Source organism: Geotrypetes seraphini, chromosome 18 (genome assembly GCF_902459505.1).
Source record: "Geotrypetes seraphini chromosome 18, aGeoSer1.1, whole genome shotgun sequence".
NCBI classification, from domain to species: domain Eukaryota; kingdom Metazoa; phylum Chordata; class Amphibia; order Gymnophiona; family Dermophiidae; genus Geotrypetes; species Geotrypetes seraphini.
Window position 1 is genome coordinate 46,921,820 of NC_047101.1, and position 1,133,404 is coordinate 48,055,223.

Below are 1,133,404 nucleotides of genomic sequence, written 5' to 3' on the forward strand. Positions count from 1 at the left end.
CCCGATACATCCCCCCCCCCCCCGCCAGGACCACTCGCACCCTCACCCCGAAGGACCGCCGACTCCCCAACAATATCGGGCCAGGAGGGAGCCCAAACCCTCCTGGCCACGGCGACCCCCTAACCCCACCCCGCACTACATTACGGGCAGGAGGGATCCCAGGCCCTCCTGCCCTCGACGCAAACCCCCTCCCCCCAACGGACCGCCCACCCCCCCCAAGAACCTCCGCCCGTCCCCCAGCCGACCCGTGCCCCCCCTGGCCGACCCCCCACGACACCCCCCCCCGCCTTCCCCGTACCTTTGTGTAGTTGGGCCAGAAGGGAGCCCAAACCCTCCTGGCCACGGCGACCCCCTAACCCCACCCCGCACTACATTACGGGCAGGAGGGATCCCAGGCCCTCCTGCCCTCGACGCAAACCCCCATCCCCCCCAGCCGACCGCGACCCCCCTGGCCGGACCCCCACGACCCCCCCCACCCCCCTTCCCTGTACCTTTGGAAGTTGGCCGGACAGACGGGAGCCAAACCCGCCTGTCCGGCAGGCAGCCAACGAAGGAATGAGGCCGGATTGGCCCATCCTTCCTAAAGCTCCGCCTACTGGTGGGGCCTAAGGGCGCGTGGGCCAATCAGAATAGGCCTGGAGCCTTAGGTCCCACCTGGGGGCGCGGCCTGAGACACATGGTCGGGTTTGGCCCATGTGCCTCAGGCCGCGCCCCCAGGTGGGACCTAAGGCTCCAGGGCCTATTCTGATTGGCCCACGCGCCTTAGGCCCACCAGTAGGCGGAGCTTTAGGACGGATGGGCCAATCCGGCTCATTCCTTCGTTGGCTGCCTGCCGGACAGGCGGGTTGGCTCCCGTCTGTCCGGCCAACTTCCAAAGGTACGGGGAAGGGGGGTCGTGGGGGTCGGCCAGGGGGGGCGCGGGTCGGCTGGGGGGGGCGGTCGGAGGTTCTTGGGGGGGGGCGGTCGTTGGAGGGAGGGGGGTTTGCGTCGAGGGCAGGAGGGCCTGGGATCCCTCCTGCCCGTAATGTAGTGCGGGGTGGGGTTAGGGGGTCGCCGTGGCCAGGAGGGTTTGGGCTCCCTCCTGGCCCGATATTGTTGGGGAGTCGGCGGTCCTTCGGGGTGAGGGTGCGAGTGGTCCTGCCGGGGGGGGGGATGTATCGGACGTCGGGGAGTCGGCCGGGCAAGAGGGCTTGGGCTCCCTCTTGCTCCGATCGTGGATGCGGGTGCGGGTGGGAGCGCGTAGCGAGCGGTCGTTCGGGGTGGGGGTGCGAGGCGGTCCTGCTGGGGGGGTGAATCGGGGCGTTGGGGCGGGGTGGGAACTATGTTTTAAAACTTTTGTATACCGCGCTCAGGCATATAACACGCGAGGGGTATGCGCGGTACGTAAAATCACGTATAACGCGTGCGTTATATCCGCGAAAATACGGTAATAGTTTAAGGTCTGGAATCCAATACAAACTGTTTTCTATGTGTATTTAATCTTCATCAAATCCTTCTTACACGAACAATAAATAGATAAATGAATAACTAGATAAAAACCTTCTGTAGAATATATCCATGTTCTTTACAGTATATCCATTCGCTTAAAATTGCATTCAGCATAGTTTATAATGCAATATCATATCTTATTAGGAAGTTAATTTTGATCTCAGAGTCTTTTCCTGAACTTTGAATTTTAAGACCGATGACTGTCTATAACTCAAGGTGAACGTTAATGCCAGCCCGCTGGTTCTTGACGAAAATCAAATAAAGTCTTATCTTTACTGTATTGAAAATCAAATAAAGTCTTATCTTTACTGTATCTTCCGATTTCAAATCTGTAGCACAAGTCAAATTGGAAGTTTTATCACTGCCAAAAGATTTATTTTGAGGGAATTCCATTCTTCACAGCTGTCTATCTTGGCATTTACTTATTGTACTTACATTTGTATTAAATTAGATGGTCTGTAAATAATATTTCTTATGTGTTCCTACATATTTTACTGGAGTATTTTCCACCATATCACCGTACGATAGTATCTTTCAGTGATTTGACTCCAGTATTCCAAGTCCTTCAAAACTTGTATTTTGTCCTTATGCACAAGGAAAGGTGTCTATTTTCTTTTAACCAAAAGTCAGAAGACATCCTTTACATGTAATCCATATAAACCTAAACTATATTGATAAGTAAGATACTCCTTCGATTGTGCACTTAATATTCTTATACTTAGCTCATCGAACGCATCAATAAAGAATTCGGACTTTCACTTGTTCTTACCAGAATGTTGAACGAGTTCAAATTTTAACTGTAGCATTTTCAAAGAAAGAATTTTCATACTGTGACTTTATATAATCCAGCAAGCAAATCACTAAATATAACTAAACTAAAATAAGAGGAAAAATAATTTCCATTGCACTCGTAATTATGTAGACATAGGCTGATCACAGTGATCTAGAAACTCTTTCAGCTTTATTGAATCATCAAAATTTAATGTCTTGTTTGCATAAGTAACCCCGCATAATTGCCGGGTACATTAAACCATATCTAGCTCCTATCAATCTTAATTGTGGATGCAGCTCTATAACTGTTTCCTTTTGTATGCTGTCACCTTTGCAAAATCAGGCACAATGTGAATCTTTGAATCCTGGCATCTAAGGTTTTTGGTGTTTTTTTTTTTGCCAGTTTAACAATCTCCATGAATGTTGGTATCGGAGCAGTATAAAAATTAATGGACATGGCCTGCCGGTATCCTGTGCACCCTTTCTATTTCCATCGGGATTTTATTTTTAAGCGGTAGGATTTGGGGCAGAAAATTTTCAAGAAAGGATATTGGTTCTTTTTTTCCTATCCTTTCCGGTATCCCAAGAATTCAGAAATTGTTCCTCCTTTCTCTGTTAGATAAATCTTCAAGATCTCTCTTTAATATTTCTATCTCCTTACGATCCATTTTGTATTGTAACATTTCTGCTTCTGCTTGTTCAGCCCGTTTCTCTAGTTGATATACTTTGATATCAGCTATCTGCATTCTCCTTGTAAGACTCGTAACCTCCTCTTTAACTTCTTGTATATTTTTTTGCATTTTCTAATACTATCTCTTTAATTTGCCGAAGCTCTTTTAAAATAGCCCTGTTTTCAATTTCTTCCGTTGGTAATGGAACCTTTGAGGGGGTTGCCGGCTCCAACTTTGTTCTTTTAACACTTCCTGACCCCGTTCCCGCTGAATCATTTTTAGTCTGCTTACCTGATGCCATGTTACATTCAGATTTACACTTTCAATGTGATTGCAATGTAATTTTGTAGCTTATTTTGCTGTAATTAGCCTGTCTCTACACCTGACCATCTCGTTACATCTCAAGCCACGCCCCAGGATAGAAAATTTTAAATAAACTTAGAACTGTGGTGCTCACCTTCTGGCAGGAAGGTCTGGAAAAAGGCCTAGCAGTGGCTTCCTGAAAGTTAGATTGCAGGGCTCTCATGTTTTGGGCCTAGGAAGAGCACTAAAGCTGCACATCCTACAGGCGCTAGTTAGAGCACCCTATGAACCTCTAGAGCAAGTTTCTCTGGATCGTACAGTCAAACGATGTGTTTGATGGTGATTACTTCAGCTCAGTGAATGTTGGAATTTCAGGCCTTGTTGTGCAGGATCCTTTCCTCAGAATTTTGGATTTAGGCATGGTGTTGTGCACAGTACCATCTTTCTTACAGTTTTCATTTAACTCAAGAAGGTGCGATTGCTCCTTCATGCCTGAGTTTTGAGGAAGAGTGATAAAGTGCTGAAATTGTTGGATGTGTGCAAGGTGTTACTGCACTCTGGAGGTGAACAAATTAATTTGGGCTGGATCATTATTGTACTAGTGGCTGCTGTCCATAAGGCCAACCAGCATCAAAACCAACCATTTTCTGATGGACCTGTATGGCCATCTCTTCAGCCTATATTGGAAGAGGAAAGTGACCACCTATATCTGTAAAAGGCACATTCCATTAGCTTCCTCATGGCGGAATCTTCAGGGCATCTCCAGAAGAAATCTGTAGAGTGGCCACATGGTCATCTCTCCATATGTTCACAAAGCTTTTTACAGGGTGGATGTAAAGGCCAAAATAGACTCCACATTCGGATCATTCATTCTGTCAGCAGGCTCATATGTCCTGCTCTAGACTGCTTTGATACATCCCACATGTTCAGGAATGGAGTGTCTGCACCAAAAGAAAAGATTAGATTCTTACCTCGGTAATCTTTTTAGTAGACACACATTATTCCTGAAGCCCACCCTGTCATATATTCATTTGCCTGCTTACTGTTTCAAAAGTGCCAGGGAATCCGAACATCTTGTTTCTTTTCTTTATCCAGCATTGACAAGGATAGAGGACGCTACTGCCACATTGAAAAATCTAGGGGGTATCTGTAGAGTTTCCCACACACTTAGTGCAGGTTGCATTCAGGTTGGTGACTTGTTTTTCACCTTATATACTGCAAATGGTTTGTTTCATCTGTTATATGTTAATGAAATGTTAATGTAAGGGTATGGAAAACCTTACATACACTGACAGACTGAAAAGGCTGGGGCTGTTCTCCCTGGAGAAGCGGAGACTCAGAGGAGATATGATAGAGACCTTCAAGATCCTGAGGGGCATCGAAAAGGTTGACAAGGACAGATTTTTAAATTTGAAAGAAACCACAAGAACAAGGGGTCACTCGATGAAATTGAAGGGGGACAGGTTTAGAACAAACGCTAAGGATAATTTTTTTCACACAGAGGGTGGTGGACACATGGAACACCCTTACCGGAAGCCGTGATAGGAAATAGCACAGTACAGGGTTTCAAGGAAGACCCTGGATAGGTTCTTGGAGGACAAAGGGATTGAGGGTACAGATATAAGAGCAGTGGAAGGTTTAGAGATAAGTGTAGAGGTAGGTATAAAATTAGTCAGGGACTGTTGCTCAGGCAATATGCCTGATGGGCCGCCGCGTGAGCGGACCGCTGGGCAGGATGGACCTCTGGTCTGCCCCGGCGGAGGCGACTACTTATGTTCTTATGTTCTTAAATGAGCAGAAATAAAAAACAAACTGCAGATTCCTATGTACGAGATGCAGGCAATGTTTATTCAAGTTTATTCAAGTTTATTAACACAATTTGATAAATCGCCTATTATAATCACTAAGCGATGTACATAATAAAAATATTTCAAGTACAAAGGGGTTGACATTTTAACATAAGAACATTAAACTTATACAGACATACAGTGGGAAGGAAAAGATAAAAGTTACAATTGTTTGGGGTAGAATAAGGAAGTAACAATAGGTAAGGGAGTTAATAACCTCAGCAATATTGAATTTAATATAATTTAATTTAAACATTAAAAGCATCTCTAAATAAATAAGATTTTAAAAGTTTTTTAAAAATTAAGATGTCTTTTTCGTTACGAAGGTATTGGGGAAGGGCGTTCCACCATAGGGGGCCAGTCACCGAAAAGATATCGGCCCTTCTAGTACCGATGATTTTTTAATGAAGGAACATGAAAGAAGATTCTGGTTGGAAGAGCGGAGTGAACGTTGTGTGTTGTAAGGTATCAAAAGTCTGGAAATGAATTGAGGTTCGCCGCATGCTAAAGTTTTAAAGATAAGTATTATTATTTTAAATGTGATTCTATGGCTAATAGGTAGCCAGTGAGAATCTATTAACAACGGGGAAACATGATCATATTTCTTTGCATTGTATATTAATTTTATTGAAGTATTTTGAATCAATTGTAATCTCCTTTTTTCTTTTAATGATATGTTGAGAAAGAGTGAATTGCAGTAATCGAGTTTCGATATTACTAATGAATGAATTAGAATTGTAATAGATTTAGGGGTCAGAAATTTGGATATTGATCTAATACGGCGTAATTTATAAAAGCAGTTTTTAACTGTAAGAGAAATGTGATCGTGGTAAGTGAATTTCTCATCAATTAGTACACCAAGAATCTTAACTGATGGAACTAGATTAAGTGTGATATTATTAAGAATGAATGGGATTGATAAAGTTATATCGTTCCTCCACGTAAATAATACAGCTTTCGTCTTCTTTATGTTAAGTGCCAATTTGTTAGTGTTAAGCCAGGAATGAATTATTTCTAATTTTTGATTAATAGATTTAATTTCATTATCACATTTAGGATCTAAAGGATGAATAAGTTGAACGTCGTCAGCGTAAGCAAATGGGGTAAAGCCTATAGATTGGCAAAGGCTTAACAATGGAGAGAGAAATATATTAAACAAAAGAGGAGATAAGATGGATCCTTGAGGGATACCAAATGTTGAAGAGTGAGATACAGAAGTTTCGTTTTTAAATTTAACAGAGGAAGTGCGATCAGCGTGATATGAAGTAAACCATTTTAGGACATTGTCTGTAATGCCTATGGATTCTAGTCTTTGTAACAGTAAGTCGTGATCTATGGTGTCGAACGCTGCTGAATATCTAAAGAAAAAAGGATGACGGATTTGTGATGGTCCAGATGATATTGGATATTTGTGATTAAGCCTATTAGAGAATATTCTGTGTTATGGAATTTTCTGAACCCTGTTTGATTCGGATGGAGTGCATTGGTGTTCTCTATGAAATCAGAGAGCTGATTAAATATGAGTTTCTCTGTAAGTTTTCCCAAAAAAGGCAAATTTGCTATTGGCCGATAATTTGTTGGATCATTTATACTGGTATTGTGATCTTTGATAATAGGAACGATAGTTGCAGTTTTCCAATAAGGGGAACAGTTGCTGTCAGTAGACTCTTCTGAATTATCGATTGAATAAATGGTCCAAAATGAGAGAAATGTTTTTTTAAAATAATAAGGTGGGATGATTTCGGATCCAGAATTTTTTAGGTTAATATGTTGAAGCAGAGATTCAATGTCTGTAATGGAAGGGATTTTAAAGTTTGAGCATCTTGCTATAGGGACAGACTTGATTTGGTCTATGTTAGATGTATTATTGTTTGTAATTGTGATGAAGGAATTTCGGATGTTATTAATTTTGTGTGTAAAGGCGTTGGAGAGATCTTGTGCTGTTAATGTAGAATTAAGTTTGGTAGTGTTTATATTATTTTTTGAATCTATTGTTTTTAAAATATTGAAAAGTGAAGAAGAATTTTTGGCTTTGTCAATTTTGTTAGAGTAATATGTCTTTTTTTATACCAAATATTTTATGCAGTTGAAAATACCACCTGATAACAAACCAAGGAACCTGACACAGTCCGTGTTTCAGAAAACACTCCTTCCTCAGAGGTCCATGGTTGCTAAGGTATAAAATAAACAGTAATGAAAGGTATAAAACAACCGCTTGTATGGTATCTTTCTCCACTTAAAATGTGTGACGCAAAACTAGTAAAGCAAAAGAAATGAGCAGAACAGACATGTTTTCTAGGGGAGCATCCCAGTACCCCTCCCAATTCTATTTCCTCTCCAGGGCTGACAATCTGCTTTGGTACAAACTGAGGAATTGGAGGACAGCTCAAAGGGATGGGAGGTGGAACAAAAGAATACTAATGAGGCTCATAAATAAAGTATCTGTCTACTACAAAGATTACCAAGGTAAGAACCTAATCTTTCAATAGCACAGATTACAATGTCTCATAGATAAAACAACCTTGGTGGCAATACACTATTCATCTTATATAGGCAGGATAGGGATGATGGCCAAAATTTATAACATTTCAATAAAACACAACCCTTGCACACTTTCTTCCACCAGGGAAAGAATGAATTCATTGTTTCAGAAGGGCATGTAATGCCATAACTCAAGTAGTATGATTTGGGACTGTTTGGACAGGCTAATATTTTTAGTATTGAGGGACTGGCTGAGTAAAAATACACAGAGCAATGGATTTTATCATTTAAGACCTATGTTTTCCATATTATATTCCCAAATTTTTATGTCCATTAGATATTTTCCAAGCTATTACGTGCCTTAGTCACAAGCAAAGGATTTAGGACATTTGTTTAGCTCTCTTCCAGCTAGTTTGCAAACCTAGCAAAGTTGTCTTAAAATAGGTAAATGTTCACCTGTTACTCTGCAAAGATAATATCTGGGATTTCTTTAATATTAACTGTCCATAAGTAGTGGAATGTTAGAGCTCATCAGAGAAATGGTAAATTGCAATGTAGTGCATAAATTTAAACCTAACCAATTGCTTTTCATTCTTACCCTGATGATAAAGGGTCTTTAGTCTTTCATGCTTTGATTTCATTTAGAAGCAGCCAAATACCACCGATTACAAGAAGACTGATGCTCCCCAACCTGATGTGAAGGAGGAAGAAGAGAGGGAAGAGGAGGAGAAAGAGGAAGGAGGACAAGAAGAAGAAGAGGATGATGACAAACAGGGTAAGAATGTATTTGCTAAAGTTAGAAAGGTTTTTCAGGGTTGGTATGCAGGGTGTTCTCTAATGTCGCTGTCTGTATACAGTCTCTTCTCTTGTAAACTGCTTAGAACTGTTTGTGGTATGGCGGTATATAAAAATAAAGTTATTATTATTATTATCCTCCGATGGTCCACATTTTTGCAGCAGGATCTGGATAGAGATCTGTATTAGGGGAGTGCGGCGCAAGTGATTAAAGCTACATCCTCAGCACCCCTGAGGGTTGTGGGTTCAAACCCACGCTGTTCCTTGTGACCCTGGGCAAGTACTTAATTCCCCGCATTGCCCCAGGTACATTGGACAGATTGTGAGCTCACTGGGACAGGACTGGGAAAAATGCTTGAGTACCTGAATAAATTCATGTAAACCGTTCTGAGCCTTCCCTGGGAGAATGGTATAGAAAAATTTGAAATGAATAAATAAATAAATTGGACTCGAGGGTCCAGGTGGCTGCCCTTTCCAGTTTTTGAAGCAGTGTTCAGGGGTCGCCCTGGTTAAGCACAGGGAGGGGGTTCAGTTTTTAGGCGCATTTATGACTTCTGTAAGCTCCTTTCTTTTGTGAGACCTGAATTTGGTTTTACAAGTACTTTGCAAGCCTTCCTTTGAGCTTTTGAAGCTGGCCTCTGTTAAGGACCTTACACTCAAGACAGTTTTTCTTGTAGGGTTTGAGTTGAAGGCTTTGTCTTGCCAGGACTCATATCTCTCCTTTTCAGAGGACTGTTTCATAAGAACATAAGAATTGCCTCTGCCGGGTCAGACCAGGGGTCCATCGCGCCTAGCAGTCCGCTCCCGCGACGGCCCTCCAGGTCCTTGACCTGTAAGTTCCCTCCACCTGAATTGTTTATGCCCTAATCCTGAAGTACCATGAAAAGTACCCCTCTATCTATACCTTGTAATCCCTTTCTCCTTCAAGAAGTCATCCAAGCCCTTTTTGAAACCCATTATTGTACTTTGTCCTATCACCTCTCCTGGAAGCGCATTCCAGGTGTCCACCACCCTCTGAGTGAAGAAGTACTTCCGAGCATTCGTTTTGAATCTGTCTCCTTTCAGTTTTTCAGAGTGCCCTCTTGTTTTTGATGTCCCTGCTAGCCTAAAGAATCTGTCCCGCTCTATCTTATCTATACCTTTCATGATTTTATAGGTCTCTATCATGTCCCCTCTAAGTCTCTGTTTTTCCAGAGTGAAGAGCCCCAGCCTCTCCAGGCTTTCAGTATAAGTAAGGTTTTCCATGCCCATTAATCATTTTTGTTGCTCTTCTCTGGACCCTCTCGAGCATCACCATATCCTTCTTAAGGTGCGGCGACCAGTATTGGTTGCAGTACTCCATGCGGCAGGATAACTTCCCTCGTTCTGGTGGTGATGCCCTTTTTTGATAATACCCAACATTTTGTTTGCCTTTTTTTGAGGCCGCTGCACAATTGTGCCGCTGGCTTCATCGTTGTGTCCACCAATACCCCCAAGTCTTTTTCAAGGTTGCCTTCCCCCCAATATCCTCCCTCCCATCGTATAGCTGTACATCGGGTTCCCTTTCCCTATGTGCAAGACTTTACATTTCTCTACATTGAAGCTCATCTGCCATCTATTTGCCCACTCACCCAGCTTGTTCAGGTCACTCTGTAGATCTTTGCATTCCTCAATAGTTCTGACCCTACTGGAGAGTTTTGTGTCGTCCGCAAATTTTATAACTTCGCACTTCGTCCCTGTTTCCAGGTCATTAATGAATATATTGAACAGCAACGGTCCCAGCACTGACCCCTGTGGGACACCACTCGTGACCCCTTTCCAGCCAGAGTAGTGTCCCTTTATCCCAGGACAAGCAGGCAGCATATTCTTGACTGATGGGTGACGGCACCGACGGAGCCCCGGTACGGACACTTTTAGAGTGATTGCACTCTAAGAACTTGGAAAGTTCTAGAGTCCGCACCGCGCATGCGCGGAGTGCCTTCCCGCCCGACCCGACGCGCGGGTCCCTCAGTTTCTTAGTTTCCGCGGAGCTAAGAAGTCGCATTTTCAACGGCTGTTGAAATATTTTTTCATTCGCCTTCCCGCTCGCGTAAACTTTTTCGGGTTCTTTTTGCCCTTCCGTTTTTCTTTCTTTTAAAAAAAAAAAAAAAAAATTTTCTCTTGTTTTTGTCAAGTTTCTTGATTTGACCCGGCGGGGCCTACTGCCATCATCGAGGCCTCGGCCTTCGATTTGGCAGAAGCCGTTTTTACGTTCATGCCCCCCCAGCCCGGGTTCAAGAAGTGCCAGCGGTATGTGCACGGCCTATTTCCCTTACAGACCCGCACAACTGGTGCCTTCAGTGTCTGGGTCCGGAACATCAGGCCTCTACCTGCACCCGCTGTGCCACTTTGAAAAAGCGGACTCTCAAAAAATCGAGAGATACAGCAGAGACTGCTTTTCGGCACCGACATGTCCGACCCCGCGTCTTCGGCGCCGGTCTCGGTACCTGTTTCGTCGGCACCCACCTCATCGACGCCACGCGATACCGCGTCGGCGTCGCAGCATGCAGGTAAGCCGGCTAAGAAGCCTTCCCCGCTGGAACGTCCTCCGGTCTCCATTGCAGAGAGTCCAATCCTGCCGACCGTGAGGCGCCAGCGGAAGCGCTCCGCCCCTATTGAGGTGAGTCCCTCGACATCGGGCTCCTCATCTCCAGGGCGTCGAGCGGCACCGCAGGTACCGCAGAAGAAAAAAGCGGTACCGGTGCCCTCCCTTGATGATCGCATTGCGGCCATCTTGCAGGTACAGCTGAAGGAACAGCTCAAACAACTCCTTCCAGCTCTCCTGACACCGAGTCCTCCGGTATCGGTCCCCACTGAGCAACCGGTACCGATCGTGGAACAGCCAGTATTGTCACCATCCACTCCTTCGGTACCGGTACGCTTGACCTCATCGGCATCGATGCCTGTCCTCGCACCGGAGCCTAGGTCTCATCACCAATCGGTACAGACATCGGCTCCGGTGCGACCGATAACATCGCCCGGGTACCGCGTCGGTGAGGTCGGGTAAGTCGGTACAGAAGTCCCGACCACCGAGAACCATCCACCCCTGAGTCTCGGGACCGTGGTCCCCATGTTCGAGACCCTGATCTGTGGGGCGACTCTGAAGAACCTCTTCAGTCAGAAGGGGAGTGTTCATCAGAGGAGGACGAGCCTGTTCTGCAGGATATTTCTCCAAACCTGATTCCACCTCTTTCTCTTCTTTTTTAAGAGATATGTGTGAATCTCTTTCCATTCCTTTGGAGGCTGAGTCTAAAAAGTCCAAAGCTTTTTTGGACGCTCTTGATTTTGACCAGCCTCCAAAGGAATTCTTGAAACTCCCTTTACATGACATCCTGAGGGAGACCTTTTACAAGAATCTGGAGACTCCTCTTACCATCCCGGGAGCCCCTCGCAAATTGGATTCCCTTTATAAAGTCATCCCTATTCCTGGTTTTGATAAACCACAGCTCTCCCATGAGTCTCTCCTTGTAGAATCCACCCTCAAGAAGTCCTTAGGAGCTAGTGTCTATGCCTCTGTCCCTCCTGGCAGAGAGGGTAAAGCCATGGACAAATTTGGTAAGCGACTTTACCAGAATGCGATGCTTGCTAATCGTTCTGGTAACTATGCTTTTCATTTTTCGTTTTATTTAAAGCATCTCCTTACCACCATGGCTTCCTTTGAGCAGTACCTTCCTGTGGGGAATCGTGAAGCTTTCCATCAGTGCTCTTCAGCTCTTTTCCAGCTCAGGAAATTCATGGTAAGGTCTATATATGACACTTTTGAGCTTACCTCTAGAGCAACAGCCATTTCTGTAGCCATGCGCCGTTTGGCTTGGCTCAGAGTCTCTGAGCTTGATGTTAATCATCAAGACCGGTTGGCTAATGCCCCATGTTTAGGGGATGAGCTGTTCGGAGATTCTATGGACTCAACGACCCAGAAGCTCTCGGCTCATGAAACCCGCTGGGATACCCTTCTTAAGACCAAGAAGAAACCTCCACCTTCACGGCCATTCAGACAGCAAACGGCCTATCAGCGGCGTTTTGTGGCTCGCCCCTTGCAGCCTTCCACTCAGCAACCTAGGAGGCAGCGTCAACAGCAGCGGCAAACACCTAGACCTCAGCAGCAACAACCAGCTAAGCAGCCTCCTCCACAAAAATCGACTCAGCCCTTTTGACTTGATCCTCGAGGGCATAGCCAGCGTTCAACCATCTCCTCTCCTCCCTCAACCGATAGGAGGACGACTGTCTTTCTTTCTCAGCCGGTGGGAAGTTATCACTTCGGACCAGTGGGTCCTCAACATCATCCGCCACGGCTACTCTCTCAACTTTCACACCCTTCCGGGCCAAAGTCTACCAAAAGAGTCTGCTTTGCACACTCCTCAATCTGCCCTCCTTTGTCAGGAGGTTCAGTCCCTCCTACTTCTAAACGCCATAGAGGAAGTTCCTCTGGACCAAAGAGGGCAAGGATTCTACTCCCGGTATTTTCTAGTCCCCAAGAAAACTGGAGACCTCAGACCAATTCTAGATCTGCGAGATCTCAACAAATATTTGGTCAAAGAAAAATTCAAGATGCTATCTCTAGCTACGCTTTATCCTCTCCTCGATCACAACGACTGGCTATGCTCTCTCGATCTCAAGGAGGCCTACACTCACATTCCAATTCATCCGGCCTCCAGACAGTACCTTCGCTTCATGATCAATCACTGTCATTATCAATACAGAGTGCTCCCCTTCGGTCTTGCCTCCTCTCCAAGAGTGTTCACAAAATGTCTGGTAGTGGTGGCAGCATTTCTGCGCTCCCACCACCTTCAGGTTTTTCCCTACCTGGACGATTGGTTAATCAAGGCCATTTCATCTCAGACTGTTCTTCTGGCCACCAACCAGACCATCTTTTTTCTACAACTACTGGGGTTCGAAATCAATATACCCAAGTCTCACCTTCTTCCTACGGCGGAGACTTCAATTCATTGGAGCGGTACTGACACGGTCCAGATGAGAGCCTTCTTGCCGGACAACCGTCTTCACAACCTCCAATCGCTCTGTCAGCAGGTGCTGTCCCAGCACTCCATTCTGCAAAGCAGATGATGATTCTCTTGGGTCACATGGCCTCCACAGTTCATGTCACACCCCTGGCACGGCTTCACCTGCGCACTCCTCAATGGACCCTGGCTCTCCAGTGGTCTCAAGCGACAGACTCTTGCTCACGACACATATCTGTGACATCGTCTCTTCGTCAGTCTCTGCAATGGTGGTTGATATCCTCAAATCTCTCCAGGGGCCTTCTGTTCCATCTGCCTCCTCATCATCTGATCATCACCACCGACGCCTCCCCTTATGCATGGGGAGCTCATCTGAACGAGTTCCAAACTCAGGGCCTTTGGACTCCTCAGGAAAAGAAGCATCACATCAATTTCCTGGAACTCAGGGCAATGTTCTATGCCCTCAAGGCCTTCCAACACCTTCTATTTCCTCAAGTCCTTCTAATTTGCACAGACAACCAGGTGGCTATGTACTACATCAACAAGCAAGGGGGAACGGGCTCTCGCCTCTTATGCCAGGAAGCCCAGAGAATCTGGTCTTGGGCATCCTCGCGCCGCTTATTCCTGAAAGCGATTTATATTCAGGGAGAACAGAACTACTTAGCGGACAAGCTCAGCAGAGTTCTCCAACCCCACGAATGGACTCTCGACCCATCGACTCTACAGTCCATCTTTGCACAATGGGGCACTCCTCAGGTGGACCTTTTTGCAGCTCCTCACAATCATCAGTTGCCCCAATTCTGCTCCAGACTTTACTCTCCTCACCGTCTGGCAGCGGATGCGTTTCTTCTGGATTGGTCCAATCTGTTCCTTTATGCTTTCCCTCCTCTGCCTCTCATGCTTCGGACCTTGTTCAAACTAAAGAGGGAACGAGCCACCATGATCCTGATTGCACCACGGTGGCCCAGACAGCATTGGTTCTCCCTTCTACTTCAACTCAGTTCCAGGGATCCATTTCTACTTCCTCTGTTTCCATCTCTGCTTACACAAGATCAGGAAACCCTCCTCCATCCCAACCTGCAATCGCTACACCTGACAGCTTGGTATCTCTCGGGCTGACTTCAACTGATTCTTTGTTATCTCAGCCTGTTCGCTCCATCCTGGACGCCTCCAGGAAACCAGCCACTCTACAATGTTACCATCAAAAGTGGACGAGGTTTTCTTCTTGGTGTCTCCTACATCATCATGACCCCAGGTCTCTTGCTGTGGAACCTCTATTGGATTATCTGCTTTCTCTGTCTACTTCTGGTCTCAAGTCTACTTCCATCAGAGTTCATCTCAGTGCCATTACGGCTTTTCATGAGCCAGTCCAGGGGAAACTCCTTTCAGCTCATCCCCTGGTCTCCAGATTCATGCGAGGTCTTTTCAATCTGAAACCACCTCTCAAAGCACCTCCGGTGATCTGGGATCTGAACGTGGTTCTCTCCGCCTTGATGAAGCCTCCATTTGAACCCTTGGCTACTGCCTCTTTCAAGTTTCTCACTTGGAAGGTACTTTTTCTTATTGCTCTCACCTCTGCCAGGAGGGTCAGTGAGCTACATGCACTAGTTTCTGATCCACCTTTCACTGTCTTTCATCACGACAAGGTGGTTCTACGTACACATCCAAAGTTTCTCCCTAAGGTTGTTTCTGAGTTCCATCTCAACCAATCTATTGTACTACCTGTTTTTTTTCCCTAAACCTCACTCTCATTCCGGGGAACAGGCTCTCCATACTTTGGACTGTAAGCGGGCTTTAGCTTACTATTTAGACCGTACTAAGCCCCACAGATCATCTCCCCAACTTTTTTTGTCCTTTGATCCGAATAAATTGGGACGTCCTGTTTCTAAACGTACGCTATCTAATTGGCTTGCTGCGTGCATTTCATTCTGCTATGCTCAGTCCGGACTGACACTGGAAGGTTCTGTCACGGCACATAGAATTAGAGCTATGGCAGCATCTGTAGCTTTCCTCCGTTCCACGCCCATTGAGGAAATCTGCAAAGCTGCTACGTGGTCCTCAGTCCATACTTTTACATCTCATTATTGTCTGGATACTTTCTCCAGACGGGATGGACATTTCGGCCAATCTGTTTTGCAAAATTTGTTTTCCTAATGGCCAACCTTCCCTCCATCCCTCTTTTTGTTAGCTTAGAGGTCACCCATCAGTCAAGAATATGCTGCCTGCTTGTCCTGGGATAAAGCACAGTTACTTACCGTAACAGGTGTTATCCAGGGACAGCAGGCAGATATTCTTGCGTCCCACCCACCTCCCCGGGTTGGCTTCTTAGCTGGCTTATCTTAACTGAGGGACCCGCGCGTCGGGGTCGGGCGGGAAGGCACTCGCGCATGCGCGGTGCGGTCTCTAGAACTTTCCAAGTTCTTAGAGTGCAATCACTCTAAAAGTGTCCGTACCGGGGCTCCGTCGGTGCCGTCACCCATCAGTCAAGAATATCTGCCTGCTGTCCCTGGATAACACCTGTTACGGTAAGTAACTGTGCTTTACTCCTACCCTCTGTTTCCTGTCTGCCAGCCAATTTTTGACCCATCTGTGCACGTCCCCTTCCACCCCGTGGCTCCACAGCTTCTTTAGTAGGCGCTCGTGGGGTACCTTGTCAAAAGCTTTTTGGAAATCCAGATATACGATGTCTATAGGATCACCTTTGTCCAGTTGTTTGCTTATCCCCTCAAAGAAATGCAGTAGGTTCGTTTGGTATGATCTTCCTTAGCTGGCTTGTTCTCAACAGATTATTTTTTTCTATGTGCTCATTGATACTTTCCTTGATCATTGATTCAGCCATCTTCCCTGGAACTGAGGTTAAGCTCACTGGTCTGTAGTTCCCCGGATCCCCTCTTGATCCTTTTTTGAAGATAGGCGTAACATTTGCTATTCTCCAGTCCTCTGGGATTACCCCTGTTCTCAATGTGTTTAGTCTATCAGCCACCTCTTTTTCCTCCTTCACCACTCCCTTCCTGTCTCCCTCATCCAAAGGTCCCACCTCCTCCCTCGCCGACTGCTTTCCTTTCACATATCGGAAGAATGGTTTAAAATTTCGTGCTTCTTTGGCTAGTCTCTCTTCGTGCTTCCTTGGCTAGTCTTTCTTCGTATGTTTCCCCTCGCACAATTCCTTCTTTCCTTCTCAAGGTGGGTTCTCTGTTCCACAAGAGCCAGGAGATCAGTTTGTCCTTAACAGAGAGCTCTGGTCTTACAGATCAGAGGTTGCACAAATTAGATGTCTGGTGTACGTTGCTTTACCTGAAGGAGACAACTTACTTTTTTCGTCTTTACTGAAAGTTTCTTCTTTGTACTCTTCCATGGCCCTTGGAAGGGCTAGGTAGCATCCAAGGCCACTGTTGAGGCAACCTATATTTGCAAGAATTGTCAGGTGCCTCCAGGCTTGAAAGCCCACTCAGTTGAGGTGCAGGCTACATCCTGAGCAGAAGCTTAGGGGGTGGCTCCAGCAATTTATAGGGCAGCAACATGATTGTTGCTCCATTCTTTTGCAAAACTTTACAAATTAGATATGTTAGCCAGGGCTTGTTTGGATTTTGACAGTCATCATTAGGGGGATTTTATCTTTTCCCCACCCAGTAGTTCTGCTTCAGATGACTAGGGAAGGTACTTGTGACCTGGACTGGCCATTGTTGGAAAAGGATACTGGGCTTTATGGATCTTCAGTCAGTCCTAGTATGGCATCTCTTATGTTAAGGTAAAATTCTTACCCAATCATTTCCTTTTCTTTAGTCAGGCCATTCCGTTCTAAAACCCGCTCTCAGGAATAAGGCCCAGGGCTCTCAAGGTAATAATAATAATAATAATAACTTTATTCTTGTATACCGCAATACCATGGAAGTTCTATGCGGTTAACAATAGAAGAGACTGTACATTTACAGCGAAGTTACATTTACAGCGTTGTTACATTTACAGCGATGTTACATAAATGGCAGTGAAAATTAACAGCGAAGTTACATACATTTACAGTGAAGTTACATATTACAGCGTTTTTACAATTACAGCGATGTTGCATATATGGCAGTGAAAAGGCATGTGCTAAGAAGAGGCTGTACATTTACAGCGATGTTACAAATTATAACGGTGTTACATTTACAACGTTGTTGAATATAAGGCCGTGAAAAGGCATATGCTATGGAGGCCTGAGGGGCCTTTAGATCAAAACTGAGATTGGGTAAGAGGGTCATATCGAGGAAGGGAGGGAGCAGGGAAGGAGGGAAGGCAGAGTTAGCGGAATTTGTCGAAGAGGAAGGTTTTTAGTGACTTCCTGAACAGGTGATAAGGCGGGGAGTTGGAGATGAGGTCAGTTAGGCAATTGTTCCATTTGCCCGCTTGGAATGCTAGGGTTCTATCAATGAATCTCTTATAGAGGCAGCCTTTTAGGGAGGGAAAGGTGAATAAATGAGTGTTTCGTGTGCGAGAGGGGCCTGCTATTTCAAGATGCTCAGACAGGTAGATTGGGGAGGAGCCAGTTAGGGTTTTGAAACAAAGGCAGGCGAACTTAAAGATGATCCTTGCCTCAACTGGGAGCCAGTGGAGTTTGGTGTAGTAGGGGCTGACATGGTCACCAAACTCTCCTTACAGTAGAGAGAGAGAATTTGGAGAGTGCATGGTAGTGACTGCCACACTGGTGGTATAATTGCTTTCTGATTATTACAGCTGCAGTGGTGGTTGGGCATGGGTGTGTTACAGAGGACCTTCTACATTGGCAGATATATACTAGAGTTTTCCACCAAGCACAAGCAAGGTATACCAGTTAGTTCATTGGAAAAGTTAAGTTCTCTCATACCTCCATCTGCTAGTAGGAGGGGGATAGCAATCCACTGGTACAGCCTTAAGAGCAGTGGTTCTTAACCTTGTTGGATGTACTGAACCCCACCAGTTTCATATGCGTGTTCACCGAACCCTTCTTTATTGGAAAAATAAAATATGATTTTTACAAATTCAAAATATAGGTATACAGTGAGGGAAAAAATATCAATTTTGAAAACAAAAAAGTTCTCCTATTTTGAATAATAATGCAATTAGGACGCTGACTCCCATCACGTTCCGACCACTTTCGTATTTTGCTCGACATAGTTAGTAAGGGATTAAAATATTAAGATAGGTATCACACGACGTACCATCACAACAGTTACAATTTGACTACTGTGCGCATCAAATCCCCTGCAGCACAGATAGGCCAAGCGATGTTGCGTAATCACCTGCAGCCAATTATGGACAAGCGGGGCATATCATCACGAATCATAAGCGCTTCGGTCACGTTCAATCATCTATCAGTTAAATCACAAATTTTGATCAGGAATTGATTGATGTATATAAGGCGTTAGTTACAGATTGATAGATCAAGAAACCGAGTACACGATCAGTCTTGATCAAAATCACTGAATAACTGATAGATGATTGAACATGACCGAAGCGCTATATGAGTCGGAGGTGTGTTTTGACCTACGCCGAACCCGCAAGACTGACTCACCGAACCCCTGGTTCGGTCGAACCCAGGTTAAGAACCACTGCCTTAGAGGAAAGGAAATTATTGCGAAACACACAATTTCACCTTCTTACTGCTGCTTTAGTAAGAAATAAGGTAGCATTTTGTTAGAACCGGTTCAATTCTTCTGTTAGGCAGGTAATAGGCTCACTTGTAATATTGTCTGGGAACTGTCTTAAAATATAAAAACTGGCATGAGGGAGTTAAAGTGACTGATGCCAAATCCCTAACAGCGTCTTTACTAATGCTATTAAACAGCTTTGAGCAGTGAGTCACCTCTGAAGGGATGATACAAAGGAGGTTCCTCCTTCAACAAAAGAGGAAAGGCCAAGACTTGATTTGTTTCAGGTCTTTATCTCAGGACAAGCAGGCAGCATATTCTCAACATAAGGGTGACGTCACCAACGGAGCCCCCTAGCGGACGTTTTCGCAAGCAGACTTGCTTGAAGACCTTCGCTTGTGATTGGCCCGTGAGTGCCCCTCCCGTCCGGTCTAGGGCATGCGTCTCCTCAAGGTGGCCTCAGTTCTCTGTTTTCCGCGGAGCCAGAAGCACTGCTCTCTTTTTTTGTGCGATCTCGTTGTCCCTCTTGCACCGCACTGATTAGTTTCAGTTGAGTTGCTGTGCCCACGTCTTGTTTTCCTTTCTTTTTCATTTTTTCAGTTTGTATATTTTTTGGCCGCCTGGCCTCACGGGGCCGTGGCCGTATTTTCTTCTTATGTCCCGGCCTTGTTCCGGGTTTAAAAAACGGGTTATCTCCATCACCGACCCTCATCGTTGGTGTGTGGAGTGCCTGGGTGCAGAGCACCGCACTGAGTCGTGTCCCCATTGTGCGACTTTGCAACCGCGGGCTCTTCATAGGAGGGTGGCCAAGATTCTCCAACTCTTTAGCCCCGTGGATCCTGCGGGACAGGCCTCGAGCTCGGCCTTGAAGTCCTCGGCCTCGGCTCCTCCTGCTACTTCGGCCTCGGGTAAGTCTCCTCTTTCCTCCTCAGGTGTGCCGGCAAAGAAGCCTACCTCAGAGTCTCATGTCGGTGCCGCCTCGTCGGCGTCTTCGAGACATCACTCTTAAGTGTGCCTTCTAACATAGGGAATACTCTTCCTCGAGGTCATTCCCGAAGGAGCGCACTGCTACACCTAAGACCCAACCGCCTTTGGTCTCGGTGCCTATGTTCGAGGACATGCTTAAGGCTTTACTTACCACGCAGCTTTCCTCGGTGGTGAGCCAACTGGTCCCAACTTCGACACCTCTGACCTCGGTCTCGACCCAGTCTCGGTCTGACCAGCCTGAGCTTTCCCTCTTATCTCGAGGCCCTTTCTGCAAGACTCGCTGGGTTCCCTTGAGCGATTCTTCATCACCCGAGTCACCTGTGACTTTTCGGGGGTCCAGGCTAGGGGCCCGTTTTTCCCCCGCTACTATGTCACAGCTTGCCCTATCTAAAAAGCCCTGGTCTTCTCCGCCCCTTCGGAGCAGGTCTCTGACCACAAAACCTTCCAGACACACACTTGTCCTCGAGTTGGACTCTAGTGTATGTTCCCCATCGAGGCAGCTGCCAGCCTCTAAGGGGTCTTCTTCGAAACCGATGGAGGAATTTTCCTTTGCCCCGTCTTCTCCGAGGCTGCGCCAGCTGTTTCCTCAGACACCGGAGTCTTCCACAGTCCACATTGCATGGGGTCGTTCCTTGACGCCCCCCCAGACACTTTAGTCGAACCTCTTCGGTCTCCCATTCGCGGGACTCCGAGGCCCCAGCTTACTATTTGAGGGAAATTTCTCCCTCTTTCTCGGCTGCCCCCAGATCTCGCTCGGGGTCTCCTCAGGAGGGTGTGTCTCTTCTTCTCGAAACTCCTCCTTTACTTGTTTCATCTCTGACATGGGTAGGGCCTTGAACATGGACCTCCAGTCTGAGTTCCGTTATACCCAGGAATACCTGGCAGGAATGGGTGTTATCATCCACCCCGTGAGGCGATACGATTACCATTGCACCAGGTTCTCCGGCAGACTTTTCTTCGGAACCTGGAGACCCCATATGCGGTCACAGCCATTCCCTCCAAGTTGGAGTCCTGTTATCGGATGATCCCGGTTAAGGGGTTTGAAAAGTTCTCAGCTTTCTCACCAGTCCTTGGTGGTTGAGTCTTCCTTTAAGAACTCTAACCTCTCGAAGGTTTACGCTGCCGTCCCTCCAGGCAGGGAGGGCCATACGATGGACAAATTTGGTCACCGTCTTTATCAAAACTCAATGATGGTGAATCGTGTCCTCGCCTATAATTTTATCTTCACGTCCTACCTCTGGTTAGAAACATAGAAATAGACGGCAGATAAGGGCCCACGGCTCATCTAGTCTGCCCACCTTAATGTCCCTCCCCTACCTTTGCCCTGTGAATAGATCCCATGTGCCGATCCCATTTGGCCTTAAAATCAGGCACGCTGCTGGCCTCAATCACCTGCAGTGGAAGACTATTCCAACGATCAACCACTCTTTCAGTGAAAAAGAATTTCCTGGTGTCACCTCGTAGTTTCCCGCCCCTGATTTTCAACGGATGCCCTCTTGTTGTCGTGGGACCCTTGAAAAAGAAGATATCTTCCTCCGCCTCGATGCGGCCCGTAAGATACTTGAACGTCTCAATCATGTCTCCCCTCTCTCTGCGCTCCTCGAGCGAGTATAGCTGTAATTTGTCAAGCCGTTTTTCGTATGGTAGATCCTTGAGTCCCGAGACCATCCGGGTGGCCATTCTTTGCACCGACTCCAGTCTCAGCACATCCTTGCGATAATGCGGCCTCCAGAATTGCACACAGTATTCCAGGTGGGGCCTCACCATGGATCTATACAATGGCATAATGACTTCCGCCTTACGACTGACGAAACCCCTTCGTATGCAGCCCATGATTTGTCTTGCCTTGGACGAAGCCTGCTCCACTTGATTGGCAGACTTCATGTCCTCACTGACGATTACCCCCAAGTCTCGTTCTGCTACCGTTTTTGCTAGGATCTCGCCATTAAGGGTATAAGACTTGCATGGATTCTGGCTGCCCAGGTGCATAACTTTGCATTTTTTGGCATTGAAGTTGAGTTGCCATGTCCTAGACCATCGCTCCAGTAGGAGTAGGTCGTGCATCATGTTGTCAGGCATTGAATCTTCGTCTGTTGTGCATTTGCCCACTACATTACTCAGTTTGGCGTCATCGGCGAATAATGTTATTTTACCTCGAAGCCCTTCTGCCAAGTCTCTTATAAAGATGTTGAATAGGATTGGGCCCAAGACTGAGCCCTGTGGTACTCCACTAATCACCTCCGTCATTTCGGAGGGGGTGCCGTTCACCACCACCCTTTGGAGCCTACCTCCAAGCCAGCTCCCAACCCATTTCGTCAATGTGTTACCTAATCCTATAGAACTCATCTTGCTCAGTAACCTGCGGTGTGGTACGCTATCGAATGCTTTGCTAAAGTCCAGGTACACGATGTCCAGGGACTCCCCAATATCCAGCTTCCCTGTCACCCAATCAAAGAAGCTGATCAGGTTGGATTGGCAGGATCTCCCCTTAGTAAATCCATGTTGTCGGGGATCCCGTAGATTCTCCTCCTCCAGGATCTTATCTAATTGGTGTTTGATTAGAGTTTCCATTAGTTTGCTCACTATCGATGTTAGACTCACTGGTCTGTAGTTTGCTGTCTCCATCTTTGAGCCTTTCTTGTGCAGTGGAATGACGTTAGCCGTCCTCCAGTCCAACGGGACACTGCCTGTACTAAGGGAGAGGTTGAAGAGCGCGGACAGTGGCTCCGCCAAGACATCACTCAGCTCCCTAAGCACCCTGGGGTGCAGGTTGTCCGGCCCCATTGCTTTGTTAACCTTGAGCTTTGACAGCTCACCGTAGACACTGCTGGGCGTAAACTCAAAGTTACTAAACGGGTCAACTGAGCCAACCCTTGCCTGTAGCTGAGGGCCGAGCCCTGGTGCTTCTCGGGTGAAGACTGAGCAGAAGTATTCATTTAATAGTTGGGCTTTTTCCGAATCCTTTTCCACATAGTCTCCATCTGGAGTCCTAAGACGTACAATCCCGCCTGAGTTTTTTCTTCTATCACTGATATACCTGAAGAAGGATTTATCTCCCTTCTGGATGTTCTTTGCTAGAGACTCCTCCATGAGGAATTTAGCCTCCCTGACTGCTGTTTTGACGGCTTTTGATTTGGTCAGGTAGTCTGCTCTAGAGTCCTGCTTCCCTGATTGTTTGTAAGAGATGAATGCTTTTTTCTTCTCCTTGATCAGGTCTGAGATCTCCGCAGTAAACCACTGTGGCTTATTGTTCCTTCTCCGTTTACTTACTGATTTTACATAGCGGTTTGTTGCTTCTTGTATGGTTGCCTTCAAAGTCGACCACATGTCTTCCACGTTATCGGTTTCTTCTTGGCTTTGTAGCGTCTGGTGAACGAAGTCTCCCATATCTTTGAAATTTGTGTCCTTGAATTTGAGGACTTTGGTTAGTGTAGTAGATTTAGTGAAACCTTTCCTGATATTGAACCATACCATGTTGTGGTCACTGGAGGCCAATGTGTCGCCCACCGAGACCTCTGTGACACTTTCTCCATTGGTAAGTATCAGGTCCAGTATTGCCTGATCCCTTGTCGGTTCCAACACCAGTTGCCTGAGGCTTGCTCCTTTCATAGAGTTTAATAGCCTCCTGCTGCTGCCGGAAGCAGAGGTAAGTGTAACCCAATCCACATCAGGCATGTTGAAGTCACCTAGCAGTACTGTGTCCCCACGCAAGGTGATATTTTCTATATCTTCGATTATTTCCATATCCAGGTCATCCTGTTGTCTTGGGGGTCTGTAAATTACGCCAAGATACAAGCATTTGTCCTTCCCTCTGGCCAAATTAACCCAAAGGGATTCCCCAGTATACTGGACATCTGAGATTCTCGTGACCTTAATGTCATCTTTAGTATATAATGCTACACCCCCTCCCATCCTACCCTCTCTGTCCCGGCGAAGCAAGTTGTAACCCGGTATGACCATGTCCCACCCGTGGGAGTCTGTGAGCCAGGTTTCGGATATCGCCACCACATCCAGGTCGGCATTCCTTATTTCTGTTTCCAATTCCAGGATCTTGTTTCCTAAACTGTGTGCGTTGACGTACATAGCCCTCCATGTTATATTTTTGTTACGTCTCAGTGGGGATATTCCTGCTTGAGCTATTTGAACACCTTTAACATTGTTTGTGTTATTTGTGCTTTCCTGATGCTCAGAACCACAATGTGTACTCCCCATATACCCAGAACTACAGTGTGTACTCCCCCTAGACCCGGAATTACAATGTGACCCATAAATATGATGTGACCCTACTCCCGACTCAAAAGTGTGTGCACTCACCCCTGACCCAGAATTTCGGTGACTACTTTCCTCAGCCTCAAAAATGTATTGGCATTTTAGTTCGCCTGGTATTTTGTTTGTGCCTGTACCCTCCCCCGACTTACCTAGTTTAAAGCCCTGTGGAGTAGGCGGGCTAGGCGGTGTCCAAGGACATTCTTCCCTCTTCTGGTTAGGTGTAGCCCGTCGTGTCCCTGTAGTCCTTGCAATGCTTCTCCATGGTGCAGAAACCCGAAGTTCATCTCCTTGCACCATCCTCGCAGCCAGTCGTTCACCCTCTGTATTCGATCCTCTCTGGCTCTGCCCTTGCCCCTCACTGGGAGAATCGAGGAGAAGACTACCTGCGCATCCATCCTCCTCAGCTTCTCCCCCAGGGCCCTGAAGTCTTCAGGTATGATGTCCGGGCTGCTCCTTGCGGTGTCGTTGGTTCCTACGTGGATTAGAACCATGGGGAAGTGGTCTCGGGGCTTAATGAGTCTGTCAATGCAAGCAGTGACATCCCGGATCCTGGCCCCTGGCAAACAGCATACCTCTCTTGATTGTAGGTCTGGTCTGCAGATTGGTCCCTCGGTGCCCCTCAGCAGCGAATCTCCGATGACCACCACTCTGCGCTTCTTAGGGGTGGGCTGTACTGTTGATTGCGGAGTTGGAACCGTCTGCTGAACAACTACTTGTAGCTCTTTCTCCGGACCTTCCTGTAGCAGCTGATATCTGTTCCTCAGGGTGATATGAGGTGTCGATGTTGAGCTGTCCTGTATGGGGGAAAAAGAGACAGAGTTAGGTCCTTTGCGTTTTCTTGTGGAGGAAGTCACCAACTGCCAGGAGTCAGCGTCTCCAACCACTTCCTGCATTCCGGTAGTTTGTCTCAAGGTGGCCGTTTTGGATGCTATGGGTGTTCCCAGGGTGGTCTTGTCAGGTTCCTGTTCAGCGATCTGAGACAGCTCCTGGATGACTCCATCGATGAAGGTCTCATCGTCTCGGATGCTCCTTAAGCGCTGAACCTCCTCTCTCAGGCTCTTTAGCTCCATCCAAAGGCTGTCGTCCGGTTGATCCATTACTTCTGTCTGCGTTGAGACTGTAGACATCTTTGAGGGGATGGCCTCAGTCTGTACAGAGACCTCTGCCCTCCGTCCTGGTTCTCCTTCCATCTGTACTCGGACCATAGCCATCCCCTGGGTGCTCTCAGTGACTGAACTGCCTGTTTTGATTGAAGTCTTGCTGCTTCTAGTCCTACCTGCCATTACAAAGGTTTATTGTTATTATTTCTTAATTTAAAATTTTATTTATTTATTTATTTATTTATTTATTTTTTTTTTTTAGGATGTTTGTTAGGGTGGGGGCTGTTAGGTGTTGGTCAGTAAGTGTTGCGGGAGGGATGGAGTAGTTAGTTAGTTAGTAGTAGTAGTTAGTTAGTTAACAGTTAGTTAATTGTCAGATAAGAACGTCTGTTTGTTAGTGTGCTGGAGAGGTGCTTGAGGTCTGCCTGTTAAAGTGGTTTGGGAATAGAGTGATTGGTGAGGTCTGCCTGTTAAGTGAGAAAGATTTAGTAGCTTGTTGGTGAGATAGAAAGTAAGATTGATAGTTAAAGACTTGGTAGAATGCTAAAGAAAGACTGAAGACAATTTGTTAGTTAGCTAGTCTTATAAGTTGGGAGTCCGGCTATAGTTGATAGCCCTTTCTTGATGCCCTTCTTGAGGCCCTTCGCAAAGGCGCTCTCGCTAAGGCGAGCGCCTTTGCCGCTCGCCTTTGCCGCTCGCCTTCGCCGCGCGCCGAACGGCTGTGCGCCGTTGGCTCCCTTCCTGGTTAAGGGGGAGTCCGGGCGCTGACGTTGGTGGTGACGCGGAGCGGGTGGGCGGAGCTAACTCTCGCCGCTACCCGCTCTTCACTCTCACCGTCTCCTGCCTCCTTCTGCTTCTCTCCGGCCCCGCTCTCCTGCTGCTTGCAGTCTCCTCCTTCTGCCCTCAGCCGCTTGCTCTGCCTGCCTCCTCCACGCGGCCGCCGATTTACTTCGCCCGCGGCTCCCTTCCTGGTTAAGGGGGAGTCCGGGCGCTGACGTTGGTGGTGACGCGGAGCGGGTGGGCGGAGCTAACTCTCGCCGCTACCCGCTCTTCACTCTCACCGTCTCCTGCCTCCTTCTGCTTCTCTCCGGCCCCGCTCTCCTGCTGCTTGCAGTCTCCTCCTTCTGCCCTCAGCCGCTTGCTCTGCCTGCCTCCACCACGCGGCCGCCGATTTACTTCGCCCGCGGCTCCCTTCCTGGTTCTGTGTGGATGCCCTCCGCTCGTTCCGGGAAGCTGTGCCGAAGTCTCGGCGTCAGGAATTTCGTTTCCTCGAGGAGACCCTCTCCCAGCTCTGCCTTTATATGTTTCAGGCGAGCTACGACGCCTTCGAGTTGTCATCGAGGGTCACGGCCTTTGCGATCACCATGCATCACCTCGCTTGGTTCCGGATTGTGAATATGGATCTACAGGATCGTCTTGCCAATCTCCCGTGGGTGGGTCATGAGCTCTTCAATGATTCCATCGAAGCGGCCACCAAGCGCCTCTAGGACCATAAACGGTCTTTTGCCTCTCTGGTGAAACTTAAACCGAAGGCCCCTCCGGCTCGGCAATACAAAATTCCTCTCCGGAGGTACCCACAGAAATCTACTCCTGCTTTCTCTCGGCCTCCTTCGAAGTGGCAAAAGCAGCAGCAGCAAAAGCAGCAGTGTCAAACTAAGGCCCAGCCGCCGGCTCCGGCAAAGAAAGGGCCGTCTTTTTGACAATTCCGGTCTGAGCCTTTGGGATCCCTTCCTCTTGGAGCCTTCCCCCCTCCCGATCGGGGGTCGTCTCCATCATTTCTATGCCCAGTGGGAAAGTCTTATAACTGACAGTTGGGTGCTTTCTATCATCCGGGAAGGGTACTCCCTTCACTTCAGTCACGTACCCCTGGACCTGCCTCCAAGAGTTTCCCTCTGCTCGGCTTCAGCTGCCTCTCCTTCTGCAGGAAGCTAAGGCTCTTCTCCGCCTTCAGGCGGTTGAGGAGGTTCCCCCGGACCAGTGGAACACCGGATTATATTCCCGGTACTTTCTGTTACCCAAGAAGATGGGGGATCTGCGTCCGATCCTGGACCTCCGTGCTCTGAATAAGTTTCTGGTCAAGGAACGATTCAGAATGCTCACCCTTCCTACGTTGTACCCCCTCTTGGATGAGGGGGACTGGCTGTGCTCACTGGACCTCAAAGAGGCGTACACGCACATTCCGATACACCCGGCCTCTCGCCGGTATCTGAGATTCCATCTCCAGTATCGTGTTCTTCCCTTCGGCCTGGCGGCCTTGTCGAGGGTCTTCAAGAAATGTCTAGTGGTGGTTGCTGCGGCCCTGCGTCTCTGCGGCCTGCAGGTGTTTCCCTACCTCGACGACTGGTTGATTAAGGCATCCTCTAGCCACGCAGTGCTGCAAGCGACGAATCAAACCTCGGCTTCAAGGTGAACTTTCCCAAGTCTTAGCTCTGCCCATCCCAGTCTCTGGAATTTATCGGAGCGGTCCTGAACACGGCTCGTCTCTGCTCCTTCTTGCCTCGGCAGAAGGCCCTTGCTCGGCTCATGATGGTACTCCCTAGGTCACATGGCCTCCACGGTTCACGTGACTCCTTTTGCCAGACTTCACCTCCGTATTCCTCAATGGACTCTAGCGTCCCAATGGAACCAGAATCAGAAAATAATATTAAATATTGAACTAAGGCCAGTACTGGGCAGACTTGCACTGTGTATGGATGTTTGGTGGGGGATGGGCTAGGGAGGGCTTCAGTGGCTGGGAGGGTGTAGAAGGGCTGGAGTAGGTTTTAACAGAGATTTTGGCAGTTGGAACCCAAGCACAGTACCGGGTAGAGCTTTGGATTCTTGCCAGAAATAGCTAAGAAAAAAATTGAAATTGAATCAGGTTGGGCAGACTGGATGGACCATTCGGATCTTTATCTGCCGTCATCTACTATGTTACTAACCAGGATCGGATTCTGTCTCTCAACTCATTGTCATGACTCCTTTGAAGCAGTCTCTCCATTGGTGGATCCTCTTTTCCAATTTTTCCAGAGGTTTTCTATTTCATGCTCCTCAACAGATTTGCTTGGGGGCTCATCTGGACGGTCTTCGCACTCAGGGTCTTTGTTCCAGTGCCAACCGCCTTTGTCACATCAATCTTCTGGAGCTTCGAGCGATTTTCCTCGCCCTGAAAGCTTTTTGTCACCTGCTTCGCGACCAAGTGGTGCTGGTCCGCATGGGCAACCAGGTCGCCATGTATTATATCAACAAATGGGGGAAACGGGGTCCCGGTCCCTGTGCCAGGAGGCGATGCAGCTCTGGGATTGGGCCATCCGCCGCAACATTTTCCTTCGAACGGTCTACTTTCAGGGCCAGCACAATTGTCTGGCGGACAATCTGAGTCATCTTCTGCAGCCTCACGAGTTGTCCATCCATTCCTTGACCCTGCATCAGGTGTTTGCTCGTTGGGGGACTCCGGACGTCGATCTGTTCGCGTCCCCCCCCCCTCAATCACAAGTTGCCCCGCTTCTGCTCCAGGGCTTACACCCCTTTCATACTCGAGGCGGATGCTTTCTTGCTGGATTGGACGAACCTGTTTCTGTATGCGTTCCCTCCATTACCTCTGATTCTGAAAAATCTCATCAGGCTCAAGTCCTCGCGTGCCACCATGATTCTGATAGCTCCTCGGTGGCCCCGACAGCCGTGGTTCTCCCTTCTTTTACAACTCAGTTCCAGGGAGCTTCTTGTTCTGCCTGTTTTTCCTTCTCTGCTTACACAGAGTCGAGGTTCTCTTCTTCATCCCAACCTACAGTCTCTACACTTGATGGCTTGGTTCCTCAAGATTTAATACCTCATTTCAGTTCTCCCAACCTGTGCTGGATGTCCTGGAGACATCTTGGAAGGAGTCCACTCGCCAATGTTACCATCAGAAGTGGACCCGCTTTTCTTCCTGGTGTGCTACTCTAGAGCAGGAGCCACTGACTGTCTCCTTATCTGGTGTCCTGGATTATCTTTTACACTTGTCTGGCGCTGGACTCAAGTCCTCTTCGGTTCGAGTCCACCTTAGTGCCATTGCTGCTTTTCATCAGCCAATTGACGGGAAACCTATCTCTGTTCATCTTGTGGTTTCCCGCTTCTTGAAAGGCCTTTTCCACGTTCATCCGCCCCTTAATCCTCCTCCTGTGGTTTGGGATCTTAATGTGGTCCTTGCTCAATTGATGAAACCCCCCTTTGAACTGCTTGCGCAGGCTCACTTGAAGTTTCTTACTTGGAAGGTTGTGTTTCTTATTGCTCTCACTTCTGCCTGTCAGGTTAGTGAGCTTCAAGCTTTGGTTGTGGATCCACCTTTCACTATCTCCGTCCCCATCCTATGTTCTTGCCTAAGATTGTTTGAGTTTCATATCAACCAATCCATTGTTCTTCCTGTGTTTTTTTTCCGAAGCCCCATTCTCACCCTGGAGAAGAGGCTCTGCATTCTCTTGATTGTAAGTGTGTGCCGGCCTTCTACTTGAAATGCACTGCTCCTCATCATTCTGCTCCTCAGCTGTTCCTCTCTTTCGACTCTAATCGCTTGGGTCGCTCTGTTTCTAAGCAGACCATTTCTAACTGGTTGGCCACTTGTATCTCTTTCTGTTACGCTCAGGCTGGTCTCTCCCTGCCGGGTCGAGTCACGGGCCACAAGGTCAGAGCGATGGCGGTGTCTGTTGCTTTCCTCCGCTTGACTCCAACTGAGGAAATCTGTAAGGCTGCCACTTGGTCCTCAGTTCATACGTTTACCTCGCACTACTGTCTGGATGCTTTTTCCAGGCATGAAGGCCATTTCGGCCAGGCAGTTTTGCAAAATCTGTTCTAAATTGCCAACTCTCCCTCCATCTCATTCTGGTTAGCTTAGAGGTCTTCCACATGTAGAGAATATCCTGGGATAAAGCACAATTACTTACCATAACAGGTGTTATCCAGGGACAGCAGGCAGATATTCTCGCAACCCACCTACCTCCCTGTGGTTGGCTTCTTTGCTTGCTAACTAAATTGAGGCCACGCTGAGGAGACACATGCCCTAGACCGGGCAGGAGGGGCACGTGCGCATGCGCAGGCCAATCGCAAGATTGAAGGTCTTCAAGCAAGTCTGCTTGCGAAAACGTCCACTAGGGGGCTCCGTCGGTGACATCACACACATGTACAGAATATCTGCCTGCTGTCCCTGGATAATACCTGACGGTAAGTAACTGTGCTTTGTTGCTATAAGAAGTTTTGTTGATGAGGGAGGGATATGAATTCAGGTTTTAATTCAGCCTCTTTGTGAGGAGGAATTCTGGATAGGAATGGTTTAAAAAATGTTTCCAGTGCAATAGGTGAGACATTTTAAACAGCAGGGTTATTTCCCTATAGCTATGTGCTGCTGCAGAAGGAATCCACTCTGGATTTTTCACTCTACCTCTGTTGTACTTCACTGGGCTCTCTAGCTCCACCTTCAGTTCTTACCTTCTGCACACATGCCTGCAGGAGTGTTTGTTCCACTCTCTCCATTTTATTTTAATTCATTGTATTTTGTCCCCTTTTCAGGTAATTCAGTGCTTGGAGTGAATTTGAAGCTCTGCTTGAGAATTCAGACTTTGGTCTGTAGCTGACAGGCTGATCCCTCTTAGTATCTGTTAGCCAGTCTGCATGGTTTCTCTGGATCTCAGGGCCATCCCTGAGGTAGTCTCATCTTCTGTTAATCAGGGGTTGAACATAGGCTGTTAGCGCCCTTAGGAAGCTTGGCGGGGTCTCGCAGGATGCTGGCTGAGTAGTTGCGCCTTTGTCCGTCCTGGTGTGCATCCCGGTGGTCCACAAAGGTGGAGGTGTAGTCAGCCTGAAGATCAGCTTTCCAGAACCATTCCCAGCATTGTGGCAGTGAAATTTCTCATCCAGCTACTGTAAGAGCTGAACGCAGGTTGCAGTACAGCTTCTTTTGGGTCACAGTGAGTACACAGGCTGACAGCCTGTGAGAGACATCGGGGGAGGTTTGAAAAGTGGGGTTTTGAGGGTTTCTGGATGTTCCCCCCTCCTGAAAAATCCTAAAATCCATTTTTAGTTTGGGAAGTGTTAATGTTGTGAATTTCTTGACGGCAACTAACTTGGATTTTTAACAATTTTATTTTTTTTTCTAAAGCTCCCTGCTTCTTCAAAACTTGCTGGGATGAAGACCTTGAGCTCTTCTCATGTGGATTCTTGCTAGGATTATGCAAATTTACAGTTTAGCACGTTGTTGTGCCGCGTGGTACAGTTAGGGGGGGCCGCAGTGACCAACTTAGCCCTCTCCCCTGCTGAAGCAAGAGACCAAATGCTCAGTTAGCCCAGCAGGGCGGTCTTCATGACTATCAGGACTCGGCACAGCTGGTAATTCGGTCCACAAGTCTGTGGATCCTTTGCAGCCTAAGAAACATAAATGTTAGCCATCTAAGTGTGCCTTTATGTCCCAGGAGCTGGACACTTTTCTTCTGACTTGAAATTTTTGTGGTCTTAATCTCAGAACCAGTGTTCTTCCCCTGCGCAGTCCCAATCCACCTCCACGGCGTCTGTGGCATTTCTCCTTTGGCTACATCCTCGCTTCACCCAATCACTGTGCTTGCACTGCCTGACTCGGGTCTGGGGAATCCTGATGCGGATGACTGCTTGCCCCTTATTTGCAGGTGCAGCGCTTCCCAGGGCAGGAGATCAGGGACTGTGTGCTAGATCTGTGGATCCCTCTGGGGTGTGTTTGATTTTTTTTTTGAGCCTGGAAATGCTCTCGCAATCCTGCGCATATTTGAGTCTGCGGCTTTGCCGAACCTTATTTGTGCATCTTTGCAGGTGTTCATTTTGGTCACTCAGCCAGCTCTATTCACTTCTTCCTCCTGGCTTTGTGGTGTGTGTGCTTACAGTCTGCTGCTTTCCCCTGGCACCCTGATATGTGCATTCTTGTCTCTGAGCATTTTGAGAGAGCCATGTCTCGGCTGTATCCTTTAGCACAGGAGTGCCAATAGTTTTTTAGTCAGCCTAAATTGGTTTCCATGGTTGCACAGTTTAGTAAGCACACCTCCCTTCTGATGAAGGCTGTGTGGTGCTATAACACCATTTGGAGTGCATACAAAACTTGGATAAACTTCCAAAATGATAGTCCCATTGACTTAACATATCATTTTTTCTATATTTAATGAATCTCCTGCACACATCCTCCCACTGGGGTTAGGGGGGAGGGGAGGGAGGGATAGGAGGGCAGAGATATATTACTTATAAGACATATAATGTATTAATGTAATGTTTTGTATACAATTGTATAAGTTAGATGTTTTTTTTAATGCTCTATTTCTCAATAAAAAAAAGAAAGCTGTGTGGCGCTCATGGATATGCAGGACCGCTGACTCTTGCTGACAGCCAACCTAGAGCGTTCTAATTTTTGTGGCTCCAGACACTGTCGACGATATTCTGGTTCCACATCCCAGAGATTCTCCAGAACTATAGGCAGAGGTTTTCATGATCCAGGCATAGCCAGACCTCAGCTTCTCGTGCTGCACCCTCCATCAAGAAATCACAATGACATTAGGTCAAGGGAGGTCCCTCTCCAATTTAGGAGCCACCTCTCAGCCTTTCTACAGGCCTGGGTTCAGATTTCGTCCAACTGTTGGTTCTGGACATCATTCACTCCAGCTACAAGCTGGAGTTTGCCCCATTCCTGTGGGGTGCCCAAAAAAGGCAGTTAAAGTTGAAGCCACTGAGAAGGTTGCTAGATATTCAGGCCTTAGAGCCTGTACCATCCAAAGAGTGGCTCAGGCAGCTACTCCATATACTTCATTGTGCCAGAGATAGGCCCTGATAATTGGAGATCCATGCTGGAACTTACTCATTTGAATATAGCGCTCAGAGTTCCGTGCTTTCGCATGGAGACTGTTCGATCTGTCATAGCAATGGTGACACCGGGAGAGTTTCTAGCCTCACTGGTTCTGACGAAAGCCTACTTACATATTACCATTTTCCCAGACCACAGAATGTTTCTCAGGTTTCATGTTCTGGAGAATCATTACCATTTTTCGGCTCTGCCTTTCAGCCTGACAACGGCTCCTCACACTTTCCCCAAAGAGATGGTTGTCATGACGGCTCACCTGCGCAAGATGGGGTTGCAAGTGCATCCCTACCTAGACAACTAGCTGATCCAGGGCCCCCTTATCTGAGAGCCAGTACACAGTGGATCAGGTGATCAGAGTCCTGGAGAACCTGGGTTGGATTGTGAATTATCGCAAGAGCTATTTAACACCGACTCAATCCCTAGAATACCTGGGAGTCTTGTTCAACATGGCGGTAGCCACGTCTGTCTTCCAGAGGCATGCAGGCAGAAGTTGTGCTTTCAGATTTCGTGTCTCCTGGACAAGTCATCTCCATCAGCATGGGGCTATCTTCAAGTAATGGGTTTCATAGTGGCCACAATAGATGTGGTTCCTTGGGCGAGAGCCCATGTGTCCTCTTCAGTCTTCTCTGACATTGCTTAAGTGGTGGCATGTGCCAATCGCCAGGGAGGCACCAAAGAGGTGCACTTCTGTGTCTCAAGGCCCGCATGCTCTTCAACTAGGAAGAACATCTGCAAACGCTATAGTCAGCACATTTTGAGGGAGTGGACATTGTTCTAGTCAACTTCCTCAGCAGTCAGATCTTATATCCAGGTGAGTGGACATTGTTGATGACAGCTTTTCATGCCTTTGTTCACTGTTGGGGTCAATCACGTTTAGACCTAATGGGAATGGCGAAGAACAAAAAGGCGGAAAAGTTCTTCAGTTGAAGATACGAGCCCGGAAGCGAGGGTCTATACGCTCTAGTCCAGTCATGGCCTCCAGGACTACTGTTGTATGTTTTTTCCTTCCTGTCCCATTAGAGGCTGAATCCTTCAACAGATTGCAAGTCATCAGAGAGCGGCCATTCTGGTGGCTGCAGATTGGCTTCAGACTGTGGTACGCAGATCTGATGCGTCTTCGCACAGGTCATGGCCTCCGGTTGCCGGTGCATCCAGACCTCCTTTGTTCTTTAGCGCAAAGTGTTGGAGCGCTAAGAACATAAGAATTGCCGCTGCTGGGTCAGACCAGTGGTCCATTGTGCCCAGCAGTCCGCTCACGCGGCAACCCTTAAGTAAAGGACCAGAGCCCTAACTGAGTCTAGCTTTACCTGCGTACATTCTGGTCTAGCGGGAACTTGTCTAACTTTGTCTTGAATCCCTGGAGGGTGTTTTCCCCTATGACAGCCTCCGGAAGAGCATTCCAGTTTTCCACCACTCTCTGGGTGAAGAAGAACTTTCTTACGTTTGTACAGAATCTATTCCCTTTTAACTTTAGAGAGTGCCCTCTATTTCTCCCTACCTTGGGGAGGGTGAACAATCTGTCTTTATCTACTAAGTCTATTCCCTTCATTATCTTGAATGTTTCAATCATGTCCCCTCTATTTCCTCTTTTCAAGGGAGAAGGGGCCCAGTTTCTTTAATCTCTTGCTGTATGACAACTCCTCCAGCCCCTTAACCATTTTAGTCACTCTTTTCTGGACCCTTTCGAGTAGTACCGTGTCCTTCAAGTATGGTGACCAGTGCTGGATGCAGTATTCCAGGTGTGGTCGCACCATGGCCTGGTACAGCAGCATGATAACCTTCTCCGATCTGTTCGTGATCCCCCTTCTTAATCATTCCAAGCATTCTGTTCACCCTTTTTGCCGCTGCCACACATTGCGCGGATGGCTTCATTGACTTGTCGACCAGTATTCCCAAGTCTCTTTCCTGGGGGATCTCTCTGAATACTGTACCAGATATCATGTATTCGTGTACAAGATTTTTGTTATCGACATACATCATCTTATACTTATCCACATTAAACTTCATTTGCCATGTCGCAACCCATTTCTCGAGTGTGTATATGTCCTGTTGCAGGTCATCGCAATCCTCCTGCGTCTTCACTACTCTGAATAACTTCGTATCATCTGCAAATTTAATCACCTCACTCGTCGTTTCAATTTCTAGATTGTTTATAAGTATGTTGAAGAGCACGGGCCCAAGCACCAAACCCTGTGGCACTCCACTGGTGATGCTTTTCCAGTCCGAGTATTGTCCATTTACCCCCACTCTGTTTTCTATCCGCCAACCAGTTTTTGATCTACGTGAGTTATTTCACCCTCAATCCCATGGCTCACAATTTTTCGAAGTAGTCGTTCATGCAGGACCTTGTCAAACGCCTTCTGAAAATCCAGATATACAATTTCAACTGGGTCACCTTTATCTATCTGCCTGTTAACTCCCTCGAAGAAGTGCAGCAAGTTTGTCAAGCAAGATCTTCCTTTACTGAAGCCGTGCTGGCTGGTCCTCATCAGATTGTGTCCATCAAGTGGTCAACGATGTGGTCCTTTATCAGCGCCTAATCTACGCTAAGGCATGGGAGACTTTCCAACATTGGTGCGCTCATGAGTGAAGGCATGGGAGACTTTCCAACATTGGTGCGCTCATGAGTGTAGGGAGCTGTTTAACATAGGAACATGACAGCAGATAAAGGCCAAATGGCCCATCACAGTAACCATTATCTCTCTTTCTCTGAGATCCCATGTGCCTATCCCAGGCCCTCTTGAATTCAGACAGTCTCTGCTTCCACCACCTCTTCTAGGAGACTAGCTCTGATATCTGTCATGTTAGCTTTCCTTCAAGCTGGCCTTGACAAAAGGCTTTCTGTGGCTTCCCTTTGGGTTGAAGTCATAGGGCCCAAGACTGCAGATCTACTCTGGCGTCTCATCAAGACATAGCCAGATTTCTGTAGGGTGCTCTCTGCATCAGACCACTGGTCAAGTCTCTGTTCCCTTCCTGGGATCTTAATGTGGTTCTGCGGGGTCTTACCAAATCTCAGTTCGAGGCCCTGGCACAAGCATCTTTGCTGGATTTAATGATAGACTGTTTTTCTACTGGCTGTGCCATCAGCAAGTTGAGTCTCACTTTCCAGCTCTCTGGTATAGAGCCTTTCCTGAAAATCTTGGGACACTGGAGTTCAAACTGTCCTACTTTTCTGCTGAGGGTAGTCGTGGCGTTTCATGTCATGTCAATCAAGATGTCTGCTTACCTATATTCCTGTCCACTAGTTCTAAGAAACAACCAGATTTTGAAGATGTTAGATGTGAGAAGTACGTTTTCAGTATCTTGAGGTCACAAACGAGTTTAAGCTCTGACCATCTGTTTGTGCAGACTCATCTCCTGTTTTTGTCATGGCGCATTCAACCAGGAGTGTAGCTTCGTCATGGGCAGAAGCTAGGGTAGTCTCCCTTGAGGAGATTTGTAGGACAGCGACTTGGTCCACTCTACTTACATTGCCAGATTTTATAGAGTGGATATTGCGTCAAGAGAGGGCTTTGCCTTGGGGTCCTCAGTGTAACTAAGTGGCGCAGTCAGCCTACCCTAGACTTCTGTGACTGCTTTGGTGACAAATATGGTGTCGAGGATGACAAATATGGCATCGGATAGAAGCATGATCAAGTCGCGTTACTCGTTTGTTTTTAAATTTTTATTTTATTTATGCAATCGCCTTTAATCGCTTTTAATCGTTTCTTCTCCTTCACGCTTACCTGCCGACATCCACCTGACTTCTGCCCATCGCACTGTGACAAAACGTTCAGGCGCCGTGGTGGTGAACTGAAGCAGGGGAGCGGCAGAGAGCCAAGGCCAAGACGCCGCGGAAACCATCAGTGTCGCTCTCCGCCTGACATCAGCCTGCCCGACACCCACCAGTCTTTCTGCTCACCTGGTCCACGCGTTGTGATAGAGAACGTTCGGGCGCTGCAGAAGAGAGCCGCACGCTGCGGCATAGAACTGAGGCAAGGACCTGGCAGAAAGCCAAGACTAGGTCGCTGCGGAAACCACCGCGAGAGGCCTACAGCAGTGCCGCTCTCTACCCGAATGTTACCGCCGCCCACGGCAGCATTGCTCCCTAACCGGACGCAGTGGCGGAGCAAAGAGACACGATCTAGGGCTGAGAGGTGCGATTGTACTCCCAGGTTGAGAGGAGTGATCGCACTCCAAGGTGCCATGTCAAGGAGCCGAAGAAGGAGCGCTGCGGAGGCCACTGTTATTGCGGAAGAGAAGAGAAGAAGTAGGATCCCGATCCTGCGGGCAAGCGATCCGCCCCTCCCCTGAACCAGCGGGGAAACCTAAAAATTCAGCTCCGATACCAACGGGCAGGAGAGTGGAGCAGGAGCCCGATCATGCAGGCAAGCGGTCCACCACTCCCCCCCCCCCCTCAACCAGCGGGGAAACCTAAAAATCTGCACCGATACCAGCGGGCAGGAGAGTGAAGCAGGAGCCCGATCCTGCAGGCAAGCGAAATGATCCGCCCATCCAGCGGGGAAACTTAAAAATCAGCACCGTCACCAGCGGGCAGGAGAGAGAAGCAGGAGCCCAATCCTGCAGGCAAGCAAATTGATCTGCCCCTCCCCCGAACTAGTGGGGAAACTTAAACATCAGCACCGATACCAAATATCTGATTTTCTGCTATTTAACTAATTTAACTGTTAATTTACCTGTTATTGAATCTGATCTAGGGCTATCTGATTCACTGCTAATTAATTATCCTAGAAACGGGAAGTAAAAGAAACATCAAATAGCAACTAGGACAAGAAGGAATCAGTTTAACCTACACGCATGCATCTCCTACTGATCCTACTAATCTATTTAATATGCAATAACATTAAGGACGTTAAGTCATTCTATCCACAGCTACACTCATCCCATTACCCTGATTTACCCATTAGGTTTATAATAAACCAACACGAAGACAGACCAAACCATATTAAGGAAATCTCAGGCAACGGAAGACATCAACGTACCCCAAAAAATAAAAGGATAAAGGAAGTTAAACCTATCAGAACCACTACATCCACCAAACCTATCACATCTACTTCCGTTCCCTGTGCATATCTTAACACCAGATCTATTAGGAACAAAGTATTCTTAATTAAAGACTGGATCATCAACAAGCAAATAGCCTGTCTTTTCCTAACGGAAACGTGGCTTCTGTCTGAAGCTGACCCAATAATAAGAAAAATGATCAAACCAAATCCGCTTGGAGAACCCAAATCAAACTATACAACACCAAACTTAAAGAAAAACGCAAAACATACTATTCTAAACTAATTGGCACAAACACCTCTGATACAAAAACACTCTTCAACTTAGTAAAAAAACTTACGGACACAAACCCATTCCTTGCCACCCAAGGCAATAAACCACCAACAGCTTCTCAACTAGCAGACCACTTCAAACACAAGATCACTACAATCAGAAACACCTTCAACAACTCAACCACCAAACTCTACGAGATAACAACCCCCACAACGGAAGAAGCCATATCTGCAGACAGAACATGGACCACATTCCCAACCCTACAATGGTCAGATTTGAACCGACTATACAAAAAATACAGCCACACCTCATGCGACATGAACTACTGCCCATCGTATCTGCTTACAAATGCCTCCCTTAAATTCAAAACCAACCTCATGCAATGGATTCAAAGCACTCTCACAGAAGGTCAATTCCCACAAGATCTTGGAGAGATCATAATCACACCCCTATTGAAAGATCAAAAAGGTCCTATAGACGCTCCTACCAACTACAGACCTATCGCTTCGATCCCATTATATGTCAAACTGATTGAAGGACTAGTGACTCAATACCTCACCAACTACCTATTTGACCATAATATACTTCACTCCTCTCAATCAGGATTCAGATCTCACCACAGCACGGAAACACTACTAGCAACACTACTAGACATAGCCCGACAACACCTCAGTAAAGGACACAGGATTCTAATTATCCAACTAGATCTTTCCGCCGCCTTCGATCTAGTCGATCACACCATATTACTCCAGATACTTGATGCAATCGGGATCTCAGGGATGGTTTACAATTGGTTCCAAGGATTCCTTAAAACAAGAACGTACAGAGTTAAGACAAACAACACTAAATCTAACCCATGGTCAAACCCATGCGGAGTCCCGCAGGGGTCACCACTGTCGCCCATTCTATTCAATCTCTTCATCTCCTCCCTCGGCACCACTTTAGACGACCTAGGTGTAACATCATTCAGCTACGCAGATGACATAACTATACTCCTCCCCTTTGAAACCAAAGACCACACCTCAACAGGACACCTGGAAATAATTCTGGATGAAGTAGAAAAATGGATGACAAACCACAAACTGAAACTAAACTCGGACAAAACCAAATTCCTAATGCTTGAAACGGACAAAAACCCATCCATAACAGACCTAGAAATTAAAGCAACCAAATACCCAATCCAGACCTCACTCAGAATCTTGGGAGTGCTGATAGACAGATGCTGCACTATGCAGACCCAAATCAACAAAACTACCCAAAAAGCATTCTTCACAATGCGCAACTTAAGAAAAATAAGGAAATTCTTTGACAAAGAACACTACAGGATAATTGTACAATCCCTGGTACTAGGTCTCGTGGACTATTGCAATATCCTTTATCTACCATGCCCCACAAACATGATCAAAAAACTTCAAACTGTTCAGAACACAGCCCTTAGACTAATTTACTCACTCGGAAAATTTGACCACATCACCAATGCCTACCTAGACTCACACTGGCTACCGATTCGAGCCAGAATTCAATTCAAACTATACTGTCTACTCTTCAAAGTAATTAACGGTACTGCACCCACCTACCTAGATGACCGCCTAAACCGTAACCTTCCAACCAGAACAAGAAGAACACTGACATCATTCGCATACCCACCACTCAAGGGTACTCACCGCAAAAAGCTTTACGATAGCCTCCTGGCAACACATGCTGCAAAACTCGAACCCTCCATCACCAGATTGTTAACCACAACATCAGACCTCAAGACATTCCGTAAAGAAATCAAAACACTGCTGTTCAAAAAGCATATACAATCTACCTAACCTCCCTCACCCCATCCCCCAAGAAACCAAAACACTGCCGTCCAAAACATCTTCCGATGTTACTAAGTCTTTACTATCATTCTGTTATTAAGTCTCTATCCTCAAACTGTATTCTCTATTGTCATGTACCATCCTGGAAATGTCCAGTTCTCTTCTTATGTAATCCGCTTTGAACCGCAAGGTACAAGCGGAATAAAAATCACTAATGTAATGTAATGTAATGTAATGTAAATTATCTTTTACCAGATAATTTTAAAATTTGCATGCTAAATTGTGAAGGAAGAAGAGGAGGAGGTTTAGCAATTATCGCCAAGGAAGGATTTGTAGTTGAACTATTGGATTCCAAAATGACCAATCAATTAGAAATATTAGCCTATAAAATTAGCAATAAAGAACTAGAAGATTCCCTTTCTTGTATACTATTCTATGTTCCGCCGAAAAGCTGGCCAAAAGCTAGAGAAGACTTCTGCGAACTCGTCCTACATAACTCAATCACTTCATCTCATAATCTAATCGTAGGAGACATAAACTTACATCTAGATGAAATAGACAATCCAGAAGTGAAAGACTAAAACTTTCTTTACTCAATTACAATCTCCCTTCACCCACTCAAACACATGAATAAGGCCATCATCTAGATGTGGTATTGATGTCCATAAATGAGATCATAAACCCTCCCATCTCTCTCTCGGACAGTACTTGGTGTCATGATATCTGGTCCGACCATTTCACTTATTACTTCAATCTAATCTGGACCCGGCTAATATCTAAGACACACCCATGGACAAAAAGAGAACACCTCACAAGGGGCCATATCAACCCAGAAGAATATTGGTCACAATATGATCTACAAGCGAAGATAGAAGAAGAAGGTGTTGACTTCTATGCTCACTGGATGAAAACTAGCACGTTCATCTTAGATAAAATTGCCCCTATATGAAAAAGCAAAAGCTTCTCAAACAAATACAACAAATGGTTTGACGTCGAACTCCTAACAATGAAACAATTAGTAAGACGATTAGAAAGAATCTGGAAAAAAATGGGAAAACTGTCAGGCAGAAACAACTGGAGATCCAACATAAAACTCTACAAACAGATAAAAGAAAAACGTAAAACTTTTTACTCATCCAAAATTAACTCATCTAATACTAGCTCAAAAGGAGCCAATACAAAAGAACTGTTCAACATAGTTACAAATTTATTTGACACCACACGCCACACTCAACCCATGCATAATACCATACTATCCTCAGCAAATGATCTAGCACATTTCGACTCAAAAATCAAAAACCTAAGAAATAACTACTCGACAGTTGTTGCATACGAACATAAATCATTTGATATACAAAGAAATAAAATACCAGCAGACATTATCTGGAGCTCCTTCCACAATTTAGATTGGAATCACTGCATCAAATTATATAACAAATACTCTAAATCATATCATGTCCCCCCGAGATTATGGAAGCAGCTCCACTAGACTTTAAATTATCTCTTGAATTATCTAACCAATACCTAAACAATGGAAAATTCCTCACCAATAATGGTCATATTATAATAACCCCATTCCTAAAAAATTGTAAAGAATCAGCAACATCAATAACCAACTATAGACCAGTAGCATCTATTCCATTTATGGTAAAAATCATGGAAGGATTGGTACACACCCAACTAATGGAATATCTTGACCAATTCTCTCTTCTGCACGAAATTCAATCTTGTTTTAGGCCTCAGTTTAGCACTAAGACAGTAATTGCGGCCATTCTGGCCAACTTGCGTTACTTGTTCAGTAAGGGCCTCAACGCCCTAATCATGCAATTTGACATGAGCTCTGCCTTTGACTTGGTGGACCATGGAAAACTGCTACAATGCCTAGACGCAATCAGAATCAGAGGAGAGGTACTGGTTTCGAGGTTTCCTTATATCACACACCTACCAAGTCCGTTTTAATCACAATCTCTCTGACACATGGAGCAATCTATCTGGCGTGCCACAAGGATCACCACTATCCCCTTTGCTCTTCAATGTTTACATGTCCTCATTGGGGTCACAACTGTCCCAGCTGGGGATAAAACTATTTAGCTATGCTGACAACTTCACGATAATTATCCCATTCACAAACTCCCCTAAAGCAACAGAAGTACTAAATCGGATGGAGCAATAGATGACCGAATTCAGACTAAAACTAAACTCAGAGAAAACAAAATTTTTCATAGCATTGCCACACCCACTTGACACTAAAGCATCAATGTGCATCAATAACCTTAGTTATCCCATTCAACCCACTATGAAAATATTGGGAGTAACACTGGACCAGAGCCTGACCATGAAAGACCATGTAGACTCCTTGATCAGAAAAATCTTTCTCATCCTCTGGAAGCTTCGGTCCATCAGAGCTTACTTCGACGTCTCATTTCGAATTCTGGTACAATCCCTTATACTGAGTCAACTCAATTATTGTAACATTGCCTACTTGGCACTCCCCCAGAAGAATATGCGGTGATTGTAACTAGTTCAAAATGCAGCGGTTAGACTACTTTGTGGACTGAAGAAGTTTGATCACGTAACACCTTCCTACCGACTTCTACACTGGCTGCCGATGGAGGCACGTGTGAAATTCAAGTTTGGTTGTTTTTGCTTCAAGGTACTTTAAGGCTTAGCCCCTAAATATATAACAGACCTTTTCTCTTTCACAGCCAACAGACACAAGCGAATCTCTCACCTGAACTTTATTTCTCCACCGGTTTGAGGTTGTAAATTTAAAAGTCACCATCAATATCTTTTCTCACATCAAGCAGCACTATGGGGTAAAGACCTAGAACAATTACTCGTGCCTACTACCTATAGGGAATTCAGGAAACGCCTAAAAACACATCTGTTCCTGAAATACTTAGGAAACCAACCTATACAATCTTAGTACTCAATAAACGATCTCTAGAACTATCAATCACTAAGTCTATACTTTGTTTATTCCATTCAATCTATAACATTTCTAATCATTGTAAACTGCATAGAACTTCACGGTCCTGCGGTATATAAATTGTTATTATTATTATTATTGGTACATCCCGCTTGTCCAGAATGATACCTATTGCACTGGAAAAAAAGATATGTCCTTGCTTTGATAATCTTTTCCAGTAGATGTGTTATTCTGGACCCCCTGCCTGGTCCTTCCTGTGCCTAACTAATGTTTTATTCCGTTTCTCATCCAAGTATGTATCTTGGATACCAGTCAGCCTTTTGTGCCCTGAGGAATACTATATAATATATTTTTAGAGTCTACGGAGGGGTATTACTTGAGCTCCTTTGATGCTTCTGTTGGTATTTGGTGGTTTCATTGTTTATTGGGAGGGTACAGGGTCAATTCTTTTTTGCTCTTATTGGGAGGTTTCCCATTTCCTTACTTCACCTAGTCATGGAGAAGCTCTTGCATTCTTGGAAACTAACTGTAGGCAGTAGAGCTCCCAGTGAAGTAAGAGGATCACAGAAAAAAATCCAAAGTGGATTCCTTCTGCAACTCCAAAGCTCACAGCGAGGGAGAAATTATCTGCTTGTCCAGAATGACACACCTATCTACTGGAAAATATATTATCAAGGTAAGGACATAATCTCTCTTTAATTTACCAAACCACCAATCATAACTTCTCCAGTTGCTTGGAATCCTAGTGTTATACTTTCCACTCTGGTGAAAACATGTTTGAACCACTTTTGACTTCATCTCTCAAACATCTCACTTGGAAAGTAGTCTTGCTCATATCTCTCACTTCTGCACGCAGAGTTGGTGAACTTCATGCGCTTGTCGGATCCTTTTTATTCAAGGTTCTACCGTGAAAGAGTGGTTCTTTGTAGAGAATGACACGGGGACAAATTTTTCCCCATCCCTGCGGGGAACTCATTTGCCTGTCCCCTTGAGTTCTTTTCCTGTCCCTGCCCCATTCCTGAAAGCTGTCTTCATCTGCACAAGCCTCAAACACTTTAAAATCAAAGTGTTCAAGGCTTATGTGGTTAAGGCAGAGCTTACAGGAATGGGACAGGGAAATTGAGCTGTGGGGATGGGGACAAATTTGTCCCCGTGTCATTCTCTAGTTCTTTGCACTTATCCCAAGTTCCTCCCTAAGGTCATCTCAGAATTTCACCCACTCTTCTTTCCAAGACCATACTCTCGCCCGGGTGAAGCTGCACTCCACATATTGGACTATAAATGTGCACTAGCTTATTACTTGGATCAGACCAAACCTCACAAAACTTCTACTCATCTGTTCCTGTCATTCGATCCTAACAGACTTGGATCTTCTATCACCAAGAGAACCATCTCCACATACCTGGCGGACTGTATCCCTTTTGCTATGCTTGGGCTGGACATGACTGAGGCTTGAAGTCCGTGTCACTGCGCATAAATTTCAAGCAATGATGACTTTAATAGCTCATCTACATTCCACTCCCATTGAGGACATCTGTAAAGCAGCCACCTGGTCCTCAATTCATACATTCACATCCCACTATTGTTTAGAGAATCATTCCAGACAGAATAGTTGGTTCAGCCAAACAGTTCTGCAAAATTTATTTTCTACTTGGAAAATAAACTTCCCTCCAATCATTTTGGTTTCATCAGGCTCGTGGTATTGTCAATAGTCCTCTGCTTGTCCTCGGATAACACCTGCTACAGGTTAACAATACTTTTATCTGAGGACAGCAGGCAGATATTCTCACAACCCTCCCACCTCCCTAGTTGGCTTCTTAGGTTTGTTACTGAACTGATAGTCCCTTGAACTGACATCGGGCAGAAAGGCACCAGCATGTGTGTGGTACAGATTTAAAGTGACATTACACTTCTTGACTGTCCGTGCCAGGATCTATGAATGTCGTCTCTCACATATGTGAGAATATCTGGCTGCTATCTGGATAACACCTGCTACAGAAGAGTAAATATCCTAAGTATACATGCTATTATGTTTATATTTGTTTATTTTATCATATTTTACTGTTAATGTTTGTATCAACAAATGTTGTAAAATGCTTTGGATAGACTTGTTTTGAGAAGATGCTCTAAAAATGTAAAATGAAATGGTACCTCACAGAAGTGCTCAACCTTGGATTTTTAATGCAAATCAGCTGTCACAACTGTAGATCATTTTATTTAATTTTCTGAGCATTTTGCAAACAAGGAAATAACTGTTTCCTTTTGTTAGCAGAAGAAAAGCAGAAGAGTGATGCAGATGAAGATGCAGGAAGTAGTAGCCAAGTAGAAGAGGAGGATGAAGCAGAAGAGAAAAATTCAAAGGTATAATATACAATTCACACTGCTTATATTGTACTCTGGTTTACCAGGATCAATACCATGACTGGCTCTGTCTAAGTGAAAGGAGGATGGGCAGTCTATCTTCTGTTAACTGTTATTTTATGTTCAACAGGAAGATGATACTTCAAATCCATCCCCCAGAAACAGAAAACTAAGAAAAGATTGAGAAATTGTATGAACTTGCTGTTTGACAATTTCTACATGGTGCGGGAGGGAGAAGAACATGGGACAGCTTACACTGGATCTCTGAAAGATTTCAAGATGTTGCCACCCTCAGGTTCCAGTTGAACACTAGAAGATCTGGTTTTGAGTGTCTAGCACTTAATATTCACTATCATGAGTATGAGTGAACATCATTCCTGTAGTAGAGTGCATTTAACAGTAACTGGCTCTAGCTTCTCTGTGGATCCTGAATGGAAATATAAAAGTAACCTGGGGTTTTTGGTTTGAGAGATTTGAAATTATATATAATATATATATATACACCATATATTATATATAAAATATGATAGACTGTTGCCAAAATTTTCCAAATCTTGGTTTAAATAAAATGTATTAAATCTAGAAACTAAATAGTGAAGTTGATGGAGAAAGTGCTAGATGAAGAGGTTTTTTTGTTTGTTTGTTTTTTTAAATTGTGCAGATCTCTGAACAGGGAATTAACTGCAATTTGAGTTTAATGATCATGTTAATGAAAGCCATGGGCGTTAGTTTTTAATAGTTCTTTCCTTAAATAAAAAATGGTTGCTTTGCAGAACAAACTGAGAACAAACTTGTAAAGCTGTGCATATTTGAATAGTATTTAAATCAATGCCTCCCCCCTCAGTTTGCCTTTCATTGGAAAGAGCATGATTAGACAAATTGCATGTTGCCCTTAATTTACTACTCTACTGCCAGTGTTCACAAACGGCAATTTTTTTTTTTTTTTTTTTGGGGGGGGGGTTCTTTAGGTACTACTAAGTTGAGATTTTTCAGACTCATAACAGGTTCTAGGTGTCTTCTCTTTCTCAGTATGTGTGTGTATATAGATAGATAGATATATATATATATATCTAGCTTCATTGTGTGGTTTCTTTAGTTCCAAAGCACTTGCTAACAGGACAATGTGCTTCCGCCCTTCTATCACACTGTGTTTTTGTCTGGTTCTTCTCTCAGGTGTACCTCCTGCTGTGATGCAGTTTTTCCAGAAAGCAGCTTGGCCTTCATAATTACATGTTCAGTGGATACTATACATTATTTTAAATTTTCTTTCCCCTGCCCTCAACATAACTCCTTTGTGCACAATGTCCAGATGCTTAACAAGTAACATTATACCTTATGTTTGCTTTTCTCTGTTGTATGCTTTCACTCTCTAATATCCTATATATACATTATTCTAACAGTGGAGAACAAGCTGCTAAAAGCCTTGGCTTAAAGGTAAAGGCTGAAGTATTTCCAAGGAGGGTTTGAGAGGGGAGAATGCCTTGCTGCTGTCTTGTCTGTCCTCAAATGTAACAATTGCATCATAAATTATATTGTGAATGTAGGGATTCCAGATGCAAACACAGAATAAACCTTTTATTAAAAAAGCATTGCTTATAGTGTATCAGAATTATTCCATGCATTCCATGTTGCAGGACATACATTCTACTGTACTTTATTGAAAATACTATGAGCGGCATTTTAGATAGGTTCTTAAGTTAGTACCACAAGAGGGCATCCGCTCAAACTCGGGCGGGAAATTTCATGGAGACACCAGGAAATATTTCTTCACCGAGAGAGTGGTTGATCCTTGGAACGAGCTCCCGGTGCAGGTGATCAAGGCAAACAGCGTGCAAGAATTTAAGAGCAAATGGGATGCCCATGTGGGATCCCTTAGAGGGTTAAGCCAAGGGAACCTGTCACCAGGAGTGGGATCCCTAGGATAGTAGACTTGGAGGTGGGTTAGTAGAGTGGGCAGACCTGATGGGCTATGGCCCTTATCTGCCATCATCTTCTATGTTTCTATTCTCATGTATTTTAGAACAAGATTTGAGGACATACAGCCAATTCTAAAATAAGCAACATCCATTTTACAAACTGAAATGCCCAAATTATGAAGGGGTGAAACATTGGATAGGAATGTCCATATTATAAAATGGCTACATATAAGTCCATGCAATCAGAGGTAGCCTAATGGTTAGAGCAGTAGGCAAAAAAGAGATCTAGGTCTAAATCCCACTTCTGCTCTGTGGTTTTATTTTAAATAATGAACCCTCCAAGGATAAAAATACCTATCGTACCTGCAAGTAAACTACTTCAGTAGTCTTCAGGTTTGCAAGTTTCTTATACATTCAGGTACTGTAGGCATTTTTCTGTCCCTGGAGGGTTTGGTGTTTTTTTGTTTGGTGGGGTGTGTTTGGTGTTTTTTTGTAAGTTTTTTGTTAAAACTAAAATTTATTTGAACCTGGGCCCCTGGTTCTCAGACTATATGAGGAGTACTCAGGTACTCAAACGAATGCTATATATTAAAACATTTGAGACAGTTCCTGCTTAGTAAAAATACAGTTCTAGTGTGAGACACTTTCTTTCTGAATCTGTGGGTAGTCAAAACCTTCTCATGAGAATACTTGTAGATCCTCTTGCTGTTATATCCCTTCTGGATTCCATATGCTATGTGTTCAATCCCAACCCGCAGTCTGGATGCTGCAGAAATCTACAACCTTTCTGAGCCTATGCTCCACCCCCTTAGCCTAAGAGCTAGTAAACAAATCCAGTTGCAGTTTCTGCAAGAAGTCTCTTGTAGTAGTTCTGCTTATTGTTTTTATTTTAAGATTAAAGTTTGTTTCTTGGTGGCTTCAGTGCCTTGAGACCCCTCCCCGGTGGTCCCCTGTCAGAGAAAAGGATGCAGTCCTGCGGTGCCGGATTGCAGCTTCACAGAGAAGCTGTGGATCTGTGGAGCCAGCCTACTGTGTGCCACCACCTTGAAGTACCTAGGGTCCCTTCTTGTGGGAGTCTACTGGCTGGTGACCCTGTCACGTGTTTCTAGCGCAGGCTGTGTACATCTAGATGGAAACCCACCTGGGTTTCAAGGCGCAGGCTGCCTTTCCCGCCCCCAAATGCATGGCAGAAGATCTGTGGGGGCAGTTGTAGTCTGTATCTAGTTGGCTGGCAGTCTGAAGATCTTCCATTCTGTGCATTTGGTGCTGTTTTTGAGGCAGAAATCCTTTTTTCTCCATTCAGCTACTTTTAAAAACACTGACTGGCAAAGACACTACAGAACTGTGAACACCTCCATTATTTCATATGGGAACTTTGGGGGTGGCTTGTGGAACAATTTAAAGTCATTTTTCAGTTTCTGTGGTTAGGGTTCAGGTCTCCCACCTCCCCAGACCCTAAATTGCAATTTTTTATTTTTGGCTTTTATTTAGTTTTGCCGTTTTTGGCAAAAATTCATGACCGTGGCTATCTTGGATTTTTAAAATCAATCTCTTTTTCTAACCTTTTTTCTGCCTCAAAAACACCTCGATTTGGCTCAAAATCATTTGGGATGGGCTCCTCCGTCCCTAATCTGTTGAATGTGGACATTGATTGCATCGGATTGGCGTCAAATCAGCAATTGTGTACTGCGTGCTGTAGCATGCTGGGGGAGGAGGTTAGGAGCTTTGGACTTCGCCTTCCCTGATTATTCTTGGGCTGTGGAGCTGGCCTGGGACCATGCCTTCCAGAGAAAATCTTGCCCAGAGGCCGTTCTGGAGTCGCGCAAAATGCCTGCATTTTGAGTCTGGGGGGGCTCTTTTGGCGTGACGCATGTACTCAATAGAGCCCTGCCATGGTTGCGGTGTGGGCCTTTTCACTGGATTTTATTCAGCTCCTCTGAACGGCATATCCTCAGACTCTGCTCGTTTGACACAACTGGTGGATGTCGGGTTCTCGACTAGCTGTGGCAAAACTCATTTGTCACAGTAAATACAGTGGCAGGAGACAGAAGATTTTGATTCTTCTGTCTCCTGCCACTGTATTTACTGATCTCCTCAGCTGCCCTGAGGATCCAGATTTGGGGTGCTGACTCTTATTTGCATTTTAAGCAGTTTTTTATCCATCTTTTTGTGGAAGAGCTCCATTTGGATTTTCCACCTTTCAATTCTCTGGCTTCGGTTCTGGACTGTTATCCTGTGCCTTTCTTTATCCCAGGACAAGCAGGCAGCATATTCCCACACATGGGTGACGTCACCGACGGAGCCCCGCAACGGACAGCCTCGAAAGCAAACTTGCTTGAAGATCTCGATCTTTCGAGCACTGTACCGCGCATGCGCGCGTGCCTTCCCGCCCGAACTAGGGGGCGCATCTCCTGAGAGGATCCTCAGTTCGTTTAATTCCGTGGAGACAAGAAGACAAGTTTTTCTACATCGCTGCAGCATTGCCTTCTCTTCACCGCGGCTGTTTCTTTTCTTTCAGTTAAGTTCGGTCGCTGTGCTCTCCTATTTCTTTTTCGTTTTCTTATCTTAAAAAAAATAAAAATAAAAAAGTTTCAATTGTTTCTTTGATTTCGTGTCCGGCCGGTGAGCCTTGAGCCTAGGCCCATTTGCTCCTTTCGTTCGACACGGACTTTATTTTTTCCATGTCCCGGCCTCTTACCGGGTTCAAACGTTGTCGCCAGTGTAATCGTGTGATTTCGGACACTGATCCCCACTGCCGCTGTCTACAGTGCCTGGGTCCCATTCATTCCCCAGAAGATTGTCACCGTTGTTTCACTCTTACTCCACGGGCTTTTCGACGCCGGTGCGCTCAATTTTTTCAACTTTTCGGAGACATGGAGCAACCTTCGGATTCTGCTTCGACCTCGGCGGCTGCCCCGGTCTCGAAGGCTTCGACTCCGACGACTTCGACGACTACGGTCTCGAAGGCTTCGACCCAGGCTCTGGCTGGAGCTTCGGTCTCGAAGGCCTCGACCTTACCTGTTTCGGTTCCCTCGAAGACAGTGCCATCTGCGAAGTCTTCTATGGGGGGTAAGTCTCCGGGTTCTCTTTCAGGTACCGTACCCAAGAAGCCACCAGACTCCTCTGCACGTCCATCTTCCAAGCGTACCTCCAAGATAAGGGAATATTCACCTTCGAGGTCGCCCTCTTCGGAGCGTACTACGAGGTACTACGAATATTCACCTACGAGGTCAGAATCTTCTGTCTCGGTGCCGATGCTGGAGGACATGCTGAAATCTATACTCACCACTCAGATTTCCTCCTTAGTGGCTCAATTGGTCCCGTCCTCGACCTTGCCTCGGACTGATCAGCCTGTCACACAACCACAGTATCTCGAGGCCGATCCAGGACACCGAAGAAAATTTCTTCGTCTGATTCTTCTCCAGACTCGCCTCCTCCAAAGCACCAATCGAAGCATTCGAGACCTATTGCTCCCAAGCTTCGGAGGGAGTCTTCGGCATTGGATACCGAGACTTCTCTGCCTCATTCTTCGAAGCAGAAGCACAGATCTCGACACCATCGCACATCGACTCGAAGTCCTTCTCGACCGAAGACTCCACCATCGAAGCCACCCCGTCGAGACAGTTCACCACAGACCTCGACTCATTCTGTACCACGTACACCTGGTACTTCTCCATCCAGGAGCCTGAAGAGAAAACATTCTCTTACTCCACCTCACAGTGCAGCTTCTTCTGTGACTCTACGTCTAGACTCAGAACCACTTTCACCATATTCTAGAGAGGCTTCTCCCTCATACTCAGCTCTTCCTAAATCTCGCAGTGTATCTCCTGAGGAAGCGTCTGATTCCAAATCCATTTCTTTTGCCAAATTTATTTTTGATATGGGACAAGCTCTCAAACTGGATCTTCATTCAGATTCTAAATATACTCCTGAATATTTAGCAGATATGGAGCTTCCTCATCCACCGAAAGAGTCCCTCAGATTACCTATGACTCCTGTTCTGAAACAAACCTTTGTTCGTAATATGGAGACTCCTTATTCCATCACTGCCATTCCATCTAAATTGGAATCCCGTTATCGAACAGTTCCATGTAAAGGTTATGAAAAGTCTCAACTATCTCATCAATCCCTGGTAGTAGAATCCTCTTTAAAGAAAGCACATCCTTCCAAAATCTATGCTTCAGTTCCTCCAGGTAGAGAAGGTCGTACCATGGATAAGTTTGGTCGCAGTTTATACCAAAACTCTATGATGGCAAATAGAGTTCTTAATTACAGCTACATCTTTACGTCCTACTTCAACCATTTTCTGAAGATTTTACCATCTTTTTACCCGGATATCTCTACCACTCGTCTTTCAGAATTTAAATTCATCCTTAAGACTCTTTCTCAATTACGACTCTTCATGTTACAAGCCTCATATGATGCATTTGAACTCTAGTCTCGAGTATCGGCCTTTGCTGTAGCCATGCGTCGTTTAGCATGGTTACGTATTGTGGACATGGATCCCAACCTTCAAGATAGATTGGCAAATCTACCTTGTCAGGGAAATGAATTATTTGATGACTCTATTGAGGCAGCTACCAAGCGTCTTTCAGAACATGAACACTCTTTTGCTTCCCTCATTCGACCAAAAGGGAAATGAATTATTTGATGACTCTATTGAGGCAGCTACCAAGCGTCTTTCAGAACATGAACGCTCTTTTGCTTCCCTCATTCGACCAAAACCTAAACCTGCACCAACTAGAGGTTTCAAACAGACTCCACGTCGTTATCCTCAGAAAACGACTCCTGCTTTTTCAAGACCTCCTCCTCCTCGTCCTCCTCAATAACAGCGACAACAAAAATCTCAGACTCCTGCTGCCACCAAGCCTGCTCAGTCTTTTTGACAATCTCGACATGAGCATTCAAATTTCTCTGTTTCCAAATTCTCCCCTCCCCATAGGGGGTCGCCTTTCCACATTTTATCACCAGTGGGAGCTCATTACATCAGATCTCTGGGTGCTTACCATCCTACGAGAGGGATACTCTCTTCGGCTCCTTCAGGTGCCTCCAGATCGCCATCCAAGAGAGTGTCCTTCCAATCAGTCGCATCTTCCCCTTCTTCTCCAAGAAGCTCGAGCTCTGCTTCTCCTACGAGCTGTGGAGGAAGTTCCTCTTTCCCAAAGGAACTTGGGATTCTACTCCCGTTATTTTCTAGTTCCCAAAAAGACGGGGGATTTGCGACCGATCCTGGATCTCAGAGCTCTCAACAAATATCTAGTCAAAGAGAAATTTTGAATGCTCACACTGCCAACTTTATATTCCTTAATGGACCAAGGGGATTGGATGTGTTCCCTCGATCTCAAAGAGGCGTATACTCGTATCCCTATTCATCCAGCATTTCGCAAGTACCTCAGATTTCAAGTAGGAAGCCTTCATCTGCAGTACCGAGTTCTCCCCTTCGGATTGGCTTCTTCTCCCAGGGTTTTCACAAAATGTCTCGTGGTTGTGGCTGCAGCTCTTCGCAACCAGGGTCTCCAAGTATTTCCATACCTAGACGACTGGCTCATCAAGGCTCCCTCTTTTTCAGGGGTTATTGCAGTGACCCAACAGACTATTCTTTTTCTACAAAGTTTGGGATTTCACATCAACTTTCCCAAATCTCAGTTGACTCCTTCTCAGTCTCTCCAATTCATAGGAGCAACTCTGGACACTATCAATCTGAGAGCATACCTTCCACAACCACGTCAGGCCGCCCTGCTTCAGATTTCTCAACAACTCTTCCAACTTTCAACTGTTCCAGCACGAAAGATGATGGTTCTGCTCGGTCACATGGCTTCTACAGTTCATGTGATTCCTTTTGCCAGACTTCACCTTCGTATTCCTCAATGGACACTGGCATCCCAATGGCAGCAATCAGTGGATCCACCAACTCGACTGATTTCCATAACTCCTTCATTGCGGAAGTCTCTCCGTTGGTGGATGCTCTCTTTAAATCTTTCCAGAAGCTTGCTGTTCCACCCTCTTCCTCATCAGAAAGTCCTCACAACCGACTCATCAATGTACGTATGGGGAGCTCATGTGGACGGTCTTCGCACTCAGGGTCTCTGGACTCAAGCAGACCGTCGGTGTCATATCAATCTATTGGAACTCAGAGCGATATTCTATGCTCTCAAAGCTTTTCAACATGGTGATTCTTGTACGTACCAACAACCAGGTAGCCATGTATTATGTCAACAAACAGGGAGGGATGGGCTCTCACTCCCTCTGTCAAGAAGCTCTGAAATTGTGGCATTGGGCAATTCTTCACAACATCTTCCTCAGAGCTGTTTATATTCAGGGTCAACACAATTATTTGGCGGCCAAATTGAGTCGTCTTCTACAGCCTCACGAATGGACACTCAATTCTCCTACTTTTCGCCAAATCTTTGCCCGTTGGGGAACTCCACAGATAGATCTGTTTGCGTCACCTCTCAACTTCAAACTGCCTCAATTTTGCTCCCGCATCTATGTCCCTCAACGTCTCGAAGCGGATGCGTTTCTACTGAACTGGAGGAATCAGTTCCTTTATGCTTTTCCTCCGTTTCCTCTGATTCTCAAGACTCTAGTCAAACTGAAGTCAGAACATGCCACCATGATTCTGATAGCTCCTCGGTGGCCCAGACAACCTTGGTTCTCCCTTCTACTTCAACTCAGCACCAGGGAGCCTCTTCTTCTACCAGTATTTCCCTCTCTACTCACGCAGAGTCAAGGATCCTTGCTTCATCCCAATCTGCAGTCTCTACATTTAACAGCTTGGTACCTTTCTGCATAACAGACTTTTCTCAATTCTCTCTGTCTGTTCAAGATATCTTACTTGCTTCCAGAAAACCATCAACTAGACAATGTTATGGCCAGAAGTGGACTAGATTCTCTGCTTGGTGTTCTACACGTCACTTGCCACCCAGATCTTCCTCCTTGACATCCGTTCTGGACTACTTACTCCATTTATCACAATCTGGACTTCAAACTACATCTATTCGAGTCCATCTTAGTGCTATAGCTGCTTTTCATCAGCCTTTGGATGGAAAACCCCTTTCTGCACAAAGGACTTCTCAATCTCCATCCACCGCTTAAACCACCTCCAGTGGTTTGGGATCTCAATGTTGTTTTAGCTCAACTTATGAAACCTCCTTTTGAACCGCTTGACAAAGCCCACCTCAAGTATCTCACTTGGAAAGCTGTGTTTTTGATTGCTCTCACTTCTGCTTGAAGAGTCAGTGAGCTACAAGCTTTAGTTGCAGATCCACCCTTCACAGTTTTTCACCATGACAAAGTGGTCCTCCATACTCATCCTAAATTCTTACCTAAAGTTGTTTCAGAATTTCACATCAATCAGTCTATTGTTCTACCTGTGTTTTTTCCAAAGCCTCATTCTCATCCTGGAGAAGCCGCTCTTCATACCTTGGACTGTAAACGTGCTTTGGCTTTCTACCTCCAACGCACTCAACTTCACAGAACATCTCCTCAACTTTTCATCTCATTTGATCCAAACAAGTTGGGACGTCCTATATCAAAACGCACAATCTCCAACTGGATGGCTGCTTGTATTTCTTTCTGCTACACTCAGGCTGGTCTTCCTCTGCAAGGTCAAGTGACGGGCCACAAAGTTAGAGCTATGGCGGCATCTGTAGCTTTCCTTCGATCAACTCCCATTGAGGAAATCTGCAAAGCTGCCACTTGGTCCTCGGTTCATACTTTCACCTCTCATTATTGTCTGGATTCCTTATCCAGGAGGAATGGCCACTTTGGCCAATCTGTTTTGCAAAATCTTTTTTCGTAAATTGCCAACTTCCCTCCATCCCTTTTTACTTAGCTTGGAGGTCACCCATGTGTGGGAATATGCTGCCTGCTTGTCCTGGGATAAAGCACAATTACTTACCGTAACAGTTGTTATCCAGGGACAGCAGGCAGATATTCCCACAACCCTCCCACCTCCCCTGGTTGGCTTCTTGGCTAGGTATCTGAACTGAGGATCCTCTCAGGAGATGCGCCCCCTAGTTCGGGCGGGAAGGCACGCGCGCATGCGCGGTACAGTGCTCAAAAGATCGAGATCTTCAAGCAAGTTTGCTTTCGAGGCTGTCCGCTGCGGGGCTCCGTCGGTGACGTCACCCATGTGTGGGAATATCTGCCTGCTGTCCCTGGATAACAACTGTTACGGTAAGTAACTGTGCTTTCCATTCAGTCCACAGATCCTTGGTCTGGTTTCAGAACAGTGTGATCTCCAGAAAGCTCTTTCTGATTTGCTAAAGCTATGTCTATGCTTTATCACCTGGATCCTGATTTTTGGCAGGTTTAATCAGCCTGAGATAGATGCTGGTTCTCCAGTGTGCAGCCCTCCCTAGTGATGGAGGAGTGAGGTTTAAGGACTCTCAGGATCGCTGGGTGAATGTTATGTTACAAAACATTCTTTTCTAGCGGCATTCTCAGGTAACTGAATGGACTGGCCCCTTTAACATAATATTCCGTGTATATACTGCAGGACCGTGAAGCTTTATGCAATTTACAAAAGTGAAAGTTATAATTGGAATAGAGTAACTTAATTTCCTATATCTTTAGCAAACAGATATGTTTTCAAATGCCTCCTGAAATCTAGGTAAGTGCAGGAAATCATAATTAAGAGATTTAAATCTTTGCCCCAAATCACTGCCTGATAAGATAAGAGACTGATGATGATAAATTTACATCCTTTTATGGGTGGAAAAATGAAATTAGCATGTGAATGTCTAGTATGTTTATTAATGGCACATGAGAATAAATTCATAAGGTAAGGGTAACTTGGAGTAAGTCCAAACAAGTTTTTATAGCACAAGCTTCCGAACTTAAACTTATCCGCGTGCCTGTCATTCTGGCCTGCACAATGTGTCCTCTGTGGAGGTGCATGCCTATTCTCTGCTGGTGATGGTTGGTGTGACTTCAGCGCCGGGCACCCTTTCAGATCTCATTCGAGTTCTTAGTACATTATCCCAGGACAAGCAGGCAGCATATTCTCAACATGTAGGTGACTTGATCCACAGATCCCCGTAGTGGACAGCCTCGCAAGCAGACTTGCTTGAAGAACTTTAAAAAAAATTCACGATTGCTGCACCGTGCATGCGCAAGTGCCTTCCCGCTGAACATAGGTCGTGCGTCTCCCCTGAGGTACCTCAGTTATTATATTTCTGTGGAGCCAAGAAGCACCTGTTTTCTCAGCTCTGCCTGACTTTGAGTCATGCCTTCTCGCCCCGCAGCTTTTCTTCTTTAAGTTTTAATTTTTCTTTTAGTAGTCACTGTGTGGTGCGTGTTTTCAAAAAAAAAAATTTTTTTTTCATTTTTCTTTCGTCAGTTCTCGTCCGGCGGAGCTTGGGCTCAGGCCCTGCCGCTGACCCTCGTTTGGCTGCAGCCGTATTTTTTTCTATGTCCCGGCCTGTTATGGGCTTCAAAAGGTGTAGCCAGTGTAACTGGGCAATTTTACTCACCGACCTGCACCATTGGTGTATTAAGTGCTTGGGACCCGAACATTTTCCTGAGTCGTGGCCACGCTGTGCTACCCTTCAAAAAAGAACTCTCCGGAGATGTCGTGTCCAGAACCAGCAGCTCTTTGGTTCCATGGAGCCGTCTGCAGTAAAGGCCGTGACCTTAGTGTCGGCCAAGTCCTCGACCTCGAGCAAGTCGCCCTCATCCATGAAGACCTCGTCCTCAGGCAAGTCTGCTCTTCCCTCCACGGGTATGCTAGCTAAGAAGCCTCCAGCTGAGTTTCAAGCAGTCCAGGCAACAAGTGCAGTTGTGGCAGCCTCTACGAAGCCTCTACGAGACCTCCAAAAATAGGGAATACTCATGTTCGATGTCGCCCTCTGTGGAGCGCACTGCTTTACCTTCTAGACCAGAGTCATTGGTCTCAGTGCTTATCTTCGAGGACATGCTGCAAGCCATATTGACAAGGCAGCTCACCTCTGTCTTGCCAAGCTTGCCCCTACCTCGACCCTGCTTTCTGCGAGCCTGTCTGAGCATTCTTTCGAGGCACAACGAGCAAAACCTGTTAGGTCTCAGTCTTTGACTCCAGTGACTCCTTGACTTGGCCTTCCGGGTCTCCAGCTACTCATCCTGCTCGAGAGGTGGTGGTGAAGCCTCAATCGAGGTCTCATTCGAAGCATTCCTCGCCATTGAGGTACCTGTCTTCGCAGAAGGATAAGGAGTTTTCGCTCCCTCGTTCTTCGAAACCCATCGAGACCCCTTCAAAAACCGGGCATAGGTCTCGAACTCCGAAACTTTCAACGCCTCATGCTTCTCCATCTTGAGGTTCATCCAGGTCCCAGACTCCTCTTTCAAGGCATGCTACGAGGGATCCTCGTTCGCCTGTTTCTACAAGGCAGGAGTCGAGACATTCAGTTCCGCATACTCCTGGGACCTCTCCATTGAGACATCTCAAACATAAGCACTCCCTGACTCCGCCTATATCACACAGTGGAGCTTCTTCTGTGACTCTTACGCTGGATACAGACATCCCTTCCCAGTGCTCCAGGGAGGCTTCTCCTTATTCTACAGCACCTCGTTCTCGCTCTACTTCTCCAGAGGGCTTTTCATCTTCGAAATCCACATCATTTTCTAAATTCATATTTGACATGAGTAAGGCTCTTCAAATTGATCTTCAATCTGAGTCTATACTCCTGAATATTTGGCCGAGATGGAATTGCCCCCATCCGCCAAAAGACACTGAGACTTCTCATGAATACTGTTTTGAAGCAAACTTTCCTGAGAAATCAAGTTTCAAGTTTATTAGATTTTAATATACCGACCATCAAGCAAATATCTGGACGGTTTACATTAGATTTAAAAAAGACAGCTAAGAATAAGAACAATTGAAGAATTATTTAGTAATTTAAATAATATATAGTGAACATTAAAGACATTAACAAGACGGACTTAACAGTGAGGATAGAGGGAGTGGATGGGTAAAGTTACATTGTAGGTAGAAAAAGGAGAAAGAGGGGTTGGGAAAAAAACAAGTTGGATGGGGATAAAATATATGAAATGTTTATAAAAGAGAGAAATTAAATAGAAGAGAAATTAAAAAGAGAGAAATTAAATAATAGAGAATCTTGAATCTGCTTATTCCATTCCAGTTATACCCTCAAAAATGGAATCTCATTACCGTACGGTTCCTTGTAAAGGGTTTGAGAAGCCGCAATGGTCTCACCAATCTTTGGTGGTAGAATTATCTCTCAAAAAATCTAATCCCACCAAAATCTATGCTGTAGTCCCTCCAGGCAGAGAAGGATGGACAATGGATAAATTTGGACGCCATCTGTATCAAAATTCCATGATGGCAAACAGGATTTTGAACTATAACTTCATACTGCATAAAGACCATGTCCTACTTCTTCTCCGACTTACCTGAGCAGCGGTTGCCTGAGTTTCAACAGCTCCACCATACTCTATCTCAAATATGTCTCTTTATGCTTCAAGTGACTTATGCATTTGAAATGTCATCTCGAGTCACTGCTTTTTCTGTGGCAATATGACGTCTGGCTTGGCTACGGATTGTGGACATGGATCCTAACCTTCAAGATCGCCTAGCCAATATACCATGTCAAGGTAATGAGCTGCTCGACTCCATTGAAGTTGCCATCAAGCGTCTGTCAGAGCATGAGCGGTCCTTTGCCTCTTTGATTCGACCTAAATCTCCAGGTTCTAAGCTTTATAGGCCACGTCCACGTCGTTATCCACAGAAATCTATTCTGGCTTACTCTAGGCCTCCACCCAGGAAACAACCACAGCAGCAGCGTCAACAAAAACCCCAGACTCCTGCTATAGCTAAGCCTACATAGTCTTTTTGACAATCTAAATCTGAGCATAACATCCATCTTCATCCATCAGTCTTCTGTCCTCCCCATAGGAGGTCGTCTCCATCATTTTTATCAACAGTGAACCGCAAGGTACAAGCGGAATAAAAATCACTAATGTAATGTAATGTAATGTAATCTAAATCTGAGCATAACATCCATCTTCATCCATCAGTCTTCTGTCCTCCCCATAGGAGGTCGTCTCCATCATTTTTATCAACAGTGGGAGCAGATTACGTTAGACCTCTGGGTTCTCACCATCATCAGAGAGGGTTACTCGCTCTAATTTCTTCAAATTCCACCAGATCTCCCTCCAAAAGAGTTTCCTTCCATTATGTCGCAACTTCCCCTACTTCAGGAGGCTCAAGCTTTTCTTTGCCTCTGTGCTGTCGGAGGTTCCCTTGAACCAACGGGACACGGGGTTTTATTCCCGTTATTTTCTGGTCCCAAAGAAGATGAGGGATTTGTGACCTATCCTTTGCCTCGGAGCTCTCAACAAATTTCTTGTCAAAGAAAAGGTTTGGATGCGCTCTCTTCCAACCCTGATGAATCAGAATGATTGGTTATGCTCCCTAGATCTCAGAGGCTTACACTCGTATTCCAATTCATCCAGCCTCTCGCAGATTCCTAAGATTTCGGGTGGGGAATCTTCATCTTCAGTACAGAGTCCTCCCTTTCGGACTCGCATCCTCTCCCAGTATCTTCACAAAATGCCTGGTGGTCGTGGCTGCAGCCCTGCGGATCGCAGGGTCTTCAAGTCTTTCCAAACTTGGGACGACTGGTTCATCAAAGCCTCATCGCAACAGGAGGTTATTGTAGCGACCCAACAGACTATTGTGTTTCACCAAAGTCTTGGGTTCAAAATCAATTTTCCAAAGTCCTAGTTACGTCCCTCCCAAACTCTACAGTTTATTGGAGCCATCCTGGACAGTGTTCAACTCGGAGCATTCCTGCCTCAACAACATCAAGATGCTCTCATTCATCTTTGTCAACAAATGTCTTCCCTCACATCAATCTCGGCAAAACACATGATGGTTCTTCTCGGTTACATGGCCTCTACAATTCACGTGACTCCTTTTGCCAGACATTTCAGTGGCAGCAAGCTTGCGACCCACTCTCTCAACATATTACAGTGACTCCTTCGTTGAGACAGTCTCTGCACTGGTAGATGCTCTCTTCCATTCTTTCCAGAGGTTTGCTATTTCACACCCCTCATCAGAAGATTCTCATAAGAACATAAGAAATGCCATCTCCGGATCAGACCTTCGGTCCATCAAGTCCGGCGATCCGCACACGCGGAGGCCCTGCCAGGTGTACACCTGTTGTAATTTATAGTCCACCATATCCTTACATGCCTCTCTTAAGGAGATATGCATCTAGTTTGCTCTTGAAGCCTAGGACGGTCGATTCCGCAATAATCTCATCTGGGAGGGCATTCCAGGTGTCAACCACTCTCTGAGTGAAGCAGAACTTCCTGACATTAGTCCTGAACCTGTCCCCCCTTAGCTTCATTACATGTCCTCTAGTCCGTGTCAAATTGGACAATGTAAATAATCTTCTCTGCTCTATTTTGTCGATTCCTTTCAGTATTTTGAAGGTCTCGATCATATCCCCACGCAGTCTCCTTTTCTCAAGGGAGAATAATCCTAGTGTTATAAGTCTGTCCTCGTATTCCAGTTTTTCCATACCCTTCACCAGTTTGTTGCTCGTCTCTGCACCCTCTCCAGCAGTTTTATATCCTTCTTTAGGTAGGGAGACCAATGTTGGACGCAGTATTCCAAGTGTGGTCTGACCATTGCCCTATAAAGCGGCATTATAACTTTCTCCGATCTACTCGAGATTCCTTTCTTTATCATGCCCAACATTCTATTTGCCTTCTTTGCCGCTGCCGCGCATTGTGCCAACGGCTTCAGGGTCCTATCTATCAGTACACCCAGGTCCTTTTCTTGTTCACTCTTCCCCAGAGTTGCACCTGACATTGTATACTCGTATTCCTTATTCTTATTGCATAAATGCATTACCTTGCATTTCTCCACATTGAACTTCATCTGCCATTTCTCCGCCCATGTTTCTAACCGACACAAGTCGCTCTGGAGTTTCTCTCTATCCTCATGCGATCTGATCGCCCGGCATAGTTTTGTATCGTCTGCAAACTTGATGATCTCACTGGATGTTCCTTCCTCCAGATCATTGATATAAATATTAAAAAGGATCGGCCCAAGTACCGAGCCCTGGGGTACTCCACTAGTCACTTTCTCCCAGTCGGAGAACTTCCCATTTATGCCCACTCTCTGCTTTCGGTTTTCCAGCCATTTGCCTATCCATCTTTGTATATCCCCCTCTATGCCATGGCTTTGTAGTTTCCTGAGAAGTCTTTCGTGTGGAACTTTGTCGAACGCTTTCTGGAAGTCCAAGTCTATTATGTCCACCGGCTTCCCACTATCAATTTGCTCGTTCACGGTCTCAAAAAATTGGAGTAAATTCGTCAAACATGATTTCCCTTTCCTGAATCCGTGTTGACTGGGTTTCATCAAGTCGTGTGCGTCCAAGTGCCGGACCATGCTATCCTTGATCAGTGCTTCAACCATCTTGCCGGGGACAGACGTAAGACTCACAGGTCTATAGTTGCCCGGTTCCCCTCTCGATCCTTTTTTGAAAATTGGGGTGACGTTCGCTATCCTCCAGTCGTCCGGTATCTGTCCAGTTCTGATTGTCAGGTTTGCAAGTTTTTGCAATAACTCTCCGATTTCAACCTTCAATTCCTTTAAGACTCTCGGGTGAATTCCATCCGGTCCAGGGGATTTGTCACTTTTAAGTTTGTCGATCTGATAGTATATCTGGTCTAAGTCCACTTCAACTGTGGTGAGGCTGTCTTCTATTTCTCCTGCAAACACTTTCTCACGACAGATTCCTCAACATATGCTTGGGGGGAGCACACCTAGATGGTCTCCATACTCAAGTTCACTGGCCCATCTTAGATCGTCGATGTCATATCAATCTGTTGGAACTCAGAGCGATCTTCTATGCTCTCAAAACCTTTCAACATCTTCTCCACGACACGGTAGACCTCATTCGAACAGACAATCAGGTCACTATGTATTATGTCAACAAGCAGGGAGAAACAGGATCTCTCCCTCTTTGTCAAGAAGCTCTGAAGCTTTGGAAGTGGGCAGTCCTTCACAACACCTTCCTGAGAGATGTTTACATCCAGAGGGAACACAATTGGCGGACAAATTGAGTCATCTTCTACAACCTCACAAATGGACATTCAATTCCTCACCTCTCCATCAAATTTTTGCTTAATGGGGAACTCCTCAGATAGACCTCTTTGCATCTCCCCACAGCAACAAACTGCCTCAGTTCTGCTCCAAGATATACTCTCCTCACCGCCTCGAGGCAGATGCTTTTCTTCTGGAATGGGTGATTCAGTTTCTCTATGCGTTTCCTCCATCCCCTCCGATTCTCAAGACTCTTGTCAAACTCAAGAAGGAGCATGCCACCATGATTCTGATAGCTGCTCGGTGGCCTAGACAACCATGGTACTCCCTTCTTCAACTCAGCACCTGGGAGCCATTTCCCTATCTGCTTACACAGTCAAGGGGTCTCTGCTTCATCCCAACCTGCAGTCTCTACACCTCACAGCTTGGTACCTCTCAACCTAACTGCCACCCTACAGTTTTCTCAATCTGTACAGGACATTCTAAAGGCTTCCAGGAAGCCTTCAACTAGATAGTGTTATAACCAGAAATGAACTAGATTATCTGCTTGGTGTACTATTCATCACAAGGAACTGCAATCTACCTCATTGTCTTTAGTTTTGGATTACCTGTTGCACTTATCCCAATCTGGCCTCAAATCCACATCCATTCAAGTCCACCTCAGTGCAATTTCTGCTTTTCATCAGCCTATCGAAGGGAAGCCCCTGTCTGCTCATACTCTCCTTTCCAGGTTTATGAAAGGACTTTTCAATGTCAAACCACCTCTCAAGCCGCCTCCAGTGGTTTGGGATCTCAATGTTGTTCTTGCTCATTTGATGAAGCCTCCTTTCGAACCAATAGATTCGGCTCATCTTAAATATCTCACTTGGAAGGTAATTCTCATTGCACTCCCCTCTGCTAGATGAGTCAGTGAGCTACAAGCTCTAGTGGCAGATCCACCTTTCATAGTATTCCATCATGACAAGGTGGTCCTCCATACTCATCCAAAATTCTTACCTAAAGTAGTTTCAGATTTTCATCTCAATCAAGCCATTGTCCAGTGTTTTTTCCAAAGCCTCATTCTCATCCTGGAGAAACAGCTCTTCATACTCTGGACTGTAAGCGTGCTTTGGCTTTCTACTTGCAATGCACTCAACCTCATAGAACTGCTCCTCAGCTTTTTAACTCCTTCGATCTGAATATTTTGGGGCATCCTTTTTCCAAACAAACCATCTCCAACTGCTTGCATCTCTTTCTGCTATGCTCAGGCTAGTCTCCCTCTGTTGTATCGAGTCACGGGCCATAAAGTTAGAGCTATGGTGGCATCTGTAGCTTTCCTCAGATCTACTCCTATTGAGGAAATCTGCAAGGCTGCCACTTGGTCCTCGGTTCATACATTCACCTCTCATTATTGTCTGGATACTTTCTTCAGATGGGATGGCCTTTTTGTCCAGGAGGTTTTGCAACATTTATTCTCCTAATTTGCCAACACTCCCACCATCCCATTCTGGTTAGCTTGAAATCACCCACATGTTGAGAATATGCTGCCTGCTTGTCCTGGGATAAAGCACAGTTGCTTACCTTAACAGTTGTTATCCAGGGACAGCAGGCAGATATTCTCACAACCCACCCACCTCCCCTGTTGGCTTCTTAGCTAGCTATCTGAACTGAGGTACCTCAGAGGAGATGCATTACCTACGTTCAGCGGGAAGCCACTTGTGCCATGTGCGATGCAGCACTTGCAAATTTTTTTAAAGTTCTTCAAGCAAGTCTGCGAGGCAGTCCACTACGGGGCACTGTGGATGACATCACCCACATGTTGAGAATATCTGCCTGCTGTCCCTGGATAACAACTGTTACGGTAAGTAACTGCTTTCTCTGCTGATGCAGTGTCTGAGTGCCGGACTCTCCTTCAGCGGACGTCTTTTCAAGTGCCAGATTCTTGTTGGTACAGGTCTGGATGACCTACTTAGGTGTTGTCGAACATTGCCCTCAATGGCTCCCTGTGAACAATTTTTGCTGGACATTGGGAGATGGTTGTAGTTCTCTTTGTTCCTCCCACAGGTGTCAGGGATACACTGGATTTTCCTCTGAAAAATTCACAGGGCTTTGTTTGCATTACAACGGTTCCAATTCCAGGTGTCCTCAGGTTCCAGTGCAATGGCTGTGACTCAAAAATAAATAAATAAAGGCTGCCTTCTCAGTTTTGTCAGGAGTGGAATCAACTTTCATTGGACACTTAATCATTTGCCCACCCCCGGCTTGGTTTCTGGACTCCAGCAGATCAACCGCAACAGAGTTCAGGCTCTGTGATACTTGGCAATGCCTCTTAGTCATTGGGATGCTGGGGCATGTTCCAGAACACGAATGATGGCTTGGGCAGATATTTCCTCATGCCAGAAAGGCTTGGCAGATTGGAGCTCATTCTGGATATGCATTCGGTCACCCACTTCTTACGAATTCCTTTTTTCCAACTGGACAACAGAGTACATGGTGATAACTGCTATCTCTCCAGGGGAGTTTCTAGTGTCCTTGGATCCCACAGAGCCTTACCTCCATATTTCAATCTGCAACAGCATTTCCAGTTTGCAGTTCTGCCCCTTGACCTCGTGACAGCTCCTGCACTTTCATCAAAGTAATGGTAGTGGCAGCTTTCTGCCAGCAGGGAGTCCCGGTCCCCTTCCTGGGACCGCAGGGAGTCCAAATCCCCTTTCTGGGACGGCTGGTGATCTGGGCTCAGTCTCGGGTGTACGAAGGTGCAGTGGCAATGGTAGGGTCTGCTGCAGCTGTTGAAGTTCAGGAAGAAACGCTTGATGTCCTCGCATTCCCTGGAGTTTCTCTTAGTCTCCATACGGGGTCATGTATTTCTTCTCAAGACATGTAGACAGAACCTTTGTCAGCAGATCAGACTTCTCCTGGACCATCTGGCTCTCTTGGCCTGGTTTTATCTACAGGTTCTGTTGTCTTGGGCCACCTCCGTGGAGACGATACCCTGGGCCAGAGTGCCCTTGGCGGGAGTCCCTCCTATATTGGATAATCTCTGCAGAGTTTTCTCATTCAGATGCTACTTCCCTGGACAGTGCCAGCTGACAGCAACTTGAGCTGTTCGCTTCTGGGGGAGGCTCGTGGCCAGGGCTGGCTTTGGACTTCAGGTGGATGACTCTTAGGACGAATGCCAGCCTGTTGGTGTGGGCTTACTGTAGGGCTTGCTCCATTCAGGGGCAGTGAACTCCTGATCTGCAATGTTGGTAAACCGATTGTCTGAAGCTTCTGGAAATTCGGCCTGCGCTACTCGCTCTCCAACCCCTTCAGAAAGGACCGGCAGTACAGGTTTCTTCGACACCATAGCGGTGGTGTATATACATGGAATGGAAGCATAGTGCTCTCGGGCCAGAAAGATTGTCAGCATTCCACTGGGCAGAAGCACATCTTCTGCCTCTCGGTGGCCCATGCGGCTGGAGTTGACAGAGTTCAGGCAGTCTTCCTCAGCCAAAAGTTCCTAGAATCGGAGCATGGTTCCTCTTGCAGGAAGCATTTCATCTTATCTTACAAGAGTTGGGTTAGCCTCAGAGGGTCTTGTTGGCTTCAGCAGAGATCTCGAAGACCGGGGTGCTTTTTTGATCGATGAACAGCAATGAAGATAGGGCCAGATGCCTTGGTTTGGCCCTAACTGGCTCACGAGTTCCTATATGATGATCCCTCTGTGGCCTCTGGTTGGTCGGGTCATCTGCCAGATAATGACTCATTCCAGCCTGGTATTTCTAGTGGCTCCAGATTGGCCTCGCTGCCCATGGCAAGCTCCAGCTCCCTCTTTATTGATATCTTCTCAGTCGGGGACTTGAGAACTGCATTTTGGTCTTACCGCTTGGCTCTTGAGCGCTTAGCCTTGACAAAGCGAGGTTATTTGGCGATATTTATCTCAACTGTTTTGCACTTGAAGGAACCTTCTAACCGCCTAGAAGTCATTCTACTGTGGCGGTATAGAAGAATAAAGTTATTATTATTATGGCTTATGCCAAAGCCTGGAAGGCTTTCTCTCAATGGTGTGCTAGGGATCAGTTGAAGCCTGAGAAGGCTCCCATTTCAGTAGTCCTAGCTTTCTTTCAGGAGGGTTTAGACAAAGGTCTGGCAGTGTCCTCCCTGAAAGTTCAGGTTGTAGGCCTTTTGTATTTTCAAGTGGTCTCTGTCTCAAAGAGCACTCAATTGGGTATCCCACGTTCGATATCATGACCACTGCGGCCAAGAAGAAAGCAGATCGGTTCTTCAGTCGCTGTCGTGAGACTGGCAGCAAAGAATTGGACACTGGTTCAGCCCTGAGAAGATCTCCTATATCGTCCCTCCATGGCCCATGATAGGACATCGGTTGAGATGGATAGCGACCCACAGAGATTTGATGATCCTGGTCACACCTTATGATTGGCCAAGGTAGCCATGGTATGCTGACTGGGTTCAGCTCCAGCAGGATCAGGGGCTCCGACTATCTTGTCATTCACCTACTCAAGCAGGGTCTGATTATGATGCAGAATCCAGACACTTTGGTCTTACGGCTTGGCTCTTGAGCGTACGTCCTTGACTAGCTGGGGCTACACTTTGGCTGCGATTGCCATGTTGCTACACAGCAAAAGGAAATCCACAATAGCTGCCTATGCAAAGGCTTGGAGATGTTATCAGGCCTGGTGCGGCCTGCAACAGGTGGACCCGTCTGTAGCGTCGGTCCTGAAATTCCTGCAAGATGGTCTGGAGAAGAGCTTAGCAGTAGTTTCTCTCCAAGTGTAGATTGCTGGTCTTTCGTGTATGGGCCCTCCTCTTAGGGGCTCATTTTCTGCGGGGCTCTCTGCTGCATCAGCCTCCATTGCGCCTTCCCTGTCTGACTTGGAATTTTAACCTGGTTCTCCATTCTCTGACTCATCTTCTGTTTGAGCCTCTGGAGCAGGTATCAGTTATGGATCTCATGATTTGGTCTTCCTGATGGCTATTACCTCAGCCTTTAGGGTTTCGGAGCTTCAGGCTCTTGCCTGCCGGTATCCTTTTCTATGTATTACGGATTCCGGTGTGATGATGCGTACTGTTCCTTCCTTTTTCCAAGTTTGTTAAAAGTTGTACATGCAATGTCAAGTACTTCAGTGCGTATAACAATTTAAAAATAGGGGACAAAAATAACACAATTTTATTACAAATTAACATAAAATATATACGTACAAATTTAATTACTGATACAAAAGGGGAGGGGGATGAACTACAATCTTTAAAGAAAATAAAGGAACATTTAAGGAGAACACATCTGGAGGGGTGACAAAGAGAAAATATAAGAAAATGGATAAGCATAGAAGAAAAGATAAGAAAAGTTTGCGACATATACATAGTAGGGTCCGACTAAGATTAAGTATTAAGAGCATAAGATTTAATGGTAGACGAGTTATCTTATCTGTCTCGAACGCGTCTTTATACAAGAAACTTTTTAAAGAACTTTTGAATTTTTCTAATGAGGATTCACCATGTAAGTAGTTTGGTAGATTGTTCAGAGCTGGGGCTATAACCGAAAAAAAATAGTAGATTTCCTAGTACCTATTACTTTTAAAGAAGGGATAGTCAGTAAATGTTCTGTTGATCTAAGTGTCATAAATGGAGAATATGGTATCAAAAGATGGTCCAGAAATATTGGTGCATTAGATTGTCAAATTTTAAAGGTTAACAATGCAATTTTATAAGTAATTCTGTACAAGATTAGTAACCAATGTGCTTTTTGTAGAAGTGGTGTGACATGGTTGTAATTTTTTGCATTAGTAATAATTTTTATTGCTGTATTTTGTATAATTTGTAGTCTTCTTATTTCTTTCTGGGTTTCCACTTTCCATGTAAATCAGGAAGTTCGCCTTCCTGCTTTTGCTTCCTCTGGTTCAAGGGAGCAGGACCAGGTGTTGCGGTGCATAGGATCTTTTTGTGGTACCTGTAGGTCACTGACTTTTGCCTTTCTGACCACCTTGACCATATGTTTGTTCTGGCAGGTTCTGCCTGGAAGGGTAGGCCAGCTTAGAGAATGACATGGTGACTGTTACCTGCAGCTATCCACAGGAACTGGGGGAAAAAAGAATTGTTGCCACAGGTACAAGGCCATTCAGCACCCCCCTGGAGTGGTGAATGGCCATGTCCCGGCAGTAAAGTATCTGCCACAAGTTGCCTCCTTTCCCACTCCTCCTAGTCAGCAGCCCTCCTTGCGATTGCACTCTTCCCTCCCCCCTACTTCCTATTGCTGGTCAAACAGCCTCCCTCCCGATCGCTAATGGCAAAAAAAACCCCCAAAACCTGTGACTTTCCTGGGCTGTCGTTCCCTTCTACCAGCCTCTTCAAAGCTTCCTGCAGGCAGGGCTGCTGCAGCCTGTGGCAAGAAGGTTCTGGTCGGAAATTACATTGGAAGGAGGACTCGGCAGGACGCTTTGAAGAGGCTGGTAGTCCCACCCCAGGAAGCAGGAAGAGGCCGACGTAAACAGGGCAGCTGTCCTGAGCCCCACAGCTCTAGGTGGCCCTGCAGACCGGGCATCTCTTTCCCCCTCATCCCCTTCTCCCTCCCTTCCCCTCACCTTCGCTTGCACTTTTCAGAGTTTTCTCTTTGAGGGGTCCAGATGTGACAACCATTCTCACAAGTTGCACGCAACTGCCTCAAAACTTCTCTTCTGACAAGAGCCGCCCAGGTGAAAACAGCAACATGAGTCAGAGGAGAATCTTCGGGGCAGCTGCACACAACATGTGAGAAGCCTGCTGCATCTGGGCCGCATGTGTGAAAGAAGGCCTCATGCGGGGAAGAAGTTGAGTGGTGCTGAAGGGAAGGGGGAGAGAGGGGAGCAGATGCTGATGGGAAGTGGGGAGGAGAGGGGGATCAGTTGCTGGAAGGAAGTGGGGAGGAGAGGGAGGGGGAAAAATACATGCTGGTTTGGGGGAAGAGGATGGTTAGGGAGATACTGGAAGGATAAGGGAAAGAAGTGACAAGCTGTAGGTAGACACAATGAAAGGGAAATTGAGGGCTAGAAAGTAGATGAGGTAGAAAACAAATCAAGAAGGAAGAACAGAAAAAGAAGGGATAGGGAGGAGACAGATACCAAATCTAAAGGGAGGAAAGGAGAGAAATGCTAAAATCCACCTGGGTTAGGGAGGGAGAGATGGAAGATAGATGCCAGCCATTGGGGGGAGGGTGGAAGGGAGTTAAGAGACAGACTGAGAGGTGTTTCGTCCCCTTGGGCAGAGTCAGCTGTTCCTCTGGTTGAGATTTGCAGGGCTGCTACTTGGTCCTTGCATACGTTCAAGTTTTGCAGGATCGATGTGGCGGCCAAGAAGAATGCTGCTTTTGGTGCCTCTATGTTGGCAGCAGGCTCATCGGTCCCATCCGGAATTTTCGGGACTGCTGTGTTACATCCCACTGGTCCTGGAATAAGAACATAAGACTTGCCTCTGTCGGGTCAGACCGGAGGTCCATCGTGCCCGGCAGTCCGCTCACGCGGCGGCCCCTCAGGTCCAGGACCTGATAGTGCTCCTACCCTAAAACTCACATACGCTTTTCGCTTTTGTCCTATAGAGTAACCTATAAGGTGGAATTATACAAGAATGAAAGATTAGGTTCTTACCTTTGCTAATCTTTATTGTAAATCCACACTATTCTGGGAACCCATCCTAAATCTTGCTGATTTGCCGATTGTCTACATGTACTGGTAAGCTGGATTTTCTGACCAGCCTGTATATGAGTGCCATCAGGATGGGTTTAGCACTTAATTGGTGGGAGATCCACCAATTCAGGTGCCCCCTTCTGACAGTGCAGGCTCTCTCCTTGTAGTATTGTTTTGTCATTCAAGTTTCTAATGTTTTATGACCTATTCTCTTTTTTCATTGTTGCATTTGCTGATATGAGCAGAATTGACTTATTTGTCGGGTGGTTTCCCCCTTCCCTGTTTCCCCTTTCTCTCTCATTCTTATCATCTACAAATGTTCCTAGCTGCTTTCAGACTAACTGATGTTCACAGGGACAGTGATGAGATAAGGGGGGTAGGGGTTTAAGCCTCTGGAGTTTGAGGCTTCCTACAATGTCCTGGAGGGTAGATGAAACTAACCCACTGGTCCCAGAATAAAGTGTGGATTTACAAGAAAAGTTTAGCAAAGGTAAGAACCTAATATTTTATTAAAAAGCATACCTCTTTGAGATTGCTTTCAACTCCTAACTTTCCTCCTTGGGTTCTGCATCCTGAACCCCCTGTCATGTCTGTCTGTCCAGTCAATTGTAAGCTCTTTAGGGCAGTGGTTCCCAACCCTGTCCTGGATGACCACCAGGCCAGTCGGGTTTTGGGGATAGCCCTAATGAATATGCATGGAGCAGATTTGCATGCTTGTCACCCCCATTATATGCAAATCTCTCTCATGCATATTCATTAGGGCCATCCCCAAAACCCGACTGGCCTGGTGGTCCTCCAGGACAGGGTTGGGAACAACTGCTTTAGGGCAGGGACTGTTTATTTAATGTAAAAATGTACAGCGCTATAGAAGTGTTAAATAGTAGAAGTAGAAATAGATTTTATGCTACTTATCCTAGGAATAAGCAGATGTTCTATTTTAGTGGGCCTTTTAGCTTTAGCTTCAACTTAAGTACCCTGATCTGATAGAAACAAAACAGCGAATGATCTAAATCAGTGGTTCCCAACCCTGTCCTGGAGGACCACCAGGCCAGTTGGATTTTCAGGATAGCCCTAATGAATATGCATGAGAGAGATCTGCATATAATGGAGGTGCCAGGCATGCAAATCTGCTCCATGCATATTCATTAGTGCTATCCTGAAAATCCAACTGGCCTGGTGGTCCTCCAGGACAGGGTTGGGAACCACCGATCTAAATCTACTGCTCCTAAAATAAATCATTGGCAGTGCAGTTTTTGGCTATTAATGAAAATTTTTTAAAAAACCCAAACCCTTATTTATTCAATTTTCTATACTGTTCTCCCAAGGGAGCTCAGAACGGTTTACATGAATTTATTCAGGTACTCAAGCATTTTCCCTGTCTGTCCCGGTGGGACACTCTATCTAATGTACCTGAGCCAATGGGGGGATTAAGTGATTTGCCCAGGATCACAAGGAGCAGTGTGCGTTTGAACCCACATCCTCAGGGTGCTGAGGCTGTAGCTTTAACTACTGTGCCACACTCTCCCCTCTAACACTAGTATTTCAGCTCAAATGGAATGCACATGTTCATTCCTAGTGTGAAGGACTAGACCTTCCTCATTTATTTGGTATGATCTAGGAGTGGTTTACATCACCACACTTGTACTGCACAGACGGCAAAGAACCTGCCCAGCACTGGTGGGTAGAATGACTTTTCCATAAGTGGTTACTATGCAATTTGAGCCTGGCTCTTCTAGTTCCCAACTCCCTGCTTAGGAGGAGAGTGGTGTAGTGGTTTAGAGCCACAGCTACAGCCTCTGCACCCTGAGTTTGTGGGTTTAAACCCTATGCTGCTACCTGTGACCCTTTCATTCTCCACTGTCCTAGCTCCTTTGGATAGATTGTAAGCCCACTGGTCAGCTAGGGAAAATGCTTTAAGTACCTGAATGTAAACTGCTTTGAGTGGTTGTATAACTACACAAAGGTGGTATACAAGTCCCAATCCTTCCCACCCCTCCCTCTTAAGCATTAGCCTATTGTATCTCAAACTTTGTGCCTCCTGAGATTCCAAGTGTACTGTGGCACACTGAGGAGGAAGAGAGGCACCTGCCAGCTGACACTGCCCAATTTGCCAAAGGCCTGCATGTTTCCCCCTTCTTTCTAGTGTCTAAACTAAACTAAACCTTAAGTTTGTATACCGCATCTTCTCCACAAATGTAGAGCTCGGCACGGTTTACAGGAATTGATATAGAGAAGAACTACAATGAAAAGTAGAAGGACTTAGTAAAGAGAAAGTTTAGAGGGACTTAGTATATTGAAGAGGGAGGGGTAATTATATTTTAGAGAAAAGCCAGGTTTTCAGATGTTTTCGGAAGAGTTGGAGGGAGCTCAAACTTCAAAGCGGGGCAGCAAGGCTATTCTACAGCTCAGTGATCCTGAAGAAGAGGGATGTCCCTAGTTTTCCTGCATGGGATATGTCTTTTAATTAGGAGAAGGATAGTTTGAATTTTTGAGTGGATCTGGTGGTGTTGGGATTCGAGGAGTTCCAAGATAGTGGAAAAAGGGGAGGAAGGATGCTGTGTAGGGTCTTAAAGGTTAGGCAAGCACATTTGTAGTGGACCCTAGAGATTACTGGAAGCTAGTGAAGCTTAGACAGAAGCGGGGAGACATGATCAAATTTACTTTTTGCAAGGATTAGTTTAGCTGCGGTATTCTGGATCCGTTGAAGTCTATGAAGGCTTTTCTTTGTTAGGCTTAAGTAGATGGAGTTGCAGTAATCCAGTCTGGAAAGAATGATGGATTGTACGAGGACAGTAAAGTGTTGATGGAAGCAGGATCTTACTTTCCTTAGCATGTTGAGATTGAAGAAGCATTTTTTTACTAAGGAGTTGAGGTGGTTGTTGAAGGACAGTGTAGAGTCAATGATGATGCCTAGAACTTTGCTTGAGAGCTCAAGCTGCAGTGTGGTGCCAGAGGACAGTGGGATGAGGGTGGGTAGCTGATCTAATTTTGGGCCGAGCCAAAGTAGTTTTGTTTTAGTCTCGTTTAATTTCATTTGTAGGGTGAGAGCCCAGGATTGGAGGTTCGTTATACATGAAGAAATGTTCTCAGAGAGGTTAGTGAGGTTCGAGTCGGTCTCGAGGAGGACAAGGATGTCGTCAGCGTAAGTGTAAAGTGTTTCCATGGGGGATAGTTGGAGATGTTTCAGGGAGGACATGTAGATGTTGAAAAGAATAGGGGATAGAAGTGAACCCTGAGGAACTCCACAAATCGGTTTCCAAGGGGAGGATGAGGTGCCATTCATGTTAACGGAGTAAGAGCGGGAACGTAAGAATTTTGAGAACCAATCTAAGACTGTGGAGTTTATGCCAATTTCAGAGAGTTGGAAAATTAGTATCATGACTAGTCTTATAGCCCGTTACATTAACGGGTGCTAGATATATGTGTGTGTCTGTCTTTATTTCTTTTTCTCTCTCCTTAACCGCTTTCTGTGTGGGTTTTTTTTTTCCCTTGGCTGTCCACAACCACCCCTTGCCTGCTCCCCGTCCATTATCCCTTCCTTTTACCTCCCCTGTGTCCTCCACCATCCCATCACTGCTCACCTTATCCAGCAGCAGCCCTTCTCCCTTTGTTTTACCTCCCCCCTGTCCATCATCACCTCCTTCCTGCTCCCTCTGCACGGTCTAGTCACTGGCCTCATGAACAATTTAAAGCAGCTGTAACATAACCCTTAGCATATCCTCATAAGCAAAATACAAAATATCAAACCATAACCAACCTACTGCATCACTGCTTATCCTCTCCTATATTGCATCGCAAATGGCAGCGTGCCTCGTGAACCCTTTCAGCCTCGGCTACATTGGGAATGCTCCAGACTGTCTTATAACTCTTCCTTTCCCATCTCACCTCCTGAGAGGGAAAAGGAGAGTGGTTGGAACTTTAAAAAGACCCCGGGGGAAGTTCTGAAGCGGAATGTTTGTTGTTAGTATGTGCAGAGAGGGAAGGTATAGTCCGCGACAGCAGGATGTTAAGTTTGTAGTTGCGGCCATTTTGAAGATCGGTCTGCCCTGCTTGCCTTAGTATATTTTTAAGTTGAAAGACGCGGCGGCTCCTCTCAAGATCCCCAACTGCATCGGACTTCCGCCACAGGTGAGGATCATGAGAGGAGCTGCTGCCTCGTCTTTCAACTTAAAAATATAGTAAGGCAAGGAGCAGGGCAGAGCGAAGAACAGCACGGCCGACAGCTGCGTGTCCGACATTCTCCTCGGGAGGAGAGCGAGTGTTTCGTGCGCATGCGCACTCCTATCTGCGGTGCCCTACAGCGCACGGAAAACGGAACACGCGATGGGAGTGCGCATGTGCGGCTTAGCCTTTTATTATATTAGATGGACAATGTCAAAAGCTGCAGAAAGGTCGAATTGAAGAAGAATGGCGAACTTATTGCGAGAGTGAAGTTGTTGGACCTTTGAGATTAATTAGTGTCCTTCGACTTTCCCCCTGGCCTCCTGCTCTCACCTTTTTAAAGCTAACTACAGCAGCCTGGAGAGGATAGCTGGTAGGTAAAATGATTTTCTTTTCAATATAGTGATTGAAATGTGTCAGTTGTGAGAACTTATATCTGCTGTGTATATGAAAAATGAATGGAAAAAATTGCAGAGCTTGGATGGGCCTAGGGACGTCTGTGGTTGGGGTACTCGGTTGATATTTGTTAGACTGAAGGGGTACTTAGCTTGAAGTAGTTGAAACAATGCTGTAGGCAATCATCTGGTGCCAGTGCCTCTCCTCTCTGGCCATCTTCCCTGCTGGCATCCTCTAGTGGCGTCTTGGGGCCCATCTGGAGGGCCTCTGCATCTGCGCTGATGTTGAGGTGATGTCAAGCATATGCATGATGTCTGTGCTTTTCTGGGTGCCTCAAGCTGTGGCCACTACCTTTTATTGTGCCATGGCTGGAGAAAGTTTGAGACACTTCATGAGCCTATTCTTTTGCTCTTTCAAAATCAACAGCAAGAGAGCTGGGAATTTGTAAAGGTAAGGATGAATGAAGGACACCATTTGAGAACAAACGTGAGTAAAGTGCTAAAAGGAAAATGAATGAGCTAGTTCCAACTAAGATACTAAGGCCATGTGTTCACAGCTCTGCCTCTTTAGTTATATTCAACCAATCATTTTTTTGCTTGTTGCTTAAGTGATGTGCGCCCTCTATTCTGGGTGAGGCTTTGGCATTCCTTTCCTGTCCCATGATTCCAGAAAACTCCAGCTGCCTGCTAGGGCACTGGATGGAAGGAAATATATTGTAATAGTGAGGAATGCAATACTGCTGTACTCCTTATTTAGGAGCCAGCTTCTTTGAGCTGACCCTTTCCAACTTTTTCTTGTAAAAGTTCTCTTTTTATGTTAACCTCAGCTTCTGGCACTTATCGCAAATAGTGGAAGGAAAACTATGTTTTCAGATAGAGGTTTGTTAGAATAAGGATACTAGTAATTTTGTGTGAACAATTAAAATGAAATTGTTTTGATATGTTGCCCCTCCTGCTTCGAGCTGAGTCTTTGCTGCTTGTGATTTGATGGAGTGGCTCATTTTGTAAAGAGTAATTGGGATATAAATGAAAAACAGGGAAGGCTTATTTTTAGTACGTGACTGTAAGTAATACTTTTGGTCACAAATGGGGCTTTTCATTTATAGAGTTTGTATATCTTACACTATTTGCTTTTTAAAAAAAAAATATTTCTTGTAGTAGTAACCGTACAGTTCTTAGTATGTTCAAAACTAAGAAGAGCGATTGTTGTTGGTACATCAAGCTATGATTAGGATCTTCTGTTACAGTAACAATTCAAGCAAAGGTCTACCAGCTACACATCCTTGATTATGCTTCTAAAATGATGATCTTAGTGCCCTGTGCGTAAATTTGTCTAAGGGCTATTTCAGTATGAGAGGTATTTTCTGACGGGCCCCTCTATTTCACAATAACACGCCTTTGTTCAAAAGCTTGTTTTGTTTACCGCGTCTCGGATGCACCCAACTCTTCAACTTACTTGTGTGGGCGTTCGCATGTCAATCAGGTGGCTTTTGGCTCCGCCTTCTTGGAATTTTGTCCTGATTTGCCGCCTCCTAGTAACTCTGCCCAAGCATTGAAAAGAGCAAAATAATTGGTCCTTTTCAATGCCATTTACAAATTCAGCGTCAACATCCCGGAACGCTCGGCTCTTCCGTACCCTGCTGCTTACAGGATTCGGTAGTTGAGCTGTCTGTCAGGGGAACGGTCAGCGTGCGCCTTACGTCACGCAGATCCCCTCCCCCCTGCCTGTCTGAACTCAAAGCCCAAAAAACAATTTCAAGATGGCGGAAGTGCGAGTAACAATGGCGAGTTAGTGGCCAGCGCGAGTGCGGCTCCAATAGGGTGCTTAGAGTCGAAGTGGGAGTAACAGAGGGTAGTCCCCCACTCTCCAAACGTCTCTTCCCCGGGAAGCGCTGTCGTATCCCGTCTGGGGACGGGACTCCTCCCTGAGGAAACGGCGAACGAGAAAGGCCTGAAGCAAAGCTAGGCTTGCGGTAAGCGGGGGTCAGGCAGGGACGGAGCGCGCCTGGAGCTGGGTTTCCTGCTCTTGCCGGACCCCGGAGTCCCCTCCACGCAGGCCTCGTGAGGGGGAGGCAGGTGGGATGAGAGCGCTGTGAGGATTTCCGAGCTTGAGAGACTCGAGGCCTATGCTGGCCTTCCCGCGGCGCTTTTAACGTGGCCTAGCGCTTCCTTTCTCCCCCGAGGACCGGGCTTGAGAGCAGCGGCCTCAGGCTGGTCCATGCCGAACGCTCATGGCGGATTTCGTGGTCCCGCGGCATAGCGCCGTGATGCAGCGTCTCCGCCGCAGGATCGAACTCTGCCGAAGGCATCACGATTCCTGCGAGTCCCGCTACGAGGCTGGCTCCTCGGAACGCCTGGAGTTGGATAGGCAGCACACCTTCGGGCTGCACCAGCGTTGCCTGCAGTCCAAGGCGAAACGGGCCGGCAAGCACCGGCAGCAGGCCTCGACCCCCGCCGCCCCCGCCGCCGACCAGGGCGGGCTCCGCGGGAGTCTTGCTCCGGGAGCCAACGGCTTGGAAGTGGTAACGGACAACGGCAGCGGAGACCAGAATCGCAACAGCAACCTCATTGCGGTAAGAAACTTTGCACATAGTTACCGGGGGTGGGGGGGGGGGGTGAGTTACCTTAGAGACACGTCTGAGTGCAGTGCATCCCCCCACGAGAGATGCAAGCTCCTAATTGGAGATCTTGGCTGTCTGCCGAGTTTCTTAAGTAGGGTCACCCTCCTGTAACCTGTTGCTGCCAGATAAATTTGTGGTTTTGGACACTATACCTTTTTGAATTGATATAGAGACCTGTTTAGTTAGTGTGCTGATACCTGAAAATAGTTTGCTTACCTCTTAATCGGTTAAACTCAACCGTTCGGATCAGGTTGGAAGTTATAAACGGTGCATCGGCTAGATCTGTTTACTATATCAACCTAGACATGAGAAAAAGACCAATCTAGCTTATTTCTGAAATAGGCAACCATAGCTAGCTAATATGTTGTGGGTTTGGGTTTTTTTTTCTGTTACTAGTTAGAGGCTAATCTAGGTCAAGTGGTATATTTTGATATTTCAGTGACTTGAGCAGCTAGGCTTTCAGTATCTTGTGATGTGATTAGGTCAGGGAGTACTGTTTGGATAGAAGTACAGTAGTTTACTACATGTTTTATTGTTAATTATTGGGGTGGGGTAAAGTAGATGGTGTAGTTGTACACCTTTGCCCTTTTGGTGTGACCAAACAATCTCTAAACTACACTATTGCTAGATAGTTGGTAAATACCTAATTTCTCTTTATAGCCCTGGTATTAATCAAAGTGATTTTCTCACTGGACTGTCTTATTTTAAAGATTTCTTGATAGATTTTATAATAAACACTAAACTAGGAGGAGATGGCTGGAGAAGGCAAGTGGTGATCCACATAAGTTGTTTAAGACTTGGTATTTTTGTATTGGGGGGGGGGGAACCTGCCTTTGCCCAAGGTAGAAATCAGACAACATTGCACCAAAGGCTGTGTGAGCAATGTGGTCACACAAATTGCAAATATAAAGGAGCGCAAACATTTCTTCCAGCCTTCCTCTCATTGACAGTGGCAAAAACGAATAAGGTAAGGGGAATCAGTAGGTGAGTCGCACAGTAAAGAGCTATTGCTTGGTTATAGTTCTGTAGATATTATAAGCTTCTACTATTGGTATTTGTCTCATTTCCAAGCATGTTTAGTGGGTATTTTCCTGTACCACAACAACCAAGAGTTCTGAATGTACGTGTGTACCTGATGTAAGGAAGGAGGATTAAGTGACTTGCTCAAAATCATGAGGAACAGTAGTGTGGATTTGAACCCTAGTTCTTAGCAGCTGCTCTGTTAGGCATACTCCTCCAGTTGCTTAGCCTGTAAGGTTATTTTAACCCTATGATCGTAAAGGGCTGCTGAGAAGTAACAGGTGATAGAAATATGAGGCATGTACTTTATTTGTCAAGAGTATTGGGAGAATTTGGTTGAGGGAATGGGTTTGGAGACAGGAAGAATGGTGTTATTTTTAATTTCTTTTTAGTTTCTTATATATCACCTATAAGCCCAAATACTATCAAAGTGGTGTACATTCAGGTACCATAGGTATTTTTCTTATCCCGAGGGCTCAAAATCTGAGTTTGTAACTGAGGCAGTGGAAGGTTAAGTGATTTGTTCAAGAACATGAGGAGCTGCTTTGGGATTTGAACTAGGGTTCCCTGGTTCTCTGCCCAGTGCTCTAACAGACACAACTTGTAAATTTACATGGTTTGGGGGGTATACACTTCTTGGGGAGAGGGTTATCAGGACTAAACTATTCTCACATTTGCTGAAGTGGTGGCAGCTTTGGGTGTAGCAGCTTTGGGTGGTGGCAGCTTTCAAATAAGTTTCTCTTAGCCCGAGTCTTAAAATGTCTAGGGGGTTTATTCTTTCACTTTGATCTCTGTAGCAGAATGTCGTCATCAAAATGCAACAAGCATGCTATTATCTTGAAATTTCAGTTAAATATACTGTAGTTTTCTATTGACTGTTTAAAGTTGCATGACTTATTGCAGTGATATAAATAAAATAGGTAATCATTTTTGGACTAACTTAACCTCTCCTCACAAAGCTACATTATTAACATGTCAATGTAAAACTCTTGAAAGCTAGTCATATGTATTTGATTTTATCTTCATCATGTTCAAAACAGCTTTTTACTCACCAAAGGGAATGCCAGCTTTCAAAAGCTAGTCAAGAATAGAACATTTAAACTTGATCTTCAAAAGTTACACAGAAAATACCGTAGTAACAACTATAACAGGATAAATACTTTTGTATCATGTTTTCAACTGATGCACAATTTGGGGGGGGGGGGTTTCCTTGATACGATATCTGCACTTATCTCAGGACAAGCAGGCATGATATTCTCACATGTGGGTGACGTCATCTACGGAGCCCCAGCACGGACAGCTTTTCAAGCAAACTTGATTGAAGTTTCAAGTTTGCTACACTGCACCACGCATGTGCATGCCTTCTTGCCCACTAGAGGGCGCATCCCCACCTCGTGGTCCTCAGTTCAGTCTTTTCCGCGGTGCCAGAAGCCCTGTGGAATTTGTGCTCTTCTCGTTTAGCCTTCTGACACCGCGGCTGAGTGTTTCCCTCTCGGTCGCTGTGCTTACTTTGTTTTTTTAATTATTTGTGTATCGGTTTTCGTCAAAAAAAAAACAAAAAACTTTTATTTTTCTTCCGTTTGGCTCCCGGGAGCCGCGGCCGCGGGACCTCGTTCGTTCCCGGCCGGGATTCGTATCCATGTCCCGTCCCTTGATGGGTTTTAAAAAGTGCACCCGGTGCGATCGTCTCCTTTCGATCACCGATCCTCACCGGTGGTGCTTACTTTGTCTGGGTCCTGAGCACCTGACTGACTCCTGTACTCGGTGCTCTACTTTTCAAACCAGGGCCCTCCGTCGCCGTCGCGCTCATATGGCGGAGCTCTTTGCGGTGGACGCCGTGGCGGGGAAGGCCTCGACGTCGGCTTCGGCCCTGGCCTTGACCTCGGCCTCGTCTCCCTCGACCTCGCCCCGACAGCCTGCTTCGTCGAAGCCGGTCTCCTCGACCCCGAAGTCGACGAAGGGTAAGTCCTCACTTCCTTCTTCTCTTCCAGCCTCGAAGAAGCCATCCTCAGGCTCATCGACGGGGGCGGGTGGGTCGTCCTCGGCCCCGCCCCGAGCGTCGAAGTCGGGTGCCCCGCGGGAATACTCGAGACCGAGGTCGCCCTCGAGGGAGCACCCGCCGGCCCCGGATCTACCTGCCATGATGGCCTTTCAGGACTTACTCCGTACGCTCATTACCTCGGAGCTGTCCGGTGCCCTCGCGCACCTCCAGCCGCCTTTGGCGGCCCCGGCGTCGGCCCTGGCCTTGCCCTCGACCTCGGCTGACCAGCCTGAGCGGAGTGTGCGGCCTCGGGACAAGGTGCGGAGGGTTCGGAGGATCTCTTCCTCTTCGTCGAGGTCCTCCCGGGGCTCCTCGGGTCGGCCTCGGGCGAAGCGTCGGTCGAGGAAGCCCAAACGTCAACGGGTCTCTCCTCGACGACGCGGTCGCTCCTCGACGACCGGGGCCGAGACCCTTCGGGTCTCCGAGCTTCGCCTCGATAATCCGAGGCTTCTCCGTTCCTCCGAGGTTGAGTACTCGAGGGACTCTTCGCCTAGACGGAGGGGGCGTGCCTCGGTCCCCCATACCCCGGGGACTTCCCGTAGGGGTTCCTCGGGGCATGGCCGGTCCCCGACCCCGTCGAGGTCGCTTGGTGCGGCCTCTTGGGGTTCGGGTTCGGGCACGGGGAAGGAACCTCGTTATTCTCGTGAGGCTTCCCCTTCCTTCTTGGCGACGAGGGCCTCTCGTTCTCCCTCGCCGCCTTCGAAGCCCTCCTCCTTTTCACAATTTGTGCTTGATATGGGGAGGGCTTTGGACCTTGATCTGGCGTCAGGGTCGCAATACACGAAGGAATTTTTGGAGGAGCAGGATTTGCCCTCCTCCCAGAGAGACTCCCCGGCTGCCTCTTAACAAAGTTCTACACCAGACCTTCCTGAGGAACTTGGACTCCCCTCTTACAGTCACAGCAGTTCCATCTAAGATGGAGTCTAAGTACCGCACAGTCCCTTGTAAGGGCTTCGATAAGGCGCAGTTGTCTCACCAGTCGTTGCTGGTGGAGTCGGCGTTGAAGAAGTCCCAGCCTTCTAGGGTCTCTGCTGCGGTTCCCCCCGGGCGGGAGGGGCGGACCCTGGACAAGTTTGGTCGTCGCCTCTATTCCAACTCCTTGATGGCCGCCAGGGTCCTTAATTACACATTCACCTTCTCCTCTTATTTAAGGCTGATGGTGAAGGCGTTGCCCAGGTATTATGGAGTCATGCCCTATTCCCATAAGGAGGATTTTGGAGCCTTTATGGCCAATTTATCTCAGCTGCGTCTCTACCTCTTTCACGCAGTTTACGATGCCTTTGAGTTGGCCTCTCGCGTATCCGCCTTTGCGGTGGCGATGCGCCGTCTCGCATGGCTTCGTACTTTGGATATGGACCCGAGCTTGCAAGAACGTCTGGCCAATCTCCCCTGTGTTGGCTCCGAGTTGTTCGATGAGTCCTTGGAGGCGGTGACCAAACGCTTGTCTGAACATGAGCGCTCTATTGCCTCATTGGTCCGTCCTAAACCCCGGGCTCCGCCGCAGAAGCCGTTTAGACCTCCTCCGCGGCAGTACCCGCAGAAGTCGACACCGGCCTTCTCGAGGCCTCCGCCCCGGCGTCCCCCGCAGCAGGGCAGAGCGTCCCAACCAAAGCCTCAGGCGCAAGGAGCGTCTAAACCCGCTCCGTCTTTTTGACGTGATGCGCGGTTGGGGGCGGGCCCCCTCTGCACTGTCGAAGGACCCCCTTCCTATCGGGGGCCGATTGCAGGCCTTTCTTCCAGCCTGGGCCGAGATCACATCGGACGCTTGGGTGCTCCGGATCATCTTCGAAGGTTACTCGCTAAACTTCTTAGCCAGTCCGCCGGAACATCCGCCGGGGGCTTCTCTTGGCTGTCGAGACCAGCTTCCTCTTCTCTTGTCGGAAGCCAAGTCCTTGTTGAGCCTTCGGGCGGTGGAGCCTGTTCCCCCGAACCAAAGGGGACGGGGGTTTTACTCCCGGTACTTTTTGGTCCCGAAGAAGACAGGGGACTTACGCCCAATTAGAGAATGACACGGTGGCGGTTTACCCGCGGCCACCGCATTTTAGCCGCGGGTCACCCGCCGAAAACGGGGAAGAAAACTAGCAGTCGCTGCGGCGACGGGGACAAGGCCATTCACCGCCCGCGGGGCGGTGAATGGTCTTGTCCCCGCAGTGAGGCATGAAGGATCGCGCGGTCCCCGCAGCTCACACCCGCCTGCCCAATCGATTCTAGTGTTTAGCCAGCTCTCTCCCTTCTCCTCACCTTAGTTTGTAGATTTTCTTTTTCGGCGACCCGCACGCTATCAGAGAGCCGCGCACGCGCGGCTGCTCAGTGTTCAATCTTCTGCTCTGACGCAACCGGAAACAGGAAGTTGCAGCAGAGCAGAAGATTGAACACTGAGCAGCCGCGCGTGCGGGTCGCCGAAAAAGAAAACCTATAAACTAAGGTGAGGAGAAGGGAGAGAGCTGGCTAAACACTAGAATCGATTGGGCAGGCAGGTAGTGGCTGCGGGGACCGTGCGATCGCTAGTGTTCCCTGCTCAAATTGGAAGGAGGGAGTGAAAGGGGAAAGGATTCTGGGCCAAGGGGATGAAAACGGAAGAAAAATCCACAGCAGGAAAGAAAGGGAAGGACAGGCAGGTGAGCCAGATGCTAGAAGCAGGGGGGGGGGAAGAAAGAGGGAAAAAAGCTAGATGGGGTTGAAAAGAAGAGACACACTGGTATGGAAGAGGAAGATAGGGGAAATCTGGACACAGGAAGGTAACAGAAAGAGGGGAAATTATGTGCATGGGGCATAGGGACAGAGACATAAAGGGGACATGCCATGGGGATGGTATATGGACACAGGGGGGGGGGGCAATGGCAGATACATAGGGGAGATATTAGAAATGGGGAAAATAGGAGCACAGAAGCGAAATGGTTTGTGGGGATGGGACAGGGACCGAGCTCGCAGGCTCCAGTGGCTTGCACAAATTACATTGTAACGTGCCATGAAAATAAGAGGGAGGAAGGTAGATAGATAGGCCACGCGAGAGGAGCTGAAGGGTGGTAGAAAGGAACAGATGGTAAAGGAGGGAGGGAAGGGTGGTGGTGGAAAGGAATAGGACAGACATTGAAGGAGGGTGGAGAGGAACAGACCCCGAAGGGAAATGTGGAAGACAGAGTGGGAAGAAGACAGATGCCAGACTATGCGGGAGCGGAGGGAAGAAGATGGGTGCTAGACCAATTGGGGGGGGGGGGGGTTAAGGGAGAGGCACAGTAACAGCAAATGGAAGACGCAGAGAGAAGACACACAGTGGATGGAAGGAATTCAATGAGAAGATGTGGAAAGCAGAAACCAGACAACAAAGGTAGAAAAAAAAATTCTATTTATTTTTTGCTTTAGTTGTGTTGATAAAAATTTATAAACAAAGCCCTGCCAGCTGAACATCTCTTTCTCTAGTTCAGCAGCAGGAACTTTGATTTATAAGAAAGGAATAAGCTAAATATTACAGTACTAAGGCTTATATGGATGCAGCGGGGACGGTGACGGGGCGGTGAATGGGATGGCAGTGGCGGTGACAGGGCGGTGAAAGGGATGGCGGTGACGGTGACGGGGCGGTGAAGGGAACGGTGGTGACGGGGCGGTGCAGAGGATGGTGGGCCGGTGACGGGGCGGTGACGGGGACAGATTTTTTCCCCGTGTCATTCTCTACGCCCAATTCTGGACCTCCGAGGGCTCAACAAGTTTCTTGTCCGGGAGAAGTTCCGTATGTTGTCCCTCCCAGTCCTGTACCCTCTGTTAGACTCGGGGGACTGGATGTGCTCCCTGGACCTAAAGGAAGCATATACTCATGTTCCGGTGCATCCCGCCTTCCGCAAGTTCTTACGGTTCCAGGTGGGGGAGTTGCACCTCCAGTATCGCGTCCTTCCCTTCGGGCTGGCCTCGTCTCCTCGGGTCTTCACGAAGTGTATGGTGGTGGTTGCGGCTGCCCTGAGATCTCAGGGGCTGCAGGTCTTCCCCTACCTGGACGATTGGCTGATCAAGGCTTCATCCCGGGAGGGGGTTATCTCAGCGACCCGACAGACTATCATTTTTCTTCAACGTCTGGGGTTCGAGGTAAATTTTCCCAAATCGCAGCTGTGCCCGGCTCAATCCCTTCAGTTTATCGGGGCCGTGCTGGACACGGTTCGCCTTCGGGCGTTCCTTCCCTCGTCGAGACTGGAGGCTCTGCTTCGCCTGGCCCGTCAGATTTTGCTGCAGCGCTCCGTATCTGCACACAGGCTGATGATTCTACTCGGCCACATGGCTTCGACAGTTCATGTCACGCCGTTTGCCCGATTGCATCTGAGACTCCCTCAGTGGACCTTGGCCTCCCAGTGGCGTCAGGATCGAGACCCGCTCTCCCTTCCTGTAATGGTCACTCATTCCTTGAGACGATCGCTCCGTTGGTGGACCAACTCTTCCAATCTTTCCGGGGGTTTGCTCTTTATCCCAGGACAAGCAGGCATGATATTCTCACATGTGGGTGACGTCATCTACGGAGCCCCGATGCGGAAGCATTTTCAAGCAAACTTGATTGAAGATTTAAGTTTGCTCTGCTGCTCCACGCATGCGTGCCTTCCTGCTCCACTAGGGGGTGCATCCCCTCGTGGTTTCCAGTTCAAAATTTTCCGCTGAGCCTAGAAGTCGTGTTTTTCAGGCTCTGCCCCAACTGCCTTCTAGCACCGCGATTTTTTCTTGTTTTTTCACGATTAAGTCGCTGTGCGCGAATTTTTTACCTTTTAACTTGATTCCTGCTTCGTTTTTGACGACCCGGAGGCTTCCGGGTCCCCGTGGCCGCGTGGCTAATCGAGCCGCGGCTACTTTCGATTTAATGTCCCGGCCTTTGACCGGCTTTAAAAAGTGCACCCGGTGTGAGCGGCTTCTTTCCCTCACAGATCCGCATCGCCGGTGCATTCTCTGCCTGGGGGCGGCTCATCCAACCGACTCCTGCCCCCAGTGCGCTACTTTCCAAACCGGGCCCTCCGTCGAAGAAAAGCCCGCATGGCTGACCTCTTCACCCCGGACCAACCCTCCACCTCGGCCTCGAGGTCGGCCCCGGCCTCGGCCCCGGCCTTGACCTCGGCCCCGGATACCTCGGCACCACCTCGAGACTCGACCCCGAAGTCCTCGGGACAACAGAAAGCCTCGGCCCCGGGTAAGTCCCCTCTTCCCTCTTCAGGTTCCGTAACATCGAAGAAGCCAGCCTCGGGGACAACGTCGACGCATGGCGGAAGCCCCATGCTTACAGCCCCGGCTAAGCCCTCCAAGCCTTCGGGCCGTGCCTCCACCACACGGGAATACTCTGATACGAGGTCGCCCCCAGTGGAGTGCACCGAGGCAGTGGACATGCCTTCGATGCTGTCCGTGCCCGTCTTCCAGGACCTACTCCGAGCGATGATCACGTCGGAGCTGTCCGCGGCAATGGCCCAGTTTCAATCGGCCTCGACCTCGACCCTGAATGTGCCAGACCAGCCGGAGCCTCGCATCGAACAACCTAGAGGAAAGGTGCGCAATCCTCGCCGCATCCCATCCTCCTCTGACTCCTCGCCGAGGTGCCCGAGATGTTCTCCCTCCGCAGACCGCCAAGGGGCGAAACGTCGGGCTAAAACGACAGAAACCTCGAACCTCCGTACCTCCAAGAAGGCCAGAGGTTCACCAACCCTACGAGGCCGTTCTCCCACACCTCGTACGGGACCACTAAGGGTGGCTGAGTTATCACTCTCCAACCCGCGCATCCTCCGAACTCCCCCTCGGATCGGGACCCCGACCCGAGGTCGCAGATACTCTCCGAGGGAGTCCGGATCGAGGTCACCGACTCGACATCGATCGGTACCCCGAACCCCGGCATCGTCTCCGAGGGGCTCCTCGAGACGCCGAGGATCGACAACCCCGGAACACTCTCACAGCGCTTCCCCGGCCTCGGAGCAGGGATCAGAGCAGGAACCTCGATACTCGAGGGAAGCCTCCCCATCCTTCTCCACCGGTACTCCAACAGGCCTTCTTCAGGAACCTGGAGACCCCCTACATGGTCACAGCCGTACCCTCCAAAATGGAGGCCAAGTACCGCACAGTACCTTACCCCGGATTCGAGCAACCACAGCTCTCCCACCAATCGCTGCTAGTAGAATCCTCCTTGAAAAAGGCTCACCCATCTCGGGTCTCAGCAGCGGTCCCCCCAGGCCGAAAAGGCCGAACCCTGGACAAGTTCGGCAGGAGACTATATCAAAACGCAATGATGGCCTCTAGGGTGCAAAGCTACACTTTCACCTTCACATCCTACCTCAAACACCTCATTGGACTATTGAGAGCCTTTGAGACTGACCTACCGGCCTCCCGGCAAGGAACGTTTGGCCTGCTTTTAGAGTCCCTCTCCAACCTGCGCCTTCATCTATTCCACGCGGCCTACGATGGCTTCGAACTCTCCTCCAGAGAGGTAGCCTTTGCTATCGCCATGCGCCGACTAGATTGGCTGCGCCTGGTCGACATGGACCCCAACTTACAGGACCGGTTGGCTAACCTCCCCTGCGTGGGAAAAGAACTGTTCGATGACACTATCGAGGCGGCTACAAAACGCCTCTCCGAACATGAACGCTCGTTTGCCTCCCTTGTCCGACAAAAGCCCAAACCGCCCTCGTCCAGACCGTATAGGGCCCCCCCCCGCGCCGCTACCCACAAAAGTCCACCCCTGTCTTCTCGCGGCCCCCACCCAGGCATCCGCAAACCCACCACCGGGCCATGCCCAAGTCCCAACCGCCTGCGACCACCAAACCATCCCCGTCCTTTTGACGGGACACGCGGAAGGGGGCGGGCCCCCTCCGCCATAGTCCCAGGCCTCCTTCCCATCGGGGGTCGGCTCAAAGCCTTTTACCCTCGCTGGGAACAAGTCACTTCGGATGCATGGGTCCTTGGCGTGATCTCATCAGGGTACTCTCTCAACTTTCGGGCCATTCCTCCGGACAACCCCCCAAGGAATTGCCCTCCCAACCGGACTCAGCTACCCCTACTCCTCTCCGAAGCTCGAGACCTGCTTCGCCTGAGAGCAGTGGAGAAGGTTCCCCCCGACCAACGGGGGAAGGGCTTCTACTCTCGTTACTTCCTGGTACCGAAAAAAACGGGAGATCTACGCCCAATACTAGACTTGAGACGCCTCAACAAATTCCTGGTACGGGAAAAATTTCGGATGCTCTCACTACCGACACTTTACCCCCTGATCGACGAGGGCGACTGGCTCTGCTCCCTCGATCTCAAGGAGGCGTACACACATGTCCCAGTGCACCCTGCTCACCGCAAGTTCTTGCGTTTTCAGGTAGGGGACTGGCACCTACAATACCGAGTCCTCCCCTTCGGCCTAGCATCATCACCTCGGGTCTTCACCAAGTGCCTCGTGGTGGTAGCAGCAACCTTACGTTCCCAGGGCCTCCAGGTATTCCCCTACCTGGACGACTGGCTAATCAAAGCCCCGTCCAGGGAAGGGGTTATCTCAGCGACCCAACAGACTATTACCTACCTACAAAGTCTGGGGTTCGAAATAAACTTCCCAAAATCCCAACTACGCCCCTCGCAGTCCCTACAGTTCATCGGGGCCACGCGGGACACGGTTCGCCTCCGTTCCTTCCTCCCCCCTCCGCGCCTAGAGGCGTTAGTAAGGCTGAGTCGAAGGATCTCCCTGCTGACCTCGGTATCAGCTCGACAGATGATGACTCTCCTGGGCCACATGGCCTCCACCGTCCATGTCACACCCTTCGCCCGCCTCCATCTGAGAATCCCTCAATGGACCCTGGCGTCTCAATGGCGTCAAGACCGGGACCCGATCGACCGTCCCGTGACAGTGACTCCTTCATTGCAACGATCGCTCCGCTGGTGGGCCGACTCTTCAAATCTTTCCAAAGGTTTGCTCTTCCTCACCCCACCCCACAGCAAGGTACTCACCACGGACTCGTCGGAGTACGCTTGGGGAGCCCATCTGGACGGCCTACGTACCCAAGGAATGTGGTCAGCACAAGACCGTCGCTGCCACATCAACGTACTAGAGCTTCGGGCCATCTATCTCGCAGCTGTAGCCTTCCAACATCTGCTCCACGACCGAGTGGTTCTCATCCGAACCGACAACCAGGTAGCGATGTACTACGTAAACAAACAGGGGGGGACAGGGTCTTGGTCCCTTTGTCAGGAAGCCCTGCGCCTCTGGAAATGGGCAATCTCCAATAACACCTTCCTTCGAGCGGTGTACATACAAGGAGAACAAAACTGTCTGGCGGACAGACTCAGCCGCCTCCTCCAGCCACACGAGTGGTCACTACACTCTCAAACCCTACGAGGGGTGTTCGAACGGTGGGGGACGCCTCAAATAGACCTGTTCGCATCCCCTCACAACCACAAGCTGCCTCTCTTCTGCTCCCGGATATACTCCCCGGACCGGCTTGAGGCCGACGCCTTCCTCCTCGACTGGGAGGGAAGGTTCCTGTACGTGTTCCCGCCGTTTCCTCTGATACTGCGGACGCTTAAGAACATAAGAACATAAGAAGTTGCCTCCACCGGGATCAGACCAGAGGTCCATCGCACCCAGCGGTCCGCACCCGCGGCGGCCCATCAGGTCCATGACCTGTCAAGTGTTCTCTGCCCTAAAAAAACCTATCCTTACTTCTATCTGTATCCCTCAATCCCCTTTTCCTTCAAGAATTTATCCAAACCTTCTTTGAATCCCTGTAGTGTCTTCTGCCCCACCACTACCTCCGGGAGTGCGTTCCATGTGTCCACCACTCTCTGGGTGAAGAAGAACTTCCTGGCATTGGTTCTAAACCTATCCCCTTTCAGTTTCTCCGAGTGCCCCCTTGTACTTGTTGTTCCCCACAGTCTGAAGAATCTGTCCCTGTCTACCTTATCTATGCCTTTCAGGATCTTGAAAGTTTGTATCATGTCTCCTCTAAGTCTCCTCTTCTCCAGGGAGAACAGCCCCAGCTGTTCTAGCCTGTCGGCATATGAAAGGCTTTCCATACCTCTTACCATTTTCGTCGCTCTTCTCTGGACCCCCTCAAGCAATGCTATGTCCTTCTTGAGGTACGGCGACCAATACTGGACACAGTACTCCAAATGCGGGCGCACCATTGCACGGTACAGTGGCATGATGACTTCCTTTGTCCTGGTCGTGATACCCTTCTTGATGATACCCAGCATTTTGTTTGCTTTCTTGGAGGCTGTCGCGCATTGTGCTGATGCTTTCATTGTTGTATCCACCAGCACACCCAGGTCTCTTTCAAGGGTACTCACATCTAGCAATGTTCCCCCCATTGTATAGCTGAACATCGGGTTCTTTTTCCCAACATGCATGACCTTGCATTTCTCTATATTAAAACGCATCTGCCACTTTTTGGCCCACTCTTCCAGCTTCGTTAGGTCCCTTTGCAGGTTTTCACAGTCTTCCGTGGTTCTAACCCTGCTGCAGAGTTTGGTGTCATCTGCAAATTTGATAACCTCACATTTCGTCCCTGTCTCCAGATCGTCTATAAATATATTGAACAGGAGCGGTCCCAACACCGACCCCTGCGGAACTCCGCTCGTGACCCGTTGCCAGTCTGAGTATTGGCCCTTCACTCCAACCCTCTGTTTTCTGCCCGCCAACCAGTGTTTAATCCATCGGTATACATCCCCCTCCACTCCGTGGTTCCTCAGCTTCCTAAGCAGCCGTTCGTGGGGTACCTTGTCGAAAGCTTTTTGGAAGTCGAGGTAAATTATGTCTATGGGTTCCCCTTTGTCTATCTGGCTGTTTATTCCCTCAAAGAAATGTAGTAAGTTTGTGAGGCAAGACCTTCCCTTGCAGAAGCCATGTTGGCTCTCCCTCAGCTGCCCATTTTTTTCCATGTGCTCGCAGATGCTGTCCTTAATAAGTGCTTCCATCATCTTACCCGGAACCGAAGTCAAGCTCACCGGCCTGTAGTTTCCCGGGTCTCCTCTTGATCCTTTCTTAAAGATGGGCGTGACATTTGCTATTTTCCAGTCCTCCGGGATCTCCCCAGTTTTCAATGATAGATTACATATTTGCTGGAGTGTTTCCGCTATTTCCTTTCTCAGTTCTTTTAGTACCCTTGGGTGGATTCCATCCGGGCCCGGTGATTTGTCGCTTTTTAATCTATCTATCTGTCGTAGGACGTCCTCATGGCTTACTTCTATTTGCTCCAGCTTTTCATCTAGATCCCCACTTATAATCTCCTCAGGTTCTGGTACATTGGATGTGTCCTCGCTCGTGAAGACCGACGAAAAAAACTTGTTTAACCTGTCTGCTACCTCTTTTTCCTCTCTTACCACTCCCTTTCTGGTTCCATCATCCAATGGTCCCACTTCCTCCCTTGCCGGTTGCCTCCCCTTCACGTACCTAAAGAACGGTTTGAAGTTTCTTGCCTCCCCAGCCAGCTTCTCTTCGTATTCTCTTTTTGCTTCCCTGACCACTCGGTGGCACTCTTTCCACCTGAAAACAGTACAAGCCACTCTGATCCTGATCGCCCCTTGCTGGCCACACCAGCCGTGGTTTTCCCTTCTACTTCAACTCAGTGTCAGAGATCCACTGCCTCTGCCTCTGTTTCCCTCTCTACTATCACAGGGTCAGGGTTCACTGTTACATCCCAATCTTCAATCTCTTCAGCTGAATGCTTGGTTTCTCTCCCCCTGACTGCTCTCCCCGTGTCTCAATCAGTCAAGGAGATATTGGAGGCCTCCAGAAAAACCTCGACGAGAACCTGCTACTCCCAAAAGTGGACCAGATTCTCAACCTGGTGCTCCTCCCTCAGCCAGGACCCGGTGTCGGTCCCCGTCCCTCTGGTCCTTGACTATTTACTTCAATTATCTCAGTCCGGCCTAAAGACCAACTCCATTCGAGTACACCTCAGTGCAATTGCGGCTTTTCATCAGCCCCTGGAAGGGAAAGCCCTCTCGCTCCATCCCTTAGTCTCTCGCTTCATGAAGGGCCTGCTGAACGTCCACCCCCCTCTCAAACCTCCCCCGGTGGTTTGGGACCTTAACGTGGTTCTGGCTCAACTAATGAAACCTCCATTCGAGCCCCTAGACAAATGCCATCCAAAATTCCTCACTTGGAAGGTAATTTTCCTACTCGCGCTCACGTCCGCCCGGCGGGTTAGTGAGCTACAAGCTCTGGTAGCGGACCCACCCTTCACGGTATTCCACCACGACAAGGTGGTACTCCGCACCCATCCAAAGTTCTTACCTAAAGTAGTGTCTGATTTCCATCTCAATCAGTCCATTGTCTTACCTGTGTTTTTCCCCAAGCCCCAATCTCACCCCGGAGAAGTGGCGCTCCACACTCTCGACTGCAAGAGAGCGTTGGCCTTTTACCTCCAACGCACTCAGTCACACCGGAAAGTCCCACAACTGTTTCTGTCCTTCGACCCAAACCGGTTAGGTCACCCAGTTTCCAAACGCACCTTGTCCAACTGGTTGGCCGATTGCATCTCCTTTTGCTACGCTCAGGCTGGTCTCGCGCTGCATGGTCGAGTAACGGGACACAAAGTCCGAGCGATGGCAGCCTCCGTAGCGTTCCTCAGGTCCACACCTATTGAGGAAATCTGCAAGGCTGCCACGTGGTCTTCGGTTCATACCTTCACCTCCCACTACTGTCTGGACTCCCTGTCCAGAAGCGATGGCCGGTTCGGCCAATCGGTATTGCGAAATCTATTTGCTTAAATTGCCAACTTCCCTCCATCCCTCTTCAGTAAGCTTGGAGGTCACCCACAGGTGTTATCCAGGGACAGCAGGCATATATTCTCACAACCCGCCCACCTCCCCGAGGTTGGCTTCTTGGCTAGTTAAGTGAACTGGAGACCACGAGGGGATGCACCCCCTAGTGGAGCAGGAAGGCACGCATGCGTGGAGCAGCAGAGCAAACTTAAATCTTCAATCAAGTTTGCTTGAAAATGCTTCCGCATCGGGGCTCCGTAGATGATGTCACCCACATGTGAGAATATATGCCTGCTGTTCCTGGATAACACCTGTTACGGTAAGTAACATAGTAACATAGAACATAGTAACATAGTAGATGACGGCAGATAAAGACCCGAATGGTCCATCCAGTCTGCCCAACCTGATTCAATTTAAATTTTTTTTTTTTTTTTTTTTTTTTTTCTTCTTAGCTATTTCTGGGCGAGAATCCAAAGCTTTACCCGGTACTGTGCTTGAGTTCCAACTGCCAAAATCTCTGTTAAGACTTACTCCAGCCCATCTACACCCTCCCAGCCATTGAAGCCCTCCCCAGCCCATCCTCCACCAAACGGCCATATACAGACACAGACCGTGCAAGTCTGCCCAGTAACTGGCCTAGTTCAATATTTAATATTATTTTCTGATTCTAAATCTTCTGTGTTCATCCCACGCTTCTTTGAACTCAGTCACAGTTTTACTCTCCACCACCTCTCTCGGGAGCGCATTCCAGGCATCCACCACCCTCTCCGTAAAGTAGAATTTCCTAACATTGCCCCTGAATCTACCACCCCTCAACCTCAAATTATGTCCTCTGGTTTTACCATTTTCCTTTCTCTGGAAAAGATTTTGTTCTACGTTAATACCCTTTAAGTATTTGAACGTCTGAATCATATCTCCCCTGTCTCTCCTTTCCTCTAGGGTATACATATTCAGGTCTTCCAGTCTCTCCTCATACGTCTTCTGGCGCAAGCCTCCTATCATTTTCGTCGCCCTCCTCTGGACCGCCTCAAGTCTTCTTATGTCTTTCGCCAGATACGGTCTCCAAAACTGAACACAATACTCCAAGTGGGGCCTCACCAATGACCTGTACAGGGGCATCAACACCTTCTTCCTTCTACTGACTACGCCTCTCTTTATACAGCCCAGAATCCTTCTGGCAGCAGCCACTGCCTTATCACACTGTTTTTTCGCCTTTAGATCTTCGGACACTATCACCCCAAGGTCCCTCTCTCCGTCCGTGCATATCAGCTTCTCTCCTCCCAGCATATACGGTTCCTTCCTATTATTAATCCCCAAATGCATTACTCTGCATTTCTTTGCATTGAATTTTAGTTGCCAGGCATTAGACCATTCCTCTAACTTTTGCAGATCCTTTTTCATATTATCCACTCCCTCTTCGGTGTCTACTCTGTTACAAATCTTGGTATCATCTGCAAAAAGGCACACTTTTCCTTCTAGCCCTTCAGCAATGTCACTTACATACATATTGAACAGGATTGGCCCCAGCACCGAACCCTGAGGGACTCCACTAGTCACCTTTCCTTCCTTCGAGCGACTTCCATTAACCACCACCCTCTGGCGTCTGTCCGATAGCCAGTTTCTGACCCAGTTCACCACTTTGGGTCCTAACTTCAGCCCTTCAAGTTTGTTCAACAGCCTCCTATGAGGAACTGTATCAAAGGCTTTGCTGAAATCCAAGTAAATTACATCTAGCATATGTCCTTGATCCAGCTCTCTGGTCACCCAATCAAAAAATTCAATCAGGTTCGTTTGGCACGATTTACCTTTTGTAAAGCCATGTTGCCTCGGATCCTGTAACCCATTAGATTCAAGGAAATACACTATCCTTTCTTTCAGCAACACTTCCATTATTTTTCCAACAACTGAAGTGAGGCTCACCGGCCTGTAGTTTCCTGCTTCATCCCTGTGACCACTTTTATGAATAGGGACCACATCCGCTCTCCTCCAATCCCCAGGAATCACTCCCGTCTCCAGAGATTTGTTGAACAAGTCTTTAATAGGACTCGCCAGAACCTCTCTGAGTTCCCTTAGTATCCTGGGATGGATCCCGTCTGGTCCCATCGCTTTGTCCACCTTCAGTTTTTCAAGTTGCTCATAAACACCCTCCTCCGTGAACGGCGCAGAATCTACTCCAACTGTGCTTTCTCGTCCCTCCTCATCGCAAGGTCCTGACCACGGACTCTTCGGAGTACGCATGGGGGGCTCACCTCGACGGTCTGCGGACTCAAGCGCTATGGTCGGCGGAGGACCGTCTTTGTCACGTCAATGTGTTGGAGCTTCGTGCCATTTTTCTGGCAGCTCGAGCGTTCGGTCATCTGCTGCGCAATCAGGTGGTCCTGGTACAGACGGACAACCAAGTGGCAATGTATTATATAAACAAGCAAGGGGGGACGGGCTCTTGGTCCCTGTGCCGGGAAGCTTTGCGCCTTTGGGAATGGGCGACCTCCCAGAACATCTTCCTGCGGGCGGTTTACATTCAGGGAGAGAAGAATTGTCTGGCCGACAAACTCAGTCGTCTTCTCCAGCCACACGAGTGGTCGCTAAACTCCCGAGTTCTGCGCGAGGTCTTCGACCGCTGGGGGACTCCTCAGGTGGATCTGTTTGCCTCCCCGGAGACTCGCAAACTGCCCCTCTATTGTTCACGGATTTACTCCCAGGACCGTCTCGAGGCAGATGCCTTCCTTCTCGACTGGGGAGGGAGGTTCCTTTATGCGTTTCCTCCTTTTCCTCTGATCTTGAGGACGTTGGTTCACCTCAAGTCATCCAGAGCCACTATGATTCTCATCGTGCCTCGTTGGCCTCGTCAGCACTGGTTCTCCCTGCTCCTTCAACTCAGTGCCAGGGAGCCTCTACTTCTGCCTGTGTTTCCCTCTCTGCTGTCTCAGAGTCGGGGTTCGCTGTTGCATCCCAATCTTCAGTCATTACATCTGACGGCTTGATTCCTTTCCCCCTGACTTCGGAGGTCAGGGAGGTGTTGGAAGCCTCGCGCAAGGCCTCGACTCGGCTTTGTTATTCCCAGAAGTGGACCAGATTTTCATCCTGGTGTACCTCGCACCATCTGGATCCGAGTTTGGTTCCGGTGTCCTCGGTTCTGAAATATTTGTTGCATTTGTCCAAGTCTGGGCTGAAGACGACGTCCATCCGAGTGCATCTCAGTGCTATTGCTTCTTTCCATCGGCATCTAGAGGGACGTTCTCTCTCTCTTCATCCTCTGGTGGTTCGTTTCATGAGGGGTTTAGTTAATGTTAATCCTCCTCTGAAACCTCCTCCTGTGGTTTGGGATCTTAATGTGGTCTTGGCTCAGCTGATGAAACCTCCTTTTGAGCCGATTGATAAGTCTCTTCTTAAGTTTCTCACTTGGAAGGTGGTCTTTTTACTTGCGCTCACGTCGGCTCATCGGATTAGTGAGCTACAGGCTTTGGTTGCGGACCCGCCCTTTACTGTGTTCCATCATGACAAGGTGGTTCTTCGCACCCATCCTAAATTTCTGCCTAAGGTTGTGTCTGATTTCCACCTCAATCAGTCTATTGTTCTTCCGGTGTTCTTCCCGAAGCCCCACTCTCATCCTGGAGAGGCGGCGCTTCACACGCTTGACTGTAAGAGGGCGTTGGCTTTTTATCTCCAACGTACCAAGTCTCATTGGAAGGTTCCTCAATTGTTTTTGTCCTTTGATCCTAATCGTTTGGGACATCCTGTTTCCAAGCGCACCTTGTCCAACTGGTTGGCTGCTTGTATTTCTTTTTGCTATGCTCAGGCTGGTCTCACGCTCCATGGTCGAGTCACGGGGCATAAAGTCAGGGCTATGGCAGCTTCTGTTGCTTTTCTCCGGTCTACTCCTGTGGAGGACATATGTAAAGCTGCCACTTGGTCTTCGGTTCATACGTTCACCTCCCACTACTGTCTGGACACTTTGTCCAGAAGCGACGGCCGGTTTGGCCAGTCGGTGTTACGTAACTTGTTTTCCTAAATTGCCATCCTCCCACCTGCCCTTTTTTGGTTGGCTTGGAGGTCACCCACATGTGAGAATATCATGCCTGCTTGTCCTGGGATAAAGCACAGTTACTTACCGTAACAGGTGTTATCCAGGGACAGCAGGCATATATTCTCACAACCCGCCCTCCTCCCCGGGGATTGCTTCTTTGCTGGTTATGGAACTGAGGACCACGAGGTGGGGATGCGCCCTCTAGTGGGCAAGAAGGTATGCACATGCGTGGTGCAGTGTAGCAAACTTGAAACTTCAATCAAGTTTGCTTGAAAAGCTGTCCGCGCTGGGGATCCGTAGATGACGTCACCCACATGTGAGAATATATGCCTGCTGTCCCTGGATAACACCTGTTACGGTAAGTAACTGTGCTTTCTGTTAACCTGATTTCCTACAGAGAAACTGGCTATATAAAATTATCATGCATGTCTGTTCCTAGCTTATCTAGTGTCATTGAAATATATTTCATAAATGGCACAATGATTGCCCCTTTTACTCCCCCTTACACATTCATATGCTCCATATTTCCTTACATATAGAATCTTTGGGGTGCCCCCCTCCTCCCGAAGTAAGTTTAGTTGATGTTACAAGCAAAAAAAACAATGCCCAAACTTTATAACAGGAAAGCTGGCTTTGTAAATTCATTATCTCCCCCTCTTATCAAGCTGCACGAGCTAAATGCTGAGCTGCCCCTTCTATTCCTATGTGCAGCTTTATAAAATTTATTTATTTTTAGAGTTTATATACCACTTATAGCCTGAGTGGTTTGCATTCAGGTACTCAAGCATTTTATCTGTCCTGGTGGGCTCACACTCGATCCCCCATTGCCCCAAGTGCATTAGATAAAGTGACTTGCTTAGGGTCACAAGGGGCAGCTTGGGATTTGAACCCATAACCTCAGGGTGCTAAGACGAGCTCTAACCACTGCGCCACACACTCCCCTAAAAAGAGGGGATATATTAGGTGTCTATTAGTAGCCCCTTTCTTCATACAACACTTTTAAATCATTTATACAATTGTTGTCCAAGTCAAGTGACCCAGTTCTAAAATTCGCCCGTGCTCAAAATTTGAATAAAAATTTGTGTGGACATTTACTAGGGTCTCAAACTAAATCATGCACAACTTTTCAGTTGAAGTTCTATTGGTTCGAGACTTACATGCAGCTGAACGGAGATCACCTTCAGAGTGTCAAGCTCCACATATCACAAAACAGCCATGTTGTCCAGGCGCTACAACCCAACAAAACCTGTCAGGGGATTTAAATCTTTTGGATTTGTACAACCCTTAGTACTAAGTCCCTGTGCAAAGTTTGGAACCAAACATGAGCTTGCCTCCCTTTTGGGTCCTTCCATGTCAAGTGGTCCATGGTCTAAGGATCTCTACCTCACCATCACAGATTTTGATGAAACTTTGTATGCTGTATCTTACCTGACCCAACCGAGCTCTGGTAAAGTTTAAGATCCTAAAATAAACAGAGGCGACTGTCCACCAATGATGTTTGAGGATGCCAAATGTTCAATGCAAAAAAGTCTTTATTGGATAAAGTGAAAACTCAACATGAGCCTGCCTCAGGAGTCTAAAGACATACAAATAAACAGTAACCCTCCTTTTACAAAGCCGCATTAGGTTTTTTTTATCGCCGGCCGCAGCAGTATTAAGCTCTGATGCTGTTGTGGCTGGTGATTTAAAAAAAACAACTAACGCAGCTTCGTAAAAGGGGGGAAAAGCTAGGAATACTTGTGAAGATATATCTCTTTGATGCCATACCACGACTGTGTACAGTATCCCTGCAAAATTTTCACAGCTTTGAGTCAAAATATTTCCTTGGTTATATAAGAAAAATAAATGAAATTTTGCAGTCTTATACAACTTTTTATGATCTATTCAATGGAACTAAATCAGATTTTCATTTTTTTTGAAACTAGCCTCAAAGTGGGCTGAAAAAAGTGGATGTGCTAAAAAATTTAAGTTTAGCCTTCTGTGGCTTTCTATAATTTAATGAAGATAGTCCCATAAAATTTTGTCTATTATTTTGTGACATGATTTTGTTCTCAAATATATGATTTCAATTTATAAGCTAATTTCATTACTTTACAATTTGACTTTAAATTTTGTGATTTAAAAAATAAAAATGAGGTATTTTCCACCAGTAATCTAGAAACATTTTTAAACAGCTCTATTAGAAGCAGCATGTTTCAAACCCCCTGAAAAAGCTAGTTTTGTTTTTCAATGAGAACAAACAGTGCCTGAAAATAAGGGTCAAGGATCATAGACGTTTCTGTGGTAACCAGAGAGTCAGAGTTGGTGAAAATGTGCCAACTCTAACTCCTAATAGAGTTAAGTTGTATGTCATACAAATATTATAATTGGACTGTACATCGGTTAAAATTTTGAATCACGATTAATCGCATAAAGCGCCTCCTGTTCAGTGCTATATATAAACATATATAAATTCTTAAAATTGACATATTTTAATTAAGCTAAAAATGAAATCATTTGTCTTATCTTTGTTGTCTTGTAATTTTCTTTCTAATCTTTTCATTTCATGATTCTTGGTTTTGTCTCAGAACAGTTCTGTGTGACACTAGCAACTTACTGGAGAGATGGAGGGGCAGCGGTACCAGCAACTCACTGGGGGGATTGGGGCAATGGCATCAGCATCAGCACTAGCAGTTCTCTGGGGGGGGGGGAGAAAGACCAACAGAGCTGGTGTTAGACCTGCTGAGGCCCAGGGCATAAATTAAGAAGGGGGACCCCAAATTTCTCTCCTGTCCCCCCCCTCCAATTTTCCCACTCATCAAAGCCCTTCCATATCGTGCTCTCCTTCCCCACCATCCATGGGTCCACCATATTTCTCTTCCCAATTGCCCTCCCATCCAGCATCTCTCCCTTCTGCCTCCTTCTTCCCTCCCTCCCCATTATACCCAAATCTGTTTTCTTCAGAAATGCCTTCCCATCAAGTACAGGTAATCCCCGGGTTAAGAACGTCCGACTTATATCAGAATTGTACTTACCACCGAGGTCCTGCCTATTCCTTCCTGTGCCAGTGCACCCCCTCTTCCTCCCTTCCTGTCCAAACGTGACCCTCCTCCCTTCCGTGTCCCAGCATGCCCCTCTCATCCTTCCCTCCATTCTGCATCAAGAATCGTGTCTCCTTCCTGCGGGTGTTTATCTACTCTGGCCAGCTCCCTCCTCCCAGCCACATTTCTCTTCGCAAAACCATGAGAAGCGGCTCCTGCACTCAGCATGCAGCTGATCCAGAAGCCTCCCCTCTGACATCAGAGGGAAGGCTTTCAGGTTAGCCGCAAGCCACATGTAGGAACCGCAGCTGCGGCTTTATGAAGTGACTGGGTGGAGGGATCCGGCCGGAGGAGGTAAACCCCTGCAGGAGGGAGGAAGCCACAAATTTGGGATGCAGATTAGAGGGAGGGAAGAACTAAAAGGGTCACATTGGGACACGGGAGGAGAGCATGAACTTGGGACATAGATCAGTGTTCTCCCTAGCGACTTTCAGCCGGGTGCTCCGCCCAGCTAATTTAAGTGAGCGCCCAGCTGTGAATTTCAGACAGAGAGTCTGGAACGGCACTTGTTAAATACTGAAACCACAACTACCCTTCAAAATCTAGTTGACGGGACAATACTTGCTACAGCAGTTCTCATTACAAGAGCTCACAAATCTTTCCGCTTTATCGGGCTACTTTTTGGCTGGGTACAGACCGCCTATTGCTGAGGGTTTTTTTTCATTGGTTCAGCTGCAGCACAACAGACCAATCACAAATGACCTTAGAACTCTGAGGTCGTTTGTGATTGGTCTGTTGTGCCCTAGTTGAGCCAATGAAAATTCCGGTGCCGCAGCAGGGGCTTCAACTTTGAGAAAGAGCCGTGCCGCCATCGGTACGGGAAGAGCGCCAACACTACTGAGCCCACCATGGCCAAAGAGGAAAGCAAAAAACCTTTGGACAGACCTGCGCCGATTGGAAGCACTTAATTTACAACCCGTGGAATGGAGAGGTCCTGGGGCGGATGGCCAACAGCTGGGGTAGGAACCTGAAGAGTGAGGGAGGAGGTTTGGAGGTGAACCGGTGGGTTATTTATTTGTTTTTTTACCAGTAGCTTTCATCAGTGTGAGAAGCGTGGGTAGGTGTCTGTGTGTGTGTGTGCTGCCGCCGACTGTACCATCTGTGTTTCCTTCCCTGAGCGGTGACAGCCTTCGTATAATGAGAGAATGCGCTGGAGATTCAGATCCTATTGTTACTAACTGCCTCGCCAGGAGAGATTTTTCTTGTACAGTCTTTTTTTCCTATTTCCCACCAGTTTTGGTTAAAAAAAATAAAAGTCGAAATTCGCAGCATAGGGAAGCCAAAAAGAAAGTTGTAAGGGAGAGGGAGATGAGCTGAAAACGGAATGCAGGCCTCCTAAGGCAGACTGATGGGCCGCTGACTTTTAAGTCCGATCCTGCATTTATTTTAATTCTGTTCAACACCCCCCCCCTCCTTTTTTATTATTTTGTATGTAGAGGGGGTCGAATGGAAGATAATTGAGGAGGAGGAGCTATGGCAGTGAAATTGTCAGCCATCCCCTTTATTTAATTCTGCGGGACAGCCTCAGCGGTTCAGTGGGTTTTGTAAAGCTCTCTAGAGTTGAACCTGCCGATCCATGTAAGTTATCCTCTCACTGTGCAGATAACCTCTCTTCCCCCACCCCATGAGCTCCTCTTTTTTTTTTGGTGTGTATGTGTGTGTGTGTGTGTGTGTGTGTGTGTGTGGAGGGGGGGTAGTTATGTTTTGCTTGGATTGGAAGTATACTATACTTTATTCTTTTCCCAAATGGGGGATGCTGTGTGTATACCCCATGTCTTTTTGAATTGCATAAAAACAAAAGAATAGCCTCTTTGGGATATGTGCAGTGTATAAATAAACAGTTTGCATTTGGCAACCCTGACTCAAATCAAAAAGATGTTGGACACTACAGCGCAGGAGTTAAGAGCTCAGAGGAGCGTCTGTTGCTCAGTATAGGGTGATTTTGTGGTACAATTGGTTATGTTTCCATGCTCGGGGAGTTTTGGAAAGAAGAATGTGAGTGAGTTTGGAGGGGGGGGGTTATGGTTGATATTACAGGGGAAAGGGCGTACGAATTTGTCAGTAACTTAAAAAAAAAACTTTTCAGAGATGCTTGATCTGGACATTAGGGGGGTGGGGAGAGGAAGAGGAGGAGACAGAGAGATAGAAAAGGACCTTGAGGAGGGGTGGGAAAGTAGACTTAAACCAAAAGGGAGGGGGAAGAAAAGGCAGATGCTGGACTAGAGGGGTATAGAGGGAGAGAAAGAGACTGCAGAGAGGGGAAACACCCTGAACCGAGGAGATATGCATATACCAGGTATTGGGGAGGTGGAAGACAGTGAGAGTGAGAGATACAGAAAGACCTGAAACAAAGGTGGGAGGACTCGAAAAGTTAGCAGAAGGAAGATAGAGGGAGAAACCTGAAACAAAGGGGAGGCAGAAGAGAGGGGGGCAGATGTTGAACTTGGGGGTGTATAGAGGGAAGAGAGAGAGAGATTGCAGAGAGGTGGAAAGATTCTGGATCAAGAAGGAAGGAAGAAGAGAGAGATAGTCAGAGAAAGACCTGGAAGAAAAGAAAACAAATGCTGGGGATGGGGGTATTTGTAAGCAACAGAGAGACAGAGGCCTGGACCAAAGGGGCAGACTGGATGGGCCATTTGGTCTTTATCTGCCATCATCTTTCTATGACATGAGGCAGATGCTGGACTATGGGAGGTGCAGACAGGGAAGAGACGGGGGAGGGGGGGAGGAGGGGGGAAGACCCTGAGGAAGAACAGAGAGATGCAAGATCATAACAGAAGAGGGAGAGAAATATTGTTGCCAATAGGGGTAGAGGAGAGAGGAAGGAAAGTTGGACTCATGGAGAGACAGAGAGAGATGTTGGTTGGATAAGGAATGAGGTCCGAGGAGGGGAAGCGTGCAGGAAGCAGAAAGAAATAAATATTGGATGCACAGTCAGAAGGAAGTGCAACCAGAGACTCATGAAATCACCAGACAACAAAGGTAGGAAAAATGATTTTATTTTCAATTTAGTGATCGAAATGTGTCAGTTTTGAGAATTTATAATCTGCTATCTATATTTTGCACTATAGTTGTTACTGAGTTGACATTGCATGTTTTAGTCATTTGTCTTGACTGCTTTGAAAAATAAAACAAATATAAATGATAATTATCATTTTCTCTGCATACAGTGTGCTTTGTGTTTATCATTTTCTCTGCATACAATGTTTTGTGTTTTTTTTAAAAAAAATTTGTGGTTACCATTGTGAATTAATAAGATTATATTGTGTATGAATGGAAGAAATTGCATTACAATCAGTACTATTATAAATGGGGGAGGGGTAAGGGGCAGAGCTTGGGCTGGGGTACTTGGTTGGTATTTGTTAGACTTAGGGGGTACTTGACTTGAAAAAGTTGAGAAACACTGGTTTAGGTGACTAGGAGTTCACACAGTAAGGGCCCCTTTTACAAGGCCACAGTAGTAATTCTCCCATGGCAAATTCACCAAAGTCCATTCAATTCCTATGGGCTTCAGTTCATTTTCTGTGGCTATCGCAGCTTTGTATAAGGAGCCCTAAGGCAGGAACTACTGTCTCTGTGCTATGTCTTAAAAAAACAGATTTCCAAGGATGCAAAGCATTAACTGATTCAGCATGAGTTTGAAGTTGGTTGAATATCACTCTCTCAAGTATGGTAGCTTTGAAAGAAATGGAAGGTTCGATACTGGCCAGTAGTTATTCGTAATAAAAGGATCTGCATTACTTTTTACAAGGTTGGCTTAAATGCTAAATGCTACTGGAACACTGCCTAAGTGTCAACCTTTAAAAAAGCATTGGAAAATAGTCATAATAATTAATAAAAATAGTGCAAATTTAATTTTCCCCACCACCAAATTTCCCCATCCAGCCCCACCCGGCAACTTTTTCATGCCACCCGGCTGGAAAAAATTTCTGGGGACAACACTGTAGATGTTGAGGTGGGGAGGGAATAGAAAGGGAGACTTGTTGGGCATGGGTGTCTGAGAGAGAAAGAGAGATGGTGCACATGGAGAAATGAAGAAAGAGGTGAATTGTTGGGTATAGGGAAGGGGAGAGAAATATTGGACATGGTGGTGGGAGAGGTGCAAGGTACAGATGCATGGGGAAGAAAGAGATAAGTATAAACCTATCTTTTTCTATTTTAAACTACAGTACTTTATTTTGAGGACTGTTTCTTTAATGTGTAATGTTCTTTAATGGGGGGGGGGATGCCCTTCTCTCCTCCCACTAACTATCCGATGCCTTACCGCACTCACCGTTTAAAATTCAAGGGGCTTGTGGCAGCTGTCCATGTGCTGTGCACACAAAACACAAGCACAATAGCTGAACTCAAAAAAGTCCTTTGCAGCTCAAATGGGATGTTTTTGGTTTTATTTTAATGAGCTCAGCTATTGTGTGCTCACAAAACACGTGCAAAAGTTGGGATAAACAAAAAATGGCTCCCCTGCTGTGGAGCACCCACCCCTGGACAGCTATTCCCCGGGAGCCAGCCAGCACACCGCCAATGCTGTGACCAGCGCCTCCCCCTTCCCCAGTACTTAAAAAAAATCAGCAGGAGGGATGCTCACTCCCTCCTGTCAGAATCCAGGCCCCACTCCACCTGACTGCATAGCCTCCCCCCCCCCCCCTTCGTACCTTTTTTAGAAGACTTCAGGAAGGATGCGCACTCCCTCCTGCTGGCAAGTCCACCTCATCAAAATGTTGGGCCTTTCCTTTCCCAGTGCATCCTGGTCACTCTTAAAACAATGGACTTTGGTTGAGTAGAAGGGAAGAGACTTTTTTTTTTTTTAGGAATTTTAAGCAGCGTTGAAAATGTGCCTTTTCAGAATAGCTTTCAGTATTAAATAATTTGCACCTGAAAACATCATTTAATTTGGTTGTTGAATTTTTGCAGGCTCTGAAGTGTTTGTCATCTTGTCTAGTCACTTTCTTCCCATTTCCTTCCCTTTTATTCTCCTGGTTAGGGATGATAATTCCTACCCCATTACTCTTTGCCTTATAATGCATAGTTGAGTCACATATTACGACCACCTGCTAATGTTGAGAAAAACCACCTCTGGCAGCACAGACGGGAGCCAGACATTGGGAGTGATTCAATAAGATGCTGGGTGGTTGCTTGAGGCATCTGGAGCCTTGCAGTGCGTCTGACAGTTGCTGATGGGTGCATGGTGATGGATCCAATTGTCAAACATGTCATTCAAGGTTGTCCCAAATGTGCTCAGTTAGGTTAAAGTCTGGGGAATTCAGAGGACAGGGAAGTAGCTAGAAATCTTGGTCATGCTCTGCAAACCACTCACAAACAATTCTGGTGGTATGATATGTCGCATTGGCCTGTTGAAAGATCTCATTGGCCATAGGGAAGACCATCAACACGTACGGGTATACTTGATTGGCAGGGATGGAGAGACCCATATTAGGTGAGAATGCCTTCCAGAGATATCAAAGGACCCAGACCATATCAAGAAAACATATTTCAGACCATAATGCTGCCGCCCCAGCTTATGTACATCCAACAATGTTGCTGGGAGTTCTCTGCAGTTTCACACCTGACTGGCCAATTTCCATCCATTCAATGTAGCTCAAAACGTGATTCATTAGAGACGGCAATCCTCTGTTGGTTGGTGCAAGTCCAATGTTGGCACTCTGTGCAAACTGCAGCCGTTTTTTGCAATGAACGCTTATGGGCATGGGTGCAGTCACCAGCTGTCTGCTTCGAAGCCCCATTCGCGACAGGGTCTGCACTGTCGTTTTGGGCACACATCTGGAAGCTCCCTCGTTTTATTTGGATGATGAGGTACCCCATGGTAGTGATCAGACCGCACCAACCTTTGCAGCTGATGTTCACTTCTCGCATTTATGGCTCATGCTGCCCCATAGTTACCATATCGGGTCGTCAAAAAAGGTTTCCTTCATCCACTCACAGTACACTTTAACCACAGCAGCCTGTGACCAGTTCACAAACTCTGCCGTTTCTGAAATGCTGCCGCCCTTGACCTGGTAGGCAGTGATCATGCCTTTTTCAATGTCTGATAAATTGCACTTTTCCCGATGACAGCCACTATTGCTATTTTGGCAATTTGCTGACATCCCACCTTATCCCAGGACAAGCAGGCAGCATATTCTCACATGTGGGTGACGTCATCTACGGAGCCCTCGCGCGGACAGCTTTTCAAGCAAACTTGATTGAAGTTTCAAGTTTGCTACACTGCACCACGCATGTGCATGCCTTCTCGCCCACTAGAGGGCGCATCCCACCTCGTGGTCCTCAGTTCAGTTTTTTCCACGGAGCCAGAAGCCCTGTGGAAATTGAGCTCTGTGAAATTTGCCTTCTGTCGCCGCGTCCGGTTGTTTTTTCGTCGGTCGCTGTGATTTCTTTTGTCTTTCTTGATTGTTTTTCAAAAAAAAAAAAATCTAACGAAACCAGAGTATTTTTTTCCTTCCGTCGGCTCCGGGGGCTCCCGTGAGCCGCAGCCGCGGCAGGCCTTGCTTTCGGCTGGTTCGGGTTTCATGTCCCGTCCTGTGACGGGTTTCAAAAAGTGCACCCGGTGTGAGCGGTTACTTTCTATTACAGACCCACACCGGTGGTGCTTGCTCTGTTTGGGGCCCGAGCATCCGACTGATTCTTGTGATCGGTGCGCCACCTTTCAGGCCAGAGCGCTTCGCCGACGCCGTGCCAGGATGGCGGAACTTTTCTCGGTCGACTCCGAGACGGGGAAGGCCTCGACATCGGCCTCGCCTCGACCTTCGCCTTCTTCGAAGACTACACCCTCGCTTAAGCCTGCCTCGGGTAAGTCCTCTCTTCCTTCCTCGACTCCAGGGTCGATTAAGAAGCCATCCTCGGGCTCCTCGACGGCGGGTGGGTCGGCCTCGGCCCCGCCAAAGACTCCGGCCACGATTGCCCCGAGGGAATACTCGAGACCGAGGTCGCCCTCTAGGGAGCATCCCCCGGCCTCGGACCTACCTACCATGGTAGGGATCCCGGCGTTCCAGGATCTGTTACGAGCCCTGATTGCCTCGGAGCTCTCCGGGGCCCTCAAGCAATTGCAGCAAGCCGCGACCTCGGCTGCTCCGACCTCGATGGCTCCGTCCTCGGCGGCCTCGGCCTCGACTCCCTCGGGCACTGGGGCGGCACCGGCCTCGACCCCAACCTTGCCCTCGACTTCGACCTCGGGGGCCCCGCCTGAACGAAGCGTACGGCCCCGTGACAAGATGCGCAGGGTGCGTCGGATTTCCTCCTCCTCTTCCTCGAGGTCCTCCTGGGGCTCTTCGCCCTTGGGCGAGGCGCCGTCCGAGGAAGCCCAAGCGGTCGCGAGGTTCTCCTCGGCGCCGTACTCGCTCCTCGCCTCTCGGGGGTGAGGCCTTACGGGTCTCGGAGCTTCGCCTCGACAACCCGGAGTTGCTTCGTTCTCCCGTCCGAGGGGGTTCGCGTGACTCCTCGCCGAGGAGGAGGGGGCGTGCCTCGGTCCCTCGGACTCCTGGGACTTCTCCCAGAGGGTCTTCGAGACGCGGACAGTCCCCGACCCCCTCGAGGCCGTTGGATAGGGCCTCTTGGGGCTCGGGGTCCGGTAGGGAGCCGCACTACTCCCATGAGGCTTCCCCCTTCTGTTCGGCGGAGAGGTCGAGAACCCCCTCGCCACCCGCCAGACCGTCCTCCTTCACCACTTTTGTTCAGGACATGGCACGTGCTTTGGGTCTGGACCTCACGGCGGGATCCCAATTCACTAAGGAGTTCCTCGAGGAGCAGGACCTCCCCGCTCCCCCGAGGGAAACACCGAGGCTTCCTTTGAATAGGGTCCTTCTTCAGATCTTCCTTAAAAATCTGACTTCATCTCTTACAGTCACAGCGGTGCCGTCCAAGATGGAGAACAAGTATAGAACAATCCCACCTAAGGGGTTCGATAAGGCCCAACTATCTCACCAGTCCTTGCTGGTCGAGTCGGCCCTGAAGAAGACACAACCCTCCAGGGTTTCTGCGGCGGTTCCGCCCGGTAGGGAAGGTCGGACCCTCGACAAATTTGGTCGTCGCCTCTATGCGAATTCCCTCATGGCAACCAGGGTTCTTAACTATGCCTTTACGTTCTCATCATATTTAAGGGGCATGGTGAAGGACCTCCCTCAGTACAGGGAGGACCTACCGGTCTCCCGTAGGGATGGGTTTGACAAGTTCATGTCCAACCTTTCTCAATTGCGCCTGTACCTCTTCCATACTTGTCTCGAGGGTGTCGGCCTTTGCGGTAGTGATGCACCGGCTGGCGTGGCTGCGCACCCTCGACATGGACCCTAACCTGCAGGAGCGTTTGGCGGATCTCCCTTGCGTGGGGTCCGAACTTTTCGATGAATCTCTAGAGGCGGCGACCAAGCGGTTGTCTGAGCAGGAACGCTCTTTGGCCTCCTTGGTCCGACCGAAACCTCGGGCCACACCGCAAAAGCCTTTCAGGCCACCCCAGAGGCGTTACCCTCAAAAGACGCCGCCGGCCTTTTCTAGGCCTCCACCTCGGCGTTCACCTCATCAGGGGAGGGGCGGACAATCTAAGCCTCAGCCGCAGAGCGCGTCCAAGCCTGCGCCGTCCTTTTGACAGTCTGTGCGGATGGGGCGGGTTCCCCTCCGCGTTCATGCCGGAACCCCGACCCATAGGGGGTCGACTCCGGTCCTTTCATGTGGCTTGGACCGAGATAACATCCGACGCCTGGGTGCTCCGGACCATCTCCGAGGGCTACTCTCTCAATTTCTGCGCTATGCCACCGGAACAGCCACCCGGGGCTCGTCCATATGATCCGGGCCCAGCTCCCCGTCCTCCTGGAGGAGGCCAGGGCCTTGTTGCGGCTTCGGGCGGTGGAACCTGTACCCCTCGACCAGCAGGGGTAGGGGTTTTACTCCCGTTACTTTTTGGTCCCAAAAAAGACCGGGGACTTACGCCCCATTCTAGACCTCAGGAAGCTCAACAAGTTCCTGGTCCGGGAGAAGTTCCGGATGTTGTCACTTCCGGTTTTGTATCCTCTCTTGGAGGAAGGGGACTGGATGTGCTCCCTGGACCTGAAGGAAGCGTATACCCATGTTCCGGTGCATCCCTCCTTCCGCAAATTCTTACGGTTCCAGGTGGGCGAGCTACACCTACAGTACCGGGTCCTCCCCTTCGGCCTGGCTTCGTCCCCTCGAGTCTTCACGAAGTGTATGGTGGTGGTCGCTGCAGCCCTGAGGTCTCGGGGGCTTCAGGTCTTCCCATACCTGGACGATTGGCTGATCAAAGCCCCAACCAGGGAGGGGGTTATCTCAGCGACCCGACAGCCTATTATCTTCCTTCAGCGACTGGGGTTCGAAGTAAATTTTCCAAAGTCACAGTTGTGCCCGGCCCAGTCACTTCAGTTCATCGGCGCAGTGCTGGACACTGTTCGCCTCCGTTCATTCCTCCCGCCTCCTCGTCTGGAGGTTTTGGTACGGTTGGCCCGTCTGATCCTTCCTTTACCTGTGGTGTCGGCTCAGCGCATGATGATGCTTCTGGGCCACATGGCGTCTACAGTCCACGTCACTCCATTCGCCAGACTGCACCTGAGAATCCCTCAGTGGACTCTGGCCTCTCACTGGCGTCAGGAGTGCGATCCTGTCTCTCGTCGCATAACCGTGACTCCTTTGAGACGTTCGCTCCGTTGGTGGACCGACTCTTCGAATCTTTCTGGAGGTTTGCTCTTTCTCGTCCCTCCTCATCGCAAAGTTCTGACCACGGACCCCTCCGAGTACGCGTGGGGGGCCCACCTGGACGGTCTGCGGACCCAGGGACTGTGGTCGGCGGAGGATCGCCGCTGTCACATCAATGTGTTGGAGCTTCGTGCCATTTTTCTGGCGGCTCGAGCGTTCTGCCACCTACTCCGAGATCAGGTAGTCCTCGTGCGAACGGACAACCAGGTGGCCATGTATTATGTGAACAAGCAAGGTGGGACGGGCTCTTGGTCCCTCTGTCAGGAAGCTCTGCGCCTTTGGGAATGGGCGATCTCCCAGAACATCTTCCTGCAGGCTGTTTATATCCAGGGAGAACGAAACTTCTTGGCAGACAAACTCAGTCGTCTTCTCCAGCCGCACGAGTGGTCACTCAACTCCAGAGTCCTGCGCGAGGTCTTCGACCGCTGGGGGACTCCGCAGGTGGACCTGTTTGCCTCCCCGGAGACTCGCAAACTACCTCAGTATTGTTCTCGGATGTACTCCCTGGACCGTCTAGAAGCGGATGCCTTTCTTCTCGACTGGGGAGGGAGGTTCCTTTACGCGTTTCCTCCTTTTCCCCTGATCTTGAGGACGTTGGTTCGTCTCAAATCATCCAGAGCCACTATGATTCTCATTGCGCCTCGGTGGCCTCGTCAACACTGGTTCTCCCTGCTGCTTCAACTCAGTGTCAGGGAGCCTCTGCTTCTGCCTGTGTTTCCCTCTCTGCTATCTCAGAGTCGAGGTTCACTGTTGCATCCCAATCTTCAGTCGCTACACCTGATCGCTTGGTTTCTTGCCCCTTGACTTCGATCCCGGTTTCTCAATCGGTGAGGGAAGTTTTGGAAGCCTCGCGCAAGGTCTCGACCAGGCTTTGTTATTCCCAGAAATGGACCAGATTTTCCTCCTGGTGTTCCTCGCGTCATCTGGATCCGGGTTCGGTCCCGGTGTCTTCAGTGCTTGACTATTTGTTACATCTGTCTAATTCCGGTCTGAAGACGACATCTGTTCGAGTACATCTCAGTGCCATTTCTGCCTTTCATAGGCATTTGGACGGACGTTCGCTTTCGCTTCATCCTCTGGTGACGCGTTTCATGAAGGGTCTTCTCAATGTTTGCCCCCCTCTGAAGCCTCCTCCTGTCGTTTGGGATTTGAATGTTGTCTTAGCTCAACTGATGAAACCTCCCATTGAGCCTATCGACAAGTCTCTCCTGAAATTTCTCACTTGGAAAGTGGTTTTTCTGATTGCGCTCACATCTGCTCGTCGGATTAGTGAGCTTCAGGCTTTGGTTGCGGACCCACCTTTTACTGTGTTTCATCATGACAAGGTGGTTCTTCGCACCCATCCTAAATTTCTGCCTAAGGTTGTGTCTGATTTCCACCTCAATCAGTCCATTGTCCTTCCTGTGTTCTTTCCTAAGCCCCACTCCCATCCTGGCGAGGCGGCGCTCCACACGCTTGACCGTAAGAGGGCGTTGGCATTTTATCTCCAACGTACCAGGTCTCATCGGAAGGTTCCTCAATTGTTTTTGTCCTTTGATCCTAATCGTTTAGGACACCCTGTTTCCAAGCGCACCTTGTCCAACTGGTTGGCTGCTTGTATTTCTTTTTGCTACGCTCAGGCTGGTCTTACACTCCCGGGTCGAGCCACGGGGCATAAGGTCCGGGCGATGGCAGCTTCAGTTGCTTTCCTCTGTTCTACTCCTATGGAGGACATATGTAAAGCTGCCACTTGGTCTTCGGTTCATACGTTCACCTCCCACTACTGTCTGGACACTTTGTCCAGAAGCGACGGCCGGTTTGGCCAGTCGGTGTTACGTAATCTGTTTTCCTAAATTGCCATCCTCCCACCTGCCCTTTTTTGGTTGGCTTGGAGGTCACCCACATGTGAGAATATGCTGCCTGCTTGTCCTGGGATAAAGCACAATTACTTACCGTAACAGGTGTTATCCAGGGACAGCAGGCAGATATTCTCACAACCCGCCCGTCTCCCCGGGGATGGCTTCTCTGCTAGTTAAGGAACTGAGGACCACGAGATGGGATGCGCCCTCTAGTGGGCGAGAAGGCATGCACATGCGTGGTGCAGTGTAGCAAACTTGAAACTTCAATCAAGTTTGCTTGAAAAGCTGTCCACGCGAGGACTCCGTAGATGACGTCACCCACATGTGAGAATATCTGCCTGCTGTCCCTGGATAACACCTGTTACGGTAAGTAACTGTGCTTTATATACCCATGAAGTCTGCGTGTGACACGCGCATTCATTCAGTGGCTGTGTGTCCTTGACATCCGAGGTAGGTGGTGGTCATAATATGTGACTCGACTGTGTATAAAGTTATCTAGTTTCCTGATGTGTCCTTCCATTACTCCCTCTCTTCTATATACTTTTTTATTTTTGCTTATTACATCCTTTTATAATGTTAGAGTTTGTGGTTTGCAGTATATTAAATATGTTAGGATAAAAACTTATATCAAAAAAACTTGTACTGTAAACTATAGCAAATTGTAACCTGTTAACTGTATATTATATGTTAACCTGTAAACCGTTCTGTGCTCTTTGGGGAGAATGGGATAGAAAACTAATTAAATAAAGTTGAACCTTGAACATTTTCCCTGCAATTTCCCCAGCCAGTGGTGAATGGAAGACCCAATCTTAGGATTTAACCGGGAACCTTTTGAATGGTAGTGTTTGCCTAGCAATTGTTGACTCTCTTGAGATGTGTCAATCTTAACTTATGATGTGGGCACACAAAATCAAACACAGTTAAACAAAATAACAGTATCACCCAACTTCCAAACTTAAACAGGAGGAAAAATTTCGGAAGTGCCGGCCGTAAGGGTTGCTTAATTCAATTCATCATCGTAGGTAAACATAGCACACCTTTCGTAGATCAGAAGAACCTCCCAATACTATGTTTATACAAAATATCAAAATATATAATGATACAGCCAGCAAAAAAACTTAGCTTCAGCTTGAACAGTAACATATGCAAGTCAACACAGAGCGCACATTTCACATCAAGCTTCATCAGCAGAGGAAAGCCACCAAATCTGCTGTTCAAATATTACATCCAGACACTTGCTGTTTGCACTTCAGGAGGAAAGAATATTGATATAAACTTATATAGGAACTCGCAGTCAAGGGTTCCCCACATATGCTCAGAATGTTTTGTGGAAGTTTGATGAATGATATGTGAAGCATAAGATGTCTAGATAAAATGGTAGGATTTTGTAGTTAATGCTCTGGTCTTCTGAATATATTTTGAGCATTTAGAGGAAGGGTGGGAAAGGGGACGTACAGTATGTTGGAGACATTTAAATACCTATGTAGCATAAATGTACATTAGGTGTGTGTCTATTATTTGAAAGGGAGCTCCGGAATGACAGGGCATAGGATGAAATTAAGAGGTGATAGGCTCAGGAGTAATCTAAGGAATTACTTTATACAAAAAGGTGGTAGATGTGTGGAATAGTTTCCCATTAGAGGTGGTAGAGACAAAGTCAGTGTCTGAATTCAAGAAAGCTTGGGTCAGCATGTAGCAGTGTTCTCCCCAGCGCTTTTCAGCCGGGTGCTCCGCCCAGCAAATTTACATTACCGCCCGGCTGTCATCTGCCGAATCCTGCTGCCACTTCTGCTTAACGAGCAGCCTGAAGAGCCGCCGAAAGACTCCCGCCTGACTTTAAACAAAACAAAACCCAGCAAGCGACTCAAACCCGGCTTCCCTCCGAAACCGGAAGTTACGTCGGGGGGGGGGGGGTTAGTGAAGAGAAGCCGGCACGGACCATTAGAGCCCCAGAGCATGCGGGAGATAGGCCAGCTACGGAGGGAAGCTTACTTGCTCTTGCTTACTTCGGGCCTTTCTCGCTGCCGGGTCCTGCTTACTTTCTGTTTCCGCGAAGGCAGGACCCGGCAACGAGAAAGGCCCGAAGTAAGCAAGAGCAGCAAATTGTAAGCTTCCCTCTGTTGCTGACCTTTGGGAGATAGGTCAGTGACAAAGGGAAACTTGCAACTTGCCTTTGTCTGTAGCGAATCTGCCGGGTGTGTGAGACGGGGGGGGGGGGTGAATGGGAGGAGAAATGCTGCTGTACCTAATTAGAGGGGATGGGGGAAGAGAAATGCTGGTACTTCTGCTGTACCCAATTGGGGGGGGGGGTTAAGAGAAATGCTGCTGTACCCAATAGGGGGAGGGGGAAGAGTCATGCTGCTGCACCCAATTAGGGGGGGAGATGATGCGATATACAAACCTAAGGATTAGATTAGATTAGGGTGAAGAGAAATGCTGCTTCTGCTGTACCAAATTGGGGGGAGGAAAGAGAAATGCTGATGATACTGCTGTACCCAATGGGGGGAGGGGAAGAGAAATGCTGCTGCACCCAATTGGGGAAAGAGAGGGAAGGAGGAAGAAGGAAGATCAGGAAAAGGAGGAAAGAGATGCAAATACTATGGGAGGGAGGGAAAGGAGATACCATAATATGGAGTGGAAAGGAGAGATGTCAGGGCATATGGGGGAGGGAGCAGGGCCGGATTAAAGGATGGGCACAGGCCTAGGGTCTGAAATGGTCAGGGGGGGGGCCCGTCAGTGCTGTGCTTTTGGGGCCTCACCCTTGCTGGATTTGCTGGCAGCAGCAGCAGCCTCATCATCATCCCAGGTGCCCCCCAAACCCAAACCGACCCTCCTATCTCTCCCTCCTTCCCTCATCAGTGACATGCCAGAGGGAATCACGGCAGGAGAAAGCCCTGAAGCAGCCTGCTTAGAGTAGAGCAGTGCTGTTTAAAGTCTCATGATGGGAGGGAGGGAGAAATAGGAGGGTTGTGGGGGGGGGAGAGTAGCAGTGCCCCGGGTGCTCGGCCTGGCGTCATGAACTTCTTCGGCTAGCAACAATATTTACAATTCACTGCTGTTGCCAGCTTCAGGCCTTCCTCTCTGCCGGGTCCTGCTTACTTCTGTTTCTATGAAGGCAGGACCCGACAGAGAGGAAGGCCCGAAGCTGGCAACAGCATCGAATTGTGAATGCTGCTGCCTGAAGAAGTTCATGATGCCAGGCCTTGGGTAACAGAAGGAGCAAAGGGAGCAGAGGAGGAGAGACTTGCTGCACCCAACTGGAGGGAGAAAGAAGATGAGGGAGGGAATGAAACGAGATGCCAGGAATTGGAGGGAAGGAGGAAAGTATGCCAGACCAAGGGAAAGGAAGGAGAAGATGTCAGAGCATGGAGGGGGAGGGAGAGATGGAAGAAAAGGAAAGAAGTGAGATGCCAGAGAATCAGGGAAGGAAAGATATCAGACTGTGGGGTGTGAAGGAAAGAAAGGAGAAGAGAGAGTTGCCAGAGCATAAGGGACGGGGTGTTGACAGAGAGAAAAATGGAGAGGTGGCAGAGCTGAAATCAATCATTTACAAAGGAGAAGAGAAGGGGCATAGGATAGACAGTTTATTGAAGGAACATAAAAAGAGGGAAGATGCCATATGGAACGGGGAGAGGGCGGACAGTGAATGGAAAGGGCTGATGCTGCATGGAAGACAGAGCGGACAGATGCTGGCTAGAAAGAAGAGTGAAGACAAGATGATTAAAGCAGAAACGACAAAAGGTAGAAAAAAAAATTTTTGTTGCTTTACGTAGAATCAAGTAGTATTGTATCTATTAATTAATTAAAGTTTACAAATAGGAAATGGAAATAAGGCAGTTTTTTGGGGACTAAACCCCTTTCCTCATGTCAGGACAGGATACCATAACAGCAGGGGGTGTCCAAATGGTCGAGCGCGATCGACCAGTAGATCGCAAAGGCAATGCGAGTCGATCGCGTTGCCTTGGCAATCTTTTTCTTTCTGCCTCCCTGAGCCAGGCCAGACGCATACAAGCGCCGGACTCACAAGACTTCACCTCAGACGTCAATTCTGACATCAGAGAGGAAGTTCTGGGCCAGCCAATCACTGCCTGGCTGGCCTTGAACTTCCTCTCCGACGTAAGAATTGACATCAGAGGTGAAGTCTTGTGAGTCCGGCGCTTTTACATTCTTGGTCTGGCTCGTGGAAGCAGGGAGAAATCGGCATGGTGGCTTAGGGGGTAGGGAAAGAATCGGGGAAGTGGAGAAATTAGCGCGATGGCTTGAGGGGGCAGGGGGAGAGAGAAAGAAAGAGAGACAGAAATAAAAGGGGAGGGGCAGAAAGAAAAAAAATATTGGATTTATAGTCAGAAGAAGGAAGTGCAAACAGAGACTCATGAAATAACCAGACAAAAAGGTAGGAAAAATGATTTTATTTTCAGTTAGTGATCAAAATGTGTCTGTTTTAAGAATTTATATCTGCTGTCTATATTTTGCACTATGGCCCCCTTTTACTAAACCGTAATAGCGGTTTTTAGTGCAGGGAGCCTATGAGCATCGAGAGCAGCGCAGGGCATTCAGTGCATCTCCCTGCTCTAAAAACCAGTATTGCGATTTAGTAAAAAGGGAGGGGGTATATTTGTCTATTTTTGTATAGTTGTTCCTCAGGTGACATTGCATAGAATCATCTGCCTTGACCTCTTTGAAAACCCGCGGAATATAATTGATAATTAACATTTTCTCAGCATATCGTGTGCTTTGTGTTTTTAAAAAAATTTTATTGTTGGTATATCATTTTGATTTGGTCATTTTAAAAGTAGCTCGCAAGCCCAAAAAGTGTGGGCACCCCTGCTGTAGAGCCATTTCTTGTATGACTGGATGAGCTATATTTATCTTTTTTTTTGTTGTTGTTTAAATTCATGCAGAAATAAATGGCTAGATTGAACCTAATGACTTCATTAATGCCTTTCCCTTTTTTAAACCTCTATACCATTTGAAAGAGGGCAAATACTTCTTAAATTTAGTGGCACAAGTGTCAAACCTTAAAAAAGGAAGTCATATTGAGCATTGGAAAATAATAATTAACTAATAAAAATAGTATACATTTAGGGCTCCTTTTACTAAGTTACGATAGTGGTTTTAGTGTACGCTTAGCGCACGGAGAAATTGCCATGCGCACTTGATGGTAACGCCAGCATTGAGTTGACGCTAGTTTTCCCACGTAGCGCAGGGGTTTGCGCGCGCTAAAAATGCTAGCGCGCCTTAGTAAAAGAGGGGGTTAATTTTCCCCACCACCAAATTTCCCCATCCCGCCCCACCCGGCTACTTTTTCATGCCATCCCGGCTGGAAAAAATTTCTGGGGAGAACACTGATGTAGGATTAATACCAATTAATCCAATAACAAATGTGTATTAATACCAATTAATACCAATAACAAATGTGACCTCAACCAACTCAAAACATATCTCCTCCATCATGCTCGAAATAGAAAAATGGACTTTAAACTTCAAACTGAAATTAAACTCAGAAAAGACAAAGATTTTCCTTGCTAGCCCAAATGAGAAAATCTCCGCAACTACAATATATGTAAATGGCCATGATCACCCAATACTAAAAACCATAAAAATACTGGGAGTCACCCTGGATACCCACCTGTCCCTGACCGAGCACATAAACTCGGTGACTAAGAAATGCTTCTTCATCCTTTGGAAACTGAAAACCATAAAAAAATACTTCGACCCGCTATCCTTCAGAATATTGGTACAATCACTGATTTTATCCACCCTGGACTACTGTAACATTGTCTACTTGGGAATATCTAAAAAAAATGTGAGAAAACTGAGAATAGTTCAAAATACGGCCATCCGTCTAATATTCGGACTAAAGAAGAGCGATCATGTTAGTCCATTCTACAAACTCCTTCATTGGTTACCAATTGAAGCATGAATTCTATTCAAATTCTCCTGCCTCTGCTATAAACTAATCTGGGGACTGGCCCCCAGCTACCTACTACCTCACTTCGAATTCCACTCCTCTATTAGGCCTACCAGAAACCGTAACCTCTTTACCTACCCAAATATCATAGGCTGTAGATATCGCACCTTCTTTGATAGAACATTCAAATTCCAAGCAGGTAGACTGCAAACTTGGACAGGCTACTTCACTTATGCCGCCAGAGAATCATCTTTAGGAAAGAACTAAAAACCACATTGTTTAAGAAATTTATAACCTAACCAGACTTCTCCCCTAAAATCGGAGCCTCCTCCCATCCCAAGGAGTCCGTCTACCCTCTTCTGCCAAAATTTCTATCTTTAATTGTTACCAGTTTTTCCCACTGGTGCCCGTCCTTGGTTCAAATGTGCCAACTTAATAACTTACTTCTCATCAACATCTTATGTTATCTTTTTCACCTTCGCAGCCTTTGTAACTCAAAGCGCAATCTCCTTTCTCTTCTCCTACTTATGCTCTGAATATCGTCAACTGTATAATGCTACTCATTGTGAAACCATGTAATACACAGCCCTGTAACTCTCCTGTTACTATCACTAGATGTTCAATGCTATACTCTGTAATTCGCTGTCTGTACAGTTTCTCTTCATTGTAAACCGCCTAGAAGTTGCAAGATTGTTGGAGGTATATAAGAATAAAGTTATTATTATATTATTATTATTTCTTTGGGAGAGGAGGAGATGCTGTGGATGGGTAACATAGTAACATAGTAGATGACGGCAGATAAAGACCCGAATGGTCCATCCAGTCTGCCCAACCTGATTCAATTTAAATTTTTTTTTTTTTTTTTCTTCTTAGCTATTTCTGGGCGAGAATCCAAAGCTTTACCCGGTACTGTGCTTGGGTTCCAACTGCCGAAATCTCTGTTAAGACTTACTCCAGCCCATCTACACCCTCCCAGCCATTGAAGCCCTCCCCTGCCCATCCTCCTCCAAACGGCCATACACAGACACAGACCGTACAAGTCTGCCCAGTAACTGGCCTAGTTCAATCTTTAATATTATTTTCTGATTCTAAATCTTCTGTGTTCATCCCATGCTTCTTTGAACTCAGTCACAGTTTTACTCTCTACCACCTCTCTTGGGAGCGCATTCCAGGCATCCACCACCCTCTCCGTAAAGTAGAATTTCCTAACATTGCCCCTGAATCTACCACCCCTCAACCTCAAATTATGTCCTCTGGTTTTACCATTTTCCTTTCTCTGGAAAAGATTTTGTTCTACGTTAATACCCTTTAAGTATTTGAACGTCTGAATCATATCTCCCCTGTCTCTCCTTTCCTCTAGGGTATACATATTCAGGGCTTCCAGTCTCTCCTCATACGTCTTCTGGTGCAAGCCTCCTATCATTTTCGTCGCCCTCCTCTGGACCGCCTCAAGTCTTCTTACATCTTTCGCCAGATACGGTCTCCAAAACTGAACACAATACTCCAAGTGGGGCCTCACCAATGACCTGTACAGGGGCATCAACACCTTCTTCCTTCTACTGACCACGCCTCTCTTTATACAGCCCAGAATCCTTCTGGCAGCAGCCACTGCCTTGTCACACTGTTTTTTCGCCTTTAGATCTTCGGACACTATCACCCCAAGGTCCCTCTCCCCGTCCGTGCATATCAGCTTCTCTCCTCCCAGCATATACGGTTCCTTCCTATTATTAATCCCCAAATGCATTACTCTGCATTTCTTTGCATTGAATTTTAGTTGCCAGGCATTAGACCATTCCTCTAACTTTTGCAGATCCTTTTTCATATTTTCCACTCCCTCTTCGGTGTCTACTCTGTTACAAATCTTGGTATCATCTGCAAAAAGGTACACTTTTCCTTCTAACCCTTCAGCAATGTCACTTACATACATATTGAACAGGATTGGCCCCAGCACCGAACCCTGAGGGACTCCACTAGTCACCTTTCCTTCCTTCGAGCGACTTCCATTAACCACCACCCTCTGGCGTCTGTCCGACAGCCAGTTTCTGACCCAGTTCACCACTTTGGGTCCTAACTTCAGCCCTTCAAGTTTGTTCAACAGCCTCCTATGAGGAACTGTATCAAAGGCTTTGCTGAAATCCAAGTAAATTACATCTAGCATATGTCCTTGATCCAGCTCTCTGGTCACCCAATCAAAAAATTCAATCAGGTTCGTTTGGCACGATTTACCTTTTGTAAAGCCATGTTGCCTCGGATCCTGTAACCCATTAGATTCAAGGAAATACACTATCCTTTCTTTCAGCAACACTTCCATTATTTTTCCAACAACTGAAGTGAGGCTCACCGGCCTGTAGTTTCCTGCTTCATCCCTGTGACCACTTTTATGAATAGGGACCACATCCGCTCTCCTCCAATCCCCAGGAATCACTCCCTTCTCCAGAGATTTGTTGAACAAGTCTTTAATAGGACTCGCCAGAACCTCTCTGAGCTCCCTTAGTATCCTGGGATGGATCCCGTCTGGTCCCATCGCTTTGTCCACCTTCAGTTTTTCAAGTTGCTCATAAACACCCTCCTCCGTGAATGGCGCAGAATCTACTCCATTTTCTCGTGTAACTTTGCCAGACAATCTCGGTCCTTCTCCAGGATTTTCTTCTGTGAACACAGAACAGAAGTATTTGTTTAGCACATTTGCTTTCTCCTCATCACTCTCCACATATTTGTTCCCAGCATCTTTTAGCCTAGCAATTCCATTTTTTATCTTCCTCCTTTCACTAATATATCTGAAAAAATTTTTATCTCCCTTTTTTACATTTTTAGCCATTTGTTCTTCCGCCTGTGCCTTCGCCAAACGTATCTCTCTCTTGGCTTCTTTCAGTTTCACCCTGTAGTCCTTTCTGCTCTCCTCTTCTTGGGTTTTTTTATATTTCATGAACGCCAACTCTTTCGCCTTTATTTTCTCAGCCACTAGGTTGGAGAACCATATCGGCTTCCTTTTTCTCTTGTTTTTATTGATTTTCTTCACATAAAGGTCAGTAGCCATTTTTATCGCTCCTTTCAGCTTAGACCACTGTCTTTCCACTTCTCTTATGTCCTCCCATCCTAACAGCTCTTTCTTCAGGTACTTTCCCATTGCATTAAAGTCCGTACGTTTGAAATCTAGGACTTTAAGTATCGTGCGGCCGCTCTCAACTTTAGCCGTTATATCAAACCAAACCGTTTGATGATCGCTACTACCCAGGTGAGCACCCACTCGAACATTAGAGATACTCTCTCCATTTGTGAGGACCAGATCCAATATCGCTTTTCCCCTTGTGGGTTCCTTCACCATTTGTCTGAGCAGAGCCTCTTGAAAGGCATCCACAATCTCCCTTTCCGATTCCGCAGACGGAACATTCCAGTCCGCATCCGGCAGGTTGAAATCTCCCAACAGCAGAACCTCCTCTTTCCTTCCAAACTTTTGGATATCCACAATCAGATCCTTATCAATTTGCTGCGATTGAGTCGGAGGTCTGTAGACTACACCCACGTAGATAGAAGTTCCATCTTCTCTTTTCAGAGCAATCCATATCGCTTCTTCCTCTCCCCAGGTCCCTTGCATTTCGGTCGCTTGGATATTGATCTTTACATAGAGAGCTACTCCTCCACCTTTATGACCATCTCTGTCCTTCCTAAAAAGATTATATCCCGGTATGTTTGCATCCCATCCATGTGATTCACTGAACCATGTCTCTGTGATAGCAACAATATCTAGATCTGCCTCTAATATCAGGGCTTGCAGATCATGAACTTTGTTGCTTAGACTGCGAGCATTTGTGGTCATCGCTTTCCAGCTATTTTTCAGCGATAATCTCCTTTTTCGTATGGATTTTTGTGTCGTTTCACTTTCCGTTGCAATACTAAGAAATGAGTTGCTGATATTGCTTATGTTGCAGCCTTTACTACTCTCACATCTTTTCTTTTGCCGGGGGTGGTCTCTATAATTGTCCTTCGTACATACACCACCCCCACCTTCTAGTTTAAATGCCTAGAAAAATATTGTCTAAATTTCTCTGCAAGGTTTCTTTTTCCTGCTGTAGTAATATGTAGCCCATCAGTGCAATATAGCTTCTTGTCCTTCCATGTATTTCCCCATCCTCCTATGAACCTGAAGCCTTCTTGATGACACCAGGCTCTGAGCCATCTATTAAAGTCCTCTGTGTTTTTCACTCTTTGCACTCCTTTTCCATATGCAGGCAGTATTTCAGAAAAAGCTAAAGTCTTTACAAAAGGTTTCACGCCCTCACCAAGCTCCCGAAAAGCTTTCTGTGCTGCAAGTGTGGAGTTGTTGGCCAGGTCATTTGTTCCCAGATGGATAACAACATCAGTGTTAAAATCCTTAGTTTCTTCCTTAATTATAGTCAGTATTTGCCTGGAACTCCTGGTAGCTGAGGATCCTGGCAGACATTTCACTATTTTGGTCTCCTCGCCTTGTGTTCCAAGGTTAATGCCTCTGATGATGGAATCCCCCAACAGTAATAGTTTTCTGTTTTTGGCTTTTTTATTTGTACTTAGGGTGTGCTTGTTCTCTTGAGTTACCTTCATTGGTTCCAGTCCCACCTCCCTTCTGTTTTCCTGAGTATCGCAGTGCACTAGTGGAGCGAAGGAATTCTGTAGAGGTAATATTAGTGAAGGTGGATGTTTCTGTGTTACATGTCGCAATCTTCCTGAGCCTATTGTGACCCATTTATTCCTGGGCTGTTTTATTCTTTGAGGTACAGGTGGTAAGTTGGTATGATTTTGTGGAGTGATGGAAGCTGCTTTAATTGTAGATTGGATGGACCATTTGGCCTTTATCTGCCATCATCTCTCTATGATTCTATTTCATTATTTTTGTAGTGTAATGGGAGGTTTTTCTAATCCTATGATGGGTGTGCTCTGTTTACCTATGGTAAATTGAATTAAGCAACCCGTATGGCTGGCACGTCTGAAATCTTTTCCTCCCATTTAATTTTTGATTTTGTTTGGAAGTTGAGTGATATTGTTGTTTTGCTTAACTGTATTTAATTAGTGCTTGGCACTTGCCATCTGAGCTACCAGGTAGGCCTCATTCATCTAATTTCATTTATTTCTGCCACAGATATTAGGACACTAATTGATGTTTATCTCATATCCCTCTCCTATTTTCCTCAACAATTAGAATTTGGTTTTTCTTACCTTAGTTTACTATAGGGAAACTGGTCAGTTCAGTTGAATTGTAATCTCAGAGAGGTCAGAGCAGATTATGATGTCATCGAGGTGCACTTCCCTTGGTTGGTACTTGTGAATCCCTGATCACTAGTTTTAAATACAGCAACATGCTTTGCAAGTTGGTGCTCTCTGCAGAAGAAAAAGAGAAGCTGAAATGCCTGGAAGATCAGAACATGTTGCAGTGCCATCTAGGATTTTGAAAGCTGCCCTTTCATCGGTTAGTAGTCAAAACCATATTTAAATTTCTGTCTTAAAAAAGGAAAATATGCATCATTAAATGTTCATATATATCCTTGGTTTTTTGGTTAGTGGCCAGATTCATAGAAGTGTTGTACACCACAATGTTGCACTAGTTCTGTGGTACCAGAATTAGTTTTGTAAAGTAATAGATAAACTTAACTTTTCTTCTTCTCCCTGAGGAAAGCCTATCAAGATTATAAGAGCTCTTTAGTATGAAAAAACTGCTCCACAGGGTACAAACAGAGGTACTCTAGTATACTATTCAGTGTTGAACCTAAATTTAGAGCATTGGGATATAGTAAATCACATCTCTGCCTCTTTGAGATTAATTTTGGCATGACCTTTTGACTTCTGTGTGGATTACCGTATTTTCACGTAGATAACGCGCACCCGTGTAAAACGCACACACGGGTATAGCGCGCGGAAAACACAAATTTATGTACAGAAATTTTTATATACCGCGCACACCCGTATACCGCGCATGCTGCCCGACTCTCCTTTCGCTCGCCCCGACTCTCCTCTGGAGACCCTGACTCTTTTCACCCGCCCCGACTCTCCTTTCCCCCTTGAAGTCCTGTCCCTACCCTGAAAGCCTGATGCCCCCCCCACCCCGCAGGACCGCTCACACCCCCACCCCGCAGGACCGCTCGCACCCCCACCCCGAAGGAGCGCTCGCACCCCCACCCGAAGGACCGCTCGCACCCCCATAGCCTCCCCCCCTCCCCCATGAAGAAGCTGTCTACCTTGTTTCCGGATGCCAGCGAGCCCAGCTGTTTCCTCTGCCGACGGTCCCGCCCCTTCTCTGAGCCCTGCTGCGCTGCTTCCTCTTCCAGCGGTCCCGCCCTTTCTCTGACATCAGAGAAAGGGCGGGACCGCCTGAAGAGGAAGCAGCGCAGCACAGGGCTCTGAGAAGGGGCAGGACCGCCGACAGAGGAAGCAGCTGGGCTGGCATCCGGAAACAAGGTAGACAGCTTCTTCATGGGGGAGGGGGGGAGGCTGTGGGGGTGCGAGCGGTCCTTCGGGTGGGGGTGCAAGCGGTCCTTCGGGGTGGGAGTGCGAGCGCTCCTTCTGGGTGATGAATCGGGGGGGGGGGGGAAATGTAAAAAAAATTTTGTACAATGCGCTCACGCGTATAACGCGCAAGGTTATGCGCGGTTTGTAAAAACTATGTATAACTAGCGCGTTATCTACGTGAAAATACGGTACTCTGAGTGCTGCTGTTTGTACACTCCAGAGTGCTTTGAACTCGGTGACTACTAGCTAAGTGTCCACTGAGGAAGGCGTTATCATAAGCCAAAACTGGGATCTTGTTGGGACTACTTGATTTCTTTTTTTTTTTTTTAATTCTTTATTCATTTTCAAACTTACAATAAGTGTGACATATGTTCAAACAAATTAATAATAAATACATCACTTAATAATCATCATTGGTACAAAACATAAACTCTTATCACCCCCCCTTCCCACCCTTTCCTACCATATAATCAAATATCTTATAGAATATGTAATAGTAAAATAACCCCCCTCACTATTGAACTTGTAAATTTAAGGGAAACAATTTCATCTAAACAGTACAATATTTTGTTAATGGCTCCCACACATCTTGAAATTTACTGAAACATCCCCGCTGTATTGCAATAAATCTCTCCATTTTATAAACATGACATAAAGAATTCCACCAGAAATTATAATTTAATTTACTCCAATCTTTCCAATTATACGTAATTTGTTGAATGGCAAGATTTCAATAAAGACTCGATCATTGGTTGAAAAGACACCTCCCTTGCCTTTTTGTTTGACTACAAAAGAATAGATTCTTAAGGTGGCAACTGCAAAAGCCAGAAGGATGCTTGCATGTGTAGGAAGAGGAATGACCAACAGGAGGAGGTCATTGTGTCATCATATAAGTTTCTGGTGAGACCTCATTTGGAGTACACTTCCCCCTCAATATGTGTGTGGGGTTAGGGGCAGAGTCGGCCCGGAAAGATTAAAAAACCGCGAATAACTTTTAGGGACGATTCTGATCCACCCCACCTCCCTCCTGCGTCCCGGACCTCCCAGACCTTCCCTGGTGGTCTAGCAGTGAAGCGGGGCAGGAATGATCTTCCTTCGCTCCTGCTTCGTGCAGGGCCGTCAGCAAAAATGGATGCCGTGAGACCATGGGAACTCGCGGCAGCCATTTTTGTTGATGGCTGTGCACGGGGCAGGAGTATAGGAAGATCGCTCCTGCCCTGTGTCACCGCTAGACCAACAGATAAGGTCTGGGGAGGTCCGGGATGCAGGAGGGAAGTGGGGATGAATTAGAGGCAAAAAACGCAAATAACTGAATTCGCGAGTACTAAACCTGCAAATTCGGAGGGGGAAGTGTAATGCACTTTCAGAAGAATATAAATAGGATAGAGTTGATGGCTCCTAAAATGGTCTGTGATCCTCGTCATAAAGTATGTGGTGTCATGCTTAAATGTCTCAATATGATAGATATTTAAATGCCTTTGTAATATAAAAATGTGCTTTCACTTGAAGAGATGCTCTTTGAAAAGGAGTCATAGGATAAAGGTAAAAAGGGGAGGGGGAAATTATGGAAGAAGGTTGTGGGTGCATGGAACAGCCTATGGAAATGAGAACTGCTATCTGAATTAAACAAAACATACTGTAGGAGAAACACAGAATATCCTCTGCAAAGAGGCAAATCTTACCAGACGGCAATATTACTTACAAAGATGTTTGTAGGAATTGTCCAATACCCTTGGGGCTTGAAGACCCACTCGACTTGGGCACAGCCATCGTCCAGGACAGTGATTCCAGAGGAGATTTATAAAGTGGCAACAACTTGGTTGTCAAGTTCCATTCCTTTGTAAACTACTACAGGTTGGACATGTTGGCCAGGGTCCCTTTTTTTATTATTTATATTTTATTATCATTTAACCATAATTCACAAGAATACACTCATTTCAGAAACACAAAAAGTAATCTCAATACAAGAATTTACAAAGAAAAGAAAAAGATAATCTTCCTTAGACCACAAAAATTTGGGGAGGCCCGTGGAGAAAATAAAGAGAAACTTATTACAGGAAATAATATATAAGTAAGGCTTAACAGCTAACCCTGCTATGACAACCGCTGTTCAAATTAGCTAAACATTCCAAGTTACCAACTTCAAGTCTATAAATGTTCTCAATTTCTCTGGCACATAGAATACATATTTAACCCCCAAATATTTAATCATACACTTGCATGGATAGGCCAAAAGAAAGGAAGCCCCCAAAGACACTGTTTGTTCTCATTGCCAAAAAGTTTTCTTCGCTCCTGCGTTTATTTAGTTTCATCTGGGAATAGCCAAACCTTTCTCCATAATTCTCAAGTATCATTCTATGGTAAAGAATCAAAATATAGCATTAACATCTTACTTAAAAACAAACTAAACTAAATCTTAAAGCTTATATACTGCAACAGAAGTACTAGACTTGATGGAACAATGGATGACTGAATTTAGATTGAAACTCAGAAAAAACAAAATTCTGGAAGCTTCGGTCCATCGGAGCATATTTTGATGCTTCATCATTCAGAATTCTAATTCAATCCCTTATACTGAGCCAACTTGACTACTGTAATATCGCCTATCTGGCAATTACCCAAAAGAATATGCAGCGATTATATTATAACTGGTGCAAAATGCAGCGGTCAAACTGATCTTCAGGTTGAAGAAATTTGACCATGTGACTCCTTCCTTCTGACTCCTACCCTGGCTGACGATGGAGGCACGTGTGACATTTAAGTTCGGATGTTTCTGCTTTAAGGTACTATTCGGTTTAGCCCTTAAATATATAACTGACCCTTTCTCCTTCCCAACCAACAGACATAAGAGAAGCTCACACCTGAACTTTGTATCTCCATCGGCTAGAGCAGTGGTCTCAAACTCGCGGCCCGGGGGCCACATGCGTCCCACCAGTTGCTATTTTGAGGCCCTCGGTATATTTATCATAATCACAAAAGTAAAATAAAACTGTTTCTTAATCTTATGTCTCTTTAGCTATAAATTACAATATTATTATTAAAACTTAGCCAAAAGGAAAGATTTATAAACTATAAAGAGTTTTACCTCATGCAAAATTCTCATTTCCCTAGCAACAGCAGCAGATGAATCCAGAGACCAATGGGAGAGCTCACATCTACCAGCAGGCGGAGATAGAGAAACAGATTAACAGGTGGTCCTATTGGCTGGCACTCCTCCTGTTTATCTAGTATTCTCTATCTCCCAGCAGGAAAAGGTCGCTATTCAACTAGCTCCTGAATTCTGGCTGTGGCTGGAACTTTATTTTCTCCTGTTGAAGTTTCTCTTCAGTAAGACTGCCATTCTGTTTCTCCTGTTGAGGTTTCTCTTCAGTGAGCTGGCAATGCTATTTCTCCCGTTGAGATTTTCTCTTCAGTGAGACAGGGGTGTCCGGCTGAACGGTGCCAGCTATAGGGGGTTACACCTGGGCCCCCCCAGGTCCCTGCCTCACCCTCCCTCCATTGCTAGAGGGTCTGACTGGGTCTCAATTTTTTTCTTCTTTCCCTTCTCTGTAAAAAAAAAGAGACCACAGTTGTTACATTCTGCCGTGCTTTTGCTGCAAACTGGATTCAACCGGCCCTAACAACTAGCTCGTGAGTATGTCTGGCTTTTACAGTTATTTGAACTTCAGGTTCTGTTTGGGAGTCTTAGTACTGTGGGTTCGGTCATCGTACATTTAAGGCATGGATATTTTATTGAGGCTAAGTTTTATGACTAGAAATCCGTGGAGGGAGCCGGGACTTCCCGCCCTTTGCATGCACGCACTTGGTTTCCTTGTTGGTTACAGCGCGGCAGTAGCGGTGCGATTTCTTGCTCGCACTTGTTCTCATTGTTGGGTTTCAGTGCAGCAATAATAGTCCTGTTTATTCTGAGGCTCTCTTTCATCAGTGTTTGTCACGGCCATGTGCAGCTGATTGTGCAGGTGCCGGTTTATAGCAGCACGCATGAGATGGGATATGTTTTTTCCGGCTCTGTGGGCCGTTCTTCTGGTTATTCCCCGAGTCTGATTTTCTTTCTATGCAGGGTAAATTTTGCGGGGCTCGAATCCGACTATGTTTCTAGGAGCATTGATGCAGCGGCCATGTGTCAGCGAGAATCAGGCGTGCGCATGGGTCTCCGGCGATGGCGGGAGAGCTGCAGTGTTCCGGTAGTTTGTTTCCAGCTGACTTTGGTCAGGGTATGCCGGGGCTTCTCTCCTTTCCGGTTCAGACAAGTTGTATGTGTTTCACCAGCTTTGGGACAAGCTTGGGCAGCTTTATATGTCTATATCTGTGTTCCTGCTGTACTCCCTTGAAGGAAGCTGCTTGTTTAATCGGACTCTGGGGTTAGCACTCAAGGGGTTTACCAGAGAGACTCTGACCTGTGCTAGGTCACCCAGTCTCGGTTTGTCTCCAGACTGGGGCGACATACGGCAACTCACGGCACAGTGAGATCAGCAGTAAGATAGTGCCCTGTATTTCACACCGGTATCTCATTATCTCTCTTGGGGTCCCTGCAGATTGAGCCTTTGTCTGTTGGTAGCTGTCCTTATTTGGGCCTCTTTGCTGAGCTGCATGTGTACTAGTGGCACAGGATATATATGCCTAAAGGTAGTACAAACAGTTTCCAAATTCAGGCTGTCTCTATGGGCATAATGACACTGCGCATCTTCCTGCGACCAGGACTCTTTCTCTATTTCTGAAGGGGCCTGGACTTCGGATTTCCATGCTCATCACGCTGGTTTCTTCTATCACCATTTTCTCATGGCACATGCTAGACGGGCCCCCCGACCAGACAGGAAGGGCTGTACAGCTCCGTTTAACTAGGAGCCTGTTACCTATTCTATCAAACCCACGGAGGATCACGCGCTATGTGGCTGTTAGCCTCATCCCTGAAGTTCTCATTAGTGATGTGAGCTTTGTCTGATACCTGTAAGGATGCTGTTGTTTTCCACGGGGCGGTAGATGCAGCATCTTGATTGAGTCTAGTACGTATTCACTTTTAAGGATATACGTATTTCGCTCATGTTGCATGGGGTTAGTACTGTTTTCATGGTTCCAGTATATTCCTCTTTACATTGTGAAACTTGATTTTTCCTAGGAGAATCTTCTTGCAGATCCTATAGTCTCATCCTGCCATTCCCTGACCTTCTGCACTTCATTCTGAGGGGATCTTGAATTCTTCCAATGACTCTTCAGGCTTTCTCATGAGGGAGAAGACGCTTTCCTTAGCAAAGCAGCAGATGAATCCAGAGACATGTGGGAATAGCTCACATCGACCAGCAGGTGGAGATAGAGAAACTGATTAACCGTTGGCCTTATAGCCTGGTATTCCCTCTGTCCATTCAATTTGCTCTATCTCCCAGCAGGGGTGTGAGCTAGCTCTCTAGCTCCTGGATTTTTGCTGTGCCGGGTGCATTTCTGTGCAACTTGAGTCTGCTGTTGAGACTAGCTCTCTTCAGATAGACAGGGGTGCCTGGCTGAGCGGTGCCGGCTTTAGGAGTTACACCTGGGCCCTCCCAGGTCCCTTCTCCACCCTACCCTCCGGTGGATTGAGGGATTCATTGGGCTCTGCAGTTCTTCTTTCCAGTATTAAAAAAAAAAAAAAAACGGAGCCTGATATTGATGTGCTGTTCTTGTTTGGTCAGCTATAGTTACAACTGCCAGCCATAACTTAGCGTTGTATGGATATCGCGAATTGGTGGTGAGTACATTTTCTACTATTTGTTCCCCCCTCCGCGTTCCGGCCGTCCGATCCGTCGACCGAGAGCGGGTCTATTCTTTTTGGTGGAAATTCTGAGTCGCGAGTTTGGTGGGCTGGTTTCAAACGAGCAATACAGCAGAAAAGAAAAAAAAATAAAAATAATGGCGGCAGAGGCTGCAAAGCGGTGTTCGCGCTGCGGAAAGCGCAGGACACTGCTAGGTCTGTGCTCAGCCGGGTGTTCAGATACACCGGCAGAGGCTTCTCAGGCAACAGACGTGGCTATTTCCCGCGTTGGGGAGGCGCGATTGATTTCCCCTTCCCTCGCGGTTGAGTCGGCCGGACAACAAACTTCTGTGGCGGAGGAGGGGAAGCCAGCGGAGGTAGTAGCGTCGGGGACGCTAGGAGGAGCCGCGGTTCCGCTCCTCTGCTCCGATCAGACAGGGTTGGCTGGATTCGGGCTAACTTCGTTTTCGCCAGAGTTTGTTATGCTAATGCACCGGGCTTTTATGTTGCAGGGCTCTCAGCCTGCTCAGCCGGTGCCTTTGAGTTTTTCGTGGCTTCCGGTTCCATCTACTTCCACTACTGGTTTTGCTAGCAAAACTCCGGGTGCGGCTGCGGTTCTTGCGGTTTCTCCCGGGAACTCACAGGTAGCGAAGAAACGCAGACTCACAGCCGCGGACGAGGGAGATCCTATTCCAGTCTCCCCGTTATCTCTTCCTGACTCCCTTGAAGAGGGTGAGGTGTTAGACTTGGAAGATCCCCCGGGTAGGGAAGTAGATGATCCTTCCGCTCTACGTCTTTTTCATAGGGAAGAACTTTCTTCTTTAATTTCTAAGGCGTTGCAAGGGTTAAACATCTCGCAGGATGATGCTACTGTTTCTGGGTCCGCCAATCCCCTTATGACAGGGACGCGAAAGCCACCTAGGTCCTTTCCAGTGCATGAGGCTATGCAGGAACTTATCACGGCGCAGTGGGACACGCCGGAGGCAAGTCTGAGGGTAGCAAAAGCCATGCGGCTCTTGTACCCTGTTGCTCAGAATGAACTTGAGAAATTTCAGTTACCCAGGGTTGACGCGCTGGTGGCCGCAGTTACCAAAAAGACTACCTTACCGGTTGAAGGGGGAGTTGCTCTGAAGGATGCTCAGGACAGAAAGATTGAATCTTCTCTGAAGATGTCCTTTGAAGTGGCTGCGGTCACTTTACAGGCCGCGATTTGTAGTTCATATGCGGCACGGGTGTGTCTGCAGTGGTCTCAGTTAATGACTGATAATTTAATGGAGTCTGGGGGTTCGGTTCCAATAGAACTGGCTGATTTGGAGTCAGGTCTGGCATATTTAGCAGATGCTTTATATGATATTATTCGGGCTTCTTCAAAACAGATGTCTCTTTCGGTGGTTTCTCGTAGGTCCTTATGGCTCCGTAATTGGGCGGCAGATGCAGCGTCCAAACTCCGGCTCATAAAACTCCCTTTTAAAGGCCGTTTGCTTTTTGGGGAAGATTTAGATAGATCGGTTAAGGATTTTGGGGATACCAAAACCCAACGGTTGCCGGAAGATAGGCCTAGACCCCCGTTGAAGTCCTCCACCTCGAGACAGCGATTCCGGGATGTTAGAAGATATCGGACAGGTAAACCGGGTTTTCGGTCCACGTATGGTTCCTTCCCTTCTTCAAGGCCTAGGTTTCCGCAGAAAAGTTCCTTTCGTGCAGCGAAACCTCCTTCAGCTCAGCCAGCCCGTGCCCCAGCAAGTCGATCTACACAATGACGGGGTCTTGGCTCCCTCCGCTATTCCCTTAGGGGGAAGGCTGTCGGCTTTTGTAGCGGAGTGGGCCAAGATCAGTGGGTGTTAGAAATTATTCAAGACAGTTACAAGTTAGAGTTCTCCTCTCCCGTCGCCGATTCTTTCTTGGTATCCCCATGCAATGGGGCGACCAAGAGAGACTCGGTCCGGATGACTCTTCGGGTGCTTCTGGATCTGGGGGCGGTGGTGCCGGTGCCACAGAAAGAAGTGGGCCTCGGCAGGTATTCCATTTACTTTCAGTGTCCGCCATTTTCGTATGGAGACAGTTCGGTCGGTTATTGCGGCAGTAAGGCCGGGGGAGTTCCTCACTTCCCTCGATCTCAAGGAGACGTACCTCCACATTCCGATATGGCCCCCGCATCAGAGGTTTCTGCGGTTTGCGATCCTAGGCCAGCATTACCAATTTCGGGCGATGCCCTTTGGTCTGGCAACAGCTCCTCGCACTTTTTTAAAGGTGATGGTGGTAGTGGCAGCATGTCTCCGCAAGGAGGGGATTCGAGTACACCCTTACTTAGACGACTGGTTGATCCGCGCCTCTTCAAGGCAGGAAAGTTTGTCGGTAACTCAGAGAGTGATATCTCTCCTTCAGTCTTTGGGGTGGATCATCAACTTTCCCAAGAGTTCGCTGTCCCCGTCCCAGTCATTGGTGCATTTAGGGGTGATGTTCGATACTTGTCGGGGGAAGGTGTTTCTACCCCGAGAACGGGGAGAGAAGTTACAGTCTCAGGTTCGTCTACTTCTCGAGTCACCAAGACCTCGGGTTTGGGATTATGTACAGGTTCTAGGCTCGATGGTGGCGGCTCTAGAGGTGGTACCCTGGGCTCGGTTCCACATGAGGCCATTGCAGATGTCTCTTCTTTCACGGTGGTCCCCGGCGTCCCAGGATTACGATCGGCGTCTACAGTGGACTCCTCGAGCGGCTTCCAGCATGCAGTGGTGGCTCAACGAGTTCAATCTGCATAGACATTGATTTAAACTGATAACAAGGGGAAAGCCGATAGTCGATCTGACCTCGACACATCGGACCACAGTATCAAGCAAGGATACTGAAACAGAAAATGGCGATAGTGGACTAGAGACAAAATGGACACTTTATGGACATAAACCCAAAGATGCAGCACAGGGACCCGAGAGGCAACTAGAAATAAAGAGTAAGACAAGGAGGAAACAGCAGGACCCAGAGGGCTATCAAAGAACAAGAAAGCGGGCAGAGGACGGGATAGACACACCACAGGAGGCAACACGTGAGGAGACCAGCAGGAGCAACAAATCAAGAGTAGATCCAAAAGAAAAGGTAACAAACTGGGACTTAAATTGCCTATATACAAATGCTAGGAGCCTAAGGACTAAAATGGGGGAGCTAGAAGTTATAGCCGGACATAGACATAATAGGAATCACAGAGACATGGTGGACAGAGGACAACAAATGGGATGTGGCCCTTCCAGGGTATAAACTCTACAGGAAGGACAGAGCACACAAAAAGGGGGGAGGAATAGCACTGTATATAAAGGACTCCATTCCTTCATCCAGAACAGAAACAACAATAAGGGCGGACAGTCTGGAGTCACTATGGGTTAAGCTGACAGGAGGGGAAGGAGCTGACATCAAATTGGGATTGTACTATCGCCCACCAGGACAGTCAGAAGCAAACGACCTGGAACTGGAGGCCGAACTGAGGCAGGAGTGCAAAAGTGGAAGGGTGGTGGTTATGGGGGATTTCAACTATCCGGGAATAGACTGGGACATTGGGCACTCAAATTGCACGAGAGAAACTAAATTCCTAGAGGCGATAAAGGACTGTTTCATGGAGCAGCTGGTCACGGAACCAACGCGAGGGGATGCCACTCTGGACCTAATCCTCAACGGGCTAGAAGGACCCGCAAAGGAAGTGGTGGTACTAGCACCATTAGGGAACAGCGATCACAACATGATCCAGTACAAATTAAACATGGGAACATCAAAAGTGAAAAGAACCACAACGGCAGCACTCAACTTCAGAAAAGGAAACTACAAGGACATGAGGAAAATGGTAGGAAAAAAGCTCAGCAACAGCTCAGGAAAGGTTAAGACCGTAAAGGAAGCCTGGACACTGCTTAAAGGCACAGTGCTCGAGGCATAAGACCTGTACGTCCCAAGGTTTAGGAAAGGGTGCAAAAAAAATCGAACTAGAAACCCAGCATGGATAACAACTGCAGTTAAAAAGGTGATAAGCAACAAGAAATCATCCTTCAAGAAATGGAAAAAGGAACCAACAAAGGAAAACCAGGAAGAGCACAAAAGACACCAGAAAGAATGCCATCGAGAGGTCAGGAAAGCAAAGAGTGAATATGAGGAAAAACTGGCAGGAGAAGCAAGAAACTTCAAACCCTTCTTCAGGTATGTGAAAGGGAAACAACCAGCCAGAGAGGAAGTGGGACCACTGGACGACGGAGATAGGAAAGGAGCGATAAAGGAGGAAAAAGAGATAGCTGACAGGTTAAACAAATTCTTCTCGTCAGTCTTCACCAGAGAGGACACATCCAATATCCCAGAACCCGAGGTGATTATAAACAGAGAACACGACGAAAGGCTGGTACAACTAGAGGTAAACAAAGAGGATGTCCTCAGACAGATAGACAGACTGAAGAGCGACAAATCACCAGGCCCGGACAGCATCCACCCAAGGGTGCTAAAAGAACTGAGAAATGAAATAGCAGAGACACTTCGCCAAATATGCAACCTCTCCCTAAAAACTGGGGAGATCCCAGAGGACTGGAAAATAGCAAATGTCACGCCCATCTTTAAGAAGGGATCAAGGGGTGACCCGGGAAACTACCGGCCCGTGAGCTTGACCTCGGTTCCTGGAAAGATGCTGGAAGCAATGGTAAAGGACACAATCTGCAAACACATAGAAAACAATGGACAACTGAAGGCGAGCCAGCATGGCTTCTGCAAGGGAAGGTCGTGCCTCACGAACTTGCTGTACTTCTTTGAGGGAATAAACAGTCAGATGGATAAGGGTGAATCCATAGACATCATTTACCTTGACTTCCAAAAAGCCTTCGACAAGGTACCACACGAACGGCTACTTAAAAAACTGTGGAACCACGGGGTGCAAGGGGATATCTACCGATGGATCAAACACTGGCTAGCGGGCAGGAAACAGAGGGTTGGAGTCAAGGGCCAATACTCAGATTGGCAATGGGTCACGAGCGGAGTTCCGCAGGGGTCGGTGCTGGGACCTCTACTATTCAATATATTTATTAACGATCTGGAAACGGGGACAAAATGTGAGGTTATCAAATTTGCTGATGACACCAAACTCTGCAGCAGGGTTAGAAACACGGAAGACTGTGAAGACCTACAAAAGGACCTAACGAGACTGGAAGACTGGGCAAAAAAGTGGCAAATGAGTTTTAACGTGGAGAAATGCAAGGTCATGCATGTAGGGAAAAAGAACCCGATGTTCAACTACAAAATGGGGGGAACACTGCTAGGGGTGAGTAACCTGGAAAGGGACTTGGGGGTGATAGTCGACTCATCACTGAAACCATCGGCGCAATGTGCAACAGCCTCAAAGAAAGCAAACAGAATGCTGGGCATCATCAAAAAGGGTATCACAACCCGGACGAAGGAAGTCATCATGCCGCTGTATCGCGCAATGGTGCGCCCGCACCTGGAGTACTGTGTTCAATACTGGTCGCCGTACCTCAAGAAGGACATGGCGGTACTCGAGGGAGTGCAGAGGAGGGCGACTAAGCTGATAAAAGGTATGGAAAATTTTCCATACGCTGACAGATTAAAAATGCTGGGGCTGTTCTCCCTGGAGAAGAGGAGACTTAGAGGGGACATGATAGAAACCTTCAAAATCCTTAAGGGCATAGAGAGAGTAAATAAGGACAGATTCTTCAAACTGAGGGGAGCCACAAGCACTAGGGGTCACTCGGAGAAATTGAAAGGGGACAGGTTTAGAACAAATGCTAGAAAATTCTTTTTTACGCAGAGGGTGGTGGACACATGGAACGCGCTTCCGGAGGAAGTGATAGGCCAGAACTCTGTACAGGGGTTCAAGAAGGGTTTGGATAGGTTCCTGGAGGATAAAGGGATAGAGGGGTACAGATAGAACTTGAGGTAGGTTATAAAAGTGGTCAGAAACCACTTCACAGGTCGTAGACCTGATGGGCCGCCGCGGGAGCGGACCGCTGGGCGAGATGGACCTCGGTCTGACCCAGTGGAGGCAACTTCTTATGTTCTTATCTTTTCCGGGGCATGCCGTTAGCGACGCCGGATTGGGTCGTGATTACGACAGATGCCAGTCTTCTGGGCTGGGGGGCTCAGTGCCTCCAAGCATCGGTACAGGGGGTTTGGTCCTCGGTAGAGGCCCAGTGGTCGATCAATATGCTGGAGTTGAGGGCTATCAGGCTTGCGCTTCTGACATTTCAGTCCAGGATTCAGGACCGTCCAACCAGGATCTTTTCGGACAGCGTCACGGCGGTGGCGTATATCAATCGTCAGGGAGGTACCCGGAGTCCTCAGTTAGCCGAAGAGGCAATGGTGCTGTTTCAATGGGCAGAGATGCATGTTCCTCTCCTCTCGGCGGCATACATTGCGGGTCACGAAAATATTCAGGCAGACTTCCTCAGCAGAAATCGTCTCGATCCAGGAGAGTGGGAGCTGTCCGCTCAGGCGTTCGATATGCTAGTCCTAAAGTGGGGGCTCCCGGAAATAGATCTCATGGCCTCATCTCGCAATGCAAAGCTACCTCGGTTCTTCAGCAGACGCAAGGAACCGAACTCGGAGGGGGTAGACGCGTTAACTCTCCCTTGGCCTCCAAATTCCCTTCTATACATATTTCCTCCTTGGCCAATGATAGGTTGAGTGTTACAACGCATCGCTCTCTTTCAGGGACGGGTGATCCTGGTAGCTCCAGATTGGCCACGTTGACCGTGGTACGCGGATCTGATGCAACTATATGCGGGCGATCGGTTGAAATTTCAAGTGACTCGGGACTTACTAACTCAGGGTCCAATCTCCATAGAAAATCCGTCCCACTTTGGTCTTACGGCCTGGCTATTGAACGGTCGCGGCTAAGGAATAGGGGTTATTCGGAGCAGGTTATTGCCACTCTTCTTCAAGCAAAGAAGATTTCCACGTCTACCTCCTATGCTAGAGTCTGGAAAGTTTTTGACTCGTGGTGTGGGAGGCACGGTATTTCGCCCTTCCGGGCGTCTTTATCGGCTATTCTTTCTTTTCTGCAAGAGGGCGTAGCTAAAGGGTTGGCCTATAATGCTCTGAAGGTTCAGGTGGCGGCCATTGCTTGTTACAGGGGCTGGATTTCTCTTTTGGCGCTCGCATCACAGCCCAACGTAGTCCAATTTCTAAAGGGGGTTCACCATATCCGACCTCCTGTGAAGAGAACCTGTCCCTCGTGGAGTCTTAAGCTTGTCCTTGGGAGGTTGCGGGCGGTGCCTTTTGAGCCTTTATCTATGGCTACGCTGAAAGATGTCACTTTGAAAACAGTGTTTTTGGTGGCTATGGCTTCTGCAAGACGGGTGTCCGAATTGCAGGCGCTATCTTGCAGGGATCCGTTTTTGCGGATTTCGGATGCTGGGGTATCAGTTCGAACGGTACCGTCCTTCCTGCCGAAGGTGGTTTCTTCCTTTCATATGAACCAGTGTTTATTCCTCCCGGCCTTTCGAAAGGAAGATTGGGGGGAGCAGTACTCGTTGTTGCGTCTCCTGGATGTGCGCCGGATGATTCTACATTATTTGGGGGTGACTAACGACTTTCGTCGGTCGGATCACCTGTTTGTGTTGTTCGCGGGAAAAAACAAAGGAATGGCCGCGTCTAAAGCTTCCATTGCTCGTTGGGTCAAAGAGACGATTGCTTCGGCTTATTTGTTAACGGGGAAGCAAGTGCCAGAGCAACTTCGTGCTCATTCGACTCGAGCATTGGCTACGTCGTGGGCGGAGTCCGGGGGTCTTTCCTTGGAGGAAATTTGCAGGGCGGCTACTTGGTCGTCTGGAAATACCTTTTCAAAGCATTACCGGTTAGATGTGGCGGCCCGTGAGGAGGTTAGTTTTGGCGCTTCAGTGATTGCGGAGGCGGCATTAGCTTCCCACCCGATTTGAGTTTTGCTTTGCTACATCCCACTTGTCTCTGGATTCATCTGCTGCTTTGCTAAGGAAGGTAAAATTATGTTCTTACCTGTTAATTTTCTTTCCTTTAGAAGCAGCAGATGAATCCAGAGCCCCACCCTTTAAGTTAAATATCTGTATAGGTGTTCGGGGGCAATCTTTTTTTTTTTCAGTTGGGTTATTGTTGGTAGTTGTATTCAGTAATGTTTCATTGTTGCATTTGATACTGGAAAGAAGTTTTTTAGGATGCTCATTCTCCTATCTCTGGATGCTTGGGCAAGGAGCATAACTGAATGGACAGAGGGAATACCAGGCTATAAGGCCAACGGTTAATCAGTTTCTCTATCTCCACCTGCTGGTCGATGTGAGCTTTTCCCACTTGTCTCTGGATTCATCTGCTGCTTCTAAAGGAAAGAAAATTAACAGGTAAGAACATAATTTTACCATAATGTCAGATCAGGGGGCTGTAAAGATTTTTCAGGATGCTTGCATCTTTGCATCCTCCTCAGGTTTCCAGTTTGTTCTTGGAGTCTCTATGTTTTGTGTTTCCCTTTTCAGTGTTACTGGTCCTCAGGACAGTTCTTGTAGTTCTTCGGGAACTAAGGGACGTTGTTCCACTTACTGCATGGTGCCCGAGACGGGGGCATTGGGCAGGCTGGATCCCATTCTGCTGAATTAGTTTCTCGGGGTTGCACATTTTTGCAGACAACCTGAGAGTATATTTACATTTTCTCTATGGACTCCGAATTGGCACTTGGTTTGCCTGCCTCTCTTGGAGCAGCGCTTTCAGTTTTGGCACATGCCATTTCGCCTACCCAAGGCTTTACGAATGTTTTAGGTGATGTGGGCGGTGGTACCGTTTTGGCGCTACCAGGCGATTCATTTAATTTTTTCTTGACTGCCTGCTTGATTCAGACGACTTCCAGTCGGGCCATTTGACTGACACGAAAAGGGTGGTATCTTTTCCTCAGTTCTTTACACGTGCATCTTCGAATTTGCACAGCGCTTTTTTCTCCTGTACTATTTATAGGTATATCGGGGTAATGTTTTTATTCATATAGGAGAGACGTGTGTTTCTTTCCGGAGGCTTGGGCGTGGGGTCTCGGTCTCAGATTGGTATTGTTCTTCGCTTACCATGACCAAGAGTATGGGATTCTGTACAGTTTCTGGGATCCATATTGCTGACTCCACTGGGAACTTCGGCTTGCTTTTCCCTTCTTACGCTACAGCAGTTGCTTTTGTTCCGGTGGTTCCCGGTATCACAGGGCTCCAAATTTTTGGTCTGCTCCTCCTGCATCACTCTGTATGATTTGGTGGCTCAGTACGATTTCTGTTTTCAAGGCATGCCTCGGTCTTTGCTGGACTAGCTCATGACCACTGACCATCCCAGGCTGTCGGGTTGGGGGGCTCGGTGGCTTCTATCCTCAGCTCCAGGAGTCTGGTCTTCAGAGGCGACTCAGTACTTGTTCATTCTTCTACTTTTGAGCAGGGTCAGGCTACCTTTCTGGAGCTTCAGATCATTCTTCCGGATTGTCGCTGAGGGTCCTTTTGATCAGTATTAGGATGGGGGTATTTCTCTACAGCTTGGGCAGTAGGTGTTGTACTCAGTTGGCAGGTGAAGTTGTTCTGCTTCAATGGGTGGACTCTCATCTTCGTCTTCTGTTGGCAGATCCTTTTATGGATCAGGATAAGAGTTATGATAGACTTTCTCTCCGCAGAATCTGAGCATGGCCCATTTCTTGTATGTTACAGTGTACAGCGCTGTGTACGCTCTGGAAAGTGTGCATGTTAGTAATAGTGTAATCTTCTGCATCCTGGATATTGAGATTTGTGGCTCAGGCGTTCTAGCTCTTTTTATGAACGTGAGATTTCCTTGACCTAGACCTCATGGCTTCGTCTCTCAATTCTAAGCTTCCTAGCTTCTTCGGCGAGCCCAGGGAGTGGGAGTTAGAGGGGGTAGCTGCGTGGCTTCTTTCTCGCCTTTGCCTTCTCTTTTTCAGTGTTTTCTGCTGGCTGATGATGGCTTGGATTTGCCATCTTGAGCTCGCTTTCCGGGCACAGTATTTGTAGAATCTGTGGATTGGCGGCGCCATCCTTACTATGCGGATTTGATGAGTCTTTCGACAGCCGGACTAAGAAGTTTCCGGGTATCTCCGGCTTTGCTCGCCTAGGGTCCGGTCAACATGGATATTTTTACTACTTTAGTATTACGACCTAGTTTTTTGAAAAATCTTGTCTGACGTGTAAGGGTTATGCGAAGCAGGTTGTTTCTTCTCTTATCCAGGTGCTACAGACGTCTTCTCCTGTGGCTTCTGCTTCCTTTTGGAGGTTTTTCCTTTCTTGGGTGCTTCTTAACGTTTGAACCACTCCAGAGTTCCTTTTTGGCACAAGTGTATTGCCGAGGGCTTAGCGTTCAATTCCCTTCAGCTTCTAGTGCCATTCTTGATTTGTTACAAGGGCTAGGTATATTGCTCTTCGCTTACTTCTCAGCTTCATGTAGTTCAGTTCCTAAACAGATTGCTGTATATTCATGCGCCTCTTAGAAAGCCCGGTTTGGAATACAATCTTCAAGTACTTCTCAGTTTACCGAAGGCTTCATTTCATCCTTGTCTTTTGGGACTCTAAAGGGCTGTGCCGTTGAACATGAAGTTTCTTGTGGCCATGGCTTCAGCTCTGCAGTTTTCTATGTTGCAAGCCTTGTGCAACGGGGATTCCTATTTCTGATTTCCGAAATATGGGATATCAGTTCGGATGGTACCACTATTTCTTTCTAGGGGGGGTGTGATCCTTTCTTTTATGTCATGCTCACTTTTCCTTCCTTCTTCCTGGGAGGAGAAATTGGGAGCAGTGCTTTTATTCACTGCATTTTTTGATACGTACGTAGCATTCTCCGTGAGCTCGGTTTCTAACGACTTTTAGTTGTTTATATCTCCTTTTTGTATTCTTCAAGGGACGCCTCAAACGTATGGCGGCGTCCGAAGCCTCCATCGCTTAATGGGTCCAGGAGGACATTCTTTATGTTTGCTTGCTGGCAGGGAAGCGGGTGGCGAAAGAACTTCATGACCATTCTGCCGGAGCGATGGCTACTTCTTGGGCTCGGCCCAGAGGTTTTTTTTCATGGAGGAGATTTGTCTCACGGCTAATTGGTCTTCCGAGAGTGCTTTCTCTCCACATTTCTGCTTGGATGTGGGGGCGCATGCGGTAGGGGCGTTTTGTGCTTCGGTTGTTGCGGAGGCGGCGTTTGCTTCCCACCCAGATTGAGGATTGCTTTGCTACATCCCATTGGTCTCTGGATTCATCTGCTGCTAGGGAAGGAAAAATTATGTTCTTACCTGTTAATTTTCTTTCCCTTAGATGCAGCAGATGAATCCAGAGCCCCACCCTTTCTGGATATTGTCTCTCGTTTTTTTCTTTTGCAACTTTCACAGTTTGTTATTATGGCAGGTTGTTTTCTGTATTATTGCATTTTGAGATTTGTTATGGGAAATAAGTTTTTTACATGCTATGCCTATTGATGGTTATGGATGCTTGGGCAAGGAGCTATACTAGATAAACAGGAGGAGTGCCAGCCAATAGGACCACCTGTTAATCAGTTTCTCTATCTCCGCCTGCTGGTAGATGTGAGCTATCCCATTGGTCTCTGGATTCATCTGCTGCGTCTAAGGGAAAGAAAATTAACAGGTAAGAACATAATTTTTCCATCTTGAGGGTAGCAGTGCCACTCTAGTATTATACTCCCTTGATTATCATTGCTACTGCAGTGGTTGATGGGGCATGGGCGCTTTACAGAAAAGGATCTGCTACTTTGGCAGATGCGTACTGGATTTTTCCAGGGAGCACTACCGGCTAATACTGATGAGATTACTGGTAAAACTCAGCTTTTTTTGTTTGTTTGTTTGTTTTCTCTGCCTCCTGTGATAGGAGTAGATAGCATCCACTTATGCAGAACAATGTAGCTGACTAAAAAAGAGAAAATTATTAAGGTAAGAGGCATAATTTCTCCATTTTTTGAATGTTTAGAATTAAATGTAGAAACTGTAGGAAAGCAATTCACACTTTGTATAGCACATAACACAATATTTTTAAAATTAAATATTTAGAGGTTTCTAATTGTTCATAGTTTCACAAATGTGTAAAAGAAAGGGAAAAGACTATTCATGATCTTTCCTTAATGGAATTAATTGTCAAAAGATTTAGTAGCAATTGGAGAATCATGCTCTACCCAGTATTGGTGGAGTTATGTTGGATAAGTCACAAATCTTTAAATGAAGTGTATGCTTGCCAGAAGCAGAATATTTCATAATATGTACTGGAATTGATACTGTGAGGAATGAGGGTTTAGAGATGTTAAAATTAATGAAATCCATATAATCACTCTTTTTTTTAACTTTGTATTCTTTCAGCAACTCCATGAGACGGTAAAAAGGCAGCTTGATAGTGCTGCCTCTCCGCAGAATGGTGACCAGCAGAATGGATATGGAGACATGTATTCTGTGTCCAAAAAACTACGTCATGAAGATGGTCTTAATGTAGTTGGTGGCTCCTCTAATGGAATACCTCATGTCTCTCCTTTGCATCAACTTGACAATAAGCCTCCAAATGGAGATACTCTGCAGCTCAATGGAACCCATCCACTCGGGCTAGATGGCATAAACAAAAAGTGTCTTCCAGATTCTAACATCCAGCTTAACGGAAGCAATGACACAGATGATGGTTTTCCACTATGTTTAAACAAAGAACTCAAGCAAGAACCAGTGGATGATCTGCCTTGCATGCTTGCTGGAGCTGGTGGTTCCATGTCTCAGAACAACTTAATGCCTGATCTCAATCTTAATGAGCAAGAGTGGAAAGAACTTATTGAGGAACTTAATAGATCAGTGCCTGATGAAGACATGAAAGACTTATTTAATGAAGACTTTGAGGAGAAAAAAGACTCTGAATCTTCAAATTCAACAACCCAGGCTCCATTAGCACAAGATATTCACATAAAAACTGAATTTTCTCCCGCAGCCTTTGAGCAAGAGCAAATGGGTTCGCCACAGGTGAGATCTACTTCATCAGGGCCATCTTTTATTGGGGCACCTTCTGTGTCTGTTAGTACTACATCCCCAGTGGTTGGTGGCTCTCAAACAATGTTTCAGTCAAGTCAGTCAGTAACTGAAAATCATAATCAGACAATGATGCAAACATCAAACCAGCCACCAAATGTGCAGAGACCTCTTTCCAGTGTATTAATGTCAGGGCAAACTGCAGGAACTGCCAAAGAGATGTCATCTTCACATCAGCTTCAACAGATTGCTGCCAAACAGAAGAGAGACCAGCTACTACAGAACCAACAGCAAGTTCATCAATCAAATCAGATACCTAATTGGTCACAATCTGGGCCCTCCCAGAGTCCACTTAGTGTTGCTTATAGCATGGAGAAACCCACAAGTCCTTCTGTTTATCAACAAGACTTCAGTAATCCAAAACTTATCATACCCAATATGGCAAACAAAAGCTCTCCAAGAGCTGCTGGGAACTACCTCCAGTCCAATCATGTGAATATTATGACCCACCAACCAAACAATTTAAACCAGAATCCAGTAGGTGGTCAGAGCTCCATGCTAGATTATGGCAACACCAAACCCCTCTCTCATTACAAAGAAGATTGTGGTTCAGGAATCTCGGCACAGGGTCAAAACAAAACACCTATTCTGGCATATCTTCAGCAACAACAGCGTCAGCAGCCACAGATACCACACATGAATGAGGAGCAAAATCAGCTGTTTTTGATGAAACAGAAAGCTGGAATTGCATATAGGCCTATGGTGCCACACAGTCAGGTAAGAGTTCTTAAAGGGAAAGGAGTAGAATATAAAATGCTTTTTTTTTTCCCTCTAATTATCAAATTATTATATACTTAGTAAAATACTTGAATTATGGGTTTTAAGGATTGAGAGATTTCATAGTAGATTTCTTTTTCATCTAAAGAGGTATGTGAAACATTTATGAGCAAAAATGGCATCTAGATACTAGTGAAAGATATCCAGCAGATATCTGATCCTCTAACCATCTTAAAATTCTTCAGATAAATGAATAATATCAAGGCAAGTATTGGAAAACCTTCATATGGGTGGTTAAAATGGAATGGTATTTTTATGAAGCCATTACAGAATCTATATCAGTGCATATAATTATATAAGCCAAATAATATGTTCATTTGTTTTCCCAAATATAACAAGGAAAGTTAAGTTAAATTCCTTGGTCAAGTTTTCTATTCTTCAAACAAACAGGGGATATTGATGACGCATCTGTGACAACTCAGCAGTAACAGTTAAAGCCTGACTTTACAGTAATATGTCTGAGAAATCCAAACAGATGCCCCCTTTTATAAAGGTTATTAAACCACAGCGTGGTGGTGGTCCCAATCTTTTTTTGCTCCTGGGCAGATACTGATTTTTGGTATCTGGATATTTGACTTTCATTGAATCCAACTATGCTGTATAGATATAATGTTGATAAGTTGTTAAGAAACTAAGTTGCTGATGTCTCAATGGATGCACTTGCCACTTATCTTGATGGGTAGAATCAATCTTTATACGATGATTCTCTTTCCTTATTGGCTGTTGCTGTATGTTCTCCAAACAATACCACATTCTCTCTTAACTAAAGATCTTTTGTAGTTACAGAAACTTTTAAGTCATTTTTTCTGGGGAAAGAAAAAGAAACAATTGAAATGGGCATTTTTGCTAGAAGGGTAGAATGATGGGGGTCTGGGAGTTTCTAACATGCGTTTATACAATTAGGCATGCCTTCTTAGACATAATAAGGACTGGGTTCTTTCTACTTCAGATTTCACAGATATGCAATTTGAGCGGAAGTAATACTGCCCTTGGCACAGGGACAAAGTGCGAAGTAATAAAATTTGCAGATGCACCAAACTATTTAGTGGAGTTGGGATAAAAGAGGACTTTGAAGATTTACAAAGGGACCTGAACAAACTAGGAGAGTGGGCTACGAGATGGCAGATGAAGTTTAATGTAGAGAAATGTAAAGTCTTGCATGTAGGAAACAGAAACCCGAAGTACAGCTATACGATGGGAGGGCTGGTAATGGGTGAAAGAACCCTAGAAAAGGACTTGGGGGTAATAGTGGACAAGACAATGAAGCCGTCGGCACAGTGCGCAGCGGCCTCAAAGAAGGCGAATAGAATGCTAGGTATTATCAAGAAAGGTATTACAGCCAGAACAAAATAGGTTATCCTGCGATGGTGCGCCCACATCTGGAGTACTGCGTCCAATATTGGTTGCCATACCTTAAGAAGGAATAAACTTGAACTTGAAATTTGTTACTCGAGAGGGTTCAGAAAAGAGCGACACGATTGATAAAAGGTATGGAAAACCTTTCATATGCTGAAAGATTAGAGAAACTGGGGCTCTTTTCCCTGGAAAAGCGGAGACTTAGAGGGGACATGATAGAGACTTACAAGATCATGAAGGGCATAGAGAAAGTGGAGAGGGACAGATTCTTCAAACTTTCGAAAGTTACAAGAACGAGAGGGCATTCTGAAAAATTAAGAGGGGACAGATTCAGAACCAATGCTAGGAGGTTCTTCTTCACCCAAATGGTGGTGGACACCTGGAATGCGCTTCCAGAGAGTGTGATAGGACAGAGTATGATATTGGGGTTCAAGAAGGGATTGGATGATTTCCTGAAGGAAAAGGGAATAGAAGGGTATAGATAGAGGATTACTATACAGGTCCTGAACCTGATGGGCCATCGCGTGAACGGACTGCTGGGCACGATGGACCTCTGGTCTGACCCAGCAGAGGCATTGCTTATGTTCTTATATATCAAATCTCCCCTGTCCCTCCTTTCCTCCAGAGTATAGATATTTACCGTATTTTCACGCAAATAACGCGCACCCGTATAAAACGCGCACACGGGTATAGCGCGCAGAAATCACGATGATATGTACAAAAACTTTGGTATACCGCGCTCACGGGTATACCGCGCATGCTGCCCGACGCTCCTTTCGCCCGCCCTGACTTTCCGACTCTCCGTTCACCCCCCCCTGACTTCCGTGCACTGTCCCCCCTTGAAGGTCTGTCCCCATCCTGAAAGCCTGATGCCCCCCCCCGACGTCCGATACATCCCTCCCCCCGAAGGACCGCCGACTCCCCAACAATATCGGGCCAGGAGGGAGCCCAAATCCTCCCGGCCACGGCGACCCCCTAACCCCACCCCGCACTACATTACGGGCAGGAGGGATCCCAGGCCCTCCTGCCCTCGACGCAAACCCCCCTCCCCCCAACGACCGCCCCCCCCAAGAACCTCCGACCGCCCCCCCAGCCGACCCGCGACCCCCCTGGCGACCCCCACGACCCCCCCACCCCCCTTCCCCGTACCTTTGGTAGTTGGGCCAGAAGGGAGCCCAAACCCTCCTGGCCACGGCGACCCCCTAACCCCACCCCGCACTACATTACGGGCAGGAGGGATCCCAGGCCCTCCTGCCCTCGACGCAAACCCCCCCCCCCCCCAACGACCGCCCCCCCCAAGAACCTCCGACCGCTCCCCCAGCCGACCCGCGACCCCCCTGGTGACCCCCACGACCCCCCCACCCCCCTTCCCCGTACCTTTGGTAGTTGGCCGGACAGACGGGAGCCAAACCCGCCTGTCCGGCAGGCAGCCAACGAAGGAATGAGTCCGGATTGGCCCATCCATCCTAAAGCTCCGCCTACTGGTGGGGCCTAAGGCGCGTGGGCCAATCAGAATAGGCCCTGGAGCCTTAGGTCCCACCTGGGGGCGCGGCCTGAGGCACATGGTCGGGTTGGGCCCATGTGCCTCAGGCCACGCCCCCAGGTGGGACCTAAGGCTCCAGGGCCTATTCTGATTGGCCCACGCGCCTTAGGCCCCACCAGTAGGCGGAGCTTTAGGATGGATGGGCCAATCCGGCCTCATTCCTTCGTTGGCTGCCTGCCGGACAGGCGGGTTTGGCTCCCGTCTGTCCGGCCAACTACCAAAGGTACGGGGAAGGGGGGTGGGGGGGTCGTGGGGGTCGCCAGGGGGATCGCGGGTCGGCTGGGGGGCGGTCGGAGGGTCGTGGGGGGGGCGGTCGTTGGGGGGGGGGGGGGGGTTTGCGTCGAGGGCAGGAGGGCCTGGGATCCCTCCTGCCCGTAATGTAGTGCGGGGTGGGGTTAGGGGGTCGCCGTGGCCAGGAGGGTTTGGGCTCCCTTCTGGCCCAACTACCAAAGGTACGGGGAAGGGGGGTGGGGGTCGCCAGGGGGGACGCGGGTCGGCTGGGGGGGCGGTCGGAGGTTCTTGGGGGGGGGCGGTCGTTGGAGGGAGGGGGGTTTGCATCGAGGGCAGGAGGGCCTGGGATCCCTCCTGCCCGTAATGTAGTGCGGGGTGGGGTTAGGGGGTCGCCGTGGCCAGGAGGGTTTGGGCTCCCTTCTGGCCCGATATTGTCGGGAAGTCGGCGGTCCTTCGGGGTGGGGGTGCGAGTGGTCCTGCCGGGGGGGGGGGATGTATCGGACGTCGGGGAGTCGGCCGTGCAAGAGGGCTTGGGCTCCCTCTTGCTCCGATCGTGGGTGCGGGTGGGAGCGCGTGCGAGCGGTCGTTCGGGGTGGGGGTGCGAGCGGTCCTGCTGGGGGGGGTGAGTCGGGCGGGGTGGGAACTATGTTTTAAAACTTTTGTATACCGCGCTCACGCATATAACGCGCGAGGGGTATGCGCGGTAGGTAAAAACGCGTATAACGCGCGCGTTATATGCGTGAAAATACGGTAGGTCTTTCAGTCTCTTCTTGTACTTCTTTTTGTTCAAACCCCTTACCATTTTCACCACCTTGTCTGGACCGCTTCAAGTCTTTTTATATCCTTCACCAGATACGGCCTCCAAAACTGAACATAATACTCCATGTGGCCGCACCAATGACCTATACAGGGGCAACAACACCTCCCTTCTACTGGTTACTCCTCTTTATCCCAGGACAAGCAGGCATGATATTCTCACATGTGGGTGACGTCATCTACGGAGCCCCGGCGCGGACAGCTTTTCAAGCAAACTTGATTAAAGTTTCAAGTTTGCACACTGCACCACGCATGTGCGTGCCTTCTCGCCCACTAGAGGGGGCATCCCACCTCGTGGTCCTCAGTTCAAATTTTTCCGCGGAGCAAGAAAGCCCTGTGGATCTGAGCTCCTGTGTTTTTGCCTTCTAGCTGCCGCGTTTAGTTGTTTTTCCCTTCGAATTAGTTCGCGGTGCTCTTTTCCTTTCGTTTCTTTTAAAAAAAAAAAAAAAAAAAGTCTTTCGTTTTTCGTCGGGTTCCGGGGGCTCCCGGAAGCCGTGGCCGCGGGACGCCGGTACGTTCCCGGCCTTCTTCTTTTTCTTCGTGGATGTCCCGTCCTGTTACGGGATTCAAAAAGTGCAGCCGGTGTGAGAGGTTGCTTTCCATCACTGACCCTCACCGGTGGTGCATTGTCTGTCTTGGGCCCGAACATCCGACAGACTCGTGTGATCGCTGTGCTACCTTCCAAAACAGGGCCCTTCGTCGCCGTAAGGCAAGAATGGCCGAATTGTTCGCCATCGACGCACCGCCTAAGGCCTCGACGCCGGCCTCGGCTTCGGCCCCGGCCTTGACCTCGGCCTCGGCGTCCTCGGGGCCCTCGGCCTCGCCTCGGCCCTCCTCCTCGAAAGCGTCGTCAGTGAAGCAAGCTTCGGGTAAGTCCTCTGTTCCATCCCCTTCAGCAAAGAAGCCATCCTCGAGTCAGGCCAAGGCGGGTGGGTCGACCCCGGCCCCGCATCGGACCTCGACTCCGCACACCCCGAGGGAATACTCGAGACCGAGGTCGCCCTCCAGGGAGTGTGCCCCGGACTCGGAACTCCCCACCTTCGTGGGGATTCCGGCCTTCCAGGATCTCCTCCGAGCTCTGATCTCATCGGAGCTGTCGGGAGCCCTGGAAGTGTTGCAGCGTGCTGCGGTTCCGGCGGCCTCGACCTCGGCCTGGACGCCTTCGGTCTCGGAGGCCCCGGCCTCGGCTCCCTCGGGAGCCCCGGCCTCAGCGACCTCGGTCTCGGGTACTGGGACCCCGTTCACCTCGGTCCCGGCCCCGCCCCGGACCTCGACCTCGGGGGAACCCCCTGAGCGGAGTGTAAGGCCCAAAGAAAAGTTGCGCAGAGTGCGCCGTCTTTCCTCCTCTTCCTCCGGGTCTTCCAGACACACCTCGCCCTCGACGCGACCTCGGACGGGGCGTCGATCGAGGAAGTCTAAGCGGCCCCGAGGCTCCCCTCGGCGCGACCGCTCCTTGTCGTTCGGGGGCGAGGCGTTGCAGGTGTCGGAGTTGCGCCTCGACAACCCGAGGCTCCTCCGCTCACCCCATGGGAAGTCTTCCCGGGCCGCCTCGCCGAGGAAACGGGAGAGTGTCCCACGAACCCCGGGGTCCTCACCCAAGGGTTCTGCGAGGAGGACAACTTCCCCTTCCCCCTCGAGGGCCCTCGAGAGGGGATCCTGGGATTCGGGATCGGTTAGGGATCCTCATTATTCCCATGAGGCCTCCCCCCTCTCCTCGGTGGGGCGGTCGAGAACCCCCTCTCCCCAGGCTAGGCCGTCCTCATTTTCATCCTTCGTTCAGGACATGGCCCAAGCCCTGGGGATTGACCTGATGGTAGGCTCTCGATATTCCAAAGAGTTTTTGGAGGAACAGGACCTCCCCATTCTTCCGAGGGAGGTGCCTAGACTCCCTCTCAACAGTGTCCTTCTGCAAACCTGGCTGAAGAACTTGTCAAACCCTCTTACAGTCACGTCTGTGCCTTCAAAAATGGAATCAAAGTATAGGACGATTCCCCCTAAAGGGTTCGATAAGGCGCAGCTCTCACACCAGTCTCTTCTGGTGGAGTCTGCTCTTAAAAAATCACAGCCCTCACGGGTTTCTGCGGCGGTTCCACCAGGCAGGGAGGGGCGGACCCTGGACAAGTTTGGCCGCCGCCTCTATTCAAATTCCCTGATGGCCACCAGGGTTCTAAACTACGCCTTCACCTTTTCCTCCTTTTTGCGTGGTATGGTGAAGGACCTTCCTCAATATCGGAACTCGTTACCGGACTCCCAAAGAGCAGGATTCGACAAGTTTATGTCCAACCTGTCTCAATTGCGGTTGTACCTATTCCATGCAGTGTACGACGCCTTTGAGCTGGTTTCGAGGGTGTCGGCCCTCGCGGTGGCCATGCGCCGCTTGGCCTGGCTTCGCACCCTCGACATGGACCCAAACCTGCAGGAACGCCTGGCAGACTTGCCTTGTGTGGGGTCCGAGTTATTCGACGAGTCATTGGATGCGGCGACCAAGCGCTTGTCGGAACAGGAGCGCTCTCTAGCATCCCTGGTCCGACCCAAACCTAGGCCCCCGCCGCAGAAACCCTTTCGGCCTCCGCCGCGCCGATACCCTCAGAAGTCGACCCCGGCTTTCTCGAGACCGCCTCCGAGACGTCCGTCTCAGCGAGGCAGAGGGGGACAACCCCAAGCCCCGGCGCAGGGCCCTTCTAAGCCAGCGCCTTCCTTTTGACGGGATGAGCGGACGGGGCGGGTTCCCCTCCGCACTTTCTCAGGAACCCCTTCCTATCGGGGGCCGTCTTCGGTTCTTCCGGGAGGCATGGACCGGGATTACCTCAGACGCTTGGGTGCTCCGGATCGTCTCTGAGGGCTACTCGCTCAACTTTGTGTCCTCGCCGCCGGACAGTCCCCCAAGTTTAGTCCCCTGCAACCGTTCGCAGCTACCGACCCTTATAACCGAAGCCAAAGCCCTCTTGAAGCTTCGGGCGGTCGAGCCGGTCCCCAAGGACCAGTGGGGTACGGGGTTTTACTCCCGCTACTTTTTGGTTCCAAAAAAGACCGGGGACCTGCGCCCCATACTGGACCTCAGGAAGCTCAACAAATTCCTGGCCCGGGAGAAGTTTCGAATGCTATCTCTCCCGGTTCTGTACCCCCTCTTGGGGGAAGGGGACTGGATGTGCTCCCTCGACCTGAAGGAAGCATACACCCATGTTCCGGTGCACCCCGCCTGTCGAAGATTCTTACGATTCCAGGTGGGGGACCTCCACCTCCAGTACAGGGTACTGCCCTTCGGCCTGGCCGCGTCCCCACGAGTATTCACGAAGTGCATGGTGGTGGTTGCAGCAGCCCTCAGGTCACGTGGACTCCATGTGTTCCCTTACCTGGACGATTGGCTCATCAAAGCCCCGACCAGGGAGGGGGTTATCTCAGCGACCCGACAGTCTATTGCCTTCCTGCAAACTCTCGGGTTCGAGATAAACTTTCCAAAGTCTCAGTTGAGACCGTCGCAGTCTCTTCAATTCATAGGTGCGGTGCTGGACACGGTGCGCCTCCGCTCCTACCTGCCGACCCAGCGGTTGGAAGCCTTGGTACGGATGAGCCGCCAGGTCTCCCAACTATCGAGGGTCTCGGCCAAGCGCATGATGATGCTGCTGGGCCATATGGCCTCGACGGTACATGTCACGCCGTTTGCGAGGCTACACCTGAGGATCCCTCAGTGGACCCTCGCGTCCCAGTGGCGCCAGGAGTGCGACCCGGCGTCTCGCCTCATTTCGGTAACTCCGCCCTTGCGGAAATCGCTGCGTTGGTGGACAGACTCTTCAAATCTGTCCATGGGACTATTGTTTCGCACTCCGCCTTTTCGCAAGGTCCTGACCACGGACTCCTCGGAGTACGCGTGGGGAGCCCATCTCGACGGTCTTCGCACGCAGGGCCTGTGGTCGTCAGAAGACCGCCAGTGTCATATCAACGTGCTAGAGCTGCGAGCCATCTTCCTAGCACTTCGAGCCTTCGTTCACATATTGCAGGACCAGGTGGTCCTCGTCCGCACGGACAATCAGGTAGCAATGTATTATGTGAACAAGCAGGGAGGAACGGGGTCATGGCCCCTCTGCTCCGAAGCTCTTCGCCTCTGGGAGTGGGCGACCTCCCGGAACATCTTCCTCCGGGCGGTCTACATCCAAGGAGAACGGAATTGCCTGGCGGACAAACTGAGTCGACTTCTGCAACCGCACGAGTGGACTCTACACTCAGCAGTTCTACGCGAGGTCTTCGCTCGCTGGGGAACGCCACAGGTGGATCTGTTTGCCTCTCCGGAGACACACAAACTACCACTATATTGTTCTCGGATGTACTCGCAGGACCGTCTGGAAGCGGATGCATTCCTACTCGACTGGGAAGGGAGGTTCCTGTATGCATTCCCTCCGTTCCCTCTGATCATGCGAACGCTGGTACACCTAAAATCGTCCACGGCCACGATGATTCTCATAGCACCTCGGTGGCCGCGCCAGCACTGGTTCTCCCTGCTGCTCCAGCTCAGTGCCAGAGAGCCTCTCCCCCTGCCTGTCTCTCCTTCTCTGCTGTCTCAGAGTCAAGGATCCATGTTACATCCCAATCTGCAGTCATTGCACCTGACAGCCTGGTTTCTTGTTCCCTGACTCCTCCGGACCTGTCTCAATCGGTGAAGGAGGTGTTGGAAGCCTCCCGCAAGATCTCGACGAGGCTTTGCTATGCGCAGAAATGGACCAGGTTTTCCACCTGGTGCTCGTCTTTTCACCTGGATCCGGTATCAGTTCCGGTATCCTCGGTTCTAGAATATTTGTTCCATTTGTCGCGCTCCGGCTTGAAAACCACTTCGGTACGGGTTCATCTCAGTGCGATTTCTGCTTTCCACCAACCTCTGGAGGGACGCCCTCTGTCACTCCATCCCTTGGTGACACGCTTCATGAAAGGGTTACTCAGGGTTTGTCCCCCTCTTAAGCCCCCGTCAGTCGTGTGGAATTTGAATGTGGTTCTGGCTCAACTGATGAAACCCCCGTTTGAGCCACTCAACAAGTCCCTCTTAAAATTTCTGACTTGGAAGGCGGTGTTTCTAATTGCCCTCACCTCCGCCAGGCGGATCGGGGAGTTGCAAGCCTTGGTTGCGGACCCTCCTTTCACTGTCTTTCATCACGACAAGGTGGTTCTCCGCACCCATCCTAAGTTTTTACCTAAAGTTGTTTCTGACTTCCACCTCAATCAGTCCATTGTCCTTCCTGTGTTCTTCCCGAAGCCCCACTCCCATCCCGGCGAGACGGCGCTTCACACGCTTGACTGTAAGAGGGCGTTGGCATTTTATCTTCAACGCACCAGGCCTCATCGGAAGGTTCCTCAATTGTTTTTGTCCTTCGATCCCAATCGATTAGGGCACCCAGTTTCCAAGCGCACTCTGTCTAACTGGTTGGCCGCTTGCATTTCCTTTTGCTACGCTCAGGCTGGCCTTCCTCCCCCGGGTCGAGTCACGGGGCACAAGGTCCGAGCGATGGCAGCTTCGATAGCTTTCCTCCGATCCACCCCGATGGAGGACATATGTAAGGCTGCCACTTGGTCTTCGGTTCATACATTCACCTCTCATTACTGTCTGGACACTTTATCCAGGAGTGACGGCCGGTTTGGCCAGTCAGTTTTGCAAAATCTGTTTTCCTAAATTGCCATCCTCCCACCTGCCCTTTTTTGGTTAGCTTGGAGGTCACCCACATGTGAGAATATCATGCCTGCTTGTCCTGGGATAAAGCACAGTTACTTACCGTAACAGGTGTTATCCAGGGACAGCAGGCATATATTCTCACAACCCGCCCGCCTCCCCGGGGATGGCTTCCTTGCTAGTTATGGAACTGAGGACCACGAGGTGGGATGCCCCCTCTAGTGGGCGAGAAGGCACGCACATGCGTGGTGCAGTGTGCAAACTTGAAACTTTAATCAAGTTTGCTTGAAAAGCTGTCCGCGCCGGGGCTCCGTAGATGACGTCACCCACATGTGAGAATATATGCCTGCTGTCCCTGGATAACACCTGTTACGGTAAGTAACTGTGCTTTCTATACAGCCTAGCATCCTTCTGGCTACAGCCACCGCCTTATCACACTGTTTAGATGCCTTTAGATCCTCAGACACAATCACCCCAAGGTCCCCTCTCTCCATCTGTGCTCTCTCCATCTGTGCTCCATCTCTCTCCTCCCAACACATACGGTTCCCTCAGATTTCTACCCCACAAATAAATCACTCTGCACTTCTTCGCATTGAATTTTAGTTGCCAGATGCTAGACCATTCTTCTAACTTTTGCAGATCTTTTTTCATGTTTTCCACTCCCTCCGGGGTGTCCACTCTATTACAAATCTTGATATCATTTTCAAAAATGCTAACCTTACCTTCTAACCCTTCAGCAATGTCGCTCACAAACATATTGAACAGAATCTGTCCCAGCACCAATCTTTTAGGAACTCCACTACTCACCTGTCCCTCTGAGCGAATTCCATTTACCACTATCCTCTGGTGTCTTGTTTGTCAACCAGTTTCTAATCCAGTTCACCACTTTGGGTACTAACTTCAACCCATGGAGTTTATTTAAGAGCCTCCTAAGAGGAACCATGTCAAAGGCTTTGCCGAAATCTTAGTAAATTATATCTAGCGCACATCCTTGATCCAGTTCTCTGGTCACCCAGTCAAAGAATTCAATCAGATTTGTTTGGCATGATTTACCTTTAGTAAACCGATGTTTCCTCAGATCTTGTAATCCACTAGATTCTAAGAATTTTACTATCCTTACCTTCAGCAATGTTTCTGTTATTTTTACAATAACTGAAGTGAGTCTTACCAGCCTGTAGTTTCACGCTTCATCTCTGCAACCACTTTCGGAGAAGAGGGACCACATCCGCTCTTCTCCAGTCCCGCGGAACCTCTCGCATCCTTAAAGATTTATTGAACAATTCTTTAAGAGGACCTGTCAGAACCTCTCAGAGCTCCCTGAATATCATGGGATGGAGCCCATGTGATCCCATAGCTTTGTCCACTTTCAATATTTCAAGTTGTTCATAAACACTTTCTTCCGTGAATGGTGTGGCATTCACTCCATTCTCAGGTGTAACTTTGCTGACCAATTGTAGTCCTTCTCAATGTTTTTCTTCTGTGAACACTGAACAGAAATATTTAGAAACATGATGGCAGATAAAGGCCAAATGGCCCATCCAGTCTGCCCATCCGCAATAACCATTATCTTCCATTTGCCTATCACAGGCTTTCTTGAAATCAGACAGTCTCTGTCTCTACCACCTCTACCGGGAGACTTCCACGCATCTGCCACCCTTTCTGTAAAAAAAATATTTGTTTAGATTACTCCTGAGCCTATCATCTTTTAACTTCATCCTATGCCCTCTCATTCCAGTGTTTCCTTTCAAATGAGAGACTCGACTTGAGTGCATTTACGACACATAGGTATTTAAACATGTCGTATAGAAACATAGAAGATGACGGCAGAAAAGGGCTACAGCCCATCAAGTCTGCCCACTCTGCTTACCCAACCCCTGTCTATGCCCTAATGACCCAATTTCCTTATCTTGACCTTCGTAGGGATCCCACATGAGTATCCCATTTATTCTTAAAGTCTGGCACACTGTCTACCTCGATCACCTGCACTGGAAGCTTGTTCCAATGATCAACCACTCTCTCTGTGAAGAAATACTTTCTGGTGTCGCCATGAAATTTTCCACCCCTGAGTTTGAGCGGGTGCCCTCTTGTGGCCGAGGGTCCCTGAGAAAAAAAATATCATCTTCCACTTTGACACGTCCCGTGAGGTACTTAAATGTTTCGATCATGTCTCCCCTCTCCCTACGTTCCTCGAGAGTGTAGAGCTGCAATTTGTTCAGTCTCTCTTCGTACGAGAGACCCTTGAGCCCCGAGATCATCCTGGTGGCCGTCCGCTGAACCGATTCAATTCTGCGCACATCTTTACTGTAATGTGGCCTCCAGAATTGCACACAGTACTCCAGATGAGGTCTCACCATGGCCCTGTACAACGGCATTATGACTTCAGGCTTTCAGCTGACGAAACTTCTATTGATACAACCCAATATCTGCCTTGCCTTAGATGAAGCCTTCTCCACTTGATTGGCAGTTTTTATGTCTGCACTGATGATTACTCCTAAATCTCGTTCTGCTGAAGTCCTAGTTAAAGTTTCTCCGTTCAAGAAGTACGTCCTGCATGGATTTCCGCTTCCGAGGTGCATGACCTTACATTTCTTAGCATTGAAGCCTAGCTGCCAGGTTGAGGACCAACTTTCCAATGTAAGCAGGTCCTGCGCCATATAATTCTGTAAACTGCATTCACTTACTATATTACATAGTTTGGCGTCATCGGCGAATAGTGTTATTTTACCTTGAAGCCCCTCTCGCGCCTTTCCTCCAAAGAATATAGATTGAGATCTTTAAGACTGTCCCCATACGCCTTATGACTAAGACCATGCACCATTTTAGTAGCCTTCCTCTGGACCGAAGCCATCCTTTTTATATCTTTTTGAAGGTGCGGCCTCCAGAATTGTACACAATATTCTAAATGAGGTCTCACAAGAGTCTTACACAGGGGCATCAATACCTCCTATTTCCTACTGGCCATACCTCTCAGTATTTATCCTAGCTTTTGCTTTCACCTTTTTTCATCCTGTTTGGCCACCTTAAGATCATCAAATGCAATCACACCCAAGTCCTGTTCTTCTGTCGTGCACATAAGTTCTTCAACCCCCTAAACTGTACCATTCCCTCAGGCTTTTGCAGCCCAAATGCTTTTGCAACCTTGCATTTCTTAACATTAAATTTTAGCTGCCAAATTTCAGACCATTCTTCAAGCTTCACCAGGTCTTTCTTCATGTTATTCACACCATCCTCGGTGTCTACTCTATTGTAGATTTTGATATCAGCCGCAAAGAGGCAAATCTTACCTGACAGCCCTGCAGAAATATTGTTTATAAAAATGTTAAAAAGAACAGGCCCAAGAATAGAACCTTAAGGCACACCACTGGTAACATCCCTTTCCTCAGAGCAATCTCCATTGATCACTACCCTCTGTCGCCTTCCACTCAACCAGTGCTTGATCCAACCCGTCACTTTGGGATCCATCCCGAGGGCACTCGGTTTATTTATTAGATGTCTGTGTGGAATACTGTCAAAGGCTTTGCTAAAATCTAAATACACCACATCTAGTGCATTCTCTCCAATTCTCTGGTCACTCAGTCATGCTTGTCTTCTGTGTTCCTGCTCCCAGCGCTTCAGCTGTGACCACAGAACAGAAATATTTGTTAAGCAATTCAGCCTTTTCTTTATCAGCTTCTATATATTTCTCCTATTCAACTTTGAGTCTCACAATGCCACTTCCCTAGCAACAGCAGCAGATGAATCCAGAGACCAATGGGATAGCCCACATCTACCAGCAGGCGGAGATAGAGAAACTGATTAACAGGTGGTCCTATTGGCTGGCACTCCTCCTGTCTCATCAGTATGCTCTATCTCCCAGCAGGTGCAAGTCGCTGTTCAACTAGCTCCTGGATTATGGCGGTGGCTGGATAACTAATTTCTCCTGTTGAGGTTTGCTCTTCAGTGAGACTGCATTTCTATTTCTCCTGTTGAGGTTTGCTCTTCAGTGAGACTGCATTTCTATTTCTCCTGTTGAGGTTTCCCTCTTCAGTGAGACAGGGGTGTCCGGCTGGACGGTGCCGGCTTTAGAGGTTACACTTGGGCCCTCCCTTGTCCCTGCCTCACCCTCCCTCCAGTGATAGAGGGCCTGCCTTGGTCTCTCATTTCTTCTTTCCCTTAAAAAAAAAAAAAAAAAAAGAGAGACCACATGGGCTGAATTGCATTTCTACCCTGCATGTGCTGAGAGACCGGTATTTCAGGCATCTATCTGTACTGAAACCGAGGTTGTAAATATTTGCTCACATGGTTGGAACTGTGCGTGTGCGGGTTTTGTCCTGTCTGGTGTGGCATGGCGGTTTGGTGGTTTCTCGTTGCCGCGCTGAATTCGGTGCGGTGGTGACAATGTTTTCTTGCCTGTCAGGTATGACGGATTGGTGTATTGAATTCAAGGAAGGGCCCGGGTATATACTTCGGGTTACTTGGAAGAGTTGTTCCATTCCCGCGTGCGGGAAGCACATGTTTGTTTACTGCCCTGTAGAGCACGTCGTGGCTTCGCGCCATTGTGTTTACTGCGTGCCCCGGCGTTTTTCAATTGTGTGGCAGTTAGCTACAGGGGTGTTATTACGGCCGCTCTATGGAGCAGGCACATTTCTCCTTGTTAAACGGTATTATCCCAGGACAAGCAGGCAGCATATTCTCACATGTGGGTGACGTCATCTACGGAGCCCCAGCGCGGACAGCTTTTCAAGCAAACTTGATTGAAGTTTCAAGTTTGCTACACTGCACCACGCATGTGCATGCCTTCTTGCCCACTAGAGGGCGCATCCCACCTCGTGGTCCTCAGTTCAGTTTTTTCCGCGGAGCCAGAAGCCCTGTGGAAATTGAGCTCCTATTTTTCAGCCTTCTGACACCGCGTCTGGGTTGTTTAGCTCGGTCGCTGTGCTTTGTTTATTGTTTTTTCTTCATAGTCCGTCGGTTTTCGTCAAAAAAAAAAAAAACCAAGGTTTGTTTCCTCCGTTCGGCTCCGGGGGCTCCCGGGAGCCGCGGCTGCGGGACTTCGTTCGTTCCCGGCCCTTTTCTTTTTCATGTCCCGTCCCTCGACGGGCTTTAAGAAATGCACCCGGTGTGAGCGGTTACTTTCTATCACTGACCCCCACCGGTGGTGCTTGCTCTGCCTGGGACCCGAGCATCCGACTAACTCCTGCGATCGGTGTTCCACTCTTCAGGCTAGAGCGCTCCGTCGACGCCGCGCCAGGATGGCGGAGCTTTTTACAGTTGACTCCGCGCCCGGGAAGGCCTCGAAGTCGGCCTCGGCCCCGGCCTTGACCTCGGCGCCTTCGGCGTGCCTCGACCTCGACTTCGAAGCCGACGCCAGCGACCAAACCGGCCTCGGGTAAGTCCTCTTTTCCATCCCCGACTCCAGGGTCGTCGAAGAAGCCATCCTCGAGTTTCTCTGCGGCGGGTGGGTCATCCTCGGCCCCGCCCAGGACTCCGGCCACTCCCTCCAGGGAGCATCCCCCGGCCTCGGACCTGCCTACCATGGTTAGGATCCCGGCGTTCCAGGACCTGCTCCGAGCATTGATTTCCTCGGAGCTGTCTGGCGCCCTCGAACAACTGCAGCGAGCTGCGACTTCGTCTGCTTTGGCCTCGGGGGCACCGACCTCGGCGACCTCGGTCTCGACTCCCTCGGTTTCGACTACCGGAGCACCACAGACCTCGACCTTGCCCTCGACCTCGGGGGCCCCGCCTGAGAGCAGCGTTCAGCCCCGGGACAGGGTGCGCAGAGTGAGACGGATTTCCTCCTCCTCCTCCTCGAGGTCCTCCCGGGGTTCCTCGCCCTCGGGCCGGCCTCGGGCGAGGCGTCGCCCGAGGAAGCCGAAGCGTTCGCGAGGCTCTTCTCGGCGACGTGGTCGCTCCTCGCCGCTCGGGGGCGAGACCTTGCGGGCTTCGGAGCTTCGTCTCGACAACCCGAGGCTTCTCCGTTCCCCTGCGAGAGGGGGTTCTCGTGACTCCTCGCCGAGGAAAAGGGGGCGTACCTCGGTCCCTCGGACGCCTGGGACGTCTCCAAGGGGATCTTCGAGGCGGAGACGTTCCCCGACCCTCTCGAGACCATTAGATTTGGCCTCATGGGGCTCGGGTTACGGTAGGGAGCCCCGTTATTCTCACGAGCCCTCCCCCTTTTGTTCGGCGGAGAGGTCGAGAACTCCCTCCCCACCGGCCAGGCAGTCCTCCTTCTCTGGCTTCGTGCAGGACATGGCACGTGCCTTGGGCCTGGACCTCATGGCTGGGTCACAATATACTAAGGAGTTCCTCGAGGAGCAGGACCTCCCTGCTCCCCCAAGGGAATCCCCTCGGCTACCCCTGAACAAGGTCCTTCATCAGACCTTGCTTAAGAACTTGACTTCACCTCTTACAGTCGCAGCGGTGCCGTCTAAGATGGAGTCCAAGTACAGGACGATACCACCCAAGGGTTTTGAGAAGGCTCAACTTTCCCACCAGTCTCTACTGGTCGAGTCTGCGCTCAAAAAGACGCAACCCTCCCGGGTTTCTGCGGCGGTTCCGCCCGGCAGGGAGGGTCGGACCCTTGACAAGTTTGGTCGTCGCCTCTATGCCAATTCTTTCATGGCAACCAGGGCGTTAAATTATGCCTTTACCTTTTCCTCTTATCTACGTGCCATGGTAAAGGATTTGCCCCAATATCATGAGGCCTTGCCGGACTCCCGCAAGGAAGGGTTCGACAGGTTTGTGTCCAACCTGTCTCAATTGCGGTTGTACCTTTTCCATGCGGTGTACGATACGTTTGAGCTGGTGTCGAGGGTGTCGGCCTTTGCGGTAGCTATGCGCCGGTTGGCATGGCTACGCACCCTCGATATGGACCCAAACCTGCAGGAACGCCTTGCGGACTTGCCTTGCGTGGGGTCCGAATTATTCGATGAATCCCTGGAGGCGGCGACCAAACGGCTCTCGGAACAGGAGCGCTCGTTAGCCTCCTTGGTCCGTCCGAAACCTCGAGCCACGCCGCAGAAACCCTTCCGGTCTCCCCCGAGGAGGTACCCTCAAAATTCGACCCCGGCTTTTTCAAGGCCGCCGCCTCGGTGCCCCCCTCGACAGGGCAGAGGGGGACAAACCAAAGCTCCAGCGCAGGGTCCTGCCAAGCCCGCGCCGTCCTTTTGACGGGATAGGCGGAAGGGGCCGGCCCCCCTCCGCCATTGCGCCGGACCCCCTTCCCATAGGGGGTCGACTCCGGTCCTTTTACGCGGCCTGGACCGAGATAACATCCGATGCTTGGGTGCTCCGGATCGTCTCCGAGGGCTACTCTCTCAATTTTTCCTCTGCGCCACCGGAACATTCACCGGGGGCTTGCCCATACAACCGGACCCAGCTCCCCGTCCTCATGGCCGAGGCCAGGGCCTTGTTGAGGCTTCGAGCGGTGGAACCTGTTCCCTCCGACCAGCGGGGGCGGGGGTTTTACTCCCGTTACTTTTTGGTCCCAAAGAAGACCGGGGACTTGCAGGACTTGCCCCATTCTAGACCTCAGGAAGCTCAACAAGTTCCTGGTCCGGGAGCAGTTCCGGATGTTGTCACTTCCGGTATTATATCCTCTCTTGGAGGAAGGGGACTGGATGTGCTCCCTAGACCTGAAGGAAGCGTACACCCATGTTCCGGTGCATCCCGCTTTCCGCAAATTCTTACGGTTCCAGGTGGGCGAGCTGCACCTGCAGTACAGAGTCCTCCCCTTCAGCCTGGCCTCGTCCCCTCGAGTCTTCACGAAGTGTATGGTGGTAGTCGCTGCAGCCCTGAGGTCTCGGGGGCTTCAGGTCTTCCCTTACCTGGACGATTGGCTGATCAAGGCCCCGACCAGGGAAGGGGTTATCTCAGCGACCCTACAGTCTATCGCCTTCCTTCAACGACTAGGTTTCGAAGTGAACTTTCCCAAGTCCCAATTATGCCCGACCCAATCACTTCAGTTTATAGGCGCAGTGCTGGACACTGTTCGCCTCCGTTCATTCCTTCCTCCTCCGCGGTTGGAGGCTTTGGTGCGGTTGGGTCGGCTGATCCTTCAGCTGTCGCTGGTGTCGGCCCAGCGCATGATGATGCTTCTGGGCCACATGGCCTCGACGGTCCACGTCACGCCGTTTGCCAGGCTGCATATGAGAATTCCTCAGTGGACTCTGGCCTCTCAGTGGCGCCAGGAGTGCGATCCGGTCTCTTCTCGCATAACGGTGACTCCTTCTTTGAGACGCTCGCTCCGTTGGTGGACCGACTCTTCGAATCTTTCAGGGGGTTTGCTCTTTCTCGACCCTCCACATCGCAAGGTTCTAACCACGGAGTACGCATGGGGGGCCCACCTCGACGGTCTGCGGACCCAGGGCCTGTGGTCGGCGGAGGACCGCCGCTGTCACATCAATGTGTTGGAGCTTCGCGCCATCTTTCTGGCGGCTCGAGCATTTTGCCACCTGCTCCGCGATCAGGTAGTCCTCGTGCGAATGGACAACCAGGTGGCCATGTATTATGTGAACAAGCAAGGTGGGACAGGCTCTTGGCCCCTTTGCCGGGAAGCTCTGCGCCTTTGGGAATGGGCGATCTCCCAGAACATCTTCCTACGGGCGGTCTATATACAGGGGGAACAGAACTGCTTGGCCGACAAACTCAGTCGGCTTCTTCAGCTGCACGAGTGGTCACTCAACTCCAGAGTCCTGCGCGAGGTCTTCTCCCCTATCCTTTTCAACATCTACATGTCCTCTCTGAAACTACTTCATCTATCCCCCCTAGAAACTCTCTACTCCTACGCTGACGACATCCTCATCCTCCTTGAGACCGACTCGAACCTCTCTAACCTCACCGAAAACATATCCTCATGTATCACGAACCTCCAATCCTGGGCCCAATCTGTACAAATGAAACTAAATGAGTCCAAAACAAAACTACTTTGGCTCGGCCCTATTTCAGACCATTTACCCTCCTCCATTCCACTACCTTCCGGCCCCACTCTCCAGCTCAAGTTTTCAAGCAAAGTCCTAGGCTTCATCCTAGACTCCTCCCTCTCCTTCAGTGATCACCTCAACTCCCTGGTAAAAAAATGCTTCTTTAGCCTCCATATGTTGAGGAAAGTAAGATCCTACTTTCACCATTCTCATTTCGCCATCCTCGTTCAATCCACCATCCTCTCCAGACTGGACTACTGCAACTCCCTCTATATATGCCTAACTAAGAAAAACCTCCACAGACTTCAACTAATTCAGAACGCCGCGGCCAAGCTTATTTTCACAAAGGGCAAGTTTGATCACGTCTCCCCTCTCCTCTCCAAGCTTCACTGGCTCCCAGTATACTCCAGAGTCCTCTACAAATGTGCCTGCTTATCCTTCAAGATTCTACATGGCATCCTACCCCCCGTTATCCCACTCCTTTGGAATTCCTCTAACCCACTCTCCTCTAGATCCTCCCAAAAACTGAAACTATCTTTCCCATCTACAAAAGGTATATCCCGCGCGGGAAAACTTGGAACATCCCTCCCTTTTAGAACCACAGAACTCTGGAACAACCTCCCATCCCCGCTCAGAAATGTTAGCTCCTTCCAATCCTTCCGTAAACATCTGAAAACTTGGCTCTTTTCAAAAATATAATCACCCCTCGTTCTCTAGTACCCTGTTCCCTCCCTATCTTCTTATTCCCTCTCCCATATCCATCTTTGTAGTTTCCTTTTCCTCCTAACCTCTGTAAACCGTGCCGAGCTCTGTGCTTGCGGAGATGATGCGGTATACAAACCTAAGGTTTAGCTTAGTTTAGTTTAGTTCGACCGCTGGGGGACTCCGCAAGTGGACCTGTTTGCCTCCCCGGAAACTCACAAACTACCCCTGTATTGTTCTCGGGTGTACTCCCCGGATCGTCTGGAAGCGGACGCCTTCCTTCTCGACTGGGGAGGGAGGTTCCTTTATGCGTTTCCTCCTTTTCCCCTGATTTTGAGGACGTTGGTTCGTCTCAAATCGTCCAGAGCCGCTATGATTCTCATTGCGCCTCGGTGGCCTCGTCAACACTGGTTCTCCCTGCTTCTTCAACTCAGTGTCAGGGAGCCTCTGCTTCTGCCTGTGTTTCCCTCTCTGCTATCTCAGAGTCGGGGTTCGCTGTTACATCCCAATCTTCGGTCGTTACACCTAATCGCTTGGTTCCTTTCCCCTTGACTTCGGTCCAGGTTTCACGGTCGGTGCGGGAAGTTTTGGAAGCCTCGCACAAGGTCTCGACCAGGCTTTGTTATTCCCAGAAGTGGACCAGGTTTTCCTCCTGGTGTTCCTCGTGTCATCTGGAGCCGGATTCGGTCCCGGTGTCTTCGGTACTGGACTATTTGTTACATTTGTCTAATTCCGGCCTGAAGACGACATCTGTCCGGGTACATCTCAGTGCCATTTCGGCTTTCCATCGGCACTTGGATGGACGTTCTCTTTCGCTTCATCCTCTGGTGACGCGTTTCATGAAGGGTCTAATCAATGTTTGTCCCCCTCTGAAGCCCCCTCCTGTCGTTTGGAATTTGAATGTTGTCTTAACTCAACTGATGAAACCTCCCTTTGAGCCTATCGACAACTCTCCCCTGAAATTTCTTACTTGGAAGGTGGTATTTCTGATTGCTCTCACATCTGCTCGACGGATTAGTGAGTTGCAAGCTTTGGTTGCGGACCCGCCTTTCACTGTGTTTCATCATGACAAGGTGGTTCTCCGCACCCATCCTAAATTTTTACCTAAAGTTGTGTCTGATTTCCACCTCAATCAGTCCATTGTCCTTCCTGTGTTTTTTCCTAAGCCCCACTCCCATCCGGGCGAGACGGCGCTCCACACGCTTGACTGTAAGAGGGCGTTGGCATTTTATCTCCAACGTACCAGGTCTCATCGGAAGGTTCCTCAATTGTTTTTGTCCTTTGATCCTAATTGTTTAGGACACCCTGTTTCCAAGCGCACCCTGTCCAACTGGTTGGCTGCTTGTATTTCTTTTTGCTACGCTCAGGCTGGTCTTACGCTCCCGGGTCGAGTCACGGGGCATAAGGTCCGGGCGATGGCAGCTTCAGTTGCTTTCCTTCGATCTACTCATATGGAGGACATATGTAAAGCTGCCACTTGGTCTTCGGTTCACACGTTCACCTCCCACTACTGTCTGGACACTGTCCAGAAGCGACGGCCGGTTTGGCCAGTCGGTGTTACGTAATCTGTTTTCCTAAATTGCCATCCTCCCACCTGCCCTTTTTTGGTTGGCTTGGAGGTCACCCACATGTGAGAATATGCTGCCTGCTTGTCCTGGGATAAAGCACAGTTACTTACCGTAATATAGTTTATAGTTTATTCAATTTTTGATTAAACGCCTTTTCGATACTACAAAGCGTTGTACAAAGTAAAAAATATTAACATTTTAACAAAAATGACAATTAAACGTACTTTCCTATAGTAAACAGGTGTTATCCAGGGACAGCAGGCAGATATTCTCACAACCCGCCCGCCTCCCCGGGGATGGCTTCTTTGCTAGTTATGGAACTGAGGACCACGAGGTGGGGATGCGCCCTCTAGTGGGCAAGAAGGTATGCACATGCGTGGTGCAGTGTAGCAAACTTGAAACTTCAATCAAGTTTGCTTGAAAAGCTGTCCGCGCTGGGGCTCCGTAGATGACATCACCCACATGTGAGAATATCTGCCTGCTGTCCCTGGATAACACCTGTTACGGTAAGTAACTGTGCTTTACTGGTGTTCTCCTCGGACCTGTCCTGCGTCAGGGTGTACTGCGGCTGGGTTTTGCTTGTTTACTCCGGTAAGCTGATTTTCAGGCATGCTGGGACTGGTATTTTCTGGCGAGCATGGGGCTCGCGCTCGTGCTCCTGCGCTGGTGGGACCGCCACAGCGTTCAGGGAGTTTCATTGACCACTGGCTTTGCTTCCCGTCTGCCGCAGAGGTGACTTCGGGGTCGGAGGCATGGGCGGTTTCCAGCTGCTGCTGAGCTGCGTGAGCTCGGAGTGTGTTTTTCTCCCGAGTTGCTTGCTGGCATCGCAGGACGGGCGGAAGGCGCGCAGTGTGTTTTTTCCCCTGCAGTATGCCGTTGCTTTGGCGCTCTTCTTCTTCCTCTTCTCCAGCGCGGCCTTGGTTCAAGGTTCCGCGGGATCGCATGTCCCTCTTGTTATGTTCAATCGGGGAGGCTTTGCTATTCGTGCTCCGGGCGGCCTCAGTGGGTTCTTTGGTTCTCATGAGTGGGCATTTGAGTCGCAGCCACTTCCTCTTCATTGTGGCCCATTCTGATCTGCATGAGGGCGTTTTGGAGGAAGACTCGGTTCTGTTCCCTGCTTCCAGGTTCTGTTTGTTCTGGCCTGTGTCAGGGGAAGGCAGAGCGCTGCAGAGTGCGATCAGAGGTAAGCGTGTCTTCTATTCAGGGGTATCTCTTACTCTCTCCCGGGGTCCATGCATGGCATGGATTTACTGCATTGCATATTTTCAGGCTTCTTTGTGCATTTATACAGCACTGCATGGGTCTGGTGGCGCTATAGACTTGGCTATTAGTGGTACTATTTGGTGTTCGGGATTGGAACAGTTTTGGGGTGGCTGTGCTAGGTGCCCTGGCGGAACTTGTCCACTTATGGTGGGGGGAATACCTTTATTCCTTTCCTATGCTTTTCCTGTTCCTACGCTATTGAACAGGCCATTTCTGGCGTTCCCCTAGTTCATGGTAAAGGCTACTCCGCTCCGATTCTTTCTGTACCCGAGCTGCATGCAGGCGCTCTCTCTTTTCAAATCTGGCCCCTAAATGGGACGGTCTAGGGGCATTACTGGCATTTATTGTAGTCGATATATCGCCATTAGCTTGATAGCGCCTCACTCTGGTCGACCTGTCTTTGCCGCTTTTCCGGTTTCTTTTCCAGACATTTGTTAAATGATCTCACGATTCCTGATTGCCCTCCATGATTCCGCCACATACTTCTTTTACCCATGTTTTCTCCATGGCAGTGCTGAGGCTAACTCTTGTGGTAATCCACCAAGAACTGAAAAGTATTGGCGGGATAGACAGCATCCAATTAATGATATAGTATTGGAGGGGTGGCATTCATGGAATCCATAACTTGGCAGTTAGTTCCATCCCTATGATTTTTCTTTGGGTTTGGGTTCTTGCTGTGGTAGGTGGCGAAGGACAGCTCTTCGGCCTTTGGGGGTTGGAGGCATTTCTAGCTTTCATATAGTGCGTTTTTCCTTTTAGGGACATATGGGCATTGGATCCCATTCTGCTGAATTAGTTTCTCAGGGTTATACGTTTCTGCAGACACTCTGGGAGAATATTTACATTTTCACTATGGTCTCCGTGTCGGCACTAGGTTTGCTTGCCTCTCTTTCAGCAGCGCTTTCGGTTTTGGCACATGCCTTTTTACCTACCCAAGGCTTCAGGCACATTTTAGAAAATGTAGGCGGTGGTGTGGTTTTGGCGCTACCAGGTGATTCACCTTATTTATTCTTGAATGATTGCTTGATTTGGATGTCTTCCAGTCGGGCCATTTGATTGACACGAACTAGGTGGTTTCTTTTCCTCAGATCTTTGGACGTGAATCTTCGAAGTTGCACAACGCTCTTTTCTCCTGTACTATTTGTAGATATATCGAGGAGAGGTTTTAGTCCTATAGAAGAGGTATGTGTTCTTCACAGAGACTAGGGTGATGAGTCACGGTCTCGCATTTGCATTCTTCTTTGGTCCCCATGACCCAGCGTCTGGGATTCTGTGCAGGTTATAGGATCCATGTTGCTGACTCCACTGGGAACTTCGGCTTGCCTTCCCATTGTCGCGTTATAGCAGTCGCTTTTGTTCCGGTGGTTCCCGGTATGTCAGGGCTCCAATTATTTGGTTGGCTCCTCATGCATCTCTCTGTATGATTTGATGGCTAAGCAAGAGTTTTCTTTTAAATGGCATACCTAGGTCTTTACTGGACTGGCTCAGGGCCTCTTTACATCCCGGGTTGGGGGGCTCGGTGCCTTCCATCCTCGGCTCCAGGAGTCTGGTCTTATGAAGCGCCTCAGTACTTGTTCATTCTTCTACTCTTGAGCAGGGTCTGGCTACCTTTCTGGAGCTTCAGACCCTTCTTACTAAATACCGCTGAGGGTCTTTTCAGTAAGTGTTGTGATGGGGAGATTTCTCTACAGCTTGGGCAGTGGTGATGTACTCGGTTGCCAGGTACAGTTATTGTTCTGCTTCAATAGGTGAACCCTCATCTTCCTCTTCTGTTGTCGGCTCATTTTACGGGTCAGGCAAAGGGTTTGGATAGTCTTTCTCTCCGTGGAATCTGAGCATGGCCCGTTTATTGTATGTTGCAGTGTACAGCACTGTGTACGCTCTAGGATGTGTACACGTTGGTAGTAGTGTATTTTCTACATCCTGGATATTGGGAATTTTGGCTCAGGCGTGCCAGCTCTTGTTATGGACGTGAGATCTCCTGGAACTAGACCTCATGGCCTCGTCTCGCAATTCTATGCTTCCTAGCTTCTTCAGCGGACACAGGGAGTGGGAGTTAGAGGGGGTAACAGCGTGGCTTCTTTCTCACCTCTGGTTCTCTTTTTCAGTGTTTACCCTGGATTTGACATCTCATGCTCGCTTTCCGGGCGCAGTATTGGTAGAATCTCTGGCTTGGCTGCGCCATCCTTGCTGTGTGGATCTGATGAGTCTTTCGTCAGCCGGACTTAAAAGTTTCCTGGTATCTCCAGATTTGCTCGCCTGGGGTCCGATCAACATGGATATTCGTACTTCTTTGGTATTACGACCTAGCTTTTGTGAGGTCATGACTGACGTGTAAGGGTTATGCGGAGCAGGTTGTTTCTTCTCTTATCCAGGCGCTGCAGACTATTGCCTGTGGCTTCTGCTTCCTGTTGGAGGTTTTTTGCCTTTCTTGGATACTTCTCAACTTTGCTCCCTTCCATGGTTCCTTTTTGGCACAGGTGTATGGCCAAGAGCTTAGCGTTCAATTCCCTTCAGCTTCAAGTGCCATTCTTATTTTGTTACAAGGGCTAGGTATATGGCTCTTCGATTACTTCTCAGCTTCATGTAGTTCAGTTCCTAACTGGAGTACGGTATATTTGTACCCCTCTTGGAAAGCCCTGTCCGGAGTACAATTTTCAAGTTCTTCCTTGCTGTTTACCGAGGACTTCATTTCCTCCTTGTGCTGTGGAACACGGGGTGTCTTGTGGCCATGGTTTCAGCTCTGCAGTTTCCGAGTTGCTGGCCTTGCTCAGCGGGGATTCCTATTTCTGATTTCCGCACTCTGGGGTATCAGTTCAGAGGGTGCCGCAATTATTCCTAAGGAGGTGTCATCCTTTCTTTATGACACGCTCACTTTTCCTTCCTTCTTCCGAGGAGGGGAAATGGGGAGCGGTGCTTTTATTCACTGCATTCTTTGAAAGTGCGTAGCATTCTCAGCGAGCAAGGTTTCTCATGACTTTTAGTTGTTTAGATTACCTTTATGCTTGCTTGATGGCAGGAAAGCGATTGGCGAAAGCACTTCATGACCATTCCGCCAGAGCGGTGGGCTACTTCTTGGACTCGGTCCAGAGGTTTTTTTCCTTGGAGGAGTTTTGTCTCGCGGCTGCTTGGTCTTCCGAGAGTGTTTTCTCTCGGCATTACTGGTTGGATGTGGGGGCGCATGCTGTAGATGCGTTTAGTGCGTCGGTTGTTGCGGAGCCGGCGTTTACTTCCCACCCTGATTGAGGATTGCTCTGCTACATCCCATTGGTCTCTGGATTCATCTGCTGCTGTTGCTAGGGAAGGAAAAATTATGTTCTTACCTGTTAATTTTCTTTCCCTTAGATGCAGCAGATGAATCCAGAGCCCCACCCTTTCTGGTATTTGGCTGTCGGTTTTTTCGTGTGCGACTTTCGTGATTGGTTGTTGTTGATGGTTGTATTCTGTATCGTTGCCTTTAGCGATTTGTTCTGGGAAAGAAGTTTTTTACATGCTATGCCTATTACATTACATTACATTAGGGATTTCTATTCCGCCTGTGCCTTGCGGTTCTAGGCGGATTACAATATAGAAAATATCTGGGATATTCCAGTAGAGTTACATTTAAATGTGCTTGGGCAAGGAGCTATACTGATGAGACAGGAGGAGTGCCAGCCAATAGGACCACCGAAAATTAACAGGTAAGAACATAATTTTTCCTTTTGCACTTCTTCCTATAACTAAAATATCTAAAAAATGTCTTGTTTTCCTCATGTCAGCTATTTTTTCTTCCATTTGCATCTTTGCTTTCCTGACTACACGACATTTGGCTTTTACCTCATCACTCTCCAAATAGCAGTTCATACCTTCTTTCAGTCTCATAATTCTATTTTTTGTCTTCCTCCTTTCACTAATGTACCTGAAAAAATTTGTCCCCCTTTCTTATATTTATAACCATTTGCCCTTCTGCTTACGCTTTTGCCAGACATATCTCTCTCTTGACTTTCAGTTTCATCCGATATTCCTTTCTGTACTCCTTTTCTTGAGTTTTTTTATATTTCATGAATGCCAGCTCTTTTGCCTTTATTTTTATTTTTCCCATCACTAGTTTGGAGAACCATATCGGTTTCTTTTTTCTCTTGTTTTTATTTATTTTCTTCACATAAAGGTCAGTAGTTCTATTTATTACAGCTACTGACCTTAAAAACAAAAGTAAAATGAAACTGATATGGTTCTCCAAACTAGTGGCGGAAAAAAATAAAGACAGAGGAATTAGCGTTCATGAAATATAAAAAAAACTCATGAAGAGGAGTACAGAAAGAAATATAGGATAAAACTGAAAGAAGTCAATAGAGACATCTTGATTGGTTGGTATGGGAAGTGATTGATATATAGACAACAATACTTATCAGTAACAAGCCAGGGGTGGGTGGGACAATTACTCCTTAATTCAGCAGAGATCCAAACAGATGAGAATTAGGTACTGTATATATAGGTAGTGTAAGCATAGGAGTGGGTGGACTGAGGGGGGAGGGCAGGTCTAGGCAACCAGAGATTTGTGATCTTTGTTAGCTATGAAACCTATCTCCAATGTAATTTTCTATTAAAATACCTTTCTATAACTGTTTGCAATGCAGCCTGCCTCCAGATAAGAGGTTGGGAGAGGAGGCTATGGCAAGTTCCTGCCCAGTAAACCAGCTGCAAGACTTAATCTGCTGCCTATTTAAGCTTTGACAATGGAAAATAAACCTTAAAGAGCTAGTCTACAGTTCAAGAAACCAAGTTAGGAAAGTTTAGAAAAATTAGCAACACAAAAGACTAAATTTAATATGGAAAGGCTAGAGTCGGTTTTAAAAAGCTATCTCCTCTTGTTATCAGAATTAGCCTGAAAGAGAGAGAGAGGTGTAGTGGTGGGTTTGGGGTTAAGAACATAAGCATTGGCCTCTGCCAGGTCAGACCAGGGGTCCATCATGCCCAGCAGTCCCGCTCCCGCGGCGGCCCCCAGGTTCATGACCTGTAAGTCCTTACCTAAATTCTTTATTCCCTATTCATTAGTACCTATATAGTTACCCTCTATCTGTATCCTTCAATCCCCTTCTCCTTCAGGAAGTCACCTAATCTCTTTTTGAAGCCCAATATTGTACTCTGCCCTATCACCTCCACTGAGAGTGCATTCCAGGTGTCCACCACCCTCTGAGTGAAGAACTTCCTAGCATTCGTTTTGAATCTGTCTCCCTTCAATTTTTCTGAACGCCCTCTTGTTTTTGTTGGCCCTGTTAGTCTGAAGAATCTGTCCTTCTCCACCTTCTCTAAACCTTTCATGATTTTATAAGTCTCTATCATATCCCCTCTAAGTCTCCGTTTCTCTAGGGTAAAGAGCCCCAGCTTCTCCAATCTTTCAGCATATGAAAGGTTTTCCATGCCCTTAATCATCCTTCCCTAGCAACAGCAGCAGATGAATCCAGAGACCAATGGGATAGCCCACATCTACCAGCAGGCGGAGATAGAGAAACTGATTAACAGGTGGTCCTATTGGCTGGCACTCCTCCTGTCTCATCAGTATGCTCTATCTCCCAGCAGAGGAAAGTCGCTGTTCCACTAGCTCCTGGATTCTGGCTGTGGCTGGATAAATATTTTCTCCTGTTGAGGTTTGCTCTTCAGTGAGGCAGCAATTATATTTCTCCTGTTGAGGTTTGCTCTTCAGTGAGGCAGCAATTATATTTCTCCTGTTGAGGTTTCCCTCTTCAGTGAGACAGGGGTGTCCGGTCTGGACGGTGCCGGCTTTAGAGGTTACACTTGGGCTCCCCCTTGTCCCTGTCTCACCCTCCCTCCAGTGATAAAGGGGTTAGCTGGGTCTCTAATTTTTCTTCTTTCCCTTGAAAAAAAAAAAAAAAGAGACCATTTGCTATTTGCAGTTATGCATTCTCAGGGGTGCTCAACCCGGTGTCTACCGGTGTCTGTCAGTCCTGTAAGCCTGGTTGTGAGTATCCCTTTGTTGCATTGCCCTGCGGGTTATATTATATTGTCTTGGACCTACGGATTTGTGTTGGTTTTGTGCTTGTTCTGGAGTACCTGCAGCTGTGCGGTCGTGTGCCTTCCAACTAGCTTTCCTCATCTTCTAAGCCTTGTTAGGGCAGTGAACACTGTGCAGTATGGGGAGTTTTTCATTTGCAATGTGTGCTTTTTTCAGTTCAGGCCTTCTGTTTGGTGTCTTGGGCACTGTTGTTCAAATTGGTGTTTTCCCGCGCGCGGGAGCCGCGAGCTTGTTTTTGTGCGTGGGCGGGAGAGACCTGACTTTTGTGGCCTGTTCGCTGGCGCTGTCCAAGCCGCCGAGTGAGTCGCGCTTGTGGAGTCAGTGCCTTTCAGCGAGCGGGTGGCTCGCGCTTCTGTTCCGACGCCGGCAGCGGAGCCACTGCGTTATTGGCACCTGTTTTCAGCTGCGGCCTTATCTCTGCGCTTCCCCAGTCTCCCGGTTCTGGTCTTGACTGTGTCGGGGGGTTGCAGGTACAGTTTGCTGTTCACTGCGGTGGTGGGGACTCTCTCCTGAAGTGCTTCTTTTGCGGTCTGGGAGCCATCCTGCCTTGCCTGAGGGCGCCGGAGAGGGAGTCCATTCGGCAATTGGCCCCTCGGTTACAGGCTTGTCACGGTGCTGGGGTCAGCAGGAGGTGCTTTTGCCGCTGGGATGGTCAGCGGCGCGGGAGGGATACCCGGGTCTTGGTTCGGATCTCTCCTCCTGCATCCCGGGGTCCCTGTATGGTAAGAGTTCTGCCTGTTGGCTGTTGCCTCTTATTTGCACCTTGGGGTCGCCCTTGTCTGGACCTTCTTAAGGTAGGGAGACCAGTATTGGACACAGTACTCCAGGTGTGGGTGCACCATCGCTCGATACAGTGGTAGAATAATCTCCTTTGTTCTGGTAGTGATCCTTTTTAATTATGCCCAACATTCTGTTCACTTTCTTTGAGGCCGCTGCACATTGCGCCGCCGGCTTCATTGTTTTGCCCACCAAAACCCCCAGGTCTTTTTTTAGGCAGCCTTCCCCCAGTACCCTCCCTCCCATCGTATAGCTGTACATTGGGTTCCCCTTCCCCACATGCAAGAGTTTACATTTCTCTACATTGAAGCTCATCTGCCATCTATTTGCCCACTCACTCAGTTTGTTCAGGTCTCCTTGTAATTCTTTGCATTCCTCAACAGTTCTGACTCTACTGGAGAGTTTTGTGTCGTCCGCGAATTTTATAACTTCACACTTTGGCCCTATTTCCAAGTCATTTATTGAACAGCAGCGGTCCCAACACTGACCCCTGTGGGACCCCACTTGTGACCCCTTTCCAGTTCGAGTAGTGCCCTTCTACCCTCTTGTTTCCTGTCCGCCAGCCAATTTCTGATCCATCTGTGCACGTCCCCTACCACCCTGCGGCTCCACAGTTTCCTCAATAGGCGCTCATGAGGTACTTTGTCGAAGGCTTTTTGGAAATTGAGATATACGATGTCTATGGGGTCACCCTTGTCCAATTGCTTGCTTATCCCCTCAAAGAAATGCAGTAGGTTCATTAGGCATGATCTTCCTTTACAGAAACCATGCTGGCTTGTTCTCATCAGATTATTTTTTTCTAAATGCTCTTGAGCAATGATTCAGCCATCTTCCCCGGAATTGAGATCAAGCTTACCGGTTCTGTAGTTTCCTGGGTCGCCTCATCGATCCCTTTTTGAAGATAGGTGTAACATTCGCTATCCTCCAGTCCTCCGGGATTACCCCTGTTTTCAAGGTTAGGTTACAAATCTGCTGCAGTAACTCAGCTGTTTCGTCTCTGAGCTCTTTCAGTGTTCTAGGGTGGATTTTGTCTGGGCCCGGAGATTTGTCAGCTTTTAGTCTGTCTATCTGCTTTAGTATATCTTTGAGGTTTATCTCTATGCATGATAATTCTCCCTCTTGGTCTCCCCTGAAGATTTTTTCCAGTTCCGGCACGTTGGATGTGTCTTCTCTTGTAAAGACCGACGAGAAGAACATGTTTAGTCTGTCAGCCACCTCTTTTTCCTCCTTCACCACTCCCTTCTTGTTGCCCTCATCCAGAGGTCCCACCTCCTCCCTCGCCGGCTGCTTTCCTTTCACATATCGGAAGAATGGTTTAAAATTTCATGCTTCCTTAGCTAGTCTCTCTTCATATTCTTTCTTTGCTATTCTGACCACTCAGTGACACTCTTTTTGTTGTTTCCTGTGTGCTTTCCAATTTTCTTCGGTTTTGTCCTTTTCCACATCCAAAATGTCCTTTTCATGTCTCCTATCACTTTCTTAACTTCAGTGGTTATCCATGCCGGGTCTTTTGTTTGATTCTTTTTGCATCCTTTTCTAAATCTGGGTATGTGGACTATCACTGCTGTCTCTTCTCCCTCCAAGATTCTTTCAATTCTGTCAATGATGTCCTTCGTTCTTGCTCCTGGGAGACAGGTCACTAGCCGATCCTCTCTCCTCCCGCTATGTTGACTGTCTACATGCCTTAGGATTGAGTCTCCCACAAGGATTGCAGATTTCCCTGAGTTTGGTTTAATGAAGCAGCAAGTGAAGGGAGTCCCAGGCATTATTTAAAAGTGTCAATTATTAACCAGGCTCAGGGTCCTCCTAATGTGTTTTTATTAGCACTATAGTCTGTCCTCTTACCCGAGGACGGTCTCTGCAGTGACATAGCTATCTGTATCTAAAATAAGGGAAAGCACCTTTCCCTGGCAACATCAGCAGATGAATCCAGAGACCAATGGGATAGCTCACATCTACCAGCAGGCGGAGATAGAGAAACTGATTAACAGGTGGTCCTATTGGCTGGCATTCCTCCTGTTTATCTAGTATTCTCTATCTCCCAGCAGGAAAATGTCGCTATTCAACTAGCTCCTGAATTCTAGCTGTGGCTGGAACTTTATTTTCTCCTGTTGAGGTTTCTCTTTAGTGAGACTGCCATTCTGTTTCTCCTGTTGAGGTTTCTCTTCAGTGAGCTGGCAATGCTATTTCTCCTGTTGAGATTTTCTCTTCAGTGAGACGGGTGTCCGGCTGAACGGTGCCGGCTTTAGAGGTTACACTTGGGCCCCCCCTTGTCCCTGCCTCACCCTCCCTCCATTGCTAGAGGGTCTGACTGGGTCTCAATATTTTTCTTCTTTCCCTTATCTGTAAAAAAAAAAAAAAAAAAAAAGAGACCACAGTTGTTACATTCTGCCATGCTTTTGCTGCAAACTGGCCCTAACAACTAGCTTGTGAGTATGTCTGGCTTTTACGGTTGTTTGAAACTTCAGATTCTGTTTGGGAGTCTAGTACTGTGGGTTCGGTCATCATACATTTAAGGTATGGATATTTATTGAGGCTAAGTTTTATGACTAGAAATCCGTGGAGGGAGCCGGGACTTCCCGCCCTTTGCATGCACGCACTTGGTTTCCTTGTTGGTTACAGCGCGGCAGTAGCGGGTGCGATTTCTTGCTCGCACATTGTTCTCATTGTTGGGTTTCAGTGCAGCAATAATAGTCCTGTTTATTCTGAGGCTCTCTTTCATCAGTGTTTGTCACGGCCATGTGCAGCTGATTGTGCAGGTGCCAGTTTATAGCAGCACGCATGAGATGGGATATGTTTTTTCCGGCTCTGTGGGCCGTTCTTCTGGTTATTCCCCGAGTCTGATTTTCTTTCTATGAAGGGGAAATTTTGCGGGGCTCGAATCCGACTATGTTTCTAGAAGCATTGATGCAGCGGCCACGTGTCAGCGAGAATCAGGCGTGCGCATGGGTCTCCGGCGATGGCGGGAGAGCTGCAGCGTTCCGGTAGTTTGTTTCCAGCTGACTTTGGTCAGGGTATGCCGGGGCTTCTCTCCTTTCCGGTTCAGACAAGTTGTATGTGTTTCACCAGCTTTGGGACAAGCTTGGGCAGCTTTATATGTCTATATCTGTGTTCCTGCTGTACTCCCTTGAAGGAAGCTGCTTGTTTAATCGGACTCTGGGGTTAGCACTCAAGGGGTTTACCAGAGAGACTCTGACCTGTGCTAGGTCACCCAGTCTCGGTTTGTCTCCAGACTGGGGCGACATATGGCAACTCACGGCACAGTGAGATCAGCAGTAAGATAGTGCCCTGTATTTCACACATCTCATTGTCTCTCTTGGGGTCCCTGCAGATTGAGCCTTTGTCTATTGGTAACTGTCCTTATTTGGGCCTCTGTGCTGAGCTGCATGTGTCTAGTAGTGGCACAGGATATTTATGCCTAAAGGTAGTACAAGCAGTTTCCAAGTTTGGGCTGTCTCTATGGGCATAATGACACTGCGCATATTCCTGCGGCCAGGTCTTTCTTTCTCTATTTCTGAGAGGGCCTGGACTTCAGATTTCCATGCTTATTACGCTGGTTTCTCCTGTCACCATTTTCTCATGGCACATGCTAGACGGGCCCCCCGACCAGACAGAAAGGGCTGTACAGCTCCTTTTAACCAGGAGCCAGTTACCTATTCTATCAAACCCGCGGAGGATCACGCACTATGTGGCTGTTAGCCTCATCCCTGAAGCTCTCATTAACAATGTGAGCTTTGTCTGATACCTGTAAGGATGCTGTTGTTTTCCACGGGGCGGTAGATGCAGCATCTTGATTGAGTCTAGTACGTATTCACTTCAAAGGACATACGTATTTCGCTCATGTTGCATGGGGTTAGTACTGTTTTCATGGTTCCAGTATATTCCTCTTTACATTGTGAAACTTGATTTTTCCTAGGAGAATCTTCTTGCAGATCCTACAGTCTCATTCCGCCATTCCCTGACCTTCTGCACTTCATTCTGAAGGGATCTTGACTTCTTCCAATGACTCTTCAGGCTTTCTCATGAGGGAGAAGACACTATAATGTCAGGTCAGAGGGTTGTGAAGATTTTTCAGGATGCTTGCATCTTTGCATTCTCCTCAGGTTCCAGTTCGTTCTTGGAGTCTCTATGTTTTGTGTTTCCCTTTTCAGTGTTACTGGTCCTCAGGACAGTTCTTGTAGTTCTTCGGGAACTAAGGGACGTTGTTCCACTTACTGCATGGTGCCGAGACGGGGGCATTGGGCAGGCTGGATCCCATTCTGTTGAATTAGTTTTTCGGGGTTACACATTTCTGCAGCAACCTGGGGGTATATTTACATTTTCTCTATGGACTCCGAATCGGCACTTGGTTTGCCTGCCTCTCTTGGAGCAGCGCTTTCGGTTTTGGCACATTCCATTTTGTCTACCCAAGGCTTCACGAACGTTTTAGGTGATGTGGGCGGTGGTATCGTTTTGGCGCTACTAGGCAATTCATCTAATTTCTTCTTGACTGCCTGCTTGATTCGGATGACTTCCAGTCGGGCCATTTGACTGACACGAAAAAGGTGGTATCTTTTCCTCAGTTCTTTACACGTGCATCTTCGAATTTGCACAGCGCTCTTTTCTCCTGTACTATTTATAGGTATATCGGGGTAATGTTTTTATTCATATAGGAGAGACATGTGTTTCTTTCCGGAGACTGGGGCGTGGGGTCTCGGTCTCAGATTGGTATTCTTCTTCGCTTACCATGACCAAGAGTATGGGATTCTGTACAGTTTCTGGGATCCATATGGCTGACTCCACTGGGAACTTCGGCTTGCTTTCCCCTTCTTACGCTACAACAGTCGATTTTGTTCCGGTGGTTCCCGGTATCTCAGGGCTCCAATTATTTGGTATGCTCCTCCTGCATCGCTCTGTATGATTTGGTGGCTCAGCGCGATTTCTCTTTTCAAGACATGCCTCGGTCTTTGCTGGACTAGCTCATGACCACCGACCATCCCGGGCTGTCGGGTTGGGGGGCTCGGTGGCTTCCATCCTCAGCTCCAGGATTCTGGTCTTCAGAGGCGACTCAGTACTTATTCATTCTTCTACTCTTGAGCAGGGTCAGGCTACCTTTCTGGAGCTTCAGATCATTCTTCCGGATTGCCGCTGAGGGTCCTTTTGGTCAGTATTATGATGGGGGTATTTCTCTACAGCTTGGGCAGTAGGTGTTGTACTCAGTTGGCAGGTGAAGTTGGTCTGCTTCAATGGGTGGACTCTCATCTTCGTCTTCTGTTGGCAGATCCTTTAATGGATCAGGATAAGAGTTTGGATAGACTTTCTCTCCGCGGAATCTGAGCATGGACCATTTCTTATATGTTACAGTGTACAGCGCTGTGTACGCTCTGAAAAGTGTGCATGTTAGTAATAGTGTAATCTTCTGCATCCTGGATATTGAGATTTGTGGCTCAGGCGTTCTAGCTCCTTTTATGAACTTGAGATCTCCTTGACCTAGACCTCATGGTTTCGTCTCTCAATTCTAAGCTTCCTAGCTTCTTCGGCGGGCCCAGGGTGTGGGAGTTAGAGGGGGTAGCTGCATGGCTCCTTTCTCACCTCTGCCTTCTCTTTTTCAGTGTTTTCCGCTGGCTGATGATGGCTTGGATTTGCCATCTCGAGCTCGCTTTCCGGGCACAGTATTTGTAGAATCTCTGCATTGGCGGCGCCATCCTTACTATGCGGATTTGATGAGTCTTTCGACAGCTGGACTAAGAAGTTTCCGGGTATCTCCGGCTTTGCTCGCCTAGGGTCCGATCAACATGGATTTTTGTACTACTTTAGTATTACGACCTAGTTTTTTGAAAAATCTTGGCTGACGTGTAAGGGTTATGCGAAGCAGGTTGTTTCTTCTCTTATCCAGGTGCTACGGACGTCTTCTCCTGTGGCTTCTGCTTCCTTTTGGAGGTTTTTCCTTTCTTGGGTGCTTCTTAACGTTTGAACCACTCCAGAGTTCCTTTTTGGCACAAGTGTATTGCCGAGGGCTTAGCGTTCAATTCCCTTCAGCTTCTAGTGCCATTCTTGACTTGTTACAAGGGCTAGGTATATTGCTCTTCGCTTACTTCTCAGCTTCATGTAGTTCAGTTCCTAAACAGAGTGCGGTATATTCATGCGCCTCTTAGAAAGCCCGGTTTGGAGTACAATCTTCACGTACTTCTTCTAAGTTTACCGAAGGCTTCATTTCATCCTTGTCTTTTGGGACTCTAAAGGGCTGTGCCGTTGAACATGGGGTTTCTTGTGGCCATGGCTTCAGCTCTGCAGTTTTCTATGTTGCAGGCCTTTTCTGATTTCCGAAATATGGGATATCAGTTCGGATGGTACCACTATTTCTTTCTAGGGGGGTGTCATCCTTTCTTTTATGTCATGCTCACTTTTCCTTCCTTCTTCCTGGGAGGAGAAATTGGGAGCAGTGCTTTTATTCACTGCATTTTTTGATACGTACGTAGCGTTCTCCGCGAGCTCGGTTTCTAACGACTTTTAGTTGTTTATATCTCCTTTTTGTATTGTTCAAGGGACGCCTCAAACATATGGCGGCGTCCAAAGCCTCTATCGTTCAATGGGTCCAGGAGGACATGCTTTATGCTTGCTTGCTGGAAGGGAAGCGGGTGGTGAAAGAACTTCATGACCATTCCGCCAGAGCGATGGCTACTTCTTGGGCTCGGCCCAGAGGTTTTTTTCCTTGGAGGAGATTTGTCTCGCGGCTAATTGGTCTTCTGAGAGTGCTTTCTCTCCGCATTTCTGCTTGGATGTGGGGGCGCATGCGGTAGGGGCGTTTTGTGCTTCGGTTGTTGCGGTGGCGGCGTTTGCTTCCCACCCAGATTCAGGATTGCTTTGCTACAACCCATTGGTCTCTGGATTCATCTGCTGCTGTTGCTAGGGAAGGAAAAATTATGTTCTTACCTGTTAATTTTCTTTCCCTTAGACGCAGCAGATGAATCCAGAGCCCCACCCTTTCTGGATATTGTCTCTCGGTTTTTTCTTTTGCAACTTTCGCAGTTTGTTATTATGGCAGGTTGTTTTCTGTATTATTGCATTTTGAGATTTGTTATGGGAAAGAAGTTTTTTACATGCTATGCCTATTGATGGTTACGGATGCTTGGGCAAGGAGCTATACTAGATAAACAGGAGGAGTGCCAGCCAATAGGACCACCTGTTAATCATTTTCTCTATCTCCGCGTGCTGGTAGATGTGAGCTATCCCATTGGTCTCTGGATTCATCTGCTGCGTCTAAGGGAAAGAAAATTAACAGGTAAGAACATAATTTTTCCATATTGTAATTTTGTACTGATATTATGTATGTTTAGCCTGTAACCCGTTCTGCGCTCTTTAGGGACAACGGGATAGAAAAATGAATTAAATAAATACATAGTTGCATATGAAAGTTAATACCATATTAGTCCAGAAGAGGCTGGTTGTGGTTTGAGGTGGAAGTCCAAAGGAGCAAGACCAAACTACTAAGTTGAAACAATATAAATACCGGTAGCATATTTCTAATCATATGTTTTAGTGCTGAACATAATCACTGAATGTCATGTAAGAATACACCAGTTAGTAACTGATATGCCTAAGAACACTCCAGAGATTTGACAAAAGCTAAACAGCACATTCATACTGTTTTAATTAAAAAAAAAAAAAAACAGAAACTCTTTACATTTAGTATCCTCTTTTTAAAAAAAAAAAAAAAAAAAACCTTTATTTGGCATTGTTGCTCAGAAGCAACATGTGTTTTCTATTGCTCTTATAGAAGATCTGCAACTCCAAATGCCTATTATGTGGCACTGTTGCTCTCGTCCAACATCAAGTTATGTAAACCAATCGTTTCACCATCTGCCAGTTAAAAGGTTAAACTTGAATATCTGCATTTCTTTTCAAACATTAGTTGAGGGTGTGTCTTAGTGCACCTCTCTTGTTATCCCCCTATGGATGCCTGAAGTACAAGGGACATAGATCTTGATTGGTCAGTAGATATAAATGTTATGTACACCCAAGGAAGTACATAACATACATATTACATTCCAAATGTTTTCAGTATGACTTTTGTCCATTTTATATGATGAGAAGAGGCAAATGGATGTTATTGTCCTGAAATGTCTGATACTTACATTGAAACTAAACTACATAGGGCCTTTAAAATTATTGTGACATCTTTGTCCTACAGGATCAGAAACCATCACCTAATGTCTCTCGTGTTCCTGTTTCTGTGCCGGGACCCAGTGTTGGCACGCAGCCTCCTGCAGTTTCAATTGCCAGTAATCCTAGCAGTGCAGCATACCTTAATAGCCAACAGCGAGCAGTAGTAATGAAGCAGCATCAAATGCTGTTGGATCGTCAGAAACAGCGGGAACAGCAACAAAAGCAGCAAATGTTAATGGAACAACAGAAACAGTTCCTGATAGGACAAAGGCAGCAGCAGCTCCTGGCTGAACAGGTATGTTAGGAGGCCCAGAATAGAGACCTGCATGGGGGGGGGGAGAGGAGAACCCCTGCGCAGAACAGGGCTCTAGGTTTCCCCCCTGGGGTCACAGGGATAGAAGCACCTCTTGAGGGGTTTTCAGAAGAATTACCTTGCTCATCCAAGCAGCGCCTCCTTCCTGCCCTCCTGTTGCACTTGCCCCTCCACAAAGCTACGTGCAGCGCACTCTGCATGCAGCTGACCCAGAAGTCTTCTCTTCAACGTCAGAGCTAACATTAAAGGGAATGCTTCCGGGTCAGCATTATGCAGGAATTGGTGCCCGCAGCCCTGTGAAGCAAGTGTGGCAGGAAGAAGGAGTTCCTCCTGGATGGCTCTGGTACACTCCCATTGGAAGGGTGGGACATGAACTTGGGCTACAGAAGAGAGGAAGGGAGCCAAGTGCATTGGGACAAGAAAGGGAGAGAGGGGGCATGAACTTGGGACGAGGGAGGGAGCATGTTGGGACATGGGAGGGGCATGAACTTGGGACAAAAGGAGGGAGGGGACACGAGGGAGGGAACGCATTTGCACACAGAAGGAAGGGTATAGTTAGAGGGTTACCATACAGGATATTAAAGGATTAAGGAATAGAATGTTTTAGGTATAAGATCACTTACAGGTCATGCCGCCACGGGAGCGTACTGCTGGGCATGATGGACCCATGGTCTGACTCGGCAGAGGCCATGCTTATGTTCTTATGAATTTGAGACATAGGCGGGAGGGAAAAAAATGCTGAGGTGGGGGAGGGAATAGAAAGAGGAGAATTCTTTATTGTCCCTCCAGACTGACACAGAAACTAATGGGTAATAGCTTATCACGACCCAGCAGGTGGAGACTGAGACACAAACTTTTGGCTTTAGTTTAAGTGGACTTTGCAGTCCCAAGTACAATCAGTCTGCTCTCAGTCTCTAGCAGGTGAAGGTGGTAAGCCTGTGCAGTCTTTCCCTGGTTTAGTGTAGGGCTGTTGGATTTTTTTTTTTAATTGATCTTGTTCCCTTTTGTGGTGCCGGATTGAGCTTGGGGGACCCTTTCAGGGGTCTATCCAACCTCGGGGGTGCCACACTCGATGGGTTGAGTCCCTCCCCCCATTCCGCCCCCCAAAAAATTTTTCTATAGAGGTGCCTCAGCTGTAAGCTTTCCACTCTGTTCAATTTACTTCAATGTTGTATTGGAAAAAAAAAGGCCTGAGGCAGTGCTGGTCTGAAGGGAAGCCTTCAATTAAGGTATATTGGTTTTTATCCCAGGACAAGCAGGCATGATATTCTCACATGTGGGTGACGTCATCTACGGAGCCCCGATGCGGAAGCATTTTCAAGCAAACTTGATTGAAGATTTAAGTTTGCTCTGCTGCTCCACGCATGCGTGCCTTCCTGCTCCACTAGGGGGTGCATCCCCTCGTGGTCTCCAGTTCAAATTTTTCCGCAAGCCTAGAAGCCGTGTTTTTCAGGCTCTGCCCCAACTGCCTTCTAGCACCGCGATTTTTTCTTGTTTTTTCACGATTAAGTCGCTGTGCGCGAATTCTTTACCTTTCTTAATTGATTCCTGCTTCGTTTTCAACGACCCGGAGGCTTCCGGGTCCCCGTGGCCGCGTGGCTAATCGAGCCGCGGCTACTTTCGATTTAATGTCCCGGCCTTTGACCGGCTTTAAAAAGTGCACCCGGTGCGAGCGGCTTCTTTCTCTCACAGATCCGCATCGCCGGTGCATCCTCTGTCTGGGGGCGGCTCATCCAACCGACTCCTGCCCCCAGTGCGCTATTTTCCAAAACAGGGCCCTCCGCCGAAGGAAAGCCCGCATGGCGGACCTCTTCACCCCGGACCAACCCTCCGCCTCGAGGTCGGCCCCGGCCTCGGCCCCGGCCTTGACCTCGGCCCCGGATACCTCGGCATCGCCTCGAGACTCGACCCCGAAGTCCTCGGGACAACAGAAAGCCTCGGCTCCGGGTAAGTCCCCTCTTCCCTCTTCAGGTTCTGTAACAGCGAAGAAGCCAGCCTCGGGGACAATGGCAACGCATGCCGGAAGCCCCAGGCTTACAGCCCCGTCTAAGCCCTCCAAGCCTTCAGGCCGTGCCTCCACCACACGGGAATACTCTGATACGAGGTCGCCCCCGGTGGAGCGCACCGAGGCAGTGGACATGCCTTCGATGCTGTCCGTGCCCGTCTTCCAGGACCTACTCCGAGCGATGATCACGTCGGAGCTGTCCGCTGCAATGGCCCAGTTTCAATCGGCCTCGACCTCGAATGTGCCAGACCAGCCTGAGCCTCACATCGAACAACCTCGAGGAAGGGTGCGCAATCCTCGCCACATCCCATCCTCCTCGGACTCCTCGCCGAGGCACCCGAGACGTTCCCCCTCCGCAGACCGCCGAGGGGCAAAACGTCGGGCTAGAACGACAGAAACCTCGAACCGCCGTACCTCCAAGAAGGCCCGAGGTTCACCAACTCTACGAGGCCGTTCTCCCACACCTCGTACGGGACCACTAAGGGTGGCTGAGTTATCACTCTCCAACCCGCGCATCCTCCGAACCCCCCCTCGGACGTATTCTCCGAGGGAGTCCGGATCGAGGTCACCGATCCGACATCGATCGGTACCCCTAACCCCGGCATCGTCTCTGAGGGGCTCCTCGAGACGCCAAAGATCGACAACCCCGGAACACTCTCACAGTGCTTCCCCAGTCTCGGAGCATGGATCAGAGCATTAACCTCGATACTCGAGGGAAGCCTCCCTATCCTTCTCCACCCGACGAAGGTCTCGTTCCCCGACCCCGCACGGGGCCCCGGGGACATCTCGCCCATCCTTCACTCGTTTTGTCCAAGACATGGGCCACGCATTGGACTTAGACCTCCAGTCCGACTCCAGATACTCTAAGGAGTACCTGGCGGAGCTGGATATGCCATCACTGCCCAGAGAGTCCCTTCGCTTACCACCCAACCCGGTACTCCAACAGGCCTTCTTCAGGAACCTGGAGACCCCCTACATGGTCACGGCCGTACCCTCCAAAATGGAGGCCAAGTACCGCACAGTACCTTACCCGGGATTCGAGCAACCACAGCTCTCCCACCAATCGCTGCTAGTAGAATCCTCCTTGAAAAAGGCCCACCCGTCCCGGGTCTCAGCAGCGGTCCCCCCAGGCCGAGAAGGCCGAACCCTGGATAAGTTCGGCAGGAGACTATACCAAAACGCAATGATGTTCTCTAGGGTGCAAAGCTACACTTTCACCTTCACATCATACCTCAAACACCTCATTGGACTATTGAGAGCCTTTGAGACTGACCTACCGGCCTCCCGGCAAGGAACGTTCGGCCTGCTTTTAGAGTCCCTCTCCAACCTGCGCCTTCATCTATTCCACGCGGCCTACGATGGCTTCGAACTCTCCTCCAGAGAAGCAGCCTTCGCTATCGCCATGCGCCGACTAGCCTGGCTGCGCCTGGTCGACATGGACCCCAACCTACAGGACCGGTTGGCTAACCTCCCCTGCGTGGGAAAGGAATTGTTCGATGACACTATCGAGGCGGCGACAAAACGCCTCTCCGAACATGAACACTCGTTTGCCTCCCTTGTCCGACAAAAGCCCAAACCGCCGGTGTCCAGGCCATACAGGGCCCCTCCGCGCCGCTACCCACAAAAGTCCACCCCTGCTTTCTCGCGGCCCCCACCCAGATGTCCGCAAGCCCACCACAGGGCCATGCCCAAGTCCCAACCGCCCGCGACCACCAAACCATCACCGTCCTTTTGACGAGACACGCGGAAGGGGGCGGGCCCCCTCCGCCATAGTCCCAGGCCGCCTTCCCATCGGGGGTCGACTCAAAGCTTTTTACCCTCACTGGGAACAAATCACGTCGGACGCATGGGTCCTTGGCGTGATCTCATCAGGGTACTCTCTCAACTTTCGGGCCATTCCTCCGGACAACCCCCTAAGGAATTGCCCTCCCAACCGGACTCAGCTACCCCTACTCCTCTCCGAAGCTCGAAACCTGCTTCGCCTGAGAGCAGTGGAGAAGGTTCCCCCCGACCAACGGGGGAAGGGCTTCTACTCCCACTACTTCCTGGTACCGAAAAAAACGGGAGACCTACGCCCAATACTAGACTTGAGACGCCTCAACAAATTCCTGGTACGGGAAAAGTTTCGGATGCTCTCACTACCAACACTTTACCCCCTGATCGACGAGGGCGACTGGCTCTGCTCCCTCGATCTCAAGGAGGCGTACACACATGTCCCAGTGCACCCCGCTCACCGCAAGTTCTTGCGCTTCCAAGTAGGGGACTGGCACCTACAATACCGAGTCCTCCCCTTCGGACTAGCATCATCACCTCGGGTCTTCACCAAGTGCCTCGTGGTGGTAGCAGCAACCTTACGTTCCCAGGGCCTCCAGGTATTCCCCTACCTGGACGACTGGCTAATCAAAGCCCCGTCCAGGGAAGGGGTTATCTCAGCGACCCAACAGACTATTACCTACCTACAAAGTCTGGGGTTCGAAATAAACTTCCCAAAATCCCAACTACGCCCCTCGCAGTCCCTACAGTTCATCGGGGCCACGCTGGACACGGTTCGCCTCCGTTCCTTCCTCCCCCCTCCGCGCCTGGAGGCGTTAGTAAGTCTGAGCCGAAGGAGCTCCCTGCTGACCTCGGTATCAGCTCGACAGATGATGACCCTTCTGGGCCACATGGCCTCCACCGTCCATGTCACACCCTTCGCCCGCCTCCATCTGAGAATCCCTCAATGGACCCTGGCGTCTCAATGGCGTCAAGACCGGGACCCGATCGACCGCTCCGTGACAGTGACTCCTTCATTGCAACGATCGCTCCGCTGGTGGGCCGACTCTTCAAATCTTTCCAAAGGTTTGCTCTTCCTCACCCCACCCCACAGCAAGGTACTCACCACGGACTCGTCGGAGTACGCTTGGGGAGCCCATCTGGATGGCCTACGCACCCAAGGAATGTGGTCAGCACAAGACCGTCGCTGCCACATCAACGTGCTAGAACTTCGGGCCATCTACCTCGCAGCTGTAGCCTTCCAACATCTGCTCCACGACCGAGTGGTTCTCATCCGAACCGACAACCAGGTAGCGATGTACTACGTAAACAAACAAGGGGGGACAGGGTCTTGGCCCCTTTGTCGGGAAGCTCTGCGCCTCTGGAAATGGGCAATCTCCAACAACACCTTCCTTCGAGCAGTGTACATACAAGGAGAACAAAACTGCCTGGCGGACAGACTCAGCCGCCTCCTCCAGCCACACGAGTGGTCACTACACTCCCAGATCCTGCGAGGAGTGTTCGAACGGTGGGGGACACCTCAAATAGACCTGTTCGCGTCCCCGCACAATCACAAGCTGCCTCTCTTCTGCTCCCGGATATACTCCCCGGACCGACTCGAGGCCGACGCCTTCCTCCTCGACTGGGAGGGAAGGTTCCTATACGCGTTCCCGCCGTTTCCTCTGATACTGCGGACGCTTGTCCACCTGAAAACAGTACAAGCCACCCTGATCCTGATTGCCCCTCGCTGGCCACGCCAGCCGTGGTTTTCCCTGCTACTTCAACTCAGTGTCAGAGATCCACTACCTCTGCCTCTGTTTCCCTCTCTACTGTCACAGGGCCAGGGTTCACTGTTACATCCCAATCTTCAGTCTCTTCATCTGAATGCTTGGTTTCTCTCCCCCTGACAGCTCTCCCCGTGTCTCAATCAGTCAAGGAGATATTGGAGGCCTCCAGAAAAACCTCGACGAGAACCTGCTACTCCCAAAAGTGGACCAGATTCTCAACCTGGTGCTCCTCCCACAGCCAGGACCCGGTGTCGGTCCCCGTCCCCCTGGTCCTTGACTATCTACTTCAACTATCTCATTCCGGCCTAAAGACCAACTCCATTCGAGTACACCTCAGTGCGATTGCGGCCTTTCATCAGCCCCTGGAAGGGAAAGCCCTCTCGCTCCATCCCTTAGTCACTCGCTTCATGAAGGGTCTGCTGAACGTCCACCCCCCTCTCAAACCTCCCCCGGTGGTTTGGGACCTTAACGTGGTTCTGGCTCAATTAATGAAACCTCCATTTGAGCCACTAGACAAATGCCATCCAAAATTCCTCACTTGGAAGGTAATTTTCTTACTCGCGCTCGCTTCCGCACGGCGGGTTAGTGAGCTACAAGCGCTGGTAGTGGACCCACCCTTCACGGTATTCCATCACGACAAGGTGGTACTCCGCACCCATCCAAAATTCCTACCTAAAGTAGTGTCTGATTTCCATCTCAATCAGTCCATCGTCTTACCCGTGTTTTTTCCCAAGCCCCACTCTCACCCCGGAGAAGTGGCGCTCCACACTCTTGACTGCAAAAGAGCGTTGGCCTTTTACCTCCAACGCACTCAGCCACACCGGAAAGTCCCACAACTGTTTCTGTCCTTCGACCCAAACCGGTTAGGCCACCCAGTTTCCAAACGCACCTTGTCCAACTGGTTGGCCGATTGCATCTCCTTTTGCTACGCTCAGACTGGTCTCGCACTGCATGGTCGAGTAACGGGACACAAAGTCCGAGCGATGGCAGCCTCCGTAGCGTTCCTCAGGTCCACACCTATCGAGGAAATCTGCAAGGCTGCCACATGGTCTTCGGTTCATACCTTCACCTCCCACTACTGTCTGGACTCCCTGTCCAGAAGCGATGGCCGGTTCGGCCAATCGGTATTGCGAAATCTATTTGCTTAAATTGCCAACTTCCCTCCATCCCTCTTCAGTAAGCTTGGAGGTCACCCACATGTGAGAATATCATGCCTGCTTGTCCTGGGATAAAGCACAGTTACTTACCGTAACAGGTGTTATCCAGGGACAGCAGGCATATATTCTCACAACCCGCCCACCTCCCCGAGGTTGGCTTCTTGGCTAGTTAAGTGAACTGGAGACCACGAGGGGATGCACCCCCTAGTGGAGCAGGAAGGCACGCATGCGTGGAGCAGCAGAGCAAACTTAAATCTTCAATCAAGTTTGCTTGAAAATGCTTCCGCATCGGGGCTCCGTAGATGACGTCACCCACATGTGAGAATATATGCCTGCTGTCCCTGGATAACACCTGTTACGGTAAGTAACTGTGCTTTATTGCTAACCAGCACTTGTATTTTTGTATTTTGTAGCAGTTTTCACAATGAGCACTTTTAAAGGGAAAAAGTGCTCCAGGCGTGTGGTCGATGTGGCTGGTATGTGCATAAAGTGCACCGGCCAGCATGAAGGGAAATCCTCGCTGGCTTCGGGTGCCAGCGAGCAGGGTTCCCCTACGCGTGTGCACCACAAGTCGGCAGCAGGCAGTGAGGAAGCTGGACATCCCCTACTTGCTCACACAGGGATTTCCTCAGCCAACGATGTTCAGATAAATAGGGTTTCCTTTACCGCCGATAGTTCTGAGAACTCCCTTTTCCCTTTTCATGCTTTCCTGTTTTAGCGGCTGGGTTTTTTCAGCCCTCTTTGCCACTGTAGGCCTCAGGAGAGTCTTTTTTGGCAGGTTTTTCACTAGTTTTGATGGGAAGCTCCACCATCTTGTCTGCAGCCTCAGGTGACCTTCCCTCCTGTCTTAGATAGACAGGAGCAGGGTTCTGCTGGTCTCCTGCCTTGGCAGTGAGTTCTGCTTTGCCACCAGGGGGGCTTTCCCCAGTTTTTGTTTTAGCATGGCTTGTGGGACAAGGATTTTTTATTTGCAGAGGTGTTTTCTCCTGATGAGGACTTGGACCGTCAAGATCCTCTTGGAGGGACAGATGCCGCTGTCATTTATTTTATTTATTCAATTTTCTATACCGTTCTCTCAAGAGAGCTCAGAACGGTTTATATGAGTTTATTCGGGTACTCAAGCATTTTTCCCTGTCTGTCCCGGTGAGCTCACAATCTATCTAATGTATCTGGAGCAATGGGGGGATTAAGTGAATTGCCCAAGGTCACAGGGAGCAGCATGGGTTTGAACCCACAACTTCAGGGTGCTGAGGCTGTAGCTTTAACCATTGCGCCACACTCTCCCCACATGTCATGTGTTTTCTGGAGCAGCTGGCTGCCGAGGATGCGTTTGTGGTGCGCATTTTCCAGTGGGGATAGCTCCAGGAACTTATTCTTCAAGTTTCATTGGTTTTGCATTTTGAGGAGGATGTAAAGGAGCCCCCACATGTGGTGGACCCCCTGCTTCAGGGGTCTATTCGACCTGTTCTTTTCCTATGCATCAGGCTATTCAGGACATAGTGCTTGCGCAATGGATGGCGCCAGAAACGCCTTTTCGATTTGAGTGGTCCATGACTCTGCTATTTCCCATCCCTGATGGGGATAGGAACACCTTGAAGTCCTCTGTGGTTGATACGGTGGTCTCGACCATAGTGCATCAGCATACGGTTCCGGCTGAGGGTGGCTCAGCCTTGTGGGACTCTGAGGATTGTCAGCTGGAGTCCCTTCTTAAGCAAAGTTTTGACGTGACTGCCCTGGCGGTCCAGGCAGCAATGTGTGGCGGTCTAGTGGCCCGGGCTTGTTTTCAGTAGTCCGAGCATGTCCTTGACCGGGAGTCTGACAACTGGTCCTTGGTGGATCAGGATGTGACTGAGTTGGGCGTTTCTTATCTCTCGGATGCCTTGTATAATTTGCTGCGGACTTCGGTCAAGTCCAAGACTCTCGGTGTGGCGGCTCACTGTACTCTGCGGCTCCAGGGTTGTTTGGCGGATACGGCGTCTAAGGCTAAGTTTGCTAAATTTCCCTTTCGGGGTTCATTCTTGTTTGGCTAGGATTTGGACAAGTTGGTTCAGGCCTTAATTGATTCTAAGGTGCTCCATCTTCCTCAGGACTGTTCTCATTCGTCTGTGAAGGGGTGGTGTTGCCCGAGGGTGGTTGCATGTTTTCGTCGATACTGCCCTCATCAGGGGGCAGCTTCTTTTCCTTCCAGTTTTCCTTCCAGGTATCATTTCTTTCAGCGCATGCAGTCCTTTTGGGATGCCTGACCGGGGGGGGGGGTGTTTGTAACTCCTCCTGAGGGCCTTCTGCCGCCCGCCTAGCACAATGACTTCTTGCGGGCCCTTCACCTGGTGCCGATGGGTTCCTGGTTGCGGGAGTTTTACCAGTGGTGGGCCAAGATCACAACGGATCAGTGGATTCTGGAGGTGATTCGGGACGGATATGCTCTGGAGTTTTCCTGGCCCTTGCAAGATTGTTTTCTCGTTTCTCCTTGTCGGACAGCTTGGAAATGGCGGGCTTTTTGGCAGACGCTGCAAGAGTTGCTGAACCTTAAAGTGGTGGACCCAGTACCTCCTCGGGAGGTTTGCACCGGCAGGTAATCCATTTACTTTGTGGTTCCCAAGAAAGAGGGGTCCTTTTGGCCCATTTTGGATCTGAAGGGTGTCAAAAGGGTGCTCACAGTTCTGTCTTTTCGTATGGAGACCCTGAGATCGATCATTGTGGCGGTTCAGCCTGGGGAATTTCTCACTTCTCTCGATCTGACAGAGGCCTACCTGCATGTTCTGATTCAGGCCTCCCATCAGTGTTTCCTTTGCTTTGCAATTTTGGGAAAGCACTATCAGTTTTGTGTCCTTCCTTTTGGCCTAGCCACGGCTTCGCAGACTTTCACCAATATTATGGTGGTGGTGGTGGCAGCAGCCTTACACAAGGAGAGCATTCTGGTTCATCCCTATTTGGATGACTGGTTGATTCGAGAAAAGTCCAGTCAGGAGAGCTCCCGGGTTACGGCTCAGGTTGTGGAGTTCTGCATTAACTGGGATGGGTGGTCAACTTGTCCAAAAACAAAGTTGACTCAGCGCCTGGAGTACCCCGGGGTTCTCTTCAAAACCAGCTTGGGGAGAGTATTCCTCCCAGAGGCCCGAGTGTGCAAGTTAGTCACAGATTCAATTTCTGTTTGATTGTCGGTTTCCTTGGGCACAGGGATTTCTTCAGGTCTTGGGGTCGATGGTGGCCTCCCTAGATATTGTCAGGTGGGCTCTTCTCTGGTGGTGGTTGTCTCATCTGCACGATCTGGAGACTCCCGTACTTCTTCGGGGGTTAGTTCACTGCAGCCTCCACGGGTGGCTACAGGCTTCCAATTTGGTGCAGGGAGTGAGTCTGGATCAGCCTCAGTGGACAGTGCTTCTCATGGATGCCAGTCCCCTCAGTGACTCGGTTGCTCGGCTCAGGGCAGCTGGTCTCTGGAGGAGGCGTCCTGGTCGATCAATGTTCTGGAGACTAGAGCCATCTGGTTGGCGTTACAAGCATTCCAGACGCTGCTGACGGGTAAGTTAGTTCGGGTTCTCTTTAATAGCTTTATTTACATCCCATCATACCTTTTCAGTTCAAGATGAGGAAAGTTTAATAGTACCCATCTTATTTTAGCATCTGTAAACAGCCTCGAACTGAAAGGCTTTGGTGGTATACAAATAAAGATTTATTTTATGTTATATAACTTAGCAATCTTTTTATATCTCAAGAGCCATCAGAAGCAGCACTCTAAATGCACAGCTTTATGGAGTAATCACCACAATGCTTCTTCATCAGCTCATATGTATAGATATTTACTTATTATAAACTCATGCATATTAATTTGTACTTATTGAAACTTATCTGAAAAAACTGGTGTGTTGTATAACCAAACTGAGCCACCGCTGACATGCATGTTTCGTATGCAACTTACTGTTTCAGGGTGCAGTGTTCTGTTTAGTTATACTCTTTTTACATGAACATGGCAGGCACAAACACAGCAAAACCCACTTTGACTCAGGGACGCTGCCAAGGTTGGCAGAAGGGACCCCTGGCCACCTTCAGAGGAAGTCCTCAGCTGACATAGCTTGAGGGTCCTCATCAGCTGGAGTATTTACATTAGAGGCACTGGCAGAGACCCATTTACAAAGTATGTATTCTTCCCAGTTAATATTTCCAAATTAATAAAGTGTATTTGCTTATTTGTATATGGGTTTCTACCAGAGCCTTTAATTCAGTAGCATAATTAAATGAAATAACTACTTCTGAAGTTTATGGGGACAGGTGGGGATGGAAGAGATTATTTGTGGGAACAGATTTAATTTCAGCAGGGACTGGTTTGATTTCTGTCCCCAAATAACTCTAGGCCAGAACAATAAGCTTAATCTTGAAGAAGTTCTGCGCTAATGCACTTGTAGAGTTCTACGCAGGGGCCAAGGATACATAATCTTTAGGACACTTCCTGCCCCCACCTCCTTGCACATACCCTGAATTCCTGAATTTAGCCTGTCTCCCCCACAGGCACACAAAGCACACCCTGCTCTCTTGTGAGACCTCCTAATGCAGGACAAACTATTTCAAATATTTTCCCTTACCCCAGAGTTTAATCTGTATTTGCATCCTGTATTTCATCCTAACTGAAGCATTGGAATTGTGAGGCCCTTTAATGTCCCATGTGGTTCAAATACTTCAATCAAATTCGGGTGCATCATAATGTCCAGCTGTTTTGCAATCAGAACCACATAATAAACAAGCTCAGCAGAGTTCAGCTGGTTTGAAAAAAAAAAAGTAGATTTTTATTATGTTACTACAGTACGTTTATAAATATAGATATTTTTACAAGGTGGCTGAAAGACAGAGGCAGGAATTGGCCTGTTCACATGGCAGCTAGGGGATTCCTTATGCAGGTGAGAAAGGGATTTCCTAGGCCGGCAGTTCAAATTTCACTCTTAACAGCTCTAGTGGTAACTGCCCAACATCGGAGAAGCTGAATTCCCAACAGCTTTTAACCATCTGCCTTTGGGGAACCCTTGCTGGTAGGCAGGGGGATTTCCTGAGGCAGCAGGAGAAGTGTTTCCCTGTTTAGCAGATTTGCTGCAGTAATGGCTTAGTGACAGAAAGGGAGAAGATTGCTGTGCTGTGTGCCAGCAAGAACAGCTTCGTACCCCAGTATGTCAGCGCTGGTGGTTAAGCGGTGCTTCCACTGTGGACCACGCCAAGAGGTCTCGGGGAAATGTCCCTGCAAGGTGTGCACCGAACTGGTAAGGACCAGAGATCCTGTGGTTGGGTACTGTGGACAACTGCAGCTTGCGCTGAAATCCTCAGGTTTGGGGGAGGTGATGGTTGGAGAGCAGGCTCTGGGCGATGCAGGAATGGTGGCCATTTTGGGGCCACATGTGAAGAAGTTTCTGCATCAGCTTTGTTTTCGGGGTCTGCAAGCAGTACAGGACTTCAGTCCTTGTCGGCTTTGGACAAAGGATCTGCTTCAGGGATCTATGTTTTCCTTGGAGTCTGCCTGATTGAATTAGTGCCAGAGGCACTTGGCCTCTCTGAAACCCAGGTGGCTGCCCCATTTGAGGGTGGAGGATGACCCCCTTTGGCAATGCTCACAAATCATTTTGTGCTTCACAAAAATTTTCTCACTGGATGCTGGTGAAGCAAAAGAAAGTGGGCCTCCCAGGGAGTTCAGGGTTTTGGTCCAATTGTATCTCTATGCTCCCCAAAGGAGGTAGAGATAACACCTACTTGTTCAAATTAGTACAGCTAGCTAAAGGAAATGAAACTTAATATGGATGCATTTTGTTTAAAATTTTAATTGCAATTAATCACAAAATTAAAAGATGCCTACCAGCATCTTATTACTTCTTTGTGTCCATCTCGCACTCTCCTCCTCCTTGCTTGCTCTCTGCTCCCCTATATCTTCCAAGTTCCTTAGATGACAGCATAGCAACATCAATATGATATTTCTGATCCATCTCGTCCCTCTGATACAATTTCCTATTTTCCTCAGAGATGAGAAATGGAGCCTCCAGAGCGGACAGCATAGATGTTGCTGCACTGCTACTGCTGTGTAAGGAACTTGGAAGGGTGGGGTTGGGGGGAGAGCCAGTGAGGAAGGGAAATGCAGGGTGGGATGTATTAATTTTATTAGCTGCTTTTAACTTTTTAAATCTTGACTAATAATGTTTTAATTGCAGTAATTTTTTACGGCTGCTTGTTAATAGCAGTTAACAGGTCTGACTAAGTTTCACCACTTAGTATCCTGCCTTTTGAACAGATGTCTGCTTCTTGCATGACCCGTTTGTGTAACTTTGAATTGCTTCTCTGACAATGAAAAAGAAAATTGGGGGGCTAGTTTACAGACACAATTGAGACTACATTCTTAAGTCATAACTCTGTCACATCACATATCTTGCAATATGGACTTTAATGTGTACTGGCCTTTTTACTTAAATCAACTGATTCTTCCTGCATCAGCAGCTATTTAAATTTAAACAATTAATAGGAGGGGGAGAAAAATAAAGATTGGCATAGCAACGTTATAAAACATTTTGTACATTATGTTGTGCAGAGTAGCTAACTGTCATCTGCCCCCTGGCTACTATGGTCTCTTCTCACCCAGAACCAACCGGAGGGGAGGAGGCCTGGCCCTGCTTTACAAATCATTTTTCAATGTCCAGCTCCTTGAAAAGGGCAGCCATACATCACTAGAATTCTTGCTAGCCTCAGTAAACGACGAACTCCAACCCTACCCATTAGGTATCCTGCTACTTTACCGCCTACCCACCCCCTGGAACAAATCCTCCGAACTCGTCCTAGAGACCATAACAAGGGCCTTCCTAAAATTCCAGAGACTATTGATCATTGGCAATATTAACCTCCACCTAGACAATATCACCAACAAGGATGCAACCGATTTCAACGACTTCCTCACCTCCCTCGGTTTCACTGCCCCTCCGCCCACCCCTACCCATGATAAGGGGCATACTCTAGATATCATCAGCTTCCTCGATCTGACGGAACACAAAACTTCTGTTGAAGAAGCGCGTTGGGAACATATCCCCTGGTCTGATCACCTTCTTGGCTCCGTCTGCCTTCCCATTTTCATGTCCCTTCTGGGCACTCCTCCCCGAGTCACAAACTATATCACCTACCGCAAAAAAAATCACGAGTGAACAGTTTTGGTCCCAATTTCTCAACCAACTCCCTCCTTCTCTTGGCCATACCGACCCTGACTCCAACTGGCACAACTGGGTATCCCTTTCTGAATCCACTTACCGCGCTCTTGCTCCCCTCTGTACTAAACTTATCTCCCACTCCCGCAAAGCTCCCTGGTATCTTCCATATCATAGGGAATTGAAGCAGAAATGTCGAGCACTGGAGCGTAAATGGAAAAAATCGAAATCCCCTTCTGACAGACAATCCTGGAGAGACAATATCAAGTTCTACAACACGATATTGACAAAAGCAAGAAAAAATTTCTATGGTGACAAAATCACCAGATCAAAAAAACAAACTAGTACACTGTTCAACATCTGGCGTAATTTAACCTCAAAAAATGACTCCACCTCCCCCCTCTCTCCACCATCTGCTAACGGCCTAGCCAAATTTTTTAACGATAAGATAATTACCATAAGAAGCTCTTTCCCCCCAACTATCTCCTACAATTCTCTACCTCCCAACGACTCCAATCCTATCCCTGCTGATAGATCCTGGACTGCCTTCGAAATAGCCTCTGAATCCCAGATCTCTAAACTTTGTCTCAAATTGAAATCATGCAAATGTATCCTAGATCCTTTCCCATCCTACCTTTACGATAACATTCCTGCGCAGGCCATCTCCTCCCTCATCAATCTTGTAATCACTGCCCTACTATCTGGCCTGTTCTCTACAGAAATGGGACACATTGCCTTATCCCCTCTTTTGAAAAAAGCTGATCTCGACCCCTCCTCACCATCGAACTACCGCCCCATAGCAAATATCCCCTTCCTAACCAAACTGCTTGAGTCCATAGTCGCTACCCAGCTATCTTCTTATCTAGAGAGATTCTCCATTCTCTCCCCCTATCAACATGGCTTTAGACCCAGCTTCAGCACCGAGTCCCTCCTTGTCTCCCTAATATCAAAGGTGCAACAACTACACTCTCGAAACAAATTCGCTGTTCTGTTACAATTCGACCTTTCTGCTGCTTTTGATGTCGTCCACCACGACATACTACTTTATCAACTTTCCAAGATAGGAATTGATTCCACCGTTCTTAACTGGTTTTCAAACTTCCTTCGCTCTCACTCCTACACTGTCAACTCTAATGGCACCATGTCCACTCCTTGATCTCCTTCTTGCGGTGTCCTTCAGGGATCACCCCTTTCCCCTATCCTTTTTAATATCTATATGTCCTCATTGAAGCTCTTCCAGCTTTCCCCCTTTGAAACAATCTACACATCCGCCGATGATATCCTTGTCCTTCTTGAAACAGACCAGAACCTCACCAACCTCCACGATAACATAACATCCTGCATAATGAGACTCCACTCCTGGTCCTTCTCGGTACAGATGAAACTAAATGAATCAAAAACAAAATTACTCTGGCTCGGCCCAAAGTTAGAACACCTGCCCACCCTCTTCGCACTGCCCTCAGGCACTGCCTTACACCTTGAGTTCTCAAGCAAGGTCCTTGGCATCATTATCGATTCCTCTCTCTCTCTCTCAACGACCACCTCAACTCCTTGACAAAATCATGCTTTTTCAGCCTCCACATGCTAAGGAAAGCAAGACCCTTCTTCCGCCAAAAACATTTCGCCGTTCTTGTCCAATCCATCATCCTCTCCAAACTTGACTATTGTAATGCCATTTACCTATGCTTAACAAAAAAAAGCCTCCAAAGACTTCAGCTTATTCAGAACACGGCAGCCAAGCTGATTTTTGCAAAATGTAAATCTGACCACGTCTCCCCACTCCTGGCCAAACTTCATTGGCTCCCAGTGATTTCCAGAGTCCAATTCAAATGCTCTTGCCTGGCTTTTAAAATTATTCACGGCATCCTTCCTTCCCTAATCACACTTTCTTTCAACTCCTCGTGCCCTGACTCCACCAGGACCGCCCATAAATTAAAACTATCCTTCCCCTCCCTACATGGTATTCTCCACGCAGGTAAACTGGGAAAATCACTTCTTTTCAAAATCACAGGTCTCTGGAATGACCTTACTATCCCGCTGCGGAACCTGAGCTCCCTCCATTTATTCCGCAAGCAACTAAAAACCTGGCTCTTCTCTAACATGTAATTTCTTTTCCCTTACTTTTCCACTTGATTTGTAAACTTATGTAAACCTTTTCCTACCCTTTCTCATTTTTAAGTTCTTGTAAACCGTGCCGAGCTCTACTTCCGTGGAGATGATGCGGTATATAAACTTAAGATTTAGTTTAGTTTAGATCTATTATACAGTTGTGCACTGAATCTTTTTCAGATATTTTCTAATGCATTTCACTGAAAGTGATGTATTATTTAGTTTAGATCTATTGTACAGTTGTGCACTGAATCTTTTTCAGATATTTTCTAATGCATTTCACTGAAAGTGATGTATTACTTGCCTTAGTTGTCCTTTTACCACTACTACTACGTCTTGAGCTTTTTCTTATCCGTTTACAGGAGAAGCGTCACCAACAGGAACAGCAGCAGCAACTTCAGCGCCACCTCACCAGACCTCCCCCGCAGTATCAGGACCAAACACAGAACTCCTACCAACAGCAGCAGGTTGGCCAGTTCCCAGGTAAAAATTAAATAAAAAGCCTGTTTCAGTGAATTGCTGGACAGGAGTTCTGTATATCAACTGTTCAGTTTGGTGAAAAAAGGCTAGATGTCTGTGAAGGCCAGTTCTTTTTTGATTGCTTTGCAGCTTTCTCTACTAAATCTAAAGATAATCCAAAGGAAAGAAGAAACACGGTTGATCTGTAGCTTATTAGTTGCATGCAGGAAAATGTTGATTTCTTTTATTTTGCTAGATCAATCCGGTCAAGTGGTTATCCCAAGACAAGCAGGCAACATATTCTTACAGATGGGTGATGTCATCCACAGAGCCCAATACGGAGAGTGCAAAAATGTACTGTCACTTTAACTTCTTTAGAAGTCTTGAGATTGCCCGTACCGTGCATGCGTGAGTGCCTTTCTGCCCAACATCAGCTTGTGGGACCATCAGTCCTTAGTTTTCTGTGGAGCTAAGACATGTGTTATTGGAGTCTCTCCAGTTACGCTATTTTTTTTCCATTTTTGGAGGGGTCTTCCTGAATCATTTTTCTTTGTTTTTATTTTCTGTGGTACAAGTTTAATTTCTCAGGAGTTTTTTAAAAAAATTTTTACTTTTTAGTTTTTGGGCATTTGATCCTTCTTCAGACGGATTTCCGGTCAGAGGCATTGACACTCTTTCGGTCACTAAATTATTCGACTGTCAGAGGAAAAATTCCTTCGATCTTGCATTGATGGTTTTTCCCTTGATGTCGAAGCTTTCTACCAGCTTCAAGGGATATTCTCGGTGCAACTTCCTCAGTACTGAAGCTGACATCATCCAGTAAACAGGCTAAGAAGGATTCCCATGCCTCACCTTGTCACACAATGCCAACATATTACATTACATTAGTGATTTCTATTCCGCCATTACCTTTCGGTTCAAGGCGGATTACATAAGAATTGTCATATTAAGAAATATGTAAGAAATAGTTTGAACATTTTCTAATTTGTTAAGGAGTGTATAGTATTGCAGGTGAAGCTTGGGACAGATCTGGTTGTGTTATATTAGTTTTATGTATTTTTTGAAGAGTAGGGTTTTTGTTTCTTTTTAAAGGTTTTGTAGTCTGTGGTCGAGATCAGCAGATTGGTGAGTTGTCTGTCCAGTTTTGCTGCTCTGGTGGCCAGGAGGTTGTCGTATAGTTTTCTTCATCTGACATTTTTGGTTGGTGGGTGTGTGAATAGTGTGTGGGTTCTCTTGTGTCTGGTTGAGGTGGATTGAATTAGTTGGTTGTTTTAGTAGGTTGGGCTGTCTCCGTTTATAGCTTTAAATAGTAGGCAGTAGAATTTGAAGTGTTCTCTGGCTTGTATTGGGAGCCAGTGTGAGTCGTGGTATGCCTCTGTGATGTGGTCGTATTTTTTCAGCGAACAGATGAGTCTTAGGGCTGTGTTTTGTATTGTTTGTAGTTGTTTTATTGTGGTCACTGGGCAGGGGAGATATAGTATGTTGCAGTAGTCTATTAGGCCTAGGATTAGAGATTGTACCAAGAGTTGGAATTGTTTTCTGTCGAAGAATTTTCGAACTTGTCTTAGGTTTCTCATAGTTGCGAATTATGTTTTTATTATTTTGTTTATTTGTGGTTGCATGGTACAGCTTCTGTCAATCGGCACTCCAAGGAGTTTTAGCATGGGTTGTTTGGGATATGAGATTGAGTTTATTATTAGGTTTGTTAAGGTTGGGGTTTTGCTGTTTTCTAGGAGGATGAAGTTTGTTTTGTTAGGGTTAAGTTTTAGTTTGTATGTTGCTACTGTTTCAAGTGTTCTATGTATTGTGCCTACCATGGAGGGCGCTGGTTGGTCGAAGGGGAGGAGAATGGTGATGTCATCTGCAAAGCTGCATTTCTAGCATCAAGTAAGCCAATGCATGCCAAATGACATCATCAGCAGTCTCACTCTCCATCTTACAAGAAGTTTCTCCTCTGAGCATGCTTCGACATCAAGGTCACCAACGCCTTGATACACCTTCTGTTTCGCAACTTTTCAATCGGAGCCAACTTTGCATGCTGCTTCAATAGGAGCTTCACAGAGAATGAGGTAGCATTGAATATTATATCTTCTTCAAAATGGGTACTAGAATCTCCCTGTTTCTATATCATAGAAAATAAATTTTAATAAATTTTCTTGTAGAATATCCCAAAATCCCAAAAAGTATATTTATATGCAAAGGAGATGAAATAAAGATGGAGAGAAACATCAGAACTTGAATTTGATTGGGATCCTATAGCACACAGCTACTATTTCAGTACCCACTTCACCAGTCTCGAATTTGTTTAAGCATTTGTTTCTCCCCCCACCATCCTATCCTTTCTTTACACAACTTTAATAAATATGATATCAACTTTCACTGCAATGAACTCTAAAATGACAACAATGTGTGAGACTTAATTTAATTGTCCCCAAGGACTCCAGCGCTGTACAGATTATGCTCCCAACACTCGGGTACAGATAATAATTGACCCTTTTTTAGAAACATTTCAGTCAATGGACCTGCATCGGAAGATTCACACGCACTCATGTATACATAATAACATAGTAAATGATGGCAGATAAAGACCGGAATGGTCCATCCAGTCTGCCCAACCTGATTCAATCTTAAAAAAAGTGTTTATTTATTTAGATTTTTATCCCGTCCTCCCAGTAGCTCAGAACGTTGGGGTTTTTTTAAGCTATTTCTGGGCAAGAATCCAAAGCTCTGCCTGGTACTGTTCTTAGGTTCCATCTACTGAAGTCTCCGTCAAAGCTCACTCCAGCCCATCTACACCATCCCAGCCATTGAAGCCCTCCCTAGCCCATCTTCAACCAAATGGCCATATACAGACACAGACCGTGCAAGACTGTCCAGAACTGGCCCTAGTTCTTCAATATTTACTACTATTTTCTGATTCTAGATCAGGGGTGTCAAAGTCCTTCCTTGAGGGCCACAATCCAGTCAGGTTTTCAGGATTTCCCCAATGAATATGCATGAGATCTATTTGCATGCACTGCTTTCATTGTATGCTAATAGATCTCATGCATATTCATTGGGGAAATCCTGAAAACCCAACTGGATTGCGGCCCTTGAGGGACTTTGACACCCCTGTTCTAGATCCTCTGTGTTCATCCCATCACCGTTTTCGTCTCCACCACCTCTCTTGGGAGTGCATTCTAGGCATCCACCACCCTCTCCGTAAAGAAGAATTTCCTTACATTGCTCTTGAGTCTACCACCCTTCAACCTCAAATTACCGTTTTCCTTTCTCTGGAAAAGATTTTGTTCTACATTAATACCTTTGAAGTATTTGAACGTCTGAATCATATCTCCCCTGTCCTCCTATCATTTTCGACGCCCTCATCTGAACTGCTTCAAGTCTTCTTGTGTCCTTCGCCAGATATGGTCTCCAAAACTGAACACAGTACCCCAAGTGGGGCCTCACCAACGACCTGTACAGGGGCATCAACACCTTCGTTCTTCTACTGGTTACGCCTCTCTTTATATGGCCCAGCATCCTTCTGGCAGCAGCCACTGCCTTGTCACACTGTTTTTTTGCCTTAAGATCTTCAGATACTATCACCCCAAGGTACCTCTCCCCATCTGTGCATATCAGCCTCTCATGTCCCAGCATATATGTCTCCTTCCGATTATTTTAGACAGCATCTCACTCAACAACAATACTTGCTTCCAAATGCACTACAGCAGTTCTGATGTTTCTCTCCTTTATCTTTATTTCATCTCCTTTGCATATAAATATACTTTTTTGGATTTTGATGTCACTCACTTGCGCCCAACACATCCAATAGAAACAGAGAAACATGATGTTATGTAAAGGCCAAATGGCCTATCTAGTGCCCATCCACAGTAACCATTATCTCTTTCTATCTCCAAGAAATCCCACGTGCCTTTCCCAGGCCCTTTTGAATGCAGACACAGTCTCTGTCTCCACAACCTCTTCTGGGAGAGTGTTCCATGCATCTACCACCCTTTCTGTAAAAAAGTGTTTCCTTAGATTACTCCTGAGCCTATTGCCTCTTAACTTCATCCTATGCCCTCTCATTGCAGAATTTTCTTTCAAATGAAAGAGACTCAACCCATGCGCATTTACATTACGCAGATATTTAAAGGTCTCTGTCATATCTCCCTTCTCCCGCCTTTCTTCCAAAGTATTGAGATCTTTAAGTCTGTCCCCATATGTCTTATGATGAAGACCACATACCATTTTAGTAGCCTTGCTCTGGACCGACTCCATCCTTTTTATATCTTTTTGAAGGTGCGGCCTCCAGAATTGTACACAATATTCTAAATGAGGTCTCACCAAAGCCTTATACAGGGGCATCAATACCTCCTTTTTCCTACTGGCCATACCTCTCCCTATGCAACCTAGCATCAAAAGATTCAGGAACCACCAGGGAAAGGGTCCTTGCCCTCCCTCCATTCCTCCAGGTGACAGGTTCCCGAATGTCATACTTTTAATTAGCATTAGAAAAATGTGGAGAGAAGTCTTGCATAAATCTTGCAAGTGATCTCATTTGAGCAAAAACCATTTGATATACAAATTTAGCAGGGTGAAATGCTTTATAGAAATGTGCTAGCCAAAATTCCTAGGAGCTTGGTAGTAGGAATTCTTCTTAGTCTTTTGCTGTTAATCAGTTTTGTTTTGTTTTTGTGTTGGATTATTTTACTATTTTTGATTATGTTTTTCTCCCCACCCCAGCTCTTTCAGTCCATGCATTTTTCTTCATCTGCAACCTGGACTTTTACTAAGATAAAATGCCTTTCATAAATGAAGTGTACATAAATTTCAAAAACTGATTGCAGAGAGATGTCAAGAATTATAAGAGATGTGCACAGTATATTTTGTGTTTTCCTATTGATCATGCAGTGGTAAAAAGTACATGGGATGGCGATTCTCCACTAAGGTGATATGTAGACTAGAAATAAGTATGTTATAATTGACTTCTGAAAGTGGTTTAATTAAACAGGAATCAATTCTAGTTTTCTGACTTTTGGGGGGGTATGTTCATCAGAGTCAACCCTATTATTGTACAGTTAGATTTACAATGGCTTTACTACATTTCAAACAATTTTCCAGAAACCGTTTTTAGAAATGTTTCAAAGTGTGTTCTAATTTTCAAATTTAATGCAAGAAACCTTGAAATTCATGTAGCTGTCAGTTGATTTTCATGGTGATGCAAAATTTATTTTTTATATACAGGTATATGCAAATGTTCTTATCAGGAAATAGTCAAAAGAGAAATATCCAAATCAGTTGTGATGTGACTTTCCTCTTTTGTCATCTTGCTGCAAACATTGGACTTACACAGACCATTGGCCTATTACTGTAAAATGCTTTCTGGAACACTGTCCCTGTTTAGGTTAGAAGCTGACTCTTTTACACCTATGATACCACAGGAAAAAGGGTTTGGATTTCACAGTTGGTATTTTCAGGAAGACTGGAGAATACTGTCTCATCCCAGAACTTTTGAAAGAAAAAGTGAGGAATGTTCCCAAAGGCACTGGAATTGCCTCTTTCAAACAGTTTTCTGGATTTGTAGAAGGCATAGAGAATATGGACCCTATCAAATTCCAAGCAGCCTATAGATTCAAGGAAAAACTCAGTTTGAAGTATCTGTATACAAATGCTAGAAGCCTAAAAAATAAGATGAGAGTTAAGAGTATATAGCACTAAATAAAGAGGTAGATGTAAAAGGCATATTAGAGACCTGATAGAAGGAGGACAAACAATGAGACACTGTTACTAGGATACACATTATATCACAGTGACAGCACAAACCCCCCCTTCCAATTTGATCTACTCTATTTGTTAGAGGGAATTGAATCAAACAAACTAAGCATTCTGCATGACATAGTAGCGTAGAAGCCATGTAGAGGGACCTCCCTCTACATTACTGGCCAAAATTGTGGAAACACCTAGCATTTTAGGGATTTCTTGTTTAAAAAAAAAAAAATAATAATAATGGCTATAACATCATAATTGTATTTAATGCATACGTTTTTGACTAATAGCAGAAACTCTAATCACTTAACAAGACTAGTATAATATTTGGCACATTTCACAAAAATAATGCTGTTCATAAGCTGCCCAAGCTAATAATGATAATTTGTCCAGTTATTCAATGACTTCATCAGTCTCACTAATAGCGCATTTGATATCCTTGATTACTGCCTCACATCTTCTTGGCATGTTGTCCACAAGTCTTTGGAGATTAATAGGTGTTATGTGGAACCAGCAGTTGATTATTGCTGTTATCAGCTCTTGTTTGGTCACTTTGCCATTACTGCTCTCTTTAATCTGGCCCAAAGATTGAGGTTAAGATCTGGGCTGTTACCTGGCCAGTCCAGCAACTCAACCTTGTTCTCTTTGAACTAGGTGAGACATTTCTTGGCTGTGTGGCTTGGGGCTCTATCCTGTTGAAAAATGAATGGTCGACTGGCACCAAAGATGTCTGTGGCTGAAGGCAGGATCTTGGGCTGAAGGCCCACCTTTATATATTTGTCAGCATTTATCATGCCATCAAGCACCTACAATCAACCTACATCATCTCTGGACATGCAGCCCCACACCATCATGCTCAGTGGATGCTTCATTGTGGCAGCAGTACACTCTGGCAAGCAGTCCTCGCCCGGTCGCACACTAACAAAGCAGACACCGTCACTGCTAAATATGGAGATTTGGGTTTCATCACTTCACATTACCTTTTTTTTCTGCTCTGTGGTCCAGTTTAAATGTTTATGATGCTGAACTGTGTTGAGGAAGAGCTTTTTCCTGGAAATTGTTCACAGGCCTACTTTCACCATTATCTGGAGAACTGCCTGGCTGATAAACAACCTTGTTTCGGCCAGTGACTTAATGTCAGCAGAAGTTAATATCTGATTCTGTAGAGCCATTCTCACTAACATTCTATAAGTCTGAAGTAACCTTTTTCTGGCCCTTCCAGCCTTGTTTTTGATGCTTCTAGTCTCTTCAAAGCATTTGCAGAGTTTAAGTACCTGGACTGTAACGCAATTTTGTCTGCAAACTCTTAGTAACTGTAGCCTTTTCTTAAGGTTATGGTTGCTGCTCTCTTTTTAGGTGACTAGTCAATTATCCCAGGACAAGCAGGCAGGTATTCTCACTAGTGGGTGATGTCATCAGACAGAGCCCCGGTACGGACGTCTCACAAGCACGTGTTGCTTGTAGAAACTTAAAAGTTTCTAGATGCCCGCACCGCACATGCGCCGGTGCCTTCCCGCCCGGAGGTCCGGGCGTGTCTCCTCAGTTCTTTTCTTTCCGCGGAGCTGAGAAGTTCAACTTCATCATGCGCTAGCTGAATTCAGTTAAATTTGCCTTCCTTGTCCGCGTTTTCGCTTTCTTTTAATTACAGTTAACAGTACTTTTCTTTTTCAGTAAAAAAAAAAAAAAAAAAAGAAGATTATTTCCTCCGGCGGGTCGAACGGGCCGGCCACGTGGCTCAGGCCCACTGGCTTCGACCTCGCGGCGGAGATTTTCCGGCCTATGTCCCGGCCAATCACCGGGTTTAAAAAGTGCAGCAAGTGCCAGCGCGCGATTTCACTCACGGACCCTCACCGGCGCTGTTTGCAGTGTTTGGGCCCTGACCACATTCCGAAATCGTGCAGGCCTTGCTCTACCCTTACGGCACGCTCATTCAAGCGGCGTTGCCTATTGTGGGAATCGATGTTCAAGATGGACGCAGCTAAGGATCCCTCAGCCTCCACTTCATCTGATACCTCCCCGGTTCGGGTGAAACCGGTATCGACCCCTCCTGCATCGAGTGTGGTGAAACCGGCATCGTTCATCCCGACACCATCCACGAGCTCGACGTCGGTGCCTGCCCCGGTCTCCTCGGTTCAGGTACCTCTTCCTTCCACAGTGCCACCAGTGGTCATCAAAGTGCCGAAAGCTACTAAGCAGAAGCACTCGGCCTCGAAGGAGCGCGATGACCGTGCAGGAGGACCCCCTTTCGGTGCGGATCCCTCCTTATCGGCTTCGCTACGGTCCGTGCTGGAAGCTCAATTCGTTGAGCTCATGCAGACCATCGGACCCGGGCTCATCGCTGCCATACAGGGTGACCTCCCGGTACCGGTCCAAAGGGGCGGTCCGCCCCCTCCCCCTCCTCCACACCGTTCGACCTCGAAAACCGACGAGGACGAACGGGGGAGGGCGGCGATGCCCATGCGGCAAGCCTCGCTTACCGATATGCCGCCATTAGAACCCATTACGCCTCCGCGCCAACATGGGACCAGACCTCCGATCGATACTCAAAGCCCTGGGCATAGTCAGGAAGAGTTCTTCCGTACTCCTTACCAGACTTGGGTAGCATCGCAAGAATCCGCATCGCAACCCCAGTTGCGATCCACCGCTTCCAGCCCTATCCACCACTTGGGGGCCTCGGGAGACCATGCGATGCACAGACGATCCCGATCCCCGTCCCGCCACCGAGACGGGCACCGATCGAGACACTCATCCTGGCACTCTTCACGCCACTCGGAGGTGTCACCGCAGAAAAAACTGCAACGTATAGGATACTCCTCCTCGGAGGTGTCCCCTCCGGAGGGACCGGAGTACGAGGAGACACCCGTACCCGATTCTCCTTGCCACTCCCCGATGTCCATGGATCCGGAGGCCTCTTCCTCCTCCAGCCCGTCCCACAGACCGACGCTGGCGGATCAATTGTCTTTCTCATCATTCCTCCAACAAATGGCGGATGATCTGGATGTGACCCTTGACACGGGCTCCCGATACTCCAAAGAGTACCTGGACACCATGCATTTACCTAACCCTCCAACGGAGTCGCTTCAGCTCCCCCTGCATAAATTGCTGGATCAGACCTTCATGCAGTGTTTCGAAACACCGTACTCCATACCGGCGATTCCCAGCAAACTCGATGCTCGATACCGCATCGTGCACCATAAAGGGTTTGAGGGCCCTCAACTCTCCCACCAATCCCTACTGGTCGAGTCCTCTCTTAAACGCTCTCATCCCTCCCAGGTCTACGCCTCTGTACCACCGGGCCGAGAGGGGAGAACGATGGACAAATTTGGTAGAAAATTCTATCAAAACTCCATGATGGCGTCACGGGTGCTGAACTACAATTTCTTTTTCTCTTCCTATCTGGAGTTCTTCTTGCCGGTGCTCCGCAAGTTCACTCCGTTCATAGACAACCAAGCTCGATTCGAGTTCGAGGAAGTGATAGCCTCCCTCTCCCAATTACGCCTCCAGCTGATGCAATCCTCCTTCGATGCATTCGAACTCTCGGCACGTGCTGCCGCAAGCGCGGTAGCCATGCGTCGCCTGGCATGGCTCCGTACAATCGATATGGATCCCAACCTCCAGGACAGACTCGCCAACGTACCATGTGCTGGAGCTGACCTGTTCGATGAGTCTATCGAAACTGTTACCAAGAAGCTGTCGGATCATGAAAAATCTTTTCAATCCATCCTGCGGCCCAAACCCAAACCTCAACAGTCTCGACCTTCCAGGCCACCCCTGATTTACCAGCGGCGTTACATGCCCAGACAAGCGCCTGCTGCGAGACAATCTGCGAAGAGACAACCTCCCCAGAAGTCTCAGCAAAAACCTCAGCCACCGGCTGCACCTAAGGCTCCCCAGCCCTTTTGACTCCCCTCCCGGGAGCATAACCGACACCGTTCTGCACTCAGCCTCTCCCATAGGGGGCCGTCTCCATCTTTTTTACCATCGATGGGAGGCCATAACCACGGACCTATGGGTCCTTACCATCATAAGAGAAGGATACTCCCTTCAATTCCATCGGGTCCCCCCGGACCATCCTCCAAGAGAGTATCCTTCAAGCTCGACCCAGACCGCCCTTCTTCTTCAGGAAGTCCAAACCTTACTTCAGCTTCGGGCTGTCGAGCCGGTCCCGTCAGACCAATTGAACCGAGGGTTTTACTCCCGGTACTTCCTCGTCCCGAAGAAAACGGGCGACCTGCGACCCATTTTAGACCTTCGGGCCCTCAACAAGTTCCTGGTCAAAGAGAAGTTTCGCATGTTGACTTTGGCTTCTCTATACCCCCTCCTCGAGCAGAACGACTGGTTATGCTCCCTGGATCTCAAGGAGGCCTACACTCACATCCCCATTCACCCGGCCTCCCGAAAGTTCCTCAGATTTCGGGTGGGAAATCTGCACCTACAATATCGAGTGCTACCATTCGGCCTATCTTCGTCCCCCAGAGTCTTCACAAAGTGCCTGGTGGTAGTGGCCGCGGCACTCCGGGACAGGGGTCTACAGGTGTTCCCATACCTCGACGACTGGCTCATCAAGGCCCCGTCAGCCCCAGAGGTCACTTCGGCGGCCTTGGCTACAACCTACTTCCTCCAGAATTTGGGCTTCGAGATCAACTTTTCCAAGTCTCATCTACAACCCACCCAGTCCCTCCCCTTCATAGGAGCGGTCCTGGACACCACCCGACTCCGAGCATTCCTGCCTCTGCAACGCATGGAGTCCCTTCTTCACCTCTGCCAGTCGGTGTCTACTCGCCAAACCCTACCGGCGAGACAACTGATGGTGCTCCTGGGCCATATGGCCTCCACAGTACATGTGACACCCTTTGCCAGGCTCCATCTCAGGATCCCCCAGTGGACCCTGGCATCACAGTGGAATCAGACGTCCGATCCACTATCCAAACACATCTTAGTCACACCTGCTCTTCGGCAGTCTCTACTTTGGTGGATGACCTCTTCGAATCTATCCAGAGGTTTGCTGATGCACTCTCCCCCCCCATCAGAAAGTTCTCACAACCGATTCGTCGAATTATGCATGGGGGGCCCACCTGGATGGTCTCCGCACCCAAGGATTCTGGACCAGTGCGGAAAGACTACACCAAATCAATCTACTGGAACTCAGAGCCATCTTCAATGCGCTCCAAGCTTTCCAACACATACTTCACGACATGGTAATCCTCATTCGCACAGACAATCAGGCCGCCATGTATTATATCAACAAGCAAGGAGGCACGGGCTCGGCCCTCCTTTGCCAGGAAGCTCTACGAGTCTGGGACTGGGCGGTGCGCCACAACGCCCTCCTCAGAGCAGTCTACATTCAGGGGGAGAACAACGTCTTAGCAGACAAACTGAGTCGTCTACTACAACCGCACGAATGGACTCTCCATTCCAGCCCCCTTCACCAAATCTTCACACAGTGGGGGACGCCTCAGATAGACCTCTTTGCGGCTCCCCACAACTCCAAACTGCCTCAGTTTTGCTCCAGGATCTACACCCCTCATCGCCTCGAGGCAGATGCTTTTCTACTGAACTGGGGGAAACGATTTCTATATGCGTTCCCACCATTCCCGCTGATCCAGAAGACTCTGGTCAAGCTGAAACTCGAACGGGCCACCATGATCCTAATAGCTCCTCGGTGGCCCAGACAACCTTGGTTCCCCCTCCTACTTCAACTCAGCAGCAGGGAACCAGTACCACTTCCAGTGTTTCCTTCACTACTTACTCAACATCAAGGATCACTGCTTCATCCCAACCTGCAGTCTCTCCACCTGACAGCTTGGTTCCTCTCAACGTAACCCCTCACCACTTCTCTCAAGAAGTAAGGGAGGTCTTGGAAGCTTCCAGGAAGCCCGCCACTCGACAATGCTACTCCCAGAAATGGACTAGATTCTCCTCATGGTGTGTCTCTAAATCAAAGGAACCTCAGCGAGCTTCCTTATCCTCCGTGCTGGACTATCTCCTACACCTATCTCAATCCGGGCTCAAGTCTACATCCATACGAGTCCACCTGAGCGCTATTGCGGCGTTCCACCAGCCCCTACAAGGGAAACCCCTCTCGGCCCATCCGGTGGTCGCCAGATTTATGAAAGGACTCTTCCATGTTAACCCTCCTCTCAAACCACCCCCAGTAGTTTGGGACCTCAATGTAGTCCTTTCCCGTCTCATGAAGCCCCCGTTTGAACCACTCAACAGGGCCCCTCTTAAGTATCTCACCTGGAAAGTGCTTTTCCTGGTAGCCCTTACGTCCGCTCGCAGAGTCAGCGAACTCCAGGCACTGATGGCGGACCCACCATTCACAGTATTCCATCATGACAAGGTGGTCCTCCGCACTCACCCGAAATTCCTGCCTAAGGTGGTCTCAGAATTTCATCTTAACCAATCCATTGTGCTTCCAGTATTCTTCCCTAAGCCCCATTCTCACCACGGAGAATCGGCCCTTCACACTCTAGACTGTAAACGTGCGCTGGCTTTCTACCTGGATCGCACCAAGCCACACAGAACCACTCCTCAACTTTTTATCTCCTTCGACCCTAATAAGTTGGGAAGACCCGTATCAAAGCGCACCATCTCTAATTGGATGGCGGCTTGTATCTCTTTCTGCTATGCCCAGGCTGGATTATCACTCCCTTGTAAGGTCACAGCCCATAAGGTCAGAGCAATGGCAGCCTCAGTAGCATTCCTTAGATCAACACCAATCGAGGAAATTTGTAAGGCTGCCACCTGGTCCTCGGTTCACACATTCACCTCACATTATTGTCTGGATACTCTCTCCAGACGGGATGGACAGTTTGGCCAAACAGTATTGAAAAATTTATTCTCTTAAGTCGCCAACTCCCCCTCCATCCCACTGAGGTTAGCTTGGAGGTCACCCACTAGTGAGAATACCTGCCTGCTTGTCCTGGGATAAAGCAATGTTACTTACCGTAACAGTTGTTATCCAGGGACAGCAGGCAGCTATTCTCACGTCCCACCCACCTCCCCTGGGTTGGCTTCTCAGGCTAGCTACCTGAACTGAGGAGACACGCCCGGACCTCCGGGCGGGAAGGCGCATGCGCGGTGCGGGCATCTAGAAACTTTTAAGTTTCTACAAGCAACACGTGCTTGTGAGACGTCCGTACCGGGGCTCTGTCTGATGACATCACCCACTAGTGAGAATAGCTGCCTGCTGTCCCTGGATAACAACTGTTACGGTAAGTAACATTGCTTTCTCTTCTGCAAAATTTAGCATACAGCTATAATTTTAATGTATTTAGACAATTAATATTCATTTAATTCAATTAAATCACAATTAATGAAATATCAGTTTATATTTTGTCATACTACTAAGACCAAAATAAAAAACACATTTTCGCCCCGTCTCCGCAAGCTCGGTCCCCACAAACCATCTGATCCCATCTGCACAAGCCTCAGTTATGATTTTATATTGAACATATTTTATTAAAGTATAAAAAGAAACAATATTCTGTACAATTGTCATTTTATAAATATTCAGAGCAAGGACCAACAAAACCCCTGTCTCCCCTCCCCTTCACATATATCCCCTCTACTATCAAGAAAATAGAACAAGCCAAATTACCGTATTACAGAATGCTACACAGAAATATCATGCTAACAGAATACTGCAGTCACACATGATAGGAATAGTGTTAGGCTTTGCAGTCCCCAGTTATGTCTCTAGTAGGATATATATTTCAAATCTGATATATTGTAATGACAAAATAGAAATAAAATGATTTTTTTTCTACCTTTTGTGGTCTCTGCTTTCATCTTCTTTCTATTCTTCCTTCCAGCGTCTGCCCGTTCCATCCACTGTCTGGCCTCTCCCCCTTCCATATGTATCTGACTTCTTTCTATGCCTCTCTCCCCTTTCCATCCAGCCTGTGCCTCCTCTCTCCTTTTTACATCATTCATTCCAGCTTCACTGCTTTCTTCATTTTTATCTCTCCTACACCAGATCTAGCATCTTTATCCCTCTCTCATTTCTCTGCTGACCCCCTTTCCAGCATCAATCTCTCTCTACTTTCTCATTCCTTTTTCTCTCCCCTTTCTCTCATCTGATCTCTCCATTCCACCATGACCCCTGACACCCTTCCCCTCCTGTAATCTCCCTGCCAGCTGTTTCCTTCCTTTTTTCCTTCTCCCTTCCCTCCTCCCCCCTATCCAACATTAACTCTCTTCTCATCCCTTTCCCTCCTCCCCACCCAGTAGCATCTCTCTTTCTACCTCCCTCCAGGTACAGTAGCAGCTCTCCCTTTATCCATCAGCTTCCCAGCCTCCAACAGTGGCTTCCTCTCCTTCCAGCAGCTCTCAGTACTTGCCTGCAGCAGTGATTTACTTAGGCAGCCTTGGGTCCGTTGCCGCCTCAGAGGAAAGGGGAAGTTGCCAAAGTGAATCACTGCCCTGGTAAATACAGAGCTGCTAGGAGAGGAGACAGCCACTGTTGAAGGCTCCCCATGATCTTACTCCTGCTGTGCCCTTCACATTCGCGACCCCCCCCCCCCAAGCCGGCAAAAACAGCTTTGCACCGCAGGCCCTGCCGCCCAAGATGAGCCGGAGGCCCCTACCCGCCGCATTCTACACGTGGGCAGACTCTCAGCACAAACGCTGCTGATGGCCCCAATCGACATGCTGACCATCTCCTCTCTGCCTGCTCTTTCCCCGCGGCCCTCTTCGGCGACTCAGCAGGGGCAGCAATCAAGACAGGCTGCCGATATCGGGATCTTTCCTCTCTGAGTCCCGCCTATTTTGTTTCAACTTCCTGTTTCCGCATAGGCGAGACTCACAGAGGGAATGGCCGACGTCGGCAGCCTGTCTTGATCGCCCGAGGCTGGGAGGAACAGAAGATTTCCAAACACCACCGGGGCAGGAAATTTAACGGCATCCATCTCGCCGGTCCTGTGCGGACCGGCAGGAATTTTCTGCGGACCGACACCAGTCCGCGGACCGGCGGTTGAAGAACTGTGCTTTAGACAACACTCTCAAGCTGTGACAAGAACATCAGAGCATCAAAATGAAGCATATAAACAACCTACTGTATTGTATGCGCTCAAAATCTAAGCAATACATATGAAAAGAAACACAACCAATACCTTTTTGAAGTCAAATCGCTAAAAGTAGTTCCTAACCACAAAATAAAATTACTACACAAATATTGTCAGTAATGTTTATAAATAATCAAAGAATGTGTATAAATATCATACGTTGAAGGATTAAATAAGTTACTGAAGCAACAGTTGAATAAAGTTCTGTGATTTCAAAAAACTTACATAAGAACAGCCTTACTGGGTCAGACAAGTGGTCCATCAAGCCCAGTAGCCCATTCTCACAGTGGCCAATCCAGATCACTAGTACCTGGCCAAAACCCAAGGAGTAGCAATATTCCATGCTACCAATCCAGGGCAAGCAGTGGCTTCCCCCATGTCTTTCTCAATAACAGACTATGGACTTTTCCTCCAGGAACTTGTCCAAACCTTTCTTAAAACCAGCTATGCTATCCGCTCGCTCTTACCACATCCTCTGGCAATGCATTCCAGAGCTTAAGTATTCTCTGAGTGAAAAAAAATGTCCTCCTATTAGTTTTAAAAGTATTTCCCTGTATTTTCGAATGTCACCTAGTCTTTGTAATTTTTGATGGAATGAAAAATCAATCCACTTGTACGTGTTCTACTCCACTCAGGATTTTGTAGACTTCAAATCATATCACCCCTCAGCTGTCTCTTTTCGAAGCTGAAGAGCCCTTACCTTTTTAGTCTTTCCTCATACGAGAGGAGTTCCATCCCTTTTACCATCTTGGTTGCTCTTCTTTGAAACTTTTCTAGCACCACTATATCTTTCTTGAGATAAGGAGACCAGAATTGAACGCAATACTCCAGATGAGGTCGTACCATGGAGCAATACTGGAGCATTATAACATTCTTAGTCTTGTTAACCATCCCTTTTTTAATAATTCCTAGCATCCTGTTTGCTATTTTGGCCACCATCGCACATTGGGCAGAAGGTTTCATCATATTGTCTACAATGCTACCCAGATCCTTTTTCTTGGGCGCTAATCTCCAAGGTGGACCCTAGCATCCGGTAACTGTGATTCAGGTTATTTTTTCCAATGTGCATCACTTTGCATTTGTCCACATTAAGGGCTCCTTTTACGAAGGCGCGTTAGCGGTTTAACGCATGTAATAGCACGCGCTAAACCTTTGGACGCACTAGCCACTACCGCCTCCTCTTGAGCAGGCAGTAGTTTTTCGGCCAGCGCAGGGGTTAGCACGTAATGAAAAGTTGCGCGCGTTAAACCTGCTAGTGCGGCTTCGTAAAAGGAGCTCTAAATGTCATCTGCCATTTGTACGCCCAGTCTTCCAATTTCCTAAAGTCCGCCTGCAATTTTTCACAATCCGCCTGCATTTTAACAACTTTGAAAAGTTTAGTGTCATCTTTAAATTTAATCACCTCACTCATCGTTCCAATTTCCAGATCATTTATAAATAAGTTAAATAGCACCAGTCGCAGTACAGACCCCTGCGGCACTCTACTGTTTACTCTCCTCCATTGAGAAAAATGACCATTTAACCCTACCCTCTGTTTTCTATCCGATAACCAATTCCTAATCCACAACTGAGTTTTGCCACCTATCCCATGACACATTAATTTTCTCTGGAGGCTCTTGTGAGGAACTTTATCAAAAGCTTTCTGAAAATCTAGATGCACTATATCAACCTTTATCCACATGTTTATTCACACTTACATAAGAACTGCCATCTCCGGATCAGACCTTCGGTCCATTAAGTCTGGCGATCCGCACACACAGAGGCCCAGCCAGGTGTACACCTGGCGTAATTTTAGTCACCCATATCCCTCTATGCCTCTCGTAAGGAGATGTGCATCTAATTTGCTTTTAAATCCTATAACGGTGGATTCCGCAATAACCTCATCTGTGAGAGCATTCCAGGTATCCACCACTCGTTACGTGAAGCAGAACTTCCTGATATTTGTCCTGGACTTGTCCCCCCTTAGCTTCAGTTCATGCCCTCTTATCCGTGTCACATTGGACATTGTAAATAATTTTTTTTCCCGCTCTATTTTGTCGATTCCTTTCAGTATTTTGAAAGTCTCGATCATATCCCCTCGCAGCCTCCTTTTCTCAAGGGAAAACAATCCCAGTCTCTTAAGTCGTTCCTCGTATTCCAAGTTCTCCATACCTTTTATAGTTAAATATATTTTATTGAGCAATCAAGAAAACAGAGTGATACAACAAGATCAAAAACCAGCTCAAAAGAGTTTGAAATAGTCCCCCAAAGAACCTCCCTCCCCCCACCCCACCCAATACACCCCCCTCCCAATCCCACCCCTGGGTCCTCCTTCCAAGAACCAATTACCAAAAAGAAACAAAGAGCGAGCTATACACAAATGTAAACAAAAGAAATATGCATTACAAAAAGCATCAATTAAGTATCCGGCTACGAGCCAGAGGGGTCAAAGTAGTCCAAAAGGGTTCCCAAGTAGTTTGGAAAAGGCGGCCCTGGCGAGAGGACAAATCAGTCACATCCCGTCGCTCTCACATCAAGAGAGCAATCATGCGGGTCCTCCAAAGGGAATAGTCCGGAGCTTCAGCATCAAGCCACTTCAGCAAGATACATTTCAAAGCAATCAGGATAGACCACTTGAGAAAAGCTGCAACGCCTTTGGAGTGTGGAAAGGAGTGAGGAACAGTCCCAAACAATAGCAAAGGTGAGCTGCAGATGGTAACATGCCAAAGATTCTCAACAAAAGCAAAAATAGTAGTCCAAAAATGTTGTACCTGAGGACAAGTCCAAAACATGTGTCCCAAACTGGCTTCCAGAGCCTGACAGCGAAGGCAGGCTGCATTTAAACGAAAGCGAGCCAAATAAGCCCTTTTAGGAGAGATATATAAACGAAAAATCAATTTAAAATGTTGTTCCCAAAAGGTGGTATATTTGCGAAATGCTGGAAGACGTCGGACTGCCTGAAGAATTATGTCCGAAGGCAAGTCTACAGCAAGATCACAAGACCAAGCATCTCGCAACCGAGAGTGGTCAAACAAAGGGCATTCATCTTTCAAGTGGCGATGATGGAACTTGAGAGGGACCGGCTCCTGCGAACCAATAGTAAAGGCCATAGACAACAACTCTTGGCAGGAGACCTGCAAGGAGCTAGGAGGTAAGGAAGAAATGTAATGATGGATTTGCATATAAGTGAAAAAGTCTGAAGGGGGAAGATCAAATTCGGCTTGTAATTGAGCAAAAGATTTGGGTGTACCATCATCATTAACCAAATGAAATAGATAATGAATGCCCTTCGTTCCCCATCGAACAAAACTTAGCCCATCAATCCCAGGCAGGAAAGAACCGTTAAAGCGAAGAGGTAGAAAGGGAGAAACAGGAAGAGAGAGCGTGAAATTTGCAGACCCAACGCCAAACCTTCTTCAAGGGACGATGTAATACTTTCAGAGAAAGAGACTCAGGTACAATAGAAGGGACAGAATGTAGATAGGCACTAAAGTGAGCAGAATGAAAACAAGTAAGTTCTAGAGAAGTGTTAGTGAACGCTGAAGTACCCCGAAAGAGGTCATTAATATGCCGCATGCCACAACCAATTGTCAGATAACGGAGATTCAATAAGCCCAAACCACCTCTGTACCAGGGAGTCGCCGCCCGCTTATAAAACAAACGAGGTCTCTTACCAGCCCAAAGAAATTTCTGGACTAGTCGCTCCAGTCTACGCTCATCGCGAATAGTCAAATAAAGGGGAAGAACCTGAAAAACATAAAGCCAACAGGGAACTAAGAGCATGTTATACAAGTGTACCCGGCCCAGAAGCGAAAAAGGAAGAGATTCCCAAAGGTGCAACTTATTTTGTAAAGCCTGAAACAGCGGCGTTACATTTAACCGGTACAGATCAGATAAATCTAGCGGAATGGTAACCCCTAAATACCATAAAGCGGAATCAGCCCAACGAAGAGGGAAAGCACCCCTCCAGGAAGTACGTAAATCCGGTGGAAAAGGTAAGGCCAAGGATTTATCCAAATTAAGGGACAGCCCCGAATAAAACCCAAATTCAGAAATGAGATCCAGAGCTGCCGGGAGAGAGTCTTCAGAGCGGGTAAGAATTAAGAACATATCATCTGCATACGCCAGAGTCTTAAGTTCGAAGTTGCCAACCGAGAGACCTCTGACCTCCGCGAACCCCCGAAGAGTGCATAACAAGGGTTCCAAAGAAAGAAGAAACAGAAGAGGGGAAAGAGGGCAACCCTGTCGGGTTCCACGAAGAATAGGAAAAGAATCTGAGCGGGTCCCGTTGACAAGCAGAGAAGCATGCGGATTAGAATAGAGTGAACTCACAGCATCCAAAAAGAACCCTCCGAGCCCTACATACTCCAAGGTGCGAAACAAAAACGACCAGTGAATGCTATCAAACGCCTTGGATGCATCCAGGCTAACAAATAACGTCGGAATATGGCGAGATTGACACTGCGCAAGAGCAAAAAGAACCTTACGGACATTGTGGACAGACTGGCGGCCCCTAACAAAACCAACCTGATCTTCATGGATGAGCCGTGGTAAATGAGGAGCTAGACGATCAGCCAGCATGCGTGCGAAGAGCTTGAGGTCAACATTTATTAAAGAAATGGGGCGATAAGACCCCGGCAAATCAGCATCCTTACTCGGCTTCAAGAGCAAAGTAATAAGGGCCTCGTTCGCAAAGCGCGGAAAAGAACCACGGGCAATTGCAGCATTAAAATATGCCAACAAGGGTCCATAAAGAGAAGGAGAAAGGATCCGATAGATGTCACCCGAGAATCCATCTGGGCCTGGAGCCCGATCAGAGCGGAGTGATTTAATAGCAGACTCTAATTCAACTGTCCGGAACGGACTATTAAGAGAAGAAATCGCAGTCTCCGACAAACGAGGAAGCCCAGAAGAGTGAAGATAGTCTGTCACCATCTCCAAAGAAGCTTCGTCCGGAGCATCATATAACCGACGAAAAAAATCAAACAAAACCCCGGAGATGTCAAAAGTTTGAGACACCACCCCACCGCCCTGGGTCCGCAAAGACAGAATCGGTTTCCTCCCAGTCGTAGCCTGAACCAAACGAGCCATAAGGCGTCCTGGTTTGTTCCCATAACGATGAAAACGATGCTGATAAAAGACTTTACTTTTTTGGAAACGAGAATGAAGAAGGGAGTTCAAGGCCACCTGAGTAGACAGATAACAGTCTCGAGTCTCCTGAGAAGGGTGAAGAGAAAAGGACCGCTTCGCCAAACGTAAGGCCCGTTCGAGAGTAACAATCCCCTGGTTAATACGCTTGGAACGAGCACACAGAAATAAAATGATATGACCTCGAAGCACCGTCTTTCCAGCCTTCCAAAACAAAACAGGATCATCCATGTGGGAAGCATTATTCGTTGAATAGTCATCCCATTGGGTCTGCAAAAAGGTACGAAATTCTGTATCCTGTGCAAGATAGAAGGGAAACCGCCAGGACGACGCTCGGAGATACGAAGAATCCAAGAAAACATCTATCCAAATAGGGGCATGATCCGATATAGACAGAGGTCCAATCTCAGCCGATTGAACGGAAGGAAACAGAGAGGAAGACAAGAAGATATAATCCAAGCGTGACCAAGTGCCATGGGCATGAGAAAGATGAGTGTAGTCGCGAACTTCAGGGTGCAGGAGGCGCCAAGGGTCCACAACCGAAAGAGAGTCACAAAAGTCCGAAAGAAGGTGACCCTTAGAACCCAAGGAAGAAACGGGAGATCCGGATTTATCCTGATCAGGAGTCATGACCAAGTTAAAATCTCCCAGGAGAAATAGAGGATCACCAGGAAAACGAGAACAAATTTGGAGCAACCGCTGCAAGAAAGCGGATTCACCTGAATTAGGGCCATAAACCACTAACAAAAGATAGGAGCACCCTCCCAAGGTAAGGCGTAAAAGTAGGGATCGGCCGTCAGACTCCTTATCCAAAACCTGGACACCAATGGGAGAAGACTTGCGGACCAACACAGCAATGCCCCCATGGCGGCCCGAAGAGGAAGCAAAATACACCTCTCCCACCCAGGATCGACGCAACTTAAGATGTTCTGCATCGGTCAATCTAGTTTCTTATAGACATGCAATATCAGACCGATAACGCTGTAGAGCAGCAATTATTTTGGATCTCTTAACAGGCGACGTAATCCCCCCTACATTCCAAGATGTAAGTCTAAAAGGGGTACTCGCAGCTTAAAGGCAGAAAAGATGCAAGAGAAGAAAAAGGAATCCAAAAGAAAACTACCCCAAGGGCCCAGCCCCCCCCCAGAGTAGCAGTGACCGCTGAAAAGGAACAATGCATCAAATAGGAAACAAAAAGCACAGCAAAATTGAAGCAAACATGTAGAAGGAGGACCCCCCACCCCCCAATTCCAACCCCACCCACACCCCAACCTCCCCCAACCCAAACTGCCCCACCACCCACCCCCTTTAACCCCCCCCCCAAAATCCCCCCCCCAAAATCCCACTACCAACACACACCCCAGTCAACGGACGTGGAGTGAGAGAGAGTCACACAAAGATGGCAATAGGGCCCCCGATCCCCCCACACCACAGAATAGTGTAGAACAAATCCTCACATGCACACAAACACCAACCTAACGTCACCACAACACACCAGTCCCGATCCACAGGAGCAAGAGGAAGAGAAAGGGGAGGCCAAGGGTAAAAGGCCTAAACAGCTCAAAAAAAGGAGACCCAAAAAATGATACCCCAAAAACCCCCCACCTCCCCCTGCAATCACACACACATCCTATCCCAGGCAAAATTCAGATACACCACAATCATCTCAAACAAACAACAGCAACCTCCAAATATCGAATCTCCCTTGCAGAACAACAAACATTCCCGAGACCTGTACAGCCAGAATAAAAGGAAAATTGGTGAACAGAAAATAGGTGCAAACAAGAAACAAAACACAAAGCACCATAACAGCGTACAAAGAGGCTAAGGCACATCATAAACCTGCCCAACAGTCCTGGTCCCCTAAAAAGACCACAAACCCTATCCAGGGAGTCCACCAGAGGCGAACAATGTAGAAGAGGCACACAAAGTCCACTGGCAGGTCAAAGGAAGCGAGAACCGCCTGCCCGGCTCAGCATCCAGGATGTCCCAATACTCAGGGTCATTACTCCAGCGCTCCAGTACACAGGAATGTCAGAAGCCCGACTACCGGCCAGGCTATAGGTGGGCGACAACTGTCCGCCCGACTCAGCCACCAGGATAGCCCAAGGAACAGGTCCACAGCCCCAGACTCCCCGAGCAAGAGAACACAGTACAAGAATGCGAGGAGCCAAACTCCAGGCAGGACTGCAGGGAGGACAAAAACCGGCTGCCCGGATCAACAGCAAGGATGGTCCATAGCACAGGCTCACTCCTCCACACCCCAGGGAAGAAGGACACAGTTCAGGAATGGCAGAAACGAAGCCACAGGCAATATTGTAAGAAGGTCCCATCCAAAAAATAGGCCTTAAGGAACCAAAGAAAGAACCAAAACAAACAGAAACCAGCACCAAGGCTCCCAGGGCCTCAAGGGACCGATGAAGGACCAGACTCCCCGGGTAGGGAATCCAGGTAGGCCTGTGCCTCCTCTGCCGTAGCATAGCTCTTCCAGCCGGCGTCTGTCCAAATCCGAAGTAGTGCAGGATAGGCGAGTTGGAACCGATGCTTATGGTCAAACAGGGCCGAGCAGACCCTGGAAAAGCGACGGCGCCGCTCCTGTAACGCTGGGGAATAATCCTGGAATAAGCGGACTGGAGCCCCTTCATAGGTAAGCAGGTTTCTCTTCTTCCTATAGTGGCGCATCAATTCAGTCTTATGCGCCGAGTTCAAGACCTTAAGAATAGTCACCCGCGCCCGGGTATGATCTTCGGACCGCCGACCCAGGCGGTGGGCACGCTCCAGTCGTAGAGGCCCCATCCCAGCAGGAAGGGGCAATGCAGCCTGAAGCCAAGACTCCAGCAAGCTGGAGTCAGAAACTGACTCTGGGAGCCCGATGAGACGTAAGTTGTCGCGCCTCGAGCGATTCTCTAAATCTTCAATCTTTTCCTCCTGGCGTCTGAGCAAACGCTGCATAGAGGAGAGTTCCGCTGCAGAAGCTGTGTTCGCGTCTTCCACGTGGGAGACACGAGTCTCCAACTCCCCGGTGCGACGTGTGGTATCTGTAATCGTAAACTCCAGGGAGGCGAGTTGGGAAGAGAGCTGATCGAATCGGGCCTCCAAAGCTCTCACCACCGAAGCCGACAACTCTTCAATATGTGCTGCCAAGAGAGGAAGCGCGGAACCAGTCTCAGCTGCCGCCGCCATCTTAGTATCGGCCCGCGAGGCTCTCACCTCCCTGTCCTTAGCAACGCGGCTAGATTTGCCGCTCATAGTGGGGCTGCCCGACTGCAAGAAACGGTCCATGCACCGGAGAGGTAATAAAATACTGCAACGGAAGGCTGAATCTAGTATCGGGGAGGTGCAGGGGGACCTAGGGCCCCGGAGCTCGAGCTAAACACGTCGTGCTTGGCTCAGCACATCACGTGACCCCCATCTCTCCATACCTTTTATTAGCTTCATTGCTCGTCTCTGCACCCTCTCCAGCAGTTTTATATCCTTCTTTAGGTTGGGAGACCAATGTTGGACACAGTATTCCAAGTGTGGTCTGACCATTGCTCTATAAAGCGGCATTATAACTTTTTCCAATCTACTCGTGATTCCTTTCTTTATCATGCTTTCTTTGCCGCTGCCGCACATTGTGCCGACGGTTTCAGAATCCTAGACACCCAGGTCCTTTTCTTGTTCGCTCTCTACCCAGAGTTGCACCTGACATTCTATACTCGTGTTCCTTGTTCTTTCTGCCTAAATGCATTACTTTGCACTTTTCCACATTTAAACTTCATCTGCCATTTCTCCACCCATTTCTCTAACTGACACAAGTCACTCTGGAGTTCCTCGCTATCCTTCTGCGATCTGATTGCCCGGCATAGCTTTGTGTCATCTGCAAACTTGATGATCTCACTGGATGTTCCTTCTTTTAGGTCATTGATGAAAATATTAAATACCGAGCCCTGGGGCACACCGCTAGTCACTTTCTCCCAGCCACTTTGCCTATCCATCTTAGTATATCTCCCTCTATTCCATGGCTTTGTAGTTTCCTGAGAAGTCTTTCATGTGGAACCTTGTCGAACGCTTTCTGGAAGTCCACCGGTTCTCCACTATCAATTTGTTTGTTCACGGTCTCAAAAAATTGAAGTAAATTCATCAAACATGATTTCCCTTTCCTGAAGCCATGTTGACAGCTCTCATCAGGTCGTGCCGGACTATGCTTTCTTTAATCAGTGCTTCAACCTCTTTCCAGGGACAGACGTAAGACTCGCAGGTCTATAGTTGCCCGGTTCTCCTCTCAATCCTTTTTTGAAAATTGGCATGATTTTAGCTATCTTCCAATTGTCTGGTATCTGTCCAGTTCTAATTGACAGGTTGGCAAGTTTTTGCAAAAGCTCTCCGATTTCAATCTTCAGTTCTTTTAAGACTCTCGGGTGAATTCCATCAGGTCCAGGGGATTTGTCGCTTTTAAGATTGTCGATCTGGTAGTATATCTGGTCCAAGTCCACTTCTAATGTGCTGAGGCTGTCCTCTATTACTCCTTTGAACACTTTCACTGCTTCTGATATTGTTGCGGTGTCTTCCTTCGTAAAGACAGACGCAAAGAAGGAATTTAGTCTGTCTGCAATTTGTTTGTCTTCTTGATGTACCCTTTTCTTCCCTGGTCATCCAGCGATCCCACCGCCTCTTTTGCAGGTTTTTTTCCTTTTACATATCTAAAGAAGAGCTTGAAATTTTTGGTCTCATGTGCTATTTTCTCCTCATAGTCCTTTTTGGCATCCCTCACCACCTTGTGACATTTCTTCTGATCATCTTTGTGTTTGTTCCAAGCTTCGATTGTTTCTTGCGTTTCCATTTTTTAAAGGAGTCCTTCTTTTCTTTTATAGCTTCCTTCACCTCTTTAGTAAGCCATGCCGGTTCTCCTTTGCCTTTAGTTTTCCTTTCTTTGGAAATCCGTGGAATGTAGAGATTTTGTGCTTCCGTGATAGTATATTTCAGTAGGGACCATGCCTGGTCTACCGTTTCAAGTTTGTCCACCTTTTTCTTGACTCGTTGTTCTACCATGGCTCTAATGCGATCGTATTTACCCTTTTTTAAAGTTTAAGGTCGTGGTTAAGGTTTTGGTACGTTTCCCTTTCCCAATGTAAGTTTAAAGTTGATCATGTTGTGATCGCTTGTCCCCAGCGGGACCGTGACTTCTACTTACTTCTTTTGTTGGTCCTGTAATGCCATTTAGGACCAAGTCCAAGGTGACATTTCCTCTCGTCAAAGAAGTCAAGCAAATTTGTGAGGCAAGATCTCCCTCGGCTGAACCCATGCCGACTGTCTCATTAAATCATGTTTGTCTACGTGTTCCACAATTTTTGTTAATTTTTTTTTTTTTTAAATAATTGTTTCCACCATTTTGCCCGGCATTGAAGTTAGGCTTACCGGTCTGTAATTTCCCAGATCTCCCCTGGAGCACTTGAAGTGTTTCCACAATTTTGGCCACTACTATAGATATTCTGTCTCTCTTGTCATGATGTCATTTGTACAAATAGAGAAATTATACTGCTTGATATGTAATCTTTGGGTCCGTTTGATGGCTTAGGGAAAATAGTGCAAACTACTATGTTGTCAATTTCAAGATAAGGTCTTTTGTGTTCTGGGTTATCTAAAGGCTGAAGAGGGTCTCAGGCATTGCTCAATAGTCCTGACTTTGATGTTCATGTTAGATGAATTCAGGAAGGAACTAGGCTTTTTATTGCATTTGCTGGGTTGAATATAAAAGGGGAAGGCTCTTGATGACAGATTTCAACTTTGGTTCCAATTAAGTTGGAAGCCCAAGGAGCAGAGGGAAATTGGGCAACAGAAAATGCTTGTGTGTTAAATGCTGCATTTTAAATCTCTTTGTTTGCTCAACTATGAAGCCACATACATTCAAACCTCGGTTTGCGAGTGTTTTGCAAGACGAGCAAAACATTCTCGCAAAACTTGTCTAGCAAACCGAGTGTTGACTCGATTTGCGAGCACCCCCCCCCCAATAACCGTCATCGCTCCCCCCCCCTGCTCACAAAGGCCCCCCCGCCCGAACTTCTTGAACTAACCCCCCCCCCCCCCAGTCTGGCACCGGCACGCAGCCCACAGGATGTGCCGATGCCGCTAGAAGACCTTCCTGCCTCTGCCGGCCTTGAGCATGCATCTGCGCATGCTCAAGGCCTTCTAATTCTCCCTCTCGCCGACAGGCAGGAAGATCTTCTAGCAGCGCCGGCACGTCCTGTGGCAGACGGAGGGGTAAGTTCAAGATGTTCGGGCGGGGGGTGCCGGTTTGCGCGGGGGGGTGGCGGGCCTTTGCGAGTGGGGGGGAGCAGCGCTGCTGGCCTCAGGAGGGGTGGGAACATATCAAAGCGAGTTTCCATTATTTCCTATGGGGAAACTCGCTTTGATATACGAGTATTTTGGTTTACGAGCATGCTTCTGGAACGAATTATGCTCGTAAACCAAGGTACCACTGTATTTTGTTGTACGTGTAATTAAAGGCTAACGTAGGATTTATTCATTGTGTTTCAGGGTCATCTCCAGCAATTCCCGGAGTTAATAATTTGGGGCAGTCCAACTCCAGTAGTCCACGGATGTTTTCTCAGAATCCATCACTGATTCAGATTGGACCCGGACACAGCGCTGTACCTTCTGTTCCCTCAGGCTCCAACCAACAGGATCGAGGTGTTGCTCAATATAATTCTGGCCTGCAGAGTGTTCAGCGAGGTGCAGTTTACAACATGGCACCTGGCATAACTCAAATAGTTCCAACACATACAACCCAGGGTGCCATCACTAATGGGCAACCACAGATACAGAGGCAGCCAAGTCTGAGTCAGGGTAATGCTGTTTCTACTGGTTATGGCCAAAACCCATTAGCAAACTCAAACTTGGCACAGCAGCATAGTAAAGGAACATTGAATGCAACCTTATCAAAACCACAGATGGCACGAGTACCAGCAGCCATGACTGCTACAAATCCATCTTGGCAGCATCAGAGTTTGCAGACGGTCAATAACCAGGCTCAAGGTAGTAACAATTTAGGACAATTTAATGCCACTAGTGGTTTCCATATTCAGCAAAACCATCTCAAGATAGCCAATCAACAGTTTGCCCAAGGAGTACCTCAAGTAGGTCTTGGCTCAAACAGGTCTATAGCATCAATGAACTCTGCTGTTACTGGACAGATGATATCATCATTAGGTGCACAACAAAGGACAAATACACCTAGTCAGCAGCCAACACCACCCCAGCAGGTCATGCCTGGTCTAAACCAACCTGTTCCAGATATGACGAGTTTCAGTCAGAACCCCGGCCAACAAATACCTACTAGAACCAACCTGCACTGTAGTCAAGGCTACCAAGTGAGGGTACCCAGTCAGGATCTTTCTTTTGCCTACAGTACCCAATCAGGAAGTAGTGGATTGCAAAATTTGTCTGGGGATGCAGACTTGATTGACTCTTTATTGAAAAACAGGACTTCTGAGGAATGGATGAATGACTTGGATGAATTATTAGGGAGTCATTGAGCACTAGTTATTTTTTTGTGTAGGCATTTTTTTCCTTTGAAAGTTTTCAAGAAATAAAAACTCCATTTGGACCAAAAGCTTATGACATTAAAGAAACATGCATACATTAATGTAACTGGTTTGAAAAAGACTGGGAATTGTTGCTTCCTTCCATACAACCTTGAAGTCATGTGACAAGCTTACACAATTTAGGGATTCACACTGACAAATTACCCACTTCATTGATGGCTACACAAATAGGTATAGGGAAGTATAGATAGCCCAGGTCAGATCCTAAGTCTGTGAATTCTAGCCTTGTTTCCAAAATGTCTGTGTGCCAATCAGAAATGTTAGTGTACCCCAGCCAAGAGTTTAGTAACTGAGTTATGTCAATAAGATAAACAAATTCTGTTTTAATACGAGTAGTATATGTAAGTGCTGTTCACATGAGATGCAACATTATAGAAACCTTTGCACCTACTGGCATTATATTGAAAGGTTTTTGTTGTCCTTGGAGAGTATTTCTGATTGTGCTGTGTTTCACCAATTTGGGTGATGGAATTGGTGAGAAACAAGGTGAGAAAGCATTAAAGTTTGTATAGTCCTGATGTAACAAGAAAAAGGATCAATGAATGGGAAAGCCAGTGTTTTGGTTCAGCAGTCAGCAAACAATATTTTTTGTCCAGTGATGTGCAGAAGTTTTATTGTTAGTGATGGAGGTGGGGTTAAAGGCTTTATTGCTACTAACTTCTTGACATTTGTAGATTTTCTGGGCCTAGCAGTGAGCTGGTTTCACTTAGTTCCCTAATCTACTTTTGCTTGTTGTCATGCAAGTCTCTTAATGAATGAGTTTTGCACTGGGCTAAACTTGAGCAAAGGAGCGACATTCTTTACATATAATCCTTTCTTCTATAAGATGAGTGCGAGTTCTGGCATATTAATCTGCCATTATATCTTGATGATATTGTAGCATGATGCTTTGGGTATGATTGTGACATCACTAATTGAACTGTGGTGCAGGACTGAATGGAAGACAAAGAAAACTTATGGCTATTCATATCTTGAAAATATGCAGAAAACTTAACAATTTATTAGTCAAGGTAAATGAAATTGATTTAAATTTGAAATCCTTTACCCAGTGTGGAAGTTATTCTTTAAGGGTCTGCATTTCCTCACCCACTCGGGTTTTCTGGGAGCACAGTGCTTACTGAGCACACCTTGTACTGTCTTTATGCAGTCACAGCCATAGCTCCAAGTGAGAAAGAAGCAATAACAGGTGGCTTGAATAGCTAGGATTCAAAGCCCTCAAAATTCTTTTTAATACAAAGTGGCTGGACTTTTGAGAGCAAGTGTACCAGTGACCTTTCACATCCTATCACACAAGGGAGTGAGGAGCAATTTCATAAATAAATTCACAGGCCTCAAAACATTTCAAACACTGGCTGGCCCAGCTCTGAATTTCATAAAATATATTGAAATCACAAAAGCCACAAAATCTATTGGTTCATTGTCAAAACCAGAAAGGTGCAGTTTTGCTAGCTTATTTGTGTGGCACTAGCTCCATGACTTGTTGCTAAGGTATGAGGAATGATTCAGGTGTATGAATGGTCAAGTTTGAACTGAAGTGATGGAAAGTCCTATCAGATCCTTGCATCCAAGAACTTCAGGGTTTTCTATGATGGATATATGGAAGTTTCTGCTTTGCAAACTTTTAATGGGTGAACTTTTTCTCAAATCCTTACACTGTATTACCCTTTCCTCTTATGGTTTGCACTTTTCTAATTGCATTTTAACACTAACAGTACCTTTTTAGTTATGGTTTTAGTATTCTTGTTGGAATGTGTGAAAATACACACTGTAGTGTCAGAGAAATCCATTTATCCAGTGTTACTAGATTATTGAAATTGCTCTGTTCTCTCACTGGTTCATCACTGTTAGAGAACATTGAATCAAAGGTGTTTAGGTGACTGGATCACACTGTTTAATTTAATTAGGGTTCTTTTATATGTTAAGAGAATAGAAATAGGCAGGGTGGGGAGGGTGTAGCAATTTTTGTAAACCAAAATACAAAAAAGATTGTATGTACCCGAGAAGAAAAGCAGCCCTTAGAGGCAGAGACAGGGCTATAAGCAAAGGTTGATCTGCCTGAGCATACGTTCAACTTAAGCTTTGCTGTTACACTCAAAAGTTGCTTGGATGCTGTCTAAACATTTTATATATGCTGGTAACTGGGAGAAGGTTCTATCTGTCCCATGATTTGATCAGTGTTTTGATTTTTTTTTAAACATGCTGCTAGTTGTTTTGCACCAGTGTGCCTTGCCTGTCTTAGGGAGTAGGAGTTTGCTTCATCTCCTGCTTTTTAAATAACTAGTACTAGGATTCTCTAGTAGGCTTTGTAAGGGTTAGTATAGGTCATCCTCAGTGAGGAATAAGCCACAAAAAGAGTGAGGACAGAACAGAATCAAAAGCAATTTCATTATTAAATGGAAATGAAATTGGATTATAGTTCAAATACTTGACTAGGGGCATAGCTCTTTAAAGAGCCTTACAGTGAAAGAGATTGCATTACCTTTTGGTAAAAAAAATTTAAAAAAAAACCTAAAAAAAACATGCTTTATCTTAACCTTCCCTTTTCTCTTGCTCACAGTGTCTTCAGATATATAGTTTAATAGAAGTGTCATGTGTTTTCCCATCCTTCCTGCTCACTCCATTATATCTCTATTATCCTCTGAAAAGCTTTCCTCTTCTGTCACACCTGTGATACAGACCATGAAAATAGGGCACAATCTGAGCAATTCTAGCAGATACCCACAAAAATGTGCAGCCTTTTAGCCATCTATACTGTGTTATACTGTTCCCTTCTCACAGGTGGCTGGATCAGTGTCTTCCTTAAACTATGAGTGGCTAGGATATGAAGGGAGGTGGTGGAGTCTTCAGGCTTTATGCTTGCATCTTTTCCTTTACACATAACTGAAGCTTCCAAGCAATAACATGTAGGAAATGTACCCTGGGCATTTTTAGCCATTTCTGGCTTTTTTTTAAATTATTTTGGGGCAGGGGGGTTGGGGGGTAGGGGTTTGGCCGATACTCACTGTGGAATATCCGCTGCCTTCCAAAACCTGAATCCAGAAAAAGGGTGCTCTTGTTTTTGTAATACACATTTCCTTTGTGTAAATAAATGTTTACAATTTTATATAAAAGATGGAATAAGAGCTAGATCTTTTGACTGTATATTTTTTACATTTTATAGATTTTGAAAAACTGTATAATTCTATATTTGTTTTTGGGGAGTATGGTAAAATGTATGCTTGTAAATGGAGAGTAATTGAAATTGATGCTAACCTTAAGACTTTTTTTAATGTATAAAGGGTCCCATTAATACATTATTCTTTTACTACTTACCCTTTTTCACACCAAAAATGAGATCATTCACATCTGTCCTACCATTATAAAAAAAAAAATAATAATAATAAATATGAGTATTTTGCTAGTGTATGAAAACTTAACTTGCTGTGGTTTGTTGTTTTTTTTTTTTTTGTGGTTCTGGCTATTCTGATGCTGGTCCCTTGAAAGAAGATAACTACCTAGTGTTAGGAAAGAAACAGGACCCCTTACATAGTTTTTAAAATACTGTACTTTGTAATTGTTTAAACATTTAGTAGTGTGACCTTTTGACAAATACATAGCCTTATTTTATCCAAAATATAACTGCAATTTTCATCATTGAATGCCATTTTGCTAAAACAGATTTTCCAGTGGAGTAGGTGAGACATTCTAGACCAGTGTTCTTCAACCTTTTTACACCTATGGACCGGCGGAAATAAAATAATTATTTTGTGGACCGGCAAACTACTAAGATTGAAATTTAAAAAAAACCAGTCTCCATGAGCTTGGTCCCTGCAAACCATCCGCACAAGCCTCAAATAGTTATGATTTTATATTGAACATATTTTATTAAAGTATAAAAAGAAACAATATTCTGTACAATTGTCATTTTATAAATATAAATACAAATAATACAGAGCAAGGATCAACAAAACCCCTGTCTCGTCTCCCCTTCCCATGTATCCCCTCTACTATCAAGAAAACTGAATAAGCCAAATTATTACAGAATGCTACACAGAAATATTATGCTAACAGAATACTGCAGTCATACATGACAGGAATGGTGTTATGGGAGTGCAACTAGGACAACTGCCCCCTGATCTGAGAGCCCTAAGCCAGCTGGAAGCTAAAGAAGCACTGCCTGGGCTTTGCAGTCCCCAGTTATGTCTGTCTAATACCAGCTCTAGCAGGATACATATTTCAAATGTGATATATTCTAATCACCAAAATAAAATTATTTTTTTCTACCTTTTGTTGTCTGGTTTCTGCTTTCATTTTCTTTTCACTCTCTTCAGCATCTGCCCTGTCCATCCACGGCGCTCTCCCCCTTCCATATGGTATCTGCCTTCTTTCTGTGGCCCTCTCCCATTTCCATCCAGCCTGCGCCCCATCTCTCCATTTTACATGATTCATTCTGCTCTCTTCATTTTTATCTCTCCTATACCAGATCTAGCATCTTTGTCTCTCTCTCCTTATTTTTCTGCTTGCCCCCTTCCCAGCATCAATCTCTCTTTACTTTCTCATTCCTCTATCTCCCCCCTTTCCCTCATCTGATCTCTCCATTCCACCCTGACCCCTTCCCCCCCTCTAATCTCCCTGCCAGTTGTCGCCTTCCTTTTTTCCTCCTCTTTCCAGCAGTAACTCTCTCCCCTTCCCTTTCCCTCCTCCCCTCCCAGCAGCATCTCTCCTTCTCCCTCCTTCCCTCCAGGTCCAGTAGCAGCTCTCCCTTTATCCAGCAGCTTCCCAGCCTCCAACAGTGGCTTCCTCCGCTCCCCTCAGTACTTTCCTGCAGCAGCGCAGCGATTCACTTAGCCTTGGGGCTTTTCCTGAGTCGCGGCCCACCTCTGATGATGCAACTTCCTCTTTCCTCAGAGATGGCGTGCCCCATCAAAGGACTCAAGGCTTCCTAAGCGAATTGCTGCACTGACGCTACTGGTGCTGTTGCAGGCAAGTATTGAGAGCTGGGTAGCAAAATGTCGGAGCTCCCTTGATCTCGCCGGCCCTGCGTGGACTGGCAGAAAATTTCTGCGGACCAGCAGTTGAAGAACACTGTTCTAGACAAGTGGGTAGTGTCCCTATGGCCATGTTCCATCTGCAGAAGGAATCCAGTTTGGAATTTTCTCTGTGCCTCTTCTGTACTTCACTGAGCTCTTTAGCTCCACCTACAATTTTTCCCTTCTGTACACATGCCTGCAGGAGCATGTTCGTTCTGCTCTCCACATTGTATTTTATTCAGTGTTTAATTCCCTTTTTTTCGGGATTCTTGTGCTCAGAGCGTTGTTTAGTTCCTTTTTTTTTTTCAGGATTCTTGTGTTCAGAGTGTTTCTTCAGCTTTACTTGCATTGAAGTCTTACAGACTTCAGTCTGTAGCTAACAGGCCAATCCCAGTGGGTACCTGTTAGCCAGCCTGCTAAGTTTTCTTTGGAGCAGGGTCATCCCTGAAGTTGTCTCACCTGCTGTTAAGCAGGGGGTCGAGCGCAGGCTGTTAGGCACCCTTAGGAGGCTCGGTAGTGTCTCACAGGGTTCCAGCTGCATTTTCATCTCTGCTCAGCCCAATGCGTGTCTGTCGGTCTGCATACTCACTGGGTAACTCCACCCCAGAGGGGTGGAGGTACAGTCAAGCATCAGGTCTGACTGGCAGCCCAAAGATCAGCTTTGCAGAAGAATTCCCAGCCTGAGGCAGTGATTCTCTGATCCAGCTCTTGTAAGAGAGCTGAGGCAGGCATGCCGAAATGCTGCTGCTGTGAAATGCATGCCAAAATCGTGATATTTTTCATACTTAGAAACTACAAAAACCCAACAATTTTAGGATTTTTCAGTTGGGGAACATACAGAAACCTCGAAACTCCACTTTTCAGACCTCCCCCTAATTTACCTCACAAGTTGTAACAGCATTTACTCACTGTGACAGCCTGGGGAGGTCTGAAAAGTGGGGGTTTCAAGGTTTCTGCATGTTCCCCACCTGAAAAATCCTAAAATTGCTGGGTTTTTTGTAGTTTCTAAGTATGAAAAATATCGCGATTTTGGCATGCATTTCATAGCAGTAGTCATCTTGGATATTTAACTTTTTTTTTTTTTTTTCAAAAGTTCCCTGCTTCTCCAAAACTGCAATTTTTGCCTCAAATTTTGTTGGGATGGAGTCTTTAGGTTCTCTTAATGTGAATTCTTGCCAGGATTGCACAAATTAGGCACTTAAGGAGTGTTCTTGTGCCACATGCTGCAGCAGTGTAAAGCTTTTTTTTTTTTTTTTTTTAATTTATCATTTCTATACAACCAAAAAATGGTACAAGAAATACTGAAATATATATATATATATATATATATATATATATAAAACTTAGTCAACATTGATTAAAGAAAAATGTACAAAGCAATATATAACTTATATAGTCCTCTATTAAAAGAGATAGGCAAGACAGAAACAAGAAAACCCCCTGGGGAGAGGGGTTAAATGTACAATTAACAAAGTAAAGCAAAAGAGCAATATTTGATGTTAACCTACCATCTAACTAAACTCCGCACTAAATACTTGATTTATTCTGGATGCATTAGAGTCCCTTTACTCTCCAAGAAAAAAACCTAGTTGGGCAGGTTCAAAAAATATATATTTATAAAACATTTGCAAGGAAACCTTAACTGAAAAGTTGCCCCCATTGAAATCACTTTAGAGAGAAATTGCAAAAATTCTTTCCTCCTGGATTGTGTCCATTTCAGACAATGGGCAGGCGGGTCAGCCTTCGAGGCCACTTTCAGCAGATTATCCTCCAAGGGGCAGATGCTTTTTGACAAAGGTCTGGACAACCTCATGGCCAGTGTGGCAGATTGCCATTCCAAATCTCTCCCGGACAGCAGGAGCTGTCGTTCTGCCGGGGGGCAATTGAGGTAATTTTCATGCCTCTAAGAAATCCCAGTTTTCCTCCAGTTTCTTGTTTCAGAGGTCCTTTCAGGAATCCAGACAGATATTTGGCAGTTACAGGTGCCACAGCCCATGGGCTTCCGCAGTTTCTCAGTGTCTAAGAAGTTCTCAAAAATAGTAGCTGAGAAGATAAGGAATAAGAGGTAAGCTTTCATAAACTACAAAAGATTGCAGAAAGTGGAAGACAGGCAAAAATATCTGGAAAAGCTAAGAGAAGCTGGTCGTGTAGTCAGGAAAGCAAAGATGCAAATGGAAGAAAAAATTTACATGGGGAAAACAGGGAGACAAGACATTTTTTAGATATATTAGTAATAGGAAGAAGTGCAAAAGTGGCACTGTGAGACTCAGGTGAAGGGGAGGAAAATGTAGAAGCTGATAAAGAAAAGTCTGAATTGCTTAACAAATCTGTGTTCACGGCTGAAGCGCCAGGAGCAGGACCACAGAAGACAAACGTGAATAGGGATGCAGAAGTAATAAACCTTGATCGATTTTCAGAGGGTTGTGTTCGTGAGGAGCTAGCTAAAATAAAGGTAGACAAAGCGATGGGGCCAGATGGTGTACATTCTAGGGTACTGAAGGAACTTAGGGAAGTTCTGGTAGCTCCGCTGACTGACCTTTTCAATGAGTCTCTAGAGTCGGGAGTGGTACCTGAGGACTGGAGTAGAGCAGATGTGGTCCCTCTCCACAAAAGTGGAAGTAAGGAAGAAGTAGGGAATTACAGGCCATTAAGCCTGAATTCTGTGGTAAGCAAATGAATGGAAGTTTCTGGAATCCTGTGGATTACAGGACTGGAGGCAACATGGATTCACTAGAGGTAGGTCTTGTCAGACAAATCTGATCAATTTCTTTGACTGGGTGACCAAAGAATTGGATAGAGGATGTGCGCTAGATGTGTATTTAGATTTTAGCAAAGCCTTTGACATTGTTCCACACAGATGTCTAATAAATAAACTGAGTGCCCTTGGGATGGGTCCCAAAGTGACGGGCTGGGTCAGGAACTGGTTGAGTGGGTACTGATCAATAGAGATCGCTCTGAGGAAAGGGATGTTACCAGTGGTGTGCCTCAAGGTTCTATTCTTGGGCCTTTTCTTTTTAACATTTTTATAAATGATATTGCTGAAGGGTTGTTGGGTAAGATTTACCTCTTTGCAGATAATACCAAAATCTGCAATAAAGTAGACACGCCAGATGGTGTGAATAGCTTGAAGAAAGATCTGGCGAAGCTTGAAGAATGGTCTGAAATTTAGCAGCTAAAATTTAATGCTAAGACATGCAAGGTCATGCATTTGGGCTGCAGTAACCAGAGGGAACAGTATTGTTTATGGTGTGAAGAACTTATGTGCACGACAGAAGAGCAGGACTTGGGTGTGATTGTATGTGATGATCTTAAGGTGGCCAAACAGGTTGAAATGATGACAGCGAAAGCTAGAAGGATGCTAGGTTGCATAGGGAGAGGTATGGCCAGTAGGTAGAGGTGTCAAACTCAATCACAAGGGGCTGAAATCTGAAAAAAAGACTAAGTCACGGGCCAATTTTTTTATTAAGATACTTAGGGGTCCTTTTATTAAGGTACGCTAACCGATTTAGCGCGTGCTAAATGCACACCTTAATAAAAGAACCCTTTAGTCTTAGTAGAAGTATAGGGTTACAACCTCTCCAACCCCACGCCGGCTCTGTGATGTAAATAAAATAAATAAAAAAGACTTTTCCTCTTTTAGGTCCTAGTTCACGCCTTATGTCTAATACCAGCTCTGGCAGGATACACATTTCAAATGACATATTGTAATCGCAAAACAGAAAATAAAATTATTTTTTTCTACCTTTTGTTGTCTGGTCATTATTCAGGCATGTTAGTCCCAGGCTCTGTGCTCTTTTGTTATTTTTGTTTTACTTTCATTATTTTTACCCTACTTTTGCTCAATTTTTACTTTTTTATGTTGTTTTGTTCTTCTGATTTTTATCTTAATTTGATCCTTATTTTGTCTCTAATTAAACCACCGTTTAATTAGAGACAAATGGCCGTTAATCGCAGAATTCTCCAATCTTACTAGCCTGCAGTGTGGTGGTCTGTTTTGATGCTTTCAAGCTCTGCCTGTGGTGGACCTGTGCAGTGCGGTGTGCTGGGAGTGCCTCTTGATTTCTGCCACTTTTCCCCTGCTGCTATCTTTGATCATCTTCGTGGGATCGTGCACCTGTCTGCTGGGGCCTGGTTGATGTGCTGCGGCCCACTGACAATGGGGGATCTCTGCTTAATGGGGGATCGCTGCTTGATAAAGCACAACAGAGCATGGCCGAAACCACTCCAGCAGCATCCACTTCTGCGCCAGGCACAGCCAAGGAAAAAAATGCTACGAAGCTAGCAGAAACGGTGAAAAAGCACGCAAGGCATCAGGCCTTCAGCGGAGCATAGTGGTAAGGCTCTGGCGGCATCCGGCTATGATGTGGAGAACAGCAGCTGCCTGGGGCTAACGGTCAAAAGTCGGGTGAGTAGAGATATGGGATGATGTGGCGCTTGTACTGGCAGGCCAGCTTTAGAGGAAATTGTCTGGCAGGCCAAATTTCAGGACACTGCGGGCCAGAGTTTGACATATCTGCCAGTAGGTAAAAGGAGGTATTGATGCCTCTGTATAAGACTCTGGTGTGAACTCATGTAGAATATTGTGTACAATTCTGGAGACCGCACCTTCAAAACGATACAAAAAGGATGAAGTTGGTCCAGAGGAAGGCTACTAAAATGGTGTGTGGTCTTCTTGATAAGGTGTATGGGGACAGACTTAAAGATCTCAATCTGTATACTTTGGAGGAAAGGCGGAAGAGGGGGAGATATGATAGTGATTTAAATACCTACATAATCAAAATGTGCATGAGTCCGAAGACTCTGCAATGAGAGGGCATAGGCTCCAGAACAGTTTCCCAGAAGAGGTGGTGGAAACAAGAGACTGTGTTTGAATTCAAGAGGGCCTGGGATAGGTGGCACGTGGGATCTCACAGAGAGAAAGAGATAATGGTTACTGTGGATGGGCAGACTAGATGGGCCACTTGGCCTTTATCTACTGTCATGTTTCTGTAAGGAATGGGAACAGATATCTAACCGTTGGGTTCTGGACATTATTTTGGAGGGTCACACAATTGAGTTTTCTTGGTCCCCTCCAGATGTTCCTTGATGGCTGGAGAAGGAGGTCAAAGTTCGAGTGACGGTGCAATGACTTATACATTCATGCCATAGAACCGGTTTCTGAAAAATCAGGCTCAGACACTCTTTATACTTCATAGTACCTAAGAAAGGAACCGAAGATTGGAGGCCCATTTTGGATTTGAAGTCAGTAAATGAGGCCCTAAAGGTCTCCTGCTTTCTCATGGAGATGGTCTGCTCCATCATAGCAGCAGTGGCTCCGGGAGAATTCATTGCCTCTCTGGATTTGACAGAGGTATATTTTCACATCCCCATCTTTCCGGATCACAGGAAATACCTAAGATTTCACCTCCTGCAGCAATATTTTGTGACACTTCCTTTGTTTGACTATGGCTTCCTGCACCTTTACCAAGGTGTGATGGTGGTTGTAGCAGCCTACCTGCACAGGATTTATGTCCAGGTGCATCCTTACTAGATGATTGGTTGATCAGGGCCCCCTCTCCAAAGGATGGTGAACATGTAGTTCAGCAGGTGGTGAGCCTCTTATGGGAGAGGCCATAGGCCCCTCCCTGTTGCATCAAGGCCCATCATTTTGAAGAGGTGGTAACGCTTGAGTTTTTTCTCAGCGTATTTGCTGCTAATTTGGTTTCAAGCTTACAAATCATTGGAGGTTCCCGAAGAAGAAGGTCTATCTGAAACTGAAGCTCAGTTGAACTATTTGCCGTTTCGGGGTATTTTTTCAGCAGCACAGTATTTTACATCTTGGGCTTTTTTGGCCTGGAAGTGTCTAGGAGTCCTGATGTCTCCGGACCCCTTATTAAGATAAGTAGTCCTGTTTTTCTTTTACTGATTTCAGGGCTGTGCAGTATTTTTTGTCTTATAAATTGTGTTAACACAACATTGTGATCATATATGTTAGTGATTATTGTTTTGAGTGTTATTGCATATTTTTTTCATTGGGTTTGTATCACACAAAGGAAGAATTCATGATGGTGTGATGCATTTGGCTGTCACCCGTGCACGGGTTGTAGTATTGAATGTTAATTCGTTTGTTTGACTAATCAATTTACACTGAGATCTTCCTAAACACAAAAAATTTTTTTAAGTATCATTTAATTTTATGCTCCAGTGGTTGCGTTTCACAATTTGTTAGCCATAGACATTATAGAACTTTTTTTTCTACTAGGCCAGAGGGAGTAGGCATCCCTCCAGCCAGCCTTTGTCATAGGGGGGGGGGGGGTAGGGTATCATGGTGGCGGGAGGGAGTGGGCATCCCTCCTACTAGTGGGGAGGGGGGGTGGGAGACACTGGCAGTGGGAGGGAAGGAGCATCTCTCCTGTTGGGGGGGGGTGTCGGAGGGCATTGGAGACCCGGGGGTGGTTGGGAGTGGGCATCCCTTCCAGCAGGAGTGCCTGGGGGTTGTTAGGGTGGAGACCCAGGCAGCAGGAGGGCGTAGGCATCCTGTCTGATGATCTTGTACAGGGGGTAGAAGCAGAGGTTGATGAGAGGGGATATTTCCCTCTGCTGCTGGTCAATCAGCTGAGCCAGTAGGACTCGGGGAGACGTGCAGCTCAGTTGATCGGGGCAGGGAGAGCAGCTTTGACAGAAGGGAGGAGCGGGTGCTTAGCAATTGCTCTTCTCAGTATGTGCCAGGCACAGTCCCTCCCCCCCCGCCCCCGGCAATTCTCCACACAAATAGCATGCATAGAATCGCCTGTAAAATAAAAATCATTCCTACTATGGCCACTAATCTAATCTAAACCTTAAGTTTGTATACTGCATCACCTCCATGAGAATGGAGCTCGACACGGTTTACAAGAACTTAAAATAGTGGGTAGAGAAGAAGAAAAAGGATTACATGAACTTATGTGTAGAAGGGGGGAGAGAAAGGGGGGAAGGATAGAGCTACAATTTGCTGAAAAGCCAGGTTTTACCGGTGAGTTTTGAGAATCCGGTTCTAAATCTCATAGAGGATCCTCCTAGCTTTTTGTGGCTTTTGACCCTAACAGACTTGGAGTTCCTGTTACCAAGAGGACCATCTCTACTTGGTTGGTGGATTGTATTCCCTTTGTGTGTATATTCAGATTGGGCTGAGGCTACAGGGCCATGTAAAAGCTCACAATGTCCAAGCAAATGGCTACCTTAGTAGTTCACCTCTGCTCCACCTCTATTGAGGATATCTGCAAAGTGACTACTTAATCCTTGAGCCATATCTTTACCTCACTACAGTTTAGAGCAAAACTCCAGAAGAGACAATCAGTTGTGACAAGCAGTTCTGCAGAATCTTATTACTTCCTGAGCCCAGCTTTCCTGGGTTTTACCAGGCTCATGTTCATATATTCATTTTTCGTCTGCAAAGTTGTGATCCTGGCAACTTGGGAGTCCCACATGTGAGAATATTATGCTTGCTTGTCCTCGGAGAAAGCAAAGATTCTTACCTGTAGTAGGTGTTCTTAGAGGATAGCAGGCATATATTCTCACAAACTGCCCAGTTCCCCTAGTTGGCTTTTTAGCTTTGTAACTGAACTGACAGTCCTGTGAGCCAACGTTGAGCGGGAAGGCACTGTCATGTGTGTAGTATTAGCACTGCCTAAGGATTTAAATATAACTGTACTGAGGGTTAGATTCTCAAACATTTGTGTTAAAAACCGATGGGCTGCATTCATGGCCATTATTGTAACAATTTAAAATTAGTCATTCTCCAAAGAACACTCATGCTAAATTTGCATGTGCCCATCGCTGGTGATAGGAATGGGCATATCAGCAGAGTAAATGCAAATTCCCCCCTCCTCCCCCCACACACACACAACAAATTCAGCCACTGAAATCAAGCAACTCCCCCATCTGATACACTCCCCCCCTCCCCGCAGAGGGAGAGATGCCCACTCCTGCCACCAAGTAATGCATCCCTGACACTTCCCCTCCCCTGGCAGCGGGAGCGATGCCCACTCCTGCCAAGCAACACACCACCTGACACACACACCTCTGGCAGCGGGGAGATGCCCATTCCTGCTGTCATGCAACCACCCCTCCCTTGCCTCCACCTCCCCCTTACTTAAAATGGCTGTCCGGAGGGCTGCTTATTCCCTCCGGACAGCAGGTCTGCCTCATAAAAATGGTGGGCCTTCCCCTCCCCGGTGCATCCTGGGATGCACTGGGAAGAGGCCTGAGGCTCTGATTTGCAGAGGTTGTTTAAGGCCTTAGGCATCAGGGCCAAACAGCCTTAGGCCCCTCCCCAGATGCACCAGAGATGAATCCTAAGGCTCTGATTGGCCCAGATGCCTAAGGCTTCTACCATAGGAGGGGCCTTAACCTGGGCCAATCAAAGCCTATGGCTAGCTATCGTAAGTAAGGTAAGGGGACGGAGGGGTTGTGGGACTTGGAGAGTGGGCATCGCTCACTGGTGACGGGGGATTGTAAGAGGTGCATTGCTTGTCAGGAGAGGGCATCTTGATGGGGGCAGGAGAGGGCATCTCTCCTGCTGCTGCTGGGGGGCATGGGGAGGGTGTCGCTGTGGGGGGTAGCAGTCTTAGCTGATTGCTGCATCAGGCGAATGTGGGCATCTCTCCTGCCAATCTTCAATTAATTAATTTTTTATTTGTGTGTGGATGTGGGGTCTGTGCTATCAAACCTTCCCTGTCGGTGCCTAAGCCAATCAGCACTCTGGCACTGATGTAAAAGAAAGGATGCAGTGCCTAAGCCAATCAGCATCCTGGCACTGACCTAAAAGAAAGCCTGCAGTGCCTAAGCCAATCAGCACCCTGGCACTGACCTAAAAGAAAGGCTACAGTGCCTAAGCCAATCAGCACTCTGGCACTGACCTAAAAGAAAGGCTGCAGTGCCTAAGCCAATCAGCACTGGCACTGACGTAAAAGAAAGGCTGCAGTGCCTAAGCCAATCAGCACCCTGGCACTGACGTAAAAGAAAGGCTGCAGTGCCTAAGCCAATCAGCACTCTGGCACTGACGTAAAAGAAAGGCTGCAGTGCCTAAGCCAATCAGCACTCTGGCACTGACGTAAAAGAAAGGCTGCAGTGCCTAAGCCAATCAGCACTCTGGCACTGATGTAAAAGAAAGGCTGCAGTGCCTAAGCCAATCAGCACTCTGGCACTGACGTAAAAGAAAGGCTGCAGTGCCTAAGCCAATCAGCACCCTGGCACTGACGTAAAAGAAAGGCTGCAGTGCCTAAGCCAATCAGCACCCTGGCACTGACGTAAAAGAAAGGCTGCAGTGCCTAAACCAATCAGCACTCTGGCACTGATGTAAAAGAAAGGCTGCAGTGCCTAAGCCAATCAGCACCTTGGCACTGATGTAAAAGAAAGGCTACAGTGCCTAAGCCAATCAGCACTCTGGCACTGATGTAAAAGAAAGGCTACAGTGCCTAAGCCAATCAGCACTCTGGCACTGATGTAAAAGAAAGGCTGCAGTGCCTAAGCCAATCAGCACTCTGGCACTGACGTAAAAGAAAGGCTGCAGTGCCTAAGCCAATCAGCACCCTGGCACTGACCTAAAAGAAAGGCTGCAGTGCCTAAGCCAATCAGCACCCTGGCACTGACCTAAAAGAAAGGCTACAGTGCCTAAGCCAATCAGCACTCTGGCACTGACCTAAAAGAAAGGCTGCAGTGCCTAAGCCAATCAGCACCCTGGCACTGACCTAAAAGAAAGGCTACAGTGCCTAAGCCAATCAGCACCCTGGCACTGACGTAAAAGAAAGGCTACAGTGCCTAAGCCAATCAGCACCCTGGCACTGACGTAAAAGAAAGGCTGCAGTGCCTAAGCCAATCAGCACTCTGGCACTGACGTAAAAGAAAGGCTGCAGTGCCTAAGCCAATCAGCACCCTGGCACTGACCTAAAAGAAAGGCTGCAGTGCCTAAGCCAATCAGCACCCTGGCACTGACCTAAAAGAAAGGCTACAGTGCCTAAGCCAATCAGCACTCTGGCACTGACCTAAAAGAAAGGCTGCAGTGCCTAAGCCAATCAGCACCCTGGCACTGACCTAAAAGAAAGGCTACAGTGCCTAAGCCAATCAGCACCCTGGCACTGACGTAAAAGAAAGGCTACAGTGCCTAAGCCAATCAGCACCCTGGCACTGACGTAAAAGAAAGGCTGCAGTGCCTAAGCCAATCAGCACTCTGGCACTAACGTAAAAGAAAGGCTGCAGTGCCTAAGCCAATCAGCACCTTGGCACTGACCTAAAAGAAAGGCTGCAGTGCCTAAGCCAATCAGCACCCTGGCACTGACGTAAAAGAAAGGCTGCAGTGCCTAAGCCAATCAGCACCCTGGCACTGACCTAAAAGAAAGGCTGCAGTGCCTAAGCCAATCAGCACCCTGGCACTGACCTAAAAGAAAGGCTGCAGTGCCTAAGCCAATCAGCACCCTGGCACTGACCTAAAAGAAAGGCTGCAGTGCCTAAGCCAATCAGCACTCTGGCACTGACGTAAAAGAAAGGCTGCAGTGCCTAAGACAATCAGCACTCTGGCACTGATGTAAAAGAAAGGCTGCAGTGCCTAAGACAATCAGCACTCTGGCACTGATGTAAAAGAAAGGCTGCAGTGCCTAAGCCAATCAGCACCTTGGCACTGACCTAAAAGAAAGGCTGCAGTGCCTAAGCCAATCAGCACCCTGGCACTGACCTAAAAGAAAGGCTACAGTGCCTAAGCCAATCAGCACTCTGGCACTGATGTAAAAGAAAGGCTGCAGTGCCTAAGCCAATCAGCACCTTGGCACTGATGTAAAAGAAAGGCTACAGTGCCTAAGCCAATCAGCACTCTGGCACTGACGTAAAAGAAAGGCTGCAGTGCCTAAGCCAATCAGCACCTTGGCACTGACCTAAAAGAAAGGCTGCAGTGCCTAAGCCAATCAGCACTGGCACTGATGTAAAAGAAAGGCTGCAGTGCCTAAGCCAATCAGCACCTTGGCACTGATGTAAAAGAAAGGCTGCAGTGCCTAAGCCAATCAGCACCTTGGCACTGACGTAAAAGAAAGGCTGCAGTGCCTAAGCCAATCAGCACCTTGGCACTGACCTAAAAGAAAGGCTGCAGTGCCTAAGCCAATCAGCACTGGCACTGATGTAAAAGAAAGGCTACAGTGCCTAAGCCAATCAGCACTCTGGCACTGATGTAAAAGAAAGGCTGCAGTGCCTAAGCCAATCAGCACCTTGGCACTGACCTAAAAGAAAGGCTGCAGTGCCTAAGCCAATCAGCACTGGCACTGACGTAAAAGAAAGGCTGCAGTGCCTAAGCCAATCAGTACCCTGGCACTGACCTAAAAGAAAGGCTGCAGTGCCTAAGCCAATCAGCACTCTGGCACTGACGTAAAAGAAAGGCTGCAGTGCCTAAGCCAATCAGCACTCTGGCACTGATGTAAAAGAAAGGCTGCAGTGCCTAAGCCAATCAGCACTCTGGCACTGACGTAAAAGAAAGGCTGCAGTGCCTAAGCCAATCAGCACTCTGGCACTGACGTAAAAGAAAGGCTGCAGTGCCTAAGCCAATCAGCACCCTGGCACTGACCTAAAAGAAAGGCTGCAGTGCCTAAGCCAGTCAGCACTCTGGCACTGACGTAAAAGAAAGGCTGCAGTGCCTAAACCAATCAGCACTCTGGCACTGATGTAAAAGAAAGGCTGCAGTCCCTAAGCCAATCAGCACCTTGGCACTGATGTAAAAGAAAGGCTACAGTGCCTAAGCCAATCAGCACTCTGGCACTGATGTAAAAGAAAGGCTACAGTGCCTAAGCCAATCAGCACTCTGGCACTGACCTAAAAGAAAGGCTGCAGTGCCTAAGCCAATCAGCACTCTGGCACTGACCTAAAAGAAAGGCTGCAGTGCCTAAGCCAATCAGCACCCTGGCACTGACCTAAAAGAAAGGCTGCAGTGCCTAAGCCAATCAGCACCCTGGCACTGACCTAAAAGAAAGGCTACAGTGCCTAAGCCAATCAGCACTCTGGCACTGACCTAAAAGAAAGGCTGCAGTGCCTAAGCCAATCAGCACCCTGGCACTGACCTAAAAGAAAGGCTACAGTGCCTAAGCCAATCAGCACCTTGGCACTGACCTAAAAGAAAGGCTACAGTGCCTAAGCCAATCAGCACCCTGGCACTGACGTAAAAGAAAGGCTGCAGTGCCTAAGCCAATCAGCACCCTGGCACTGACGTAAAAGAAAGGCTGCAGTGCCTAAGCCAATCAGCACTCTGGCACTGATGTAAAAGAAAGGCTACAGTGCCTAAGCCAATCAGCACTCTGGCACTGATGTAAAAGAAAGGCTACAGTGCCTAAGCCAATCAGCACCCTGGCACTGACGTAAAAGAAAGGCTGCAGTGCCTAAGCCAATCAGCACCCTGGCACTGACCTAAAAGAAAGGCTACAGTGCCTAAGCCAATCAGCACCCTGGCACTGACGTAAAAGAAAGGCTGCAGTGCCTAAGCCAATCAGCACCCTGGCACTGACGTAAAAGAAAGGCTGCAGTGCCTAAGCCAATCAGCACTCTGGCACTGATGTAAAAGAAAGGCTACAGTGCCTAAGCCAATCAGCACTCTGGCACTGATGTAAAAGAAAGGCTACAGTGCCTAAGCCAATCAGCACTCTGGCACTGACGTAAAAGAAAGGCTGCAGTGCCTAAGCCAATCAGCACTCTGGCACTGACGTAAAAGAAAGGCTGCAGTGCCTAAGCCAATCAGCACTCTGGCACTGACGTAAAAGAAAGGCTGCAGTGCCTAAGCCAATCAGCACTCTGGCACTGACGTAAAAGAAAGGCTGCAGTGCCTAAGCCAATCAGCACCCTGGCACTGACGTAAAAGAAAGGCTGCAGTGCCTAAGCCAATCAGCACCCTGGCACTGACCTAAAAGAAAGGCTGCAGTGCCTAAGCCAGTCAGCACTCTGGCACTGACGTAAAAGAAAGGCTGCAGTGCCTAAACCAATCAGCACTCTGGCACTGATGTAAAAGAAAGGCTGCAGTCCCTAAGCCAATCAGCACCTTGGCACTGATGTAAAAGAAAGGCTACAGTGCCTAAGCCAATCAGCACTCTGGCACTGATGTAAAAGAAAGGCTACAGTGCCTAAGCCAATCAGCACTCTGGCACTGACCTAAAAGAAAGGCTGCAGTGCCTAAGCCAATCAGCACTCTGGCACTGACGTAAAAGAAAGGCTGCAGTGCCTAAGCCAATCAGCACCCTGGCACTGACCTAAAAGAAAGGCTGCAGTGCCTAAGCCAATCAGCACCCTGGCACTGACCTAAAAGAAAGGCTGCAGTGCCTAAGCCAATCAGCACCCTGGCACTGACCTAAAAGAAAGGCTACAGTGCCTAAGCCAATCAGCACTCTGGCACTGACCTAAAAGAAAGGCTACAGTTCCTAAGCCAATCAGCACTCTGGCACTGACCTAAAAGATAGGCTGCAGTGCCTAAGCCAATCAGCACTGGCACTGACGTAAAAGAAAGGCTGCAGTGCCTAAGCCAATCAGCACCCTGGCACTGACGTAAAAGAAAGGCTGCAGTGCCTAAGCCAATCAGCACTCTGGCACTGACGTAAAAGAAAGGCTGCAGTGCCTAAGCCAATCAGCACTCTGGCACTGACGTAAAAGAAAGGCTGCAGTGCCTAAGCCAATCAGCACCCTGGCACTGACGTAAAAGAAAGGCTGCTGTGCCTAAGCCAATCAGCACCCTGGCACTGACCTAAAAGAAAGGCTACAGTGCCTAAGCCAATCAGCACTCTGGCACTGACCTAAAAGATAGGCTGCAGTGCCTAAGCCAATCAGCACCCTGGCACTGACCTAAAAGAAAGGCTGCAGTGCCTAAGCCAATCAGCACCCTGGCACTGACCTAAAAGAAAGGCTGCAGTGCCTAAGCCAATCAGCACCCTGGCACTGACCTAAAAGAAAGGCTGCAGTGCCTAAGCCAATCAGCACCCTGGCACTGACCTAAAAGAAAGGCTGCAGTGCCTAAGCCAATCAGCACCCTGGCACTGACCTAAAAGAAAGGCTGCAGTGCCTAAGCCAATCAGCACCCTGGCACTGACCTAAAAGAAAGGCTGGAGTGCCTAAGCCAATCAGCACTCTGGCACTGATGTTAGAGAATTGCTTGGTGTTGTATTACATTTGAATGGCAGTATCAGAGAGTTCTAGAAAACTCAGAAAAGACCTCGGTAACCCATTTTGATGATCAGCTGCTAAAATACATGCACGCTAAACTGACTGGAACCAGTTCAGCCAGCACATTAACGACAGATTTTAGTTTTGAGAATCGGCACCTGAGTTCTGTGGATGGTACCGAGAATATATATGTCTGTTGTCCTTGAACACCTGCTACAGGTATGCATTCAATAAATGTGGCTGTACTTGCAAGCGCTGAAAAAGGGGGGGGGGGGGGGTCTGACTGTTTGGCTACCTTAATGTGTTTTCTGTTGGTGGCTGTTTATTTCTGCTGTCGAAGAGACAAAGAAGGCGATGCTGGTATTTGGTTGCATTGTATACCAGGTGTGTATTGTTTCTGTTTGGGGGTTTCTCACTGCCAATAAAGTATATTAAAAGAAAAGCTCATATCCATGCCTCCTCATCTTAAAAATGTGACTAGATAAAAGCCAGCGCTCCCTTTATCTTTATTCACTGCCTGAAAGGCAGCTGGTTGTGTACTTGAAGGGGTGGGGAGAGGAGGGGAGGGCAGAGGTACCGAAGGTGGTTCCTGGAGGAGGGTCCTAGCCCCAGTGCTGTAGCTTCTATTTGTGCCTCCAGAGGACTCCCCCCACCCCCAGTTCCATCGAGTGCAATATGTTGGAGCAGGTTGCTCTTCTGGCTGCTGTCACGGTGCTCGGGGTCCTGGAGCAAGGTAAAGGACTGCACACAAAATGCTCGTCACTGTTTTAACTCTAGTGCTAAGTTCTGTTCTGGCTGAACCGATTGAAGAAAATAGGAACCGAGTTTCTATTCATTTTCAAAGCATACGTTGAATATACTATTTATAACCTGGGATGGCAGTCCATCTATTTGCGTTTATCACTGCCCATAATTTTATTGCTCAGGGGAAATGGGCAGTTTGATTTGACACAAAACCAAGTTGTGTGTGTTGGGGGGGGGGGGGGGAAATATGGATCTCAACCACACAGCCTTAAAAATCTGCTTCCCTCGGTTTTGACAGCTGTGGTTTGTGATTTCAGTTTCTCTGATGGGCCTCTAAATGAAATGGGGATCTCGTGGACCCCATGGACCTCAGCCATGGCATGGGGTCTACAAGGATCCTTATTTTAATTCCCATGGACCTCATGAATCCCGCTCAACCCACATATCCTCATCATACCACCTCTAGCGGGATCCATGAGGTCCACAGAATGAGCGGGATCCATGGGGGAAGGTTCCACATGAGTTAAAACAAGGATCCCTGGGGACCCCCCACACCATGCACTTTTAGTTGCGTGGGGTCCATGTTTTAACTTGTACCCTTGCTGGGTTTTTTTCTGTTTGTGGTTGGGATTGCTGGTGCTGAATACTGTGTGAATTTCCTAGCTCTCACTTTTGTTGTGTCCAGCTTTTCTGCACCCCAGTGCACAAAATGCCTTCTACCTGGGGGGCCCCACAGCGCTAAGTGCAGAACCGTAACCTCACAGATCCCGCTCAGATTTTTAAGGACGTGTGGTTGAGGTCCGCGTTTTACCCCCTCCCTGTGTGTTGTCATTTTTCTTTGAGGTGTAGCATCAATAATCTGGCATGTCTTTTTTTTTTTTTTTTTCCCTTCTTTTGGTTGCTTGATTTTAGTTTTACAGGAAATAAGAAAAATTGATAAAAGTAAAATTTGAGGAGATTCTGAATGGTACTTTTAGGCTAAAATCTGAAAGTGTTTTAGCATGTAGTTAATGGGGATTGTAGTGTAAAGTTAAATAGTCAAAACAACCGCGTTTACAATAATAATAACAGTTTATATACCTCTGGACCGTGAAGTTCTATGCGGTTTACAAAAGAATAAAAGAAGGTACAAATTGATTGAACTTAAAAGAGGTGAAAGCAAGTGGTTGATAGGTCAAGAGAACCATTAATGAGAAGAGAGATGTACGGGTCAACTGTCTAGATATTTCAGGAACAGATGTGTTTTTAGGCGCTTCCTGAATTCCTCATAAGTAGTGGGCGAGAGCAATTATTCTAGATCTTTACCCCATAATGCTGCCTGATGTGAGAGAAGGTGTTTTTTCAGTTTACAACCTCTAACTCAGGGGGAAATGCAGTTCGAGTGTGAGCTTCTCTTGTGTCTGTTGGCTGAGAAGGAGAAAAGGTCAGTTATGTATTTAGGGGCTAGTCTGTATAGTACTTTAAAGCAGAGGCAGGCGAACTGAAACTTTACGCGTGCTTCCATCGGTAGCCAGTGCAACTGCCAGTAGTAAGGTGTCACGTGATCAAATTTCTTTGGCCCGAAGATTAGTCTGACCGCTGCATTTTACATTAATTGTAAACGTCGCATATTCTTTTGGGAAATTGCTAGATAGGCGATGTTGCAGTCGTCCAGTTGACTTAGAACCAGTGTTCTGAATGCTGCTGTATCAAAATATGATTTAATGAAGAAACCCTTTCTGATTAAGGAGTCCACCTGGTCTTTCATGGTTAGGCATTCATACATGGTTACACCCAGTATCTTCATGGTAGACTGAATAGGGTGACTAAGTTTAGTGGTGTTTTGATGTCAAGCGGATGTGGTGAAGCAACGAAAAATTTTTTGTTGTTGTTTTTTCTGAGTTAATGGTATTTTCCTACTGGAGCATCAGGGAGTGATATGATTCGATTTGTCCCATTGAATCGATTCGAGAGTTTGGTTTTTGTTGTTTTTTTTTAATTATTCAATTCTCTTTCAATGACACATCTTTTTAAGTTAAACATTTTATTTTAGCAAGGCAATATTATGTCAGATAGGAACATACAATTAGAGAATGACACGGGGACAAATTTTTCCCCGAACCCTGCAGGAACTCAATTTCCCCATCCCGTCCCCACAAGTTTTGTTGCTGTCCCTGTCCCATTCCTGTAAGCTCTGCTTTAACCGCACAAGCCTTGAGCACTTATGATTTTAAAGTGTTTGAGGCTTGTGCAGATGAGGACGGAGCTTTCAGGGATGGGGCAGAGACAGGAAAAGAACTTGTGGGGACGGCAAAACGAGTTCTGACGGGGTAAAATTTGTCCCTGTGTCATTCTCTACATACAATCTATAACATAGCTTTAAAATTAGCTAGAAACATGGATTAATGGGTCCTATTTACTAAGGCGCGCCTTAGTAAAAAGACCCCTCAATGAATTACATTTACCAGTTCTTATGTAGAAATATTAATTTGTCAGCTGTGGCTGGTTTTAGACAACTCCGCTGAGCAGCAATTATTTGCTCTGTTTTCTAACACACATAACTTTTACAGCACAAAAAAGGAGGAGTTAGGTGAATAGGGGTTAAAAATATATATTGATTTAACTTTCACATTTCTGGACATATGTTTGCACTCCAGTGTCTTAGTCTCTTCCTCCCTTCCCTCCACCACCATGTCCAACATTCCTCCCTCTTGCATCCCTTTCTATCTGTTCCACCCGTATCTCTCCACCACAACATCCAATATTTCTCCCTCTTTCTTCCTTTCCCTTTGTGCACCATCTCTTCCCCTCTACTCCATGCACCTGTGTCCAACCATTCTCCCTTTCTCTTCCCTCTCCCACTGGGCGTCATTTCTCTTATTTATTTGGATTTATATCCCGTCCTACTAGAAGAGCTCAGAATGGGTTACAAGTTTACATACATAAGACATAACAGGTTATCATAATAAAAACATAGTAACATAGTAAATGACAGCAGATAAAGACCAGAGTGGTCCATCCAGTCTGCCCAACCATACATGCTCCATAAATTAATTTAGTTTAAATGGTCCTTTTTCTTAGATATTTCTGGGCCAGAAACCCAGAGCCAATAGTGTACTTAGGTTCCATCTATTGGAGTCTCCATCCAAGCTCACTCCAGCCCATCTTAACCATCCCAGCCATCGAAACCCTCCCCAGCCCATCCTCAACTGAATGTCCATATAAGGAACACAGGCCGTGCAAGCCTGCCCAGTACTGGCCTTAGTTCCTTCAATATACCCATTACTTTCTGATTAGAGATCCTCTGTGTTCATCCCATGAACTCTGTCATCGTCGTCTTCTCCACCACCTCCCTTAGGAGCGCATTCCACACATCAACCACCTAACATTACTCTTGAATCTACCACCTCTCAACCTCAAATTATGCCTTCTGGTTTTACCATTTTTCTTTGGAATAGATTTTGTTCTACATTAATACCTTTGAAGTATTTGAATGTCTGAATTATATCTCCCCTGTCCTGTCTTTCCTCTAGGGTATACATATTCAGGGCTTCTAGTCTCTCCTCATACGTCTTCTGGCACAAACCTCCTACCATTTTTGTCGCCTTCCTCTGGACTGCTTCAAGTCTTTTTATGTCGTTCGCCAGATACGGTCTCCAAAACTGAACACAATACTCCCAAGTGGGGCCTCACCATTGACCTTTACAGGAGCATCAAAACCTTTTTTCTTTTATTGGTCATTCATCCTTCTGGCAACAGCCACTGTCTTGGCACACTGTTTCTTCTTAATAAAGTATAGTAATGTAGAGCTTGACAGTACATTTAGATCATGACATAATAGGACAATACATAGGAGAGCATGATAGTACTAAAAAAGCATGGCAATACTTAATAGGATATGACAGGACCTCATACAGCATGGGGTGATGATGTTATGAGTTTGGTATGACATTGCGGTAACTCAACTATGCTCAGCCTGGAGATAAGTGGATGAGCAGTAAAAGGTTTACCATCCACTGGTTGATGAAAGGCAGTAATAGCACTGAGATGGACTCTTAATGCAGTGGTTCCCAACCCTGTTCTGGAGGACCACCAGCCATCACTTCTAGTTTAAAGCCCTCTTCAGTAGCCTACCACCAAAGACACTTCTTCCCATCTTTGATAGATGTATACCATCCCTGCTCAGCAGCCCTTGGAAAATCATCCCATGGTCCAGGAAGCCAAAATGCTCTTGATGATACCATCCACGTAGCCACGCATTCATTTCCAGGATGCGTGCTTCTCCGACCTAGCCCTTACCCTCGACAGGGAGGATGGATGAGAATGCCACCTGCACACCTGACTGCTTACTTCTCTCCTAGAGCCATAAAGTCACTTTTGATATGTTCGCAGGGATACCTGGCAGTATAATTAGTGTCAATGTGGATGAGCAGCATCTGATAATAGTCATCAGGCTTGATGAGTCTTGGAAATCTCTCCGTAACACCTTGGATTTTGGCACCATGCAAGTAGCATACTTCCTGGGACATCATGTCTGGTCTGCAGATGGACGCTTCTGTACCTCTCAGAAGGGAATCACCAACCACCACTACCTTATGCCTCTTAGTGGTCATGGAGCCAGCAATTTTGGGGATTTCAAGCTTTGGTCCTTCCTCTCCCCTGGGATGCTTTCATCTCCACTTCCAGGGCAACATACAGGTTCTTCAGTTCAAGGGCGGGCAAAGTCACTACCAATCTTGCAGGGTTCTGTAATCTGGGCCCTGCTGTATTCCCTTAGCCACAGCCTCTTCTTCCTTACTACCAGAAACCTTAGATGCCTCGTGAACAATTTAATTGATGTACCTCTCATTCTCATGAATGCCACCTCCTCTCTGTTCCTCTACTTCCTTCATGAGGGATTCAAGCTGAAGACAGCTTGCACACGGAACCACTCCCTCTGCCTGGGTAACATTTTCTGTCTGCACAGACAGAAGCTGTAACCTGAGTAACAGCTTTGGTGACACAATGTTTCCCAGCCATACTGTGGTTGCAAAAGTACTTACACCTTAAGACACCCTCCCCCCCCCCCCGAAAAATTATACCAAAGCAATGCCCTGTTCCTGGTTGGCTAGAGAGCCAAAAAAGCTCTGACTTGGGGTGGTCAGGATGGAATTAACCTCAAGGGTCACTTGTGGAGTCTGATCTCTAAAAAAGTCATCAGAGTTTAGTCTCAAACTAAGACTGAAACCAGCCAGAGGTCTCTGCTCAAAGAACGCTTTCAGTTAGGGTGAGAGGATTCACACCACCATGAAGTATAGTGTGCTTGGACCTAACTTGAGTTTTCGAGGCCTCTCTCCCACTTACTGCTCCCTAAAGTCTCAAAAAGGTCCTAAACAGATCCAAAGAAGACTTTTAGTCAACAGCTCTCTCCTCAAGCAAATACATGCAAATTATATATGCAGTTCACAGGTTGCTGTGAAAACTATCTTCAATGCTGAGCCTCTACAACCTCTTTTTTAGAACCAGGCTTACTGAGGGTTAGGCACCAGGCCAGCATTCCTCCCCTCAAGGGTCACCTATGCAGTCTGATCTCTAACAAAGTCCTCAGAGTACAGATATTGGTGGGAGTTCTAGCCTTACATAAGTTAATTTCTCACAAACCCAATAAGTCTTAGTTGAATTTTCTTCACAATTGTAAGCATAACTGTCAAAAATTAGCTTCCATTTTTTTATGCTCGGTATAATGAAATTCAGCCATATTAATACAGGACAAGACTGAAACACAATACATAAATAAAGGTTGTTAACTAAAGGAAAAAGAAAACCATTACAAAGATATTTATCATCATCCTGGCAATCAGGTAGCGAACCACCAAATTAAACTACAAAACACACACTTTTTTCATTCCCCCAACCTGTGGACAGGACAAGTTCATGCCCCCTTCCTAACTCTCTCCCTTCTTTCCTTTCTTCCTTCTGTAATCCAGGTTCTTGCATCTCTTTCACCCCCCTCCTTCCAGGGCAGATGATTCTGGCATAGGCCTACTCCTTATCCTTCTATCCAGATGCACAGGTCCCTTCCTCCTTTCCCTACCCCACACCGACCTGCAGTACCTCTCATTCTCTTCCTCCCCCCTGCCCCCTCCAAACTTCACCCATCACAATGCCCATGCCCCTCCCTCCCCTTCCTCCCAGCCCATGGTCATGGTTTCTATCCCTCTCCACTATATTTTGGGTAAGTCCCACCTGGGCCTGTTGAAGTACCTGGTGGTCCAGAGTTCTGAGAGTAGCATTCAGGTCTCCCACCTTCCCAAACCCCCTATTTTATATTTTTGAAATGTGTTTATTTTTACCGTTTATGATGTGAATTTGCTGGTGGTGGTCATCTTGAATTTTTATCTATCTTTTTTCTAAGCATGATTTCTTGTCTCGTAACCCCTCGATTTTGCTGAAAATTGGGATGGATTCCTCAGCCCCTAATCTGTAAACTACATGTGTGGATTGCGCCAGATTGGTGCCAGGACAGGGTCCATGTACTGCGTGCCACAGCACACTGAGGGGAGGGGCGGGAGCTTTGGGCTTTGCCTCCTCCGGGTCCTGGAGAGCCAGCCTGGGTTCGAGAGATGGGAAAAAATTCTCGACCAGGGGGCCATGCTGGACACTAGCTTCAAACGTCTGCGTACCAAGTCTGGGGATTCTTGGTGCAGCTTGGGCACCTCAGCAGAACCCAGCAGTGGCCACAGGGTATGAATTTTCCCTAGGTTTCATTTGGCTCCTCTGGAGAATGTACACTTCAAACCCAGCTCATTTCACACAGCTGGCGGGCGCATCGCCTTTCTTAAGGCCAGTCGCTCTCCTGCTACGTCTGATCTGGACTGCATTGTTTGTCTTACAGATATTATACCTATCCTGTCTCCTGATACTGTTTCTATTTTGGATCCGGCTGTCTTAGAGAGTCTGGATTTGGGTGAGAAGTAGAGAATGACACGATGACAAAATTCATCACCGTCCCCGTCCCCGCGGATAACCGCAGTAAACCATCTTCATGTCATTCTTTAAGGAAAGAGGGAAGAATCAGAGTATGAATGGCCACACCACTGACCCGCAAGCTTTGCTTTGAAGAATGCTGGTGTAGAAGGACCGAGGTTGAAACATGCACTACAGAATGACAGTCTCTGGTATCCAGAGCAGATATTGTGATGTCATAATGCCTCATTCCACCAGTGCCTAAGAACCAATCACATCAGTGATGTCACAATAGCTTCATTATCCTTGGCTCCCATAAGAATCAGAGTATGAATGGCCACAACCACTGACCCTCAAGCTTTGCTTTGAAGAATGCTGGTGTAGAAGGATTGGAAGTTGAAATAGACACTAGAAAATGGCATGGGATTATTTCCCGCGGTTATCTGCGGGGACGGGAACGGTGACAAATTTTATCACCATGTCATTCTCTAGTGAGAAGTCTGCCATCGGCACACTTTTTAAGTCTTCGTCCACCATTTCATTGCCGATGACCTGAAAGAGTTTAAATTGGACTCTCAACCTTCTACGTCTCGGTGTTCGGTCATGGATTGTTCTAATGTGTTCTTTTTTTCCGTCCCACCTGCAGCTTCTCAGTCTGGTGATGGGACAGTGGGGTACCCCAGACAGCTCTTTCCAATTCTCTAAAGCTATGGCTAAGTTTTATCCACTGGCTTCTGATTTTCAGCAGCTTTTTGAGTAGACAGAGATGCATTCCACTGTGGCGCAGGTTACCAGGTGCACGGCCCTCCCTTGTGATGGGGGTGTAATTCTTAAAAATGCCCAGGATTGCAGTGTGGACATTCTCTTGGAAGAGCTTTACAAGGGCTGTGGGCTTAGGGTTTGAAGGCTGAAGTGGCAGCCTCATTTATGGCATGTGCTTGTCACACAAGATTACATGGGGTCCCTCTCTGTTTTATCGGGAGTGGGTTCGAATATCCTCGGATCAATGGGTATTGGACATCAGACAGGAGAGGCACAAAGTAATCTAAGCTGCAAGGTATAGGTGGGATATAAGATTTTTAAATATATGTTGATTGTAAGTAACATACTATGCCAAAATATGTATTTTAATATTTTTGCCACTGTAACTTCCGTGCCTACTTCTGGCTTATTTTTGCTATAAGCCACATTGGTTGAATTTCTTCGAAAAGACGGTAAATAAACAAATGGATTCAATCTACATTTTTAAGCTGTTAAGTCAGATTTGAATTATGGATTAAGAACTGATTGAAAGACAGAATACAAGGTGTAGGTTTAAATGGTCAATATTCTCAATGGAGAAGGGTAAATAGTGGGGTTCCCCAGAGTTCTATGGTGGGACTGCTGCTTTTTAACATATTTATCAAAGATCTAGAGATGGGAATAACAAGTGAGAAAATTAAATTTGCTGTGACACAAAGTTGTTAAATCGCAAGAGGATTGTGAAAAATTGCAAAAGGACATTGTGAGACTGGAAGACTGGGCAACAAAATGACAGGCATTTAATGTGAGCAAGTGCAAAGTGATGTATGCGGAAAAGAGGAACCCAAGCTATAGCTAGGTGATGCTGGGTTCTATGTTGGGAGTCACTGCCCAGGAAAAGGATCTAGGTTTCATTGTTGAGGATACATTGAAACCCTCGGCTCAATGTGCGGCAGTGGCTAAGAAAGCAAATAGAATGTTAGGAATTATCAGGAAAGGAATGGAAAACAAAGATGAAAATATTATAATGCCCTTGCTCTATGGTACAGCTGCAACTTGAATGCTGTGTGCAATTCTGGTTGCCGTATCTCAAAAAAGATATACTGGAATTAGAAAAGGTACAGAGAAGGGCGACGAAAATGATAAAAGGTTTGGGACGACTTCCCCATGAGGAGAGGCTAAAGCAGCTGGAGAAGAGATGGCCCAGGGGTGATAGGATAGAGGTCTATAAAATACTGACTGGAGTAGAAAGGGTAGATGTGAATCATTGGTTCACTCTTTTTCCAAAAATACTAGGACTAGGGGGCATGCGATGAAGCTATGCGATGAAGCTACTAAGTAGTAGATTTAAAACAAACCGGAGAAAATATTTCTTCATATAACGTATAATTAAACTCTGGAATTCATTGCTGGAGAATGTAGTGAAATCAGTTAGTTTAGTGAGGTTTAAAAAAAAGGCTTGATAATTTCTTAAGAGAAATCCATAGGCTATTATTGAGATGGCTTGGGGAGATTCTTAGGATAAGCAGCATAGAATAAGTTTTACTACTTGGGGATCTAGCTAGGAACTTGAGACCTGGGTTGGCCACTGTTGGAAACAGGATACTGGGCTTGATGAACCTTCGGTCTGTCCCAGTATGACAATTCTTATGTTCTTATGAGTAAATAGAGAGGCAGAGAAGATTGGATAAAAAAGAAAAAAATGGAAAATAAAGAGACACTGGAAAAGGAGGTGGGATAATCTAATATAATAAAATGGTAAGCCGCGCATGCGCACTTCCTAAGTGTGTGCCGGTTTTCTGTGAGCTGTAGCAACACATAGGAAGTGCGCATGCGCGGCTTACGATTCTTTGAAAGATGCGGCGGTGGCTACTCTCACGATCCCCGCCTGCGTCGGACTTCCGACGCAAGCGGGGATCATGAGAGGAGCCACCGCTGCGCCTTTCAACTAAAAAAAACCCAAAAAACAAGGTGGATGTCGGCCCGATGGCTGGAGTTCACCGCTGAGTCCGGTGAGGAGTGCTTCCCTCAACAGGAACCGTCGGGTCTAATTCAAATACTCCCGGCAGGTCGGGAGGGGGCGGAGCAGGCTCGCACGCCTGGCAGGGACCGGACAGGAACTAGACTCCCTGCAGGAGCCAGCCTGATGGCTGGAGATCACCGGACTGGACAGGGGGAGCAGGTAAGGGGGTGCTGCAGTTCAGGAGGAGCAGGGAAGAGGTGATTCTGGACAGGGGGGGGAGGTAACAGGAAGGGAGGCCTACTGCTGGATAGGGGAAGCAGGGAAGAGGTGCTGCTAGACAGGGGGGGGAGGTAAAAGGAAGGGAGAAGGGCTCCTGCAAAGGAGAAGAGCTACTGCTGGATATGGGGAGCTGGAAATGGGGTGATGCTGAACAGGGGAAGGGCTACTGCTATATAGGGGGAGCAGGGAATGGGTGGGGGTGCTGCTGGACAGGGGGAGATAAAAGGAGAAGGGCTACTGCTATATGGGGGGAGCAGGGAAAGGGGGGGGGAGGTGTTGCTGGACAGGGAGGAGGTAAAAGTAAGGGAGAAGGGCTGCTAGCACCCGTTAATGTAACGGGCTAAACAACTAGTATAGAATAAATTGTTAAGGAAACTGATCAATGCAATTAGAAAAAAAAAAAAAATGTCCAGACAACAAAGGCTGGAAAAGGCAGACAGAACATGGTCCCACTTCTTACCAATACTTCTCACCAGACTTCAACAAACTCTACAACAAATATAGCCACGCAACTAGCGACCTCAATCACTGCCCCTCATACCTATTGAAAGCCTCCAGTACACTATTTCACACTCTACTCTTTGCAATGGATACAAACCCTACTAACTGATGGCCTTTTCCCACAAGATCTCAGCAAAATCATCATCACTCCAATCCTGAAAGACCCCAAAGGAGAAACTGACCAACCATCCAACTACAGACCAATAGCCTCAATACCACTCTATGTCAAACTAATGGAAAGCCTCGTAGCCAAAGTCCTAAACTCATACCTAGAGAACCACAACCTACTCCACCCAACACAATCAGGCTTCAGAACCAACCACAGCACTGAGACCCTACTTGGCTTGCTCATGGACACCGCCAGACAACACCTCAGCACAGGCAAAAAAATGCTAATTATCCAACTAGATCTCTCTGCAGCCATTGACCTGGTAGAACATAACATTCTTCTACAGATACTGGACTCAATAGGAATCAGTGGTAAGGTACAATCATGGTTTAAAGGATTCCTACAATCCAGAACATACAGAGTTAAACAAAGAAAAATCTGAGCCATGGTCTAACCCCTGCGGAGTACCCCAAGGATCACTTCTTTCTCCCACACTCTTCAACCTATATATTGCCTCCTACCTAGACAAACAAGGTCTAACCTCCTACAGCTATGTAGACGACATCACCATTCTCCTTCCGTTCAACTAACCAGCACCATCCATGACGGACAAAATACACAGAACACTTGAAACAATAGCAACATGGATGAAAGCCCACAAACTAAAACTAAATCCGGACAAAACAAACTTCATCCTACTTGAAACTAACAAAACCCCAACCGTAACAAGCCTTGTCATAAACTCTACAACATACCACATCCAACCCACTTTAAAACTCCTGGGAGTGCTAATAGACAGAGACTGTACAATGCAGCCACAAATCAACAATACAATAAAAAAAATCATCGCGGACATGAGAAACCTGAGGCAAATCAGAAAATTCTTCGACAGAAAAGAATTCCAACTCTTGGTACAATCCCTAATCCTAGGTCTAATAGACTACTGCAAAATATATCTCCCATGCACAGCAACCATGATAAAACAATTACAAACAATACAAAACACAGCCCTAAGACTGGTCTACTCACTGAAGAAATATGACCACATCAGAGGCATACCACGACTCACATTGGCTCCCAATACAAGCGAGAATACACTTCAAATTTTACTGCCTACTATTTAAAGCAATAAACAGAGACAGCCCAGCCTATTGGAACAATCGACTAGTTCAATCCACCTCAACCAGTCATAGGAGAACCCACGCATCATTCACACACCCTCAATCAAAAATGTCAAAAGAAAAAAACTGTACGACAACCTCCTAGCCACTCAAGCTGCAAAACTCGACCCACAACTCTACAACCCATTGACCACGACCACAAACTACAAAACCTTCAAAAAAGAAATAAAAACCCTTCTATTCATAAAACACATAAAACTGAATCACCTGCAACTACATATGAACTTCTAATATCATGCCAACTCAGATGTAATCCTTAACAACTCTAAGAAATTACATTACATTAGTGACTTCTATTCCGCCCGTACCTTGCAGTTCTAGTCGGATTACAAAAGAAGCTAACTGGACAATTCCAGGAACTTTACAATTTAGGATTACAAAAGAAGATAACTGGACATTTCCAGGAGTTAAGATATCTGGATAAATTTTTTGAATAGCAGGGTTTTGATTTCTTTTCAAAATGATTTGAAGTCGCTCGTCAGCAAGTCGGAGATGGAGTGGTCAAGTTTTGCTGTTTGTGTCGCTAGTAGGTTGTCAAACATCTTCTTGCGCTGAGTACCTTTGAATGGGGGGTAGATAAATGGGGTCTGAGTTCTCCTTTGTCTAGTTGTAAGGTTCCGATTTAGGCGATTGTTTAGGTAAGTGGGGGCAGTGCCATTTATTGCTTTGAATAATAGACAGTATAATTTGAATTGAATTTGTGCTTGTTTAGGTAACCAGTGTGAGTCTAGGTAGGCAGTGGTGATATGGTCAAATTTGCTTAGTGAGTAGATCAATCTGAGGGCTGTGTTTTGTACAGTCTGTACATCAGTTTGCATAGAGAAATCACTGATTCCAAGTGTTTACAGAGAAAATCGCTGATTCCCAGCACTTTATTCACCATGTGTCGCCTCTCTTTGAGGAACAGGCCAGGTCTCCCACCATGTTATTCACAGTTTCACCATATTCACGATGGTATTTAATAGAAAGCAGCGAATAACATATGAAAAAGTTATTTGCGGTTTTTCTGTATTTGCGGTTCTGTTAATCTCCTATCACAGCAAATATGGAGGGAGAAGTGTATTTCTATTTCTAGTTTGTGGTCACTATATATTTGGTAAGTGCCTGATTGTTTTCTGAATGTGTACCTGAGCATTTAGTTTCTATATAGGGATCTTTAGTAAACTACTGTAACTTGTTGGAGTTTTTCCAGTAGAAGCTGCATTGATGATATTTTAGGGCCCACTACAATATTTACAATTTCCTTGGTAGATGTGTGATACAATTTGTGTGATTTTCCTAGCTGGCTCTCTCCACAGGAGCAGGGCTGGTCATGTCACAAGTTTGGTTGTTTTTTTTTAAGGGAAGATTGCTTCTTTTTTTGCCATAGCTTCCAAGAGAAAGCACAGGTCTGAAACATTGGGGGGTAGGCCTGGGTCTCCTCGTGACACAAACAAAGTTGAGCAGTTTGCTGAAAGCCTCTGACTAATCTCTATTGCTTAGTCTTGATATACACTGACGGCTGAATTTCTTCAAAAAGTTGGTAAATCAATAAATTGTCAGGAATAAAAAAACATCAAACTACATGCCTCTGCCATGGTCCACGTGTGGCCATGGCTGCTTCAGGACTGCCATTAATAATCGGAGGAATAATTTGAACTGTATTGATTTAAAAAAAACTATCAATCAGTGTATCTAATACATCTTACTGTACTCGACCACCATCAATTTTCTAAGTAAAACTGTTGTGCTGACCTCCCATCACCCCCTGACTACAGAAGAAATTATGAAATACAGTCCAGGAGGGAGCAACACTTAATGGCGAGCGTCACAGGTCGCTTATCCGACTCAGGTTAAAAAGAAGAAGCAAAGAATGCTTGTACTTGAAAGATGCCATCTAGTGCTTCTTTTTTAACTATACACAGGAAGCAGTCTATAGCCACAAGATTTAAAAATATAACTAAAAGGCAGAGCTCCAGATCCCACAGAATTGTTGCTGCCTAGCAATATATTACTAGACTGAAAATGAATGCTAACTCCTGGCACTGGGTTGCTGGACCACTTGGAGAGGATGCAAGAATTCTAACCCACTTATTTCAGCCTGTTAATGTGTATATAATGGCCTGAATGGCAAAGGAGCTTCATGTCAGATATACAGTATACCTATCAAAAACTGTATATAAGATACAAAAATACCAAAATTGAATATCCCTTGTTTAAGAGTGAAATCAAACAATATTCAATCCACAGAGATAACCAATCTCAAGTGTCTGCAGTCAGACCTCAGAGCAAATCATGAGGAAAAACTCAACGCAGACTATCATTGATCGTTTTTTGTCTTGGTTTTACCAAGTGCTATATACTTATATTTATAGTTGAAGTGAAATAGACACTTGAGATTGGTTATCTCTGTGGATTGAATATTGTTTGATTTCACTCTTAAACAAGGGATATTCAATTTTTGGTATTTTTGTACCAGATATACAATATAAATAGGGGTAGAATTCCAGGCTTCTGGTTCCATGTTGGGTGGTGGGAGGTCAAACTTTCAAGACCCTACCTCAGTGGAAGCAGGTCCTTCCCCCTCCCCTCCCCAACAGAAAGTCCAAAATGTCAGTCTGGTTTAGATAAAGCATAGTTTTATTGAAGTAACATCTCCAGTGATTTGTTTTTCTTCTCTTTTTTGTTTGCCATCTGCTTCCTCCTTGCCTGTTTTCTCAGTATCTTCCAGGAATCCACTTGAAATACGAGTGATTCTGATAACACACGATTGCACACGATGTTTCGTTGTAACTTTATTCACCAAACCCGTTTACTCATTTGTCCGATATCAACTCTCCAAAAGATTTCCAGCGTGATATGATAATGGAAGATACTAATTAAAACACTTTGATTAACAATTAAGGATGTTTAGATAGAAGTTTTAGTATTGTGGGGGAACAGTTTTCATTGCTGCTGTGAATATGTTCACTATATGGTGCTATGATATTAAGGTATTTGTATAATTAATGAATTAAGAATTTATATCTTTTACAATTGAGCAAATTTATATGTGTTTAAGGTCTTAGCTTCTCTTTTGTGTTGGAGTATAGAAATCACTGAAGCTAATTATTTGTATAATTGTCCCTTTCTATTTTTTAATTAATGAATATGTATGAGACAGATTTCCATACCTGCCACCTCCATTATATGCAAATATGTCTTCTATATTACTTAAGGATATCCTACAAAAACCAACTGGCTTGTGTTCCTCCAGGACACATTTCAGAATATTTGCTGTATACCATAAGAAAACTAGCCTAGGGCAGGGGAAAGGAAGAAATTTGAAAAATGTAGATATAAATGTATAAAAACCAAACACACTTACTTTATTCTGTTCAATTTAATTTAAACTTACTATAGAGGCTGACTGAGTTTGTTACAGTGCCAAAACTGACCTAAAATCCACTCTCTACCTGGTTTCAGTTTTGACTATGGCCATGGTTTGGCAAAAACTGTGTTTTTGGTAGAAACTGAAAATCTGTGCTTTGCCCTGTGTGTGTCTTTCTTTCTTTCTCTCTCTCTTGTAGAATCACCCCTAAGGCATATCTTACAATCCATGATGAATTTAGGAAGTTGGTTGGCTGGACTGAGAACTTTTCAGTAGTGATCCCCAGGCATTTTTGCTTATGCTGGTTCTGTTCACAAAATGGCTGGCATAACCTTCAGTGGCAATCTCACAAGACTACCACTAGAGGTCACAGAAGTCATTATGAGAGTTGAAGCTGACAACTGAAGATCACATCTGCTTTGACTACACCACTAGACCACCAGGGATTGTAAGGTAGTTTAAAATAGGGGAGCTACTCTTTGCATTCTTTTTTTGTGTAATGTGACCTGAATTGGCCACTGTGGAAACAGAAGACTGGGTTAGATGGACCTATGGTCTGACTCAGTATGGCTTCTCTTATTTATTTATGCATATAATACAGTTATGATCTTGTATAGTAGTTTATATGGTAAATAGAGTGTTCCAAATAAATGATTTTAATGCAAAAGTTTAACAGGAATTTAAATTTGTAAATTTGGGATGAAATGCTCATTAGAAAATGGCCTTTGTGGAGATATGACATCAGCTATCACTCTAAATGTGGTGTGAACAATTTTATATTTTGTGTACAAAGTAAAAAATACACAAATCAAATGAAGGCTGCAAATGTATCCTTGGATGTTTATCATATACTCTGTTCTTCTTGGAACCTCAGAGAGCTGTGTGGTAGGCTAACACACACGAACAGACTTCCTCTCTGGTTTCTGTTTTTAATTTTTTTTATATATAAATTTTTTGTGTTTGTTATTTTTCAATTTATCTTTTATCTTTAATTTCTTTCTTCTTGTCTTATATATATATCTTCACACTTCATATATATATTTTTACTTATCTTCACACTTCATTTTGCAAACTATCTTCACACTTCACACTTCATTTTTATATATATTTTTACTTACCTTCACACTTCATTTTGCAAACTAGCATTTTCAAAAATACTCTGTTCACCCCTTCCAATGCGTTTCAATTGCTTTCATCAGGGACAGGGAGAGCTTTCAACATAATGTAACAGTGAAATACAGCAGAACTGGAGCAAACTAGAAGACGCAGCCTATCAAGGAGCGGTGCAGGGCTGGCCGGGAGCATGAAAAGCTCACTCCTGCATGCTGGCCCGGGTGCGCTGCTGGCCACTAGTGTTGAAATTGGCAGGAGGGGTTCAGCGCGGGATACACGCTGGACCACCAAGGAAAAGGTACTCGAGGGAGGAAGGGTGGTAATTGTTAGGGTTGGCCGGGACAGGAGACGGGAGGGATCCCTCCTGTCCTGGCCTACCACTAGGTAGTTTCAGTTAAGGGGAACTGCTGGCTGGGTTGGTTGGAAGGCAGAGGGGAATACGGGCCAATCAAGCCATTGTGACATCACTGATGAGGATGGTTCTTTTTAGTGGGAAGAGGATACAGGGAAGGAAAGTTGGACTGGGTGCAGAACCTGGCAGGGAGGGGGGACAGGGTATAGAGCTTGGTAGGGAGGGGGGGACAGTGTTCAGAGCCTGGCAGGGAAGGGGGCTTGGTTCAGAGCCTCATAAGGGAATGGGACTGAGTGCAGAGCCTTGCAGGGCAGGGAGGGAGGGGGGCTGGGTACAGAACTTGGCAGGGGAAGGTGTGAAGAAGGGGGACACTGGGTGCAAATCCTGGCAGGGCATGACACTTGACTATTAAGCCCCCATCTTATATTCAAGTCAACCAGGTGATATGATGGGGAGCTGTTGACCCGTGCAGATTTGCTAGCAAACGTGGGGAGCGCAGTTCGCATGTCATCAAGAGGAGCACTATGTGGGATCCCTCAACAGAGCACAATTGCACTTGCATTTGAGGGCCAAGCTGCAGGAGGAGTTTGCTCGGGAGGAGGAAGTGTCCTTCTTGGTGTCTAGCATTCATGCTAGTTTGCAAGAGTTACAACCAGCCAAGGACTACCAGAACATCCGGGGTAAATGGGAGAGGGAATTGCAGATTAATTTGGGATATTGGGATGTAGCCCGTACCTTGCGGGTGACCCCGTGTGCTTGGTTGTGGGAAACGTATTATAGATGACCTTACACGCCTATTACACTCGTACACAGTTGTATTACAGTGGGGGTCTCCCTACACACTGTGTTATAAATGTGGGATGGGGGGGGGGGACACACTTTGGGACATGCCTTTTGGTCCTGCCCCATTATCCAGCGCTTCTTGCATGTCAGGGTTAATTGGGAGAGCCTTGCGCAGTACCCCGGCCCACTTTGTCTTGGATTTGCCAGAGGCTTTTGGTCATTTGCCTAGGGGGCATCGGGCTCTGTGTAGGAAGATGAGCTTTACTGGCCAGGAAATGTATTCTTCAGTGCTGGACGGTCCCTGACCCATCCGGCATTTTGGCATTGGGGGAACCAGTTGCATCAGTTGGCCTTCTGGGAGGCACGAGATGCCGGAGGGGCTAGGAAGCGAAAGATGTTCTTGAATATCTGGGAGCCATATCTGCAAGCCTTGCATCCAAAGGGCCGCAGTGCAGTCTTAAGATGGATGTCCTAATTTGGGCACTCAGTTAGTCGGGCTGAGAGAGTAGTGGAGAGTACTGGTGGGGCGGGGTGGAGAATACCATTGGGGGGGATTGGGGAGGGGAGGTGGGGGTATTGCAAGGTTCTGGCACTTAGTCACGGATGGGATCAGTGGGAATAGGTGGGGGGAAGGGGTGGTGTGGCATCTTCGGGGCTTCGGAGTGCCTTTCCGCCCTCATTAATCTCACTCGCCCTATGTAGAGTAGGATGGGGGGGAGTTTGGTTGATGTTACTCTTCTTCTGTACATGCTTGTTGTTTTATTGTATATGATGCATCGTTGTTTGTACTTTGCACCCTTGAGGTGCCCTGGCGTTGTCTTTGTTGTTTGCATCAATAAAAATTGTTTGAACCTAATTGCCCAGGTGATAAACATCCAAGGATACATTTGCAGCCTTCATTTGATTTTTGTATTTTATACTGTTTTATACATCTTTAAAGTGGTAGCCAAATTATTTTTTGGACTAGTGTACAAAGTTGCATATGCAAATTAGAGGGCTAGATGCACTAAAAACATTTGTTAAGACAGTGTGGGCCAATATTTTGGCCGATTTCTAAACAGCGATCGATGTTCAAGCGGCTGCCCATGCAAATGAGTTTTGTGGAGGGCAGTCATAATCCCATTTGATTGCTCACTTAGAAACCAGCTCTCACACATGTGCAGAGCTGGTTTGGGGAAGTCCGAACAGCTGAGCGGTAGGGGAAGCCCCAAAGCAGCCTCCTGCCACTTAGCTGTTGGGGCTTTTTTTCTATTTTTTTTTTTATATGGCACAGATGTTGTACATGTGTTACACATGCACAATATCTATCCCCATTTAAAAAAAAAAAAAAAAGACCCCCCTCCACCAATGATCCCCGGAACTAAGTAGAGGCAGGATGGATGGCCACTTCCTTCTGCAGCCGTGAAACTTCCCTGCGCGGAGCCAAACTGCACTCCCCTGCAGGACCCCCCTTCCTGCACTTCAATAAAAATGTGAATGTCTATTTGCATTCACTGCTTTTACTACATGCATTTAGATTTAATATATATTCATTGTGGAAATCCTGAAAACTACGATGGATTGTGGACCTTGAAGACTGGATTTGAGGATCCCTGGGCATGAGATTTACACCAGCCATGAGCTGACGTAGTTGTGTAACTGTGGACTTTAATATTCTATAATGGCAACTGCACATAAAATTGCCATTAAAGAATTTGCCTGCATGATCCTGGTTCCTAACTATAGGCAATCTACAGAGAATTACCCCAGAGCAACCAAGATGATAAAGGGGATGGAACTCCTCTTGTACGAGGAAAGGCTAAAGGGGCTCTTCAACTTGGAAAAGAGGCAGCTGAGGGGAGATAGGATTGAAGTCTACAAAATTCTGAGTGGAGTAGAACGGGTACAAGTGAACCGATTTTTCACTCCGTCAAAAATTACAAAGACTAGAAGATACTCAATAAAGTTACAGGAAAATATATTTAAAACCAATAGGAGGACATTTTATTTTCACTCAGAGAATAGTTAAGCTCTGGAACTCGTTGCCAGAGGTTGTGGTAAGACAGGATAGCGTAACTGGTATTAAGATAGGTTTGGACAATTTCCTGGAGGAAGAGTCCATAGTCTGCTATTGAGAGAGGCATGAGGGAAGCCACTGCTTGCCCTGGATTGGCCACCGTGAGAATGGGCTACTGAGCTTGATAGACCATTGATCTGACCCAGGAAGGCTATTCTTATGTTCTTAAGATCCAGGCCCTTATCCCACCCTACTCACTACATTTATGTTGGAAAATATGAGCCCACCAAAACTCACCCAAAACCTATTGTACTGCCATATATGTGATACCTACAGCCATAAGGGCAATTGGGGTGGGAGACAGGTGGGTATAATAGGTTTGGGGGGAGTTTTGGATAGAATGTTGCTACTGTTTAGGTTTTCTGGATTGTCCACTTTGGAAACAGGATACTGGGCTAAATGACCCAGTATGGCTATTCTTATGATCGCCAATCAATCAATATAGTCAGTGCCATTACCTATACAGAGATCCATTCTGAATATACAGGTTGTGAACATTCGGTGCTTAAATTAATATGGTGAATGCACAGACTGATAATTCTAGGCCTCTTGTGCACTTTTTTTTTTTCTATTTAAAATTTAAAAACATGTGCAAGAATTTCAGGAGTAGGCTCCTGATAGGTCATGTTGTGGCCATTACAATGAGGTGACTGTCTCTCCTTCTGCTTTGCTTTGCAGCTTACTTTGCTCTGCAGGTGATCTATGCGCGACGCAAGTATAAAGTCTCCCCTCCCAACATATCGGGGAATCCAGAATTTGAGAGGTTCTACAGAGCTCAGTAAGTACAGCTCTTTGGGGCGGCTTCAAAAACTATTTGAAACTGTTAGTAGTATGTCAATAAAAGACTAGTAGAGCCCTCTCCAAACCTCTACCTCTAGAGTGATATTGATTTCTTCCATTTTCTCTACCCTTCTCCCAGGGGAGCTCAGAACGGTTTACATGAATTTATTCAGGTACTCGAGCATTTTTCCCTATCTGTCCTGGGGGGTTCACAATCTATCTAATGTACTTGGGGCAATGGGGGGGAGATTAAGTGACTTGCTCAGGGTCACAAGGAGCAAGAAAAACAAATGTTAACCTAACTAGGACTGTCCTCATCGTTATAATGGACCTAGCAACACCACATCTCAGAAAGCCAAACCACTGACTTTACAATTTTTATAAAACTATATTACTCTAACATTTTATTTCCTCAATTTTTTTTCTAATTCCGTATAATCCTTACCTGACACCTCCTTGTAATTATGTAAACCATCCTAAGATAATGTACCTATAATTTTTCATCTCCTTATAAGAACATAAGAAGTTGCAGACCAAAGGTCCATCTCGCCCAGCAGTCCGCTCTCGCGGCGGCCCATCAGGCCCACTGCCTGAACAGTGGTCTCTGACTAATTTTATAAATTACCTCTAATCCTATCCCTATAACCTTACCTCTATGGGCCCCTAAACTGTTGAACTGTCTTAAACATATACCTGATATCTCCCCACAGTCCCATGTAACTGGTGTCAGGTCAAAAGCGCGCCGGGACAAAGGTGCGCCCAGACAATTGAGCGCAGCGCGGAGGTGCGCGCCGCTCAAAATTAATGTTTTCAGGGCTCCGACAGGGGGGGGCACCCCCCCCCACTTTACTTAATAGACATCGTGCCGCATTGTGGGGGGCGTTGTGGGGGGTTGTAACCCCCCACATTTTACTGAAAACTTCACTTTTTCCCTGTTTTTAGGGAAAAAGTTAAGTTTACAGTAAAATGTGGAGGGTTACAACCCCCCAAACCCCACATAATGCCCCCACAATGCGGCGCGATGTCTATTAAGTAAAGTGGGGGGTTCCACAACAAAAACCCCCGTCGGAGCCCCTAAAAATAGTAATTATGAGCGGCGCACGCCTCCGCGCTGTGCTCAATTGTCTGGGCGCGCCTTTGTCTTTCGCGCCGTTGTCTATGAACCCATGTAACCTTTACTTATTAAGATAATGTTATTGTAATTCCCCCATATTACTATATGGGCCTCTTAGTTTGTAAATCGCCTTGTACTTCTGTATTAGTGCAATAAGGAAATTCAGACTAGATTAGAAATTATCCAAATCATTTTTTAAAACCTTACTAAGTTAACTGCTTTCACCACACAGATTCCAGAGTTTAATTACATGCTGAATGAAGAAATATTTTCTCCATTTTATTTAAAATCTACTACTTACTGTGTTTCCCTGAAAATAAGACCTAGCTTCATTTTCAGTAATGCAGCAGAGTGAAATCTCCAGACAAGGCTGAAGCAGCCTGTTTAGAGTGCTGCCAGCCTGATGCTGCTTTGGATGAAGGTAGTGCTTGCTCGCGGTCAGTGGGGAGGGAAGGATGGAGGGTCAGCAGGGGTTCAGCTGTGCGGTGGGGGAGGGTGGTGCTCAAGGGTTCTACTACACAAGGGGAGGGAGGGAAGGAAGGATAGAAGCTGGGCAAGGGGAGGGAAGGAAGGATAGAAGCTGGGCAAACTTCTGCACAGGGGGTTGGGAGGGAGGGAGGGAAGGAGGAAATATGCTTCACATGTGGGGGAGAGAAAGGAAAGAGGAAGAATTGAGGTGAAGGAGAGGAAAGGAGATGATCTTGTGCATACCCTGAAAATAAGACCTAGTGCGTTTTTTTGGGTGGTAGACTCAAAGAGTAATGTTAAGAAATTCTTCTTTAAGGAGAGGGTGGTTGATGGGTGGAATGCACTCCCGAGGGAGGTGGTGAAGAAAATGGTGACAATTCAAGTAAACATAGGATGAACACAGGATCTCTAATCAGAAAATAATGGGTATACACTTCCCCCTCCGAATCCGCAGTTTCAGCATCCACGGATTAGGTTATTAGCGATTTTAAAACAAAAAAAAACATTTTAATTTTTTGGGCTATTTTAAGCCCTGTAAGCTCCCCCTTAAGCCTTACCTGATGGTCTAGCAGGTTTTCAGGGCAGAAGCGATCTTCTTGAGACTACGATGGGAGCTCAAGGCAGCCATTTCCTGTGAGTGATTTGCACGGGGCAGGAGCATTGTAAGATCACTCCTTCCCCGAAAACCCGCTAGACCACCAGGTAAGGCTTAATGGGGGGCTTACAGGACTTAAAATGCTGGGGGGGGGGGGAAAGCGGGGGTTAGGGGCAGAACCGGCCTGAATATTATTCACGGTTTTTTAATATTCGCGGGCCGGCCCTGCCTCTAACCCCCGTGGATACGGAGGGAGAAGTGTACATTGAAGGAACTAAGGCTAGTATTGGGCAGGCTTGCACAGTCTGTGTCCCATATATGGACATTCAGTGGAGGACGGGCTGGGATGGTTAAGATGGGCTGGAGTGAGCTTTGACGGAGACTTCAGTAGATAGAACCTAAGCACACTACCGGGCAGGGCTCTGGGTTTCTGGCCCAGAAATATTTAAGAAAAAGGACCATTTAAATTAAATGATTAATTTATGGAGCATGTATGGTTGGGCAGACAGGATTGGCCATTCGGATTTTATCTGCCGTCATTTACTATGTTGCCATGTACCCATTCTTCCATTCCCTTCTCTGGTTAAATGAACAATATTTCATGTTAGAAATGGGCAGGAAGATCAGTTTTATTTTTTCTAATTTTCCCATGCATCTACAGGAATTTCCATTTTAGTTAGGGGTTGTGGCCCTTTTTGTCGTCCTGGGAGTGATATCATTGAGTGCACACTCTTTCCCAATAATGTGTGCATTAATTCATGTATATGTGATGGTTCATGCATGTGTGCACTCTTTCTGAAAGAGTGCATCTTCTTTGCAAAAAGTGTTTCTTCTGTTTGCTCACCATGCTGATGTTTCTTTTCTGGTGACGCATGTGTACTTGCCAATGTTTGTTTCAATAAAAATATTTCAAACAAAACAAACAAAAAAAAAAATAGTACATACTATTAGTGCCACATTTCCTATGTTGTTGCAAGTGACAGCCCATCCTGCTTTAATACCACTGCAGCTGCTGTGATGTACAGTTGTAACAAAAGGCATTTCTGACTGCTTACAGGCCCATAAAAGCACTCCAGGAAGGGCAGGGGATTGTCTGACCAGCTCTGTTTTCTTTTTAAGAAGTAGCCCAATTTAAACAATAAGTGAAACCATGTCTGTAAAAATCCAAGTATCTTAGAATGTGAGTGGATGTTCATCTCATTGGTATGTAGGAGCTGATTTATAGTAGATTTTTACAGATACATCATTTCAGCAACAAAATTTAATAGGAAGGCAGGCATGGATAGTTAAACTGTATACTAATTACAGCTACAATCATGCATTTTTACATTTTTCATTGTAAATCAATATGAATCGCCATGTCTCAGCTGTTCTGGGGATAACTGGGAATTTGTTCTATTCTGGAAAATATGGCAGAATAAATATAGGATTTATATAGAGCACTCTAAAACAGTTTAATCACAGATTGCTCCCAGATCCATTGAATCCCTTCTCTGAAGATCTCATAGTTCCAATGGGCTCCAAGCAAGTGACAGAAGCAGTTCTTGCATTTCCAGCACATTAGTTATCATTAGGCCACTTCCCATCCCAGAAGCAGAATCCTACTTGCTCTAAAAGTGTCATTTGCAGAATGTGAGAGGGTCATGGCAGGATGGAAAAAGGGGTTTTAATACACAAGACTGGCGCCAAGAATGTTGAATGCAGACTGTTGTTGTTCAATATGTTCTTTTAATGCAGAAGTTTTAATTGCTTTGGTTTTACCGTTCTTATCCCACAATTCCCAGTTGGTGATGGAGTATTTGATGAGCAGCATTCTGTTGCATTGTCTGTTTTGTTCTTCAATTGGAATTGCATGGGACTGAGGACACTCTAGAACAGGGGTTCTCAACCCAGTCTATCTGTAATGAATATACACGAGATACATTTGCATGCAGTACCTCCATTGTATGAAAAGCTGTCTTATGCCTATTTATTGTGGATTTTCCTGAAAATCTGACTGGCTGGATGTGTTCCAAGGACTTGGTTGAGAATGCAAGGTGACATGTAGTTTCAGCTTCACCAGGAGATCGGCAGAGGAGACGGCGTATTTCAGAGAGCAACCTGCTTGATTTCTGCTATCAAGGCCCTCCCCTAGGAGACGAACCATAACATAACATAATAGCAAATTTCTAGACCGCATAACCTTTATGTCAATGCAGTTAACAAAAGATTATGCTATGGGGAAAATACAAGAATAATATACAGAAATTTAGTTAACCAAGAATTTGGAAAAAAGCAAAGTCTTCAAAAGTTTTCTGTAATGTTCATAAGATGTGGATTTAATCAATAATGGATGGAAATCTTTATCGTAATAAGCTGCTTGATAGGAAAGACACTGCCCATGATGTTCCTTACTTTTACAACCTTAACTGAAGGGTATGTAAATAGGGCATGAGATTTTCTACTCTCCTCATGTGCCAGGGAACGTAAATATCAACAAGATATAATGGGGCAGCACCAAAAACAACTTTATAATATAAGTATCCCAACTTAAAGATCACCCAGGCCTCCATCAGTAGCCAATGCAGCTCACAATAGTAAGGAGTCATGTGGTCATACTTCCTCAGACCATAGATCATTCTTACTGCTGTATTCTGAACCAAAGTCAGTCTAGCCAAATTTTGCTTGGTACTTGTCAAATATACAATGTTACAATAATCCAGAATATTCAGAAGTAATGTCTGAACTAAGATTGTAAAAGCAGTAGCATTAAAGTAGGATCTGATGGTATGTAATTTCCATAAGGTATAGTAACCCTTTTGAACCACTGCATCTCTTTGATTTTTCATAGTCAAACACTAATCAGAAATGACTCCCAAGATTTTAATTGTAGGGCTTATTGTAAATGATACTGAATTGATCTTAATTATTGGTTCAATAATCTTTTGTAATGACACAAAAAAGAATTTTGCTTTTTCCTGATTTAATTTCAACTTGAATTCCTGCATCCAGGATTCCATCGTATTGTGGAGTGGGGAAGGGAAAGGCAAAGTGATAGTGTGTTGTGATGAAGTGAACATAGCTTCAAATATGCCACAATGTGAAAAAGGTTGGGACCCATTGCCCTACAGAACAGAAGCAATGTGAGAGACAATAAATTTAAATACCTTAACGATATACATAATACACATGAAATAAACATTTTGAGTGAATAGAATGCTCTAGAACAGGGGTTCTTAACCCAGTCCTCATGACACACCCAGTTATTGAGTTTCTCTGATGAAATTGAACACTGCTAAGAACAGACTCTTATGGATTGGTCCGAAGTTAGATTCTCTTCCCTTAGCTGTGACCTTGGGCTCAGGAGAATCTCTGAAAATTCCTCGCTAATATTGGGTATTGTTATTGATTCATCTCTTACATTTAAGGATCGGCTAAATTCTCTTGTTAAAAAGTGTTTCTGTAGCCTCCGTATCCCGAGAAGAGTGAGAGCTCTTTCATCAGCAACACTTCTCTGTATTTATTCAGTCGATTATCTTGTCAAGGTTGGATTATTGTAACTCAATGTACCTGGGTCTCGCAAAGGTCAGTCTGCAGAGGCTTCAACTGCCACGCTTATCTTCGGTAAGAGTAAATCCGATCATGTAACCCCATTGCTCAAATAATTACATTGGCTCAGTGGCGTACCAAAGGGGGGGGGGGGGGGGGTCCGCCCCGGGTGCACGGCTTGGGGGGGTGCACAGCCGGCCAGGTCCTCCTGCCCTTCCTTTTCCCCGGCCCCGCCGCTACAATCCTACCTCCCCTGCCGACAAGAAGTCTTTCCGACGTCAATTTTGACGTCGGAGAGGACGTTCTGGGCCAGCTAGGCAGTGATTGGCTGGCCCGGAACATCCTCTCCAACATCGGAATTGATGTCGGAAAGACTTCTTGTCGGCGGGTGGAGGTAAGATTGCAGGCGTGGACTGGGAGAAAGTAAGGGGAGAGGCGCTTTTTTTTTTCCCGCGGTAGGTAGTGCAGGATGTAGGCAGGCAAGCTGGCTGGCTTTAGCGCAGCAGGAAGGGAGGGAGATAGGTAGGAAGACAGGCAGGCTGGCTTTGGGGGTGGAGAAAATCTGGAAGGCAGTGGGGGGGGGACATAAGGAAGCACTGGGGGCACTAAGGACACGGGAAGGAGACACTGGGGGCACCATGGACACAGGAAGGAGGCACTGGGGGCACCATGGACACAGGAAGGAGGCACTGGGGGCACCATGGACACAGGAAGGAGGCACTGGGGGCACTATGGACACAGGAAGGAGGCACTGGGGGCACTAAGGACATGGGAAGGAAGGAGGGAGGGAATAGAAAGTGACAATTGTTGGGCCTGAGTAAAGAAAGAAAAGATACACAGTCAATTAATAGATGTCCCCTTTTGATGAAAAAAATAAATGGTCACGTTACCTCTGACTTACTTTTTCTGCAGCAGAGTCGGCAGCTGTGCTGAGGTGCAGGAAGGTCCTGTGATGACTCATCTGCCGGCTCTGCTCCGGAAGAAGTAAGTTACGTCGGAAGGGGTGGACCCGGCAGACGCAGTCATTGCGGGACTTTGCCACAACTCCTTGCGTCTGCCGGGTCCACCCCCTCCGACGTAACTTACTTCTTCCGGAGCAGAGCCAGCAGACGAGTCATCGCAGGACCTTCCAGCATGCAGCTGCTGAGTCCACTCCAGAGCAAGTACGTCGTGGGACCTTGCTGAATGAAGGGAGAGAAAGGAGCAAGATTGCTGGAATGGAAGAGTAGTGGAGGGAAAGAAAGGGGACAGGGTGGTAAGGGTGGTGCTGATAGAATTGATGTACAGAGAAAGGGGAGAGACATAAGGGGGAAAGATATTGAAGGGAAAGAAAGGGGGCAGATGTTGATTGAAGAGGGGTGGATGGCAAGAGAAAGGGCAGACATTGGATGGTAGTGGGGAGCCTATGCTGGATGGAAGTGCAGATGGGAGAGATAAGGGAGCAAATGCAGGAAGGAAATGAGAGGAGAGAAAGAGGGGAGCAGACACTGGATGGAAGTGGACAGAGAGAGAAGGTACTAGATGGAAGGGTTAGAGAAAGAGGGTACATGATGGAGGGAGGGGATAAATAAAAGGAGGGCACATGATGGGGAGAAAAGGACTGAGTTAGGGAAACACTGGAGGGGTGAGGGAAAGAGGTGGCAAGCTTTAAGTAAACAGAAAAAAAGGACATTGATGAGAAGGTAGTAAGAACGTAATCTAGACAGATGCAGAAAATAAATTGAAAAGGAAAATGAGGGGAAAAAGGGAAAGGGATTGCAGAGGAGAGGTGTGAGAGAGGGAAGGAGAGGAGAGAGATGCCAGACCAATGGGGGTGAAAGGAGAGATGGAAGGGGGAGGCATACAGTTTCTGGAAGGGGCATAGGAGAGAAGATGCCATATAGGGGAAGAGAGACAGCAGACAGTGGATGGAAGGAAGAGAGTTACAAGAAGATGAGGAAAGCAGAAACCACAGAAGACAAAGGTAGAAAAAAATTTACTATTTATTTATTGCTTTAGGAGACATATGTCACTGTTTCTGTGGTGCACTGTATGCAGAGTCCAGCTTCTTACTGGTTCAATTTAACCTTTGTCTATGTATTTCTATTTTATCCCCCCCTTTTTACAAAACTGTGGAGCGTGTTTTAGCGCCAGCCGTGGTGGTAGCAGCTTTGATGCTCAGAATTCTATGAGCGTCAGAGCTGTTACCACTGTGACTAAAATCCACACTACAGTTTTGTAAAAGAGGGAGTGGTTAGTTTGTGATTACATATTCCATACTAGGCGAAGGTGTTTTGTGTGTTCGAAAGACATGGTTTTTTGTTAGGATTGACTGCAGGATTGATCTGTACTAGTCTGGCTTGTTTAGTTTTACAATGGGTGTATTGATGTTGTACTGCTCACTGCAGTACAACAAGATGCTGCCTTTTCCTATGTACTCATGTGTGACATGTGGCTTGTTACTAAAAATCATGTTTTTCATACAGATGGGGGGGGGTGTCAAAAAATGATGGGCCCCGGGTGTCACATATGCTAGGTACGCCACTGCATTGGCTTCCAGTGTATCTTAGAATTCAATTTAAGTGCGTTTGTATTGCATTTTAAAATTCTATTTGGCATTTTGATTACTTTGGTTCCTTTAGATGGGAATGTACACAGATCTCATCTCACTAGGAGTTCACATAAATTACTTTCAAGAGATTCAGACACTTTCATTTTCAAACTAACTTGAGTTCTGGATTGAGTTACCGCTTTCACTTAGAAGTCTAGGCCCCTTCGTTTTATTTCGGAAAGCTCTGAAAATTTTCTTGTTTACTAAACACTTTAGAAACTAAGCCATTCTAGATTACTTTCTTCTTCTATATTTATGTAGTATAGTTACATTATAAACATTATATTTACATTGTAAACCAAGTCGAGCACCCTTTGGTTGGAGACCCGGTCTATAAAATTAAGGACCTCTTCTATCAAACTGCGCTAGCAGTTTTTAACACAGAGAGCCGCGCTGAATGGCCCGCGTTGCTCCTGATGCTCATAGGAACTCTATGAGCATCAAAAGCAGCGCAGTCCATTCAGCACGGCTCGCCGCGCTACCAATTGCTAGTGCAGTTTGATAGAAGAGGTCCTAAGTTTTGTTTACCCACAATGCACATGCATGAGACAGATTTGCTTACTTCTTCACAGGAAGGATAGTAGATGCATGGAATGGGAAATTAGTGTGAGAAGTGTAAAGGATCCCTATTTGCAAATAAGTGAGGATTTAAAATCCAGAAACGAACTGTGGTCTATGGCAGGAATGTTTAATATATTTATTTGGTTGAAGCTGGGCATGCTAAATAGGCCTTTTCATCTTTATCTACAATCCTATTGTTTTTTTGAGTCTCCCAAATAGTCCCATCCCATTCTAGAAATGTGCTTTCTGCTAGTCCACCCTTACCACATCTCCTTCTGTCAAATCAAATACTTATGTAATTATTCATCTGAAGGTAACCTATATTTGCAAATTTTCATAATGCAGAGAAAGTCTTAATGTACATATTTTTAAATGGAGTAAATCAGTCTGCAGCAAACTCTTCCAAATCTATTTGTAGTACTATAGAGCATCTCTTACCCTCCTTTTACCTCATAACACTTAGCTTCCCCAGCTGGCCTTGCAGATCCTATGGTCTACCACCATATTAAGTGGCTCTTACTGCTTGGTGGGGAACACGAGTACATACAGGATTGGTGAAGTGGGGGATGGAGAAGAATATTGAAAGGAGCCATTTGGCAGTAGATGACTTTCTTTTCTTACCATCATTCTGCCCCACCCCCTCAAGACATGATAGATGAGACTTTCTTGCCTATATGAACTGTTTAAGTTGGCAGCCTTGAGTACAGTGCCTTTCTAAAGGTTCCTCATCAACAGTTGTAACACTAGCTGACCTAAACATTTGGGATGGGGGCACTGTGTGTGTTTGTAGTAGCAAAAACAACAAAAAGTATGGTGGCATCCTATAGACCAAGGGTAGGCAATTCCGGTATGAGAGCCACAGGCAGGTCAGGTTTTCAGGATATCCACAATGAATATGTAAGAGATGGATTTTCATGCACTGCCTCCTTGAGATGCAAATCTATCTCATGCATATTTATTGTGGATATCCTGAAAACCGGACCTGCCTGTGGCTCTCGGGGACCTGCTATAGACTAAATAATTGTTGGAAGCATGGCATTAATCTTGTCCTTGAAAGCTCATTGTCAGTTTTGTTAGTGGCCCTCCCAATGTATGGTGGTAGGGGTTAAGTGAAAGGCGTACTGACAAACGCTGGTCCCAGGTTCAGTTCCCTCACAGATGACTCACCAGGAAGTAGAATAAAGAGGGCATAGCCAGAGGTGATTGCATAAAGAATATATTATAGAAATAGTCTTACAGAAAAGCAATATTTATAAGCATTACAATTAAGCAGAGAGCAAAGCAGTTTCCCTGCCTTACATAGTCAGAAACAAAGAGAGACATAGAAGCTTGCAGTTCTAGGAAGAGCCAGAGAGAGAGAAAAGGGGGATGATCTAAGCTTTGTGTTCCATAGATAAAGGGAAGGATAGACAGAGAGAGGGAGAGCCAAGAGAGAACCAGAGTGCCAAGCCAAGAGCCAAGAGATAGCTAGATAGAAAGAGATAGATGTGTGTTGCAGAGAGCAGGCTTTTATACCTTGGAATCTTATTCTGAATATAGAAAATATTGTATGTCCCAGTATCTTTCTGTTTAGAACTTGCAAACTGTTTGAGACAATGGTCAATTTAATTGACAAAGGAGGGTGTGATACCTGCAAGCATGGAAGATGGGATTAGTCTCTGTGCTTGATCTGTGCACTTGGACCCATTGTCCTAAGCACCCTCTTAATCAGACATTAACACCTTTTAGCTAGTCATGATTCAATCAGGGCTATCAGGGATACTTAAAACATATCAATCAGGGATACTTAAAACAGTCTTCCTGCCCTCAGGGTCTATCTGCATTCCCATGCCAGAGTCAGATTGATATAATTTCCCATAGGCCTTTGATAGCTAGGCTGACACTCATGCCTTAATAAATTGATTGGTTTGTAGGATGCCATTATCTTGTTAGCAACTGCTACAAGAGTTCTAGCCTCCTGTTGCCTTTCCAATGATAATCAATTTCTTCTGAGGATATTACGAGAACCTTGTGATTATATAATATGTATCCGCCCACCAGATATAACCTAGGATTTATTCTCTGAAGAAACTTGTGGGTTCTTCCCATGATAATCCAGATGCCCCCCTAGTATGAATCCTGGAGCAGAGGTCTCTAGCAATGAGTTGTTGCAGGTGAAGCTGCTAATACAATTGGTAATTGTTGCCTGTGTTGGGTATCGAAGAAGTGATGGTAAGGACAAGAACTGCAACCTCTGGTGGTGATCTTAAACCCCTCGCAATCATAGCTACAGTTCCATTGGGTCTTACATGTTTAAAGTACAGCACTGTATACGTCTAGCAGCACTATTATAGAAATAAGTAGTAGTAATAGTGAGATGAAACAGGATCCATGTCTCAGGCTCCTGTTTGAGAACACTTTTGTACAATTATTGCTGTATTCTTATGCTTATTTGGGCTTTTTGTCCCCTACAGAGTGAACTGCTCAGAATACTTCCCACTCTTCCTGTCTGTCTTGTGGGTAGCTGGAATCTATTTTCACCAAGGTAACAAATTCGATTTAGGCTTTAAAGCAGTATATTGTGTATCTAATCTACTTGTGTTGCACGTTAATTTATTTCATTCTGTAATGTTCACTGCTCAGAGATTTCTGGGACGTTAGGTAAGCCTCGAAGACGTTCTTAGGCAGGTAGATAGATTAAGAACGGACAAGGCTCCGGGCCCAGACGGGATCCACCCGAGAATACTGAAAGAGCTCAGAGATGAAACAGCAGAGTTACTGCAGCATATTTGCAACCTGTCCTTGAAAACAGGGGTAATCCCGGAGGACTGGAAGATAGCGAATGTTACACCGATCTTCAAGAAGGGATCGAGAGGCGACCCGGGAAACTACAGACCGGTGAGCTTAACCTCCGTTCCAGGGAAGATGGTCGAATCAATGATCAGGGAAGGTATCAATGAGCATATAGAAAAAAATAATCTGATGAGATCGAGCCAGCATGGTTTCTGTAAAGGCCGATCATACCAGACAAATCTACTGTATTTCTTTGAGGGGATAAGTAAGCAATTGGACCAAGGTGACCCAGTAGACATTATATATCTAAGATTCCAAAAAGCCTTTGACAAGGTGCCCCATGAACGATTACTGAAGAAACTGTGGAGTCACGGGGTGGAAGGGGACGTGTACAGATGGATCAAAAATTGGCTGGCGGACAGGAAACAGAGGGTAGGAGTAAAGGGGCACTACTCTGACTGGATAGGGGTCACAAGTGGTGTTCCGCAAGGGTCAGTGCTGGGACCATTGCTGTTCAATATATTTATTAATGATCTAGAAACGGGGACAAAGTGCGAAGTTATCAAGTTCGCGGATGACACAAAACTCTCCAGCAGGGCCAGAACTGTTGAGGAATGCAAAGAATTGCAAAGCGACCTGAACAAGCTGAGTGAGTGGGCAAAAAAATGGCAGATGAGCTTCAATGTGGAGAAATGTAAGGTCTTGCACATAGGGAAGGGGAACTCCATGTACAGCTATACGATGGGAGGGAGGGTACTCGGGAAAGGCAGCCAGGAAAAAGATCTGGGGGTATTGGTAGATAACACAATGAAGGCCGGCGGCACAATGTGCAGCGGCCGTCAAAAAAAGCGAACAGAATGTTGGGCATTATCAAAAAAGGTATCACTACCAGAACAAAAGAAGTTATCCTGCCACTGTATCGAGCAATGGTGCGCCACATCTGGAATACTGCGTCCAATACTGGTCGCCATACCTCAAGAAGGACATGGCAATACTCGAAAGGGTCCAGAGGAGGGCAACGAGGATGATAAAGGGTATGGAGAACCTTTCATATGCCGAACGGTTAGACAGGCTGGGGCTCTTTACCCTGGAGAAGCGGAGACTGAGAGGGGACATGATAGAAACTTATAAAATCATGAAAGGCATAGAGAAGGTGGAGAGGGACAGATTCTTTAGACTAGCAGGGACAACTAAAACAAGAGGTCATTCAGAAAAACTGAGAGGAGACAGATTCATAACGAATGCAAGGAGGTTCTTCTTCACTCAGAGGGTGGTGGACACCTGGAACGCGCTTCCCGGAGAGGTAATAAGACAGAGTACAATTCTGGGTTCAAAAAGGGACTGGATGACTTCCTGGAAGCGAAGGGGATAACAGGTACAGATAGAGGTTTACCGTACAGGACATTGAGCGAATAGGGTATGGATATTTCAGGTTAGGTAGGGAACACTTTCAGGTCATGGACCTGGGGGGCCGCCGCGGGAGCGGACTGCCGGGCACGATGGACCCCTGGTCTGACCCGGCAGAGGCAACGCTTATGTTCTTATGTATGTTTTAACATGCTGTTTTTTTTTAATGTATTTTTTCCTTGTACCCCACAATCATGCCTTCAAATTACCCACAAAACTCTAGCTTCCCAACATATAAACCCTGGGTGCCTTAACTGCAGTTGTAAAACATTTTGTAGGCAAGCTGGTGTGTGTGTATGTCTGTCTGTATGGCAATATTGGTGTGTTTGAGAAATGTGTGTGAGCCAAAGGAGCCAAGGGTGAGGCAGATGTAAGTGCTAGCACTGCAGCTTCTCTCCACCTCCATTATACCTTGTACAGATAAGACAAATGGTGTTTAAAATCGGTGGATACAGCAGTACCATATATACTCAAATATAAACTGGGATTTTTTAGGCCCAAAAATGGGGGTCCCGGTTTATATTCGGGTCAGTTCCCCCTCCCATAATTTTTTTAAGGCTGCCGCTGTCAGGCTCTGCCCCCTCCTCCTCCCTACCCTATCATACCTCTGTCCAATTCCTAGGTGGAGGTGCAGCGGGGTCCCTCTGCCGATCCCTTGTGGAGGTGCAGCAGGCAGGAGCAAGCTTTCCAAACTCCCGCCCCACGGCTAACCGGCTGCACGGATCCATTTTCTTCATCTGAGCGGCATGAGCAGCAGTATCATTTGGCGCTGCTTTCTCAGCGCTGAGTGGCTTCCCTTACTGGCTCCCGCGGACGTGTGGCCTCACCCTATTCCCACCTCCAACCCCATCCCCACACAAACCTCATCTCTTTGGGGCTGCGTCTGGAGGGCATCGTCGAATGCAAGGATGCGACATGATGATATCAACATGCATGCGCCCTCCAGATGAGACCCTGGAGCTCAATGAGTTTCAAAACCCAAACCAAGTGCTGGATTTTGAAAAGCTGTCCGGATGCCTAGGCGGCCCTCTAAAAAGAGGACATGTCCCGGGTAAATCCGGCCATTTGTTAACCGTACTAAAGATTCCTCAGTGGGTATACAACACGAAGATGATGATGTCGCAAAGTGCAGGAACCTTGGCGTGCACCTTAGTGCAGTTTCTGCGCTACTTTGGCTGCCCAATGCACAGTCCATTTAAATCCTAGAGTAATGGAGGGTAAAAACCCAGTATTGCAAATATGTGCACAAACAGAACTGAAGGCTTTAAAACCAGATCCTAGTAGCTACTGTTATGGGGGATTTCTCAACCTGCTGCTTCTGAGAGCTTGAAGGACCCACAAGTTCCTTCTTAATTTGTTAAAGTGCATAGTTATCTGTTTATATCTAACTAGAAAGCTAGCTAGCAGGAAATGCCACAACTCTGAGCAGTTTTGCACTGGATTACATATTCATGCAAACAAGAAGTAGCACCATTCCAGCCCTTGCACATATGAAAACTGCTTAGATTTTAATTAGACTTTATAGTATATCAAACTTCACCTCCTGGCGGAATTCTGGGACAAAAATTTTAAAAAATTCTGCAAAGTTTATTTGTAGTGTTTTGTAGCAGAAATTCTCCTATCCTGAGGGCTGAAATTCCTTCCTGCCTTTTCCTCTCTTAGGTTTCAGCCTCCTCTGTTCCCTCTCTTACTCCTACTGCGGTTCTGTCTCCCTCTAATCTCTTTCACTTGCACCCTGAAACCACCCCTTGGCTCCCATAGTCTGTCATCTCTTTCTTTCTCTCTCTCCCTCTCTTCACTAGCTAAGAATCTCTTCCTCCTTTCCCACTCCATTTCTGCTCTAGGTCACTCCCTACATAAGAATTGCCCTACTAGAACAGACTGAAGGTCCATCAAGCCCAGTATCCTGTTTCCAGCAGTGGCCAACCCAGGTCCCAAGCACCTAGCTAGATCCAAAGTAGCAAAACAGATTCTATGCTGCTTATCCTAGGAATAAGCAGTGGATTTCCTCGAGCCATCCCAATTTATGGTCTTCTCTTTTAGGAAATTATCCAAACCTTTTTTAAACCCCGCTAAGCTAACTAATTTCACCACATTCTCCAGCAACGAATTCCAGAGTTTAATTACACGTTGTGTGAAGAAATATTTTCTCTGGTTTGTTTTAAATCTACTACTTAGTAGCTTCATTGCATGTCACCTAGTCCTAGTATTTTTGGAAAGAGTGAACAAGTGATTCACATCTCCCCTTTCCACTCTACTCATTATTTTACAGACCTCTATCATATCACCCTTGAGTTGTCTCTTCTCCAAGCTGAAGAGCCCTGGTCGCTTTAGCCTCTCCTCATAGGGAAGTCGACTCTTTTATAATTTTTGTTGCCCTTCTCTGTATCTTTTTTTCTAATTCCGCTATACTTTTTTTGAGAAGTGCACACAGTATTTGAGGTGCAGCAAGGGAATTCTAACATTCTCATCTTTGTTTTCTATTCCTTTCCTGATAATTCCTAACGTTCTATTTGCTTTCATAGCAGCCGCAACATATCCTCAACAATGAGACCTAGATCCTTTTTCCTGGGCAGTGACTCCTGACACAGAACCCAGCATCACATTGCTATAGTCCGGGTTCCTTTCTCTCTCTATCCCCCTCCCCAAAACCCCTTTGCAGGTCCAGTATCCATGTCCCCTCACCCCACTCACCACCTCTCATGCGTGCACCCTGAATCCCTTCCCCACTCATGGTCTGGCATCTCTCTCTCTCTCCTTCTCTGATCAGCATCTCTTCCTTCTCACCCCCCTTTCTGGCCAGGGTGTCCTCACCCCTTTTCCCCCTCTACTTACTGGTCCATCATCCATGTCCTCTCTGCTCCTCTCTGTGCAGGTTTAGCATCCATGTCCCCTCCTCCCCTTCACTTGCAGTCCAGGATCCATGTCCCCTCCTCTTCCTCTGCACACCACGGGCCTAGCATCCATGCCCCCCCCCCCCAATTGTGGTCTAGCATCCATTACCCCTCCCATGCATGGATCTGACCTCTCTCTGACCGACCAAACCACACCGTGAGATATGACATACTTTACTCCTGGCGTAATTCTACACAACTGTACAGTGCAGAATTCTGCACAAATCTTCCTTTTTGTCCCTCCTCCTGTCCACTCCTCCTCCCCCACACGGGTCTGGCCTTTCTCTGACTGACCCCCACCCCTGCTACTGTGAGATCCAGCATATCTACAGCCTCCCAAAGAAGCAGCAGTGATGGCAGCCAGCCGGCAGAGGCTGCTTGCGGCTGGCCCTGCTGGGACCGTCCCTCTGCTGCGGCATCCATCTACAGGAAATAATGCAGAAGGAAGGCCCTGGTGGGGCCAGCCGCAAGCTGCCTGTTCACACCACTGCCTCTGCCAGCCAGCTTTCACCTCTGTTGCTTTTTTGGGTATGTCAGATCAGTTGGAGGTCAGTTGGAGGGAGAGAGGCCAGACCCACTTGGGAGAAGAGGGGCAAAATGCACAAATTCTGTACTGTGCATTTGCACAATATTCCACCAGGAATATAACTGAAACCTTAAACCTTGCATGTGTAAGCAACTTCAAGTGCCAATACAATTGTTTTAAATGGCAATCAGTTATATTTATACACAGAATTATATTCCAATGCATAAGTATTAGAGAAGGATAATTCAAAACAAATTCTAATCTGCTCTGGCCCCTAAAAAAATAAGAACCCTAAGAAAGAGCTCCCACATGAACCCTTGAAAAAGCCCTTTATCCCAGGACAAGCAGGCAGCATATTCTTTACGCATGGGTGACGTCACCGACGGAGCCCTCGGTACGGACCTTTTTAACTAGAAAGTTCTAGTTGGCCGCACCGCGCGTGCGCCTTCCCGCCCGACGGAGGAGTGCATGGTCCCCAGTTTTCTTCGTTTTCCGCGGAGCGAAGAAGACGTGTGTTTTTCAACGTCGTTGAAATCCTCCTTTTGCCTTCCCGCTCGCGTTATTTTTTCGTTTTATTCACCTTCGGGTGCTTTTTTCTTTCAGTTTACAAAAAAAAAAAAATATTTTCTTTTTGCTTTATTTTTCGTTCCTGCCCCGGCGGGGCCTGTTGTCACGATCCAGGCCTCGGGGTTTGATTTTGCGGAGGCCGTCTTCCCATTCATGCCCCCGCAGCCCCGGTTTTAAGAAGTGCCAGCAGTGTGCACGCCCGATCTCCCTCACTGACCCACACAATTGGTGTTTACAGTGCTTGGGACCGGAGCATCGGGCGGACTCCTGCACCCGCTGTGCCACTCTTAAGAAACGCACTCTGAAGAATCGTCAAATCCAACAAAATCTACTTTTCGGCACCGGCCCGACTATGGACTCGACTTCTTCACCTGCGGCACCGTCAAAATCGGCACCGACCACTTCGACACCGCCTGAAACGACATCGGCACCACCGGCGCCAGGTAAGCCGGCTAAGAAGCCTTCCACCCTTGAGCGCCCTCCCACCTCGGTGGCGACACCAGTCCTTTCGGCTCCACGCCCGACCCAAAAAACGCTCCGCCCCGATATCGGTGAGTGCCTCGTCATCGGCCTCCTCATCGCCGGGGCGTTAGAGCGGCACCCATGGAACCAAAGCAGAAAAAAGTGGTTCCGGTGCCACCCCTGGATGACCGCATTGCGGCCATCCTCCAGGATAAGTTACATGGAACAACTCCAACAGCAACTTAAGCAGCTCTTGCCCTCTATCTTGGCACCGCTGCTTTCGGTACCAGACCGGCCCGAGCCCCCGCACCGTCCAAACCGGTATCCACTCCATCGGTACCTATGGACTCCTCCATGCCCATTCTCTCGGCGTCGCATCTCCATACCCATGCCGAGACTATCGCCCTTGACGACGACCGATCCTCCTCGGGACCGAACAGGGCACCGGTCTTCCCGCGACCCCTGACCGGCACCGTTCTTCCCGGGACCGAGACAGACACAGGTCTTCATCCCCCGGTACCGTCTCGGTACGCTCAGGCAAGTCTCTGTCTAAAACTCACCATACCGAGCCTTCCACTCCGGTCTCTCGACACGCGCACACCGATGTCAGAGACCCGGACCTATGGGAAGAATCCCCTCCCGGTACCGAGGAGGATGCATCGTCGTCGGACGAAGAGCCTTCGGCCCCCGATACCACATCTAAACCTGAACAATCTTCCTTTTCTAAATTCCTCAGGGAGTTGTCGGGGGCCTTATCTTTGCCTCTGGAATCTGACTCTAAGAAGTCACAAGCTTTCCTGGAGGCATTGGATTTCGATCAACCTCCCAAAGAGTTCCTAAAGTTGCCCGTGCATGACATCCTACGAGAAACTTTTTATAAAAATTGGGAGAACCCACTGACTGTCCCTGGGGCCCCCCGTAAACTGGATAGCCTCTACAGGGTTATAACAATCCCGGGATTTGATAAACCCCAGCTGCCTCATGAATCTCTCCTGGTGGAGTCCACCTTAAAAAAGTCTCAGGGCGCGAGTGTTTATGCCTCTACCCCTCCTGGCAGAGAAGGCAAAACAATGGACAAGTTTGGCAAGCGACTTTACCAGAATGCCATGCTTGCCAACAGAGCTAACAACTACTCATTCCATTTCTCATTCTACCTGAAACATCTGGTCATGCAACTCTCCGCCATGCAGAAGTACTTGCCGGAACACAAGGTTCCATTATTCCAGCAGCATATCTCCAGCCTGCTCCAACTGAGAAAATTTATGGTGCGCTCTATATATGATTCTTTTGAGCTCACCTCCCATGCATCTGCCATCGCTGTGGCTATGCGCCGTCTGGCCTGGCTCAGGGTCTCTGATTTGGACGTCAACCATCAAGACCGACTAGCCAACGCCCCATGTCTGGGAGATGAATTATTTGGAGAGTCCCTGGACACCACCACGCAGAAACTCTCAGCCCATGAGACTAGATGGGACACTCTCATAAAACCTAAGAAAAAGGCTCCACCTGCTCGTCCTTACAGACCACAGGCCTCATATCAGCGCAGGTTCTCCGCTAGGCCGCTCAATCCACCTTCACAGCAACCTAGGCGGGCCCGTCAACACCAGCACACCCAGGCTCGTGCCCAGTCTAATCAACCGGCCAAGCCTCTTCCTCCTGCCAAACCATCTCAGCCCTTTTGACTCCTCTCTCCAGGGCTTAGCCAGTCTTCCACCCTCATTGCCTCTTCCTCAGCCAATCGGAGGCAGGCTCCACATCTTCCTCAGCCGTTGGGAGGTCATCACATCGGACCAGTGGGTCCTCAACATCATCCGCCACGGATACTCTCTCAACTTCCAGACTCTTCCACCAGACAATCCTCCCGTAGAGTCTGCTTCTCATTCAACTCAAACCCCCCTCCTCCTGAGGGAGGTCCAATCCTTCCTTCTTCTCAATGCCATCGAAGAAGTGCCTCCGGAACAAAGAGGCCGGGGATTCTACTCCCGTTACTTCCTAGTTCCAAAGAAGACAGGAGACCTCCGTCCCATTCTCGATCTCAGGGACCTCAACAAGTGTCTAGTCAGGGAGAAATTCAGAATGCTCTCCCTTGCCACGCTTTACCCTCTTCTCTCTCAACACGACTGGCTATGTTCCCTGGACCTCAAAGAGGCCTACACTCACATCCCAATCAATCCAACTTCACGTCGCTACCTGCGATTCCAGGTATACCACCGCCATTATCAGTACAAAGTGCTGACTTTTGGCCTCGCTTCATCACCCAGGGTGTTCACCAAATGCCTCATTGTGGTGGCGGCCTTCCTCAGGTCTAACAACCTCCAGGTGTTCCCCTACTTGGACGATTGGTTAGTGAAAGCACCTACGTCTCCACTTGTGCTACAAGCCACTCATCATACCATCTCTCTCCTCCATCTTCTGGGGTTCGAGATCAACTACCCCAAGTCGCATCTGCTTCCCACACAGCGCCTTCAGTTCATTGGAGCAGTTCTCGACACCACACTAATGAGGGCGTTCCTCCCCTCCGACCGTCAACGGACTCTGCTCCACCTTTGTCGTCAGGTGCTCCTTCATCACTCCATTTCTGCCAGACAGATGATGGTCCTCCTGGGCCACATGGCCTCGACGGTGCATGTGCTTCCCCTGGCACGACTCCACCTCAGGACACCTCAATGGACTCTGGCCAACCAGTGGTCACAGACCTCGAATCTTCTTTCTCATCCCATCTCTGTGACATCGTCTCTTCAGCGATCTCTACAATGGTGGTTGAACTCCTCAAATCTTTCCAGGGGCCTTCTTTTTCATCTGCCCCCTCATTCCATGATCATCACCACGGATGCCTCCCCTTATGCATGGGGAGCTCACCTGGGAGATCTACGCACCCAAGGTCTTTGGACCCCGAAGGAGCGTCTACATCACATCAATTTCCTAGAACTGAGAGCCATGTTCTACGCTCTCAAGGCCTTCCAGCACCTTCTCTGCCCTCAGGTTCTTCTCCTATGCACAGACAATCAAGTCGCCATGTACTACATAAACAAGCAGGGCGGCACCGGGTCTCGCCTCCTTTGTCAGGAGGCTCTCCGCATTTGGACCTGGGCCACGGCCCACAGTCTCTTCCTCAAGGCTGTCTATATCCAGGGCGAACAGAACTCCCTGGCCGACAATCTCAGCCGCATCCTTCAACCTCACGAATGGACTTTGGATCCTCCCACGCTCCACTCCATCTTTGCTCGCTGGGGCACTCCACAGGTGGACCTATTTGCAGCTTCTCACAACCATCAGCTGCCCCAGTTCTGCTCCAGACTCTTCTCTCCTCACCGTCTGGCCCCGGATGCATTCCTGCTCGACTGGACGGATCGGTTCCTCTATGCCTTTCCTCCACTACCTCTGATGTTGCGGACTTTATCCAAACTCCGCAGGGACAGGGCCACCATGATCCTCATCGCTCCTCGGTGGCCTCGCCAACACTGGTTTCCTCTCCTGCTTCAGCTCAGCGTCAGGGAGCCCATTCCTCTTCCTGTGTTTCCTACTCAACTTACGCAACAACGTCCAGTCTCTGCTGCATTCCCAATCTGTCTTCGCTCCACCTGACAGCTTGGTTTCTCTCGGGCTGACTTCTCCAGGCAATCTGTCTCAGCCTGTCCGTCTCATTTTGGACGCCTCCAGGAAACCGGCCACCCTCCAATGTTACCATCAGAAGTGGACCGGGTTCTCCTCTTGGTGCCTCCGGCATCATCACAACCCCACCTCTTTAGCGGTGGAAACTGTACTGGACTACTTGCTCTCGCTGTCCAACGCAGGCCTCAAGTCTACCTCAATCAGAGTCCATCTCAGTGCCATCACGGCGTTTCATGAGCCTATCCTAGGAAAACCTCTCACGGCTCACCCTCTGGTTTCCCGATTTATGAGGGGCCTCTTCAATGTCAAACCACCTCTGAAGCCTCCTCCGGTCGTCTGGGACCTGAATGTGGTTTTATCAGCCCTCATGAAACCTCCTTTTGAGCCTCTTGCCACAACTTCGCTCAAACTTCTGACATGGAAGGTGCTTTTCCTCATTGCCATCACCTCTGCCAGGAGGGTTAGTGAGCTGCATGCACTGGTCGCCGATCCACCGTTCACTGTTTTTCACCATGACAAGGTGGTTCTGCGTACCCATCCAAAGTTCCTTCCCAAGGTTGTTTCGGCTTTTCACCTCAACCAGTCTATTGTGTTGCCTGTTTTTTTCCCGAAACCTCATTCACATCCCGGGGAACAGGCATTACACAGTCTTGATTGCAAGCGTGCCCTGGCTTACTATCTTGATCGTACAAGGGCTCACCGCTTGTCCCCTCAGCTCTTCCTGACCTTTGACCCTAATCGTCTGGGTCGACCGGTCTCTAAACGGACGCTATCCAACTGGCTTGCATCGCGTTCTGTTATGCTCGGGCTGGTCTGTCACTGGACGGTGCGGTCACTGCCCACAGGGTGAGAGCTATGGCCGCTTCTGTGGCTTTCCTCCGTTCCACACCCATTGAGGAAATCTGCAAGGCGGCCACCTGGTCCTCAGTTCACACATTCACTACTCACTACTGTCTGGATGCTTTCTCCAGACGGGATGGGCACTTCGGCCAATCTGTACTTCAGAATTTATTTTCTTGATGGCCAACCATCCCTCCTCCCTCTTTGTTAGCTTGGAGGTCACCCATGCGTAAAGAATATGCTGCCTGCTTGTCCTGGGATAAAGCACAGTTACTTACCGTAACAGGTGTTATCCAGGGACAGCAGGCAGATATTCTTACGTCCCACCCACCTCCCCGGGTTGGCTTCTTAGCTGGCTTATCCTAACTGGGGACCACGCACTCCTCCGTCGGGCGGGAAGGCACGCGCGCACGCGCGGTGCGGCCAACTAGAACTTTCTAGTTAAAAAGGTCCGTACCGAGGGCTCCGTCGGTGACGTCACCCATGCGTAAAGAATATCTGCCTGCTGTCCCTGGATAACACCTGTTACGGTAAGTAACTGTGCTTTTTGGATGAAACGGGTCCTGTCGGGGCATGCTAGAGACACTGCATTAAAAGGATAAGTAAAAAAGAAACTTTTACTGTTGTATAGTCTATTTATTTTTGAAAGAATGATAGTAAGTCAAACAACAGTATTTAAATACAGCATCAGGAGGCTATGAATAGAGCCAACAGCGGTTATACTCGTATTTAGATTTGAATGATACTGAAGGCTTTCGCCATCCTGTGATTGAACCCAAATTAGTGAGGTGTTCATCTGTTGTGGTTGTCTCCAATTGGCCTCACTAACACAGAGGACTTTAATAGATGGCTCAGAGCCTGGTGTCATCAAGAAGGCTTCAGGTACATAGGAGGATGAGGAAATATATGGAAGGACAAGAAGCTATATTGCACTGATGGGCTACATATTACTACAGCAGGAAAAAGAAACCTTGCAGAGAAATTTAGACAATATTTTTCTAGGCATTTAAACTAGAAGGTGGTGTATGTACGAAGGACAATTATAGAGACCACCCCCGGCAAAAGAAAAGATGTGATAGTAGTAAAGGCTACAACATAAGCAATATCAGCAACTCATTTCTTAGTATTGCAATGGAAAGTGAAACGACACAAAAAAACCATACGAAAAAGGAGATTATCGCTGAAAAAAAAACAAAAAACAATGACCACAAATGCTCGCAGTCTAAGCAACAGAGTTCATGATCTGCAAGCCCTGATATTAGAGGCAGATCTAGATATTGTTGCTATCACAGAGACATGGTTCAGTGAATCACATGGATAGGATGCAAACATACCGGGATATAATCTTTTTAGGAAGGACAGAGATGGTCATAAAGGTGGAGGAGTAGCTCTCTATGTAAAGATCAATATCCAAGCGACCGAAATGCAAGGGACTTGGGGAGAGGAAGAAGCGATATGGATTGCTCTGAAAAGAGAAGATGGAACTTCTATCTACGTGGGTGTAGTCTACAGACCTCCGACTCAATCGCAGCAAATTGATAAGGATCTGATTGTGGATATCCAAAAGTTTGGAAGGAAAGAGGAGGTTCTGCTGTTGGGAGATTTCAACCTGCCGGATGCGGAATCGGAAAGAAGTAGGGAGATTGTGGATGCCTTTCAAGAGGCTCTGCTCAGACAAATGGTGACGGAACCCACAAGGGAAAAAGTGATATTGGATCTGGTCCTCACAAATGGAGAGAGTATCTCTAATGTTCGAGTGGGTGCTCACCTGGGTAGTAGCGATCATCAAACGGTTTGGTTTGATATAACGGCTAAAGTGGAGAGCGGCCGCACGATACTTAAAGTCCTAGATTTCAAACTTACGGACTTTAATGCAATGGGAAAGTACCTGAAGAAAGAGCTGTTAGGATGGGAGGACATAAGAGAAGTGGAAAGACAGTGGTCTAAGCTGAAAGGAGCGATAAAAATGGCTACGGACCTTTATGTGAAGAAAATCAATAAAAACAAGAGAAAAAGGAAGCCGATATGGTTCTCCAACCTAGTGGCTGAGAAAATAAAGGCGAAAGAGTTGGCGTTCATGAAATATAAAAAAACCCAAGAAGAGGAGAGCAGAAAGGACTACAGGGTGAAACTGAAAGAAGCCAAGAGAGAGATACGTTTGGCGAAGGCACAGGCGGAAGAACAAATGGCTAAAAATGTAAAAAAGGGAGATAAAAATTTTTTCAGATATATTAGTGAAAGGAGGAAGATAAAAAATGGAATTGCTAGGCTAAAAGATGCTGGGAACAAATATGTAGAGAGTGATGAGGAGAAAGCAAATGTGCTAAACAAATACTTCTGTTCTGTGTTCACAGAAGAAAATCCTGGAGAAGGACCGAGATTGTCTGGCAAAGTTACATGAGAAAATGGAGTAGATTCTGCGCCGTTCACGGAGGACGGTGTTTATGAGCAACTTGAAAAACTGAAGGTGGACAAAGCGATGGGACCAGACGGGATCCATCCCAGGATACTAAGGGAACTCAGAGAGGTTCTGGCGAGTCCTATTAAAAACTTGTTCAACAAATCTCTGGAGACGGGAGTGATTCCTGGGGATTGGAGGAGAGCGGATGTGGTCCCTATTTATAAAAGTGGTCACAGGGATGAAGCAGGAAACTACAGGCCGGTGAGCCTCACTTCAGTTGTTGGAAAAATAATGGAAGTGTTGCTGAAAGAAAGGATAGTGTATTTCCTTGAATCTAATGGATCCGAGGCAACATGGCTTTACAAAAGGTAAATCGTGCCAAACGAACCTGATTGAATTTTTTGATTGGGTGACCAGAGAGCTGGATCGAGGACATATGCTAGATGTAATTTACTTGGATTTCAGCAAAGCCTTTGATACAGTTCCTCATAGGAGGCTGTTGAACAACATGAAGGGCTGAAGTTAGGACCCAAGTGGTGAACTGGGTCAGAAACTGGCTGTCGGACAGACGCCAGAGGGTGGTGGTTAATGGAAGTCGCTCGAAGGAAGGAAAGGTGACTAGTGGAGTCCCTCAGGGTTCGGTGCTGGGGCCAATCCTGTTCAATATGTATGTAAGTGACATTGCTGAAGAGTTAGAAGGAAAAGTGTGCCTTTTTGCAGATGATACCAAGATTTGTAACAGAGTAGACACCGAAGAGGGAGTGGAAAATATGAAAAAGGATCTGCAAAAGTTAGAGGAATGGTCTAATGCCTGGCAACTAAAATTCAATGCAAAGAAATGCAGAGTAATGCTTTTGGGGGATTAATAATAGGAAGGAACCGTATATGCTGTGAGGAGAGAAGCTGATATGCACGGACGGGGAGAGGGACCTTGGGGTGATAGTGTCCGAAGATCTAAAGGCGAAAAAACAGTGTGACAAGGCAGTGGCTGCTGCCAGAAGGATTCTGGGCTGTATAAAGAGAGGCGTAGTCAGTAGAAGGAAGAAGGTGTTGATGCCCCTGTACAGGTCATTGGTGAGGCCCCACTTGGAGTATTGTGTTCAGTTTTAGAGACCGTATCTGGCGAAAGACGTAAGAAGACTTGAGGCGGTCCAGAGGAGGGCGACGAAAATGATAGGAGGCTTGCGCCAGAAGACGTATGAGGAGAGACTGGAAGCCCTGAATATGTATACCCTAGAGGAAAGGAGAGACAGGGGAGATATGATTCAGACGTTCAAATACTTAAAGGGTATTAACGTAGAACAAAATCTTTTCCAGAGAAAGGAAATGGTTAAAACCAGAGGACATAATTTGAGGTTGAGGGGTAGTAGATTCAGGGGCAATGTTAGGAAATTCTACTTTACGGAGAGTGTGGTGGATGCCTGGAATGCGCTCCCGAGAGAGGTGGTGGAGAGTAAAACTGTGACTGAGTTCAAAGAAGCGTGGGATGAACACAGAAGATTTAGAATCAGAAAATAATATTAAATATTGAACTAGGCCAGTTACTGGGCAGACTTGTACGGTCTGTGTCTGTGTATGGCCGTTTGGTGGAGGATGGGCAGGGGAGGACTTCAATGGCTGGGAGGGTGTAGTTGGGCTGGAGTAAGTCTTAACAGAGATTTCGGCAGTTGGAACCCAAGCATAGTACCGGGTAAAGCTTTGGATTCTCGCCCAGAAAAAGCTAAGAGAAAAAAAAAAAAAAAAAAAATTAAATTGAATCAGGTTGGGCAGACTGGATGGACCATTCGGGTCTTTATCTGCCGTCATCTACTATGTTACTATGTCACTACTTCATCTTCAACATTCTTTTAGAATCAAAAATTATCCCCACATAACAAAATGATCGTCCTGCAAAGAAACTTGTTTCTGAAATAGATTTAGTGGCCTTTTTGGGTAAGATATACCCAGTTACCCAAGAGGCTACTGTTTTGTCAGGGTTTAATATCAAGCAATGTTCAGCCAGCCACTCAGCAATAGATACGAGACCACACTGCAATGGAGACAGATCAATATTATTACATTACATTAGTGACTTTTATTCCACCTTAACCTTGCAGTTCTAGGTGGATTACAGAAAGAGAAGCTGGACATCACCACGAGATTAACAATAATTGGAACTATTCATGGGGGCCAGACGTGAATAGGTTTGGAATTAGTTTCACTTCACATGTTTTCTGAATAGCAGGGTTTTTATTTCTCTTCTGAAGGTCTTTTAAATCGAGCGTTGTTAGTAGGTTGGAGAGGTGGTGGTCAAGTTTCGCTGCCTGAGTTGCTAGAAGGTCATCGTATATCTTTTTGCATTGTGTACCTTTGATTGGGGGGGGGGGGTGTAAGTGGGGTCTTGGTTCTTCGTGGCCTGGTTGAGTTGTTCCGGGTAAGGGTTCAGGCATATGGGGATGGCGCTGTTTAGGGTTTCGAATAATATGCGTGCTTGTATTGGGAGCCAGTGTGTGTCTAGGTATGTGTTGGTGATGTGATCGTATTTGCTTAGTGAGTAGATCAGTCTAAGGGCTGTGTTTTGTAAGGACTGTAATTGTTTTATCATTCCGCTGGGCATGGTAGGTAAAGGATGTTGCAGTAATCTAGAAATTCCAAGACATGGGGTTGGACCAGGAGGCGGAATTGTTCCCTGTTGAAGAATTTTCATATCTGTCATAGGTTGCGCATGACAGCAAAGGATTTCTGGATAGTCCTGTTGATTTGCAGTTGCATGGTGCAACATCTGTCTATCATCTGTCCAAGGAGTTTTAGGGCGGATTGTTTGGAGTATTTGGTAGTGTTTATTTCTATTATGGTTGGAATTTTGTCCTTTTTGAGCAGCAGGAATTTTGTTTTGTCCATGTTCAGCTTTAGTTTGTGTTCTGTCATCCATTTTTCAACAGATTCTAAAGTTTTTTTGCAGTTTTCCTGTTGTGATAGTTGTTGTGGGATCCCTTAGAGGGTTAAGCCAAGGGAACCTGTCACCAGGAGTGGGATCCCTAGGATAGTAGACTTGGGGGTGGGTCAGTAGAGTGGGCAGACCTGATGGGCTATGGCCCTTATCTGCCATCATCTTCTATGTTTCTATGTTTCTAAACGGAAAGAGTATGGTGATGTCATCTGCATAGCTGTACGATGTTATTGCTAGATTGTCCAGACTAGTGCTGAGGGAGGTGATGAAGAGGTTGGAGATAGTGGTGATCCTTGGGGTACTCTGTAGAGAGTGAACTAGGGTTCTGATTTTTCTGTGTTTGTCTTGACTGTAGGTTCTTGATTGGAGGAAACCTTGGAACCATCTGTGTACTTTGCCTGTGATTCCTGTTGCTTCCAGTATTTGTAGAAGTATATTGTGGTCAACCAGGTCAAATGCTGCAGAGAGGTCTAGTTTTATAACCAGTGTCCTCTTGCCTTTGCTTAGGTGCTGTCGAGTCGTGTCCAGGAAAGACCTCAATGTCTCAGTGCTGTTGTTGGGTCCTGAATCCTGATTGTGAGGGATGAAGTAGGCTGTTATCTTCTAGGTAATTTGTGAGATATTGTGCCACTAAGCCATTAGTTTGATGTGAATTGGTATTGAGGCTATTGGTCTGTAGTTGGAGGGAAGGTCGGTTGCACCCTTTGGGTCTTTCATGATTGGGGTGATGATCTCACTGAGTTCCTGCGGGAATTGGCCGACTGTGAGCATAGATTGTACCCATTACATAAGGAAGGTATGGAATTATGGGATGAATAGTTGTAGCAGGTAAGGGGGGGGCAGTTGTTAAGGTTGTTTGCTGGATGGCTGTATTTTTTGTAGAGTCAATTCAGGTCAGGCCATTGTACTGTTGGAAAGTTGGTCCATGTTCTGTTTGCTGCGATGGACTCTCCTTCTGTGGGGGGTAATGTTACCTTGTCCAGGAAGCTGGGGGGTGCAGTTGAAGGTGGTCCTGGAAGTTGTGATCTTGTTTTTGAAGAATTCTGCAAGTTGGGAGGTGGGGGGAGGATGGTGTTGGCTTTCATTGGTTGCTAGGAAGGGCTTTGTGACTGTGAGCTCCTTTACTAGTTTGAATAGTTTTTTTCTGTCTTGAACTTCCAAGCCTATTTGTTTGGAGTAGAATACTTTCCGTTTCTCCTTTAACTTGACCTTGTATTGTTTGATCAGGCTGCTCTTGTATGCACCTGATTCCTTTTTCTCCATTCTCTTTCAAGTTGTCTACATTGCCTTTTGAGTTGGAGTAATTCATTGTCAAACCACGTGTCGGCTCTTCTACTGATTTTGTTCATTGTACCGGTGCCAACTAGTCCAGGATTTCTTCACTTAGTGAGCACCATTGGGATACAAATTATTTGGGGTTGTTGGTTTTGATCATTGAATCTGCTTTGTTCCAGAATAGATGGGGGGAGGGGGGGTCGATAATTTGGTGTGATTTGTAGATCAATTTTTGTGTTTTTTGTTTGGTTTTACCCTGAATTCAGTTGATGTTGAATGTGAACTTATAGTGGTCTGACTAGAGGGAGCGGAGCCATTTCCCATTGGAGAGGTGGATTTCAGGTAAGAAGGGCTGTTGGGTCATAAAGGCTGCAATGTCTAGTTGGTGACCTTTTTCATGAGTAGCTGGTATCTGGTAGAACAGAGCTTTGAGGAATGAGAGAAGGTTTTCCACTTTTTTGGTGGACTGGTCTTCAAGATGGAGGTTTAGATCTCCTAGGATCAGGTTGTGCACTAATGGTAATGACTTTCGGTACATGAAGTTTTCGAATTCTGGTCTCAACTCTCCATTTTTTTCTGGCATTATGTAGCAGAGGAGGCATGTTATGGTTCCTTGTAGCGAGTCACCTGATAATTGGCAGGCAAGTAGGTACATGTAGGGAGTGGATGTTTTGTCTAATACAGTACTTCTTTGTTTAGGATGGCCAGGCCTCTCCCTCGTTTTTTTCTCTCAGCAGACTACCTTCTAGCCCTGCAGACAGCATTCTGTTATATGGGGATCTGAGTCAGAGCTTAGCCAAGTTTCAGCAAGGAATAGGCATCCTAGCTTCTCGTTCTCTATCTAGTCATTTATGAGGTTAGCCTGTGGACCTATTGCTCTGATGTTCATGTAAGAACAGGAAATAGTGATGAAATCTGCTTGCGTGTAGTTGTTGATCCTTTTTGGGTACAGTGGGTGGGAATCAGATGATGGTGGGGTTTTCAGTGTGAATGCTAGTGGTCTTCCCCATATTGGGGGGATGCTGTGGTACATGTGGGATGAGCAGTCAATCAGGTTTCTTTCTATGTAGTCTCTCCTGAGTATGTAAAGAGGTCTGGAGGATGTTTGTAATTTGGGATAGAGAAGATGTTATACCCTACCACTTTCCCATTTGTTAGTAGTCAGGAGAGACGTAGGAGAGTGAGCAAAAGTTTGGCCGTGATGGGGGAGAAGGGATTTCAAGGCTAGAGCTTGGAAGGGGGGTCCTTTATGGGTAGTTGAGAGGGTTTAATCCCAGCGGGACCTGGTCGATGGATGGCTTTCTTCCTTCTCACCATGTTGATCCTGGGTTGTCTGTTAATGGCGGGGATTGTTTGGCAGCCCTTAAGCTTAGTTCGCCCGGGTCTGGCCTTTCTGAGAGGTGTGATGTATTAATGCAGTGAGGAGGGATTAGAGAGAGGGTTTTCTTTTCTGTGTCTGGAGCGTCTCTCTTCACCGTGCTGTTTTGATGTATTCCATCAGTGCAGTGGGGAGGGAGTAGGAAGGGGGTGTGGTGTTTGTTGTTTTTTCCTTCCTTCCACTTCACCTTGCTGTTTTGGAGTATTCTGTTGGAGATTTAGTGCTGGAGCAGCTGCAGAAAAGCCTGATTGTTATAGGTGTATAATCAATGTTTGTTCTGTAAACTTGGCTGAGAATGAACCACATCAGCTAATTTAGACACAGAAACATAATGGGCATATAAAGGCCAAATGACCCATCCAGTCTGCCCATCCACAGTATCCACTATCTCCTCTTCTTCCTACGAGATCCCACATGCCTATCCCATGCTTTCTTGAATTCAGAGACAATCTTTGTCTCTCATCACCTCTGCTTTTTTCAGCAAAGTCAGTTTAGACAATAGTGTAGCTTTTACAAGCTTTGTTAAGGTTTTATATAAAAAGTGTTTTAGGTTCTAGGTTAGTATAATGGGTTGCAGTTTAGAAAAGTCTCTGTTTAGTGTTTAAACATTAAATTACAGCTAGAAAAAGTAGCCCTACAGAGTATATTTTGTGGGAACAGTTTGACCTGAAGAAGGGATCTTGATAATAGAGTGAATAGTTGCTGCTTTCCAGGATTTAGAGACAGAGCCCAAAGTTAGGCTAAGATTAATAGTAGAAATTGCTAAAGGCAATAAACCCAGTCATCCCAGCTTGAGCCAAGAAGATAAAACAAGATCTAGCAACAGCAAAAAGAATTGCTGACAATAGTTTAAAAAGGACCACAAGAGTCTCAGGATCAGATTGAAGTTCCCACTGGAATAACAGAGGAACATCCCACTTAATTAGAAATGGATATCATAGAAAATTGAGAGCATAACATGATTTTAAACATGATTGATTTTTTTTTTTTTTTTTTTTGGTAACAATTGTCTTTATTCTGTGATGTTCTCTATGCCATAAACTCTTAAGGAATTGGCTCCAGCAGTTCTGGCTCTTTACCTTGTGTTCTCACAAAGTGGGCTCCAGGCTGTCGTTTCAGGAAGCTGTGCCTGCTCATTAATTCTCTTTGCAAGAATCTTACCTTGAATCTATTTTGTTTACAATGATGCCCACAGCATGCTGTGTTACATTATAGATCCTGCCAGTCTTGCCATGGGGCATGCCTTTTTGAACTGTACCCTTGATGTCTACAATATCACCTTTCTTGTAGGTTGACAGTGCAACAACTCCATGTTTGCGAAAGGGTCTGGGGAACATATAATGTGTTCCTCTCTGCTTTCCCTTAGTGTTCGTCATGCTGGCGACTTACTAAATATGGTGGTCCCTGCAAAAAGCATGATTTTTGAGGAAATATAATCTGCAAATTATTTTACCATTGGAAGTGAAGACTTTGGTTGGGGTGAAAGAATTGTTAGGTTTTTGAAAACAGTGAAAAAAATCTTTCACAAGATTTAACAGATCTCTTAAGTTGAATAATATACCTTTTTTGCCTCTAAGTCCCTATTAGCATACCATGAAAGCAGTGCATGCAAATAGATCTCATGCATATTCATTGGGGAAATCCTGAAAACCCGACTGGATTGTGGCCTTTGAGGAGGGACTTTGACACCCCTGCTCTAAGTGAATGTTGGTTGTGTTGCGGTCATTCTCTAAGGTCCTACACTTTCTCTATGTTCAGCCTGACTAACATGTTGCTTCAACATATGTAGGTTCTTATTCAACCATGGCTGATGATATAACTTTGGACAATTAGAGCATTTCAATTAAACAATGAAATGTAGGGCATCACTCGGAGTCCTATTCCAGGTAAATTGTTCTTCCAAAGGGAAGGTTCACAAAATCTGTAGAAAATCAAGTAAATAATGGTGGAAAAGATGTAAAATCTGTGTGGTGTAATGCCCTATCCCTGGGATAGGGAACTCCGGTCCTCGAGAGCTGTATTCCAGTCGGGTTTTCAGGATTTCCCCAATGAATATGCATGAGATCTAATTGCATGCACTGCTTTCAATGCATATTCATTGGGGAAATCCTGAAAACCCGACTGGACCGGAGAGCCCTTTCCCTGCCAGTAGCCCTCAGATCTAGAATAGATTTTCCATCCACACAATCAAAAAGAAAGTAGAAAATGGTCTGACTAAGATACAGACAATTGAGAAAACAGATAATGTAAACTGCGAAAAGAAGAGAGCTATAACCAAGTCCAATGTATGTCTCCTAAAAATATGAGCAAATGTGCTGCTCTAGGATGTGAAGGACCGACAACAAGAATATTGAAGTCACCCATAATTATAAGCCTGTGATAGTGGACTATAGGATCCGCTATTGCTTGTAGACGGGAGTCCCAAGCTGCTACATTCAATAAATAATAATAATAATAATAATAATTTTATTCTTATATACCGCCATGCCCATCGAGTTCTAGGCGGTTCACAACAATTACATTAGGATCCGCATTGACATGCCGATTTACAAACAATGTATTGGATTTACAACATCTTCAGCTGAACAAGACTGAAGAAGTGGAAGTGGGAGGGAGAGAAGGAGGAAAGCGGTCAATAGAGGGGGGGGGGCAGGGCCGGGCGGGCCGATTTACCACAATTTATTGGATTTATAACAACTTTAGCCGAACTTGGCTGATGAAGAAGGAGGGGAGCAGGAAGACAGCGATCAATAAAGGGGGGGAAAGGGTCGAGTGTGTGGCCAGGTAATTCCAGAGAGGGGGCGTTATGGGGCTTGTTTGTTGAATAGATAAGTTTTGAGTGAGGGAGACAACAGAATAACAAAAAGTAAAGCGGGGTTGGAAATTGAAAATTTAACCACTAATAGTTTCTTCTTTCGGTCACAAGAACAAGATCAGAGCGAATGATAGCTAAGCTGCCTCCCCTGACTTTATCCATGTTCAAAAGCTTTCTGTGCCAATAAGACTTGTTAAAGCAGTCTTACTATCATGGAAGCTATTCTCCCGATGTTCAAAAGGGTTATCCACGGTTGCTACCGAGAACCCTATGCAAATGCATCACAAGGAGCTCATTAGTGTTTATTTACTACATTTATAAACTGGTTACCACTAAGTGATATACACAATTATTTTACATACATAAGTTAGACAATACTAAAAACAGCCTCTTTCCACTATCTGCCACTAGCATCCCAAAAATCTTTGCTCTTAAATTAAGAAAGCCTGCTTAAACAAGTATTCTAATGAGCTTTCCTTGTGATGCACAATGGGAACGCCTCCTCCCCCCTCATTTTTACTGTGAAAATTTTCTGGCATCTCTGGAGCTGCAAACATACAACAGATGTGCCCCCCCCCAAAAAAAAAAAAAACCCACAAGCCTGCAGCCACCATTCTCCCCCTCTGCCCAACATTCTAGTGTGTGTGTGGTCCATTCAGATGCTACACTGTACATGTAAATTTATTTTAAATAGATTAGGCATTGAAAGGGGAGGGTGGTTCCATTTATTTACCTAGGAGAGAGGTAAGTGAGCAAGAATAATTGCAGGCAGTTTTCTATTATAAACAGGTATTGAGGAGCTTTTGGCACCCGACTATAATTATCCCACTGCCTTTTCCTGGAACAGCTTCAAGTGCCAACAAACTGAATGTACTAGACTGCTTAACTCCCTGAAAGCTTCTTGTTCGCTTTGTGCAGAATATATTCTCACCATTTGCCTCATTTGTAGGTGTGGCTGCCTGCACGGGAATATTGTATCTCTGTGGCCGGTACCAGTATTTCCATGGATATGCAGCATCGGCTCAAGGAAGGTATGTGCAGAAAAACTTTGAGTACAGGTAAACGTCAACTCATGCCTTTCTGTGGTATCTACAATTTGGCAAATGAATTTTGCATCAGTTTCAGGGCTACTGAAAAGATATTAGGCACCCTAGATCAGGGGAGCCCACACTTTTTTGGCTTGCGAGCTACTTTTAAAATGACCAAGTCTAAATGATCTACCAAAAATAAAAATTAAAAAACACAAAGCACACTTCACAGAGAAAATGTTAATTATCATTTATATTCAGATTTTTTTCAAAGAGGTCAAGGCAGATGACTTTAAAATATGCAATGTCACCTCAGTAACAACTATACAAAAATAGACAAATATGCCTCCTCTCCGCAATAGCGGTTTAGTAAAAGGGGACCAAAGTGCAAAATATAGACAGCAATTTTCAGTCTAACTGGCTATGTAACTGCTTAAAATTAGGATAGCAAAACAGATGTCCTAACTTTATGCACAGAGTTAAACCAGGCACTGGTCTCAATATCGGCCTGTGCCCAGTTAACTTCCAGGTTGGCAGATATTCAATGCCAGAACATAAGAATTGCCGCTGCTGGGTTATGCCCAGCAGTCCGCTCCCACAGTGGCCCTTAAATCAAAGACCAGTGCACTGAGTCTAGCCTTACCTGCGTACGTTCTGGTTCAGCAGGAATTTGTCTAACTTTGTCTTGAATCCCTGGAGGATGTTTTCCCCTATAACAGCCTCCAAAAGAGCATTCCAAATTTCTGCCACCGGGTGAAGAAGAACTTCCTTACGTTTGTACGGAATCTAAAGTTAAAAGTGGATAGAGTGCGTCCTCTCGTTCTCCCTACCTTGGAGAGGGTGAACAACCTGTCTTTATCTACTAAATCTATTCCCTTCATTATCTTGAATGTTTTGATCATGTCCCTTCTTAGTCTCCTCTTAAGGGTGAAGAGTCCCAGTTTCTCTAATTTCTCACTGTATGGCAACTCCTCCAGCCCCTTAACCATTTTACTTGCTCTTCTCTGGACCCTTTCGAGTAGTACAATGTTCTTCATGTATGGCGACCCGTGCTGGATGCAGTATTCCAGGTGGGGGGCGTACCATGGCCCGGTACAGCAGCATGATAACCTTCTCCGATCTGTTTGTTATCCCCTTCTTAATCATTCCTAGCATTCTGTTCGCCCTTTTCGCCACTGCGCATTGCACAGATGGCTTCATCGACTTGTCGACCAGTACACCCATGTCCCTTTCCTGTTGCGCACAAAGTGGAATCCTCCTCCCTCACACCAGCGCCTCATCCATCTTATTTGGCATTTTCACTACTTGATTCTTTTAGACTAGAATGTGCACAGATCCCATCTCGCCAGAAGTTCTCAAAAATTAAAATTAAAACTTACATTTCCCTTAGCAATAAAAACAGAACTTTGAGGAGATTTATTCGCTTTTAAACTAATAGAATTCTGGAATGCTATACCACTTGCTCTAAGAAGTTTAACTCCCTTCACTCTATTCCGAAAAGCCCTGAATACATTCTTGTTTGCTAAACACTTTGGAAACTAACCACCTTAGTTTAGTTTTTCCTCTGTTATGTTTATGTATTACATTACTGTTAACCAAGTCGAGCTCCTTCTGGTTGATGACTCGGTCTATAAAATTAAGTTTTAGTTTAGTTTAAAGCCAATCTAACAGTTTATTTCCATCATTTTTGTTACATTTTTACTTAATTTCTCACAGGTCTACAGAGCTCTGTGCATTTCCAGTTCCAACATGATTTAATGTTGTAGTCCACAAGGGATAGTACTGAATTTCATGTTGACCTCTGTGTATAAAGGTTGCCTACCCCTATGATATACATATGATATTCGTACCTTAAATATATAATTACATAGATGCACAGAGCTCAAATCTTTTTCAGATAAAATAATGTTCTAGAACTAGAACAAGAAGTCATCATGAGGATACAAATATGTACTGTAGACTCAGACATAAAATTACAAATATTTCTTCATGGAAATATGATAGCATCATGAAATGGGCTATCGAGGGATGTGATAAACATTATCTGACTTAAAGAAAGCATGAGATAAGGACAGAAGATTTTTGAGTAAGAGAAGGGAGTTCAACAGGAAGGAAATTAGGCAGATTAGATAGGCTTTAGGACTCTATCTACCATCCTGTTTATCAACAGAAAAGTAACTACTGAGTTTTTTTATTTTATTTTTATTAAGAATTTTCAGAACTCAATTTAAGTAAAGAATTGCAATCCTTCTATGGACATATTCATATATTCAAGAAAAAAAAACCCCCATTGAAAATTCAACAGTAAATTTATAAAGATTCCATGTCATTGGAAGTATGGTAATATGGGAGAGGAGTAGTTAAAAATAGAAGAAAAAGAAAAACACACAAATGAGGAGGATGTTTTTAGCATAGGACTTGACTTTTTATATGTTGTATTTTAACTTATTTGGTTTTTATTTTAAGTTTGCTGGAAAGAGGATGGAACTTGGCATACTGTCTTTCTATGGTTACAATCAAAGTGGTTTACATATTATGTACAGGTACAAAAATAAATTACTAACATTAGGTAATTAATAAAATAAAGCAAAATTACAGGAATAAATGCCACATGATAAGAAGGCACTGGAAACAGAATTAAGAACACAGACAGAAGGAAGTGCAGCCAGAGACTGGGAAAAGATGATTAGAAAAATAAAATCAACATACAACAAAGGTAGGGAAAATGATTTCATTTTCAATTTAGTGATTTGAAATGTGTCAGTTTTGAGAATTTATATCTGTAGCACTTACTGAGGTGACATTGCACATTTTAAAGTCATCTGCCTTGACCTCTTTGAAAAAAGACAGAATATAAATGATTAACATTTTCTCTTCATACCATGTGCTTTTGTGTAGTTTAAATTTGTGGTTGCCATAATTTATTAATAAGATTATATTTATATATGAAAAATGAATGGAAAAATTTTCATTATAATTAGTACTATTATGGGGACAGGGTCTGGGGCGGAGCTTGGGCAGGTCTCAGATAGAGCTTTGGTGGTCGGGGGTACTTGCCTTGAAGAAGTTGAGAATCACTGTTATAGAAATTCTTAATACCCATGCCCATCTCCCTCCAACCTAACATCCACACATCCAAAACTGTGTTCATCTTGATCTTTAAATAAATGTTCCTGTGTGTCACGATTTTAGCAAGTTTTAAGTTTTATTAAGATTTGTTATGTACACAATATCATATATTTCAATTCGTATTACAATTTTTTAAAAAAGAGGAAGACATAACAAAACCTTATATACAAATTATATACGTTCTAATACAAACAGGTACAAAAGGCAGGGGGGATGAACTACAATCTTTAAAGATAGAGAATAAACATTTAGGGAAGAACACATAAGAAAAAGAAAAGAAGAAAAACTTAAGGATAATTTTGCGACCTACTCGTAGGATTGATTAACTTCTAAAAGGTTTAGTGATTGGTAGGTTATGCTGTCTATGTTTCAAATGTGTCCTTATATAGAAAACTTTTTAAGGAGCGCTTGAATTTTTCTAAGGAAGGTTCATTCCGTAAGTATAGTGGTAAATTGTTCCAAAGCTGGGGTGCTATAAGCGAGAAAATGGTAGATCTCCTGGTCCCTATTATTTTTAAAGAAGGGATAGTCAGTAAATGTTGTTGTGTTGGTCTGAATGGAGACGATCCAGAAATATCGGAGCATGTGATTGTTGAATTTTAAAAGTTATTCTGTGCAGGGCTGTGATTTGTATAATGCTTTATATTTTGCTGTTCTTGGGTGGTTGAATTGTGTTTATATGCAGGATGGCAAACTAACTTGAGCACATCTGTGGTGAATGGAAAAGTATTTGTTTCCAGGAATATATATTCATAGAATTGTAAAAATATCTGCATCTATTTGTAAGCAGATTATGTGCTCTTATTTGTATGAAAAAAATTGTCATTTTCGGATAATTAGGTTTTTTCTCTATATAATTTAGACACTACACCACGGGGAATTAGGCTCCACAAATTTCAAAGTTATTTGCTGGGTCCCAGTTTCTTCTGTATTTGTAAGTGCTGTTTTCTTGTCTTCCTCAGACTGGCTCCCCTGTATTTCAGCAGCGGTGTTTTGTGGATTCTGATTGGTTTATCTACACTTGGACTTCTTGTTCACTTCCTGGCTCTTGATGTTGGGCGTCTGCTGAAATACCACACAGGCTTGTAACATGAAACCCTCAAGCCGTGTTTTCATACATGTGATTTAATGCTCTGGTCCATCTGTTCTCCTGCTGTAGCTACCATGCTTAGGAAAGAAGGCTAATTTGTGAAATGAGCAAGGAGAAAAATGTGTAGCTAGTAGTTTGAACAGTCTGAATTCTCGGTAACATGTCCATTTATCTTGAATGTTTTTTTTATAACCCTGTGCTCATCAACTTTGGGCTAGATTTACTAAACCCACCGATCAAGTCCCGACCCGATCCGCATTTTCAAATGAGGGGGAACGGCATTCAAATGTAGGCAGACAGCGATTCACTAAACAAATCTGGAGCACCAACTGGGCTGTATCGCCTGCTCTCTGCCCTCACCCAGAATCTCTCCTGCCCTTCCCCGCACTGCGCATGCATTGGGATCACTATTCAGTGATCCCTGCAATCGGATGGAGGTGTGATTCCAATTGTTCTCATTTGCATGAGGACATGTCGTGAATCAGCCCCCCCGGATCCAGTTCGGTGGGTCCGTTTAGTGAATCTAGCCGTGTGTCCCCTTCCCTAGGCAGCAGAATGGGGTGGGTTAGAGGTGAAATAGGCCTACTACTATTTTGACCAACACAGCATCAGCAACTGCAGAGCTTGGGGGGTACAGCTAATCGAGTTTGGCCCCTCCAACTAAATAAATGTTTTGCTGCCTCTGCCCCTTCCCTCCTGTATCTTCCAGGGCCAGGTGAAGACTCCCGACATATCTTCCTCCATTCCCCTGCAGGCATTCCACCATCTCTCCATACCTTTTCAACTCTGTAGTGCTTTGGCAGTAGCAACTCCTCATATCCACTTCTCATGAGGGTCCAGCTGTAGGCTCTTGTGAGCAGTGGGTATGAGTTGCTGCTGACACAGCATTGCAGAGTTGACAAGGTATGGAGAGGTTAGGGGTGGAGCTGACTGGCCCTACCTATCTTTTGTCTCATTTTGTGCTATACAACCCTATGAATAATTTATTTGCCTATCCAAAGATTACTGGTTGTAGATACAGGCCATTTTTGGATAAGACTTATGTTTCAAGCAAGTAAACAGCAGTCCTGGTTTGGTAATTACATTAGTGTAGCCAGGTTGACTTATCAAGTTTCAAGTTTATTAACTTTTTAATATACCGACCATCACCAAGTATCTGGCCGGTTCACAATACAATTTATATAGAGGAAAACAAAGATAAAATTTAAAATATAAAATATGGTGGGTGAACATTAAAGACATAATTTGACAAACATGAAGGTGAGGATATGAGGGGAAGGGGGGGGGAAAGTTACATAATCTGGAGAAGAGAGGGAAATAGTGAGGGTAGGGAAAAACATATTGGGTAGGATCGCTTTAATTAAAGCGGTTGTCTAAATAAGTCGAAACGAATCAGTTGAAAAAGAAGAGTGATAGGGAAAAGGGTGGAATAGAGGCGCTTTTCGGAAAGAAATTAAAACTGTACTATTTGATGTCATTTCCTAAATAGAAATTACATTAATTGTAATAATTCTTTAATAATTGTAATAATTCTACTCTGATTATCCTTAAGAAATATATTGTACTTTTGCTATTTGTATTTTGTACTTCGCTGATTGTCCAGCTCTCTTTGATGTAAACCGCCGAGAAGTCGTCAGATTGTGGCGGTATAGAAGAATAAAGTTATTATTATTATCTCCACCCTCCCAGCCATTGTCATTTTATAAATCAGAGTTCTGGCTGCCAAACTAGAGGAAGAGATCTTTAGCTGGTGTTAGGAGAGGCACAGGAAGATAGTTCCCAAGGAATGGAACCAACAGCATCAATCGTAAGTTTTTATGTTACATTTTTAACTTTGATTAGATTAGGTAAGTAATTTCTGGGGGTAAGTAACTTTTACATTGACCAATGCGTTTTTTGTTACTTTTTAATACCGAGTTATTTTAGATATAAAACCACAGCTATAGTTATATAGTAAGCATTACTGTTAGAACGCTGTCAACTAAAAATTATTGACCCTGTTAACTTAAAAATAGTGGCAGGCCCAGATGTTCGCCCTAACTTGAGGCAGATTGTAGACTGCCAAACTATAGAAAGCCCGATAACGGAAGTATCTTATATGGACCCACTCCCTATTTCTCATGCTTTTCCTGCTGAGCAAGAGAACAAATTGATAAAGTCAAATTGAATAACCAGACCTCAAAATACCCAAGGCACTACTTAAATAATTTTTCATGCCCTTACTGGAGTAGTAAATTCATCATTGGTCTTGGTAAAGTGACATGTGCTCTAAATTTCTTTTGTAAACTTGATTTGATAACATTCAATAAATATAAAGTGCATTTAGTGCTTAAGGTGCTAAAGAAAGGAAGGCACTTATCTTTTGTGCTCGACGGCTGCCCAACCGTTTCACACTTGGTTTCATCAGGGGTTATACCTCCTTCTAATCATGCACCAAAAATTATCTTGAAAAACTTAGAGAGTGAAAATAACCAGCACCCGCACAGCATAAGGGCATTAAAAATTATTTAAGTAGTGCCTTGGGTATTTGAGGTATGGTTATTCAATTTGACTTGATATCAATTTGTTCTCTGGCTTATACAATTGTTACTTATTTGAACAAATTTTTTGTTTTCTTCTATTCAAGTTGTTTCCTGCTGAACAGCCAGCAAGTACGAGGGGGCATTCGGAGAAACTGAAGGGAGATAGGTTCAGAACAAACGCAAGGAAGTTTTTTTTCACCCAAAGGGTCGTGGACACTTGGAATGCGCTACCGGAGGAAGTGATCAGGCAGAATACGGTACAGGAATTCAAACAGGGATTGGACGGATTCCTGAAGGATAAAGGGATCGTGGGATACTGAGGGAGGAGCTGGGATGTAACACAAGTATAGAAAGCAAACCAGGTAATGAGTATAGAAACCAAACCAGGTCGTGCATGTGCAAGACCGGAGGGTTAGGACCTCGATAGGAAGACAGGACTTAAATGAGAAACCAAGGTGGCAAGGGAGCCCCTTCTGGTGATACAGACAGGTCGTGACCTGTTTGGGCCGCCGCGGGAGCGGACTGCTGGGCGGGATGGACCTGTGGTCTGACCCGGCAGAGGCACTGCTTATGTTCTTATGTTCTTATGTTCTTAAGTCAATTCCCACTATTATAATAAGCACTGTTCCTCCATTGCATTAGGCTAAGTCCTGCACAATATATTTATTATGCAATTACTGGCTTGAACACGCACCTCAAAGTATATATATTGTTCCTTTTGTTAACTTCTGAGCAGTACTAATTTTCCTTTCTCCCCCTCTGGTCCATAATTCTCCATCTTGCTCCCCTCTGGAACCTTTGCCAGAACATATGAGTAAGAAAATGGTTTGATTTTCGAAAAGCTCGTGACCATATGGAAAGGCTCAGTTTCCCACTCATAAAATTCAGCACGTCACCAGTCGGGAGTCACCAGTTATAAAATAACAAAAAGGCATTGGTCAATATAAAAACTTACGATTGATGCTGTTGGTTCTGTTCCCAAGCAGCTGCTGTTCCCTCGGGAACTATCTAGTTAAAACATCATATATAATATGAATTAAGGTTTGCTGATACTCGCTATCAGTCAAGAACATGAGGAACAAGGCACTCGCGCCGCTGATCAGGCAGCTGCACTGGTACTCACTACCAGGCAGGATGGGAGCTGTCACTCCGCTGATACTCAGTACCAGGCGGGACTCGAATTAACACCCTGCTGATATCAAGCAGATACTAGAACTGTCACCCTGCTGATACTTACTTTATCATGCAAATACTCGAACACACTGTGTGAAAAAAAAAAAGTTAATAGAGTTTGCGCAGGTAGGGGGGGAAGAGGCCAAAGACCCCAGGGGGCTTCGTTTATAAATGCTTATCAACACAGCTACAATACTACTTTATCCTAATGCAAGAAAAGAAAAGAAATAGACATTCTTTTTCTACCTTTGTTGTCTGGTTTCTGCTTTCCTCAGCTTCTTGCCATGCTCTTCCTTTCATCCACTGTCTGCCTTCTCTCTGCTTCTTCCATATGGCATCTGCTTTATTTTTATGCCTCTACCAGAAACTTTTTGCCATTTCTCTCCTCCTTTGTTACCTTCAAATCTGGTATCTGCCCCTCCCAATGCTCTGGTATCTCTCTCTCTCTTCTCCCTTTCCCTTCCTGTTCTTCCTTCACAATTTGTTTTCTACCTCGTCTACTTTCTTACTTTTCAGTCCTCAATTTCCTTTTCCTTGTGTCTACTTACAGCTTGCCACCTCTTTCCCTTACCTCTTCCACCAATCCAGTATCTGTTTTCCTCTCTTCCCCTCCCCACTTCCAGCCAGCATCTGCTCCTCACTCTCCACTTCCCTCTCTCTCCTCCCCACCTCCATGCAGTCTGTTCCTCCTCCCCCTTCAGCGCCACTCAACCTCTTCCTCTCATCGAGCCATCTCCCTCCCTTCCTGTCACTTCGCGGGCGCTTTTCAGAATCAAAGTTTTCGCCCGGACACCATAGCCACTTAACAAGTCAAGTGCAACTGCCCTGAAACTTCTCCTCTGATGCGAGCTGCCCAGGAGGAAACAGGAAATTACTTAAGAGGAGAAGTTTTGGGGCAGTCGCGAGTGACTTAAGAGAAGGCTGTGGTGTCTGGGCTTCTCGCAGAGAGAAAACTCTGAAAAGTGTGAGCGAAGGGGAAGGGAGGGAGATGCCTGGACCGCATGATCTTGAGGGGTGGGAAAGAAGGCAATGCACGGCAGATACTTTACTGCAGAGACAAGACCATTTACTGCTCCATGGGGAGATGAATAGCCTTGTCCTGTACCTGCAGCAACCAGTCTTCCCCCCACCCCCCTGTTCCTGCTGGTTATCCGTGGCTAGCCGCAGGTAACAATCATTGTATCATTCTCTAATGCCCACTCTCTACAGCCGCCAAGCAACAACTCCCTCCCCCCCCCCAGAAAAGATGAGAAAGTTAAGATCCATCAGAAAATACTTAAACGGAGGTTTTCCAAATTTTAGTGCAATCCCTAATTCTATCTCTACTAGACTATTCTAACATAACAATAGTTCCTTGCTCTAAAATATTGTTAACATGTCTAAAACTAGTTAAAAATGCAGCAGTAAGACTCATTTATGGACTATAGAAATCGGAACACCTATCGCCCTACTATATGAAACTACATTGGCTACCTATCATCACAAGGATCAAGTTTAACTTAATCATCACTGCCTTTAAGATCTTGAGAGGGATTGCTCCTGGATACCTAACAGAGCTAGCTGTCTTACTCCAGGGTGCCTTCAAAAGATATTCTACCAGAAATCTTTTCCATTTAAAATTTCCAGCACAAACAATATACAGTACATTAGACAAATTACCTTATCCATCCAATATCAATTAGCAAAATGCTCGAACCAACTAGCATTTACATTATGATCCTGTGACCACTATGTCAGGTTCAGAAAACTTTTAAAAACATTTCTGTACCAAGACAGGGAGCCAACCCTGAAGTAACTGGAATGGGAATTGTAAAAGACCATTTCTAATGCAACTCCTGGGACACAACAAAGAACCAACAATGACCTACCTGTAATTGTAACTATGTATTTGAAACTATGACCTATCGGTCCCCCCACCCCTTTTATGAAGCTGTGTTGGTGTGTTTTTTTTATCGCTGGCTGCAGTGGTAAAAGCTCCGAAGCTCATAGAATTCCTCTAAGCATAAAAAATGTTAACACGCCTTCATAAAAGGGTGTGTGTATTAATTTGTACTGATCTACCTGTACTAGCAACCTTATTGAATGTTTGTGCCAGTCTGTCCATTGTAACTTCCTGGGTAACTGACCCCAACCTCTTGTAATGTAATCTGACCTTGAACTGAATAGGTAAAGGCGGAAAAGAAGCCCTGATTAATATAACTTAACATTTCTGGGACTGCTTTTGCACATTCTTGTCTGTCCAGAATAATGCACCTATTGCACTAGAAAGAGATTAGATTCTTACCTATCTAGTAGATAGATGTGTCATTCTGGAGCCCTGCCATGTCAATTATCTCCAGCGCCTGCCTACTGTCATAATCAGAAAATTTGAGTACAAACATAAAAATTCACTTCTAGACCGCATTACCTTTAAGTCCTATGTGGTTTACATAAGATTAATTAAAAAATACACAAAAGATGAGAATAAACTTAAGAACCTAGAAAATAAGTAAATCTTAAGTTGTTTTCTAAAGTGTAAATAGGATACAGAAATCAGTACTAGGGGTTTCAGCTCCTTATCCCATGAAAGCAACCTGATATGAGAGCATCCGGTCATGATGTCTCTTTGCTTTACAACTTTTCACTGGTGAAAAAGTCAGAAAGGCCTTAGCATTTCGAGAGTATTTTAAAGATGTAAAACAAAATAATTCTGTCAAATAGGAAGGAGCATCCCCTGCTAAGACTTTATAATACAGACAACCCAGTTTGAAAATAATCCGCACCTCGACCTGTAACATTAAGGGTATGAAGACGCAAATACCTCCAATTCACTATGATGGCATCTCTATATGCCTAGATAAGAACATAAGAATGGCCGCTGCTGGGTCAGGTCAGTGGCCCCTGGGTCAAAAACCAGTGCTCTAAAATGAGTCCAGCCTCTCCTGTGTACTCCCAGTTTAGCAGGAACTTGTCCAGCTTAGTCTTGAAACCCTGGAGAGTGTTTTCCCCTATAACAGACTCTGGAAGAGCGTTCCAGCTCTCCACCACTCTCTGGCTGAAGAAGAACTTCCTTACATTTGTATGGAATCTATCCCCTTTCAACTTTAAAAAAAGGGATGGTTAATAAGAATGTTATAACGCCCCTGTATCGCACCATGGTGTGACCTCATCTGGAGTACTGTGTTCAATTCTGGTCTCCTTATCTCAAGAAAGATATAGTGGCGCTAGAAAAAGTTCAAAGAAGAGTGACCAAGGTGATAAAGGGGATGGAACTCCTCTCGTATGAGGAAAGATTGAAACGGTTAGGGCTCTTCAGCTACAAAAGAGAGGGCTGAGAGGAGATATGATTGAAGTTTACAAAATCCTGAGTGGAGTAGAACAGGTACACGTGGATTGATTTTTCGCTCCGTCAAAAATTACAAAGATTAGGGGATACTCGATGAAGTTACATTACATTACATTAGTGATTTTTATTCCGCCATTACCTTGTGGTTCAAGGCGGATTACAGGGAAATACTTTTAAAACCAATAGGAGGAGATTTTTTTTCACTCAGAGAATAGTTAAGCTCTGGAACACGTTGCCAGAGGATGTGGTAAGAGCGGATAGCGTAGCTGGTTTTAAGAAAGGTTTGGACAAGTTCCTGGAGGGAAAGTCCATAGTCTGTTATTGAGAAAGACATGGGGGAAGCCACTGCTTGCCCTAGATCGGTAGCATGGAATACTGCTACTCCTTGGGTTTTGGCCAGGTACTGGTTACCTGGATTGGCCACTGTGAGAATGGGCTACTGGGCTTGATGGACTATTGGTCTGACCCAGTAAGGCTATTCTTAGGTAACATGTTGCTTATATTTTCAGAGATGAACAGGGTTGTAGTTAGGGAGTTTTCTGTACTCTTCCTTCGCATATAGGGTTTCTATATAGGGTTATCACCTGCTTTGGTACAAACCGAAGAGGGCAGCAGAACCCTCTGCTGAAGGAAGAGGAATTGAAAACCTGGAGTGGTTTCCTTCTGCATGGCTCGTGAGCATTGGGAGATTACCCCCCCCCCCTCCTAAACAGCCCAACTGAATTGAATTGCTTGATCCCGGAGGACTGGAAGATAGCCAATGTTACGCCCGTCTTTAAAAAGGGATCAAGAGGTGACCCGGGAAACTACAGACCGGTGAGTCTGACCTCGGTTCCGGGGAAAATGGCGGAAGCACTGATAAAAGAAAACATTGATGAACATTTTGAAAGAAACGAACTTCTGATAACCAGCCAACATGGTTTCTGCAAGGGGAGATCATGCCTAACGAACTTATTGCACTTCTTCGAAGGAATTAACAAATGGATGGACAAAGGTGACCCCATAGATATCATATGTCTAGATTTCCAAAAAGCCTTTGACAAGGTGCCCCATGAACGCCTACTCCAGAAACTGAAGAACCATGGGGTGGAAGGAGACGTACATAGATGGATCAGAAACAGAGGGTAGGAGTGAAAGGCCACTACTCGGACTGGAGGATGGTCATGAGTGGGGTCCCGTAGGGCTCGGTGCATGGGCCGCTGCTATTTAATATATTCATAAATGATCTAGAAACAGGGACGAAGTACAAAATAATAAAATTTGCAGATGACACCAAACTATTTAGTGGAGCTCGGACTAAAGAGGACTGCGAAGAATTGCAAAGGGACTTGAACAAACTAGGGGAATGGGCGACGAGATGGCAGATGAAGTTCAACGTTGAGAAATGTAAAGTATTACATGTGGGAAACAGAAACCCGAGGTACAATTATACAATGGGAGGGATGTTATTAAATGAGAGTACCCAAGAAAGGGACTTGGGGGTAATGGTGGACATGACAATGAAGCCGATGGCACAGTGCGCAGCGGCCGCTAAGAAGGCAAACAGAATGCTAGGCATAATCAAGAACAAACAAACAAACAAATAATAAACCAGAACAAAATAAGTTATCCTGCCATTGTATCGGGCGATGGTGCGTCCGCATCTTGAGTACTGTGTCCAATATTGGTCGCCGTATCTTAAGAAGGACATGGCGTTACTCGGGTACATGGCGTACTGGGGTTCAAGAAAGGATTGGACAATTTCCTGCTGGAAAAGGGGATAGAGGGGAATAGATAGAGGATTATTGCACAGGTCCTGGACCCGGACTGCTGGGCACGATGGACCTCAGGTCTGACCCAGCAGAGGCATTGCTTATGTTCTTTCCTGGGCATTGTGCTTAAATGATCACTTGACAAGGTGATCCCTAAAAGAAAAACAGCACAAAGCTATGTGCAGATTTGAACGCAATATCAAGTATTTTCATAAGAATTGCCATACTGGGACAGACCAAAGTCTTAGCGTACTGTACACTTTATACTTTCGCATTCTTAAAGTTGATGTACTCTGTATTTCCTCTAACTATCTGCATATTGTAACGGTATAGAAAAATAAAGTTATTATTATTATTATCAAGCCCAGTATTCTGTTTCTAAAAGTGGCCAACCCAGGTCCCAAGTAGTAAAACAGATTTTATGCTGCTTATCCTAAGAATAAGCAGTGGATTTCCCCAAGCCATACGAAATTATCCAAGCCTTTTTAAAAACCCTGCTGAGCTAACTGATTTCACCACATTCTCCAACAATGAATTCCAGAGTTTAATTACATGTTGTGTGAAGAAATATTTTCTCCAGTTTGTTTTAAATCTACTATTTCGTAGCTTCATCGTATGCCCCCTAGTCCTAGTATTTTTGGAAAGAGTGAACAAGCGATTCACATCTACCCTTTCCACTCAGCATTTTATAAACCTCTATCCTATCACCCCTGAGCCATCTCTTCTCCAAGCTGAAGAGGCCTAGCTACTTTAGCCTTTCCTCATAGGGAAGTCATCCCAAGCCTTTTATCATTTTTGTCTCCCTTCTCTGTACGTTTTCTAATTCTGCTCTATCTTTTTTGAGATATGGCAACCAGAACTACACTCTGTATTCAAGTTAAAGCGATACAAGAGCATTACAGTACAACATTTTTATCTTTGTTTTCCATTCCTTTCCTGATAATTCCTAACATTCTATTTGCTTATTAGCTGCTGCCACACAATGAGCTGAGGGTTTCAACGTATCCTCAACAATGACACCTAGATCCTTTTCCTGGACAGTAACTCCAGAATTACATAGCTCCTCTTTCTCACATGCATCACTTTACACTTGTTCACATTAAAAGTCATCTGCCGTTTTGATGCCCAGTTTTCCAGTCTCAAGTTCCAACTGAGTAGTGCTACTGAATATTTCTGCCTACCATCTGTTCCCTAACTGGCTAATTTAGAGGTGTTCTTGTAGAGGGGTGGGGATGGAGTCTGGGTAGAGCTACAACTTCACTTGTTAGTGGAAATCTTTGATCTGCTGATCGATTAAGTGAACACATAAAGTTAGCAAGGCTGGTCTGAATATTGGCTGGTGCCCAGTTAAATTCTAGGTCAGCAAACATATCTGGATATTCAATGCCAGGAGTAGTGCACATTTACCACTGTATGTTGCTTTTTAAACCTCTTAGATCATAAGCCCTCTTGAAGCAGGAAAATACCTGCTGTAGCTGAATGTTTTCCTAACTCACCTTAAGCTACAACTGAACATGGCCATGCACCTTCTCTCAAGAAGCTGCACCAGGACCTGTCCTTGCCCCTCCTGCTGCTGCAGGTCAGCAACATAGTGGCAAAACGAACTACACCCTTTGCTAGGGTTACCAGACTTCCTCTTTAAAAAAAGAGGGCACATGGCCCCGTCTTGTTGCGTCCCTGCCCCCACATGATCCTCATGTCTCCTTCCCTGAGCTTTGGGCCGTGTCAAGAGGGCCTCCTGCGCATGTGTGGACGTCTACTCATACGCAGAGGTCCTTCATATGCAGCCCTGAGCTCAGGGCCTTCCAAAACCCAGACAAAGTGCCAGCAAATACCTTCCAACTTGAGGCCATGACAACAATAACACTTCACAACATTCATTCCTAACCAGAACACCTGGCCTTGGTCACATGTGCAGAACACAGATAAACCTTATGCAAATACAGGACCACAAACTAAAAATCCACAAATGAAACCTTAAGATGCCAGACTGCATGTAGTACAACACCAGAGAAATACAAAGAAAGACAATTCTTGAACAGTACAAAATAGACAGCAGATGTAAATTCTGAAAACTGACACATTTCAATCACTAAATTGAAAATAAAATCACTTTTCCTACCTTTATCGTCTGGTGATTTTTTTTTTCTACTCATTTTTTCATAGTCTCTGGTTGCACTTCCTTCTGTCTGTGCTCTTAACTCTGTTTCCAGGGCCTTCTTATCCATTTGCTGTTTTTCTCCATTTGCATTAACTTTGAACATTCAGCTTTCTTCCATTTTTCTTCCTCCTCAAATTTATTCACTTTTCCACGTCTTCCCTTCCAATCTATCCATGCATACTATCTCCTCCCTTTCTTTGTCCTCTCCACCATCCATGTGTGCCATCTCCTCCCTCTTTCTTCTCCCCTATTCATATTTATCCATAAACAGCTTTTCTTCCATCTCTTCCCTTCCCCACCCTTTCCATCCCTGTGCACCATGTCCTCCCTCTCCTATGGTCTGACATCCGTCTTCCCCATTTCCCTCTCTTATGGTGTGAGATTTTTATCCTCTCCTTCTCACAGTTTGGCATATCTCTCCCCTCCTTCCTTTCCCAACTCCCCCCTTTGTGGTCTGGCATCTCTGAACTCATGTCTGGATTGCAGGGCCAGTAAGTGATGTCAGAGGGGAAGCTGCTCGCACTGGCAAAGATTTAGAGGCGTGTGTGGAGCAAGGAGGGCATGGAGAGCGCCATCGCCCTGGGCGCCTCCTACCCTCGCTACGCCTCCAAGTCCTATCTTGTAAGCAAGCCACACTGGGCAACAAATAATTCCTTATCTGTATGGTGGAGGTATACTCTGAAGCAGGGGTGCCCACACTGTTTTGGCTTGTGAGCTACTTTCAAAATGACCAAAGTCAAAATGATCTATCAAAAATAAAAATATAAAAACCAAAAACACACTGTACACAGAGAAAATGTTAATTATCATTTATATTTGGAGGGGGGGGGGGTTCCCAAAGAGGTCAAGGCAGATGACTTTAAAATAGGCAGGGTCACCTCAGTAACAACTATACAAAAATAGACAAATATACCCCCTCCCTTTTTATTAAACCGCAATAGTGGTTTTTAGCGCAGGGAGCTGCGCTGAATGCCTTGTACTGCTCTCGACACTCAAAGGCTCCCTGCGCTAAAAACCGCTATTGCAGTTTAGTAACAAGGGGTCATAATGCAAAATATAGACAGCAGATATAAATTCTCAAAACGGACACATTTTGATCACTAAATTGAAAATAAAATCATTTTTTCCTACCTTTGTTGTCTGGTGATTTCATGAGTCTCTAGTTGCATTTTCTTCTTTTAACTGTGCATCTAATATTTCTTCCCTTCTTTCTGCCTCCTGTATGCTTCCTCTCCTCCAGCCCTCATTCCATTCCCCAATCAACATCTCTGTCCTTCCATGAGTCCAACTTTTTCTTCTTGTCTCCCTGCCCCCCTTTTCTTTCTTTCTCTCTCTCTGTCTGTCCTTTCTTTCTCCCTGCCCCCCCCCCCCCCCAAGCCAACGTCACTGTCTGGGAACAGGCCCCCAAGCTGCTGTTGTCCCCCAGTTCTCCGATGCTGCAACAGGCCAGCAGCGACTGCAGAAGGGCTTGGCCCATCAGCCTCCCCCCCCCCAGCATCAATTCTGACATCGGAGAGGAAGTTCTGGACCAGCTAGCCTGTGCAGTGAAATGTAGAGTTAAGTGAGAACATATTAAGAAGGTGTAAATAACTGTGGATAATAGTGAGGCATGAAGGTGAGAAAGTGTTATATAAAGAGCAAACACCCATGGAAGTAAAATTAATGTGAGGCTCAGTGAACAATGTGTAAGTGATATCACGGGGGCTACAATGAAGAAAATGAAAAATAAGAAGAGGAAGGGAGATGCTCTCTAGGATACAGATGCAGAGAACCTGACAAACCAAGTAATGCCTAAAAATCAGGAAAAAAATGATATTTAATAAAAACCAATAAATTAATCATAAAACATGAGTATAAAGACAAACCAGTACTAACTGACAAGAGCAAGGACGGAACAATGAAATAAAAAGATGGTAGCAATATCGTGTGTAAACAAGGTGAAAACTATAGAGTGAAAGTGAAAGCAAACAAAAAGGCCGTGGCTTGAAAATCGGATGACTACCGAATAAAACTAATTAGCATCAGAGAGATAATACTGACGAGAGAGCATGAAAAAATAAAATCAAGAATAAATACATTATGAACCGGCACTAGGACTACAGCGAATAACCGAATCAGTGCACTAAAGTGTTAAACTAAAGTTAAACTAAAGTTGATCCATACCTTGTAAAGACTGTGGTTCTCCTACATACTCCCTCACACCAGAATATTGATGCCCTTAAGGCCACCTTAGAATGCCTTTCAGTCTTCTTCTCTTGATAGTTTTTGGCTGGAAACCAAATTATGCAGCAAGGTTTTGAACTTTGATCATTTTACAGTTATTTGCTTGACATGACTATAACCTTTGACCTGGGAAAAAATTGTGAGCGGAATGATAAAATATTGTCATTTAGGATTGCTTTATATTCTAAAGCAATTTGATCATGTTTAATATTTTGTTACTCTATTTTGGGGTTTTTTTTTTGTGCTACTAGTAGGAACCTTAACTTTTTTTTGCCTGTTTCATATTTCAGAAAATACAATGGTACTGCTTTAAATTGGATCCAACTTTATTACAGTGCACAATCTCTTTTTATATAGATGTACTTGAGAAAAATAAAAAAATGTATCCAATAATAAAAAATACAGCACATTAAAAGTAGTGTAATGCATTCCAGTGTATAGGTCAGACATGAAGAGATGCTTCAAGGAGACTTCAGAAAAATGGTCTACAAATTAAATGTATTTAAAACATTTCAAAAGTGTGCTACTTTCCATAGATTTACATCCAACTAACCTTTCAAAGATGGGTCTTGCATCAATAAAATCTAAAAGTGTTCCAGATGACCAGGGACCTATGCATTCATTTCTAGTAACAAGGCTGTCAGGCACAGAACGGTTTGTAGCTCCCCTGCCTTTCTTCAGCAGTGTAACCCTGGCCCAGAGGCAGCATTCAGGTCTGGAACTTGGCACAAGTCAGACCCCCAAACTATGACCCTCTCTCCTTAGGCATGAGAGGAATGCAGGGTCTAAGCTTTCATGGTTGGGTGAATCCAAACGCTACTTAAAGCACTAGAGAACAGCCCTTCTCTGTGCCATAGGTGGGGATTCAGTCTTTATGCTCATTTCAGTTGCGAGATTCCCAGTCTGCCCCAACTAGGGCTTCCCCACCCCCCCATCACAACCCAGAGATTCCACAAGCTCTTGGATTATGAGAAGTTCAGTCTTGAACAATGGTTCTATTATGTGAGCACCTGAAAGGAAGTGTTTGTTTTTAAATAATTTCCCCACTCTGGAACAGAATTAACAAAGGTGGATGTTCATTAAATGTCAAAAGCAAAACCCTTGACCCAAATAAGCACAATGTTTTGAAGCTTTTTGTCCCTCTCCTTTGGTATACAGCTCAGATAATCCCCAGATGGTGATACAGTATTCCAGGCATTAGGGTTGTCCATTCCAGGTGTGGGTGTGACCGCCACTCCTGTCCAGTGCCACTGTGTCCCTCCACCCCATTGTCTGCTTGGGATTTCATATATTGCTTCACAACCTGCTTCCTCTAGGTCTGCAGCCACAAGAGGGTCCTGCCATGTGAGCCCCAGAGTGGGGAAAGGGGAGAAGAGGAAGCAGCATTGAGGTGGTGGGAGGATGCAAAAGGGGAGGGGAACCTGTTATCCATGTTGTGTGTACTTCTCTTCCAGCTGGTGTGGCTACTCATTCTGCTTTTTTTATGAAGATCTGAAAATAAATACAGACATAGTAATAAAGACAGTGCTGGGAAAGAAATCACAATTCTTTGAAATAAAAGGATTTTTAATTGTAAAGAGGAAACACACGTGACTATACCCTAAAACATAGATTGGTTGATACTGTGGAACAATCTAACAAAGAAGTTCCCAACCCAGTCTTCAGGGCATACCCAGCCAATCAGGTTTATACAGGAGATAGATTAGTATATCAAAAAAAGGCAGTGCTTGCAAATCTATGTCATGTGTTCTTATTATGGATGTCCTAAAACCCAACTGTGCACTGAGGATTGAGTTGAAAATCATTGGTCTAGTCTTCTTACCTAGTCCTCAAGGGCTGTCAGGTTTTCAAGATATCTGTAATGAATACGCATTAGAGAAATTTGCATAAATTAGAACTAGTGGTCATGCAAATCTTGTTCTGCATGTGTGACAGAAGTGAAGGATTTTGCTAGTGTATAGTGTCTGTGCAGGAATTTGTAATAGTCTACCTTGTTCTAATTTCCTTGTAGTATTATTGCTCTCAGGCCTAGTATAATGTTTGTTAGCGATATTGCTGAAGGGTTAGAAGGTTAATCTATGATGTCATCTTCTACTTTAAAACACTCCTTGTGTCCTTTTGGGCAGCTCCACCTCCCTCCAGTATCCATCTTTGTGCTGCTTGCCTTCTTTTTTGGCGGTGTTTTTGATTTTTTTTTCTCTCTGGCTAGCAACTGGTCCCTGAGGAAGGGACACTTCGAGTCCCAGAAACCAGGCTTGGTTGGACCTGGTTATGAGGTCTTTTTTGAAGACATATCACCTCGTTTGATTGGAAGCTACTGGATGAAGACTTAAGCTAAGTGCTGAGTATTTTTTCTGGGGACGGCTGGGGGGTTCTCACAGCAGGTCACTCTGCAATATTTACGCACATTTGAGTGATTTATAAATTTGTATCACTTTATTTGATTATCATCACTATTTACTTTGAGCACACGTGATGTATCCAGTGATGGTATGCAGGTGAAGCGAGTCATTACTCACTTCCCGGTTGCGTCAAGCACTGGAGAAATTTCTCCCTTCGCTGACTCCTCACACCGAGGATATGTCGTTTTCACAAGTAATTTATTATTTATACTAGGTTGTGTAATATGTTGATGTGTGCGCAGTTGAGTCCTAGCTGTGAGAACCCATTGATTATGTCTGCTTTATTATCGTATCTTTTGATGCAAATATTTCATGCATATTCATTAGGGGTATCCTGAAAACCTGACCCACTGGGAGAGAAGACCAAGGACGATACAAAACTATTTAGTGGAGCTGGGACTAAAGAGGAATGCGAAGAATTGCAAAGGGACTTGAACAAATTGGGGGAATGGGCGGCGAGATGGCAGATGAAGTTCAACGTTGAGAAATGTAAAGTATTGCATGTTGGAAACAGAAACCCGAGGTACAACTATACGATGGGAGGGATATTATTGAATGAGAGCAACCAAGAAAGGGACTTGGGGGTAATGGTGGACATGACAATGAAGCCGACGGCACAGTGCGCAACAGCCGCTAAGAAAGCAAATAGAATGCTAGGCATAATCAAGAAGGGTATTACAACAAGGACAAAATAATTTATCCTGCCATTGTATCGGGCGATGGTGCGCCCGCATCTGGAATACTGCGTCCAATATTGGTCTCCGTACCTTAGGAAGGATATGGCGTTACTCGAGAGGGTTCAGAGGAGAGCGACACGCTTGATAAAAGGGATGGAAAACCTCTCATACGCTGAGAGATTGGAGAAACTGGGTCTCTTTTCCCTGGAGAAGAGGAGACTTAGAGGGGATATGATAGAGACTTATAAGATCATGAAGGGCATAGAGAGAGTAGAGAAGGACAGATTCTTCAAACTTTCGAAAAATAAAAGAACAAGAGGACACTTGGAAAAGTTGAAAGGGGACAGATTTAAAACGAATGCTAGGAAGTTCTTCTTTACCCAACGAGTGGTGGACACCTGGAATGCGCTTCCAGAGGGCGTAATAGGGCAGAGTACAGTACAGGGGTTTAAGAAAGGATTGGACAATTTCCTGCTGGAAAAGGGGATAGAAGGGTATAGATAGAGGATTACTGCACAGGTCCTGGACCTGTTGGGCCGCCGCGTGAGCGGACTGCTGGGCATGATGGACCTCAGGTCTGACCCAGCAGAGGCATTGCTTATGTTCTTATGTCTACAGCATACCTCAGACCATATTCAGGCAGTTGGGTTTTCAGGATCTTCACACTGAAGAACTGAATTTGGAAAGATTTAAGAGCCAATTAAAGTGCTTTCTTTTTAAAGATGCATTCGACAATCAATAAAACTAGCTTTTGAACATTAATCAAAAATAGATTTTAATTCAGATATTTTAAAATCCCAATTATTAAATTTTCAGAAATTTATTGAATTTCCCATCCCTAATGTTTCTTTCCTGTAATGTCTTCTTTACTATTTTAACTTGTATTTCTTACCCCTTCCTTCCTTCTGTATCCTGTCAGTTATATTTATTTTACTTGATTCCCCTCGAATATGTAACTTATATTTTTATCCTCTGTACATCGCTTAGAAGTTGATATAAGCGATTAATCAAATACATAATAAACTTGGAAACTTGTAATAGGCATGAGACAGATTTGCAATCAATGAAGTCGGTGTATGAAAATCTGTCTCTTGCATATTCATTATTGATATCTTAAAACCATGTTCCGAAGAAGGGGTTGTGAACCACTGGTTTACTAGTTAGAGCAGAATACGGAAAGCCAAGCTCAAATTCCATTGATGCTCCTTGTGCAGTGTCATCTCTAGACAGCAATATTTGGGATGACAAGGGAACAAGCAGGGAATGAAGGAGGCAAGCCAAAATTACATTTCTGTACATACCATAACATTCCCCCATCTGCCTTTAAAATAGCTACATACATCCTCAGGGCCTTCTATGCGTAGCTCCTTCCAACTAGCTTTTGCACCCAATAAAACTGCCATTAGCTTTATTTTTCTTTTATGTAGGAGTGATGTCTGGATTTTCTACAGGACTGGACAATCTCACTAGAACCCTGAATCTCCAGTTTTGTAACTAGACCGCTAAGGGCACTTTCTGATATTCAGAAGTTTAAATAAATACTTTAAAAAACTACACTATTTGTAAAAGCTTTTCAATGAAAAATGTGTTGTTTAATGCTGGTTTTAGGATGATTTATACTATGAGGATCTATTAAATTACGGCTCCCTAAATTGTAACTATTCATTTGTATTTTAAGATGTCTATATAAGCTCGGTCTGTATCGTATTGTGTATGTTACTGTTTGGTTGAAATAAATATATAGACAGGCTACATACCTGCCCCCTAATTCTTCCATATGGTCCTCAGTTCTTAATTCTATCTCAGGGGAAATCAGAGAAAGAAATCTCACACAAGTGTGATTAAAATAGTCAAAGCTTTGAGGAAAATTTGACTCCTTACTAAAATTGGTAAGCTCATAGTCAAGTCTCATCTTATTACCAATGACTAGTCATTTTTATTGGGATTATGGCATCATTAATTAATTCATTATTAAACATACTTAGTGGGTACATCTTCCAATTACAATCCATTTATAAATATTCTATTGGTTTCCATTGAAATCATTAGTAATTTCCTTAGCAACAGTGACTTAACTCATCATATGCTATTTGTCTCGCCTCTTGTCAACAATAGAAGGAAGTGCACAACAAGGCCACGCTGACCCTTGCAGACATGTTCTCTATTGCAAACATGTTTACCAGAAACTTTCTCACTTGATAAACAACACACTCCGGTAGGCCGCAACCACATGATTTTCCACAACTACAAGCTCATCAGTATTTGCCCTAACTATGTAAATGGAAGAAAAATATGTTCTCATAAACAGTTATGTTTTTTTCTCTAAACCATCTAAACATCTAATGATATTCTAGGTCAGCCTGCTCAGCTTATTTTCAGGGACCCAAAATCTTGTTCCAGACATTAAACCAAAATATTTTGTTCTAGAAAGGAAAACTATGTACTCTGCAAACTCTTTGCTGTGTCACAGGTTACTGAAGGATTTCTATTATTCAGCTACATCTTTTATTAGTGTCTTTTAAAGTCTTAACTAAAAATGTATCTAATACATATTAGTTATGGCCCCCCTTATATTCTGCATAATACTTTTGTAATGTGTATGATACATTTGTAATGCCACCTAGGAATAGGCGGTTGACAATTTTTTTAAAATAAATAAATACAGTGGTGCCTCACACAACGAACTTAATTGGTTCCAGGAGCAAGTTTGTTATGCGAAACGTTCGTTATGTGAAACGCGTTTTCCCATAAGAATACATGTAAAAAAAAATAATTCGTTCTGCAGCATAAAATATGCTAAGATGACATAAAAAAAGATAAATTTTTGGTTATTATTTTTATTTAGATACATCTAAAAACATAATTGTTTTTTAAAACAACACACATTTTTTAAATTTAAAGACAGACTAAGTAGAGTCTAATTTTACAGTGAGAGAGGGCAGAGTCTCAGCGGCAAAAACTGGGACTTAACTGTTCATTTTTTTTTTTTTTCTACCGTGTTTCCCCGATGATAAGGCAGGGCCATCAAATAAGACAGCCCCCCCTTTTTAGAAAAAAATGTAAAATAAGGCACCCCCCCGCAAATAAGCCACCCACCGATACCTGCGCTTACCCGAATCGGGTGGTACGGTGGGTGACTCCGTGTGGTCCCTGGCACCCCCGACACGATCGGGGCAAGAGGGAGCCCAAGCCCTCTTGCCCCCCGACTCCCCGACACGATCGGGGCAAGAGGGAGCCCAAGCCCTCTTGCCCCCCCGACTCCCCGACACGATCGGGGCAAGAGGGAGCCCAAGCCCTCTTGCCCCCCCCCGACTCCCCGACACGATCGGGGCAAGAGGGAGCCCAAGCCCTCTTGCCCCCCCGACTCCCCGACACGATCGGGGCAAGAGGGAGCCCAAGCCCTCTTGCCCCCCCGACTCCCCGACACGATCGGGGCAAGAGGGAGCCCAAGCCCTCTTGCCCCGCCGATTCCCCAACTCCCCGACAATATCGGGCCAGGAGGGAGCCCAAGTCCTCCTGGCCACGGCGACCCCCTAACCCCACCCTGCACTACATTACGGGCAGGAGGGATCCCAGGCCCTCCTGCCCTCGACGCAAACCCCCCCTCCCCCCAACGACCGCCCCCCCCCAAGAACCTCCGACCGCCCCCCCAGCCGACCCGCGACCCCCCTGGCCGACCCCCACGACACCCCCAACCCCCTTCCCCGTACCTTTCTGTAGTTGGCCGGACAGACGGGAGCCAAACCCGCCTGTCCGGCAGGCAGCCAACGACGGAATGAGGCCGGATTGGCCCATCCGTCCCAAAGCTCCGCCTACTGGTGGGGCCTAAGGCGCCTGGGCCAATCAGAATAGGCCCGGGAGCCTTAGGTCCCTCCTGGGGGCAGGGCCTGAGGCACATGGTCGGGTTGGGCCCATGTGCCTCAGGCCCCGCCCCCAGGAGGGACCTAAGGCTCCCGGGCCTATTCTGATTGGCCCAGGCGCCTTAGGCCCCACCAGTAGGCGGAGCTTTGGGACGGATGGGCCAATCCGGCCTCATTCCGTCGTTGGCTGCCTGCCGGACAGGCGGGTTTGGCTCCTGTCTGTCCGGCCAACTACAGAAAGGTACGGGGTAGGGGGTTGGGGGTGTCGTGGGGGTCGGCCAGGGGGGTCGCGGGTCGGCTGGGGGGCGGTCGGAGGTTCTTGGGGGGGCGGTCGTTGGGGGGAGGGGGGGTTTGCGTCGAGGGCAGGAGGGCCTGGGATCCCTCCTGCCCGTAATGTAGTGCAGGGTGGGGTTAGGGGGTCGCCGTGGCCAGGAGGACTTGGGCTCCCTCCTGGCCCGATCGTGTCGGGGAGTCGGGGGGGCAAGAGGGCTTGGGCTCCCTCTTGCCCCGATCGTGTCGGGGAGTCGGGGGGGCAAGAGGGCTTGAGCTCCCTCTTGCCCCGATCGTGTCGGGGAGTCGGGGGGGGCAAGAGGGCTTGGGCTCCCTCTTGCCCCGATCGTGTCGGGGAGTCGGGGGGGCAAGAGGGCTTGAGCTCCCTCTTGCCCCGATCGTGTCGGGGAGTCGGGGGGGCAAGAGGGAGCCAGGCGGAGAGAGGGCAGTTAAGCGCAGTGCCTGCGCGGAAGGATGCAGCTCGGGCGACTTCGTTGTGTGAAACGAAGTTCGTTGTACGAATCAAGACATAAAGTTCGTTGTGCGCAGCGTTCGCTGTGCGAGGCGTCCGTTATGCGAGGCACCACTGTACTCCAATCCATATTCCCCAAATAGCTCCCCCACTTTAAAAAAAAAAAACAAAAAAAGTGTTTAGTTGATCTTTGTGCATTTTTCTTACGTGTTTCACACATTCTTTGTAGATGTGTATTTTGTATCCACACTAAAAATTCTGCATGTGCCTATCAACAATATGTATATGTATGAATGATTAGCATATATAAATCATACAAATCCATATGAAACACTCCTGCCCAACATGGAGCTATCCCCTTTACAACTCTACATACAAAAAGTATTTATATTATTGTGATGCCATTTCAGGAACAGCATATACTCCTTACACTGCCAAATATTTTAGAAATCAACAGAAACCCTTGTAAAATACACTGCTAAAGAAGTTCCAAAACTTCCACACCAACATCCCATTGTTATCAGGACTCAAACTGCTGCAATGCTACCTATGAAAAGACAGCACTGTAACATCATACTAGGCCTCAGAGCACCAATACTACAAGTTAGGGCTGCCCAAGACAGGTCCTCGAGATCTACTGGCAGGCCAGGTTTTCAGGATATCTACAATGAACATGCATGAGAGAGATTTGCCTGCACTGCCTCTCATGCATGTTCATTGTGGATATCCTGAAAACCTGGCCTGTCAGTAGATCTCGAGGACCGGACTTGGAGCAGCCCTGCTACAAGTAAATTAGAACAAAGTAGACCAGGGATGTCAAAGTCCCTCCTCGAGGGCAGCAATCCAGTCAGGTTTTCAGGATTTCCCCAATGAATATGCATGAGATCTATTAGCATACAATGAAAGCAGTGCATGCAAATAGATCTCATGCATATTCATTGGTGAAATCCTGAAAACTTGACTGGATTGTGGCCCTTGAGGAGGGACTTTGACACCCCTGAGGTAGACTGTTACAAATTCCTGCACAGACACTACACACTAGCAAAATCCTTCACCTCTGTCACACCTGCAGTACAAGATTTGGCATTCACCTAATGCAGAATAGAGGACCACAAATAAATAAGCACACAGACCAAAACTGAAATGGAAATCCCCAAGAAGGCCAGAAAAAGAAGCAGCAACGTAAAGAAGAGATGCAATATCCCCAAAGCTGATGCATTTCAAGCCAAATAATTCTATTTCTTTTCTGTTTTCGTTGTCTTGCTATTTTTATTCTTCTAATCATTTCAGTCCCAATCTCCGTTTCCACTTTCTTTCCCAGTCTTTTAACTCCCTTCATCAGTGTCTCTTCTCCATTTCTTTTTCTTATCTACACTGACATTTATCTTCCCTCATCCTTTTTCTCATTGTCACTGCTTCTTCATTCATAATTAGGCTATATACTAGAGAATGACACGGTGGCGGTTTACCCGCGGCCACCGCATTTTAGCCGCAGGTCACCCGCCGAAAACGGGGAAGAAAACTAGCAGTCGCTGCGGCGACGGGGACAAGGCCATTCACCGCCCGTGGGGCGGTGAATGGTCTTGTCCCCCGCAGTGAGGCATGAAGGATCGCGCGGTCCCCGCAGCTCACACCCGCCCGCCCAATCGATTCCAGTGTCCAGCCAGCTCTCTCCCCTCTCCTCACCCCAGTCCGCAGCTCCTCCTCCTCAGCGACCCGCACGCTACCAGAGAGCCGCGCACACCCGCCGCTGCTCAGCCTCGATCTTCTGCTCTGACGCAACCGGAAACAGGAAGTTGCAGCAGAGCAGAAGATCGAACACTGAGCAGCCGCGCGTGTGCGGCTCCCTGGGAAAGCGCGCAGGTTGCCGAAAAAGAAAACCCACAAACCAAGGTGAGGAGAAGGGAGAGAGCCGGCCAAACACCAGGATCGACCGGGCAGGCAGGTAGTGGCCGCGGGGACCGTGCGATCGCTAGTGTTCCCGGCTCAAATTGGAAGGAGGGAGTGAAAGGAAAAAGGCTTATATGGATGCAGCGGGGACGGTGACGGGGCGGTGAATGGGATGGCAGTGGCGGTGACGGGGCGGTGAAAGGGATGGCGGTGACGGTGACGGGGCGGTGCAGAGGATGGTGGGCCGGTGACGGGGCGGTGACGGGGACAGATTTTTTCCCCGTGTCATTCTCTACTATATACCTCATTTCAAACCCTTCTCAATTTCCCTCTTCTCTCAGCTACCTTCCAGCTTTCAATCTTCCACTTTTACCCCGCTCGCAGTCCTTCCATTGTCTTTTGTCTCTCCTCCCCCCCCCATCATCTTATTCTACCTCCTCCCACTGCTAAGAGCAGAGAGCTACTATTGGCTGTTTTGAAAGATTAATCCATTCACAATTGTCCCCTGAGGAAGGCGATGGCTTTCACCGAAACTCAGATCCTAGTCAGGACATTGCCTTTTGGGCATTTTGCTTGTTTTTAAACCTTGATATAAACTGCTAATAAAGGATCTCTGACCATTTGTTTGGATTTGACATCTCCAGTGCCTCTTTTTGTCAGATTTGTTTTGCGTTGAGGCTTGTTTTGAAAGATTCAAATATTTTTTTTTCAGCCTAAGAGTGTAGAGAGAAACAGAAGGGGATGAGAGAAGGGGAAGAGAGCAGTTTGCAGTAGGGAAAAATAGCTTTTCTCTTTCTGGTTAATAGTACCTCTATCCATATAGCTCTGGGGATCAGTGTCCCAGAACCCTGAATATACTGGTATAGGAGGAATTGCTATTTGCCCTATTTATCCGATAGTGTTTTTCTGGCCTGCACATAACCATCAAGCTCAGAAAATAACACGAGTCTTTTTAGCTTGTAGACCTCAGCGGTACCACCTGTATGTATATAAACTTGTTAAACGTACAGAGTTTGGGCACCCAAAGTTGTCATTGGTCTCAACATTTTAAATACTTTAAATTATTTAAATTTTATAAACAGATACTCATCTTTATCTACGCGGGTGTGGGTAGGCACTCATACATAGACCTATGTTTCGCCCAGAGGGCTTTATCAAGGAATTCCTCCTTAAATCAAACAACTCATGTTTCCCGCGTTCGTGGATTTAACCAGCCATAGGGTACCATAGGAGGCCAGGGGTAACAGTCTATTTAAAATGCAAACCTAAGTATGTATCTACTGTATATAAGAGGACAGCGCTCAGCTGTGGATATGCCTGTGATGTTCTTAAGAGGGTGTGGGAGGCTGCCATGGTTAGGTTGATGCTAGCTACTTAATTTGAAAGGGCAAATCTCAAATTTGTAGCAGGCTACAGCACTTTAAATGTTCATCAATCAGGAAAGTGATACTTAAATTATTTTAGATAAATTAATCTATCATGCAAGTCAGTTATCTCTTCTCCTGCAGCTAGTGACTAACTCCCTTACTTGCTCTGTAGCTCCTCCAATCACCCTCCTCCCCGTTCCATTATGCCATTTTTAAAAACTGATCCCTCCCTGAAACCTCCTAATGCAGGCTTAACAAGACACCAGCCTGATGTCCAATGAGGCTCTACTGCTTGCAGATTGTTTTAGAATTAGAGATGCTGGCGCAGAGGTCAAGGGTGTATCATTCAAGGAATGGACTACATTTTTAGAAAGTCGCTAGAGAGCTGACTTACCTGAGCAATATTTACAGCTACAACCTATCCAGCTATGGCTTACAGCTTATGGCTAGATGTTATCCTAAAATAGCTCAGTATCTCAGCTGCCAGTGGATCTTGAAAACACTTTCTAAGCCCTTTATCTGTAATTCCCCTCTATTATATATACACCAGTAGACATTCTGGTGCCTAGTATTAGGCAATCCTATTTGCACTAGATTTGGATGTTAAGATTTATTACTCAACTTTTCCAATTTCAGGCTCAATGTGAGTTACACATTCAGGAACATGAGTTATTTCCCTGTCCTTACAGATTGTGGAGGGTTGAAGTGACTTGGCCAAGATCAAAATGTCCTTGCACTTCTCCCTCCCCACTTGGTTTCCTGTCTACTTCATTTTTGTTGCAGCAACACCACATCCAGTACTCATCTTCTAGCACCTCCTTTCCCCCACCCCTAGTGGTCCTTCATTTCCACAATCCCCAACTTTATTCTGTTCCCTTTAGTGCCTCTCTTCCCTACTTGTGATGATCCTCCATTCCCAGTTTGCAGCACATATTATTATTACTTATCATTTGTGTATCATCTCCAGGGGGGTCCTTGATTCATCCTGAAATTTAACATTGATCCACTGGTTCCTTCCTTCACTCCACTGGTTCCTTCCTTTCTACTCTTCTCCTGTGTTTTTCCTTCCCTAGCCCTCCCTCACAAATCTTCAGTAGTCCTCATCCTCCAAGGCAAGGCAAATGATGGGTTGTATCCGTAGAGATTTTATCAGCATGATGCCAGAGGTCATAATGCCACTGTACAGGTCCATGGTGAGACCTCATTTGGAATATTGTGTTCAATTCTGGAGATCACATTACCGTAAAGATGTGCTGAGAATTGAGTCAGTTCAGCGGATGGCCACCAGGATGGTCTCGGGGCTCAAGGATCTTCCATATGAAGTAAGGCTGAATAAATTGCAGCTGTACTCACTTGAAGAACGAAGAGAGAGAAGGGACATGATTGAGACATTTAAATATATCACGGGCCGTATCGAGGTGGAAGAGGATATCTTCCGTCTTATGGGACCTTCGTCCACCAGAGGGCATCCACTGAAAATCAAGGGAGGGAAATTTCATGGTGACTCCAGAAAGTATTTCTTCACCGAGAGGGTGGTCGATCATTGGAATGAACTCCCACGGCAGGTGATTGAGGCCAACAGCGTGGCAGATTTCAAAAATAAATGGGATATTCATGTGGGATCTCTAATGATGTAAAGGCAGGGGGTGATGAGCAAAATCAAGGAGAAGGGTCACTAGAGTGGGCAGACTTGATGGGCTTTGGCCCTTTTCTGCCGTCATTTTTCTATGTTTCTAACCCCTGGACTTTCCCATTTTCTCCCTCCCCCAAGTGGTACTCTACCCTCAGCAGTCCTTGAGATCCAGCCCTAGAATGCTACTGTCCTAGAACTTTCCATTTCCCTCTCCCCCCAGTAGTCCTAAGTCAACATCCCAGCCTCCTCATGATTCCTCTCCAGCTGTCCTTCATGTCCTCAACCTCAGCTCAACCATCACAGTGGTTCTCAAGGACCATTAAATCTCTGATAATCCTTAACAGCCTTACTAGGGGCACAATCACTTCCACTCTTTCATCCCTTATTCACCCCCTTCTTATTCCCCAGATTCCCCCAAACCTAGTGGTCATCAATTCAACTTTTCCTTCCCAAAGGGTCAATAGAAACCATCTTTTACACTTTTTCTTCCTCTTCCAGGTCCTGGCTTCCAGTGGAAGTAAGGTCACAAATTCATCCCTCAGATCTAGTAGTTCTCATTCTGAGGCCCTGGATCAACCTGTCTGCACTTTACAATCCTGGGAAGGAGGAGCCCTAATCCATCCCTATTGGCACCTTGCTTGTTTTCATTTATTTTTTTCTTGCAGGGCCTGACCTGCATGCTTGTACTCCTTTGGGAAGGATAGGTGAATGGAGACAGCTCAGCTGTCCTTCTATGGTGCCAGCCTGAATTAACCTACTGCTGCTGCACTGCTCAACAGTAGGAGGGGGTGAAATTAATCCCCCCCCTTCCCCACATACACACTTGCAGGATCTGGATGTGTCTGCTGCCTGCCTGTCCTCTGGTAGGAAGTGGGTGAAATTGCTGTATGAACACAGGCTACTGCTCCACCCAGTTCTTGCTCACCACCTCTTTCACTTCTGGGCAGTGTATGACATTGATTCCCCAGGTTGTGAACAGGCCCCAGAACCAACAGCAATGCCCCTGAAGGCTTTATGCCTTGAGCACTGCCCTGCTTGTCCTTTCCTTGTTGCAGCCCTGATATATACTTCAGCTACCGATATTTCCCTAAAGGAGCCCCCATATAAACTTACCTAATAGGCAGAGTAGGCATGTACTTATAGGTTGGCTTCTACAGGCAGTATTATTGTAAGCAAACTTAATTGGGGGAGTTAATATATATACTCTACACACCATGCTTTTGCTCATGAGAACCTTGGCTCTATTGGCCAATACATGGCATGGGTTTGACATCTACATCATTCCCAGTTGACATTTGCAGGATATAAGAAACAATACAAGAACCTACAGGGTAAACTCCAACGATACAAAATCAGAACCATGGTCCAACCCCTGCGGAGTTCCACAAGGATCACCTCTATCACCTATGCTTTTCAACCTCTTTATTTCCTCCCTTGGAGCCACTTTAGACAACTTAAATATTACATCCTTCAGCTACGCAGACGACATTACCATACTGCTCCCCTTCAACCCAAAAGAGCCCACCACAATAGCAAAGCTGGAAACAACCCTAGATGCAGTGGAAAAATGGATGGTAGACCACAAACTGAAACTAAACTCAGATAAAACAAAATTCCTTTTGCTCGAAAAGGCCAAAACTCCCACCATTACAGAACTGAAAATTAAAAACACCAAATACCCAATACAGCCCGAACTCAAACTCCTCAAGAGCAAACTAGATGCATATCTCCTTAAGAGAGGCATATAAAGATTTGGTGGACTATAAATTACGCCAGGTGTACACCTGGCGGGGCCTCCGCGTGTGCGGATCGCCGGACTTGATGGACCGAAGGTCTGATCCGGAGATGGCAGTTCTTATGTTCTTATGTTCCTAGGAGTAACGATAGACAAATGCTGCTCAATGCAGTCCCAAATCAATAAGACATCCCAGAAAGCTTTTTTAATTATGAGAAATCTACGTAAAATAAGAAAATTCTTCAACCCAGCACAATTCAGGCTAATTGTCCAATCCCTAGTTTTAGGTCTACTGGACTATTGCAATTCCCTCTATCTACCTTGTCCTGCCAACATGATAAAACAACTTCAGACCATACAAAACACCGCACTCAGACTGATCTACTCCCTGAGAAAATATTATCATATTACAACTGCCTTCCTAGACTCTCACTGGCTACCTATGCAAACACAAATTCAATTCAAATTCTACTGTCTATTATTCAAAGCATTAAACTGCTCCGCCCCCCCCCCCTATCTAAACAACCACCTAAACCAGATCCTCACCTCAAGACAAAGAAGAACTCCGAACCCTTTTGCCTTCCCTCCACTCAAAGGCACTCAGCGCAAGAAGATGTTTGACAACCTTCTGGCAACACAAGCAGCAAAACTTAACCACTCCATCTCCAATCTGCTGACGGCAACGGGCGACCTCAAAACATTTTGAAAAGAAATCAAAATCCTGCTTTTCAAAAAATTTATCCAGATATCTTAACCCCCCCATTCCCCCTCCTCCCAGACAAATTCTCCCCCAAAACCTCCATTTAGGTAATCTCTTCCTCCCCGAAACACCAACCAAGAATATAGATCCCTGAAATGTAATGTAATCTTATTTGTACTCTAACTGTAATCTATTTGTTATATCACACGATAATGTACAGTCAATTTACTATCCAATTTGCAAGTTCTTCCGAAATTTATCCAGTTATCTCTCCTCTTTTGTAACCAAAAAAAAAAAAAAATTGTTGTAACTTCACTGGAAATGTCCAGTCAGCTCTTTTGTAATCCGTCTTGAACTGCAAGGTATAGGCGGAATAGAAGTCCCTAATGTAATGTAATGTAATATGGTATGGTATGGTATGATTTACAATCCTGGGAATGAGGAGCCGTACTCCACCCCTCTTGGCACCTTGCTATGGTATGGTATCACACAGTATATTGTCAAAAAAGCCACATTGCTGTATCAATGAAGGCCCTTAATTTGCTACTGATTACCCTACCCCCCCCCCTCGAGATGAGCAGTTCTTACCTCACTCAGAATGACCCACACAGGCGAATCTGTCTGTATGGACAGACGTATTGCTTCCAGTGGTCCAAACGCAGTATCAACTTCCCCTTCCACAATACCATTTGCGAAAGAACCTGCCATAGAAGAGAAAACAAAATTTTAAGGTGAAATCATGACCTGATCATAGCGTTACCTCCAGTTTACATACATAGCAGTTTAAAAGAGTAAACTTTTAAGAATGGCCACCACACTGACTACTTCCTGTCATGCCTTATGCCTTTAATGAAGAAATTAACTAATTCAGGGTTCTCTGTAACCCTGAGCCAGTCATTCTTTTTAACTGCATGAGTTAATTTCTTAACTCAACTTTCCTTAGTTTAGAGAAACTGCAACTACATGTACAAAGATGCAGTGAGAACCAGCTCCACCTCTCCCAAAGATATAGCACCTTCAACAACTACTTCACCCTTTCCAACCCTCACCCAAATCTGGCAGCATACCCACACGTGTGCCTGGACTGGACCAGACCCATCTATTTCTGCCTCAGCCCTCCAGCAGGTGGAGCTGGCAGGGATCTCCCCACGCCCCAGTACCTGCCAATCTGAAGCCCATCTGATCACCTAAATTGTGACTGTCAGTGGTCGTGTTGCAATGCTGATGCTAGCATCACAATTATATGGACTTCTCATACTTGCTCAGTTCATGTGTGAAAACCAAACTTGTTTACGGTGATGGTGTTGGTGGCAGCACTTTGAGCCATTGATGGACCATAGTTTAGGTAACTGGGAAGGCTCCATATTTCTTCAGCTGGTGGGAACTGAGGTGCCTTGCCAATTAAGGTAGCTAGCTCTAATTTAGAAGAGGGCAGGGGGAATGAGGAATGGAATAGAGCGGTTAGTGTCTACCCATATTTCCTGTTGGCCCATTAAAATTTTGGTTATGGCTATACTGCTTCCGAAATACTTTATTTTAACCAAGCTAGCTAGTCTCACAAGTAGATTCTTATTGCTTTCAATCACTGTGGCAGCACACACAGAATAGCAACCATCCTTGCAGAATGACTGGAGGCATGGGGAAGACAATGGACCCTGTTCTGAAGGCAGGGAGAGGGAGTTTTATTTCCATAAACATAATCCCTGAAAATCTACCTTTTCCACAATTGGCAGAGATGCCTGAAACACACTCAAGGGGCCTAGAAAACTAATGTACTATATGATAATACCTATGTATTAAAAAATGTGTGTGTGCACAATGAGATATAATCAGAATGGCCATCTCTAAAATAAATCTAATCAGATAGGAGCTTCAGTCAAAATCCAAACTGAAGTTGCAGTTTCTCCAACATCCAGTAGGTGGCAATCTTCTACAATACATGTTTATGTTTATTGTCCCTTCAAGTATAATTTTTAAATTAACTTACTACAATTACAAAGCTTAAATCTTCAAACATATGTTAAAATTAAACTGGTACCTTTCTTTTAAAGCTAGTGAAAACATTTACATACAAAAATTAAAGTTCAACTGAGGGTTCAGAACCAATTACCAGAAATTAATGAAAAAAGTATACAGTGTCTTACATTTATGTTTAGGAAGATGCAATGTAGGTATGATAAAGCCACTAATAGTCCCTAAGTAAATGTAAAGGCTTTTCTTTCTCACATTTCTTGAATGATCAGGGCCCAACAAAGGGATAAAACAGCTGGAGACAAGTTTTAACTGAACTGCAGTGTAAATGGAAATGATCATTGCTGCTTTTAAACCATTTTCAGATATCGGGTGGGCATTTGTGCAAAGGCCATCTGAGCTGTAAGATTTAGTGCTTTTTCCTTCCCATCCAAAGAATGAAAACATAGAATTAGTGGCCCAGAAGACAACAGTAAAATAAATAGCTTATCTTTTTAAAGCAGTGTGTCGCAAACTTTTAAGGTGTGACACACTGCTCACGGCTGCAGCTGGAGGGCACCTGGAAATGCGCAGACATCAACTTGAGACATCACACACATGCATGATGTCATCATGTCAATGTCTCTGCATGTGCGGGTGTCTTTCAGCTGCAGCCCTGAGCTTCCTATTACTTTGGTGGTGGTGTTTGGGGGGGGGGGGGGGCTGCAGAAGGAGAGGTGAGGAGCAGGAGCAGATGCACTGGTGAGGAGGAGTGCTGGCTGACTACAGGCCACAGACTACAGACTACAGGTGCAGACTACAGGTGCGGTACAGACTACAGGTACAGACTACAGGTGCGGCTGACTACAGGACGTGCCTCTTCTCCTCACCGGCACACCCGGAATCTACCAGGGCACACCTATATTCCGTTTATACTTAAGCAGATTACGAAAAACCAAACATACCCCAAATAATCATAAGATAAGATACCCCAAAACAGTATAAAACACAATAAAACAAAACAATATTCAGATAATTTTCATTAATCACATCATTCCTTCGGTCACTGCTTCTTAACACTTAAAAAGCTTCTCTAAAAATATGTTTTAAATATTTTTTAAAACGCTGAAAGTTATTATTCATTCTCAATTGTCCAATCAGATTATTCCAAAGCTTCACCCCTGCCACCAAAATAGCTATTGCTCTGTTGCTAGCATTACCTCACAGGCTGTAACTCATCAACACATAAAGGCATCATGTTCTCTGATCTTAAGGATCGATGGGGCTGATGTAATGCCACAGTATCCCTTGGTAAATTGCTTGAAAAGTCAATACCAGCACCTTAAACACTACTTGAGATTTAAAAGGCAGGCAAATGCAATTTTCGTAGCAAAGGTCACTTGGTCAACTTTACTGCCACCAAAGATTCAACATGCTGCATTTGGATGATGACATACCCAAATACAAGACGAAAATCATATGGGGACAGCATTGGTTTTAATCTACTCAAAAGCCACTAGAACCAGGGGGCATGCGATGAATGTACTAAATAGTAGATTTAAAACAAACTGGAGAAAATATTTCTTCACGCAACCAGTAATTAAACGCTGGAATTCGCTGCCAGAGAAATGTGGTGAAAGCAATTAGCCTAGCAGGGTTCAAATCTGTTTTATTAAGAGTTAACAGCGTCACAGCAGTAGCCATTACATCATCAACAAGGTGCCTGTCCCCCCCCCCCATACAACAACAAAGCTACACACCCCTCCTTTCCCCCCTCTACCCCACCACCTACCCAATACAAAAAAGACAATACAAAGCCCCTTCCAAAGCCCCCCATGCCACCTCCTAAAACCTACCCTCCCCCCATTCCCTCCACCACCATCATTGCGCACTTCCTCCACTAACATCATAAAAGCATCGATTGATACAGTCATAATTTGTTAACTAACAGACTACGCCCTCTTCCAGGCAATGATTGCAAGTATGGATCCCAGATGTGTAAAAAGATGAATTTCCCCTGGCATCAAGGGCTTCCCAACTGGTGAAGTATATTACGCCAATAAGCTGGGGGTTCTGCTACCGTCCAGCTTTGCAGAATGCATTTGCGGGCAATCAAGCACATTTTACAACACATCAAATGAGGTTCCCTATTCATCCATATGCTATAGGGGTGTCCAATACCAACAGATACACTGTGCCTATAATGGGCCTGCCCAAGAGGACTAACATATAGTTAGTCACATGCTGGCAGAACTGCTGAATTTTAGGGCAGAACCAAAAGGCATGGCCAAAGGTGTTCTCACATTTAAGACCAAGTTGGGATGTGGCACCCCCACTACAATACAACTGCTGCTGCATAAAATAAGCACACAGGGGAACTCTATAACATTCCCGAAGACAAGCACTCTGCATCAGTAGGGGCAGGGCCCTGATGTTAACAGTTATATCCCATGTATCCAAATCAACATTCAAATCCCTTGTCCTGTGACAGTTAAGGAAATCTTTCCCTGGGAGCATAATGTGAACTGCCTTATATAACCCAGACACCGTTACCCTCCTGCATGAATCGGTACCAAAAAAATCTCACAATGTAGCCCCCATATGCTTCCCTAGTTGTGCTCTATCAAGGGATACAACATAATGGCTAATCTGGCCATATGCGAACCAATTGCTCCAAGTGTCTCCCCCAGGGGGATGAAGAGTGTCAAATGCCTGCAACACCCCATCTTCATCTAAAAGATGTTCCAAATAAACTATACCCCCTCGTTCCCATTCTTGAAAGACTTTGTGCTCTCTCCCCAGGTCAAACCACACATTTCCCCTAATGGGCAATAAATCCATCACACCTGAATCCCCTCCCAATAGCTTAATTAGCCACCGCCAAGTAGCCTTTAGTGAGCACAGGTTGTTCACCCTCTCCAAGATAGAGAACGAGAGGGCACTCTCTGAAACTCCTTCATCTATCCCCCCTAGAAACTCTCTACACCTATGCTGATGACATCCTCATCCTCCTCGAAACCGACGCGAACCTCTCGAACCTCGCTGAGAACATCTCCACATGTATTACGAACCTCCAATCCTGGGTCCAATCTGTACAAATGAAACTGAATGAGTCCAAAACCAAACTACTTTGGCTCGGCCCAATTTCAGATCATTTACCCACCTCCATCCCTCTACCTTCCGGCCCCACTCTTCAGCTTGAGTTTTCAAGCAAAGTCCTAGGCATCATCTTAGACTCCTCTCTCTCCTTCAACGATCACCTCAACTCCCTGGTAAAAAAACATAAGAACATAAGAACATAAGAACTGCCATCTCCGGATCAGACCTTCGGTCCATCAAGTCCGGCGATCCGCACACGCGGAGGCCCCGCCAGGTGTACACCTGGCGTAATTTATAGTCCACCATATCTTTATATGCCTCTCTTAAGGAGATATGCATCTAGTTTGCTCTTGAAGCCTAGGACGGTCGATTCCGCAATAATCTCCTCTGGGAGGGCATTCCAGGTGTCAACCACTCTCTGAGTGAAGCAGAACTTCCTGACATTAGTCCTGAACCTGTCCCCCCTTAGCTTCATTACATGTCCTCTAGTCCGTGTCAAATTGGACAGTGTAAATAATCTTCTCTGCTCTATTTTGTCGATTCCTTTCAGTATTTTGAAGGTCTCGATCATATCCCCACGCATTCTCCTTTTCTCAAGGGAGAACAATCCTAGTGTTATAAAAATCCTAGTGTTATAACAATCCTAGTGTTATAAAAATGCTTCTTTAGCCTCCATATGTTGAGGAAAGTAAGATCTTGCTTTCATCATTCTCATTTCGCCATCCTCGTTCAATCCACCATCCTCTCTAGACTAGACTACTGCAACTCCATCTATATAAGCCTAACTAAGAAAAACCTCCATAGACTTCAGCTAATTCAGAACGCCGCGGCCAAGCTTATTTTCGCAAAAGGCAAGTTCGATCACATTTCCCCACTCCTCTCCAAGCTTCACTGGCTCCCAGTATACTCCAGAGTCCTCTATAAATGTGCCTGCTTAGCCTTCAAGATTCTACATGGCGTCCTTCCTTCCGTTATCCCACTCTTCTGGAATTCCTCAAACCCGCTCTCTTCTAGACCCTCCCAAAAACTGAAACTATCTTTCCCATCTATAAAAGGTATATCCCGTGCAGGAAAACTTGGAACATCCCTCACCTTTAGAACCATGGAACTCTGGAACAACCTCTCATCCCCACTCAGAAATTCTAGCTCCTTCCAATCCTTCCGTAAACGCTTGAAAACTTGGCTCTTCTCAAAAATCTAATCACCTCCCGTTCTCTAGTACCCTGCCCCTCTCTATCTTCTCAGTCCCTCTCCTATATCCCTTCTTTGTAGTTCCTTTCCTCTTAACCTCTGTAAACCGTGCCGAGCTCTGCGCATGCGGAGATGGTGCGGTATACAAACCTAAGGTTTAGTTTAGTTTAGTTTAAAATGGGATAGATTCCGTACAAACGTAAGGAAGTTCTTCTTCACCCAGAGTGGTAGAAAACTGGAACGCTCTTCCGGAGGCTGTTATAGGGGAAAACACCCTCCAGGGATTCAAGAGAAAGTTAGACAAGTTCCTGCTGAACCGGAACATATGCAGGTAGGGCTGGTCTCGGTTAGGGCACTGGTCTTTGACCTGTGGGCCGCCGCAGGAGCAGACTGCTGGGCACGATGGACCACTGGTCTGACCCAGCAGCGGCAATTCTTATGTTCTTATGAGCAGAGGAGGAAGCTAGCCCTAAACCCCTAACCCCTTCCTCCCTCACCTGATTCTCCCTTGACCCTCTCTCTACTCCCCTTGTCTAGTTTGATCTAAGCTGCAATTTTTCAGTTAAACTGTTGTACATCTTCCTCTCATTGCAGACTACTGTAAATTGTGGTAACTTCATTGCTGACTGTTGTAAATTGAAAATTGTTGTAATCTACTGTAAATCTGCTTGTAACTTGTTGTAAATAAGCTTGTCAATGCAGATCATTTGTTAATGGATGTAAACCGCCTAGAACTCGATGGGTATGGCGGTATATAAGAATAAAGTTATTATTATTATTATTTAAACTCCATCTGCGGCATATGAAATAACACAAGGGGATGATGTGGAGCAAAAACACAACTGGTCCATCTCTGTGGGTGTATAATGTTGGTCACATAGAGGACATTTCCGATTTGATGTCCAGCAGAAGCTGCGTGATAGAAACCGTGGCATTTGTAAGATCGTCTGAAGCGGCAGGTGCCGATTCCCCTGAGGCAGGTGATAATGCACTATCTCAGTCTGAAGTCCCCTCTATGCTGGCCCTGTGTGGGGGACTGGAGGCCTGGTTTTGCCCGCAGTGAAACGGTAAGACTCCAACTTTCAATGGGTTGTCATTCTGTCCTTCATACACCTCTCTGCTCCAAAGGGGACTGCCAAAAAGCTACACAATTGGGGCTCTTTGTAGCTCCAATCAGATGCTGCCTTCCATACCGGTGACATCGCTTCCTCCCCTGCCTAGTAAGGTTTAAAAAAGGTTTGGATAACTTGCTAAAAGAAAAGTCTATAAGCCATTATTAAGAAAGACTTATTTCTAGGATAAAAGCAGCATAAAATCTGTTTTACTCCTTGGTATCCTGCCAGGCATTTGTGGCCTGGGTTGGCCACTGTTGGAAACATAAGAATTGCTAAGCCCAAGGATGTTTACTAAATTACAAAGGTTGTTGTGCCACATTAAACACTGAGGTTTGGTTAATGCCCTCAGGGTATTTATTCCTATTCTTCAAGGTGCATCTGTGTTAATAGGGAATGGGCCTTTTTGTTGCTTTGGCATTTCAAAGCTGACGTTCAAAGCAGTGAGCACTAGAGGATTAAGTGACTTTCCCAGGGTCATAAGGAGCAGCACCAGGAAGTGATCTCACAACCATTGAGCCACATCCTTTTCTTACACAACTAACCAAGTAACAACAAAGAGGGCACAAAAAAAAACCAAGCAGCGAGCAAAAAACAAAACACAAACTGCAGACTATGTACAGGATGCAGGCGTTGTTTTCTTAAACCAATAAAAATGCAGTGAATATACAACCTTATTACCAACCAAGGGACCCGACACAGTTTGTGTTTCGGATAACATGCCTTCCTCAGGGGTCCATGGTGGTTAAGGCATGAAACAAAGCGCAAAAAAGATATCAAACAAACGCCTGTGTGAGCCAAATGTTAAAAAAAAAATGTGCACGTCGCAATAGCATTAATAAAAACAAACAAAGAGGGACAAGCTCTCTGCCCCTTTCAGCAGGTGGCAAGAGTGTGGGATTTCGGCCTAGACCCTGGAGTTTGTCAGGTTTTAGAAACTTGCGAATAAGCGAAGTCGTGAGTCCTAAGCCCATGACTTTGGAGGGAGAAGTGCAGTTTGCACTCCCAGGATGTAAACTATTTGAATGTGGTTGTCTAGGCCAGTGGTACCCAACCCTGTCCTGGAGGACCACCAGGCCAATTGGGTTTTCAGGATAGCCTTAATGAATATGCATGGAGCAGATTTGCATGCCTCTCACTTCCATTATATGCAAATCTCTCTCATGCATATTCATTAGGGCTAGCCTGAAAACCCAATCGGCCTGGTGGTCCTCCAGGACAGGGTTGGGAACCACTGGCCTAGACAACCACATTCAAATAGTTTACATCCTGGGAGTGCAAACTGCACTTCTCCCTCCAAAGTCATGGGCTTAGGACTCACGACTTCGCTTATTTGCAAGTTTCTAAAACCTGACAAATTCCCGCCTCTCTCACCTCTCCACATTCCGTACTTGGTGGCTCCTGCCCAGTGCAGAGCCATCAACAAAAATGGCTACCGGGACTTTCCACGATCTCGCGAGACTACAGCAGGAACTCACAGCAGTCGTTTTTGTTGATGGCTCAGCATAGGGCGGGGGCATAGGAGGATTAATCTTGCCCCGCTTCACCGCTAGATGACCAGGTAAGATGTGGAGAGGTCCGGGAGGCGGGGGTGGGTCAGAGTCGGCCCTACAAGTTATTTGCGATTTTTCCATATTTTCAGGCCAGCTCAGCCCCTAACCCCCGCGAATATGGAGGGAGAAGTGTACATTGTGGGCAAGGCTCAGTAGAATTAGAGAATGACACGGTGACAAAATTCATCACTGTTCCCGTCCCCGCGGATAACCGTGGGAAATAATCCCATGTCATTTTCTAGTGTCTATCTCAACCTCAGTCCTTCTACACCAGCATTCTTCAAAGCAAAGCTTGCGGGTCAGTGGTTGTGGCCATTCATACTCTGATTCTTATATGAGCCAAGGATAATGCAGCCATTGTGACATCACTGATGTGATTGGCTCTTAGGCACTGGTGGAATGAGGCATTATGACATCACAATATCTGCTCTGGATACCAGAGACTGTCATTCTGTAGTGTCTGTTTCAACCTCAGTCCTTCTACACCAGCACTCTTCAATGCAAGGCTTGAGGGTCAGTGGCTGAACCAATTCAGACTCTGATTCTTCCCTCTCTCCTTAAAGAATGACATGAAGATGGTTTCCTGTGGTTATCCGCGGGGACGGGAACGGTGATGAATTTTGTCACTGTGTCATTCTCTAAGTAGAATCCTTCAACCCCTCAAGTGGTCTATGGACATACTACTTTTCAATTCCATTTTCTAAGAATGGGGGATGCCTTTTCTACTTTACTGTTCTGACCAGTCATCCTTAGGATGCCTAGCTGAGGATGTATTGATTTGATGAACACAGTCTACTCCCCGGTCTCTCAAACAAACCCAGCATTTCCTCTTGCAACTGGCAGAAACTCCTTGGACACAACACAGCCTAAGCCCCACCACCTCTTTCCTTCTCTAAATGGTTTAAGAACATAAGAATAGCCTTACTGGATCAGACCAATGGTCCGTATAGCACAGTATCCCGACGTCACGGAGGCCAATCAAAGTCACAAGGACCTGGCAAAAACCCAAAGAGGAGCAGCATTCCATGCCACCGATCCAGAGCAAACAGTGGCTTCTCCCATGTCTGTCTCAACAGCAGTTTATGGACTTTTCCTCCAGGAACTTGTCCAAACCCTTTTCAAAACCAGCTACATTAATCACTCTTACTGTGCCTTGTGACCTGCTAACTGCTCAGACACAAAAAATGGAATGAATCCAAGGAGCTATTCTGTACTAGAGAATGACACGGTGACGGTTTACCCGCGGCCACCGCATTTAAGCCGCGGGTCACCGCCGAAAACGGGGAAGAAAAATAGAAGTCGCTGCGGTGACGGGGACAAGGCCATTCACCGACCGCAGAAACGGTGAACAGGTTTGTCCCCGCGGGCCAATGTACCCCCTTCTAGGAACCGCTATTTACCTGTGTTTCACCGTGCTCCTCATTTGTCAGATCAACCCCTCCCGACAATCGCAGCAGAAGGGTACCCAACCCCTCCTGCCGGTCCTCCCAATGGCCTCCCCTAAGATCGCCGGCAGGAGGGTACCCAACCCCTCCTGCTGGACCCCCCCCCAACGAACCCTCCCACCCCGGAACCCCCTTAGTCTTACTTTCCAAGTTGGACCGGACAGCTCCTCGCTCGTCTGGCCAGCAGGCCTGCCTCCGTCCAAATGAGGCGGGCCCGCCCCTCCCCTCCCCTGCCTAACCCACAGGATCCTAGGGCCTGATTGGCCCAAGCACCTAAGGCCCCTCCTATAGCGGGAGTGGCTTTAGGTGCCTAGACCAATCAGGCCCTAGGATCCTGTGGGTTGGGCAGGGTAGGGGCGGGCCCGCCTCATTTGGACGGAGGCAGGCCTGCTGGCCAGACGAGCGAGGAGCTGTCCGGTCCAACTTGGAAAGTAAGACTAAGGGGGTTCCGGGGTGGGAGGGTTCGTTGGGGGGGGGGGTCCAGCAGGAGGGGTTGGGTACCCTCCTGCCGGCGATCTTAGGGGAGGCCATTGGGAGGACCGGCAGGAGGGGTTGGGTACCCTTCTGCTGCGATTGTCGGGAGGGCCGTTGGGGGGGTCTACAGGAGGGGTTGGGTGCCCTCCTGCCGTGATCGCTGGGGGGAGGGGAGACTTGCAGCACTGCTTATACAGCGACTCTGGCTGTGAGGAACTACAGTAAGGCCAGTGTTGAACAGACTTCATAGTATGAACCAACAGGTTTCTTTTTGTCCTGATGAATTCAGCTCTGTATATATTTTCTGAGACAGTCTATATAAATAGGAATCTATCTGGCTTTGAGGAACTACAGTAAGGCCAGTGTTGAACAGACTTCTATGGTCTTTGTTCCATGTGTGGTAAGACAGATTAGGATGTGTTAGATAGGGCTTCAACAGCAATTTCAGTAGTTGGAACATTAGAACAAAGTCAGGCAGATTTCTACAGTGTGTGTCTCATGTATGGCAAGACAGATTAGAATATGCTTCAATGGCAACTCCAGTAGTTGAGACTTAAAGAGAACACCAAGCAGACTTCTACGCTCTGTGTCCCTTCATGGGTTCTAATTTTGGCCATTGGGGTTCCTTGGAATAATTGTACCTAAGGGGTGGTGGAAGATTAGTGATTGAAAAATTGTATGAAAAATAACTATTTTAAATTTAGTGATCAAAATGTGTCAGTTTTGAGAATTTATATTAATTAATTTTTTCTCTGCGTGTTTTGTTTTTGTATAGTTATTAACTAATATTTAACTAAGTTTTAAAGTTTTACAGAATGTTTCCTTTAAACGTAAATAAAGAAAATTATATAAAATCGTACCCGTTTGAGGCTTTTATGTATGCGACGGTGACAGTGACGGGGCGGTGAATGGGGTTGCAGTGGCGGTGACGGGGCGGTGAATGGGATGGCAGTGGCGGTGACGGGGCGGTGAATGGAATGGCGGTGACGGGGCGGTGCAGAGGATGGTGAGACGGGGACGGGGCGGTGACGGGGACCAATTTTTTCACCGTGTCATTCTCTATTCTGTACTTCAAGCTCTCAACAATGACATTGCTCTCATTGCAAAACAGCCAAAGCTCATACAACAGGAAGCTATAGTAGATTTCTTAACAAATGAGTTTTGTGTTAGATTTCATTTATCCGTTTCTCACAAGAAAAATGGAATTTGCACATTTAAGATCAACATATACTCTTACTTGCCTTCAAAATTAAACTCACCCACTCCCCAGACTTCCTAGATAAATATCTTATCCCCTATGCCACCTCATGGGCCTTAAGATCTACTAACCAGAATTTACTGACTATTCCCCCAATTAAGGAGCTCTTCTATACTCGCAATACCAGTTTTTCTGCTACAGCCCCTGAACTCTGGAACGCTCTCCCGTCTGACATTCAACTTGAAGAATCCCTCAATAAATTTAAGAGCAAACTTAAAACATTTTTATTCCGGGATGCATATCAAATATGAGATAGGATCATATCTCTTACCAACTCTACCTAAGACCAATGATGAAAGACAACCGCTTTTAAGAAGTATAAGGTATTGATTATATGATAAGAAATGATGGGAAGGGTAGGAGATAAGAGCATATTATTTGTACCATTGATGATTATTAAGTGTTATATTTATTGTTAATTTGTTTGGATATATTGTTACACTTATTGTAAATTTGAAAATGAATAAAGAATTAAAAAAAAAAAAGAAGTGACTCCCCCTCCCTTGTTTTTTTCCCTCCCCCTCCTACCTTCCTCTTAAATCTTATTTATACTTCGATGTATTTTTCATTGCCCCATACCTCTCATACCAAAATTGTCTATGTCTCATCAGTCACTTATGTTATATTTATAAAATGAACCCCTTTTCTTTTAAAATTGTACCTTAATTTTAGTATTGTAAACCGACCAGATACTTGTTGATGGTCGATATATCAAATATAGAATAAACTTGGAAACTTGGATCCATTCAAACATCAACTTGTAATCTGACACTATTGTGTGCTTCAAGATTCTAATTTTTTTATTTTTTTTTGGAGGGGTGCAGTGGTGGTTCTCCTGTAGTATCATTTTTTTAATAATTCATGATATGTAGGTGTTCATATTTTATTAAAATCATGCTGTTGTTGTTGTTAGATGCCATCAACTTGTACTCGAGTCTTAGCAACTTGATGAATTGCGGGTCTAAAAAGAAAGCGGTTTTGTGCTAGTCCAGCAAAGTCCTCCGCTTAATAAGATCCCTCTATGCCAGTGGTCTCAAACATGCGGCTCAGAGGCCACATGCGGCCCGCCAGGTACTATTTTGAGGCCCCCGGTATGTTTATCATAATCACAAAAGTAAAATAAAACAGTTTCTTGATCATATGTCTCTTTAGCTTTAAATTACAAAGACTAGGGGATACTCGATGAAGTTACAGGGAAATTCTTTTAAAACCAATAGGAGGGAATTTTTTTCACTCAGAGAATAGTTAAGCTCTGGAACACATTGCCAAAGGTTGTGGTAAAAGTGGATAGCATAGCTGGTTTTAAGAAAGGTTTGGACAAGTTCCTGGAGGAAAAGCCCATAATTTGTTATTGAGAAAGACATGGGGAAGCCACTGCTTGCCCTGGATTGGTAGCATGGAATATTGCTACTATTTGGGTTTTTGGCCTGGATTGGCCACTATGAGAATGGGCTGCTGTGCTTGATGGACCATTGGTCTGACCCAGTAAGGCTATTCTTATGTTCTTATTATTAAGACTTAGCCAAAAGGAAAGATTTACAAACTATAAAGAGTTTTACCTCATGCAAAATTGTCATTTCTTTAATAAGACATTAACTATTGGGGGGTCACATGATGCCGCGTAACTGACTGGACGTGCCTCTGCACAGCTCCGGGCCCTGCAGCTCTGATTTTCTTTTATAAGCACAATTAATCTATCGGGCCCCTTTGCTTTTTATACTGAAGATCTCCCGGGGTTGTTGGGCACGAGCGGAGCATCTTTTCGGAGGGTTCTGTGCTCGGTATGACAGCGAGACCGCAGCGGGATACCCGAGGGAAGGTGAAGCTAACTGATCCCAAGATGGAGGAGGGCCACGAGGTGCCCATGTTTACCATCCAGGAGGCAGCCATTCAGGAGCTCACCAAATCCCTCACCCTAGTCATGGAGGATAAATTAGCCAAGATCCAAACCTTCATGGAAGACTTCAGGGAGACGCTTGAGACCCATGCGGGTAGGCTGCAGAGGGTGGAGGACCGCGTGGCCCAGCAGGAAGATCGCACTGCAAACTTTGAAGAGCGCCTGAGGGTCCTGGAGACTGCCAAGACAGCCTGCTTGGATCGCCTGGACGACCATGAGAACAGGAGCCACCGGAATAATTTACAGTTTATCGGGCTGCCTGGTTCTATCAGGGATGTTGACCTGCGGGCCTGCCTGGAGTCGTGGCTACAGGGCATTCTGGAGCTCGGCGATTCGGGGGAGCGGGTGCTGACTGAGCGCGCACACCGTGTGGGAAGCAGGAGAGAAAATGAACAGCAGCCCCGGCCAGTCCTTGCCTGCTTCTTAAACTTCGCTGTGAAAAAGTATTTTTAAGACATTAGCATCTAACGAACCACAGTTCATTTCCAAATCACTGATTCCTTACAAACCTAAACGTTCCCTGCGATCATCTGAACAAAATCTCCTCTCAGTACCGTCATTAAAGATTATTGGGACCAGAAGATCAGATATATTTACAGTTATGGGCCCTCAATGGTGGAATACTCTGCCTCAGTATATTCGATCTGAACAAGATATTGTAAAATTTAAAATACTGTTAAAGACCCATTTATTTAAAGATGCCTATGATTTTTAACATTAGTTTTTTCAACTAATTTAAAATTTGTTTATTTCATACATTGTGCTTTGGTTTTATAAATCCCCTCCTTTTGTTTTTTCCTTTTTTAACTAATCCCAAATATTGTAACTTTTAACTCTATTCCTCAAACTCATGTCTGTATTGTTTTAAATTTGAAATTTGAATTTATTTTGTAAGTTTCTTCTATCTAAATTATAATATGTACATCGCCTAGAAATTGTAATAGGCGATTCATCAAAAATTAAATAAACTTGAAACTTGTCCTTGCTCGTTTTTGGCGGGGGTCTGGCTTCGACTATGAAGGGCAGAAGATCTTAGTCTTCCAAGACTTATCCCCCCAAGTGTCTTCCAAACGCCAGGCAATGGCGCCCCACTGTAACACCCTTTACAGGCGAAACATCAGGGTGTCCTTGCTGTATCCTGCCAGAGCTCATGTTTCCTTTAACAACAAGATTCATTACTTTGAGACACCACGTGAGCTAGAGCGCTTCATCCAGGATTTGCCGGCGCCTCTGCGCGCGGAACCAGGACTGCCTGACTGCCTGTCTCTTGTTTTGCCTATGGTGCCCATTGAAATTGGTGTGGGCGCCGTGGCGACGCTTGCGCCTGTAGATTTGTGGGGACCGTGAGGTGTTCTTTATGGATTTTGTCCCCACAGTTTCTGCTGGTTCCAAGTGTCTCACCCTTAAGATGAGGGTCTCCACTGTTTTCTGCTGCCTGCGGCCCAACGGGAGCACCACTGACCGTGGGACGTTTGGATTACAGCTGCCTAATGCTCGTTGTGGTCTCGTTGGAGTTGTTCTTTTTCATCGGGGGGCCCAGCGGCAGCGTGGCATGGTTTTAAGGGCCTCTTTTCTGAGGAGGGGCTCAGCATTGAGTCCTGGGGTGATGCTGGATGTCTTGCAGAGGGTGCCGGTGCATCTGCGCCCTATGGATCTGCTTTGCTGCTGGGATGCGATGGAGCAGGTACCCATGGCAATTTGTGCCCTCTCGACCAGAGCTCCCGTTCCTTGGAGGTGGGGTGACCTGTCCAGCTGCCAGGACGGTGAGATACCATCGGGGTGCCTGCTTTCTCTTCACAGACCCTGCACACCACTACAGTATGGGACTTGTTCTAAGTGCATTTTCTACTGTTTTTGTTCTGTATCACAGAGGTTTGGCCTGGAGTTGTTCATTGTTATTTATACTTTTTGGGTTAGCATTGGTTTTCCTGTGCTGGGTTTGGTAATCGGGGGGGGATCAGGGAGGGGGGGTTGGAGGAGAATGTCTGAGGGTATGAATGTTGGTATATCTGGGGTCTGCGTGTGGGTGTGTAACTGTGGTGTGTTGGCTGTATGTATGGGTTTTCCCATGATGGGCTCTTTTCTGTGTCAGGGCGCTGCATCACTGTATATTATGAGTGGGTGGAGGCATGGCTGGGACGGCCTCTACCACTCTTGTTCTGGTTTTCCTTAATGCTTCTTCCATTCGTCACAGTTTTGTTAAATGGGCAACTGCAATGTTAAATCCTTAAATGTGGATGGGATACACTCTCCCATCAAACGCACGAAAATTTTAGCGTATCTTAAACGTGAACACAACGGACATAGCATTCCATGCAGGAAACCCATTTGACTTCTGTAGAACATGGTAAGCTGCGTAGGGGGTGGGTGGGTCAGGTGTGCTCTGCTTCATTTACAACTCGGGAAATGCGGGGTGGCTATCCTTATTCACAAGAATATACCCTTTCACATTCATAGCCAAATTGCTGATCCCAATGGGAGGTACCTTATCCTGGTAGGTGAACTTTGGGGCAAATCTTTAGTATTGTGTAATGTCTATGCCCCTAACATCTATACCCATGCTTTCTTTACATCCTTGGTGGGTCACTTAGCGCCCTTCCTGCCTCAACCGATCATACTGGGAGGTAATTTCATTTTGTAAGCTAACCCTCAGTGGGATCATAAGCCAGCCAAGCCGGTACCAAATGGTCCACTACAGCAAAGGGGTAAACCTTCTTTTAAAAGAATTGGGTTTATTGGACTCCTGGCACCAGGATGTCTATGCACCCTGATGACCTTGACTTTTCTTTCTATTCTCAACCCTCACTCGTCTTAATTCTCGCATTGACTATCTTCTCATTTCTGCTTCTTTCTTTTCCGTACCTGACGGATGCTCGCATTTCTACACCTCTAGTCTCTGACCATGCTCTTTTGGCCTTGCCTTACAGTTTGGTTCCCAAGCAGCGGGTCGTATATGGCGTATGTCCCCTTTCCTTTTCAGGGATGCGGCATTTCGTGAGTTTTTCAAAAACGATGGGACGAGTTTACTCACACTAACTCTGTGGAGGACGTGGGCCCTGTTGTTTACTGGGAGGCTGCTAAAGCGGTCATGCGGGGGCATATCCTGGCTTATTCGGTGTCCCTGAACAGGTGTCGGGATGGGGAACTACTGGCTTTGTCGCGGGATCTTGCTGCTTACAGATCTCTTCACATTTCCCATCTAGATGCAGCCTCTAGGCAGTCCATGAGCGCCATTAGGGCACAACTTAATCTCCTTTTAGAGCAAAGAGCTAGGCGTAATATATACTGTTATAAATACAAACTTCACCGCTGGGGTGACAAAACGGGGAGGTTGCTGGCTAATCTGGTGCGCCTATTAAGGACAAATGGGGCGTCACGCATGTCACCCATCAGGCCATTACGCAGCAATTTGTGCAATTCTACTCCGACCTTTACGCAGCTCAGCCTTATGATGCGGACCGCTAGTGATTAAATTTTTTAGGGGGACTTCAGTAAAGCATTTGATAGCGTCCCTCATCGAAGATTACTGAACAAGCTGAAATCGATAGGATTAGGAGACACTCTAACTACATGGGTTGGGGATTGGCTGAGCGGTAGACTTCAGAAGGTGGTGGTGAATGGTACCCCATCCGAAGCATCGGACGTGATCAGGGAGTGCCGCAGGGCTCGGTCCCTGGGCCCGATTCTATTTAACTTATTCATAAGAGATATGACGCAAGGACTTAGAGGAAGGGTATCACTGTTCGCCGACGACGCCAAACTTTGCAACATAGTAGGCAAAAGTTTATTACCTGATAATATGACACACGACCTACTGTTGCTGGAACAATGGTCAACTACTTGGCAGCTAGGCTTCAATGCTAAAAAATGCAAGATACTGCACCTGGGTAAGAGAAACCCGCGTAGAACTTATGTACTAAATGGTGAGACCTTGGTTAGGACCACGGCGGAACGCGACCTAGGGGTGATCATTAGTGAGGACATGAAGGTTGCCAATCAAGTGGAGAAGGCTTCCTCCAGGGCAAGACAAATGATGGGGTGTATCCGCAGAGGTTTCGTCAGCAGGAGACCTGAAGTTATGATGCCGTTGTACAGAGCCATGGTGAGGCCTCACTTGGAGTACTGTGTTCAGTTTTGGAGACCACACTACCGAAAGGACGTGCCGAGGATCGAGTCGGTTCAGCGAACGGCCACCAGGATGGTCTTGGGGGCTCAAGGATCTCACGTATGAAGAAAGATTTAAAAAATTGCGGCTGTACTCACTTGAGGAAAGAAGAGAACGGGGAGATATGATTGAAACATATAAGTACATCACGGGACACATCGAGTCAGAAGATGATATCTTCTGGCTTATGGGACCCTCGACCACCAAAGGGCATCCGCTGAAAATCAGGGGAGGGAAGTTTCATGGCGACTCCACCGAAGTACTTCTTCACCGAAAGAGTGGTGGATCATTGGAACAGACTCCCACCCCAGGTGATAAAGGCCAGCAGCGTGACGGATTTTAAGAGAAAATGGGATACTCACCTGGGATCTTTAAGGGAGTAAATTCAGGGGAGGGGATACTTGGAATGGGCAGACTTGGTGGGCTATAGCCCTTTTCTGCTGCTTTTTTCTATGTTTCTATGATGGCAGATAAAGGCCAAATGGCCACAGCATCCACTATCTCCTCCTCTCCCTATTGGCTAAGGCTCTTAACATTTGCATCTCCTCTTCCTATTGGCTAAAGCTCTTTACATCTGCATTGTGAGGTCATAGGGCTTTATGGTTATAGAAACAGACTCCCACTCCAGGTGATAAAGGCCAGCAGCGTGACGGATTTTAAGAGAAAATGGGATACTCACGTAGGATCTTTAAGGGAGTAAATTCAGGGGAGGGGATACTTGGAATGGGCAGACTTGGTGGGCTTTTCTGCTGATTTTTTCTATGTTTCTATGTTTCTACTTTGAATGATGCTCAACGCCTTGCTCTTAACGGCCCTATTTCGGGAGAGGAATTGCAGGTAACCATCAAAAAACTTAAGCTCGCTAAAACGCCAGGCCCTGATGGCCTCGGCCCGGAATTTTATAAGTTACTGGATTCGTCGGCTTTACTCTCATTACAACACTACTTTATGGGACTCCGTAACTCCACTCCCCCGGGTGATTCCCATAACAGGGCACACGTTATTATTCTCCCCAAACCAGGGCGCCCGCTTGATGCTTTAGGGTCTTACCAACCTATCTCCCTTCTCAACCAAGATGTAAAACTTTTGGCTAGTATTCTAGCGGTGCGTCTTAACAAATTTTTACCATCTCTTATTCATGAAGGGTTTTGTACCAGGCAGGCATGCATCCATGAATCTATTGAGGGTTCTAGCAGTGTTGCAGTCTCCCCGTGCCATTACCGACCGAGCGCTCATCACTAGCTTAGACGTCGAAAAGGCGTTTGATATGGTCTCCTGGCCCCATCTATTTCAGACGCTTGAGCGCTTCGGGAACCAGGGTGACTTCATTGCCTGGTTACTTGCTCTGTATCATCATCCTCGATCTCAGCTCTTAGTGAATGGTGGAGTTTCTGATCCCTTCCCTCTGGGGCGGGGAACGCGTCAGGGTTGCCCCCTTTCACCCCTCCTCTTTCTTCTATCTCTAGAACCTTTGGCTGTACGAATTCGTCAGGACGCACAGTTGGAGGGTCTTCGGGTGGGCAGCAATGAGTTCCGCATAAGTATGTTCGCTGACGACATGCTTTTATATATGTTAATCATGCCGATCGGTCTATGCCCGCCCTGATGTCCATCATTCGAGCTTATGGTGTCTTCTCCGGTTTAAAAATTAATTTCGATAAGACGGAGGCTCTTTTGTTGGGAGGCTCGTCAACGGAGCCATGGTGTAAGGAACTGGGCGTGGGTGTTGCCCCGGGGAAGTTGAAGTATTTAGGTATCATGCTTTATAGATACCCCCGTAAGTTGTACGAAGCCAACATTACCGCCGCCATCGGACGGATCAAAACCCTCTGTCTTAAATGGCACTCGCTTCCTCTCTCGCTACTGGGGCGAGTGGCATTGGTCAAAATGGTGTTGTTTCCGAAATTGTTCTACCCACTGCAAACCATACCTGTGTGGATTTCCCGATCGGACGAGCGCTCATACCAGACTATCATTTGCTCCTTCGTATGGAGGGGGAAAAGGACCCGTATCAATTCTCTCAAATTGTCCCAGAGTCGCGAAAGGGGGAGGCTTGGGATTGCCCGCTCTGAGAGTCTATAATGCTTCTCCGTTGGATTCATGAACAATTAGTATCCTCACGCCGTTACTCCCCTGCGGCATTGCTTGAGATTGCTGCTTGCTTTGGTCTTTTTCTTCTTTTCTTCATGGGGCGGGAGGAGGGGGCGCGGGGCTTCGTCCTTCTGTTCTACCTTTCCTCCTTCCTTTTTGTAGGGCATGGCGTTGGTGGCATGTTCTACAGGGCCGGTTGTCTAATGTATCCCCTTTTCTTTTTCTTCTTCATAACCCTGATTTTGCTTCTGGAGTGGGGGGCCTAGCGGGGTTACGAGATCGTACTGAGCGTGACACGACTTTGGGTGATGTGTTGGCTTTGGGGGGTGGGGAGTTCCCTTCCTTCGCTCAGATGCAGACGTCGTGGCACCTGCCACCCGCGCACATCTACACTTTTCTGCAAATTCATCACTATTATCACTCTTTGGTGTGTGCTCATGGGGACCGCTGGATCTCTGGCCCTTTGGATCTGGTTTTCCTCTCCACACCTACTGCATCCAATAAAATATCCACCTGGTATAGAGCGGGGAGGGATGGTTTGGGAGAGGGATGCCTCCGCGTTCTGGGGGGCGAGTGGTCTGCCGAGCTTGGGATGTCTGTTTCCCTCCATGATCTCAGGCTCCTCTTCCAGACGCTTTACCTTCATGTGAAGGCGGCAGGTTTGCAGGAGACGCAATACAAAATTTTGCATCGTTCCTATATCACTCGAGCCCGGGGCTGTATTATGGACCTGTGGCCTGATGATATCTGTTTTAAATGTAAATTCCATGGGGGTAATTATATTCACTCATTCTTTGATTGCACCAAACTGCACTTCTGGGATTCTGTGAGGACCTGTTTGGCTGCCCTCCTGCAGTGTCCAGTACCTTGGAATCCCACTGCACTGTTATTGGGAGATGTTACTGACAGGGCCTGGATTTTCCCTCTCAGAAGTTTATCCTCCATGCGACTCCAACTCAATATTGGACTACTGAGGAGGTACCGTCCTATAACCTGTGGACATCCCGGATGCGACAGCAAGCACGTTTTGAGTTGGACACCTACACTTCTCGACCTCAGCCTCATTGGAAACTTTATTGCTCATTCTGGCAACGGACCTTAGATCTGGTTGACTGAACCCTTGGGTAGGCTTGTGAGCTGGCTGTTTTTATTTTATTTTTATTTTGTACCTCTTCCTGCGCCCCTCCTGCCCAGGGTTTGAGAGTCTGTACGTCCTAGAGCGTGTGTATGTGTGTGATTGTTTGTCTGAGTTGCGTGTGGTTTGGTTTGTGGTTCGTATGGTTTGACTGTGTTGTGAGTGACAGTGGCTTGTCTTGAATCGTTTGGGGATTCCGGTTGATTCCTATAGCAGAAATTGTGGACGGGGGATACTGGGAAGCATGCTGTTCCCTTTTATTGCTAGGTGGTGCGTTGTCTCTTCTACTGATGTGCATTTTATTGCTTTCTGTACAGTTCAGGCCATGTATACTGTATGTTGTTGCACACTGACTGATATGTATCTCTGTGCACCTGTATTGTTGTTGTATTGTGGGCGGCAGTTGCTGTCCGAGTGTTCCTTGTCTCAATAAACATGATATTTAAAAAAAAAAAAAAAGACATTAACTATTTTTTCTGAGGCCCTCCAAGTACCTACAAATCCCAAATGTGGCCCTGCAAAGGGTTTCAGTTTGAGACCACTGCTCTATGCTGCTTAAGGCATCCGAATGGTGCACAAGTGTCAGTATGAAACCTGCATGGAGCTGGCTCAGAATCAGTTAATGCACTAGCTGTGCTGATCCTTTTCAAACTGGTAGAGGCAACCGAGTAAAAAGCATTTATAAGCACAATAAAAATTAACATAAACAAAGCAGCGAGAGGGAGCAAAGATTGCTCCCTACATGTCATTTCTATTTAGATTGACTAGTTCAATGCTTCCCAAGTCAGTCCAGGAGTAACCTCTTTCCCAGTCAGGCTTTCAGGATACTGACAATGAATATGCATGAGACTGATTTGCATTTATTGACTCCATTGTATGCAAATCTATTTTATGCATATTCATTGTGGATATCCTGGAAACCTATCTGGCAAGGGGTACTCCAGGGCCAACTTGGGAAACATTGGATTAGTTCTTTAATTATAAAAGAGTCTCTCGACAAACACATTACCAGTCCCAGAACACCTCATCCTTTCTGGATGGATAATTTTGGCTTTACCGTGATTTTTGAAGCCAAAATAATTCATTCAGGTGACTTGGATTTATTTTAAGAGCACGTATGTTCAGACCCTCTGCCAACTGCATAAGTTCTTGATTAGTTTTTGGGAGCTAAAACCTCCTTTCTTACATCACGATGGGAAAAAACAATCACAGCGCAATTACTTTGCTACTTCTGCCTCAGGCCATTTTGCTTCCTTTTGCTATCTCAAGCATTTATGAGGTGACGCTAATGTTTTAGGGTGAATTCAAAACTTTGGGCCCCTTTTACAAAGCGGTGGTAGCGATTCTCCTGCGGCAAATGCATTCAATTCCTATGGGCTTTGATGCATTTACTGCTGAAGAATTGCTACTGCAGCTTTGTAAAAGGGGTCCTTTGTATGCCGAGATTAAGCCATAACCTTTGGGTGCCAACTTTATAGAATTTGGGGGGTACATGACAGCAGGAGGAGACACAATTGGCCCATCCTTTCTGCTGACTTCATTATTGACAATAATCGTTAATAGGGTGGTAACATAACAGACCCAACAAATGGCAATAAAAACAAGTTGAAAACGTGAAAAAGAAAACCTTTAACTCAATTTCTGAGAAAACAAATTGGAAACAGAGAGAAAAAATTACCAGCCTAATGAATATCTAATCTTTAAAAAAAATTAGGGTTTTTTTGCTGCTGTTTTAGTCTAATTTTTAGAGAGGCTCTTGATTTCTCTGTGGAAAGGTTACCATATGTTTTATCCCTCCTTTTTTTCCTATGATGTGGTAATATACAGAAATAAAACAAACAAAAAACCCCAAAGGAAATAGGGCGATACCTTTTTTATTGGATTCACTCAATGCATTTTATTGATGAGCTTTTGAAGGTAATCTTCAGATCAGAAAAAAAGCAAATGTAGACAAATATCAGTATATATGAGGAAAACATGAAAGCATTTGGGGGATAGGAAGAGGGAGGGATGGGTGGGCAGGAGACAGAAAGGTGGCAGATTTCTACAAAAAATAACAAATTATTACTCATAATGACTGGTGTTGCCATTCAACAAATTACACATAATTGGAAAGATTGGAGTAGATTAAATTATAATTTTTGGTGGAATTCTTTATGACATGTTTATAAAATGGAGAGATTTTATGCAATACAGCGGGGTTGTTTTAGGAAATTTCAGGATGTGTGGGAGCCATTAACAAAGTATTGTACTGATTAGATGACATTGTTTCCATTAAATTTACAAGTTTAGTAGTGAGGGGGGAGGGGGGATTATTTTTATTATTACATATTCTATAAGATATTTGATCATATGTTAGGAAAGGATGGGAAGGGGGGTGATAAGAGTTTATGATTTGTATCATTGCTGATTATTAAGTGATGTATTTATTGTTAATTTGTTTGAACATTTGTCACACTTATTCTAAGTTTGAAAATGAATAAAGAATTTTTTTATTTTTTATTAATTCTTTATTGATTTTTAAACAAGAACAGTGTTATATAAATAAAAGAACAGTATATTATTGCATTCAGTCATAACACTAATATCTATATAGATAACAGAAGTATCATTCAATAATTACATTACTTTGCATATAGTAATAACATAAGAACCAAGTAAATAATATAATATGAAACCAAGTTACCTAAAATATCATTATTAATATTTTCTCCCAACCACCCAACCCCCCCACCCTCCCTGGATGTGTAAAGATAAATAAACCAAGAAAAAAGTAAGACAAAATACAGTATTATATAAAAGAATTTTTTTAAAAAAAGAAAGGTGGCTGAGCAGTTTTAAATGTCTTTATAGTGGGAGAGAAAGCCAGTCTGGTAGGTGTCAAAAGGTTACCTTCGATAGCTCATCATAAAATGCATTTAGTCCAATTAAAAAGATATCACCTTATTTCATTTGTGGTTTTTCTTTTAAATTTCTTTATATTACATCTTTTTTCTTACTGAATTTGTAGTTCTACCCACCTTACCATCACTATCATGTCTATATCTTGAGCACATTCTGTCCTTTACTGTAAGCTGCCTTGAAGGTTTTTACCATATGATCAGGGTAGTAAACCCTAGTAAACTTGAGTTAATAGGTTAGATCAGGGGTGTCCAATGTCGGTCCTCGAGGGCCGCAATCCAGTCGGGTTTTCAGGATTTCCCCAATGGATATGCATGAGATCTATTAGCATACAATGAAAGCAGTGCATGCAAATAGACCTCATGTATATTCATTGGGGAAATCCTGAAAATCCGACTGGACTGCGGCCCTCGAGGACCGACATTGGACACCCCTGGGTTAGATCCTGTCTTCAAGAGCAACCTGCTCATGATGGACGACAGTGCAACCCTGAAATAAATGACTTATCTTGTATTACCATATAGATGAATAAAAGTTGCAAAATATTCATATTATTCAAAATGCCATTCTTTAGGCTCCCAAGGGGAGGACACAAAGGAGAAAATACTGTAATTGCTTTTCTATGGTAGTTGAAGAAGGGACATGAATTCACAATCATGGTCTTTTCCTCACAAGAGCAGAATGTGTTGCAGATCCTAGCTTTAATGCTTCAAGTACATATGTTGCTGAGAATGGCCTATATTCCCAGCTGAATTTGCTAGTGGTGTATTTTGAGATGGAGTTTTACATGGAGAAGCGACAGCCCCATTGACACTCACCTATCTGGATGTACCCATCTGATGTCCTGTGGTACTTTGGTGAAGTCCCTCTTCCCTCCTGGAGAGCTTCCTTATCCGACTGTAAACTCTGTGATGAACAGAGAAAAAGCCATTTAAGTAAAAAGCTTGTGGCCGGGACCTGCTGGATTATTCATGGTAAAAATGCTACATATTACATGATTAAGAGTAAACAAATTCTGCAAAGGCCAAACAAAAAATACCTCTGTCTCAAAGCCCCTCCTTGAGGGCCGCAATCCAGTCGGGTTTTCAGGATTTCTGCATGAGATCTATGTGCATGCACTGCTTTCAATGCATATTCATTGGGGAAATCCTAAAAACCCGACTGGATTGCGGCCCTCAAGGAGGGACTTTGAGATCCCTGATCTAAAGTGTTTTTAGTCACCAAGGGATACATGCTACTTTAACTGATTATCTGACCAAATGCCTGACAATGAATAAACCAAGTAGAACGTTAAGATCAGAAAATGGAATGCTCTTAGGTGTACCAAAGAGAGACGAAGTGGGATATGTCAGTAGTACCAGAAAATTGTGCTTCTCAGTTGTAGGTTCAGTTTTATGGAATGAGATGTCTGGAGTGATATGACTTTGTAAAAACGTGGTACTGTTTAGGAAGTTACTTAAGACATTCGTCTTCATTTTAGCTTTTAATTGATTTTTAATAATTTATGTAGATATGAGACAGTGAAATATGTCCTTGAAGAAGAAAGGAAAAGAAGGTTTGAAATATGGTTTTCTCCTGATTTTATTATTTGTTGGTCCAGCAATGTTTTGTCAAGTTTATTGTGTTTCTTTGTTCATAATTGTGTATGTTTGCTTGTTAGTGAGTTGAACATTTTTTTAAATAAATAAAAATAGTCCACTGACTGCCACTGGATGGAATGCAACATCTGTAACTGATCATGTGATTCTGTAACTGATCATGTGATTCATTTTATGTAATACCATGTTTAACCACAGCACCATGTAACCAATGCTCCTCCCCTGAATCTGCAGTCACCAATCCTAAAACAGTCCAGGCCATAGATAATGGAATGGAGGTGTGGCCTGGTGGTTAAAGCAGCTCATGTGGTGTTTGCATGTGGTAAATTGCTGTAGTGAGGAACTATAAGCATTATTTATGTGTTCTACAAGCAAAAAGATGAAATTTGTGTCTCTTGACTTCTGTGATATCTTTGTAATACATGGATTAGGAGAACAAGATTAGAGCTATTTACAAATAATAATCAGGTATTCTAAGTATTTTCCCTATCTGTCCCAGTGGGATCACAATCTAATTATAGTATCTGGGGCAATGGAGGTTTAGGTGACTTGCCCAGGGATTGAACCCATAACCTTAAGGCCACTCCTCCACTCAAGAAGATAACAGAATTAATATATATAAGAATTATATATATTAAGAATTAATATATATATATATATATATATATATATATACACACAATATTTTATAACACAATTGTGATGTCATATGGATATATTTAAGCGCTCTTTGGCAAAATATGCTCTAGATTGTGACCAGTCAGGCTCCGTGCCTGCCTTGGTCCCTATGATTTACCTAGTGTCCACTGGGGGAGCCAGAGAGAAGCTCAGTTAGAACAGGGCGTGGCTCCTCCTATGAAAAGCCAGTAGTTTGCACTTGGCAGGGGAGGTGAGAGGGAAGACAGGGGTCTCTTCCCAAGTAGAGCATTGCTGGCTCAAGCTAGGGTAATGCCACAGACCTGGGTGTGGAAGAGGCTGTTTGCAGCACAAGTCACTGTGGAGCAGAAAGGAAAGGAAAGAGCCTTGGCAGCCTTTTGCAAAGACTGAGCACAAAACTGTGAGTTTTCTTTTTTTGTTGCTATTGTTGGCTGAGGTTGTTTTGTTTTCCAGCCACTTTCATTGACTGCTTGAACTGTGGGATTGTTGCTATTTTGATTCTCTGCACATTTTGTTAAGAAGCTGGGAGTGCTTTTGTGGGGAGAAGTTTGCCAACACCTGGGAGGGATTTTGGAAAGCTGTTTTGTGCTTTTGCAGGCAAACTTTTAGGCACTCCCCTAGACCCAGCAGTGCTGGAGGCTTTGCTAGTTAAGACTGTTGAATAGTAGTGTATGATAGCAGAGAACTGAACTTTTCTGCAACCTGCAGCAGGCTTTGAAAGCCTTATGGCAAGAAAGCTCTGTGGAGAATAAAACCACGGAGGAGATTATTGTGAGGAGAAATCCTGAACTCACCCAGAGTTTTCTCTTTGGGATTTTTCATTTTGCAAGTTGCATTGTTTTGGGATTTTGCCATTCTGTTCAGTCTGACAATTCAATTTTCTTTTGAAAACCGAACCTGGAACTTTATGCATTGGTTCTGTATTTTGGTTTTGTTCATATTAATGCAGTGCCTGCAGGGTGACTCCATACTTGTTCACACACCGGTGCAATTTTAACTGTGGGACCATTGGACGATGGAGACAGAAAGGGAGTTGTAAAAGAAGAGAAAGAGATAGCTGACAGGTTAAATGAGTTCTTCACGTCAGTCTTCACGATGGAGAATATAACCACCATTCCAGAACCCGAGGAGATCGTAATAGGAGACCAAGACGATAAGCTGGTCGATTTAGAGGTAAGCCAAGAGGATGTACTCAAGCAGATTGACAGACTAAAGAGCGACAAATCGCCGGGTCCGGATGGCATTCACCCAAGGGTACTCAAGGAACTAAAAGACGTAATAGCGGAGCCACTTCGACAGATATGCAACCTATCCTTAAAAACCGGAGAGATCCCGGAGGATTGGAAAATAGCAAATGTCACGCCCATCTTCAAGAAGGGCGCAAGGGGGGACCCGGGAAACTACAGGCCGGTGAGCCTGACCTCAGTCCCGGGAAAGATGATGGAGGCACTGATTAAAGACAGCATCTGTGAACACATCGAAAAAAATGGGCAGCTAAAACCGAGTCAACATGGCTTCTGTAAGGGTAGGTCATGCCTCACAAACTTATTGTACTTCTTTGAGGGAGTGAACAGCCAGGTGGATAAAGGGGAATCTATAGACATCATTTACCTTGACTTCCAAAAAGCCTTCGACAAGGTGCCACACGAGAGACTGCTTAAAAAGATATGGAACCACGGGGTACAAGGGGAGGTCCACCGATGGATCAAAAACTGGCTGGCAAACAGGAAGCAGAGGGTTGGCGTAAAGGGACACTACTCAGACTGGAAAGGGGTCACGAGCGGAGTTCCGCAAGGGTCGGTGCTGGGACCGCTCTTGTTCAATATCTACATAAATGATCTAGAGGCGGGAACTAAGTGTGAAGTCATTAAATTTGCAGATGACACCAAACTATACAGCAGGGCTCAAACCAAGGAAGACTGCGAGGATCTCCAAAAGGATCTAACGCAGCTGGAAAAGTGGGCCGAAAAGTGGCAGATGAGCTTCAACGTGGGGAAATGCAAGGTCATGCACGTGGGGAAAAAGAACCCGATGTTCACATACAAAATGGGGGGAACACCACTAGGGGTTAGTAACCTGGAGAGAGACCTGGGAGTGATGGTAGACGCAACACTGAAGGCATCGGCGCAATGCGCCACAGCCTCTAGGAAAGCAAACAGAATGCTGGGTATCATTAAGAAGGGTATTACGACCAGGACGAAGGAAGTCATCATGCCGCTGTATCGTGCAATGGTATGGCCGCATCTGGAGTACTGTGTCCAGTACTGGTCGCCGTACCTCAAGAAAGACATGGCGGTACTTGAGGGAGTACAAAGAAGAGCAACCAAACTGATAAAGGGAATGGAAAATCTCCCATATACCGACAGATTGAAGCAGTTGGGACTTTTCTCCCTGGAAAAGCGAAGACTTAGAGGAGACATGATAGAAACCTTCAAGATCCTGAAGGGCATAGAAAAAATAGACAGGGGCAGATTTTTCAAATTAAGGGGCGCCACAAGTACAAGGGGGCACTCGGAGAAATTGAAAGGGGACAGGTTTAGAACAAACGCTAGGAAGTTCTTTTTCACTCAGAGGGTGGTGGATACATGGAACGCGCTTCCAGAGGCTGTTGTAGACAAGAAAACATTAAATGGTTTCAAAGAAGGTTTGGATAGATTCCTAGAAGAAAAAGGGATTGAAGGGTATAGATAGGTATAGACCACTACTCAGGCGATGGGCCTGATGGGCCGCCGCGGGAGCGGACCGCTGGGCAGGATGGACCTATGGTCTGCCTCAGCGGAGGCAACTTCTTATGTTCTTAGTCACTAGGGGCATTGAGGAGTTACAGTTACAAGATATAGTTTAGAAAGTGGGGTGCATTGTGCACCATCAAGAATGGTAGATTGTATTGTAATATATTAACTGCAGTGGGAACTGTCCTTCAGTGTGTGTCATGCAGAATGCCTTGTAGTCATTCTAGATAATATTAGTCAAATTTATGTTTGTTTCAAAACAGTTTTTTTCCAAATATGTTATGGCGTTTTCAAGATAACCTTTTAATATGATGGATGTAAGGAGGTATGTTTTGAAATGAAGTTCTTATTAATAATTGGATTTGATCCCCTGACAGAACTATTGCCACATTCTATGTTGTTTTGTGAACTACTATCTTTGTTAATAGTAGATTTTTAGCAACATGGTTAATTTCTGATTAACTGTTCCCCTTAACTGTATCCAAGACATCCTGTCTGTCTTGCCTGTTTAGATTGTAAGCTCTTTCTTACTCTTTGTGATTCTGTGCAGTGCTGTGTACGTCTGGTAGCGCTATAGAAATCATTAATAGTAGTAGTAGTGTGAAGAGTTTCAGTCTTTGGGAAGCAGAGCTGAGATTGTGATGTCATAATGCCTCATTCCACTAATAAGAGCCAACCTCATCAGTGATGTCACAATGGCTTGATTGTCCTGTACTCCTTTCTGCCCTCCAACCCAGCCAGCTGATTAACTATTCCCTTTAACTATATCCAAGATATCCTGCCTGTTTAGATTGTACACTTCCCCCTCCCCATTCGCGATCTCGGCAATCACGATTTCACATATTTGTGATTTTTTGGGGGAGGGGGAAAAAAAGAAAAAAAAAACCCATAGTTTAGCTTTCCCCCCTGGCATCCCGACCTTACCTGGTAGTCTAGTGGACTTTCGGGGCAGGAGCGATCTTGCTACGCTCCTGCCCCGTATAGATCGCCAATAGGAAATGGCTGTGGGGAGTTCCCGTCGTAGTCTCGAGAGACTATGGGAACTCACGGCTAGACCACCAGGTAAGGCCGGGAGGGAGGCGGGGTGGGTCAGAGCCGGACCAAAAGATATTCGCGGTATTTCACCATTCGCGGTCTGGCTCTGCCCCTATCCCCCGCGAATCCGGAGGGAGAAGTGTAAGCTCTTTCGAGCAGGGACTGCTTTCTTACTCTTTGTGACTGTGCAGTGCTGCGTGCATCTGGTAGCGCTATAGAAATAATCCATAGTATAGTAGTATTTTTATTTTATTGTTTAGATTTTGCAGTTAACGCACCTCATGCAGTATACACGACAGGTGGTTCATGTTTGGTGTAGCTTATTTAATGAAAAAATTTATTTTTAGACATGCGGATATGATCTGTTTAATCTTGTATCATTTGGGGCACCCAGGTCCCCTAAGGACCCCAAACTGGCATCCTTAGGACTCCTCCATTCTCCAGGGGTGGGAAAAGTACTACTGTGGTTCCCAAAGCTGAGAATTTCTCTCTCTCTAAGCGATGCCAGATTTTTGCAGCTCGGTGGCAAAATGGTAAGGAAGCCTGCTGCCCAGCCGCAGCCATCCATTTCTGTTACAGTGCCTTCAATGTGGCCCCCTTATCACAAATGAGGCAGGTTCTCTGCATTTCTCATCTTCTGAGAGGGCAATATAACCAATCTATCTGGACTGGCTTAGCAGGATGAGAAGGAAAGGATAGGTTTAATATGGCGCCTAACTTCAAACCCAGATGATTTTTATATATAAGGTTCTCAGGTACACTGATATTTTTTTTTAATGAATTCTGATGTGAACCGATATCAAGATATAAATGCAGGTGAACGAATACAATGCTTCTTAGCAATATAAATCTTAGCAATATAAATCCCGCCTTTCTCTTTCCTCCACCCTACACAATGCATTTAATAGTCTTTTGTTATTCAGCTAAAAGCATGGATGCAATGTTGAATGATGGTGTAAAGTACAAATATTAGTGCCACATGTGTAGATTATTTGAAACTTAAATATAAGTAAAGGATTTTCAACTGTGTCTATAAAACTAATGCACACTCTCCACTCCAATACAGAGTCACTTTCAGCCCTTATTTGGAAGGCTGACACCTAAGGAAGTACCATGAAACTGCCATTAGGGGTCAGCACTGTCATTCTGAGACCCAGAGCCAATGAAGCAGGAGTAGAAAGGGGATTGCTCCAACCCTGTCCCATCAGACAACAGGCAACTCTGGGGGGTGGCTCATAGTGGTTTTGGAGTTGGGGAGCAGAATGGGAGGCAAATGATAGGCCATCTTATCAAAGTCTCAGCCAATATCAGCCAGGACTTGCCTAAGTGCCGGCAGCCATGGCATGGTGCTACAAGCCCAAATATCCATTGCTGGTGCCTGGGCATGAACTGGTATCGAATATCCAAGTCTAATTTAGCCAGTGGTGGTCAGTGCTAAAAAAAAACAAAACCCCATCATGACTGGTTAGTTAAGTGGGCTTTGATCCTGGCAAACAGGGTTCAATTCCCACTGCAGCTCCTTGTGACCTTGGGCAAATCACTTAACTCTCCATTTCCCCAGGTACAAAAAGCTTAGATTGGGAGAAAGTACCTGCATATATCGTGTACAGTGCAGTATATGTCTAGAAGTGCTATAGACACGATTATGTTCAGCAAAATTCTACATGAACAGGAAGTGGATGCAAATACATGATACCTACATACAGCAAGTTTCAAAGTGAAAGTACTTTCCTTCTTAAAATCAGTGGAGTATTGTGGGCTAAAGGCATCCACATATTCTGTCTTAAAATGCATAATTTCAAAGCTCCTCCCCCCATAAAGTTAGTTAAGTGCAAGTGTGGATTCAGGTGCCTAAAAATTCATATAATTAATTAGTAAACTGCACTGTCAATTTACAATGAAAACTTTTGTGAGAGAAGAGTTCAACATATATAGAAAAGAGATGATATCCTTTAAACCAGTTTTTCAACCTTTTTACACCCATGGACCGGCAGAAATAAAATAATTATTTTGTGGACCGGCAAACTACTAGGACTAAAATTTTAAAACCCCGTTTCCGCCCCATCTCCGCGAGCTCGGTCACCTCAGACAAATATAGACAGCAGATATAAATTCTCAAAACTGACACGTTTTGATCACTAAATTGAAAATAAAATCATTTTTCCTACCTTTGCTGTCTGGTGATTTCATGAGTCTCTGGTTGCATTTCCTTCTGTCTGTGTATCCTTTCTTTCATTTCTTTCTTTCTGCACTCAGGCCCAAGAATTGTCCCTTTCTATTCCCTCCCTCTTTCCTTCCCATGTCCTTAGTGCCCCCAGTGCCCCCTTAGTGCCCCCGGTGCCTTCCAAACTTTTTCCTACTCCCACCCCCGAAGCCAGCCTGCCTGCCTGCTTACCTCTCTCCCTCCCTCCCTGGCCAAAGCCAGCCTGCTTGCCTCCCTCCTTCCTTTCCCTGGGTCGGCTGCTATCTTACCGCCCTGCTGCTGCTACAGCCAACACGAAGTCTTCTTTGGACATTCTGGGCCAGCCAGGCAGCGATTGGCTGGCCCAGAACGTCCTCTCCGACGTCAGAATTGACGTCAGAAAGAAGACTTCCTGTTGGCTTTAGCAGCAGGGCGGTAAGATAGCAGCCAACCCGGGGAAAGAAAGGAGGAAGGCTTTTTTTTTTTTGAGCGACAGGTAGAGATCGCCTGTCCCGTTGTCCCTGAGCACAGCTTTGGGACGCTGTCCCGAAGCTGTGTGTGGGGACAACGGGTCAAGAGACAATGGGACAACGGGACAAGAGGTCTGAAAACGAGACCTATGGTCACCTTAATCTTGCCGGCAGACCGGCAGAAATTTCCTACAGACCGGCATCGGTCTGCGGATCGGGGGTTGAAGAACAGTGCTTTAAACCATTCCCCTTATTCTCACACTTATCATAAGGTAATAAGTATTTTCAATGCTAACAGACCCTCAAAATGTTTTCACTGTATCTGGCTTCATGGACCACTGGGTCATGATGAATTAGCATTTCTTAACTATCAAACTTTATTGTAAAGATTATTTTTAATATATTTATAATACTTAATAGTACTTAGTACTTAGATTTTGTTAGTTTAGTGGTCTAACTTGCAGGGATACTCGTGCCAACAAGTTTCACCCAGAGGGTTTTTTCAAGGATACTATCCCTGGAGATCAAACAAATCCTCTGGGTGAAACATGTTGGCACAAGTGTCCTGCAAGTTAGACCACTAAACTAACAAAAGCTAAGTACTATTAAGTATTATAAATATATTAAAAATAATCTTCACAATAAAGTTTGATAGTTAAGAAATGCTAATTCATCATGACCCAGTGAGGATGCGGTACGTGAAGCCAGATACAATGAAAACATTTTGAGTATCATGGTGGTACCTCTGAGGCTCTCTTAGCATTGAAAATACTTATTACCTTATGATAAGTGGGATGGTTTAAAGCAGGGATGTCCAACCTTTTGGCTTCCCTGAGCTGCATTGGCTGAAAAAATTGTTTCTGGGGCTGCGCAAACGCTGCAGCAAGAGAGAGGAGGGAGACGGCTAGACGGTAAACACCCAGGGGCAGCAGAGTAAAACACTGCATCGCCCTTGACCAGGGCCACACAAAATACTTCACTGGGCTGCAGGTTGGACACCCCTGGTTTAAAGGATATCATCTCTTTTCCATATATGTAAAAATTCATATAGGCAGGTTCAACCAATCCACCTGTGTAAAGTGTTCATGCTATGTGAACGTTTACCCCAATAGCACATAATAGATGCTGAAGTGGACCCTGCTGTCTGCTTCCTCCTTCTCAGATATTAATTTAATTCCCCTGCCCCACAAACTTACATCAAAGGGCAGCACTTCCACCGTTGTATTGAAAAGCTTGTCTTCTGGATGCTCGATATTGCCACTGCGGAAAAAGAACCTGTAAGACAGAGAGATCCAGGCTGTCAGCGATCAGCAGCTTCTGCAAAAGAAACAATTATCTTCCATCTTATCCCAGAGTGAAAGGGAATGGAAATCTATTTCAAAACGGGAAAAGTGCATTCCTGTTTATGACAGTAATGTGGTTTACTTTGATGCACAGAAATAAAGAGGTTAACAACTGATCAGATGCTTCACAACAGACTTTGCCACTGAAGTCAAAACATACAGCCCTATCTCTGGGATCCTGCCTTGTAGGACATATCTGTAGTCAATAATGAATGAACAGCAGCTACTTGTTACTGGCAGTGGTAAATTTAACCCATTGGCTGCCTCCTTACATCCCTTCTAAATCATGTGTTGATGTATTTAGAGGGAATTGACATATATGTATGCAAGTTTCCAGGGGCCCACCCACTAATTTACCCAGTAATGGCACACCCATGTTTGTGCAGACAAATCCCCATCAGCCACAAAAACTGAGCATGTACAGAGTGTCATCTGCAGCCCAGGAGTATTACCACTGATAGTCTGGTAGGATTTCTGCCTGCCAGTGGAGGTGGTACTCAGCTGGCAGAACTTGGGGTTCTTTGCCAGCTAAGGTATTTATATTTTGAGTTGGGGGGGCATAGGGGGTAGGAAGGAGAGAAAATTTAATGCCCATCTACTTTGGGCTCAGGCCTACCCAAAACTGGCCTGTCTGGCTACACTAGAGAGTTGCGCGGGGACAGAAATCCCACCCATCCCCGCCAAAGTCCCACCCGTCCCCGCAAGGACTCCCACCCGTCTCCGCGAGGAATCCCCTCCGTCCCCGCCCATCCCCGTTAGGAATCCCCTCCGTCCCCGCCCGTCCCTATAAACTTCAGAAATAGATATTTCATTTAATTATGCTACTGAATTAAAGGCTCTGTTAGAAACCCATTTAAAAATAAGCAAAAAGACTTTATTAATTTGGAAATATTAATTGGAAAGAATACATACTTTGTAAACGGGTTTCTACCAGAACCTCTAATGTTTATAAATTTTTATCAACACAACTAATATACTACTTTATCCTGAAGCAAAAAAAAAAAAAAAAGAAGAAATAGAATTTTTTTCCTATCTTTGTTGCCTGGTTTCTGCTTTCCTCATGTTTGCATTCAATTCCTTCCATCCACTATCTCTCTTCTCTCTGCATCTTCCATTTGCTCTGTTACTGTGCCTCTCCCTTTCTCCCCCCTTCCAAATTGGTCTGGCACCCATCTTTTCCCCTCCGCTCCCCCCTTAGTCTGGCACCTCTGTCTTCTTCCCTGCCAGCGTCTTCTCCCCACTCCCTCTTCCCCATTTCCTTTCATGTCCTTCTCCCCCCCCCCATCTTCCCCATGTCCTGTCAGGTAGCATCCTTCTCCCCCCTCTGCCTTCCCTATGTCCTTTCAGCGTCCTTCTCCCCCCTCTGTCTTCCCCATGTCCTTTCAGCGGCCTTCTCCCCCCTCTGTCTTCCCCATGTCCTTTCAGCGGCCTTCTCCACCCCTGTTTTCCCCATGTGCTTTCAGCATCCTTCCCCCCCTCTGTCTTCCCCATGTGCTTTCAGCATCCTTCCCCCCCCTCCCATTTTCCCCATGTCCTTTCAACGTCCTTCTCCACCCCTTTGTCTTCCCCAGTGCTTTCAGCGGCCTTCTCCCCCCTCAGTTTTACCCATTTCCCTTAAGCGTCTTTTCTTCTCCACTCCACCTTTCCTCCCTTTCTCCCTCCCTGTCCCTTACCTTTGTGGCGCTTCCCCACCCGACCGACAACAGAACAGGCCCGGTCGGACAAATCTCCCTGTCCTGTAGCCGCGAATCTAAATTACCTCTTACAGCAGCTTCAATACTCCAGCTGCTGTAAGAGGTAATTTAGATTCGCGGCTACAGGGCAGGGAGGTTTGTCGGCCGGTCCTGTTGTCGGTCGATCGGGGGACCTGACCGGCTGTGCACACTCCCCGGGGCGGACCGCCCCCCTCCTCTTTCGTACGCCATTGCCTTCTTCCTACCTGCCCTGCTGCATACAGCCGACCGGAAGTCTTCCCGATGTCAGCGCTGACGTCGGAGGAAGGAAGGGCTTTGCTTAAGCCCTCCCTCCGACGTCAGCGCTGACATCGGGAAGACTTCCGGTCGGCTGTGTGCAGCGGCAGGACAGGTAAGGAGAAGACTAGCCTCGCGGCTCGAGTGCACTGCGATCCAACCCCGCAGGAATCCCACGACCCTAGGGGGCGTCCCCACGGGTCCCGCGGGATTCCCGTCGTCCCCGTTCCCGTGCAGCTCTCTAGGCTACACCACCGCTAGAGGAGTGGCCCTAAATGTCTCAACTGCCAGCTTAAAATAAGGAGTGGTTTCCTGTTCTGCTTATGGGGGGAAGTGGTTTCCCGTTATGCTAACGGGGAGGAGTGGCTTCTTGTTCTGCTTATGGGAAAATGTGGCCATACTGCAGTTACTGTGCCATTAAGCAAGCAGTCAACCAGATCACTCATCCACAAGCAGTACTGGTTCGCTTCAGGGTACAACATAAGAATGTAAAAATTACTATCCTGGGTCAGACGTATGGTCTATTTAGCCCAGTATCCTGGTTTCTACTGTGGCCTATCCAGGTCACAAGTACCTGACAGAAACCCAATGTGAAGCGACATTTCAGAATCCCCAAGAATAGCTACTGATCCCAGGGATAAGCAGTGGCTTTCCCCAGGTTTACCTTCACAACAGTTTATGAACTTGACTTCCAGGAACTTTTCCAAACTTTTTTTATACCAAGCTATACCAAGCTTTTACTACCTCTGGCCGTGGGTTCCAGAGCTTAACTATGAACTGAGTGAAAACATATTTGCTCCTATTTAAGTGTATTACCATGTAACTTCATGGTGTGCCCTCCTAGTCTTTGTACTTTCTGAAAGAGTAAACAACCCGTATAAAATAACTGGCATATTTAAAATACTGAAATAAAAAAAGTCAGTCTTTGTGACATACAGTCCCTGAAAAAGGTGACGAACTGGTAAGCTGAAGTTCAGAAACAAGCCTGTGTCAAAGAGCGGTCTGGAGGAAGAGTTTGTACTGTGCAAACTCCTCCTCCAGACCACTCTTTGATGCAGTCTTGTTTCTGAACTTCAGCTTACCCAACTGAACAGCCAGAAGTGAACGGCACTCCCCATGTTTCCGTTGCATGCTCTAAAGCCAGCCCGTCACATCCACTGGCGTAGCGAGGGTGGGAGGCGCCCCCCCCCTCGCCGCCTTCTCTGCCCCGCGCCCACCCCTTCCCTTCTCCCATACCTGTTTAGCTTTCCCAGCGTGGGCAGCATCTCCAACTCTCTGCCCGTGCTAGTGTCAGCTCTCCCTCTGATGTCACTTCCTAGCTGCGGGACCTGGAAGTAAAGTCAAAGGAGAGCACCAAGGCCAGTGCGAGGAGGCCTCAAGCTGGCGGGGGGGGGGGGAGAAAGTGAAGGTACACGTGTATTGGTGGTGGGAGAGTGGGAAGGAGTGAGGGGGCAGAGAAGAGGAGAGATGCTGGCGCCCCCACCAAGATGATACCTGGGGCGGTCTCCCCCCCCCCCTTTTCTATGCCACTGGTCACATCAGTGGGGATCACAAAGATGCATTCAGACTCATTTATTCTTTCATTTATTGGGTTCTTATCATTTTCAAGTGCAGGATGTCCAGTGAACATAAGAGTATGGCAACGCAAAACAAGATTTAGACATCTACTTGGTCAATTGTATTTACATTCAAATTAATTTCCGCATGTGCCAGCTCTAGGGGTCCTTTTACAAATCTGAAATAGAAAGTGCACCTTTAAGGTAGGTCGTTACTTCTAGCTTAGGCCCTGACCACGTCAAAACAGAAAAAAGAGTGGGATAGAGACACAGTCGACCTAGTGTACACAGACTGGGTCTAGTACAAAAAGGATTGAAAGACTCTCTGTTAGGCTTGCATCATTTCTTGTATACGTTTCAGCTATTTGTATGTTTCTAATAAATTGAGGTTGGTCGACTGTATATCTTCCTCACTCTTTTTTTCTGTTTTTGCATTATTATAAGTGGGGTTGGGGTTTTTTGGGTTGTTTATTTTCCTTTTTGTTGTAGAATATAGCCATTACCACATGACCATTACCAAAATTAGAATGTGAATCTTTATTGCCATCTTTTTTTTGTAGGCAGTAAGGACTCGAGTGCTAATCAGTTAGCGCATAGCAGCGTAGATGTGCTAATTAGCACAGAAACACCTACTCTCCGCCCTCAGACACACACCCTCCCAGAAAAAAAAAATCATGTGGTTTGAATGTGCACATTTGAAACTTACTGTGGGATTTCTCAGCATATCCCGGAGCATGCTATTTTAATTGGGGGGAAGCACATACCAGTGCTAACCACAGATTAGTAAAAGGACTCCTTTATGCACTAAATCACACATTTTACGTGAGAAAATTAGTTACTTTGCAAAAGTGTTTTAGTGACTGGGTGCCTCCCCACCCTCTCCCACATGAACCAGGTACTCGCCTACCTTTCCACTCGCAGGGGTTTGAAGAAACGGAATCGTACGAAGTCTCCGGCAGTGGGTGTGAAAGCCCAGAAAAAGTCTTCTCTCAAGTAGGCTTTTTCCAGGGTGAAGTGCTGGTAAGTCTTCAGACTGGTGCTAACCTCAGCAGGAGGGTTCACGTGTTCTTTCCGCAACGCCTGCTTCCCGAAATCTTTGTCCTTGCAACAGTGCACACATGGACATACATTGAGAGAGTGCTCAGTTTCACTGCTAACACACCAATGGTGTAGCCAGATCTTCAATTTTTTTTTGGGGGGGAGGGGTCTTGAGTAGAGAGTTTCACGGGGACAGAAATCCCGCCGTCCCCGCCCGTATCCTCTCCGTCCCCACCCGTCCCCGTCAGGATCCTCTCCGTCCCCACCCGTCCCTGTCAGGATCCTCTCCATCCCCGCAAGGAATTACCTCCATCCCCGCCCGTCCCCATAAAAATCAGCAATTACTTCTAACAGGATCATTAATTCCACAGTTTCTTTTGGTTTACGCTGCTGTTTTCCTTGTGGAATCTCTTTGGTGGAACCCTTTTTTAGTTTTCTGTTCAGGTAATTAACTTATAAACCCCCTCTTTTACTAAGGCTGATGTGTCCATTATATTATATGGATGAACCCTGCTTCCTAAGCCTTCCATCCCGTGGGAGTCCCGTTGGCTAGAGGGGGGTCCCCGTGGGAGTCCCGTGGGTTAGGGGGGATTCCTGCGGGATTCCCGCGATCCCCGTTCCCGTGCAGACCTCTAGTCCTGAGCCCAGAGCGGGTGTACACAATGTTTTGCCCCTCCCCCTACTCTCCTTGCCTCCCCAAAGACTTCCAACTCAAACTTTTAAATACCTGAGTCGGCAGGCATCCCCAAACCCCAACAGCAAATAAGGTCCTCTGTAGCTGGCTAGAAACCTCTCCAATGCTGGCAGTCTGTTCCACGGACCTCCTGCATAAGCTCAGTTTTGTGCAACAGTGGTCAATGGAAAGTGCCACTGACAGTGAGCGTTGGGGGAGTTTCCAGTCATTAACTATCTCTTTGCTGGTAGGGCTTGGGGATCGCCGCCAGCCACAGCAACAGCGATACAATTTCAGAGGTGTGGGTCTGAGCTAAGTCACCGTAACATCCACACACATTTGATTTGCTTTCTGTCATCATACAAACGCAGGTGGTTAGAGCTGCCTACCTTCAGTTTTTGGATTTTGCCTGCCAGAGAGGAATGCGTCCCCACGTGCTGGAACAGTGAGGGCTTGAACCGTATTCGCAAGTTTGCCTTCTGACGGTCGCAGTGTTTCTGTAACACAGAAAACAAGTAGCGATGAGAAAGAGGCACTGACTGGAATTTGCTGATCATGTTCTGACAGATGCTGAAATATTATCAGAAATTAGGGCGGCTAACAAACTGGGTAACCCAATAATAACGGGTGATTTCATCTATCCTGGTATTTATTGCCTGGGTAAAGTAACATCAGGGCATGCTAAGGAAATAAAATTATTTGATGAAATCAAGGACTGCTTTATGGAGCAGCTGGTTCAGGAACTGACAAGAGGCAAAGCAATTTTAGACTCAGTTCCTAGTGGAGCACATGAATTGGTACGGGAGGTAATGGTTCTGGGATCACTTGATAACAGTGATAATAACATGATCAGATTCAATATAATTCCTGAAATAAGTTTGTACAGAAAATTCAATATAATAGCTTTTAACTTTTAAAAAAAGAGCCTATGAGGAGAATGGTAAAAAAAACAACAACTTAGAGGAGCAGCTGCAAAGGTCACAAATTTACATCAGGCGTGGATGTTATTAAAAAATACCAGAAATGGCCAAAAAAATACCAAAATATAGATATGAATACCAATATCAACAACGATGCAAATTACAAAAAATTGGTATTAATGGTGATAATCTCTCCTGAAAAATCCCTGGGGGGGATAAAGAAAAAGAAAAATGTACTTCCCCAAATTAGGATTAAAGAAAACAAAATAAATAGAGGATCAATCAGTACGGGCCCGGTGCCCTCGTTTCAACCATTGGCCCCGGGCAGGTGTTTATGCAGTGACAAGCACTTAGAAATGAATCTAAATAAACCCTGCCCCGTACATCATATTATCCCTTTGATATATGTAAGATATGTGAAAAAATATATAAATAATTATTACCAAATAATTAGAAGCACTATCATCCCCAGATTGAAACGGCAGGAGAGAAAATCACCCCAAAGAAAATCTCCCTGAAACCTCATATAAAGAAACACAAAATGAGAAAAATAAGAAATAAAAAATAAAACCAAAATATATAAGGTGTCAATTATCAAGAATCAAAAAAAAGAATATAAATAGCAATGTGATGTCCTCAGTCTGTATCGACAGACCACAATACCAAAAATCCTGTGTGCCTGTCAATATAAATACAAAAAAATAGTGGTGAAAGGTGAAAAACAGTGAAAAATACTTAGCTCAGCAAATCCAGAACGGGACAAAGTTCAAAGTTCGCCAGTTATGGCTATATAGTTCCTCTCATTAATGGATCCCGCTCGTATGAAAAGTGCTCGTTGAAGAGTTAAAGCTATCGGTCCATTCACCGTAGCCAATAATGTTCACTGCTCATTTAGCTCACTCATTCAATAATGTTCGCTGGACGTTTTACTCGTTCTTCGATAATGTTCAATGCTCACTCATTTTGCTCACTCTCGTTCTTCGATAATGTTCAATGCTCATTTAGCTCACTCGTTTTGCTCACTCGACAGGTCCTGTTCCAATATCCTCGTCAGGAGGGAGCAAGAAAGTTAGTGGAATGACTGAAGATTTTTTCAAAGACGCCAAGTCCTAAAATGTAAAGGACGGAGTAATCCTCGGCAGCGGCACAATCAAGCTGCTTTGACAAATGAATGCCTGAAACAAGGAGTTCTTATAGTACATTTTAAAGAGCCCCACCTGGACCAACGCATACTTAATGACGTAGGAGAGATGTCAACAGAATCATTTATTGGTTAGAGAGAACTTTTGGATTTTCAATTTACGAGCATTCTCCCCTCATGGCCTGAATGAGAACGTTGATAAATGTTTCACATAAAGGTTGATTCTCTTTTTATTTTTATTTTTTATCTCTGATCTTTTTCATTCTGTTGACATCTCTCCTACGTCATTACGTATGCGTTGGTCCAGGTGGGGCTCTTTAAAATGTACTATAAGAACTCCTTGTTTCAGGCATTCATTTGTCAAAGCAGCTTGATTGTGCCGCTGCCGAGGATTACTCCGTCCTTTACATTTTAGGACTTGGCGTCTTTGAAAAAATCTTCAGTCATTCCACTAACTTTCTTGCTCCCTCCTGACGAGGATATTGGAACAGGACCTGTCGAGTGAGCAAAACTTTCACATATCTTACATATATCAAAGGGATAATATGATGTACGGGGCAGGGTTTATTTAGATTCATTTCTAAGTGCTTGTCACTGCATAAACACCTGCCCGGGGCCAATGGTTGAAACGAGGGCACCGGGCCCGTACTGATTGATCCTCTATTTATTTTGTTTTCTTTAATCCTAATTTGGGGAAGTACATTTTTCTTTTTCTTTATCCCCCCCAGGGATTTTTCAGGAGAGATTATCACCATTAATACCAATTTTTTGTAATTTGCATTAAAAAATACCATCCTGAAAGACCAGACTAGATATATTTCAAGTATTAAAAAAGGAGGAAGAAAGATCAAATGGCAGCCAGCATGGTTAATGAGTGAGGTGAGGGAAGCTATAAGAGCTAAAAGACAATCCTTCTGAAAGTGGAAGAAGGATCTGACTGAAAATAATTGTAAACAGCATAAGGAATGGCAAGTCAAATGCAAGGCGCTAACAAGGAAGGCAAAGAGAGATCTTGAAAAGAAGATTGCGCTGGAAGCAAAAAACACACATTAAAAACTTTTTTAGGTATATTAAAAGCAAGAAGCCAGGAACAGAATCAGTTGGACTGCTAGATGACCAAGGGATAAAAGAGGATCTCAGAGAAGACAAGGCCATAGTGGAGAGATTAAATGTATTCTTTGCTTCGGTCTTCCAAGTTTATTTAATACTTGAAATACCGCGATGGAAATACATAATCGAGAAAGATGTGGGGGAGTTACTGGTGCCAGAAATGGTATTCAATTCTGATGAATCAGAGAAACTGTAACACTGGAAGATGTAATGAGTCTATTTGACAAATTGAACAGTAGCAAAGTAGGTACATCCCAGAGTGCTGAAAAATGAGCTTGCAGAACTATTTGCAATTTTTCTTTAAATACAGCATAGTACCAGAAGACTGGAGAGTGGCTAACATGACGCTGTTTTTTTTAAAAGGGTTCCAGAGGTGATCCAGGAAAATATAGACCAGACTAGATATATTTAATGTTCTCTCATTGCTCTATATAATACCATTTTGCCATGCACCGACATCAGACTCTTTTAATACTTGAAATATAAGTATGGATTAATGAAAGAAAGCCACCATGGATTTAGTCAAGAGAAATCTTGCCTCACCAATCTACTTCATTTCTTTGAAGGGATGAATAAACATGTGGATAAAGATGAGCTGGTTAATATTGTGTATTTGGAATTTCAAAAGGCATTTGACAAAGTAGCTCATTAAAGACTTCTGAGGAAATTAGAAAGTCATGGGATAGGAGGTATTGTCCTATTATGGATTAAGAACAGGTTGAAAGGCAGAAACAGAGTAGGTTTAAACGGTCAATATTCTCAATGGAGAACAGTAAAGAGTGGGGCTCCCAAGGGGGGTCTGTGCTAGGACTGCTGCTTTTTAACATATTTATCAATTATCTAGAGATGGAAATAACTAGTGAAATAATTAAATTTGCTGATGACACAAAGTTATTCAAAGTTATTAAATCACAAGAGGATTGTGAAAAATTGGAAGAGGACCTTGTGAGACTGGCCATCAAAATGGCAGATGACGTTTAATGTGAGCAAGTGCTAAGTGATGCATATGGGAAAGATGAACATGAACTATAGCAGGGTTCCACGTTAGGAGTCATTGGCCAGGAAAAGGATCTAGGTGGCATCGCTGAGGATACATTGAAATCCTTAGCTCAAAGTATAGCGGCAGCTAAGAAAGCAAATAGAATGTTAGGAATTACCAGGAAAGGAATGGAAAAAGATAAAATGTTATTATGCCCTTGAATCAATCTCTGGTAAAGCCGCACTTCGAATACTGTATGCAATTCTGGTTACCAATCTCAAAAAAGATAGAGCAGAATTAGAAAAGGTACAGAAAGGGGCAACGAAAATGATAAGAGGTTTGGGACACCTTCCCTATGAGGAAAGGCTAAAGCAGCTAGGGCTCTTCAACTTGGAGAAGAGACGGCTCAGGGGTAATATGACAGAGGTCTATAAAATACTGAGTGGAGTGGAAAGGGTAGATGTGAAGCACTTGTTCAATCTTTCCAAAAATACTAAGATTAGGGGGCACGTGATGAAGCTACTAAGTAGTAGATTTAAAACAAACTGAGGGGTTTAAAAAAGGCTTGGATAATTTTCTAAAAGAGAAGTCCATAAGCCATTATTGAGATTATTCCTAGGATAAGCAGCATAAAATCTGTTTTTCTACTTGGGACCTGGGTTGGCCACTGGGCTTAATGGAACTTTGGTCTGTCCCAGTATGGCAATTTTTATGTCCTTTCTCCACTAAATGGACTTTCCTTTGAAACTAAAACAGCAAAGAAAATATTAGCTTGAATGTTTTTAGATGTTGGAATTTAGGGGAGAAATGATATTTGTCTTTACATGCTCTTCAAAGCACACAGAGAGATGTTTTAATAGGTTACATGCACGTGCAAATACACCCCATATGCAGGGTAGTTTTGTTTGTTTATTTATTGCATTTATATCCTGCATAATCCAAAGTTCTTTAAATATACAAAGTAAGATATAGGCTCTCAAATTTGCATCCTGCCCATTTTAAACAATTTCTAGAAAAGACAGAGGGTTATAAGGATGATTACAACCAAATCATAAATTCATTATTTTGAGAACATTTTTAGATAAACAAAAAATATAGATTTGACATCAGAGGCTATGGGCCTCTTCTATTAAACTGCGCTAGCAGTTTTCTAGCACGGGGAACCGCACTGAATGGCCCACGCTGCTCCCGATGCTCATAGCGTCGGAAGCAGCGCAGCTCTCTGTGCTAAAAACTGCTAGCACAGTTTAAAAGAAGAGGGGGCATGTTTTAATAATACAGATAGTACACAGAATTAATTTTATAAGGTAGGGTGGGATGAATGAATCAATCACAAGATGTGGACCTATGATCTGAACACCTCAACTTTATGATATGCTCATCTCCCTTAGTAATATTTGGGGCTCCTTTTACTAAGGTGTGCAGAATAGTGCGCGCTGAATTGCTGCACGTGCTAGACCTTAACGCCAGCATTGAGCTGGTGTTAGTTCTAGCCACGTAGCGTGCGGTAATATCCTGCATGCGCTAAAAAGGAGCCCTTGGTGTTTAAAAAAAGATAAACATTTAAAATATAGTAGAACTATAATTGTCTAATTAAACTACACTAAGAAACCAAAACTGGGTGTAGATATAGGACCTTAGCATTTGAAGCTGGTAGGCAACAATCTTGGTTAGGTAAATGTATTCAGCAAGCTATGTTATCCTATTGCAGTTTTCGGAAATTAATTAAGACCATCTTGTTCGATAAGTTTATTACTTAGTGAGTTTTATTATTGAAATTCTATTTTACAAATATTTGTATTTTTTTTACTGTATTTCGCTGATTGTCCAGCTTTACTTCCTTGATTGTACTATTGTTATCCTATATAATAAAACCCTAGCCGCGCATGCGTGCTTCCATGATCTCTGATCAGTAGGTCTGTGGCCGCAGGAGGGCGCGAGTCCCCAGCCTTACAGCACCTAATTACACTCGCCGGCAGGACTGGCCGCCAGTGCTGAACTCCCTGCTCTCTACAAGATCGCGGTGTCTGTTCTTCTCACGAGCCGCACCAGCGTCAGAGAAGGCTTCCAACACTGGCGGGGATCGAGAGGAGCCGCAGCGACACCTTTAAACTTAAAAAAAGTAAGTTCTTCGCTGTCTGACCTTCCCATCCCTTTCTGACGTCTGACCAGCTCACGTAGTCGCTTGCCGCCATCCCGACTCCAAACCTGCCGACTCCAGCAGCATCTGCAGCACTCTACACACGCTGTTTCAGGGCCTTGATTTGCTCTGCCGCATCTCTGATGATGTCATCAGGGACGTGCCAGAGTAAATCAGGGCAGTAGAAGGCCCCGAAGCAGCGTGTGTAGAGTGCTACAGACGCTGCTGGAGTCGGCAGGTTTGTCGGGACCGCCTGAAGGGAAAGGGGGGAGGGGGCGGCAAGGGACTAAAGGAGCCAGCCAGACCGCAGGAAGGGAAAAGGGGGGATAGGGGAAATGCTGCTGCTGCTGCACAGGGAAGTGGGGGGGGGGAAATGCTGCTGCACAGGGAAATGGAGGGGGAGGGAATGCTGCTGTGTCTGCTGCATAGGTTAAGTGGGGGGGAGAGAAATGCTGCTGCATAGGAGGCAGAGAGAGAGAGACAGATAGATAGAAAGAAAGACAGACAGCGGGCAGAAGGGAGACAGAAAGAAAAGAAGAAAGACACAGGGGCAGGGAGAGACATAGAAAGACAGACAGACAAAGGGGCTAGGGAGAGAGACAGACAGAAAAAAGACAGCGGGAGGGAGAGAGAGACAGAAATAAAGAAAGACAGACAGACATATATTCTAGCACACATTAATGTAACGGGCTAAAATACTAGTGTTATTAATAAAACAGTATGCTTTATGTCAAGCTTTACCTATGGTTCATCACGATAGAGGAATCTCTTTATAAAGGTAGTTAATCCCAATCAATAATTTAAAAGTTAGGTACAACACTTAAGCCAGAACTGGTGTACGTACATGTTCAAACCTAAACGCTTGAGATATGCACAAAACGTACAGTATTCTGTAAGCTACACACTTAACTGGGAGCTCAAGTCATTTATACACCCTGTTTATGGGTAACTTACACAGCACATACAAGGGGGTATTTGGCATTTACATGCAAATGTGCACATATATGCCATTATTCTAAACAAATACATGTCATGCACATGTAACTTGGTGCCTATTGTAAAAATGTTCCCACTGTATATTATACAGGGTGCCCACAAAAACACTCCTTGATTTTTAAATGGTTACAAAACCAAAATTTATTGGAATATTCTTTCACCTTTGAGGCTACAGTCTTATCAATTCATAAAGTTTCATATGGTTACATACACTCGATGTGCGCCCCACCTGTTACTCAGCAAACATCGATGCGATAATCGAGCTCGGACCATATCCGGCATGATCGTGTTTATAGCTTTAGTGATGTGTTCCTGCAGATCATCCATAGTTGTGGGTAGTTGCCTTTCACATACCCTCAAAGGAAAAAGTCACAAACAGTAATGTCCAGTGATCTTGGGGGGCCACTTGAGGAACACCGGGTCATTTTGTCGCGTTGCATTGTATTTGCTGTCATCTTATTTAGAAACATTTTCCAATAAGTTTAGATTTTGTAACCATTTAAAATCAAGCAGTGTTTTTGTGTAGTTGCCCGTATACTCATAAAGAAATAAAGGGAGGAGGGGGGGGAGTAGACTCCTGCTCAGAGCTATCACCAACCTTGGCCAGAGGCGTACCTAGGGTAGGTGACACCCGGGGCCCATTGTTTTTTGACACCCCTGCCATCATTATTGACACCCCTCCCAGTGTAAAAAAATATTTTTAGTAATGTTCCCCCCAGGTGCCAGCCAAGAGGGGGTGTTCCTGGTCCTTCTCACAGCTCTGGATAGTCCCCGTGGCCCAGCATATTCTCAGCCTTCTCTCCCTTTACCTTCCGTGAAGCTGAAAAAACTGCCGGCCTCGGCAGTGATTCAGCTACGTTGCCCGCAGCTGAGAATATACTGGGCCACGGGGACTATCCAGAGCCTTGGCACCGGGCCGTGAGAAGGGAAGTTCCCGGACCATGACTCCCAGGCTGGGAACCCCCCCCCCCCTCATGGCTGGCACCCGGGGCAGACCCCCCCCCCCCCCCGGCTTGGTACGCCACTGACCTTGGCATTAAGAGTGCAGCTTACACTGAGTTTACAGTGGGTGATCATGGAAGCAAAAACACAGGCCTCCTCCAACATGAAGGCAAAAGAGAATCGGGAAGCTATTTGGTCTCATAGAGGGGAAGTTTACAGGACAGTAAGATGCAAGCTTCAGCACAGTCTCTGAATAAAGCCTGTCCATGATCATTAACCAGACTCTGGGATGCGACCCCCAAGAGACGAGGGCACAAGTCATATGTTCACTGCACAGGCAACCAGGATGCAAAGGATCTTGATCTGGACAAACTAAGAGACTTTCCTGCATCTGTGGAAAAAAGTATAGTTGGGACCCATGAAAACCAGTTTCAGTTACTGGAGAAACAGTTACCCTCATCCTGTCCTATCATGTCCAGTTCCTTCAACCCCTCCCCACCAAGCCTCCTCCCCCCAAAACAAAACCCAGTCAGGTTGGCTTGAAAAGAAACGTTTTATAGGTGCCTTAATCTAGCCTCCCTGTAGCAGGTTCTGGTTCTGAAGCTGCCTTGTCTTTGGACTCTGGGTGCTGGCAGACAGCAATGCTCCCTACATCTGCTCCGTTATCTTATCCTCTTAAGCCTGAGATCAGCCAATGTTATGCTAAGCTTCCTGCACATTACAAAAGAATTCAGCATGTTGTTCCAGCACCCTGGCTCAAAGGCAAGGTTTTAATCTGTATGAAATCAATCAGGACATTCTATTTTTTCTCTGACATTTAAGTAAGATGTTTGTCAAGAGTAGTGCTATCCTAATCAAATTATGCACTGGTCATTGCACTGCTGGCCATGAAGTCAGAACTACTTCCTGCAGGGCAAATGCCAAAACAAAGACAGATGCCAAGCATGCAGATCTTCTAAAGAACATGTACAGTAAATGGAACAGGAAACAGCTCTGTTATTACAGAACCAAGAAGAGTGCAATTTCCAGAAGCCACTTACGCTGGTAAATATTTCTTTATTCAGTTAAAAAGGCTGTCAGAAAACTTTCCACCCTCAGAGTATGTATTTGAGGCCAGATTGGAGATGTTCTATGGAACAACAGTGGGCGCGGGTTCAGGAAGAGCCGACGCTGGTATGACAGTAGGTTGGGGGTTGCTGCTTGCAGCAGGAGCATTACAGAGGTACAGGAGAAGGGAAGTGGTGTGCACGCATGGCAGTGGGGAGGGCAAGGAAGGAGCAGCCAGAGAGGAGGGCGGGTTTCTGCACCCTCACCAAGACAGCGCCCAGGGCGGACTGCTCCTCTACACCACTACACCACTAAACTACTTGACTTGACTAGATAAAAATGAAGGAAGATTGGAGGACTGTACCTGATAACATAACACAGGATTTTGTATGATATTCTGCAGGTTATGAGAAGCCAGTGTTCCGCAATCCATTACATCAGTGCTAAAGCTGGTGTAAATGCCCACGTCTAGATGCTAGCTAGAACACGTGTAAACTACAGTGTTATATAATTTGTGTGCATTCTGTCCATGCTCCACCTACACCCAAGTCCACCAGGAAAACATTGCACATACTTTCCTGCTAGTCAGTATTTGGTAGTTTCTAGAATATTGCTATTCGCACGCATTCCTGATGTCTAAAAGTAGGCAGTTCCTTATAGACTTACCCCCCTGCCTCCCATCTAGGTCCCAAGCCCATGCTGAACTGCCCCCACCCCTGGTAAAATCAGGAAAATTTTTGAGAGAAAACATATTTAATTGAAGATGTTTCTTGCCATAAATACAGGGGAGGGAGAAAGGAATGCAAATGGCGACTGAACACCCCACCCAGTACCCTGTAGAGAAGGAACAGTGAGTAGTGAGGCTTGAGAAAAATCTGAGAGCTGGTGGGAGCACAAGGAGAAAGATGGATAAGACATCAAGATGGGAGCAGATCAAACAATGACCCCTAATAAGGTTCTTGTACTCAAGTTTTGATAAGAAACAGGCGACCAGTGCTGTGATGTTAAATATTAACGGTGTCCAATAAGAGTTTAACAGTTACAATCAAAGCCGCTTACAGGTACCAGGGGCAAGGGAGGGTTAAGTGGCTTGTCCAGAGTCACAAGGAGTTGAAGTGGGAATCAGACCAGTTCCTCTGGTTCTCAGGCACCTGAACTAATCATTAGTCTACTCCAAAGAATGACGGGGTGAACATAAGAACATAAGAACTGCCATCTCCGGATCAGACCTTCGGTCCATCAAGTCCGGCGATCCGCACACGCGGAGGCCCTGCCAGGTGTACACCTGGCGTAATTTATAGTCCACCATATCTTTATATGCCTCTCTTAAGGAGATATGCATCTAGTTTGCTCTTGAAGCCTAGGACGGTTGATTCCGCAATAATCTCCTCTGGGAGGGCATTCCAGGTGTCAACCACTCTCTGAGTGAAGCAGAACTTCCTGACATTAGTCCTGAACCTGTCCCCCCTTAGCTTCATTACATGTCCTCTAGTCCGTGTCAAATTGGACAATGTAAATATTCTTCTCTGCTCTATTTTGTCGATTCCTTTCAGTATTTTGAAGGTCTCGATCATATCCCCACGCAGTCTCCTTTTCTCAAGGGAGAATAATCCTAGTGTTATAAGTCTGTCCTCGTATTCCAGTTTCTCCATACCCTTCATCAGTTTTGTTGCTCGTCTCTGCACCCTCTCCAGCAGTTTTATATCCTTCTTTAGGTAGGGAGACCAATGTTGGACGCAGTATTCCAAGTGGGGTCTGACCATTGCCCTATAAAGCGGCATTATAACTTTCTCCGATCTACTCGAGATTCCTTTCTTTATCATGCCCAACATTCTATTAGCCTTCTTTGCCGCTGCCGCGCATTGCGCCGACGGCTTCAGGGTCCTATCTATCAGTACACCCAGGTCCTTTTCTTGTTCACTCTTCCCCAGAGTTGCACCTGACATTGTATACTCGTATTCCTTATTCTTATTGCCTAAATGCATTACCTTGCATTGAACTTCATCTGCCATTTCTCCGCCCATGTTTCTAACCGACACAAGTCGCTCTGGAGTTTCTCTCTAACCTCCTGCGATCTGATCGCCCGGCATAGTTTTGTATCGTCTGCAAACTTGATGATCTCACTGGATGTTCCTTCCTCCAGGTCATTGATATAAATATTAAAAAGGATCGGCCCAAGTACCGAGCCCTGGGGTACACCACTAGTCACTTTCTCCCAGTCGGAGAACTTCCCATTTACGCCCACTCTCTGCTTTCGGTTTTCCAGCCATTTGTCTATCCATCTTTGTATATCCCCCTCTATGCCATGGCTTTGTATTTTCCTGAGAAGTCTTTCGTGTGGAACTTTGTCGAACGCTTTCTGGAAGTCCAAGTATATTATGTCCACCGGCTTCCCACTATCAATTTGCTCGTTCACGGTCTCAAAAAATTGGAGTAAATTTATCAAACATGATTTCCCTTTCCTGAATCCATGTTGACTGGGTTTCATCAAGTCGTGTGCGTCCAAGTGCCGGACTATACTATCCTTGATCAGTGCTTCAACCATCTTGCCGGGGACAGACGTAAGACTCACAGGTCTATAGTTGCCCGGTTCCCCTCTCGATCCTTTTTTGAAAATTGGGGTGACGTTCGCTATCCTCCAGTCGTCCGGTATCTGTCCAGTTCTGATTGTCAGGTTTGCAAGTTTTTGCAATAACTCTCCGATTTCAACCTTCAATTCCTTTAAGACTCTCGGGTGAATTCCATCCGGTCCAGGGCATTTGTCACTTTTAAGTTTGTCGATCTGATAGTATATCTGGTCTAAGTCCACTTCAACTGTGGTGAGGCTGTCTTCTATTTCTCCTGCAAACACTTTCTCCGCTTCAGGTATTGTTGAGGTGTCCTCCTTCGTAAAGACGGACGCAAAGAAGGAATTTAGTTTGTCTGTGATTTGTTTATCTTCCTTGATGTACCCTTTTCTTCCCTGGTCGTCCAGGGGTCCCACTGCCTCTTTTGCAGGTTTTTTCCCTTTCACGTATCTAAAGAAGGGCTTGAAGTTTTTGGCCTCCTGGGCTATTTTTTCCTCATATTCCTGTTTTGCATCCCTCACCGCCTTGTGACATTTCTTCTGATCATCTTTATGTTTGTTCCAGGCTTCGGTTGTCTTTATGCATTTCCATTTTTTGAAAGAGTCCTTCTTTTCTTTTATGGCTTCCTTCACCTGTATGGTAAGCCATGCCGGTTCTCTTTTGCTCTTTGTTCTCCGATCTTTGGAAATCCTTGGAATGTAGAGATCTTGTGCTTCTGTGATAGTATTTTTCAGTAGGGACCATGCCTGATCTACCGTTTCAAGTTTGTCCACCATCTTCTCGAGTCGTTTTTTCTACCATGGCTCTCATGCGATCGTATTTACCCTTTTTAAAGTTCAAGGTGGTGGTTAAGGTTTTGGCATGTTTCCCTTTCCCGATGTCAAGTTTAAAGTTGATTACATTGTGATCACTCGTTCCCAGTGGAACCATGACTTCCACTTCCCGTGAGGCCATTTAGGACCAAGTCCAAGGTGGCGTTGCCTCTTGTCGGCTCTTTTACCATTTGTTCCAGGAAGCAATCCCCTAGCACCTCCAGGAACTTGGCCTCCTTGCCGCAGTTGGAGGTTGCTAGTTTCCAGTCTATCCCTGGGAAATTGAAGTCTCCCAATATAATTATATTGCCTGTCTTGCATTCTTGTTTGATTTCCTCCATCATTTCTGAGTCAGTTTCCTCCGCCTGTCCTGGGGGACGATAGTAAAGGCCAATTTTCGTATCTGCGCCATATTGACCAGGAATTTTGATCCAGAGTGACTCAAGCTTCTCTTTTATTTCTGTTGTAACCATTTCAACAGAATCTATTCCCTCCTTAACATATAGAGCAATACCTCCACCTTTCTGCCCTACTCGATCTCTTCTATACAGTTTGTATCCCTGTAGTACTATGTCCCATTTGTTTTCTTCATTCCACCATGTTTCTGTTATGCCAATGATATCTAATATGTCATGTCTTGCTATTGTCTCTAGTTCCCCATTTTGTTACCTAGACTTCTAGCATTCGTATACATACATCTAAGTTCCCTTCGTGTTTTGGACCTTCTACTCTTGGCCGTCCCTGTAGTTTCAATTACGGTATCCTTTACTGCTCCTGTGTTATCACCCTTGTTTGCTGTGTGGTCGTCCCCTCCTGTGTCTGAGTTGTCCCTTCCTGCTTTTTCTCCCTTATTGGCTGTGAGGTCGTCTTCTCTTGTGTAGGAGTAGTTTTCCTTGGCTTCTTCGTCGGGGCATCCTGCTATCCGTGCCATCGACCGGTGGTTGACTGTCGGCTTTCCCCTATCTTTCAGTTTAAAGCCTTCTCGATTGCCTTCTTCATGTTGCCTGCCAAGACTCTTGCTCCTTCCTTGTTGAGGTGTAGTCCGTCCCTTCTGTAGTACTTGCTTTTTCCCCAGAACGCCAGAACACTGTGGCAACCTGCGGTGGACTGCAGTTTACCCGCGGCAATGGAAACACAAATGCCTGCTTCGCTGCGGGAATGGTAACAATCTTCTCACTGCCTGCGAGAGAGGTGAACATCTTTGTCCCCACAGTAGGAAACTTCCCCCCCCCCCCGTCTTTTACTGTTATGTACAGTGGTATTGTGGCTCCTCTCCAAGTCTCGGCAACAAGCTGCCTCCCTCCTCATTTCCCCTCCCCTCCCTCGCTATCGCAATGCTATCAAACCCTGCCTCCTTTAAAAGTGACAAATAGTCCCCCCCCAAAAAAAAACCCTGCGACTCCTCTACCCAGTCAGCCCCTTTGCGCCTCTCGCCCTGGGCCTACCAGTGTTTAAGAAGCTACTGTGACCGAAGAGGCAATGTCGCAGGCCTGCTCCGGGGCCTTCTTCCAGCCGAGTCCCTATATCACCCCCCTCCTCCCACTTTATTTTATTTTCATCTCAATGTAATTTAAATCCCTAGTGTTCTTTCCTACTTCTCATGTATGCTCTGTATATTGAACCCCCCCTTTTTAAAAAAAATTAGCATAAAACCAAAGGAGTATAATAAAATAATTTTAAATTCTGAGCTCTTTGGGGACAACGGACTAGAAAACAAATTAAAATAAATAAATTTAAGTTACATTTTATACAACTTATTGTAAACTGTTTAGCTAACATTCAATAGATGGTATATCAAAAATTAATAACCTTGGAAAAGGCCTTTCAGACCTGCTTCTCTGAATGTCACTTCTGAATGTCACTCTGAATGGCTTCTCGGAGCCAATGTCACTGCAGGAATGAGATATAAAGGTGTGAACAGACCACCAGCACATTGCAGCTCTAGCTATTCCTTCAATGGACACTGAGTGAAGATGAAAAACTGCTGCTGCCAAGACTCTGAATTGATATGCTTTCACTAGATCTTTTGGCAAGTCATTTGCTAATGGTTACAGCATGCTGATGCTGTTATTGTGCATTATAAAGCAGGATGTTGGAAAGAGTTCCTGGACCACAAAGCAAACAAAAACAATACTGAAAGAAAATGTACAGGAATTTATTAAAATGACAAAACCAAAATCTAAAAACATAATACATTAACTGCATAAAAAATATGTATCCAAAACAACTTTTCCCAATATTCCTGTGCACCGGACCCGAAACGGTCCCTGTTTCGAAGAAACACTCCTTCCTCAGGGGTCCTACAGAAGTTAGTTATAAGCAGATATGAGACATGAAAAAATAAAATAAATGTCAAACAACTATGGTCATTCAATAATCATTGAAGTCCTTGGTTGATTTTACTGTTTTATGTATTATCACATGCACATTATTATGACCAACATCTTGCATTTACATTTATTGATTTTTATTTTTTAGTCATTTCATGACTGTACACATGCAAATATTGCTGATGTACATGTTATGTTTTTTAATATTGTTTTTTTAATAATGTTATTTGAATATTGATACACGTTTCCCATTGGTTTGCATTGTATTTTATGAGATATGGTTTTTAAAGTTATATTTGTTGCTTATATTTTTACAATGAAATAATCAGTTTTAGGTTCACTGTCCCATGGACCTTCCAAAATGGCACACATTTTTTACATTCACATTTTTTGATTGCTTTATGTCATACATAAAGAAAAGATGTGATAGTAGTAAAGACTGCAACATAAGCAATATCAGCAACTCATTTCTTAGTATTGCAACGGAAAGTGAAACGAAACAAAAATCCATACGAAAAAGGAGATTATCGCTGAAAAATAGCTGGAAAGCGATGACCACAAATGCTCGCAGTCTAAGCAACAAAGTTCATGATCTGCAAGCCCTGATGTTAGAGGCAGATCTAGATATTGTCGCTATCACAGAGACATGGTTCAGTGAATCACACGGATGGGATGCAAACATACCGGGATATAATCTTTTTAGGAAGGACAGAGATGGTCAAAAAGGTGGAGGAGTAGCTCTCTATGTAAAGATCAATATCCAAGCGACCGAAATGCAAGGGACCTGGGGAGAGGAAGAAGCGATATGGATTGCTCTGAAAAGAGAAGATGGAACTTCTATCTATGTGGGTGTAGTCTACAGACCTCTGACTCAATCGTAGCAAATTGATAAGGATCTGATTGTGGATATCCAAAAGTTTGGAAGGAAAGATTGCTGTTGGGAGATTTCAACCTGCCGGATGTGGACTGGAATGTTCCGTCTGCAGAATCGGAAAGAAGTAGGGAGATTGTGGATGCCTTTCAAGAGGCTCTGCTCAGACAAATGGTGACGGAACCCATAAGGGAAAAAGCGATATTGGATCTGGTCCTCACTAATGGAGAGAGTATCTCTAATGTTCGAGTGGGTGCTCACCTGGGAAGTAGCGATCATCAAACGGTTTGGTTTAATATAACGGCTGAAGTGGAGAGCGGCCGCACGATACTTAAAGTCCTAGATTTCAAACGTACAGACTTTAATGCTATGGGAGAGTACCTGAAGAAAGAGCTGCTAGGATGGGAGGACATAAGAGAAGTGGAAAGACAGTGGTCTAAGCTGAAAGGAGCGATAAAAATGGCTACGGACCTTTATGTGAAGAAAATCAATAAAAACAAGAGAAAAAGAAAGCTGATATGGTTCTTCAACTTGGTGGCTGAGAAAATAAAGGCGAAATAGTTGGCGTTCGTGAAATATAAAAAAAACCAAGAAGAGGAGAGCAGAAAGGACTACAGGGTGAAACTGAAAGAAGCCAAGAGAGAGATACGTCTGGCGAAAGCACAAATGGCTTAAAACAAATGGCTTAAAACAAATGGCTTAAAATGTAAAAAAGGGAGACAAAATTTTTTTCAGATATATTAGTGAAAGGAGGAAGATGAAAAATGGAATTGCTAAACTAAAAGATGCTGTGAATTAATATGTGGAAAGTGATGAGGAGAAAGCGAATGTGCTAAACAAATACTTCTGTTCTGTGTTCACAGAAGAAAATCCTGGAGAAGGACCGAGATTGTCTGGCAAAGTTACACGAGAAAATGGAGTAGATTCTGCGCCGTTCACGGAGGAGGGTGTTTATGAGCAACTTGAAAAACTGAAGGTGGACAAAGCGATGGGACCAGACGGGATCCATCCCAGGATACTAAGGGAGCTCAGAGAGGTTCTGGCGAGTCCTATTAAAGACTTGTTCAACAAATCTCTGGAGATGGGAGTGATTCCTGGGGATTGGAGGAGAGCGGATGTGGTCCCTATTCATAAAAGTGGTCACAGGGATGAAGCAGGAAACTACAGGCCGGTGAGCCTCACTTCAGTTGTTGGAAAAATAATGGAAGTTTTGCTGAAAGAAAGGATAGTGTACTTCTAATGAGTTACAGGATCTGAGGCAACATGGCTTTACAAAAGGTAAATCGTGCCAAACGAACCTGATTGAATTTTCAGATTGGGTGACCAGAGAGCTGGATCGAGGACATATGCTAGATGTAATTTACTTGGATTTCAGCAAAGCCTTTGATACAGTTCCTCATAGGAGGCTGTTGAACAAACTTGAAGGGCTGAAGTTAGGACCCAAAGTGGTGATAATAGGAAGGAACCGTATATGCTGGGAGGAGAGAAGCTGATATGCACGGACGGGGAGAGGGACCTTGGGGTGATAGTGTCCGAAGATCTAAAGGTGAAAAAACAGTGTGACAAGGCAGTGGCTGCTGCCAGAAGGATGCTGGGCTGTATATAGAGAGGCGTAGTCAGTAGAAGAAAGAAGGTGTTGATGCCCCTGTACAGGTCATTGGTAACCCACTTGGAGTATTGTGTTCAATTTTGGAGACTGTATCTGGCGAAGGACGTAAGAAGACTTGAGGCGGTCCAGAGGAGGGCGACGAAAATGATAGGAGGCTTGTGCCAGAAGACGTATGAGGAGAGACTGGAAGCCCTGAATATGCCCTAGAGGAAAGGAGAGACAGGGGAGATATGATTCAGACGTTCAAATACTTAAAGGGTATTAACGTAGAACAAAATCTTTTCCAGAGAAAGGAAAATGGTAAAACCAGAGGACATAATTTGAGGTTGAGGGGTGGTAGATTCAAGGGCAATGTTAGGAAATTCTACTTTACGGAGAGGGTGGTGGATGCCTGGAATGCGCTCCCGAGAGAGGTGGTGGAGAGTAAAACTGTGACTGAGTTCAAAGAAGCGTGGGATGAACACAAAGGATCTGAATCAGAAAATAAGATTAAATATTGAACTAGGCAGTACTGGGCAGACTTGCACGGTCTGTGTCTGTATATGGCCGTTTGGTGGAGGATGGGCTGGGGAGGGCTTCAATGGCTGGGAGGGTGTAGATGGGCTGGAGTAAGTCTTAACAGAGATTTCGGCAGTTGGAACCCAAGCACAGTATCGGGTAAAGCTTTGGATTCTTGCCCAGAAATAGCTAAGAAGAAAAAATTAAATTTAAATTGAATCAGGTTGGGCAGACTGGATGGACCATTCGGGTCTTTATCTGCCGTCATCTACTATGTTACATTCATTTTACATTACATATTTGTTTCACATACATACTTGAACTGCAAAGTAATGGCGGAATAGAAATCCCTAATAATGTTATTAGATCACATGCAGTCTACAGGAATATTGGGACCAGTTGTTTTGGATACATACTTTTTATGCTGTTCATGCATTTTGTTTTTAGATTTTGTTTTTGTCATTTTAATAAATTCCTGTACATTTTCTTGCAGTATTGTTTTTGTTTGCTTTGTTGTCTTTACTGCAAGTTCTGTTGGGTTTTTTTTGTTTGCTTTGCTGGAAAGAGTTCCTGGATCAAGTTGTATGTTTCTCACTACTAAAGGAAATGTATAAGCCAATTCATAAGATCATGGCTGGGTCACCTAGTTCAACTAGAACTTTAATATTCACTGGACACAGAGGTAAACAAATTGAGTCACATGAATTGTGGTTGTCACATGGCAGCCAGCGGTTGTGGTAAGAGTGGATAGTGGAGCTGGTTTTAAGAAAAGTTTGAACAATTTCCTGGAGGAAAAGTCCAGAGTCTGTTACTGAGAAAGACATGGGAGAAGCCACTGCTTGCCCTGGATCGGTAGCATGGAATGTTGCTACTCCTTGGCTTTTGGCCAGGTTCTAGTGACCTGGATTGGCCACTGTGAGAACGGGCTACTGGGCTTGATGGACCATTGGTCTGACCCAGTAAGGCTATTCTTATGTTCTTATGCCAAGGAACCTATTCTATATTGACTTTAAACTTGATAGTATCTTTAAGTACCAGTTTTATACCACCTTTTCACTATAGAGTTTTTTTAGGAACCTCAGCGCCACCACTCAGAGCTCAAACTCATTCATTGCTCTAAGCTTTATGTGTTAGCTCCTCATCGGATCCTTTTTTATTTTAAACTCCTTTTTTTAAATCACGACTAAAAACAAAAAATATTTTAGCACCGATGGTGGAACATTTTTTGGAACACCAACATTCAATAGAACAGATACAATGGCGTATAATTGAAAATATGGAAGAGGGGAGGGTGGGAGGAAACAGTGAAGAATGGTTGAATCATAAAAAACAGCGTTGGATATATATGCTGAACACAGTAGTTCCGCACGGATTGAATGCGGAACTAGAATGGGGTTCTCTGATCTAGCGTGAGTCGGGAATGGAAGGGTCTCTAATGAATAATAAGTCATTCATATTCTAAATAATCAAGTTTGACTGACGTGGCTCCCGATGATGCTTACGTTGCGTGATGACGCAGCCTATGCTAATGGGGGCCCCGCTCTATTAATGAGATTAGGGCACTTCAGTAAATTTTGTATCTAGTTGTGTCACTATAAGTTAACTATTTTGGCTTTTGTTATATTTTAGGGGTAAAAGCCTTGATAAAGCTGCAAAGTGGGGCCATTGGATGATGGAGACAAAAAAGGAGTGGTAAAAGAGGAAAAAGAGAATGCTAGGCGTCAGTGCTATCATTTTGAACAAGGAGCTAGAAAGAGAGTGTGAGATCACCACCTCTGGGTAAGTCCTGGGTTTGTCTAGGATTTGGGATGGAGGTTGTGAAAGAGTAGGGGAATCAGAAAGGGGAGTTTGGATTGTGAAGCCATAGGAAGGGATTAGATTTGGGGGGAGGTTGGGGAACCGAACAGGGGAAGGCTGGGGGTGGAAATCGGACTGACTACCCAGAAGTTATGCAGATACCAGCCGATATAGTCAATGCTGGCATCTGCATAGCTGTGGCAAAATATAGGTCAGCCTTTTGTGGGGTCTTATGTGGTCACTTAATTATGCAGGTAGAAATACTGAATATGGCCTTGCCTGCATAACTAAGAGCCCTTCTCTGATTTTGGTCCCAGACAGCCCTGGCACTGGCTAGGATTTTGATTATGCAGTCTCAGATAATATTCAGCAGTACTGTCTGGTTAAGTGCCACTGAAGATCAGCAGACGACCTATTCAGCAGGGTTTAAGCTTCTCCTGCCTGCTTAAACCATGCTGGATAATCAAAATTTTCTTGCCCTGGAGGACTTTGAGGTACCTCATGCATAATTTAGGAGGTTGTGGTTTGTCTCTGAGCAGTTCTAGTAAGTGTCTAGGGTAGCCAGGTCCACAAGACCATTCCTTAAAGCCTCAAAGGCATGTAGACACCCCCCCCCCCAAGTTCAAGTTAGCGGGGTCTTATGTGGTCACTTAATTATGCAGGTAGAAATACTGAATATGGCCTTGCCTGCATAACTAAGAGCCCTTCTCTGATTTTGGTCCCAGACAGCCCTGGCACTGGCTAGGATTTTGATTATGCAGTCTCAGATAATATTCAGCAGTACTGTCTGGTTAAGTGCCACCGAAGATCAGCAGACGACCTATTCAGCAGGGTTTTAAGCTTCTCCTGCCTGCTTAAACCATGCTGGATAATCAAAATTTTCTTGCCCTGGAGGACTTTGAGGTACCTCATGCATAATTTAGGAGGTTGTGGTTTGTCTCTGAGCAGTTCTAGTAAGTGTCTAGGGTAGCCAGGTCCACAAGACCATTCCTTAAAGCCTCAAAGGCATGTAGACACCCCCCCCCCCCAAGTTCAAGTTAGCGGGGTCTTATGTGGGTCACTTAATTATGCAGGTAGAAATACTGAATATGGCCTTGCCTGCATAACTAAGAGCCCTTCTCTGATTTTGGTCCCAGACAGCCCTGGCACTGGCTAGGATTTTGATTATGCAGTCTCAGATAATATTCAGCAGTACTGTCTGGTTAAGTGCCACCGAAGATCAGCAGACGACCTATTCAGCAGGGTTTAAGCTTCTCCTGCCTGCTTAAACCATGCTGGATAATCAAAATTTTCTTGCCTGGAGGACTTTGAGGTACCTCATGCATAATTTAGGAGGTTGTGGTTTGTCTCTGAGCAGTTCTAGTAAGTGCTAGGGTAGCCAGGTCCACAAGACCATTCCTTAAAGCCTCAAAGGCATGTAGACACCCCCCCCCCCAAGTTCAAGTTAAATTTATTTAATATACCGCAAATATAAAACCAGGGTTAAAATCTAAGTGGTTTACAAACTCATATAAAAGGAGGATTAAGAAACAAACTAATACCAATGCAAGGACAAAAAATAACCAACATCAAATAAGAACATAAGGAGAGAACGAGAGGTTAATTACAATAAAATCTGCTAGACTGAATTCAATTTTGGCAAAGGGAGGAAAAGCAAATAAAAATATTATTTTCCTATGGGGGTTGACCAAGAGGAAGTCTGAGCAGAGAAAAAAACCCCCAAATTCTTTAGTAGCAATAAAAAAAAAAATATTTGAAGAACCAAAATTGCACCTCTGCAAAAGCTCTGCATGCCAGCATTGTCCTATGGAGGACCATTTTTGATATGATGTCCAAATCTGAGTTTAGATGTTTTGTGGAACAGGCACAAAAATCCAGTACCAAACATGCCCAATTTCAAAACTGTAAAACATCTATCTTTTTTTTTTGTTTTAAATGGCCATTTTGCAGATGTGTATCTATCTTTTTGAACCATTTTCGGGAAAAAAAAAATGTCAAAAAGAAAAAATGCACACAACAAACCATTTGGATGTAGGAAGTGCCACATGGGGGAAGCCTTCATCCCTCCAGTGGTCATCCCTTTTGGAACTTATTCGTTATTAAACCATGTCTTAACCCCAAATGTCTAATTGTCTCCTGCTGTATTCTTAAATGTTTATGGCAGAAAAAGGTCCAAGTCATAACCCATCACGCCTCTATCACGCCCCCCCCCCCTGAGATTTAGACACACTGCAGGACAAGCACCATAGAAATCCATACAGAAAACAGGTTTTGAAAATAGTGAAATGGAAGGATTTGGCAAGGAAAACCATTCATCTGCCCTTTATGCCACGTTTTGGACACTTTTTCTTTCTTGCCACTTGTGTGGCTGATTTATCCTTCCTGAAAATGTACCAGCTCTTCCCTAAAGGTGCAGACCTACATCCCCCTAGATTAGGACAAGTGATACAGAAAGAATCATATCCTTGTCTACAAGGAGCCAATCCCCTTCCCCATGGACAGCATAGGATGTGAGCGGAGTGAACTGCTTTGCTACGCAGGTGCAGGGGGCCCAAGAGAACGACCTTAGGTCACTTACCGCATCCTTTTCTGGATTACAGACTTTAAACCCACAGGATATGGTCCAGCAGCCAGTCAATGGGCTTATCCCTGTAGAACATGAGGATGAACCTCGACAATTAAACTGAGGTCCAGAGACTTAAACATCTTGCCTGGAAAAAAACAAACAAAAGCCAAGTGAACTTGAATAAGAACTGAAGGCTTAACCAGCGGGATATGTATTGGCCCCGCTCTCTCTCCCCCCATCCCACCAACACTTAAACTCTCCCTCCAATAACCACACCACTCACGTATATGGATAAATAGCCGCAGCTCTGTTTATTAACAAACCAATAAATTAACACTTACATAACAAAAACAGTTTCCCCGAGCTACACCTTAACCAATACCAATAATATTCGGCCCCCGATCCTGCCATGCTAGCAAGGGTCTGGGGGGGTGGCATGTCCCAACATGCCCCTTTAACCATAGTACCAGAACCCGGGCACGGCTCCCTGCCGGCCCCCCCCCCCGCTCATCTCCTGATGAGCTGTACCATACCGTAGCTCGGGATAACCGCTTACCAAAACTCTACTGTCAAGCAAGCCAGACAAAGAGGGCGGGAGGGTGGGCAGGAAAAGCCGCCTCAGAGGACCAGGAAAGACACCGGGTTCCTCCGAGGTCCAGGCTTTATCTACTCCGCCCTGCGTTCCCCCCTCCTATCAGGAGGCAGCCCCGCAGCGGGAATTTCAAACCCGCCTATCCTAAGCTGCCTCCTGCTCACCTACTCCTCCCCCGCCCCCCTCGCGCGGAGCCCTCCATCCCCGCATTACCAGCCGCCCTCGAGACGAGACTCTCAGGCCTCTCCTTTACTGCATACTGCATTTATGAGTTTCCAGGTGTACTGAAGCGATACATTCCTAATAAAAGAGATCTGTTTACTAAGCTAAGGCATGATAGAATCCACTGGTAACCTCAGGATTGTTCTTAAAGTTAGACAAGCCTGAATTCTATACTGGCAATTGTTGTTATGGAATACAGTGGTGCCTCGCATAACGGACGCCTCGCACAGCGAACGCTGCGCATAACGAACTTTTTGTCTTGCTCCCTATAACGAACTTCGTTTCCCACAACGAAGTCGCCCGAGGGGGGGCGGAACTACTCTCGCCGCTTCCTAATGTGAGCCGGGAACAGCAGCACCCTCCTGTCTGAATGCAGTGTTCCATCAACCTCCTCCACTTACCTTAGATGCCGAGTTTTCCGGCTTTCTTTTTCGGCCAGCCACACACTTTCAAAGAGCAGCACATGCGCGCATGCTCTGTTGTTCAATCTTCTCACTCTGACGCAACCGGAAACCGGAAGTTGCAGGAGAGGAGAACATTGATCAACTTCAGCAGCTGCGCTGTGCACAGCTTTTTGAAAGCGTGCGGCTGGGTGAAAAGAAAGCTGGCAAACTCTGCATATAAGGTGAGGTGGAGGGAGGGAAATGTAGGGCTGCAGAACGAATTATTTTCTTTTACATGTATTCTTATGGGAAAACGCGTTTCACACAACGAACGTTTTCACATAACAAACTTGCTCCTGGAACGGATTTAAGTTCGTTGTGTGAGGCACCACTGTACTAGTGTTCAACATTTATGCACCTAACCTTAGGCATAAGCACGTTTGCTAGCTCAATGGCTAGCGTAAATGCACGTAAGGAGTCGGGCACATAAAATGCTAGTACACTTCTTCCTCCGTATTCGCTGTGATGGGGGATTACCAGACCCGCGCATACAGAAAACGGCGAATAACTTTTTTCATATGCTATTCGCTGTTTTCGATTAAAGCCACCGCGAACAACATGGTGGGAGACCTGGCCTGTTCCTGAAGGAGAGGCAAAACACCGTGAAGAAAGTGCGGGAATCGGCGATTTTCTCTGTCAAACGCTTAGAATCAGCGATTTCTCTATGCAAGCTGACGTCATTTGGGGGAGGAGCCAGCAAGCTAAAAACTGCAAATAATCGAAACTGCAATTGCTGATATTGTGAATACAGAGGGAGAAGTGTATTCTATAACCTGACCCCCCCCCCCCCCCCCGACCTGCCTATGCTCCTCTCAGCTCCATGCCTGCCTTGACGTGATACACGCTGGAATTTGAGCACACAACTTATAGAATACTGACTAAGGGCAGTTACATGTGTAACTGCCACTCAAATCAGTTACAGCCAAAAATTGATGAAGGTCATTTAGCGGATAATTATAAAATTAAATGGGCCCCTAAACTGTACAAGTTTCAAGTTCCTTTATAACTTTCTATCCCGCCTATCGGTAAAACCATCTGGGCAACTTGCAGGCTAAAGAAAAAGCATATAAGAAGCAATAACAGACAAACAAAGGAGGGGGAGGCGGGGGGGGGGGGGTGGAGAGCACACAAGGGAGGTCGATGTGTCATTCTTATTGCTTTACACTTCTCCCTACGAATCGCGGTTTTCAATATCCGCAGATTCGGTTATTTGTGATTTGTTTTTTTTTTAAAAAAGCTAATTCCGGACCGTCCCTGCCTCCCTCCCAGCATCCCAGACCTTACCTCAGGGGTGTCAAAGTCCCTCCTCAAGGGCAGCAAACCAGTTGGGTTTTCAGGATTTCCACAGCAGGGAGCTCCCATCGTAGTCTCGAGAGACTACGGAAACTCACGGCAGCCATTTGCTATGAGTGATCTGCATGGGACAGGAGCGTAGGAAGATCGCTCCTGCCCCGAAAGCCAGCTAGACCACCAGGTAAGGTCTGGGATGCTGGGAGGGAGGCGGGGGTGGGTCAGAGCCGGCCGAAAACTTATTCACGGTTTTTCACACTTTGCGATCTGGCTCTGCACCCAACCCCCGCAAATACTGAAGTGTATTTCCCAGGCCTGCTGGAGAAGTGGTTGAGCTTAGCTAAGTTTCAAGTTTATTTTATTTTGATATACCGCCTATTGCAAAATCTAAGCGGTTGACATAAAAAGTTTTACAAAATATAAATTTAAAAGGAAACAAATGCAAAATATTTAAAACATTGAGAAGACTACACTGGACTACAAAGAGAAGTCGGTAAAGAGAGAGATAATATGAAAAAAAGAGGGTACGGGAAAGGAACAAACCAAGAGGTAGGGCTAAGTTGAGAAAAGAGAGAAACCTGAAAAAAATTAATGACTTAGGTTTCAAAACATCTTTAATAAAAAAAGTTTTAAGACTTGATTTAAACTTTCGAGGCGCAGTTTTCTTGGGAAGGAAATTCCACAGTGACTGAAAAGATAGCTTTATGAGAAGGGTCGTAAACTAAAGGCATCATTGAAAAGAAAAGTTTTAAGGTCATCTGTAAGAGTCATCTGTATTACTGATGTGAGATGAGTGAGAGGGGATATTAGGGTGTCAACTATTGGGAGAGGAACTCTGGAACACCTAAGAAGTAATTTACATGGTAACCAGTGAGAAGACTAAAATAGAGAAGTCCCTATTATTTCCAATGCTTTATGAACTGATCTTGAAGGCCATCTTTTTATCAAGTTGGAAGCGTTCATAAATCTTTAGCTCGAAGACTTGCATATAAAGAAATTACAGTAATTGAGCTAACTAATGACAAGTGAATGAATCAATACATTAAAGTTTGGATGTATTTAATCAATTTTAGCTTGTAGAAAGATCGCTGGACAACCTGCAAAATTTGGGGCCCAAGTTGTTGTATGCAAATTTGCGTGCTGGTCAAAATCTAGACAAGCAACTTTCTAGAATTTAGGAAGCATATTAGGAGCACTAGCATGCATATTAACACTGCCTAGCAGTACTTATAATGCAAATACAAATTATGCACATCACCATCTTCAGTAGGTGGGATGTTAGGTGAGGCGGGGGTTAATGTGTGCTGTGAATATTAAGCTTAACGCCTACTTGTAGATAAACTCCAAAATGTTATTGTATTTCAAGGACTCTGTGATGTTTAGCTTTTGTTCCCAGGCTGACTTATCAGGGCAACAAGGGAGACATAAAAAATATCAGGCCAGAAGAAATCCAGGCCACAGGCTGTCCAGCCAAACCAGCTGTAAGTGAACCAGTCAACTAGAAAAGCAGAACACAGAACTCCAGAAGAGCATAATCATGTATAACTCTACAGTCAGTTTTTGATAGTGCAGAATCTTTAATGCCAGTAAAATGTTCACCACCTAGTGCAGAGGTGCCGAACGCGAGCACTCCCAGCCGGACGAGCACTTTCATCTAGCAAACCTAGTCAGAGAGGCAGCAGTGGCAGAAATGAGCAAAGGCTTCATAGTTCATCGTTCTGTATTGTGCCAATCCTATCGGTGGGAGCAGCGGTACTCCAGTACCTCTGGCTGCATCCTTTTCCTCATTCCTGGCACCATATGTCTGAAGTAGAGGTCTGCACGGGAAACCGGGATCGCGGGAATACCCCCCCCCCCCCTAACCCACGGGACTCCCACAGGGACCCCCCTCTGGGCCCACGGGACTCCCACGGGGATGGAAGGCTTGGGAAGCAGGGTTCGTCCATATAATATAATGGACACATCAGCCTTAGTAAAAGAGGGGCTTTAAAGTTAATTACATGAACAGAAAACAAAAAATAGGGTTCCACCAAAGAGATTCCACAAGGAAAACAGCAGCGCAAACACAAAAGAAACTGTGGAATGATGATCTGTCAGAAGTAATTGCCTGCTTTTTATGGGGATGGGCGGGGATGGAGGTAATTCCTTGCGGGGATGGGTGGGGACGAAGAGGATCCTGACGGGGACGGGTGGGGACGGAGAGGATCCCGTCGGGGACGGGTGGGATTTCTGTCCCCGTGCAACTCTCTAGTCTGAAGCTTGGCAGCTGTTCTCTCTTCCTTCTCCCTCCTAGGTGAGGCTTTTAGTTAGGGCAGCCTGCAGCACCTCCTCATGTTTCTGGGCTGCAATTTGTGAAGTTTCAGTGGTTCTTCTATTTCTGTCTCCCCCACATTAAGCCTATTGATTAGGACAGGGTGTGTCAACACAATTACATAAGAGGCCGAAATCTGAACAAAAAGGCTACGTCGTGGGCCAATATTTTTTTTTTTAAAGATACTTAAGAGTCCTTTATTAAGGTCCACTAACCGATTTTAGCGCGAACTAAGGCCCGGATTCTGGATAGGATGGCCCAGGAGAGGCATCCTATACAGAATCGGGCCTACACTAAACCCCGATTCTGTAACCGGCGTCCATGTTACAGACGCCGGTTACAGAATTGGGTTAGAGTAGACGCAGCCGCTATACTTATCACGGCAAGGGATCTCTCTGCCGCTATAAGTATAGCGGCCCACGGCCGTCTGTCCAATTGCCAGCAGGAGGGTGGACCAAACCCTCCTGCTGGAAGATGCCCCCCCCACCCCCGACACTACGATCGCTGGCAGGAGGATGCTCAAACCCTCCTGCCAGAAGATGCCCCCCCACCCCCCACCCCCAATCAGGCCTTAGGCTTAGTGGGGATGGGCGGACCCACTATGCCTAAGGCCTGATTGGTCCAGGCTTCTAGAGCCTGGGCCAAATCAGGCCTTAGGCTTCGCCAGGGAAGGGGCGAGCCCGCCTCATTTCGATGAGGCGGGCCTGCCGGCTGGAACGGGCAAGCCCCGTCTGGCCAACAATTAAAGGTTATTTTGGTGGGGGGGAGGTCATGGGGCTGTTAACGGGGGGGGGGGGGGGCGTCTTCCGGGCAGGAGGGATTGGGCACCCTCCCTGCCGGTGATCGGTAGCGTCAGGGGGAGGGGAGGGGGGCATCTTCTGGCAGGAGGGTTTGGGCAGGAGCCAGAAGATGGCGACACATACCGGTGTCTGGTGAGACGCTGAGGGAATTTCCGCTTCTCACTATTTACAGCGATTAGATTTTTTCGTGTGCCTGGCTTGAGGAATTATTCTATTAACAAATCCAATTTGTTGTTACTATTGCATTGTTGTTATTGTAGTTGCTGTTGTTCCTTCTTTTTCCAGACGTTTCAGTGTCAGGAAAGCTGTAAGTTGAGATGGTTCAAAAAACACATATTTATTATCTCGATACCTTATTATGCATTTACATGGAAAACGTAAAAAAGAAATACAACCAGCTGTGTAACTCCTGCTTTCTCATACAGGAAACTGACGCCTGCGGTTCTGAGTTTCTCTACTAACGTCTGGAAACATTTGAATTTTCAACCCAAAAACCTCTTTATTCTTGTTCCTAAAAAACATCTTTAGTATCCCAATCCTTGTCCGGCAACAACGCCACAGATAGCAAAAGAGTTGCTGGTTTAGCCAAATCTTTATCTGATGTTTCCAGGATTGCTGTCAAAATCTTGTTGAAGGTCTTGTATTTTCCTGTTTCTTATCCTCGATTGTTGATCCCTTACTTTAATAGGCAAATAGTATACTCGAGTGAGAGGAGGCAATGATTCCTCAGGAATATTAAGTATCTCCATAAAATACCTTTTTATCATCTCTCTCGGGTTTTAGATAGAATTTTAGGAAAATTCAGCAATCGTAGGTTATAGTCTCGATAGTTATTTTCCATAGGTCTCCATATTTTCTTCTAATAATTTGATTATCTTTTATTATTGTAGATTGAACTTGTTTAATCGTTTTCACTTCATTTTCAATTTCTCCCACTTTTTCTTTAATATTTGAAATTTCCTGTTTATTTTCCTCTATTGTCTGTTTTTGAATTTTTATATTCTTTTCGCCTTCTTTAATTTGTTTAGTTAGTGAGTCTCCCAGTTTGGAAACTAAGTCCCAAATTGAGTCAAGAGTCACTTCAGCTGGTTTTTCATGTTTAAAGAAAGTCTCATGTAAAGTTGAAATGCGTCACCTTGACTGCTTTCTGTCTGTTGGTCTGGATTTTCTCCTCCTTCTGCTCTATCCGCTGGAACTATCTCTGGGCTTAGCAAAGCCATAGAGACTTCCCCTTGCTGGCTCCCCGGTGTTGCAGCTTCTTGCCCACTCCTTTCTCGTGGGGAACTTGCACTCAGCGGTGGGGGAGGTGGATTCCTCTGGTCGGGGCTCAGCATGGTATCCAGCCCAGGACTTCCGGTCCGGCGTCACTCCACGTTGGACTCTGGTCCAACGGGCGACTCCCCCGACGCCACTGACTCCCTCTGGAGACGCTGGAGAAAATGTTTCAATCGAAGCGAGAGGGGGGTGTTCAAGACGCCGCGAGGCTGCAGCGGCGCTCTTACCCCGTCTCTTCGGTAGCACAATCTAATTTTTATACCCAAGGCAATGAAGGGTTAAGTGATTGCCTAATGTAACCAGGGTTAAAAAGTTACTTGAGTGAGAAAAAAACAGGGTTTGAAGAGGATTTTAAAAGGTTTTTAAAGTAAAGAAAGTCTGTAATGTAAGATCTGTGTTTTTTTTTTATTTTGAGAAGTATGGTTTGTGTATTGTTTGTATTGGTGCAGTTTTGAGGTTGGTTGTTGCTGATCTCTTGCACGGGTTTGCTATCCTCGTGCAGAGATCAGCAACAGCTGGCGTGAACATTCTAATTGTTTAGATTTGACAGTTGGGAGGGTGACTTGGTTCTGTGAGGAGGTTGTTTTGGCTTGTGTGGCTCTTGTGAAGGTAATTATAGTTGAATTATTGAATTTTGAATAGGAATTGTAGGTTGTGGTTAAAGTTGAAGTTTGATTCATAGATTCTGGTAATTTCCAAGGTTGAAATATTTCTTTCTGGCGGAGGTGAAAAAATTGTTTTATCTGTGAGACTATTGGGTGTTAGAAATAGTCTGTGAAATTTCTGTGCAATTGTCGTGAGGGAATTTTGGTGAAGAAAATTTGATAAACTGTTTTGGAAGCTTTTTTAATATCTTCTGTAAAATTTTATTAGGATTTTGGGTTTTATTTGTGTTTTGCGATATAGGAAATTTGAGTGTATTTTAGAAATAGGAAATTCTGGGGAGGGAAAAAGTATAGGGAACATCAATTATCTATTTTTTTCCTAGCTTAGAAAGTATATTTAGGCAATTTGGGGTTATTAGATTAGATTCCCTTATTGTTTAAGTCAGAGTAGTGGGTGGGTTCCAGCAAGAGAGATTCTGCTAGCAACTGCGCGCCTACGTGGTACCACTACATAGCAAGAACATAAAGCCTTCAAATACCCAAATCTGAGGAAAAAGAAGAACTTTACAGAGGGGGAAGTAGAATCTCTTTGTTTAAAATTTGATTTATAGCATTTGTTTATTAAATATTATTTCTATATTCAATTCTGAATCCTTAGTGCTTCTTTATATTTATTCTATTATAAGTTTAATAACTATTTTTATTTCAAGGTTCTACCATATTATTATATATTATTATTTTGTTTATGTAATTCACCCCTGGGGAAGGTATTCAATTTACCCTCGGTGTGCACAACTACTAAAACAAATCTTATTTCAAGAGGGATACCTTTTACCTCAGTCTGAGAAGGAGGGGGTTACACTAAGATCACAAGGGGCAAGCAGTGGAATTTGAACCAGGCATCCCTGGATGTCAGTGCGCCAACCAACTGGCTAGACTTCCACAGGCAAAATTTTACCGCACTTCTAAAACAGTCCCTTCCTCCGTGCAACGCACAACACTATTAGATGCATGGTAAACAGCACCCTTGTACGAGAAATGGAGGTCAAATCGCTCAGACCTAGTTCTGATCTGAATGCTTACCACTGACTGCCCGACCTCACTTCTGACATGATTCTCCACATCTGCTTGCATAATTCTGGGCAAATCACACTACAGTTTACAAGAGATTATCAGACACTGTAATAAACCATCTCATTATGGACTTGGCGGTTGAAGTGGGCCGTATGTGGAGACTCTCTGAAGAGAACCTCCTAAGAGTTTATAAGGCACCTTGCAATGAAATCTCCCTTAATGGTCAGTTAATTCTCTTTCCTTTGATTTGGGGGGGGGGGGGGCGAGGAGAAAGTATTTGAAATCGAACAAAGGGGAAGTTGTTTGATTACCAATAAACCCCAGCTGAGAGAATTCCAGGATCATCCAATCTTCCGAGGGCTGTTGCAAGGCAAAGTTCTTCATTGTGCTCAGATAATTTGGTTTGGCTACAATATCATCTTCCAGCTGCAAAGAGAGGGAGAAAAGCTCTGGAAACTCAGATATAATCTCTGAAGCCCCTATCCCATCCTTCTTAGTCACATTTTTCCATCACCTTTTCCATATAGCACAAGATAAGTTACATAGAATAAGCACACAAATAAATTAGATACAAGCACACAAATTAAGCATACAAACTCAGCACAATATCAACTTTTCTGGTTCTAGGGTTCAAGACACAGATAAAGCACAGTTACTTACCGTAACAGGTGTTATCCAGGGATAGCAGGCAGATATTCTTGACTGATGGGTGACAGCACCGACGGAGCCCCGGTACGGACAATTTTAGAGTGATTGAATTTGGAAAGTTCTAGCAGGCCGCACTGCGCACGCGCGAGTGCCTTCCCGCCCGACGGAGGCGCACGGTCCCCAGTTAGGATAAGCCAGCTAAGAAGCCAACCCGGGGAGGTGGGTGGGACGCAAGAATATCTGCCTGCTGTCCCTGGATAACACCTGTTACGGTAAGTAACTGTGTTTTATCCCAGGACAAGCAGGCAGCATATTCTTGACTGATGGGTGACCTCCAAGCTAACAAAAAGAGGGATGGAGGGAAGGTTGGCCATTAGGAAAACAAATTTTGCAAAACAGATTGGCCGAAGTGTCCATCCCGTCTGGAGAAAGCATCCAGAAAATAGTGAGATGTAAAAGCATCTGTAGATGCTGCCATAGCTCGAACTCTATGGGCCGTGACAGAACCTTCCAGTGACAGTCCGGCCTGAGCATAACAGAATGAAATGCACGCTGCAAGCCAATTTGACAGCGTACGTTTAGAAACAGGACGTCCCAATTTATTCGGATCAAAGGACAGAAAGAGTTGGGGAGATGATCTGTGGGGCTTAGTACGCTCTAAATAGTAAGCTAGAGCCCGCTTACAGTCCAAAGTATGCAGAGCCTGTTCTCCAGAATGAGAGTGAGGTTTCGGAAAGAAGACAGGCAGAACAATGGATTGGTTGAGATGGAATTCCGAGACAACCTTAGGGAGAAACTTTGGATGTGTACGCAGAACCACCTTGTCATGATGAAAGACTGTAAAAGGTGGATCCGCAACTAGTGCATGTAGCTCACTGACCCTCCTGGCAGAGGTAAGGGCAATAAGGAAGAACACTTTCCAAGTGAGGAACTTGAAAGAAGTTGTAGCTAGAGGTTCAAACGAAGGCTTCATTAAGGCAGAGAGAACCACATTGAGATCCCAGACTACAGGAGGGGCTTTAAGAGGTGGTTTCACATTGAAAAGACCCCGCATGAATCTGGAAACCAAAGGATGAGCTGAGAGAAGTTTCCCATGAACTGGCTCATGAAAAGCAGCAATAGCACTGAGGTGGACTCTGATGGAAGTAGACTTGAGACCAGAGTCAGACAAAGAAAGAAGGTAATCCAACAAGGTCTCCACTGCCAGGGACGTAGGATTATGATGATGGAGAAGACACCAGGAAGAAAATCGTGTCCACTTCTGATGGTAACATTGCAGAGTGGCCGGTTTCCTGGAGGCATCCAGAATAGAACGAACGGGCTGAGATAACAGAGTATCACTTGAAGTCAGTCCGAGAGATACCAAGCTGTCAGGTGTAGAGACTGGAGGTTGGGATGCAGAAGGGTCTCCTGATGCTGTGTAAGTAGAGAAGGAAACAATGGAAGAAGAATAGGCTCCCTGGAACTGAGTTGAAGTAGAAGGGAGAACCAATGCTGCCTGGGCTACCGTGGAGCGATGAGAATCATGGTGGCTTGTTCCCTCTTGAGCTTGAACAAGGTTCGCAACATGAGAGGAAGCGGAGGGAAAGCATACAGGAATAGATTGGACCAATCCAGGAGAAATGCATCCGCTGCCAGACGGTGAGGAGAGTAGAGTCTGGAGCAGAAGAGGGGCAGCTGGTGATTGTGAGGAGCTGCAAAGAGGTCTATCTGAGGAGTGCCCCACCGAGCGAAGATGGACTGTAGAGTTAAAGGATCGAGTGTCCACTCGTGAGACTGGAGAATTCTGCTGAGCTTGTCCGCTAAGGAATTCTGTTCCCCCTGAATGTAGATAGCTTTCAGGAATAGTTGGTGATCTGTGGCCCAAGCCCAAATTTTCTGGGCTTCCTGGCACAAGAGGCGAGATCCTGTCCCACCCTGTTTGTTGATGTAGTACATCGCAACTTGATTGTCTGTGCACAGCAGGAGGACTTGAGGAAAGAGAAGATGTTGGAAGGCCTTGAGGGCATAAAACATCGCTCTGAGTTCCAGGAAATTGATGTGATGCTTCATTTCCTGGGCTGTCCAAAGGCCTTGAGTTTGGAACTCGTTCAAATGAGCTCCCCAGGCATAAGGGGAGGCGTTGGTGGTGATGACAAGTTGATGAGGAGGTAGATGGAACAGAAGACCTCTGGAGAGATTTGAGGATATCAACCACCATTGTAGAGACTGACGAAGAGACGATGTCACAGATATGTGTCATGAGCAAGGATTCGTTGCTTGGGACCACTGGGTAGCTAGGGTCCACTGAGGAGTGCGCAGGTGAAGACGTGCGAAGGGTCTGACATGAACTGTGGAGGCCATGTGACCCAAGAGTATCATCATTTGCTTGGCAGAGATGGAACTTTGTGGGAGTACCTGCTGACATAGAGATTGAAGAGTTTGAAGACGGTTGGACGGCAGGAATGCTCTCATGAGGACTTTGTCCAGCACCGCTCCAATGAATTGAAGTCTCTGAGTGGGGATGAGATGAGATTTGGGAAGATTGATCTCGAACCCCAGAAGTTGTAGAAACAGGATGGTTTGGTTGGTGGCCAGGAGCACTGTCTGAGATGAATTGGCCTTGATTAACCAATCGTCCAAGTAAGGAAAGACCTGAAGGTGGTGAGAGCGTAGAAAGGCAGCCACCACAATCAGACATTTGGTGAACACTCTCGGAGAGGAGGCAAGACCGAAGGGCAGCACCTTGTATTGGTAATGACAATGATTGATCATGAAGCGGAGGCCAGATTGACGGGTACATGAGTGTATGCCTCTTTGAGATCGAGGGAGCATAGCCAGTCGCCTTGATGGAGAAGAGGATAAAGAGTTGCCAGAGAAAGCATCTTGAATTTCTCCTTGACCAAGCATTTGTTGAGATTGCGAAGATCTAGAATGGGTCTGAGATCCCCTGTTTTTTTGGGGACCAGAAAATAACGGGAGTAGAATCCCTGCCCCTTCTGATCTAGAGGAACTTCCTCTATGGCGTTCAGAAGGAGGAGGGATTGAACCTCCTGAAGAAGGAGAGAAGACTGAGAGGTGTTCAAAGCAAACTCTTTTGGCAGACTTTGAGCAGGAAGTGTCTGAAAGTTGAGAGAGTAGCCGTGGCGGATGATGTTGAGGACCCACTGATCCGATGTGATGTTTTCCCAACGGCTGATGTAACAAGAAAGACGTCCTCCTATGGGTCGAGGGAGATGGGTAGATGGTGGAATACTGGCTATGCTTTGGAGAACCACGTCAAAAGGGTTGGGTAGACTTTTGTGGTGGAGGAGGCTTCACCTGTTGCTGCTGGGCTGGTCTAGGAGGTTGTCGCTGTTGTTGGCGCTGACGTCTAGGCTGTTGAGTAGCCGGTGGCAAGGGACGAGAAGCATAGCGGCGCTGGTAGGCGGATTGTTGGTGAAAAGGCCGAGCAGGTGGAGTCTTTTTCTTAGTCTTCAGGAGAGTATCCCACCGAGTCTCATGGGCAGACAGTTTTTGTGTAGTGGAATCTATGGACTCTCCAAAGAGCTCATCACCTAAACAGGGAGCATTTGCTAGGCGGTCCTGATAATTTACATCGAGCTCTGAGCCATGCCAACCGACGCATGGCGACAGACATAGCCGTGGCTCTAGACGTCAATTCAAAAGTGTCATAAATTGACCTAACTAGGAATTTTCGTAACTGGAGAAGAGAGGAAGAACAGGCATGAAAAGCAGATTTTTTGCGGTCAGGGAGGTACTTTTCAAAAGCAGCCATGTTTTGTATGAGGTGCTTTAAATAAAAGGAAAAATGAAAAGCATAATTCCCTGACCTATTGGCTAACATGGCATTTTGATATAAACGTTTGCCAAATTTGTCCATGGCCTTTCCTTCTCTGCCAGGAGGGACTGAGGCATACACACTAGCTCCCGCTGATTTCTTAAGAGTGGATTCTACTAAAAGAGACTCATGCGGGAGCTGAGGTTTGTCAAAACCAGGAATGGGGATAACTTTGTACAAGGAGTCCAATTTACGAGGAGCTCCTGGGAGTCTCAAGATTTTTATAAAAGGTCTCCCGTAAGATGTCATGGAGAGGAAGTTTGAGAAATTCCCTTGGAGGCTGGTCAAAGTCCAGAGCATCAAGGAAAGCCTTGGATTTCTTAGACTCAGCCTCCAAGGGAATAGAAAGAGATTCACACATCTCTTTTAAGAAAGAGGTAAAGGATGTGGAATCCTGTTTAGAAGAGGGATCTGCAACAAGTTGATCCTTTTCATCAGAGGAACACTCACCCTCAGACAGAAAGGGCTCTTCGGAGTCACCCCACAAATCAGGGTCCCTGAGCTACGATCTCGAGACTCCGGAGTGGAGGGTTCCAGGTGTCGGGATTTGCGCGCCGACTTACCCGACCTCATAGACACGGTACCAGGAGATGTTACATGCTGTGTCGGCACCGAAATCTGCACCGCCTGGTGTTGAGCTCTCGGTTCCGGTGCTAAGATTGGCATCGAAGTCGATGAAGCAGTGTGGACCGGTACCAACAAAGTGGATGCCGATAAAAGAGGGCGCTCCACTATCGGTACCGGTGGCTCAGACCGGACCGGGACTGGAAGGCTCGGTGTCAAAAGTGCGGGAAGGAGTTGTTGCAACTGTTCTTTAAGTTGCACTTGCAGGACAGCAGCAATCCGCTCGTCCAGCGAAGGCACCGGTACCGCCTTTTTCTTCTGCGGTACCTGCGGTGCCGCTCTACGCCCCGAGGATGAGGAACTCGATGTCGAGGGGCTCACCTCAATAGGGGCGAAGCGCTTCCGTGGGCGCCTCGAGATCGGCAGGACTGGACTCGCTGCTACTGAGACCGGAGGACGCTCCAACGGGGAAGGCTTCTTAGCTGGCTTACCTGCGGGATGCGACGCCGGCGCGGTATCATGCGGTGTCGACGAAGTAGGTACTGACTGAGATGGGGCCGATGTCGGTGCCGGTGCTGCGGAATCAGACATCTCGGCGCCAAATAACAACCGCTGTTGGATCTGTCGGTTTTTTAGAGTTCTCTTTTTTAAAGTCGCACAGCGGGTGCAGGTGGACGCTCGGTGGTCAGGACCAAGACACTGCAGACACCAGTTGTGCGGGTCTGTGAGTGAAATTGGTCGAGCGCACCGCTGGCACTTCTTAAACCTGGAGCATGAAGGTAAACCTGGGGCATGAAGGTAAAAACGGCTTCTGCCAAATCGAAGGCCGAGGCCTCGATGGTGGCAACAGGCCCCGTCGGGGCGAAACCGAAAAAATGAAAAAGAAAACAAAATTAGTTTGTTTTTTTTTTTAAACAAAGAAACGAAAGTAAAAGAAGGAAATAATATTTCCGAACAAGTTTACGCGAGCGGGAAGGTGATAAGGAACAAAAGTTTTCAACAGCCGTTGAAACGTGCGTCTTCTTAGCTCCGCGGAAACTAAGAAACTGGGGACCGCGCGCCTCCGTCGGGCGAGAAGGCACTCGCGCGTGCGGCCTGCTAGAACTTTCCAAGTTCTTAGAGTGCAATCACTCTAAAATTGTCCATACCGGGGCTCCGTCGGTGCCGTCACCCATCAGTCAAGAATATGCTGCCTGCTTGTCCTGGGATAACTTGGTTTATGTTCGTGTTTGATTATGGCATATGGTTTGATTAGAAGACTGGCTATTTCTGGTGTTGTAGTCTTGATATTATGGGTTCTGGTTTGTAAGGAGCTTGGTCATAGGAGAGGTGGTTTGTTTCTTGTTTGGTTTCTGATAGTCATAGCCCAGGGGTAGGCAACTCTGGTCCTCGAAGGCCAGAATCCAATTGGGTTTTCAGGATTTCCCCAATGAATATGCATTGGAAGCAGTGCATGCAAACAGATCTCATGTATATTCATTGGGGAAATCCTGAAAACCCGACTGGATTCTGGCCCTCAAGGACCAGCGTTGCCCACCCCTGTCATAGCCTGTTGGGTGGGGGGTTTTTTTTTGGGTTTTTTTTTTGGGGGGGTTAAGGTATTTTTCAAATAGATATGTTTGTAGGCTTTTACGAAAGGATTCCACCATTTTGCTGCCAGGTATGGGAAGGTTGTAGAGTGAATAATTTTGGGTGGTGTTTTGATTAAATTCAACATATAGTCTGGTGTTTTGCCATGGAAGATTAAAAAGATTAACATACATAGTTTAAAAATACACAAAAAAAAACAAGATGAGATCTAAACTTGTTTTAAATCTTTTATAGTGGTTACACTTGAGTAAACCATCTCTAGATTTCAATATCCAGACCCTTTAGGGTTTTTGTTTTATCTAATCAACTTGATATTCCATCTATGACTTACATTAAGTCCTAAGGTGACTCATAATAATAAAGCAATAATAATAAATATAATAATAAAGCCCTTTCAGGCTTCAACCAAAACCAACAAGGCACCTCCTCTCTCAACCCGCTACAAATTTTTTTAACTGGGTGTTTATTGGATACATACTAGAAAACCACCAATTCCCCTCATGCATGCCCAACATGCATATTTGATCCCACCAGAGAAAGGTACTCAGCAACAGTCCCTGTAGGGCAAAAACACTGATAAACACCATCTTCTTTTTTTTTTTTTTACCCTCACAGGCTCCCTAGTTAGGGTTACCATATTTATGAAGAGAAAAAAGAGGACACGTGACCACACAAAAACAGGAAGTCACTGCAGAATGAAGGCTTCTGGGGAAGACCAACTGCAGCAGGCTTACCTCAAAGATTAAATATGCAAAAGAGGAAGAAGGTGAAGAACAGGGAATAGGAAATCCTGGACAAACTCTTCAAATTTAGAAAGATGTCCGGACACCCTTCTAAAAAGAGGACATGTCCGGGTAAATCAGGATATCTCTAGTGATCTGGAATATAAACACCTGAGTTTAAAAATATATAACAATGTTCGAAGCCCCGATAAGGTCAATTTAAGGGATAAGACAATGAGGCCTAGCAACTGGTTCCCAACACACTAGGCAGAACTCAAAATATATAACAATGTTCGAAGCCCTGATAAAGTCAATTTAAGGGATAAGACAATGAGGCCTAGCAACTGGTTCCCAACACACTAGGCAGAACTCAAAATATATAACAATGTTCGAAGCCCTGATAAGGTCAATTTAAGGGATAAGACAATGAGGCCTAGCAACTGGTTCCCAACATACTAGGCAGAACTCTATGGCCAGCATCTGTTGACCATTCTCTCCCTCTGGACTGTAAGTTATGAAAATACAGTACTCCCCCGAAGTTCGTGGGGGTTGCGTTCCCGGAATTTCAAAAAACCATGAATATTGGATGTGGTTTAGGAGCGGAGGTCGGAGGTGAGAGAAGGCTGCAGGGGTGGCGGCGGTGCTTGCGGATCGGGGGGTCTGAGAAGATCTGAATAGGGCGGCGGGTGCTGCTAGTGCTGATGCGGGCGGTGGTGCTTGCGGATCGGGGGGTTGGAGGATGCGCGAGGCGGTCAGAAAAAACCGTGAATGACTGAGTCCGTGAATCACAAACCCGCGGGGGTATACTGTATTAGGAATTCATTGTTCAGTGTTGTAGGCCCCACCCTCTAGACTTCTTTAAAATCTAACATATCTCTAAAATCCTATTTTTATGAAAAAATATATGGATCTTGAAGCATGTTCAACAGGCTTGGAACTCTGGCAATGCCATGCTATGAGGCCCACAGGCCCACCCTGCTTTGACTGTACCAAAAAAAGGTGATATTTTAAACCCCATTATCCTCTCCTTTTTTACTTTTCCCTTTCTCCTTTTCTGCCCAATGAAATGTAATGGCTGTTCCTTTCATTTTCTTGTTTATACATTTTTAATTTATAGCTGTCAACCATGTAGCTGCAACTATGATAGGTGGTATAATCAAAATAAACCTAAATTTGAACTTGAAAGCCAACCTCACCAGCTTACCTTTTACAATAGGGGCAGCTTGTTCCTTTGCTCCCATGACTGTGCTGTTCTTCTTCTGCTGCTGCTACTACTATTAATTATTTCTAGAATGCTACCACACGCTGTACAGAGCCACGAAGGAGACAGAGTGTAATAGGGCAGAGTACGGTACTGGGGTTCAAGAAAGGATTGGACAATTTCCTGCTGGAAAAGGGGATAGATGGGTATAGATAGAGGATCACTGCACAGATGTGGGCCACCGCGTGAGTGGACTGCTGGGCACGATGGACCTCAGGTCTGACCCAGTGGAGGCATTGCTTATGTTATCCCAGGACAAGCAGGCAGCATATTCTTTACGCATGGGTGACGTCACTGACGGAGCCCCGGTACGGACCTTTTTAACTAGAAAGTTCTAGTTGGCCGCACCGCGCATGCGCGAGTGCCTTCCCGCCCGACGGAGGAGTGCGTGGTCCCCAGTTTCTTCGTTTCTGCGGAGCGAAGAAGATGCGTATATTCTCAACAACCGTTGAATCCACCTTTTTGCCTTCCCGCTCGCGTTTTTTCTCTCTATTTTTCTCCCTTGCCCTTCGGGTTTTTCTCTTATTTTATTAAAAAAAAAAAAAAAAAAAAAATTTGATTTTTTTACTTTGTTTTCGTTCCAGCCCCGGCGGGGCCTGTTATCACCATACAGGCCTCCGGGTTTGATTTTGCGGAGGCCGTGTTTCCATTCTGCCCCCGCAGCGGGTTTTAAGAAGTGCCAGCGGTGTGCACGGCCCGATCTCCCTCACTGACCCACACAATTGGTGCCTTACAGTGTTTGGGTCCTGAGCATCGGGCGGACTCCTGCACCGCTGTGCACTCTTAAAAAACGTATTCTGAAGAATCGACAAATCCAGCAGATCATCCTCTTCGGCACCGCATCTGCGATGGAGCTGATGCGTCGACTACGGTACCGCCAAAATCGGCACCCACCACTTTGACGACGCCCGATCCTTCATTGGCGCCGCTGGCGCCAGGTAAGCCGGCTAAGAAGCCTTCCACTTCCCTGGAGCGCCCTCCGGCCACAAGTGGCGACACCGGCCCTACCGGCTTCACGCCGACCCCAGGAAACGCTCCGCCCCGATCTCGGTGAGTGCCTCATCATCCGGCCTCCTCATCGCTGGGGGCGTGGAGCGGCACCTAAGGAACCGAAGCAAGAAAAAAAGCGGTTCCGGTGCAAACCCCTGGATGACCGCATCGTGACCATCCTCCAGATAAATTACAGGAACAGCTGCAGCAACAACTCCAGCACCTGTTACCTACCGACCATCTTGGCACCGCTCCTTTCGGTACCAGACCGGCCTCGAGCCTTACACCGCCCAACCGGTATCCACTCCATCGGTACCCGCTTAGCTCTTTCCATGCCAATCCTCTCGGCTGAGCACCTTCGTGCCCATCCCGTGCGTCATACCCACGCTGATGCCGATCCTCCTCGGTACCAGGAGGATCCTACTAATAATAATAATAATTTTTTATTTTTATATACCGTCATACCGAAAAGGTTCTAGGCCGTTCACAACACAAATAATTTTTTTTTTTTTTTTTTTAAAGATTTGGAGCCCCCCCCCCCCATTTGCCTCCTCTTTGGTGACCCATACGCTTCCTTTTTTTTCACTCTCTCCACTGCCATCTCAGCTGTTTTATTTATTTATTTATTTTAAATCTTTATTAATTTTCAAAATGAATACAAAGTGCCAGGAATTATACAGACATTAATAATCAACGTAAGCACTTAAATTCCAGCAATAACAGTACAGAAGAAAAATATCCCTCCCCTCCCATCCAACAATTTAATCAAGAAATAACCAAAAAGATATCCCCACCCACCCTGTCCTGGATATGTATTTATTTCTTTTAAAAAAATTTATATACCATTTAAAACTAAACGGTTTACAAAATTTACGTACACCGTATTTAAAATGAACACATAATAAAAAATGAATACATATTTGAATAAACATATAGTAAAATAAACATAAAAACAATCTTCAAGGATAAAAAAGATCATGGATAGTTTATCAACTTTATCAAAAATAACTTTAAAAAAAAAAGCATCTACAAATAGCTGCGTCTTTAGTAATTTTCTAAACCTACCACAGCAATTTCGCATCTGGCCCACCAAAGAGTTCCATAACTTAACTCCTGCGCAACAGAAAGTCATTTTCCCGGTTTCAACATGTCTTCAGTAAAGCTAAATTTTCAGAATGCAAAGATCTTTTGGGTATATAGCTGAATATATTACTTTTAAGCAATTCTGCGCCCTCACCTGGAGTACTGCGTCCAGCACTGGTTGCCGTACATGAAGAAGGACACAGTACTACTCGAAAGGGTCCAGAGAAGAGCGACTAAGATGGTTAAGGGGTTGGAGGAGCTGCCGTACAGCGAAAGATTAGAGAAACTGGGCCTTTTCTCCCTCAAACAGAGGAGATTGAGAGGGGACATGATCAAAGCATTCAAGGTACTGAAGGAGATAGACTTGGTAGATAAGGACAGGTTGTTCACCTTCTCCAAGGTAGGGAGAACGAGAGGGCACTCTCTAAAATTGAAAGGGGATAGATTCCGTACAAACGTAAGGAAGTTCTCTTCACCCAGAGAGTGATAGAAAACTGGAACGCTCTTCCGGAATCTGTCATAAGGGAAAACACTCTCCAGGGATTCAAGACAAAGTTAGACTAGTTCCTGCTGAACAAGAACGTGCGCAGGTAGGGCTGGTCTCAGGGCGCTGGTCTTTGACCAGAGGGCCGCCGTGTGAGCGGACTGCTGGGCAAGATGGACTACTGGCCTGACCCAGCAGCGGCAATTCTTATGTTCTTATGGGATGTTTCCACACATAAGTTGATGGCAAATCATCACTGCTTTATACTGGATTCTGAAGACGAATGGAAGCCAGTGTAATTTTTTTAAGATATGGTGAAATATGGTCATATTTAGACAAACCCATTATCCAAACTCTCCCCAGGTCTTTCAAACTCTCTCTCTCTCTCTCTCTCTCTCTCTCTCTCTTCCTCTTCTTTCTATATCGAGTCTCACAGCCCTGCTCATACCTCTCATCCAGTGGCATAGTGCGGGGGGGGGGGGTGGTGGTCTGCCCCGGATACGGTCTTCCTAAGGGTGCGGCTCCTGTCCGCCCTACCCCACTCCTCTCCTTGCCGCACGCACGCACCCGTTGCCTTCCCCCATACCTTTACTTCCCCGGTGCAAGGTTGCTGCCCGCATTGGCACTCTCTCTGACATCACTTCTGGGACCTACACCTAAGAAGTGATGGCAAAGGGTGAGCCGACACCGACGTGGGCATGCTGCTCATGCCGGAGAAGTTAAAAAGGTATTGGGAAAGGGGAGGGGCACACATGTGGTTGGGGGGAGGAGTGCCACCAACCCGGGTGCCACTCGCACTTTCTATGCCACCGGTCACACCCAGTAACCTGGGCCCCTTTTATCATCTTCCCAGTCCCTGTTTATTAACCCCTTCCTTAATTTCCCAATCTTCTGCCCTACCAAATAGCTCAGTCTGTCACTCAAACACAATCCATCCAAAACCTTGGGTCCACTTTACACTCCTGTTACTCAGCCAATCTTACAACTTGGGTAGAGAAGACCAGCAGAAGACTAACTGGGCACATGGAGTGGGAAACTCAGAATCTGCCTTCCTGCCCTTCCGCTTTACCCATAATCCCCTGTCTATATCACTATATATGTGTTGACCAATATGTGTTAAAAGGCATCATGTATGCAGGTAAATTAGGGAAATCCCTTTTCTTCAAATTCACTGAGCTTTGGAACAACCTCCCTGCCCCGCTGCGTAACCCAGACTCATTCCAATTATTCCAAAAGCATCTGAAAACCTGGCTTTTCTCCAAAACGTAAAGCTATCTATTTAAAATGTAAAACTAGCTATCCTCTTCATAATCTCTAATTTCTTATTATGTCCTTCCCTCATTTATTGAATTTACCTGTAAACCATGCAGAGCTCTATCTTTATGGAGATGATTCGGTATACAAACTTAAGGTTTAGTTTAGTTTAGTTGACCTTGTCTTTCCTCCTCCATACTTTGGTATCCATTCCCAGGCCCTTCCCACTCTCTCTTCCCCTGCATATGCGCTTGCTTTTCCACTCCACTCCACCACAATATGTCTCCTTTCCCTTTTCACTGCCCAAGCATCTTTCTTCCACTATCTGCCAGCCTCAGCCCCATCCGTAACTGATCAATTGATGAATCTTAACTCAATGTGGGCACTTGTTTCTTCAGTCTTGCTGCTTTTGCTGGCACTGCCATCACCACCCCACAACATCTTTGAAAGGCAAGAGGCAGCATGCCCTCTCTCATGAGGAAGTGTCTTTTAAAGATGCTGTACTGCCAACTGCAGCACCATCAGAAACAGATAATAGTTCAGTAGGCTGAAAACCCACCTTTTTGAGATAGCCTTCAACTCATAAACCCTACTCCCCCTCCGCTCACCACCTTAGCCAGCAGATTAACCGTCCCCTCTAACTGTAACCCCTATCCTGGCGTCCTGTTTGTCTGTATAGATTGAGAGTTCATTCAAGCAGGGACTTAAGAACATAAAGCACAGTTACTTACCGTAACAGGTGTTATCCAGGGACAGCAGGCAGATATTCTTTACGCATGGGTGACGTCACCGACGGAGCCCCGGTACGGACCTTTTTAACTAGAAAGTTCTAGTTGGCCGCACCGCACATGCGCGAGTGCCTTCCCGCCCGACGGAGGAGTGCGTGGTCCCCAGTTAAGATAAGCCAGCTAAGAAGCCAACCCAGGGAGGAGGGTGGGACGTAAGCAGGCTGCATATTCTTTACGCATGGGTGACCTCCAAGCTAACAGAGAGGGAGGAGGGATGGTTGGCCATTAGGAGAATAAATTTTGTAACACAGATTGGCCGAAGTGACCATCCCGTCTGGAGAAGGCATCCAGACAGTAGTGAGTAGTGAACGTGTGAACTGAGGACCAAGTGGCAGCCTTGCAGATTTCCTCGATGGGCGTGGAACGGAGGAAAGCCACAGAAGCAGCCATAGCTCGGATCCTGGTGGGTCGTGACAGCACCTTCCAGTGAGAGACCGGCCCGAGCATAACAGAACGCAATACAGGCAGCCAGCCAGCTGGAAAGCGTCCGTTTAGAGACAGGACGACCCAGACGGTTAGGATCGAAGGTCAGAAAGAGCTGAGGGGACGAGCGGTGAGCCCTGGTACGATCAAGGTAGTATGCAAGGGCACGCTTACAATCCAGCGTGTGCAACGCCTGTTCCCCAGGATGAGAATGGGGTTTAGGGAAAAAGACAGGCAACACAATGGACTGGTTGAGGTGAAAAGCCGAGACCACCTTGGGAAGGAATTTAGGATGGGTACGCAGAACCACCTTATCATGGTGAAAAACAGTGAACGGTGGATCGGCGACCAGTGCATGCATTTCACTAACCCTCCTGGCAGAGGTGATGGCAATGAGGAAAAGCACCTTCCATGTTAGAAGTTTGAGCGAAGTTGTGGCAAGAGGCTCAAAAGGGGGTTTCATGAGGGCTGATAAATACCACATTCAGGTCCCAGACGACAGGAGGAGGCTTCAGAGGTGGTTTGACATTGAAGAGGCCTCTCATGAACCGGGAAACCAGTGGATGAGCCGTGAGAGGTTTTCCGAGGATAGGCTGATGAAACGCAGTGATGGCACTGAGGTGGACTCTGATTGAGGTAGACTTGAGGCCAGCCTCGGACAGAGAGTCCAGTACAGTTTCCACCGCTAATGAGGTGGGATCGTGATGATGCAGGAGACACCAAGAGGAGAACCTGGTCCACTTCTGATGGTAACATTGGAGGGTGGCCGGTTTCCTGGAGGCATCCAAAATGCGACGGACAGGCTGAGACAGATTCTCTGGAGAGGTCAGCCCGAGAGAAACCAAGCTGTCAGGTGGAGCGAAGACAGATTGGGGTGCAGTAGAGATTGACGTTGCTGTGTAAGTAGAGTAGGAAACACAGGAAGAGGAATGGGCTCCCTGGAGCTGAGCTGAAGCAGGAGGGAGAACCAGTGTTGGCGAGGCCACCGAGGAGCGATGAGAATTATGGTGGCCCTGTCCCTGCGGAGTTTGGATAATGTCCGCAACATCAGAGGTAGTGGAGGAAAGGCATAGAGGAACCGATCCGTCCAGTCGAGCAGGAATGCATCTGGGGTCAGACGATGAGGAGAGAAGAGTCTGGAACAGAACTGGGGCAGCTGATGGTTGTGAGGCGCTGCAAAGAGGTCCACCTGCGGAGTGCCCCAGCGAGCAAAGATGGAGGGTGTTGAAGGGTCCAGCGTCCACTCGTGAGGTTGAAGGATGCGGCTGAGATTGTCGGCCAGGGAGTTCTGTTCGCCCTGGATATAGACAGCCTTGAGGAAGAGATTGCGGGCCGTGGCCCAGGTCCAGATGCATAGAGCCTCCAGACAAAGGAGGCGAGATCCGGTGCCGCCTTGCTTGTTTATGTAGTACATGGCGACTTGATTGTCTGTGCACAGGAGAAGGACCTGAGGGCAGAGAAGATGCTTAGCAGGCTGAGTAGATTGAGAACGAGCCTGAGTGTGTTGATGTTGCTGACGGGGCCGCCGAGGTTGTTGTGAAGGCGGATTGAGGGGTCTGGCAGAGAATCTGCGCTGGTACGAGGACTGTGGTCTGTAAGGACGAGCAGGTGGAGCCTTTTTCTTAGGTTTGATAAGGGTGTCCCACCTGGTCTCATGGGCGGAGAGCTTCTGGGTGGTTGAATCTAAGGACTCCCCAAAAAGTTCATCCCAAGACAGGGAGCGTTGGCTAGGCGGTCTTGGTGGTTGATGTCCAAATCAGATACCCTCAACCAGGCCAGGCGGCGCATGGCAACGGCCATGGCAGATGCACGGGAGGTCAGCTCAAAGGAGTCATAGAGCGCACCATAAATTTTCGCAGTTGAAGGAGGCTGGAAATTTGCTGTTGGAAGAGCGGAACTTTGCGCTCTGGGATGTATTTTTGAAGGGCGGACAGTTGTTGCACCAGGTGTTTCATGTAAAATGAGAAATGAAATGTGTAATTGTTCGCCCTGTTGGCCAGCATAGCGTTTTGATAAAGGCGTTTGCCAAACTTGTCCATCGTTTTGCCTTCTCTGCCAGGAGGGGTGGATGCATAAACACTGGAGCCCTGAGTTTTCTTCAAGGTAGACTCAACTAGGAGAGACTCATGGGGTAGCTGAGGTTTGTCAAAACCTGGGATCGGGATGACCCTGTAAAGGCTATCCAGCTTACGGGGGGCCCCAGGAACGGTGAGTGGGTTCTCCCAGTTCTTATAAAAAGTTTCCCGTAGTATGTCATGTACGGGTAACTTGAGAAACTCCTTGGGAGGCTGTTCAAAATCCAAGGCCTCCAAAAAGGCCTGGGATTTTTGGAGTCAGACTCGAGAGGGATGGAGAGAGCCGCTGACATCTCCTTGAGGAATCTGGAGAAGGAGGATTGCCTCCGGCTTAGAAGGGCGCTGAGGGCTCCTCGTCCGATGATGATGCGTCCTCCTCGGTACCGGGAGGGGAGTCCTTCCCATAAGTCCGGGTCTCTGACATCTAGTGGGTGCATGTCGAGACATCGGGGTGGGAAGGCTCAGTATGGTGGGTCTTGGATAGAGACTTGCCAGAGCGTACCGAGACATTACCGGGAGAGGAAGATCGGTGCTGGTCTCGGTCCCGGGAAGAACTGCTGCTAATGAAACTCAAATAACAAGTCAAAGGCAAAGCTCATTTCAACGCACTGAAAGCAAACCTACCTGCACATAGTACGTTCCTTTTGACTGCGCATACATCATTAAAAAACAATAGTCCAGATTCTGCTTTGTTCGCCACCTGGAATAAGGAAAAGACTGATTAGGGACACAGGACAGGAAGCCGTATACTCCAAGTGGCCATATAACCAGACAATTCCTTACACCAACATATTCAGCTGCCTACTGTTTTATATCCAGGTTAGGGAAGCTGATTCAACCCGTCACGACATGCATGTCAAGTATCGGGTGGTGATGTACAGAATTGTAGTACAAGCTAACAACACCAAATGACAGTGTTCCTGTCCCCAGGTTAAGGGGATGGGACTTGACATTATCTACTTTTTCTGTATGGTTACAATCAAAGTGGTTTACATATTTCAGACAGGTACTTACTTATTTTGTGCCTGGGCAATGTCTTGCCCGGAGTCACAAGGAGCTGCAGTGGGAATCGGACTCACAACCTCAGGGTGCTGAGGCCAGCTGCTCTAACCACTATCTTAGGTTTACAAAGCAGAGGGTGGTAGTGGGCACACAGGTAGCAAGCATTCGGGAAAAATAATGATCACATAAATCAGGCAGTGGAGGGCACAGTGTGGTGGTCGGAAAAGTGGAAATGTGCTGGACAAAGTGTATAGCCTTCGATGGAGACTGTCCCAAATGAAGTTAGTTGAGCTGAGAACTTTTCAGCATCCCCCTCATACATTGGGCTATTTTTTCAAAGTAATTGGGTGAGATTATTTAAAAAAAATATATCTGGCAACACTGGTCTCTAGTCTTACCACATCCATGCTTCAAAAACTGGAGGATGACACAACGACATTCTTTGTCTGGCACAAACCTCTATGGAAGGGTTCCCAATACATCGATCGCGATCGACAGGTCGCTCGCTCAGGCGACCCCAGTCGATCGCAGAGCGGGTTCCCTTCTTTCCTTCTCTTTTTTCCACTCTTGACTGGTCCGCTCCTGAATTCTGCTGCTGCTGCCGCTGCTCAACATTTTTAAAAAAAAAACGGCTTGGAGAACTTATGCTCCGGGGGCTAACGTGTGCTTTTACTGGCTTCCCTTCTCTTCTCTCTGGAACCGGAAGTTATGTCGGGGGGAGGGGGGAGGGGAGTGAAGGCACACACATGTTAGAGCCCCGTTCGCGGGCTACAGCGGGAGACAGGTCAGTGAAGCTTGCGATTTGTTCTTCTTGCTGCCAGGTCCTGCCTACTTTCTGTTTCGTCAAAGGCAGGACCCGGCAGCATTTCTCCCAATAGGTCGATCTTGGGCCGATAAGCCTTCCTCTCCCCGACGTCATTTCTGCCGTCGGAGAGGAAGTTCTGGCCAGCGGAACTTCCTTTCCGACGGCAGAATTGACGTCGGGGAGAGGAATACTGGTGGGCCCGAAGCAGGGAGAGCTTGGCAGGCGGCTTTGGGGGCCTGTTATCCGATGGCAGCGGCAGTGGCAATGGCTTGGGGGAGAGCAGGGAGGGAGAAAGAGGGCAGGCAGGGAGACAGAAGGAAAGAAGAGAAACAGAAAAAAAGAAAGGGGGCATTGAAGAGAGAAAGAAAGAGAGGGCAGGGAGAGAGGAAGAAAATGTTGGGGGGGAATGAGGTCAGGAGGAGAGGAAGCATACAGGCTAAAAGAAGGGAAGAAAGATTGGATGCACAGTCAGAAGAAGAAAGTGCAACCAGAGACTCATGAAATCACCAGACAAAGTAGGAAAAATGATTTTATTTTAAATTTAGTGATCAAAATGTATCTGAATTTATATCTGCTGTCTATATTTTACACTGTGGTCCCCTTTTACTAAACCGCAATAGAGGTTTTTAGCGTCGAGAGCAGCGCTGGGCATTCAGCGCAGCTCCCTGCGCTAAAAACTGCTATCGTGGTTTAGTAAAAAAGGAGGGGGGTATTTGTCTATTTTTGTATGGTTGTTAGTGAGGTGACAGTGCATAGAGTCATCTGCTTTGACCTCTTTGAAAAACCCTGGAGTAGGAATGATGATTAACATTTTCTATGCGTCATTTTAAAAGTAGCTCGCAAGCCCAAAAAGTGTGGGCACCCCTGCTCTATGGGATGCTTTCAAACAAACAAGAATTAGTATGACCATGTGAGCCTGGGATTACCTGACTCGCTCCTTGGGGTCGCCAAAAGATTCCCGAAGGCGAGAGAAATCTGGATAGAAGTTTGGAGAGGGGGAAATAACTTCCAGGAGGCCAGACTGCATTTCATTTGGAAACCTGAAAGAAAGATGGAAATAGTAAGTGCAGTCTTCCTTCAAGACAAGCCGTCATCACATTTTTTTCTCTTACCGTTCAGCACAGAAATCAAACAAATAAATACAAATAATAGAGGACATCTTTCTAACGGTGCAACTTAATACATCTTTTAACTAACTTTTGGAAGTCTTTTATGGGTCACAAAGAGACTGTGTAAGAGATATGGCTAGAAAATACAATGTTATCTCGTGCTCATTTCAATTCTGGATCTTTACTTAAATGTACTGAAATGGACTAACATGGTAACTATACTAATTTTCTGGTTCAGTAGATGACCGTAAAGGCCATCCAGTCTGCCTGCTTCCTTTGCAAATACCAAAACAGTCTATTCAATCATCCACACATTATGGGGTTGATATTTAAAGGCACTTAACTGGCTAGCACAATAGGGTTGTCCAGAAAATCCTAAATTAGGAGAAACTTTACTAATTAAAGTTTTTCCCGTGCTTGATCACAAAATATTTTTTGTACAATTGTTTCATTTTAACTGCGGTGGCTGGCATTTTGACTAAATGCTGACCACCGTGGTTCAATATCAGCTCCTAAGAGACTGGACCAAAAATAATGCACTATTCCACCCGAAGTACTTAGGGCCTCCTCTATCAAACTGCGCTAGCAGTCTGTAGTGTGGTGAGCCGCGCTGAATGGCCCGCGCTGCTCCTGACGCTCACAGAGTTCCTATGAACGTCGGGAGCAGCGCGGGCCATTCAGCGCGGCTCTCTGCGCTAAAAACTGCTAGCGCTGTTTGATAGAAGAGGCCTTTAGTATTTAAACCTATCAGGTCAAACACCTCCTGTGTCAGGCCAATTGGAGATAAACAATGAAGGCTCAGACATCATGCTGAATGCTAGGGTCATTGATCCACCTTTTTCAGCCCACATGATTCATTTATGAAGAATAGATGTGGGCACTTCTACCTAGAACAGGGGTCGGCAACCTTTTTACAGCAAAGAGCCAATTTATTCAAATTGCTTGACCCAAAATTTACAAAGAGCCACAAGCTTTTCTCTGCTCTAACTTCTTACAGGTCTCTGCACCGCTCAACCCTCCCTCTTCTGCCCCTCCCCCAAACTCATAGCTAAGGTTCTCTCCCCTCTCCAGGCTGCGACCCTTTAATCTCCCTCCCAAACTCACGATTTCCCCCCCTCCGGGCCTACTGAGGTATCTGGTTGTCCAGCAGCGTCTTCGTGGCAGGAGCACACAAAAAATAGTCCACCAAAAAACAGTCCAAGAAACCAGAAAAAAAGCTATCTTCTTCCTGTTTTTTGTGGACTATTTGTTATTTGATTTGTTTTCACGAGACACCTTTTGGGGATTGAGGAACTCGGTAATGGGGAACAACCTCCAGCTGAAGACGCCAGTTATTGGGACGCCAGTTATGAGTTAAGTTTTGCTTTTTCTACTATTTCTTTATGAATGAGTCTTTGGACTGGTAGGGCAGGGAGATTGTGCTATGATGTGGCAGATGTAACCATTACCGTATGAATGGTTTATATCACTGACTGAGCACTTTTCATTCATTTGATTTATTTGTCATGTAAATAAAAGGCACACCAATACTGGGTTAGTGTTTTGTAAGGGAATCTGGGCATCGGATGCTGTTCTAAAACAGGCAAGTGGTTCCCACCCCAGCCAGTAAGTTTCATGAATATTCATGAGAGAGATGTGGAGGTAGGGCATGCAAATCTTTCATATGAATAGTCATTGTGGCTATCCTCAAAATCTGACTAGATAGGATGCCTTCAGGACTACGTTTGGGAATCACTGGCATAAGAACATAAGAATTGCCATACTGCGACAGAGCGAAGGTCCATCAAGCCCGTTTCCAATAGTGGCCAACCCAGGTCCCAAGTGCCTGGCAGAAACCCAAAGAGTAGCAACATTCCAGAGCTCAGATTGTGATGTCATAATGCCTCATTCCACAAATGCCTAAGAGCCAGCCTCATCAGCGATGTCACAATGCCTTGATTGTCCTATACTTGGCTCACATAAGAGTTGCCATACAGCACAGTTACTTACCGTAACAGGTGTTATCCAGGGACAGCAGGCAGATATTCTTAACGTCACCGACGGAGCCCCGGTACGGACACTTTTAACTAGAAAGTTCTAGTTGGCCGCACCGCGCATGCGCGAGTGCCTTCCCGCCCGACGGAGGAGAGCGTGGTCCCCAGTTAAGATAAGCCAGCTAAGAAGCCAACCCGGGGAGGTGGGTGGGACGTAAGAATATCTGCCTGCTGTCCCTGGATAACACCTGTTACGGTAAGTAACTGTGCTTTATCCCAGGACAAGCAGGCAGCATATTCTTAACGCATGGGTGACCTCTAAGCTAACAGAGAGGGAGAAGGGATGGTTGGCCATTAGGAAAATAAATTATGTAACACAGATTGGCCGAAGTGTCCATCCCGTCTGGAGAAGGTATCCAGACAGTAGTGAGTAGTGAACGTGTGAACTGAGGACCAAGTGGCAGACTTGCAGATTTTCCTCGATGGGCGTGGAACGGAGGAAAGCCACAGAAGCATGCCATAGCTCTGACCCTGTGGGCCGTGACAGCACCTTCCAGTGATAGACCGGCCCGAGCATAACAGAACGCAATGCAGGCAGCAAGCCAGTTGGAGAGCGTCCGTTTAGAGACAGGGCGCCCTAGACGGTTAGGGTCGAAGGACAAAAAGAGCTGAGGGGACGAGCGGTGAGCCCTGGTACAGTCAAGGTAGTATGCAAGGGCACGCTTACAGTGTGCAACGCCTGTTCTCCAGGATGAGAATGGGGCTTAGGGAAAAAGACAGGCAACACAATGGATGGGTACGCAGAACCACCTTGTCATGGTGAAAAACAGTGAAAGGTGGGTCGGCCACCAGTGCATGCAACTCACTAACCCTCCTGGCAGAGGTGATGGCAATGAGGAAAAGCACCTTCCATGTCAGAAATTAGAGTGAAGCAGTGGCAAGAGGTTCAAACGGAGGTTTCATGAGGGCTGATAAAACCACATTCAGGTCCCAGACGACTGGGGGAGGCTTCAGAGGTGGTTTGACATTGAAGAGGCCCCTCATGAACCGGGAAACCAGGGGATGAGCCGTGAGAGGTTTTCCGAGGATAGGTTCATGAAACGCAGTGATGGCACTGAGGTGGACTCTGATTGAGGTGGATTTGAGGCCAGCATCGGATAGAGAGAGCAAATAGTCCAGTACAGTTTCCACCGCCAATGAGGTGGGATTGTGGTGATGCAGTAGACACCAAGAGGAGAACCTGGTCCACTTCTGATGGTAACATTGGAGGGTGGCCGGTTTCCTGGAGGCATCCAAAATGCGACGGACAGGCTGAGACAGATTCTCTAGGGAGGTCAGCCTGAGAGAAACCAAGCTGTCAGGTGGAGCGAGGACAGATTGGGATGTAGTAGAGACTGATGCTGCTGCGTAAGCAGAGTAGGAAACACAGGAAGAGGAATGGGCTCCCTGGAGCTGAGCTGGAGCAGGAGGGAGAACCAGTGTTGGCGAGGCCATCAAGGAACGATGAGAATCATGGTGGCTCTGTCCCTGCGGAGTTTGAATAGCGTCCGCAACATTAGAGGCAGTGGAGGAAAGGCATAGAGGAACCGATCCGTCCAGTCTAGCAGGAATGCATCCGGGGCCAGATGATGAGGAGAGAAGAGTCTGGAACAGAACTGGGGCAGCTGATGGTTGTGAGGAGCTGCAAAGAGGTCCACCTGAGGAGTGCCCCAGAGAGCAAAGATGGAGTGGAGTGTGGGAGGATCCAGGGTCCACTCGTGAGGTTGAAGGATGCGGCTGAGATTGTCGGCCAGGGAGTTCTGTTCACCCTGGATATATACAGCCTTGAGGAAGAGACTGTAGGCCGTGGCCCAGGTCCAGATGCGGATGGCCTCCTGACAGAGGAGGGGAGATCCGGTGCCGCCTTGCTTGTTTATGTAGTACATGGCGACTTGGTTGTCTGTGCACAGGAGAAGAACCTGAGGGTAGAGAAGGTGCTGGAAGGCCTTGAGAGCATAGAACATGGCCCTGAGTTCGAGGAAGTTGATGTGATGCTGACACTCCTGATGGGTCCAGAGTCCCTGGGTGCGAAGATCTCCCAGGTGAGCTCCCCATGCATAGGGGGAGGCATCTGTGGTTATGACCATGGAGTGAGGGGGTAGATGAAAGAGTAGACCCCTGGAAAGATTGGAGGAGTTCAACCACCATTGAAGAGATTGCTGAAGAGACGATGTCACAGAGATGGGATGAGAAAGAGGATCCGTGGTCTGTGACCATTGGTTGGCCAGAGTCCATTGAGGTGTCCTGAGGTGGAGTCGCGCCAGAGGGAGCACATGGACTGTCGAGGCCATGTGGCCCAGGAGGACCATCATTTGCTGAGCTGGAATGGAGCGACGGCACCTGACGGCAGAGATGGAGCAGGGTCTGTTGGTGGTCTGAGGGGAGAAACGCCCTCATCAGAGTGTCGAGGACGGCTCCAATAAACTGCAGTCGCTGTGTGGGAAGCAGATGCGACTTGGGGTAGTTGATCTCGAACCCCAGGAGGTGGAGGAAGGAGATGGTGTGCTGAGTGGCTTATAGCACAAGAGGAGACATAGGTGCTTTCACTAACCAATCGTCCAAGTAGGGGAACACCTGGAGGTTGTGGGACCTGAGAAAGGCCGCCATCACAATGAGGCACTTGGTGAACACCCTGGGTGATGATGCGAGGCCAAAGGGTAGCACTTTGTACTGGTAGTGACGGTGCTGAACCTGAAATCGAAGGTAGCGACGTGAAGACAGATGGATTGGAATGTGAGTGTAGGCCTCTTTGAGGTCTAGGGAACATAGCCAGTCGTGTTGAGAGAGAAGAGGGTAAAGCGTGGCAAGGGAGAGCATTCTGAACTATTCCTTGATCAGACACTTGTTGAGGTTCTGGAGATCGAGGATGGGACGGAGGTCCCCTGTCTTCTTGGGAACCAGGAAGTAGCGGGAGTAGAATCCCTGACCCCTTTGGTCTGGGGGTACCTCTTCGATGGCATTGAGAAGAAGGAGGGATTGGACCTCCCTCATGAGGAGGAGGGATTGGGAGTAGTGAGAAACAGACTCTATGGGAGGATTGTCTGGTGGAAGAGTCTGGAAGTTGAGAGAGTAGCCGTGGCGAATGATGTTGAGGACCCACAGGTCTGATGTGATGACCTCCCAACGGTTGAGGAAGAGTTGAAGGCGTCCTCCGATCGGCTGAGGAAGAGGCAATGATGGTGGGAGACTGGCTATGCCCTGGAGAAAAGAGTCAAAAGGGCTCAGATGGTTTTGACTGAGGGAGAGGCTTGGCAGGTTGGTGAGACTGTGAGCGTGCCTGAGTTTGGTGTTGCTGACGAGGCCGGCGAGGTTGCTGTTGAGGTGGGTTGAGAGGTCTGGCTGAGAACCTGCGTTGGTAGGAAGACTGCTGTCTGTAGGGGCGAGCAGGTGGAGTCTTCTTCTTAGGTTTGATCAGGGTATCCCACCTGGTCTCGTGGGCCGAGAGTTTCTGGGTGGTTGAGTCCAGGGACTCCCCAAAGAGTTCATCACCAAGACAAGGTGCGTTAGCCAGGCGGTCTTGGTGATTAATGTCGAGGTCAGAAACTCTCAGTCAGGCCAAGCGCCTCATGGCGACCGCCATGGCAGATGCTCGAGAGGTCAGCTCAAAAGAGTCATAAATGGAGCGCACCATATACTTCCGGAGTTGGAGAAAACTGGAAATTTGTTGTTGAAAAACCGGGACTTTACGCTCAGGGATGTATTTTTGTAAGGAGGAGAGTTGTTGCACCAAATGCATGTAGAAGGAGAAGTGGAAGGTGTAATTATTAGCCCTGTTGGCAAGCATGGAATTCTGATAAAGGCGCTTGCCAAATTTATCCATCGTTCTGCCCTCTCTGCCAGGAGGGGTGGAGGCATAAACACTGGAGCCCTGGGTTTTCTTTAAGGTGGACTCCACTAGAAGGGATTCATGGGGTAGTTGAGGTTTGTCGAACCCCGGGATAGGAATGACCCTGTATAAACTATCCAGTTTTCGAGGAGCACCGGGTACCGTGAGAGGGTTTTCCCAATTTTTGTAAAATGTTTCCCGTAAGATGTCGTGGACGGGTAACTTCAAAAATTCTTTGGGGGGTTGTTCGAAGTCCAGGGCGTCAAGAAAAGCTTGGGACTTCTTAGAGTCGGATTCCAACAGAGCCGCCGACATTTCCCTTAGAAATTTTGTGAATGAGGACTGTTCAGGTTTGGAACTGGTATCGACCATCGAGGGTTCCTCGTCCGTTGATGAAGCCTCATCATCGGTACCGGGTGGGGATTCTTCCCATAAGTCTGGGTCCCTGACGTCAGTGTGCGCAGGACCGGACGGTGGTGTGGACGGCTCAGTGTGGCGAGTCTTAGAGAGAGATTTGCCAGAGCGCATCGAGACGGTACCGGGGGAGGAAGACCGGTGCCGGTCCTGGTCTTGGGGGGACTGGTGTCGGTCTCGATGTCGGGAAGGGTCGGCGTCAGAGCGTGGTTGCACGGGAGGATTGAGTGGTTCAGCCGCGAGTACCGGCATGGAGGTGTTCAACGGTACCGATGGTGTCGATGGTGATATGGTGTCGATGGTGATATGGTGCGAGGCTCGGGCCGGTCCGGTACCGGAAGGTGCGGGGCCAATATTGCTGGCAACAAGTGTTGGAGTTGTTGTTGTAGTTGCTCCTGAAATTGGCTTTGGAGTATGGCCGCAATGCGGTCGTCCAGAGGAGGCACCGGTACCGCTTTTTTCTTTTTCGGTACCATAGGTGTCGATCCATGCCCCGGCAATGAGGATGCCGATGACGAGGCACTCACCGAAATCGGGGCAGAGCGTTTGCGGGGTCGGCGTGATGCCGGGAGGACCGGCGTCGCCGCTGTGGCAGGAGGGCGCTCAAGGGAAGTGGAAGGCTTCTTAGCCGGCTTACCTGGTGCTAGCGACCATAGCACTTAGGCATCTATTGTAGACAGTTTTTCTTAAAAAAAAAAAATTAAAAAAATTTTATTGAGATACAAACACATACTCCCTTCCCCCCCTTATACAAAACCGTAGCATGGTTTTTAGTGCCGGCCGTGTGGTAACATCTGCGACGCTCAAAAAAATTCCTATGAGCATTGGAACTGTTACTGCCATGGCCGGCGCTAAAAAACGTGCTACGGTTTTGTAAAAGGGGGAGGGGTTAATTCCATCAACAGCGAGAATAAGAAAATGTGGTGCTCAGTGGTTTCTTCATTGCACCATCCAACAGAACTGATACTTGTGTCCAATAATGGTTTTTACAACATATTCAGAGCCAGATGCTGTAAAATCGCAATTAAAATCTTGTGGGTCGCTGTGGTGTCAGCAAACTGTCCGATGTGAAAACAGCGATCGATGTTAAAACAATTTCGTATGCAAATGAGCTTTACGGTGGTCCGCTCTAATCCCATCTAATCAGTTGTTGAAGAAAGCGACCAACATGTGCAGAGCCAACAAAAGAAGCTCCGAACAGCTGAGCGGCAGGGAAAGCCCTGAAGCAGCCTCCTGCCTCTCAGCTATTCAGGGCAAGAAGAGTAGGTTTTTGTTTTTAATGGGCATAGAAGTTGTACGTGTGTTACACACATACACACACACACACAACATCTTTGTACATAAAAAAAAGAGTGCCAGGACCCCCCACCCCCAAACTTAAAAAAAAAAAAATCAGCAAGAGGAATGCCCATTCCCTCCGCCACCCGGACCTCTCCCCCACACCCCATGAGGATTGGCAGAAGGAATGCCCACTCCCTCATGCCTTGGCCACCCGGATCCCCCCTTACCTCTTTGAGGAGCAGCAGGAGAAATGTCCACTCCCTCGATCACCCAGGCCCCCCCCACACACACACACACATACCCCTGTGAGAATCGGCAGGAGGGCTGTAGCAAAAGGGGCTTCAGCTGCAGCTGGAAGGTTTTTTGGGGTTGTTTGGGTTGTTTACCCTTGCTGCTGCATACTTCTGGAGCTCTGATGATCACAGCGCTGCACTGGACTGGGCCTGCACACAAGAGTTGTGTTTACTGCTCAGCTCTTGTGCCTAGGTGCCAGGCATAGTTCCTCCCCCTTTCACTACACTACTCAGTATAAGCAGTGTGCATATATTTTGCATGCTGTTTGTGTTGAGCGTCATCAAGAAAATGGAAGTTGCTCCCAACCCTGTGTTTTCTACCAGGTTCCCAGAATTCTATGCATCCAGCCCTTAGTTGGTTTTTATCACCAAGTTAGGAACAGCAGTCATCCCCTGTAGACATTGATAGAGGTGCCTGTGGTTTTCAAGGTATGTCCTAGAACAGGGTTTCTCAACCCAGTCCATGGGACATACCAAGCCAGTTGAGTTTTCAGGATACCCACAATGAATATGCAGAGTGACTTGACTTGCCCCAACGAAACTGTTTGTTCTAAAGCCAGGGTGTCCTCTGTGATGACTCTCACTGTCTAGATCCAGTCTTGAGAGACTCAAAAGTTAATTAAGAAACTTTAAGACATGATGGTTTCCTCCTAGGTGAGAAAGGTTACATGCTCCCTAAAATTAAATCTAAATAGTTTTTTTCCCTCTATTTTTAATGATTTAATGGGTTTCTCTAATTTTAATTATTGATTTTGTGAGATGGGGGGTAATCTGTTTTATTTAGAACTCATTTATATATTTGTTGAGTGTGTGTATTTTAATAGTTTGTGTTTAGTTTTAATTGTGCACTAGTTAATCTGAGATATTTGTTTAAATAATGGGTATACATTGAAGGAACTGAAGCCAGTACTGGGCAGGCTTGCACTGTATATGGACATTCAGTTGAGGAGGGCTTTCGGGGAGGGCTTCGATGGCTGGGGTTGTTAAGATGGGCTGGAGTGAGCTTTGATGGAGACTCCAGTAGAAGGAAACTAAGCACACTACCGGACAGGACTCTGGGTTCTGGCCCAGAAATATCTAAGAAAAAGGACCATTTAAATAAAATAATTAATTTATGGAGCATGTAATAATAATAATTTATTGTTTATATACCGCCAAAGCCAAGTTAGTTCGAGGCGGTTTACAATAAAGAAGAGCTGGACATACAGCGAAAAAAAACAATGAAGTCTTTGAGTACAATTCAGTGCAGTGCAAAATAGAAGAGCTGGAACATACAGCGAAAAAAACAGAAACAAGAAGGCTTTGAGTGCATGACTGTTTGTATAGAGTAAGGTAACATTGTAGGGACGGTTTGCAATAAGAGTGAGTCAATAGGGAGCAGGTCGTACAGTGTGGGGTAAGTAGTGAAGGCTTTGGGAGATTTTGGTCAAAAGGGAGTAGATCGAGATTTACAAAGAAGTGTGGGAAAGCAGTGAAGACTTTAGGCATTCCTGGTCAAGAATCGGTTGAACAGGTTGGTTTTGATTAGTTTTCTGAAGTTGAGGTAGGATGAGGAGTGCATGATGGTGCTGCTTAGCCAGTCGTTCTGTAGGCTTGCTTGGAAGGCCAGCGTTCTGTCAAGGAATCTTTTGTATTGGCAGGTTTTTATTGTAGGGTGGCTGAACAAGCGTATTCTGCATGTAGGCCTGGTGGAGCAGTCTAGTTTGAAGTGGAAGACCAGGTATAGAGGGGCCAAACCGAGAGTGGATTTGCAAATTTGAACAATACTCTTGCCTCCAGGGGCAACCAGTGGAGTTTATGGTAGTAGGGGGTCCCATTTCTTTAGGCCGAAAATCAGAGTTTTGTATGATTCGGAGTTTTTGAATGGTTTTCTTGAGCAACCCCAGATAAATAATATTGCAATAGTCAAGTAGGTTTAGGATGGAGGATTGCACCAGTAAGCGGAATGATGTTGAGTTGAAGTATTTTCTGATGGTTCTAAGTTTCCATAGTGTCAAGAGGCCCTTTCTGATTAAAAGCTCTGAATGCGTATCTAGGGTCACTCCTAGGATTTTTATGGTATTGACAATAGGGAAGTTCTGTCCATTGAGGGTTATTGTAGTATCTTTGATTTTGTCATTTGGGCTAGCCAGGAAGAATTTGTTTTTTTCAGGGTTAAGTTTCAGTTTGAACTCTGTCATCCATGTTTCGATTTGTTTTAGAATTAATGCTAGATGAACCTTCGTCTCTGGGTTCAGGCTTGTTAGGGGCAGGAGTATGATGATATCATCGGCGTAGATGTAGAATTTGATTTTTGCTTTTTGCAATAGATTTGCCAGTGGGGCGAGGTAAATGGGGGATAGGGGGGAACCCTGTGGGACACCGCATGGGTTAACCCAGCTGGAGGATTGGATATTGTCGCTATAGACTCGGTACGTTCGTTTGTAGGGTTGGGCAGACTAGATGGACCATTCGGATCTTTATCAGCCATCATTTATTATGTTACTATGTTAAAAAAAATATTGTGTCCCCCATTTACAAGCACCAATAAATGTTTTTCTTTTGAATAAGTATAAATGATGTTTTATTGCTTGAAGTACTTTATATAGAGAGGCAGGTTTGTTAAAAGGGGAAATTCTATAGGTGGCTACATTCATTTAGGCACCTCAGTGCCATGTGATGAGAGCCTCTACGTGGATTTAGTCTAGGGAATTCTTGCTTCACCAATCTACTGCATTTCTTTGAAGGGGTGAATGAACATGTGGATAAAGATGAGCCGGTTGATACTGTGTATTTGGATAGTCAAAAGGCATTTGACAAAGTACCTCATGAAAGACTTCTGAGAAAATTAGAAAGTCAGGGTGATAGGGGGTAATGTCTTATGGATTAAGAACTGACTGAAAGACAGAAAACAGAGAGTGGGTTTAAATGGTCAATATTCTCAATGAAGAAAGGTAAATAGTGGGGTTCCCCAGGGATCTGTGCTGGGACCACTGCTTTTTAACATATTTATCAATGATCTAGAGATGGGAATAACTAGTGAGATAATTATATTTGCTGCTGACACAAAGTTGATCAAAGTTGTTAAATCACAAGAGGATTGTGAAAAATTGCAAGAGGATCTTGTGAGACTGGAATACTGGCCATCAAAATGGCAGATGACATTTAATGTGAGCAAGTGTAAGATGCATGTGAGAAAGAGGAACTCAAACTATAGCTATGTGATGCAGGGTTCCACATTAGGAGTCACTGCCCAGTAAAAGGACCTAGGTGTCGTCGAGGATACATTGAAACCCTCAGCTCAATGAGCAGCGGCAGCTAAGAAAGCAAATAGAATGTTAGGAATTAATGAAAAACAGATGAAAATGTTATAATGTGAACTCTTCCCCCCCATGCAATCCGCTAAGAAGATCGACTGTCGGCTCCGGGCGGCTTTCCCGCAGAGGAGAGAATCCTGCATTCACCGTGGGCCTCATCTGGGGCAGCCTCCTTGGAGCGGCTGGGGCACGGGCAGTGTGTCTGGGAGGGAATGCATGGATGGGAGAACATCGCAGGGGAGGAGACATAGGCATCCTGGGACTGTCGGCCAAGTCTCTTCCCTGAAGAAGCCCTTTCTGGAAACGTCAATCGCTCCTCCTAAACTTACTTGCTCCACTTCATCACTGACGCTGAAACCGTGGATTGAAGACAAAGTTTTATTTTATTTTTCTTTCCAGCTTATGATTTATCTTTAATCTTATCTATTGTTTTGCCTTTTGTCTTTGTTTTGTTCTATTTCTATCATTTAAATTTCTCCAGAATTCTACTGTTCAACGGCTCCCCCTTCTGCTTCTATTCCTTTCTCTCCTCTCTTCTACCTTCCAAAGTATTTAGATCAATGCTGTCTTGTTAAAATGTTTATTTTATTTTTCCTCTAACTCTACTTTTCACTTCTCTATTACCCTCCAGGTACTTTAGTTAGATTGTGAGCCTTCGGGACAGTAAGGGAATTTTTCAAGTACCTTTCTTATTTCTAATCTTAATGTATATTTTCTGTAAACCGCTTAGAACCTAACGGATGTAGCGGTATATAAGAAATAAATTAAATTACATTACATTACATAATGCCCTTGTAGCACTATGGTACGGCCGCACCTCAAAACCTGTGTGCAATTCTGGTTGCCATATGCAAAAAAATATAGCGGAAAATTAGAAAAGATACAGAGAAGGGCAACAAAAATGATTAAAGAGTCGACTTCCCTATGAGGCCAGGACTCTTCAGCTTGGAGAAGAGACAACTCAAGGGTGATATGATAGAGGTCTGTAAAATAATGAGTAGAGTGGAAAGGGGAGATGGTGAAATCACCTGTTCACTCTTTCCAAAAATACTAGGACTAGGGGAAATGCTATGAAACTAAGTAGTAGATTTAAAACAAACCAGAGAAAATATTTCTTCACGTAACATGTAATTAAATCTGGAATTCATTGCTGGAGAATGTGTTGAATTCAGTTAGCTTAATGGAGTTTAAAAAAGGTTTGGATAATTTTCTAAAAGAGAAATCCATAGGCCATTATTGAGATGGTTTGAGGAAATCCACTGCTTATTTCTAGGATAGGCAGCATAAAATCTGTTTTACTCCTTGGGACCTAGCTAAGTACTTGGGACCTGGGTTGGCCACTGTTGGAAACAGGATATTGGGCTTGATGGACCTTCGGTCTGTCCCATTATCCCAGGACAAGCAGGCAGCATATTCTTAACGCATGGGTGACGTCACCGACGGAGCCCCGGTACGGACACTTTTAACTAGAAAGTTCTAGTTGGCCGCACCGCACATGCGCGAGTGCCTTCTCGCCCGACGGAGGAGAGCGTGGTCCCCAGTTTCTTCGTTTCCGCGGAGCGAAGAAGACGCATGTGTTTTCAACGGCTGTTGAAATATCTGATTTTTGCCTTCCCGCTCGCGAAATTGTCTTCCTTTTTGTTCTTTTTCCTTCGGGTTTCTTTTCCGTTCTAAATAGTAAAACAAATTTTAAAAAAAACTTTGCTTTTTCTTTATTTTTCAACCCAGCCCCGGCGGGGCCTATTGCCACCATACAGGCCTCCGGTTTTGATTTTGCGGAGGCCGTGTTTCCCTTCATGCCCCCTCAGCCGGGCTTTAAGAAGTGCCAGCGGTGTGCACGCCCGATCTCTCTCATTGACCTGCACAATTGGTGCCTACAGTGCCTGGATCCAGATCATCGGGCTGACACCTGCACCCGCTGTGCTATTCTTAAAAAACGTACATTAAAAAATAGACAGATCCAACAGAATATCCTTTTCGGTACCGGATCTGCCATGGAATTGGCTGCGCCGTCAACGGCACCGCAAAAGTCGGCACCGACTACTTCGACGACGCCTGATCCTGTTTTAACAGGATACTGTTGCTAGTTTGGGGAGGATATAGATCCTCCCCAAACTAGCAACAGTATCCTGTTAAAACAGGGGACCTGTTTTAAATTCCACTACCATCTACTTCAGCAATTTCATTCTCTCGTCAACATTCTTGCAAGATGGCACGGGAAGCCCCAGACATGCAAAATCATTCTTGCACAGCATTTAAAGCTTTGATTTTTTTTTTTTCCTTAATTTAATCTGGATTTTGAGAGGAGATAATGGGAAGAGCAATTCAAGAGCATTTAGTAGAAGAAATTGAATTACACTTGAATAGATTTTTTTTTAAGTCTACACCTGGCTCTTTCTAAGGGTGGATAGAGGAGGCTACTGACAGATTGATAATCCTTCCTCAAAAAAAAAAAAGGATCGATAAATCACACACCAAGAGCATCCTTAGATAACTTCTGTTAATATCAGGAGTCTGCAACACAATGAGCACATTCCAGAAATCTATTATCCCTGGATTTCTCACCATTATTTGCAGTGCTGGCGGGTATCTTTTGCTGAACATCAAAAGGACACATTTCCAGCTACTTAAACAGAACAGTTGCCAGAGAGAAGATTCTTTCCCACTATATTTAATGCCTCAGAGCAGTCCCCAGCTTCTTATTTTTTTCTTATTGCAACCCCTTGTTTTTTCTCTAAACCTGAGAAATTGGTTAGGTAACTCAGTCTAGAAAAGCTGCAGATACAACCATTAAGCATGGTCCGATCAGTGTAGGCTTTGTATAGGCAATCAAAGAAAATACGATCGTGTTACCCCATTGTACCGCAAGATGCATTGGCTTCCTCTGGAGGCGCGTGTTATCTTTAAATTGGGTTGTTTGTATTTCAAAGTTATCACTGGCCAGGCCCCACAATATCTGATAGATTTATTTGTCTTTTCATCTCAGAAACATTCAAGAATAACCCATGCTCTTCTTGTATTTCCACCAGCCAATGGCTGCAAGTTTAAAAGATTTCAAGAGCGTCATTGGGGTGCTAGTGGATAACCCAGATCTGTACTACTGAAACTGGACAAGTCGGTCCTGGACATGCAGGGAGGGTGCAGCTGTTACCTTGGAAACAAAGGAACCTACAGAACCTCACAAGCAAAGGCAGGCTTCATTTCCCTAGGATGGTCTTTTATTGTGTGATAAAAAGTACAAATAAATAAATTACTCACAGGTTTTTGATGTTTTCTGCCAAACCGGTAGCATACTGTGCATCAGTCTACAAATTAAAAAAAACAAAACAGCATTCTAAAACTAGTAGCACATTCATAATCACACTAGTAGTGGTTAGAGCTACAGCCTCAGCACCCTGAGGTTGTGGGTTCGAATCCCACACTGCTCCTTTGTGACCCTGGGCAAGTCACTTAATCCCTATTGCTCCAGGTACATTAGATCAGTGGTCTCAAACTTGTGGCCCAGGTGGCCACATGCGGCCCGCCAGGTACTATTTTGCGGCCCGCGGTCTGTAGTAGTGCTGCTTGCTCGTTGCAGCGTCATCTGGCTTCCCCCATGGCCTCCCGCTCATACCTTCAGGTAATTACCGCAGCCTGCAGAGAGGATTGCTGGTGCTGTAGCGATCCTTGCAGGCTGCTGTCGTCCTCAGCATCACGTTCCCTCTGCTGCGATCCTGCCCCTGATGTCAGAGGAGGGGCGGGACCGCGGCAGAGGGAACGGACGCCATTGGCAGCCTGCGAGGAACGCTACAGAACCAGCAATCCTCTCTGCAGGCTGCGGTAATTAGCTGAAACTAAGACCGGGAGGCCAGGGGGGAAGCTGGAGGATGCTGCAAAGAAGGGGGGAACTTGCAGGCCTTCGGGGGGGGGGAGTAGATTATAGACTATAAAGAGTTTTACCTCATGCAAAATTGTCATTTCTTTAATAAGACATTAACTATTTTTTCTGCAGCTCTCCAAGTACCTACAAATCCAAAATGTGGCCCTGCAAAGAGTTTGAGTTTGAGACCACTGCATTAGATTGTTTCAATTTATTAAAAAAATTCTATACCGCTTAATCAAATTTCTAGGTGGTGTACAGAAATAAAATATGTCTTAAAAAAGAAGCAAAACAAGTTAGAATTAAAATACTAAACAGAACCAGGTTGGGTTAGTAGACACATACAAAAACACACACAGTTAGGAAAGAAGATAGAGTGGGAGACCACCAGGACAGTTAGGGGAAAATGCTTGAGTAATGCATAGAATTGTAGGATATGCGGAATATAAATTATTAAATAAAAAATAAATAAAAACCTGTGAAGTCTGAAAGGAGTACTGGGTTGAAATTCAAGGGCCATTTATGCACTTTATTGCAATTCATGACAATTTTGCATCTGTAGCCTCAGATCACTGTTAAATCCAGCTTGTCTTCTCACCCCAGATAGCCACATATTTTGGGGACACAATGTCCTAGTCTAGAAAACTTGTGAAAGTCGCTCCCCACTTTCCCTCCTCCCTCAGGAATACACTATCACTGGCCGCCTGTGCCATTTCAGTCACCCCCACCAATCACAGAATAAACTGTCAGAATCTCTTTCCAAAGTACTTTGCCCCAGCCCTGAGTCATAATCCCCCCAAACCTACCCCATTTCTAAACACACATTCCAAATCTCTTTGGGCCTGGCACAGTATACCTGCAAATCTTGCCTCCTGCTCAGCAAGACAAGATAAAGTACCGTATTTCACGTAGATAACGCAAACCCGTGTAAAACGCGCACACGGGTATAGCGCATGGGAAACCGAAATATATGTAAAAAAAATTTTTGTATACCGCACACATCCGTATACCGCGCATGCTGCCCGACTCTCACGTCGCCGCCCGACTCTCCTTTCGCCCGCCCCGACTCTCCTCTGGAGACCCCGACTCTCCTTTCGCCCGCCCCGACTCTCCTCTCCCCCTTGAAGTCCTGTCCCCACCCTGAAAGCCTGATGCCCCCCCCCGACGTCCGATTCACCCCCCCCCGCAGGACTGCTCGCACGCACCTCCACCCCGAAGGACCACTCGCACGCACTCCCACCCGCACCCCCCCCCTGAAGGACCGCTCGCACCCCCACAGCCTCCCGACCCCCCCCCCCATCATGTAGAAGCTCCTACCGGTGTCCTGCTGCTTCCTCTTGGTGGTCCCGGCCCTTCTGTGAGCCCTGCGCCTGTGCTGCTTCTGCTCCTACCGGTGTCCTGCTGCTTCCTCTTGGTGGTCCCGGCCCTTCTGTGAGCCCTGCGCCTGTGCTGCTTCTTCCGGCGGTCCCGCCCTTTCTCTGACGTCAAGCCCTCTTGCCCCACCGACTCCCCGACACGATCGGGGCAAGAGGGAGCTCAAGCCCTCTTGCCCCCCCGACTCCCCGACACGATCGGGACAAAATGGAGCCCAAGCCCTCTTGCCCCGCCGACTCCCCAACTCCCCGAAAATATCGGGCCAGGAGGGAGCCCAAGCCCTCCTGGCTCTGGCGACCCCCCCCCCCCCCCCCCCGCTAGTTATTCGGGCCAGGAGGGAGCCCAAGTCCTCCTGGCCCTGGTGACCCCCCCCCCCCCGCTAGTTGTTCGGGCCAGGAGGGAGCCCAAACCCTCCTGGCCACGGCGAGCCCCTACCCCCACCCCGCACTACATTACGGGCAGGAGGGATCCCAGGCCCTCCTGCCCTCGACGCAAACCCCCCTCCCCCCAAAAACCGCCCCCCCAAGAACCTCCGACCGCCCTCCCTGGCCGACCCCCACCCCCCTTCCCCGTACCTTTGTGTAGTTGGCTGGACAGACGGGAGCCAAACCCGCCTGTCCGGTAGGCAGCCAACGACGGAATGAGGCCGGATTGGCCCATCCGTCCCAAAGCTCCGTCCCAAAGCCCATCCGTCCCAAAGCCCATCCGTCCCAAAGCTGGTGGGGCCTAAGGTGCCTGGGCCAATCAGAATAGGCCCGGGAGCCTTAGGTCCCTCCTGGGGGCGGGGCCTTGGGCTCATGGTCGGGTTGGGCCCATGTGCCTCAGGCCCCGCCCCCAGGAGGGACCTAAGGCTCCAGGGCCTATTGGGACGGATGGGCAATCCGGCCTCATTCTGTCGTTGGCTGCCTGCCGGACAGGCGGGTTTGGCTCCCGTCTGTCCGGCCAACTACACAAAGGTACGGGTGGGGGTGTCGTGGGGGTCGGCCAGGGGGATCGCAGGTCGGCTGGGGGGGCGGTCGGAGGTTCTTGGGGGGGGGGGGGTCGTTGGGGGGAGAGGGGTTTGCATCGAGGGCAGGAGGACCTGGGATCCCTCCTGCCCGTAATGTAGTGCGGGGTGGGCGTAGGGGGTCGCCGTGGCCAGGATGGTTTGGGCTCCCTCCTGGCCTGATATTGTCGGGGAGTTGGGGAATCGGCGGGGTAAGAGGGCTTGGGCTCCCTTTTGCCCCGATCATGTCGGGGAGTCGGCGGGGCAAGAGGGCTTGACGTCAGAGAAAGGGCGGGACCGCCGGAAGAAGCAGCGCAGGCGCAGGGCTCACAGAAGGGCCGGGACCACCAAGAGGAAGCAGCAGGACACCGGTAGGAGCTTCTACATGATGGTGGGGGTGCGAGTGGTCCTTGAGGGTGGGGGTGGGGGTGCGTGCGAGCGGTCCTTCGGGGTGGGGGGTGCGTGCGGGGGGGGGGGTGAATCGGACGCCGGGGGGGAACTATGTAAAAAAATTTTTGTACAACGTGCTCACACGTATAACGCGCAAGGTTATGCACGGTTTGTAAAAACCGTGTATAACGCACGCGTTATATGTGTGAAAATACGGTAATCCCATTAACTCTCTTACAGAAGTCAGATCTTAAATTTTCATGCTCGTTACTAAAGATTCTCTGAACTCCTGAGACAACCAAGGCTGTTCCACGTGAACATCATCTCTACTCAGATGGCTGCCCAGGAACCACACATCATTCCATGAAGGAGTAAGAGGAAGAAGGGGAACTGTACTCACGGCATTTCCAATTTATTATTCATTGCAACATAAAAATCTACTCTTGGGTCTTCTTGCCTCTTCACAGTATCAGAGATTGATGTCTTCCACCACACCCACAATTTATTTTAAAATTTTCTATATCATCTTAAACCTAGATGATTTATGAAATGTTACATAAGATAGATTTAAAAGAAATTAAAAGACAAATAGACATCAATGATTAGATCCTCAGAAAATCTACAATCAGAAGGAATGAGACCCTATAAAAAGGCATTTACAAACAATTGCTTTTTAAGTAGTTTCCTAAATGTACCTCTATCAGCACATTTCTGTGCTCTACAAGTGAGTTCCACAATTCTACCCCTGCACAAAAAAAAGTCATTGGGCTGGTTTCTACATATTTTGGATTGGCATTCGCCTTTTACAGAGCAGAATTTTCAGAGGGTAATGATCTTTCAAGTTGGTGATTAGTCATCTTGCTCTTGAAAAATTCTGGGATTGTACCATATAGGAACTGATGGCAAATCAACACTGCCTTATACTGAACTCTAAAATCCACTGGCAACCAGTGTAATTGTCGAAGGTGTAATATGAGTCTACAATGGAACACGGACAGTTCAATCAAGGAATCCAGATCAGGAGTGAGACTTTTTGACGAGTCTTAGTTTTCAACATACAGCCTACTGTTTATAATCCATGACTCTACCCACTGAAAAGTGCTGCAAGGCTCATAATACATTGGGATAAGTTCATCAGGAATCCAGGCCTGGCCTCAGCTCTCCCTCCTGGCACCGGATAACTCCTTGGCAGATCTGCATTAATGCTATATAAAGGACAATTTTGGAAGCAATTTCACAAGGTAGCTAAGTAGTTCCCTGGAAAACCTCCATGATGAAAACTCACCATCATTTCCCATGATGGCTAAAGGACTGCAAAGATTTTCAGAACACGTGTCCTTTTGGGAAGATTTAAAAGGATGTGCTATGGTTGGGGTGTAAACAGCAAACAGAGGTTGATATTCAAATACATCAACAGTATGTTAATTTTTGTTTAATCTGATGCAGCGGAACAGATAATTTTGAATGTAGAAGTTGGGATTTGGGGCATTCTGAGGATGATGTCACACAATGAGATCATATACAATGAGATCAACCGTAAGATGTTATCCCACAGCTTTGCCGTACTTCAGTGCCTCAGCTTACACTTAGTCATATAACATATATATCTAATTATATTCTATAATCGGAGCACTTAAAAGTAAGTGCCATGTGCATGCTAAGATTAAAGAATAGTAGTAATTTATGCATGTAAGCATAAGCATTAATATAATATAATATTTTTATATTATAATTGTTTATATTAAAGTATAAAAAGAAACAATATTCTGTACAATTGTCAATTTATAAATCAGCGTCTTTTCCCCACTCTCTCTTCCCCATTTCCCTTCAGCGTCCTCAGCCCACTCTCTCTCCACTTTCCTTCAGCGCACGCACATAAAAACAAGCAAGTAATTTTATATCATTTTCATTCTATTCATTCATAGAAATTAAAGTCTAAATAATGCCAGTCACATAACAAAACATGATTTTACAAAAATAATTCCCTGCAGTCAAGCCTGCAAGGATTACTAGATGTCTTTCAGCAGCTCCCCTCCCTCCCTCCCCCTTACCTTTGTGGCCAAGTCAAAATAAACCAACAGTAAAAATTTAAAAACACAAAACACGCTGTACGCAGAGAAAATGTTAATTATCATTTATATTCCGCGGGTTTTCAAAGAGGTCAAGGAAGATGACTTTATGCAATGTCACCTCAGTAACAACTATACAAAAATAGATAAATATTCATAAGAACATATAAGAACATAAGAACTGCCTTCTCCGGATCAGACCTTCGGTCCATCAAGTCCGGCGATCCGCACACGCGGAGGCCCTGCCAGGTGTACACCTGGCGTAATTTATAGTCCATCAAATCCTTATATGCCTCTCTTAAGGAGATATGCATCTAGTTTGCTCTTGAAGCCTAGGATGGTCGATTCTGTCATAATCTCCTCTGGGAGAGCATTCCAGGTGTCAACCACTCTCTGAGTAAAGCAGAACTTCCTGACATTAGTCCTGAACCTGTCCCCCCTCAGCTTCATTACATGTCCTCTAGTCCGTGTCAAATTGGACAATGTAAATAATCTTCTCTGCTCTATTTTGTCGATTCCTTTCAGTATTTTGAAGGTCTCGATCATATCCCCACGCAGTCTCCTTTTCTCAAGGGAGAACAATCCTAGTGTTATAAGTCTGTCCTCGTATTCCAGTTTCTCCATACCCTTCACCAGTTTTGTTGCTCATCTCTGCACCCTCTCCAGCAGCTTTTTACTAAACCACGATAGCGGTTTTTAGCGCAGGGAGCTGCACTGAATGCCCCACGCTGCTCTCGACGCTCATTGGCTCCCTGCACTAAAAAACGCTATTGCGGTTTAGTAAAAGGGGGCCATAGTGCAAAATATAGACAGCATATATAAATTCTCAAAACGGACATATTTTGATCACTAAATTGAAAATAAAATAATTTTTCCTACCTTTGGTAATTTCATCCAATATTCGTCCAGCTCTCTCCTGTGCACCCCCCTTGGGGCATGCACCCTGGGCGGACCGCCCCCCCCACCCCCCCCCCCCAGGTATGCTGATGTCTAAGTAATTGAAAAATGCAGTCAGAAATGGCAGGGTTGAAGCATCTACCGACACCTACATAAAAAGGCAGCTGAAATGGCTGCTGAAATCGTGGCTAAGTAACCACTTTAGGCTGCAGAACGCCAAAGTAGGTGTGGCCAATGCCAGAAGTGGTGTTAGGTGAGCTAAAGTGGCTACCTAGCCGCGAATTATGCCAAGATAGGTAGCTGAAATGTAGGCCTGGAAAACCATGGCCTACATTTCAGCCGCTTATCTTTGCTGCTAGACCGCAGCAACTGAGCGTGGCAGGGACTCGCCAAAGCCGTGATTCTTTAACCGGTGCCCAAGTCAGATTGCCTGTCAATTATTCTAGGCTGCCAGTTACAGAATCGTGGCTTTGGGAAATCCCTGCCGCTCGGCTGATGGGGGAGAGGGGGAATTCTCCTGCCAAAATCAGCTGAGCGGCTGCAGCAGGGAACCCCCCCACACTGTCTGCGGAAGGAGATGCCTACTCCTTCCTGCCGGCACCTCCCCACTAACATTCCTGGCAAGAGGGATGCTCAATCCCTCCTGCTGCCGCTCAATCCCTCCTGCTGCCACTCAATCCCTCCTGCCAGCACCCCCCCCCGAACACCCTACCCCACTAAAACCTACCCTTTTTCTTTTTCCCTCTGGCCGGCACACCCCCCCCTTTCTTAACATCCCTGGAAGGAGGTATACCCAATCCTTCCTGCTTCATCAAATGCATAAAAGTAGGGGATAATGAACTTAAATCGTTCAAAGATAGAGTGATAAAGGAGAATATGTAAAGCAAAAGAAATCACTCTTAATGATGTTTATAGGTACACTGTGTCAATGGTATATGCAGTGTTAATAAATTTTATGCTCAGAATCATGGAGGCGATAACTGGGGAAGCGTCCTGACTCAGAGTGACAGCGGTGTGTGTGATGTGTTGTGGTGGGCTGCAGTTGAGTTGCGTGGCTGGGACAGTGGTACCTCTTCATCGGGGCGGTGGCAATAGGGGGATTTATTTATTTTTTATTTTTTTTTAGTCAAATCTTTTTATTGAAGAAAGAAAGAACAACAGAAAATAAACAATCAAAAGCAGCAGCAGAGCATACGATACAAAGGATGGTACAATTCTGAACAGCATCAGGAAGTGTGATATAGTGGTATACAGGCATATCAAGTAACGGAATCACAGTAGTACTGCAGTGGAGACCAGATGCCATGAAAAGTTCTTTGGGAGCCTCTACACTCAGCCAATCGTAATTCGTATTTATAGCACAAAAGTACCATATTCCACCATTGATTCGTAGGTATTGAGGTGGTACATTTCCAGTGAAGAAGTACTGTCTTAATGGCCAATCCCAGGAGAATGTCATAAAGAGCAGAATATGGGCGAGAGAGTGGAGGCTCCAGTATGGTAGATCTTAATATTACCTGGCTATACGTCATAGTCGGAGACAAAGAGAAAATTTGACCAATTATAGCACCCACTTCAGTCCAAAATGTGAAGGCAATATGGCAGTCGAAAAGCATATGCTGGAAAGTTCCCAGATGGGACTTGCAACGCCAACATTTGTTGGAAGAAGTTGGGGAAGCTCGATGATGTTTGACAGGAGTCCAGAGCGATTTATGAAGAACAAAAAATAAAGATTGTCTGAGAGACGCCGAGTGTAACGGTCTGTTACAGTAGCTCCATAGCTGCGACCAGCGTTGTTCGGATACATTAGAGTTAAGATCTTGGGACCACTGTCGCTGAATCGGTAGAGGAATATCTGGATCAGCACCTTGTATTATATCGTAAATCCTAGACATCAAATGAGGTTTATTACTCCATGTAGATAGTAAATTGGTCGTAGGGAAAGAGCCCCTTTGCAGACGCTCTAAAGTAGATCCAAATGCCGCATACATACTGTGACTTAATTGGATATATCCTGATGAGAAGGTAGGTTATACTTGAATTGTAATTGGGCGAAAGACATTAAAGCATGATTGATCAGAATGTCTCGTATATGCCATATACCAGCATTGATCCAAGACGGCCAATGCACCATATTTGAGCTAATAGTGATGTTAGGGTTACCCCAAATAGTGGAAGAGACAGTGGTAAATATCGGATGTTTTAGGGTACGACCCAAATCCAAGATTGCCTTTTGGGTGGTATGTAGTACCTCCCATTTGGCAAAGCATGAAATAGTTTTAGAGTAGATGGCTTCAGGTAAGGTATATGGTAGTACTAGGTCTCTTTCTAGCATGTACCAATAAGGTACAGTATCACTGGTAGGAGGTATAGACCATATGCTAGCACCTCTCAGGATTGCTGCAGTAGCATAACGGTTATACTGAGGGAAGTTAACTCCTCCCAGAGAATATGGTTTCTTGAGAGTGGATAAAGCTATACGGGAGGGCTTTCCAGACCATAAAAATTTTGTCAAGATACGGTCATCTGTTTGAATAAGGTGGAAGGTAACGGCAATGGTAGCATTTGAAGCACATATAATATTTTGGGGGTCACCATCATTCGTATGGTCTCCAATCTACCCCACCAGGTCAAGTACAAAGGGGACCACTGATGACAAAGGGTGTGAATTTTGGAGATCAGGAGTTTAACGTTATGATCAACCGTATCTTGCCAGGTATTACGAAATTGAATTCCTAGGTATTTAAGAGTCGTGGAACACCATGTGAGTCCATACGGTGCAATCATATCTTGCGTACAGTAAATGTTTAGAGGCAGCACTTCAGTCTTATCCCAGTTAATGGTATATCCTGAGAGACGACCAAAACTGGAGAGAAGATCGAGTATCGCCGGCAGTGAATCAGTAGGGTTAGATACATATAAGAGCACGTCGTCTGCGAAGGCAGAAAAATGTACTTCATTGGGTCCTATCATTATACCAGTAAAGGCAGGGTCAGAATCTAGTCTGCGCAACAAGGGTTCCAGGGCCAGATTGAATAGGAGGGGTGACAAAGGGCATCCTTGCCTAGTCCCTCTAAATAGGGAGAAATAGGAAGAGAGATAGCCATCCACATTCAATCTGGCCCTAGGATTTGCATAAAGTATATGGATCATATCTATGAAATCCTGTCCCAGTTGGAACCACCTTAAAGTGTAAAATAGGTATTTCCATTCCACATAATTGAAAGCTTTTTCTGCGTCCAAAGACATGTCGGAGTGGTAACATTGCGGGCAGCCTGCAGTATATGACAAAAGACTCTAGAGTTATCCGCTGTCAGTCTACCCTTTACAAAACCACATTGAGTAGGATGAATAAGCAAAGGGAGGACAGTAGCAAGTCTGTCTGCAAGAAGTTTTGCATAAATTTTACAATCATAATTGAGTAATGATATGGGTCTATAATTTTTTGGAAGCATGGGGAGCCCAGGCTTGGGAAACACTACTATATCTGCTTCAACAAAAGTACCCCCACCAGAGGCATTATCCAAGAAGTTAGAATATAATGCTGACAGTTTAGGGATAATAACCTTCCGAAAGACTTTATAAAATCCCAGTGAGAGTCCATCTCCTCCCGGCGCCTTACCAGATTTCAAACCATCAATGGCCTCTCCTATCTCCATTTCAGTTATCGGATTATTGAGTTTTTCCAACAACAGAGATGGTAAGCCAGGAGGCGTCATACCCTTGAAAAAAATCATCAAAGTCAGCCTCAGAGGGATCTACTCCCGAGTTATATAAGTGCTCATAAAAAGATCTGAAAGAATTGGTTATTTCATTAGGATCTGTGATAATAGATCCAGCCGGTTTAAGAGCTTTAATACGGCCAGCTCTTTTCTTCTGTTTAAGGTAATTGGCCAACAGTGTCCCCACTTTGTTACGGTGCTCATAATAAAGGGCTCCTTCTTTCACCAGTATTACACCAGCTCGTTCTGATAGTATGGAATTATACTGAAATTTAAGCTTGCGCAGCCGAACCAAAGCTGGAGTAGAAGGAGACACATGATATTCTGTCTCTAACTTTTTTATTTGAGTTTCTAGGTTTGTGAGTTCACATTTCCTCTTTTTGTTTAAATGGGCTGAATAACCTATAATTCGTCCTCTCAGATAAGCTTTATAAGCATCCCATATAATTTGAAATGACATCTCCCGGGTATCATTGTGTATAAAGTATTCTGTCGTCCAATTGTCAACCTGGGATATAAAGTCTGTATCTGATAGTAGGGCCGTATTGAGTCGCCAGACCGGTTTAGGTGACGAAGGAGTAGTCAGAGAAAAAGAAACAGTGATCCCTGAATGGTCAGAGAGTGGGCACGTAATGATGGAAGTAGATCGTATAGTATCCAATAGAGATTGAGATAAAAGGAAATAATCTAATCTCATGGCAGAGGCGTGAGGTGCAGACCAAAAAGTATATTCAAGGTCTTTTGGATGATAAAGACGCCAAACATCCATCAGTCCATAGGAGTGAATAATGTGTTTTAGGATAGGAACCGTAGGGGGTGGACGATAGGTAGATTGGGATCTCCGATCAAGATGAGCATCAAGTACTATATTCCAATCCCCCCCCATAATATAATGATCGGTGGATATTGTGGCTAGTTCTTTAGCTAAAGATTTGAAAAAGTCAGAATCAGGGATATTAGGACCATATACAGTGAAGAAAGTATATCGGACAGTATTAATTTCTAGGGTAACTGTAACCCAGCGCCCTTGTGAGTCATGAGATGTATGTATAACAGAATAATTAAGATGTTTGGACAATAATATGGCTACCCCACCCTTGGATTTTACTGCAGGGGAAAAAAAGCATTGAGAGACCCAATCACGCTTTAGTTTAGCTGATTCAATTGAATTCAATTTAGTTTCTTGCAGAAAGACTACCTGAGCTGAATGATGTTTGCAATACAATAATACTTTTTTTCTTTTGATAGGATGATTGAGACCTTTAATGTTTAGAGATAAACATGAAGCCATCAGAAACTATCAGGGAAACAATGATTATATATAAAAGGAAACCACACAAGTATAACCTATAACCTGTACTGTAAATTTGAAGCCATGTTACAACTGCTGTGCTCTGCTCACAAAAGAAACAAACCCCACACACACATACAAGCTTACACCCCCCCGCCCTCCCTTCACTCAACCAAAATCCCCCGTCCCGCAAGACAAAAGCCCTGCAATCAACCCGCCCAACTGGCGCCCCGAGGGCCTGCGGAGAGGAAGAGACGCCCCAACATGGAGATCTCGAGTCAGTCCCCCCCCCACCAATCCCGCATAAAGAACAGTGATGCATCACAAAATTACGTGGAGAAAAACATATCACTCAAATTCAACAACAGTATACTTTTAGAATCAGAAGCCTCGAATGAGGAGCAAAGATATTATTATAGTCATGTTTCCATGTGCAGTAGTGCTTCTTGCTCTTGAAGAAAATGCTCCACCTCACCCGGGTCGGAATAAGTTTTAGTTTTATTTTGGAATGTAATTTTGAATCTGGCTGGCGATAAGAGACCAAATCGGGCTTCCAGAGCCCTAAGACGAGGGCGTAGAGCGAGAAATTTTCGCTGCTTATCGGCTGTAGCTTTCGTATAATCCGCTGAGATATAGATGGTCTGGCCTTGCCACTCGATCTTATGGAGCGATCGCATTTTCTCCAAAATCGCCGCCACGTGGGGGAAGCGAAGAAGTTTCAGCACTATCGGTCTCGTCTTCTGGGAGCCATTTTGTAGCTTCGTGGGCACCCGATGAGCCCTTTCCACCTCCAAGGGCCTGGCAAATTGAAGGGAAAGCACTTTTGGAAGCCATTCCTCGAAAAACTTGCAGGCGTCCGGGCCCTCAGTACCCTCGTTTAGGCCGCTGATACGCAAATTCTGACGACGCCCTCGGTTACCCAGATCTTCCATCTGGGCCTCCAGGGCCTGAATTGCTTTTCTATCAGATTTTTGATTTGTGCAGACTTCATCAATAAGTAGAGTTTTCCGTTCCAGCACAATCATTTTAGCGTCCATCGCTGAGATCTTTTCGGTAAGATTCATGATCTCGTATTTAATGTCTTTAATGTCATCCTTGCTTTCCGACATCATATTGGAGATCTGTTGCAATTGATCTGAGATCGTTTGTTCCGAGTCGTCACGCGGTCTGCCCGACTCACTTTTCGTGGGCGTCGGGGGATCCTGTTTTTGCCGCTTGGCGCCCGAATTGCCGGCAAAGGCAGCCTCGATCTTACTCTGCTTGGGAAGAGGCATCGCAGACAAGCACCGGAACAGCAAATTGTATGTTTAAAAGTGGTGATATATTTATATAAGCGGAGTTAGTGGCGGGAGCTCGTGACTCAAGCCTCCATCTTGAACGGGCTCTCTAGCGCCCCCCCAATAGGGGGATTTATGATTATATCCACACTTGCTGTCTCTGATCTTACATTTCCAATTTGGATCCCTGAAGACAACGAGTTTGTCGAAACACAGGCCATGTTGGGTCCTTATGTTATGCATATGTGGATTTTTATTGGATTTGGACTTTTATTTCATCTCTTGATTGAATAAAGACCTGCATCAGGAACATCTTGTCCACAGTTCTCTTTGATTTTTGGTTTCTCCATTTACTGTGGAAATGTTGGGTTTCTCTTCTGTTGTAGCTAATAATTGACTTCGTAATTGCAAACATTTATTGTGAGTAGCAGAGATCCTTTGAAAAGTGGTGATTTTTTGCGTAAGCATTTAAGCAGCCTTGTGTGAACCCTTGAAGAAGCCAGTGAATTACGGTGAAATGGGTCCCATTGGGCCAGGGATGTCTACAATTTTTAAGATAAGTGTGGGTTGTTATTTAAAGCACTCTCAGCACCGTTTGTTTCTATGACATTATTTATTAAGATGATGATATATAATACTTAAAAAGTTAATATCACAAAAAGATGATTAATAAGAGAAATTTAGTGTGATAAAATTGTTTTGAGAGGTTTTTCAGGATCGAACCTTTGAAGTCTTGGTTAAGGTTTATTCCTGATAATCAGGCAGGCTTCCGAGATCCTTTCCCTTTCTGTATATCACTGATTGTATAGTTAGTAGTGGGATTCTGTTGTGTGCTGTGAAGGTTTCAAACCAATCCCACATACCATGTTTTTTGGTTAGTACTAAATCTGAGGCAGAAACTCTAATCACTAGGCCACTTCGCCATATATATGTACAGTTTTGCCTATAGTCCCTTATAACAGCAGATGCAAATTACACAGGCACTTTTGTACCTATCTCATAAATCAATGTTTCTCTATCCTGTCCTGAGGACTCAAGAGCCAGATGTACATTCAGGATATCAACAATGAATACATATGAGTTAAATTGCAAATGTCAGCTCCCCAATGCACATAGATTCTCTCTCTATGTATGTCTTCTCCAGTCATTTCAGTAGCACCTCAAGGTAAGTTACAATCAGGAAGAGTGGATATTTCCCTGTTCCCCAGAGGGCTTCCAATTTTTTTATTAAAGCGATAAGTCCTAAAGTACATGGTACATGCATAGATACAGGTTACCGCGCAACTATGTTAAGGGGTTTTGCGGTATTAAATCACTTGTCACTGCCTTTTTCAGATTTTCTTCCCTTGGGGGTGTGGCTAGCTTATGAGTTATACTTACCACACACTAACTGGCTAACACGGAGTTAATGCATAAACAGGACATGGCATTAACTCTCAGCAGGTACCACGCACGAATGGGAACACTAATGACCTTCAATAAAGATCGTGGAAATACCCACAAATGGTGCTGCGGAACATCAGCAGCAATCATGTGGTAAAATATGGCGTTAAGGGCCCCTACCGAGACATCAGTAAATTAAGTGATTTTCCCAAGGTGAAAGGGAGCATCAGTGGGGTTTGACTCCTGACTTCCCTGATTCTCAGTCTGCTATTCTAATTGCTAGGTCGCTCCTCCACTCATGCATATTAATTGTAGGTATCCTAGAAACTTGACTGGTTGTTGGGTCTCCAGGACAGATTTGGGCAACACTAACTTTTACTAAGGTGCGCTATGTTTTTTAGCGCGCAATAATCACGTGTACAATCTTCCTCACCCTTTCCTCTCTGATAGATTGGAACTGAAGGAGCCCAGGGGAAGAGACTGCTTTTTTTTTTTTTTTAAACACTCAAAGGGGGAAGCCATGGGAAGAAATTGAAGAGACTGATGCAAGCTTTGGGCTTAGCAGACAAAGAGGAAGAGGTGAGACTACTAATGGGTTACAGGATCCGAGGCAACATGGCTTTACAAAAGGTAAATCGTGCCAAACGAACCTGATTGAATTTTTTGATTGGGTGACCAGAGAGCTGGATCGAGGACATATGCTAGATGTAATTTACTTGGATTTCAGCAAAGCCTTTGATCAACAGGAGGCTGTTGAACAAACTTGAAGGGCTGAAGTTGAACAAACTGTTGAACAAACTTGAAGGGCAAGGGGGGACCCGGGAAACTACAGGCCGGTGAGCCTGACTTCAGTCCCGGGAAAGATGATGGAGGCACTGATTAAAGACAGCATCTGTGAGCACATCGAAAAAAATGGGCAGCTAAAACCGAGTCAACATGGCTTCTGTAAAGGTAGGTCATGCCTCACAAACTTATTGTACTTCTTTGAGGGAGTGAACAGCCAGGTGGATAAAGGGGAATCTATAGACATCATTTACCTTGACTTCCAAAAAGCCTTTGACAAGGTGCCACACGAGAGACTGCTTAAAAAGATATGGAACCACGGGGTACAAGGGGAGGTCCATCGATGGATCAAAAACTGGCTGGCAAACAGGAAGCAGAGGGTTGGCGTAAAGGGCCACTACTCAGACTGGAAGGGGGTCACCGCAAGGGTCGGTGCTGGGACCGCTCTTGTTCAATATCTACATAAACGACCTAGAGGTGGGAACCAAGTGTGAGGTCATTAAATTTGCAGATGACACCAAACTATACAGTAGGGCTCAAACCAGGGAGGACTGCGAAGATCTCCAAAAGGATCTAACGCAGCTGGAAAAGTGGGCCGAAAAATGGCAGATGAGCTTCAACCTGGGGAAATGCAAGGTCATGCACGTGGGGAAAAAAAACCCGATGTTCACATACAAAATGGGGGGAACACCACTAGGGGTCAGTAACCTGGAGAGAGACCTGGGAGTGATGGTAGACGCAACACTGAAGGCATCGGCGCAATGCGCCACAGCCTCTAGGAAAGCAAACAGAATGTTGGGTATCATTAAGAAGGACCAGGACGAAAGATGTCATCATGCCACTGTATCGTGCAATGGTGCGGCCTCATCTGGAGTACTGTGTCCAGTATTGGTCACCGTACCTCAAGAAAGACATGGTGGTACTTGAGGGAGTACAAAGAAGAACAACTAAACTGATAAAGGGAATGGAAAATCTCCCATATACAGACAGATTGAAGCAATTGGGACTTTTCTCCCTGGAGAAGCGAAGACTTAGAGGAGACATGATAGAAACCTTCAAGATCCTGAAGGGCATAGAAAAAGTAGACAGGGACAGATTTTTCAAATTAAGGGGCACCACAAGCACAAGGGGGCACTCGGAGAAATTGGAAGGGGACAGGTTTAGAACAAATGCTAGGAAGTTCTTTTTCACTCAGAGGGTGGTGGATACATGGAACGCGCTTCCAGAGGCTGTTGTAGACAAGAAAACATTAAATGGTTTCAAAGAAGGTTTGGATAGATTCCTAGAAGAAAAAGGGATTGAGGGGTATAGATAGGTATAGACCATTGCTCAGGCAATGGGCCTGATGGGCTGCCGCGGGAGCGGACCGCTGGGCAGGATGGACCTATGGTCTGCCCCAGCGGAGGCAACTTCTTTTGTTCTTATGTTCTTATGAATCAGGTTGGGCAGACTGGATGGACCATTCGGGTCTTTATCTGCCGTCATCTATTATGTTACACCTTCTAATCGCATCTCCACAACTCCATATAGTAGGATAGATTTGATTCTTAATAGTAGCCTTCTACAAAGAGTGGTGGAAGCAGAAACTGAGCAGATCACATTTATTTATTTGCTTAGATTTCTATCCTGTTCTCTCAGGAGCTCAGAATGGGTTACAATTGACATTCACAATAAAGTTACAGGACAATAAAATTATAGGCATTCGAAGAAGAGACAGGTGAGAGGATGTAGAGAGAGAAGGGGAGGAGGAGCAAGGGAAGAGGAGGTAGAGAAGGTTGCATGATCTTTATATGTGCAAAATTACTGTGTACAAGAAGCCGAGAGTACAAGCCTTTTGTGACACATGGGTCGGGGGGGCATTATGAAGGCAAAAAAGGGGATGGAGTAAATTGCAGAAAAGACTTTGTATATGGGGGGGAGCAGATTCAAAATATAAAAAAAAAAATCTAGTTTGTTGGAAATGAGGTTGAATATGTTTTACTGATGTGTGTTTTCTTGATTCTGGTTCAAGTGACTGCTGAATAAACATTTTAAAAAAAGAAAGAAAAGAATGAGCTTTGTCCTCCTCTAATTCCTGATTCACGATGCAAGCTTGTTTCATGGCTCAGCACCATTTCACAGAGCTGTGTTAGATCTAGTTAACAGACCATCTGTCCCCTGTGCCAAGACTGTAGTGAGGGGGGGGAGGACCACCCCGAATGCCATCTTGCTGCTGGCACCTCTCCTCCCCTCTGCGTACCTCATGAAGCGTTCGCCAGTGCCAGCAGCATCTTCCACCTCCTGCTCCCTTCTGGCATCATTTCCTGGTCACAGAACCAGGATGCACTGATGAACATTTCAAGAGGTACACCTCCCTCACTCGAGTAGTCTTTTTTTTTTAATTAAACAAATATGCTTCTGTTTTATCCCCTCCACATTATTTGTTATCTTTCTCAAAATTTTTGGAGTTCCACCCCCTTTCCCCATGACGGCAGATAAAGACCCAAATGGTCCATCCAGTCTGCCCAACTTGATTCAATTTAAATTGTTTTAATTTATTCTTCTTAGCTATTTCTGGGCAAGAATCCAAAGCTCTACCCGGTACTGTGCTTGGGTTCCAACTGCCGAAATCTCTGTTAAAACCTACTCCATCCCATCTAAACCATTGAAGCCCTCTCCAGCCCATCCTCCACCTAACAGCCATATAGAGACACAGACCGTGCAAGTCTGCCCAGTACTGGCCTTTTCTATAAGTCTGTCTATTATTTTGTTAATATATGTGTGAAATGTTCTTATTACCCCTTTTTATATTTGTAATTTGCTTTGAAACTATGTTATAACCGTTTGCATCAAATTTTAATAAACATGAAACATGATTTCACTGGTTGTTCTTTTGCATATAACAAAATCCACTCTAAACATTTTTATTAACTTCATTATCTCTGGGGAAATAGTCCTAACCTTTAATTCCTAATACTTATTGAGACAAAAGCAGCTACTTACATTCTAAACCCCTGAGCTCTTATGACCTTGGGTTGACACCACTGGCAGGACTGCCCTTCAAATCTGGCTACTTCAATCACATTGCTTAACTAGAGGGAAGTCCCCAGGGGTGACTCCACCTCTTACCATTCTAGCTGCAGCAGTTTAAGGTGGGAGGACAGGGATACTACAGAGGTGGACGGAAATAACAGCTTTTCAGTGGAACTCAAGGTGAGTTATAGTCAGGTAACTCATTCTGCACCTGGATTAGCTTGCTACACACCCTGTAACTTAAATTAGCTCCTTTAACTGTACAAACAACTTGCCTTGAGTTTAACCACCCATCTGTTTATCCCAATGAACTCTGCGCCACACATCTTATCCCCATCTAATATTTGCCTTTAGTTCCTTGGCAATATGATAAGCTGTATTGTAGAAAAGCATTTCTCTTATATCTTTGTTATTTGAATGGTCTAATGCAGGCGTGTCAAACTCAATCACATTAAGGGGCCAAAATCCAAAACCCAGGCTAAGTCGCAGGCCAGACCCCGCCCCCATAATAGTACTAAGAACATAAGAACATAAGCAATGCCTCTGCTGGGTCAGACCAGAGGTCCATCGTGCCCAGCAGTCCGCACACGCGGCGGCCCAACAGGTCCAGGACCTGTGCAGAATCCTCTATCTATACCCTTCTATCCCCTTTTCCAGCAGGAAATTGTCCAGTCCTTTCTTAAACCCCTGTACTGTACTCTGCCCTATTACGCCCTCTGGAAGCGCATTCCAGGTGTCCACCACTCGTTGGGTAAAGAAGAACTTCCTAGCATTCGTTTTAAATCTGTCCCCTTTCAACTTTTCCAAGTGTCCTCTTGTTCTTTTATTTTTCGAAAGGTTGAAGAATCTGTCCTTCTCTACTCTCTCTATGCCCTTCATGATCTTATAAGTCTCTATCATATCCCCTCTAAGTCTCCTCTTCTCCAGGGAAAAGAGACCCAGTTTCTCCAATCTCTCAGCGTATGAGAGGTTTTCCATCCCTTTTATCAAGCGTGTCGCTCTCCTCTGAACCCTCTCGAGTAACGCCATATCCTTCCTAAGGTACGGAGACCAATATTGGACGCAGTATTCCAGATGCGGGCGCACCATCGCCCGATACAATGGCAGGATAACTTCTTTTGTCCTTGTTGTAATACCCTTCTTGATTATGCCTAGCATTCTATTTGCTTTCTTAGCGGCTGTTGCGCACTGTGCCGTCGGCTTCATTGTCATGTCCACCATTACCCCCAAGTCCCTTTCTTGGTTGCTCTCATTCAATAATATCCCTCCCATCGTATAGTTGTACCTCGGGTTTCTGTTTCCAACATGCAATACTTTACATTTCTCAACGTTGAACTTCATCTGCCATCTCGCCGCCCATTCCCCCAATTTGTTCAAGTCCCTTTGCAATTCTTCACATTCCTCTTTAGTCCCAGCTCCACTAAATAGTTTTGTATCGTCCGCAAATTTTATTATCTCACACTTCGTACCTGTTTCTAGATCATTTATGAATATATTAAATAGCAGCGGCCCGAGCACTGAGCCCTGCGGAACACCACTCGTGACCCCCATCCAGTCCGAGTAGTGGCCCTTCACCCCTACCCGCCAACCAGTTTCTGATCCATCTATGTACGTCTCCGTCCACTCCATGGTTCTTCAGTTTCCGGAGTAGACGTTCGTGAGGCACCTTGTCAAAGGCTTTTTGGAAATCAAGGTATATGATGTCTATGGGGTCTCCTCTGTCCATCCGTTTGTTAATTCCTTCGAAGAAGTGCAATAAGTTCGTTAGGCACGATCTCCCCCTGCAGAAACCATGTTGGGTTGTTTTCAAAAGTTCGTTTCTTTCCAGATGTTCATCGATGTGTTCTTTAATCAGTGCTTCCGCCAGTTTCCCCGGAACCGAGGTCAAACTCACTGGTCTGTAGTTTCCCGGGTCACACTATTTTTTCCATTCATTTTTCACACAATATACCGTAATCTTATTGACAACACATAATGGTTAACCACAGAATTAAACTACACAAAACACACCATATGCTTCTCAACATCCATTCCTACCAGAACACAGGTAACCCCTATGCAAACACGGGACCAAAAATTAAGGGCTCCTTTTACTAAGGTGCGCTTGCATTTTTAGCGCAGGCAGGATATTACAGCGTACTATGCGGCTAGAACTAACGCCCGCTCAATGCTGGCATTAAGGTCTAGCGCGCATGGCAATGTAGCATGCGCTATTCTGTGCGTTAATGTCCTAACGCAGCTTAGTAAAAGGAGCCCTAAAAGTACTAATATATACAAACCAAACCCTAAGATTCAAGACTCTGCATGCAGTACAACCCCAGAGAAAAAGAAACAAATGCATTTCTTCCTGAACAGTGAAAAATATAGACAGCAGATGAAAATTCTCAAAATTGACACCATTCAATCACTAAATTTAAAATAAAATCATTCCCCCTAACTTTGTTGTCTCCCTCCCTCCCTCTGGCGGGTGTCTTACCTTCTGGCCTGCACCCGCCAGGCCGTTTTATGCTTCCCGCGGTGTGATGTGTGTTTTCATTGCTGCCCCCGGTGTTATCTTCTAGCCAGCTCCCTCTTCCTCACTGCCGCTGTCACGGTGTGTCACGGTGTGCAGCACCTCTTTGCACGTCCCGCACCTCATCTGGAAGCCTTCCCTCTGACATTGCGATGTAGAGAGAAGGCTTCCGGTTCAGGTGAAGGATGAGCGTAGGAGCCACCGCCCGCGGATTTGTGCACTACGGCAGTGAGGAGGTGGGAGTCAGCCAGAAATTAACACCGGCAGCAATGAAAACGCCGCATCAATCACACTGTGGGCAGCATAAAACAGCGAAGTGGGCTGAATTCGGTCAGCGGGCCTTGAGTTTGACACCTGTGATTTAAGGGCTATTGGCCATAGCTCAGGGTAAAAAAAAATCCTGTCTATTAATAATCCTATACACCAAGCATCATTATAAGCTTGGGTTAGAACACGGAGAAAAAGAGAATACAACCCAGCGACTTATGTAAGACATTGGGGAAGGCAAGCATGCCTTTTCCATTTGCTTGGATACAAGTAATAAAACAGATATCTCAAAGCTGCATGTATGTAATAAAGTTTCCTTCACTCCCTGCTCTCAGAACACTCTTTAAGTCAAAATTAAATTTCTTCTTTTCACAGAATCAGCAAAGAGGATGGAACACTGGCCAGCCCATACCACAGAGCTCAGCTGGAAGAATTTCCAATCAGAGCCTCAGGCCCCTCCTCAGTGTATCCCAGGATGCACCAGGGAGGGGGAAGGTCTGCCATTTTGAAGAGGCGGGCCTGCTGGACAAAAGGAGTAGGCATCCCTCCAGCCAGCCATCGTATGTAAGTTAAGGGGGATGGGGATCGTCGGAGGCATAGGGGGAGGTTGCATGGTGGCAAGAGGGAGTGGCATCTCTCCCGCAGCCAGCGAGGTGTTAGGGGATGTGTTGCTTGGTGGCAGGAGAGAGTGAGCATCTCTCTCGCTGCCAGGTGGGATTCAGAGGATTGTTGCTTGGCGGTGGGATAGAGTGGGCATCTCTCCTGCTGCTGGGGGAGGTTGCTTGACTTTGGCAGCTCGATTTGGTTTTGGAGGTTTTTTTGCATTTATTCTGTGCATGTGCCCATCACCAGTGATAGACACATACAGATTTAGCAAATCTTCGCTACTCTCTGCCTACCTCATTTGCATGAATGTTGTTTGGAGAATGACTCACTTAAAAAAAAAAATCGCTACAATAACGACTGTGACAGCAGCCCATCGGTTTTTAATGCAGATTTTTGAGAATCTAGCCATTCAATCACTAAATTCACTAAATTCAATCACTAAATTCAATCACTAAATATTAAAGCACGCTTAACATGGAAAAAAGGCTTATCGTATATACTCAAATATAAGTTGATCCGAATATGTCGAGACCCCCCATCCCCCCAAAAGGAGGAAAAATGGTTGACTCGAACATAAGATGGGGGCTTAATATTCAAGTGCCACGCCATGCCAGGATCTGCACCTTCACGCCCTCCCCTGCCAGGTTCTGCAGCCAGCCCTCCTCCCTGCCAGGCTTTGAACCCTTGCAAGAACTGGTGGCAGCCATTCAGGGAGAGGCGCAGGGCCACACAGGAGCTCGAGAAGCTAGCTCCTGCGTGCCGGTGCGCCGCTGGCCATGAGATCAGAAGGAGGGGTGCAGGGCAGGAATGCGGAATGTTTGTTCCTGCCCATACACCGCTGGACCACCAGGGATGTGAGAAAAGGTACCGGGGGGAGGAGGGGTTAAAAAATTGTTAGCATCGGCTGGGATGGGAGGGTTCCTCCTGTCCTGGCCTACCAGAGGCCTACTTCAAGTCGGGGGGGTGGGGGGGGGTTGGGTGATGACCCGAATATAGGATGAAAAATCTCGTCCTATATTCGAGTATATACAGTATTACGAAACATGTTAAAGCACTTTGTGATAATTTGCCTGGCAGTGCATACTAACCACCTGCTACTTAATTTTGGAAAACTTTTTTCGGGGGGGGGGGGGGGGGCGTCAATAGTGTTTGTGTCATGGGTGGGGAATGGATGTGGAAATTTTATCCAGATAGCATGTCCTGATTACTGTGCACTATATAAGTTGATAATGGGGACTTAATGCAGGGGCAATTACCAAAATAAACAAGCAGTAAAAATATTCAAACAATATAAAGCGCGACACAGTATGCTACATTACAATGTTGACATAATATGCAATAAAACATTTTAATATACAGAAAAAAACGTAACAAAGATGAAACATGTAGATAAGACAGAGTAAAGGGTATGGGACTTGATATTCCGTTTTTTCTGTGCGGTTACAATCGAAGCCGTTCATATATTTTCAGACAGATACTTATTTTTATACTTGGGCAATGAAGTGTTTAAGCGACTCGCCCAGAGTCGCAAGGAGCTGCAGTGGGAATCAAACTCACAATCTCAAGGTGCTGAGGCAACTGCTCTAATCACTAGGCCACCGTCAATAGGAGTTAGAAAACAAGGGGACGGATTTAAAGAAAGTTGCATGTGAGACCAGAAAGGTGCTATAGTATATGCAGCTGGTGTCGCTTCTTATGTGTGGGTGGCTAGAAAGTTAGTTATCGGTACTTGCAAGAGCTTCCTTCTTTCCTACAGCACGCCTGACAAGTGTTAATGAGCAAGAGAGAAAATTAAAACATGTGGGTAGTCTGGGAACCTCGAGGCAATAATGTTTCCATTTGCAAACTGACCATTTTTTTCACATTATAAAAAACAGAACTGTTACCCCCCTTTGGCAGAGGAGCCCAATGATCCTTGTTAAACAGCAACTCAAGGTTGGGCTTATCACTGCATGGCGTGTTAAATTTAGCGAGCTGCCCTGGGAAAGTGTTTCTTCCTAATAGCTACTAAGAGCTAGATGCACTAAAAACGATCATTAAGACCGTGTGGGTGGTCGCTACGAGCTAATTTTTTGGCCGATTTTCTTAATGGCAATCGATGTTCAAACGGCTTCCATGCAAATGAGTTTAGTGGAGGGCAGCCGTAATCCCATCCAATCGCTCGTTTAGAAACTGGCTCTCACACACTTGTCGAGCCGGTTTGGGGAAGCCCCAAAGCAGCCTCCTGCCACTCAGCTGTTAGGGGCTTTTTTTTCTTTAATGGCACAGATGTGTGTGTGTTACACATGCACAATATCTGTCCCTTCAAAAAATTGGTGAGTTGAGCCACTGCCCTCCACCCGAAGACCTCTGGAAGAAAAAGAGAGGTTATGAGGGGATTCCCACTCCCTCCTGCTACCCATCCCAGGATCCGACCCCTCCCCCTTCCTTCCTCTCCCCTTCCCCACTCCCCATCCTTAGAAAAATCAGCCCATTCCCTCCTGCCTCAGCTGCCTGGCTCCCCCCCATACCTCTGAGTGAAAATAACAACAGAAGAGATGCCCAGTCCATCTTGCTTGCAGGCCCACAACTCCAAAATGGTGGCATTCCCATGCATCCCAGGATGCACCGCAATGGGAAAGGCCCACTATTTTGGAGTGGCGGGTCTGCGGGTAGAAGGGACTGAGCACCCCTCCTGCTGTCATCTTCACTCAAAAGTACTGGAGTGGTTTGGGAGGGGAGGAGAGCCGTGGAAGGGGGGGGGGGGGCTGAGGCAGGAGGGAGTAGGCATTTTTCCTGCAGATTTTTCTCTAAGAACGACGATTGGGGAAGGGGAGAGGAAGGAGGGGGGAATCCTGGCTGAGGGGGTCTGTTCGGTGGGGGAGGGAGTGGGCATCTCTCCTGCTGCTTTTTTCTAAGGACGGTGGAGAGGGGTCCGGGGGGGGGGGGTGCGGATTCGACAGGGGGTTTCATGGTGGCAGAAGGGAGTGGGCATCCCTCCTGCCTTATTTTTGTTCCGGGTCATCATTGGGGGAGGGAGGCTGGCAAGGCATGGCTTTTTTTTTTTATGGGGCAGATATGTGTTACACACATACAACATCTGTGCCCTTAGAAAAAAAATGGCAGACCTATTGGTAACACAGTTTTTTGGTGTCGTATTACCACTTGGTGTACACCTTTTCAATGTTAAGCCATTGGATAGCTCGTTTGAATATTAATGACCTCATGTGAATAGTAATGAGGTTGTTTGCATGCGAGAATCTGAGAATGTGCGAATGCACGGAAAACCACGTGGTGAGCCGTTTTGAACATTGGGTTGGCAAATTTGGTTGGTTTAATGACCATCTGTACACGATCGGAGCATTTAGTGCATCAAGGAGGAGGGGGGCAAGAGATAGGGAAGCAGATAAAATGTGCATGAACAAGTAAACCCCTGCCGTACCTCAGCAATGAGGCACCACAATCACACAGTCCTCCTTCTCCTGGTGGCTGAGTTCAGAAATCAAGGAGTTCAGTGTGTCTATAAGGTAGGAATGGACTTCCCGCTTCACACTGGGGATCCCCATAACTACCGATACTGATAGCAGAAAAGCAAAACAAAAGAGAAAAGTCAGAAGAGTAAAACTATTCAAATGGTGAGCATTTCTGTTCCATCCAGTAGTGCTGAAGATTTATATAGCTACAACAACATTATGCAGTGCAAACTATAGAGTTATAGGCCACAAGAAGTTTATTCAGATGCCTGTGCATATGCAGTAAGAAACAATAATTATTTCCCTTTATTCACTTTTCCCACATAAAGAATAAGTGAAATTCACCTTTATAAATAGCATAGCATAGCATAGCATAGTATCTGTAGAAAGTAACAAGTAGACGTCTGACACCTTTGGCAAAATGGATATATCTACAGGGATTTAAAGGACACTGCTGTAAACAAAGGGCTTGAAATTCAAAAGGGTTTCACTGGGCTGGAGAGACTCCCAACGAGTGATCTAGCACCTGATATTCAGCGACACTTAACTGATTAGAAACATAGAAAACATAGAAACATAGAAACAATAAGACGGCTAGATAAGGGCCCACGGCCCATCTAGTCTGCCCACCTTAAATGTCCCTTCCCCTACCTTTGCCCTGTGTAATAGATCCATGTGCCGATCCCATTTGGCCTTAAAATCAGGCACGCTGCTGGCCTCAATCACCTGTAGTGGAAGACTATTCCAGCGATCAACCACTCTTTCAGTGAAAAAAGAATTCCTGGTGTCACCTCGTAGTTTCCCGCCCCTGATTTTCAACGGATGTCCTCTGTTGTCGTGGGACCCTTGAAAAAGAAGAGATCTTCCTCCGCCTCGATGCATGCCCGTAAGATACTTGAACGTCTACGATCATGTCCCCCTCTCTCGAGCGAGTTTTAGCTGTAATTGTCAAGCCGTTTTTCGTATGGTAGATCCTTGAGTCCCGGACCATCCGGGTGGCCATTCTTTGCACCGACTCCAGTCTCAGCACATCCTTGTGATAATGCGGCCTCCAGAATTGCACACAGTATTCCAGGTGGGGCCTCACCATGGATCTATACAATGGCATAATGACTTCCGCCTTACGACTGACGAAACCCCTTCGTATGCAGCCCATGATTTGTCTTGCCTTGGACGAAGCCTGCTCCACTTGATTGGCAGACTTCATGTCCTCACTGACGATTACCCCCAAGTCTCGTTCTGCTACCGTTTTTGCTAGGATCTCGCCATTAAGGGTATAAGACTTGCATGGATTCTGGCTGCCCAGGTGCATAACTTTGCATTTTTTGGCATTGAAGTTGAGTTGCCATGTCCTAGACCATCGCTCCAGTAGGAGTAGGTCGTGCATCATGTTGTCGGGCACTGAATCTTCGTCTGTTGTGCATTTGCCCACTACATTACTCAGTTTGGCGTCATCGGCGAATAATGTTATTTTACCTCGAAGCCCTTCTGCCAAGTCTCTTATAAAGATGTTGAATAGGATTGGGCCCAAGACTGAGCCTTGTGGTACTCCACTAATCACCTCCGTCATTTCGGAGGGGGTGCCGTTCACCACCACCCTTTGGAGCCTACCTCCAAGCCAGCTCCCAACCCATTTCGTCAATGTGTTACCTAATCCTATAGAACTCATCTTGCTCAGTAACCTGCGGTGTGGTACGCTATCGAATGCTTTGCTAAAGTCCAGGTACACGATGTCCAGGGACTCCCCAATATCCAGCTTCCGCGTTACCCAGTCAAAGAAGCTGATCAGGTTGGATTGAGACTTCATAAATTTGCAGCTGATTAATTTCAAGAAAACTATACCACTGACCACATAATGTCACCGATGGAGCTGGAGTAACCACAATGATATGCTGCTGTGAAACCCAGCAAGTATCACTTCTTGAAGGCCAGTAAAAGGAACTTGCTGGGCCACGTGAATGCACAAATTTTATTAAAGCATCTCTCTGTTCAGTGGAGGTTTCACATATGTTTCAAATCTAGCACTCTGTCATAAATACAAGCAATATATTGCCCTGGCTTCTACTAGAATTCCTTTTTCATCATTGTCACTATTCTTGGCTAAAAATGATGTTGCTTCATTTGAAACCCCGCTGACCTGAACTGTCATTTCATTGATTGGCAAAAAATGATGATTTTCTCTTGTTCCTGCGGCCATGCTGGAATCTTTCCTCTTGCAATGTTCTTTCTTGTTCAATTTGTTCTTTGCTGATGAAAGCATATTTAACTCCATGAATACTTTCATTGCAAAAGTCAAAAAGATCTTTAGGCATGAGAATCTGGCATTCAAGTGGATGCTTGCTCTACCTGTTAAGTGCTTTGTTGTACCTCCAGTGCCATCACATGGTGACATACCATGAACTGTAGGAAAAAATTCCATTCAGCAGTCATTCCAAAATCTCTTATGATGGCACAAATTAAGAAAATTCTTGAAATATTTGTATTGAGCACTAGAGCCATCACTAAATTTGTGGATGTGGCATTCCCAACTTTGAGATGAATTTTTTCATTTATGATCGTGGCACTGCAAAATCAAAATGTTCTCTTTCAAAAAGTGTTGCTTTTAGGAAGATATAGGCAGACTCTTTTTTTTTAAATAACTGACCCAGAAAAATGATAAATTTCAGCCCATGTGTCAAAGATGCCAAATTTAAAGGAATGTTATGATGTAAATATTCATGCAGAATTGCTGCAAATTTGAGAGTGTAGTGTCCAATGCAAGGATAATCTATGATAAAAATCTGAAGTCTGTATTCTTGCTCTGGAGCTATAACAGCTTACCAGCTGAACTGGTCAAAATCTGTGGCAACAAACTGCGAACAATTTTTGGGCACAATTTTGAGCAAACTTTTCAGGTGGGCTTTTGTATCCATGTATCCATGCTACCAATAATTAGCACTCTTGACCAATTATTCTCAATTTTACAAGCAGTTAAAAATGACACTTTATTCATTACTGTGCACAACATTCAGCCAGACAAGTGGGTCCAGCTCAGTGACTATTGCAGTTAGGAATCTAAAATCGTAGAAAAATTCCCTTAGTACTCTGAATATTCTATGTGTAAATTTTTTTTTAAACATCTTTATTGAATTTTCAGACCCAAATATAACATAAAATATTAATAATAAACAAAATATCTAGACAAAATACAAAATTAACATATATTAACAGTCATTCTATATAGACAAGTTACAAGTTTAACATATGAAACGAAAACATAAAGCATATCACACATGAACAAAATCTGAAACATAATGGTGGGGACCATTAGACCACTTGGCATGGAATGACCCTAGTGCCACTGAATACCCCTGCCATCTCCTAACCGGTTAGGTTTGGAGTGGGCTGGGGTAGAGCGCTGATTTAGCTGGTTACTGGTGATTTTCAGTCTGCTAACTGGCAAAGTAGCTGCATAAAGTCAGGACAGCAAAATACCTGTCCTAGTTTTATGCACTCAAATTAAATGGGCAATGGTCTGAATATTTGGTCAGTGCCCGGTTAACTTCTGACTGATTGCTGATACCTGGATATTCAATGCCGGGAGCCATGCTGACCCCGGTCAGGTCAGCCTGTAGCTGTGAGAGGCTCAGATGCTATATACCGCCATCGGTTTGTATACTGATTGTATTAATCGGTTGTATTAACCGGTTGTATTAATCGGTTGTATTAATTTAATCTGAATATCCCAGTTCCCAAATAAGTAAATAAAAAGCCAAGGTTGAGTTCAATTTGATATTATGGTGTATTCACCTAGCAGAGCCAAACAAGACAAGTGACATAAGAGCACACTGCAGAGATAAGACACAATAATCCAGCTCCCTCTTGAGGAGTGGAGGCTCATGCTTAGTACGACACAGGTCTAACCTTGTGCCGTATATCACAAAAAATCCCTAGCAAGTAAAGGTCAGAAGGCTGAAATAAAAAACATGGAGATGCTCAGGATAGAGGAAGGTGGTGTGAAAAGAAAGAATAGTGCTGGAGAACCTGCATTAACTTTTCTGGCTATCCCTCCACCTCACAAACATGAGAGTAAAATAAGCATCACCCCCAGTTACCTCCAGTGCGTCCTTGCCTCAGATGAACAGCTGGCTGAAGGCTATTCTCCTTGGAAAGTAAGTGTGGAAGATGGTGGAAGATGCTGGGCAAGTGGAGCACATTCTTATTTGTGATATTCCACAGTTTTAACTTGGTTTCATCTTTAAAAAAAAGAAGAGGTTAAGCAAAACAAGTAAAAGAATAGTACATCCCAAATCATCCAAGTAGCAATTTTGTCAGATGTTTGATTAACAATGGAATTTTTGGTATGATAGAATATATATAAAAAAAAAAAGAATTTCATTAAAAAAAAAAAAACCACAGGAGAGGTACAACTAAAACAATAAAGAACAAACCCACCCTGTGTTTGCAACTTCTAAAAAAAAAAAAAAAAAAAAAAAAAAATCACACCCTGTTTCTGTTTTTGAGAGGGTATTATTCAGTGTCGGGGACCCATACATTTTATCATGTTCACCCAGCGGGTTACCCTACCAAATAGGCCAACCATAAGCCCACTCCTCACATCATCAACCTTTCAGTGCCCCTGGATGGTAGTTGCCCTAGGCAAACTTGAAACTTACCCCCTTCCTTCCTAAATTAGATTCTAGCCTGCAGGCTCCTCCTCCTCCCCCATCAAGATTCTTATATTTTATATTGTGGGAGCTTGTTCCATTCCTCCGGAAAACACTCCCGCCCTTTGACGCTTGCCATCTAAGCTCCTTTCTAGTTGGGGGGTCTTCAGATCTTAATGTCCAGAGAAATGCAACTTGGGAAGCACAGTATAATATGAGACAATCCAATTAGGGTATTTGGAGGCCAACCCATGCAGGCTTAACAACCATCTTGAGCCAATACAGCTTGACGTAGTAGTCAGATACATGTTCATCTTCTGTTAATCTAAACCAGGGCTACCCAAGTCCGGTCCTTGAGATCTACTGGCAGGTCAGATTTTCAGGATATCCACAATGCACATGCATGAGAGAGATTTGCCTGCACTGCCTTCTTGGTATGCAAATCTCTCTCTCATGCATGTGCATTATGGAGATCCTGAAAAACCTGGTAATGCCAGGTAGATCTCGAGGACCGGACTTGGGCAGCCCTGATCTAAACAATATCCTGATGATGGAATTTTGCACCACCTGCAAAGCGTGCACTACAGTAGATGGCTTCCTTTACCACATCCTCTAGCAATGAATTTCAGAGTTTAACTGTGTATGGAGTGAAAAAAATATTTTCTCCAATTAGCTTTATGTTAAATATTTTTATTAATCATTGAACACTTGCAGAAATTTAAATAATAATAATAACTTTATTCTTCTATACTGCCATAGTCGAAAGACTTCCAGGCGGTTCACATTCGAAGAAGGCTGGACAATCAGCGAGATATAGGATGTAAGAAGAGAGGGTTACATACGGCAGTATCAAGAAATATAGGGATCCTTTTACTAAGGTGCATACTAAGGCCCTGATTCTCCAAAGTGCATCCCGATTTTAGGCAGCTGTAGGCGTCCTACAGCTGTCAAATCAGCCAATCGGGATGCACGTTTAAAAAAAAAAAAATGCTCCCCCGCAAGATGCCTAAGCTCGTCTAAGGGCCTTAGGCGGGCCTTAGGCTGAACCTAGGCGGCCCTACGTGTCTCCCTAGTAGAGGAGAAGCTTAAAATGTAGGCCGCCCCCCCCCGACACTACCGACCGCCCCCCCCAACATTACCGATAGCTGGCAGGAGGGTGCCCAATCCCTCCTGCCCGAAGATGCACCCCCCCTCCCCAGCGCTAACAACCCCCAAACCTCCACTCCACCAAACCTGTTCTTAGATGGGTCTTGCACGTCTTGAGCCGGCAAGCACGCCTCGTCGAAATGAAGCGGGCCCGCCCCTTCCTGGCCCATCCCGCCGAAGCCTAAGGCCTGATTGGCCCAGGCTCTAGAAGCCTGGACCAATCAGGCCTTAGGCATAGCGGGGTCCGCCCATCCCCACTTAATCTAAGGCCTGATTGGCCAAACAGACCTTAGACTTAATCTAAGGCCTGATTGGCCAATCAGACCTTAGACTTAGTGGGGATGGGCGGACCCGCTATGCCTAAGGCCTGATTGGTCCAGGCTTCTAGAGCCTGGGCCAATCAGGCTTTAGGCTTCGGCGGGATGGGCCGGGAAGGGGCGAGCCCGCTTCATTTCGACGAGGCGTGCCTGCCGGCTCAAGACGTGCAAGACCCATCTAAGAACAGGTTTGGTGGAGTGGAGGTTTGGGGGTTGTTAGCGCCGGGGGGGTGCGTCTTCAGGCAGGAGGGATTGGACACCTCCTGCCAGCGAAAGATATTGTCGGGGGGGGGGGAGATCGATAATGTCGGGGGGGGGCGGTCAGTAGTGTCGGGGGGGGCGGTCGGTAGTGTGGGGGGGGTGCGTCTTCGGGCAGAGGGTTTGGGCACCCTCCTGGTCAGGGGGCCGTGGCCCGCTATACTTATAGCGGCAGAGATATCCCTTGCCGCGATAAGTGTAGCAGGCCATGTCTAATCTAACCCGTTTCTCTAACCCCGCGTCTGTAACATGGACGCCGGTTACAGAATCGGGGTTTAGTTTAGGGCCGATTCTGAATAGGCTTGCGGGCCTCGCCTTCAATATAGGCAGCCTGCCTGGGGAGCATTTTTTTTTAAAAAAACGTGCATCCCGATTGGGCTGATTAGACAGCTGTAGGACGCCTACAGCTGCCTAAAATCGGGAACGCACTTTTAGAGAATCAGGCCTTAAAATGCTTACGTGCCCATTATATTCTATTGGCGCTTTAGCATTTAGAGCGCGCTAAGGACTTCATAATGCAGAAAATTCAAAGAACAAATCATCATCTGTTCAAACCCCCCCCCCCACCTTTCCCAAACCAATTCCATATTCCAACCCCTTAAGACCAACAATCCCTCAAAAAAACAAATTGGTGTTGCCAGAACCAACAGTTACAAATATTCAAATATCTAAGGTGTTCAAAAAGTTGATCACACTCATACAGTCCTTGTCCCTGAGAAATCATTGACAATTGTTCCCTATTAAGAAGTTCATGCATTGGGTTAAACCATTGGGTGAGGGTAGGTCCACTCAAGTCCACTGTAGAGGCAGTGTTTTTGCGATTAAAGATGCTTCATATAAAAATATCCTCAAAACATATCCTTTGCTATTTCAGTCATGTTATCCAAGGGGTGATATCTCATTGTTGATTATACATGGTACTCAAATGCAGCCACATATCTTTCCAGAACCAGTGAACATCCAGCAATCCCATATGCAATGCTTGTATGAAGCACTAATTACACCCCATTTCAGGCATTTCCCATCTTTCTTGCTCTGGAGGGATGGGATACACATTGTTTGAGGAATTGGTAATGCAGACTTATTGTAATGTATACTTTCCATGAGTCATGGACTATCTTTATGCTTCGCAGCAAATCTATCCACAGAGTATGTCCCAAAAATCTGACATCAATCACCAGCAATTTTCCACATAATGTCCCAGTTTCAACGTTTTTAAAAGGCCTTCATATATTGGTCCACCAAGCCTTAGATATAGCAGGAAGAGGGCCAGCATTCATCATGAAGAATAATTCAGTGATGTGCTAATGTTGCCATAGCTGCAACAGACTGAAAAGTCCATCAAGCCCAGTATCCTGTTTCCAACAGTGTGCCACCCAGGTCACAATGCCTGGCAAGATCCAAGAAGAGTAAAACATATTTTAATGCTGCTTATCCTAGAAATAAGCAGTGGATTTTCTCAAGTCTATCTGTAAGATGGTTTATGGATGTTTCTTTCGGGAAAATTATCCAAACCTTTTTCAAACCCTGCTAAGCAGATTTTTCATCATATTAACTGGCAACAAATTTCAGAGTTTAATATACATGTTGAGTGAAGAATATTTTCTCTGGTTTGCATACCCTCTAGTCCTAGCATTTTTGTAAGAGTAAACAAGTGATTCACTTCTACCCGTTCCACTCCACTCAGTATTTTTAGACCTCTACACCGTGTCTCCCTTGAACTGTCTCTTCTCCAAGCTGAAAAGCCCTAGCCTCCTTAGCTTTTCCTCATAGGAAAGCATTGTCCTCCTCTGTACCTTTTCTATTTATTTATTCAATTCGTTTTTTAATTCTATTATGTCTTCATTGCATGTCCCCTAGTTTTTGTACTTTTTGAAAGCATGAACAGCTCATTCTTATTTACCTGTTCTACTCCACTTAGGAGTTTATAGCTGAAGAGCTCTAACTTCTTTAGCTTTCCCTCATATGATAGTCATGCCATCCCCTTTAATATTTTGGTCAGCCTTCTTTGTACCTTTTCTAATTCTGCTCATTCTCTCTCTAGCTTTTATCTATCTATCTACACACATAAATTCATTTATTTTAATTTTTTGAGATAGAGCAACTGGAATCGCACACAATGCTCAAGGTGTAGTCACACTGTAGAACAATGAGGCAACCGATGATGGTGTGCAGGCAGGGGCTTTGTTGCCTTTGCTTTCTAGTGTGAAGCGCTGGAGAAGTTCTCCCTTCACTGACCCTCCACACTGAGGTTGCCCATTATTCTATTATTATTGTTTAGCTCAGGTGCTTTTATAGGCAGTTTTCACTCTCAGAACCCTTGTTTGTTGCCTTGTTTTTTGACACTGTAAAACAAGACATTTCATTCTCCATTCCGTTCCTAATCGTATAACATTCTATTTGCATTTCGGCTGCTCTTGAGCACTGAGTAGCTTGTGATGATGCACAGATACTTTTCTGGGAACCCTTCCATCAGGGGATTTTGACTATAATGACTGGATTAGGAAGGATTAAAAAACATGTAAACTAACAACCTATAGCTATAGTCTGAGTTATTCGTCCCTATGTGCATCACTATGCACTTGTCCACATTAAATTTCATCTGAAAGAATTTTCCTTTCTTGTTTATGATAATTTCAATGAAAATAAGAGTTTAAATAGTTAAATGCCTCTATAAAAATTAAGGGTATGGTTATCCCTTATTGATTACCAAAATTTTATGTTGTTATATAATGCAATTCTTTCTCCTCAATGATGTGGGCTTGATGGGATTTCTGATTTTCTACAACTGATTTAAGTTGTATTAAGAGAAATGATATTCTATATTTTTGTATAAATTCCCATATCCTGTATACTTGTTTGGATACGTTTACAAATTTCAATTAAATAAATAAATTTCATCTGCTATTGGGATGGACAGTGTTTCCAAATTCATTTAATCAAGGTAATCAAGGTAATCATTTACCTTGTTTGTTCAACTTACTAATCAAAACTAAGTTTCTGCTGGTTCTGCTACTATGAAGATGATTTCGTAGAAAAAGTTTGTGCAGTTGTATTTCTCGTTCGCCTTTTCTTTTTTTTTAATTTTTAATCATACTTGAAAAAAAAAAAATATACAGAGGTATTCAGCCTTACATGTTTAAAATTATATGGATAATGTTGCTAAAAATATGTAAAAAAATGTTAGCACAAAAAATCTACTTGTATAAGAACCAATTAATCAATAAACCATCTAAGCAAAATAAGAAATGTGCAAATGAGTAAAAACGTGGCCTCACAATCAATAATAAAAAAAAGAGAGAAAAAAAAAAGACCTCAAGAGGCTACAGGGGGCATTAGCCAAACCTCTTCAACACTGCCCACATTATCACAGGACTCAAAAACAAACAAACAACGAACCCTCCAGAATAACCTTGAATTTAATATGTGAAGCCACCAATATTCATTGCTATGTTGCAATACAATGCAGAAAAGGAGGCTGAAAATGTATCCACTTGTCCGATTTGGTGGATCCTGTTTAAGCTATACAATTGATCCTCAATGACAGTGGTCACCATAGGTGACAGTGGTCACCACTGCATACACCCGACAAGAAAGCCTCGTTTTGCAAGCCACGGCTTCAAGAGAATTATGAACTGTCCTGCTGTCCCAAACCTTCCAAAATGGTGCTAGGGTATTGAAAGACACCGCTCTTTAAAAAAAAATGCATCATCGGATCTTTCAGGTGTGACACGCTAGGGGGATTAGGAGGGTGGGGTTAGGGTTAGGGTTAGGGTTAGGCTCTCGGCTGATGAGCTTGCTTCTCTGTATGCCCTTGATAGGGCATACAGATACTTTTGGATACTTGCAATATTGCAATACTTGCAATACTTTTGGATACTTGCAATTAAACCATTACATCTGTAGTCTTGATGGCTCACATTTGACCGCTTCTATAGCACAGCGACTTGGCCACTGATATGCTCAGGCGGAGGAGTCACCATCACGTCTCCACTACTATACGTCGGATCTCTTGACTCTCAACATAGAAAGCCAGACAATCTCTTTGGCTGGGGCATGAGGTTCTGACCTCGGTATTAGCATCCCTCCCCAGTTGATAGTTAACGGTTTTAGGACTTCTGCATACTTTCTATTAGTGTGCTCCATAGGGAGCAAGAATATAAGTTTTTCCATAGAGTCTGTGTGTCTCCCTGGAGAGTTTATAGAGCTGGTTTTGCTGCTCAGGCTACCTGTGTGGCTTGGGACCTGCCCATCTGGGACATATGTCCAAGTATGGGCGTTTTTGATTTCTCTTTTCCCTCTGATGCCCCTTTGCAATCCTTTGCCTGCACTCTTTTATGATGGGGGAGCATTGCAGTCTTTAGATAGTGGGTCCCGTCTTTTTGTTTTCAAAGCTCTCCTTTTAGCCAAAAAGGTGATTTTGGTGTATTGGAGAACCAGTACGGCCCCTTCTTTTTCTCAATGGAAGTTGTTTTTATTTAATTTAGCGTTGCTGGAACGCCGGGCAGTGTGTGTGAGGGTGGAGGGCAGCTGGAAACTGTTTCCCTTGAGTATTTTCTTTCTTTCTATCAATTGTTCTTCCCTTTTGTTCCCGTTCGTCAATGTCTTTAAAAAATGTCATCTCCCCTGGTTTGTTTTTGTTTAAATTGTATTTTAATTGGTGCATTGTTTTGGCGTTTTTGTACACCGCCTAGAAGGCTTGATTGGGTGGTATAAGAAATTTTAAATAAACTTGAAACTTTCAAGATGTTTGGGAACCATATTGGAATTCCCTTCCTTATAGGGCCTTCTCTTAAATTCCTAATTTTTCTGTGCTTTGGGGGTTTTCTTTCTTGGTTGGCGTTGTATGTTGCTCTATTGTCTTGGATTTTCTCTCTCTACCTCTTTTCTTTTTCTCCATATTTCTCATGGAACTTTGAGTGTCCCGCTGTTTTCTTCTTGTTGTGTCTTCTTTCTCTTTGAGGCTACCACATATAACGGGTTGGGTTGGGCTGGGGTTGGGTTGGGTTGGTAATTTCCCTGTGTGGCCCACCGGGGATGTCTCTATTAGCCATAGTTCTTTCCTATTCTTGCTGGGAACGGGGTCTTTCTAATTGAAAATTATGGCTTTCAGTGTGTCCTCTGGTCACATTTTGCTACTTTTCCCTAAGTCTCCTGTCCATGTGTATGATCATATGTACTGTTTTGAATTTCTTATGGGGGGGATGCTTGGTTTTGGTTTTGTTTTCTGCTTTTACCTTGTATGGGCTCATTTCATGGTTATTTGCTCATCCCTGTTGTGCTTTGACTGTTGTTTTTGCCTAATAAAAACAGATTAACAAAACAAACAAAAAAAAAAAATTACAGCGACCAGGTGGGTGGGGGAGTCAGGAGCAGGACAGAGAGGTTGTGTCGCAGGATCCTGCTGGGGCTAGGAAGGAGCTCTTGGTGCCCTCCCAAACAAAAAAGCAATGCCTGGTTAGACCTTCAGTACATTCTATATCTTCATGAATGAGGTAATAAATTCTTTCTTATGGGGGGGGGGGGGAAGCGTATCATCACGTGCAATTTGGAAACAGTACTTTGGTAAAAAGAACACAACTGGATTTATTTTTTTAACACAGTAGAATTGACTGGTGGAGACAGAGACTGTGTCTGAATTCAAGAGGGCCTGCGATAAGCACGTGGGATCTCTCGGAGAGAGAAAGAGATAATGGTTACTGCGGATGGGCCTCACAATTCAGATGTAAAGATGGGAAGAGGAGATGCAAATGTTAAGAGCCTTAGCCAATAGGGAGAGGAAGAGATAATGGTTACTGCGAATGAGCAGACTGGATGGGCCATTTGGCTTCTATCTGTCATCTTATCCAAATCAGAATGGTTGTTTTTTTTCTGCTTGGTAGAATAATAGTGATGAGCGGGTGCAGGTTGATGATGTACTTTTTAAAGGATGACATCTTTCAGTACTGTTTCAGCACTGTTTTGGAAGATGTGGGCAGCTGGACAGTGCAACGACTTGTGAAATAGGACTTCCTTGTCGGGTGTATACGAATTATCATACAGAAGTTTCAAGTTTATTAAAAATTTGATTTGACCGCTTATCAGATTTCTAAACGATGTACAATGCTTTAAAATTGGGGATAATATATACAGCATATTTGAACACAACACTAACACGACTTGGACAAACACACAGATCAAGGTAAGGAGGGGAAAGAACTACAATAGTTACAGGACAGAAGAACATGGAAGGTGAAAACACTAGGGGGGGATGTCCTTACAGGGGGCAAGAAAAGAATCTTGATTAAGATCGATCGAGAATTTGGGAAAAGATAAGATACAAAGAAACAAGATGGAAATGATCCCACAGCAGATTTCTGTGGTCCAAAGGAAGTGGTCTTTTGAATTTGTGGTCAGAGACTAACATTCTAGCTTTATTCTAGCAATAATCTAAATGTTAGCCAGGATAAAGAATTACTGAACTCATAACAGAATCAGACCAAGTTACATCAAGCACAACATTCTGTCTCAAACTGTGTCAGTCTGGGTTTCAAATACCTAGCAGATCCCCCAATGAAAATCAGTTTCTCATAACTGATTCATAGGGATAAGCAAAAGTTTCCCCAAGTATATCTAACTAATAATTTGAAGGACTTTTCCTTCAGGAACTTGAATCCCTCTATGTCAGTCATTTTGACTATATCATCTGGCAACAGATTCCACAACTTAATTTCACAGATGTCCGAAAGGGTTAACTATTCCTTATTTAACCATTCTACTGCCTCATGATTTTATAAACTCGTATCATATCTCTCTTAGACATTTTTCTAAGTGGAATAGCTCTAACTTATTTAGCCTCTCTCATAAAAGAGGAGTCCATTTATTTAAATCATTTTTATTGCCATTCTCTGAACTCTAATCCAGCTCTGCTGTATTCTCTGTGAGATGGAGCAACCTGAACTAGACATAATTCTCAAGGCGCAATTGCACAATGGACCTTTGCAAAAGCATCTTTATAGCCTCAGTTTTGATCACCATTCCTTTTCAATGGATTCTTAATATTCTATTTATTAATTTTGTCAATTGAGATACACTGGACTGAAAATTTTAAGATATTTATTTGCAAAAACGTAATATACAGACTATCACAGAAGTATTAGAGTGGTTTATAAATATCCCATTTTAAGACATAAAGGAAAGAAATAAGACAAAAAAATAAAGAACAAAGATAAATATAGTAAAAACAAAAAGAAGAGAAAAAATGCTAATGAAAACCAGCATACAATAATCAAAATGAAATATCAATACACCTAAAAACTAGATACTAGGGCTTTGATTCTATTGTCGGACTCCTATTCCAACTTACATGTTTTGTTCTGGACCTTAAGTACTGCTAAATATAGCATCCAGAACAAAAAAGTATAAAATGATAAATTTACCATATACTGTATTATAATGTAAGTTTTTATTTTGAATCCAGGTCAGAGGCACACATTTTTACCAATACTGATTCCAGCCAAAATTGCTTCTGACTCCAATTCCACAGACCTGGTAGATACATGAAGGGAACAAAAGTCCTTAAGAATTATACTGTACTGTTACTATTTGTATTTCGTACTTCAGTCTTTCTTTTGATGTAAACCACCGAGAAGTCATCAGATTGCGGCGTTATAAAATAATAAAGTTATTATTATTATATATGTGTATATCATAGAATATAATTTTGATTAAATTTAAGTGCTGTTATAGTGTAAAATGACTGTGTTTATATGTTGCACTTATTTTGGCCTTAAAATGATTAATAAACTTTTTGGGAGGGGGAACTTGGGGAGGTAAAGGACAGCAATGGATCACCTTGACAGACCCTGACTTGATGAGGACCAGTCAGCACGGTTTTAGCAAAGGCAGATTGTGTTTGACGAACTTGCTGCACTTCTTTGAGGGAGTAAACAGACAGATAGACATGGGTGATCCGGTCGACATTGTATATCTGGATTTTCAGAAGGCAAGGTTCCGCATGAACGACTACTTCGGAAAATTTCAAGCCATAGAATTGAGGGTGAAATACTCACGTGGATTAAAAACTGGCTGGAGCATAGGAAATAGAGAGTGGGGGTAAATGGACAATACTCGGACTGGAAGAGCGTCACCAGTGGGGTGCCGCAGGGCTCGGTGCTTGGACCCGTGCTCTTTAACATCTTTATAAATGATCTGGACATAGGTACGACAAGTGAGGTGATTAAATTTGCGGATGATACAAAGTTATTCAGAGTAGTAAAGACGCAGGGGGATTGCGAAGATCTGCAACGCGACATAATCAAGCTCGAGGAATGGGCATCGACATGGCAGATGAGGTTCAACATGGATGTAAAGTGATGCATGTCAGTAACAAAAATCTCATGCACGAATACAGGAAAGACCTCCCAGGAAAGGGACTTGGGAGTTCTGATCGACAAGTCGATGAAGACGTCCACACAATGTGCGGCGGCAGCAAAAAGAGCAAACAGAATGCTAGGAATGATAAAGAAGGGGGATCATGAACAGATCAGAGAAGGTTATCATGCTGCTGTACCGGGCCATGGTACGCCCTCACCTGGAATACTGCGTCCAGCACTGGTCGCCGTACATGAAGAAGGACACGGTACTACTCGAAAGGGTCCAGAGAAGAGCGACTAAGATGGTTAAGGGGTTGGAGGAGCTGCCGTACATCAAAAGATTAGAGAAACTGGGCCTCTACTCCCTCGATCAGAGGAGATTGAGAGGGGACATGATCGAAACATTCAAGGTATTGACTTAGTATTGACTTAGTAGATAAGGACAGGTTGTTTACCCTCTCCAAGGTAGGGAGAACAAGAGGGCACTCTCTAAAGTTGAAAGGGGATAGATTCCGTACAAACGTAAGGAAGTTCTTCTTCTCCCAGAGAGTGGTAGAAAGCAGGAACGCTCTTCACAGACTGTCATATTTATGACTACCTCCCCTCTTCACAGACAGTCATATGTATGCGGTTGGTGTCAGGAGCTGAAAAGCTTGAAGAAAGAAGTCAAGCGACTTGAAGACAAGATACAAGAGCTAGAAGGACTTTACACCACCGAGGACCCAACCGGGACAGCTGAGGACTTCATGAGTGAGAGACACGTTGAGGAGGAAGTCAAGGAACTCGAGAAATTCATTGAGGAAGCATACAGGAAAAGGGTGGAAGAGAACGACCTTCAGATGAAAGATGGAGTTACACCAACACCAACATGGAAGGGAGAACAAGAAGCAGATGACTTCATAGAAGACACCCACAGAGGAATACCACATGAGAGGGAAGAACTGGCTATTCGATGCCCAATAGAAAGAGTGCAGCACACCGAGGACATTGACCTGAGACCGAAGCGAAAAATGAAGAAGGGAAAGTCAGCGATCCTAGTGGGAGACTCAATCCTGAGGCATGTGGACAGCCACATAGCAGGAGGGAGAGAGGATCGACTGGTGACCTGCCTCCCGGGAGCGAGAACAAAGGACATCGTAGACAAAATTGGGAAGATCCTGGAAGGAGCGGAGACAGAAGAGACCGCAGTAATGATCCACATCGGGATGAATGATGTCAGTAGGAGAGACTACAGGAGAAGCACGCTGATAGAACAGTTCAAGATCCTGGGAACGAAGCTGAAGATGATAGCGTTCTCAGAGATCCTACCGGTACCAAGGGCAGATGTGAAGAGGCAGGAGGAACTACAATCAATAAATGCGTGGATGAGGAAATGGTGTGAAGAAGAAGGTTTCTACTTTGTGAGGAACTGGACAATGTTCTGGGGCAAGAGCAAGCTCTACAGGAGAGATGGACTGCACCTGAGCACGGCGGGAACTAGACTTCTAGCAAACGACGTCAGGAGAGGAATAGAACAGACTTTAAACTAAGAAGAAGGGGAAAGCCGACAGTTGACCAAGTGTCGATGATTCGGAAGAAGGTATCCCATGAAGATACTGAGGGGAAAAAAGACTGGGAAGAAACAAGGGACAAATTACAGGAGTCGACTAACCCAGAAGAGGAGGTTAGAAAGATTGTAACAAAAGAAAAGAAACCAAGGACCGAAGCACAAGGAAAGGAAATGAAGATAAGGAAATACCAGGATCTAAATTGCATATATACTAATGCAAGGAGCCTAAGAAATAAAATGGGGGAATTAGAAGTCATGGCCAATGCAGAGGACATAGACATCATTGGAGTCGCTGAAACATGGTGGAATGAGGAAAACAAATGGGATACAGCACTGCCGGGGTACAAGCTCTATCGCAAGGACAGATCAGGCCAGAAAGGTGGTAGAATAGCCCTATACATAAAAGAAAGCATACAATCGACAAGATGACACAGCAGAGACGACCAACAAGCTGGAATCGCTATGGGTTAAAATACCGGGAAGGAAAGGGCCTGAAATAAAGCTGGGCCTATACTTTCGTCCACCCGGGCAAACTGGAGATATCGATGAAGAAATGGAAGCCGAGATGAAGCAAGAATGTAAAAGCAGTAACACGGTTATTAAGGGAGACTTCAACTACCCCGGGATAGACTGGAGTCTTGGAAGCTCAAGATGCGCTAGGGAGACAGAATTTCTGGAGGCTACACAAGATTGCTTCATGGAGCAGCTTGTTAGAGAACCTACGAGAGGAAATGCCACTCTGGATTTAATCCTAAATGGGTTAAGAGGACCTGCAAATTAGTGGGACCGTTGGGAAACAGCGATCACAATATGATCAAGTTCAAGGTTGAGGTTGGAATACCGAAAGGAAAGAGAACCATAGCTACAACCTTTAACTTCAGAAAAGGAAACTACGAAGCAATGAGGGAAATGGTAAGGAAGAAACTTAGGAACACTAACAGGAACTGGAAAACGGTAGAAAATGCCTGGTCTTTTTTCAGGGACATGGTGAGCGAGGCGCAAAATCTGTATATCCCCAGATTCAGAAAGGGGTGCAAAAAGAGTCGAATAAAAGACCCGGCGTGGATAACTAAAATAGTGAAGGAAGCGATAGGAAATAAGAAAAATTCATTCAAGAAATGGAAAAAGGACAAAACTGAGGAGAACTGGAAAGAACACAGGAAGTATCAAAAGGGGTTTGAAAAGCCAAAAGAGAGTATGAAGAGAGGCTAGCCAGGGAAGCACGAAATTTTAAACCGTTCTTTAGATATGTTATAGGGAAGCAGCCGGCTAGGGAGGAGGTGGGACCGCTGGATGACGGAGACAGGAAGGGTGTGGTGAAGGAGGAGAAAGAAGTAGCAGAAAGACTTAACGTGTTCTTTTCGTCCGTATTTACAAATGAAGACACATCCAACATACTGGAACCCGATCAATTCTTCAATGGAGATCAAGCAAAAAAATTAACATCTATGGAAGTGAGCCTTGAAGATGTACGCAGGCAGATTGAAAAATTAAAAACTGACAAATCCCCGGGTCCGGATGGAATCCATCCAAGGCTTCTGAAGGAACTAAAGGAGGAAATAGTGGAACTACTGCAGCAAATTTACTATCTATCCCTGAAAACGGGCGTGATCCCAGAGGAGTGGAAGATAGCCAACGTTACACCCATCTTTAAAAAGGGATCAAGAGATGACCCGGGAAACTACAGACCAGTGAGTCTGACCTCTGTTCCGGGGAAAATGGCGGAAGCACTGATAAAAGAAAACATCGATGAACATTTTGAAAGAAACGAACTTCTGATAACCAGCCAACATGGTTTCTGCAAGGGGAGATCGTGTCTAACGAACTTATTGCACTTCTTCGAAGGAATTAATAAATGGATGGACAAAGGAGACCCCATAGACATCATATATCTAGATTTCCAAAAAGCCTTTGACAAGGTGGGGTCCCGCAGGGCTCGGTGCTCGGGCCGCTGCTATTTAATATATTCATAAATGATCTAAAATCAGGGACGAAGTGTGAGATAATAAAATTTGCAGACAACACCAAACTATTTAGTCGAGCTCGGACTAAAGAGGACTGCGAAGAATTGCAAAGGGACTTGAACAAACTAGGAGAATGGGCGACGAGATGGCAGATGAAGTTCAATGTTGAGAAATGTAAAGTATTACATGTGGGAAGCAGAAATCCGAGGTACAACTATACGATGGGAGGGATGTTAGTGAAAGAGAGTACCCAAGAAAGTGACTTGGGGGTAATGGTGGACATGACAATGAAGCCAACGGCACAGCTAAGAGAGCAAATAGAATGCTAGGTATAATCAAGAAGGGTATTACTACCAGAACGAAAGAAGTTATCCTGCCGTTGTATCGGGCAATGGTGCGCCCGCATCTGGAGTACTGTGTCCAATATTGGTCGCCGTACCTTAAGAAAGACATGGCGTTACTAGAGAGGTTTCAGAGGAGGGCGACACGTCTGATAAAAGGGATGGAAAATCTTTCATACGCTGAGAGATTGAAGAAACTGGGACTCTTTTCCCTGGAGAAGAGGAGACTTAGAGGGGATATGATAGAGACTTACAAGATCTTGAAGGGCATAGAGAGAGTAGAGAGGGACAGATTCTTCAAACTTTCGAAAAATAAAAGAACAAGAGGGCATTTGGAGAAGTTGAAAGGGGACAGATTCAAAACAAATGCTAGGAAGTTCTTCTTTACTCAACGTGTGGTAGACACCTGGAATGCACTTCCAGAGGACGTAATAGGGCAGGTTCAAGAAAGGATTGGACATTTTCTTACTAGAAAAGGGGATAGAAGAGTACTGTGCAGGTCCTTGACCTGTTGGGCCACCGCGTGAGCGGACTGCTGGGCATGATGGACCTCAGGTCTGACCCAGCGGAGGCAATGCTTATGTTCTTATGTTCTTCCAGAGGCTGTTATTGGGGAAAACACCCTCCAAGGATTCAAGACAAAGTTAGACAAATTTCTGCTGAACAAGAACGTGCGCTGGTAGGGCTAGTCTCAGTTAGGGTGCTGGTCTTAGACCAGAGGGCGGACTGCTGGGCATGATGGACCACTGGTCTGACTCAGCAGTGGCAATTCTTATGTTCTTATGAGGTTTAGAAGAACTGGCAGCTGAGGCAGTGACTGCTGGATAGGTTTTGTCTTGGTTTGAAGGTACAAGGAGATGTAAAAACACAATCTCCTTGGATTCAGTAATAAGAACAAAAGCTGGGAAACATGGAGGCTCTAGGTTGACACAGAGAGTGGTATTGCTATAAGATGGTTGGGTACCTTCTTTTCTTGGTATGATGGGAAAGAGTGGGTTTAAGTTACACTTTGTTAATTTTGCCTCCAGGGAATCGTAGTCGTATCTTGAACAGACTGCAGTTGTTTCCTAACCCACCTATCTGACCTTGGTTATTTCTTTGCTATTGGATTTGGGGGGAGGAGGAGGGGTGGTTTGTAGGGTCATGGGGGAACGGGGGGAGCCTTTGTAAACCAGGAGGATATCAGATATCCTCTTGGGGGGGGGGTCATCTTTCTTGTAAAACTCAAACACTTATTGCCTGTCATTTTGCCTTTGTTTGTTTGTGGTTCTTTATTGTTAATAAAAAAAATAGATTTAAACATAAGTTACACTTTGTTATTAACTTTTATTGATAAGTTGTTTTTTATATGATTGCTGACAGTTTGTTGAATATTTTATGTCTTATATAAGTTGAGGATGTTAATGTCAACATTGTTTGTTGCACAAGACTATAAAAAAAATTTTAACAGAAAAAAAAAGCTACACAGTTCCCCTGTTTAACAGATGATAAAAACAATCAAATTTAATCAAACAGTACATACCACTAGCAGTGGCATAGAGAGGGTAAGTGGAGCATCCCGCCTTCTTCTCCGCCCCGCCACCACGCGACTGCCTTCCCTTCCCTCTGTACCTCATCAACTCTTTGCCAGCGTGAGCAGCATCTCCAATCTGATGCCCGCACCAGCCTCAGTTCTCCCTCTGATGTCACTTCCTGGTCCCGGGTTCGGGATGGTGACAGAGCAAGCTTTACGTGTGTGTGGAGGGGGGGGGGAAGAAGGTGATGGAGCAAATTTTACTTGTGGGTAATTCCATGTCCAGTGGTCCAGAGATCTCCACTTGACCAGCTCAGTAATTGATTGGGACTTCTAACGGTGACAAAATTCATCACCATTCCTGTCCCCCATGGTTAACCGTGGGAAACCATCTCCATGTCATTCTTTAAGGCAGGGGTGTCAAAGCTGAACATGTGTAACATGGGAGGGGAATGGAAGAAACTGAGTGTGTATGTGTGTGTGTGTGGGGGGGGGGAGAAATGGAGCAAGCTGGAGATTTGTTACATGGGAGAGGGATGGAGGGAGCCGGGGCTCTTTCTAGGAATTAATGAAAGAACTGTGTGACTGTGTGTTCAAGTTTCAAGTTTCAAGTTTATTAGGATTTTATATACCGCTTATCAAGGTTATCTAAGCGGTTTTTACAATCAGGTACTCAAGCATTTTCCCTCTCTGTCCCGGTGGGCTCACAATCTATCTAACGTACCTGGGGCTATGGAGGATTAAGTGACTTGCCCAGGGTCACAAGGAGCAGCGCGGGGTTTGAACCCACAACCCCAGGGAGCTGAGGCTGTAGATCCAACCACTGTGCCACACACTCCTCAACAGAATCCCGCGACCCCCCTGGCCGACCCCCACGACACTCCCACCCGCCTTCCCCGTACCTTTGTGTAGTTGGGACAGACGGGAGCCAAACCCGCCTGTCCGGCAGGCAGCCAACAACGGAATGAGGCCGGATTGGCCCATCCGTCCCAAAGCTCCGCCTATTGGTGGGGCCTAAGGCGCGTGGGCCAATCAGAATAGGCCCTGGAGCCTTAGGTCCCACCTGGGGGCGCGGCCTGAGGCACATGGTCGGGTTAGCCCGACCATGTGCCTCAGGCCACGCCCCCAGGTGGGACCTAAGGCTCCAGGGCCTATTCTGATTGGCCCACGCGCCTTAGGCCCCGCCTTAGGCGGAGCTTTGGGACGGATGGGCCAATCCGGCCTCATTCCGTCGTTGGCTGCCTGCCGGACAGGCGGGTTTGGCTCCCGTCTGTCCGGCCAACTACCAAAGGTACGGGGAAGGGGGGTGGGGGTGTCGTGGGGGTCGGCCAGGGGGGTCGCGGGTCGGCTGGGGGGTGGTCGGAGGTTCTTGGGGGGGGGCGGTCATTGGAGGGAGGGGGGTTTGCAGTCGAGGGCAGGAGGGCCTGGGATCCCTCCTGCCCGTAATGTAGTGCGGGGTGGGGATAGGGGGTCGCCGTGGCCAGGAGGGTTTGGGCTCCCTCCTGGCCCGATATTGTCGGGGAGTTGGGGAGTCGGCCGGGCAAGAGGGCTTGGGCTCCCTCTTGTTCCGATCGTGGATGCGGGTGCGGGTGGGAGCGCGTGCGAGCGGTCGTTCGGGGTGGGGGTGCGAGCGGTCCTGCTGGGGGGGGTGAATCGGGCGTCGGGCGGGGTGGGAACTATGTAAAAAAATTTTTGTATACCGCGCTCACGCGTATAACGCGCGAGGGGTATGCGCGGAAGGTAAAATGCGTATAACGCGCGCGTTATATGCGTGAAAATACGGTAGTCATAGCGACAGCTAATTCCACTTGATGTCCTCTGCCCCTTTTGTTGAAGCTCTGCTCACCTGATAAGCTACTCCAGGTCCTGTTAATATCCCGCAAGGCCTGCTTTTCAGAGATTGCCCGTTTTATCTCATCCAGGACCAGGTTCAACTCCTTGGAGCGCTTCAGGTTCTCCTGCTCTGCAGCATGTAGGCGGTCTCTGAGGGCCAGGAACTCCCTCTGGTAAACGTCCACAACATCACCTGCCAAATGAAAAAGGAGCATTTTATGAAAAGATTGAGAATGGAGCTATAACAAGTCACTCAGCTTATTACAAAGCAGCCTTCAAGAGCTGCTCAGTTGTGACAACTACACTGCCTCTCTCCTTTCACTGAGAAAGCAAGCATTCTTAGGGTTACCAGATTTTAGTTAAATAAAATCCAGGCCCCCATGCTGTAATTGGCTATTGCTTATGTTTGGCTTATTCTCAAAACTAAAATCTGCCTTTAATGTGCTCACTAAACCGGTTCTGTATAATCGCTGAGTGATTCTCTAATCTCGTTGTGCCACATCTGTGGCCAAAATTTGCCAACAGGTCTGAGCTGTTGTTGCCTTACTTTCTGATCAATGCCTGAACATTGATTGGCTCAGGCACTGAGAGGAAAGTAAGCTTTGACAGCTCAGACCTGTCAGAAAATTTTGTTGCTCTCAAGCAACCCCCACACCAGCAGCAGGAGAGATGCCCACTCCCTCCTGCTGCCATGCAACCGCCTCCCCCAACACCTACATACCTACAAAGACCCCTTGCCCCTCCCCCTTACCTTGTTTATGTTGGCTGGATAGAGGGATGCCTACGCCCACCGGCTAGCCTGCCCATCTCTTCAAAATGGCAGTCCTTCCCTGGTGCACCGTGCATTTTGAAGAGGCGGGCCTGCTGGCTGGAGGGAATAGGCATCCCTCTGGCCAGCCATTGTAAACAAGGTAAGGGGGAGGGGAGGGGATAGGGGTCATTGGAGGCACAGGGGGTGTTGGGGGTGTGTGGTGGGAGGGGGTGGGCATCTCTCCTGCTGATCTTCGATTTGTGTGTGTATGTGGGGGGGGGGGTGTGCGTTTATTCTGCGCATGTGCCTATCACCAGTGATGGGCACATGCAAATTTAGCAAATCTTTGTAACTGTCCACCAATCTCATTTGCATGCACATTTTTGAGAGAATGACATGCCTTTTTGAAATCGCTACAATAATGGCTGCGACAGCGACCCATCATTTTTTAATGTGAAGTTTTGAGAATCTAGCCCTGAGTGAATTCCGTCAAAAAAGTGGTAAATAAAGTGAAACGGAAAATAAAGAGGTCAATACTGAAACACACTTATCTAAATATTTGGATGTGTTGTCAACTAGGATTGCCTCGTGTCTTTGAATATCCTTACAAGCCACCTCTATACAATGCAAAACAGTGCTAGTGAAGAGTATGGGCAGTTCAATTGCAACTTCAATTACAAGTGTTATCAGTTGAATATGAATGATTGGTTTAAAAAGCATTATGTATTAACCATTACAAGAACATTTAAGATCTAAGAAGATTTAAGAAGTAGTTGATTAATTTATTAAAAGGAAACCATTCCTCTGTTTCATCAATTTTATGATAAGGGTGATTTGTCATTGACGATGTGAGTATGTGGGTTATCAGAGCATTGCTTGTGCCAGAACCTATCCAAATGATGGTAATATACAGTCCAGTCTGCTCTCTAGATAGCTTAAGACACATGGAAAGCTGTCCTTTTATCCAGATAACTTTTTTTGGATATACGAGTGAATATTGCCACTATCTGGATAAATTCTGATTATGATTGCCTTATCTGGATATATAGCACCAGCATCTGGATAGTGACACTTATATCTGGATATATATATATATATATATATATATATACACACTAGTGTTTAAGCCCGTTACATTAGCGGGTGCTAGAATATATGTCTGTCTGTCTTTCTTTCTTACTTTCTGTGTCTCTCCCTGCCCCTGTCTCTCTTCCTTTCTTTCTCCCTCCCGCTGTCTGTCTTTCTTTCTTTCTGTCTCTCTCCCTGCCTGCTGTCTTTCTGTGTGTCTATCTTTCGTTTTAATGCACTGCCTGCCTGCCTGCCTGTCTTTCTGTCTCTCCATGGCCCCCTTCTGTCTCCCCTCCCCCAAAGCAAACCAAGATTGCTCCCAGGCCCCCTTTCCCTTTCCGTCCCCTCCAATTCCCTGTGCAGAAGCAGCAGCAGCAGCATTTCTCCCCATCACCACACTACCCTATGCAGCAGCAGCAGTATTTCCCGGCCTTCCCTGTGCAGAAGCAGCATTTCCCCACACACACACACACACTTCCCTGTGCAGCAGCAGCATTTCCCTCCCCCCCCCACACACACTTCCCTGTGCAGCAGCAGCATTTCCTGGCCTTTCCTGTGCAGCAGCAGCATTCCCCGGCCTTCCCTGTGCAGTAGCAGCCGCGTTTAAATTCAGTGAAAAGCGCTGCACCGTGCTACCGCTGGCTTTGGCATCTTCTATCCACTGTGGCCAACTCTAGCGGAAACAGGAAGTAGTCAGAGAGGGCGGGCTGCAGTGGACAGAAGATGGCGAGGCCAGCGTTAGCGCAGTGCAGCACTTTTCTCTGATTTTAAACGCGGGTGAGCCGGCGAGAAGGAGGAGGCTTTGGCGGTGGTGGTTTTGGCGGTGAGTAAGGGCGGGAGGGGGGAGTCGCCGGCTGTGCTGTGTTTCTCCGCTTTCTCTGGCCGCCGCATACGCACTCCTGCTGGCCACGGACCTACTGATCACAGATCAGAGATCACGGAAGCACGCAGGTAAGTGCGCATGCGCGGCTAGGGTTTTATTATATAGGATATATATATATATATATTTACCATTATGGCTAATGTTTAAAAGATACTCATTTAATAGTATCCAAAGCACAATCAACTGAGAGATTAGAATATGTGGAAACTGACTGTGTGTGTCATTTGCAGATGCCATCCTCCACAGAAACCTGGACCGGTAACATTTCCCTTTTCTCTTAAAAACATTTGTGGCGCTTGTTAACACCACTCTATTCATCTTACTGGAAATCAAACTGCTACACTTTTGTGTACAGAACCAGTATGGTAAAGCGGCACAAGAAATACCTCCCCCCCCCCCCCCCCCTGCATCCAAAAGATTCTAGCTCTACAGGAGGAGAAGCAGCTATTTCTACAGTTCTTACAACCTTTGCCCTTTTTAGCTGGTAACCAACATTACAAAATCAAACCAGTGATAATTATGCTGATATGTTTGCGATGTGATTGCATTTTTTTTTTTTAATACAAGGGCAAGGACCCAAGGACTGATAAAAAGCAGCCAGCTCAGTACATTCCTTTAACTGTCACTACTGTTCATTCAAAGAACAACACAGAGGATTTTATGGAAAAGACCAGGCAATTACACCTCTCCCTCTTCCTCAGACAGCAGCTAAGGCACAAACTTTCTTCTTCCTCCCCCAACAACAGCTCATATACTTTCCTCCTCCTCTGCAAATCCCGACACTGGCATTAAATTAAAGAAAAGGTAAGGTGTGGTATTAATTTAGAAAGGTGAGGTATCATTTAATTTCCCCTTCAAAGGCACTGCAAGTATCTCTCCTTATGTTCGAAGAGAAATATCTGTCTGGTAAACCTGACTCCTCGGGCATAAAACTCACACTTTTCATTAAGCTAATGTACACTTTTATTGACATGCTGCCGTAGCAGCTAAAGCTGTGGAAAATGACTGCCAATGGCTTTAATGGCCCTGTCCTGTGGGACACCGTGGACTTTTTACAATGCCATTCAAATGCTCAGTAGCACTCGTGCTTTTTATGCGTTCCCCCTGGGAATGGATCTGACTACAGCAGGCGACTGATCCTACTTCGCCACCAGGAACACCAAGCACGCTCACAGCTTTTTAAAAAGATGAAAATAAGCAAAACCCCTTTCCCCCTCACAATAAAACAAATTGTAAACAGAGGGCTTTCATCTTATCCTGAAGAAATAAACTGATTTCTAATCATTTTAATGAGGGATTTTATTGTTACTGTTGTAGACATTTGGATAGTAATTGTTTTTACTGGGGGTAAAGTATATAGGGCTGTAAGCAAGCTATAACTGTGCTCTGTGCAATCCCACAGGGGCACCCCTGCCCCTCAATCCCCTCCCAAAACCAACTGAAAACTCCCCCAAGACCCCCCTCAAAATGCCTCTATGTCCTTCCTGAAAGCACCCCAAAAGCCCAACTGTTGCAACACAGGACTGTCTCCCCCTCACCCCTTCCCCCCCTAACTCCCGCACAAGATGTGTGCGTCAAAAGGGGGTGGGATCTGTCACGGCCTCGTAATTTGCTGGATTGGGAGTCTCTGCGAAGTATTATGCTTTTGGAACTGTGACTGGAAGAGGGGGATTCTGGGAATCAGGGGAAGGGAGAGGTGGAGATGCTGCATCACGCGTTTTTGGGTGGAAGGCATAACATAGTAGATGACGGCAGATAAAGAATGGTCCATCCAGTCTGCCCAACCTGATTCAATTTAAATTTTTTTTTTTTTTTTCTTCTTAGCTATTTCTGGGCAAGAATCCAAAGCTTTACCCGGTACTATGCTTGGGTTCCACCTGCCGAAATCTCTCCCGGTACCTCCCGGTACTATGCTTGGGTTCCACCAGCCCATCTACACCCTCCCAGCCATCGAAGCCCTCCCCTGCCCATCCTCCACCAAACGGCCATACACAGACACAGACCGTGCAAGTCTGCCCAGTAACTGGCCTTAGTTCAATATTTAATATTATTTTCTGATTCTAAATCTTCTGTGTTCATCCCACGCTTCTTTGACCTCAGTCACAGTTTTACTCTCCACCACCTCTCTCGGGAGCGCATTCCAGGCATCCACCACCCTCTCCGTAAAGTAGAATTTCCTAACATTGCCCCTGAATCTACCACCCCTCAACCTCAAATTATGTCCTCTGGTTTTACCATTTTCCTTTCTCTGGAAAAGATTTTGTTCTACGTTAATACCCTTTAAGTATTTGAACGTCTGAATCATATCTCCCCTGTCTCTCCTTTCCTCTAGGAAGGAGATAGGGAGGCTCTCTGTGTTGCAGCATATGCCCTTCTAGTCACGTTCATTTTTGTCTGTCTTGGAACCCCCCTTTAAAAAAAAAATATTTTTAGCTGTATTTTAAACAATTCTATTTGTAAACTGTTTAGCTAATCCTTGATAGGTGGTATATAAAATGATAAACTTGGCCCAAAGACTGAATGCAGTTTTAGCATCCTTGTACATACCTTGATAAAGCCCTGGCAATACAGAAAATAAATGAAATGAAAAAACTTGAACTGGGATATGTATTCCAGAGACTTACATCTTTCCTTTTAAAGAACTGATATGGGTTCTGGTTTTATATGCAAATGTTTTGTGCCTTCCAGGGAGCCAACATTTTGCTGATGTCTCCCAGTAATTTTGCCCTATTACTTTTGTGGTTTTGCTGGAAGTTCCCACAGTAGAGCCTGATCAAAGCCAAATCTGCAACTGAAACTGGCTGCTCAGTTTTGGCTAAAAAACTGAAACAGACCCTCTTACAACAGTCCCTACTCCCTTTCCCCATCCTAGCAAAAAAAAGCTTCCCTCCAGAGCCCACATCGCTCCTGGCTGCAGCCCCTTTCTAGGCCTCCATTGTGATTGCTGGGTAATTAGTGCATTCACTCCTCATCAGTTCCAGTCAAAAAGGTGGGAGAGACTTCTTCCAGCAGGAGTCTCAGGAGACTGAATTCAAGAGGGCCTGGGATAGGCACGTGGGATCTTTCAGAGTGAGAAAGAGATAATGGTTACTGTGGATGGGCAGACTAGATGGGTCATTTGGTTCCAATCTCAAAATGGCTGCCGGGACCTCCGCGGCAGTCTTGTAAAGATCTATGATAAGCTCTGTGATTCTACTGGGCAGAATCACAGAGCAAGCACCCAAAGAGGCCACTAGATTACCAGGGATTCTTAAGGTAGATCCAGGGAGGGCCCACAAATAATTGGGCAGGATACCAAAGATACTTACCTTTAGCAGGTGTTCTCTGAGGACAGCAGGCATATATTCTCACATGTGGGTGGTGCCATCCACAGAACCTGGTATGGACACTACCAAGTGCCCTGTCACCTTAAATCTTTAGGCAATATCTGCTTGACCTGGGAGAATGGGGAGCACGGAGAGTTTCGGTTTCAGCCTAAAATGCACTAGCATTTTTGGCCATAACCTGAACCCAGATTTCACGCTGGTTTCAATGCCAAAATTAGAAATCAAAATTCAGTCAGCCTCTAGTCTCCAGCATTTATCAATGGAGGAGTGGCCTAGTGGTTAGAGCTGCTGCTTCAGCACTCAGAGGTTATGGGTTCGATCCCAGTGCTGCTCCTTCTGACCCTGGGCAAATCACTTAACCCTCCATTGCCTCAGGTACCATACCTCGTACTTACTCTACGTAGCAAACTCTACTAGGTCAGAGGACTAAAACCCTACCTAACCCATCAAGCGATGTTCAACGTAGTAATATCTCTGGTATTCTCAATCTTTGACTACTGCAATGCAATCCTGCTGGGTATTCCGAAATACATGATCAGGCAGATCCAAATAGTAGAAAACGCTGCAGCTAGATTTCTGCTAGAAAAAAAAAAAAATAAAAAATTGAAGCAGACGAGTGCCACACTGCTACTGAAAGAGTTACACTAGCTCCCGATTGAAAGCAGGGTGAAATTCAAGATCATGTTGATGACATACAAAATCATTCATCTTTCAGAACCGCAATACCAAGCACACAGAATAGACAACCATAAACCAACTCGCACCCTACACTCGAGCCTAGAATGCCTACTGGAAATATTCTCCTTCAGAGACATCAAATACAAAAGTGTCAGGAAAATAATATTCTGAGTGATAGCCCCAGCATGGATTCCAAGGGAATTAAAACTAGAAAAGGACACCAAAAAGTTCAAGAAAGGAATAGAGACGATACTCTTCACAGAACACTTTAACAAACAAAGAAACAATTAGGGGGGAATAACAACATGGAGGAAACAGCAGGCTACTACCCACTTGGAACATGAAGGGGTAAACTCACAAATAATACAAAGAAAGATGAATATATGATACACAGAAACTATAATAATAGTATACATACATAGATAGTATAAATAGGTAAGATATACATATATTTAACTCATGTATCATTACTGAAGCTCGTGTATTGTAACACCATTACTGAAGCTCATGCAAACTGCTCTGAATTGACTCCCCAGTAGCGATATAGAAGCTTCCAATAAACAAACATAAACATTGGGAGCCTGCTGGGACAGATAGGGAAAATACTTAAGAGTACGTGATTGAAAAAAAATTATCAAATGCCAATAAACATACTTGAGAACCCACTTGAAAGTACCTAATTCTTCAGCATAAATCAGCAGACAGTCATCAAACTTCCCAACAACATTCTTTTGCAAAGTTATGAAGGTACCAGTACAATGGTTTGACGTTCAACCACAAATAAACAACACTGCCAGGATAATAATCTTACTCCATTTCATTAGGAGGGGGCTGGTTTTCTCTAAGGTGGAACTGGAAAACTATAGCCAAGTACAAACAAAATAAAAACAAGCAGCAGACCTCATCACTCACAACTGTTTTATTTTCTTTAAGGGTTGTTGTTTTTTAAATGAAATCTTTGATACAACACTTACTCCTGTTTCATCTTTCCAGTCATCTTTTTCTTCCTTATCACACACTTATCAATGCAAGAACAGTAATATGTTCAGAGGCATGACCTTAGAATGAAAAAGGGAAGGAAAGATTAGGTTGAATCAAGATCTTCAATGCATGGCTCAATGATTAATGCATAGACCGTTTTTGGCTCTATGTTACATTACATTACATTACATTGGTGTCTTCTATCCCACCAATACCTTTCAAGTTCTAGGTGGTTTACAATAAGAATTGGCCTGGGCATTCCCGTGGAAAATTACAAGCTTAATAGATATAGTATGCGTTGGGATCTGGGGAGGGTCGATCATTTGACAAATTTCTCAAATAGGATAGTTTTAAGTTCTTTCCTGAATGTTTTGTAGTTGGGCATCGCAGTCAGCAGATTGGAGAGGTGGCGGTCTAGTCTCACTGCTCTGGTGGCTAATAGTCCGTCAAATATATTTTTTGCTTTGTATGCCTTTGATTGGGGGGATAGGTAAAGTGTGCTTGAGTTCTCCTAGGTCTGGATGTGTTTTTCCTGATTAGGCAGTTGCTCAGATAGCTTGGTCCTTTTCCATTTATGACGTTTCGAAAAGAGTGCAGTAGAATTTGTATTGTATGCGTGCTTGTACTGGGAGCCAGTGTGATTATGCATCTATGTTGATTTTGATGCCCTGTACCTGACATTTGAAGCAAGATCTTATAAGAACTGTTCAGACATTGAAAGGAGATTTCAACTAGATGAGGGGGTGACTGATGGAAATTGATTAATCAAGCACCCCTATAACCTGGGGATCTCCCCCCTCCCTCTCCCCCTCAGTGTGTATCACATTAGGTTACGGGAAAGAGAAGAAAAACAATGAACCATAGTATAGATTGGAGAAAAAAAAAATCTCTAAAGCTATGAAAATATAACCAAAGTCATCGGATTCCAAACTTGCAAGCCTGAGTGGCAGAGACAGACCTAGATATCATGATTGCCACAGAGATCTTGTTCAATGAGTCCCATGACTAAAATATGAGCATGCAAGGTTACAATCTGGTCAAAAACAATAGAGGAGACAGAAAATGCAAAGGGAAAAGCATGATGAAAAAAACAACTGAAATGCAGAGGTTCTGAAAGAAGGAGGGGGCTGCTGCTGGTTATTTTGGAAACAGGAGATGTCACTTCATCTACCCAGGAATGGTCTACATATTCCTGGCCAGACAGAAGAGTCAGACAGTGATCTAATCAAAGACATGTATAAGGCAGCAACTAAGCGGGAGAGAAGTAAATGGTGGAAAATTCCAACCTTCAGGATACAGATTGGAGCATCACATCTGCATAATCAATTAGAAACAAAATTCCTGGACTCCAGTCAAAGAGCTTGTCTTAGAAAAACAGCAAATGAATCCCAGAGAAAGAGAACAATTCTGGATCTGGTATCTATAAAAATGCAGAATCTGTTTTTAGTGGGAAGTTTTCAAAAGCTGAACAGACAGGTATAAACTCCTTGCCTGCAGACTTTGCATCAATTTTCAAAAGGGAAAAACTTTCTCTTTAAAAATTACCCAAGATAAATTAACATATATACTCAAATAGAAACTGAGCTAACCTTTTCCCCCCCCACCCAAAAAAGGGGAAAAAAAGGTTGACTCGAATATAAACCAAACTCGCTTCAGTCTCACAAGATTACTGTGGGAGTGCATGGCCTAGTGGTTAGAGCTGCTGCCTCAGCACCCTGAGGTTGTGTGTTTAATCCCAGTCTACTTCTTGCGATTCTGGGCAAGTTACTTAATCCCTCTATTACCCCAAGTACCAAGGTTAGATTGTGAGCCTGCAGGGACAAACAGAGAAAATCCTTGAGCACCTGATTACTATTCAGTGTATTGTAAACGCTTTGGATGAATCACTTCATGAAAAGGCAGTAAATAAATATAGCAACCACTGTGGGACTCACGTCATCCATTTTGAGTAGTGAGACAGCATGGGGCAGGAGGATAGGAGGATTGCTCTTGCCCTGGTTCACTATAGGACCAGCAGGGCTTAAGGAAGGCCCAGGGAGAAGTCTGCAATAGGTCTGAGAGGGAAGACTCAAATATAAACCGAGATTCCCATTTTGGGGGTCATTTTTTGGCCTAAAAATCTAGGTTTATATTTGAGTACAGTATATACAGTAATTGCAATGATTTGTACAAGCTTTCTCTGTGGGTAATTTTACATGAAAACCCCCCACCACACATTGTTCTAAAAATATAAGTCTACAGCCATTGTTTTCCCAACCTAACACTGCCTTATTTTTTTACCATGGGTTAGATGGCATGTGTTGATCACTGTGCATACTTCTACCCAAGGAAAGGATGGATAATTTTCAGTTACATTACCTTGATAAAAACATAGCATATGAAAACTGCCCTTTTGAGAGGCAACTTTAATAAGACATTTCAATGAGCTAGTGCTTTTTTATTTTTATTTATAGTCATTTTAAAGATTATAACCAAGTATGGTAATAATACATGCTTATACAGAAAAGTGATAACAGGAATAAAGTAAAATATTATTCATATAAGGCAAACAATGCCTAATAAAAAGATAGATCACTTACATCCTCAAAATCGAGATCCACAAAGGAGAATTATGAAGAAACGAATATACAAGAATATTAAACCTGTTAACACAAGACTCTAATAATAAACTAAGGAGAGCAATTTGATCCTGGAGGACCCAGCAATATGTAGCTGAGATTCTCCCGAAGGACATTTGGTTGACAGAAAATTCCCTTATATGATAGGGAGGTCTCGCCTAGTTTTCTTAGGATACACAGCATGACAGCAAGGCAGGAGTGAGTGATCATCATTTCTGCCTCTTTTCAGGTATGGGGTTGGGGTTGCAGAACTAGACCAGTGTTTCTCAACTCGGTACTGGAGTACCCCCTTGCCAGTCAGGTTTTCAAGATATTCACAACTAATGTGCATGAAAGAAATATGCATATAATGGAGACTGTGTATCCAAATCAAGTTTATGCAAATTCAATGTGGCTATCCTGAAAACCTGACTGGCAAGGGGGTACTCCAGGACCGAGTTGAGAAACACTGCTTTAGACTACCAGGGAGTTTTTGTTTTTTTAAATGGGACTGGGGAGGTGAGGGAGAACATTACACTACGAGAGATTTGGAAGGGAGGGAGGAGGGTGGCTTGGCGGCCATGGGGGATCTTTTTTAAATTTAATTTTGGAGGGGATGTTGTACCTGGACATTGAGATTAGACTTGCTATATTGCTCATGACAAAGTGAGATTGGGGGAAAATAAGATATGTATATTTGTAGTTTGGGATTTATCTTTAATAATGATGAGTTAAACATAAATTTAATATTGGGGGAGGAGGTAGTCTGGGCTGAGATTGAGATCAGGCTCGGAGAGGGGGGTTGGAAGCAGTCTGGGGCAAGGTAGTTGGGTTGGAGGGAGAGAAGGGATATCGCTAGACACCTGCTCCCCTGAACCAACCCTTTTATGCTGCACTGGACTTGGCGAAAAATGCCCCACACTAAACACACATGAAAAAAGCTCTCTTTTATTGTACATATCTGTGGGGTATATAATGACATTAACTTAAATGTATTTTAATACAGTCTGTGATAATTATCATGTCACATCGTTTCCAGTGTTTCTGATAATATTCGTATTCTTTCGGGGGAAAGGAGGGGATTCATTATATCATCATGGAAGAAACAACATTGAGTGCTTTTCTGCGTAGCTTGTCAATGAAGGGAAGATTGTTGACATTCAATTCAACACAATGCCATCCAATCCCTTATCTGCAATTAAAATATCTGAAGATGTTAAATCAGAATGAACTAGATAAATCCAAACCCTTGATAACTGAACGATTCTTATCTACTTGTTCATGCACCAGATTCATTGCTACATCAATTAATCAAAACCCACTCTTGAATGACCCATGAGCTATGCACCCAATTGGGTGTCAAATGTTATATATTACAGTGCTCCTGTTTAAATCATTGGCAAAAAAAACATCTCCATATAAAGTTATTCATGAATAGTCACTTCAATATCTTTTCATTCCTTTTAATAATATCGTGCAGTTCATAAATTTTTGCAGTTGATTAAATATTAGTCTATCATGCAAGTTCATCACTTCATGCAAAAAAGACTATATATCACTTGGTCAGGTATCAGCAGTTCAACTGAAGATTCTTTGCACTTATCGATATTAAAGAATACACTTATCTCGAATCTTTTAACTTTTTAAATCTTTTAATCCTCAGGCAATTGTGTTCATTTAAGTTTCTTCCTCAAGAAAACATATGACTGGGTATATTGTTCATGAGCTATGCCTGGCTTGGTTTTAATAAAGTAATATTAGACTTTAATTTAATTTTTTCTTTATTTAAAAATTTATTGCCCGCAGCATCCAACAATTCTGCATGGGGTACAATAAAACATACATAATAAATTAGTGACAAACAGACAAACATTATAAAATCATACAAGGAATATGAAAACTTTCAAGAGAACTCTCTCTCAAAAAACATACCCTCCTCCTCTTATCAAGCTGCGTAGGGTTTTTTTTTTGTCGCATACCACTGTGGTGAAAGCTCCAACGCTCATAGGAATTCTATGAGCATTGGAGCTTTTGCCGCAGCGGCCAGCGATAGAAAAAACCTCTAACGCGGCTTGATAAAAGAGGGCCATAGTCTTTACAAATATCCTAAATTTCAACATGCTGAATGCCTGCTTGATCTCAATAGGTAATGCATTCCTTAATAACACACCCTGCACTGCCACCACAGAATATAACAACTTTTATTTTTGTATAATAACTTTATTTTTGTATACCGCCATACCCAGAAGAGTTCTAGGCGGTTCACATCAATTAAACAGAGTTACAAGTGGATTACATCAATTGATCGTGGTTACAAGCGATTCGATATCAAATTGATCAAAGTTGCCAGGGGAGGTGAGGGAGAGGAGGTAGGGGGAGAGGGGTTATTTAGTTAGGAGGGGGCATTAGGATCCTGGTCTTGGAAGAGGTGGGTTTTGAGTAGTTTTCTAAAGCCGAGGTAGTTGGGGGCCTTGAGGGCCATTTGGGATAACCGTGGATTAAGCTTGGTGGCTTGGAAGGCGAAGGTTTTGTCGAGGAATTTTTTAGAGTGGCAGAGTTTTAGGGAGGGGTATGCGAAGAGTTGGATTCTCCGGGAGTTCTTGATGCTGTGATTCAGGGCGAAGTGTGGGATGATGTAGCTTGGGGCTAAACCAAATATTGTTTTATAGCAGAGGCAGGCGAATTTGAATAGGACTTTGGATTCTAATGGTAGCCAATGGAGTTTGTGGTAGAAAGGGGTGATGTGTTCCCATTTTTTCAGGCCGAATATGAGGCAGACAGCGGTGTTCTGGATCATTTTGAGTCTCCTGATGGTTTTTTTTTGTGGAGCTCAGGTAAATGATATTGCAGTAGTCCAGTATGCTAAGGATGGAGGATTGTACTAGCAGGCGGAATGAGGTGTCATCAAAGTATTTTTTTATGGTGCGGAGTTTCCAGAGCACCGAGATACTTTTTCTGACAGTATTATCAGTGTGTTTATCAAGGGATAGGTGTTTGTCCAGTGTGACTCCCAGTATTTTTAAGGTTTGTTCAAGGTTTGTTTACTTGAATTGTAGTGTCTTTGATTTGACAAAATGTTACAAGTCTCACAGAACTCACTGATGGAACCTCAAGCAACATCTGACTCTTGGAACGCAATGATCGCAAAGGCTGATAAAAATGAAATAACGGAATAAAGCTTTTTGTTTTTTCTTGGTTTATTAGCCTACATTCTAACCTGCCGGAACCCAGATAAATTGGGGGGGAAAAAAACCAGACAAGTGAAGTACTCAGCCATCATAACTTCTGGATATTATGTCTGTCTGCACTCCTGAGGACACACAGACTGAGTACTGAGGAGTGTGGTTCTTGGCCATTCTAATTAAATACAAAAGTGTCAGGACAAGGATGATCTCAGCGATTTTTATTTTTATTTATTTATTTATTCAATTTTCTATACCGTTCTACCAGGGGAGCTCAGAATGGTTTATATGAATTTATTCAGGTACCCAAGCAGTTTTCCCTCTCTGTATATATATAGTAGAGTGGGCTCACAATCTATCTATCGTACCTGGGGCAATGGGGGGATTAAGTGACATGAGAAGCGTGGGTCACAAGGAGAAGCGTGGGTTTGAACCCACAACCTCAGGGTGCTGAGGCTGTAGCTTTAACCACTGCGCCACACTCTCCCCTGAGCGATAGCTCAGATGTGTAGGAACTCCCTCCCGAAGGAATTAAATCTAGAAAGGGACACCGAAATATTCAAGAAAGGAATAAAAACCATCCTTTTCCCAGGCCACTTTAACTCATAAAGAAACATTCAGGGGGGGGGGGACTAGCAAATAGCAGGCTACTCCCCACTTGGAATACGACAGGGTGAAAACAGGAAAATACAAAGAAAGTTGAGTATATGATAAATAAAATACAGAAACTAGAATTATAGTATATATGTGGAATGAATGTATTAAGGTATAAATATGTAAGATGAATTATATATGATAAATATAGTATTCTATAATGCATACCCAGACTGTATACTCCGTCAAAAGAAAGACTACAGAATGCACAAATGCACCAAATGAACACCATCTGAAGCTCATATATGGGTAACCACCACAGAAGCACTCTACTATATATTATAACACTATTACTGTACCTCATGTATCGTACTCATGTACTGTAATACTATATAACTCATATATCGTAGCTCATGTATCATAACACCCTTCATATATCACGCCTCATATATTGTAACTATTATAGAAGCTCATGACTATCGCCGATGTTTATTTGTTTTTTCTCACATTTAATCTTCACTGCCGCTGTGTTGCCACTGATGTGGCCAGTGTTTTGCGGGGAACACTTTATTCCTGCTGCATCAGGGTAAATGCCCAGCAGCCTTTATTTTCTCTGTTTCACAGATTGTAACAAGTGTAACTCCGATTCTGAAAGAATTACACTGGCTCCCTATTGAAAGTAGAGTGAAATTCAAGACCATGTTGTTGACACACAAAATCGTTCATTTTTCAGAACTGCATAACTTTGCAACCAGACTACAACACGCACACTTTGCTCGAGTCAATAATACTTGTCTTTCAAATACATCAAATAAAAAAGTGGGGTGGCCCCAATGAGGTGGAACTCCCTACCAAAGGCATTAAAACTAGAAAAAGATACCAAAAAGTTCAAGAAAGGAATGATCTTCCTTTTCTCAGACTACTTTGATTAATATAAGAATCATCCAGGAGGGGTAATTAATATGGTGGAATTAGCTCACTACTTCACAGTTCGTACATGATAGGATGAAGCAGGTTATACAAAGGAAGTTTAAATTAAGATACAACAAAAAGTTTTAGGGCTCCTTTTATCAAGCCACGCTAGCAGGGTTAGTGCTTTTAATCACACGCTGGCCAAAAAACTACCGCCTGATCAAGGCAGGTGTTAGCGGCTAGCGTGGAATGCTATTACGCGCGTTAAACCGCTAGCACGGCTTGATATGAATATTAGTATGAATATTTATAAAGTATGAATATTATGATATGAATATTTATAAAGACTAATTATAGTGTTTTTTTTATTGTTGAGCCAATCAAATAATAGGCTATGGCCCTGATTCTGCAAAAATGCATCTAAAGTTAGGCACTGTTTAGATGTCTAACTTTTTAGGCGTCCTTTAGAGAATCAGCTTTTAGGTGAGATTTAGACATCCAAACAATGTCCTTAATGCTATAATATTTTATTATGTTATTAGAATGGCGATTTTATGCTGTTTTTCATTATAATTGTAATACATAAGCAATGCTCCGCTGGGTCAGACCTGAGGTCCATCATGCTCACGTGGCGGCCCAACGGGTCCAGGATCCTCTATCCCCTTTTCTGTTTAATGCTTTTATTTATTTCGCTTCCATCAGACAGAGTGACGGGGATTCAAACCAGCAACATTAGGGTAGAAGGTTTAACTAGTGTGCTACAGAGTGAGCTAGCAAGCTGCATAGCAATTATAAAAACCAAGTCTTATAGGCATTGTAAGGAAGTCTACGTTTGAGCATAGTTTAGGCTTCAGATAGACCTGCAAATAGGGCACTCATATATGTATGGCAGCAAGACATCTGCAATAAATTTCTTAAATGCTACAATTTTTTTTTGGGGGGGGGGGAAATCAGGTATTTTAAACTTATATCATCAGGAAAGGACTGGTGGATTCTCAGCTGTCTGTTCTACCACTTGTCATGCTGTTGACTACCAAATACACGTCATCTTAGGTTAGGGGTAAGCAATTCCGGTCCTTGAGAACCGGAGCCAGGTCAGGTTTTCAGGATATCCACAATAAATATGCATGAGATAGATTTACATCTCAAGGAGGCAGTGCATGCAAATCCATCTCATACATATTCATTGTGGATATCCTGAAAACCTGACCTGGCTCCGACTCTCGAGGACCGGAATTGCCTACCCCTGTCTTAGGTCAAACATCTTGCATTGCATGAACCAGTCGGATTAGGTTTCATTTGTGTCATATACACCAGTCCATGAGCAAATCAAATATTAGTCTGAGCAAAACAGTCCAATAACTCTAAGTAAACCAACTGCATAGGGAGCCATTGCTCCAAGACAGGGATCTCAAAGTCCCTCCTTGAGGGCCGCAATCCAGTCGGGTTTTCAGGATTTCCCCAATGAATATGCATTGAAAGCAGTGAATGCACATAGATCTCATGCATATTCATTGGGGAAATCCAGAAAACCCGACTGGATTGCGGCCCTCAAGGAGGGACTTTGAGACCCCTGTCTTGGAGCAATGGCTCCCTATGCAGTTGGTTTACTTAGAGGAGAAGGGCCAAAACAATACAGCATCCTTGCATTCCTTTAACCTCAGCTATTTGGTTTTTAATTGGGAAAGTAAGCAGCAACCCCCGTTTAACACACAAAACGTGACTTATTTTCAGAGGTAATTTCACAAGGAACCAGAGGAGGCAACAAGCCAGCCATACATCACATTGGCTGATAGCAGGAGAAGAAATGCAGCCCCAGCATTGATCTTCAGTTTACTTGAGGCCAAAAGGTTTAGCCGTCGCCTTTTCTGCAGCTGGAGTATAAGACCAGATTACCTGAATGATTGGAATAGTCTGTGAGTGAACATAACACATCTCCTTAAATCACAGTTTACAATAGGCCAGAGGAGAGCTAACAGGATGATCACTGCTTACTGCAAAAGAAAATACGGTGCTCTCTGCAGGGAGCACCGTTTCCTTTTATAGATTTGATTCCAGATGAACATCCTTTTCAACTTACTTTCCAAAGGTTATGATACTGGGTCCTACCCACGCCAAAATTTCAGGACAGGGGTCTAGCTCCTTGTGCATGAAGACATGTACAGACAGCAGATGCGGACCTTAATTCTGGATTGGAACTTTTCTTTTTTTTTTTTTTTATGTCAGCTGAGAGTACAGTTTCAGAGAATCATAGAAAATTCCACTTGGAAATCAGGGACTGGAAAACATCTCCCAGAGGGATTCAGTCCAATACCATTTCACAGGCTAATCACACGAATATAAGAAAACCACTGCAGATCACTTTATGCTCATTGTGCCCCCTCTACCTCAGTACCATCTGTTAGGGCTGTAGTAGAGAATGACATGGGGACAAATTTATCCCTGTCCCCGCATGAACTCAATTTCCCCGTCCTGTCTCCGTGACTTTTGTCGCTGTCGCTGTCCCATTCCTGTAAGCTCTGTCTTAACCGCACAAGCCACGGACACTTATGATTTTAAAGTGTTTGAGGCTTGTGCAGATGAGGACGGAGCTTAGGCATTGGTGGAATGAGGCATTATGACATCACAATCCGAGCTCTAGAATGTTGCTACTTAGGATTTTAAAGTGTTTGAGGCTTGTGCAGATGAGGACGGAGCTTAGGCATTGGTGGAATGAGGCTTTATGACATCACAATCTGAGCTCTAGAATGTTGCTACTTAGGATTTTAAAGTGTTTGAGGCTTGTGCAGATGAGGACGGAGCTTAGGCATTGGTGGAATGAGGCTTTATGACATCACAATCTGAGCTCTAGAATGTTGCCACTTAGGATTTTCAAGTGTTTGAGGCTTGTGCAGACGAGGACGGAGCTTAGGCATTGGTGGAATGAGGCATTATGACATCACAATCCGAGCTCTAGAATGTTGCTACTTAGGATTTTAAAGTGTTTGAGGCTTGTGCAGATGAGGATGGAGCTTGCAGGAATGGGGCAGGGACAGGAAAAGAACATGCTGGGATGGGAAAATGAGTTCCTGCAGGGACGGGGAAAATTTTGTCCCCGTGTCATTCTCCAAGCTGTAGCTCTGCACATCAGGCAGAGTACTGTCTGAGTACTGCTGCTGCCCAGATTGTGCTGAGGTGGTCAGAGGGAGTATTGAGCCGCATATAGGGTTAGTGTTGCTGGCACTTAATCAATTAGCAGCAGCTGCTAACTGATTAAATGTCTTTTTAATATTGATTTGATTAGGGTTTATTTACCACTGTTTTGAAGAAATTCATCCAAGGTAGTGTACAACATGAATAAATCAGACATAGGCAATAAACGATTACAGGAGTAAAAATATTTAAATACTTAGAATGTCAACACAATACAGACTATAAGATCTTATTATTGACCAGTGTGTTTATAAAATACTTAGGGCTCCTTTTACAAAGCCGTATTAGCGAAATCCGTGCTACGCTGCTAGAACTAACGCCAGCTCAATGCTGGCGTTAGCATCTAGCACGGCCGGCATTTTAGCACGCACTATTACGCGCGTTAAACCACTAACGCGGCTTCATAAAAGGAGCCCTTAGTGGAGTGGAACAGGTAAACTTGAATTATTTGCTTATTCTTTCCAAGCAATATGGTGAAAGCAGTTTGCTTAGCAGGGTTTAAAAAAGATTTGGATAATTGCCTAAACGAAAAGTCTATAAGCCAAAACTCTGTTAATAATGTTTTCTGTGTAAACCTCCTATGGTCGGGGCCTGCAAAAAATTAAATGGCAGGTCTCAAGCTAGATCTAGATAGATTATGGAGCAGTTCACCTTTGTTTATTTAACATAGGTTTATTCTGCCCCTCCAATTACAAAAAAGGTTGAAGCTGTTTATAAAACAACAAAACATAACAGAGACTGTAAAATACATAACATTTTTTACTCCAGTTTTTTTACCCTGTCAAAAATTACAAAGACTAGGGGGCGTTCGATTAAGTTACAGGGAAATACTTTTAAAACCAATAAGAGGAAATATTTTTTCACTCAGAGAATAGTTAAGCTCTGGAATGCGTTGCCAGAGGTTGTGGTAAGAGCAGATAGCGTAGATGGTTTTAAGAAAGGTTTGGACAAGTTCCTGGAGGAAAAGTTCATAGTCTGTTATTGAGAAAGACATGGGGGAAGCCATTGTTTGCCCTGGATCGGTAGCATGGAATGTTGCTACTCTCTGGGGTTCCGGAATCTTGCTATTCTTTGAGATTCTGTATGGAATGTTGCTATTATTTGGGCTTTTGCCAGGTACTAGTAACTTGGATGGGTTACTGGACTAGATGAACTGACCCAGTAAGGCTATTCTTCTTATACAGTATGAGAAATCAGACATTCTAAATGCCTTGAGAAAGAAAAAAGTTTTCAAGTTCTTCCTAAAGGTCACGTGTACATAGCCAGGATTCAAATCCCACTGAACATCCTTGTGATCCTCAATAAGTCACTTATCCTCTGTTGCCTTAGGTAGAAACTCATGCCTAAATTTGTAGCTCCTTTTACAAAGATGCGCTAGCGTTTTTATTGCACGCACCGGATTAGCGCGCGTGCACTAGCTGAAAAACTACTGCCTGCTTAAAAGGAGTGTGCGGGGCAATTTAGTGCATGCTGTTCCGCGCATTAAGGCCCTAACGCACCTTTGTAAAAGGAGCCTTTAGTATAAGGGGCTACTGTGTTACGGTATGCTATTGTAGTATTTATTGCAGGCATTATTTTATGCAATGGAACCTCTTTACTACTAATGGGGCCCTTTTACTAAAGTGCAATCAGCCCTGTTCCATTTTATCTGGGCTTCCCATTGATTTCCTAAGAACAATGAATCCATGCATGCGTGGTTTAGTCTGTTTCATTGACCTGTGGTGAAGTAGCAACCCTATCTGAGAATTGACAGCGTTAAATTTTTGTTGCTTATAGTAGAAGGACTATTACAATAATTGACTCACTATAATTCAGTTTATAAGCATTGTTGGGCACTCGTTGTTGTTGGTGGTGACATCAATGCCTATGGATCTTATAAAATCCCCCATGAAGGGTGAGAAAAAAGTACAGCAATGATTTATTGGCACAGGTTTCTGTTCTTGACTGTTCAGCATTTAGTATCTGCATTTATCTGTCAGCTTAAAAATAGATTTTAAAGGGATACCCCAGAGGCAGGGAAAGGAAATCTTTCAATATTTGTTAGCTTTCTTGACATAAATAGTTTTGGTTTTCTTGAAGCAAGGACTAACATTGGCCCTCTGGTTGCCCATAACTAAACCAAACTAAAACTTAGCTTTATAACCAGGGGAAGCTCGACATGGTGAACAATAAATTAATAAAAATGCTAAGATACATGGAGATTAATTTTCAAAGTGTTTAGCAAATAGAAAAGTTTTCAAAGATTTGCAGAAAGATTGGAAGGAATTGGGATACCTCAAAATTAACGGAAGTTCATTCCATAATTGGGAAAATTGAAAGGCTGAAATTCTTGACTCCTTTAATTCCTTTCCTAGAAGAGAGGGAAAGTTTAAATCGTTGAGTAACTCTATAAACATTCCATAGAAGAGGAACAAGAGGAATAAAAATACCAAACGCTGCCTCTTCAAAGGCCTAGTGCTAGCATATAAATCACTTTACAACATGGTACCTAGATATTTCTCAGACAGATTTCCTCTCTATATTCCAAGAAGAGCGCTACAATTCCAGGATGAAATATGTCTACATACACCCCCCAGGACACACCCTCCAGCTTCAAACAGCCCGGAAACGATCCTACTTCCACTTCCTACTAAATCTCTGGACTAGCCCATTTCCCTCCCTCCCTTCCCCCCCCCCCCAATATCAGAATATCAGATCCAATAAAGGTCTCCTAAACTGTAAAAAAGCTATAAAAACCTACCTCTGCCTAGCCATTCCCCAACCCTAATCCACTCCCACCCTATCTCTCTGTATCACCCCAGCAGAGTTCTCCATGGACAGCAGCTTAATGATTAGATACTCGAAGATGCTGATCTTTTGGGTATTAACTATACCAATGCATCTATCAACGAGTGATGCCCAAATCACTCATGCTAGATGTGACAATTATTTGTTGAAATTATGTGGTTACTCTGTATCATGTATCCCGTTTCTTACATGATCGAAACATTCAAGGTACTGAAGGGGATAGACTTAGTAGATAAGGACAGGTTGTTCACCCTCTCCAAGGTAGGGAGAACGAGAGGGCACTCTCTAAAGTTGAAAGGGGATAGATTCCGTACAAACGTAGGGAAGTTCTTCTTCACCCAGAGAGTGGTGGAAAACTGGAACGCTCTTCCGGAGTCTGTTATAGGGGAAAACACCCTCCAAGGATTCAAGACAAAGTTAGACAAGTTCCTGCTGAACCAGAACTACACAGGAAAGGCTAGTCTCATTTAGGGCACTGGTCTTTGACCAGAGGGCCGCTGCGTGAGCAGACTGCAGCGGCAATTCTTTTGTTCTTATCCACCTACCTGTATCGCTCACCTGATTCTAAAATGACCCTATTCAAGATTCCTCTAAAACTATGCAATGACTAGTGTACCCTTTTACAAACTGCACAAGGGAGACCAAATTCCTGGAAACCACGAGGGACTGTTTCATGGAACAGCTGGTCACGGAACCAACACGGGGGGATGCAACTCTCGACCTAATCCTCAATGGGCTAGGGGGACCTGCAAAGGAGGTGGCGGTGCTAGAACCCCTAGGAAACAGCGATCACAACATGATCCAGTGCAAGCTGGAAATTGGACCATCAAAGGTGAAAAGATCCACAGCGACAGCACTCAACTTCAAAAAAGGGAATTATGATGGCATGAGGAAACTGGTGGGAAAGAAACTCAATGGTAGCGAAAGGAAGATGGAGTCTGTAGAAAAAGCCTGGTCCCTACTCAAGGGCACGGTGCAAGAGGCACAGAACCTGTACATCCCCAGATTCAGGAAGGGGTGCAAAAAAAACCGAACAAAAAACCCAGCGTGGATAACAACTGCAGTGAAAAAGGCGATAAGTGACAAGAAAACATCGTTCAAAAAATGGAAAAAGGACCAAACAAAGGACAACCAAATGGAACACAAAGAACACCAAAGGAAGTGTCACCGTGTGGTTAAAAAAGCTAAAAGGGAATATGAGGAGAGACTGGCGGGGGAAGCAACAAACTTCAAATCGTTCTTCAGATATGTGAAGGGGAAGCAACCGGCAAGGGAAGAAGTGGGGCCATTGGATGATGGAGACAAAAAAGGAGTGGTAAAAGAGGAAAAAGAGATAGCAGACAGGTTAAATAAGTTCTTCACGTCAGTCTTCACGAGGGAGGATACATCCAATATTCCGGAACCGGAGGACATCGTAAATGGGGATCGGGATGAAAAGCTGGTCCAACTAGAGGTAAGCCAAGAGGATGTCCTCAGGCAGATAGACAGACTAAAGAGCGACAAATCGCCAGGTCCGGACGGCATTCACCCAAGGGTACTAAAGGAACTAAGGAACGTAATAACAGAGCCACTTCGCCAAATATGTAACCTATCCTTAAAGACTGGAGAGATCCCGGAGGATTGGAAAATTGCAAATGTCACGCCCATCTTCAAGAAGGGTTCAAGGGGGGACCCAGGGAACTACAGGCCGGTGAGCTTGACCTCGGTCCCGGGAAAAATGATGGAAGCACTGATTAAGGACAGTATCTGTGAACACATAGAAAACAATGGACAGCTAAAGACGAGCCAGCACGGCTTCTGCAAGGGTAGGTCATGCCTCACAAACTTATTGTACTTCTTTGAGGGAGTAAATAGACAGGTGGATAAAGGAGAATCCATTGACATCATTTACCTTGACTTTCAAAAAGCCTTTGACAAGGTACCGCACGAAAGATTGCTTAAAAAACTGTGGAGACACGGGGTGCAAGGGGAGGTCCACCGATGGATCAAAAACTGGCTGGCAGACAGGAAACAGAGGGTTGGAGTGAAGGGCCATTACTCAGACTGGCATGGGGTCACGAGCGGAGTTCCGCAGGGGTCGGTGCTGGGACCGCTCCTGTTCAATATATTTATTAATGACCTGGAGGCGGGAACAAGTTGCGAAGTTATTAAATTTGCGGATGACACCAAACTCTACCGCAGGGTTGAAACCATGGAAGACTGCGAAGATCTGCAAAGGGACCTAACGACGCTAGAAGAATGGGCCAAAAAATGGCAAATGAACTTTAATGTAGGGAAATGCAAGGTCATGCATGTAGGGAAAAAGAACCCGATGTTCAGCTACAAAATGGGAGGATCACTGCTAGGGGTAAGTAACCTTGAAAGAGACCTGGGAGTGATGGTGGACACGTCTTTAAAGGCGTCGGCACAGTGCGCCACAGCCTCAAGAAAAGCAAACAAAATGTTGGGTATCATTAAGAAGGGTATCACGACCAGGACAAAGGAGGTCATCCTGCCACTGTATCGTGCAATGGTGCGACCGCATCTGGAGTACTGTGTCCAATATTGGTCGCCGTACCTCAAAAAGGACATGGCGGTACTTGAGGGAGTCCAGAGAAGAGCAACTAAACTGATAAGAGGTATGGAAAACCTCTCATATACTGACAGACTGAAAAAGCTGGGGCTGTTCTCCCTGGAAAAGCGGAGACTTAGAGGAGACATGATAGAAACCTTCAAGATCCTGAAGGGTATAGAAAAAGTAGACAGGGACAGATTTTTCAGATTACGGGGAACCACAAGTACAAGGGGGCACTCGGAAAAATTAAAAGGAGACAGGTTTAAAACAAATGCCAGAAAGTTCTTTTTCACCCAGAGGGTGGTGGACACATGGAACGCGCTCCCGGAGGCTGTGATAGGCCGGAGCACGTTACAAGGCTTCAAAGAAGGTTTGGATAGGTTCCTAGAGGATAAAGGAATTGAAGGGTACAGATAAGAGTAGCGGTAGGTTATAGGGATAGTCTGGGACCATTGCTCAGGCAATGGGCCTGATGGGCCGCCGCGGGAGCGGACCGCTGGGCGAGATGGACCTCTGGTCTGCCTCAGCGGAGGCAACTTCTTATGTTCTTATGTTCTTATGATATAACACTATGAATGTTAACTAAATATTGTAACACTATGAATGTAAACTGTAACCCAGTGTCTCTCAAACTCTATTAGGTCTGGCACACTAAATGGAGCAAATGCTTTTCATGGCACATTATAATTGAAATTATAAAATTGCAAAACCAATAAAAATTAAATTTGAGAATAATTTATTTAAAGTTTTTTAAGCTATAGAAACATAGAAAATGACGGCAGAAAAGGGCCATGGCCCATCCAATCTGCCCACACCAAAGACCCACCCCCTATCTACCTCCATGAAGAGATCTGACATGCCAATCCCATCTTTTCTTAAAATCTGGCACACTGCTGGCCTCAATAACCTGTTGTGGAAGATTATTCCAGCGATCAACCACCCTTTCCGTGAAGAAATATTTTCTGGTATCGCCATGAAATTTCCCACCCCTGATTTTCCACGGATGCCCTCTTGTCGCCGTGGGTCCTTTAAGAAAAAAGAGATCTTCTTCCACATATTTGAACGTCTCGATCATGTCTCCCCTCTCTCTGCGTTCTTCGAGTGAGTATAGCTGCAACTTATCCAGCCGTTCCTCATACGGGAGATCCTTGAGTCCTGAAACCATTCTGGTGGCCATTTGCTGAACCGACTCAACTCTCCGCACATCCTTTTGATAATGCGGCCTCCAGAATTGCACACAGTATGTATTGGTAATTGGAACAACAGTGAAAATAAAGTAAATAGAATAGAATTGCTAATCAATGCGATGGATGTGCTTGTTTTTGAGTGCAAATTAATTCAAAACACGGTTCGATATGTCATCTATTCTAGTGTATACTTATGAAGGGAATTTTTAAAAATAAAGTAGAATTCTGGAATCTCTCATGGCACACCCGGAATATTTGGGGGGAACACCACTGTGCCGTGGCACACAATTTGAAAGACACTGTTGTAACCCATTCTGAGCTCTTTGGGGAGGACAGAATATAAAAACAAACAAATAAATAAATACCCTTGCTGTTCCAGCTCACACTGGCCGATCTTGGGAGATAGAGGCCGCTGCACTGGGGCACCTGAATGAGGGGACCCCCATGCTAGAGACAGTCAATGGACAGGCATCCCAAGCTGGTAGTAGAAAGGAGCTGCCAGGGAAAAGAGGTTCATGAGTGGAGGCAGGTGCTTTATGGTAGACAAGAGAACAAGAGGGGGTATAGAATGGGTAAAGCTGGGAAATGCTCAATTCCTATAAACCGTGCCGAGCTCTACGACTGTGGAGATGGTGCGGTATATAAACCTAAGGTTTAGTTTAGTTTGGCAGAGTTACTGGGGTGGGGGAGGCAATTTGCCACACTCTATCCATCCTCATTCCTTCCTCACTCCCCTTCCTATCTTTTCAAATCACAAAGAAGGGATAGCCTGCCCATCTTAGCAGACTTTCCAAGAACCTTTTTGATGATTTGAAATATTCGATATGGCCATGTTTCCCCAAAATCTGGAAATTAGATGGGAAATTAAGTGTGAAAAGAAAGCAAGACTTTAGGGACTAGAAAGGAAGATGGAAAAGAATGGACTTGTTTTAGGTGGAGAGTTGGGGATCTTAATGAGCAATCCTTGATACTAATTAGTTTTAATTAAAAAATTACTTGTGTAAATTTAAGGCATGGATTTGCACCTAAATTTTACATATGTGTCAAAAAGGGGGGGGGGGGGGTCTAAATTTTGAGCTATTCCACATCTTATTAAGAATAAGTGACACCGTAAATTAGCCCCACGGTATGTTTATATTTTATCTAAAAGGCAATTGGCAAAATTTTAAAAAATTTTAATGATGTAGAAGAACGTAAGACAGTGGAGAGCAGGAGACTACACTTCAACACATCAATAATCTGCCTGAATATGCCTTAGTGCTTCATTTAAAAAAAAAAGATACAAGGACTACTGGGACAAGGCGGGTTACACCTGACTAGAAGAGGGAAGAATGTCCTTGGACACCATCTAGCCCGCCTACTTCACAGGGCTTTAAACTAGGTAAGTTGGGGGAGGGTACGGGCACAAATTACCTACCTGGTGTGCTAAACTGTCAATACTTTTTTGAGGCTGGGACAAGTAGCATACACACTTTCGAGTCTAGGGAAGGTTCATATTATAATTCTGGGTCACATTGTAATTCTGGATCTAGGAGGAGTACACATTGCAATTCTTGGTTGGGGGAGTGTACACTCTGTAATTCCGGGAGTAAGGGCAGTACACATTGCAATCCTCGGTCCAGCGGGGGTATACACATTGCAAATTGTGTGGAAGGAGTTCAAGTAGCCCATGCGGGAACTCCCCCACAGGATACACACATTTCCGTATTTGGGATAGGTACACATTGTAGCTCTGGGTCTGGGGAGTCTGGGTCAGGTACAAGATATAGCTCTGGGTCTAGGGAGAATACAAAGTATGTGAATAATGCTAAAAGCATCCAAGTAACTCAAACAGGAATATCCCCACTAAGACATAATAAAAACACAACATGGAAAGCTATGTACGTTAACGCACACAGCTTGGGAAACAAGATACTGGATCTGGAAACAGAAATAAGGAATGCCGACCTGGATGTGGCGGCAATATCTGAGACCTGGCTCACAGACTCCCACGGATGGGACATGGTCATACCAGGTTACAACCTGCTTCGCCAGGACAGAGAGGGCAGATTGGGAGGAGGTGTTGCATTATATACAAAGGATGACATTAAGGTCACAAGAATCAGAGATGTCTGGGGAATCACTGGGGAATCCCTTTGGGTTAATTTGGCCAGAGGGAAGGACAAATGCCTGTATCTTGGCGTTATTTACAGACCCCCAAGACAACAGGATGACCTGGATATGGAATTGATTGGAGATATAGAGAATATCACCTTGCGTGGGGACACAGTATTGTTAGGTGAATTCAACATGCCTGATGTGGATTGGGGCACACTTACCGCTGCTTCCGGCAGCAGCAGGAGGCTATTAAACTCCTTGAAGGGAGCACATCTCAGGCAACTGGTGTTGGAACCAACAAGGGATCAGGCAATACTGGACCTGTTGCTTACCAATGGTGAAAGTGTCACAGAGGTCTCGGTGGGAGACACATTGGCCTCCAGCGACCACAACATGATATGGTTCAATCTTGGGAAAGGCTTCACTAAATCTGCAACACTAACCAAGGTCCTCAAATTCAAGGACACAAACTTCCAAGAGATGGGTGACTTTGTTCACCAGATGCTACAAAGCCAAGCAGAAACCGATAGTGTTGAAGAAATGTGGTCGACTTTGAAAGCCACCATACAGGAAGCGACGAACCGTTATGTTAAGCTGGTAAGTAAACGCCGTAGAAACAATAAACCACAGTGGTTCACTGCGGAGATCTCAGACCTCATCAAAGAAAAGAAAAAAGCATTCATCTCTTACAAAAAATCAAGGGAACAGGACTCCAGAGCAGAATACCTGACCAAGTCAAAAGCCATCAAAACAGCAGTCAGGGAGGCTAAATTCAACATGGAGGAATCTCTAGCAAAGAACATCCAGAAGGGAGATAAATCATTCTTCAGGTATATCAGTGAAAGAAGTAAAAACTCAGGGGGAATAGTACGTCTAAGGAAATCAGACGGGGACTATGTGGAAAAGGACTCAGAAAAAGCCCAACTGTTAAATGAATATTTCTGCTCTGTCTTCACCCGAGAAGCGCCGGGGCATGGACCTCAGCTACAGACAAGGGCTGATTCAGTAGACCCATTTAGCGATTTCAAATTCACACCCAACAGTGTCTACGTGGAGCTGTCAAAGCTCAAGGTTTACAAGGCAATGGGACCGGACAACCTGCACCCCAGGATGCTCAGGGAGTTGAGTGATGTCTTGGCGGAGCCGCTGTCAGCGCTCTTCAACCTCTCCCTTAGTTCAGGTAGCGTCCCGTTGGACTGGAAGAAGGCTAACGTCATTTCACTCCACAAGAAAGGCTCCAAGACAGAAGCGGCAAACTACAGACCAGTGAGTCTCACATCAATAGTGAGCAAACTAATGGAAACTCTTATCAAACACCAATTAGATACGATCCTGAATGAAGAGAACCTACGGAATCCCCGTCAACATGGATTTACTAAGGGGAGGTCTTGCCAATCCAACCTGATCAGCTTCTTTGACTGGGTGATGGGGAAGTTAGATGTTGGAGAGTCCCTGGACATCGTAAATCTGGACTTTAGCAAGGCATTTGATAGCGTACCTCATCGCAGGTTGCTAAGCAAGATGAGTTCCATAGGATTGGGTGACACATTGACGAAGTGGGTTGGGAACTGGCTTGGAGGTAGGGTTCAAAGGGTGATGGTGAACGGCACCCCCTCTGCAATGGCGGAGGTGATCAGCGGGGTGCCCCAGGGCTCTGTTTTGGGCCCGATAATATTCAATATCTTTATAAGGGACTTGGCAGAAGGGACTTGGCCGCATTCTAAACGAAAGGGAGCTGTTCGAGCCGAGCCCCTGATCAAGGAGCTGGACCTACGGATTTACGGAATCTCACTGAAATACTTGAAACTTCTGTTTCAGAGACCACAGAGCGAGCTACTTTATTAATCTCCTTTGTTTTTGAGCAAGACACAAATTCTTTCCTACGAATATATTTTGGGAATTCTCAATCTCTGTTTCTGGGGAAAAGAGTCTGGGTCTACCCAGATGTCACGAGGCAAACACAAGACAGGCAGAAACTTTTCCTGATGATGAGGTCCGAGACTCTGACACCTGGGGCAACTTTTACCTGGGGCCTACCCATGTAAATGTTTAGTAAAGTACCTTGGAGTCAAATATGTTTTTTTTTGTGCCTGAATACTTGCGAGCATTTCTTGATATGAAGAAGTTGGGTACTGTTAGTGTTTAATGTTTGGAGCACATACTATGTAACGAATCCTTTCATCTTATGATTTTTATTGATATTGGTTTCTCTTCACTATTTTTCAGATCCTTCCTACTCATTCATAGTGGTCTAAGAAAGTTTATTTTATTACCTTTGGACTTTTGATACAATATAGGGTTGTTTCATCTGTTTTTCTTGTGCAAGGATATCTTGTGAATTATATGAAAATTCAATAAAGAAATTAAAAAAAAAAAAAAAAATCAAAATCCTTTTCATTGTTCTTATCCCAGGAAGCATTCCATTAGATCAAACAAATGAACTCTGGAATACATGAAAACACTTCAACAGCATTGCCTCTGTACACAACAACTTAGTAACTACTTTTTGGTATCCAGATAACATTTTTCTGGTTGATGCATTCACAGCATAAGAAAAATATGTATTTTTCTTTTTTGGTCCATCCTCCTCCTTCCATTCTATTTGCCCCTCCCCCTTCATGCTACCTATTCCTTCCTTCCGTCCATTACTACAGAACTGTCCTTCACACCCCTCCACCATAAGTTTTTAAATTGAAGTTAAAACAAAGAAGATTACCGTATTTTCACGCATATAACGCGCGCGTTATACGCGTTTTTACCTACCGCGCATACCCCTCGCGCGTTATATGCGTGAGCGCGGTATACAAAAGTTTTAAAACATAGTTCCCACCCCGCCCGACGCCCGATTCACCCCCCCCAGCAGGACCGCTCGCACCCCCACCCCGAACGACCGCTCGCACGCGCTCCCACCCGCACCCGCATCCACGATCGGAGCAAGAGGGAGCCCAAGCCCTCTTGCCCGGCCGACTCCCCGACGTCCGATACATCCCCCCCCCCCGGCAGGACCACTCGCACCCCCACCCCGAACGACCGCTCGCACGCGCTCCCACCCGCACCCGCATCCACGATCGGAGCAAGAGGGAGCCCAAGCCCTCTTGCCCGGCCGACTCCCCGACGTCCGATACATCCCCCCCCCGACCACAACCCAACCATGTGCCTCAGGCCGCGCCCCCAGGTGGGACCTAAGGCTCCAGGGCCTATTCTGATTGGCCCACGCGCCTTAGGTCCCACCAGTAGGCGGAGCTTTAGGATGGATGGGCCAATCCGGCCTCATTCCTTCATTGGCTGCCTGCCGGACAGGCGGGTTTGGCTCCCGTCTGTCCGGCCAACTACCAAAGGTACGGGGAAGGGGGGTGGGGGGGTCGTGGGGGTCGCCAGGGGGGTCGCGGGTCGGCTGGGGGAGCGGTCGGAGGTTCTTGGGGGGGGCGGTCGTTGGGGGGGAGGGGGGTTTGCGTCGAGGGCAGGAGGGCCTGGGATCCCTCCTGCCCGTAATGTAGTGCGGGGTGGGGTTAGGGGGTCGCCGTGGCCAGGAGGGTTTGGGCTCCCTTCTGGCCCAACTACCAAAGGTACGGGGAAGGGGGGTGGGGGGGTCGTGGGGTTCGCCAGGGGGGTCGCGGGTCGGCTGGGGGAGCGGTCGGAGGTTCTTGGGGTGGGCGGTCGTTGGGGGGGAGGGGGGTTTGCGTCGAGGGCAGGAGGGCCTGGGATCCCTCCTGCCCGTAATGTAGTGCGGGGTGGGGTTAGGGGGTCGCCGTGGCCAGGAGGATTTGGGCTCCCTCCTGGCCCGATATTGTTGGGGAGTCGGCGGTCCTTCGGGGGGAGGGATGTATCGGACGTCGGGGGGGGGCATCAGGCTTTCAGGATGGGGACAGACCTTCAAGGGGGGACAGTGCACGGAAGTCAGGGGGGGTGAACGGAGAGTCGGAAAGTCAGGGCGGGCGAAAGGAGCGTCGGGCAGCATGCGCGGTATACCCGTGAGCGCGGTATACCAAAGTTTTTGTACATATCATCGTGATTTCTGCGCGCTATACCCGTGTGCGCGTTTTATACGGGTGCGCGTTATTTGCGTGAAAATACGGTATACTTTTTAGTGGACTAACAATACATTTTTGATTAGTTTCCAAGGCAATATCACCTTCATCAGATCAGAAATAAGCAAATGATGGCATATATCAGAATACACAAATGAAACAAAAAAACATTCCAATGATAGCCTCATAGGGAAAGGTAGGGGTGAGAAACAAGGAGAGATGGATACATGAGCAGAAGGTGACAAAGCAGTATAATTTTATGGTTTATAATGTGATAGAGAGCCCAGTACCTATTGTGTAATCCGCTATGAACTGCTGGTTAGGCAGTACATAAAAATAAATTATTATTATTTTAAACCCTGTCTGGTGGGTGTAAAAATATTCATCTTTTCAACCTCAAAGGTTTTACATTCCTGGATTATTTTAAATATTTCCTTTTAACATTCTCATCCTAAAATCATTAATGCAGTGCTCTGTTTTAAAAGTGGATTAATACGGCTACCACACCACTTTTTCTAAACTGAAATTCAAATTGCAACATCTGTGCAGATTAGATTATGGCAAGTGTCCTTGGGTAGTTTATGCCTCTTGATTGCCTTCAGTATATTTCTACCAGTGGAGCTCTATATCCAAAGTGAGAAACGTCATCTGAAACATAGGCAGTGGACTGGGTTATGACCCAACCAAGTTGTTTTGCCCAACACTACATCAGCAACCAAAATGCTCTGGGGCAAAGCTAGAGATAGTTTGGCCTCTCCAAACAGAAAGGTGTTCCAGTGCTCCTGTTCTGAAATATGAGATGAACTGTGTCTTTCTCCTCTTCAGAAAATGGATTTTCAAACGCCGAAGGATGGAGCAAACTAAAGAAACTCCACAGAAGAAGCAGCTTATTAAGGGACTGCAGGTGCTGAGTCTGAACAAATTTCTGAATGTCTAGGAATCTGTGTAAACCCAATAACTAGATTCATTACGCTGGAAATACAGCATCATCTTGACCTAATTTGTAAGCAAACTCTGCTGATGCTTCTCTGGTCCTTTTTGTGTTGCCACTGCTCCCTTCCTCTGCCTTCCTCATTACGTAAAAATAGTGGTAAATTGTTCCAGAGCTGGGGTGCTATGACCGAAAAAATGGTAGATCTCCTGGTCCCTATTATTTTTAAAGACGGAATAGTTAACAGATGTTGTTGTGTCCTGGATGAAGAGTATGGTATCAAAAAATGGTCCAAAAATAACGACACATGTGCTGGTCACAATGTCTTCTATAGGCATACCTGTGGCCACATTAGGGCCATCCTCAAACTGTGCCACCATAGGTAGATGCCTAGTGTCTGGACCAGCCCTGCCCTACATTTTTAATTTATATTTATTTTCAGTGGACATTTTCCCTGCTATGAGTGGCTTCCTAATGGACTAAAGTATCAGACATATTCTCATTTCAAGTCAGCTAAGTTCTGCTAACAAGGAGCAGTAAACTGGGTTTGGGATAGAGTTCTATGTCAGAACGCATTACAGAATGCATTAATTTTAGCAAACTGTAGCTTTTCAAATGCTAGTCACATACATTTGTTTCCACCTTTCCCCTTCCCAGCCTCTCAAGTATAAGTTGACAAGAGTTTTACATCTCGGTAGCGTGAAACTTGTCCCTGTTGGCTTAGAGAGCTGGTGCCATAGTAAAAATGAGATATGACATTTCCAGACCCAGGTTCAGCCTCTTCTCTGCTATGGATTCCCCTCCATGGCCTTTAGTCAATCACTCTACTTTCTTCAATCTCCTCGTCCTACATTCTTTGCCTTGTAGCCGAAACACATAATTGTGATCCATGAAATGCTTTGCAATTCTCTGTGTACATATAAGTGAAATCATAAGCATATATCTTTGCCTCTCTTGTACAGTATTGTGCTATGACTATATTTCAGAGAAAGAGCAAGGCTGGATTTAGGGTAGGATGAACAGGGCAGTTACTCAAGGCACAGTGCAATAAAGGCCAAGGGCACCAATCTGACACTAGGCAGGGGAGGAGGTAAAGAGACAGCAAATAGTAATATAGTAAATGACAGCAGATAAAGACCTGAATGGTTCATCCAGTCTGCCCATTAGTTATACCCATTAAAAATACATGATTAAATTAACTTGTCTCTTCTTTGATATTTCTGGGCCTTAGACCAGGGGTCTCAAAGTCCCTCCTTGAGGGCCGCAATCCAGTTGGGTTTTCAGGATTTCCCCAATGAATATGCATGAGATCTATGTGCATGCACTGCTTTCAATGCATATTCATTGGGGAAATCCCGAAAACTCAACTGGATTGTGGCCCTCAAGGAGGGACTTTGAGATCCCTGCCTTAGACTGTAAAGTCCACCTGGTATTGTCCTAGGTTCCAAATGCTTAAGTTGCCATCTAAGCTCACTCCAGCCTATCCAACCATCCTGTTTGCAGGATATCTACCATAAAGCCTGGCCAGTAACATCCTCATGTTCCAAGTTAGTGGAGTTCACATTGATGCCCTCCCCAGCCCATCCTACATCAAATCACCACATATGAGACAGAGACAATGCAAGTCTGTCCAGTACCAGCTTTAGTCCTTTAATTTACATCTTTTGTTTTCTAATTAGAGATCAACTATGTTTATCCCATACTTTTTGAATTCAATCACTGTTTCCTTCTCCACCATTTCCCTCGGGAGGGCATTCTAGGCATCTACCACTCTCTCCGTAAGACAGAATTTCCTAACATTGTTCCTGAGTCTTCCTCCCAGTAACCTCAAATTATGCCCTCTAGTTTTAACATTTTCTCTTAGAGCCAGAGGAGAAAATTTCTTCTCCTCCACCCATCTCCCATAAGCATGAGATGAGGCAAGTGCTTAGTCCAAAACAGCCCATCACCACACCTGCCATGGACCCTCCCAGCCCTCCACACTACTTTAACAAAGCACAAAAGGAACCCATTTGTAGATGGTTCCCCCTCCCCATCAAGAAATCCCCTTATCTTCAGGAGCAGGGAATGGGGAAGTATGCTTTTGATATCCCTCCCTCTCAGGGTATCATCTAAATCAGAGTCAACCCATGAGAAGAGAGTGTCACCTAACTGTTCTCCGAGTGAAAAAATATTTCCTCCTATTGGTTTTAAAAGTATCTCTCTGTAATTTCATCAAATGGCCCCCAGCCTCTGACGGAGTAAAAAATTGATCCACTCATACTCGCTCTAAGGCACTCAGAATTTTGTAGAATTCGATCAAATCTGTCCTCTGACATCTCTTTTCCAAGCTGAAGAGGGGGATAAATATCAGAGTAACATTAAAAAATGTTTCTTCGCATAAAGGATAATGTGTACATAAGAGAACCTTCCAGTGGAGACTTAGTTGGATAATTTTTAGTTGTATGTGGATGTTGAGCCAAATGAAGTTGAGAGGATTATCATAAGAACATAAGAATTGCCACTGCTGTGTCAGACCAGCAGTCCATCTTGCCCAGCAGTCTGCTCACGCGGCGGCCCCTAGGTCAAAGACTAGTGCCCTCACTGAGACTAGCCCTACCTGCGTACGTTCCGGTTTAGCAGAAACTTGTCTAATTTTGTCTTGAATCCCTGGAGGGTGTTTTCCCCTATAACAGCCTCCGGAAGAGCATTCCAGCTTTCCACCACTCTCTGGGTGAAGAAAAACTTCCTTAGGTTTGTACGGAAACTATCCCCTTTTAACTTTAGAGAGTGTCCTCTCGTTTTCTCTACCTTGGAGAGAGTGATCAACCTGTCTTTATCTACTAAGTCTATTCCCTTCATTATCTTGAATGTTTTGATCATGTCCCCTCTCAGTCTCCTCTTTTCAAGGGAGAAGAGGCGCAGTTTCTCTAATCTCTCACTGTACGGCAACTCCTCCAGCCTCTTAACCATTTTAATTGCTCTTCTCTGGACCCTTTCGAGTAGTACCATGTCCTTCTTCATGTACGGCAACCAGTGCTGGATGCAGTATTCCAGGTGAAGGCATACCATGGCCCGGTACAGCGGCATGATAACCTTCTCCGATCTGTTCACGATCCCCTTCTTAATCATTCCTAGCATTCTGTCAATTAACTCTATGCCTGTTCTTGGCTGGTCCATACTGAATACCACTGCTGACCAGACATGATTCAACTGTGCCTCCATTTGTCGAAGTTACATGTTTGCAAGACAAAATTTAGACAGTCAGGAGAGGAAGAAGAGAAATTCAAACAGCAAGATGTGATCAGCTAACTCTTGAAAATAACAGGACTAAATCTTTGAAGCTAATTCCTAGTTACAAAGAGCTAAAGAAAAGGACAGAAATTGAGCGAGGTCTGTGGTATTGTATCAGGCAATAAAGTTGGGTAGACTAGCTGGACCCTAAAACTTTTATTTTATTTTGATTGTTGAAATAGAGCAGTACTTAGAAATATAAAGAGAAAAATGAAGATAAAGACTATATGGTTTATCCAATCTGCCCATCCATGCCATCTACAAACTCTTCCTCTCCCTAGAAATCTTATGTACTTGTCCTAAGCTTTCTTGAATTCAGATACAATTTTCATCTCCACTACCTCCATTGGGAGGCCATTCCATGAATTCACTACCTTTTCCTCAGATTACTTCTGAGTCTGCCCCCTTTGAACTTCTTCATATGTCCCTCATTCCAGGGCTTCTTTTCAGTTGGAAGAGACTTGTCTCCATTACATTTATTTCATGGAGGTATTTAAACATCTCTATCATATTATTGGGAATGGTGTAGATGAAATACATGTTTTTGCTGTTACTTTGTACTTCTCTGTGGATGCACAGTTTTCTTTATGTTATCTGCATAGAACTATAAGGTATTTGCAGTATACAAATAAAATGTTATGTTATATCTCCTCTTTCCTGTTTTTTTTCGAACCTAGTAGAATTCCAGTTAATCGACACTCAACCAACCGGCAAGTTCAACCAGCCAACAACAACAAAAAAAATCACTGGCAAAAAAACATTTGTCTCTTGCACTCCTGAAACAACCACCCCCCTCCTTCTAGCCCCGGCAGGGCTTTTCCTCAGTTGCACCACTTCTGACACGACAGATGAAAGGGCCTGCAGGGGCTAGCCACAAGGCGTTGCTTCTGCTGACTGGCTACAACTGATGCTTTGGGAAAGCCAAAGGTAAGTTACCGGCTCTAAAGCCCTCCCTATTGTCCATTAGCAATGATCTGCAAAAAGGGATGAAGCGATAAGATGGGAATTTTGTAGGATGAAACAAGTATGAGATGTCCCTTTTTGGGCAGTTAATGGAACAAGAAAATGTGAAATCTTTTAGCCAGATCCTAAAGTTTGGGCTGAATGCTAATGAATTCTACAAATACCTACATATAAGGTATAAAGCAGAAGGAATTGCAGGAAATATTGTTATGGATTTTGGGTAACTGGGAGCAAGTGCAATAGGGGACTCAGGGTATGATTTTGTAGTTGTATAGTTTGGTCACTCAAAGGAGGTTTCAGAAATAGTCTTATGTGGGAGAGTGGGAAAAGGGCATTGGAAGGGAGATGGAAAAGGGACAGTGGTGAGAAAGTTTAGAAGGATAAATAAACTTTCGGTTTCAGCTGGAATGAAAGAAGCAAATTGGAAAGTATTAATGCAATGGTCTGTGACCCTACAGTATGGTATATGGTCCTACCTATATGTAAACCACTTTGAATGTGGTTGTATAACTGCAAAAAAGTGGTATACAAGTCCCTATCCCTTACAGCATTTATGCAAGATTGCATCTGGGATCTTTGAGAAGTGCTGGAGGGGATGTGGAGAGCTGGGAACTCATTACCACATGTAATGGCAGTGCCCCGGTATCTAGGGATTTTCAGGTAGGGTGGAAAAAGTAGAGTTAATCACAGGATGCAGGGGATAGCCAGAGCCAATGACCTGCGTACAGTTTTGGAAGGTGGTGGTAAAGGGTTTGTCCCAGTTCAAAATTGCTTGAATGTGAGTATTTGACAACATGGAGATAAATATCAGAACCCTGGTAAATGCTACACTTCTCCCTCCGAATCTGCGGTTTCAGTATCCGCAGATTTGGTTATTCATGATTTTTAATATATATATTTTAAGCAGCTAATTCCGGACCGTCCATGCCTCCTGGCATCCCAGACCTTACCTGGTGGTCTAGCGGGCTTTCGGGGCAAGAGTGATCTTCCTACGCTCCTGCCCCATGCAGATCATTCATAGAAAATGGCTGCCGTGATTTCCCGTCATAGTCTCGAGAGACTACGGTAACTCATGGCAGCCATTTGCTATGAGTGATCTGCATGGGGCAGGAGCGTAGGAAGATTGTTCCTTCCCTGAAAGCCCGCTAGACCACCAGGTAAGGTCTGGGATGCTGGGAGGGAGGCGGGAAGGTCCAGAATGAGGCGGGAGTGGGTCAGAGCTGGCCAAAAAGTTATTTGTGGTTTTTCACGGTCCGGCTCTGCACCTAACCCCCGTGGATACGGAGAGAGAAGTGTAATCTGTCATCTATAAAGCAATGACAGTCTAGACCAGAGGTTCCTAGCCCTGTCCTGGGGGACCATCAGCCAGTCGGGTTTTCAGGATATCCCCAATGAATATGAATGAGAGAGATGTCACTTCCATTAAATGCAAATCTCTCTCATGCATATTCATTAGGGATATCTTGAAAACCCAACTGGCTGGTGGTCTCCCAGAACCACTGGTCTAGACTGCAGAGAATGGTCCTTGTGGTGGAATTCTTGACAGCCATTAGGATGATTAGGAAAAGTCCATTTGAATCCACCAGGGTTATTTAGGATGGTTTGGGAAGATGTGAGGGACACGGGGTGGGGAGAGAAAGGGGAGGCACAGTTTGCTCAGAATTTGACCCACCTTGCTCCCTTTCTTCTCACTTACCCTTGTTCAAGTGACAGATTGAGTCTTGTCTCCCATTGGTTTGGATTATTAGAGGGAAAACTAGAGAGATGTAATATACAGCATTAGCGGAGTGTGACATTTTCTATAATAATAATGGGTTTCTTTTTATGTACTAGCAGTAACATACTAGATGGCTTACAACAGAATTGATAAATTGAAAATGAGTAACAAAAGCAGCAAAACTACAAAAATCTACAAAACATGCAAATTAAATAATTCTGTTCAAATTTAAGTTCAAGTAGAAAAGAGTTCCACAAACTAGGAGCCACTGCACTGAATAACAGAAAGACAACTGTATAGAGGAAACTGCAAGTAGGGCAAGTTTTGTTAGTGACCAGAATGATAAACAGGACACCGTCTATATAATATTTGCAATGAGAAAAAAGTATGTCTTAAACTCTGTCCTAGGGTAATCTTACATAGTAACATAATAGATGACGGCAGAATGGTCCGTCATAATAGATGACCCGAATGGTCCATCCAGTCTGCCCAACCTGATTCAATTTAAAAAAAATTTTTTTTTTTTTTTCTTCTTAGCTATTTCTGGGCAAGATTCTAAAGCTTTACCCGGTACTATGCTTGGGTTCCACCTGCCGAAATCTCTGTTAAGACTTACTCCAACCCATCTACACCCTCCCAGCCATTGAAGCCCTCCCCTGCCCATCCTCCACCAAACGGCCATACACAGACACAGACCGTGCAAGTCTGCCCAGTAACTGGCCTTAGTTCAATATTTAATATTATTTTCTGATTCTAAATCTTCTGTGTTCATCCCACGCTTCTTTGAACTCAGTCACAGTTTTACTCTCCACCACCTCTCTCGGGAGCGCATTCCAGGCATCCACTACCCTCTCCGTAAAGTAGAATTTCCTAACATTGCCCCTGAATCTACCACCCCTCAACCTCAAATTATGTCCTCTGGTTTTACCATTTTCCTTTCTCTGGAAAAGATTTTGTTCTACGTTAATACCCTTTAAGTATTTGAACATCTGAATCATATCTCCCCTGTCTCTCCTTTCCTCTAGGGTATACATATTCAGGGCTTCCAGTCTTTCCTCATACGTCTTCTGGCGCAAGCCTCCTATCATTTTCGTCGCCCTCCTCTGGACCGCCTCAAGTCTTCTTAATGTCTTTCGCCAGATACGGTCTCCAAAACTGAACACAATACTCCAAGTGGGGCCTCACCAATGACCTGTACAGGGGCATCAACATCTTCTTCCTTCTACTGACTACGCCTCTCTTTATACAGCCCAGAATCCTTCTGGCAGCAGCCACTGCCTTGTCACACTGTTTTTTCGCCTTTAGATCTTCGGACACTATCACCCCAAGGTCCCTCTCCCCGTCCGTGCATATCAGCTTCTCTCCTCCCAGCATATACGGTTCCTTCCTATTATTAATCCCCAAATGCATTACTCTGCATTTCTTTGCATTGAATTTTAGTTGCCAGGCATTAGACCATTCCTCTAACTTTTGCAGATCCTTTTTCATATTCTCCACTCCACTCCACTCCACTCCATTTCGGTGTCTACTCTGTTACAAATCTTGGTATCATCTGCAAAAAGGCACACTTTTCCTTCTAACCCTTCAGCAATGTCACATATTGAACAGGTTTGGCCCCAGCACCGAACCCTGAGGGACTCCTCTAGTCATCTTTCCTTCCTTCGAGCGACTTCCATTAACCACCACTCTCTGGCGTCTGTCCGACAGCCAGTTTCTGACCCAGTTCACCACTTTGGATCCTAACTTCAGCCCTTCAAGTTTGTTCAACAGCCTCCTATGAGGAACTGTATCAAAGGCTTTGCTGAAATCCAAGTAAATTACATCTAGCATATGTCCTCGATCCAGCTCTCTGGTTACCCAATCAAAAAATTCAATCAGGTTCGTTTGGCACGATTTACCTTTTGTAAAGCCATGTTGCCTCGGATTCTGTAGCCCCTTAGATTCAAGGAAATACACTATCCTTTCTTTCAGCAACACTTCCATTATTTTTCCAACAACTGAAGTGAGGCTCACCGGCCTGTAGTTTCCTGCTTCATCCCTGTGACCACTTTTATGAATAGGGACCACATCCGCTCTCCTCCAATCCCCAGGAATCACTCCTGTCTCCAGAGATTTGTTGAACAAGTCTTTAATAGGACTCGCCAGAACCTCTCTGAGCTCCCTTAGTATCCTGGGATGGATCCCGTCTGGTCCCATCGCTTTGTCCACCTTCAGTTTTTCAAGTTGCTCATAAACACCCTCCTCCGTGAACGGCGCAGAATCTACTCCATTTTCTCGTGTAACTTTGCCAGACAATCTCGGTCCTTCTCCAGGATTTTCTTCTGTGAACACAGAACAGAAGTATTTGTTTAGCACATTTGCTTTCTCCTCATCACTCTCCACATATTTGTTCCCAGCATCTTTTAGCCCAGCAATTCCATTTTTTATCTTCCTCCTTTCACTAATATATCTGAAAAAATTTTTATCTCCCTTTTTTACATTTTTAGCCATTTGTTCTTCCGCCTGTGCCTTCGCCAAACGTATCTCTCTCTTGGCTTCTTTCAGTTTCACCCTGTAGTCCTTTCTGCTCTCCTCTTCTTGGGTTTTTTTATATTTCATGAATGCCAACTCTTTCGCCTTTATTTTCTCAGCAACTAGGTTGGAGAACCATATCGGCTTCCTTTTTCTCTTGTTTTTATTGATTTTCTTCACATAAAGGTCCGTAGCCATTTTTATCGCTCCTTTCAGCTTAGACCACTGTCTTTTCACTTCTCTTATGTCCTCCCATCCTAACAGCTCTTTCTTCAGGTACTTTCCCATTGCATTAAAGTCCGTACGTTTGAAATCTAGGACTTTAAGTATCGTGCGGCCGCTCTCCACTTTAGCCGTTATATCAAACCAAACCGTTTGATGTTCGCTACTACCCAGGTGAGTACCCACTCGAACATTAGAGATACTCTCTCCATTTGTGAGGACCAGATCCAATATCGCTTTTTCCCTTGTGGGTTCCATCACCATTTGTCTGAGCAGAGCCTCTTGAAAGGCATCCACAATCTCCCTACTTCTTTCCGTTTCCGCAGACGGAACATTCCAGTCCGCATCCGGCAGGTTGAAATCTCCCAACAGCAGAACCTCCTCTTTCCTTCCAAACTTTTGGATATCCACAATCAGATCCTTATCAATTTGCTTATTAGCTTATATTTACCCAGTGTTATCCTTGCAACTGGATTCTGCAACAACTGAAGATATGAGGGCAAGAATGCAGGTTTTATTGTTCTGTTACCTTTGGAAGCTTTGTTTGCAATTATTTTTGTAGAATGTTTGAAAACATAATAAAAATTAAAATCCAAAGGAAAGATCAAAAATGGGGGCAAAAGAACAGAAAAGGAACCAAATGTTATTATCCTTTGAACAGCACTATATTGGCATAAGGAATGTGATGATTAAAAAGAAGCATAAAAACAGATAATTTTGGGCTATCAATTTGTGTCTATTTACATACTCACCTGTAAAAATGTAAAACCTTCTAATGAAACCAAAAAGAAATGGTAGAGCCAAAAAAAAGCAGCTGACTCCCCCCCCTCACTCCCACCCCCTTTTTATGAAGCCGAGTTAGGCTCTTTTAGTTTGGAATCTGTTTTATTGAGAGACCAAGACATACATATCAAATGTTCAAGAAGCATACTATATCCAATTAGAACAAAACAAAGACATAGCATGTACATTGTCTCCATTTTACATAGTAAAGCAACCAACTCAGACCCCCCCTCCAATATCCTGTTCCCCCAACCACTCTTAAAGGGGTAAAGATCTAGAACAATTGCTTTCGCCCACTACTTATGAGGAATTCAGGAAGCGTCTAAAAACATACCTGCTCCTGAAGTATCTAGACAACTTGACCCATACATCTCTTTCTCCTCAATAATGGTTTTCTTGACCTATTAATCACTTTCTTCCACCTCTCTTAAGTTCAATGAATTTGTACCTTCGTTTAATCTTTTGTAAACCGCATAGAACTTCATGGTACTGCGGTATATAAACTGGTATTATTATTTATTTATTTATTTATTCAAGTCAAGACCATACGAAAAAAAAAAAGAAAAGAAACACTGGCAGCCCAACTCTTAGGATCATTCCAGCTAGAGTCTCAGCTCTTGAGTCCCCCCCCCTAGTCCCTTCCTGCCCAGCCCCCTTCCCAAGAACCCCCCCTCTCCTCGAATTGTGATGCTGGAGCCCTCCCTCCTCCCCCACCCGCCTTTTTCAAAGGAAGTTCAACACTGCACTTCGGGCCTTAAGAGAAAGAGAAACAATATACACTTCCCATACCTGAAGAAAAAGGGCCGTGCACTTTGGAGCGGGTTTGGCATTTTGAAGGCCCAATAACATCAAGGCATAAACGCAATTAAGAAGGGGCAGCGCATTAGGTTCTTTTATCGCCAGCCGTGGAGGTATTAGTTCCAACAGTTATAGAAATTCTATGAGTGTCAGAGCTTTCACCACCATTGCCGGTGATTATTAAAAAAAAAAAAAAAAAAAAAAAAAGCCTACTGCGTCTTCATAAAAGGGGGTGGAGGGGTGTTAATGTTTTTGAGAAGCTGAATACAACACAGTAATTCGGTCTCTGTGGAACTGTATTTCTTTTTGAGTGAATTAAAAAAAAAAAAAGCTGATTACATGAGTCTTATCAAATAGCTTCTAATCTGGAAAATGATTTTATATGACTGTGCACTGAACACATGTAACAGCCTAGCCACATCGCATAGTGGTTTTTGTTCCTTCATTTCATCTTTAATAAAAGGTGACCCGCCTGGGACTGAGCGCAGGGCTTAAGAAGGGCTTTCTCATCTGGCTCTCATGAAGCTTTTTGTTTGCTTTGAATTGGTCCCCAGCGATTGTGCAGGTGTTTGACGTTAATGTATTCCAGAATGTTGAAAAACATTTTGTGCACCTGCGGAAAACAAATGGAAAAAAAAATAAAACACCACTTCAAGGCTGCCTGCTCTCTTGAAAGAGCACGCATTTCTTAGCACCGCAGGAGATCAGTTCTCAAAATATCAAGCTGCTTGCTTTCCTTGGTTCTAGCATCCCTTCCCCCACTCTCATTCCCCCCCCCCTTTGGGTCTTATTCCTAGTTTCCCTTCACTTTGTACCATTTTTATATCTTGTATTATGGGGCTCATTTTTAAACAAACAAAAAAAAAAGGTCCAAAATGTGGCATAAAGGGGCAGATGGCCGTTTTTCTCCCCAAACCCTTCCAATTTGCTATTTTCTAGACTGATTTCTATGGTGCTCGTCTGCAATGCATCTAAATCTCAAAGGGGGGGGGGGGGTGTTAGAGACTTGGTCTGGGCAGGCTTATGATTTGGATGTTTTTTGGCCATAATTTGAACATTTAAGAATACGTCCAGGGCGCAATTTGGACATCTGGGGCTAGACTTGTTTTAACAAAGAATAAGGGGTCCTTTTACTAAAGTGCGGTACCCGATTTGCATGTGCTAAATGCTAACGCGTCCAAAGGGTAGAATGCGACGCGTTAGCATTTAGCGTGCGCTAAATCGGCTACCGCCCCTTAGTGACAAAAAGGTGTTCAAATTGATTAGAAGACCACTGGAGGGATGAAGGCATGACCACACACACACACTCCCTCAGTGGTCACTGACCCCCCTCCCACCCCCCAAAGATGTGAATGAAACAGAACATGCCTGCCTGTATGATAGCTTCAGATATTATGGCCAGTCCTAAGCAGGTCCTTGGAGGAGCCTTCTGGCTGGTGTAAAGAACCGAAGAATGGGGGCATTTGATAGCTAATATAACTAGAATGTAGGACTAGATTAGGGTTTTCTACTAAGCCCTATGCTTTAAACTTTCAGTTTTTTATTTCTTCCCCCTCCCTAATATTGTTTTTTCCTTATATGTTTCCTAAACTATTTTTTAAAATTGTATTTCTTTACCTACTCCCTTCCCTCTGTATCATTAATTTGTCTTGTCAGTCGTATTTACATTGTCTGTTTCCCTTCAACTACTGTAATATAATATTTTATACTTTGTACATCGCTTAATCAAATATTTAATAAACTTGGAAACTTGGGCTTGGGTCCATACTCCACTCTAACTACTACACTTAGGGTGGAATTCTGTGAGCCTTCCAAACCCCATTCTAATCCCAGATGTCACCTGCTATGGCCAATGGCATTGGCTATGGCCAATGACATTTAATGTGAGCAAATGCAAAGTGATGCATATGGAAAAGAGGAACCCGAATTACAGCTTTGTGATGAAGGGTTCCACATTAGGAATCACTGCCCAAGAAAAGGATCTAGGTTTCCTCACTGAGGATAGGTTGAAACCCTCAGCTCAATTTGCGGTGGTGGCTAAGAAAGCATTCAGGAATTATCAGGAAAGGAATGGAAAACAAAAATGAGAATGTTATAATATCCTTGTGTCTCTCTAGGGTACTGTGTACAATTCTGGTCGCCATCTCTCAAAAAAGATGTAACAGAATTTAAAAAAAAGGTACAGAGAAGGGTGACGAAAATGATAAAAGGGATGGGATGACTTCCCTATGAAAAAAGGCTAAAGTGGATATGACTTTTCAGCTTGGAGAAGAGACAGCTCAGGGGTGATATGATAGAGGTCTATAAAATACTGAGTGGAGTGGAAAGGGTGGATGTGAATCGCTTGTTTACTCTTTCTAAAAATGCTAGGACTAGAGGGGTAAAGCTACTAAGTAGTAGAGTTAACCTTTTGGCCTTCTATAGCCATAAAGCTCTATGACCTCACAATGCAAGTGTTAAGAGCCTTAGCCTATAATCATTAAGTTCTATGACCTCACAATGCAAGTGTTAAGAGCCTTAGCCTATAATCATTAAGTTCTATGACCTCACAATTCAAGTGTTAAGAGCCTTAGCCTATAATCATTAAGTTCTATGACCTCACAATGCAGGTGTAAAGAGCCTTAGCCCATAAGAAAAGGAGGAGATAGTGGATGATGCAGATGGGCAGACTGGATGGCCATTAGGCCTTTATCTGCCATCATGTTTCTATATTTCTATCATGAGCCTTTTGTTCAGTCCTACTTGATGCCTTCTTATGGCATTTGCAAATCACCTGAATAGTAAGGATAAAAGGACATGAGCAGGGTAGATGGTAAACCAGGAATTGACTGATTCTCTTGGTTTAGTTCTGGTTCCACTAACTCTACATCACCCCAGATTTACAGTTTGACATTCACAGGCCAGAGACTGTATAACCAAAATAAAGGGCTGCTCTTCTATTGATATTTGAATGCGATAAGTTGCTCTTGTTTGTAGGCTGTGTGAATCATGGTTATTTGCTTTGGCTTATACTTGTTTTATTTCCTGATATTTTACCTGTGTGGTTTAAAAAAAAATTGTATGTTTTGTTGTTGTAAATTGCCTTTTGCTACCTTAGTGGGAGAAGCAATCCATCAGATGAATAAATGCATTTAGTTTGAATGATTCTAAATTTGATCCCTCTCCTTTATTAATCTGCATTCCTCCAAGGTTTTGTCCTCTGTCCTATTCTATATCTGTCTCACCATCATGGTCCACATATCATCCAGTTAAGGATGAAACTGTTGCTGCTATGCTAATATCACTGAAATGTCTTATTTATTTCTGTGTTTTTAGTATAGCAGCAATAGTTTCATCCTTAACTGGATGACAAGTGGACTTTTATTCTACCTGCCTCCTCTAGCTTCATTAATGTGTTCCTGTTTTCTTTCCGACGTCTCTATATTGCTCTGTCTTTCTCTTTTCCTTTACCTATTTCTAGTAATTTCTTTTTTATGGATTTTAAAGTAGTCTGCTCTGTCATTGCTATGAAGAGCAATAGATCAAGTACAAATAAGTAAAATAAAAATATTTTCCATCCTTCAATGACCCCCAGTCTGAAGTTCTGTGATTATCCTGTTAGATCTTTTGTCTCTTGCTCTCCTGGTTTTCGTTGTATTAATGCAGCTCTGCTCTCTCTTCAGCTGTGCGAAAGATATTCTTCATGCTTCACACGTGCTCTACTACCTCCTATAAGAGTGGGAGTTTTTGTGTGTATGTGTCCCTTCTTTCTGCAACTGCCACTCTGGCCATGTTCAAATCTGTGCTTGACTACTGATCTTCCAGACCCTCTTCTGCCCACTTCGAGTATTTCAACACTCCACAGCTTGTTTGCTTTCTTTTTCATCTCCCTGCTATTCTTATGCCTCTGGCCCCTCTATGTCACTGCTTTGGATATCTGTTAAATTTCAGTATCACATCAAGGCTCTCACCCTTGCATTCATGGGCCCACATGACCTTCCACTGTCCTAACTTTTCTGATTAGCCTGTAATCGTCTTCCATCTGTTCCCCAAACAGTTTGCTGCTCATTTTTCCATGTGCTGGTCAGTCATCTCATAGGAATTGAATAAGTGTCGGAGCATTTCCCGCAGCAGTGGCGCTACCGTGACTTGATAAAAGGGGGACTTAATTGTAATTTGTATTCAATCCTCTTCCAAAATGTTTAAGGGGTCTTTTACAAAGCTGTGGTAGCAATGGTGCTGCGGTAAATGCACCGGAGCCCATTCAGTTCCTATGGGCTCCAGTGCATTTACCACAGGGGACCCCAAAGTCCCTCCTTGAGGGCCAAACCCAGTCGGGTTTTCAGGATTTCCCCAATGAATATGCATTGAAAGCAGTGCATGCACATAGATCTCATGCATATTCATTGGGGAAATCCTGAAAACCCGACTGGATTCGGCCCTCAAGGAGGGACTTTGGGGGACCCCCTGATTTACCATGTCTTTGTAAAAGGGAACCTTAGTTCACCAACTCATGATTAAAACTCATCTTTTGGGTCTTTTTGATGCTACCTAGTTACCTTTTTCTGGACCATCTATACTTTGAGGAATGTCCTCTAGAATTGAACACAATATCAGGGGTCAGGGGTAGGCAATTCCAGTCCTCGAGAGCCGGAGCCAGGTCAGGTTCTCAGGATATCAACAATGAATATGTATGAAATGGATTTGCATGCACTGCCTCCTTGAGATGCGTATTTATTGTGGCTATCCTGAAAACATGACCTGGCTCCGGTTCTCGAGGATTGGAATTGCCTACCCCTGTTCTTGGTGAATATCACTAATGACCAGTAAAGTCTGTCCCCTACTTTTATTTATCCCCTTCACTAATTCCCCTCTGTATTGATGGATTGCATGAACAAGCATGATGGTGGCATAATTTTTATTGGTTGCCTCTTCCATTTCAGGTCAATTTTATAATAGCAGGGATTGTGTAAGAAGGAGCTGTCAAATAAACTAAAGTCACCCTACTGTCAACAGACAGCCATTTATATGTTATTACTGTCAACTGTGTATTATCAGTAATAAGGTAAACTTGAGTAAGATTCTAAAAGAGTTTGGATAATTTTATCCCATTATTAATATGGACTTGGGGAAATCTACTGCTTAAGCAGCATAAAATCTGTTTTACTCTTTGGGATCTTGCCAGGTACTTGTGACCTGGGTTGGCCACTGTTGGAAAACAGAATACAGGGCTTGCTGGACCTTCAGTCTGTCCCAGTAGGGCAATTCTTATGTGAGCCAAGTATAGGACAATCAAACCATTGTGACATCACAGATGATGCTGGCTCTTAGGCATTGGTGGAATGAGGCTCACAATCTGAGCTCTGGAATGTTGCTACTATTTGGGTTTCTGCCAGGTACTTGGGACCTGGGTTGGCCACTGTTGGAAACAGGATGCTGGGCTTGATGGATCTTTGGTCCGTCCTAGCATGGCAGCTCTAATGTTTTTATTGTTATTGTGTACCCACATTCTGAGGTCTTTTTTTCTCTACTTTATTAAACAGTTTGTCAACCCAGACTTGAAGCAGATTTTTTTTATTTTGAGGGGGGGGGGGGGGGTTGGAATTTTTGGTGTTCATTGAATTTAGACTTTTACACTAGTGTGTTTTAAAAAAATTGTTATTACACATTTCTTTTCATCCGCTAACAAGAGAGTGTGGGGCCACCTGATCACCCTACCTCTCTACCTGAGTCCCCAGTGCCGTTTGAGCAGCAGGGATGTCATCGGCATTCCCAGCGCATGCTTAATCCATGCACAGAGATTGCCAATGGCAGCTGAAAGTGCACTGCCAACTTCCTCACTGATCCGATGGCACGGGAAGTTCGGGCAGGGCTTGGGCATCCCCACCAACACCACCAATATTGTGTGCTACTACTAGGTGGGCGTGGACCCAAAGTAGGTTTGCCCCTGCCCACCTATGGCTATGCTACTTTCTAGAATGCCCTACCAGTGAAATGCTGGAAGGAAAAAAAAAATATTTTCAATTTCATGAAAAGATAAAGCTGTTGCAGCAAACATTGGAATCCTAGCCTTTGTTGATTCCGTGCAACATAGTGTCAACAGTTCTGGCTAACGATCACCTAGTTTATAGTTTTATAGAAACATGGTTTCCTTCATTAGCTTTTATGTTTGCAGTCTGCTGAAATGTATGGGGGGTCTTATTTGTGTATTAAACACTGCTGTACTTTGCGTTTTATGAACTGTGATCCTCCATGAACTCACTCCCTTGCACTGGAAGACCATATGTACATTTTTTTTTTTAAATTTTACCTGTTATGTTTGCTCACTAAATATTTTTTAAAAAATGTATGTTTATTGAATGCACAAATACACAGATGGAAGAAAGCAATAACAGATGCAAAGAATATTTTCATTATATCCCCCAACTTTACACAATATTTCAATAAAGTAATACCCTGTTGCTCTCGTTGCTTAAAAGAATTGCTAGAAAGTCCCGCTGAGAAATCCAAATTGCCTGAAATAGGCAGTCAATCTTTTTGATATAGAGCCAAGTCCACACTCTACGGAGTAGTGCAATTAGACAACTAGTTTTCAGATGGCTAGGTAGCTTATTAGGAGCTGCATGCAATATAAAACTTATGGAAAAAGGAAATATCAGAATCAGTCCACACCATATCGTCAGTCTGTTACCCTACAATACAAATTTAACCCCAGCCCACTCCTATGCTTCTATCTAAAGCACTGGAATCAACTGCCCAGACAGATCCGATCCCTTTGAAGGAGTCCTGAACTTTAGGAAAGCTATTAAAACAAACCTCTTTACCTAACTCCCCTTACAAAGAAATGTCTATTGCTAATTAGATCCTCAGTCTATGTCACGTTAGGACAAAAACTTGTTTTGCACTGTAACTATGGCAAATTGTAACTTGTAAACGGTATATGATGAATGCTGGCATTAGATCTTGCAAAGTTTAAATCTTAGCTTTTATATTTATGCCGACGATATCACGATAGCTATCCCGTTAACTTGTTTGATAGTCGAGATAACAAATTTTATAGCAACTATTCTGAACCAGAATAATTTATTTTTCTCAAGTACTTTAGCAAGAATGTGAGCCTTTGAGACAGTCAGGGAACTCTAAGTACTCTCTCTTCATCTTAATTAATCTTACTTAATGCATTTCTTCTGTTTCAACTGTAAACCGCTTAGAACTTCACGGTACAGCGGTATATAAGAAATAAAATTATTATTATTATTATTATTGAAGTAGAATCGATTTCAAACTGAAACTGAACCCCGAAAAAACTAATTTTTTTCTTGCAAGTCCCAATGACAAGATTAAAGAAACAATGATACATCTGAATGGTTTGGACTATCCTATGAACTGTGTATTTGCTGAATGCCCTTTCTATTGCAAACGCAAGCAGTGTTTCACTTCCGGTTCACCACACAATTGTTTCCCACGTATTCACCTTTATAGGACTTTTTGTCGAAACGCGGACCGTGTTGCGTCCTGTATCCCTAGCGGACTAGGTCCTTTAAGGCTTTTATGTGGATGATTTCGGTGTACCTTTGGAACTTTGACACTTTCAAATAAAGTCCATTTTAGAACATCGTCACTCCACAGAGCTTTTTTGGTTTTCTCTGGATTTTTTTCTCTGTGAATATTTTGGGGTCAATTCCTTTTGTTTTTTGCATATTTGCTGAATGTCCAGCCTTCTTGTGAACCATCTAGAACCATTCATGGTCTGGCGGTATATAAGAATAAAGTTATTATTATTATTATCCCTAGTTGAGTTAGGATAAAAACTTGTACAATATTGTATTGCAAAAACGTGTACTGTAAATATGGCAAATTGTAATCCATTAACTGTATATTATGTATGTTAACCTGTAACCCGTTCTGAGCTCGTTGGGGAGAACGGAACAGAAAACCAAATAAATAGATTTCCCCCCCCCCTCTTTACAAAACCGTTGCATGGGTTTTAGCAACAACTCCAACGCTCATAGAATTCCTATGACTGTTGGGGCTGCTACCACTACGCCTGGCGATAAAAATCATACTACAGTTTTGGAAAAAAAAAGGGGGGGGAGAGGGAATATAGCATGTTTTCCTCCCATTCCATAAAAAGCCTTGAACGAGACACTAGACACATATGTCTATCTTTTCTATGAAGCAAGAGGGGAATAGTTTGAAATTCATAAAGCCTTTGGGCAAGTTCACCATTTTAAATAATATCAAATGGTCCATCATTGATAGTGGGATAGCCACCCAATTTCTTAACAAGTTCTTAATAAAACTAGCCTCATATAACTTGTCAAGTGTCTTTGGAAGCTGAACCCTCAGATAGTGAGTCGAAGGTAAGTTTGGATTTTTTTTTAATGCTGATGAAGTTCCGACAGAGGTGAAAGCATAAATGTTACATAGAAATATGATGGTAGATAAAGGCCAAATGGCCCATCCAGTCTGCCCATCTGCAGCATCCACTATCTCCTCCTTGTTCTAAGAAATTCCACATGCCTATAATAAGAACATAAGATTTGCTGCTGCTGGGTCAGACCAGTGGTCCATTGTGCCCAGCAGTCTGCTCACGCGGCAGCCCTTAGGTCAAAGACCAGTGCCCTATTTGAGTCTACCTTACCTGCGTATGTTCTGGTCCAGCAGGAACTTATCTAACCTTTTCTTGAATCCCTGAAGGGTGCTTTCCCCTATAACAGCCTCTGGAAGAACGTTCCATATTTATACCTCTCTCTGGGTGAAGAAGAACTTCCTTACGTTTGTACGGAATATATCCTCTTTTAACTTTAGCGAGTGCCCTCTCGTTCTCTACTAAGTCAATTCCCTTCAATATCTTGAATGTTTCTCAGTCTCCTCTTTTCAAGGGAAAAGAGGCCCAGTTTCTCTAGCCTCTCATTGTACAGCAACTCCTCCAGTAACTTAACCATTTTTGTCTCTCTTCTCTGAACCCTTTCATGTACGGTGACTAGTGCTGGACGCAGTATTCCAGGTTGGGGTGTACCATGGCCCGGTACAACGGCATGATAACTTTCTCAGATCTGTTTGTGATCCCCTTCTTAAACATTCCTAGCATTCTGTTTGCCCTTTTCAGTCACAGTGTCTCCACCACATCCACAAAGAAAGTATACTAAATATTTGCTATGAAAGGCTACCACTGTGTAAATCATACATAAACACATTTCAAGGGAGATGAAAAACATGAGGATTTCTGCAATCAAGTTGCAAGTCCTTGGAGAAAGCTAATGGCTACACATTTTCTATAATTAACTTCCTCTGCAATTAGTTTCAGTCTGAGTAAAATTACCTATAGCATTCATTTTTTTAAAGATCCCCACAGGACCTTAAAATGGTTAAAAAATAAAAAAGGTCTTTCCTTGCTCCAATTTTGACCTGGAAGCATCAAATTCAAGGTGCTCAGATCAAGGCTTTGTTTATTGTACTCGTCACATGGACAGCGAGTTTAGACTGCTGGAACAGGGAGAAAATGCCAGTGGAATTAAGAGTTTCTCCTGAATTGAGACGTTAATAAAGGAGGCCAGAGGTAGTACAGTAAATTCCTTCTTAAGGGCTGAGGACACTATTGTGAAATCGCTTGAAGGCACTTTTCATTACTGCTGCAGAAGCAGGAAGTTAAAAGCATTGCACCTTGCTTTTTCAGGTTCCAGCAACCATAGGTAAGAATGTCTGCAGACAGCCCAGGGTCCGAGTCACAAGACATAGCTCATAACAAGGAAGGAGACTATTATTTTTTTTTTTAACCCAGAAAGGATTTACGATATCTCATGGAAAGCATTGGTCTGTTCAACTAAAATAACTACCATCAGTATTTGAATATATAATGCTACCTAGCAATTCTGTACATTTATATTTTGGAGAAAACAATGCAAACTTTTACTTTATTAGGCAAGATACCACCTATGATTACTGCTGAATGCTAGAAATGGTACAAGTGGGGCTGGAACTGTACACATCAACCAGAGATAAATGAAAATGAACAAATATTTATTAAAAAGCAGAACAGTCTCTTATATACAGTATATTAAATCCAATTTGTGTTGTAGGCCCAACACGATCTGTGTTTCAGCCTGCCTCAGGGGTACAAGACACATCCAAAAAATAAGTCCTCTTCGATTTCCTGCCTTCAGCCGTCTACCGGACGGCTCACTATGACCAGCAACTCACAGTGACCAGCAATTATTGATTTCACAAGTGTAACCTATTGGATGTGTCTTGTACCCCTGAGGCAATGCCGAAACACAGACCGTGTTGAATTTAATATATATTGGATTTAATATATAATAATAATAATAATTTTATTTCTTATATACCGCTATACCATAAGTTCAAAGCGGTTTACAACAAGATACATACAAACAGAGTATGAGATGTTACAACAAGATACATGCAATGAGGGTACGAGATGTAAGGGGAAAAGAAAAGTACTTTCTGGGATACAAGTTCCAAATGGAAGAGGACCTGGATGCTTTGAATCAAAAGGATGTATCTAGTCAGAGGTTGGGATGCAAGGGTAAAACAATTTGGGTGCAATACAATTACAAATGGGAAGAGCATGAGTTAATCTAAAATCAAGAGAATTGGGGAATGGGATGAGGATAGCTGAGGGGAATGGACAAGAATTGGGATTAGAATTTGTTAAAGAGACGGGTCTTCAGTGATTTTCTGAAGTCAGCATATGAAGTGGCCTTGAGTATGGGTTTTACGAGCCATGTGTTCAGTTTGGCTGCCTGGAATGATAACATTCTGTCAAGGAACTTCTTGTAATGACATGATTTCAGGGATGGGTAATTAAAGAGGAGTGTGTGGCACGGTGGTTGAAGCTACAGCCTCAGCACCCTGGGGTTGTGGGTTCAAATCCCTTGCTCCTTGTGACCCTGGGCAAGTCACTTAATCCTCCATAGCCCCAGGTACGTTAGATAGATTGTGAGCCCACCGGGACAGAGAGGGAAAATGCTTGAGTACCTGATTGTAAAACCGCTTAGATAACCTTGATAGGCGGTATATAAAATCCTAATAAACTTCAAACTTGATTTATTCTGCAGGAGCTCTTATTAGAGCTGTTGAGGTTGAATTGAGAGGCGAGGTAAGTTGGTAGCATTCCAAAGACAGCTTTGTAGCTGATGCAGGCAAACTTGAAGAGTATACTGGATTCCACCGGCAACCAGTGGAGTATCTGAAAGTATGGACTGACATGTTCCCATTTTTTTAAACCAAAGATGAGCCGGATCGCAGTGTTCTGAATTAATCTCAGCTTGTTATAAGCTCCCAGGTATATAATGTTGCAGTAATTAGAGACTGTTCTACTTTTTAATAAATATTTGTTCATTTTAATTTATCTCTGGTTGATGTGTACAGTTCCATCCCTACTTGCACATTTCTGTTGTTTCCTCATGGGGTTTATTGCTGAATGCTATCCAACTTACTTAGGGTCCTGGATTCAAGATCTTTCCACCGGTGGGGGGAGGAGGAATGAGAACAGCAAAGCTGCAGGGTTTAAGGGGGGATCACCCCTTGTCTTTAAATAGGCCACAACGTGTTAATTCTGTACATATTTATTAAAGTGTTAACAAATTATACAAGGACGCACAACATATATGTTCATATAATGATTCAAAATGTTGTGTGATCGTGGCACCGAGGTACCCCCCTCTTCAACCCCAATATGCACCCAAAAAGAGGGAGAAAAAGCCTCAGACTAATGTAGCAGTATAGAACCAAGAGGTACAAATCAAAACTGCTTTTGATACTTTCACTGGCCAAAAAAAGCTCCCTCACAGAACAGTCACCCGGAGGCAGGTTCAAGGACTTAGCTGACAAAACACGACGCTGTCACATCTTCTCCAATCTTCCCAACAAGCAACCTTGTTTCACCAATGTTTGGCTCATCAGGGACAATACAGCCCCAGAACAAAGGAAACAGCAAACAGCACTTAAAGCCCTCCCTCCAACACAGACCTCAACCAATCAGCACTCAGCTCAGCTCTTATCAAACACAACTGATTGGAGAAAATCAAAACATAAAAAAAAGGAAAAAAGCAACAATGTAAATGATTTCCCCCTTAAAAAAATGCTTGCCACTCCACTCTCTGATTAAGACCCAATGGCCACACTGTTTGTAAAGAAAAAAAAAATCAAACGTTGTTCAGTTTGGTAAAGTTTTTTCTTCAAGTCTGCCCTGCACACCAGAGGAACCAAGGCATAACTATCCATGCAGAGGATGGGCAGACAAGATGGGCCATTTGGCCTTTATCTGCCATCATGTTTCTATAACATAGATCATTGGAGAACAAGGCTAGAGCCGGGCAGACTTCTTGAAAATGGCAAGGACAAATCAAGATCAGGTATGCATATGAGGTATCATATCATAAGTTTATCTTGATGGGCAGACTATATAGGTCTATTAGAACATATATAAGTCATTTAGAACATAAGAATAGCCTTACTAGGTCAGACCAATGGTCCATCTAGCCCAGTAGCCCGTTCTCATGGTGGTCAATCCAGGTCACTAGTAGTCAAAGAGTAACAACATTCCATGCAACCGATCCAGGGGAAGCAGTGGCTTCCCCCATGTCTTTCTCAATAACAGACTATGGACTTTTCCTCCAGGAACTTGTCCAAACCTTTCTTAAAACCAGCTACGCTATCCTCTCTTACCACAATTTCTGTGGCAGAACTGGAATCTCAGTCCAAGTATCAAAGCTTAACTATGGAACCATCAATTATTTTCTGTGCACATACAGTAATGAGTGCCAGAAACAGTTCAGGAGCACCAGCAGCTAGCTAATTTCACTGCCTGTTTTTGCAAACCCAAGGTTGACCTTATTAGCTAACCCAAATGCTTTGTGTGCCAGAAGTGCTGGGATTTCTATTTTTACCTTATGCAGTGTAAAGTTTAAATTTTAGGCCAGTGTGAGTTACAGTTGATGAACACCCACTTAGGGGCAAGGTGATGGATTAAAGCATTAAGAAATGTCTTGCTAACAATTTAATTAGTTCTGCTGGGAGCGGAGAATATCACGTAAGAGAGAGAGAAGCTACTTTACCTGCTGTGTAACTTCTTGCCAAAACAAAAAACAAAACAAAACAACCAACCCCACACCGTTTTCAGCCTTTCTATATAACCACAACATTATTTTTTACTAATACTGATGCTATCTATCAATGTCTTGAAAATATTGTGTGGTTTCCATATATTATCCACACAGAAGTCTACTCTGATGAAGAATCCTTGGATAAAAGGCCCTCTAAAAATAGAAACATCAGCCCAATGGGCTAAATACCTAGATAAGAGACATAGGCCCAAATTCTGCAATCGGCGCCTAACGGAGGCGCTTATCTAAATTGAATAACAAGCTTTTTAATCAGCAATAATTGAAACTTAGGCATCTATCAAGAAAGAGCGATTCTATGGCGCTATGCACGTTAGGCGTGGGCGTGGCTTCGAGTTAGGCGCCTTGTTACAGAATCGCTGCTCTTAAGTGTACTTAAGCACTCGCAAGGCCGCCTAACTTTTAGTTGTGCCTAGAGCTGGCCTATTTATTGGGCGCCTTCAAAATAGGTGCCAGCATGAGTCACTAAACAGCACCCAATTTTACTTTAATCGCGCTGAAAGGTGCCTAATTTGGCGCCTAACTTTTAGGCACTTCTTATAGAATTTGTCCCATAGAGTATACATTCATTCTGAAATAGAGAGCAAGCGCCAGCAGCTTTCCCCTGTTGGAATGTTACTTCAGGAAACATACATTGATCAAAACTAGACACTTGAATCGCTGAGGAGAGGTGAACCAAAATCTATAGGATGAAAGATTGATAGTTACCCCCCATTTCAGCAGATTATGGGAAAAATAGTTCACAACAAGTGTAGAAAAACTCGTAAAATAGACATAAGTGCTCACGGATTTTGTAAGAAAAGAGCTGGAAACAATTATTCATTTCACAGCTGCTTCGAAGTGCTGATGGTAGAAACTTTCTACACAGAACAGCACAATAAAGTGAGATATCTCATCCACTGGAAATTTTGTAAACTCTACAACATCGCTGAACTAGAATAGCACTGGAATCATAAACCTATGAGCAGCCTCCTGAGTGCTGTGTGAGATGCAAAAATTACTCACAATCCATGCCTTCTTGGCTATGGTGCAGTTCGGACTTGGGATGTCCCAGCAGTGGCGGGGGGGGGGGGGGGAGATCATGTCCAGGTAAACCCAGACATCTGGTAATCCTAGTACATTATTACCATTTAATGCTTGCTAAAATGCACCTTAATAACTACCCCCAAGTCAATTTTCATAAGCTGCTCCCATGACTAGGTAGGATCACAATATAAATTTCCTTTAGAAACACAGCATTATATACAATATCTGTACATGCAATGGGTAAAACCCAGAATTTTTCAGGAAGGATTATTGTAATGTGTGCCAAGTATAATTCATCCAAATTTCAAGTGTTTCAAAATTGTCATTACCTTGTTGGAGAACACGCTGAGAATGCCGATATTTTACTAAATTGCAAACATCAGCATAAAATCTATGCAAAGTAAGCAATGACCTACATTATGCAAATAAGCTCATTACCTATGAAATATAATGCGCATGAATGCACATAACTGGCATTAATGCAAAAAAAAAAAAAAATCTTCACACAGGAAACTGGTTTGCATATCAATAATTATGGGCTTACATGAATTAGTGACGAGATTCAATCTGTTCCTTATGACATGAAGTCAACAAACCTAGTCAAAGGGTACAGATACAGCCTCCACCTGCCTGAAGATAACACTGGGACAAGCAGACAGTACAGGCAGTCCCTGGGTTAAGAACGAGTTACGTTTTTAAAGATGTTCTAGTCGGATTTGGACGTAACTCAGAACTTGTAGATTTTAAGATTCTTGCTGCTTACGTCTGCTCCCAGCTGACAAAAGGGCCAACTGTTCCTATACTGTTCTTAATGTGGCCATGCATCATTCCTGAATCTGCTATAGAAGTGTAGGAGTTTATGCTCTTGGAAATACTGGCGTTTGTAACTTGGGGGACTGCCTGTATAAACAGCTTCATTTTCTGCTATAAGATTTTGACATCAGAGTGAGCGGAGTGTTTCATGATAAGCCAAGAGAGGTTATTTTTAATGCGTGGCTTCGAGTTAGGCGCCTTGTTACAGAATCGCTGCTCTTAAGTGTACTTAAGCACTCGCAAGGCCGCCTAATTTTTAGTTGTGCCTAGAGCTGGCCTATTTATTGGGCGCCTTCAAAATAGGTGCCAGCATGAGTCACCCAATTTTACTTTAATCGCGCTGAAAGGTGCCTAATTTGGCGCCTAACTTTTAGGCACTTCTTATAGAATTTGTCCCATAGAGTATACATTCATTCTGAAACAGAGAGCAAGCGCCAGCAGCTTTCCCCTGTTGGAATGTTACTTCAGGAAACATACATCGATCAAACTTTCATGACATGACAGACTTTTGGAAATCAGGGGTAGTGCAATGCATTTCACCCCCTCCAAAAGGGCTTTAGCGACCAATAAGTGAAGTAAACCTCTCACTGCACTCTAATTGGATATTTATTTTTTTATTTAACAATTTATATACCACATAAAACTATGTAGTTAACATATTGGTTACACACATAATATCCTAATCGCCCTTTGGTCGCATACATATGTACAAACAGTAGACAGACAACACTGGAACAAGCAGACAGTAGAGGCCTATACCATGGTCAACCAATTATAAAAATAAATCCTAGCTCCTTATTTAGGGCCATTCATTGGTTCAATCTATCTATTACACTTGAAGATACATTTCATCCATTGCTCATAGCAAATTAAAAAATGAAATGCAATTGAATCAAGAATTCTTTACCGCTCAGTATACTACAACGAATCCAATATCCTCCCTCCCATCAACACCCTTCTGCCAAAAGCAAAACCAAAAGCTTCTTATTGAAGGCTGGAAACACCCATCAGGATCACAATATGCAGAAGCACATAACCACATAGACTATAACCTCTCTTGAGAGCTACAAAGCACCTCCTGTGATGATCGCAGAGTTTAAGATGGAGTGTAGCAGTTTCTCAAATACTGGGGTCCACCATGAATCAATGGATTTTTTTTTATTTTTTTAATATTTCTAATCCGCTTAACAAACTAAGAGGCTCATAATATCATTAGACAAAAAATTCTAGCCCTGCTACAAAGAAATCAGAATTCCACACTAGATCAAGTTCCACCATTTCACTTCTAGGCATAGGTTACTAATATCAATTAAAAGCCTTGACAAAGAAGTATGTTTTAAACAATTTCCTAAACTGTAAAACATTTTCACAAAATCATATTGCTCTAGACATCTCATGCCAGGAAACTGGACCTGCAACTGAAAAACAGGATTTTCTAGTATTGGCATATTTCACTTCATCCCTTTTTCAAACATCTAAATTACATATAAGTTTCTGATCTTAACATTCTACCCGATTAGACACGTACAGAACTCTGACATTTTAGTGGATAAATGAACAATTACACAAATGAGCGGTAGCAAAACGTTTAAAGTGCTATTCTGTAAAGGAATGTGTGACATACCCCTGGATTCCATATATGGCACGTGGATCTGCATGCCAAAATTTTGGCATGCTCCAGAGATGCACATACAAATTAATTGGCTAATGAAACAATTAAAAATAATTGGATGCCAATAACCTGTTATTAAAGTTAATTGGCACCCATTAAAATCTGAGCACCCCTCACAGGTGTCGAACTCAAGGCCACAGGCCAAATTTGGCCCGTCTGGCTGTTTTATGTGGCCCGCGGTGCAATCGATGCAGCATTTTCATTGCCACCCCCGGTATTATCTTCTGGCAGGCTCCCTCCTCCTCACTGCCGTAGTGCACAAAGTCACGGGTGGCACTCCTACGTGTGTCCTGCGCCTGAACCAGAAGCCTTCCCTCTGACGTTGTTTTATGGCAGAATCTAAATACCAAAATGATGTTATAGAATAAATCTTCACAAAGCATAAAAGAACAAGGAAAACAACCCCACGTAGAATAGACCAAAACAAGAAACAAGTGGGGAATAAGACTGTACTCGTCAGCCTTGGGAACAATAAACTTTATTAATTGTAATCACAAATAAATACTCAATAAAGGTATAGGTGCATGAATATAATGTCCTTTAAAAGTACATAATGTCCTTTTTCGTCTTGACCCGACATGGTCCGTGTTTCGGCCTCCAGGAGGCAGCCTGCCTCAGGGGTAAAGCAGTCAATCTAAAAAAATACATACAAATCTCAAAAACATAAAGAGATCAATTTAATATATTAATACTTACAAAATTTAAGATAAACAAAAATGGATAAACAACACAAAATCACAATGAAAAAAACTGCATCAATGGAATCTGCATAAATAGCCATAAATAAAATGAACAGCACAGAATAAAATTGTAAGTATTAATGTATTAAGTTGATCTCTTTGGGCTCCTTTTACGAAGGTGCGCTAGCATTTTTAGCGCGCAGCTAACCCCACACTACATGGAAAATACTAACGCCAGCTCTATGGAGGCATTAGCGTCTAGTGCACACGGCGTTGTAGCGCGCTAGATGCTAACGCCTCCATAGAGTTTGCGTTAGTATTTCCCGTGTAGCGCGGGGTTAGCGGGCGGGGCATTGTAGCGCGCGCTAAAAACGCTAGCGAACCTTTGTAAAAGGAGCCCTATATGTGTTTGAGATTTGTACGTTTTTTTTTTAGAGCGACTCCTTTACCTCTGAGGCAGGCCGAAACATGGACCATTATATTTATGCACCTATACCTTTATTGGGTATTTATTTGTGATTACAATTAATAAAGTTTATTGTTCCCAAGGCTGACATGTATAATAAAATAAGCCTTTAACCTACCCTAAATATAAAATCAGAGGGTGACAGAAAGCCATTATAAAGAGCCAGGAAATGGGAATCACATTACTGAACGACTGAACAATGATGTCTTGTCAGTCAAACAACTGGGCAACTCTATGCTAGGTCAACTGCAAACATTTTAGTTGGATTTGCAGTAGACTAATTGGCTGGTTACCACTGAGGATCACAGTGGCTGTAAGACTGAATTCTATTTCACACCCACAGACTAGACAATGTTGGTACCACTGCAGAAATCTGTCATACAAATGTCATTATCTGAATCCGAAAAAATCCCCACAGGTTTTCTCTATTGCTTTATTATACGAGGTGGCATCCCGCCAGTGACAGAAGATCTCAACTGCTCTCTATGCAACATGCTCGACAACAAAAATTTGGATGTAGCCAAGTCTGACTTTCGTTTATTAGCTTCGAACCAGTCTGACACTGTTCCCAGTGACTCAGCACTCTCTGAAATCAACTGCTGTTCTATCTACACAAGTCACTAATTATACATCATTCATGTAAACATGACATACAATTCCAAATTGTTCCACAACAGAAAAGAAGGGATAATGGAGATCTGTGACAATTCACAACAGCAGCAGAAATATAGAACTTCACAAACCCGTTGCATATTTTTGAGATCTATCCCTATGTATGACTATCCACTGCTACTACTAATCATTAATCACTGCCGGTTCCAAGCCTAGAGAAGCGTTGCTAGAAAGTTGTATCCCTGAGGCAGCGGGGATGTAACCTTGTCCCGTGAAACACAGGCCAGATCGGAAGATTTAAAGTTTAAAAGCCTTAGTTTTCAAAAGCACAAAGCTAAGTATTCTAAATTATGAGATGTATTGAAGTAATCTACAGCACAAAAGCACTTTTATGAAGCACTTTGAAGCACCTGTGCACTTTAGAAGTCTAGCACAATTTTTCTGTCAGTTCTGAGTGCTGAAATGAACTGTGTGGTTTTTTCATAAGTCCCAACCATGCAATACTAATGAATTGAGAATATTTTTAAGATTAACTAATGAACGAACGAAATGAACATTGAATAAATATTGAGCATTTAAAAAAAGATTAGGAAAAGGAGATATAACATTTTTAGGAATTAATAATAAAGTAATTAATATTAAATTAATGTTTTTAGTTATGGTAGGGAGGAGGGGTTCATGCCAGTGATGTAAACAGGAGTAAGAGAAAAGAATTTCTTTCTCTTGGAAGAAATCCCAGAATGGGAAAATTACTCCATAATCTGAAGCTTGTCCCCGTTTAATTAATTAATAATAAAATAAAAATCACATACAGAGCCATTTTGACGTTTAGGAATGGTTCCTTTTTTTGTATTTAATAATAGATAACCATTAAGTTTTGTTTAGTTTTTAAATGATGTAAAGACACGTATAAGTGTCCAAAGTGGTTCATAGTCATTCGCGCGCGGGACTTCAGTGCGCCGACATTGCAGCGCAGACAAATCAGCGCAAGACCCCAGCGCGCCACCTAAAAAGTTACTTTTAAAGAGCTCCAACAGGGGGTGTAAGCGGGGAACCCCCCAGTTTACTTCATATTCTTCACGCTGCTGTTGGGGGGGTTTTGGAACCCTCCATTATAGAGTAAACTTAACTTTTTCTCGATTTTTTTAGGAAAAAGTTAAGTTTTCTCTATAATGGAGGGGGTTGCACCCCCCACACACCCCACGGCGGCGCGCTGAGGTCTTGCGCCGAATTGTCTGTGCTGCAATGTCGGCGCACCGAAGTCTCGCACGCTTTTGTCCCGTCACCGTCCAAAGTTATCCAAAGTGACCAGATAACCTCTGCAGGGACAAAGTAAAGACCCCCACACACAAACACCTCGTGTTCACAGACCCTGTTGCACCCCCAAAAAGTTCAGAATAAAAACATACATACCTGCCTCCAGAAAACCAGCACCTGGCATAGGAAAGCCTAGTGGAGCTGGAAAGAGTTGCCAGGGGTGTGGGATAGTGAACCATAGAGAGGAGGACCAAGGCCCATCAGCCACTCTAACCACATCAATGGTGGAAATGTGAGCCCCTCCCAAAACCCTACTGTACTGCCATTTAGGTGCCACCTGCAGCCATAAGGGCTATTGGGGTTGTAGAGAGGTGGGTATAGTGGGTTTTGGGGGGCTCAACATGACCTATAAGAGAGTTGTGGTGAGATGATTATGTGGCATCCTTTATGTGAAGTTCACAGCAGTGCCCTGTAAGGTGCTCCACTGCTCTGTTGCCATGTCTGGATGGCCAGTCCATCACAATGCTGGCCCCTCCTATGTCCAAAAGGTCTTGTTCTGGATGTTTCAGACTTGGACAAATTTTTGGTTGAGAATGTGGTATAAAGATAGACATACTGGCGGTTTGGATGATCAAATGCCTGGAAGTCCAGATAGATTTTCAGGCAAAAATTAAAAATTTTGGATGTACTTTTCGAGAATGGACATTTTTCCGTTGCTGCACCCTACGTCCAAATCGGACTTAGACTTTTTTTTTATTATGCCCCTCCATGCCTTTGAATAGTCTGTCATATGTCAATTGACCAAAAGAATCTGAAGATAAGTTTTCTTGATTTCAGTTTTTGTAGTCTGAAGGTTCTCATCCTTGCATACGATCATGTAATGTGCTTTAAAAGTGAGCACAGAGTAATATGGCAAGGAATTATAGAGACTAATAATAATAAGCAAGGCCATAAAGTTCTATGTGGTTTACAATAGTTAAAAATAAAAGAAGTTGAATAGAACTAAAAAAGTTAAAATCCAATAATTAGAGACACTAAAATGATCAAAATAGTGCATAATAAAATTTTTACGAATTAGCTGCCTAAATACTTTGAAAACAGATATGATTTTAGATGTCTCCTAAATTCCCCATAAGTGTCAGTAAGCAAAAGCAATTGTTCTAAATCCTTACCCCATAACGCTGCTTGATATGAAAAAAGATTTTGATGATGTTTTTTAAGTTTACATCCTCTAACAGGCGGAAAAACAAAATTCAGATGTGAGTTTTTCTTATGTCTGTTGGTTGCAAAAGAGAAAAGCTCAATTATATATTTGGAAGCTTAACCAAACAAAGCCTTAAAACAGAAGTAGCCAAACTTAAACTTCACCAGCGTCTCCATTGACAACCAATGTAGTACTCGATAGGAGGGTGTTACGTGATCATATTTCTTCAACCTAAAAATCAGCCTGACTGTCGCATTTTGTACTATTCGCAATCGTTGCATATTCTTCTGGGAAATTGCCAAATAGGCAATATTGCAGTAATCAAGCTGGCTTAGTATAAGAGGCTGTACCAAAACAATGAATGATTAAACCTCAAAATACGCCCAAAGAGTAAAGAAACCCTTTCTGACCAAAGAGTCCACCTGGTTCTTCATAGTCAAGCCCTGGTCCAGTATTATTCCCAAAACCTTAATGGTAGATTGAAAATAGCTGAATTTATTTATATGCAATGATGTTTTAGTATCAAACGGGCGCAGTGAAGCTACAAAAAACTTTGTATTTTTCTGAGTTAAGTTTCAGTCTAAATTCAGTCATCCGTTGCTCCATTAGACCTAATACTTCTATTGCTTTAGGAATAACTTCAGAAAGAGAAATAGCAAATGGAATAATGATCGTAAAATCATCTGCATAACTAAACAGCTTTATCCCCAGGTGGGACAATTGCGCACCTAATGATGACATATAAACGTTAAAGAAGAATGGAGACAATGGTGAACATTGTGGAACGCCAGATGAATTATTCCAAATACCTGAAAGATCATTATTGAAACGAACTTGATAGGTGCGAGACATGAGAAAGCCCCAAAACCATTCTAACACCTCTAATACCTCTAATACCAATAGCATCCAAACATTGCAGCAATTTCCCATGGTCCACTAAATCAAATGCAGAACTCATATCAAATTGCATAATCAAGGCATTAAGACCATTACTAAACAAAGAGCGTAAATTGTCCAAAATAGCCGCAATTACTGTCTCGGTACTAAATAAAGGTCTAAAACCAGATTGTGGGCTGCCAAAGTGTTTTGCAAGATGAGCAAAACATTCGCAAAATCGGCACCTCGGAAACTGAGCTTGACTCGATTTATGAGCCCCCCCACCCCCGCAATCCAGCATCCCCCCACTCGTGTGGCCCCCCCCCCCCCCCGCTGCAATCTGGCATCACCCACCCACCCAAACACATTGGCTTACCCCCATCTGGCACCGGCACCAGCACTAACGCACAGGACATGGCGGTGCCCGAAGATCTGCTATCTTCCTTTTCCTGGGCCTTGAGCATCTGCGCATGCTCAAGGTGCCAGTGGCCTCGGGGGGGGGGGGTTTAAGGTGGAGCAGCGCCGCTGGCCTCGGGGGTGGGGGTGGGTGGGAACATATCAAGGGAACATATCTATACCTTAGTTCCTAGAGGGAAACTCACTTTGATATACGAGTACTTTGGTTTACAAGCATGCTTCTGGAATGAATTATGCTCGTAAACCAAGGTTTCACTGTAATTTTTTCTATCCAATGGTCCCAAAAATCAACCCCTTCACCAAGCTCCACTAACAACTCATGTTGTGGCCAATATTCCTCTGGATTAATATGGCCCCTTATAAGATGTTCTTTTTTTATTCTTGAATGATTTAAATTTTAATTCATTCCAAACTAAATTAAAATAATAAGTGAAATGATCGAACCAAATATCTTGACAAAAGTTACCATCAATTAGAGAGACAGAAGGATCTAAAGTCTCCTTTAAGGACATAGCTACCACATCTAAATGATGACCTTTTTCATGTTTTTGTGTAGGTAAAGGCTATAATTAAGCAAAGATAAAAAAATAAAAAAAAATCCTCAACATCTACTTTATATTATCCTTTTCATTTAAATGTAAATTTATGTCTCACGCGATAATATTACAGAAACTAGTCTTTAAGCCCGTTACATTAACGGGTGCTAGAATATATGTCTGTCTTTCTTCCTGTCTCCCTCCCGCTGTCTATCTTTCTTTCTTGCTTTCTCCCTCCCACTGTCTGTCTTTTTTCTATCTGTCTCTCTCCCTGCCCCCTATGCAGCAGCATTTCCCTCCCCCCACTTCCCTGTGCAGCATCATTACCCCACCCCACTTCCCTGTGCAGCAGCCACAGCAGCAGCATTCCCTCCCCCTCCATTTCCCTGTGCAGCAGCATTTCCCTCCTCCCACCCCACTTCCCTGTGCAGCAGCATTTCCCTCCCCCCACTTCCCTGTGCAGAAGCCGCAGCAGCATTCCCTCCCCCTCCACTTATTCTGTGCAGCAGCAGCGGTATTTCCCTCCCCCTCCACGTCCCTGTGCAGCAGCAGCATTTCCCCCTCCTCCCTTCCCTTCCCGTGGTCTGGTCGGCTCCCTTAGTCCCTTGCCGGAGTTATTTTTAAGTTTAAAGGTGCCGCGGTGACTCCTCTCATGATCCCTGCCTACATTAGAAGCCTTTTCTGACACAGGTGCGGCTCGTGAGAACAGCCTCTACCGCGGCTTTGAACTTAAAAATAAACTTCAGGCATAAGAACATAAGAACATAAGAAGTTGCCTCCGCTGAGTCAGACCAGAGGTCCATCTCGCCCAGCGGTCTGCTCCCGCGGCGGCCCATCAGGCCCACTGCCTGAACAGTGGTCTCTGACCAATTGGAGTGTAAAGGAGCCAGCCAGACCGCACATTAACTTGGGGTCCGCGAGTGTGGGGCCGTTGTATGCATGCATGCACACTCCTGTCATCCATGGACCTACGGATCACGCAGGTAGGAGTGCACATGCGCGCTTAGCATTGTCACGATCCTAGCCCTAAAGCTGGACTCGTGCCTGGCCGTGATAGGACGAAGGTCACCCCTAACATACAGAGCACTAAGGAAAGAGATAGGGTAGTGAGCAGTAAGAAGGAAATTACTGACTGCCCCTTTAAGTCTAAAAAAATCCAGTTGCAGGGAGTGGAGGTTGTTAAGAGGAACAGCTTGGAACAGCCTCTGAGACACACCTCTCCCTCTGCTAGTCCCCAGCTGAGGGTAATAAGCAAGAGTGCAGCTAAACCTAAGAAGGCAGTGCAACCAACTCCTCCCCCTCTGAGAACAGGGCGTGGGAAGTTGTGCAATTTAGAGGCTGTCCTCAGAAGGAAAAGATTAGTCTTTCCTGGGCCAGCTACAGGAGAGGACTCTCCTGATGGAGCACTGCAGCCCCAGGATATTGAAATGACTGAGGCTGATACTGACCTTGGAACCAGCCAGCAGCCAGTACTTGAACCCATGGACTGGACACAGACGGAAGGACTGCCTGAAGATTGCGGCATGGACTGGAGTTAAGTGGCAGGTCTGTGCAGTCTATATTATAGCAGGGTTAAGCTAAGGAGGGGTTGCTCAAGGCAAGCTGCCCTGAGAATATAATGAGGCTGCTACTGCTGTGTTCATTTGGAACAGGGAAAGAAAAAAACAAAACGTTTGTTTTGTTCCAAGTGCTGAATGACTGAATACCTGAAGTTTTGAACTAGGTTTTGAATGGGTTAAGATACCTGAGGGAAGTAAGGAACTTTGGGGAGAATCCACTTACCATTTGGGTGGGTTAGTGGAGCCATTCGTGGCATTCTGTTTTACAGAAAAGTTTAAAAAGGTGGATTCACTTACTCCCCTCCCCCCACATCAGCTTAGCTAAGCTGATTGGGAGCAAGCCAGCAGAACCACAGGCTTGCATGTAGCTCTATCAAAAGGGCTGGCTTTATTGCTGAAGACTTGGTGAAGCTTGAGGGCCGCAACATTTGTGGACATTTACTTAGACCAACTAATAACAATGATTTTGGGACTATGTGATATTTTACTTACCTGAAGTAAGGTGGTTACTGAGCTCTTTTGATTTGAGCTCTGTTTTGCTTTGTTTTGTTGCTGGACTATCATTGTTACTTGTGGAGCCAGGGCCAGTTGTGCATAGACTCACACATGCCACAATAAATGACTTTATTTTTGAACCAAGATTTGATTTTTCTTTGATAACCATTATAGTTCCAGTGTTGACAAGGCTGTTCCAGCAGGACTTCCTACTTGCAGGAAGCACGTGAGGGCCTCGTTGAAGTGAGCAGAGTCCGGGGTTACTGAGGACGCAGGTACCGGCTCCGCTACAATTGGTATCAGTGGTGGGATATAGCGCCTCCTGCTGGACACTGGTGGAACTTGTGAAAAAAAAAAAAAAATTTAAAATATAGTGGGAAAATTTTTTTTTTTCCATGGACTTCAGCTAATTTGTTGTTTTAGCTTATTTTGTTAGTTTGTTGTGTTGGTTCCTGTCGGTGAGGAGCTGAGTTCCAGGCGGCTGAGACCGGGTGTGCGGAGGAAGCACAGGACCACAGTGATCCGGCTGACACTTGCGGTGGGCCAGAAGTCGGAGAAAGATCCAGGAGGCTGCGAACCTATAAAAGAGGACAAAAACGCAGTAACGACTGGGGGTCAAGGAGGCCCAAAACCCAAAGGCTGACCCATAAAACGTGGGGGTCCAAGCCCAGGGAGGTCTCACGGGAGAGGCTACGTTGTTTCTGCTGTGGGAAAAGAGGGGCATACACAAAGATTCTGTAAAAAGAAAAGAGATTTTGTGTATGCCCGGGGACTAGCGGACAAGCACCCTAGGGAATATCGGGTGAAGGTCCTGGTAGCGGACAAAGAAGTCTTAGCTCTGGTTGACACAGGCGCCGAGCAATCGGTGGTGTCAAGAAAACTGTGGGAAGAGCTAGGTGAAGGCCCAGGCACAGTGATGGAGAAGGTACCCATAACTTGTATTCATGGGGAGGCCCATGAATACCCGCTTGGACACCTGAACCTTCAGTATAAAGGGAAAAAATCTCTCTTACCAGTGGCCGTATTAGATTCGGTGCCTTACCCCTTAATATTGGGACGGGACTGGCTAGTACAGGCACAGACAGGGAGGTTCAGCGGCGGTGAGAGACAGGGAGGATATGTGTTGGGCACTCAGGTAGAGGGAAGTATAATTGATGCTTCAGCAAGGACACGCAGATCCCGAGCGCAGAAAACAAAACAGTGGAAGCCTACGATTAGGTGGGTCCCACTGTCAGACCAGGCCCGAGCTCCTACACGGGCGTACCCGGGAGCTGCGGGGTATGACCTGTATGCGGCTCATGACCAGGTGATACCGGCTAAAGGAAGGGCCCTGATAAAAACAGACATTCAAGTGTCTCCCCCACCTGGCGCTTACCTTAGGGTTGCGCCAAGATCAGGGTTGGCTTTAAAACACTCCGTAGATGTGGCTGCGGGGGTGATTGACCCTGACTTTAGAGGAAACGTGGCCGTGCTATTAGTCAACCATGGTGACAAAGAGTACAGAGTGCAAGTCGGGGAACGAATTGCCCAGCTAATCTGTGAACGGATTTGGCACCCCAACCTAGCACAGTGGTCTCGCCTCCCAGAGACAGACAGGGGGGAACAGGGATTTGGATCCACAGGGGTAGGGACTCCGGAAAAGGGAGCTCGCGCTGACTTAGGTCCCCTCCTGAGGGAAGAGAGTGAGGCTGCTAAGCTAGCCGACTTGGACGCGGAGATATTGAAATTAAGGGATGAGCTGACATCTACACGAAGGGATTGGGAGGCCAAGCTAAAATTGCAGGTAGAAGCCAAGTCTCAGGCGTGGGAGGATCAGTTAATGAGGAATAGGCAGCAGGCTAGGGATGAAAGCACTGCCCAGTGCCAGAGGGAAGCGGAAAAACTGGCTGGTCTCATGGCGCAGGTGACCGCCCAACTGGAATTAGTCCAGGGTCAAGTAAAAGAAAGTCAGGCTCAACAGCAGGCGATCCAGAATAGTGTCAGGGAAATGGAGAACACTTGCGGTGAGCTAACCACCAGAACTGGCACGACAGAAGGTTGGGTGGCAAGGCAGAGATTGCAAGAAGAACAAATAGAGGAACACACTCAACACTTTGAGAAGGTCCTAGATACGTTTAAAGGAATGGATCAGGATCTTGAGGCAGTGAGGCAGCAAATTGAAAATATGCAGGAAAAAGAGTTAGGAGGTATAACTCAGGTTATATCAGCATTGGCTCAGAGGGTGGATGGTTTGGAAGGGGCCAAGAGTCAGGTTGATGGGGCTTTAGGAAAACCATACCAGCCACCGATCTTGAGATGGCCCGAGGACTTTGAGGACCCCGATCCGCCAACCTTAGAGCTAGCTAAAAAATTTAATAAACCAAGGAGACGCTACTAACGTGATGTCCTGTTTGCTCAGATGGTATTGTCAGACTTAGTGACAATGTAAGAAGGGAACCCCCTTTTCTTTAAATTAAAGGACAGTCAAATTTTTAGGGTGGGAGTATGTCACGATCCTAGCCCTAAAGCTGGACTCGTGCCTGGCCGTGATAGGACGAAGGTCACCCCTAACATACAGAGCACTAAGGAAAGAGATAGGGTAGTGAGCAGTAAGAAGGAAATTACTGACTGCCCCTTTAAGTCTAAAAAAATCCAGTTGCAGGGAGTGGAGGTTGTTAAGAGGAACAGCTTGGAACAGCCTCTGAGACACACCTCTCCCTCTGCTAGTCCCCAGCTGAGGGTAATAAGCAAGAGTGCAGCTAAACCTAAGAAGGCAGTGCAACCAACTCCTCCCCCTCTGAGAACAGGGCGTGGGAAGTTGTGCAATTTAGAGGCTGTCCTCAGAAGGAAAAGATTAGTCTTTCCTGGGCCAGCTACAGGAGAGGACTCTCCTGATGGAGCACTGCAGCCCCAGGATATTGAAATGACTGAGGCTGATACTGACCTTGGAACCAGCCAGCAGCCAGTACTTGAACCCATGGACTGGACACAGACGGAAGGACTGCCTGAAGATTGCGGCATGGACTGGAGTTAAGTGGCAGGTCTGTGCAGTCTATATTATAGCAGGGTTAAGCTAAGGAGGGGTTGCTCAAGGCAAGCTGCCCTGAGAATATAATGAGGCTGCTACTGCTGTGTTCATTTGGAACAGGGAAAGAAAAAAACAAAACGTTTGTTTTGTTCCAAGTGCTGAATGACTGAATACCTGAAGTTTTGAACTAGGTTTTGAATGGGTTAAGATACCTGAGGGAAGTAAGGAACTTTGGGGAGAATCCACTTACCATTTGGGTGGGTTAGTGGAGCCATTCGTGGCATTCTGTTTTACAGAAAAGTTTAAAAAGGTGGATTCACTTACTCCCCTCCCCCCACATCAGCTTAGCTAAGCTGATTGGGAGCAAGCCAGCAGAACCACAGGCTTGCATGTAGCTCTATCAAAAGGGCTGGCTTTATTGCTGAAGACTTGGTGAAGCTTGAGGGCCGCAACATTTGTGGACATTTACTTAGACCAACTAATAACAATGATTTTGGGACTATGTGATATTTTACTTACCTGAAGTAAGGTGGTTACTGAGCTCTTTTGATTTGAGCTCTGTTTTGCTTTGTTTTGTTGCTGGACTATCATTGTTACTTGTGGAGCCAGGGCCAGTTGTGCATAGACTCACACATGCCACAATAAATGACTTTATTTTTGAACCAAGATTTGATTTTTCTTTGATAACCATTATAGTTCCAGTGTTGACAAGGCTGTTCCAGCAGGACTTCCTACTTGCAGGAAGCACGTGAGGGCCTCGTTGAAGTGAGCAGAGTCCGGGGTTACTGAGGACGCAGGTACCGGCTCCGCTACAGCATTTTATTATTATAGATAAGTAATTGAATTATGTAGAACAAATTCACAGAAATCCTCTCTAGCTTTTCGATGGAACATAGAATAATGTACAAGAAAGAGGATCCTCTAATTCCTTGTTATTAATTTTACTAGCTAAAATTTCCAAATGATTAGTCATTTTAGAATCCAATAGTTCAAATTCAAATCCTTCCTTAAGAACAACTCCCAATCCTCCCCCTCTTCTACCATCACGATTTAACGTAAGAATTTTAAAATTAGCCGGAAAAAGATTGTTTATGATTGGATCCTCATCAGAAATCAGCCAGGTTTCCTTTAGAAAAAGACAGGCTATTTGCTTGCTGATGAGCCAATCCTTAATTTAAAAAGCTTTGTTTCTAACAGATCTAGCATTAAGATAGGCACATGAAACATGAGAAGATGTATTAGGCATGATAGATGTAATAGTTCTAATAGATTTCACTTCCCTAACCCTTTTTTAAAGGTATGTTGATGTCCTCCATTGCTTGCAATTACACTGATCTTACTTGTTCTATCCTCCTGTTGGTTAACTATAAGTCTAGTGGATATATCAAGATTATCAACTTTTTGTACCTTTTGATTAAGATAAATTGAATGTGACTGTGGATAAAGTGAATTAACATCCTTAATACTACCGCCCACTAAGTAAAACTGTAAAATCAATAAAAGATTAATTGTTGCAAATTATTATTATATCTCCTTCCTAATAGATTAAATATAGTGATTTCCAATGAAAAGCTGTGTCAAAGGTTGAAAAGCCAATAAAAAGGTATGAGAATAGGTGGAGCAAGCTCCCACACCTGATGAGCTGTGTGAAAGGCTGAAAAGTCCCCCCCAAAAAAAGTATGAGAATAGGTCGAGCAAGCTCCCACACTAGATGAAAATGCTTCAGTAACAGGCAAGACTACACCAAAACTTTTAAAAAGGTATGAGACTACCTCTGGAGAACCCCAAAGCCAAGGAGGACTCAGTGTGATTAATGTCATTGTAAAGTGTTTTGTAATGCTGAGGTTTTGCTCTTCTGTAGGTATGGAATCACTTTGACAGCGGCTCGTGCCCTGGTCAGGCAACAGGTGTTAAAACCAAGCCGAATAATGGAGTCACAGGCTTCATACCAACAAAGTTTCTTAGCGACAATGTAGTCACATGCCCAGAAGAAAGAGTCAAGGTAGAAGAAGAGTTTGGCATGACTGTGTGAAGGAGGGTCGACAGAGGTACCTGGTGCGCCCACCCTTGGGAGGGAGAGGAGCCAGAAGGTATCCAGAGCACCAGGTTGTGGGAGGGAGTTAAGGGAAGTAGCAGGTGTGGCCAGCTGCCCGAGTCCATACATCAAGCTCCATCTCTGGTAGTATTCAAATCTGGGCTAAAAGTCATAAGAACATAAGAAGTTGCCTCCGCTGAGGCAGACCAGAGGTCCATCTCGCCCAGCGGTCCGCTCCCGCGGCGGTCCATCAAGCCCATTACCTGAGCAGTGGTCCCTGACTATCCCTATGACCTACTTCTACTCCTATCTCTACCCCTCAATTCCTTTATCCTCTAGGAACCTATCCAAACCTTCTTTGAAGCCTTGTAACGTGCTCCGGCCTATCACAGCTTCCGGAAGCATGTTACATGTATTCCACCACCCTCTGGGAGAAAAAGAACTTTCTGGCATTTGTTCTAAACCCTTTTAATTTCTCCGAGTACCCCCTTGTACTTGTGGTTCCACTTTTTCGAGATTGGCTTGTAAAGCACCCATGACCGTTTTATCATTCCATCTCTGAGAAACTCCCTAACCCCTATTTGTCCTGTTCGTCTGCTTGATTAGATTGTAAGCTCTCCTGAGTAGGGACTGTCTCTTGAAAGTTTAATGTACAGTGCTGCATATATATAGTAGCCCTATAGAAATGTTAAGTAGTAGCTGGTAGTACATAAGAACATAAGAACTGCCATCTCCGGATCAGACCTTCGGTCCATCAAGTCCGGCGATCCGCACACGCGGAGGCCCTGCCAGGTGTACACCTGGCTTAATTTATAGTCCACCATATCCTTATATGCCTCTCTTAAGGAGATATGCATCTAGTTTGCTCTTGAAGCCTAGGACGGTCGATTCCGCAATAATCTCCTCTGGGAGGGCATTCCAGGTGTCAACCACTCTCTGAGTGAAACAGAACTTCCTGACATTAGTCCTGAACCTGTCCCCCCTTAGCTTCATTACATGTCCTCTAGTCCGTATCAAATTGGACAATGTAAATAATCTTCTCTGCTCTATTTTGTCGATTCCTTTCAGTATTTTGAAGGTCTCGATCATATCCCCACGCAGTCTCCTTTTCTCAAGGGAGAACAATCCTAGTGTTATAAGTCTGTCCTCGTATTCCAGTTTCTCCATACCCTTCACCAGTTTTGTTGCTCGTCTCTGCACCCTCTCCAGCAGTTTTATATCCTTCTTTAGGTAGGGAGACCAATGTTGGATGCAGTATTCCAAGTGTGGTCTGACCATTGCCCTATAAAGCGGCATTATAACTTTCTCCGATCTACTCGAGATTTATCATGCCCAACATTCTATTTGCCTTCTTTGCCACTGCCGCGCATTGTGCCGACGGCTTCAGGCTCCTATCTATCAGTACACCCAGGTCCTTTTCTTGTTCACTCTTCCCCAGAGTTGCACCTGACATTGTATACTCGTATTCCTTATTCTTATTGCCTAAATGCATTACCTTGCATTTCTCCACATTGAACTTCATCTGCCATTTCTCCGCCCATGTTTCTAACCGACACAAGTCGCTCTGGAGTTTCTCTCTATCCTCCTGCGATCTGATTGCCCGGCATAGTTTTGTATCGTCTGCAAACTTGATGATCTCACTGGATGTTCCTTCCTCCAGGTCATTGATATAAATATTAAAAAGGATCGGCCCAAGTACCGAGCCCTGGGGTACACCACTAGTCACTTTCTCCCAGTCGGAGAACTTCCCATTTATGCCCACTCTCTGCTTTCGGTTTTCCAGCCATTTGCCTATCCATCTTTGTATATCCCCCTCTATGCCATGGCTTTGTAGTTTCCTGAGAAGTCTTTCGTGTGGAACTTTGTCGAACGCTTTCTGGAAGTCCAAGTATATTATGTCCACCGGCTTCCCACTATCAATTTGCTCGTTCACGGTCTCAAAAAATTGGACTAAATTCGTCAAACATGATTTCCCTTTCCTGAATCCATGTTGACTGGGTTTCATCAAGTCGTGTGCGTCCAAGTGCCGGACTATGCTATCCTTGATCAGTGCTTCAACCATCTTGCCGGGGACAGACGTAAGACTCACAGGTCTATAGTTGCCCGGTTCCCCTCTCGATCCTTTTTTGAAAATTGGGGTGACGTTCGCTATCCTCCAGTCGTCCGGTATCTGTCCAGTTCTGATTGTCAGGTTTGCAAGTTTTTGCAATAACTCTCCGATTTCAACCTTCAATTCCTTTAAGACTCTCGGGTGAATTCCATCCGGTCCAGGGCATTTGTCACTTTTAAGTTTGTCGATCTGATAGTATATCTGGTCTAAGTCCACTTCAACTGTGGTGAGGCTGTCTTCTATTTCTCCTGCAAACACTTTCTCCGCTTCAGGTATTGTTGAGGTGTCCTCCTTCGTAAAGACGGACGCAAAGAAGGAATTTAGTTTGTCTGCGATTTGTTTATCTTCCTTGGTGTACCCTTTTCTTCCCTGGTCGTCCAGGGGTCCCACTGCCTCTTTTGTAGGTTTTTTCCCTTTCACGTATCTAAAGAAGGGCTTGAAGTTTTTGGCCTCCTGGGCTATTTTTTCCTCATATTCCTGTTTTGCATCCCTCACCGCCTTGTGACATTTCTTCTGATCATCTTTATGTTTGTTCCAGGCTTCGGTTGTCTTTATGCATTTCCATTTTTTGAAAGAGACCTTCTTTTCTTTTATGGCTTCCTTCACCTGTATGGTAAGCCATGCCGGTTCTCTTTTGCTCTTTGTTCTCCGATCTTTGGAAATCCTCGGAATGTAGAGATCTTGTGCTTCTGTGATAGCCACCAAGAATGCATTAGAAGGAGCTCATTAGTATTAAAATGAACACTCCATGTAATGCACATTAAGGAACGCCCATTTCAAAGCAGTCAAAATTTTCTGGCAGGTCTGGACCTGTCGGTAGATTTCAGTAGGAGCATTTTGCTTCTAAATTATGCATGTTTTGTGTGTCCCATGCCTAACAGCTGAATCCTGGCCATAGGCGCGGGACACACATGCACATAAAACACGCAAAACAGCTGTGTCCAAAATCAGACTGGAAAAAAAAAAAGACTTCTGAAATTCTGCTGGATGGAGGTTTTGGCTGTAACTGAAAAAGTTCTTGTTTTTCTTCCCCGGGCTGCTGCTTGCGATCACAAAGCCCTGCGCACAAAAGCTGTGCCTACCTCTTGGCTCATGGGCACAGGCACCAGGCACAGTTCCTCTCCCATTCACTGCAGTACTCAGCACAAACGGCGCACATATGATTTGCATATTTGTGCTGAGCATGGCCTGGCGAATGAAAATCTCTCCCAACCCGGTGTTTTCTACCAGGTTGCTGGAGTTCTGTGAATTCAGCCCCTAGTATTTAAACGGCTGTTTGGGTTTGTTTGTTTTTATACGCTATTTTATTTATTTAAACCCCCCCCTTTTTTTTTTTTTACACAACCATAGCGCAGTTTTTTACACTGGCCACAGCGGTAACAGCTCCGACCCTCATAGAATTCTATGAGCGTTGGCGGTTACCGCCACAGCCAGCACTGAAAACTACACTACAGTTTTGTAAGAGTGTGTGTGTGTGTGTGTGGGGGGGGGTATTTATTTATTTATTATCAAACTGAAACCCAGGTGGTTTACAATAAAAACATCCAAAATCATAAAAACAAAACATTAAAAATAACCTGTTTTCTTTGAACCTTCACAACTGACAACATTCCTATCACTGTCAAGGCTGGAGAAAGCCTTAGCACAGTTCAACCTATCACTGGGTTGTTTTTTTTCTTTTTTAATTGATTGCTTAAATTCCATTTAATTTAATCTTGGATCTTATATGAGGACTTGAGCATGACTTAAGATAGAACTTATTTCTTGATTTTTATATATTATGTTTGATGTAGTTTCTATATTTCTTGAATCTTGCTTTCGGTACAAGTTTATACTTGATTGTTATATTTGAAAATTTATAAATAAATAAATAAAAAATAAAATAAAAATAATCAGATACATACAAAATAATCCAATAATGATACTGAAAAACATCCTGAATACAAACACAGCACTTTTCAGTGGAATGCCTGCAAAAAAACTGTTGGTTTGTTTTTTTTAACAGCTTCCTAAGACCCAATGTATTTTCACAAAAATGCAAAATCCCAGGCAAGCCATTCCACAAAACAGAACCAGCCACAGAAAAGGAAGATTTTGCTGCATCAACATAATGTATCTTCTCCCTTCTTCCCACTTCCAACAACATGGAATTCTCAGATCTCAGAGTACGTCCTGGCTTATATATTTGCAAAAAATCTAATTAAATTTGAATTCAAGATCACCAGTGTTTCATGTGCCTAAAAATATTTACAGTACAACAATATTTGGCCTGGTGGAAACAGGAGAACAGAAACAAGGTCACTAAAGTTGCATGTCCTTGGTGCCCAATCATTCCACTTGGAGAAGTGAAGTGGTTTCTTGAAACCAAGGAAAAAGCAGGTGAAGTGAATAGCTGAGAGCATAATCGGCAAGGAACAAATTAAGATGTAAAAGGAAGAGGCGTGCAGATCCAGGAGGCAATGAAGAGTCATTAACATAGCAATTACAATATACAGCACATCTGATAGAGATTTAGACAAGAGCGCCGTCTTGCCCAGCTGCACCTGCACCGTAAAATCACACTCCGGTAATCATTTTGAATGTCAATGATGCCCATAAAACAGTATTTGGAAATGAGCTTGCATGACTGGCAGAGGAGATCACTTGACCATGCAACACTCAACTTCCAACCTGGTTTTCTGGGATATTTAATATAGTCAATTATCAAAACAGATGGCTAAAAAGGAAGGCACCATGAAACCCTACAAAATTTCTATTTTATATATCTTAAGTGGTTTCCAAAATAGTTCTTTTTTCACCCCTAGATTTGATCATTTCACCCACAGCCTCGCCTATATCCCCCCTATTTCACCCTATATCACCCTATCCCCCCTATTTCACCCTATATCCCCCCTATTTCACCCACAGCCTCGCCTATATCCCCCCTGGGCAATGATGGGAATTTGGTTTCTCTCATGATGCAGCACAGTTTGAAAGTGTGGATTCATGGTCCATAAAACTATTTATTTCCTTCACTGGCAGTAGCGTAATGCGGCTGGTTTTATAGCATCATGTTTTTCAGACTCTCTTGCTCAACCGTGCATCTTTTTACTGCGGTACTGTGACTGCAAATGCAGTCGAGTCATTGTGGTAGGCACTCTGTGGTCCAAACACTAAAAACAAACAAACCTAAGCATAGCCTTACAGGGTCGGATCGATGGTCCATCAAGCCTAGTAGCCCACTCTCACGGTGGCCAATCCAGGTCACTAGTACCTGGCCAAAACCAAAGAGTAGCAGCATTCCATACAGAATCTCAAAGAATAGCAAGATTCCAGAATCCCAGAGAGTAACAAGATTCTAGAACCCCAAAGAGTTGCAACATTCCATGCTACCGATCCAGGGCAAGCAGTGGCTTCCCCCATGTTTTTTCTCAATAACAGATTATGGACTTTTCCTCCAGGAAATTGTCTAAACCCTTCTTAAAACCAGCTACGCTATCCGCTCTTACCACAACCTCTGGCAACGAGTTCCAGAGTTTAACTATTCTCTGAGTGAAAAAATATTTCCTGCTATTGGTTTTAAAAGTATTTCCCTGTAACTTCATCGAGTGTCCCCTAGTCTTTGTAATTTTTGACGGAGTGAAAAAATTGATCCACTTGTACCCGTTCTGCTCTGCTCAAGATTTTGTACACTTCAATCATATCACCCCTCAACCGTCTTTTTTTCCAAGCTGAAGAGTCCTAACCGTTTTAGTCTTTCCTCATACAAGAGGAGTTCCATCCCCTTTATCATCTAGTGATATTCATACCCTGCAGCTGCTAAAAATATCAATAAATATTAAAATTTCTTTTGTAGATTTATGGTCTCTCTTCACTTTCTTCTCCTGGAAAATTTCCACACCAAAATGCATCCAAACTGGTATTGTTATATTCATGTGTCAAAATAGGATCATAAGAGCATATGGGATAGTAATAAGAAATTATAAACATACATATATTTATTACACATATACATAGATATTCTTAAAAAATCCTAACTGGTTTTTAAACACTTCATCATGGGCTATAGAGCTCCTGGTCTTTGCTCGATTTAAGGAAATATTTAACATAGGCAGTTACCGTGGGGGAAAAATGTCCACTAGTCATAATTCTGCCTGCTCTTGTCAGGGGTTATTGCTGTTTAACCACAAGAACAGAATGCCTTGGAGGTCACATCACATGCAGCATATCTCAGGTCAAAAGAGCTAGGGAAGAGGAGGGACAAAAAGTGAAGATAAAAATAGCATATCACTGCTGTAAAAAACACTGCTGTAAAAAACAACATGACAAATCAACAGCTCTAGATTAAAAACAATTTGGGTGATTTATTTTAAATGCTGACTGTGGCCATGTGTGGGCTCCAACACTGAATAACCAGGGTTAGGGTTACTAAACTAAACCTTAATTTTATACTATAGACCGGGTCATCAACCAAGAGGAGCTTGACTTGGTTAACAGTCATGTAATGCATAATGCATAAACTTGATAAGGAAAGTAAACTAGAGTAGTTAATTTCCAAAGTGTTTAGCAAACAAGAAGGTATTCAGGGCTTTCCGGAAGGAAGCAAAGGGACCTAAACTTCTTAATGTAAGCAGTAAAGCATTCCAGAATTCAGTTAGTTTAAGAGCAAAAGAATGACTAAATTGGACCTAAAGGATCTGTTTTTACCACTAAGGGAAGGAAATGTAAGTTTTAACTTTTGAGAACTTCTGGACAGATGAGATCTATGCACATTCCAGTCTAAAGGAATCAAAGTGGTAAAAAATGCCAAATAAGATCTTAAATGCAATGCAAATACACTTAGGGCTCCTTTTATCAAGCAGCGCTAGCAGTTTAGCGCGCGTTAAACCGCCGGCTGCACTAGCCACTAGCACTATTACCATGTCAAGTGATCAAGGGCTCCCTGCATGACCATCACGGATTTTGATAAAACTTTATGCACAAAGTCCCACATGTATCAAACGAACTTTGGTAAAGTTTTAGTTTCGCCTGTGGAATATTCGTGGAGATATAGCCATTTGTTTGACCCATACTGCAATGACATACAGTACGACAGTGACATTCTGGCAACTTTGAGACACAATATCTCACGAGCTATGTTTCCCAAAAAACTGAAACTTAGCTACCCTGCACAACTTTTGGAGCTCTATTCAGTGCTACCAATAATAATTTTTGTCGAGCACTGAGTGAATGGCTGAATTACAGTAAACTTGGCCGAAAAAATTAGTGCTCCAAAAAAAGTCAAAGTTTGACATTACTTAGCTCCCACAATAATTGAGTAATAAATGCGAAATTTGGCGCATAATGTCTCAGTACAACGTTGTTTTCAAAAGTACAATTTCAACCTCCAAGCTCTTTCCATTAGTTTACAAATTAAGTGTAAAGTTGCTAATTTGTGTAAAAAGGCCAAAAATAGGGTATTTTCAGCCTGCTTTTACAGAAAAATACCTTTCAGAAACTCTTTCAAATCAGTCTCATTAGAAAGAGCATATTTCAAACCCCCTAGAAAAGTGGGCTTCATTTTTCAACGCAGGTTAACAATGCCCGAAAAAGGGGGACAAAGTTGGGAGATGTCACCATGGCAATGGCCTACGTTTCAACTTACAATTATGTCACTTTTCACACTGTTTTCCCCTGTTTATTTTTACTCAAGCTTTGGGTACAATTATAGTGTTCTTAATTAATGATTATTCCTAACTAGAAATTGAGGTGATAATTTTTGTTGCATGCAGATCACAAATTACAACTTGTTTTCTTTTTCAGATCCACATTATTATTAATTCAGTTTAAAATGGATGCCAACGAATCGACTAATAATAATCCTTTTCTGCCAGACTGTGCCATTGGGCAAAAATTGTTGTCAAAGTGTCATGACGGCACATTTTATTCTAAAAAATGTGGGCTCATTTTTTTACATAATTTGTCAACCGATGAAAAATTGCTTATCACTCGGCGCTCTGAAGTTGAACTGATGGATAAAGACCAAATCTGCCTCCACCACAAAGCAAAGTATCTCGACAAATACGAATTAAAGCAAACATCGTGTTGTAATCCATTTGAAAAGAAAAATCACATTGTTCAAAGTGGATTGTTAAAAGTCGATCTTGCCATGTCTAATGATTTTAGAAAAGTGGCAAAAATAAATATCAAGCCAGGTCAGAAACTTTGCAGTAGGTGCAAAGCTCAATACGTTTCAATGAGTGAAGCTACTGCAGCATCTTCATCTTCAGACGATTTTGATATCAGCATCTCCGATGCAGTTGATCAAAGCTTGACTGCTTTAGGAACCTCTCCATTGAAAATTCGAAGTTTAGCTATAAAGTTTAGCTATAAAGCCGGCTATGTGATACGAAAAATTGAACGTGTGCAGAATGTGATAGCCAAGAAGATTACATCTGCTGCTGGAGTTTCAGCTGAAGAAGTTGGGCCATTTCGTCAGTCTGTAGAATGCAAGTTATGTGAAGATTACACTGACCTCATTGAAGAAATGAAAACAAAAACTGCAATATCCAACAGGTCAATGAAAGTTCAATTATTGACGATGGCCCCAAAAAGTTGGTCAATAAAGGAAACAGCATGAAGTTTGCGTTTCAGAGTGCATGGTCAGAACAGCCCAAAAAGTAAAGAAAGAGAAAGGCATTTGTTCTATACCTGATGCAAAAATTGGCAAGTCCCTTCCAAAAGAAATTGCAAATAGAGTTCAAGATTTTTACGAAGACGATGAATTCAGCAGAATATGTCCTGGCAAAAAAGATTGCATTTCAGTCCGCCTCAATGGTTTAAAAGTACAAAAGCAAAAGCGGCTGCTGTTGTGTAATTTAAAAGAGCTGTACGTGGCGTTACTGTAACAAATACGGAACTGAAATTGGTTTTTTCCAAATTCTGTGAGCTCAGGCCAAAGTGGTGTGTAACCGTTGGTGCATCAGGTGCACACTCCGTGTGTGTCTGCACGACATCAAAATGTAAAGCTCATGCTACAAGGCGCCAATGTCAAAGAGAACTACAAAGTTCTTATGGAAAAAACTGTGTGCGACCTAAATGTCAAGGACTGTATGCTACAACAATGTCAAAACTGCCCTGGTGAAGAAGCACTAACAGCATACCTGGAAGAAATATTCAAGGATTTAGATCCAGAAGAATCAATAGAATTTAAGCAATGGGTTCACGCTCACCGTGAAACATTAGAAACAAGCGTACTAACCATGGACAACTTTATTGAAAGACTTGCAAGCAAGATTTGGAAGTTGACAAGCCACCATTTCATTTCAAAACATCAAAGTGAATATTTGAAGATGTTGAAGACAGGCTTAAAAGAAACGAAAATGATCGTTTTGATGGATTTCGCTGAAAATTACTCATTTGTTGTACAGGATGCCGCCCAAGGCTTTCACTGGGAAAATTCACAAGCTACAGTACATCCTTTTGTTGCATATTACCTCAATGAAGTGGGCACATTGCAAGTTGTAAACTGTTGCATTATTTCTGATCATATGCAACATGATACGATATCTGTACACGTGTTTATTCAAAAGTTGATCGAATTTTTGGTAACTCAAACAAACATTACCAAAATATACTACTTCAGTGACGGCTCAGCTGCACAAAAACTACAAGAACTTTGTGAATTTGTGCAATCACAGAAATGATTTCAACATTGAGGCTGAATGGAATTTTTTTGGAACTAGCCACGGAAAATCACCCTGTGATGGAGTTGGTGGAACAACTAAACGACTGGTTGCCCGGGCTAGCCTCCAAAGACCATCAACGGATCAAATATTGACGCCAAAGGATCTATTTAACTTTTGTGATCAAAATATACACGGAGTTTAAATACCATTTATGTTCCAAAAGAAGAAATTGAAGAAAGCAAAAAGTTTAAAGAAGAAATTAGGCATGAAAGCAGCACAGTAGCCGGTACCAGAGAGCACCACCAATTTGTACCAGTCGACTCAAACTCGGTTCGTGTCAGCAAAGTTTCAAATGACACAATAAATTTTGTTGCCAAAATTTCTGATACTGCCATTCCAAATTTGAAAGTGTCCGAAATCTTTCCTGATTGCTACGTTGCCTGTACTTACGATAATCAATGGTGGATAGGCAACGTTGTTGAAGTCTCAATTGAACAAAATGATGCATTGATAACATTTGCCTCCTCTTGAGCAGGCAGTAGTTTTGGCCAGCACAGGGGTTAGCACGTGATAAAACGTCACACGCGTTAACCCCGCTAGCGTGCTTGATAAAAGGAGCCCTTAAATTTAATTCTGAGGTACACTGGAAGCCAATGTAATTCCCTGAGCAGAAGTGTCCATGGGATCAAATTTACTCTTACCGAAAACAAGCTTAGCTACAGTATTCTTGTATTAGTTACCATATGATTCCAGAAAAAAAAGAGGACGGATTGAGATATCCAGGTTTTACTTCCATTGAAAGCAAAAACCGTCTCCTTTCTGTGGAGCCATATGGTAACCTTAGAAGGGTCAATTAAATTACCTTGGCCATCAGAACTTAGTCGAGCCCTGGGCAAGATTCAGCCAGGAGCCCACATAAGACAGTGACGCAGGCCCTGGCCTGCGGCTAGGACTTATATAACTGTGAAAACTCTTTGTGAAGCCTCCCAACTCCTCTCTGTCTCATAGAAAGAGACTCTTTCTGCCCTAGCCTGTGACCCAACCCCCCCTCACCCACTTTCCCCCAAAGAGCCCCCAAATCCTGAGGTCTTAATAGCCCTCCCCACCCACCCTCAGTCTACTTCTAAGCATTGGTGGTCCAGTAGAGGTGATGGAGATAGGAGCAAACCCTCTTGGCTCCTGCCCCTAGCGGCAGCACCCTGAGCCACAACCTCTCATGGCAGCCTCACGGTACTGCGGTACAGCTTTTCAGCTGTCCTAACTTGGCCAGGTAAGTTAGGAGGGTCCTGTCAATGAATACTGCTGGCACCTGCATAACTGCTGGCTGCTCACAACAACATCCCGTGAACTGCTTTTGACATGCCCACTTTTTTTTTTAAAATAAGTTTTTATTAAGTTTTTAGAAGTACATACAACACAACAACAGCAAACAAGAGGAACATAGAAGAAACAGTCAGGTCTTCTGCATTATCCCCTCATCAAAGGACCCCCACCTTGATCCCCCCCTGACCCCCACTCCCCGCACTCCAGTGTCAAAAGTTCAGTGAGAACTTCTAGCACTTTTAACATGAGCTATTCAGAGTAGTGAAGACGCAGAAGGATTGCGAAGACCTGCAATGGGACATAAACACTCTCGAGAAATGGGCCGTGACATGGCAAATGAGGTTTAACTTGGATAAGTGTAAGGTGATGCATGTCGGTAACAAAAATCTTAAACACAAATACAAGAAGTCTAATGCGGTACTCAGAGAGACTTCCCATGAAAGAGACTTGGGAGTACTGGTTGAAAAGTTGAATGAAGCTGTCCGCACAATGTACGGCGGCGGCAAAAAGGGCGAACACAATGCTAGGAATGATTAAGAACAGATCGTAGAAGGTTATCATGCTGCTGTACCAGGCAGTGGCATGCCCCCCACATGGAATACTACTCGAAAGGGTCCAGAGAAAGAGCGACTAAAATGGTTAAGCGGCTGGAGAAGTTGCCAGTACTGTAAGAGGTTAGAGAAACTAGGTCTCTTCTCCCTTGAAAAGAGAAGGCTGAGAGGGGATATGATCGAAACATTCAAGATAATGAAGGGAATAGACAGGAAGGGAGAACGAGAGGGCACTCTCTAAAGTTGAAAGGGGATAGATTCCGTACAAACATAAGGAAGTTCTTCTTCACTCAGAGAGTGGTGGAAAACTGGAACGCTCTTCCGGAGGCTGTTATAGGGGAAAACAACCTCCAGGGATTCAAGACAAAGTTGGGTAAGTTCCTGCTGAACCGGAACGTACGCAGGTAGGGCTGGTCTCAGTTAGGGCACTGGTCTTTGACCTAGGGGCTGCCACGAGAGCGGACTGCTTGGCACGATGGACCACTGGTCTGACCCAGCAGCGGCAATTCTTATGTTTGTCAGAGCTGATATTCAACAGCACTGACCAGTTTAGTGACACTGAATATTGTGGTGATAGGCAGCTGCAGGCAAATTTATGCACACACGTCCATGCTAACATCACAACTAGACTACTGTAATGCCCTATACACTGGTCTAGCCAAAAAGAGTTTGCATCTGCTGCAGCTAATTCAGAATGCTGCAGCAGGACTGATAGAAGACTGCAAGCGGCATGACCACATCACACAACCTTACTGCAAAAACTACACTAGCTATCAGTACCTTACAGGGTCAAATTTAAAATTACGTGGCCAGATGCACAAAAGCTTTCCGGGGCAGTAAGACTCATTAAAGTAGCCTTACTGTCACGGAAAGCTCTCCTCCTGATGCACTAAAGAACTGATGGTTGTAGCAGCCACCGGGAACCCTATGCAAATGCATTACAAGGAGCACATTAGGGTAGACACGCTGGATGGTGTTAACAACATGAAGAAAGAGCTTGTGAAGCTTGAAGAATGGTCTGAAATTTGGCAGCTAAAATTTAATGCTAAGAAATGCAAGGTTATGCATTTGGGCTGCAAAAACCTAAGGGAATGGTACAGTTTAGGGGGTAAAGAACTTATGCACACGACAGAAGAGCGGGAGTTGGGTGTGATTGTATGTGATCATCTTAAAGTGGCCAAACAGGTTGAAAAGGTGACGGCGAAAGCTAGAAGAATGCTAGGTTGCATAGGGAGAGGAATGGCCAGTATGAAAAAGGAGGTATTGATGCCTCTGTATAAGACTCTGGCGAGACCTCATTTAGAATATTGTGTATAATTCTGGAGGCCGCACTTTCAAAAAGATATACAAAGGATGGAGTCGGTCCAGGGGAAGGCTAATAAAATGATGTGTGGTCTTCGTGATAAGGTGTATGGAGACAGACAATCTGTATACATTGGAGGAAAGGTGGGAGAGGGGAGATATGATAGAGTTGTTTAAATGCCTACATAATATAAATGTGCATGAGTCGAGTCTCTTTCATTTGAAAGGAAATTCTACAATGAGAGGGCACAGGATGAAGTTAAGTGGTGATAGGCTCCGGAGTAATCTCAGGAAATACTTTTTTATGGAAAGGGTGGTAGATGTGTGGAACAGTCTCTTGGAAGAGGTGGTGAAACAGAATTCAAGAGGGCCTGGGATAAGCACATGGGATCGCAGAGAGAGAAAGAAATAATGGTTACTGTGGATGGGCAGACTAGATGGACCATTTGGCCTTAATCTGCCGTCATGTTTCTATGTTTCTTTGATGCACTAAAAGGGAAACCCACTTTAACAAAGAATTGGGGCTGTAATTTAGAAGCAGCTCTAGAGCTGCCAGTAGCTGTTATCATGTGTTGTGCATGCACACAACAGCCGAGCCCAAATAAAATAAAATTTAAAAAGTCTTTGCTCACACATCACATGCACGACAGCTGGGGCTAACCACCACCCCTGCTGAGCTCCCCCCCCCCCCCACACACACACACATAGACAAACCTGGTGGTCTATTGGGCTGGGTCCCCACCTCAAAAAAACCCCTACCTTTCAGATGAAAATCAATAGGACGGATGTCCACTCCCTTCTGTTGGCAAGCCTGCCTCTTCAAAATGGTGGGCCTTCCCCTGCACAATGCATCCTGGGATGCACTAAGAGGGGCCTAAGGCCCTTATTGAGTCAGTAGGCAAGAAGAGAAGGGGCTGCTTTTTTTTGACAGAGTGGGCAGGCAGGAGGAGTAGGAGCTGTGCTAGCGATTGCTCTTCTGAGCAAGTGCCAAGCACAGTTCCTCCCTCTTTCATTGGCACTGCTCTGCATGAATAGCATGCATGTCATTTGCATGCTATTCATGCTGAGCTTCCATTGAGGAAAAAATCGCTCTCACTACGGTAATTTTTACTGTGGTGTCAGAGCATTGTGTGTTTCAAGGCCCTCAGGCAAAATGGGCTGGAATACTTAAAGAATAAGTTAGCTTTCTGTACACCTTTGAGCCCTCATAGGTCCTTCTCAAGGACCATTACTATCTGTACCGTCATCAAACGAAATTGTATGATGTGATACCCACCAGTGAGCCTTCTCAGGAGTAGCCCCATGCTTTGGAATTTACTCCCAGAGAGGCTACCTCTACCTCCCATCTGTTTATCCCAATGAACCCTGTACCACTCATCTTGGCCCCTCAGCTATAGAAAAAGCTGTAGTGTAGAAAAGCATTAGCGACATATCTATGGTATTTGAATGCTCTAATGTGTGCTTATTAGAAGTTTCATAATATGCTAACATTGCATTATATCTCTGCAATTTGAATCTAAATTCTCCATGTATGACAAAATGGCAAATGCAGTAAAGATTACCCAAAACAATTTCAAACACAAACTATTGCTAATATTAATGGCTATCCCAAATATAGAAGACGAGACACAGGCCAAAATTCAAATATTAATGGAAACACAATTGATAATACTTGGGTTGTACCATATAATCCATATTTAGCACTAAAGTACAATTGCCACATTAATGTTGAAGTCTGTGCTTCAGTGAAAAGTATAAAATACCTTTTTAAATATGTGTACAAAGGTCATGATTGTGCAAATGTTGTCATTCAAGAATAGGGTAGTTTAAATCATGATGAAATTAAAAATTTCATTAATTCAAGATATGTAAGCGCTCCTGAAGCAGCATGGCGTTTAAATGAATTTGAAATGCATTATCAATCACATACCATACAAAGATTAACAGTACATCTGCCAGACGAACAATCTATATTTTTCAACCCAAATAACATTTCTACAGCAGCAGAGAGAGCTTCACAAAAACACGAAGAAGCAAGGAGTATATTATACCTTGACATTCCTTTACACTATGTCTTTGATTCTGACCATTCTACTTGGAAATTATGTCAACGTGGTGCAGAAAAAGTAATTGGACGCATGTATTCTGTTAATTTACTATCTGATCCAGAACGCTACTCTCTGCGCCTACTATTGCTCAATGTTTCTGGTGCACAATCCTTTGAACATCTGAGAACAGTAAATGGAAATATATATCCCACTTTCCAAGAGGCAGCCAAACAAAGAGGCCTCATTAATGATGATAAAGTATGGGATAGCACTCTGGAAGATGCAGTGCAATACAGCATGCCTAAACAACTAAGGGAATTATTCGCATACATCTGCATATTTGCTTCCCTACAAAATATGAATGAACTTTTTCAAACATACGAACAATACCTTATTGAAGATTTAGTACACACACATAACTTTCACAATAATGAATGCACTCTATGTCGAAACATAGCACTCAAAGACATATCTAACGTTTTACTACTCCATGGGAAAAAATATGAAGATTTTGGATTACCATACACACTACCAAATACTAACATACTAACAAATACCTACGACCAAAACTTAGAAAAACAAACAGCTGAACAAATGATGACAACCTTAAACATAGATCAAAAAACGGCTTTACAAGAAATATTGTCAGCAACCCAAAATAACTACCTCTCCAACCATTGTTTCTTCTTAGATGGCCCAGGAGGTAGTGGTAAAACCTACCTTTACACAACACTTCTCTGCACATTTCGTGCACAAGGTAACATTGCACTTCCTGTAGCTTCAACAGGTATAGCAGCAAATCTTCTTAAGGGTGGGAGAACATACCACTCCCAATTCAAATTACCCGTACCTATACTTGAAAACTCAATATCAAATATGCGTATAAATTCAAATGGTGCTGACAATTTATGATCTGCTAAACTAATCATTTGGGACGAATGTACTATGGCCCCTCTATAGCTCTTACAGTGGTGGACAAACTACTACAAGAAATAATGGATAATAAAAAACCCTTTGGAGGAAAAGTTCTCTTACTTGGTGGAGATTTCCGTCAAACACTTCTTGTGGTGCCTCATGCTGACCGGACAAAAATTTTAGAGGCATGTATAAAGAATAACAACCTCTGGCCCAAATTCAAAGTCCTAAGCCTTAAAAAAAATATTAGATCAATAGATACTGATTTCAGCATTTGGCTTATCAAAGTTGTTAATGGTGACACACCACACATTGACGACTTGCCTGATGACATTATTGAAATACCCTCCCAAATTTTAATCACAAAAAATATCATCAAAGACTTTTTTGGAGAAAAAATTTCTATTACAGATATTCCGAAATTCACTAAAAAATCTATACTTTGTGCAAAAAACTCTGATGTAAACTCTATAAATGAAGAGGTACTCAACATTTTGGAAGGACAGACTGTAACATATCTCAGCTCCACCTCAATTGATGACTCCACTCAGGAAGACACACAAAATTATCCCATAGAGTTCCTTAATGAACTAACTCCAACAGGTATGCCAAAACATAAACTCAACCTTAAAAAAGGAGCAATCATTATGTTGCTGAGAAATCTAAATACTAAGAGAGGATTGTGCCTCATCATTAATGACTTAAAAAACAACCTCATCATTGCTCAAGTAATAACCGGTTCAGCAGAAGGAGAAATAGTTTTTATTCCACGTATTGATTTGGCTCCAACATCCACTGATTTGCCATTTACATTACGAAGGAGACAATTTCCAGTCACAATTAGCCTTCGCCATGAAATCAATAAATCTCAGGGCCAAACTTAGAAAAAGTGGGCATTTACTTACAAGAACCAGTATTCAGCCATGGCCATTTATATGGTGCTTTTTCTAGAGTTAGAAGTTTTTCAGATATTATGATGACAATTGTAGATGGCCCTAACCAAGGAAACTATTACCTAACTCAAACAGAAATTTCACAAGGAATATTGTTTACAAGGACATTTTATAGATAAATAAAACCCTTAATTACACATACACAGTTTTACACTCCATGGCTGAACAAGCACAATTCTACTATAATAAAAAGCATGTTCCGTGAAACGTAAATCGGAAGCAGACATAAGTGTACATGCACGCATAAAATATTAGGTACGGTCTTGCAGCCTCCCTTACTGTTAATGCTCCCCCCCTCTCTCACAGAAAGTCATTTTATCGTTGCAACCCCCCCACCCCCAACACCACAAAAAACCTCCTCCACACACCTGAACCCCTGTTTAACCTCCCATCTGACATTCCCACTGCGGTGTGACAATCCCATCCAAACCTCACTTTCCGCTCGCTTAATTCCTTGCCTACACCATCACTTCTCACATTCTAAAAAAAATACAAACTGCTGCACAGGAAAATGGACAGGGGAATAAATGCTGCTGCAGCTGCTGTGCAGAGAAGTAGGGAGGGAGGAAAATGCTGCACAGGGAAGTAGGGAGGGGTAAAATGCTGATGCACAAGGAAATGGAGGGGGAGGGAATGCTGATATAGCTACTGTACAGGAAAGTGCACAAGGGGAGATAAATGCTGCATAGGGGCCAGAAAGAGAGACAAATAGGGAGACAGAAATAAAAGAAGAAAGACACAAGGACAGGGAGTGAGACAGAAAGAAAGAAAGAAAGACACACATACATATATTCTAGCACCCATTAATGTAACGGGCTTAAATACTAGTTACAGATATAAAACCATAGAGAAACACAATATAAAAACAAACAACGATAAGCAGTAATTAAACATCAATGTTCATAGCATGTATTCTCATAGCCACAAGTGTAGTCCCTCATTCATTAATGGAGCTAGACTGACCTATGACGCCTTTAGAAAAGCCATAAAAACTGCCTTATTCGACAGAAATATCACCTAAAAAGTATCTACACCAAACACTAAATCAAATTCTATTATTTCAAATATGTCCACTCCTGCGTATAAGTCTGAAATTCTTAACAATTTTTAACAATCTGCATATTGTAACTCGCTGACTGTCCAGCTCTCTTCAATGTGAACCGCCTAGAAGTCTCACGACTATGGCGGTATAGAAGAATAAAGTTATTCTTCTTCTTCTTCTTAAGTATATTTTTGAAACTGGCAGTCCCATCATGGTAGTCCTATTACTAACTTTCAATTTGCCGATGTTGAGATTACCTCATTCATTGTATTTATATTTAGCCATTTTACTATTATTAAAATTGTAAGTTGCACACCACCTTGGATGAATCTCTCATATAGGCGGTTAATAAATTCCAATAAATAAATAACTTGCTTTATACATCAACCAGAATGCAAACTAAAGAAACAAGAGTGTGCTGGCTTTGAAGGTGTACTTAGCCTATTTGCACTGCTTGTCCTGGGATTGGTAGCATGGAATGTTGCTAGTATTTGGTATTGTAGAATCTTGTTATTCTCTGGGATTCTGGAATCTTGCTATTCTTTGAGATTCTGTATAGAATGTTGCTACCATTTGGGTTTCTGCCAGGTACTCATGACCTGGATTAGCCACTGTTGGAAACAGGATACTGGACGAAATGGACCATTGCTCTGACCCAGTTTGGCTATTCTTATGTTCTTAAATAATAAGAACAGAAAACTTGCAAAACATCAAGAAGGAGATGGCAAAATTATTGTGAATCTACATAAAGAACTTGGGAAAATGCAAGCAATTAATTTCTACTCGTATTACTGGGGTATTACATGGGGAAAAGCAGTAATTGAGTATAAGAAACAGAATGGGAGAATGGAGAAACAAACGGCACAGGAAAATAAAAAATATTATTTAACACACATGAAATAAACCAACAAGCTGACATATAGAAGTGACGATAAAAAAAAAAAAATCCATTTGCCTTACAAGCAGGAGGGTTTCAACAATTTCCTCATTCAGCATCAATTCTATTTACACTTAAACAGAGGTTTGTTGAACTTGATCCACCTACTACAGTTGTGTGTAAGGAAACAGAGCAAAATGAAAATTGTAGAGCCTATAGAAATTATATCCCATCCTTTGCTCCAGTCTGTACAGACAGTTCTCATCTTGTGCTATGGAAACAAGAACATGCAAATTACTGCTCTGTGGTTAAAGACTTCCCAGGGAAAACACGGCAATACAACAGTGATTTCCTAGCATGAAAACAAAGAACACATTTGGCAAGATCTTGGTACGTTACAGAAGTGATGTATTCCAGTTCCAGGGGAAGAAAAATTACATTTTCTTCAAAAGCAGAATCCGGGCTAGGACTGTCCTGGTATGTCACTGCAGGTCAGGATTTTTAACTATCCATAATGAACATAGAAAAATGAAGGCAGATAAAGACCGTATGGCCTATCTAGTCTGCCTATCCATTCCTTTCTTCTCCCTTAGAGATCCAACATACTTGTCCCAAGCTTTCTTGAATTCAGATATACTTTTCATTTCCACTATCAACACTGGGAGGCTGTTCCATGCATTCACCACCCTTTCCGTGAAAAAATATTTTCTAAGGATACTTCTTAGTCTATCTCCTTTCACCTTCACCCCATGCCCCCTCATTCCAGAGTTTCCTTTCAAGTGAAAGAGACTCGCCTCATTTTAAGCCATGTAGTTATTTAAAATACCTCTATCATAGCTCTCCCCTCTCCAGGCTTTCCTACTAAGTATACATATTGAGATCTTTATCCCTATACGCTTTTATGAAGACCAATGACTATTTTAGCACCTGTACTCTGGACCATGTCCATCTTGTTTAAATCTTTTTGAAGGTGCGGTCTCCAGAATTGTTTACAATATTCCAAATGAGTTCACACCACAGTCATAGGGGCATCATTACCTCCTTTTTCCTACTGGTCACTCCTCTCCCTATGCATCCAAGCATCACTTTTTCTACCTGTTTGGCCACCTTAAGACTGTCACATACTAAAGACCAGCTCCTCATTCATGCACAAACCGAGCCATGGTTTTCAGCACCTCCACAAGAAAATACGGCAGAAGTCGAGACAAAGTGAAAGGAAATGGCGAAAATCGAATGACATAGATGATAGAGAAAGTTATTAGGTTGAAGGAATGGAGGAAAAGAAATGGAATTTTTTTAAAACTAAGATTAAGATGGCTGGAAATGATGTGAAGGAACTCTTCAATAGGGTACATTCATTAGTGAAAGGATATGATAGTGGGGTGCATATTTAGGTTGCATCAATAAGGGGGGAGGGGGTTATGCAGGAACTAGGAGTATATTACCGCATTTATAAAGATGACATCCATTTCTTCTTTTCTATTTTGAATGGCATGGAGTATGTGTTACAGAAACTGGAAGAGTGTATGACTAGGATAATAGGCTGGATGTGTGAGAATAAAATGGTCTGAAAGAAAAAAAAAGACAGAGGTTATGTTTGTGGGGAATGATGAACTGCTACTGAATACAAAAGAACTGAAGGTGCAGGATGTCACTCTTACAGTTTCACCAAATCTAAAGATATATTTAGATACTAAGCTCTCTATGCAAGAACAGATTATACAAACGGTTAAAAGGGCATTTTCCAGCTGAGATTGCTGTCAAGGGTAAAATCTTTGATGTCAAAATCACATTTTCAGACTGTGGTTCAACGTATGGTGCTCTCTAGACTTGATTTTTGTAACTCTTTGTTGGTAGATATCGCAAAATGTCAAATTAAAGCATTGCAGACAGTGCAGAATGCGGCAGCTCATATGATCACAGGGGGTTGCCTGGAATGATCATATTACTCCAGTGCTAAAGAGGTTGCATTGGCTGCCAATTCAATCACAGATTGAATATAAAATTTTTTGACATTGTCCATCAAGTGATCTATGGGGAGACTCCTTTGTACTTAAAACAGCTTCTGAAACAATATATTCCTTCTAGGAATTTAAGATCATAATTTCCGGTGAGGCTGTCGCTTGATGTATTAGATGAAATATGTTATTTAAAAAAATCAAGCAACAGCTATCTCTGTTGTAGGTCCACATTTGTGGGATACACTGCCAGGGTTTTTAATATTATGTAGAGAGAAATTCTCATTTAAGAAACAGTTGAAAACTTACCTGTTTATTAAAGCATTTTATTAGTTTTGAAGAGAAATGTATTTTACAGTTCATATGGGGTGAATTTGTTATTAGCATAATGCTACTTTTAATGATTATATTTGGAAGGAATGGATAGAATGTGCCTGTTGTACTATGTTTGAGTAAGTTTTGAATATGCACATTTTCTATTGTAACCTGCTTAGGAGATAGGTGGGGAAGGAATTTTTAAAATAAATAAAGTTCTTTACCCCCTAAACTACCATTTCTTCGGGTTTTTGAAACCCAAATGTATGACCCTGCATTTCTTAGCATTAAATCTTAGCTGCCAAATTCCGGACCATTTGTCAATATGCATGAGTTCCATTATGTGCAAATTTATCTCATGCATATTCATCATGGATAACCTGAAGTTTTCATTTGCTGTGAGATAAAAGGACAGGTTTGAGGAGCTCTGGTTTAGAGAGTGAGAATCAGTCACTTGGGATCTGTACCACCCAAATTACACAAAATGCTTCACCTGCTGCTATATCTTTTCTTGTGTTGATATTTACATGATTCAATGAACAGTTCACTTTGAGGATGACTGGCTTCAACTCTGGCCATCTTCAAGGTTTCAACTATTCCTGTCAGGTTCTGCAAAGGTGAGTGTGGAAAGTGTGTCACAACCCTAGCCCTAAAGCTCGGCTTGTGCCAGGGAAGGCTGCGCCTAACCCTAATCTTGTATTGAAGAGGGCTAACCAGTGTGATAGGTTGGACACAAATGGAAAGGAAGGCTCTGAATTCCCATTTAAACCCCATGTTGTAAAACCCTGGGGAGGTGAGGAATTTGGGGAGAACAGCCTGGAGCAGAGGGAGGTGCCTTATACTAAGGAACAGCTTCAGAGCAAATCCACCAGCTCAGGTAAATCACAGCTGCGAGGCTTAATTAGAGCTCAGGGGAAAACCCAGCAACAGCTACAGGCTGCCCTGCCCCCTCACAGAACAGGGCGTGGTCGCCTCAGTGCTTTAGAGGCAGCACTGAGGAGGAACCAGTTAGTTTACCCTGGGTCAGCCCAGGAGGAAGGTGCTCAGGACCAGTCTCCTGAGGCCCAAAGGAACCAGGACATAGAAATGGTAGATGCAGCCTCTGTTCCTGAAGCCTGCCAGCCTGGAACCCATGGAATTTTTGGACGCTTCCATGGAACAGCAATGGATCTGAGCTAAGTGCAGTAACTTTATCTTTTTGGCTGTGCTTAGCTGAATGAACTTTGTTACTGGTTTTGTGTTATTTTGAAACCTGGATGCACCTGATTGAAAGCCCGTTGAGCAGTGCTAGGCTCAAGGCTGTAAAGGTGCCAGAATCTGGAAGCCTTAAAACCAGGTTCATTTTGTTTCTAACATTTTTTTTCCTTTTTGCCTTTGCTGATTGTGGACTATGTTAGGAACTGTGTGAAGGGATAGTAGTTTGGGGAGAATCCATACAAGATCCTTGAGTGGGATTGTGGAGCCATTTGTGGCAAGCTGTTTAAAAGCAGATTTGAAGTGGATTCGGCTACTCCCCTCCCCCACCAACTGCTTACTGAGTTGGCTGGGACAGGCCTGTGGCAAGCCAGGCCTAATTGGAACACTTGCATAAAACTGAGCAATTGTAATAATCTGATTCCTGCCCTGCTTAGAATCTCAGGATTATTGGGACTGAGTTATCAGAGACTGTTGCAGTGCTTACCTGTGGATACCTGCAAGGAAGGTGAGGGCTTTATGGTTTTACAGCCCGGATATTTTTGTTTTTTCATGTTTTGATTTATTCATGAAGTCAATGATTTAAATCCCTAACTTAGGGGACAAGGCACTCAATAAATTGAGACTCTTATACATAAGAACTTTATTGTTCCTGATCTGTTTTATTTTGATTAAAACCAGCAGGACCTCCAGCATCTCCTGGAGGCACGTTGAGTGCAGGCTATTCTGGGCGCTGACCGGGGCCATCATTTAAGCCGGCACCAGCAGTGTCACAAGTGGTATCAGGAGTGGGATATAGTGCCTCCTGCTGGTGACATTGGGGAATTTTTTTATTGGGGAAAAAAAAACGTTTTGAGTTTTTTTTTTTTGTTTTAGTTTGTTTTGTTTGTTCCTGTCCTGGAGCAACTGGTTTCAAGGCTCTTCTGTCGGTGGTTGCTGAGGGAGACAAGTTTTCTGCGGAGGAAATCCTGTCAGCTGGGCGGAAGCAGTCTGAGGACGAAACCAGAGGGACCTGGCCTTACCTACGTTGGACCTGATCCAGAAGGTGACCGGGTTCCAGTGAGGACAGAAACGCAGACAGAACGACTGGAGGCCAAGGAGGCCTACTAACCAAGGCGTAGACTCACCAGTACCTCTGGTAAGAGTACCCGAGCTAAGGGACTGGTGAGGGGTGATAGCTAGGCTATCCAAAGGTACCGCACTTGGGTTGTGTTTCTTCTTGTTTCTGTTCCAGACCCGGGAGGAAGATGGACCAGCAGCAGCTGATGGCGTTCCTGGCCGGGGAAAGACAGAAACAGAGTGAGGACCTGCAAGCTGTGCTTAAAGCCAACCAAGAACTATGGTACCGTTCTCAGGAACTGTCAAGGCGTCAGCAGGACGAGATGGTGATGGCTATGGGGGAACAAACTAAGGTACTGTCACAGCTGTTACAGAAACCCTCGCCAATCACAGGCAGCGAGCCAGGACTGAGATTTACACAGCAACCGACAGTAGCAGCTAACCCTCTCTCGCTCTTGAACTTGTGTAAAATAACACTGGCAGATGCTCCAGACGAATTTTTGTCTGCATTTGAGAGGGTAGCTACTGCAGCTGGTTGACCGCAGGGACAGTGGGCTGTTAGGCTTCTACCTTGTTTGGCTGGAGAAACCCTAGCAGCCTTTCAGACCTTAAACCCCGAGTTAGCCAACAATTACCAGGCTGTTAAAAATCACATCCTGGAATATTTAGGGTTTACGCCAGAGCATTATAGACAGAGGTTTAGGGCAACTACAATGCAAGATAAGGAAAGACCCAAAGCTCTAGTGCAGAAGTTAACAAAGTTAGCTGAGCGGTGGCTGCACACATAACTAGGAGACCCCAGAGCTTTGTTCCTGGAGGTAGTTAAGGAACAATTTTTAGAATCTGTCCCGAAAAACCTACGGGGTTGGATTCGGAGACAAGGGTGCAAGAACCTTCACCAGGCTATTGAGGTGGCTGAGGCGTATTTGGACGCCCAGGGCGCTAATGATGAAGGGTGGCCAGCCTCCTCACAAAGCTTGGAGAAGGGGAAGGCAGTGAAAAGTCAAGTTCAATCTCTCAAAACCACTGGGTATCCCAAATCTAAGGAGCCCTTGCACAAAGAGGTGCTCCGGTGCTATCAATGTGGAAAGTCAGGGCATACTCAGAGGTTTTGCAGAAACAAAAGAGACTTGATGGTAACCCAGGGGACAAACACCCAGATTCCGGAAGCATATCTTGCTTTAGTCTCGGTTGCAGGAAGGGAGGTGTCTGCCCTGGTGGACATGGGGGCAGACCAGTCCATGATGTCCACACCGTGTTTTAAAAGACTGTTCCCTACTGAGGTTGTACGTGAAAAGGGGGAATCGGTCACGATTAAGTGTGTACATGGGGACAGGGTAAGGTATCCTCTCCGCCCCACGACTATTTTGAGTGGGGATAGAGTGTATAAGGTTAAGGTAGCAATAGTACCCGGAGCTCCCTATGATCTTATACTGGGCCGGGACTGGAAAGGATTGGAGGGGTGTCTCAAGCCTAAGCAGGGACTGGTAGGCACTCATTCTCAGGGTCCTCCCGCTCTGCCTGAGGAGGAGGAACTGGGGAAGATATTTCCCTTTAAGGGAGCGGTGATAGGTGAACGTCCCCAGGGGCCGAGCCTGCGATCTAGGGCACAGAATCGTAGGCAGAAGCAACAAAGAAGCCGAGCTCTGGAGCAGACTAGTTCCTCCAAAGAAATTCCCTGGCTCCCTAGGGGTACGGATGTTCCCCACCTTCCCAGCGGAACAGAAGGCGGATGCTTCTCTACAGGAAGCCTGGAGGCAAGCATCTCTCCCGTCCAATAGCCCCATTATCTTCAAAGTGCGACAGGGGTTATTGTATAGGCTCGCTGCAGGGAGCGGGCCTGACTCTAGCAAGGAACAACTGGTAATTCCCCAGGGTTTTAGGAGGACCATCTTACAGGTAGCCCATGATTATCCTCTTTCCGGGCATAAAGGGTCGGAAGCTACGGGGGTTCAAATAGCCCGTAGATTCTTTTGGCCAGGAATGAGTCAGGATGTGGCAGACTTTTGTAAATCATGCCCGACCTGCCAGAAGCTTTCCTTAAGCAGGCCGGCCAGAGCCCCTCTTATAACAATCCCAAAGGTAGGCGAACCTTTAACCCGTTTAGCCATGGCTATAGTGGGACCGCTAGAAAAGACCCTCCGGGGGTATAGTTTTATACTGGTCATTATGGATGTGGCCACACGATTTCCATGGGCTTTTCCCCTGCGCAAAACCACCTCGGCGGCTTTGATGAAGAGATAATGGGACTTTTCTGTGTAGTTGGGTTCCCTCGTGAGGTCCCAACTGACCAGGGAAGCAATTTTCTGTCCAAAGATATGGAAGATTTTTGGCAGGGATTTGGGATTTGCCATCTCAAAACATCTGCATACCATCCCCAGGCTAATGGGATGGTAGAACGTTTCAACCAGTCGTTGAAACAAATTCTAAAGAAGGTAGGGATTGGGGAGAAGCGTGACTGGGACCTCCTCATCCCTTTTGTTCTATTTGCGGCTCGAGAAAAAGTCCAGGACTCCTTAGGAGTAAGCCCCTTTGAAATGTTGTTTGGAAGGACCCCTAGGGGAATACTGGACATAGTCAGGGATCAGTGGGGCGCCCAAGAAGGTGAGGATGCGATCTCATATTTGGACCAGTTGAGGAAGAGATTAGAGCAAGTGGCGCAACTGGGCAAGCATAATATGGAGTGGAGTCAACAGAGACAAAAGCAGTATTATGACAGGAAAACCCAGACCCGCCACTTAAAAGTGGGGGATAGGGTCCTAATACTGGTACCCACGGACCCTCATAAATTCTTGGCGGAGTGGAAGGGCCCAGCCACAATCGTGGAGAGGTTAAACCAGGTAGATTATCGGGTCAAGGATGAGAAAAATAGGATCCAAACTTACCACATCAACCTGTTAAAATTGTGGCGGGACCGAGAGACACTCACCCTGATCTCTGAGCAAAAAGCTGATGACGACTTTGGGCCGCAGATAGCGGAGATGGATCAGGCGGAAGGGGTCAATATAGGGACAGAGTTAACGGACGATCAGGCAGAACAATTAGAAACCATAGTAACATAGTAACATAGTAGATGACGGCAGATAAAGACCCGAATGGTCCATCCAGTCTGCCCAACCTGATTCAATTTAAATTATTATTATTATTATTTTTTTTCTTCTTAGCTATTTCTGGGCGAGAATCCAAAGCTTTACCCGGTACTGTGCTTGGGTTCCAACTGCCGAAATCTCTGTTAAGACTTACTCCAGCCCATCTACACCCTCCTAGCCATTGAAGTCCTCCCCTGCCCATCCTCCTCCAAACGGCCATGCACAGACACAGACCGTACAAGTCTGCCCAGTAAATGGCCTAGTTCAATCTTTAATATTATTTTCTGATTCTAAATCTTCTGTGTTCATCCCACGCTTCTTTGAACTCAGTCACAGTTTTACTCTCCACCACCTCTCTCGGGAGCGCATTTCAGGCATCCACCACCCTCTCCGTAAAGTAGAATTTCCTAACATTGCCCCTGAATCTACCACCCCTCAACCTCAAATTATGTCCTCTGGTTTTACCATTTTCCTTTCTCTGGAAAAGATTTTGTTCTACGTTAATACCCTTTAAGTATTTGAACGTCTGAATCATATCTCCCCTGTCTCTCCTTTCCTCTAGGGCTTCCAGTCTCTCCTCATACGTCTTCTGGCGCAAGCCTCCTATCATTTTCGTCGCCCTCCTCTGGACCGCCTCAAGTCTTCTTACGTCTTTCGCCAGATACGGTCTCCAAAACTGAACACAATACTCCAAGTGGGGCCTCACCAATGACCTGTACAGGGGCATCAACACCTTCTTCCTTCTACTGACTATGCCTCTCTTTATACAGCCCAGAATCCTTCTGGCAGCAGCCACTGCCTTGTCACACTGTTTTTTCGCCTTTAGATCTTCGGACACTATCACCCCAAGGTCCCTCTCCCCGTCCGTGCATATCAGCTTCTCTCCTCCCAGCATATACGGTTCCTTCCTATTATTAATCCCCAAATGCATTACTCTGCATTTCTTTGCATTGAATTTTAGTTGCCAGGCATTATACCATTCCTCTAACTTTTGCAGATCCTTTTTCATATTTTCCACTCCCTCTTCGGTGTCTACTCTGTTACAAATCTTGGTATCATCTGCAAAAAGGCACACTTTTCCTTCTAACCCTTCAGCAATGTCACTTACATACATATTGAACAGGATTGGCCCCAGCACCGAACCCTGAGGGACTCCACTAGTCACCTTTCCTTCCTTCGAGCGACTTCCATTAACCACCACCCTCTGGCGTCTGTCTGACAGTGCAAGCTTTCAAAGATGTGTTCTCGCCTGTACCCGGGCGAACGGAGGTAGTAACCCATGAAATAATAACTACTCCGGGGAAGGTGGTCAGGGTAAAACCTTATAGGCTGACGGAAGGAAAGAAAGAGTTAGTACAGAATCTGGTGCAGGAGATGCTATCACTAGGGGTGATTGAACCGTCACAAAGCCCCTGGTGTAGTCCTATTGTCATAGTACCTAAAGCGGACGGCACTCCCAGATTCTGTATTGATTTCCGGCAGCTTAATGAGGTTTCCCAGTTTGACGCCTTCCCCATGCCCTGGGTAGATGATCTACTAGACCGAGTGGGACAAGCCCAATTTCTCTCTACGCTAGATCTTACAAAAGGTTACTGGCAAATTCCCCTTGCCCAGAGTGCCCGACCGAAGACGGCCTTTAGCACGCCCCATGGACTCTACCAGTTCAGGCGCATGCCCTTCGGACTTCATGGTGCTGCCGCTACCTGTCAAAGAGGAATCACTGAAGTGCTAAGGGGGCATCATAAGTATGCGGAAGCATACTTGGATGACATAGTGATTTTCTCTACTGACTGGGCGCAGCACCTGAAGCACGTAAGGGCCGTACTAGAGGCTCTTAGAATGGCCGGTTTCACTGTCAACCCCAAGAAATGCTATTTGGGACAGCGTGAGGTGAAATACTTGGCATACGTGGTGGGCCGTGGGCAGGTCAGACCCATAGTGGACAAGGTACGCTGTGTGAAGGAATATCCCTTGCCCACCTCCAAAAAGCAGTTAAGAGGGTTCTTAGGGCTCCTTGGCTACTATCGATGGTTCATACCGGAGTTTTCCACAAGAGCAGCTGTCCTCACGGATATGTTAAAAAAAAATAGGCCCGACAGTCTACGGTGGGAAGATAAGGGGAAGCAGGCCGTAGCAGATCTGAAAGAGGCATTGTGCACCAACCCAGTGCTGACAGCGATAGATTTTGAGAAACCCTTAGTTTTGCACACCGATGCCTCAGGAACAGGGTTGGGACCAATACTGAGCCAGGAAGTTCAGGGAGTCGAGCACCCAATTCTGTTCCTCAGTCGCAAACTGCATGCCAACGAAAAGAACTATGCGACAGTGGAGCTGGAGTGCCTGGCTGCCAAATGGGCGATGCAGACCCTGGAGCACTATCTGCATGAGCGCGAATTCACCCTGGTTACGGACCATGCGGCATTGAAATGGCTAAACACCATGAGAAATAATAATGCCAGGTTAACCAGGTGGTATTTGGCCCTGCAGACATTTCGGTTTCGGGTATTACATCGCCCGGGCAAACTTAGCACAAATGTGGACAGCCTGTCAAGAATCCAGGAGGATGGGGTTACTGCTCCTCAGACTAGAGACGGGCAGCCTTTAAGGGTGGGGGTATGTCACAACCCTAGCCCTAAAGCTCGGCTTGTGCCAGGGAAGGCTGCGCCTAACCCTAATCTTGAATTGAAGAGGGCTAACCAGTGTGATAGGTTGGACACAAATGGAAAGGAAGGCTCTGAATTCCCATTTAAACCCCATGTTGTAAAACCCTGGGGAGGTGAGGAATTTGGGGAGAACAGCCTGGAGCAGAGGGAGGTGCCTTATACTAAGGAACAGCCTCAGAGCAAATCCACCAGCTCAGGTAAATCACAGCTGCGATGCTTAATTAGAGCTCAGGGGAAAACCCAGCAACAGCTACAGGCTGCCCTGCCCCCTCACAGAACAGGGCGTGGTCGCCTCAGTGCTTTAGAGGCAGCACTGAGGAGGAACCAGTTAGTTTACCCTGGGTCAGCCCAGGAGGAAGGTGCTCAGGACCAGTCTCCTGAGGCCCAAAGGAACTAGGACATAGAAATGGTAGATGCAGCCCCTGTTCCTGAAGCCAGCCTGTTCCTGAAGCTTGCCAGCCTGGAACCCATGGAATTTTTGGACGCTTCCATGGAACCAGATGCCACAGCAATGGATCTGAGCTAAGTGCAGTAACTTTATCTTTTTGGCTGTGCTTAGCTGAATGAACTTTGTTACTGGTTTTGTGTTATTTTGAAACCTGGATGCACCTGATTGAAAGCCCGTTGAGCAGTGCTAGGCTCAAGGCTGTAAAGGTGCCAGAATCTGGAAGCCTTAAAACCAGGTTCATTTTGTTTCTAACATTTTTTTTCCTTTTTGCCTTTGCTGATTGTGGACTATGTTAGGAACTGTGTGAAGGGATAGTAGTTTGGGGAGAATCCACACAAGATCCTTGGGTGGGATTGTGGAGCCATTTGTGGCAAGCTGTTTAAAAGCAGATTTGAAGTGGATTTGGCTACTCCCCTCCCCCACTCAGCTTACTGAGTTGGCTGGGACAGGCCTGTGGCAAGCCAGGCCTAATTGGAACACTTGCATAAAACTGAGCAATTGTAATAATCTGATTCCTACCCTGCTTAGAATCTCAGGATTATTGGGATTGAGTTATCAGAGACTGTTGCAGTGCTTACCTGTGGATACCTGCAAGGAAGGTGAGGGCTTTATGGTTTTACAGCCCGGATATTTTTGTTTTTTCATGTTTTGATTTATTCATGAAGTCAATGATTTAAATCCCTGACTTAGGGGACAAGGCACTCAATAAATTGAGACTCTTATACATAAGAACTTTATTGTTCCTGATCTGTTTTATTTTATTGATTAAAACCAGCAGGACCTCCAGCATTCTCCTGGAGGCACGTTGAGCGCAAGCTATTCTGGGTGCTGACCGGGGCCATCGTTTAAGCCGGCACCGGCAGTGCCACAAGTGGGAAGCAAAGGAAAAGATACTCTGCTGGGCACCTGGAAAGGGTTAGAGCAGGGGTGCCCACACTTTTTTGACTCGCAAACTACTTTTAAAATGACCAAGTCAAAATGATCTACCAACAATAAAATTTAAAAAAAACACAATGCACACTGTACGCATAGAATTGTTAATTATCATTCCTATTCCGGGGTTTTTTCAAAGAGGTCAAAGCAGATGACTCTATGCACTGTCACCTCAGTAACAACTATACAAAAATAGACAAATACCCACCCCCCCCTCCCTTTTTACTAAACCACAATAGCAGTTTTTAGTGCAGGGAGCTGCACTGAATGCCCAGCGCTGCTCTTGACGCTCATAGGCTCCCTGCGCTAAAAAACACTATTGCGGTTTAGTAATATTGTAAAATATAGACAGAAGATATAAATTCAGACACATTTTGATCACTAAATTTAAAATAAAATCATTTTTCCTACCTTGTCTGGTGATTTCATGAGTCTCTGGTTGCACTTTCATCTTCTGACTGTGCAACCAATCTTTCTTCCCTTCTTTCAGCCTGTATGCTTCCTCTCCTCCACACCTCATTCCCTCCCCCAACTTTTTCTTCCTCTCTCCCTGACCTTTCTTTCTTTCTCTCTTCATGCCCCTTTCTTTTTTCTGTTTCTCTTCTTTCTTTCTGTCTCTCTGCCTGCCCCCTTTCTTTCTTTCTCCCAAGCCACTGCCACTGCCATCGGGGAACAGGACCCAAACCGCCACCAATGGATAACAGGCCCTAAAGCCGATGCCGACGACGCCCCAAGCTCTCCCTGCTTCGGGCTGACCAGCATTCCTCTCCCCGAAGTCAATTCTGCCATCGGAGAGGAAGTTTCGTCCAGCTAGGCAGCTAGGCCCGAACTTTCTCTCCGATGGCAGAATTGTCGTCAGGGAGAGGAAGACTGATCGGCTCGATAGATCGCCAAGGCAAAGTGAGTCCTGGGTGATCGACTCACTTTGCCTTGGCGAGCTATCGGTCGATCGCGATCGACCTATTGGGCACCCCCGGGTTAGAGCATCAACAAGCATGAAATAAAATGCTACATTTCAGCACAATATACCCACAAGTAATGTTGCAACTAAGTCAACTTTCAGAATCAAGTACACTTCTCCCTCCGTATTCGCCATGATAGGGGATTAACAGACCCGTGAATACAGAAAAAGCGCAAATAACTTTTTCATATGTTATTCGCTGTTTTCTATTAAAAACGATCGTGAATATGATGAAACCGTGAATAACATGTGGGAGACCTGGCCTGTTCCTGAAGGAGAGGCAAAACACGGTGAAGAAAGTGCTGTGAATCAGTGATTTTTCTCTGTAAACACTTGGAATCAGCGATTTCTCTATGCAAGCTGATGTAATTTGGGGTGAGGAGCCAGCAAGCTAAAAACCGCGAATAATCAAAACCGTGATTGCTGAAACCACGAATATGGAGGGAGAAGTATAAGCCGATGTGTTCCATTGCAATATACTCAAGAAGGTTCTCTTAATAACTGCACTGAAGACCTTGTGTCAACAATAGGAAAGCTCAGTTACTTCAGTGACCTCTTACCCTGAATCTCAATGCCTTTTAAGGTTTCCATTCAATTCCAGGAAAGCCAGGATAGCCTTAAAATTAATCAGTCCAGGGATTTCCTGTCCCTGCTTTAATTGCATCCTTGTTTTTGTACATATCCAGAGGACAGATTCATCTCATTTGCACATAAAGTTGATCTCGGTGGCCTATTTAAGAACCCCCCCCCCATTTCATCTTCAACAACTCTGTTGAAGGTGAAAGTCACAAAGGATTAGGGTCTTCGCAGGCTGTATGCAGTAGTTTCCTGTAAAAAGCTGACAAATATTTCTCTACAAGTAGACACAATGGAAGTAATTTTCTACAGCTTGCGTAAAGACAGTTGCTGGAAGGATGTACATTGAGCGCAAATTCCATGTTCACATTCCTCTTGCAGTTACATGTTATGGAAGTGCTTGCACATTTTGTATAATAGTATCTAAGAACATAAGCAGTGCCTCTGCTGGGTCAGACCAGAGGTCCATCATGCCCAGCAGTCCGCTCATGCGGCGGCCGATCAGGTCCAGGACCTGTATAGTAATACTCTATCTATACCCTTCTATCCCCTTTTTCTTCAGGAAATCATCTAATCCCTTCTTGAACCCCAATACCTTACTCTGTCCTATCACATCCTCTGGGACCGCATTCCAGGTGTCCACCACCCTTTGGGTTAAGAAGAACTTCCTAGCATAGGTTCTAAATTGTCCCCTCTTAATTTTTCCGAATGCCCTCTCGTTCTTGTAGTTTTCGAACATGTGAAGAATCTGTCCCTCTCCACTTTCACCTTCTAAGGACAGTTGCATGTAACTGCTAATTAATGTTAATTAATGCAAATTACAGCCAATAATTGGTTGTTAATGGCAATTAGCATTTAAATATTCAAGTAAAATATTCTACAAGTTGCGCTGCACACTAAGTATCAAATTATGCACACAAGTTTTTAGAATTAGAGGGTATGGGGTAATTTTATTAAATCATTTTTCTACATATGTCATCACATGCATGCAAAAGTGGTCTGTTATAAAATTTCAATCAAAAGACAGAAAGGGGGATGGTAAACCATACCAATGTTCAACAAGAAGTAGAAAAAAGTGGAAAAAGCCACAAAAACCAAGGAGGAACCAGGAATAAAATAAAAACTTAATAGAATACCAAAAAAGTAGAGCATTATAATCCAGATGTTACAGGATATACAGGTCCATGTTTCAGAAGTTTAATGCCTTCTTCAGGAGTCCCATTAAAAACTGTTCATGTGATGCCAATGATAGACGCAGTACAGTGTGACTTGTTTGGTTTTTTTCCTGCACACGATTCTACAAGGTTGAGCAGTCATTAACGGCATAAACAAACTGGTGACTTTGGTAAGTTTTACTTGTGGCACCTACTTTCCAGTTAGGTTCCAATGCTGGCAGATTCATAGTCTGACTCAAAAGTGTGATGTGAGGATTTCCCCCCTCCCCCCTCCCCAAACCACAGCTTGACATACAGGGCAGTGGTTCTTTTTGTCAAGTCCTCTCAGAACCATTACTATGATGTCCACATTAGGAGCAGTCAGTGGCATATTAAGGGAGGGGGAAGGGGGGGAGGACTGCCCCGGGCACCGTATTGGTGGTGGTGTCGACCATCATCACTGTTCTTCTCCACCTCCTCGCATGCCTCCAGGCTGTTCGCCTGCGCAAGCAGCAACGCCAACCTGCTGCTTGCACCGACCTTGGCTCTCCCTCTAACGTCACTTCCTGATTGTGGGAGCAGGAATTGACTTAGAGGAAGAGCAGAGGCCAGTGCGGGCAGCAGGTTGGAGATGCTGCTTGTGCTGGCGAAGAATTAAAGAGGTACGGAGGACAAGGGAAGTCACACGTGTGGCGGGGAAGGAGCGGAGAGGCTGCAATGAGAGTGGGGAGGGGGGTGGGGGGGGTCACTGCCCCGGACACCTCCTACCCTCACTAAAGTCCCAAAATAGGAAGAAATTTCCCAAGTAGTTGAGAAGGTAGGTTCATGGAGTCAAGTACCAGCTCTGATGTGGCTGAAGAAAAAAAAAAATGTTGAAAAGTGCATAATAGCATATTTCTCTTTCCTCCATCTATGGCACATCTATGTAGGGAACACAGTGCGAAGAAAATGGTAACTGCTGACTTGGTAGGGTAATAGGGGCCATGTGGTATTACATACATTACAGATTTCTATTCCGTCATTACCTTTCGGTTCAAAGCGGATTACAAAAAGAGTTATGGAAGAAGGGTTACAATGTTAGGTCAGAGAAGGTTTCCAAGAGAGGGAAAAGTAGGATCTGGGGTTAGGGAGGGGATAGTAAGAGGGGGGTTAAGCTTTATCATGGTATTAAGCTTTATTAAGGGATTTCTTGAAGAGTATAGTTTTTATTTCCTTTCTGAACATCTTGTAGTCTGGGGTTGTTGTCAATAGGTTGGAGACTTGGTTGTCTATCTTCGCTGCCTGAGTATGACTTGGGGAGTCTACTAGAAAGTGAAGAGGGGCGCTGGAGACAGAAACATGGAAACAAAAGTCCAAATGGCCCATCCAGTCTGTCCATCTGGAGAATCCACTATCTCCAAGTTTCCAAGTTCTATTAAAATGTGTTATCTTGCTTATCAAATTTCTAAGCGATTTACAGTAATAAAAATAATTTAAAAATGGGGGCTATACAAACAATCATTAATAAGATAATATAAATAGACATTATGGACTTACAGCAATTACAAGAGGTAAAAGGGAAAGAAATACAATTTTAAATAGGACAAGATGACGTAGAAGGTTAAAACATATGTAGGAAAAGGGAATTACGTCTGTGGTAGAAGATAGGATCTGGGTGTCATGAGTTATAAAAGTCAAATGCATCTTTGAACAAAAAAGGTCTTTAGGTTTGATTTGAATTTTTCGAGGTTGGTTTCTTCCCAAAGGTGATTAGGCATTGAATTCCATAGTTGAGGGTCTGTGATGGACTGTTATTCAATACTTGCCACAAAGTGACACTAGGAAGTTCTTCTTCACTGAAAGGGTGGTTGATCGCTGGAATAATCTTCCACTTCAGGTTATTGAGGCCAGCAGCGTGCCAGATTTTAAGGCCAAATGGGATAGACATGTGGGATCTATCTGCAAAGATAGATAGGGAGGGTCATTGGAGTGGGCAGACTTGATGGGCCGTGGCCCTTATCTGCCATCTATTTCTAAGTTTCTATGTTTCTATGTAAGCCATTGATTTCTACTCAAATAAAAAGTGGCACTCAAAGATAACCCCAGGTTTCATTAACAAAAATTCTCTGCGTCTCTCGTGTTAAATCAGGAAACATCTGTACTTTAAGACCTATAAAATTCCTTTTGCCTTATTTTTGAAGAACAATTTCAACAACCATGTTTTATCAACTGAAAAAACTACTGATATAATCAAAGTGGATGGGACCGCTGCCTCTTTATCAGATATTTTCAACATTTCAGTTATATTTAAAGATTTCTTAACTTGACTTTTTCCAGGAAGATAATATACTGAAGAAAATAGAGGCAATGTCTCCTCTGAAATATCCAATATTTCAAGTAAATATCTTTTAAGCATTTCCCTAGGAGTTACAGACGTAAGCCTAGGGAAATTTATCAATCTTAAATTATTATACCGTGAGTTATTTTCAAACATTTCCACTTTTCTTCTAAGACTAACATTATCTTTTATCAAGTTCTCATGCAATTGCTTAAAAGTTATCATGTCCTTGTCATGTTTCTGAAGCAAAAGATTAGAGGCCGTCACTTCAACTTTCATATGGCATAGAAATTTTTTTAAATAAATAGAGATCTTCATCACAGTTGTGGTTTTTTTTCTTCTATTTGCGGCTGTTGACTTCCTACAGCCATGTGTTTCCTTTTTTTCTTCTGAAGACACAGGTTGGGGTCCTGTCAGAACAATCAAAATACTCTGGGGTTTTTCTCTTCATGCAGTATAGAGGTTAGTTTTCCCGGTAGCATCAACTTTGGGTGCCTATTTTTCTTCAGGTGGCAGGGCCTGACTTCCTTGCGGTTTTACTGGCATCCGTTTTCAGTTCCTCTTCCTTTACTGGTAAGCAAGCACAAAACATACTACCTGTGTGTACGGATAGGTGGACAAAACAGATATGCCATTGCCAATAGTGCTATCACTTGAGCAAAGCATGTCTAAAAAGGAAAAAAAAAGTTACCAAACAAATACATCAAATCATACATCTCCTTTAGTTTGCTTATGGGTTCTCATGTGTCTCGTTCATGTCCAATTTCATCTCTTGAGTGTGTGTGTGTGTGCATCTCAGCTTGCAAACCACATGTCTTCACAGGTTTTGTAGCAACAAATTCACAGATAAACAGAGCACACCATCAGATCAATTAAAAAAAAATGGATTTACTCCATTCACTTATGATAAATGGATTACACGTCAATTTTGCATGAATCTCTGGGCATGTCGTTTTTCTCCAAATTGCTATTAATGGCTTCTTCTAAGCTGTGGGCATCCATTAATTTATCAACTTTTTCTATAGTCTAACAATTAGAATTTGAATAATTTTCACATATTTCTGTCATAGTCCTTAGTAACAGAGCAAGCCAAACCAAATAAAATAGGCTTCATATTTTAAAAGACAGGTATCAATGCCGAAGAACTAAGTACTTAAAAAATATTTGGAGCAATTCTGGGCATACTTTTAAGGTAACAATACAGCATAGAAAGCCGCTAGCATAAAAAGGTATGTTTTGACTGGGAAGCAAAATGACTCGGGAACCAAGTTTGCTCTAATACCTGACCCATCATTGCAGGTTCTGTCCTTGTCCCCACCTCGACCCCACAAGCTCCGTCTCCATCCCATTGGCTTTGTTCCCATCCCCACCCCATTCCTGAAAACTCTGTCCTCTGCACAAGCCTCAAATACTTATGATTTTATATTTATATCTTTTTATTATTAAAAGTATAAAAAAGGAAAGTATTCTGTACAACTGTTGTTTGTAAATCACAAATACAGTAGAGCCTTCCATTTCGATCTGGTTTTGGTATAACCTTCCCCACAGGCGCAGGAATGGGGGAGGCCACAGGGGCCATGGCCTTCCCCCAAAATTGGGGGTCAACTGTTGGTGCCCGCCCTCCCACCCATTTCCCAATGTTGTACTTTTTATCTTCGGGGCAGCGTCAACGAGCAGGCCCTGCCCCGGAACCCATTCTACTTCCGGCGACAGGCCTCTTCATTGACACTGCGCGGAGGCTGCCCTGAAGATTTACAATACCTGGAGGAGGAGCTGGTGACAGGTTGTGCAGCAGGATTCTGCTGGGGCTAGGGCAGAGCTCCTGGATTCCCCCTCCCCTCCCCCCAAAAGGTCACTTGGACACACAAAGTCAGAGGCGTGAAGAAAGTACAAGAGTTTTATTTGCAGCCTGCTTACAAGAGTGTCAGAAACAGGAAATGCAGACTTTTAAGCCCTTTTTACTAAACATATGCAAACTAATATATGCAAAAACTACAACTTCTCATTTGTTACTTCTATAACTTTTCTACAATTATTATTGGTCCTAAGACAGCACTTGTGATAGGTTCAGAGGTACAACTTATAGTCCTATAGGGAGCTAGTTCATTTATCTGCTTATCTAAGCCTTGCAGTTCTAAATGTTACATGTTTAGGAGGGCAGGGTACATCATGGCTCAAACTCTTTATCTATTTAGCTTACAATGTGGTAAGGCAGGGACATACATTTCAGGCAGATGATGTCAGTAGATTGTACACTGTTTCCAGCTATGTAGGCCAAAGCAGTATTTCAAACAACAGTTAACCATTTCATGACCCTACACCCCAACCAAACAGTGTTCCGCTGCCTATGACCTTCCCAAATAGTTGGTTGCCTGTGTTTTCATATCATCTGGGAAGATAAATGGAGTGTCTTTCAGACATGGGTATAGAAATAAAAATTTAAAAAATCTACACTGTATAGTGGATGAACGGGAAAATAAGTGCCTATTAAATGTTGGAAATGCTTCTTGATGCCAGACACAATGGATGAATCTGTTGCATTAACAGTAAGAGGCCTGCACATGATGGAAGGACATTGCAGGTGGTAGGAATCTGATCAGCAGACAAGACTCTTGTTGCCTCTTCAAAGGCAGATAAGACATAAATGACCTCATTTGACAGCAGCTTCTGCGGATTTTTTAAGTCATTGAATTCATTTGCCAGCTCTATAAAATGTGTTAAGTTTTTACATATTGATACTATCATTTTATAAAAGCTCTTCCATCTAGTTGGAATAGCCCATTTAAAGCTAGTCTTAAATAGAGCATGAAATGGGGACACAGTTTGTCCCTGTCCCTATGAGCTCTGTCCTCATCTCACACTGTGGTTATTTGTGGGTACCTGTCCCAGTGTCATGCTTGAATGATATATATGTTACCTGTACAGATATTAGTGTAATGTATGTAATACCTACTGTTTGTTCATTTGTATGACACTGTTTTAGATTAAAAATCAATAAAGATTTTAAAAAAAAAAAAAATATCAGAACATTTACCAGCACTACAAAGGCACACAGGACTTTTAACGGGGACTTTTTAGCATCGGGCCCTGAGAAAATTGGTATATGCAGGATGTTGCTGTTTTAAGGAGGCGATAAGCTTTTGAGAGAATGTTCTTATTCAGGTACAATACTTAACAAAGACAGTGAATCGCTTTGTTTACTGCACTTTACCTTCAATACAAAGTAGCAACCAGAGCCAAGAGAAGAGAGAAATAGCAACGGTATCAAGTCAGCACATGAACAAAACAGCTAAATCCCAGCAAAAACACAGTGAAATTCAAGAAAGGGCAGAACTTGAATCAGAATGAGGAAAACAGAAGGAAACCAGTCACAGCTTAAAGTCAACACTAACGCCAGCTCTGTAACAAAGGTACTATTTAGACAGCTGAAGCACAGGAAAGCAACCAGGACGATAACAACTGTCACTCAAATTATTTCAACTTATACTGTCCAAAGAGAATCCCAACATTGCTTCAAAGAACCAGGTGAGCAAAACTCAGACGCACACCTAAAGACCTGCTCAATATTTATTTAAAAATAAAAGTTTAAAAAATAAATAAAGGAGCAGAAAACCTAAGAATGAGAAGCAAAAACAAAACTAAGCACTCTGCATATTGAAAATGTCTTTTCTAGGTATCTTCGATGGCTGGAATGAGCTTTGACGGAGACTTCAGTAGATGGAACCTAAGTACAGTACCGGGCAGAGCTTTGGATTCTTGCCCAGAAAAAGCTAAGAAGAAAAAAAAAAAATTAAACTGAATCAGGTTGAGCAGACTGGATGGACCATTCGGGTCTTTATCTGCCAAAATCTACAATGTTATTATGTTACTATCTTTATTTTAAATAGTGTGTTTAGCGGTTTGCTGGGAAGAAAGATAACAAAAGTTCCAGGGAACCAAATGAAAGGAGAATAGTGATTACAGGAGGTAGAAATATGGTAATTGGGAGCTGATTAAAGATGAAACTGAATGGCAAGCTGGGGAAGGAGTGAGATGGGGAATGGGAGAGCTAGTGGGTGAGAGAAGGAGATGGAATCTGATAGGTAGCTGAAAAGTAAAAAAAGAGAAGTATGAGAAAGAGCGTGAAATTTGAGTGAACAGAGACAGTAAAGAAAAAAAAAGAGGAAAGAATTAAAAAGGAAAGGCTCAATATGTCAAAGGTAAGGTGTAGGAGGGAACAGAACAAGACAGGAAAGAGAAGAAAGGACAAATGGAGAGTGGACATTTAAAGGAGAATTAGCAGAAGTCAGACAGGAAAGCAGAAGAGAGAAACTGGAACCCACATGATGGAAAAATAAAATGTCCAGTCAATAATGGTAGAAAAAAGCATTTAATTTTGAACATATTAAATGAAATGCGTTAGCTTTGGGAAACAAGCACAGCAGATGTCTTTGTACTGTGTTCAGTAGAAAAGGAAATGTGTATCTGTTTTTATTTCTCTAAAGTTGCAATACATGCCAATAAGTTCTTGGGATTCCCAGTTCAATTTTCAGGATCTGCTGTTCTATATTTGGTGAGGGTTTGTTCATATGATAGTAATGGCAAGTTGGAGGGGAGGCATGGAAGAGAAGGGATAAGAAGAGCCCCTCATTTTCTGACATGGACCCCAGCATGTCTAACACCAGCCCTGACCCCCTTCTGTAACTAGTAGGGTTCTCCAAATATTTTCAGCTCAGGACCTTCTCCAAAAGTGGCCAAAATTCCTATCTAAAAAAAGCCCACCCAAAAACTGGCTGTTAAGATCAGTCAGCACCTGCATAACTTCTGAGTTGGCAACCACCTCTGATATTCCAAGCTGGTGCCCAGACATGGCCTCACCACTGAATAACCAGTAAGTTCAGCCTACATCAGTCAGAAGCTTTAAAACACCACTGTCCACCATGAGTTGAACATTGATCCCTTAGTGGAAAGGGTAGATGTGAATCACTTGTTTACTCTTTCCAAAAATACTACGACTATGAGACATGCAATGAAGCTACAAAGTAGTAAATTTAAAACAAACCAGAAAAAAATATTTCTTCACACAACATGTAATTAAACTCTGGAATTCTTTGCCAGAGAATGTGGTGAAAGCAGTTAGCTTTGCAGGGTTTAAAAAAGGTTTGGATAATTTCCTAAAAGAGAAATCCATAGGCCATTATTGAGATGGCTTGTGGAAATCCACTGCTTATTCCTAGGATAAGCAGCATAAAATCTGTTTTACTATTTGGGATCTAGCTAGATACTTCGGACCTGGGTTGGCCATTGTTGGAAAGAGATTACTGGGCTTGATGGACCTTTGGTCTGTCCCAGTAGGGCAATTCTTAGGTTATGTTCTTTGTTTTCAGGAATTTTCTCTGGTGTCTCTTTCAGTTTAAGGGATCTCTTGATAAATCTTGAATTCTTTTTGTCAGACCTTATTCAAAGAATTCCATGCAAATATATAAAGCTCAAAACATTTCACAACTGCCCTTATATTGGCAGATTGCAATTATGGGTAAACCTTTTCCTTTCCTGGCAGCAGTTTTCTTATACAAACGGAAGTCTGCCAAGCCAGTGTGCTCTAATGTTCTCCAGAACCATTTAAAATCTGCCAAGCTTCAAGAAACACTTTAGCTTAATTATTTCCCTGCAATTTTTTGCTTAGGTGTAACGTTTTTCTCATCCACACTCACTTCAAAAACAAGCTTCTGAAATTTCCTCATGCACTCCATAGTCACTGCACTTCAAAGCGGTTACAATACAGCATTGTGTTCTCAAACAAACATACGAGCAAAGAATGCTCTGCCTTCACATCCCACAAAACCCATCTCTCAACTTTCCACCAGACAAAATGTCACTGTTATTTCTGACAGCACCCACACCAAACATCGCACAATTTCCACTGTCATACATTTTTCTCTTCACACTTCTGCATAGTGGTGGAGTAAAGGGGGGGGGGGGCGATCCTCTCCGGGCGCCGTCTTGCAAAGGACGCGCTTCCCCTCCTCCTCGCTACACTCAAGCACCCCTTGCCTTCCCCCATACCTTTTTTTTTCCTTCTCCAGTGTGATGTTGCTGCCCCTGTCGGCGCTCTTCTCCGACGTCACATCCAAGACCCGCGCCTAGGATGCGACATCAAAGGGCGCGCCGACACTGATGTGGGCATGCCGCATGAGAGAAGTTAAAAAGGTATGAGGAAAGGGAAGAGAGTGCACGCACAGGAAGGAAGGGGGCGGGGGTGGGGCACTATCGCCCCCGGGCACTGCTCACCCTAATTGCGCCACTGGCTGTCACTTTATTTCCTAGCATCAAGGTTGCTATGTTGAGAAGCACTACTTTCTCTCCCATCAGGTGGTTACTATGGAGTTACAGTACCAGACTACCCAGTTTCCCTGAAAATAAGAACTATCCCGAAAATAAGCCCTAGCATGTTTTTTAAAGATGCTCCTAATATTTTTGGATGCGACTGTGGACCTTTTTGTCCTCCTTGTACCCTTCCTTGCCTGCTTGTACCCCAACGATTGCCCTTTTTCATGATGGTGCTGCTCTTCACTGTTGCACTGTAGGGCAGCAGCTGATGGTCTCTAAGGCTCTCCCCCCGGCAAAAAAAAAGGCCATTTTGGTCGCTTGGCGGAAGCCGTGTGCTCCTTCCTTCTCTCAGTGGCACCTGTCCCTTATGACTTAGCTTTGGTGCAACGGAGAGTAGCAGGGACCCAGGTTGAGCATCTATGGCTCAAATTTCAGGATGTCTGGGAGGGATACTGGTTATCCCTCCCGCATAGGGAAAGGAGTCTGTTGTTAAATTGTTGAACTTTTGGGCTTTGATGATACTTCGGAGAGGGGTGTGTGGCTTTTTCCTGGGGAATTTGGTCTCTTTTTCTCATTTCTTTTGCATTCCCCCTTCTGTGGAGCGTTTCTCTTTTGTTTCATCTCTCTCTACATATTTTCTAGTTTGGTTGCCTATCACACAGGTCTGAGGGAGGGGGGGGGTTGGGCTACTTTCCTCTATGTTTTCTGGTTGCCTTGTACTTGTGGGGAGGGTTGTCAGGGGTTAATTTAAAATCTTGTATTGGGCTTGTTCTGACAGCTAGCCATCTGCTTTTTGATGTACAATTGCATCGTGTTAGTCGTTCGCTCTGTCTAGGCGGGTGACATTGTTTTGCAGATGTGTTTTGGCTTTTTTTTGTTTCTGTATTCTGTTGGTTTTGCCCAATAAAGAAATATTATATTAAAAAAAAAAAAAAGATGCTCCTAATATAAGCCCTACCCCAAAAATAAGCCCTATTAAGATCGACCTCCAAAGCCCCTTCCCCCGAATGTCCCCAACTCCATCCCTGACACTAGTGCTGCCCGAGTCACTGAAAAAATCAGACTTGTCAATTCAGTGATCCCCCTCCCTCCTGAGACCTGACATACCTCCGGCTCTGAGGCTACCTAAAGCAGCAGCGGTGGCAGGGTTCTGAACGGACTATTTCGGGCCTTCCCCACCGGGGCCTTTCCTCTGCTGCATCACTGATGACATCATCAATGATGCGGCAGAGGGAAGACCCCGGCGGGGAAGGCCTCAAAGCACCCCATTCAGAGTGCTGCTGTTTTTTGAGGCCTCAGAGCGGAGGTATGGCAGTCTCATGGTGGGTGAGTGGGATTCTTCTGCACAGGGGGATGGGAGAGAGGGATAGAAAGATGCTGCACAAGGGGATGTGTGAGAAGGGAGGAAAGATGCACATGGAGGGCTCGGAGAAAGGAAAAAGGAAGAATTGGGGTGGAGGAGAGGAAGGGAGAGATGATTATTGTACATGAAAAAAATAAGACATCCCCTCCAAATAAGCCCTAATTGTGTTTTTTGGACACTGTCTTATTTTCAGGAAAACACGGTAGTGTTTAGCATGGGTTCTTAGTTGAGATTAGCAGAATATGAGCTAAATCTGAAGTTTATGAAAGTTATAGTAGACTATTTGATGAATTTAGTAGACTATTCATGAAGCTTGCAACACCTCCCCCCCACTGCCCCCACACCATTCAAAATGTATAAAATACTTCCAGGGTCTCTCAGGCTCATCACATTAATTCCTCTGCTCTCACAACTTCCTAAGAACCCCTCAACAATATGTCACAGATGACCAACCACCATTTCTTCTCAGCGGGGAAACTCTCAGAAGCCTTAAAACCTTAAAATTACTGGAATCCAGCGCTTTCCTCCTGGCTCAATATTGCCATGCTACTGGGCCCTTTCCCATGCAGGCCTCATTCCCTTCCCAGGCTATAAACCAACCCTGCAGAAGCAATTTACCTCCTGATACAGCCTGCTCACTGCCGCTGCCTAGTTCCTCCAAACCTCCAAGGGACTCCTGGTTTGTATTCATTTTAACTTATTTACGTATATGAATTTTACACTTCACTGAAAAGGGACAACAGAAGAGTTACACAGCAGCCAAGTTCTGAGCTCCAGAGTATTTCAAAGAAATAAAAAGTATATATAAACAGGCCCACTGGCACTCATAATAATACAAGGAAAAATCTTTCAAGTAGGAAGGGGAAGATGGCTTTCCCTACAGAAAATTATAAAGCCAGGATGGATTATTGCATCCCTTTAATGAGTAGGGCATTTAATGAAGCAACAGGAAGAAAAGACCTTCCACTAACCTTGAGTAATGCTAACACAATTCTCATTTGTAAGAAGAGTAAGCCAGAAAATCAGTTTTGTAGCTAAGTTGTGAGAGCAGGGGAATTAATGGGATGAACCTGAGACCATGGAAGTTTATTTTTATACATTTTGAATGATGTGGGGGAGGGGGGAGGAAGGTGTTGCAAGCTTCATGAATAGGGTAAAAATCTGTGCCAATAGTTTCCATTTTATTTGTCAAAACATTAATCCCTAGGACAGTGCACTCAGAACAGACTGCCTTTATTAGAGAGAGACAAATTTCAAGCAATGCATATTAACACAACTCAGAAGGGGACAAAGGCAATTTATATTGCTTTAGAAGTAGAAAAAGCATTTGTCAATGAGGGCTAAATGCTAAATATCCTCTAATAACAATAAGCTTCTACTCATTATGACAGGGGTTGCCATACAACAGATTACAAATAATTGGAAAAATTTGGATAGGCTGAATTATAGCTTTTGGTGGCACTCTGTGTGTCACATTTTCAAAATGGAAAGGATAATTGCCGTGCAGCAAGGAAATTTTAAGAAATTTCAGGTTATTTGGGAGCCATTAACAAGATACTGTAAATATTGAAATTAATTAATAGAATAAATATTAATTCCCTTTTGTTCATACACGTCCGGGGTGGGAGTGGGAATATTTTATGATTTCTTTTGATTATGATTAATTGTCTGGTATAAGGGAGGGGGGATATTTGAGAGCGATAATTTGATGATATAATAAGTAATGTTAAAGTATAAAATGATTGTATTTTGTGTTATCCTTATTGTAAGTTTTAAAAATGAATATAGATTAAAAAAAAGGAAAAAGCATTTGGCATGGTGGAGTGGTAATACCTGTGTATGAAATTCTCTTCCAGTTGTGGGTTCGCACTGAGCTTTCTTACATGAGATTCGGGTCAATGGTTAAGACTCATCTCTTTGGTCTAGCTAGCATTTCCTTGAAAACATTGGGAATAGAGTCCTCTCTTTGGCAACTACTGTATTTTCTCGCATATAACACGCGCGTTATTCGTGGTTTTTACATACCGCGCGTTGTACAAATTTTTTTTTATATAGTTCCCCCCCCCCGCAGGACCGCTCGCACCCCCACCCTAAAGGACCGCTCGCACGCACCCGCACCCCCACCCCGAAGGACCGCTCACACGCACTCCCACCCGCACCCACCCCCCCACCCCCACCCTGAAGGACCGCTCGCACCCCCACAGCCTCCTGACCCCCCCCCATCATGTAGAAGCTCCTACCGGTGTCCTGCTGCTTCCTCTTGGCGGTCCCGACACCCGACACGATCGGGGCAAGAGGGAGCTCAAGCCCTCTTGCCCCCCCGACTCCCCGACACAATCGGGGCAAAAGGGAGCCCAAGCCCTCTTGCCCCGCCGACTCCCCAACTCCCCGACAATATCGGGCCAGGAGGGAGCCCAAGTCCTCCTGGCCCTGGTGACCCCACCCCCCGCTAGTTGTTCGGGCCAGGAGGGAGCCCAAACCCTCCTGGCCATGGCGACCCCCTACCCCCACCCCGCACTACATTACGGACAGGAGGGATCCCAGGCCCTCCTGCCCTCGATGCAAACCCCCCTCCCCCCAACGACCGCCCCCCCAGCCGACCCGCGACCCCCCTGGCCGACCCCCACGACACCCCCACCCCCCTTCCACGTACCTTTGTGTAGTTGGCCGGACAGACGGGAGTCAAACTCGCCTGTCCGGCAGGCAGCCAATGACGGAATGAGGCCGGATTGGCCCATCCGTCCCAAAGCTCCGCCTACTGGTGGGGCCTAAGGCGCCTGGGCCAATCAGAATAGGCCCGGGAGCCTTAGGTCCCACCTGGGGGTGGGCCTGTGGCACATGGGCCCAACCTGACCATGTGCCTTCAGTAAAAGGATAGCTTTCCCTTCTCTAAAGTAGGCTACAAAAAGCCCCAAGCAAACTTAGAATTCTGGGATAGCTTGATTTGGTGATAGCTGTAAACAACTTCTTTCTTTCCATCTTGCAGGTAGGACAGAAAACTGGATGCAGAATTACATTCTTTCAAGGAACAGGCAGGGTGTAAACAAAGGGGTTTATACATTGGAAGACTCTCTCTATAAAGATATTCTCTATACATCAGGGAACAAGGGGGTTCATACATTGTAAGTTTCAAGTTTCAAGTTTATTCATGGTTTGATATACCAACCATCACATGTATCTGGACGGTTTACAATATTAAAAATTAGAAAAAAATCTAATAAAATTTAAGATTTAGGGCTCCTTTTATCACGCCGCACATTAATCCTCCGGCCGTGCTAGCCGCTAACATCTGCCTTGAGCAGGCGGTAGTTTTTTGGCCAACGCAGGGGTTAGTGCGTGATTAAAAGTCATGTGCGCTAACCCCGCTAGCGCGGCTTGATAAAAGGAGCCCTTAGTTGAAATAAAATAAGAGGAGGGTAAAACTAAAGCTATGACAAATTAAGACTTATTAGATATGAAAGGTACTAGGAGATAGGGAAGTTTTAATTACAATATATAAATAAATATAAAAGGAATGTCTGAAGAGTTTAAGGTTAAGGGTATCAGAGAGTCAAACAATCCATGAATATTTTGGTTTTCTTTATTTCTTTATTAATTTTTCAAACTTAATTTCCAAGCATAACTTGTATAGAAAGCAAATATTAGTCATTTACATTTTTCATTAAAGTATCCACTTTAACAATAGGGAACAAGAAAAATAAACTTTGGCTAATTATGCTCAATTCCTCCAATGAGATCCAAAATGTTAAGATTTAGCGAGCAAAGAAGAAAATATATTAAAGATTAATACTGGCTATAGAGCTGAGTACGAAGGTGCATATTTCATTTTACTAGGGCTCAAGCTTTTTCCTTCTCCAAGCGGGATAACGACAAAAAGTAAGAAAAAAGTAGGACCCCAGATATCAGTGGTCAGACTTCGGGCTGAAGAAATTCGACCACGTGACACCTTACTACCGGCAGTTGCACTGGCTGCCGACGGAAGCACGCGTAAAGTTTAAATTCGCCTGCCTCTGCTTCAAAGTACTATATGGACTAGCCCCCAAATACATAACGGACCTTTTCTCCTTTTCCACCAACAGACGCAAGAGAAGCACACATTCAAACTTCGTTTCCCCTCCAGTTAGAGGTTGCAAACTGAAAAAACACCATGAACACCTTCTCTCACACCAAGCAGCCTTATGGGGTAAAGACCTAGATCAATTGCTTTCACCCACTACTTATGAGGAATTTAGGAATCGCCTAAAAACATAGCTGTTCCTGAAATACCTAGACAACTGACCCGCTCTTCTCTTCTCCTCAATAAAGGTCCTCCTGACCTCTTACCCATTCCCTCTCTCCCCTCTTAAGTCTGCATAGAACTTCACGGTACTGCGATATATATAAACTGTTATTATTATCATATTGTAATTTTCACTGTATTTTTTGAAATGCGTGACCTTTTCCTAACAGGTCCTCTCGGAAATTTCTTAGCAAACTGTATATCTTATATTCTCGCTCAGCAAACTGTATATCTATATTTTTGCTTTCTTAAAGTTTCTGCACTCTGTATTTCCTCTGACTATCTGCATATTGTAACTTGCTAAACGTCCAGCTCTCTTGATTGTAAACTGCCTAGAAGTCGCAAGATTGTGGCGGTATAGAAGAATAAAGTTATTATTATTATTTATTATTATCATCATCAAAAGAAATTAACGGCAACGCTGCTGTGTATCCTCTGCCAAATCAGGGAACATTTGTACTCCAAGACCCATAAATTCTTTTTGCCTGTTTTTAAAGAAGAGTTTCAACAACCATGTTTTATCAATTGATAGAGCTACAGATATAATCAAGGTAGATGGCACTGCTGCCTCTTTATCTGATATCTCCAACATTTCTGATACATTCAGAAGCTCCTGATCTAAAGGGCTTTTTTGAGATTGATTTTTAACAGGGAGATAATATACACATGAAAATGGAGGTAACGTTTCCTCAGTAATTCCTAATATTTCTAATGAGTATCTCTTAAGCATTTCCCTAGGGGTTACCAACGTAAACCTAGGGAAATTAATCAGTCACAAGTTATTATACCATGAATTATTTTCAAGCATTTCCACTTTTCTTCTAAGATTGGTATTATCCTTCATCAAAGTCTCATGCAGTTGTTTAAAAGTTGTAAGGGGGGGGGGGGGGTGAGCGCTGCTGAGCCCGCAGAAGATGGCGGTCTAAACCTTGTGCTCCCGCAATCTCCCTCTTATTTGAGCAAACTGTTTGTTAGAATCGTACTATTCAACAACGCGGAACCTAACTGCGATCCTTTGAATTATAGCAGATTACTTATATTTCGTTTTTGCCTCATTTACCTGCATTGATGTCGGCCAAAAAGATAGGCAAGCGACACAAGCCGGAGCCGGCTTCACCGTCCAAAACACCTCTTCCGGCCTCCCCTACAGACACTAACAGTGAGATACTGGCGGAGCTCCGGGTATTAAAAGATCTAGCCTCCGAAACCAAAACGAGCACTGATGAGATCAATGAAAAGCTTACTGCCTTATCAGCAGATTTCGCCTCAATGCAGACACGCGTCTGCACTCTGGAAACTAAAATGGATGCGACCTCGTTGCAGCTCGTTGATCTGCATCGCCAGACTGCACGTATCTCTGCTCTTGAACAGGAGCTGGAAGACAGTAATAATTGATCCCGTCGCTGTAATTTGCGCATACTGGGGCTACCGGAAAATGGTCGGGACTGTGAGCTACCTACTTACCTGGAAACGCTCATTCCTAAATTGCTGGACATTATGTTTCAGCGAGAATTCAAAATTGAACGTGCCCATCGGGTGCCTTCCTCCCGCTCTCCTGCTGATCGCCAACCCAGACCAGTAATACTTAAAATTCTGCGATACCAACACGTTCTCGACATCATGCAACGGGCCAAAATCAAAGCCCCAATCCAGCATGAGGGCGCCACCTTGTTATTCGTACCAGACCTGAGCAAGACTACAGCCCTCCGACGAAAACAGCTCTTCTCCTACAGGCCGCAGCTCAAAGCCATGAATGCTAGGTTTGGCATCCTTTATCCTGCCCGCATGAGAGTGACCCTGAACAACTCTACTAAAGATTTAATCAGACCTGATGAGCTGGCTACTTTCATCGAGCAACAATCCCCCGACTCCAATCAACCAGGTTTGAAGGTTGCAGGCTGCATGTAATTATGCCTTTTCACCACCCGTAGTCATCACGCCTGCAACCTGGTTTGCATGAACTTTCTGCTTGTGCTTACCACACTGTAGACTCCTGGTGTTTTTGGTTTTTTTTCCCTCTTTATGTTCTGGTTCCGCAGCATGAATATATCTGTTTGCCGTTATGAATCTTTCTATATGGGAGCATGGGGTTTCTTACAGCTATTCTGTTTCACTTGGCTGCACTCACATTGTTATATAGAGGTGTCTTTTTTGGCACCACTGTTAATTCACTGCACGTGATATTAGCATGCTTGATATCTAATTGGCTTGTGTTTGATATGGCATGCTTTTTCTTATATACAGGTTTTTGCTTTTCTGCATGTATATTGTGGTTGCAATGAATATCTGTTACTCTGATTAAGGTTACATTAAGCTTACTTCACTGGAATGTCTCTTAGCAATGTATCCTTGAATACGAAAGGTCTTAATAACAAAATTAAACTGAAGAAAATTCTGAATTATTTGGAGAGCTCCAACCCTGACGTTATCATGCTTCAGGAGATACACTTAGATGCTATAGCCTCACCCAAAGTTCGACTCCCATGGGCGTTACCACCATATTTTTCACCTGCAGTCGAGCGCAAAGGTGGAGTATTAACTCTTATTAGAAATAGGAGTGACATATCTGTTCTTTCTTCCTCCGCTGACCTTAATGGGAGATGGATTAAAGTCAAGATTAGCATTGCTGGTGAATATTTTTGTCTATTTAACATCTATGGGCCAAATATGGATTGTCCACCTTTTTACCACGCTCTCATGGCTTCCCTTCTGGAAGATGCGGAATCACAGCTGATACTGGCTGGTGATTTCAATATGATAGTGAACCCTAATAGAGACAGGAAATCCACCAGTGCCTACAAAAAATCCAGATCTTGGTACGCTCTGCAGGACCTCATCTCCACCACTAATCTTGTGGACATCTGGAGACATATGCACTTGGATGCAGAAGCCTACACTTTCTATTCTCCTCCTCACGCATCATATTCACGTATAGATTTCTTTTTCTTTTAGTGTCACCTTATGCTCCTCTGTGATGCAGACCGACATATTGCCTATACTAGTTTCTGACCATGCTGCTATCACTATTCAGATCAAAATTAATACCTCTCCTCTTTTAACTAAACAATGGTGATTCAATAATGCCTTACTGCAAGATTCTCAATTCTGCCTTCATATGAGATCTCAGATAGTGGAGTATTTTTGTCATAACAAACCTGAACACACCTCTTGGATATGTTGCTGGGACGCCTTTAAGGCCTTTGTACGGGGTGTCATTATCAGTTGTTCGGCACACAAGAATAAGAAACTGAAAGACAGAAAGCCATGGAGGATGAGAACAGATCCCTTGAATCACAACATCAGAAATCCCCTGTGGACATATCTCTGCTTGTCCGCCTTAGTAAGGCACATTTCCAATACAACACTATTTTGGGCAGACAGGCGTCCCACTCTGTTTTTCAACAGTCGGCGTCTTACTTTGCGGAGAACAACAAGTGTGGACATCTATTGGCCAATTATCTTAAACGCCGCAGTGGAAAAATCTGTTATTGCTAGTCTCAAGTTAGACTCAGATATAGAAATAACAGAATCGTCTGCCATATCTCAGGCCTTTATGGATTTCTATTGTAAGCTCTACACTTCTGAATCTTGTTGCCCAAAGAAGTCTTCAGCTTTCCTACAAGGTATTCCGCACACTCAACTTGAAACAATGGACAATGATATTTTGGATGAACCGCTTACTCTCAGCGAGCTATCCAAAGTTATCCATTCTTAAGAAAGCTCCTGGACCAGATGGGCTGACGGTAGAATTTTATCGGGAATTCCAGGATGTCTTAGGCCTATACTATTTACAATTTGTTGACCACCTCATTTCTACTGGAACTGCATCTGGATCCTTTACGAAAGTAACCATCATTGTTCTCCCGAAACCGGGAAAAGATAGCAGAAATATGTCTAACTACCGTCCAAGGAGGAGGTGTAGCATTATATACAAAAGATGACATTAAGGTCACAAGAATCGCAGACGTCCAGTACACTGGGGAATCTCTTTGGGTCAATTTGGCCAGAGGGAAGGACAAATGCCTGTATCTTGGCATAATTTACAGACCCCCAAGACAACAGGATGACCTAGATATGGAGTTAATAGGAGATATAGAGAATATCACCTTGCGTGGGGACACAGTACTGTTAGGCGACTTCAACATGCCTGATGTGGACTGGGACACACTTACCGCTGCTTCCGGCAGCAGTAGGAGGCTATTGAACTCTTTGAGGGGAGCACGTCTCAGGCAACTGGTGTTGGACCCAACAAGGGATCAGGCAATACTGGACCTGTTACTTACCAATGGGGAAAGTGTCACAGAAGTCTCGGTGGGAGAAACACTGGCCTCCAGCGACCACAACATGATATGGTTCAATCTTAAGAAAGGCTTCACTAAACCTACCACACTGACCAAGGTCCTCAAATTCAAGGACACAAACTTCCAGAACATGAGAGAATTTGTTCACCAGGTGCTACAAAGCCAAGCAGAAACCAATAGCGTAGAAGAAATGTCGTCGACTCTGAAAGCCACCATACAGGAAGCGACAAACCGCTATGTTAAATTAGTAAGTAAACGGCGTAGGAACAATAAGCCGCAGTGGTTCACTGCGGAGATCTCAGACCTCATCAAGAAGAAGAAAAAAGCATTCATCTCTTGCAAACAATCAGGGAAACAAGACTCTAGAGCAGAATACCTGACCAAGTCTAAAGCCGTCAAAACTGCAGTCAGGGAGGCTAAATTCCACATGGAAGAGTCTCTAGCAAAGAACATCCAGAAGGGAGATAAATCATTCTTCAGGTACATCAGTGACAGAAGAAAAAACTCGGGAGGGATAGTACGTCTTAGGAAACCAGACGGAAAATATGTGGAAAAAGACTCGGAAAAGGCACAACTATTAAATGAATATTTCTGCTCAGTCTTCACCCGAGAAGCGCCGGGGCAAGGCCCTCAGCTACAGACAAGGGTTAACTCGGCTGACCCATTTAGTAATTTCAAGTTTACACCCAGCAGTGTCTACGATGAACTGTCAAGGCTCAAGGTTAACAAGGCTATGGGGCCTGACAACCTACACCCCAGGGTGCTCAGGGAGTTGAATGATGTCTTGGCGGAACCGCTGTCCACGCTCTTCAACCTCTCCCTTAGTACAGGCAGCGTCCCATTGGACTGGAGGACGGCTAACGTCATTCCACTTCACAAGAAAGGCTCAAAAATTGAGGCAGCAAACTATAGACCGGTGAGTCTCACATCAGTATTGAGCAAACTAATGGAAACCTTAATCAAACCTTGATGAGGAGAACCTACGAGATCCCCGTCAACATGGATTTACTAAGGTGAGATCCTGCCAATCCAACCTGATCAGCTTCTTTGACTGGGTGACGAGGAAGCTAGATGTTGGGGAGTCCCTGGACATCGTATACCTGGACTTTAGCAAAGCATTCGATAGTGTACCACACCACAGGTTGCTAAGCAATATGAGTTCTATAGGATTGGGCGAGACATTGACAAAATGGGTTGGGAACTGGCTTGGAGGTAGGATTCAAAGGGTAATGGTAAATGGCACCCCCTCTGAAATGACAGAGGTGATCAATGGAGTGCCCCAAGGCTCGGTCTTGGGCCCGATCCTGTTCAATATCTTCAAAAGTGACTTGACAGAAGGGCTCCGAGGTAAAATAACATTATTCGCCGATGACGCCAAGCTAAGCAATGTAGTGGGCAAAAGCACAACGGACAAAAACTCAATGCCCGACAACATGATGCACGATCTACTCCTACTGGAGCGCTGGTCTAGGACCTGGCAACTCAGTTTCAATGCCAAAAAATGCAAAGTTATGCACTTGGGTAGCCAAAATCCATGCAGGACTTATACCCTTAATGGTGAGATCCTAACAAGAACAGTAGCAGAGCGAGACTTAGGGGTGATCGTCAGTGAGGACATGAAGGCTGCCAATCAAGTGGAGAAAGCTTCATCCAAGGCAAGACAAATCATGGGTTGCATACGCAGGGGTTTCGTCAGCCGTAAGCCGGAGGTCATTATGCCATTGTATAGATCCATGGTGAGGCCCCACCTGGAATACTGTGTGCAATTTTGGAGGCCACATTATCGCAAGGACGTTCTGAGGATGGAGTCAGTCCAGAGAATGGCCACTCGGATGGTCTCGGGACTCAAGGATCTCCCGTACGAGGAACGGTTAGAAAAATTACAGCTATACTCACTCGAGGAGCGCAGAAAGAGGGGAGACATGATCGAGACGTTCAAATATCTCACGGGCCGCGTCGAGACAGAGGAAGATGTCTTCTTTTTCAAGGGTCTCTCGGCAACAAGAGGGCATCCGTGGAAAATCAGAAGCGGGAAACTGCGAGGTGACACCAGGAAGTTCTTTTTTACTGAAAGGGTAGTTGATCGCTGGAATAGTCTTCCACTTCAGGTGATTGAGGCCAGCTGCGTGCCTGATTTTAAGGCCAAATGGGATCGACACGTGGGATCTATTCACAAGGTAAAGGTAGGGGAGGGTCATTAGGGTGGGCAGACTGGATGTGCCGTGGCCCTTATCTGCTGTCTATTTCTATGTTTTTATGTTTCTATGTCCACTCTCTTTAATAAATGTAGACGCAAAGATTTATGCTAAAATACTGTCCACTCGCCTACAATCAGTTATCACCAAGCCCATTTCACCGGATCAAAGAGGCTTTATAAATGGACGATACTCTTGTGATAATACGAGGCTCTTTTCTCACGTCCTTGCTCAGGCCTCTCATCATCAACAGAAAATAATGGCAGTAGGACTTGATGCTGAAAAGGCTTTCGATAGGATAGAAAGGCCTTTCCTCTTCCAAACTCTACGCTGGTATGGTTTTTCTGAGGCCTTTATCAATAAATTGAAGGTTCTTTACTCCAATCCTAACGCCAGAAAGCACAGTTACTTACCGTAACAGGTGTTATCCAGGGACAGTAGGCAGATATTCTTGACTGATGGGTGACGGCACCGATGGAGCCCCGGTACAGACAATTTTAGAGTGATTGCACTCTAAGAACTTAGAAAGTTCTAGTTAGGCCTCACCGCGCGTGCGCGAGTGCCCTCCCGCCCGACGAAGGCGCGCGGTCCCCAGTTAGGATAAGCCAGCTAAGAAGCCAACCCGGGGAGATGGGAGGGACGCAAGAATATCTGCCTGCTGTCCCTGGATAACACCTGTTACGGTAAGTAACTGTGCTTTATCCCAGGACAAGCAGGCAGCATATTCTTGACTGATGGGTGACCTCCAAGCTAACAAAAAGAGGGATGGAGGGAAGGTTGGCCATTAGGAAAACAAATTTTGTAAAACAGATTGGCCGAAGTGTCCATCCCGTCTGGAGAATGCATCCAGACAATAGTGAGATGTAAAAGTATGAACTGAGGACCAAGTAGCAGCCTTGCAGATTTCCTCAATGGAAGTGGAACGGAGGAAAGCTACAGATGCTGCCATAGCTCTAACCTTGTGGCCCGTGACAGAACCTTCCAGTGGCAGGCCCGACTGAGCATAACAGAATGAAATGCAAGCAGCAAGCCAATTGGATAGGGTGCGTTTAGATACAGGATGACCCAACTTGTTAGGATCAAAGGACAAAAACAGTTGAGGAGATGATCTGTGAGGTTTGGTGCGTTCAAGATAGTAAGCCAGAGCACGTTTACAGTCCAAGGTATGCAAAGCCTGTTCACCTGGATGAGAATGAGGCTTTGGAAAAAATACAGGTAGGACAATGGACTGATTAAGATGAAAGTCAGATACAACCTTAGGGAGAAACTTTGGATGTGTACGGAGGACCACCTTATCATGGTGAAAAACAGTGAAAGGTGGATCGGCCACTAGTGCATGCAGCTCACTGACCCTCCTGGCAGAAGTGAAAACTATAAGGAAGACCACTTTCCAAGTAAGAAATTTGAAATGCGCTGTGGCCAAAGGTTCAAAAGGAGGCTTCATTAAAGCAGAAAGAACCACATTGAGATCCCAGACTACAGGAGGGGGCTTAAGAGGTGGTTTCACATTGAAAAGGCCCCTCATGAACCTAGAAACCAAAGGATGAGCCGAGAGGGGTTTTCCATGAATTGGCTCGTGAAAGGCAGCAATGGCACTAAGATGAACTCTGATGGAAGTAGATTTGAGACCAGAGTTAGACAAGGAAAGAAGATAGTCCAACACCATTTCCACTGCCAGAGACAAGGGATTATGGTGATGTAAGAGGCACCAGGAAGAAAACCGAGACCACTTCTGTTGATAACACTGAAGCGTGGCCGGTTTCCTGGAAGCATCAATGATAGAACGGACAGGTTGGGAAAGGAGTGAGTGAGCTGAAGTCAGCCCGAGAGATACCAAGCTGTCAGGTGCAGAGACTGTAAGTTGGGATGCAGTAGAGTCTGCTGATGCTGAGTAAGCAGTGAAGGAAACAGTGGAAGAAGTATGGGTTCCCTGGAACTGAGTTGAAGTAGAAGGGAGAACCAATGTTGCCTGGGCCACCGTGGAGCGATGAGAATCATGGTGGCAGGTTCCCTCTTGAGCTTGAACAATGTCCGCAGCATGAGCGGTAGAGGAGGAAATGCATAGAGGAAGAGATTGGTCCAATCCAGGAGAAATGCATCGGGTGCCAGACAGTGAGGAGAGTAGAGTCTGGAACAAAACAGGGGCAGCTGATAATTGTGAGGAGCTGCAAAAAAATCCACTTGAGGAGTGCCCCATTGAGCGAAAATGGACCGGAGAGTCAAAGGGTCGAGAGTCCATTCGTGAGGTTGGAGAATTCTGCTGAGATTGTCTGCCAACGAATTCTGTTCCCCTTGAATGTAGACAGCCTTCAGGAATAAATGACGAGCTGTCGCCCCAAGACCAAATCCGTTGGGCTTCCTGACACAACAGGCGAGAGCCCGTCCCTCCCTGTTTGTTGATGTAGTACATTGCAACTTGATTGTCTGTGCAAATTAGAAGTACTTGAGGAGAGAGAAGATGTTGAAAGGCCTTGAGGGCATAAAACATCGCTCGGAGTTCCAGGAAATTGATGTGGTGTTTCTTTTCCTGGGTAGTCCAAAACCCCTGAGTTTGGAATTCGTTCAGGTGAGCTCCCCAGGCATAAGGGGATGCGTCTGTGGTGATCACAAAATGATGAGGAGGTAGATGGAACAGTAGACCTCTGGATAGATTTGAAGATGTCAACCACCAAAGAAGCGACTGTCGAAGAGACGAGGTCACAGATATGTGTTGTGAACAAGGATCTGTCGCTTGTGACCACTGAGTCGCTAGGGTCCATTGAGGCGTACGCAGGTGGAGACGTGCGAAGGGTGTGACATGTACTGTGGAGGCCATGTGTCTCAAGAGCACCATCATGTGATTTGCAGAAATGGTAGTCTGTTGAAACACCTGCTGACAGAGATGAAGGATGGTGTGAAGGCGGTTTGATGGGAGAAACGCCCTCATCAGAACAGTGTCCAGAATGGCTCCAATGAATTGAAGTCGCTGAGTTGGAATGAGGTGCGACTTGGGTAGATTGATTTCGAACCCCAACAGTCGAAGGAAATGAATGGTCTGATTGGTGGCAAGCAGAACCGCCTGAGGTGTATGAGCCTTGATCAGCCAGTCGTCCAGATAAGGGAAGACTTGAAAGTTGTGAGAGCGGAGATAGGCCGCTACCACAATCAGGCATTTGGTGAATACCCTGGGCGAGGAGGCCAGACCGAAGGGTAGCACCTTGTACTGATAATGATGTTAGTTGATGAGAAAGCGTAGATATTGCCTGGACGTCAGATGGATAGGAATGTGTGTGTAAGCCTCCTTGAGATCGAGGGAGCATAGCCAGTCGCCCTGAGAGAGAAGAGGGTATAGGGTGGCAGGAGAGAGCATTTTGAACTTCTCCTTGACCAAACATTTGTTGAGATCTCTGAGATCTAATATTGGTCTGAGGTCTCCGGTCTTTTTGGGTACTAGAAAGTACCGGGAGTAAAATCCCTGGCCTCGCTGATCTTGAGGAACTTCTTCGATGGCATTGAGAAGAAGGAGGGATTGAACCTCTTGAGCGAGAAGGAGGGACTGAGACTTGTTGGAAGCAGACTCTTTTGGCAGGCCTAACGGCGGAGGAGTCTGGAAGTTGAGGGAGTAGCCATGGGCTATGATAGAGAGCACCCACTGGTCGGTGGTGATTACTTCCCATCGAGAGTGAAAAATGTGAAGTCGACCTCCTATGGGTTGTGGAAGAGGACAGGAGGGCAGAAGACTGGCAATGCCCTGGAGAAGGGAGTCAAAAGGGCTGTGTCGGCTTAGTTTGAGGGGCAGGCTTTACGGTAGGCGGTTGTTGCTGATGAGCCTGTTGGTGCTGTTGGCGTTGCCTGCGAGGTTGAGGAGGATGAGGCTGAACCGGCCGAGCAGAAAACCTCCTCTGATACGATGGTTGCATCAGGCAAGAGGAGTAGAAGCAGCAAGGGAGAAAAGCAGTTTTAGAAGCAAAAACGAGCAGAGGAGGGAGACAGAGGAGAGCAGGAGGCTAGGGGCTGGGCGAGAGTTAGCTCCGCCCACCCCCACCGCGTCAGAGGAGTCAGCACCCGAACCCCCCATAAAAGGGGGCGGAGCCAACGGCGCACAGCCGTTAGGCGCGCGGCGAAGGCGAGCGGCAAAGGCGCTCGCCTTAGCAAGAGCGCCTTTGCGAAGGGCCTCAAGAAGGGCCAAGTCACTACACCCAAGAGCACAGGGAAGGACTGAAAGGTGAGGAAGTGGCAAGCAGCGCAGAAGAGACGAACACACAAGCAGCAGTAAGGTAAGGAAGAGAAAAGACAACACACACAAGAAAGCAGCAAGGCAAGAAGCAGATACAGAAGGAACAACCACACACAAGCAAAAGTTAGGCAAGGTTGTGCAAAGGCACCAGGCACAGAAAGAACAATCACACAAACAAAAGTAAGGAAAGGTAGAGCGTAGGCAGTCCATACAAAGGCAGAAGGCAGTAAAGCAAGAAGCAGGTGCAGAAGGAAGCAGAAGGAACACGTAAACTTATCTGTTTTCTTAAAGTAGTAACCCCGATGGAAGCAGAAGGTAACCAGAAGATGAGCTTTCCAGTGTTCTGCGCGGACTGTCATATGTATGACTACCTCCCCTCGGGGAGACAGTCATACGTATGCAGTCGGTGTCAGGAGCTGAAAAGCTTGAAGAAAGAAGTCAAGCGACTTGAGGACAAGATACAGGAGCTAGAAGGACTTTACACCACGGAGGACCCTACCAGGGCATTTGAAGACTTCAGGAGTGAGAAACACATCGAGAAGGAAGTCAGGGAACTCGAGGAATTCATTGAGGAAGCATACAGGAGGAGGGTGGAAGAGAACGAACTCCAGATGAGAGATGATGCAACACCAACTTGGAAGGGGGAGCAAGAAGCAGATGACCTCAAAGAAGACACCCACAGAAGAATACCACACGAGGGGGAAGAATTGGCTAGTCGATGCCCAGAAGAAGAGAGAGCTAAGCACACCGAGGACATTGACCTGAGACCGATAAGAAAATTGAAGAAGGGAAAGTCAGCGATCCTGGTGGGAGACTCGATATTGAGGCATGTGGACAGCCACATAGCAGGAGGAAGAGAGGATCGACTGGTGACCTGCCTCCCAGGAGCGAGAACCAAGGACATCGTGGACAAAATTGGGAAGGTCCTGGAAGGAGCGGAGACGGAAGAGACCGCAGTAATGATCCACATCGGGACGAATGATGTCAGCAGGAGAGACTACAGAAGAGGCACGCTGATAGAACAGTTCAAGATTCTAGGAAGGAAACTGAAGATGAGGACCCAGAAGATAGCATTCTCAGAGATCCTACCGGTACCGAGGGCAGATGTGAAAAGGCAGGAAGAACTACAATCAATAAATGCATGGATGAGGAGATGGTGTGAGGAAGAAGGGTTCCACTTCGTGAGGAACTGGACAACGTTCTGGGGCAAGAGCAAGCTCTACAGGAGAGATGGACTGCACCTGAGCGTGGCGGGAACAAAACTTCTAGCAAACAACGTCAAGAGAGGAATAGAACAGGCTTTAAACTAAGAGAAAGGGGAAAGCCGACAGTCGACCTAGCGTCGATGATTCGGAAGAAGGTATCCCGTGAAGATACTAAGGGGAAAAAAGGCAGGGAAGAAACAAGAGACAAATTACAGGAGTCAACTAACCCAGAAGAGGAGGTTAGAAAGATTGTAGCAAAAGAGAAGACACCAAAGACTGAAGCGCAGGGAAAAGAAATGAAGACGACAAAATGCCAGGATCTAAACTGCATATATACTAATGCAAGGAGTTTAAGAAACAAAATGGGGGAGCTAGAAGCCATGGCCAATGCAGAGGACATAGACATCATTGGAATCTCTGAAACGTGGTGGAATGAGGAAAACAAATGGGATACAGCACTGCCGGGGTACAAGCTCTATCGCCGGGATAGGTCAGGTCAGAAAGGAGGAGGAATAGCCCTATACGTAAAAGAAAGCATACAATCGACAAGAATGGACACAGCGGAGATGATCAACAAACTGGAATCGCTATGGGTTAAAATACCGGGTAGGAAAGGGCATGAAATAAAGATGGGCCTATACTATCGTCCACCCGGGCAAACCGGAGATAGCGATAAAGAAATGGATGCCGAGATGAAGCGAGAATGCAAAAGTGGTTACACAGTTGTTATGGGAGACTTCAACTATCCTGGGATAGACTGGAGTCTTGGAAGCTCAAGATGCGCTAGGGAGACAGAATTCCTGGAGGCTATACAAGATTGCTTCATGGAGCAGCTTGTTAGAGAACCGACGAGAGGAAATGCCACTCTGGATTTAATCCTAAATGGACTAAGGGACCTGCAAAGGAAGTGGAAGTAGTGGGACCGTTGGGAAACAGTGATCATAATATGATCAAGTTCAAGGTTGAAGTAGGCATACCGAACGGAAAGAGAACCATAGCGACATCTTTCAACTTCAGGAAAGGAAACTATGAAGCAATGAGGGAAATGGTAAGGAAGAAACTTAGGAACACTTCCAAAAAATGGCAAACAGTAGAACATGCCTGGTCTTTTTTCAAAGACACATTGAGCGAGGCCCAAAATCTGCACATCCCCAGATTCAGAAAGGGGTGCAAAAAGGGTCGAACAAAAGACCCAGTATGGATGACTAAAATAGTGAAGGAAGCGATGGGCAATAAGAAAAATTCATTCAGGGAATGGAAAAAGGACAAAACTGAAGGGAACCAGAAGGAGCACAGGAAGTATCAAAAAGAATGTCACTGTGTGGTTCGAAAAGCCAAAAGAGAGGCTAGCCAGGGAGGCACGAAATTTCAAACCGTTCTTCAGATATGTTAAAGGGAAACAGCCAGCTAGGGAGGAGGTAGGACCGCTGGACGAAGGAGACAGGAAGGGAGCGGTGAAGGAGGAGAAAGAAGTCGCAGAAAGACTCAACATGTTCTTCTCGTCTGTATTTACAAACGAAGACACAACCAACATACCGGAACCTGAACAAATATTCAATGGAAATCAAGCAGAAAAATTAACATCCATGGAAGTGAGCCTTGATGATGTACACAGGCAGATAGAAAAACTTAAAACTGACAAATCCCCGGGTCCGGACGGAATCCATCCCAGGGTTCTGAAGGAATTAAAGGAGGAGATAGCGGAACTACTGCAGCAAATTTGCAACCTATCCTTGAAAACAGGCATGATCCCGGAGGATTGGAAGATAGCCAATGTCACGCCCATCTTTAAAAAGGGATCAAGAGGTGACCCGGGAAACTACAGACCAGTGAGTTTGACTTCGGTTCCGGGGAAACTGACGGAAGCACTGATTAAAGAACACATCGATGAACATCTGGAAAGAAACGAACTTTTGAAAACAACCCAACATGGTTTCTGCAGGGGGAGATCGTGCCTAACGAACTTATTGCACTTCTTCGAAGGAATTAACAAACGGATGGACAGAGGAGACCCCATAGACATCATATACCTTGATTTCCAAAAAGCCTTTGACAAGGTGCCTCACGAACGTCTACTCCAGAAACTGAAGAACCATGGAGTGGACGGAGACGTACATAGATGGATCAGAAACTGGTTGGCGGGTAGGAAACAGAGGGTAGGGGTGAAGGGCCACTACTCGGACTGGATGGGGGTCACGAGTGGTGTTCCGCAGGGCTCAGGGCTCGGGCCGCTGCTATTTAATATATTCATAAATGATCTAGAAACAGGCACGAAGTGTGAGATAATAAAATTTGCGGACGATACAAAACTATTTAGTGGAGCTGGGACTAAAGAGGAATGCGAAGAATTGCAAAGGGACTTGAACAAATTGGGGGAATGGGCGGCGAGATGGCAGATGAAGTTCAACGTTGAGAAATGTAAAGTATTGCATGTTGGAAACAGAAACCTGAGGTACAATTATACGATGGGAGGGATATTATTGAATGAGAGCAACCAAGAAAGGGACTTGGGGGTAATGGTGGACATGACAATGAAGCCGACGGCACAGTGCGCAACAGCCGCTAAGAAAGCAAATAGAATGCTAGGCATAATCAAGAAGGGTATTACAACAAAAACAAAAGAAGTTATCCTGCCATTGTATCGGGCGATGGTGCGCCCGCATCTGGAATACTGCGTCCAATATTGGTCTCCGTACCTTAGGAAGGATATGGCGTTACTCGAGAGGGTTCAGAGGAGAGCAACACGCTTGATAAAAGGGATGGAAAACCTCTCATACACTGAGAGATTGGAGAAACTGGGTCTCTTTTCCCTGGAGAAGAGGAGACTTAGAGGGGATATGATAGAGACTTATAAGATCATGAAGGGCATAGAGAGAGTAGAGAAGGACAGATTCTTCAAACTTTCGAAAAATAAAAGAACAAGAGGACACTTGGAAAAGTTGAAAGGGGACAGATTTAAAACGAATGCTAGGAAGTTCTTCTTTACCCAACGAGTGGTGGACACCTGGAATGCGCTTCCAGAGGGCGTAATAGGGCAGGGTACAGTACAGGGGTTTAAGAAAGGATTGGACAATTTCCTGCTGGAAAAGGGGATAGAGGGGTATAAATAGAGGATTACTGCACAGGTCCTGGACCTGTTGGGCCGCCACGTGAGCGGACTGCTGGGCATGATGGACCTCAGGTCTGACCCAGCAGAGGCATTGCTTATGTTCTTATGTTCTTATGTCTAAATGGACGAGGAGGAGGAGGAGGCTTCTTCTTATTTTTCAACAAGGTGTCCCACCGTGTCTCATGGGCAGAAAGCTTTTGAGTGGATTCCCCAAACAACTCATCCCCTAGGCAGGGCGCATTGGCAAGCCGGTCCTGGTGGTTCACATCCAGGTCTGAGACTCGAAGCCATGCCAATCGTCTCATCGCTACAGACATAGCAGTGGCCCGGGATGTCAGTTCAAAAGTATCATATATGGAACGGACCATAAACTTCCTGAGTTGTAAAAGGCTGGAGGTGCATTGTTGAAACACAGGAAGTTTGCGGTCCGGAATATACTTTTGAAAAGAGGCTACCTGTTGGATTAGATGTTTCAGGTAAAAAGAGAAGTGAAACGCGTAATTACCTGAACGGTTGGCCAACATTGCATTTTGGTAAAGTCGTTTCCCAAATTTATCCATGGCCTTGCCCTCTCTGCCAGGAGGGACAGAGGCATATACACTAGCTCCCGTAGATTTCTTCAGGGTCAACTCCACCAGCAGAGACTCATGGGGAAGCTGATGTTTGTCAAACCCTGGAATAGGAATCACTTTATAAAGTGATTCCAGTTTCCTAGGGGCTCCTGGAATAGTTAGAGGAGTTTCTAAATTCTTGTAAAAAGTTTCCCTCAAGATGTCATGGAGGGGTAACTTCAAAAATTCTTTGGGAGGTTGGTCAAAATCCAAAGCATTGAGAAATGCCTTGGATTTTTTAGAGTCAGACTCTAGAGGGATTGAAAGGGTGTCTGACATCTCCTTGAGAAACTTGGTGAAGGACGAGTGCTCTGGCTTACTAGCAGGATCCTGCACCGATGGATCATCCTCATCCGACGAATAATCTTCCTCGGTACCGAGGAGATCGTCAGAGTCATCCCACAAATCAGGGTCCCGTACTGATTGAAGACGGCCCTGAGAAAGGGGAGTAGAGGATTCGGTATGCTTGGTTTTGCGTACCGATTTCCCTGAACGGGTTGATACCGTACCTGGTGACTGTACAGCGGTACGGGTGTCAGAGAATGGTACCGGATCAGAAGCCGAGTAAGCAGTACGCCGAAGAGACTTCGGCTCTGCCGACAGAACAGGCATGGAGACGGAAGATATAGATTTTTGCGGTGCCGATAAAGTCGATGCCGATAAAAGAGGCTGGTCGACAATCGGCACCAAAGGCTCAGTAGGTACCGACACTGGAAGGTTCGGAGTCAGCAGAGCCGGGAGCAGTTGCTGCAGTTGCTCCTTAAGTTGGACCTGTAAGATAGAGGCAATACGCTCATCCAAAGTCGGTCCCGATGGCACCGGTACCGCTTTTTTCTTGCTCGGTACCTGCGGTGCAGCTCGACGCTCAGGCGAAGTCGATGCCGATGAAGAGGCAGTAACTTCAATGGGAGCGGAGCGCTTACGGGGCCGGCACACAGTCTACAGGACTTGGCTCACTGCATGTTCGACTGGCGGGCCGAGAACAGTAGGGGAAGGCTTCTTAGCCGGCTTACCTACGGGGTGCGACACCGGTGATGGATCTTGCGGTGCTGACACCACCGACTTGAAGGAAGTTGCAGGAGTCGATACCGGTGGAACTTCCATAGTAGTACCGAAAAGGATCCACTGCTGTATTTGACGATTTTTCAAAGTTCTCTTTTGAAGAGAACTACAGCGGGTCCAGACACTGCAGGCACCACTTGTGCGGGTCGGATAAGGATATAGGGCGCGCACACCGCTGACACTTTTTAAAACCCGGTGAAGGGGGCATGAAGGGAAAAACGGCCGTAGCAAAATCGAAGCCCGAGGCTTCGATGGTGCCAACAGGCCCCTCTGGTGCCGACCGAAAAAAATAAAAAAAAATTGACTTTTTTTTTTTTACACAAACGAAATAAAATAAGAAAGAGAACAATTCTCGAAGAAAAATAACGCGCGAGCGGGAAGGCGAGTAACAAGGAAAAAAATTTCCAACAGCCGTTGGAAACACGCGTCTTCTTAGCTCCGCGGAAACTAAGAAACTGGGGACCGCGCGCCTTCGTCGAGCGGGAGGGCACTCGCGCACGCGCGGTGCGGCCTAACTAGAACTTTCTAAGTTCTTAGAGTGCAATCACTCTAAAATTGTCCGTACCGGGGCTCCATCGGTGCCGTCACCCGTCAGTCAAGAATATGCTGCCTGCTTGTCCTGGGATAATATATGTCAATGGCACTCTTTCATCCACATTCCATCTTACCAGGGGCACCAGGCAAGGTTGCCCCCTTTCCCCTCTGCTCTTCGACTTGGCATTGGAACCGTTGATCCAACGGATTCGATTAGACTCTAACATCACTGGGTTCCAATGTCAGGGTAATGAGTTTAAAGTGTCGGCGTATGCTGATGACAACCTGCTCTATATCATGCCTTCTTCACTCCCACATCTGTTCTCCATTATAGCAGATTATGCGAATGTTTCAGGTTATAAACTGAATGTTGGCAAAACAGAGGTGATGCCTATCAATTGTCCTGATGCGGAATTTGAAGTAACCACCTACGGAGTCCAATGGTCGGCTATCTCCATGAAATATTTAGGAGTTTATTTTGGACCCACCATTGACGACACTATTCAGCTCAATTGCGATTATCTACTTGATACCATTAAGAAGAACATCAGTAAATGGTCTCCACTGACATTGACATGGTGGGGCAGACTAGAGACCATTAAAATGATGCTGGCTCCCAAGATTAATTATATATTATACATGTTGCCTTTTTACCTACCTTTTTCTTTCTATAAGCAAATTGATTCCCTTCTCGGGAAATTTCTATGGAATTTCAAGCAGCCCCGCATTGCCATATCTAAATTGAAGTCACCTCGATCCTCTGGTGGGGTGAATTTCCCCTGTTTCTTGCAATACCTTCATGCTTTTATTATGAAACAGTGGATAGTGGGATATCATGGATCTCGAAGTGGAGACCCTCCTGCTTGGTTTCCCTTGGAATGTGAGCTCTATGGCAGACATTGTCTTGTGAACTTGGCAGGTACTGCGTTATCTAAAGCTGATCAGGCTGATGTGATCCTTGCTGCCTATAAGATTGCTATTACTACTGTGGACTCTACTTTCTCGTGTACTTGGAATGTATCAACTTTGATCCCCATTTGGAACAATGACCGGTTTAAAATATCAAAATCTACAATATCTTGGCAGGAATGGCAGAAAAGTGGTATCTGGCTAGTTCAAGATCTTATGAATGAAGAAGGCTGGCTGTCATTTCAGGATCTCTCGGCCTCTAAAGGCCTTGATAGTTCTCAATACTTCCGGTGGTTGCAATTGCTTCATTGTATAAGACACTCTTTGACTACACTTCCACTCTGCTTCGTACATACTCTATTAAATCTCCCAAAGCATCAATGTGGTATAAACTCCTGCAGAGAACGGATTATCCTGGTCCTCTTGAAACGGAAATTAAATGGCAAAACCAACTCAATCTTCCTTCTGATGCTATTGACTGGACTGAGTTATGGACAACTTTCTTCAAGTCCATTCGCTCTGCCTCTCTCCTCCAGTCCATATTCTTCGTGTTTCACAGAGCGGTATGGACTCCTGTACTATCCAATAAGATAGACTCGACTGTATCCAGTCTTTGTTGGACCTGTAAGCTGCATATGGGTACCTTGGAGCATCTTTTGTTTTCCTGTCCACGTGTTCGACCGTTTTGGGACAGGGTATGGTTTACCATATGTGATATATTAAACATCACTGACACTCTCTCTTTTCCTCTTATCATTAAAATGGCGCAAGCATTATCGGTCCCTGTAACCAAGACGGAGTCCCAATTGCTCACCATAATGCTTGCCCTAGCGATACAAACGATCCTCTACTGTTGGGAAGACTTATCCAAGGTTGATTTCCATATGTGGTGGAATGCTCTGTGCCTTACGGGTAAATATGAAAAAGCTTATGCTGAAAAGTCTCATACTATGAATAGATACCTGGATATATGGAAACTCTTAATTGATTACTGTTCTAATTGACCTTTTGTACTTTATAAGATTACTGACATATGAATGTATGATAAGCTATTACAAGATATACACAACTTCTCATATCTTTTTCTATACTCATGTATGTCTCTTGCTGATGCCTGTGCTTTGAATTCACATTGTGATTGTTCTGATATCTGTATTTTTCTGTACTTTAAACCCAATAAAACTTATTGAACTAAAAAAAAAAAAAAAAGTTGTAATGTCCTGTTCATGTTTCAGTTTTCAAGTCTTTTAACTCTTTAGAGTGTTCAAGTAATTTCCCTTCAATTTGCTGAAGATTGGGACTTATGGCCTTCACCAAACTGGCCATAAGATCCCATAAAGATTCCAGGGTTACCACTGAGGGTTTTTCAAGTGGTATTAAAGATTTGCTAGTGTAAGAGTGCTCACCACTCTGTAGACTTTCCTGTTGTCGACCCACTTGGCCCAGTCAATCCTCCAAAGTTGGAATTGCCCTAGACCTTTCAATTGGGCTCTCTTGAATTGGAGCTCCAACCTCCAGACTCATCGCTGAAATATTACTCGCCTCTGGAGAATGAAACACCCCAAGCTCCGGGGTTTCTAGACCCCCTTGGAGAGCTGGTAATCTGAGGCTGCAGGGGCGGGGCCCTTACATCAGGGCTAAGGGTTGTTTCTAGCCCAGGAGGAACTGCTACGGTCTTGCGTGTTCCCTGCGTCCTCTGCAGGCTGCTTCCCGACTCCACCGACACTTCCTGCATCCGTTTCAAGAGCTCCTTGATATTCCCGAAAATGGGCACCCCGGTGCGCCATGAGGCAGCAGCCGCACTCTGGCCTCTCCATTTCGGCATCTTGTAAGTAAAGAAATTGGCTTCAAAAAACAAGCAGCTCTAGAGCGATGCCCTCAGCACGTCCAGCCGGTCGCCATCTTGGATTATGCCACACTCAATTCATGAATAATTTTATAAACAACACAAGCACATTTAAACTGAACTCTGTAACGAAGCAGGAGCCAGCGTAAGTTCTTAAACAATGGAGTAACGTGCCAGATGCATGTGGAATAGTCTCCCGGAAGAGGTGGTGGAGACAGAAACTGTATCTGAATTCCAGAAAGTCTGGGATAGGCATGTGGGATCTCTTAGAGGGAGGAAGAGATAATGGTTACTACGGATGGGCAGATTGGATGGGCCATTTGACCTTTTTCTGCCATCATGCTTCGATGTTTCTACATGTGCGGAGCCAGCAGGGAAGCCCAAACAGCTGAGAGGTGGGTGATTTGTAGTTGGTTTTTTATGGCTTACAGATAGAATATATTTTTTTGTTTGAAGTCCACTGAGTAATGCCAAATTCTCTCTTGCACGGTGCTGAGAATGCTACCACTTCAGCATGCCCAATCCTGACCCACAGAAAGAGCAGAAGAACTAATACACAAACCGAACTTAGGTCCCCTCTGCACTACAACACATAATGCTACCACTCAGTCAGTCTGTAAAGCCAATTTCACAATATTTCCCCCCCCCCCCCCAAAGAAAACTGCCTTCATATTGTATAATAAGAACATAAGAACATAAGAACTGCCATCTCCGGATCAGACCTTCGGTCCATCAAGTCCGGCGATCCGCACACGCGGAGGCCCTGCCAGGTGTACACCTGGCGTAATTTATAGTCCACCATATCTTTATATGCCTCTCTTAAGGAGATATGCATCTAGTTTGCTCTTGAAGCCTAATGAGAAACGAATCCTCGGTAAATTGTCTCCCCGCACCCGCTGGCAACTAAATTCTGCAGCAGGCAGCAGAGCTCAGGCCTCCAGCAACAGCAGCACTTCACTGTGGCCCAATGAGAGGGCCAAGCCCACAAGCACACACTGCAGCGATCATCGAGGCCACTATCCTCCAGAGAGCAAGGCAAGCTCAAGGAAGCAGGCAAATAAATAAATGTAATTTTATCTTGGGTCACAGACACTGACCCATGACCCACGTGACCTGTCCAATATTGACGACTCATTTGACCCATGACCTGCAGACCCATTATCAGCTCCACTCCTCTGGAACCGAGAGACTTAGTAGCTCTGTTCTACAAAGAACCCTGGTGCACAGCCCCCAATCCAAGACTGTCACTGCAATGACCAGATTAAATATATTTGAAGGCTGGCTATAAAAATAGAGGAAAAAGTACTTTAGCGATTGTGGTGCCAGATCCCAGAACAGGTTTAGATTGAGCTGTACATATAAAGAGGAAGGAAGTTACTGGGTCTTCCCCCCCGCCAGCCCCCCCTCCAACTGAACAGGCTGTTAAGGAACTCTTCTATTTTTGGTTCTGTCCATCCTGTTATGGAATACCTGCTCATGAATAGCTGGAAAGCTGGGAGCCTGCCTGAGAATTTAAGCAAATGTGTTTTTGCACAGAACATTTAGTCAAGGCAATTAGACATGTGGGGAAAGCAAAGAGGGACTGAAACAAAGCACTTTACATACTCAGTGGATAAGACTGATATTGGCACACAGTTGTGACTGATGCCATCAACCCCTGCACGTGTTATCTTGCTACACCACCTCATTGCTGCAGGTCTGTGATAAAACAAGTGGTCCATATCAGTGTCAGCTTTCAACTGGTAACAGCTTCTTCAATACAATTGCGTCTTTGAGTCAAATGAAATGCACATTACACCCTCAATCTAATGAAAGCAGTAGTTTTAATAAGAGATGGCCATGGTAGCTGGAACATTTACTCTTAACAACAAGCTGGCAAAGCAAATGAAAAAAAAAAATTTGAATTGCATTTACATAATTATTTGGCCTTCAAAGATGTGCACCCTGCTGAAGCATTTCTCAAAATCTTCTTCTGTGCTTTGTCAGAAGGTATTACAGCAACACTCAACTGGATTCTCAGACTGTGTGCTCCTCATATTGTAGAGCTATAAGGACAATTATATGACACACAAAATTTACAGTATGCAATAAAGCAAAGAAACTTACCTGTAGCAGGTGTTCTCCAAGGACAGCAGACTTATATTCTCATATGGGAGTGACATAATCCACGGAACACAGCTATAGGAGGGGCCTTAGGCACCTGGGCCAATCAGGCCCTAGGATCCTGTGGGTTGGGCAGGGGAGGGGGCGGGCCCGCCTCATTTGGACGGAGGCGGGCCTGCTGGCCGGATGGTGCAAGGACCCGTCCGGCCAACTTGCAGGTAAGCCCAAGGGGGGAGGTGTTCCGGGGTGGGGGTGGGGTCCAGGAAGGAGGGGTTGGGGCGTTTTGATGGGGAGGTCGTTGAAGGGGGTCCGGCAGGAAGGGTTGGGTACCCTCCTGCTGGCGATCTTCGGAGGGGGGCAGGGCCTACCGGCAGGAAGGGTTAAGCACCTTCCTGCCGGCGATCGTTGGGTTCTGTGGGCAAGAGGGGTTGTGCACCCTCCTGCCGTGATCGTCAGGGGGGAGGGGGAAAAGGAGAGACTGGTGGCCATAGCCGCGGCTGCTATACTAATCGCAGCAGGGAGATCCCTTGCCGCGATTAAGTATAGTGGCTGCGTCTAAAGTAACCTGATTCTGTAACCGGTGTCTGCAACATAGACATCGGTTACAGAATCGGGTTTAGTTTGGGCGGGTGTAGGCCCAATTCTGTATAGGACACTCGGGATGGGTGTCCTATACAGAATCCGGGCCTAAATGTTTAGGCAGTGCCCAGACCATGCACAAGTTGGTGCTTTCCCGGCCGATTTTGGCTCACAGAACTATCAGTTCAGTAATAAAGCTAAGAAACCAACTAGGGGAAGTGGGTGGGTTGTGAGTATATATGTCTACTTTCCTAAGAGAACACCTGCTACAGGTAAGTATCTTTGCTTTGAGAACAAGCAGGCATAAAATTCTCACAAGTGGGATTCCTAAGTTGCCAGGATCATGACTCTGGAGAAGGATAATGGATAAATATACATAAGCCTGGTGAAACCCATGATGGTTGGAGGGAAAGTTGGCTCTCAAGAAGTAAAAAGATTCTGCAGAACTGCTTGTCCAAACCAACTATCTCTATTGGAGTTTTATTCCAAACAGTAGTGAGAAGTAAAGGCAGACTGAGGACAAAGTAGCCACTTTGCAGATGTTCTCAACAGATGCAACAAAGAGTTGGGAGAATCATGTAAGAGGTTTAGTCCAGAGCACATCTGCAGTCCAAGGTGTGAAGAGCTGCTTCTTCAGGATGGAAATATGACTTTGGAAAGAAAGCATGACAAACTATGGATTGGTTGAAGTGGAATTCTAAGACAACCGTGGGTAAGAATTTTGGATGACTTTGAAACACTATTAGGGTGGTAAAATCTTGTGTAGGGAGGATCCGACACAAGAGCTTGATGTTCAGTCACTCAATGAGCAGAGGTGAGGGCAATGAAGACAACAACTTTCCAAGTAAGACGTTTGAGAGCATGATGTAAGCAGCTCAAAGGGAGACTTCAAAGATTAGATAGTATCATGTTAAGATCCCAAGTAATAGGTGGAGGCTTGATAGATGGTTTCTTGTGGAATAGGCCTTTCATGAAACACGCTACCAAGGGATGTACAGATAGAGGTTTCTTGAGATAAACGCTAACCAAATCAGTTTTTAGACCAGAGGTAAAGAAGGTGGTCTAGTATGGATGGAAGTGGACATGTGGCAGGTTCCAAAAAAAATGCAATAGAGGGATAAGAAGTTTATTGGAACTTACTGTGTGTAAACCCTATATTGTAGCACTATGAATGTAAACTGTAACCCGTTCTCAGCTTTTTGGGGAGGACAATAATAAATAAATGCACGCCAGGAAGAAAATCTCTTCCATTTGAAGCTGTAACAGTGCCGAGTGGAAGGTTTCTTAGACATTTCAATGATAACAGATACTGCAACCAAGAGAGAGGAAACATTTACTTGGTTGTTGAAAGAAACCACGCTGTTAGTGTTAATGCATGGGGGTTGGGGATGAAGGAGGGATCCACACTCAAAAGGTTTATTCAATGAAAATGCATACCACTAAGTTACTCAATTTGAGGCCTTTATTGTTATAAAACCTTACCTTCTATCCATTCAGTAATGTCACTCACAAATATATAGGCCCCAGCACTGAACCCTGAGGGACTCCACTATTCACCTTTCCTTCCTCCGAGCGACTTCCATTAACCACCAACCTCTGGCATCTGTCTCACAACCAGTTTCTAATCCAGTTCACCACTTTGGGTCCTAACTTCAGCCCTTCAAGCTTGTTCAAGAGCCTCCTAGGAGGAACCGTGTCAAAGGCTTTGCTGAAATCTAAGTAAATGATATCTAGCATATGTCCTCGATCCAGTTCTCTGGTCACCCAATCAAAAAATTCAATCAAGTTTGTTTGGCACGATTTACCTTTAGTAAAGCCATGTTGCCTCAGATCCTGTAACCCATTAGATTCAAGGAAATTCACTATCCTTTCTTTCAGCAACACTTCCACTATTTTTCCAACAACCGAAGTGAGGCTTACCGGCCTATAGTTTCCCGCTTCATCTCTGTGACCACTTTTATGATTAGGGACTACATCCGCTCTCCTCCAATCCCCAGGAACCACTCCCATCTCCAGAGATTTGTTGAACAAGTTTTTAATAGGACCCGCCAGAACCTCTCTGAGCTCCCTCAGTATCCTGAGATGGACCCCATCCAGACCCATTGCATTATCCACCTTCAGTTTTTCAAGTTGCCCATGAACACTTTTCTCCGTGAACAGTGCAGAATCTACTCCATTTTCTTGCGTAACTTTGCCAGACAATCTCAGTCCTTCTCCGGGATTTTCTTCCATGAACACAGAACAGAAGTATTTGTTTAGCACGTTTGTTTTTTCCCCATCACACTAGCTTCTAATATTGATTAAATATAGCATGTTTTTAGCGGACAGCGCAAGAAGGATCATACTCGTATTTGTAAGTCTCTGCTCCAATAGCAGCTTACACGGTCATTCTTGCAATTTACACAAGGCAGTTTTTGCTTCCTTCTTTGATTGTTGCAAGTACCCTGCTCTATTCAGTGTAACAACCAACCCTCTAATGTTTTTTATTTATTTGGATTTATTAATCACTTTTTTCAAGATGAGATTCATCCAAGATGGTTCACAAAACACTGAATAGTAATCAGGTAGTCTTAAATATTTTTCCTATTTGTCCCAGCAGACTCACAATCTAGCCATGGTACCTGGGGCAATGGAGGGATTAAGTGACTTGCTCAGAGTCACAAGAAGCAGGCTGGGATCAAATTCACAACCTCAGGGTGCTGAGGAAGCAGCTCTAACACCTCCATACTACCTGTTCTGAACAGGATGACAAAGACATGGGCAGAAAAACTAATGCTGCCATCTTGGCACTTTTCTGAGACGTCCACTTTCTTATTTCATTAATTCTGCCATAACACTGTGGGCAAAACCTCCACAAAATGGGCTGATTTTGCAGAATGGAATTTTAAAGCAAGATATGACCAGTCCTCCAAACTGTTCTATTTTTGTAAAATGCCATACCCACACAATTTTATATGAAAAATGTGAGTTGGTGGACAGAGAACTCTGCATTGTGATGTAGAAAATATTTGTTAAGAAACATTCAGAAGCTATCTAGATTATAGTTTGGACTAATATTAAATAAATGTGCCAACTGATGTTAGAATGCATAATTTTATTTTATATCCTTTTATGAAAGTCTGTAAAATGATTTTTATTTACTTACGAATGTAAAATAATCACCAGGAAGTTACGCCAGAGGAAAGGCTCGGAATTCACACGAGCAAGGGGAATGAGTCACTGCCAATGAAGACCTAAAGGACTGAAATGCACCTTGGGGGATAGAGAGATGCCAGGTGGGAAGGGGAGCAGTACTGTCATGCCCACACAGTTTGAACTCAGGCCTGCCCACAATTGCCTAGGGCCCTGGTATAGGAATCACATATAAATGCGGAAGTATATGAACCTCAAAATTATGTGACAAAAGATCGGGATGGTGCGTGACAAGAGTGAAGAAGGAACTGTTCTTGAGAAAGCCGAGTGGCAAAACATGTTGAATGAGTCCCTTCCCGATGCAGATACGCAAGCTTGTTTTTCAAGGAATATACCGACTGGAAAAACGGTGGCAAATTGTTGGTAGATCATTTTGACTTGGTTGTTTTAAAAGTAGCTCGCAAGCCAAAAAAGTGTGGGCACCCCTGGCCTAGGCTATCTGTGTAGGATAGGCCCATTCTATGGAATTTACTTATTTTAAAAATTTCTATACCGTTTGAAACTAAACAAAATCATTATAACATAGACATACAAATAATCCTTAAAAATCATATCTACAAACTAAAACCATGTTAAAAAGATCGTGAACAGTTCATCAGATTTCCCAGAGAGGGCAATCATTGACTAGAAAAAGGCATCTACAAATAGTTGCGTCTTGAGAAGTTTCCTAAACGTGCCCTTTTCATGACAATTTCGTACTTGGCCCTCAAGGGAGTTCCATATTTTAACTCCTGCACAGCAGAAAGTTATTTTGCCAGTCTCAACAAGCCTTAGGTTCGGGGCTATTGGAATCAACGATATCGCACTAACTTGGCTCTCCTCCTTCCTTAATGAAAGATCGCAGAGAGTACTATTAGGACACGCCCTATCTGAGCCCAAACCACTCCGCTATGGAGTGCCCAAAGGTGCATTGATATCCCCATTCCTCTTCAACCTCTATGTCTAACCAGTACTCGAAATCGCAGCAAACTGCGGCTCTTTAGCGACTTGAGTGCGGCTTTGCCAGTAGCCAAAATTTGGCTGAACAGAATGGCCCCAACACAGCAGCTGTTCTCACAAGCTGCCGGCAGCTGCCCCGAAGATTTCCCTCTGCCGCAACTTGTCGTTTCTGACAGGGCAGATCGCCATAAAGGGAAAGCTTTGGGGCAGCTGCCAGAAGTTTGTGAGAACGGCTCCATCAGAGCTGGATTAAAGGATAAGGCCCAAAATTGTCAGGGGGGCCCACCAGCTTTAGGGCCGTTTGGGCATCTTCCTCAACTTCGCTAGATTTGCAGCAGTCATTGCCCGGCCCCTCCCCCCTCAGCATCATCATCATCGTCCCAGGTCCTCCCCCCCAGCATCATCACCCTGGGCCCTCCCCTTCGACCCTCCGACCGCGAGAAAACCGACAAACCTCTGGCATCTCTAGCATCTCTTCCCTCTATGCCCTGGCAGCACTCTAAACAGGCTGCTTCGCAGTTCACGGCCTTCTGCTGGCGATTCCCTCTGCAGCGTCACTGATGGCATCTCAAAAGAAATCTTAATCGTTGTACTGCTGATCTTTGGCTCTTTTGACTAATGAGTTTGCCTACCCCTGCCTTAGGCCAACACAGAGACGCACAAATCATAAAACTCCATAACTGCCTAACTGAAAGCTCGAAATGGGGTAAGAGATAGGTATGGGCCCATTCCCCACATCAAAACTACAAATTTACGTCCCAAACAGATCACTGAGATCTCAAACAGAGAGACGGCTCACACTACCACCTGGTCGCTCGCTCGCTCAAAACTGAAACAGCCTGCAAAAGCTCCTATTCACAGTGTATACCCAGATTCTGGCACATCATCCCCACCACCATTAGATCGCTAAACAATCTATGGAACTTCAGGAAGGCCGTGAAAGCCTTCCTCTTCACAAATCCAGCTCCTTAATGTCCAACGCTACTCATGGGACCTAAACTGTCGACCACCAAACATGTACTCGCTTACAACATTAAAACTTTAATACAGTTCTGTTAGTACAGTGAATGCTGTCCTAAATCTATACTTCTACGAATATCTTCTACGAATGCCGCAAATTCTTCTAAGCTATGTCTGCAAAAAATGTCTTTAAATAATTTTGTCTTTCTATACTGTGAATGTACCTTTGGAACACATCCTGGGCTCCTTTGGGAGGACGGGCTAAATGAAGGAGTGAATAAATAAATAAAGTAAAGCTAGATTTTCAGAATGTAATGATCTATTTGGTATATAACTGAACATGTTAGTTTTAGACCAAGGATCTCAAAGTCCCTCCTTGAAGGCCAGAATCCAGTCGGGTTTTCAGGATTTCCCCAATGAATATGCATTGAAAGCAGTGCATGCACACAGATCTCATGCATATTCATTGGGGAAATCCTGAAAACCCGACTGGATTGCGGCCCTCAAGGAGGGACTTTGAGACCCCTGTTTTAGACAATTCTGGAATGTTTCCATACAAGAATGGATGGCAGATCATTACTATTTTATATTGTATTCTGAAGGTTACTGGTAGCCCATGCAATTGATGTAGAATAGTCTCCAATTAGTTTCCTCAAATCTGATGACAATGATCTCTTTCAGAAAATAGTGAAAAGCTATTTTTGTTGTTCCAGCAAGCACACACTTTGGGATAAGCTGTAATATAGCTTTATTGGAATTTTATTTTTCCATGGTTGTGATGTATGTTAGTTTTGTCCAAAACTCTGAGCGCTAGCTGTAACCCACTTAAGCCCAGATTCTCAAAACTTTAACGCAATTGCTAAACTGGTTTTCGATGGCTTAACCTGCACACATTTTAGCGGCGGATTATCAAAACGGCTTATCTCTGTCTTTAGCAAGCTTTCTTACAGTCTCCGACACAGTCATGCAAATGGGCTCTTCAACATTAAAATGAGCACTCCGGTGGATTCTTTAAAAATCGCCGAGCCATTCTCCAAGAGCGGTGTCAGCTTTTGGCGACAAAAATCAGCGACTGGTCCAGGGTGCCAGTACAGTGGCAGCACTGTTTAAAATCCTGGCAGCGGGAGAGATGCCCACTCTCTCACGTTGCCAGAAAACACTCACCCCCCAGCAGTGGGAGAGATGCCCATTCTCTCCTACTGTCACATAACATTCCCTCCCTGCCTCCAACCCCTCTCCCCTGTATCTTGAATTAGATGGCTGATCGGAGGGATACCTACTCCCTACGACCAGCTGGCTTGCCTCTTCAAAATGGGCCTTCCCCTCCCCGGTGCATCTTGGGATGCACCAGGGAGGGGCCTGAGGCTTTGATTGGCTCAGCTGCTGGGGGGGGGTTCGCTTGGCAACAGGAGAGAGTGGGCGTCTCTCCCGCTTCTTGGGGGGGGGGGTTGTTGATTGGCATCAGGAGAGATTGAACATTTCTCCTGCTGTTGATGTTTTTTTTTTCTTTTTGCATTTTTCTCTGCACATGTGCCCATCGCTATCACCAGCAATGGGCACATGCAAATTTAGCAAGTCTTCGCTACTCTCCGCCAATCTCATTTACATGAGGATTTTTGGGAGAATGGCTCGCTTCTTTAAATTTGCCACCAGAACGGCTACGATAATCGACAATAAACCTCTTAATCAAACTACCAATACAAAAATTTTGGGAGTCCTAATAGACAATAATCTCACGTTCCGTGCACAAATCAGTGCAATGGTCAAAAACTGTTTCTATAGGCTAAGAATGATTCGTTCACTTGTCCCCCTTCTTGATTCATTTTCCCTTAATACTTTAGTTCACTCCCTAGTAATATCAAAATTAGATTACTGTAATTCCTTATTAAAAGGGGCTTATCTAAAGGATATAAGGCGTCTTCAACTCATACAAAACACTGCAATAAAGATAATCTCAGGTTCAAAAAAATTTGACCACGTCACACCTCTACTTCAAAAAGCTCACTGGCTGCCAATATCATACAGAATTACATACAAAATAGCTCTTTTAGTCTTCAAGACAATAAAGACAAATACACCTGCATTTATAGAAAGGCTTCTGATTCCACATAGTTCGTCAAGAGTTCTTAGATCATCCTCTCAGTCTACTCTTAATGTTCCCTCTTTAAAAATTATCGGAACACGCCGTGCTTCTATCTTTTCGGTTACTGCCCCAACGATTTGGAACTCTCTTCCTTTATACTTAAGACTTGAACAAGATTTGCAAAAATTCAAGAAAAATTTAAAGTGCCTTCTTTTTAAAGAAGCCTTTAACTGAAAGTTTACTTTCACGGTAAAATCTTTTAGTTTCCAACCTCCCTTAAATCCAGACTACTAATTTCTCTCTCTATTGACCTTTCTTCAGTCCCTAATTCTTTTCCTCACACCCCCCTAATGTACTTCCCTTTTATGTACTTTTTCTTTAAAAATTGTATTTCCTCCCCTCTTTCCTACTGTTTCTAGTGGTTTTTAAAGTCGTTACCGTTGTATGTTTGATTAATATACTATGTATAAGTGATTTCTCGAAATCCTATTTTATCTTTTGTAAAACGCTTTGTAATTTGGAAAAGCGTTCAATCAAATAATATAATAAACTTGAAACTTGATAGTAGCCCGTCGTTTTTTAACGCAGTTTTCTGAGAATCTAGGCCTTTACAATATAGAGTTCATGGGCAGCTCATACCGATACTGAAGTATAGAACTTTGTTAAATAAATAATTTCTCCCTTTCCCCCTCCCCTGTGGTGTGCAGCATTTTTGTTCTTATCTTCTCCCAGTTGATGCTTTGGAAGAACCAGCAGAGTCCTTCACTCAGCAGTGTCCCTGAACACCAGTCTAGGGTGGAATAATAACTCTCCCAGCTGACAATGACTACATGTGCATGCTCAAATCCTCTGGTTCCCTCCCCTTAATTCATCCTATATAATAAAACCCTAACCACGCATGTGCACTCTTAACTGCGTGCTTCCGTGATCCATAGGTCTGTGGCATGTGCGAGTCCCCAGCCTTACTTCTTCCCAGCACCTACCTACACTCGCCGGCAGGACTGGCCGCCAGCACTGGACTCCCTGCTCTCCACAATATTCGGCTCCTCTCACCAGCATCGGAGAAGGCTTTCGACGCTGGCGGGGATCGAGAGGAGCCGCGGTGACACCTCACGGGAAGGGAAGCGCCGAGAAAATACTCCAGCCGCTATGTTCTTCGCGGTCCCGACTCCAAACCTGCTGATTCCAGCAGCGTGTGCAGCACTCTATACAGGCTGCTTCGGGGCTTTCTACTGCCCTGATTTGCTCTGCCGTGTCTCTGATGATGTCATCAGGGACGTGCCAGAGTAAATCAGGGCAGTAGAAGGCCCTGAAGCAGTGTGTATAGAGTGCTGCACACGCTGCTGGAATCGGCAGGTTTGTTGGGACCGCGGGAAGGGAAGGTGGGGTAAGGGAAACACTACTGCTGCACAGGGAAGTGGTGTGGGGGGAGGGAATGCTGCTGCTGTGGCTGCTGCACAGGGAAGTGGGGGGGGGATCGAAATGCTGCTGTACAGGGAAGTAGGGGGGGGAATGCTGCTGCACAGGGACATGGAGGGGGAGGGAATGCTGCTGTGGCTGCTGCACAGGGAGGTGGGGGGGGGGAAGAAAGACAGACAACGGGAGAAAGGCAGACAGAAAAAAAGAAGAAAGACACAGGGGCAGGGAGAGACACAGAAAGACAGACAGACAAAGGGGGCCAGGGAGAGAGACAGACAGAAACAAAGACAGCGGGAGGGAGAGAGAGACAGAAATAAAGAAAGACAGACAGACATATATTCTAGCACCCGTTAATGTAGCGGGCTAAAATACTAGTGTATATATATACATATACATACACACACACACATGATGAGGTGGTAGCAGGAATGTATACATTTGGAAGGCAGATTCTCCACCCCAACCAGAAAGGGTAGTATTTCATCTCAATGCCTGGCTTCAGAACAATTAAGGTGAAGAGAAAATAAGCAAGTGAGATTTTGCACATTTGTATCCCTAGCCTCTTCCTGGCTCTCAGTCTTAACCTCCTGGCTCTTGGTCTTAAAGGGGGGGGGGGGGGGTCACTCGACATTAAGTAAGCTGAACTGCAATTCAAGGGCTCAATTAGCTAAAACCATCAGGAGCTGCAGTTAAAAACAACAAGGCCTTGCCCAGTTTTGCAATGTAGCTGAAGTAGACAGGTCTAGAGCAGGGGCTGCAGCAGCTAACAGGTGAACAATGGATGCTCATGGGCAACTCATGCAGAGCTGTAAGGTCCTGAAAAGTGGGAGAGGTCCAGCAGGGAATAGTGTCAGCCTAATTTCAGTTTCAGGTAAGTTCAGGTAAATATTTGCCAGAGCTGTGGCCTCAACACCCTGAGGTTGTAGGTTCAAATCCATGCTGCTCCTTGTGACCCTGGGCAGGTCACCTGGTCTCCTCATTGCTCCAGGTACATTAGATAGATTGTGAGCCCACTGGAACAGACAGAGAAAAATGCTAGAGTACCTGAATAAATTCATGTAAACTGTTCTGAGCTCTCCTGGGAGAATGGTATAGAAAATTGAATGAATGTATAAATAAATAAAAAAAGCAATGACTAGGCAGAGGGAGATTCAGAAGCTAAGAGACAGTGCAGCTACTTCTGCAGAATAGTACAGACAGACCAGGCACTACAGATCCTCCTAGGACTTTCAACAACTACCAGTCCAGTTGCACTCCTGCCCAAGTGAGATTTGGGGTATGGTGGGAAGGAGAATAGGATGACAACTGGTAGTGGGACATAGAGGAGTTACAAAGGCTCCTTATCTAGCTGGTAATATTGTGATGGGATTGGTACCTGAAATTATCTGATACTTTATAACTGCCCTGTTATGACCATCAGGAAGGACATTATATCTAATCTAATCTTCCATTTGTGAGTCGCACAAGACTCAAGGCGACAGATCAAAGAGGAAGGGAAAGTTGTAGGAGAAGCAAGAGGAGGGACACAGAAGTAGGGGGTGCTATACAAAAACTAAGACAGTTAATTGTCAAAGAGGTGAGTCTTCAGGTTTTTTCTGAATGCGATGTAGTTTGTCTCTTTCCTGATAGCTTCAGGTAGGTCATTCCAGGTTTTTACACCCAGATAAGTTAGCAAAATTCGCTTGTAGTGAAGGTATTTTGTGGATGGCAGGTTCAGTTGGATTCTGTTAAGGATTCTTTTTGATATTGACCAAACAGTCGAGAATAATTGGATGAGAGGGGCTGCTGGGTTTCCATATAGAATTTGGTGCAGGATACATGACAATTTGAAAATTATTCAGGATGATATTGGAAGCCAATGTAGATTAGTCTAACGGCTGTGTTCTGGATGAGTTGCAGTTTGTGGATAAGAGTAGTGTTGATGCCAAGATAGGCAGAGCAAAGTGGTGTGGGTGGAAGTATGATCTTGTGAGTCGCAGTTGACGCATAGTGTAGATGGTCTTTTTCCGAAGGCTAGATATTTGTGGTTCCATTGAGAGAGTGTCATCTAAGATGCAGCCTAGTACCCTGGTGGATTTTTCCATTATGAGAGTGATGCCTGATGAAAGAGTGAAGTTAGATATATCAACTGCATAAACCATAATAGTGCTTCTCAACCCTCTCCTGGAGGTGCATCTTGATGGTCAATTTATCACTGTCACCACAATGAATAAGACAGATTTACATATGATGGGTCTCTGCTATATTCTTATCTTATGCATATTCATTGTGGTAATCCTGAAAAACTAACTTGCTAAGTTTGCCTCTAGGAAAGGAACGAGTCACTGATCTATAGGAAATGTACTGAATAAGAGATTATATGGGTTGAAAAAATAAATATTGCCAGCTATCCTTGTTCAGTCATTTGTTTTTAGGTTTTTTTCCCTGGGGGGGGGGGGGGGAGAGAAGGAAATAGGGAAATTCCACATGCTTTCATCCTCAGGTGGATCCACCAGGCACCATGCATTCAGGGGCTGATAGAGACTCTTACTAGGTCAGACAAGACCCAGAGGCACCCACAAGGGGGAACTATAGTAGGATAAAATGCATAGCATATCTGCCAACTGAGCAATCTGACTAGATGCCAAGTGCCCCGTCCTGCTGTAGCCCTTTCAGGACCAAGGGACATATTTGTCCCATAACTTTAAAATCCTATAAATTTTGATTGGGATAGTCTACAGTTCTAAATTTGATATGTACGGATTCCATATGATACTGCCTTTATGTAAACAAACTGGTTCCGACATTCATTCATTAGCGTCGTTGCCAGATTGACGTGAAGATTCACTTGCCACACTGTCCATAAGCCAGAAGTGTGATTTTTTTTAAAAAAAATAATGATATTTCACAATCAATTTTTTGGCATCTGCAAGCCCTTTTTACCATAAAAATGTCGTCAAAACCACAAAAATTGGCCTACGATCCTTATGGTCCTGAAAGGGTTAACCAGTAAACACTGACATATAAAGGAGATTTTAATGTTTCAGAATCCACATGAGAATGCCCAGAGAGAGAGCTACTTCCTACTGACCACTTAGACCTATAGGTGAAAAGCATCTGTCTCCTGTCAATACAGCACTGTGCAAGCAATTTACAGGTCATTCTCTTCGGCTACCTGTAAATAAATTTATGAAAGATTGAACATTCAATGAAAATTATATTTCTTCTTTATTATTGCAAAGTAGATTTGTTCTGCCAAAGAGCAGCAATGAAATTAAGCCTCCACTAAAACTGGCAGGTTCAGCTGTACAGCTTAATGGATTTCTTCAATTTGGCACTGCAATCAAATCTAATCTTGATGGGACCACATTATCCCGGCTCAAGAGATCTGCCTCTAAAAAGAACAAGTAGGAGACAGTGTGAAATGAAACACAATAAAAATCGGGTCTCATCAAAGAGAGATAACACATGATTGCAAATAATGTTTCTGAGCTCAACTGAATTACTGTATAGATTTCTTTTAAACTAAAGCCCTTCTATAAATATTTTTTGTCTCTTCACCATGCTACCCTTTTTACTTGGCTGTACTAGTATATTCCAGCGACAAAAATGGTACATACAGGACCTTGAGTAATAAGCTGCATTACAGTGATTCCTCGTTATCCGGACTTCAAGATTTAATGGACAAAATATTCAGCATCGGACACTTCCGAGAATTGAAGGGCATGGCTCACTGCCTGTAAAACAGAAAGAGCTGTTTCCGGCAGCAAAATAAGCAGAGCGCAGTCATGGATAAAAAAAATGAAAATGCGTGAACTTGCGTATTAAACAAAAACTGGATCTCATCGAGAAATTGGAATCAGGTGTATCTGTGGCGCGTGTTTGTGAAGAATATGGTGTCAAAAAACCCCAAAAACAAACGGTATCAGACATTCGCAAAGCAAAAGAAAAGCTGAATAGTTTTGCTTTGTCCAGCGATATGGTCCATACTTGGTCAAAAAAAAAAATTAAAATGGCACAAGAATCTTCGCTAGAAGAGGCTGTAATAAAGTGGTACGTTCAGCAACATTCTTGTGGTGTAAATGTACGAGAGGTGGAATTAGAATCTGCAGCAAAGACATTAGCAAAACATATGAACATTGATATAAAAATTAGTGATGGGTAGTTGTGGAGATTTTGAAAAAGACATGGACTCATGAACAAACAGACTTACGGTGAAGCGTGGAGTGCGCCGACGGAAGAGGTTGTACCGTTTCATCAACACTTATCTAATTTAATAGAAGAGGAAAATTTTTCTCATATAAAGCTGACATTTCAATAAAATGCCCCAACCTGACACATTGTCAACTGCAATACAGTAAATTTGTTTTTCTTATGATACGTTTATAAATACATTTTACTTTTACAAGGAGTCCTTCACTGTGTGGATCTGATGCAGTATATCATTTTGCTTTTTTACAGTATTTTAATTTCTTAATTCAGTGTAAACCAAAAATGCACCTATTTCGCCTCCATTTTAGGGACAATCGCGTTTAACGGACATCCCCCCGAGCAGTCCGTTAAATCGAGGGTTTACTGTAATATGCAGAAGTCCTGGATTTGGGAAGGGCAAAGCCAGTTTTGGTCCCCTGGCCATCTGTGGCTAGAAAAATAACACACTGAGCACCATACTAGCAGTGCAATTCCATTTTCAGTCCTATTAAGACGTTTCCTTACAGAATCTGTTCACTTGATTCAATTTTGTGTATCAATCCTATGCATCAAGTTTGCAGTTCTTTGTCCAGTATTAAAGTCAATATTCATCCACTCAAACTTTTTTCATAACGATATTTTTTTTAGCATACACCTTTCCAGAAGTTCAAGATGAGCTACAGACAAGTACAGTGAGAACTTCTCGTCTCCAGAAGCTCTAAGGGGCTCTTTTCTTAAAGCTTAATGTGTGCTAAATGTCATGTGGCCTACAGGTGCACATTATTTCTGCTAGTGAGAACTAAGCTTTTAATAAAAGGGCCCCTTCGTTTATACCTGGAGGGTTAAGTGACTTGCTGAAGGCCACAAGGAGGGTTAGTGGGATCTGAACTCTGAAGAGTTGCTATACTAGGACAGATCGAAGGAATATACCCTAGGAATAAGCAGTGAATTTCCTCAAGTTCATCTTAATAATGGCTTATGGACTTTTGTTCTAAGAAATTATCCAAAACTTTTTTTTAAAACCCTGCTACACTAACTGCTTTCACCACATTCTCCATCAATGAATTCCAGAGTTTAATTACACACTGAGTGAAGAAATATTTTCTCTGGTTTATTTTAAATCTACTACTTAGTAGCTTCATCGCATGTCCCCTAGTTCTAGTATTTTTGGAAAGAGTAAACAAGTGATTCATATCCTCCTAGCAGTTTCTTTCTGTCCCTTTGGGCCTCTAGCTCAGTTGGATCCAAGAATAGAGGCCTGGAATAGGTTTGGGTACCACTTCTAGAGCTCAATGAATTCAGCCTGTCACCAGTAAAGTCCATATTTAAAGTGGGGAAAAAGATGGACATTTTTTTTTCATTATCCATAAAAACTGCTTAAGTACATCTCCATAATCATCCATATATCAGACTTTGATCAAACCTCTTTACCCAAAAGGAGAGGTCACTAGCCATCAGTATACTGTACTTGTTTGGAAGGGAACAACAAAACATTTCTGGGAAATTGTTTGTCATATTAAACCTTATTAAAGGCTTCCGAGTAGAACACATATATTTCCCTCCTTCCCTCTATCCTCCATCCTTGTATATTAACCATTTGCATTAATGCCTGCCATCTCTCCAAGGAGATCTATTTGTCTTAATTACCATGACCTAATCTCTCCATAAAACTGTACTCTCAAATAACTCTTCCAAGCAAATCAATGATAAGCAGCTTGTTTACTTATAAAAAAAGAAAAAAAGTAGTTTCCAGATATTACAGAGGCTACAGACACCAGATGGAACATTCCAGTTTCCAGTGTTGTGAAGAACATGTAACCAGTGCTGCAGAATTCCTCCATCAAATCCATACCCCTAGTATTGTAGAGAAACATAATAAATAGTTACTCATTCTGTGGAAAAAAACTGGCAGCAATAGCAAATAAATTATCAGTCTATTTGGGTGTGGGTGAGAAAGGACCAAAGGCTAGATTAGATGCACATTAGCACGTATAAATGTATATTCTATTATAGGTCCCATTTTATGCAAGTCATAGGCAGCCAATGCCTCAGGTGTTATGGGAGGATAAAATGGGTCAGGACTAGGGCGGGGTATAGAATGGAATAGAGCAAATTGAAATCCTATGTCAGGAGTAAGAGGACTTCAACACTGCAAGGAAGGAGTCCTTCACTGTGTGAATCTGATGCAGTATATCAGCTGTCTCCCCAGTTCCCCTGATAATATGCATACTGAATGTTTTTTTGTTTGAGGGGGCCCAAAAGCTCCACTCTATACCCTGCATATTCCACCCCAGACTCCGCCCAAACTCCACCCCCATAATATTAGTACTAATTGTAATGACATTTCTTCCATTCATTTTTCATATTAACAATACCTAATGATAACCACAAAATTAAACTACACGATGCGCTTTGTATACAGAGAAGAGTTTAATTAACTATTATTTATATTCTGCTTTTTTCAGAGAGGTCAAGGCAGATGATTTTAAAATATGCAATGTCACCTATATAATGGCAATCGCATGACAGTTCATGCATGGAGTGTAGCATCCTATCTTTTCAGTTAGGTTTAGGTGCTCAAATTTTAAATTAAATCCTACATTCTAATCTACTCGCCCCCCTCCCCAATGCTCTCCTCTACAGTCCCCCCATGTTTTCCAGTCCCCTCCCTGATGATCTCCTTTACAGCCCGCCTCCCCCCCAATTTCTCCAGGCCACTCCCCAATGCTCTCCCAAGAAGCCACAGTGCAACACTGGAGAAAGAGAAAAAGTAATACCACATGCTCCCTCATACTGTGCAAATTATAAAGACTGCAGAAGTAAATGTCAAACACTGATATATTACAATTATTACACTATAGGTTAACAAGTACAAATAAAACAAAATTTGGGTAATATGATACCATTTTATTGGACTAAATACAATTTTCAATTAGCGTTTAGGAGGCCAAAACTTCTTTCCTCACATGAAAAGAGTATACAGCAATTATGGTACTCTATTCTGACATGAGGAAGGGAGGGGTTGGTCTCTAAACCCCTTCCCTCCCTTCAACAGTCTGCCCTTTCTTTCTCTCCCCCTTCCATCCAGAGCTTGATATCCTCTCTCTCCCTTCCATCCAGGTTCTGTCCCTCTCCTACCTTTCATTTAGATCTGTTTCCTCTCCCTCTTCTATCCAGTATCTGCCCTCTCTCTCCCCTTCAATCCAGCACATGCACCCTCTCTCTACTTCCTTTCATCCAGTGCCTGACCCCTCTCTCTCCCCTCCCCTTTCCATCCAGCACCTGATCGCTTATCCCCCTTCCGTCCAGTGCCTGATCTCTTCTCCCCTCCCTCCATCCTCTCTCCCTTATATCCAGTTTCTGCCCCTCTCTCTCCCTTCCATCCAGAGTCTGCACCCTCTCTCTCCCCTCCTCTTCCACCATGCCTGACCTTCTCTCTCCACCTTCCATCCAGTTCCTGACCTCCTCTCTCCCCCTTCCATCCAGCATCTGCCTCCTCTCCTCCCTTCCATCCAGCCCCTGCTTCCTCTCCCCAATCCAGCATCTTCCCCTTGCACCTGACCCCTCTTCTCCCTTCCCTTGCATCCAGTGCCCGACTTCCTCTCTCCCCCATCCACCAAGCATCTGCCCCCTCCTCTCTTCCATTCAGCATCTACTTCTCCTCTCCTTTCTATCCAGTATCTGCCCCCTTTCTTCTCCTTCTGTCCAGTGTCTGCACCCTCTATCTCTCCCTCCCTCGCCATCCTGCAGCTGACACCCTTTCTTCCCCTTTCCTTCAATTCCCCTTCCTTCTCCTTCTATCTAGCATATCTCTACCCCTCTCTCCAGTGGCAGCAAAACAAAGATAAAGGCGTCACAGGGCCACTCTCTTCATGCTTGCAGCTGCTGGCCCTGCCCCCTTCTGATATCATTTTCAGATCTGGGACAGAGCCAGCAGCCGTGAGGATGAAGAAAGCAGCCCTGCTGTGACGCCTTTCTTTATCTTTGTTTTGTCACTGTAGGGAGATTTTGGAGAGGCCATGGCCCTTGTGTTCCCCCTCCCCCGTTCTGGTACTTATGATACTGAATACATGCCAGGAATTTTGTGCCAAACAGATTTTTTTTTAATGCATCAAAATACAACATATTAAACACAACAATATTTGCAGAATTCTGGAAACACAGTATATGCAAGTACTTTGACATTTGGCTCCCAGACAAGCATCGTCCTATTGTCCATGTGAACAGCAGTGTTCAGCAGCACTGTCACAGAAATCTTGAGGTTAATAGCAACCAATACCCCTCCTCTAAGGATTGGCCAGCTGCAAGCAAATTATTTCTCATGTGAGCGACTAGTTCTAAAAACCAACAATTTTCCAGATCTGCAAGTATTTTTGTGAGCAACACTCCTAGAATTTATGAACAAATTGCTCATATGCACAGCTCAAATCCGAAACTCGGTCGGCCTCTACCGTGCTCCACCCATGTACATACCCACTGAAAAAGTATGCATCATCAAAGCATAGTGGAGGGGTGGCCTAGTGGTTGGAGCTGCTCCCTCAGCACCCTGAGGTTGTGAATTTGATCCCAGTTTGCTCCTTGAGACTCTGGGCAAGCCACTTAGCTCTCTATTGCCCCAGGTGCCACAGTAACTGGAACAGATAGGGAAAATACTTAAAAGTACCTGATTACTATTCAATGTATTGCAAACTGCTTTTGGTGAATCTCTTCATGAAAAGGCAGTTAATAAATCCAAATACATAAATTCTATGACAGTCTCCAACCTTTTTCATATAAAGGGCTGCAGTGTGAATGTAAAAAAGCTCCACCAAAGGATTTCAAGCTTGTACATGTTACCAATTTTGTATACTGCCTTGACCTACTTGTTCAGACTGGGTATTAAACATGAAAAACTAATACTAGTATTGATTCTACAATACTTCAAGGATATATACATTAAAAACTCACTGTATTTTGGATTGTCAATAGTAGTAAATTACATAAATGAGATACCCAAGTAACAAAATTGTTTGCAATTACTATATCAAGAGGGCAAGATTAAAATCAATGCATTTATAGGATTTGAAGATCAGCCTCCTGTTTGAGGGCCACAATGAAGGAGTTTGGGGGCCACGCATCAGAGACCACTGCTGTGAGATATCAGTTATGTGCTAAGTATCCACTTACACATGAAAATGATTAGAACACTAAAACTAAGTGGCACCTTACAGAATCACCGCTTAGGCGCAACAGTTTACCTGGACTGAATGGAAGCATTCCCATTGTCACGGGTGGGAAAGAGTGCAATTACATGCATTATTTTGAAAACTCAATAGTATGCATGTAAATTAATCAGAGCATTTGTGTGTGCTAAAGAGTTTTAGTTTAGCTGTGAATGTACGTGCGTAATTTTCTTAGGGCAGTTTTCAAAATAGAAGCATGGGTATGCTGCCATTTTTAAAATCCATCAAAGGATTAGGTCCAGCATTGAATATCTGGGTCAAATTCATTCTACAGCATTCAGTGCCTTTAAATTTGATGTCTGCCACAGGCTGAATATCAGCTCCCATATTTGTATTCATTTATAAAAAAAAAATAAAAAAATGAATGCATCATACCAGTCTTCTACAGTCATGCTTAGCACAAGGTAAAAGACAAAACAGAAGGCCTCTTCCCTTGTTTAAAAGTAGAGAATGACACGGTGACAAAATTCATCACTGTTCCCGCCCCTGCGGATAACCGCGGGAAATAATCCCATGTCATTTTCTAGTGTCTATTTCAACCTCAGTCCTTCTACACCAGCATTCTTCAAAGCAAAGCTGGGCCCATTCATACTCTGATTCTTATGTGAGCCAAGGATAATAAAGCCATTGTGACATCACTGATGTGATTGGCTCTTAGGCACTGGTGGAATGAGGCATTATGACATCACAATATCTGCTCTGGATACCAGAGACTGTCATTCTGTAGTGTCTATCTCAACCTCAGTCCTTCTACACCAGCATTCTTCAAGGCAAAGCTTGCGGGTCAGTGGTTGTGCCCAATTATACTCCGATTCTTCCCTCTCTCTTTAAAGAATAACATGAAGATGGTTTCCCGTGGTTATCCGCGGGGACGGGAACGGTGATGAATTTTGTCTCTATTTAAAAGAAGACTGAAAACCCACCTTTTTGATATCTTTCCGTCCTTAACTCTACTCCTCTGCCCTCCAACCCAGCCAACTGATTAACCCTTCCCCTTAACTGTATCCATGACATCCTATTTGTCTTTGGGAAGCAGAGCTGAGCTTGTGATGTCATAATGCCTCATTCCACCAATAAGAGCCAACCTCCTCAGTGATGTCACAATGGCTTGATTGTCCTGTACTCCCCTCTGCCCTCCAATCCAGACAGCAGATTAACCGTTCCCCTGAACTGTATCCATGACATCCTGTTTGTCTGTCTTGACTGTTTAGATTGTACGCTCTTTCAAACAGGGACTGTTTTCTTCTTTGTGACTGTGTGCAGTGCTGTGTGCATCTGGTAGCACTATAGAAATAATTAATAGTAGTAGTAGTAGTAGTAAATCAAAAACAGAAAAAATCCCCCCAAACACTAAATTCTCAAGCAGAATCACTATAGAGGAAATAAAGTATTGTAAGGATTGATAATGACTTCTTTTGATATTCTTTTAAACATACACATCCAGGGTGGGAGGGGAGGTTTGTTATGAAATTGATTTAGGGATTTTGTTTAGGGAATTCTTGAAGGTATCTAATTTATTGAATACTAGATGGGAGGGTGGTGGGGGGGGATACTTTTTCATTAATACATGAAAGTTTAATGTGCTTTACTGTTAATATCATATATACATGTATTTACTGGTATGCATAGGGATGTTTGGAAATTGAATAAAGATTAAAACAAAACAAAAAAAATAAGTTCTAAGGTAAGGAGCTCGACATCAGCTAGATTCTATACAATGCCCAGCTGCCTGTGTTGTCCAGAAAAATCCACTTACTCAGGTCTTAGTAGGGCAATTCGGACTGAGGTGCGAAGGGAGAGAGAAAAGACACACAACAAGGATCATATAATGTACATAACTGAAGCTTCAGGGAGATTCATCCAGAAAGTCTCACCCTAGACCACAGAATTGGTGCCTTTTATTGAGAAGTTTATAAGCAAAATAACAAGCAACGGTCAAATCATTGGTATCACATGTCATGTCATGTCACAGCTCAAAGGATCAAAAGTGCACATGGTCATATGGTCAATGGACCATAGTCAGAATTATGTCACCAAACCTTTTTACCTTCTGGCAGGGACTAGATCAGTGTTTACACCACCCAGCAGGCTAGAACCTTTATTCTGTCAGGGGAAGTGCACTAAAGTTACCCTCTGAGTATCATATACACATGGCTAAGAACATAAGAAATGCCGCTGCTGGGTCAGACCAGTGGTCCATTCTGCCCAGCAGTCCGCTCACGCAGCGGCACCCAGGTCAAAGACCAGTGCTCTAAATGAGTCCAGCCTCACCTGCGTACGTTCCAGTTTAGCAGGAACTTGTCTACCTTCATCTTGAGTCACTGGAGGGTGTTTTCCCCTTTAACAGCCTCTGGAAGAGCGTTCCAGTTTTCTACCACTCTATGGGAGAAGAACTTCCTTACGTTTGTACGGAATCTTTAGAGAGTGCCCTCTCGTTCTCCCTACCTTGGAGATGGTGAACAACCTGTCTTTATCTGCTAAGTCTCTTCCCTTCAGTATTTTGAATGTTTCGATCATGTCCCCTTGCCTCCTCTTTTCAAGGGAGAAGAGGCCCAGTTTCTCTAATCTCTCACTGTACGGCAACTCCTCCGGCCCCTTAGTTCTGCATTGACATGCAAGTTCAGTGTCCCTCAGGAGGTCACAGTACCCCCTGACTTGTTTGCTCAGTTCCCTTATTCTCACCCAGCTTACAACACTTTTACGAAAGACTTCCTACAGATGTTCAGGATACTAACAAAACAGACTTCTAATGCCTGTCTTTCCTGACACTTGCCCAATATGCTTTTTTTGAGGGTAGAGTTCAAGCTTTTAACATAGCTAGCCATGGCAGATCTTAGCTGATTTAGCAGAGCAATATTTGTTATGTCTATATTTCACTATATATGTTTTCAGCTAATCCTCACATAGGACCAGATTCCCTAACCTTCCGATCTGTGGGCGATTGGAGGCAGGCCAACTGATTCACCAACCATCTTCATGCAAATGGGGGTGATCGGAGGCACGCCCCCATCCGATGACACGGTTCGCTGGGTAGAGATCCCAATGCATGCGCAGACCACCTACTTTGCCTGTAGATAGTCTGCGCAGGTGTTTGCTGTCTGGGTTTTTTTTTTTTTTTTACTGGCCCCAATTCTCCTGCTCTCTGCCGCCCTTCCCTGCAGTGCGAGCCCGTGGTTTTAACCTGTGGGTTTAAAGTGAGTTAAAACCACAGGCTCGCACTGCAGGGAAGGGCGGCAGAGAGCAGGAGAATCAGGGGATGCAGAGAGAAGGAGAGCCGGGGAGGCAGAGAGCAGGTTTATTTCAGGGCTGGCAGGACAGTTGGAAAGGACGTGAGCGACTGATCCCCAGCAGTCGCTTCTTGTTGATCAGCCAGCCCAGTCGTTGTTCAAGATTTTGTTTAGTGAATCGCTGTCTGCCTACTCTGCATGCCATTTCCCCTCATTTGCATGCACAGATCGGAATCGGATCGGCACAGAGGTTAGTGAATTGGGTCGTAGGAAAATCGGGTTGCAAACCGATCAGTACACGATTGGTTTGCTTACTGAATCTAGCCCCATAGTCCCTTTCAGGGTCCACACCTGGATGGGGGTGGGCAATGCAGAAAGCAGCCGTGGGCTGAACGCATCAAGTAATGCAGAGAGGACTTGTGAATGGGTGTTAACTCACACATAACACACACTTACATGTTGCATTAAAATGTATGCTGATATGTCCGCTCACTCTTGACATGGGTACAATGTAAGAATGTTTTCCCTAGGGTCAAGGGTGGCATAGGTATTTTGTGGAGAGGATTTCTTGCCCGTCTTTGAAACTTAACTGCTAGTTTTGTCTTGCTTTGCAAGCAGAAGGAAGCTCTTGCAAATTTTAAAGGAGATGGAAAGTAACAAATGTGCATGTGTCAGAATAAAACCACAAGTGAAAACACAACTCGGCCCATGTTCTGTCTGTCCTAATTAGATTGTAAGCTCTTCTGAGCAGGGACCATCTATTACATATTGAATGTACAACACTTTCAGCGCTAAATATAGTAGTAGTTTTTTGTTTGGACATGTACACAAGAAGCCACATTTACCATAAAACCTTATGTGCATGCATCCACATACTCAATCTCCCCTCCTTTTCTTTCCCATGCATACAATTAGCTCCTTGCATGCTGCAATATTACACTCATGGTATAAGCCACCTGCTCAGACATCTACAGGTGGCTCTATTACAAGACTTCCTGCATTGGTCTCTTGGCTATTTGCTTCTGCATACAATTGAAAAATCTTGCACTGTAATAATGTAAATTGTAACCTGTAAACTGTATATTATGTATATTGGTACAGTAAAACCTTGGATTGCGAGTAACTTGGTGTGTGTGTGTTTTGGAAGATGAGCAAAATATTTTATTACATTTTAACTTGATAAACGAGCAAGGTCTTGTAATATGAGCACGCACAGTACACGCACATGACCACTGAGCCGATGGTTCTTCTCTCTCCGATGCTGCGGGAGTGTAGCGACTGTTCTAAACTAGCGAGGTCTTGCATGATGCACGTCACGTCAGAGTGAAAGTCATCCTATACAATAACCCTCATCCTTTCCTCTCTCTCATCTCCCTCACACCAGTCACGATTCTTTTACTTTATACAATACAGTACAGCATTTAGTATTAAAGTTTTTGGAATATGGAATGAATCGTTTCAGTTTCCATTATTTCTTATGATGAAATTTGCTTTGATATACATACGAGTGTTTTGGATTACAAGCATGTTTCCGGAACGAATTATGTTCGCAAACCAAGGTTTTACTGTATTAAGATCCCTAGTATGTGTCAAGTTAGGATAAAAACCTGTATTGAAAAAACTTGTACTATAATCCGTTAACTGTATATTACGTATGTTAACCTGTAATCTTTTCTTAGCTCAGGTGGGGAGAATGGGATAGAAATCGAATTAAATAAATAAATAAGAATGGGTAGGTCATGTAACAGGGACAGGAGGTAACCCAGCTGTGATAATGATCTGGATCCTTCTTTATCCTATTAGTAGGTTTCAATCATGTCCTGGAATAGAATAAGCTGATTGCTCCTCTGGTATTATTTGCTCTTTGTTGTTCCAATCCAGATCAGATACCATGGTATCTCAAAAGAGATTAATTTTTTTTTTTTTTTTTTAAACAATGCTCTTTTCTTAGATTCCCACAATGCCTGGGAAAAAAGATAACAGAAAAAATAAGCTTAGAAGCCTAAAACAGAAAGCCAAGTACGGAACAGATTCCATTAAGCTTTTTGCAAACAGCTCCATGAAGTGTTATGTACACAGAGAGAAGCCTATTGCTCCATTAAGTGGGCTATAAGAGCTCCGGATTAGTGAAATAAGGCTATACCATTTCTATCAATTATACCACAGAACAATTAAAACAGCCACAAGACAGCATCAAATTCCAGAGGGTTTCAGTCACTAGTCAGGAGAGAGAGATGAGGCACAGCCCCGATCAGTTCATATGCTGCTTTTTCATTTCAGTGCCATACCATTTTCTAATACTTTTTACTTCCACTAATTCCTCTTAAGTTCTGATTACCAGCCCACAAAAGGGCATGAATGCCTCTCAATATAAAGAATTAGTCCTGGAGCAAATTTAGTAAATTTCAATAGGTGAAACAGAGGCGTTTTGACATTTAAGGGAATATCATTGCAGTCATTCTGTTCTGACCCGAAGTACAAGGCTGATAGCTCCAAAAGGCTAGTTAAGAAATATATTAAGTCAGTCCTATTAAAAAGAAAAGTATTACCTAAGTATTATCTGTTTTGATGTGCCCTGTTTATGTGCTGCCTTATTAAATGTATTTTGAGCTTAATAAAGGAAAAATAAATCTCAGAGAGCTATTTAGCAGATCGCATTAAGAACGTCCATAGAACTCAGATCTATTTGAAGCCCAAACTAAGCTCAAAAGTGGACCTGGTTTTCATTCGCCTACAATATAGGCATCCTATGGACGCCCTAGGTCACTCAGTGCTATGTAAAAGAATCGAAGGATGCCCAAATTGAATCATTGCCAAAACCACGCCCATTCCACACCCATACCTAATGAGTTAGGCGCGAGTTTTAAACATGGGCATCCATGAAATTGTGGCTGCGTCTACAAAGTGGCATCTATGGGCTAGATTCACTAAAGCCCTCTTACCTGTCCGATCCTGTTCTGTTCCGGTGTCTTGCTGGGCGACCCATTCACTAAAGGCTCCCCCATGCAAATCACCTAATCGTAAACACGCCCACAAGTAATCCCACGGACTGCTGAAGACCAATCGCGACGCATGCGCAGACCATCATTGATGGCTGTACTTGCGATCCTGCATGCGCCACTCTCCTGCACCAGCGAGAGAAGGGGAAGGGTTGGGGAAGTAATGGCAGGCAAGCAAGGCAAAGGCGGACTGGCTGCCAGACTACGGAACTGAACACGAAACCCGCCCCGACTCTCCTGCTCTCTGCTGCCCTTCCTCGCAGTGCGAGCCCGTGGTTTTAAAGCGGGGCTGCACTGCAGGGAAGGGCGGCAGAGAGCAGGAGAGTCGAGGCGGCATTTTTCCCCACAGACTCAGCAGGCTTGCTGCTTGAATACAGGAGGCAGGCAGGGCGGCAGGCAAGCAAGGCAAAGGCAGTTGAATCCGTGCATTTTAATTTGTGATGTACATTTTTGTTTCCAGGAAGAACAACTTATCCTTTCTTTTTCCCAGAATACCGGTCTCAGGCTGCTATATTTCCGATGCACGCTGAGAATGAAAGTTCCACTCACAAGTACGAGACTGAGCTTGTAACAACAGCAAGGCAGAGAATAGAGGTTTTTTAAAGCGCGTCTTATTAATTTCCCCCAAGGACTGTTGTTTCTGCTAGCTTGCTCTTGCTTAAAAAAATGCAAGTGGTCAAACTGCAAGCAGGGAGTTTCAGGGCTGGTATTTCAGCGCAGGAGAGAGCAGGAAAGGAGTGATCGACTAGTCCTCACCAGTCGCTTGGTTTCGGATCGGCCAGCCCAATCGGTGTGCCTGAAAAATGTTGGTGAATCACTGCCTTGCTAGATTTGCATGCCATTTCCCTAATTTGCATGCACGGATTGGATCGGGTGCAGACAGGATCGCCAAGAAGGTTAGTGAATCGGGTCGGGGGTCGTAAAGGGGTCGCAAACCGATCGGTACACGATGGGTTTGCTTAGTGAATCTAGGCCTATGTCCTTTGGACGCCTAAGTTAAAACCCTTAATTGGCTCATTAACCACTTAGATTGGACGCCTAAAGCACACCTAACTTTAGGCATGACTTAGGCACCCTTCATAGAATCGGAGCCTTTGTGCCTAATTTAAAACAGATTCCTGTAATATAGGCCAGGGTTTTAAAGGCCTACATTAAAGGCACCTAAGTCCTTTAGAGAATCAAGTCTAGCAACGTCTAAGCCTTTCTCTGCCCCTAAACATGCCTAATTTGGAGTTAGGCGCCGCTAGGCACCTATCTTTTGTAGAATCACACCTGAGATAGGTGCCTATCATGGCCATGATGAGCCATATCAACTTTTGGATTTTCTACTGTTATTATTAAAGCTGTTGACTACTTACATTGACTGGATCCTCTTTTGGCTTGGCACCTTACTTCCTCCCCATTTTTTTTGTTATCTCACACTCACGAGGCGGGCATCTCCTTTCTGCTCCATCCTTATTTTAGTGCATACCATAATAGTAATGATTCTCATTCCTAAGCCAAGGTATGTGGAACATGGTTTCAGGCCAGGGGCGTCCAACTTCAGCCCTCGCCAGGTCAGGTTTTCAGGATTTCCCAAATGAATATGCATGAGATCTGTTTGCATACAACGGAAGTAGTGCATGCAAATAGGTTTCATGCAAATTCATTGAGGAAATCTTGAAAACCCAACAGGATTGTGACAACACTGGACAATCCTTTTTCAGACTAAAATGCACTATAGTGTTTGCATTGTGTCAAAGAGAGCTTCTTTTTGAAGTTCATAAGATGTAAAATGGATAAGTAATGTATCCAGGTACGCTTGGAAGTTCTTTTTGATCTTTGTGTGCAGAGTAAAATTGCCTTTTAACCAGCACATATTGCACCAGGTCTCAATAAGTAAATAACCCCCCCAATGTTTCCCTTTTAAAATACATAGGTACAAAGAATACAACTTAAGACTTATACCCTGCTCTTTGTGTGGATGGCTATTCAGGAAAGACAGCACCAAAATAATGCCACACTTTTGGGAAGCCCATGTATGTGTGATACATAAGAACATAAGAAGTTGCCTCCACTGGGTCAGACCAGAGGTCCATCGCGCCCAGCGGTCCGCTCCCGCGGCGGCCCATCAGCCCCATGACCTGTGAAGTGGTTTCTGACTATTCCTATAACCTACCTCTATTGCTATCTATACCCCTCAATCCCCTTATCCTTTAGGAACCTATCTAGTCCCTCTTTGAACCCCTGTAGCGTGCTCTGATGTCGTACTCCCCCCCCAAAAAGAAAAAAAAGGGCAAAAAATAGCCGGGGGAAGCAAGGGATAAGGGCAGAACCGGCCTGAATATTATTTGCGGTTTTTCCATATTCGCAGGCCGGCTCTGCCCCTAACCCCCGCGAATACGGAGGGGGAAGTGTACATTAAACATGCAAAAGGCGGTCCCTGCTCCAAAGAGCTCACAATGTAATTATGACGAACAGGACATAAAGGGTGAATCTATACTCAGTGTTGAGGTAGGAATTTAGAGAGGGAAAGCTTCATTAGCCAGTTAAAAAGGACACCAGAAAACTTTTCACCCTCAGAGCATGTACATGAGGACAGGTTGGAGGCGTTCCATGGAGTAGCAGTGGGGATGAGGGCGCGTTTTGAGCAAGATTATTTACATCACATTATCATTTATATACCGCATAATTTAATATAGTTTAATGCGGTTCACAACTTTAAGAGTCTTGAAACAATCTCAGGAGCTACCAAATAGCAAATCCATATGTCCTGGTTGTGCGTTACAGAAATTTATCAAATAAATGGGTTTTCAAAAGTTTCCTGAAATGTTTATACGATGTAGCGTTAGCTATTAGCCGACTAAGGGGTCCTTTTACTAACCTGCGGTAGCTGTGCATGCTAAACGCTAACACATATATCCTATGGAAACGTTAGCACGTGCTCATTTTTGACACGCGCTAAAAATGGCTACCGCACCTTAGTAAAAGGACTACTAAATTCCTTGTCTCCGATGGCTGTCTGATACGAGAGCAATCTATCAAAAAGATTTTTATAGCGACATTCCTTAACAGTAGGATAGAAAACTTTGGGACCGTTTTGGTACTGCCACTGGAAAGTGATCCTTCAAATAATTTGCCATAAGACCAAATAACACCTTGTAACATAGGGCTCCTTTTATCAATCCGCGCTAGCAGTTTGACGTGCGTAATAGTGCGTGTTAAACCGCCGGCCGCGCTAGCCGCTAACACCTGCCTTGAGCAAGCGGTAGTTTTTTGGCCAGGTGGGGCTAGCGCAGCTTGATAAAAGGAGCCCATAGTAATCCAAACTTGACTATAACCCTGGCTTCTACTGGAGGGCAGTGCAGTTTCCTGTAAAAAGGAGATACGTGATCCTTTTTTTTTTCAGGTTAAAATTTTTTTTTTTAAACTTGTTATTTATTTAAATTTTCATCAAATTTTTACAAGAAAATAACTTCTTGTTACAGAAATACAGTGTAGTGATATTAATATAATCCAAAAATACAAAAGTGGAATAATTTCAGATTAAAAATTAGCCTGACATCTGTATTCTGGATCAGTCGCAGCCTACGTAAATTACTCTTAAGGCCAGCCTAATAAATGATGTTACAATAATCAAGGACTGTACCAGCAGTCTAAAGGCAAAATGATCAAAGTCTGAGCATATAGAGCATAACTTCCAGAGAGTATAAAACACTTCCAGGCTAGCTGATTAGTATGTTTTTTTTCATAGATAGGATTTTTTTTTTTTTTTAAATTGATCAACTGCCTTTCAGGCTGACATAACCCATCAAAGCAGTTTACACAAATTAAAACCAAAAGCAAAACTGATAATCAAACATAAAAACATCTAGCAAATAAGCACAGGTGAGAGTTATACTTCTGGAGAGTAAACTTACGTAGAACAGGAGGTACACATAGTAATATAGTAAATGACGGCAGAGAAAGACCTGAATGGTCCATCCGGTCTGCCCTGTAATCTCATGTATTACAATTTCATCATTAATTTAAAATGTCTTTTTTTTCTTTGTTATTTCTGGACCATAGACCATAGAAATATACCCGTTACTGTCCTTAAGTTCCAACAATTGGAGTTGCCACCAAAGCCCACTCCAGCCCATCTCCTTTGTGGATTCAGACTGTGAAAGTTTGATCATTTATATTCTAATTAGCAATCCTCTGTGTTCATCCCATACTTTATTGAATTCCATCATGGTTTTCCTCTCCACCACCTCCCTCGGGAGGGCATTCCAGACGTCCACCACCCTCTCCGTGAAAGAGAATTTCCTAACATTACTCTTAAGTCTACCACCCCTCAACCTCAATGCATGTCCTCTAGTTGTACCAATTTATTGTGCAGAATACAGCTATCAAGATTATCTATGGCGCTAAGAAATTTGATCATGTTTCATCTCTCCTGTTCAACGCACACTGGTTACCCGTTGAACATAGAATTAGTTACAAAATCTTACTCTTAACTTTTACAACACGTTCAAACAATCAACCAGAGTTCATCGATAGACTCTTAATTCCCTACAGTCCTTCCAAATCGCTTCGTTCAATGTCACAGAATCTCCATCACTAAAATCAATCAACACGCTGAGATCCAACAACTTCGATGTCACTGCACCTTCTCTTTGGAATTCGCTACCTAATCATTTACGCATCCAATCCGTATTAAATCAATTTAAAGCAATATTAAAAATATTCTTGTTCCAAGATGCTGTTGGACAATAACTGTTGGACAAGCGTTATAGCTTTTTACCCCAACCTATTGTTTTTTCCCCTTTTACTGTGCTCTCGAAGATTGTAGTTCTTGCCCTTCTTTCCTAACTGTGTGAAGTTAGTACATATGTTTTGTTATGTGTTTTATGAACCTATCCTGGTTTTGTTTAGTATTTTTAACTTTAATTATTTTTATGAAACTTTTTTATTCTGTACACCGCCTAGAAATTTGATTAAGCGGTATAATTTTTTTTTAAAATAAACTTGAAACTATTTATTTGTTTTTCTATCCCATTGTCCCAAAGAGCACAGAATGGGTGACAGGTACCTTCTTTGGTCCTATATTAACATTACATTACGTTACATTACAATACTGACTTCTATTCCGCCCGTACCTTGCAGTTCTGGGCGGATTACAAAAGAAACAACTGGACATTTCCAGGAGAATTACAATATAGGGTTTTGGATTACAGATAAGATGACTGAGAAATTACAATTTAGGGTACTGGATACAGAAAAGATGTCTGGGCTATTCCAGTAGATTTACAATTTGGGGAGCTGTTTACATGCAGTTATATGGAGAATACAAAAGAGACTGAATGGGCATTTCCAGGAAAATTGCAATTTAGGGTTATGGGTTACAAAAAGGTGGCTGGACAATTCCAGTAAATTAACATGATTGAGGCATTGAGGAGAAAGAATAACATGAGAGGAAGAAAGGTTTGAGGGGGAAATTACACAGAAAGGGAAGACCAGGGTTAGAGTTAAGACATCTTTCAAATATTTAAATGCCTGTATCACATCACCCCTGTCCCTTCTCTCCTCCAGAGTATACATGTTGAGGAGGGGGAGGAAAGTCCTTTAAGCTCAGGTGAAGACCCCTGAGAATTTCTCTGTCACAGCAGTAGCAGGCCAAAGCAAGGCCAGTACAGCTAAGACCTAAAATGGTTGCTGAAAAAGCAAATGGGCTCTCTGTCTAGAAATTGTCAACTCTGAAAGACGCTGTGAACTCTGAAAGGCACTTCTGCTTTTTCTTAGAAACAGAGGGCGTAGTTATAGAGAAAAACAATTATTATTTTTTTTTTTTGTAAATAAATTTTTATTTTTAAATTCTTACATCAAGTGAAATACATGTATTACATTCAATTATAATAGACACTTGAAATTATTAATAAATGTTCTTACATTGTAAATTAAAATATCTCTATCAGAATTATATAACAGAATATTATTGCAAAAGTTTTCCCTCCCTACCCCCCCTATATGCTCTGTACATGTGTTATAATATCTGATCTGTAGAAAAATTAGTCAATGGTCCCCATATTTTATTGAATTTTTGAATATATCCTTGTTGTAATGCCAATACTTTTTCCATTTTATATATATTACAAATTGAATTCCACCAGAAAGTGTAATTTAATTTAGTGTAATCTTTCCAGTTCTGAGTAATTTGCTGAATGGCGACCCCTGTTAATATTAATAAAAGTTTATTACTGTTAGCTGATATCGGACTCTGTTTTCTCATTGCTGTTCCAAATAATATTGTATCATATGAGAGTCCAACATGATTTTCTAATAAATTATTAATTTGGGGCCAAATTAATTTCCAAAAGGAATTAATACAGGGACAAAAGAAAAGTAAATGATCCAATGTCCCCACTTCTATCTTACAATGCCAGCATCTATTAGATTTACTACTATTTATTTTTTGTAATCTCGTAGGGGTCCATAAAACTCTATGTAATAAAAACAACCATGTTTGACTCATAGATGCTGACCTTGTAGTATGTATTCTCCAGGACCAAAATTTTTGCCATTGAGATGGAGAAATTATCTGTCCTATCTCAATACTCCAAATGTCCCTAAGTCCTGTTCTCTTTTTTTTGTTTAAAAAGCCATATATAATCTTATACCATTTAGCGGCTTGGTGTCCTTGAAAATCCGTTTGAAAACATAGGATTTACAAACTATACTGAGTGTTAAGAAGAAGACAGGAAAGAACCAAGCACAGGAGAGAGCACAGCGCCTGCACACATAAAGACATAAGACAAGGGAGAGGACATCTAGTGGACGCCGAAGAAAGAGAAATGGAAGCAGCAGGAACCCGGAGGAGCTTCCCAGTGTACTGCACAGAGTGTCATATGTATGACTACCTTCCCTCGGGAAGGCAGGCATACATATGCAGTCGGTGTCAGGAACTGGAAAGCCTGAAGAAGGAAGTTGGTCGACTGCAGTGCAGGGTTCAAGAGCTGGAGGGACTCCACATCTCAGAAGCACCTTTCGAGACAACTGAAGACACTGCAGGAGAAAGCCACATCAAGGAGCAAGTAAGGGAGCTCGAAAGATTCATCGAGGAGGCCTACAGGCAGGCAGAAGAGCAGGAGCATCAGCAGCGCTGGAGCGAGGAAGCTACGGCTACACAAGATGGAGGACATGGGCCAACAGATGGAAGACAGGGGCCAACGGACGCCGAGGATGAAGGATCACATGGAAGATTCATGCAGGCAGAGAGGGCGAAGACTGACGGGTACCCTGAAAGAGAAGGACTGAACCACGCCGAGGATACAGATTTGAGACCAGTGAGGAAGCTGAAGAAGGAGAAATCTGCAGTCGTCGTGGGAGACTCAATCCTGAGAGAAGTGGACAGTCACGTAGCAGGAGGGAGAGAGGATCGGCTAGTGACCTGTCTCCCAGGAGCAAGAACGAAGGACATCTCCGACAGAATCGAGAGGATCCTGGATGGCGCGGAAACAGAAGAGACAGCAGTGATAATCCACGTGGGAACAAATGATGTCAACAGGAGAAATTACAGCAGGACTACGCTAATTGAACAGTTCAAGATCCTAGGAAGGAAACTGAAGCTGAGGACACAGAAGATAGCTTTCTCAGAGATTCTGCCAGTACCGAGGGCAGACGTGAAGAGGCAGACCGAGCTACAAGCAATAAACACTTGGTTGAGGAGATGGTGCGAAGAAGAAGGATTCCTTTTTGTAAGAAACTGGACAACTTTTTGGGGGAAGAACAAGCTCTTCAGGAGGGACGGACTACACCTGAGCAAGGCAGGAACGAGACTGCTAGCAAACAACGTCAAGAGAGGAATTGAGCAGGCTTTAAACTGAGAAGAAGGGGAAAGCCGATAATCGACCTGACGTCGACGGTTCGGACAAGAGTATCCAAAGAAGATACTGAGCGGGAAAAATGCTGGGAACAGGCAAGAGATGAACAACAGAAGCTGTTGACCAACAAAAAGGGCAAACAGATAAAATTAGAGGAACAGGAGAGATCAGGAAATCAGGTTGCAGATGAAAAAGATACACCAAAACATGAGGAAGAAAAAAACAGAAAAGATACACCAAAAAATGAGGAAGAAAGGAACAGAAATGAGGGACTGGCAGCCCAACTAGGGGATGGAAAGAGGAGCAAAACACATGTAAAACCAGCAGAGAAAAAAAAAGACCAGGACTTAAATTGCTTGTACGCTAATGCAAGGAGCCTAAAGACCAAAATGGGAGAATTAGAAGCCATAGCCAACAAAGAAAACCTAGACATCATTGGAATCACGGAAACATGGTGGAATGAGGATAACCAGTGGGACGTAGTACTGCCAGGGTACAAACTCTATAGAAGAGACAGGACCCACAAGAAGGGTGGAGGAATAGCACTATACATAAAAGACACCATTCCCTCGTCCGGAGTGGATATAGAACCAAAGGCGGAAGGACTGGAGTCATTATGGGTCAAATTACCAGGAAAAAGTGGCCTTGACATAAGATTGGGTCTATACTATCGTCCACCTGGACAAACGGAAGCAAACGACAAAGATCTGGCAGCAGAACTGAGGCGGGAAGGCAACAACAAGAATGTGACAGTAATGGGAGATTTTAACTACCCCGGGATAAACTGGAATATTGGAAACTCAAACTGTGCGAGGGAAACAGAATTCTTAGAGGCTGTGAGGGACTGCTTTATGGATCAGCTTGTCAAGGAACCAACAAGAGGATATGCCACTCTTGACCTAATCCTCAACGGAATAGGGGGACCTGCAAAAGAAGTGGAAGTAGTAGGACCACTAGGAAACAGCGACCACAACATGACCCAGTACAAATTAGGAGTAAGTACAGCAAAAGGGAAAAGAACCACAGTGACAACGTTCAACTTCAAGAAAGGAAACTATGATGCTATGAGAGCAATGGTTAAAAAAAAACTTAGAAACAGCTCAAGGAAAACAGAAACTGTAGAGCAAGCTTGGTCTCTATTCAAAGGCACAGTGCAAGAAGCACAACATATGTACATCCCCAGATTTAGAAAAGGGTGCAAAAAAAACCGAACAAAAAACCCTGCATGGATAAACGACGAGGTGAAGAAAGCGATAGGAGACAAGAAAAAATCTTTCCGGAAATGGAAAAAGGACCAAACTGGGGAAAACTGGAATGAACACAGGAAACGCCAAAGAGAATGTCATCAAGTGGTTAGGAGAGCGAAAAGAGAATACGAAGAGAAACTGGCCAGGGAGGCAAAAAACTTCAAATCATTCTTCAGATACGTTAAGGGGAAGAAACCAGCGAGGGAGGAAGTAGGACCTTTGGATGATGGAGACAGAAAGGGAGTGATAAAGGAGCAAAAAGAGGTAGCCGGCAGGTTAAACAAATTCTTCTCGTCAGTCTTCACAAGCGAGGACACATCCAGTGTACCGGAACCCGACGTGATCTTCCATGGTGATCAAGAAGAAAAACTGTCAGCAATAGAGGTGAGCCATGAGGATGTCCTCCAACAGATAGATAGATTGAAAAGCGACAAATCACCAGGCCCGGACGGAATCCACCCTAGGGTACTAAAAGAACTAAGAAATGAGATAGCGGGAATACTCCAAAGAGTTTGCAACCTATCCCTGAAAACTGGAGAGATTCCGGAGGACTGGAAGATAGCAAATGTTACACCTATCTTTAAAAAGGGGTCAAGAGGAGACCCGGGAAACTATAGGCCGGTAAGTTTGACATCGGTTCCAGGCAAGATGGTAGAAGCACTGATAAAGGACAGCATCTGTGAGCACATCGAAAAAAATGGGCTGATGAAAGCGAGCCAACATGGCTTCTGCAAGGGAAGATCGTGCCAAACAAACTTACTGCACTTCTTTGAGGGGGTAAACAGCCAGTTGGACAAAGGGGAACCTGTAGACATCATTTACCTTGACTTCCAAAAGGCCTTTGACAAGGTACCCCATGAGCGGCTGCTTAGGAAGCTATGGCACCACGGGGTGGAAGGGGACGTATACAGATGGATCAAACACTGGTTGGCAGGCAGGAGACAGAGGGTTGGAGTGAAGGGTCACTACTCGGGCTGGAGGAAAGTCACGAGCGGAGTTCCGCAGGGGTCTGTACTTGGACCGCTGCTGTTCAATATATTTATAAATGACCTGGAAACGGGGACGAAATGTGAAGTTATAAAATTTGCGGACGACACTAAACTCTGTAGAAGGGTTAGAACTACGGAAGAGTGTGAGGACCTACAAAGGGACCTAAACAAACTGGAGGAGTGGGCGAATAAATGGCAGATGAAATTCAATGTAGGGAAATGCAAAGTCATGCATATAGGGAGAAAAAACCCGATGTTCAGCTACCAAATGGGGGGATTAGTATTAGAGGGAAGTAACCTTGAAAGAGATTTGGGTGTACTGGTGGATACAACAATGAAGTCAACGGCGCAATGCGCAGCAGCCGCGAAGAAGGCAAACAGAATGTTGGGTATTATTAAAAATGGGATTATGACCAGAACAAAAGAAGTCATCCTGCCGTTGTATCGGGCAATGGTGCGCCCACACCTGGAGTACTGTGTTCAGTATTGGTCACCGTACCTCAAGAAGGATATGGCAATACTTGAGAGGGTCCAGAGGAGAGCGACACGAATGATTAAGGGCATGGAAAACCTTTCATACACTGAAAGACTGGAGAGGCTAGAGCTCTTCTCCTTGGAAAAGCGGAGACTCAGAGGAGACATGATAGAAACCTACAAGATCATGAAGGGCATTGAGAGAGTAGAGAGAGATAGATTCTTCAAATTCTCAAAACATAAAAGAACAAGAGGGCATTCGGAAAAATTGGAAGGGGATAGATTCAAAACAAATGCTAGGAAGTTTTTCTTTACTCAGCGGGTGGTGGACACCTGGAATGCGCTTCCAGAGGACGTAATAGGACAGATTACGGTAATGGGGTTTAAGAAAGGATTGGACAAATTTCTGTTGGAAAAGGGGATAGAGGGGTATAGATAGAGGATTGCTGCACAGGTCCTGGACCTGTTGGGCCGCCGCGTGAGCGGACTGCTGGGCGCGATGGACCTCGGGTCTGACCCGGCAGAGGCATTGCTTATGTTCTTATGTTCTTATGTTCCATTCAGGGAACCCTTCCTGAATAGCCTGCTTCAATTGCATCCATTAAAAATATTGTGTCTTGTCTAATCCAAATTTTTGTTGCAATTGTGAAAAACTAAGCAGTGATCTTTTAAAGATCGTATACCTGCTATTATCCATTGTTTCCATATTATTTTAAATCCACCAATTTTGATCCTGGAGTTTACCCAAATAGATTGATTTAAAGATTTAGCCAATGGATCTGGTGATAAATTGCTTATAAATCTTAGTGTTTTCCATGTATCTATTAGAATTCTGTTGTCTTTATATCTCCTAGGCATTGTTATACTAATTAAATGTTCTGGATGTAAAGGGAACATGAGCCGCCATTATAAATATAACCAGTCAGGTACATTTTCCATGAGATCTGGGAGGATCCAATACATACCCTGTCTTAAAATATAGGATTGATGGTACCTATAGAAATTTGGAAAATTTACCCCTCCCTCTTTAATTGTTTTTTGTAATGATATTAAAGCGATTCTGGGTCTTTTCCCAAACCAAACAAATTTTGTAAGTATACTGTTTAACTTTTTGTAAAATGACCCCTGAAAAATTATTGGGATCATACTCATTTGATATCAAATCACAGGTAAAATCATCATTTTAATTGTTTGGACTCTTCCCCACCAAGAAAGATGTAAAGGATTCCATTGCTCACACATTTCTGTTATTTTTTTTAATAAAATTTTTTCATTTTCTTTTACTGTGTCCTCAATTGTATTTTTTATAATAATTCCTAAATATTTTAGTCCTTCTTCTTTCCATTTAAATGAATATGAGTCAAATAATCCCTTATTACAATGAACATTAATTGGGAGAACTTCAGATTTTTCCCAATTGATTTTATATCCAGAAAATTTTCCAAACTTTTCTATTAAGTTAAGTAGACATGAATGGTGTCTTCTGGTTCTCTTAAATATAGTAAAATATCATCTGCATACGCAGATAATTTAAATTCCCAATTAGAAAATGTGATTCCCCTTATTCCCTTAGTTTGATTTATTGCAATTAATAAGGGTTCCAGAACGATATCAAAAAGTAAGGGAGATAAAGGACAACCCTGTCTAACTCCCCTTAGCAAGTTAAATTTATCAGATAAGTTATTGTTTATATTTAATCTTGCTCTAGGGGAGCTATACAGCGTTTGAATCATTTTAATAAAACCAGGTCCTATACCAAACCATTCTAAAGTTTGATACATAAACTTCCATTCCACTCTATCAAATGCTTTTTCTGCATCTAATGATATTAGAAAAGCTGTATCATTCAAATTTTTTGCTAAATTTAAAGAATTAAATGCTAATCTAGTATTATGTGAAGAATGTCTTTTAGCAACAAATCCTGTTTGATGTACATCGATGATAAAAGGAAGAGCTTTTGCTAATCTTAAAGCTAGTACTTTAGCAATCAATTTAGTGTCTACATTTAATAAATATATAGGCCTGTAGTTTGTTATCAATGTCGGATCCCTGTTTGGTTTTGGCAAGACAATTATAACAGAATCAGCCATAGTTCCTGATATATTTCCATTGTTTATTTGATATTGATATAAATTTAATAGATAAGGTAATAAAGTATTTTGAAATGTTTTATAAAATTCAACAGTATATCCATCTCCACCTGGAGCGGATCCAACTCTAAAAGCTTTCAATGCTGATTCTATTTCTTTTAAAGATATATGTTCTTCTAAGCTTCTTTTTATATGATTCGGAATATTTGGTCCAATAAATGATTTCCATATCGTTCTGCAGATCAATCCACACACCAGCATGATCTGAAATGATAATAGGATCAATAATTGCTTTCATCACTTTTTGTGCTATATTATTAGAAACAAATATATAATCAATTCTTGAAAAGGATTTATGGACCCGAGAACAAAAAGAATATTCCTGATCATTAAAATGAAGGATACGCCATATATCTATTAAATCACAAGATTGTATCAAATTGTCTAATCCTAATGATTTCATAATTTTACTTGGTTTTTTATCCAAAATAGGATCCATTACAGCATTGAAATCTCCAGCTACTACTAAATTAGAAGCAGCCAGTGGTAGTAATATCTGCTGAATATTTTTGAAAAACTCCATTTGATTTGAATTAGGAGCATATAAATTGAATAAATCCAGGGTTGTATTTCTCAGATCCATTTTAATATGTACCCATCTTCCTAGTGAATCAAATTTTATTAACTTAAAATCTGCTATACATTTTTTATTTATGAGAATAGGTACTCCTGCTTTTTTTCCAATAGCCGGTGCAAAAAAACATTTGGACACCCAACCCCCTATTAGTTTATTAGATTCAATATCTGACAAGTGCGTCTCTTGTATGAAATAAATATCAGCGTTTTGCTTATGAAGAAAATCTAGTATTTTCTTTCGTTTGATTGGATGGTTAAGACCATTGACATTAAGAGAATAAATTTTAAGAGCCATCTAATTTAATAAGTAATATTTGAAGTAGAAATCTATAATAAAATTTTGATCAGACATCCACACATGTTTAATATTTATTCCTTTATTTATTATTAAACCCTTACTTTTATGATTTTCTTTAATTAATTTCATCCCCCTTTTCCTACCCCCCTCCCCTCCCTCCCCATTTAGCAAAAGTAGTGTATACTTGGCCTCACGCATATCAAGATCAGCCATAACACACTCCAAGAAGACCATATAGCTTTCCAAATTCAATTTAAGTCACTAAATATTAAAATAATATTAAAATGTAAATAATTCATATATTATATATCTATGAATTAAGTCAGTTTCATATACATTTCTTAGGATATTTTAAAATTCTATATTCAATACCATTAAATCATTAATATCTTTTTTTTTTTTTAATTTTTATTATTGATATATTTATATCTCCTCTTTTCTGTTAAATTTAGATTGAACATTTTAAAGAAACAAATAAATAAATATAGTATTTATCTTTAATTGTAGCTAAAAAGCTTTTTTTTTTCCCCCCCCCCATCTTATATTTTATCATAGTAATATCATTAATATGGGAACATAATGATATAGGAACAATAGTTTCATAAGTAAAGAATCTCCTCCCCCAGGAGAGATCACCGCTAAAATCACACACCAGTCAAATACATCGTTTTTTCACGTATCTGTCTCTCTCTTCCTCTCTTCTCACTTTTATTTTCTTCTCTTTCCTTGTCTTCTTTCTTCTTCTTTTCCTAAGGAGAATGGATTGAATAGTTCTTTACGATCTTCCAATGTTCTTGTAATCCAATTTCTGATTTCTTTTTCTTCTTTTTTCTTCTTATATTTTATGTTATACGTTCATATTGTGTTTCCGGTATGTAAAAAAATCCATTTCCTGTGTTCCTCACGCAGAGACCTTCGGGATTGTAAGTTTTTAAGTTTTTAAGACATTTTGAAGAGAGAAGAGGAAAAACAATTCAAACAAGCATATATATATGTCCGGTGTGCGACTCCGCAGCAGTCCCCCCATAGGAAAAGAAAAACCTCATCTGAAAAACCACTTTCCTCAATTTTTTTTTTTTTTATAATACCTCTGATATTCCCATCAATCTATTCTGTCCGTAATCAAATTTCAAAACAGGCTTTTAGTTATATTATCTTTTCTATATTAAAATCATCTAAATTTTTGTTAACTTTCTTTCTTTTCATATTGTATATTATAATTATAATTATTTCCTGTTAAACTTACAAATATATAATTGCATTAAGCCATTTAATATCTTCATTTAATATCTTCATTTGCATTATAGAATGTCTATTACATTCTAGTTCTATTGTAAGAGAGACGTTGAAAAGAATATATTTGAAGCTAATTAAAAACATTCTAAATCGTTGCATTTTGAAATATAGTAAATTTCTTCTTTAAAGTTATTTTTTCTCTATATAATTAATATATGATGATATAATATAATATATTTTCCAACAGTTCTAACTAATAAGTTAAAGACATATTATTCAAAATTAGGATGACATAGGTACTTCTTGAGTTTGAATAAATTTCTCTAGTTTCTCAGCATCATCAAATGTAAAAGTTTTATTTCCGATGGTAACCTTCATGTTTGCGGGATACATTAAACCAAACTTTGCACCCAACTCTCTTAGTTTTGGCCTCAATTCCAACAACTTTTTCCTTTTTATCGCTGTGTTTTTAGCAAAATCAGGAACAAAGTGGATATAAGCATCTTGATATTTAAGACCTTTATTTTGCTTTGCTAGTTGAAGTATTTCTAAGACCTGTTGGTGGCGCAATAGTTTGAATATAAATGGTCTTGGTCCATGTTGATTTTCTCCTCTCTTCATAGGCACTCTATGTGTTCTTTCTACCTCTATGGGATATTTTGTTTTTATCGGAAGTAGTTTGGGTAACAGATTTTCAATAAAGACTACCGGATTTCCCTTTTCTGCTCCTTCCGGTAGTCCAATCAAACGGACATTACTTCTTCTTTCTCGATTAGAGTAATCTTCAATCTCTTTAGTAAGTATTTCTATTTTTTTTCTATCCGTTCGACTGTAACCTGCTTCTTCTTCTACAAACATCATTCTTTCTTCTAGATTATTTGACTTTAATTCCAGGAGATCCATTTTTTTGTTTAGCGTTGAAACGTCCTCCGATATATTCGTAACTTTTTTTGTTAAAACTGATAGCATTTCCTTTATTTCCTTCAGTTCTTTTATTATTTCTATATCTGTCATTTTTGAACCTGTCTCCTGTTCCGGTTTTGCTCTTTTACTGCTACCAGACAACGCAAAGTCATTCTTGTTTTGTTTTCCTGTTGCCATCCTTTTATCTTCTCTTCTTTATTTAATCCAAGCTTTTTTCTTATTTTTTTTTAAATTCTTTTAGACTTTTTGCAGATTTTCAAGGTCTTTTTCTTCGGAGCTCACTTATTAGCCGACCTTCCTCATGCGCGTCCAAGCCACGCCCCCTAGAGAAAAACAATTCTGATGAAAAATATAAGCAGCATGATAACTTTATGACAGTTTTATCAGAAGAAAGATGAACCACGGACAGAAGTATACAAGAAGGCTAGCCACAGAGCCGGAAAACCGTTAGGCCCAGATGCTCAAAAGAGGAACTTGGTATATTAAAAGGACATTTACGGGGAGGTGAGGGAGAAGCATATGGAAAAAGCGTGACACAGAATCACTCAATTATATTAACCAATCCATAGCTTAATATATGAAATAATGAATATGATTAACCAATGAAAGTGTGAAATGTAACATGCACCAACGTGGGCCAGAGCTGCCAGAATCATATAAAAGACCATAGCTTCAGAACTCATCGGAAGTTCTCCATCAGTCTGGCCAGCCTGGTGTATGCTCTATCACTCTGTATGCTGTGTGATTTGTTCCTGTAAGCTATTACTACTTGATTATTAAAACTCATATTAGTTGTAACAGCATAAAGAGAGTTGAGTGGTCTGTCTGTGAAGGCCTAGGGTCTTCAATGTTGAAGTCTTCTAGTCTCTTCTCATACTTCTTTTGGCACGAACCTACCATTTTCATTGCTTTCCTTTGTACTCCTTTTACACAGGCATTTATTTCAAGTCTAATCTATAAAGAAACAGATGCCCACTTTTCTTTACTAGTTCAACGTTAAGAAATGTAAAATATTGCATGTGGGAAGCAGAAACCTGGGGTACAACTATAAGATGGGAGGGATGTTATTGAATGAGAATACCCAAGAAAGGGACTTGGGGGAATTGGTGGACATGACAATGAAGCCAACGGCATAGTGCGCAGCAGCTGTTAAGAGAGCGAATAGAATGCGAGGTATAATCAAGAAGGGTATTACTACCAGAACGAAAGAAGTTATCCTGCCGTTGTATCGGGCGATGGTGAGTCCGAATCTGGAGTACTGCGTCCAATATTGGTCGCCATACCTTAAGAAGGATATGGCGTTTCTCGAAAGGGTTCAGAGGAGAGTGACACGTCTGATAAAAGGTATGGAAAACCTTTCATACGCTGAGAGATTGGAGAAACTGGGACTCTTTTCCCTGGAGAAGAGGAGACTTAGAGGGGATATGATAGAGACTTACAAGATCATGAAGGGCATAGAGAAAGTAGAGAACATAAGAACATAAGCAATGCCTCTGCTGGGTCAGACCTGAGGTTCATCGTGCCCAGCAGTCTGCTCACGCTCACACGGCGGCCCAATAGATTCTTCAAACTTTTGAAAACTACAAGAACGAGAGGGCATTTGGAAAAGTTGAAAGGGGACAGATTCAAAACGAATGCTAGGAGGTTCTTCTTTACCCAACATGTGGTGGACACCTGGAATGCTCTTCCAGAGGATGTAATAGGGCAGAGTACGGTACTGGGGTTTAAGAAAGGATTGGACAATTTCCTGCTGGAGAAGGGGATAGAGGGGTATAGATAGAGGATTACTGCACAAGTCCTGGACCTGTTGGGCCGCCGCGCGAGCGGGCTGCTGGGCACGATGGACCTCAAGCCAGCGAAGGCATTGCTTATGTTCTTAAGAGGCTGAAAATGTGCTTAGTTCAAGTTCAATTGTATATGTGCACTATGCAGTTTGTGCATGTAATTTGCAGAATCTCAATTAACTGCTGTTATGTACATAGATACAGAGTAGCATCAACACCACTAGTCAACAATTGGACATTAATGCCTATTAGCAGCTAATTATGTTACATTATGCATATTACTGACAGCATTAACTTGTGGGCACAAGTTTATAGAATTAGGATGCTAATATACTATATAGTTAAAGGAAGGAGCTTCTCTGGAAAGTCCCAGTCACAAGAATACAACTCGTTACTGTATTTTCTCATATATATCTTGCATCTGTATATAACCTGTGGGTAAGCATGCTTTTGGTTTGTAAATTGTTGTATAGCCTGTACCCATGGCTGTACATACAGGTAGACCAGTGTCATGAGGAGAAATATATTTTGTTTCCTTTCTATTGTATTTTTTTTGATATTGCTGAATTGTAATTGCCGAAATAAAACAACTTTAAATAGTTAAAAATGCAATGTTCCCGCTAAGCTGCGCTGGCGTGCGCTGGCGCACAAAATATTAGGTCGCAGCGCACAAGTTTCTCGTCACAGCGCAGGACCGGCAAGATTGACTCATTTGAACTTCTGCAAGATCAGCATCAGAAGCGTGCGCTGGGCCGGAGAGATCTTGGGGAGCCTCCGACAGTGGCTTTCTCCCCTCTCTGCAGCTCTCCTTTACTTCCCAGCGCAGCGATTCACGAAGGCAGCCTCGGGGCTTTTGCTGAGTCGCGGCTGCCTCTGATGATGCAACTTCCTCTTTCCTCAGAGGCGGCGCGACACAACAAAGGACCCGAGGCTGCCTTCGTGAATCGCTGCGCTGGGAAGTAAGAAGAGCTGCTGGGAGGGGAGAAAACCACTATCAGTCTGGGAAGCTGCTGGGCAGGGGAAAAAAGGGACAGCTGCTACTGGAAAGGGAGAAGGAGAGATGCTTCTGGGAGGGGAGGAGGGAAAGGAATCTGGGAAGCTGCTGGGCCAGGAAAAAAAAAGGGACAGCTGCTACTGGAGAGGGAGAAGGAGAAGGAGAGATGCATCTGGGAGGGGAGGAGGGAAAGGAATCTGGGAAGCTGCTGGGCCAGGAAAAAAAAGGACAGCTGCTACTGGAGAGGGAGAAGAAGGAGAGATGCTTCTGGGAGGGGAGGAGGGAAAGGAATCTGGGAAGCTGCTGGGCTAGGAAAAAAAGGGACAGCTGCTACTGGAGAGGGAGAAGGAGACGGAGAGATGCTTCTGGGAGGGGAGGAGGGAAAGGAATCTGGGAAGCTGCTGGGCTAGGAAAAAAAGGGACAGCTGCTACTGGAGAGGGAGAAGAAGGAGAGATGCTTCTGGGAGGGGAGGAGGGAAAGGAATCTGGGAAGCTGCTGGGCTAGGAAAAAAAAGGGACAGCTGCTACTGGAGAGGGAGAAGGAGACGGAGAGATGCTTCTGGGAGGGGAGGAGGGAAAGGAATCTGGGAAGCTGCTGGGCTAGGAAAAAAAGGGACAGCTGCTACTGGAGAGGGAGAAGGAGACAGAGAGATGCTTCTGGGAGGGGAGGAGGGAAAGGAATCTGGGAAGCTGCTGGGCCAGGAAAAAAAAGGACAGCTGCTACTGGAGAGGGAGAAGAAGGAGAGATGCTTCTGGGAGGGGAGGAGGGAAAGGAATCTGGGAAGCTGCTGGGCTAGGAAAAAAAGGGACAGCTGCTACTGGAGAGGGAGAAGGAGACGGAGAGATGCTTCTGGGAGGGGAGGAGGGAAAGGAATCTGGGAAGCTGCTGGGCCAGGAAAAAAAAGGACAGCTGCTACTGGAGAGGGAGAAGAAGGAGAGATGCTTCTGGGAGGGGAGGAGGGAAAGGAATCTGGGAAGCTGCTGGGCAAGGATAAAAAAGGGACAGCTGCTACTGGAGAGGGAGACGGAGAGATGCTGCTGGGAGGGGAGGAAGGGAAGAGAGTTACTGCTGGACAGGAGGCTGGGAGAAAGAAAGAAAGGGGGCAGGCAGGGAAACAGAAGGAAAGAAGAGAAACAGAAAAAAAGAAAGAAAGGTCAGGGAGAGAGGAAGAAAAAGTTGGGGGAGGGAATGAGGTGTGGAGGAGAGAAAGCATACAGGCTGATAGAAGGGAAGAAAGATTGGATGCACAGTCAGAAGAAGAAAGTGCAACCAGAAATCAAGGTAGGAAAAATGATTTTATTTTAAATTTAGCAAAGTGGAGGCAGTATTACCACAGTTTTCAAAGGAATTTGCCCAAATAACTTAATAGTTAACTGGGTAAATTCCCAGAGATGAAAACTTCCCTTCACTTACTATGCACAGTTCTGAATTTATATCTGCTGTCTATATTTTACAATATGGTCCCCTTTTACTAAACCGCAATAGTGGTTTTTAGCGCAGGGAGCCTATGAGCGTCAAGAGCAGTGCTGGGCATTCAGCGCAGCTCCCTGCGCTAAAAACTGCTATTGTGGTTTAATAAAAAGGATGGAGGGTATATTTGTCTATTTTTGTATGCTATAAAAACCAAATACAGAGAGAGACTGAGAGCTGTTGACGAAGAGCTACGTGTGTGTCTTTCTTCCATTCCAGCCAGAATATCAGCTTTGTGTTCAGCCAAACAGGCCCAGGTTTCGCACTGAATAAAGTATTTTATAATTTTTATAATTTTTATTTCATAATAAAGTAATTATAAAATACTTTCTTTGTGTTTATTTGATTCCTATTCAAGAGAATTACTTTATATATAGTCAATATAGGCAGAGAGTTAAATTTTTTAACATTTTCTAATGGTGGTGTGCCTCGTGATTTTTTTCATGAAACAAGTGTGCCTTTGCCCAAAAAAGGTTGAAAAACACTGGTCTAGAAATTGAAAGCATCAAACGTATTGTCTTCTGGACTGTTTTTAATTTACAGTTTACACATATGGATGTAACAGACATAACTACATTTGTTGTAAAACATTTATTAAGATATCATTTCATGCCTACAATTTCTGTGTTCTTAAAAATATTATTTAACGTTATTTAATTTAGCGTGTAGGCCTAAAATTCCTTTGAATACCTCGTCCTCATGTATCAGCAACTTTGACAACATATTTATTTGGCTCATAACTTGCTGGCGCCCGATATTTTTAGCTCACAGTGAAAAAAGTTTGCTCACAACACCCGCCCGCTTAGAGGGAACACTGGCAGCAGTACCTGTTGTTTAAAATCATCATTCTGCATGTAAAAGCTTATATGTCCCACATTCAAGTACAACCCATGCTCCTTCAGAATGTAAAATCTTATATTATCATTTCTCTTCCTTGCATAATAGCAAATCTTGTTTACAAAATTATCCCCAAATATTTTTTTTACGTTCTCTTTATTAGTGCTTAAATACAAGTAATCTAATACTACTAAACCCCCCCCCCCCAAAAAAAAAAAAAAACCAAAACCCACATTTAGGGCTCTTTTTACTAAGCTGCGGTAGCGTTTTTACTGCGTGCTGCCCCCCCCCCCCCGCACTATGCGGAATAACGCCAGCTCAATGGATGCGTTAGCATCCAGCGCGCAGGGCACTGCTGCGCACGCTAAACCCGCTAGCGCAGCTTAGTAAAAGGAGCCCCTAGTAGTAGCAATTCAGTTCAAACAGAACATATGCTCACAAATACAAGAAATGTATATAGAACATTGATCCAATGCATTAATACACTCCCTAATGTACAAGAGTGATATAAGTCAAGAACTATCAATCATAATTGATGTAAAGTGAAGCACCTCAATCTTTTCTTGTTTTCTCCCCAACACAATCATCAGTAATTATAATAACATAAAGAAACAAATTGAGTAGTATCCCTACATCATACAACCTTCTTCTTGTAAGAATCCCATTATTAACTACTGAGATTGAATTTCTGAAACAAGAGTTTTAAACATTTTTTTAAAGATAGTAAAAATAATCAGATCATATTTGAATCGGCAAAGTTTACAGAAGCAGCCTTATAAGAAAAAAAGTGGTAAATAGTATTATTGATAAAGGCATCTTTTTGATTCAGCTGTGCTGGAGAAGAGGGATGCTAGTTCTGAAGAGGGATCTTGGTGGTGAAAATTTTAGGCTGTTTGGAAACTTATTGGCTATCCCTGCCTCACAAAGATTGAAGTCTATTGAACAGGTAATTTCTCTTAATAGATTGGAGTCTATAGTTTGGCATTCTAATAATTTTTCAGAGTTTAATATATTTATTATATTTGGTTTTGTATCTACTGGATACAAAACCAATATCTTCTTACCTAAACCAGTATCTTCTTACCTAAATTGTTTTCATCAGTGTATAGCCTAATTCAATTAATCTAGCTTCTTTGTATGTTATCCACTATGAACTAATTGCTGCCAATAGTGGAATATAAATTATTTAACTGTAACTGTATAATGGGGAGGATCTTGACTTCTCCTTTTAAATAAAACTGTTTTCTTGTCCAAATTCCAAAGTTTTCTGACAAATAATCCTGCTCCCTTAGCAAGACCTCGGAGTCCTCAAACTCCATAAAACAGCATACCCAGATTAATAGAACAAGTTTTGAGTAGAAGTATTCCGCCTCCAGAAAACCTGCACCCCTTGACATGTCCAGAACATATGACCTAAGGTGGCTCGATGGGTGTTACACTTAGGACATCTACCATCTGTCTGCATCCCAGCCTTAAAGGATCTCCATAGAGAAACATGAGTGCGAAGTAGAAATCTATCAGAAGCATATTGGGGAATATAAGAGAAATGTCGCAAAACACATTGTTGCAAAACCTCAGCTATGACAGATGAACCTAGATCATTAGTCCAATCCTCAGATAGCATATCTAGTGGCATCTCTGGGAGGAGATCTATCAAAAACTGATGAAAATGACTAAGAGATACCCTCATATCTTCCCACAATCCAAGGCATTGTTTCAAAGCCTGAGCCAGATCCACCCTTTAGTCCCTGTTATCAAAACTCATTATGTAATGGTGAGCATGATAATATGCAAAAAGATCATAAGGCATTAAATCGTACAATAAGCGGAGATCATCAAAAGAAAGTTTTCCTTGATCATCCATAATATCTCCCATTTACCGTAAACCAATTGCAATCCATCGTTTAAAAGATTCCTCTTCCAGTCTGGGCAGAAAGCTAGAATTACCCTGTAAAGGCAACAGAGGTGTTACCAAAGCATTACTTCCTAATTTATGACAAAACTGTCACCAACTACTTCTCATATATGACCAAATGATGTTCTGAGGTATATTTTCTGTCAATGCTACAGTCTTAGCATGAAGCAACCAAGAACCTGCTCATCATGATCCATCTCAATAGATGCCTATCATGGGCCATAGAGGGAAGATATAAAGAAGACCCTCCTTTGGCCAGGGCTGCACCAACGCATCTAAGCCTTCGATGCCTGACTCGTGTCGGTGGCTGAAGAACTGATCCAACTTTTTGTTGACTGCCGATGCCATGAGGTCGAACGTCAGAAAACCCCACTCTTCTACTATGCAGTTGAATGCTCTCTGGGGTAGGGACCATTCCCCAGGATCCAGAGTCTGACAACTAAGATAATCCACCTGGATGTTGTTCACTCCTGCCAAGTACGCTGTTGCAAGTGCCATGAGGTTACTTTCTGCCCATCGAAAGAGGAGCTTGGCTTCCTTGTGCAGAGGCATGCCCCTGGTGCCTCCCTGATGACTGACATAAGCCACTACCATGTGTTCTTCAAGAAGACACACACAATCTGATTCTGGAGAAAATATTTGAAGTGGAGGAGAGCCAGTTGAATCGCCCGAAGTTCCAGGCAATTGATTGCCCATTTTCTCTCAGAGGGGGCCACCAGTCCTGATCCAGACTGTCCAGGCAAAGAGCACCCTAACCGAACAGACTGGCATCTGTCGCCAGGATCATTCATTCGAAGATCTGAAGAGGAAGACCCTGGGATAGAGATGGCGTATGCAACCATACAGCTAGACTCTTCCATGCCTCTGCTGTCCAGGGAAGCCAGTCATGCAATGGCTCCAACAGGAAATAAGCACATCCCGCAGTGGGCGCAGATGGACCTTGGCCCAAGGAACTACATCTATGCTTGCAACCCCCCAGGACCTGAAGGTAACTCCAGGCTGTCTGAGCTGGAGTCTCCAGAAAGCAATGTTACTTACCGTAACAGTTGTTATCCAGGGACAGCAGGCAGCTATTCTCACTAGTGGGTGATGTCATCAGACAGAGCCCCGGTACGGACGTCTCACAAGCACGTGTTGCTTGTAGAAACTTAAAGTTTCTAGATGCCTGCACCGCGCATGCGCCGGTGCCTTCCTGCCCGGAGATCCGGGCGTGTCTCCTCAGTACAGGTAGCTAGCCTGAGAAGCCAACCCAGGGGAGGTGGGTGGGACGTGAGAATAGCTGCCTGCTGTCCCTGGATAACAACTGTTACGGTAAGTAACATTGCTTTATCCCAGGACAAGTAGGCAGGTATTCTCACTAGTGGGTGACCTCCAAGCTAACCTCAGTGGGATGGAGGGGGAGTTGGCGACTTAAGAGAATAAATTTTTCAATACTGTTTGGCCAAACTGTCCATCCCGTCTGGAGAGAGTATCCAGACAATAATGTGAGGTGAATGTGTGAACCGAGGACCAGGTGGCAGCCTTACAAATTTCCTCGATTGGTGTTGATCTGAGGAATGCTACTGAGGCTGCCATTGCTCTGACCTTATGGGCTGTGACCTTACAAGGAAGTGATAATCCAGCCTGGGCATAGCAGAAAGAGATACAAGCCGCCATCCAATTAGAGATGGTGCGCTTTGATACGGGTCTTCCCAACTTGTTAGGATCGAAGGAGACAAAAAGTTGAGGAGTGGTTCTGTGTGGCTTGGTGCGATCCAGGTAGAAAGCCAAGGCACGTTTACAGTCTAGAGTGTGAAGGGCCGATTCTCCGTGGTGAGAATGGGGCTTAGGGAAGAATACTGGAAGTACAATGGATTGGTTGAGATGAAATTCGGAGACCACCTTAGGCAGGAATTTCGGGTGAGTGCGGAGGACCACCTTGTCATGATGGAATACTGTGAATGGTGGATCCGCCATCAATGCCTGGAGTTCGCTGACTCTGCGAGCGGACGTAAGGGCTACAAGAAAAAGCACTTTCCAGGTGAGATACTTAAGAGGGGCCCTGTTGAGTGGTTCAAACGGGGGCTTCATGAGATGGGAAAGGACTACATTGAGGTCCCAAACTACTGGGGGTGGTTTGAGAGGAGGGTTAACATGGAAGAGTCCTTTCATAAATCTGGCGACCACCGGATGGGCCGAGAGGGGTTTCCCTTGTAGGGGCTGGTGGAACGCCGCAATAGCGCTCAGGTGGACTCGTATGGATGTGGACTTGAGCCCAGATTGAGATAGGTGCAGGAGATAGTCCAGCACGGAGGATAAGGAAGCTCGCTGAGGTTCCTTTGACTTAGAAACACACCATGAGGAGAATCTGGTCCATTTCTGGAAGTAGCATTGTCGAGTGGCGGGCTTCCTGGAAGCTTCCAAGACCTCCCTCACTTCTTGTGAGAATTGGTGAGGGGTTACGTTGAGAGGAACCAAGCTGTCAGGTGGAGAGACTGCAGGTTGGGATGAAGTAGTGATCCTTGATGTTGAGTAAGTAGTGAAGGAAACACTGGAAGTGGTACTGGTTCCCTGCTGCTGAGTTGAAGTAGGAGGGAGAACCAAGGTTGTCTGGGCCACCGAGGAGCTATTAGAATCATGGTGGCCTGTTCGAGTTTCAGCTTGACCAGAGTCTTCTGGATCAGCGGGAATGGTGGGAACGCATATAGAAATCGTTTCCCCCAGTTCAGTAGAAAAGCATCTGCCTCGAGGCGATGAGGAGTGTAGATCCTGGAGCAAAACTGAGGCAGTTTGGAGTTGTGGGGAGCCGCAAAGAGGTCTATCTGAGGCGTCCCCCATTGCGTGAAGATTTGGTGAAGGGGGCTGGAATGGAGAGTCCATTCGTGCGGTTGTAGCAGACGGCTTAGTTTGTCTGCTAAGACGTTGTTCTCCCCCTGGATGTATATTGCTCTGAGTAGGGCGTTGTGGCGCACCGCCCAGTCCCAGACTCGTAGAGCTTCCTGGCAAAGGAGGGCCGAGCCCGTGCCTCCTTGCTTGTTGATATAATACATGGCGGCCTGATTGTCTGTGCGAATGAGGATTACCATGTCGTGAAGTAGGTGTTGGAAAGCTTGGAGCGCATTGAAGATGGCTCTGAGTTCCAGTAGATTGATTTGGTGTAGTCTTTCCGCACTGGTCCAGAATCCTTGGGTGTGGAGACCATCCAGGTGGGCCCCCCATGCATAATTCGACGAATCGGTTGTGAGAACTTTCTGATGGGGGGGAGAGTGCATCAGCAAACCTCTGGATAGATTTGAAGAGGTCATCCACCAAAGTAGAGACTGCCGAAGAGCAGGTGTGACTAAGATGTGTTTGGATAGTGGATCGGACGTCTGATTCCACTGTGATGCCAGGGTCCACTGGGGGATCCTGAGGTGGAGTCTGGCAAAGGGTGTCACATGTACTGTGGAGGCCATATGGCCCAGGAGCACCATCAGTTGTCTCGCCGGTAGGGTTTGGCGAGTAGACACCGACTGGCAGAGATGAAGAAGAGACTCCATGCGTTGCAGAGGCAGGAATGCTCGGAGTCGGGTGGTGTCCAGGACCACTCCGATGAAGGGGAGGGACTGGGTGGGTTGTAGATGAGACTTGGAAAAGTTGATCTCGAAGCCCAAATTCTGGAGGAAGTAGGTTGTAGCCAAGGCCGCCGAAGTGACCTCTGGGGCTGACGGGGCCTTGATGAGCCAGTCGTCGAGGTATGGGAACACCTGTAGACCCCTGTCCCGGAGTGCTGCGGCCACTACCACCAGGCACTTTGTGAAGACTCTGGGGGACGAAGATAGGCCGAATGGTAGCACTCGATACTGTAGGTGCAGATTTCCCACCCGAAATCTGAGGAACTTTCGGGAGGCCGGGTGAATGGGGATGTGAGTGTAGGCCTCCTTGAGATCCAGGGAGCATAACCAGTCGTTCTGCTCGAGGAGGGGGTATAGAGAAGCCAAAGTCAACATGCGAAACTTCTCTTTGACCAGAAACTTGTTGAGGGCCCGAAGGTCTAAAATGGGTCGCAGGTCGCCCGTTTTCTTCGGGACGAGGAAGTACCGGGAGTAAAACCCTCGGTTCGATTGGTCTGACGGGACCGGCTCGACAGCCCGAAGCTGAAGTAAGGTTTGGACTTCCTGAAGAAGAAGGGAGGTCTGCGTCGAGCTTGAAGGATACTCTCTTGGAGGATGGTCCGGGGGGACCCGATGGAATTGAAGAGAGTATCCTTCTCTTATGATGGTGAGGGCCCATAGGTCTGTGGTTATGGCCTCCCATCGATGGTAAAAAAGATGGAGGCGGCCCCCTATGGGAGAGGCCGAGGTTATGCTCCCGGGAGGGGCGTCAAAAGGGCTGGGGAGCCTTAGGTGCAGCCGGTGGCTGAGGTTTTTGCTGAGACTTCTGGGGAGGTTGTCTCTTCGCAGACTGTCTCGCAGCAGGCGTTTGTCTGGGCATGTAACGCCGCTGGTAAATCAGGGGTGGCCTGGAAGGTCGAGACTGTTGAGGTTTGGGTTTGGGCCGCAGGATGGATTGAAAAGATTTTTCATGATCCGACAGCTTCTTGGTAACAGTTTCGATAGACTCATCGAACAGGTCAGCTCCAGCACATGGTACGTTGGCGAGTCTGTCCTGGAGGTTGGGATCCATATCGATTGTACGGAGCCATGCCAGGCGACGCATAGCTACCGCGCTTGCGGCGGCGCGTGCCGAGAGTTCGAATGCATCGAAGGAGGATTGCATCAGCTGGAGGCGTAATTGGGAGAGGGAGGCTACCACTTCCTCGAACTCGAATCGAGCTTGGTTGTCTATGAACGGAGTGAACTTGCGGAGCACCGGCAAGAAGAACTCCAGATAGGAAGAGAAAAAGAAATTGTAGTTTAGCACCCGTGACGCCATCATGGAGTTTTGGTAGAATTTTCTACCAAATTTGTCCATCGTTCTCCCCTCTCGGCCCGGCGGTACAGAGGCGTAGACCTGGGAGGGATGAGAGCGTTTAAGGGAGGACTCGACCAGTAGGGATTGGTGGGAGAGTTGAGGGCCCTCAAACCCTTTATGGTGCACGATGCGGTATCGAGCATCGAGTTTGCTGGGGATCGCCGGTATGGAATACGGTGTTTCGAAGCACTGCATGAAGGTCTGGTCCAGTAATTTGTGCAAGGGGAGCCGAAGCGACTCCGTTGGAGGGTTAGGTAAATGCATGGTGTCCAGATACTCTTTGGAGTATCGGGAGCCCGTGTCAAGGGTCACATCCAGATCATCCGCCATTTGTCGGAGGAATGATGAGAAGGACAATTGTTCCGCCAGCGTCGATCTGTGGGACGGGCTGGAGGAGGAGGAGGCTTCCAGGTCCATGGACATCGGGGAGTGGCAAGGAGAATCGGGCACCGATGTCTCCTCGTACTCCGGGCCCCCCGGAGGGGACACCTCTGATGAGGAGTATCCCCTACGTTGCAGTTTTTTCTGCGGTGACACCTCCGAATGGCGTGAGGAGTGCCAGGATGAGTGTCTCGATCGGTGCCCGTCTCGGTGGCGAGACGGGGATCGGGATCGTCTGTGCATCGCATGGTCTCCCGAGGCCCCCAAGTGGATAGGGCTGGAAGCGGTGGATCGCAACTGGGTTTGCGATGCGGGTTCTTGCAATGCTACCCAAGTACCCAAGTACCCAAGTACCCAAGTAAGGAGTACGGAAGAACTCTTCCTGACTATGCCCAGGGCTTCGAGTATCGATCGGAGGTCTGGTCCCATGTTGGCGCGGAGGCGTAATGGGTTCTAATGGCGGCATATCAGTAAGCGAGGCTTGCCGCGTGGGCATCGCCGCCCTCCCCCGTTCGTCCTCGTCGGTTGTCGAGGTCGAACGGTGTGGGGGAGGGGGAGGGGGCGGACCGCCCCTTTGGACCGGTACCGGGAGGTCACCCTGTATGGCAGTGATGAGCCCGGGTCCGATGGTCTGCATGAGCTCAACGAATTGAGCTTCCAGCACGGACCGTAGCGAAGCCGATAAGGAGGGATCCGCACCGAAAGGGGGTCCTCCTGCACGGACATCGCGCTCCTTCGAGGCCGAGTGCTTCTGCTTAGTAGCTTTCGGCACTTTGATGACCACTGGTGGCACTGTGGAAGGAAGAGGTACCTGAACCGAGGAGACCGGGGCAGGCACCGACGTCGAGCTCGTGGATGGTGTCGGGTTGAGCGATGCCGGTTTCACCACACTCGATGCAGGAGGGGTCGATACCGGTTTCGCCCGAACCGGGGAGGTATCAGATGAAGTGGAGGCTGAGGGATCCTTAGCTGCGTCCATCTTGAACATCGATTCCCACAATAGGCAACGCCGCTTGAATGAGCGTGCCGTAAGGGTAGAGCAAGGCCTGCACGATTTCGGGATGTGGTCAGGGCCCAAACACTGCAAACAGCGCCAGTGAGGGTCCGTGAGTGAAATCGCGCGTTGGCACTTGCTGCACTTTTTAAACCCGGTGATTGGCCGGGACATAGGCCGGAAAATCTCCGCCGCGAGGTCGAAGCCAGTGGGCCTGAGCCACGTGGCCGGCCCGTTCGACCCGCCGGAGGAAATAATCTTCTTTTTTTTTTTTTTTTTTAACTGAAAAAGAAAAGTACTGTTAACTGTAATTAAAAGAAAGCGAAAACGTGGACAAGGAAGGCAAATTTAACTGAATTCAGCTAGCGCATGATGAAGTTGAACTTCTCAGCTCCGCGGAAAAGAAAGAACTGAGGAGACACGCCCGGATCTCCGGGCAGGAAGGCACCGGCGCATGCGCGGTGCGGGCATCTAGAAACTTTAAGTTTCTACAAGCAACACGTGCTTGTGAGACGTCCGTACCGGGGCTCTGTCTGATGACATCACCCACTAGTGAGAATACCTGCCTGCTTGTCCTGGGATAAAGAACCATATCAAATGGCAAAGCTTATTCTGGCATGAAGTTGGCAGATCACCTTGCTCTGTCTTCTGGTGAAGCGAATTCCCAGTATTCCAAGTCCTGCTTTGGCTCGAGGTGACTCTTTTGAAAGCTGAAAAATGAAGGTGACTCTTGGTGTTCAATGCCCTTTATTATATCACAAGACTCGACTGTACTCATTTTGGTGGCATACTTTATGGCGGTTTATATTCGGGTCAGCGCCCCCCTCCCAAACTTATTGCAGGCCACCGCCAAGCTCTGCACCCTGCCCCCTCCCCGCCCTGTCTGTCGTACCTGCTCTACCAATCCCTGGTGGTCCAGATGTGCAGTGGACAGGAGTGAGCTTTCCGCACTCCTGCTCTGCTGCTAACCCGGTTGGTTGATCGCTGTCATGGCTGCGGCGAGTCCCGGTTTCTTCAGTCCTTTTGGGAGGGAAAAATGGAGGGCTCGACTTATATTTGAGTATATACAGTAGTCCCAATACCAATGTGAGATTTGGGAGTAATTGTTAAAACTGTATTGCTACTGTTAATAGTCCAATCACTTATGTTAGATTTGTCCTTTTGTATATGGGAATTGTCTTATCAATGTAAGAAGTCTGAATCTTCACTATTAGAAGTTTTTCTCAAACTATCTTTTCACTTATCACTCTTAGAAGACTTTACTCAAACTTTCTTATTGCTAACTTATATTGTTTATGTTAACTTGTAACCCATTCTGGGCTCTTTTGGGAGGATGGGCTAAAAAAAAAGTGAATGAATGAATAAATAAATAAATTAAATGTTTGACAATCTACTAGCGATGCAAGCAGCGAAACTGGACCATATCATCTCCAACCAGCTGATAACAACAAACGACTTCAAATCTTTTCGTAACGAAATCAAAACCCAACTAATGAAAAAATTTATCCAGATGTCCTAACTCTAACCCTGGAGTCCCCTCCGTGTAATTCCCTCAACTGTAATTCACCAATCTTCTTGTAATTCTCCTGGAAATGTCCAGCTGTCTTTTGTAATCCGCCCAGAACTGCAAGGTACGGGCGGAATAGAAGTCAGTAATGTAATGTAATATCCATGATGACTAGTATCCATGATGACTGCGTATCAACAGGTATAGAAAAAGATCACCACCTGGCCATGAAATGTGTGAATGATAGTTTGTGTGTGGGAACTGGGTACATGTTGTATTTCAGTTATATTTTAAATTAAAAAAAAAATAAAAAATAAAAATCATAATATTTAGACACACAGTACAATTCAACTCAGTTCCCAAATTCAGGTATGGTACTATAAAAATTTGCATTCAATTATCAAGCTTGGTCCCCACTTCTGCATGTGCCTCATTTTCACATTCTTAGTATCATACACACACAACATTATAAACATGCGTGCATATTCTATGCTCAGTCAGGACGTGCGAGGCAAAACATTTGCTGTAATGTATTGGGGGAGGGGTTAAGTCAATACTCAGTAGCACAAGATCTCTAAAGTTTAAGTGTGTGGTGCATCAGAGCCATTTAAGAGGGACTATGCACTTGTGCTCAAATTGACAAAGTAGCAAGATATCCTACACTAATTGCTTACAAGTCCCAGCAGTCTTTATTAAAAAAACGCTGAAAGTGAGTGGTACTTTCCTTTCTGCTTGGATATTTGAGCTACACATTAGTGGCTTCAAGAGTGCATTTACTCTTCCATGCCCGCTGCCGAAGCCAAGCCTCACACTGATGAATCTTTCAACCCAGGCTAGATTTAAAGGAAATAACAGAATAAATTCTGTAGTAGACCACGATCAATCATAGCTCTCATTCCCCGGCTCTGAGAAAGAACAGTCCGCACAGGAGGCCAGACTCACAGCTTAATCTATTCAGGTGAAAGTGACAACAGAGCTATATTACCTTTGAAACAGTGGCAATAAACAGGACTGAGGATTGGTTCCCTCTCCAGTTATAATATACCCTTTTGGAGGCTGTACAGTATTTGCCTACAAAAGGATATATCCAAGTACATCCAGACAGTAGAGATGCAAAAGGGCTTCTATAAAGAAAGCACTTAGCCCATAGAGAATGTGATCTATTGATTGCTTTTATGTGAGCTTGGTTCCCCCCCAAGGAGCCAGGAAGCCATCATAAACATTAACCCAGTCTGATTAAAGGAGCATTATGACCATGACTTGATGGTTACAGATGTGATAACCAAGTTTCCAGAATCCTACTAAAATGCTGATATATTAAACCAAAACCTTCAGGATACATAAAATATGGCAAGATCTATATGCTGACATTTTATACTGCTGGTAGAATTCTGCAACTGTGCAGATCTGACTTGAAAATGTAACTTGAAGAACTAGTTTCTATACTTTTTGCATCTGCATAAATTCCCTGTAGAGAATTGCGGGATATAAAACACTGTATGGTATGGTATGGTAATTCCCCAGGCATGCAGAATTACCTGTGCTCTCCCTCTCTGCGGCTCAAATCACTGCTGGCAACATCTTCAAGTAGCCTGAGTAGGCTGTGCAGGCTTCCCTCTACCACATTCCTGCCCTCAATGCCACTTTTTCTTCAGTGGGAACATGGTAGAGAGAAGCATGCAGAGCCAGAGGTAGGTTGCCATTGATTGGAATCAGTATCGTTGAGGTACACAGGCTGCTGGATTGGAGAAAATGAGGACAGGGTGAGAGATGCTGGCTGGGAAGGGGAACAGTGGTGAGATACTGGTTGGGAAGGGAACAGGGGTGAGAGAGATGCTGGCTGGGGGCGAATAGGCGTCAGAGGTGCTTGCTGGGGGGGGTGGATAGAGGTGAGCGAGATGCTGGCTGGGGGGGAATAAGAACATATGAATTGCTGCTTCTAGGTCACACCAGTGGTTTATTGTGCCCAGCAGTCCACTCACGCGGCAGCCCTCTGGTCAAAGACCAGCACCCTGAGACTAATCCTACCTGTGTACGTTTTGGTTCAGCAGGAACTTGTCTAACTTTGTCTTGAATCCCTGGAGGGTATTTTCCTATATGACAAATCCGGAAGAGCATTCCAGTTTTCTACCACTCTCTGGGTGAAGAAGAACTTCCTTACGTTCGTACGGAATCTATCCCCTTTCAATTTTAGAGAGAGTACTCTCTCGTTCTCCCTACCTTGGAGAGGGTGAACAATCTGTCCTTATCCACTAAGCCTATTCCCTTCAGTACCTTGAATGTTTTGATCATGGCCCCTCTCAATCGCCTCTGTTTGAGGGAGAAGAGGCCGAATTTCTCTAATCTTTTGCTGTACGGTAACTCCTCCAGCCCCTTAACCATCTTAGTCGCTCTTCTATGGACCCTTTCAAGTAGTACCATGTCCTTCTTCATGTACAGCGACCAGTGCTGGACGCAGTACTCCAGCGTCCAACACTGGTCGCCATACATGAAAAAGGACACGGTACTACTCAAAAGGGTCCAGAGAAGAGCGACTAAGATGGTTAAGGGGCTGGAGTAGTTACTATACAGCGAAAGATTAGAGAAACTCGGCCTCTTCTTCCTTGAACAAAGGAGATTGAGAGGGGACAGAGATGCTGGCTGGGGGGGGGGGGGCGCGGAATAGGAGTAAAATAGATGCTGGCTGGAGGGGAGAATAGCGGTGAGAGAGATGCTGAGTGGAGGGGGGGAATAGGGGTGAGAGAGATGCTGGCTGGAGGGGGAAATAGGGGTAAGAGATGCTGGCAGGGGGGATAGGGGTGAGAGAGATGCTGGCTGGGGGGATAGGGGCGAGATGCTAGTTGGGGAGACAGGGGTGAGAGATGCTGGCTGGGGAACATGGGGTGAGAGATGCTGGCTGGGGAACATAGGGGTGAGAGATGTTGGCTGGAAGGTCAGGGATAAGAGAGATGCTGGCTTGGGGAGGACAGGGGGTAAGAGAGGTGGCTAGGGGGTGGGGGTTAGAGAAATGCTGGCTGGGGGGACAGGGATGAGATATGCTGGCTGGGGGGACGGGGTGAGAAAGATGTTGGCTTGGGGGGACAGGGGTGAAAAGATGTTGGCTGGGGGGACGGAGGTGAGAGAGATGCTGATTCAGGGGGACAAGGGACAGAGAGATGCTGGATCAGGGAGAACAGGGAATGCTGGCAAGGGACAAATCGGGTGGACAGAGTGAGAGGTGAGATATACTGGTTGGGGAGAGAAATTCTGGTTCAGGGGGATGGAGATAGCGTGAGATATTGGCTGGGGGTGTTAGGGGGAGAGAAAGATTCTGGCTTAGGAGAGAATAGGGGATGGGGAGGGGAGAGTGAGAGATGCAGACTTGAGGGGTAAGGGAGAGAAGCTGGCTCAGGGGTGGAAGATCCTGCACACTGAGAGGCACAGCAAAACAAAAAAAGAGATCCTATATGGGAACTGAGGTAGAGACAAGGACACTGAAGAAATGCTGGGCACAGAGAGGGAGAAGAATGCTTGATGGGGAGAGAGAGCATTGAGAGAGGGGCATAGAAGGACTGCTAGTCACAAGGACATTGCTGGAAAAGGGGTGATTCTGACAGAGGTATGATGGATGCAGGGGAATGGAGAGAGACACAGGGGAGAAGGTCATGATAGAGATAGGAGATAGATACTGGACAGGACAGATAGGAACAAAATGTTAAATGGACAGGTGATCCTGGGAAGACAGTTATGAAAAAAGAAAGAAAAGCAGAAAAGGGACTCTGTGAATGGGTCATTCCATGCCAATTGGTCTAATGGTCCCCACCATTATGTTTCAGATTTTGTTCAAAATTTGCACATGGAATAGTCAAGATACTAAGAGATTTTTCCTAAGGTTTTAGATTCCTAACTGCAATAGTCACTGAGCTAGGTCCACTTGTCTGGCTAGATGTTGGCAGCATTACGCACAGTAATGAATAAAGTATAATTTTTAGCTGTTTGTAAAACTGACAATAATTGGACAAGCGTGCTAATTATTGGTAGTCCGTGGTCACAGTTTGTTGCAACAGATTTTGACCAGCTTATCAGCTGCTATAGCTTCAGAGCAAAAGTAAATTAGATTTTTATCCTCTTTGCATTGGGCAGTACATTCTCAAATTTGCAGCAATTCCGCATGAATAACTGCATCATAACATTCCTTCAAATTTCGCATCTTTGAACAGGGGCTGAAATTCGTCAATTTTCAGGGTCAATTATATAAAAAAAGAGTCTACCTATATCTTCCTAAAAGCAACACTGAAACAAATGTACAAATTCACCTCAAATTAAGGAATGCCACATTCACTACTTTATTGATGGCTATAGTGCTTAATACAAAACATTTTAAGACTTTTCTAAATTTGTGACACCATAAAAGAGATTTTGGAATGACAGCTGAATGGATTTTATTATTTTATTTTATTTTTGCTACAAGTCACCATGTGATAGTATTGGAGGTACAACAAAGCACTTAGCAGGTAGAGCAAACTAGCAGCATTCACTTCAATGCCGATTTTCATGCCAAAAGAACTTTTTGACTTTTGCAATGAAAGTATTCATGGAGTTCAATTTGCTTTAAATCAGCAAAGAGCAAATTGAACAAGAAAGAATATTGCAAGAGGAAAGATTCCAGCATGGCCGCACTTTAGCAGGAACAAGAGAAAATCATCATTTTTTGCCAATCAATGAAATGACAGTTCAGGTCAGCAGGGTTTCAAATGAAGCAGCATCATTTTAAGTCAAGATTAGTGACAATGATGAAAAAGGAATTCTAGCAGAAGACCCTCAGCCAGGGCAATATATTGCTTGTATTTATGACAAAGAGTGCTGGATTTGAAACATATGTGAAACCTCCACTGAACATAGAGATGCTTTAATAAGCTTTATGCATCCATGTGGCCCAGCAAGTTCCTTTTACTGGCTTTCAAGAAGTGATACTTGCTGGGTTCCATAGCAGCATATCATTGCTGTTACTTCAGCTCCATCAGTGACATCATCTGGTCGGCAGTATAGTTTTCCTGAAATTAATTAGCTGCAGATTAATAAACTCTCACAAAAGTTGAAGTAGTCCAGATAATGCAGGCTTGGGTTCCTAAAAGAGACCCACAATCAGGCTTAGGATCCTGTAGAAAAGAAACCTACAAACAGGCTTGGGAACCTGCCACCAGTAACTATTGGGTATGGCCCCTATGGTGATGGGGATACTGGTTTGCTCATTTGGAAACTAGTAGTGGCCAACACCTATTTCATACATATTTTCTAGCTTTGTCATATGTGTATATTATGGGCCGTGCATATAAAATATCCCACACTTTTAAGCAAATTTATATTTCAATAAGGGTTGCATTGCAAAAAAAAAAAAAAAAATCTTGTAGAGTAATATTTCCTCTTTCAGATGGTACTACTAAGAAAATGATTAAAGCATAATCTTTTTTTTATAACTGATCCTAAAAATTGACTAATTTCAACCCTTATATGAATGGTGCAAAAATTGAAGGAATGTTCTGATGCAGCTCTATTCATACTGAATTGCTGCAAATTTGACAGTGTAGTGTCCAGTGCAAGAATAATGTATGATAAAAATCTGAAGTCTGTATCTACTTTTGCTCTGGAGCTATAGCAACTGATAAACTGGTCAAAATCTGTCACAGCAAACTGCGACAAGTTTTAAAGGCACATTTTGCGCAAACGTTTTAAGCAGGCTTTTGCATCACTGAAAATAACATAAAAGGTTGCGCTGAACTGCCAAAAATTAGGATTTCTCATCAGTTACTGTCAGCTTTATGAGCAGCTCTCAAAGAGGGCATCATTAAAAATAATAATAATAATCTCTTTTTAAAATGGTACTGCGGTATAAATACAACTACAATCTGGACTGGAACAACAAAGATCAAATACTAGAGGAGCAATCCACTTATTTTATTTTAGAAATATACTAATAAGATAAAAAGGATTCAGGATCCAGATTATCATCTCAGTAGCAAGCTGGCCTGAAAGCAAGCTCATGGAAAACACATATGCAAATCCCAGTGAAAACTACCTAAGCTTTTCCTGTGCTTTTGAGAAAACAGGGAAAAAGTGGTTTTCAGTAAAATGTGGGGGGTTACAACCCCCAAACCCCCCACAACGCGGTGCGATCTCTATTAAGTAAAGTGGGAGGGTTCCCCCCACACCCCCCCCCATCGGAGCCCTAAAAACAGTAATTTTATGCAGCGCGCACCTCCACGCGGCGCTCAATTGTCTGGGCGCGCCTTTGTCCCGGCGCGCTTTTGACCTGACACCGTTATTAGGATATAAGTCTATATTGTCTATTAGGTTGTTGTTTATTGTAAAGTATATGTTTTAAATTATAAGAACATAAGAACAGCCTTACTGGATGAGACCAATGGCCATCAAGCCCAGTAGCCCGTTCTCATGGTGGCCAATCCAAGTTCTTTTGTAACTTGCTCAGAACTATACAGGATGTAGCGAGTAAGAAATTATTTACATAAATAAAATTTAAAAAATACTATTTTATCTGATAGTAACATTGTAAATGAAGGCAGATAAAGATCCAAATAGTCCATCCAGTCTACCCAACACTCAAATGAATTATTAATTTATGATTAAATTGTCTTTGACATTTCTGGGACATAGACTGTAGAAGTCTAATCTTATCTTTATTAATATTTGATATACCAGGAGTGGCTTAAAATTCAGATAATGAAATAGTAATATATACAGTGCTCCCTTGAAATTTGCAGGGGTTCCATTCCACGAGCACCTGCATATTTAAAAAAAAACAAAAAACGGAGAGGGTGAGAGCCAGAAGGTATTGAGCATGCGCAGATGCTCAAGGCCCCGCAGCAACCCAGCAGAGAACCAGCGGCAGGCACTTTCAGCTCCGGCGCACGGATAAGCACAGGGCCAGTCAATGGGGGGAGGAGGCGATCTCGGTGGCCTCAAGGAAGCAGCAAAGCCGGTTCCCGGGGTGGGGGCTCGCAAATCGAGTTAACGCTCGGTTTGCAAGTTAGTTTGCTCGAGTGTTTTGCTCGTCTTGCAAAACTCGCAAACCAAGTTACTCACAAACCGAGGTTTGACTGTATATCAAAGCAGAGGACATAAATAACCTTTGCCAATGATGTCTGCCCGATACTGTCCTTAGGTTCCAATTACTGGGGTTGCTGTCGAAGCTCGCTCCAGTCTATCTTGTCATTTGTGGAATACAGACCGTAAAAGTCTTCCCAGCACTATCCTCACATTCCAAATTACTGGAGTTTCTGAAGAAGAGCTCCCGAGCCCATCCTAAGCCAAATTGCCACATACAGGACACAGACCGTGCAAGCCTGTCTAGTACCAGCTTTAGTATAATTCACCAAGTTTGCTACTGGTATTTTAGTATAAAATATTAACATAAAGAACAAACCAAAACTTATAATAAAATGTTATCCAAACAAAAAAAAAGAAATATCCCAACACCAGATCACTTTCATAGACATGCTTCCATCCAGCATTCCCATTTCTCCAAAATTTACCTCAACTCTTCGACATCCCCCTCATAAAACTACCAACCCCATATCAAACATGTTCACTGTTTCAACCCTCCCTACCCCCCAAAACAAACACACTACATCAGTATCATTCTTTTGCTGCCCCAGCAATAGCGTAACGAGGATGAGAGGTGCCTGGGGTGGGGACGCCCCTCCCCTACCTTCTTCTCCACTCCCTTCCCCTTTCCGCTCTTGCCCTTCTCACTTCCTGCCATGCGCACGCACCCCTTCCCCCGTGCCTTTTTAACATTTGCTTGTGCCAGCGTTGGCTCTTCCTCCGACGCCCGTTACTAGGCGCGGATCCAGGAAGTGACATCAGAAGAAGAGTCGGCATTGCTGAGAGTAGCAGGTTGGGCTGTGAACATTAAAAAAAGTATGGGGAAAGGGAAGCGGCACACATACAGTAGCAGTAGCGGGAGGGGCGGAGAGGAGGATGGGTACTGGTGCCCCCACCAAGAGGGCGCCCGGGGCGGACCACCCCTCACCCCCCCTTACTATGCCACTGTGCACCTTTAACTAAATTACAGCTAGCCCGAACTAAATCTTCAATATTGACACTTTTTAAAGAACAGCCATGCCTTAATAAACCAGAAACAAAGGATAATCCATCATTATCCAAGGCAAATTTCCTTGGGAGTTGTATTCCAAATACTAAGCAGACAAAGCACTATTATCCAGCATCCTTAATTAAATATGCTAATTATCTGAGTTTTTCAGTCAAGTACTTTTATTAAAGAAAAACCAAGATCATTTTTTTTTAAAGCATTATACAATATTTATTCATCGAAATCCAGTGGTTAACAGAAACATAGAAACATTTTGGCAGATAAAGGCCAAATGGCCCATCCAGTCTGCAGCAACCACCATCTCCTCCTCTCCCTGAGAACTCCCACATGCCTGTCCTACTCTTTCTTGAATTCAGACGCAGTCCACCACCTCCACTGGGAGACTATGGCACGTATCTACCATCCTTTAAAAAAGTATTTTCTTAGATTAATCCTGAGCCTATGATCTCTTAACTTAGACTCTCTCATTCTGGAGTCTTCTTTCATTTATTATTATTATTATTTTATTTCTTATATACCGCCAAAGCCGTAGTGGTTCGAGGCGGTTTACAATGAAGAAGGGCTGGACAATCAGCGAATAGTTACAAACAGTGAATACAGATACAACAAAGAATCAGCGAATACGGTTTACAACAGAGAAGGGCAGGTCAATCAGCGGGATGTTACAGTCAGCGAATACAGATACAATAAATATGCGTGTGCGGGGGAACGGGCGAAATAGGGACAAAAGTGGGTGGGTAGTGCGGAGGGTAGGGAAAGAGAACTTCGGGAGCAGGGGAGGGAGGGCTAAGTTGTAGTTCGGTTGAATAGGCTAGTTTTTAATAATTTTCTGAAGTTTAGGTAGGATGGCTCACCTGTACATTAGTGCCATGGAGATATTTAAATGTCTCAATCATATCCGCTCTCCCCTACTTTTCTTCCAAAGGTCTATAAGTCTGTCCCCATATGCTTTAATGGTATAGGACATGCAGATCTTTCAATGGTCCCACCACCTTGCTCCTCCCTCCATGCATATATCATTTATTCCTCAATCCATTTTACACTATACCCCCATTCCACACACAACCCATCCCTTCACACTCATAAGAACAGCTATACTGGGTCAGACCGATGGTCCATCTAGCCCAATTTCCTGTTTACAACAGTGGCCAAAGGCAGCCTATAAGTATCTGGCAGAATGCCAAATAGTAGCAAGATTCCATGCTACCGATCCCTGGGCTTCCTCTGTATCTGTCTCATAGACTATATGCTCATCCAGATATGAAGTGGGGACATTAGACTATCTCTTATTTCAATGTCCACCGATACTTAATTTTTGGAAATCAATTTGGGGGAAAATAAATTGTGTCTTAGGAGTCTCTATTCTATTGTCTTATAGGTGATTCTATTTGGGACTAAAAGTTCAATAGATAGCAATAAAGAGAGACTTCTTATTACGACAGGTTTGGCCATACAAATTAATTACTAGAAATTGGAAAAACTGGGACCGTCTAAATTTTACCTTTTGGTGGGAAATAGACAATGACACGGTGACAAAATTCATCACCGTTCCCACCCCCGCGGATAACCGCGGGATACCATCTTCATGTCATTCTTTAAGGAAAGAGGGAAGAATCAGAGTATGAATGGCCACAACCACTGACCCACAAGCTTTGCTTTGAAGAATGCTGGTGTAGAAGGACCGAGGTTGAAATAGACACTAAAGAATGACAGTCTCTAGTATCCAGAGCAGATATTGTGATGTCATAGAAACATAGAAATAGACGGCAGATAAGGGCCACGGCCCATCTAGTCTGCCCACCCTAATGACCCTCCCCTACCTTTGCTTAGTGAATAGAACCCACGTGTCGATCCCATTTGGCCTTAAAATCAGGCATGCTGCTGGCCTCAATCACCTGCAGTGGAAGACTATTCCAACGATCAACCACCCTTTCAGTGAAAAAGAATTTCCTGGTGTCACCTCGTAGTTTCCCGCCTCTGATTTTCCACGGATGTCCTCTTGTTGCCGTGGGTCCCTTGAAAAAGAAGATATCTTCTTCCGCTTCGATGCGGCCCGTGAGATACTTGAACGTCTCGATCATGTCCCCCCTCTCTCTGCGCTCCTCGAGCGAGTATAGCTGCAGTTTGTCTAACCGTTCTTCGTACGGGAGATCTTTGAGTCCCGAGACCATCCGGGTGGCCATTCTCTGAACCGACTCCAATCTCAGCACATCTTTGTGATAATGTGGCCTCCAGAATTGCACACAGTATTCCAGGTGGGGCCTCACCATGGATCTATACAATGGCAAAATGACTTCTAGCTTCTGGCTGACGAAACCCCTGCGTATGCAACCTAGGATCTGTCTTGCCTTGGATGAGGCCTGCTCTACCTGACTGGCAGCCTTCATGTCCTCACTGACGATCACCCCCAAGTCTCGTTCTGCTACCGTTCTTGTTAGGATCTCACCATTAAGGGTATAAGTCTTGTATGGATTATGGTTGCCTAGGTGCATGACTTTGCATTTTTTGGCATTGAAGCTAAGTTGCCAGGTCCTAGACCAGCGCTCCAGTAGGAGTAGATCGTGCGTCATGTTGTCGGGCATTGAATCTTCGTCCGTTGTGCATTTGCCCACTACATTACTTAGTTTGGCGTCATCAGCGAATAATGCTATTTTACCTCTAAGCCCTTCTGCCAAGTCTCTTATAAAGATGTTGAATAGGGTCGGGCCTAAGACTGAGCCCTGTGGCACTCCACTGATCACCTCCGTCATTTCTGAGGGGGTGCCGTTCACCACTACCCTTTGAAGCCTACCACCAAGCCAGTTCCTAACCCATTTCGTCATAATGCCTCATTCCACCAGTGCCTAAGAACCAATCACATCAGTGATGTCACAATGGCTTCATTATCCTTGGCTCACATAAGAATCAGAGTATGAATGGCCACAACCACTGACCCACAAGCTTTGCTTTGAAGAATGCTGGTGTAGAAGGACAGAGGATGAAATAGACACTAGAAAATGACATGGGTTTATTTCCCACGGTTATCCGCGGAGACGGGAACGGTGATGAATTTTGTCACCGTGTCATTCTCTAGTGGGAAACACTCTGTTTATACTATCGATATGAAAGAATGTTAGCAGAGCAATCAGAAGCAATCAAAAATTTTATAGAAATTTGGAGTCCAATAAACACATTTGGTAATCACCTTAAAGATTAATAATTTACCTACCAGATTTAGTTATCTTTACTCTTTTGCACACACATCCAGGACAGGGAGGGAGGATATGATTACTTGATTCATGTTTAAGGAAGTATATAAGTGCTGTTTTGCTTTTGAAATTTTGATTGTATACTGATTGCACTTGTTATACGCTTTATAAAATCAATAAAGAATTTAAATAAATAAAAATCCAGATATGCTAATTGCTATAACCACATCTGCTGGCAATAAGTTCCAGAACTTAAACTATTCATTGAGGGTGATATTTTATAAAAACGGTATCTAAACCGGCGCCCAAGTTAATTGAGAAACACTGTTTAAAATTGCAAAAGTGGTAAAACGCACCTGCCAGTGCATAAACAAAAGGTGCCGGAATCACACCTACGTAAGCACTTTAGGCTGCCGAAAACCAAAGTAGAGGTGGCCACGGCGTTAGACGGCCTAAAGCATCTAAGTAGGCATGATTCACGCAGATAGGTGCCAGAAAACCCTGGCCTACATTTCCAACCCCTATCTTTGCCAGGGGATCCTGAAAACAGTGCACAGCTTGCCATAAACTGATCACAGCAGGGGAATCCCTGATCAGCTGAGTCGGCAGGACTCCCAGAAACTGAGGATTTGGGGAGTCCTCCTGGCTCAGCTGATCAGCGATTCCTCTGTTGCGATCAGCTGAACCGGCAGGGAGATCCCTATTTCCTCTCTCCCACCCACTAATCCCCCCAGCCCCCTCCAAAGAAAATCCCCTCCCACCAAGCCCAACACCCCTCCACACACACCCATCCCCCAACCCCTTTTCGTTACATCCCACACACACCTTTGGATGTAACATCAGCAGGAGGGATCTTACTAGAGGTCTGCATGGGAACGGAGACCCCGCGGGTCCTGTGGGGATCCCCCCTGACCCACGGGACTCACACAGGGTCCCCCTCTGGCCCAAGGGACTCCCACAGGGATGGAAGTCTTTGGAAGCAGGGTTCGACTTACTGAGGCCAATTCCGACGCAGCTGAGAGACCAATCCGGTGCCATGGTGGAAACAGTCATGCAGAGCAGTGAGCTCAGCACGCACACAGCTGAAAGCCTTGCTGATTGGTCTGGCGGCGGAGCAGGAACAGCAAGCAAGGATCTCAGCTGTTTATGTGCTGAGCTCACTGCTCAACATGTACACAGCTGAGAACCTTGCTTGCTGATTGGTTGGAAAGGCTAGAGCGAGAAGACAATTATTTAGTGATCAGCCCAGCACCCCGAAGGCCCTGATACTGGTGAGACTCATCTCTAACTAGAAAAGAGTGACCCGAGGAGGCACGAGACAAGGAATCGAGCGATTTTTTTTTTCAGACCCGAGCCAAGGATGGAGCAGCAGTCAGCACAGCAGGCATAAGGAGATGTTTCATAGATGCAGGAGGATTCGGCAGCCGGCAGTCAGGTAATTAACTTAAACATAAAAGAAACTATGGAATTGATGATCCTGATGAAATCTTTTACTGGGTTTTATATTTTCATATTGTGTTTTATTTTTGAATTCATCTGCACCTCTTTCATATAAAGATTTCATCAGGATCATCAATTCCATAGGTTTTTTTTGTGTTGTGCTGCTGTTTTCCTAGTAGAATCTCTGGTGGAACCCTTTTTTTGTTTTTCTGTTCAGGTAATTAACTTATAAACCCCCTTTTCTACTAAGGCTGACGTGTCCATTATAATTCTATGGATGCGTTAGCATTTAGCGCACGCTAAATCGGCTAGCACGCCTTAGTAAAAGAAGGGGTTTATAAGTTAACTAGTGTTTAAGCCCGTTACATTAACGGGTGCTAGAATAGATGTGTAGACTTTTAGCACAATGGGTCGCTGAGGCATTTCTTTCTTTCTTACTTTATGTTTTCTATCTCTCTCCCTGCCCCCCTTTCTTTCTGTCTCTGTCCCCCTGTGTGTCTCTGTCTCTTCCCTGGCCCCCTGTCTTACTGTCTCTCTCCCTGGCTGTCTGTCAGTCTTTCTTTCTTTGTTTCTGTATCTTCTCCCTTCGCGAGTGTGGGGCAGTTGTAGGCGCGCATGCGCACTCCTTCCGGCCACGGACATACGGAACACGCAGGTAGGAGTGCGCATGCGCCACTTAGGGTTTTATTATCTAGTCATTAAGCCCATTACATTAACGGGTGCTAGAATATATGTCTGTCGGTCTCCCTCCCGCTGACTCTCTCTCTCTCTCCCTGGCCCCCTTTCTCTGCCTGTCTTTCTGTCCCTCTCCCTGCCCCTGTGTCTTTCTTTCTTTCTGTATCCCTCCCTCCCGCTGTCTGTCTGTCATTTTTTCCCATTTCCCTGTGCAGCAGCATTTCCATCCCACTTCCCTATGCAGCAGCAACAGCATTTCCCTCCTATCCCCCCTCTTTCCTGTGCAGAAGCAGCAGCGGTATTTCACTTCCCCTCCAGGTCTCTGTGTAGCAGTAGCAGCATTTTCCCCCACCCCCCTTCTCTTCTCTTACCGCGATCTGGCCTGCTCCGTTCGGCCCCTCCCCCTTCTTTTATTGCGTTGTCCTGCTCGATCTGGCCTGCTCCTGACCCTCCCATCCGACCCTCCCTCCGCCGACAAACCTCCCGGCTCCAGCCGCGTAGGCAGCACTTTAAACACGCTGCTTCGCGGCCTTCTACTGCCGATTTCCTCTCCCGCATCTGTGTCCGATGATGTCATCAGAGATGCGGCAGAGGAAATCGGCAGTAGAAGGGCGCGAAGCAGCGTATTTAAAGTGCTGCCTACGCTGCTGGAGCCGGGAGGTTTGTGGAGGGTCAACAGGCAGAGCGGGGCTGCTCTCCACCACTCAGTTGCTGCCACTGGAATGCAAACAGGGCCGCGAATGTGGGGCAGTTGTAGGCGCGCATGCGCACTCCTTCCAGCCACGGACATACAGAACATGTAGGTGGGAGTGCGCATGTGCTGCTTAGGGTTTTATTATAGAGATTACCTGAACAAAAAACGGTTCCACCAAAGAGATTCCACAAGGAAAACAGCAGCGCAAACACAAAAGAAACTGTGGAACTGATGATCCTGTCAGAAGTGATTGCTGCTTTTTATGGGGACGGGCGGAGATGGAGGGGATTCCTCGCGGGGACAAGTGGGGACGAAGGTGATCCTGGCGGGGACAAGTGGAGATGGAAAGGATCCTGGCAGGGACGGGCAGGATTTCTGTCCCCACGCAACTCTCTAGATCTCACACCCTCCTGCCGATAGGGCCACCTCTTCAAAATGGTGGCCCTTCCCCCTCTTGGGATGCTCTGGGAGGGTCTAGGGCCCTAAGTCAATCAGCTGATAGCAAGTCCTGGACTATTTAGATTTTTGAGGCATGATTCTCGAACAGGTGCCATTGTGTGATTAATTCATTTTAAAAGTATTACCCTGTAACTTCCCTGATGTCCCCTAGTCTTTGCACTTTTTGAAAGAACAAAAAAATATTGATCCACTTTTACCAATTCTAAACAACTCAGGATTTTATAGGCCTCAATCATATCCTCCCCTCAGCTGCCTCTCTTCCAATCTGAAGAGCCTTAACCTCTTAGAGGAGTTCCATCTTCTTAATCATTTTGGCCGCCCTTCTATGAACCTATTTTTCTACATACTACTCACTCTACTCCTTCCTCACAAATTACTGTCTTGTTTCTAGATCAAATACCAGTGCCTGAAGTTGATGTTGTTGAAATGAACTGCCCCTTCTCCATCTTATCACTGACCTTCCACCATTCTTCCTTTCTTACATCTATATGTTGATTAAATAATAAACTTATCATTCTAGATAGCAGTTCTGAAAATCTTCCTTCACCCAGTGCCAGGGCATGATTTCAAGGGAGAGGGGGAAGGGCACTAACTGGAAAAGGGGAGGAAGGGATCCTCTGCTTCCTCCACTTGGCGCAGTGGTTAAAGCTACAGCCTCGGCACCCTGGGGTTTTGGGTTCAAACTCATGCTGCTCCTTGTGGCCCTGGGCAAGTCACTTAATTCCCCCATTGCCCCAGGTACATAGATTGTGAGCCCACCAGGACAGACAGGAAAAAATGCTTGAGTACCTGAATAAACTCATATAAACCATTCTGAGATCTCCTGGGAGAATGGTATAGAAAATTGAATAAATAAATAAATTTTAGGCTTCTCCCCTCTGTTGCTTCTCCTGCCTAGTGGCCAATTCCAGACCATCAGCAGCAGAGCCAATAGCAAATTTCAGCACAGGGTTCTCCTAAACTGAAAGGACCTTGTGGTGCCCTGCCCCTTTTGCATTGGCTTCCCATCACCATGAAACATAAGCGGGGATGGGAAAGCTATTCCACACCGCAAGACCCAATGGCATGGGATAGCTTGCAGACCCTGCCCTGAATTTTGCTATCAGTGGTTGCTACTTGATAATTGGCTGCTATGCAAGGTAGTGGTCCTGTGGTCTCAGGTCTGGGCTGAGGCATGATAAGAGGCCCAGAGACACCTCAAGATCTATAAATATCCAGTCCTATAAGCCATTGGCTATGTTGTATATGCTTATTGTTTCCAGTAGTGTGGTGCCATGGAGATTAAATAAAGCACAGTTACTTACCGTAACAGGTGTTATCCAGGGACAGCAGGCATATATTCTCACATGTGGGTGACGTCATCTACGGAGCCCCAGCGCGGACACCTTTTCAAGCAAACTTGATTGAAGTTTCAAGTTTGCACACTGCACCACGCATGTGCATGCCTTCTCGCCCACTAGAGGGCGCATCCCACCTCGTGGTCCTCAGTTCCATAACTAGCAAAGAAGCCATCCCCGGGGAGGCGGGCGGGTTGTGAGAATATATGCCTGCTGTCCCTGGATAACACCTGTTACGGTAAGTAACTGTGCTTTATCCCAGGACAAGCAGGCATGATATTCTCACATGTGGGTGACCTCCAAGCCAACCAAAAAAGGGCAGGTGGGAGGATAGCAATTTAGGAAAACAGATTATGTAACACCGACTGGCCAAACCGGCCGTCGCTTCTGGACAAAGTGTCCAGACAGTAGTGGGAGGTGAACGTATGAACCGAAGACCAAGTGGCAGCCTTGCATATGTCCTCCACAGGTGTAGAACGGAGGAAAGCCACAGAGGCTGCCATCGCTCTGACCTTATGCCCCGTGACTCGACCCGGGGGCGGAAGACCAGCCTGAGCATAGCAAAATGAAATACAAGCAGCCAACCAGTTGGACAAGGTGCGCTTGGAAACAGGATGCCCTAAGCGATTAGGATCAAAGGACAAAAACAATTGATGAACCTTCCTATGAGACCTGGTGCGTTGGAGGTAATATGCTAACGCCCTCTTACAGTCAAGCGTGTGAAGCGCCGTCTCGCCAGGATGGGAGTGGGGCTTCGGGAAGAACACAGGAAGGACAATGGACTGATTGAGGTGAAAATCAGACACAACCTTTGGTAAAAATTTCGGATGTGTGCGGAGAACCACCTTATCATGATGAAACACAGTAAAAGGGAGGTCCGCAACCAAAGCTTGCAACTCACCAATCCGTCGTGCAGATGTGAGTGCAATCAGAAAAATTACCTTCCAAGTCAGAAATTTCAAAAGAGATTTGTCGATTGGCTCAAAGGGAGGTTTCATCAGTTGAGCCAAAACCACATTCAGATCCCACACGACGGGAGGAGGTTTCAGAGGGGGACAAACCCTGAGTAAACCTTTCATGAAGCGTGTCACCAAAGGATGGAGCGAAAGAGCGCGTCCATCCAGGTGTCGATGGAAGGCCGAAATGGCACTGAGATGAACACGCACAGATGTCGTCTTCAGACCAGAATTAGACAGGTGCAACAAGTAATCCAGAACCGAGGACACCGGAACCGAAGCAGGATCCAGGTGAGAAGATGAACACCAGGAGGAAAACCTGGTCCATTTCTGAGAATAACAAAGCCTGGTCGAAATCTTACGGGAGGCTTCCAACACTTCCCTCACGGATTGAGAAACCCGGGGCGAAGTCAAGGAGCAAGGAACCAAGCGGTCAGGTGTAACGACTGAAGATTGGGGTGCAGCATCGAACCCTGACTCTGAGACAGCAGAGAAGGAAACACAGGTAGAAGTAGAGGCTCCCTGGTACTGAGCTGAAGCAGCAGGGAGAACCAGTGCTGACGCGGCCACCGAGGCGCAATGAGAATCATAGTGGCTGCGGATGATTTGAGACGCACCAACGTTCTCATGATCAGAGGAAAAGGAGGGAACGCATACAGGAACCTCCCTCCCCAGTCGAGAAGGAAGGCATCTGCTTCGAGACGGTCCTGGGAGTACATCCGAGAACAATACAGGGGCAGTTTGTGAGTTTCCGGAGAGGCAAACAGATCCACTTGCGGGGTCCCCCAGCGATCGAAGACTTCGCGCAGGACTCTGGCGTTGAGCGACCACTCGTGCGGCTGCAGAAGCCGACTGAGCTTGTCTGCTAAGCAGTTCTGTTCTCCCTGAATATAGACCGCCTGTAGGAAGATGTTCCGGGAGATCGCCCACTCCCAAAGGCGAAGTGCCTCCGTGCAGAGGGGCCAAGAACCCGTCCCACCTTGCTTGTTCACATAGTACATCGCCACTTGGTTGTCCGTGCGAACGAGGACTACCTGGTCGAACGCTCGAACCTCCAGAAAGATGGCACGAAGTTCCAGCACGTTGATGTGACAGCGACGGTCTTCCGCCGAACACAGACCCTGTGTCCGTAGACCGTCGAGGTGGGCCCCCCATGCGTACTCCGAGGAGTCCGTGGTCAGAACCTTGCGACATGGAGGGACGAGAAATAGCAAACCCCCGGAAAGATTGGAAGAGTTGGTCCACCAACGGAGCGATCGCCGCAAAGAAGGAGTCACCGTAATGAGACGGGACACCGGATCGCAATCCTGGCGCCACTGGGAGGCCAGGGTCCACTGAGGAATTCTCAGGTGTAGCCTGGCGAACGGAGTGACGTGGACCGTCGATGCCATGTGGCCCAGAAGCATCATCATGCGCTGGGCCGACACCACAGGCAGTTGAGAGACCAGACGACCCAGCCGAACCAAGGCTTCCAACCGAGGCGGCGGGAGGTACGAACGTAGCCGCACAGTGTCCAGCACTGCGCCTATAAACTGAAGTGACTGGGCCGGGCACAACTGCGACTTGGGAAAATTCACCTCGAACCCCAGTCGTTGAAGGAAGGTGATAGACTGTCGGGTCGCTGAGATAACCCCCTCCCTGGTCGGGGCTTTGATCAGCCAATCGTCCAGGTACGGGAAAACATGCAGCCCACGAGATCTCAGGGCTGCCGCGACCACTACCATACACTTCGTGAAGACTCGAGGGGACGAGGCCAGGCCGAAGGGAAGGACCCTGTACTGAAGGTGCAGATCTCCCACCTGGAACCGTAAAAATTTTCGGAAGGCGGGATGCACCGGAACATGGGTGTATGCTTCCTTCAGGTCGAGGGAGCACATCCAGTCCCCTTCCTCCAAGAGAGGATACAAAATCGGGAGAGACAGCATTCGAAACTTCTCCCGGACCAGGAATTTGTTGAGCTTCCTGAGGTCCAGTATGGGGCGTAAGTCCCCAGTCTTTTTTGGGACCAAAAAGTAACGGGAGTAAAAACCCGTCCCCAGCTGGTCTTGGGGGACCGGTTCCACCGCCCGAAGCTTCAACAGGGCCTTGGCTTCGGCCAGAAGGATGGAAAGTTGGGCCCGATTGTAAGGGGAAGCCCCCGGAGGGTGATCCGGCGGCGCTGACAACAAATTGAGAGAGTAGCCCTCGGAGACGGTCCGGAGCACCCAAGCGTCTGATGTTATTTCGGTCCAAGCCGCATAGAAGAACCGGAGACGCCCCCCTATGGGAAGGGGTTCCTGTGAGATCGCGGAGGGGAACCTGCCCCATCCGCTCAGCCCGTCAAAAGGAGGGCGCGGGTTTGGAAGGACCCTGCGCCGGGGCTTGCGTCTGTCCTCCTCTGCCTCGCTGAGATGGGCGTCTAAGCGGCGGCCTAGAAAAAGCCGGGGTTGACTTTTGGGGATACCGCCTCGGAGGAGGACGGAAGGGTTTCTGCGGCGGGGGTCAAGGCTTGGGACGGACCAAGGAGGCCAACGAGCGCTCCTGTTCCGACAATCGTTTGGTTGCCGCCTCTAAAGACTCAAACAACTCGGACCCCACACAAGGCAAGTCTGCAAGACGGTCCTGCAGGTTTGGGTCCATATCGAGGGTGCGAAGCCAGGCCAGACGGCGCATGGCCACCGCGAAGGCCGACACCCTCGAAACCAGCTCAAATGTGTCGTACAAAGCATGGAAAAGGTACAACCGCAATTGAGACAGGTTGGACATAAATCAGATCGCAGGAGGATAGAGAGAAACACCTGGAATGCTCTCCCAGAGGAGATTATGACAGAATTGACCATCCTAGGCTTCAAGAGCAAACTAGATGCATATCTCCTTAAGAGAGGCATATAAGGATTTGATGGACTATAAATTACGCCAGGTGTACACCTGGCAGGGCCTCCGCGTGTGCGGATCGCCGGACTTGATGGACCGAAGGTCTGATCCGGAGAAGGCAGTTCTTATGTTCTTATGTTCTTATGTTGTCAAATCCCGCCTTTTGGGAGTCCGGTAAGGAGTCACGATATTGAGGGAGGTCCTTCACCATGCCACGCAGATATGAGGAGAAGGTGAAGGCATAATTTAGTACCCTGGTGGCCATCAGGGAATTAGAGTAGAGGCGACGGCCAAACTTGTCCAGGGTCCGACCCTCCCTGCCGGGTGGAACCGCCGCAGAAACCCGGGAGGGTTGTGACTTTTTCAGGGCAGACTCCACCAGTAAGGACTGGTGGGAGAGTTGCGCCTTCTCAAACCCCTTGGCCGGCACCGTCCTGTATTTAGCTTCCATCTTGGACGGGACGGACGTGACTGTAAGAGGGTTAGCCAGATTTTTCAGCCAGGTCTGTAGGAGGACCTTATTGAAGGGGAGCCGAGGAGCCTCCCTAGGTGGAGTGGGAAGGTCCTGCTCCTCAAGGAACTCCTTCGAATATTGGGAACCCGCCGTGAGGTCCAACCCCAGGGCTCGGGCCATGTCCTGCACAAAGGTTGAAAAAGAGGACGGCCTTGCGGGCGGTGAAGGGGTTCTCGACCTCACCGCCGAAGAAATGGGAGAAGCCTCGTGAGAATAATAATGGGGATCCCTGCCGGACCCCGAGCCCCACGAAGTCAGCTCCAAAGGCCTCGAGGGGGTAGGAGAACGTCCCCGCCTCTAAGAGCCTCTAGGCGAGGTAGCCGGAGTCCGGGGAATGGGGGCACTCTCCCTTTTCCTCGGCGAGGAAGAACGGGAAACCCTTTTAGCAGGGGACCGGAGAAGCCTCGGGTTATCGAGGCGCAACTCCGACACCTGCAATGCCTCGCCCCCGATCGGCGAAGAACGATCACACCGCCGAGGAGAGCCCCGCGAGCGCTTCGGCTTCCTCGGCCGGCGCCTCGTCCGAGGTCGAGTCGAGGGCGAGGAGCCCCGGGAGGACCTCGAGGAAGAGGAGGAGGAAATGCGTCGCACCCGCCGCACCTTGTCCCGAGGTCGCACGCTGCGCTCAGGCGGTGCCCCCGAGGCTGAGGTCGAGGGTAAGACCGAGGCCGAGGTCAGTGGGGCCCCGATACCCGAGGCCGAGGTCGCCGAGGCCGGGGCCTCCGAGGTCGAAGCAGCCGGGGTCGAAGCCCGCTGCAGCTGTTCAAGGGCCCCCGACAGCTCCGAAGAAATTAGAGCTCGTAGCAGGTCCTGAAAGGCCGGAATCCCGACGAAGGTCGGGAGATCCGAGTCCGGGGCATGCTCCCTGGAGGGCGACCTCGGTCTCGAGTATTCCCTCGGGGCGTGCGAGGTCGGAGCCTTAGGCGGGGCCGAGGACGACCCACCCGCCTTGGCCTGAGCAGAGGATGGCTTCTTAGCAGACCCTGTAGGGGATGGAAAGGAGGACTTACCCGAGGCAGGTTTTGTCCCCGACGTCGACTTCGAGGTCGAGGGACGAGGCGAAGCCGAGGCCCCCGAGGTCGCTGAGGCCGAGGTCAAGGCCGGGGCCGAAGCCGAGGCCGACGTCGAGGCCTTCACAGGCGCGGGGTCAACCACAAACAACTCCGCCATTCTCGCCCGTCGGCGGCGGAGAGCCCTGGGCTGGAAGGTGGAACAGCGGTCACAGGAGGCCGTAGGATGATCTGGGCCCAGGCAAATTATGCACCACTGGTGGGGGTCAGTTATGGAGAGCAACCGCTCACACCGGCTGCATTTTTTAAAGCCCGTCACAGGACGGGACATGAACGATGAAACAGGCCGGGAACGAGTGACGTCCCGCGGCCACGGCTGCCGGGAGCCCCCGGAGCCCAACGAAAAGAAAATTTTTTTTTTTTTTTTTTTTTTTTTTTTTAAAAACGAATTGAAACGACACGAAAAAAATAAAAATAGAAAGCACAGCGACCGAAAGGAATTCAGACGCGGTGGCAGAAAGGCAGGCAAAGGGAGCTCAAAATCCACAGGGCTTTCTGGCTCCGCGGAAAAAATTGAACTGAGGACCACGAGGTGGGATGCGCCCTCTAGTGGGCGAGAAGGCATGCACATGCGTGGTGCAGTGTGCAAACTTGAAACTTCAATCAAGTTTGCTTGAAAAGCTGTCCGCGCTGGGGCTCCGTAGATGACGTCACCCACATGTGAGAATATCATGCCTGCTTGTCCTGGGATAAAAGCATGTACATATTCCCTGCTTCTTGAAGTCCCCAACTCCATGCATGCATATGTTTGGGGTGGAAGGATGGAAAACTGTGCTACTCATTAGCTGAACATTCCATCTGGTTAAGTGCTGGCTAATGGAGCTTTTACTCTGCTACCGAGACAGAGCAAGACCAGGTCTTTATCAATGTTTGTTCCTTTATTATAGGATTCAGAGCAAACCCTCCCAAACTTATCACATTCATTGTGGCACATATCAGGAAATTATTTCCTTCAAATAATCTGATCCCATGACATTCTGAGTTCTAAATGTCAAAGATAAGAATCTTAAGGCTTTAGTTTAATTTTTTTTTTTTTGATACACTGCACTTTGAAATGTACAGCACAACAGAGCTGTTAAACATTTCAGAAACGAAAAGAAATACAATAACCAAAACCAGAATGGAACACAGGCGAACAGAGAGGGTAAACAGAAAGGGAACCTCACCAGCAAAACTGACTTCATCTAATCCTGGGATATTATGATGTTTCATTTGCCAATATAAAAATATTGGGGGGCAGGGGGGAGGGGTTTAATGCACTTAAATTTGTTAGGATTAATTTCACCTTATAACTCGGGTGGGAGGGCATTTCAGAAACAGGGACTTAATTTATGAAAAAGAAGATGGTCTTCTACACTCTGGATGATATATGAAGGTTGATGGCAAAACCAATTAAACCATATAGACCATACAGAAATGGTAGGGATGAGCATACTGGACCAGTACAAAGGTATCCCAGAGCGGAGTACCTTATGTACTAAACAGGAGAATTTCATATTGAATATGAAAACTGAAAGTACTGGAGTGATATGTTCACTCCAGTAAGGAGACGTGCTGCAGTATTTTGAATGAGTTGCAAGTATTGGATGCAACGCATAGGAAGACCTTGATATAAAATATTACAACAGACAAGTTTGCTGAGTATCAATCCAAAAGGCAAGATATAACAGTGGATATTCGGAGTTCAAAAGATGACTATCTTAAATCCTAGGTCTATTTTGCAGTCTTCAAGGGAAATGGAGCAATTACCTGCAGGGGAAAAAATACGAGTAGTAAAAGGGTAAATATTCAAAGGGATTTAACTGAGCAGGAGAGGATCTTATCTGCTTAAATCCCCTTCAGTGAGTGGAGAAGGGATAGTTAGCAGCACTGCTGGGTAGTGCCACTGAAAATCTCCTATAATCAAAGCAACACTGTCTGGTTAGGGCCAAAGTGGTTTGTAGATGGAGTCAGGACAGACCTAGAAGATATGGCTCCAGCCAAATTTGGCCAAAAATTGGCCAGTACTGCATAACTTCCAGGTCAACTTTCCTGGAGGAAAAATCCATAGTCTGTTATTGAAAAAGACATTGTTGGGGGGGGGGGGGGGGAGCCACTGTTTGCCCTGGATCGGTAGCATGGAATGTTGCTACTACTTGGGTTTTGGCCAGGTACTAGGGACCTGGACTGGCCACCGTAAGAACGGGCTACTGGGCTTGATGGACCATTGGTCTGACTCAGTAAGGCTATTCTTATATTCTTATGTTCTCCATATTGGAAAAATTTAAGGCACTTAGCACTTCTTTCAATAATGATATGTTGACACCTTGCACTTCTGGTGGGATTTAACATTGGTATTTATTTATTTGTATAGTTTCTTTTATTAGATTTTGAAGTTCTGAAAAGTTTTTGTTAAGTATCTATTTATACAGGACTGATAATCGCCTGATTGAGTTCTCGGTTTGGCTATTAAGTATATAAAAAATTGCATCCATGGTACCATCTATTCTTGCGTTAAATTTAATAATGAATACTCCAATGCATACTCAACATCTTTTGGGATTCCTCAAGGATCTATTTTATCACCCCTCTTGTTTAACATCTTTCTCTCACCACTATTGAATCTTTGCCAGTCTGTTGGCTTTACTGTTTTCTCGTACGCAGATGATATTCAATTGATTCATCCTCTTAACCCTGAAAATCATGAAGACATTACATCACTAAATAAAAAACTTGAATTAGTTCAAAACTGGCTCAACAAAAATAAATTGAAGTTAAACATAAATAAAACAAAAGCAATGATTTTTACCTGGAAAAATGATATCGGTTTGAAGTCGGCATTCATCCTTAACAATACCCCAATAGAAATCGTTCCCAAATTAAAAATCTTAGGAGTTATAATCGACGACAAATTTGAATTCAAAGACCATATCAATAACATAGTTAAAATATGCTTTTATAATCTACGCTCGATACGATCTATTGCCAAATTTCTTGAGCCCAAATCGCGTAATATCTTGATTCATTCACTAGTAATAGCTAAAATGGATTATTGTAATTCTTTACTGCTTAACATTACTCAAAAAGAAAAACGACGTCTGCAAATTATCCAAACTACCGCTATCAAATTGATTTATAACGCTAGAAAATATGATCATGTTACACCATTATTTATTGACGCTCACTGGGTCCCTATTAGCCATCGCATATGGTTTAAGGTTATGTTGCTTATATTTAAAACTTTGGCTTACAACGAACCCCAGTTTATATAAAAAATGCTAATTCCCCACAGCTCTGCGCGTGCACTCAGATAATCTTTTCAAAATCTACTAGTTGTTCCTTCTCTAAAAATAATAGGCACACGAAGATCAGACATGTTTTCTGTAATCGGTCCCCAATGGTGGAACTCTTTGCCTCAACATATCAAAAACGAAAAAGATATCTCTTCTTTTAAAAAATCCTTGAAAACACACCTTTTTAAAGATGCTTTTAACATTTAAACTTTTTTTGATTTTATGATATTTTTTTTTTAATAACTACCCTGTTTCCTTTTGTTTTTTCCCTTATTTGGCTTTCTCGAAATAACAGATGTATCTATCTTTTTATCCTCCTCCCCTTCCAACTAATGTCTGTCTTGTCTTAATCTCAATGTTTATGTATTTTGTATTTATTTTTAATTCTATCCTATTTTATAATTATGTACATCGCTTTGTAAACAGATTCAGCGATTCATCAAATATTTAATAAACCTTGAAACCTTAAACCTTGATTCATTAATTGTTTTCCCAGGTACTTTAGCTAGATTATGAGCCTTCGGGACAATAAAGGAATTTCTAAGTACCTATCTTTACTTATCTTATTTTATTGTATCCTTAATGTATATTTTCTGTAAACCGCTTCGAACCTAACGGTATAGTGGTATATAAGAAATAAATTTAATTTAATTTAAATTAAATTAAAATCTATACCAGTGTCATAACTAAAAGGTTCAGGTAGTCTCCTATTGATACTCTTTTGTAAAGATATAAGTTATTTGTTGCAAACTATACTAATCCATGAGAAAATTCTTTATAAATTCTAAATTCATGAGTTATATGCTAGTTATGTAAATATTTGCTGAAAGAACTCAGCAGCAGAATTATCCTTGTTTCATTTGAGAACTAGTTAGAGCTAAGAAACGAAATAGCGGAAACACTCCGACAAATTTGTGACCTATCCTTGAAAACGGGGGAGATCCCAGAGGACTGGAAAATAGCTAACGTCACACCTATTTTTAAAAAGGGATCAAGGGGTGACCCCGGGAACTACAGGCCGGTAAGCTTGACTTCAGTTCCGGGCAAGATGATGGAAGCACTGATAAAGGACAGCATCTGTGAGCACATAGAAACAAACGGACAACTGAAAGAGAGCCAACATGGCTTCTGCAGGGGAAGGTCGTGCCAAACAAACTTACTGCACTTCTTTGAAGGAATAAACAGCAAGATGAACAAAGGGGAACCCATAGACATCATTTACCTCGACTTCCAAAAAGCCTTTGACAAGGTACCCCATGAGCGACTACTTAGGAAACTGCAAAACCACGGGATGGAAGGGGATATATACAGATGGATTAAACACTGGTTGGCAGGCAGAAAACAAAGGGTTGGGGTGAAGGGACAATACTCGGACTGGCGGAGGGTCACGAGCGGTGTTCCACAGGGGTCAGTGCTCGGACCGCTGCTGTTCAATGTGTTTATAAATGACCTGGAAACGGGGACGAAGTGTGAAGTTATAAAATTTGCAGATGACACCAAACTCTGCAGCAGGGTTAGGACCGCGGAGGAATGCGAAGACCTACAAAGGGACCTAAACAAACTGGAAGAGTGGGCAAACAAATGGCAAATGCGATTTAATACAGAGAAATGCAAGGTCATGCATATAGGGAAAAAGAACCCGATGTTCAGCTACAAAATGGGGGGATCGGTGCTAGGGGAAAGCAACCTTGAAAAGGACTTGGGTGTGCTAGTGGATACAACGGCACAATGTGCAGCAGCCTCAAAGAAAGCAAATAGAATGTTGGGTATTATTAAGAAGGGTATCACAACCAGGACGAAGGAAGTCATCATGCCGCTGTATCGAGCGATGGTGCGCCCGCACCTGGAGTACTGTGTCCAGTATTGGTCGCCGTACCTCAAGAAGGACATGGCGATGCTTGAGAGGGTCCAGAGAAGAGCGTCGAAAATGATAAAAGGCATGGAAAACCTTTCATATGCAGACAGGTTAGAAAGGCTGGGGCTCTTCTCCCTGGAAAAGCAGAGACTCAGAGGAGACATGATAGTGACTTTCAAGATCATGAGAGGTATCGAGAAGGTAGACAGAGATAGATTCTTCAGACTAATGGGGACCACAAGTACAAGGGGGCACTCGGAGAAGCTGAAAGGGGACAGGTTTAGAACCAATGCTAGGAAGTTCTTTTTCACTCAGAGGTTGGTGGACACCTGCAACGCGCTGCCGGAGGTTGTGATAGGACAGAGTACACTACAGGGTTTTAAAGAAGGATTAGATAAATTCCTGAAAGATAGGGGGATTGAGCGATACAGATAGAGGTAGAGATGGGATATAGAGAGAGTATAGATAGAGACCAAGGGGATTTAAGGGTTCAGACAATGATCACCGTACAGGTCATGGGCCTGGTGGGCCACAGCGGGTGCGGACTGCTGGGCGCGATGGACCTCTGGTCTGACTCAGCGGAGGCAACTTCTTATGTTCTTATGTATTCTGAAAAGCACAGATTTCTCCAAACCTCAACAGCTAAAATTTATCACCTCCTGGTTATAAGCCATGGGCTAACAAGGAGGAGGAGGAGGAGATTTTTGCTCAGCGAGAATACCTGGTAAGAATACCTATGACCAGAGTAAAGAGACATCTATTTTATTTTTCCTGGAAATGGCCTTTTCAAACCAAAGCAAGCTGAATAAAAACTGCCTCATATGCCTGCATTTGGATTCCACATGCACTAGACAAACATCCCTTGGAGGCAATCTTTGTTTTCTCTGCCATAGCATTCATTCAGCCACGAGGACATTGACATTAACTCTGACAGTTCACATAAGGACAGGGACCCAAAGTCAACTAAATAGTTCTTCTTGGAATGCTCTCAGATAAGAGCAGGTGCAAATCATCTCCATAAGATTAAACAGTGCCTCCCAATGTTATATGTCAACAGAGCAAAAGCAATCAACAAAGGCCTTAGTTGGCCAATGTCTTCTACCTTACAGTCTCTATGGTGTCAAGTACTGAAATAGGGAAGAAAAGCTGGTATAAGCTTATGTTTGAATTACTGTTTTAACCTGTCTTAAATACCATATATACTCAAATATAAACAGAGGTGATAGGCTCCGGAGTAATCTAGAAAATACTTTTTTACAGAATGGGTGGTAGATGCGTGGAACAGTTTCCCGAAAGAGGTGGTGGAAACAGAGACAGTGTCTGAATTCAAGAAAGCGTGGGATGTGGTATCTCTTAGAGTGAGAAAGAAATAATGTTTACTGCGGATGGGCCATTTGGCCTTTATCTGCCATCATTTTTCTATGAGATTTTGGGGTCAGAAAAATGGCCCAAAAATGGGGGTCTCGGTTTATAGACACACCACCTGACCACTTGGTACAACTGTCCTCTTCCTGCTGAACTACAGGGGTGTCCTCCCCTCCGAGCTGCTATCCACAATACACACACTGTTTCTTGAGCCACTATCCACATACATGCCCCCACCCCCTAATCACTGATCCTCATATACCTGTTGGTGTCACCACTGCCGATTCACTGACCTCCATGCATCCCACAGAACCGCTGACCTCCATTCACTCGTGGATTGTGCTGTCGCCGATCCACTGTATGTTGAACCAGGCAGGGCCTTGAGCATATATGTATGCTCAAGGCATGCTGGCTCGTGCCTTCTCTGAGAATCTCGCAGGGGACGGGAGCCAACAGACCTTCAGCATGCATAGATGCTCAAGGCTCCACTCGATTCAACATACAGTGGATAGGCTGCGGCAGAACCTACAGTTGTAAGGTCAGTGAATCTGCAGCAGCAGCACCAACAGGTATTTGGAGGTCAGTGACTCAGGGGGTGGGAGCATGTATTGTACATAGTGGCTCCAATGTGTGTATTATGGATAGCGGCGCCCCCCCCCCCAATAGGCAGGATAGTGACCAGTGGCGGGGGAGGGGGGTTTTCACCCCGCGTGCTCCAACAACTGACACCGATATCAATAACCTCTTCTGGGCAACAGCAGCAGAAGTGCTCCCAATTCACTGCTCTTGGCATCAGGCCTTCCTCTGTGCCGGGTCCTGCCCTTGCAGAAACAGGAAGTAGATGGGAAGCGGAAGAGAGGAAGACCCAATGCCAAGAGCAGCAAATTGTGAAGGCTGTGCTACAGACTGGAGGGTGACAAAGAGAGAAAGGGGAGAAAGGAGGGAAAGGAAAAAGAGGAGATAACCAAAGCATGAAGGGAGAGGGAGAGATGAAAGGGAAGGAGAGGAGAGAGATGCCAGAGCAATGTTGGGGGGGGGGGGGGGAGAAGGCTGAGATGCCATACAATCAGGAAGGGAGAGAGGGCAAGAAAGGAGATGCCAAAGCATGGACGAAGAGAGATGGACGAAGAATAATAATAATAATAACAACAGTTTATATATCGCAGTACCGTGAAATTCTATGCAGTTTACAAAAGATTAAAAGAAGGTACAAATTGACAGAACTTAAAAGAGGTGAAAGAAAGTGGGTAATAGGTCAAGAGAACCGTATTGAGGGGAAAGAGATGTACGGGTCAGCTGTCCAGATGTTTAAGGAACAGATATGTTTTTAGACGCTTCCTGAATTCCTCATAGGTAGTGGGCGAAAGCAATTGTTTTAGATCTTTACCCCATAATGCTGCCTGATGTGAGAGAAGGTGTTCATGATGTTTTTTCAGTTTACATCCTCTAACTGGGGGGGAAACGAAGTTCGAGTGTGAGCTTCTCTTGTGTCTGTTGGCTGAAAAGGAGAAAAGGTCGGTTATGTATTTAGGGGCTAGTCCGTATAGTACTTTAAAGCAGAGGCAAGCGAACTTAAACTTTACACGTGCTTCCATCGGTAGCCAGTGCAACTGCCGGTAGTAAGGTGTCACGTGATCAAATTTCTTTAGCCCGAAGATTAGTCTGACCGCTGCATTTTGCAATAGTTGTAAACGTCGCATATTCTTTTGGGAAATTGCTAAATAGGCAATGTTACAGTAATCAAGTTGACTTAGTACGAGGGATTGCACTAGGATTCTGAATGCTGATGTATCAAAGTATGATTTGATGAATCTAAGTTTCCAGAGAGTGAAAAAACCCTTTCTGATTAAGGAGTCCACCTGGTCTTTCATGGTTAGGCATTGATCCAGTATCTTCATGGTAGACTGAATAAGGTAACTAAGTTTATTGATGCATAATGGTGTTTTGGTGTCAAGCGGGTGTGGCGAAGCAACGAAAAATTTTGTTTTTTCTGAATTAAGTTTGAGCTTGAAGTCAGTCATCTATTGCTCCATCAGATTTCTAGCTTCTGATGCTTTGGGAATAGTTTCCGAGATAGAGTTAGCAAATGGGATGATAATCGTAAAGTCATCTGCGTAACTGAATAATTTTATCCCCAGCAGGGTTAATTGCACACCCAGTGAGGATATGTAGACATTGAAAAGCAATGGGGATAGCGGTGACCCTTGCGGCACACCGGATGGATTGCTCCAGGTATCGGAGAGATCATAATTGAAACATACCTAATAAGTACGGGACATAAGGAAGCCACGAAACCAGTTCAACACCTCATCCCTAATACCAATAGCGTCTAGGCATTGTAACATTTTCCCATGGTCTACTAGATCGAAGGCAGAGCTCATATCAAATTACATGATCAGGGCATTGAGGCCCTTGCTAAACAATAGACGCAGATTACCTAGGATAGCCGCAATTACTGTCTCCGTACTGAATAAAGGTCTAAACCCGGATTGAGTTTCATGTTGAAGAGAGAACTGATTAAGATATTCCATCAATTTGGTGTGCACCAATCCCTCCATGATTTTCACAAAAAATGGAATGGATGCTACTGTCTGTAGTTGGGTTCTAGAGCTGATGATTCCTTACTATTTTTTAGGATTGGGGTTATTATTATGTGACCGTTGTTAGTGAGGAACGTCCCATTTTTTAGGTTATGGGCTAAGTAGTGTAGCAACGAGGAGAGAGATCCCAGGGCATGGGGGAAGGGAAGCAGGTACCAGACAATAGGGTGAGTTAGGGTGGGAAAGAAGGAAGGAAGGAAGGAAAGGAGAAGAGAGAGATACCAGAGATGAGGGAGGGAGTGGAGACAGAGAAAGAGGGTGGACACTGGATGGAATGGAGAGTGAAGAGAAGTTGAGGAAAGCAGAAACCAGAGCTTACAAAAGGTAGAGAAAAGATTTTTTGTTGTTGCTTTAGAACAAAGTAGTATTGTAGCTGTATTTTAAAAAATCATTTATTCATAATTCAACAAAATGAATATTGAACAAAGCAGAGTCTTATCACATATTAAAAATTATAAACAAATTAAATTAAATAATTCCAAGCATCATCACAAAATATAATTTTTAAGACTCTTAAATAGTCCACATTCAGGAGAGACAATTCACATATCAGAAGGAATGATATACATATTAAACAAATATCAATAAGAACTATAGTAGTGGCTCAACCTCATTTATTCATATGGACTAGCATAATGGAATTCACTTGGGTCCCTGCGTTACTACCCCCCCTTTCCTTCTAGAAAAAAATTGTAATTGGGAGGGTTCATTAAAAAAACATAAGAATTTTGATCTAAATAGATCATACATTTACAGGGATACAGTAATTGGAATTTTACCCCCAGTGCTTTCACATTTTCTTTCATCTCCAGGAATATTTTCCTTCTTGTTTGTGTGGATCTTGAAACATCTGGGAATATAGAAATTTTGCTATTCAAAAAGGGAACTTCTTTAAGCCTTAAAAAAAAGGCAGAGAAGTGCTTCTTTATCTTGTTGGAATACGAATGTTACAAGAAGCGTTGTACACATAATAATTTCCTCCTAAGAGTTTTCCAATATATTGGAAAGATCCATTGGACTTAAGGATGCTTCTGGAGGCAGAACAGTAGGATCAGAGGGGGAAGATTTTTTAACTGAAACAGGCAAAAAATATATTTTGTGAAGAGGCAGAAGCCCAGTATTAGGGTATTTGAATATTTCCTTCAAGAATTTATTAAATATTTCTTTAGGAGACATTGTCAATGTTTTAGGAAAATTCAGGAGTCTTAAATTCAGTTGCTTGGTATAATTCTCAAAGTTCTCTACTTTCCTTAATAAAACTAATTTATCCTGCACAATAGAGCTGCAAGTAAATTGTATACCTTGTACCGAATGTTCTAAACAACTGACTTTTTCTCCCTGGGTCTTTAATTCCTCTTCAAAATTTTCTTTGTTTAATGTTTTATTCTGAATAGAGAATGACACGGGGGAAAAATCTGTCCCCGTCACCGCCCCGGCCCACCGTCCCCTTCACCGCCCCGTCACCTTCACTGCCATCCCATTCACCGCCCCGTCACCGTCCCCACAGTATCCATATAAGCCTTAGTACTGCAATATTTAGCATATTCCTTTCTTATAAATCAAAGTTCTGGCTGCTGAACTAGAGAAAGAGATGTTCAGCTGGCAGGGCTTTGATAATAAATTTTTATCAACACAACTAATATACTACTTTATCCTAAAGCAAAAAATAAATAAATAAATAAATATAATTTTTTTTTCTATCTTTGTCGTCTGGTTTCTGCTTTCCACATCTTCTCATTCAATTCCTTCCATCCACTGTGTGTCTTCTCTCTACATCTTCCATTAGCTGTTATTGTGCCTCTCCCTTCACCCCCCCAATTGGTCTAGCACCCATCTTCTTCCCTCCGCTCCTCCATAGTCTGGCATCTGTCTTCTTCCCTTCCAACGTCTTCTCCCCACTCTGTCTTCCACATTTCCCTTCAGGGTCTGTTCTTCTTTACCCTCTTTCAATGTCTGTTCTATTCCTTTCTACCACCACCCTTCCCTCCCTCCTTCACCATCTGTTCCTTTCTACCACCCTTCAGCGTGGCTTATCTATCTACCTCCCTCCCTCCCTCTTATTTTTGTAGCACGTTACAATGTAATTTGTGCAAGCCGCTGGAGCCTGCGAGCTCGGTCCCTGTCCCATCTCCACAAACCATTTCACTTCTGTGTTCCTATTTTCCCCATTTCTAATATCTCCCCTATGTATCTGGCATTCCCCCCCCCCCCTGTGTCCATATACCATCCCCATGGCATGTCCCCTTTATGTCTCTGTCCCTATGCCCCATGCACATAATTTCCCCTCTTCCTGTTACCTTCCTGTGTCCAGATTTCCCCTATCTTCCTCTTCCATACCAGTGTGTCTCTTCTTTTCAACCCCATCTAGCTTCTCTTCCTCTTTCTTCCCCCCCCCTTGCTTCCTGCCTGTCCTCCCCTTTCTTTCCTGCTGTGGGTTTCTTTCTTTCCCTCTTCATCCCCTTGGCCCAGAATCTTTTTCCCTTTCACTCCCTCCTTCCTAGTGTGAGCCAGGAACACGTACGGATCACACGGTCCAGCAGCCCCCATCCGCCCGATCACAGCGTTTAGCCAGCTCCCTCCCTCCACTTTACCTTATATGCCGAGTTTGCTGGCTTTCTTTTTCCCAAGTCGCACGCACGGGTGCGCGAGTTGATCAATCTTCGCCTCTCCTACAACTTCCTGTTTCCGGTTGCATCAGAGGAGAAGATTGATCAACTCGCGCAGCCGCGTGTGCGCGTCTTTTTGAATGCATGTGGCTCAGGAAAAAGAAAGCCGGCAAACAGCATATAAGGTGAGGTGGAGGGAGGGAGCTGGCTAAACGCTGCAATCGGGCGGGTGGGGGCTGCTGGACCGCGCGATCCTTGATGCCTCACTGCAGAGACAAGACCATTCACCGCTCCACGGGGCAGTGAATGGCCTGGTCCCCATCCCCGCAGTGACTACTATTTTTCTTTCCCCGTTTCGGCGGGTTACCCGCGGCTAACCGCAGGTAACAACCACCGGGTCATTCTCTAATTCTGAACAAGTGGAGAGATTCCCAGGCATACCTTGTGGAGGGAATCCTACATGATCCAAACTGAATCCAAGGTAATCTCAGTAGGTCTAATGAGGGGCTGGATAGTTGGAACTTCCCTTCTCTCTGCTGAGATTCCAGTAACCGCCCTTGTTGCTGATTTTCTGGCCGCAGATTCCTGGGAAGCCAGCGAGCCCGATAGCTCTGAGGGCAGTGTTGAGTCCCCTCTCTCTCGGCTGCAAGGGAGGTGCTGGTCCCGCAGGGCTAAGCGAAATCTCGCTTCCTAGTGCCGACACTTCCTTCACGTCCGGCTCTGCAGAAACGCCCCGAGGCGAGGATGAGATACAGCCCGTGATTACTCCCTGCCACATTAAGGTAGGTTCAGGCTGTCAGGCTGAAACAGCCACTCTAATCTAATCAAATCTAGTCTTCGATTTATATACTGGGTCATCTCCGAGTGGAGCTCGTCTCGGTTTACAAGTAATTAAAGACCAGCAAAAAAAGCGAACAAGAGCATGATGAATTAAAGCTCAAACAAGCAGGAAGAGCAGGAAATATTTTCTACGGCAGGAGCAAAACTTACAGCGTCCTTCCACTACGACGCCATCTTGTCTCTCCTATTGTAGCTATATTGACAAACATTTATAAACAGAAAATGAAAATAAGATAATCTATTTATTGGACTAATTTTAATACATTTTTACTAACTTTTGGAGATCAAAATCCCCTTCCTCAGAGGTTTTGCACTAATAAAAATATTTAATGTTAAAAGAATTGTGTTAAAACTTATGGCAAGGATGTCTGGTCTTCGTAGACTGGCTCACAAGGATCACCCAAGTTTCTAATCTCAGTTTATATACAAGTCAACCTTTTTTTGGGAGGGGAAGGGTCACCTCGGTTTATATTTGGATCGGTTTATATTCGAGTATACGGTAGTTCTCAAAACCGCTGGATATTTTTTAATGTATAAATCCTGAGCTCACTTTTGCAAAGTTTGGTTAGTTTGCTTTGTTTTGATTATATGCTCCAACAAAGTAGCTCAAGGCGAGCTACAGAGAAAAATTGTTCAGTACCTTTTAGAAACTGAAGATGGTTAAGCAAAAAGGATGCTGTAAGAGGGTAAAGAAAAAAAAATCTCATGTTCCTCAAAACTTGGTTAGTCCTTCATTCCCATGCACTAAGATGCTTTGAACTGTGCTTTGGATTTTAGCCCCTGACCTCTTGTTCCCTACCTTTTTTTCTACCAAATTTAAGATTGTAAACTTTAACCCTTCCCTACCCCTTCATGTCTGTATTTTACATAACTATATTGTTAATCGATAGTTTCGCTGTATTACTTTCTATATGGATTTTGTACATCGCCTAGCAATTTTAATAGGCGATTCATCAAATGAATAAATAAACTTGAAACTTATTCTGTTCTAGAAGACATATCTAACCATCGGAGCCAAAATATTATAAATGACTCAGGTGTGCCAAACTCAAATTACTCCTCCCTTAAGACACTGAAGAAGCTTGTTCAGTACTGTGTGTGCTCAGCACTCTCGTCTATTTAACCAGTCAACACAGCCACAATAAATATGCCTTAAAGATGTGCATAAAGGGAGCTTTCATGGACCCATTAGGAAAATACTTGAAACCTGACCAGTTAGGTATGCCACCAGCCTGGTAGTGTAAATTACTACCCTATGGTAAAAACTTTTGTGCAGTATGAAACAAGGACGCAAATTTTCTCAGTGCTACTAATGGTATATAGAGAAACACTGCATTTTAGTTGTGTTTTTAAAAACACATTTTATGATTTATTTTGGGCAAATTGTACAATATTTTATGTTTTACTGTAAGCTACTTGGGGGGAAGTTATCGACATGGGCTACAATTAAGAATTATTTTCTGTTAATCCAGGCTATAAGTAACTAGGTCTCACTGCATATAATGGGACCTGTATGACAATGATATAGGTTGTGGTAAAAACAAAACCAAAAACACCCCATCTTAACTGCAGCCCACACTGATAACTCTCTCCTTAAGTAATTTAGATTTGCAGCACAGAAATGATTTTAAATGACCACTCTTGCACAGAAGAGAGGCGCCAAAGTAAACAGAAAAACCCTCAAACGCTTGGCTTGGAAGCATAAGGAAAGGGAGTAGGTCTGGCATGAAGGGAGTGGCTGACTCACACTCCGTGTTCAACCACTGCATGTCCCAACAGCTGTGTCCTTTCAGTGGCACACATCAGTGTTAGCTATGTAACCTAAATACCAGGATTAAATCATAAAGAGAAAGGAATCACACTTTTATTAATTAAGTACAAACACAATATTTCTTTAATAATTATTTGTAGAGAAGAGATGCTCAAAAGACAGGTACAAAAGAACCACCAGAAAGGCAAAACAGGTTAAATTTTAAAACGCAGTGTCTTGAGTCAGGAGTATCAAGAAGCTCTTTAGCAGAACATTTCTCTTGTTCTGCGTGAAGAATGGCAGATCTGACGCTTTTGACCTCAATTCTTTACAATTCCAAAACAGAGACATTTCTTCTTACGATGCAGAATGATACCGGAGTAGTTCAGGATATTTCCCTGTTCCTTAAGGGTTTACAACAGAAGTCTCCACCTTAGGAGAAGGAGGGTTAAGTGACTTGCTCAAGGTCACAAGAAGCCACAGAGGGACTTAAACTAGGCTCTCTTCAATACTTTGTCAAATGCCTTTTGAAAACCCAAATACAGTAAAACCTTGGATTGCAAGTAACTTGGTATGCAAGTGTTTTGCAAGACAAACAAAACATTTTATTAAATTTTAACTTGATAAACAAGCAATGTCTTGCAATACAAGTACATATAGTATACATGCTTCACATCATTACAACTGAGCTGATGGTTCCTCTCTCTCTGACGCTGTGTAGTGACTGTTCTAAACGAGCGAGGTCTTGCAATACAAGTACATACAGTATTTTGTATTAAAATTTTTGGGTTAAGAAACGAATAGTCCGAGTTTCCATTATTTCCTACGGGGAAATGTGCTTTGATATACAAGCGCTTTGGATTACGAGCATGCTTCTAGAATAAATTATGCTTGCAAACCAAGGTACCAATGTACACAATATCTTTATAAACTGTTTCTGATAAGACACATCAATGGGTTTCTCCAGACTTCTGCCACTTATGGCCATGTTTCCCAGTACTCAGGTTGCAGCTAAGCAGCCTCAATAGCTCAGCCACAAGTCTTCCAATCATCAACTCTTGAAGTCGAAGATTCAATTTTTAAAAAACCCTTAGACCAAGGGGACAGTTCTGTAGCCGGTTACCTCCATTTAGATGCCTTAAGGGTGGGTTTAGGTTCCATGGTAGGATACTGGTCAGTTTGGGCACACTTAACATTTCGGCAGTTGTACTTACGCCAGTCACAGAGCTTGCACAAATGCAGGCATCTAGATGCAGAAGGGATGTGCGCATCATACTGTAAATTAGGGCTGCCTACAACCCACCCATGGGTGTATCCATTTACAAATACGTTCCATGGAAGACAGTCACATATTTAGAAAACAGCATTTAGGCAGCTCACAAGTCAAGCAGCCTCACCTAGACAATGGTTTAGTCTTTTTTTTTTTTTTTTTTGTCTATTGATCTTTTTTCTTTGCAAAGAAATAATTTTTTTTTTTTTAAATTATATAGATCATCAAAAGATTATAAATATATATATGTGCATATAGGGTTACCAGATGTCCGGGATTCCTGGACAGACTTTCCAAAACCCGGCAGTTTGTCCAGGTTTTGTAAAGCCCCAATGAGCTCCGGCCGCATCTGAAGGGCCTCTGAGCAGGCGTGGATGATGTCTAAACTAAACTAAACTAAACCTTAGGTTTGTATACCGCACCATCTCCGCAAGCGCAGAGCTCGGCACGGTTTACAGAGGTTGAGAGGAAAGGAACTACAAAGATGGATATAGGAGAAGGACTGAGAAGATTGAGAGGGACAGGGTACTAGAGAACGGGGGGTGATTAGATTTTTTGAAAAGAGCCAAGTTTTCAGGTGTTTACGGAAGGATTGGAAGGAGCTAGCATTTCTGAGCGGGGATGAGAGGTTGTTCCAGAGTTCTGTGGTTCTAAAGGGGAGGGATGTTCCAAGTTTTCCTGCGCGGGATATACCTTTTGTAGATGGGAAAGATAGTTTCAGTTTTGGGGAGGATCTAGAGGAGAGTGGGTTAGAGGAATTCCAAAGGAGTGGGATAACGGGGGGAAGAATGCCATGTAGAATCTTGAAGGCTAAGCAGGCACATTTATAGAGGACTCTGGAGTATACTGGGAGCCAGTGAAGCTTGGAGAGGAGTGGGGAGACGTGATCAAACTTGCCTTTTGCAAAAATAAGCTTGGCCGCAGCGTTCTGAATTAGCTGAAGTCTGTGGAGGTTTTTCTTAGTTAGGCTTATATAGATGGAGTTGCAGTAGTCCAGTCTAGAGAGGATGGTGGATTGAACGAGGATGGCGAAATGAGAATGATGAAAGCAGGATCTTACTTTCCTCAACATATGGAGGCTAAAGAAGCATTTTTTTACCAGGGAGTTGAGGTGATCATTGAAGGAGAGAGAGGAGTCTAAGATGATGCCTAGGACTTTGCTTGAAAACTCAAGCTGGAGAGTGGGGCCGGAAGGTAGTGGGATGGAGGTGGGTAAATGATCTGAAATAAGGCCAAGCCAAAGTAGTTTTGTTTTGGACTCATTTAGTTTCATTAGTACAGATTGGGCCCAGGATTGGAGGTTCGTAATACATGAGGATATGTTTTCAGTGAGGTTAGAGAGGTTCGAGTCGGTCTCGAGGAGGATGAGGATGTCGTCGGCATAGGAGTAGAGAGTTTCTAGGGGGGATAGATGAAGGAGTTTCAGAGAGGACATGTAGATGTTGAAAAGGATAGGGGAGAGGGGTGAGCCTTGCGGGACTCCACATTTCAGCTTCCAGGGGGGGGATGAGGTACCGTTTGTGTTAACGGTGTAGGAGCGGAAGCGTAGGAATTTCGAGAACCAATCTAGGACAGTGGAGCTTATGCCTATTTCGGAGAGTTGGAAGATTAGGATGTCGTGGTGAACGACATCGAAGGCTGCGGAGAGGTCGAATTGAAGAAGAACAGCAGATTTGTTGCGAGAATGGAGTTGTTGCACCTTAGAGATTAGTGAGGCCAAGAGAGATTCGGTGCTGAAGTTGGGTCTGAAGCCGAATTGGTGGGGTAGGATAGAGAATCTTTCTAGGTAGGAAGAGAGTTGGGTGGATATGATGGATATGTCACACATATCTGCACATGCTTGAGGCCCTCCAGATGCGGCCTGAGCTCGTCGGGGAAGAAGATGAGGCTTTGAAGGGGTGGGGGTGGGGCTGGGGGGGGACAGAATAGGGCCGGGCTGGAGGTGGAACAAGGTGGGGATGGGGCAGGGTTATGCGTCTGGGTTTGTCATTCAATTTTCTGTATCATTCTCCCAGGAGAGCTCAGAATAGTTTACATGAATTTATTCAGGTACATTTTTCCCTGTCTGTCCCAGTGGGCTCACAATCTATCTAATGTACCTGGGGTAATGTGGGGATTAAGTGACTTACCCAGGGTCACAAGGAGCAGCATGGGTTTGAACCCACAACCCCAGGGTGCTGAAGCTGTAGCTTTAACCACTGTACCAAACACTCACCCCACAGGAGAGCTTCTTATCCATTTGGCAGAATGAAAAAAAACTAACAAATGGAGGAGACCATTATGTAAAAAAAAAAAATGGCCTCTCATGCTCTAACCTGGTACCACATGATGACATCACCCACTCATGTCTTATTCAGTAATGCTCAGAGATTAGGAAGATCGCCCCCCAAAACTTCTTGTGTTGTACAAGAAATGAATTTTTTAATTTTGTTAGAAAGCAAATCAACAACAATGTAGACAGCGGCACTGCGGGTGCAGGGCCCTGTTCAAGTCAAAAGAAAAACAGCACACTCCAGGGGTCAGGAGACGCAATGAACATGCTGTTCAGTGGAATAAGTGTCATCTATTGAGTAATAAGGATTTAGGACTAAATTCTATAAATCCAGCCCAAATTTAGTGCTAATTTCTATCAGTGCCCGAACACTATTCTATAAACAATGCTCAGAGTTGGGTACTGTTTACAGAATAGTGTTTGTGCCTTAATTATATGAGGATCTCCCTTAGTCTATAAAACGGAGCAAACATTTCAGGAACATCCCCGATATACCATGTTGCTGTGGCCACACCCCCTTTTCAAATACATGTGTAACTTTTACATGCAGATCCAGGTGCCTAAAAATGTGCATATAAATTTTAATCAATGCCAATTCATACTAATATTTTATTATTAGTACCAATTATCAGCACTAATTGACTCGTTAATCAATTATATCGTATGTGCAAATTAGGCACAAATCTGAATTTGTGTGAGCAATTTTGAGTGCTATATTGGGTCACGCATAAAAACATAAGTCATGGGTCAGACCTGAGGTCCATCGTACCCAGCAATCCGCTCACGTGGCGGCCCAACAGGACCTGTGCAGTAATCCTCTATCTGTATCCCTCTATCCCCTTTTCCACCAGGAAATTGTCCAATCCTTTCTTGAACCCCAATACCATACTCTGCCCTATTACGCTCTCTGGAAGCGCATTCCAGGTGTCCACCACACGTTGGGTAAAGAAGAACTTCCTAGCATTCATTTTGAATCTGTCCCCTTTCAACTTTTCTGAATGCCCTCTTGTTCTTTTATTATTCGAAAGTTTGAAGAGTCTGTCCCTATCTACTCTCTCTATGCCCTTCATGATCTTGTAAGTCTCTATCATATCCCCTCTAAGCCTCCTCTTCTCAAGTGGTCTAAAATAAAAAAATAAAAAAATGCTACCCACCATATGTCTCAGATTTTGTTCAAAATTTGTATACATTAAAAAAAAGTTTCTCAAAATATCAGACTCTTAGTTGCAATAGTAACTGAGCTAGACCCCCTTGTAGCATCGCACACAGAATTAATGAAATGCCATTTTTAGCTTTTCATAAATCTGATAAAATTTGATTTAAAAAATACTAAATTTTTGGCAATCCAGCACAACTTTTTATGCTAGTTTCAGTGAAACTAGTATGAGCATCATGGATGCAAAAGCCCACTTCAAAATTTTGCTCAAAATGTGCCTTAAAACGTCACAGTTTTTCATGACAGATTTTGACCAGTTTATCAGTTGCTATAGATCAAGAGCAAAAATAGATATAATCTTCAGATTTTTATCATAAATTATTCTTGCACTGGACACTACACTGCATCAGAACATTCCTTCAAATTCTGCACCATTGACACAAGAACTGAAATTTGTCAATTTACACAGTCAATTATAAAAAAAGAGTCTGCCTGTATCTTTTTCTAACAAGTACCATCTAAAAGAGGAAATATTACTCTACAAGATTTATATATATTTTGCAAAGCAACCCTTATTTAAATATAAATTTGCTTAAAAGTGTGGCATATATTGTGTGGACGGCTCATGATACACAGATATCACAAGGCTAGAAAATGTGTATGAAATAGGTGTTGCGTTGGTCCCCATTGCCAAAGGGGCCACACTCAATAGCTATGCAACAATAGCCATGGGATTTGCCACAGGTTCACAATTCTGATTGAGAGTCTCTTTAAGGATCCCAAGCCTGCATTATCTGGACTACCTGAACTTTTGTAAAGCTTCATTAATCTGCAGATTAATTTCAGGAAAACTATACTGCCGACCAGATGATGTCACTGATGGAGCTAGAGTAACTGCAATGATATGCTGCTGTGGAAACCAGCAAGTATCACTTATTGAAGGCCAGTAAAAGGAATTTGCTGGGCCACGTGGATGCATAAAGCTTATTAAACATCTCTCTGTTCAGTGGAGGTTTCACATATGTTTCAAATCCAGCACTCTTTCTCATAAATACAAGCAATATATTGCCCTGGCTGAAGGTCTTCTACTAGAATTCTTTTTTCATCATTGTCACTAATCTTGGCTAAAAATGATGTTGCTTCATTTGAAACCCCGCTGACCTGAACTGTCATTTCATTGATTGGCAAAAAATGATGATTTTCTCTTGTTCCTGCTAGAGTGCGGCCATGCTGGAATCTTTCCTCTTGCAATGTTCTTTCTTGTTCAATTTGTTCTTTGCTGATGAAAGAAAATTTAACTCAATGAATACTTTCATTGCAAAAGTCAAAAAGATCTTTAGGTGTGAGAATCTGCCATTCAAGTGGATGCTTGCTCTACCTGCTAAGCTTTGTTGTACCTCCAATGCCATCGCATGGTGTCTTACCACGACTTGAAGTAAAAAAAATTCCATTTGGCAGTCATTCCAAAATCTCTTATGATGGCACAAATTAAGAAAATTCTTGAAAATGTTTGAATTGAGCACTAGAGCCAACACTAAAGTAGTAGCATTCCTAAATTTGAGGTGAATTTGTACATTTATGACAGTGGCATTGTAAAACCAAAAGGCATGTATCTTATAGAGCATAATGTTTTCTTCCAAACAGTGTTGCTTTTAGGAAGATATAGGTAGACTTTTTTTTATAATTGACCCAGAAAATTAATGAATTTCAGCCCCTGTGTCAAAGATGTCAAATTTGAAGGAATGTTATGATGCAGTTATTCATGCAGAATTACTTTGAGAGTGTAGTGTCCAATGTAAGGATAATCTATGATAAAAATCTGAAGTCTGTATTTACTCTTGCTCTGTTGCTGATAAACTGGTCAAAATCTGTGGAAACAAATTGACCAATTTTTCGGCACACTTTTGAGCAAGTGTTTGAGGTGGGCTTTTGTATCCATGATGCTCATACTAGCATTGCTGCAACTAGCACAAAACGTTATGCTGAACTACCAAAAAGTACCACTCTTGACCAATTATTCTCAATTTTATAAGCAGCTAAAAATGATACTTTATTCATCATTGTGCATAATGCTGCCAACATCCAGCCAGACAAGTTGATTTAGCTAAAATCTTAGGAAAATTCTCTTAGTACCCTGAATATTCTATGTGCAAATTTTGAACAAAATCTGAAACATAATGGTGGGGTCCATTAGACCACCTGGCATGGAATGACCCATATACAGAATTAAGTTATTAATATATTTCATTCTTTTGGATCAGTGTAGTTCAAGACACTTATTTATTGCTACCCTTGGTTTTAGAAATTGCAGCTATATTATAATTTATGGGGGCCGTGGCTTGGAAGCGCTACTGAATGGTCGGGTGATTGTGAATCTCCTCATATTCAGGCAGTTATTTCAGATATTTTTCAACTTTGGAGTTTATTTTTTCTTTTAAAACGCTGATATATTTGTAGCAGATGATGGCTTGTACTAAACAGACAAAATTAGAGGTTGCTTTTACATCAGGTGGAAAGGGGAAGCGTTTGAAAACTGATCCAACTCCCTCTAAGGTTCCGTTGCCAGATACTGCTGCAGACTCACTGGATATACTAGAAGAGCTAAGGGCTTTGAAATTAATTTTGAAAAGTAACGCAGATCAGCTAACTGCAGTAAGGGAAGAAGGTTCCAACCTGGCAAGGCAAATGGAAGTGGCTAATAACAGAATGGAGCAGCTGGAGACTGAAATTGTTAAAGTAGAGGAGAGTCAAATATAGTGCAGGAAAGATGAAAAAATGTTACAAGAAATGGCAAAGCAGCTAGAGAATTATGAAAATCAGTCACATAGGAATAATGTACGTGTCCTAGGCCTTTCAGAGGGTGTGGAAGGTAAAGCAATGATTTCATTTTTGCAAGATTTAATTCCCAAATTGCTTCCAATATCTTTAAAAGCCCCCTTAGAGATTGAAAGGGTGCATATAATTTCATTTAAAAGATCTAACAGCAATACTGGACCTAGGCCATTGATTTTCACTGTATTAAGATTTCAGCATGCTTTAGAAATTTTGCGTTTGGCAAGGGAGAATAGAAATTTGAAATATAAAGATTCAAAATCACTTTTTGTTCCAGACTTTGCAAAGACAATGGCTAATTTAAGAAAACAGTTTTTGATACTAAGATCAGATTTACAAAAGACTGGGGCAAAATATGGTCTTTTATATCTAGCTATAATGAGAATTACTCATGAAAATCATACAGTTCAATTTGATGATCCAGCAAAGTTAAAGGAGTATATTTCTCAACAAGTGCAGCCTATGTCTTAAAGTTAGTTTGTTTCCTGACTTTGATTGGGGGGGACCTTGTTATTATATTTGTTTTTAATTTATTTTAAACAAAGTTGACTTTTTGAGCAACTAGTAAAGGAAATGGAACTTGGTGCTTACATTTCAACATTCAAACAAGCACGAATCTATTATGATCATATTCAGATTCCGGTTGGTAGGTTGAAAAATGACAGGCTGGTACTGACTGTTGTTAGAAGGAATAACTGACAGCCTTGAATTGGAGGAACAGGAAGTATGAAGGCGGGATCATCAGCACAGGGATCTGAACCGGAAACGTTGGCTGTAGCAGTGGAAGAAGAAGTAAAGTTGTTTCTCTGCATCATCGTAAGTACATAACTGGTAATGTAAGTTTGGCCACTACCACATTTGGTCAGCTGAGATTAACAGCAGATGGCAAGGAGCCCAGCATCAAACTCTCATCGTCCTGGTCCAGGCTCTAGATCTCCTCAATGCTTTTCTGAGCCGGAGGCTTATAATTCACGGAATGCTCGCCATCTTTATTCTCAGCTGCAATCTGTGCAAGCTGCTCGGGAGTTGGTTCATGTTCAGCCATCGTTACTCTCAGTATCTCGCAGTGCCTCTCTCTCAGGAGGCAGGAATGGCGATGGCAGAGCAGAGCTGCCAGAGCGCGTCCCTCCACACTTCAGGGCTATGCATGGCTTTCACTACCAGGGGAAAGCAGTTAAGTAAACAAAGCAGTTACGTAAACAAAACCTTAACTATGCATCCTTTGAATTCAGGGCACATACAATGCATCCCGTGATTAGTTTAACAGAATGGCTTTGTACATTTGTGAGTGGCATGATTGCCAATGTCAATACCTCATTGTTTTACATTACCTACTGGCTCACTGTTGTAGAAAAAACAAAATAGTATGTCAAAGTCCTAAGTCAATATCCCATGAAGAACTCATCAAAGACAAAACCAGCCTTATTCACAAACAAAGGAACTGTTTTGAAGCTATAAAATGCCTCAGCATATGAAGTACCTAGTCTCTTACATGCTATCTGCTTTTGGAACTACATTTTAAACCTTGGATGACATTTGCAATACATGTATATGTGTATTTTAGCATGGAAATTACATTCATGCCTATGGAATATGATTTAGAAAGAATAGTATTCTAACTGAACAAAATAGATTATAAGGCTTCTTTTGTTTGGCTCGTTAATTGAGGGTAAAGTTTGTATTAATTTCTTATTATTCTTTAATTCATCCAATTATTAAAAATTAATTTATCCATTTAAGTTTGGCAGCATATAGGTATGAATGAAATGGTTTTTTTATTAAATTTTTCTTTATAATTAATATATTTATTGATCTGTATTACTATTTCTTAATTTAAGATGATAAAGACTAGATTTTAAGTTGGATTGGAGTATATTAGCTAATATTGCTTAGTATGCAAGTGATTTATTTTGGATTTTATTTTGGATGATGGTATTTTATTGGATAAAAGGTAAAGAATGATATTTATTAATAGTCATACTAATCAATTTGTTATTTGGGGTTTGGGTAATATAAGTAATTCAATTTTGATATATTAATTAATATAATGGGGGTGCATTAAAAAGAGATAATGATAGGAGGAAAGGGGGTTTCTGTGGCTATGTGTAAGGATTGTTATTATTCATAAGAGATAATATTTTAAGTTTTTAAGAATAATAATTTATGTTATAAAATTAACTGTGTAGATTATTTAGACTATACTATCAGTTATTAATTTGTGTTTAATGTGGATTCATGTTGTAATCTGGATGGAATACAAGGTTGAATTTTAGAAAATATATTATGGATTGCCTGAAAAGGGTCTTTTGAATTATTGATTTAAATGGGTGCTTTCAGGCATTCGTATTATGAGGGGGAGGGATTATTTATGGGGTTATAAGGATGTGTATTGTTTATATAATGCTAATAAAGATTAAGTATGTTGGATTATATTTTGAGGTCCCATTTTTGTTAGAATAGAAATGATTCTGAAATTGTTCTCACTAAATGTCAATGGCCTTAATCATCCAGTTAAGAGGAAAAAAAAACCTCATAATTTCTTGAAACAACAAAATGCAGATATATATTACATTCAGGAAATGTATTTAAATGCCTTAGAATCGAGTAAGTTGGAAAAGAGGTGGGCTAAACATTTTTACGCTCGTGAGGTGGGTAAGAAGGTAGGAGTGGCTATTTTAATTAATAAAAAATGTTTAGCTACATTTAAATTCCTTTCTGCTGATCCTTTAGGTAGATGGGTTCAAGTAAACGAGCTTGGGGAAACATACACTGAAGCTCATTAACATATATGCCCCTAATTCAAATCAAATTGAATTTTTCAAGGCTCTGCAACAGTTGATTCTACCACTGGCTGCCTCTGATTTAGTGGTGGCAGGGGACTTCAATGCTGTAATGGATCCATTCCTGGATAAAAAACCTAGTAGGATGTTAAAATCATTAGGATTGGATAATTTGGTTCAATCTTGTGGATTGAAGGATATATGGTGGATTCTTCATTATAATGCTCGGGAGTTTTACTTTTTCTTCCATGTTCATAAATCATTTTCACGTATAGATTATGTATTTGTATCAGACACATTTGTACAACAGATTACAAAAGCCACTATTAATCCAATCATTTTGTCATATCATGGTGGAGTTTGGATTGAATTTAAAGTTGAGGAGCAAGAATATAATAGATGCAAAATTTATTGAGGAATTCCAAATAAAAATGAAGGAATATTTTCAACTTAATGCCTCTGAGGAGATTTCTTTAGAAATACTTTGGGATGCTTTTAAAGCTACCATGAGAGGGCAAATTATCCCATATTCAGCTCATGTCAGAAACAACTTAAGCTAGAATTCTCTAATTTGGAACAAAATATTAAGGACTTAGAGTCACAGTTGGCCTTGAAATGGGAACAAAATACAGGCCCTCTTAAAAGCTAAATACAAATATAATGAGATTTCCTCTAAAATGGCTAGGAAAGAATTGTTTTCTCAGCAGGCTCTGTATTATGGAAACTCAAATAAAGTGGGAACAGTATTAGCTAACTATCTTAAAGCTAAAAAAAGGAAAATAAAAATTGTGGCTATCAAAGATGAGAATGGGGAAACCCACTCTCAAATTGGAAGTATTTTAAAACAGTTTTTGAAATATTATAAAGCTTTATATTCTTCTGAGCTCTATTCAAATAAAGAACTTGATGGATTAGAGTTTCTAAAATTAATTAAGAGACCTAAAATTCTCGAGCATATAAAGGGATCTTTAATTGCCTATTTCACTGAAATAACTAGAAACAGCGTTGAAGTCCCTTAGAGTTGGATCCGCTCCAGGTGGTGATGGGTTCACCGTAGAGTTTTATAAATTATTTCAAATTACCCTCTTATCTTATCTATTTAATTTATATCAGGCTAAATTGACTAGAGGTTGCATTACAGGTACTATGGCAGAATCTTTAACTATAGTTTTGCCAAAGCCAAATAAAGATCCTACGTTGGTTTCAAATTACGGGCCTATTTCTTTGATTAATGTAGATGGCAAACTTTTGGCTAAGTTATTGGCTTTACACTTGGCCAAGGCTCTCCCTTATATCATTGGTATACACCAAACGGGTTTTGTTGCTCAAAGACATTCTTCAAATAACACAAGATTGGCTTTTCACATGTTAAATTTAACAAAAGCCATGGATGATCCGGCCTTTTCTCTATCCTTGGATGCAGAGAAGGCGTTTGATCATATAGAGTGGACCTTCATGTATCAAGCAATGGATTGGTTTGGTATTGGTTCTGGATTTCTACAAATGATTCAAACCTTGTACAGCTCCCCTTCTGCCAGATTATATATAAATAATACTTTTTCAGAATGTTTTCGTCTGGAGAAGGGAGTTAGATAAGGGTGTCCGTTATTTCCTTTGCTTTTTGACATTGTATTGGAACCCTTGTTATTGGCTATTCAACAAGCAGAGAAGATACAGGGCATTCCTTATGCAGGTCGGGAATAGAAAGTCTCTGCTTATGCAGATGATATTTTGCTTCATTTGAGGAATCCTGAAACTAAATTTTCTGGATATAAAATAAATTGGAGTAAAACGGAGGTTCTTCCACTGAATGTACATTGTCCAAAAGGATTGAGTCATTCCCCTTTTTTTGGAAGGAACATGATATAAAATACTTAGATATTTGGATAAAAGTACACTGGATGAAATGATGAAAGTAAATGAAAAATCATTATTGCTGAAGGTTACAGAAATGTGTCTTGGTGGGGGAGAGTTCAAACGGTAAAGATGATTATTTTGCTTGTGGTTTGCTACCAAATGGGTATGTTATCAGGGATTATCAGGGGTCTTTTTACAAGAAATTAAATATAATCTTACTAAATTTATTTGGCTGGGGAAAGCTGTGAGAATTACTTTAGTATCTTTACAAAACCAATTGTGGAGGGAGGGGTAAATTTCCCAAACTTTTATAGGTACCATCAAGCCTATATAATGCATCAAGGTATGTATTGGATCCTCCCCGAGCTCACGGAAAATCTTCCTGATTGGTTATGGTTGGAATGACAGCTCCTGTCTCCACTGAGATTACCGTATTTTCACGCATATACTGCGCACCCGTGTAAAACGCGCACACGGGTATAGCGTGCAGGAAACTTAAATATATGTAAACAAATTTTTATATAGCGCGCACACGCGTATACCGCGCATGCTGCTTGCCGCCCTGACTCTCCTCTCGCCGCCCCGACTCTCCTCTCGCCGCCCTGCCCTCTGCCCCGAGTCTCCTCTGGTCCCGACTCTCCTTTCGCCGCCCTGCCCCGAGTCTCCTCTGGTCCCGACTCTCCTTTCCAGACCTGCCCCGAGTCTCCTCTGGTCCCGACTCTCCTTTCCAGCCCTGCCCCGAGTCTCCTCTCATCCCGACTCTCTTTTCCAGCCCTGCCCCGAGTCTCCTCTGGTCCCAATTCTCCTTTCCAGCCCTGCCCCGAGTCTCCTCTGGTCCAGACTCTCCTTTCCAGCCCTGCCCCGAGTCTCCTCTGGTCCCGACTCTCCTTTCCAGCCCTGCCCTGAGTCTCCTCTCGTCCTCCTTTTGCCGCCCTGTCCTGCTCCCAGCTCTGTAAGCATGCGCGTAGTACAAATTTTTTTTTACAGTTTCCCCCGACGTCCGATTCATCACCCCGAAGGACCACTCGCACCACCCCAGCCTCCCCCCCGCATGGAGAAGCTGCCTACCATTGTTTCCCAATGCCAGTGAGCCCTGCTGCTTCCTCTGCCGGCGGTCCCACCCCTTCTCTGAGCCCTGCGCTGTTTCCTCTGTCGCAGTCCCGCCCATTGTCTGACGTCAGAGAAAGGGCGGGACCGCCGGCAGAGGAAGCAGCGCAGTGCAGGGCTCAGAGAAGGGGCAGGACCGCCGGCAGAGGAAGCAGCAGGGCTCACTGGCATCGGGAAACAACGGTAGGCAGCTTCTCCATGCGGGGGGGGGAGGCTGGGGGTGCGAGTGGTCCTTCAGGGTGGGGGTGCGAGCGGTCCTTCGGGGTGATGAATCGGACGTCGGGGGGGGAATTATGTAAAAAAAAATTTGTACAACGCGTCACGCATATAACGCGCATGGTTATACTCGGTTTGTAAAATCGTGTATAACGCGCGCGTTATATGCGTGAAAATACGGTAAGTCACATTTTGAGTATCAAGTTTCCAAAGTTATATAAGGACAATAGAATTTTGCTGGACACTTATTCCAATTCATAAATCCACCTGTCAGTCCCTTTGGCTGAACTCCAAGATTCAAATAGGCGGGTTTAAGGTCATCTGGAAACATTGGATAAAGGCAGGTATACGCACTCTGAATGATGTAACTTCAGATGGCAAACTGCTTGACTTTTCACGATTGCAACACACATTTGGTCTTGCTAATTCTCAAAATTATAGATAGTTGCAGTTGAAGCAGGCCATTCAGGAAGGGTTCCCTGAGTGAAAAAATCTTAAAAGCTTGTGTTTTGTGTTTTCAAGTGGATTTCCTGGGGCACCAGGCTGCTCAGTGGTATAAATTAATATCTGGATTTTTGAATAAAAAACCAAAGACTGGTCTTCGTGACATTTGGAGCATTGAGATACAGCATCAGATTACCGAGTCTCAATGGCCATGCATTTGGACTTGGAGGATGAAATGTACGGTGTCTGATCTATGAGATAAATATGGTTTTTCTTATTACATAGAGCATTTTGGACCCCAGTTCATTTACAGAAATTACGATAGTTCAAAGTCATCTCGAAGCTGGGACTATGGATCATTTATTATACTATTGTCCCTTGATACTTAAATTTTGGAGATCTATCTGGGATCAAGTGAACAATATACACCTCCCCCTCCCTATTCGCGGTTTCAATGTTCGCGGTTTCAATTATCTGCAGTTTTTTCCCCAGTCCGCCCCCCTGAGAATCGCTTGTTGTCAACGCAAAAAAAACAGCCCTGGGACTTGGAGGGGTGTGGGGCGATCGAGCATGGACCTTACCTAGTGAGCTAGTGGTGACATGGGGCAGGAGCTATCTTCCTACACTCCTGCCCCATGCAGAGCCATGCTGTGAGTTCCCATGGTCTCACGAGACTACAACAGGGAAGGGGGACAGGAGGAAGATTGAGTTGTCTGACCATGGGAGAGGGATGAGATGGTGCACAGGGATGGAGGGGAAGGGGAGCCAGAGGGAGGAGATGCTGTACAGCAATGGGTGCGGCAGGGAAGAGATAAGAAGAAATGCTTCTTATGGATAGATGGGAACAGAGGAGAAGAAAGAGGGAGAAGACGGTACACATGGATAGATGGGAAGGGAAGACATGGAAAAGTAGATAGATTTTGAGAAGAAAGCAGAAAAATGGAAGAAAGTTGAATGTTAAAAATTAATGCTAAAGATGGATGCATGGCAGAAAGTGAAGGAGAGAAAAACAGTAACAGACAGAAGGAAGTGCAGCCAGACACTGGGAAAAGATGGTTTGAAAACCAAACTCACCTTTACAACAAGGGAAATGATTTTATTTCCAATTTAATGATTGAATTGTGTCAGTTTTGAGAATTTACATCTGCTGTCTCTATTTGGCACTGTTCAGGAAGAAATGCATTTGTTTCTATTTCTCTGGGGTTGTACTGCATGCAGAGTATTGCATCTTAGGGTTTCATTTGTATATATTAGTACTTTTAGTTTGTGGTCCCATATTTGCATAGGGTTATCTGTGTTCTCGTAGGAATGAATGTTGAGAAGCATACAGTATGTGTTGTGATGTCATCAGTACCAAAATGGCCCCAGCGAAAAGGTCGCAAAGCAGCCTGTGAGTGTTGCTGGCCTGACGTTCCTCTGCAGCAAGATATTTATGGTTGCGGTCGGCAGGGAGGGAAGAATGGAGGGTCATCGGCGGTTCGGCTGTGCGATGAGTGCGACAGTGGGTGCTCAAGGGTTCTGCTGCACAGGGGGATGAGAGGGAGGGAAGGATGGAAGCTGGGCAAGGGTTCTACTGCACAGGGGGATGGGAGGGAGGGAAGGATGGAAGCTGGGCAAAGGGTTCTGCTGCACAGGGGGATGGGACGGATGGAGGAATAGAAAGATGCTGCAGAGGGAAGGCACAAAGGGATATGTGAGAGGGGAGGAAAGATGTTGCACATGTGGGGGAAAGCAAGAGGAAGAATTGGGGTGAGAGGAAGGGAGAGATGACCAGGTACATGAAAAAAATAAGCCCTACCCGAAAATAAGACCTAGTGCCTTTTTTGGGCCCCAAATGAATATGATACTGTCTTATTTTCAGGGGAAACACGGTATTACAATTAGTACATAAGAACTGCTATCTCCGGATCAGACCCTCGGTCCATCAAGTTCAGCGATCCGCACACGCGGAGGCCCAGCCAGGTGTACACCTGGCGTAATTCTAGTCACCCATATCCCTCTATGCCTCTCGTAAGGAGATGTGCATCTAGTTTGCTTTTGAATCCTAGAACGGTGGATTCCACAACAACTTCCTCCGGGAGAGCATTCCAGGTGTCCACCACCCACTGCGTGAAGCAGAACTTCCTGATATTTGTCCTGGACTTAACCCCCTCAGCTTCAGTCCATGTCCTCTTGTCCGTGTTACATTGTACATTGTAAATCATTTTTTTTCCTGCTCTATTTTATCGATTCCTTTCAGTATTTTGAAAGTCTTGATCATATCCCCTCGCAGTTGTTGCTCGTTTCTGTACCCTCTCCAGCAGTTTTGTGTCCTTTGTTAGGTTGGGAGACCAATGTTGGACACAGTATTCCAAGTGTGGTCTGACCATTGCTCTGTAAAGCAGCATTATAACTTTCTCCGATCTACTCGTGATTCCCTTCTTTATCATGCCTAACATTTTATTCGCTTTCTTTGCCACTGCCAAGCATTGTGCTGATGGTTTCAGGGTCCTATCTATCAGTACACCCAGGTCCTTTTCTTGTTCGCTCTTACCCAGAGCTGCACCTGACATTCTATACTCGTATTCCTTGTTCTTTCTGCCTTAATGCATTACTTTGCACTTTTCCACATTAAACTTCATCTGCCATTTCTCTGCCCATTTCTCTGACACAAGTCACTCTGGAGTTCCTCGCTATCCTTCTGCAATATGATTGCCTGGCATAGCTTTGTGTCATCTGCAAACTTGATAATCTCACTGGATGTTCCTTCTTTTAGGTCATTGATGAAAATATTAAATAAGATGGGCCCCAGTACAGAGCCCTGGGGCACACCGCTAGTCACTTTCTCCCAGTCTGAGAACTTCCCATTTATGCCCACTATCACTTTCTGTTCTCCAGCCATTTGCCTATCCATCTTAGTTTCCTGAGAAGTCTCTCATGTGGAACCTTGCCGAACGCTTTCTGGAAGTCCAAGTATATTATGGGGACAAGGTCTAGGGCGGAGCTTTCGGCCCCCCCAAATAAAAAAGTGTTCCTCTGCCTATGCCTAGAATGACTATTTGAATAAAGTTGGGATTAAGTATGATAACATCTATGAGGTGAAAATAACCAGATGAATCACTGGAATGGTGTCTCAGGGCAAGGAAGGATCTATCCTTCTACTAATTATCTTAATTAAAAAATTCAGCCTGCGACTTAGCCTGTGTTTTAGATTTTGGTCCTTTTTGTGATTGAGTCTGACACCCCTGTTTTAGAGGAAATCATGCCTAGCATTTCCAATACCTTCATGGAGTTTGCATGTATGTTCTTTGCTTAATTAGGCAGAAAGGAAGGGTGAGGCCCAAGCAGGGCAGGATTAACCAATAGGCCAAGTAGGCATGTGCCTAGGGCCCGATGAAGGAGGGCATCAACATTGTTTTTTCTAAACAGTGATGGGCCCCTGTAGCATCGATCGGCAACGCGAGCCCCCCCCCCCCGATCGTCAATACATGCCCCATCCCAATCATCAACGCAGCCCTCCCCCATCGACGGAAAGTAAGACAAGCAAACAACGTGGGTAAGAAAGGCAATGGGAACTGTAACTGTGCAAGCGGTGCTGCTTGCCCAAAGCTTCCCTCTAACGCAGCTTCCTGTTTCCGCCTGGTGGGGTGGGGCGGGGCAGGGGGCCCAGTGTACTTGTGTGCCTAGGGGCCCTCGACGAATTAATCCTGCCCTGGGCCCAAGTTCCTTCATTTCAATTATATCATGCAACTTTAATATTTCATACCATAGAAGGCATTTCTGTTGCTGGCATAGGAATCATCAGTGCTAGGATGCCCAGGCTATAGATCTTTTCTTATAGATACATTGTTGCCAAGAAACAAAAATAAGATAAAAGGCAGCAGTGTAAGTGACTGCTTTGTTACATAAACTTTCTATGCGCAAGTTTTTGTTTATATGTACTGCATTCGCACAAGCTTGCACCGAATAGTATATTCTAGTTTCAAGTTTCTTTATTTTTTTTTATATACCTTCTATCAAAACAAATGTCTAAACGGTGTACAATATAATGAGGTTAAAAAAGAGAGATAAAAAGGGGAATAAAGCAATGTCTTATCAAATATTCGATTGAATACACTGGTCAATAAGCATTTTGCTACTGGAGCTCTGTCACCTGTACCTTAACAAGGGCCACATGCTGACTCAAATCTGAAAACGTTTTTCGTCTATCACATCCTGTTTTTAAGGTATGAGTCAGTTTTTGTTTATATCATTTTCGTCAAGAACGCTACCGTGAGGTGTCGGTATTTTACTGTTTCTGTAACACAATATTGCATTTTAGGACAGCTCATCAATTACATATACCAGGGATTTAAAAGTTTATACTAAAAAGTGATTGTACTGCTTTTTCTACCTGTGAATTTATATATATATATATATTTTTTTTTATTATTATTTTTTTTTTTGCCTAAGATATAATTATGAACAGACGAGGTTGTGTTAACCATCCTGATAATTTCTGTTATGTCTGCTGACAATTTAGTGCACAATCAGCACGTAAGAAGTATGTTTGGTTTTGAGAAAAGTGAAGCCAAAATCAAAGAAGGTTGGACCCAAAATCCGTGAACTGATTCTTGATGCATTCAAACAGAAGCTGAACCCAGCTGAATCAGCAGCATAGGAAGAATTCATGCTGGTTGTTCAGAATTTTCTTGGTAATCACAGATCAGAGAATTATGCTGAACTTTTGGAGAACATGCTGATAGCATATCAGCTAATGGGTGCCAGAATGTCACTTAAAATGCACTTCTTACATTCTCACCTCGACTTCTTCCCACCCATGTCAGCGATGAGCATGGGGAAAGATTTCATCAAGATATCAAGGTGGTGGAAAGCAGATATCAGGGAAAGTTTTATCCCAGTATGATAGGAGACTATTGTTGGTTCTTGCAGAGAAAGACAAATGTACAGTACAAGCGTAAAAGCAAGTGTCTCAGACATTTCTGAACATGCTGACATCACTTTTGGGTGAGTTAAGAGAGGCGTAATTATATGTTGTAACATTGTCTCCTTATTGTCATGTTTCTTTTCAGAGTAAACTCCTTAACACAAGTTTAGTGGGACACAGTTCATATTCACAATATTGTGCCGATGTGGCAAACTGTCTAAAATATCAGTAACGTATATCTCAGAAATCTGACGTGCTAGCTGAATTTCTTTTTTTTTTTCAAATTCTTTATTCATTTTCATATCTCATAACAAGTATACAATAATCATTCAATATTCATACAATTCACTTGTATACTTCATATAATATTAAATCTTATATTATCCCCCCTCCCCCCTTCCCTTCCACACATATCAACATTTTATTTGAATCTCACACATTATACCCTCCCAATCCCATATCATATTATTCTTCTATAAAAAAAAAAGTGTCTAATCATTCGAATATTCAATCAATGGCCCCTAAATTTTTTTAAACTTGTTATAATTTCCTTTTTGCATAGCAAGAATTCGTTCCATTTCATAAATATAACATATAGAATTCCACCAAAAAGTATAGTTAAGTCTTGTATAATCTTTCCAATTTCTAGTTATATTCTGAATGGCAACTCCTGTCATAATCATTAATAATTTATTATTATTTGCTGAAATTTGACTCTTTGCTCTCATCATTGTTCCAAACAAAATTGTATCATATGACATAGCAACTGGATTTTCTAGAAAATAATTAATTTGAGACCAAATTGACTTCCAGAAGGCGTTAATACAAGGACAATAAAAAATTAGATGATCCAAAGTCCCTGCTTCTAGATTACAGTACCAACATTTATTAGATCTAGAGCTATCAAACTTTTGTAAACGTACTGGGGTCAAAAGAGCTCTATGCAACAAAAAGAACCAAGTCTGTCTCATAGATGCCGACACTGTACATCTAATTCTCCAAGACCAAATTCGTGGCCATTGAGAAGCAGAAATTTGATGCTTAATCTCAATGCTCCAAATGTCTCTTAGACCCGTTTTTTGTTTTTTATTTGTAAAACCATATATCAATTTATACCACTTAGCGGCTTGGTGACCCAAGAAATCCGCCTGGAAACATAGGATTTCCAAACTATATTGAGTATCAAGATCTTTCCATTCAGGGAACCCCTCCTGAATAGCCTGCTTCAGCTGCAACCATTTAAAACTTTGTGACTTAGTAAAACCATATTTATGTTGCAGCTGTGAAAATCTAAGCAGCTTACCATTTGAAATAACATCATTTAAAGTTCTTATTCCTGCAATGATCCATTGTTTCCAGATAATTTTATGACCGCCTATTTTAATCTTGGAGTTTAGCCAAATGGATTGATTTAATGATTTAAAAATTGGAATAAATGATAATTTAGTAACATATCTCAAAGTCTTCCAAGTATCAATCAAAATTCTATTCCCTTTGTATCTATTAGGCATTGGTATACTCAAAGATGAACCAAATGTATAGGAAACATGAGTCGCCATTCTAAATACAACCAGTCTGGGACATTCTCCATGAGCTCTGGAAGGACCCAATACATACCCTGTCTTAAAATATAGGCTTGATGGTACCTATAAAAATTTGGAAATTTACCCCCCTTCCACAATTTGTTTTTTGTAACTTTACTAAAGCAATTCTAGGTCTTTTCCCCAACCAAACAAATTTTGTAAGAATACCATTTTTATAAAATGACCCCTGAAAAAAAACTGGTATCATACTCATTTGATAACAAACCACAGGCAATATCATCATTTTAATTGTTTGAACTCTCCTCCACCAAGATAAATATAAAGGATTCCATTGCTCACACATTTCCGTTACTTTCTTTAATAAAAGTTTTTCATTTTCCTTTACTGTATCCTCAATATTACTTTTGATATTGATTCCTAAATATTTTAATCCATCTTCTTTCCAAACAAATGTAAATGAATCAAATAATCCTTTGGTACAATGTACATTAAGTGGTAGCACTTCCGATTTGCTCCAATTAATCTTGTACCCAGAAAACTTTCCAAATTTTTCAATCAATTCAAGCAAACATGGAATAGTAGTCTCTGGTTTCCTCAAATAATGCAGAATATCATCCGCATAAGCGGAGAGCTTATATTCCCAACTTGAAAATGGAATTCCTTGTATCTCCTTTGCCTGATTAATAGCTATCAACAAGGGTTCCAGAACAACATCAAAAAGCAAAGGAGACAAAGGACAACCTTGTCTACCCCCCTTTGTAAACTAAATCTATCCGATAAATTATTATTATATATATAGCCTAGCACCAGGGGAGCTATACAATGTCTGAATCATTTGAATAAAACCAGTCCTATACCAAACCATTCTAATGCTTGAACATAAAGACCATTCAACTCATGTCAAAAGGCTTTTTCTGCATCCAAAGAAATTAAGAATGCCGGATCCTGAATATCTTTTGTTAAATTTAAAGTATGAAAAGCCAGTCTGGTATTATTGGAAGAATGTCTTCTTGCAACGAATCCTGTTTGGTGAGTATCAATAATAAAAGGGAGAGCTTTGGCCAATCTTAATGCCAAAACTTTGGCTAAAAGTTTACCACTACATTAATTAATGAAATAGGCCTGTAGTTTGATACCAAAGTATGATCTTTGTTTGGTTTTGGTAAGACAAAATTAATGAATCTGCCATAGTACCTGATATACAACTTTTATTCAGTTGGTAATTGATATAATTTTAACAAATAGGGTAAAGTATTTTGAAATATTTATAGAACTCTACCCGTAATATCCATCAACCACCTGGAGCAGATCTACTCTAAGAGACTTCAATGCTGTTTCTAACTCGTTTAAAGATATAGGTTCTTCTAAACTTCCTTTTATATGTTCAGGTAATTTGAGGTCCCTTAGTGAACTTAAAAATTCCAATCCATCCTTTTCTCTATCTCTGTAAGATTCAGAAGAATACAAGTCTTTATAAAAACTAAAAAATTGTTTTAGAATCTGATCAATTTTATTATGTGATTTTCCATTTTTATCTTTTATTACAATTTTTGTTCTTCTTTTACTTGCTTTAAGATAATTTGCTAGCATCCTACCCGCCTTATTTAAATTTCCATAGTATTGAGTTTGTTGAGAAAATAAATCATTCCTTACAAATTTAGAGGATAACTCATTATATTTAACTTTTGCTTTTAATAATAATTGCAAAGTATTCCACTCCCATCTATTAATTAAATTACTTTCCAATACTTTAATTTCCTTTTCCAAATCAACAAATTGTTTCGTAAACTTTTTCCTAACGTATGCTGAATATGAAATAATATTACCTCTCATGGTTGCTTTAAACGCATCCCATAACACTTCCATATTTATATCATTAGTATCATTAATTTGGAAGAATTCAATCATTTTTATTTTAAAATCTTCAATAAAATTTGAATCTACTACCAAAGAATTATCAAATCTCCAAACCGGCTTAGAATAATCCTTTTCACCATCCTTTAACTCAATCCATACAGCACCATGATCAGATAAGAGAATAGGATCTATAATAGCTCTTATTACATTTTTCACTAAATTATTTGAAACAAAAATATAATCAATTCTTGAAAAAGAATTATGGACCTGTGAACAAAAAGAGAATTCCCGATCATTAAAATGAAGAATACGCCTTATATCTATTAAATCACAAGATTTTACCAAATTATCTAGCCCTAATGATTTCATAACTCTACTTGGATTTTTATCCATAATTGAATCCATTACAGCATTGAAATCTCCAGCCACCACTAAATTAGAAGCAGCCAGTGGCATTAAAATTTGTAGTATGTTCTTAAAAAACTCCATCTGATTCGTATTAGGAGCGTAGATGTTAAATAAGTAAAAGGTATTATTTTCCATGCTCATTTCAATATGCACCCACCTTCCTAATGGATCCATTTCTACCATCTTAAAATCAGCTGTACATTTTTTATTAATTAAAATGGCCACTCCAGCCTTTTTCCCATTTGCTGGAGCAAAAAATACTTTTGAAATCCATCCCCCTTCCAGCTTTCTAGATTCTATTGTGGACAGATGGGTCTCTTGGATGAAATATACATCCGCCTGTTGCTTTTTTAGGAAATTTAACATTTTTTTCCTTTTAATTTGGTGATTCAGGCCATTGACATTTAAAGAGTAGAATTTAGTCTCCATAAAATTCCATAAAACTCAATAAAATTCCAGCATTGACACTCCAGTTTATATAAATGAAATTGATTAGACACCATCCTTCCCATAATATCCATAAAATATAAGAATATGATATAATATCCCCTACTACACAGATATTCTTTCCCCTTACTCTTAAATATCCCCCCTCCCCATATCCCTCCCACCCCTCCTTTCATTATGGATAAACTTGAACCACGCATAGGATATGCAACCACTTCCACCCCCCAGGCATTTATACATTGTCTCCCACATATAAATGTACTTTTTCCCATCTTATATCTTACTACCATGACATATTTTAAATATTAACATAACCATTTATTTCATTATTTTTCCATACTTTTATATAACCCAATTTCCAAAATGGTCAAATACCACCTTTACCTTTTTATCAATTCTCTTTTAAATCTTTTAAGTTCCCCCATATTCAATATTAATAAATGAACATTTCAAAACTTTACATATTTTATAAATCCTCCTTAAGTTCATCTCATATTCCTCCCTCCTCCCACTTTCACAGCATAATATCTATATTTCTTTTAATTTATTTATGAATATGCTTCTTTAAATATATTTATATTAGAGTTCTAAACCATTTCATTCAATTTCATATTCACTACATACATACATAAAATAAGAAATGTAACATTTTCATAAATCCTTAGCATTCCATCCATTCTATTCCAGTCTTACTTTTATATTCCACTCCTATTAATATATTTCTGTCTTCTAAACCTTTTCTTCCTTACATAGTCATTGGTTCAGAGTTATTCAGAAAGTCTTTCAACTTCCCTGGATCCTCAAAATATAGTGATTTACTCCCATAGGAAATCCTCATCTTTGCAGGGAAATATAAACCGTATCTATATCCTTTTTCTTTAAGCTGTGGTCTTAACTGCAGAAACTGCTGCCTCAATGCTGCTGTATTCTTTGCAAAGTCAGGCAAAAATAATAAGTTTGATCCTTTATATGTCAAATTTTTGTCTGCTTTTGCCAACTTCAAAGGCTTGCTGAAACCTTAACAGTTTAAAGATAAGCGGTCTGGGCTTTGATTGACTTTCTGACCGTTGGAAGGGAATTCTGTGGCTCTTTCAATTTCAAGAGGTTGTTTTGAGTTCAGCTGAAAAAGTTTTGGTATTAAAGTCTCCAGAAACTTTATGGGATTATCTCCTTCCAATTTTTCCGCCAGCCCAATTTTTATGTTCTTCCGACGTCCACGATTCTCATAATTTTCCAGTTGTTGTTGCATCTCTGAAATGATTTTTCTTTCAGATTTAAACTGAACCTCTGTTAGTTCCAACTGTTCCATTTTTTTTTCCAGTGTTGTCACTCTCTGGTTTGCCAATTCCAACTGCTTATTTATGTTGACAACCTCTTCCTTTACTTCCTGTATGTAATCTGTGTTCTTTTGTAGCGTCTGCTGTATTTTTTCCAGCACTATCATCACTTCTTTTTTATCTAGTTCTTCCTCATCCGGGAGTGCCGTCTTTGCTGGCGTCACATGATCATGCTTGACACGCTTAGCAGTGCCCACAAAAGCCGTCTCAAGTTTCGTCTGCCTTGAAGTCGCCATCCTCTGATTTTATAGTAAGTTCTTTTGATACAAGAAACTTTATTTTACAGCAAATTCTTCAGAATTAGTGCCTGGGGGAGCAGAGCAATGTGATCACACCTCCATCTTGTGCGTGTTCCAAGCCACGCCCCGTGCTAGCTGAATTTCAATTATAGATCTGAAATCAGCCTCATTAAATTAACTAAGAACACTTCTTAAGTTCTCAATAGCAAAGAAAAACTTTTTTGTTTGTTGACCAGCAATATGAATACCAAATACGAATAATGGATATTGAACTTTAACATAACAAATAACAAAAGGAACAATGCAAAATCAGGGTATTTATTTCAGTATGATTTAGCACAGTAGAACCCCCGGATTATTCGTATTAAAATTTAAATCGCCGACCTAAACTTAGTAGTACTGTGGGGATAATCAAAAGTTTTACAAGACTGCCTGAACAGAACTTATATGTTGTGACTTAGATGAGGTAACACCACGATTCTCTAACTGAGAAGGGGCAGGCCTGCCATTCAACTGGAGGCAGGCATGCCAGCTTGATGGAGGCAGAATCCTTCCGACCAGCCAACTTAAAATATGTACTGTGGGGTCCAGGTGGGCGGATCAGGGAGAATGCCCTTTGGTGAGGGGAAGTTTACCATCAGGAGAGACTAGGCATCCTTTCTGCCGATGATCTTAGGGGGGTTTACCAGCAGGAGGGACTGGGCATCCCTCTTGCCAATGATCTGGGGGGAGGACCGGCAGGAGGGACTAGGCATCCCTCCAGCCGGTGGATGTCTGGGCGAAGTGGTAGCAGGAGGAATTGGGCACTCCTCCTTCTTTGGACATTTGGGGATGGGGGCAGCTTCAGGGGTTCTGGCAGGACGGACTGGGCATCCCTCCTGCTGAGGGATTGGGGGTGGTGGCAGGAGGGACTGGGCATCCCACGTCTGAAAGGTCTTGTTCTGGGCATTTAGGACTTGGACAAATTTTTAGTTAAGAATGCGATATAAACATATAAGTAGTGGCGGTCTGGGCAATTAAATGCCTGGATGTACAGGTAGATGATTTTTTTGGGGAAAAAAAATGGATGTACTTTTTGAGAATGGACCTTGTCCCACTATCGACTTTGGGCGACTAGTGCTCTACGTCCAAATCGGACATGGACGTTAGAGAATGACACGGAGACAAAATTCATCACCGTTCCCATCCCCGCGGATATCCATGGGAAACCATCTTCATGTCATTCTTTAAGGAGAGAGGGAAGAATCAGAGTATGAATGGCCACAACCACTGACCCGCAAGCTTTGCTTTGAAGAATGCTGGTGTAGAAGGACCGAGGCTGAAACAGACACCACAGAATGACAGTCTCTGGTATCCAGAGCAGATATTGTGATGTCATAATGCCTCATTCCACCAGTGCCTAAGAGCCAATCACATCAGTGATGTCACAATGGTTTCCATTATCCTTGGCTCACATAAGAATCAAAGTATGAATGGCCACAACCACTGACCCACAAGCTTTGCTTTGAAGAATGCTGGTGTAGAAGGACTGAGGTTGAAATAGACACTAGAAAATGACATGGGAAAATGACGGTTATCCACGGGGACGGGAACGGTGATGAATTTTGTCACCATGTCATTCTCTAATTCTCTAATTCTAATTCTTCAACCTTTTTACACCCATGGACCGGCAGAAATAAAACAATTATTTTGTGGACCGGCAAACTAATAGGACTAAAATTTTAAAACCCCGTTTACGCTCCATTTCCGCGAGCTCGGTCCCCACAAACCATCTGATCCCATCTGCACAAGCCGCAATTATGATTTTATATTGAACGCATTTTATTAAAGTATAAAAAGAAACAATATTCTGAACAATTGTGATTTTATAAATACAAATATACAGAGCACGGACCAACAAAACCCCTGTCTCCCCTCCCCTTCACATATATCCCCTCTACTATCAAGAAAACTGAACAAGCCAAGTTCATAGAAATATCATGCTAACAGAATACTGCAGTCCCCAGTTATGTCTCTAGCAGGATATATATTTCAAATCTGATATATTCTAATCACAAAAAAGAAATAAAATTATTTGTTTCTACCTTTTGTTGTCTCTGGTTTCTGCTTTCATCTTCTTTTCACTCTCTTCCTTCCAGCATCTGCCCTCTCTGTCTCTTCAATCCAGCATCTGCCCCTTCCATCTACTGTCTGACCTCTCCCCCTTCCATATGGTATTTGTCTTCTTTCTATGCCCCTCTCCCCTTTCCATCCAGCCTATGCCCCTCTCTCCTTTTTACATGATTTACTCCAGCTTCACTGCTCTCTTCATTTTTATCTCTCCTACACCAGATCTAGCATCTTTGTCCCTCTCAATTTCTCTGCTGACCCTCCCTTCCCATCTCATTCCTATCTCTCCCCTTCCCCTCCTCTAATCTCCCTGCAAGCTGTTTCGTTCATTTTTTCTTCTCCCTTCCCTCCTCCCCCTGTCCAGCAGTAACTCTCTTCCTTTTCCTTTCCCTCCTTCCCTCCCAGCAGCATCTCTCCTTCTCCCTCCCTCCAGGTCCAGTAGCATCTGTCCCTTTTCCCCCCCCTTGCCCAGCAGCTTCCCAGACTCCTTTCCCTCCTCCCCTCCCAGCAGCATCTCTCCTTCTCCCTCTCCAGGTCCAGTAGCAGCTGTCCCTTTTTTTTTTCACCATGCCAGCAGCTTTCTCCCCTCCCAGCAACTCTCCTTACTTACCAGCGCTGCGATTCAGTAAGGCAGCCTCGGTTCCTTTGTTGGGTCGCACCGCCTCTGAGGAAAGCGGAAGTTGCATCATCAGAGGCGGCCCGACTCAGCAAAAGCTCCAAGGCTTCCTTCCTGAATCGCTGCACTTGTAAGGAGAGCCGCTGGGAGGGAAGAAAGCACAGTCGGAGGCTCTCCCATTCTATCTCCGGCCCTGCGTTCCTCGATCTTGCCGGTCCTGCGTGGACCGGCAGGAAATTGAAGAAGTTAATCTCGCCGGTCCTGTGCGGACCGGCAGGAATTTTCTGCGGACCGGCGGTTGAAGAACTGTGCTCTAATGGACGTTTCTTTCGATTATGCCCCTCTTTGAATCATGTAAAGTTTACCCTGCTGTCCTTATTATATTTTAATTGTATTGTCAGACCCCCCCCCACACAGATTTTAGATTATTATGGGGTCCTTTTACTAAGGCATGCTAGCCGTTTTAGCACGCGCTAAATGCTAACGCGTTCATACACTATAATGGACGCGTTAGCGTTAAGCACGCCCTACTAAACCACTATGCAAACCACTTAGGATGGTTAAGCGATATATCAAGCTTAAATAAACTTGCAACTTATACACTGATCAGGACGTCCGAGTGCACCCTGAGCTATTGTTTTATAGCCTGTGATAAGCATGTGTTAGTGCTAACCACAGCTCTGTATTTATTTATTTGGTTTTATATACTGTCCCTTCCAAAAGAGCCTAGAAAGAGTTACAAGTTCACATACGTAATAAAGCGTATTTATGCAAAGTGATGGCAAACACTGTCTGACAAAAATGGCGAAAACACAGTTAAAGCATGGTAAAAAAAAAACCAACCATAATATGACAAAACATGTATCCAAACTGTTCAAATGTAAGACTTTATCTCACAATCATGCCGGAATTCATTCTCCAGATTTTAACTAATCTTACTGGTCCTCAGTGGGCCACCACACACTCAAACTGCTCTCATTGTGCTGGGCTTTATGCTCCCACTCATCATCGGATCCAGTGCAATAAATATTTTAATTGTTTTAAATAGTTATAATTTAGCTTATTTAAATAAATATGCACCTTTAAGTAAATATGCATATTTATTTAAATAAGCTAAATTATAACTATTAAAAACAATTAAAATATTTATTGCACTGGATCCGATGACGAGTGGGAGCATAAAGCCCAGCACAATCAGAGCAGCTTGGTTGTGTGGTGGCCCGCTGAGGACCAGTAAGATTAGTTAAAATCTGGAGAATGAAGTACGGCATGATTGTGAGATAAAGTCTTACATTTGATCAGTTTGGATATCGGAGTGTTCTTCATTCAAATTTATCTAACTAATGCCTTTGGTTACATACAAAACATGTATACAAGCATTTACAAGGCTGTGGGAAAGTTTTTATATTTCAGTCAAGATAGATTTGGAAAATGGCCTTCTTATTCAGATTAAAACATTTTCTGATCTACATTTTCAAAAGAATTCTAAGTTATTTATTCCAGAAACTACTGCTGAAATAAGCTTTAATGTATAATTCTGTATAGACATGCTTGTAGTTCACAACTAATTCAGCTGATCCTTCTTATGTCAAGCTGCTTTGAACTCTTGAGGACTAGGTGGTTTGTTATAAAATCTCAGAACAGAATAGAGCGGTTTAGTTCTCTCTCCAGGAGTGACCTGAAGGAGCTCCAGCTGATCCAGAGAGTCACAGAACACTTCACTTTCTAAATCACTGGACACATAAGAACATAAGAATTGCCGCTGCTGGGTCAGACCAGTGGTCCATCGTGCCCAGCAGTCCGCTCATGCGGCGGCCCTCTGGTCAAAGACCAGCACCCTAACTGAGACTAGACCTACCAGCACCCGTTCTTGTTCAGCAGGAACTTGTCTAACTTTGTTTTGAATCCCTGGAGGGTGTTTTCCCCTATGACAAACTCCGGAAGAGCGTTCCAGCTTTCTACCACTCTCTGGGTGAAGAAGAACTTCCTTACGTTTGTACGGAATCTATCCCTTTTCACCTTGCTTACTCTGTTCCTTCTCACAGACCAAAAAAAAAAAAAAATGATGAAATGAAAAATCTAAGAAATCAGATTATCTGAGTCATCCATCACTGAAGAACAGAAATGCATTTCCTTCTGTACTGAGCAAAATATGATGAAATGCAAATTTTCAGTTTGCATTTCATTCTCTAAAAAATGAAAATAATTTGCTCTGCCTTTTTCTGTCTGATCATGTACACTGGCTTTTACAAAGCCGCAGTAGAGTTTTCTACCGTGGGACGGCGAGGTAAATGCTCCAAAATTCCTATGAATGTCGGAGCATTTACTTCACCAGCCCACGATATAAACCTCTACCATGGCTTTGTAAAAGGAGTCCTTATTTCCAATTGGGTTGACCCTGGTATCTCTAACATTACAGATACCAGGTTAGTTTTCTCCCAACTCCTTTTCTAGGACCCATTTCCTGTTTCTTCATCCTCCCTATTTCTTCCATTCTTCCCCCTATCTGATTCTACATACCACTTTGAAGGGGTTTGAAGGGCTTCAGGGAAGCTGCCCTAGGCAGACAGCTAGTCTGCCTAGTGACCCTGCCCACACTGAATTTTATAGTATTGCTGCTAGGCTCAGGACTAGATTACTGAACTGAACAATAATAGATGAGAGTAGAATAGTCAGGACCGGGTGAGATCTGGACTAGAGAATGACACAAGGACAAATTTTTCCCCATCCCCGCAGGAACTCAGGAACTCAGGAACGCAGGAAATTTTTCCCCATCCCCACCCCATCTGTCCCTGCCCCATTCCTGTAAGTTCTGCCTTAACTGCACAAGCCTCGGACACTTATAAGTGTTTGAGGCTTGTGCAGATGATGACGGAGCTTAGGCATTGGTGGAATGAGGCATTATGACATCACAATCTGAGCTCTAGAATGTTGCTACTTATAATTTTAAAGTGTTTGAGGCTTGTGCAGATGATGACGGAGCTTAGGCATTGGTGGAATGAGGCATTATGACATCACAATCTGAGCTCTAGAATGTTGCTACTTATAATTTTAAAGTGTTTGAGGCTTGTGCAGATGAGGACGGAGCTTGCAGGGGTGGGGCAGGGACAAGAAAAGAACTCCTCCTGTTTCCCTTCCCTCAGATGCCTATAGGCATGCAGAGTGCAAATCCTGCCCTGGTACTTGCTATGTCTGTATCGCTGGTTTCACAGAGATTGGCATGTCATGGATTTGAAAAGGTTGGTAAACACTGTACCAAAGTAATTAAATTGCAGACTCTCTCTTCCTTTAATTCCTAGCATTCAATCATTACCTGGAGCATCCACAAAGACGACAATGGGTCCATTTTCTTTGTTCCCGGTTGATTATTTATTAACCAGAAAAAAAAAATTGAATTCCGAAAGTAATTATAGCCTGAACAAATTAAGATGCAGCAACATTATTTAATACTTCAGAAATGTATAAACTGGAGATAATCTAATGGTATATTTCTTCACCTACCTTGCCTGAACTTATTTTATAGTGTGATTATGTTATTTTTTTATGGTTTTATATTGTTATGTGTTTATTTATGATGCTTTTTACAATATTTACCATGTGCTAAAATACAGCTTATATTATCCTGATCACAGAGCAGACAGGAATAGGTGGAATATAAATTTAAATAAACTTCTGAAAAGGCACAGGCTAATCATCATTGCCTAACTGCAATAAATCATATTTATCCATCTATTTCATTGGCCACCATGCTTACGCCAAGAAATAATAAATTAAAGACTTCACAGTACTGTCCTAAACAGCCACAAATATAGGTAAGGCAACTACCAGCCAGACTTAGCGAAAGGTTTTCTATTGCTCTATTTTTGCTGGAAACACCCTCCCCCCCCCCCACACACACACACACTAAGATGTGTCATTATATTCTACCACCATTATGAGTGCTTTCGACTCCTAACTCCTCTCACCTTGGGTTCAAGTTTATTTAAAATTGTTTATACTGCCTAATTAGACTTCTAGGTGGTGTACAATATATATATATATTTTTTAATTCTTTATTGATTTTCAAACTACAAATGTGCAATAAATGAATCACATATATGTACATTATATAATAAGCGTAGCAAACTTTCAAATATTACTGCAATAAAGAATTTCCCCCTCCCTCCCAGCTAATATACAAACAACTAAATCAAAACCTTCATGAAACCATTCATAAAATCCCCAGTCCGGCAAGAGGTAGGATCTTCGGGCACCGGAACCTCCTGTGGGTTGGTGCTGCGTGCCGGTGCCAGAAGGGGGAAAGCCTTTAGTTTGGGTGGGCGGGCAATGCCGGTTCAGGGGGGGATGTGGAAGCGCACTAATGGCCTCAGGGGTGGGGGGTCTTTTGCTGATGTGGTGGGGTGGAGCAACGCTGGTGGCCGGAGGGGGGAGGTGGAACCAATCAAGCAAGTTTCCCTAACTTCCTATGGGGAAACTCACTTTGATATACGAGTAATTTGGTTTACGAGCGTGCTTCTGGAACTAATTAAGCTCGTAAACCAAGGTTCCACTGTACTTAAAAACCCAAGAAAAGGAAATTTTGGATTTCAGTAATCACTGGACTTTAATAGAACTAACACACCAGTGTAATAACCCCCCCCCCCCCAAATACTATAAAAGGCACTTAAAATTGTGCATGCAATTTGAGTAATGAGTCTATTTGAAACAATAATTGGGCACTCTCAGTTATTGATGCTAATTAGCAACAATCAATTACTGTTAATTGGATTTACGTGCGCATCTTGCTAAGTGCTATTCTATAAAAGTGCACATACGTTTTTCAGCATACAACGAAGGGAGGGTCATGGGCAGATCAGGAGCATTCACTAGAGATGCACATAGAATTTGGGGAATTGGCACCTAATTTATGTACCAAAATTTACACCAGGTTTCAGTTGGTATAAATCGTCATGCCTATAAGATGGGTGCAGATTTTAGTGCTACACATTATTCTATAAATGCATTTTTTTGCGCTCAAATTTGGGTGATATTTACTAAATTTAGTCCATAATGCGTATGAGAAGCCTCAGAACAGTAATTCAGCCAGTTCACATCCACCTAGAACAGAGGTCTCAAAGTCCCTCCTTGAGGGCCGAATCCGGTCGGGTTTTCAGGATTTCCCCAATGAATATGCATGAGATCTATGTGCATGCACTGCTTTCAATGCATATTCATTGGGGAAATCCTGAAAACCCGACCAGATTACGGCCCTCAAGGAGGGACTTTGAGATCCCTGACCTAGAAGAACCCTTTAAGGATGACCACTATATACCGTATTTTGTCGCATATAACGCGCGCGTTATACGTGGTTTTTACGTACCGCGCACACCCTTGCGCGTTGTACAAAAATTTTTTTACATAATTCCCCCACGTCTGATTCACACCCCCCCCCCGCAGGACCGCTCGCACCCCCACCCCGAAGGACCGCTCGCACGCACCCGCACCCCCACCCCGAAGGACCGCTCACACGCACTCCCACCCGCACCCACACCCCACCCTGAAGGACCGCTCGCACCCCCACAGCCTCCCGACCCCCCCCCCCCATCATGTAGAAGCTCCTACCGGTGTCCTGCTGCTTCCTCTTGGCGGTCCCGACACGATCAGGGCAAGAGGGAGCTCAAGCCCTCTTGCCCCAGCCAACCGCGGCACCCCCGACATGATCGGGGCAAGAGGGAGCTCAAGCCCTCTTGCCCCCCCGACTCCCCGACACGATCGGGGCAAATGGGAGCCCAAGCCCTCTTTCCCCGCCGACTCCCCAACTCCCCGACAATATCGGGCCAGGAGCGAGCCCAAGTCCTCCTGGCCCTGGCGACCCCCCCCCCCCGCTAGTTGTTCGGGCCAGGAGGGAGCCCAAACCCTCCTGGCCACGGTGACCCCCCTACCCCCACCCCGCACTACATTATGGGCAGGAGGGATCCCAGGCCCTCCTGCCCTCGACGCAAACCCCCCTCCCCCCAACGACCGCCCCCCCCAAGAACCTCCGACCACCCCCCCAGCCGACCCGCGACCCCCCTGGCCGACCCCATGACACCCCCACCCCCCTTCCCCGTACCTTTGTATAGTTGGCCTGACAGACGGGAGCCAAACCCGCCTGTCCGGCAGGCAGCCAACGACGGAATGAGGGCGGATTGGCCCATCCGTCCCAAAGCTCCACCTACTGGTGGGGCCTAAGGCGCCTGGGCCAATCAGAATAGGCCCGGGAGCCTTAGGTCCCACCTGGGGGCGGGGCCTGAGGCACATGGGCTCAACCCGACCATGTGCCCAAGGCCCCGCCCCCAGGAGGGACCTAAGGCTCCCGGGCCTATTCTGATTGGCCCAAGCACCTTAGGCCCCACCAGTAGGCGGAGCTTTGGGACGGATGGGCCAATCCGGCCTCATTCCGTCGTTGGCTGCCTGCCGGACAGGCGGGTTTGGCTCCCGTCTGTCCGGCCAACTATACAAAGGTACGGGGAAGGGGGGTGGGGGTGTCGTGGGGGCGGCCAGGGGGGTCACGGGTCGGCTGGGGGGGCGGTCGGAGGTTCTTGGGGGGGCGGTCGTTGGGGGGAGGGGGGTTTGCGTCGAGGGCAGGAGGGCCTGGGATCCCTCCTGCCCGTAATGTAGTGCGGGGTGGGGGTAGGGGGTCGCCGTGGACAGGAGGGTTTGGGCTCCCTCCTGGCTTGAACAACTAGCGGGGGGGGGGGGGTTCGCAAGAGCCAGGAGGACTTGGGCTCCCTCCTGGCCCGATATTGTCGGGGAGTTGGGGAGTCCGCGGGGCAAGAGGGCTTGGGCTCCCTTTTGCCCCGATCGTGTCGGGGAGTCGGGGGGGCAAGAGGGCTTGAGCTCCCTCTTGCCCCGATCGTGTCGGGGGTGCCGCGGTTGGCTGGGGCAAGAGGGCTTGAGCTCCCTTTTGCCCCGATCGTGTCAGGGGTGCCGCGGTTGGCTGGGGCAAGAGGGCTTGAGCTCCCTCTTGCCCCGATCGTGTCAGGGAGTCGGGACCGCTAAGAGGAAGCAGCAGGACACCGGTAGGAGCTTCTACATGATGGGGGGGTCGGGAGGTTGTGGGGGTGCGAGCGGTCCTTCAGGGTGGGGGTGCGGGTGTGAGTGCGTGCGAGCGGTCCTTCGGGGTGGGGGTGCGGGTGCCTGCGAGCGGTCCTTCGGGGTGGGGGTGCGTGCGGTCCTGGGGGGGGGTGAATCGGACGTCGGGGGGGGCATCAGGCTTTCAGGGTGGGGACAGGACTTCAAGGGGGAGAGGAGAGTTGGGCGGGCGAAAGGAGAGTCGGGGTGGCCAGAGGAGAGTCGGGGCGGGCGAAAGGAGAGTCAGGCGGCGACGGGAGAGTCGGGCAGCATGCGCGGTATACGGGTGTGCGCGGTATATAAAAATTTCTGTACATAAATTTGTGTTTTTTGCGCGCTATACCCGTGTGCGCGTTTTACACGGGTGCGCGTTATCTATGTGAAAATACGGTACATTTTTCATGCGGTATATAAACTGATTATTATTATTATTTCAAAGGAATTCATGATGCATCAACCAAATGTGCTTAGAGAAAATACTGAAAAAACCTTAAACCTATGATACTTTTTCCATAAAATTCTAATTTCTATAACAAATAAAAATTGCCACAAGTGTAGCAGGATTCCATACCACCAACCTCAGTCAATTAAACTCCTGTGGTACGCAGTATACATGTAACAAAAAACCTGTGAAAGAAACAGGCTGAGATACATAAATATGAGACATTTTGGATTTTTTTTTTTTAAACCTCATATTTGGGTCTTAAATAGGTTCTTGTGTCAGAAAAAAAAGTTCTATTCAAATCCAATCTAAAAATTCACTTTTTTTGTGCTGTCTAGAGGTATGTTTAGCTCAAGCATTAGTGCTTATTAAGGAAGGTACATCTGTCTCCTGTACACATATAGATTTGTTTATACTGGTGTGCACATTCCAACATATAGGCCTATATTAAGCAGATATACCATTCAATCATACACAGACATAAGAACATAAGAATTGGGTCAGACCAGTGGTCCATCGTGCCCAGCAGTCCACTCACGCGGCGGCCCCCAGATCAAAGACCAGTGCTCTAAATGAGTCCAGCCTCACCTGCATACGTTCCAGTTTAGCAGGAACTTATCCAACTTTGTCTTGAATCCCTGGAGGGTGTTTTCCCCTATAACAGCCTCTGGAAGAGCGTTCCAGTTTTCTACCACTCTCTGGGTGAAGAAGAACTTCCTTACGTTTGTACGGAATCTATCCCCTTTTAACTTTAGAGAGTGTCCTCTCGTTCTCTCTACCTTGGAGATGGTGAACAACCTGTCTTTATCTACTAAGTCTATTCCCTTCATTATCTTGAATGTTTCGATCATGTCCCCTCTCAGTCTCCTCTTTTCAAGGGAGAAGAGGCCCAGTTTTTCCAATCTCTCACTGTACGGCAACTCCTCCAGCCCCTTAACCATTTTAGTCGCTCTTCTCTGGACCCTTTCGAGTAGTATTGTGTCCTTCTTCATGTATGGCGACCAATGCAGGACGCAGTACTCCAGGTGAGGGCGCGGCATGACACCCTAACTACCCTACTGAAAAACACTTTATTGTGTCTCTATCCACCAATCCTTAAAGAGGCATACCCAAATTGGCAAACAGAGGGAAACTACACCATTGTGTTACACTAAGTGTGTACATTCAACCTTAACAGTTCTCCTATAATAAATACTGTATATTTCAAGTAGATTCATTTGTCATGTACTGTAAATTCATATGGAGCAAGGGACATTCATTTTTTATGCACATGTGTACCACACTGCATGTCTAGCAGAACATTAAAAACAAGCAGGAGACAACATGGGCATTTTCCATAAATCTTCTGCATTTTATGACAAACCTTATGCAGGAAAGGAACAGAATGGTTTCATAACATTATGGCTAAGAGAACAAAGAAACCCCTCAAAACAAAACGGTTTTCTTTCTCACAGTAAAATATGTCAAGTTTTATAGACCAGTCCTTGAATCAGACTCTCATACCCATAACAAATAATTAAAAGGCCATGGAAGTTAAAATTAAAGTCTGGAATGTCCCCAAATAAGTGGAATAAATTTCCTTCCTGAGTTCCCACTGACTGACTGACACAGCTGCTTTTAAAAAGCTGTTAAAAACTTTGGGACCCTTTTACAAAGCTGCAGTAAACACAAATGTGTGCTTACTGCACCTTAAAATGGTGTACCTTGGGGTGCACTAAGGTACCCCAAGGTAATTTTACATGTGCATGCACAAACTGCTTGCTAAAATATAGTTTTGCAGAGAGGGCATGTTTAGGGGTGAAGAGTGGGTTCATCTATGCAAACTGATAAGCATGGCTACATGCTAATTAGGGCAAAACAGAAGAGTCCCTCGTCTTGGGATACAATTATTCATTTTGGCATTATGTTCTATTTATGCATTTATTTATTCATGTTGGTGTCATGTTTTATTAATACATTTGGTTTTATTAATGTGTTTGGCGCTTTAATGTCTATATGTTCTATTAACATATTGGGTTTTATATGTTTCTACTGCCTTTTTGTTTAATATGCATTTTATGTTTTAATTATCCATATATTTTCTATGTACAGTTTTATGTTGTTTGTTGTTTTTTTTTATTGTCTCTATATCATCGTAGGCGACTCCATCATACGACACGTGGACAGCCACACCGCAGGAGGAAGAGAGGACAGAGTCGTCACCTGTCTGCCTGGAGCAAGAGTAAAGGATGTGACCAACAGGATCTCCAGGATCATAGATGGCGCAGGGGGAGTGGACACCGCTGTGCTTATCCACGTGGGAACAAATGATGTGAGCGGGCGGAAGTATGACAGGGAAGAGATGAAGGGCCAGCTCCGCTCACTCGGAAGACAACTGAAGATCAGGGAGGTGAAGGTGGCCTTCTCTGAAATCCTCCCTGTACCAAGAGCAGATGGAAAGAGACAAGGGGAATTGCAAGTGATCAACGCCTGGATGAGACGATGGTGCGAAGACGAGGGCTTCGACTTCGTGCGAAACTGGACGGCGTTCTGGGGAAAAAGCAAGTACTACAGAAGGGATGGACTACACCTCAACAAGGAAGGAGCAAGAGTTTTGGCAGGCAACATGAAGAAAGCAATAGAGAAGGCTTTAAACTGAAGGACAGGGGAAAGCCGACAGTCGACGACCGGTCGATGGTACGGACAACAGGATGCCCTGACGTAGGAACAAAGGACTACTACTCATACACAAGAGAGGTCAACCTCACAGCCAACAAAGGAGAACAAGCAGGAAAGGACAACCCAGACACAGGAGGGGATGACCACACAACAAACATGGAGATAACACAGGAGCAGTAAAGGATACCGTAAAGGAAACTGTAAGGACAACCAAGAGTAGAAAGTCCAAAAAGGTAACACGAAGGGAACTTAAATGCATGTATACAAATGCTAGAAGTCTAGGAAACAAAATGGGAGAACTAGAGACGATAGCAAGACATGAGAACATGGATATCATTGGCATAACAGAAACATGGTGGAATGAAGAAAACAAATGGGACACCGTACTGCAGGGATACAAACTATATAGAAGAGATCGAGTAGGGCAGAAAGGTGGAGGTATTGCCCTATATGTTCAGGAAGGAATAGAATCTGTTGAAGTGGCTACAATGGAAACAAAAGAGAAGCTAGAGTCCCTCTGGGTCAAGATTCCTGGCCAAAACAGCGCAGACACGAAAATTGGCCTTTACTATCGTCCCCCAGGACAGGCGGAGGAAACTGACTCAGAAATGATAGAGGAAATCAAACAAGAAAGCAAACGGGCAATGTAATAATATTGGGAGACTTCAATTTCCCGAGGATAGACTGGAAACTAGGAACCTCCAACTGCGGCAAGGAGGCCCAAGTTCTTGGAGGTGCTAGGGGGATTGCTTCCTGGAACAATTGGTAAAGGAGCCGACAAGAGACAACGCCACCCTGGACTTGGTACTAAATGGCCTCACGGGACCGACAAAAGAAGTAGAAGTTACGGTACCGCTGGGGACGAGTGATCACAATGTGATCAACTATTAAGCTTAGACATTGGAATAGAAAACGTGCCAAAACCTTAACCAAAACCTTTAATTTTAAAAAGGGCAAATACGATCGCATGAGAGCCATGGTGAAACAACGACTCAAGAAAAAGGTGGACAAACTTGAAACGGTAGACCAGGCATGTCCCTACTGAAAAATACTATCACAGAAGCACAAAATCTCCACATTCCAAGGATCTCCAAAGAGGGGAGAACAAAAGGTAAGGGAGAACCGGCATGGCTTACCAGACAGGTGAGGGTAGCCATAAAAGAAAAGAAGGACTCTTTCAAAAAATGGAAACACATGAAAACAATCGAAGCATGGAAAATACATAAAGATGATCAAAAGAAATGTCACAAGGCGGTGAGGGATGCCAAAAAGGACTATGAGGAAAAAATAGCGCAAGAAGCCAAAAACTTCAAACCCTTCTTTAGATACGTGAAAGGGAAAAAACCCGCAAAAGAGGCGGTGGGACCCCTGGACGACCAGGGAAGGAAAGGGTACATCAAGGAAGATAAACAAATTGCTGACAAACTAAATTCCTTCTTTGCGTCCGTCTTTACGGAGGAGGATACCGCTAAAATACCAGAAGCAGTGAAAGTGTTTAGTGGAGTAATAGAAGACAGCCTCACCACAGTTGAAGTGGAGTTGGACCAGATATACTACCAGATTGACAAACTTAAAAGTGACAAATCCCCTGGACCGGATGGAATTCACCCGAGAGTTTTAAAGGAATTGAAGGTTGAAATCGGAGAGCTATTGCAGAAACTTGCCCAATCTGACAATCAGAACTGGGACAGATACCAGAAGACTGGAAGATAGCGAATGTCACGCCAATTTTCAAAAAAGGATCGAGAGGGGAACCGGGCAAACTACAGACCTGTGAGTCTTACGTCTGTCCCTGGAAAGATGGTTGAAGCACTGATCAAGGATAGCATAGTCCGGCACCTAGATACACACGACTTGATGAAACCCAGTCAACATGGGTTCAGGAAAGGAAATCATGTTTGACGATTTTACTTCAATTTTTCGAAACGCGTGAACAAGCAAATTGATAGTGGAATGCCGGTGGACATAATATATTTGGGACTTCCAAAAGCATTCGACAAAGTTTCCACATGAAAGGCTTCTCAGGAAACTACAAAGCCATGGAATAGAGGGAGATATACAAAGGTGGATAGGCAAATGGTTTGGAAAACAGAAAGCAGAGAGTGGGCATAAATGGAAAGTTCTCAGACTGGGAGAAAGTGACTAGTGGTGTGCCCCAGGGCTCCGTGCTTGGGCCGATCCTATTTAATATTTATATCAATGACCTGGAAGACAGAATATCCAGTGAGATCATTAAGTTTGCAGATGACACAAAGCTATGCCGGGCAATCAGATCGCAGGAGGATAGCGAGGAACTCCAGAGCGACTTGTATCAGTTAGAGAAATGGGCAGATCAATGGCAGATGAAGTTCAACGTGGAGAAATGCAAAGTAATGCATTTAGGTAGTAAGAATAAGGAATACGAGTATAGAATGTCAGAGCGCAACTCTGGGTAAGAGCGAACAAGAAAAGGATCCTGGGTGTACTGATAGATAGGACCCTGAAAGCCGTCGGCACAATGCGCGGCAGCGGCAAAGAAAGCAAACAGAATGTTAGGCATGATAAAGAAAGGAATCACGAGTAGATCGGAGAAAGTCATAATACCGCTTTATAGAGCAATGGTCAGACCACACTTGGAATACTGTGTCCAACATTGGTCTCCCAACCTAAAGAAGGATATAAAACTGTTAGAGAGGGTGCAGAGACGAGCAACGAAGTTAATAAGAGGTATGGAGAACTTGGAATATGAGGAACGACTCAAGAAACTAGGACTGTTCTCCCTTGAGAAGAGAAGGCTGCGAGGGGACATGATCGAGACGTTCAAAATGCTGAAAGGCATCGATAAAAATAGAGCAGGAAAATAATTATTTACATTGTCCAACGCGACACGGACAAGAGGACATGGTTTGAAGCTAAGGGGGGACAAGTCCAGGACAAATGTCAGGAAGTTCTGTTTTACGCAGCGAGTGGTAGACGCCTGGAATGCTCTCCCAAAGGAGGTTATCAAGGAATCCACTGTGCTGGGATTCAAAGGCAAATTAGTATGCACATCTCCTTATGAGAGGCATAGAGGGATATGGGTGACTAAAACTACATCAGGTGTATACCTGACTGGGCCTCCGCGTGTGCGGATCGCCGGACTTGATGGACCATGGGTCTGATCCGGAGATGGCAGTATCTTATGTTCTTATGTTATATGTTGCAACTCTGCCCATTAGTGTTCCCTGAAGAAGGCATCTTCTATACACTGAAAACTGGGATCTTTGTTGGGACTTACTGTTTCTAATAAAGACTTTATTTGGTTCTAAAGACATCTCCCTTGTCTTTCTTTGCTGTTTCGTTATATGCTAATTAGCCCAGTTTTAGTTTTTAGTCTTTATTGCCTACAAAATAGGTGGCAGAAGGAGCTCATGCACTAATGGTCACACACTACAGGAAAAACTAGTACATGGCCATTAAAAGGGGGGGGGGGAATCAGAATTGTGGGCCATTTTATCTTGAAATAAGAAATGGTCTTAGCACCGGAGAAAGACCCACTATACACTTCTTCCACCGTATCTGCAGTTTCAGCAATCGCGGTTTTGATTATTTGCAGTTTTTAGTTTGCTGGCTCCTCCCCCCCAAATTGCATCAGATTGCATAGAGAAATCGCTGATTCCCAGCACTTTCTTCACCGTGAACAGGCCAGGTCTCCCACCATTTTATTCACGGTTTCACCATATTCACGATGGGTTTTAATAGAAAACAGTGAACAACATATGAAAAAGTTATTCGCAGTTTTTCTGTATTCACGGGTCTGTTAATCCCCTATCACAGCGAATACGGAGGAAGAAGTGTAATCTCTTTTTGCTGCAGCTTTGTAAAAAGAATCCTTGATTTCTCATTCCCCTTTCCATAGTTGGGTTAAGGACATTTTTGGGATGGTTGTGCTTTTGTAAAGCTAGCATGCTTATGTACTAATGAAGTATTTTATGGAGTTTTATGTTTCAAATGTTTTATTGCATGCTTTTTCTTTGACATAATTTTAATTTATGTTTATTTGGTTTGTAGTCTGCCTAGATCTTACAATGAATGGTTTATAAATCCTTTAAAACAAACAACTGACTACATCTTAGAAGTGGGTTCTTTGTGTTTGTAGACATTGATCAGTCCACCACCCTCTATGATATGAACCGTTGCTTGAAACACGGAACAAATTTATTTTTTGTTTTGATAGAATTTAACTCAAAGTATCAAGCTGCATTTATACAGTAAGGAGGGGGATTCATCAAGGTGTATTAACCAATATTCCATGTGCTAATGATTAGCGCGTGCTAAATGCTGAGATGCGCATTATATTCAACGGGTGCTTTAACATTTACGGCCTCTTTTACAAAGCCGTGCTAGCGGCTAGAGATTTAAAGGGCTTCGGGGCTGTTGCCGCGTGGCAGCCGCTAGCGCAGCTTTGTAAAAGAGGCCGTAAATGTTAAGGCACCCGTTGAATATAATGCGCATCTCGACATTTAGCACATGGAATATTGGTTAATACACCTTGATGAATCCGTTAGTGTGAATTTTTTTTACATACTTTCATAAAAGCTTATAGCTCGCCTAGGAAGGGACCTGTTCAAAAGGTGAATTTACAGTTTAAAACATCCATAAAAGTAAAACAAACATCTCTTTCATCAAGTGCAAGCTAAATGTCAAACCACCCATAAGCATAGAATGGCTGGCTCGTCATTTAGCTCACATTGCTTGGCAGTGAGGCTTGATAAAAGGAGGGGGATAATAATAATAATAATTTTATTCTTTTATACCGCCATTACCAGAAGTTCTAGGCAGTTTACACTACGAAGAACTGGACAGTCAGTGAAATACAATCATTCAATAAAAATACAATAATTCAGTAAAATATTAATTACAATCTTAAAAACTCCTAAATTAGGTAATAAATTTATCAAAGAGAGAGGACTTGACTAATTTTCTAATAGAACAGTAAGATGTGGCTTGATGGATACAGTTGCCTAGCCAAGATTGGAGTTTACCTGCTTGACACGCTAAGGGCCTGTCTAAGAAAGTCTTATATCGACAGCCATTTGCTTTGGGATAGGCAAATAAATGAAAACTTCTAATTTCCCTCAATGGCCTACATAACTCAAAATGAGAGGAAAAGGTAAATTGGAGACAATCCCGATATCAACTTAAAGCAGATACAAGAAAATTTGAATAATACTCTTGCTTCTAGTGTTAACCAATGTAGTAAGCAGTAATACAGACTGACATGGTCATTCTTTTTTAAACCAAAGATCAATCAGACTGCCGTATTCTGAATTATCCTCAATCTCCTTAAAAATATTTGGGAGGATCCCATGTAGATGATATTACAATAATCCAAAATGGATAAAATTAATGACTGTACCAATAATCTAAATGATATGTTTTATGGTCCGTAATTTCCACAATTTCCACATGCAACATGAAAAACAAATATACCCCCCCCCCCTCCTTTTACAAATCCACGTTAAGAGCTGCCGCATAGTAACGGCACTGAAGTGCATTCATTCCCCAAAGGCCACCGCAGTAATCAGCTTTCTTGTTTATTGATTTATATCACGCTTTACATAAAGCGGGTTCCAAAATGTATCACATCACATACTATTAACAAATCTAACAAACAAAACATTTCAACCAGTGCCTACAAATATATTAAAGCTTCAATTCCCATATTTCATCTTACATTTTTCAGTAATTTCTTAAAATTACATAAATTTTCCTGCTCCCAGATGTATAGAGGGATGTTAGTCCATGTCTGTGGGCCTCTACATGAAAACACACCTGCCCTCGACACCTGCAAACAAATTTGGAAAAAGAACATATAGCAGTATACTATCCACTGTACACACAAGTATACCATAACCAGCAACTTGTAACGTATCCGGTAATCTAATTTCAGCCAGTATAATTTAATATAAAATTCTGACACATGTTCCCACTTTATAAAAGAGAGCTACAGACAAAAAGATAAACTGCTGCCCAACACAGCTATCAAACCCAGGAGGCATCAGCAAGCAAATGTGCACATTTACTTTCTACAGGTATCTTGCTAATGAAGCTATGGGAAATAAACCAGGATGACTACAAATACTGAATAATAATTTTATTTATTACTTTTATTTTTATTATATCAAGTACATACAATCCCCCTTTTTTCACTTTTGTGAAGAGACAGAATGAATATGCAATTCCCGGGTCCCAGTAAACCTTTCATTCCCGTATTGAATCTTCTAGAATGTTTTATCCACAGACAATCCTACCACATACAAGACCTAAGTACCGTATTTTCACGTAGATAACGCGCACCCGTGTAAAAAGCGCACACGGGTATAGCGCGCGGAAAACACAAATTTATGTACAGAAATTTTTGTATACCGCGCACACCCGTATACCGCGCATGCTGCCCGACTCTCCAGTCGCCCGCCCCCGACTCTCCTCTCCCCCTTGAAGTCCTGTCCCTACCCTGAAAGCCTGATGCCCCCCCCCCCGAATTCCGATTCATCCCCCCCCCCGCAGGACCGCTCGCACCCCCACCCCGAAGGACCGCTCGCACGCACCCCCACCCTGAAGGACCCGCTCGCACCCCCACAGCCTCCCGACCCCCCCCCACCATGTAGAAGCTCCTACCGGTGTCCTGCTGCTTCCCCTCTTGCCCCGCCGACTCCCCGACACGATCGGTCCCTCCTGGGGGCGGGGCCTTGGGCACATGGTCGGGTTGGGCCCATGTGCCTCAGGCCCCGCCCCCAGGTGGGACTTAAGGCTCCCGGGCCTATTCTGATTGGCCCAGGCACCTAAGGCCCCACCAGTAGGCGGAGCTTTTGGGACGGATGGGCAAATCCGGCCTCATTCCGTCGTTGGCTGCCTGCCGGACAGGCGGGTTTGGCTCCCGTCTGTCCGGCCAACTACAGAAAAGTACGAGGGAGGGGGGTGGGGGTGTCGTGGGGGTCGGCCAGGGGGGTCGTGGGTCGGCTGGGGGGGGCAGTCGGAGGTTCTTGGGGGGGAGCGGTTGTTGGGGGGAGGGGGGTTTGTGTCGAGGGCAGGAGGGCCTGGGATCCCTCCTGCCCGTAATGTAGTGCGGGGTGGGGTTAGGGGGGTCGCCGTGGCCAGGAGGGTTTGGGCTCCCTCCTGGCCCGAAAAACTAGCGGGGGGGGGGGGCCAGGGCCAGGAGGACTTGGGCTCCCTCCTGGCCCGATATTGTCGGGGAGTTGGGGAATCGGCGGGGCAAGAGGGCTTGGGCTCCTTTTTGCCCCGATTGTGTCGGGGAGTCGGGGGGGCAAGAGGGCTTGTGCTCCCTCTTGCCCCGATCGTGTCGGGGAGTCGGCGGTCCTTCGGGGTGGGGGTGCAGGTGCGTGCGAGCGGTCCTGCGGGGGGTGAATCGGACGTCGGGGGGGGGAACTATGTAAAAAAAATTTTGTACAACGCGCTCATGCGTATACCGCGCAAGGATATGCACGGTTTGTAAAAACACGTATAACGCGCGCATTATATGCGTGAAAATACGGTATTTATTTATTTGGATTTAGTTCATGCCTTTTCCAAGGTAGCTCATTACATGCTGGTACAGTTATTTTCTTTTCCCAAGTGGTTTAGAATCTAAGAGCTGGAATTATTAATCTGGGTTAGTCCATTACCGCAAGTTCATTTATATTTAAGGACTTTATTCATAAATAGGTCTTTCTGACAATAATGGGGACTTATGTTAAATAATGCACATTAAAAAAGCAATAGCACATTAAAATGATATGCATATCAGTGAATCTGCTCTTAAGTCTGAACCTGAGGCTGTGCAGGGTGAAATGGCTTGCCCATAGTTCAGGGGTGTCAAAGTCCCTCCTCGAGGGCCGCAATCCAGTTGGGTTTTCAGGATTTCCCCAATGAATATGCATGAGATCTATTTGCATGCACTGCTTTCATTGTATACTCATAGATCTCATGCAAATTCATTGGGGAAATCCTGAAAACCCGACTGGATTTGGGCCCTCGAGAAGGGACTTTGACACCCCTGCCATAGTCACAAGGAATACCAGTGTCAAGACATTTGGCTTTACTGGTTCTCAACCCATGGTTCTATCCACTAGACCAGAGTTTCTCAACTTCTTCAAGCCAAGTACCCCCTAAGTCTAACAAATATCAACCGAGTACCCCCTGCCCCTGATCCCATCCCCATAATAATAGTGCTAACTGTAATGCAATTTCTTCCATTCATTTTTCATATATATACAATATGATCTTATTAATACATAATGATAACCAGAAAATTAAAAAAAAAACAAAAAAACACAAAGCACACTGTATGCAGAGAAAACGTTAATTATCATTTATATTCGGGGGGTTTTCAAAGAGGTCAAGGCAGATGACTTTAAAATATGCAGTCACCTCAGTAACAACTATAGAAAAATTGTTTACGAGTATAATTTGTTCCAGAAGCATGCTCGTAAACCAAATTGCTCGTATATCAAAGCAAGTTTTCCCATAGGAAGTAAGGGAAACTCGCTTGATTTGTCCGTCTCCCCCCCCAAGGCCACCGGCGCTGCCCCCCCCCGAGAAACGGCATTACCCCCCCTGCTCGTGTTGCATGCCCCCCCCCCCCCCGCGATCCGGCATCCCCCACTCACCCACCTAAACACAATCCCTTACCCCGATCTGGCACCGGCACCAGCACCAACATGCCGATGCCAGTGCCCGAAGGTCCTCCCTCTTGCTTGGGCTGGGCCTTGAGCATCTGCGCATGCTCAAAGCTTTCTGGTTCTCGCTCTAAACGAGATTCTCTCTGTCCTCCATGAGTCCAACCTTTCTTCCTCTCTCCTCCACTCTTATTGGCAACATGTCTCCCTCTCTCTCTTACTGCAAAGGGAGTGGGGAAAGAGAGAGATTCAGGGTGCATTTCTCCCACCCCCTCTACTGCCACAGCCAACATTTCTCCCTCTCTCATCCCTCGGATCATGTGCAGTATTTTCCAACACTGCCCACCAGCCCCATGCCCATTTCTCCTTCTATCACCCCTCTCCAGCAGCACGCCACATCTCTCCCTCCATCACTATGCCCAACATTCCTCCACCTCACATTCCCTTCAATCTGTCCCTCTGATCCCTCTCCACCACCATATCTAACATTGCTCCCTTTCATCCCTTCTCTTCCCCATGCATCTAAGAACATAAGAACATAAGCAGTGCCTCTGCCGGGTCAGACCATAGGTCCATCCTGCCCAGCAGTCCGCTCCCGCGGCGGCCCAAACAGGTCACGACCTGTCCAAATCACCAGAAGGGGCCCCCATGCCACCTTGGTTTCCTATTGAGTCCTATCTTCCCATCAAAGTCCTAGCCCTCCGGTCTTGCACATGCACGACCTGGTCAGGTTTCTATACTTATTTTCTGGTTAGCTTTCTCAGTATCCCACGATCCATTTATCCCTCAGGAATCCGTCCAGTCTCTGTTTGAATCCTTGTACCGTACTCTGCCCAATCACGTCCTCCGGTAGCGCATTCCAAGTGTCCACGACCCTTTGGGTGAAAAAAACCTTCCTTGCATTCGTTTTGAACCTATCTCCCTTCAGTTTCTCTGAATGCCCCCTCGTACCTGTTGTCCCCTTCAGCCTGAAGAATCTGTCCCTATCCACCCTCTCTATGCCCCTCATGATCTTGAAGGTCTCTAACATATCACCCCTGAGCCTCCTTTTTTCCAGAGAGAAGAGCCCCAGCCTATCCAACCTCTCGGCATATGGGCAGTGTTCCAGCCCTCTTACCAGTTTCGTTGCTCTCCTTTGGACTCTCTCGAGTACCGCCATGTCCTTCTTGAGGTACGGCGACCAATATTGAACGCAATATTCCAGATGCGGACGCACCATCGCTCGATACAGTGGCAAGATGACTTCCCTCGTCCTGGTTGTTATGCCCCTTTTTATGATGCCCAGCATCCTGTTGGCTTTTTTTGAGGCCGCTGCGCACTGTGCAGATGGCTTCAGTGATGCATCCACCAGCACTCCCAAGTCTCTCTCAAGACTGCTTTCTCCCAACAATGCCCCCCCCAATTTGTAGTTGAACAACGGGTTTTTTTTCCCTATATGCATGACCTTGCATTTTTCCACTTTAAAGCGCATTTGCCATTTGTTCGCCCAGTCTTCCAGCTTGTCTAGGTCCCTTTGCAGGTCCTCACACTCCTCCCTGGAGCTAACTCTGCCGCACAGTTTGGTATCGTCTGCAAATTTTATAACCTCGCACTTTGCCTCCTTTTCCAGGTCATTGATAAATATGTTGAAGAGTAACGGCCCCAGCACCGATCCCTGCGGCACACCGCTCGTGACTCCCCGCCAGTCAGAATATTGGCCCTTTACTCCGACCCTCTGCAGTCTACCCGACAACCAGTGCTCTATCCATCGGTGCACATCCCCTCCCACCCCGTGATTCCACAGCTTCCTAAGCAGCCTTTCATGTGGCACCTTGTCGAAAGCCTTTTGAAAATCAAGGTAAATGATGTCTATAGGTTCCCCATTGTCCACCCGACTGCTTATTCCCTCAAAGAAGTACAGAAGGTTCGTTAAGCATGACCTTCCCTTACAGAATCCGTGCTGGCTTGTTCTCAGTAGGCCATTTCTCTCAATGTGCTCTCTACCTCACTCCTCTCTCTCTGCCCAATTTTCCTCTTTCTTCCTTTCCCCATGTGCACCATCTCTTGCCCTCTCACTCGCATACCCGTGCCCAACAATTCTTTCTATTTCCTCCCTCCTATGTCCCAAGTTAGTGCCCCTTCCTCCCTCCCTTTTGTCCCAAGTTCATGCTCCCTCCCTTACTTCTGTGTCCTGAGTTCGTGCCCCCCTTCCTGCCTTTTCCCAAATTTGTACCCCTCCCATGTCCCAATTCACTCCTTCTCTCCTCCTTTTTCCCTTTGTCCCAGATCATGCCCCCTCTCTCCTTATTTGCTAGCTCCAGGGCCGCACTCACTTCCTTCAGGGTCGTCCAGCTGAGCTGCTCCTTCCTGCCTTCAGCAGCACTTGTTGCAAGGACATGAGCAGCAGTTCTTGCACGCTTCACGTGGCTGACCCAAAAGCCTTACCTCAGATGTCAGCCTTAATCGCATATGCCTCGAACACTTTAAAATCATAAGTAGCAAAACATTCTAGAGCTCAGATTGTGATGTCATAATGCCTCATTCCACCAATGCCTAAGCTCTGTCCTCATCTGCACAAGACTGGAACACTTTAAAATCCTAAGTAGCAACATTCTAGAGCTCAGATTGTGATGTCATAATGCCTCATTCCACCAATGCCTAAGTTCTGTCCTCATCTGCACAAGCCTCAAACTCTTTAAAATCATAAGTGTTCGAGGCATATGCGATTAAGGCAGAGTTTACGGGAATGGGGCAGGGACAGGGATAGCGTCAAAATTCACGGGGACGGAATGGGGAAATTAATGATATTGTTTAGACATGTCTATGTTATATGTGGTAATCGCAGGGAAACAAGATTTTATGTATGTGATATGGAAACAACATAGTTATATGCGCCGCCACTATCTTTTCCTTCTACCATGTGTAAAAGAAAAGCAAAAATTACTTCATGGTTTCAGGTACAGGTCCAATGGATCATCACCTTTTGGCTCCTTTACCACGGGTGGAAGAGCAGGTAACTTTAGATATACAGTCAGCTTCCTTCTCCTCTGGGGAACCATCACCACCCCCCTAGCCATTAAGTCTTCTTGGAAGAGTTGCGACATCCTCTAAGACTGAGGATGTAGCCTCTTCTTCACAATTTCTTAATACAATTGGACTTAATGTTTCAGATCAAATTGGAGTGTTGGGAAGAAAAGGTTTGACTCTTATACAAATGGTTATGGAGCCAAACCTTAATGTTCTCCCTAAAGATAAAGTTATCACTTTGACATGCAGCTCCTGATTGGTAAGGCCTGACTTTAGTACAAGACGAGGCGGTTGGAGCATGCGGCAAGTGATTTCCTTCACTCACGGGTGCTCCAGCTGCTCTCTCCTGCCTCTCCCGTTGCCCTCTCCAGTCTCCCCCACGAAAAACCGTATTCGCGGTTTTTCAAGATTCGCGGGGGTTCCTGGAAAGGAACCCCCGCCAATATCGGGGGATGTGACAAACCTGTGGCCAGTTTTGTCCCTGTAAGGGATAAAAGCAGAACACGGTCCCTGGTCAGAAGGGCTGACCAGGTTAAAAGTAAAAGTTTGGTTTTGGCTGACTACCCCTCAGACAGTGAGGTAGAGCAAGAGAGGCAGGAACATAGGTACATCCAGCAGAGAGCACCATCTCAGGACAGGTACCCTAGAAAGCCTGGGAGGACTCTTATTGAGGAGTGGAGTCCTAGGGCTGAAAGGTATGCTCATTACCAGCCTAGGAGAAACTTGAGTTATGTCCCTAGGGATTTCCTGCCTAACACAGCTGCTCTGAGGAGAGAGGGGTGGGGCTTTAACCAACATAAAAACAGAGTATGGAATCTCTGTAAGGGGAGGAAGGAGAGCAGGGATAGCCGGGACGGAGCTGGGGCTAACGAGCTCCGGCAGCGGCAGGAGAGACAGCAGAGCTTGGAGGCAGATGAGGGGCGAAGTCTCTCTCCTCCAGCCTGCAGCAGTGAGGACGTGGAGATGACAGAGGACTACCTCAACTCCACCCCAGAGGCTGCTGAGCAGACAGAGGCTATGGACGTAGCTGAGCCATTGCTGGAAGCTAGCCATTTCCCCACTGACATGGAGGTTAGTTGTTAAGGGGAAGGAAGCAAGGCTGTGATTGTGCTGTCTCCCGTATCCCAAGCCCAGCTGACAGAGATTAGGCGAAAGGCAGGAAAATCTCTCCACTACTCTGTATGACTGCCCGGAGAGCTTTGTTTGCTCAAGGAACTTTTATCTGTAGGGGTGTGAAAACTCCGTGGGAAAAACCCAAGTAAAGTTCACAGCTTATATAATGCCTTACTGTGTTCCGTCGGTCAGGAAACCCAGCTGATTATAACGAGCTGTGAAGCCTGCTCTGCAAGCCTGTCGGTGTCTCAGCTAGGTAAGCTGAAACGCTTAAGAAATTCAGTGCTAGGTTTTGAACCTGTATTACTCTGGCTGTGTTCACAAGGTGTGCAACGTTTGAAAGGTTTATTTTCCTGATAATTTTCATTTGCCTTTTTCCCTGGTCCAGGGTATTGAACTGTATGTGGCATTTATAGCAAGCCATTCTGACAACTGCAAATTATTTTGTATTTTATAATTTTTGCCATGACATACGGGTGGCTGATGGTATTCAGACCCCCGGGTTCAATAAAGCTCAAGAACATTCTTTTGTAACAAGACTTACCTGTGTGGTCTTCTCTGTATAAGTTACTCTCAGTGTGGCCTGGCAGACTAGGCAGGCGCCTAGGTCTGTTCTACCCTGAAAAGCCTTCCTCCAACCTGAGGAGGCCGCGCCGACAGGCCAGAACTCAACACACTTAGTCCCTCTGCTGGTTAGAGTAAGGGATAAGTGTGTCACAGGGAGTATATTGCTTCATGCTAAAATAGGAAAAATGGAGAATTGTATGAGAGCTAAGATTCTTCGTTTCTTAAATTTCCCTATCACACACTACCTATCTCCATTAGAGCCGTTAAGAATGTAGTTGCAGGAGATTTTGCTTGATAATCTCTATTACATTCTATTACCTTCTAGGGTGGTGGGTAGGTGAGGGGGAAATAGATAAATTAGTTTCACCAGACAGTTTGAATTTATCTCAGTTTCTTGAATCATCTAAGGCAGTGTTTTTCAACCGCTGTTCCGCGGCACACTAGTGTGCCACGAGATGTTGCCTGGTGTGCCGTACGGTCAGGGCCGCCATCAGGGCAGTACCACCAGTCTAGGGAGAGGGGCGGTCCGCCCCACGTGGACAGGAGAGAGCTGGACGGGGGACCCGCGGAGTTCAATACATCTCGAGCCGCGAGGCTCGTCTTCTGTTCCTGCCTGCCCGATGTCAGCACTGACGTCGGAGGGAGGGCTTAAGCAAAGCCTGCCCTCCGACGTCAGCGCTGACGTCGGAGAATACTTCCGTTCAGCTATTTGTGTGCGGCAGGGCAGACAGGAAGCAGAAGACAAGCCTCGCGGCTTGAGCTTCGTTTTGCTGAGAAAGTTGCAAAGATGGGCTGGTAGGCAAACACGGAACACAAAAGGGGGAGGGAGTGCGTTTTTGGACACAGAAGGCATGGACTTGGGAGAGAGGAAGGGAGGGAAAGAGATGCTGAGGTGGGGGAGGGAATGCGTTTTTGGACACAGAAGAAATGGACTTGGGAGAGAGGAAGGGAGGGAAAGAGATGCTGAGGTGGGGGAGGGAATGCGTTTTTGGACACAGAAGAAATGGACTTGGGAGAGAGGAAGGGAGGGAAAGAGATGCTGAGGTGGGGAGGGAATGCATTTTTGGACACAGAAGAAATGGACTTGGGAGAGAGGAAGGGAGGGAAAGAGATGCTGAGGTGGGGGAGGGAATGCATTTTTGGACACAGAAGAAATGGACTTGGGAGAGAGGAAGGGAGGGAAAGAGATGCTGAGGTGGGGGAGGGAATGCGTTTTTGGACACAGAAGAAATGGACTTGGGAGAGAGGAAGGGAGGGAAAGAGATGCTGAGGTGGGGGAGGGAATGCGTTTTTGGACACAGAAGAAATGGACTTGGAGAGAGGAAGGGAGGGAAAGAGATGCTGAGGTGGGGGAGGGAATGAGTGTTTGGACACAGAAGGCATGGACTTTGGAGAGAGGAAGGGAGGGAAAGAGATGGTTGTGTACACGGGGAATAGAAGAAAGGAGAATTTTTGGTCATAGGGAGGGAGTGAGGTACAGATAGTGGCATATCAGGGTGGGGGGGGCAGTCTGCCCCACCCCGGGTTTACGTCCCAAGGGGGTGCACAGCTGGCCACCCTCCAGTGTTGTCCCTAGGCCGGCAAACTGCGGCTCTTTAGCCACTTGAGTGCCACCGCCGCCAACGGTGTTGTTGGCGGTGGCAGCATTATAAAATACTTTCTTTGTGTTTATTTGATTCCTATTCAAGAGAATTACTTTATATATAGTCAATATAGGCACAGAGTTAAATTTTTTAACATTTTCTAATGGTGGTGTGCCTCGTGATTTTTTTCATGAAACAAGTGTGCCTTTGCCCAAAAAAGGTTGAAAAACACTGATCTAAGGACACAATAACAAAATGTGCCACGACAAAGTTAGACAAGTTCCTGCTGAACGGGAACGTACGCAGGTAAGGCTAGACTCAAATAGGGTGCTGGTCTTTGACCTAAGGGCCGCCGCGGGAGCGGACTGCTGGGCGCGATGGACCACTGGTCTGACCCAGCAGCGGCAAGTCTTATGTTCAAATCAGAACTAGAGAAGAAAGCTATTTTAAAGTTGTATTTCATGAAAAAAAAAAAAAAAAAGTTTTGTTTTGCGGCCAACGGGTCTCTAGTTTTCCTGACGTATCCAAGCAGACTCAAAGAGGAAGCAATTCCCACTGCTTAAGCCTAAGGTTTTAACGGTGGGTGCAACCGTTTTTTAAAAAATGTCCCTGTAAATGCCTTATTTCATATGCAAGTGATAGATGTGTGTTTCTGGACTCAGTCCAATTGGAAGACTTTTCTTAAGGATAAACCAATGCAGGTAGTTTCTTAATTTACTTTTACAAGCCTGGGAGGATGTTAAGTTGACATTTAAAAAGTGTGCCACATGTTTATTTACCTGCCACATGTTAAATAGTTGGTTAAGTTATTTAGTTTCCTAGCGGCAGCACTAATGGTCCGAATGATGTGGACTAGATCATTGATATATAATTTTTCTTTGTACTTTATTTTTAATGAGCATTCATGCTATGTTGAAATAGATATTCCTGTATGTTTATTTAAATTGTAACCAATGAACAAATAAAGAATTAAAAAAATAAATAAAAATAAGGACATCTGAAATATATAAAGTCAACAAGTGCCAATGTTATAATAAATAAGCGTTAATGTTCAGTGTCCTTATAACGTCTCTGAGTAAGGTTGTACATTTTGGAACATAAAATCTGGACAATTTAGTCAGGACCAAAATTGCCAGTTATTTTAACGCTTCTCCCTTCCATGAGAATGGAAATTACCGTATCCAATTATCTCGTACCTTTGGCAACACAGGGACTGCTTTAGATTTATGCAAATTTAAGTGAAATCCTACAATCTGAACATAAGTTTGTATTAATTTTTTTTTCTTTATTTATCAGTTTTAAATTTTAACAAAATCAAACATTTTGTACAGAAAGATTGTCTGATTATACATATATTTAAGAAAGAAAGGAAAAAAATAAATTTTCCACAAAAAAAACAAAAATCTCTAGTCAAACAATCTCAAGTCCTCAACATTGGATCCAAGAGCTTATGAGTGAATTTTAAGGAAATTCAAATAATAAATCTTAGGCAAAGTCTTTTGAGGATCCATCAGCACCAGCATCAGAACATCTGAAAAGGCTAACACCTTTATTTCTCTGTCTTGAATAGTTACCCCAAGCGGGTCTATGACAATCGGTAAGAAGACAATTGGTAGGGATGTACTACCAGTTGGCATATCCTACCAATTGTTGCCCTACTAACTGTTGGGATCCCACCCAAGCACCCACCAAACTCTCGCAAAACACACATCAGAGGCTCTAATGTCAATACAAAAAAGCAAAAGGGAAAATGGGCATCCCTGTTGAGAGTCACACGATATCAGGAAAGCCTATTTTAAACTCATTTTAGGATTCATATAGAAGGCTTGCATTGCTTGGGGGGAAAAAATCCCATCATTCCTATATAGGTCAGAGTTTGAAATAAAAAGGGACATCAAATTTTTATCAAAGGCCTTCTCTCTGCTTCAAGACTTACGCTGACAATGTGACATCACCAGCAAAAATTTTCACACATTTGCCACTTATTGTGTACCCTTAACGAAGCCCACTTGTTGGCTATTGTCCTACAATAGTTGGCCAAGAGGCCATCTGCCAAGATTCACGATGAGTTTTACGTAGACATTAAGGAAAGTGGCCCATAGGAATCCGGGAGTTCTGTGGGCCTGTCAGGTTTCAGAAGACATCTAATTTAATGCTTTGTTCTCATTACTCATGCATTGACTCCAACCTATCACTGCGTTCGGCTAACAGCCCTGTCTTATTCCTTCTCCACTTTTTTCACATAAGATCCTGTGGAGAAAAATACAGATTCAGAAGCACACTTCTGACTTTCCACTAAACTTTACTATCTTTACTATCAATTATGTAGCTCCCTCTTCCTACTACTCTTTTTTACTTCAACCTGACTATTCCTCTTTCTTAAAAATAACTACATTACCTTAATGAAATGTAACCGCGTAGATGTTCCTGCCAATGTGGTATATCAAACATTAAAATAAACTTGGAAACCTGGAAAATAGGAAACTGAATAATAAGCTGCTAAGGGGCCTATTAACTGATGTTGTAAAACAGGGGTGCCCAACGCGTCGATCACGATCGACCAGTAGCTCAGGAAGGCAACTCGAGTCGATCGCACTCGTGTTGCCGTCTTGATCTACGGGCCGATCAGCCTTCCTCTCCAGTGTTCTCCCTAGGGCCTTTTAGCTGGGCGGTCCGCCCAGCTGTCATCTGCCGCTGCTGAACATTAAAAAAAAACCCAAAAAAAACCGGCTTGGAGATTTCAGCCCCTAGCGAACTTATGCTCCGGGCTCTAACGTGTGCGTGCAGGCTTCTCTTCTCTTCCCTCCGAAACCGGAAGTTATGTCCAGGGGGGGGGGGGGGGGGGAGAAGGGAAGCCGGCACACACATGTTGAGAGCCCTGAAGCAAGCGTTCGCTACGGGCTAATGCGGGAGACAGGTTAGTGAAGCATTTGTTCTTGTTCCTGCTGGGTCCTGCCTACTTTCTGTTTCTGCGAAGGCAGGACCCGGCAGCATTTCCCCCAATAGGTTGATCACGATCTTGGGCTGATCAGCCTTCCTCTTCCCGACGGCAGAATTGACGTCGGGGAGAGGAATGCTGGTTGGCCTAAGCAGGGAGAGCTTGGGGCCTGTTATTGGTGGCGTTTGGGTCCTGGTCCCCGATGGTAATGGCAGTGGCAGTGGCTTGGGGGAGGGCAGGGAGAAAGAAAGAAAAAGGGCAGGCAGGGAGACAAGGAAAGAAGAGAAACAGAAAAAAATGAAAGGGAGGCAGAGAGAAAGAAAGGGCAGGGAAGAGGAAGGAAAAGTTGGGGGGAAGGAATGAGGTCTGGAGGAGAAGAAGCATACAGGCTAAAAGAAGGGAAGAAAGATTGTATGCACAGTCAGAAGAAGAAAGTGCAACCAGAGACTCATGAAATCACCAGACAAGGTAGGGAAAATGATTTTATTTTAAATTTAGTGATCAAAATGTGTCTGAATTTATATCTGCTGTCTATATTTTACACTAAGGTCCCCTTTTACTACACCGCAATAGAGGTTTTTAGCGCAGGGAGCCTATGAGTGTCGAGAGCAGCGCTGGGCATTCAGCACAGCTCCCTGCGCTAAAAACTGCTATCGTGGTTTAGTAAAAAGGGAGGGGGTATATTTGTCTATTTTTGTATGGTTTTTACTGAGGTGATAGTGCTTAGAGTCATCTGCTTTGACCTCTTTGAAAAACCCTGGAAAAGGAATGATGATTAACATTTTCTATGCATACAGTGTGCTTTGTGTTTTTTTTTTAAATTTTATTGTTGGTAGATCTTGGTCATTTAAAAAGTAGCTCGCAAGCCCAAAAAGTGTGGGCACCCCTGTTATAAAAGCTTATAAAACTCAATGGTATACCCATCAGACCCTAGGGAAGTAAGAAATATAGATGATTTTATGCTTTCTTTAATTCTTTCGCCTGTAGCAGTTTATTTAACGACTTTATATCATCTTGTGAGAATCGGGCATCCCTGACAGCTGAAGATAATCAATAATCTGAATCTCCTGCAATACCTCCCCATCTTCACACATCTTTTTAAAATAACCCAATATAACACCCACTATCTCTTCCATTTTAATTGTAATATCCCCTGTAGAATTCTTAAGAGATGATATATGACATGACATATCCCCCACCCCCACACACAGTTTTGGGAATACACATCATATAAAAATTTCAAATAAATATTTTGTATACGTAAGAAAAAATGTTTTTGAAGTAAATGATTGCAAAGCATTTTGAAGTGCTCAGAAGACATACTTCAGACCCATCAAGCAATAAATTAATCTAGGGCATCCATAGAGATGTACCGAATACCATAATTTACTACATTTGACTGAATATGAATAAAGCACAGTTACTTACCGTAACAGGTGTTATCCAGGGACAGCAGGCATATATTCTCACATGTGGGTGACGTCATCTACGGAGCCCCGATGCGGAAGCATTTTCAAGCAAACTTGATTGAAGATTTAAGTTTGCTCTGCTGCTCCACGCATGCGTGCCTTCCTGCTCCACTAGGGGGTGCATCCCCTCGTGGTCTCCAGTTCACTTAACTAGCCAAGAAGCCAACCTCGGGGAGGTGGGCGGGTTGTGAGAATATATGCCTGCTGTCCCTGGATAACACCTGTTACGGTAAGTAACTGTGCTTTATCCCAGGACAAGCAGGCATGATATTCTCACATGTGGGTGACCTCCAAGCTTACTGAAGAGGGATGGAGGGAAGTTGGCAATTTAAGCAAATAGATTTCGCAATACCGATTGGCCGAATCGGCCATCGCTTCTGGACAGGGAGTCCAGACAGTAGTGGGAGGTGAAGGTATGAACCGAAGACCATGTGGCAGCCTTGCAGATTTCCTCAATAGGTGTGGACCTGAGGAACGCTACGGAGGCTGCCATCGCTCGGACTTTGTGTCCCGTTACTCGACCATGCAGTGCGAGACCAGTCTGAGCGTAGCAAAAGGAGATGCAATCGGCCAACCAGTTGGACAAGGTGCGTTTGGAAACTGGGTGGCCTAACCGGTTTGGGTCGAAGGACAGAAACAGTTGTGGGACTTTGCGGTGTGGCTGAGTGCGTTGGAGGTAAAAGGCCAACGCTCTTTTGCAGTCAAGAGTGTGGAGCGCCACTTCTCCGGGGTGAGAGTGGGGCTTGGGGAAAAACACGGGTAAGACGATGGACTGATTGAGATGGAAATCAGACACTACTTTAGGTAGGAACTTTGGATGGGTGCGGAGTACCACCTTGTCGTGATGGAATACCGTGAAGGGTGGGGTCCGCTACCAGCGCTTGTAGCTCACTAACCCGCCGTGCGGAGGTGAGCGCGAGTAAGAAAATTACCTTCCAAGTGAGGAATTTTGGATGGCATTTGTCTAGGGGCTCAAATGGAGGTTTCATTAATTGAGCCACAACCACGTTAAGGTCCCAAACCACCGGGGGAGGTTTGAGAGGGGGGTGGACGTTCAGCAGACCCTTCATGAAGCGAGTGACTAAGGGATGGAGCGAGAGGGCTTTCCCTTCCAGGGCTGATGAAAGGCCGCAATCGCACTGAGGTGTACTCGAATGGAGTTGGTCTTTAGGCCGGAATGAGATAGTTGAAGTAGATAGTCAAGGACCAGGGGGACGGGGACCGACACCGGGTCCTGGCTGTGGGAGGAGCACCAGATTGAGAATCTGGTCCACTTTTGGGAGTAGCAGGTTCTCGTCGAGGTTTTTCTGGAGGCCTCCAATATCTCCTTGACTGATTGAGACACGGGGAGAGCAGTCAGGGGGAGAGAAACCAAGCATTCAGATGAAGAGACTGAAGATTGGGATGTAACAGTGAACCCTGACCCTGTGACAGTAGAGAGGGAAACAGAGGCAGAGGCAGTGGATCTCTGACACTGAGTTGAAGTAGCAGGGAAAACCACGGCTGGCGTGGCCAGCGAGGGGCGATCAGGGTGGCTTGTGCTGTTTTCAGGTGGACAAGCGTCCGCAGTATCAGAGGAAACGGCGGGAACGCGTATAGGAACCTTCCCTCCCAGTCGAGGAGGAAGGCGTCGGCCTCGAGCCGGTCCGGGGAGTATATCCGGGAGCAGAAGAGAGGCAGCTTGTGATTGTGAGGGGACGCGAACAGGTCTATTTGAGGTGTCCCCCACCGTTCGAAACACTCTCGCAGGATCTGAGAGTGTAGTGACCCACTCGTGTGGCTGGAGGAGGCGGCTGAGTCTGTCCGCCAGGCAGTTTTGTTCTCCTTGTATGTACACCGCTCGAAGGAAGGTGTTGTTGGAGATTGCCCATTTCCAGAGGCGCAGGGCTTCCCGACAAAGGGGCCAAGACCCTGTCCCCCCTTGTTTGTTTACGTAGTACATCGCTACCTGGTTGTCGGTTCGGATGAGAACCACTCGGTCGTGGAGCAGATGTTGGAAGGTTACAGCTGCGAGATAGATGGCCCGAAGTTCTAGCACGTTGATGTGGCAGCGACGGTCTTGTGCTGACCACATTCCTTGGGTGCGTAGGCCGTCTAGATGGGCTCCCCAAGCGTACTCCGACGAGTCCGTGGTGAGTACCTTGAGGTGGGGTGGGGTGAGGAAGAGCAAACCTTTGGAAAGATTTGAAGAGTCGGCCCACCAGCGGAGCGATCGTTGCAGTGAAGGAGTCACTGTCACTGAGAGTGGTCGATCGGGGTCCCGGTCTTGACGCCATTGAGACGCCAGGGTCCATTGAGGGATTCTCAGATGGAGGCGGGCGAAGGGGTGTGACATGGACGGTGGAGGCCATGTGGCCCAGAAGAGTCATCATCTGTCGAGCTGATACTGAGGTCAGCAGGGAGATCCTTCGGCTCAGACTTGCTAACGCCTCCAGGCGCGGAGGGGGGGAGGAAGGAACGGAGGCGAACCGTGTCCAGCGTGGCCCCGATGAACTGTAGGGACTGTGAGGGGGCGTAGTTGAGATTTTGGGAAGTTATATTCGAACCCCAGACTTTGTAGGTAGGTAATAGTCTGTTGGGGGTCGCTGAGATAAACCCCTTCCCTGGACGGGGCTTTGATTAGCCAGTCGTCCAGGTAGGGGAATACCTGGAGGCCCTGGGAACGTAAGGTTGCTGCTACCACCACGAGGCACTTGGTGAAGACCCGAGGTGATGATGCTAGTCCGAAGGGGAGGACTCGGTATTGTAGGTGCCAGTCCCCTACTTGGAAGCGCAAGAACTTGCGGTGAGCGGGGTGCACTGGGACATGTGTGTACGCCTCCTTGAGATCGAGGGAGCAGAGCCAGTCGCCCTCGTCGATCAGGGGGTAAAGTGTTGGTAGTGAGAGCATCCGAAAACTTTTCCCCGTACCAGGAATTTGTTGAGGCGTCTCAAGTCTAGTATTGGGCGGAGGTCTCCCGTTTTTTTCGGTACCAGGAAGTAGCGGGAGTAGAAGCCCTTCCCCCGTTGGTCGGGGGGAACCTTCTCCACTGCTCTCAGGCGAAGCAGGTCTCGAGCTTCGGAGAGGGGTAGGGGTAGCTGAGTCCGGTTGGGAGGGCAATTCCTTGGGGGGTTGTCCGGAGGAATGGCCCGAAAGTTGAGAGAGTACCCTGATGAGATCACGCCAAGGACCCATGCGTCCGACGTGATTTGTTCTCAGTGAGGGTAAAAAGCTTTGAGTCGACCCCCGATGGGAAGGCGGTCTGGGACTATGGCGGAGGGGGCTCGCCCCCTTCCGCGTGTCCCGTCAAAAGGACGGGGATGGTTTGGTGGTCGCGGGCGGTTGGGACTTGGGCATGGCCCTGTGGTGGGCTTGCGGACGTCTGGGTGGGGGCCGCGAGAAAGCAGGGGTGGACTTTGTGGTAGCGGCGCGGAGGGGCCCTGTATGGCCTGGACGCTGGCGGTTTGGGCTTTTGCCGGACAAGGGAGGCAAACGAGCGTTCATGTTCGGAGAGAGGCGTTTTGTCGCCGCCTCGATAGTGTCCGTCGAACAATTCCTTTCCCACGCAGGGGAGGTTAGCCAACCGGTCCTGTAAGTTGGGGTCCATGTCGACCAGACGCAGCCAGGCTAGTCGGCGCATGGCGATAGCGAAGGCTGCTTCTCTGGAGGAGAGTTCGAAGCCATCGTAGGCCGCGTGGAATAGATGAAGGCGCAGGTTGGAGAGGGACTCTAAAAGCAGGCCGAACGTTCCTTGCCGGGAGGCCGGTAGGTCAGTCTCAAAGGCTCTCAATAGTCCAATGAGGTGTTTGAGGTATGATGTGAAGGTGAAAGTGTAGCTTTGCACCCTGGAGGCCATCATTGCGTTTTGGTATAGTCTCCTGCCGAACTTATCCAGGGTTCGGCCTTCTCGGCCTGGGGGGACCGCTGCTGAGACCCGGGACAGGTGAGCCTTTTTCAAGGAGGATTCTACTAGCAGCGATTGGTGTGAGAGCTGTGGTTGCTCGAATCCCGGGTAAGGTACTGTGCGGTACTTGGCCTCCATTTTGGAGGGTACGGCCGTGACCATGTAGGGGGTCTCCAGGTTCCTGAAGAAGGCCTGTTGGAGTACCGGGTTGGGTGGTAAGCGAAGGGACTCTCTGGGCAGTGATGGCATATCCAGCTCCGCCAGGTACTCCTTAGAGTATCTGGAGTCGGACTGGAGGTCTAAGTCCAATGCGTGGCCCATGTCTTGGACAAAGCGAGTGAAGGATGGGCGAGATGTCCCCGGGGCCCCGTGCGGGGTCGGGGAACGAGACCTTCGTCGGGTGGAGAAGTATCCTTCTCTCGAGTATCGAGTATCGAGGTTCATGCTCCGAGACTGGGGAATCACTGTGAGAGTGTTCCAGGGTTGTCGATCTTCGGCGTCTCGAGGAGCCCCTCGGAGACGATGCCGGGGTTAGGGGTACCGATCGATGTCGGATCGGTGACCTCGATCCGGACTCCCTCGGAGAATACGTCAGAGGGGGAGTTCGGAGGATGCGCGGGTTGGAGAGTGATAACTCAGCCACCCTTAGTGTCCCGTACGAGGTGTGGGAGAAACGGCCTCGTAGAGTTGGTGAACCTCGGGCCTTCTATGGAGGTACGGCGGTTCGAGGTTTCTAGTCGTTCTAGCCCGACGTTTTGCCCCTCGGCGGTCCTGCGGAGGGGGAACGTCTCGGGTGCCTCGGCGAGGAGTCCGAGGAGGATTGGGATGCGGCGAGGGTTGCGCACCCTTCCTCGAGGTTGTTCGGTGCGAGGCTCAGGCTGGTCTGGCACATTCGAGGTCGAGGCCGATTGAAACTGGGCCATTGCAGCGGACAGCTCCGACGTGATCATCGCTCGGAGTAGGTCCTGGAAGACGGGCACGGACAGCATTGAAGGCATGTCCACTGCCTCAGTGCGCTCCACCGGGGGCGACCTCGTATCAGAGTATTCCCGTGTGGTGGAGGCACGGCCCGAAGGCTTGGAGGGCTTAGACGGGGCTGTAAGCATGGGGCTTCCGCCATGCGTCGCAGTTGTCCCCGAGGCTGGCTTCTTCGCTGTTACAGAACCTGAAGAGGGAAGAGGGGACTTACCCGGAGCCGAGGCTTTCTGTTGTCCCGAGGACTTCGGGGTCGAGTCTCGAGGCGATGCCGAGGTATCCGGGGCCGAGGTCAAGGCCGGGGCCGAGGCCGGGGCCGACCTCGAGGCCGAGGTGGAGGGTTGGTCCGGGGTGAAGAGGTCCGCCATGCGGGCTTTTCTTCGGCGGAGGGCCCTGTTTTGGAAAATCGCGCACTGGGGGCAGGAGTCGGTTGGATGAGCCGCCCCCAGACAGAGGATGCACCGGCGATGCGGATCTGTGAGAGAAAGAAGCCGCTCGCACCGGGTGCACTTTTTAAAGCCAGTCAGAGGCCGGGACATTAAATCGAAAGTAGCCGCGGCTCGATTAGCCACGCGGCCACGGGGACCCGGAAGCCTCCGGGTCGTTGAAAACGAAGCAGGAATCAAGTAAGAAAGGTAAAGAATTCGCGCACAGCGACTTGATCGTGAAAAAACAAGAAAAAATCGCGGTGCTAGAAGGCAGTTGGGGCAGAGCCTGAAAAACACGGCTTCTAGGCTCGCGGAAAAATTTGAACTGGAGACCACGAGGGGATGCACCCCCTAGTGGAGCAGGAAGGCACGCATGCGTGGAGCAGCAGAGCAAACTTAAATCTTCAATCAAGTTTGCTTGAAAATGCTTCCGCATCGGGGCTCCGTAGATGACGTCACCCACATGTGAGAATATCATGCCTGCTTGTCCTGGGATAATGGGCATTGAGCTTTAACATAACAAATAATAAAAGAAGCAACGTGAAATCAGAGATCAAGGCCAAGATTTTCAAAAACCCGTATTAAAAAGCGACGGTCTGCTAATGCAGCCGTTTTGATAGCGAAGTGAAAAAAGAGAGTCGTTCTCAAAAATATTACGCATGCAAATGAGGTCGGTGGACAGCAGCGAAAATTCGCTAAATTTGCATGTGCCCCACACTGCGCTGATATTTGAGTGGCAAGCAATGTTCCCTCTAATTTTTCATAGGCTGTGTGCGCAAAAAATTTCATCTGTGCCCATTTTAAAGAAAAACTAAATTTGTGTGCGCTATAAAAATGATTGCCAGAGGGCCCGGAGTTCAGTTATGGGCATTTATGGGCAGGTCTTTGAGTTTAGTCTGAATTAACGAATACACAATGTAATTTTAGTTACACTTTATGTAACAAAGTCTCATTTCAATAAATCATTTTAGGCAAAAATTTATTTTTTGTGCGCACTATTTTAATTTGTGTGCGCGCGCTCGAGCACACAGCTTAGAGGGAACAGTGGTGGCAAGGTAGGTTGGCAGCAGGCAAGGAGAGAGGAGAGACACTCAAAGTTACAGGGAAATACTTTTAAAACCAATAGGAGGAATTTTTTTCACTCAAGAGAATAGTTACAATGCCAGAGGTTGTGGTAAAAGCGGATAGTGTAGCTGGTTTTAAGAAAGGTTTGGACAATTTCCTGGAGGAACAGTTCATAGTCTGTTACTGAGAAAGACATGGGGGAAGCCACTGCTTGCTCTGGATCGGTAGCAGCGAATGTTGCTACTCTTTGGGGTTCCGGATTCTTTTGTTACTCTTTGGGATTCCAGAATCCTGCAATTCTTTAGGATTCTAAATGGAATGCTGCTACTCTGAGTTTTGGCCAGGTACTAGTGACCTGGATTGGCCACCATGAGAACGGGCTACTGGGCTTGATAGACCATTGGTCTGACCCAGTAAGGCTATTCTTATGTTCTTATGAATGTTGAGCATAGGGGGAGGGAGGGGTGTGCCTTGAGCTGCTCCAAGGATATTTTCTTTTTTTTTTTTGGGGGGGGGGAAGGGTGCATGATTGAAGGTTCACCTAGGTCCTTTAGCTTCATTTCCAGTTCTTGAGAGCAGCAGACTGCTCAGGTTTTCAGGATATCTCTAATAAACTTTCCATGAGACAAAGCTGCAAGCCTACCACCCTCCATTGTATGCAAATCTCTCATGCATATTCATGAGGGAAATCATGAAAATCTGACCTGTTCATGGACCTCGAGGACCAGAAGTAGTGCAGTATCCCGCAAACTTTTCTCGGCAGCACAGTAAATTCTGGGCTGCGGCTGGAGGGCACCTGGAAAGGTGCGGAGATCGGCGTGATGATGTCACGCATGCGTTTTGTAATCACATCTGCGCATTCGTGAAGGCCCTCCAGATGGGGCCCTGAGCCGCCAGTGAGGGGGTGCTGGAGCAGGAGAGGCACAGAGAAGAGGAGAAGCGCCAGTGAGGAGTGACATGGATAACCATGGAAATACAAGATGGATAAAACTGGACATACTGGCCTCACTTGTGTATGCTGGACAGGACCGGATTTAGATGAAAAGAGGCCCTAGGCTATTCCACTTATGAGGCCCTTTCACCTCCCATTTTTAAGTTTGTAAATTACATGAGAGATAATAAAATACATCATTACTGTGATATATATCAATATGTTAAATGAAACATGTTGTTATTGGTACTAACCTTTATAAAAAATGTGACACGGATCTTGAGGCCCTAGGCTGAAGCCTAGTTAGCCTATAGGAAAATCCGGCCCTGATGCTGGACACTACAGACCTATATTTTCCCATAGCCAGGCCCAGCCTGTACCTTGCTGTCTGTGAACACATGTATCCTTTGAAATGCTAACCCAGCTGGCCTTTGTGCTGCAAAGTTCCTGTCTCCATTCCCTGCTGGGAGGATATTTCTCCAAGGTTCTGCTGAACTGTTATCAGTGCTGTATGACTTCATATGCCAGGCACCCTGGAAAGCCATAAAACATTTATAACGAGCAAGGATCCCTGCAGGATGATGTGAGATGAGAGAACTTGGTACCAAAACATTTGCTCCCTGTCTCTGAACCGAGTTATGGGAACCAAGCAGCTGGATTGTTGAAAGGTCACCTTTGCCAACTTTCAGCATACAAGGACACCATCCTGAAGATATACAAGTGTTGTAAAACCACAAATCAGCCTCAGCAAGGTGATAAGGATTCCAGACATGTAAGAAGAAGAAGTTCATGAAGTGCCCTCTGTTTCTGGACTGCTCGGGCCCCTCTCGGGGCGGGGGGGGGGGGGGGAGTGAGAGAGGTGTGGACTGAGGAGAAGAATAGTTAGGTATACATTTTACATTTTTTGTACCAATAGGGAGTCATATGACCAGAATTTGGGGATGGGTTTTTTGGAACAAAGGAAGAATTTCTCTGTATAAAAAAACATGTGCATCACAGATAGGGCCAGAGAGATTCACTTACTTATGCTACGGGGAACTGCTAGCCCCCTGCTAAGCATATGGGTGCAAGTTTTTCTCTCCATTGCATATTCTGAACTGACAATATATTTTTCTGCTATGCCTTTGCTGCTGTAATTTTGTAAGTTTTTATACTAACAATAAACAAATATTGTCTGTTTTGGAAGATACAATGCCGTCTTGAATTGAAAGGATCCTGGAAGAGGCCGAGACAGAGGAGACAGTTGTAGTAATCCATGTTGGAACCAATGACGTCAGCAGGAGGGACTACAGCAGGACTGCACTAACTGATCAGTTCAGGATCCTGGGGAGGAAACTGAAACTGAGAGCATGTAAGATAGCCTTCTCGGAGATCCTGCCAGTACCGAGAGCGGACACACAGAGGCAGAGTGAACTACAAGCAATAAACGGTTGGCTCAGGAGATGGTGCGAGGAGGAGGGTTTCCTTTTTGTTCGGAACTGGACAACTTTCTTGGGAAAGAATAAACTCTACAGGAGAGACGGACTGCACCTGAGCACGACTGGGACGAGGATGCTGGCATGCAACGTCCAGAGCATCATAGACTTGGCTTTAAACTAAGGAAGAGGGGAAAGCCGACAGTCAATCTGACACATCGGACTAATGTACCAAAAAAGGATACTGAGCTAGGACATTGTAAAAGAGGGCATGGGACTGAGTGGGAATTTTTGGAAAAAGGACCTAAGGAAGGAATACAAGGGCCTAGGGCCAGGGGCACTGAGCAAGGACATTGTAAAAAAGGGATCGGGGATGAGTGGGAATTTTTGGGAAAAGGACCTAAGGATGCAATGCAGAGGACCAGGGCCAAGGATATTGAACAAGGGCACTGTAAAAGAGGGCTCAGGACTGAGTTGGAATTTTTTGAAAAAGGACCTATGGATAGATCGCAGGAGTCTAGGGCACAAATGTCATTGGTGAGCAGGACTAAAAAAGAACAACGGATCCCAGAGGGACAACCAAAAATGGGTAAACAGGCTGAGGACGAAACAGATATACCATAGGAGGAGGATGACCGAGACGAGGCTTGGGGACTAGCGACGTACGAGGGGGACACCAGGAGTGCCAAACCACGAGGAAAACCAGCAAAAAAGGCGAACAACCGGGACTTACATTGCTTGTACACTAACGCTAGGAGCCTAGGGGCTAAAATGGGAGAGCTGGAAGTATTAGCCTCCAAAAAGGGCCTAGACATAATCGGAGTCGCAGAAACGTGGTGGACTGATGACAATAAATGGGATGTGGCCTTACCAGGGTTCAAACTCTACAAGAGAGATAGGTCACACAAAAAGGGTGGAGGAATAGCGCTATATATAAAAGATTCCATACCTTCAACCAGGATGGAAACAACAGTAAGGGCGGACGACTTGGAATCATTATGGGTTAAACTACCAGGAGGAGCAGGAACAGACATAAAATTGGGTCTGTACTATCGCCCACCTGAACAATCGGAAGAAATCGACCAGGACCTGGAGGCCGAACTGAGGCAGTCATGCAAAAGCGGAAGAGTGGTGGTGATGGGGAACTTCAACTACCCGGGAATAGACTGGAGCATCGGGCACTCAAACTGTACGAGGGAGACCAAATTCATGGAGGTCACGAGTGACTGTTTCATGGAACAGCTGGTCACGGAACCAACCAGGGGAGATGCCACTCTTGACCTAATCTTCAACGGACTAGGGGGACCCACTAAGGAGGTGGGGTACTAGCCCCACTAGGAAACAGCGATCACAACACGATCCAGTACAGACTAGAAATTGGACCATCAAAGGTGAAAAGAACCACAACGACAGCACTCAACTTCAAAAAAGGGAATTATGATGCCATGAGGAAAATGGTGGGAAAGAAACTCATCGATACCGCAAGGAAGATATATTCCGTAGAAAAAGCCTGGACCCTAGTCAAAGGCATTGTGCACGAAGCACAGAACCTGTACGTCCCCAAGTTCAGGAAAGGGTGCAAGAAAAATAGAACAAAAAACCCAGTGTGGATAACAAATGCAGTGAAAAAGGCAATAAGCGATAAGAAGGCATCATTCAAAAAATGGAAAAAGGACCAGACAGAAGACAACCAAAAGGAGCATAAAAGACACCAAAAGGAGTGTCACCAAGTGGTTAGGAAAGTAAAAAGAGAATATGAAGAAAGACTGGCAGGGGAAGCAACAAACTTCAAATCATTCTTCAGGTATGTCAAGGGGAAGCAACCAGCTAGGGAGGAAGTAGGACCCTTGGATGATGGAGACAGAAAGGGAATGGTAAAAGAGGAAAAGGAGATAGCGGACAGGTTAAATGAATTCTTCACGTCAGTTTTCACAATGGAGGACACAACCAACATTCCGGAACCCGAGGAGATCGGAAAAGGAGATCAGGATGAAAATCTGGTCCAACTAGAGGTGAGCAAGATGGATGTCCTCTTGACCTCGGTCCCGGGAAAGATGAAGGAAGCGCTGATTAAAGACAGCATTTGGGAACACATCGAAAACAATGGGCAGCTAAAGTCGAGCCAACATGGCTTCTGCAAGGGCAGGTCATGCCTCACGAACTTATTATACTTCTTTGAGGGGGTAAACAGCCAGGTGGATAGAGGGGAATCCATAGACATCATTTACCTTGACTTCCAAAAAGCCTTCGACAAAGTACCACACGAAAGACTGCTAAGGAAGCTATGGAACCACGGGGTGCAAGGGGAGGTCCACCGATGGATCAAAAACTGGCTGGCGGACAGGAAACAGAGGGTTGGAGTAAAGGGCCATTACTCAGATTGGCAATGGGTCATGAGCGGAGTTCCACAGGGGTCGGTGCTGGGACCGCTCCTGTTCAATATATTTATTAACGACCTGGAGGCGGGAACAAAATGTGAGGTTATTAAATTTGCGGATGACACTAAACTATACAGCAGGGTCAAAACCATGGAGGACTGCGAAGACCTCCAAAAAGATCTGACAATGCTGGAAGAGTGGGCCAAAAAGTGGCAAATGAGCTTCAACATAGGGAAATGCAAGGTCATGCATGTTGGGAAAAAGAACCCGATGTTCACTTACAAGATCACCGCTAGGAGTGAGCAACCTTGAAAGAGACCTGGGAGTGATGGTGGACACAACATTGAAGGCATCGGCGCAGTGCGCCACAGCCTCAAGGAAAGCGAACAAAATGTTGGGTATCATTAAGAAAGGTATCACAACCAGGACGAAGGAAGTCATCCTGCCACTGTATCGTGCCACTGTATCGTGCAATGGTGCGCCCGCACCTGGAGTACTGGTCGCCGTACCTCAAGAAAGATATGGCGGTACTTGAGAGAGTCCAGAGAAGAGCAACTAAGCTAATAAAGGGTATGGGAGACCTCTCATAAACGGACAGACTGAAAAAGCTGGGGCTTTTCTCCCTAGAAAAGCGACGACTCAGGGGAGACATGATAGAAACCTTCAAGATCATGAAGGGCATAGAAAAAGGGGACAGGGACAGATTTTTCAAACTAAGGGGAACCACAAGTACAAAGGGGGCACTCGGAGAAATTGAAAGATGTAGAACAAACGCCAGGAAGTTCTTTTTCACCCAGAGGGTGGTGGATACATGGAACGTGCTGCCGGAGGATGTGATAGGCAGAAGTACGCTACAGAGCTTCAAAGAAGGTCTGGACAGGTACCTAGAGAACAAAGGGATTGAGGGGTACAGATAGGAGTAGAGGTAAGGTTATAGGGACAGGATTAGAGGTAAATTATAAAATTAGTCAGAGACCACTGTTCAGGCAGTGGGCCTGATGGGCCGCCGCGGGAGCGGACCGCTGGGCGAGATGGACCTCTGGTCTGCCTCAGCGGAGGCAACTTCTTATGTTCTTATGTACTTGTAGTTATTCCAATGAGGTAAACAAAGCAGCCTTTACTTCAGGAGAAAAGGCGCAGGTGCTGGCTGACTGCCTGTAGCAGTGGTTCCCAACCCTGTCCTGGAGGACCACCAGCAGGTCAGGTTTTTAGGATAGCCCTAAAGGATATGCAAGGAGCAGATTTGCATGCCTGACACCTTCATTATATGCAAATCTCTCTCATGCATATTCATTAGTGTTATCCCAAAAACCCAACTAGCTGGTGGTCCTCCAGGACAGGGTTGGGAACCACTGGCCTGTAGGACATGTCTCTCGGTCATGAGAGGTACACCTTGTAAGCAGTCAGCTGGCACCAGTGCCTCTCTTCTTCACCAGTGTCTCGCAGCATACCCAGAATGTTGCCAAAGCACACAGTTTGTGATACACTGCCCTAGAGCAGGGGTAGGCAATTCCAGTCCCCGAGAGCCACAGGCAGGTCAGGTTTTCAGGATATCCACAATGAATATAATATATAAGATGTATTTGATGCACTGACTCCTTGAGATGCAAATCTATCTCATGCTTATTTATTGGGGCTATCCTGAAAACCTGACCTGTCTGTCGAGGACTGGAATTGCCTACCCCTGCTCTAGAGCATTAACATGGGTAGTTCTTTGTGAATGTATTTTTGTGAGCCACCTAGGTTTGATAAGTGGAATACAAATGTTTTAAAATAAAACAAAACATAAAGCACAGTTACTTACCGTAACAGTTGTTATCCAGGGACAGCAGGCAGATATTCTTAACGCATGGGTGACGTCACCGACGGAGCCCCGGTACGGACACTTTTAACTAGAAAGTTCTAGTTGGTCGCACCGCGCATGCGCGAGTGCCTTCCCACCCGACAGAGGAGTGCGTGGTCCCCAGTTAAGATAAGCCAGCTAAGAAGCCAACCCGGGGAGGAGGGTGGGATGTAAGAATATCTGCCTGCTGTCCCTGGATAACACCTGTTACGGTAAGTAACTGTGCTTTATCCCAGTACAAGCAGGCAGCATATTCTTAACGCATGGGTGACCTCTAAGCTAACAGAGAGGGAGGAGGGATGGTTGGCCATTAGGAAAATAAATTATATAACACAGATTGGCCGAAGTGTCCATCCCGTCTGGAGAAGGTATCCAGACAGTAGTGAGTAGTGAACATGTGAACTGAGGACCAAGTGGCAGCCTTGCAGATTTCCTCGATGGGCGTGGAACGGAGGAAAGCCACAGAAGCAGCCATAGCTCTGACTCTGTGGGCCGTGACAGCACCTTCCAGTGAGAGACCGGCCCGAGCATAACAGAATGCAATGCAGGCAGCAAGCCAGTTGGAAAGCGTCCGTTTAGAGACAGGACGACCTAAGCGGTTAGGGTCGAAGGACAAAAAGAGCTGAGGAGACGAGCGGTGAGCCCTGGTACATAGAAACATAGAAATTGACGGCAGAAAAGGGCCGCGGCCCATCAAGTCTGCCCATACCAATGACCCACTCCCTGACTTTTACTCCCCTAGAGATCCCACGTGGATATCCCATTTTCTCTTAAAATCTGACACGTTGTTGGCCTCAATCACTTGCTGAGGTAGCTCGTTCCAATGATCGACCACCCTTTCGGTGAAGAAGTATTTCCTGGCATCACCATGAAATTTCCCTCCCTTGACTTTCAGCGAGTGTCCTCTGGTGACCGAGGGCCCTGTAAGACAGAAGATATCATCCTTCACCTCTATACGTCCCGTAATATACTTAAAGGTCTCAATCATGTCTCCCCTCTCTCTTCGTTCCTCCAGTGAGTACATCCGCAGTTTTTTTAGCCTTTCTTCATACGTGAGATCCCTGAGCCCCAAGACCATCTTGGTAGCCATTCGCTGAACCGACTCAATTCTCAGCACATCTTTCCGGTAGTGTGGTCTCCAGAATTGAACACAATACTCCAGATGAGGTCTTACCATGGATCTGTACAGCGGCATTATGACTTCAGGTTTTCTGCTGACAAAACCCCTACGGATGCAGCCCAACATTTGTCTTGCCTTGGACGAAGCCTTCTCCACTTGATTGGCAGCCTTCATATCATCACTGATGATAACTCCTAGATCACGTTCCACCATGGTCCTGGTCAAGGTTTCACCATTTAGTGTATAAGTTCTGTGTGGATTTTTTTTCCCTAGGTGCATCACTTTACATTTTTTAGCATTGAAGCTTAACTGCCAAGTTGACGATCACTGTTCCAGCTGTCGTAGGTCTTATGTCATACTGTCAGGCACACTGCTTTTACCTACTATGTTGCATAGTTTGGCGTCATCGGCAAACAGTGATACTTTTCCTCTGAGCCCTTGGGTCATATCTCCTATGAATAAATTGAATAGAATCGGCCCTAAGACGGAGCCCTGTGGCACTCCACTCGTCACGGCTGACGTTTTGGAGGGGGTACCGTTTACCATCAACCTTTGAAGTCTACCGCTTAGCCAATCCTTAACCCATGTAGTGAGTGTATCCCCTAATCCCATCGATTTTAGTTTGTTCAACAGCCTGCGGTGTGGGACGCTATCAAAAGCTTTGCTGAAGTCCAAATATATCACATCCAGGGACTCCCCGGCATCCAGATGACTAGTCACCCAGTCAAAGAAGTCAATCAGATTTGATTGGCAGGACCTTCCCCTGGTAAATCCGTGTTGGTGTAGATCACGTAGATTTTCTACGTCTAGAATTTTGTCGAGTTTCTGTTTGATCAGTGTTTCCATGAGTTTGCACACTATGGATGTGAGACTCACCGGTCTGTAATTTTCTGTTTCTGTTCTGCAGCCTTTTTTGTGTAGTGGTTGTGTAGTGTAGTGTTGTGTAGTGGTTGTGTAGTGTTGTGTAGTGGTTGTGTAGTGGTTGTGTAGTGCGTTTTCCAGTCCAGGGGTACTCTTCCCGTGCGCATGGAAAGATTGAAGAGCACGGATAGTGGTTCAGCCAGAACATCACACAGCTCTCTGAGCACCCTGGGGTGTAGATTGTCTGGTCCCATGGCTTTGTCTACTTTGAGTCTTGAAAGTTCGTAGTAGACGCTACTGGGCATAAACTCGAAATCCTGAAACAGGTCATTTTGGCTGTCTTTTGTCTGTAGTTGTGGACCAGCTCCCGGCGCTTCACAGGTGAATACTGAGCAGAAGTATTCGTTTAGTAGTTCTGCCTTGGTAGAATCAGATTCTGCAAAGTTTCCGTCTGATTGCCTGAGGCGTTCTATCCCATCTTTGTTCCTCTTCCTGTCGCTAATGTACCTGAAAAAGGATTTATCCCCTTTTTTAATGTTCCATGCTAGATCTTCTTCTGTTTGGAGCTTAGCCTCTCTGACTGTTTTTTTGACAGCTTTAGATTTGACCAGATAGTCTTCTTTTGCCTCCCTCTTCCCAAGATGTTTGTAGGTGATAAATGCTTCTTTTTTCTTTTTAATGAGTTCCGAAATTTCCTTGTTGAACCATTGTGGTCTTTTGTTTCTCCGGCGTTTGCTTACTGTATTTATGTAGCGGTTAGTTGCCTCGTTCAGGATGGATTTCAGATTTGACCACATAGTTTCCGGATTGTCGGTTTCTGCATGGTTATGCAGCTCTCGATGGACAAAGTCTCCCATATTGTCGAAGTCTGCGCCCCTAAAGTTGAGGACCCTCGCCGCTTGATTTAGAGAAGCCTTTCCTGAGGTTGAGCCATACCATGTTATGGTCACTGGTGGCCAGCGTGTCCCCTACTAATACCTCCGAGACACTGTCTCCGTTGGTGAGTACCAGGTCCAGTATTGCCTGTTCCCTTGTGGGTTCTAATACCATTTGTTTTAGTTGCGCACCCTTGATGGAGGTTAATATTCTTCTGCTACCACACGTAGTTGCTGAGAGTGTGTTCCAATCTGCATCTGGCATGTTGAAGTCCCCCAACAGTACTGTGTCGCCACGCAAAGTGATGTTCTCTATGTCTTCTATCAATTCCTTGTCTTTGTCTTCCTTTTGTCTTGGAGGCCTGTATACCACACCGAGGTAAAGGCATTTTTCATTCCCTCTGGCCAGGTTCACCCAGAGTGATTCCCCTGTGTATCTAACCTCTGTGATTCTGGTGGTTATGATATTATCCTTAGTGTATAGTGCTACCCCCCCTCCTAACTTGCCCTCTCTGTCCCGACGAAGTAGATTGTAGCCTGGTATAACCATATCCCATCCATGCGAGTTTGTGAACCAGGTCTCGGATATCGCTACTACGTCAAGGTCAGCATTCCTTATCTCTGTTTCTAGTTCCAGGATTTTGTTGCCCAAGCTGTGTGCGTTAACATACATAGCTCTCCAAACTCCTGTCCCTGTTAGTATGGCTCCTATTTTTTTGTGTATACTATGGGTACTTACCTTAGGCTCAGAAGTGTGGGTGCTACTTGCTTCCTCAGGGTGGATCCTTGCTTTTCTGGAATGTGTGTATGTACCCTCCCCCAACTTACCTAGTTTAAAGCCTTCCGAAGTAGTCGTGCTAGTCGATGTCCAAATACTTTCTTGCCTTTCTTGGTCAGGTGTAGTCCGTCAGATCCCTGTAGTCCTTGTAGCGCCTCTCCGTGGTCTAGGAATCCAAAGTTCATCTCCAAACACCATTCGTGAAGCCACTCGTTGGTCCAATGGATACGCTCTTCCCTTTGCCTCTTACTGGGAGAATTGACGAGAAGACCACCTGTGCTCCTGTCTGCTTCAGCTTCTTTCCCAGGGCTTCGAAGTCTTTAGGGATGCTGTCTGGTGTGCTCCTGGCAGTATCGTTGGTACCTACATGAATAAGAAACATAGGGAAATGGTCAGTAGGTTTCAGAAGTTTGTCTAGACTGGTGGTGATGTCTCTGATCCTGGCTCCAGGGAGACAGCAGACCTCACTTGATTGCAAATCTGGTCTGCAAATTGGCCCTTCGGTGCCTCTTAGCATGGAGTCCCCGATGACCACCACTCTACGCTCCTTCCTAGGGGGTTGATCAGCGATTACTATAGCCGATGTTCTGTGTTTGGAATTCTCCTGAGCCCCTTCTGTTTCATCCTCGGTACGGTCAAGATAGTATGCAAGGGCACACTTACAGTCCAGCGTGTGCAACGCCTGTTCCCCAGGATGAGAATGGGGCTTAGGGAAAAAGACAGGCAACACAATGGACTGGTTGAGGTGAAAGTCCGAGACCACCTTGGGAAGGAATTTAGGATGGGTACGCAGAACCACCTTGTCATGGTGAAAAACAGTGAAAGGTGGGTTGGCAACCAATCCATGCAGCTCACTAACCCTCCTGGCAGAGGTGATAGCAATGAGGAAAAGCACCTTCCAGGTTAGAAATTTGAGTGAAGTTGTGGCAAGAGGCTCAAAAGGAGGTTTCATGAGGGCTGATAAAACCACATTCAGGTCCCAGACGACTGGAGGAGGCTTCAGAGGTGGTTTGACATTGAAGAGGCCTCTCATGAACCGGGAAACCAGGGGATGAGCCGTGAGAGGTTTTCCGAGGATAGGCTCATGAAACGTAGTGATGGCACTGAGGTGGACTCTGATTGAGGTAGACTTGAGGCCAGCGTCGGACAGAAAGAGCAAATAGTCCAGTACAGTTTCCACCGCCAATGAGGTGGGATCGTGGTGATGTAGTAGACACCAAGAGGAGAACCGGGTCCACTTCTGATGGTAACATTGGAGGGTGGCCGGTTTCCTGGAGGCATCCAAAATGCGACGGACAGGCTGAGACAGATTCTCTGGAGAGGTCAGCCCGAGAGAAACCAAGCTGTCAGGTGGAGCGAGGACAGATTGGGATGCAGTAGAGACTGATGCTGCTGTGTAAGTAGAGTAGGAAACACAGGAAGAGGAATGGGTTCTCTGGAGCTTAGCTGGAGCAGGAGGAGAACCAGTGTTGGCGAGGCCACCGAGGGGCGATGAGAATCATGGTGGCTCTGTCCCTGCGGAGTTTGAATAACGTCCGCAACATCAGAGGCAGTGGAGGAAAGGCATAGAGGAACTGATCCGTCCAGTTGAGCAGGAATGCATCCGGGCCCAGACGATGAGGAGAGAAGAGTCTGGAACAGAACTGGGGCAGCTGATGGTTGTGAGGAGCTGCAAATAGGTCCACCTGAGGAGTGCCCCACCGAGCGAAGATGGAGCGGAGTGTGGGAGGATCCAGAGTCCACTCGTGAGGTTGAAGGATGCGGCTGAGATTGTCGGCCAGGGAGTTCTGTTCGCCCTGGATATAGACAGCTTTGAGGAAGAGACTGTGGGCCGTGGCCCAGGTCCAGATGCGGATGGCCTCCTGAAAGAGGAGGGGAGATCCGGTGCCGCCTTGCTTGTTTATGTAGTACATGGCGACCTGGTTGTCTGTGCACAGGAGAAGAACCTGAGGGTAGAGAAGGTGCTGGAAGGCCTTGAGGGCATAGAACATGGCCCTGAGTTCCAGGAAATTGATGTGATGTCCAGAGTCCCTGGGTGCGAAGATCTCCCAGGTAAGCTCCCCATGCATAGGGAGAGGCATCCGTGGTTATGGTCATGGAGTGAGGGGGTAGATGAAAGAGTAGACCCCTGGAAAGATTGGAGGAGTTCAACCACCATTGAAGAGATTGCTGAAGAGACGATGTCACAGAGATAATAATATTTTTATTTTTGTATACCGCCATACCCAGGGAGTTCAAGGCGGTTCACAACAGATAGATGAATTACATACAGTGCGATTAGGAAAAGAGGAAACATATCAAAGCAATCGTAGGGTCAAACTCGTTTACAATAACAATTTAGGTGAGGGAGGGGCCAAATACGGGTACATACAGAATGTGCTGTAGTAGGATACAATTAAGTTTAAGAGAGGGGGGGAACCAAGCTTATTAGCTGGGGAAAAAAAAGGGGGGGGGCGGAAAAAGAGGAAGAGGAGAGGGGGGAGAGATGGGGGAAGGGGGCGTTAAGGGATAGGTCTGTTGCAAAGAAGGGTTTGATCTGTTTTCTAAGGTGGAGAAGGGGAAACGTTATGGCGGAAAGGGAGCGTTAGGGATTTGGTCCGTTAAAAAGTAGAGTTTTGAGCTTTTTTCTGAAGGGGGGGTATGAAGAGCAGTCAAGTATGATTTGGGCGAGCCATGAATTTAGTTTGGCCGCTTGAAAAGAGAAGGTTCGTTCGAAGAATCTTTTAAGATGGCATGATTTCAGTGAGGGAAAAGCGAACAAATTTGATCTGCGGGAGCTCTTCTTATTATAGTTCAGGTTGAAGTGGGGGTAAAGATAGGATGGTGACATACCAGATACGGTTTTGTAGCAGATGCAAGAAAACTTAAATAGAACTCTGGATTCGAATGGCAGCCAGTGCAACTTGTTGTAGAAAGGGGATATGTGTTCCCATTTCTTCAGGCCAAAGATAAGGCGGATGGCAGTATTTTGGACCAGTCTCAGTTTCCTGGTGATTTTCTTGAAGGCGCCTAGATAAATGATGTTACAGTAGTCTAGGACACCAAGAATGGAAGATTGGACCAGCAGACGAAAGGAGGTGTCATCAAAGTATTTTTTAATGGTGCGGAGTTTCCAGAGTATCGAGATGCTTTTTTTAAATACTAGGTCAGTGTGTTTCTCCAGAGTGAGATGCTTGTCTAAAGTGACTCCTAATATTTTTAATGATTGTTCAATACAGTAGTCAAGTCCATTGATGGTTATCGTAGTTTCCTTAATTTTGTTGTTTGGGGATACTAAGAGGAGTTTAGATGGGATGAGAAAGAGGGTCCGTGGTCTGTGACCATTGGTTGGCTAGAGTCCACTGAGGTGTCCTGAGGTGGAGTCGCGCCAGAGGAAGCACATGGACCGTCGAGGCCATGTGGCCCAGGAGGACCATCATTTGCCGAGCTGGAATGGAGTGATGAAGGAGCACCTGACGGCAGAGGTGGAGCAGGGTTCGTTGGCAGTCGGAGGGGAGAAACGCCCTCATTAGAGTGGTGTCGAGAACGGCCCCAATGAACTGAAGTCGCTGTGTGGGAAGTAGATGCGACTTGGGGTAGTTGATCTCGAACCCCAGGAGATGGAGGAAGGAGATGGTGTGTTGAGTGGCTTGTAGCACAAGTGGAGACGTAGGTGCTTTCACCAACCAATCGTCCAAGTAGGGGAACACCTGGAAGTTGTGAGACCTGAGAAAAGCCGCCACCACAATAAGGCACTTGGTGAACACCCTGGGCGATGATGCAAGGCCAAAGGGTAGCACTTTGTACTGATAGTGACGGTGCTGGATTTGAAATCGGAGGTAGCGACGTGAAGTCAGATTGATTGGAATGTGAGTGTAGGCCTCTTTGAGGTCTAGGGAACATAGCCAGTCGTGTTGAGAGAGAAGAGGGTAAAGCGTGGCAAGGGAGAGCATTCTGAACTTTTCCTTGACCAGACATTTGTTGAGGTCCCGGAGATCGAGGATGGGACGGAGGTCTCCGGTCTTCTTGGGAACCAGGAAGTAGCGGGAGTAGAATCCCTGACCCCTTTGGTCTGAGGGTACCTCTTCGATGGCATTGAGAAGAAGGAGGGATTGGGAGGAGTGAGAAGCAGACTCTATGGGAGGATTGTCTGGTGGAAGAGTCTGAAAATTCAGAGAGTAGCCGTGACGAATGATGTAGAGGACCCACTGGTCTGATGTGATGACCTCCCAACGGTTGAGGAAGAGTTGGAGGCATCCTCCGATGGGCTGAGGAAGAGGCAATGATGGAGGGAGACTGGCTATGCCCTGGAGAAAAGAGTCAAAAGGGTTGAGATGGTTTTGACAGAGAGAGAGGCTTGGCAGGTTGATGAGACTGGGGGTGAGCCTGAGTTTGATGCTGGTGACGAGGACGGCGAGGCTGCTGTTGAGGCGGGTTGAGAGGTCTGGCCGAGAACCTGCGCTGGTAGGAGGACTGCTGTCTGTAGGGGCGAGCAGGTGGAGTCTTCTTTTTAGGTTTCACCAGAGTATCCCACCTGGTCTCGTGTGCTAAGAGTTTCTGGGTTGTTGAGTCCAGGGACTCCCCGAAGAGTTCATCACCAAGACAAGGTGCGTTAGCCAGGCGGTCTTGGTGGTTAATGTCGAGGTCAGAAACTCTGAGCCAGGCCAGATGCCGCATGGCAACAGCCATGGCGGATGCTCGAGAGGTCAGCTCAAATGAGTCATAAATGGAGAGCACCATGAATTTCCGGAGTTGGAGCAGACTGGAAATTTGTTGTTGAAAGAGAGGGACCTTACGTTCAGGAATGTATTTTTGTAAGGAGGAGAGTTGTTGCACCAGATGTTTCATGTAGAAGGAGAAGTGCATTCTGAAAAAGGCGCTTGCCAAATTTATCCATAGTTTTTCCCTCTCTGCCAGGAGGGGTGGAGGCATAGACACTGGAGCCCTGAGTTTTCTTTAAGGTGGACTCCACCAGGAGAGATTCATGGGGCAATTGAGGTTTGTCAAATGACCCAGAATGACCCGGTACAAACTATCCAATTTGCGAGGAGCCCCAGGGACAGTGAGGGGGTTCTCCCAGTTTTTATAAAAAGTTTCCCGTAGGATGTCGTGGACGGTAACTTAAGGAATTCTTTGGGAGGTTGTTCAAAGTCTATGGCATCGAGAAAAGCCTGGGACTTTTTAGAGTCAGACTCTAAGGGAATGGAAAGAGCTGTTGACATTTCCCTGAGGAATTTGGTGAAAGAAGATTGTTCAGGTTTTGAAACGGTATCAGCCACTGAGGGTTCCTCGTCCGTCGACGAAGCGTCTTCCTCGGTACCGTGCGGGGATTCTTCCCATAAGTCCGGGTCCCTGATATCGGGGTGCGCACGGCGGGACATGGGTGTGGAGGGCTCGGCATGGCGGGTCTTGGAGAGAGACTTGCCGGAGCGTACCGAGGCGGTACCGGGAGAGGAAGATCGGTGCCGTTCCTGGTACTGGGAAGGGTCGGTATCAGAGCGGGCCTGCACCGTAGGTTGGGAACGGTGTGGTTCAGCCAAAAGTACCGGCATGGAAGTGTTAAGCGGTACCGAGGGGGTCGACACCGATGGGATCGTGCGAGGCTCGGACCGGTCCTGTACCGGAAGGTGTGGGGCCAGCATCGCCGGCAACAATTGTTGGAGTTGCTGCTGCAGCTGCTCATGTAATTGGGTTTGGAGTATGGCCGCGATGCGGTCGTCCAGGGGAGGCACCAGTACCGCTTTTTTCTTTTTCGGTACCATAGGTGCCGCTCTACGCTCCGGCGATGAGGAGGCCGTTGACGAGGCACTCACCGATATCGGAGCGGAGCGTTTGCGGGGTCGGTGCGGTGTCAGCAGGACCGGCGTCGCAACTGTGGTAGGAGGGCGCTCAAGGGAAGTGGAAGGCTTCTTAGCCGGCTTACCTGGGGACAGCGACCCCGAAGAAGGATCCGGTGGCGTCGAAGTAGTCGGTGCCGACTTTTGGAGTGCCGTCGACATCGCGGCAGATTCCATGGCAGATCCAGTGCCGAAAAGAATATTTTGCTGGATCTGCCTATTTTTCAATGTGCGCTTTTTAAGAGTAGCACAGCGGGTACAGGTGTCAGCCCGATGCTCCAGACCCAAGCACTGCAGGCACCAATTGTGCGGGTCGGTGAGAGAGATCGGGCATGCACACCGCTGGCACTTCTTAAAGCCCGGTTGAGGGGGCATGAAGAGAAAGACGGCCTCCACAAAATCGAAGCCGGAGGCCTGTATGGTGGCAACAGGCCCCACCAGGGCCGGCCTGAAAAAATAAGGAAAACTCGACGAGTTTTTTTTTTTTTTTTAAATCAAAATTAAAGATAATCTGAAGGAGAAAAATAGAAAAAAATGAGAAAATACGCGAGCGGGAAGGCAAAAATTAGTTTTTCAACGGCCGTTGAAAACACATGCGTCTTCTTCGCTCCGCGGAAACGAAGAAACGGGACCACGCACTCCTCCGTCGGGCGGGAAGGCACTCGCGCATGCGCGGTGCGGCCAACTAGAACTTTCTAGTTAAAAGTGTCCGTACCGGGGCTCCGTCGGTGACGTCACCCATGCGTTAAGAATATGCTGCCTGCTTGTCCTGGGATAATATAATATATACTCTTGGGCCTGCCACAAGAGTATATATTATATACTCTGTTACAGAGGAACAGCTAGCCAGTTAGAAGGTTAATATATTCAACAGAATGCAGTGGTATAAATTCCACTGGAAAAAAAAACCATGGAGTGCAGGGGCCCCAGAGAAGGAAAAGGCCAACTTATAGTTCTAAGATAGGGCACAACCCCTGCCCAAATTTTCTGCTTGGCGGCCCTTAATTTGAACTTCTGCCACTCGTAGGACAGCCTAAGCATAAAATTATCTATATTTCACCCATATAACTACATAGATTAACCAGGCTCTTTATCTGCATGCAGAAAAACACCAGCACAAAACATAAAACAGAGAAAAATTGTATCTATTTAAAAATTATTCCTGCATTCAGATTTAGCACACAAAACACAGTGACTGAATTTTACTTACTGTACTACCCAAACCATAAAATGCATAACTGCAGCCATATATGTAGTGATATATGAATAGCTTTTGTCCATATAAATGGCAATAATAATGATAAAAAAAGACAGCATTCATTGCTGCCCGCAGAAATGCTTTTGCATGTAAGGCCTCAGGTTTTCAGGATATCCTTAGTACATATGTATGAGAAAAATGTGTACTCACTTGAAAACCCAGTGGATTTCATTATGGAAAGCTTGAAAATCTGACTGGCTAAGTGTGTCTGCAAGACTACTTCTTGCAATAATGAGTGGAACAACTTCAGAGAATTGCAGTGCACATCAGACACAGGTAAGCTTTAGAAGGGAAATATTATAAGGAAACCAGACAGACGCCACAAATATAGTACATCCAAATGCGGCCTTCCATGGGGGGAAGGGCAGGTGTGTACAAAAAGTTAACCTTTTATTGCATTATTCATTTTATATTCCACCTTTAACCTATGGATGCAAGAGACCTTATATTTGAAGGAACATACACTAAATTATCTCATCCATAAAGTGCTATTCATGAACACAGACTTAAAAAATAAATAGTTTTAAGAGCCTTTCAAAAAAGTAAGCATGATGGAATTTGATGAATCTAAAGAGAAATATTATTTCATACTCTAGCACTTTGAAATATGAAAGATTGTTCCCAGATTGACTTTGAATTAACTTGCTTCATTGGAAAAAAAAAAAGCCAAGATTCAGCCTACCGTATATACTCATATATCGGTTTATATTTGAGTTTACAGTGGAACCTTGGCTTACGAGCATATTTCATTCCAGAAGTATGTTCGTAAATGAAATTGCTCGTATATCAAAGCAAGTTTTCCCAATAGGAAGTAAGGGAAACTCGCTTTGATTCGTTCCACCTCCTCCTCCCCCCCCCCCCACCGAGGCTACCGGCGCTGCTCCATCCCCTCCCCCTTGAGGCCACCGACGCTGCTCCATACCCCCCCCCCCCCCCGAGCACCGCAACGACATCGCTTACCTCGATTGGGCACCAGCACCAATGCACAGGAGGTGTTGGTGCCCGAAGATCCTCCCTCTTCTGGCCTGGGATGGGATGGGCTGGGCGGTGCGACGGAGATCCTCCCTCTTCCCTGTGCTGGGCTGAACTGGGCTTTGAGCATTTGCGCATGCTCAAAGCCTTCTGGTCTCACTCTCTCCGAGATTCTGAATCTGAGAATCTCGGAGAGAGCGAGACCAGAAGGCTTTGAGCATGCGCAAATGCTCAAAGCCCAGTCCAGCCCAGCACAGGGAAGAGGGAGGATCTCCATCGCACCGCCCAGCCCAGGCCAGAAGAGGGAGGATCTTCAGGCACCGGCACCTCCTGTGCATTGGTGCTGGTGCCGGTGCCCAATCGGGGTAAGCGATGTCGTTGCGGCGCTCGGGAAGGATGCAGGATCGCGGGGGGGGGGGGGTGGTGCTCGTCGCCGATTTTGCAAATGTTTTGCTCGTCTTGCAAAACACTCGCAAACCGGTGCACTCGTAAACCGAGGTTTGACTGTATATGGTATATGTACTTCTCACATTAGACTAGATATTAGGAACTATTAAAGTCTGCACATCTTCTGAATTAAACCCAGAAAAATCTTTTGTATACCATACAGGCAATTTTAAAATAAAGATGTGAATCTATTTTAAGCCAGTGAAGTCTATTTAAAAGTAGAGTTGATTCATGGAATTTACCTAAATTGAAAATCAAACATGCAGATATGTTTTGTAATAACTGTAACTTTTGTGAAACAGAAAAATACTAAGATGTGATGCACATGGGAAAGAGGAACCCAAATTATAGCTATGTGATGCAGGGTTTCACGTTAGGAGTCAATGCCCAGGAAAAGGATCTAGGTGTCATTGTTAAGGATACATTGAAACCCTCAGCAAAATGTGTGGCGGCTAAGAAAGCAATTACAATATTAGGAATTATCAGGAAAGGAATGGAAAGATGAAAATGTTATAATGCCCTTGTATCACTCTATGGCAGCCCTGTACAACATAAGGCCCCCCCAGGCCTGGTTCTTCTGCTCCTGTCTCGTTTTCGGAGCCCAGGATTTCTCCCTGCTTCCCCGATGCAGCAACACCAAGGCATGTGCAGCGACTGTAGTCCACAAGCACTGAACCCACAAGCCTTCCCTGATGTCGGAGAGGAAGTTCCGGGCCAGCCAGGCAGTGTCAAAGCAGCTCCTGATTGGTGTAGCCTTACTTTAGTAACAGGAAGAAGCAGTCGGAGCATACTGCGTGTGATTTTCTTCACGTGCCAGAGTTCCAGCTGCCCTCTCCTGTCTTTTAACAGGCGAAAAACCGTATTCGTGGTTTTTCAAAATTTATGGGGGTTCCTAGAACGGAACCTCCGCGAATATCAGGGGCAAGAATCCAAAGCTCTACCCCGTTCTGTGCTTGGGTTCCAACTGCTGAAGTCTCTTGTCAAAGCTCACTCCAGCCCATCTACACCCTACCAGCCCCCTCCAAAAGAATGAAATTCAAACCGTTGACACCATCCAACAACGTTCATTCATTAAAACCATCTCTTGCAAAACAAAATAGCCCCTGGGAAAAGAGTTCTCTTACGAGCATGCAGATCATGAATTATTAACTTTTTGAATGACTGCTGCTACCTTTCATCAAAAAGGTATACTATTAATCATTTTATAAAATGCCTTATGCATTTTCCCTAAACTGTTTATTCTGGTTAGAGAGAATGAAGAAACACTAAGAACCAATCCCCCCCCCCCTCTAAATCAATACATTCTATTGTAGCACTTTACCACTAATTCCCATAATAAAATAAAAATACCCCAAAATCCCATTATATTTTTGAATTTTTTTTAGTGCTCTGGGCTGCGGAAGAAACCTCTACCACAGCTTAGTAAAAAGGGGAGGGGGTTAAATTAGCTAAGGAGCCAATTAGTGCTAATAATTGATTGCTAATTAGTACTAATCAGGACCAATTTGGAATTGAGCGCACATTTTGCTATGCAATATTCTCTAACAATGTACACTCAAATCCCATAGCCTGCAACTCAGAAGGGGGCATAGCCATGGAATGTACATAGGTGGATCAGGGACGCTGAGAAGGAAACCTTATTTGGGCTCCAAAATCATCATTATTGAGTGCTGATTTTTGAGTGCCATTCGCTGAATCTAGTCCTGTATCTTCTGTGAAACAACCTGTTGAATAGCATAAGAATTATACACAACAGCAGCCCTGGAAATCTAAATAAGAAAGAATGTATACTAAAATCAAACAAACAAAAAAAGGCAGTTGCAAGACGATATGAGAACAGAATCTGAATGCCTTGGGAATCAGATATGATGCTCTGGAATCAGAGATGTTGATGTAAATTTGTACTGTAAACCACAATGAGTAGTTTGGATTTTTGTGGTACGGTATATAAAAATACATTGACATTTGTTCTGAAAGACCTGTGGCTCTGTAAATAACCTATTAAAGATTTATAGCCTGCTTTTTCAAACTGTGCTTCAACTGTATAATTTTAGTAGGTTTCAGCTGTAAACCTAAGCTACAGCTGTGGGCGATATACTGAGTTTGATTAATAAAACTTAAAATATAAAATTCAGCATTCAGTAAAAGAAATACATACCAGAAAAATCTAAAAACAGAAACAGAATCTAATATAATAAAATGCTAGGCTGCGCATGCGCACTCCCATCTGCGTGCGTCCGTTTTCCGTGAGATGTAGGGCACCTTAGGTAGGAGTGCGCATGCGCGCTTACGTCACCAGCCGCCGATGCCTCCACAAGCCGTGACCGCAGCCAGCCGCCGATCTCTGTTCCTCCAGCGGGCGGGTGGGCGGGGGGTCTCAGAGGAGAGGGATCGCGGCCGCTCAACGCCCCCACCGAGGAGCCCAGCAACTTTCCGCCCCGGCTTTTAAACTGACCCGAGTCCTTTGCCGCCCCCCCTTCCCTTCCCGCAGTCCCGACTACCTACCCGGAGATTCAAGCAGCGTATGCAGCAGTCTTCACACGCTGCTTCGGGTCCTTCTACTGCCCTGATTTGCTCTGCCGCGTCTCTGATGATGTCATCAGGGACGTGCCAGAGTAAATCAGGCCAGTAGAAGGACCCGAAGCAGCATGTGAAGACTGCTGCACACGCTGCTTGAATCGCCATGTGTAGTCGGGCCCGCGGGAAGGGAAGGGGGGGCGGCAAAGGACTCGGGACCGCGTTTGTAGTCGGGACCACGGGAAGGGAAAGGGGGGGTAGAGGAAACGCTAATGCTGCTGCACAGAGAACTGGTGTGGGAGGAGGGAAATGGAGGGGGAGGGAATGCTGCTTTGGGCAGACAGACAGAGAGAGGAAGGGAGACAGAAAGAAAAGAAGAAAGACACAGGGGCAGGTGCACAGGGAACTGGTGTGGGGGGAGAGAAATGGAGGGGGAGGGAATGCTGCTTTGGACAGACAGACAGAGAGAGGAAGGGAGACAGAAAGAAAAGAAGAAAGACACAGGGGCAGGTGCACAGGGAACTGGTGTGGGGGGAGAGAAATGGAGGGGGAGGGAATGCTGCTTTGGACAGACAGACAGAGGGAGGAAGGGAGATAGAAAGAAAAGAAGAAAGACACAGGGGCAGGGAGATACACAGAAAGACAAAGGGGACCAGGGACAGAGACAGACAGAAAGAAAGACAGCAGGAGTCGCATCAGGAGGGGTGCGGGATGCGGCAGAGGGAACTTTTCCAATGGGTGCAACTGGGCGGCTGTAAGTGTAAAGTAAGTGTATCATAGGGATAAGAAGGAGGGGGGGGAGAAAAAGGAAGGGTCGCCTATTGGTGGACAGGGGGAGAAGGAAAGAGGTGCTGATGGACAGGGGGGAGGTAAAACAAAGGGAGAAGGGCTGCTGCTGCATAAGGAGAGCAGTGAAGGGATGGTGGTGGACACAGGGGAGGTAAAAGGAAGGGAGAATGGACAGGGGGTGCAGGCAAGGGGTGGTGATGGACAGCCAAGGAAAAAGAAAGACAGAAAGAAAGACAGACAGAAAGGTTAAGGAGAGAGAGAGAAAGAAATAAAGACACACACACACACACATATATTCTAGCACCCGTTAATGTAACGGGCTATAAGACTAGTGTAATATAAACCGAAATAAAATCATCAATAAGCAAAAATCAAGAGAGAGAGACTATAATTTTTTTTGTGTGTGTGTGTTGGTGGGTGGGAGGGGGGTTATTTTATAGCCTCTTCACCCACTTTGCCCTCTCCTGGCGCTGTGGTATAAACAAACAAAAAACACTTTTCCTCTCTCTCTTAAATCCTAGCTCACATTGGTGGTCTAACACCATAAAATAGAAAATAAAATTATTTTTTTCTACTTTTGTTGTCTGATCATTATTCAGATCTTATCAGTCCCAGGCTCCGGTTGTCTTCTGATACCTTGCTTTCCAGGGTCTCCTTCTTTCTTCTTGCTAACCATCTATCTTCTGTCTCTGTCCTCCCCTTCCATTTCATTTCCCTTCCCTCCCCCGGAGGTCTAGTATCTTTCCTTTTTTTCATCTCCATCCACAGATCCACCTTTTCTGAATTACCCTTTCATCCTTCATCTCTCTCTCCTTTCCCACCACCCCAGGGTCCACCATCTCTCCCTTTCTCTTCCCAACTACCCTCCTATTCAGTATCTCTATTCCCCCATCCACACCATCCCTTGTGTCCAACTTCTCTCCCTTTTTGTTCCTTCCCTCCCTAAATCCTATTGTCCACCATCTATCTCCCTCTCCTGTTTTTAGATCCTTATTTCTTCTATCCTTCATCCCCATCTCCCCTCTCCATGATCTCCCCCAAGTCTATCTCCCCCCTCCTCACCTCTCCCTCCATCTACCATTTTTATTTTTTTTATGGCACTCCTAAGCCCCCACCACCACCACACCCCCACACCTTTCCCAAAGGGAGTCCGGAAGAGGTCTGCCGGTGGTGGTAGCGATCCACTCCTGCCACTACTCCTAGCGTCTTCTCTCCACTGCAGCCTGCCCTCAGTGAAAACTTCCTGTTTCCGCTTGGGCGGCCGAATGGAGAGAAGATGCCCAGAGTAGCAGCAGGATAGTGAATTGAATTCGCTACCGCCGCTTTTGACTGGCCAGGGAGGAGAGGAGAAAGCCTTGCTTGCGGGAATGAGAGAGCCTAGCTGCCCCGATCTGCACCAGAGACTCATTCGGGCTTCCCCTCTGCCACCGGTGTCCTTACTTCTGATGTAACTTCCAGTTTTTGCAAGCAAGGCTCTCTCTTCTCCTCCCTGGTCAAGCAAAAGCGGTGGTAGCAACGGGGCCAACGAATCGGTAAATCCGATTTTCTTTAATAGTAAACCGATTCAAATCGATTCACCAAAAGTGAATCGGAGAATCGATTCGAATCGCGAATCGGGCAGCACTAGTGTTGGGGGGGGAGATGCATATTTCCCAAAGCTAATATATTACAATTCCAAAAAAAACACACTATACCTTTGTTTTCTCAGCATTGCTTTGGCCCTAGTATCTCTCTTCTGCTTTTCTCTATTTTTATTTAACTTTTTCCAGGGTCTCCTCTTGTTTTGACATCTTATTCTTTCTCTACATTAAGAATTCAACTTTTCGGTGTGTCCCTATCCATCATTTCCTCTTTGTGTCCCTGTCCCTTTCATCCCCTCCCCCCTATTCGGCACCTCTCCTCAATGTATCTATCCCTCCCCTTATAAACACATGATGGCAGATAAAGACCAAATGGCCCATCCAGTCTATCTATTCATAGCATCCACTAGCTCCTGCTCTCCCTATGAGATCCCATGTGACTATTCCACACATTCTTAAATTCAGACACAGTCTTTGCCTCTACCACCTCTACCGGGAAACTATTCCACACATCTACCACCCTTTCTGTAAAAAAGTATTTTCTTGGATTACTCTTGAGCCTATACCTCTTCACTTCATCCTATATCCTCTCATTCCAGAGCTTCCTTTCAACTGAAAGAGATTTGCCTCATTCACATTTATGCCACATAGGTATTTAAACATCTCTCCCACCTTTCCTCCAAAGCATACATATGCTTTATGACAAAGGCTACTGACCATTTTAGTAGCCTTCCTAGGTTTTGAAAGTTACACTCTTAGGCTAGATGAAAATGAGCCACAGAGAGTGATGCTCAAATATGCAAATAAATTCTAGGCTGGTTGACAGTACTGCTGTTTTATTTATTTTATCATTAGGATTTGGTTCACACTGGGTTTTATTTATTTTTTTATTCATTCATTCAATTTATTTATTCAATGTTCTCCCAAGGGTTGTAGCTCAAGGCGAGTTACATTCAAGTACAATATGAATTTCTCTGTTCCTGGACAGCTCACAATTTAAGGGGCCCTTTTCCTAAGAGGTGCTCAGGGCAGGATTAATTCTTTGAAGGCTCCTAGGCACACAAGTACACTGGACCTCCCTGGCCCTGCCCCACCCATACCCGGCCCCATTCATTTAACTGTTTTCTTATTTACTTCTTTATTTCCACTTGTATTTCTTTTTTTCTTTTATTTTAAAATTCAAAACAAACAACAAAGATTATCATACCGGCCAGTGTGGTTGTAGTTCTATGCAAGCCCCAAACATTTCTGAACAAATCTCTTTCCTTAGGTCAGTAAAGTATACTGCTGTTACAGTATCCTGTCCTGACCCGAGGAAGGAGAATTTAGTCTCTGAAAGTTAGTTAAAAATGTATTAAAATTAGTCCAATAAAATGATCACCATATTTCCATTTTCTATTTCTAAACATTTATCAACACAGCTACAACTTTATCCTAAAGCAAAAAAAAATAAAAATAGAATTTTTTTCTACCTTTGTCATGTAGTTTCTGCTTTCCTCATCTTCTTGTCATTCTCTTTCTTTCATACACTGTCTGCTCCTTCCAGAAACTGTCTGTCTCCCCCTGCCATCTCTCCTCCTGCGCCCCCCCCCCTTTGGTCTGACATCCATCATTTTCCCTCTTTTCCTTCATGGTCTGGCATCTCTCTCCTTCCATCTCTCCTTCCCTCCCCCCTGTGGATTTTTAGCATCCCTTTCTTCTCATTTCCTCTGCTCAGATCCGATATCACTGCCTCCTTTCTCATTCTCTGGCATCTCTCTCTCCTCTCTCTTCCCTTTCCTTTTCTTCTCTGGTCTTCCTTCTCTATTTTCTGCCTCTGTCTAAATTAAATTATTTCTTACTATTCAGTCCTCAGTTTCCCGCTTTTCACTGTCTACCCACAGCATGCAACCCCTTTCCTTCACCCCTCCACTATCTCGCACTCTTCTTCCCTACATCCAGCGTATGCCCTTTTTCTTTATCCACCTCCTTCCATCCAGTATGTGTTCTTTTTCTCCACTTTCATTCAGCACTTGCTCTCCCCTCTCAACTGACATCCATCTGCCCTCTTCTCTCTCTCCCTTCTCCCCACTTTCCTCATTTGCCTCCTTCTCTCTGCCCCCCACACTTCCATCATCTGCTCTTTCTCTCAATCTCTCCCTTCTCCCCACTTCCATCATCATCATCTTCCCCCTTCTCTCAATCTCTCCCTTCTTCCCACTTCCATCATCTTCTGCCCCGTCTCTCAATCTCTCCCTTCTTCCCACTTCCATCATCATCTGCTACCTTCTCTCAATCTCTCCCTTCCCTTCACCTTTCTTTCCGATTTTGGCAACAAGATTGGCAATGGCACCCCCCCCGGCAATGGCACTTCAGATCGGCAATGCCCCCCCCCCCCCGATGATGGCACTCAAGATCGGCAACAGGCCCCCCCTCCCGGCATCAACGGCACTTCAGATCGGCAACGTGATGCTCAGTCCAAGGATTCCCTCTGACATGAAATGCACAGGCGGAAACAGGAAGCTACATCAGATTGGGCTGAGCACAGTGTTGCCGATCTGAAGTGCTGTTGATGCCGGGGAGGGGGGGAATTGCCGATTCCGAGTGCTGTCGCTGGGGGGGGGGGAGCCTGTTGCCGATCTTAAGTGCCACCCATCGCCGTTTGAAAAAAAAAAAAAAAAGGCTCTCTCTTTGCCCTCCTTCAGCAGGTCCTTCCTAACAATTTTGGGCCCTAGGCACGTGCCTACTGGGCCTATCCTTTAATCCGGCCCTAGATGTGCTAAGCCCTAACTCAGGCTTAACAGTCCTTTTATTAAGGTATGCTAACTGGATTAGCACAGTGGCATGTGGTCAGGGCCTTCAAGAGATTCCCTGAAGGCTACAGCAATCACCGCCATGGATTCCGTGCGCCTGCTCCTTACCTCCAGTACTAAGCATCCTGTTGTCAAGGGATTCATTTTCTGGCAATGAATCCTGTTGTCCTTTTTTATTTTTATACTTTTATATTTTTATACTTTTTATTTTTATACTTGAATGAGCAGGCAGCCTCTGCTCAATTAATCAAACTGCAGCAAGCCAAAAGAAGAAGAAAAAAAAAAAGCAGCAGGGCTGTATGGCTGGGATTCACTGCAGTCCCTGAATCTCCTAGGGTGTGCTACTTTTGCTTCATGCAATTTAATTGGTTGATATGCTCAATCAATCAAATTGTATGAAGCAAAAGTAGAACACACTCAAGGGATTCCAGATCTGCAGAGAATCCTAGCAGTACAGCTTTGCTTTTTTTCTTTTTGCTTGCTTCGTTTTGATTAATTGCAGGCTGCCTGCTCAACCAATTATAATGCAAAAAGCAAAAAATATTTGAAAAAGAAAACCTCCTCTCCAACCAACACTGGAGGAACAAAGGCAGCAAGCCTAGCATCCCACCATGCCCAAGGTATGTCTCGCTCCCTTTCCTCGCTGGTCCACACAGCTGTGGCTTCCTTTCCCTTCACTTCCTCAATCCTGCCAGTGCCGTAGTGCACTTTGCATTTGGTGCTTCATACAGACCTGCATACTTGTCATGTCCCACCGGCTCTGGAGCAGGTCTGTATGAAGCGACAAAAGCAAAGTACATTGCAGCATCAGCAGGAGTAAGGAAGAAAATGAAAAGGAAGCTGAGGATGTGCTGCACCAGTGGGGAAAGGGGAGGTACTGGACCTGTAAAGGAGGGCTGGAAGGAAGGGCAGAGAGAAACTGGAGCTGGGTGGAGGGAGGGGAAGAGATGGATCTGGGAGAGAGGGGCAGCTGAAGGGAGGAGACAAAGGAACTGAACCTGAAAGGAGGAAGAGTGCAGTTGGACCTGGGAGGGAGGAAGGTGAGAAAAACTGGACTTATGAGGGAGGGGAGAGAAGAACTGGACCTGGGAGAGATGGAGGGTGGGAGGGGACAGCTGGAGAGAGGAGAGAAAGGAACTGGACCTACAAGGGGAAGAGGGCAGCGAGGAACTGGACCTACAAGGGGGACTGGAGGCTGGAGGGAAGGGACAGAGGTGCTGGACCACTAGAGCAGGGGAGGGGGAGGGATTACAATGAAGGGAGATGCCAGACCAGGTGAGGAAGAAGAAAAAAGAGAGAGAAACATTGCATTCCAGGAGGGGTTGCTGGAAGGGAAAGAGAAAAGCTGTATTTACATATGGGGGGGGGGGGGGGAAGAGACACCGAAGAAGAGAATGAGAGATGGTAGATCAGTTTAAGGATGAAAATAGAGTTGCCAGGGGAAGGGGTCAGATGCAGGTTGGATGGGTGCAGAAGAACAGGACAAACTGGACAAGGGAAATGACAGGGACATAGAGAAAAGAGAAAAGATGTTAGGCATATAGGGAATATACTGTAGGGCCAGAGAAACTGGCCATAGAGGGAGGGACAGGGACACTGAGAAAGCAGATGGTGAACACTGGGAGAGGACAAACATGGACAGAGAGGGGAGATGTTGGATGAGATGAATAAGGTACACGGGGGGAAGATGTATGGTGGACATAGAGAAAGATGAAATGTGAAACGGACAGAAGTTCCAAACAAGAGAAAACCAGAAGACAATGGGACTAAAGCAAATGGTAGAAAATAATATTTATTTTGAATTTAATTGGAATATGTCAATTTTAGCAAATGCATATCTTTGATATTTTAAATTTTCAGTTTTTGACCCTCAAGTATTGCTGTATATGTAAGTCTTGACATTTTGAAGGTTCCAGTTCATTTTTCCCTTGATAGTCTATTTTTTTATGCATGTGACCAAGGTGTGGTATTCTCCTAGCAGGTGGCTTCTGGTAGTGTTTACTTTTGGTGTCGGGGATTCATAGCAGTCTGACTTGTTCTTTTTTTTTTCAGTAGAAGTATACTGGTGTTCTAGGGTGCTGCTGCTTTTTATAGGTAGAGTTGTTACTACCAGTAGCATAGTCAGTGTGGATTTTGGGTAGGCCTAAGGGGAAAATGGGTGGGCACAAAAATGTGTTCACCATCCCTGCTGAGGCACTCCCCTGCCCCTAAGATTCAAACTTCTCAAAAGAAAATATAAGTTCCTAAGCTGGCGGGGATCGCCAAGCCCCACCAACTGAAGATCTTCCTGAAAGTGCCAGACACTCCTGCGTTCAGTTCGGCAGTTGGCAGCTCCTTCCTAAGCTTCTGACACTAGCACCCCTATGCATATTCAGCTTCTCTGCAAATGTGTGGAAATTGAGTATGTGCTGAGTACCAGGAAGCAACTGCCAACTACTGAGCTGCACAGATGTGTCTCTGGTACCTTCAGGGAGATCTTCAGCTGGTAGGGCTTAGGGATCCCCCCAGCTACCATAGCAGTGTGCTGCTATTGGGTGTACCCAAGTCCAAAATGGATGGATCTGGGCCTACCCATGGCTACTTACACCACTGGTTACTGCACTACAAGTCCAAAAATCCAGATGCCAGGAATCCGGACTTCTTAAAATTGCAATCTGGACTCTTAGGGACAGAGAAAGAGATGGTGGTGCTGGAGCTTTTCCAGTAAATGTTACAATTAGGAAAAAATTAACATTTAAAAACACATTTTACAGAAAAATACCTGTGTTTTCTAAGACTCTCTTAATATGATCTAATTCAATGAGGTATAATATTTACATTTCTTTGTATGTTTTCCTGTAAATATACCTATTTTGATAAATGAAGCATTCTGCATTTGTTCGTGAATAAATCTACAAAATTGGCTTGTTCATCTCTTCTTTATGCCTTAAACTTAAAATTTAAAAGTACCGTATTTTCACGCAAATAACACGCACCCGTATAAAACGCGCACACGTGTATAGCGCGCAGAAATCACGATGATAAGCACAAAAACTTTGGTATAACGCGCTCACGATTATACCGCGCATGCTGCCCGACTCTCCGTTCACCCCCCTGACTTCCGTGCACTGCCCCGCCTCTCCGTGCGCTGTCCCGACTCTCCGTTCACCCCCCCTGACTTCCGTGCACTGCCCCGCCTCTCCGTGCGCTGTCCCGACTCTCCGTTCACCCCCCCCCGACGTCCGATTCATCCCCCCCCCCGGCAGGACCATTCGCACCCCCACCCCGAAGGACCGCCGACTCCCCGACAATATCGGGCCAGGAGGGAGCCCAAACCCTCCTGGCCACGGCGACCCCCTACCCCCACCCCGCACTACATTACGGGCAGGAGGGATCCCAGGCCCTCCTGCCCTCGACGCAAACCCCCCTCCCCCCCAACGACCGCCCCCCCCAAGAACCTCCGACCGCTCCCCCAGCCGACCCGCGACCCCCCCTGGCGACCCCCACGACCCCCCCACCCCCCTTCCCCGTACCTTTGGTAGTTGGGCCAGAAGGGAGCCCAAACCCTCCTGGCCACGGCGACCCCCTAACCCCACCCCGCACTACATTACGGGCAGGAGGGATCCCAGGCCCTCCTGCCCTCGACGCAAACCCCCCTCCCCCCCAACGACCGCCCCCCCCAAGAACCTCCGACCGCTCCCCCAGCCGACCCCCACGACCCCCCCACCCCCCTTCCCCGTACCTTTGGTAGTTGGCCGGACAGACGGGAGCCAAACCCGCCTGTCCGGCAGGCAGCCAACGAAGGAATGAGGCCGGATTGGCCCATCCGTCCTAAAGCTCCGCCTACTGGTGGGGCCTAAGGCGCGTGGGCCAATCAGAATAGGCCCTGGAGCCTTAGGTCCCACCTGGGGGCGCGGCCTGAGGCACATGGGCCCAACCCGACCATGTGCCTCAGGCCGCGCCCCCAGGTGGGACCTAAGGCTCCAGGGCCTATTCTGATTGGCCCACGCGCCTTAGGCCCCACCAGTAGGCGGAGCTTTAGGACGGATGGGCCAATCCGGCCTCATTCCTTCGTTGGCTGCCTGCCGGACAGGCGGGTTTGGCTCCCGTCTGTCCGGCCAACTTCCAAAGGTACGGGGAAGGGGGGGTGGGGGGGTCGTGGGGGTCGGCCAGGGGGGTCGCGGGTCGGCTGGGGGGGCGGTCGGAGGTTCTTGGGGGGGGACGGTCGTTGGGGGGGAGGGGGGTTTGCGTCGAGGGCAGGAGGGCCTGGGATCCCTCCTGCCCGTAATGTAGTGCGGGGTGGGGTTAGGGGGTCGCCGTGGCCAGGAGGGTTTGGGCTCCCTTCTGGCCCGATATTGTCGGGAAGTCGGCGGTCCTTCGGGGTGGGGGTGCGAGTGGTCCTGCCGGGGGGGGGGATGTATCGGACGTCGGGGAGTCGGCCGGGCAAGAGGGCTTGGGCTCCCTCTTGCTCCGATCGTGGATGCGGGTGCGGGTGGGAGCGCGTGCGAGTGGTCGTTCGGGGTGGGGGTGCGAGTGGTCCTGCTGGGGGGGTGAATCGGGCGTCGGGCGGGGTGGGAACTATGTTTGAAAACTTTCGTATACCGCGCTCACGCATATAACGCGCGAGGGGTATGCGCGGTAGGTAAAAACGCGTATAACGCGCGCGTTATATGCGTGAAAATACGGTACTACCTGAGGATCTGGAAAATCCAAACTGACCCAATCTCCGAACAGTATTTGACTCTCTAGTCCCTGCTGCCAAGCAGCAAGCTCTGAAAAGCTTATGTGGCCACTCACTGTGATGGTTTTGCTGGCAGACCCTAAATAGGGTGAGGTTGTGTGCACCACCCCTGGCCATTTCAAGGCGACGGAAGGGTAAGAGGCTGTAGTGGGATTTGAAATTGTGCCTTCTGATTTCTTGTCTGCTGCTCTAAGCATTAGGCTACTCCTCTGTCCTGTCCTGGACACTGATGCTGCTTTCAGGGACGGGTTTTCTGAAATGTGTTTATATTTTGCAGTTTGGCTACTGTTTCTGTTATGTAAAGTTTGTGACACAATCATAGAATGTACAGACGTGATAGTTTTTACTTCTGAAATGGCAACGCTAGTGCTGACGGTTGTAATGGGGTAGGGAAAAGGATGCAACAGTAAGTGTGGTAGGGAATAGAGAATGACACGGGGACAAATTTTTCTCCATCCCATGGAACTCATTTTCCCATCCCTGCAAGGATTAGAGGTAAATTATAAAATTAGTCAGAGACTACTGTTCAGGCAGTGGGCCTGATGGACCGCTGGGCGAGATGGACCTCTGGTCTGCCTCAGCGGAGGCAACTTCTTATGTTCTTATGATCTTTTCCTGTCCCTGTCCCATTCCTGCAAGCTCCATCTTCATCTGTACAAGCCTCAAACACTTTAAACTCATAAATGTTCAAGGCTTGTGCGGTTAAGACAGAGCTTACAGAAATGGGGCAGGGACAGGACAGGGAAATGGAGTTCCTGTAGGGATGGGGACAAATGTGTCCCCCGTGTCATTCTCTAGTAGGAGGAGTGTGTGGCGCAGTGGTTAGATCTACAGCCTCAGCACCCTGGGGTTGTGGGTTCAAACCCCACGCTGCTCCCTGTGACCCTGGGCAAGTCACTTAATCCTCCATAGCCCCAGGTATGTTAGTTAGATTGTGAGCCCACCGGGACAGAGAGGGAAAATGCTTGAGTACCTGATTGTAAAACCGCTTAGATAACCTTAATAGGCGGTATAGAAAATCCTAATAAACTTGAAACTAGCTTTATATTACGATTATTCAAAGAAATATCTAATTGAACTGTTGTCTTATCTTCTGTGTGTAACTCTGAAGAATAGATTTTGGACAGGTGACCTTAAGTTTCTTCACATCAATACAGAAGCCAAAAGGAGAAGCAGCAAATGTTACAGGTGACTCTCAGAAAAAAGACCAAGATTTGAGATCATTCAGCACAGTCAGCATATTAACCTCAGTTAAGGGTGCTTATCGCACTAATGTTTAGCACAGGATCCTTGAGAACCTCAGTCTAGTTCAGGGATCTCAAAGTCCCTCTTTGAGGGCCACAATCCAGTCGGGTTTTCAGGATTTCCCCAATGAATATGCATTGAAAGCAGTGGCATGTATATTCATTGGGGAAATCCTTAAAACTCGACTGGAGGGACTTTGAGATCCCTGGTCTAGTTGGATTTTCAGAATTTCTCCAATGAATCCCTTGCTATAAATGTCACTGCACGCCACTGGATTAGCGCATGTTAAATGCTAAGACACCCATTATATTCCTAGGGACATCTTAGTATTTAGGGCATGCTAATCATTAGTGCACACTAAATCAGTCAGTGCACCTTAGTAAAGGACCCCTTACTGAGCCGAAAAAGGCTTACCACAGGATGTGCTAGTGGTTAAAGCTGCTGCCTCAGCACCCCAAGGTTGCGAGTTCAATCCCAGCCTGCTCTGGCCAAGTCACTTAACCCTCCATTGCCCCGGATGCAACAGTTAGATTTAAGGCTCCTTTTACGAAGGTGCGCTAGGGTTTTTAGCGCCCGCACAAAATTACCGCACATGGTAGCCGAAAATCTACTGCCTTCCAAAAAGGAGGCGGTAGTGGCTAGTGCGCTCAGGAATTTAACGCGCGCTATTGCGCATGTTAAGGCCCTAGCATGCCTTTGTAAAAGGAGCCCTTAGCCTGCTAGGACAGATTGGAAAAGTATTTGAGTGCCTGTATTGTGCGAAATCTCCCCATGAAAAGGTGGTTAATAAAGTCCAATAAATAAAATAAAGCATGTTGCAGTAATTTTCCTATTTGCATGCAGTAATCACACAAACTACTTTTTAAATATTATTTGAGAGGATGAGATATGGATGAGGAGTGAGCGTGGAAGTGCTAACCAGCTAGCTACTGTATGCTAATCTGTTGCCACAGAGTTAACACGGGGAGCCCCTAGTGCCTTCTAAACAGGCAGCCATAAGCGCCCCTACGTTAATTTGTACCACACTAATATCAACATTACCACATGGCCAGAAAATAAAATAGCAAAGGACTGAATTTAAGGCATGTATGTTGTTCCTCTTTAATAAAGAGCACACACAAAACAATTCCCAAGTACTAAAAGATATGCTTATATCTCCAGTTTTTAGAGGACCGTCAGAGGGTGGAAATCTTAGAGGTCCTTTTGCTAAGTTGTGGTAAGCATTAGCACCTGCTTACTGCAGCAAAAAAGGGCTTGCTCTGGGATACTCAGGCATTCTGCAATAATTCTTGCAAGTGCACATGCCACCCACGAGGTAAAGACTTCAGCTGATTCAGAACACCGCAGCCAAGTTGATCTTCGCAAAAAGCAAATTTGATCATGTCTCCCCCACTTCTGTCCAAACTTCACTGGCTTCCAGTAATTTCCAGGGTTCATTTTAAATGCGCCTGCCTAGCTTTTAAGATCCTACACGGCATCCTCCCTCCCCTAATTCCACTATCTTGGAACTCCTCGAGTCCTGATACCACCAGGTCCACCCAAAAACTTAAAACTATCCTTCCCCTCGCTAAAAGGTATCTTCTATGCGGGAAAATTGGGGAAATCTCTCCTCTTCAGAATCACAGGGCTTTGGAATAATCTTACTGCCCCACTACGGAATCTGGGCTCCTTCCAACTATTCCGAAAGCACCTGAAAACTAGGCTATTCACAAAAATGTAATGCTCTCTTCCCCCCATACTCAACCTCCAACCCCATTATGCTGTTGCTTCCTATATTAAGCTCTTACTTCTAAATAGGCTAAAATCCATTGGTGTCTGCGACCAAGTTTTACAATGGTTTACTTCCTTTTTGTCAGATCGTAAATATACTGTACACTTTAATAATACTACTTCCAAATCTTTCTCTCTAAATTACGGCATCCCTCAGGGTTCCATACTATCCCCATTACTGTTCAATATTTTTCTATCGCCCCTTCTGAGCCTATGTCAATCCATAGGTTTCACAATTTACACATATGCGGACGATATTCAATTGTCTCATCCTATAAATCCAGAAAAATTAGAAGACATACATCAGATTAATCAGAAATTAGAAACAATCAAAAATTGGTTGAATTCCAATAGATTATCATTAAACATTAATAAAACAAAAGCCATGCTCTTTTCACACAAACAAGGAATACAGTTGTGCTCTACTTTCAACATCAATAACACTCCTATTAATATTGTTTCATCATTAAAATTATTAGGAGTCATTATTGATGAAAATCTCAAATCCTGCTTTTATCGCATACGTCAAATCCGTTCCATCTCTAAGTTTTTGGAACCAAAATCCCTTATACTTATACACTCACTTATCTCTAAGCTAGACTACTGTAATTCATTACTACTAAACATTACCCAAAAAGAAAAGAAACGGCTGCAGATTATTCAAAATATTGCCGTTAAATTAATTCACAACGGGAAAAAATATGACCATGTATCCCCCTTTCTGATTGCTTCACATTGGCTTCCCATCAATCATTGCATCATCTTCAAAATTTTACTTTTGGTATTTAAAACTTTATCCACAAACGAACCGCAATTCATAAACAGGGTACTCATTCCATACAACTCTTCTCGCTCCCTTCGCTCATCAAGCCAAGGTCTTTTGGTAGTCCCTTCTTTGAAAGTGATCAGCACAAGACGATACGATATATTTTCAGTAGTCGCCCCTCAAACCTGGAATTCTCTCCCCCAATATATTAGAGACGAAAAAGATATTAGCCGTTTCAAAACTAATTTAAATTGCAGTGCAGCAGTCTTTAATAAAAAAAAAAAACACACAAAAAAACCCCTCCTAATGTTTTCTCCTTTCGTGTTTCTCTCTTTTTAAAATGATTAATATTGTAACCTTCCATCCAGTTGAGTCTGCTGGTCTGTAGGTCAAACCCCCTTTTTTGGATTTATTATTATTATTATTACCTTGTATCTTAACATATGTTCAAATTTGGATTTTATAGTAATTCGCTTAGTATTTTATTTGTTATTATTATTTTGTATTTTATCGTACATTCAAATTTGGATTTTAATGTACATCGCTTAGTATTTTATGTATAAGCGATTCATCAAATTTCGAATAAACTTGAAACTTGTAAACTGTGCCGAGTTCTATAATTATGGAGAGGATGCGGTATATATACTTAAGGTTTAGTTTAATACGATTTTTTTTCCGCAGAGAGTGAAGAGTTTCATGCTAATCAGTTAGCACAGCTACATTGCCGAGTGATAACCCATGAACCAAAACTGCCTATAAAACAGGGGGCAAAAGGGGCTCACATGTTAATGGAAAAATTAGCATGTGGCAATTAATTTTTAAAAACTAGAAAAGTCTTTCTAAGAGACTACCTCCTTCCCAATCTTGTTTATTTAATATAATGATGATGGTGCTGACCACTCAGAATGCCCTCAACAATTGGAAAGTTTCAAGTTTCAAGTTTCAAGTTTATTATTTATTTGTTTAATCGCCTTTTCAATATTCAAGGCGATTTACACATTAATAAAGTTACAAAATAAAAATAATTTTAAAATAATTAAAAACTCACAAGACATAGACGATGACTGAACAAACTGGAAACAAAAGGAAGGTAGGGGAAGAAGTTACAATGTAATTGAGCAAAGTGGGGAACCAAATAAGGAAAACACAAAAAGGATGGGATAAAAATAGTTGAATATGTGAAGAAAAGAGAAGTAGAAACAAAATATAGTTGAATAATGTTAAAAGAAGCCAATAAAATCAGATAACAAATGCATCGTTAAATAAAAAAGTTTTCAGTTTGTTTTTAAATTTGTCTAGATTAAGTTCTTCACGTAAATAGATGGGAAGAGAATTCCAAGTTTGGGGAGCCGTCACCGAGAAAATATACTGACTGCGCGTATTTATTATTTTTAATGAGGGAATCATTAATAAGTGCTGTTGGTCTGATCTTAGGGTTCTATTGGAGGAATAAGGAATTAATAGTTTATGAATGAAGGCCGGAGTTTTAAACAGAAGAGATTTGAATGTGAGCAGACAAAGTTTGTAAGTTATTCTGTGGGCTACTGGAAGCCAGTGAGCTTCCTTAAGAAGAGGAGTTATATGGTCGAATTTTTTAGCTTTTGTGATAAGTCTGATGGCAGTATTCTGAATAATCTGAAGACGTCTGATTTCTTTTTGTGCTATACCATTAAATAAAGCGTTGCAGTAATCTAATTTTGAAATTACTAGAGAATGGATAAGAATTTTCAATGAGTCATTATTAAATAGCTGGGAGATAGAGCGTATCTGTCTCAGTCTAAAAAAAGAAGACTTAATAACACTGCTGATATGATCGTGAAAGGTAAGTTTATGGTCCAAAATTACACCAAGTATTTTGGTTTTTTGTACAACTTGCAAAGGGAGTCCATTAATAGAGATTGGCGAAGTAAGTGTAGGGTTGTCTTTCCAAGGAAAAAGCAGTATATTGGATTTATTGATATTCAATGCTAAACGATTATTGATTAACCAGTAGTGAATTTGTTCAAGTTTTGTGTTAATTCGGGCTATATCAGAAGGGTCGTCAGGATTGATTGGATGCAGAAGCTGTATATCGTCAGCATAAGCAAAAGTATTGAAACCAATTGATTGACATAAAGTCAACAAAGGAGCAAGAAATATATTGAATAAGAGAGGAGAAAGTATAGAACCTTGAGGAACACCGTACGTTGTGGAAAAAGTATCAGAAATTGTATTGTTAAAAGAGACAGTTGAGGAGCGATTTGAAAAATAAGACTGGAACCAGGATAGAACCTGGTCCGTAATACCTATTGTTTGGAGTCTGTTTATTAATAAATCATGATCGATTGTGTCAAAGGCTGACGAAAGGTCAAGAGAGACTAAAAGAACTGATTGATGGTGGTCAAGGAAATAATGAATAGAGGTGGTCATACCTATTAAGGAATGTTCGGTGGAATGGTATTGCCTGAAACCAGTCTGATTAGGGTGAAGAATGTTGGTTTTTTCGATAAAGTCGGAGATTTGGTTGTGGACTACCTTCTCCGTTAACTTGGCTAAGAAAGGGATGTTGGCTATGGGTCTATAGTTTGTACAATCCTCAGCACTAATTTTGTGATTTTTTGAAATGGGATAAATTATTGAATGTTTCCAATCATTTGGCATAATGCCTTGTTTTAAACTTTCACTCACTAAAGAATGTATTGTTGGACCAAAAATGCAAAAATATCGTTTTAGAAGAAAAGGAGGAATAGAATCGACTCTTCCTTAAATGTCACCTCCTGATGGAATTCAGTCTGCCTCTCTGCAAAGTACGAAGCAGTATCAACTGAGTGTTCCTGGATAAAGTCTTCCCTTGAAGTGTTTGTGTTGTGCAAGGTATAACTAGTTCTACCTAACTAATTTTATGAAACTGTAGTTTAACTCATAGTGACAATGATTTTGCATTGTCTACTATCACTCCTAGTTGAGTATGGCCTTTACATATGCTTTTACTTTTTCTTTGTAAGGTTACTGCTAATGTGTAACTTTTTCACTGTTTTGTTGTTTTGATGTTCTTTCTTTAATATCAATAAAAAGATTGGAAATGGGGAAAAAAAAAACCCCAGAAAAAAAATCAGCCATTTTACCCATGAGGTAAAAATAGGCATGAACAGCCATTTTCAAAAAGGACGTCTAAGTTGAAAATATCCAAATCCAGACCATTTGGACATAGGAGGGGCCAGCATTGTGATGGACTGCTGACACAGACATGCCAACAGAGCAATGGGACACCTTAAATAGCACTGTTATGAATTTCACATAAAGAGTGCCAGAAGTACATCTCACCACATATAATTTATGCCGAGCCCTACGAAACTCCCCCCAAACTTAATAGACCCACCTGTGTATGACCCCCAATAGCCCTCATGGTTATAGGTGGCACCTATAGAGTAGGATTTTGGTGGGTTTTATTAGGTTCACATTTTCCACCATAAATGTAGTGGGTAGAGGGCTTATGGACTTGGGTCCACCTCTCTATATTTCACCTCTATAGTTCTCTATAGTTCACCTCTCTATAGTTCACCTCTCTATAGTTCACCCACCAGGTGATTTAAGACACCTGTGTGATGCTCTACTAGGCCTTCCTATACCAAGTACTGCTGTTTTAGAGACAGATATGTACTCTTTCATTCAGATCTTTGTGGGGTGGGAGGGTGTTAGTGAGCAGTGGGGGAGTATGGCGGGTCATATCTTAATATATCCAGTGGTCATCTGGTCTTTGTGGCACTTAGACAAACAAGTCTAGCGCCGAATGTCTAAGTTTTGTCCAGGACGTCATGAATAAGGTTCAATTATTGCTGAAGATGTGCAAGTTAAGAACGCCTAAAGCCCAACCAAAACATGCCCATAACATGCATCCCAGCCTGCCCCCTGAAACTCTGGATGCACAGCAGGAGAAACGTCTCACTAGATATCCAGGAAAAGGCTTTTGATTACCGGCACTTGGCTGTCCCGGCGATTAGGATGTCCAAGTGTCAACTTAGGCAGCTTTTTGGATTTTTTAGATTTTTTTTTTTTAATAAATATTTTTTATTCTTTTTTAAAATTCTTACATCAAGTGAAATACATGTAATACATTCAATTATGAAAAAACACTTGAATTTATTATTAAATGTTCTTACAATGTGAATTAAATAAACCCTTTATCAGAATTTTATATCATATTAATATTACAATAGTTTTCCCTCCCTACCCCTTCTATATATTCTATACATGTGTTATTATATCTGATCAGTAGAATAATTTGTCAATGGTCCCCATATTTTATTAAATTTTTTAATATAACCTTGTTGTAATGCCAATACTTTTTCCATTTTATATATATGACAAATTGAATTCCACCAAAAAGTGTAATTCAATTTAGTGTAATCCTTCCAGTTCTGAGTAATTTGCTGTATGGCGACCCCTGTTAAAATTAATAAAAGTTTATTATTATTAGCTGAAATCGGACTTTTTGTTCTCATTGCTGTTCCAAATAATATTGTATCCAACATGATTTTCTAATAAATTATTAATTTGGGGCCAAATTAATTTCCAAAAGGAATTAATGCAGGGACAAAAGAATAGTAAATGGTCCAATGACAAAAGAATAGTAAATGGTCCAATGTCCCCACTTCTATCCTACAATGCCAGCATCTATTAGATCTATTACTATCTAATTTTTGTAATCTCGTAGGGGTCCATAAAACTCTATGTAATAAAAGCAACCATGTTTGACTCATAGATGCTGATCTTGTAGTATGTATTCTCCAGGACCAAAATTTTTGCCATTGAGATGGAAAAATTATCTGTCCTATCTCAATACTCCAAATATCCCTAAGTCCTGATCTCTTTTTTTTGTTTAAAAATTCGTTTATTTTCTTATACCATTTTGCGGCTTGGTGTCCTAGAAAATCCGCTTGAAAACAAAGGATTGGTAAACTATATTGAGTGTTAAGATTCTTCCATTCAGGGAACCCTTCCTGGATGGCCTGCTTCAATTGCATCCATTTAAAATATTGTGTTTTTTCTAATCCAAATTTTTGTTGCAATTGTGAAAAACTAAGCAGTGATCCATTTACTATTACATCTTTTAAAGTACGTATACCTGCTTTTATCCATTGTTTCCATACTATTTTAAATCCACCAATTTTGATCCTGGAGTTTACCCAAATAGATTGATTTAAAGATTTAGCCAATGGATCTGTTGATAAATTGCTTATAAATCTTAATGTTTTCCATGTATCTATTAGAATTCTATGATCTTTATATCTCCTAGGTATTGTTATACTAATGAAATGTTCTGGATGTAAAGGGAACATGAGGCGCCATTCTAAATATAACCAGTCGGGTACATTTTCCATGAGATCTGGGAGGATCCAATACATTCCCTGTCTTAAAATATAGGCTTGATGGTACCTATAGAAATTTGGAAAATTTACCCCTCCTTCCTTAATTGTTTTTTGTAATGATGCTAAAGCGATTCTTGGTCTTTTCCCAAACCAAACAAATTTTGTTAGTATACTGTTTAATTTTTTATAAAATGACCCCTGAAAAAATATTGGAATCATACTCATTTGATAACAAACCACAGGTAAAATCATCATTTTAATTGTTTGGATTCTTCCCCACCAAGAAAGATGTAAAGGATTCCATTGCTCGCACATTTCTGTTATTTTCTTTAATAAAAGTTTTTCATTCTCTTTAACTGTGTCATCAATTGTATTTTTTATAAGAATACCTAAATATTTTAGTCCTTCCTCTTTCCATTTAAATGAATATGAATCAAATAATCCTTTGGTGCAATGGATATTAATTGGAAGAACTTCAGATTTTTCCCAATTGATTTTATATCCAGAAAACTTTCCAAACTTTTCTATTAAATTAAGTAGATGTGGAATGGTGTCTTCTGGTTCTCTTAAATATAATAATATCTGCATATGCAGATAATTTAAATTCCCAATTAGAAAATGTGATTCCCTTTATTCCCTTAGTTTGATTTATTGCAATTAATAAGGGTTCTAGAACGATATCAAAAAGTAAGGGAGATAAAGGACAACCTTGTCTAACTCCCCTTAGCAAGTTAAATTTATCAGATAAGTTATTGTTTATATTTAATCTTGCTCCAGGGGAGCTATATAATGTTTGAATCATTTTAATAAAACCAGGTCCTATACCAAACCATTCTAGAGCTTGATACATAAACTTCCATTCTACTCTATCAAATGCTTTTTCTGCATCTAATGATATTAGAAAAGCTGGATCATTCAAATTTTTTGCTAAATTTAGAGAATGAAATGCTAATCTAGTGTTATGTGAAGAGTGTCTTTTAGCAACAAATCCTGTTTGGTGTACATCAATGATAAAAGGAAGAGCTTTTGCTAGCCTTATAGCTAGCACTTTAGCAATTAATTTAGCATCTACATTCATCAAAGATATAGGCCTATAATTTGTTATCAATGTCAGATCCCTGTTTGGTTTTGGTAAGACTATTATAACAGAATCAGCCATAGTTCCTGATATATTTCCATTATTTATTTGATATTGATATAAATTTAATAGATAAGGTAATAAAATATTTTGAAATGTTTTGTAAAATTCAACAGTATATCCATCTCCACCTGGAGCGGATCCAACTCTAAGAGCTTTCAATGCTGATTCTACTTCTTTTAAAGATATATGTTCTTCTAAACTTCCTTTTATATGATCCAGAATATTTGGTCCAATAAATGCCTTTAAAAATTCTATACCATCTTGTTCTTTATTTTCATAAGTATCAGAAGTATATAAATCCTTATAAAAATCAAGAAACTGTTTTATAATATCTTCATTACTAGTGTGTGTATTGCCCCGTTTATCCTTAATTGCAATAATCTTAGATTTTCTTTTTTTTGCTTTAATAAAATTTGCTAATAATCTTCCATTTTTATTTGAATTTCCATAATACTGTACTTGCCGACAGAACATATCTTTCCTTACAAATTGAGAAGAAATCTCATTATATTTAACTTTTGTTTTTAATAATTTCTGCAATGTATCATGTTCCCATTTAATAATTAATTTTTGTTCTAATAATTTAATTTCTTGTTCCAATTGTATAAATTGTTTTTTAAGTTGTTTTTTCATATATGCAGAATATGATATGATATTCCCTCTCATTGTTGCTTTATAAGCGTCCCATAAAATTTCAATGTTTATGTTATCCGAATTATTGAATTGAAAGAATTCATGCATTTTTTCTTTAATATTTTCTATAAATTTTATGTCTGCAAGTAAAGCATTATCAAATCTCCAAATTGGTTTAGAATAAACTGATATATCATTCTGCAAATCAATCCACACACCAGCATGATCTGATATAATAATAGGATCAATAATTGCTTTCATCACTTTTTGTGCTATGTTATTAGAAACGAATATATAATCAATTCTTGAAAAGGATTTATGGACCTGAGAACAGAAAGAATATTCTTGATCATTAAAATGAAGGATACGCCATATATCTACTAAATCACAAGTTTGTATCAAATTATCTAATCCTAATGATTTCATAATTTTACTTGGTTTTTTATCCAGAATAGGATCCATTACAGCATTGAAATCTCCAGCTACTATTAAATTATTAGCAGCCAGTGGTAGTAATATCTGCTTAATATTTTTGAAAAACTCCATTTGATTTGAATTAGGAGCATATAAATTAAATAAGTCCAGGGTTGTATTCCTCAGATCCATTTTAATATGTACCCATCTTCCTAATGGATCAAATTTTATTAACTTAAAATCTGCTATACATTTTTTATTTATGAGAATAGCTACTCCTGCTTTTTTTCCAACAGCCGGTGCAAAAAAACATTTGGACACCCAACCTTCTTTTAGTTTATTAGATTCAATACCTGACAAGTGTGTCTCTTGTATGAAATAAATATCAGCTTTTTGCTTATGAAGAAAATCTAGTATTTTCTTTCGTTTGATTGGATGGTTAAGACCATTGACATTAAGAGAATAAATTTTAAGAGCCATTTAAATTAATAAGTAATATTTGAAGTAAAATTCTATAAATATATTTTTGATCAGATATCCACACATGTTTAATATTTATTCTTTTATTTATTATTAAACCCTTACTTTTAAGATTTTCTTTAATTAATTTCATCTCCCTTTTCCTACCCCCCTCCCTTCCCTCCCCATTTAGCAAAAATAGTGTATACTTGGCAACACGCATATCAAGATCAGCCATAACACACTCCAAGAAGACCCTTTAGCTTTCCAAATACAGTTTAAGTCATTATATATTTAAATAATATTAAAATGTAAATAATTCATATATTATATATCTATGAATTCAGTCAGTTTCATATACATTTCTTAGGATATTTTAAAATTCTATATTTATTACCATTAATTCATTAATAAATAAATAAATATAGTATTTATCTTTTATTATATCCCAAAAAACTTTTTCCTCTCATCTTATATTTTATTATAGTAATATCATTAATATGGAAACATAATGATATAGGAACAATAGTTTCACAAGTAAAGAATCTCCCCCCCATGAGAGAACACCGCTAAAATCACACACCAGGCACATACATCGTTTCTCCACTTATCTGATTCTCTCTTTATCTCTTCTCATTTTTATTTTCTTCTTTTTCCTTGTCTTCTTTCTTCTTCTTTTCCTAAAGAGATTATATTGAATAGTTCTTTACGATCTTCCAAAGTTCTTGTAATCCATTTTCTGATTTCTTTTTCTTCTTATATGTTCATGTTGTGTTTCCGGTATGAAAAAATTCCATTTCCTGTGTTCCTCACGCATAGACCTTCTGGATTGTAAGTTTTTAGATTTTTAAGTCATTTTGAAGAGAGAAGAGGGAATACAATTCAAACAATTATATATATGTGTGCGACCCCGCAGCAGTCTCACCACAGGAAAAGAAAAACCTCACCCGAAAAACCATCCCCCTCAATTTTTTTTTTTTATCTCTGATATTCCCACCAATCTATTCTGTCTGTAATAAATTTCAAAGCAGGCTTTTAGTTATATTCTCTTTTCTATATTACATTCATTTAAATTTATGTTAACTTTCTTTCTTTTCATATTTTATATTATAATTATAATTATTTCCTGTTAAACTTACAAACATATAATTGCATTAAGCCTTTTAAAATTTTTTTTTTTTTTTTGCATTTTAGAATGTCTGTTACATTCTAATTCTATTGTAAGAGAGACGTTGAAAAGAATATATTTGAAGCTAATTAAAAACATTCTAAATCGTTGCATTTTGAAATATAGTAAATTCTTTAAAGTTATTTTTCTCTATATAATTAATATATGATGATATATATAGTATAATATTTTTCCCAACATTTCTAATTAATAAATTAAAGACATATTATTCAAAATTAGGATGACATAGGTATTTCTTGAGTTTGAATAAATTTCTCTAGTTTCTCAGCATCATCAAATGTAAAAGTTTTATTTCCGATGGTAACCTTCATGTTTGCAGGATACATTAATCCAAACTTTGCACCTAATTCTCTTAGTTTTGGCCTCAATTCCAACAACTTTTTCCTTTTTATCGCTGTGTTTTTAGCAAAATCAGGAACAAAGTGGATATAAGCATCTTGATATTTAAGACCTTTATTTTGCTTTGCTAGTTGAAGTATTTCTAAGACCTGTTGGTGGCGCAATAGTTTGAATATAAATGGTCTTGGTCCGTGTTGATTTTCTCCTCTCTTCATAGGCACTCTATGTGCTCTTTCTACCTCTATGGGATATTTTGTTTTTATCGGAAGCAGTTTGGGTAACAGATTTTCAATAAAGACTACCGGATTTCCCTTTTCTGCTCCTTCTGGTAATCCAATCAAACGGACATTACTTCTTCTTTCTCGATTAGAATAATCTTCAATTTCTTTAGTAAGTATTTCTATTTTTTTTCTTTCTGTTCGGCTGTAACTTGCTTCTTCTTCTACAAGCATCATTCTTTCTTCTAGATTATTTGACTTTAATTCCAGGAGATCCATTTTTTTGTTTAGCGTTGAAACGTCCTCTGATATATTCGTAACTTTTTTTGTTAAAACTGATAGCATTTCCTTTATTTCCTTTAGTTCTTTTATTACTTCTATATCTGTCATTTTTGAACCTGTCTCCTGTTCCGGTTTTGCTCTTTTGCTGCTACCAGCCAGCGCAAAGTCATTCTTGTTTTGTTTTCCTGTTGCCATCTTTTATCTTATCTTCTTTATTTAATCCAGGCTTTTTTTTCTTATTTTTTTTTAAATTCTTTTAGACTTTTTGCAGACTTTCAAGGTCTTTTTCTTGGAGCTCACTTATTAGCCAACCTTCCTCATGCGCGTCCAAGCCAAATTTTTGATTTGATTATGAGATGTTTTAGTTTTTTTTGATTACGAGTGCGAAAAATTCTTCGACAAAACACAATTCCGGATCGTAGCCCAGGCCTTAGTGCTGGGTCTTCTAGACTATTGCAACATTCTCTATCTCCCCTGCGCCCTGCAACCATGATTAAACAACTACAAACAGTCCAAAACACAGCTCTGAGACTCATATACTCACTGAGGAAACATGACCACATCACTGAGGCGTACCTCCACTCACACTGGCTACCAATACAAGCAAGAATACATAAGAACATAAGAACATAAGAACATAAGAAATGCCTCTACTGGGTCAGACCTGAGGTCCATCGTGCCCAGCAGTCCGCTCACGCGGTGGCCCAACAGGTATAGGACCTGTGCAGTAATCCTCTATCTATACCCCTCTATTCCCTTTTCCAGGAGAAAGTTGTCCAATTCCCTCTTGAACCCCAGTACCGTACTCTGCCCTATCACGCCCTCTGGAAGCGCATTCCAGGTGTCCACCACACGCTGGGTAAAGAAGAACTTCCTAGCATTCATTCTGAATCTGTCTCCTTTCAACTTTTCTGAATGCCCTCTTGTTCTTTTATTTTTTGAAAGTGTGAAGAATCTGTCCCTCTCTACTCTCTCTATGCCCTTCATGATCTTGTAAGTCTCTATCATATCCCCTCTAAGTCTTCTCTTCTCCAGGGTAAAAAGTCCCAGTTTTTCCAATCTCTCAGCGTATGAAAGGTTTTCCATCCCTTTTATCAGACGTGTCGCTCTCCTCTGAACCCTTTCGAGTATCGCCATATCCTTCCTAAGGTACGGCGACCAATATTGGACGCAGTACTCCAGATGCGGACGCACCATCGCTTGATACAATGGCAAGATAACTTCTTTCGTTCTGGTTGTAATACCCTTTTTGATGATGCCTAGCATTCTATTTGCCTTCTTAGCAGCCGCTGCGCACTGTGCCGACGGCTTCATTGTCAAGTCCACTATCACCCCCAGGTCCCTTTCAAGTTCTACTGTCTACAATTTAAAGCCATGAATGGCGACAGCCCAGCAACCGCCTAATCCAAACCATCTCAACCAGACAAAGAACCCACTCTCCATTAACATATCCCCCAATCAGACAAGTCAAGCGGAAAAAACTATACGATGTGTTAAAGCTACTTTTTACCACAGTTTGGTAAAATGTCCTCTCTGTGCATTATCATGCTCAGTAAAAGATTCCAATATTGTCAGCCCATTTCCTCATAAGCCAGTCCATCTATTATTATTTTATCCAACTTTTTACAAATACCGTACTTTTGCAAACATAAAACTTATCTCAGAAGATTGCAGACCAGTTGCAGGAACAATGAAACATAATTCATGTTGGCATCAGGGGAGATGGCCACCTTAACATATATTATTCACATCTTTAATGCTGTCTGCCTATGTCCCTTTACAAAGTTCCCCTTGCCCACCTGGAAAGTAGACAAGCACGAACATCCATTCTACCCCCCCCTCCCAAAAAAAACAAAAAACTGTACTGTTGTGCCTATGGCCAGGGTATAGCGTACGTAACAGTCTGTGTGAATCTTCATGCCTGCTTCAACTCTGATTTTAACTTTGGTTCAACTCTGTTACCGAGAACATACATGGGCATATCCCGTACTGTTTCACGTCTGTGCTCAACTCTGTCTCAACTCTGTTATCAAGAGCATATCCTGCTATAGTTGAAACTAAGGACACAGAATCTGAAAACCACCTGCATGTGAGACAGACTTGCAAAACAACTTGTAACAGTGAATTCAGCATTTTTCATGCTATATAAGACTGAGAGTCACATCCTAGAATTTGAATCCATCTGCAGCCAAGGGAACCATGTGCTGTACCGACCTATCGATTCCCGATTGGAAAAGGGACGGAACTTGGCAGACATGGTGATGTTTTCTATTTTGTGTATATAAATATAATCTGCTTCCATCTTGTGTATTATCTGGTGTTGATGCAATAAAATATCATATTCATCTAATGCTTTTCTTGGATGTTACTTTATACACCCTTGATAAATAGTTATGTGGCATAACATGTCTTCTTGTCTTCGGTAGGAGCGATGCCGATTTAAATAGTGATAACGGCAGTTTCACCTGATGAAGCTCTTATAAATTCATTTTGAGCGAGAGCGAAACGGAGATCTTCCGTAGCCAGTCATTGCTATTATGTCACTACTTTATTGAGATAAGTACTTGAAGCCTCATAGAAGGAAACTTAAAAGTACCAATAAGTATATCATGAGAAGAAAATGCATATATATATAGATATTTAAAACTTTTTGTGAAGAATATTCATTTTATAAAAAAAATATATATATAAAAAAATACAAAAAATACACAGAGTGGTTTTGATAAATAATTAGAGAGAATTCATAAGGATCAATGATAGCTCACCCTATGGTTATTAGCTCTTAAGATACATTGAGCTTTTAGCTGTGAGCGCTTGAGATTCCTTCACTTTCTCTCTTACAGTCCCAGTTGGGAATTATTTTGAACTTGTATCTTTGCCTGCTAAAGGTTTTTTTGTGTGTTTCACATATTTTTTCGAGGTTATTGAGCATAACATGTACATACACACAAACTTATGTTACCCAGCTTTGTACATATTTTATGAAGTGTATGTATAATAACTAATAAAAAGTAGGCACTATTTTGTCCAGACACTTACTTGCATACAACCCCTGGATAATTTTATAAGCATTGAATTTAGCACATAAAACACTATGCCACATGTTTAATACCCTTCTAAAATTAACTCCAGTACATTAACAATTAAGATGAAACGAGTCACATAAAATGTAACCTTAGGGGCCCTTTTATGAAGCTGCACTAAAAAGTGGCTTGCGCTATGATTAGCGCTTGGGTTTCCCAGGCGCTGAGGTCACTTTAAACCCAGCTGTAAAATGGCCGTATTTTCCATTTGTGCAATAATGGTCATGCGCTAATCTTGCCCTTAGCGCATGGCCATTAGTGTATGAGCCCTAAACTAAATCTTAAGTTTGTATACCGCATCATCTCCATAAAGATAGAGCTCGACACGGCTTACAGGTAATTCAATAAATGAGGGAAGGACATAATAAGAAATTAGAGGTTATGAAGAGGATAGCTAGCTTTACATTTTAAATAGGTAGCTTTACGTTTTGGAGAAAAGCCGGTTTTCAGGTGCTTTCGGAATAATTAGAATGAGTCTGGGTTACGCAGCAGGGCAGGGAGGTTGTTCCAAAGCTCAGTGAATTTGAAGAAAAGGGATTTCCCTAATTTACCTGCATACATGACACCTTTTAATGAGAATAAGAAAGAGAAAGAGAGAAAAAAAAGAGAGAGAGAGAGAAAAAAAGAGAGGAACAGAGAGAAAAAAGAGAGAGAGGAATAGGGAGAAAAAAAGAGAGAGAGAGGAATAGAGAGAGAAAAAAAGAGGAAGAGAGAGAAAAAAAGAGAGGAAGAGAGAGAGAAAAAAAGAGGAAGAGAGAGAAAAAAAAGAGAGGAAGAGAGAGAGAAAAAAAGGAAAGAGAGGAAGAGAGAGAGAGAGAGAGAGAAAAAAAGAGAGAGAGGAAGAGAAACTAAACTATAATACATCTTAAGTTTGTATACCGCATCATCTCCATAAAGATAGAGCTCGACACGGTTTACAGGTAATTCAATAAATGAGGGAAGGACATAATAAGAAATTAGAGGTTATGAAGAGGATAGCTAGCTTTACATTTTAAATAGATAGCTTTACGTTTTGGAGAAAAGGTAAAATTATGTCCTCCCTGTTAATTTTCTTTCCCTTAGACACAGCAGATGAATCCAGAGACCAATGGGATAGCTCACATCTACCAGCAGGTGGAGATGTAAAAAACTTCTTTCCCAGAACAAATCGCAAAAGGCAACGATACAGAATACAACCATTAACCACCACCAATCACGAAAAGTTGCACACGAAAAACCCAACAACCAAATACCAGAACGGGTGGGGCTCTGGATTCATCTGCTGTGTCTAAGGGAAAGAAAATTAACAGGTAGGACATAATTTTACCTTCCCTAGCAACAGCAGCAGATGAATCCAGAGACCAATGGGATGTAGCAAAGCAATCCTCAATCTGGGTGGGAAGCAAACGCCGCGTCCGCAACAACCGAAGCACCAAAAAACCCCTATTGCATGTGCGCTCACAAACAAGCAGAAACTGGAGAGAAGGCACTCTCGGAAGACCAGTTAGCCGCGAGACAAACACTCCTCCAAGGCAAAAAACCTCTGGGTCGAGCCCAAGAAGTAGCCATCGCTCTAGTGGAATGGTCATGAAGATCAATCGCCACCCGCTTCCCTGCCAGCAGGCAAGCATAAAGAATGTCCTCCTGGACCCAATGAGCGAAGTAGGCATCGGACGCCGCCATACGCCTGAGGCGTCCATTGAAGAATATCGAAGGAGATATAAACAACCAACAGTTGATAGAAACCGAGCTCGCAGAGAACGCGACATATGAATCAAATAAAAAATGCAGTAAATAAAAGCACTGCTCCCAACATCCCCTCCCGGGAAGAAGGAAGGAAAAACGAGCCTGACATAAAAGAGAGAATGACACTCTCCTAGAAAGAATAGTGGTACCAGCCGAACTGATACCCCATAGTTCGAAAATCAGAAATAGGAATCCCCGTTGAACAAGGCTTGCAACATAGAAGATTGCAGAGCTGAAGCTATGGCCACAAGAAACAACCTGTTCAACGGCACAGACCTTTGGAATCCCAAAAGACAAGGATGAAATGAAGCCCTCGGTAAACTGTGAAGTACGTGAAGAATGTACTCCAAACCGGGCTTTCCATGAGGTGCCCGAACAAACCGCACTCTGTGTAGGAACTGAACTACATGAAGCTGAGAAGGAAACGAAGAGCAACCTTCCCAGTCCTTGTAACAAGCCAAGAAAAGGCTCTAGAAGCGGAATGGAATTGAACGCTAAGCCCTTGGCCATACACTGGTGTCAAAAAGGAACTTTGGAGTGGTTCAAACGTTAAGAAGCATCCAAGAAAGGAAACAAAAAACCTCCAAAAGGAAGCAGAAGCCACCGTAGAAGATGTCCGTAGCACCCGGATAAGCGAAGAAACAACCTGCTTCGCCTAACCAGTACAAGTCAGCCAAGATTTCCAAAAAGCTAGGACGTAATACTACAGTAGTACAAATATCCATGTTGATTGGACCCCAGGGAGCAAAGACAGAGATACTCGGACACATCTATAGCCCGTCTGTCGAAAGACTCACTAAATCCGTATAGTAAGGATGGCGCTTCTCATCTAGAGAAACTATCAATACCGCGCCCGGAAAGCGAGCTCGAGATGGGAAATCCAAGCCATCACCAGCAAGTGGCAAACACTGAAAAAGAGAAGGCAGAGGCGACAAAGGAGCCCCGCTGTAACCCCCTCTAACTCCCACTCCCTGGGCCCGCCAAACAAGCAAGGAAGCCTAGCATCGAGAGACGAGGCCATGAAGATTAGGCCCAGGAGATCTCACCAAAAGAGCAAGAACGCCTGAGCCACAAATGTCAATATCCAGGATGCAGAAGAAAACACTAGTATTAACATGCACACTCTCTAGAGTGCCCCCAGCACTCTGTAACCTACCAGAAATGGTCCATGCTCAGATTTCACGGATTATAGCTAAACTCTTATCTAGATTTATGAAAGGAGCTGCCAACCGAAGATGAAGATGAGAGTCCACCCAATGGAAGCCGAACAACTTCACTTGCCAACTGAGTACAACCCCTACTGCCCAAGCTGTAGAGAAATACCCGCATCCAAATACTGACCAAAACAACCGTCAGCGTCCTACCGGAAGAATGATCTGAAGCTCCAGAAAAGTAGCCTGACCTTGCTCCAGACTAGAAGAATGAACAAGCACTGAGCCACCTCAGAAGACCAGACTCCTGGAGCTGAGAATGGAAGCCACAGAGCCCCCCAACCCGACAGCCCGGGATGGGCGGTGGTCATGAGATAGTCTAGCAAAGACCAAGGCATGTCTTGAAAAGAGAAATCGCGCCGAGCCACCAAAACAAACAGAGTGATGCAGAAGGAGCATACCAAAAAATTGGAGCCCTGAGATACCGGAAACCACCAGAACAAAAGCAACTGCTGAAGCGAAAGAAGGGAAAAGCAAGCCGAAGTTCCCAGTGGAGACAGCAACATGGACCCTAGAAACTGTACAGAATCCCTTACTCATCGCCCTGGAAATCGAAGAAGAATGCCAATTTGAAACCGAGATCTCACACCTAAGGTCCCGGAAAGAAATACCTTTGTCTCCTATATGAATAAAAACATCATCCCAACATACATATCAATAGCACCGGAGAAAAGAGCGCTTGCAAATTCGAAAATGCACGTGTAAAGGACTGAGGAAAAGAAACCACCTTTTTCACGTCAGTCAAATGTTTGGAAGTCATCCGAGACAACAGGCAGTCAAGAAGAAATTAGATGAATCGCCTGGTAGCGCCACAACGGTACCATCGCCCACATCAACTAAGCGCTCGAGAAGCCTTGGGTAGGCGAAATGGCATGTGCCAAACTGAAAGCGCAGCTCCAAGAGAGGCAGGCAAACCTAGTGCCGATTCGGAGTTCATAGAGAAAAGGTAAATAGACTCCCAGGTAGGCAGCAGAAATGAGGAACCCGAAAAACTAATTCAGCAGAATGGAATCCAACCTGCCCAATGCCTCCCATCCTGGCCACCATGTAAGAAGTGGTTCCCCAAGAACTACAAGAATCGTGCTGAGGACCAGAAAAACTTCAGAGAGAAACACAAAACATGGAGACTCAATGAACGAACAGTAAACCTGAGTAGGAGGTAAAGGTGCAAGCATCCTGAAAATGGTACACAGCCCCCCTGACCTTGAAGGATAGGGACTACTCCCCCATGAGAAAGCCTGACGAGGCCTAGGAAGAAGTCAAGATCCCCACAGAATGCCGTGCAAAAGGTCAGTCAACGGCAGGATGAGTAATTGAGGAACGGTAAGAAGAAAGAAATTCTCCTAGGGGAAAAAAAAAAATCAAGGTGTGTAATGTGACCCATGCAACAGGCCTACCTCCATGCCACGTGAGAGAAATACATGTGGCCTTTAAAGGGAATACGCACTGGATGCAATCAAGATGCTGTATACAGCGTCCTTTTGAAAACAACAGCATCGCAACAGGAATTAGATAACAGTGTTGTGACCTGCTCATATGCCAGCTCCTTGTCCCCGAGAAAGCTTAAAGAGCTGACCGTGGAAGGAAGGATCCTCACTAAGTACAGCAGCGGTCATAAAAAAGAGCTGGAGGACAAACACAATTTCAGCAAAGAAGACAGGATACCCCTGAAATCCAACTATACTCGCAATGTATCCATGACCAAGACGGAAGAGTCAAAAATAATAAGGAACTGCGGCCGCCTGCAGTAACTGAAACTGCCTGCCAGGTGCTACAAAAACCAACAGCACCCAAAGGGCAACCTTGTTGTGGGTTTTTTTTTTTTTTTCCACAGGCAACAAGGCGGCTCCTGACCCTAGAACCGCACCATAGGGACAGAAAGCAGTTCCGCAGCACTACCAGACATACTGCGCCCCCAAACTGCACCCCTAACAGATAAACATAACCGCAGAACCAAAATGAATGCTATAATGCAACCAGACACACAAAGCACTGCACAGGGAATTATGCACATGCTTTCTTAGGAGATCCAAAGAGAAAGAAAGAAAGAGAAACCCCCATCAAGTGCCGGGTAATTTCAAGCTGCAAACCGCATCCTGCAGCACTGCACCTTCCGGTCCCCCTGTGCCGTGAAAAGCCAAACTAGGCAGAGGATCAGAAACTGAAGTCTCCCTCCAATATGCTCCCGATCCCGCAAGGTTATCCCGCAACTAGAAGTGCAGCAAATAAACACTCATTAAGACCTCAAGCGCTGCCTCACATCCAAATGGGGCTGCTCCACCACCACGTGTGAAATCAAACACTAGGGAGGCCTTGTGAACAAAAAGATTACACGCTGCAACGCAGCTGATAACGGGGAGGTTGCGGCACCCGTTCAAAGCTGGCAGGGAAAATAACAGGCGACACGCTATGGCGCTGCCCGCAAAGGAGGACTCCAACGTGCTTCCCCCGAGCGCGGGAAAACGGATCCCCTCCACTGTCGGGAAAGTACATATTCATCGCCCCGCCACCTCCAGAATATAACCGAAACCGTGGCGGAGCTTCCCCAACAGACGAAAACACGCTTGCGTCTAACTGCTGCAAGCTGCCTTTTTTTTTTTTTACACTCCGAGCCCATGTGATAGCTGCAACCGCCGCGAAGCCACCGCCCGGGAAACCAATCAACGAGCGTGCCTTCCGCGAGCGGGAACGACCTAGGTCCCCACGAAGAGGAGACTCCACCAGCGCCAAGGAAAAAATGCGTGCCCCTAGCACGCAGCAAAAGCATAGCCACTACGACCTCCAGCCACACTCCCGGAGGGTCCCGAGGTACTGCAAATTCCTGGGCCAAAAATATCAAGGAGGCCACCAGCACTCCTCACCACCGTGACCGTTCACCAGCTCCAGCGTGCCAAATACAAATATCACCGCCCAGGAACCAAACGTCCCGAACACACACACATCCGCGACTGAAACACCCCCAAACTAAAAAGAAGCATACTCACATACATAGGTCCGAGCCCGTAAGTGCTGATATATGCCGGTAAAAGCCGGTTGCTCAGCTTTTTTTTTTTTTTTTTTTTTACAGGGAAAGAAGAAAAAATAGGGACTCAGTCAAACCCTCTATCATAGGAGGGAGGGTGAGGCAGGGACCTGGGGGGGCCCAGGTGTAACCCCTAAAGCCGGCACCGTTCAGCCGGACACCCCTGTCTCACTGAAGAGGAAACCTCAACAGGAGAAATAAGCACTGATAACTCACTGAAGAGAAAAATCTCAACAGGAGAAATAAGATTTCAGTCACAGCCAGAATCCAGGAGCTAGGTGAATAGCGACTTTCCCCTGCTGGGAGATAGAGCATACTGATGAGACAGGAGGAGTGCCAGCCAATAAGAACACCTGTTAATCAGTTTCTCTATCTCCACCTGCTGGTAGATGTGAGCTATCCCATTGGTCTCTGGATTCATCTGCTGCTGTTGCTAGGGAAGCCAGGTTTTCAGATGCTTTTGGAATAATTGGAATGAGCCTAGGTTCCACAGCGGGGCAGGGAGGTTGTTCCAAAGCTCAGTGAATTTGAAGAAAAGGGATTTCTCTAATTTACCTGCATACATGACGCCTTTTATTGAGAATGAGAAAGACAGGAAAAAAGAAGAGAGAGAAAAAAAGAGAGAGAGAGACAAGAGAGAATGAGGAAAAGAGAGAGAAAAAAAAGAGAGGAAGAGAGAGAGAAAAAAAGAGGGAGAGAGAAAAAGGAGAGAGAGGAAGAGAGAGAGAGAGAAAAAAAGAGAAAGAGGAAGAGAAACTAAATTTAAGTTTGTATACCGCATCATCTCCATAAAGATAGAGCTCGACACGGTTTGATGAATTGCGTTCAGTTCTGGCCTCCTTATCTCAAGAAAGATATAGCAAAACTAGAAAAGGTTCAAAGAACAGCGATCAAGATAATAAAGGGGATGAAACTCCTCTCATATGAGGAAAGGCTAAAAAGGTTAGGGCTCTTCAGCTTGGAAAAGAAATGGAAGTCTACAAAATCCTGAGTGGTGTAGAACGAGGACAAGTAGATCAATTTTTCTCGCCGTCAAAAATTACAGAGACTAGGGGACACTTGATGAAGTTACAGGGAAATACTTTTAAAACCAATAGGAAGACATTTTTTGAACTCAGAGAATGGTTAAGCTCTGGAACACATTACCAGATATTATAGTAAGAGCGGATAGCATAGCTGGTTTTAAGAAAGGTTTGGACAAGTTCCTGGAGGAAAAGTCCTTAGTCTGTTATTGAGAAAGACATGGGGGAAGCCACTGCTTGCCCTGGATCGGTAGCATGGAATGTTGCTACTCTTTGGGGTTCCGGATTCTTTTGCTACTCTTTGGGATTCCAGAATCCTGCTATTCTTTGAGATTCTGTATGGAATGTTGCTACTCCTTGGGTTTTGGCCAAGTACTACGGACTTGGATTGGCCACCGAGAGTACGGGCTACTGGGATTGATGGACTGTTGGTCTGACCCAGTAAGACTATTCTTATGTTTGCGCTAGCATGTGTTTACCGCAGTTTAAAAAAGAACGCATTCAGGCATCCTTTGGCATGTTCCCAATTGGTGCCTTCTACCTGCGCTTTAAAAATAATTTTTTTTTCTGGAAGGGATGCACCTGGGATTGACGAATAGGCATTTCTGCACTAATTACCGCATACTGATTAATGCAGGATTACTGTGGGATAGTGCTGTCCGATTCAGGAAAAAAAAAATCTCGATTCGACTCGATTCAGCCTATTGAATTGGTTTTTCGATTCGATTTGATTTTCCTGCCCAATTGGGTGTTTTTTTTCAAACATCCTGGTGGGTTTATTTTATAGCTTCTTCACCTCCTTTGGCTTCTCCTAACTACACTGGCGCTGTGGTGTAAACAAAATAAAGAAACAAAAAGGACTTTTCCTATCTCTGTTAATTCCTAGCTCATGTTTGCGGTCTAACACTAGCTCTGGCAGGATACACTTCAAATCTGTCATTTTGTAATCACAAAACAGAAAATAAAATTATTTTTTCTACCTCTTGTTGTCTAGTCATTATTCAAATCTTGTCGGTCCCAGGCTCTGTTTGACTTCTGATAACTTGCTTGCCAGGGTCTCCTTCTTTCTCCGTGCTAACCATCCATCTGCCATTTCTGTCCTCCCCTTCCGTTTCCCTTCCCTCCCCCCGGAGGTCTGGCATCTTTCCTTTTATTCGTCTCCATCCACAGATCCACCTTTTCTCAACTACCCTTTCATCCAGCATCTCTCCCTCCTTCCCCACCACCCCAGGGTCCACCATCTCTACCTTTCTTTTCCCAACTACCCTCCTATCCAGTATCTCTATCCCCCCTCCAAACCATCCCTTGTGTGCAACTTCTCTCCTTTTCTGTTCCTCCCCTCCCTAAATCCCATTGTCCTTCATCTTTCTCCTTCTCCTCTATTTTTAGTCCCATTATTTCTTCCCCCCCAAAGTCCGGCATATGCATGTCTCTTTGAACCTCCCTGCCTGTCCCCCTTGAAGGCCTGTCCCCCTGAAGGCCTGTCTGACCCCCCCCATGAAGGCCTGCCCCACCCCGATGGACTGCTCACCCCCCCCAGAAGACCTGCATGTTCCCCCTGGCCTCCCACTGACGTCAGAGAAGGGGCGGGACCGCTGTAGAGGAAACAGCTCCGAAGCAGTTTGGGGGAAAGACGCTATAATTGCGATCTTGTTTGCAGGCTGGTCTTTAAAAGTAAACGGTGCAGGGAGGCCAGGGGGGAATTCGGACGTCAGGAGAGAGAAACCGGATGCCAGGGGGGAGGAAGCCGGACAGCAGCACTTCCCGACTGATCCTCCCCCTCACCCTCTAAGGCAGGTGTGGTAGCGGCCGGCCAGCAAGAGCAGCGCTGCCGCTCCTGCTTTAGGGGGCGAGGGTCAGCCGAATCGGGAAGCCGATTTTTGGGGGGGTTGAATCGATTCACCTGAAGTGAATCGGTGAATCAATTCAAATCGTGAATCGGGCAGCACTACTGTGGGAGCCCTTACCACCTACAAAAACAAGTAATGGTAAGAGTTAACTAATCTTTTTAAACGGTCATGCATTAATACTAACATTAGTGCACAGTCATTAAAAGAAAAAATGGAAAATTGTCCATTTTACTGCTGCGGTTAAAATACCTTGGCTTGTGGGAAACACCCGCATAAGAGCATGCTAAGGCCACAGCTTAGTAAAAGGAACTCATAGTGCTTTCCTCTGAGGAATACACTTCTCCCTCCGTATTCGCGGTTTCAATTATTCACGTTTTTTAGCTTGTTAGCTCCTCCCCCCAAATTACATCAGCTTGCATAGAGAAATCGCTGATTCCAAGCGTTTACAGAGAAAATCGCTGATTCTCAGCACTTTCTTCACCGTGTTTTGCCTCTCCTTCAGGAACAGGCCAGGTCTCCCACCATGTTATTCGCAGTTTCACCATATTCACGATGATTTATAATAGAAAACAGAGAATAACATATGAAAAAGTTATTCGCGGTTTTTCTGTATTTGCGGTTCTGTTAATCCCCTATCACAGCGAAGACGGAGGGAGAAGTGTATTCTCTTAATTGTTGCAGGAATTTTACATTACCCCATTTCACTATGAGAATTTCTTTAGCATGTATGCGGAAATAAGACTGTTTAAATTACTTTAAGAAAGCTAACACTGCCTGCCTTGCAAGCTTACACTTAGATAGATAGAGTAGCTTGGATCTCATGTCACAACAGAGTCAAACAGATGGAGGGGGGAGGGTGTTTTAGGGAGAGAACATCAGACCAGTAAAACAATGGAGCAAGAGAGCATCCATAGACATATGTAGGGAGAAGAGTCAATGCGCTTATCATAGGCTTGCTCCCATCAAAACTAAGAAGTTAATTATCCCTCTTTCAGTCTCTAATTATGATTACTATCAAAACTATATTAAATGATTGGAAACACCCCGATAAGCTGTCCTTTGCAGCATGGTGGTGTACTATACTACAATACGAAGGCATCACAGCCAAAAAGATGCATAGATATCATAAATTTATACTGGTATGGGAGCCATTAATAGCTCATTGCAAATCACAACTGTCTTTTCCTTTATCTCAATTATTCCCTGAAGATTGACCTTGCCCTTAATGATATATTCCATATCTTAGTGATAACCTATGACATTATACTATCAATCCCTATATCTATACTGCTGATGTTCCTATATGCTTTGTAATAATATGTTGATCTGCGAACCTGTATACCTTTGTTCAAGCCTCTTTATATAAATCCAGTACATGAGAATATGGTAATATGTTCGACAACTTATACAATACATACATGGAGTATGAGTGGAAAACATATAAATAAATAAATATATTCATGTACTGGATTTTTATATATATATATATATATGTTTTCCACTCATACTCCATGTATGTATTTATAAGTTGTTGACCATATTACCATACCTATGTTTGAGTTGTATAACTTTTATTATTGTTTGCTATTCTAAAACAATAAAAATATTGAACAAAAATAAAACAACTAAGAAGTTAATTATTTAGGGCAGCTGATTAAGGAAAGGAGGGCAACAAAACCCCTCCTTAAAAAGGTGTTTGCATCGAAAACGACTTGTGAAAGGCACAACCTAAAGCTTTGGAACCATTCCTAAACAAATTCAAACCGGGAAAAGTGGAGCATCTGAAAACACATCCAATAAATCGTGCAAAATACCATTTTCCTCCAGCTGCAACCTGCTGTACTAATTGCGAAAGAGAAGTTGGAAACGAAACAAAAGCAACCAGAGCAGCAGCGAGAAAAGAGAACTAAATGGAAAAGAAACAAAGTGAAACCCTGTATAAGTCATTATTAACCGACAGATACCCTTGGGGTTGGTTTTTTTTTTTAACCAACATGTGCACTATAACAAGTCAATTTCCATCGTGGTACTCCGTAAGCTCCACAGAGCAGGGACCGTCTCCTATGTACAGTGGAGCTTAGGGGGGGGGGGCTCCAGCTCCCCAGGCAGGTCAGATTCGCTCGGAAAAGTACGGCATCAAAGCTGCGCGCGACCCCGCCCGCGGGCTTACCTTTCTGTCCGCTGAAAGCCGTATACCAGGACAGCGAGAGGAAGGCGCAGAAGCAAAAGGCGAGCAGCGTCAGGAAGGTGCCATTGCGGAGCCTCATCTCCTCCTGCTCCTCAGCGGCGGCGGGGGCTGCATGTCCGGCCGAGCGGTCACTCCGGGTCTCGGGCCAAGTCCAGGGTGGGCGTGGTGGAGGAGAGGGGAAGGGTGGGTGAGCGCGGCGGCCTCGCTCCGTGCAGCACGGCGAACGCCGCGAGGACAGGCACAGCGCACTCTCTCTGGAGCAGCTCGCGCTCGCCGCCTTCTCCCCCCCTTCCCCCTCTCTAATCTCTGACAGCAGCGCCACAGAGGGGGGAGGAGACAGTGGAGCGGCGCGCGCATGCGCTCTCGGCCGCCGGAGCTTTTCAGGTAGCGGGTATCTCCCCGCGCGCGCCAGCCCCTTCCGAGTCTTCTCTCTCCCCCCACCAGGCGCATGCTGAAGCGAGGAGCTCGCGCTGTGGGAGGCGCGCGGCCAGGGAAGACTGGCTGTGCGGTGCTGCTAAGAAGCAGTGTAGGGTGGCAGGTCCATGAAAAGAATCGCATCCTGGATTACAAACTGCAAACCAGGCCCTTAGTGATAGAGAGCTAGCTACAGCTAATGTTGAATTTAGGCATTCCCTTGAGCGCTGGATGCTAAAAACGTGACTATCTTTTATGGGCAGAGCAGCGTGATATGATGTTTGTATAGTGCTACATTATAGCACAAGGCTGTATACGAACTAGAATAATATCGTTGCAATTTGGGGGGAGAATGGGGCGGTGCTCCCAGATGTTGCAGGTGCCAATGTTGAATTGGTCTCTCCCTTTGCCATTATAGCATCTTCCTATTTATTGTTTTGTTTTGTTTTTGCCTTTTGTGACCCAAATTAAACTAGCAGCAGATTGGAAACAAAAATCAGAATAGTAATTGGTCAGGATAGGTTAGAGCAGTGGTCTCCAACTCGCGGCTGCCCTCGGTATGTTTATCATAATCACAAAACTAAAATAAAACAGTTTCTTGATCATATGTCTCTTTAGCTATAAATGACAATATTATTATTAAGACTTGGCCAAAAGGAAAGATTTAGAAACTATAAAGAGTTTTTACCTCATGTAAAATTGTCATTTTTTTAATAAGGCATTAACTATTTTTTTTTCTGAGGCCCTCCAAGTACCTACAAATCCAAAATGTGGCCCTGCAAAGGATTTGAGTTTGACACCACTGGGTTAGATGAACAGTTTTTGATTTTAGTGCTGGGGAAAGAAAGAACAAACACAGACAAGTGCAAGAGTGCTGGACGTCCTTTACCAGTGGATCTGAATTAGAGAATGACACGGGGGAAAAATCTGTCCCCGTCACTGCACCATCCCCGGCCCACCATCCTCTGCACCGCCCCGTCACCGCCGTTCCCTTCACCGCCCCGTCACCGTCACCGCCATCCCTTTCACCGCCCCGTCACTGCCACTGCCATCCCATTCACCGCCCCGTCACTGTCCCCGCTGCATCCATATAAGCCTTAGTACTGTAATATTTAGCTTATTCCTTTCTTATAAATAAAAGTTCCTGCTGCTGAACTAGAGAAAGAGATGTTCAGCTGGCAGGGCTTTGTTTATAAATTTTTATCAACACAATATACTACTTTATCCTAATGCAAAAAATAAATAAATAAATAGAATTTTTTTTCCCTACCTTTGTTGTCTGGTTTCTGCTTTCCACATCTTCACATTCAATTCCTTCCATCCACTGTGTGTCTTCTCTCTGCGTCTTCCATTTGCTGTTACTGTGTCTCTCCCTTCACCCCCTCCCACAATTGGTCTAGCACCCATCTTCTTCCCTCCGCTCCCCCATAGTCTGGCATCTGTCTTCTTCCCTTCCAGCGTCTTCTCCCCACTCTGCCTTCCACATTTCCCTTCAGGGTCTGTTCCTCTCTACCCTCTTTCAATGTCTGTTCTATTCCTTTACACCACCACCCTTCCCTCCCTCCTTTACCATCTGTTCCTTTCTACCACCCTTCTTTCATATCTTCTATCAGTCCCCCCACCATCACTAGCAGACTCTCTTCTCCCTTACCATGAGCAAATAGAACTTCTGAAAATTGTATTGCTGAGGCATTATTTCTAGTACGCCTTTTTTTCCAGATGGATAATAACATCAATTTTATAATTCTTACTGTCTGCTCTGATTTCATTCACAATTTGGTTTGTTTTTTGTACCTGAGGATTCCATGAGGCATTTAACCTTTTCCTGTCTCTTCTGTGATTTCAAGTTGATTTCTTCAATAATGGAGTCTCAAGGCAGTAGCAGTTTTCTATTTTGGGCTCTTTTGACATTGTTTAAGGGAGTTCTTATACATTTGGTGCTGTTCTTCTTTGATGAGGTCACTTCAGAATCTATTTCCAAGGAAGAAAAACTTTTTCCCTTTCACCCCCTCCTTCCTTGTGTGAGCCGGAACACGGGCTTTCATTTTCGGCGACCGGCACGCTTTCAAAGAGTCGCGCACACGCGGCTGCTCAAAGTTCAATCGTCTGCTCTGCTGCAACTTCCTGTTTCTGGTTGGGTCAGAGCTGAAGATTGAATACTGAGCAGCCGCGCATGCGCAGCTCTTTTGAAAGCGTTCCGGTCGCCGAAAAAGAAAGCCGGCAAACTAAGGTGAGGTGGAGAGAGGAAGCTGGTTAAATGATCGAGCCGGCGGGCGGGTGGGCGGGTGGGGGCTGCGGGAACCGCACGATCCTTTATGCCTCACTGCGGTGACAAGACCATTCACCGCTCCACGGGGCGGTGATGGCCTTGTCCCCGTCCCCGCAGAGGCTACTAATTTTCAATCCCCGTTTTTGGTGGGCTACCCGCGGCTAAACGCGGTAGCCGCGGGTAAACCGCCACCGTGTCATTCTCTAATCTGAATCCATTCCTCAGGGCACAGAAATATTTGTAGATCTGCATCAAAGGGAGACAATGTATGCTGGTCTCTCTTATATGGTAATAGTAGTCAGGGCCGCCATCAGGGCAGTACTACCAGTCCTGCATTCAGGGACCCGGAGGTGACAGGGGGCCTAGGCTCCCCCAAGGTCCTAGGCAGTGTTCCCTCTAAGGCAGCGGTCTCAAACACGCAGCCCACGTGTGGCTCTCCAGGTTTTATTTGCGGCCCGCGGTCTGGAGGCGATCATTCTCTTCCTTTTGGAGCAGCAGCCGGCTCGTTCGTTCAAAGCCGCGGGTTGGCGGCTCCTTGCACTATCCACTCCTGCATCGGAAGCCTTTCTGATGTCACACCATCAGAGAGGCTTCAGACGCAGGCGCGGATCTTGCAAGGAGCCGCCACCCGCGGCTTTGAACGAACGAGCTAGCCAGACACGCTGCTGCTCCAGTGGCGTACCAAGGGGGGCGGGCAATTGTTCTCCTTACAGTGCGGCTCGCGGCTCGTCTAGCGCAGTGGTGCCCAACCTGCTTCCCTTCCCTTCTCACTGCTGCCATCGGGATCAGGCCGGCACCGTGTCTTTGATCTCCCTGCTTCTCTTCTCTGCGGGGCCGACCAACTCTCGCGGCGGCCCGACGTCAATTCTGACGTCGAGAGGACATTCTGGCTAGCCAATCGCTGCCTGGCTGCCCGGAACGTCCTTTCCGACGTTAGAATTGACGTCGGGCGGCGAGAGTTGATCGGCCCCGTGCAGAAGATTGCGGCAGCGGCAGCAGCCTATTCCGCGGCGGTGGTGGGATGGGGGAGGCAGGAAGGAAGAAAGAAAGAAGGTGGTGGTGGTGGTGGGGTGGGGGACAGGGAGCCAGAAAAAAAAAGCAAAAAATGGGGCACGGAGGAAGGAAGGAAGAAAGAAAGAAGGGGGGGGGGGGGGACAGGGAACCAGAAACAAAGCAAAAAAATGGGGCACAGAATCAGAGAAAGACAGACATAGAGAAAGAAAGAAAAAGTTGAGGGAGGTCTGGAGGAGAGGAAGCATACAGGAGGCTGAAAGAAGGGAAGAAATATTGGATGCACAGTCAAAAGAATAAAGTGCAACCAGATGAAATTACCAAACAAAGGTAGGAAAATTATTTTATTTTCAATTTAGTGATCAGAATGTGTCTGAATTTATATATGCTGTCTATATTTTGCACTATGGCCCCCTTTTACTAAATCGCAATAGTGTTTTTTAGTGCAGGGAGCCTATGAGCGTCGAGAGCAGCGCTGGGCATGTGGTTTAATAAAAAGGGTATATTTGTCTATTTTTGTATGGTTGTTACTGAGGTGACAATGCATAGAGTCATCTGCCTTGACCTCTTTGAAAAAAACCCAGAATAGGAATGATAATTAACATTTTCTCAGCGTATAGTGTGCTTTGTGTTTTTTTATTTTATTTTTGATAGATCATTTTGACTTGGTCATTTTAAAGTAGCTCGCAAGCCCAAAAAGTTTGGGCATCTCTGAGCTAGAGCGTTGAAACTGTGTATTAATATTTTATCCCCCCTTTTACAAAACTGTGGAGTGTTTTTTAGTGCCAGCCGTGGTGGTAGAAGCTCTGATGCTCAGAATTCTATGAGCGTCAGGGCTGTTACCACCGTGGCTAAAATCCACACTACAGTTTTGTAAAAGGGGGAGGGGTTAGTTTGTGATGACATATTCCATACTAGGCGAAGGTGTTTTCTGTGTTCTGTGTGTTTGAAAGACATGGTTTTCTGTTAGGATTGACAATGTAGGATTGATCGGTGCTGGTCTGGCTTGTTTAGTTTTACAATGGGTGTATTGATGTACTGCTCACTGTAATATGTAAGATGCTGCCTTTTCCTAGGTACTCATGTGTGACGTGTGGTTTGTTACTAAAAATCATGATTTTCTTACAGATGGGGGGTGCCAAAAAATGATGGGTCCCGGCCCGGGGGCCGGGTGTTACATATGCTAGGTACGCCACTGTATGTAAAGATACCAGAAAGCTGGCGAAGCAAAAACTTTAAGTAAATTGTTATTCTTCTAAGTTTTGAGTATTTAACCCTCCCACAATCTCATGGGCACTCGTTTCAAGTTTATTGAGATTTTGATTTAAACGCAATATCAAATATTTTCAATGCGTATAACAAAAATAAATTTGGGGAAATAAATAAAACCATTTGAACAATAAACATACAAACATATCCATAGATGATTAAAATTACATAAGGAGTACAAGGATAATGGAGTAGATTCTGCGCCGTTCACGGAGGAGGGTGTTTATGAGCAACTTGAAAAACTGAAGGTGGACAAAGCGATGGGACCAGACGGGATCCATCCCAGGATACTAAGGGAGCTCAGAGAGGTTCTGGCGAGTCCTATTAAAGACTTGTTCAACAAATCTCTGGAGACGGGAGTGATTCCTGGGGATTGGAGGAGAGCGGATGTGGTCCCTATTCATAAAAGTGATCACAGGGATGAAGCAGGAAACTACAGGCCGGTGAGCCTCACTTCAGTTGTTGGAAAAATAATGGAAGTGTTGCTGAAAGAAAGGATAGTGTACTTCCTTGAATCTAATGGGTTACAGGATCCGAGGCAACATGGCTTTACAAAAGGTAAATCGTGCCAAACGAACCTGATTGAATTTTTTGATTGGGTGACCAGAGAGCTGGATCGAGGACATATGCTAGATGTAATTTACTTGGATTTCAGCAAAGCCTTTGATACAGTTCCTCATAGGAGGCTGTTGAACAAACTTGAAGGGCTGAAGTTAGGACCCAAAGTGGTGAACTGGGTCAGAAACTGGCTGTCGGACAGACGTCAAAGGGTGGTGGTTAATGGAAGTCGTTCGAAGGAAGGAAAGGTGAGTAGTGGAGTCCCTCAGGGATCGGTGCTGGGATCAATCCTGTTCAATATGTATGTAAGTGACATTGCTGAAGGGTTAGAAGGAAAAGTGTGCCTTTTTGCAGATGATACCAAGATTTGTAACAGAGTAGACACCGAAGAGGGAGTGGAAAAGATGAAAGAGGATCTGCAAAAGTTAGAGGAATGGTCTAATGTCTGGCAACTAAAGAGGGAGTGGAAAAGATGAAAGAGGATCTGCAAAAGTTAGAGGAATGGTCTAATGTCTGGCAACTAAAATTCAATGCAAAGAAATGCAGAGTAATGCATTTGGGGATTAATAATAGGAAGGAACCGTATATGCTGGGAGGAGAGAAGCTGATATGCACGGACAGGGAGAGGGACCTTGGGGTGATAGTGTCCGAAGATCTAAAGGTGAAAAAACAGTGTGACAAGGCAGTGGCTGCTGCCAGAAGGATGCTGGGCTGTATAAAGAGAGGCGTAGTCAGTAGAAGGAAGAAGGTGTTGATGCCCCTGTACAAGTCATTGGTAAGGCCCCACTTGGAATATTGTGTTCAATTTTGGAGACCGTATCTGGCGAAGGACGTAAGAAGACTTGAGGCGGTCCAGAGGAGGGCGACGAAAATGATAGGAGGCTTGCGCCAGAAGACGTATGAGGAGAGACTGGAAGCCCTGAATATGTATACCCTAGAGGAAAGGAGAGACAGGGGAGATATGATTCAGACGTTCAAATACTTGAAGGGTATTAACGTAGAACAAAATCTTTTTCAGAGAAAGGAAAATGGTAAAACCAGAGGACATAATTTGAGGTTGAGGGGTGGTAGATTCAAGAACAATGTTAGGAAATTCTACTTTACGGAGAGGGTGGTGGATGCCTGGAATGCGCTCCTGAGAGAGGTGGTGGAGAGTAAAACTGTGACTGAGTTCAAAGAAGCGTGGGATGAACACAAAGAGTCTAGAATCAAAAAATAAGATTAAATATTGAACTAAGGCCAGTACTTGGGCAGACTTGAACGGTTTGTGTCTGTATATGGCCGTTTGGTGGAGGATGGGCTGGGGAGGGCTTCAATGGCTGGGAGGGTGTAGATGGGCTGGAGTAAGTCTTAACAGAGATTTCGGCAGTTGGAACCCAAGCACAGTACCGGGTAAAGCTTTGGATTCTTGCCCAGAAATAGCTAAGAAGAAAAAATTTAAAAATTTAAATTGAATCAGGTTGGGCAGACTGGATGGACCATTCGGGTCTTTATCTGCCGTCATCTACTATGTTACTATGTTACTATAAACTACATTTGTTTAAAAATGTGTCCTCCGCGCCTGCTCATAAATTTGTGGAATATGTAACTTGTTGCTCATGCATATTTTTTTTTGCACACACCTCATCAATCCTTAGAGGGAACATTGGTCCTAGGCCACCATAGCACAAATTCCTGTATTATTCTTCTGCTGTGCACAACAATAAACACTGCTGTCATACTTTTTTTTGTCCCCTGCCGATTTCCTGATAGCACCCCCCCCCCCGGACAAAAGTGGGGGGGGGGAAGGGGTGCGTGGGGGGGCCCAATAGGATTGCTCAGTAAGGGGCCCAGAAATTTCTAATGGCGGCCCTGATAGTAGTAGTGCCATGAGACTATCACTACAGGTCAGGTGGCACCATTTTGCTAGAGGAAGTCACCAGAGCAGAAATGAGTAGAGATCCCTTCTGTCCCCATAGTCCCTGGGCACCTTGGATGGCTTGTATCCCTGGGGTAGGTATTAGGGGGATGGGGATAGCCCTCAGCTTTCCATGATAGAGAGGGCAATCCTATAATGACCAAGCAGGCAGGGGCAGTGGAGCAGCCTTTTTGTTGAGGGGGGTCAAACAAATCAGTCTTGTCCCCAAACATTCCAGTTGCTTTGGCCAAAATATTAGTTGGGCCATAGCCACAGTTCCTCAGCCTATTCTGCTGCCTGGCGGGGAGTCACGAGCGGTGTGCCACAGGGATCGGTGCTGGGGCCATTACTCTTCAACATATTTATCAATGACCTGGAAAAGGAGGCAAAGTGCGAGGTTATAAAATTTGCAGACGATACCAAACTGTGCAGTAGAGTTAGGTCCAGGGAGGAGTGTGAGGACCTGCAAAGGGACCTGGACAAGCTGGAAGACTGGGCAAACAAATGGCAAATGCGCTTTAACGTGGAAAAATACAAGGTCATGCATATAGGGAAAAAGAACCCGTTGTTCAACTACAAATTGGGGGGGGCATTGTTGGGAGACAGCAGACTTGAGAGAGACTTGGGTGTACTGGTGGATGCATCACTGAAGCCATCTGCACAGTGCGCAGCAGCCTCGAAAAAAGCCAACAGGATGCTGGGCATCATAAAGAGGGGCATAACAACCAGGAAGTCATCATGCCATTGTATCGAGCGATGGTGCGTCCACATCTGGAATACTGCGTTCAGTATTGGTTGCCGCACCTCAAGAAGGACATGGTGGTACTTGAGAGAGTCCAAAGGAGAGCAACGAAACTGGTAAAGGGGCTGGAGCACTGCCCATACGCCGAGAGATTGGATAGGCTGGGGCTCTTCTCTCTGGAAAAAAGGAGGCTCAGGGGAGATATGATAGAGACCTTCAAGATCATGAGGGGCATAGAGAGGGTGGATAGGGACAGATTCTTCAGACTGAAGGGGACAACAAGTACGAGGGGGCATTCGGAGAAACTGAAGGGAGATGGGTTCAAAACAAATGCAAGGAAGTTTTTTTTTCACCGAAAGGGTCGTGGACACTTGGAATGCGCTACCGGAGGAAGTGATCAGGCAGAGTACGGTACAGGGATTGGACGGATTCCTGAGGGATAAAGGGATCGTGGGATACTGAGAGAGGTACTGGGATGTAACACAGGTATAGAAAGCTAACCAGGTAATAAGTATAGAAACCCAACAGGTCGTGCATGTGCAAGACCGGAGGGTTAGGACTACGATGGGAAGATAGGACTTCAATGAGAAACCAAGGTGGCAAGGGAGCCCCTTCTGGTGATTCAGACAGGTCGTGACCTGTTTGGGCCGCCGCGGGAGCGGACTGCCGGGCAGGATGGATCTATGGTCTGACCCGGCGGAGGCACTGCTTATGTTCTTATGATATCTTTAAACATTTTAGCACTCAGTGGAGCTGGGGTAGTTGGACCACTTGGGCTGATTTCGATTATTAGGACCCTTTAAATCTTGCCACTGTTACAGCTTTTATTTTAATTTCTTACAAGTGCCATAGCAGAAAAGATACAAAATTTCTGGCTGTGCCTCATATGAGAAATCTCTCACAAAAGTTTGCTAAGGGATCTGGATGAATCAAGAGCTCATATACATCCAGGTAGCTAAATTTTGCAGAAACAAGTACTAACCCACATTTTTTTTATTTTTTTTGCAGGTGAATACACAAGGGCCTAAAGAGAAACATGCATGATTAGGAATAGAGGCAGGCTTCTGTTTAACTACAGACCTGAAACGTGCAGAGTTTAAATGTATCCAGTTTTGAATTGTTCTGAGTGAGTGAGCTAGGTTTTTGGTCTGTGTGCTATTTATTCTGCAGGGTGAGATACATAGGGTACATAGCTTGCCTATAAGTAAGACTGACAGATAATTCAAGCACTAAAAGTACAATGTGCTGCTCTTAATGCAAGGGGAATTGACCAGTTTGGCTGAGCTCACAGTGAGTATAAAATACATACTCATATATCATGCCAAGGTTACAGATACTTTGTCAGGTACTGATTGACAGATAATATCCATATAGAATAAACAAATGATAAGAATAAAACACTTTATTTTTCATTCCACATACACTCTTCGGATCCATAGTGCCCTCATCTGAGCCTCTATGTTGTCTTTTCAGGCCCACTTTGGAAGTGCTCAGAAAACATCAGGAGGAAAGAGGGTCAGCAGGAAGTCCCCCATCCAATAAATCTGTTAAGGGATTATATTCCAGTGTCCTCTATCTACTTCTCTTTTTTTTTATGGGAGCACCTTGTCAGGATAAGAATAGAGAGATGTAAATATTTGTTCCAGCCTGAACTGCTCTCCCTTAAGCAAGTACAAGAATAATGGATACAAAAATCCCCTTTTTTTCAGTACGTTCAACTTAGGGATTTGCTACTGGGACAGGATGTCAAAAGGATGCTATTGAGAACCTGCCTGACTTGAAAAAATATTATTTAAAATGAAATATCAGGGGACTTCTCAGCAGAATCTGTAATGAATTCCCCTTAGCAGCTGCCCAACTGAAGAAGGTTCCTGTGGCTGCATGAGAGAAATGGGTAGGTATAGGAGATGAATTTTCAGTAGAGCCCGTAATTAAGCTCATCCTTGCTAAACAGTTACTATACCCTGTTTCCCTGAAAATAAGACCTATCCCTGAAAATAAACCCTAGCATGATTTTTAAAGATGCTCCTAATATAAGTCTTACCCCAAAATAAGCTCTAGTTAAGATCGCTTCCTGAAGTCCCCACTCCCCGAATGTCCCCGACACTTCACGACTCCATCCCTGACACTAGTGGTGCCCAATTCACCAAAAAAAATCAGACTTATCAATTCAGTGACCCCCATCCTGGTGAGACCTGGCATACCTCTGCTCTGAGGCTTCCTAAAGCAGCAGTGGCAGCAGCGCTCTGAACGGGCTGCTTCATAGCTTCCCCCACAGGGGCCTTCCCTCTGCTGCATCAGTGACATGGCAGAGGGAAGGCCCTGGTGAGGAAGGCCTCAAAGCAGCCCGTTCAGAGTGCTGCCGCCACTGCTGTTTTTGAAGGCCTCGGAGAAGAGGTAAGTCAGTCTCACGGTGGGTAGGATTCTGCTGCACAAGGGGATGGGAGGGAGGGATAGAAAGATGCACAAGGGGATGGGTGAGAGGGGAGGAAAGATGCTGCACATGGCGGGGAGAAAGGAAAGAGGAAAAATTGGGGTGGAAGAGAGGAAGGGAGAGGATTGTTATACATGGAAAAAAAATAAGACATCCCCCCAACCTAAGCCCTATGTGTTTTTTGGACCCAAAATTAATAGAAGACATCGTCTTACTTTTGGGGAAACACGGTAATTACAAGTAGGTGCAGTACTTGCTTAAGGCCAGATTGTACTGTGTTCCAGGAAGAGTCACACTAGAAAGGAAGCCAGGTGACAATTAAAATGTCCAACGAGGGGAGATATGAATGAAGTCTCTATTCTGAGTGGTGTACAAGTGAATCATTTACTCCATCATAAATTACAAAGACACTCAGTGAAGTTACATGGAAATACTTTTAAAACCAACAGGAAACTAGGAGGAAATACTTTTTTCACTCAAAGAATAGTTCATCTCTGGAACGCATTGCCAGAGGACATGGTGACAGCGGTTAAGGCAGATGGGTTTAAAAACAAAATAGAGCTGCTGCCTCAGCACCCTGAGGTTGTGAGTTCCATCCCAGCCTGCTCCCTGTGATTCTGGGCAAGTCACTTAACCCTCCATTATCCCAGTTATCACAGATTGTAAGCCTGCCGGGACAAATAGAGGAAATAATTAAGAGTACCTGATTATTATTCAATGTATTGTAAACCACCATGGGTTCATGAAAAAAGGCGGTTAATAAATCCTAATAAATAAATAAGATTTGGGCTAGTTCCTGGAGGAACAGTCTGTAGTCTGCTATTAAGGCAGACATAGAGGGAGCCACTGCTTGAGATCGGTAGCTAGTTGGGTTTTTGCCAAGTACTTGTGACCTGAATTGTCCACAGTGGAAACAGGATACTGGACTAGATGGATTATTGGTCTGACCCAGTATGGCTATTCTTATGTATTCTGGGAATCGACTACCATAACTGCCAAAGACCAAGCCACAGCCTAGGGGTACTTCTCGACTCTAAATTATCACTCACCGACCATATCTCACAAGTGGTTTCATCTTCATTCTACTATCTACAACAACTACAGAAAATAAGAAACTATTTCTCTGAACCAGACATTATACAACTTCTCTATACCTTTGTCCGCATAGACTACTGCAACACATTATTCAATGGACTGAACAGCAAAAAAACATAAAGCGTCTCCAACATGTACAAAACGCCGCAATGGGACTACTAACAAACCTTTGCACTGGCAACTCAATATCCCAAGTGCTGGCATCGGTCGTGTGGAATTGTCATTATAGAATTAGGCCCTGATTCTATAAACGGCACCTAAAACGTATCACTGAAAAACGAGGCATTTAGCCTGTCAATCTTGAGTTGGACGCCATTTATAGAATTATGCCTAGCGGCACCTAAACTAGACGTGGTGCCAGTAGCACTCTAATCGCTTCTCAAAAAAACATTTCTGGACCCCCACCTGCCCTTCCAACTATCACCCTTGTCTCCCTTCTTCCGTTCCTATCCAAGCTACTCAAGCGTGCTGTTCTCCGTCACTGCCTTTCGTCTTGATAGATTCTTGATCCTCTACAATCAGCCTTTGCCCCCAACACTCCTGAGAGACTGCCCTTGCCAAAGTCTGCAGTGACCTGTTCATGTCCCGACCTAAGGGCCTTTACTCGATCCTCGTCCTCCTTGACCTGTCTGCAGCCTTTGATATTGCTAATTACAGCCTATTCCTCGATACGCTGTCCTCACTTGGATTCCGCAAATCTGTCCTTTCCTGGTTTGCCTCCTACCTCTCCCATCGCATCTTTAGTGTATGTGTTGGTGGGTCCTCTTCTGCTGCTACCCCACTAGCATACCCCAGGGTTCTGTCTTGGGACCTCTTCTTTGCTCTCTCTACACCACTTCCCTTGGTGCCCTGATCTCCTCCTTTGCTTCCAATATCACCTATATGCTGATTTATTTCATTTATTCATTCATTTTCTATCCCTTCCTCCCCAAAGAGCCCAGAACGGGTTACAGGTTAATATATATAACATACAGTTAACAAGTTACAATTTGCCATAGTTATAGTGTGACAAGTTGGGTTTTTTTTTTTAAATGGGGGGGGGGGTCAGTACAAGTTTTATCCTACCTTGAAACATACTAAGGATCTAATACCAATATACATAACATACCGTTTACAGGTAGCAATTTGCTATAGTTATAGTGCAAGCTTTTTCAATTCAAGTTGGTTTTTTTTTTATCCATTTATTACAGATTACAAATTTCTATAACAAATTCAGGAATATCCAATTACAGCCAACAACATAATAATTCAAAAGGAAATAAAATCATTCAGTGATCTAGTCCACAGTGTCTGGCTCCCTTAAGCAAAATACAGCTAAGTAGGCAGAGTGTGGCTTTACATCTATGTATTTGTTCATTAATCCTCCCTAGTTGGAAATTAAAACCCAAAAGGAAATTAATTTTAGCATATCATTAGAACCGGTTTATCCTTTGGAAAACCTTCTAACTGGACTGGGTCTAGGAAGACATATTTATCACTTAAATATGAGATAAGGCATTTACATGGAAATTTTAAGAAGAAGGTCGCGGCCACCGCTAAGGCTTTAGGCCTAAGCGCCAGGAACTGCTTCCTCTTCATTTGGGTCTGTTTAGAAACGTCTGGAAATATAAGAATTCGTTGACCACAAAACAGAGCCTGTTTTAAAAATTACCAAAAGTGTAGCACGTTTTGTGGTTGTGTCTTTAGATGATTCATGAAACTGAGATAGATCTAAACCAGTAGTCTCAAACTTGTGGCCCAGGGGCCACATGTGTCCCGCCAGGTACTATTTTGAGGCCCTCGGTATGTTTATCATAATCACAAAAGAAAATAAAACAATTTCTTGATTATATGTCTCTTTAGCTATAAATGACAATATTATTATTAAGACTTAGCCAAAAGGAAAGATTTAGAAACTATAAAGTTTTACCTCATGCAAAATTGTCATTTCTTTAATAAGACATTAACTATTTTTTTCTGAGGCCCTCCAAGTACCAACAAATCTAAAATATGGCCCCGCAAAAGATTTGAGTTTGAGACCACTGATCGGAGAAGCTAATTTATCCATTTCCCCCTCCCCCCTAGAAGCCTTCAGAACATAAGAGGTTATCAGGTTGAAAATTATCCTAACTTGACACATACAGTACTAAGGATCTAATATTAATATACCATTTAAATTTGTCATAGTACAGTGCAAGATATTTCAATACACATACAGAGGATTTTCTAGCAATATACATTTCTTTGTAATCTTATCGGGGGCAGTCGATTCCAATGGCTCAGTATGAAGTGGGAGTAGGAACATCGTTTGATGGTTTGCAGTTTAAGGGCACGACATTTTGAGGCATTTTGAGGTGTATTTCATCCGGGGGGAGGGGGGCTATTTGGCACATACAGAGGAAGCTTGGCCATCACATAGCCCGGCGACATGCTCTTGAAGACACAACCTTTGGCTAGAGGGCAGCCAGTGAGCCGACGCTAGAGCCTGGGAGACGGATCAGAAGTCTGATTATTGCATTTTGTACACGCTGGAAATGAACGTTCTTTGCCGTAATCTATGTGGGAGAGGACTAAGGTCTACCTCTCTACACCCAAAATTTAACCTAAACATAAGAAAGTTGAAGAAAAAGTCTCTGCTAGTTTGGACGACATTGCTGCCTGGGTGTCCTGCCGTCATCTGAACTTCTCCCCTTTCCTTCTAAATCCTCTGCTCCTTTCTCTCTCTCTCTCTCCATTCTCTGTCTCTGTAGATAATGCTGTCACCATTCCAGTCTCCTTTGCTCGCAACCTTGGAGTCATCTTTGATTCTGACCTCTCATTTTCTACGCACATCTAACAAACTGCTTCCATCTCTACAACATCTCTAAAATTTGCTCTCTCAACACACTGCCAAGACCCTTGTCCACACTCTTGTAACCTCACACTTAGATGACTGCAATCTACTTCTAACTGTTCTCCCGCAGTGCCACATCAACCCCCCCCTGCAACCCCCCCGTGCAAAACTCTGCTGCACGACTCATCTTCTACCAACGTCGATACGCTCATGAAACCCCCTTTCCTTAAATCACTTCACTGGCTCCCTATCCACCTTCGTATACAGTTCAGGCTCTTATTGTGTTAATTCTGCTGCCCCTCAACATCTCTCTTCTCTTCTTGTACACCTCTCAGAGAATTCTGTTCCTTGGATGAGCTGCTGTTAGCTGTACCCTTCTCCTCCACTGCCAATTCCAGACTTTGCTACTTTCATCTAGCTGCCCGAGTTTGTCCGCTAAGCCCCTTCCCTTACCTTGTTCAAAGCAGACTGAAAACTCACCTTTTTGATATAGCCTTCAATCCATAGCCTCCTACTCCCCACTGCTCACCAACCTAGCCTGCAGATTAACCATTCCCCTTAACTGCATCCATGGCATCCAGTTTCTCTGTTTAGATAAGGTCCTTTGAGTAAGAACTGTTTTCTTTGACTCTGTACAGTACTGTGTACGTCTGGTAGTGCTATAGAAATAATGAATAGTAGTAACCTTAGGTCAGGGGTGTCAAAGTCCCTCCTCGATGGCCGTAATACAGTCGGGTTTTCAAAATTTCCCTCATGAATATGCACGCACTGCTTTCATTGTATGCTAATAGATCTAATGCATATTCACTGAGGAAATCCTGAAAACCCGACTGGTTTGCGGCCCTCGAGGAGGGATTTTGACACCCCTACCTTAGGTGCTCTCTATGCCATATTTTTTTGGGGGGTTTTTTTTTGCCTAAATATTGACACCTAAGTTAGGTGCCTTTCCACTTTAGGCAGCTACACACGAAACATGCCCAAGAACTGCCCATGAGCCACCCCTACTTTCTTGTAGGGGCCTTGGACTAGGCACCTACCACCCAATTCATTTTAATTTAAGCCAATTATGAGGTACCAATTATTAGTGGCCATTAAGCTTTTTAAATAAATTGTCTAGATTGGCTAGCCCAGTGGTTCCCAACCCTGTCCTGGAGGACCACCAGGCCAATCGGGTTTTCAAGTTAGCCCTAATAAATATGCATGAGAGAGATTTGCATATAATGGAAGTGCCAGGCATGCAAATCTGCTCCATGCATATTTATTAGGGCTATCCTGAAAACCCAATTGTCCTGGTGGTCCACCATGCCAGGGTTGGGAACCACTGGGCTAGACGTAGTGATCTAGGTGCCTAACTTTAGGTGTCTTTTATGGAATCGGAGCCTTAGAGTGTAAGTCCACAATTTTGTGCCTAAAGGCTGATGTCAGTGCTCACACCTAACTGTTGGATAGTTGAGCGCATAACCCCTAGCATTCTCTAACTTGTGCATGTAATTCATAGGCACACCCCTAACCCTCCCCTGCCCCTCCCATGGCCACACCCCCTAGAAGTGTGCTATAGAAATTACACGTGCAGCTTCTCAAATAGCAACTAAAGTCAGTGGCATGCACGACTGCCAATTGGTGCCAATTATCACCAATTTAAGACAATAATTGGCTATTAGCTCAAATTATCAGCCAATTATTAAATTGAGCTGCATGTGGAACTGACCTTATTGTACAAATGGCATGCACAACTTTGTGCACTAAGCGTAAAGTTGGGTGCTCAATTTTATAGAATTGGATGGTGTGGAAATTAATTGATGATAATCATGTCAGGCGTTCTGAAGTCTTACGGAGACTGCATACTCTGCAATTGTTTGAAGGTTCTGAAAAGATGAGAACATAGGCGTCGGAACGGGGGAGGCCACAGGGACCATGATTGATGGTTGGTGCCCAGCCTCCTACCCATTTCCCAATGTTGTATTTTACATCTTCAGGGCAGCCGCTGCGCAGCGTCAATGAGCAGGCCTGGGAGGAGGTGGTGTCTAGAACTGGTGACGGGCCATGCCGCAGAATCCCGCTAGGGCGGACCTCCATAACCTCCCCCCCCAAAACCAAATAGCATTCCACTGCCTATGAAGATTATAATATACATATACACCTAAAGAGGAATCTGAATTATGACCTGTGTCTTAGATCATTGAGGATTGATGATATGCAATTTTCCTGCAGATTTTCTGCTATTTTTAGTGGGATAAATGTGTGTACTGAAAGTATTGTTATGTATGTTGTCCTCTGAACCATTGTGAATGTTTTAGATTGTAAACTGCTTAGTTATAAACGGTCAAGAAATTTTAGAAAGACATAAATACACACACACACACACACACATGGAGTAATAGTAAAGTTATAGTGTATAATTCTGTACATTAATTTCTTTCAGTTCTTCCTGATTTGTTTTTATCATTCATATTCAACAGCGGTCCACTTGATAATATGGATTAAAAAAGAATGACCATGTCAACCTCTACTACAAACTACTGCACTGGCTGACAGTCGAGGCAAGAATAATATTCAAGTTCTCCTGCATATGTTTCAAGCTGGTTTGGGGACTAGCTCCTACGTACCTGCAAACACACTTTGTATTCTACAGCCCAATAAGACAAACCAGAAACAGCTATCTTTTTGCATACTCAAGCATAACCAATTGTAAATACAAAACCTTTCTGGACAGAACTTTCATGCACCAAGCAAACATGTAACAACATTGGCTAGACAGTTACAATAATAAAGCTGAACTGACCTACAATGCTTTTAGAAAACTCATAAAAACTACCTTATTCGACAGATATATCACCTAAACAGAACCTCACCAAACACTCAGTTTCTTTTCAAAATGCCCTCTGAAATCCTAATCGAGCAGCATTTGTAATTTCAGGACCTTTCTTCTAATACGTCTGAATCTCTAAACAAACTATATATTGTAATTTTCGCTGTTTTTTTTTAAATCTCTAAACAAACTGTATATTGTAATTTTCTCTTTTTTTTCTTAGCAAACAGTATATTTTGTAATTTCGATTTTTTAAAGTCTCTGTACTCCTGCTACATATTGTAAATCGCTGAATGTCCAGCTCTCTTGAATGTAAACCGCCTAGAAGTTGCAAGATTGTGGCGGTATAGAAGAATAAAGTTGTTATTATTATTATTATTATAGATTTATTTAAAAATTGCATTGTTTTCAATTGCAATTCATTTAGGGCCCCTTTTTTTTACAAAGCCATGGTAATGATTCTCCCATGGCAAATTCACTAAAGCCCATAGGAATTGAATGGGCTTCAGTGGATTTGCCATGGGGGAATCGCTACCATGGTTTTGTAAAATGGGCCCTTAGTGTAAACTGTAGCCATGCCTTTGTTTAAGTTCGCTGACTTCATTTGTTGAAACCCCAAGAATACGTTTACTCCTCCGAGGCAGTGGCTTTACTTAGGTGCTTTTATAATGTTAAGTCTAACATAAGAAAACTCTATTCTAACCTGTTCTGGTAACGAAATAAAAATCTACGATTCTAAAATAAATTATTTGACAGCTTGCTTTTCTCCCCCTCGCTCCCTGTGTATGTAATTAAGGGAACCTGGAGCCAGACTTAACCATGGTAGGATCTGGTGCCTAGTCATACATTGTGCTGAAACCACAGCGCCACCTGCTGTTTTAAGCCCATCTCGTGGCTCCCGCAGAAAGGAGAAACAGCAGCTCACAGATGGGGATGGATGGCACATTCACACTGCTACACTGAATCACTGCCGACTGCTTTTGTTGTAGAAACTTTCTGTTGTATTTATAACAATAAAGGATGTTCCTGAAACTGGATGGCAAAACAAACTCTATCTCCATTTTACTGGTTTGGGATTTTTGGAGGGCAGGGAAATTGTCACCCGTTGAAGTAATAGTGTAAGGTGACAGTGTACTCTCTGCAGCCTTTGATCTGCTGACTTTCTTGCTTTGCTGGTGACACCCCTCTTTCTCCAGCTGTTGATTCCACATCTGTCCTTTAGCTAAAGAGAACTCCCTTCAGGCTCTAGGATTTGATGAGAAAGGTTCATTGGTCACCTTATTTAAAGCAGATCTTTAAACTTATTCAGAATAATACATTGAAACATGATGGCAGATAAAGGCCAAATGGCCCATCCAGAGAATCCACTATCTCCTCCTCTCCCTATTGGCTAAGGCTCTTTACACTTGCATTGTGATGTCATAGAACTTTATGGTTATAGAACGCCGGGAAGCCATTTTCTTGACAGAAATTGAAGCGGGTGAATCGATGCTGTGAGTTGAGCCGCAGTGGAATGTATGTTTTCTTGTCTTTTTAGAGTTTTTTTAAGCTCTGTTTTTGTGTTTTTTTCCAGCAAATCCCTGAAGAAGCGCACCAGCGAAACAGGGAACCCTGTTGGATTATGCTAGTAGCTGCTATGCTCTGAGTTTGTCTCCTATGGAGTGATTTTCTCCTGCTTCCAAGCTCCAGGATCACGTTCTTGTGTTTGCAATTTGATTGAGAAGACAACAATTTTCAGATAAGTGTTTTTTTGAAAACTTTTTGAAACTTAGAATTAAGACTGGTGAAATTCACTGTGAAATTGTGTCCTCAACTTTTTGGGAGTTTTTGACCGAGGATGTGTCTGCTGACTGCAAGTGATATTTGCAACTAGCCTGTCTATATGGGTTGCTTTGATTTTCCCTATTAGACACTGAGGTCTTTTCTCCCTTGAGAGTAACATTTGGACTTGTTATCCTATATTTTTGAGGTTGTGTTATGTGGATATAGATTTATTTAACAGCCTCCCTTGGTTCTATTTATTTTTTATAGAAACATTGTAACATGATGGCAGATAAAGGCCAAATGGCTCATCCAGAGAATCCACTATCTCCTCCCCTCCCTATTGGCTAAGGCTCTTTACACCTGCATTGTGATGTCATAGAACTTTATGGTTATAGAAACATTGTAACAAGATGGCAGATAAAGGCCAAATGGCCCATCCAGCCTGCCCAGTTGCAGTAACTATATAGAAACATGATGGCAAACACACAGATGTAAGGGACAGTAAGGGAATTTTTCAAGTACCTTTCTTATTTCTAATCTTAATGTATATTTTCTGTAAACCGCTTAGAACCTAACGGATGTAGCGGTATATAAGAAATAAATTACATTACATTACACAAAAAGGATAATATTTTCTAATCATAGCATTGTCTTATCCGTTCATTTCTTTTATAGACACTGCTACCTTGTGGCCCACAGCAGTGTAAATAATCACAGTCATAGAATAACACTACATTATAAAACCTTGACAGTCATAAATAAACTGGTCTAAAAAAAAAAATCATACTTTTACTTGCTTGGAAAAGGTTTGAACAACCTAATTTCCTCATAATGCATTAGAGGAGTCTTTTACTAAGGTGCACTAGCCGATTTTGTGCACGCTAAATGCTAACGCATCCATTATATTCTATGGGTGCATTAGCATTTAGCTCACGCTAATTGGTTAGCACGCCTAAGTAAAAGATGCCTTAGATCTAAAAGGCGTTATTACATTAATTTAGTGTAGCAGACACTATCACAAAGAAACTCCATAACAATAAACACCATTTTATTAACAATGGAAATTCCTTAAAATCCTTCCCTTCCCCATCCACTGTAGTACCTCCTTAATACACCCTCATTTCCATCACAGAAATTTGGCAAAATGCCACACCTTTATTCTTTCCAACTCAACAGAAGCTGGAAAGAATTATACAAAAGGGTGAAAGAATGTCTTATCTGTCTGGCTGGAGATAACTCCACAGATTTAATGAAATGGGCTGAATCTTGGTATAAGGAAAAATCTGGTAAAAAGACACATTGAGTTTCAAAATGGGCTACATCAGATTAGGGAGTTCCAGAAATATATGCCTCCCCCCCCCTCAAAAAAAATCTGGCCCGATGCATTTCTATGGGTGAAGTTCCAGCTTCTCTAGGATAAAACATTTAATGAACAGGATGAAATCAGACATATGGGGGAAAACTGGCAAAACACACATCTAGTTCAAACATGAGTGAAATCAGACTAGGGAGTCTATAAATATAAGCCCCCCCCCCAAAAAAAAAAAAAAAGCAAGTGTATTCCTATGGGACAAAGATTTCCAGCTTCTGTAGTATTCTGTAGGAACTTACTTACAGTGAAACATACCAGTTAGGGAATTCCTGATTATCTGCCATCATGTTTCTATGCTTGTGGGTCCAGTGCCAGTTTAACTATTGGATCAGGTAATAAAAGGTGCCAAAATTTCCATCCTTTGAGGCCACCCAGTCTAATGGTTATGCCTTCTCTTCCTCCTTGTTGATCCAGTATCTTTCCCTTCATCCTTCAATCCAGCCTTTCTCTTCTCTCCACCCCCTCTCCCCAGCTTGCTTTCTCTCTCTCTCTCCCCCCCCCCATACTCCCCTTATTGAGGGTCCTGCATGACTCCTTCTCTTCTCTCCCTCCCTTTCCCCATGGTCCTGTAAACTGTAAAATGTGTGAAAACAGGCTACCTTCAACCAGATTTTGGGTCTTCCCTTTGCCAAATCATGCCTCCTCTGGATCAATTACCTGTGGACAGTGCACAGCAGAGGGAAGACACAGGGCTTGGCCAAAGGCTGCCTAGGGGGCGGGTGTAGAATGGTAGAATGGCGTCCCTACAGCGGGGGAAGCCAGCCCTGGGTAGGTCTGACTTTAACCAATATTCCATACATTTCTTTGCAGCAAAGAGAAAAGTTCTGGTGAGGATGCCTTTTTCTCAGTATACAGCCTAGGGCAGTGGTTCTCAAATGTATCCTGGAGGACACCTTCCTCCCCCCCTCCAGCCATTCAGATTTTCAGGATATCCACAATGAATATGCAGTGCAGGGAATGCATGGAGATCTATCTCATCGATATTCATTGCGCGTATGTTGAAAACCTGACTTGCTGGAAAGATTTGGGAACCACTGGCCCAGGCTGTTATAAAGGGAATTCCAAGGTGCTAGATGTTATCACTTCATTAATAGCTTGATTTATGCTATCTCGGAACTTTTAAAATTTGAACACAAATTTATCTAAGTATAATATAAAACAGCTGTAGAGCATATGGAGACCATTCTGATCTGTTCTAGCATTTAAAACAGCAGTATTAACCCAAACAAATTTTACATAATTTTGCAAGTTAAACAACCTAATTTTGAATCTTTATCATTCAAATTTATGTGTTGCTCCTAAGCAGTTCATTTTCGCTGTTTTGGAAACCTCCTTTTATCCCAGGACAAGCAGGCATGATATTCTCACATGTGGATGTGGGGTGACGTCATCTACGGAGCCCCGATGCGGAAGCATTTTCAAGCAAACTTGATTGAAGATTTAAGTTTGCTCTGCTGCTCCACGCATGCGTGCCTTCCTGCTCCACTAGGGGGTGCATCCCCTCGTGGTCTCCAGTTCAAAATTTTCCGCGAGCCTAGAAGAACGTGTTTTTCAGGCTCTGCCCCAACTGCCTTCTAGCACCGCGATTTTTTCTTGTTTTTTCACGATTAAGTCGCTGTGCGCGAATTCCTTACCTTTTTACTTGATTCCTGCTTCGTTTTCAACGACCCGGAGGCTTCCGGGTCCCCGTGGCCGCGTGGCTAATCGAGCCGCGGCTACTTTCGATTTAATGTCCCGGCCTTTGACCGGCTTTAAAAAGTGCACCCGGTGCGAGCGGCTTCTTTCTCTCACAGACCCGCATCGCCGGTGCATCCTTTGTCTGGGGGCGACTCATCCAACCGACTCCTGCCCCCAGTGCGCTATTTTCCAAAACCGGGCCCTCCGCCGAAGAAAAGCCCGCATGGCGGATCTCTTCACCCCGGACCAACCCCCCACTTCGGCCTCGAGGTCGGCCCTGGCCTCGGCCCCGGCCTTGACCTCGGCCCCGGAAACCTCGGCATCGCCTCGAGACTCGACCCCGAAGTCCTCGGGACAACAGAAAGCCTCGGCTCCGGGTAAGTCCCCTCTTCCCTCTTCAGGTTCTGTAACAGCGAAGAAGCCAGCCTCGGGGACAACGGCGACGCATGGCGGAAGTCCCATGCTTACAGCCCCGTCTAAGCCCTCCAAGCCTTCGGGCCGTGCCTCCACCACACGGGAATACTCTGATACGAGGTCGCCCCCGGTGGAGCGCACAGAGGCAGGGGACATGCCTTCGATGCTGTCCGTGCCCGTCTTCCAGGACCTACTCCGAGCGATGATCACGTCGGAGCTGTCCGCTGCAATAGCCCAGTTTCAATCGGCCTCGACCTCGAATGCGCCAGACCAACCTGAGCCTCGCACCGAACAACCTCGAGGAAAGGTGCGCAATCCTCGCCGCATCCCATCCTCCTCGGACTCCTCGCCGAGACGCCCGAGACATTCCCCCTCTGCGGACCGCCGAGGGGCAAAACGTCGGGCTAGAACGACAGAAACCTCGAACCGCCGTACCTCCAAGAAGGCCCGAGGTTCACCAACCCTACGAGGCCGTTCCCCCACACCTCGTACAGGACCACTAAGGGTGGCTGAGTTATCACTCTCCAACCCGCGTATCCTCCGAACTCCCCCTCGGACGCATTCTCCGAGGGAGTCCGGATCGAGGTCACCAACCCGACATCGATCGGTACCCCTAACCCCGGCATCGTCTCCGAGGGGCTCCTCGAGACGCCGAAGATCGACAACCCCGGAACACTCTCACAGTGCTTCCCCAACCTCGGAGCATGGATCAGAGCATGAACCTCGATACTCGAGGGAAGCCTCCTTATCCTTCTCCACCCGGCGAAGGTCTCGTTCCCTGACCCCGCACGGGGCTCCGGGGACATCTCGCCCATCCTTCACTCGCTTTGTCCAAGACATGGGCCACGCATTGGACTTAGACCTCCAGTCCGACTCCAGATACTCTAAGGAGTACCTGGCGGAGCTGGATATGCCATCACTGCCCAGAGAGTCCCTCCGCTTACCACCTAACCCGGTACTCCAACAGGCCTTCTTCAGGAACCTGGAGACCCCCTACATGGTCACAGCCGTACCCTCCAAAATGGAGGCCAAGTACCGCACAGTACCTTATCCGGGATTCGAGCAACCACAGCTCTCCCACCAATCGCTGCTGGTGGAATCCTCCTTGAAAAAGGCTCACCCGTCCCGTGTCTCAGCAGCGGTCCCCCCAGGCCGAGAAGGCCGAACCCTGGACAAGTTCGGCAGGAGACTATACCAAAACGCAATGATGGCCTCTAGGGTGCAAAGCTACACTTTCACCTTCACATCATACCTCAAACACCTCATTGGACTATTGAGAGCCTTTGAGACTGACCTACCGGCCTCCCGACAGGAAACGTTCGGCCTGCTTTTAGAGTCCCTCTCCAACCTGCGCCTTCATCTATTCCACGCGGCCTACGATGGCTTCGAACTCTCCTCCAGAGAAGCTGCCTTCGCTATCGCCATGCGCCGACTAGCTTGGCTGCGCCTGGTCGACATGGACCCCAACTTACAGGACCGGTTAGCTAACCTCCCCTGCGTGGGGAAAGGAATTGTTCGATGACACTATCGAGGCGGCGACAAAACGCCTCTCCGAACATGAACGCTCATTTGCCTCCCTTGTCCGGCAAAAGCCCAAACCGCCAGCGCCCAGGCCATACAGGGCCCCTCCGCGCCGCTACCCACAAAAGTCCACCCCTGCTTTCTCGCGGCCCCCACCCAGACGTCCGCAAGCCCATCACAGGGCCATGCCCAAGTCCCAACCGCCCGCGACCACCAAACCATCCCCGTCCTTTTGACGGGACACGTGGAAGGGGGCGGGCCCCCTCCGCCATAGTCCCAGACCACCTTCCCATCGGAGGTCGACTCAAAGCCTTTTACCCTCGCTGGGAACAACTCACGACGGACGCATGGGTCCTTGGCGTGATCTCATCAGGGTACTCTCTCAACTTTCGGGCCATTCCCCCGGACAACCCCCCAAGGAATTGCCCTCCCAACAGGACTCAGCTACCTCTACTCCTCTCCGAAGCTCGAGACCTGCTTCGCCTGAGAGCAGTGGAGAAGGTCCCCCCCGACCAACGGGGGAAGGGCTTCTACTCCCGTTACTTTCTGGTACCGAAAAAAACGGGAGACCTCCGCCCAATACTAGACTTGAGACGCCTCAACAAATTCCTGGTACGGGAAAAGTTTCGGATGCTCTCACTACCAACACACTACCGACACTCGACGAGGGCGACTGGCTCTGCTCCCTCGATCTCAAGGAGGCGTACACACATGTCCCAGTGCACCCCGCTCACCGCAAGTTTTTGCGTTTCCAAGTAGGGGACTGGCACCTACAATACCGAGTCCTCCCCTTCGGACTAGCATCATCACCTCGGGTCTTCACCAAGTGCCTCGTGGTGGTAGCAGCAACCTTACGCTCCCAGGGCCTCCAGGTATTCCCCTACCTGGACGACTGGCTAATCAAAGCCCCGTCCAAAGAAGGGGCTATCTCAGCGACCCAACAGACTATTACCTATCTACAAAGTCTGGGGTTCGAAATAAACTTCCCAAAATCTCAACTACGCCCCTCACAATCCCTACAGTTCATCGGGGCCACGCTGGACACGGTTCGCCTCCGTTCCTTCCTCCCCCCTCCGCGCCTGGAGGCGTTAGTAAGTCTGAGCCGAAGGATCTCTCAGCTGACCTCAGTATCAGCCCGACAGATGATGATCCTCCTGGGCCACATGGCCTCCACCGTCCATGTCACACCCTTCGCCCGCCTCCATCTGAGAATCCCTCAATGGACCCTGGCGTCTCAATGGCGTCAAGACCGGGACCCGATCGACCACTCAGTGACAGTGACTACTTCATTGCAACGATCGCTTCCGCTGGTGGGGCCGACTCTTCAAATCTTTCCAAAGGTTTGCTCTTCCTCACCCCCACCCCACAGCAAGGTACTCACCACGGACTCGTCGGAGTACGCTTGGGGAACCCATCTGGACGGCCTGCGCACCCAAGGAATGTGGTCAGCACAAGACCGACGCTGCCACATCAACGTGCTAGAACTTCGGGCCATCTACCTCGCAGCAGTAGCCTTCCAACATCTGCTCCGCGACCGAGTGGTTCTCATTCCGAACCGACAATCAAGTAGCGATGTACTACGTAAACAAACAAGGGGGCACAGGATCTTGGCCCCTTTGCCGGGAAGCTCTGCGCCTCTGGAAATGGGCAATCTCCAACAACACCTTCCTTCGGGCGGTGTACATACAAGGAGAACAAAACTGCCTGGCGGACAGACTCAGCCGCCTCCTCCAGCCACACGAGTGGTCACTACACTCTCAGGCCCTACGAGGAGTGTTCGAACGGTGGGGGACGCCTCAAATAGACCTGTTCGCGTCCCCTCACAACCACAAGCTGCCTCTCTTCTGCTCCCGGATATACTCCCCGGACCGGCTCGAGGCCGACGCCTTCCTCCTCGATTGGGAGGGAAGGTTCCTGTACGCGTTCCCGCCGTTCCCTCTGATACTGCGGACGCTTATCCACCTGAAAACGGTACAAGCCACCCTGATCCTGATTGCCCCTCGCTGGCCACGCCAGCCGTGGTTTTCCCTTCTACTTCGACTCAGTGTCAGAGATCCACTGCCTCTGCCTCTGTTTCCCTCTCTACTGTCACAGGGTCAGGGTTCACTGTTACATCCCAATCTTCAATCTCTTCATCTGAATGCTTGGTTTCTCTCCCCCTGACTGCTCTCCCCGTGTCTCAATCAGTCAAGGAGATATTGGAGGCCTCTAGAAAAACCTCGACGAGAACCTGCTACTCCCAAAAGTGGACCAGATTCTCAACCTGGTGCTCCTCCCACAGCCAGGACCCGGTGTCGGTCCCCGTCCCCCTGGTCCTTGACTATCTACTTCAACTATCTCATTCCGGCCTAAAGACCAACTCCATTCGAGTACACCTCAGTGCGATTGCGGCCTTTCATCAGCCCCTGGAAGGGAAAGCCCTCTCGCTCCATCCCTTAGTCACTCGCTTCATGAAGGGCCTGCTGAACGTCCACCCCCCTCTCAAACCTCCCCCGGTGGTTTGGGACCTTAACGTGGTTCTGGCTCAACTAATGAAACCTCCATTTGAGCCCCTAGACAAATGCCATCCAAAATTCCTCACTTGGAAGGTAATTTTCCTACTTGCACTCACGTCCGCACGGCGGGGTTAGTGAGCTACAAGCCCTGGTAGCGGACCCACCCTTCACGGTATTCCATCACGACAAGGTGGTACTCCGCACCCATCCAAAGTTCCTACCTAAGGTAGTGTCTGATTTCCATCTCAATCAGTCCATTGTCTTACCTGTGTTTTTTCCCAAGCCCCACTCTCACCCCGGAGAAGTGGCGCTCCACACTCTTGACTGCAAAAGAGCGTTGGCCTTTTACCTCCAACGCACTCAGCCACACCGCAAAGTCCCACAACTGTTTCTGTCCTTCGACCCAAACCGGTTAGGCCACCCAGTTTCCAAACGCACCTTGTCCAACTGGTTGGCCGATTGCATCTCCTTTTGCTACGCTCAGGCTGGTCTCGTGCTGCATGGTCGAGTAATGGGACACAAAGTCCGAGCGATGGCAGCCTCCGTAGCTTTCCTCAGGTCAACACCTATTGAGGAAATCTGCAAGGCTGCCACATGGTCTTCGGTTCATACCTTCACCTCCCACTACTGTCTGGACTCCCTGTCCAGAAGCGATGGCCGATTCGGCCAATCGGTGTTGCGAAATCTATTTGCTTAAATTGCCAACTTCCCTCCATCCCTCTTCAGTAAGCTTGGAGGTCACCCACATGTGAGAATATCATGCCTGCTTGTCCTGGGATAAAGCACAGTTACTTACCGTAACAGGTGTTATCCAGGGACAGCAGGCATATATTCTCACAACCCGCCCACCTCCCCGAGGTTGGCTTCTTGGCTAGTTAAGTGAACTGGAGACCACGAGGGGATGCACCCCCTAGTGGAGCAGGAAGGCACGCATGCGTGGAGCAGCAGAGCAAACTTAAATCTTCAATCAAGTTTGCTTGAAAATGCTTCCGCATCGGGGCTCCGTAGATGACGTCACCCACATGTGAGAATATATGCCTGCTGTCCCTGGATAACACCTGTTACGGTAAGTAACTGTGCTGTTTGTCACTCACACCGTCATTAAATTTAAAGTGCTGTCATCTAAGCTGCAAGCAAAACAGTGACTCATGTAAAGCTTAGGGTACATCACAGACAGAGAAATGTTAGTAAAGTTCTAAGAATACTACAGTGGTTAGAGGTGGAATTTAAATCTTACACCTTGACCCATTGAATAAAGTAACTGGAGCCTCCTGTCCAGCACAGGAGCCAAAGACAAAGCCTCCAAACATTTCTAGCGATAGCATTATAGCTACAAAATATAGGGTTACCAGATGTCCAGGAAAACCCAGCCATATCCTCTTTTTAGAGGACTTTCTGGGAGCCCAGATGGAATTTCCATAACCTGCCAGGTTTTTGAAAGCCCCGATCAGCTCCGGCCACATCTGGAGGGCCTCCAAGCATGCACAGATATCACACACATCTGCGCGTGCTCAAAGCCCTCCAGATGCAGCCGGAGCTGGTCAGGGAAGAAGACATGAGGATCTGTGGGGGAGGGGCTGAGGCGGGACAAGGCAGGGCTGGGGGTGGGACAGGGCAGAGTCATGTGTCTGGGTTTTTTCTTCTGAAAATATGGTAACCCCAGCAAAATAAGAGGTCTTCTCTGCATAGTGGCAGAGACTACTTAGTCTAAATTGATAGGCCCTGTGTCTTCCCTCTGCTGTGCACTGTCCATAGGTAATTGCATCACTCGATGAAGTTACAGGGAAATACTTTTAAAACCAATTGGAGGAAATTTTTTTTCACTCAGAATAGTTAAGCTCTGGAACGTGTTGCCAGAGGATGTGGTAAGAGTGGATAGCTTAGCTGGTTTTAAGAAAGGTTTGGACAAGTTCCTGGAGGAAAAGTCCATATTCTGATATTGAGAAAGGCACGGGGAAGCCACTACTTGCCCTGTATTGGTAGCATGGAATATTGCTACACCTTGGGTTTTAGCCAAGTACTGGTGACCTGGATTGGCCACCGTGGGAACGGGTTACTGGGCTATTCTTACGTTCATCAGAGGAGGCATGATTTGGCAAAGGGAAGACCCAGAATCTGGTTGAAGATAGCCTGTCTTCACCCACAGTTTACAGGAATAGAGGGAGAGAAGAGAAGGAGTCATGCAGGACCCCAAGAAGGGGAGGGGGGGAGAGAGAGAGAGAGCAAGCTGGGGGAGGGGGGTGGAGAGAAAAGAGAGGCTGGACTGAAGGAGGAAGGGGAAGATACTGGACCCACATGGAGGAAGGGAAGAGAAGGCTTAACCATTAGACTGGGTGGCCTCAAAAGGTGGAAATTTTGGCACCTTTTATTGCTTGTGCTCTGAGCTAGTGCTTCACCTGATCCAGTGATTAAACTGACCCTCTATTGTGTTGCATTGAAATAATCTTTATGTTGAACCTGAACTGCCTGCTGAGAAGAAACATAAGAAGTTGCCTCCGCTGAGGCAGACCAGAGGTCCATCTCGCCCAGCGGTCCACTCCCGCGGTGGCCCATCAGGCCCATTGCCTGAGCAATGGTGCCAGACTATCCCTATAACCTACCGCTACTCCTATCTGTACCTCTCAATTCCTTTATCCTCTAGGAACCTATCCAAACCTTCTTTGAAGCCTTGTAACGTGCTCCGGCCTATCACAGTCTCCGGAAGCTCTCTCCTCTAAGTCTCCGCTTTTCCAGGGAGAACAGCCCCAGCTTTTTCAGTCTGTCAGTGTATGAGAGGTTTTCCATACCCCTTATCAGTTTAGTTGCTCTTCTCTGGATTCCAAGTACCGCCATGTCCTTCTTGATGTACGGTGACCAGTACTGGACACAGTACTCCAGATGTGGTCGCACCATTGCACGATACAGTGGCAGGATGACCTCCTTTGTCCTGGTCGTGATACCCTTCTTAATGATACCCAACATTTTGTTTGCTTTTCTTGAGGCTGTGGCGCACTGTGCCGACGCCTTCAAAGATGTGTCTACCATCCTTTAAACAGTGGTTTGGCTGTATCTTTAAAGGCCCAAAGCCTCAAAACTAACTCATGCTATCACAGATATATATCATAAATAGCCCAAACCATGTAAAATGCCTGCATTTTGGAGAGCTTTTCAAAGATCATGCTGTGACAAAAGTCTAATAGGGTAAATCCCTAGACAGTGATTGGACTTCTCATGATGTCTGAATCTGCTTGATTCACATTAAAAAATGGATAGATTGAACTATTGCATAAGTGCTTTTGAAGCATATGAAAAGTGACAATGAATATAAATCAGAGCTTTTGATTTCAGATTTTTAGTTGATAAACAGTCTTCTACTGTCTGTGTCCCGCAAATGACAAGACTTTTTTGTTGGTTTAATCATAAATTGATAATTAGTGTAACTGTTGGACAGACTGAAAGGATTGTTCGGGTCTTTTTATCTGTCGTCATTTACTATGGTTACTATATGTTACTGCGTTTATTGAATAAACAGTAGAAAAACATTCCTTCCCTTGCCTGCTTTGGAATAGAGAGTTGCACGGGGACAGAAATCCCACCCATCCCCACCAGGATCCTCTCCGTCCCCACCCATCCCCGCAAGGAATTACCTCTATACCCGCCCATCCCCCAAAAAACAGCAATTCTAACAGGATCATCAATTCCAGTTTCTTTTGTGTTTGCGCTGCTGTTTTCCTTGTGGAATCTCTTTGGTGGAACCCTTTTTTTGTTTTCTGTTCAGGTAATTAACTTATAAACCCTCTCTTTTACTAAGGCTGAAGTGTCCATTATATTATATGGACGAACCCTGCTTCCAAAGCCTTCCATCCCCGTGGGAGTCCTGTTGGCTAGAGGGGGGTCCCCGTGGGAGTCCTGTGGGTTAGGGGGGGATTCCCATGGGACCCTCGCGATCCCCATTCAGACCTCTACTTTGGAACTCTCTTTAGGAGTATGTGCTTTTGCTGTGCTCTTGATTTCTCAGTGAATGGATGGATTTGATTCATTCAGAAAAAATACCCAACTACAGCACTTGAGCCATAGAAACACCAAACACACTGATTTTTCGTGCCTTCCAATAACTCCTAACACATACATTAAAAACATCTAAAAAAACCAGAAGCTGTAAATATAATAAGGCAAAAAAAAGAACTCTGAAACCAAGCCCAGAAGATGGATCAATACATAAAAGCCAGGTAATTTGAACTATCTATAAAGCATATTGTTTGAAATGAGGACATAAATTGAGGTTGCAGGAGGATCAACTTAGGAGTAGCATCAGGAAGTGCTTTTTTCACAGAAAAGGTGGTAGATGTCTGGAATGCCCTCCCATGGGAGGTGGTAGAGTCAAAATGGTAATGGAATTAAAAAATATGTGGGATAAACACAAAAAATTCCTATATGGAAAAAAGAATAGAATCAAAGCAAAACTTAGAAGTGCTTAGAAGTAGACACAGTGACAGAATTCATCACCATTGCTGTCCTGTGGAAAACCATCCCGTGCCATTCTTTAGTGTTTATCTCAACTCAGTCCTTCTACACCAGCATTCTTCAATGCAAGGCATGAGGGTCAGTGGCTGGGCCCACTCATTCTCCGATTTTTCCCTCTCTCCTTAAAGAATGACATAGAAATTCTGTCCCTGTGTCATTCTCTAGCAGAAACCCAAATAGTAGCAACATTCCAGAGCTGAGATTGTGATGTCATAATCCCTCATTCTACCACTGCCAACCCCACCAGTGATGTCACAATAGCTTGATTATCCTAGACTTGGCTCAAACAAGAACATAAGGATTGCCATGTTGGGACAGACTGCAGGTCCATCAAGCCCAGTATCTTGTTTCCAACAGTGGCCAACCCAGGTCCCATTCTTTAGTGTCTATCTCAGCCCCAGTTCTTCTATACCAGCATTCTTTAATGCAAGGCCTGAGGGTCAGTGGCTGAGCCCATTTGTACTCTGATTCTTCCCTCTCTCCTAAAAGAATGACATGGGGATGGTTTTCAATGGTGATGAATTCTGTCACCGAGTCATTCTCTACTTAGAAGGCAACTCTAGTAATTGGGAAGTAAAGCCAGTACTGGGCAGGCTTCTATGGTCTGTTTCCCAAACATGGCAAGGACAGGTCAAGATCAAGTATGCATATGCTATGAGTTTATCTTGTTGCGCAGACTGGATGGGCCATGCACGTCTTTATCTGCCATCACTTCCTAAGTTACTATGTAAATGTTCTAGCACAAATTACTATACATGGTTAATCAGTACACCCCATTAATTTCACTGGGGTAGTCTCCATCAAAGGGTATATACACTTAGTCCAGCAATTTTCCATTCCATCGGAAAAATACAGAATGAAAAAAAGTGGAAAATCGCTGGACTAAGTGTAGAGCTTTGATGGAGACTGCCCCAACTTTGTTGGATGGGCTGAGAACTTTTCAGCGGCCCCTCATACTCTGTGACCAGTATACACTCTTTCTAAAAAGTGTGTGCCATTTCAAGCAGCCTTCAGAAAGAAAGCGCACCGTTTGAAGAGTGCACACTCACAGGTGCCACCTGATTGGGGGGTGTCAAACATAATACAAATTACCCTTCCCCCACACAACAAAATAACTTGCTTGATATTGGGGTACTTAGTACCCACTGGCCCCCATAGCTCTGGCTCCTATGTACGTGGAGGAGCATAATCAAAAGAAATGTCTAAGTCCGATTTGGATGTAGGGGGTAGCCGCCCAAAGTCAGCAGCAGGAAAATGTCCATTCTTGAAAAGTACATCCAAAATATATTTTTTCTCTAAAATTGTCTCTCTGTACGTCCAGGCTTTTGAGCGTCCAGACTAGAGAATGACACGGTGGCGGTTTACCCGCGGCCACCGCATTTTAGCTGCGGGGTCACCCGCCGAAAACGGGGAAGAAAACTAGCAGTCGCTGCGGCGACGGGGACAAGGCCATTTACCGCCCGCGGGGCGGTGAATGGTCTTGTCCCCGCAGTGAGGCATGAAGGATCGCGCGGTCCCCGCAGCTCACACCCGCCTGCCCAATCGATTCTAGTGTTTAGCCAGCTCTCTCCCTTCTCCTCACCTTAGTTTGTAGATTTTCTTTTTCGGCGACCCGCACGCGCGGCTGCTCAGTGTTCAATCTTCTGCTCTGACGCAACCGGAAACAGGAAGTTGCAGCAGAGCAGAAGATTGAACACTGAGCAGCCGCGCGTGCGCGGCTCTCTGATAGCGTGCGGGTCGCCGAAAAAGAAAATCTACAAACTAAGGTGAGGAGAAGGGAGAGAGCTGGCTAAACACTAGAATCGATTGGGCAGGCGGGTGTGAGCTGCGGGGACCGTGCGATCGCTAGTGTTCCCGGCTCAAATTGGAAGGAGGGAGTGAAAGGGAAAAGGATTCTGGGCCAAGGGGATGAAGTTGGAAAGAAAAACCCACAGCAGGAAAGAAAGGGAAGGACTGGCAGGTGAGCCAGATGCTAGAAGCAGGGGGGGGGAAAGAAAGAGGGAAAAAAGCTAGATGGGGTTGAAAAGAAGAGACACACTGGTATGGAAGAGGAAGATAGGGGAAATCTGGACACAGGAAGGTAACAGAAAGAGGGGAAATTATGTGCATGGGGCATAGGGACAGAGACATAAAGGGGACATGCCATTGGGATGGTATATGGACACAGGGGGGGAGCAATGGCAGATACATAGGGGAGATATTAGAAATGGGGAAAATAGGAGCACAGAAGCGAGATGGTTTCTGGGGTTGGGACAGGGACCGAGCTCGCAGGCTCCAGTGGCTTGCACAAATTACATTGTAACGTGCCATGAAAATAAGAGGGAGGAAGGTAGATAGATAAGCCATGTGAGAGGAGCTGAAGGGTAGTAGAAAGGAACAGATGGTAAAGGAGGGAGGGAAGGGTGGTGGTGGAAAGGAATAGGACAGACATTGAAGGAGGGTGGAGAGGAACAGACCCCGAAGGGAAATGTGGAAGACAGAGTGGGAAGAAGACAGATGCCAGACTATGCGGGAGCGGAGGGAAGAAGATGGGTGCTAGACCAATTGGGGGGGGGGGGGTTAAGGGAGAGGCACAGTAACAGCAAATGGAAGATGCAGAGAGAAGACACACAGTGGATGGAAGGAATTGAATGAGAAGATGTGGAAAGCAGAAACCAGACAACAAAGGTAGAAAAAAAATTATATTTATTTATTTTTTGCTTTAGGATAAAATAGTATATTAGTTGTGTTGATAAGAATTTATAAACAAAGCCCTGCCAGCTGAACATCTCTTTCTCTAGTTCAGCAGCAGGAACTTTGATTTATAAGGAAGGAATAAGCTAAATATTACAGTACTAAGGCTTATATGGATGCAGCGGGGACGGTGACGGGGCGGTGAATGGGATGGCAGTGGCAAGTGGCGGTGACGGGGCGGTGAAAGGATGGGCGGTGACGGGGTGGTGAAGGGAACGGCGGTGATGGGGCGGTGCAGAGGATGGTGGGCCGGTGACGGGGACAGATTTTTTCCCCGTGTCATTCTCTAGTCCAGACCTCCACTAGGTCTATCTTTATATCACATTCTTGACCAAATATTTGTCCAAGTCCTAAACACCCAGGACAAGACCTTTTGGATGTGGGAATGGCCAGCATTGTGACGGACTGGCCACCCAGATATAGCAACAGAGCAGAGAGGCACCTTCCAGGGCACTGCTGTGAACTTCACAAAAAGGGTGCCACACCAGAACTCCCTTATAGATTATGGTGAGACCCCCAAAACCCACTATACCCACCTGTCTACAAACCTAATAGCCCTTATGGCTGCAGGTGGCACTTATAAGGCAATAGAGTAGGATTTGGGATGGTCACATTTTCTACCATTAATGTAGTGGTTAGAAAGGCTTATGGGCCTGGATCCTCCTCTCTATGGTTCACTAGCCCACCCTTCAGACTACTTAAGCCACCTCTGTACAGCTCTACTAGGCTTTCCTAGTAGAGGCAGGTATGTACGTTTTTATTGTGAACTTTGGTGGGGGGGGGGGGGGGAGTGCAACGAGGACAGTGAATATGGGGGGAGTGTGTGGTGGTCTTTACTTTGTTCCTGCAGTGGTATTCTGGTCACTGTGGATACCTTTTTGGCACTTATACCTGTCTTTATATCATCAAACTCACAACATATAAGTTTCACCTAGCAAGTTTAGTCAAACCTTCGATTATCCCTGTAGGACGACAGTCTAGGTCGGCCCACATCCCACCCTAACTACTCCTTCAAAACCATCCATTTCAGCTCTGGGCGCACAGGAGGATTCAGAGGTCTAAAAAGTTCCTGGATATGTTCCAAAAGCCGTTTCAATTATCGGCACATAGATGACCTGTCTTTTAGGATGATCAAGTGCCGACTTGGGCAGGTTTTTAGATGTGTTTAAGTTTCAATTATGAACTCCATAGCATGCATGTATGTATTTAATCTGTTTTCTATCCTGTTCTCCCCAATGAGCTCAGAATGGGTTACAGGTCAACATACATAGAATACAGTCAAGACAGGTTACAGTTGTTATACTTAAAAAACAATATGTTCATCCTAACTTGATCTATACAGAGGATCTAGTTCCAAAATACATTTCTTTCTTCATTATTACTCATATAGCAACAGGAAAGGTAAGTTTTTACTGCTTTCCCAAAGTTCAGGGTTCGAGAGATCTGATCTGTGGGGGTAGTTCATTTCAGTAGCTTGGTAAGAATTGGGAGTACGATTATCATCTGGTGTTTTGTAGAATGAGGGGGGGGACCCAAATCACTATTCTGAAAAGTACATCCTTGTCACAAATAAGGCACATTAGTTACGATATTGGCCCCAAAAGGAAAAGAAAAACATAACATGAAAATTCCCATAAATGACACAGGAAGCTAAACAAAACAAGAATATTTTGGCTGCACACTCCTAATACATATACATGAAGGGCCTGATTCTCTAAAAGTGCATCCCGATTTTAGGCAGCTGTAGGCGTCCTACAGCTGTCTAATCAGCCAATCGGGATGCACGTTTTTTTAAAAAAATGCTCCCCAGGCAGGCTGCCTATATTGAAGGCGAGGCCCGCAAGACACCTAGGCCCTGATTCTGAATAGGACGCCCGGGAGAGGCGTCCTATTCAGAAATCGGCCTAAACTAAACCCCGATTCTGTAACCGGCGTCCATGTTACAGACGCGGGTTAGAGAAACGGGTTAGATTAGAAACAGCCTGCTACACTTATCGCGGCAAGGGATCTCTCTGCCGCTATAAGTATAGCGGGCCGCGGGCCGCGGCCCCCTGACCAAGAGTGTGCCCAAACCCTCTGCCCGGAGATGCACCCCCCCCGACACTACTGACCGCCCCCCCCCGACATTACCGATCCCCCCCTCCCCCCCGACAATATCGATAGCTGGCAGGAGGGTGCCCAATCCCTCCTGCCTGAAGACGCACCCCCCCCGGCGCTAACCCCCCCCCAAACCTCCACTCCACCAAACCTGTTCTTAGAAGGGTCTTGCACGTCTTGAGCCGGCAGGCACGCCTCGTCGAAATGAAGCGGGCCCGCCCCTTCCCGGCCCATCCCGCCGAAGCCTAAGGCCTGATTGGCCCAGGCTCTAGAAGCCTGAACCAATCAGGCCTTAGTCATAGCGGGTCCGCCCATCCCCACTAAGTCTAAGGTCTGATTGGCCAACTATCGATATTGTCGGGGGGGGGATCGGTAATGTTGGGGGGGGGCGGTCGGTAGTGTCGGGGGGGGCGGTCGGTAGTGTCGGGGGGGGGGGTGCGTCTTCGGGCAGAGGGTTTGGGCACCCTCCTGGTCAGGGGGCCGCGGCCCGCTATATTTATAGCGGCAGAGAGATCCCTTGCCGCGATAAGTGTAGTGGGCTGTTTCTAATCTAACCCGTTTCTCTAACCCGCGTCTGTAACATGGACGCCGGTTACAGAATCGGGGTTTAGTTTAGGCCGATTCTAAATAGGACGCCTCTCCCGGGTGTAGTAGCGGCCGCGTCTACTTACAATGTAGGCCAGCATTTTGCTGGCCTACATTTTAAGCTTCTCCTCTACTAGGGAGACGCGTAGGGCCGCCTAAGGCCCTTAGATGAGCTTAGGCATCTTGCGGGTCTCCCTAGGCTCCCGGAGGTGCCTTCAGGCTTGCCTGGGGAGCATTTTTTTTTTTAAAAACGTGCATCCCGATTGGCTGATTAGACAGCTGTAGGACGCCTAAAATCGGGATGCACTTTAGAGAATCAGGGCCGAAATGTCCAAATATGCATTTTTAGAGAATCATTGTTAGAGGGGTGGTGTTGAGTGATCATCATATTTGAATTTAATTATCAAAATCTTGGATGGGACAGGGAGGGAGGAAGGAGAGGTTCAGAGGGCCCTGAAAGTTATTTAAGGAGTGCAAGGCTGAACGTTTGTCTAGGGTGCCTAACATTCTTGCACCAGCCCTGATGTCAGTGTCCAGAAAAATCTTGGACTCTCATTTGTTTTGTGGCTGTTCTGAGCTATAAGCTTGGCAGTAAGCCGAAGGTCTGTAAAGGGCAGATGGAAGCACATTTCATTCTATTTCCCATAATGCAGCTGACTTAATTTCCTGTTTACTTTGCTAGTTCTTGTCATCAGTGGCTCTGCTTGAGGTGGAAGCTTGGTTTATTATCAAGCTAGTCTAGAGGAAATTTAAAATTTAATTAAGTTGGTGATGTTTTAGTATGTGCAGCTCCCATGATTTAAAAGGATTTCTAGCACTGTTGTTAAGTCAACTGCAAAATAAATTCACCGGTATATTCTATGCAGACCACCTTCTATGAACCAGGACATTCAATAAGATTTAAATATGTACAAATGTTTTGGAACCCTTAGACGTGTATTTCTATGATTCCCAAAATGAACAGACTCTATATCAGCAGTCTCAAACTCAAACCCTTTGTAGGGCCACATTTTGGATTTGTAGGTACTTGGAGGGCCACAGAAAAAATAATGTCTTATTAAAGAAATGAGAACTTTGCATGAAGTAAAGCTCGTTATAGTTTATAAATCTTTCCTTAATTGCTTCTGATAATTTCAGCTATACTCAGCTGAAAGCAGTGCACTATTGTGACAAACAGACGTCTTTCCCAAGGTTTGCCACAGGAAAATTAAGGAAAGTATGTAAACCCCAGTGCAGAAGGGCTGACCAGGTCAGTTCCCAGGACAATAAATTAGCTGACTACCTGGTGAGTGACAATGAAATGGAAATAGAACAGGAAACTACAAAGCCATGGCATAGAGGGGGATATACAAAGATGGATAGGCAAATAGCTGGAAAACCGAAAGCAGAGAGTGGGCATTAATGGGAAGTTCTCCGACTGGGAGAAAGTGACTAGTGGTGTACCCCAGGGCTCAGTACTTGGACCGATCCTTTTTAATATTTATATCAATGACTTGGAAAACGGAACATCCAGTGAGATCATCAAGTTTGCAGATGACACAAAACTCTGCCGGGCAATCAGATCGCAGGAGGATAGTGAGGAACTCCAGAGCGATTTGTGTCGGTTAGAAAAATGGGCGGAGAAATGGCAGATGAAGTTCAACGTGGAGAAATGCAAGGTAATGCATTTAGGCAGTAAAAATAAGGAATACGAGTACAGAATGTCAGGTGCAAGTCTGGGAAAAAGTGAACAAGAAAGGGATCTGGGTGTACTGATAGATAGGACCCTGAAGCCGTCGGCACAATGCGCGGCAGCGGCAAAGAAGGCAAATAGAATGTTGGGCATGATAAAGAAAGGAATCTCGAGTAGATCGGAGAAAGTTATAATGCCGCTTTATAGGGCAATGGTCAGACCCCACTTGGAATACTGCGTCCAACATTGGTCTCCCTACCTAAAGAAGGATATAAAACTGCTGGAGAGGGTGCAGAGACGAGCAACCAAACTAGTGAAGGGTATGGAGAAACTGGTATATGAGGATCGACTTAAAACACTGGGATTGTTCTCCCTTGAGAAAAGGAGACTGCGTGGGGATATGATCGAGACCTTCAAATACTGAAAGGAATCGACAAAATAGAGCAGAGAAGATTATTTACATTGTCCAATTTGACACGGACAAGAGGACATGAAATGAAGCTAAGGGGGGACAAGTTCAGGACTAATGTCAGAAAGTTCTGCTTCACACAGAGAGTGGTTGGCATCTGGAATACTCTCCCAGGGGAGATTATTGCAGAATCGACAGTCCTAGGCTTCAAAAGCAAACTAGATGCATATCTCCTTGAGAGAGGCATATAAAGTATGGTTGGCTATAAAATAAACCAGGTGTATACCTGGCAGGGCCTCCGCGTGTGCGGATCGCCGGACTTGATGGACCGAAGGTCTGATCCGGAGATGGCGCTTCTTATGTTCTTATGTTCTTAAGGCTTAGACTTATCTGAAGCAGTTCCAGAGCCAGGCAGGAAGAAGCTGCCTTGCTATTGTCCATTGCCTGTAAGGCAGAAAGCTCATAGGCAGTTTCCCCTCAGAGAAACGGCATGGGCTGAGGAAGGAATTCCCTTCCCCCATCCAAAGCCAAGGGGGAGTGGTTCTTCCCCTCAGCTTAAAGCCAGGCTCGTTAGAGAGCAGAGGCAGGAAGGAGGAAGAGCAGAACGAGGCTTGGCAGTAGAGCAGAGGCAGGACGGGGCTGAGCAGTTCCTCAGCACTGACTGGGAAATGACGGAGGAACAGGCTGGTAATTTGGCCACTGAATTCCTTTCCCCAGAGCCCATGGTATGGGAAGAAAGTGGGGCTATACAGGAAAGCTGTTCAGAGGAAATGGAGAGCTGAATATCCTGGGAAAGGTCTGTGAACAGAGGTTTTGTCTTGGCTGTATTTCTCTGCTTGCTCTGTGAACTAGAGAGCTGCACGGGAACGGGGATGACGGGAATCCCGCGGGACCCGCGGGTTCCCCCTTTGGGTCATGGGGATCCTGTGGAGATGCCCCCTAGGGTCGCGGGGATCCCGTGAGGATGCCCTCTAGGGTCGCGGGGATCCCGTGGGGACGCCTCTGAGGGTCGCGGGGTTCCTGCGGGGTTGGATCGCAGTGCACTCGAGCCGCGAGGGTAGTCTCCTTCTCCTTACCTGCCCTGTCGCAGCACACAGCCGAACGGAAATCTTCCCGATGTCAGCGCTGACGTCGGAAGGAGGGCTTAAGCAAAGCCCTCCCTTCGACGACAGTGCTGACATCAGGAAGACTTCCGGTCGGCTGTGTGCGGCAGGGCAGGTAGGGAGAAGGCAATGGCGTACGAAAGAGGGGGAGGGGGCGGTCTGCCCCAGAGAATGTGCACAGCCGGTCAGGTCCCCCGATCAACCGACAACAGGCCCGGCCGACAAATCTCCCTGCCCTGTAGCCGCGAATCTAAATTACCTCTTACAGCAGCTTCACTACTCCAGCTGCTGTAAGAATGTAATTTAGATTCGCGGCTACAGGACAGGGAGATTTGTCTGACCGGACCTGTTCTGTTGTCGGTCCAGTGCAAAAGCGCCACAAAGGTGGAGGCAGGGAGGGAGGAAAGGTAGAGTGGAGAAGAAAAGACGCTTAAGGGGGGAGAAGGCCGCTGAAAGCACTGGGGAAGACAAAGGGGTGGAAAAGAACGCTGAAAGGACATGGGGTAAACGGGAGGAGGGGGGGGAAGGACCCTGAAAGCACTGGGGAAGACAAAGGGGTGGAGAATGCCACTGAAAGGACATGGGGAAAACAGGGGTGGAGAAGGCCGCTGAAAGGACATGGGGAAGACAGAGGGGGGAGAAGGCCGCTGAAAGGACATGGGGAAGGCAGAGGGGGGAGAAGGATGCTGCCTGACAGGACATGGGGAAGATGGTGGGGGAGAAGGACACTGAAAGGAAATGGGGAAGAGGGAATGGGAAGAAGACGCTGGCAGGGAAGAAGGCAGAGGTGCCAGACTATGGGGGGAGCGGAGGGAAAAAGATGGGTGCCAGACCAATTTGGGAGGGGGGAGAAAGGGAGAGGCACAGTAACAGAGCAAATGGAAGACACAGAGAGAAGAGAGGCAGTGGATGGAAAGAATTGAATGAGAACATGAAGAAAGCAGAAACCAGGCAATAAAGGTAGGAAAAAAATTCTTTTTTTTTTAATTTTTTTGCTTAAGGATAAAGTAGTATATTAATTGTGTTGATAAAAATTTATAAACATTAGAGGCTCTGGTAGAAACCCGTTTACAAAGTATGTATTCTTCCCAATTAATATTTCCAAATTAATAAAGTCTTTTTGCTTATTTTTAAATGGGTTTCTACCAGAGCCTTTAATTCAGTAGCATAATTAAATGAAATAACTATTTCTGTAGTTTATAGGGACGGGCGGGGACGTAGGGGATTCCTCACGGGGACGTAGGGGATTCCTCACGGGGACGGGCGGGGACGGAGGGGATTCCTCATGGGGACGGGTGGGGACGGGTGGGAGTCCTCACGGGGACGGGTGGGACTTTGGCGGGGACGGGTGGGATTTCTGTCCCCGCGCAACTCTCTACTGTGAACTAATGACTGTGGGAGTTACTAGGGAAATAATCCTGTATTGCAATTTTACATGCTGTTTTGCTGGAGTTTGGAAAGGCTACAGTAATCTCCTCTTCAGGTTATGTTCACAGCTGAACCAAAAGCCAGGGTGTAATGATGGCTAGTTTAAAGCCCAGAATTTCCTGACTTCCACACTCCTGAAAGGGCCCAGCTGTAAAGATAGTGCCTTAGCAACTAACTAATTCAATTAGTCTGCCTGCCTCATAGGGATAAGGAAATTAACCCTCTCAGGGAAAAGCCTGCTGGGGACTAGGGAGAAAGTCCAGCCCAGCTGGAGAGTGTAAGAGCACTGGAAGACAGCACAGAATATTTCTCAATCCTGAACAAGAATGTCTCTCCTGTAAAGCTACAATGGAGAGTTATTTGTGCTAACTGTTTCACCTCCTAACCTCCTGGAATATTAATGACTGTATGTGGTTTATTAACCCAGTCCAGAGCTGATTACTGGGTGACTACGAGTGAGATGAACTTTTTCTGTTGTTTTTGTATGATGTTCATGCTACCAGGAAAACCTGGAGCGGCACAGTAATTCCACGGCCGGTGGCCGAATAAAAGCTTATGTTTTCACCAAGGCCATTCTGACAAAGTGTGATTTTTCAAAACCCTTGAAGAATAAGCTTAGTTGGGCATTTGCCAGGGACTACCAACTTGAAAGGTGACCCTAATTCTAAAGGGACCACGCCAGTAACAAGCTTCATGTCACTACCCGACTAGAGAGTTGCGCGGGGACAGAAATTCCACCCGTCCCCGCCAAAGTCCCACCCGTCCAGCCGAGGAATCCCACCCGTCCCCGTGAGGAATCCCTCCGTCCCCACCCGTCCCCGCGAGGAATCCCCTCCGTCCCCGCCTGTCCCTATAAACTTCAGAAATAGTTATTTCATTTAATTATGCTACTGAATTAAAGGCTCTGGTAGAAACCCATTTACAAATAAGCAAAAAGACTTTATTAATTTGAAAATATTAATTGGGAAGAATACATACTTTGTAAACGGGTTTCTACCAGAGCCTCTAATGTTTATAAATTTTTATCAACACAACTAATATACTACTTTATCCTGAAGCAAAAAAAAAAAGAAATAGAATTCTTTTCCTACCTTTGTTGCCTGGTTTCTGCTTTCCTCATGTTCTCATTCAATTCCTTCCATCCACTGTCTCTCTTCCTTCTGCATCTTCCATTTGCTCTGTTACTGTGCCTCTCCCTTTCTTCCCCCTTCCAAATTGGTCTGGCACCCATCTTCTTCTCTCCGCTTCCCCCATAGTCTGGCATCTGTCTTCTTCCCTGCCAGCGTCTTCTCCCTACTCTCTCTTCCTCATTTCCTTTCAATGTCCTTCTCCCCCCCATCTTCCCCATGTCCTTTCAGCGTCCTTCTCCCTCTCTGTCTTCCCCATGGCCTTTCAGCGTCCTTCTCCACCCCCCACCCCCGTCTTCCCCATGTCCTTTCAGCATCCTTCTCCCCCCTCTGTCTTCCACAAGTGCTTTCAGAGTCCTTCTCCCCCCCGCCCTTCCCATGGCCTTTCAGCGTCCTTCTCCACCCCTTTGTATTCCCCCATGTGCTTTCAGAGTCCTTCCCCCCCCTCCTGTCTTCACCATGGCCTTTCAGCGTCCTTCTCCCCCCCCCCCTCCTTCTCTACCGCCCCGGGTGCAGCACAGCCGGCCAGGTCCCCTTACTTTTGTGGCACTTCCCCGACCAACCGACAACAGCCCCGGTCCGACAAACCTCCCTGCCCTTAACCGCAAATCTAAATTACCTTCTTACAGCTGCTGGAATTCCCGCGGGATTCCCGTCTTCCCCGTTCCCGTGCAGCTCTCTATACCCGACGGCTCAGGGTGTTCGCAGAGAGCGTGGGTGTGACAGAGTGGTATCAGAGTGGGATTGACTTACCTTTCAAAGTTGGAAAAGGATACCACACGCAAAAAAAATTTTTTTTTTTGTACAACTTTGGTCAAGTTCCTGGAGGAATTTTTGTTTGGTTCCTGGAGGAAAAGTGTTTTTTTTTTTTACAAGCACAGTAGGAATGCAGTGAACTAATTAACTGGATGCCATTCTTGAGAACCTGTTTCAGCATAACACAGCGTCCGGAGCCGGTGAGGAGCAGCACACTCAACTGCGGAGGATTCCACAGGCAGGCAACCGACAGCAGTGTTCCAGCAAAGGAGCCAGGACACGGACGGTGCCGGGAGTTCCTGAGGAACCAGAGGGAACCAGGAGGTTCCGGAAGAAGGGCGGTGCACCCTGTTAAGGAGCACGCAGGCGCAGACTCGTCAGTTCCGCGGTAAGCGCATAAGACGTGGGGTCTGGCGAGGGTGGTACTGGGAAGATAAGTGAATTGAGGTATCGCACTTGGATAGTGTGCTTTCTTTCCCAGTTTCCGCAGGTCCAAGATGGAGACGGCGGCGTTGGCAGCAGTGGCGACTGAACGGCAGTGCCAGAACGAGGAGCTCAAGAGAGTCCTGGAGACCAACCAAGGACTGTGGCAAGCCAGCCAGGAGGCAGCAGAGCGTCACCATAAGGACTTTGTTAAGTTGATGGAGACGCAGTCACTCATAATGGGACAGCTGTTGCAAGTGGTGGAGGCATATATGGACACCCAGAGTATGGTAGATATAAGACCTACATTTAAAGCACACCCACCCACACCCGCCCCAACACACACACCTGGGGATATGACACTAAGGGAGGATAGGGTGCCCAGAACCCAGGGTATTGCACCTCAGAGGAAATTTACACCATCCAATGAGGTTCAATGCTTTAAGTGTGGGGGTAAAGGACATCGTCAGCGGGAATGCAGGCAGAAAGAAAACTTCACCATCACTAAGGGGGTGAGGCGGAATCCTCAGGGAGAATATCTCCGGAAGGTATGGATTGGGGATAGGTCGGTGACCGCCCTAATAGATACCGGAGCGGAACAGAGTGCTATGGCCAGGGAGTTATGGCAAAAGTTGAAAGGGGATAGTCCAGACTGCCCAAGCCTTAAAGAGGTGGAAATAGGGTGTGTGCATGGAGACACAAAAAAATATCATGTTCACAGGGTGCAAGTAAAGATTGAGAGGGCAGCGTTAACATTGCAGGTTGCCCTGGTACAGAGTCTACCTTACCCTATAATATTGGGACAGGATTGGTTAAGGACTCGGGGAGGAGATGCCCGGACGAGAGCACACAACAGTAAAGGCAAGGAGGGCGTCTGCCAGGTATTTGGGACATGGTCCAAAAAGAACCAGAACCGCCCCAGGAGGTTCCGTAAAGGCTGGCAGCCTACAGTAAGGTGGGCACCAATGTCAGACAGAGCCAAGGCCCCGACTAGAGCCTATGAGCGGGCAGCGGGTTATGACCTGTATGCGGCCCAGGATATGCTGATACCTGCTCGTGGGAGAGCAGTAGTGTGTACCGACATCCAAGTTTCACCATCCCCAGGTTCCTACTTAAGAATTGCCTCACGCTCAGGATTGGCAGTGAGGAAGGCAATAGAAGTAGGGGCAGGGGTTATTGACCCTGATTATCGGGGTAACGTGGGGGTAGTGCTGGTAAACCATGGTACGGAACCGTACAAGGTCCAGTACGGGGACTGTATAGCGCAGATGATATGCGAGAGGATTTGGCCAGCAAAGTTGGAAAGGTGGGTACAGCTACTAGGAACAGGTAGGGGGCATAAAGGATTTGGCTCAACGGATAGGACGGGCCCTATAGTTCAAACACAACAGGAAACTGTGACAACTTATCCAGGAGAAAAAACCCTATTGGAAACCCAAAGGGGGGGTGATTCAGTAATAGAACATGAGCTTGAACGAGAATTAAAGGAATTGAGGGAGCAGTTGCAGACTCTTAGAGCTGAGAAGGAAATGGTCAGCAAGGAAAGGAAACAGGAACTGTTAAACCATACACAACAGAATGCGGATTCCTTCAGTAAGACCCTGACGGAACTATCTAGTCAGGTAACGCAAATAGGTACACAGGTATCTGACAATCAACAGCAACAAAAAGAGCTAGGCAAGATTATAGAAACCCTATCCAGTAAATGGAAAGATAGGGAGGGAGAGAGTGCTGTGGTGGGCAAACAAACACAAACATTTGAAGCTCAAATAGCACAGCAGAGGGCCCAGCTCATCAAAATAGAGGGTACTCTGAAGGACATTCAAACCCAAGTGGGGCGGGTTAAACAAGACAGTCTGGAGGAGATGGCTGAGGTGGTAGCGGCCTTAGCTCAAAGGGTGGAAGGTGTAGAGGTCCAAGGGCAAAGACAGGTAGGACCTACACAACCGCCAATTCTGAATTGGCCAGAAGATTTTCAGGACCCTCCTGCCATTACACAGGACCTTGAGAAGGACTTTAGGAATTCTAGGTTAAGTGAGGAGGCTGGAATGAATAGGGTAGAGGAAGATCTATCCCTACCGGACCCAATGATGATAGGAGAGGAGGTGAGACTCTCTCCTCAGCAGTGGGCACAGTTGTTTCCTCACCTAACACCTAGTCACCCTGAAGGGGAGTGTCCACAGGGGACCGAACTCACTCAATCCACAGGGAAAAAAAGTAAAAATAAGAAATGTCATTGAGGTGTCTTAGCTAAACCAGGTGGTCAGCTTTTAAGTGTGGGGGAATGTGACAAACGGACGTCTTTCCCAAGGTTTGCCACAGGGAAATTAAGGAAAGTATGTAAACCCCAGTGCAGAAGGGCTGACCAGGTCAGTTCCCAGGACAATAAATTAGCTGACTACCTGGTGAGTGACAATGAAATGAAAATAGAACAGGAAGGCTTAGACTTATCTGAAGCAGTTAAATGAGCCAGGCAGGAAGAAGCTGCCTTGCTATTGTCCATTGCCTGTAAGGCAGAAAGCTCATAGGCAGTTTCCCCTCAGAGAAACGGCATGGGCTGAGGAAGGAATTCCCTTCCCCCATCCAAAGCCAAGGGGGAGTGGTTCTTCCCCTCAGCTTAAAGCCAGGCTCGTTAGAGAGCAGAGGGAGGAAGGAGGAAGAGCAGAACGAGGCTTGGCAGTAGAGCAGAGGGCTGAGCAGTTCCTCAGCACTGACTGGGAAATGACGGAGGAACAGGCTGGTAATTTGGCCACTGAATTCCTTTCCCCAGAGCCCATGGTATGGGAAGAAAGTGGGGCTATACAGGAAAGCTGTTCAGAGGAAATGGAGAGCTGAATATCCTGGGAAAGGTCTGTGAACAGAGGTTTTGTCTTGGCTGTATTTCTCTGCTTGCTCTGTGAACTAATGACTGTGGGAGTTACTAGGGAAATAATCCTGTATTGCAATTTTACATGCTGTTTTGCTGGAGTTTGGAAAGGCTACAGTAATCTCCTCTTCAGGTTATGTTCACAGCTGAACCAAAAGCCAGGGTGTAATGATGGCTAGTTTAAAGCCCAGAATTTCCTGACTTCCACACTCCTGAAAGGGCCCAGCTGTAAAGATAGTGCCTTAGCAACTAACTAATTCAATTAGTCTGCCTGCCTCATAGGGATAAGGAAATTAACCCTCTCAGGGAAAAGCCTGCTGGGGACTAGGGAGAAAGTCCAGCCCAGCTGGAGAGTGTAAGAGCACTGGAAGACAGCACAGAATATTTCTCAATCCTGAACAAGAATGTCTCTCCTGTAAAGCTACAATGGAGAGTTATTTGTGCTAACTGTTTCACCTCCTAACCTCCTGGAATATTAATGACTGTATGTGGTTTATTAACCCAGTCCAGAGCTGATTACTGGGTGACTACGAGTGAGATGAACTTTTTCTGTTGTTTTTGTATGATGTTCATGCTACCAGGAAAACCTGAAGCGGCACAGTAATTCCACGGCCGGTGGCCGAATAAAAGCTTATGTTTTCACCAAGGCCATTCTGACAAAGTGTGATTTTTCAAAACCCTTGAAGAATAAGCTTAGTTGGGCATTTGCCAGGGACTACCAACTTGAAAGGTGACCCTAATTCTAAAGGGACCACGCCAGTTACAAGCTTCATGTCACTACCCGACGGCTCAGGATGTTCGCAGAGAGCGTGGGTGTGACACTATGCAGAAAGTTTAGATAGTTTTTCACTTTCTGCATGTTGCACTGCTTTCAGCTGGGTATAGCTGAAATTATCAGAAGCAATTGAGGAAAGATTTATAAACTTATAAAGAGTTTTACCACCTGCAAAATTGTGATTTAGATCCTAAAGTATCAACTGCAAGAGACAAGATTTTGGTGTAGTCCTCTAGGCTTTTTTGTAGAGGGGAGAATCAATATCCGACTTGTGCCTGGAAAACTTGTGCCTTAAGTGTCCTGTGGTCGCGTCCCAACCGCCTTCAGCTCTCACCTCCTCCAGCACTGGACACAACCGCCATCTTACATCAAGCAGTCACCGCCAGGAGAGGTGCCGAATTTCTTGAGAATCCACGAGATTATGTACACATTCACAAGCTGCACTGCCTCCAATGGTTACCTTACTTTCTGGAACATTGCCCGCCTCACTGCTGTAACCTCACGCAAGCGCTTTCCTGCGTCTGTACACGATTGTCCTCTCCACTCCACCTCACAATCGCGTACAGATGCAGAAAAGCGCTTGCATGAGGTTACAGCAGTGAGGCAGGCAACGTTCCAGAACAATGGTAACATACTGAGGGCCTCGAAATAGTACCTGGAGGGCCGCCAACTTGATCAATATTCACTTTACCTTGTTCCTTTTTCCAATTTGTGATTATACTGTGTCACACCCTCGCTCTCTGAGAACACCTTGAGCCGTCGGGTAGTGACATGAAGCTTGCTACTGGCGTGGTCCCTTTAGAATTAGGGTCACCTTTCAAGTTGGTAGTCGCTGGCAAATGCCCCACTAAGCTTATTCTCCAAGGATTTTGGAAAAAATCACACTGTCAGAATGGCCTTAGTGAAAACATAAGCTTTTATTCGGCCACCGGCCGTGGAATTACTGTGCCGCTCCAGGTTTTCCTGGTAGCATGAACATCATACAAAAATAACAGAAAAAGTTCATTTCATTCCTGGTCACCAAGCAAGCAGCTCTGGGCTAGAGAGCTGCACGGGAACGGGGACGACGGGAATCCCGCGGGACCCACGGGCATCCCGCGGGTTCCCCCTTTGGGTCACGGGGATCCCGTGGAGACGCCCCTAGGGTCACGGGGATCCCGTGGGGACGCCTCCGAGGGTCGCGGGGTTCCTGCGGGGCTGGATGTACTCAGTCGCGCGGCTCTTCTCCCTACCTTCTCTGCTTGCAGCACAGAGCCGAACGGAAGTCTTCCCGACGTCAGCGCTGACATCGGGAAGACTTCCGTTTGGCTCTGTGCTGCAGGCAGTGCAGGTAAGGAGGAGAGTAGCCTCGCGGTTCGAGCGGCTACCAAGGGAGGGGGCGGTCCGCCCCGCCACACCCCGCCCCGGTTGCAGCACAGCCGGCCAGGTCCCCTTACTTTTGTGGCACTTCCCCGACTGACCGACAACAGCCCCGGTCCGACAATCCTCCCTGCCCTGTAGCCGCGAATCTAAATTATCTTCTTACAGCAGCTGTAATAAGGTAATTTAGATTCGCAGTTAAGGGCAGGGAGGTTTGTCGGACCGGGGAAGTGCCACAAAAGTAAGGGGACCTGGCCGGCTGTGCTGCACCCGGGGCGGTAGAGAAGGAGTGGGGAGAAGGACGCTGAAAGGCCATGGGGAAGACGGGAGGAGGGGGGGAAGAACTCTGAAAGCACTTGAAGACAGAGGAGGGAGAAGGACGCTGAAAGCACATGGGGAATACAAAGGGGTGGAGAAGGATGCTGAAAGGCCATGGGAAGGGCGGGGGGGGGAAGGACTCTGAAAGCACTTGTGGAAGACAGAGGGGGGAGAAGGATGCTGAAAGCACATGGGGAAGACAAAGGGGTGGAGAAGGACGCTGAAAGGACATGGGGAAGACGGGGGGGGGGTGGAGAAGGACGCTGAAAGGCCATGGGGAAGACAGAGAGGGAGAAGGACGCTGAAAGGACATGGGGAAGACAGAGAAGGATGCTGACAGGACATGGGGAAGATGGGGGGAGAAGGACGCTGAAAGGAAATGGGGAAGAGAGAGTAGGGAGAAGACGCTGGCAGGGAAGAAGACAGATGCCAGACTATGGGGGGAGCGGAGAGAAGAAGATGGGTGCCAGACCAATTTGGAAGGGGGAAGAAAGGGAGAGGCACAGTAACAGAGCAAATGGAAGATGCAGAAGGAAGAGAGACAGTGGATGGAAGGAATTGAATGAGAACATGAGGAAAGCAGAAACCAGGCAACAAAGGTAGGAAAAGAATTCTATTTCTTTTTTTTTTTTGCTTCAGGATAAAGTAGTATATTAGTTGTGTTGATAAAAATTTATAAACATTAGAGGCTCTGGTAGAAACCCGTTTACAAAGTATGTATTCTTCCCAATTAATATTTTCAAATTAATAAAGTCTTTTTGCTTATTTGTAAATGGGTTTCTACCAGAGCCTTTAATTCAGTAGCATAATTAAATGAAATAACTATTTCTGAAGTTTATATGGACGGGTGGGGACGGAGGGGATTCCTCGCGGGGACGGGTGGGGACGGAGGGGATTCCTCGCGGGGACGGGTGGGGACGGAGGGATTCCTCACGGGGACGGGTGGGACTTTGGTGGGGACGGGTGAGGTTTCTGTCCCCGCGCAACTCTCTACTCTGGGCTTGATTGGTAAAACACATACAGTCCTTAATATGCCATGAGGCTAGGCAGTGAAACAGTTAACACCAATAACTTTCTCCTGTAGCTTTACAGGAGAGACATTCTTGTTCATGATTGAGAAATATGTTGTGCTGTCCTGCAGTGCATTCACTCTCTCTAGCTGGGTTGAACTTTCTCCCTAGTCCCGAGCAGGCTTTTCCCTGAGAGGGTTAATTTCCTTCTTCCTACGAGGCAGGCAGACTAATTCAATTAGTTAGTTGCTAAGGCACTATCTTAACAGCTGGGCACTTCCACAGAGTGTGGAAGTCAGGAAATTCTGAACTTTAAACTAGCCAGCATGAGGTTTGGTTCAGCTGAGACCATAACCTGAAGAGGAGGTTACTGTATCCTTTCCACACTTCAGCAAAACAGCATGTGAAATTGCAGTACAGGATTATTTCCCGAGTAACTCCCACAGTCATTAGCTCAAAGAGCAAACAGCAAAATACAGCCTAGACAAGACCTCTGTTCACAGACCTTTTCCAGGATATTCAGCTCTCCATCTCCTCTGGCCAGCTTTCCTGTATAGCCCCACTTTCCTCCAACACCATGGGTTCTGGGGGAAGGAATTCGGTGGCCAAATTACCAGCCTGTTCCTCAGTCATTTCCCAGTCAGTGCTGAGGAACTGCTCAGCCCCATCCTGCCTCTGCTCTACTGCCAAGCCTCGTTCTGCTCCTCCTCCTTCCTCCCTCTGCTCTCTAACAGCCTGGCTTTAAGCTGAGGGGAAGAACCACTCCCCCTTGGCTTTGGATGGGGGAAGGGAATTCCTTCCTCAGCCCATGCCGTTTCTCTGAGGGGAAACTGCCTATGAGCTTTCTGCCTTACAGGCAATGGACAATAGCAAGGCAGCTTCTTTCTGCTTCAGGTAAGTCTAAGCCTTCCAGTTCTATTTCCATTTCATTGTCACTCACCAGGTAGTCAGCTAATTTATTGTCCTGGGCACTGACCTGGTCAGCCCTTCTGCACTGGGGTTTATATACTTTCCTTAATTTCCTTGGGGAAGTCATCCATTTGTCACAACTGTACCCGGAGCAATGAAGTGCTAAGTGACTCTGGGGAAGTCATTTAACACTTCATTGCCTCAGGTACAAAATACATGCAACTACTTGTCTAACCTTGGTCTGCGAGTAACGTGGTTTGAGAGTGTTTTGCAAGACGAATACAACACTCCTGCAAACTTTGACTCGCAAACTGAGCGTTGACTCGATATGTGAGCCCCCACCCCATCCCCAAGAACCGGCTTTCCCCTCCCCCCATTACGGCCCAAACCCTTACCTCAAGCGGACAGGACATGGCACGCAGCACCAATCCACAGGATGTGCTGATGCTGAAAGAGCCTTCCGCCTGCTAGTGATCTCTGCTGGGCCTTGAGAATCTCGGAGAGAGTGGGAGCCAGAAGGCCTTGAGCATGCGCAGATGCTCAAGGCCCTGCAGCAGCCCAGCAGAGATCAACGGCAGGCTCTTTCGGCACCAGCACATCCTGTAGGTTGGTGCTGCCGGTGTCCTGTCCCCTCTAAGTAAGGGTTTGGGCTGCGGGGAGGTGAAGCCGGTTCCTGGAGGTGGGGTGGAAACGCGCCAGGGTCTTGGGGTGTCTTTTTGGGATGTGGTGGGGTGGGGTGGGGTGGAAGTGTGTCAGTGGCCTCGGGGGGGGGGGGAGGGGTCTTTATGTGATGTGGAACGAATCATCCGAGTTTCCTCTACTTTGTATGGGGAAACTCGCTTTGATACACGAGCACTTTGGTTTACGAGCATGCTTCCATGTCTAAAAATATGTAAACCGCTTCGATTGCGTAACCACACAGAAAAAGTGGTATATCCCCTTTACTCACTCCAACCTTATAACCAGCACAACACTGGTCATCTTTCTGAGCCCTATATTTAAATGTTTTTACCAGAGGCCAGACTCCCTAATAAGCAGTAACATACAGCATCAGATTGAGGGATGCAAAACTGGAACCCTGCAAAGATTTATTTCATAATAGTCCATATTCAATGTACTATGAAGGTATTGGGCATAACACTAGACCAGTGCTTAACCATGAAAGGGTTTTTTCACTCTCTGGAAACTTCGATCTATTAGAGCATATTTTGATATGTCAGCATTTAGAATCCTGGTACAATCCATCGTACTCAATCAACTTGATTACTATAACATCGCCTATTTAGCAATTTCCCAAAAGAATATACAACAATTACAATTGGTGCAAAATGCAGCGGTCAAACTGATTTTCGGGCTGAAGAAGTTTGATCATGTGACACCTTACTACATTGGCTGCCGATGGAGGAACGCGTGAAATTTAAGTTCGCCTGTTTCTGCTTTAAAGTACTATATGGTCTAACATAACTAACCTTTTCTCCTTCTCAGCCAACAGACATAAGAGAAGTTCACATTTGAACTTCGTTTCCCCTCCAGTCAGAGGATGTAAACTCAAAAGACACCATCAACACCTTTTCTCTCATCAGACAGCATTATGGGGTAAAGATCTAGAACAACTGCTTACGCCTACTACTTATGGGGAATTCAGGAAACGCCTAAAAACATATCTGTTCCTGAAATATCTAGGCAATTGACCCGTACAACTCTTTCTCCTCAATAAATGATCCCTTGATCCCTATTTGTACCATCTTTTAATCTTTGTAAACTGCATAGAACTTCACGGTTATTATTATTATTATCGTCTGGGTTTCAAACAAGAGCCAAGACCTTTTCACGCATTCTTTTCTACTCCTTGGAAACACACAGTTCACTGCATTCTGCACAACTACCAGAAGTACAAAGCCACATACAGGAATCCAGCATCTTATCACAGGTTTTTTTTAAAGTACTGGTATGTCTTGCAATGAGAGGAAATCTGTTTTCACTGCTAATATCCAGTAATGGAACTGAAGCTATTTTTTTTTAAAAACTGACTAATTCTGGCTAATTAATTTTCATCCTTTTTTCTTGGAAAGTCATAAGCACTTTTTCTTTTATGTATAAAAAAAAAATGTATGGATTACACAGTTCTGAGCGATTAACAATCACACATATAGAATAAAATATCAAAACTCACAGTTGGATCATTCAGAGAAACAGCTTATAACCCCTTATGTGCTGGAAAACGCCTTAGCAAAGCGTTAGGCTTTAAGATATAGTATAATCTTGTTATAACAGACTCGCTTATAACGGATCCTCGCCTATAGCAGACGAGGTCTGCTGGTCACGACCAAGCACCATTATAAACATACAGAAAATCATCGGATAAAGCGGACTTGCATATAACAGATTTTCGGATATAAGGGACAACTATTTTGGTCCCCAGAGCTACTTTTAGCTGCAGTTTTATTTGGCTATAATGGATATGCAGGCTCCGCCTACAAGGCACGTGGCATGCTGGTGATATAGTATCAAAATGCAGCCCAGAAAGAAAATGAGAGAGTATTTTTCTTTCCAGAACTGTGTTCTGGTTTGCAATTGTTTCGTGCCATACCAATGTTTTGCTGGGTTTTGTTATTGATGTTGCAGTGACTGTTCTTCATCAATTTACGTTGTTTCAAGTTGCCCTAAGTAAAGTTTTTAAAAAATGCAACTCTGGATATAATGGACCGTTTTTTTCCAGGTCCCTTGAAGTCCGTTATAACGAGATTATACTGTACAGCAAAAAGTGGGGGGAAATTTACTTCTTCCCTATGCTTGTTAATTTTAAGTTTCCAGAAGGCAATGTGTGGAGGTTTCTTTTATCCAAAGGGGGTAAAAGTGTACAGTCCACTTTCTTTTCAAAGTTATGTGAAAACTAAATAATAATTTTTTCTCCATTGGCAAGCAGAATTGAGTCAGGCACAAGTGGATGACATCTGACGGCTGGATCATAGCTCTTCTTGTGTGCAGCAATCTCCTCAGCCCCTCCGTTTTGATTTTTGTGTACAGCTGAATGGACATGAAACATGTACAGTAGTTTGTTCTACAGCATTCTTCTTTTTTTTTTTTGTCAAGTTTCTTCTAATTCTTCTTTTGTTGTTGCGTCACCTGGGCTTTCATCCATGACCAAACTGTGATAGAAAAATTCCGAATTTTGACACACCAATGAGGAAATTGGATAAGTGGATGCTTCCATATACTGTAGGTACACTGAGGCCACACAGTAGGAGTCCATTCTATAACAAACCCTGAGCACACGGGGTCCATTATAGAATATAAATGTAATTTAGAATCGTCATGCCTAAATTAAGGTGCCCACAATTAGACCAGCCATAGGACTAAGTTTCCAAGTTTATTATTTCTTTGATATACTGTCCATCAAAATTTATCTAGATGGTTTACAATCAATAAAAACATTTTTAAAAATTGACATCGGATATGTCCCTTATCTAGGGACGATATATTGGATTAATTTTTGGAACGGGGAGATGGAGTGGGAGCTTGCTTCGTCCATTCCACACGTCAACTTGGTATTGCAGTATCTCCAGGAATGGTACACTAAAAAAAAAAAAAAAAAAATTTTAACAAAAACAAAATAAAAAAAAATAAAAATTCCACCACATGATCAATAGATGTGGAGGAGGAGGGGGAGTTTACATATATTACATAAGACTGACATGATAGGGGAGAAAAGAACAAGAGGTGGTAAAAAAAAATACATTGAGATAAAAAAATATGAGGGAGGGGGATGGAGTTAATTCGCCTCTAGGGAGGCGTTTGGAGTTGAAGACCTGAAATTAATGATATTTCAGGAAAAGAAAATGGACCCCCAAGATTAGGTATCGTAGGCATCTTTGAATAAAATGCAACTCTAGATATAACGGCCTACTTACGGGAAGAATCAACTCTTCATCATTTTAAGACAAAATTTAAAACATTTCTTTTTCTTGATGCTTTCGAGACCTAAATGTCCTTTTCAAGGCTACATAGTTTTTTATTTTACCTTTGACATCCCTCCTTTTGTTTTTTCCCTATATGTTCTCTCTTTTTACTTGAAAATTGTAATTCTACTCTGTTTCCCTTGTTGTTTCTGTTTAAATTGTTTTTATTAACTATTATTGTTTTAAATGATATATTGTTATCTCATATATGTTTTTTAAGACAGTGTACACTGCCTAGAAGGCTGATTGGGCGGTATATGAAACTTTAAATAAACTTGGAACTTGATAAAAAGGTTTTGAGTTTTGTCTTGAATAGTGTGAGCAAAGATTCTTGCTTTATATGCAGGAGAAGAGTGTTCCAGAGTGAGGACACTATGATTGAGAAGATGGACTTTTCTAGTGTAAAAAGTGGTGTCAAAGTCCCTCCTCGAGGGCCGCAATCCAGTCGGGTTTTCAGGATTTCCCCAATGAATATGCATGAGATTTATTAGCATACCATGAAAGCAGTGCATGCAAATAGATGTCATGCATATTCGTTAGGGAAATTCTGAAAACCCGACTGGATTGCAGCCCTCGAGGAGGGACTTTGACACTCCTGATCTAGAGGCTCTGATGGAAGAGGCTGAATTGGATTTAGTGGCGATCATGGACACATGGTTCACGGAGAACCATGACTAGGATATAGTTTTACTGGGCTAAAATCTGTTCAGGAAATACAGGGTAGGAAGAAAAGGAGGGGGGAGGGTTGGCATTGTATGTTTAAGATCATATTAAAGCCACACAATTGCAGGATCTGCAGGGTAAGGAAGAGGCACTGTGGGTCAATCTGGAAAGAGGGAATGGAAAATGCATTTATAATGGCCTCCTTCACAGACAAAAGTGGATATTCAGAATATAGTTGTAAAAAGGGAAGTATTACTAATAGGTGATTTTTTTTTTTTTTTTTAAATCATCTTTATTCAGTTTCAAGCAAAAACATTAATAAACAAACAGGCCAAAGAACATTGCACAAAGAACACAAGAAATGCCTATGATCAGGCCTGTATAATAACAATCATGAAGAAACTGTAGTTGTATAAGTAAACAAAGAAAATAGAAAACTGTAAACCCTTCCCACCCTCCCCCCACTACTAATAGGTGATTTTAACATACTAGATTTTAACATACATGGTGATTGGGGTATCCCTACTGCAGGGTCTTCTAGAAGTAGGGAGTCCTAGATTCCAGCAGTTGGTGAGCAAACCCACATGGGATGGGGCCCTACAGGACTTAGTGCTTTCAAATGGGGAAAGTGTTTCTGATGTTACAGTGGGTGAACATCTGGTATTCAGTGTGGTTTAATATTAAGTAATATAGTAAAGGTTCTAGAATTTAAAAAAAAACCTAACTTTGTTCAGAGAGGGGATTACGTCAAGTCATTGTCTGGATGGGAACATCTGGATGAAGTAGGAAAGTAGTGGGCAAACCTGAAAGGAGCTATTGTTAAGAGCGACAAACCATTTTGCAAGGAAAGTAAGTAAAAGTAAGTGAGAAAAAAAAGGCCTCTTTGGTTCTCAAAAGTAGTAGCTGAGAAAGTAAGGAAAGAGGTTAGCTTTCATAAACTACAAAAGAGGGAGACAGGCTAAAATATCTGGAAAAGTTAAGAGAGGCTGGTCAAGTAATCAGGAAAGCAAATAGTCGACATGGTAAAATGGGAGTATGAGATTTTTTAGGTATATTAGTAATAGGAAGAAGTGCAAAAGTGGCATTGTGAGACTCAAAGGTGAAAGGGAGAAATATGTAGAAGCTGATAAAAATAAGGTTGAATTGTTTAACAAATATTTCTGTTCAGTGTTCACAGCTGAAGTTCCGGGAGCAGGACCACAAAGGACAAATGTAATAGGGATGGAGGTGAGGTAGACTCTGATCAATTTTCAGAGGATTGTGTTCGTGAGAAAAGGTGGGCAAAGCGATGGGATCGGATGGTGTACATCCAAGGATACTAAAGGAATTTAGGGAAGTTCTGGTGGCTCTGTTGTTTGGCCCTTTCAATGCTTTTCTAGAATCAGAAATGGTACCGGAGGACTGGAGAAGGGCGGATGTAGTGCCTCTTCACAAAAGTGGAAGTAAGGAAGACTGGTAAGTCTGATCTCTGTGATAAGTTTTTGTCAGACAAATCTGATCAATTTCTTTGACTGGATGAGCAGAGAATTGGATAGAAGGAGTGCGCTAGATGTGGTGTATTTAGATTTTAGCAAAGCCTTTGACAATGTTCCACACAAGCGTCTAATAAACTGAGTGCTCGTGATATGGGCCCCAATGTGATGGACTGAGTCAGGAACTGGTTGAGTGGAAGGTAACAGAGGGTAGTGGTCAATGGAGATTGCTCTGAGGAAAGGGATGTTACCAGTGGTGTGCCTCAAGATTCTGTTCTTGGGTCTGTTCTTTTAACATTTTTGTAAACGATATTGCTGAAGGGCTGTCGGATACCAAACTCTGCAATAGAGTAGACAGCACGGATAGTGTGAATAACACAAAGAAAGACCTGGCGAAGCTTGAAGAATGGTCTGAAATTTGGCAGCTAAAATTTAATGCTACGAAATGCAAGGTCATGCATTTGGGCTGCAAAAACCCGAGGGAACGTTACAGTTTAGGGGTGAAGAACTTATGTGCGGGACTTTGGTGTGATTGTATGTGATGATCTAAAGGTGGCCAAGCAAGTTGAAAAGGTAACGGCGAAAGCTAGAAGGAAGCTAGGGTGCATAGGAAGAGATATTGAGGCCCCTGTATAAGACTCTGGTGAGACCTCATTTAGAATATTGTGCACAATTCTGGAGAAGGCACCTTCAAAAAGATAAAAAGGATGGAGTCGGTCCAGAAGAAGGCTACTAAAATCATGTGTGATCTTCCTCATAAGGCATATGGGGACAAACTTAAAGATCTCAGTATGTATACTTTGGAGGAAAGGCAGGAAAGGGGAGATATGATAGAGATATTTAAATACCTAAGTGGCATAAATGTGCATGAAGCGTCTTTCATTTGAAAGAAAGTTCTGGATGAAGTTAAGAGGCTATAGGCTCAGGAGTAATCTAAGGAAATACTTTTTTTTATAGAAAAGGTAGTAGATGCATGGAATAGTCTCCTGGTAGAGGTGGTGGAGACAATGACTGTCTGAATTCAAGAAAGCGTGGGACAGGCACATGGAATGTCATAGGGAGATGAGGAGATAGTGAATGCTGTAGATGGGCAGACTGGATAGGCCATTTGGCCTTTATCTGCCTTCATGTTTCTATGTTTCTGTAGAGTTGCACTTTTCAAGTTATGTGTAACTTTTAATTGATGCCACTTATCACTGATCATGAGATTTTAATTGCCAATTGTCAGCACCCATAGGCCAATTAATCAATTAAGTTGTGCGCACAAATCAGCACCACACACAAAATTTTGGGGTATGTAACACCGCCTTGAGTGGATTCCTTTAAAAGGCAGTAAATAAATCATAAAATAAATAAATTATTAATACTTACCTGTGGGTATCTACATTATGGAACTGCTTTTCAAATGTCTCCAGAATGAGACCAAAAGGAATGTAAGCATTGTGCATGAATGTCACCGAGAACACAAAGACGCCATCTCAATTGACTCGAAGTGTTTGCTCTATGAAAACACTCTCAAAAGAGCTCTTTTGGTGCAGAAACTATTTACCTCTGCATACAGCAGCTGAGAATCTTCTACGGAGAAGTTGTTGACCTCTTGGCATAGTGGCTTGAGAAGCCCCTGCCACCCAAAGGGCAGAGACTCACAAAACAGCCATTTGTCGAACGCCTGCTGCCACCTGAGCAAAGATCATTTCATCAGTTCCAGCCGCAGAGCTAGTTAAATCCAAGCAGATGAATGCTGAAAGCAGAAGCTTGGATTTTCTCTCTGTGCAAAAGCATCAGCTCAATGTTGGGGCTTTTTCGGTGGCGTCATCTGATCCTGTGACCAGTTCCTTCAATGCAGAATGCCCTACCACTGTTCTTTTGGTTCTTGATTAATGTAGTTTGGTACTCCTGGGGGTACCAATGTCGGCGTTGTGTGCACTCCAGGGGGCCCAAGATTCAGTGATCAGACCTCTGTTTAGGTTGGGGAGACAAGAACACGTGACAGAATACTATGTGAGTTTATATTGGTTAAAGCTGATGGATAGGATTCGCTTCAAGCTAATAGTAAACGTTAATATGTGCTTGCACAACCTGGCTCCTAAACGTCTCGCCCACTTCGATCTGTGAAAGAGTTGAGGCTGACAATGGGAAAGCATATTCCATTGCATAGGGCCTAGGGAATGGAAAAATCTTCCCGAGTATATTCGACGGTAGCAGAATATACAGAACGTGAAAAAATTGCTGTAACTCAATCGATTGTGGAAGCCAGTGGTACCCGGGTTGCCAGTAGGTTAGGGGTGGGACAGGTGGGTGGAGGGGGGGTGGAAGGGTAGGGGGTGGGTGAGTCCAGGTATAAGAACCCAACCCGGACTCTGAAGGTTCCCGCCTGTTCTGGTGGTTTGTTGTTTAGTGCCCTGTATATTGCAAATGCTATTTCAGCTGCTTTGTTTGTATTTTGTCGATTCAATAAACAGTTTTGGAAAAATAAATTGCTGAAACTGCTTTTTTTTTTTGCCAGATGAAATATAGCGTATGAAACTATGTTATTAATGAAGAGGAGATGACAGTAAGGAGATGGTTGCCTATGTATTTCATTGTTTATATAATTTGCTCTGTTTTGTGGGAGTATTTATTGTTGATTGTGTATGCATTTTTTACGTAATCTTATATTTTTGTTTGTAAGTTTGTAACCCGCCCTGGGTAAGGGCGGGATATAAATAAATAAACCAAAGCAAACCAAACCAACATCCAATATATTGAGGCTCTGAAGACAGCAGTAGCAGTATTGGTACAAAATTTGCAATATGGAAGATTTGAAAGTCTAAGAAATGGTAAAATAAATCAGTTCATTGTGCCCAGATCTATTAGCAAAGTATTAAAACTTTATCAAAAAGCACTATATCAAGAAAACTAAACCTAAATTCATTTTTTTTTCTTAACAAGGCAAGTCTTGTAAGGTTTGCCTCTTTGCAGAGGATTCCAAAACCTACAATTGGATAGACACCCCTGATGGTGTGGATAACATGAGGAGGGTCCTTAAGAAGCTCAAAAAATGATCCAGAATATGGCAGCTAAGATTTAATGCTAAACAAAATGCAGGGTCATGCATTTAGGCTACAAAAACTGGAGACTAGTACAGTTTAGAGGTGGAGTACTTCTGCGCATGAAAGAGAAGTGGAACCTGGGTGAGATCATTCATGATGATTTTAAGGTGGCCAAACGGGTAAAAAAAAAAAAAAAAAAAAAGGTGACAATAAAAGCCAGAAGAATTCTTGGGTGCATATGGAGAGGAATGGCCAGTAGGAAAAAGCAGGTGATGATGCATCTGTATACGAGTAAGTCTCTGGTGAGGCCTCATTTAGAGTACTGTGTACAATTCTGGAGACAGTACCTTCAAAAATATTTTTTTTTTAACCGAGGAGAGTCGCTCCAGAGGGCATCTCCTAAAATGGTCAGTGGGCTTCTTTATAAAGTGTATGGGGGACACACTTAAAGATCTCAATATGTAAAGATTGGAAGAAAGGCAGGAGAGGGGAAATATGATAGAAACTTTTAAATACCTCAGTGGTGTAAATGCACAGGAGATGTCTCAATCACTTGAAAGGAAACTTTGGTATGAAGGGGCATAGAATGAATGTGAAAGGGGACAGACTCAGGAGTAAACTTCTTCATGGAAATTTTCCTCATTATTTTGAGTGTGGGTGGAAACTTCTTCATGGAAAGGGTGGTGAATTTGTGGAACAGTCTCCCAGTGGAGGTGGTAGAGACAAAGGCTGTATCTAAATTCAAGAAAGCTTGGCACAGTTACTTAGGATCTCTTAAGGTCTGGAAGGGATAGTAGATGGCATGACCAAGCAGACTGGATAGGCCATATGTTCTTTATCTGCCTTCATTTTATTTTATTTTTTTTGGGGGGGAAGGAGTTCTACTTTGGTGTGGAAAGAATCTCCAATAAAACATGTAGACAATTTGATTAAGGGCTGTAAAAGATGTATCTTATCCAAGGATTTTATGCAATATTTTGAAGTAGATTATCCTTGGGAGGCAGTATCATGACATAACACAGTTCTGAAGCAGATTCAGTCCTGGAGAACATGTTCTTAATAAATGTGTTCTCCAAATTGACTTTATCAGTCCCTATCAGAAAACAACCACCAGTATACAAGGATACAGTACAGGGACCCGAGAGGCAAGTAGAGCTAAAGAGCAAGACAGGGAGGACACAGCCGGAACCAGAGGGCTATCAAAGATCAAAGAAGCGGGCGGAGGACGGGATAGACACACCACAGGAGGCAGCCCGTGAGGAGACCAGCAGGAGCATCAAATCAAGAGTAGACCCAAAAGAAAAGGTAACTAACCGGGACTTAAATTGCCTATATACAAACGCTAGGAGCCTAAGGACTAAAATGGGGGAGCTAGAAGTTATAGCCAGAAATAAGGACCTAGACATAATAGGAATCACAGAGACATGGTGGTCAGAGGACAACAAATGGGATGTGGCCCTGCCAGGGTACAAACTCTACAGGAGGGACAGGGCGCACAAGAAGGGGGGAGGAATAGCACTGTATATAAAGGACTACATTCCTTCATCCAGATCAGAAACAACAATAAGGGCAGACAGTCTGGAGTCACTATGGGTTAAACTAACAGGAGGGGAAGGAGCTGACATCAAATTGGGACTTTACTATCGCCCACCAGGACAGCCAGAAGCAAACGACCTGGATCTGGAGGCCGAGCTGAGGCAGGTGTGCAAAAGTGGAAGGGTGGTGGTTATGGGGGATTTCAACTATCCGGGAATAGATTGGGACATTGGGCACTCAAATTGCACGAGAGAAACTAAATTCATAGAGGTGATAAGAGACTGTTTCATGGAACAGCTGGTCACAGAACCAACGCGAGGGGATGCCACTCTGGACCTAATCCTCAACGGGCTAGAAGGACCCGCAAAGGAAGTGGTGGTACTAGCACCGTTAGGGAACAGCGATCACAACATGATCCAGTACAAATTAAACATGGGAACATCAAAGGTGAAAAGAACCACAACGACAGCACTCAACTTCAGAAAAGGAAACTACAAAGACATGAGGAGAATGGTAGGAAAAAAGCTCAGCAACAACTCAGGGAAGATGAAGACCGTAAAGGAAGCCTGGACACTGCTTAAAGGCACAGTGCTCGAGGCACAAGACCTGTGCGTCCCAAGGTTCAGGAAAGGGTGCAAAAAAAAAAAAAAAAATCGAACTAGAAACCCAGCATGGATAACAACTGCAGTTAATAAGGCGATAAGCGACAAGAAATCATCCTTCAAGAAATGGAAAAAGGAACCAACAAAGGAGAACCAGGAAGAGCACAAAAGGCACCAGAAAGAATGCCATTGAGAGGTCAGGAAAGCAAAGAGAGAATATGAGGAAAGACTGGCAGGAGAAGCAAGAAACTTCAAACCCTTCTTCAGGTATGTGAAAGGGAAACAACCAGCCAGAGAGGAAGTTGGACCACTGGACGATGGAGACAGGAAAGGAGCGATAAAGGAGGAAAAGGGATAGCTGACAGGTTAAACAAACTCTTCTCGTCAGTCTTCACCAGAGAGGACACATCCAATATCCCAGAACCCGAGGTGATTATAAACGGGGAACACGACGAAAAGCTAGGTAAGCAAAGAGGATGTCCTCAGACAGATAGATAGACTGAAGAGCGACAAATCACCAGGCCCGGACGGCATCCACCCAAGGGTACTAAAAGAACTGAGAAACGAAATAGCAGAGACACTTCGCCAAATATGTAACCTCTCCCTAAAAACTGGGGAGATCCCAGAGGACTGGAAAATAGCAAATGTCACGCCCATCTTTAAGAAGGGATCAAGGGGTGACCCGGGAAACTACAGGCCTGTGAGCTTGATCTCGGTTCCGGGAAAGATGATGGAAGCAATGGTAAAGGACACAATCTGCGAACACATAAAAAAAAATGGACAACTGAAGACGAGCCAGCATGGCTTCTGCAAGGGAAGGTCGTGCCTCCCTTGCTGTACTTGCTGTACTTCTTCGAGGGAATAAACAGCCAGATGGATAAGGGGGAATCCATAGACATCATTTACCTTGACTTCCAAAAAGCCTTCGACAAGGTACCTCACGAACGGCTACTAAAAAAGCTGTGGAACCACGGGGTGCAAGGTAATATCTACCGATGGATCAAACACTGGTTGGCAGGCAGGAAACAGAGGGTTGGAGTAAAGGGCCAATACTCAGACTGGCAATGGGTCACGAGCGGAGTCCCACAGGGGTCGGTGCTGGGACCTCTATTGTTCAATATATTTATTGACGATCTGGAGACGGGGACAAAATGTGAGGTTATCAAATTTGCTGATGACACCAAACTCTGCAGCAGGGTTAGGAACACGGAAGACTGTGAAAACCTGCAAAAGGACCTAACGAGACTGGAAGACTGGGCAAATAAGTGGCAAATGAGTTTTAACATAGAGAAATGCAAAGTCATGCATGTAGGGAAAAAGAACCCGATGTTCAGCTACAAAATGGGGGGAACACGGCTAGGGGTGAGTAACCTTGAAAGGGATCTGGGGGTGATGGTTGACACATCACTGAAACCATCGGCGCAATGTGCGACAGCCTCAAAGAAAGCAAACAGAATGCTGGGCATCATCAAAAAGGGTATCACAACCAGGACGAAGGAAATCATCATGCCGCTGTATCGCGCAATGGTGCGCCCGCACCTGGAGTACTGTGTTCAATACTGGTCGCCGTATCTCAAAAAGGACATGGCGGTACTCGAGGGAGTGCAGAGGAGGGCGACTAAACTGATAAAAGGTATGGAAAATTTATCTTACGCTGACAGGTTAAAAACGCTGGGGCTGTTCTCTCTGGAGAAGAGGAGACTTAGAGGGGACATGATAGAAACCTTCAAAATCCTAAAGGGCATAGAGAAAATGAATAAGAACAGATTCTTCAAACTGTGGGGAGCCACAAGCACTAGGGGTCACTCGGAGAAATTGAAAGGGGACAGGTTTAGAACAAATGCTAGGAAGTTCTTTTTTACCCAGAGGGTGTTGGACACATGGAACAAGCTTCCGGAGGAGGTGATAAGCCAGAACTCTGTACAGGGGTTCAAGGAAGGTTTGGATAGGTTCCTGGAGGATAAGGGGATAGAGGGGTACAGATAGAACTTGAGGTAGGTTATAGAAGTGGTCAGTAACCACTTCACAGGTCGCGGACCTGATGGGCTGCCGCGGGAGCGGACCGCTGGGCAGGATGGATCTCTGGTCTGACCCAGTGGAGGCAACTTCTTATGTTCTTATGTTCTTAGTACAAAAATATCATTTTTTAATGATGAATGTCCATCTAAAATTCACAGAGATCAAGGATGAAATTTTGAATGAGCTTTGTAAAACAGTGAAAACAAGAAACTATCCTATTAGCCATGGGGTAATAGAAGGTGTGAAAATTCAGTCATCCATACATGACATTAAAGAACACTATCAGAGGGGAAAAAAAAGAATATGGTTGGAATACTTGCCTGAATAAAATCATATTTATAACAATACAATTCACAGCTCTACGGGAAACATTCTATTTGCTATTTAGTCAAGATAGAATGTTTCCAACTGAGTAGATGACTTCCACAGAAGAAAAAATAAATTACAGAGACATGAGATGATTAGGTGTTAGAACAATGTAGACGATCGCATGAATGTTGTGAAACTGCCATAGGAGAATCTGAAAAGGATGATCTGAAAAGGAGCACACATGTTTGGACCAAAAAGAGGTTACTGACTAGGTATTCATAAAGAAGCAAAATTATACAGGTAGAATTTAATTTATAAAAATTAACAGAATATGTCATGACACCTTTTATTGGGCTAACTATACATTTTTGACCAGCTTTCCATAGGCAGTGGAATGGGTGTAAAACGGGCCCATGAACCCACATAAGAACATAAATAGCCTTACTGGGTCAGACCAATGGTCCATCAAGCCCAGTAGCCTGTTCTCATGGTGGCCAATCCAGGTCACTAGTACCTGGCCAAAATCCAAGAGTAGCAACATTCCATTCAGAATCCTAAAGGACAGCAAGATTCTGGAATCTCAAAGAGAAACAAAAGATTCCAGAACCCCAAGGAATAGCTAAATCCCATGCTACCAATCCAGGGCAAGCAGAGTCTTCTCCCATGTCTTAACAACAGACTGGACTTTTCCTCCAGCAACTTTTCCATCAGCAACACAGCACCTGGGTAGGAGCTGGCAATTGGTTTATTTGTTTGGCATCACCAGCCAAAAAGATGTCCCATTCCCCCTGTAGTTCTCAGAGGCTGAAACTTCCTTCCTCGGGTCAGGACAATATCAAGTAGACATAAGATTTAGCATACTTGAGATTAGACACTTATTCAAGTTTTCAAACTATATAATTCAAAATTTAAAATAGAAAGTAAGGCAGGAGAAACAAAAATTATATATAAAAATCAAATTAGGGAAAGTCCCTGGTCATTAAAAGAAAATCTTAAAAATAGTTATGTGTATCTGACAAAAGGCAAGGAGATGAAAACTAAAATACTGAGATGGCAAAACCAACTCCAGCCCATTGAAGCCCTCTCCAGCCCATCCTCCCCCAAACAGCCATATAAAGACCATGCAAGTCTGCCCAGTTCAATATTTAATATTATTTTCTGATTCTAGATCCTCTGTGTTCATCCCAAGCTTCTTTGAACTCAGTCACCATTTTCCTCTCCACCACCTCTCTTGGGAGCGCATTTCAGGCATCCACCACCCTCTCCGTAAAGTAGAATTTCCTAACATTGCTCTTGAATCTACCACTCCTCAACCTCAAATTATGTCCTCTGGTTTTACCATTTTCCTTTCTCTGGAAAAGATTTTGTTCTACGTTAATACCCTTTGAGTATTTGAACATCTGAATCATATCTCCCCTGTCTCTCCTTTCCTCTAGGGTATACATATTCAGGGCTTCAAGTCTCTCCTCATATGTCTTCTGGCACAAGCCTCCTATCATTTTTATCGCCCTCCTCTGGACTGCTTCAAGTCTTCTTACGTCATTCGCCAGATACGGTCTCCAAAACTGAACACAATACTCCAAGTGGGGCCTCACAAATGACCTGTACAGGGGCATCAACACCTTCTTCCTTCTCCTTCTACTGGCTACGCCTCTCTTTATGGCAGCAGCCACTGCCAGAGACTAAACCCAGAGACTGAACACGTTACCAAATTCTCAGAACAGAGTTTCTCAGAAGGAATATAAAGGAAAAATACCATCCTTCCTACAGCAACATTACTGCCTTCATTCAATAAATAACTTAAGAACATAAGAATACTTAGTTGACCATTGACAGAAAACCAAAATTGGTTATTTTATACCCCATCTTGGAAGGGGAACCAGATATTCTGTAAAATATTTTTAAAAGAATGAACAAATAGTGCTTTATACTACTTATCATTTCTATAGCGCTACCAGAGGCACAAAGCGCTGTACATTAAGAGACAGTCCTTGCTTAAGAGCTTTCAATCTAATTATGACAGACAAAAAGGGTAAATCAATATACGCTGCTTAGATATTCTTTTCCTGGTTTATAAAGTTGAACTACTTTTGCTGCCCCTGTGCTTCAGTAACGAGAAAAGTCAGTGCAGCCCTGGATGAAATTTACAAACGGACACTAATTACAATCAAACAAGGCACAGGTATGGATACTTACCTGTCATTGCCAGGTTGTGCGTCAACTTGAGTGGATATTATCAGCCCAAACATTCAAGGGTATGCAACTAGAGCTAATATTGTGATGTTATAATGCCTCATTCCACCAATGCCTAAGAGCCAGCCTCATCAGTGATTGCTCTATACTTGGCTTTATACTTGGCTCCATATAGCAGTGATTTTCATTTCTAAAGATATTTCTTTCATATTTTTTTTTTAATTAAGAAGTGAAGTTATCAATGTGGGCCACCATTAAAACATGTTAATCCATTATTATTAATTAGGTCTCAGTGTGTAAAATGGCACAAATTAGTGGTAAAATAGCCCATCTTAATGGTAGCCCACTTTGATAACTACATCCCTAAATACCAATTTTAGAAGAGGTACTAAGGGGTTAACATTTCTATGTGTATAGAACTGTGTGACAAACCCAGCACCAGCACTAGTCCGGTCCCTGATAGGATCGGATGCAGAAGAGCAGACCAGATTGATTCTGGCACTCACCTTGAGGCTGACCTCCCTTGCCCCCATAACCAAAGAGATAGTGAACTGGAACAGAGACAGGCAGATTGGCAACAGCAGCCTCCTGGCTTTAGAGCAGCTAGAGAAGCCACGAGGAAGGTAGCTGCAGTAGAAAAACCTAGGCAGAGAAAAACTGCTGTAGAGCCAAGACCCATCCCCCGCTACAGGCTGAAGGGGATTGGCTCTGATCTGTTTAAAAGCAGGTTGAGTCAAGCAGGAGGGGGAGGAGCGAGTGACCAGGGCGAGTCACTCCCACAGCTCAAGGCAGGTGAAGAGCTGTGGAACAGAGCAGGAGAGGAAAACGTGCTGGATTATCCCATGCAGGATTTGGAGGAAATCCTGCCTACTTCAAACTACCAGGTTCTAGATCGTGTGGAAGGCATGGAGATAGAACTGGCTGGCCCTATGTTAGAAAGCCAGACGGAAGGTATGGAAGTTGCATGAAAGAATGCAGCAACTGAGAAACCATTAGTGGTTTGTGTTTCTTTCTTTCTTTTGCTGATGTTTGGTTTGCTTCTGCTGTGCAAACTATGCCCCGAAGAAGTTAAGATATGTTTGAACTTTATAAGTATTTTGAGAGTAAGAATAATACTTGCTTCAAACTAAGGAATGGATTTAAAAGCAAGTTTATGAACCTGAAGCTCAAACTGACATAGTTAAGTTGTGGTTTTTGGAACTTTAGAAATCCTGCTGTGACTCCCGTTCTTGAAGCTAATTAGATTATCTGTCTCAGCTGTGTGATTTTGCCTGCATGTGAGAGCTGAGAGAAAAGCTGAACTGTTACCAGAGTTTGCTGTGGCTATGTTTGCTTAAGGAGTTTTGATTTAGTTTGAATTTGCAGTAAAGTTTTATTTTTTGCAAATTTACTATTTTTGTTGAATGACCTGCAAAAGTGATGTTTGTTTTCTGTGGCATACTTTTGGCCTGTGGGTCAGAATAAACAACTTATTCTTTCCTAAAGAACTTGTTTTTGGCTGGTGATATGGTGAAACCTTTTTACTTACCTTGCATCTCTTAGGCCCAGGCAGCTGCCTAGGGCCACCTGAAAAAGTCCTGAAGGTACCCCTGGTTGGAGGGGTCACGCCAGAATCCCTGTGTTTGTCACCTGGCAGCCCTATACTACGGAGGGTTGGTGACAATTGACACACACAAATCTGAAAGGAGTCATGTTCTAGGCATGATTTGGGTAAACGTTTAACTCATCTACTATAATAAAACACTAAGCGCACATGCGCACTCTTACCTGCGTGATCCGTGATCCGTGATCCGTAGGTCCATGGCCGGCAGGAGTGCGCATGCAACGGTCCCTCTCTCGCAGACCCCAAGGTGATGTGCGGTCATGCCGGCTCCCTTACACTTCACACCCAACTGAAGTTTATTTTTAAGTTAAGCCGCCGCTGCGGCTTCCCCCTCACTCACTGTAAGACAGTTCGTCGTCGTCAACACCCTCCCCAGCACACCTCTCCCTCCCACCATGAGATAACCACAAACCTCCCAACTCCAGCAGCATCCACAGTACTCTAAACACGCTGCTTCGTGGCCTTCTACTGCCCCGATTTCCTCTGCTGCGTCCCTGATGACATCGAGACATAGACATAGATGTAATGGGCTTAAACACTAGTATATATATATACTAGTATACAGTATATACTAGTGTTTAAGCCCGTTACATTTGTGTCTCTGTCTCGATGTATATATATTTCCTACTTTGCAATGGAAATACAAGAATATTTCAGAAGTGTTCCTCTGTTCTAAGACACATAACAGACAGCTGTTCGTTTGGAGGACTCAAGCAGGGAGGAATTGTGCTTATTTCACTGGTGCTCAAAACCACCTCAAACTGTGAAAAAAAAATATCAAGCTTTGAAGCTCAGCTTCTTAATTGGCTCCCTTTAGACATGGTTTTGCAAAACCCCTACTTATGTGTAAAGATAGCAAAATGTATTTATTATTTATAAAAGCTTGTTATACCATCTTCCTTTTAATATGAAGGCAGGTACATCATAATATATTAAAAACTAAATAAAAAAATACATCATCCATACAAAATACAACTAAACAGCTTCCCACAAGTGAAATAAAATAAAACTAAGAGTTCTCCTGTCTAATGTTTCCTTTAGATCCCTGGAATACCTCTCTCTCTGAAGGCAACAGAAGTGTTAAATTTGATGGAGCAAAAGAGGACTGAATTTAGACTAAAGTTTAATTCAGAAAAAACGTAATTTTTTGTAGCTTCACCTCACTCATTTGATACTAAAACATCAGTGTGTATCAATAAACTTAGCTATCCTAGTCAATCTACTATGAAAGTTTTGGGTATAATACTGGACCAGGGTTTGACTATGAAGGACCAGATGGACTCTTTGGTTAGAAATTGTTTCCTTACTCTTTGGAAGCTTCGGTCCATTAGAGTGTATTTTGATGTTTTATCATTTAGAATTTTGGTACAATCAACTGGATTACTGCAATATTGCCTACTTAGCAATTTCTCAGAAGAATATGCAACAATTGTGAATGGTGCAAAATGCAGCGGTCAGGTTAATTTTCAGGTTGAAGAAATACGATCATGTAACACCTTCCTATCGAGTGCTGCATTGGTTGCCAATGGAGGCGTGTGTGAAGGCGTGTGTGAAATTTAAGTTTGGTTGTTTTTATTTTAAGGTTTTATTTGGTTTAGCTCCTAAATACATAACTGAGCTTTTCTCTTTTGCAACCAACAGACATAAGAGAAGCTCACACTTGAATTTAGTTTATCCGCCGGTTAGAGGATGTAAACTTAAAATCATCATCGATATCTTTTTCCATATCAGGCAGCATTAGATCTAGAACAATTGCTTCTGCTTACTGATACTTATGGGGAATTTAGGAGACATCTAAAAACATATGGAGGGCTATGTATGTTAATGCACACAGCTTGGGCAATAAAATTCTAGAATTAGAGACTGAGATAATAAACGCTGACCTAGACGTGGTAGCAATATCAGAAACCTGGTTCACGGACTCGCATGGGTGGGATATGGTTATACCAGGCTACAACCTACTACGTCGCGACAGAGAGGGCAAGTTAGGGGGAGGGGTAGCACTATACACTAAGGATAACATCAAAACTACCAGAATTACAGATATTAGATACACTTGGGAATCCCTCTGGGTGAATCTGGTCAGAGGAAATGAAAAATGCCTATACCTTGGTGTGATATACAGACCTCCAAGACAACAGGAAGACAAAGACATAGAACTAATCGAAAACATAGAGAACATCACTCTACGGGGAGACAGTGCTGTTAGGGGACTTCAACATGCCCGATGCAGATTGGAACACACTCTCCGCGACTACGTGTGGCAGCAAAAGAATTTTGAACTCCATAAAGGGTGCACGACTCAAGCAAATGGTATTGGAGCCCACTAGGGCTATCACCAATGGAGATAGCGTCTCAGATGTCTCAGTTGGAGATACACTGGCCTCCAGCGACCATAATATGGTATGGCTTAACCTCAAGAAAGGTTTTTCAAGGTCAAACACAGCAACGAGGGTTCTCAACTTTAGAGGCACAGACTTCATGGCAGATTTTGTCCATCAGGAGTTACATAAACAAGCACAACCTAACAATGTGGAGGATATGTGGTCGACTCTGAAGTCCACCCTACACGAAGCAACAAACCGCTACATAAGAACAGTAAGTAAGCGCAGGAGGAACAAAAGACCCCAATGGTTCAGTGCAGAAATTTCAGACCTCGTTAAAAAGAAAAAATAAGCATTCGTCACCTACAAACATTTAGGAAAACGAGAGGCGAAAAAAGACTATCTGGACAGATCTAAAGCTGTCCAAATAGCAGTCAGAGAGGCCAAACTCCGAATGGAAGAAGATCTAGCACGGAACATTAAGAAACATCCTTCTTCAGCTATATTAGTCACAGGAAAAGAAACAAAGATGGGATAGAACGCCTGAAGAAATCGGACGGTAACCTTGTAGAATCAGATTCTGCCAAGGCAGAATTACTAAACGAATACTTCTGCTCAGTCTTCACCTGTGAAGCGCCGGGAGCTGGTCCACAGCTTCAAACGGTAGACAGCCAGAAGGACCCGTTTCAAGACTTTGAGTTTACGCCCAGTAGCGTCTACTACGAACTATCAAGACTCAAAGTAAACAAAGCCATGGGACCGGACAACCTACATCCCAGAGTGCTCAGGGAATTGAGTGAAGTCCTGGCAGAACCACTATCTGTTCTTTTCAATCTTTCCCTACACACAGGAAGAGTCCCCTTGGACTGGAAAACCGCCAATGTTATCCCACTCCACAAAAAGGGCTGCAGGACAGAGACGGCAAACTACAGACCAGTGAGTCTCACGTCTATAGTGTGCAAGCTCATGGAAACACTGATCAAACGAAATCTTGACACAATCCTAGACGAGGAAAACCTACGTGATCCCCACCAGCACGGATTCACCCAGGGCAGATCCTGCCAATCTAACCTAATTAGCTTTTTTGACTGCGTTACTAGACAACTAGATGCCGGAGAGTCACTGGATGTAGTATATTTAGACTTCAGTAAAGCTTTTGATAGCGTCCCAAACCGAAGGTTATTGAAGAAGCTGAAATCGATAGGATTAGGGTTCACTCTAACTACATGGGTTGAGGATTGGCTGAGTGGTAGACTTCAGAGGTTGGTGGTAAACAGTACCCCATCCAAAACATCAGGCGTGATCAGTGGAGTGCCGCAGGGCTCGGTCTTGGGCCCGATTCTATTCAACTTATTCATAAGAGATATGACCCAAGGACTTAGAGGAAGGGTATCACTGTTCGCCAACGACGCCAAACTTTGCAACATAGTAGGTAAAAACATTTTGCCTGATAATATGACGCAGGATCTACTGCTGCTGGAATGGTGGTCAGCAACATGGCAGCTAGGCTTCAATGCTAAAAAGTGTAAGGTAATGCACCTGGGTAAGAGAAACCCGCACAGAACCTACATACTAAATGGTGAGACCTTGGCCAGGACCACGACGAACGTGATCTAGGGGTGATCATTAGTGATGACATGAAGGCTGCAAATCAAGTGGGGAAGGCTTCCTCCAGGGCAAGGCAAATGATGGGTTGTATCCGTAGAGGTTTTGTCAGCAGGAGACCTGAAGTCATGATGCCGCTATACAGGTCCATGGTGAGGCCTCATTTGGAATATTGTGTTCAATTCTGGAGGCCACACTACCGGAAGGATGTGCTGAGAATCGAGTTGGTTCAACGAATGGCCATTAGGATGGTCTCGGGGCTCAAGGATCTCACGTATGAAGAAAGACTGAATAAACTGCGGCTGTACTCACTTGAGGAACGAAGAGAGAGGGGAGACATGATTGAAATGTTTAAGTACATCACGGACCGCATCGAGTCGGAAGAAGATATCTTCTACCTCATGGGATCCTCGACCACCAGGGGGCATCCGCTGAAAATCAGGGGAGGGAAGTTCCATAGCGACTCCAGAAAATACTTCTTCACTGAAAGAGTAGTGGATCATTGGAACAAACTCCCACTGCAGGTGATTGAGGCCAACAGCGTGTCAGATTTTAAGAGAAAATGGAATATTCACATGGGATCCCTAGGGGAGTTCACAGCAGTTTCACAGTTTCACAATCAGTTCACACAGTTTCACAATCAGGGGGGCGGGTATTTGGAATGGGCAGACTTGGTGGGCTATAGCCCTTTTCTGCCGTCTTTTTCTATGTTTCTATCTGTTTTTGAAGTACTTAGATAGCTGATTTATAAAATTTTATCATGCAATAATCAGATCTTTAGGATTTTTTAGTTATTGGCTTAACTTTAGTTTTATTCAGTTTTGTTGTATTATTAACCATTGTAAACTGCATAGAACTTTATGGCCTTGCGGTATATAAACTGTTATTATTATTAAGTCCCTTTTAGGCCTAGGGTGCTTGTCGCCCAAAGTCAGCAGTGTCCAAAGTCCATTCTCAAAAAAAATGTCCAAAATTTATTTTCTTTCAAAAATCGTCTACTTCTCATCCAGACTGCTAGTATGTCTATCTTTATACTACATTCTTGTCCCAAAAAAATCATCCAAGCCTCAAACTCCTAGAACAAGACCTTTGGATGTGGGAAAGAGCCAGCAAAGTGATGGACTGGCTACCCAGACATGGCAACAGTAGTGGGGCGCCTTACAGGCCACTGCTGTGAACTTCATAAAAAGGGTGCCACAACTCCTTTGCAGGTCATGGTGAGCCCCCCAAAACCTATTATACCCACCTGTCTACAACCCCAATAGCTCTTATGGCTACAGGTACCACCTATATGGCAGTAGAGTAGGGTTTCTTGGGGCTTTGGTGGACTCACATTTTCCATCATGAATGCAGTGGTTAGAGTGGCTTATGGGCCTGGGTCCTTCTCTAAACTAAACTAAACTAAACTAAACCTTGGGTTTATATACCGCACCATCTCCATGCGGAGCTTGGCACGGTTTACAGGAAGAAAGATGAGAGAGGAACTACAGTGGAGAGATTAAAGAGTTAGGTGTAAAGGGGGAAGGTGAGAGGGGGGAAGTGTTACAGTTTTGAGAATAGCCAGGTTTTTAGGTGTTTGCGGAAGAGTTGGAGGGAGCTTGAGGTTCAGAGAGGGGAGGTGAGGTTATTCCAGATCTCAGTGATTCTAAAGGGGAGGGATGACCCAAGTTTGCCTACATGGGAAATACCTTTTATTTTATTTTATCTCTCTATGGTTCACTAGCCCACCCCCCAGACTACTTAAACCACCTCTGTTCAGCTCTACTAGGGCTTTCCTATAACAGGTGCTGATGTTCTGGAGTCAGGTATATACGTTTTATTCCAATTTCTATGGCGGTGGTGGGGGGGTCAGTGATCACTGGGGGAGTGTGTGGGGGTCTGTACTTTGTGTCTGCAGTGGTTATCTGGTTACTTTGGTCTTTCTTCATGTTATTCACACCATCCAGGATGTCTACTCTATTGCAGATTTTGGTATCATCCACAAAAAGGCAAACCTTACCCGACAGCCCTTCAGCAATATCATTTATAAAAACGTTAAAAAGAACAGGCTCAAGAACAGAACCTTATAGGCCCCGAAATGCCACTCTTTCCCCACCTCCCCCACCTAATCCCCTTACCCTGTCCATATCTAGATCCAGAACCTTCCAAACCCCTCCCCCCTTCCCAATCCCTCTGACTACGCAAGGCCTCTCTGTCCAAAACCAGGAAGAGGCTCTAACTACTACTTATATTGATTCCTATTTATGGAGCATGATGCTGGATTGTATTTTATTGAAGGTTACTTGCTTTTCCACTATAAATGTACAGCCTGGTTATTTGCTTAATTTTTAAAAGAGGTAAGAAGGTTTTTTTGGGTTGGTTTTTTTAAATTCTTTATTCAGTTTTACAACTTACAACAAGTGTAATCAGAAACAACATTTAACCTTACAAACATCACTTGAATTTCTATTACAATCATCTTATATTAATGAAATGAAATTTATCCCCCCCTTCCCATATCATATGTAATCACGTATATCATATAATATATTCTTTTCTACTAATTCAAACATTTAATATAAGATCAGAACCCCCCCCCACCCCCTCATTTACAATTATATAACTAAGGGAAAAAATGCTATTTACTCATTACAATAATCTGTTAATGGTCCCCAAACATCCTTGAATTTACTAAAATGTCTTCTGTATGGCTAATATTCTTTCCATCTTATATATATGGCACAAAGAATTCCACCAGAAATTAAAGTTTAATCTACTCCAATTCTTCCAAGCGCTTATTATTTTTTGAGGATATTTGACTCTTTGCCCTCATTGACATACCAAATAAATAGTATCATAAAGAGGTGATAAGGTTAATTTAAGCTGATTTAGATTATTTGCTTTAGTTATTAACATGTTATTAGTGTTATTAGTGTTATTATTTAGTTATTAGTGTTTGCTTTTTAATGACTTGTGTTTATTTTTTTGTTTGTAGATTGTAATGCTAATGTTTCTGGATTTATTTTATAAAACCTACTTATATAAACCACTCGAACAGTTTTTGTTGTGCAGCTAATAAATATTGCTCATGATGTTGACGACGATGATGATGATAATCAAGCACAAAATTTAGCCATATTAGTCCCAGGCACTGTATATCAGCAAATATAAAACCTTTTTCTGAATCAACAAAGAGATTTTATAAATACATGTTCTCATACATTAGTTCCAGGGTCTTTCTTCTGATTATGTCTTACTTTCATAGCACAAAAATTCAAAAATATCACTCCAAAGCAGCATTTAGGATACCGATAGCCTGGATTTGGCGCTAAGGCCCTGAAGCAGTGGTTACCGGCCATGAAACTATCGTTGGCCTGGCCTGTTTGTGTTCAGTGGTTTTTACCATTAATCATTCTCGGATATTTTTTGCTCCCACCTGCTAACTTTAAAAATTGTGCGAAAGTTTTTTGCCTACGATGCTTTGGTGGAAGAGTGTGGGTCCACCTCTGTTTGTCTGAGGCTTGTCTTCGCTTAAGTAATAAGCTAGCTTTCTTGGCTTGTGTGGTGCTTTTGTCTTGGAGTAATATTTTTGGATTTTTGTACTATACATCCCTCCATTCCCCTCAGTTTTATAGCTACACAGATGCATGTTATTTTCTGGTCTTTCTTCAGTGTTGAGTGCCAGGGTCTTCAAGGAATTCAGTGAATCCCTGGTTCTCATTGCCTCAACCTGTGTATCACTGTGGTCATTGCATTTCTGTTTGTTTACACTTCAGTGAATCAGAGGATCAGGCAGGTTCAAAAGATGCTGCTGGTGCTGGCGTGTAAGGTACACAAGGGGGAGCTCTTCCATGTGCTGTTTACTGTGCGGCTTAGCCTCCTGCATTGTTGCCTTGTCTATGGCCCACCTTATATTTGTGAACCCTATTCCTGAACCATCTGCCGCCTTCATTCTGGAAGCCTTTTTTCTCTCCAGTCTTGCCTGTCATGGCTAACACACTGACAACCTGATATCCACAATAGAAGGTGGGATGGAACTAAGGAAAGAGGGTTTTGGGTTTTTTTTTTAGTAGTTTAAATCTGGAGGGTTTTTTTTTTTTTTTTTTTTTAATTAAGAGAACTGAGGTTTAGCCTGCTAAGGAGAACAGAGAGTCTATGGAGTATACTAGTACTGTGTGTCAGGAGGGGGATATGAGAGGGAGAAGGGAGGAAAAGACAGAAGAAGCTGGCTGAGGAATATTAGTGCTGAATAAAGTATGGGGATAGAGAGAGTGGGTGGGGCAGGAGGGAATTTGGGAAGTGAGGGAGATAAGGAAATGGAATGTGAGGTGGCAGTCAGGCGGGCAAGAGGAAGGGAAGTAGAGGCAAAAAGGGGCACAGAGTAGCAGTGAAGAAAGAGGGGAGAATGGAGTTATGGGCCAAAAGGTAAAAGAAAGAGGGTTGAGAACAGTAAGGCAAATAGAGGTGTGGGGGTAAAGAGAAGGTCATATGGAGTGAAGGGTGAAAGATAGCAGCATCATGAGTGAGGGGGAAAAGGTCAACTGTTGAGTATGGTATTCAGGAGTAAGGACAGGATTAGGAAGGGATACTAGTGGTGGTGTTTTTGTGGCAGTGGGAGGTCTTATATTAGGATCACCAAGCCACCCGTATTGCTTCTGCAGGGGCAGGAGATGGGGGATGCAGAAAAAGTGACTCTATAATGACAGGAAATGGGGAGAAGGAGGGAGACTGCTGGGAGAAGAGAAATTAGAAGCAGAATGTGACTACTGGAGATGTGGAAGCTGCTCAGAGTCCTGTGATGGGGGAAGGGTTCATGAGAGAGCTACTGCAAGGGATGGGGAGTGATTTGGCCCATGAAAAAGAGTTTACTGGAACCGGGCAACTGGGAGAGTAAAAGAGAAACTGCTCAGGATGAGAAGATAGGAGAGACAGCTGGCTGGGGGAGAGGTTCCAGGGCTCAATAAGGGAAGGGGGGAAAGGGAAGCTGACTGTGTGCTGCAAAAAGTGATTATCCCTGCACGGAACTATTATCTGGTGCTTTTACTGTATCCCATACCATGAATGTCACCGCACACCACTGGCTCTCTGTCAATTACTCCCTGACAAACCTGAGTTTCCTGACAAGTCATTGGCCTACAAGACTGTGACAATGACACAGCTGAATTAATCTGCTATGCTTGTTACACCAGGTTAAATACTGGCCATGCTTTCTTTAAATTAAAAAAAAAAAGAAGCAGTTATGCAATGTGGATGAGTCAGTCAACTCTTATCTGTGCCTTCAAGTCATTTTTTTATTTTATAGAAAGGACAAGAAACAATAGAAGGAGGCGTACCTTAGCTCTAGGATGCATGACACAGTAATTTGAATCCTGTTCTCACCCAGTCACTTTCACAGATCACATGCAAATGCTTGAACTTTACTTCCAGGAAGATCTTAGGTTGGAATTTATACATCTCTCAGTATACACAAGTGTACCTACACAAGACAAAATTAGTACAGTTTCTACAAGACAGTAAGACTGCTTTAGTGGAACGTTCCTTATGTATTAAAAAAGAAATCAAAACAAAAGTGGGGAAGGGACACCGCACATCAGCCTCTAGGACAATCAATTTATTTAAAACATAAATAGCTAAAACATAAGGCAAGCTTTATGGAGAGTCTTTAATCCTTTTTTGTACTGTAAGTTAGACAGTTTATAAAAATGAATGTTTTTTACGGAAATAAAGAGAGAGATCCCGCTAAGATCAGACAAATAGCTCCATTTAAGTGGCATTGCTGGTTCTGAATACTGTGAGAGTGATATTATAAGAGTGCGCCAGGTTAACTAGGCCAAGTAGGCACCTATTTGGATGCTATATTTTGTAAGACACATTGATGCTTATGGGCCCAGTATTCAAAATTATTTAACCAGGGAGGAGAGGCTCTTGCTGGTTAAACTGCACTGAGCAGGTGAGGAGGGGATGTTCAGTGACAGTTAACCAAGCAGTCCAGAGGTGGAGTAATATAATATAGGGCAGGGGTAGGGAACTCCGGTCCTCGAGAGCCGTATTCCAGTTGGGTTTTCAGGATTTCCCCAATGAATATGCATTGAAAGAAGTGCATGCAAATAGATCTCATGCATATTCATTGGGGAAATCCTGAAAACCCGACTAGAATACGGCTCTCTAGGATTGGAGTTCCCTACCCCTGATACTTCAGTGTACGAAAGAGTGGAACTTGGGGAATCATCATATCTGATGATTTTAAGGTGGCTAAACAGGTAGAAAAGGCGATAGTCAAAGCAGAAGGATGCTGGGTAGAGAATGAAAAGGGGGACAAATTTTTCCCTGTCCCCTGCTGCCCCATTCTTGTAAGTTCTGCCTTAACTGCACAAGCCTCAAACACTTATGATTTTAAAGTGTTTGAGGCTTGTGCAGGTGAGGATGGAGCTTAGGCATTGGTGGAATGAGGTATTATGACATCACAATCTGAGCTCTAGAATGTTGCTACAGATTTTAAAGTGTTTGAGGCTTGCGCAGATGAGGACGGAGCTTAGGCATTGGTGGAATGAGGTATTACGACATCACAATCTGAGCTCTAGAATATTGCTACTTAAGATTTTAACGTGTTTGAGGCTTGTGCAGGTGAGGACAGAGCTTGCAGGAATGGGGGACAGGAAAAGAACTTGCTGGGGCAGGAAGAATGAGTTCCTGTGAGGATGAAGTACTTGGTGGACCAGTAGGAGTCCTTGTGGCAGAAGTGTGGCCTTTTCGCCCCTGCCTCCAAGCGGCTGGGCGAAATGACTGCCACGACTTCTAAAATGACTGCCACGACTTCTCGTGGCGGCTTGCAGTGCTACAGGAAATACCGCAAGAGGTCACGGCAGCTATTTTAGAAGTCAGCTGCGAGGAGGCAGGAGCGAGAGGGCTGTGCTCCTGCCCCAAAGACCCCTGCTGGACCACCCTTGGTAGGCCAGGGGGGGGATGGGGTTGGGAGGGAGATTAAAGAGTCGGGGCCTGGAGAGCCACAGCCACATGCAAGAAGAGCTGCAGGTTGCCGATCTTAGAGAAAGAAAAAGGTAGAGGGTATGAATGGGAAGACTAGATAGGCTATATGGCATTTTTCTGCTGTCATGTTTCTGTGTTTCTAAGCTGTCCTAGGAGTTGAATATTTCTCGGCACTACTCCAGCAGAGTACTGACAACTGACTTGACTATTATAGTATCTATAATCACCCTGCCACCAACAACAGTGTGATAAAAGCGTGCTTCACTCCAATCAATGCTCAAACCTTCACAGCATGCACAAGTAAATTCAAACCGAAAGGAGGAAAAAGCCTCAGAAAAAACACAAAACACTGTTCACCAGCTACAACAGCAGCTCAAGGTGAGACTGATCAGTATTTCACTGGCATTAAAAAAAATCCTTCCATTTAAATATAACTCTGTGCAATGCAAATTGCAGAGAAAACAATTAAATAAATGAAAAAAACTACTTATCTGCCAAGGATCAGCGCACCAATGATGGCCAGCATTTCTCAAATCCATGCTGCCTCAGGTGTAATCGATCCTCGGCAGATAAGTATTTTTTTTCACTTATAATTGTTTTCTCTCACATTTGCATTGCACAGAGTTATATTTAAATGGAAGGGTTTTTTTTTAATGCCAGTGCCTGTACGTCCCCAGGTTCAGGAAAGGGTGCAAAAAAAAAAAAAAAAAAAAAAATCGAACAAAAAACCCAGTGTGGATAACAAATGCAGTGAAAAAGGCGATAAGTGACAAGAAAGCATCGTTCAAAAAATGGTAAAAGGACCAAACAAAGGACAACCAAAAGGAGCACAAAGAAAACCAAAGGGAGTGTCACTGAGTGGTTAGGAAAGCAACAAGAGAATATGAGGAGAGACTGGTGGGGGAAGCAACAAACTTCAAATCGTTCTTCAGGTACGTGAAGGGGAAGCAACCGGCAAGGGAGGAAGTGGGGCCATTGGATGATGGAGACAAAAAGGGAGTGGTAAAGGAGGAAAAAGAGATAGCTGACAGGTTGAATAAGTTCTTCACGTCAGTCTTCACGAGGGAGGACACATCCAATATTCCGGAACCCGAGGAGATCGTAAATGGGGATCAGGATGAAAAGCTGGTACAACTAGAGGTAAGCCTAGGATGTCCTCAGGCAGATAGATAGACTAAAGAGCGACAAATCGCCAGGTCCGGACGGATTCACCCAAGGGTACTCAAGGAGCTAAGGAACGAAATAGCAGAGCCACTTTGCCAAATATGTAACCTATCCTTAAAAATTGGAGAGATCCCGGAGGACTGGAAAATAGCAAATGTCACGCCCATCTTCAAGAAGGGTTCAAGGGGTGACCCAGGAAACTACAGGCCGGTGAGCTTGACCTTGGTCCCGGGAAAGATGATGGAAGCACTGATTAAGGACAGCATCTGTGAACACATAGAAAACAATGGACAGCTAAAGTCGAGTCAGCACGGCTTCTGCAAGGGTAGGTCACGCCTCACCAACTTATTGTACTTCTTTGAGGGGGGCCTGGTGGATAAAGGGGAATCCATAGACATCATTTACCTTGACTTCCAAAAAGCCTTCGACAAGGTACCACACGAACGACTGCTCAAGAAACTGTGGAATCACGGGGTGCAAGGAGAGGTCCACTGATGGATCAAAAACTGGCTGGCAGGCAGGAAACAGAGGGTTGGAGTAAAGGGCCATTACTCTGACTGGCAATGGGTCACGAGCGGAGTTCCGCAGGGGTCGGTGCTGGGACCGCTCCTGTTCAATATATTTATTAACGACCTGGAGGCGGGAACAAAATGTGAGGTTATTAAATTTGCTGATGACACCAAACTCTACAGCAGGGTTAAAACCACGGAAGACTGCAAAGATCTCCAAAGGGACATTTCCCTATCTCCTAACGACATAGGGGAAATGCATGTAGGGAAAAAGAACCTGATGTTCACCTACAAAATGGGGGGATCACTGCTAGGGGTAAGTAACCTTGAAAGAGACCTGGGAGTGATGGTAGACACAACATTGAAGGCATCAGCACAGTGCGCCACAGCCTCAAGGAAAGCAAACAAAATGTTGGGTATCATTAAGAAGGGTATCACGACCAGGACGAAGGAAGTCATCCTGCCACTGTATCGTGCAATGGTGCGCCCGCATCTGGAGTACTGTGTCCAGTACTGGTCGCCATACCTCAAGAAGGACATGGCAGTACTTGAGGGAGTCCAGAGAAGAGCAACTAAACTGATAAAGGGTATGGAAAACCTCTCATATACTGATAGACTGAAAAAGCTGGGGCTGTTCTCCCTGGAAAAGCAGAGACTCAGAGGAGACATGATAGAAACCTTCAAGATCCTGAAGGGCATAGAAAAGGTAGACAGGGACAGATTTTTCAGATTATGGGGAACCACAAGTACAAGGGGGCACTCGGAGAAATTAAAAGGGGACAGGTTTAGAACAAACGCTAGGAAGTTCTTTTTCACTCAGAGGGTGGTGGATACATGGAACGAGCTTCCGGAGGCTGTGATAAGATCATGCTAAGATCAGAACACATGCTTCCAGTGTCATATCGCATCCCCTTTAAATATAATATCCTTCTCCACCAGATTCTAACTAATCTAAACTAAACCTTAAGTTTATATACCGCATCATCTCCATGGATGTAGTGGAGCTCGGCATGGTTTACAAGAACTTAAAATAGAGGAAGAGAAGGAAAAAGAAGGTTTGGATAGGTTCCTAGAGGATAAAGGGATTGAGGGGTACAGATAGGAGTAGAGGTAGGTTATAGGGATAGTCAGGGACCACTGCTCAGGCAATAGGCCTGATGGGCCGCCGCGGGAGCGGACCGCTGGGAGAGATGGACCTCTGGTCTGCCTCAGCGGAGGCAACTTCTTATGTTCTTATGTACTGATTAGAGAATGACACAGTGGCTGTTATCCGCAACTAGTCGCGGGTAGCTGCGGGTAACCCGCCAAAACGGTGAGGGGGGAAAAGTGCTCACTGCGGGTACAGGGACAAGGCCATCCACTGTCCCATGGAGCAGTGAATGGCCTTGTCCCCGCAGTTAAGGGAAGGAACGTGCACAATCACCAATCGTGCGTGGCCCTCTCCCTCCTTCCTAACTACCCAAATCTATCTATCTCCCTCCCTCACCTTCGCAGCACGTTTTGAGTAACTTTCACAAAGCCGGAGCCTGCAAGCAGTAGTGTGCGTGGAGCTTCTCCTCTGACGCAACTTCCAATTGTGTCAGAAGAGAAGCTTCCACCCACACATGCACGCTACTGTTTGCAGGCTCCAACGGCTTTGTGAAAGTTACTCAAAACGCGCCGAAGGTAAAGGGGAGAGAGGGAGAGGGCGAGAGGGAAGGAGGGTGGAGGAAAGGAACAAACGCTGAAGGGGGGTGGAGAGGAACAGATGCTGAAGGGACATGGGGAAGACAGAGTGGGGAGAAGACACTGAAAGGGAAGAAGATAGAGATGCCAGACTATGGGGGAGTGGAGGGAAGAAGATGGGTGCCAGACCAATTGGGGGAGGGGGGGGGGGAGAGTGAAGGGAGAAGCACAGTAACAGAGCAAATGGAAGACGCAGAGAGAAGACAGACAGTGGATGGAAGGAATTGAATGAGAAGATGAGGAAAGCAAAAACCAGACAAAGGTAGAAAAAAAAATTCTATTTCTTTTCCTTTTTTTTGCTTTATGGTAAAGTAGTATTAGTTGTGTTTATAGAAATTTATAAACAAAGCCCTGCCAGCTGAACATCTTTCTCTAGTTCAGCAGCCAGAACTTTGATTTATAAAGGAAGGAATAAATTAAATATTGCAGTACTGAGGCTTGTATGGATGCTGTGGGGACGGGGTGAGGATAGTAGTCGCGGTGACAGGGATGGGGACAAATTTTTTTCCCTTGTCATTCTCTAGTACTGATCGGTCTCACTTTGAGCTGCTGTTGGAGTTGGTGAACACTGTTTTCTTCTGAGGCTTTTTCCTCCTTTCAGTTTGAATTTACTTGTTCATGCTGTGAAGGTTTAAGCACCAATTGGAGTGAAGCAGCTTCTATCATACTGTTGTTGGTGAAAGGGCGATTATAGATTTATGTTTTTGTTTTCACCTAACTGTGTCCTTGATTATTATAATAACCAGAACCACAAAATGTGTCAGTGCAACATTGAGAACATGTTCTTAGTTTCTTCTGGCCACAATTTCCTTCCATCACTCCCTCTATTTCTACTAGTAAAGAATTTTCACTCTTGATGTGTCCAACATTTTTTGCAACATCATGCTGCCAGTCTAAAAGATGGAGTTGTCCCTCTGGCCTTTATAAACAGTGTTGTTTCTAGATAATTTGTTAACGAACAAAACATGATTTAATAAAATGAAAGAAGAGGGAAATCCTTCCATGTGTCTTTCAAGCCACTAAACATTATCAGGAGACCTGATGATTCACAGCCAGCTGACCTCAGCTACTTAAAGCAATCATGGGGCCCTGTCAGGGAGATTCCAGACAGCGCAAGCAGAAGGCACTTTCATTCTGTTTGTTTTGTTCAGGCTATAGGAAACCGAGTCTTAGCATGACATCACCTTAACCTATTTTTCTAGGCCTAGAATGACTCAGGGAAAAAAGTGCCACTAGCAATTTACAGTAAATATTCTTTTACCTAATACCCTCATTAAACTAATAACCTGGTCAAATAATGACTCCATCTAATTTATATCTTTTAAGTTTTAATCTAAAAACCTGGATAAATATCATTTATCTTGTAAACAGACATAAGTGTGAGAGTTTAAACATGTTGTGTCTGCTTTCTCTTTGCTGTCATGTCTTTATTTCTCTAATATAACAAAGCCCTGGTCTCAATCTTACTCTGCTGATTTTATCTTTAATGGATCCTGGGAGCACCAGGGGTCTTAGTAATTTCACAATAGATTTGCTTATCCCTTTTTCTGTACTTTCTAATTTCATATTCTACTGGACCTAGTTTCTTCAGGACCCGATATGGCTTCTTCCATTTGGCCCACAGTTTATAATCAGAGCCAGAAAGGAGTACTAGTGCTTGATCCCCCTTTATGAAACCCCCTTCATATGTACAACCCCCTCCCCCCATAGGTGACCACTTCCCTTTCCTCAGAACTCAGCTGGTCCTCATTTTTTCCCCCATAAGATCCTCAATTTGCTTATTTGAAGGTGTGAATAAAGGTGAGCCGGTTGATGTGGTGTATCTAGATTTTCAGAAACCTCCTGAGAGACTCCTGAGAAAATTAAAGAGTCATGGAATAGGTGGCAAAGTTCAGTTGTGGATTTGGAATTGGTTATCAGATAGAAAACAGAGGATAGCATTAAATGGTCATGTTTCTCAATGAAAGCATGTAAACAGTGGCATGCTGAAGGAATCTGTACTGGGACTGGTGCTATTTAACTTATTTATAAATGAACTGGAAATTAGAACGACGAGGTGAGGTGATTAAATTTGCAGATGACACTAAACTGTTCAAAGTTGTTAAAATGCATTCATATTGTGAAACAATTCAGGCAGACCTTAGGAAATTGGAAGACTGGGCGTCCATGTGATGCACATTGGGAAGAATTAGCAGATGCTAGGGTCCACCTTGGGGGTTAGTGCCCAAGAGAAGGATCCGAGTGTCATTGTGTACAATACAATGAAACCTTCCGCCCCAATGTGCGGAAGTGGCGACCAAAAAGCGAACAAGATGCTAGGAATTATTTAAAAAGGGATGGTTAACAAGACAAAAATATGTAATAATTACTCTGTATCGCTCCATGGTGCGACTTCATCTGGAATATTGCATTTAATTCTGATCTCCTCATCTCACAAAAGATAAAAGCAGCACTAGAAAAGGTTCAAAGAAGAGCGATCAAGATAATAAAAGGAACTCCTCTCGTATGAGAAAAGGCTAAAAAGGTTAGGGCTCTTTGGCTTGGAAAAGAGACGGCTGAGGGGAGATATGATTGAAGTCTACAAAATCCTGAGTGGAGTAGAACGGGTACAAGTGGATCGATTTTTCACGCCGTCATTCTATTAAGTTACAGGGAAATATTTTTAAAACCAATAGGAGGAAATATTCTTTCACTCAAAGAATAGTTACGCTCTGGAACGCATTGCCAGAGGTTGTGGTAAGAGCAAATAATGTAGCTGGTTTTAAGAAAGATTTGGACAATTTCCTGGAGGAAAAATCCATAGTCTGTTATTGAGAAAGACATGGGGGAAGCCACTCCTTGCCTTGAATCGGTAGCATGGAATGTTGCTACCCTTTGAGTTTTAGCCAGGTACTAGTAATCTGGATTGGCTACCGTGAGAACAGGCTACTGGGCTTGATGGACCACTGATCTGACCCAGTAAGGCTATTCTTATGTTCTTATGCACTATTATTAGAAATCCATATTATGGCCAGAAAGTACACCTATGAAGATGGACAGGGCTGCTTGAACCATTTGTGGGGCCTTGTGTGAATTTTGGAGGATTATCTCAGAGAGCTCCTGACCCTGTGCAAAGGAACATAAAACTACACTATTATTAAAAATGTCCAAATGTACCTGGCTTGGCAGCCACATCGGATGGAGCACTCCCCCCTCTCAAGGCAATGGGGAGGGGGTGCATGGAGCAGTCTCAAAGCCATGGTCTGCATGTGTGTGGCCATCAGCTCTACCTCAGAACAGAAAATTGATGTAAGAAGAATTGGGGCTGGCTGAGCCGACAGCCACGCGCATGCGGACCATGGCCTCGTGACCGCTCCATGCAACCACCCCCAACCTGACTGTCCCCACCAAACCACCCTCAATACGCCAGTGTGCAAATGTAACTCACCTTGTGCTTGGATTTGTAAAACATAATTAAATCTAAAATACAAAATCTAAAATACAAAGACAGATAGTAAGCAAAAGTAGAATAAATGTTCATGAATTAGACAGAGCCCCCGAGAGGCCAGATTCTACATACGCTGGAAAAACAAACCAGCTCTGTGTGTGTCAGCGATTGCCTTCGAGTACCCCCGATATAGAGCAAGCTCTTTCATTGTGTTCAGGGAGGGGTCACTTCTATTGTGTTTGGCATCTCTGGAAACAAATACCTTTCCTCTTAGACTGTGCCAAATTTCAAAAACACATTTTATTTATGCTGAATTTCATTTACTGCTACCTCACATATGCTTTGAGGTGATTTGAGTGGGAATGTGTGGCATAGTGGTTAGAGCTACAGTTTCAGCACCCTGAAGTTAGGGGGGGAGGGGGGGTTCAAATACTATGTTTCTCCTGATTTAAAATTGAAGACGAGCTACCATTTGATTTTGATTTAGTTATCTTTAAATTCTTTAATTTCCTATCCCCAATGGATGTGAATTGTTTCTCTCTTTAATGTGGGCTACTAAAGTTTGTATGTATTTGAAAATTTGAATGAGTACAGTCAAACCTCGGTTTGCGAGTAACCCGGTTTGCGAGTGTTTTGCAAGATGAGCAAAACATTCTCGCACAACTTGTCTCGCAAACCAAGTGTTGACTCGATTTGTGAGCACCCACCCTGAGAACCGGCATCGCTCCCCACCCCCGCTTGCATCGACATCCCCCCCACCCGCAAGAACAGGCACCGCCCACCTGACCAACTTTAACTCGGCGAGAGGGAGAATTAGAAGGGTTTGAGCATGCACAGATGGTCAGGCAGGGGGTGCCTGTTCTCGCGGGGGTAGCGATGCCGGTTCCTGTGCCGGTGTCAGACCGGGGGGTGTGTGTGAATTAAAGTTGGTCGGGTGGGAGGTGCTGAATTGAGCGAGGGGGAGGGACCAGCGCTGCTGGCCTTGGGGGTGGGGGGGGGGGTGGGAACGTATCAAAACAAGTTTCCATTATTTCCTATGGAAAAACTCGCTTTGATATACAAGTATTTTGGTTTACGAGCATGCTTCTGGAACGGATTATGCTCGTAAACCAAGGTTCCACTGTATTTTACTTCCCTTGTATATTATAGTTTGGGAAAACTTTTGTTTGTTCAATAAGTACATTTTGTATTTATTCATTTATCATTATTTCAACATTTACAAATTCAAAACAAATATTGCAGTGACAGGACAAAACATAAGCAACATAAATACAACAGATAGAATCACTGAAACAAAAAGCAAATAGCTCAAACAATATTTATCGCAGACCAACAAACAACTGTCACACAGAGGGGAGCTTAAAACATGGAAATAAGAGAAAAAAGTACTGCTCTTCATAAAATAGATCAGTTAATTCTGTTATTATACAGTACCATCTGTTAAAGCAGCGGCAAGAGAGCTAGGATTTTATATATTCCTCTTGACTAGAAAAAGGACAAGGAGCCGCTGAAAAAAGTTCAGTCCAACCAAGTTTTCAGCCCAAGCAGAGAATGATGTGGAGCCATGAAACTTACAAGTTATTCCACATTTTTCTTGACACTTTTCATATAATTGAAACAAAAAGTGTCAAGGAAAGATTGGGGATAAAGCAGTTGCATTTCAACTATCAGACTTCTTAACAAAAACAAATATATTACACCCTCGTCAGATGGGGTTTCGTTCAAACCATTCAACCGAACACATGCTTCTCGGATTGTTAAATCATATAAGACAGATACTGGACAGTGGTCGAGATGTTGTTTTGTTCTCCTTAGATATGTCGGCAGCCTTTGACCTGGTGGATCATAAAATCTTGCAGCAACACCTAGAAGATCTTCAAGTTACTGGTCTCGCTCTCCAATGGTTTTAAGTCATATCTGACTGATCGTATTTACTCAGTCAACTATTTAAATACCTTTTTTCATCTGTACCCAATGACATCAGGAGTATCGCAGTGTTCTATTTTAGGTCCAACATTTTTCTTGCGCCGCTCACTCTCATTCTGTAGTCATTTATTCTGATGACATTCAGCTTATTTTCCCCTTAGATACACATTCTCACGTGTCCTAGTCATTGATTTCTGCAAAGATGAACACTTTTGCAGACTAGCTTACGGTAAATAAGCTCAAGATTAACTCTCAAAAAGACAGCAGTGTTGCTTTTTTCTTCTCTATGAAAGGAGTCCCCTTATAATTCTCATCTAAAACCAAAATTCTGGGTGCAGCAATAGATAATACCTTAAGCTTTCACTCACATATCTCTAATTTGGTTTCCTCATCTTTCTGGCTCTCTGCCAAATTCGATCCATTTGTTCATTTCAACAAAGTTCACTCTGTATTCTAATACACTCCCTTGTTTTGAGAAAACTTGATTGTTGCAATTCTATTCTCATTGGACTCCTGAAATACCAGTTATCATCCACAATTAGTTCAGAACATCGCAGTGAGATTACTCCATCACTGTTCTAAGTTTGATCACATCTCACCGCTTCTAAGATCAGAACACATGCTTCCAGTGTCATATCGCATCCCCTTTAAATATAATATCCTTCTCCACTAATCTAAACTAAACCTTAAGTTTATATACCGCATCATCTCCATGGATGTAGTGGAGCTTTACAAGAACTTAAAATAGAGGAAGAGAAGGAAAAAAAAGGTTTACATGAACTTATATATAGAAGAGAAAAGTAAGGGGGGATAGAATTACATTTTAGTGAAAAGCCAGGTTTTCAGTTGCTTGCGGAATAATTGGAGGGAGCCCAGGTTCCGCAGCGGGATAGTAAGGTCGTTCCAAAGACCTGTGATTCTGAAGAGAAGAGATTTTCCCAGTTTGCCTGCAGCAAATACCGTGTAGAGAGGGGAAGGATAATTTAAACCTTTGGCCGGGTCTGGTAGAGTCAGGACTCGAGGAGTTATAAGATAGTGGGATTAAGGGAGGAAGGATGCCATGAATGATCTTAAAAGCCAGGCAGGAGCATTTGAAATGGATTCTGGAAATCACTGGGAGCCAGTGAAGTTTGGCTAGGAGTGGGGAGACATGGTCAGACTTGTGTTTTGCAAAGATCAACTTGGCTGCAGTATTCTGGATTAGTTGGAGTCTTTGAAGACTTTTTTTGATAGGCTTAAGTAGATGGCATTGCAGTAGTCTAATTTGGAGAGGATGATAGATTGGACAAGGACGGCGAAATGTTGTTGGCGAAAATAGGATCTTACTTTCCTCAGCATGTGGAGGCTGAAAAAGCATGATTTAGCCAAGGAGTTGAGGTGGTCATTGAGGGAGAGAGAAGAATCTATAATGATGCCAAGGACCTTGTCTTCTGGCCCCATGCTCGTTCCCATACTGGTCCCATACTCATTTTTATATAGTCCTCTGGTCCCATACTCCTCAAAGAATCTTACCATACCATACTGGTCCTATACTTGTTCCCATAGTCCTCTGGTCCCATACTCCTCAAAGAATCTTACACTCCTCAGAATGGCAGTTGTTAGTCAACCACTCATTTAGACAACTTTTTCTGGATTTCCATAGTAATTCTTCATTCTGTGTTATGGCTCCTACTCTCTGGAATTCTTTGCCTTTATACCTTCATTCAGAGAAATCATTTGTAACCTTCAAGGTACAATTAAAGGCAAACTACTTGGGCCTTTAGCTCTTAATTTACTTCCTCTTGATGGCTACTTTTCTTTTGTGTGGGCAGAATTAAATTCTTTGTTTCTTCCCTTACCACATTGTTCATCCCTTTCCCCAACCTTTTTATTGAAAATCATCGATTCCCTCTTTCCCCATGTTATCAACTGTTTTTCTTATGTTTTTGTCTTCTTTTTGTTCTTACCCTATTTAATTTTTTAATTTTTTTATTGTAAACCACTTAGATTTGCCTTCTGGTTTTATATTTGCGATATATTAAATAAATTTAACTTGAACTATAACTTGCATGCCCAAATTTACATGCTAGTTAGAAAATTTGGGTGCAGACTTTATAGAATCTGGTGATTAATGGCTATTCTACAGACTAGATCAGGATTGGGCAATTATGGTCCTCAAGGGCCACAACTGTTTGGGTTTTCAATATGCATGAGATTGATTTGCATACAATGGAAACAGTCCTTGCAAATTAATGTCATGCATATTCATGGGGAAATCTTGAAAACTGACTGGGTTGTGGCCCTTGAGGACCATGATTGCCCACCCCTGGACTAGATGGATTCCACATGCATGGCTTACACCCTCGATCTGGTGTTGGTCAGTTTCCATTTTCAGATGGGGATAAGGAAAGAGGGGAAGAGTGTGGTGCAGTAGTTAAAGCTATAGCCTGCGCACCCCGAGGATGTAGATTCAAACCCACACTGCTTCTTGTGACTCTGGGCAAATCACCCAATTCCCCCAGGTACATTAGACAGACTTGAGCCTACCAGGACAGGGAAAAATGCTTGAGTATCTGAATAAATTCATGTAAACCGTTCTGAGCTCCTTTGGGAGACCCGGGGAATTATAGACCGGTCAGCTTAACCTCGGTTCCGGGGAAGATGGCAGAATCAAGGACCGTATCAATGAGCATATAGAAAAAAATAGGCTGATGAGAACAAGCCAGCATGGTTTCTGTACTGGAAGATCTTGCCAAACGAACCTACTGCACTTCTTTGAGGGAATAAGCGAACAATTGGACAAAGGTGACCCCATTGACATAGTATACCTGGACTTCCAGAAAGCCTTCGACAAGGTACCTCACGAGCGCCTACTAAGGAAACTGTGGAACCACGGGGTGGAAGGGGACATACACAGATAGATCAGAAACTGGCTGGCGGACAGGAAACAGAGGGTAGGAGTAAAGGGACACTATTCTGACTGGAAAGGAGTCACGAGTGGCATCCCACAATGGTCAGTGCTGGGACCACTGCTGTTCAATATATTTATTAATAACCTGGAAACAGGGACCAAGTGCGAAGTTATAAAATTTGCGGACGACACAAAACTCTCCGGTAAGGTTAGATCTGTTGAGGAATGTGAAGAACTTCAAAGGGACCTGAACAAGCTGAGTGAGTGGGCAAGTAAATGGCAGATGAGCTTCAATGTAGAAAAATGTAAAGTCATGCACATAGGGAAAGGAAACCCGATGTATAACTACATGATGGGGGGGGATGATATTGGGGGGAAGGCAACCTAGAAAATGACTTGGGGGTTTTGGTGGATAAAACAATGAAACCAGTGGCACAATGCGCAGCAGCCTCAAAAAAGGCGAAAAGAATGTTGGGCATTATCAGAAAAGGTATCACTACCAGAACCAAGGAAGTTATCCTCCCACTGTATAGGGCGATGGTGCAACCACATCTGGAGTACGTTCAGTACTGGTCGCCGTACCTCAAGAAGGATATGGCAATACTTGAGAGGGTCCAGAGAAGAGCAACAAAAATGATAAAGGGCATGGAAAACCTTTCATATGCTGAGAGGCTGGAGAAGCTAGGGCTCTTTTCCCTGGAAAGTGGAGACTTAGAGGGGATATAATAGAAACATACAAGATCATGAAGGGTATAGAGAAGGTAGAGAGAGACAGATTCTTCAGACTGGCAGGGGCTAGAAAAACTAGAGGGCACCCAAACAAATTGAAGGGGGATAGGATCAGAACTAATGCTAGGAAGTTCTTCTTCACTCCAGAGGGTGGTGAACACCTGGAATGCACTTCCAGAGGAGGTGGTAGAGCAGAGTACGATTTTGGGTTTCAAAATGGGATTGGACGAGTTCCTGAAGGAAAAGGGGATTGAGGTGTACAATTAAGTACAAAACGCTTTAGAGTAATAGATCACTTACAGGTCATTGACCTGCGGGGCCGCCGCGGGAGCGGACTGCTGGGAATGATGGACCCATACGCCGAGAGGCTGGATAGGCTGGGGCTCTTCTCTCTGGAGAAAAGGAGGCTCAGGGGAGATATGATAGAAACCTTCAAGATCATGAGGGGCATAGAGAGGGTGGATAGGGACAGATTCTTCAGACTGAAGGGGACAGCTAATACGAGGGGGCATTCTGAGAAACTGAAGGGAGATAGGTTCAAAACAAACGCAAGGAAGTTTTTTTTCACCCAGAGGGTCGTGGACACTTGGAATGCATTACCGGAGGAAGTGATCAGGCAGAGTACGGTCCAGGGATTCAAACTGGGATTGGACGGATTCCTGAGGGATAAAGGGATCATGGGATACTGAAGGAGGAGCTGGGATGTAACACAAGTATAGAAAGTTAACCAGGTAATGAGTAAAAACCAACCAGGTCGTGCATGTGAAAGACCGGAGGGCTAGGGCTTCGATAGGAAGTCAGGACTTAAATGGGAAGCCAAGGTGGCAATGGAGCCCCTTCTGATGATTCTGACAGGTCGTGACCTGTTTGGGCCGCCGCGGGAGCGGACTGCTGGGCAGGATGGACCTGTGGTCTGACCCGGTGGAGGCACTGCTTATGTTCTTATGTTCTTACCTATGGTCTGACTCGGCAGAGGCAATGCTTATGTTCTTATCAGTATAGAAAATTGGAAAAATTAATAAATAAAAAGAAATACCATGAAAAATAATGTTTATTTGAGTTTTAAGGTCCATTTGTGTACACTCTTATTTATATATTTGTGAAGTACTACAATAAATTGCCAATTTAAAGGCACCGTAATTGGTATCCATTGCTATTTCTTGCATTAAAAAAAGGATCAGCTGTGGAAAAATAGACAAGTTCTTATGGCATTTTCAATATTTGCTTAAACACCTCTGAATGAGGAGCTACCAGCGAGGAACTCCATAGAGATGGGGTAATATAAGAAAAGGCTGTTGAGTGAGAGGTACTTATATCTAGCCAAATCCTAGTAAAATGCAGGATAACAAGGAGGTTCAAATTTGCTGATCTCCCTGGTGAGCAGGGGTAAAAGATAAGTAGCATGGTAGGCCAGAATAATAAACGTGATGGGCTAGCATAGTGGTTCTTAAACCTATCCTGGTGGACCCCCAGCCAATTGGATTTTCAAAATATCCCTAATGAATATGTATGAAGCAGATTTGCATGGCTGTCACTTCTATTATATGCAAATCTGCCTCACGCATTTTCATTAGTGATATCTTTTTTTTTTTTTTTTAGTTCAAAACTGTTTATTAAGTTTTCAAATTACATAAGGAGGAAATAAAGTAAAGAATACAATACAATACAATTCAGAATGTGAATCACCGCTATTGAAATCCAACAGGCTGGGGGTCCCCCAGGACAGGTTTAAGAACCACTGGGTTAGCATAAGAATCTTAAACTGAATCCTGCATTTGACTGAGAGGGGAGGAGGTAACATGATCAGACCTTTTTGTTTCATAAATTAATCTAACTGCTTCATTCTGTATTAATGTAAGATGTTTAAGCAAATAAAGAAGTAATCCAGCAAGCAAAGTATTACAATAATCTAGATTCTAGGCAGTATACAGTAACATTTTTAGAGCTTTAAGTGATCTAATCTTTCAGAGTGTAGAAGGGCTTTTGAACAATAAGTGATACCTGGGAATTAAAAAACAACAATCAAAGAGACACCTAGTGATGTTACAGGGTTCTTTATTGGAACTGAAAGTGAATTGAAAGAGAGAGAGATAAAAAGGAGAGAAGGCTCATGATATGAGAACTAAAAAACCCTCCAATTTAGATGGATTTAGTATGAGTTCATTATCTGTGTTCCAGACTATCTTGTTCAGACTTTCTATAACATTTTTCTAAAAAAACAAAACACATTCCAAAGTGAATGTAGTAAAGTCACAAAATGGAAGGTAAAATGCCCGATATTCAGCAGTACTTAACTGATCAGGAACAGCTCCAAGCCAGCTAAATATCCCTAAGTTGGCTAATCACCAATATTCAAAGGGAGATAGTGGACTATCTCCTACTGAATATTCCAGTCAGTGGATTGGTCAATGAATGGCTAAGTTGCATGACATAGCCAATCACTGACAATATTCATTGGGTTGCTGTCTAAGTCTAGCAGCCAGATAGACCTACAAAGCAGAATAATAAACCTTAGCCAGCCAATCAATGAATATCAGCTTGGCTGGCTAGGTCAGATGCAGCTGCCCTGAACCTTGAAATTCAATGCCAATGGCTGGATACAGCCCTGGAATTGAATATCCTGGTTTGTTGCTAACCATGGGAGGTAGCCATGCTGCCTCCCATTGGGGCTTTTATTTTCCCAACTGCATTGACCTGATCTCTTTGCAGCTTCCTTCATTAGGCCTGTCTTTCGAAAACTACAAGAACGAGAGGGCATTTGGAAAAATTAAGAGGGGACAGATTCAGAACCAATGCTAGGAAGTTTTTCTTCACACAAAGGGTGGTAGATGCCTGGAATGCGCTTCCAGAGGGTGTGATAGGACAGAGTATGATATTGGAGTTCAAGAAGGGATTGGATGATTTCCTGAAGAAAAGGAGGATAGAAGGGTATAGATAGAGAATTACTACACAGGTCCTGGACCAGATGGGCTGCTGCGTGAGCAGACTGCTGGGCATGATGGACCTCTGGTCTGACCCAGCAGAGGCATTGCTTATGTTCTCTGTCTTTCACTTATACCCTCATGATCTGCTGCCCTCCATCTCCCACTCAGTTCCCAAGTCCCCACCCCACAGATGCAAAAACAGCATAAATACTTCCTTTTCTTGGAGCTTTTGGAAGAAACCCCCCCCCCCCCATACACACACAAGCAGAATAGAGTCAATGAGGGGAATTCAATAAATGGTGCCAAAGTTAGAAGATGGGATGATCTGCACTAAGCGTGGAATGAACTTTACAGAATACGGTACCAGCCTAGCACATCTCATGTCTAACTTTGGGTGCAAGCATTTACCCTTGCCAAAGGCTTGTGTAAACTTTTTCTTTTTCTGGTGTGTGTTTACTTTGTTTAATAACTTAAAAATAAAGCACAAAATCTTAAACTCCACATGAGCCACAGCAGTATACAGGAAGATATTCTCAGATTTCCTCCTCTGGTGAAACCAGTGATCAGGATAATTGCACTGGAACTGAGGCTCTAATGAGTGAGAGCAGGTGTTCAGAGACTCATAATGAGCGAGGCTTGGCATCTCCACCCACTTCCAGTTTCCATTCTCTCCTACACCATCTTTTCTTCTCCCCTGTCCCTCCTTTCCCACTCAATCCCCAGCTCAGTACCCCCACATCCTCTACAAAATCCCCATAATCCCACACTTCTCCCCAGGCCTTTCTTTCTCCCTCTGGTTTCCTGCTGTCTTCCTCACCTGCATCTTCTCTAGTTCCCACTGTCTTTCCTGCCTGCATGTTCTCTCCCCTTTAAATCTCCAGGCCCACTCAATTCATTTTTCTTCACCCACAATCTCTGAATTCCTCCCCTCTTCTATACTTTTCCCTTCAACCCTATTCCCATTCTGTCACTTCCCCATGCCCACTCACCTTTCACCCAATCCCACAATCTTCTCTCAACTATCTAGGCATTCCCCCCCCCAACATTCCCCATTGCATCCTTGTACCTGTTCAACTCCCCCCTCCTCCTGAATCATTATCAGGCCTTTCTTTCTCCCAGGCAAATTTATTAGTATTTATATACCGCCTATCAGTGGAGGATGTCTATGCGGTTATTACATTCAGGTACTCAAGCATTTTTCTCTATCTGTCCCAGTGAGCTCACAATCTACCTAACATACATGGGGCAATGGAAGATTAAGCAACTTGCCCAGGATCACAAGGAGCAGCAAAACCACAACCTCAGGGTGCTGAGGCTGTAGATCTGGCCACTCCTCCCTCAATATACTCTCTCTCTTCCTCCTCCTCCTCTTCAGCAATGTCCCATGTAAGCCCCCCCCCTCCCTCTAAAGCACAGATATGCGATAAAATCTTTGAATGTACTGGTCTAGTCAGCTGAGATGAGTCATTTAGTGTCAGGCTCACAGCAGAAAGTAAACAGTACTTGTCTCTGGGCAACAGTTGAAAATATTTTTTGGGAGGGGGGGGAAGAAGAGCTCCTGGCAGGACCACATTCTTCTCCCTCTTATCTCCTGCATGTAGATGGAGATCACATAGATTGTTGCTAATCATGTGGTTCAGTTTCTGCACGAAGTTAGGGAATGCGCTCTAACTAGTCCTTCAGGCTGTCTGACACATGACTGCTTTATGCCGGCAAAGCAACCCGTCAACATGATACAAAAAAAAAAAAAGAAACTAAAACATGCAGTGTCCATGTTTCTGTGCTCTGTGGGAAGAAGTGGTCCAGTGAGAATGTGTTATGATGCACCTTACAGGATGCATTCAAAATTCTGGGACACATTGAACAAAAGTTGCAGACGTGAGCAAAGTAGCTCTTTGCCCTGAAGGGCTTGGGACAGCTGCCCTTTTTTGCCCTGACTGTTGAAAAGTGGCCCTGAAAGTTGAGTTAACTTTCAGCATCAGCTCACTATTACGATAACTGTGGCTGCCAGGGGTTTACTTTAAAGGGGTTGCATTGCTTCCACACTTCATGGTGAATTAGCTGTAAGGGTGCTGGTCTTCCACCTCAAATCCCATGGCCAAGGTGTTAAAAATGTAATCTGAAGCCCCTTCTCCTTCACCCTCATCTTTAGATACCCCTATCCCATCTTCTGATTCCCATTTCCCGAAGCTTACCTTACAATCCCTTGGGGTTCAGTGGGGGCAGTGCTATTTCTCATCACTCTTAATGATACAACACACACCACTAGGGGGCAGGCTGCCAAATAATGTCACGCTAAAGCACAGGTGTCAAAGTCGGTCCTCGAGGGCCAGAATCCAGTCGGGTTTTCAGGATTTCCCCAATGAATCTGCATGAGATCTATTTGCATGCACTGCTTTCAATGCATATTCATTGGGGAAATCCAGAAAACCCGACTGGATTCCGTCTTTGACACCCCTGCGCTAAAGCTTACTTCATACATATTAAGGAAGGAAATACCAGAATTTCTCCATGACCTGAATCTACCAAAATTCACTGTTATTTTACTTTGGCTATGAGACACTTTTTGCTCCTTCCACTTTTATGTGCCGGTCAGTTCTATATAGACACTCCCTCCCCACGAACTACAATCAGGGCTCAGTCAAGCTGAAAATGTTGCTTCTTGCCAACTGAATAACAAACACCTCTCATCTTCTACAGACAAATTGCTTATCTTCCTTTTAATCTGTTCTACTCCTTGTTCTATCTCCCCCTTTGTCTGCTTTCACCATGGCTCTAGACACCTTCCCTTTATTTCCCTGCCTCCTTCCTAAAGGCTCATGGTGACTAGCATGAAGTTTCAAGTTTAAAAATTTGTTGTACACGCAATAGAAACATAGAAACATAGAACATGACGGCAGAAAAGGGCCCACACTAATGGCCCACCCCGTAACTACCTCCATGAAGAGATCCCACATGCCAATCCCATCTTTTCTTAAAATCTGGCACTCTGCTTGCCTCAATTACCTGTTGTGGAAGATTATTCCAGCGATCAACCACCCTTTCGGTGAAGAAATATTTTCTGGCGTCGCCATGAAATTTCCCACCCTTGATTTTCAATGGATGCCCTCTTGTTGCCGTGGGTCCTTTAAGGAAAAAGAGATCCTCTTCCACCTTGATATGGCCTGTGATATATTTGAACGTCTCGATCATGTCTTCCCCTCTCTCTGCGTTCCTCGATTGAGTACAGCTGCAACTTACCCAGTCATTCCTCATACGGGAGATCCTTGAGTCCCGAGACCATCCTGGTGGCCATTCGTTGAACCGACTCAACTCTCCACACATCTTTTTGATAATGCGGCCTCCAGAATTGTACACAGTATTCCAGATGGGGTCTCACCATGGATCTGTACAACGGCATTATGACCTTGGGCTTACGGCTGACGAAACTTCTACGGATACAGCCCATGATTTGTCTAGCCGTGGATGAAGCTTTCTCCACTTGATTGGCAGTCTTCATGTCTTCGCTAATGATCATCCCCAAGTCACAATTTAAAAATAGGAGACAATAAAATAACAATTTTAAACAAATAAACATATAGTATATATGTACAAATAATTACCAATACAAAAGGACAGGGGGATGAATTATAATCTTTAAAGAAAATAAAGAAACATTTAGGGAAAATACATCTGGAGGGTAATAAAGAATAATCATGAAAGCATGGATAAGCCTAGAAGAGAAGGTAAAGAAGACTGCGATCTATACATAAGATCTGATTAAAATTAGGTATTAGAGGATAAGCATTAAAGATAAACGAATTATCCTACCTATGTCTCAAATGCGTCCTTATATAAGAAACTTTTTCAAGAGCTTTTGAATTTTTCTAACGAGGATTCATCACGTAAGTAAACTGGTAAGTTGTTCTAGACCTGGGGTGCTATAACCAAAAAAAATAGTAGATTTCTTAGTACCTATTACTTTTAAAGAAGGGATAGTCAGCATCTAAATATCTTGAAGTAAAGGTTATAATTTCAGCCTGTCTCCTCACTCATCTATACGTCCTTAGAAATATCAAATTTATCCATTCTTCTGCTACCTCTGGTCCTGATCTGCCCTCTGGCTCAAACCAGTGTTTTTCAATTGTTGAGCAATGGTTCTTAGTCTAACCACAGTGGGGCTCTGAAATTCCTAAAACTTTTCTATAAACCTCTTAAGACAGCCCTAACTAGTTCAGAGAAGCAGCCTTCATGCTCTAGAGTCCTGCACTTGTTTATTAGTTAGCTCCCAGTGGGTTGCCTGTACTTCTCCAATCAGTTGTATTTACAGTCAAAACCTTGGATTTTAACTCAATAAACGAGCGTTGTCTTGCAGTACAAGCACATATTGGTGGTATATAAATAAAAATTGTATTGTTTAGCAAATGATTAGTAGTAGTAAGGTACAGTATTTCCCTGGAGGGCTTACAATCTAAATTTGTACTTGAAGCAATGAAGGGTTAAATGGCTTGTCCAGCAGCAGGATTTGAATCCAGGATTCCCCAATTGTCAGCCCAGTGCTTTAAGTACTAGGATGCTCCTCCATTTCATAGTGCCAGCCCTATGACTCGTTGCTCCAAGGGCTAGGAAGTTTAGGGTTACCAGACATCTGGGAAAAACCCAGACTTGTCCTTTTTAGAGGACCGTCCAGATACCTGGAGGGATTTCCAAAACCCGGCAGTTAGACTGAGTTTTGGAAGTACCTGAGTTTGGGGCCATGTCTGGAGGGCATCTATGCATGCATGGACGAACGTTAATGTGATGACATTATGGGGCTCATAATAAAAATTTTTTATAAGTCCAAAAACTGGTCTAAGTCGGTACTTGGACAATCAAAAAGACAGGTCATCTAAGTACCGATAATCAAAATGGTTTTAGATGCATCTAAAACCAGCTTAGGCCTTTTCACTGTCTCTGTATGCTTAGAGCAAAAAGGGGAGTTTTTGGAGGAGTGGATAGGGCGGGAGGTGGGCTGGCGTAGACTAGGTCATCTGGCAGCCATAATCAAAAGGTTTGACAGGTTGCCAGATGGAACTTATACATTTTGACTCAGACTAAGTCAAAACAGGTATAAGTTCCAAATCGGGCCACTGAACTGATAGCGGCTGCTGCGATCGGCTCAGCGACCCCCACACTCTTAATGATCGTGGCAGGAGATATGCCTAGTGACTTAGGCTAAAAAGGGACTTAAACATTGTTTTTGATTATGTCCCTTTATATGCATGCTTGCATGTGATGTCATCACAACACCATCTGCGCAAATGCCCTCCAGACATGGCCTAGAGCTCAAGGAAGAAAATGCAAGTTTTTTTGGGGGGGTGGGGCTGGGGGTGCACCCCTCCCCCACCCCCTGCCACACATGCACCTTCCCTTTCAATGTACCTTTTTAACTTTTCTGGCATGAGCAGCATGCCCACATCGGTATCGGCTCGCCCTTTGACATCGCTTCCCAGGTGCAGGACTCAGAAATGATGTCAGAGAGAGCGCCGATGTTGACCTGGGCAACAACCTCACACTGGTGAAGTAATAAAAAGGTACAGGGAAGGCAAGGGACGTGCGCACATAGCAAGGAAAGGAGAGGGGACGGAGGAGGGGTGCCGCGCCCTTAGGAAGACTGCACCCCCCCACATCCTCCTATACTATGCCACTGATTTATGGAATCTGGGTTGGGGGAAGTGGGTGCTGCAACTCAGTAAATGATTTGCAAAACTAGGAGGGCTGTCTCTCCTCTTCCTGCTTTGTGATACATTTGCCCAACTACTGTCAAATGGTTTCAGAGAAGGGCTCAAATTAGAGCTATTCCAAATAGCATATTTCACTATTTGGTGGAATATGATTAATGAAAGATATAAGAACATAAGAACATAAGTAGTCGCCTCCGCCAGGGCAGACCAGAGGTCCATCCCGCCCAGCGGTCCGCTCACGCGGCGGCCCATCAGGCATATTGCCTGAGCAGCAGTCCCTGACTAATTTTATACCTACCTCTACATTTATCTCTAAACCTTCCACTGCTCTTATCTGTACCCCTCAATCCCTTTGTCCTCCAGGAACCTATCCAGGTCTTCCTTGAAACCCTGTACTGTGCTATTTCCTATCACGGCTTCCGAAAGGGTGTTCCATGTGTCCACCACCCTCTGTGTGAAAAAAAATTTCCTTGCGTTTGTTCTAAACCTGTCCCCCTTCAATTTCATCGAGTGGCCCCTTGTTTTTGTGGTTTCTTTCAAATTGAAAAATCTGTCCTTGTCAACCTTTTCGATGCCCCTCAGGATCTTGAAGGTCTCTATCATGTCTCCTCTGAGTCTCCGCTTCTCCAGGGAGAACAGCCCCAGCTTTTTCAGTCTGTCAGTGTATGTAAGGTTTTCCATACCCTTAATCAGTTTAGTTGCTCTTCTCTGGACTCCCTCAAGCATTGCCATGTCCTTTTTGAGGTACGGTGACCAGTACTGTACACAGTATTCCAGATGGGGGCGCACCATAGCCCGGTACAGTGGCAGGATGACTTCCTTCGTTCTGGTCGAGATACCCTTCTTAATGATACCTAGCATTTGGTTTGCTTTCCTCGAGGCTGTGGCGCACTGTGCTGACGCCTTCAATGTCGTGTCTACCATCACTCCCAGGTCTCTTTCCAGCTTACTGACCCCTAGCATTGTTCCCCCCATTTTGTAAGTGAACATCGGGTTCCTTCTCCCTACATGCATGACCTTGCACTTCCCCACGTTGAAGCTCATTTGCCACTTTTTTGCCCATTCTTCCAGTGTCGTAAGATCCCTTTGGAGATCCTCGCAATCTACCGTGGTTTCAACCCTGCTGAATAGTTTGGTATCATCAGCGAATTTGATGACCTCACATTTTGTTCCCGCCTCCAGGTCGTCGATGAATATGTTAAACAGGAGCGGTCCCAGCACCGACCCTTGAGGAACCCCGCTCGTGACCCCTTGCCAGTCCGAGTAGTGGCCCTTTACACCAACCCTCTGCTTCCTCTCCGACAGCCAGTTTTTAATCCATCGGTGGACCTCCCCTCGCACCCCATGATTCCATAGTTTCCTGAGCAATTGCTCATGTGGTACCTTATCGAAGGCTTTCTGAAAGTCTAGGTAAATTATGTCTATGGGTTCACCTTTGTCCATCTGGCTATTTACCCTCTCAAAGAAGTATAACAAATTTGTGAGGCACGACCTACCCTTGCAGAACCCATGCTGGCTCGACCTTAGCTGTCCATTTTTTTCGATATGATCACAGATGCCTTCCTTAATCAGTGCCTCCATCATCTTTCCCGGGACCGATGTGAGGCTCACCGGCCTGTAGTTTCCCGGGTCGCCCCTTGAACCCTTCTTGAAGATGGGCGTGACATTAGCTATTTTCCAGTCCTCCGGGATCTCTCCAGTTTTTAGGGATAGGTTGCATATTTGCTGAAGTGTCTCTGCTATTTCATTCCTTAATTCCTTGAGCACCCTTGGGTGGATGCTGTCTGGACCTGGCGACTTGTCGCTCTTTAGCTTGTCTATCTGCCTGAGGACATCCTCCTGGCTCACCTCTAGTTGGATCAGCTTGCTATCTTGATCTCCATTTTCTATTTCCTCTGGTTCCGGGATGTTGGATGTGTCCTCCCTCGTGAAGACTGATGTAAAGAAGTCGTTTAACTTGTCAGCTATTTCTTTTTCCTCCCTCACTACTCCCTTTCTATCCCCGTCATCCAAGGGCCCCACTTCCTCCCTTGGCCCCCACTTGGCCAAAAACAAATACCAAATATGAATAATGGACATTGAACTTTAACATAGCAGCAAATAATAAAAGAAGCAACGTGAAATAGTGTTTATTCAGTAGGATTTGGAACAGTAGAGCCCTGGATTATCCGCATTTAAATTTAAATCACTATTTGGCTAAATACGAATAATGTATTCAGGGACTATTCAACGCTGCTCTAGCTCAAAAACTACTTCTCTTATTAAGCATTTCATCATATATTAAGGAAGCAGCTTGCTCCAGCATCATGGTAGCACACATTAATAACTGGCTGTTTATTCTAAAATTATTTCATGAATTCTTCAGTAATTAGCTGTGTAGGAAAAAAATATACACACAATTGTCCCTTTGTAACTGATATGGATGCATGAGGATTTGATTTCCCCACAGTGATGAAATAAAATTCAAGGAACAGACAAGCCTTTGAAAGAGGTGGCCCTAAATACGGGATTTTAATTTTTGAAAGAAAAGCTAACTAAACCCCTCTTTTACGAATGCATAGCGTGGGTTTTAGCACTGGCAGCAACTGCTCCGACGTTCATAGGAATTATATGAGCATCAGAGCAGTTACTGCCGCTGCTAAAACCAGCGCTATGCATTCATAAAAGAGGGGATAAATTTGAGTGACAGTCCGTGTCAACCTACCCCCTCTTTTACAAAACCGCGTTAGAGTTTTAACGCAGAGAGCTGAGCTGAATGGCCCGCGCTGCTCCCGACACTCATAGGAACTCAATGAGCATTGAGAGCAGCGCAGCTCTCTGCGCTAAAAACCGCTAGCACGGTTTCGTAGAAGAGGGGGTTAGTCTCTCAATCACTCACTCACCACCACCACCACCACCCACCCACTCAAATTATGCATCAGGTATAGCAGGGAGCTAGGCTGGGAAGTCCCAGAAGAAAGCAAGAAGTTAATATCTAAAGAATGTTGAATGTAAAAACTACATAACCCTGAAACTAAGTGTTATTTTTATCTTCCAGGAATTCAAGGACAGATAAGAACATAAGAACATAAGCAGTGCCTCCACTGGGTCAGCAGTGCCCAGCAGTCCGCACACGCGGTGGCCCAACAGGTCCAGGACCTGGACTGTAATCCTCTATCTATACCCCTCTATCCCCTTTTCCAGCAGGAAATTGTCCAATCCTTTCTTGAACTCTGCCCTATTACGTCCTCTGGAAGCGCATTCCAGGTGTCCACCACACGCTGGGTAAAGAAGAACTTCCTAGCATTCGTTCTGAATCTGTCCCCTTTCAACTTTTCCGAGTGCCCTCTTGTTCTTTTATTATTCGAAAGTTTGAAGAATCTGTCCCTCTCTACTCTCTCTATGCCTTTCATGATCTTGTAAGTCTCTATCATATCCCCTCTAAGTCTCCTCTTCTCCAGGGAAAAGAGACCCAGTTTCTCCAATCTCTCAGCATATGGAAGGTTTTCCATACCTTTTATCAGACGTGTCGCTCTTCTCTGAACCCTCTCGAGTAACGCCATATCTTTCTTAAGGTACGGCGACCAATATTGGACGCAGTACTCCAGATGAGGACGCACCATCGCCCGATACAATGGCAGGATAACTTCTTTCGTTCTGGTTGTAATACCCTTCTTGATTATGCCTAGCATTCTATTTGCCTTCTTAGCGGCCGCTGCGCACTGTGCCGTCGGCTTTATTGTCATGTCCACCATTACCCCCAAGTCCCTTTCTTGGGTACTCTCCTTCAGTAATATCCCTCCCATCGTATAGCTGTACCTCGGGTTTTTGCTTCCCACATGTAGTACTTTACATTTCTCAACGTTGAACTTCATCTGCCATCTCGTCGCCCATTCCCCTAGTTTGTTCAAGTCTCTTTGCAATTCTTCGCAGTCCTCTTTAGTCTGAGCTCCACTAAATAGTTTGGTGTCGTCCGCAAATTTTATTATCTCACACTTCGTCCCTGTTTCTAGATCATTTATGAATATATTAAATAGCAACGGCCCAAGCACCGAGTCCTGCGGGACACCACTCGTGACCCTCCTCCAGTCCGAGTAGTGGCCCTTCACTCCCACCCTCTGTTTCCTATCCGCCAACCAGTTTCTGATCCATCTATGTACATCTCCCTCCACCCCATGGTTCTTCAGTTTCCGAAGTAGGCGTTCGTGGGGTACTTTGTCAAAGGCTTTTTGGAAGTCTAGATATATGATGTCTATGGGGTCACCTCTGTCCATCCGTTTGTTAATTCCTTCGAAGAAGTGCAATAAGTTAGTTAGGCACGATCTCCCCTTGCTGAAACCATGTTGACAGGTTGTCAGAAGTTTGTTTCTTTCAAAATGTTCGTCAATGTTGTCCTTTATAAGTGCTTCCACCATTTTCCCTGGAACCGAGGTCAGACTCACCGGTCTGTAGTTGCCCGGGTCACCTCTTGATCCCTTTTTAAAGATGGGCGTAACATTGGCTATCTTCCAGTCCTCTGGGATCACGCCTGTTTTCAGGGATAGATTGCAAATTTGCTGCAGTAGTTCCGCTATCTCCTCTTTTAGTTCCTTCAGAACCCTTGGATGGATTCCGTCCGGACCCGGGGATTTGTCAGTTTTTAGTTTTTCTAGCTGCCTGAGTACGTCTTCCAGGCTCACTTCCATGGATGTTAATTTTTCTGCTTGATCTCCCTTGAAGATTTGCTCAGGTTCCGGTATGTTGGATGTGTCTTCATTTGTAAATACAGACGAAAAGAACATGTTAAGTCTTTCTACTACTTCTTTCTCTTCCTTCACCACTCCCTTCCTGTCTCCATCATCCAGCGGTCCCACCTCCTCCCTGGCTGGTTGCTTCCCTTTAACATATCTAAAGAATGGTTTAAAATTTCGAGCTTCCCTGGCTAGCCTCTCTTCATACTCTCTTTTGGCTTTTCGAACCACACGGTGACATTCTTTTTGATACTTCCTGTGCTCTTTCCAGTTGTCCTCAGTTTTGTCCTTTTTCCATTTCCTGAATGAATATTTCTTATTGCCTATCGCTTCCTTCACTATTTTAGTTTTCCACGCCGGGTCTTTTGTTCGACTCTTTTTGCACCCCTTTCTGAATCTGGGGATATACAGATTTTGCGCCTCGCTCACAGTGTCCTTTAAAAAAGACCAGGCATGTTCTACCATTTGCCATTTTCTGGAAGTGTTCCTAAGTTTCTTCCTTACCATTTTCCTCAATGCTTCATAGTTTCCTTTCCTGAAGTTGAAAGTTGTCACTATGGTTCTATTTCCTTTCGGTATTCCTACTTCGACCTTGAACTTGATCATATTATGATCGCTGTTTCCCAACGGTCCTACTATTTCCACTTCCTTTGCAGGTCCCTTTAACCCGTTTAGGATTAGATCCAGAGTGGCATTTCCTCTCGTCGGTTCTCTTACAAGCTGCTCCATGAAGCAATCTTGTATAGCCTCTAGGAATTCTGTCTCCCTAGCGCATTTTGAGCTTCCAAGACTCCAATCTATCCCAGGATAGTTGAAGTCTCCCATAATAACCGTGTTACCGCTTTTGCATTCACGCTTCATCTCGTCTTCCATTTCTTCATCTATATCTCTGGTTTGCCCGGGTGGACGATAGTATAGACCCATCTTTATTTCTGGCCCTTTCCTTCCCAGTATTTTAACCCATAGCGATTCCAGGTTGTTGGTCGTCTCTGCTTTGTCCATTTTTGTCGATTGTATGTTTTCTTTTATGTATAGGGCTATTCCACCTCCTTTCTGTCCTGACCTGTCCTGGCGATAGAGCTTGTACCCTGGCAGTGCTGTATCCCATTTGTTTTCTTCATTCCACCACGTTTCAGAGACTCCAATGATGTCTATGTCTTCTGCATTGGCCATGGATTCCAATTCCCCCATTTTGTTTCTTAGGCTCCTTGCATTAGTATATATGCAATTTAGATCCTGGTATTTTCTTGTCTTCATTTCCTTTCCCTGTGCTTCGGTCTTTAGTTTATTCTCTTGTGCTACATTACTTCTAACCTCCTCTTCTGTATTAGTCAACTCCTGTAATTTGACCATTGTTTCTTCCCAGCCTTTTTTCCCTTTAGTATCTTCATGGGATACCTTCTTCCGAATCGTCGACGCTTGGTCGACTGTCGGCTTTCCCCTTCTTCTTAGTTTAAAGCCTGTTCTATTCCTCTCCTGACGTTGTTTGCTAGAAGTCTAGTTCCCGCCGCGCTCAGGTGCAGTCCATCTCTCCTGTAGAGCTTGCTCTTGCCCCAGAACGTTGTCCAGTTCCTCACGAAGTGGAATCCTTCTTCCTCACACCATTTCCTCATCCACGCATTTATTGATTGTAGTTCCTCCTGTCTTTTCACATCTGCCCTCGGTACCGGTAGGATCTCTGAGAACGCTATCTTCTGAGTCCTCATCTTCAGCTTCCTTCCCAGAATCTTGAACTGTTCAATCAGCATGCTTCTTCTGTAGTCTCTCCTGCTGACATCATTCATCCCAATGTGGATCAATACTGTGGTCTCTTCTGTCTCCGCTCCGTCCAGGATTTTTCCAATTTTGTCTACGATGTCCTTGGTTCTTGCTCCTGGGAGGCAGGTCACCAGTCAATCCTCTCTCCCTCCTGCTATGTGGCTGTCCACATGCCTCAGGATCGAGTCTCCCACTAGGATCGCTGACTTTCCCTTCTTTAATTTTCACTTCGGTCTCAGGTCAATGTCCTTGGAGTACTTCGCTGCTTCTTCTTCTATGTCTTCGATGTGCTTCGCTGTTTCTTCTTCTAGGCATCGACCAGCCATTTTCTCCCCCTCGTGTGATGCTCCTCTGTGGGCGTCTTCTTTGAGGTCATCTGCTTCTTCTTCTCCCATCCATGTTGGTGTTGGTGTATCTTCGTCTTCCATCTGAAGTTCGTTCTCTTCCACCCTCCTCCTGTAGGCTTCCTCGATGAATTTCTCGAGTTTCCTGACTTCCTCCTCAATGTGTCTCTCGTTCATGAAGTCTTCAGCTGTCCTGACTGGGTCCTCAGTAGTGTAGAGTCCTTCTAGCACCTGTATCTTGTCCTCTAGTCGCTTTACTTCCTTCTTCAAGCTTTTCAGCTCCTGACACCGACTGCATACATATGACTGTCTCCCCGAGGGGAGGTAGTCATACATATGACAGTCTGTGCAGAACCCTGGAAAGCTCATCTTCTGGTTTCCCTCTACTTCCATTGTCGTTCCTGCTGTAAGATATCAGTTAGCAGTTTACGTGTGACCTGCTGATGTTATGTATGGTAGTGCCTTCTGTGTCTGCTTTGTGTCCTCTCTCTCACTCTCTCTGCCTGCTGCTGGTGTCCTCTCTCTTCCTCTGTTGCTGGTGTTCTCTCTGCCTTTTGCTTGTGTGTGCTGTCTTGGCTTTACCTTACCTGTGTATGTGTGTTCCTTATGTGCCTGTCTCCCCTTTACCTTATGTGCCTGCCGCTTCCTTACCTTGCAGGCTTTCCCTGGTATGTGGTTGTGGTGACTTGTCCCTTCTTGAGGCCCTTCGCAAAGGCGCTCTCGCTAAGGCGGGCGCTTTTGCCGCACGCCGAACGGCTGAGCACCATTAGCCCCTCCCCTTTTAAGGGGTAGCTACTCTGGATGACGTCGGGGGTGGGCGGAGCTAACTCTCGCTGCTGCCCCAGTCAATCCTGTCTCCTCTGCTCCTGCTGTTCACCTCCGGTTGTGTTTCTTTCTCTGTTTTGCTCCCCTGTTTTGCTCCTCTCGCTTCTCTGCCTCCTCTCTGCCTTCTACAGAGCCAATTGGACAGTTCCTTTCAAGCACTGTAGTTCAACCTTTCTTTTTAATGTTGGTGGACAAGTTGGCTCTTTCAAGGTTGATTTCTTGTTACACGTTTCCACAAGGTGGCTGCAGATTCTGAGAAGTACTGTGTGCCACTGTAGGGAAGCAGTACGCCTTGCAGTGGAAAGGAAATTAAAATGTGATGAAAAGTTAATAGACATTGATCTGTGTTTATTTTACTCATACATACGGCTTTCACACAGCACCTCCTGCCAGCTTTCACTGCTAGCATCCTTAGAATATTTATTTGGAATTATATTCTGTCCTCCCAGAAGATCTCAGAACGGGTTGCAAGTTGACATACATAATAAAACATAAAAGGGTATAGTAATGTAGAGCATGACAATACATTTTAGATCATGATAGGACAATATGGAATGGCATTACTTACAGCATGGGGTGGTGATGATGAGTTTGGCATGGCATTGTGGTAACTAATAGAGGTTGACAGTACATTAATATAGTGCCTGATGGAGACTGTGACCAACAACAGATAATGTCTAGCAGCCATTATCTCTCAGATCCTCCCTTGTTTCCTTCTTTAAATGCCTCCCAGGGCTAAATTAATACCAACTGATGCTCTCTAAGCACAGCCCAACAGTGGTGCCCTTCAGCCCTTCCATTGTTTAACTGAGAAGGCATTAAGACTCATCAAGTACTGAGAAATACTATTATTATATGAAGCATAAGACTAAGGTCGAGCCAATGGTTCATCTAGTCCAGTATCATGTTTCCAACACTGGTCAATTCAGGTCAAAAGTACCTGGCAGAAACCCAAATAGCAGCAACACTCCATCATAGATACTGTAGTGCGTAAATGCCACTTCACGTTATAGAAATTACGAACAATTAGATCTTATTTCAAATTTACTGCTTTTAGATTACTGGTTCAATCGTTACTCCCGAGTCTTCTCGATTACTGTAATATTATCTGACAGTCACCAAGAAAGAATTAGCAAAACTTACAATAATACAGAATACAGTGGTCAGAATGATTTATGGCCTGAAGAAATTTGATCATGATACCCTTTTATCGCGAATTGCTTTGGCTGCCAATGGAGGTCCGGGTATTGTTGAAACTAGGCTGTTTATGTTAAATTTAAATTTTTATTAAAGATTTTGTAAAATATACAGTACACACTTGGCAACAAACAGTCTCAGCAGGTGCAAAAGAAACAATACAAAAAAAAAAAAAGCACAATTACCATACAATTTTCTCCCCCTGATCCCCCCACCCATCACTCTCCAGTATATCCCCCCCACCCGGTCCCCTATCATCTCACATACCATCATGGCGTCAAGATCAGAGATACCCTTACAGAGTGGTCAACAGAGCCCCTATTTTGTTCCAGGTCAAATTTTGGATTATAAAGTTATGGCGATGTTTAGCCACCGCAATCTCCATCCGCCCTATAGACAAGAATCGAGTGGTCCAGTCAAGGTGTGTGGGAGCGACCCTATTTTTCCAATGATTAAACATTTCGCTGCTGCTAAGCCCCAATACAAGGCTGTTTATGGTACAGCTCCTTTCTACTTAGTCAATAGATTTTCTTTAGCATCATACAGACACAGTAGAAGAACTCATCCTTTGTTTAACTTCCCATCTGTCCAGGGTTGCAGGAGTAAGAAATTTCTTAATCATACTTTGGCATCTCAGGCAGCTCTTCATGACAACGAATTCCAAATATTGTTGTTTACTACCCGTTCTTATGGCCATTTTAGAAAACAATTGAAGACCTTTCTTTTTTCTAAATATTTGACTGTTTAATGAAACATCTTATTTTATGTAACATGTTTACTTTTATAACTTTTTGTAAACCGCGTCGAACTTCTGGTTACGCGGTCAATAAGCACAATGTTATGTTATGGTGCATATGTTTATAATAATTAGAAAAACACTGAAATTCATATTGGATAATGGGTGTGGCAGATAGAAATTAAAGAATTAAAGAGAACCCCCCCCCTCTGTGGTGCCCCTCTTTCCCCCAGGGCTGACTGGCCTTTTCACTAGGCAAACCAGGCAGTCACCTAGGTTGCCAGAATTTGGGATGAAGCCTGGCAGAGCAGCTGGTTGGCAGGGGTTCCCACGCTCAAACAACTAGAGAGAGCCAAGTTGGTTGGATAGAGCAGCAGAACCTATGTGGTAGCTCCCCACCACTTCTTTCTCTTCCTAGCAAGCACAAAAGGTGCGTTTGTGGAGCTACTGCATCTTCTTTCTGATCTTGTTCATCATAGTCTTAAAGAGGAAGAGCAGTAGAGAGAGAGAGGCAAGTCTCTTGGGGTTGAAGAGGCAAGTAAAAGGCTGATTTCCTTAGGGTGCCCAATACCTAGCAACAGTACTAAAGATAGATGGAGGCCAACTAGGTCGGCAGTATTTAGCTATTTATCACAATTCATAGATGTATCTCACTATTCAGCCCAAGGTGAGTTATAACTTGTCTGGCTACATATGTCCTGAAGACTGGGTTGAGAACCCCTGGGTTAGAGCAGTAGGCTGAAAGCCAGGGAAGCCATTTTGCTGGCGTACATTTCAAGTGCCTGTCGTGGCTCTAGGGAGACACCTAGGGCCGCTTAAAGTTGCCAAGGCCACTTCCAGGCAAAACCACATCCACGCCCAGCCTTGAGCAAGCTTAGGTGGCCCTACCTGCCTCCCTAGACTCACAACAAATGCCTGCATCAGGGACCTTTTTCCTAAAAAAAATACGTGTCCTGATTGGCTACCTGATTGGCGATTTGATGCCTACCGCCGCCTACAATCGGGACACCCATTTATAGAATTAGCACCTTGTTCTATATCCTCTGCTATAGTGCCTCATCACCTTGTGCCATGGAGGGGAGTAAAGGGGAAGGCAGTCAGATGTTTCCATGGCTAAGGGCAGCCGGGGGAATAAATCCACTGCTTATACACATAGCCAGGGATGATTTTCTTAAAAAAAAAATTTACCGGATGCGGTCCAGCAATAGCTTCCACCTTCCACTGCAAAGTAATTTGCCACAGTTCTGATTGTTCCAAGTTGGCAATGTGGCATAAGACCTGACAGAAATTTGGCCCTGCTACACTGTGAATCAAATATATCACCTCTGGGAGTATTAGAAAAATAGGATTTATTTGCATGAGAAGATTAATGCACTGCCATGTGTCAAAAGGAGTGGTAGCTCCAGTTCCAGCATGTAAAACATTTTCAGTCTTTTATATACTGTAGGTAGAGGCTGTCAGTTCTAAGATTTTGGTTTGCAGTGCACTGACCTAAGACAACACCTTTCATTTTTAGCCCAGAAGAACTAACAAATCGATTCTGGAAAAGATCAAACTGGCTAGGTCACTCGAAACCCAAATGATGAAGATACGGCTGCCTTATTTTGGTCACACCATTGAAGAAGGACATCATGTTTGGGAAGATTAAAAAAAACTACTAAATCCCTTGAAAAGGCAAAGTCACAAGACAAAAAAATTCCAAACTGGAACTTTTGGAGAAATTTATAGGGAACTCAAGCGCTCACAGTTAACAGCTCGATGTATCTTACAAGCTGATAACCATAGGGTGAGCTATCATCGGTCCTTTTAGATTCTCCAATAAACTGTATTATTTATCAAAAATCTTTTATCTATTACTTTATTCTTATCTTAACTGTTTTCTTAAAAAACTTATTAAATATTCTGCTTTACTTTAATAGCAGTCGGTACTCTTAAGTTCCACTATATATATCTAAGAGTACTTAGCTTAATGGCATGGTGACATAAAGACGACGGAGGATCTCCGTTTCGCTCTTACAAATTTTTAAGAGAGCTTCGTCAGGAAAAAGGTGCCACCAATCACACTGTAGGATAAAAACAGAATAAAATTTAGAACTTAATTGTTATAATAGATAGTATCAAAATTTATCAAAATATCTTTTTATGCTTGTATTAAAGAAAGCTCTAAGGCAATACTACCGTATTTTCACGCATATAACGCGCGCGTTATACGCGTTTTTACCTACCGCGCATACCCCTCGCGCGTTATATGCGTGAGCGCGGTATACAAAAGTTTTAAAACATAGTTCCCACCCCGCCCGACGCCCGATTCACCCCCCCAGCAGGACCGCTCGCACCCCCACCCCGAACGACCGCTCGCACGCGCTCCCACCCGCACCCGCATCCACGATCGGAGCAAGAGGGAGCCCAAGCCCTCTTGCCCGGCCGACCCCGCGACCCCCCTGGCGACCCCCCCGACCCCCCACCCCCCTTCCCCGTACCTTTGGTAGTTGGGCCAGAAGGGAGCCCAAACCCTCCTGGCCACGGCGACCCCCTAACCCCACCCCGCACTACATTACGGGCAGGAGGGATCCCAGGCCCTCCTGCCCTCGACGCAAACCCCCCTCCCCCCCAACGACCGCCCCCCCCAAGAACCTCCGACCGCCCCCCCAGCCGACCCGCGATCCCCCTGGCGACCCCCACGACCCCCCCACCCCCCTTCCCCGTACCTTTGGTAGTTGGCCGGACAGACGGGAGTCAAACCCGCCTGTCCGGCAGGCAGCCAACGAAGGAATGAGGCCGGATTGGCCCATCCATCCTAAAGCTCCGCCTACTGGTGGGGCCTAAGGCGCGTGGGCCAATCAGAATAGGCCCTGGAGCCTTAGGTCCCACCTGGGGGCGCGGCCTGAGGCACATGGGCCCAACCCGACCATGTGCCTCAGGCCGCGCCCCCAGGTGGGACCTAAGGCTCCAGGGCCTATTCTGATTGGCCCACGCGCCTTAGGCCCCACCAGTAGGCGGAGCTTTAGGATGGATGGGCCAATCCGGCCTCATTCCTTCGTTGGCTGCCTGCCGGACAGGCGGGTTTGGCTCCCGTCTGTCCGGCCAACTACCAAAGGTACGGGGAAGGGGGGTGGGGGGGTCGCCAGGGGGGTCGGCTGGGGGGGCGGTCGGAGGTTCTTGGGGGGGGCGGTCGTTGGGGGGAGAGGGGTTTGCGTCGAGGGCAGGAGGGCCTGGGATCCCTCCTGCCCGTAATGTAGTGCGGGGTGGGGTTAGGGGGTCGCCGTGGCCAGGAGGGTTTGGGCTCCCTTCTGGCCCAACTACCAAAGGTACGGGGAAGGGGGGTGGGGGGGTCGTGGGGGTCGCCAGGAGGGTCGCGGGTCGGCTGGGGGGGCGGTCGGAGGTTCTTGTGGGGGGCGGTCGTTGGGGGGAGGGGGGTTTGCGTCGAGGACAGGAGGGCCTGGGATCCCTCCTGCCCGTAATGTTGTGCGGGGTGGGGTTAGGGGGTCGCCGTGGCCAGGAGGATTTGGGCTCCCTCCTGGCCCGATATTGTTGGGGAGTCGGCGGTCCTTCGGGGGGAGGGATGTATCGGACGTCGGGGGGGGCATCAGGCTTTCAGGATGGGGACAGACCTTCAAGGGGGGACAGTGCACGGAAGTCAGGGGGGGTGAACGGAGAGTCGGGACAGCGCACGGAAAGTCAGGGCGGGCGAAAGGAGCGTCGGGCAGCATGCGCAGTATACCCGTGAGCGCGGTATACCAAAGTTTTTGTACATATCATCGTGATTTCTGCGCGCTATACCCGTGTGCGCGTTTTATACGGGTGCGCGTTATTTGCGTGAAAATACGGTAATGGCTATACTCCTAAATACTCAACCTGATACAAATGCTTCACTAGTAGTTTAGGAGAGAGGCTTATAGCAACTACTATCGTAGGGATATTCCATATAACAGGCTTACAGCAACTAAGAAGAATCAAAGCTGCAGCAACCGTTATCACGCTAAAATCTAAGCAATTATATTATTGTTAATTTCATACAGAAAAATGAACAGTATATTTTAAACATACCTATTTATATCGGCAACAATTCAAATAAATGACAGACGCTCAGGATTAAGGCATAGCGTGCCTAACCTTTTACTATCGCCATGTTTAGCGCCGTGCCGACCTTCAAAAATTGAAAAATGAAGGCGTCTGATGTCACATCCGGAGTAGACTGCTCCGTTCAAACACGGAGCTATTTAAGTGTTAGTCTGATGTCATATCCGGAAATATAATGCAGTCATGTTCTTGAAGGTTATAGCATCAAAAAAAGATCTTATTCAAAATAACCCTTACACATTAAATAAAAACCTGCCAGTTAATAGATATATTTAAACCAGTCGGTTGCAGGCTATGAAGGCGATCTATCCACCTTTGCTCTAAACGCAACAGTTTTTCCCCCCTATCCCCTCCTCTTATAGATGCCGGTACTGAGTCGATAATCATACATTTTAATTCTGTAAAGACATGATGGTATTCTAAACAGTGGGCTACAAGCGGAGCCTCTTGTCTTTTAAGTTTTAAACAGGATTTATGTTCTGCCATACGGATGTTAAACTGTCTAGTAGTTTTTCCTATATAGATTTTTTGGCAGGGACATATTATTAAGTAGACTACAAAGTCAGATCTACAGGTAGTGACGTATTTTAATTCATATTTTTTGTGATCTAGAGGATTTTCAAAAAACGAGCCCTGAATGTTTAAAGGGCAGACTTGGCATTTCCCGCAACTTGAATGCTGCCCAAATCTTTTACTCAAATCTTTTGATACTAAATCAGGTTGTAATCTAAGATATTCTCTTAGATTTCGTGACCTTGAATAGGTAAGTCGCAGTTTCGAATTTTCAAAACAGGGATTATTTTGAACTATCCTCCGGTGTTCATGAATTATATTCGCTATCTGTTCAGATTCTGCATTATATTTCAATACAAAAGTTTGAACTTCATCTGCGTATTCTAAATGAATACTTTCTTCTTTCTTCTTATTGGAAGATTGTAATAACCATTCCTGGTGATTAAATTTAGCTCTCCGGTATGAATTTCTTAAAAATTTCTCTGGATACCCTTTATGTCGTAAATTGTTAGCTAATTTCTTAGCTGAAGATTTAAAATCAGCTTTATGAGTGCAGATGCGTCTAAAACGCAAGAATTGAGCTAGTGGTAGACTGTTTTTTAGTGGACTGTCATAGTGTAGCAAGCTGGTAGTGTCGGTGGGCTTAATAAAAAGTTTGGTTTCAAAGTTGATACCCTCAGTGGATTGATTTTTAGTAAATTGAATATTAGTGTCATTAGTATTTAACCATTCTGTAAACTCTAAAAGCTGATCGTTAGAGCCTTGCCAAACCATAAACACATCGTCGATGTATCTCTTCCAGCCTAATATACAATGGCTCCACTGGTGGGATGCCAAATACGTTTCTTCGTACTGCTTCATATAAAGGCCTGCTATAGACGGGGCGCAGGTAGCACCCATTGCCACCCCTTTTGTTTGTAAATACAGGTCTTTGCCATCAGTAAAGAAATTATTAGTTAAAGCTAATTTCAATAGTGACATAATGAAACCGGTAGGGCTTTGGTGAGGACGGCATCTTGACTGGAGTGCCTTATGTGCAATTTCTAAACATTTAAGTCACCAGGATAATAGGTTTATTTGCTAACTCAAAACTTTGAAGCCATAACAGGAACTGAGAAGTGTCTTTAATATAGGAAATGCCCGTCATTACTATAGGTTTCAAAAAGTAGTCAGCATATGTCGAAAGGGGCTCGAGAATAGAATTGATCGAGGAAATAATTGGTCTTCCAGGAGGTTTGTTTAGTCTTTTATGTACTTTCGGAAGTAAGTACATCCATGGAATAGTACTATATTCCCTATTGAGAAATTGAAATTCTCTTTTGGTCACAAATCCTTCATCGAAGCCTTCTTAGGTTAAGGCCAGAATGGTTGCCTTTAATTGCGAAGTTGGATCTGCGTCCAACAAGACATAAGTAGTACTGTCGGAAAGTTGTTTACTCAGTTCGTTTTGATAGTCTATCATGTTCCAGATCACCGTTCCTCCAATTTTATCTGCTCTGCTAATCACTATCGAATGATCTTGTTGTAATTTCAGCAGAGCAAAATGTTCATTCTTGGTCAGATTATGAGTTTCTATTTTTTTGTATCGAAAAGTAGCTACATCTTGTAGTACCAGTTGCTTGAAAGTATACAAAAGAGGATTCGGGGGGCCTGGAGGACACCAATTAGATTTCTTTGTCACTATTGAGATTCTTTATCATAAAAAAACTTTTTTAAAGATAAAGATCGAATAAATCTTTCTAGATCGACTTGAAATTGGAAATAATCAAATGGGGCTGTAGGAACAAAGGCTAGCCCCTTAGATAACACTTTTTCTTCTTCTTGAGTTAGTACACGATCGGAGATATTAATAATAGCATTTGGTGTCCTTTGATCTAATAATTGTTGCGATTGCTCCTGCGTCCTCTGCCTCTGCCTCTGGGTCTTCCTCTTCCTCTGCCTCTTGGGTAGTTTTTTTGCTGGTCAGAATGGTTGTTCCCCAATCCATCGGTATTAGAAGAGCCCGACAAAGACTCTGTGCTGTGATCAGACGATTTTTCACTGTTTCTTTGTAAAGAAGTGTACATCCACTTGTAAACTCTATTGTTAGAATAATCGTTGGCATCTCGGGAGGCTTTTCTTTGTTTTTGCTTCTTGATGTTATCACGGTATGCATTAATGACTTCGTAAACCTCACTCATTTTATGGTCAAATTGTTCTGATGTTAAAGCTGTTCTTTTAGTCTGTAACAATTCTTCCAGGAGGCCCTTCTGGTGTAAAAGTTCTTTTTTGCTCCGCTCAATAATTAAAAGCATTAAATCACAAGAACACCTGTTCAAGATCTTATTCCAAGTATCAATGAACGTCTCATCTGTTTTAAAGATCTGTGGAGCAGTCATCATTCTTAATCCTCTTGGAATACGTTCTGCTTTACAGTATTCTATGAGTGCAGATCCGTTTAATTCAAGTCTGGTGATATATTTCAGACTCGTTACAATAGTGGAAAAATCAGATTGTGTACTGGTATCATTAATAATATCTGAAATTGCATGTCCTCCAAATACTGCCGTATCTTGTAGTAGTTGATTAGTAATTGAAGAAGTGAAGCCAAAAGAGGAATGCCATAGGCTTTCAGCCATGTTAAACTCTAAATAACCTCAAAATTTCCGTGAAATACACTAAATCCCTTGAAAAGGCAAAGTCACAAGACAAAAAAATTCCAAACTGGAACTTTTGGAGAAATTTATAGGGAACTCAAGCGCTCACAGTTAACAGCTCGATGTATCTTACAAGCTGATAACCATAGGGTGAGCTATCATCGGTCCTTTTAGATTCTCCAATAAACTGTATTATTTATCAAAAATCTTTTATCTATTACTTTATTCTTATCTTAACTGTTTTCTTAAAAAACTTATTAAATATTCTGCTTTACTTTAATAGCAGCAGGATAAATGTTTAGAAATTGCACATAAGGCACTCCAGTCAAGATGCCGTCCTCACCAAAGCCCTACCGGTTTCATTATGTCACTATTGAAATTAGCTTTAACTAATAATTTCTTTACTGATGGCAAAGACCTGTATTTACAAACAAAAGGGGTGGCAATGGGTGCTACCTGCGCCCCGTCTATAGCAGGCCTTTATATGAAGCAGTACGAAGAAACGTATTTGGCATCCCACCAGTGGAGCCATTGTATATTAGGCTGGAAGAGATACATCGACGATGTGTTTATGGTTTGGCAAGGCTCTAACGATCAGCTTTTAGAGTTTACAGAATGGTTAAATACTAATGACACTAATATTCAATTTACTAAAAATCAATCCACTGAGGGTATCAACTTTGAAACCAAACTTTTTATTAAGCCCACCGACACTACCAGCTTGCTACACTATGACAGTCCACTAAAAAACAGTCTACCACTAGCTCAATTCTTGCGTTTTAGACGCATCTGCACTCATAAAGCTGATTTTAAATCTTCAGCTAAGAAATTAGCTAACAATTTACGACATAAAGGGTATCCAGAGAAATTTTTAAGAAATTCATACCGGAGAGCTAAATTTAATCACCAGGAATGGTTATTACAATCTTCCAATAAGAAGAAAGAAGAAAGTATTCATTTAGAATACGCAGATGAAGTTCAAACTTTTGTATTGAAATATAATGCAGAATCTGAACAGATAGCGAATATAATTCATGAACACCGGAGGATAGTTCAAAATAATCCCTGTTTTGAAAATTCGAAACTGCGACTTACCTATTCAAGGTCACGAAATCTAAGAGAATATCTTAGATTACAACCTGATTTAGTATCAAAAGATTTGAGTAAAAGATTTGGGCAGCATTCAAGTTGCGGGAAATGCCAAGTCTGCCCTTTAAACATTCAGGGCTCGTTTTTTGAAAATCCTCTAGATCACAAAAAATATGAATTAAAATACGTCACTACCTGTAGATCTGACTTTGTAGTCTACTTAATAATATGTCCCTGCCAAAAAATCTATATAGGAAAAACTACTAGACAGTTTAACATCCGTATGGCAGAACATAAATCCTGTTTAAAACTTAAAAGACAAGAGGCTCCGCTTGTAGCCCACTGTTTAGAATACCATCATGTCTTTACAGAATTAAAATGTATGATTATCGACTCAGTACCGGCATCTATAAGAGGAGGGGATAGGGGGGAAAAACTGTTGCGTTTAGAGCAAAGGTGGATAGATCGCCTTCATAGCCTGCAACCGACTGGTTTAAATATATCTATTAACTGGCAGGTTTTTATTTAATGTGTAAGGGTTATTTTGAATAAGATCTTTTTTTGATGCTATAACCTTCAAGAACATGACTGCATTATATTTCCGGATATGACATCAGACTAACACTTAAATAGCTCCGTGTTTGAACGGAGCAGTCTACTCCGGATGTGACATCAGACGCCTTCATTTTTCAATTTTTGAAGGTCGGCACGGCGCTAAACATGGTGATAGTAAAAGGTTAGGCACGCTATGCCTTAATCCTGAGCGTCTGTCATTTGTTTGAATTGTTGCCGATATAAATAGGTATGTTTAAAATATACTGTTCATTTTTCTGTATGAAATTAACAATAATATAATTGCTTAGATTTTAGCGTGATAACGGTTGCTGCAGCTTTGATTCTTCTTAGTTGCTGTAAGCCTGTTATATGGAATATCCCTACGATAGTAGTTGCTATAAGCCTCTCTCCTAAACTACTAGTGAAGCATTTGTATCAGGTTGAGTATTTAGGAGTATAGCCATTAGTATTGCCTTAGAGCTTTCTTTAATACAAGCATAAAAAGATATTTTGATAAATTTTGATACTATCTATTATAACAATTAAGTTCTAAATTTTATTCTGTTTTTATCCTACAGTGTGATTGGTGGCACCTTTTTCCTGACGAAGCTCTCTTAAAAATTTGTAAGAGCGAAACGGAGATCCTCCGTCGTCTTTATGTCACCATGCCATTAAGCTAAGTATAGTGGAACTTAAGAGTACCGACTGCTATTAAAGTAAAGCAGAATATTTAATAAGTTTTTTAAGAAAACAGTTAAGATAAGAATAAAGTAATAGATAAAAGATTTTTGATAAATAATACAGTTTATTGGAGAATCTAAAAGGACCGATGATAGCTCACCCTATGGTTATCAGCTTGTAAGATACATCGAGCTGTTAACTGTGAGCGCTTGAGTTCCCTATAAATTTCTCCAAAAGTTCCAGTTTGGAATTTTTTTGTCTTGTGACTTTGCCTTTTCAAGGGATTTAGTGTATTTCACGGAAATTTTGAGGTTATTTAAAGATTTAAAAAAAACCAGGTGAAGAGGGTGACCTACACTCAGATAGCTGGATACGTTGAAAACAACCACAGAGATGATGCTGGAGGATCTTTCCAGACTAGCACAAAACCGATTTCTTTTTAGATCTGCAATTCATCAAGTCGCTAGGATTCGAGCACAAGTTGATGGCACCTAACAACAAACAGATTAAATAGAGCAAGCCAAAGAAAATGTTTCATCGTCTTCCATACACAAGATGGTCTGATGCTAGCTCAGATGGTAAGTGTTGTACATTGCACACAGGAGGTCCCCATGGGTTACGGTTATCATATGGCTCCAGAAAAAGGAGAACAGATTGAAACAACTGGGTTTTACTTCCATTGTTTACATTGGGTCCCCTGGGTCATACTGCATGAGAATGGCATCTGTTTGGTGAGAATCAGTGGCCAAAGCTGTAAGACTTCCAAGGGAGCTAGGCCACACAGCCCTCTGTCCATAGCCTCTGTGTTGACCAAATTAAGCATATTAGGGTAAGGGAACATAAATTAGGAGGAAAATTCCTAGGTACTACAAAGGATTTTGGCCCTAATCCAAGCCTGAGCAGGAGAAAAAGAGCAAAACATAAGAACATAACATAAGAACATAAGCAATGCCTCTGCTGGGTCAGACCTGAGGTCCATCACGCCCAGCAGTCCGCTCACGCGGCGGCCCAACAGGTCCAGGACCTGTGTAGTAAACCTCTATCTATACCCTTCTATCCCCTTTTCCAGCAGGAAATTGTCCAATCCTTTCTTAAACCCCAGTACCGTACGCTGCCCTATAACGTCCTCTGGAAGCGCATTCCAGGTGTCGACCACCCGTTGGGTAAAGAAGAACTTCCTAGCATTCGTTTTGAATCTGTCCCCTTTCAACTTTTCCGAATGCCCTCTTGTTTTTTTCTCTAAGGGGATTTTGCTTTCTTCAAGTTCTTTATTAAGATTATGAAAGAAGGAATTAATTGAGAAATCTTATGCTACCAGACTGTCAATAGAACATTAGTGGTTGGCTAAGGTTGCTATTATTCAACACTCTGAATGTATTGAAAAACAGTTTCTGGCTTAGATAAATCTGTTCTTTATTCTGTGAAATTTAGAAGTAGGCCAAAAATCATGCAAAAAAAAAAAAAAAGTTAAGAGTCAAATATCTCCCAAGTGGCATATGAAAAAAAAATATTGTGGGCTAAGTATCTCCTGAACAGAAGACATGCTATATGGACTGAGAGAAAAAAAAACAAAACACCAAACACAGTTGCTTATCATGTTTCACACTTGACTTATTGTAAATGTAGAACCCGATAAAGAACAGTTACACTGCAATGTTTTTCCACGTTGCATTTAAAACATTTTGCTAATCTGGTGTTATGCAGTATTTTGATGTAAGTTGTGTGAAACGCTTGGTTGACTTGTAGTCCTCAGTACAAATTTCAAACTATCTATCTTTGTATCTCTTACTAGCTGATGGTCCGGCGTTGCACGGGTATTTAATTATAGCAATAACACTGTAAATGGATTCAAATAAAGATACTTTATAGTGGTGAATGAAATTATTTTTTTACAGCTTAATAAAAAGTACAATATTCAAATTATAATGTGAAATATTTGACAAAATGAATACAATACAACTAACGCAAAACGTGATTATAAACAACAATTTTAGTTTCACCTCCTGGAGCAAGAACATATAAATTATTGGGTGAACCCAGCCTTGAGCAAGCAACATAGAGTTGTGGGCCGTGAGACCCCCAGAACATATCACCCCAGGTAGTGAGGGATCAGCATACCAAGTTGCGTTCAAATCGGTCAAGCCGTTTTTGCGTGATCACGGCACATACACACACACACTCATACATACATACCTCCGATTTTATATATATATATAGATTAGGATTATTTATTTGACTTCTAGATTCGCCTTTCAGTAATGATCCACATCGGGACGAACGATGTCAGCAGGAGGGACTATAGAAGAAACACACTGATAGAACAGTTCAAGATTCTGGGAATGAAGCTGAAGATGAGGACCCAGAAGATAGCGTTCTCAGAGATCCTACCAGTGCCGAGGGCAGATGTGAAAAGGCAAGAGGAACTACAATCAATAAATGCATGGATGAGAAGATGGTGTGAGGAAGAAGGATTCCACTTCGTGAGGAACTGGACGACGTTCTGGGGCAAGAGCAAGCTCTACAGGAGAGATGGACTGCACCTGAGCGCAGCGTGAACTAGACTTCTAGCAAACAACATCAAGAGAGGAATAGAACAGGCTTTAAACTAACAAGAAGGGGAAAGCCGACAGTCGACCAAGCGTCGATGATTCGGAAAAAGGTATCTTGTGAAGATACTAAGGAGAAAAAAGGCTGGGACGAGACAAGGGGCAAATTACAGGAGTCGACTAACAAAGGAGAGGAGATTAGAATGATCACAACCAAAGAGAAGAATCTAATGACCAAAACACAGGGAAAGGAAATGAAGGCAACAAAATTCCAGGAGCTAAATTGCATATATACTAATGCAAGGAGCCTAAGAAACAAAATGGGAGAATTAGAAGCCATGGCCATTGCAGAGAACATAGACATCATTGGAATCTCCGAAACATGGTGGAATGAGGAAAGCAGATGGGATACAGCACTGCCGGGGTACAAACTCTATCGCCGAGACAGATTAGGACAGAAAGGCGGAGGAATAGCACTATACATAAAAGAAAACATACAATCGACAAGAATGGACATAGCAGAGACGGCCAACAAGCTAGAATCGCTATGGGTTAAAATACCAGGAAGGAAAGGGCCTGAAATAAAGATAGGTCTATACTATCGTCCACCCGGGCAAACCGGAGAAATCGATGAAGAAATGGAAGCCGAGATGAAGCGAGAATGTAAAAGCGGTAACACAGTTATTATGGGAGACTTCAACTACCCTGGGATAGACTGGAGTCTTGGAAGCTCAAGATGCGCCAGGGAGGCAGACTTTCTGGAGGCTGTACAAGATTGCTTCATGGAGCAGCTTGTTAGAGAACCGACGAGAGGAAATGCCACTCTGGATCTAATCCTAAATGGGCTAAGGGGACCTGCAAAGGAAGTGGAAGTAGTGGGACCGTTGGGAAACAGCGATCATAATATGATCAAGTTCAAGATGGAAATAGGAATACTGAAAGGAAAGAGAACCATAGCGACAACTTTTAACTTCAAGAAGGGAAACTACGAAGCAATGAGAAGAATGGTAAAGAAGAAACTTAGGAACACTACCAAAAAATGGCATACGGTAGAACATGCCTGGTCCTTTTTCAAGAATACAGTGAGCGAGGCGCAAAATCTGTATATCCCCAAATTCAGAAAAGGGTGCAACAAGAGTCGAACAAAAGACCCGGCGTGGATAACTAAAATAGTGAAGGAAGCGATAGGCAATAAGAAAAACTCATTCAGAAAATGGAAGAAGGACAAATCTGAGGGAAACTGGAAAGAACACAGAAAGTATCAGAAGGAATGTCATCGTGTGGTTCGAAAAGCCAAAAAAGAGTATGAAGAGAGGCTAGCCAGGGAAGCACGAAATTTCAAGCCGTTCTTTAGATATATTAAAGGGAAACAGCCAGCTAGGGAAGAAGTGGGACCACTGGACGACGGAGACCGGAAGGGAGCGGTGAAGGAAGAGAATGAGGTCGCAGAAAGACTTAACATGTTCTTTTCATCGGTATTTACAAGCGAAGACACAACCAACATACCGGAACCTGAACAAATCTTCAAGGGAAATCAAGCACAAAAGTTAACATCCATGGAAGTGAGCCTTGATGAGGTGCGCAGGCAGATAGAAAAATTAAAAACTGACAAATCGCCGGGCCCAGATGGAATCCATCCAAGGGTTCTGAAGGAACTAAAAGAGGAAATAGCGGAACTACTGCAGCAAATTTGCAACCTATCTCTGAAAACAGGTGTGATTCCGGAGGATTGGAAGATAGCCAACGTAACGCCCATCTTTAAAAAGGGATCAAGAGGGGACCCGGGAAACTACAGACCGGTGAGTCTGACCTCGGTTCCGGGGAAAATGGCGGAAGCACTGATAAAAGAAAACATCGATGAACATTTTGAAAGAAACGAACTTCTGAAAACCAGCCAACATGGTTTCTGCAGGGGAAGATCGTGCCTAACCAACTTACTGCACTTCTTCGAAGGAATTAACAAACAAATGGACAGAGGAGACCCCATAGACATCATATACCTAGATTTCCAGAAAGCCTTTGACAAGGTGCCTCATGAACGTCTACTCCGGAAACTGAAGAACCATGGGGTGGACGGAGACGTGCATAGATGGATCAGAAACTGGTTAGAAGGTAGGAAACAGAGGGTAGGGGTGAAGGGCCACTACTCAGACTGGAGAAAGGTCACGAGTGGTGTTCCGCAGGGCTCGGTGCTCGGGCCACTGCTTTTTAACATATTCATAAATGATCTAGAAACAGGGACGAAGTGTGAGATAATAAAATTTGCGGACGACACCAAACTATTTAGTAGAGCTCGGACAAAGGAGGACTGCGAAGAATTGCAAAGAGACTTGGACAAACTAGGGGAATGGGCAGAGAGATGGCAGATGAAATTCAATGTTGGGAAGTGTAAAGTATTGCATGTGGGAAGCAAAAACTCGAGGTATAATTATGCGATGGGAGGGAAGTTTTTGAATGAGAGTGCCCAAGAAAGGGACTTGGGGGTGATGGTAGACATGACAATGAAGCCGACAGCACAGTGCGCAGCTGCCGCTAAGAGAGCGAATAGAATGCTAGGTATAATCAAGAAAGGTATTACAACCAGAACGAAAGAAGTTATCCTGCCGCTGTATCGGGCAATGGTGCGCCCGCATCTTGAGTACTGCGTCCAGTATTGGTCACCGTACCTTAAGAAGGATATGGCATTGCTCGAGAGAGTTCAGAGGAGAGCAACACGACTGATTAAGGGGATGGAAAGCCTTTCATATGCTGAGAGATTGGAAAAACTGGGACTCTTTTCCCTAGAAAAGAGAAGATTAAGAGGGGATATGATAGAGACTTACAAGATCATGAAGGGCATAGAGAGAGTAGAGAGGGACAGATTCTTCAAACTTTCAGAGAATAAAAAAACAAGAGGGCATTCGTAAAAGTTGAAAGGAGGCAAATTCAAAACTAATGCTAGGAAGTTCTTCTTTACACAACGGGTGGTGGACACCTGGAATACAATTCCAGAGGAAGTTATAGGGCAGAGTACAGTACTGGGGTTTAAGAAAGGTTTGGACAAATTCCTGCTGGAAAAGGGGATAGAGGGGTATAGATAGAAATTTACTGCACAGGTCCTGAACCTGTTGGGCCGCCGCGTGAGCGGACTGCTGGGCGCGATGGACCTCGGGTCTGACCCAGCGGAGGCATTTCTTATGTTCTTATGTTCTTATGTTTCAAAATCTAAAAAAGCCCCAAGTGGAATAAATGTATAAAAAATACAGTTTCTCAGAATATAGAATCTAAAATAGTATCAAAACACAAGGAATAAACTTCAGAAAATAAAGAACCAAAACACAACCACACTGAAGCAAACATAGGGGCCCTTTTACTTTAAAAAAAAACAAAAACCAAAATAAAAAAAAATAACAAACACTTCAGCGCACATACTTGCGTAGTTGGGAATAGCCATGTGCTAATGGTCAAATTAGCGCATGGCTAAATAGCGTGTTGACGGAGCAACACCAAGCTAGGGATGCATTAAAGTTAGTGATGCAGTAATCCACATGTTAGTAAACAGCGCATGCAAACACACATGCGTAGCAATAGTCATATGTTAAACTTATGCTTATTCTTATGGACACTGGACTTAAGTAGAATACTGTACTTAGGTTTAGCGCATCACTAATACTGTGTGCGCTTGCTGCGCACTCTTTACTAACATGGAGATCAGCGTGTCACTATCCTTAATGCGGCGCTAGTGTGGACACACTGTCACACATGAAAATTCCTCCCCCCCCTTTTACCAAACTGGAATAGTGGTTTTTAGTGAATGCTCTGCGCTGCTCCCGACATTAACCACATTTCACCTAAACTTAGGCTGCGTTAGGGGCTAACAACCAAAGGGAAACAGTTAAAAACACTTTGGAACTGCTGTACCAGTTGTGCAAGCCCTGATTTTGGGAAAGTGTTTTCAACTATTCCCTTTTGGTTATATTAGTCCCCGATGCAGTAGACTAAGTTTAGGCAAAAAGTGGCCATACCGGGCAAGTTTTGAGTATTTATTCTTCCATAAATTACTCTGATGTGTAAGGTCTGTTCCTTATCTGCATGGCTTCTGTGCTCACATATCTATGCCTCTCATTGTTGCTATATGTTAAAAATCAGTAATGCAGCATTTATTGTGTAAAAGCACAAAATTCTTGTGCACCAAGGGCTTAGCACTCTTCCAAATATATTTCTTGACTAGGTCTGAGGAATTATACTCCATCAGTGAAAATAAAGTGAGTAAGTAAAGGAAAATCAACAAACTCACATCAGGAAAGTTTCTTGAAGTTGACAACAGCAAGAATTTGTATAAAGGAATGTTGACTATGAGCTCATTACCCCCAGTTTGCACCGGCTCCCTGAAGACAGTACTGCTTACATTTTTCAAAATAAAAACCCACCTGCTTTTGTTTTCTTTTATTTCTAAGTCCAGGCCTCCTTTCGTTGACTCAGTACAGTGCGTTCTTTACGTTTTTGTACTTTAAAACAACAAATTTGCTATAATTGCCCCAGGTATGTTAGAGAGATTGTGAGCCCACTGGGACAGAGAGGGAAAAACTGCTTGAATATCTGAATAAATGCATGTAAACCGTTCTGAGCTCCCCTGGGAGAACGGTATAGAAAATTGAAGAAATAAATAATCATCTCTTCACTGGTTCTCCTCCAGATGCCTAGTTGCAAACTCTGTCATGCACTAACCCAGACAGAAGCTTTTCCTCTTTCATACATCTCTTGATCAGACAGACAGACCTGAAGAGGGGAGTTACATGTTCGACTTGTTCTTCCACTGTGGTTTACAAAATATTGCAGACTAATTTGGTTCACAGCTGCCCATATTCAAGAATGCCTTACTCGGACTGTGGAATTATTGCTATTTGATGCCATCAGAACATTAGTGTTGAGCTACCAGTAAAAGTTTCACCTATTAGCTGGTATTTTGCCTGAAATGTTTCCTCATGTACACAAACAAAATGATGAGGTAAGGTAATTTTTTAAAAACTTCAAAAATAAGCTCCACACTACTGAGGACTGATCGATTTAGCCATTACTGCACTAATTGACAAAATGAATGTGCAGGAACTGTTAATTTTCTGGGGGTCTCAGTATTTTGCCATACATTTTACACAGAGAAAATGTTTTTTTTACTGTACAGTAACAGGTATGCTGCACACATTCGTACGCCCAGACCCAGCCATTCAGAAACCAATGCAATCATGATATTTATGGGAACAAAAGGCCACAACTTTATTAAAAACAATCATTTATTTATTTATCATGGAAAAACAGCCTAGGAAGCACTTGCGCCTACCAAATTTTCCATGTCTTGTTCCCCGCCTTGAAACACCAGTGAGAGAGAGCATGACTCTGTCCCTTTTGTGGCCTGCCATGCTATTCTTCCAGCGAGGTCACCGTGTCAGTCCAATTGAAAGCTGCGTCAGGCAATCACTGGGATACTACCCAAAGCAGAAAGGCGCTAAAAGTCTAGAAGAGGTTGCAGGAAATCACACAACCCATTGGTATGCACTTGTAAAGGAATGAGTCGGTGTAGCTGAAGCCGAGAAGTGGCCAAGAAGCAGGGAGAATAGGAAGCAATCGGAAAGCAGATTCGATATCCACCCAAGCTCCAGGACTCGTTGAAACTGAAGATTGAAGGACATGAATTGTACAGCTGTGGCGCTTTTGAAGAAACACTCGTTGACTGATCAACCCACCAAGACAAGTTGTAAATTAGGTGAAACTTCCCTTTTTCTTCTTTGGGATTGCCGAGAGTGGTGACAAACACCCTTAGGAACGTGGGATTGTCTCCCCTGCTAGTAGTACATGTTAATTTATTATATTACAGCACATGTTGCGCGGCCAGGGGACAGGCCTCCCAACTTGGCTCCAGGCACTGACTTTCAAAAGGAGGAATGGACAAGTACACTGGCGCTTTAACTGAGAATGTTCCTTGACCACAGCCCATCATCTTCCATGCCCCTCAACAAGTTCAGTTTAGATACCATCCTGTGCCTCAAGTACTTGATGTAGGCAAGCCATGCTGGTACTTTGTGTTCTCAGTATAAGCCAGCTACTATCTCTAGGTAGCACAGCATGTAGTCCAATGATTTGGGCCCTTTTTCTGCATGTAATGCTCATCCATTATGCAAATGACAGCACCCAATAGACCAGATTGCATTAGATTGGTAGGATCACTTTCTTGCGTTTTTCTGTACCTGCCCTTGGCAAGCTTGAAGACATCGAAGTATTCACGCCTGATAACCTTTTTAAAGTGATCTTGGAATCTTTTGCCACATGCCCAGGTGGAAGTCCTAATGCACAAGTCATAGCCAAAGTGGAAGGCTGAGACAGGGGTTATCGATCAAGAAATGGGGATGAAGAGGAGGAGGAAGAAGAAGATGACGAGGGAGAAGAGGGGGGAAGCTGCTTGCGCTTTCTACCCTTTTTCTTTCCCAAGACTGGTGTTGCTTTTCCATTGTTGCGAGGGGCTCTGTGAGGAGAGGGATCATCGTTCCAGGCAAGGAAGAACAGAAGGAATGCTATGCTGTAGCTTGCAATGGTTCACCTAGCCTCATCCAATTGCATGCCCTATCCTCGTATTGAGGTACTTGAGAGAGTCCAAAGGAGAGCAACGAAACTGGTAAGAGGGCTGGAACACTGCCCATACGCCGAGAGGTTGGATAGGCTGGGGCTCTTCTCTCTGGAAAAAAGGAGGCTCAGGGGAGATATGATAGAGACCTTCAAGATCATGAGGGGCATAGAGAGGGTGGATAGGGACAGATTCTTCAGGCTGAAGGGGTCAACAGGCACGAGGGGGCATTCGGAAAAACTGAAGGGAGATAGGTTCAGAACAAATGCAAGGAAGTTTTTTTTCACACAAAGGGTCGTGGACACTTGGAATGCGCTACCGGAGGAAGTGATCAGGCAGAGTACGGTACAAGGATTCAAACAGGGATTGGACGGATTCCTGAGGGATAGGGGGATCGTGGGATACTGAGAGAGGTGCTGGGATGTAACACAGGTATAGAAAGCTAACCAGGTAATAAGTATAGAAATCCAACCAGGTTGTGCATGTGCAAGACCGGAGGGTTAGGACTTCGATGGGAAGATAGGACTCAATGGGAAACCAAGGTGGCAAGGGGGCCCCTTCTGGTGACTCAGACAGGCCATGACCTGTTCGGGCCGCCGCGGGAGCGGACTGCTGGGCGGGATGGACCTATGGTCTGACCCGGTGGAGGCACTGCTTATGTTCTTATGTTCTTATGATAAGAGGCATGGGCACACCACCTGCCATAGCATGTAGCAGAGGATGTCAGTTCTAGGGGTGGGGGTGGCTGAGGCACTGATTGTGTATCATAGGCTTTGAGACTTATTGCAATACATTTATTGAGCAACCTGTTAAAGCTAATACTACCTCTACTGTAAAGTAGACTTGGGGAGATTCATTTGAATTCTAGAGGACTGAATGTCAAGCAGAGGGTAGCAGATGTTCTAAAGATCAGGAGTTTCTATCTCCAATACAAAATTGACAGAGGCAGGTGGCATCTTCCAGACTAGAAGCAAGAGCTAGGGACAAGAGTCCCATTTACAGATACATAGACTCAAATCAGTAGGAGCTGAGCAAGAGAACAACCATCCACTTAACTTGATTATGATGATTATGTCACACCTACAATGATAATGGAAGATTGTGTGACTTTGCCCAGGGTCACATGGAGCAGTACTGGGAATTGATCCCACAAACTCCGAGTGCTGGGGGAGAAGCCACCCCTCACCCAATGTGCTCCACTAAGACATGGGAGACCAGCTCATGCATGGTTCTGAAAGTTTATTGCAGCTCTTTTGGGGCTACTGCAAAGCTCTGGATCATTCCACTTGCAAATGGGCTCCTGCTTGATGCATTGTTGCGGCATCTGATAGAAGGCTCCTGGGTTGTGGTGATGGTGGTGGGGTGTTCTGCATGTTCATTATGGAGTTGCATGGCTGAGTAGGGATCCAACCTGGGGCTGTAGAACTGGCGATACTGATCTTAGCTGCCAAACACCTTAATGGCAGCCTTAAATGCATCTGATTGGCATTCAGCACATTCTGACTAGCGTGTGGACCATGCTGCTCATGGATACCCAGGAGAATAAGGCGGCATAGTGCCTCACCATGCGGGTGATGTAGGCTGGCTGCCCCAGATCCGGAAAACCTGTGCTGTACCCCTCCACTGATTCTCCCAGTACGAAAAGATCCAGGGCGAATTAAAGCGCATCCAGAAGTAGGTGCCGACGTGGGCAACATGGGGCCCAGGAACCTGCCAACTGAAAGCCAAACTCTGGCTGGGGAATAGATCGTGGGCTCTGGCTGAACTAAGAGTTAAGGTGCCAATGTACAAGTCCACAAAGCAGTTTTGGGCGAGATACATTTCCCGCTCCTGCACCTCAACCACTGCTACCAGGTAGGGCTGGGCAAAGGACCCCACGGTCAGGGCAGGGAACTCTGGTCCAGCATCCAGCAACATATTCCTGCTTCACCCCAACCTCCGACCCACTTCTGCACACTGCTGGGAGGCTGCAGAGCCAAGAAGCATGAATCAGGAGGGACAGAGAGAACCTGCTTCTCTGTTGTGGCTGTGCTCCTGAGGAATGTCCCAATCTTTACCGCTTCAAAACACTACCAAACTATAGCTGCACCTCGCCAAATGTGTTCAGGAAAAACCGGATAGCGATGATTCTGCCGGGTTCTAGAGAGAAAGACCAGGGCTTCTCTGAGCACAGCATTTGAATTTGGCAGTGGTAGGGTCTTGCTCTGCCCACTCCTCAGCAACCTCCAATGGGGACAGAGAGTCCCCCACTGATGTCATTGAGCAATGTCATCAGGAGTCAAGGAGAGACGGGAGAGAGGGCAGAGCAAAAGCTGGGCTTCCTCATGGCAGCTGCCATGTTACCGGCGGAATGCTCAGGATGTAAAGTGGTAGGGTAGCTGTGTTAGTCCACTGTTTAAGGTAATAAATAAAACAAAAGATTATTTTTTTGTTGGACTAAATACATTTTTTTGTAGGGCTGTTTAAAATCACACAATCTATATATATATAAAATCGGAGGTATGTATGTGTGTATGTGCTGCGATCACGCAAAAACGGCTTGACCAATTTGAACGAAACTTGGTATGCAGATCCCTCACTACCTGGGATGATATGTTCTGGGGGTCTCGCGGCCCACCTGCACACGTGGGCGGAGCTACAAACATAAAATCAGATTTCACCCATTCATGTCAATGGAAAAAATGTAAAAAGCTGCCATTCTCACAGTAATTCAAAAACGGCTTGACCGATTTGAACGAAACTTGGTATGCAGATCCCTCACTACCTGGGGTGATATGTTCTGGGGGTCTCGCGGCCCACCTACACACGTGGGCGGAGCTACAAACATAAAATCAGATTTCACCCATTCATGTCAATGGAAAAAATGTAAAAAGCTGCCATTCTCACAGTAATTCAAAAACGGCTTGACTGATTTGAACGAAACTTGGTATGCAGATCCCTCACTACCTGGGGTGATATGTTCTGGGGGTCTCGCGGCCCACCTGCACACGTGGGCGGAGCTACAAACAGAAAATCAGATTTCACCCATTCATGTCAATGGAAAAAATGTAAAAAGCTGCCATTCTCACAGTAATTTAAAAACGGCTTGACCGATTTGAACTAAACTTGGTATGCAGATCTCTCACTACCTGGGGTGATATGTTCTGGGGGTCTCGCGGCCCACAACTCTATGATGCTTGCTCAGGGCTGGGTTCACTCAAGAATTTATATGTTCTTGCTCCAGGAGGTGAAACTAAAAATGCTGTTTATAATCACGTTTTGCGTTAGTTGTATTGTATTCATTTTATCAAATATTTCACATTATAATTTGAATATTGTACTTTTTATTAAGCTGTAAAAAAATAATTTCATTCACCACTATAAAGTATCTTTATTTGACGAGGACGAGACAAGATGGCGTCTGGAGCAGGACGCTGAGAGAAGCACTCCCGTTCTGAAGGGAAATTTTCTTCATTTTCACGTCTTAATAAAGATATTTCTATGCCTAAAAGAAGAGGGAAACCGAGGGGTATCCCTCCACCTACCCCGGGCTTCTCGACGCCGAGGCAGACTGTGATGACAGCTTACACAGTCCCTACTTCCACATCGGGTGTTTCCGCTGCTGTGGAACGGGAAATCCACAGCTTGGACGGAGAGATGTCGCTCTCTCTGAGCCCGCGAGGACCGCACACCCCTCCCATTCCTGGAGAATCTGCGTTGCAGCGGAGCTGGCGGGAGGGCTCCCCCGGAGTGTGGGGTGAGGCTTGCTCTCTCTCCGTAGTTGACCCGGAAGTCGAACACGCAGCAGATACGCTGATCCCGACGTTGGGAAGGCAGCGTTCTGGGGGAGAGGAGCCGTCGGTGACCAGCGGTGGGGAGGTTGCAGGAGCCCAGATTTCCAACGCTGGAGCAGGAGCCATGCTTGGGTCGGCTGATGTCCCCCTCCTTGGACCGTTGGTGAAACCACAGGCTGTTACCCTGGACTCCATCTGGTCTGCAATTGAGAATCTTCACCTGGTATGTTCTAACTTTGTTACTATGACTCAGAATTCTACCTCCAGGATAAGCTCCTTAGAGACTATTACCCAGCAACACCAAGTTGAATTAAAAAATTTGGATAAAGTAACAATAGAGACTAAGAATTTGATTACCAAACAAACAACAGAAAAGATAATGATTTTGAGGAAGATTGAAAACCTGGAAAATCAGCAGAAAAACTTAAATTTGAGGATTCTTAATTTTCCGGTTGCCAAGTTTATGTCTCCTCAAGAACTCTTTAAGAACTTTATGTTGAATGTTTTAAAGGTACCTGAAGTAAGTCTTCCCCCGATACAAAGAATTTACTATATAAAACAAATGCAGAAAGAAAAAGCTACAGTGGATGAAAATGTTCAATTAGATGTTTCTGCTATTCTGCAGTCTTCTGATATTGAAATTCAGGGAAGAGCAATTCTATTGGTCTCATTGGTATTTCTTCAGGATAAAGAGATGTTGCTGAAATTATATTTCAATTTAAAGCAGATTTCCTATTTGGGGGAAAGGATATATATATTTCCTGATGTTTCGAGGTGGACGCAGTCCAGAAGGAAAGAATTTCTGTTATATAGATCAAAGGTGATTGCTTTGGGGGCAAGTTTTCAGTTGCGATTTCCTTGTAAATGTTTTATTTCTTATCAGGGAAGTAAATATATTTTCTTTGAACCTGCCCAATTAGGTTTTTTCCTTGAAGGTAAAGGTATCTCTACACAGACCGGATGATACAGGTTAATAATATTGCGGTTAATTTTATTTTGGATAGGTAAGATCTGACTGCTCCATTTCTTAAAGTTTTTTGTTTCCTTTGTATATTCCCCTTTCCCGAGGGGTGTTACTTTCATCTTGTCTCTTCTCCTCAAGTTGTGGACTGTATTATATGATTTATATGGATGTTTAAATTTCAATTCTTGGTATGTAAAATGACTAAGAGAATTATATATTTCTGTATTTCTTAAACATCTTGTATAGGATGCATTAAAATGATAAATAAATAATTAAAAAAAAAAAAAAAAAAAAGTATCTTTATTTGAATCCATTTACAGTGTTATTGCTATAATTAAATACCCGTGCAACGCCGCGGCATCAGCTAGTTAATTGCATAAAGCGCCCCTCACATGTCCTCCTGTATAGTGCAATATATACATAGCAGAAATAAATTCAACATTGACACATTTCAATTCAGTTGTCCCATAGAAAGGTGATTTTTCAAATCCCATTACCCCCCTTGGTAAACTAAAAATAAAACCATTTATCATACCTTTGTTGTCTGGTGATTTTATCTTTCTAAACATCTCGTTCTGCAACTCTGATTTTGCTTCCCTGTGCTCCGTCTACTCACACTTTTTTTTTTCTCTTTGCTTGCTGTAGTCGGACCTGCAAGGGAGAGGGGGCTGGACCCACCAAACACATGGGGGGGGGGAACCTGGAGCTGTTAGTCCTGAGGAAGAGAGGGAGTAAGGCAAAGCAAATGCTGGGTCTGAAGGAAAGGACACAAGAGGGGAAGCTGGGACTGGAGGAAAGGACACATGAGGGGTCTGGGGTTGGAAGGAAGGGCACAGGAAGGGGCTGGAGATGAATGTAAGGGAGGGAGCGATGCTTGACCTATGGAGGGCTAGAACTGAAGGAAGAGAACTACAGGACCTGCAGAAGGGAGAGCTGGAGGGAAGGGGGAGAGGTGCTGCACCTGTGGATGGGGAGTTGCTGGAGGGAAGAGAAGGGAAAGAGATACTATACTAACCAGATGACGGAAGAGAGAATGAAATAAAACAGGTAGACGCAGGGAGATAACAGAAACAGAGGGGAAATAAAGGGCATGGAGAGGACAGGGACACAAAAGGGAGATGCTGTATGGGAATGATACATGGACAGAAAGGGGCAATGCCAAACATGGGAGGGGGTATATGGACACAAAGGGAAAGTGCTAAATGTGAGAGAGTATAGGAACACAGAAGGGAGATGAATAATGCGGGATGTAGAATAGTGATGACAAATACAGGGATAAGGACATTGGTGATGTGCTAGACGGGACACAGAGAAGGGAAAGATAGGCACACAATGATGGAAGATGGATGAGCACAGAGAAGAAAAGTCAAATGAGGAGAAGACCCTGGCAAGTGAGTTAAGAGAAGATAGATGGAAACAGAAACCAGAGCCTGGGACCAACATGACTTGAAAAATAAAAATGACCAGGCAACAAAAAGGTAGAAAAAATAATTTGATTTTCTATTTTGTGATTAGAATATATGAGAACTGAAATGTTTAGACATGGGTAGGGCCCAGAGCAGAAATCTAGGAGGTAACCCCAAAGCCCACTACTAGCCCGTGCCATCTTCAGCTTCCAGCAGACTTAGGGCTTTCTCTAGCCAGGGGGAAGTTGCCTTAACACCATCCCTAGAAGGTGTGATATAGAAGTTGCTTACCTGTAACGGTAGTTCTCCTTGGACAGATGGATCTTACAGCCACACATGACGGTGACGTCCCCGTGACGGAGCCGACCCGGCAGTCTAAGAGCTGCAAAGCTAAAGAGCTTTGCGCATGTGCCAGCCCTCCCGCCCTAAAGTATCCCACCTGGCCCCTATATAAGCACACCCCCAACCGGCAAACACAGTTAGGTACAAAGCAGGCGGCAACAATAGGGGAGGCTCGGCAGGATTGTGTGGCTGTAAGATCCATCTGTCCAAGGAGAACTACCGTTACAGGTAAGCAACTTCTATTTCTCCCTGGACAGGGATCTTACAGCCACACATGAAGGTGCCTCCCGAGCTGAAGGTAACAGAATAACAACATGCTATTATAATAATAATAAAGATCTGTTACCTGAGATGAAGAGGAGGAGGGAAGTTGACGCCTCATAAAGCTGCTTGCAGGACCGTAGAACCCAGTGATGCATCTGCGCCGGATTCCACATCAAGGCAGTAGTGCTTGGCAAAGGTATGAATCCTGGACTAGGTAGCCGCTCGACAGATCTCTTGGAGAGGCGCGAGGCGAAGGTTAGCCCAGGTGGTAGCCATAGCTCGGAGGTCATGAGCCGTGACATGCGGAGGGATCTCTTGAAGAGCAGGCCCGGAGGCGGAGGCGTAACAGTACGCAATGAGCTGGGTAATCCAAGAGGACAATGTCAACTTTGAAACTGGTCTAGGAGAGGAAGTTGGACGGATGGAGAGGAACAACTGAGACGGGCGCCGAGGAGTCGCAGTTCTGTCCAAATAGAGGCGGAGAGCTCTGGCACAGTCCAGTGTGTGGAGTCGTTCGGCCTCTGGCGAAGGGTGAGGGGGCGGATGAAAAGTAGGCAGCACAATGGATTGGTTCAAATGGAAGGCCAAGACTACTTTGGGCAGGAATTTAGGATGAGTCCGTAACAGCATTTTGTCATGAAGAAATTGGGTATAGGGACTATAGGATACCAAGGCATGGAGTTCTCCAATTCGGCGAGCCGAGGTAATAGCTTCCAGGAATAGCGTCTTCCAGGTAAGGAATTTGAGTGGTACAACAGAGAGAGGTTCAAATGGGGGAGCCATGAGAGCCTGCAGCACGAGGTTGAGATCCCAGACCGGCACCGGAGGTCGGAGGGGAGGATGCAGACGAAGAAGGCCCTTGAAGAAGCGCTTGACCACAGGATGGCGCACCAGAGAGACCACGTCCACAGGGTCGTGGTACACTGAGATGGCCACCAGATGAAGGCGAATGGAGTTGTAGGATAATCCGCTGACTTGCAAAGAGGTAAGGTAGCGGAGGACCTGAGCCAAGGGCGAGGTGCTGGGGTGAACAAGACGGGTGGAGCACCAGCGCTGGAAACGGGCCCACTTGGCGGCGTAGGAGCGTTGAGTCGCAGGAGCTCTGGAGGCAAGAAGGATGTGCAGGACCTCCGGAGGGAAGGCAGAGTCCCCGGTCAGCGTGGGAGCAGTAGCCAGGCTGACAATTTGAGAGACGGAAGATTGGGGTGTAGCAACTGGCCGTCGTGTTGTGTGAGAAGATCCGGGAACTGCGGGAGAATTCAAGGAGCCTGAGAAGCCCGGTTGAGGAGGACGGGGAACCAGGCTTGACGCAGCCAATACGGTGTGATGAGGATCAGGGAGGCATTGTCTGCGATGGCCTTTTGAAGAACCTTTCCAATCAAAGGAATCGGAGGAAACGCATAGAGGAGATGCTGGGACCAGTGGAGGAGGAACGCATTGTCTGCCAGACAGGTTGGTTCTCCGTACCTGGAGCAAAATCTGGGACATTTGGCGTTCGTCTGGGATGCAAAGAGGTCGACGTGAGGAGTGCCCCAAGTTGCAAAAATGTTTCGCGTAAATGTGTTCCGAAGCGACCATTCGTGAGGACTGAGTTGCCTGCTGAGTCTGTCTGCGAGCTAGTTGTCCGTGCCTGGAAGGTAGACCGCCTGCAGGGTGGAGTGGAGCCGGAGAGCGAGGTTCCAAATGGAGACTGCTTCGCGGGATAGGCGAGAGGAGCCCTGTTTGTTCACATAGTTGTCGGTACGGATCCGGATGATCTGATTGAGCAAGTGGTGTTGGAACACCTGCAGAGCTAGATGGATGGCATGTGGTTCCAGGAAGTTTATGCTGCAGCGAGCTAGTGCTGGGGACCAGGTGCCTTGCGTGGACCAAGAGAGGAGATGAGCACCCCAGCCTTTCTTGGAGGCATCTGTTGTGATGGTGACAGTAGGCTGAGGAGGATGAAACGGAAGCCCGTGAGAGAGGGGATCCACGTGAAACCACCATTGCAAGTCCTGCAGGACTTGGGGCGTTAATTGTAGTTTTGTGGAAAGAGGCTGAAGGAACTGGTTCCAATGGGTTTTGAGAAACCATTGGAGAGGTCTCATCTTCAGGCGAGCAAACTGTAGCACTTGTACTGTGGCCGCCATGTGTCCTAGCAAGGTGAGAACGTCTCTGGCCGTGACCCAGAGCCCTGGGTACCAGGCTGAAATCAGCTGTTGGATGACATGTGCCCGCAGTGACGGGAGGAAAACCATAGTCTGCTGAGTCTGAAAAGTCGCCCCGATGAATTGAAGGGATTGAGATGGGAGGAGATGGGTCTTTGGAAAATTGAGAAGAAAGCCCAACTTTAGAAGGAGGTTGATGGTTTGGCTCAAAGCCTGGCGTGTGAGGCAGGGCGTCATAGCTGAAATGAGCCAGTCGTCCAGGTAGGGGAAGACGGACAGGCCTTGTTTGCGCAGGTGCGCCACTATGGGGATGACGCATTTGGAAAAGACCCTTGGTGCTGACGAGAGGCCAAAAGGGAGAACAGTGTATTGGTAGTGAAGGTTCTGAAACACAAAACGGAGATACTGTCTGTGTGAGGGATGTATGGGAATATGTAGATAGGCATCCTGAAGGTCTATGGACGTGAGCCAAGCGTCGACTTGGAGCAGAGGAGCAATGGCGGAGATCGAAAGCATGCGGAACTTCTCCTTCAATATGAATTTGTTTAGGTTCCGTAGGTCCAAAATCGGGCGGACGCCTCCCGTCTTCTTCGGGATGAGGAAGTATCGGGAATAGAACCCCTGGCCCCACTGATGTTCGGGGACCGGCTCTACGGCCCGAATATCCAGCAACCGAGACAATTCCTGTTGCAAAGGAAGTAGGTGAGATGGTTGAAGTGACTGGTGGGAAGGGGGGCACCAAGGAGGAGGAGCCAGGAAGTGAAGGCGGTATCCATGTTGAATGATGCGCAAGACCCAGGTGTCTGTGGTTATATCTCGCCAGGTCTGGAGAAAAAACCTCAACCGACCTCCCACCGGAACAGCGGGAAGGGGAGGGTTGTCAAAAGGAGGGTTGGGGCTTCTGGCCCGCAGGTTGAGCGGGTTTAGGAGAGCGACGGTCTCGCGGGGCTCTGTTGGAGGATTGTTGCCGATAGGGCCGAAACTGCTTCTGTGGATATGGAGCAAACTGTCTAGCAGAAGAAAATGACTTCCGGGGATTGAACTGCCGTTGAGAGGGTAGCTGCTTCTTAAAGGGCTGTTTTGAGTGATGTGCGGTATCTTCCTCCAGAGCATCCAGTGTGGTGCAATCCTCTTTAAGCCCCTCAATAAGATCCTTAACCTTGTCTCCAAACAAGCTGTCTCCGAGACAAGGAGCATCCGCCACCTTCGCATGAATGTCCACCCCCAGTTTAGAGCATTGCAACCATGCCAGTCTGCGGATGGAAATACCTGTAGCTGCTCCCTGCATGGCGGTATCAAAGGCATCGTCAGCTGCCCGGATAAGGTTCTTGGAGCATTCTTCGAAGTTGGAGAGGACAGCATTAAAAGCCTCCTGCGTGGGCACCGGTAAGGTCTCGACCAGTTTTCTCATATCCTCCATGTTAGAATAGAGGTATTGGGTGTAGAAGAACTGATGGATGGCAATTCGCCCAGACAGTATGGAGTTTTGGTAAGTTCGTTTACCCATGGAGTCCATGATGCGCATCTCGCGGACAGGTGGAGTAGATGCAAAGTCTTTGGAGGATTTGGATTTCCGCAAGGCAGAGCGGACCACCAGGGATTGGTGAGGGAGTTGAGTTTTGCCAAACCCCGCCACATCCTGAACTTTGTATTTATGTTCCAAACTGCGTTTCGTGACCCGGGACGAGTAGGGAGTGTTCCAGATAGCTTTCTGAGAATCAGCCAGAGTAGCATGAAGGGGCAAAGAGACCACTTCTTTTGGAATGTGAAGATACTTAAGGACCTGAAGTCTCTGTTCCCGGGGGTCCGGCTGGGCCGTGGTGGTCAATTGTAAAGAGGACGCCATCTTGGATAGGAAGCGTGGGTAGGAGGTGTCTTCCGGGGGTGATGCTCTATCCCGCTCAGATGGGGTGTCGTCATGAGCCAGAGAAGAGAGTAGGGGATCCGTCTGCAGATCAGGCGAGGGTGAGCGCGAGGAGGAAGCATAGTAGGATTCCAGCTCCGCCGCCATAGAAAAGGTAGTGGAGACAGAGTCAGAGAGATGGGCATCATGCTGGACCAGATGAGGTGAGGATGTAAGCTGAATGCCCTGTTCAATAGGCTGAGCGGAGAGTAGCGGAGGAGATGCAGAAAGCAGTTGCTGTTGCTGAAAAAGCTGGAACTGCTGGAAAAGTTGAAAAAGTGCAGGCTGCATCAGAGGCTGAGACTGGAGCTGGGGAGGATCCTGGGCTGGAGCAGCAGCAGCAGCAGACAGTGTAGGAGGACAGCCCGAGGAGGAGGAGGAACTAGAGGAAAGAAGGTGTTTAGATTTCCTCTTCAGTTTCCTGGGTGGGCTGGCTGAAGCAGAGTGCAGATGCCGGTCTGGGGAGGCAGAACGCTGGGCTGCAGGCTCTTTAGTCAAAGGAGCACGGTGCCGACGGCTGGAGTCAGTCGGTGCCGAGGGCGGGACCGAGAGGGAGCGATCCTGCCGGGATTGGCCAGTGGGAGCAGTCACTGGAGGCAGTAGAGGAACAAGGGAGACAATAGGCAGTGTCCCTGCGTGTGACGTCATCGGCCCCGACGAGACACACGCAGGAGACGCTGGTGCCTGAGCTGGTTTGCGAATCACCAGCTTCGGCACCTTGGGAGGCGGTCCCTGCGGCTCCGATGCCCCTTGCTGGCAGGCGGAGGGGAGAGCGGAGGTCGCGGTAGGGAGCTCGAATTCTTTAAGTTTAAGCGCTCGGATTTTGAGCGAGCGCTTGTTCAATTTAGTGCAGTGAGCGCAGGAAGATGTCCGGTGGAGGGGACCCAGGCAGCGGATACAGGAGGCGTGCGGGTCAGTCGCCGACATCTTGAGGTCGCACGTGGAGCAGCGTTTAAAACCAGGTTTGGCTTTTTCAGGCATGCTAAACCAGAGCGCTGCTATATCAAAATCGTGTAGAAGAGAAATGTTGTAATAAAAGTTGAAGCGATAAGGAACGGGTTGACACCGTTAAGACTACCGAGTCGGAGAGATCGCGGAAACTTTTAAAACTGTGTTTGCCGGTTGGGGGTGTGCTTATATAGGGGCCAGGTGGGATACTTTCGGGCGGGAGGGCTGGCACATGCGCAAAGCTCTTTAGCTTTGCAGCTCTTAGACTGCCGGGTCGGCTCCGTCACGGGGACGTCACCTTCATGTGTGGCTGTAAGATCCATCTGTCCAGGGAGAACTTTATATTTTGCATAGTATAGGAGGAAATGGATCTTTCTATTTGTTTGGTGTTGTGCTACATGGAAAGTATAGCTTCTTGGGATTTTGGTTTATGTTTATCGTTTTTAGTCAGCTATTATGTATTTGACATTTGTGTTTTGTGCGTGTTTAGGTTGAATTTTTCTATGTAGTGTTCAGTTTTCCCGATAGTGGAGGGGATATTGTGAGGGGAGACGGGTTTTGTTGATTCTTTTTCTGTATTTGTAATTTATAAAATTACAGTTGTACAGAATATTGTTTCTTTTTATACTTTAATTACATTACATTACATTAGTGATTTCTATTCCGCCATTACCTAGCGGTTCAAGGCGGATTACATTCAAACTAAAAACAGGAATTACATACAAATTAAAAGGAATAGAATAAGCGATGACATAGAATTTTTTAAGGTAATAAACATTGGATAAAGAGTTACCAAAGGGAAGTGGAGGTCTTTAGGAGGTAAGAATATGGTGAAATTATGGGTTTTAGATAACATTTGATAGATAAAAGTGTTGTTAAGAGTAAGAGATTTTAAGAGTAGGTGTGGTTAGGACTGTTTCAGGGCTTTCTTGAAGAGTATAGTTTTTATTTCTTTTCTGAAAATCTTGTAGTCTGGGGTGGTTAACAGTAGGTTGGAGATTTGGTTATCCAGTTTTGCAGCTCGAGTGGCTAGGAGGCCATCGTATTGTTTTGACCGTTTTACTTCCTTGATCGGGGGAGGTGTGAAAGGGGAGTGCGTTTTTCTATGTCTGGTTGAGGTTGCTTGGATGAGGCGATTGTTTAGGTAGGCTGGGCTGTTTCCATTTAGGGTTTTGAATATCATGCAGTAGAATTTAAATAATATTCTTTCTTGGATTGGTAGCCAGTGTGAGTTGATGTAGGCCTCTGTGATATGATCATGTTTCCTCAGTGAGTAGATGAGTCTCAGAGCAGTATTTTGGATGGTTTGTAGTTGCTTGGTCATCGTGGCAGGGCAGGGGAGGTAGAGGATGTTGCAGTAGTCTAGCAATCCTAGGATTAGGGATTGCACTATGAGCTGGAATTGTGTTCTTTCAAAGAATTTCCGGACTTGTCTCAGGTTTCTCATTATTGCAAAGGATTTCTGTATGGTTTTATTTATTTGCAGTTGCATAGTGCAGCATCTGTCTATTGTCACTCCTAGTAGTTTTATGGTGGTTTGGATTGGATAGTTGATTGAGTTAAGTTCTAAATTGGTTATAGTTGGGACTTTGTCATTTTCGAGGAGGATGAATTTAGTTTTATCTGGGTTGAGTTTTAGTTTGTGTTCTTTCATCCAGGTTGTAACTGTTTCTATTGTTTGGTGTATTATGTTTGTCATGGTGGTCTTTGGCTGATCATATGGTATGAGGATGGTGATGTCATCCGCATAACTATAGGTGGTAATGCCTAGGTTATCCAGGTATGCCCCGAGAGAGGCAGTGTATAGGTTGAAGAGAGTAGGGGATAGTGGGGATCCCTGTGGTACGCCGCAAGGGTTTGACCAAGGATCTGATTTTTCTTTGTTTGATTTTACTCTGTAGGTTCTGGATTTTAGGAAGCCTTCAAACCAAAAATATACTGTATCTGAGATACCTATTGCATCCAAGATTTGGAGAAGGATGTTATGATCAATTAGGTCGAATGCTGCAGTCAGGTCCAGTTGTATGAGAAGCATTTTTTTTCCTGTGCTGAGATGTTGTCTGGCTGTGTCCATAAGGGAGCCCAGGAGTGTCTCTGTGCTGAAGTTGGTTCTGAATCCTGATTGCATAGGGTGGAGTAGGTTATGGTCATCTAGATAGTTTGTGAGGAGTTTGGCTACTAGGCCTTCTGTAATTTTGACATATAGCGGTATAGAGGCAATGGGTCTGAAGTTGGATGGTTGGTCCGTTGGTCCTTTTGGGTCTTTTTGAATTGGGGTGATGATAATTTCGCTGAGGTCAGTAGGCCATCTGTGAGTGTTGTTTGTATCCATTGCAGAAGTAGAGTATGGAATTTTACACTGGAGGTGGTAAGGAGATATGCTGGGCAGTGGTTGAGGTCACAGGAGGTGTGGCTGTATTTTTTGTAGAGTTTATTGAATTCGGGCCATTGTATGTTGGGGAATTGAGACCATGTTCTGTCCGCTGCAGTAGATTCTTTATCTGTGGGTTGAGTTGTGATTTCGTTTAGGTGGGATGGGGTAAAGTTGAGGGTGGCTCTGGCGTTAGTGATTTTGTTCTTGAAATAGTCTGCTAGGAGGGTGGCTGAGGGGGTTGGGTTGTTGTTAGTGGTCGTGTAGGGTTTGGTGTCAGTTAGGTCTTTTAATATTTTGAATAGTTTTTTGGTATCTTGGGTTTCTGTGCCTATAAGGTTTGTGTAGTGAGTTTTTCTCTTGTCTTTTAGTAGGATTTTATATTGTTTGTTAATTTTTTTCCAGGCGGTTTTCGTTTGATCTAGGTTTGTTTTTCTCCATTTTCTTTCTAATCTTCTGCATTGTCTTTTAAGTTGGAGCAGATCGTTGTCAAACCATTGGTCTGATCTTCTACTGGTTCTAGTTTTGGTTTGTAGTGGGGCTAGTTCGTCCTGGATGTTGGTGGCTAGAATATTCCAGTGAGAGATGAAGTCTTTTGGGTCGCAGTCCTGGAGTGTTTCATCTATTTTTTTCCAGAATACAGTTGGCTCGATATGTTTGCGTGAGGTGTATGTTATTTTTTGGGATTTAGGTGTGGTTTTCTTCTTGGTCCAGTTAATGCTGAAATTGTAAGTGTAGTGGTCTGACCAGAGGGATGGGGACCAGGTTCCATTGGGTGTTTGAATTACTGGGGTGGTTGTTTGGTGGGTCATGAAGGCTGCAATGTCAAGTTGATGTCCTTTTTCATGAGTGGTTTGTGGGTCTAGGATTTGGAAGGATAAGGCATTGAGAAATGCTAGACAGTTTTTTGCTGGTGTGGATTTTGGGTCTTCTAGGTGGAGGTTTAGGTCTCCTAGGATAAGGTTATATTCTGCTGTTAAGGAGTTTTGGTAGATGAAGTTTTCAAATTCAGGTCTCGTTGTGGTCCAGTTACCCGGTGTTATGTAACAGAGCATGCAGGTTAGTGAGTTTTTTAGTGTGGAGCTTGTGAGATGACAGGCAAGGAAGTCCATTTGTGTGATGGATGTTTTTTCTTGTATATTTAGGGTTAGGGAGTCTTTGAATATTATTGCTAGTCCTCCTCCTCTTTTTTTCTCTTTGCAGGTCACTGTTATTTTGTACCCCTGCGGGCATACCTCTGTTATTCTGGGGTCTGTGTCTGAGGTTAACCAGGTTTCTGTGAGGAAGAGACAGTCTAGGTTTTCGGTTTTTATCCAATTTTTTATATGTTCTGTTTTAGATCCTAAGGCTCTGATGTTTAGGTAGGCACAAGTTAGAGTAGTGGTTTCTGTTTGATTCTTGTGGGTCGTTTCAGGGTAGATGAGTGTTTTAGGAGGAGGTTGAGGTTTGGTCTTGGGAAGAGTTGTTCTTTTTCTCCAGGTTGTGGTGATGGAATGTTGGGTGCTGTCTGGTGGTTCGAGTTTCTTGTTAAAAAGGTTCTGCCGTTGTGGAGTTGGAAATTGGTTACAGAGGAGCTTGTGGGTGTGGTGTATAAGTTGTTTGCTACTACTTTCCAGCTGGTGATGAGGATGATTATTATTAGGGTGGCTTGAGTATGTGTTTGTGGGGATAGCTTCATCTTTAGTGGCAGTGGGTGGGGGTCTGGACTGGTTCTGAAAGCCGTTTGTCCTGTTGTTATTGGTGAGGGAGATAGATCTTGCTGTTTTGTGGTAGATGGGTTATGCTATATGTCTGATCAAATGATTGACCTGTGCGGGACTTCGGGGGGGGGGGGGGGGGGCGGAGTTGGACTTCCACGCGGCCGGTGTTCCTTCCCTGCGGCAGGCGATCAGATTTTTGTTTTCGTTGGGGCAGCTCCCGGTTTCAGTGGGGCTGCCCTGAAGAGATGAGGCTGTGTGAGCTGCTCTGCAGGGGGCTTCGGGGGCGGAGCTGGACTCCCACGCGGCCCGAAGTTCCTTCCCTGCAGATTTCAATATAAAATCATAACTATTCAAGACTTGTGCGGATGGGATCAGACAGAGTTTGTGGGGATGGGGCGGGGATGGGACGGGAATGGAGACAGAGCTCACGGGGGACAAGGATTTTTCTCTACTACTGAATTCAACACACATTGCCTCTCATTAGAGCAAAGGAGTTTGCTCAATTGTAGGGGCTTCTACAGAGCTGGCACCTATGCTGTAATTATCCCCTAACTGATTTCTCCAGGCATAATTCCATACAGTATATGATGCTGAAAAGAAAGTGTGCTTAGCACTATTCTATAAACTGTCTCGAGTTAGGTGTGGTTTATAGAACATACATAGCACCCATTCCCATGATTAAAATTTAGGCATGGCTATTTACACCAACTAAAACCTGGTGTAAATGCTTGCTCCTTAGATGCAGGTATGGCTTATTCTATAACAGTAAATCCCTTACAAAGGCAAGTCACAAGACGGCAAGATAATCCCAAAATGGAATTTATACAGGGAACTATAGGGAACTCAAGCGCTCACAGCTAACAGCTTGATATATCTTACAAACTGAAAACCATAGGGTGAGCTATCATCGGACCCTTTAAGTTCTTCCCCAAACTATTTATTTATCCAAAAAATCTTTAAATTATTGTCTTATTTTTTATTTTTATATTAACTGTTTTCTTAAAAAACTTCTTCAATATTTTGCTTTGTTTCGAATAGCAAACAGTACTTTATAAAGTACTCTATATAACTTTAAGAGTACTTAGCTTGATAGCTTGGTGACAAACGAAGGGATTTAGTGTATTGCACAAAAATTTTTTGGGGTTAGTTATTCTATAACAGAACAACAACAACAACAACTCATCTCTTCAAAAAACACTTCCCATCATCATAACCTCACAAAAGTTTAAGATAATGCTCTCATGACTACCCAAACACCACCACCAGCAACACCCGAATCCGAACAGTATTATCTCTACTCGTCTAAACAACAGAATCCGGACAATATTATCTCTATTCGTCTAAACAACCTATCACTATCTACTATCTACTACCAATTTATCCTGGAAAAGTCCAGAACAACAATTGTAACTTAACGCATTCTTGTTTATATGTACTGCAATGCTACTGGAAATGTCCAGTCTTCTAACTTGTAATCCGCTTAGAACCGCAAGGCACAAGCGGAATAGAAATCACTTATGTAATGTAATGTAATGTAACAACAAAAAAAGGAGGAACTGGAAAATAAATCCACACACAAAAAAAAACAAGCAATATTTCCAGTTTGAATGTACACCAGTGGAAAATGGCTTGAAGTTAGTTTGAAGTTAAGTGCTCATGAGGGGTTAAGGTAGTGAGCATTTTCCACCAGTGTACATTCAAACTGGAAATATTATTTTATTCTATAATAGTACATGTGACTTATAGGAATTCCCAAAACCTGGCTACACCTCCTTTTGAGATCCATGGGGTAGAATTTATGTGCATAACTTTATAGAATATGCTTAGCAAATTGTATGCATACATTCAAAGTAATTATAGGAAAACTTATACAAATCAAGAATATTAAGCTTCCCTAAAAAAGGCATTCTAGCCAATATTATAGAGAGCCAATCAAGTGAGAAAATATCCAAGAAAATATATTTTTTTGAATGTACATTTCCAGAAAACAGCAGGCAAAATTTTTCCTTTCACACCGAAAACAAATTATATAAATATTATTATACTAGTCTTATAGCCCGTTACATTAACGGGTGCTAGAATATTTGTGTGTGTGTCTGTCTTTATTTCTTTTTCTCTCTGTATTTCTGTCTTTTTTAGCCCGTTACATTAATGGGTGCTAGAATGTATGTGTGTGTCTGTCTTTATTTTTTTCTCTCTCTAAGGAGTTAGCCGCTTTCTGTATTTTTGTCTTTCTTTGTTTTGACTGTCCATCACCACCTGTCCATTCTCCCTTCCTTTTACCTCCCCTTATCCAGCAGCAGCCCTTCTCCCTTGTTTACCTCCCCCCTGTCCATCATCACCTCTTCTTGCTCCCCCTGTCCAGCAGTACGCCTCCCTTCCTTTCCCCCCATCCATCAGCACCTCTTCCTGCTCCCCCTGTCTAGCAGTAGGCCTCCTTTTTTCCCCCCCTATCCATCAGCACCTCTTCCTGCTCCTCCTACTCCCCCTGTCCAGCAGTAGGCCTCCCTTCCTTTTCCCCCCTATCCATCAGCACCTCTTCCTGCTCCCCCTGTCCAGCAGTAGGCCTCCTTTCCCCCCCCCTATCCATCAGCACCTCTTCCTGCTCCTCCTACTCCCCCTGTCCAGCAGTAGGCCTCCCTTCCTTTTTTTTTCTCCTCTGTCCATCAGCACCTCTTCATGATCCCCCTGTCCAGCAGTAGGCCTCCTTTCCTTCCTTTCCCCCCACCCCTGTCCATAAGCACCTCTTCCTGATCCCCCTGTGCAGCAGTAGGCTTTCCTTCCTTTTTCCCCCCTGTCCATTAGCACCTCTTCCTGCTCCCCTTGTGCAGCAGTAGGCCTCCCTTCCTTTCCCCAACCCCACCAAAGCAGAATCGCCCCTCTGTCTATCCCCCCCAACAGTCCAGCATGTCCCATCAATCCGTCCTCACCTCTGTCTGCCGTTCGCCATGTGGTCGATCTGCTGCCGAAAGGCGGGGTCCAGCTCCGTTAGCAGAAGTCCCTGGTCGGTCCTCCCCCACCAACCTGCCCGGTCAAACCGCGGAGTGTCGCTCCCTTCGTCACCCGTGGACTAAAGTGCTTCCCTTCCCATCCGACCGTACCATTCGCTCCCCCCACCCTCCTTCCACACGGTCGCACTGCGGCCCTCTCGGAGCCAACGGAAGAGAGGTGAGCGGAGAGCAAATAAGAGGCGCTGGAGACAAACCTTGAAGATGGGGGTCATAGGCTTTTTCGTCCCTCCACTGCGGCGGGAGCCTGAGCTGGCATAGGCGGTTGTGGTCGGAGTTGCTAGGCTGCAGCGGATGTGTGAGTTGCGAGTGTGGGGCCTGCAGCGGCGCAAGGTGGAGAGCAGGCTGTGGTGATGTAGTAGGCGCTTATGCGCACTCGTGTTTCCGCGACGGGATCAGGGAACACGATTTTTTTAGTGCGCATGCGCGTCCTACCATTTTATTATATTAGATTTTACTGTGGTGAAGAAAACTTTCTAGATGAACAGGATCCAAAATATATAAGAATTATTCCCAATAATCAGTGGCGTACCAAGGGGGGGGCGGGGAGGGCGGTGCGCCCCGGGTGCCAGCCCCGAGGGGGTGCTCCCGGCCTTGCCGTTCAGTCCCCCCCACCCCCGAAGGACCGCTCGCCCCACTGACCTTCCTGCACCACCTGTGAAGCAGGATCGCGACGTCAGCGATCCCTGAGCTGCTTGGGCGCTGCTTCCTGCGCCGCGGTCCCGCCACTCCTCTGATGTCAATGGAAATGGAAAGGGAGGACAGAGTTGGCAGATGGATGGTTAGCATGCAGAAAGAAGGAGACCCTGGCAAGCAAGTTATCAGAAGAAAACCAGAGCCTTGGACCAACAAGATTTGAAATATAACCAGACAACAAAAGGTAGAAAAATTAATTTTATTTTCTGTTTTGTGATTATAATATGTCAGATTTGAAATGTGTATCCTGCCAGAGCTGGTGTTGGACTGCAAACGTGAGCTAGGATTTAACAGAGAGAGGAAAAGTCCTTTTTGTTTCTTTATTTTATTTACACCACAGCGCCAGTGTGGTTAGGAGAAGTCAAAGGGGGTAAAAAAGCTATAAAACCCACCAGGGGTTTTGAAAAAAAATCACCCAACTGGGCAGGAAAATCGAAATGAAAAACCAATTCAATAGGCTGAATCGAATCGAAATTTTTTTTCCTGAATCTGGCAGCATTAGTTTGCGCTACTGTCTTAGACTTTAGGACCTGGGATTGGGGAGAGATGGCATCCTCAGTACTTTATAATGCAAGTGAAACGAGGATTTGGTCAGACTTTTGAAGGATCTGCAGAAAAAAAATATTGTATAGGCCGGGGACATGAGACAGCAGGAAATGGGAACTTTTCTTCCTTCTATTTTTGTGAATGGAAAGGCTGAGGATGTCAGAGAGTTCAGTTAAAATATGTGATTTATAAGAAAATATAATAATGTGTTTTATAAAGTTTATAGCATAACTGGCCTACCCAGTGAGGTGTTCCTAGTGGTGGTGGTGGCAGCGTGTCAATGTGTTGAGAGGAAGAGGTGGTCTGGGAAATTCTGCTGAGCAAACTCCGGGCCCATTTCCACCCCCCAGTTAGTCCACTCCACTCAACTGGTTCACACACTGAGTGGGTCTTTGGGTGTTGTTTTGGGTTCTCTTCCAGTGGTTTATCAATATCTCCTTCTGGTCCAAGGAAGGAAACTTTGTTATCCTTAGCATTGACCTACAGAATATGTTTGTAACAGCGCTGCTTGTGTGGCATTAGGTTATGTAGTGATCGAAAGAAAAAACCAGACCTTTGCACATTTTTGCACTATATGGTGGGTGTATGAGGAGATTCACATTTCCTGCACAGCTAAGTCCTTGTGAAGTTACCTTGTTTTTTCTGTATTTGACATCTAGCAAGGTCTCTGTTTGAAAGGAAAGATCTAAACTTAAAAATGAAGTGGCCAGAAGTTATGGTAAAAGCAGATAGTGTAGCTGGTTTTAAGAAAGATTTGGACAAATTCCTGGAGGAAAAGTCCATAATCTGTTATTAAGACATGGGGGAAGAGTCTGCTTGCCCTGGATTGGTAGCATGGAATGTTGCTACTCTTTGGGTTTTGACCAGGTATTAGTGTCCTGGATTGGCTACCATGAGAATGGGCTACTGGGCATGATGGACCATTGGTCTGACCCAGTTAGGCTATTCTTATGTTATGTTCTCATCTGTAGGGGCCTTTGTTTTCACTTCTTATTTTAATGTATTTTTTTTCTGGGAACTTATCAGTGTTTTTTATAATGGGAACAAAAATGGAAGGGAATTAATGTGTGTGGGATGAGGGGGTAACTAATTTCTTCAGCTAAATAATTCAATCCACTTCAAACAGAGACATAGGAGAACTTGTGCACCATTCACACACCCTCCAACCAAAAACGTCAAAAGAAAAAAACTGTTCGACAACCTCCTAGCCATTCGAGCTGCAACACTCGACCCCCAACTCTACAACCAATTGACATCGACCACAGACTGCAAAACCTTCAAAAAGAAATAAAAACCTTTCTATTCAAAAAACACATAAAACCGAACTAACACAATCAGAACTGTCCCAAGCATCACCTGCAACTACTCCATATGTACTTCTGATGTCATGACAATTCAGACATAATTTATGTTATGTTATGTTTGGAATATAAGAAAATTTTCACTGCCTGTTTCTATTCTGACCATTTATTCCGTTTCATGGTCATTACAAAAAATATTTTTTTACATGGGGGGGGGGGGGGGTGTGTGTGTCAAAAAATGATGGGCCCCGGGTGCCACATACCCTAGGTACGCCACTGCCAATAGTTACCAGACATTTACAAGGAATTTTTACAAAGAGAGTGCCTTCCAGCTCCAAAAACTTAGGCTTCTTGCTGTAGGAAGGCCTTACATTGTAATTGAGTAGATCTGGAAACATCTGGGAATACAGATATAGTCTGCCCACAGAAAAGTATCGCCTTCATAGAAAAAAAGTTCTTCTAAATTAATATTTTTTTCCAGAAGAAATTGAAGAGACAAGTACCATAGATACTTGAATATAAACTGAGATTTTGGGGCAAAAAATTGGCCCATAATTGGGGGTCTAAGTTTATATTTGGGTCCACCTTAAATCCTGGAGGTCCAGTGGTGTGGTGAGCTAAGCCAGGATGGGAGCAACCCCTCCATCCCCCAAGATGAATCACCACCACCCCACCTCTCTTCCTGCTTTGGAGAAGCAGCCTCCCCCTAGGCCCCTATGCTCCTACCCATGTAGTCTCACTAAAAAAAATGGCTGCTGCGAGTTCCTGCGGCAACCTCGTGAGACTTTGGTTGGTGATTGAGCCGATACTGCTCCCAAAGGTGTCCCAGCTGATTGGAGATGAAAATCCATAGGCTCCTTACCAACAATTGGGGTCACCATATTTTTGGGGACTCCTTTTCTTTTCCCCCATTTTGCCAAAGTGAGTTCCTTCGCGTGCTCCAAAGGAACTCAAAAGGGCCACCACAGTAGGGTGCTTTCTTATAGTTGGTGAAGGAGGAGCTTTAGCCAAAGACCCACCCTAGTGTCTGCAACTGGAAAACTGGAGCTCAGAGGGCTTCATGAACTCTGTGGCAGGGACGCTTTCTTGTAGTTGGTGAAGGAGGGGCTTCAGCTGAAATTCAAACAAAGACAACATCCACACTAGTGTTGCAGCTGGAAAACTGGAGCTCACTTAAGATGGCCTCAGCATAAATTCTAATTAGTGCTGCTAATTGCTTAAGTGTTAATTATTGTTGCTAATTGGTTTAACCAATTAATTTGGGCACAATCTACAATGTGCACAGATTTGTGCATGTATAAGCAGTGGTTCCCAAACCCTGTCCTGGGGGACCCCCCAGCCAGTTGGGTTTTCAAGATATCCCTAATGAATATGCATGAGAGAGATTTGCATATAATGGAAGCGACAGGCATGCAAATCTCTCTCATGCATATTGATTAGGGATATCTTGAAAACCTGACTGGCTGGGGGTCCCCCAGGACAGGGTTTGGGAACCACTGATGTATAGAATCATAGAATCGGGGGAGGGAAATGGGAGAAACTTTCTATACTAACTTGGAGCGTGAGGATGTTACTGGCCAGACTTTATGGGGTGGGTGGGCTGGAGAGAGCTTGGACTGCAACTTTGGTATTTGCAACCTAGGACAGTACCAGGTGGATTTCACAGTCCATGACCCAGACGTATCAAAGAAGAGACAAGTATTTTTAATGGGTATAACTAATGGGCAAACTAGACGGACCGTTCAGGTCTTTTATCAGCCATCATTTACTATGTTACTATGAGTGTCTAATAAAGATTGTAGTGTATCTGGCCTTATGTAAAAAGGACAGTTTAGATATTTTGAAAAGGTCTGAATTTTTTTTTTAAATATTTTGCAAAGGTCTGATCTGATGAAAATCTGGAAAAAACAGTATTTAATATTTTTGGTTTAGCCACTTCTGTGCAGGGCCGTCTTTAGAGGACAAGCAGCATGGTGGCCTGTAGAGCCCCCCCTCCCCCCCAAGTACAGCTTTTCCTTGTGATTTTTAGCTGAGTAATCGCACCTTAACAGGTGATTCAATGGGAGGCCTCAACCCAGTCTCGTCTTCTAAATCTGCTGAGTAATTGCGGCCTATGAAACGTCGCCGCTCCGTTCAATACTCTCTCGATTACTGCGTTTCAATTCTAGGAATCGGCAGCCGCCCGTCGACAACTCCCTTTTTTTCCGCCAGAAGCAAAAAGGCCCAATCTTCCCCCCCCCCCCTCTAAAATACGTAATAGCGTGACATCAGGAGCCCAAACCTGAGTTACTCATCCCCCCCCCCCTTCTGTCAACTGAGAGGAGGGACTTTCCCCGGAGCCCCGAGACCCCGTCCCCCCCCCGCAGGCCCCGCCCCAGACGGCGCATAAAAGCAGGAGGCTCGCGGGTGCGCGGAACAGAGCGCTCGGAACCCTACGGCAGGAGAGTTATTTGCTTTGGAGCCGATTTCGAGCTGCGCCACAGCCATGAGCGTCACGGTGAAAGCTTACCTCCTGGGCAAGGAGGAGGTGCACAAGGAGATCCGAAGGTTTGCCCTCGAGCCGTCCGGAGACGGGGGCTCCGTTGCTTACGAGAACCTGGCGAGGAAGGTCGCCGAGGTCTTCCAGTGCCTGGCAGGGGCCAGCTTCCAGATGTTCTACCGGGGTACGTCAGCTCCTTCCCCCTTCCCTTTCCGTACTTAGGCTCAGAAGACTGTTACTTGACCCCTTCTGCCATTGTAGACTCCGGGGTAACTAACTTCCAGATGTTCTATCGGGGTACCTCAGCTCCTTCCCCCTTCCCTTTCCGTACTTAGGCTCAGAAGACTGTTACTTGACCCCTTCTGCCATTGTAGACTCCGGGGTAACTAACTTCCAGATGTTCTATCGGGGTACCTCAGCTCCTCTCCCCTTCCCTTTCTGTACTTAGGCTCAGAAGACTGTTACTTGACCCCTTCTGCCATTGTAGACTCCGAGGTAACTAACTTCCAGATGTTCTACCGGGGTACGTCAGCTCCTTCCCCCTTCCCTTTCCGTACTTAGGCTCAGAAGACTGTTACTTGACCCCTTCTGCCATTGTAGACTCCGGGGTAACTAACTTCCAGATGTTCTATCGGGGTACCTCAGCTCCTCCCCCCCTTCCCTTTCTGTACTTAGGCTCAGAAGACTGTTACTTGACCCCTTCTGGCATTGTAGACTCCGGGGTAACTAACTTCCAGATGTTCTATCGGGGTACGTCAGCTCCTTCCCCCTTCCCTTTCCGTACTTAGGCTCAGAAGACTGTTACTTGACCCCTTCTGGCATTGTAGACTCCGGGGTAACTAACTTCCAGATGTTCTACCGGGGTATGTCAGCTCCTTCCCCCTTCCCTTTCCGTACTTAGGCTCAGAAGACTGTTACTTGACCCCTTCTGCCATTGTAGACTCCGGGGTAACTAACTTCCAGATGTTCTATCGGGGTACGTCAGCTCCTTCCCCCTTCCCTTTCCGTACTTAGGCTCAGAAAACTCTTACTTGACCCCTTCTGCCATTGTAGACTCCGGGGTAACTAACTTCCAGATGTTCTATCGGGGTACCTCAGCTCCTCCCCCCTTCCCTTTCTGTACTTAGGCTCAGAAGACTGTTACTTGACCCCTTCTGGCATTGTAGACTCCGGGGTAACTAACTTCCAGATGTTCTACCGGGGTACGTCAGCTCCTTCCCCCTTCCCTTTCCGTACTTAGGCTCAGAAGACTGTTACTTGACCCCTTCTGGCATTGTAGACTCCGGGGTAACTAACTTCCAGATGTTCTATCGGGGTACGTCAGCTCCTTCCCCCTTCCCTTTCCGTACTTAGGCTCAGAAGACTGTTACTTGACCCCTTCTGGCATTGTAGACTCCGGGGTAACTAACTTCCAGATGTTCTACCGGGGTATGTCAGCTCCTTCCCCCTTCCCTTTCCGTACTTAGGCTCAGAAGACTGTTACTTGACCCCTTCTGCCATTGTAGACTCCGGGGTAACTAACTTCCAGATGTTCTATCGGGGTACGTCAGCTCCTTCCCCCTTCCCTTTCCGTACTTAGGCTCAGAAGACTCTTACTTGACCCCTTCTGCCATTGTAGACTCCGGGGTAACTAACTTCCAGATGTTCTATCGGGGTACCTCAGCTCCTCCCCCCTTCCCTTTCTGTACTTAGGCTCAGAAGACTGTTACTTGACCCCTTCTGGCATTGTAGACTCCGGGGTAACTAACTTCCAGATGTTCTATCGGGGTACGTCAGCTCCTTCCCCCTTCCCTTTCCGTACTTAGGCTCAGAAGACTGTTACTTGACCCCTTCTGGCATTGTAGACTCCGGGGTAACTAACTTCCAGATGTTCTATCGGGGTACGTCAGCTCCTTCCCCCTTCCCTTTCTGTACTTAGGCTCAGAAGACTGTTACTTGACCCCTTCTGCCATTGTAGACTCCGGGGTAACTAACTTCCAGATGTTCTATCGGGGTACCTCAGCTCCTCCCCCCTTCCCTTTCTGTACTTAGGCTCAGAAGACTGTTACTTGACCCCTTCTGGCATTGTAGACTCCGGGGTAACTAACTTCCAGATGTTCTATCGGGGTACCTCAGCTCCTTCCCCCTTCCCTTTCCGTACTTAGGCTCAGAAGACTGTTACTTGACCCCTTCTGGCATTGTAGACTCCGGGGTAACTAACTTCCAGATGTTCTATCGGGGTACGTCAGCTCCTTCCCCCTTCCCTTTCTGTACTTAGGCTCAGAAGACTGTTACTTAACCCCTTCTGCCATTGTAGACTCCGGGGTAACTAACTTCCAGATGTTCTATCGGGGTACCTCAGCTCCTCCCCCCTTCCCTTTCTGTACTTAGGCTCAGAAGACTGTTACTTGACCCCTTCTGGCATTGTAGACTCCGGGGTAACTAACTTCCAGATGTTCTATCGGGGTACGTCAGCTCCTTCCCCCTTCCCTTTCCGTACTTAGGCTCAGAAGACTGTTACTTGACCCCTTCTGGCATTGTAGACTCCGGGGTAACTAACTTCCAGATGTTCTACCGGGGTACGTCAGCTCCTTCCCCCTTCCCTTTCTGTACTTAGGCTCAGAAGACTGTTACTTGACCCCTTCTGCCATTGTAGACTCCGGGGTAACTAACTTCCAGATGTTCTACCGGGGTACGTCAGCTCCTTCCCCCTTCCCTTTCCGTACTTAGGCTCAGAAGACTGTTACTTGACCCCTTCTGGCATTGTAGACTCCGGGGTAACTAACTTCCAGATGTTCTATCGGGGTACGTCAGCTCCTTCCGCCTTCCCTTTCCGTACTTAGGCTCAGAAGACTGTTACTCGACCCCTTCTACCATTGTAGACTCTGAGGTAACTAACTTCCAGATGTTCTACCGGGGTACCTCAGCTCCTTCCCCCCTTCCCTTTCTGTACTTAAGCTCAGAAGACTGTTACTTGACCCCTTCTGCCATTGTAGACTCCGAGGTAACTAACTTCCAGATGTTCTACCGGGGTACCTCAGCTTCTTCCCCCTTCCCTTTCTGTACTTAGGCTCAGAAGACTGTTACTTGACCCCTTCTGCCATTGTAGACTCCGAGGTAACTAACTTCCAGATGTTCTACCGGGGTACCTCAGCTCCTTCCCCCTTCCCTTTCCGTACTTAGGCTCAGAAGACTGTTACTTGACCCCTTCTGGCATTGTAGACTCCGGGGTAACTAACTTCCAGATGTTCTACCGGGGTATGTCAGCTCCTTCCCCCTTCCCTTTCCGTACTTAGGCTCAGAAGACTGTTACTTGACCCCTTCTGCCATTGTAGACTCCGGGGTAACTAACTTCCAGATGTTCTATCGGGGTACGTCAGCTCCTTCCCCCTTCCCTTTCCGTACTTAGGCTCAGAAAACTCTTACTTGACCCCTTCTGCCATTGTAGACTCCGGGGTAACTAACTTCCAGATGTTCTATCGGGGTACCTCAGCTCCTCCCCCCTTCCCTTTCTGTACTTAGGCTCAGAAGACTGTTACTTGACCCCTTCTGCCATTGTAGACTCCGGGGTAACTAACTTCCAGATGTTCTACCGGGGTACGTCAGCTCCTTCCCCCTTCCCTTTCCGTACTTAGGCTCAGAAGACTGTTACTTGACCCCTTCTGGCATTGTAGACTCCGGGGTAACTAACTTCCAGATGTTCTATCGGGGTACGTCAGCTCCTTCCCCCTTCCCTTTCCGTACTTAGGCTCAGAAGACTGTTACTTGACCCCTTCTGGCATTGTAGACTCCGGGGTAACTAACTTCCAGATGTTCTACCGGGGTATGTCAGCTCCTTCCCCCTTCCCTTTCCGTACTTAGGCTCAGAAGACTGTTACTTGACCCCTTCTGCCATTGTAGACTCCGGGGTAACTAACTTCCAGATGTTCTATCGGGGTACGTCAGCTCCTTCCCCCTTCCCTTTCCGTACTTAGGCTCAGAAGACTCTTACTTGACCCCTTCTGCCATTGTAGACTCCGGGGTAACTAACTTCCAGATGTTCTATCGGGGTACCTCAGCTCCTCCCCCCTTCCCTTTCTGTACTTAGGCTCAGAAGACTGTTACTTGACCCCTTCTGGCATTGTAGACTCCGGGGTAACTAACTTCCAGATGTTCTATCGGGGTACGTCAGCTCCTTCCCCCTTCCCTTTCCGTACTTAGGCTCAGAAGACTGTTACTTGACCCCTTCTGCCATTGTAGACTCCGGGGTAACTAACTTCCAGATGTTCTATCGGGGTACGTCAGCTCCTTCCCCCTTCCCTTTCTGTACTTAGGCTCAGAAGACTGTTACTTGACCCCTTCTGCCATTGTAGACTCCGGGGTAACTAACTTCCAGATGTTCTATCGGGGTACCTCAGCTCCTCCCCCCTTCCCTTTCTGTACTTAGGCTCAGAAGACTGTTACTTGACCCCTTCTGGCATTGTAGACTCCGGGGTAACTAACTTCCAGATGTTCTATCGGGGTACCTCAGCTCCTTCCCCCCTTCCCTTTCCGTACTTAGGCTCAGAAGACTGTTACTTGACCCCTTCTGGCATTGTAGACTCCGGGGTAACTAACTTCCAGATGTTCTATCGGGGTACGTCAGCTCCTTCCCCCTTCCCTTTCTGTACTTAGGCTCAGAAGACTGTTACTTAACCCCTTCTGCCATTGTAGACTCCGGGGTAACTAACTTCCAGATGTTCTATCGGGGTACCTCAGCTCCTCCCCCCTTCCCTTTCTGTACTTAGGCTCAGAAGACTGTTACTTGACCCCTTCTGGCATTGTAGACTCCGGGGTAACTAACTTCCAGATGTTCTATCGGGGTACGTCAGCTCCTTCCCCCTTCCCTTTCCGTACTTAGGCTCAGAAGACTGTTACTTGACCCCTTCTGGCATTGTAGACTCCGGGGTAACTAACTTCCAGATGTTCTACCGGGGTACGTCAGCTCCTTCCCCCTTCCCTTTCTGTACTTAGGCTCAGAAGACTCTTACTTGACCCCTTCTGCCATTGTAGACTCCGGGGTAACTAACTTCCAGATGTTCTACCGGGGTACGTCAGCTCCTTCCCCCTTCCCTTTCCGTACTTAGGCTCAGAAGACTGTTACTTGACCCCTTCTGGCATTGTAGACTCCGGGGTAACTAACTTCCAGATGTTCTATCGGGGTACGTCAGCTCCTTCCGCCTTCCCTTTCCGTACTTAGGCTCAGAAGACTGTTACTCGACCCCTTCTACCATTGTAGACTCTGAGGTAACTAACTTCCAGATGTTCTACCGGGGTACCTCAGCTCCTTCCCCCCTTCCCTTTCTGTACTTAAGCTCAGAAGACTGTTACTTGACCCCTTCTGCCATTGTAGACTCCGAGGTAACTAACTTCCAGATGTTCTACCGGGGTACCTCAGCTTCTTCCCCCTTCCCTTTCTGTACTTAGGCTCAGAAGACTGTTACTTGACCCCTTCTGCCATTGTAGACTCCGAGGTAACTAACTTCCAGATGTTCTACCGGGGTACCTCAGCTCCTTCCCCCTTCCCTTTCCGTACTTAGGCTCAGAAGACTGTTACTTGACCCCTTCTGGCATTGTAGACTCCGGGGTAACTAACTTCCAGATGTTCTATCGGGGTACGTCAGCTCCTTCCCCCTTCCCTTTCTGTACTTAGGCTCAGAAGACTCTTACTTGACCCCTTCTGCCATTGTAGACTCCGGGGTAACTAACTTCCAGATGTTCTATCGGGGTACCTCAGCTCCTCCCCCCTTCCCTTTCTGTACTTAGGCTCAGAAGACTGTTACTTGACCCCTTCTGGCATTGTAGACTCCGGGGTAACTAACTTCCAGATGTTCTATCGGGGTACGTCAGCTCCTTCCCCCTTCCCTTTCCGTACTTAGGCTCAGAAGACTGTTACTTGACCCCTTCTGGCATTGTAGACTCCGGGGTAACTAACTTCCAGATGTTCTATCGGGGTACGTCAGCTCCTTCCCCCTTCCCTTTCTGTACTTAGGCTCAGAAGACTGTTACTTGACCCCTTCTGCCATTGTAGACTCCGGGGTAACTAACTTCCAGATGTTCTATCGGGGTACCTCAGCTCCTCCCCCCTTCCCTTTCCGTACTTAGGCTCAGAAGACTGTTACTTGACCCCTTCTGGCATTGTAGACTCCGGGGTAACTAACTTCCAGATGTTCTATCGGGGTACGTCAGCTCCTTCCCCCTTCCCTTTCTGTACTTAGGCTCAGAAGACTGTTACTCGACCCCTTCTACCATTGTAGACTCTGAGGTAACTAACTTCCAGATGTTCTACCGGGGTACCTCAGCTCCTTCCCCCCTTCCCTTTCTGTACTTAAGCTCAGAAGACTGTTACTTGACCCCTTCTGCCATTGTAGACTCCGAGGTAACTAACTTCCAGATGTTCTACCGGGGTACCTCAGCTTCTTCCCCCTTCCCTTTCTGTACTTAGGCTCAGAAGACTGTTACTTGACCCCTTCTGCCATTGTAGACTCCGAGGTAACTAACTTCCAGATGTTCTACCGGGGTACCTCAGCTCCTTCCCCCTTCCCTTTCCGTACTTAGGCTCAGAAGACTGTTACTTGACCCCTTCTGGCATTGTAGACTCCGGGGTAACTAACTTCCAGATGTTCTATCGGGGTACGTCAGCTCCTTCCCCCTTTCCTTTCTGTACTTAGGCTCAGAAGACTGTTACTTGACCCCTTCTGCCATTGTAGACTCCGGGGTAACTAACTTCCAGATGTTCTACCGGGTACCTCAGCTTCTTCCCCCTTCCCTTTCTGTACTTAGGCTCAGAAGACTGTTACTCGACCCCTTCTGCCATTGTAGACTCTGAGGTAACTAACTTCCAGATGTTCTACCAGGGTATGTCAGCTCCTTCCCCCTTCCCTTTCTGTACTTAGGCTCAGAAGACTGTTACTTGACCCCTTCTGCCATTGTAGACTCCGGGGTAACTAACTTCCAGATGTTCTACCGGGTACCTCAGCTCCTTTCCCCTTCCCTTTCTGTATTTAGGCTCAGAAGACTGTTACTTGACCCCTTCTGCCATTGTAGACTCCGGGGTAACTAACTTCCAGATGTTCTACCGGGTACCTCAGCTCCTTTCCCCTTCCCTTTCTGTATTTAGGCTCAGAAGACTGTTACTTGACCCCTTCTGCCATTGTAGACTCCGGGGTAACTAACTTCCAGATGTTCTACCGGGTACCTCAGCTCCTTCTCCCTTCCCTTTCTGTATTTAGGCTCAGAAGACTGTTACTTGACCCCTTCTGCCATTGTAGACTCCGGGGTAACTAACTTCCAGATGTTCTACCGGGTACCTCAGCTCCTTCCCCCTTCCCTTTCTGTACTTAGGCTCAGAAGACTGTTACTCGACCCCTTCTACCATTGTAGACTCTGAGGTAACTAACTTCCAGATGTTCTACCGGGTACCTCAGCTCCTTCCCCCTTCCCTTTCTGTATTTAGGCTCAGAAGACTGTTACTCGACCCCTTCTACCATTGTAGACTCTGAGGTAACTAACTTCCAGATGTTCTACCGGGTACCTCAGCTCCTTCGCCCTTCCCTTTCTGTACTTAGGCTCAGAAGACTGTTACTCGACCCCTTCTACCATTGTAGACTCTGAGGTAACTAACTTCCAGATGTTCTACCGGGGTACCTCAGCTCCTTCCCCCCTTCCCTTTCTGTACTTAGGCTCAGAAGACTGTTACTTGACCCCTTCTGCCATTGTAGACTCCGAGGTAGCTAACTTCCAGATGTTCTACCGGGGTACCTCAGCTTCTTCCCCCTTCCCTTTCTGTACTTAGGCTCAGAAGACTGTTACTTGACCCCTTCTGCCATTGTAGACTCCGAGGTAACTAACTTCCAGATGTTCTACCGGGGTACCTCAGCTTCTTCCCCCTTCCCTTTCTGTACTTAGGCTCAGAAGACTGTTACTTGACCCCTTCTGCCATTGTAGACTCCGGGGTAAGTAACTTCCAGATGTTCTATCGGGGTACCTCAGCTCCTTCCCCCTTCCCTTTCTGTACTTAGGCTCAGAAGACTGTTACTTGATCCCTTCTGCCATTGTAGACTCCGGGGTAAGTAACTTCCAGATGTTCTGTTGGGGTACATTTTTTAGTACAGTGGACAGAGCTGGAGTTGTTGGACTGGAATTGTTGGTTAAAGCAAGGGGCTGAGAGGGGGGAAGCGGGGTTTTAAATGCAGATGACGCTCCCAAGGTTTTATAGGAGTTGCTCGGCCATAATGCTATAGCTGGGAAGCGGTGACTGTGGAATACTAGTGCTTCCGTGTGATAGTGCTAGGAAATTGCTTAAGCCCTATCCTGTAGGGCATGTGTAACTAGTACAGTGCTTATAGGGTAGGAGTAAGTGTAGGAGGGCTTAGCGAGTGTATGGGCAAGCAAGATACACCGCTTCCACAATGTGTTCAACTCAACAGAACTCTAATATTTTGAAGATTATTGGTGCAAGAAAGAATAAAGTATAAAAAAAGTTTCAATACGAAAACTGCAAAATTCAACTTGACTTAGTTTATCATAACAATGGAACAGTAGAACAACCCTCTCCCTTCCCAATATATAATAAACCATAAAACACACTACAAGGCATGGCTGTTACCAGGATGCTGGGTAGCCAGTAGAAGGAAGAAGGCGTTGATACCCCTGTACAGGTCGTTGGTGAGTATTGTGTTCAGTTTTGGAGACTATATCTGGCGAAAGATGCAAGAAGACTTGAAGCGGTTCAGAGGAGGGCGACAAAAGTGATAGGAGGAGGTTTGCGTCAGAAGACGTATGAGGAGACTGGAAGGCCTGAATATGTATACTCTAGACTAGGAAAAGTGGGACAAGGGAAATACGATTGACGATCAACTACTTTAAGGGTATTAACGTAGAGCAAAATCTCTTTTCTAGATAAAAGACAATGGTAAAACCAGCGGACATAATTGGAGGTTGAGTAGTGGTAGATTCGAGAGCAATGTTAGGAAATTCTGCTTTATGGAGAGGGTGGTGGATGCCGGAATGTGTTCCCGAGTGAGGTGGTGGGTGAGGAAAACAGTGACAGAGTTCAAAGAAGCATGGGATGAACACAGGATCTAGAATTGGAAAATGTTGAACTAAGGCCAGTACTGAGCAGACTTGCATGGTACGTGTCTGTATATGGCCTTTTGGTTGAGGATGGGCTTCAATGGCTGGGAGGGTGTAGATGGGCTGGAGTGAGCTTTGACAGAGACTTCAGCAGTTGGAACCCAAGCACAGCATGGGGTAGAGCTTTGGATTCTTGCCCAGAAATAGCTAAGAAGAAGAAATAAAAAAAAAAAAATTTTTAATTGAACTCGGGTTGGGCAGACTAGATGGACCATTTGGGTCTTTATCTGCCATCATCTACTATGTTACTAATGTCGAGTTATGCTAATATTCTATAATGGCTCTGAGCTATTGATGTGCATACTTGGTACTTATAAAATGGAGGTGCCCAGGCAGTTATTGTACTCTTAACCCTTGGGGCATAAACCAGAAGTGTGAATAACTCATTTATATTGGGTTTATTATGACTGTTTAGAAAAACTGATGTGGGAGGAAAGGCAGAACAGGTTGGGGCCGATTATGAGTTATAATCCTGCTTTACCCTTAGAAACAAACATGACAGATGATAAAGGCTAAATGGCCTATCTGCTTCATCTACTATCTCAGTCTCTCTGTAAGAGATCCCATGTGCCTGTCCCATGCTTTCTTGAATTCAGAGGGTTTTTGTGTCCACTAACTCTACCACAGGGGTGTCAAACTCAGGCCTGCGGCCCAAATTTGGCCTGCAAGAAAATACCCTGTTCCTTCCCTCCCTCCCATCTCATTGTCCACCGTCTCTTTCCTGGCTTCCCAGTCTCACCTTCAAAGCAGCCTGGATTACCTGTCGGCTGTAGCGATCCTAGCAGGCTGCCATAGCCTCTGCAGCATGTTCCCTGTGCCACAATCCGTACGTCAGAGGAAGGGCAGAGGATCACCAGTCGATGGTAGCGATCCTAGCAGGCTGCCGTATCCTCTGCAGCATGTACCCTCTGCTGCGGTCCCATACATCAGAGGAGGGACAGGACTGCAGCTGAGGGTACATGCTGCAGAGTCTAAGGCAGCCTGCTTTGAAGGCGAGTCCGGGAAGCTGGAGGACACTAGAAAGAAGGGAAAACATGCAGGTTTCTGGGAGCGGGCTGGGCCCTGGTGTTGAAGTACATGGAGGGAAGGCAGGGTCCAAAGAGATGTGCATATGCCAGACTGAGGGGAAGAAATAATGTGCCTAAAAAACAGAGGGCAGGGAGAAAGATGGTGGACACAAGGAATGGTGTGGAGGGGGGATAGATATTTGATAGGAGGGTAGTTGGGAAAAGAAAGAGAGAGATGGTGGACCCTAGGGTGGTGGGGAAGGAGGGAGAGATGCTGCATGAAAGGGTATTTGAGAAAAGGAGGGTGGGGGGTCTATCGCTGCAGTGATGGAGATGAGAAAAAGGAAAGATGCCAGACCTCTTGGCGGGGGAGGGGGGGAAGGGAAAGACAGAGATGGAAGATGGATGGTTAGAACGGAGAAAGAAGGAAATGACAAATGGGCAGGAGACCCTGGCAAGTGAGTTATCAGAAGACAACCAGAGCCTGGGGACCAACATAATTTGACTAATCACCAGACAACAAAAAGGTAGAAAAAATATTTATTTTCAGTTTTGTGATTACAATGTCAGATTTGAAATGTATATCCTGCCAGAGCTGGTGTTTAGACAGCAAGCGTGAACTAGGACCTAAAGAGAGGCAAAGTCTTTTTTGTTTACATCACAGAGCCAGCGTGGAGTTGGAGGTTGTAACCTTATACTTCTACTAAGACTAAGGGGTCCTTTTATTAAGGTGCACATTTAGCATGCGCTAAATCGGTTAGTGTACCTTAATAAAAGGACCCCTAAGTATCTTAAAAAAAAAAAAAATTCAGCCTGTGACTTAGCCTATGTTTTAGATTTCAGCCCCTTATGTGATTAAGTTTGACACCCCTGCTCTACCGGGAGACTATTCCATGTATTGCCTTAAGATGCGACAGATTACTTATTTAACTTTACACTATGCTCTCTCCTTTCTTTGAAAGAGAGAGAGAAAAAGACTCCTCTCCTGTAAGCATCTCTTATCATCCTCTCTCACTATCTTAAGTTGTCTTGGGCTGAGGAGGGACAGTTACAGGTTGGACTTGTAAGATCTTCCAGACTCTTGTGGGTTGGGCAGGACTTTACCACAGGTATAGTATAACAAAACAAATCCCTGCCCTAGGAGTCAATAAGCTGTGCACCTGACAAAACCAGAAACCTTGATATTCTGCAGCTCTAACCCTTGCTCTAGGTAGAAAGTACCACTTGTTTGTATAGTGATTGCAATGTTGTTAGTCAACATGGGTTTTTTAGTGTTGGTATTTCCGCCTGGCACTAGTTATGTGAGTAGCTATTGACTCTTAGGGATCAATGTTTAAACAGTTCCTGCTACCAAGGTAAGTAGAGCTCACTGGGCCCAGTTAATAATAATATTTTATTTTGTATACCGCCATACCCAGGGAGTTCAAGGCGGTTCACAACAGATAGATGAATTACATACAGTGCGATTAGAAAAAAGAAGAACATAACAAAGCAATTGTAGGGTCAAACTCGTTTACATTAACAATTTAGGTGAGGGAAGGGCCAAATACGGGGTACATACAGAGTGTGCTGTAGTAGGATACAATTAAGTTTAAGAGAGGGGGAGAACAAAGCATATTAGATGGAAAAAAGGGGGGGGAGCAACAAACTTAGAAGGGGGGCGGGCGGAAAAATAAGGAAGAGGAGAGGGGGGTGAGATGGGGGGAAGGGAGGCGTTAAGGGATAGGTCTGTTGCAAAGAGGGGTTTTAATCTGTTTTCTAAGGTGGAGAAGGGGAAACGTTATGGCGGAAGAGGGGAGCGTTAGAAAGTTAAAAAGTAGAGTTTTGAGCTTTTTTCTGAAGGGGGGGTATGAAAGAGCAGTCAAGTATGATTTGGGCGAGCCATGAATTTAGTTTGGCCGCTTGAAAAGAGAAGGTTCGTTCGAGGAATCTTTTAAGATGACACGATTTCAGTGAGGGAAAAGCGAACAAAGTTGATCTGCGGGAGCTCTTCTTATTATAGTTCAGGTTGAAGTGGGGGTAAAGATAGGCTGGTGACGTACCAGATACGGTTTTGTAGCAGATGCAAGAAAACAGCAAAAAAACAGCCTTCTAGCAACTCAGGCAGCGAAAATTGACCCCACCATCACCAAACTGATGATCAAAACAACAGACATCAAAGTGTTTCGGAAAGAAATCAAAACATTTCTTTTCAAAAAACACGTCCTTACTTAATATTCCCCTCCCCAATCACACATGCACTCTCCCCAGCAAATAACACACTAGTCATCCCCTTGAACCTCATTTACCATTTAACCTTCTCCTAAATAAGCATCTCCCTTAGGTATCCACTCAACTGATTCCTTCAAAGTTAGGTATCTTTCTTCAGTTGCCTATATTGTTTTCCCCACTGAACCTTGTAACTACTTGAACCCTGTCAAGCTATTCTATCGATAAATCCAGATATCTTATACTTGTATTTCTATACCACAACATGTAATTTACTTAAATCGTTGTAATGTAATTCTCTCGGTAATGTCCTGATCTCTTTTAACTGTAATCCGCTTAGAACCGCAAGGCACAGGCGGAATAGAAATCACAAATGTAATGTAATGTAAATAGAACTCTGGATTCGAAAGGCAGCCAGTGCAACTTGTTGTAGAAAGGGGATATGTGTTCCCATTTCTTCAGGCCAAAGATAAGGCGGATGGCGGTATTTTGGACCAGTCTCAGCTTCCTGGTGATTTTCTTGAAGGCGCCTAGATAAATGATGTTACAGTAGTCTAGGACACTAAGAATGGAAGATTGGACCAGCAGACGAAAGGAGGTGTCATCAAAGTATTTTTTAATGGTGCGGAGTTTCCAGAGCACCGAGATGCATTTCTTAAACACTAGGTCAGTGTGTTTCTCCAGAGTGAGATGCTTGTCTAAAGTGACTCCTAGTATTTTTAATGATTGCTCAATACAATAATCAAGTCCATTGATGTGTATCGTAGTTTCCTTAATTTTGTCGTTTGGGGATACTAAGAAGAGTTTAGTTTTTTCTGGGTTTAGCTTTAGTCTAAACGCTGACATCCAAAGTTCGATCTGATTTAGGGTGAAGGATAGCGAGTTTAGAAACTCTGAGGTGAAGTAAGATTATTGTGATGTCGTCAGCGTAGATGAAAAATTTGAGCTTTAAGCTTTGTAGGAGATTCCTAGGGAGACAAGGTAGATGTTAAATAGGGTGGGGGACAGGGGGGAGCCTTGTGGGACTCCACAAGGGTTGTCCCAGCTGTAGGAGGTAGTATCGTCCTTGAACACCTTGTAGGTTCTTGTTGTCAGGAATCCATGGAACCAATTGAGAACATGACCTGAGATTCCAATAGAAGTCAGACAGTCTAGTAGAGTGTCGTGGTCAACCAAGTCAAATGTGCTACTTAGATCGAGTTGCAATATTAGAGCACAAGAGCCTTGGCTGAATAGTTGATGAAGGTAGTCGAGCAGGGAAGCTAAAATTGTTTCGGTACTGTGACCTGACCGGGAACCGGATTGGTTGTCGTGCAAGATATTGTGTTTTTCTAAGTATGTGGTGAGTTGGGTGTTTACTATCCCTTCTGCTATTTTGGTAACCAGGGGGATATTGGCGATAGGTCTAAAGTTGGAAGCCATGTTAGAAGGCTCTTTAGTATTTTTCTTAATTGGTGTAATCATAATGTGCCCTTGTTCTACTGGGAACTTCCCCGAGGATAGTAGAGAGTTAGTGAAACAGAGTGGCATTATCTGACTAATGCTGCTAAATGTGTTTAATCAGCTTGGCAGTATCTGGGTAGTGCAAGGGTACTTGGTACCAATACCCAATAGTTAGACAAGTTAGGACAGCTATTTTTCCTGGTCCAGCTTGTCCAAATAGCTGTCTGGGTAGTGGTGTTGAAAACTAGTGGTACCTAGAAAGTACATAGTGGCTGACAAAATTCCCAGATATTTAGTGCTGGTATCTGGGAATAGAAAAACTTGACGGCAGCATAAAAAACAAACAAAAAACACACTACTGTGATTTACTCAACCTTTTTTTCATTCAGATCTTGTGAACACCTTATTTAGGCAGAACCACCTCACAGGCAACACCTCACTATACCTGTTTTTTGGACAGTGCAACAGTTTCACAGACTTTAGACCAAAAAAGACCCAAAAATCTGATAGGGTGCTGGTAACAAGTCCTAGCCCATACTCTAATCCAAAAAAATATAAACAAAACCCCAAGCTCAAGAAAAGGGATCAAAGCACTTAATGGCAAGGAGAAACTAAAATTCACGATTTAGGGATGGGGCTGGGGCTGATTCTGGTCAATATATTTGAGTGACGTTGCCAAAGGGTTAGAAAGTAAGGTTTCCCTTTTTACAGATAAGATTTGTAACAGAGTGGACACCCCAGAGGAAGTGAAACATGACAGGATCTGCAAAAGTTGGAAGAGTGGTCTTGATGTCTTGTCAACTAAAATTCAATCCCAAAGTGGAGTGATGCATTTGGGGGGAGTAGAAATCTGAGGAAGCCACACATGCTGGCAGGTGAGAAGCTAATAAGCACCTTGGAGTGGTGGTGTCAGAGAATCTGAAAGTGCAGAAACAGTGTGACAAGGAAGTGGCTGTAGCCAGAAGGATGCTAGGCTGTATAAAGGCATAACTAGTAGAAGAAATGAAGTGTCGATGCCCCTATACAGCACACTGGCGAGACCCCACTTGGAGTATTGTGTTAAATTTTGGAGACCATATCTGGCGAAGGATATAAAGAATTGAAGTGGTCCAGCGAAAGGTGACAAAGTTGGTAGGAGGTTTGAGTCAAAAGATGTACAAGAAGAGACAAGACCTGAATATGTATACTCTAGACAGGAGGGACAGGGGAGATATGAGACACTTAAAAAGGTATTAATATAGAACCAAATCTTTGCCAAAGAAAATGGTAAAACTAGGATATAAATTGAAGTTGTGGGGTGTTAGACTTAAAATTATTTTTCACGGAGAGGGTCATAGATGCCTGGAATGCTCTCCTGAGGGAGGTGGTGGAGAAGAAAACGGTGACAGAATTCAAAGCGCATGGGATGAACCCAGAGGATCAGAAAATTATAAGAACTAAGGCCAGTATTGGACAGACTTGTGCAATCTTTCCCATATATGGTGATTTGGTGTAGGATGGGCTGGGGTGGGCATCAATGGAACTCCACCAACTTTGAACATGATGATGTTACCGGCCAGACTTTACAGTAGATATCCTGCAAACAATAGGATGGTCGGATAGGTTGGAGTGAGCTTGGATGGCAACTTCAGCATTTGGAATCTAGGACAATACCAGATTTTACAAGTCTAAACCAACTTCTGATATTTCTGGGCCATAATCATGTGGTTTAAAAAAAAAAAAAAAATGGGTATAACTTATGGGCAGAGTGGATGAACCGTTTAGGTCTTTATGTGCTGTCATTTATAACGTTACTATGTAATTGGAAGAACTAAGGCCAGTACTGGGCAGACTTGAATGGTTTGTGTCCTGTATGGCTATTCAGCTTAGGATGGGCTGGGGAGGGCACTTAAAATTCTTTTTCACGGAGAGGGTCGTAGATGCCTGGAATGCTCTCCTGAGGGAGGTGGTGGAGAAGAAAACGGTGACAGAATTCAAAGCGCATGGGATGAACCCAGAGGATCAGAAAATTATAAGAACTAAGGCCAGTATTGGACAGACTTGTGCAATCTTTCCCATATATGGTGATTTGGTGTAGGATGGGCTGGGGTGGGCATCAATGGAACTCCACCAACTTTGAACATGATGATGTTACCGGCCAGACTTTACAGTAGATATCCTGCAAACAATAGGATGGTCGGATAGGTTGGAGTGAGCTTGGATGGCAACTTCAGCATTTGGAATCTAGGACAATACCAGATTTTACAAGTCTAAACCAACTTCTGATATTTCTGGGCCATAATCATGTGGTTTAAAAAAAAAAAAAAATGGGTATAACTTATGGGCAGAGTGGATGAACCGTTTAGGTCTTTATGTGCTGTCATTTATAACGTTACTATGTAATTGGAAGAACTAAGGCCAGTACTGGGCAGACTTGAATGGTTTGTGTCCTGTATGGCTATTCAGCTTAGGATGGGCTGGGGAGGGCTTTGATGGGAACTCCAATATTTTGGGATGTTCTGACAGGCTGGAGTGAGCTTCGACAACAACTTTAGTAGTTGGAATCCAAGCACATTACTGGGCAGACTTCTATGGTCTATGACACAACATCAATAAATAAAGACAATTGAACTTGATCATGGATTTATAATGCATGCACCTATTAGGCAGACTGGATGGACCTTTCAGGTCTTTATTTGCTGTCATTTACTATGTTCTAGTGAAAATCTCTTCTATTAGCTCTTTCATAAATAGCCAGTAGCTACTATTGATTAGCTGCCTTTTCCAGGTGGTCATCTAGTCTTGGCTTTTACTCTCATTTACTCTTAATCTCAAATTTTCTGGGAAAAAGCAGGATTGACTATCTTTCCCCTCGTTAAAAGGCATCATGTATGCAGGTAAATTAGGGAAATCCCTTTTCTTCAAATTCACTGAGATTTAGAATAATCTCCTTGCCCCGCTGCTGAACCTAGGCTCATTCCAATTATTCTGAAAGCATCTGAAAACCTGGCTTTTCTCCAAAACATAAAGCTATCTATTTAAAATGTAAAGCTAGCTATCCTCTTCATAACCTAATTTATGTCTTTTCCTCATTTATTGAATTTACCTGTAAACTGTGCCGAGATCTCTTTATGGAGATGATGCGGTATACAAACTTAAATTTAGTTTAGTGTAGTGGGATAAAAGCAACACCAAGTAAGGAAAAAGCTAGCAAGATGTGGGCAATTGGTCCTACAACTTGGTTGACCTTTTTTCAAAAAGATTTTGAGTACACATGAGTTTAATTCAACCAATTTGTAACCAAGTCCTCTTAAGCCCTACTTCTCCATCTCCAACCGAATTGTTCCCAAGATCTCTCATGCCTCACCTCTGTATCATGTTCTCCTGTATTTTGATGATCTTACATTGTACCTATATTCGCTGATTGTCCAGCCCTTCTTTGTTGTAAACTGCCTCGAACTACCACAGCTTTGGCGGTATACAAGAATAAAATTATTATTATTATACTGCTTTCAGTCTATGCCAGTGGTCTCAAACTTGTGGCCCGGGGACCACATGCGGCCCGCCAGATTATTTTGAGGCCCTCGGTATGTTTATCATAATCACAAAAGTCAAATAAAAGTTTCTTGATCATAAGTCTCTTTAGCTATAAATGACAATATTATTATTAAGACTTGGCCAAAAGGAAAGATTTATAAATTATAAAGAGTTTTACCTCATGCAAAATTGCCATTTCTTTAACAAGACATTAACTAATTTTTCTGCGGCCCTCCAAGTACCTACAAATCCAAAATGTGGCCCTGTAAAGGGTTTGAGTTTGAGACCACTGGTCTATGCCAATAGATCTCATGCATATTAATTGTGGAAATCTTTGAAAACATTTGGGTTTGTGGCTCTCTGGCTGTTTATCCACTCCTGGATTAGCTGGTAACACTATTAGAATGGCAAATCCTTGAAGTTTTAAGATTACAACTGTCAGGTTTGTTAGTGTCCCCCACAATATTAGGTGGTAGGGGGTTAAGTGAGAGGCGCCCTGACAAACGCCCGGTCCCAGGTTCAGTTCCCTCACTGAAGACTCACCAGGAAGTAGAATCAAAGAGGCACAGCCAGAGGTGATTGCATAAAGAATATATTATAGAGATAGTCTTACAGAAAAGCAATATTCTGAAGCATTACAATTAAGTAGAGAGCAAAGCAGTTTCCCTGCCTTACAGAGTCCAGAAGGAAGTGTGAAGTTCCAGGGAAAGGCAGAGAGAGAGAAAGAGCCAAGACCCCTCTCCTCCAGAGATAGATAGATTGATAGATGTGTTTTGCAGAGAGCAGGAATATTATTCTGTGTATAGAAACTATTGTATGTTCCAGTATCTTTCTGTTTAGAATTTGTAAACTGTTTGAAACAATGGTTAATTTAATTGATAAAGGAGGGTGTGATACTTGCAGGCATGGAAGATGGGATTAGTCTCTGGCTTCTTTGTCCCATTCAAGCAGCCTATCTTCTTGATGTGCACCTGGACCCATTGTCCTAAGCACCCTCTTAATATCAGACATTAACACCTTTTAGCTAATCATGATTCAATCAGGGTTACTTGAAACATATCGGGGATACTTTAAACAGTCTTCCTGCCCTCAGGGTCTATCTGCATTCCCATGCCAGAGTCAGATTGATATAATTTCCCATAGGCCTTCGCTGACATAAGTAATGCCAACTGAAAATGCTGAATGGTAGCGATAGCTAGGCTGACAACATGCCTTGCATTTATTTTTAGATAGAGGTATTATGTACCTCCAGGAAACTGGCCATTTTGATTGAACCAAGACCATGAAGTTTTGGTGTAGAGCTTCATAAAATATCAAACGTCCCAAAAAAAAATTGGGGATGGAATGTGTGTGTGGGGGGGGGGGGGGGGAATAGTCACTGACTATAGAAGTAAAGCTCCTATGAAAAATTCTTCAAACAATGAGCAAAAGCAGTTATGGGGAATGCAAATTTTTTTTGTTTTTTTTTTTGTATCCTCGGTGTGAATTCATAAGCTATGAGAGCACATTGCCCAAAGGTCAAAGAGCTGTTTTAAAATAGTCCAGATTTAAGCACCCCCCTTTACTTGAGCCTGCTATATAGTGTATATATACCATAGGCATCAGATACTGGTACATGTGTGGAGTGCATAGTTGGCAAAATAAAGGGGAAATGTACCCCATGAAGAAATGGCAGAGAATGAAGTGGGGATTGAACTAACTTCATATCAACTAGGGACAACACAAGTAGATGAATATTTAAAGTCAATAAGTCTTTAAATCAAATATTAATGGATGTGTACAGTTCCATACTACTTCATTCTCATGCATCAAATAGTGGCATACTGTGACAAACAAAACTAACATCCTAACAGAAAATAAAGCAGCAGAAGCATGAAACACATTACTTATCTTGCAATAAGCATTCATCATTGTACTTTCAACAGTAAGCAGGTAGGGTTCTACTGAGCTCGGTTTTAAGGCAAACCCCTTTCAAGTACTGACTTTAGTACTAAGCAGTGGCATTTTACTAGTGTATTCATCAGTAGGAAGCAATCTGCTAAGTGGTGGCTATTTTGGTTCAGTTTTAAAGGTAATATAGAAATTAAACAAATTACCCCACCTTCTTCTTCCTATGTGTCTGTCATTGGAATGCTTCATTTCACTTGCATATTCTGATATGATATTCAAAAAAAATGCATTGTTCAATAAAGTATAACCTTATTTTATTTGCTTGGTTTTTATTTATATACATTTAACATATAACTTGACCATAAGTCAAGAAATCTGGCTAAATACAAAGCTATATAAAAAGCAGTTTTCAAAACTTGGCCTTCTCTCTACCCCCTCCCCTAGATGAAGATGGAGACATGATTGCTTTTTCCAGTAATGAAGAGTTGAAGATGGCCCTTGTCTGCTCGCAAGAGGCAACCTTCCGCATATATGTTAAAGGTAATGCTTTTTGTACTTTGTCTATAGGTGACTTGTCTGAAAACTATGCTGCAGATCAAAATTAAGTGGCTTAGAATGACAGACAAAACATGAATAAAAATCTAAACCAGTGGTTTTCAATCCAGTCTTGAAGACGTATCCACAATGAATATGCATAAAAGATTTGCCCAGAATGAAGTAGTGCACACTAACTCATAATACATATTTAGTGTGGACATCTTAATCTGACTGATCTAAACTTGGTTTACTACTGTAGTTAAGATCTAAATTGAATGAACCAAGCACAAAGTAACAGCTGGCTTTGAGCAGAAATTTAAACTACACTTCATTAGATGAATAACTTAATTGTTAGTACAATGGACTGATCTGGGGAACTGGGTTCACAAGTCGCTTAACCCGCCATTGTCCCAAGTAAAAAAACTTTAGATTGTGAATCCACTAGAGCAGGGGTAGGCAATTCCAGTCCTCGAGCCACAGGCAGGTCAGGTTTTCAAGATATCCACAATAAATTTGCATGAGAGATTGGCATCTGAAGGAGGCAGTGCATGCAAATCCATCTCATACATATTCATTGCGGATATCATGAAAACCTGACCTGCCTGTGGCTCTCGAGGACCGGAATTGCCTACCCCTGTTCCAGAGAAAGTACAGGTACATGATTGTATTGTGACCAGGTAAGACCTGGACTGGAGTAGCCCGAGCCCTGACCTGGGTCACCCAAACCTCAGCTGAGCGGTTGAATGAGGCATGGAGGGGTGTCTGCATCAAATAAAAGGTCCAGTATAGGTGTTTTCGTGGTGAATTTTAAGATGATTATTTTCTGGTTTTATATTGTGTAGTGCATTTCCAAAACATACAAAAAAAAAACCTCTCATTGGTGGCTAACAGCCTGTTAGCCTACCATGCTTTATTCACTACTAAAGTTCAAGAAAAATCTAGCAATTTCAAACAGCTTGCCTCTGGAGCAATCCTCAGGGTGCAATTATCCTCACCCTAAGCATGGGCTTCTTAACTGTTTGTTACTTTTAGTCAAATCAGAAGTAGTAGCAGTGGCGTAACAAGGGGGGGCGGGGGGGGGCGGTCTGCCCCGGGTGCCAGCCCTAAGGGGGTGCTCCCGGCCTTGCCGTTCAGTCCCCCCCACCCCCGAAGGACCGCTCGCCCCACTGACCTTCCTGCACCACCTATGAAGCAGCCCGCAGCAGGATTGCGACGTCGGCGATCCCTGAGCTGCTTGGCGCTGCTTCCTGCACCGCGGTCCCGCCCCTCCTCTGGAAGCGCAGGGATCGCTGACGTCACGATCCTGCTGCGGCTGCTTCATAGGTGGTGTGGGGAGGCCAGGGGGGCGAGTGGTCCTTCGGGGTGGGTCGGGGCATCAGGCCTTCAGGGTGGGGCGGGCAGGCAGGTTTTCAAGGGGGAGGGGGGTGATAGGCAGGCAGGCCTGCCTTCAAGGGGGGACAGGCAGGCCTTCAAGGGGGGACAGGCAGACCTTTGGGGAGGGGACAGGCCTTCAAGGGGGGGACAGGCAGGCAGGCCTTCAAGGGGGGGACAGGCCTACAAGGCAGTGGGACAGGCCTTCAAGGGGGGACAGGCAGACCTTTAAGGGGGGACAGGCCTTTGGGGGGACCCTGGTTTAGAAGTACACGGAGGGAAGGGGGTGTTCAAAGAGACGTGCATATGCCAAACTTTGGGGGGGAATCAATAATGGGTCTGAAAATAGAGGAGAGGGAGAGAGATGATAGACCATGGGATTTAGGGAGGGAGGGAAGGAACAGAAAGGGAGAGAAATTGGACACAAGGGATGGTGTGGAGGAGGGATAGAGATACTGGATATGAGGGTAATTGGGAAAAGAAAGGGAGAGATGGTGGACTCGGGTGGTGAGGAAGGAGGGAGAGATGCCGGATGAAAGGGTAGTTAAGAAAAGGTGGATCTGTGGAGGGAGATGAAAAAAAGGAAAGATACCAGACTTCCTGGGGAGGGAAGGGAAATGGAAAGGGAGGACAGAGTTGGCAGATGGATGGTTAGCATGCAGAAAGAAGAAAGGAGACCCTGGCAAGCAAGTTATCAGAAGAAAACCAGAGCCTTGGACCAACAAGATTTGAAATATAACCAGACAACAAAAGGTAGAAAAATTAATTTTATTTTCTGTTTTGTGATTACAATATGTCAGATTTGAAATGTGTATCCTGCCAGAGCTGGTGTTGGACTGCAAACGTGAGCTAGGATTTAACAGAGAGAGAAAAAGTCCTTTTTGTTTCTTTATTTTATTTACACCACAGCGCCAGTGTGGTTAGGAGAAGCCAAAGGGGGTGGAAAAGCTATAAAACTCACCAGGAGTTTTGAAAAAAAACAAACACCCAACTGGGCAGGAAAATCGAATTGAAAAACCAATTCAATAGGTTGAATCGAATCGAAATTTTTTTTCCTGAATCTGGCAGCATTAGTTTGCACTACTGTCTTAGACTTTAGGACCTGGGATTGGGGAGAGATGGCATCCTCAGTACTTTATAATGCAAGTGAAACGAGGATTTGGTCAGACTTTTGAAGGGTCTGCAGAAAAAAAATATTGTATAGGCCGGGGACATGAGACAGCAGGAAATGGGAACTTTTCTTCCTTCTATTTTTGTGAATGGAAAGGCTGAGGATGTCAGAGTTCAGTTAAAATATGTGCTTTATAAGAAAATATAATAATGTGTTTTATAAAGTTTATAGCATAACTGGCCTACCCAGTGAGGTGTTTCTAGTGGTGGTGGTGGCAGCGTGTCAATGTGTTGAGAGGAAGAGGTGGTCTGGGAAATTCTGCTGAGCAAACTCCGGGCCCATTTCCACCCCCAGTTAGTCCACTCCACTCAACTGGTTCACACACTGAGTGGGTCTTTGGGTGTTTGGGATCTCTTCCAGTGGTTTATCAGTATCTCCTTCTGGTCCAAGGAAGGAAACTTTGTTATCCTTAGCATTGACCTACAGAATATGTTTGTAACAGCGCTGCTTGTGTGGCATTAGGCTATGTAGTGATCGAAAGAAAAAAACAGACCTTTGCACATTTTTGCACTATATGGTGGGTGTATGAGGAGATTCACATTTCCTGCACAGCTAAGTCCATGTGAAGTTACCTTGTGCTGTATTTGACATCTAGCAAGGTCTCTGTTTGAAAGGAAAGATCTAAACTTAAAAATGAAGTGGCCAGAAGTTTTAAGAAAGATTTGGACAAATTCTTGGAGGAAAAGTCCATAATCTGTTAAGACATGGGGGAAGAGTCTGCTTGCCCTGGATCGATAGCATGGAATGTTGCTACTCTTTGGGTTTTGACCAGGAATTAGTGTCCTGGATTGGCTACCATGAGAATGGGCTACTGGGCATGATGGACCATTGGTCTGACTCAGTTAGGCTATTCTTATGTTATGTTCTCATCTGTAGGGGCCTTTGTTTTCACTTCTTATTTTAATGTATTTTTTTTCTGAGAACTTATCAGTGTTTTTATAATGGGAACAAAAATGGAAGAGAATTAATGTGTGTGGAATGGGGGGGTAACTAATTTCTTCAGCTAAATAATTCAATCCACCTCAACCAGACATAGGAGAACTCACGCACCATTCACACACCCTCCAACCAAAAACGTCAAAAGAAAAAAACTGTTCAACCTCCTAGCCATTCGAGCTGCAACACTCGACCCCCAACTCTACAACCTCGACCACAAACTACAAAACCTTCAAAAAAGAAATAAAAACCCTTCTATTCAAAAAACACATAAAACCGAACTAACACAATCAGAACTGTCCCAAGCATCACCTGCAACTACTCCATATGTACTTCTGATGTCATGACAATTCAGACATAATTTGTTATGTTTGGAATATAAGAAAATTTTCACTGCCTGTTTCTATTCTGACCATTTATTCCTTTTCATGGTCATTACAAAAAATATTTTTTTACATGGGGGGGGTGCCACATACCCTAGGTACGCCACTGAGTAGTAGTTCTTAATTTTTCTGTTACTTTGTTTTGAGGCAACATCACATTATCAGACAGTTTTCTACTTCCCACAAACATTACTGATCATGCCTTCAAGCATGCCTAATTCCTCAGGCCCCATTTCAATATCCTCAACATTTCTTCTGGCATTTAGTACCTTCAGAAGCATAATTTAGAGGCTTTAGTTTTGAGGTTTTCACTGGTCTCTGCCTTCTGAAACCAGGCTTGTATAGGTCTCTCTCCTCGAGGATTCAGGAACGCAGTAAGTTTGTGGCTGCCTCCTTTGGCCTAGAGACTATACCCTTTTCTCTAGCATGGGCTGATTGCCCCTCAAACACCTGTGATTCTCTGGTGCTTTGCTAATGAGCCTGGATAGCTTCCCTGTTCATTAACCCTGTCCCCATCAGAGCTGATTGCAGGAGCTAATCCCTTTGTGGGTTTTGCTATCACCTGCCTGGTGCATTCTGTTCCTTGTAGTTCTTTGCTTTCAGCATTCCCTACACTAGAACTAGGCAAGTATAATCGGGTCACTTTTGGGTTACCTTTCACTGGGGAAAAATTCTGCAGGGTAATTTCCCTACCATGCCTGCTTCTAGGGGTAAGTTTAGGGATAGTTTTAGAGCACTGCAGGGTTTCTTCCAACATAACAGGACTCTCCCTGTCACAATATATACTTAGACAGAAGCTCATGCAAACCACTGAATTGACTCCCCAGTCATTGGCAGCGGTATAGAAGCTCACAATAAACAATAGTAGTGTTTTAGAAATGAGTAGCAAAATGCCAAAATATCCTACATTTTAAGAGTATTGCATAACTGCTGTGCAACATAATGTGCAAATGAGTCCGTGCTTTAATTCTTACTCCTGCAATAGACTTATATTCTGGATACAAAATACATGTAAGATATACCATGGCATTACCCTAAGTGTTTCATAGTACCGTGTTTCCCCAAAAATGTGTCTAGGTCTTATTTTTTCATGTACAATGATCATCTCTCCCTTCCTCTTCTCCACCCCAATTCTTCCTCTTTCCTTTCTCTCCCCCATATGTGCAGCATCTTTCATCCCCTCACCCATCTCCTTGTGCCTTCCCTATGCAGCATCTTTCTCTCACTCCCATCCCCTTGTGCAGCAGAACCCTTGAGCAGCCCCCTCCCATCTGAACCCCGCCAACCGCGAGACCTACATACCTCCCTCCACAGAGCAGTGTTGGCAGCACTCTAAAACAGGCTGCTTCTCGACCTTCTCCCGCCAGGGCCTTCCATGTACCACGTTGCTGATGACATCGGTGACGCGGCAGGTGAAGACTGCAAAGCTAGTGCTGCTCTGTGGAGGGAGGTATGTAGGTCTTGCATTTGGATGGGATGGAAGGATGGGAGTGTCAGCAGGAGTTTGGCTGTGCGGCGGGGGGGAAGCACTGCTGCTGGCGAATCCAGGGATTAGAGATTATTTTTGGGGTATGGCTTATTAAGACCTACCCCAAAAATTATGCTAGGGCTTATTTTCAGGGTAGGTCTTAATTTTGGGGAAACACAGTAGTAGTCTCAAATTAAGGTCCATTTCCTGTATGAATTTCATTTAAGTCTTAAGTTTTTGAAATTTATAATCCCTTCATGAAATGAAGTAAAACAAACTGTTAATGCACACTTGGGGTGTACCGTTTTTTGTTTTGTTATGTAAACACATCTCAGTTTGTTTCCCTAAGCCAGGGGTGTCGAAGTCGGTCCTCGAGGGCCGCAATCCAGTCGGGTTTTCAAGATTTCCCCAATGAATATGCATGAGATCTATGTGCATGCACTGCTTTCAATGCATATTCATTGGGGAAATTCTGAAAACCCGACTGGATTGCGGCCCTCGAGGACCGACTTCGACACCTGTGCCCTAAGCAGACACTCAGGCACTACTGCTTGAGCAAAACATGCCCAAATCCATTAGTGTGCAGATCTAATATGTATATTTTTTTAATTCCTCAGAAAAGAGAGACTGCAAACGTGAGCACCGTTCCCACTGTAGCCAGGAACGCCCCCAAAATGTGGTACATCCCAATGTGATTTGTGATGGCTGTGATGGGCCGGTAGTGGGAAACCGGTTCAAGTGTGCCGTCTGCCCCGATTATGATCTCTGCAGCACCTGTGAAGCAAAGGGCATCCATAAGGAGCACAACATGATCAGCTTCCAGAACCCACTTGTCCATCCAATGGAAGTGAGTAACAAGTGTGAATAAAGTAGACTTGATTGCTTGCTGTATGGAGAATCAGAAATTGATAGTTGACTGTCAAGCTGGGATATTATGGTGTATTTTAATCTCTGTACATGTGGTGCCCTTTTCTTGAAAAATGTTACCTCATTTTTAATATCTGGCCAAATATAAGACATTTTAGGTGCCATGTAATTTTTTTTTTTCTTCTATGCCCTCTGACAACATTTGCAGATAAACTTTAAAATCAAATAGTACTTGTACTGCTGGTAGGGGGGCACCTACCAAATATTTTAGTTTCATCAAATTCATACAAGAAGTAAACATTACACCAAATGACACATAGAACCCTTGGTTCTAAGATATATATAAATTATTATCGTAATTTTTGCTGTACTTTTTGAATTGCACGGCCTTCTCCTAACAGGCCCACTTGGAAATTTCTTCCAATCTGTATACCTTATACTCTCGCTCAGCAAATTGTATATCTATAATTATCCCAGGACAAGCAGGCAGGTATTCTCACTAGTGGGTGATGTCATCCAACAGAGCCCCGATACGGATGTCTCACAAACATGTCTTGCTTGAAGAAACTCAGAAGTTTCGAGATGCCCGCACCGCGCATGCGCCAGTGCCTTCCCGCCCGATGGTCCGGGCGTGTCTCCTCAGTTCTTTTCTTTCTGCGGAGCTCAGAAGTCTTACTTCGATTCTGCGCTGATTGAACTCCCGTTCTTTTGCCTTCCATAGCCGCGGTTTTGAGTTTCTTTTACTCTTTTCGTGTGTTATTTCTTTTATTTCATTTTCAGGAAAAAAAAGATTTCTTCCGGCGATTCGGCCGCGTGGCTCAGGCCCCGCTCCTTCGATCTCGCGGTGGAGCTTTTCCGGCCTATGTCCCGGCCAATCACCGGTTTTAAAAAGTGTAGCAAGTGCCATCGCGCGATTTCGCTGACGGACCCACATCGATGCTGCCTGCAGTGTCTTGGTCCAGAACATTTCCCGAAATCGTGCCGGCCTTATTCCACACTCACAGCGAGGGCGTTTAAGCGTCGTTGTTTTTTGTGGGAGTCGATGTTCAAGTTGGAAGCTGTGCAAGACCCTTCAGCTTCGACTTCGGCTGGTGCTTCACCCTCCCATGCGAAGCCCACCACCGCTCCTGCTGCTCCGGGTCTCCTGAAACCGGCTTCGTTTGTCCCGGTTACGACCCTGTCTCTCAGGTTCACCACCCGTGGTTATCAAGGTGCCGAAAGCTTCAAAGCAAAAGCACTCGGCCACGAAGGAGCGCGAAGACCGTGCTGGAGGACCCCCTATCGGTGCGGATCCCTCCATATCGGCTTCGTTGCGGTCCCTTTTGGAGGCTCAATTTGTCGAGCTCATGCAAACCATGGGGCCCAAGTTGATTGCCACCATCCAGGGTGACCTCCCGGTTCCGATCCCAGGGGGTGGACCGCCCCCTCCTCCTTCTCACCGGTCGACCTCGCTGCTTGGCGAGGAGGAGCGACGTATGGTGGCCGGTCCCTCGAGGCAGGCCTCCTTCAGTGATATGCCCCCTTTAGAGCCCATCACGCCTCCGTTCGAAGAGGCCTGGAATACCTCTTCGGGTAATCGAAGTCCTGGGCATCGCAAGTCACAGGAAGAGTTCTTCCGCACTCCCTACCAGGCCTGGGCTGCGTCTCGAGAGGCGTCGCATCTCCCGCCTCTTCGCTCCACGGCCTCGAGTCCCATCTGCTCACTAGAGGCGTCGGGGGACCATGCTAAGCATCGTCATTCTAGATCGCCCTCCAGACACCGGGAGGGGCATCGGTCCAGGCACTCCTCGAGGCACTCGGAGGTTTCACCACAGAAGAAGCAGCCACGTATGGGGTACTCTTCATCGGACATGTCCCCTCCACAGGGACTGGAGTATGAGGAACCATCCACCTCTTATTCTCCCTATCGCTCCCAGGTCTCTTTGGATCCCGAGGCCTCGACTTCGTCCAGTCCTTCTCGGAGGCCGGTGCTGGCGGATCAATTGTCTTTTTCTTCCTTCCTCTGGCAGATGGCGGATGACCTGGACATTACCTTGGACACCGGTTCGCGATACTCCAAGGAATACCTCGACATCATGCATTTGCCTCATCCTACTGCGGAGTCTCTTCGCCTGCCTCTCCACAAACTTCTCGACCAAATGTTTATGAGATGTTTTGAGACACCATACTCCATTCCTGCGGTCCCCGGCAAGTTAGATGCCCGATACCGCATGGTCCATCACAAGGGGTTTGAGGGCCCTCAACTTTCCCACCAATCCCTGCTGGTCGAATCGTCCCTCAAGCGGTCTCATCCTCCCAGGTGTACGCCTCGGTGCCTCCGGGGCGCGAGGGCAGGACCATGGACAAGTTTGGCAGGCGGATATACCAGAACTCAATGATGGCTTCCGGAGTTCTTAATTATACGTTCCATTTTGCTTCTTATTTGGAGTTCTTCCTGCCTGTGCTTCGGAAGTTCACACCTTACATTGAATCTCAGGCTCGCTTCGAGTTTGAAGAAGTTGTTGCTTCGCTGTCCCAGCTGCGCCTTCAACTGATGCAGTCCTCCTATGACGCCTTCGAGCTCTCGGCTCGAGCTGCTGCCTGCTCCGTGGCCATGCGTCGTCTGGCCTGCCTTCGCACCATTGACATGGACCCGAACCTCCAGGACAGGCTGGCCAATGTTCCTTGTGCGGGAGTGGATTTATTTGACAAGTCTATCGAGACTGTGACGAAGAAGCTCTCTCTGACCATGAAAAATCCTTTCAGTCTATTCTTCAGCCTAAGCCTCAACAGTCTCGACCTGCCAGACCGCCCTTGATCTATCAGACGCGTTACACTCCGAGGCAAGCTCCAGCTGCCAGGCAGCCTGCAAAACGACAGCCTCCTCAAAAGGCTCCGCAGAAGCCTCAACCGTCTAATGTCCCTAAGGCTACTCAGCCTTTTTGACTCTCTCTTAGGGAGCATAACCAACCTTGTTCTGCCATCCCCTGTTTTCCCCATTGGGGGTCGCCTCCATCATTTTTTCCATCGATGGACGGCTATTACCACCGACCTCTGGGTCCTTACCATCATCAAGGAAGGGTACTCTCTGCAATTCCATCGGGTCCCCCCGGACCACCCTCCAAGAGAGTATCCTTCAAACTTGACTCAGACCGCCCTTCTTCTTCAGGAAGCTCAAGCCTTGCTCCGGCTTCGTGCCATCGAGCCGGTCCCTGTGGACCAGCAGAACCGGGGGTTTTACTCCAGGTACTTCCTTGTCCCGAAGAAGACGGGCGACCTGCGACCCATTCTGGACCTCAGGGTCCTCAACAAGTTCTTGGTCAAAGAGATTTCGCATGCTGACCCTAGCTTCTCTCTATCCCCTCCTCGAGCAGAACGACTGGTTATGCTCTCTAGATCTCAAGGAGGCCTACACTCACATTCCCATTCATCTGGCCTCTTGCAAGTTCCTCAGATTTCGGGTGGGACATCTACATCTGCAGTACCGAGTGCTTCCGTTCGGCCTGTCCTCGTCTCCCAGAGTCTTCACGAAGTGTCTGGTGGTGGTGGCCGCTGCACTCCGGACCAGGGGTCTTCAGGTATTTCCCTACCTCGACGACTGGCTCATCAAGGCCCCCTCGGCTCCAGAGTTCATCTCGGCGACCCTGGCCACTATTTACTTCCTGCAGAGTTTGGGCTTCGAGATCAACTTCCCCAAATCTCATCTACAGCCTACCCAGTCTCTCCCATTCATCGGGGCGGTCCTGGACACCATTCGACTCAGAGCATTCCTTCCTCCTCAGCGCAGAGACACATGATGGTCCTCCTGGGCCACATGGCCTCTACAGTTCATGTGACGCCTTTTGCCAGACTCCATCTCAGAATTCCTCAGTGGACCCTGGCTTCTCAATGGACTCAGGTGTCAGATCCGTTGACTTGGCACATCATAGTCACTCCTGCTCTTCGGCAGTCTCTACTTTGGTGGATGACCTCTTCGAATCTATCCAGAGGTTTGCTGTTTCACACTCCTCCTCACCAGAAGGTTCTCACAACCGATTTCATCGACCTATGCCTGGGGAGCTCATCTGGATGGTCTTCGCACTCAGGGATTCTGGACCAGTGCGGACCGACTGCATCAAATCAATTTTCTGGAGCTCAGAGCCATCTTCAATGCTCTTCAGGTTTTTCAACATCTGCTTCATGACATGGTGGTCCTCATTCGCACAGACAATCAGGTCGCCATGTATTATGTCAACAAGCAGGGGGGCACGGGCTCGGCCTCCCTCTGCCAGGAAGCTCTCAGAGTCTGGGATTGGGTGGTTCGCCACAATGCCTTCCTCAAAGCTGTCTACATTCAGGGGAAAGACAATGTCTTGGCGGACAACTTGAGTCGTCTTCTCCAGCCTCACAAATGGACACTCCATTCCAAGCCCCTTCATCTGATTTTTGCACAGTGGGGGACGCCTCAGATAGACCTCTTTGCAGCTCCCCACAACTTCAAGCTGCCTCAATTCTGTTCCAGGATCTACACTCCTCATCGTCTCGAGGCGGATGCCTTTCTGCTGGATTGGGGGAATCGCTTTCTGTATGTGTTTCCTCCCTTTCCTCTCATTCAAAAGACTCTGGTCAAGCTGAAGTCCGACCATGCCACCAAGATTCTGATCGCTCCTCGATGGCCCAGACAACCTTGGTTCTCCCTTCTACTTCAACTCAGCAGCAGGGAGCCATTCCTTCTTCCAGTGTTTCCTTCACTGTGTTTTCTTCCAGTGTTTCAGGGATCTCTGCTTCACCCCAACCTGCAGTCTCTCCACCTGACAGCTTGGTTCCTCTCAACGTAACTCCTCACCAGTTTTCCCAGGCGGTGAGGGATGTCTTGGAGGCTTCCAGGAAGCCTGCTACTCGACAATGCTACTCCCAAAAATGGACTAGATTTTCTTCCTGATGTGTTTCCAATTTTACGGAGCCTCAGCGAGCCTCTCTATCCTCTGTATTGGACTATCTTCTACACCTGTCTCAGTCTGGTCTCAAGTCTACGTCTATACGAGTCCACCTGAGTGCTATTGCGGCTTTCCATCAGCCTCTACAAGGGAAACCTCTCTGCTCATCCTGTGGTTTCCAGGTTTATGAAAGGACTTTTCCATGTCAATCCTCCTCTCAAACCTCCTCCAGTGGTTTGGGATCTCAATGTTGTCCTTTCTCAGCTTATGAAACCTCCTTTTGAGCCTCTCAACAAGGCTCCACTCAAGTTTCTCACTTGGAAAGTGTTTTTTCTCGTGGCCCTCACGTCTGCTCGCAGGGTCAGTGAGCTGCAGGCCTTAGTGGCGGATCCACCTTTCACAGTATTCCATCATGACAAGGTTGTCCTCCACACTCATCCGAAATTCCTGCCTAAAGTGGTCTCTGAGTTTCATCTCAGCCAATCTATTGTACTTCCAGTGGCAGTGGGACCCCTGGACGACCAGGGAAGAAAAGGGTACATCAAGGAAGATAAACAAATCGCAGACAAACTAAATTCCTTCTTTGCGTCCGTCTTTACGAAAGAGGACACCTCAACAATACCTGAAGCGGAGAAAGTGTTTGCAGGAGAAACAGAAGACAGCCTCACCACAGTTGAAGTGGACTTAGACCAGATATACTATCAGATCGACAAACTTAAAAGTGACAAATCCCCTGGACCGGATGGGATTCATCCGAGAGTCTTAAAGGAATTGAAGGTTGAAATCGGAGAGTTATTGCAAAAACTTGCAAACCTGACAATCAGAACTGGACAGATACCGGACGACTGGAGGATAGCGAACGTCACCCCAATTTTCAAAAAAGGATCGAGAGGGGAACCGGGCAACTATAGACCTGTGAGTCTTACGTCTGTCCCCGGCAAGATGGTTGAAGCACTGATCAAGGATAGCATAGTCCGGCACTTGGACGCACACGACTTGATGAAACCCAGTCAACATGGATTCAGGAAAGGGAAATCATGTTTGACGAATTTACTCCAATTTTTTGAGACCGTGAACGAGCAAATTGATAGTGGGAAGCCGGTGGACATAATATACTTGGACTTCCAGAAAGCGTTCGACAAAGTTCCACACGAAAGACTTCTCAGGAAACTACAAAGCCATGGCATAGAGGGGGATATACAAAGATGGATAGGCAAATGGCTGGAAAACCGAAAGCAGAGAGTGGGCATAAATGGGAAGTTCTCCGACTGGGAGAAAGTGACTAGTGGTGTACCCCAGGGCTCGGTACTTGGGCCGATCCTTTTTAATATTTATATCAATGACCTGGAGGAAGGAACATCCAGTGAGATCATCAAGTTTGCAGACGATACAAAACTATGCCGGGCGATCAGATCGCAGGAGGATAGAGAGAAACTCCAGAGCGACTTGTGTCGGTTGGAAACATGGGCAGAGAAATGGCAGATGAATTTCAATGTGGAGAAATGCAAGGTAATGCATTTAGGCAATAAGAATAAGGAATACGAGTATACAATGTCAGGTGCAACTCTGGGGAAGAGTGAACAAGAAAAGGACCTGGGTGTACTGATAGATAGGACCCTGAAGCCGTCGGCACAATGCGCGGCAGCGGCAAAGAAGGCAAATAGAATGTTGGGCATGATAAAGAAAGGAATCTCGAGTAGATCGGAGAAAGTTATAATGCCGCTTTATAGGGCAATGGTCAGACCCCACTTGGAATACTGCGTCCAACATTGGTCTCCCTACCTAAAGAAGGATATAAAACTGCTGGAGAGGGTGCAGAGACGAGCAACAAAACTGGTGAAGGGTATGGAGAAACTGGAATACGAGGACAGACTTATAACACTAGGATTGTTCTCCCTTGAGAAAAGGAGACTGCGTGGGGATATGATCGAGACCTTCAAAATACTGAAAGGAATCGACAAAATAGAGCAGAGAAGATTATTTACATTGTCCAATTTGACACGGACTAGAGGACATGTAATGAAGCTAAGGGGGGACAGGTTCAGGACTAATGTCAGGAAGTTCTGCTTCACTCAGAGAGTGGTTGACACCTGGAATGCCCTCCCAGAGGAGATTATGACGGAATCGACCGTCCTAGGCTTCAAGAGCAAACTAGATGCATATCTCCTTAAGAGAGGCATATAAGGATATGGTGGACTATAAATTAAGCCAGGTGTACACCTGGCAGGGCCTCCGCGTGTGCGGATCGCCGGACTTGATGGACCGAAGGTCTGATCCGGAGAAGGCAGTTCTTATGTTCTTATGTTCTTATGCTATGCCCAGGCTGGATTACCCCTTCCCTGTAAGGTCACAGCCCATAAGGTCAGAGCAATGGCAGCCTCTGTAGCCTTCCTCAGATCGACACCGATTGAGGAAATTTGTAAGGCTGCCACTTGGTCCTCGGTTCATACATTCAGCTCTCATTATTGTCTGGATACTTTCTCCAGAAGGGATGGACAGTTTGGCCAAACAGTGTTACAAAATTTATTCTCCTAAGTTGCCAACTCTCCCACCATCCCATTGAGGTTAGCTTGGAGATCACCCACTAGTGAGAATACCTTCCTGCTTGTCCTGGGATAAAGCAATGTTACTTACCGTAACAGTTGTTATCCAGGGACAGCAGGCAGCTATTCTCGCGTCCCACCCACCTCCCCTGGGTTAGCTTCTCTGCTAGCTACCTGAACTGAGGAGACACGCCCGGACCATCGGGCGGGAAGGCACTGGCGCATGCGCGGTGCGGGCATCTCAAAACTTCTGAGTTTCTTCAAGCAAGACATGCTTGTGAGATGTCTGTATTGGGGCTCTGTCGGATGACATCACCCACTAGTGAGAATAGCTGCCTGCTGTCCCTGGATAACAACTGTTACGGTAAGTAACATTGCTTTTTGCTTCGTAAATGTTTCTGCACTCTATTTCCTCTGACTATCTGCACATTGTAACTCGCTGAATGTCCAGCTCTCTTGATTGTAAACCGCCTAGAAGTCGCAAGATTGTGGCAGTATAGAAGAATAAAGTTATTATTATTATATCTGGGCCCTTTCATTATCTGATACATATTTAACATTTTTATAAATAGCTTCAAGTTCCATAAAGATTAAATCTGATCTTTTCCCCCCCCCCCCCCCCGCCCTTAGTGGTTTGCTCGTGGTCGCTGGCTTCGTAAAATGAAGCATGGTTTCCCACCAGCTGCATGGATGCAAGCTTGGGGGTACCCTATGGCTGGTTACACATGCCGGAACTCCAACCAGGCACAACCTGGGGCTCAACCCCCAAATCCACCCACTGAACAAGGTAAGCAGTGAACTGGAGCAATAGTAAACCTAGCAGTTTAATTATTGTACATCTTCAAACAGAACATATAGGTTAGCTGACTTCTAATGGCTGCGGTTGGTAGGCCTTGTTGAGATGCAGTAACACAATAGAGATGCAGGAGCTTAGACTTTTGTGCAGTTCAGCATGAAAAATTACTTATCCTGCTTTTTGTTCCAATAGCTTCAACCTCAAACAGTCAGACCCAAGATGCTAATGTTTCCTTCTTGAAGAATGTTGGAGAGAGTGTAGCAGCAATGCTGAGCCCTCTAGGTAAGTTTTGGATTTTTTTGGGGTTTTTTTGTTTGTTTTTTTCTCTGAGGTAAACAGCAAGACTGATCTGTGGATAAAACATATTAGTAGTTAGATACCTAGATTTTTCATGTTGGATATATTTGGTCTGTGCACTGAGCCTTTATATTTTCTGGCATATAGGCACCTAATGGAGAATTCTGTAACCTGGGTAGTTACACTTAACAATTTGTCTAAATGTTTAGAATACATTTCTCCCTCCAAATTCATGGGTTTAGGACTTAACTTCAGTTATTCGTAAGTTTCTAAACACCAACCCACCCCCGCCTCCCAGACCTCTCCACGCTGTATCTGGTGGCCTAGCAGTGAAACAGAACAGGAGCAATCTTAAGAACATAAGAAGTTGCCTCCACCGGGATCAGACCAGAGGTCCATCGCGCCCAGCGGTCCGCACCCACGGCGGCCCATCAGGTCCATGACCTGTCAAGTGTTCCCTGCCCTAGAAAACCTATCCTTACTTCTATCCGTATCCCTCAATCCCCTTTTCCTTCAGGAATTTATCCAAACCTTCTTTGAATCCCTGTAGTGTCTTTCTGCCCCACCACAACCTCCGGGAGTGCGTTCCATGTGTCCACCACTCTTTGGGTGAAGAAGAACTTCCTGGCATTGGTTCTAAACCTATCCCCTTTCAGTTTCTCCGAGTGCCCCCTTGTACTTTATGTTCCCCACAGTCTGAAGAATCTGTCCCCGTCTACCTTATCTATGCCCTTCAGGATCTTGAAAGTTTGTATCATGTTTCCTCTTTTCCAGGGAGAACAGCCCCAGCTGTTCTAGCCTGTCGGCATACGAAAGGTTTTCCATACCTCTTACCATTTTCGTCACTCTTCTCTGGACCCCCTCAAGCAATGCTATGTCCTTCTTGAGGTACGGCGACCAATACTGGACACAGTACTCCAGATGCGGGCGCACCATTGCACGGTAGTGGCATGATGACTTCCTTTGTCCTGGTCGTGATACCCTTCTTGATGATACCCAGCATTCTGTTTGCTTTCCACCAGCAAACCCAGGTCTCTTTCAAGGGTACTTACATCTAGCAATGTTCCCCCCATTGTATAGCTGAACATCGGGTTCTTTTTCCCAACATGCATGACCTTGCATTTCTCTATATTAAAATGCATCTGCCACTTTTTGGCCCACTCTTCCAGCTTCGTTAGGTCCCTTTGCAGGTTTTCACAGTCTTCCGTGGTTCTAACCCTGCTGCAGAGTTTGGTATCATCTGCAAATTTGATAACCTCACATTTCGTCCCTGTCTCCAGATCGTTTATAAATATATTGAACAGGAGCGGTCCCAACACCGACCCCTGCGGAACTCCGCTCGTGACCTGTTGCCAGTCTGAGTATTTGCCCTTCACTCCAACCCTCTATTTTCTGCCCGCCAACCAGTGTTTAATCCATCGGTATACTCCTCCACTCCGTGGTTCCACAGCTTCTTAAGCAGCCATTCGTGGGGTACCTTGTCGAAAGCTTTTTGGAAGTCGAGGTAAATGATGTCTACGGGTTCTCCTTTGTCTATCTGGCTGTTTATTCCCTCAAAGAAGTGTAGTAAGTTTGTGAGGCAAGACCTTCCCTTGCAGAAGCCATGTTGGCTCTCCCTCAGCTGCCCCTTTTTTTCCATGTGCTCGCAGATGCTGTCCTTAATCAGTGCTTCCATCATCTTATCCGGAACCGAAGTCAAGCTCACCGGCCTGTAGTCTCCTCTTGATCCTTTCTTAAAGATAGGCATGACATTTGCTATTTTCCAGTCCTCCAGGATCTCCCCAGTTTTCAATGATAGATTACATATTTGCCGGAGTGTTTCTGCTATTTCCTTTCTCAGTTCTTTTAGTACCCTTGGGTGGATTCCATCCGGGCCTGGTGATTTGTCGCTTTTTAATCTATCTGTCGTAGGACGTCCTCATGGCTTACTTCTATTCGCTCCAGCTTTTCATCTAGATCCCCACTTATGATCTCCTCAGGTTCTGGTACATTGGATGTGTCCTCGCTCGTGAAGACCAATGAGAAAAACTTGTTTAACCTCTTTTTCCTCTCTTACCACTCCCTTTTGTTTCCATCATCCAACGGTCCCACTTCCTCCCTTGCCGGTTGCCTCCCCTTCACGTACCTAAAGAACGGTTTGAAGTTTCTCGCCTCCCCAGCCAGCTTCTTTTCGTATTCTCTTTTTGCTTCCCTAACCACTCGGTGGCACTCTTTCTGGTGTTTTTTGTGTTCCTTCCGGTTTTCCTCAGTTTGGTCCTTTTTCCATTTTCTGAATGATTTTCTTGTCGCTTATCGCCTTCACTTCCTTTGTTATCCACACCTTGTTTTTTGTTTGATTCTGTTTGCGCCCTTTCCTAAACCTGGGGATGTACATGTTTTGTGCTTTTTGCACTGTGTTCCTGAGTAGGGACCAGGCTTTCTCTACGGTCTCCATCTTCCGTGAGTTGTTTCTGAGTTTGTCTCACCATTTTCCTCATAGCTTCGTAGTTCCCTTTTCTGAAGTTGAGTGCCGTCGCTGTGGTTCTCTTCACTTTTTTTTTTTTTTTTTTTTTGGAATTTTAAGATTTTATTGAACAAAATGAAAACAGTACACAGGCAGCATGCCAACAGCAAAAGTACATCGCCCATATGAAATAACAGAACCCCCCCACCCCCCCCACCGAGTGATACAGTATAGGCCTAAAACAAAGGAAGATGAAAATGAAAATAAGAAAAATTTCAAAGTAAACCTCGCCAGGAGCTATAACGAGACCACTGACGATGAAACGTTCCACAGGTATCATTATTTAAAGCAGTCAATTTGGACATCAAGTAAATTTGGTCAATCTTATGCAACAGTTCAGTACGAGAAGGCAAAGAGTCACGCTTCCAATATGTAGCCACTGAAAGTCTAGCTGCCGTAGCAACCAGGGCCACAAAATGATTCTGATCCACATCCAAACTCCCCAAAGGATAGTTAAGTAAAAATATTTCCATACGCAATAGAATGGGTAAGTGTAATACATCAATCAGCAGTCGTTGAACCATCTTCCAAAAAGGTACAATCTTAACACAATCCCACCATACATGCCCAAAGGAGCCCAGACACCCACAATTGCGCCAGCAGTGCCCATCCCCACAGTGATAAAAACGGTGCACCTTTTCTGGCGTTAGGTACCACTGAAATAGCATCTTATACCCCTGCTCCACTAAGGGGGATGCTAAGGAGACTCTCAACAGTGTACCATAAAGACAGTCCCATTGTCGATAATCCAAGGCCCTCCCCAGCAAGAGTTCCCAACGATGTTCATATGTGTGGGCCTGTGGCCTAGTGTATAAAAGAGCCCTATAAAGACGTGAAATAAGGCCCACCCCAGATCCCATCCTAAAAACTTGTAGAAAAGCAGAGTCTGCCCCTTCCCACTCAGGGATCACCCTCTTCACCATAAAGTCTCGAAGTTGGACATAGGCGAAAAAATCAGTCGAGGGGAGGTCATATATAGATTGCAAGGCAGCAAAGGGTACCAGTTGTCCACCCACTACCAGCTGACCTAGGACCCTAAGACCCTCCATTTCCCAACGCTGAAAAATCCCAGTATCTTTAGCAGGCAGAAAATCAGGGGCAAATCTAATGGGAGTAGCATAAAAATAGCGCTGACGTGGGAACCAAGCTCGTCGAACCCGGCTCCACGCATGCAAAGTACATTTCATCCCATAAGATGTCCCAATCTGCAGATCCCGAAGGATATCAAAAGACAGCCAGGGCACTGCTGCCAAAGGGTAGGTAGGTTGTAAGGCCTGTTCTAGAAAGACCCAGCGCTGTGAGGGATATGCCCAATGGAACAGTCCTTGCAGTTGGGATGCATAGTAATATGTAGAAAAATCAGGGACACCCATTCCCCCGTGTAACCTGTCCCAGTACATACGTTCCCTCCGCACCCTAGGGGGTTTACGTGTCCAGATATAAGCAAAGGCCCGCCGTTGTAGCCTAAGCAAGAACCGTTTAGGAATTGAGAGAGGTAGGCAGGAGAACAGATACAAAAAACGAGGCAGCACATTCATACGCAAAGCACTAATCCTACCCATCCAAGATAATCTCAATCCCTCCCATCGATCCAGATCAGCAAATACAGTTCGTAGCAACGGAGGGTAATTCAATTCAAAAAGGTCAGAAAGTCTTCGAGATATACGCACACCAAGGTATTTAATGGATTTAGCCGCCCATCTAAACGAAAACATAGCACGTAAGTCCGTAACCAACAAGTCCGGAAGGGAAACGTTAAGCAATTCAGATTTTTCAATGTTAATTTTAAAGCCAGCCACCACACCAAACATAGTCAAAACACGAAGCACCTCCGTCAAAGAATGATGTGGGTGGGTCAAGGTAAACAAAATATCATCAGCATACAATAAAATCTTATGCTCTTCGCCACCCACCACAATTCCCTGAATATTAGCATTCGCACGTATAGTAGCTGCTAAAGGTTCCATAACCAACGCGAAAATCAGTGGTGACAAAGGGCACCCTTGCCTAGTTCCTCTACGAATCATAAAATTAGCAGTATATCTTCCATTAACTCTTAAACAAGCCTCCGGGGCAGCATATAATAAAGTCACCCAATGTAGAAAAGCACCCGAAATGCCCATCTTCTTCAAAGCTGCTAACATAAACGGCCAATAAACCCTATCAAAGGCTTTTTCAGCGTCAACTGATAACAGGACAGCTGGAACAGAATCCTGATGGGCCACTCCAATAAGATCTAACACTCTTCGGATATTATCACCAGGTTGCCTCCCTGAAATAAAGCCACATTGATCTCCATGAACTAGGTAAGGCAGAAAACGTTGCAACCGGACTGCCAAAATACGGGTAAACAGCTTATAATCAACTCCTAACAACGAGATAGGGCGGTAAGACCCACAAAGGAGGGGATCTCTCCCAGGTTTAAGAAGAAGAGAGACCGCTGCCTGACGAAACGAATACGGCAAACAATCCCCCTCCAAGAAAGAATTAAACAATCTAGTCAGAGGATCGACTATATGGGCCTCCATTTTCTTATAAAACAGGGGCGAAAAGCCATCAACACCTGGTGCCCTGGATGCGGCCAGATGACGTATAGCTGCCACTACCTCAGCGGGTTGAATAGGGGAAGAGAGCCACTCCGCATCAACTTCCGCCAAACAAGGCAAGGTGACGTTAAATAGAAAAGCATCTATCTCCCCCTCCGTGGCTTCAATTTCCGGAGTGTACAGAGTCCGGTAGAAGGATAAAAAAGCCTGATGGATGTCCCCATCATCTGCACAAAGCTGACCCGATTCATTACGAATCCGAGTTATGGAATGTTGTGCTTGAGTTTGCTTGATCTGTGCAGCTAACAAGCGACCTGCCCTACCACCCCATTCAAAAAACCGTTGTTTCCGCCTCTGCAGGGCCCAAGCCATGCCCTCTAAATCAAGTTCTTGTAAATCCCTCCGGCACTCCGTCAGCGCTACCCCCCCAGCCACCGATGGGGCTCTCTTGTGAGCATTCTCTAGGCGTCGAAGGCGGGACACTAGTTCTAATCTGCGAGCCACTCGACATTGATTTCGATACGACCCCCTCGAGATACAACAACCCCGAAGGGTAGCTTTAAAGCTTTCCCATAGAGTTGCAACATTAATGCCAGCTATGTCGTTGAAAACAAAAAATTCCTTGACATCAGCCTCTAATAGAGTCAAGGTATTGGGATCTTTCAACAAAGAGTCATTCATACGCCACAAGCGACGGCCGCCTCTAACCTGTCCAACCTGTAACTCCAGAGTCAAGGGAGCATGATCTGACCACACCCGGGGCTCAATACTGGAGGCCAGGGCTCGAGGCAGAGCAATACGAGGCAGCATCCACATATCAATTCTAGTATATGAATCATGTTTCGATGAATAAAATGTGTAATCTCGCGTGCCTGGGTGTAAATAACGCCACACATCTATCAAATCCTGCCTACGCAGGAAGCGCAGCAAAGCCCTTCTGTCGCCTCTAGCGTAGCGGATGGAAGAATTTGAATTATCCTCCTGAGGATAGCAAGTAAGGTTAAAATCTCCACCCACAAGGAGTGTGCCTTCTACATGATCTAACAGCACACGTTCTAACAACGTAAAGAAGGCCCCCTGACCAGCGTTTGGGGCATAGACATTCAGCAAACTATACAAGGTGCCATCCAACTCAGCCTTGACCAGTATGTAGCGGCCCTCAACATCCCGCACCACCTCTCTCAATACCACCTGGACACGTTTATGAATTAAGATGCCCACCCCCTGGGTCTTTTTCCGGACCTTATTAGAAGAAAGGAAAACGTGTGGGTAGCTATGGTGTGTAAGCAATTTCTCATAGTGAGATTGAAAATGGGTCTCCTGAATAAATCCAACCGTACTATTCAGGCGGCTCATTTCTTTAAATAACAAGCGTCGCTTTTGTGGAGAATTCAGACCATGTACATTATAAGATAGCAAAGTAAGTTTATCCATTTGTACTAGAGAAGAAAAAGCACTTCATTACCAAATCAACAATGTGTTCCAAAGCAGCCAAATCAACCAACCCCTGCAATCGTAACCTTAAGAAAAACATTATACAAACACACTTCCATACAATCATACAAGAAAGCACTCGGTCACTACTTTTCCCAGCACCAACACCCCCCCCCTCCCCCCAACCCCCCAACAATACCCCACATGGTCCAGCCACCAAAGCACCTGGAAACCACGGTACAGGAAGTGTAGAGAAACAGTTCACAAAGGGACCCCCAGAACAAGCCCTATAAACAATCTTCGCGACAGAAGCCGCTCAGCAAAGAGAAGAAAAAACAGACACAGCACAAAATTTCAAAAGCACATTTCACAAATACAAATGTTCAAGTGGAGGAGGATGTGGCTGCTTCCAAAGGGCGACGAGCTGCAGTCGACCTAGCCACTCTCTGCCATCCCAATCCTCTTCCTGAGTTGGGCACAGGTGACCTCTGAGGAAGTGGAGCCATTTCTGAAGCTGCCATCAAACCTGCCTCCACCATTCGAGCCTGAACATCCGCCACAGTTATTGCAGTGTAGGTCTTGCTTGCATGCGTAAAAGCCAGTCCGATAGGATAAATCCATCTATATCGAACACTGTGCTCCTGCAGTATACGGGTACAGTCTCTATACGTGCGACGGCGGGCCAGGGTTGCTGGAGCTATATCAGGATAGACATCAATGTCCGCTTCTTCCCATTTAACAGTTCCCCCAGAGCGCCGCACCGCCCTAAGCACATGTTCTTTATCCATATAGCGATGGAAACAGGCCACAACATCACGAGGGCGGTTCACATCACGAGGGCCAGGGATGCGGTGAGCCCTATCTAGCAATGGTTTCCCCACCTCCACAGGTAAACCAGCGGATTCCAGTGCCTGAATGCATATATGATCAATCACCTCCATGCAGCGAGAGTCAGAAACAGTGTCAGGCACACCCCGAAAGCGAAGGTTACACCGTCTGGAGCGATTCTCCAGATCTTCCATCTTTAGGGTGCTCGCATCAGCCTTTTCCTCCAGCGCTGCAATCCTGCCTCTCAAGTGTGTTAATTCGGAGCCATGTGCCTCCACTGCAGTCTCCGTCTCTCCCACTCGATTCCCGATTTCACCCACCTCACGTTTTAGCTCAGCAACAACAGCATGGATATCAGCTCGAACTGCAGAGATTTCAGATTTTAATTCCTGGAACCAGCCACGCATCTCCAGCTGTAAAGTTGGCAACGTTGCATCGACATGTGAGCCCTCCGCAGCCGCGGTCGGATCGGGCGCCATTTTTGAGCTAGGCTTAGGAGGCCCATTCGGGATCGGTGAAGAAAATGCTTTTATGTCGGTTTGTTTTTTTCGCGTCGCCATCGAGACGCAGCAAAGCAGTTACACAATCGAATTGAAGGAAATAAGCAGTGCAGGCATGCGAAATCGCGCGAAGATAGCCAGAATCAGCACGGGGGTCCGCGGAGCTATCTCTCTAGGCTGCCATCAGCCACGATGACGTCACTTCCCTCTTTCTCTTCACTTTTGATGTTCCCATTTCTAGTTTGTACTGGATCATGTTATGATCACTGTTTCCTAGTGGCCCTACTACTACCACCTCCTTTGCGGGTCCCCCTAGACCTTTGAGGATTAGGTCAAGAGTGGTATCTCCTCATGTCGGTTCCTGGACCAGCTGCTCCAAGAAGCAATCCCTCACAGCCTCAAGGAACTTTGTTTCCCTCACGCTGCTGGAGTGTCCAATGCTCCAGTCTATCCCAGGGTGGTTGAAGTCTCCCATAACCGTCACCCTTCCGCTTTTGCATTCCTGCCTCAATTCTGCTTCTAGGTTTCTGGCTGTCCAGGTGGGCGATAATAAAGTCCCAATTTTGTGTCGGCTCCCTTTCTTCCTGGTAACTTAACCCATAGCGATTCCAAACCTTCTGCCCTTGTTGCCGTATCCATCCTGGTCGAGTGAATGGAGTCCTTTATGTATAGCGCTATTCCTCCTCCCTTCTTACATGTCCTGTCTTTCCTATAGAGTCTATAACCTGGTAGTACTACGTCCCATTTGTTGTCCTCAGACCACCATGTTTCTGTGATTCCAATTATGTCTAGGTCCTCTTTGTTGGCCCTGACTTCCAGCTCTCCCATTTTGGTCCGTAGACTCCTTGCATTGGCGTACAAGCAATTTAAGTTTTGGTTTTTTACTTTCCCTGTTCTTCCTTGTGGGTTGATTCTCTTGTCGTCCCCTTCTTGGGGTGCCAGCCCCCGAGTCCCATTTTGTTCTTCCCCTTCCCATGGTGTGTTTTCTTTGTCCTCAGCTGTCTTCCTCATTTCTGCATGTCCTTTTAGTTCCTGTTCCGTGCAGAACCGTCAAAAATGGCTGCTGTGAGTTCCTGTGGCAGCCTTTTTTGTTGACAGCTCTTCATGGGGCAGGAGTGTAGGAAGATCACTCCTGCCCCACTAGACCATCAGCTAAGGTGTGGAGAGGTCCAGGAGGCAGAAGTGTCAAGTCAGCCCTAAAATTATTCTCAATTTTTCCATATTTGCAGACTGGTTCTACCCCTAACCTCGCAAATATGGAGGGAGACATGTAGTAGCATTTTATGTGTATTTACCACCATACTGACATTTGGGTGTAAGCACTAATGTGCTCAATATAGCAGGGATAAATCCTCAAATTCCATTTGTTCAAAAACTACACAAATGGGGGAGAGGGGGGGAATTCAAAACTACTAAACACTGAAATTGAAAGGAGGAAAAAAGACCAAAAGGGTATAGAGGGCTACTATACAGGTCCTGGACCTGATGGGCCGCCGCATGAGCAGACTGCTGGGCATGATGGACCTCAGGTCTGACCCAGCAGAGGCACAGCTTATGTTCTTATATGCATGTGCAGAATACTGCCTTCAGTATGGCATTCGATCACTGGTCAAAAGCCCCATATTGAAGGCAGTATTCTGCACATGCCATTGAGGGGTGTCTTGAGGTTCTTTTCCTCTCAATTGCAACAGGTAGTATTGTCCTTTGCATTAATTTTTTCCTCCATGTGTAGCTATTTTTTAAGCACTTTGTGCAAATATTTGCTTAGGGCTGAATAAGGTGCATCCAGCCTTAAGAAAATATTGCACATACCTGCAAGTGGAATGTATGCAAGGGCAGAGAATGGGCATGATATGATTTTTGGCAGGACTCTCCCTTAACGCCCCTAACTTAAGCAGTGCTTCTCAAGCCAGTCCTGGTGGCACACCTTACCAAGAAAAATAGACTAAAGGTTTTTTTGCCTACGATTGTTTTAGGAGCAGAAGTGAGTGATAATATTTCAAACCCTGATTGGGTGGAAAGCTCCAAATTCTGAGGTACTTTTTCACCCCTATAATTAAGGGCACACCTTTATTAGTAAGGTTTTCAGGATATCCACATGGCTATGCATGAGTTGCATGTTAAAGGAGGTAGTGCACACAAATTAGGTTTTTATGTATGACGTTAGAGGTGTCAGGACTAGATTGAGAATCACTGGCTTATAGAATACTATGTTTAAGCAAATCTTTCATTTAAGCGCATGTACTTAAATACCAACTCTGTGGTTGGCATGTACTTTGGTCGGTTATACTAGCACTTTATGTATGAAATAGGTTCCGCTTATGTACCTAATTAAAGGTAGCTAGCTATAGAATTGCCCCAGCATTTAAGGAGAATTATTAAACCTTTCAAGCTCTAAAACAGGGGTGTCAAAAGTCCTTCCTCAAGGGCCGCAATCCAGTCGGGTTTTCAGGATTTCCCCCAATGAATATGCATGAGATCTATTTGCATGCACTGCTTTTTTGTATGCTAATAGATCTCATGCATATTCATTGGGGGAAATCCTGAAAACCCGACTAGATTGCAGCCCTCAGAGGGACTTTGACACCCCTGCTCAAGGACATTAGGACAAGAACCTAATGTCCAGCAGATTGGAAAAGAAAACCTATGATTGTTCATGCAAAGATGCAGGAAACTGCCATGCATGCCTAGCCAAGTGAGCTATAGCTCTGTTGGTCTCAAAAAACTTTTTTAGCTCTGGCACACTAAAACAAAGCAAATGTTTTTCGCAGCACATTATAATTGAAATTTATAAAATTGCAAAACGATTAAATTTGAGTTATTCTTTAAGTTACATTTATTTATTCCATTTTCTGTACCATTGGATAATCATAACAAAGGTGAAACTAAAGTAGATAGAATTGCTAATCAATGTGATGGATGAGCTTTTTTCAAAGTACAAATTAACTCAAAATGTGGCTCAATAGTTGACAAGCAAACACACATTTCATCATCCATCTGCAGTTCTTTTTTTAAAAATTTAACTTGTCATCAGCCGAGTTTTACCATTTTCCTTTCTCTGGAAAAGATTTTATTCTACATTAATACAAGAAAAACATTCTGAAACAAATTCTGCACCCTATCTCCCCTTCCCTGCCCTATAACCTACCACCCCCCCTCACCTCATGTTTAGTGGTAGGCTGGGACAGGAGGGATCTGTCCCAGACAACTAACAATTTTTTCCTCCTACCCTCCCCCCCAACAGTACTACTTTTTAAAACACGCCCGCCCTTTTAAAACACCCTGCCCTGCAGTACCTTTCTAAGTGCCCCTTAAGCCTGGCAATCCAGCATCTGCGCTTCTGCAGGTCCATACACCACTGGATCACCAGGCTTAGGGGTGCTTAAAAAGGTATTGCAGGGTGGGGTGGGGGGTGTTAAAAGGAAGGGCGGACGAGCAGGGGTGTGCGGTGTTTTAAAAAGGTGCTGGGGGGGTGTCATCGTCACTCCATAAGATGCACCCCCTTTTCCACCCCATTTTTGGGAATGGAAAAAGTGCGTCTTATGGCCTGAAAAATACATTACATTTAAGGGTAAAACAAACTGTACATTAAGCTCAAAGGACAGCAAAAGAAAATGCTTGGTACTGCAGAATACTACTAAGTACCCAGTGTAAACTTGTACTGATCAATCCTGAATAGCAGAAAGTTTTGAATTGTGAGGGAAAAACTTGTTCATGTAGAACTAAATACAAGTAGTGTTGGTTCCCTTCATTGCTATGTTTTTTGAGATCCAGATCGGTGGCATTTCAGTAAACCCTCTCCTGTTAATGCTGACTGGCCTCTCCCATAGAGTTGGTGTTGTACTGCCTTGATCCTCTTATGGAGTATACATTACATTACATTACATTGATGTCTTCTATCTCGCTAATACATTTCAGTTCTAGGTGGTTAACACCTAGAAATTAGCTTGGGCATTCCCAGGGAGATTACAAGGTTGATAGCTATAGTATGCGTCGGGATCTGGGAATGGTCGATAAGTTTGTTAGATCATTTGACAAATTTCTTGAATAGTATGGTTTTCAGTTCTTTCCTGAATGTTTAATTGAGCATCGTGGTCAGCAGGTTTGAGAGGTGGTAATCTATTTTTGCTGCTCTGGTGGATAGTAGACCGTCATATTTTTTTATACCAAAAACTTAGTGGGCTTTTATTTTGAAGTCTTCAGTGAGAAAATGGAAATCATATTGCAAAAGTTTGTTTGCAAAAGCAACTTTATTTGCTTAGTGTGACAGGCTACTCCTGTATCACTAACCATTATTAATCTTGTTACATCTGCAGGTATAGAAGTGGATATTGATGTTGAACATGGAGGTAAAAGAAGCAAAGTCACCCCTTCCCAGCCCAATCCTGAGGCAAAAGACTCTCAGCCTAACAGCACATCCACTAACCAGACTAAAGCTAATGGAGCTTCCACGGAGACGGAGTCAATTGCAGAGAGAATGAAGGACATTAACTTAAACTCTCCCATGCAGTTAGATACGGTAATAGTGAAAAAATAAACTACAGGACTAGCGGAGTAGATTAGGTTTTGTTAAAACAAAGGTATAAACTGAGTTTCGTTAGCTAGTTGACACTAATTTTAGATTTTGGCAGCTTCTTAGTTATGCTTCTAGTGCCTAATTAAAACAAATTATCTCGGTATCTGCCTTCTGTTTAGTCTTATCACTTGCAACGGATCAGAATTAGAAGCTATATAATCAATTGCACTAAATAGTGAAATTTAGTGGTTTTTTTTATCTGGTTTTTTTTTAGTATTCTAGACCTAATATTCTAGACCTAATATTCTAGTATTCTAGACCTAATATTCTAGATCTGTTTTTTTTATCTGGTTTTTTTTTAGTATTCTAGACCTAATATTCTAGATCTAGATCTAGTATTCTAGATCTGTTTATCCCCTGGCAGCAGCTAGGGCTAATCATATTTGACTACTCCCCCATGTAAGCAGGTGCAACAGGGAAATGTGCCAGCCTATTGCTGTTGACCACATGCAGTAGTTAGGCTTACCAAGTAGCATTAAACGTAAATGGATGGAGGATTTTTTTTTTGTTCCTTCTATTGAAGCCAGCTGCATAGCTAATGAATAAACTAAATGTGGGGGGATAAGACTCGCTTAAAAATCTGTATACATTGGATGTGGGGGTTCCCTGTACTTGTGTATTAAGAATTATCAAAGGAATAATCTTAAAGGATAGGGGGCTCTATATTAGGATGGTAGAACTTAGGAAAAAGGAAAATAAATTGTCCCAGGAAGCTTGGTTAAGGAAGCCCTGGGCTGGTACAATTTGACTGAAGAACAATAATAGTAGAAAGGTAGAGAAGGATGGGGGATTATGTCCCTATAAGAGCTAGAACTCTTCAGTATGGAGAAGATGGCTCAGGGAGAGATGGAGGTTTATAAAATACTGAATGAGTGGAAAGGGTAGGTGTGAATCGCTTGTTCATTCTTTCCAAAAATACTAGGACTAGGGCATGTGGTGAAGCTACTATGTAGAAACATTATGAAGTAGATTTTAAAATGAAACTGGAGCAAATATTTCTTCACAATGTGTAAACTCGAAGTTGGCAGAATGTGGTGAATCATTTAGCATAGTGGCTTATAAAAAAAGGTTAGGATAATTTCCTAAAGAAGTCCCATAGGCCATTGAGAGAATGTGGCAGGAAGCCACTGCTTATTGCTAGGATAAGCAGCAGAAAATGTTTTTTTAGTTAGGGAATTGGGACCCAGATTGGCTACTGTTAGGCTTCTGGCCTTGATAGGCCTTCATTATGGCAACTACATTCTTGTGTTATCCTTCGGCTACTCCAGGCCAGTGAGCAGCTTTGTGCCAAATAGATAGTCTAGGCCAGGGATCTCAAAGTCCCTCCTTGAGGGCAGCAATCCAGTCGGGTTTACAGGATTTCCCCAATGAATATGCATTGAAAGCAGTGCATGCAAATAGATCTCATGCATATTCATTGGGGAAATCCTGAAAACTCAACTGAAGTCAGGCTGAAAGAGATGCTCTTTCTCCCTGTGCAACAACAGTGTGTTAAGAACCCTACCCTGGTGCCTTACTGTAGTGTGTGACAGCCTAAGAGGGCTCTCTGGAGCCATTGAGGACTTAGCCTATGTACTTAGCCTATGACTTAGCCTATGTACTACCTGCAGATGCAGCAGGACCTGAAGCTAAGGAGACTAAAGGTAGATCCCCCTCGATTTAATAAGCAGGTCAAGTAGTTCTCAAGTCAATCAGTGTTGCACACCTAATCAGTCACTATTTAACTAGCTACCCTGTCCATAAACTTGTGTACACCACCTTGTAGGCAAATTCTTTATGCATAAATCAGCTGTATCGTGCAAAAAACTATTTCCTGTAGTTGTGCTGAAACCTAGCTAGGAGATGGGCAAGGAATACTGTGCGCATGTAAGCAGCCCTGTCTCTGCATTGGACTAACTTGCTTCCAGGAGACTTACTATCCACCCCTAGAAACTCCAGTAACTAAGTGACATATTCAGTAGATACTTATAGCTAGACAACTTGTTAATTAAAAACCGTCTAACCCTATATATAAGCTACAGCCCTTTAGAGGTCCTTGGTATAGTGACTAGGTCAGATAAGAACTTAAGCAGTGCTTTTGCTGGGTCATACCAGAGGTCCATCACGCCCAGCAGTCCGTTCATGCGGCTGCTCATCAAATCCAGGACCTGTATAGTAATCTATCCATACCCTTCTATCCCCTTTTTCTTCAGGAAATTATCTAATCCCTTCTTGAACCCCAAAACTGTACTCTGTCCTATCATACCCTCTGGAGCGCATTCCAGGTGTCCACCACCCTTTGGGTGAAGAACTTCCTAGCATTAGTTCTGAATCTGTCCCCTCTTAATTTTTCCGAATGCCCTCTCGTTCTTGTAGTTTTCGAACATAGTGATATGGAAATGCACCTAGCGGCTCATGTTGGAGGACTACCTCAGATATGACTCTCTCCATTGGCAATGAGGTACTGGATAAAGGTATCAAACTGGAAAGCACAAAAGTCAGGCTATCGGCAAGTACTATTGTCACAGACTGCTGCCATTGTCTGGATTCATGTGTAACTTAAATTTCTCTGCAAGTTAGGATAGCCAAAAGCCTATCCATACTCCTGTGGTCACTTAGGTTATGAGACTGAAAATAGCTACTGCCCCTGACCCACCCAAACTTAAGTTCTGTGAAAAAGCAGGCAGACCTTAGGCATCCAAATGGCAGATGAAATTTAGTGTGGGCAAATGCAAAGTGATGCACATTGGAAGAATAACCCAAATTATAGTTACCAGATGCTAGGAGGGCAGGTTTCAGGGTAATGTCTACAATGTGTGGTGGTGGTGGTAGCCAAAAAAAAAAAGCAAACAAGATGCTAGAATTTAGGAAAGGTATGGTAAACAAGACTAAGGATGTTTTGATGATCGTACCTTGAGTTACTACATTCAATTCTGGTCACCTTATCTCAAGTATTATAGAGCAGTGGTCTCAAACGCAAACCCTGTGCAGGGCCACATTTTGGATTTGAAGGTACTTGGAGGACCTCAGAAAAAATAGGTAATGTCTTATTAAAGAAATGACAATTTTGCATGAGGTAAAACTCTTTATAGTTTATAAATCTTTCCTTTAACTGTTAAAGGAAAAATTTATGAACTAAAGTTGTTGGTTTTTTACCTCATGCAAAATTGTCATTCTTTAAGACAACTAATTTTTCTGCGGCCCTTAAGTACCCTATTTTTGCTGCAGCTCTCACCCATTAAAGTTTAACATCTTTCCTTTCTCAAAACTGACATATTTCAATCACTATTGAATAAAATCATTTTCCCTATCTTTGTTGTCTGGTGACTTAATTTTTCTGTACTTAACTGTTTCCAGGACCTTGTCCATTGACTGGTTTTCTCTCCATCTTTACTTCTGCCTTGCATCCAATCTTTCGCATAAATTAACATTAAATTTTTCTGCTTTCTTCTCAAACTACTTTTCCATGTCTTCCCTTCCCTTCCTATCTCCCTTTCTGGCCTCCCTCCCAGTCCAACATGTCTTTCTCCTTTCCACCAGGCCAACTTTTTTTTTCTCTCTTCCTCCTGCCCACCCCCACCCAACATCTCTCTCCCTCCATGAGTCCAGCTTTTCACTCTCTGCCCTCTCCCCCTTCCCCAGAGTAACATTTCTCCTTCCCGACTTTCTGTCCTCTCCATCCATCTCGCCCTCTTCATGAGTCCAACACTTTCTGCCTTCTGCATGCTTTCTCTTGCTGTCCTTGCCTCTTCCCTGGAGTGGCATCCCTCCTTCCCACCCTCCAACCCAACATGCTCTCTCCCCATGCACCATCTCCTCAAGTGTGTAGCACCTTTCCTCTCCTTCCCTTTTGGCTGGGTCCAGCAGCACCTCTTCTTCCTTCCTTTTACCTCCCCCGTCCAGCAGTACTCCTTCTCCCTTCCCTCCCTCTGTGTACTTCTACACCAGGCCCCCCCCTCCCTCTTTGCAGCATCCTCCAGCTTCCCTCCCTGGCCTCCCAGTCTTAGTTTCAGCTAATTACCGCAGCCTGCAGAGAGGATCGCTGATGCTGTAGTGATCCTTGCAGGCTGCCATTGGCCTCCACAGCATGTTCCCTCTGCCACAGTCCCACCCCTTCCTCTGATGTCAGGGGCAGGATCGTGGCAGAGGGAATGTGCTGCTGAGGATGATAGCAGCCTGCAAGGATCACTATAGCACTGGCGAGCCTCTCTGCAGGCTATAGTAATTATCTGAAAGTAAGAACAAAAGGCAGGGGGAAGCTGAAGGACACCGCAAACAGCGGGCAGCACTAGTACAGTCTCTGAGTCTGAGACCACTGTTATAGAGGGATTAGAAAAGGTTTAAATAGTGACCAAGATGAGAGGGTATGGAATGCCCCTCATATGAAGAAAGACTAAAGAAGTTAAGAGCTGTTTAGTTTGGAAAAGATGGCTGAGGGAGATTTGATTTGAAGACTACAAAATCCTGAGTGATGTAGAACAGGTATAAGTGGATCAATTTTACTCCATCAAAAATTGTACAGATTATAATGATAAAATTACAGGGACATACTTTTAAAACCAATAGACCACTTTGGCCTGACTTATGAACCTCTCCTGCCAGTTATGTACCCCTTTTGAATATCAGACTCCTGATGATATATATATTTTTTTAATCCTGAGAAGCAATTGGTTTTATAGCTTCTTGATTTAAAAACTAGCTTTACATTTAAGTTGTGTTTAGTGCCTTTTATTACATGTTAATATTGTGGATACATCTGACAACCACTGTGGTGAGGTGTTTTATTTAGCATGGCTATAACATAAGGTTGTTAGTTACAGTAGTTCTTTGGTTGATTCATTGTAGCAGTAAGCCACTCTAAATACCTCTAATTTTGTATCTTTTCCCAGAACCAAGATGACACAGGCAGCAGCTCTACAGCAGGTGATGACGACTGGACTCATTTATCCCCCAAAGAAGTTGATCCTTCCACTGGTGAATTGCAGTCACTGCAGCCTCTAACAGATGGACCTAGCTCTCTAGACCCAGTTCAGTTCTCCGGTCACCCAGTAGGTCTGAGAGAAGCTGCGGTATACCCACATCTCCCACCAGGTAGGCAAACTGAAATTCTTAAACTCTGCTAGGGAGGGGGTTTATCATGTCTTCAGTTTTGCCACTGAAGACCACTATTACAAGTTGGATTAGTCTTTCAAGAACTGTATTTGCCCCTTTTTGAGAGCTTGGACCACTTCATTTATAAAACCTAATGCCTAAAACATGTATGGCTCTCTCTCTCTATATATATATATATATATATGTATGTATGTATGAAATACTAAAACTACCGGTATAGTATACATGATTCCCAGAGGAAAAGAGTAAACCCTGGGAAGGGCAAGCTTAATATAGTGGCTCACTTACAGTAGTAGGGATAGTATGGTACAAACAGCCACTGTTAATAGTGCTATCCTATGACTCATTTTTTTCTGTTTATTAACAGAAGCTGACCCTCGCTTGATTGAATCCCTCTCCCAGATGCTTTCCATGGGCTTTTCAGATGAAGGGGGCTGGCTAACACATCTCCTCCAAGCAAAAAACTGCAACATCGGGGAAGCACTGGATGCCATCCAGTACTCTAAACGCCATTAAGCATGGATTTACTGCATGACGCTTTTTAAATCAACAGCTGCTTATCTTTTGAGACTGATGTATCATGACTAGTGATACTGTAGTGAAGCTATATGTGTTCAATCCTCTATAATTCACTCTTTTTTTCTGAAGCCAAACTGTGGAGCTTTATCTTCACTATGTAATTTACATACAGGGCACAGCTGCCTTCTATCAAATGACAAAATTGTAAGGAAGAGCTAATTTTGAAATACACTTATGGAAGATAAGTAAAGCAGTCTATCAAAGTAAAAAATCTGAACAGCTAACCTTGGTTCTCTAACAGTCCCTTCTATTTAGGCACCCACAGCATGTTCCCTCTGCCACAGTCCCACCCCCTCCTCTGTCAGGGGCAGGATCGTGGCAGAGGGAATGTGATCTTAGAAACAGGGCATGTAAAACACGCCTCAAGTCCCTTGATACAACAGAACAGGAACAAGGTACAGCCTGCTCATTTTTGCAAAAGTAGCAATAAGTAACTGTGCTTTCTAAGCTTTGCATTTTAACATTTCTCCTCTGTTCGTCTCTGCCACTTATCAAATTGGAAAGAGGGCAGGGAAGTAATTCTTTGAAAGAATTGTTTTTCATTTACAGCTGGTTCCAAAAGAACTAGATCAGAAAAGGTCATGCTCTATACCTAGTTCCCATCTCCCTCTCCATAAGGAACAAACTCCTTTATTGTGGCTAGAGAAGAATAACTGACACCAAAATCTTGAAATATAGGCAACTCTGGCTAGGCCTTAGATCAGAGTTCCTAGTACCTATGACAACATTCTCTACTGCACCTGCTTTTTATTGGAAGGGTGTGAGCTATAAATTTCAAATCCCTTTTTTAATTACATGCTATAATACAGAAGCCTCCATCTCACTGAATTGCTAAAGCATATTGTGGACAAGGGTTAATAAGTAGCCATCAGTTGCTAAAGTGATATTCAATGCAGTTGTGTAAAGGCCAGATCCATACTGTCTAAAAAAAAAAAAAAAAATGTAGCAGGGTACCCATAAGAGCTATCCCTTAATAGCTGCTTTTAACTATAAAACCATTGTTACAAGTCAAATACAATTGTAGGTTGAGTTTCTAGAAAAGAAGTCTTTATAAGAACCAGCTATGGCTTCTCCAACTAGAAGTCCTAGAGAGACTAAATTACTTAATCATACCCTACATAAATGGAAGGTGGCAAACACTTTAGTACAATATAAATGACATCAAATTATAGCAATTTTGAATAAAAGTGTGGGTACGATCCTTGTTTTCACTACAGTGCCACTATACTAAACTAATTTTTACTTGTTATGTAGATTTCTTTAGAAATCACTTTAGAAAATGTTTCTATTTTTTAATCTTTCTGCAATTAAAGTTGAAGAACTACTAAAGCATATTGGATTTTTTTTCATGAGTAGCTTAATCATTGGTACAGCAGGTTACAAAACTGGGTTCGATTCCCAGTACAGCTTTGTGACCCTGTGCAAGTCATTTCACCCTCCCTTGCACCAGGTACAAACATGTAGATTGTGAGCCCACTAGGCCAGAAGTACAGTCAAACCTCAGTTTGCGAGTAACACGGTTTGAGTGTTTTGCAAAACATTCCAGCAAATCATGCCTTGCAAACCGAGCGTTGACTCAATTTGCAAGTGCCCAAACACCATCCCTTACCCCGATTTCGCACCAGCACCAACGCACAAGACATGCTGGTGCTAGAAGATCCTCCTTCTTGGCTGGGCTGGGCCTTGAGCATCTGCGCATGCTCAAGGCCTTCTGGTTCTCGCTCTCTCAGAGTTCTCAGATCTCCAAGAATCTTGGAGAGAATGAGAACCAGAAAGCCTTGAGCATGCACAGATGCTCAAGGCTCAGCCCAGCCAAGAAGGAGGATCTTCGGGCACCGGCATGTCCTGTGCATTGGTGCTGGTGCTAAATCAGGGTCAGGGATGGTGTGGGGAGGCAAGGGAGGGGGGAGGCAAGGTGAAGCAGCACAGGTGGCCTCGGGGAGAAGAAGAATGAATCAAGCAAGTTGATATATGAGCAATTTGGTTTACGAGCATGCTTCTGGAACAAATTATGCTTGTAACCCAAGGTTCCACTACCTGCAGGGTTTCAAACTCAAACCCTTTGCAGGGCCACATTTTGGATTTGTAGGTATTTGGGAGGGCCTCAGAAAAAATAGTTAATGTCTTATTAAATAAATGACAATTTCACATTAGGTAAAACTCTTTATAGTTTATAAATCTTTCCTTTTGGCTAAGTCTTAATAATATTGTCACTTATAGCTAAAGAGACATGTGATCAAGAAACTATTTTATTTTACTTTTGTAATTATGATAGACATACCAAGGGCCTCAAAATAGTACCTGGCGGGCTGTGAGACCACTGATATAAGGTATACAGACAGCATGCTGTACATCTAGTAGCACTATAAGATTAATTGGTAGTAAATCTCCTAAGCTAGGCTTTATTTATAGTGGTGCCCAGTGCAGGCTTTCAGCAGCTATCTACATTGCTGGGGGAAGAGTAGGGATTTTACTTTTCAATGCAGCAGCTCTATCAGAATTTTTAAGCCTCAGGGCATTTGGGGACCAAATTTTTGGCATGGAAAAATAGTAACACAACTTTGCTTCAAAGTTATGCTTGATCAAATAGGAAATAACATCATTCTCCCTCCTCCAGTGGTTTAGAGTCGGATGACACGTGCAACCTCGGGAGACCCTTGATACAGCACTTTTTGGTGCGAAACAGGTCAGACTCCCAGGCATTGGCTGATATAAAAACTAAGTACACACACAATTTTATGTATATATAAAGAAAGACATTAGAAAATAAATAAGATCAATAATTTATTGCCAAATAGTAGAACGTATATGGGCAGTCAATGATGAAGGGCCACGTAATTCTTCCCGCAGGTATGAGGTAACATAGCAGTGGAGTGGTGGGGCTGAGGCTTAATCATAAACGATACGAGTTTTTGATATCCAGCTCTGAATGACAAGTCTGCTCTTGTATGCAGCCATCTTACTCGCGAGCCCATGGTTTTAACAGAAGAGAACACGCTGTGAGGAAGGATGGAGGAAAGCAAGTTGACAGTTATTTTTATTAAAAAGCTTTATTGTCGCAGCCCGTGGTTTTAACCTGCTTTAAACCTGTGGGCTAAAACCACGAGCTTGTGACAAAGCTTTTTTTTTTTTTAAAAAAAGGAACTGTTAACTTGCTTTCCTTCATACAATTACTCCAGACCGAAGAAGAGAGATGAAAATCTCCAGTGGCAACACATAGGCTGCGTTTTCTTGCAGTTGATTTAGGTTGTCTTCTGTTCCATGCTGTCAGTCCTTTTTGGGAGCGAGAGGGAAAATTAGGAGAGCCAGTGCATGCACAGACCATCTACAGGCAAAGAAGATAGTCTGCACATGCGTTGGGATCGCTCTGCAGCTATCCGTGAGATCGCTTGCAGGCGTGTTTCCGATTAGAGCATTTGCATAGGGAGTCTTTAGTGAATCAGTCGCCCGGGATTAGATAGGCCATGAATTGGATCGCTTTGGTAAGTTTAGTGAATCTAGCCCTTAATTTACAAAGGTCAGTCAGGTTTCATTCCTGGACATCAGACTGAAGACAATAAAGACACCACTTAAATCAGATCTGCAGAATAATTAGGGCTTCCAATTTTAAATTTCATGCATAAAAATAACAGGTGTTTTTTTATTACTTACTGGCAGATTCTCTATAGTCTGCCTAAAGTTAGGTGCGTACATTGGTTAGGTGCCTAGTTGATGCAGGTGCCTAATAAATGATTAATAGGCTTCATTTGCACTGGTAATTGACACTTAATACATCATAATTGGCTTTAAGCAGATTAATTGGAATTTAGGCACCTAACTTGAAAAACACAATTCTATGAAGTAGGTGCCTAGTCTAAAGCGCCTGCCTAAAAGTGGACGTATTCTTTCTTTTTTTTTTCCCCAAATCTTTATTCGTTTTAACATATACATCAAGTGTACAATAAATATAACTCATATTACATAACATTGGGACTCGTACTTCAGCCACACTTCTCATATATCACATACTCCCCATTCTTTTCAAATAATTCCAATACACTCTAATTGGCAAAAGTTGGCCGCAGCTTTAATTAACATAATTTTCAAAACTCAATTTGATTATAACATTTTAACATATAACAATTCTCAACCAAATTTCCCAACATTCCTTGAATCAATTCCTGGAGCTAAATGGTATCGATCTAGCCCCAGTCTCCCCGTCTTCTCCTTTACATTCTCCGGTGACCCACGGTGTCGTCAAGTCACCTCAACTTGTGGCGGTGCCGCCCACGAGGACATAATTCAACTCATCTTATTTATATAAATTTTCAAATCATTTGTAATCAAATGCTCCCCTGTAGGCCACTGGCAGTGACAGATTCTTTCTTGTCACTGCCCCCCACCAAAACTGCGACCAACTATCTCCTGAAACAACTCCCAATCAAATCCTGAAGGACACTCAGGAAAATGTTCAGCCCAATAACAGATAAATAAACCCCATCCGGGCGAAATAAACCCGGACAATCAATGGAAATGAGATCATGCACCAAAACTAACCCCCCCAACATTGAAACAAATTTTGAAATCTCAGCATTCACCCTCTTGTGAAGCCGCTCTACGGCGGCAGGTTTGTGAGCATCCCTCCAGCAACGCCGCGGGAGTATATGAGACCAAACCATGCGGGCCCTAGGAAATGTACAGGCCACAAACAATAAATCACTTTTCATCTGTCGTATTAAATGGACCCCTTTTACTTTGCATAAATCATTGCCTCCCAAATGAATCAAAATAAGTACAGGTGCAGAAAAACAACTGGCTTGATGTAAAGTAGGCAACAGCTGGTCCCAATACATGCCTCGAATACCCAACCAGCGTAGCCGAATCCCATGTTCCACCAGTCCCAGATTATTCCCCCAACGGGATTCTTGAGCATGCTTATGCGCCCAAAATATGAGTGAGTGTCCACAAACCCAGACGCATATATCAGGAGGCAGATGAACAGGATGCCTGGGATCTGGAAAAGAAACTGACAGACAATAACAAACTCAAAAGCCATACAATATCATACCCGCACATTTCCCTTATAACAATTGGAACGCCATCTACCTACCCTCTTAATTAAGGCAGGCGCCGCACCAGCTGCCGATGCTGTGGAAGCGGCCCCAATCCTAAAAGAATGCATCCCATATTCACCCGGGTCATATCCAACAGCCACCAAAGTTTTTCGCAAAATCGCTGCAAATTGATATCGAGTCATGGGCATACCATTTTGATGTACCAACCAATAAATACCTCCCCGGGGCCTAATGTCCCTATAGACCAGGGCACAACGTACTGGACAAACTGGAAGCATGTCCTGACCCCGCAACACACACCACACACCTTTTCCTTCCTGGTCCGTCTTAGACCGCCTGAAATAAATACGCAAGGAGGTCACATCCAAGTGCACATCCTGTGCCTGTAAACCCAACTCACCCTGGGCATGACTGGATGGTGCCACCAGCTCACCCACCCAACAAGCAGCAAAAAAGGCAATGACAAATGCCAACTGGAACAAGGTGACCTCAAAAGAGGAAAAACAAACTTCTGGCAATCGACCACATAACTCAACCAAAGAGTCATAAAATATAGGTCTTAATCGAGGTCGATAAACCGGCCCTGCACGGGCATAACCCCTTAAAAGCCTTTTTACCAGAAATGACCCAGTAACATTACTCCATCGTAACAATTGTGACACAAAATTCAAACTAGCAACTACTTGCGAAACCATGGCAAAAGACCATCCTTGTTGCGCACTAGTCACAATGAAATCAATGAGCAATTGTTCAGAAATAGAGATAGAAGAATCCACCCCACGCTGTTGTAGAAATAGCATCAAACGCCTCCAACCCGCATCATAAGCTTTCCACGTGCTGGGAGCTAACGATTGTTGTACCAGCCATCGACAATGCGGCAGAACTGCGCCCATAATTCCTCCCTCATCTCTGTAGGGTAGAGCTCTGCTTCTGGGGCTAACGCCCGGAATCGAGACCACTGTAAACGAGAGAGAGAGTCAGCGATCTCATTCAAGACCCCAGGTACGTGCCTAGCAGACAGGAACAGATTAAGCCGTAAACACGCCAGCACAATCAAACGCAATAACTCCACAAGCAATGGGCAGTGAGCAGACTGTTTATTGATGGCATGCACAACTGCCAAATTATCCGAAAATAGAACCACTCTTCTATTTGCCAATTGACCCTCCCAAAGCTCCAAGGCCACCCACACAGGAAACAATTCTTGAAGAGCAATATTGGAACACAAACCCAGCAACCATTCGGGCCAACCCTGGGCACACCAAGCACCCCCAAAATATATCCCAAAACCAATCTCTCCAGAGGCATCCGTAAACAAATGTAAATCAACATTCGACACCCTAGGTTGCTGCCAAACACAGACGCCATTAAAAGATATCAAAAATGACCTCCATAACTGCAAATCTCCATAACTGGCTTTGTCAAACGAACCATGAAATGTGGATGGCGTAAACCTACTGACAAGAATGCCAAACGCCTGGAAAATATTCGCCCCATTGGAATCACACGTGCCGTGAAATTAAAATGACCCACTAATGATTGTATTTCCTTTAAGCTCAGTTTCCACTTCTGACAAGCTGCCCCAATTGCCTCCAACAAAGCCTGAACCTTCACTGTGGGCAGACGAGACTCCATGCGAACAGAGTCTAACTCAATTCCCAAGAAGGTCAACTGAGTAGATGGCCCCTCACATTTATCCAAGGCCAACGGTATTCCCAATTGTCTCGCCATGATTCGAAAAGCAGCCATCAAACTCTCACACTCCCCAGACCCCGATGCTCCAACAAACAAAAAATTGTCTAAATAATGAACAACTGAATGCAGACCACTAACTTGCACCACTACCCAATGTACAAAGGTAGAAAAAGCCTCAAAATAAGTGCAAGAAATGGAGCACCCCATAGGCATACACTTATCAAAATAAAATTGGCCCTCAAACTGAAAACCTAATAAGTGAAATGCACTTGGATGGACAGGTAACAAACGGAATGCAGCCTCAATGTCTGCTTTTGCCATCAAAGCACCCGAACCACATTCACGTAACCGAGTGACTGCCGCATCAAGTGAAGCATACTGAACCTTACAGAACTGAGGATCAATAAATGTATTAACACTGAGTCCAGATGGATAGGACAGATTATGGATCAATCTGAAATTACCCGGCTCCTTTTTTGGAATAACCCCCAAAGGAGACACTACAAAATTCTCCAAAGGAGGTTCCACAAAAAGCCCAGCAATACGCCACAAAATTAGCTCCTTATCCAATTTTTTCAGTACCACCTCCCTATGCAAACCCACTGAGCGAGCATTACCAGAACGATGTACCAATGGTGGCCCTTCATAGGAAAACCCTCAGAAAACCCAACGTCTAAAAGATAAGCATCCCCCCGGTGCGGATAGACAGACAACCACTTTTTCAACTCATGCAACTTAATGGGGGAAGGTGCCTTGACCAGGGATCCTATTCGTGAAGAACCCGGAACCTGGAAACTGGCCTCTACCGAAAGGCCCTCCGCCGGGGCAACGAAAGGCAGGATGTCCCCCAGAACACTGACTACAGCAGTGTCGAAACCGACAGTTGGCCCGATTACACCACCCCTCATTAAATTGAAAACAAGCTGCACTAGTTGATCCTCCCTGCAAACTGGCCCCCCGCCCGAGACCCACATCTCCCCCCGATACCACACCAGGGTGAGACCATCTGGGACTCCCAACACCTCTTCCACCCGCAGATGAAAAACCACCCATCAAGGTTCCAACTGTGGATTGAATTGGTCGAAAGGTAGACCCACGAGATGGTGTCATTTCTGCCAACCACAAATCCACATCCCGAACACCCCAGCAATCAGCTTTATCCCGCGCTAAACTTTTTCGAAATTGCTCATCATAATTGAGCCAAAACCAACCTCCATATGTCCGGTAAGCGCGTAATATAAGATCCGCATAGCGTAATAAACCAGAATAAAGGTCCTGCCTGGCCTCACCTAATACACTGGCAAAAAACATTAAAACCCAACAACCAATTAAAAATATTTTTGGCTACACGCCCTTTTATCTTTTTTCCATCCGCTTTATTACCATCCTTAGGCCCCTGTCCCTCCTGTTCTCTACCCAACAAACTAAAAAAATCAATATATTTGCCCCGCAAAATCTTCCGCTTCCACTTAGGGGAAATGTGACAATCTAAAGGTGCAATAGCACATAATGTATGACCTTTTCTAGAAATTCCAGGGGCTCCTTCTGCACTCGCCGGCAGCCCTGCAGAAACACCCCTAATCAAACCAGCCCCATCCTCTCCTTCCGAGGAAGAGGAAGAGGAAGACTGCGAGGAATCAGATGAATCCGAGGACTCCCAGACCGCTAGGGGAGCACCCCCTACTGCTCGCCGTTTACGCTTTTCCAAATCCATACGCTTAACTATGTGCCTCAAACGCTTCAAAACATTTTTATCCTTTAAACTCTTACGAATGTCCTGGCACCCCGATCTATGCTCCCCCAAAGACCGACCCGCTATAGTGCCCTCACCAACTCCATCACCCCGCACATCTCCCAAAACCTCCAGTAAAGATTGTACCAACTCACCAGATGTCCGCGGTGCTGCTGCAACACTGGTACTGGCAACTTCTCTCACCGGAGTCCTGCTGGTGTCTGGGACAGACATTACCGCCGAAGACAAATCTGGAACCTGGGAAACCTCAATAGACCCACTAACAGCCCCTGCCACCAACTTAGTTTTCTTACTTGCCCTCTTCACTCCCATTCCCCTAACACTCGTACTCCGCCCCGTACCCTGCTTCTTACCAACCCCTTTACGGACTCCCCCACTTGACCCCTTCTTCACACTCTTGTCTTTTGCCCCAATCTTCTGCCCTGCTTTGTTACCCCCACTCCCACCTTTTTTTACTCCCCCCATCTCAATTCCCCAACCAAATTACCCCCCGGCCTATAATTGAATGAACCAAAAGAAAACCCTCCCCTACCAACACTCCACTATAATAAGCAGGGGAAAAGAAACAAGAGAAGTAATTAGCTCAACAGTTATGTGCAAAATAAAGAATGTAATTATGCAGTGTTCATTACCATGTCATCCCCGACTATCAATTGTCCACTCCCCGTCACTCCACCCTACTTTTAAACAACTGTCCTCCCCAGCCTACCTCCACATCACCCACTCCCCACCATCACTCCCCAGGAAAATCTTACAACAAAGTTGCCACCAACCACCCACTCCCTGCTGCCAACATCCGGAGCTAAGCACTGAAAATTTTTATTTCAATTCTCGATCATATTAAAATGTTCAAGCAGTGCTCGCACTGCTCACTCTCTCTCTCTCCCCCCCCCCCGAAGCACCCAACAGCAGACTAAAACGCGCTGAAACAACTAACAGGCTGCCTGCAATATGGACAGCACCGACACTCTGCAGCACCAGACCGCCCCTCCTACCTCGCACGCCGCCGTGACCTCACTGCTCCACTGACTACCGATGACAAAATACCGCCGAATCCCTCCTCTGCCCTGAAGCCGCGTCGGCGAAAAAATTTTTTTTTAAAGTGCAGTTCACAAAGGGAAGCTGACACAGAAAACCGACACGAACGCCGACTCCCTCGCACCACCCTCGCACACACCTCGCACCACCCTCGCACACACCTCGCACCACCCTCGCACACAGCAAAATTCTACCCGCCCAAATGCCACAACCAATCCCTATTCTTTCTTCCTTCCTCCCCTCACTCCTAACCAATCCCCAATCTCCTATTCCTTGGCCAATCAAATTCATCTTCTCCTGTCTCTATCCTAACCTTGCTCTTTCCTACCCCCCCTCCTCTTTCCAATTTTCTTTTGTGGGCTTTGCCTTCGCCCAATGTTATTAGCCACCCAGTTTAAACTGGGTGGCCCCCTTTAACATTGGGACTCGTACTTCAGCCACACTTCTCATATATCACATACTCCCCATTCTTTTCAAATAATTCCAATACACTCTTTAATTGGCAAAAGTTGGCCGCAGCTTTAATTAACATCATTTTCAAAACTCAATTTGATTATAACATTTTAACATATAACAATTCTCAACCAAATTTCCCAACATTCCTTGAATCAATTCCTGGAGCTAATCGGTATCGATCTAGCCCCAGTCTCCCCGTCTTCTCCTTTACATTCTCCGGTGACCCACGGTGTCGTCAAGTCACCTCAACTCGTGGCGGTGCCGCCCACGAGGACATAATTCAACTCATCTTATTTATATAAATTTTCAAATCATTTGTAATCAAATGCTCCCCTGTAGGCTCTTCTTCCAGCTGCGACCCCACCCCCCACCAATCCATACACCCGTCTCCACCCTGTACACCCCTCCCATCTCCTACCAACTTGGGTGGGAGGGAGGGGAACGCCGACTCCCTCGCACCACCCTCTTCACACAGCGAAATTCTACCCGCCCAAATGCCACAACCAATCCCTATTCTTTCTTCCTTCCTCCCCTCACTCCTAACCAATCCCCAATCTCCTACTCCTTAGCCAATCAAATTCATCTTCTCCTGTCTCTATCCTAACCTTGCTCTTTCCTACCCCCCCTCCCCTTTCCAATTTTATTTTGTGGGCTTTGCCTTCGCCCAATGTTATTAGCCACCCAGTTTAAACTGGGTGGCCCCCTTATATCGCTTGAAATTCCATAACAATATATTTCCAAAAAAAATTTCCCCCACCCCCTTCCATATCCATCCAATACATATTATATTATAATTCCTATGTGTATTAATCAGTTAAAATATGCAGATATTTATTTAGATTATCATATTCCCCCACCCACACCCCCAATTCTACAAATTATCACATAAGGAAAAAGAATAGTAAATTAACCTTAATCATTATTTATAATTTTTTCTAAGTCTCCTGAACTTTTTTCAGAATATTTTCTAAGTCCCCTGAATATTTTCTAAGACCCCTGAATTTTTTCTAAGAACCCTAAATTTTATTTAGAATATTTTCTTAAATCCCCTGAATTTTTTTCAGAATATTTTCTAAGTCCCCTGAATATTTTCCAGAATTTTTTCTAAGACCCCTGAATTTTTTCTAAGTTAACTGAATTTTTTCAGAATATTTTCTAAGTCCCCTGAATATTTTCTAAGATCCATGAATTTTTTCTAAGACCCCTGAATTTTATTCTGCATTTTTTCTAAGTCCCCTGAATATTTTCTAAGACCCCTAAATTTTATTCTGAATATTTTCTAAGTCCCCTGAATATTTTCTAAGTCCCATGAATTTTTTCTAAGACCCCTAAATTTTATTCTGAATTTTTTCTAAATCCCCTGAATATTTTCAGGGGACTTAGAAAATATTCTGAAAAAAATTCAGTTGACTTAGAAAATATTTAGGGGACTTAGAAAATATTCTGAAAAAATTCAGGGGACTTAGAAAAAATTCTAAATAAAATTCGTGGTCTTAGAAAATATTCAGGGGACTTAGAAAAAATTCTAAATAAAATTCAGGGGTCTTAGAAAACATTCAGGGGTCTTAGAAAATATTCAGGGGACATAGAAAATATTCTGAAAAAAATTTAGTTAACTTAGAAAAAATTCAGGGGACTTAGAAAATATTCAGGTGACTGAAATATTCTGAAAAAATTCAGGGGATTTAGAAAAAATTCTGAATAATATTCAGGGGACTTAGAAAATATTCAGGGGACCTAGAAAAAGTTCTAAATAAAATTTAGGGGTCTTAGAAAAAGTTCAGGGGTCTTAGAAAATATTCGGATATTCAGTGGATTTAGAAAATTCTGAATAAAATTCAGGGGACTTAGATAATATTCAGGGGACTTAGAAAATATTCTGAAAAAAATTCAGTTGACAGAAAAAATTCTGAATAAAATTCAGGAGACTTAAAAAAATTTAGGGGTCTTAGAAAATATTTGGAAAATTCAGGGGATTTAGAAAAAATTCAGAAAAAAATTCAGTTGACAGAAAAAATTCAGGGGACTTAGAATATATTCAGGGGACTTAGAAAAAATTCTGAATAAAATTCAGGGGACTTAAAAAAATTTAGGGGTCTTAGAAAAAATTCAGTGGATTTAGAAAATATTCAGGGGACTTAGAAAATATTTGGAAAAAATTCAGGGGATTTAGAAAATTCTGAATAAAATTCAGGGGACTTAGATAATATTCAGGGGACTTGGAAAATATTCTGAAAAAAATTCAGTTGACAGAAAAAATTCAGGGGACTTAGAAAATATTCTGAAAAAAATTCAGGGAATTAGAAAAAATTCTGAAAAAATTCAGGGGATTTAGAAAATATTCAGGGGACTTAGAAAATATTCTAAAAAAATTCAGGGGTTTAGAAAAAATTTAGGGGTCTTAGAAAAAATTCATGGGAATTAGAAAATATTCTGAAAAAAATTCAGGGGATTTAAAAAAAATTCTAAATAAAATTTAGGGGTCTTAGAAAAAGTTCAGGGGTCTTAGAAAATATTCAGGGGACTTAGAAAAAATTCAGGGGTTTAGAAAAAATTCAGGGGACTTAGAAAATATTCTGAAAAAAATTCAGGGGATTTAAAAAAAATTCTAAATAAAATTTAGGGGACTTAGAAAATATTCAGGGGACTTAGAAAATATTCAGGGACTTAGAAAATTTTCCGAAAAAAATTCAGGGGACTTAGAAAAATTCTATATAAAATTTAGGGGTCTTAGAAAAAATGCAGGGGTCTTAAAAAAATTCTAAATAATATTCAGGGGTCTTAGAAAATATTTAGGGGAATTAGAAAATATTCTGAAAAAATTCAGGGGTCTTAGAAAATATTCAGGGGACAAAAAAAATTCTGAAAAAATTCAGGGGTTTAGAAAAAATTTAGGGGTCTTAGAAAATATTCAGGGGACTTAGAAAATATTTTGAAAAAATTCAGGGGACTTAGAAAATATTCAGGGGTCTTAGAAAAAATTCAGGGGATTTAGAAAATATTCTGAAAAAAATTAAGGGATTTAAAAAAAATTCTAAATAAAATTTAGGGATCTTAGAAAAAGTTCAGGGGTCTTAGAAAATATTCAGGGGACTTAGAAAATATTCTGAAAAAATTAAGGGACTTAGAAATTATTCAGGGGACTTAGAAAAATTCTGGGGACTTAGAAAAAATTCAGGGGTCTTTGAAAAAATTCTATATAAAATTTAGGGGTCTTAGAAAAAATGCAGGGGTCTTAAAAAAATTCTAAATAAAGAGGGCATTCGGAAAAATTGGAACGGGATAGATTCAAAACAAATGCTTTGAAGTTTTTCTTTACTCAGCGGGTGGTGGATACCTGGAATGCGCTTCCAGAGGACGTAATAGGGCAGAGTACGGTACTGGGGTTTAAGAAAGGATTGGACAATTTCCTGTTGGAAAAGGGGATAGAGGGGTATAGATAGAGGATTACTGCACAGGTCCTGGACCTGATGGGCCGCCGCGTGAGCGGACTGGTGGGCACGATGGACCTCGGTTCTGACCCGGCAGAGGCATTGCTTATGTTCATATGTTCTTATGTTCTAATTCAGGGGACTTAGAAAATATTCAGGGACTTAGAAAATTTTCCAAAAAAATATTCAGGGGACTTAGAATAAATTTAGGGGTCTTAGAAAAAATTCTAAATAAAATTTAGGGGTCTTAGAAAAAATTCAGGGGTGCTAGAAAATATTTAGGGGCCTTAGAAAAATTCAGAAAAAATTCAATGGATTTAGAAAATATTCAGGGCACTTAGAAAATATTCTGAAAATATTCAGGGGACTTAGAAAATATTTGGAAAAAATTCAGGGGACTTAGAAAATATTCAGGGGACTTAGAAAATATTCTGAAAAAAATTCAGTTGACAGAAAAAATTCTGAATAAAATTCAGGAGACTTAAAAAAATTTAGGGGTCTTAGAAAATATTTGGAAAATTCAGGGGATTTAGAAAAAATTATGAAAAAAATTCAGTTGACAGAAAAAATTCAGGGGACTTAGAATATATTCAGGGGACTTAGAAAAAATTCTGAATAAAATTCAGGGGACTTAAAAAAATTTAGGGGTCTTAGAAAAAATTCAGTGGACTTAGAAAATATTCAGAAAAAATTCAGGGGATTTAGAAAATATTCAGGGGACTTAGAAAATATTTGGAAAAAATTCAGGGGATTTAGAAAATTCTGAATAAAATTCAGGGGACTTAGATAATATTCAGGGGACTTGGAAAATATTCTGAAAAAAATTCAGTTGACAGAAAAAATTCAGGGGACTTAGAAAATATTCTGAAAAAAATTCAGGGAATTAGAAAAAATTCTGAAAAAATTCAGGGGATTTAGAAAATATTCAGGGGACTTAGAAAATATTCTAAAAAAATTCAGGGGTTTAGAAAAAATTTAGGGGTCTTAGAAAAAATTCATGGGAATTAGAAAATATTCTGAAAAAAATTCAGGGGATTTAAAAAAAATTCTAAATAAAATTTAGGGGTCTTAGAAAAAGTTCAGGGGTCTTAGAAAATATTCAGGGGACTTAGAAAAAATTCAGGGGTTTAGAAAAAATTCAGGGGACTTAGAAAATATTCTGAAAAAAATTCAGGGGATTTAAAAAAAATTCTAAATAAAATTTAGGGGACTTAGAAAATATTCAGGGGACTTAGAAAATATTCAGGGACTTAGAAAATTTTCCGAAAAAAATTCAGGGGACTTAGAAAAATTCTATATAAAATTTAGGGGTCTTAGAAAAAATGCAGGGGTCTTAAAAAAATTCTAAATAATATTCAGGGGTCTTAGAAAATATTTAGGGGAAATAGAAAATATTCTGAAAAAATTCAGGGGTCTTAGAAAATATTCAGGGGACAAAAAAAATTCTGAAAAAATTCAGGGGTTTAGAAAAAATTTAGGGGTCTTAGAAATTATTCAGGGGACTTAGAAAATATTTTGAAAAAATTCAGGGGTCTTAGAAAAAATTCAGGGGATTTAGAAAATATTCTGAAAAAAATTAAGGGATTTAAAAAAAATTCTAAATAAAATTTAGGGATCTTAGAAAAAGTTCAGGGGTCTTAGAAAATATTCAGGGGACTTAGAAAATATTCTGAAAAAATTAAGGGACTTAGAAATTATTCAGGGGACTTAGAAAAATTCTGGGGACTTAGAAAAAATTCAGGGGTCTTTGAAAAAATTCTATATAAAATTTAGGGGTCTTAGAAAAAATGCAGGGGTCTTAAAAAAATTCTAAATAAAGAGGGCATTCGGAAAAATTGGAACGGGATAGATTCAAAACAAATGCTAGGAAGTTTTTCTTTACTCAGCGGGTGGTGGATACCTGGAATGCACTTCCAGAGGACGTAATAGGGCAGAGTACGGTACTGGGGTTTAAGAAAGGATTGGACAATTTCCTGTTGGAAAAGGGGATAGAGGGGTATAGATAGAGGATTACTGCACAGGTCCTGGACCTGTTGGGCCGCCGCGTGAGCGGACTGGTGGGCACGATGGACCTCGGTTCTGACCCGGCAGAGGCATTGCTTATGTTCATATGTTCTTATGTTCTAATTCAGGGGACTTAGAAAATATTCAGGGACTTAGAAAATTTTCCAAAAAAATATTCAGGGGACTTAGAATAAATTTAGGGGTCTTAGAAAAAATTCTAAATAAAATTTAGGGGTCTTAGAAAAAATTCAGGGGTGCTAGAAAATATTTAGGGGCCTTAGAAAAATTCAGAAAAAATTCAATGGATTTAGAAAATATTCAGGGCACTTAGAAAATATTCTGAAAATATTCAGGGGACTTAGAAAATATTTGGAAAAAATTCAGGGGACTTAGAAAATATTCAGGGGACTTAGAAAATATTCTGAAAAAAATTGTGGGGACTTAGAAAAAATTGTAAATAAAATTTAGGGGACTTAGAAAAAATTCAGGGGTCTGAGAAAATATTCAGGGGATAGAAAATATTCTGTAAAAATAGAGGGGACTGAGAAAAAATTATGAAAAAAACTCAGGGGACGTAGAAAATATTCAAGGGACTTAGAAAATATTTGGAAAAAATAAAGGGGATTGAGAAAAAATTCTGAATAAAATTCAGGGGACTTAGATAATATTCAGGGGACTTAGAAAATATTCTGAGAAAATTTCAGGTGACAAAGAAAATTCAGGGGAGTTAGAAAATATTCAGGGACTTAGAAAATTTTCCCAAAAAAAATTCAGGGGACTTAGAAAAAATTCCAAATAAAATTCAGGGGACTTTGAAAAAATTTAGGGGTCTTAGAAAAAATTCAGGGGTGTTAGAAAATATTCAGAGGACTTATAAAATATTTGGAAAATATTCAGGGGACTTAGAAAATATTCAGAGGACTTAGAAAATATTCTGAAAAAAATTCAGGGGACTTAGAAAAAATTCTATATAAAATTTAGGGGTCTTAGAAAAAATGCAGGGGTCTTAAAAAAATTCAGGGGACTTAGAAAATATTCTGAAAAAAAAATCAGGGGATTTTAAAAAATACTAAATAAAATTTAGGGATCTTAGAAAAAGTTCAGGTGTATTCAGAAAAAAATTCAGGGGATTTAAAAATAATTCTGAATAAAATTCAGGGGAATTAGAAAATATTCAGGGGAATTAGAAAATATTCTGAAAAAAATCCAGGGGACTTAGAAAAAATTCAGGGGACTTAGAAAATGTTCTGAAAAAAATTCAGGGGATTTAAAAAAAATTCTAAATAAAATTTAGGGGTCTTAGAAAATATTCATGGGATTTAGATAATATTCTGGGGACTTGGAAAATATTCTGAAAAAAATTCAGTTGACAGAAAAAATTCAGGGGACTTAGATTAAATTCAGGGGACTTAGAAAATATTCAGGGACTTAGAAAATATTTGGAAAAAATAAAGGGGATTGAGAAAAAATTCTGAATAAAATTCAGGGGACTTAGATAATATTCAGGGGACTTAGAAAATATTCTGAGAAAATTTCAGGTGACAGAGAAAATTCAGGGGAGTTAGAAAATATTCAGGGACTTAGAAAATTTTCCCAAAAAAAATTCAGGGGACTTAGAAAAAATTCCAAATAAAATTCAGGGGACTTTGAAAAAATTTAGGGGTCTTAGAAAAAATTCAGGGGTGTTAGAAAATATTCAGAGGACTTATAAAATATTTGGAAAATATTCAGGGGACTTAGAAAATATTCAGAGGACTTAGAAAATATTCTGAAAAAAATTCAGGGGACTTAGAAAAAATTCTATATAAAATTTAGGGGTCTTAGAAAAAATGCAGGGGTCTTAAAAAAATTCAGGGGACTTAGAAAATATTCTGAAAAAAAATCAGGGGATTTTAAAAAATACTAAATAAAATTTAGGGATCTTAGAAAAAGTTCAGGTGTATTCAGAAAAAAATTCAGGGGATTTAGAAAAAATTCTGAATAAAATTCAGGGGACTTAGAAAATATTCAGGGGAATTAGAAAATATTCTGAAAAAAATTCAGGGGACTTAGAAAAAATTCAGGGGACTTAGAAAATATTCTGAAAAAAATTCAGGGGATTTAAAAAAAATTCTAAATAAAATTTAGGGGTCTTAGAAAATGTTCAGGGGTCTTAGAAAAAATTCAGGGGATTTAGATAATATTCTGGGGACTTGGAAAATATTCTGAAAAAATTCAGTTGACAGAAAAAATTCAGGGGACTTAGATTAAATTCAGGGGACTTAGAAAATATTCAGGGACTTAGAAAATTTTCTGAAAAAAATTTAGGGGACTGGGAGTACGGTACTGGGGTTTAAGAAAGGATTGGACAATTTCCTGTTGGAAAAGGGGATAGAGGGGTATAGATAGAGGATTACTGCACAGGTCCTGGACCTGTTGGGCCGCCGCGTGAGCGGACTGGTGGGCACGATGGACCTCGGTTCTGACCCGGCAGAGGCATTGCTTATGTTCTAATGTTCTAATGTTCTAATGTTCTTATGTTCTAATTCAGGGGACTTAGAAAATATTCAGGGACTTAGAAAATTTTCCAAAAAAATATTCAGGGGACTTAGAATAAATTTAGGGGTCTTAGAAAAAATTCTAAATAAAATTTAGGGGTCTTAGAAAAAATTCAGGGGTGCTAGAAAATATTTAGGGGCCTTAGAAAAATTCAGAAAAAATTCAATGGATTTAGAAAATATTCAGGGCACTTAGAAAATATTCTGAAAATATTCAGGGGACTTAGAAAATATTTGGAAAAAATTCAGGGGACTTAGAAAATATTCAGGGGACTTAGAAAATATTCTGAAAAAAATTGTGGGGACTTAGAAAAAATTGTAAATAAAATTTAGGGGACTTAGAAAAAATTCAGGGGTCTGAGAAAATATTCAGGGGATAGAAAATATTCTGATAAAAATAGAGGGGACTGAGAAAAAATTATGAAAAAACTCAGGGGACGTAGAAAATATTCAGGGGACTTAGAAAATATTTGGAAAAAATAAAGGGGATTGAGAAAAAATTCTGAATAAAATTCAGGGGACTTAGAAAATATTCTGAGAAAATTTCAGGTGAGAAAATTTCAGGGAGTTAGAAAATATTCAGGGACTTAGAAAATTTTCCCAAAAAAATTCAGGGGACTTAGAAAAAATTCCAAATAAAATTCAAGGGACTTTTAAAAAATTTAGGGGTCTTAGAAAAAATTCAGGGGTGTTAGAAAATATTCAGAGGACTTATAAAATATTTGGAAAATATTCAGGGGACTTAGAAAATATTCAGAGGACTTAGAAAATATTCTGAAAAAAATTCAGGGGACTTAGAAAAAATTCTATATAAAATTTAGGGGTCTTAGAAAAAATTCAGGGGTCTTAAAAAAATTCAGGGGACTTAGAAAATATTCTGAAAAAAAATCAGGGGATTTTAAAAAATACTAAATAAAATTTAGGGATCTTAGAAAAAGTTCAGGTGTATTCAGAAAAAAATTCAGGGGATTTAGAAATAATTCTGAATAAAATTCAGGGGACTTAGAAAATATTCAGGGGAATTAGAAAATATTCTGAAAAAAATTCAGGGGACTTAGAAAAAATTCAGGGGACTTAGAAAATGTTCTGAAAAAAATTCAGGGGATTTAAAAAAAATTCTAAATAAAATTTAGCGGTCTTAGAAAATATTCATGGGATTTAGATAATATTCTGGGGACTTGGAAAATATTCTGAAAAAAATTCAGTTGACAGAAAAAATTCAGGAGACTTAGATTAAATTCAGGGGACTTAGAAAATATTCAGGGACTTAGAAAATTTTCTGAAAAAAATGTAGGGGACTTAGAAAATATTCTATATAAAATTTAGGGGTCTTAGAAAAAAATGCAGGGGTCTTAAAAAAAATTCTAAATAAAATTTAATGGTCTTAGAAAATATTCAGGGGACTTAGAAAATATTCTGAAAAAATTCAGGGGACTTAGAAAATATTCAGGAACTTCGAAAAAATTCTGAAAAAAATTCTGGGGACTTAGAAAAAGTTTTAAATAAAATTTAGGGGTCTTAGAAAAAGTTCAGGGGTCTTAGAAAATATTCAGGGGAAAATATTCGGATATTCAGTGGATTTAGAAAATTCTGAATAAAATTCAGGGGACTTAGATAATATTCAGAGAACTTGGAAAATATTCTGAAAAAAAATTCAGTTGACAGAAAAAATTCAGGGGACTTAGAATATATTCAGGGGACTTAGAAAATATTCTGAAAAAAATTTAGTTGACTTAGAAAAAATTCAGGTGACTTAGAAAATATTCAGGTGACTTTGAAAATATTCTGAAAAAATTCAGGGGATTTAGAAAAAATTCTGAATAATATTCAGGGGACTTAGAAAAAGTTCTAAATAAAATTTAGGAGTCTTAGAAAAAGTTCAGGGGTCTTAGAAAATATTCGGATATTCAGTGGATTTAGAAAATTCTGAATAAAATTCAGGAGACTTAGAAAATATTCTGAAAAAAATTCAGTTGACAGAAAAAATTCTGAATAAAATTCAGGAGACTTAAAAAAATTTAGAGGTCTTAGAAAATATTTGGAAAATTCAGGGGATTTAGAAAAAATTCTGAAAAAAATTCAGTTGACAAAAAATTCAGGGGACTTAGAATATATTCAGGGGACTTAGAAAAAATTCTGAATAAAATTCAGTGGACTTAGAAAATATTCAGAAAAAATTCAGGGGATTTAGAAAATTCTGAATAAAATTCAGGGGACTTAGATAATATTCAGGGGACTTGGAAAATATTCTGAAAAAAATTCAGTTGACAGAAAAAATTCAGGGGACTTAGAAAATATTCTGAAAAAAATTCAGGGAATTAGAAAAAATTCAGAAAAAATTCAGGGGATTTAGAAAATATTCAGGGGACTTAGAAAATGTTCTGAAAAAAATTCAGGGGATTTAAAAAAAATTCTAAATAAAATTTAGGGGTCTTAGAAAAAATTCAGGGGATTTAGATAATATTTAGATAATTCAGGGGACTTAGAAAATGTTCTGAAAAAAATTCAGGGGATTTAAAAAAAATTCTAAATAAAATTTAGGTGTCTTAGAAAATATTCAGGGGACTTAGAAAATATTCTGAAAAAATTCAAAGGACTTAGAAAATATTCAGGAACTTCGAAAAAATTCTGAAAAAAATTCTGGGGACTTAGAAAAAGTTTTAAATAAAATTTAGGGGTCTTAGAAAAAGTTCAGGGGTCTTAGAAAATATTCAGGGGACTTAGAAAATATTCGGATATTCAGTGGATTTAGAAAATTCTGAATAAAATTCAGGGGACTTAGAACTATTCAGAGAACTTGGAAAATATTCTGAAAAAAAATTCAGTTGACAGAAAAAATACAGGGGACTTAGAATATATTCAGGGGACTTAGAAAATATTCTGAAAAAAATTTAGTTGACTTAGAAAAAATTCAGGGGACTTAGAAAATATTCAGGTGACTGAAAATATTCTGAAAAAATTCAGGGGATTTAGAAAAAATTCTGAATAATATTCAGGGGACTTAGAAAAAGTTCTAAATAAAATTTAGGGGTCTTAGAAAAAGTTCAGGGGTCTTAGAAAATATTCGGATATTCAATGGATTTAGAAAATTCTGAATAAAATTCAGGGGACTTAGATAATATTCAGGGGACTTAGAAAATATTCTGAAAAAAATTCAGTTGACAGAAAAAATTCTGAATAAAATTCAGGAGACTTAAAAAAATTTAGGGGTCTTAGAAAATATTTGGAAAATTCAGGGGATTTAGAAAAAATTCTGAAAAAAATTCACTTGACAGAAAAAATTCAGGGGACTTAGAATATATTCAGGGGACTTAGAAAAAATTCCAAATAAAATTCAGGGGACTTAAAAAAATTTAGGGGTCTTAGAAAAAATTCAGTGGACTTAGAAAATATTCAGAAAAAATTCAGGGGATTTAGAAAATATTCAGGGGACTTAGAAAATATTTGGAAAAAATTCAGGGGATTTAGAAAATTCTGAATAAAATTCAGGGGACTTAGATAATATTCAGGGGACTTGGAAAATATTCTGAAAAAAATTCAGTTGACAAAAAATTCAGGGGACTTAGAAAATATTCTGAAAAAAATTCAGGGAATTAGAAAAAATTCTGAAAAAATTCAGGGGATTTAGAAAATATTCAGGGGACTTAGAAAATTTTCTAAAAAAATTCAGGGGTTTAGAAAAAATTTAGGGGTCTTAGAAAAAATTCGTATATTCAGTGGATTTAGAAAATTCTGAATAAAATTCAGGGGACTTAGATAATATTCAGGGGAATTAGAAAATATTCTGAAAAAAATTCAGGGGATTTAAAAAAAATTCTAAATAAAATTTAGGGGTCTTAGAAAAAGTTCAGTTGTCTTAGAAAATATTCAGGGGAATTAGAAAATATTTGGAAAAAATTCAGGGGATTTAGAAAATATTCAGGGGACTTGGAAAATATTCTGAAAAAAATTCAGTGGACTTAGAAAAAATTCAGGGGACTTAGAAAAAATTCTACATAAAATTTAGGGGTCTTAGAAAATATTCAAAGGACTTAGAAAATATTCTGAAAAAATAAAGGGACTTAGAAAAAATTCTAAATAAAATTAAGGGGTCTTAGAAAATATTCAGGGGACTTAGATAATATTCTGAAAAAAATTTAGGGGACTTAGAAAATATTCTGAAAAAAATTCAGGGGATTTAAAAAAAATTCTAAATAAAATTTAGGGGTCTTAGAAAAAGTTCAGGGGTCTTAGAAAATATTCAGGGGACTTAGAAAAAATTCAGGGGTTTAGAAAAAATTCAGGGGACTTAGAAAATATTCTGAAAAAAATTCAGGGGATTTAAAAAAAATTCTAAATAAAATTTAGGGGACTTAGAAAATATTCAGGGGACTTAGAAAATATTCAGGGACTTAGAAAATTTTCCGAAAAAAATTCAGGGGACTTAGAAAAATTCTATATAAAATTTAGGGGTCTTAGAAAAAATGCAGGGGTCTTAAAAAAATTCTAAATAATATTCAGGGGTCTTAGAAAATATTTAGGGGAAATAGAAAATATTCTGAAAAAATTCAGGGGTCTTAGAAAATATTCAGGGGACAAAAAAAATTCTGAAAAAATTCAGGGGTTTAGAAAAAATTTAGGGGTCTTAGAAATTATTCAGGGGACTTAGAAAATATTTTGAAAAAATTCAGGGGACTTAGAAAATATTCAGGGGTCTTAGAAAAAATTCAGGGGATTTAGAAAATATTCTGAAAAAAATTAAGGGATTTAAAAAAAATTCTAAATAAAATTTAGGGATCTTAGAAAAAGTTCAGGGGTCTTAGAAAATATTCAGGGGACTTAGAAAATATTCTGAAAAAATTAAGGGACTTAGAAATTATTCAGGGGACTTAGAAAAATTCTGGGGACTTAGAAAAAATTCAGGGGTCTTTGAAAAAATTCTATATAAAATTTAGGGGTCTTAGAAAAAATGCAGGGGTCTTAAAAAAATTCTAAATAAAGAGGGCATTCGGAAAAATTGGAACGGGATAGATTCAAAACAAATGCTAGGAAGTTTTTCTTTACTCAGCGGGTGGTGGATACCTGGAATGCACTTCCAGAGGACGTAATAGGGCAGAGTACGGTACTGGGGTTTAAGAAAGGATTGGACAATTTCCTGTTGGAAAAGGGGATAGAGGGGTATAGATAGAGGATTACTGCACAGGTCCTGGACCTGTTGGGCCGCCGCGTGAGCGGACTGGTGGGCACGATGGACCTCGGTTCTGACCCGGCAGAGGCATTGCTTATGTTCATATGTTCTTATGTTCTAATTCAGGGGACTTAGAAAATATTCAGGGACTTAGAAAATTTTCCAAAAAAATATTCAGGGGACTTAGAATAAATTTAGGGGTCTTAGAAAAAATTCTAAATAAAATTTAGGGGTCTTAGAAAAAATTCAGGGGTGCTAGAAAATATTTAGGGGCCTTAGAAAAATTCAGAAAAAATTCAATGGATTTAGAAAATATTCAGGGCACTTAGAAAATATTCTGAAAATATTCAGGGGACTTAGAAAATATTTGGAAAAAATTCAGGGGACTTAGAAAATATTCAGGGGACTTAGAAAATATTCTGAAAAAAATTGTGGGGACTTAGAAAAAATTGTAAATAAAATTTAGGGGACTTAGAAAAAATTCAGGGGTCTGAGAAAATATTCAGGGGATAGAAAATATTCTGTAAAAATAGAGGGGACTGAGAAAAAATTATGAAAAAAACTCAGGGGACGTAGAAAATATTCAAGGGACTTAGAAAATATTTGGAAAAAATAAAGGGGATTGAGAAAAAATTCTGAATAAAATTCAGGGGACTTAGATAATATTCAGGGGACTTAGAAAATATTCTGAGAAAATTTCAGGTGACAAAGAAAATTCAGGGGAGTTAGAAAATATTCAGGGACTTAGAAAATTTTCCCAAAAAAAATTCAGGGGACTTAGAAAAAATTCCAAATAAAATTCAGGGGACTTTGAAAAAATTTAGGGGTCTTAGAAAAAATTCAGGGGTGTTAGAAAATATTCAGAGGACTTATAAAATATTTGGAAAATATTCAGGGGACTTAGAAAATATTCAGAGGACTTAGAAAATATTCTGAAAAAAATTCAGGGGACTTAGAAAAAATTCTATATAAAATTTAGGGGTCTTAGAAAAAATGCAGGGGTCTTAAAAAAATTCAGGGGACTTAGAAAATATTCTGAAAAAAAATCAGGGGATTTTAAAAAATACTAAATAAAATTTAGGGATCTTAGAAAAAGTTCAGGTGTATTCAGAAAAAAATTCAGGGGATTTAAAAATAATTCTGAATAAAATTCAGGGGAATTAGAAAATATTCAGGGGAATTAGAAAATATTCTGAAAAAAATCCAGGGGACTTAGAAAAAATTCAGGGGACTTAGAAAATGTTCTGAAAAAAATTCAGGGGATTTAAAAAAAATTCTAAATAAAATTTAGGGGTCTTAGAAAATATTCATGGGATTTAGATAATATTCTGGGGACTTGGAAAATATTCTGAAAAAAATTCAGTTGACAGAAAAAATTCAGGGGACTTAGATTAAATTCAGGGGACTTAGAAAATATTCAGGGACTTAGAAAATATTTGGAAAAAATAAAGGGGATTGAGAAAAAATTCTGAATAAAATTCAGGGGACTTAGATAATATTCAGGGGACTTAGAAAATATTCTGAGAAAATTTCAGGTGACAGAGAAAATTCAGGGGAGTTAGAAAATATTCAGGGACTTAGAAAATTTTCCCAAAAAAAATTCAGGGGACTTAGAAAAAATTCCAAATAAAATTCAGGGGACTTTGAAAAAATTTAGGGGTCTTAGAAAAAATTCAGGGGTGTTAGAAAATATTCAGAGGACTTATAAAATATTTGGAAAATATTCAGGGGACTTAGAAAATATTCAGAGGACTTAGAAAATATTCTGAAAAAAATTCAGGGGACTTAGAAAAAATTCTATATAAAATTTAGGGGTCTTAGAAAAAATGCAGGGGTCTTAAAAAAATTCAGGGGACTTAGAAAATATTCTGAAAAAAAATCAGGGGATTTTAAAAAATACTAAATAAAATTTAGGGATCTTAGAAAAAGTTCAGGTGTATTCAGAAAAAAATTCAGGGGATTTAGAAATAATTCTGAATAAAATTCAGGGGACTTAGAAAATATTCAGGGGAATTAGAAAATATTCTGAAAAAAATTCAGGGGACTTAGAAAAAATTCAGGGGACTTAGAAAATGTTCTGAAAAAAATTCAGGGGATTTAAAAAAAATTCTAAATAAAATTTAGGGGTCTTAGAAAATGTTCAGGGGTCTTAGAAAAAATTCAGGGGATTTAGATAATATTCTGGGGACTTGGAAAATATTCTGAAAAAATTCAGTTGACAGAAAAAATTCAGGGGACTTAGATTAAATTCAGGGGACTTAGAAAATATTCAGGGACTTAGAAAATTTTCTGAAAAAAATTTAGGGGACTGGGAGTACGGTACTGGGGTTTAAGAAAGGATTGGACAATTTCCTGTTGGAAAAGGGGATAGAGGGGTATAGATAGAGGATTACTGCACAGGTCCTGGACCTGTTGGGCCGCCGCGTGAGCGGACTGGTGGGCACGATGGACCTCGGTTCTGACCCGGCAGAGGCATTGCTTATGTTCTAATGTTCTAATGTTCTAATGTTCTTATGTTCTAATTCAGGGGACTTAGAAAATATTCAGGGACTTAGAAAATTTTCCAAAAAAATATTCAGGGGACTTAGAATAAATTTAGGGGTCTTAGAAAAAATTCTAAATAAAATTTAGGGGTCTTAGAAAAAATTCAGGGGTGCTAGAAAATATTTAGGGGCCTTAGAAAAATTCAGAAAAAATTCAATGGATTTAGAAAATATTCAGGGCACTTAGAAAATATTCTGAAAATATTCAGGGGACTTAGAAAATATTTGGAAAAAATTCAGGGGACTTAGAAAATATTCAGGGGACTTAGAAAATATTCTGAAAAAAATTGTGGGGACTTAGAAAAAATTGTAAATAAAATTTAGGGGACTTAGAAAAAATTCAGGGGTCTGAGAAAATATTCAGGGGATAGAAAATATTCTGATAAAAATAGAGGGGACTGAGAAAAAATTATGAAAAAACTCAGGGGACGTAGAAAATATTCAGGGGACTTAGAAAATATTTGGAAAAAATAAAGGGGATTGAGAAAAAATTCTGAATAAAATTCAGGGGACTTAGAAAATATTCTGAGAAAATTTCAGGTGAGAAAATTTCAGGGAGTTAGAAAATATTCAGGGACTTAGAAAATTTTCCCAAAAAAATTCAGGGGACTTAGAAAAAATTCCAAATAAAATTCAAGGGACTTTTAAAAAATTTAGGGGTCTTAGAAAAAATTCAGGGGTGTTAGAAAATATTCAGAGGACTTATAAAATATTTGGAAAATATTCAGGGGACTTAGAAAATATTCAGAGGACTTAGAAAATATTCTGAAAAAAATTCAGGGGACTTAGAAAAAATTCTATATAAAATTTAGGGGTCTTAGAAAAAATGCAGGGGTCTTAAAAAAATTCAGGGGACTTAGAAAATATTCTGAAAAAAAATCAGGGGATTTTAAAAAATACTAAATAAAATTTAGGGATCTTAGAAAAAGTTCAGGTGTATTCAGAAAAAAATTCAGGGGATTTAGAAATAATTCTGAATAAAATTCAGGGGACTTAGAAAATATTCAGGGGAATTAGAAAATATTCTGAAAAAAATTCAGGGGACTTAGAAAAAATTCAGGGGACTTAGAAAATGTTCTGAAAAAAATTCAGGGGATTTAAAAAAAATTCTAAATAAAATTTAGCGGTCTTAGAAAATATTCATGGGATTTAGATAATATTCTGGGGACTTGGAAAATATTCTGAAAAAAATTCAGTTGACAGAAAAAATTCAGGAGACTTAGATTAAATTCAGGGGACTTAGAAAATATTCAGGGACTTAGAAAATTTTCTGAAAAAAATGTAGGGGACTTAGAAAATATTCTATATAAAATTTAGGGGTCTTAGAAAAAAATGCAGGGGTCTTAAAAAAAATTCTAAATAAAATTTAATGGTCTTAGAAAATATTCAGGGGACTTAGAAAATATTCTGAAAAAATTCAGGGGACTTAGAAAATATTCAGGAACTTCGAAAAAATTCTGAAAAAAATTCTGGGGACTTAGAAAAAGTTTTAAATAAAATTTAGGGGTCTTAGAAAAAGTTCAGGGGTCTTAGAAAATATTCAGGGGAAAATATTCGGATATTCAGTGGATTTAGAAAATTCTGAATAAAATTCAGGGGACTTAGATAATATTCAGAGAACTTGGAAAATATTCTGAAAAAAAATTCAGTTGACAGAAAAAATTCAGGGGACTTAGAATATATTCAGGGGACTTAGAAAATATTCTGAAAAAAATTTAGTTGACTTAGAAAAAATTCAGGTGACTTAGAAAATATTCAGGTGACTTTGAAAATATTCTGAAAAAATTCAGGGGATTTAGAAAAAATTCTGAATAATATTCAGGGGACTTAGAAAAAGTTCTAAATAAAATTTAGGAGTCTTAGAAAAAGTTCAGGGGTCTTAGAAAATATTCGGATATTCAGTGGATTTAGAAAATTCTGAATAAAATTCAGGAGACTTAGAAAATATTCTGAAAAAAATTCAGTTGACAGAAAAAATTCTGAATAAAATTCAGGAGACTTAAAAAAATTTAGAGGTCTTAGAAAATATTTGGAAAATTCAGGGGATTTAGAAAAAATTCTGAAAAAAATTCAGTTGACAAAAAATTCAGGGGACTTAGAATATATTCAGGGGACTTAGAAAAAATTCTGAATAAAATTCAGTGGACTTAGAAAATATTCAGAAAAAATTCAGGGGATTTAGAAAATATTCAGGGGACTTAGAAAATATTTGGAAAAAATTCAGGGGATTTAGAAAATTCTGAATAAAATTCAGGGGACTTAGATAATATTCAGGGGACTTGGAAAATATTCTGAAAAAAATTCAGTTGACAGAAAAAATTCAGGGGACTTAGAAAATATTCTGAAAAAAATTCAGGGAATTAGAAAAAATTCAGAAAAAATTCAGGGGATTTAGAAAATATTCAGGGGACTTAGAAAATGTTCTGAAAAAAATTCAGGGGATTTAAAAAAAATTCTAAATAAAATTTAGGGGTCTTAGAAAAAATTCAGGGGATTTAGATAATATTTAGATAATTCAGGGGACTTAGAAAATGTTCTGAAAAAAATTCAGGGGATTTAAAAAAAATTCTAAATAAAATTTAGGTGTCTTAGAAAATATTCAGGGGACTTAGAAAATATTCTGAAAAAATTCAAAGGACTTAGAAAATATTCAGGAACTTCGAAAAAATTCTGAAAAAAATTCTGGGGACTTAGAAAAAGTTTTAAATAAAATTTAGGGGTCTTAGAAAAAGTTCAGGGGTCTTAGAAAATATTCAGGGGACTTAGAAAATATTCGGATATTCAGTGGATTTAGAAAATTCTGAATAAAATTCAGGGGACTTAGAACTATTCAGAGAACTTGGAAAATATTCTGAAAAAAAATTCAGTTGACAGAAAAAATACAGGGGACTTAGAATATATTCAGGGGACTTAGAAAATATTCTGAAAAAAATTTAGTTGACTTAGAAAAAATTCAGGGGACTTAGAAAATATTCAGGTGACTGAAAATATTCTGAAAAAATTCAGGGGATTTAGAAAAAATTCTGAATAATATTCAGGGGACTTAGAAAAAGTTCTAAATAAAATTTAGGGGTCTTAGAAAAAGTTCAGGGGTCTTAGAAAATATTCGGATATTCAATGGATTTAGAAAATTCTGAATAAAATTCAGGGGACTTAGATAATATTCAGGGGACTTAGAAAATATTCTGAAAAAAATTCAGTTGACAGAAAAAATTCTGAATAAAATTCAGGAGACTTAAAAAAATTTAGGGGTCTTAGAAAATATTTGGAAAATTCAGGGGATTTAGAAAAAATTCTGAAAAAAATTCACTTGACAGAAAAAATTCAGGGGACTTAGAATATATTCAGGGGACTTAGAAAAAATTCCAAATAAAATTCAGGGGACTTAAAAAAATTTAGGGGTCTTAGAAAAAATTCAGTGGACTTAGAAAATATTCAGAAAAAATTCAGGGGATTTAGAAAATATTCAGGGGACTTAGAAAATATTTGGAAAAAATTCAGGGGATTTAGAAAATTCTGAATAAAATTCAGGGGACTTAGATAATATTCAGGGGACTTGGAAAATATTCTGAAAAAAATTCAGTTGACAAAAAATTCAGGGGACTTAGAAAATATTCTGAAAAAAATTCAGGGAATTAGAAAAAATTCTGAAAAAATTCAGGGGATTTAGAAAATATTCAGGGGACTTAGAAAATTTTCTAAAAAAATTCAGGGGTTTAGAAAAAATTTAGGGGTCTTAGAAAAAATTCGTATATTCAGTGGATTTAGAAAATTCTGAATAAAATTCAGGGGACTTAGATAATATTCAGGGGAATTAGAAAATATTCTGAAAAAAATTCAGGGGATTTAAAAAAAATTCTAAATAAAATTTAGGGGTCTTAGAAAAAGTTCAGTTGTCTTAGAAAATATTCAGGGGAATTAGAAAATATTTGGAAAAAATTCAGGGGATTTAGAAAATATTCAGGGGACTTGGAAAATATTCTGAAAAAAATTCAGTGGACTTAGAAAAAATTCAGGGGACTTAGAAAAAATTCTACATAAAATTTAGGGGTCTTAGAAAATATTCAAAGGACTTAGAAAATATTCTGAAAAAATAAAGGGACTTAGAAAAAATTCTAAATAAAATTAAGGGGTCTTAGAAAATATTCAGGGGACTTAGATAATATTCTGAAAAAAATTTAGGGGACTTAGAAAATATTCAAAAAAAATTCAGGGGACTTAGAAAAAATTCTGAAAAAAATTCAGGGGTTTAGAAAAAATTTAGGGGTCTTAGAAAATATTCAGGGGACTTAGAAAATATTCTGAAAAAAATTCAGGGGATTTAAAAAAAATTCTAAATAAAATTTAGGGGACTTAGAAAATATTCAGGGGACTTAGAAAATATTCAGGGACTTAGAAAATTTTCTGAAAAAAATTCAGGGGACTTAGAAAAATTCTATATAAAATTTAGGGGTCTTAGAAAAAATGCAGGGGTCTTAAAAAAATTCTAAATAATATTCAGGGATCTTAGAAAATATTTAGGGGAATTAGAAAATATTCTGAAAAAATTCAGGGGTCTTAGAAAATATTCAGGGGACAAAAAAAATTCTGAAAAAATTCAGGGGTTTTGAAAAAATTTAGGGGTCTTAGAAAATATTCAGGGGACTTAGAAAATATTTTGAAAAAATTCAGGGGACTTAGAAAATATTCAGGGGTCTTAGAAAAAATTCAGGGGATTTAGAAAATATTCTGAAAAAAATTAAGGCATTTAAAAAAAATTCTAAATAAAATTTAGGGATCTTAGAAAAAGTTCAGGGGTCTTAGAAAATATTCAGGGGACTTAGAAAATATTCTGAAAAAATTCAGGGACTTAGAAATTATTCAGGGGACTTAGAAAAAATTCTGGGGACTTAGAAAAAATTCAGGGGTCTTTGAAAAAATTCTATATAAAATTTAGGGGTCTTAGAAAAAAATGCAGGGGTCTTAAAAAAATTCTAAATAAAGAGGGCATTCGGAAAAATTGGAAGGGGATAGATTCAAAACAAATGCTAGGAAGTTTTTCTTTACTCAGCGGGTGGTGGATACCTGGAATGCGCTTCCAGAGGACGTAATAGGGCAGAGTACGGTACTGGGTTTTAAGAAAGGATTGGACAATTTCCTGTTGGAAAAGGGGATAGAGGGGTATAGATAGAGGATTACTGCACAGGTCCTGGACCTGTTGGGCCGCCGCGTGAGCGGACTGCTGGGCACGATGGACCTCGGTTCTGACCCGGCAGAGGCATTGCTTATGTTCATATGTTCTTATGTTCTAATTCAGGGGACTTAGAAAATATTCAGGGACTTAGAAAATTTTCCAAAAAAATATTCAGGGGACTTAGAATAAATTTAGGGGTCTTAGAAAAAATTCTAAATAAAATTTAGGGGTCTTAGAAAAAATTCAGGGGTGCTAGAAAATATTTAGGGGCCTTAGAATATATTCAGAAAAAATTCAATGGATTTAGAAAATATTCAGGGCACTTAGAAAATATTCTGAAAATATTCAGGGGACTTAGAAAATATTTGGAAAAAATTCAGGGGACTTAGAAAATATTCAGGGGACTTAGAAAATATTCTGAAAAAAATTGTGGGGACTTAGAAAAAATTCAGGGGTCTTAGAAAAAATTCAGGGGACATATAAAATATTCTGAAAAAAATTCAGGGGATTTAGAAAATATTCAGGGGACTTAGAAAATATTCTGAAAAAATTCAGGGGATTTAGATAATATTCAGGGGACTTAGAAAATATTTGGAAAATATTCAGGAGATTTAGAAAAAATTCTGAATAAAATTCAGGTGACTTGGAAAATATTCTGAAAAAAATTCATAGGACTTAGAAAAATTCTAAATAAAATTTAGGGGACTTAGAAAATATTCAGGGGACTTAGAAAATATTCTGAGAAAAATTCTGGGGACTTAGAAAAAATTCTAAATAAAATTTAGGGGACTTAGAAAAAATTCATGGGACTTAGAAAAATTTTCTGAAAAAAATTCTGGGGATTTAAAAAAAATTCTAAATAAAATTTAGGGGTCTTAGAAAAAGTTCAGGGGTCTTAGAAAATATTCAGGGGACTTAGAAAATATTCAGGGGACTTAGAAAATATTCTGAAAAAAGTTCTGGGGACTTAGAAAAAATTTTAAATAAAATTTAGGGGATTTGGAAAAAATTTAGGGGTCTTAGAAAAAATTCAGGGGACTTAGAAAATATTCTTTTTTTATTTTTTTATTATTTATTTATAAATTTCAAATTTACAATTCAAGATAAATCTTGTACAGAAAGAAATAAACCTCATAAATTTACATAGAAAATGAAAATTTTTGTATAATCTCTCAAGTCCACAATTATGATCCAATGAAACTTATTTCATTAAAGATAAGCTGTACATGGTAAACTGATATTCAGGCATCTAATTTATTGAAGCCCTCATTCTTACCCCTTCTCCAGGCGGGACTTAGAAAATATTCTGAAAAAAATTCAGGGGATTTAGAAAATATTTAGGGGACTTAGAAAATATTTGGACAATATTCAGAGCATTTAGAAAAAATTCTGAATAAAATTCAGGGGACTTGGAAAATATTCAAAAAAAAATTCAGTTGTCAGAAAAAATTCAGGGGACTTAGAATATATTCAGGGGACTTAGAAAATATTCTTTAAAAAATTCAGGGGACTTAGAAAATATTCAGGGACTTAGACAATTTTCTGAAAAAAATTCAGGGGACTTAGAAAAAAATCTATATAAAACTTAGGCATCTTAGAAAAAATGAAGGGGTCTTATAAAAATTCTAAATAAAATTTAGGGTTGTTAGAATATATTCAGGGGTCTAAGAAAATATTCAGGGACTTAGAAAAAATTCTGAATAAAATTCAGGGGACTTAGAAAAAATTTAGGGGTCTTAGAAAAAATTCTAAATAAAATTTAGGGGTCTTAGAAAAAATTCAGGGGTGCTAGAAAATATTTAGGGGCCTTAGAATATATTCAGAAAAAATTCAATGGATTTAGAAAATATTCAGGGGACTTAGAAAATATTCTGAAAATATTCAAGGGACTTAGAAAATATTTGGAAAAAATTCAGGGGACTTTGAAAATATTCAGGGGACTTAGAAAATATTCTGAAAAAAATTGTGGGGAGTTAGAAAAAATTCTAAATAAAATTTAGGGGACTTAGAAAATATTCAGGGGTCTGAGAAAATATTCAGGGACTTACACAATTTTCGAAAAAAATTCAGGGGACTTAGAAAAAATTCTATATAAAATTTAGGGGACTAAGAAAAAATTCAGGGGTCTGAGAAAATATTCAGGGGATAGAAAATATTCTGATAAAAATACAGGGGACTGAGAAAAAATTATGAAAAAAACTCAGGGGCTCAGAAATTATTCAGGGGACTTAGAAAAAATTTAGGGGTCTTAGAAAAAATTCTAAATAAAATTTAGGGGTCTTAGAAAAAATTCAGGGGTGCTAGAAAATATTTAGGGGCCTTAGAATATATTCAGAAAAAATTCAATGGATTTAGAAAATATTCAGGGGACTTAGAAAATATTCTGAAAATATTCAGGGGACTTAGAAAATATTTGGAAAAAATTCAGGGGACTTAGAAAATATTCAGGGGACTTAGAAAATATTCTGAAAAAAATTGTGGGGACTTAGAAAAAATTCAGGGGTCTGAGAAAATATTCAGGGGATAGAAAATATTCTGAAAAAAATACAGGGGACTGAGAAAAAATTATGAAAAAAACTCAGGGGCTCAGAAATTATTCAGGGGACTTAGAAAATATTTGGAAAAAATAAAGGGGATTGAGAAAAAATTCTGAATAAAATTCAGGGGACTTAGATAATATTCAGGGGACTTAGAAAATATTCTGAAAAATTTTCAGATGACTTAGATAATATTCAGGAGACTTAGAAAATAATCTGAAAAAAATTCAGTTGTCAGAGAAAATTCAGGGGAGTTAGAAAATATTCAGGAACTTAGAAAATTTTCCAAAAAAAATTCAGGGGATTTAAAAAAATTCTAAATAAAATTTATGGATCTTAGAAAAAGTTCAGGTGTATTCAGAAAACATTCAGGGGATTTAGAAAATATTCAGGGGACTTAGAAAATATTCAGAAAAAATTCAATGGATTTAGAAAATATTCAGGGAACTTCGAAAATATTCAGAAAAATTTCAATGGATTTAGAAAATATTCAGGGAACTTAGAAAATATTCTGAAAAAAATTCAGAGGAATTAAAAAAAATTCTAAATAAAATTTAGGGGACTTAGAAAAAATTCAATATAAAATTTAGGGGTCTTAGAAAAAAATGCAGGGGTCTTAAAAAAATTCTAAATAAAATTTAGTGGACTTGGAAAAAATTTAGGGGTCTTAGAAAATATTCAGGGGTCTTAGAAAAAATTCAGGGGTCTTAGAAAAAATTCAGGGGACTTAGAAAATATTCTGAAAAAAAATCAGGGGATTTAAAAAAATTTTAAATAAAATTTAGGGATCTTAGAAAAAGTTCAGGTGTATTCAGAAAAAATTCAGGGGATTTAAAAATAATTCTGAATAAAATTCAGGGGATTTAGAAAATATTCAGGGGACTTAGAAAATATTTGGAAAAAAATTCAGGGGATTTAGAAAATAATTCTGAATAAAATTCAGGGGAGTTAGATAATATTTAGGGGACTTAGAAAATATTCTGAAAAAAATTCAGGGGACTTAGAAAAAATTCAGGGGACTTAGAAAATGTTTTGAAAAAAATTCAGGGGATTTAAAAAAAATTCTAAATAAAATTTAGGGGTCTTAGAAAATGTTCAGGGGTCTTAGAAAATATTCATGGGACTTAGAAAATATACTGAAAAAAATTCAGGGGACTTAGATAATATTCTGGGGACTTTGAAAATATTCTGAAAAAAATTCAGTTGACAGAAAAAATTCAGTAGACTTAGATAAAATTCAGGGGACTTAGAAAATATTCAGGGACTTAGAAAATTTTCTGAAAAAAATTCAGGGGACTTAGAAAATATTCTATATAAAATTTAGGGGTCTTAGAAAAAATGCAGGGGTCTTAAAAAAATTCTAAATAAAATTTATGGGTCCTAGAAAATATTCAGGGGACTTAGAAAATATTCTGAAAAAATTCAGGGGACTTAGAAAATATTCAGGGGACTTAGAAAATATTCTGAATAAAATTCAGGGGACTTAGAAAAAATTTAGGGGTCTTAGAAAAAATTCTAAATAAAATTTAGGGGTCTTAGAAAATATTCAGGGGTGCTAGAAAATATTCAGGGGCCTTAGAATATATTCAGAAAAAATTCAATGGATTTAGAAAATATTCAGGGGACTTAGAAAATATTCTGAAAAAAATTCAGGGGATTAAAAAAAAATTATAATAAAATTTAGGGGTCTTAGAAAAAATTCAGGGGTCTTATAAAATATTCAGGGAACTTAGAAAATATTCTGAAAAAATTCAGAGGACTTTGAAAAAATTCTGAAAAAAATTCAGAGGACTTAGAAAAATTCTAAATAAAATTTAGGGGACTTAGAAAATATTCAGGGACATAGACAATTCTCCGAAAAAAATTCAGGGGACTTAGAAAAAATTCTATATAAAATTTAGGGGTCTTAGAAAAAATGCATGGGTCTTAAATAAAATTCTAAATAAAATTTAGTGGACTTGGAAAAAATTTAGGGGTCTTAGAAAATATTCAGGGGACTTAGAAAAAATTCAGGGGTCTTAGAAAAAATTCAGGGGACTTAGAAAATATTCAGAGACTTAGAAAAAATTCTGAAAAAAATTCAGGGGTCTTAGAAAAAATTCAGGGGACTTATAAAAAATTTAGGGGTCTTAGAAAAAATTCTGAGTAAAATTCAGGTGACTTGGAAAATATTATGAAAAAAATTCAGTTGACAGGAAAAATTACGGGGAATTAGAATATATTCTGAAAATATTCTGAAAAAAATTCAGGGGACTTAGAAAATATTCAGGGACTTAGACTATTTTCCGAAAAAAATTCAGGGGACTTAGAAAAAATTCTATATAAAATTTAGGGGTCTTAGAAAAAATGCAGGGGTCTTAAAAAATTCTAAATAAAATTTAAGGGTCTTAGAAAATATTCAGGGGACTTAGAAGATATTCTGAAAAAATTCAGGGGACTTAGAAAATATTCAGGGACTTAGAACATAAGAACATAAGAACATAAGCAGTGCCTCCGCTGGGTCAGACCACAGGTCCATCCTGCCCAGCAGTCCGCTCCCGCGGCGGCCCAAACAGGTCACGACCTGTCAGAATCATCAGAAGGGGCTCCATTGCCACCTTGGCTTCCCATTTAAGTCCTAGCCCTCCGGTCTTTCACATGCACGACCTGGTTGGTTTTTACTCATTACCTGGTTAACTTTCTATACTTGTGTTACATCCCAGCTCCTCCTTCAGTATCCCATGATCCCTTTATCCCTCAGGAATCCGTCCAATCCCTGTTTGAATCCCTGGACCGTACTCTGCCTGATCACTTCCTCCGGTAATGCATTCCAAGTGTCCACGACCCTCTGGGTGAAAAAAAACTTCCTTGCGTTTGTTTTGAACCTATCTCCCTTCAGTTTCTCAGAATGCCCCCTCGTATTAGCTGTCCCCTTCAGTCTGAAGAATCTGTCCCTATCCACCCTCTCTATGCCCCTCATGATCTTGAAGGTTTCTATCATATCTCCCCTGAGCCTCCTTTTCTCCAGAGAGAAGAGCCCCAGCCTATCCAGCCTCTCGGCGTATGGGCAGTGTTCCAGCCCTCTTACCATTCTCGTTGCTCTCCTTTGGACTCTTTCAAGTCCTTCTTGAGGTGCGGCGACCAATACTGAACGCAGTATTCCAGATGTGGGCGCACCATCGCTCGATACAGTGGCATGATGACTTCCTGTGTTCTGGTTGTTATGCCCTTCTTTATGATGCCCAGCATCCTGTTGGCTTTTTTCGAGGCTGCCGCGCACTGTGCAGATGGCTTCAGTGATGCATCCACCAGCACACCCAAGTCTCTCTCGAGTCTGCTGTCTCCCAACAATACCCCCCCCAATTTATAGCTGAACAGCGGGTTCTTTTTCCCTATATGCATGACCTTGCATTTGTCCACGTTGAAGCGCATTTGCCATTTGTTTGCCCAGTCTTCCAGCTTGTCCAGGTCCCTTTGCAGGTCCTCACAATCCTCCCTGGTCCTAACTCTGCCGCACAGTTTGGTATCGTCTGCGAATTTTATAACCTCACACTTTACCTCCCTTTCCAGGTCATTGATGAATATATTAAAGAGTATCGGCCCCAGCACCGATCCCTGTGGCACACCGCTCGTGACTCCCCGCCAGTCAGAATATTGACCCTTTACTCCGACCCTCTGCAGTCTACCTGACAACCAGTGCTTGATCCATCTGTGCACATCCCCTCCCACCCCGTGGCTCCACAGCTTCTTAAGTAGCCTTTCATGTGGCACCTTGTCGAAAGCCTTTTGAAAATCGAGGTAAATGATGTCTATGGGCTCCCCATTGTCCACCCGACTGCTTATTCCCTCAAAGAAGTACAGAAGGTTCGTTAGGCATGATCTTCCCTTGCAGAATCCGTGCTGGCTTGTTCTCAGTAGGCCATTCCTCTCGATGTGCTCGCAAATGCCGTCCTTGATCATAGCTTCCACCATCTTCCCTATAATTGAAGTCAGGCTCACCGGCCTGTAGTTCCCGGGGTCACCCCTCGATCCCTTCTTGAAGATAGGTGTGACATTTGCCACTTTCCAGTCCTCTGGTACCTCACCAGTTTTCAAGGATAGGTTGCAAACATGTTGGATTGTGCCCGCTATTTCCTGTCTTAGTTCCTTCAGAACCCTTGGGTGGATCCCGTCCGGGCCCGGTGATTTGCCACATTTTAATCTGTCTATCTGTTTGAGGACATCCTCCTTACTTACCTCTATGTGCTCTAATTTTTCAGCCTGTTCCCCACTCATGAGCTCCTCTGAGTCCGGTATATTAGTTGTGTCTTCGCTCGTGAAAACCGACGAGAAGAACGTGTTCAACCTCTCAGCTACCTCTTTATCATCCTTGATCACTCCCTTCCTGTCCCCATCGTCCAACGGCCCCACCTCCTCTCTCGCTGGTCGCTTTCCCTTAACGTAACTGAAGAATGCCTTGAAGTTTTTCGTCTCCCTGGCCAGCCCCTCTTCGTATTTCCCCTTTGCTTTTTTTACCTCTCGGTGGCATTCCTTTTGGCATTTCCTATGCGTCTGGTGATTTTCCTCTGTTGGGTCCTTTTTCCACCTCCGGAAAGATACTTTTTTGTCCTTTATCGCCCTTTTTACTTCTGTTGACATCGTTTGTTCTTGCAGCCTTTCCTGAAATTGGGGACGTACATTCTCTGCGCTTTCTGCAGGGTCCAGGCGCTTCCCACAGTCTCCATCCTAAAGATGTTTCTGAGCTTCCTCCCCACCATTTCCCTCATAGCAGCATAGTTCCCTTTCTTGAAGTTCAGCGCAGTTGTTGCAGTCCTCCTAACCACGGGTGTCCCTCTTTCTAGTGTGAATCTAATCATGTTGTGATCACTGTTGCCTAGTGGTCCTCCCACTTCTACCCCTCTCGCTGGCCCCCCTAATCCGTTTAGGATGAGGTCAAGAGTAGCACCCCCTCGCGTCGGTTCTTTGACTAGTTGCTCCATGAAGCAGTCTTTCACCGCTTCTACAAATCCTGTCTCCCTAGTGCAGTTGGAGTGACCCGTACTCCAATCTATCCCCGGGTAGTTGAAGTCCCCCATCACTGTTACACTTCCAGTCCTGCACTCCTGTCTCAATTCCGCTTCCAAGTCATGTCCGACTCCCTCTGGCATGTCAGGTGGTCGATAGTACAGCCCCAGTTTTATGGCCGCACCCTTGTTTCTCGGTAATTTGACCCATAGTGATTCCAGCCCTTCTGTCTTCGTTGCCATATCCATCCCGATCGAGTGGATAGAGTCCTTTATATATAGTGCTATGCCTCCCCCCTTCTTGTGGGTCCTGTCCCTCCTATAGAGCTTGTACCCCGGCAGCGCTACATCCCATTGGTTTTCCTCTGTCCACCAGGTTTCTACAATTCCAATTATATCCAGGTCCTCCTCCCTGGCCACGACTTCTAGTTCACCCATCTTGGCCGTGAGGCTTCTTGCATTTGCGTATAAGCACCGCAGGTCCCGTCATTTTTCTTCCACCTCTGCATTTATCTGGGCCACTTGCCCTTGGATTTCTGGCAGTTTTCCCGCTCTCTGCGCTTCTGCTTTGCCCTCAGCCTTTACCCTCTTAGCTTTCAGTTTCCCCACATTCAGTTTCCCCACATTCCTGCCACCCCACTTCCCTGCTTTTCCTCTGGGATTTCTAGCCCTTCCGGCCCCCTCCTGGGCTATCACCCCTTGAGCCTCTGTTTGATCCCCCTCGCCTTGTGGTACCTCTATATTACTCTCGTCTTTCGCCCTCATGCCACCCAGTCCCCCTGTGTCTTCTCCCAGCAAGCTCCCTTTACCTGATGTTTCCCTCGCTGTCTGATTTTGAGATCTTCCGGTCCCTCTGCTTCCTCCCTGCAGTCAGCCCGTTCAGCATCTGTTCTGGATACTGTTGTCCGAAGCGTCAACATGAGATCAGCTGTCGGCTTTCCCCCTCTCCTCAGTTTAAAGCTCTCTCGATCTCCTTCCTCACATTGGCTGCCAGTAGTCTGGTTCCCGCTGTGCTCAGGTGCAGGCCGTCCCGCTGGTAGAGCTTGCTCTTTCCCCAGAAGGACGTCCAGTTCCTCACAAAGCGGAAGCCCTCCTCCTGGCACCATCTCCTCAACCATGCATTTACAGCTTGGAGGTCTGCCTGCCTCTTCGCATCTGCTCTCGGTACAGGCAGGATCTCCGAGAATGCTATCCTCCGTGTGCCCCTCTTCAGCTTTCGTCCCAGGACCCTGAACTGGTCAGTCAGTGCGTCCATGCTGAAGTTCCTCCGGCTCACATCGTTTGTTCCGACATGGATTATTACCGCAGTCTCCTCTGCCTCTGCTCCGTCCAGGATCCTCTCGATCCTATCAGTGATGTCTCGTGTCTTGGCCCCTGGGAGACAAGTCACTAGCCGGTCCTCCCTTCCTCCTGCTACGTGACTGTCTACCGCTCTCAAGATCGAGTCTCCCACCACAATAGCAGACTTTCCTTTCCTCAGCAACCTCCTCTGCCTCAGGTCGGTGTCCTCGGTGTAGTGTGGTGTCTCTCCCTCGGGGTCCTGGTGAGTCACGGTCTCCTCCTCTTGCGTGGTCCCTCCGCTAGGTCCTTCCCCGGTGTCGCCTTGTGGATCCTGGGTCTCGTCTGCCGACATCCGTCTGCGCTGCTGCTGATCCCGTTCCTCCACCGTCCTATAGGCCTCCTCGATGAATCTCTCGAGGTCCCTCACCTGGTCCACAATGGGGGCTCCTCCGTCTGCGTTCTGGGTAGACCAGCTCGTCTCCTCTGTGGTGCGCAGTTCCTCCAGTCCCTCTAGTTCCTGGACCTTGACCCTCAATCTGCCGACCTCCATCCTCAGGCTTTCCAGTTCCTGACACCGACTGCATATGTACTCCCGCCTTCCCGAAGGGAGGTAGTCGTACATATTGCACTCTGTGCAGTATACCGGAAAGTACCTCTGGGATCCTGGGTCCTCCATCGCTCTCGGAAAGTGCTGGTGTGCTCCTGCAGAGAGAAAAGAGAAAGAATTTATTGGTGTTTCTGCCTCCCTCGCAAGGCTCCTTCGCAAAGGCGCTCTCGCTAAGGGGGAGCCCGGGCGCTGACGCTGCCTCTGACGTGGTGGGGTGGGCGGAGCTTACTCTCGCCGCTACCCCTGCTGGATCGCCTGCCTGCCCGCCTCCGCCCGACTCTCTTGGCCTCTCTGCCGCTCCTCCGAGCCCCTGCCGCTGTCCTCGGTCAGAGAAGCAGCCGCGCTTGGCTCGACCCCTTTAAAGGGGGAGCCCGGGCGCTGACGCTGCCTCTGACGCGGTGGGGTGGGCGGAGCTTACTCTCGCCGCTACCCCTGCTGGATCGCCTGCCTGCCCGCCTCCGCCCGACTCTCTTGGCCTCTCTGCCGCTCCTCCGAGCCCCTGCCGCTGTCCTCGGTCAGAGAAGCAGCCGCGCTCGGCTCGACCCCTTTTAAGGGGGAGCCCGGGCGCTGACGCTGCCTCTGACGCGGTGGGGTGGGCGGAGCTTACTCTCGCCGCTACCCCTGCTGGATCGCCTGCCTGCCCGCCTCCGCCCGACTCTCTTGGCCTCTCTGCCGCTCCTCCGAGCCCCTGCCGCTGTCCTCGGTCAGAGAAGCAGCCGAGCTCGGCTCGACCCCTTTTAAGGGGGAGCCCGGGCGCTGACGCTGCCTCTGACGCGGTGGGGTGGGCGGAGCTTACTCTCGCCGCTACCCCTGCTGGATCGCCTGCCTGCCCGCCTCCGCCCGACTCTCTTGGCCTCTCTGCCGCTCCTCCGAGCCCCTGCCGCTGTCCTCGGTCAGAGAAAAAATTCTGAAAAAAATTCTGGGGACTTAGAAAAATTCTAAATAAAATTTAAGGGTCTTATAAAATATTCATGGGTCTTAGAAAATATTCAGGGGACTTAGAAAATATTCAGGGACTTAGAAAAAATTCTGAAAAAAATTCTGGGGACTTTGAAAAATTCTAAATATAATTTAAGGGTCTTAGAAAATATTCATGGGTCTTAGAAAATATTCAGGGGACAGAAGATATTCTGAAAAAATTCAGGGGACTTAGGAAAATATTCAGGGACTTAGAAAAAATTCTGAAAAAAATTCTGGGGACTTAGAAAAATTCTAAATAAAATTTAGGGGACTTGGAAAATAATTAGGGGTCAGAAAATATTCAGGGGACTTAGAAAATATTCTGAAAAAAATTCTAAATAAAATTTATGGATCTTAGAAAAAGTTCAGGTGTATTCAGAAAACATTCAGGGGATTTAGAAAATATTCAGGGGACTTAGAAAATATTCAGAAAAAATTCAATGGATTTAGAAAATTTTCAGGGAACTTCGAAAATATTCAGAAAAATTTCAATGGATTTAGAAAATATTCAGGGAACTTAGAAAATATTCTGAAAAAAATTCAGAGGAATTAGAAAAAATTCAATATAAAATTTAGGGGTCTTAGAAAAAATGCAGGGGTCTTAAAAAAAATTCGAAATAAAATTTAGTGGACTTGGAAAAAATTTAGGGGTCTTAGAAAATATTCAGGGGAATTAGAAAAAATTCAGGGGTCTTAGAAAAAATTCAGGGGACTTAGAAAATATTCTGAAAAAAAATCAGGGGATTTAAAAAAATTCTAAATAAAATTTAGGGATCTTAGAAAAAGTTCAGGTGTATTCAGAAAAAATTCAGGGGATTTAAAAATAATTCTGAATAAAATTCAGGGGATTTAGAAAATATTCAGGGGACTTAGAAAATGTTCTGAAAAAAATTCAGGGGATTTAAAAAAAATTCTAAATAAAATTTAGGGGTCTTAGAGAATATTCATGGGACTTAGAAAATATTCTGAAAAAAATTCAGGGGACTTAGATAATATTCTGGGGACTTTGAAAATATTCTGAAAAAAATTCAGTAGACTTAGATAAAATTCAGGGGACATAGAAAATATTCTGAAAAAAATTCAGGGGACTTAGAAAATATTCTATATAAAATTTAGGGGTCTTAGAAAAAATGCAGGGGTCTTAAAAAAATTCTAAATAAAATTTATGGGTCCTAGAAAATATTCAGGGGACTTAGAAAATATTCTGAAAAAATTCAGGGGACTTAGAAAATATTCAGGGGACTTAGAAAATATTCTGAATAAAATTCAGGGGACTTAGAAAAAATTTAGGGGTCTTAGAAAAAATTCTAAATAAAATTTAGGGGTCTTAGAAAATATTCAGGGGTGCTAGAAAATTTTCAGGGGCCCTAAGGCCCTAAGGCCCTGAGGCCTGAATATATTCAGAAAAAATTCAATGGATTTAGAAAATATTCAGGGAACTTCGAAAATATTCAGAAAAATTTCAATGGATTTAGAAAATATTCAGGGAACTTAGAAAATATTCTGAAAAAAATTCAGAGGAATTAGAAAAAATTCTAAATAAAAATTAGGGGTCTTAGAAAAAATTCAATATAAAATTTAGGGGTCTTAGAAAAAATGCAGGGGTCTTAAAAAATTCTAAATAAAATTTAGTGGACTTGGAAAAAATTTAGGGGTCTTAGAAAATATTCAGGGGACTTAGAAAAAATTCAGGGGTCTTAGAAAAAATTCAGGGGACTTAGAAAATATTCTGAAAAAAAATCAGGGGATTTAAAAAAATTCTAAATAAAATTTAGGGATCTTAGAAAAAGTTCAGGTGTATTCAGAAAAAATTCAGGGGATTTAAAAATAATTCTGAATAAAATTCAGGGGATTTAGAAAATATTCAGGGGACTTAGAAAATGTTCTGAAAAAAATTCAGGGGATTTAAAAAAAATTCTAAATAAAATTTAGGGGTCTAAGAAAATATTCATGGGACTTAGAAAATATTCTGAAAAAAATTCAGGGGACTTAGATAATATTCTGGGGACTTTGAAAATATTCTGAAAAAAATTCAGTAGACTTAGATAAAATTCAGGGGACTTAGAAAATATTCAGGGACTTAGAAAATATTCTGAAAAAAATTCAGGGGACTTAGAAAATATTCTATATAAAATTTAGGGGTCTTAGAAAAAATGCAGGGGTCTTAAAAAAATTCTAAATAAAATTTATGGGTCGTAGAAAATATTCAGGGGACTTAGAAAATATTCTGAAAAAATTCAGGGGACTTAGAAAATATTCAGGGGACTTAGAAAATATTCTGAATAAAATTCAGGGGACTTAGAAAAAATTTAGGAGTCTTAGAAAAAATTCTAAATAAAATTTAGGGGTCTTAGAAAATATTCAGGGGTGCTAGAAAATATTCAGGGGCCCTAAGGCCCTAAGGCCCTAAGGCCTGAATATATTCAGAAAAAATTCAATGGATTTATAAAATATTCAGGGGACTTAGAAAATATTCTGAAAAAAATTCAGAGGACTTTGAAAAAATTATGAAAAAAATTCAGAGGACATAGAAAAATTCTAAATAAAATTTAGGGGACTTAGAAAATATTCAGGGACATAGACAATTTTCCGAAAAAAATTCAGGGGACTTAGAAAATATTCAGGGACTTAGAAAAAATTCTGAAAAAAATTCTGGGGACTTAGAAAAATTCTAAATAAAATTTAGGGGTCTTAGAAAATATTCAGGGGACTTAGAAAATATTCTGAAAAAAATTCAGGTGATTTAAAAAAAATTCTAAATAAAATTTAGTGATCTTAGAAAATATTCAGGGTACTTAGAAAAAATTCTGAAAAAAATTCTGGGGACTTAGAAAAATTGTAAATAAAATTTAGGGGACTTGGAAAAAATTTAGGGGTCTTAGAAAAAATTCAGGGGACTTAGAAAATATTCTGAAAAAAATTCAGGGGACTTAGAAAAAATTCAGGGGACATATAAAATATTCTGAAAAAAATACAGGGGATTTAGAAAATATTCAGGGGACTTAGAAAATATTCTGAAAAAATTCAGGGGATTTAGAAAATATTCAGGGGATTTAGAAAATATTTGGAAAATATTCAGGAGATTTAGAAAAAATTCTAAATAAAATTTAGGGATCTTAGAAAATATTCAGGGTACTTAGAAAAAATTTTGAAAAAAATTCTGGGGACTTAGAAAAATTCTAAATAAAATTTAGGGGACTTGGAAAAAATTTAGGGGTCTTAGAAAATATTCAGGGGACTTAGAAAATATTCTGAAAAAAATTCAGGGGATTTAAAAAAATTCTAAATAAAATTTATGGATCTTAGAAAAAGTTCAGGTGTATTCCGAAAACATTCAGGGGATTTAGAAAATATTCAGGGGACTTAGAAAATATTCAGAAAAAATTCAATGGATTTAGAAAATATTCAGGGAACTTCGAAAATATTCAGAAAAATTTCAATGGATTTAGAAAATATTCAGGGAACTTAGAAAATATTCTGAAAAAAATTCAGGGGACTTAGAAAAAATTCAGGGGTCTTAGAAAAAATTCAGGGGACATATAAAATATTCTGAAAAAAATTCAGGGGATTTAGAAAATATTCAGGGGATTTAGAAAATATTTGGAAAATATTCAGGAGATTTAGAAAAAATTCTGAATAAAATTCAGGTGACTTGGAAAATATTCTGAAAAAATTCAGAGGACTTAGAAAAATTCTAAATAAAATTTAGGGGACCTAGAAAATATTCAGGGGACTTAGAAAATATTCTGAAAAAAATTTAAAATTTAAATTTTTTAAATTTTTTAAATTTTTTTAAATTTTTTAAATTTTTTAAATTTTAAATTTTAAATTTTAAATTTTTTTAAATTTAAATTTAAATTTAAAATTTAAAATTTTAAAATTTAAAATTTAAAATTTAAAAAAGGGATTTAAAAAAAATTCTAAATAATATTTAGGGGTCTTATAAAAAGTTCAGGGGTCTTAGAAAATATTCTGAAAAAAGTTCTGGGGACTTAGATAAAATTTTAAATAAAATTTAGGGGATTTGGAAAAAATTTAGGGGTCTTAGAAAATATTCAGGGGACTTAGAAGATATTCTGAAAAAATTCAGGGGACTTAGAAAAATTCTAAATAAAATTTAGGGGTCTTAGAAAATATTCAGGGATTTAAAAAATTTTCCTAAAAAATATTCAGGGGACTTAGAAAATATTCTGAATAAAATTCAGGGGACTTAGAAAAAATTTAGGGGTCTTAGAAAAAATTCTGAGAAAAATTCAGGTGACTTGGAAAATATTCTGAAAAAAATTCAGTTGACAGGAAAAATTCCGGGGACTTAGAATATATTCAGGGACTTAGACTATTTTCTGAAAAAAATTCAGGGGACTTAGAAAAAATTCTATATAAAATTTAGGGGTCTTAGAAAAAATGCAGGGGTCTTAAAAAATTCTAAATAAAATTTAAGGGTCTTAGAAAATATTCATGGGTCTTAGAAAATATTCTGGGGACTTTGAAAATATTCTGAAAAAAATTCAGAATACAGAAAAAATTCAGTAGACTTAGATAAAATTCAGGGGACTTAGAAAATATTCAGGGGACTTAGAAAATATTCTGAATAAAATTCAGGGGACTTAGAAAAAATTTAGGGGTCTTAGAAAAAATTCTAAATAAAATTTAGGGGTTTTAGAAAATATTCAAGGGTGCTAGAAAATATTCAGGGGCCCTAAGGCCCTAAGGCCCTAAGACCTGAATATATTCAGAAAAAATTCAATGGATTTAGAAAATATTCAGGGGACTTAGAAAATATTCAGAAAAATTTCAATGGATTTAGAAAATATTCAGGGACTTAGAAAAAATTCTGAAAAAAATTCTGGGGACTTAGAAAAATTCTAAATAAAATTTAGGGGACTTGGAAAAAATTTAGGGGACTTAGAAAATATTCTAAAAAAATTCAGGGGATTTAAAAAAAATTCTAAATAAAATTTAGGGATCTTAGAAAATATTCAGGGTACTTAGAAAAAATTTTGAAAAAAATTCTGGGGACTTAGAAAAATTCTAAATAAAATTTAGGGGACTTGGAAAAAATTTAGGGGTCTTAGAAAATATTCAGGGGACTTAGAAAATATTCTGAAAAAAATTCAGGGGATTTAAAAAAATTCTAAATAAAATTTATGGATCTTAGAAAAAGTTCAGGTGTATTCCGAGAAAACATTCAGGGGATTTAGAAAATATTCAGGGGACTTAGAAAATATTCAGAAAAAATTCAATGGATTTAGAAAATACTCAGGGAACTTCGAAAATATTCAGAAAAATTTCAATGGATTTAGAAAATATTCAGGGAACTTAGAAAATATTCTGAAAAAAATTCAGGGGACTTAGAAAAAATTCAGGGGTCTTAGAAAAAATTCAGGGGACATATAAAATATTCTGAAAAAAATTCAGGGGATTTAGAAAATATTCAGGGGATTTAGAAAATATTTGGAAAATATTCAGGAGATTTAGAAAAAATTCTGAATAAAATTCAGGTGACTTGGAAAATATTCTGAAAAAATTCAGAGGACTTAGAAAAATTCTAAATAAAATTTAGGGGACCTAGAAAATATTCAGGGGACTTAGAAAATATTCTGAAAAAAATTTAAAATTTAAAATTTTTAAATTTAAAATTTAAATTTAAATTTAAATTTAAATTTAAATTTAAAATTTAAATTTAAATTTAAATTTAAAATTTAAAATTTTAAATTTTAAATTTAAAATTTAAAATTTAAATTTAAATTTAAATTTTAAATTTTTTTAAATTTTAAATTTTTTAAATTTTTTAAATTTTTTTAAATTTTTTAAATTTTTTAAATTTTAAATTTTAAATTTTAAATTTTAAATTTTTTTAAATTTAAATTTAAATTTAAAATTTAAAATTTAAAATTTTAAAATTTAAAATTTAAAAAAGGGGATTTAAAAAAAATTCTAAATAATATTTAGGGGTCTTATAAAAAGTTCAGGGGTCTTAGAAAATATTCTGAAAAAAGTTCTGGGGACTTAGATAAAATTTTAAATAAAATTTAGGGGATTTGGAAAAAATTTAGGGGGCTTAGAAAATATTCAGGGGACTTAGAAGATATTCTGAAAAAATTCAGGGGACTTAGAAAAATTCTAAATAAAATTTAGGGGTCTTAGAAAATATTCAGGGATTTAAAAAATTTTCCTAAAAAATATTCAGGGGACTTAGAAAATATTCTGAATAAAATTCAGGGGACTTAGAAAAAATTTAGGGGTCTTAGAAAAAATTCTGAGAAAAATTCAGGTGACTTGGAAAATATTCTGAAAAAAATTCAGTTGACAGGAAAAATTCCGGGGACTTAGAATATATTCAGGGACTTAGACTATTTTCTGAAAAAAATTCAGGGGACTTAGAAAAAATTCTATATAAAATTTAGGGGTCTTAGAAAAAATGCAGGGGTCTTAAAAAATTCTAAATAAAATTTAAGGGTCTTAGAAAATATTCATGGGTCTTAGAAAATATTCTGGGGACTTTGAAAATATTCTGAAAAAAATTCAGAGGACAGAAAAAATTCAGTAGACTTAGATAAAATTCAGGGGACTTAGAAAATATTCAGGGGACTTAGAAAATATTCTGAATAAAATTCAGGGGACTTAGAAAAAATTTAGGGGTCTTAGAAAAAATTCTAAATAAAATTTAGGGGTTTTAGAAAATATTCAAGGGTGCTAGAAAATATTCAGGGGCCCTAAGGCCCTAAGACCTGAATATATTCAGAAAAAATTCAATGGATTTAGAAAATATTCAGGGGACTTAGAAAATATTCAGAAAAATTTCAATGGATTTAGAAAATATTCAGGGAACTTAGAAAATATTCTGAAAAAAATTCAGAGGAATTAGAAAAAATTCTAAATAAAATTTAGGGGACTTAGAAAATATTCAGGGGGTCTTAGAAAATATTCAGGGGACTTAGAAAATATTCTGAAAAAATTCAGGGAACTTAGAAAATATTTAGGAACTTGTAAAAAATTCTGAAAAAAATTCTGGGGACTTAGAAAATATTCAGGAACTTGGAAAAAATTCTGAAAAAAATTCTGGGGACTTAGAAAAATTCTAAATAAAATTTAGAGGACTTGGAAAAAATTTAGGGGTCTTAGAAAATATTCAGTGGACTTAGAAAATATTCTGAAAAAATTCAAGGGACTTAGAAAAAATTCAGGGGTCTTAGAAAAAATTCAGGGGACATATAAAATATTCTGAAAAAAATTCAGGGGATTTAGAAAATATTCAGGGGACTTAGAAAATATTCTGAAAAAATTCAGGGGATTTAGAAAATATTCAGGGGATTTAGAAAATATTTGGAAAATATTCAGGAGATTTAGAAAAAATTCTGAATAAAATTCAGGTGACTTAGTAAATATTCAGGGGACTTAGAAAATATTCTGAAAAAAATTCTGGGGACTTAGAAAAAATTCTAAATAAAATTTAGGGGACTTAGAAAAAATTCATGGGACTTAGAAAATATTCTGAAAAAAATTCAGGGGATTTAAAAAAAATTCTAAATAAAATTTAGGGATCTTAGAAAATATTCAGGGGGTCTTAGAAAATATTCATGGGACTTAGAAAATATTCAGGGGACTTAGAAAATATTCTGAAAAAAGTTCTGGGGACTTAGAAAAAATTTTAAATAAAATTTAGGGGATTTGGAAAAAATCTTAGAAAAAATGCAGGGGTCTTAAAAAATTCTAAATAAAATTTAAGGTTCTTAGAAAATATTCAGGGGTCTTAGAAAATATTCAGGGGACTTAGAAGATATTCTGAAAAAATTCAGGGGACAGAAAATATTCAGGGACTTAGAAAAAATTCTGAAAAAAATTCTGGGGACTTAGAAAAATTCTAAATAAAATTTAAGGGTCTTAGAAAATATTCATGGGTCTTAGAAAATATTCAGGGGACTTAGAAGATATTCTGAAAAAATTCAGGGGACTTAGAAAATATTCAGGGACTTAGAAAAAATTCTGAAAAAAATTCTGGGGACTTAGAAAAATTCTAAATAAAATTTAAGGGTCTTAGAAAATATTCATGGGTCTTAGAAAATATTCAGGGGACTTAGAAGATATTCTGAAAAAATTCAGGGGACTTAGAAAATATTCAGGGACTTAGAAAAAATTCTGAAAAAAATTCTGGGGACTTAGAAAAATTCTAAATAAAATTTAGGGGACTTGCAAAAAATTTAGGGGACTTAGAAAATATTCTAAAAAAATTCAGGGGATTTAAAAAAAATTCTAAATAAAATTTAGGGATCTTAGAAAATATTCAGGGTACTTAGAAAAAATTTTGAAAAAAATTCTGGGGACTTAGAAAAATTCTAAATAAAATTTAGGGGCTTGGAAAAAATTTAGGGGTCTTAGAAAATATTCAGGGGACTTAGAAAATATTCTGAAAAAAATTCAGGGGATTTAAAAAAATTCTAAATAAAATTTATGGATCTTAGAAAAAGTTCAGGTGTATTCCGAAAACATTCAGGGGATTTAGAAAATATTCAGGGGACTTAGAAAATATTCAGGGGACTTAGAAAAAATTCAGAAAAAATTCAATGGATTTAGAAAATATTCAGGGAACTTCGAAAATATTCAGAAAAATTTCAATGGATTTAGAAAATATTCAGGGAACTTAGAAAATATTCTGAAAAAAATTCAGGGGACTTAGAAAAAATTCAGGGGTCTTAGAAAAAATTCAGGGGACATATAAAATATTCTGAAAAAAATTCAGGGGATTTAGAAAATATTCAGGGGATTTAGAAAATATTTGGAAAATATTCAGGAGATTTAGAAAAAATTCTGAATAAAATTCAGGTGACTTGGAAAATATTCTGAAAAAATTCAGGGGACTTAGAAAAATTCTAAATAAAATTTAGGGGACCTAGAAAATATTCAGGGGACTTAGAAAATATTCTGAAAAAAATTCTGGGGACTTAGAAAAAATTCTAAATAAAATTTAGGGGACTTAGAAAAAATTCATGGGACTTAGAAAATATTCTGAAAAAAATTCAGGGGATTTAAAAAAAATTCTAAATAATATTTAGGGGTCTTATAAAAAGTTCAGGGGTCTTAGAAAATATTCTGAAAAAAGTTCTGGGGACTTAGATAAAATTTTAAATAAAATTTAGGGGATTTGGAAAAAATTTAGGGGTCTTAGAAAATATTCAGGGGACTTAGAAGATATTCTGAAAAAATTCAGGGGACTTAGAAAAATTCTAAATAAAATTTAAGGGTCTTAGAAAATATTCAGGGATTTAAAAAATTTTCCTAAAAAATATTCAGGGGACTTAGAAAATATTCTGAATAAAATTCAGGGGACTTAGAAAAAATTTAGGGGTCTTAGAAAAAATTCTGAGAAAAATTCAGGTGACTTGGAAAATATTCTGAAAAAAATTCAGTTGACAGGAAAAATTCCGGGGACTTAGAATATATTCAGGGACTTAGACTATTTTCTGAAAAAAATTCAGGGGACTTAGAAAAAATTCTATATAAAATTTAGGGGTCTTAGAAAAAATGCAGGGGTCTTAAAAAATTCTAAATAAAATTTAAGGGTCTTAGAAAATATTCATGGGTCTTAGAAAATATTCTGGGGACTTTGAAAATATTCTGAAAAAAATTCAGAGGACAGAAAAAATTCAGTAGACTTAGATAAAATTCAGGGGACTTAGATAATATTCAGGGGACTTAGAAAATATTCTGAATAAAATTCAGGGGACTTAGAAAAAATTTAGGGGTCTTAGAAAAAATTCTAAATAAAATTTAGGGGTTTTAGAAAATATTCAAGGGTGCTAGAAAATACTCAGGGGCACTAAGGCCCTAAGGCCCTAAGACCTGAATATATTCAGAAAAAATTCAATGGATTTAGAAAATATTCAGGGGACTTAGAAAATATTCAGAAAAATTTCAATGGATTTAGAAAATATTCAGGGAACTTAGAAAATATTCTGAAAAAAATTCAGAGGAATTAGAAAAAATTCTAAATAAAATTTAGGGGACTTAGAAAAAATTCAATATAAAATTTAGGGGTCTTAGACAAAATGCAGGGGTCTTAAAAAAATTCTAAATAAAATTTAAGGGTCTTAGAAAATATTCAGTGGACTTAGAAAATATTCTGAAAAAATTCAAGGGACTTAGAAAAAATTCAGGGGTCTTAGAAAAAATTCAGGGGACATATAAAATATTCTGAAAAAAATTCAGGGGATTTAGAAAATATTCAGGGGACTTAGAAAATATTCTGAAAAAATTCAGGGGATTTAGAAAATATTCAGGGGATTTAGAAAATATTTGGAAAATATTCAGGAGATTTAGAAAAAATTCTGAATAAAATTCAGGTGACTTAGTAAATATTCAGGGGACTTAGAAAATATTCTGAAAAAAATTCTGGGGACTTAGAAAAAATTATAAATAAAATTTAGGGGACTTAGAAAAAATTCATGGGACTTAGAAAATATTCTGAAAAAAATTCAGGGGATTTAAAAAAAATTCTAAATAAAATTTAGGGATCTTAGAAAATATTCAGGGGGTCTTAGAAAATATTCATGGGACTTAGAAAATATTCAGGGGACTTAGAAAATATTCTGAAAAAAGTTCTGGGGACTTAGAAAAAATTTTAAATAAAATTTAGGGGATTTGGAAAAAATCTTAGAAAAAATGCAGGGGTCTTAAAAAATTCTAAATAAAATTTAAGGTTCTTAGAAAATATTCAGGGGTCTTAGAAAATATTCAGGGGACTTAGAAGATATTCTGAAAAAATTCAGGGGACAGAAAATATTCAGGAACTTAGAAAAAATTCTGAAAAAAATTCTGTGGACTTAGAAAAATTCTAAATAAAATTTAAGGGTCTTAGAAAATATTCATGGGTCTTAGAAAATATTCAGGGGACTTAGAAGATATTCTGAAAAAATTCAGGGGACTTAGAAAATATTCAGGGACTTAGAAAAAATTCTGAAAAAATTCTGGGGACTTAGAAAAATTCTAAATAAAATTTAAGGGTCTTAGAAAATATTCATGGGTCTTAGAAAATATTCAGGGGACTTAGAAGATATTCTGAAAAAATTCAGGGGACTTAGAAAATATTCAGGGACTTGGAAAAAATTCTGAAAAAAATTCTGGGGACTTAGAAAAATTCTAAATAAAATTTAGGGGACTTGGAAAAAATTTTGGGGTCTTAGAAAAAATTCAGGGGACTTAGAAAATATTCTGAAAAAAATTCAGGGGACTTAGAATAAATTCAGGGGTCTTAGAAAAAATTCAGGGGACATATAAAATATTCTGAAAAAAATTCAGGGGATTTAGAAAATATTCAGGGGACTTAGAAAATATTCTGAAAAAATTCAGGGGATTTAGAAAATATTCAGGGGATTTAGAAAATATTTGGAAAATATTCAGGAGATTTAGAAAAAATTCTGTATAAAATTCAGGTGACTTGGAAAATATTCTGAAAAAAATTCAGAGGACTTAGAAAAATTCTAAATAAAATTTAGGGGACTTAGAAAATATTCAGGGGACTTAGAAAATATTCTGAAAAAAATTCTGGGGACTTAGAAAAATTCTAAATTAAATTTAGAGGACTTAGAAAATATTCATGGGTCTTAGAAAATATTCAGGGGACTTAGAAGATATTCTGAAAAAATTCAGGGGACTTAGAAAATATTCAGGGACTTAGAAAAAATTCTGAAAAAAATTCTGGGGACTTAGAAAAATTCTAAATAAAATTTAGGGGACTTGGAAAAAATTTAGGGGACTTAGAAAATATTCTAAAAAAATTCAGGGGATTTAAAAAAAATTCTAAATAAAATTTAGGGATCTTAGAAAATATTCAGGGTACTTAGAAAAAATTTTGAAAAAAATTCTGGGGACTTAGAAAAATTCTAAATAAAATTTAGGGGACTTGGAAAAAATTTAGGGGTCTTAGAAAATATTCAGGGGACTTAGAAAATATTCTGAAAAAAATTCAGGGGATTTAAAAAAATTCTAAATAAAATTTATGGATCTTAGAAAAAGTTCAGGTGTATTCCGAAAACATTCAGGGGATTTAGAAAATATTCAGGGGACTTAGAAAATATTCAGAAAAAATTCAATGGATTTAGAAAATATTCAGGGAACTTCGAAAATATTCAGAAAAATTTCAATGGATTTAGAAAATATTCAGGGAACTTAGAAAATATTCTGAAAAAAATTCAGAGGAATTAGAAAAAATTCTAAATAAAATTTAGGGGACTTAGAAAAAATTCAATATAAAATTTAGGGGTCTTAGCAAAATGCAGGGGTCTTAAAAAAATTCTAAATAAAATTTAAGGGTCTTAGAAAATATTCAGGGGTCTTAGAAAATATTCTGGGGACTTAGAAAATATTCTGACAAAATTCAGCGGACTTAAAAAATATTCAGGAACTTGGAAAAAATTCTGAAAAAAATTCTGGGGACTTAGAAAAATTCTAAATAAAATTTAGGGGACTCGGAAAAAATTTAGTTGTCTTTGAAAATATTCAGGGGACTTAGAAAATATTCTGAAAAAATTCAGGGGATTTAAAAAAAATTCTAAATAAAATTTAGGGATCTTAGAAAATATTCAGGGTACTTAGAAAATATTCAGGGGACTTAGAAAATATTCTGAAAAAAATTCAGGGGACTTAGAAAAAATTCAGGGGTCTTAGAAAAAATTCAGGGGACATATAAAATATTCTGAAAAAAATTCAGGGGATTTAGAAAATATTCAGGGGATTTAGAAAATATTTGGAAAATATTCAGGAGATTTAGAAAAAATTCTGAATAAAATTCAGGTGACTTGGAAAATATTCTGAAAAAATTCAGAGGACTTAGAAAAATTCTAAATAAAATTTAGGGGACCTAGAAAATATTCAGGGGACTTAGAAAATATTCTGAAAAAAATTCTGGGGACTTAGAAAAAATTCTAAATAAAATTTAGGGGACTTAGAAAAAATTCATGGGACTTAGAAAATATTCTGAAAAAAATTTAAAATTTAAAATTTTTAATTTAAAATTTAAATTTAAATTTAAATTTAAAATTTAAATTTAAATTTAAATTTAAAATTTAAAATTTAAAATTTAAAATTTAAAATTTAAATTTAAATTTAAATTTTAAATTTTTTTAAATTTTAAATTTTTTAAATTTTTTAAATTTTTTAAATTTTTTTAAATTTTTTAAATTTTTTAAATTTTAAATTTTAAATTTTAAATTTTTTTAAATTTAAATTTAAATTTAAAATTTAAAATTTAAAATTTTAAAATTTAAAATTTAAAAAAGGGGATTTAAAAAAAATTCTAAATAATATTTAGGGGTCTTATAAAAAGTTCAGGGGTCTTAGAAAATATTCTGAAAAAAGTTCTGGGGACTTAGAAAAAATTTTAAATAAAATTTAGGGGATTTGGAAAAAATTTAGGGGTCTTAGAAAATATTCAGGGGACTTAGAAGATATTCTGAAAAAATTCAGGGGACTTAGAAAAATTCTAAATAAAATTTAGGGGTCTTAGAAAATATTCAGGGATTTAAAAAATTTTCCTAAAAAATATTCAGGGGACTTAGAAAATATTCTGAATAAAATTCAGGGGACTTAGAAAAAATTTAGGGGTCTTAGAAAAAATTCTGAGAAAAATTCAGGTGACTTGGAAAATATTCTGAAAAAAATTCAGTTGACAGGAAAAATTCCGGGGACTTAGAATATATTCAGGGACTTAGACTATTTTCCGAAAAAAATTCAGGGGACTTAGAAAAAATTCTATATAAAATTTAGGGGTCTTAGAAAAAATGCAGGGGTCTTAAAAAATTCTAAATAAAATTTAAGGGTCTTAGAAAATATTCATGGGTCTTAGAAAATATTCTGGGGACTTTGAAAATATTCTGAAAAAAATTCAGAGGACAGAAAAAATTCAGTAGACTTAGATAAAATTCAGGGGACTTAGAAAATATTCAGGGGACTTAGAAAATATTCTGAATAAAATTCAGGGGACTTAGAAAAAATTTAGGGGTCTTAGAAAAAATTCTAAATAAAATTTAGGGGTTTTAGAAAATATTCAGGGTACTTAGAAAAAATTTTGAAAAAAATTCTGGGGACTTAGAAAAATTCTAAATAAAATTTAGGGGACTTGGAAAAAATTTAGGGGTCTTAGAAAATATTCAGGGGACTTAGAAAATATTCTGAAAAAAATTCAGGGGATTTAAAAAAATTCTAAATAAAATTCATGGATCTTAGAAAAAGTTCAGGTGTATTCCGAAAACATTCAGGGGATTTAGAAAATATTCAGGGGACTTAGAAAATATTCAGAAAAAATTCAATGGATTTAGAAAATATTCAGGGAACTTCGAAAATATTCAGAAAAATTTCAATGGATTTAGAAAATATTCAGGGAACTTAGAAAATATTCTGAAAAAAATTCAGAGGAATTAGAAAAAATTCTAAATAAAATTTAGGGGACTTAGAAAAAATTCAATATAAAATTTAGGGGTCTTAGAAAATATTCAGGGGTCTTAGAAAATATTCTGGGGACTTAGAAAATATTCTGAAAAAATTCAGCGGACTTAAAAAATATTCAGGAACTTGGAAAAAATTCTGAAAAAAATTCTGGGGACTTAGAAAAATTCTAAATAAAATTTAGGGGACTCGGAAAAAATTTAGTGGTCTTTGAAAATATTCAGGGGACTTAGAAAATATTCTGAAAAAATTCAGGGGATTTAAAAAAAATTCTAAATAAAATTTAGGGATCTTAGAAAATATTCAGGGTACTTAGAAAAAATTCTGAAAAAAATTCTGGGGACTTAGAAAAATTCTAAATAAAATTTAGGGGACTTGGAAAAAATTTAGGGGTCTTAGAAAATATTCAGGGGACTTAGAAAATATTCTGAATAAAATTCAGGGGACTTAGAAAAAATTCAGGGGTCTTAGAAAAAATTCAGGGGACATATAAAATATTCTGATAAAAATTCAGGGGATTTAGAAAATATTCAGGGGATTTAGAAAATATTTGGAAAATATTCAGGAGATTTAGAAAAAATTCTGAATAAAATTCAGGTGACTTGGAAAATATTCTGAAAAAATTCAGAGGACTTAGAAAAATTCTAAATAAAATTTAGGGGACCTAGAAAATATTCAGGGGACTTAGAAAATATTCTGAAAAAAATTCTGGGGACTTAGAAAAAATTCTAAATAAAATTTAGGGGATTTGGAAAAAATTTAGGGGTCTTAGAAAATATTCAGGGGACTTAGAAGATATTCTGAAAAAATTCAGGGGACTTAGAAAAATTCTAAATAAAATTTAGGGGTTTTAGAAAATATTCAGGGATTTAAAAAATTTTCCTAAAAAATATTTAGGGGACTTAGAAAATATTCTGAATAAAATTCAGGGGACTTAGAAAAAATTTAGGGGTCTTAGAAAAAATTCTGAGAAAAATTCAGGTGACTTGGAAAATATTCTGAAAAAAATTCAGTTGACAGGAAAAATTCCGGAGACTTACAATATATTCAGGGACTTAGACTATTTTCCGAAAAAAATTCAGGGGACTTAGAAAAAATTCTATATAAAATTTAGGGGTCTTAGAAAAAATGCAGAGGTCTTAAAAAATTCTAAATAAAATTTAAGGGTCTTAGAAAATATTCATGGGTCTTAGAAAATATTCTGGGGACTTTGAAAATATTCTGAAAAAAATTCAGAGGACAGAAAAAATTCAGTAGACTTAGATAAAATTCAGGGGACTTAGAAAATATTCAGGGGACTTAGAAAATATTCTGAATAAAATTCAGGGGACTTAGAAAAAATTTAGGGGTCTTAGAAAAAATTCTAAATAAAATTTAGGGGTTTTAGAAAATATTCAGGGTACTTAGAAAAAATTTTGAAAAAAATTCTGGGGACTTAGAAAAATTCTAAATAAAATTTAGGGGACTTGGAAAAAATTTAGGGGTCTTAGAAAATATTCAGGGGACTTAGAAAATATTCTGAAAAAAATTCATGGGATTTAAAAAAATTCTAAATAAAATTTATGGATCTTAGAAAAAGTTCAGGTGTAGTCCGAAAACATTAAGGGGATTTAGAAAATATTCAGGGGACTTAGAAAATATTCAGAAAAAATTCAATGGATTTAGAAAATATTCAGGGAACTTCGAAAATATTCAGAAAAATTTCAATGGATTTAGAAAATATTCAGGGAACTTAGAAAATATTCTGAAAAAAATTCAGAGGAATTAGAAAAAATTCTAAATAAAATTTAGGGGTCTTAGAAAATATTCAGGGGACTTAGAAAATATTCTGAAAAAAATTCAGGGTACTTAGAAAAAATTCAGGGGTCTTAGAAAAAATTCAGGGGACATATAAAATATTCTGAAAAAAATTCAGGGGATTTAGAAAATATTCAGGGGATTTAGAAAATATTTGGAAAATATTCAGGAGATTTAGAAAAAATTCTGAATAAAATTCAGGTGACTTGGAAAATATTCTGAAAAAATTCAGAGGACTTAGAAAAATCCTAAATAAAATTTAGGGGACCTAGAAAATATTCAGGGGACTTAGAAAATATTCTGAAAAAAATTCTGGGGACTTAGAAAAAATTCTAAATAAAATTTAGGGGATTTGGAAAAAATTTAGGGGTCTTAGAAAATATTCAGGGGACTTAGAAGATATTCTGAAAAAATTCAGGGGACTTAGAAAAATTCTAAATAAAATTTAGGGGTTTTAGAAAATATTCAGGGATTTAAAAAATTTTCCTAAAAAATATTCAGGGGACTTAGAAAATATTCTGAATAAAATTCAGGGGACTTAGAAAAAATTTAGGGGTCTTAGAAAAAATTCTGAGAAAAATTCAGGTGACTTGGAAAATATTCTGAAAAAAATTCAGTTGACAGGAAAAATTCCGGGGACTTACAATATATTCAGGGACTTAGACTATTTTCCGAAAAAAATTCAGGGGACTTAGAAAAAATTCTATATAAAATTTAGGGGTCTTAGAAAAAATGCAGAGGTCTTAAAAAATTCTAAATAAAATTTAAGGGTCTTAGAAAATATTCATGGGTCTTAGAAAATATTCTGGGGACTTTGAAAATATTCTGAAAAAAATTCAGAGGACAGAAAAAATTCAGTAGACTTAGATAAAATTCAGGGGACTTAGAAAATATTCAGGGGACTTAGAAAATATTCTGAATAAAATTCAGGGGACTTAGAAAAAATTTAGGGGTCTTAGAAAAAATTCTAAATAAAATTTAGGGGTTTTAGAAAATATTCAGGGTACTTAGAAAAAATTTTGAAAAAAATTCTGGGGACTTAGAAAAATTCTAAATAAAATTTAGGGGACTTGGAAAAAATTTAGGGGTCTTAGAAAATATTCAGGGGACTTAGAAAATATTCTGAAAAAAATTCATGGGATTTAAAAAAATTCTAAATAAAATTTATGGATCTTAGAAAAAGTTCAGGTGTAGTCCGAAAACATTAAGGGGATTTAGAAAATATTCAGGGGACTTAGAAAATATTCAGAAAAAATTCAATGGATTTAGAAAATATTCAGGGAACTTCGAAAATATTCAGAAAAATTTCAATGGATTTAGAAAATATTCAGGGAACTTAGAAAATATTCTGAAAAAAATTCAGAGGAATTAGAAAAAATTCTAAATAAAATTTAGGGGTCTTAGAAAATATTCAGGGGACTTAGAAAATATTCTGAAAAAAATTCAGGGTACTTAGAAAAAATTCAGGGGTCTTAGAAAAAATTCAGGGGACATATAAAATATTCTGAAAAAAATTCAGGGGATTTAGAAAATATTCAGGGGATTTAGAAAATATTTGGAAAATATTCAGGAGATTTAGAAAAAATTCTGAATAAAATTCAGGTGACTTGGAAAATATTCTGAAAAAATTCAGAGGACTTAGAAAAATCCTAAATAAAATTTAGGGGACCTAGAAAATATTCAGGGGACTTAGAAAATATTCTGAAAAAAATTCTGGGGACTTAGAAAAAATTCTAAATAAAATTTAGGGGATTTGGAAAAAATTTAGGGGTCTTAGAAAATATTCAGGGGACTTAGAAGATATTCTGAAAAAATTCAGGGGACTTAGAAAAATTCTAAATAAAATTTAGGGGTTTTAGAAAATATTCAGGGATTTAAAAAATTTTCCTAAAAAATATTCAGGGGACTTAGAAAATATTCTGAATAAAATTCAGGGGACTTAGAAAAAATTTAGGGGTCTTAGAAAAAATTCTGAGAAAAATTCAGGTGACTTGGAAAATATTCTGAAAAAAATTCAGTTGACAGGAAAAATTCCGGGGACTTACAATATATTCAGGGACTTAGACTATTTTCCAAAAAAAATTCAGGGGACTTAGAAAAAATTCTATATAAAATTTAGGGGTCTTAGAAAAAATGCAGGGGTCTTAAAAAATTCTAAATAAAATTTAAGGGTCTTAGAAAATATTCATGGGTCTTAGAAAATATTCTGGGGACTTTGAAAATATTCTGAAAAAAATTCAGAGGACAGAAAAAATTCAGTAGACTTAGATAAAATTCAGGGGACTTAGAAAATATTCAGGGGACTTAGAAAATATTCTGAATAAAATTCAGGGGACTTAGAAAAAATTTAGGGGTCTTAGAAAAAATTCTAAATAAAATTTAGGGGTTTTAGAAAATATTCAAGGGGCCCTAAGGCCCTAAGGCCCTAAGACCTGAATATATTCAGAAAAATTTCAATGGATTTAGAAAATATTCAGGGGACTTAGAAAATATTCAGAAAAATTTCAATGGATTTAGAAAATATTCAGGGAACTTAGAAAATATTCTGAAAAAAATTCAGAGGAATTAGAAAAAATTCTAAATAAAATTTAGGGGACTTAGAAAAAATTCAATATAAAATTTAGGGGTCTTAGAAAAAATGCAGGGGTCTTAAAAAAAATTCTAAATAAAATTTAAGGGTCTTAGAAAATATTCAGGGGTCTTAGAAAATATTCTGGGGACTTGGAAAATATTCTGAAAAAAATTAAGTTGACAGAAAAAATTCAGGAGACTTATATTAAACTTCTAAACTTATATTAAACTTATATTAAACTTATATTAAAATTCTAAATAAAATTTAAGGGTCTTAGAAAATATTCAGGGGACTTAGAAAATATTCAGGGATCTTCGAAAAATTAAGTTGACAGAAAAAATTCAGGAGACTTATATTAAACTTCTAAACTTATATTAAACTTATATTAAACTTATATTAAAATTCTAAATAAAATTTAAGGGTCTTAGAAAATATTCAGGGGACTTAGAAAATATTCAGGGATCTTCGAAAATATTCAGAAAAATTTCAATGGATTTAGAAAATATTCAGGGAACTTAGAAAATATTCTGAAAAAAATTCAGAGGAATTAGAAAAAATTCTAAATAAAATTTAGGGGACTTAGAAAAAATTCAATATAAAATTTAGGGGTCTTAGACAAAATGCAGGGGTCTTAAAAAAATTCTAAATAAAATTTAAGGGTCTTAGAAAATATTCAGGGGGTCTTAGAAAATATTCAGGGGACTTAGAAAATATTCTGAAAAAATTCAGGGAACTTAGAAAATATTCAGGAACTTGTAAAAAAATTCTGAAAAAAATTCTGGGGACTTAGAAAATATTCAGGAACTTGGAAAAAATTCTGAAAAAAATTCTGGGGACTTAGAAAAATTCTAAATAAAATTTAGGGGACTTGGAAAAAATTTAGGGGTCTTAGAAAATATTCAGGGGACTTAGAAAATATTCTGAAAAAATTCAGGGGACTTAGAAAAAATTCAGGGGTCTTAGAAAAAATTCAGGGGACATATAAAATATTCTGAAAAAATTCAGGGGACAGAAAATATTCAGGGACTTAGAAAAAATTCTGAAAAAAATTCTGGGGACTTAGAAAAATTCTAAATAAAATTTAAGGGTCTTAGAAAATATTCATGGGTCTTAGAAAATATTCAGGGGACTTAGAAGATATTCTGAAAAAATTCAGGGGACTTAGAAAATATTCAGGGACTTAGAAAAAATTCTGAAAAAAATTCTGGGGACTTAGAAAAATTCTAAATAAAATTTAAGGGTCTTAGAAAATATTCATGGGTCTTTGAAAATATTCAGGGGACTTAGAGATATTCTGAAAAAATTCAGGGGACTTAGAAAATATTCAGGGACTTAGAAAAAATTCTGAAAAAAATTCTGGGGACTTAGAAAAATTCTAAATAAAATTTAGGGGACTTGGAAAAATTTTAGGGGTCTTAGAAAATATTCAGGGGACTTAGAAAATATTCTAAAAAAATTCAGGGGATTTAAAAAAAATTCTAAATAAAATTTAGGGATCTTAGAAAATATTCAGGGTACTTAGAAAAAATTTTGAAAAAAATTCTGGGGACTTAGAAAAATTCTAAATAAAATTTAGGGGACTTGGAAAATATTTATGGGTCTTAGAAAATATTCAGTGGACTTAGAAAATATTCTGAAAAAAATTCAGGGGATTTAAAAAAATTCTAAATAAAATTTATGGATCTTAGAAAAAGTTCAGGTGTATTCCGAAAACATTCAGGGGATTTAGAAAATATTCAGGGGACTTAGAAAATATTCAGAAAAAATTCAATGGATTTAGAAAATATTCAGGGAACTTCGAAAATATTCAGAAAAATTTCAATGGATTTAGAAAATATTCAGGGAACTTAGAAAATATTCTGAAAAAAATTCAGAGGAATTAGAAAAAATTCTAAATAAAATTTAGGGGACTTAGAAAAAATTCAATATAAAATTTAGTGGTCTTAGAAAAAATGCAAGGATCTTAAAAAAAATTCTAAATAAAATTTAGTGGACTTGGAAAAAATTTAGGGGTCTTAGAAAATATTCAGGGGACTTAGAAAAAATTCAGGGTCTTAGAAAAAATTCTGGGGACTTAGAAAAATTCTAAATAAAATTTAGGGGACATAGAAAATATTCTAAAAAAATTCATGGGATTTAAAAAAAATTCTAAATAAAATTTAGGGATCTTAGAAAATATTCAGGGTACTTAGAAAAAATTTTGAAAAAAATTCTGGGGACTTAGAAAAATTCTAAATAAAATTTAGTGGACTTGGAAAAAATTTAGGGGTCTTAGAAAATATTCAGGGGACTTAGAAAAAATTCAGGGGTATTAGAAAAAATTCAGGGGATTTAAAAAAATTCTAAATAAAATTTAGGGATCTTAGAAAAAGTTCAGGTGTATTCAGAAAAAATTCAGGGGATTTAAAAATAATTCTGAATAAAATTCAGTGGATTTAGAAAATATTCAGGGGACATAGAAAATATTTGGAAAAAATTCAGGGGATTTAGAAAAAATTCTGAATAAAATTCAGGGGAGTTAGATAATATTTAGGGGACTTAGAAAATATTCTGAATAAAATTCAGGGGACTTAGAAAAAATTTAGGGGTCTTAGAAAAAATTCTAAATAAAATTTAGGGGTCTTAGAAAATATTCAGGGGTGCTAGAAAATATTCAGGGGCCTTAGAATATATTCAGAAAAAATTCAATGGATTTAGAAAATATTCAGGGGACTTAGAAAATATTCTGAAACATATTCAGGGGATTTTAAAAAAATTATAATAAAATTTAGGGAACTTAGAAAAAAATTCAGAGGACTTTGAAAAAATTATGAAAAAATTCAGAGGACTTAGAAAAATTCTAAATAAAATTTAGGGGACTTAGAAAATATTCAGGGACATAAACAATTTTCCAAAAAAAATTCAGGGGACTTAGAAAAAATTCTATATAAAATTTAGGGGTCTTAGAAAAAATGCATGGATCTTAAATAAAATTCTAAATAAAATTTAGTGGACTTGGAAAAAATTTAGGGGACTTAGAAAAAATTCAGGGGTCTTAGAAAAAATTCAGGGGACTTAGAAAATATTCAGGGACTTAGAAAAAATTGTGAAAAAAATTCAGGGGTCTTAGAAAAAATTCAGGGGACTTAGAAAAAATTTAGCAGTCTTAGAAAAAATTCTGAGTAAAATTCAGGTGACTTGGAAAATATTCTGAAAAAAATTCAGTTGACAGGAAAAATTCCAGGGACTTAGAATATATTCATAGAACTTCGAAAATATTCTGAAAAAAATTCAGGGGACTTAGAAAATATTCAGGGATGTAGACTATTTTCTGAAAAAAATTCAGGGGACTTAGAAAAATTCTATATAAAATTTAGGGGTCTTAGAAAAAATGCAGGGGTCTTTAAAAATTCTAAATAAAATTTAAGGGTCTTAGAAAATATTCAGGGGACTTAGAAGATATTCTGAAAATATTCAGGGGACTTAGAAAATATTCAGGGACTTAGAAAAAATTCTGAAAAAAATTCTGGGGACTTAGAAAAATTCTAAATAAAATTTAAGGGTCTTAGAAAATATTCATGGGTCTTAGAAAATATTCAGGGGACTTAGAAGATATTCTGAAAAAATTCAGGGGACTTAGAAAAATTCTAAATAAAATTTAGGGGACTTGGAAAAAATTTAGGGGTCTTAGAAAATATTCAGGGGACTTAGAAAATATTCTAAAAAAATTCAGGGGATTTAAAAAAAATTCTAAATAAAATTTAGGGATCTTAGAAAATATTCAGGGTACTTAGAAAAAATTTTGAAAAAAATTCTGGGGACTTAGAAAAATTCTAAATAAAATTTAGGGGACTTGGAAAATATTTAGGGGTCTTAGAAAATATTCAGTGGACTTAGAAAAAATTCTAAATAAAATTTATGGATCTTAGAAAAAGTTCAGGTGTATTCAGAAAACATTCAGGGGATTTAGAAAATATTCAGGGGACTTAGAAAATATTCTGAAAAAAATCAATGGATTTAGAAAATATTCAGGGAACTTCAAAAATATTCAGAAAAATTTCAATGGATTTAGAAAATATTCAGGGAACTTAGAAAATATTCTGAAAAAAATTCAGAGGAATTAGAAAAAATTCTAAATAAAATTTAGGAGTCTTAGAAAAAATTCAATATAAAATTTAGGGGTCTTAGAAAAAATGCAGGGGTCTTAAAAAAAATTCTAAATAAAATTTAGTGGACTTGGAAAAAATTTAGGGGTCTTAGAAAATATTCAGGGGACTTAGAAAAAATTCAGGGGTCTTAGAAAAAATTCAGGGGACTTAGAAAATATTCTGAAAAAAAATCAGGGGATTAAAAAAAATTCTAAATAAAATTTAGGGATCTTAGAAAAAGTTCAGGTGTATTCAGAAAAAATTCAGGGGATTTAGAAAAAATTCTGAATAAAATTCAGGGGAGTTAGATAATATTTAGGGGACTTAGAAAATATTCTGAATAAAATTCAGGGGACTTAGAAAAAATTCTATATAAAATTTAGGGGTCTAAGAAAAAATGCATGGATCTTAAATAAAATTCTAAATAAAATTTAGTGGACTTGGAAAAAATTTAGGGGTCTTAGAAAATATTCAGGGGACTTAGAAAAAATTCAGGGGTCTTAGAAAAAATTCAGGGGACTTAGAAAATATTCAGGGACTTAGAAAAAAATTCTGAAATAAATTCAGGGGTCTTAGAAAAAATTCAGGGGACTTAGAAAAAATTTAGGGGTCTTAGAAAAAATTCTGAGTAAAATTCAGGTGACTTGGAAAATATTATGAAAAAAATTCAGTTGACAGGAAAAATTCCGGGGACTTAGAATATATTCATAGAACTTAGAAAATATTCTGAAAAAAATTCAGGGGACTTAGAAAATATTCAGGGACGTAGACTATTTTCCGAAAAAAATTCAGGACACTTAGAAAAAATTCTATATAAAATTTAGGGGTCTTAGAAAAAATGCATGGGTCTTAAATAAAATTCTAAATAAAATTTAGTGGACTTGGAAAAAATTTAGGGATCTTAGAAAATATTCAGGGGACTTAGAAAAAATTCAGGGGTCTTAGAAAAAATTCAGGGGACTTAGAAAATATTCAGGGACTTGGAATATATTATGAAAAAAATTCAGTTGACAGGAAAAATTCCGGGGACTTAGAATATATTCATAGAACTTAGAAAATATTCTGAAAAAAATTCAGGGGACTTAGAAAATATTCAGGGACTTAGACTATTTTTCGAAAAAAATTCAGGGGACTTAGAAAAAATCTAGTTTCCAAGAGCAGAAACACAGTGTATAAAAGTTTGGAGCCGATCTGAACAGATTTTAGGTATGAAAGTGAAATATTCTCAGATCCACTTTCTATGTAATGCAATCTGGTTTCTTAGAGCAGAAACACAGTCTATAACTGTTTGAGGTCTATCAGAAGAGATTTTATGTTTGAAAGTGAAATATTCTCAGAACCACTTTCTATATAATGCAATCTGGTTTCCTAGAGTAGAAACACAGTCTGAAATAGTTTGAGGTCTATCAGAAGAGATTATAGGTTTGAAAGTGAATTGTTCTAAGAACCACTTTCTAAGTAATGCAATCTAGTTTCTTAGAGCAGAAACACAGTCTGTAAAAGTTTGAGGTCTATCAGAAGAGATTTTAGGTTTGAAACCACTTTCTATGTAATGCATTCTAGTTTCCAAGAGCAGAAACACAGTGTATAAATGATAGGAATGGATCTGAAAAGATTTTAGGTATGAAAGTGAAATGTTCTCAGAACCACTTTCTATATAATGCAATATTGTTTATTAGAGGAGTAACACAGTCTGTAAAAGTTTGGAGCCAATCTGATGAGATTTTAGGTTTGAAAGTGAACTATTTTCTATGTAATGCAATTTTGTTTCTTAGAGCAAAAACACAGTCTATAAGAAGAGATTTTTGGTTTGATAGTGAAATGTTCTCAGAACCACTTTCTATGTAATGCAATCTTGTTTCTTAGAGTAGAAACACAGTCTGTAACAGTTTGAGGTCTATCAGAAGAGATTTTAGGTATGAAAGTGAAATGTTCTCAGAATCACTTTCTATGTAATGCAATCTGGTTTCTTAGAGAAGAAACACAGTCTATAACTGTTTGAGGTCTATCAGAAGAGATTATTGGTTTGAAAGTGGAATGTTCTCAGAACCACTTTCTATGTAATGCAATCTTCGTTTCTTAGAGCAGAAACACAGTCTGTAAAAGTTTGAGGTCTATCAGAAGAGATTTTAGGTTTGAAACCACTTTCTATGTAATGCATTCTAGTTTCCAAAAGCAGAAACACAGTGGATCTGAAAAGATTTTAGGTATGAAAGTGAAATGTTCTCAGAACCACTTTCTATGTCATGCAATCTGGTTTCTTAGAGCAGAAACACAGTCAATAACTATTTGAGGTCTATCAGAAGAGATTATAGGTTTGAAAGTGAAATCTTCTCAGAACCACTTTCTATATAATGCAATCTTGTTTCTTAGAGCAGAAACACAGTCTGTAAAAGTTTGAGGTCTATCAGAAGAGATTTTAGGTTTGAAACCACTTTCTATGTAATGCAATCTAGTTTCCAAGAGCAGAAACACAGTGTATAAATAATAGGAATGGTTCTGAAAAGATTTAAGGTATGAAAGTGAAATTTTCTCAGAACCACTTTCTATGTAATGCAATCTATCAGAAGAGATTTTAGGTTTGAAAGTGAAATTTTGTGAGAACCACTTTCTATGTAATGCAATCTTCGTTTCTTAGAGCAGAAACACAGTCTGTAACAGTTTGAGGTCTATCAGAAGAGATTTTAGGTTTGAAAGTGGAATGTTCTCAGAACCACTTTCTATGTAATGCAATCTTCGTTTCTTAGAGCAGAAACACAGTCTGTAACAGTTTGAGGTCTATCAGAAGAGATTTTTGGTTTGAAAGTGAATTGTTCTAAGAACCACTTTCTATGTAATGCAATCTAGTTTCCAAGAGCAGAAACACAGTCTGTAAAAGTTTGAGGTCTATCAGAAGAGATTTTAGGTTTGAAACCACTTTCTATGTAATGCATTCTAGTTTCCAAGAGCAGAAACACAGTGTATAAATGATAGGAATGGATCTGAAAAGATTTTAGGTATGAAAGTGAAATGTTCTCAGAACCACTTTCTATGTAATGCAATCTATCAGAAGAGATTTTAGGTTTGAAAGTGAAATTTTGTGAGAACCACTTTCTATGTAATGCAATCTTGTTTCTTAGAGGAGAAACACAGTCTGTAACAGTTTGAGGTCTATCAGAAGAGATTTTTGGTTTGATAGTGAAATGTTCTCAGAACCACCTTCTATATAATGCAATCTGGTTTCCTAGAGCAGAAACACAGTGTATAAAAGTTTGGAGCCAATCTGAAGAGATTTTAGGTATGAAAGTGAAATGTTCTCAGAACCACTTTCTATGTAATGCAATCTGGTTTCTTAGAGAAGAAACACAGTCTCTAACTGTTTGAGGTCTATCAGAAGAGATTTTTGGTTTGAAAGTGGAATGTTCTCAGAACCACTTTCTATGTAATGCAATCTTCGTTTCTTAGAGCAGAAACACAGTCTGTAACAGTTTGAGGTCTATCAGAAGAGATTTTAGGTTTGAAAGTGAAATTTTCTCAGAACCACTTTCTATGTAATGCAATCTTGTTTCTTAGAGCAGAAACACAGTCTGTAACTGTTTGAGGTCTATCAGAAGAGATTATAGGTTTGAAAGTGAAATCTTCTCAGAACCACTTTCTATGTAATGCAATCTTGTTTCTTAGAGCAGAAACACAGTCTGTAAAAGTTTGAGGTCTATCAGAAGAGATTTTAGGTTTGAAACCACTTTCTATGTAATGCAATCTAGTTTCCAAGAGCAGAAACACAGTGTATAAATGATAGGAATGGATCTGAAAAGATTTTAGGTATGAAAGTGAAATGTTCTCAGAACCACTTTCTATGTAATGCAATCTATCAGAAGAGATTTTAGGTTTGAAAGTGAAATTTTGTGAGAACCACTTTCTATGTAATGCAATCTTGTTTCTTAGAGTAGAAACACAGTCTGTAACAGTTTGAGGTCTATCAGAAGAGATTTTCGGTTTGATAGTGAAATGTTCTCAGATCCACCTTCTATATAATGCAATCTGGTTTCCTAGAGCAGAAACACAGTGTATAAAAGTTTGGAGCCAATCTGAAGAGATTTTAGGTATGAAAGTGAAATGTTCTCAGAACCACTTTCTATGTAATGCAATCTGGTTTCTCAGGGAAGAAACACAGTATATAACTGTTTGAGATTTTTGGTTTGATAGTGAAATGTTCTCAGAACCACTTTCTATGTAATGCAATCTATCAAGAAGAGATTTTAGGTTTGAAAGTGAATTGTTCTAAGAACCACTTTTTCTATGTAATGCAATCTAGTTTCCAAGAGCAGAAACACAGTGTATATAAGTTTGGAGCCAATCTGAAGAGATTTTAGGTTTGAAAGTGAAATTTTTTCAGAACCATTTTCTATGTAATGCAATCTGGTTTCTTAGAGCAGAAACACAGTCTATAACTGTTTGAGGTCTATCAGAAGAGATTATTAGGTTTGAAAGTGAAATGTTCTCAGAAGCACTTTCTATGTAATGCAATCTTGTTTCTTAGAGCAGAAACACAGTCTGTAAAAGTTTGAGGTCTATCAGAAGAGATTTTAGGTTTGAAACCACTTTCTATGTAATGCAATCTAGTTTCCAAGAGCAGAAACACAGTGTATAAAAGATAGGAATGGATCTGAAAAGATTTTAGGTATGAAAGTGAAATGTTCTCAGAACCACTTTCTATGTAACGCAATCTATCAGAAGAGATTATAGGTTTGAAAGTGAAATCTTCTCAGAACCACTTTCTATGTAATGCAATCTTGTTTCTTAGAGCAGAAACACAGTCTGTAAAAGTTTGAGGCAGATCTGAAGAGATTTTAGGTTTGAAAGTGAAATGTTCTCAGAACCACTTTCTATGTAATGCAATCTTGTTTCTTAGAGCAGAAACACAGTCTGTAAAAGTTTGAGGTCTATCAGAAGAGATTTTAGGTTTGAAAGTGAAATCTTTTCAGAACCACTTTCTATGTAATGCAATCTTGTTTCTTAGAGCAGAAACACAGTCTGTAACAGTTTGAGGTCTATCAGAAGAGATTTTGGTTTGAAAGTGAAATGTTCTCAGAACCACTTTCTATGTAATGCAATCTTCGTTTCTTAGAGCAGAAACACAGTCTGTAACAGTTTGAGGTCTATCAGAAGAGATTATAGGTTTGAAAGTGAAATCTTCTCAGAACCACTTTCTATGTAATGCAATCTTGTTTCTTAGAGCAGAAACACAGTCTGTAAAAGTTTGAGGTCTATCAGAAGAGATTTTAGGTTTGAAACCACTTTCTATGTAATGCAATCTAGTTTCCAAGAGCAGAAACACAGTGTATAAATGATAGGAATGGATCTGAAAAGATTTTAGGTATGAAAGTGAAATGTTCTCAGAACCACTTTCTATGTAATGCAATCTATCAGAAGAGATTTTAGGTTTGAAAGTGAAATTTTGTGAGAACCACTTTCTATGTAATGCAATCTTGTTTCTTAGAGAAGAAACACAGTCTATAACTGTTTGAGGTCTATCAGAAGAGATTATTGGTTTGAAAGTGAATTGTTCTAAGAACCACTTTCTAAGTAATGCAATCTAGTTTCCAAGAGCAGAAACACAGTTTATAAAAGTTTGGAGCCACTTTCTATATAATGCAATCTTATTTTTTAGAGCAGATTCACAGTCTGTAAAAAGTTGAGGCAGATCTGAAGAGATTTTAAGTTTGAAAGTGAAATTTTCTCAGAACCACTTTCTATGTAATGCAATCTAGTTTCCAAGAGCAGAAACACAGTTTATAAATGTTTGGAGCCAATCTGAAGAGATTTTAGGTTTGAAAGTGAAATATCCTCAGAACCATTTTCTATGTAATGCAATTTTGTTTCTTAGAGTAGAAACACAGTCTGTAACAGTTTGAGGTCTATCAGAAGAGATTTTCGGTTTGATAGTGAATTGTTCTAAGAACCACTTTCTATGTAATGCAATCTAGTTTCTTAGAGCAGAAACACAATCAATAACTGTTTGAGGTCTATCAGAAGAGATTTTTGGTTTGAAAGTGGAATGTTCTCAGAAACACTTTCTATGTAATGCAATCTTCGTTTCGTAGAGCAGAAACACAGTCTGTAACAGTTTGAGGTCTATCAGAAGAGATTTTTGGGTTTGAAAGTGAATTGTTCTAAGAACCACTTTCTATGTAATGCAATCTGGTTTCCTAGAGCAGAAACACGGTATATAAAAGATTGGAGCCGATCTGAACAGATTTTAGGTATGAAATTGAAATGTTCTCAGAACCACTTTCTATGTAATGCAATCTTCGTTTCTTAGAGCAGAAACACAGTCTGTAACAGTTTGAGGTCTATCAGAAGAGATTTTTGGTTTGAAAGTGAATTGTTCTAAGAACCACTTTCTATGTAAATGCAATCTAGTTTCCAAGAGCAGAAACACAGTGTATAAATAATAGGAATGGAGCCAATCTGAAGAGATTTTAGGTATGAAAGTGAAATGTTCTCAGAACCACTTTCTATGTTAATGCAATCTTCGTTTCTTAGAGCAGAAACACAGTCTGTAAAAGCTTGAGGTCTATCAGAAGAGATTTTAGGTTTGAAAGTGAAATGTTCTATGTAATGCAATTTTGTTTCTAAGAACAGAAACACAGGCTGAGGTCTATCAGAAGAGATTTTTGGTTTGAAAGTGAAATGTTCTCAGAACCACTTTCTATGTTAATGCAATCTTCGTTTCTTAGAGCAGAAACACAGTCTGTAACAGTTTGAGGTCTATCAGAAGAGATTATAGGGTTTGAAAGTGAAATCTTCTCAGAACCACTTTCTATGTAATGCAATCTTGTTTCTTAGAGCAGAAACACAGTCTGTAAAAGTTTGAGGTCTATCAGAAGAGATTTTAGGTTTGAAACCACTTTCTATGTAATGCAATCTAGTTTCCAAGAGCAGAAACACAGTGTATAAATGATAGGAATGGATCTGAAAAGATTTAAGGTATGAAAGTGAAATGTTCTCAGAACCACTTTCTTTGTAATGCAATCTATCAGAAGAGATTTTAGGTTTGAAAGTGAAATTTTGTGAGAACCACTTTCTATGTAATGCAATCTTGTTTCTTAGAGGAGAAACACAGTCTGTAAAAGTTTGGAGCCAATCTGATGAGATTTTAGGTTTGAAAGTGAAATATCCTCAGAACCATTTTCTATGTAATGCAATTTTGTTTCTTAGAGTAGAAACACAGTCTGTAACAGTTTGAGGTCTATCAGAAGAGATTTTTGGTTTGAAAGTGGAATGTTCTCAGAACCACTTTCTATGTAATGCAATCTTCGTTTCTTAGAGCAGAAACACAGTCTGTAACAGTTTGAGGTCTATCAGAAGAGATTTTAGGTTTGAAAGTGAAATCTTCTCAGAACCACTTTCTATGTAATGCAATCTAGTTTCTTAGAGCAGAAACACAGTCTATAACTGTTTGAGGTCTATCAGAAGAGATTATTGGTTTGAAAGTGAAATGTTAGAAACCACTTTCTATGTAATGCAATCTTCGTTTCTTAGAGCAGAAACACAGTCTGTAACAGTTTGAGGTCTATCAGAAGAGATTTTTGGTTTGAAAGTGAATTGTTCTAAGAACCACTTTCTATGTAATGCAATCTGGTTTCCTTAGAGCAGAAACACAGGTATATAAAGATTTGGAGGCCGATATGAACAGATTATTAGGTATTGAAAGTGGAATGTTCTCAGAACCACTTTCTATGTAATGCAATCTTCGTTTCTTAGAGCAGAAACACAGTCTGTAAAAGTTTGAGGTCTATCAGAAGAGATTTTAGGTTTGAAACCACTTTCTATGTAATGCAATCTGGTTTCTCAGAGCAGAAACACAGTATTTAACTGTTTGAGATTTTTGGTTTGATAGTGAAATGTTCTCAGAACCACTTTCTATATAATGCAATCTAGTTTCCAAGAGCAGAAACACAGTTTATAAAAGTTTGGAGCCAATCTGAAGAGATTTTCGGTTTGATAGTGAAATGTTCTCAGAACCACTTTCTATATAATGCAATCTGGTTTCCTAGAGCAGCAACACGGTATATAAAAGATTGGAGCCGATCTGAACAGATTTTAGGTATGAAATTGAAATGTTCTCAGAACCACTTTCAATGTAATGCAATCTTCGTTTCTTAGAGCAGAAACACAGTCTGTAACAGTTTGAGGTCTATCAGAAGAGATTTTAGGTTTGAAAGTGAAATCTTTTCAGAACCACTTTCTATGTAATGCAATCTAGTTTCCAAGAGCAGAAACACAGTGTATAAAAGTTTGGAATCAATCTGAAGAGATTTTAGGTATGAAAGTGAAATGTTCTCAGAACCACTTTCTATGTTAATGCAATCTTCGTTTCTTAGAGCAGAAACACAGTCTGTAACAGTTTGAGGTCTATCAGAAGAGATTATAGGTTTGAAAGTGAATGTTCTCAGAACCACTTTCTATGTAATGCAATCTTCGTTTCTTAGAGCAGAAACACAGTCTATAACTGTTTGAGGTCTATCAGAAGAGATTTTAGGTTTGAAAGTGAAATGTTCTCAGAACCACTTTCTATGTAATGCAATCTTGTTTCTTAGAGCAGAAACACAGTCTGTAACAGTTTGAGGTCTATCAGAAGAGATTATAGGTTTGAAAGTGAAATCTTCTCAGAACCACTTTCTATGTAATGCAATCTTGTTTCTTAGAGCAGAAACACAGTCTGTAAAAGTTTGAGGTCTATCAGAAGAGATTTTAGGTTTGAAACCACTTTCTATGTAATGCAATCTAGTTTCCAAGAGCAGAAACACAGTGTATAAATGATAGGAATGGATCTGAAAAGATTTTAGGTATGAAAGTGAAATGTTCTCAGAACCACTTTCTATGTAATGCAATCTATCAGAAGAGATTTTAGGTTTGAAAGTGAAATTTTGTGAGAACCACTTTCTATGTAATGCAATCTTCGTTTCTTAGAGCAGAAACACAGTCTGTAACAGTTTGGAGGCCTAATCATGAAGAGATTTTAGGTTTGAAAGTGAAATGTTCTCAGAACCACTTTCTATGTAATGCAATCTTCGTTTCTTAGAGCAGAAACACAGTCTGTAACAGTTTGAGGTCTATCAGAAGAGATTATAGGTTTGAAAGTGAAATTTTGTGAGAACCACTTTATATGTAATGCAATCTAGTTTCCAAGAGCAGAAACACAGTGTATAAAGTTTTGAGCCTAATCAGAAGAGATTTTAGGTTTGAAAGTGAAATGTTCTCAGAACCACTTTCTATGTAATGCAATCTTCGTTTCTTAGAGCAGAAACACAGTCTGTATACAGTTTGAGGTCTATCAGAAGAGATTATTGGTTTGAAAGTGAAATCGTTCTCAGAACCACTATCTATGTAATGCAATCTTGTTTCTTAGAGCAGAACACAGTCTGTAAAAGTTTGAGGTCTATCAGAAGAGATTTTAAGTTTGAAACCACATTCTAGTTTCCAAGAGCAGAAACACAGTGTATAAATGATAGGAATGGATCTGAAAAGATTTTAGGTAAGAAAGTGAAATGTTCTCAGAACCACTTTCTATGTAATGCAATCTGGTTTCTTAGAGCAGAAACACAGTCTATAACTGTTTGAGGTCTATCAGAAGAGATTATTGGTTTGAAAGTGAAATGTTCTCAGAACCACTTTCTATGTTAATGCAATCTTGTTTCTTAGAGCAGAAACACAGTCTGTAAAAGTTTGAGGTCTATCAGAAGAGATTTTAGGTTTGAAACCACTTTCTATGTAATGCAATCTAGTTTCCAAGAGCAGAAACACAGTGTATAAATGATAGGAATGGATCTGAAAAGATTTTAGGTATGAAAGTGAAATGTTCTCAGAACCACTTTCTATGTAATGCAATCTTCGTTTCTTAGAGCAGAAACACAGTCTGTAACAGTTTGAGGTCTATCAGAAGAGATTTTTGGTTTGAAAGTGAATTGTTCTAAGAACCACTTTTCTATGTAATGCAATCTAGTTTCCAAGAGCAGAAACACAGTGTATAAAAGTTTGGAGCCAATCTGAAGAGATTTTAGGTATGAAAGTGAAATGTTCTCAGAACCACTTTCTATGTAATGCAATCTGGTTTCTTAGAGCAGAAACACAGTCTATAACAGTTTGAGGTCTATCAGAAGAGATTATAGGTTTGAAAGTGAAATCTTCTCAGAACCACTTTCTATGTAATGCAATCTTGTTTCTTAGAGCAGAAACACAGTCTGTAAAAGTTTGAGGTCTATCAGAAGAGATTTTAGGTTTGAAACCACTTTCTATGTAATGCAATCTAGTTTCCAAGAGCAGAAACACAGTGTATAAATGATAGGAATGGATCTGAAAAGATTTAAGGTATGAAAGTGAAATGTTCTCAGAACCACTTTCTTTGTAATGCAATCTATCAGAAGAGATTTTAGGTTTGAAAGTGAAATTTTGTGAGAACCACTTTCTATGTAATGCAATCTTGTTTCTTAGAGGAGAAACACAGTCTGTAAAAGTTTGGAGCCAATCTGATGAGATTTTAGGTTTGAAAGTGAAATATCCTCAGAACCATTTTCTATGTAATGCAATTTTGTTTCTTAGAGTAGAAACACAGTCTGTAACAGTTTGAGGTCTATCAGAAGAGATTTTTGGTTTGAAAGTGAAATGTTCTCAGAACCACTTTCTATGTAATGCAATCTTCGTTTCTTAGAGCAGAAACACAGTCTGTAACAGTTTGAGGTCTATCAGAAGAGATTTTAGGTTTGAAAGTGAAATCTTTTCAGAACCACTTTCTATGTAATGCAATCTGGTTTCTTAGAGCAGAAACACAGTCTGTAAAAGTTTGACGTCTATCAGAAGAGATTTTTGGTTTGAAAGTGAATTGTTCTAAGAACCACTTTCTATGTAATGCAATCTAGTATCCAAGAGCAGAAACACAGTGTATAAAAGTTTGGAGCCAATCTGAAGAGATTTTAGGTTTGAAAGTGAAATATCCTCAGAACCATTTTCTATGTAATGCAATTTTGTTTCTTAGAGTAGAAACACAGTCTGTAACAGTTTGAGGTCTATCAGAAGAGATTTTTGGTTTGAAAGTGAATTGTTCTAAGAACCACTTTCTATGTAATGCAATCTAGTTTCTTAGAGCAGAAACAGATCTATAACTGTTTGAGGTCTATCAGAAGAGATTTTTGGTTTGAAAGTGGAATGTTCTCAGAACCACTTTCTATGTAATGCAATCTTCGTTTCTTAGAGCAGAAACACAGTCTGTAACAGTTTGAGGTCTATCAGAAGAGATTTTTGGTTTGAAAGTGAATTGTTCTAAGAACCACTTTCTATGTAATGCAATCTGGTTTCCTAGAGCAGAAACATGGTATATAAAAGATTGGAGCCGATCTGAACAGATTTTAGGTATGAAATTGAAATGTTCTCAGAACCACTTTCTATGTAATGCAATCTTCGTTTCTTAGAGCAGAAACACAGTCTGTAACAGTTTGAGGTCTATCAGAAGAGATTTTTGGTTTGAAAGTGAATTGTTCTAAGAACCACTTTCTATGTAATGCAATCTGGTTTCTTAGAGCAGAAACACAGTCTATAACTGTTTGAGGTCTATCAGAAGAGATTATTGGTTTGAAAGTGAAATGTTCTCAGAACCACTTTCTATGTTAATGCAATCTTCGTTTCTTAGAGCAGAAACACAGTCTATAACTGTTTGAGGTCTATCAGAAGAGATTTTAGGTTTGAAAGTGAAATGTTCTTAGAAGCACTTTCTATGTAATGCAATCTTGTTTCTTAGAGCAGAAACACAGTCTGTAAAAGTTTCTTGCAGAGATTTTAGGTATGAAAGTGAAATATTCTCAGAACCACTTTCTATGTAATGCAATCTGGTTTCTTAGAGCAGAAACACAGTCTAATAATGTTTGAGGTCTATCAGAAGAGATTATTGGTTTGAAAGTGAAATGTTCTCAGAACCACTTTCTATGTAATGCAATCTTCGTTTCTTAGAGCAGAAACACAGTCTGTAACAGTTTGAGGTCTATCAGAAGAGATTTTAGGTTTGAAACTACTTTCTATGTAATGCAATCTAGTTTCCAAGAGCAGAAACACAGTGTATACATGATAGGAATGGATCTGAAAAGATTTTAGGTATGAAAGTGAAATGTTCTCATAACCACTTTCTATGTAACGCAATCTATCAGAAGAGATTTTAGGTTTGAAAGTGAAATCTTCTCAGAACCACTTTCTATATAATGCAATCTTATTTTTTTAGAGCAGATTCACAGTCTGTAAAAAGTTGAGGCAGATCTGAAGAGATTTTAGGTTTGAAAGTGAAATGTTCTCAGAACCACTTTCTATGTAATGCAATCTTGTTTCTTAGAGCAGAAACACAGTCTGTAAAAGTTTCTTGCAGAGATTTTAGGTTTGCAAGTGAAATATTCTCAGAACCACTTTCTATATAATGCAATTTTGTTTCTTAGAGTAGAAACACAGTCTGTAAAAGTTTGAGGTCTATCAGAAGAGATTTTCGGTTTGATAGTGAAATGTTCTCAGAACCACTTTCTATATAATGCAATCTGGTTTCCTAGAGCAGAAACACAGTGTATAAAAGTTTGGAGCCAATCTGAAGAGATTTTAGGTATGAAACACAGTCTATAACTGTTTGAGGTCTATCAGAAGAGATTATTGGTTTGAAAGTGAATTGTTCTAAGAACCACTTTCTAAGTAATGCAATCTAGTTTACAAGAGCAGAAACACAGTTTATAAAAGTTTGGAGCCACTTTCTATATAATGCAATCTTATTTTTTTAGAGCAGATTCACAGTCTGTAAAAAGTTGAGGCAGATCTGAAGAGATTTTAGGTTTGAAAGTGAAATCTTCTCAGAACCACTTTCTATGTAATGCAATCTTGTTTCTTAGAGCAGAAACACAGTCTGTAACAGTTTGAGGTCTATCAGAAGAGATTATAGGTTTGAAAGTGAAATCTTCTCAGAACCACTTTCTATGTAATGCAATCTTGTTTCTTAGAGCAGAAACACAGTCTGTAAAAGTTTGAGGTCTATCAGAAGAGATTTTAGGTTTGAAACCACTTTCTATGTAATGCAATCTAGTTTCCAAGAGCAGAAACACAGTGTATAAATGATAGGAATGGATCTGAAAAGATTTTAGGTATGAAAGTGAAATGTTCTCAGAACCACTTTCTATGTAATGCAATCTATCAGAAGAGATTTTAGGTTTGAAAGTGAAATTTTGTGAGAACCACTTTCTATGTAATGCAATCTTGTTTCTTAGAGGAGAAACACAGTCTGTAAAAGTTTGGAGCCAATCTGAAGAGATTTTAGGTTTGAAAGTGAAATATCCTCAGAACTATTTTCTATGTAATGCAATTTTGTTTCTTAGAGAAGAAACACAGTCTATAACTGTTTGAGGTCTATCAGAAGAGATTATTGGTTTGAAAGTGAATTGTTCTAAGAACCACTTTCTAAGTAATGCAATCTAGTTTCCAAGAGCAGAAACACAGTGTATAAAAGTTTGGAGCCAATCTGAAGAGATTTTAGGTTTGAAAGTGAAATATCCTCAGAACCATTTTCTATGTAATGCAATCTAGTTTCTTAGAGCAGAAACACAATCAATAACTGTTTGAGGTCTATCAGAAGAGATTTTTGGTTTGAAAGTGGAATGTTCTCAGAAACACTTTCTATGTAATGCAATCTTCGTTTCGTAGAGCAGAAACACAGTCTGTAACAGTTTGAGGTCTATCAGAAGAGATTTTTGGTTTGAAAGTGAATTGTTCTAAGAACCACTTTCTATGTAATGCAATCTGGTTTCCTAGAGCAGAAACACGGTATATAAAAGATTGGAGCCGATATGAACAGATTTTAGGTATGAAATTGAAATGTTCTCAGAACCACTTTCTATGTAATGCAATCTTCGTTTCTTAGAGCAGAAACACAGTCTGTAAAAGTTTGAGGTCTATCAGAAGAGATTTTAGGTTTGCAAGTGAAATATTCTCAGAACCTCTTTCTATATAATGCAATCTGGTTTCCTAGAGTAGAAACACAGTCTGTAAAAGTTTGAGGTCTATCAAAAGAGATTTTCGGTTTGATAGTGAAATGTTCTCAGAACCACTTTCTATATAATGCAATCTAGTTTCCAAGAGCAGAAACACAGTTTATAAAAGTTTGGAGCCAATCTGAAGAGATTTTCGGTTTGATAGTGAAATGTTCTCAGAACCACTTTCTATATAATGCAATCTGGTTTCCTAGAGCAGCAACACGGTATATAAAAGATTGGAGCCGATCTGAACAGATTTTAGGTATGAAATTGAAATGTTCTCAGAACCACTTTCAATGTAATGCAATCTTCGTTTCTTAGAGCAGAAACAGAGTCTGTAACAGTTTGAGGTCTATCAGAAGAGATTTTTGGTTTGAAAGTGGAATGTTCTCAGAACCACTTTCTATGTAATGCAATCTAGTTTCCTAAGAGCAGAAACACAGTGTATAAAAGTTTAGAGCCAATCTGAAGAGATTTTAGGTATGAAAGTGAAATGTTCTCAGAACCACTTTCTATGTTAATGCAATCTTCGTTTCTTAGAGCAGAAACACAGTCTGTAACAGTTTGAGGTCTATCAGAAGAGATTATAGGTTTGAAAGTGGAATGTTCTCAGAACCACTTTCTATGTAATGCAATCTTCGTTTCTTAGAGCAGAAACACAGTCTATAACAGTTTGAGGTCTATCAGAAGAGATTTTAGGTTTGAAAGTGAAATTTTCTCAGAACCACTTTATATATAATGCAATCTGGTTTCCTAGAGTAGAAACACAGTCTGAAATAGTTTGAGGTCTATCAGAAGAGATTATAGGTTTGAAAGTGAAATCTTCTCAGAACCACTTTCTATGTAATGCAATCTTGTTTCTTAGAGCAGAAACACAGTCTGTAAAAGTTTGAGGTCTATCAGAAGAGATTTTAGGTTTGAAACCACTTTCTATGTAATGCAATCTAGTTTCCAAGAGCAGAAACACAGTGTATAAATGATAGGAATGGATCTGAAAAGATTTAGGTATGAAAGTGAAATGTTCTCAGAACCACTTTCTATGTAATGCAATCTATCAGAAGAGATTTTAGGTTTGAAAGTGAAATTTTGTGAGAACCACTTTCTATGTAATGCAATCTTGTTTCTTAGAGCAGAAACACAGTCTGTAACAGTTTGAGGTCTATCAGAAGAGATTTTTGGTTTGAAAGTGGAATGTTCTCAGAACCACTTTCTATGTAATGCAATCTTCGTTTCTTAGAGCAGAAACACAGTGTATAAAAGTTTGAGGTCTATCTGAAAAGATTTTAGGTATGAAAGTGAAATGTTCTCAGAACCACTTTCTATGTTAATGCAATCTTCGTTTCTTAGAGCAGAAACACAGTCTGTAACAGTTTGAGGTCTATCAGAAGAGATTTTAGGTTTGAAAGTGAAATCTTCTCAGAACCACTTTCTATGTAATGCAATCTTGTTTCTTAGAGCAGAAACACAGTCTGTAAAAGTTTGAGGTCTATCAGAAGAGATTTTAGGTTTGAAACCACATTCTAGTTTCCAAGAGCAGAAACACAGTGTATAAATGATAGGAATGGATCTGAAAAGATTTTAGGTAAGAAAGTGAAATGTTCTCAGAACCACTTTCTATGTAATGCAATCTTCGTTTCTTAGAGCAGAAACACAGTCTATAACTGTTTGAGGTCTATCAGAAGAGATTATTGGTTTGAAAGTGGAATGTTCTCAGAACCACTTTCTATGTTAATGCAATCTTCGTTTCTTAGAGCAGAAACACAGTCTGTAACAGTTTGAGGTCTATCAGAAGAGATTATAGGTTTGAAAGTGAAATTGTCTAAGAACCACTTTCTATGTAATGCAATCTAGTTTCTTAGAGCAGAAACACAGTCTGTAACAGTTTGAGGTCTATCAGAAGAGATTATAGGTTTGAAAGTGAAATCTTCTCAGAACCTCTTTCTATGTAATGCAATCTTGTTTCTTAGAGCAGAAACACAGTCTGTAAAAGTTTGAGGTCTATCAGAAGAGATTTTAGGTTTGAAACCACTTTCTATGTAATGCAATCTAGTTTCCAAGAGCAGAAACACAGTGTATAAAAGATAGGAATGGATCTGAAAAGATTTTAGGTATGAAAGTGAAATGTTCTCAGAACCACTTTCTATGTAATGCAATCTATCAGAAGAGATTTTAGGTTTGAAAGTGAAATTTTGTGAGAACCACTTTCTATGTAATGCAATCTTGTTTCTTAGAGCAGAAACACAGTCTGTAAAAGTTTGAGGTCTATCAGAAGAGATTATTGGTTTGAAAGTGAAATGTTCTCAGAACCACTTTCTATGTTAATGCAATCTTCGTTTCTTAGAGCAGAAACACAGTCTGTAACAGTTTGAGGTCTATCAGAAGAGATTATAGGTTTGAAAGTGAAATCTTCTCAGAACCACTTTCTATGTAATGCAATCTTGTTTCTTAGAGCAGAAACACAGTCTGTAAAAGTTTGAGGTCTATCAGAAGAGATTTTAGGTTTGAAACCACTTTCTATGTAATGCAATCTAGTTTCCAAGAGCAGAAACACAGTGTATAAATGATAGGAATGGATCTGAAAAGATTTTAGGTATGAAAGTGAAATGTTCTCAGAACCACTTTCTATGTAATGCAATCTATCAGAAGAGATTTTAGGTTTGAAAGTGAAATTTTGTGAGAACCACTTTCTATGTAATGCAATCTAGTTTCCAAGAGCAGAAACACAGTCTGTAAAAGTTTGGAGCCAATCTGAAGAGATTTTAGGTTTGAAAGTGAAATATCCTCAGAACCATTTTCTATGTAATGCAATTTTGTTTCTTAGAGTAGAAACACAGTCTGTAACAGTTTGAGGTCTATCAGAAGAGATTTTTGCTTTGAAAGTGGAATGTTCTCAGAACCACTTTCTATGTAATGCAATCTTCGTTTCTTAGAGCAGAAACACAGTCTATAACTGTTTGAGGTCTATCAGAAGAGATTATTGGTTTGAAGTGAATTGTTCTCAGAACCACTTTCTATATAATGCAATCTAGTTTCCTAAGAGCAGAAACACAGTCTATAACTGTTTGAGAGTCTATCAGAAGAGATTATTAGGTATTGAAAGTGAAATGTTCTCAGAACCACTTTCTATGTAATGCAATCTTGTTTCTTAGAGCAGAAACACAGTCTGTAACAGTTTGAGGTCTATCAGAAGAGATTTTAGGTTTGAAAGTGAAATCTTCTCAGAACCACTTTCTATGTAATGCAATCTAGTTTCTAGAGCAGAAACACGGTATATAAAAGATTGGAGCCGATATGAACAGATTTTAGGTATGAAATTGAAATGTTCTCAGAACCACTTTCTATGTAATGCAATCTTCGTTTCTTAGAGCAGAAACACAGTCTGTAAAAGTTTGAGGTTTATCAGAAGAGATTTTAGGTTTGCAAGTGAAATATTCTCAGAACCTCTTTCTATATAATGCAATCTGGTTTCCTAGAGTAGAAACACAGTCTGTAAAAGTTTGAGGTCTATCAAAAGAGATTTTCGGTTTGATAGTGAAATGTTCTCAGAACCACTTTCTATATAATGCAATCTAGTTTCCAAGAGCAGAAACACAGTTTATAAAAGTTTGGAGCCAATCTGAAGAGATTTTCGGTTTGATAGTGAAATGTTCTCAGAACCACTTTCTATATAATGCAATCTGGTTTCCTAGAGCAGCAACACGGTATATAAAAGATTGGAGCCGATCTGAACAGATTTTAGGTATGAAAGTGAAATGTTCTCAGAACCACTTTCTATGTAATGCAATCTTCGTTTCTTAGAGCAGAAACACAGTCTGTAACAGTTTGAGGTCTATCAGAAGAGATTTTTGGTTTGAAAGTGAATTGTTCTAAGAACCACTTTCTATGTAATGCAATCTAGTTTCCAAGAGCAGAAACACAGTGTATAAAAGTTTGGAGCCAATCTGAAGAGATTTTAGGTATGAAAGTGAAATGTTCTCAGAACCACTTTCTATGTTAATGCAATCTTCGTTTCTTAGAGCAGAAACACAGTCTGTAACAGTTTGAGGTCTATCAGAAGAGATTATAGGTTTGAAAGTGAAATCTTCTCAGAACCACTTTCTATGTAATGCAATCTGGTTTCTTAGAGCAGAAACACAGTCTATAACTGTTTGAGGTCTATCAGAAGAGATTATTAGGTTTGAAAGTGAAATGTTCTCAGAACCACTTTCTATGTAATGCAATCTTATTTTTTTAGAGCAGATTCACAGTCTGTAAATAGTTTGAGGTCTATCAGAAGAGATTATAGGTTTGAAAGTGAAATCTTCTCAGAACCACTTTCTATGTAATGCAATCTTGTTTCTTAGAGCAGAAACACAGTCTGTAAAAGTTTGAGGTCTATCAGAAGAGATTTTAGGTTTGAAACCACTTTCTATGTAATGCAATCTAGTTTCCAAGAGCAGAAACACAGTGTATAAATGATAGGAATGGATCTGAAAAGATTTTAGGTATGAAAGTGAAATGTTCTCAGAACCACTTTCTATGTAATGCAATCTATCAGAAGAGATTTTAGGTTTGAAAGTGAAATTTTGTGAGAACCACTTTCTATGTAATGCAATCTTGTTTCTTAGAGCAGAAACACAGTCTGTAAAAGTTTGGAGCCAATCTGAAGAGATTTTAGGTTTGAAAGTGAAATGTTCTCAGAACCACTTTCTATGTAATGCAATCTTGTTTCTTAGAGCAGAAACACAGTCTGTAACAGTTTGAGGTCTATCAGAAGAGATTTTTGGTTTGAAAGTGAATTGTTCTAAGAACCACTTTCTATGTAATGCAATCTAGTTTCCAAGAGCAGAAACACAGTGTATAAAAGTTTGGAGCCAATCTGAAGAGATTTTAGGTATGAAAGTGAAATGTTCTCAGAACCACTTTCTATGTTAATGCAATCTTCGTTTCTTAGAGCAGAAACACAGTCTGTAACAGTTTGAGGTCTATCAGAAGAGATTTTAGGTTTGAAAGTGAAATCTTCTCAGAACCACTATCTATGTAATGCAATCTTGTTTCTTAGAGCAGAACACAGTCTGTAAAAGTTTGAGGTCTATCAGAAGAGATTTTAGGTTTGAAACCACATTCTAGTTTCCAAGAGCAGAAACACAGTGTATAAATGATAGGAATGGATCTGAAAAGATTTTAGGTAAGAAAGTGAAATGTTCTCAGAACCACTTTCTATGTAATGCAATCTGGTTTCTTAGAGCAGAAACACAGTCTATAACTGTTTGAGGTCTATCAGAATAGATTATTGGTTTGAAAGTGGAATGTTCTCAGAACCACTTTCTATGTTAATGCAATCTTGTTTCTTAGAGCAGAAACACAGTCTGTAAAAGTTTGAGGTCTATCAGAAGAGATTTTAGGTTTGAAACCACTTTCTATGTAATGCATTCTAGTTTCCAAGAGCAGAAACACAGTGTATAAATGATAGGAATGGATCTGAAAAGATTTTAGGTATGAAAGTGAAATGTTCTCAGAACCACTTTCTATGTTAATGCAATCTTCGTTTCTTAGAGCAGAAACACAGTCTGTAACAGTTTGAGGTCTATCAGAAGAGATTTTTGGTTTGAAAGTGAATTGTTCTAAGAACCACTTTTTCTATGTAATGCAATCTAGTTTCCAAGAGCAGAAACACAGTGTATATAAGTTTGGAGCCAATCTGAAGAGATTTTAGGTATGAAAGTGAAATGTTCTCAGAACAACTTTCTATGTAATGCAATCTGGTTTCTTAGAGCAGAAACACAGTCTATAACAGTTTGAGGTCTATCAGAAGAGATTATAGGTTTGAAAGTGAAATCTTCTCAGAACCACTTTCTATGTAATGCAATCTTGTTTCTTAGAGCAGAAACACAGTCTGTAAAAGTTTGAGGTCTATCAGAAGAGATTTTAGGTTTGAAACCACTTTCTATGTAATGCATTCTAGTTTCCAAGAGCAGAAACACAGTGTATAAATGATAGGAATGGATCTGAAAAGATTTTAGGTATGAAAGTGAAATGTTCTCAGAACCACTTTCTATGTAATGCAATCTATCAGAAGAGATTTTAGGTTTGAAAGTGAAATTTTGTGAGAACCACTTTCTATGTAATGCAATCTTGTTTCTTAGAGGAGAAACACAGTCTGTAAAAGTTTGGAGCCAATCTGATGAGATTTTAGGTTTGAAAGTGAAATGTTCTCAGAACCACTTTCTATGTAATGCAATCTTGTTTCTTAGAGAAGAAACACAGTCTATAACTGTTTGAGGTCTATCAGAAGAGATTATTGGTTTGAAAGTGAATTGTTCTAAGAACCACTTTCTAAGTAATGCAGAAACACAGTTTATAAAAGTTTGGAGCCACTTTCTATATAATGCAATCTTATTTTTTAGAGCAGATTCACAGTCTGTAAAAAGTTGAGGCAGATCTGAAGAGATTTTAAGTTTGAAAGTGAAATTTTCTCAGAACCACTTTCTATGTAATGCAATCTTGTTTCTTAGAGCAGAAACACAGTCTAGACGTCTATCAGAAGAGATTTTTGGTTTGAAAGTGAATTGTTCTAAGAACCACTTTCTAAGTAATGCAATCTAGTTTCCAAGAGCAGAAACACAGTTTATAAATGTTTGGAGCCAATCTGAAGAGATTTTAGGTTTGAAAGTGAAATATCCTCAGAACCATTTTCTATGTAATGCAATTTTGTTTCTTAGAGTAGAAACACAGTCTGTAACAGTTTGAGGTCTATCAGAAGAGATTTTCGGTTTGATAGTGAATTGTTCTAAGAACCACTTTCTATGTAATGCAATCTAGTTTCTTAGAGCAGAAACACAATCAATAACTGTTTGAGGTCTATCAGAAGAGATTTTTGGTTTGAAAGTGGAATGTTCTCAGAAACACTTTCTATGTAATGCAATCTTCGTTTCTTAGAGCAGAAACACAGTCTGTAACAGTTTGAGGTCTATCAGAAGAGATTTTTGGTTTGAAAGTGAATTGTTCTAAGAACCACTTTCTATGTAATGCAATCTGGTTTCCTAGAGCAGAAACATGGTATATAAAAGATTGGAGCCGATCTGAACAGATTTTAGGTATGAAATTGAAATGTTCTCAGAACCACTTTCTATGTAATGCAATCTTCGTTTCTTAGAGCAGAAACACAGTCTGTAACAGTTTGAGGTCTATCAGAAGAGATTTTTGGTTTGAAAGTGAATTGTTCTAAGAACCACTTTCTATGTAATGCAATCTGGTTTCTTAGAGCAGAAACACAGTCTATAACTGTTTGAGGTCTATCAGAAGAGATTTTTGGTTTGAAAGTGAAATGTTCTCAGAACCACTTTCTATGTTAATGCAATCTTCGTTTCTTAGAGCAGAAACACAGTCTATAACTGTTTGAGGTCTATCAGAAGAGATTTTAGGTTTGAAAGTGAAATGTTCTTAGAAGCACTTTCTATGTAATGCAATCTTGTTTCTTAGAGCAGAAACACAGTCTGTAAAAGTTTCTTGCAGAGATTTTAGGTATGAAAGTGAAATATTCTCAGAACCACTTTCTATGTAATGCAATCTGGTTTCTTAGAGCAGAAACACAATCAATAATGTTTGAGGTCTATCAGAAGAGATTTTTGGTTTGAAAGTGGAATGTTCTCAGAAACACTTTCTATGTAATGCAATCTTCGTTTCGTAGAGCAGAAACACAGTCTGTAACAGTTTGAGGTCTATCAGAAGAGATTTTAGGTTTGAAACCACTTTCTATGTAATGCAATCTAGTTTCCAAGAGCAGAAACACAATGTATCTGTAGATAAGAATGGATCTTAAAAGATTTTAGGTATGAAAGTGAAATGTTCTCATAACCACTTTCTATGTAACGCAATCTATCAGAAGAGATTTTAGGTTTGAAAGTGAAATCTTCTAAAAACCACTTTCTATATAATGCAATCTTATTTTTTTAGAGCAGATTCACACTCTGTAAAAAGTTGAGGCAGATCTGAAGATATTTTAAGTTTGAAAGTGAAATGTTCTCAGAACCACTTTCTATGTAATGCAATCTTGTTTCTTAGAGCAGAAACACAGTCTGTAAAAGTTTCTTGCAGAGATTTTAGGTTTGCAAGTGAAATATTCTCAGAACCACTTTCTATATAATGCAATTTTGTTTCTTAGAGTAGAAACACAGTCTGTAAAAGTTTGAGGTCTATCAGAAGAGATTTTCGGTTTGATAGTGAAATGTTCTCAGAACCACTTTCTATATAATGCAATCTGGTTTCCTAGAGCAGAAACACAGTGTATAAAAGTTTGGAGCCAATCTGAAGAGATTTTAGGTATGAAAGTGAAATATTCTCAGAACCACTTTCTATCTGGTTTCTTAGAGAAGAAACACAGTCTATAACTGTTTGAGGTCTATCAGAAGAGATTATTGGTTTGAAAGTGAATTGTTCTAAGAACCACTTTCTAAGTAATGCAATCTAGTTTACAAGAGCAGAAACACAGTTTATAAAAGTTTGGAGCCACTTTCTATATAATGCAATCTTATTTTTTAGAGCAGATTCACAGTCTGTAAAAAGTTGAGGCAGATCTGAAGAGATTTTAAGTTTGAAAGTGAATTGTTCTAAGAACCACTTTCTAAGTAATGCAATCTAGTTTCCAAGAGCAGAAACACAGTTTATAAAAGTTTGGAGCCAATCTGAAGAGATTTTCGGTTTGATAGTGAAATGTTCTCAGAACCACTTTCTATATAATGCAATCTTCGTTTCTTAGAGCAGAAACACAGTCTGTAACAGTTTGAGGTCTATCAGAAGAGATTATAGGTTTGAAAGTGAAATCTTCTCAGAACCACTTTCTATGTAATGCAATCTTGTTTCTTAGAGCAGAAACACAGTCTGTAAAAGTTTGAGGTCTATCAGAAGAGATTTTAGGTTTGAAACCACTTTCTATGTAATGCAATCTAGTTTCCAAGAGCAGAAACACAGTGTATAAATGATAGGAATGGATCTGAAAAGATTTTAGGTATGAAAGTGAAATGTTCTCAGAACCACTTTCTATGTAATGCAATCTATCAGAAGAGATTTTAGGTTTGAAAGTGAAATTTTGTGAGAACCACTTTCTATGTAATGCAATCTTGTTTCTTAGAGGAGAAACACAGTCTGTAAAAGTTTGGAGCCAATCTGATGAGATTTTAGGTTTGAAAGTGAAATATCCTCAGAACCATTTTCTATGTAATGCAATTTTGTTTCTTAGAGAAGAAACACAGTCTATAACTGTTTGAGGTCTATCAGAAGAGATTATTGGTTTGAAAGTGAAATTTTGTGAGAACCACTTTATATGTAATGCAATCTAGTTTCCAAGAGCAGAAACACAGTGTATAAAAGTTTGGAGCCAATCTGAAGAGATTTTAGGTTTGAAAGTGAAATCTTCTCAGAACCACTTTCTATGTAATGCAATCTTGTTTCTTAGAGCAGAAACACAATCAATAACTGTTTGAGGTCTATCAGAAGAGATTTTTGGTTTGAAAGTGGAATGTTCTCAGAAACACTTTCTATGTAATGCAATCTTCGTTTCGTAGAGCAGAAACACAGTCTGTAACAGTTTGAGGTCTATCAGAAGAGATTTTTGGTTTGAAAGTGAATTGTTCTAAGAACCACTTTCTATGTAATGCAATCTGGTTTCCTAGAGCAGAAACACGGTATATAAAAGATTGGAGCCGATATGAACAGATTTTAGGTATGAAATTGAAATGTTCTCAGAACCACTTTCTATGTAATGCAATCTTCGTTTCTTAGAGCAGAAACACAGTCTGTAAAAGTTTGAGGTCTATCAGAAGAGATTTTAGGTTTGCAAGTGAAATATTCTCAGAACCTCTTTCTATATATGCAATCTGGTTTCCTAGAGTAGAAACACAGTCTGTAAAAGTTTGAGGTCTATCAAAAGAGATTTTCGGTTTGATAGTGAAATGTTCTCAGAACCACTTTCTATATAATGCAATCTAGTTTCCAAGAGCAGAAACACAGTTTATAAAAGTTTGGAGCCAATCTGAAGAGATTTTCGGTTTGATAGTGAAATGTTCTCAGAACCACTTTCTATATAATGCAATCTGGTTTCCTAGAGCAGCAACACGGTATATAAAAGATTGGAGCCGATCTGAACAGATTTTAGGTATGAAATTGAAATGTTCTCAGAACCACTTTCAATGTAATGCAATCTTCGTTTCTTAGAGCAGAAACAGAGTCTGTAACAGTTTGAGGTCTATCAGAAGAGATTTTTGGTTTGAAAGTGGAATGTTCTCAGAACCACTTTCTATGTAATGCAATCTAGTTTCCAAGAGCAGAAACACAGTGTATAAAAGTTTAGAGCCAATCTGAAGAGATTTTAGGTATGAAAGTGAAATGTTCTCAGAACCACTTTCTATGTTAATGCAATCTTCGTTTCTTAGAGCAGAAACACAGTCTGTAACAGTTTGAGGTCTATCAGAAGAGATTATAGGTTTGAAAGTGGAATGTTCTCAGAACCACTTTCTATGTTATGCAATCTTCGTTTCTTAGAGCAGAAACACAGTCTATAACTGTTTGAGGTCTATCAGAAGAGATTTTAGGTTTGAAAGTGAAATTTTCTCAGAACCACTTTATATGCAATCTGGTTTCCTAGAGTAGAAACACAGTCTGAAATAGTTTGAGGTCTATCAGAAGAGATTATAGGTTTGAAAGTGAAATCTTCTCAGAACCACTTTCTATGTAATGCAATCTTGTTTCTTAGAGCAGAAACACAGTCTGTAAAAGTTTGAGGTCTATCAGAAGAGATTTTAGGTTTGAAACCACTTTCTATGTAATGCAATCTAGTTTCCAAGAGCAGAAACACAGTGTATAAATAATAGGAATGGATCTGAAAAGATTTAAGGTATGAAAGTGAAATTTTCTCAGAACCACTTTCTATGTAATGCAATCTATCAGAAGAGATTTTAGGTTTGAAAGTGAAATTTTGTGAGAACCACTTTCTATCTAATGCAATCTTCGTTTCTTAGAGCAGAAACACAGTCTGTAACAGTTTGAGGTCTATCAGAAGAGATTTTTGGTTTGAAAGTGGAATGTTCTCAGAACCACTTTCTATGTAATGCAATCTAGTTTACAAGAGCAGAAACACAGTGTATAAAAGTTTGGAGCCAATCTGAAGAGATTTTAGGTATGAAAGTGAAATGTTCTCAGAACCACTTTCTATGTTAATGCAATCTTCGTTTCTTAGAGCAGAAACACAGTCTGTAACAGTTTGAGGTCTATCAGAAGAGATTTTAGGTTTGAAAGTGAAATCTTCTCAGAACCACTATCTATGTAATGCAATCTTGTTTCTTAGAGCAGAAACACAGTCTGTAAAAGTTTGAGGTCTATCAGAAGAGATTTTAGGTTTGAAACCACATTCTAGTTTCCAAGAGCAGAAACACAGTGTATAAATGATAGGAATGGATCTGAAAAGATTTTAGGTAACAAAGTGAAATGTTCTCAGAACCACTTTCTATGTAATGCAATCTGGTTTCTTAGAGCAGAAACACAGTCTATAACTGTTTGAGGTCTATCAGAATAGATTATTGGTTTGAAAGTGGAATGTTCTCAGAACCACTTTCTATGTTAATGCAATCTTCGTTTCTTAGAGCAGAAACACAGTCTGTAACAGTTTGAGGTCTATCAGAAGAGATTATAGGTTTGAAAGTGAAATCTTCTCAGAACCACTTTCTATGTAATGCAATCTGGTTTCTTAGAGCAGAAACACAGTCTATAACTGTTTGAGGTCTATCAGAAGAGATTTTAGGTTTGAAACCACTTTCTATGTAATGCAATCTAGTTTCCAAGAGCAGAAACACAATGTATAAAAGATAGGAATGGATCTGAAAAGATTTTAGGTATGAAAGTGAAATGATCTCATAACCACTTTCTATGTAACGCAATCTATCAGAAGAGATTTTAGGTTTGAAACCACTTTCTATGTAATGCAATCTAGTTTCCAAGAGCAGAAACTATAATAGGAATGGATCTGAAAAGATTTAAGGTATGAAAGTGAAATGTTCTCAGAACCACTTTATTTGTAATGCAATCTATCAGAAGAGATTTTAGGTTTGAAAGTGAAATTTTGTGAGACCCACTTTCTATGTAATGCAATCTTGTTTCTTAGAGGAGAAACACAGTCTGTAAAAGTTTGGAGCCAATCTGATGAGATTTTTGGTTTGAAAGTGAAATATCCTCAGAACCATTTTCTATGTAATGCAATCTTCGTTTCTTAGAGCAGAAACACAGTCTGTAACAGTTTGAGGTCTATCAGAAGAGATTTTTGGTGTGAAAGTGAATTGTTCTCAGAACCACTTTCTATGTAATGCAATCTAGTTTCTTAGAGCAGAAACACACTCTATAACTGTTTGAGGTCTATCAGAAGAGATTATTGGTTTGAAAGTGAAATGTTCTCAGAACCACTTTCTATGTTAATGCAATCTTCGTTTCTTAGAGCAGAAACACAGTCTGTAACAGTTTGAGGTCTATCAGAAGAGATTATAGGTTTGAAAGTGAAATCTTCTCAGAACCACTTTCTATGTAATGCAATCTGGTTTCTTAGAGCAGAAACACAGTCTATAACTGTTTGAGGTCTATCAGAAGAGATTTTAGGTTTGAAACCACTTTCTATGTAATGCAATCTAGTTTCCAAGAGCAGAAACACAGTGTATAAATGATAGGAATGGATCTGAAAAGATTTTAGGTATGAAAGTGAAATATTCTCAGAACCACTTTCTATGTAATGCAATCTATCAGAAGAGATTTTAGGTTTGAAACCACTTTCTATGTAATGCAATCTAGTTTCCAAGAGCAGAAACACAGTCTGTAAAAGTTTGGAGCCAATCTGATGAGATTTAGGTTTGAAAGTGAAATATCCTCAGAATCATTTTCTATGTAATGCAATTTTGTTTCTTAGAGTAGAAACACAGTCTGTAACAGTTTGAGGTCTATAAGAAGAGATTTTTGGTTTGAAAGTGGAATTTTCTCAGAACCACTTTCTATGTAATGCAATCTTCGTTTCTTAGAGCAGAAACACAGTCTGTAACAGTTTGAGGTCTATCAGAAGAGATTTTTGGTTTGAAAGTGAATTGTAATGCACTTTCTATGTAATGCAATCTAGTATCCAAGAGCAGAAACACAGTGTATAAAAGTTTGGAGCCAATCTGAAGAGATTTTAGGTATGAAAGTGAAATGTTCTCAGAACCACTTTCTATGTAATGCAATCTTGTTTCTTAGAGCTGAAACACAGTCTGTAACAGTTTGAGGTCTATCAGAAGAGATTATAGGTTTGAAAGTGAAATCTTCTCAGAACCACTTTCTATGTAATGCAATCTGGTTTCTTAGAGCAGAAACACAGTCTATAACTGTTTGAGGTCTATCAGAAGAGATTATTGGTTTGAAAGTGAAATGTTCTCAGAACCACTTTCTATGTTAATGCAATCTTCGTTTCTTAGAGCAGAAACACAGTCTGTAACAGTTTGAGGTCTATCAGAAGAGATTATGGGTTTGAAAGTGAAATCTTCTCAGAACCACTTTCTATGTAATGCAATCTTGTTTCTTAGAGCAGAAACACAGTCTGTAAAAGTTTGAGGTCTATCAGAAGAGATTTTAGGTTTGAAACCACTTTCTATGTAATGCAATCTAGTTTCCAAGAGCAGAAACACAGTGTATAAATAATAGGAATGGATATGAAAAGATTTAAGGTATGAAAGTGAAATGTTCTCAGAACCACTTTCTTTGTAATGCAATCTATCAGAAGAGATTTTAGGTTTGAAAGTGAAATTTTGTGAGAACCACTTTCTATGTAATGCAATCTTGTTTCTTAGAGGAGAAACACAGTCTGTAAAAGTTTGGAGCCAATGTGATGAGATTTTAGGTTTGAAAGTGAAATATCCTCAGAACCAATTTTTATGTAATGCAATCTAGTTTCTTAGAGCAGAAACACAGTCTATAACTGTTTGAGGTCTATCAGAAGAGATTTTTGGTTTGAAAGTGAAATGTTCTCAGAACCACTTTCTATGTTAATGCAATCTTCGTTTCTTAGAGCAGAAACACAGTCTGTAACAGTTTGAGGTCTATCAGAAGAGATTATAGGTTTGAAAGTGAAATCTTCTCAGAACCACTTTCTATGTAATGCAATCTGGTTTCTTAGAGCAGAAACACAGTCTATAACTGTTTGAGGTCTATCAGAAGAGATTATTGGTTTGAAAGTGAAATGTTCTCAGAACCACTTTCTATGTTAATGCAATCTTCGTTTCCAAGAGCAGAAACACAGTTTATAAAAGTTTGGAGCCAATCTGAAGAGATTTTCGGTTTGATAGTGAAATGTTCTCAGAACCACTTTCTATATAATGCAATCTGGTTTCCTAGAGCAGCAACACGGTATATAAAAGATTGGAGCCGATCTGAACAGATTTTAGGTATGAAATTGAAATGTTCTCAGAACCACTTTCAATGTAATGCAATCTTCGTTTCTTAGAGCAGAAACACAGTCTGTAACAGTTTGAGGTCTATCAGAAGAGATTTTTGGTTTGAAAGTGGAATGTTCTCAGAACCACTTTCTATGTAATGCAATCTTCGTTTCTTAGAGCAGAAACAGAGTCTGTAACAGTTTGAGGTCTATCAGAAGAGATTTTTGGTTTGAAAGTGAATTGTTCTAAGAACCACTTTCTATGTAATGCAATCTAGTTTCCATGAGCAGAAACACAGTGTATAAAAGTTTAGAGCCAATCTGAAGAGATTTTAGGTATGAAAGTGAAATGTTCTCAGAACCACTTTCTATCTGGTTTCTTAGAGCAGAAACACAGTCTATAACTGTTTGAGGTCTATCAGAAGAGATTATTGGTTTGAAAGTGAAATGTTCTCAGAACCACTTTCTATGTTAATGCAATCTTCGTTTCTTAGAGCAGAAACACAGTCTGTAAAAGTTTGAGGTCTATCAGAAGAGATTTTCGGTTTGATAGTGAAATGTTCTCAGAACCACCTTCTATATAATGCAATCTGGTTTCCTAGAGTAGAAACACAGTGTATAAAAGTTTGGAGCCAATCTGAAGAGATTTTAGGTATGAAAGTGAAATGTTCTCAGAACCACTTTCTATGTAATGCAATCTGGTTTCTTAGAGAAGAAACACAGTCTATAACTGTTTGAGGTCTATCAGAAGAGATTATTGGTTTGAAAGTGGAATGTTCTCAGAACCACTTTCTATGTAATGCAATCTTCGTTTCTTAGAGCAGAAACACAGTCTGTAAAAGTTTGAGGTCTATCAGAAGAGATTTTAGGTTTGAAACCACTTTCTATGTAATGCATTCTAGTTTCCAACAGCAGAAACACAGTGTATAAATGATAGGAATGGATCTGAAAAGATTTTAGGTATGAAAGTGAAATGTTCTCAGAACCACTTTCTATGTAATGCAATCTATCAGAAGAGATTTTAGGTTTGAAAGTGAAATTTTGTGAGAACCACTTTCTATGTAATGCAATCTTGTTTCTTAGAGCAGAAACACAGTGTATAAAAGTTTGGAGCCAATCTGAAGAGATTTTAGGTATGAAAGTGAAATGTTCTCAGAACCACTTTCTATGTAATGCAATATTGTTTATTAGAGGAGAAACACAGTCTGTAAAAGTTTGGAGCCAATCTGATGAGATTTTAGGTTTGAAAGTGAATTGTTCTAAGAACCACTTTCTAAGTAATGCAATCTAGTTTCCAAGAGCAGAAACACAGTGTATAAAAGTTTGGAGCCAATCTGAAGAGATTTTAGGTTTGAAAGTGAAATGTTCTATGTAATGCAATTTTGTTTCTAAGAACAGAAACACAGGCTGTAACAGTTTGAGGTCTATCAGAAGAGATTTTAGGTTTGAAACCACTTTCTATGTAATGCAATCTAGTTTCCAAGAGCAGAAACACAATGTATAAAAGATATGCAATTTTGTTTCTTAGAGTAGAAACACAGTCTGTAACAGTTTGAGGTCTATCAGAAGAAATTTTTGGTTTGAAAGTGGAATATTCTCAGAACCACTTTCTATGTAATGCAATCTTCGTTTCTTAGAGCAGAAACACAGTCTGTAACAGTTTGAGGTCTATCAGAAGAGATTTTTGGTTTGAAAGTGAATTGTTCTAAGAACCACTTTCTATGTAATGCAATCTAGTTTCTTAGAGCAGAAACACACTCTATAACTGTTTGAAGTCTATCAGAAGATATTATTGGTTTGAAAGTGAAATGTTCTCAGAACCACTTTCTATGTTAATGCAATCTTCGTTCT

The 1,133,404-nt window shown here is 44.1% G+C and overlaps 5 protein-coding genes and 2 pseudogenes across 7 annotated transcripts in view; 5 read left to right on the top strand and 2 right to left on the bottom strand.

Moving 5' to 3' along the window:
- The window catches only part of CANX (calnexin), a 280,620-nt gene extending 233,546 nt beyond the window's left edge, over window positions 1–47,074 (top strand). The window contains 4 exon segments of the mRNA XM_033927187.1: window positions 7,167–7,256; window positions 8,207–8,336; window positions 45,397–45,485; window positions 45,616–47,074. Of these exon segments, the coding sequence (XP_033783078.1) occupies window positions 7,167–7,256; window positions 8,207–8,336; window positions 45,397–45,485; window positions 45,616–45,669 (363 nt within the window). The 3' untranslated portion in view covers window positions 45,670–47,074.
- A 29,188-nt stretch (window positions 47,075–76,262) lies between these two features.
- Window positions 76,263–225,720, top strand: MAML1 (mastermind like transcriptional coactivator 1). The gene is made up of 5 exons (XM_033927230.1): window positions 76,263–77,222; window positions 141,099–142,520; window positions 179,573–179,842; window positions 196,193–196,313; window positions 222,746–225,720. Exons 1-5 carry the CDS (start codon window positions 76,881–76,883, stop codon window positions 223,741–223,743), a joined length of 3,153 nt encoding a protein of 1,050 aa, XP_033783121.1. The 5' UTR covers window positions 76,263–76,880; the 3' UTR covers window positions 223,744–225,720.
- Window positions 225,721–243,622: 17,902 nt separating this feature from the next.
- Window positions 243,623–303,369, top strand: LTC4S (leukotriene C4 synthase). The gene is made up of 5 exons (XM_033927735.1): window positions 243,623–243,687; window positions 263,728–263,827; window positions 275,139–275,209; window positions 297,513–297,594; window positions 301,683–303,369. Exons 1-5 carry the CDS (start codon window positions 243,630–243,632, stop codon window positions 301,807–301,809), a joined length of 438 nt encoding a protein of 145 aa, XP_033783626.1. The 5' UTR covers window positions 243,623–243,629; the 3' UTR covers window positions 301,810–303,369.
- Window positions 294,778–295,493, bottom strand: LOC117351881 (annotated as a pseudogene).
- Window positions 303,370–315,270: 11,901 nt separating the features above from the next.
- On the bottom strand, window positions 315,271–834,760 carry MGAT4B (alpha-1,3-mannosyl-glycoprotein 4-beta-N-acetylglucosaminyltransferase B). The gene is given in 18 exon segments (XM_033927559.1): window positions 315,271–316,456; window positions 330,560–330,672; window positions 355,061–355,148; window positions 364,113–364,191; window positions 368,693–368,886; window positions 369,886–369,993; window positions 391,834–391,860; window positions 391,862–391,924; window positions 391,926–391,966; window positions 400,745–400,859; window positions 416,760–416,835; window positions 418,869–418,982; window positions 433,432–433,478; window positions 437,376–437,390; window positions 458,038–458,156; window positions 462,147–462,287; window positions 479,987–480,166; window positions 834,403–834,760. Coding segments are annotated over 18 exon segments (1,641 nt in total). The 5' UTR covers window positions 834,500–834,760; the 3' UTR covers window positions 315,271–316,432.
- A 53,661-nt stretch (window positions 834,761–888,421) lies between these two features.
- Window positions 888,422–888,628, top strand: LOC117351932 (annotated as a pseudogene).
- A 97,721-nt stretch (window positions 888,629–986,349) lies between these two features.
- Window positions 986,350–1,040,278, top strand: SQSTM1 (sequestosome 1). 3 transcript variants are annotated; one of them, XM_033927017.1, is made up of 8 exons: window positions 986,350–986,621; window positions 1,006,078–1,006,173; window positions 1,012,117–1,012,346; window positions 1,020,435–1,020,591; window positions 1,020,793–1,020,882; window positions 1,033,025–1,033,227; window positions 1,038,153–1,038,354; window positions 1,038,743–1,040,278. In XM_033927017.1, exons 1-8 carry the CDS (start codon window positions 986,444–986,446, stop codon window positions 1,038,889–1,038,891), a joined length of 1,305 nt encoding a protein of 434 aa, XP_033782908.1. In that variant the 5' UTR covers window positions 986,350–986,443; the 3' UTR covers window positions 1,038,892–1,040,278. The 3 variants fall into 3 exon arrangements, with proteins under 3 accessions (XP_033782908.1, XP_033782909.1, XP_033782910.1); XM_033927018.1 differs by lacking the exon at window positions 986,350–986,621 and adding an exon at window positions 991,347–991,370; XM_033927019.1 differs by lacking the exon at window positions 986,350–986,621 and adding an exon at window positions 994,291–994,304.
- Window positions 1,040,279–1,133,404: the final 93,126 nt, after the last annotated feature.

Bases quoted from the DNA above. Each gene is read 5' to 3' on its own strand.
- MAML1 (XM_033927230.1), top strand. From the start codon at position 76,881: ATGGCGGATTTCGTGGTCCCGCGGCATAGCGCCGTGATGCAGCGTCTC. The intron at 142,521-179,572 runs GTAAGAGTTCTT...TTTGTCCTACAG, and splicing joins CTATGGTGCCACACAGTCAG to GATCAGAAACCATCACCTAA. The intron at 179,843-196,192 runs GTATGTTAGGAG...ATCCGTTTACAG, and splicing joins AGCAGCTCCTGGCTGAACAG to GAGAAGCGTCACCAACAGGA.
- LTC4S (XM_033927735.1), top strand. From the start codon at position 243,630: ATGTTGGAGCAGGTTGCTCTTCTGGCTGCTGTCACGGTGCTCGGGGTC. The intron at 243,688-263,727 runs GTAAAGGACTGC...TTTGCTTTGCAG, and splicing joins GCTCGGGGTCCTGGAGCAAG to CTTACTTTGCTCTGCAGGTG. The intron at 263,828-275,138 runs GTAAGTACAGCT...TGTCCCCTACAG, and splicing joins GAGAGGTTCTACAGAGCTCA to AGTGAACTGCTCAGAATACT.
- SQSTM1 (XM_033927017.1), top strand. From the start codon at position 986,444: ATGAGCGTCACGGTGAAAGCTTACCTCCTGGGCAAGGAGGAGGTGCAC. The intron at 1,012,347-1,020,434 runs GTGAGTAACAAG...CCCCGCCCTTAG, and splicing joins CACTTGTCCATCCAATGGAA to TGGTTTGCTCGTGGTCGCTG. The intron at 1,020,592-1,020,792 runs GTAAGCAGTGAA...TTGTTCCAATAG, and splicing joins AAATCCACCCACTGAACAAG to CTTCAACCTCAAACAGTCAG.